We start from the raw sequence: 1130540 nt of genomic DNA, 5'->3' as shown, positions 1-1130540 counted from the left end.
CATCTCAGTACTTAATTCTGGCCTTCTCTCAGAGTGAACATTACTTATCTGCTAAGGAGATACTTGTCTCTGGTGATTTGTAGTATCCATCTCGGGAGACTGAGGTTAGACACCGTTCAGAAGTTTTTGGCCAGGAGACAGAGTGGGACTTATCTCTGAGACCCTCCTGGGACACTGTGTGAACTGTAACGGACTCCGCACTATACAAGGACTTGTTCACTTAATTCTTGAAATGGGTCTCCTACCTCCCACCTGGGTGTGGACATGTCCCTTCACTGATTGGCTGATTTTATATGTTTTTGGCTCTCTTAGGACATTTTAATGTGTTCCTGTCTGGCTCTAAAGACCTTTTAAGACTATTAGCCTCTCTGCCATGCCTTTATGAGTCTTTTGTAGCCTCTAGTTAAGAGACCAACAGAATTGGCAAAAGAATGCTGTATTCCTTCTGTGTTTCCTGTCTGACAGATCCATGACTCTTAGGGTTAATTAGAAAGCATCCAGTTTGTGACTTTATGGTCACAATACTCAAATCACACTGATGACAAGGAAAAAGCTTTATTATTCTTGAGAGATTCTTCCTGTCTTCTAAAAATTACTTAATATTTGGATAGATAATATATGCACATGTTTGAACATTCAAAATAACCAAAGAGCAAAGAATGAAAAAGAAGTCCCCCTCCCTCCCCTCTTCCCAGCATTTCTGTGCTCCTTCCCAGAGGCACTTTCGACTATTCCTTTTTCTTTAATAAGAGAATAAAAATGGAGAACAGCTTATAATTGTGTGTGTGTGTGTGTATGTGTGTGTGTGTGTGTATGCGCGTGCACCCACATATACTGGGGTGGTAGCATTTTGAGGGCCAAACTAATAATTCCCTGTGGAATTCACATGCTATAGGGGAGGGTGGAAATAAATAAGCATGATGACTATGGAAATTATATATTAAATACAATGGAGAAAAGAATACTAGTGTAAGCAATTGGGAGCACCAAAGAGACCTTGAATGAGCATCTAGGGGGTCTACCTAGAGCCTGCAGTTCTCCGGTGGCATCATGGCCCCAGCTCAAGAGGAGGAAACCTGGGACCCTTTCCACAGTCCACAGGGCAGCCAGAGCCTTCATCCTCAGGTTGTGGGATGGTGACAGATGGTAACTAGACCTATCATGGTGATTCTTTAGTAGTGTATAAAAATATCAAATCTTTATATTGTACACTTGAAACTAATATAAAATTGTATGTCAGTTATAATTCAATAGGAAATAATCATCTCCTTCAAATATTTATCAGATGAAAAGGGAATCCTAGTCTCTTTATGGTGAAATAAATGAACAAATATCACCATAATCAAGTGATCATGGTTAATACCACCAGTAATAAAACATGTACATTACCTACATCCCCCATTAGTATGCAATCAGGACATCCATCCCTTCTCTAGCATTCTTACCTAAAATGCATAGTTTCAGTCTAATCATGAAAAAATATCATACAAATTCAATTTGGGAAACAGTCTACAGAATAACCAATTAATTCTCATTAAGAGTATCCAGGCCATGAAAAAGAAAAGAATGAAGAAATGTTAAAGACTGGAAGACACTAATGATACACAACAACTAAATGTATTGTGGGATCCTTAATTGGATCTTGGAGTATAAATGTGGCAATAAGGGGAAAAAAATGGTGAAATTTAGAAAAATCTGTAGTTTATTTAGTAGTACTAAATAGTACTTGCTATTACTTGCTAGTAATTTATGCTTCCTTTTAGAGATATTCTGTGCATTTAAAGGCACAAACAGTATATTGTATGTGTATGTACATATGGTATATACATGTATACAGTACACACATGGTATATATTATAGTATACATGTGGTAACATACTATACTTCTTGCCCTGTATCTTATTGCCTCATATATCTTGGTGACAGACCCACAACAACATAAACAGAGCTGCCTTATTCTTCTCAATGACTATAAGTTGCTGTTCCTTTTTCCAAATCAACTCAACGTCAAGTTCATTGGGGGCTGCCGTTTGTAGCTTCTCTTGTACGCAAGGTGGCCACATATCTGGTGTGATCAGTGAGATGTAACTAGGAGTTATGTGTGTGAAGCTTCTGGGAAAGCTGTCACTTTCCAGATAGAAAGGGGTAGCTTTTTTGTCTTACCTTCTTCTTCTTCCTGCCTGGAATGCAGCTGTGAGGTCTGACTGCATAGCAGCCATTTTATGAGCATGAGGAAGAAAGCTCATGCTTGGATGGCCAAACAGAAGAAGAGGCGGTAACTAATTAGAGCCATAATATCTGCTCCACCAACCTCTGGAAGCATCAACATCTGGATTTATTAACTGGGAAAAGAAAATTCTCATTTGTTGAATCCAGAGAAGTCAGATTTCTGTTACATGCAATAGAATTAATCCTAAACACTGTGGTACTATTTCATTGTCTGGATATATCATCATTTATTTAACTAGTCTTCTCAAGATAAAAAAAATAATGTAAAAAAGAATGTTGTTGCCATGTATAAGAATATATCTATAGGACAAATTTCTAGAACTAGAGCCACTAGGTCAAAGGATACATATATTTTAAAATTTGGTAGATATTGCTAAATTTCTTCTCATAGAGTTGCAGCAATTTCTGGAGAATTCTTAATGTGCTGGGGAAAAGTCATTCATATTAAGGCTTCAGGACATATATGATCAAAAGCTTAACTCTATTTTAGAATTTCTTTTAGTAAATTTCTTTTCTCCTTTGGAAAGAGAAAGGCTCCAATAGACCCTATAACCAGGCACAAGATTCACTTACTAATTGAGAAGTCTTCATCAAAGAAATGCTGATGATCATGAACTGTAAAATCTTTCCCCGGAAATGGCCTTAGGACTGCATATCAGATACAAATCATAATCTGTTTTATCCAAAGCCCTCATCTCTTCTTTTCTGACATGATAGCCTCTGGATGAAATTAAATAAATATTTTAAAAATGTTTTCTAAAACTGAAATTTTGAGCATTTCTTGGGTATCCAGGACCATGGCTGGTGCTAGAGAGAGATGGATATGGTAGTGGGTTGAATTGTACTCCCCCAAAAGATATGTTCAAGTCCTAATTCCTGGTACCTTATTTACAAATAGTCTTTGCAGGGGCACCTGGGTGGCTCAGTATGTTAAGTGTCTGCCTTTCGCTCAAGTCATGATCTCAGGGTCCTGGGATTGAGCCCCACATTGGGCTTCCTGTTTAGCAGGGAGTCTGCTTCCCCTTCTCCTCTGCCCGCCCATCTGCTTGTGTTCTCTCTCACTCTCATTCTCTCTATAATACATAAATAAAATCTTAAAAAAAAAAAAAAAGAAATAGTCTTTGCAGATCCAATCAAGTTCAGATGAGGCCATACTGGATTAGTGTGGACCCAAGCCTGATGACTGGCATCTTCATAAAAAAAAAGGAGAAAGAGATTTCAACACAGAGACACCAGGAAGCAGGCCATGTGCAGACGGAGAACAAGATGTTGCTACAAACCAGCAAAGCCAAGGATTGCCAGAAGACACCAGAATCTAGGAAGAGTCAAGGAAGCAAATTTTCTTAGACGCTTTAGAGCAGCATGGCCCTGCCCACACCTTGCTTTCAGACTTCTGGTTTCCAGAACTGTGAGAGAACAAATTTCTGTTGTTTATGGAACAAATGTCTTATTGCCACCAAGTCTCTGGTAACTTTTTATGGAAGCTCTAGGGAACTATACAAATACCAAGGTTGAATTCCTTCTAGAAAGTGGAAGACCCACTCTTCCCTTCAGGTTCTTAGTGATATCTCTGACATATATAGCTATTATTGACCAAGTCGCTTATATGGATCCTTATCTGTTTTCACATCTATCCTCATCTAGATTGGACTTCTATAGAGAATAACTGTGCCTTATTTTTGTATTTCCAGAGCAGGAGAAAGTGGTTACTGCATGGCAGGTATTTACTAAATGTGGACTCTACCTGTTGATTGATCAATCAGTCAACTGTTCATCTTTCTATCTTTAGCAGAGGAGGAGCCTGGTAAAAACGTCAGGGTACTATAGAGTGTCAACACATGGTGTGCACTCACTGATTTGCTGGCACTGATGAGCCATGGCTCCTCAATTTCTGCTTCCTGCTGATTGTCCCTGTTATCCAGGAAAAACTAGCCACCTTTAGCTCCTTCTTCTCTCTGTATTTTGCAGTTAGTTGGACATCAATTTCTGCCCAGTCTTCTCTACTTTTCTCTATAACCCTTTTCTTGCTCTAAACACCCTTCCATCACCCCTTCCTTCCCTATGACCCCATTCTCCTCATTGACCACAATTCCCAGCTCTATGCTGATCATTCTTAGATCCTTGTTATTGAGCTCAGATTACCTGAGTTCCAGACTCAGCTCTCCACCCCTACTTAAATCTCTATTTGTTTATCTTGGAAGCACTGGACCAAACCTGTTCAACTTGATCTTGTAATTTGCTCTGTCAACCTGCTCCTCCCCTAATGATTCCTACCTCAGTAATTGACTCCATGATCTACCCACTTGTTACACCTTGAAGCCCAAGGGTCATTCTTTGTTTTCTTTCTCCCTTACTCCCCACATGTTGATCATTACCAAGCCTTAATCAGTCAACCTCTCCAATATCCCTAGAATCCCTAGACTTTTCACCACCACCACCACCACCACCGCGAAGTGTAAGCTACTGTGTATACTCAATTGGGCTCCATTAGTCACCTCCGAACTGATCTTTTTACCTCCAGTCTTGCTCCTCTGCCATCTCTTCTCCAGGTTATACCAAGAGTGATTTAGAAATAAAAACCTACCCTGATCTGATCACATCACTACCCTATTTAAAACTAGAGTAGGCCCAAGTATTGAGGTAGAACTCCTTTGTGGTTTACAATATCTTTTGAAGTTTGGCACCTGCTTCTCTGGTGTCCTCTGCTTCCACTATATAAGGATTTCTGTTAGTTCTTCAAACTTGCTTTCTCTCTTGCCTCCTGAACTTTGCATATGCTGTTCTTCTGTGTGGAATATTCCTCTCCCCATTTCCTGAGCTGTCTGACTCCAACTCAATTTTCCAGGCTCAGCTTATTTTTTAATTTTTAAAAAATATTTTATTTATTTATTTATTCATGAGAGACACACACAGAGAGGTAGAGACATAGGCAGAGGGAGAAGCAGGCTCCCTGCAGAGAGCCTGATGCGGGACTCAATCTTACGACCCTGGGATCACAACCTAAGCCAAAGGTAGATACTGAACCACTGAGCCATCCAGGCACCCCTAGGCTCAGTTTCTGATTACCATTTTCTTAGAGAGGCTTTTCCTAATCATCCATTCCACTCAATTTTCTGCCATGCAGTTTCACTGCAACTCTCCCTTCCTCTTCCCTAGTGATGGCACTAGGAATTTAGTTTTAGTATCTGTATTTCTTTCTAAACTGCAAACTTTCTAAACTGCAAAAAGGATAGGGACCACACTGTGTCTCCAGAATCTAACCTAGCCCACCCCCAAAAGATGCTCGATAAATATTTGTCTAACAATTGAAGAATGAATGAATGAGTCTTCAGGGTACATAGTAGATGGTCAATAAGAATTAGATAAATTAATGAATGTAAATAAATTTTTATATATTTCACTTGCAACCACTTAACTTCAAATCATTATCAGCTCAAAATTGGATTTTTGCAGTGTTACCCTTACTGATACCCCTGCTTCAGCCTGCAGTGCATAACACATTCAGACTCTGTCGCTAAGCACAACTGCCATCTGGTAATGAAGAAGAAAGTTCATTCACAGCTCCCCAATAAATGCAGAGCAAAGCCTAACTCCGAGGCTCTGTCAAGTCCTACAGCATGTTTGCCTTAGATTCTCCAGATGTTTGTGTACTAGTTATGGAGCGCCCTAATAGACGTCTGTGGGCTAGCCTGGTACCTAACCAGCATTGTTTGGTGAACTGCCTCCCTGATCCCAAGTACTCTACTTACAAATGAATGGAAACCCAGCCTACGATTAGGTTGAGGGCTGCTTCCTTTGAACCACTTTGATTGGTGGCACATTCCCAAGCAATCAGTGAAGACAGGCAGGTGGCCTTTCAAGCACCTTAAATTAGTAGTAGTGTTTGGGAGGGCTCAAAAGAGTAAGATACTATGTTTGCCACATATTTGAAGGGTTAACTCTCATGAAGCTTTCAATGTTAAGTGAGATGATTATATATTTGTCTGACACTTTTTTAAATGTTAGAAATCCTGTTGTCCTTGGGCTCAGGGATACCTCAATCCAGTCTTTCCTGATTTGCAAGATGCTGTCTCTGTAGCCCCTGTGGAGTTAACTTGTTGAGTCAGCTTATTGAGGTGGGAAGAGGCCTGGCTAGGTGTTCTCTTTGGCCCTGGGTGTAAGGTTGGCCTGGGTGTAGATCATGATCCTGTGCACAGTCTGTGTACTTCTCTGCCAGGACTCACTCAGGTGGCAGCACACTGGGGAGATTCAAGCAAAAGGGAAAGCTGGAGACTTTATCTTTAGCATCCAAGTCTTCCTTTTCTGTTCCCTCTTCCCTTTAGGCACCCACCACCCATGCTACCTCCAGTCCCTTCTCCATCAAAGGAGGAAGTCATATGATGCGGTTCTGTATGTCTGAGAAGCAGAGTAGGCCATGCATAAAAGGGGGTCAGTCAAGCCCGGACTGATTTTCATCTCAGCTCTACCACTGCATACACTGGGAACTTCGGGCAATTTATTTAACTTCTCTAGCTTCAGTGTCCTCATCTGCACAGTGCAGGTCACGTTTGTTTTCCTAGTTATTTAGAGGATTAAATGCAATGACCCAGAAAAGCATCTGTCTGGGATGTAGTGAGTGCTCGCCCCTTCAGCACCTTCAGCTGGGTTGCTAATTCTATTGTAGGAGGGTCTTACTGTTGCTTGAGCCATGGGTGAAGCGTTGGTGGTTTGAAGAGAGGTATCTTCGGGGAGGGCTCCTCTCTGTGGTTAGCCAGTAGGGTCCTCCTCTCTTACATAAGAACTGCTTCCAGGAGTCACTGGGACCCGTGAGACAGACACATGACTGGCCTTTCCAGGGGCACACTGGATGTGGATCTACATATCTCACCCCAGCCTTGTCCTAGGATGGATCTCCCTTATTCATTATTTGTTGAAGACTACCTTCTCTATCCTTCATCCTGCTCTTCCCCCCCCCCCCCCCGCCCCTTTATCCTCAAATATTCGATATTTGAAATTCAGGACTCATCTTCACTATGCCTTGTATTACTATCCATATGATCTGGCTGTCCCCAGCCTAAGTACTATTGTGACCATGCTAGTAACCCCATCCCAAGGCCCCCTGCCACACATGCACACGGCCAGTGTTTCCATCATCTCAGGCCTGGTGAGATAAATGCTCTGAGGTGCTCCAAGTTGGCTGGGGAGTGAGCATCAGGAGCTCTAGCATACAGTTAAAGGACCTGGCCACAGATGCCCAGAGTTAATGGGAGAGGTTCTGGAAGCTTCACCTCAAAGTAGAAGCTGGGCATTCAGAATCTGAAACTACTGGCATCATAACAAGGCAAAGGAATGTTGGACATGTTGTGAGGATGACTTAATTCTACTTTGTGGAGAACTCTCAGATTTCTTATAAAAGACTCCTGCCCACAGCATCGTAAAGGCATCACCTGACACTCGACACCTGACAATAGATGTCTGTCTGGGCTTCCTCTCATCCCCTAAGTTGGACCAATGTTGGAAGTCACACTCAAGGGATCCCTTGGTAGCTCAGAGGTTTAGCGTCTGCCTTCAGCTCAGGGCATGATCCTGGAGTTCCAGGATGGAGTCCCACATCAGGCTCCCTGCATGGGACCTACTTCTCCCTCTGCCTGTGTCTCTGCCCCCCCACCCCCCGTGTGTGTGTGTGTGTGTGTGTGTGTGTGTGTGTGTCTCATGTATAAATAAATAAAATCTTTAAAAAAAGAGGAAGTCACACTAAGGTTTATTATTTATAATAATTAGCAAACATTGTTTCCAGTTATTGAGCACCAGCTATGTGCAGGGAAGTGTGTTAAGAACATTCATTAAATGCATTATCTTCTTTAATCCTTACAACAAACCAGTAACTTAGCTACTACTATTACCTCCATTTTACAGGTGAGGAAATGAAGGCTCAGAGAAGCTTATATAGCTTAAAGTTAGTTAAGGTCACCAGACTAGTTAGTTAATGTATGGATTATGGGTTAACCTATGGGTTATAGCTCATGGCAAGCCCAAACTTGAGATCACTGCACACTGCTTTCTGACCACTACACTCATTGCTGCTTGATGGTGATTTTGTAACAGAAGAGAAACTTCTGGACCTCAGACACCTCTCTGAGATGCTCGCTCCTACTGCTCTTCATGTTTCCTCCCTGCATGACTTTTATTATTATTATTTTTTATTGGAGTTTAGTCTGCCAACATATAGCATAACACCCAGTGCTCATCCCATCGAGTGCCCCCCTCAGTGCCCATCACCCAGTCACCCCCACCCCCCGCCCACCACCCTTCCCACCACCCCTTGTTCGTTTCCCAGAGTTAGGAGTCTCTCATGTTCTATTTCCCTTTCTGATATTTCCCATCATTTTTTCTCCTTTCCCCTTTATTCCCTTTCACTATTTTTTATATTTCCCAAATGAATGAGACCATATAATGTTTGTCCTTCTCCGATTGACTTACTTCACTCAGCATAATACCCTCCAGTTCCATCCACATCGAAGCAAAGGGGTATTTGTTGTTTCTAATGGCTGAGTAATATTCCATTGTATACATAGACCACATCTTCTTTATCCATTCATCTTTCGATGGACACCGAGGCTCCTTCCACAATTTGGCTATGGGTGGACATTGCTGCTAGAAACATCGGGGTGCAGGTGTCCCGGCGTTTCACTGCATCTGTATCTTTGGGGTAAATCCCCAGCAGTGATTGAGCACCAGCTATGTGCAGGGAAGTGTGTTAAGAACATTCATTAAATGCATTATCTTCTTTAATCCTTACACAAACCAGTAACTTGCTGGGTCGTAGGGCAGATCTATTTTTAACTCTTTGAGGAACCTCCACACAGTTTTCCAGAGTGGCTGCACCAGTTCGCATTCCCACCAGCAGTGCAAGAGGGTTCCCCTTTCTCCACATCCTCTCCAACATGTTGTTTTCTGTCTTGTTAATTTTTCCCATTCTCACTGGTGTGAGGTGGGATCTCATTGTGGTTTTGATTTGTATTTCCCTGATGGCAAGTGATGCGGAGCATGTTCTCATGTGCTCGTTGGCCATGTCTATGTGCATGACTTGTTCTGATTGCAATCTCCACTCTACTGGTCACCTGGGGCAGGTCCTGACTTGCTCTTACCATGGTGTTTGTTCTCCCAGCTGAACCTCTCTTAGCTGCAAGAGTCCTACATCCAACACCCTTGCGCCTGTGCTCACCTGTTCAGTGTTTGCCCATTTCTACTTCTGGTACTGTCTTAGCTGCATCCCTGTCCTGGCCTTCTTCTCTAAGTTCCTGGTCAACCCAGACTGCCCTCCTCCCTCTCCATTATCCTTGAGGGCCCTGGTCATGACGTGCCCATTCCCTGCCAGAGTGGCACCTCTCTTCCAGCCCAGGCCTTGAAGATGTGCTCTTCTGATGAAGTAAGTTCATCAGACAGGGCCAGAGAGAGAAAGAGTGGGAGATGTGGGACCCAGCCTGTAGTGTTCATCTATCCCTTTGGCTTTTGTTTAATTATGAGAGAGCATATTATGACGAGGAGCATGGGGATCACCATGTTTGACCACAAACACACAAGAAAAATCATAAACACTTGTAATAGGTGAATTCTATATTTCTTAGTATATTCATCACTTTTAGAAATTGAATTTTTGCCTAATCATCACCTAGTGCAATGAAAAGTTTGTCCTTGAGTAAAAGAGCATGTTAGTCGTGTTAGATTAATTTTTAAAAATTTTTTATTTTATTTTATTTATTTATGATAGGCACACAGTGAGAGAGAGAGAGAGAGAGGCAGAGACATAGGCAGAGGGAGAAGCAGGCTCTATGCACCGGGAGCCCGACGTGGGATTCGATCCCGGGTCTCCAGGATTGCGCCCTGGGCCAAAGGCAGGCGCTAAACCCCTGTGCCACCCAGGGATCCCCTAGATTAATTTTAATTTTTATTTATGCGCAACCCTAATCTCTACTTTATATAACCTCATGATTCCTGGATGCATATTGATTAGTCCTATTTATTCAGCCACAGCTAAAACCAACTAGTTAATGTTGGTCTGCACTAACATATCTGTTGCTATGCTGGGGATCTTTCCAGAAAGAGTTCATGGCCCTGAGGCTGAGTCAGAGGAAAAAGTATTTCTTTACCTTCTCTATAGCCTAGAAAAACTGTGCAGAAAGGAAAGTGGAATAGCAGGACAGCTCACCAAGCAAAACATGGACAAGAAGTGTTTCGGTGATTCTGGCCCATGCATTTACCCTTATGGGAAGAAACACTTTTGAGCCTATATTGTAATCACTGTTGACTAAATAGGTTTGAATTGTTTATTTATTTATTTATTTTGGTTTGAATTGTTTAATTTCATTTTTACTGTAGATTTTCCCTTAAGAAACAACAGAAGCAATCCAGTTCAGTATTTTACTTCTGGTTGAGGAACCAGCCTGCTGTGGTGGCCACTGCTCAGCACAAAGGGAAGCTACCCAACCACTGAGTCATTCCTGAAGATGTGAGCAAACGCTGGCCAGGCCTGACCTTTGACCAGGGGATGCTGAACTTGCTGCAATCTCTGGAAGGGAGGGGATCTGCCTTGATGATATCTTGGGGGGAATATGCACCCCTGCAGAGTGAGGAAGGGGAAAGGGAGTTCACTAGAGGCAGAGCACAAAGGGGGCTGGAGGAGGCTCCCTTCACTTAACGTCTGTCTGATCAGGCCTCAGGCGTGTTTGCCAAGGGGCTTGCATGCCTAGCGTTAAGGTATGCTTCACTCAGCTGACACTTCAGATGTTGGTAATTAGTGATACACTGATCTTTTAATATCCTTTATCCTGGATAGTGGCCCTTTGAGAAAATGAAAGATTACAGATGTGTGAGAGAGAAACTGTACACCGTCCTCAAATATCTATTATTTTTCAGTTCTGGTCAAATTTCTAAACTAGAAAGGAGGCAGATGGCTTCCTGGAAATAAAAATAGATCTTATCCCCTGAAATTTTGCAGCCCGTTTGAAGGGAAGTAGCTGAATCTACTATTTGAAAGATTCTCTCTGAAGATACACATGTGGTTTTTATGTTGCATATTGCAGTGAGACAGACAACTAGACATCTGTGAAAATGAGTGGTAGGGAGACACAAATGCTCTAGAGAACAGACTCCTGTGTTGAGGTTTATTGCCATTTCCATGGTGGACCTCTGGAAGAATAACAAGATTGTGGAAAGGATCAAGAATGTTGGACCCAGGGGCTTGGATGGCTCCGTCAGTTAAGTGTCGGACTTTTGATTTCAGCTCAGGTCATAATCTCAGGGTTGTGAGATTGAGCCCTACGTCCAGCTCTGTGCTGGGCATGGAGCCTTCTAAAGATTCTGTCTCTCCCTTTCTCTCTGCCCCCTGCCCTCCCAGCTAGTACTTTCTCTGTCTCCAAAAAAAATATTGGACCCAGATAAATTCTGGGTTGAATCTTGGTCTAGCTGTAGTGTGGCCTTCAGCAGTTTGCTTTACCTCTCTGAGCCTCAGTGTGCTCACTTGCAACATGAGCTGTTGTAAAGATCAAACAAAATAACATGTATTAGTGATCTACTGCTGTGTAACAAATTACCTCCCAAACCTAGTATCATAAAACAACAACATGTATCACCTCACAGTTTCACCTCTATCAGAGGACACAGCTTAGGTGGGTCTCATAATAAAACAATCCAGAAATCAGCCAGGCTGCAATAATCTTATGTTTCAATGGAGGAAGGATTTGCTTCCAAGCTCATTCTTATGGCTGTTGGAAGGCTTCAGTTTTTTCATGGGCTGTTGGCCTGAGGCCTCAGATCCTCATGCCCTGATGGCTATCCCTTAGTTCCTTGCTCTGTGGACGTCTCTAGGGGGCAGTTTACAATACAGATGCTTGCTTCATCAGAACAAGTCAAGAAGAGTCAGAATGAGAAACAAGGAAGTCACAGTTGTTTCTAACTTAGTCTTGGAAATGACATCCCATTACATCCACTGTATTCTCTGTGTTAAAAATCTTGACACAAGATCCAGGCCACCTCCTGAAGGAAGGGATTGTGCAAGGTATGGGTCCCAGAAGGCAGAGATCACTGGGAGCCATTTGAGAAGCAGCCTACCACATGCTACATACATAAAGTGCTTATCATTGATTCACATAGATGTTGCATAATAAATGTAACAGCCATCTTCCTCAAGTTGACATAGAGATGTAGAGCTTTGGGATATCAACACTACTTAGATAAGGTATAGTCTATGGTCCTTGGGAATCTTCCACAAACTATCCAGAGCTGCATAGGTTTTTCGATCTCTCCCAAGGTGAATCCCCCACCCCACAATGTGGACCTCTGTGGGAGGTGAGTGCCAAGAGGCTAGCAGATCCGCATTGAATAGCTCCTACTGGAGCCCATGGAGACCAGAGAAGATTTCCTCCAAGTATTTACTGAACTCCTACTATGTGCCAGAAAACAGCAGGGGACAAGAAAGACTGGAGGTCCAGCTCACATGGAGCTTGCATTTTAGTGAGGGTGGATAGACAGCAAGCAAAAGAAACAAGGACAATGCATTATGCTAAATGGGAAAAATCATGATGCATTACAAGTCCACCAAAAGTTCCAGTCAATTTCCTGCCATGTGACCCAAACACAGTTAACACCTACAGAGTACATGATCATGAATGCTTAAACCATTGCTTCTTGATCTCTATTCAGTTAATAAGGTTGTTAACAGTCACCCTATGTGTTTGAACACATATAGTTTCATGCCATTGTCATAAGTATTGCCTTTGAGGTGAGTGGTAGCAAATAAGGCAAATGTCAAGAATTAACAATTTTGGGGTAAAGATGAAGATAAAATTTACAGTAAATTTCTATTTTTATAGTAAAAAACACAAAGCAACTTCCTGAAATGAACTGTTATTCACCAAGTGAAACATTTTGAGCCTGGGGTGTGTGGGGAAATGTTGAGATATACAGCCCTTTGCTGTCAATTGGGATACCTCTCAAAACATCCACACATGCATCTGACATTTTACCTACTGTATTTGGATTGTAACTCAAGATTCTCCTGTAAATCATTTTATTAAAGATGTCACATTGAACCAGTGGGATATAAGTATGCATTTTTCCTATATAAATGTCAGCTGAAGAAAATATTGCCTTGAGAGATGTGCATATTCTTTGAAGTTTAAGTATTAAAAACCAGAGGGATCCTACCATTAGAATATTAACTTGAAGGGGATGTCCTGAGGGGGAAGTGGAGTGATATGCTATGGAGAAAAATAAAGCAAGGGAAGGGGTAGGGAATTGCAATTCGAAATAATGAAGCTAGTGAAGAGGGTGGTATTTGAATAGAGTCCTAAGAAGAAGAAGGAGCCAGATTTGTGGACTGCAAGGGGAAAAGTGCCCTGGGCAGAGTTAACAACTAACACAAAGGCCCTGAGGCAGTGTTCTGGCATGTTCTAGGGAAAGCAAGGAAGCCTTCATGACTTGGTGTAAGTCCAGTGGAGCAGTGTTAGACAGTGTAGAAGCCAAGGTTCCTGAAATAAAGAGGACTGGTGGAGGAACCTCCCCCCCCCCCCCCCCCCCCATATTTTAACTTTGAATGAGATGGGAAGCCATCACAGGCTTTGAACTGTTACCAATCTAAATGTAATTGGAGATCTTTGAGGAGAGGGACTGGCTTTCTGTGTCTCTGTCCCCAATCAATTAAGTTGTGGCCACCACATCTGCCCCACTGAGCCAATGTTCATGGGAGAAAGCAGCAGGCAGAGCATAAAATAAGTACACTGAGACTGAGAAACAGAGCGGCAATGGGAATGGGGAGGAGCCCTCCTAGGGAAGGATGGGTGTCAGTATTTGTTATCTAAGAGAGGAGCCAGTGGCAGTTGATGGACAGGGATTTTAGAGGTGCTAAGAGGGCATTTCTGTCTTCACTTCCCTAGTATGGTCCTCTAATCCCTCCCCCCCATGGTAAGGATGGTTTCCATCCATACCATTCTCACACCTTTTTGGATGGTAGCATTGTCTGCAGTGTCCACATGAAAATATGCATTTGGGGTAAGTTAAATAAGGTAAGTGTTCATGAGGCACATACCACACCCAGATATCATGCTCATTGCTTTATACACATGGACTCATCTAGTCAGCCCAACAATCCTATGAAGTAACTATTTTATCCCCATTTTATAGAAGTGAAATTGAGATTAGATTCAGTAATTTATACAGAGTCACAGAGATAGTAAGTTTACTGAGTGGGATTCACATCCTGGACCTTCTGATACCAAAGTCAAAGTTCTTCACACTATTGTATCTAAACTGATAGGTGGCCAACATCCACCATGAATATCATGACTATTTTATGGGATTAGACAAGGGGAAGATCAGGGCTTTAAGTGGTCAGGTGTTGTCTTCTACTTGACAGGCAGGTCTGTGTAGAATCCTCCAAGGCAGAGAGTGAGCTTGTCTGGCAGGGAAGGCCTTGGGGGTTTAGGAATAGGGAATGAGTGGTGGGTGGCAGCTGGAGATGGGGGTGGGGAATGGGATGTTTCTTGTCCAGTTCTGAGACCAAAGCCAGACCATGCTTTTGACTTCCACACTGGGTGGTCCACACACCCTCTGTGTCGTGTCCAATATATTTAGTTTGGTAATTATTTAAATTAATGCTGTAAAGACTCTCTAAATTAATCCAGCCCACTAACACTCACACATTTCAGTAAAGATCCATAGCTTGGGAGCTAGCACTGAAGAAAAGCCATTTTACAAGAAATGATTCCATTAACTATTAAAAGAAAATGGGATAGAGGAGAGGGCTGGACATTCTCCCTTTCTCTCCTTTTCACAATGACAGGATGATTCCAAATAAATGTGGATTTTAAAAATCACAGCTGGTTTTTCTTCTGTGCTGAAGTATGGGAAAATCTTTAATTTTTACCAGTCCTGGTGGCTGGAGGTATGAAACTTTGCTAAATAGGATGCACCCACCAAGCACATTTTATTAGCTCTGCTATCTGATGGTGCTTTCAATTTTTAAAACAGTTGCTTTAAAAAGCCTCTGGGGACAGGCACAGCAATCTCAGTTAATCCCATAATAATAAAAACCAGCAGCTAAAGTGCTGCTGTAACAATAATGACCAACACTCGGGCTTTAAGATGGATTGTAAGGAGGATTTCCTGACCAGGAGTGTTAGGAATTCACTTTTGACTCCCTCTCCTTCCTTAGCAAGCAGAAGGAGGCTCATCTTTCTTGTTGGGCTTTGCTGAGCTTGCTGGAGGCAGAGATAAATGAGGTAACCTCTCAGCATCTTTCCCATCCTGTGAGTATGAGAAGATCCCTGGTGACCTATGCCAGGGGGAATTGCCTTATCCATTCTGGGCTGACTGAGTGAAAATTTAGCTAGGTTCATTCAACAGACATTGACTGGGCAGCCACCATTTGCCAAGCCCGGGGAAGTTTTAGAGAGGGAAGAGATGAAGAATGGGCCATTGACCTCTACCCTTGAAGAACTGAATTGAATGGGAGACAGAGGTATGCTCATGGTATGTAAGAAGTAGCAGCCAAATATACAGGGGGTTTGTTAAAAGAAGTAACTTATGATGGTTCAGTGGTGGAGAAAACCTTCTAGAAGAGATAGCAAGTGGGATTATTCTTTAAAGACGAATGAGAATTTGATAACTGGAGAAGGGATAAGAGGCCCAAAGCTGAAGAAACAGGATGGGAAGAGATGGTGGCATGCCTGTGGGTTTGTTTAGGCTCCTTCTGGAACCACAGTGGAGCAAGGAGAGCAGTGAAAGAAAGAAGGCACTGGAAGAGTGAGAGAGAGCTGGAACATAAGCAGCCTTAAAGGTCACACTCAAGACTTTGCTTTTACTCTGTGGATGATGGTGAGGTTTTGGAAGGAAGGAATGAGCTAAGCTTTAGAAAAGTAGCCCCAGTGATTGTGTGAAATGAAAAAAGAATAACTAAAGAGAAAAAAAACATAAATATACTTTGTTCACAAGGCCAAAGAAATCTTGCCTTATCAATCCAAGTCTGGAAGAGAGTTCCAGCATGGGAAACTACTCACTTAGATTTCACATTTCCAAGGAGGTTCCATTCATAGCTGCTCATGTGAAAGTAAAATTGAAAAGAGAGGTTTGACTGGGAGGTCCAGTGAATTACTGCATGGTTATCTTCCCCTCTGGTTTCCAGCCTTATATCCCTGAACCCCATGAGCACCTTTGGTATTAGGAGAAATTTATGGTTGGCTGAAGCTGCCTGTGGTAGAGCAGAAGGAAGACTAGTTTCAATGGGGGGCTGTGTCTGTACAATACTGGCCAGGCACAAATATGTCTCCAACATTTCTATGAGCAATGGTTGTCTTGTTGGTTTTTATACCCACTGAGTCCTATCCACAGGGTCACAGGGGCCCATTTAATTTCACTTGACTTATTATTATTATTATTATTATTATTATTATTATTTAAACTTAGTTTGTACTCCACTTCTTTGGTCATTTTGCACAAGTGGCACTCAGCAGTGGTTAGTTGAATATGGTTTGCCTGTACTCACTCTGGGCACTAGCTTTTGGCTGGCTGGTTTTGAAAGAGAGGAAGTTTCTTCTCCCATCTCAGGGGGACATCTCCTCTCTCTAGCAGTCAGGAGTGCCTAGGCTGGGGTGGACATAGGAACAAAGTCAAAATGACCCTCTCAGGCCTGCCTCCCATCGATTCACATCTTCATGGATCTATTCACCAAATGCTTACTGAGCATCCACCGTATCAGGCACTGTAACAGATACTCAGAGAAAGTAGAAGACAATCAGACCTACTCCTTGCCCTCGAAGAAGTTCTGTTTTAACAAATAATTCAAGCGTGGCTATTGAATATGAAAGAGGAGAGCAGAAGTTGTACAGAAGCTGCGGGTGGGGGTGGGGGTGGGGGTGGGGCATGGCTCAGGAAAGAGCTAGCAGTTTGCCATGAGAAGTGAGAGTAGGGAAGGGAGATCCACTCCCAGCCAACAAGAGCAGAGACAGTGTCTGCAGGAGATGGAAAGTGAGGTGCTGAGGACATGAAAGAAATTTGGGAGTGAGGGGGCAGGATGAGCAGGGATTGCAAAGAGTGACATGAAAGGAGGTTGAGAAGCAGGCAGGTACGTCACCATGGACTTTGCTGTTGATATTAGTAATTGTATAACTCGACTCAGAGCAAGTTCCTCAGCCTCTCCAGCTTCCGTTTCTTCTCTGTATGATGAGATTAGGGTAATAGACCCAGGCAGACGACTGATGGCACAATGACATATGTAGAATGCTTCGTAAACAAGAAATGACTATGAATAATAGACGATCGATACAGCACATGGAGTTTGGTAGCTCCAAATTATATAAACTACATCTCTCGCTAAAGACCATGGAAAAACAGCCCAGCATCCCCCCCCCCGCATCCCCCCGTTCCCCCCCCCCCCCACCAACACAGAGCCTGACACTCTGTAAATGCTGTTTGCACTGACCTTGAAAGAGCAATTGTTGAAGTCATTTGCCACAGACTGCAGGAGACAGTTGGGGGCAGGGGAGGGCACTCCTAGGGAGCTGTATTCAGCTGGTGCAGGACCACAGGATAGTCTGCTCTTAGAAGTCATCATAGATCAGACCTGCAATGCTCTGACTTCATAATGAGTCTGTAATTCAAATGAAATAAAGTTTCTAAATGGACTCATTCTAACCCAATTTATTTCACTTTGGTATCTTTTAAACTCAATTTTGTAAGTACAACTCACTACCTGGCAAGGAAGCTGTTTACAAATCTTATGGCCCATACCAGATTTCTGTCCCTATAGATAGTATGAGAAAAAAAAACCACAAACCTTAAGCATAGAATATTCATAAATATTGGAGACAGTTTGTCATTACATTGACCAAAAGAGAACCCTTGTGAGCAATATATAAATAAATCATTAACAATCTGTTTGTATTTCTCTTCATTTGTTTAAACGCTATGGAAATTACACATACTTTAAAGAAAAGTGTTGAAAACTGGGGAAGCTATTTTAAAAGATTTAAAACAAAGCATAATTTAAAATGCTCAGAAGATATAAACTTCATCTGGAGGAAGATTAAACAGACATATCTTCTTATTTCAACTCTTATTGTTGAAAATCCTCCTAAATTGTTTATTTATTCACTTTCCTGCCTCAGTGAGGAAAGACTTCTGAGTCTCTTCTAAACATTCTTTGACAACCAAGGGTCTTGTCCTGTCTCTGGCAGCATAAACACAATGAATGTGACAATGGCATCACAAAGTTACAGACAATCAGACTGAGAAGGGGCAAGAGTGAATCTCATAATCCTCTGTTATACTCAAAGTAAAAGAGAATTCTAAAGAGACACAGTGACTTGCAGGTAATCTAGCTGCAGCCAGAACCCAGATTTCCCTCTTCTCATCCTGGTTTATGGTCCATGCTCTGGGGCTGCAGGTATACCTATCTGGGAATTTCACTCCTGCAAGGAGAATTTTTATATACGTTTTCATCCCTCTGTGTGTGTGTGTGTAAGTTTCATCTTGGGTCCTAAAATATAGCTTTTCAAAATACAGTGACTTGAAGATTCTTAGTTATGCTCCTATTAATTATAGTTTTATAAATACATTTATAAATACACTTATAAATTTATAAATACATTTTTATAAATACATTTTACTGTAGGTTGTTAATATGGAATGTGTAGATAATACTCCTTCTCTTTAAAAGGTTGAGATGATGGAAAATAAGTCAACAAAACAATGCCCGGGCCCCCTATACAACCTTGGGCTTATATGACAGAGATGTATAGGACCAAAGTATGTGGATTTTGAAGTAAAGTTGATTTAAAAAAAAAAAAAAGACAAATCAGAATGTGAGGATGATCTGGCTGTGACATCTGTCACCCCCTTGATTGCCACGGTTGATTTGGCTGATCTGGCTGGCTAGGTGGGTGTCCCCTTTCTCCTTCACTGCTCTCTGTACATACCACCCAAAGCTGCACACTCAGTTGAAGAGGAGAACCTTCCTCGATAAAGAGGACCATTCTTCGATCAAAGGTATACCAGTAGCTGTGCGCTCATTAGACCCTTCAGACATGCTCTTAAGGTCCATTTGTAGGAGAACGTAGGGTAGTCAAGCTTCCAACCCCAGACACATCCAAATGAGGCACTGCATGTGGCAGATTGCCTTAAAAAAAAAAAAGACAAATCATTTTTCTTTTAACTCTTATATGACATACGATAAAGTTGTAGCTCCAAACAAGGCAGACTCATCTCTCCATCAGTCCCATATGCCAGGCACTGTTTGAAGAGCTTTGCACACAGTAAGCCCTTTATTCTAGGAAAGCTCTACAACTTGTACTTGATCCTATGGCATGTGGCAGTAGGGGGATTACTAGGGGTCTTCTTCAGGGCACTTCACATTAGGTTTCAACAATGTGAGGGAAGCCAAGATGTCCTTGAGCCCCCATCTGAGGCAGGGAGGCCCACTGGTCTGTGTGGGAGGTAGGCTCTTGCTGGTGGGAGAAGGGACATTGTACTGAATCTCACTCTAATTTTATTTAATTTAGAAATTATTTATTTTAATTGTGGCAAAATACACATAAAATTTACCATCTTCACCATTTTTAAGTGTACAGTTCAGTAATGTTAAGTACCCTTAGATTGTGCAACCAATCTCCAGAACATCTTTTGTCTTCCAAAACTGAAAGCGTAACCATGAATCAAATCCCCAACCCCTGTTCCCCCACAGCCCTTGGCAAACATCATTCTTCTTTCTGTCTCTATAAATATGACCATGCTAGGGACCTCGTGTGGTAGGATCATACACTGGCAAATGTATGGCTTATTTCAATTAGTATAATGCCCTCAAGTTTCATCCATGTTGTCCTATGTGTCAGAATGACCTTCCTTTTAGAACTTGAACATTATTCCAGTGTGTGTGTGTACCACATTTTGTTTATCCAGAATCTGTTGATGCACACTTGGTTTGCTTCCATCTTTTGACTATTGTAAATTCAACCTTAGAGTTTTAATTGCTTTCTAAAACTTAGGGATCTTGGGATCCCTGGGTGGCACAGCGGTTTGGCGCCTGCCTTTGGCCCAGGGCGCGATCCTGGAGACCCGGGATCGAATCCCACGTCGGGCTCCCAGTGCATGGAGCCTGCTTCTCCCTCTACCTATGTCTCTGCCTCTCTCTCTCTCTCTCTCTCTGTATGACTCTCATAAATAAATAATAAAAAAAAAATTAAAAAAAAAATAAAACTTAGGGATCTTTATGGGGGGACACAGTGAAGGTAAATGCCCCTTTGGATCTCTATTGACTCTGTATACATGATTAACAAAAGAGGGATCTAGATCTAGCTTCAGAAAACATGACACTTATTCTATTGTGCCTTTTCAAAGAGTTGTTTTGCTCCAACACTAATCACTCTCATCACAAGCTGGACACTGACCACTTCCCAAGGGCACTAGGTCCATCCTCAAATAAGGATAAATGTAGGAACATCATAAAAATTAACTTTGTGAAATCTCAGAATCTCACCACCTTTCTTTAACATGACATGATTTTACTGTAGCATTAGAGTAGAAGGAGTCTTGGCACACCCTGAGGATCTGGATATGCACTTGGGGCTTCAAGCTTCAATCTTAACTTCAAACCCTGAACCCAGTTCCCCCAGGCCACTGCATAGCTTAAAGCAGGTGTTTGTACGTTAATTCCCTGGAAGGCAAGAATTTCTAGCTACCATCTGTGTCTCCAGTTGGGTGATACATTATTTTCCTTCATCCACTCATTCATTCATTTAACAATTATCCATTGACTGCTCTTCATGTTTGACGTACAGTATCATTGCTCCTGGAAAACTGTCTTTACCACAGTGCTAATTGTATCAGACATAAGCATCATTGGTACTCTGTCTATAAACGGTGGTGAACCTGCAGGGTTTGCAGTCTTACATGAGTGTTGGGCTTCAAGATAGGAACACGAGGCAAAGATCCAATAAAGTCTAGTCAAAAGTATCCTTGCATATCTTTCAGGAATGATTTCTTGGGAAACTGACTATCCATGCATGACAGACATCACGGCCTACTCTTCCTCCATTTTTGGAACAGGTTGATGTGTCCTTCAGTCACACTTTAAATACTTCCTTACTTTTTTTTTTTTTAAAAAAAAGATATGGTGCTAAACAAAATAGCATAGGAAGATACTGTTCAGTAGATTCTCTATATCCAGTAAAACCATACTGAATAAAAGATTAGTTTTTAAAAACAGGAGAATATGGGGAATCATTATTTATTGGCTGTAGAACAGGAATGCCTGAATATGAACACCATCCCTGATGCTTCCCGGTTGTATGATCTAGGGCAAGTTACTTACCCTTTCAGAGTGTCAGAGAGTCTTAGTCTGAAAATCAAGATGACAATAATATACAAATTATGGCTGCTGAGGATGAAATGAGTTGAAACATGCAGAGCATTTAGAATAGTGCTTGGCAAATTGATCAATAGATTGATAAATGGGTTAAGACGCTGTAACAAAGAAAGATCTTTAATATGATGTGTATTATTTAGGGAGATAATGAAATCATCTTCCTTGAATATATCTGTTATAGGATTGGTTCCCAACTGTCCAGCTCAATATAGATGAGATTCTTTTTGAGAAGATAACATCATAAGACCCACAGAGGCCACGAGAAAAGAGTTCCCTGAAGGGTAGAGAATGTGTAAAAAAAAAAAAGAATGGCTTCACAGCCTGCTACTATGAATCCAAATACTCCTAAAACTCACATGGAGCTGATGGTCTCCTCTGATGAGGAAAGAGCTTGTAAAGCATCAAGACAAAACAGATAATTTGACAGAGTCTAATACACTGTGACCAACATTCATTATCTTTGTTACCCATGGGATTGTCTTCACACAGTGATGTCAGCCCAGGAGTATGGTGAAGGGGATGGAGCAGCACACAGGGGCAGTACTGCCTTATGAGTGCCTGCGGGGGCCTGCAGACATGAGGCAGCTGGGGGGATGAGACCCAATTCATCACAGAAGTTTATTCTCCTTCCTGCAGAGTAAGAGCCTGGTACTCTCTTTCTGGCATGATGGCCAAGTAGTGGCCCTACTCCACTTGCTCTGGTGACAGAATTTGTTCCTTAATTGCCTGGACACATGCAGGTTTTTTTCCAGGCAATAATTCAAAAAGAATTACCCAAAGGGGATCCTTGCTTGAAAAGTGTCTCTGCTCCTGGACAGGAAAAATAGAGGACATGCATGAAAAGTTTTGTGTCATGAATAGGACCCATTCATTCCTAAAATCTACCCTCTCTTTGAGTAGGCTATGCACAGCAGCTATTGGGGAGGGAAGTGGTCCCGGACACTTCAGACTAGTCAGCTGTCTTTCTCTTCTCTGACCTCATAGCCAGTGGGCTGCTCTCCTTCTTTCTCCTTTCCTCTTCTATCTACACAAAGGGGACCACTCCTCTCCAATTGCCTTTCACTATAAGCTCGGCATTTTGGAGAAACACAGTATGGCCTCTATCTACCAGGAAGCTTGAGGATGTTTCCAGCAACCATGCTACCATTCCTGAGGCTTAAATGAGGATCTCCAGATGCAAACTGACTGGCGCCCTCACTGCCAGGTGGTTTGGTCGTGTGACATGCCACAGTCATCTTTGTGAGCTATTTCACTTTCCTTTCTGTTGAGATTCTCATCACCTCCAGGAATGGGGGCTCATGTTCCTGCTGTTGTGCTATAAGATTATTACTGACTTCTTCCTCATTGTGGTTACCAGACTGTTCATTCATGCAATTCATTCATTCCTTTTTCATTCAGTGTTCTCTTAACAAAGGTCTGTGGTTGACCTAATTATGGGAGGGACATCCTGCTCAGCTTTGGGGATAAACAATGTGTCAGGGAGAGCCCTGCCATCAAGGCGCTCACAGTTTCTGGCTTTATCGTTAAGGTTGGGGAGCAGATGGGCAGAAAACATGGCACATTCAGAAGATTCATCTGAGGGAAGCTTATTGAGTTGATTATTTACTGAGGATGGGCCGGGCTAAGGGCAGCAGTGAGGGATGCTCAGGCCTCCAGGGCAGTGACAAGAGAAGCCATTGCCACCCCAGCTGGAAGAGACAAGGGGAGGAAATAGTGTTGCTGAATCGGTGAGGACTGGGGCCTGGAAGAGAATTCTTTCAAGAGGATCCACCCTGTAAGAGTTGTACTGAGGAAAGAACTCGGCCTCTGCCAGAATCTCATCTAGTAGGGGAGCATGGCAGTGGACGAGGTAGGGTGTGTTTGCAAATGCTCTGACTTCTCTTCCCAACTTTGGTCTCCCATGGCTGAACCCAACTGGCCGCCAGAGGACCAGAACACCCTCATGATGTGAACCTTAGAGTTAGATGAGTCAGAGAAAAGGTGGAGAAGGGATCTAGGGAGCAGGAAGAGGGATCTACAGAACAGTCCCGATGTGTCACCTGGGAGTGGGTGGTGAAAGGATTGGTTGGGCTCACACTGAAGTCTCAGTCACATGTGCCTCAGACCACAGGATGGGAGCCTCGGAGGCTCCCACCTGCTGGGCTTCACTGCCAGAAACCACTTTCGTACTGACAGCTGGCTGTTGGGGTCTGTGGTCTTCATGAGAGTCTGCAGACATGATCTGCCGTACTCCAGGAGCCGCAAGGAAGCAGCTGTGGTGCAGTCACCTGGGAGTCGGGGTGGTCTGAACAAAGATCAGGACAAGCTGTCCTGGAATTGTCTCGTAGTCACACACCAAATACGACATGGTCTTGGTTCTCAAGCAATTTATAATCTCACTTGGAAAAGCAAACCTATACAGAAAAATAAGAAACAATTACAATTTAGGCAGCAGGAATAAGCAACAATCAAGGTGGAGGCCTTGATTAAGTAAGTTACTAGTGGCAGCTGCAGCCCGATTCTCTGCCTGGCCGGCAGGTGCACACACACACACACAAGCATGCATACAGGCACACGTGTGCACACACATGCACACATGCAAGGTCTATTTCCACCCTACGTGGACATACCACTCGTGGCAGCTTTCTTCATCAGCCTTTGCTGAAACGAACACAAACAGGTAGCATTGTGTGGGTCTTTCTGACTGTTAGGCAATGAGGGAGTCTTATTGAATAACAGGAAAAAAGCACTCACCAGCAAAGCATCAATGCCAGCCCAGAACACACCAGTTCTTGTCTCCACCATCTTCAAAAGACAGCTTTAGAGTTCTACCATCTGCAGAAAAGTCACTGATGGTGACTAGCTGAACAATCCTGGTATTTTGGAAAGCAGTTTTGTTTGTGTCTCTGCCTCAGGCTCCAGCACATTTCACCAGGCTGATGTAAAACCTAGAAGATCAGGATTCAGGAGAAGGGCAACAGCATTCACAGGACACCAGAAAGTGGTTGCTGACACTCCGTCATATGATTTCTTGTACTCATGCATTTTTTTTCACCTGCGAAAATGGATCCTCAATAACCAATCAGTGAATTTTGTGTGCAGGCCTATTGTCAGCTGAAGTCTCGTTTGGAGACTTGAGAGAGGCTAGTGCCATATTAGACCGGATCCCACACTCTGTAACATCTGCTTTCCATCATCCCTGCCCACCGTGCTTACTTTCTAATCATATTTATGTACCCTTCTCACCCCGACTCCCTCAGAACCTCACAAAGGGTGTCGATTGGTGAGTAACAACTGGGCACATAATACTACATTACTTCAATAATGGAGAAGTCCCTGGGCACATGGTGAAGGGAATGCCAGTGGTAGCGGTCACCTACCCCTGGCCCTTCCATCCTTTGTCCTCTATTCCAGGGCCGTCCTCCAACGTTATAGGTGGCTGGTGCCTGCTGCTGAAGATACACCCTCCTGAGAATGCTCTAGAGCTCTGCCTTCTCTCCATCAGGGTCACCTTAGGTCTCTAGGCCCCTAGACTCAGTGCTTTAGTATTTAAACTGGCATTTGATGTAACCAGAGGCCCCTTAGAAGGCCAACCCCTCCTCTATTTAAGCCACCAGAGGTACTATGTTAATAAAAAAGAATTTATGTTCCAAAACCCTTGGGAATTAATCCAGTCACACCTGGCTGTGCTGTCACCAAACCGTACACGGCATTATATGTGACAGTGAGGGAAATTGCCCCCACTAGCCACCCACCAAGACATCATTTGTGCACTGACCAGACATTTTTGCGAGGAAAGCCAAACCCCCTCAGGCTTGGACCACTTGTGTGTCCTCTCTGGGCAGGCTGACATTCAGCAGGAGACCATAGCCACCTCTCTTGCTGCAACATCCAGTTTTCAAAAACTCCAAACACTTGCCCAGAGAAAGCAAGACTTATGGAAGAGGCAAGGGGCATGATACCAACATAACAAATAAAAAAAATTGTGGGCCACGTATTCCCGTGTTGGAAGAAAGCCTTGTTCGATTGTGGAAATTCCTTTAAAATAAACAAAAGCCAGTGGGCCACACTCTTTTGTGAGTTCTTGCTGTTCTTTTTGTCCTTCTTATTTTCACCAGAAAAATCTACAACCAGGCTAAAGAACAAGTCTTTCTACCTAATATGAAAGCAGTAGAATTGCTGGTGATATTAATAATACTTTACATTTATAGAGCATTTTTTACCTTTAAAGCCCTTTATAAATATTAACTAATTAATCCCCTTAGCAACAAAGTACTTACTCTGTTTGCTTCTAGACATAAAGCAGTAGTGGACTGAATTATAAATCTCCCTGTGGAGTGATTTGGCATCTTTTTCAAATGCACAGCATTGGTTGAGAGGCTTTTTCTGTCCAATTCTAAAATCACATTTAAAAATTCACTATTAAAAAATGGAGGAAAAAACCCCCCAGATTTCTAGCCATAGCCAATCTATCCCAGTTTTCAGCCAGCCTGTGTTAAGGGCAGCAGGTTTTCAGCACCGAATCTCATCTATGACTTTCTGGGTACCAACCATGCCTTAGATGCTACCATCTCTGACGGCTCAAATAGAAAATTCCAGAAACAAACATCCTGGATTCTATTTACGTGTACAGTTATTTAAAAATAAAAACTGACATCAATACCAATATTGCTATGGGCTATTACTGTCTCGGGTGTATTCTCCACTTTCCATTTTGAGGCTTCAATCAATAGACCAGCAAAGACATTAGGTAAAATATGTCCTCCCTCTTCTTCTCCACCCTCCCTCTCTACCTTCCGCTTCCACTCCTATACCTGTGGGTTCATTCTGTGGGAACCCCACTGCTTAGCACATTTCCTGGCACATAGTAGCTGCTCAATGAAAACCGAATGACCAAATGAACCTCGGAGTGCTTGAGGAGTTCAGTATTGTACAAGGTACTCATGCGCCAGCCAAAACCACTCATTCCGTCTGCTAGTGGCCTCTGTAACTGGAAAGCTGATTGAGCAGGCTTCATCGTGTTCCAGGGGGCCGTTGTATTTTAAGTCAGGAGCTGAAATTGGCAACCTGTGAGCAGAAGCTGGCTCCATCAGATGCTGCAAGGAACTAAGAAAGGGGCCAGAAAGGTCCTTACTCATCACCAGGGCAAGTCAATGGGCCCACCCTTCCATGCTTCCCAATTTGTCCCTCCTGCACTACGCTGCTCTTCTCTGAGGCCTCCTCCCTTTTTTCTCCCTCCATGATTCCTTTTGATTTTTATTTTAAGCAGAATGTGTTTCAGAGTAGTTGGCTGGACAGTGAGTTACCCTCTGTGTTTTGTTGAGTCCCAAAGTCTCCTGGGAAGTCCCTGACTTTACGAAAGACCCAGGAAATTGCCCAGGATTCCAGCCGTCCTGGCTCCTGGGTTACACAGCACTGACTTGAATGGCCACCTTGACCTTCCCCAAACTAGCTATTAGGAACAACTCAAAGATGAGCCAAACCCTGGAATTTCCTCCACTGAGATAGTCTGGAGGGGACCCTAATACATCTGTGGGTTTCAAAGATTCTATCTAGTTCAGATCTGTCTCAGAACCAACCCGGCTACCAACCGCCAGGGCCCAGGATGGGATATAATTCACTCCCCTGCTTAGAGCCAAGTTCTTCTCCAGCATCTCAGATGCTGCTCTGTGGGATACCTCCTTAGTCTACCCAATTAGAACAGAAGTCATTTGGCCCAACCATTTCAAATACTTCCACTTGCTAAGCCTCTAATAGGTATTTCTTATTTAGAGCATTTCCCAGACAGGGCAAGAATTGCAAAGCTTTACCAGATTCTGGGTGTGCTCAGAGACCCTCTTGCATCTAAGTGCCATGGCTACCTTGCAAGGCTGTATGTAGCAAAGCCATCCTCTCCAAATCCCTATGTCCAAAACAGAACTCATGACCTCCCTAAGGCTGGGTTCTCAACACAATCCCTTAGTTCAGCAAATGACACTGCTATTTCAGTGATGCGAGCCAGAAGCCTGGGTGTTATCCTCCATGTGTCTCCTTCCTTCACCTCATCTTCTAGTTCCACTGGCTTGATCTCCTAACTTGTTTTCCCTAGAATATTGTCATATTCTTCCCCACCCTAGGATTCACGAGGACAGAAACCTCATCTCTCTTGTCCATTGCTCTATCATTAGGCCGAGAATTGTGGCTGGAACACAATACAGTCCTAACTGAATAAAAGATTGGATGAGCCATTGCCATGGCTCCAATCAAAGCTCTTGTCATCTCAATTACCACAGCAGCCTCTTGACTCATCTCCCAGCATCTACTCTTGGCCACTCCAGTTATCTCCACACTCTGTACCAGCTCTATTCTTTAAAAACATACACAACTCATGTTCCTGCCTGATAGCCTCCTGGGGACCATAGTTTAGACCACCTTCCTTCTTGGCCTGCAAAGTCAAGTACGATCAGCCCCTACTCATCTCTCAAAGCCCTTGCCCAGTACCTTCTCCTCCACCAAACCCACCTTCTATCCTTTCATCTTAAATGACTTTCCATACTTTTCTGATTTCAGCCCAGCAATGGCTTCTTCATGCATCTTCTCCTGGCTCCTTGCTTAAGGTCTACTACACAACTCTCATCACTCCTTACACTTTTCCTTGATATGACCTATTATAGCTTGCAATTATACTATGATTTCCTCTTTTTATAAATAACTGACTCCCCCAACTAGACCATGAGCACCCTATCTGTGAGCACCCAGCACTGTCTGTAGCTTCAGCTCAACACTACCCTAGCAGAGTAGAGAATACCCTTGGCACTCAATAAATTATTTGTTGAATGTACTGGCTTGTTTCCACTTAATCCAGTAGCTCCATCCTCCACCCCTCCCTGTCTGGCCTCCTGAGCTGGGATGCTGACCTTAATAACTGTGCAGCTCAGACTCCTCGGGTCCCTGGCTATGTGAAAGAAACCCAGAGGAGCCATGAGGGAGGAGGGAGATGACACCAGCAGGTTTGTTTGCTCTCCACCCAGCAGGCTGCAGCTGGGCAGTGGCTGTGTTCCTCACTCACCTCAGAGTGTCTCACTAGGGCCCAGCACATCTTGCTTCTATTGGCTTCCCCTATTGCCAATCCCTGAACTGAGTACCCTACTATCCCTCCCTGCATCTTGGGAAAGAGTCTGATTAAACTCTACTCAATTCCACTTGATTGTGCCACCTTTTTCTTGCCAAGATCTCGACTAATACAATCATTGCTACTCCCTTTTTACAGTTGAGGAAACTGAGGCTCATCTCACACTGGTGGTTGGTGACTGAGCCATGGTTCAAGTTCAAGTCTGTTGACTTAAAAAAATATATTTTATCTATTTATTTGAGAGAAAGAGAGCACAAGCAGGAGGAGTAGCAGGCAGAGGAAGAAGGAGAAGCAGACTCAACCCCAGGACCATGGGATCATGACCTGAGCTGAAGATTCCCAACTGACTGAGCTGCCCAGGTGCCTAAGTCTGCTGGCTTTTAAAGCTTACATGCACTTTGTTCCCTGACTATCCTGAAATCCTGAGCCCATTCCCCATGAATGGTTAAGAACTGACACCTCAGTTTGGAATGAATTCAGAGTTGTTTGCAAGCATGTAGTAAAACACTTTGTAGATCCCAAATAATTTCAGCAACCACATGAGTTCATGGTGAGCTGCCTGTGCTTTGCTGGCTGTTGGGGGTACCAGCGAACCCTGAGCAGTGATTCTGTTCTTGCCTCCTATCCAGTCGCCTCCCTGGGTTAGCGACCCTCATTCTGTAGCTGACCTGTGCTGCCAGCTTCTCTGTCTTTCTGGACGGGCCCCATTCCTGTCCTTCCCAGGATATGTGTCCACTCAGGGTTGCTCTACCTGAAAATAGGCAAAATTGAATTCTGACGGTGGAATGAAAACACTATTTTTATTGTTCTTAATCTTGCCATTTCTGACCTAACTGCTGCTGCCCAGAACTAGGATGTCCAGGCATTGTGGGCAGCATTCTCTGGTGGGACCCCTGTGGTTTCCTACACTTTTCACAGACTTGCTCCGTGAAGCCATCTGCTCAGTGTTGTGAGATGGAGCCATAGCAGCCCTCTGGCTCCAGCTGCCAGCAAAGTTCCCTCTAAGCTTCTCACAGCCTCCCCGAATGTGTCTACCTTCTCATCTTTAAACCTGCTCTTGGCCACTCCTGTGGTTAGAAGTCCCTGTTAGAATATAATTCTATTTTTACAAAGCCTTTGCTTGTAGCTATTCTGCACCCCACCTCTCTGTTGCATGGAAGTTACATTGTCATCAAGCAACATGCTCAACTCAAATATCTACTGATCCTTCATAATAACTGGATTGATGTCAGGTTTCTAGGGAAAACCCCAACACTACTTAGAACATTGGAGCCTATGGGAGAGGTGAGGACCAAAGAAGTCATGCCCATGAAAATGTCTCAACTCATGACACAGTGGAATGTCATGGACATTGGAGTCGTCTGGACCTGGTTCTAATGCCAACTGTACCGCTCTTGGGGTGCCCCAAGTGATGAAGCTGGGAAGCATGGAGCCAACAGGCAAATCCTTGGGCTGGCTGCTGGATTCTCCTCGGGTTTCTAATCTGTGAATTGGGCTTCCCATAGTTACCATACAAGATTTTTGGGAGAGCCAGATAATTACATAGAGGAAGCATCTGAACACCTTAAGTTGGCACTTAGTAGATACTCCTAATGGCCAGTTCCCCGTATCCCCCTTTCATGGTTGGAAATGTTCTCAGGGCATCGATCCCAGGCTTTTTCTCCATGAGTGCAGGCCAAGTTAGCATGCAGATATTCAGACCCATAGAGAAGGGATCTAGTGAAGATCTCAAAAGGGGCCATCCCCACAGCCACCCACCCCAGGTGCAGGGAACCCACACCCACACAATTCAGACTGGCTTTATTTACCAAACATCACATTCCAATGCAGCTTTGTTGCCATGGACAACAGTGACTATCCCACTATTAACAGAACACTGCTATATTATCTCTCTCACAATGGAGAAAAAGGAGAATATGTTCTAATGAGGAGTGGGTATGAAAGGGGCTCAGTGGCATCAGGACACCCCGAATATCAAATCTGAATGCTAACACTGCAATAGGAAGCACATTTAGATCATCATAACAAATGGCCCATGCTAGCCAGGTGGCCACATCTTCAGCCCCTTGTTGGCTGCTCTGGGAACATTCTAGTATATTGCTATTGCAGAAATCTGGAAGGGCTCATAGAGCCAGGAGCTTGACCTCTCAAATGGCCAGGTGGCTGGGCCTTTACCTCCCCGTCTCAGACTGCACTGATGTGTCCTTATGCATAATGTCCACACCAAAGGCCAGCAGTTATTGTGGCTCCAGCCCATTACTGCCCACATCACAGGGCAGACAGGAAGGGAGGAAGACAGTCCACCTGTCAGGCTGAGTCATTGGAACTCATCCAGCTTCAGAGATACATCTGGTTCCAGAGATACACCTGGGCAGGGAAGATCACCTTCCCTGGGTAGTTCTGACAAATACTGAGCCTTAGGAATTCTAGAATAAAGAAAAAAGAGTCCTGTCAAAGGGAAGATGACAATGATAGAGAGCTCAAGCTGAGGTCGGGACCTGGATGTTGAGCAAACAGGGACAGTCTGGGACAATCTGCAAAGATGCCTATAGGGAGACAATGCTCTACTACCAGCAATAACCCTGGAGGGCAGAGGACAGGGCACCACCACTGGGAAAGAGTCAGGGAAAGAGGTTGCCTGCAGGGGGACCGAAGTGCCAGACAGGGCCAATAACCCAAACCCAAATGCAGAGTGCGCAAAGGCCAAAATAGCAATTGGAGTGTGAGGACATAGGCAGCCTGTCAGTAAGACCATAGGAATCCTCTCCTTGGTTCCAGAGGGCACAAGTGGAAGAAATAGGGAACCTTCCACCTGGCCACAACTCCAATGTGCATGATGTATACCTCCTAAGAAGGCAGAGGGACCAGGGACTGAAGACCAGGGAAGAGAAATGCCAAGAATGGAGAGGCGACCTTCTCTGGCTCACTCCTGCTATGCAAGCCTGCTGGGAAGAAGATGCTGGTGGGACAAAGGAGACCAGCTGATCACTTGCCTGTTCAGGAAAAGAGATGGAGGCTGAGGCCAATAAAGATGCTGCACACCTGCCTTCTGCAGCATTCCAGTGGCACTCCCAGGGGCCTGAGAGCAGGAGTTGGCATGGAGACCGTTCTAGTAACACTGGTGACAAGGAGTGATTTCATGTCAAGAACACTCCCAGGAACAAGCCGCTGTGGTCCTGCTGTCGAGACGAGGAGGCTGGGCCTATGGAAAGATGGGGGCAATGAGCCATGCTATTCTCGGGATGCACTTGCTCGCTTTAGGGAGGGCCCTCCCCTGCTCGCCTGCCTGCCCATCATGTCTGAAAAAGGAAACACTCATAGAAATCAGAGCATCATTGTGAAAATCAGTAGCTTCTGATGGAAAACAATCAAAAAGAAGCTCCTACTTAAACAATTAGCATTAGGAATAGATTTACAAACTGAAACCAGAGTTAATAAATGTGCTGATGAACTTGAAGCTGAACCCTTGCTCAACATTCTGTTTTTGGCTGTGAGCAAACAACAAATAAGAAAGCGCCTCAGATGTATGGACTCAGCATGCTCCCAAGAGGTTGCTTTACATCCCATTATTTTATACTAACATACAATCTTTCCAGGTGCATGTTATGTGTTTAGAAAGTTAATAAACAAAAATCTGGACCTTATTTCATTTAAAGCAAAAACACTGAAGACAGGTTAACCCTTCCCAGACCAGGCATTTAGAGAGGAAGTTGTGGTTTCCCTGGTAAAAGGAATTCAAAATCTGATACTTGGGGCTGGAGCCCAAGAGAAGCCCCCCCTCTTTTTAAAGATTTTATTTATTTATTCATGAGAGACACAGAGACAGAGTCAGAGACATAGGCAGAGGGAGATGCAGGCTCCAGGCAGGGAGCCCGATGCGAGACTCGATCCTAGGACTCCAGGATCACACCCGGAGCCAAAGGCAGAGACTCAACTACTGAGCCACCCAGGCCTCCCAGAAGCTCTTTCTTATCTGGTACTTGATCCTCTGACTACATTTTCTCTTTCCTTTCAAACACAGGCCTTTTAGCAACCCTTCCCTGAATGGTGTTTATCTTCTGGGTTATCTATTAATTGTCAGTTTATTTAGCAAATGTAGTTTGCCTGGGGTTGATGGATCTGTTTAATATCTTTCTTTAAGGTAGACTGGCATATCTTTACAAAAAAATGTTATCAGGTGTTTGCACAAAGGATCATTACCTTGATTTATTAGTTCTTCTACAGCAAATATCCAATAATGGCTATTCCTTAAGCCATATCTGTACTTCTTCTTCTTTTTTTTCTGTGCATCTTTAGGACCTTTCTTATTTCTGTTTCTTAAGCGCTTTGTGGATTGAGGGGGCCAAGAAGTCTCTGGAGCCAGGCCCTGTCCACCTGGCCCCACAGCCACTGAGAGAGCAAGAGGGAGAGTGCTCAGAGGAAAGCAGCCAAGGTGAACATGACCTCCAGCAAGGGATCCTGGCTCCAGCTCTCCCCAGATGCTCAGAGAGCACCCCATAAAGAGCCAAGACACCCTACCTGGCATACATGAGATCCCAGCCAGGTACTACCCAAGATCTCCCAGATGGGTAGAGGCTAGGCTGAGGTGAGGGTGGTGGTGGTATGACCTGGGGTTTTGGAGAGAGCAGTGAGGCTTTAGTGGACCTGGGGCATGACCCATGTAGAGCTTCCACAGGTAACACCAAGTGCTTTGCCCGGAGTTCAAAGGTCTGAGAGAAGAAGTCATTCCAGCTTTGACTTGTTCTTTATCTCTGGTTTTGGAATGAATCATCTGCTCTCCCTTTGCTTTCTATTTTTAAAATGAAAGTATGAGTAATATTCTTAATATTTTCCATTTTAAGAGAAACATCAGAAAGTTTAGACAGACTGTGGGCTGTTGTGTGATTTTCACCAGATTTTTTTCTTAAAAAAAAATCACAAATAGATAACTATATTTACATCTCTTTCTGTCTCTTACATATACATCAGAGATAAATACTTCTACTATCAGACTCCAACCTAGTCACGTGGAGGGCAAGAGAGACACCATCTTGATGTTTCTGAACAAGATCCCTATGTACTTGTTATTTGAAAGGGAAAGAAAAAAACAGCGAGTGAAAGTTGTAGACTTTCCTAAACTTCTGAATGAAGTAATATTTAATTAGTTGGAAATGTTAAGGGATGTGGGAAATATGAACTATGAAAGAGCAGAACAGAATGTTTGTGGTGGAATAAACCAGACTACCAGGCCACGTGTGTGTGTGTCTGTGTGTGTGTGTGTGTGTGTGTGTGTGAGAGAGAGAGAGAGAGAGAGAGCGCTCAGAGAGAGAGAGAGAGAGAGAGAGAGAGAGATAGCGCTCAGAGAGAGAGAGAGAGAGAGAGAGAGAGAGAATGCCCGCCCTTCCATGTGTAGAAATATAACACTAATTGTTAATGGCCCAAATTACTACTGATAATCACACTAGCTGTGAAGCCCAATCATTCATCACTTCATACTATTTTTGCTTGTGTATTTCAGGAGGGGGTGATAATACCAAGCCTCTGGCATTCCTTTTAGTTTCATTTCTGTGGGAATGAGGAGCAGGAGCAGGCGGCATGTGGGGATAGAGCTCCCTCGACATGTAAATCTGAGCCCTGCTTTTTATCAGGGCTGCCAGTTTGAGGAGCATGTGGGTTGTGATCCTTTTGTTCCTTTTGGAAAGAAAAGGGGGAAAAATGTGCTCGGGGTAAAAATAGTATTTTAAAGTCTTTAAAAAATAATAATGCCACATCAGAGCTGCTGACAAGTGAGGCACTGAGAGAGAGTGACGAGGTTGTGAAGGCTGGTGTGCTCTCTACATCTCCCACCCCAGGCAAGCTCCTCCTGCCCTGGATTTCCCTCAGCAGCAGCATCTAGGGAGGGAGCTCAAGATTCCCACTTCCTTTTCCTGTCACTTGCTTTCCCATTTCAAGAAAGTTCACCTCCTGAGGCCATCTCGCTGGAGGCAGGAAAACAGTGCCTGGGCTGACTGGGGGCTCAGCCTGCCTCAAGTCTGCTCCTGTCTCTCAGAATGTCCCTCATTGCCTCCTTCTGTCGCTTTTTGGAGTCTCTGCTCCCTTGCTTCTCCCCTCCCTCTTTTTTTGCCTTGGGTATTTTCTGATTTTTACTTAAGAATCCCAAACCTATTCATTAAATTTCCCTGTTTCTTAGTTCCCAGATTTTTATATGTTTTATTTACAGCAGCAGCATCTTCCTCATTGGAGTATGGCAGCTTAAAAAAAATGTCAGCTCCATCTGAGAGAGCAGACTCTTGGAGGCTTGTCCTGGAAACAACCTCTTTTCTCCATTGGGCTGGAGCAAGAGGTGCTAGAAATGTCAAGGGAAGCTGGGCCTCTTCCTTTTTTCACCCCACAGTGTACTTCTCTTCCTTGATGACACTTTGCTTTGATCCACGAAGTGGCTCTTACATGAGCTAAATAAAATACAATCAATAAAATCAAAATAAATGCTCCTGGTGGTGGGTAGGGACCTCTCCCCTTCTGCCACCACCCCTGGACCCTGGTTTCTTCCTGTAGCACTTGGTCCAGTTCTGACACAGCCCGGGGCCCAACTGGGAGATTGCTCCTCACTGCCAACCTTGAGGGCTATGGAGAAGGGGCTCTCCAAACATTAGTCCCATCATTTTGGACGGTCCTATTTACGGGTAAAACCAGTAGTAACTCACCTCAAAGCTCTTGTAATCCGAGTATTTTAAATTTTACAGACAAGAAAAATGGAATTCAGAGATGTTAGGTCACTGCCCCGTTGCTCAGAGTTGGTTGGTGTAAGAGATGTTGCTAGCACCCAGACAATCTGGATTCTTTGTCCACTGCTCTTTCCACCAGGCCACCATGATTCCATTACAGTGTGCTAAATCAGAAACCATTTGGTCCCTTAAAACTATTTTTTGGTATTTTTTGTAAGAGTTGCCTAAAGCCCTAAAGTTGGCCTACTTTACAAAGAAAACAATATCTGTACATATGCGGATCTTTTTAAACAACTTTAAAATCAATGTTACAGCATGGCAAGGCTGGATGAGCTTAGAGTTTACTTAGAGCTTAGGAGGAAGGAGACCCAGAGCTGGTCAGAGCTTGAGTGCCACTAGGGCTAAACGATGTCATTCTCAACTTCACTGGATCCTAAAAATAGCCCTTCGAAAGCAAAATAGGTTCTCTTTTTTGTTGTTGTGTAAATCAGGACACCTTAGATGAAATCAATTTTCTTCATTTCCTTTGACAATCGGCTCACTTTTCATGCATCTGGAGAGTTCAATTCCACAGCCATTGGTCACACATCTGCCAGGTGCTGGGTGCTGGCCTGCTGCTGGAAGGTCATGGCCTGGGGAGGCCAGTCAGTGGTCTGGTCAGCTCAGGACTGGGTGTGGGGCCCCACTCTCACATTGTTTGGTACTCAGGCCCACAGCCTTGCCCTTGGCCTGCTTCACTTCTGAGCAATAGCAGCCTGCTAAAGTTTGCCACTGCTGAGCAGAATCAAGGGAGGCACAGTCATTTTCATTTCTAGATTAGATGTGGCTTACCGGGGTAGGTGTGGCAGGAACTCACCTCAGATTCATGTAGAAATCAGGTAAAACTACATCTGGCCTTTAACGTAGGCAACTGAAGCCTACTGGAGAGGAGGTTTTGGGGAGCTGTCTGCGTGTCGGTAGCCACACTGTGATTTCTAACCTGGGAGGGTACAGGGCAGTGATGTACTTGGAAGGCAAGGTGGGGAAGAGGTTCTGAGTGTGTGTAGCAGGCATGCAGCTTCGCTTAGATTGTTGCTTCATGGGTTGATTATGGGGGCACCTGATGGAAATCACGGGGGAAGGGCAGCCACCTTTGGGCTGCCTACTGCAGCTGTGTGGTGGAGACTGTAGCTCAGAGCATCCTCCTCATTTCTGTCTCTGAGTCACCAAGGAGGAAAATAAGTGAATATTGCTTACACGCTTGAACTCTTTGCACAGAAAAGAAATGCCAAAGACCTGTGGAATTTCTAAGTCCTGTCGGAAAGAGCCAGAATCACTTAGGGAAAAGGTTGGGAGTTCCTCTGTGGCGGGCAGAGCATGTGAGCGGCAGGAACAATAGAGTGTGGGTAGCCAGGACAGAGGAGCAGAAGCACCCATGGAGGAAAGATGTGAGGGACAGGGGACAGACAAAACTGAACACCTGGAAACCTATGCAACTTTCACCTAAGTCCTTTATTATCCCAAAGAAGTGGGACTTGGAGGAATAAGAGGTGCACACACATAGAGGATTGCCTTACTTGCGGTGCTCATGCATAGGATGAGCATTGCCATTAATGGTCTCCTCTGTCAGCATTATCTGACTCAGATATGGCCCAAATTCTCTACCATCCTAGGGCTCCTGTGCTCTCCTGTCAAAGGTCACATAGCATGATGCTTGTCCTCCATTTGGAAAAGATTGTCACTAAGGTCAATTGTCTTGCTTGACAGTGAATCTTAGCAATAGTTCCCATGTTTGTATGGCATGCCAAGGGACACATACCATCTCATTCCTCCCCATCATCACTTTGAGGGGCAGGTCTGGTATGGAAGAACAGCACAGGATTTTGCTATCAGACTCTTCTGGCTTTAAATGTCTATTCTGCCGATTGTTTGTTTGTTTGTTTGTTTTTAAGATTTATTTATTTATTTTTGAGAGAGAGAGAGAGAGAGAGAGCAAGCGCATAAGTAGGAGAGGGGCAGAGGGAGAAGGAGAGGGAGAGTCCCAAGCGTACTCCCCACTGAGCACAGAGCCTGATGTAGGACTCAATCCCATGATGCTGAGATCGTGATCTGAGCTGAAATTTAGAGTCAGACACCTAGAAGACTGAGCCACCCAGGTGCCCCTGTTCTGCCAGCTACTTATTATTTATTTTACTTTGGGTAAAAACTACTGAGTCAGTTTTCTCCTCCAGAAAATGCAGATTACAATACCTACTAGGACAGGGAAGGCTTTGGGGCACACAAGAAGCTAGAGGGCATATTAGAACAAGAAGTTTTTTCCTCAGACATTTTATTTCCATTTGTCAGAAAATTATCATAATCTGTGGTGACTATGCATGAAAGCTGTCGCTGGGATGTGGCTTCCTTATTCCAGGGAGGCCTTTGGCTTCTGATAGCAGTGAGGCACTTTGTACAGTGCCTGGTACATGTGTGCTCTCAGCTGTCACCAGGTCATGCAGTCTTTGTCCCCCAGCCTGTCACAGTAGGAAACCTGAGGTGACATGTAAGACCAGGAATGAACCTCAAGTCTGCTGACATCTCCTCTAGCTCCCCTTCCTTCACAATTTAAATTCATCTTCAGAAAATATTCCTATCTTTCAATAAAACACCTCATTAAGCATTTTGCCAGAAACAAAAATGAGGTATGCTTTTTTTGCAGGAATTGGTCAGCTTTCTCTAAGTCACTTTCTAAATGCATTATAGAGAGTGAATAATTCGATTCCCAAAACACAGGGTTCTCAGGAAGATGGTGAGTAAACCCCATGGGACTCCTCAGACTCTTTCAGATTCTATCCACTCTACTTGTGGTCCTGATGGAAGGAGCAGCCTCTGGTGATTCAGCTCCCTTATGTGTAGAATGGAACAATAGTCATCTTTCTTGCAGAGATATTATCAGATGGAATTTATGAGCTCTTGGAAGAATATTGAGAGAGAGCCAGAAGTATATGGTACCATAGAGGCATAGCATGTTAGCATGGCTATTGTTATCAAAGCATCATTGTTGTTCATGTAAAAACATTTTGGAAGTCTTCTTTGCAGAATCCCAACAAGTGGGGATAGTTAAATTTGGAGGAAGTATAAAGGACATGTGATGCTTCATTTATTTGGGTATTCAATTATTTTTAATTGAGATTCTACTCTGTGCCTAGCAATGGGATAGCAGTGATATTAAGAAATCCATAGACCTTTCCTCTGAGAGCTTATATACTAGTAGGTGTGTGACATGGGACGTAGAAAAAGCAGATGAAGTCTCAACATTATTAGGGATAACAGGGAAAATAGACTCTTTTGGTTAAGTATCATTTCCACTTTTACCTTGGTATTCTTGCTGTCTATGGAGTAAGCTATTGTGAATGCCTGTTGTTTTGTCTGTACAACATACAGTCCCTGTCTGGTAAAGTGTCTGACCTGTGAGGATTTCCCACTTGTAGATCATGTGGTTGGTGTAGGGCTGAACTCACTCCTGGGATCCAGGAATGCGGATGTGACCCAGGGTGGAATAGTTAGGTTCCTCATCTGTCTGGCCACATGGGCTGGTGAAGGGATAGGGCTGCCAGATAAAATAATACCCTGGAGTAGATTTATTTAAAAGATTGAGCAAAAGCAAGGACCAGTCACTAGGAGTCAGCTTGGTCTCTGTTGTAGTGGCAGGACATTTTGTAAAGTCTTTTGTATGTGGAGTCAGGAGCCCAGGGTTTGAGTCAGGACACTACTACTAACTATCTCCTGATGTGCATACTTGAGTACTTGTGTGGATACTTATTTGTGAGTACTCATGCAGGTACCTACTCATGCACTCATGTGTAGGTACTTGTGATTACTCATTGTGAGTACTTATGCTGGTACTCTCATCTTGTTTCCCCATCGGTGATGTGCTCTGTTGTATAACATTTAGCATGTATTTCCAACTCCATAGTTCAGCGATGCAAAATCATGCTGATAGATCCAGGGATTGGTGTGGAGAAAGCATGCTTGGATTTCAGATGGACATCTTATAAAGTTTTCATGGTATCCTTCAGGAGAAAGGTGAGAATAGAGAAAGAGAAATCCAATATAGGTGACCCAAAGATGGGTGCAACAGGTTTACAAGAATTCCCAGAGGCCAGTATTCCCAGAGGTGGCACAAAATGCTATTCCATTGTCTTGGGCTTTGTCAACAACTTAAAGTAACTGAAGACATTTTTACCAACTTTCAGGTGGCACAGAACTGCGAGGAATGGCCAATACTTTGGAAAACAAAAATAAGTTCAAATCAATTTAATATTCTGAATTGGTGGTTTAGAGCTAAGACTATCTATCTATCTATCTATCTATCTATCTATCTATCATCTTTCTATCTTTCTATCTATCTATCATCTGGCCTTTATCATAATTTTTTTTTTAAATTTTTATTTATTTATGATAGTCACAGAGAGAGAGAGAGAGAGAGGCAGAGACACAGGTAGAGGGAGAAGCAGGCTCCATGCACCGGGAGCCCGACGTGGGATTCGATCCCGGGTCTCCAGGATCGCGCCCTGGGCCAAAGGCAGGCGCCAAACCGCTGCGCCACCCAGGGATCCCTGGCCTTTATCATAAAAAATAGTATCCAGCAGGTTAAAAAAAAAGTCAACTACACAAATGTGGTTCATGTGAGAAGTCTTGGAAGGTTTGAGTAATGATAAGCTGAATACAAATGATCAGTAATAAAAAGAAATGATCAGTAATACAAATCATCAGTAACTATCCAAAACACAAATGCAGTACTAGTTTGCATTATCCTCGGGAGAGAGCCTCATTCAGTTGAAATAAGAGCTTGCTCTGCACTGGCCACCCCCTTTTGTAATATTGGGTCTTATCCTGAGGAGGAGATCAGAATGTGATGGAAAAGGTCTAGAAATTCATTTGCTCACTCAGGTATAGATGACTCTTTGGCTGTAGCATTGAATCCTTTTTGAAATGGAGTACAGCTATAAATAAATAGGAAAATAAAAAATAAATAAGAACAAGTAAGTAAAATATGCCAGAAACTGTGCTAGAAGGATGGTATTCAGAAAGGAAAGACAGAGTCCCTGTCCTCGAGAATCTTATTCTGGAGAAGAGAAAGTCCAACAATGTGGGGATTCAGATCCCATCACAAAGCACAAAGTGGCAGAAAGGGAAGGGACTGTCAGGAATTTAAGTTAGTTCCATTTTGTTCTGGGTACACATTAATGTCTCTAATTTGTTGATTCATTTATTTCCTTGTTTTGTTCTCTCTCACTCAGAAGGCAACCATTTTATTTTATTTTTAAAAAGATTTTATTTATTCATGAGATACACAGAGAGAGGCAGAGACACAGGCAGAGGGAGAAGTAGGCTCCATGCAGGGAGCCCGATGTGGACTCAATCCCGGGTCTCCAGGATCACGCCCTGGGCAGAAGGCAGGCGCTAAACCACCGAGCCACCCAGGGATCCCAGAAGGCAGACATTTTAATGGGTTGATGTGTATCCCTTGATATGTATGGGCTCTTGAAAATCACATGTTGCTGCTTTGTACACATTTTTACATAAATAGTACTGTACTGTGTATCTGATTTTCTGTCTTACTTTTTTTTCATTCAATTCTAGTTTATAAGAACTAATAGGGTTGTTGAATACACAGTCAATCCTCATTATCCTCGGATTCTGTGTTTGCAAATTCACTGACTCATAAAATTTATTTGTAACCCCCATATCAATACTTGGGGAGCTTCAGAACACATTCATGGTCATTCACAGACATAAGCAGGATAGAGAAAAATGTCAGTCATTGGCAGGGATGTTCTCAGCTAAGATAGAACAAGGAGATGCTCTACCTTCTGGATTCAGCTCTCATACTGTAATACAGTGTCCCTTTGGCAATCTATTTAGTGCTATGTTTATATTTCTGTGCATTTTTATGATTTTGCTGTTTAATATCATCACAAACACAGTGCTGAAAGACTGTCTAGAGTTCATTAGTGTGAGAAGGCTGGGATATGCCTTATGGAAAATACATGTGTAATAGGTAAGCTTCCTTCAGGCAGGAGCTATAGAACTATTGGCCATGAGTTCAATGTTAGTGAATAAACAATATGGATTAAATAGGGTGTCTTTAAATGGGAAAACACATAAAATAAGGTTATGTGTTGGTGAGTTGACAAAAATGTTGTGACCAGAGGCTCACAGGAACCTAACCCTATATTTCCTCTAGGAGCAATGGTTCAATATTTGCTAATTCTGTGTTTGCAGCAACTTTATAGAACATAATTGCAATGAATAATGATAATCTATTATATCCTTGCTTCATTCATTGCTCCTTTCTGCTGTGTAGTATTCCATACCACATTTTACTTCTTCATTCCTGTAGTGATGGACACTTGGCATGGCTTCAACTCTCCATTACCATGATCAAGGAATCTTAATGCACCTTCCCTCAGAGACCAGTGTGAGAATTTCTCTGGAGGCATTCCCAGGAATGTGATTCCTTGGTCCTAAGTAAGTGCATTTGACTAAGTATTGCTGGATTGCCCTAAAGGGGGCTGCCTCCCCATTCACACATGAGAGTCCTATATTCCCTATAGGCCTGCCATGACCTCTCATCATCCAACTTTCTAATTTTGGCCAATTGGATGGGTTTAAAGTCATAGTTCATTGTAGTTTTTATTTTATATCTTTGAATTAGTCCCAGCATTTCTTTACTTGCTTATCATTTTGGGGTTCCTCTTATACGAATTGACTATTCATAATTTTTGACCCATTCATCAATTAGGTTTTTAAAAAACTGATTTGCAAAAGTTCTTCAGACATTGTAGATATTTGTACCATGTCAGGTTTACATACTTAAAATATGTTTTACTGATTTGTCATTTGCCTTTTAATTGTGTCTATGATTTTTTATTAAGTGGAAATCCTTAGTTTTGATATAGACAAGGAAATGTAACTTTGAATACTATCTAGCTGGGAAGGAAAGGTTGAAGTTTTGGAGTGAGTTTTCATGTGAAGGGCCATACTATTTAAGGAAAGAGTAAAGACAATGGAATTTTTTTGGGAGGGGGCAGTAAGGAGAAAGATAAAATATAAATGGTAAGATAGCTATTTTTTTCTGAAGGATTATACATCAAAGAGCTGTAATACGTAGTCTATCCCCAAGTAGCAAGGACTGCCCTGTGAGATGAGCTCCTTGTTCTCTGAGACAGCCAAGCACAGGGTGGATGAATGCCAGAATGCCCTTTATCAGGGGGCAAGAGTCAATGAGCCTTTACATTGCTGTCAATTCTGAGAGTCTGTGAATGGGATGGAATAAAGGGGGAGGGAATTTGCATGGAGATAGTTCTCTTCCTTAAACAAGTGATTCATCTTTACTATGCCAATGCTCACCTGGCTAAGCTAATCTTCCAGTATCTGTCAACAGTAGTAATATTTTCTTGCTGTACCCCATCCCCACTCCTTACTTACATAGGCACAACTCATTAACCTTACGGACATGGTATCAGGCAAGTCCTTTCTGTGACTTTATTTTTTTTTTTTGAAACTCACAATTTAGTTGAGATTTCCAAATGGCTCCCCTAGTCATGGGTGTGAGTCTAGAGAGAAGAGAAGGAAATAGTGAAGGTAAGGTGTTGAATATACCCTAGTTCAGTTATAAGACAGGACAAAAAGCAATTTCTGTCTTTTACTCACTCATTCATTCACCCATTTCCTTATACACTGACAAGTGCTTCCTCTGTGTCAGGCCCTGGCTCAGCCCTGGAGACAAAAGAGTGAGCAAAACAGTCACTGTCCTACCCTCATGGAGCTTACAGCCTAGAGGAACAAACATCTACTTCACACCAAATGTACAAATTTGTGTTCACATTTCCACCTGTCTTCTCTCTTGAAAATTAGTGAAATGAAAAAAAGAAATGCAAATTAGAATGGAATAAAAATACCATCTTCATCTATTGTATTGGCAAACATTCAGAAGTTTGTTAGTGAGGCTGTGGGACAATAGGCCTTCTCATACATTGCTGGTAGGAATGCAGACTAAAGCAGCTCCAGTGAAGGGGAATTTGGTATTATTCAACAAAATTACATATGCATTTTGTCCTTTGACCTAGCAATCCCACTCAGGAAAATATCTCTAAGATAGGCTGGCAAAAATACACTAAGGTTTATGTACAAAGCTATTTGTTACAGTACTTATTGTAATAGCTACAGACTAGAAAAACAACCCAATGTGCATCACTAGGAGACTATTTGAAGAAATCATGACCTAGTCAAATCCACACAACGGAGAACTTTGCATCATGAAAAAGAACGAGGCATACTGTTACATCCGACTATAAAGAGATCTTTAGGATATATTTTTAAGTGAAAACAGCAAAAATGGAGAAATAGTGTTTATAGAATGCTACCTTACGTCTTAAAACAGGGGAAAATTGTATACTACCTATTATTTTAAAATCTTAATGAAAAGATATATCAAAGGGACGCCTGGGTGGCTCAGTGGTTGAGCATCTGCCTTCGGCTCACAGCGTGATCCCAGGGTTGGGGGATCAAGTTCCACATCAGGCTCCTTGCGGGAAGCCTGTTTCTCCCTCTACCTATGTCTTTCTCTCTCTCTATCTGTCTTTCATGAATAAATAAATAAATAAAATATTTTTTAAAAAGAAAAGATATATCAAAAACTAATAAAAAGTTCCCTATGTATGGAAGGGAGGAAACATGATGATGATGGGGAAGGCAATATAAAATAGACTATTTGGACTTTATTTTATAGATTTGACTTAGGAGTCATCTGAATGTCTTATGAAACAAAATTTAGTCAAAAAGAAAACTGTACTCCCCCCAAAATGTTGAAAGCAAAATGAAATGATGTAAATGTCATATAAATTGAGTGACTTAACCACATAGAGAAAAATTATTTCAGATACTTTAAAACCTAGTAGTTAGATTGTGCATCTGTAGTGGCATATATATATGTATATATGTATATACTCTTCAATCCTTGAGATATATATATATAGATATAGCTATAGATATGGTGATATATATATATATAGACATATCATATATTGATATATATCCCAAGAAGTAAAAGAATCATAAAGAAATCTTAAACTGTTTCAACAATATTATTGTTAGTAGTCACATTGGCATTGTTATTTTGAGGTGTATATATATGTGTGTGTGTGTATATTAACTACTGTATTTTAACTGTATAATAAAATTATAATACAGACACATATGTATGATAAACCAAATAATTTATTAGAATAAATTTAATGACTAAGAACTAAGATTTTCAGTGTGAAAGAAGTTAGTATTATAAAGTCATAATGAATTTTCTTTAATTTTTTTTTTTTTTTAGCTCTATCCACTGGAAAAGTCTGGAAACAGTAATCATCCTGGTAGCAATGAGTATCACTAGTACCCAGATTGTAGTCTCTAAATATCATTTTCCACCAAAAAGAATCAGAGGCCCTTGGAGAAATGGTAGAAATAGAGAAACAGTAGGTTATGATCTGGAACAAAATGAATACAGAGCATCTTATTGCACCAAAAAGCAAGAAAGTCATCAAACAATTGGATATTCTTCCAAAAGACTCAGGAGTCATCTGGGAGGGACTACATCTGGCCAAATATCTCTGGTTTGGGATATATCTGTTATCTTCAAATGTATAGTTTATAAAAATACTAAATGTATAAAACCTCACTGCTCAGCTTTGGAGCATACTAGGAAACGATTCAGTATTTTAAGAGGGTACCGGGGTTGTTCAATCAGTTAAGTGTCCAACTCTTGGTTTTGGCTAAGGTCATGATCTCATGGGTCATGAGATTGAACTCCATTTCAGGCTCCATGCTCAGTGGGGAGTCTGCTTAAAGATTCTCTTTCTGCCCACCCCCTCCCCATGCATGTGCTCTCTCTAAGATAAATAAATCTTTATAAATAAGTAAACAAATAAATAATACTAGTGAGTACAGGGGAAAAATCAAGCACATGTTCTGCATTCCTATATGAATTGCACTTCAGAATAACCAAATACTTGATGAGGGAAAGTCTCCCTCTCTTTAAGAATCCCCATCAAAAAAAAAAAAAAAAAAAGAATCCCCATCAAAAACTGCAGAAGAAATGTGTATTAGTTTCTTAAGGTTGCTGTAACAAAGCACCATAAACCAAGTACATTCAACAAGAGGAAATTTATTGCCTCACGGTTCTGGAGGCTGGGTGTCCAAGATCATCAGCAGGGCCCTGCTCCCTCTGAAGGCACCAGGGGAGGATTTGTTCCAGACTTCTCTCCCAACTTTTGATAGTTCTTGGCTTGTGACAGCATAATTCCAGTCCTCATACGGTGTTCTTCCTGTGTATGTGTGTGTGTGTGTGTGTGTGTCTGTGTCTGTGTGTCTGTGCCTGTGTGTCTGTGAATTTTTCCTTTGTACGAGGACACCAGTTGTAGTGGGTAAGGGGTCCACCTCACTGCAGCATGACCTCATCTTAACTAATTCCAGCTGCAATGACCCAATTTCCAGATATAGTCCCCTTCTGGGATGCTGGGGTGAAGATCTTCGCATATGAATTTGGAGGACATAATTCAACCCATCATAGGATGACACAGTTAGCATAGCATCATGTTGTAATTTCTAATGAAAGAGCAAATGTAGGCAATGGCCATCTGTAGCTGCTAAAATCATCAGCAAATACCTGCTGAGGAGCTTTATAGAGAGTGATGCAGGTAACAACACCAAACCTACTGACTAATTTCAGCATCACCAGATGCAGGACAACCAGACATTATAGTGCCTTCTGATGTGATGTAGTAGGAAGGACACAGTACTACCCATGAGGGACTCTTGCTCTCCCTGCTCTAAGAAAACCCCCACTACACCTGAATCTGAACAAGCCTTTAACATAAGATGTCAACTAACATTTTAGAGGATTCACAAGTGAGAAAAGGTGTTAAATGACACCTTGCGTATGCAATCAGTAAAATTCCAAATGTGAGGACTTCTGTAAGACAAAAGATCTGGTTCTTTAACAGATGTTAAGGGAAGAAAAGGGAAGGAGAATCTATAGATCAAAAGCAACTTTAACAGGTATGTCCACCAAATTCTATATGCGCACTTTGTTTTGGTTTTGATTTGAACAAACCAGCTATGAAAGGTAAAAACATATAAGAGACGGTCAAAGAAATTTGAATCCTCACTGAATATTTGATGATGTCAAGAAATTACTAATTATTTAATGTGGTAATAGCTTTATTATGATTTTTAAAAAGCTCTTATTTTGTAGGCATACTACTCAGATCTTTACGAGTGGAAAATTATAGTGTCTTGGATTTGTTTCAAAATAATCTGGGAAAGGGGTGATAAACTGAGTGAGATTATACATGAAATGCAATTGGCCATGTGTTGAAGCAGGGGTGATGGGTACCTGGGGTTTCATTATACTTTTATATGTTTGAAAATTTCCATAATAAAGTGTTAAAAAATTGATGAGGTGGTTCTCCTCCTATAAAAGTCTTATCTATTCATCTCTGCTCTGGATCCCATCCCATCTTATCTTTTCAAGGACTTAGCTCCCCGTTTATTGCTTCACTGAGCATTGTAAGTGTCTCTCTTCCTGCTGAGTCATCCCCACAGCTAATAAACATGTTCTATCTCCCATCCCCCCCCAAAAAGGGGAAAAAAATCAGGGAAACCAACTTCAATTGCTCCCTTGGCCCACCCAATTTTTCTATTTCTTTGCACAGCTCAAGCTTTTCTTCTTATGCATATACTTTCTAATTCCTCACCATCCATTTCCTCCTCAACCCCCACAATCCAGCTGCTGCTGGAAAATGCTGTTAAGGTCGCCACTGACTGCCATGTTTTATTAATTCCAGTGGACACTTTTTGGCCTTTCTGCTTTGGCCTGGTTTTGTGCCTCTCTCCAACTACCCAATCTGACCCTATCCATCTATGTTCCCACATCTCATGTCCCTCTCCCCAGACACAAAATTCCCTCCATGCCTGTCGGTTTCTCAGACACCCCTGATGCATGGGTTTGGTGTCTTCCCCACGTTTCTTTCTTTCTTCTTGGCTCTTCCCATGATTCGTTCCTCTCACTTTCCCATCTTCATAATTGCTGTCTGACTGGGGCCCTGTACCAATCTTTGTCATTGTACCAGGCTCATTCCCTTTTTTTTAAATAATACTTACTGAAAATTTGAATCCGATTTTTATTTGTTCTTTTCCCCCACTGGACTCTAAGCTCCAAGAGGAAAAGAATCAAATCTGTTTTTGCTCGTCTCTGCAATCCCAGCAAATTGTAGAGTTCCTGGCACACAGAGGCACTTAAAAAAATATTTGGTGAATGAAAACATTAAATAATACATTAATCAGATGATTACTCAACTTAGTATAATAACAAATTGTGACCAGCACTGTGTCAAAAAGCACATTGGGGAGTTGATCTAGTTTGAGAGGATCACAAAAGCTGCCACGTGGAAATCACATTTGCGATGAGATCTGAGCGGAGGAAAGGAGTTGTAGGGGAAACAGGGGAAACATAATGCGAAAAGGGTCAGCTGACCCAGATGAAAAATTGCAAAAGAGTTGTTGAAACCAAAGATCGCCTGGGGACCAAGGGTTGACAATCTCCCCTAAGAGGGTGGGGTTGTGTGTGTGACTTAAGAGTAAGTGACATACATAATACAGAGAAGCCCAAAGGTCAATGTTGTCCCAGCTATGTTTAACCACTTGTGCACCAGCAGCCAAGGAAGCCTGGGAGAGGTTTCACTTTCCTTGCTCTTACAGAGCAGGAAGTGTGCCAAATGCTTTGATGTGTAGCCCTGGGACTGAGCTCCACCCTCACCTCACACCTTCCTGTGTGATACCAGCCATGTTTACACAAACACAACCTCAGACCCTGTCAAATCCATTTGCCCAGCAGACCTCCTTGGCTTAGATCTCTAGGCTTGGACCAAAGGGTGATCAGGGTCCACTCTTCCCTAAAGGCAGTTTCCAAGGAGCAGGAATCTGAAGACCCCTCAGCCAGCAGTAGGTGGGAAAGAATTTGGCAATCCAGGCCTCTAAAGAAACAAAGGGCAGGTAAAAGGACTTCTGAAGCAAGTTCAAACATACAACACACACACACACACACACACACACACACACACACACAGAGAATTAACAAAAAGGCTTTTTGAATATTAACTTGTCCTCTGACCCTTGCAGTTCTGTTTCTAAAAGACTGGGCCAAGGAAATAATCAGAGGCAGGCAAAGATGAGCATATTAGGAGGACTGCTATAAAGCTATTTACAAGGCAGAAAATTGGAAAAACCTAAATGTCCAAAAACAGAAGGAGGGCTAAATAAACGAGAGCATGCCTGAGCTAGTATGCGGCCATTGCAATTATGTTTAGAAATAAATTTTAATTGCTTGGAAAATGCTTATAACATAACATTTAGTGGAAAAAAAGTAAAATGAATAAAATAACTGCTTCTATAGGATGAGCTCAAACATTTGCGTTTCTATACATAGATGAGAGAGCTCGATAGGTAGATGAATACAATGAAAAAGATTAAATAGAAATCATAATTATAGCCAGATCTTGCTGGTAAAAACCGTGTTATCTTAAGTTGATTTGTATACTTCTATTTAATTTTTAAACAAGTACATATTCTATATAGTCATAAACAAGCAATAAGAATCTTTTTATTTATTCATCTATTTTCTTTTTTATCATAGTAAAATAGATGTAACATAAAACTTACCATTTTAGCCATTTTAAGAGCACAGTTCAATGGCATTCAACACATTCACATTGTTGAGCAGCACCATCGCCATCCACATCTAGAGCTTCTGCATCTTGCAAAACCAAAACTCTGTCCCCATTGAACACTGTTGCCCGATTCCCCTGGCCCCATTCCCTACCGTGCAACCACCATTCTACCCTCCATATGAATCTGACTTTTCCACTTATCTCTTATGAGTGGAATCAGATAGTACTCTTCCTTTTATGTCTGTCTTAATTTTATTTAGCATAATGCCTTCAAGGTTAAAGTGCCTTTGTGTAGATCCTATATTCTGCTCAGGTGTAGCACTGATCTACAGGCCTCCAGCAAGGTCTTTTGCATGGGACCCCATGAACTCAAATACAGTGTTTGGAATGCAAAGGTTCCCCTCAAAGGGCCACGGGAAGGGATGTTAAGAAACAGTATCAGGTGTTAAATGCTTACCTCCCCTTCACCCCAGCAGCCTCAGGGAGCTGAGGAGGCACAATTTTGTGCTAAGTCTTGAGGAAGGTTGAGTGGAAGCAGCAGTGAGTACTCTCAATTGAAGGCTGGCCTGGAAGGAGCTTTTAAAATATCTACTAAAAACCCTCTCACTTTACAGGGATTGAGGGAACGTAAATTAATTGCTCCCATGCACAAGAGAGGTGACACGGTGTCAGGACACAAGCCTCAAGGTAGGTTTGAATTCCAGCTCAACCTCTGACAGCTGCGAGACTGTGGGGAGGCTCCTTGACGTATCTAGACCTCAGTGTCCTTATCTATAATATGGGCACCACGAATGTATCATCTCCTTCAATTGCAATGGGTTACATCTAAAGTGCTTTGAATAACGTCTGACAATAATAAATGCTCAATATGTGGTAAGTGTGCTATTAGTATTTTCAATTGCTCTTATTATTTTTTTTTAGATTTTATTTATTTATTCATGAGAGACACACAGAGAGGCAGAGACATGGGCAGAGGGAGAATCAGGCTCCTCATAGGGAGCCCGATGTGGGACTCGATCCCAGGACCCCAGGATCATGACCTGAGCCAAAGGCAGATGCGCAGCCAGTGAGTCACCCAGGCATCCCTTCAATTATTCTTATTATCATGGTTATTGTTTAGTGCCAACCACAGACTAAAAATGGATTTTTTAAAAAAATTTTTTATTTAAATTCAATTTGCCAACATATAGTATAACCCCCAGTGGTCATCCCATCACAAGCCCTCCTTAGTGCCCGTCACCCAGTTACCTCATCCTCCACCCTCCTCCCCTTCCTCAATAAAACTGGCTTTCTTAACTCAGAGGCCAAAGCTGTTTTTCTCTTTCTTCTGTTGTGTCCTTTCTTTGAGCCTTGACCTTCGGCCATCCCCCCAACCCCTACCCCTGCTTTTCACTTTTCTCTGCAGAGCTCTGGACCTTCCAGAAGGGAAAGGGCTAAAAGAGGGGAAAATGGAAGCTAAAGGTGGAAGGAGAGGGCACAGTGAAGACAGGAAAGCACCTCACAAGAGGGACTCTGCCCAGAAGGACTGAAGAAATAAGCACCAAAAACAGTTCCACAATTTACAGATAGAGCTCCAAGCCCTTTCCCACATACTGGGAGTTAGATGGGTCAAGAAGCAGCTCTATTTTCTATACCTCAGTTGGAATAAAGGCCAACCCTCATTCTAATAGGTAGCACATGGAAATATCTTGGTCACGATAAACCTCAATAGAACTTGGCTCATTTCAAACTCTATTTAATGCCACAAAACAAAATAAAACAAAACAAAAACAAACCCTACCTAGATTTCTAGAACATTCTACAGATGATAATTGTTAAGATTAGCCATAATTCTCTTCAAGATCCTGGTGTATAACCTTTGGCTATTTATTCCCTTCCTCTGAAGGCAGCTGAGTGTAGTTCTTTTCACACCCTATTTGAAAGGCAGCTGCCAGTGGGAGCATCCAGTTCTTTCCTGTCTTGCATCTTCCATTTCAGAAAACCTCTTTCCCACTGCTCTGCCCAGCTGAGGAGACACCTCAGACTTCCTCCACCCATTCAGCCTTGCAGCCAAAGACCCAAAACACAGGGAGGGGTCCAGTTAAAAAACCGGAATCATGAGGAAAAAGTAGGCATTAAAGGACAGCCCAGTCTCCTCAAGAGAAAAAACAAAGAAAAGAGAAAAGGAAGAAAGTATAAGTTTGTAAATATTGAATTTCAAGTTCTGTTGTGCTGATGAAAGAATATGGACAGTTGTTTTTAACAGGGCAAGAAACTACTCACTTCAAGTGGAATCTTCTTAATGGGCAGGGCTAAACAGGAAAGAACACCTTCAAGAGAAGTCTGGTCTCACAGGCACAGCCCCAAGCCATGTTCCCTTAGGGGCCTGCTGGCTTCAGGATGTGTGGGCCAGGCAACATGTGCCCACAGGAGGTGCCTCTGTCACAGCAGACACAGGCAGCCTCCTCCCCCAGCTGGCACTTCAAGAGTGTCATTTTCATTCTGAAGTGGTCAAGTCTCCTATTCATTTCTGAAAACGCAAGTGCCAGCTTGGCATCCAGCTCGTGGACATCCAATAAATCAGGAGGGAGAAGAAGACGTCCAGAGCCCAAATTTTCTAATAAGATCTGGTTTTGCTCCTTCTGTCCCCTCTTCATCCCCCTTGCCCTACCCCCCTTCCTTTACCACGAGTATCAGGACAGATTTGGAAGTGTTTTCTTTTTCTTTTCTTTTCTTTTCTTTTTTTTTTCTTTTCTTTTCTTTTCTTTTCTTTTCTTTCTTTCTTTCTTTCTTTCTTTCTTTCTTTCTTTCTTTTTTTTTTTTTTAGGTTTTATTTATTTATTCATGAGAGACACAGAGAGAGGCAGAGACACAGGCTCCTGCAAGGAGCCGGCTGTGGGACCCCATCCCAGGACCCTGGGATCACAACCTGAGACACCCAGGTGCTCCTAGAAATGTTTTTAATTCTGTATCACCTTGGCACTCTCTCTAGGTTCAGCGTTTGCTGCCTGAGAATTCAGGTTGTGTGGGCCGTACATCCTACACAGGTCTCAGTGTCACCCCCTCCCCCCACTTGGCTGGGACCACCTGAGTGGGCCGGCCAGTTTGATGGATGCAATCCCACGAGGAGACAATATCTCTGTAGAGAGCCACTGCTCTTGGCCTGAATTTGTCAACCAGGATTTATTGAGAGAGGATGAGAGAAAGCAGGAGGTGGGAGATAAATAAACAGAGTATATCAAGAAAAGGCAAGCGTGGCTCAGCGTTGTGGTGGGAATGACACGCATGGTAATATGCATAGGAAACCCTGGCATGCTTTAAACACGGCCTGATGGCAACTTCTCTTTCAAGGGGGATTACAGAGGTTCATGGTCAGAAAGTGTGCCAGGTACCTTCATGGGGGTTTTCATGGACATGGTCCTTTTTAATCCCCCCAGGAAAGCCTGGCAAGGCCATCCTGTTATCCTGCTGGTACCTTGACAAAATGGAGACTTGGGGAAGGGTCAACTCGACCAAGGCTCCCAAGACTCAGGTCTTCTGGCTGCAGGACTAGTGGTTACCCACATCGCATAGGAAAAGAAGAAAGACTCACTTTTAAAATTTACCTAACATTAGCCATAATTAGCCATAGGAATGTAGATGTTACCAGTACGGGGGAAACTGAGTGAGAACTCTCTGTACTACCTTTGCAACTTCTCTAGAAACCTAAAACAATTCCAAAATAAGAAGTTCATTTTAAAGAAATACGCCACAACTCGAAGGTATGAATTCTTCCCAAAAGGATATCCTGTGGGTACACCCACCCCTAAATTGCCAGTGAGCAGCACAATCCTGGCAAGCATGTGTTACATGGGGGTGCAGTCTGTGCAAGGAAGGGGAATAAAGGGGCTACACAGGCCCTGACTTACACTGGAGGCTCAGGGAAGGCTTCTTGGAAAAAAATAATATGCAGGAGTTTCAGCGTAACTATTTATGGGCATGCTAGTAAATTATGAATGTTAAGATGTTACATGTTGAAACTGCTTTCAGTTGGTGGTATGTCTTTCAGCTTTATCATGTCATTTTTTTAAGATGTTATTTTTTACTCGAGAGAGAGAGAGAGAGCATGGGGGTGGGTTCACAGAGGGAGAGGGAGAAGCAGATTCCCCACTGAGCAGGGAGCTTGATCCCAGGACCCCAGGATCATAACCTGAGCCAAAAGCACACACTTAACTGACTGAGCCACCCATGTGCCGGTCAGCTTTACTGTCTTCGCCATTAAAAAAAACTTCAATAAAAAAAGACCTTACAATTAGCTGCTTCTTCAGTCTCTAAAATGAGAAAGACTATTGTTTTTAGGCAATCTGATTTGAGGGAAGGAAAGGGTGCATTGGAGCCCAAGAGCTCTGGGTTCAAACTTCAGTTAAACGGCTTTCTAGAAGTGTGATCTTGAGAAAGTAGCTCATAATCTCTGAACTTCAGACTCTTCATATGTAAAATGGAGACAATCATACCTACTCAACAGGGTCATGGCATTAGAACATACAGATATATGGTGTTTACTGATACATTGTATGTACTCAGAGGATAAATATATGGATGAATGATTAAATATGGATTAAGACTTAAAATGGGATATTTAAGTTGAATAAATATTTTTTTAACCAAAAAAAGAAAATCAAGCACTTGAAGTCTATTGGTTAAGAAAAGTCACATGAAAGAACAATTATGGAATGATCTCAGGCCTACTCAGGCGGTGTTTCTGGTTGATCTTGGGCACCAGGTGTGGATGCTGGGTATCAAACAGTAGCCAGTGTGTCCCTCGTATGTTCTGTGAGCAGAGCCAGATGTGACACAGACACGAAGAACCAGAGCATCCTCACAAGACAGCTGGCTGGGGGCCTGGGAGAAGTCCCAATGGGGCAGGCAGAAGCATTTCTACTCACAAGTTAGGATTGGTTGTGATGTGTCATGAAGCTTTAAAAATCGTTGCCTTCTATCTTTGAAGGGGCATAAGGATGTGAGGAAAATTGTATAAGGAGAGCAAACCACGACCAGGACCAGCCCCCGCTTACACAGGAGGGGCAGACAGGGTATCATGCTCCTCTTCTACATGTGGGAATGGCTTGTCTAGAGAAACACAAAATCTCCTCCTCCTCTTGTTGAGCCGAGATGCCTTTTTTATAAGCTATCCATATACTTGGCTGTTGGCTTTATTATCTCATAAAATTAGCCTGTCAGTCCAGGAAACAACGGCAGACACCTAGCCTGAATTTATTAGCCAGAATCTGGGTCCTCGAATGGCTGGGACCCTTAAGAAGTTCTGCCTATCACTCAGTTAGGTTTTGTTCTTTTTTATCTTAGAGCAGAAAAGTCCCAACATTGCCACAAAGAAGCCCTGACCAGGGGTAGCTTCATCTTCCATAAAATGTGTGGACTAGATCAATGGTTCCCAAATCTGTCTGAACTTAAACTGGCTATTTAAAAATTTGTTTAATGAGAGGCTATTCAGGCAGATCCCAGGAATCTGAATTTTTAGAAAGGTCCCCTGGGTGGTTCTGATAATCAGCCCAGACAGGAAGTCACTGGCCTCCGTGATCTACCAGGTCCCTTTGGTCTGGAACATTCTAGAGTACTTTTGCACTCTAGATTCTTCAATAAACCATCTATGTAGGAAGCTGAAAAATCATTTCTTAACAACCTGAGGAAAGTTCCTCAATCAAAGGAAAGTGTCTTGCCTTCCTATGCCTTAAGGAAGATTCCTTTTGCCTGAGATGCTTCCCTATTTTGTATTTCCTCACAAATCTTTGGCATTGGAGACAAGAACACCTTGACCTCACCTGTTCAAGGTGTGGTCTGCAGATTGGCTTCATTAGTGTCACCTAGGAGTCTGGTAGAGTTGCGGACTCCAGTGACCCTCCCCAGAAGCTCCCAAATCAAAGTCTCTACTGGGGTCCTGAGATGACTCATATATACACTGGAGTCAGAGAGCACTGGCTCAGATCACTGGCTCTCAACTCAGTTCTTTTGGAATCATCTAGAGAGTCACAAAAAAACAAACAAACAACAACAACAACAACCAAACAAAAACAAAAACAACAAAAAAAACTGATGGGTAAGTCTCCATGTCCAAGGTACAAAGATTATTTTAAACTCCCCAGGCTATTCTAATGTGCAAGAAAACAACAACTTTCAGCAATAACTAACTTAAAGTAAAAGAAGCAAATAAGCTTTTCTTTAGGGAGGAGGGTTGTAGCAAGGGGTTCTGTGCATCACTACTGATTTGGCTTTTTTCCCTTCATTAAACCAAAGAAATTGTTAGGGAGTATGAGTGAAACAAAGAACAGGGATGGCTCAGAAGCCCTCTGATTAAAACAGGGGGAAAGAGGAGTGGAAGATGTCGGGATGTGAACCCTCTCAATGTAATTCATTTCTTCTGGAGACCGCACGGATGGACCAGCGCTTTCTGGAACAGCGCTGATTTCTCCCCTGCCTTGCAGAGAGGCAGGCCCAAACTAACAAACACGCGAGGGTAAGTCCCCGTGACATAGCTGCCTCTCCCTCTCTAACGGAAAATTATTTCTTACGCTCCCGTGTTCTAGTTTAAGCATATTCTTTATTCTGTCAGAAGCTACGGATATGTTGTGTGGTTAGCAAGACGTAACAATAATCCAGTTTGGAAAATTAACAAAAGGTTGTATGTAAAACTTCGATTCTGTGAATGTCTCCTACACCTGATTCCCAGCGCATGAAAACTCTTCCAGAGCCCCTCCCCACCCCTGAGTCAGTCCTGACCGTACCCAGGAGGCGTGGGATGGCACCCATCCTCCCGTGTGGGATGGCAGGGGGCTGGGTGGTACAGGTCAGAGGGCTTGGATCGGACTTTGGTGTGGACACGAGTTTTCTTACCTGCATTCGATCCCATCTCCCTGTTCTGCACTCAGGGCAATAGTGCTGGGGATGAAGAGGGGTGAGGCCCAGCGTGTGAGGCAGCCCCTCACCACACCATGCGGGGCCTTCCCCACAGCACGGCTCTAGGAGCTGGCCCTAGGAGCTCGGCCACCGGGTGCTACCACTGCAGGCCTCCTGGGCCCTGTGGGGCCACACCTGTCCCCTAGCTTTGCCTGGAGGTGGTGCGGGGATGCACGGCTGCTTTCTTCACAGCTTCTGACTAACCCAGTGTAAAATGTTAGGCTCAGAAAAGCCTCAACAGTAAAAATAGCTTCGGGAAGGTGGCAGCTTTGATTCTTTGTGCTTTCAGGGGGTTTGGGGGGGTGGTGGTGAGAGCCGTTTCCACACCACTCACCGGGAGGTTTTAGAAACAACATTTGAAACACCAAATAAAAAGCACTAATGATTTAGGAAAGCCTCCTGGAATGCTGTAATGGGAAAACAGTTCCACCCCATTCTATTTCCTCAATCACCTCTCTTGCAGGAGCTATGCTTTACTCTGAGTCAGGGCCTCTGCTATTGCATATGGGACCCGAGATGAGGCTTGTGGGGAAGAAGGGCCACAGCCCTGAGGGCAGAGGCAGGCCAGCCTCCCTGGGTCTGGGCCTCTCACCTGCCCTGAGTGGGAGAAACTAGGCTGCACCGATTGTCCAGGTCACTGTGTTCAGGGGGCTGCCCTCCCTAATGCCTCCGTGTGATCCTGTGAGGAAGGCTCCCTGCCTTTGGCTCCAGAGGCTCCTCAGCAAATGAGAGGCCAGACCCAGACAGTCTCTAAGAATGCCCTCACGCTTTATGACCTTGGGACTTTTTTTTGGAATTTATGGCCCAGGAAAAGGAAAAAGAAAAAAACATGCTGGCAAGAGTGTAAGATGCTATTTCAGGACAAGAAATAGTATTTTGGGTCAATCTAAGGGCATAATTTTGTAAAGTTTCAGACAGAAGCTACCAAAAAAAAAAAAAAAAAAAAAAAAAGACTGTATCCAAAAAGAGTGCCCAGAAAGGGTTGGCATGGCCACAGAGAGAGGAGGCTTGCCCTGGAATCTTTCACTGGGAGCGGGAGCAGCAGCTCAAGGAGTGAACCAGCTGGAGCCCAGACGGCAGTTATCAGAGCATCCCCTGACGGCTGCCTCTCCCGGACCAGAAGCACAAAGGAAAAATGCTTGGCTCCAAACACCAAGGACACTGAAGACAAAAGAGACAGGGAAAGGGAAAGAGGGAAAGAGTGAAAAAGGCAGAGACAGAGGGAGTGAGGGATTCTGAAGATAATTCTATATTTGATTCTTTTTACAGAGTGCCTACCATGTCCTAGACGCTCCATTAGATCTGAGACGATGGATATCCTAATTTTAATGGCTAAGGATCACTTTGCCCCTTTAAGAGTAGTCTCACGTAATGAACATCTACTAGGATCCTGCAGCTATGCTCTACTGGTACTCATTACTCCTCTTAATCCCCACGACAAAGCAGTGACCTAAGCTGCAATGGGTAGTGGATCAGCAGACCTGGGAGTGTGGACATTGAAGCCTGACCACCAGGGTTCAAATCCTATTTGGCCACTTAACTAGCTGTGTGATCTTGGATGGCTGAGATCTCTGTGGCTCAGTTTCTTCATCTACCAAATAGGAGCAGATAATGGTGTCTACCCTGTAAGATCGGTATGAAAATTAAATTAGTTACTATAGATTAAGCGCTTAGAAAAATGATTGGCAGACAGTAAATGCCATATAAATGTTAGCTATTGTTATCCTCGTCCCTGGTTTATTAATGAGGAAAGAGGCCATGGCCAGGGGAGCTGGGCTCAGAGTCACAGCTCCCTTAAACATCACATTGCAATACTTCTGGACAGGCTTATTCCCAAAGAGTTTGTTATTTGGGGTTGTCATCAGTCTTACCTCTCTGAGAAGTGTGTGCAGAGTTTGCTGATCAACTTAGGTCACTGGCAGGTAATTTGTCTGAATGAGTTCCATGATGTGGGCTGTGGACAGACACCACTGCTCACGAGGATGAGGGGCCAGAGCTGGAGCTATGTCCAGACTGGTCGAGCAGTAGAAATCACAGCATTGCTGCATCTGCAGACCACTCGACAGCCAGGACCTCCGAACCTAGTATTCTGTGCCAGCTTTCCAGAAACTTCCTTCTGTTCTCCTGGGAATAATGTTTGTGGCCTCCAGGTCTCAAAAAATGTTTGTACAAATGATTTTGAAGGTACTGACACTTTGGGTGGAACCCCTAGAGATTCTGATTTAGCTGGCCTAGGGTATGGCCTGGCATCAATGTTTTTTCAAAGTTCTCCAAATGATTCGAACGGGCAATGGAGTTTGAGAAACACTGGCCTCAATAGTCCTCTGTGACAGCAGCTGGGACTGTGTTTCCAGTCTCCATCCTCTCCTTCCTAACCTCCAGCAGGGTTAGCTGCCTCAGGGAGCCCAGCCAAATAGTACATTTCTAGTCCCCCTTACAGCAAGATATAGCTGTGTGGTTATTTCTGTGAGGGAGGTATGCCTCTTCCAGGTCAGCACTACCTCTCTCTCACTCCCCCTTCCCCAGGCTGGAGACTAAGGGCTCTCTCTAGGTGACAGAGTAATGGTGTAAATGAGCCTGCATCCCAGGACAGCCTGAGGAGGGGTCACCTGTCTGCCCTGGATTGCCCACCTGTCTTTGGGCTATTAAATGAGAGAAAAATGCGGATTGCATTTTTGCATTTGTTTGAGCCTTTGTAATTTTAGGTCTCTTTCTTAAAGTAAGTGAGACTATTTTTCAGGCTAGTTTCCTACATGATTGCTTTAGAGAGGGATGAATGCCAAGTCACCTGAGGAGTTTTTTAATATACAGATGTCCAGGACCCACCTCAGATCTAGCAAATCAACATGTCTGGGGATAGGACAAGGAAAGGAATCTTCAGTTTTGGGGGGGGAGGTTTTGTTTGCTTGCTTTTAAGTTATTTGTTCATTGCTGATGACTTGAATAAAATTAAATAATTTTGACCAAATAAGTTTGATAGAGACTCGAAGAACCAATAAGCCCCATGCATAGCAAATGAAATGCCAACAGGCTACTCACTAAGAGAGATAAAAAAGATGCCAGTTTTGTCTGCTCACTGTCTGTCTTCCTGCTGTCCTTTCAGAGTTATTTGCTGAGCATATACTATGTGGTCCTCTTTTCTTTTTTTATAAGACTAGTTTTTTAAGTATAGTTTTAGGCTTATAGAAAAATTGAAAGGCAAGCACAGAGATTGCCATATACTCCTGCCCTTACACATGCAGAGCCTCCCCACTATCAACATTCCCCACCGCAGAGGTCCATTTATTATAAGTGATGAACCTGCACTAACACATCATAACACCCATAGTCTATAGTTTACATCAGGGTTCACTCTTGGTGCTGTACATTCTCTGGGTTTGGACAAATGTGTAATGGCAGGTATCCACCATGGAAGTGTTATACTGAGTATTTTCACTGCCTTTAAAATCCTCTTTGTTCCACCTCTGCATCCCGCCCTCCCCACCTCCAACAAGCTTTGGCAACCACGGATGTTTTTACTCTTTTCATAGTCAGCTTTTCCAGAATGTCATATAGTTGGAATCACACAGTATGTAGGCTTCTCACATTGGGCTTCTTTCACTTGGCAATATGCATGTAAGTTTCCTCCATGTCTTTCTGTGCCTGATAGTTCATTTCTTTTTATTGCTAAATAATATTCTGTGGTATAGGTGTGCCACAGTTTATTCATCTATTCAGCTACTGAAGAACATTTTGATTGCTTCTAAGTTTTTGGCAATTATGCGTATGCTGCTATAAACATCCTTGTGCGGGTTTCTGTGTAGACACAACTTTCCGGCTCATTTGGGTAAATACAAAGGAGGGGATTTCTGGATCAGACATTCGTAGCTTTTAAAGCTCCACAGGTGAGTTGATTGCCTACCTTGGTGAGGACACTGTAAGGGCAACAGCCAAGACAGTTTGCTCTGCTACCAGACACCCCCGAGCCCAGGCTCCCTGGAGGTCTGTGATAGGGTGGGAGGGAAACAGCGTGCTGAATGAATCCTGTGCTGGGTACAGCCTTCCTTCCTACGATGTTCCCAACATCTTGGATGGCACTGGACCCAGGAAGGGAGCCCAGGGAGCATTTACCAATTGATTCCAATGAACCACAAGCAAAGAGAGAGGGGCAAATGAGAGGCCTCCCTGTCCTCACTCTTCTGGCAGCAGGACATAGCTGGCAAAGCAACTTGTTCTCCAAAGGTTGATATTTTAAATAAAAAAGGGGGGCTTGCAACATGCATATTTACAAATGTCCTTTTTGTGTGAAAGGTTGCCATGGAGACCTGTGACTGTGACACCGATTTATGGTTTAAGAGCACCATCAGTCCCCTTGCATGAAGCCAGGTAGCCCGCTGAGCCTGTGCTGCTTCAGCTGCTGATTTAGGGTGGCACCTGTTGGTGTCTGGGGACAATCGGAGAGGGTCTCTTCAACATGGAAAATATTCAAGGACTGGGATCCCTGGGTGGCGCAGCGGTTTGGCGCCTGCCTTTGGCCCAGGGCGCGATCCTGGAGATCCGGGATCGAATCCCACGTCGGGCTCCCGGTGCATGGAGCCTGCTTCTCCCTCTGCCTGTGTCTCTGCCTCTCTCTCACTGTATTCCTATCATAAATAAAAAATTAAAAAAAATTGGTTTATCTTAAAAAAATTGGTTTATCTTCATAATTTCATGGCTACTCGAAGCTGATTAAATCCTCCCAGACTTTTTGAAAAAAAAAAAAAAGAAAAAGAAAAAGAAAATATTCAAGGACTGAAGATGCTATATTTTCTTCCAAAATGGCTAATTAGGCAAGATGAGCAGCATCTGTCTCCTTGAGACCAAATCCTTTTCATTTCAAAGACTTCACATATGTGAGTCACTCCCCCCACCCCCAAACTAATCTGGCTTTGGCTGGAGGGACTTGGCCTTTAGAGTACACAAACTCTGTTCGCTCCCCAGACTCCAGATGAGTGAGAGGAGCTCCCAGAGCCTTTATCCAGTGACCACATCTGGCCCTAAAAGTGACCTGATTCACAAGACCATTGCACTGCCACTGCTTTGCAGGAGGCAGCCACTGTGCTAATAATTGCAGATCTAACTAAAGGGAGCACTTTTCCAAACCATGGAGACTTACACCAAGCTCTTCTTGAACTGCAACTTCTGAAACTCAGATGCCAAGAACAGAAATCATAGTGAAACTTGAACAGTGCAGAGATGGTATCAAAGAAGCAAATATCACCTTGTACTCTATGGGAATGTTTCCAAAGCTCTGAAGTCTGGGGTATCTGCTTTCTAGGTGGATGGTAGAGTTCTCAAATGAGTCCTGACTGGGGAGGCACAAGTGAACCTTGCCTCCTGGTTCTTGAGGATAAGGACTCAGACTTCTATTTTGCTCATAAGGACTCTTTCATCCTGGAAACTGATTGGTCAGAGACATATGGGTTGGCCTTTGGGTCAATTGTTCCCTTCTGAGATTGTGATCTGGAGTCTCAGCGCCCTCGAAGACTTGCATTCTCTCTGTCCACAAAGCATTCCCTCTGCTCTCAGAGAGTATGGACTGCTTTCAGGACACAGCATGGAACAGCAGAGAGACCACCCCAGGGGCTGTGGCTTCAGGGTCTCTCGATGCCTGTTTCTTAAAGTGTTGTATAAAAGCTCTTCCTGCCTTCTTTTCGAAACAGAAATTACAGTAGATGAGGAGGTGTGCGGGTTGACGACTAGCAGGAACACTGAAATTATCCAAAATTGGTATTACCAAAGAGAATTGGTAAACAAGTGCTTGGAGAGACTCCTTTACTCTACCCATGCTCCCCCCTCCCATCCCCTATTTGATATGGCCCCAGTGTTTTATTTGACAAAGCCCTGAACTGTTGCTGGCAAGGACGCCAAAGAGCAACTGAAGCTTCTTCAAAGGCACTTCCCCTGTTGAATGAGAAACGCACACCAGTTGAGCACCTTCTCAGTTAATGAAGACCAGAAAGGAGAGGATCCCTGAGGTGAGTTCTAATGCAGACGGCAGCTCAACAGCTGCCACTTAATTCTTCCATCTAATTCAGAAGGGAATAAGGCTAGCTCTAACAAAAAGACAAGAGCCACTTGGAATCTCCTTTCAATGGTGGTCTATGGTTTTCAGCACTTAGCCCTAGGAACTGAGTATAGAGGTTTTGCCATCACGTATTTTCTGCTTCCTAGAAAGTTTCTCTGTTCTATGTCCCTGCAGTGGTTTCTAATAATGTCCCCGAATTAGCCCATGATTCATTGGCTTTCATTTCCCAAACTAATAGCCATTCTTTTTGACTCTATGCAATCCATTGCCAGGAAATTCCTTAGGGCTCTGTGTTCATGGCTAACCCAGATCCCACTGGTGGTTCCCCACTCGGGAGCCAGATGGGCCCAGACACAGTCTGAGCTGCTGATTTTGGGAAGGACTGGAGAGGGTGACGGGTGGTCAGGAGAGGGTAGAGCAACCCCAAGGGCTCTGGGGTCTGATGGGCAAGGAATCAAATCTAGGCTCTACCACTTGCTACTTATCCAACCTCTCTAAATCTGTTTCCTATCTATGAAGTGGGTACAGCAATAGTTCCTATCTCACAGGGGTCTGATGAAGATTAAATAAGATACTCACCCACTATACCCACACAGATAGTGAAGAACACAGTTCCAGTTTTAGTACAATGCTATTATTGCTAATTAATTGTTAATAGCATTCAGGGACACAGAATTTGACTAATCAAGATTTGTCAGTCATGATATACTATTACCAGTGGTCCTTCAGTAACCCTCTCCCCTTGCTTCCCCACCCTAGAGCTTCTGTTTTTATCTACCATATTTTTTAAAAAAATTTTATCTATCCTATTTACCCATTCCTTTGTTTTGTTTTCTATTGCTACTGTTTTATGATATACAGATTCACCTAAATAATTGATTGCTCAGTTCGACTTTGTTTTTGAACTTTATAAGAAGAGTGGTATGCTCTATGTAGTTCCTGAGATTTGCTTTTTTCACTCAAAGTTACCAGCCAATGTTACACCAAGTATTGCCAACATTTACCCATGCTGATGCTTTTAATGTGGTTCATTCATTTGTTAATTGTTGTACAATATTCTGCTATATAAACCTACATATTTATATATGTATACCATACATATTCGTTCCCCTATTCATGGATAATTAAAGGGGGTTGGTAAACAGCATTATTGAGATAATTTACATATCACACAGGTCACCTATTTAGAAAATATACTTTAATGGTTTTTAGTTTATTCACTGAGTTGTGTAACCATCACAAAGGTCAATTTTAGAACATTTATGTTATCTGAGAGGAAACTTTGTATATCCATTAGCAGTTACTTACTAGTCTCTGCAATCCCCCCAGCCCCTGGCAATCACTAATCTACTTTCTATTTCTAGAGACCTGCCTATTCTGAACATATCATACAAATTGAGTCATATAATATGTGATCTTTTGTGTCCAGCTTCTTTCATTTAGCAAAATGTTTTCAAGGTTCATCTATGTTGAAGCATGCATCGTACTTCATTTTATTGCCAAATGATATTCTATATTTTATTTATGTGCTCATTAGTTTGTAGGCATTTGGGTTGTTTATAGCTTTTTGCTCTTACTAAATGTTTTTATGAGCATCATACCAAATTATTTTCTGGGCACTTGTGCAAGAATTTGTCTAGGGTATATTCTTGGGGTGGAACTATTGAAACACAAGGAAGGCAAATGTTCAACACCAAGAGATAATGCCAAATTTCTTCCCATGTATTTTAACAGCACAATTCTCATCAGCCAAATAAAAGACACCATTGACCCACATCCTTGCTAACATTTAGCATAGTCAGGATTTCCAGTTTTTGAAAAGACTGTTTTATTTTTTATTTTTAGCAAACTACCACTCTGCATATGACTCATTGCCTGATAATAAGATACTAATAGAGAATCAGACATAAACTGCCACCTGTCCATGCCTCCTTCCATAATCAGCAGTACTCTTCTGTAATAGTTCTAGCTTTTACTCCCTGACCCAGAATTCTTTTTTTTAGTAATAAATTTATTTTTAATTGGTGTTCAATTTGCCAACATACAGAATAACACCCAGTGCTCATCCCGTCAAGTGCCCCCCTAAGTGCCTGCCACCCAGTCACCCCCATCCCCCGCCCTCCTCCCCTTCCACCACCCCTATTTCCTTTCCCAGAGTCAGGAGTTTCTCATGTTCTGTCTCCCTTTCTGATATTTCCTACCTATTTCTTCTCCCTTCCCTTCTATTCCCTTTCACTATTAGTTATATTCCCCAAATGAATGAGACCATATAATGTTTGTCCTTCTCCGATTGACTTACTTCACTCAGCATAATACCCTCCAGTTCCATCCACGTCGAACCAAATGGTGGGTATTTGTCATTTCTAATGGCTGAGTAATATTCCATTGTATACATAAACCACATCTTTATCCATTCATCTTTTGATGGACACCAAGGCTCCTTCCACAGTTTGGCTATTGTGGACATTGCTGCTAGAAACATCGGGGTGCAGGTGTCCCGACGTTTCATTGCATCTGAATCTTTGGGGTAAATCCCCAACAGTGCAATTGCTGGGTCATAGGGCAGATCTATTTTTAACCCTTTGAGGAACCTCCACACAGTTTTCCAGAGTGGCTGCACCAGTTCACATTCCCACCAACAGTGTAAGAGGGTTCCCTTATCTCCACATCCTCTCCAACACTTGTGGTTTCCTGCCTTGTTAATTTTCCCCATTCTCACTGGTGTGAGGTGGTATCTCATTGTGGTTTTGATTTGTATTTCCTTGATGGCCAGTGATGCGGAGCATTTTCTCATGTGCGTGTTGGCCATGTCTATGTCTTCCTCTGTGAGATTTCTCTTCATGTCTTTTGCCCATTTCATGATTGGATTGTTTGTTTCTTTGCTGTTGAGTTGAATAAGTTCTTTATAGATCTTGGAAACTAGCCCTTTATCTGATAGGTCATTTGCAAATATCTTCTCCCATTCTGTAGGTTGTCTTTTAGTTTTGTTGACTGTATCCTTTGCTGTGCAAAAGCTTCTTATCTTGATGAAGTCCCAATAGTTCATTTTTGCTTTTGTTTCTTTTGCCTTCATGGATCTATCTTGCAAGAAGTTACTGTGGCCGAGTTCAAAAAGGGTGTTGCCTGTGTTCTCCTCTAGGATTTTGATGGAATCTTGTCTCACATTTAGATCTGTCATCCATTTTGAGTTTATCTTTGTGTATGGTGAAAGAGAGTGGTCTAGTTTCATTCTTCTGCATGTGGATGTCCAATTTTCCCAGCACCATTTATTGAAGAGACTGTCTTTCTTCCAATGGATAGTCTTTCCTCCTTTATTGAGTATTAGTTGACCATAAAGTTGAGGGTCCACTTCTGGGTTCTCTATTCTGTTCCATTGATCTATGTGTCTGTTTTTGTGCCAGTACCACACTGTCTTGATGACCACAGCTTTGTAGTACAACCTGAAATCTGGCATTGTGATGCCCCCAGCTATGGCTTTCTTTTTTAAAATTTCCCTGGCTATTCGGGGTCTTTTCTGATTCCACACAAATCTTAAAATAATTTGTTCTAACTTTCTGAAGAAAGTCCATGGTATTTTGATAGGGATTGCATTAAACGTGTAAATTGCCCTGGGTAACATTGACATTTTCACAATATTAATTCTGCCAATCTATGAGCATGGAATATTTTTCCATCTCTTTGTGTCTTCCTCGATTTCTTTCAGAAGTGTTCTATAGTTTTTAGGGTATAGATCCTTTACCTCTTTGGTTAGGTTTATTCCTAGGTATCTTATGCTTTTGGGTGCAATTGTACATGGGATTGACTCCTTAATTTCTCTTTCTTCAGTGTCATTGTTAGTGTATAGAAATGCCACTGACTTCTGGGCATTGATTTTGTATCCTGCCACACTGCCAAATTGCTGTATGAGTTCTAGCAATCTTGGGGTGGAGTCTTTTGGGTTTTCTATGTAGAGTATCATGTCATCGGCGAAGAGGGAGAGTTTGACTTCTTCTTTGCCAATGCGAATGCCTTTAATGTCTTTTTGTTGTCTGATTGCTGAGGCTAGGACTTCCAGTACTATGTTGAATAGCAGTGGTGAGAGTGGACATCCCTGTCTTGTTCCTGATCTTAGGGGAAAGGCTCCCAGTGCTTCCCCTTTGAGAATGATATTTGCTGTGGGCTTTTTGTAGATGGCTTTTAAGATGTTGAGGAATGTTCCCTCTATCTCTACACTCTGAAGTGTTTTGATCAGGAATGGATGCTGTATTTTGTCAAATGCTTTCTCTGCATCTAATGAGAGGATTATATGGTTCTTGTTTTTTCTCTTGCTGATATGATGAATCACATTGATTGTTTTACGAGTGTTGAACCAGCCTTGTGTCCCAGGAATAAATCCTACTTGGTCATGGTGAATAATTTTCTTAATGTATTGTTGTATCCTATTGGCTAGTATCTTGTTGAGAATTCTTGCATCCATGTTCATCAGGGATATTGGTCTATAATTCTCCTTTTTGGTGGGGTCTTTTTCTGGTTTTGGAATTAAGGTGATGCTGGCCTCATAAAACGAATTTGGAAGTACTCCATCTCTTTCTATCTTTCCAACTGTTTTAGTAGAATAGGTATGGTTTCTTCTTTAAATGTTTGATAGAATTCCCCAGGGAAGCCATCTGGCCTTGGACTTTTGTGTCTTGAGAGGTTTTTGATGACTGCTTCAATTTCCTCCTTGGTTATTGGCCTGTTCAGGTTTTCTATTTCTTCCTGTTCCAGTTTTGGTAGTTTGTGGCTTTCCAGGAATGCGTCCATTTCTTCTAGATTGCCTAATTTATTGGTGTATAGCTGTTCATAATATGTTTTTATTTTTTTTAAACAATTTTTTTTATTATTTATTTATGATAGTCATACAGAGAGAGAGAGAGAGAGAGAGAGGCAGAGACACAGGCAGAGGGAGAAGCAGGCTCCATGCACCGGGAGCCTGACTTGGGATTCGATCCCAGGTTTCCAGGATCGCGCCCTGGGCCAAAGGCAGGCGCCAAACCGCTGCGCCACCCAGGGATCCCCATAATATGTTTTTAAAATCGTTTGTGTTTCCTTGGTGTTGGTAGTGATCTCTCCTTTCTCATTCATGATTTTATTAATTTGAGTCTTCTCTCTCTTCTTTTTAATAAGGCTGGCTATTGGTTTATCTATCTTATTAATTCTTTCAAAGAACCAACTCCTGGTTTTGTTGATCTGTTCCACAGTTCTGGTCTCAATTTCGTTGAGTTCTGCTCGAATCTTTATTAACTCTCTTCTTCTGCTGGGTGTAGGATCTATTTGCTGTTTTTTCTCTAGCTCCTTTAGGTGTAAGGTTAGCTTTTGTATTTGAGTTCTTTCCAGTTTTTGAATGGATGCTTGTATTGCGATGTATTCTCCCCCTCAGGACTGCTTTTGCTGCATCCCAAGGTTTTTGAATGGTTGTATCTTCATTCTCATTAGTTTCCATGAATCTTTTTAATTCTTCCTTAATTTCCTGGTTGACCCTTTCATCTTTTAGAAGGATGGTTCTTAACCTCCACGTGTTTGAAGTCCTTCCAAACTTCTTATTGTGATTTAGTTCTAATTTCAAGGCATTATGGTCTGAGAATACGCAGGGGACGATCCCAATCTTTTGCTATCGGTTCAGACCTGATTTGTGACCCAGTATGTGGTCTATTCTGGAGAAAGTTCCATGTGCACTTGAGAAGAATGTGTATTCAGTTGAGTTTGGATGTAAAGTTCTGTAGATATCTGTGAAATCCATCTGGTCCAGTGTATCATTTAAAGCTCTCGTTTCTTTGGAGATGTTGTGTTTAGAAGACTTATTGAGTGTAGAAAGTGCTAGATTGAAGTCACCAAGTATAAGTGTATTATTATCTAGGTATGTCTTAACTTTGGTTATTAATTGATTGATATATTTGGCAGCTCCCACATTCCGGGCATATATATTGAGGATTGTTAAGTCCTCTTGTTGGATAGATCCTTTGAGTATGATATCTGACCCCGAATTCTGATGTTATTGTTGATACTAATGTTCTTCCTTTCCAGATGGGCTCTATGATCCATCTACTGGCTGATCCCAGAGTCCCACTCTACCTCTCCCCTTGCAGAGAGCAGACACAAGCTGTCCTGTGTCTTTGGTACTGGTAGTAAACACCTTCTCACCCTGCCCCCCCAAAAAAAATTCACACCTGGGCCCCTGGCTACATCCAGATGGGAAGATGACAGTGCAGGAAGCCAATTTGATGACTTCTAAACCAAAGAGGGAAACCCAGCTCTTCATTTGCAAAGCTCATCCTGTGAATGCTGAGAAAGGAGGGAACTCTCAGGTTTGCTTTCCTATAGTTACTCATCATTGTCCTTTGTCCGGTCCATCAGATTGAAGTTATAGTGAATGTAATTATAATTCTTTTGCATGGAATTCTCTCTAGATTCTCATTTACTTTTACTCTTTCCCATTAACTTAATTTCAATAGCATTTTTGCTACAGAGGGCTTTACAAATAACTTTTAAAATAAATAAATACTTCATAGAGAGGTCAACTCTGAAAGTCAGCAGAAAAAAAAAATATGGAAGCAGAGCATAAGGAATAAAAGAAGCTACGGAAGAAAATGATAGTGATGGAGAGGGAGATCCTTGCTGTCCAGATGCTCCTGGACGAAGGACGTCCTGTCCTGCTGTGTGCAGTCAACAGACCTCTTCAGTCCTCGGTTCCTCCAAGGAGGCCTCCACCATCTTGCTCACAACCAGCGACTGAGTGAGGGCAGGTTCTCACAGCCTGGCTGTTTCAGCCTGAGCTCCCTTGGTTCAGTCAAAGCTTTGCTGGGCTTGTATCATTGCTCTTTTGACTAATCCTACCATCTCTAGCTCCCTCTCATATATATATACCTCCATTCATTTCCATGTCTGTTTCTAGAGAATCTATTTTTGTGTGACCATTTTATTAACTACTTGGCCAATCTCAAGTTGTTTGACATATGGTTATCTATATATCTACATATCTATATATCTATATCTATCTATCTATCTATCTATCTATCTATCTATCATCTATCTATTTTTTTTTTTTTTGCAAATATAAGCAGAGCTTAAATTAACACCCTTGAAACTGTGTTTTTCTCATATTCAAAGACAGGAAGTATCCTCAGAGTTAATCCCTAAAAAGGACTGGCACATTTTAAAAGGCACATTAGGCACATTTTAAGACTTTAAATACTTATTGTCAAATTGCCCTCAGAAATGTTGAGCCAAGTGCTGCTCCCACCAAAAGCATATGAGGGTTGTGATATTGTGGTGTAATAAGAAATATTTATTTTGGTCTTCATCCATAGTTTCTGACACATAGCATCTAAAAACCCTTATAATTTTCTATATAAGAGCTATGGTAATATCTTTTGTATAATATTTAAGTTTGTTCCCAGTTCCTGAAATAGCTTCAAACAGATGAAGATGAACTAAGTGGCTTTTGTTATTCATAACAAATTTCAACAATACCTGAGTTTATGGTAATGAGGTGGCTTTTGGAAAGACCAAGGGATGGGACTGGTTGCAAAAGAAACCAACCTTGTGATTAGAGGGTTGGAACTTTCAGCCTTACCCCTTGACCTTGGGAGAGAAGAGGGGGAGTTGGAAGATGAATCAATCACCAATGGACAATGATGTCATTAATCATGCCTAAGTAATGTAGCCTCCATAAAAATCCCTGAACTATGGGTTTAGAGAGCTTTCAGATTGGTGAACACATGGAAGTGTTGATGGTGGTACACCCACATAAGGTGTGGAAGCTCCCCACCTCTTCCCACATACTTTGCCCTATGCATCTATTCCATCTGACTATGCCTGAGATATATCTGTCAAATTAGAAAAATAATACAACTTAGTACTGAGTTTGATGTCTTTTATTTTAGGGAAAAAATCCATAGACTGGAGGAATAAATGCCTCACAAACACTATTCCAGAGAGATTTGAGGCAAGTGTGAGTTTTATATGGAATTAGAGGAGGCCTTGCAGAAACAGGGTATGACCGGTTGGGAGGTCGGGGATTTCCTAGAAGACCAGCAAGTTCTATTTCCTAGGGTAAGGTAAACTAGCTGAGTTGGAGGCTTGTGATGGGTGTACATCAGGACTCCTTGACAGGTATTTCCCATAAGTACAGACTGACTTAGGATTAGTTGTGTGATGTGGCCTAGGCTACTGGGGCAGCCTCATTTGGTGGGTCCTGATATACAAATTAACTTTATCACAGCCTTTTATAATAAACTGGTAATTTAGTAAGTAAACTGTTTCATGAGTTCTGTGAGCTGTTCTGACACATTAATTGAACCTAAGGAGGTGTCATGGGAACTTCCAGTTTATAGTCAATTGGTCAGAAGCCCAAGTGACAGCCTGGACTTGAGATTAGAGCCTGAAGTAGGGGATGAACAGTTGCAGGGGACTGAGCCTTAACCTGTGGTGTGTACAGGTAAATAGCTTCAGAATCAACTTAGACCATAGGACATCCAGCTGCTGTCACAGAATTGCTTGGAGTAGAATTCCCACATTAGGTGAACCAGTAATGAAGTATTCAGTGAGTAGCAAGTAATAGTTTTCCTTTATAAGGGTATAGGAGATAGTCTGTTTCTGAGTCCATGTTTTATGTTTGTAAACGTTTTTTCCATATATATAAGAATGGTTATATTATTTTTGTTTTAATTTTTGTTTCTTCGATTACTTAGGAAACTGAATATTTATTTATTTAAGTAATCTCTACACCCAACGTGGGGCTTGATCTCATGACCTTGAGACGCAAGAGTTGCAAGCTCAGGTAACTGAGCCAGCCAGGCACCCCGCAACATTTTTTTTAAAGGAGAATATCAGCAAAAGATAATGTGGAATAAGAACAGATTTTTAAACAGTTCTGTTGACTTACTATAAACTGTAGGTATTTAAAGTGCAAAATTAGCTGAATTTTGACATATGGATACACCTGTGAAACCACCACCATAATCGAGGTAATAAACATATCTATGACCCACTGAAGTTAACCCCAGCCCCTCTCATTTCCTTACTCCCACCCTACTCACCACTCCCCAGGTAACCACCAATCTGCTTTCTGTCACTGGAGACTAGTTTTCATTCTCATGTATTTTATATAAAAGAAATATAGTATTAACAGTATTCTTGGGACTCCTGGGTGGCTCAGTGGTTTAGCGTCTGTCTTTGGCTTGGAGCATGACCCTGGAGTTCTGGGATTGAGTCCCACATCAGGGCCCCTGCAAGATGCTACTTCTCCTTCTCCTTATGTCTCTGCCTCTCTCTCTCTGTCTCTCATGAATAAATAAATAAAATCTTTTAAAAATAAATTAAAAACTTCTATTCTTTTTTTTCCTTCAGTACACAGAAATGTTTTGAAATTCATCCATTTTGCATAGATCAATAATTCTATCCTTTTTTAGTGCTGAGTAGTACTCCATTGCATAGATCACCACAATTTGTTTATCTATATCTCCTGATGAACATTTGAGTTGTATCCATTTTTTTGGCTGTTACTAATAAAGCTAATATAAAAATTCATGTTCCAGAATGTGTACGAGCATATAATTTCATTCCTTTTGCACACATAGAGTGGCTTAGCTGTGTCACATGGCTTTAGTTATTTTAGGTGGTAAGATAAATCTGGTTCCCATTATTCTATCTTGGCCCGGAGTCTATTTGAGCATTTTTCAGAATACATGGGGTTTTTTTGGTTTTGGGTTTTCTTTTGTGTGTGTGGGTTTTTTTTTTTTTTTTTTTTTTTTTTTTTTTTTTTTTTTTAGAGAGTGTGTGAGCCAAAAGGGGCAAAGGGGTGATGGGAGGGAGAGGCAGAGGGAGAAACAGTACCTCAAACAGGCTTCATGCCCAACACAGAGGCTGAGCAGGGCTCAATCTTACAACCCTGAGATCATGACCTGAGCCACAAGTGAGAATCTGATGCTTAACCAACCAAGCCACCCAGGTGCCCCTCAGCATACATCTTTAAGACAGGTAAATTGAAGGTAAATTGACTCTTATGCTGAAAATGTGAAAATGTCTACATTTGTATTTCATCTTTTTCTTTGCACTCACAAGTAATTTAATTCCTCTCTGTATGCAAAGATACTCAGCTATTGCCTTTGGAGAGGACTAGTAGGGTTGTTCCCCTTAGAGTAGCAGCCATCAGCTTCTGGGACTTTACATTCTAGGGATGGGAGCTGAGGTATGCCTGGCAAGAAGCTTCAGGCAGGGCTCCCCAGATCTCCAAGGTAGGCTGCATTAGCACATTGTTGGGCATGGAGCTGCAGCCCTCACTGAAGCCAACTCTGAGCCTGTGGTGCGGTACTCTGACTTCTGCCCTCATAAGATCTTTATTTTGTGAGACTGTTTTAGATACACGCATACATAAGAGAAGCTAAAGAAAATGTCTGGGGTCTACTAGTGGGCCTGGCAATCGACTGGGACAATTCCAAGATGCCTGGATTTCAAGAAGTACTATCAATTCTGGTGTCACTTTGGGCCTTTATCATCTCCTTCCACTTTAATGAAGTTTTCATAGATCTGGGAAAGACATGAATGACTTCCACATACCAACCAGGGACTTTGTCTTCTGGGTTGGTTTCCAAGGCCCATCAGACTGGATCTCACTGACATCTATAGAATACTTTATCTAACAGCCTCAGAATATACATTCTTCTTCAGCTTGTGTGGAACATTTATCAAGATATACTAACTTCAGGTCCATAAACCACATCATAACAAATTTAAAAGAATGTAAATCATACAAAGCATGCTCTTAGACCACTGTGGAATTAAACTAGAAATCAATAACATAAAAATAGCTGGAAAATTCCTAAATAGTTGGTGATTAAACAACATGCATCTAAATATCACAGGGATCAAAGAAGAACTCTAAGGAGAAATTTAAAAATATTTTGACCTGAATGAAAATACAATTTCTCAAAACATGTAGGATGCAATGAGAACAGTGCTTATAAGGAAACTTATAGTATTGAATGCCTATACTGGAAAGGAAGAAAGCTCTAAATTAATAGTCTGAATTTCCACCTTAGAAAACTAGAGAAAGAAGAGGAATATATATTTAAAGCAGAAGAAGAGAAAAAAATTAGAGCAGATTCAATGAAATTGAAAACAGAAATCAATGAAAATAAAATCTGGTTCTTTGAAAAATCAGTAAAAGTACTAATATCATAAATGAAATAGAGGTCTTCACTACTGATCCATGGACAACTTAGAATGGTGAAAATTCCGAAATTTGACAATACCTATTGCTGGCGAAGATATGAAGCAACAGAAATTGTCATTTGGTACTGGTGGGAATTCAAAATGGTGCAGCCACTTTGGAAAGCAGTCTTTTTTACAAAGCTAAATGTAGTTTTACTATACAACCCAGCAATCACTCCCTTTGGTATTTACCCAATTTGATTGAATATATAACCGTACAAAAGCCTACACACAAGTGCTTATGGTAGCTTTATTCATAATTACCAAAAGTTAGAGGCAACCATAGTGTCCTTCAGTAAATGAATGGATAAGCAAACTGCCACACACTTATGATGGAACAGTATTCAACCACAAAAAGACATGAGTTATCAAGTCATGAAAAGACATGGAGGAAACCTATATGTACGTTGCTAAGTGAAAGAAGCCCATCTAGAGTGGCTGTATCCTGTGTGATTCCAACTATATACAGCATTTTGGAAAAGGCCAAACTGTAGAGATAGTAAAAAGATTAGTGGTTGCCAGGGATTGGTGGGAAGACACAAGGGGTGAGTAGATGAAGTATAGAGGATGTTTAGGGCTGTGAAACTATTCTGCACGATACTATACTGATGGGTACACAAAATTATGCATTTGTCAAAACCTATAGAATGTATAACACTGGGCAGCACCAGGCAGCTCAGCGGTTTAGCACTGCCTTCAGCCCAGGGCCTGATCCTAGAGACCCAGGATCGAGTCCCACGTCGGGCTCCCTGCATGGAGCCTGCTTCTCCCTCTGCCTGTGTCTCTGCCTCTCTCTCTCTCTCTCTCTCTCTGTCCCTCATGAGTAAATAAATAAAATCTTAAAAAAAAAAGAATGTATAACACCAAGAGTGAACCTTAATGTAAACTATGGAGTTTAGTTAATAATAATGCATTAATATTGGTTTGTTAATTATAAGTATTAGTTACAATTAGTGTACCACTGTAATGCGTGTTGTTAATAATAGTGGAAACTATTAGTATGGGGGAGGAGGGGTACATGCAAACTCTATGTACCTGCTCAGTTGCTCTATAAATCTAAAAATGTTCTTAAAAATAAGATCCATTAAAAAAAAACAAGATCTATTAATTTTTTTAAGTAAAAGAAAATCCATGTGAAAATAAATAATAAAAGAATTCAAGAAAATCAAAATACACTTACACATACCCAAAAAGAAGTCTTCCAGCTTTCAAATTCTTAGTCTTGTTCTCCACAATCTCAAATCCCACTTTCATGGCTAGAGTCTGGCTATCCAACCTATCTCATGCCAGAATCCTATCTTGAGGAAGGTGGGTCCTGTTTCCATCCTACTCAGAGGTTCTCCAAATGCAGTCTGCATAAATCTTGTTAAAAATATAGATTCCTGGGGGTGCCTAGGTGTCTCAGCTTAAGTGGCTTCTTTGACTCAGGTCATGATCTCAGGGTCCTGGGGTCAAGACTCGCATCAGGCCCTCTGCTTAGTGGGGAGTCTGCTTCACCCTCACCCTCTCCCTCTTTGCTCTCTCTTTCTCAAATAAAATCTTTAAAACAAAACAAAACAAAAACACCCCCAAAATATAGAGCCCTGGACCCTAAGCCCAGACATTCTGATTCAACAGGTCTTGGGAGAACTCTCTAATCTGCATTTTAATTAAGATCCCTGAGGCACCCTTTGTGGATGGCTAAAGCCGCTGAAGATGTTCTGTTGTGGTGGGATGCCTCCTCACTGGAGTGGTATTACTCTCTCCTTGGTTTCAAGAAGAGAGATTTTGAAAGCCCCTTGCTATGTTCCTCCTGAAAGACTGGCTCACCACTCCTGCCTGAAAAGTCAGTAGATCCTTATCTTTTGAGGAACTAAACAGCAGGCTTCCCCAACTGCTGGCCTTGCTGTGGCCCTATCATGCTTTGTGTCCCAGCCTATGCAAATGATGATATTTGGTGATGAGACTGATCATGTTAAAGAGGGTCAGGCAGGATTTGGATACCAAACATTCATTCATTCATTCATTCATTCATTCATTCATTCATCAAATATTTACCAAGTACCTACTATGGACTTGAAGCCATATGCTAAATAGGTACTGGCCATGTAGCAACTGCAGGACATAGCTCTTCCCCTCATGGAATCTAATCTCCTGCATAAAACAGACAATTAAACACTGAAATGTGGGGTGCATCTGGCAATGAACATGTAGAGTGCTGCTGGAGTGTGTGCAGGGCATTAACTAATTCCGTGAGGCAGATGTTCTGGAGGGAATCTCAGTGGCAGGTGGTGGGCAGTATCTTTGCCAATGGCAGGCACAGAGCATGTTGGGGGAAGCTGTGATAGGTGGTATGGAGGAGCTTAGACTTAGTATGCAGAGGGCTAGCAGGAGAAAGCAAGGGTGCCTCCAGAACAGGATGGAGAATAGCAACAGATGGACTGCTAAGTATGGGAGTGGATGGGCAGGAAGACAATTGGCATCCAAGGGGCTTGACAGCTGGTGATACAGCCCCTCTGGCTCCAGAGAGAATAGGGCTGGGCCTTTAGTCCCTAGGAGAACCAGAGAATGGGGCCCAAGGGAGCCAACATAAAGCTCTCATCACTGGGACACAAGGCAAGAGGTCATCATAAGGCCAAGGCAGAGCCCAGTATCAAAGAACAAGGGAAGAGCAAGGCTGATGGTAGCAAGGCTGACTTAATGCTAAACTGAGCTTCTGGCCTAGAACTCCTAAAACCATCCCTGGCAGGGACTGAATTGGTCACAGAGCCTGGGCCTGGCTATGTTTGCTGATGGAAAACAACTGTTACATCGGGTGTGGATGGTGGCTGAGGCAGAGAGGCTCTAGTTCACACCCCTGTACACATGCTGGAGACCCCGGTGGTGGGGGAGCTTAAAAAAGAATGCCAGATCTGGCAGATCCTGATTGAACTGGCTTGGGTCAGGGCCTGGACACTGATATTTTCTTAATGTATTTTTTATAATTTATTCTGAAACCATTTCAAGTTTACAGAAAAGATGCAAGAAGGCATAAAGAACTGCCTCATCCTCTTCACCCATACCCCCTTGGTTATTAACATTCACCTTATTTGCTCTTATGTGAGCATCTTTTTTTCTTAAAGATTTTATTAATTCATTTGAGAGAGAAAGAATGAACATACAAGTGAGCGGGGAGGGGCAGAGGGAGAGGGAGAGAGAATCTGAAGCAGACTCCTCACCAGCACAGAGCCCAAAGAGGGCCTTGATCCCACAACTATAAGATCATGACCTGAGCTAAAACTGAGTTGGATACTTAACCCACTGAGCCATCCAGGCAACCTTTCTGTACACTTTATTATCATTCCTTTCCTGAGCTATTTGAAAGTCTTTCCATGTGTATTTTACAAAACACAGATGCCTCTCTACTATGTATACAATTTCCCAATAGTGAAGTGTCAACATTGGCTCAAAACTACTATCCATTACCCAGACCTATTCGAATCTTCCCAATGGGTGTCACAGTGTTTCCTTTTCCTTTCTGGTCAAGGATCCAATTCAGAATCATATGTTATGTTTGATGGTCATGTCTCTTTAATCTCCTTCAATCTGAAACATTTCCTCAGTCTTTCCTTATCTTTCGTGAGCTTCATTATTTTATTCAGTGGACCCAAACTGGGTCCTGGTAACATTTCCTCATTACCAGACTCAGACTATACATGCTTGATGGGAATATCACAGAAGTGACACTTCACACCTCTTGCACATCAGAGGACACACGAAGTCAACCCATCCCACAACTGGTAACATTAACCTTGATCACATGGTCAAGTTGAGGTTTGTTAGCCTCCTCCATTATAAAGGCACCATTTTCCCTTTATGCTTAAAAAGTAAGTTGCTGGAGTTAATCTGAAACTTATGCCAATATCATGTTTCTCATCAAAGCTTAAACCTCCACCCACCACCCATTGATGCTTCTTATCTGAATTGACACCACCAGTGATGATTTCTGGATTAGTTAGGGCTGTTTTAGAAGCAGACATCAAGACATAGTTAGATGTTCAAGAGTTGTACTGGGGATGCTACTGTGAGGGTGAGTGGGGGAATGCCAGAGGCAGAGGAGGCTGAATGGAGATCTGAATGGTTTAATCATAGTGGGGCAGAGTGGGGATGAAGGAAAGCTGTAGAGGAAAATAGCCTGTGGTACAGTTCTAAAACAATTTTGGTAAAGCCATGGGACTCCTTGAGTTGAAATTACCCCTCAGAAGACTCCCATGTGTCCCAGGAAGTAGCCTGCCTTAGTATCCCCACTTCTCACAGCCATTGACCAAAAACACAGGCCTTGGGCAAACTCAGCAATGGGTATCAGAGCACAATATCTGGGGCCATAGGTCAGTTATGTTCTCTGAAGTAGAATATCTGAGAGGAATGTGTGTGGGCACTGGTGTTGTTGCCAAAGGGTGATTTTCTTTTCTTTTTTTTTTTTTAAAGATGTGCAAGGACCCCGGGATCCCAGGACCCCGGGATCATGACCTAATCGAAAACAGACACTCAAACACTGAGCCACCCAGGTGTCCGCTAAATGGTCATTTTCTAATTCTACCATTTATTCTACATTCCTTGGTTAGCATTCTACTACAAGAGAGAATTTTCCCTTTACCCTATTATTTATTTATTTATTTATTTATTTATTTATTTATAACCATATGGACTCATGTATTCTACTTTTTAAAGGGTTCTAATTCATTTCTTTCATCATACATTTTGATGGTCAGAATATTCTAGGTGTGGCCAGTGAGAGCCCCTTCAAGTTGGCTCCTAGATTCTCTTGACATGTCCTCATAATATCTCTTTACTTTCTATTTTTTAAAATATTTTATTTATTTATGAGAGAGAGAGAAAGAGAGAGAAGTAGAGACACAGGCAGAGGGAGAAGCAGGCTCCATGCAGGGAGCCCGATGTAGGACTCGAGCCCGGGTCTCCAGGATCATGCCCTGGGCCAAAGGCAGGTGCTAAACCACTGAGCCACGCAGGGACCCTCTCTTTACTTTCTAGACAAATGTTTCAGACTCTCCTATTCTTTGTATGCCCCAGCCCTGTAATCAAACATTTTTCCAAAGATCTTACGTTCCTTTTAGTATTTATAAACCCAAATCTAGGTGGCTTATTGTGCTCATTGCTACTAAGATGTCATTGAGTCATTGTTTCTAGGCTCTCACTGTTCAGAGTTAGAAAACACACACACACACACACACACACACACGTCCATGGATACATACTTTAAAACCTTGCATTCGTGCCAATACCTCTAATTTCCATTCAACACCTCAAGGTTCTTTCTAGACTTCCTTCTCTCCATATTTATGAGTCTTTTTTCCAATGGTGAGAATGGTAAACCTGGTTTCTGTAATCCTCAATCTATTCAATATTTGCCCAAACCCTCTCTATATAACCTACCTCCTGACCACATTGGCCGCCTTCTTAGTCTCCTCAACCCCAAGCCCTGACATTTGTTCTTCAGCCCCTGCCTCTTTGGCCCTGGCTACGCCTTTGTCTTCAAGGGAAGAAAAGGGAAGGGAAAGGGAGGGGAGGGGGCAGGGCAGAGGGGAAGAAAGAAGTACCACTGGTAGCCATGAAAATGTCCCAAGTGATGCTAATGAGTCATCAGGGCAGAGAAGCAAAGTAGGAGAGAACAGGTAAGATATTAAATTTCAATAGAAACACTTCACATTTGTAGAGTGATTTAGAGTTTACAAAGTTTTTTGCATATGTTATCTTATTAAATTTTTGTAATCATTCTCCGAGGTAAGGAATATACCCAGATGAGAAAACAAAGGAAGTTGCCCTAAGCAGAATAATTCTGAAAGTTACCTAAAGGGAGAGTCAGACAATCTTGGGATCAGAAGACCTAGATTTAAGCCCATATGTTTCCTATTATGCCTTAACTACATTTTCTTTACATTGGGTGTGTGAAGCCTTTGTGAGTTGAGAAAGATCTTTTTTTTTTTGAAGTAGAATCTTTATCAGATTTCTAAAAATCACATCAAAGAGGAAGTCATCTATTCTATATAGTGTCAAGATCAAGTTCACTCCAGCCACTGGTTAATGATTGAACAGGAGTGGGTGTCTAGGCAACATGCTAACTGGCAGACTGACCAGCTTCAAATACAAGAATTCGTAGGTTACATGGAAGGGAAAATGTCCCACCCTTGATACAGTTGAATAGTGGGGCTTCAAACACAATGTAATATCAAATAGCGAACAGTTAGGACACACCATGGGAAAGCAAGTCCTATATATATATCTCACGGAAATGACGTGACTTGATTAATGTCCTCAAAGACTGTTGACTTTTCTTTCTGCCAAACAAACTTCTTTTGGTTTGCTGGGTCACTCACCTCCTGACCATTCCAGGTCGTAGCCCTCAGGGTTAGAAGATAAAGAAGCTGGAAAGAAAATCATTTAGAAAACTGATGTTAGAAATAAAAATGTATGAATATGGCTTACGTGTGTCACAGGAAAGTATTCTTGCCTGTGTTCTTCTAATTTATAGACCTCATGAGATCTTTTGGAAAATCCTACTGGAAATGTCCATTCTCAGTGCTCATTCCCTAAGGAGTCTTGCTGCTGCCGCATATATTTTTAAATGGCATCCCCAATATTTATCTTCTATCTCATGGCATTGAAGACTCACCAATTAGGCCCTCCTAAAGATGCTATGAATAAAACTAAAATATGGACATCTTAGGGAGATAACCAACTCTGTGAAAATGAAATTACAATTTAATAAAAACAATGTCCATATCCCAGAAAACGCTGTTCTTATTTCGAACAATGTTATGGAGCAAAATTCTAGTAAAACAAAAGGTATTTGGACAGTCTTCTCAACTTTTAAAATTAATTTTTATTTTGAGATAATTGTAGATTCACATATAAGTTATAGAACACAGAAATTCCGTATATTCTTCACTCAGTTTCCCCCAATGGAAACATCTGGCAAAACTATATGACAGTATGATATCACAACCAGTATATTGACATTGATACAGTCAAGTTGTATATTGATACACTCAAATTATATCCATTACCACAAGGATCCCTGGTGTTGCTCTTTTATAGCCACACCCATTTCCTTTTTTCCCCAAATCCCCAATCCCTAGAAACCACCAATCCATTCATTATCCATTTCTATAATTTTGCTATTTCAAGAGTGTATACAAATGGAATAATACAATCCATAAACTTTTAGAATTGGCTTTTCCACTCAACATAATTCTCAAATTGATTCCAATTTGATGATTTCATTGTCTTTTATTTTAGCCCTTCTGGTAGGTATGTAGTAATATTTTACTGCAATTTTAATTTGCATTTCCCTAATCATTGATGATACTGAACATTTTTTGATGTGTTTATTTGCTACATGTATCTATCTATCTATAGATATATCTCTTTATATATATATATATATATATATATATATATCTTCTTGGTAAGATATTTCTTTAGATCTTTTGCCCACGTTCTAATTCAATTGTTTGCTTCTTTATTGTTGAGTTGAGTGTTCTTTATATATTCTAGGTATTAGTCCTTTGTCAGATATGTGATTTGCAAATATTGTCTCACATTGTGTACAATAACTTTTTATCCTCTTACAGCCTTTCAAAGAGCAAAATTTTAAATTTGGTGAAGTTTAATTTATCAATTTTTCCTTTTATGGATTGTGTTTTTGGTGTCAAGTCTGAAAAAAATCTTTGCTTAGCCCTGGACTGCCAAAGATAATTTCCCTATTTTTTTCAAAAAGTTTTACAGTTTTACATTTTATTATTTAAGTCCATGATTCATTTTGAGCTAATTTTTGAATAATTTTTAATTGATTTTGAATTTATTTTAATTAAATTTAATTTTTAGATAAGTAATACATTCATATAGTTCAAATATTAGAACAAAATAAAAATTTATAAGTTGAAAAGTTTCACATCTAACTATAACCTTGTTCACCACTTCACTGCCTGCTTCCATAGAGCACTGTTTCTTTTTTTTTTTTTTTTTTAGAGCACTGTTTCTTATGTGTCCCTCCAGGTTTTTTATTTTTATTATTTTTTATTTTTTTAATTTATTTATGATAGTCACACAGAGAGAGAGAGAGAGACAGAGAGAGAGAGAGAGACAGAGAGACAGAGAGGCAGAGACACAGGCAGAGGGAGAAGCAGGCTCCATGCACCGGGAATCCCGATGTGGGATTCCATCCCGGGTCTCCAGGATCGCGCCCTGGGCCCAAGGCAGGCGCCACACCGCTGCGCCACCCAGGGATCCCTCCCCTGCAGGTTTTTTAATGCAAAGATCAACAAATGCAAATACATCATCTTACTTGCCCATTTTTGTTTTTACTTGCCTATTTTGAATTAATCTTTGTATAATCTTTGTATAAGGTGTAAGATGTGGGTTACTGTCTTATTTGTTCATTCATTCATTCATTCATTCATTCATTCATTCATTCATGTTAGTTACTTAGTTACCAATGGATATCCAATTGCTTCAGTAACATTTGTTGAAAATGCTATCTCTTTACATTGAGTTGCTTGTGCACCCTTGTGAAAAATCAGTTGGACATATTTTTGTGAGTCTACTTATGGGTTGTCAATTCTGCTTTGTTGATCTCCATGATTATCTTTCTGCTAAATATACACAGTCTTGAATCTTATAAGTTTATAATAAGTCTTTAATTTGGGTAGACTGATTCTTTCTACTGTATTCTTCCTTTTCAAAATTGTCTCAGCTATTCTAGTTCCTTTGCATGTCTATATAAATCTTAGAGAAAACTTATTTATATCTATAAAAACTTTTGCCTGGATTTTGAAAGGAATGTCATTAAATCTGTATATAATAAATTTGAATATAATTGGTGTCTTTACTATGTTGAGTCTTCCAATCCATGAGTATAATATATCTCTTGGTTTGTTTAGATCTACTTTGACTTCTTTTATCAGTGCTGTGTAGGGTTCAGCATACAAGATATATAGATATTTTGTTAGATTATGTAAGTAGTTAATATTTTCAGTAGTTGTAAATGGTATTATATTTCTAAATTTGGTGTGTATATATTCATTGCTAGTATATAGAAATATAGTTGATTCTTGTAAGTTTATCTTCTATCTTCCAACCTTACTGAACTCAGCTATGAGTTCTAGGAAGTTTTAAAATATATTTCTTAGAATTTTCTAGTAAACATTTATGCTATCTGCAAATAGAGACACTTTTGCTTCTATCTTTCTGATCTAGATCCTTTATTTCCTTTTTTTAGTCTTATTGTATGAACTAGTACTTTTGATATTACATCGAATACATCTTGAATAAGAGAGATGAAAGCAGACATCCTGTCCTTGCCTTGTTACCAATCTTAGGGTGAAAATATTCAGTTTCCGTAATAAGTCTCTCATCATCAAGCATAATGTTAGCTGTAGGTTTTCTTCAGATGCTCTTTAGCAAGTTGAGGAAGTTCCTCTCTATTACTATTTTTCTAAGTTGTTCTTTTTAAATAATGAATGAGTACTGAATTTTATCAAATGCTTTATCTGTAATGATTGATAGTATCATGTGATTTTTCTTTCTTAATCTGTTATTATGGTAGATTACACTGATTTTTTAATATTGAACCAGTCAGGTACACTCTTCCTCAGTCGTGGGGTATAATTCTTTTTATGTATTACTAATTTTTTTTCTTTTTCTTTTTTTTTTTTTAGAGAGAGAGAGAGAGAGGGGAAAAAAAAATGCATGTTGAAGCAATGGGGACAGGGAACAGAGGGAGAGATAACCTTAAGCAGGTTCCATGTCCAATGGAGCCCAATGTGGGGTCTGAGCTTACAATCCTGAGATAATGACCTGAGCTGAAATCAAGAGTCAGACACTTAATCAATTGAGCTGCCCAGGCACCCCTGTATTAGTGAATTCTATTTGTCAATATTTTGTTAAGGGTTTTTGCATCGATATTCACTAAGGTTGTTGATCTATTGTTTTCTTTTTTGTACTGTTTTCATCTGGTTTTGGTATCAGAGAAATACTAGCTTGAAAAAGTTAATTGAGAAGTCCTTCATCTTGTTCTATTTATCAGAAATATTCTGTAGAATTGGGCTTAGTTCTTTAAATGCTCAGTAGAATTCACCAGTGAAAGCATCTGGGCCTTTTGAGGGGAATATTTAACTTATGAATTCAATTTTCTTAGTTACAGAGATATTCAAATTATTTTATATTGAATGAGTTTTGGAATTTCGCCTTTTTCAAGGAATTGGTCCATTTCATCTAAGCTGTAAAATTTTGGTGTCTTTAGAACTGTTAGTAGTATTCCCTTATCTTTTTTTATATCTGCAAGGTTTATACCATTATCCCCTATTTATTCCTGCTATTGTTAATTTGCATATTCTCTTGGTTTTCTTTGTTAGTCTTGCTATAGTTTCACCAATTTTATTGATCTTTTCAAAGAGCCAACTCTTTGTTTTATTGATTTTTTTCTATTCTCTTTTATAATTTCATTGATTTCTACTTCTTATTGTTTTCTTCCTTCTTCATGCTTTAGGTTTATCTTACTCTTCTTTATCTAGATTTTTGGGATAAAGGTTTAGATAACTAATTTGAGATATTTTTCTTTTCTGAAGTATGTATTTAGTACTGTTTCCCTCTCAACATTACTTTATCTGTGTTCCACAAATTTTTATGTTATATTTTCCTTTCATTTTAGTTCAACATATTTTTAAATTTCCTTTGAGACTTCCACTTTGACTCATCGATTATTTAGAAGTATGTGGCGTAGTTTCAAGTGTTTAGTGGTTTTTCTATCTTTCTGTTATTCACTTCTAGTTGAGTCTATTGAGATCAAAGAACACACTCTGTATGATTTCAGTTCTTTTAAATTTGTTGAGATTTGTATTATGACCTAGAATATTGCCTATCTTGGTATATATTTTGTAAGCATTTATAACAAATGCATGTTGTGCTGATGTTGGGTGGAATGTTTTATTAAAGTCATCACCTATTGGTTGATGATGTTGTTAGATATTCCTGTTGATTTTCTGCCAAGTTGCTTTATCAATTGTTGCAAGACAGGTGCTGAAGTCTCCAACTGTAATTGTAGATTTGTCTATTGTACCATTCCGTTCTGTCAGTTACTACGTCATATGCTTTGCAGCTCTGTTGTTTAACGCAAACACATTAAAGATTGCTATATTTTCTTGGTGGATTGACCATTTTCATCATTATATAATATACTTCTCTGTTTCTGAATATATTTTTTTGGCTCTGAAGTCTACTTTGTATTTTAGTATAGCCATTCCTGCTTTCTTTTGATTGTTTGCATAATGTATCTTTTTTCCTTGTTTACTCTAAATGCCTATGTTGTTATATTTGAAGTAAATTTAGTACAGTAAATTTAGTACAGCATATGGTTGAAGTCATGTGTTTTAATCCTCTCAGCCAATATCTGTCTTTTAATTGGTATATTTAAACCATTTACATTTAATGTAATCATTGATTTGTTAGAGCTTAAATCTACCAGTTATAATCTCTTCTAAAGGAATATTTTTATTAGCTCTTTTGTAAATGCAGATATTTTTGTAGTTCCATGAAGGGATAAATTCTACCTTGTATCAGAGTTCTAGGAATATTTCTTATGGCTAGGAAATTTATTTTAAGGAATTGGTTCATATGATTATGGGGACTGACAAGTCTAAAATCTCTAATGCAGAACAGCATATTGGAAACTCAGGCAGAAATTAATGCTCTTGAGAGATTTCTTTTTCTTCAGGAAATGTCAGGCTTTGCTCTCTAAGCCTTCAACTGAGTAGATGAGGTACCACTCACATTATAAAGGGTAATCAACTTCACTTAAAGAGAAGAACTAACTGTAGATACTAACCATATCTACAAAATACCTTTGCAGCCAACACTTGGATTAGTGTTTGATTAAATAACTGGATGCTATAGACTAGTCAAGTTGATACATAAAGAGAACCATCACATACTTTGTTCCCAACCACACTCCCTTTTTTTTCTATTTAGCTAAGCATGAAAGCTTTTTAAGAGGTTAAACTACATTCTGGCTGGTTGTTTCTCTCTTCTACTAAAACATAGTAGGCTACTGAATCATGGCAATCTTTGATGTGTCAACCTAATTAATATCCTTAAACTGATGGGATGGGTGCAAATGTTAAAACCTATAATGCGAAGCATAACTGAATGGTAATTTGGAATCTCAATCTTGCATTTGACATGTCTCAAGCATTTCAAATTATGTATTTTCTCTTTCCAAGCTATTTTTTAGTACAATTGCTTTCTGAAGAAGACTGCTCCCTCATTTTGGCTCTCCCAGTCAGAATCTAGGACTATCTGTGATATCTTTTGTAGAAGTACTGTAATGTTTCTTTGACAACTTTATTAGTTCGCTGTAACAAATGGGAGATTTGTGTGATGTGCATCATGTGAAATTGTGAATAAGTAGGACCTTAGAGTAAACAGTTTGTCAACATTTGAAAATGCTGGTTGTTAATGGCCTCTTTTTAAGGAATAATTTCCTCCAAATTTAATCTGGAAAGTAAAGGAAGTAGTTGTTTGGAAAAGTATTCCAACCCCATGGCTTTTGGGATTCTAGTACTGGCAGTATGAATTATGTGCATATTGTTCACAAGGTCTTTATACTAATCAGCAAACAAAAAACCCATTTTAATTATAAAAGAAGAAAATGCTCCTATAACTTAATCATTTCATTAGGGGAGGTAAGACCTTCCCTTTGAAAGCAATTAAAGAATTTAAGAAAAACAAGTACAAAATGTAGGCTATGGAAAATAAGAGAAGCTGTACAAGTCAGTGTGTACATGAAAGGAGATTTGGGAAGTCTGGAAGTGAGAGAGAGACACAGGTCCTATTGCCAGAGACCTTGCAGTTATACAGACTCAGAGGAGTTGGAGCCTGAGTGAGGATTTGAAGAAAGGGCAGTAATCTTTGTGTGGGCTGACAATGGAAGGAATACATCTGAGCAAGGGTTGACGGCATGGTGAAGGTGTGGAGGAAGAATGGTGAGTGGGCAGTGAGGGACTGTGATAGCAGAAGGTGTGGATAGACAGAGACACAGGGGCCACTGCAGGAGAAGGACACCACCTGGCAGACCTGACGTGGGGCTCTGGAGAGGCCTGATCTTGCCCCAGGTTCTTCCACCCACATTTTACCTGGTCTCAGGGTCACCTGAGACCAGTGGAGATGTGCTTCTTACCCAGTGAGGATTCTCCGTTCTTCCCAATATCCCAGTAAGACTGAAAACAGTCCTTGCAGAACAAACACTGCTAATATCTCACTAGGGATATTTTCTGACAGAAGCCTCAAGGCATTCTTGGGTAGAGGCGAAGCCAGGATGAGAGTGGGAAATTTTAATCTTCCAGAGCCGGCACTTGCTCCACAGCCTTGGCAGTGAGAAGCACTGAGACTCTAGGGTGGAAAGAGAGTAACGGGCCAGTTGTGATGAAACAGTTCAATCTACATGCAGTTGGAACAAGGGCTAGGGGTATGAACCACTTTGCACAGAGTATTTTATTTAGAGATAAGCAGCTGAGGTGTGGGAGGGCTGCCATGAATACTGGTTGAGTGAAGGAATAGTGACCAACTCCAGGCATTGGTCAATAGTGACCAATTCCTACTTTCCAGGCATTGGTCAATAGTGACCAATTCCTACTTTCCAGGAAAGTAGGCAATTTGAGCTAAAGGACCTTGTTACTCCACTATCATGGCATGTGATTTCTTTTACATCCAAGCCCTTTTGAGGATCTAATCAAGTTTATAGGTTTCTCTCCTCAGAAAAAAATGCCCATTTGCAAATACAATCAATTTCAGAGGATTCAAAGCTTTCCTTCTCGCCCAGGGAACAATAGACCATGAAACACTTCCAATCATCTTCAAGTTTCTAAAGGAATGTTATGGGGAAGAAGGACTTTTCCTAACCCTCCCCCAGGGAAACACTAGGACAAGGAGATGATCTGGTCCCTGTGTGCATGTTCAGATGTCAATTGCTCCATGATACTTAGGAAAAGCTGGAAATTGGGCCTCCTTCTTTTCCAAGGGCGTACAAGAGTCCTGGGGTTTTAGGATGCTTCATCCTGCCATATCTCTTGGAAGTCATCTAGGCTGTTTATGGAGCTGGTCCTACACTACCTGCCTGGCCCTCTGGCTCTAGCTGGAGATACGCACCTGCTTGACTTCCAGCCAGCCAGAATGGTTCCTCAAAGTCTATTCACTTGTCAGGAAGCTCATACACCCAGGGCCAAGCTCAGCCCTAGGGGATCCTCACCTGGACCCATGGACCCTGGCACTCTCTGCCTAGTTTTTTACTGCCGTCTCCACCTGAGGATGTGTCCCCTCACAGGGGTTACCTTTGAGGGGGTCAGGTCCCTGAAGAATCTATAGCCCATCATCCCATCTCCGAATATCCAACTACTGCCTTCCAGATGGGAAATTCCTTCTTCAACTTTCTCTATCCCATTCCTTTCTCTTCTGGAAAAATCCAACTCACTCTTTGTATTAATCTGGGTTCTCTAGAGAAAGAACACCAAATATATCACATATATATTAATTTTAAGGAATTGGTCTCTGTGGTTATGGAGGCTGATAAGCCTAAAGATCTGCAGCCTGCAGCTGGAGGCCCAGGAGAGCTAAGGTTAGTTCCAGGCTAACTTCAAGCCTGAAGGCAGGAGAAGGTTGATGTCCCAGCTCAGGAGATTTAGGCAGAGAGTGAATTCTCCCTTACCCAGCTTTTTGTTCTACTGAGGCCTTCCTTGGGCTGAATGATTGGGGAAGGAAATCTGCTTTCCTCAGACTACCAATTCAAATGGTTCCAGAAACACCCTCACAGACACACCCTGAATAATCAAATATTTAGGCCCCCTGGGATCCAGTCAAGTTGACACAGTTATAAGCATCACACTCCTCTTCAAAGACTGTGGGGGGTTAATTAGGATGAAGGGGAAATATTCATTTTGGTTACCAAAGTCTAAAGCAGTTTGAACCAAGCTCATGGTCATTTCTCAATGGGCTGTTGCACCACATTGCATTGTTGACAAATCATTTGCTGCTTATCAAATAAGTCTAAGTCACAGGAGAGGTCCCTCAGGTGGAAATGGAGCTGTGGGATGGAAGAAAAAAAAAGGGACAGGGGACAGAAACATGGCTTTCAAGAGGACACCCCAGACTCAGACTTCCTCTGCATCTCACTTGTGCCTGGGCCTGTTTTGCTCTGCCAGTACATGCCAGTGAGCTGGAAAACCTAATCTAGGCTGTCACCTCCTTTCAGCTTCCTTCATCAGGAACCAAGGTCCTGGGGGGTTTGGTGGGGGCGGGGGGTTAGTGACTCCAGAGCCACTTGGCTGCAAATGGAACTCATCTGGATTGTGAAAAAACAGACTGATTCCGAAAGTATTGTAACAATATTAAATTTATCAAAGTTAATAACAGTACTGTAATTATATAGAAGAATGTCCCCATTCTTAAGAAGTACTTATCAAGATATTTAGGTGCAAAGGGCTAGAAAAAAAATGTTAATGTTGTGTGTGTGTGTGTGTGCGTGTGTGTGTGTGTGTGTAGAGAGAGAAATGACAAAGCAAATAGGTTAAAATGTTCACAATAGATGTGAACATTTGTATGAGTCTTACTCTTGCAACTTGTCAATAATTTTGAAATTATTTCCAAATAAAAGTCTAAAAACATTTTTTGGATAATCTTAATTCCCAGTTCACCCCACCCCCTCACCCCAGAAGTTCTGGTTTAACTGGTAGTCAGGGTTTTTTTAAAGTCCCAGGGTGACTCCACAGTGCCCCGAGGCAGGGTGGCTGAGAGGTGCCCCCCCCACCCCGCCCCCCCACCAAGTGCCTGGGCTCAGGGTGAGAGGAACCTGTCCTTAACCCAGCCAATCAGTGTTTTAGCTCAAGGTAGCTTGGGACCTACAGAAAGGGACCATTTGGAAGTAAGCATGCTCATTAGAGACCTTGCCGCATTGGGGGTGGGCAGGTGTGGCTGCTGAATATGTATTACCCTCTCATTCCCTGCAGGGCTGACACAGTGTGTGACCGCTGCCACTTTCTAACTGCGCAGCTGTTTGGGCTGCTTTCATCAGAGGTGGCCTGTTTGCTGGAAAGCGGCTACCAGAGGGCCCAGTGATTATTTAACCCTTGTGACATTAGTGGGTGGGGCCTTTAGGCTGGGGGAGGGGAAGTGCAAGGGTAGGAAGGGATCTGCCTGTCTCCTCCCGGACAACAGTTGAGAATGAGCTGGGGGGACAGGAGACTGAGCTCAGGTGGTGACTTGAGAAGAAGCCCCAGGGGGACCCACGCTCCAAGCGCACTTTATCGGAGAGCTGACTTGTCCTTCTTTCCGCTTTCAATTATCACAAGTGCAGCGGTGTCTAGTCTATCCATCACTGCCTTCCACCTGTCTCTGGAGACCGGTGACATGCATTTGTGAGGTGAGAAGGGCAGTCTGGGGCTGCGTAATAGAGCCTTCCTCGGGGCACCATTAGAAGCCCTCGGAGGAGGCTCACCTGGAGCTCATTCATTAACGCCTCTGCCTCTTAGCCTCTTAAGATCAGGCTACAAGCCCTAGCTGACTCATGTTCCCTGTGTGCTCCACTAAGAGCTGCCAGATCTTTGTTGGCCATGTGTCTTCCTCGTCTTCTCAGTGCTGTATTTGCATGATTTGATTTGTGTGCGAAAGCAGCCTGGAAGGCATTTATCTTTATAGGACAGACTCTGCTGTATATCCTGAAGCAGGTTCTAGGACAGGTGGCAGGTCGGGATCCTAGAGGGTGGGGGAGGCCCAGTTTCTGTTTCATTTTTGTACACATCTCCCTTCCGCAAAATAGGGTACCAGTAATAAGCTATATTGGGGGGATCCCTGGGTGGCTCAGCAGTTTGGCCTTTGGCCCAGGGCACGGTCCTGGAGTCCCCGGATGGAGTCCATGTCGGGCTCCCAGCATGGAGCCTGCTTCTTCCTCTGCCTGTGTCTCTGCCTCTCTCTCTCTCTCTCTCTCTCTCTCTATGTCTATCGTGAATAGTGTCTATCGTGAATAAATAAATAAAATCTTAAAAAACAAAAGCTATATTGGGAGCAGAGCAAACCTGAGGGTGGAGCAGTGACCACCCGTCCACCAGATATCAGGAGAGAATAGAGAGGTCAGGGGAGACTCAGGAGCAGAGCAGAAGTCAGGTTGGGGTGGGCAAAATGGAGGAATGCAGAGACAAATTGAACATTAGGGCGCTCACATAGGACCTGGGAGATCATTACCAAGAACTGTGGAGCACTTAGCTGGGAATGGGCCAGGATTAAATGAGGTATGGTGGGAGAAGGGGTGGCTTTCCATCTTAGATGGCCTCTCAGAGGAGGTGGCATTTGGATTTGGCTGCAATAGCAGAGCAGGATTTCAACTGTTGTAGAAGAAAAGCTCCAGACTTTACGAAGGATACCTGGACCAAATCTCTTGGACCAGCTGGAAGAACTGGCATAAGAGGTTTCTGTCTTTTTACCTAGAAAGTGACTTTCAAGGATGTTAGTTGTCACAGGCTTTTGCTGCTACCAAAGAACCTTCTTTTGACTTTTCTGGCTCCACTCAAATGCCGGCACTCAGGTGCACCATAGGGAAAGGAAGAGTTGGCCCAGGTCCCTAACATGTTGCGAGGACACACTGCAGGCTAGGGGATGAGGTGGACTTTTAGGAGACAGCTTAGCAGCCTGGCTCACTGGAAATTGTCTCAGATCTGACTCTCATGGGCAGAGCAGCTGCTGGGTTGTATTGGCTCTGCACAGGCTGAGGATAAAGAAACCCGTCTCCAAAGCTCAGGAGGCCATGGTTATCCCAAAGGAAATCTTTATTTTTTTTATTTTATTTTTTTTCCAAAGCAAATCTTTTTTTTTTAAATTTTTATTTATTTATTTATGATAGTCACAGAGAGAGAGAGAGAGAGAGAGAGAGAGAGAGGCAGAGACACAGACAGAGGGAGAAGCAGGCTCCATGCACCAGGAGCCCTACGTGGGATTCAATCCCGGGTCTCCAGGATCGCACCCTGGGCCAAAGGCAGGCGCCAAACCGCTGCGCCACCCAGGGATCCCTCCAAAGCAAATCTTTAAAGGCCTCATTTTGCTTCTCCAAATTTTCCTTCGACTTTCTCTTTACATTATACATGCATTGGAAGGCCCTCTTAACTCAGACACATTAGTTTCTTCCTCCCTATTTTGGGTCTATAGCTCATACGTTTTGTAGCTTGCATCTCCTAGACGGTTGAATCTGACCTTATGTCTCATGCCCATTTCATCACTGTAGTAAATGATCTGTCTTGTGGAAATGAAATCATGAGCCAAATTCTTATCCCTGGGAGCAGAACCTGAGACAGGTCAGCCTTCTGAAGCTTTGCCCCCAAGGAAGAGAAGAGGTCAGCACACAACCCCTTATAGAAGATGGGGGATAGGACAGGATTGGGAGCTGCAGGGGGTGGGGGGATGGGCAAAGGTTTGCAGGCTGTGTACACACTTCCTATCTCAAGTCCAGTTGCTAAGAATGAGGGTGGAATCATCCCAGCAATTGAGTGGGCACTGGTCCCAGTAGGATTCCTGGGACAATGACGAGGGAAGGGAGAGGGCAGCCGGGAGCCTTATCAGTGTCAAGTCTGTTTTTCAAGACCAGAGAAACAGTAGTTAGTCTATGTCCTGTACCTTTGGGCACTGGATTACTATTCCCCAGTGCTATATAGTCTATAACAACTTCATTTATGTTGGCAACTTCATTTATGTCCTTCAGGACAAGGGCAAAGAGAGTTTTTTTTTCTTTTTCTTTTGTTTTTGTTTTTGTTTTTTTCTGAACTCCACAGTGCTCAGGAAAGCATGGAGCCTGTTGCAGGCACACAATCCAATGATTAGAAAATCACTGGATTGGATCACCTTGAATTCAATACACCTCTGACAATTTTAGAGCTCTGCAGTGAAGTGTCAAAGCAAGGCGGGGAGGGACTCACAGCTGTCCAAAGTTTGTAAAGAGTGAAACAAACAGGAGGAAGACCAGAAGTAAAAAAATGTTGTTGTTGTTTTTCTCACTTTGGAGTTAGTACTGAGAAGTTATAATGTCATTTGTTTGTGATTTATTTAAAGACAATATACGGGGCAGGGGGAGGGAGCCCCATCTTGTATCATTTGTCCGAGTCATAGATGACTATTCTTCCTGTCTTTTGAGGTGTCCTTATTGCACTGCAAACAATATTCTAGTTTCTTCTCAGTCATGGAAGTAGCCAGTGAATTTTGGGTCTGTCCATAGGGTGGGAGTTGGAGGGGCTCCCTCCCCTCTCACATGCTTCCCCGGGAAAATCCATCTTTTGTTATACATCCTATATCCAACTAAATGTCCATTTAGTGCAAGATCAATCTGTCTCCACTCTCCAAAATGGACTGGAATATTTAAAGCAGAGATGCCTCAAAGGAATTGGAAGGGTTGACGGAGTAGTTTTTTTTTTTTTTTATAATTAATTTTTTTTTAATTTTTTATTTATTTATGATAGTCACAGAGAGAGAGAGAGAGAGAGAGGCAGAGACACAGGCGGAGGGAGAAGCAGGCTCCATGCACTGGGAGCCTGATGTGGGATTCGATCCCGGGTCTCCAGGATTGCGCCCCGGGCCAAAGGCAGGCGCCAAACCACTGCGCCACCCAGGGATCACTGACGGAGTAGTTTTAATAAAGTTTCCTTCTCCTCCTTATTTCCCCAAGGCATTGAAACCCGGGCATGGTTTGGTCTTGTTTCTCCTGCTATTGATTATTTTTTGCCATGTGGTGTCTTGCTTAGAGAGAATCCCAACTCAATGGAGGCAAAGCTCATCATTGGTCTGATTTCCTCCTCACTGGCTGGTCTGACCCATCTGGGCAAATATCACCAGGGCAATAGAGCTGCTCTAATCGAACTTTCTCTTCTCCATCATTCTCCTCTGATGTATTGTAGTTGGTAATTAAGGCGCTCATTTTTCAGATAGAGTAACCTAAGCTGCCAGTCCCCAACTCAGAAGGAGCTGGGAGGAGCAGAGTGAAATTACAACCCGCAGGCAGTTTGCATCTGACTTCTCCAACGGGAAGCACATGCCGTGTGATGAATAATAAAATCATATCCTTGTAACCCTCTTTCTCTCAGGAGCATGGAGCAGTTTGCCAACATGATCATGTCAATCTTAACAATATTTGTGGGAGGCAGGTACAAGGCTCCGGCATCCCTCCTGGGCTTCTCCAGCCACCTGCAGTGAGAGCAGGTGGGTGAGTCGCTCTGCTCCTCAGCTCTCTTGTGTCAGCAGCAGCACTCAGCTGACCTTGCCCAGTTCATTGTTAATGCTGCCTTTGTGACAAATACCCTATGTAGGTAAGGACAATTAGGTAATATTAAAATGTCTTGCTTTACCAATTTAGAATGAGGAAACAAAATGTTTCCCAGGGACACAACTCAGAGGGATTGAATAGTTAACAGACATCAAGTGCATCTCCACCATCTGCTCCTGTGTGCAGGTCTCCTTTGCACTCAGGCTACCCTGGCATCAATGTCTGCCATGTCCTGAGCAGAATCCAGCTGGTGACAGTCACTACATCACTGGCCTCCAACATTAGGGACACTTCCTGGGAAGGCAGGCAGCCGACTACAGTGGCCCCTCCAGATCAACGGCGAGGGAATGCCTGTTTTCTAGCAAGTTCAAACTAGACATTAGTGATTCTGAAAAATGTTAGTTCCTCTTTTACTTTATTTCCCACTTCCTCCTTTTCTTTCTTGTCTGGTGTCCTTTTATCCCCCTAGATCTTTGTGTTTTAATTGGCCCTCAAGCTTGGCTGGATCTGCCCTCCTTCACATGTTGTCTCTTCTCTTTCCATTTTTCTATCATCTTTTTGCCATTCTTGTCTGAGGATATGAGAGGAGAACCAACTCCTTTAGTAACAAGATGACCCAATTCACATTCAGATTCTCAATAGCGTAGTTGCAGTGGCCCTTTCAAATCTTTCTTTTATTTGCTGACCCATTAGAAATCGCTGATGAGCAAGCAGGTGGCAGGTAGAGAGAAAGTGATTCTCCAGACATCTGATAGTCAGAACAATTTCTATTTATAACAATGGCTTTGGTCAAGTTGAATGTGAATGGTGTTTGATTATAATCATTTTACTTTTCTGACTTAACAAAGGTAGCTAAAGCTTGCATCAAATTCTCTTTGGATTACTCAGTCTTCCTGGACAAGGTGTTTGTATTTATTCTTGTTATCTGTATATATTTTTGGATCGAAGAAATGCTAAATCACAGAGATTCTAGAATGGAGTTTTTTTAAAATTTGCTTTCATTTGGTCTATCCATACATCTCATTTAGTCATTTAAAAAAGAAACTTTTTTCTTTTGTTTTGTTACTAGGTACTTGATCCTTGGTGCTATTATTACTTCCCCCAACCACAGACTCAGGAGGAGAATTTCAGGAAGCAGATATCTTGTTCTGTACATATCATTTATCTGTAACCCAGCCCTAGCATGGTACCTGGCACAAAGTCAGGGCTCAGTAAACATTTGTTGAGTGAACAAGTGAGCAAGACAACTGAGGTTTGCATGGAAGGTACTGGAGGACCATATATTGGAATCAAGTGCTTCAGAGCATAGTTCTGTACCTGGAGCAGAGGAGTGTTTTGCTAAAACAGAAGACCAGAGGAAGTTGGAATCATTGGTTTTGCCCAGATACTTCAACCTATCTACCATCCAAAAAACATATTTCTGTTTAGTATACTAAATATTTATTGCAATATTTACTATGTGTCAGATCATATGCAAAACTCAGGGATACCAAAAAAAAAAAAAAAAAAAAAAGATATTGTCTCTACCCCAAAGAATTCTTGGTATGGTAAGGAAAGAATAAATTTTCAAAACAAATGCTATACCCTCATGTATTAAAATTTAGACTGAACCAAATAAATGCTTTATTTAATGAAAAAAAAATCTGATGGGGGTGCCTGAATGGCTCAATGGTTGATCCTAGGATCCTGGGATTGATCCCAAATCAGGCTCACCACAGTGAGCCTATTTCTCCCTCTGCCTACGTCTCCACCTCTCTCTGTGTCTCTCATGAGTAAATAAATAAAATCTTTAAAACAATAAAAATTTTTTAAAAATAAATAAATCTGATGAAGCATTCAATTTGAACTACCATTTTGTGTGTCTGTATTCCCTAAGTCTTTGCATTGAAATAGCACAAGAAAGGCAGACTATTTCTCTCAAACAGCACCTGAAGGGAGCACTCTATTTGGATTGAGTCCATATTTCCTTCTTCTCTTTGATTGTTCTTTGCCCTTCGCATATCTCGGCATCCTTTCTCCCAGATCTATACCTAGAATTTTTAATGGGAGCTGTCACCAGTGACCAAGTGACTCTTCTCATTGATATTTGTCACAGAAGGAGCACATCCCATGAGGACCTTGCCAGTCATACTCCTTGACTCTGTTATTACTCTATGGAAAGGTCCTTTCTCTAGAAATATCCTTGAGAAACAAGCTGGGGCTTTAACTAATGTATCTAGAGGAGTCTGTCTCCTTTGTGAAAGAGATATGCAAAATGACCTCCAAAGGCCAAAGGAGCCATAAGACCAGAGAAAAAAACTGACAAGGTCAACTTGATGAGAAATGGTTTATTAGGGGACTTAGGGCCAGAAGCATGTCTTGCAGACCCTTAAGACCATTAGATCTCCTCAACTCCACATCTCTTAAGGCCTGCTTTTATTATCCTAGAGGCTGGGAGTACAGTTTAGGGGCCACCTAGGAGGAGAATGTTTAAAGGTGTGTGTCATAGTCATATCTCCAGGGCAAATCAAGGAGGTTACAGCCTGAAGGTATAGTTAAGGGTGTGGTTAAACAAAAGGAAGGAATGTGGGAGCAGAGGTCACAGGAAGGTCATCATGGCAGATTTGTCCAAGATTGCTAGTCTGGTTCACACACCATCTGTTTAAAAGCACTTTGATCAATGAGCTCATGCATTTGTGCTCTATTTCCCGCCCTGACTACCAATGGTTCTTGGTGGGACCATTTCAGGTCTGGCCCATCACAGAAACCCAGAATCTTGGAGATGAATAAGACCTTAGACAGCTAACATCCTGCCTGATGCCGGAACACTTTCCTCAAAGTCCTGACAAATGGCCACAGAGTTTATGTTCTGATGGACAACAAAGAGCTCTCTATCCCTGGAGAGTGCTATTTCCACTACTGAGCACTTTGGTTTGTGAGAAAGCTGTTTTTAGAAAGTTGATCCCTTAAAGTGAGCTAGAAATCATCTCCTTGCCACTTCCTTTCTTATTTACTTCCTCTGGTCTCTTATAGACATTTACTTGCTCTTTGCTTATATTCTCTTTCCTGAAATAAAACCTACTCATTTCTCCTTCCTCACAACGGCTCCTCTTATATTTGAAGACAGTTATGTTTCTTAGTTTTCCCCTTTCCAAGCTAAACACTCAGAGCCCTCACCATTTTATATCTAGCATTGTTATAGAATCCTCAGCCCCTATACCTTCCTTCTCTAGGTACATTATTGTATGTCAGGATACATCTTAAATTGCCATGCCTTGAATTGAATGTATCTTTTAATTGTCATTGGATCAACATACTTTGTTACTGTTACTTATTATCTGGACACCATATATATTTTTAAAGATTTTATTTATTCATTTATTTGAAAAAGAGAGAGAGCATGAGTGGGGCAGTGAGGAGCAAAGGGAGAGGGAGAGAGAGAGAATCTCAAGCAGATTCCATGCTGAGTTCAGAGCTCTACCTGAGGCTTGATGTCACAACCCTGAGATTATCACCTGAGCCAAAATCAAGAGTTGGACACTTAACCAGCTGAGCCAACACAGGCACCCCTCTGGACACTATATTTCTTTTAATGGAGCTATTATATTAGCTGTTTAAAGCAACCACATCACTCTATTATAGCACATTAAGCTTTAGACCAAAGAAAAACTAGGTATTTTGAAAAAAGGAACTGCAATTAAGCCAGGTCCCTCCATTATGCTATTGTGCAATCAGTTTCTGGACCTATTATGTTGATACAACACCACTATGTTAATATAAGAGTATCCTTTATTTCAAATGTGTCCCAAGCTTGTTTATGACTTGTTTCTTGATCCCAGGCCCTGCTTGCCACCCTTATCTACTGACTGGAAAGCAAGGTTCCAGCCTCAGTGGTCCCACTTGGACTTAAACAACATCTCTGTTCTTTTAAAATTCTACCAAGTACAAGCACAGACTGCGGGGGAAGTCTATTCCCAATTAATATTTGTTGGGTGGCTGAATGAATGCATTTTATAAGGCTTTCCTATCAACAGTTTCTTCCCAGAATAATTCAAGGTTATCATTTAATCCATAAACTCCTCGTATGTTTTATGTTCTATTTCTTTAGATGAATTCATTCCAGTCATGGAAAATCCCCATAGTTTCCAGAGGACTTTGAGGAATTTTCTCTTTATAAAGAAAGGGGCTGAGTGACAATGCTTATAATTATAATTTAGTTGCTAGAACGATTCTCTAGCATGAAGGTAGAATATTATCATTCTAATATGTTGGCATAAAAAATAATGTAGAGAAAAATCCACTGAGTATAATGGTAGCCCATGGCTCCAGCCATTTATATCAGCATGGCAAGAGCCATTTCTCTGAGTGCTTTTGTCCTGCTTGAGACCAAATGGGCCCTGGGAAAACACTTGCACATTACCTAAACCAGCAAATATCTGCTCCAAAAGAAGAGAGGAGGGGCAGATTTTACTGTCCATTCTATATCCGTAATTGTTAAATCACTTGTTTTGAAGGTCATGTAGTTTCTAACTTCATCACCTCACGCCAGCACCACGGAGTGAGCTGCTATTATTGATTCTTTAGTGAGTCCTGGAGTCTGCTCCAGCCATTGGTGACTCTGAACCCAAAGAATTTTCAAGGAAATAATGGTAATTGCTGGGTGGAGTAATGTTTGGGCTGCTATGATCCTTGCCAGGTTAGAATTGGGCTGCCTGTTATTCCCCTTAGATGTCTGCAACTAACAATGGTTTATACAATGAGGCCACTTGTCTTTAGAAGACTGATAGGGCTGTGCCTTATCTAGTAACTGTAGCAGGGCAAAATTTGCCACCCAAAAATGTGTCTCTTTGGCATAGTTATTTTAGGCTGATTATTTTTAAGAAAAGAAGACTTGAGGAACTTTTTCTTTTTTGCCTCTCCCCTAACTGCCTTAAAGAATTTAGATAGGGGCCTGATCTGAGAAGGGAGATATCATCATAGATGACTATTGCATAATATGAACTGAGTATGATAGACAGCAGGTAATTTAGCACAGCCTGTTTAATGTAGTCTTTGAATGGCCCTTTGTTTCTGAATGGGCCAGAAAACATTTGTTTACCAAACATGTATTCTTTCTATTTTTCCTGGAAATTGCCTTCCTTCCTTTTGTAGCCCCAGACACCTACCCCTTTCTCCTTAGTCCAGAATGACATATATATTTCATTTTGCCTGGTTTTCTATGGAATATATCATATTTATGTGGGTTCCCCATATGTACAAAATTAAATCTGATTCCCTCCTGTTCAACTGTCTCATGTCAATTTCATTCTTAGGCCAGCCAGAAGAACCTTGAAGGGTAGATAAAAAGTTTTCTTCCCCAACAAAATAAAAAGTATTTTATTATTTATTATAATATAAGGGTATTCTCTTAAATAAACGGAGAGGAAACCTTCAGAGAGCAAGAAAGTGGATATATTCAGCTCTCAGAAGAAATCAAAATGGTAAACAGGAAATGAGTTTTCATTTTACTTTCCTTTAGCTATCCAGGCTATTTTAAACCATGGAATGGGAATTTTCAACATCTTGGCCACTTGGGATAGAATAGACAAAGGGAGCTTAATTTCCTCATCTCTGAAATTTTCCTAAACCTTAGAGCAAAGAAGACATTTATAACATCAAGAGATATTAAATCACTAATGTGGAGTAAGGCTTACATTGGGTGTGGCTCACCCTATCTTTTTAAGAAGAAAGCAATCAGTTTTGTAAAAATGTAACTCAACCTCCTGTCCTTCAGTGCTCCTAAGTATAGAAGTGATTGGGGTGTACAGAGTTAAGTTTCTAGAAAGGGAAGCTGAGGGAAGGTATTTGGACCCCTGTGCTTTGAAACAACTAAGCAAACCTCCATGCATTGGGTTCCCACTCTGCCAACTCAAGAGTTGTTCTGGCAAGACAATGCTCATAAAAGTTAAAAGTATACACTTGGAGTCAGTTAGGTATGGGATCAGATCTCCGCTGTGCCACTTACTAGCAATGAAATAGTGAACAAGAAGGCTTAAGCCTTCTAAGCCTTGTTTTTTTCTTATAGTAAAATGGTAATAATAATGATATTTCCCAAGTCTGCTGTGTGGACTAAATCACTTGATAGCTGTTAAGTACTTATCGCAGAGCCTGGCACACAATAAAAAAATTTTTTTAAAGAGTTAACTATCATTTTCAAGGTAGGACCAGAGATAAAATAAACTTTTGACAGTGTAAGGCTATACCCAAAAGACCTGAATGCATTTCCTGAGATACTATTATGTGCCTAACCTGCACTGTGCATCATGTAATATATAAAGGAAAGAAGCTTCCCAGCATTGACAGTTTTCTCTGGATTTTCTGTGTTTGCAGTGTTCCAATCATTAGGAAATAGAAAGTATAAACAGATGCTCCTTTTCTGGACCATGATGAAACATTCTTAGCATGGGGAATTGAAATCAAACATGAACTTACAATGTCCTATTTGTATTATTAATTTCAAAATCCTCCAGTATCAAATTTCATATATATATGAATATATTATATGTATATATATTTCATATAGAAAGGATTCATATATATATATGGCCCAGGAGATACGCCATTCATATATATATATGAAATGCTGTGGCAAAAAAGGATCTGACTTTGAGAATTCCTTTCTTTCCCTGATCTTGTCCACTTTCTGGAGAGATACTAAACTGCCTAGTACAATGACATGCTGTGGTGCAGCAATGAGTAAAAGGAGAAGAAAGGCCCTAAATCTTCCACATGACATATGTTCCCCTCTGGGAGGATGGAGAGTGTGAGGCTGTAAGAACCAACAGGACCATGGTGTACAGATTCCCAAAGGCTCTTGTATCTATTTGAGAGCTAAAGAAGTCTGGAAACTTGCAGCAAACTGTGGGTGTTGTTTTCAGTTGCTGAGTAAATTATTAAGAGGAACTGAGAGGAGAATTATGCATGAGTGTGGAGGGGAGTGGAAGTGCATCCATGCAGGGTATAAGAGAGAGAGAAAGACAAACAGAGACAGAGACAGAGAGAGATGGAGAGACCTCTGCAAGGAACCTGAGCCCTTTAGGACTTTAGGCCAAAGTAGTTACAGGAGAGACAAGAGAACAGGGGGTAGCAATCCAGGATTTCACTTTCTTTAATACTTAAAACCTTTTTTTTTCTAGATCTAGAATACACTGCAATGGGTTCATCTTGAGTTGTAGATACCCCTGTTTTCTGTGGTCATAAACCACTACCCATGAGGATTGCAGAGTGAGGTAGGGTGGACACACTTCCTTTGCCATCGTGGGTCTGTCAGCCTGGTGGACAATTCAGAGGCTTATTGCCCCAAGGGAATGTTTGGAACCCTCAGAGAGCATGGGACCCTTGTCGCCTGTGCCTAGTCAGTTGGGCAGGGACACAGATCTTTGTGAGACCAAGGCTATAACTTCAGTGCTCAGGATAACAGCTAAGCAGAGAACACTAATAATTTAACCCAGCAACTGAAAATAACACCCATAATTTACTCCCAGCTCCCAGACTTCCCTTAGCTCTCAAAACAGTCTCTAGAGCCTCAGGGAATTTCTGAACACCACAGTCTCAGTGTTTTACTCCTTCCTGCCTGTGAGTCTTCCCTCTGAGCTCTCCTTCTGACAGGGCCAGGAGAGGTGAGTACATGCACGCCCTGCTTTCCCCCAATAGCTGCCTCCAGTTGCTGCATGGGATTTGGCACAGTCCAACCTACAGAAATGTAAAGGAAGGTGCCTCATTGATGGTGATGCCTGTTTCTTTTCAAGACAAGCTTCACTTGGACTAACCATCAAGTTGAGATTTAGAGGTGTCAGGTCTCCCCCCTCAAGACCGTGGAGGTGGGAAGATGTAGTCGAAGCCGTGGGCCCGAGAAGGAGGATGTGGCTTGCCAGCTTTCTCTCCAACTGGGAGCTGACCACAATTATGGCTGGGAGGGTGGAGAGGAGAAGTACTCTGAGTCTAACCACTTTGCTTTCCACACTGACCGATCATTATTGAGTACTTAGTTTACAAGCTGGATTAGGAGGTCTGCAGAGAGCAAACACAGTGCTTCTGAATATACTGAGGTAGAGAAAACCCTTCCCCACTGTTCCCCAGATTGAAGCTGAATGCTTGGAGAAACAGGACGCAGGTAGAATGACAAATGTGGTGGCCAGAGCACACTCAAGGGTCCCGGCCACAGGAAAAAAAAAAAAAAAAGTAAGTACCAAACTAACCTTCAGGGGACAGAGACACCCCTGAATAATTTTGATGAAATCCCTTGTCTGTCCTTAGTCCTATGACAGGCCCCAGGGTAGGCTCACATTGGCTGCTTCCCACTCTAGGATACCCAGTTGCTTCTACTAATGTCCTTGGTCACCACACCAGAGTGACCTATCCAGAGCATGCCTGAGTCTCCACCATTAATACAATGGGTCATTTAATATATAAACAAACCCTTGACTGGTTTCTGAAATGGCTGACCTGTCCTGGTTCCCTGGGGGTGGGAAAAACAAGTCTCAGACTCAAGCACACGCTCTGTCAAGTCCAGTGGGTACCACCAACACTATTCTCTAGACCCCGACCCTTTCTCCACTCGATGAGGATGGCTTGTTACAAAGGTCTCTTTGAAATGAGTTCACTGACTTCCTGTGCAGGAACATGATTTTAAAAAAGGCAAATGGTCTGTCGACAATTCACCAGGTGCTTCCAGAGAAAGCCTGAGCTCTGTTGAGCACCAAAGATGAAGAGGACTGGCCCTAGACTTTACACCACTCAGGAAGTGACTGTGCCCAGGAGATGGCTGTGGAAAAACATTAACTCAGACTAAATAGGAGACATGTCCAGTGTGTTCCACTCCTGAGCACTGGACTTTCCAAGGTGAGGGAGAAGGGCACAGCTACTTCAAACCCTGTGGCAGGGTTTTGGCCAGGTTCACTCTCCTGACCCTCCTTGCACAGGCGCCTCCCTGAGCCAGCATGCCACTGGTGACAAAGATACCAGTAGTTTCCCCACAATGAGATATCCCTTCAAGCCCATCATAATGCCTAGTATCAGAAGACAAGATGTAACAAGCATTGATGAAGATGTGGAAAAGGGGAATGCTTGTGCACTATTGATGTAGCCACCATGGAAAAACGGCGTGGAGCTTCCTCAAAAAATTAGAAATAGAATTGCCCTTTGATCCAGCAATCCCACCTCTGGGTATTCATCCAAAAGAAAGGATAACTGCACTCCTTTGTTCACTGCAGCATTATTCACTGAAGCCAAGATGTGGAAACAATTTAAGTGTCCATCACCAGATGAATGGATAAAGAAAATGTGGTATGTATAGATAGATACACAGATAGATGATAGACAGATGGATAGATAGATAGATAGATAGATAGATAGATAGATAGATAGAATATATATAAATGGATAAAGAAAATATGTATGCATATATATATATATATATATATATATATACAGTGGAGTATTACTCAGTCATAAAAAAGAAGGAATCCTGCCACTTGCAGCAACATGGATGGGCCTTGAGGGTTTTATGCTAAGTGAGATAAGGCAGAGAAAGAAAGACACTCTCTCTGAGAGAGATAGATACCACTTTTATGTGGAATCTGAAAAAAATGATCTCATAAAAACAGAATTGGTGGGTTGCCAAAGGCAGGTGTTTGGGGTGGGGGAAATGGGTGAAGGGGATCAAAAGTTACAAATTTCTAGTTATAAAAATAAAATAAATGTGATTTACAGCCTGTGACTACAATTAATAATACCATAGTGCCTATTTGGAAATTGCTAAGAAATATCCTAATAGTTCTCCTTACAAGAAAAAAATTAAAACTATGTGTAGAGATGGAGTTAACTAAGCTTGTTGTGGTGACCATTTTTACAATACATGATATATCAAATTGTTACATTGTACACCTTAAACTTATACAATCTTATATGTCCATTATAGCTCAATAAAACTGGGGGGAAAAGATATGAGTAGTTTTTGTAAATATGGTCCCTCAAAGCATCATCACAAATGGGCTAGCTTAAGAGCTTTTCAAAGGTAATTCTGTCTGTGACACCTTTGCCCCCTTCACTGAATCTTAAACCTAGCTTTCATGGTAGAAAAGACTCACATAGTCCAGATGTAGAAAGTGCTCTGGGCACACCTCTAGAACTGACTTGATCCTGAAATGTATGTGTGCCTGCTCAGACACGTGTGCACAGAAGAATAGAGGTTGGAAGGGTCTCCCAGAGAAGGCTTTGGAGCTAGATCTTGAAGCAAAGTTCAGGCTTTCCCAGTCATAAAAGAGAGGAGATGGAAGCATGTTCTGAAGCTGAAAGCACCTGGCAGGGTTGTCAGGAGGAATGAGGTTGCCTTGCTGTGACTACGTAGTGGTCCTGCTCGGGGACACATCTTCAATATGGGAGCTTACTTAGACCACGAGGCACTTGGGAACACACTTGGTTCAGCCATCTTTTCACAGGCAAGCCAGCTGAAGCCCAGAGAAAGTTGATGAATTTTTAAGGACAGACTGTTATTGATGGAGAGAGGTATGAAATTATACAAAGTCCTGTCACATAGCATCGCACCTGCTACTGTATTTGTATGAAATAAGAGAACCTGCTAGGAAGCAGCACTTACAGAGCTTTGGAGGTGGTCATTTTCATGGTAACTAACTTGGAACCAACAATACAGAAAATAGAGAGAAGATAATTCTGGTGGCTAAAGAAGTATTTCTCCTGAATTTTTATGCTGAGTACCTTTGATTAGAGAAGTAAGTTGTGTCAGGAAAAAAAAAATGGGAAAACGTTTGAGTCTATAACTAATTTTTAAAAAGTGTCAATAAACACCCTCTTTTTCTACAAAAAAGAACAGCCCCTTACTTTTCTTAAACGGTATCCCAGAGAGGTGCCTGGGTGGTTCAGTCAGTCGAGTGGCAGAGGCTTGGTTTCCACTCAGGTCATGATCTCAAGGTCGTGAGCCTTGTGTCCACTTCCATGCTCAGCAGAGAGTCTCCTTGAGAGCCGCTCTTTGCCCCTCCCTCCACTCATGCACTCTCTCTCTAAAATAAATCTTTAAAAAACAAAAGGTATCCTGGAAACCTTTCCCCTGGGAGGTGAACTGAGCATCGATCACTTGCACCCACATGGCACATTATTTGAGTTATTGGGAGATTTTACTTTCCTGGTTTTAGACCCAACTTCTAGAGTAGAAAGTGGGGTCCTAGTCTCAACCCAACTAATGGGACTTCAGAGGTCTTCCAACATTTCTGCCACATTTTCTGTACATTGGTAAAAGTCAATGACATTGACTTAATGTACTTTGCCTGAGATTGTTTGAAACCAGAGCCTGGATGCCAGAAGCTGAGACATCACCAAGGCATGCCTTGAATATGGCTCCCTCTGCTCCAGATTATTACATTATTCTCTAATGGGTTGCTGTTTTCATTCATGGTACTCATAACTCACTAGCTGGAATCTTTGACCTCTATGGTACATATGGGATCCAACTGCTGACAATAATGACATATGACTTCCTGGTGAAGGTAGGGGGAAGAATTAGCTGAAGAAATCCTTAATCTCTGAGAAGACATCAAAGGGTTTTAAGAGTGTGGGAGAAAAAGACCTGGGTGACCAGGAAGGACAGCTAATGACTTACCACCAAAGTTCAGAGCTTCCCACTGGTGGGATCACATGTAGGAAGGATTTGATGAAGGTGTGGGATAGAACATGGACAGAGGCAGCCCCCAAACAAAGGGCTATGTTGCAAGGCACCATCTTATTTCTTTTTTAAGACTTTCAATGTGAGGTCACAGCCCTTCTTCAGCACCTCCCCAAACAAGTCTGTCATCCATCCATCCCCAACAGCCTTCTCTCCATTCCCCATGGCTGCACTCAGCCAGCTCAGGGGGACCAGAACTCCCTGCTGCCAAAAGGCACATGAAGGCCCTGGGCACAGACTACCCTCGCAAGCTCACTACCAAAGGTTCATTCAGAAAGCCTTCTGCTCCTTAACAGGGAAAAGGTGTTTTTTTCAATTCTATTTATCTTCCCCTTCCCCACAGAGAGGAGGAGAGTATACTGTGCAGAGTGTAATTAATATGTATTTGTAGAATACATTTTGTTGAAGAAGTGAATGAAGAAACATGGACTGGGTACGGCATTTATAGTTTCCGAGTGGTGACTCACATTTACCTCTTCTATGGGTTTGAAGATGTTTTTGTTTTTCCTCAGACACAGCAGGCCCCCAGAGGCCCATGTTGGACCACTGTTCCCTTAACTACCTAATTGCTGATGGACCCCGCAGCGTCCCTGGACCCTGGCCTCAGAACTTCCTTGTATCCAACTCTTCCCTGGACATGCTCTGACAACTGGCCTCTACCTTTCTCTCATCTGCTTCTGTGTTCCTTATCATCTTTCCTTCTCACAATTCACTTTATTTTTTCTGCTCATAATAGTTACACACAGTCACCATTGGAAGTTTGGAAAATAAGGGAAAATACAACGAAACAAACAAAAGCCCTCACTGTTTCCAAAAGACCCATTTTCTCAGTCCCACTGGACTCCCTGCCTCTCTGCTCCTCCCTCAACCTCTCACCTCATAGTCCTCTTTCATGGAAGGGCTCTCACATTAGCATTTTAAGGTCCCTATATCTTCAGGGACAAATATTAGCACATGGATTAGCATTTTACAATCCAATTACTTCTCAATCAGGAGCAACCCCAACCAGATTGGGGTTATTCTTAATTTGCATAATTTTGGCAAAGGAGTAAGAGGCACAGTGGGAAACTGGTGTTCTAATGTATCTTTAAGTAAACACAGCAAAGGCTTGTTTTGGAGAGGAAACGTGGTTTGGAAACAAATAAAAAGATAAAATGCAATAGGGGCATGTGGAGATTTAACAGAGGAAGAAAACCAGCCAGGTTTCTGCAATGGGTGAGTTCTGTTCTGCCCAGACAGACAGGGACGACCCAGATGAATTCTTGCCATCCCTTCCGGCCTCATATAATGCAGAAATGGTCTCATATGATGGCTTCAAGGAAATAGCAGAGTTTGCTGAAAGAGTTGTCCAGTGGCAGAGGGGCCACTTGCTACCTCTGTGTTCCCTCTACTTCTTTGCGAAGTTCGCTAGGCAGCCTGCCTAAGACCAGAGGAGATGCTGAGTAACTCTAGAAGATTCTCCATCCACATCTTCCCAGGAAGCTGTGTTGTTCCCAGGACAATGTGTTCTAAATAACAATACTGTACAGATGGGCCTTGGTGGACTAACACATGGATGGTCAAAATAACAGAATAATTGAATTGCTACTGCCCCGGAATGGGCATAGTGTTTAATTACCATAAGATCCCAAGAATTTACTGTAAACCAACAATAGGAAAAAAGCTACACAGCTAGTTATATGCACTCTTTTTAGGATCAGTAAGAAAATGGGACCAAGAAAAATTCTATTGAGGGATTAGAATCTAGATATAAACAGGAGGATCAGCAAAATTTCCTCAGAGACCAAATAAATCTTCGATCATTACATAGCTGTTGGATATCCACAGATTGACACCCCCTAATAACCCTGAAGCATAGGTTAACCCTAGAGCACAGCATTTCACCCCAAAATTCCTTATTAGATATCTCTCTCTTAGTCTTTGTTCTTGGTATTAAGTATTTCCTCCTTAAATCGTTCATTGATTTAACAACCTTCCATTGGGTTTAAACTCGGGTCTAGCACTATTGCCAAGAGCTCCTGGTGTTGGGGGAAGCCAGAAACATGAGTGAGTACAGCCCGGAAGAGATGCAAAGTTGCCAGCCAGGCCAGTAGAGACAAGAGGACATGTGGGAGGCACATAGGAACGGAGGCAGAGGGGCAGCAGCTGGCACGGCTTTGCAGCCAAGTGGTGGCAGTGATAAGAAATGGGCAAGCACCGCAAAGGAGCTTTGCCTTGCTCTGTAGGGAAAAGAAAGCCACCAGAAGACTTATTTATTGTTCTTATTTCCATCTATATTGTTTGTCCTGGCTTCTGTATACTCAGGAAATATATGATCAACATCCTTCTGCCAAAAATCTGTCATATATTTGAAAACAATGATATTTTACCACTTGATTTTTCCCTTTTAGATTAAATAATCCTGATGCTTTAACCTTTCCTCATGGGACCTCTTATTCATCATGCATTCTCTCTTTTCATTTGTGTCCTTCTTTCTGGATTATCTCAAGATTTTCATACCGTTTGAGAAGTACAATAATCAAGATGGCATGCGGTTTTCTAAGAGTCTACTGGGAAGCATAACAAAATGACTATTTCTCCTTCCCTTGCATGCAATTTTCTTTTTAATTCATTCTAGAATCATGGGGGGTTGTGTGTCGTGTCTCCCCCCTCCACCCCTCAACAATAATGCAATAAAGTCGGTGTATTTCCCAGCTTGAAATCAGTAATGAATTCCAGACCTCTTTCCCCTCTATTTTACCAGCCTTCATATGAATCGGCACATTTTGGTCACAGTGTACCCAGTTGCATTGACTTGCAATCATTATTACACCTGATCCACTTTGTCTTAATCATCTTTTTTTATATTTTATTTTAAGTCTCTCATAAATTATGAATCCCTTCCCTTTCACTCCCCCCAAAATCTGGTTCTAGAAAACAAGGTGCTGGATGTCTTCTGCTCATGACTTGAAAAACACATTGACTAAAAAGTCTTTGAAATGGCTAAAAGACAAGTTCTGGGGATTCTTGATTTAATGTGAACTGCCAGTGTCAAACCTGATTTCTGATTATGATAGAATTCTCTCTTTTCAGGCTCCCATACAACACTTTTCATCTCTTAAGGACTATCTTGCCTCTTGAATCTTTTCTGATTTGTTGCTGTTGGGATTTCTGGAGTTATTTTGAAACCTGTTACGGACACGTGAACTCCCAACCTCTTGATTGAGGATTTTCCATGATCCTTTCTGCAACAACTGTTAAATTGCTGCTTTTGCAAGTCTTTCTCCTTTTTTCAATTGAGAAAAATTAATTTCCTTCCTTCTTGGTGTATACTTAGTTTATTTCATTTACCCATGTTGGGAAACTGTAACGGTGTTATTAAATTAAGGGTTTCACACTGATTTGGAGGTGCTTACTATGGGGTGGAGTTGCCAGGAGATTTTTTCAGGGACTGATGAACAAGCTCAGGAGAAATGGAGAGTTAACTAACCGTGATGTGAAGACTGAAGATTTTTTTAATGTACAAGCAGCCTTTAGGTTAAGAAAATTGGTTTACATGTGAATTTTAATTCTGAATTGCGAATTTCCTATCTTGTAAAGTTCAGTTGCTGAGGAACTTGGAAAATAATGTTGCCTTTTTTTTTTTTTTTAAGGTGGAGGAGGAAATAGCATGCAGGATTTTTTTTCCCCTCATATTTAGGGGGGAAAAGGCTTAAGGAGTGCCAGAGGGTTACAGGAAAAGCTAAAAGATGTGCCCCTAGGAAAATTTCATTGTCTACAGAGTACATTTAAATAGAATATTACAATTTTCAAAGACTCTCTCCATCTGTCTCTTTCATGAGAATCCCGGCAGGTGACATCAGGTGGCATAGCTGCTCGGCTCTATCATGGCAGGACTAGAGCCGAGCTGGCCGGGGAAGGCTTGTCTAAGGGTCCAGAGCAAGACATTATCCGTACTGCCTTCACTTGGTGCATTGCCCTACTTCTCCCACCTTCCCCGAGCCTCCCTCCCCCAAGAGGTTATCTCAGCAGAATCCAAGCTGGAGGCCGAGAGATGCATGAGGGTGCAACAAGGACACCTTACAATGCCTACGAATAGGGAAGCCGCTCTTTGGAGGGTCCTTCTCCTCTGGAGCTGAAGCAGTTGGTGACACATGGAAGAATGCAGTGAGCGAGGCCTCAAGTATGCCAATGTTAGTGATGCCAGGAGTGAGGCCATGCCCAGAGCTCTGAGCAATGTGATAAAGGACAATGGAGAAATCTGCAAGACCAATGGGAGAACTAGATGACAGACAGGTAAATGGCTGTTCAGGTCTCACATACCTGATTGACTCATCACCGTGTTCATTCATTGATTTTTTTCCCCAAAGTATACTAAGCGCCAGTTGTGTGCCAGGCACCAAGGGGGATAGGCATAGTCTTGCTCTCAGATAATGCCCACAGCATCTTGGAAGGAGAGTGAAGACGTGGGTTTAGGCTAAGTCTGTCCTGGTGACATCATAGCTCTTCCATTCTGAGCCCTCTCTTAAAGTCATCATGTCATTCTTCTGCCCTCATTCCTCATAGATTTGGTTGATGTCCCTCAAAACCCCCATGGTATCATGCCCTGCAGCGCATGCTCCCTTGTGATTCAGCTTTTAATGAATTTCTTTTGTGATAGAATATCCTCCCGAGACCTCATAAGGGCAGGAATGATGCTTCTTCCGTTGTGGAGGAGTTTGCAGATAGTTTAATTTTTGCCCGAAGCCAACTCACAGTCACAGATCTATCTTGCTTTTAATTACTTTCCCCTACAATTTTAATTGACCCTCAAATCCCTGAAGATGGATTCTTTCTTTCTGGAGACTTTACCTTTAGTATTTCCCTAATGAGTATAAGAACACTGGATAATTCCAGTTTTGGTCTTCCATTATAGGACTAAGCAAGCTCATAAACCAGACTTAAGGGTGCCTGCCTTCTTGAGGTTAGTAGGACACAGCAAAGTAATCCAACCCAAAGTGTCTCCTCCACTGGCTTTCTGCATTGTCCACATTTCTACTGTCAGGTTCACTTTCGACAGTCACTGCATGAGAAATCCTATAATCAAAAAAATTTTTTTTGGTAGTGGAAATGAGAAAATAAAAAGGGGAAAGGAAAACATTACAATCAGAATTCCGCCACCTGAGCCTTGTACAATTATTTTCATGTCGTATGTAATTTTACATAGTTTCAGGTTTACTTTTAAGGACCTGCGTGTTCTCGAGTCAGGTTCTGAGTCAGCACCTCAGATTCGAATTTCTTCTCTGCTAATTATTTGCTGTGTGACTTAGGGCAGTGACTGAACCTCTCTGTTCTTCAGTTGCTTCATCTGTAAAATGAAAGTAACAGGAATGTCTGCCTCATAGGGTGGTTGTGAGGATTAAATGAGTTACTATGGATGATGAGTTAATCCATAGCTGGCACATGGTGAGCACTCAAAAAATGTCAGCTATTAAAAAAAAATGTCAGCTATTATGACAAAGAAAGGAAGGATGCCTGGGCAAGGCTGACAAATGAATGCAGCAGCTCAAAACACACAGATTTCTGTCATTTATCTACACAATAACCACTGCTTGCAAGCAGCCCCCTGGCTGAGCATTGCCCCGAGGACCCGGGGCATTGGTGAGGAAGGCCAGGAGAAAGGAAGATTTGGGAGTGGGGAGCCAGGGTCTGGGCCTGGCTGCGATGTCTCTCTGCAAGAAGCTTCTAGGCAGTGAGTGGGAAGGAGAGATGGTGGGGAAAGAGGAAAATAAAGGAAGCAGGGATCATGAAAAAGGACCAGGCTACATAGAGGTACTGGCTCAGCCCACTAGGCACCTCTCTGTTCATTGGCCCTAACAGCTGGCCCCCATTCCTATTTCTAATCACATTTAGGGGGATTTGAAAGAATGGGGAAGGTCTGGGCACAGTCAGAATGAAACTGGGAAATATTTCCTGGCTGAGCTGGGCTGAGTAATTGAGGAAGAAAGCAACTCTGGAACCCACCTGGCAGATGTGCTTGTTGTGCTGAGAGAAATTCACAGAACATCAGGTACCGTCTGCATTGAGAGCTGACTATTTGCATGATGCAGTCCTCATCTAAGAAGGAGGAGTATCAAACTCCTCAGGGCCCTACACATCTGTCTGGTTAGCTCTAGGGAAGATCATACATGGAACCCCCAAATAGAGCCACAGGCACTTTCAGGATACTGGTGAGGAAGCAACCAATCTTCGTGCTCTGCCTAAGAACAAAAGGGTCCAAACAAACCATGCCGGGATTGAGTTTGTATCCAATGTTAGAAATAAAAATGGAAATTAAAAAAAAAATATATATATATACATATATATATAACAAATGTTAAACTTCTGACACAAGGAGTAATTTTCACTAGGAAGGCCTGGTAGGCAGATCTACCAGATGTACCCAGGAGAGTTCTCCATCCCCAGATATGCCCCTCTGTCAGTCTCTGTCCTTTCAGATGTGAAGAAGATGGAGAACTTCCCTGACACAGCCTAGAAGATCTGTCTTAGCACATAGGCTCTTGTAGAAGTAGCCTGGATCTAGGCTATTTCATCCTCGCTGTCAATTTTCAGAATGTCTCCTGAGCTGGTAACAAAGGTTGTTGGTGAAATGCTTCAGGATATTGTTGGAAGAGAGAAAGGGAGAAAAAGAAACACACTATGGGATGGGGGTGAGGAGGGGTGGGGAAGGTTGGGCAGCTCTGATGTTTAGCCTCAGAAGAAAAAAGGGAAAGGAGAAAAAAAGTATATAGACTCTATAGCTCATCTAAAGTGAGCCAAATTGGATTCTAAATAACAGCACTTAAAGCAGTAAGAATTGTATAATTCAAACAGCTCTCAACACAGAAGTAAAGATGTATGACATTCGAAGCAGAACATAATTGAGCTAAGATGTGCCACTGTCCAGACAAGGCTAACAGTGAATGTGGTAACAGAGGTAAGAAAGGCTTTTTAACTGCACTCAGAAAGCCAGAGGATTAAAATACCCCCCACCCACCCAAGGAAAAAACGGTCAGAGGAGAAATGAAAAAAGATTGGCAAAAATGCTAATAATTGTTGGAAATTGGGTGAGGAGTATATGGTGGGGAGGAGAGTCATTATTGTAGTCCTTCCAGTTTCTTGTATGTTTGGAAATATCCCTGGTCAAAGTTTTAAAACGATGGGAAGAGCAGAGGAAAGAGAAGAAAAGCTACACTTACATATTTTATTTGAGAAATTTTGACCTTGTTAGTAGTATTATCTTAAACAGATTAGGGAAGGGCTGACTCTATTGGTTAGGGGCCAATAATTAAGTAGAAATGGGACAGGAGGGTAGCAAAAAATGTCTAAAAAGGAGAGCAAATCACCATGAGCAGAGGAGATTCTCAAGTAGATAGTTGGGTGGCCTTGAGGATCCATGAACAGACATGAAAGAAACCAAGGATGCCAGAATCATTCCTTCTTTGGGCAAACATTTGTTAAGCACTTTTGGGCAGCGCATACAGCAAGACCCAAACAGGCATTCTGGGAAGGGGCCCAGTGAAAAGTGGGGAGCAGGATTCCCTGAACATTCCCTTGAGCCTCTGGGCTGGGCCTGGGGAAGCCCAGCTTCTTAACTCAGCCCCTCTTGCTGCTTCTGGTCACGTCTTGATCCTTCTCTTCAAATGCCATCAGTGGATCAGGCAGTTCCAACAAAAGTGAGGAACCAAGTTATCAGCCACCAATATCATCTAGCTTCTACTGAGAATCTGGTCTTTCTCTCCCTTCTTCTTTAAAAGGTTCATCACAGCCAACCCACTCCACCTGCCCTAAAGGAACTAGCCAAACCCAGTTCATGGCCCAGAACTTCTGACATCATAAGCAAAGTATTGGAGGAAAGGGCACCAGCATGCAAGGCGTATTGAGTTGAGCATGGATCAGAGCTACGCACATTCTGGTAACACATCACAGGGGCCAGGAAGCCGCCGACAGAGGATCCCAGCCCTCCCCTCCCCTTGGCAAGTGCTCCCTGTCTGGCTGGGGAGGCTGCCTGCACCTGCCCCAGTCTCCCCAACCTTTCTCTGTGCCCACTGCCCACCAGCACAGTAGCTATCTACCAGGGGGCTCTCCGGATGTGGCCGTGCCTTTGTCAGTCCTACCTGTGGCTCCCCTATTCAGGGAAGCTGTGCTAGAATGGAAACGTGATCGGCTCCCCAAACAGGCAGTTACAAGAAGGGATCTGCTCCCTGTCTGCTCCCGCTGTGCAAAGGTCCAGCTGAAATGCTCAAATTAGAGCTTGTTAGCCAATTGTTGAGAAACTGCAGCAGGACTCATTTGTAAGCACAATAATGAGATATCCCAGTTTGGAGAGCTTGGTTTTATTTTGAATGCTTCAGAGGCGACCCCTCCAAACACCTCGACAGTCAGCTGCGGGCCAGGAGAGGGACCGGGCAGGGCCACAGGGTGTGGGGCCACACACTCACATCTAGTGGGACAACAGGCCACGGGTGTGGGGGTTGTGGTTTGAGGACAAACAGCACAGGATGCGGAGAGTGCTTGGCTTCCACTGCTGTCTCCCACCTGAAGAGGAGCTGTGGTACAAAGCCCATTCCGGGGTTTTATGAAACCCTCCAAGGGGAGACTCCTGCCCCTCACCTGGAGTGACACCCCCAGCGTCCTTCTGCCACCCTACTCTTTTCCATGACGCCGAGCTCAGCAGATGCAACATGCTCTGCGGTATTTGATCTTGCTGCATGCCTGGCCGGGCCTGCGGTGACTGGGGGTGTGTGGGCTTCACAGCTAGATCCCAGGCCGGCAGGCTCACGCCTCTTGTGTCACCCAGGCACAGGGAGCTGCCCCACTGAGGACCCTGCTCTCCCTCCCTTTCTCCCCTGGGCAGGCTGCTGCAGCACACCAGCAACTTCCTTCTGCGTCTGGGCCACTTGCCCTCCCAGGCAAATGCTGAAGGGACGTTCGGCTCTCGGCTGAATGGCACACTCCTATATATAGCCGCATTGTATAATATGTGACAATGATACTTTGTACTCAGGGTACACCTTTTATCAGAGGAATTCCATGCACTCTGCAGATATTCCTCAGCATAGCACCTCTGAGGGGGAAGGGATGTTGCCAAGTATTATGATCTCAAGCTTTTAGCTGGAGAGATTGAGGTCCAGGGAGGTGGCATGTGGCCAAAGTCTCCTAATGAGTCAGAGCCAGAAAGGGACCATCATGGACAGCTCCCCTGGGGTTTTCATCAGACTTGCCCCTTTCTGAGCTGTCAGAGCCTGCAGCTTCTCAGAGCTGGTCCTTCCTCCCCGGTACAGAAACGTTCCTGTGTTTGTGCAGATGTCCCTGTGCCTAGGCAAGCTGGAAACTTGGCTTTAAGACCCACACATCTATCTCAGTAGAAACCCAGAAATATAGGCTGTTCTGTGGCCACCATTTGCATCACCTTGGTACCTCAATGCTTAGGAGAGACGTTTCCACCCGAATCCGCACCCTGGGCTATGAGGGTTGGGGATGGGAAAGTGCTGCAGAACTTTGTGGAAAGAGACTAGTCTGCAGTCGATCTCTCTCATGACACCGAGTGGCTAATCAGGTTCCTGGGTTCAGGAAAGTGACTGAACGGTCACTACCTGCAAGGGAGGCCCAGAGATGTATGTAGTCTTCATCCTGTGCAGCCATGTGCACAGTTAAAACCTGGGGGTTCTGTTACTAAGAAGGGGAAGATGGAGATTGGGGAAACAATAAGCAGTTGGCCCTCTGTCTATCAATGTATCATTGTGTATCTATGAATCTAGATACATAGATACATGTATCTCAATGACTAAAATGCCACATTACCAAAGGAAATCTAGGTAGAGATTTGTATTAATCAGATTCTCTCTTTTTCATGTTTCTGAGATCTCTGGCCACTTTTTCCATTCCAGATACTGCTGTTCTGACCAATTCTGCAGAGCTGTGACCAATTTCTCAGGAGCTTGAGCATACTTCCCATCCTTAGACATGCATGGACAATTTCATAGTGCCTCACCTCCAGCCTGGAGCTTCTCTACTGGGCTCTGTCCTGAGATACCTCGGGATCACATAGTGTCTACCAGATGTGTACCACTAGAAGTCAGGGGGTGGTTACTGCCTGGTGCAAACTTTTGACCAATGGGAGGTGGGAACCAATGGATAAACTCTCCATCTCTCCTCCTCATGGAAGTGCTGTCCTGAGATGCCGTCATTTGAAGGGCATATCAAAAGATGGCCTTCAAGATCCAATAACCAGTTGAGCTTGACCACAAGCAGGGGCCAGCTCAGTTAGGCGCCCTCTTATTGGCTCTACCTCTTTCCTGCCTCTTTCTCCAATTCCCTCTCCCTTCTCTCCTGGGGATGGCACTCCCTAATGGAATCGTAGCACCCACGCTCTGCTTTCTAGGGAAGCCAGGTTAAGGAAAATCTAGCCCTCCAGTGGGTCTCTCCCCTCCATCTGGACACCCTCCCCTTCTCTTCCCCATTTCCACATGGCCAGCCAAGCCTGAATGCATCTCTTAGGAATATAAAAGAAACTATTACAAAACAGAAATCAGTCTTCTAGCAGGTTCGAATGAAGGAAACCCTGCTCTGTCTACTGCTTCCCAATCTTTACATCCCAGACAAACTCAGCATCCCCAGTTTAACAAGGTTTCTGGTTATATCAGGTTCAAAGAAAAAGAATACACTTTGAAAATTAAAAATTGGTTGTCTCTAATCAACTTCTTTATAAAGAAAATTCATTTGCAGAGCTCCTTAATAGACTGACTTGAAAACATGAAGAAATATAGGGAAAACATCTAGTTTTCCCGAAAACTTCATTCCAGTTTCCCTGTCCCACCCTCCACCCAAGCACCTAGGGTTTGTCCTTTGCTGGGCTCCTCATGGGCCCCCCAGTTGCATCTGGGCTTCCTCACCTGTGAAACAGGGCTTATAGTGATAGCTTAGCACTTTTCATTGTGCGCTGACTCTCAAGACAACTTCAATTCTCAGGAAGGTAGATAATATTCTTATTTCTTGAAGGGGAAAATCCATAAGCATTGAGAAATATCAAGCGCTGCCTCCTTCCCCCATTTTGATTCATCAACCTCCTTGTGATTTTAAAGCATTTGAGGGACATCTGGCTAAAAAGAAAATGATTTTAATAACCAAATGGTGTTATTTTGCAGGAATTACACTAAATGTATTGTTTTATTGTCCAAAGAGTAGTTCAACCTAATGGGACTTGAGGAGCCCAATATCTCTAATCTTTATGACCCCCCACTATTTGAGCAGCTGAAGTGGTCAAGCAAATCCAGATCTGTCGGAACCTCAAAATCCAATCCAGCAGTGACTATACCTTTGGGACTTATAATGCCCACCATTGGTTTGACGTAATCACTCCTTCTCTCTTTTCTACAAGGGCACCATGGCATCTTACTAAAAAAGTTTAAAGGATTTAATGTCATTCTAAGACTTTCTATCTAAAATAAGTTATTTAAACTCACCGGTAAAATTGAAACAACCCTGGGGGCTTGTAAATATGGACTGGGGACCATGGAACTCAGTTTTTGGAAGGTACCATCTTCCCCTAAATCTTTCATTATGAGTCTGATTTACTTAACTCTAATTTCACAATGAAACTAAGTAAATACAACTTTTTCTCTTGAAATGTGTTTTCTTAAGTCATAATAATCGAGTCTTATGCCATCTGTAGTTCTACAGCTTGGAGGTTCATTCTGTCATTCCACTTAAACTGGCCAACATAGCATGAATTTAACAAGCTATTTTCTATGACCATGGCCCTGGCTATGCTTTTTTGATTTAAGCTGCAGTAAAATCTAAGGAAATTTTGAAACCTTTGAAGAAAGCATTAACTTGGGGAGGCTGGGTGGCACAGCCAGTTAAGCATCTGACTTCGGCTCAGGTCATGATCTCAGGGTCCTGGGATCGTGTCCTGGGTTGGGCTTCACGCTCAGTGCTGTCTTCTTCTCCATCTTCCTCTCCCTTTACCCCTCTCAACTTCCTTGCCCTCACTCTCTTTCTCAAATAAATAAATAAATAAAATCTTAAAAAAAAAAAAAAAAGCATTAGCTTTTCTTCTTCCTTCTCCTAGATCTAGGGACCCCTAAACAGTTTCTGAATTATTCCCATCAGCTGGAGCTTGCCATCTACCGATTATGTATCATTTGAAGCAAGCATGGTTATTCCAAGAAGTTATGAACCAGCCTAAGAAAACTTCATCATGGCTTCCCTAAACATTCTCAATATTATGGGGACTGCCAGGCTAGAGATTTTCGCTGTCTACCCAATCATGCTTGGTCAGTCGTGGCTATTCAGAACATGAGTTGTAAACAAAAAATGACATCACAGCTGCCAGCTGAAGGTGTGCCTCATAGGGCTCACTTCAGGCATCAGGCATTGAGAAAGAGCAAGGTAAAGCAACATCATTAAGGTTAATAGGTGAAATTCAGCTCCGACTTCCAAAATCATTACTAGAAAAAAGTATTTTCTCTCCTTCCCCCTTGGCTCCCCTTTACTGGTGTTTTCCTGGACCTGAAAAATGTATTTGCTCTTTGTAACACCACCCTAAAAAGAGTCTTGCAACTCAGCCAACTTTTCTGCTGAGCCAGCCAGTGGGAACAGACACAGGGGCCATGACAACCACCAGCGTGTGTGCGTGTATGTTTGTGCGTTTTCTCTCTAGCCTCCTCCTCCAGAACCATCGGCTAACGCAATGCACACTTCCTAAAACAGAACCCACATCTCTGCCCCAGGACAAGGAAGTGGGGAATAAACAAACCCTCACGCCAAGTTCTCTCTTCACAGTCAGAGCCCAAGAAGAGGCATTAGTTCTAGATTTAAATCTGTCTTCCTAGGTCTCATTACTTGAGAAAGAGAGGTCACCTTTATTAAGTATCATACTTAATATGTATGCCTTCTGTGTGTGACTCCTCTTTTATTCCCTTTGTCCCACTCTCTAGGGAGAAAATGCTTCTCTATGTTTACTTAATGCCAGAGATTTGGGGATTCCAGAGAGACAGTTCTGATTTAGTCAGCTGGGATCTGTGTTACACAGATCATCTTGAAAGGAAGCGGTTTGGCTATTCTGGTGTCAGAAGCCAGAAGTCTGAGATGAAGTAGAATATGGAGGTGTCACTACGTTGCTGGTCATTAAAAGAACCAGAGAGATGTGAAACGTGGGCAGAAACCACTGTGGTCTCACCTCCGCTAGCTTCTCACTTAGACCAGCAGCACCACTTCATTTACTGTAAAACCAGGGTGTTAGACGTGGGTTCTAGATCTTCACAGACTCACAGATGGGATGACTCTCTGAAGTTGACCGGTGTTTGGTCAGTATCAGGAAGTCCCCGCTGGAAATCTGGGTCAATAGCCAGCTTGGAGGCTCAGTATTGAGAAGGCCTCGTGGCAAAGCTAAGGAAGATAATAGAAACTCCAGGAAGGAGGGGAAAAAAAAATCGGCCCGTGTCAGTGGAAAACAAAGATTGTTTTTAATGCAAGAAGGCCAAGCTTTAGGCAAAATTATGAAGCAGCCAGAGTTTATGGCCAGCTCCCGCATAATCCTTTTTGCCTATCAGTCTGACTAAAGGATTTAAAATCAGTGATTTCTAATTTAGATGGGTCTGAGAGTCACTGGCTTTTTGAATCAGAGGGGTATGGGCATTTAAGTCTTATTTTCAGTCGTGGAGTGAAGCCCCCCCCCCCCCGCCCGCCCCCGCCCCAACGCCCAGGCCCCAGCAGGAATTGCAGGCATGAGTGCGGGGCCTGGGGAAGTGTGTGTGCAGCAGCAGCCTCGAGGTTCTCAACCTGATTTCCTTATTTCTGGTGCTGCGGCTTTGTGGCTCCTAGGGACCTATTCCCTCTCTCCACTCTACCCCCACCCTCCCTCCTCCTCCCCCATCCCTCCCTTTGTTTAATTGCTGATTTGCTATCTATGTTCTATGTTGAGAGCCTACACTTTTCCTCAGGAAGCACATTCACACTTTCCGAAGGCCCATCTTGCTGAGTAGAACTGGTGACCCGGATGCCCCAAGCCGCTCAGCTGAAGACCCCTTCTGAGGAAGGCTCTCCCTCTCCGACAACACGCGGCAGAGAGCTCTGCTGGGTGGAGAGGGCTGCCCTCCTGCCCCCAGCTCTCCCGAGGAGCCCTAGAGCCTGAGGGGCTGGAATAGCAGAGAACATTCTGAGCAAGCCAGGCTCTCCCGTCCCTGTTTGTTTACATTCCATCTCATGAGACAGCTGGCAAACCTCTCCAACGTGTCGGCCGCCTGGCGGGCATGATGGCTATGGGCTCAGGAGTGCTCACAGATGGTGGCATGGAGCTCATGGGAGCGTCACCTGCCTCCAGCCAGAGATTCCTCTGTCTCGTGACACCCAGGATATGAGGGAAGGATTTCAGAATCCACCTCCAACCACTCCCAAGTGAATTCCTTTCTCCCTTGAGAGGAAGGTAAAGAGGAGCGAAGAAGACGTGACATCACCAGGCACTGGGCATTGTACGCACACAGAGGCCTCTTGTGCAAGAAGTCTTTGAATCACTTTGGGATGTGACCCACAGGCTCCTCATAAACCAGCAGAGGAGGAGCGAGCTGTGGTCACCAGCAGGGGGCGATGGACTGACCACTCCCAGTCCTGGAGACCAGAGGCCCGGAGTAAATGGGAGGCCTGGGTTCCTGCAAAGACAGTAGCCCAGTTCCCACTCAGGTGCATCCTTGTTGAAAGGTGTTAACTGGAGGAGTGGCTAGGACGGGAGAAATCCTGACTCACAGAGGGTCACTTAGCCCTGGGCATTAGCTGGCCACGTGGTGCCATAATCATGCACTTAGTGAGATTGCGCCTGTGCCCTGAGCCATTTCCTGGTCTAAAACAAATATTTGAGTTTGAAGAGCTGAGGAGAGCTGCAGAATGTTTTGTAGATTCTTTACATATTCTCTGCTGCAACTACAGCCTTGGAAAGCCTTATTCGTGGCAGTCAACGCAAGAGTTTTGTTTCCATAGGTAGTTTGCACTGAGTGCCAGTGACCTCATACATTAAGAATGTCCTCCCTCACTGTCTCGCTCGCTCCGTTTCCACTTGCTCTTCTGTTTTGTTGGTACAATTTAGTGCCTAGACAAAATTTTCAAGCGTGCCTCTGAAAGTCAAAGGGCCAGGGGGTTCGTGGCTCCGGAACAATCTCCTTCTCCAGCCACAGGCCATTCCAGGGCTAGCCTGGTGTTCTCTAGCTCCGAGATGCGAGTAAGCAAATGCCAGGCCATTGCAGGTTTTGGCTGCTCGTCCAGTCTCCGCCACAGACAGGCATGCTGTGTGACCTGGGTAACTTACCTAACCTCTCTGGGCATCAGTTTCCCTACTTGTAAAACTTAAATCCAAGATCTCATCCAACGTAACGTGTAGGCTTGAATGTGTCTGGACTCGCTTCAGGGCATTTTTCGTTGTGGGAACAGCTCCGAGTCTGATCTGGGGTATGCGTCGCCTGGGGAGTAGGTGTGCTGGGCCCTCTACCTAAGCCAGTACTCGGGCTCTGGCTACATGGACCCAGTCCTCAGGATTACCTCAACATTTCATGGGCCTTTCATGCAGGTTTTAAGTCATATTCCGGGGTCTGTTGGAAAAGTAACAGCCACCACCAGAGACCATCCAGACCTAGCATCCAAGGGGACAGGGAGAGAGTGGGAACTCTTCAGAGCAATTGCTCTGCAGCCCTTACCTTACTGCGAGGCTTCCATTTTCCTAATACCCGTATCTCCAAACACACGCATTCTCTCTCCCTCTTCAGAGATCACATTTCCTCTGCCTTTTGGCATTATCTGCCGCGTCTCGAATTTAATCAGCTTTTTTTTTTTCCCCTCCATCTTGGCAATACAACCACTGGGCTTGACTCTTCTGCTAAAGTTACATAAGCCCTGCAGTTCAAAGCAAATTGAGTCAGCAGGCCAGGACTGACTAAGCATTCCCAGCTTGGCCACAGGGGGGTCGATTCTCCAGTCTGTAGTTTGGCCTAATTCCCGTGGAAATTCAATGCCCAGTAAGAACGACAAGCTTTATACATATAATTATGAACAAAGTATTTTAAAAGGCTAGAGGGCAAGAAATAGGAATCTGCATCCCTGTATCAGCAATCACCCTCTGCTTCTTACAATAATAGCCCAATTGTCCTTGTGTCCTCTGCACACGCTGGCACAGGCAGGCAGGCCATTCCCTCCCCTGCCCTCTCTTGGGCTCTGCCCACCCACTGCTGATGCGACCAAGCCTACCTCTCCCAATGGGTTTAAGAGGAAAAATGAGAAATGGAGGATCGGAAGGATTTCATGTGTTCGTCATCCCCTGCCACTCATCACTATTTTGTGTTTTTATCACTTAGTATTTTATGCAGTAAGTTCCCTCGAACAAGCACTTTACTATTAGAGGAATAAAGAAGAAACACCAAGAGGTGTTAAAATGCTGAGTCATCACGGGATCTTGGAGGGCATGACGGGTGGTGGATTCGGACAACAAGGGGAAACATACGTCTCTGGGTGCAAGAGTGGGATATTCTGGAGACTGGTCCCCCCAAGATCACAGCTCTTTGCTCTGGAAATTAGGGCTGAAAGGACATGTGACAGAAATGGTAAGCTCTCAAATGATCTCCAGGGGTTCTCAACTCTGGCTCTATAAGAAACGTTTGGGAAATATAAATTAGTTGATAACTAGGGTGGAATTTCTGGAAGGTAGAGTCCAGGCATCAATATTTGTTAAAAGATATTCAGGTTATTTTGATACATGGGGAGGGCTAACAACACCAAAATAGAGTAAATACCGTTTTATTCACTACATTAAGGAAGTTGGGAGAGACGCCAAACACTGAAAAGTGATCATTTTTGTATTAAATAAATAAGGTACAACTGGTAGACTATTGACAGTAGCAACAGCTCACACTTACTGTATGCCAAGCCATGGGTTAAGCTCTTTCCTTGCATAGGCTCACTTCACTCCGATATTAATCACTATGAAGGACACACTATTATTAGTCCCATTTTATAGATAAAGTGCCAAGGCTTAGGGAGATGCTGTAGCTTGCCCAAGGCCAGCATAGTGAGACCTAGTACGTGAAAAGCACGTGGTAAAAAGCTAGCATGGAAAATGCAAAGATGGGTAAGGATGTGGGTCTGATCTCCAAGTTGCTACTTTCTACTGGAGGAACAGCGCCATGTACACAAATGTCTAAGAGTCTGGAGCAGGTGTCAGCTATCCTAGAGCTATGATGTGTGATGGAACCATGGGAATGAGGGGATTTGAAAAAGCTTCATAGGGGAGTTACACTGAGCTCTGAAGAAGGAGTCCTGGGTGCTGATTGACAGTGCTGGCTGGGGAGCCACAGCAGGGAGAGGAAATCCCAGGGAGAAGGCACAGTGTACAGAAATCCAGGAAAGTAGATCAGTACTGTCAGGTATCCGGGACTGATTTATGATTTTAAAAAGAAGTAGTGGAAGGCTAAGAAGGTGAGTTGCTCTACACTGTGGGATCTTTCATAGGATCGAGAGGGCAGTAGGGCACCCTCAGAGGTAGGGCTCCTGATAGACGTGTGTGAGAGCATAGGGTGCCACAAGGAGCCAGGCAGCCAGGGAGCCCTCGGGAGCCTTGGAGAGGCCCCATACAGAGTGGGGGAGTAGGCTTGAGCTGGTGGGCTCTCAGTGGACCCAAGAAAGAATGCCAAGGGCACCCGGGAAGATAGTTAACATACAACCCTGTGTTTTTTTTGCTTGTTTGTTTATTTAAGTTCAGGACAAGAGGACTTAAAGTTACAAAAGTCAACTATCTCCTAGGGAAGTACTTGGATGATTTGGCATAGAGCCCCATTTAATCTTCCAACAATGAGCTGCTCCATACTCTGCCACAAAACCTACCTTAATGTCAGGACCCACATCCCTGGCCAGGTCAGACCACATCAGGGGATGGAGCTTTGTTAGCTATGGTTGTTGTTATAGGTGTTTAATATGAAAGAGAGGGACTGCAGTATCTTCTCTACATATTTTGGATTGTTGCTCATGTATTTATTTAGATACTGTATGTTTTCTCAGTACCTATGATGACATATAATATTTGATCTTCCTATTAAGGAAGAAGTGAGGAAAATGAGCACACGGGATGCTGGGCTGGGTGTGACTTCCTTATATTTCCAGAAGGCAGAACTTTTCAGATTTTCCACTGGAGAACTTCTGTTAGGACTTAGGATTTTGGAGTGTGATCAGTAGTAGCCAACTAAAAACATACATTTCTTTGCAGTTTTGTGTTTCATCTTAAAATTTCATGTAAATTGTGCATTCCCATGACACATCCATCCTTTCCCATTATGATGTACCAGGTTTATCCTGTGGCTTTGCAGACCTCTGGCTCAACACCATGGGCCTCCCTTCTATAAGAGGCCATCGTGATTGTTCTGTCTGGGACTGGGTTATTGATTTAGACACGAGTCACTTGAAAGAGAGCTTAAGCTATCTATTTCACTAGGATCAAAGAAAACGGCTTATAAATCTTCCTTGCTTTAATTTTTTTTTTCCTGCATAGGTAGCAGTTGGCAGATTTTAACATATGTCATGGTAACCACTTTGTGGGAAAAGGCTCTTTAATTAAAGATCCTTTTGTTTACAGTAAGTTCCATAGAGATAAATCGATACTAAAGTGTAATCGGCAACTTCTCCATAGAGTGAAACCTACTCAGGGGGCCTCTGAGGAGGGAAGGGAAGTCGGAAAGAGGGCCTGGTTATTTGACTGTTACAGGTGGACAGCAGGAAACTACCCTTGGCTGACTATCTTCATGGAAAATGGGGTTTTGCTTTTAGAGCATTCCCTTCCACGCAATACCACCTCTAGCTCCCAAGGTTGGATTGACCTCCAGGTATGCTCTGAATTGCTCTCCTCCTTCCCAAGGGCCTGGCTTCCTCTCTAATCTTCAGCTTATGGCCTCTAACACATCCTTTTCAGCTCCTCTGGATGAAGGGGTTACCAGATTCTGTCTTCCCATCCCATCTGTCACTTCCTAGTTTTTTCCAGAGACATTGCCTCTTTGATGGAGTCAGGTTTTCCTGGAAGTCTCAAATCTTTGCTCACTTGGACTGACTGAGGTGTCTTTCTCCTCTCCAGCCCTTGACAGCTGGCTCACCTCTCCATAGCAAGGTTGTGTTTGCCAGGGCTAACCTTATCTGGGGGGCAGGGAGGCTCCTCTCCCCCACAGCCCTCCAGCTGGAGAGCACTCCCCAATCTGCAAGACCCTTCCTGCCTCAGAACCTGCTCTGATCCCAGCACTGCTCTTCCCATGACCGAAGAGCACAGGACCACCACGCTGGTACTGGTTTCAGATTTGGAATGGCTTTGGTGATGGTAATGGTTCGTTCCTCATGTTCTAATTGCCTTTCCCTCCATTTTCTTTCCTGGTCAGCCTAAGTCACAGCAGATAAAGTATGTTAGTCACTTGTTAAATATTTCTTGATTTTGATATGCCTCTGTGGGAGCATGGCAGTCCCAGAAACACTCAAACATGAGCCAAGAGGAAAAAATTGTGAGGCGAGTGCCCAACTTTAATATCCTGTCATCTACTTCCTGTTTACTCCTGAAGACTTGATGAACTTGTCTGTGCTGCTGCCCAGGGCACAGCCCCCTGCTGGTTGGCTACTCTGATAGAGAGAAGCAGCATTATTCCTCTCAGACTTTGGAGACCAATTTAGAACCCTCACCTGCCAGAGTTCTGTCCTGCCTGAGGGAGTTGGGAACTGGCAAGGAGGAGGCAAACACAAGCAGTGTCTGAACACAAAAGTTTACGGCAAAGGAAGTGTTGCTGATGAGAACTGCCATCTGTTGGAATTTCCTAAGCATAGTAAACTGTCCTGAAGGGGACACTTTCAGGGGCCACATTGGAGACCACTGAAACCATAGCTGGATCTCTTGCCTAAAGTCAGGGTTGGGATAGGAAATGGTTGAGGAGAGGAGCCAGAAGCAAGAAGAAAAACACTGGTGTCCAGTGAGAGGAGCTCAGGTTATGGGGAGAAGGGAAGGAAAAACAAACTCTCTAGGTCAACTCAAAGTCCGAGTCTTGGGTGGGTTGAAGTTTGGCACGGCACTGTATTCTGGCCAAGCCCTTGGATTTCCTGCAGGAAGGTGGAAGCCTCACCACCGGCCCAAGCTTCAAGCTCAAACAACAGCAGGGAGTTTGCAAAGCATCCATGATGACAACAGTAAGGATATCAGGGTGGCCTCATTGAGGAGAGAGAAGCAACAGAGCAAGTCCTGGCTAGTAGGGCTTTCTGTAGACTCCTTTCCCTCAGCTCTGAGTTTCTGCTAATGACAGTTGAAAATAGTTACCAAAGATATGATGGGGAGGAGGCTGTGCTATTTATACTAAAACTGCCCACGGTCAGCTTTTCTAGAAAGCAACTTCAAAGCTTTCCATCCAACAATGAAAAATTGTGAATGGTCATTTCTTTCCAAAAATAAGTGTAATTTCATGAGGAACGTATCCACACTAACGAAGCTTTGTATCTGAGTCCCATGCCTTTGCGGGATGGACCAGCTAAATGAATCGCATAGGGAGAGCCATTTAGAACAGGCCCCGTTGATAAATGCTCTTCATGAAAAGGGGCCTGGAGTGACATTGTACAAAGATTGTCTTGGAAAGCCAGGCCTTCACTGACGCTGGTCTGAATGACTCACCATTCTCTACATGTGAATGGGATTTGTTGTCTTGGTTACAGCTAACAGTAATTCATTTCAACTTAATGACATATATATACATCAATGGTGACATCAGACTTGACCCCTTTATGTCTGAAAGGCACAGATGCCTCCTGTTGGAGGTCCCATTAAGGCATTATGAAGCACTAGCCTGCTTTGGGCTTTCATATAAGCCTTTAATTCATAGTTTTTGACATCTGCTATGTGGCAGATACTATGCTGGCACTAAAGACACTGAAATGAAAAGCTCAGTCCCTGCCCTTAGGGAGTTTAAAATCTGGTAGGAAAGTGAGACCATACAACCTACCATACAGGTAAGGGAATCCTGAATTGGAAGTCACTACAAAGGCCAACCTTGAAAGGCTACACTGTTTAAAGAAGCAGGCCTGACTTGAGTTATAGTAACTGGAGTATCTTGGTGTCCTATGGCCATTATAACAAATTACCACATTAGTGGCTTAAAACAATACAAATTTATTATCTTACAGCTTTGTACATTAGAATTCCATAATGGGTCTCAACAGGCAAAATAAAAGTGTTGGCAGTGCTGTATTCCTTTTTCTGGGGGCTCAGAAGAGAATTCATGTCCTTATCTTTCCAACTTCTGACCACATTCCTCGGCTTGTGGCCCCTTTCTGCCATCTTCAAAGTCAGCAACATTGCATGTCTCTTCCATAGTCATATCTCTCTCTGACCATAGCGAGGCAAGTTTGTGTCTTTTGAAGAACCCATGGGATTAGATTAAACCCACATGGATAATCCAGGCTAATCCCATCATCTCAAGGCCATTAACTTAATCACCTCTGCGACATAAAGTAATATATTCATAGGTTCTAAGGATTAGGACTTGCACATCTTTGGGGGACCATTTGTCTACCTATTACCCTGAGGGAAGAGTTGTCACCATATAACCCCCAAAATAAATGTATTTATTTTGTTTTGAATTGCTTTTTGATTGTTTGTTTTTTCCAAGCATTATCCCTTGGAGATGCTGTTTGTTATCAAAAGACCATTTTCTGTGGTTTAGATTCAGGGATAGGCTGGCTGAAGTCAAGGGAAGGGTTGTTTCAAAGTCTCCTGGTATAATGTGTGGTTTGAAAAAGATAACTCAGTTTTAGAATTCATATTTGAAAGACGTTTTTAAAAGTCATATTCCCATAATACAAAGCACAGAAGGTAACGCTCAACCACATTTTCTTGGCCAGTTAGAGATGTTCAGAGGCAAGGCACTGCCTCTGTTATCCATGATTAGGAGCAGAGCCAGGAGGGGTGGGGTGGACACTTCCCTGGGGGTCATATTAACCTCTTTCAGAAGATTGAAAAGCACTAAATCAGGCCACAATAAAAGGCTTCCCACTAGTCTCTCCATCTCCATGCTTTCCTCAGTCTAGCTCATTTTCCATTTTGTCCCCGCCCAGATGTGTAGTCCTATGAAGGAGCCCTGTGCTAAGGCATCTTATTCATAGAGCAGCTTCCAGGTGGTTCCTGACAATGCCTGGGATGAGGCAGGTCCTCAGGAAATGTTTGCTGAATGAATTGAATAAATTGAATGACTGCTGTCCAGGTCATTCCTGCTCACAAAGCCTGCCATGTCTCCCCATTATCCACCGAATAAAATCTGGTTGTTCTATATAGTCCTTCCCTTCCCCAATTCCCACCCTTTAGTCTCTATCTCTCCATGTCCAAATCCTCTCTTGTTAAAAAGTTTAGTTTGTATTCATTTGGTAGGGTGGCCATAACAAAGTACCACAGACCGGTAGCTTCAACAATAGCTATTTATTTTCTCAACAGTTCTGGAGGCTGGAAATTGGACATGGAGGTGTCAGCAGGAGCGGTTTCTCCTGGGTCCTCTCCTGGCTTACAGATGGCTGTCTTCCGCCTGAGTTCTCACATGGTCATCTCTCTGTGTTTGTGTCCGGGTTTGCTCTTACAAGTTCACCAGCCATATCATATCAGGGCCCACCGGAGGGGCCTCATGGTAGCTTGATTACCTCTTTCAGGGCCATATCTCCAAACATCGCCACATCGTGAGGTACTGGAGGTTGAGACTGAAACATATGAATTTGGGGGGACAAAATTCAGTCCATATCAAAGGCCAGTTTCATCACTTTCTGCATAAATCTCCTTTCCTTCTCTTCCTCCTTTCATCTTCTCTCCACCAACTTTCCCCACCTTGTACAACACACCCACACACAGATGTTTTAAAGTAATTTCTCTTCTGAACAGCCATAGTAATAAATATCTTTCTTAGGTACTTACCACTTTTTACCTTGAGTTATATCACCTTGTATCATATTTTATCTTGTATTATACTACTTTGTCTTATTATAGGTATTCTGGGTTACTCCAGGTGAGGACCTGGAATGGAAGCTCCTCCTGGACAGACTCTATTTCGAATTAATCTGTGTTTCCCTCCCATGGCTTTATACAGCGCCTTGAACATAGTAGATGCCCAATAAATATCTGATGAATGAATGAAGACAGTGGAAGATAACCATGAGGTAATCACTTGAGTATGAGATGAGTTAAATATATTATAGAAGAATTTATTTCTTGCCTGAAAAATAGTTCTTAGAGGGCAAGGAACCAGAATTATGTATAAGTTTGTGATTAATAAGTGCTTCTGACAAGACTAACGAAGCACACCAGAAAAGCTGACTGTTCCCAATGGCAGGGTAACTCAGCATAGCTTAGAGACAAGACATGTAAGTACAGTTGTTGAGAGCACCAGTTCTGGAGCTGGCTTGCCTGGCTTTGACCTTGACTCTGTGACCCTGAAAAGCTTGTAGAAACTCTCTGTGCCTCCGTGTCTTCACCTATTAATTGAAGATTATATATAGATATACATATTTGTTTAATATATATTAATGAATATAGTTATTATATACAATATACAATATATAATTATTATTATTATATACCTACATCTCCACCTCATAGGCTCCTGTGGCACTTGGAATAGCGTCTGGCATGTAGTAAACACTTGTAAATGTTAGCTATTATCATCAGTGATATCGGATGTTTTCAAAGTGCCACCCCCACTGCCACTCACATCCACTCCTTAAATGAAGATCATTATATTTTGGTATATAAATACAAAAAGTTCTTGAAAAACATGGCACTTCTACCCAAGGACTTACAATTAGCAGTGGGTATAATCCTCCTCTGTGTTTCTGGACATTATGCGGGGAAAGCAGGTAGAACTTGCTCGCGTCGTGGTTGGGCCTTTGTGAAATGTGACAGCCAAGTTCTTAATTATTCTTAGAAATGTCAGAACTCACTGGAAGCAATTGGGCTTGACAGTTCAAGGGCTAATTAACTCCAAATCCTGCTTCTTGGGTTGCCTCATTTGCAATTCTTGGTCACTTATTTTCTTATGTCTTTTTAAAAATTCCTTTTGCAGTTTTGTAGGAGGTGAGGGTGCCATGTGCAACAGATTTGTGGGTGGGAGTCTCTGACACCAGGGGTCTACGGAGGTGCAGGTGAGTTGCAGGTATGCAGAGGTGTCCCTGCTCAAGTCTGACCCTAATGAAGAGGGGAGCCATGCACGGGACACCTACAGAAAATCACCCAGGCCCAGCGCTGAGTTCTTCTGGTTCAGACCAGGCTTCCTTCTGCCCTCTCCTCTGACTCTCAAATGAGAGCATTTTCTCAGGGCCCACTTCTTAATCCAAAGGTCTCATTAAAAACAAAGCAAAAATATGCTAAGTGAAGTAAGCCAGACACAAATGTACAAATATTATATGATTTCACTTACATGAAATATCTAGAAGAAACAAATTCGCAGAGACAGAATATAGGTTAGAGGTTCCCAGGGACTGGGCAGGGGGTGAGGGAGGAAGGCATAGAGAGTTAGTGCTTAATGGGCAGGGGGTTCTGCTCAGGGTCATGTGACCAGAAGGGCTTTGAAAACAGATACCGGTACCGGCAGCACATCACTGTGAATGAAATTAATGTCATTGAACTGTACACTGGAAAGTGGTTAAAAAGGCAAATACTATGCTCTACGTATTTTAGCACAATAAGAAAATGTTGAAAGGCAAAAGAAACAGCTGTGTCCCCACTCCTAGCCCCACGTATAGAACTGCTTGGACTCCCACCGATGCACCAGTGGCACCAAATGACAAGCAGCCCACAGGACCCAAGATGCTTGCTGCCCAGACCACACACCTTCGCACAAGCTGTTCCCTCTACCTGGAACATCTACACCTTCTGTCTTTCTCGCAAACTGGCATCATCTTTCCAAACCACAGGTCAGCTGCTCCTTTCTCCAGCCAGGCTTCTCTGACCCCTTCCCCCTTCCCTTCCAGGAAGTGCTGGTTACTTCCTCTTTTGTGTTGTTTCGTGCATTGTGCTATTGCAGCACACTGCTGCATTCTATTGTGGTTTATTTTCTTCTTCTAAATATCGAGTTATAATACATACAGTAAAATTCACCCTTTTTTAGTGGATATTTCTGCAAATCTTAATCAATGCAGTTAGTAGCATAACCAATACTAGCAGTTATATTACTCCCCACACCACACTTCTCCCCCAGCCCCTAACAACCACTATCATGTTCTGGGTCTCCCTAGTTTGGTCTCTTCCAGAATGTCATATAAATGAAATCATACAGTAGGTATTATGGCCTGTTGTGATTATTTTTTATTTATATATATGTCCCTTGAGCTCCTACGATTCATCTTTCCCAAGAGCAGTGTGGGGTCCTTGGTAGGGCCCTGTGCTGGTTGGTGAAATGAATGAAAAACTGATGTTCTAAACTGTTTCCCAGTGTGGTCTCTTTTGTTTGGAGAATAAGTGGGAGGCTCCAGGCAGGGATAGAAGCAGCCAGCAGCAAGATAGTCCTAAGCAGAAACCTAGAGGAGAGGTGAATTTGGCCCAGCCCTTCCTTCCAGGTGACTGACAGGGAGCAGAATGCATGTGGTGAGGTAATCAGCAACTAGCTGACTGCTCAGCACCCGTCACTCCTGAGCCAGCCCCAGGAGGCCCCACCTGACAGCTGTGGCTCTCGACTAGGTAGTCTAGTCACCACCCAGGATACTTCCTGTTGCAGGGCACCTCTGGGACTCCAGGTCAGGCAAGCTAGGGGCAGCCCAGAGGGTTCAAACCATACTCATCCAGGCAGTAATGAACAATAGCCTGGTGGAGGCAGAGAAAACCAGGATGCTAGGGGGAGTGGGGTCCTCAGAAATAGCTAACCTTTGCCCTCTCCTACACCCACCCCCAATATCCACCTCTCCTTGGCAAACACACACACACACACACACACACACAGTCACACCTGTTCAGAGGATCCTTTGCTTGCTCTAATACTAGCCTGAATTGGAGGGAACAAGGCATGACAAGCAGCCGTGTGCATTACTATTTTTCACTATGGTTCTCTGTTTTACCCTTCTTAGAAGACCCTGGGGAAATCCACAATCCCACACTCTGATCTTAGAATTGTGACCTAGAAGCAAGAGCTTCACATTCTTACATTTCTCTTTCCTTCCATGCTTTATTAAATCTTTTATTAGTCCCTCAACGGGAGCTCCTTGAAGGCCGGGGGCATAACCAGTGCCCTGGGTCATTTTGCAAGCACATACATTATTAAAGAGAAATCATAACAGAGTAAGGGCCACGTGGTGAACGCTAAATAAATATCTGTTAAATAAAGAGATTCAATAATTCATGATTGACAAGCATAGATTATTGAAACTACCTGCCTACATCTTTCTCAGACCTCAGTTTGGAATGGCCACTGCCTGTAGATCATATTCCAGAACAGAGACAGAAATAATTTACTCCTTATGGTGTTAGTATTATGCTATTGGAGAATATGGCATGGATGCTAACTCTATTTCTTCTTATGGGAACAATTGAGAATTGATTTTAAGAGTAAGTTCATTATTTTGTTTTTCTCTGTAAATGAAATTTTAAAAAATTCTTATCATGGATCAGAAGATTAAGACTATTTTCCAAAAAAAAAAAAAAAAAAAGAGACTATTTTCCAGACTTTTCACATTTGAAGTGACGTTTCTTTTTAAATTTGCAGCTCTTGCATCACCAACCTCACAGATGTGTTTTCACTTTCTCTTTTAACTCTCAAAGGCTGTGTAGTCTATGAAAAGGAGGAAGCGAATAGCCCCTAAAGTCAACCTGGTGTTCCTGATCTGGTTGTGCTGTTTAGACAGGCTCTGTCCATGTGTCCATTGTCATGATGGAATGGAGCCCAATCTTCTTCCGGTGACAAGGCCACTGATCTAGGTCCTCTACCCAGAACCAGCCCACGTGCCAGTGCATTTCAGAGAAATGCATCATACCCATTAGATTTAATTTATTGATTCCTCAAGCATGTGCCAGGCACTAGGGACATGCATCACACACTCATAATACTTGAAGGCTCCTTAGAGGGAGAAAAGGCAGCTCCCAGCAATCACTTGAAGGAAGCAGGTAAAGACTCAGAGCTAGCCCGCCTTGACCCCACCAGCCTGAGGTTCTCACCATCAGAGATGACTGAAAGTTGGAAAAGAACACAGATAGACGTCTTCTGAGCCAACTGAGCTAGCATCCGGGTTCCACTCTGGACTGGCAGTGAGATTTTCAATGTGTTTCTTGACCTCTGTGGGTCTTTTCTAGAAAATGGAGATAGTATCTTCTGCCTCCCAGGCAGCTCAAAACTACTCAGTCATCTATTATATATAAAGATCTCACAAAGCACACAGAAGGCAGAATGCCCTTCTTTCCCCATGCCCATGTCCCAAGAATGAAGAGCCTTACAAAGCATTCCTGTGTTTTAGGTGGGGGACAACACAAAACCCTATTATCAGACAGCGGAGGGAGCACATTTTAATAGGGACAGGAAATCAGAAAAAGTCTGGAATGTGGAACACTGCAGGGATTTATGCTGCAGTTTGGAGAGAACCAAACTGGGGGTAGCCCAAGGGCAATGGTTGCAGTGAAGGGGCTTGCTAAGACAGAGTAGGGGAGCTAGGAAAAAATGAGGGCATTACAAATAAATCTGGTCTCACGCCTTGGCCAATAACTAGCCCTACACCCAGTATCTAGCCCTAAAGCTACAACAGATGTGATGTTCCCGTTGAAGACAAAGCTCATCTTCTTGCCCGCCCCACACCAACAGGATAGGAAGCTCGACTTTCTCCCTTGCTCCTCTTTGAACTGCTAGCCCGGGAATTCTCCCAGTCAGGGGAGTATCCCAGGGGTTCCCTGAGAGCAAATCTGTGGCCAGAAGAAAGAGGTTCCAGGGACACATGAATAGGAGTCTATGGAAGTGGTCATTCATCAAGCCACAGAATCTAATTTGAAAAGCCATCTGCCTCCGTCCTCTGTCAGAATGCTGTGCTGGAGCAGGGACTCACCCTCACAAATGCATCTCCTCCACATGGGACAGGAGAAGCCAGCCATATGGTGACCTGGAGGGAAGCAGCAGGCACAGTGGGGAAGGGGAGCCCTTGCTCCCCTGGCACATGGTGAGAGACATGGCCCTGAGTCTGGAACCAGCACAGCCCCCCCTCCCTTCACAGGACCTCACTTCCCCACGCTGGGCCAAGTGAACATTTTCACCCTGCTCTTCCCCACTCATTCTTTGCTTTGTGCTCTTGAACAAAGAGTTGAGCTCTTGCTCAACTTTTGAATGCCAGGCCAACCATTTAAATGTCTGTATGTTCCCAGCGTTGGTCCAGGGGAGCATGTGTTGTCCTGAATGCAAAAGAGGAGCCCCCATCTCATGGAGGGGATTCAGAAATCCCCCAAGGAGGGGGGTGACATCACTCAGTCAGGGAACTCTGGGGGGTCATGAGGTCACTTTGACTTCCCACCAAACTCTAGCTTGATCATGATAAGCCAAATAAATATATGATTGACAGTCTCTCTACATAATTCAATCACATGCATCCCCATAGCAGGAAGCATTTGGACAAGGTTGCCAGTTTTTTTTTTTTTTTTCATTTGACAACTCTGACTGGTTCAGAGGTAGTACCAATAAGATATTGATTTCCCAGGGGAAATTTTCTTCTGATCGTGTGTTCTGAGCTTGAAGCTGGTAGGCATATGCAGATTCCAAGAATTTATTTTTTTCACCCTAAGACATTTTTTGTTTGTTTGTTTTACTCTGACATTTCAGAGCGTTTGTTGTATTAGCTTGAGCAAATTTCCCCCCACTCTTTACACTTGAATGTAAAGGTCCTCAGTCGTTTTGTCATAAGACTGGATATGCTTTTTCAACTACATTTGACCACATCTCTGGAAGCAAAAGATGGCAGCTGCCAAGGGCTTTTCTTGTCCATAGTTCAGATTCAAGAAGTCAGGAAGATATATATTTTTTAAGATTTTATTTATTTATTCATGAGAGACATGCACAGAGAGAGAAGCAGAGACACAGGCTGGGGAAGAAGCAGGCTCCCTGCAAGGAGTCTGATGTGGGACTCGATCCTGGATCCCAGTATCAAGCCCTGGGCCAAAGGCAGACACCCAACCGCTGAGCCACCCAGGCGTCCCAGTAAGATATCTTTACCAGTTCGCAGAAAAGTAGATAATTCAATCTTATGCCACACGGCTTTATGGAAAGGGTTCTGTCTTCAGGGGCCATTTTTAAAGGATCACATTATTATTCTTCAGATAAATTTTAATCAGCAATTAATTACTAAGCATCAACCCACCACCTGCAAGGTATACATACTTACATTAGATAACATGTAGCTAGTTAGATGAGAGTCAGATCAAGATATACTCTTCATTCTACACTCCACAAGTAATCAGGAAAATATCATAAAATATTCAAAAAAATTTAAAGAAATCCAAATGTAAAGTAGATTCAGTCAATATAAGCTTCTAGAGCCTTTTAGCTTTTGGTCTAGGAGAAAGTCAACATGTAGGATTAATGTAAATCTGTTTCATTTGGACTGCTATGGGGATTTTGCCTCATATTTGTCAAATGGTTTGCTTTGGGTTGTGCCATTCCCAGGGAAGCTGCAATATGTGTGAAATGTGTTTGGGAACAGTAACCAGTGTTTGGAAACAGTAACCAGTCCGATGGGGGTTAAGGTCTAAATTTGAAGGAGCAACCAGTTGTAGTTAAGGAGAGATCCAAATAAGGACAGATGGGTGAGTCTGGTAACATGTCATTTACTTAGAGCTTTAAATAGGTATATTTTTGGTTTTCTTCTTCATTCTCAGAGTGCTAATAGCATAGCTCCTGCTTTGTCTTAAAGAATGGGGAAGGCACTGGGAATGCTCTGGGTGAAGAGTGATCACTATGGGTGCTTATCCTGGTCTCTTCCCTCTCACGGGACTGGCTCTCTTGCAAGGGTCTGTTAGTTTATGATTCTGAGTGATCATCCATCGCATGTTTAAAAATCAGCTTTGCAAGGGCACCTGGGTAGCACAGTTGGTTGTGTCTGACTCGATTTAGGCTCAGGTCATAATCTTGGGGTGGGGGGATTGGTCCCACATCGGGCTCTGCACTAGGTGGGAGTCTGCTTGAAACTCTCTCTTGGTCTCCCTCTGCCCCTCCCTCTTCTCATGCTGTCTCTCTAAAAAATAAATAAAATAAAACATTTTTTAAAAAAAGAACTCAGCTTTGCATATGAGCTTGCTCCAATCCATTTGCTATAGGCCTTGCTGGCAGAGTATAATAAGCAGTCATTTGGGGTTGAATTGTATCTGCCAAAAAGATATGCTCAAGTTCTAACCCTAGGTACCTGTGACATTCTTTGGAACCAGGATCTTTGCAGGTATAATAAAGTTAACATGAGGTCATACTGCATTAAGGTGGGCCTTCAGCTGATTGCAGGCATCCTTATAAGACAGGGGAAATCTGGAACAGACACAGGCAGAGGAAGGCTAGGTAAATGTGGAGGCAGATGAGGCAGAGATCAGAGTGATAGGTCTACAAGCTGAGAAGACCAAAGATTGTTGGCAGCTGCCAGACGCTAAAAGACAGACATTGAATGAATTCCTCATCAGAGCTTCCAGAAGGAACCAAACCTTCTATTCTTCTTGAAGGGAACGCTGTGTCATCCCAGAAGCAACACCTTGATTTCAGACTTCTGGTCTCCAGAACTATGAGAGAATAGATTCTTGTTGTGTAAGCCACTCAACCTGCGGCACCATGTTCCAGCAGCCTTAGCAGACTAATAAAGTGGACATCACCCAGACCAGAGGCCACCCATCTTGGTATCTACGCCCCAAAAAGATGTAGACATCTGATGATGGTTTGGTGATTTGTAGAAATGAGCCCTTACTCAAGTTGATCACTAGCGCCTCAAAGTTAACTTTTTTTAAAACTTTATTATTGGGCTTAAGGATTAATTTTTTAACTGATTGGTCTGATTTTCATAGTCACGATGTCATTTTTCACTGCATCATTGAAACAGCCATAGAGTCGTGCGCTCAGAATTCAATCCTGCTTTCCCTGTTTTCTGTCTTACCATTATTTTATTTTTGGATTTGGGAGTTTTTTGGTTTACTTTTCTATCACTGATCTAAATAAGAAGAATAACCAGGAACTTTTAAAAGTAATTCTACAAGAGTTTATATTATCATTGGGAAATATATGCAATATTCCTTTACATGAAACAAGTTGAATACAAATCAGTTTATGATTCTAAATAAACACATTTTAAAATCAACTTTTTAAATGGGAAAATGTCAAATATACCTTTCAAAATCATTCTTGAACTACAAAGAGAGAACTTTGGGCATTTTCACAGTTGAGAATTTTATGTACCCTGGAATTAACGAGAGAGACTAACTACTCTTTACAGGTCAGTTGGCCTGGCAGAGTGAAAAAGATAGTCTTTAAAAACAAAATAGCTTTCTTTTTCTGTAGAAAGTGTGTTTTGCAGAAGAAATAACAAATATTCATTATATATCTATATAGAAAATAAATAATCCTGAGCATAGAAAGTGAACCAGAACATATAGATATAATGTAAATGTAAACTGGGCTATTTTAGAGTGGTGGGAATATGAGTGATTTCTCCCTTTTATCTACTCTTCTGTATTTTCTATAGAAATATGTCATTCTATTACAATGGCAAAATATAACATAATTAATTGTTAAAATGATCTAAGAGCAAACCTGATGCTATGAAACATGTCTATAGACAGCCGGGAAACAACCACAGTTGACAGAACCTGCTGTTCCACTGTTTTCAAGAATGAGGAGTGGCCCAATTTGGGTGAAAAATGCTCACACCAAGGCCAACAGACAGGACAGCAGCAGCAGGCTCTCCAGGTGAAGTCCCAGCTGGCCAATGGCCCAAGACCAGCCTTCTCCAGGCTGGAGTGTCATGGTGTCCAACTGGCACCATTTTTGTAGCGTCGAGCTCATTTTGTCTTTAATCCCAGCCTGCTTTGATGTGTTCAGATGAAATGCTAAGAATTTTTAGAGCAGAGAAAGCAATGAAGAGTCTGGCTCCCCAATCTGTCCATCTGGATATACACACTTTGAATCCAGAGAACTTCTGGCACCTTCACAGTTGAGAACTTCATGTGCCCTGGTATTAGCAAGAGAGACTAAACAATTATTTATCATAGGGTATTTGGTCTGGCAGGATGAAAAAAATTGTCTTCAAATAAAAAAATAATAACCTTCCTTTACTGTAGGAAGTGTGTTTTGCAGAGGATATACCTATAGGCAGAAACATTAGTCCTAAGGATATTAAAGATGCTGCTAGGGACACTTGGGTGGCTCAATTGGTTAAGCATCTGACTCTTGATTTCAGCTCAGGTCATGATTTCAGGCTCCTGGTTTGAGCCCTATGTCAGGCTCCCCATTCAGTGGGGAGTTTGCTTGTCTCCCTCTCCCTCTGCTCCTCCCTTCCCCTGCTCTCTCTCTCTCTCTCTCTCTCTGAAATAAATAAATAAGTCTTTTAAAAATGGAAAAAACAAAGATGTTGCTAAGAAGACTTTCATTCACTCATTCATCACTCACTGATTCATTCATGCAACCAATCATTAACACAAGCTGTGTGCACTTGTCCTTAAAGCAGAGATTTTCAAAGTGTGGACCCAGAACCAGCATCATCAGCATCACTTGAGAACTTGTTAGAAATGCAAATTCTCAGACTCAACCCCAGAACTACTGAAGTACAGTCATGGGGATGGGGTCCAGCAATCTGTGCTGTAACAAGCCTTTCACATGATCCCCATGGACACTAAAGTTTGAGGACCACTGGTCTTGTGTATGGCTGTGTTACAGTAAGGTGGAGAGGAATTAATAACAAGTATTTCAAGAAAAAGAGACACAAATAGGACATGGAGGGAGCTCACTGTTCTAGAAAAGCACAGTGTGTGGGGCAGTCTTTTGCCCAATGGACAGGGCTTTCCAAAAGTTGTCTTGTTGCACTGAATGTCTGATTCGGTGGCAGCTGCAGTGTTTATTTCTGTGAGATTCTGTAATATTATTCTCTTAAAATGTCAGACAATATGCGATCTTCTCTATCCAATACGGTATTGATTTAAAGTATTTTTTTTAATTTACTTCTAGAATGAAGTCTAAGGACCCAAATTAAAAATATCTCTTCTCTTTCTTGCTGATGTTCTCTGATCAGAATGTCTTTGTGCTTTTATGGAATGGCTACAGTCCAGCCCTCATGTCCCAGCAGAAGTGTGCCAAAAGGTTTTCTGGGAACTCTAAATGGCTCTTAGAGATGTCACCTGATAAGTGGCTAGAGCCACATCACTCATTAGAACAAACACTTTCCACTTACAATGACATCCATTTATTTTGTCTTTTCGTCTTGTTTCTTCCTTACGGCACCATCCTTTGTTGGGAAAGTAGTAATTCTACAAACTAGCCCTCCTATCAGATTTAACAGGCCTGTGCACAGCTGTGTAGGAAGTAGGGATATGAGCCACATTGATCTCTCTGGTCAAAAGGACTTGTCCTGCTGCAGAATCTGTTGTGTCTCCCATGTTCTCTCCTTCTTGGCCTGAAAGGGTATGGCTATGAGGTTAACATAGCTATGCAATGGCAGCTGGTTGCTTAGTTCATCACCTCCTAGGCCTTCATTTTGGTTCCTGTCCAAATAGCCATGTTTTGGATAGAAAGTACATAATAATCCAACTGAAGTCACTTCCATTGCCTATACAGAGGACGTCCTCCTTGTAGCTTTCAACTGGAGGGTTGAGGTTATGTTTCCAGTCCTATTGCATGTCTTTATTTAAATTCCATCACAGAACTTAATATCTACAACTAGTTACAGCAGTTGAAAATAATATAATCACGACCACTTTTTGAGTGCTTGCAACGTGTGAGGCACAATGATAATATTTTCTGATAGAACCTCACAACAACTATCCGAGGTGGGTTTTATCATCCCATCTTGCAGTTATAGAAACTGAAGTTCAGAGAGGTTAAATGATTTGTTCAAGGTTATACAACAAGGAAGCTGCATAACTGGGATTTGAATTCTTGTCTGATTCTTGTGCTATGGCGCCTCTCTGATATGCCTACAGTGAAGGGGTAGAACATGACAAGTCATTTGGCTGAAGAACACATGATTCTATCTTCTATAAATGTGCTCTGGCTAGGGCTCAGACAAAGCAGTCTAAACCAGTGACTACATCTCTGAGATTTCTTATCAGCCTAAGATTAATTAAAGGGGAATTCGCCAATGAACAATAGATTACAGAGCTGACAAATAAGTTTCATCTCACTAATTCTGATTAAGTCAATAATAATTCATGATTTGGTACTATGAAGATGAGCTCCATAAAATGTGGTGTTCACCAGTTCTGTGTGATTTGGGGACAATGAAGCCATATAGTAGATCAGATTGGAATTAGTGATAAAGGCATGCCTCATTTCAAGGAAACCTAATCTTGAAGACCTGAACTCACAAAATGATAAATGATAAGGTTCTCAACTTTACAAAAGGATTCTAAATAGCATCCTGCCATCATCCCAACACTTGAAAGGGGTTATTTATAATCCTCTCTGTGACAGGGGAGGGAGGGAGGTAAGCTTAACTGTTGGAAGTCATTCCTTATTGGACAGCAGTTGAAAATGAGCATTTATAAAACTGAGACTAGAGTGTTAGAGAAGGGGAACCATGGTTCAGTGTATCAAAATTTGATGTACATGACTTTTTGAGAACACAGCTGTCAAAGAAAGGCTTAGCTATCAATATTCTTGAAGAGAAGGAAAATGTCAGTGGATAAGGGAAGATCTTGATACCAAATCCTCACAGTCTCTTCAGTTAGGCTGATCTACACAATACGCATTCAGAAAAGATGATGCTGTCTTTGGTGTAATCTAGCATCTCCAGGAAACTTTGACACATGTTCAGCAAACCTGCCTCTGGAATCAAATTAGAGCCCAATGGGCTTTGGGATGGCAGGTGACCCATGGTAGAAGGCTTGCCCAACCCATTTGGGGCCAGAGATAGGCTCCAAGGGACCAGATTAGAATTGGATGCTATCTGTGTAAGTGTGCTGGAATTTACAAGAGTTTTGTCTAACTTTACTCAAAATACTGTGAGAAATTGCTTGATTTTCTGTCTGTTTCTGTATCTATTGAATACTTTCAACTGTTACAACTATGAAAGGCTTATTGCTCACTGACTAAAGAAATAATTTCATATTGAGAACAACTTGTACATTCAAAATAATTGGAGGGTACAGTTTATATTTAATGAGCTTTCAAAGTCCATCTGCAATGTACTCTACTACCAGAAGAAGGAGTGACCAAATGGCACTCAATTGGAGTTTGAAAGCCTGCAAACTAATTTGACATTTCACTGATCATTGATATTGACTTTCCAGAGGCAGTTCTCTTCTAGGTAGCTAGTCTTACAGAATATCCTGGATGTACCCAGTGGATCACTGAAGTAATCCTTTGAACCAGGCCCATGCAAGGCCAGGAAATTCTCACTGAGAGAGTAGATACATTGGGCTGGAATGGTTATGGATACCTGAGAACATCTGTAGCTGTACAGTGCTTGTCTCTCCTATTCACTGAGAAGGATGGAACTATAGGACAGCTGTATACACCTATAGAAACTAATATGTGTTCTCTACAGTTTTGTACAAAATACTAAGAAACATTAGGTTTACAAAGATCCCATTTGGTCCACAAAAGGCCTTATTTATCCTTTTTCTAGCAATCTCCCCTTCCCCCTTCTGCTCCCCACATTGCTAGCCAAAGAAAAGAATTTCTATCTTTTTCAGTCTTTACCATGATACATATGAAAAAATACTTTTTACACTATGACCAAGTACATATATCCACGTATATATTATGGAAACATAAAACCCATGAAAGAGTGGTTATCTTTACTCTATAGAATGTACTCTGATACTTTCTATTTGGTTTCATTTTTTGAAACATGATAGAAATGTTCTATATCTACACTGTCCATATGGTGGCCACTAGCCACACATGGCTATTGAGCTCAATGTCACTGAAGCATTGAATTTTAAATTTTATTTCAAAGTAAAATTTAAACAAGCCACATTTAAATTTAAATAGCCGTGAGGATGGTCTATGCCCAGTGGCTATGGTATTCCATGTTTGGTAGCATTTACTAAAGCTAAACATTTACTAAAGCAATTCCAGTCCTAGGAACAAAGCCAAGAAAATGAGTGCATATGTCCACCAGAGGACTTATAATAAACATGTAAAATAATAACACAAAATCAGAAATAAGCCCAATGAACATCACCAATAAAATTAAAAATTTTAAGTGTAGTATACTGGTATAACACAATACTGCATAGCTACAAAAAAAAAAAAAAAGAAAGAAAGAAAGAAAGAAAAGAAAGAAAAAGAAAAGGAAAGAACTGCTACCATATGGGTATAATGTCTGGGTAAAGAAGCCAGACAGAAGAATAGAGCTGTGTGTGTGACTCTGCTTACATGATGATTAAGAATAGTCAAGGCTAGCCTCTGGTTATCAAAGTCAAACAGTGGTTGTCTCTGGAGGGGGTGAGTATTGACTGGGCAGTCACATGGAAGAAATTCCTGGGATGCTGGAAATGTTATATATCTTGATAGAGGTATTGATTTTGTGGATATATACATATGTAAACGACTTACTGAGGTATACATGTATGATCTCTTTACTTTATCATATATATTATACTTCAGTAAAAAAGTTTTAGAGAATGTTGGTTCTCAGCCCCTAAATTGATTGCATGATCCTCTAATGGGTTGGGAACTGCAGTTTGAAGAACAGTGCTAAAACCAATATAGCTCAGCATCTCTCCCAAGAGCATAATTACCTCATGGAAAGGAAGGGCACAGAGTATCACATGGTGTTTTCTTATTCCAGTCTGGATTTCTTTAAATTTGCTGCCTTGCTCTCCGTGCTACCACATTCTGATACCTAAATGCCTTTGGGTAGAAGAGCTGATATAAATGCATATCAGATCAACTCACTCATTACCCTCAGGTCTTTTTCTTTATATTATATGGTTCTCTCTGTTCTGCTTCTCCTACCTCTGCCTGATATGTGTGGCCGCAGTATGAAGGAACTCTGTAGGCAGGAGCTAGCACTTGACTTCACCTTCGCCTCCTCCTGCTGCCACAAGACCACTTACAGACAGACAGGTAGCAGATTCATCTACACTCCCGCAGGCACGGACAGCCAAGCAACAGTGCTGTCCTCCCTGCCTGGCCAGAAGGGCAGTGCATCCCTACAATGCTTACCTGATAGCTAACATTCTGCCAGCACTGTCTACCTGCTTCTCAAGGACCAAATGGCCAGGTGTCCCAGCACTACAAAAGGTGCACGGCCCTCTGAAGGAAAGAGCAGAAACATCACAGAACGGTTGTGCATAAAAACACTGGACTGAGAAGTACCCAGGAGGAGAGAGAAACTAGCAGAGGAGCACCTCAAGAATCAAAGGGCAAGAAATGAAATAGAAATGAGGTGGGAGATACAAACCTTGTCAGCATGGAGCCCAGGGAAAATGGAAGTGAACGGTGAATGAGAAGGGAGTTTGGGTGTATGCACACAGTGTGAGACCACCAAGGGAGAAAATGAGGGAGCTATTTGAGGGAACAGTGAGGAGAACTGAGATGTATTAAATGCCTGTTATGTGTAGATTCTTTAATTCTTATAATCTCATTTGATTTTCATAGTAGTCTTGTGAGATAAGTGGCATTCTGATCACTATACAGATAAAGAAGTTGAGGCATATTCATGTTGAAGAACTTGGTTAAGGTGCACAGCAATGCAAGAACTTGCTTACTCCTTCCACTCAATTAGGTGAGTGACCTTCTGTCAAAGCAGTAGCAATCTCCACCCAGACCCTCCACTTCCAGCCCTGCCTTCCCAGATCTCAAGGGGGCCTTTGGACTAGGGATGTAGTGACTTACTAAGGAGTAAGAAGCATGCTCCCTGATGTTTGGCAATGAGAAGTGATCTTGTGTGATTCAATGCATGCTATTCCAGCAATTTAAAGCCGAAGATTTCTCATCCCTTGGAAGTTCATCCTAGTCCAAAGACATCCCAAGGGATTCTAGTTCTTTGTAAAGAGTCTTAAAAGTCCTGCCTAATCCAGAAGGACCTTTGGAAGGGCAGTATGAGGTATTTCCAGTCCACTCTGAAGGGTATTCTAGAAGACAGATAAAGTTCCTCTTCTAAGCCTTCCCAGAGACTCCAAACCAAACTGTGTTGCCCTAAAATTTGATATCTCAGGGCTTGCCACTGGAATTTCCAAAGTAAACCAGGAATCAAAAGGGTCCCTGGATTGTCCAGGATACAGGCCCGCTCCTTTTGTAGAGTGTTGGCAGCAGTGACATTGATCCAGTTTTTGGTGATTTTAAGTCTAGATTCACGTTCAATTAATAGTTACTAAGACCTACTAGGTACCAGATGTACTCATATATTTTTGAAGAGGTAGTCAAAAAAAAAAAAAAATATATATATATATATATATACATATATATATATACCCACACACAAATAATATATCTATTATTTTACAAACTTTCTCAGTGGATATTATATATATATATAATATGTATATAATATATATATAATATAATGTATATATCTATCTCCCTGAGAAAGCTTATAAAAACAGTAAAGCATTATCTGAACCTCAGTGGTTTCATCTCAATTTTCTCTAGAGCATCTGGCAACCAGATGACAAGATTTTCCAGTTTTGTTCAAGTATGTATGAGGTAGATTATTAACCACATAACAAATTAAATCTGCCCCAGCAACATGGTTAAGGTTGTGTGGCCAAGCCTAACCATCCCTGAAACATGTTCAAAGATGGTGAACACTTCCTTTGTAAAATAGCATTGACTCTAGTAGACCTTAAATTATCATGCTCAGCTCATAGGTGATCGTGAGACAGATAATTGATGAAGTTTGGAATGGGATGCAAGTATTATTCCCTTCTACTCAATAAGTAAATTTTCTATAAAGCTTGCTGACAAAAATTTCATTTACCAGACTGGGAAGGGAGCTTTAAGTGGTTTTTCTATTTAAATGCTTATAAAATATGTATTTTATATATAATTAATATAATTTATCTATAACATATACTTATAAGTATTTAAATATATGAATGCTCTTACATACGTAATATATATGTAATTTATTACATAATTACATAAAATACCAGCTCCTTAATATTCTCAGTGAAGTTTCATGGAGACAAAACCAATGATCTCTTTGTGGTAATGGCAGTTAATCAATGCAGAACAAAAAAAAGTTGAACTTACTTAGGTAAAACAAACAAAAAATGGTTTTTATTCTGTCTTTAAAATTCAATCAATAAAGATAACATACAAAATGTTGGCCATAGAATTTTGTGGTGTTTGCCATTTCTTTAGCAAGGCTGATACAGTTAAAATTTTTAAAAAATGTAATCCAGAAATCTGTCACCTGAGCATATAAAAAGTTCCTGGTTTTCATCAAACATCCTTTGGTACACTTACATTTTCAGTCGTGTTGTGGATGCTGCCAGTTCACAGTGATGTTTGTGGCATATGTGGGGAATGAGGATGAGAGACAAATAAGGGTAATGAGCTTAAATGACGTTGGCATCAATGATGGCTATAGATCTTAGAAAAATGTTTCCTTTGCCAAGAAAAGGGAAGCTATTAAAGTGTGAATAGGTCTCATAAAGAGTGTTGAAAATCTTAAGTGGGCAGTGCAACTACAAGCACTTGGGACCAGAGGGGCCGCTACCAGCCAAAAGAGCGTGGTTCAGAGTCAGTGAGAGCAATATGCCATCCGCCAGCGCTGAGGCCATGGTCACAGGGAGCATTAGGCCAATTAGGCATATAATGGACAATGATACCTATAGAGGCTTCATATAAATCACATTCAGCAGAGGGTCCAGGACTTATTTTGAACAATTGCTTCCATATTTATGGGACTTAACCAAGTCAGGAGCAGCCTGTCCTGATCCAACAACCATCCTTTTCCTTGATTTATGATTTCCAACATTATTAAAGCAACATTGGGAAGAGGCAGGTTAGCAATTAATATTGCAACTTTTTCTATTGGCTTCCTCAAAGATTTGGTGAGGCCTTGGTCTTTCAAGGGTGGAAAAGAGCTTTTCAAAAATTAAAGATTTTTAAAAATTCATGTGAAGGTGAAGGATGGAGTGAGACAAGAAAGCACTTATCATCTTGGTAAACGACATAGACTTTGTCTATACAAGACCAACCATATGGTGGAAAAAGAAGAAATTATGTCTTCCAGATGTTTTATCTGCATAACATGAAAAACTTCTTTGATTGAATTTTTCACTTTCATTCATGTGTTTGATGTTCTTTAGACAAAGTCACAGATAGGAGAATATGAGAAGAAAATGAAAGGTGTGCAGAAATACATAATAAAAAATGCTTTTTGATGATAATAAAGTTCCCCTTTAATATTTTAGAGTTTTCTTTCAAAGATTTGATGGATTTGATGTTTATATATGAAATATATTAGCATGTTTTTTGGCCTTTAGGAACTGTTGATTTCAATGTCTAAAAATCAAAGAGGAGAGAGCCACAGACTGAATTTTGGTATGTCCTCATCATAAAAAGCTTGCTCCTGGTGGTTGTTTTAGACAATAAGCCATTAAACCAAAGTAGAGGTGAATGCAGGAAAATAAAGATTAAGGTGGGGGAGGAATCCCAAAGTTGAAGCCAATGTGTGTAGCAAAGGCAACAGAAGCAGAAAAATAGAGACACTTCACTATGACACACAACCCTCAATCCATTGGCCTGAGGGCTTATCATAGAGAAATTTGGATGTCAGGCTCAGGAGCTCTGGGGAGCCATTCAATATTTATTTTTAATTTGTTGTTTATTAGTTGTCAATAATAAAATGCCCTTGCCTCATCCAAGCTGAAAGAGAATTTATCAAACAATGTTAGGTAGCATATAGAATCTTTAAGTGAGCTGAGCAGCCTGGCTCCGAAACTAGCCAACAAGAGTGACTGTCATAAAAAAAAACACCACCAACACTCATGAAGATGCAGAAATCTCCCACACTGCGTTTGACAGAAGAGCGGATCTCAGTATGCAGCCACTTCCTCATGTTACTCACTTTTGGTTCCACTTCTTTCTCAGGAACCTAAGGCACTTGAGATTAACAGAACTGAAATCATAAACCTGAACATTAGCTGCAAGGGAGTCTGGGATATGCAGTTCCTACATTAGGAAGCCATTGCCCCAAATGGTGGGAGGATGTTCAGTTATACTAATGACAGTCACTAATGACAATTGTCCACTACAGCAATGAGAAGACCATAGCTGTGCTTTAGAAAAATTAATTCGGCATGATTTGTGTAGAAGGATTGGAATGGGCAATGGCTGGGCATGAAGACAAGTTAGGATCCTGCTGGCAATTGTCAAAGGAAGCATTGATATGATCTCTTACTACAGATAGTGGTAGGAGCATAAGAGAGGCAGAAGATTCCAGAATGATAGCAGTGATAGTTTCAATGACATTTAGCAATGATAGTTGATCCCATCAGCAGAAATAGGGAAGTCAAGAGAAGGTGCCATTCTGAAGGGGAGTTGGAGTCCAGCCTGGGACACCGCAGAGTACACATAAGGGGAACAAATCCAACTGACCACTGTAAAGATAGATCTAGAGCTCCAGAAAGATGTATCCGGACACAGGTATTAGATTCCCCTACAGAGAGATGATAGTTGAAAGAATGGGACTCTGAAGGTATAGTTCAAAGTCAGCGCTTTTATTCCTTTCCAGAATTGGTTTCTTTTTTTGTACCAATATTTCTGGTTGTCAGTTTTAATGATTTAAAGAGACCTTAAACCGGACCCTTTTTCCCCCCAGCAGAAAAGGATGAGTGGAAGCTTCACTCTTATTCAAATAACACATTCTTTTCCATTTTGAGGAACCAGCCTTCAAAAGATTCCCGTAGTCTTTATATAGCAATGTCTTGGGGGTTTGAAGACTTAATTGTTTGTGTCCAGGTGACAGGATGTATCATAAATAAGGAGAACCAAGGCTGCTTTTATTGTGGTCATTTTTCACCTGGTCTGACAAAAAGCTAATGACACCGCTAGTAGATCAAAAGAGTCTACATCACAGAAGAGAAAGTTTCTAAACCTCCAACCTGGACTGGGCTCTGTCTGAAAGGAAAGGGAGGGGTCTGTTCCCAGGGATTCAAAGTGCCACATAGAGCTCACAGCACGGGATCTCAGTGTGGTACATTTCCCATTCCCAGTCTCCTAACAATGAGGCCTTCTCTGAGGAAAAAGACCCTCTGGAAAATGAATGGGAAGCCTGTGACCCGCAAGGAGTAAACTAAGAGGTTGGGAGCAGCATTTTCTTTTAAATCAAGGGACACTCGTTTTGAAGGATTCAACTGTCTCAGACCGGCCTGAGCTTCTGCTGCACTGGGAAAGAGACCCAGCCTCCTGCTTTGCTCTGATGGGCTCCTCAGGGTCCCCAGCACTGGGCAGGGTCAGGGTTCCCCATCCCCTGGAAGGATCCTGAAACTGCACCCTGCTGGAAAGTGGAGGCCAACCAGTTGCTCTGGGTCGGGTCACCGGTACCTCCTTCCTTCTGGGACCTAACCTCCTGACGAGGAATCCTCTTAGCAGATGCCTTAGAGAGATGGGCTCACCCATACAGATGAATGTCCTGCTGCAGAACTGACTCTTCTAACGTGCCATATGCTTTCTGAAAAGTAAGAGGTTGTGCAGGTGCTTAGCAGGGAGGCACCACTGAGATCCACTGGGTGAGCCAAGCCAGGTGCTCCTTCTCTCTGCCAAACCATCCGTCCTCTGCACTGTGAGTAGTAAATAGTTGAGTCAATCTTCAGAACTCTGCCTTCCCAGAGTATCAGGAGATACAGGGCATTATTATTTAATATCTTGGAGCATCACAAATGTGCATTATTCGGAACAGTAACTAACATTGTTCCTGAGACAGAAAGTCCTTTGCCCAACTCCAAAGACACAATAGGGACTGCTTGGCAGGGCAGGGTGGAGGTTTCCTTCAGGAGGTTGGAAGATTGAAGAGGGTCAGGATTGGATCTCTACTCTGCTTAAACTCCAAGTGTATGCTGTCTCTGTGAGGGGCCCTTCTGCTGTCAAAGGTTTCATAGTTGGTTCTAGCTGTGGCCACAGATTAGCAAAGGGAAAAGCAAAGACTTGCTGGGCAGGGCTGACACTTCTCAAGTGTTGACCTGGGTTTTATATTTGTGCAACTGTGGAGGGCACCTGGGTGGCTCAGTCAGTCAAGCGTCTGCCTTCAGCTCAGGTTACGGTCCCAGGGTTCTGGGATCGAGACCCATATCCAGGCTCTGCCTGCTGGTCCTCCTGCTTGTGCTCTCTTTCTCTGTCAAATAAATAAATAAAACCTTCAAAAAGAAAAAAAAAGATTTTTGTGATTGTAATTTTCAATGGTGTGGGACATTCCCAGAAGTTACCTTAGATGTAGGAAGATAAGGAAAGAACTGCTAGGGACTCAGTCCTCAACACTGAAGGCAGATGGTAACTCATGGGGTAGAGCACAAGGAATAAATAGGTTAATGGGGTATAACTAGGCATGGATTCTTTTCCTTCCCAGTTGGGGCAGGACTTTTTGGAGATTTCCAGGGGCCCCAGCAATGACTGCATTACCATGTCGGCCCTGACAACGTCTCAAGGCACTTGGGCTGAGACCCACTATGCTTCCATCCGACAGAGATGTGGTGGCGAAAAAAAAAATGATGTTTCTTGCAGAAACCTTCAACATCTCCCAGCAGTGGCAGTAAATCTGGGGTCTGCTTTTCTGCCCCTTCGGCATTAAGCAAACCACAGGAAGTGAGTGCAGAAGATTTTAGCTGGCGCTTGGCCCTGCACATAATGACGTGTATCCTGGTATGCTCGGTATGCTTCGCTGCAACCCCAGAGGAAAATCAGGATTACAAAAGGGACCAACGTGTCAGAAGAGAGGAGTGAGAAGTCTGAGTTGTCAGCTTGCTCAAGGATTGTCTAGGACAAAAAAGAGAGAATTTGGGGGTGGGGAGCAGTGTAGGACAGAGCTCCAGGGGGGTAAACCCTTGCTGGTCCTTGCTTTGTACCAGTCAGCATTGCACAAAGATGTTTACCCAGCAGCACTGAGCAAATGTCCTTCATGGGTGGTCGTATCAGGCCACAGGTGGAGGTAGAGAGAATAAGACAAAGACAATATAACTGGACCCCACTGCCCTTTCATCTTATCATGTGTTTGAGGGTGGTCTGGTTCTCACTGAGCCTCAGAGAGACCACCATGGTCCCCTTGCTGTCAGGAGGAGGCCTTGCCTTCTTGCCAGGAGTGGCTGGAAGCCTTGCCTTCATACCTGTCCTTCTTCTGACAGGCTGTTGACAAATAGCACCCTAACATCTGGAGAACACTTATGTACCTGTTAACCTATTCGTGGGATGTTGGTATTAGGTGGACTAGCCAGCCAGGCTCTTCGGTGGAGTGTGTGTCCTAGACCACAGTGCACTGGGGATCTTGTCGAATGCAGACTGTGATCCCACAGATCTAGGGAATGCACAGTTCTTCCTTTTTTTTAAAACAAGCTCTCAGATGAGTTGATGCTAAAGGCCCACAGACAGCTGGGGCAGTGATAATATTTTGTTTTTATCTGTCTGCCAAATTCCACTTATTTACCTCCCACTGCCCAAATCCCTTGTCCCCCTCCCATGCACACTACTGCTGTGCCTACTCCTAAATGTACCTTTCTGTTCAAATCTGACCTATTCTGTGGTTGCATTCATGAGGACAAGGGCTCTTCACCAAAAATGAATAGAATAATCATTTGGAGAGCTCTTTCAACACAAAAGCACTCGTGTCTCAACTACAGTCTGATCCAGTATATCAGGAGTGGGGCTGGGGCTAAGCACTGAGTGATTTTTTGCTGTTTCTAGTATAAATCAATCCATCTTTTCACTTCACCCACTACCTCACAACACCCAGGAAACGGGCTAGCAAAATCAGAATTCTGGTGGGTGAGGAGTACTCATCCTGAAAGCTCGGTATTCCCCGCCGCCAGGGATAGGTCCACTTCTCTGCCAATCACACAGTGTACCTGCAGGAGATTGGCTCTCCTGCCTCCACACCACCCCTAGTGACAAAACTTCCAAACCACAGACTTCATCCACCTGCCAACATGTCAGCTGAGCCAATAGGCATGAAGCTGAGTCTTTCTGGAAAGGATCAAAATCACTTCTGACCTAACGAGTGTAAGACTGAAGGAGCATGGATGGTTTTTCCTCTCTGCCTTTAAGCCCTGAGCCCAATAATCCAGCTGTTCTGAAACTTGGCCTAATAAATAAGAACTCTTCAAGAAGAGTCCTTTCTCTTTAAGAATTTTTCAAAGACCAACTCCTTATGTGATTATGTTTTCCCCTGACTTTTTTTTTCTACAATTCCAAAGAAAGCCCCACATTGAGGAAAACTAGAAAGGCATGATTCAGTGATGTCAAATGCTCTCAGGATTCCTCCTTCCAAAGTCTTTGTTAATTGTGCCCAGTATCTATAGTGATAAATTTAAAGACACATGAAGCAGGGGGATCCCAAAGACACTAGACTATTGTATTGTCCCATTAAGTTGAAACAATGGAGCAGAGACTTGAGCCTGTCTCCAGGGCAACTGAAAATGCCAGTCACAGTCAGGTGGGCTTTCTGATGAATCTTTTAAAATGGACTTCCATATACTTTGTTATTTTAAGTATGGGAAAGTTAACTCATAAGTATTTAGATAAAATTACACATACTTTGAACCAAAAATATATCTTTGCTTTAATCCCAAATTTTCCTTTTTGGCACTTTGTTGATCTGTGGCAAAATAAAATTTCTCATAAAGAAAAGACCCCATGGAAGATACAAAAGCAACACAGTAGCAAAACAAACAAAACAAAAAAATCACCCCAAAACCCAACCCCCTCCTTTTTTTTAATTAAAAATCTATTTTCATATTTAAATATGGCAATATCATACAATCTGTTGGTGTTCTGAGATGTGGTCTTAAAATCTCTATTGCCAAATGACTTCACTTTGCTCTGGACATTAGGCTTGGACCTTCCAGGAAGGCTGAAACAACCTGATGTAAGTGAGGAGCTCTTAAAATATAGCTGTAGGCCAAGGGGCCCTGAGCCCTGGGCAGGGGAAAGCACCACTGCAACCCCTTGGACACTGCCCCCAGCATCTCAGTATGGCCTTCCCTTTCTGGCTCCAGTTGGTCCCCTGCACTCAGCTTTGAATCCTTGCCATGCCCTCTCGTGCATGACCACGCATTTTGGCAGTGTTTTCTTGGCTGACCTCAGGGTTCTCTTTTGGATACAATTTTAAATCCTTGCTCTCCAGAAACATCTATAATGACTAGGAATAAAAACTTCTAGAGCCTTCCTATCTAAGATGGTAGTCACTAGCCATATGTGTCTATTTAAATAACTTAAAATTAAATAAAATGTAAACATCCAGTTCTTCAGTCAGACCAGGCACATTTCAAGTGCTCAGTAGCCACATTCCCTTCTCTGCAGAAGTTCTGTTGAACCATGTGGATTTACAGATATTCCTACTTTCATCCCAACCATAGGGGACTGACCAACTTGACTTTATTTATTTATTTATTTATTTATTTATTTATTTATTTATAATTATTCTTTTTTTTTTTAAGATTTTATTTATTTATTCATGAGAGACGCACAGAGAGAGCGGCAGAGACACAGGCAGAGGGAGAAGCAGGCTCCATGCAGGGAGCATGATGTGGGACTCAATCCCAGGACTCCAGGATCACGCCCTGGGCCGAAGGCAGGTGCTAAACCACTGAGCCACCCAGGGATCCCCACCAACTTGACTTTAGTTAGCATCTTCCCCTCAGGCCCCAATCCAAGTAATATGAAACTGGAATCACTGGAGTCTGGAATAATCTTGTTGGTATCCTCCCGAGATAGTTCCAGTAGTAGTTCAGAGTTCATTCAGATGACTCCAGAATGCCCACAGCACCATTTTGACCATCTAGATACCTAAAAATTTCAAACACCGGGTAGCTAGATTGTCAGTGAAGAAGACTTAGGTTGAGGAACTCAGAGCAGCATGGAAAACATGATTCAAAGAACAGCAGAATACCACATTTTTTACAACATAAATGGGCAGAGCCAGACTATGTTAATTTGTTGCCTACTTGTCTATTTATTTGGAAAGGTGCCTGCATTCCACCATTAGAGTTTTATTCCTTTGGGTTTTACGGGTATCTTCTTTAGTCTCTAGACTGGGGCAGGACACATGGACTACACTGGTGGGCAGGAGAGAAAGGGACAGAACTGTAGGGCAATAGGGCAGTTGTTGATGTTCTCTTGACTCACTACCACCTAGAAACAACCCTACAGGTGACAGAGAGCAAGAATGAAGGCCAAGAGTGCCTCATTGTATAACATATATGATAAGTAAGAAATTATGCTTTAATGTTACCTATTATATACTCTGCCTAGTATTGAGCCCATAGGTATTCAACACATACCTGATAAATATTCAATTTTAAGAATAGTTTTAAGATGATCTTAGCATTAGAATCATTCTGAAGCACTTTCATCTTCCATAAATTTTAAACTAATTTCTTAAGAACCCAAAGCAAGTTTTCTCAATGCGTTTTTAGTCTAATGAGCAAAAATCATCTCTTCCACAATCCCCTACCCCAAACAAAACTTCATTTTATTCACTCATTTGTTTATTTATTCATTCTGTGTACCTACTCAAACACCATCCAGTTTCTACAGAGGATACAAAGTTGAATAGTACCACTTGGTCTAGAAGCTTGACAGGTGCCTATACAATCCCAATTTGGACCTGAAATTTCTAGAATAGAAGATTCCCGGCTTTGCTATCTCTGTTTTGTAAACTCCATCCCCACTTCCCGAATCCCAGTCTATCAGTTGGAATTCGTCTTGGGTGCCTAATTGAGGAAACTCTAAATAGTAGTGGCTTACACTAGATGGGACTTTATTTTTCTTTCACGTAAAAAAACAGAGTTAGATTTCAAGACTAACACGGCGCCTCTTCTAGAATTCAGGCTCCTGTCTGCTTGTTTCACCAACCTTATTCCACCTTTTAATGATCTAAGATCTGCATTCCAGGTAACAGCCTCCTTTTTAGGGAGGCTTCTTCTTAATCTCATTGGGCAGAATTTAATTCCATGGCAGTACCTTGAGACAAAAGGGAATGGAAAATTTCATCTTTTCCCCATCAGGCTTCTGTTCCAAAAGAGAACATTTACAATGGATGATGGGGGGCACCTGCCTGGCTCAGTCATTCGGCAGAGCATGCGACTCTTGATCTCAGAATCATAAATACAAGCCCCACGCTGGGTGTAGAGTTTACTTTAAAAAAATATAAGAAATAGAATAGGTGGTAGAGTAGGCACCTAACAATCTCTGCCACCTGACACACTGTGCCTAAGGTACCGTCCCAGCCTAAGCCCACTACCTTTAGATGTAAAGGTAATAATCCATGCCCTCTGGTGACAGAAACAAAGGTGATTAACCTTGAAATATATTATTCACACCACCAATATTCTTTCAATTGCATATATTCCAAAATTCTAATCTCATCTTTTGCACACTTTCTTGTTACTGTAAAATAGATGTCAATGGACACAACTACTAAAAACTTACATATATATCAAGACAAAACCCTTGCAGAGGCAATAACAAAGTGATAAAACACTAAAAGCTATAAAATTAGAACATCTAAGTTTTTTATTAAAAAAAATTAAATTAAAAAAAAGTTAAATTGACCATGGTATTTTCAATTTCCAATTATCCTGCTAATTGCAATATATTAGAGTAGGACATGGAAAATGGGGAAGTAAATTAATGTTACCAAGAGAACCCTAATTTTTTAGACAACAACTTTGAAATAACTCTGTGTCTTTAGTTTTTTTGTGTAAAAGGAAGAAACGGAGCACAGTGGAAAACACTAGCCTGTGTAATACGATGACAAAGTCCATGGAGGCTTTGATGTGAATATATGACAGAGTCTTTTAAAAAAGGTGGTGGTGGGGAACCAGATCAGACCTCATCTGCTGCTTTTATTCAATTGAGGATAATTAAACCACCGCCAGGTTTCCTAAGCAGAAAAGAAACACATTTTCTCATGAGAAGAATGGTGCTCCTCTAAGTTCTCCTCAAATCATACCCTAAGTACACTGAAAGAAATTCTTTTTAAATTGTGATTTATTGGGCATCTGGGTGACTCAGTTAAGCATCTACCTTCAGCTCAGGTCATGATCCCAGGGTCCTGGGCCCACATGGGCTCCCTGCTCAACAGGGAGTCTGCTTCTCCCTCTCTCTCTGCTATTCCCTCTGCTTGTGCTCACTCTCTTTTGCTCATTTGCTCACTCTCTCTCTCAAATAAATAAATAAAATCTAAAAAAGAAACATAAAATAAATCGTGATTTATTGAAGGTTTTAACTGTAGCCCAGGCTTCACTTGCTGCAGCCCCAATGGTTAATGTCAGATTCCCAACCAAAGCAAAATCTCCTTCTCTATCTCCAAATGTTTCTAGGAGTTCATGTACTCCCTGTGCTTGTGGCAAAGCCTAATTGAATTTCAAGAGGCAGTGTTTGTTTTTTTTCAGGCTCTCCAGTATCCTGACTCTCCTCTCTCCCAATGGGGTGCCACACCTATAGGCCAGTGAATGGTGGTCATGTCCATGAGCACAGTGGCTCCCCTGGCACCCTGCCAGCTCTGCTGGTCATTCACAGGCTTGCCAGCCTCCCACCTCACTGACATAAATCACAGATCCCCAGCCAGTACTACCTACAAAATCAGTAGAAAGCTATCTCATGACTGAAACCCAACAGTGGGACAAGCATACACAGGAGCTGTAATCCTGTGGCAGAGACTTTTGTCTCCCAGTATCCTTTTCCCCCTTTTTCCATAGTAACAGAACAGAACAGAACAGAATTTTCACTGGACAAAATAAAGACCGTACTTTCTAGCATCTTCTGCAGTTAAATATAAGAGCACAACGGATGATGGGGGGCACTTGGCTGGCCAAAAGAAATATAAGTGAACATGAAAGAAAGGATTCATGCCCCCTTTTTACCCTTTTTCCTTTCTATGGGTGAGAATGTATAAGTGCAACAGCTGGAGCTATAGCAACAATCGAGCTGTGAGATAATCAGGAGACTGGAAACTGTATATGCAAAAACAACCAAACAAAAAATGGAAATTGGGTTCTCCTGACACTGTAAAGTAAAGTCTATCTCAGAAGTAACTATCTCTGGACTTGCAGAACATAAAAGAAAAGCACTCTATTTTGCTGAAGTCACTGTTACCTATTACTTGCAGTCAAATTTAATTCTAACTACAGGCTACAAATAAGAGCTAGCCATACTCAAAATAGCTTATGAGCTATCCCACTAGGTGGATTGGCTTTTCATCTTCTGGACTTGATTATTTTTGTCCCAGAGCCCACTGCTCTCTGATGCCTTTGTCTACCTCTGTACGAATACCCTCCAACGAAGTGCTCATGCTCTGCAATTTTCCCAATCATTCTTTTTCTATCCAGATTTACCAATCCTACATTCCATTCTTTGGGGATCTGGCAGGTGACTGACTAGGTAATGTGATAATTAAACTTATACTAAGTTATTCATGTGAAATAATAAGTGCTTTAATTCTAATATACCATTCTAACAGAGGACTGGATGACGAGCCTAGAGGAATGACTAATGTGGATACCCTAGCAGGTAATTATGGTAGATATTTTCAGGCAGGCAGGCTTTTTGACGTTTGATATAAGAAATACAGTTCTGCAAACTGTCAGGCAGCTACAAGTTTACATACCATGTCAGATTCAATTAGGGTTCTCAGATACTTATCTCACCTTTCTCCTTATACTGCTTAACCATATAAAAAACCACACCAATGGCATTCAAAATAAGATACATGGAGCCTAGGCACAATGAATTGTGGAAGCTAACAGTTGGAAAACTTTTCAAGTTTTCAGAAATGACATTCTTTTGATTTTCCTACCTTGGAAATTAGAAACAGTTTGAAAAAACTCCCATATCCAACACAACAGTGTGTGTTGGGAAGTCTCAGGCTCCTCCCATAATCTTCCTCAGCTAGCACTCAACCACTCAAATAAGCATACAATCTAAGTGAAAACATGTGCCCTATGGAAGCATTGCTTCTAGACAAATCCAGGCCTTCCAAGAAAACTGTGCTTCCACAACACCCTCCCATTTGGAAGAGATGGGGCTACCACCAATCAATACAATATCATTTTTTTTACTTCACCAAACCAGCCAAGCCAAGTCTACTAATTATATGTGGCACAGTAGTGATTTGCAGTTATTTGGGTACCGATATTCATGGGCTTTTCTCTAGCTTCTTATAACTCGAGCTAACTAACAAGGAAATATATACTAAGGAAATGCAGGAGACCTCCTGAATCATCGAATGCTGCCCGAGTAAACATACAATCTTACTTAGACTCCATTGGCATCACTTCCACTAGAAATACAGTAATTTGAGCCTATGTCTGAGACCCCACAGCAACAGCTAATGACCAACATGTAATTGTAAACCAACTTCCTTCAAGATAGCGGTGAAATGTGAGGCCGGCCCTTGGAAAGTAGGGAAGCAAGTAACCTCCTGGTGACCTTTTATCTTTCCTTTCAGCACCCCTTATCTTGCAATCCTCTTCCTTCTTCCCCTCTTTTACCCCTCTCCTCCTACTGTTTATGGCAGAGGACCCTCGGCAGGAAATGAGTTTAAAAGAAAATCCATCAAAATTTCCTGTTACCCTCAATAAAAATGTTTTTTAGTTACTGTCTCATTATTTTCACTTTAAGAAATGTCCCCTACTGCATAATTATTGTCATTTTTTTAGGCCCTTATTCCTAGGACCCTGGCACAGAGTGCCCCACCGGAAGCACACCTTTCGAGTGACTGGCACTCTTGGGCATGTGGGGGCGTACAAATCATATGCGACACGAATGCTACCATTAGCTGGTCGTCTTGTGAGAGACAAGACAGAACGGATGGAACAATTAGAAAACAAGCAACTGAAGATAATGAACAATGATGTCATGCGATAACTCAGTCCTTGAAACAATGTACATGTACATGCCTAAAAATAGAGTTCAGGTGAGTCAGAAACTAGGTAGGTGGAGACTTAGAAGGAACTGGAAAGGTCCAGTGAGGGCAATGTGAGCCAAGCCAGCTTCAGAGAGAGTTTTTCAGCACTGCTGAAGGCGATTATCTTGGCCAGAACTTGATCCTGTGAAGGTCTTTGTGCATTTTCTGTTTACTTTCTTTCTTTTTCAGTAAATCTAAAGAGAATTTTCAGTTGTGAGGCACTCGGCACTGGCTAAAAGGAAAAGGATTCTCATGTATGCCCCTTCTTGTTTCTCTACTAGTGGAAAAGCCACTCAGGTTACTTCGTGGGAATGACCTTTCACTCTCTTTTGTACCTACCTGCAGGAAAGCTTACTTTTCCTCTTCAGCAAAATCCTTTGGGACGCAAGGAAAGGAAGGAAAGAGAAACACTTCCACTAAAAAGCTATTAGTGGAAAATCAGTGAAAATGAAATGAGGTTTTAATTTCACTTCTAAGCCATATTATGCATATATAATGTTTCATTCTAATTTTTTTTGTAAATGAGGGATCATTTGATGCACTGAAGTCAATATTTAATTATCCATGAGTTCAAAGTAATTTATCCCCTTGCAAATGTAAAGTCTTGCCATTATGAAGAAAAATCCAGTAATCCAGTCTAAAGTGAATAAGATTTTGCTTTTAATTCTAGATTGAAATCAAGATTTCCTTTAAACATGGTTTAAATTATTGAATTCATCTGTTTGTGACTTTGTGTTACGTGAGATAGAGAAAAAAATGCCTTGAGAAAAGGCTGACTGTGGTGTGTGGTGCTCAATAAATGTTAAATTTATTATTTTTAACAAAACTGTATAAAATATAATCTGCAATAATATAGATTTATTGGGCATTCCAAATTTCTCATTAACTCACATTGTGTTTTTCCATCTAGATAAGTTTGAAGTGCACAATGGAAAATGTTTGAAAATGTTCATAGTTTTTAGATTATACGGGACCCTCCCGGAAACCATTAGCTAGAGATTCTGCATTAGAACTAATTATTCTTTGTGTACTTTTGTAACCATGCTCTCTCAGCCAAGAATTTAAAGCAGCAACTTATAATTATCTCACCGTGTCAGACAGGTCTTCACTGACTGACAAAACCATTCTGCTTCTCCAAAGTAGAGACGTTTTTGTGCATATGCATGCAGTGGATGTCTGTGGGCCATTCACATTTAAAGAAACTGCCAGTAGATCTGTGTAGTAGTTAACAGCTGTTACCTTTCAGATTTTCTTTAGTGAGTGGTTAGCATCTTTGGCCATTTGCAGACATTGTTGGCTTTACTCAACAGAAGGACTCTTGGTATAAATTAAGTGTAGGTAAACCAAACTACTTTAAATGCAATAGAGCTTTCAAACAAATCCTCTGGTTGTGCCTTGCAAAGTGAAGGATTCTTTTACAAAGCCAATAATCACTTCCTAATGCACGGGTTTTGCAAATCTGGAATTTAATCCATCAGATTTACTTAAAACAGGTAGACCCTTCTTCCTTTGCTACTCGGAGAGTTGGTCTTTTGGCTTAATTGTAATTTAAGGAATAAAAGATTCAAGACCAGATAGCTCCAATCATGCTCCAGCTTTGGCAGGGTTGATTATTCATGTGCAAAGAGTAGTAATTTGGTGTTAAGTGAAAGGGAACATAAGGTATAGAAGTGGGCTGGTGAGCAAGTGGGGACTATGCCACAAAACAGTGAGGTCAGGGTCCTGGCACAGCCAAAGTTTGAGTACCTTTAAATTCCTTTAAAATTTATCAGACATTTTGGGAAAGTACTTCTTACAAAAACAAACAAATCAACATAAACCCCAATGTTCCACATAGCTAAGAAATTAGAAGTAAATCTACAACTGATTCTGTTCACAGAGTGGTAGCAACAAGAGTGGATGAATCCAGTACAGAAAGATGTGTAAAGAAAAGAAATCTGTAAGTTGATGTTGTAAAACAAAACTGGGGAGATGGAAAAGGCCAAAATTAGTTGCAGAAGTATGTTTTTCTAACCTGGAGAGTAGAAAACCAAAAAGAGAGACCTTCCACCTATCAAGAAAGGCTGGGTCGTGTCCTTTACATTTCTCCTTTGTGCCCCTCACTCACATGCTTCTGTCTTCTGTTACCGCCATGCAATCCTCCAGGGAGAAAAAGAATCTTGCTTTGTCCCCGCCAGACCTTCAAAGCTAACGGAGCCCTTTGTTTCAGAGCTCTTTCACCTTCACAAAATGCTGATAAAGTTTCTACAAATCAGAGGAAATCTGATGGTGGGAGTGGGGGTAGGTTTTGCAGAAAAAAGAATTTTCCTTCCTGCCACCAAGACAGGATACATTTAAAGTCATCTCTTCCAGGATAAATACTGATGTATTGATGGCCCAGATCCTATATGCTTTAAGGATTCCTTTCTCGGACACTATGTCAACCAATAAAGGAATTAGAAAAAAAAAAAATCTCTTCTACCTAAATGCTGCCACTTCCTCTAACTAAGTTTTTCTTAAGATTTTTAGCTGAATGTTCTTCAAGGTGATGCATTTTCAAAAGGAAACCTCTAATTCTGACTGCTCAACCTCTTTGAACTTCCCTTTTGGGTTCTCTAAATCCTCAGCATGCTTTACTGCTTGAAATGGAGTGAGAGGGATTTCAGGGGATCAATCAAAGATAATAGAAGTGTTCTGAGCTTTGGTAGTTTAAAAAATGCTGTTTTCAGAAATCGTGAACAAGAGCACTATTATGAGCATTTAATTATTTCTATGAATATATTACAAACTACTCCATTACTAGAATGTAATAACTAAAAACTACCTTATAATGAAATTTAAATGAATTTCATTCCCTGAAATGAGACTTTAAAATTATTCAGGCAAACAATGGCATTTTTTTTCCTGTTGGCTCCTCAAAACTGTTGCTCCATCAAAACACAAGAGGAATGTTGTTCCTGTCATGAAAGACGTGCTATTAACATAACTTTCATAACTTTCGTTAGAGCTCAGAGAGCCTGGTTATGTAGTATTCCACGGCAACTCCAACTACTTGCAAGTTATTGTGAAATCCCTTAAAAAAAAAAAAGGAAAGAAAAAAACTAAAGGTGAATACATATTGAAAAGATAGGCAGGTAGCATGAAGGATTTTTGGAGGAAGAAGCATCAATTATCCATGATGTGAAAGTATTTGTTCTACTGTGAACATAGTCAAAATATAAATCTGTCAATTGCTAAGAGCGCAAAGGCCTGGCATCTAAAGTATGCTAGATTGAGCTTTAAGAATCAAAAAGTAAGAAAATAAATGAAGACTGAAATGCATTCAAAGTTGACTATTTAAGAGTTAATTATGCAATTTCTGGACCTTTTACTTTTTTTCCTGATTATGCCTACGGCATAGGCCATCGTTTCTTAAAACCTCCCCAAGATGCTGGGTTTGGCAAGAGAGGGGATATGAAAGTTCACATTCAGGTAACCATTCCAGCTCAGATAAAAATGTTAAAGGGAAATATAAATATAAAAATGTACATATGTAGTGAAATGGCCTTATGATAGAACAATATGCAGTCCTTCACTGTAATACTTACAAAGAGTTATGATTCTGACAAAGTGTTTATGGGAGTGAAAATAGAGGTCAGAGTCCAAGTTTCATATAGAGTACAAGTCCCAACATTTAAAAGAAATGTAGAAAACAATATTAATGGAGGAGGAGGAGTAAGGTAGAGGTTAGGCTTAGGGTTGTAGTGGAATTTGTTTTTCTGGCTTTATGTCTTTTAATGTTTTTAATAAGGATATATGAAGCTTGTATATGTGATACTTAACAAAGTTGTAATGGACAAATTCACATCTGTGCCTGTTCTGGACTCAGTCATTCTTAATTAATCGTTTTGTCATTTTTTGCAAAGGCTAAAGAAAGCCTTTAGGTATTGATACAAATAGAGATTCCAAAGGACCGTTGTAGGCCTGACCCAGTTTCACAGATTGTGAATCAGAAGGCTAATTTAGGCAGAGTCCATCTAGCAGTACGTGGTACCGTGTACTGATCTGTTAAGTGGCTGTCATGATTGTTAAGGACTACCTTTTAATGGGTAAACAAAAGATACTGTTTTTATTCCTCTAGGAAAAACCAGATGGCTTAGAGTCTAGTGAGCAACAGCTTCAAAGGCAATACAGGCAGAGAACAGAAGACAGTTGCAAAAGAGAGACTTGGCGTGTATTTCAATGGAAGCTGAGAATCAGAAGAGAGACCTCTTTTTGGGGGTCAGAGAAGTTTAAGTGGGAGCTCATCCAAAACTGGGACTAGAATTGGGGGTCCAGCAGAAATCCTGCTTTGACATTCAGGAAGAACAGCCTGGCCTAGTGTAGGAGGGGATAAAGAAGAGCAGGACTTTGCCAGAGTCAGGAGAAATCAGGATGATGGTGGATGAAGACAGACCTGACTTATGAGGCTGGACAGAGCTCTCCACATCATGATTTCTGAGTCACCTGAACCAAAGTCAGCTCTATTTTATTACTAAAACCACCCACCCTCAGACAGATTGCACTCTTGTCAATTACCATCTGGAGGAAGTCGTTTTCATCACCATGGTCACAGACTGGCCTGCCTGTATGTTGCTGGCATGAGGATGAGCTCCCCAGGAAAGAAGCACAGGCAGGATGATAGACTTCAGGCCAGAGGCAGAAGGAAGAACTTTAAGCTCTTCAGGAGATAAAAGCAAGGACCCAGAGGTCTTTGTTATTGCACCATGCTCTTGGATGTTCCTGCCACAAGCAGCAATGCTAATTTAATTGGCACTCCTTATAGCCACTGCCATAGTTTCTTGGGAACATTCATATTTTGACATACAAGTTTGTCTATGTAATACTATCACCGTCTTTTAAAATAATATTTTTCCAGCATGCCTGGATGGCTCAGTGGTTGAGCGTCTGCCTTTGGCTCAGGGTGTGATACTGGTCTGGGGATCCAATCTCACATTGGGATCCCTGCAAGGAGCCTGCTTCTTCTTCTGTCAATGTCCCTGCCTCTCTCTCATGTCTCTCATGAATAAATAAATGAAATCTTTAAAAAAAGTAATAATCCTTTCCTTACATGACCACCTGCCATGGCCACTAAAGGGAAGCAGTTTGACTCTACCTTAAAACATATCCAGTATCCAACCACTGGTCCTCCTCTAATCCTTCCCACCAAGATAGTTCAAGTCATTAGCTTTTGTTATCCAGATTATGGCAAAAAAAAAAAAAAATCTCCAGATGGATGTCCCTGCTTCTTCTGATGCCCCTCTATAATCCATTCTTGATATAGCAGTCAGAGCGATTTATATAAAACCCTAGCCAAGCGTTGACGCTGTCCTGTTGAAATCCTCTGTGGTTTCCCTGTGCATTAACCCCAAGCCACACTCTGCTGCATGAACTACTTGTGATGTCATCCTCTGCAATCTCTCCCACCCTCTATCAAGCTCCAGTGTCTCCCTATTTCTTGAACTCACCAAACCTGTCCCCATCCTAGGGTCTTGCCACTTCCTAATGCCTTTGCTTAGAAAACTCTTGTCTCTACTTTCTTTCTCTCTTTTTTTAATTTGATTTTATCACTGATATTTTTTTTAAGATTTTATTTTTTTTAAGTAATCTCTATACCCAACGTGAGGCTCAAATTCACATCCCAAGAACAAGAGTCCCACTCTCTACCAACTGAGCCAGCCGGGCACTCCTATCACAGATTTTTTTTTTTTTGAAACTATGTTTTCAAATACAATTATCATTCGGAAATACTGTGTAAAATCATAACATTTTGCTATGTGACCACTGTACTTTGCAAGCACATCAAAGTCGGCTGGAGTGCACAGTGAGGTAGATGGGGAGGGAGGCTCAGGGATCTTCACTGGGGAGGAACACACCTGGCTGGCCCTCTGGGGGCCTCTGTGGTGACATCTCCTTGGCCAAAACCAGGTTCTGGACTTCCCTTTATCCTCTAGTCTTTATATGACTTTTCTTCTAGTCATGACAACTGTCCCTCCTCTCAGAAAAAAGGGCCTTCTTAGCCACCCGGTTCAAGTTAACCTCTTCCTATCTCTTTGTCCTGTCTCCCTATGTCATTTTATTCATAGCACTTACTGCAGTCTGAAGTGGCCATACTTGTTTAGTTACCATATTCATTTTTAAGGGTTGGCATAATAAACTACCACAGCCGGGGTGGCTTAAACAACAGAAGTGTTTTTTTCAGTTTTATTGAGATATAATTGACTTATGGCATTGTACAAGGTTAAGGATATAGCATAATAGGGACACCTGCTTGGCTCAGTGGTTGAGCATCTGCCTTTGGCTCAGGTTGTGACCCGGGGGACCTGGATAGAGTCCCGCATCAGGCTCCCCTCAGGAAGCCTGCTTCTCCCTCTCCCTATGTCTCTATCTCTCTCTCTGTGTCTCTCATGAATAAATAAAATCCTTTTTTTTAAAGGATACAGCATAATAATTTGATTTATGTATATCTCTTTGACTTGGAGATGGCTGCCTTGTTCACATGGTCACCACACCATGTATGCATCCCTCCCCTTTCTGTGTCTTTCTGTGTCCCCTAATCTCACAAGGTCACAAGTCAGATTGCAATAGGGTCCCATGCTAATGACTTCATTTCAACTTAATCACCCCTTTAAAAGCCCTGTTGTCAAATCCAGTCAAATTCTGAGGTACGGGTAAGGATTTCAACATAGGAATTTTAAAAGGAACACAATTCAGCCCTTAACAATTATGTATTTACTTTTTGGCTTACCTGTTTACTTTTATCTCCCCATGCTAGAGTTTCAACATCGCAAGGGCAGCGATTTATCTTTCGTTCTCAGCTGCAGCCATAATGTTAACACCATGTCATTTCATGGGAAGTGCTAAGCGTCTACTAAAGCGGTGAACAGTCAGTGGTTTTGCATAATTTTTTATTACCTTTCCCCAATGTACCCCATTTTTCTGAAAGCTTTTTATCTCCTAAAATGATACGTGAAGTTTTTATTAATAGATTTTCCCATGAGATAATTATCGCCATCACGTTCCAACCTAGATTCAAGAAATCTGACATTTGAGTCCTTTGAGCAGCCTTATCAGTCATAAATATACAATTTCTATTAACCTTTTTAAAGTGTTGAAAGTATCTCATGGACTTCTCCCTTCTCTCTTCCTAATCACCATCTTTTCAGATCCTTGGCATGAAGAAATCCAAGCTGGAAACCCATGGATTAACCCTCCTGGGTTTTGCCACTCTAAATTTCTCTGATTATGAGACATCAACTCACCAAAACCAGGAAATGTCACCCTTTATCAGAACTATGTTTCAAAAAAACAAAACAACAACAACAACAACAACAAAAACCCATGTTTCCCTGTGTTTATGGTGGTTAAAGTGCATTCCAGAACCTCAGCCAGTCAGGTTAGCTGAGCTAAAAACAAAGGCTGAAAGGAAATCATCCACTTAGCTTAAGAATCCATGGGGAATCATCCTATAAAAAATGATCCACTTCAAAAACGGTAGGTCCCTATTCTTTGAATGCTTTGTCATATTTCCCAGTCAGCAAAAAGTTTTTACAAGAATGAAAATAAACACACCCATGGTGCTATAAATAAAGGGTGAGTTGGGAGCCAGCTCAAAGGCATACCAACCCACTAAAGCACAGGGGATCTACCAGGCAGCTGTTCTGAGAACCACAGCACACCCCTGACAATGGAGGTACCGATGGTTTATAATTAAAGATTTTAATTTTATACTTAGCCTCACAAGAATCATTGCTACTGCAACTTGTTTGTAAACTTGAGCCTTCACACATTTGATTGCCACAGGAACTAGAACAAAATAGCAAACACCCACGTGAAAAGAACATACACATACTTGAATATAATTGGAGTTTACATTTTTGGCAAAAAAAAATCCTCCAACAACAAAACTCTCTCAACAATAACAACAACAAAAATGTATTATTGTAACTGGATAAGGAGTAAAGCACAACTCAGGCTTCCAACAGAATCATCCTTCACTTTGTTCAATGCACAGCCTGGAAGAAAACTTGAATTTTGAAATTTGACAAGCATTTCTTTAGATACTCTAAAAAAATGAGCTTTCGGCCACTTGTTTACTTCCTAGTAGGATAGCGTTTACAAGAAAAAGAAAGGCAAAAAGTTACAAGATCTGTCCAGGCATTCAAGCATTTTACACTGTCAGCAGATGTGTTTAAGCTTGGCATCGCTTTCTACTAATAAATGCTAGTGGTGTGGTTCAGTTTTAAATAAATGGTAAATTTTTATTCTGTTCCCTTTTATTGCTTCGTAATGTAGAGCTACCTGTCATCCTATTTGTAGAAACACCCTTCCAGGAATAAGACAAACCCTAGAGTAGATTTGATGGATAAATTATATCCTTAAGAGAAAGTAAACTCAAAGTCCAGCATTTTGTTAAACCAATAACTTATTTTTGGTCCCTAAAGCTACTTTTCTGTTTTTTTTTTTTCTGTTTATGGAAGAAAAGTATTCATGCATGAACTAAGGAGAGTGAAGCTTATGTTCTTCTAAGATTTTAGCTTCACTCGGCACTGCTGAGTGCAGACTGTCACATGGGATCTTTTCTAATTGTTACCTGCTCTTCTTAATCCTGCTCAGAATGAAATAGACCTATTCATGAATTCCAGTGATCTTGATAAAGTTATCTAACTTCTGAGCTCTTTTCTATATCTGTAAAAATGGGCATAGTGATGTGACTTCACAGAGTTGTCATAAAGAGTACAAAAAATTAGGTTCTTTAAAAAAAAGATTTTATTTATTTATTCATGAGAGAAGCAGAGGCATAGGCAGAGGAAGAAACAGTCTCCCTCTGTGGGAGCCCAATGCAGGACTCAATCCCAAGATCCCGGGGTCACAACCTGAGCCAAAGGCAGACACTCAACTACTGAGCCAGCCAGGTGTCCCCCCCCCCCCCCCCCCAAATAAGGTTCTTAAAGTCCTAAATGAAGCCTGGCATACAGAGGTCATCTCTGGAAGGCTAGTGATGTCCAGCCGCCCTTTGGCCACTGTTCCTTTTTCTCTGTATTCTCCTTGTCTTTTCCTTCTCCCGTCCTTGCCTTCAGTCTCCTGAAGACAGGCAGATATGTGGAGAATCCAGGAGAGTCTAGAGATGGTGGGGGGGGGGGGGGGCGTGACTATTCCACATGCTTTGCCCATTCTGCTACTTGATTAAAGCTTCATGCAGTATGAAGAATTGCAAGTAAGAGAGCTTCACAAATTCATTCATGTCATGACTTTGTGATTGGTGTGAATCCCCTTGGGCAAGCTAAGGAAACAGTCCAGGCGTAATTTACAAGCATAAGTGTTGAGAGCTTGGAGGAGATGGAGAGGGTCAAGGACATGTGGCCTGGCTCCTCAGGGGAGAAGCAGAACCGCCACAGAGGGTGGCCTCCTGCCCGGGCATCTGTGCTTGTCACTCCTGTGTTTCTGTTAACTCACTCTTTTGCAGATTTCACGTCCGGCTGTACAGCTGTGTTTCTCCTATTTCTCTTAAATTTATATTTAACTATTTTTTAAAATATGTATTTATTTATTTTAGAGAGAGAGAGATAGAGAAGGAGAGAATGTGAGGGGGGAGGGAAGGGGGAGAGGGAGACAAGCAGGCTGTCCTGTGAGCGCCGACCCCTGATCCCATGACCCTGAGATCACAACTTGGGCCGAAATTAAGAGTTGGTCGCTTAACTGACAGAATCACCCAGGCAGCACTCTATTTGACTTTTTTATGTTGCACATAGAAGTATTTGGGGTGAAATGTGCTCTGAGCTCCTTAGGATTTAGGGAAAAGATGACTTTGTTAAGAGATAACGAATAATGGAGATTCTCAGTAATGAGAGTTCACTCTTCAGATCTTCAGACTGTTATGTATAACATGAAAATCACCAAGTACATCTTTGTTCAAATTGCAGCAGTGTTTTGAAGTACTTACAAAATAAAGTATTGTAGGGAAATCCCATGTCAGATTTTCTATCAATAGGCTATAACATTTTTCCTCAACCTTGGAGGTGATTTAAAACCCGTGCATATTTTCATTTTCAAGCTCAATCTGAGTGTTTATGATTTCACTTCTGTTTAAAGATGGCAAGACACAAATTCCACTAAGTAGATTTATGAAATGCTTTTCTGGGGCTCTAACAAATGGACAGAATTACTATGTTTCTCTCCCATGGGATCTTGATCTCATAGAAGTACTTATACTCCTACTTTAATATCACGTGGGTTTAAGATCAGAGATGGAAAAGTGACAAAGGAGAAAATAACAGTGGGAAACATACAGAGAAACATTTCATGAAAAACCAACCCACAAAGACAAAATAGAAAATTCATCCCCAAATCTCCATAGAATTTTGAAACTGTCAGAACTGGCCATAACTAGGAGCCAGAGGCAACTTTGATTACAAGCCAGAAATACACTAATTTCCTACTCCATTTTCTTTGCCTACCCAAGACAATCCAATGAATCTCACAAAGTTACTTTGCCTTGCGCTAGGCATGTTAAAGTGTGCCATCACTTTACGCTTGGATGATGATTATTGGGGACAACAAAATTATTTGTACATTTTAGAAAGAGCCCTCTGGAATCAGTGCAGAATAGATGCAATAAGCTTTCAGATCTCATGACCTGAAAAACAGTTCATTTGTTTGTTTACTTAAAACTCTATTGAAGTATAGGTGATGCCCAATGAACTGCACATTTTAAGCATATTATTTGACAAAACATTTTAAGAGTATTTGGAGACCAAATAGGAAAGTTAATTTGTGTGTGTGTGTGTGTGTATACACACACAAATATATATATATATATATATATATATATATATATATAGTAACAATGATGACCTATCAACCATTTCAAAAGAAATTGTTTGAATGTCAAAGAAAAGTAGGTAGGATAGCCTCTATAAACAGAGAGTGAGTGTCTACATTGGAATATATTGCTTTCTAATTGAATATATATTCAATTTTTTTAATATATTTTCAAAATAATGAATTATTTTGAACATTTTCCCACAGATCAATGAAAACTCTGTCCTGCATTGGTGTTTGCAACCTCTGACATTCAGACTTTATCAGAGGGTGTGAGCCTGAATGCAGGGAGGCAATCTGGGTGGCAGTTGGTCCCAGGAAGAACTTGTGAAGGAATGGACCAAGGTATGGGAATGGGTACAGCGATGGCAGTAATAGATTCAAAAAATATTAAGAAGACAGAATCAGTAGGAGTTGGAGGTTGGTGGTGAATGGTGGAAAAAAGTCAAGGATGGAGTATGGTAAGATGGAGGTCCAACTCAGGAGGAGGAAGAGGTTTGGTGGAGAAGCATGTGATGCTTTGGTTTATAACTTTGGGGTTTCTGTGGGACATCCTAGTAGCAAGGTCTAATGGGCAGTTGGGACACATAGATCTGGAGCCCAACAGAGCAGTCCATATTGGAGAAACAAAATTGAATACCATCAGGTTCAGTGAGGTATTTGAAACCACTGGAATGGAGAGTGTGCAGAAGGGGCAGGAAAGAACAGGGGAATAAGAGCCAGTGTATTTTCTTAAGCTCCTCTTCACCCAGGGAATTTAATGAGCAGTCAGAAGAGAAACACACCTTAAAAGGAAGCAGGTGAGATATTAAACTTTGATGGGAACACTTCATATTTGTAGAGGGCTTTAAAGTTTATGAAATTCTTTTGTATATTTTATCTTGTTGAATTTTTGCCATTATACTCTGAGGTAAGAAGTACGCACAGCCAGGTAAGGAAACACAGACCAAAATCAATATTTAAGGATCAGATATCACACAGAAATTGGAGAAGATGCAAAAGGAGCAAAGTAGTTGGAAAACCTGGAAAGGGTGGTATTGTAGCAAATTGTGTGTCAATTTTTAAAAGATAATGATAGTGAACATTTCTAGAGTGCCTTTTATCTTTCGGACATTGTGCTAAGAGCTTTATAAACTATTTCATTTGGCCTTCAGAACAACCCTTTGAAGAAGATACTATTATTAACCATATTCACGGTTGAGATGCTCACATTTGACTCAGATTAAGTAAACTTGTTCACAATACTGTGACTGGTAGAGTTGGAATCCAACCCTGCAAAGTCTGACACCAGACTCATCCAAGAGCAAGGAAGCAGTCAGTTATGTCAAGGACTCAAAAGAATTGGTCAGGGATGACCAGGCCTGAAATGTGTCCACGGTATTTGGCCATTCAAAATCTTTGCTTGAGAGCCTGGGTGAAGTGTGAGGAAAAGCCAAAAGGGTGAATGTCATACTAAAGTGAATAGGGCTGCCATATGTGGTCTTGAAAAATGTGTGTCACCTCCATTACAAGAGGGGTCACTCCTCTTGGGGTTGTGCCAGCCTCATGCAGTAGCCCTGAGGGAGGGTGAGATGGAGTACAAGAGACACACTCCCATATATTTTAAAGAAGCTGATGTTAAGGGAAAAAGAAGATAGGGTAGGAGTTAGAAAGAATACTGAGGAACAAGAGAGGGGTTTTTTGTGTGTTTTTTGTTTGTTTGTTTGTTTTGTTTTGTTTTGTTTTTAGATGGGAGAGATGTCAACATATCACCATGGTGAAGAAAAGTTTTCCTGGGATAGTCCCAGCCCCCCTGTAAAATTGTCGACAATGCTCCTTTCCATCTAGCTTTTCCTGGTTAGGACAATGTATTATATGATCATCCTAGGTAGAAGAACCTTGGCAGAGGGAGGAGCAGAAGATAGAAGTGTTGTTTGTTAGAACAAGGTTCTAAAGACAGAGGGAGTGGCTCCTGGGCAGGCAGAAGGCTGTCTTGAATGGAGGGCCATAGAGCTTCCCCTGACACAGGAGAACAATGAAGTAAGAGTAAGTGTGGATGCTCATGGGTCACAGGCTGGATGTAAGTTTGTGAGTTTTCTTGCTTGATCCCCATACTCTGAAGTAAGTGGCCATGGCGGGGAGGGTCACAGTTTCGGGTTCACATTCATGTTCAATTCACTTCTCAGTTTGTTAGCTATGAGGCCAATCTTTTCTCCCATGTGTTTCCATTGGTCTCTATAACAAAAGGCAGACAGTGTGGATAGATCTGAAGTGAGCATGAACAACTAGCTGAAAACACGTGCCCTAAGAGAAGATGATTCAGTTGTGTTACTATCACCTGTGAAAATGTTAGCACAGCAGAATAATAGTGTGAGACAATTCTATACCACTAATGCTTGAAGCATCTATTCTATTTCATTGTAATTTTAATAGCAGCTTATTATTGAGAGCTTACTATGTGCTGGCTGAAGAGTTCCATTTTAAATCTATGTTTTAATGTAATATTATAAATGTGTGCACTTTACTATTTTTATGATCCTCCTCTTTTTTTTTAATTGATGTGAAAATCCAGTAACTCACCCAAGTTGACACACATAGTAAATGGCAGGACCAATATTTAAATTCAGGGCTCACACTCATAACCAATATGTTATCTTCTCCTACTCTCTTTCACTATGATCTGTTGATTTAAGTTCATTTCAGGTCTTCTCCTTTTGGTGGCATTAACCAAATGTTGTCATTATGATAAAAATGACCACTGAGTCCCCCCAAAAGAGATAAGATAGTAATCTCATGTGAAGGCTGCTGGCACATGGGACTAGACCCCATGTTGATTGTTGATAGAGCTTTGATCCAGTTAGGCCTTGGCTGCTCTGTGAAGACTCTAATAGGCAAACATGGAAGAGGCATGTCCTAGCTGGATTGTTCAGTTTAGGAAGCACAGTCATGAAATTCAGCCATGTAGGCAGTTGCCCAATAAGGCCTGACTCACGGACTAAATCAGTGACTCCTGAGGCCACTCTCTGGTTCCAGTCATTCTCCATTTGTGGTGACCTCCCTGTCGATGTGATGCACTGGAAGCATTCATGAGCAAACCAAGGCTTTGGAGAAATATCTTGATTCTCTAGTTGCTCTCTTAAATATCAATATAATATGCAATATGTTTGTTGATAGTGCCACTCTTTCCTTCAGTGAATAGAAAAACAATTTGAACAGTGTGAGACAATTATGGATCAATCACTCAGAAGACTAGTGTCAAAAAATGGCTATGGTAGAGGTTATTGGGGTAAAAGAAAAATCGAATTTACCATTCGTGCCACAAGATTAGTGATGAGAGTTCTCTTGCCTACATTGATGGGAATATAATGCTTATTTAGGGTTTTTTAAAAATTGGATACAGTTTTACTACTTTTGACATTAAAAACATTTTTTTTCATTGAATAGCCCTATGATGGTGGGCTGATTTCTATGATAATGAAAACCAAGAATCATGTTGTGTTTTGTGATATCAATTTGATAATACATCTTATATTTATTTAGTGCATTTGTCACAACCTAACACACAATTATAAAATAATTCAACAATTACATAATGTCACTAGGCACCATTTCATCTCTTTGTTTCATGGAACATCTTAGAGGAAACTCATTTTTAAGTGTATTTGAAAAATATAAGGAGAATGTGGCTGCTTCTCAAGAAGGTTCTATTTCTTTCCTTATTAAAAAAGATGGAGATAATATCATCCTTAGGTCCCTTCCAGCTTTATCACTGGATGCTTCAATAGCAAGAGCAAAAGTAGGATCAGGTCAGGAAGGAAGACATCGTGGGACATCAGTAGGAGGCAAAACACAAGTACGACTTTTCTGGTGGCTTATGAATTCTTAGACTGCCCAATTCATATTGTTGTATGTTTGCAAGAAAAGAAAAGAAACAGCTAAAAACATGTTACTGTTAAAAAATACAACTTTTGGTTTTTTTCAAAAGTGAACTCCAGCCTTCACACAGAAATTATCTTCTTTTCTGTGGGCATATTCTCTTAGTCATGAAAGAGCAACTGAGCTAAGCCTTGAGTATCATTTCTATGTGAATGAGACAAACTTCTAGGTTTGAAGATAATATGATAAAGTAATCCCTGATTTTACAGAAATCATAGAAGTAGGGAAGGATTTCTGAAAGTTCATCTCTTCAATGTCTTCATGGACAAGTTTTTTTGGAATGCTCTTTGTCACTGTGAGGCTCTGGGGATACCAAGATGGAGTAGAACCAAGCTCCGGCCCTTCGGGAGTTGATAGCTGGAGTAGGTGGAGACCCATGGTACAAATAGATGGAAAGATGGATGTAGCCTATAAGATCAACAGCAAAGCTGCTCATCTGTAGCAAAATGGTACTGCCTCCTTCGTCCCTGATGTGGTGGTCCAGAGGCTATATTATGTCAGTAAATTTTTGTAAATAAGGAAATAAATATAAGGGCTGAAGGTAGTGGTGGCAAGGTTGTCAGTATTCTTTTTTTTTTCTTTTTTTTTTTTTTTGGTTGTCAGTATTCTTATTCATAAGTAGCATTCTAAGCAGGAAAATAACTTGGCTGTGCAGTTCAAGAACCACAGGAATACTCACAGACTTCACTTCGTGGGGAACACTTTCTGGACTGTCGCCTAAACAAGTAATTCAAAATGCACAAAAGTTTATATGCACAAAAACGAAACAATTAGGAGCAAATTTTTATGTCCTCCAAAAAGAAAATGATTTCCTAAATTGTAGCACATTGATGCAATAGAATAGCAATCAGCATTTAAAAGTGAGGAATGGGGGATCCCTGGGTGGCTCAACAGTTTAGCACCTGCCTTTGGCTCAGGGCGCGATCCTGGAGTCCCGGGATGGAGTCCCACATCGGGCTCCCGGCATGAAGCCTGCTTCTCCTTCTGCCTGTGTCTCTGCCCCTCTCTCTCTCTCTCTATCATGAATAAATAAATAAAATATTAAAAAAAAATAAAAGTGAGGAATGGGAGGGTTATGTAGCCATTTGAAATATGCACATTTCTTTAAAGTTTAAAAAATGAATTTTCATTTAATATTTTCAAGAAAAATTTACATATGCCATAAGTATATGAAGTTGCATACACAAAAAACCTGGAAGGAAATATGCAAAAAGTGAAAATAGTTCTTCTAATTTCCTGAATTTCTATAATACTGATATTACTTTTTATTTTAGAAATAGTAGACAACCTAATGGTTGATGTAGAAATTCCTAAGGAATTAAAACAAACAAACAAACATGACTAGAATTAAATCATAAGTTTAGCAAGGTCTCAGAATGTAAGATCAACATATAAAAATTAATTGCATTTCTATATACTGGCAGTAAATAATTGGGAAAAATTTTAATTCATTTCCAATAGTGTCAATAAAAAATAAAATTCTCAAGAATAAGTTTCATAAAAGATGTATAGAATGTCTATGTTGAGAACTAACAAACATAACTGAGAGGAATTAAAGAAGACCTAAACAAACAGAGAGGCATATCATGTTCCAGAAGCAGAAACCCAATTGTGTTAAGATGTCACTTCTTCCTATATTGACTTTTAGAACCAATGGAACCTCAATACCAGCAGGCTGCTTTTTACAAATAGAAATTGACAAGACTACTCTGAAATTTATATGGAAATGCTAGGCAACTAGAATGCCGAAACAATCTTAGAAGAACAGATCTAAAGGACATATACTTCCTGACTTCAAGACTTGGATAGACAAAGAGATCAATGGGGTAGACCAATGGAACTGAGTCCAGGAATGGACCTATTCTCATAGAGTCAGTTGATTTTAAACAAAGATGCCAAATAAATTCAATGGAAAAAGAGAAATTAGTTCACCAAACGGTGCTGGAGCAACTGTAAAATATATAGAATAATAGAAATATAAGAGCTGAAACAAAATAGAAAACACCAGATACTATCTTCCTGACCTGGAGGTAGGCAAGGAGACAGAATATCACTGAAGAAAAATATTGGTAACTAAGACTTCATCAAACTGAAACAGTTATGCTTATAAAAAAATCTTGTTAAGAAAATGATGAGGCAAGCTACAGGCTGGGGAAGATATTTGCAAAGGACTTATTTCTAGAATACCTGCAATGGAATAAAAGAAAATGTCAAGAGAAAGACAAATTCTGTATGATCTCACATTCATGGAATTAAAAAAAAAAAAGCAGAGAGAAAATACAGCCTAAATGGCTGAATATATGCCATTTAGTAGAATGACTAAAATAATTTGATTTTGTGGAACTTTGTTGGCAGGACAGGGAATATTAGGACGAGCACCGTATGAGGTTGTTGGTCCTGGTCTCCTGTGAAACTGGTGATTTTCCGACCTGTGAAATGAAGAGCCCGGGATTTGACAAGCTCCAAGACCCCTTAAGAGTCTTTAAATTCTATGGACCCAAGAGGTCACACAACAGGACAACTAACCCAAAACATACAGATAAAAGTTACAATTAGAGTTTGAGGCCTTTTTCCTTTTCTCTCTTTTTTTTCTTTTTCCTTTTTTCTATGAAAATAAATCTTATCATGACACTTCTCTTTGGCTCCACTTGCTCTCATAGTGAAATCCAAACTGTTTAGCCTAAATTGCAAAGCCCTTGGGGCTTGGCCTCCGATTTCTCTCTATTGCCTCTTTTCTTATCCCATTCCTCCTCTGAAGTTTAGCAACCTGAACTTCGATCACCTCCCCTGCCTGTACCCCTCAGGTTCTAGTCCAGGTCTTGCCCCGGGTGTTCTCTCCCTGACCACCCTGCCTGCTCAACTGGCTTTCTCCTGGTTCAACTCCAGACACCTCAATGCTGAATTTGCTTTAATTCCTACATGCTTACAAAGCGCCCCAGTGCTTATTACTATGGTAGCATTTCTCAACTCATCACATGGAATTTTAATTTCACATTATCTGTCTCTATGTCTTACTAGACTCTGAGCAAAGGAGAGAAGTGTCTTGAGATAGAGAGACTTGGGCTCTATCAGATGTGAGGTCAATGTCCTGGTTGCCAAATGAGTACGATGGGGGTGAGGGTGGAGAGCAGGAGAAAGAGGTGTGAAAAATTATTCTTTAAACCACTATGGCTGTGGCCAAAGGCCACCCAGACAAACCACGGTACCTTCAGGTTGTCAGGCCTGTAAAGGAAATTTGATGGGTGAAAAGGAAGGAAGCTGAACTTGAAAGCATTTGACTTACACAGTGTCTCTACCATGGCTACACATGAGAATTCCTTGGGGGGGGGGGGGGTTGAAAAATTCCAAGTCCAGGTCTAGCCCTGGAAAGTCTAATTTGGTTGTTCTGGGGTAGAGCTCAGACCTCTATCTTTTTAAGGCTCTTGTGACTCTCATGAGGACCATATTGAGAATCCCTGGTTAGGAAACCATAGGGTTAAAAGGGCAGGCCATATTTGCAGTGTTGTGAGTATGGGGCTCCTGGGAGTAAAATTAAGTCAGCTTGAGTGCCATCTTCAGATCTCAATTCTCACACCAGAGGCATACATACATTTATTCTGCTCTGGGAAGAGTCAAGACTAAAGGGGGAAAGCCCATTACTAAATCAGTAAGCAAATTATCTCTACTTTTGGAGAAAAGACCTTGTAGCAGGGAATGAACATTTCTTGAGAACTCTTCTATGTGAGGGGTCTTTATGTTGGTATTAGGGGGCTTCCTGTATAGTTTATCAAGAGAAAGAAATGTATAATCTTTTTTTTAAAGCTTTTATTTTTTTATTCACAAGAGAGAGGCAGAGACATAGGCAGAAGGAGAAGCAGGCTCCCCCTGGGGAGGCTGATGTGGGACTCGATCCCAGGACCCCAGGATCATGACCTGAGCTGAAGGCAGATGCTCAACCGCTGAGCCACCCAGGTGTCCCAGGAAATGTATAATCTTACAAAAAATCTTTGAGATGATTCTTCCACTGGAACTAAAGAGGACCAGGCCAGCCTTGAGCAATATTGCACAGAAGTGGCAAAGGTTGTCTCCCTGTTCTCGATTCCACTTTCAGCAGTGCTGTGCCACCCCTACCCCACCTCCCTGCCCCCCAGGCATGGTTGCAGACCTTTCTCTGTCTCTTGTGACATTTTCCTAGTCCCAGGTCTTTAATAACCGAGAATGGACAGAATAATGAGATAATCAACCAAAGTAATAGTTGATTAAAGGTTACTGGTCTCCCAGAAAGTAATACTTCTGTCTAGTTAAAATTCATGAGTTTCCTTGAGAAGGCCCTTAAGGAAGGATCCTAAGATGGGAATCATTTCAGATCTCTTACTTCCAGATGTGGGAGATATATTTTGAATGGCTTCACTGAGATACAATTTACATATCATAAAATTTACCCATTCTGCAATAGCCAAAAGGTGGAAGCAACTCACATGTCCATCAATGGATGAATGGATAAACAAAATGTGGTGCATACATACAGTGGAATATTTATACAGTTTTTAAAAGGAAGGAAATTCTGACACATGCTATAACATGGATGAGCCTTGAAGCCATTATGTTAAGTGAAATAAGCCAGTCACAAAAGGACAATTACTGTATGATTCTGCTTATATAAAGTACCAAGAGTAGTTAAATTCATAGACACAAAAAGTAGAATGGTGGTTGCCGGGGGCTGGAGGGAGGAGGGAATGAGGAGTTGTTCAGTAAGAATGGAGCTTCAATTTTGCAAGATGAAAGAGTTCTGTACACGGATGGTGGTGATGGTAGTATAACAAAGTAAATGTATAGAATGCCACTGAATTGTGTACCTAGAAAAGGTTAAGATAGTAAATATTATGTGCATTTTACCACAATTACAAAATAAAAAATAAATTCACCAATTTAAAGTGAACAACTTAATGGTTTTTAGTATACAGAGTTGTGCCACCATCACAATAATCTAATTTTAAAACATTTTCATCATTCCCTTCCCCCAACAAACCCTCCTCATACCCATGAGCAATCACTTGGGGAAATTATTCTTAACAAGCCACAGGTGTCACCCAACACTCATACACTCTTAGAAGGGACCTGAGAGATTTAGACCTACCTCCTCAGATGAAGAAATTGAGGGTCAGGTAGGCAAAGTGTCTTGGCAGAAGTCACATAGCTAATTCGTGACAGAGCCAGGTCTTTTGATTTTCTGGGAAGTTCTTTGTCCTGCTGCAAAAATGCTGTCTTTCACTTTCTCCAAATTGATGCTTACAGTAGAGGAATAGTATTAGGAGATATTACTGTTCCCCACCGAGGACAACCGGGCTCTTTCTCCAGCCTCCCTTCACATCGGTCTGAGTTAGGAAGCAGAGAGTAAAGGGTTTTATGGAAAAATTTGAAACTGTGTTCAGTAATGCTTCTCATGCCTTAATTCTGTTAGGGAAGGGTTATAATGAGTTTTATTGAGAATAATGCCTCAGCCTGTCTTAGAAGAGTGATTGGAAATAGCTCAGTGCAGTGATTTTACTTTTGAAAGATGTGGCCTTTTATAGTGGTGGCAAGGGTAACCGGCAACAGCAACATCATGTGTCAGAAATGCAAGGTCTTGGGCTGGCAGTGGTGGTTGTATGGCTATTGGAGTTACTGTATGGCTCTATGGCTATTGGAGAGCTGCACAGGGAGTGAGAGCTGGAGCTTCTGTAAGTCCTGCTGTTGTCTGCTTCTAATAGCATTTAGGCCCAGCACGGTCTTGGCCAGGGCAGTCATTGGATAAAAGTTGGGGTCAAGGGGATGGTGGATAATGAACTTTGCAAGTGGAAATCTTCAAAATGTGTTCCGATATTCCTTCTGAACTCATTGGTCAATTGAAACATTTTCAACTGCCCTTACTTCCAAGGAGGGCTGGTGAGGACCCAGCCCATCTTTAGCAATGATGGTGAATGAGCAACCAAGTACCAGCTTGGAAAATCATGTAGCTGTAGAATCAGAAATTTCTAGACTAAGTCCTGAAGTCTAATTGTGAGATTTGGGCCTCTTGTCTTTATTTATTTATTTTTTCTGTCTTCTGATTTCTCTGTGAATTTGAGTTATCCTCCTCCTTCCCAGTTACCACCCCAACTCACCACAGGCTGATGTAGGTCGCTAGGAGTGCTTGGAATCTCTCCAGCCAGGCTACTCAAGAGGCAAATACTCTAAACGCCCTGTGAGTTTCCATCCTAATGAGACAAACCTAACTGGAGAGACTGCTGTGGGGAATGACAGGTTTCTAGACAATGAGTTCCCTTAGGACAGTGACTGGATTATTCATTTTTAAACTATTGGTGCCTAGCAGAGTGCCTGTATTATGTGTTTGCTGAATGGATGAGTGGTAACATTTCATATTAAATGATGCATTAGTATTTACAAAGTGATTTATTTCCATGCATTAGCTCATCCTTGCAACTACTCCTACCTTACCCCTGGAAGGTAGGCAAGACTGTTTTACAGATGAGGTCACATAGCTGTAGGTTGGCTTTCAGACTCTCAATCCGTTGGCATTCTTACATACCTGTCTTACTGAGACTGCCCTTGCTAAAATATTCTGTCAAAGCCTTAAGAGATCTATGTGGATTCAGATAGACATTGGTGGTTTCTGAATTTTGATCCTAAATTTGAAATAGACATATTCTTCGTCTAGGTCTCTCAGTAATGGTATGATTTTGTGCTGTTTGCTAATCACTGTGGGTGTGTAGATTTTTATTACATTTTAACTTAAACATAATTTAGGGACTAACCTAGTAAACTGGTGAATCCCCAAGTAGTTTGTAGCAACTATTTCCTGATATAGATTTGGGATGATATACTATTGTACCTAATACAGTTTTTGGTAATTTCAATTAACTAGATTGTGGCTTCATGGCCCTAGTTCTTCAAGAAACACATGTTCAAACATTCTCCTTGCTTAATGAGATCCTTGTTCCTGTTGAACTTCTACGGCCTTATTGGAAATCAATGATTGCTTCTGATCTTCCAAATGTAATGTTGAAAAGACCTAGATGAAATCACTATACAAAATGCTTTGAGATTGCAGGATGTGGAGAGCGTGCTGTCATTAAAATGAATGATTCTGCTTGGAGGTAAATCATATTTTCAGTCTGTATGTGTATTGTGCATGAGGGAATTTCTCTGTGCAGAATCGTTTTCTCCAAATAATTCGCACGCTCACAGCACTCCTGGAAGCAGGTGACACCTAACTCCTGGGCGGCCGCTCTGCTAAAGCGAGCTTTCCTTTCCTAGCAACTGTTGCTAAGAGGGGCGTGGCTTCGGAGTCCGGAGAGGACGCGTTAAGCCGCCCCCCCCCGCCCTCGCGTAAACTACATTTCCCATGATGCACGAGGGTGGTCTCCGTAGTGACGCAGTAGGTGTCCACGGAGGGGGGAGGGGAGGCGGGGGCGGTGGCGGCGGCTGCGAGGAGGGGCAGCGCTCTCCCCGTGTCCCCGACTTGCGCTCAGGCAGCTGCCGCCGCCGCCGCCATGTTGGCGTGAGAGGCGATGACAGGAGGCGGCTGCGGCGTTTGGGACTGAAAAGTGGAGGAGGAGGAGAGACAAAGCTCCGAGAGGAAACCATTCCTGGACTGAGGAGAGGGAGGACCCGGCCTCTTCCGGGGAGCCGCCGAAGTCGGCGTCGGAGGGGAGGGGAAGGTGGCGACGGGGGGGAGGCGGAGGCAGGAGGGGAGCGCCGAGGAGCCGGCGGCGATGCGCCCCGAGCCCCGCTGCTGCCCCGAGGCGCCCGCGGCCTGAGCCCCGAGGGGCCGTGGGGTGTCCCGCGCGGCCCGAGCGCCCCGAGCGCCCCGTGCCTCCCGCGCGCCGCCCCGGGCTTCCGCCTCGGCTCCCAACGAGTTAAATGCCCTTGAGCGCGGGTTTCCGCGGCGCGGCTCCCGGCCCCGGCCAGCGCGAGTGGAGCTGTTTCCCCGGCGCGGCCGCCGCTCGCTGCTCGCGCGTCCATGTGTAGCCACATAGTCATCTGTGTGCAGCCACGCCGGGGCATTTTCTTCCTGCTTAATGAGGACTTGACTGGGGAGCAAGTGTGAATCACTGCCGGGCTGGGAGAGGAGGAAGGCGGATTTAACCCCCTCCCACCCCGCTCCATGTCCGTGTGTCACTCGGCTGGGTCTACCTGGCGCGGCCGGTCCTGGGGCTGCTGCTGCCGCCGCCGCCGCCGCTGCTGCCACTGACGACGACGGGGCTGCCGCTGCCATCCCGGGAGTCCGCTCCGGCTCCGGCTCCGGCTCCGGCCAGCCAGCTCCGGGGGCTTGTTCCTCTTCGCTCGGAACCTCGGCCAGGCCGCCGCTTGGGCTCTGAAATCACTTTTTTTTTGGAAAGCACATCAAGATCGTTAAGCTTGATTGCTGTAGCTTGAAGACTTCTGCTCTTTTTTTGTTTGCTGTTGTTTTTCCCCTGGTAAACATCTGGGTGTACATCAGACGGCAAGATGTCCAGCAATGTCCCGGCAGATATGGTAAGTGAAGGAGAAGTTATGACACTGATTTAATGGTGGTTTCCAATCTTATTTAATCAGAAAGGATGCAGGCGTGGGGTGAAGAAGGTTTGCGGGGGACTGTTGAAAAGCCACGGTACTGGCAGATTTGGAGAAGTTGGAGGTTCTGGTTTCCCCCCGTCTTAGGAAGTGCCGGTTTTAATATGGCCTTTCTCGTTCGCTGGTGTTTTCTAAATCACTAAAGAATGAAGAATTAGGGGAAATGTGGCAGTGTAGCTCGAAGTGGAGGAAACATCTCCCCCTTTGCCAGGAGCCTTTGAACATTTGTACCTTAAAGCTTCTGAAAACGTCAGTGACAGTGGGCAGAGCCGAGGACGGGCGTCCCCACGACACACACAGGGAGAGGAATCGGAGTCTCGTTCCTGGGCACTGACGAGACCATGAACGCAGCGGATACAAACTTGATATTTTGGAGGGAAGGGACGTGCCTGTCCTCAAGAAAAAGTCTACTAGAATTTGCTGTGAGCTTTTTGAAATGTCTGGGTGAGCGACTATGGCAACTGAAATATTAAGGTTTTTTGGAATTTTCACAAATCCAGACTGATCGTCGTTGTATTGGGTACCACTTCTGAATTGCCAGGACTTTTAGTACCAGATATTTAATAGTATTGCATCGTTGGCCCTTTAAAAGCTAATAAAATACGTTATTGAGCCTTGATCTCTGAATGTTGAGAACTTGAAACAAAAAGTACTCTTGTTTATTGGTGCTTTTCTTTCTGTTTCTAAAGGTTAATGTTTGTTAATGCTGTGAGTCTGTTGACTAACTGGAGCTGTGCAGGCTTACGGGGCTGGGAGGTGGTGGGTTTGTGTGAGTTGAAATGACACTTTGCAGTCCTAGGGACAAACCTAATGCAATTAAACAGCAAGGTTGATGACTTTGTTTATGAAACAATTGAAGTTAACATAACATTAGCATTTGAGTGTTCTGGTATTCCAGTGAAAAAACAAAATCGAACTTCGCTGATTAAATTTTAAAATGTCAGCTCTTTCTTTAGGAGCGAACCTCATTTACAGACCTAAAAACAAAGCTAAATGGCTGTAAATGGCATATATTGACCTTGGTTTAATGCCATTTTGCTAAATGTGTTTGATTTACCATTTGATGTACTATTTTAATGTATAGGAACCACAGTGTTTTTTGTCTGTTGTGTGGCCACACAGCAACTTAACACCCTCCTTTCTGAGTCTTAAAACTCTTGCATTGTGCCTTTAGTTTTCCCTTCCCTTCTGGTGTGCACACAGGAGAATAGTCAGTCTCCTGCCCGATTAAGGATAGTTGGACAAGGTTTCCTCTACCCCACTCTTGAAGTTGTCTAGAAAGGTGTTTGGACTGAGCTGGAAAATGCTATTTTCTCTGTCTAATGAGTGTTTTTTGGGCTCTTCGCTTCCAGCAAAGATTTATTCTCTAAAGCCTCCATTTTATATCATCATGCTCCATACAGGATAAGTACTCTAAGTACTATTTATTCCGTCATAGAAATTGTAATGAAATGGATTTGTGTCATTTTAAAACAGTGCCACTACTTTCTTTAGGCCCAGTGCTGAAGAAAAGCTGGGATGTGCGTAGCATCAGTTACAAATTGAAATGATTTGGGGAATACGGTTTCCAAGTCAGAGGGAAGGTTCTGAAGCTAATGTTCGGATCAGGGGAACGGGAAGTGGTGGCAAGTTTTTATCAATAGGTATAATTATAAAATATGACTATTTCTGTTTTAGACTGTATTTTAAGGCCTTGCTTGATTCAGTGGTGCTTTGAGATCCCTTGATTAAAGGTGATATGCAAGGGCAAAGCAGTATTATGTAATAAACATATAATGCCCTGATGATGCTGTTTCAGAATGTATCTAATCTACAGCTCAGATTAGATTGTTCTGAGTATTTTTTTATGTCTCATTTTTTAACTGCTCAACTTGTTGGAAGTCTTGAGGCTTTTTTTTCCCCTATGTCACAACCTCTTAAACCTACATTTGCTATTACTTACATTGCATTTTTGTTTAAAAAGTGCCTTTATTTGATAAGTGCCTACAATTCTCAACTTTTTGAGATATAACATGGTAAATATTGGTTAGCTGCTGAATTAATGCTTTGAATTTCTTAAACTCTTCATATCAATAATTGACAGTTTGCATTTACATTACTGACTTAAAGTGAGAACAGTTTCACCACTTTGAATCTTTAACAGCCTTAGCCTCCCTACCCCCACCTCCTTCCACAAGCTGACATTTCTTTTGCAACGGAACTCCAAATTGATCAGGATACAGTACTCTTGCCAGTATGAATACATACATTTTTGCAAAGTGTAGTAAAATGTTCAAGTTTCTAAGTGGTGACAGCTAGTCTGTCTTATGTAGAAACCAGTGTTATGCTCTTTTACATGTTAATGGTGCTTGTCCTTGTGTAGGAAAATCCTAGTTGGGAGATGAGGTAGGGCAGTGAAATTATAACCTCTGTTATTTTTTCATCAGAGAGAAGTCATTCTTGAGCTATAGTAACTGCTAAATCAATTGATGTTTTTGGTAAAGCCTTCATATGGCAATTATTTTGACTGACTTTGAAATAGATTTTTTAGCATCTTTTTTTGTTTTGTAAATATAACTCACATTTCAAGTTTATTTGTAAACATTCAGTAAATTTTTGTGTTTACCATAAGGAGTCTCTTTTTTTATAATCCAAATTTAGCAAGTTGATCTTTTTGGAGGGGGAGTGGCACCCCTAGTGAATGGATTTGCTATACCCTTGAAAAAAAATGTACAGTTGGTACTTTAGCAGTTAACATTCTGTAACTATGTCCTATAACTAAGTGTATTTACGTAAAATACTGTTTTTTCTTTTGCTAAAACTGATGGAGTTTGAACTAGGAGGTATACTAACATTCCAGTGTAATAACTTACTTGTGAAAAAAAATCTAAAAATATCTGAACAGAATGTCATTGTAATACATTGTATTTAAATGATTCATTTCCTTTATTTTTTTTTCCCCAGCCCAAATCATAATTCATGATGGGGCACTATTCATTGTTAATAATTGTAGGATGAATTATGTTAATGATTGTAGATTTTCTGTAATAAAATGTTTACTCTTTCTGTTAATAGTAAGGCGTCAGGTTGGGTAGATAAGGTGATAATTTTGTTTTCTGGACCAGGAAAATTATCAAGTAAATAATTTATAAAAGTATTACAGAAAACATTTGAGTTACTATTTAGAGCTTTGGGCTAAAGTTATATTTTATGTTATCTATTGAATTGAAAGTCCTACCTAAGAAAAAAATGGACAGGATGAGAATAATAGCAAAGCAGTTTGGTATTTAAAACATTTTAGTTCATAAAACAGTTAAAAGCCCTTTATCTTTTTAAGCTATTAATATAGAAACTGTAATAGATACAACAATTTTTAGTCTGGGGTTACATAATATAATGATAATTTGAGTTTTTTTCTGTGCTTAATGATTATTTTTACTGTAATGTTTTATCTCTTTTATTTGTGGAGAAATATGGGAGCCCTCTGGTGGACAGGAAATTACTAAAATGAATTTCCTTTCAAAGTGAACTTTTATCACTTTTCCAACTTAAGTAAAATGACAAATGTAGAGTATACCAGGGGAAGATGTCGTGCTAGAAAAAGGCCCAGAGGAGAGAAAATTTTTAATTTTGAAGAAAGAGTATGTTCTAGTGCCCCAAATGTTCTCTTACAGCTTCTTTTAATTTTTCATTCTCTTGCTGAAGCTCTTATTTCAAGTATAAGAGGGGAGGTTTTATGAAGCTAAAGAGTAGAATAAGTACGTTTACATATATACGTATGTGATGATGAATAGTTTAATAAATATTTTATCTCAAATGGCATGTTCTTCTAAATTGTGTTACTTGAATATGTCTTACATTTGGTGTTCTGAGTTAGACATTTTTCATTAAGAAAACAAAAGATAGTTTACCTCAGCTTTGAATGCCTTTTCCTTTCTGGCTCTAAGTCCTCCTCTAGCTCATGTCTCTCTCCTGTGAAAACTGCTTTTAGTTCATTTCTAGCCCTCAAGTGTGAACCGTTTTCTGTCAGTGTGCTTGCAGTTCTTCTTACACGATGTCAAATTTATATGGATTTGTGTCTTATATTACATCTCCCGTGATTTTTTAAAACAGAATAGACGTTTAAAAGCCAATGAGTGATTTTCTTGACTCATGGAGCAGTATTATTATTCTGTTACTTAGAGAAAAAGTAAATATTGTCCCATACTACTACTACTACTAATTATAGAGTTAAATATGAAGTGTATGATGTCTGCTTCTGTTATTACTTTGAATATGAAAAAAAGGTATTTTTAATAGTAAAGCTTGAAATTCTTTTAAGTTAGTGGTCAGTGATGGCTCTAATTTTCAAAATATGGAACAGCAAATGTATTTTAGGAGATTGAAGAATATTAAATATATTCTTTAAGAATTCCTCTCATTCTAGGGGAAAAAAAAACTGAAGGTGACTATAGAATTCATGGTAACTGGAGTCCCTGAGGAATGTCATTCTGAAACAGTAAATTTTCTGAATACATGAAGGTTATTTTGGAAATATCCTTATCTAATGAGTTGGACTGCTGTCCTATTGGAACGTAATATACTGCACATACTTTAACTTCTTTTTGATGACCTAAAGCCATCATTTGGATAATATTGATTCAGTTCAATGTGCATTCTTTGCTGAGTATTTCTCTGTGTAATGTTCCATAAGCTACAACTTCAAACCCTGAGCACCTAATATAGACTGTGAAGTTTTATGCCTCTTCACTAGGTCAGTAATTTATCAAGTGACGTGAGGCAAGTCAATTGAGATGTGAGAATACAAATATTATAATTTCTATTTATTTATTTAGTACTCCATAAAGGGGGAGGAATTAAACTTTTGTATTACTATATGGATTGGTTCTGAGCCTTTTCTAGGTCCACATCCAGATGATTACAATGAGTGTGGTTTGCTGAGGGACCATGTGGGAGTTCTGTAATGTGGAGGCTAACAGCAGCACCATGACTTTCTCAAAGTTTTTGTGGTCTTTCTGTTACAGTGTATTATTTAGTAACTTTAAAAAAGGCTTTAAAAAAAAAGGCTTTTAAAAAAATCTGTGATACCTTGAATTCAGATGGGGAGCAGAGGTTCACTCAAAGTATTTAAAGGAGCGGTGAAAATAAAAGGAGTTGTAGAACTCAAAGCTGAATTACACATTTCTGTTTCACAAAAGATGAGTATTATAGATGCTGATATTTTACCTGATGACAAGAAGCGATAAATATCATGCTACCTAGGAGATATTTTTGAGAAAACAAACACCAAGTTGTCTCTACATGGCAAAATCGACATTTTAATCAATAAGTGAGAAAGTATTTGTTTTTCAGAAGCAACAAATGTTATGGAGAGAACATTTTGAAACATGTTTAGACACTTCCAGTCTGTTGAAAAATCTTACACTGAATTTCAGTGGACTTTGGACCCATTTGTTAGAAACCTAAAAACCCATTTTACTGAGCTTGCAAAAAATAACTGACTGACATCAGGAAAAATAAAATGTTTATAGCATTGACATCTGGCAACTGACTTTTAACAAAAACTTGTGAATATTTGGTGATAGAATAGAAAAGTGATATGACTTAGTAAGCCAGTAAGTGACATATTCTTATATAAAGGTCTGTGCATCCTTGTGAACTAAGTTTTTCAGTTATGACTTAACAGCAGTTCTTAAAACAAAGTGTCACAATTCACTGAACTTCACAAATTAGGAAAGCAAGATTTTAAAAAAATAGAGACCTATTGAATACCAGTGCTCTCACTAAAATGTTAATAGTAATAGCATTTTTAAAGATTACAAGATTAAAACAAATTAATATTTAACATAATTAATAGTTAAAATTTAAACAATACTGTAATCTTTTAATTTTTATTTTAGTATTTGTTTTATAATGTACATAAAATATGATTTACAAATGAATATACATATATTGAAGGTATATGTTCAAGTATTTTATAGTTGGGATGTTCAATCAAAAAAAATTTAGGTACGCCTGGGTGGCTCAGTCAGTTAAGCATCTGACTTACTCTTTATTTTTTTTTTTTTTTTAGAAATTTTATTTATTTTTTATTTTTTATTTTTTTAATAGATTAATTTTTTATTGGTGTTCAATTTACCAACATACAGAATAACACCCAGTGCTCATCCCATCAAGTGTCCCCCTCAGTGCCCGTCACCCACTCACCCCCACCCCCCGCCCTCCTCCCCTTCCACCACCCCTAGTTTGTTTCCCAGAGTTAGGAGTCTATGTTCTGTCCCCCTTTCTGATATTTCCCACACATTTCTTCTCCCTTCCCTTATATTCCCTTTCACTATTAGTTATATTCCCCAAATGAATGAGTACACTGTTTGTCCTTCTCCGATTGACTTACTTCACTCAGCATAATACCCTCCAGTTCCATCCACATTGAAGCAAATGGTGGGTATTTGTCGTTTCTAATGGCTGAGTAATATTCCATTGTATACATAAACCACATCTTCTTTATCCATTCATCTTTCGATGGACACCGAGGCTCCTTCCACAGTTTGGCTATTGCGGACATTGCTGCTATAAACATCGGGGTGCAGGTGTCCCGGCGTTTCATTGCATCTGAATCTTTGGGGTAAATCCCCAACAGTGCAATTGCTGGGTCGTAGGGCAGGCCTATTTTTAACTCTTTGAGGAACCTCCACACAGTTTTCCAGAGTGGCTGTACCAGTTCACATTCCCACCAACAGTGTAAGAGGGTTCCCTTTTCTCCGCATCCTCTCCAACATTTGTTGTTTCCTGCCTTGTTAATTTTCCCCATTCTCACTGGTGTGAGGTGGTATCTCATTGTGGTTTTGATTTGTATTTCCCTGATGGCAAGTGATGCGGAGCATTTTCTCATGTGCATGTTGGCCATGTCCATGTCTTCCTCTGTGAGATTTCTGTTCATGTCTTTTGCCCATTTCATGATTGGATTGTTTGTTTCTTTGGTGTTGAGTTTAAGAAGTTCTTTATAGATCTTGGAAACTAGCCCTTTATCTGAGACATCATTTGCAAATATCTTCTCCCATTCTGTAGGTTGTCTTTTAGTTTTGTTGACTGTATCCCTTGCTGTGCAAAAGCTTCTTATCTTGATGAAGTCCCAATAGTTCATTTTTGCTCTTGTTTCTTTTGCCTTCGTGGATGTATCTTGCAAGAAGTTACTGTGGCCGAGTTCAAAGAGGGTGTTGCCTGTGTTCTCCTCTAGGATTTTGATGGAATCTTGTCTCACATTTAGATCTTTCATCCATTTTGAGTTTATCTTTGTGTCTGGTGCAAGAGAGTGGTCTAGTTTCATTCTTCTGCATGTGGATGTCCAATTTTCCCAGCACCATTTATTGAAGAGACTGTCTTTCTTCCAATGGATAGTCTTTCCTCCTTTATCGAATATTAGTTGACCATAAAGTTCAGGGTCCACTTCTGGGTTCTCTATTCTGTTCCATTGATCTATGTGAGCATCTGACTTACTCTTGATTTCAGCTCAGGTCATGACCTCAGGGTTCTGAGATCAAGCCCCTTGTCAAGCTCCCCATTCAGTCAAGAGTCTGCTTGAGATTCTCTCTCTCCTGCTGCCCAACCCCCCAACTCCCCTCCCTGTGTGCGTGCTTCTCTCTCTAAAATAAACAAATCTTTAAAAAAAACTTTTTAAAATTCAGAAGCCGTTGCATAAGGTGACGTCAGATTTCTGAGCATTTTAAGTTCTTGTGTTTGATATTTAGTTTTAATGTCTCCTGCCTTGTTGAATAGTTACATTTTTCTGTGGTCAGTATGCCTATCTATCCCTCTCTAGGCATTTATTTACAGTTATTGATTCTAATCTGCTATGGGTATGGAAACTAGATTTTTAAAGATTATTGAAGTATGTTAAAAATATCAGATGGTGTCCAAATAGGATTTTCAGGAGTTACCCTATAGTAAAGTGCATGATCTTTGTTGCATGGACTTGATCATGTCTTTTTGGTTGCTTAGAGTTCTGTTTACTTGAAGCACTTATTTTCTAGCTCTTAACTGTGTTTTTCAGAGATACAGATTTTTAATAGTGAAGAACTAGACAGATGATTTAAAAAATAAAATTACCTGTATAGCTTTCTTTTGAGCGCATAGGAGAGAGAAGGTAATATTTATTGTGTACTTGCTATATCAGGCAGCTGCCTTGGCATTTTCCATGATAGCACTTCATTTAATCCTCATAGTGACCCTGGGTAAATATAGTTGGTATATAGATAAAGAAGTTGCTACTGCCTACCAGAAGACCACCAGGAAAGCATCTGTAGTGAAACAAATTAGGTTAATGACTTTCTGTAGCAAGGAAGAACCCATGCCTGAGGAACCAAGGGGAGCCTCAGTAACAGGAAATGCGAGAAGTTTGGGGTAGATTTGGGTTGTGCTGAATGATTCTAATGAGAAACGGGGGTGGGGTGGGGGGGTTATATGGAGACTGGCTTCATTCAGATTGTACCCCATTGACCATGAGGTGGAGGTGAGTTTAGTAATTGAATCTGTCAGCAGTCTTTGTTTAGGAGGCAGGACAAATGAGGGGGCCTGGGGTAGATGTTCATAATTTTGGAACTCTAGTGTGGCTGTGGGAGAAATTTTGTTGCCTGTTGGTCTTTTGGCCTTGTCTGGGTCTTTTAGAGACACCACAGTGTGATTATCAGCAGAACTGAGTTTTACCTCCTCACAGTCTAGATTTAGAGAGGATAAAGGAGATCACAGAGCTAGTAAAAAGTAGAGCCAGGTAGGAATTTGGGTCAAATGGTAATAGTGATAAACATGCTAAGGCCCTTTCCCCCTACCGTACCTGAGCAAACATGGCTAAATCCATCAGGTAGTAGAATACCTTAGATTCCTTGCTCCAGGCTGCTCCACCACCGATTGGTCTGAGCTATCCTGCTAGTAAAGTAGACGTGATGCCTATTTTATACATCTTTGCAAAATACTATGTAACCTCTGAGTTGGAATGATTTTAATGAGCATGAATTGTCTTATTAATTACTAGAATTAAAGGGAGTTTTCTTTAAACTTGTTGGAACTTTGAGTCTTTATATATATGTATATAATAGTATAGTAGAACTTTTTCCTATAAACTTACCACTTTAAATGTAGAAACTATTATTGTTTTATATATCTAACAGATTTTAAATGGATTCCTTGCTTTCAGAGTATTTTGTTTTTGTTTTAATACTCTAGCTACTTATGTATGGTGCAAAATTTCTATTGATTTAAATCCAGTAGCATTTTTTTTATGATCTAAATAAAATATATATGTGGGGAATTTTCTATAACTAGATTTTGAGAAGAAAATGTTCTTTTTGCTGATGAAAATTGTTAGACATTTTATCTTTTGTTTATGAACTTAAATTAAGATGGCAATTCATTGGTCTAGACAAAATGTTCTCATGATCTATGTTCGGTTTTCCTTACCTTCATTTAAACTTAGTGTTTTTACCTTAGAAATATTGCTTTTATATGCTTTTTTTCATTTAGTTGTATATTCATGAACAACTATTCGTACAAATAAGTGTGGAACCATATTACAAATTTGAACTGATTCTGATAGATATACATAAGTTGCTTAGCTAATTTCCATACCTATGGACATTGAAAACCTATTGGAAACAGTGATATAATACATATTTTAAAACACATCTCTATGCCTTGCCTGATTCTTTTTTTTTTTTTTTCTTTAAGATTTATTTATTTGAGCAAGAGAGAGAGCATATGTGCCCAGCGGGGAGAGGGGCGAGGCAGAGGGAGAGAATCTCAAACAGATTTTCCACTGAGCATGAAGCTAGCAGCTCTGCTGGATATTGGGATCCTGAGATCATGACCTGAGCAGAAATCAAGAGTCTGATGCTTTTAACTGACTAAGCTACCTAGGCACCCTGTCTGATTATTTTCTTAGGATAAAATTCTTAACAGTGTAGTTGCTGTGTGTTAGATATGTGTTAAAATTTGGGGAGGAGGAGGAATACATTTTAACTAACTTTAAAGCATCTTTGAATTTCTGGATAATCTTTTTTATGCATTGTCTTGTCAATATGCTACATTATATTTCATTTATGATGTTTGCATTTTTGTTCATGAAAAAGATCGACTAGTAAATATTTAGTTATCAAGCTTATGATGTCTTCATAAAATGAGCTGGGAAATGTTTTTTTTATTATTTGGAATAAAAGATTGTGAAGAGTTATCTTACTCATAAATATTTGGAAGAATCACTGGTGAAGCCATCTGGAGTTTTTTTCTGGGGATTGTTAAATCTATTTCATATATATCTATGTCTATATATATGACTATTCACATTTCCTGTTACTTTTGTGTCAATTTTGACAAGCTTTTTTTTTTTTTAAGTAGATTTGTCTATTTTATCTAAATTTTCTAATTTGGTTTACAGTTTTTACACATTATCTTTTTTATTTTGATGTTCATAGTATCTAATGATATTGCTTTTTTTTTTTAAAAGATTTTATTTATTTATTCATGAGAGATACAGAGAGAGAGAGAGAGAGAGGCAGAGACACAGGCAGAGAGAGAAGCAGGCTCTATGCAGGGAGCCCGATGCGGGACTCGATCCCAGGACTCCAGGAGGAGTCGAAGGGCCGAAGGCAGGTGCCAAACCACTAAGCCACCCAGGGATCCCCTGATATCTGCTTTTTAAATTTTATTGGTATTTTGTGCTCTCCTTTGTCTTGATCAGTTTTCAGAGAGCCAGTTTTCATATTTAAAACATTCTTTATTAATTGGTTCTGGTTTTAGCTTTATTTCTTTCCTTCTAGTTTTCTTTAAAATTTAATTTGCTGTTCTTTTTCATGTTTCTTGAGATAGATAACTCAAATCATTGACTATCTTTTTTATCTACTTATCTACTTCTTTTTTTAATGTATGCATTTAAGTTTATGCAATTCCCCTGTAAATGCAACTTTAGCTGGATCTCACAGGTCTGATGTATCATATTTTTATTTATCACTCAATTTAAAATATTTTAGAGTTTCCATTGTGGGTTTTTTGATCTGTGGGTTATTTAGAAATAATATAATATCTAAACATTTGGGGATTTTGTAGCTACTTTTTTTGTTATTGATATCTAGCTTAATACAACTGTGGTCTAGAATTATTCTGTGATTTTATTTGTGAGCAATTCACTGACACTTGCTTTATGGTCAGTTTTTAGAAAATTGAGTGTGCTGTGCTTAATATCACTTAAGTCAAATTTATCAATCATGTTCAAATTCATTATATTGCTGACTTTTTTGTCTCTTTTGTCACTCAATTGAGAGAAGCGTATAAAAAATCTCCAACTGTATTCTTTTAGTCCTCTCAAATTTGCCTTATATTTCTTGAGGCTAAATTATTGACTACAAATAAATGTACAAGTGTATCTTCCTATGGGATCAATCCTTCTATTGTCATTGTCTCTAGTAGTAATCTTTTCCTTAAAGCTTTTTTTCTTTTTGGATGTAGTATACTTTTCTTTTGACTTCTCTTTCCATCTTTTTTTCTTTAAAACCTTTCTTTGTTCTTGGAGATAAGATGAATCTCTTCAAATATCATATAGTTGGGTTTTGTTTTTAATTAAACTTGATAATCTGTGTTGTTTTATATTTAATTGCTTTAGTACATTTTTGGGGCTTAAATTGACCATTTTGCAATTTGTTTTCTACTTCTACTTCAGCCCTTCATAACATCTTCCCTCATTTCTTACTTTCTTTTGGATTGATCAAACTCCCTTCCCTCCCCCCCCACAATATTTTCTCTTAGCTTGTTTGTTGTAAATTCTTTTATTATCTCCTTAGGGTAACTTTAAGATTACAGTATAAATCTTTGACTTGAACCTACCATAACTACTTTCCTTACTACTTCCAGAAGAATGGAAAGGCCTTAAATCACATTACTTTCTTCTATGTTTTGTTTTATTTTAAATCTCCAAAGATATCATTATAGTTGCTGTTGAGATAATAGTAACAGTAGTAGTAGTAATCATAATAATGTTGTTATTAAAATAGCCATTAATCATTTCACATTGTCCTCACATTTACCCTTCATTTTTTCTTTTCCTTTTTTTTTTTTTTTAATTTTATTTATTTATTCATGAGAGACAGAGAGAGGCAGAGACACAGGCAGAGGGAGAAGCAGGCTCCACGCAGGGAGCCTGATGTGGGACTCATCCTGGAACTCTAGGATCACGCCCTGGGCGGAAGACAGATGCTCAACCGCTAAGGCACCCAGGTGTCCCTCATTTCTTCATTTCTTCTTGTTTTACTGCATTTACCTCTGGGTCATTTTCCTTTGATATAAGGAACTCCCTTTAGTATTACTTTCAGTGCAGGTTTTCTGGTCATAAATTCTCTGTCTTCATATGCCTTAAAAATGTATTTGTTTTACCTTCATTTTTAAGGGGTCTTTTCTTTCTGTCCCACTGTTTCTGTTAAGTCAGCCTTTGGTTTTACTGTTGCTTCTTTGAAGTTAATGTGTTTTCCTTGGACTGTGTTTAAGATTTTCTCTGTCTTTGATTTTCAGCAATTTTACTATTATGTGCTTAGGTATGGCTTTTATTATAGTTGTCCTGTGTAGAGTTTGTAGAGCATCTTGAGTCTATGGCTTGTTATCTTTTGTCACTTCGGGAATTTTCTTAGTGGTTTTCTTTAAATATTGTTTCTATCCAGTTTTCTTTTTCCCTTCTGAGACCCCAGTTATATGTATGTTAGATCATTTTATAGTTTCTACTCCCACCCCACTCTGTATTCGTTTGGATATTTTTTTCTGATTTCAAGTTCACTTACCATATCTTCTCTGTCCAGTGTCCAGTTATACCCAGTTATTGAGTTCTTAATTTCAGTTTTTGTTTTCAGGCCCAAAGTTTATACAGGTTCAAATTCTCATAATGTTTTCATCAATTTTCTTGAGTATATTAATTATTGTTGCAATGTTCCTATCTGATGACTCTGATACCTAGATTACCTGTGAGCCTATTTATGTTGTCTGGTTTTTGATCATTTGATCCTTTTCTCTGGAACACCTGGTAATGTTTTATTAACATTGTGATGAAAAATTACAGAGAATCTGAATGATGTTATCTTTCTCCAGGTAGGCTTATTATTTTCTGGCAGGCAGTTAGAAAAACATTGGTCACTTTGATTCATCAGTGATTGATATAACATCGGACTAAATTCTGGGGGCTATCAGGAAATTTAAATAGTCTTACTCCTAGTGTATGGCCCCTCTATGGTCTCACTTGAAAGTTTGGAGTAATTATCAAGACGCTTCTTTTTTGGCAAGCTATGGCAATTTTAAGTACAGTTGACCTTTGAACAACACAGATTTGAGCTGCAGAGGTCCACATACAGGTTTTTGTAGTATAGTACTGTAAATACATTTTCTTCTTCCTTGTGATTTTCTTTTTATTGTAAGAATATACATAGAATACAAATAATTTACAAATTATGTGTAATTTATAAATTATGTGTAACAGTTGACTGTTCATGTTACTGGTAAGGCTTCTGGCCAACAGTGGGCTATTAGTAAAATTTTGAGGGAATCAAAAGTTATATACGGATTTTTGACTGCACAGGGATTGGCACCCCGACCTCCACATTGTTCAGGGTCACCTGTATTGTGAGGCTGTTGAAAGCCCTGCTTAACTTTTTATTTAGTCTCTTTGCAACATCTTTTTTACTGTTTTTTCCTGCATTTCAGTCCCTGTTGTATATGATTCAGCACATTTCTGGAGAGCAAAAACTGAGCAGAATGTTGGGTTTGTTCTTTGAAATTTTATCTGAGATCCTCAATTCCTGGCTGCCTTGGTAGTAATAGAGTCCAATTTTTGTCTTCCCAATCCAGTGTGACTGATATAAACTCCAGGATACTGCTTTCTGCTTGGCCTTTAGGCTTTGTACTAGTAGTTGGCAAATAACCCAAGGGAAAAAAGTGGAGATCTCAGTGTGTTTCCCTTCTCTGTGGGCTCTTAGCCCCTGATGTCCTGACTTTCTTGGTTTCTCTCTCTATGCCTTCAAATAGCTGGGTTTGTTTGCTTTGTGTTTTATCTCACTTTTATAATTGTTTTCAGTGGGAAATTTGGTTGATACTGCTATTCTTTCATAGTGTGGCTAATTTTTTTTGTTTTTTGTTTTTGTTTTTTTTTTTTTTTCAGTTTTGGCTATACACTCACCAGTTCTCTCCCTCATATTCTAATAGTAGCTAAGTATAGCTACAATTAATTAAATACTTAAGTATGGTATTTACCATGCCGCCATCAGCCGACTCCTAGATGTCGCTTAAGTCAGACATGTAGGAGTCATCTTTGAATCCTCTTTGTCCCTCCCCCCCAGATCCAGTCCATTGCAAAATATATCTGTAATCTCTCAACTGCTCTTCATCTCCATTCCACCACTCTAGAGCAAGTATCATCTCTCTCTCCTGGACCACTGCATTAGTCTTGAAATTCATTCTTCTCCTTCCTTCCATTCACATTCCCTTAAATACATTTTCTAAAAATAGCTTGAGTGATGTTTAAAAGGCATAAATTGCATTATCTTTCCTGTCTGAAAAAGAGAAAACTTAAGCAGCTTTCCACTGAAGAATAAAGTCCCATAGAATAAAGTCACAAAGCCTTACCATGGACCTTCAGAGTCATCATCTGGCTCTTGCCTGTCCCTCAGATCTTCTCTCATTTGGCTTAATGAAGCTTCAGTGATACTTGGGTTCCTCAGTTCCTCAAATAAGCCACAAGCTCTTTTCTACAGCTAGGCTAAGTCTTTGCACATTTTAATCCCAATTTAATCCTAAATCCTTTTAGGATTTTGCACAATTTATTCTATTATTGCACAATAATCCTTTTGCACAATTTAATCCTAAAACAGTTATTAGTATACTTCTATGCTCTCTGTATATGGCTAATACCTTCTTATTTTTTTCTGTCTGGGGAAGATATTTCCTGACCATATCTAAGTTGAATTCCCTTGCTCTCTTGGTTTATGCCTCTGGACTTACTAGCTTCCTCCATAAAACTTGTCACATTATGTGATTCATTTGTTTGTCTTTCCCAGTAGACCATAGATAGACTCTATGAAAGTAGATATATGTCTTTCATTTGTCACGATAAATAGTATTTAGTATGTATGGTGCTTTTTGTATAGCAAGTTCTTTGTTAATTGTTGTGGATTAAAGGTATAAATGACTATTATAGACACTGTACCAAGCTTATTACTTGAGAGATTTAATCCTCCAAGAAAACTCTCAGAACAAGCCTGTCATGTAGGTAGGTTCTTGTGTTAGCTGTATTTTATTGATAAGGAAAGTGAGATTTAAGATGTTTCGTAATTTTCCAGAAGCTACCAGTTAAATGGGCTTTTTTGTCTTCTTGGGTTGTTTTTTACTTTTTTAACTTTTGGTCCATTTCTACCTTGCTTACTGTCACATCCTCTTCACTATATCTTAAAGCTAATTGCTGTGATTATACTAATATTCTGGTATTTTAACTTAAGCTTTTTGCCTTTGCTTAAAATTTAATAATAGCCAAAATATCAGAAGATAAATAAGAAATTTATAATGGAATTTGAGAAAGTGTTAAGAGGACTTAAATACTTGAAGTGGTGGATTTTCAGTGTGGCTATCAAGTATGGTGAGTGATTTTTCAAGCTATGAAATCTCTCTTATTTTGTGACTGCAAATAAACTTACAATTACACATATTTGAATATATTATATATATTAAATACACATTTGAGGAAAAATTTTGAGTCTTTTATACTTGAAGGACTATTTAGTTATATAGGTTTTTTTTTAACACTCCAAATAATAAAATTTCCACGTTAGATCTCATTTTATATCTATACTTATCAGTCTGATGTAATAACCCTGCCTTTTTTATTTCCTTGCATTATTCATTCAGTTAATCAGCAACTATCTGTTGAGCATATGCTATGTGCCAGGCACTGTTTTAATCTTTGGTGTACAGTGGTGAATGAAACAAAGTTCCTTCCCTAATGGAGCTTACATTTAAGTAGCAGGGAGACAGGCGTTAAATAAGTAAGTAAAATGTAGAGTATTATAGATGTTCTAAGTACAAATAAAGCAAGAAAGGGGGTTACAGAGTGCTAAGAGAGTATGCCTGTGTTGTCCAGTTTTAAGGATTGTGTTCAGGGAAGAGCTCACTAGGATGATTATATGGATCTGAAGGAGATGGGGAACAAGCCATACAGATATCTTAAGGAATCACATTCCGGGCTGTGGGAGTACTGCCTCATTTGATTTCTTTGTTATTTTTCCGTTTGTCTCACTGTTTCTTCTGCCAGTCCTTTCCTTACATTGTTGTGTTTCTCATGGTTTTTGTTTTCTTTCCTTCTGTGGGAACTAAATGATTACCTCCCTCACAAATTTTTTGCAACAAACATTTTATTGGATTCCATTGTGCCAGATAGATCCTGTCAATAGTTAGAGCCGATCACTTTTCTCTAGTGTCTCTCAAATCACTTTTTTCTTCTTTATTTCCACTACTTTCAACCAGGTCTTCAACCAGACATTGGTCCCCTTTATCACCACTATCTGCCTTTCACTCAGGTTTGTCTTTTGAAAACACAGATCTCATCTATTTTGACTGTTCTGGTTTAATAATGGCTGGCTATCACTTACAGACCAATCCAGGCCAAGCTTCTTAGGTGGTGGCATTAAGGCCCTTAGCAGTTGGCTTCAATCCTTCTTCATCTCTTGTTTTTACCCCCTTCTATGTATCCTGTGTTTGAGTTGTGATGAACCCCCTGCTTGCCATACATTTTTCTGTTAACTTTTATGCTTCTGTCTTTCAACCCTTTTTTAGGCTTCTCTTCCTTCCTAGAATGCATTGTTCTTCCCCTTCTTACTCCATTGTACCTGAGACTTGTTCTGAATTGCAATGCTAATTCTTTGGTAATATTTTGTAACTTTGTCAGGCACTCAGTCGCCATAAGTATAGCACCTACTGGAGGTCCCAAAACAAGTGACAATTGAGGCAAAGCTGCCTTCTAGGAGGGACCAAGGGAAAATGGCCAGAATTTTTTCCGTCAAGGGTTGGCAGCAGTGTAAACCACCAGGTCCAGAGAGATGGGGCTTAAATCCTGTTTAGGTCTTAGCGCCTTTGGTTCTGAGTCCAGAGATTTCTAGGTAGTGGTGAGTCTCAGCATTTCTTGCTGTGCCATCATAACACCAGATGAACAAGGCCAAGTCTACAGAAAAGCTAGGTAAAAGGATTGAACCCTAGCTAATTGGGCTGGAATAAATGTTATTATCTCTACTCTAGTACTTGTAAATATTTTAAGGAAAAATTATTTCCTTCACCAGACAGTCTACTCTTTGAGGACAGAGAGAAGCCTTATCTTACTCATCTTTCTATACTCCTGTACCTAGCACAGTGCCTATTATGTAGAGAACACTTAGTGAATGTCGATTTAGCACTGCAGCTTTGTCCAATAGAACTTTCTGCATTGATCAAAATGTTCTTATCTGTGATGTCCAGTAAGGTAGCCACTGGCTTCATATGGCTTTGAGCACTTGCAAGGTGGTTAGTGTGACTGAGGAACTAAATTTTTAAATTAAATGTAAATAGCTATGTGTGGCTAATGGCTACTATACTGGACAGTACAGTTATGCGGTTATATACAGTTTGCATAATTAATTCTCTTAGCGGGTTAAAAAGATCTCTGGTGTTCCCCCCCCCCCCTTCTTTTTATTTTGGCTTATCTTCCAAGTGGTCCCAAATTGCTAATTTTTTGGTTTTATTTTTTGTGATTTTTCTGTTCTCTCAGTGTCAGCATTCATTTTTTGCTATTATCAGCCTTTTAACTTTTTGGATTTTAGTCTAAGTGGCATAGAAAGATATGTAATCAAGCTTAGAGCATTCTCTTAAAAAAGAGCAAATAGTGTAGGAACCTAGGAGTCATCTTTGACTTCTCTTTAACCCCAATAAGAATGCAAAATTAGCCCTCAGGAAAGAAGAGAGGGCTAAAAATATAAATTAGTGTGCACATTCAATTGAAGAAAAAAATTGTATTGATATGAGATTACATGAATTCACCAAAGGAGTGGGGAGACAGCCCTAAAGCACAATGCCTCTGTTTTGAGATAGGAGAAATTAAAAAGTGAGAAAAAGAACAGAGCTATAGGAAAAAAATTTTTTGTTTGGCTATCGTGAAAGCCATGCAAGGAGAAACTCAAAGAGGAATAGTGGTGGGCAACAACAGATATTGCAGGGAGGTGAAGAATAAGGACAAACTAATGTCCTTTTGGGTAATGTGGTGAAGGCTAAATGGATCTTAACACATTGTCAAGTATTTCAATGGAGTCAAAACAGTGTTTTCCTTATAATTCTTCCATATTGAAGTGCTAGACATAGAAGGATTCAATATGGTCACTTTTTTGAAGTCATAACTTTTTTAGTTTCTATGTTCACATCTACCTTTTCTCAACCCTTTTTATCTTTCAAAATGTTTTGCTTTGCTACTGTATAATCTGGACAGGCATTAATAGTACCTTTTGCTCTGAAATCGATTCTTTTAAATCCTATACAGGTGAATTTCTCTATTACCTAATACTAGGGCTGTTGTTTCAGTAGTGACCATTCACAGTTCATGCTTTGATGCAGGGTTTACTAAGAGATATTGTTGTTAAACTCTCCATATCAATCAATCAATCAATCAATAAATAAATAAATAAATAAACTCTCCATATCCAGAGAAAGACAATTTTGCTAAAAATTGGGGCATCTTGCCTCTTAGGGGGTGCTGTCGGATTCCAGCTGGCATAGGAAGCAAGCAAATGGCTCTTTCATTTCCCAAATTGTTGTCTACCTTACTCGTTTGAGACTTGTGACAGGCAGCCAAGAAAAATAAAAAATGGGGGAAAATGTTCCCTAAGTATCTTTATTCTAAAGCAAATGGGTTTATTCTTATTTTGTGTATAGTGCATAGTACAGATGTAAGCTTACTGTGTTTTTATTCTCAAATTATGCCAACACATGAGCCATTTTTGAAGTCTTTGTTTCTCAGTTAGAACCAGTGTATATAAAGCTGAAGTCTTCCTAGAAGAGTTCAGGTAGCCATCCCAGTTGGACCCAAGGGAGAGCAGTCTACCCTGAAATTATAAAACCTTTTTTTTCCCCCCAGGTGACTTGAATAACTTCTGTTAAGTTAGAGTTACCTGGAAATGCACCAGAGTAATCATAAGTGCAAAAGGGAGATATCTGAGAATAGGTACATCAGATAATAAAATGGCAAGAAGAGTAGTGCCCACCACTTTTATTTGAAAACATAGTTAGCATATATACTAATTTTAGCTAAAGGATAACTTTCCTAATTTATCATCCTTGCTTTGTTAGTCTTAGCGTCTATTAATTTTTTAAAATAACCTATTTAGAAGGAAAGGTAATCATAAATGCATTATCAAGTAGATTAATGAGATTATCACTCAGAAATAAATGAATGTAGTTTATCTTACATAGTAAAATGAAATGATACCTTTTCTGTGATCTCTTTTTTTATTTTTTTATTTTTTTTTCTCTCTTTTTTTAAAAGATTTATTTATTTTAGAGAGAGAAAATAAATAAATGCTCATGTGGTTAAGGGCAGAGAAAGAGAGAAACCCAAGCAGACTCCCTGCCAAGAGGGCAGAGTGCAGCTTGGAGCCCAACTAGGGGCTGGGGTTCGATCCTAAGATCCTGAGATCATGAGCTGCAGTCAAAGAGTCTGATGCTTAACCAACTGAGCTACTCAGGCTTCCTGTTTCTGTGATCTCTCGATATACTTGATTATGTTTTCTAAAGGGAAATGTTATCTGGCTTGTCTTATTTTGCCATTTTTTATCCACAATGTGTCTATTTTATGTATTTGCATTTTACAAACATGAATTTAATTGTTTTATTATTGCTTTATTTTAATTTTGTGAGTGATTAGAAAAGCAATAGAATTATTGTAAAACTTATAAAATAGAAAACATTTTAAAGAAAATAATACCATTTATAAACTGTTAGTACAAATGCTACTTATAATTTTGCTTTCTATCCTCTAGACTTTGTGTATGGTTTGTGTGTGTATGTGTACAGTTGATGATTTACTTTGGAATATTCTGATTTGGGGAGGTCTTAAGGATCAAATTTAACTATGTGTAGGCAGTGTACTTTGAGTCATAAAAAAACCTTTAAGTCTTTGAGTTTGTCCAAAGAATAAAGTAGGCTTCTTTTTTTTTTTTTAAATATTTATTTATTTATTTATTTATGATAGACAGAGAGAGAGAGAGAGAGAGAGAGAGAGAGGCAGAGGAGGGAGAGGCAGGCTTCATGCCGGGAGCCTGACGCGGGACTTGATCCCGGAACTCCAGGATCGTGCCCTGGGCCAAAGGCAGGTGCCAAACCGCTGAGCCACCCAGGGATCCCCAGAAGTAGGCTTCTTTTTAACACATCATATCTGTACCATTACTTTTTTTTTAAGATACCATCTTTCTGGGCATTCTGTAGAGTTTAATATGGATATGCCTAGAAACATTTTGCTAATTTTAATTCAGTAATTACCCTAAAGTCAAAGCAAAGCAAAAATTCACCTAAACCAGAGTACTTTATTTTAGTAGAATTAAAAAAGTAGTTTATTTATATTTGAGATTTGGAGAAATGCTTCTGATCTGACCAAAAGACAACTGTTTTGTTTTGTTTTTAAGCTTTTACCTCCTCCAATTAGTACTTTGCTTCATCCTATTTTTAGTTTTCTAGTTTGGAAATACATATATGATGTATAATAATAGCATCTATATACTACATCTTTGTAGTACACAAGATTTTTTTAAAGAATCTTACTTTTGAATTTTGTTTATAATTTATTTATTCCCCTTGTCCACTTGTCAAATAAAATAAAAACAAATCTCTAAATGTATGGTTTACAAAATTTATACATTGTGTTTACTTTTTAGAAATCACATTTGTATAAAGCTCATTGATTTACTGAGTTTAGCCTCTGCCGGTTTATGAGCTACTTTACCTGCCAGCTATAGACCACCAGGGCAGTGTATTCCAGTGGTGTATTATAAATGATACCAAAATTAATAGCATCAGCACTGTTCTCAACAGTCCTGAAATGAGAGATTTCTACATCTTCTAATTGAAGTAATTTAACAGAGAGCTTTAAAAATACCAGTTGCAATCACCTGATGACTACTTATAAAATACTTTTTAGTTACATCTAAAATCTTTAAGAGCCGTGTTTTTTTTTTTTGTTTGTTTGTTTGTTTTAAGAGCCGTGTTTGTTAATGATTCTGTTTTGGGAATTTATGTGCAATCAGGTAATTCAGATTTTGTATTTCTTTACCACGTCAGTACAATACCATAAACACATTTAAAGAAAGCACATTTAAAAGAAAGTTTTAAAAGCACATTTAAAGAAAGTTAGCACATTTAAAGAAAGTTAGTCAAAGTTTTTATATGGCCTTGTACTAGAGAACATTAAGCAAATAAAACTGGCATACTAAATCTTGCTATCTGTGGAGTGCATATTCAGTGAATAAAGAATACATTCAGTGCTTAAAGTATGAATATGAAAAATGGTAGAAAATTCAACCGAAGAAGTTAGCATGTTCTTTTGGAAAGAACAGGGTCTTCAAGTTCCAGGTAAAATTTAAGATCTGCAAAGCAGAGGTAGCACAATATTCATTTGAAAGGTTTTTAAGTTAGACCTTCCAATAACTTTTGCCGAAATTCTTCCTAAGCGATTTGATTAGTTACCCAAGAACTGTGATTACTATGAAATGACAGTACAACCTGTAAATAGTAAGCATAAGATCAGTCCTGATATGGGTACAGCTTTGCTATGTGTGTCACAAGGAAAGTATTTTAATTTTCTCTGTCATGAATTTAGTGTAATAAATCAGATATGTAATCCACAAATAATACATTTAAAAACACACAGATTTCAGATATATTGAAACATTGCTCTGATTTCAGCCTTCTATAAGAAGATTCTTTTGGAGCCTAAGTCAGTATACCTTCTTGTCTGGTTGTGTTCTTTTCTTTTCTTTTTTTTTTTTTAAGATTTTATTTATTTATTCATGAGAGACACACAGAGAGAAGCAGAGACGCAGGCAGAGGGAGAAGCAGGCTCCATGAAGGGAGCGCGATGTGGGACTCGATCCCGGGACTCCAGGATCATGCCCTGGGCGGAAGGCAGGTGCTAACCCGCTGAGCCACCCAGGCATCCCCTCTTTGTGTTATTTTCAATGTGTAAATACAATTTAGATAAACTTGTTTTGAGTGGACAAGTGGGCACTGTTTTAAGTGCATCACACATATTAATTCAATAAAATTTCCCTACAGTGCTATGAGCTAGGTATTGCTGTTATCCTCATTTTACAGATAACAAAACTGAAACATGGAGAAATTAAGCAATTTGCTTGTATCTGGTGAAGTCAGGATTCAAACCTAGACCTGTTTCCAGAGCCTATTATTTGACAGTGTAACATCTCTCGATTTCTGGAAAGTTGTACTGTATTATTAAATACTACATATATTAGAAATAAAGCAGTTCATTTTATGTACACATGTGGTCATATTACAGAGCAATATGGCAGCATTCATTTAACAAATGATAGCGAAAAAACTAAAGAGTTGACTTTAATATCTTTAGTATGCAGTTAAATATACAAAGCTAAAGGGCTGACTTTTTTATCTTTAGGATGCCGTTTACTACTATTATGTTTGGAACCTAACATGTTGATTTGAGCAATGTCCTTAGTTGATCTTTTAGATTGGAAGAACAAAAGTAGGGTAGAAGATAACTCAAGAAAAAAAAAGAAACTCTTCAATATAATGTTTTAAAGTGTCTAATACCATTTCAAATATAGGAACCGTGAATGTAAAATAAACTCCATGACTGCAAAGAATCTGGGAGTAGCCTAATGTAGAATTCATTTTATGTTACTATAAAAAGTCAGAGAACTTCTCAGTGAGATGCTGCTGTGTCTGGTACATTTTTTTTGTTGTTGTTTTTTTCCAGAGTCCCTAACATACCTATCACTAGGGTCTTCATTAGAGAAGCTTCTTTCCAGAAAAAAAATAAAATGCCATGTGTTAGAAGTAGTATAAGTTAAGAGATATTGTTAGGCTTGTCCAAACACTATAAATCATTCTATTAAGCTTATTTGTCAAATCTTTTACATTTCTGAAGTGGTTGATATTTCATCCTTGCAGTTGTCTGTAGAAATATCTTGGGGGAAGGGGTAAAGGAAAAGGATCATTGTCCTTCCCTGTGATGGAAAGTCTCTGGTCTTTTAATTAGCCTTTGACGTTAATGAATGTTGCTCATTCTTTTGAGGAGTTCTGATTCTTTCTAAACTGTTTATTTCTAAATTGCTAGTATGATTTTTTTCTTTTCCCTTTTTTTTAAAAAAAAATGATGTCCTGGTGGAAAGAAGAGCACATTTTACTTTAGAAAACTGTTCTAAAAAAAGAAATCTACTTAATTTGCAGTGCTCTATAGTATTTTAATTTATTATTATATTTTTATTTTATTTATTTTTTAAATTTATTTATTTATGATAGTCACAGAGAGAGAGAGGCAGAGACACAGGCAGAGGGAGAAGCAGGCTCCATGCACCGGGAGCCCGATGTGGGATTCGATCCCGGGTCTCCAGGATCGCGCCCTGGGCCAAAGGCAGGCGCTAAACCGCTGCGCCACCCAGGGATCCCTTAATTTATTATTATAAATAAGCAGTAGTTATCCAAGATTGTTTACAGAAAATGTAACTGCTGTATTATATCAGGTCTTCCAATTCCATGAATAGGTGGGCTACTTTTTTCCAAATTTGTCGTCCTGTTAAAACCATTTCTTTATGGACTTGGCAGAATCTTGTGTTCACAGGTGACTGTATTTCTTTTGAGCTCTATAACCTTGTTTATTCCAGGATTTCTGTATGGGTACATACTGCAACAAAATAGTTGGCCTTGTTTGGCCTTTCTTTTCAATCTTAAACTGACTGTGCATTTCTCATTTTCTGTCCCAAAGCTAAATGATCAGCCATTTGGTTTGGCCCAACCCTTTAAGATTATAATGTTGATAGTCACTTAGGTGGGAATTTGCAAATGCTTATTTTAAGTTTTATGAAAAATTTCAGACACAGAAATGGAGAGAATACTGTGATGAAAACATATGTATCCATGTCCTATCTTCAACAATTAGCAACTCATGGTCAATCTATTTTATCTGGAAACGTGCTCTACTTGATCCTTCTGGATTATTTGGAAACAAATCCCAAATATTATGTGTGATATTTGATATATATGTATGAGACATGGGATAACAGCTTCTTAAAAAAACTATTACAATACTCATCACAGCTTCAGAATTAGCAATAATTTCCTAATATTACCAAACATATGGATATAAAGACAAATTTTTATGCTACCTTTTAGCAATTTGAGCTAAAAACACTAAGAAATTAACATTTCAAAATGTGTTTAGCGTTACTTTGTTTTTTGTCTTACGAACATTGAGAAGTATAAAATACATAGGAAAGTTCTCTTTTAATCCCATTTTTTAGTATTTAGTATTTAGTTCTCTTTTAATCCCATTTTTTAGTATTTTTCAGTTCTCACTCAGTTTTCCTTACATCAAAAAGAAGTAAAAAAAAAAAAAAAGTATTTTGACTTTGCTTTCACAACATATACATTGGCCACTAATGTCAAGTACATACAAACTTGTGACATACATATTATGTAAAGTAGGATTTTTTAAAAAAGTAACAAATTTTTTGAAAGGCTAAAAAAAAATTGCCTCAAGATTCAGAAATAGTTCTTGAACAGATAAATTTCTTCCTGCTGATTGATTGGCTTTAATTTGGGAAATCATTAGGTTGCTGTCTTCCTTTTTTATTGAGAGGAAAAGGAAGAAAATAAATAGTATTTTTACCTCTGGTCAAGTGACCTAAATAGTTTATTCTCGTTTTCCTTTGCTCTATAATAGATTAGTATTTATTTAAATAATTGATGTTAAGTGTCCCTGAATTCCTGTGGTTTGAAGGTTTTCCAGATACTATTAACTTTCTCTTCCTGACCAAAGAGGATGTGTGTGATAGTATCTTTTTTACTTTTAGTCAGTCTAAATTTAGAGTTCTTGATCATGAATTAAAAAGATTGTGAATGTATGTAAACTAGAGCTAAAATATGGCTGTATTCTTATTTCCTTTTCCTGCTTAACTTCCTTTTTTCACTCCTTAATGCAGTTAAGGGTGAATGGAAAGCTAAATATAAACGTTTGCAAACAGCTCAAGCTAGAAGTTATTTTTTTAAATAGAACTTTAAACTGAATAAAAGCAAGCGTTTAAAACAATTCTCTGAATCAAATTTAATTTGGAATTCTTGGCTTATAGAGAAAGCAGTTCTTTATATCTGGTTGCCATTTACCAATTGGCCATTTACTGCTTTCCTCTCTCTCAAAACCTTGTCCCATTCATTTCTGGACTGGAATAGGAATTGGCCACATGTATATGTGAATTTAACAGAATTGATCTTTTGTTGACTGGAGATTATTTTTTTCTATGATTATATTCCACTTTTAGAGTCGAATCACAGATTGACATTTTAAAAATTAAAAACTTCTAGAAACCTCATCCTTTCTAATACATTTAAACTCTTTTGTTCATGGCCCCTTCTTGTGCCTCCCTTGACCCAACACTGCAACTGGCCTTATACCCTCCACCCACAAGGGTAGGCAAGGGGCTAACGCGGTGACTAAAATATAAGAACAAGCCTAAAATAACTTAAATCATATTTTTAAAAATTCAAGGTTTCTGCTCCCTCTACATGTCTGCCACACAGGAGGCAAAGCAAACAGATACTGAAATTTAATTACTACGATTTATATTTTCATTCTAAACACTTAGCATACTGCTATAGTAACTGGTAGTCTTTCCCCATATTGACCTTCAAAATCTAAGCTAGAACATAACTTTTGTTCCTTTATTCCAGAATGCATACAGTGTAGCAGACAGATTAAATTTACGTATTCACCTTCTATTCATGATTTCAAAGATGGAAGTGGTTTAGTTTAACATTTGGCACTGTTGCTTGGAATTGAACAGTCCTCAGCACCAAATGTCCAGGGATAAAGAGGACACAGCATAACGGCATTACCACAGGCTTTGTCTTGCTCTTGAGGATGTTGCATCCTGCATAGATAACTTGTGTTCCATATCTTGAATCAAGAAATGATGCAACAAAGGATAGATAATCCCTAATTTGCCTAGTGGTTATCTCCGCAGCAATGTTTGCTACCTGCAGTTTAGTGAAGACCAAGAAAATAGAGTAGAGTTCTCCAAACAGCAAAAAGAGTCACACCAATTCTTGTAACCAGGTTGATAAAGTTTGTTACTAGAAGATTTCAGAGTTCGACATTGATGGCATAATTGCTCTCATTTTAGACACAGTTTAAAACTGATTATCGCAGCCCATAGCAAGAGATATGCTCTCTAGGTAGAACTGGAATGGCAGCTTCTCAGATAAAAACTCCTTACTTTTATTCATTAATTCCAAAAGTAAATTCCCTAAATTCTGTGTTTATATTCCATAATCTAGTAGTTTCTTCAGTACCACATTGCTTTAACTGAGGGGAAGAAGGGACCTTATACAAAATAACATAATGACAGTAACATTAATATTATTAAATAATACCAATAAAATTGCAGTATATTTACAGAGTGCTTTACAATTAACAAAATACTTTCATATTGTCTTATTTAAAAATAGGTTATTTCTTCAAAGTTTGACTGAAAAAAGAAATCCTAGAAAGTGGCAGAATTCCTAGCATAGTATCCCTGGAAGTTTAGGAAAAATATCCATGAGCACCTACCTAATTGGTCCCAACGGCATCATTGTATGATAAATATTTATGATGGTTCTATGCAGACTGATTACTTGATATTGAAGGATACTAAGCTTATCTGTATTATAATGTATAGATATGCAACTGTTCACAACTTGAGTTGGCTCCAGAAGATAAAACAGATACAGGTTTGTATGAGTTGTTTTCTTCATTGCATTAAAGGAGTTCTTCTGACATCTTCCATCGCATGCTTTTCTGTTTGGGTTGTAATCCATTTGATCAACCTGTGAATGATTAAGTCAATTATTTGCCCATGCATGGAACTCATCATATTACTTACAGGTATAGATCTGAATGTGATTTGGGAAAGCACAACTGAGAATTTTCATAAAATGCCAGTAGCATTGCTTGAATTTTTTTTTCCCCTGAGAGAGAGAAGGAGGCAAGGGGGAGATTGCAAGCATGGGCTTGCACACAAGGGGGTAGGGGAGGGGCAGAGGGAGAGAGAGAGAGAGAATCTTAAGCAGGCTCCATGCCCAGCATGGATCCCGAGATCTCAGGACCCTGAGCTCATGGCTTGAGCTGAAATGGAAAGTCAAACATACAACCAATTGAAACACCCAGGGACTCCAACCTGATTTTTTTTTTTTTAATGGCTCTGAGTTGAGAAGATGGTTCATATTTGGGGGATTAAATGGCATTCAGAAGACTGAGAATAAAATAAGGATGTTTTTAGTTTTGCTATGGGTTATATATATTCCTTGGCTTCTTGACCTCCCAACATTTATTTGTTCAGGAATTTCTAACTTGGTAAAGTAATTTTAATGTTAGTATCTTTTGATCCCTTTGATCCATGGCAGGTTGGTAAATCATGGCAATTTTGTGAGGTATGTGTGTTTATAATTTTATAGCATTCAGACTTAGAGGATCTCAAAAGTTTGAATTTAAAAGGTATACCATCCCATCTTTCCTCCACCCCCCACCCTCACCCCCATCCACTTCCCACTAGACTAACTCCTATTTGAGGTGTCAGTTTAGGAGTTTCTTTCTCTGGGGCACTGTTCTAGACCCTTTTCAGTCTGTGTTGGTGCTTTCCTGTGTGCCTGATGGCACAAGATTTTTGTTGCAGTATTGAGTCACATTTCAGTTGCTACTTTATTTTGCTCAGAGTTAGGCCAGTTTATGTGGATTAGGAATTAATAATATTCTTTAAATATTTGTTCAATATATATTTAATGGAAAAGGATAAACTGATTTTCTTTTTGAAAAATTTTTATATAGGAACAAATGCCTTATTCATTTCTACTGGCTGAAGCAAGGTCAATTGTATAAAAATACTTAGATAAAACATTTCCCAAATTTTGGTAGTTGTATGATTTTTCTGAACCAGACAATTTTCTAAAGGGCATTTAAAATTTAGAAAAATAAAAAAAGTAAAATAAAATTTAGAAAAATCTATATTGTTCAGTTGTGGAACTTGAGCTGACTGTAGCCAGATATGGCCAGTGTATTCCAGTGGTGCTTTAGTGTCCCCCTGGATCTGAATTCCTAGATAACAGCCTACCTGATTCTGCTTTCATCAGATTCTGGTCTCTCCAATGAAAATATGGGACAGGTGCATCTCAGAAAAGAGTGGGTGTTCAGTAAATATTTGATGAATTGTTGAAAGAGTATTAGTCTTTCTCCCCATTACCCATGTGCAAAATTTGTCTTGGAATTTTAGAAATAAAATTTTTATAGTTGTTTCTCATTACATGTTAGTGTGTATCTCTGTGTATTAAGTGATCTATTTATGTGAAGAATAGAAAACTTTTAGCGGACTGTCAGGTTGCTACCAAGAGTTTCTTTTCTAGATTAAGTTTTTCTTTTTGGTAGAATAGAAATTTTTTTTTTTTTTTTTTTGTGACATCTGTAAGCCAGCCAGCAGGTGGGCTCAGTTTTAGTTAAGGACAGGAGAGTAAAATATGTGAATATGTAAAGATTTTGTTGCTACGTATGATATTGGAGGTAATTAAATCAATCTATATTTATTCATATTGGCTGTAGAATAAGCAAGATAATTTCACAAAATCTATATCCAAATAACAATACATAATTTTTTTTCCCTTAAGCTTCTAAGTTAGACCCAGAACTGCTGTTTCCTCTTAGGTTGGACATATTCACTCAGAATAGTAATGAATTCCCATGAATAAATTTGAGGAGCCTGATTTGGATTTCTTTTTTGTACCATAAGCATTATTTCATTAGATAAGCAGAACGATGTCATTAATATTCACTAGTAACCCCTTTTCCTCTAAGGATTTTCATCTTATTTCAAAAGTGATTTTGATTTTCCTTTTCTAAAATATATGGGAGTATTGTGGTATGTTGAGTGAAGTTTTATTTTCATTGAATGAATTATGCATAGTGAATTAAAAAATGAGAAATAGCATTTTGAGGCTTTGAATACAATTTTTTATATTTTCCTTAACTAAGTTTGCCTTTGCCTTAAATTGTTTTTATTATTTATCCAGGTTTTGATTCTTACTCAAGGTTACTTCTTAATTCATTACCAAAAAAAAGGGGGGGGGGGATGTATGTCTTTCAAAAAGAAAACAAATGTGAGCAAATGTGAGCAAAGAAAAAGTAAGGTAGAACACTAAGGAAGGTTAGGTGGAGATGTGTTCCTGTAGATTCTTTACAATTATTAAAGTTTGGCCATTATTTGGCTTTGAGCTTCCTATGGGCAAGGCAAAAAGAGATACCTCATTTATAGTAAGGTTAACTTTGTAAAGCAAAGTTTTCCCAGTTGTTTAGGAAAAGGAAATCGTCTTTCCTGGCAGTAAGTGTGAAATTTCTTACATAGGCCTTTATAAAAGAGACATCAAGTAATATACTAAGTAGCTCTCTTTAAGTAAATATTATAGGAAGTTTTGAATGTCATAAATCTTATTCACAATTTGGTAAAAATGATTATTTAAAGAACAACACTGTCAGTAAAAATATAATGCAACAACATATATAATTTAAAATTTTCATATTTAAAAAGTAGAAGAAATGGGTGAAATTAATTTTAATAATTTTTAACCCAGTTTATAAAAATATTATTATTTCAGCAGATAATTAAAATAAGATTATTAGGGGACATCTGGCTCAGGTAGTGATCAGGTCCTGGGATTGAGTCCTGCATCCGGCTCTCTGCATGGGGCCTGCTTCTCCTTCTGCCTATATCTCTGCTGCTCTCTCTGTGTCTCTCATGAATAAATAAATAAAAAATCTTTTAAAAAATTAAAATAAAATTATTAATGGTATTTTACATTTTTTATACCAGGTCTTTGAAATCTATAGCATATCTCAGATGTTAAATTTTCATCAGAAATAACTCAGTCTGTGTTTAGATGTCATAAAATTTACATTGATAGTTATAATTAAAGTAATATAATATGGTATATATTAAATATTATTGAGAAAAGCAGCCCCATAGTAGGAAAAAAAAGATAGAGATAGAGGTTATTATTATAAAGCCTAAAACTGCTTCATGGGCACGGAAACTACTGAATAAAGCATTACCAATCATAAAACCAAAAAATGAATTATGAGTATACACATGTATCATTGGGTCAGGAGAGATAACAAAGCCAAAGACTGTATATTTTTTCAAGCAATGGCCATGTTATATACAGAAGCAAATTTTATAATGAAGAAAGTGTTTTTAAATACAATCTGTATTTCAGCTAAAGAAACTCTTACTTAATATTTATAATGAAGCAAAGATTTTTGTACAATTAAAAAAGGCATTAGACTGAGATCAGTAAATATATAGCACCCTTGCATTTTAGCTTTGCCCACACCCAAGTCCCCCAGCTTACTCTTTGACCATGACAGATGTGGATAATGAAGTACAACTCATGTTATACTGGACCCAGAGATGGCTTCAGAATCCTTCCTAATGGAGCAGTTTTGGCATCTGCAATAAACCAATTGGAATTGGCAAGAGTAATAAACCCCATTTTCCAGCCTGGTATTAGATATTTTCTGGTTATTTTCTTTTCTGAAGTAGACTAATGTAAAGGTTCGTATGTCAATCAATAACTATGAAAAGAGGAACTAACTGCCCACTGAGTAAAAAGACTTTTTTTCCCCTTCATGACACAGTTTTATCTAATTGATGACTTGTATGTAATTTACTAACATAGGATGCAAGATGCTTCTTAGGATTCAACTAGTTTATTCTAGAATGGGATTTTTAATGTCACTAGTTTTTGTAAACCTTTAGTAGTTTTCTTAAAAAAGTAGAATTGCTTGTTAATAATTTATTTTTAAATTTAGCCTGTTTATAATTTCTGTTTATAATTTAATGTTGATTAATTGCATGAAAATGGTATACAATGAGTATTTAAAATCATGCTCTTACCATTTTAACTTCTTGAATGTTGTGAGATTTCAGCCATTCATACAATAAAAAATATGGCAGGACAAATTGTCTGGAAATATAAGAGCAATGGAATTCATAATATTTCTTTCACTTGTATTAAAGGAGTGATTTTCTTTCTCAAATTAAGGGAGACTAATTTTTATGAAAAGATGCATAGCATATGTAGTCATGTTTCTTAAAAAGAAGGCAGTATTTAAGTAGAAATGGCCAGGATTTCATCCAGGGGGATACATAAGAATTTCTTAAGAGCGTGTCCAGCCTATGAATATAATTTGAAAAAAGCTCCCCAGATGATTTTAAATCTCTGCTGCCTGAGGGACTCCTGAGATTTGGGAACTTTAAAAATCTAGCTGGAATATTAAAATTTGAGTTTGTTTTTCAGGCAAAATTTTAAGGTGAGAATTATTGTGGAAAACTACTGGGCCATTTAATTGTTATATTGTCATAAAATAACAGACTGCTTAGTTTGACATATAAGGTACGTTTTATATAAATACTAGTATTTCTGAGATTTTAAATATCTTTTAATCATTGTGTAGTCTCTACAGAGGTTTTTTTTTTTTTAGTTGTTAGTTTAGCTTAATTGAAATGGTCCTGTGCTTCTGAATAAGATGACAGTTTTGATATTTAATTTTCTGTTTCTTTTGAGTTAATTCTGATGCCTGCAATACAAGATTATATGTAATCAAGTTGTTAGTGTGTACCTGCATATTATTTGTGAGGCCACATACACTTACATTTTGTATGTCAGATCAGTGCAATGTAGAATGATTGAATATATCATAAACTCTGTTTTCATAAGCTTTGTTGTTCATAAAAGTATATCTGTGCTCATTGTAGAAGTTTGGGAAAATACAGTAAAGGATAAAGTAGAAATTCAAAGTCACTCATCCTATCACAGTTATCTATAGTACACAGGTATTCATAATATCTCTCATTTGTCTGTCATGCTATAAATACAGTTTCATGTTTTGCTTTTTAAAATTAGCATTTTGGAATGTTCATCTTCTCAGAAAACTAAATATTCTTTAAAAATACAATTATCAAGCTTTGTTTTCATAGAAAATATATATAAAATGTCTAGCATAGTGTCTGACACATTAATAAACATCCAACAACTATAAGTTCCCTTAGGGTTGGAAAGGTCCTACAGGATATCTTGAGTCTGATTCAGTGTTCTACCCAGTATATCAAAGAAGTAGTTTTGATCTGGCCCTCTGCAAGCATGATTGTCAGGAAGCAAACGTATTTCTTCATAAGCTAGCCTGTTTGCTTTCCTATAATTGCCTCCCATTGGTCCCAGGAATGCTCTGAGAACTACCAAGATTTAGTCCATATAGTAATGTCTCAAAGTGACAGACATTCAACTCAGTATGAAGGTAGCTCTAATGTCTGCTTTCCCACTTTTGCATCTGTTTCCCTATCTTTTAGCTTTTATTTTACTTATAAACATAATTTTAAAAAAATCAGAATAAGGTCAGTTAACCCACAGTCTGCCCTATTCCACCACAGATCTTTTCTTTTATAGGTTTTAATCATAGCTTAAAATTTAATATTCTGCTTGATCCCAGTTCTGGTAAGTTGTATTCTTCTGTTCTATTCTTCTTCCTTTGTAGAAGACATATTTTTTCAAAATCGTAATTAACTTTTACTTTAAAAGATCTAAAGTGCTTAATGTCTATAGCTGTTTATTAGTTTTTACTTTGAAGGATTTAATTGAAACATGCCAAAATTCAGTTTTTAATACAAATTTTGCAGTTCTAGCACTTTTCCTTTTTAGTACCAGATGAATCTGAAACAGTTCTAGCCTTTTCATTCATGGAAAGTTTAAAAATATATATATTTAACTCTTTTTCCCCCTATATGAGAGTAACTCATAATAAGGAATAAGCTAATCACTGGATTTTTACGTTCAGATTTTTAAAATCGTGCCACCTAAACATACACAGTGCAACCATCCAGTTCAGGCTGCATTTGGTCACAGGTGAGGTTGATTTCTGACTGCTCATCTGTTGTAATTTCTAACACATGTTAATTACCCAGATAGCTAAATGCCAGTTAACTATAGTCATAAGCTAAAGCAAAAAACTAAAAAGAAACTTAGTATTATAACACCAAAAATATAATCTTTTTATGGTAGTGGTTCTTTGGTGACAGCCTAGAGATTGGTGTGTGAGCCTTTTCCCTCACCTCTCAGTGTGCTTATTGAAAGAACATCATTTATTTGAATGACTATGTGTCTGTAGAGCACTGTTACTTCAGTAATTTGACACACTGGCATGTACTAACATACCAGAAGATTGGCTTGACTTTTTCTGTCCATATCTTTGCATATTTTATAAATTTTTATGGCTGAATAATGTTCCATTCAGTTGGTCTGCCATATTTTTCTTTCATTTTTTTTTCTTTCTTTCTTTCTTTTTTTTTTTTTTTTGGATTTATTAAACCTACACTTTCCTTTTCATTATTAGGGTTTTTAGAAGTAAAGATTTTTATACATCATAGTTTTGTTTCTTCTTCTGTTTTCTAATACCTGATATCAAATGAATTTATAGGATTAGAATTGATCATTAAAAGAGAACTATTTTTTTATAGATTATGATATTAATCACCAAGTGACTTTCCAAAAGGGTTTACATTGTCTGAGCTCCTTTCTATTCTGAAATCCACCCAAACATTGGCCATCAAAGCTCATTCACTCATTTGTCTAGGGTCAGAAGCAGAAATAAGCTGAAATTTAAACCTCTCCTCCATTCAGTGAGGGTCAGAAGGGGAAATAAGCTGTAATTTAAACCTGTTAGTCATATTACTTTTTTGGTATCTCTTGTAATATATATATAATAGAGGAAGATGTCAAAATTAGTATTTCAGAAGACATTTTAAAATTGTGAAATTCAATGATTTATCTGTTTGAATTGACTATAGGGTATTTGGAGAAGTAAAGCCCTCATATGATCATAAATATAAACATGACAAGGAATGAGTAGTCATTCAGCAACTGGAATTTGAAATAAACCCTTTAAACATTTGGATATTAGTATAGTCATTCCATCCCTTTCCCCCTCATCCCAGTATCGTTTTAGGAAATTTTATCCTCAGTCCATTTATTCTGCCATTGTATAAAATACTTTCAGTCCTTTGGACTTTTTCTTTCAGTATCCATAGTTGTGGCAAACCTTGCCCATTAAGATTTGGGCTTATTTTGAAAGCAAGCAAAGTCATTCAAAACAAAGTCTGAACTAAAATGAGGATTAACTGTCTAATACTTCTCTAGGCTTAAACGAAAAAGCCAAACATGATAGGTAAAATAATAGGGCAAAATTTGTATATGTATATGATATGGAAAGAAGGTGATAAAGAACAAAAGAGAAAAAAAGTAGTCCTTAACGGGGTCTGAAAATACTTCCAAAATGTAAATTTTGATCCCCCCCCCCCATGGTAAAAATTGTGGATATTCAATTAAAAGGACTACTTGACACTCACTTATCTGCATGTAAAAAGTTTTATTTATTTATTTTGTTACAGACTCACATTTTTATGGTCTTTTTATATCGAAGCAAAGAATATAAAATACAGTAATGTAATTTATTGAGTTTAAATACCATTAAAACATTTTTACTTAACCATAGAATATCTTCAGTTAGTATTTTTTTTTCAGGTACTCTTATTTCAAATTATTTGAAATATCCTTTTTTTGCTATGTAGTTTAAACCATGAAGTCACTCTATTGCTCTGGATTTCTTGAAGTATGTGGTCTTGATGATTCAACAGGTTAGAGTGCTTAGTCAAGTGTTCCTCAACCAAGGTGATATTGCCCCCTGGGAGACATTTGGCAATGTGTGGGGACTTTTTTATACTGCTGTTATTTCTGGGAAGGCAAGGTGCCAGGGCATCTAGTAGGGAGAGACTAGGCAGTGATATCATATAGCCTCCAATGCCCAAAACAGCCCTTCACAACAAAGAATTGTCCATTCTAAAATGCCAGTCATGCTGAGGTTAAGAAATCCTGTCTTAGAATATTTTGGGTACAGAGGTAGTCAGAACTGTATTCAGTCTTCTACTTCACCTTGGCAAGGTGTTTAACCTTAGTTAATTTAAGCCTTAGTTTCCTCATCTGGAAAATAAAGATAATACTGTTTTATGTAATTGTAATTAGTATAATTTCTGATACATGGTAAGCAATCGGTAAATCTTACTATTGTTATTATGAGCATCACCGACAGTAATATCAAACATGTCAAAAGTTACTAAAATGGTAAAGTTTGATGAGTAATGAAGATCATACAGTTCAACTTCTTTGCTAATTTCCCACATTTGAAAAGTAATTCATCTATATATTTATTTTCTGTGTAATGGTTGTGCTATAGCATACTTAGTTTTTATTTTCCATGTATTTTCTTATTATATGTGCCATATTCGGATTTAAATTTATAGAATGACTATAGATGTTTAGAGGACCTTGAGTCTCTGGAATAAGGATTGTTAGTAAGCATATGGTCTGCAGCTGCTTCTTTTTAGAGCTACCTCTTTAGTGGTTGCAGGAGAGATTGCATTGGTGATCATGGTGATCATGGTAATCATGGTATTTTTCTTTTCCTCCCTAATGGCCCCCTGATGATTTTATTGACGCACATTGGGGAAGATAATCAGCTGGTTCAGTACTTGTATCATGCCTTCATTAAGGATATTTAATAGTGCTACCACAAATACCCACTCTGAAAAACTATCTAATGGTGAGAGGAAGTAGAAGGGAGTAAAGACACCAAAGGAACAGGAGGTATTGTGATTCTTGCCCTTGAGGAGTTTATAATCTAATTGAGGGGATAGGACTTACTTACATGTTTAATTAATATTCAAAGGATTTATAGATCTAAATGTATGTCAGACTTCACATATAAGGTGGGAAATAACTGAGAAAGGTTAGGAAAAGGATAAATCGAGGACTGCCATTTTATTTGATTGAAGCTAATTATTTCATTCATATAAATATGAGACTCAGCACTGTAAGGTCTTAGAATTTACAGCAAATGTTCATATTTATTTGATGTTGGCAGTAGCCATAAAAGGTAAAGTAACAGTTCAAGTGCTTCCCTAATGCATATGGGTAATGTATGTAATGTGAGTTAAATTACAGATTTGAACATGTATTGGGGAATGTCTGTGTGGAATTAGAAGAGTAATAGTTTGTCTCCAGCATTGCCCTGGCCAGTGGACATAAATGTGTTAGGAGACCTTAAAGAAGATTAGCAATAAGTATTTTTTTTTAAGATTTATTTATTTATTTGAGAGAGGGAGAGCTTGCGAGCGTGCATGTGCATGTGGGTGGAGGGGCAGAAAGAGAATCTCAAACAGACTTCCCCTGAGTGGAAGCCCAATGTGGGGATCAATCCCATAACCCTGAGATCATGGCCTGAGCCATAACCAAGAGTTAGACACTTAACCAACTGAGCCACCCAGGTGCCACCCCCAGATAACCCTATGTTGATGAAAACACCCTATGAGGATATTACACTCCTTTAATTCTAAATTGTCTGTACTCCTCAACCATATTTTACTTACCAACTAAGCCTATTTTCCTGACTGTGAGCGTTAGGTCTCTTTCAGAAGGTAGCAAAGCATCTAGCACATACTTTCACCCCCCTTTCCCTTTTTTTGACCTGAAGAAATACACAGTTTTAATGGGGAGACAAGAACAGAGACAAGCAACCAACAGAATACAGGTGCTAAAATATGAGGAATAAGATAAATACAGTAAGCTTTTTTTTAGGAGCCTATTTGATAATGTGTCTTTATATCTACCAAGTAATTTGTAAATAATTAATGTATAAATACATTAACTGCCTATTCCATGGCCGTATTTTTATTTATTTATTTTTTAAGTGTACTTGTTTTTAAGATTTTTAATTTTTATTATTTATTCATGAGAGACAGAGAGAGAGAGACAGAGGCAGAGACACAGACAGAGGGAGAAACAGGCTCCATGCAGGAAGCCTGACGCAGGACTCGATCCCAGGACCCCAGGATCACACCCTGGACTGAAGGTGGCACTAAACCACTGAGCCACCCGGGCTGCCCTTCCATGGCCTTAAAATTGAAATGTCAGTGGTTAAAGAAAAGAGACACTTAACAAACTATATTCTTCCTGCCCTTAAGGTTTTTCTCGTAAAGTCTTTTTTTTTTTTTTTAATATTTATTTGTTTATTTGAAAGAGAGGGCATACACAGTGAGGTGGTTCTGCCTCAGAACCTACCTCCAGGGGCTCCAAAAGTAACTCAGATCTTTAGCCTTTTAGCACATGCCTTAATTTTTATCATCTGTTTATTTCAATTATGCCAGCTCTAGTGTGCCTCTTCCTTGGCAATAGGTCTTTAAAGCTTTGTCTTTTTTTAAAAAAAAGATTTTATTTATTTGTCAGAACAAGTAATGAGGGACACAGAGAGAGAGAGAGAGAGAGGGAAGCCCACTCCTTGCAGAGCAGGAAGCTGGAGGCGGGGCTTGATCCCAGGACCCAGAGATCTTGACCTGACCAGAAGGCAAATGCTCAACCAAGGGAGCCACACAGGCACCCCTAAGCTTTATCTTCTGTTTTGTTTTCTGTGGTTTTTTTTTTCTGTCTTAAGAATTGAACAGCAGAGAGGAGTCTACTTCTCCCTCTTCCTCTTCCTCAGCTTGTGTGCTCACTTGTGCTCTCTCTCAAATAAAATCTTAAAAAAAAAAAACTAAATTATTTTTGATGTCATTGAAAATAAAGCCTAAAAAATATTACAAAACATCTATCACTACTACTACACTTTGAAAAAATGGTCCTCAGTCTTAGTTTTATAGCTAATTGGAAGCTTTTACTTGGTAGAAAGTTTGGAGTTTTAGTTGAACTTGTGCTTGACCTAATTATGTGGCGTGGAGCAATACTGGATAAATTACAGTTGACCCTTGAACAACACAGGCTTGAACTGCATGAGTCCACTTATATGCAGATTTTTGAAAAGTAAATATATTAAGGGATGCCTAGGGGTCTTAAGGTTGAGCCTCTGCCTTCTGCTCAAGTCATGATCTCAAGGTGCTGGGAAGAAGCCCTGAGTCAGGCCCTCTGCTCAGCAGGCAGTCTGCTTCTCCTTCCCCCTCTACTACCCTTTCCCCTGCTCACATGCTTGTTTGCTCTCTCTTACTCTTAAATAAATAAAATCCTCAAAAAATAAATAATTTGGAAAACTTTTTGGAGACAGTTGTGACTTTTTTTGACAATTTGAAAAAACTCTCAGATGAGCAATCAAAAGAAAAAGAGATATGCCATAAATGCATAGAATATACATATGTGTATATATATATATATGTAGTTGCTATGTTTTATCACCTACTGCTATAAAATATACACAAATCAATTACAAAAAGTTAAAATTTATCAAAACTTAATGCACATAAACACAGACCATACCTGGTGCCATTCAAAGTTGAAAGAAAGGTAAACAAACATAAAAATGCAGTATTAAATCTTAACTGCATAGATTTAACTATAGTATATACTGTGCTACTGTAATAATCTTGTAGCCATCTCCTGTTTCACATTATCTTTCCATTTTTGATAGCTAGTGTTAGTAATAGATATAACATCTACAATGTTTTGTATCATATAAGACATTAATGATGTAGGTACTGACAGATGATTGATGTTGTAAATAGATGACATAAACTTGCAGTATTGACAAATATAATACAGTGCTAGAAGTCTATTTTCTCTTGTGATTTCCTTAACATTTTCTCTACTTTATTGTAAGAATACAATAATACATATAACCTACAAAATATGTGTTAATTAACTGTTTATGTTATTGGTAAGGCTCCTGGTCAACAGCAGACTATTAGTAAAGTTTTGGGGGAGTCAAAAGTTATATGTGGATTTCTTACTGTGTTAGGGTGAGGGGTTTGGTGTCCCTAACCTCCGCATTGTTCCAGAATCAACAGTATTTACTTAAAAGTAGTGTAATTTCAAAAATAATTCCCAGTATAATTCCCAAGGAATTACATACTATTTTTAGTATAAAAATAAATCTGGTTACTCTGAAGTCAAGTCACAAGTCAAGGGAGAAAGAGGCATTGTCCCTAATTTGAGGATTCATACAGTGTGATCTGTCATGTGTCCACTGTTCCACTTGGAGGGAAATTTCCCACTGACCTGTCTGTTCACTTACACCTGGGTTGAGAACAAGATTTTTATTTCGCCCTCCTTTCCCCACACACGGTGGCCCAGGTATCCAGGATTGTTGATTTCAATTGTCCACGAGTTATGAGGTAAACAAATAGTCCACACTACACTCCTGGCCTTTGAATCTGCTATTTCTTTTCCCTCTGTTTGGGGAACTCTGTCTCTTCATTTCTTTCTCTCTAGTTTGAATCATCACCGAGTTTTCTCTTCATCTTGCAGCCCTTCACCCCTGCCCCATTCTTCTTGTCTTCATTGAAAAACTAGTCCAAAACCATCCCATATGCATAGTAATAAATCTTCCTGATTTGCACCTGTGTTAGTAATTTCTTTGAATCTTTGTTTTTTGGGGTAAGGGGATGGTGCTGCCAAGATTGGTATTACCAGGAGCAGTTAGTGGAGGAGGGAAATTTACAGAAAATGAACAGACAAAAATATCAAGGTATAACCCTGCCTCCAGTAAGTATAACATATAAGACACTAAGACCTGGAATCAAAAGTTGATTCAATATATTTATAATAGAGTGATTTATAGAAGTCATGGCAATATTTCCTCTTATTGTTAACTTCCTAACAGATTTTTTTTTGTTTTGTTTTGAATGCCAGAACAAGTCAGATTTGTTTGTTTAGGAAACATGTTTTGGAGATGAATAGGACAGTCCAAAAGCTTAAGCTTACCCAGAGGCTTTGACCATATAATAATCCTGAAGTAAATTCTGTATATAGGAATCCCTGGGTGGCGCAGCGGTTTGGCGCCTGCCTTTGGCCCAGGGCACGATCCTGGAGACCCAGGATCGAATCCCACGTCGGGCTCCTGGTGCTTGCTTCTCCCTCTGCCTCTCTCTCTCTCTCTCTGTATGACTATCATAAATAAATAATAAAAAAAAAAATTAAAAAAAAAATAAATTCTGTATATATGTATGTGAACAATTCAGTAAGTAACAATGAGGAAAGTGATAAAAGCATTCAACTTCAGAAGATCCTGAAATACCAGATGAATCATTTGAAGTAAAACCATGATATACTGAAAAAATGTGAATGCTCTGCAGATTAAACTAACTAAAACTTTTTAATAGTTATAGGCAATTTAACATAGTGGCTAAAAGCAGGGTTAGATTGATACCCAGTTCTGATATTTCAAAGCTGTTGGACCTTGGGCAGGTTCTTCAGTCTCTGCGTCAGTTTCTTCCTCCTGTAAATATGAACGTAATGAGGGTAACTTTCCTATAGGATTGCTATGAAGAGTAAATGAGTTGATATATGTAAGACACTTAAATGAGGAGCTTGCACATAGAAAGTTATATGTGTTTGTGATTATTAATAGTATTACTACTTTTCACGGCATATTGGGTATATTTTAGTCATATCAATTAGACTCTTAGGAATTCTCTGAGAAACTGACAAGCCATTTATGGATTTTTTTTTTTCTATAGAAATGTAATCCAGGTTACAAACAGTGGATTTACAAATGAACTTTGGGACATAAAAGTTTATAAATTAAAACTGGTTAGAATCAAATTATTTAGTATTTGCTAAATTAGAGCCATTAATAGTGGTTGTTTCCTGAAGGCGTGAGGTCCTATATATAAATGCTTATATACCTATAAGCATATGTGATCAAAATCACTAACTCCACTCATGAGTGAATAGCCTGAATAATTGAATGTGAAATGAATGTTTGCAGTGAGAGTTTCAAGAGTGCCAAGATAAAACTATTTTGGCTTCAATAGATAAGAACCCTAACAGTAACTTTGAGTAGAATTCTACCTTTGTTATTTTATAGGCCTGATGCATTTAGTTCCTCCCCAAAACTGCTGTCAGAAAACATAATCAAATGCATAGCCAATTTCATGATCTTAGAAGCACATACTAAAGTATACCGGCTAATTTCTCTTGCTTTTGTAGGTCTTGAATATTTAAGGGTTCACATAGTAGACTGATGATAAGTGCCCAATAAATATTTGCATGGATGAGTTATACACAGCATGGGAGAAGGGGGCAGGGAATACTCAGGAAGACCAGTTAGTAGATAACTAGTGATAATGATCTAAACTAGGATGTTGACAAAGGGATGGGGGTGAGGAGTGGGAAAAGAATAGATGTAGTAAACATTGCAGAAGGAAGGAAAATTAATAAAACCCGGTAACTGAGAAACTATGGAAAAAAATAATTGTGTTTTTAAAAAAGATTTTATGTATTTATTCATGAGAGACAGAGGGAGAGAGAGAGAGAGAGAGAGAGAGAGAGAGAGAGAGGCAGGCAGAGACACAGGCAGTGGGAGAAGCAGGCTCCATGCAGGGAGCCTGACGTGAGACTCAATCCCGGGTCTCCAGGATCAGGCCCTGGGCTGAAGGTGGCGCTAAACCACTGAGCCACCCGGGCTGCCCAGAAAAAAATAATGTGATCAAAATAACATTTAAAATCATATATCCACTAGCAGCCTCCCTTGTTGAGGAATCCATGTTCTTCATATCTTCTTCTAATGTTTAGAATTATTATTTAGTATTCGCTACATTAACCTCTACCTGGGTACTTACTTTTCACCTAACAAACAGAATTAAGCTAGACCAGAAAAGGTCAACATCCATAAGGGCGTGTAGTGTGTGTGTGTGTGTGTGTGTGCACGTATGTGCAATGGGGAGTGGTAGGAGTGATGTTAATAAGGAGTGCCTCTTAGCATTGTTGAATTGCTTCTGCAGAAAACTTGGAAAAAGTAATTTTATTATGTTACCTAAGATAGCAGCTTTTATGCCATAGTCATAATTAATAAAGTTTTGAAGATAAAGTAAAGACAGTACCTTAGGGATTGATAATTATTCAAACATTAATGTCATGAATATTCTGAAAATAAAAGAAAATCTAATTTAGGAAATGAAAGTGATAGGAACACTGTCATTAGTTCTTATAATAAGAGGTCCAGAGACTCATTAAATATCTTTCCCTGACTTTTATATCTGTTTTATGGTACTAGTTACTCTGAGTTATTGTTGATATAAGTTAACAGCTTCTGAAATTTCTCACATATTATTGCAGGTGGTGTTTAATAGACATAAATATAGACTATTTCACTGGTTAAAATGGTTAAAAAAACCAAAAACATGTTCAACATGTAGTCCAAGTCCAAGGGTTGTCTTACTTAACTGCATCAATTGAAGATTTCTATCTTCTGGTTTCATCATAACCTTACATGAATTTTCTTTATCTCTGAATCTAAGTTTCTAAATTTGTAAAAAGCATAATGTATTTTCAGCCCAGTGTCAGGGGTCTTTTACTTCTTGAATTATTTCTCTGGCAACCATACTTCCTGCTCTTTTCTTGTCCATGTCTTCAGATAATTACCTAATCTCATAACAATCTTTCCCATGTATGAATATTTCTTCTTTTGCTGTTAGTCATTTACTTTTTCCCAGGAGTTCAACTAACCTTTTCCTAAACTGTTTATGAACCTTTCACTTTTAGTTGTAATTTGTACTTTATTACTTTGCAGTTCTCTATTTACCCCCCTTTTGAAACCATCTGCTGTTATTTGTCTTGCACTCTATATTGTAATACTAAATGTTTTGATGTTGCTGGCTTTATATTCTCTAACAACTTTTTAGGAACAGTTTTTTAATGAATAGTATGATACATTCACCTCCAATGACTAGCACTTGATGATTGTGTTAATTAACATTCTTAGTATATCCTGCATAGATTTTATGCTGTATTTTACTGATAACTGTATTTAATAATATCTGCCGACGTGGATGCTTTTATCACACTTGCCTGTTTCATTCCCTGCTTGTTATGTAGAGCTCCACTGCTGAATAATTCGTCAGCTTACTCCTAAGTAAACTGATAAATTATTTATGAAAGTTTCAAAATTTAATAAATAATAATTAAAGCACGCTTGTATTCAAGTAAGAATCTGTGAGTATTGTGGAGACATTAATTTATAAATGAGAACCTCCATATTAAGAGCACATGAGGTCATGCTTATCTGGGGCACCACTAAGTGACAGTATCACTAGTCACAGGTTGATGCAAATTGTCTGTGCAAGCTGAATAGGACTGCAAAGCACAGGCAGCCTGGAACAATTGTTTTCTTCATGGGCAGACAAAATGTATTCTTCTTACATAGGAGAGCTTGCTATCACTTTTGAATAATGAGTTGACTGACATACTGTAAAGAATAGAATAATTTTTTACATGTCTTTTTCTTTTTTCCCTCTTCAGGGCAACTGTTTTTCATTATCACTGTGGTCTGTTTCAGGGCTTATCTTCCATGATAGTTGTATGTGGAAAATAGCCTGTCATCAGCTAACTATAACAGGAAAAAATACTAAAATATACTTTTTTGGGGTAATTATTGGTAGATCTTCGTCCTAGTTATGTTACGTGTACATTAATGAAATATTTTAGGAATGTTGTCTGTAGTCTGGCATATTCTGACACATTATTCATTCATCTTCCAGCATAGTTCCTACTGTTTTTCAGGCACGGTGAATCATATGAGGTTAACTATATGAGTTAACTTAATATGCATTTTCTTCTTCTTTTGATCTAAAATGAGGATTTAAATGTGAAACAAAAAACAGCCAAAGGCACCTCATCTCCACAACTGTGCTTGTTGATATAAGTTTGCAACTTCTGAAAGAGCTATTAAGAAGTTTTAAGATTTTCCATCCTCAAAGACCATGATTTAATTGGGGAGTTAAGACATATATATAAAATGTATCTTGCTACAATAAATGACATGCTATATGTAGGATGACCTTATAATTTATTAGGTAGATTGACATACTTTTGAGATTAAAAGGGAGTACTGTTCATCATTATAGTGATATCACAGATGTAAATCAGAATTGTCTCAGGCAGTCATGGACATAGAGGACTGCTCCAGCATGGCCCGTGATGGGATAGAAAGGGAGGAAGGGGTGGTGGAGGCCCAAGTGGTCACATAGGGCTTCACAGGATACATTAAAACTGAACAAACAGAATCAGGAATCCATTCTTGTGACTCTTGGCTGAAACAGAAATTTGGGTAGGGAAATAGTAGTAGTTGGATTGGACTGAGTTTGGACTATGAACTTTGTGATTTTAAGTTACTTAACCTTGGTGTTCTCACTACAGCATGGTGGTACGTACCTGTCTCTTAGGGTTGTATAACAATTAGCTATATACCTCATGCAAAGTACCAATACTTCTTGTAAGTGATCAGTAAATATTGGCTACCTACAGCACAATGACCAAATTTTAAACTGTTGAAATTGTTTGGCAATGTGCAAGATGGTTGAGTGGTTAGAGAGGCAGCAGAGAGAATTTGAAAGAATTTAGTAACCCAGTAAACGAAAAAAAAGAGCGGAGTGAATGGTGATGCTGAGCCTTCAAGCCTGAGTAACTGGGAGACCAGGAGAATTTAGCAGAAATAAATAAGTCAGGAAGCGGATACCTCTTAATTAGGAAGAAATAAGTTTTAAACAGATCTATTTTGAAGGGACAGCAGACTATCCAAAGAGTCAGCTGGCAGTTGGAGAAATGAAATTGGTGCCCTATGAAGAATTAGTTGGGGAATGTTCCATATAGGTGGCAATTGAAGCCTCGGGGGTATTGAAGAAAGAAAAGATTGATGAGGGAATCTTAGAAGGCCCGTATTTGGAGTACAAAGGGAAAAAGAACAAAGGAGAGGGTCAGAGAAGCAGGAATAGTATTCCCCAAAACAAGTGTTACCAAATATAGATCTGTGGGGTGGTTAACAGGTAATATGGGAAGAAAAATTGTTTCTATGATTAAATACTGCAATTCTGTTAAAATTAGATGAATTTGTTCACTGCAAAAATTCTCTGGGCTTTTAATATATTAACATACATGGCAAATTGCCAAGACAGGAATATATGAAGCAGTGTTTTGCAGATTCACCTGGTTGCTGAACTGTTTTCACTTCCAGAAAATTCCATGGAGGCATGTGTTTCAGACAACACATTTGGGGAATTACAGAAACCTGACAAGGAAAGATTTTCAAGAAGGAAGGAAAACTGTGTCAAATTGTTACAGAGACTAAGGAAGATGGAAAATGAGAAGAAGTTATTTGAGGTTTTTTTATTAGATGGCCGTAAGTGACCTGCAAGAATATGGTTCAGTAGCGTGGCTTCAATAGGCATATTTGTAGAGGTTTAAAGATTAGAGTTCGGGATGAGGAAATGAAGGCAGTGGGTTTGCATCATTCCACCTCTATTACTTCAAATAAAAAGTGACTGATCGGAATAACGGTCATTACTAAATATTTATGTATCCCACGTATATTTTTTAATTATACATAATAAAATCGTTATATTTCTAAATAGCATGCCCTTTTTTGCTTAGTGCTAATCATATGATATTAGAGCTGGAAGGGACTTTTAACAGTCATCCAGGACAGTCCCTCAGAGAACCATTAGTTTCACTTTCATAGGGCAAAGGCACACATTAAAATTATTTTGTTTCCTAGCCACAGCCATGGCATCAAGTCTAAGCCTTTTCCTCATTAAAAAAAAAAAAAAAAAAGTTTATGGAAAAACAAGCCTTTTCAATTGTGTGTTTTTAAGATATCCATCTTAATGGACATTAGTTTTAGTCTAATGTTAAAGACCATCTCTGAGAATATCCTGTCCTTTCATACAGCAGTGATGCAAATATTTAATTCATAGTTATACTGAAAAAAAGAAAGTCACTTTGATGTCCTCTAACAATAGGTATAAATAAGTTATTTCAATTACAATAATTTCAGCATTTTTATGATAAAATATCATGCCATAAGACTGATGGCTGATTTTTCATTATATGCAAATGAGGTTCCACATCAACATATTATGCCTTACAAATTTGAAATTCAGTAAACAGATTTTTTTTAGTGACCTGCCTACATTAACCCTACTGCCTCCTGAGGCAGTTGAATGTTATATATAGCAAATTCTGAGTACTGATTATATTTTGTTCATCTTTGTATCTTCTACAGCATCTTAGCCTGGTACCCTGTTTCCCAGACATTTGTGTGTTCAGTCGTTTGAAGTGTCATCTAAAAGTAGAATAATAGGTTCCTCTTCCCCTTAGAGATTCACAGATTCATTCTGGCATATGAAAGATTCTGAGAAGTTTTGCAGTGAAGAAATTTGGAAATTTTTTTGTAAATTTTTTTGGCTTTCGGATTGTAGTAAAATACACATATTTACCATCTTACCCATTTTTATACTTGTATAAAATGAAACACTTTATTATAACAGAATTACCTAGATGAGATTACTCTCCAACTGTTTTATTACCTTTCAATAATTTAAAACATTAGAGGATCAAGATGAATTATTAATGGGAAGTTATTTTTTTAACTAACCATTGTCTTTGTGATCTTAACCCTTTTTAAGTCGACAGTTCACTATACATTCATAATGCACAGCCATCACCATCATCCCATTTCCAGAACTCTTTTCGTCTTGCACAACTGAAAATCTGTAATCATTAAACATTAACTCTCCATTTCCCCTCCCCCTAGCTCTTAGCAACACTGTTTGAATTTTTTAACCTGGAATTTCCAAATTTATGGTATGTAAGAACTCTTTTTTTCTCTTAACATTGATTTATATTCCCTAGAAGTTCTATCACTCAGAGAAATAGGATTCGTTTTCAGGTAGTGTGTAGCAGATTAGGAGTATTTTGTCTTAAAAGTTGCATGAATCCTAAGAGAAAAGCAAGCCTTCTGGAGTGGCTATTTGAATAAGACATAAGGCCAATATTTAGAAGGATGTAAAGGGAGGTTGGGAGGGTGTTTGGGGAGACACTGAAGTGCTCTAGAACAAACCCTGATCTCAGAAAGGAAACCTGGGCTCTGCTATTTTGCTTCCGCTGCTAACTAGCTAGCTGCCTGCCTGGGGCCTCTTTTTTCCCTAGTCTGTTCCCTGTCTGTGAACTGGATGAATTTTGAAACTCCTTCCAATCTTAAAAGTTGAATGATTGAGGAAAATTGTAAAAGGCATGGGATTTAAAGTAGTACTGAGAATTTAATAATCACATAGGAGAAGTTGGAGGGAAAGAATCTGAGAATTGATAGCCCCAGCAAAAAGGCAAGCACTCACCTCAAGGAGAATCTGATGCAAGGCTCAAATAATGGCCAGCCAACACAAATATAAGTATAGACCTCTAAAAGCTCTATCCTGTGTCCTACCTGGCTTTTTCGGAGTAGCTAGGTGATTAGAGACAAGAGGAAGTACTATATAATAGAATAGTATATATACTAGTACTACTCAAATGAAATACACTATATGTAAGGAAAACTTCTGGTGCATAGTTGATATTCAATAAATATTAATTTCCTTCCCCATGATTTCAGGCTTTTAGCCAAAAAAACCATGTACCATCATATTTTTATTAATGGAAGATGAGCAAAGAAAATTGTCATCCTTCTGAAATACATGGACATAATATTATGAATATAGGAAAAGCTACTCTCGGGCAGCCCGGGTGGCTCAGCGATTTAGCGCCACCTTCAGCCCAGGGCCTGATTCTGGAGCCCCGGGATCGAGTCCCATCAGGCTTCCTACATGGAGCCTCCTTCTCAGGCTGCCTGTGTCTGTCTGTCTGTCTGTCTGTCTCTCTCTCTCTGTCTCTCATGAATAAATAAATAAAACCTTAAAAAAATAGGAAAAGCTACTCTTTCCCTTCCCCAATGCCCTCTTTATTGCTTTGCCTTTGCCAGTTCCCTTTCTCCTATCTATAATTTAGTATTTTCAGTGCTTGGTTGACAGAGACAGTTGTACTGAACTGTTGTTCTTAATTAAGTGAATCATAAGACCTGAAAGTCTTTCTCAAAACAAAGGTTTCCCTAGATACAGATCCAGTGTCCCAGAGAGACTACTTTGGTTTCATTCAGATATGCTATTTAGTTGATTGTATATGTAGGAAATTAGACTGCTACACTCACATATGAAATCTGGTTAAAGCAGCTGGTTTGTATCCTACAGTCAGGTTTTAAAGTGATCCAGAACCATAATTCATTTTCAGAACCAACATGTTTTCTAAGTTTACAGGATTTGGAACTTGAAAAATTAATAATTTTAAGAATAATTTGCAAAGTTTATCAAGAATATATATTCAGTCTTCTCATGGAATTTTAATTTTACCAAAGTCTCCCAAACTTATTTTAAAGTAAGTGTATGTTATAAAGTATTTAAAGAGAGATCATTGTATAGTTAATATAATGTGATCTAATAAACTAATTGTGGTTATGATGATGACAATGGAAGATAATTTGTGATAACAGCTATTTAGGCACTGACTGTGTGCCAGGCACTAAATGCCTTATAAATTTTGAGCTACATTATTTGATTCTGAATTGTACTTATAAGAAACCCACTGGTTTCTTTGTTTCTTCACTGATGAGAGAAAAAAAATCAATCTACATTTTCTAGAAAGCAAATAGGCTAATTTAATATTATTGTTAATTCACTTGTATAACTCAATAGTTTCTTGTTTGTGTTGAGTGATCAAAAAATAATTTAATGAATAAATAGTTGGCGGTTCATATAATTTAAAAAACATTAAATGTTGCTTTGGAATGTTCTCCAACTACATTTTAAAATGAGTTCAATGTTCTGGAAATTCACTTCCCAACTAAAATGAGATGTCATAAAAGTTTTACTTGGAAACTTAAACTGGAGAATTCTCTAGTCTCCCCTTTGCCTGTTGTTCAGGGTAGGTAAGTGTTTTTAACAAATAAAGAATTCCACCAAGTTTTTACCTATAAAGAGTTCATATTTCGTATATTAGAATAAATATTCTGAGTGCTAAAAAGAATATAGAAAAAGATCCCGTAGTTTCAATCCATTTAGCAAATATCAATGTCCCTTAGTTTATGACTCCATAATACAAGTAAATTCATAGACAAGAATTCAGGTGTATTTTCTTAGAAGTTAAAAATCTGTTTCCAAGGATGCCTTATATTAACTTCTTCACAAATAGGACTGCTGCTTCATTCCATTGGGGAATAGGAATGCCTTCTTGGCTTCTCAAATTCTATTTTGAAATTCTTTTTCTACTATTTCTTCAAAAATTTAGTCTTATTATTTCATCCAGGAGGATGAGGCTCAATAGGATTTATTTATGCCATCCCATCTCAAATATGTATAAGCCAGAGTGTGTGTGGATTGGAGTGGGGGGGAGTGTGGGACACCAACCCATCCATGCACAAGAAACAACCTGTGTAAAGGCTTTAAGGCAAGTAAGAACTTGACAGTTTTGAGGAACTGAGAAAAGATACCTGTGGTTGGACGATAGTGAGGGCAAGAGTGGTTGAGATGATGATGGAGTAATACAGAGACCATGGTAAGGAATTTGCTGGGACCACCTGGTTCACTTGACCCAAGTGGTAAACATCAAACATTGTTATTAGCACACCCAGGTTCATATCTCAGCTTATCTACTTATTAAAGTCTCTGAATTCATTCATACAACTCTAAAATGGGAGTAATAATACCTGCTTCCGAAATGAGCTAGGACAGTAGTAACTAAGGGCAATTTTGGAGATACAGGTAAAGGCACACAATAAATGGCAAGTGTTAGCATTTCTCCTTCTTTATTCACTGTGCCATATAGACCCTACTCTGGAATATCATACTCACAGATTCTCCTTTCTGTTGTTTTAAAAATTCATTCAAAAAAAAAATAAAAATTCATTCAGCTAATATTTATGAGCATGTAAAATTTTGTATCCTAGCTACCCCTCCCCCATAATTATGGTTTTATGTCTCTCTCATAGCTTCAAGGTTACAAAATCCTCAATGGATTTCATATTAAATCTTTTGTAATCCAGGCACCAAGCATAGTGTCTTTTTTCAGAAAATGTTTGAATAAATGAACAACTAAAAGAAAGTTTATGAAATGTATGACTACCATATTTTAGCACTGCAGATGTTTGAATAATTTGTTTTAAATCAGTCCTATCTAAAAAAATGAGCACATTTCTCCTTCATTCCATTTTTCTGTAATGTTTAGTAGAAATGCAAAATATGCCATTTACAAATCCATAACTCTAGGGAAAAAAAAGCAGCTTATCTATTTTAAAATTCATGCATTGTTTTAAAATAAGTCACTGATAGGCTTATGTCCTTTTCTCTAGATCAAGTAGCTATATTAATACAATATTTTTTAAAAAGCATTATTCATTTTCAAATGCAAATAAGAATAAATGGAGACAGACATACAATACCGTATACATTTTTACCAAGTTGAGTGCTTGCTTTTTTTTAAAAAATCTTATTTGGAGATTTTAATAGATTCACATGCTCTTATTGTAAGAAATAGTACAGAGAAATCCCATATACCCTTCACCTAGGTTTCCCTAATGGAAACATCTTACAGAACTGTAGTATAGTATCACAGCAGGAGATAAGACTCTGGTAAAATCTGCAGACTTTATTCAGATTTCTGCAGTCTTACGTGCACTTGTTCGTGTGTGTATGCATTTAATTCTATGCAGTTTTATCACATCTGCAGATTCATGTGACCACTCACCACAGTAAGATACAGAACAGTTCATCACAAGCATCCCTTCTGCTTCCCTTTTTTTTTTTTTTTTTTTTAAAGATTTTATTTATTTATTCATGAGAGACACAGTGAGAGGCAGAGACACAGGCAGAGGGAGAGGCAGGCTCCATACAGGGAGCCTGACGTGGGACTGGATCCCGGGGTCTCCTGGGCTGAAGGCCGCGCTAAACCGCTGAGCCACCCAGGCTGCCCTTGTGCTTCCCTTTTATAGATAAGCCACCCTTCACCCTTCACCTCTGCCTAAAACCTGGCTACCACTAATCCATTCTCCATTCCATAGTGTTGTCATTTCAAGTATACTGAATATTTGGAATTGTACAGCATGTAATCTTTTGGGGTTGGCTTTATTTATTTAGCAAAATCCCTTTGAGATAAATTGAAAGGTTTTAAAAAGTGATTTGCAAAGAAAGTCTAACATCTTTGCACTGGCCACTTGCTTGCCCTTTAGCAAAAAAGGCAGGAATGAGCACTACAAGGGGCAAAGGTTTTTCACTTGAATGTGAAGTAGAGTACCCCAGTACTCTTTTTATTCTTATGAGACTCACAGGAGAAGTCAGGAATTCCTTTTCTGATTAACCTGTTGATCTCTTGGTAGAAAACAGTCATATTTTTTTTTAAAGAACATGGTCCATTTCCATACTTGTCTGTTTTATTTTCATAGACTATTCCAATTAATTCTGTCTTCTATTCTCGTGTTTACTTCTAAGTTTTTTATCGTAACCAATCGAAAACAAATTGTGTGTGAATTAAGTTCTAGATGAGATTTCTCTAAGTTGTTATACTCTGACAAATAGAAATGTCAATTTGACTAAAAACTTTTTTTAACTTGAAATGACGTGCATGGAAGAGTTCTTGTCATTTCCATTGGCCTTACAGGAAATGATTATGGTAGCTACCTCAGTTAAAGTCTTACTTGGATTTGTTTTGCCTCAAAAGTGACTATGAAATGTCTCATAATCTGAACACCATACCTTATGAATTTTATTACATAATAGGAGCTCTATCTCATTTTAGTCATTTGGAGTCCCGATTAACAGTTTTATTTTTAGACAAGTATGTGCATGTAGTATATCACATTTTAAGCTATAAAGAGTTGTTTTTAATCCATTGTCAATATGTCAAGAATCCCAGTACCCCACAAGCAAAAGTTCTTTTAAGATACTTTATAGATTGACTTAGCATGGCTTCAAAGAAGTAAAAAGATCTTTCATTTATAAATATTTAAATAAATGGAACATAATCTTTTAAAACATAATCTTTTAATGGAAACTAGCTCACATTTATAGGAATCACCATATATATTTACTGAGAGGCACTATAATTAACATTATTTATCTGAATGAGCTTGAGAAATTTCTTAATATGATATAGGAGTAATTAACAACTGGCCAGCCTATGTATGCAGATGTTTATCTGGGTGATTGCTTTCAAGATTTTTTCTAAGGAAAGCAAGGAAATTAGTGTTTTCCTCCTTTGGTGTTACAACCCTAAGATACACTTGCCTATATACTAAGGCAGATGTATACATCTAGTCTAGGAACAAGGTTGTCACATAGAGATAAGCATAGGAACAAGTCCAGACTCATCCAGTAATCTTCCATATCGGTAACCTAATCTTTATTCATGAGAGACACAGAGAGAGGCAAAGACACACACAGGCAGAGGGAGAAGCAGACGCCCTGCAAGGAGCCCGATGGCAGGGCTTGATCCTGCACCCCAGGATCATGCCCTGAGCCGAAGGCAGATGCTCAGCCACTGAACTACTCAGGCATCCCAGTAACCTAATCTTTAGCTTCATTTGAAAATTAGGTTGAATCAGAATTAATTTTACTTTTGAAAATACCTTACTAAATGTTAGCATTTATATAAACTGTGGCATTTTACTGACAATCCAGAGCCTCACAAATTGAGCACTCAGATGTTTACATGTTGGAACTATCTACATGTTCATATGACTACCAAAAAATGATTATTATCCATTCCCATTCTTTTTTTTTTTTTAAGATTTATTTATTATTTGCGGGGGGGGGGGGCAAGGGCAGAAGGAGAGAGAATCACAAGTAGACTCCCCACCCACCCCCTCCGAATATGGAGCCTGATGTGGGGCTCAATCTCACCACCCTGAGATGACCTGACTGAAATTGAGAGATGCTTAACTATCCAGGTGCACCCCCCATTTCCATTTTCCCATTTGATAAAATGCCCAGAATGTGAAAGCCTGGATTTGAATCTTAGTGCTGACCTTTCCAGTCATATTTCCACTTGCATACTGAAACTAAAGAAACTGCAATATTAGTCAGTCAACAAATGTTGAACACCTACCAAATGCCAGCCATTGTACACTGGAATCAGGCAATGTATTACTTTACTCAGCAACTTAATTTTGTGGGTTCACTGCTGTTATTTTTAACTGGGGACATAAATTTCCTTACTGGGGAAGCAGACTTTAACTGTTATTACCAGTTTTAGATAATTGTAACTAAGATTTGATGAATTCTTAGATTTATGTATTTATAGACTTAGAGTTTTCATATTCTCTCTTCCCACTCAGAGGGGTGATTAGGTTCTAGGTAGATTTTGAAATCTTACTTTGCATTTTGTTCTGATTTTGTGGCCCAAAACTGCTTTGAAACTCAACCATTAGTTACAAACTGAAATGTTTTCTGGGACTAGCAGGTATTGTAAGTGTATAAAGCAGGCCACTGTGAGTAAGTGGGGTTCAGTAGGGTCTGTGTCAAACTGAAAAGGGTATGACCCCTGTAAACACTCAAAAAATTTTTTTTAACCTGTGTCAAACACAACTTTTTGAAGCCAAAAAGTTCTTAACATTCTGAAAATTTGGATGCACATAAATTCTTTAGACCATTGATACTGAAATACAAAAGTGAAATAGTTTACTGGTGATAGTGATGTGTATTAATTTTAAAATAAGAAATGCTGGGAACTAGAGCTTCATGAACCCATTTAGTGTTACATATTTATGGGGTGGGGTGTGTGTATTATTTAGTTTAATATATTGTGGACACCTTTCCATGTCAAATCATATAGATCTATACCTTACATTGTTTAATAACTATAGATATCCATATTTTTGTCATATTTTTCCGTTTCCATATTGATGGATATTAAGGAAAGTCTGAAGTATGCTTTGGTACTGTCTTTGTAGATTCCAAGGATTGAGTCTTTTTTTCCCCCTTTTCTTTGTTATTTTTAAATATTATAATTTGAATAAAAGCCCAATAGAAATTAATTTTAAACTTAAAAGATGATTCTGAAAAAAGGAGATTCATATCATTTACACAACTCTTAGGAAGCTTGGATTTAATTATATTTCTTTCTGGTTAATCAAACACATGTGGCTGGACCATTATGAGAGGCATAATTTCTTAGGCATTAATGACTGAAGGACCCTTATACAATAGTATGTAGCCATTAAAAGATTGCATGTAAGTTCAGAGTATGTAGTATATATTTATCAGTATTCACATATAAAGAGATATATATAAATAGTGTTGTATCTCTGAGAACTAAAATCCATATTGTATAGATATTGGGTTCCTTGCTTTAAAAATCACCATTACTTATTTGTTTTAGGAAATAAATAAATGGTGCTTTCTTAAAATTTAATCATTCTTACTATTACTTCAATTTTGTTCAGATAGGACGTAAAAAATTTCTGGATTTTATTACTTATTTACAGTAGTATGATTTCATCAGATCTCTTCCTGTATTAATACGCTCTTTGGTTTAATTTCAAATTTTATTCCAGTCAGAAAGGGCAGCAAGAAATTCTTACTGGACATATAGAAAGAGCCTTTCACCTGGAATATAGATTTCTTTTATCTTCTAAACTTTTAAAAAATATATATTTTTTTTATTTATTTGAGAGAGCAAGAAAGCACAAGCAGGGGGAAGGGGTAGAGGGAGAAGCAGACTCTCTACTGAGCAAGGCCCAATGTGGGACTGGAGCTAAAGGCAGACACTTAACCAACTAAGCCACCCAGGCACCCTAAAAAGCTTTTTTTTTTTTTTATGGAGATATAATACACATAAAATTAGAATGTAATGTCTAGTCTGGTTTCTGGTTCTATTTCATCTAATATGGGATCCAGTCACATTCCAATGAATGAAGAATTGTTGGTGCATAGCATTTTTCTAGAGGAGATATTTTATAACTATGAGTACATTCTCAAAGTGCTGAGGCAATGGAAGTGGCTTGGCCATGTTGGTGGTAGATACTAAATCAGGTCCTGGTATCTAAATGGTGGTGTGTTATGCCATCAATTTATTCCTTGTAGACTTGGCCATCTGACGATTTTCTGGTATTTTTTTAGAAGATAAAAGTATTGGTAACTGAAGAAGAGAGCTTGGCTAACCTGGGACCAGGCACAATTCAAACTGATACAATGACATTCTCTGTTCTTTATATATAAAGAACCTGGGCTAGTCCCAGGACTCAGCTCTAGACTAGAGCCAACTTTTGGGAAGGTGTTATTTGCTCTCTTAATAGAGGCCCAGAAGCATAGAAAACCCCACTTGTATTTGTGTAACTTATAGGGAAATGAGTGATACGGTTTTTAGAAATAGCATCAAGTTAATTATGGATAGAGAAAAAAATAAAACGTGAACATTTAGAATGTTTTACAAAAGGTATAGGCAAATATATTTACTCAGAAATGTAAATTTATTGGATCTCAAAATTTTTAATTCCATTATTTACCTTAGATTATTCACTGAGGATGAATGTGTGTCTTTTGTCACACATAAGCTCCTCCTCTGCCTTCTCAAAATAAATGTGCATTTGGGATTAACAAAACGACTATTATTGATTCCTCCTTTAACCATTGTAAAATTCTTTATGGTTTCTAGTTAATTTGTTTAGGTTTGAATAATTTTTATAGGATAAAAAGTTATATATAATTTATTGTTTCCCTTTGTTTTTCTAAGTAGATTATCAACTAATTTTTTTTCTGTTTAGTGATGTGATCTGCAGCGTCACCATTTTTATTAGTTTTTCAGTGGAAAATATGTACACTGCAGTGATAGTGATAACCTGTAAAAATATTGTTGGAGTAGTTAAATATAAAAGTATAATGAGTTTCGATTTTCTTTTGTTTATTTATTAAGGCAAAATGGGCTCCCCATATATATTAAAAAATGGAAATAAAATCATATGTCAAATTCTCTTCTTTAAAAAAAAAGTCTTTACAGAGTTCTAATAAATAAAAACTAGAAAATGGCATTGGTAATAATTTAGAATATGATTGAAATAAAAAGCCTAGGAGTCATTTTTTTACTTTCAAAATTTCAAGATTTATATTAAAAGGATCATTGTCTTCTTTCAGATAAATTTGCGCCTCATCTTGGTAAGCGGGAAAACAAAAGAGTTCCTGTTTTCTCCTAATGATTCTGCTTCTGACATTGCAAAGCATGTGTATGACAATTGGCCGATGGGTGAGTGGTGTTTTTCTCTTGAGAATGAATAATGTTAATTCTTTATACCCTACCTTGTTTCACAGACATTTTGAAAACATTTTAAAGATACAAAAGAAAAACAAATAATTGAGGATAATAGGCTTCAGAGTTAAAGGGGAAGGAACACCATGTCTGTCTCTATACATTTTATTCTTCAGTTACCTCATTGCAAAATAGGGAAGGAGCCAGTATGCAAAATTTGTTTTTGCCTTAGAACCCTTTTAATGTAAATGAAATTGTTTTTTAAAAGATAAACACAAAGTAGCTAACACATCCAAACACTTTCATATCAGTAAATTTATTTATACCAAAACACGAATTAAAAGGAAAGAACTTTTTTTTTTTTTTTTTAGGAAAGAACTATTTTTAAGAAATTGTAATACATTCTCATTGGTCTATCCCATATATAACCTATTTAAAATTGAGTTTGACACAGTTAATTTCTAATTCATGTCAATTTTATGTGTCCTCTGAATTACAAGGGCAAGAAAGTATAAAATCCATTTATGCATTGCATTTTCAAGCCAGTATCCATGACAAAATTTGAGGGAGCAGGAAAGTGATATTCCTTCCTTTCTCTGATTCTTCTCCATGTAATAGGACTTTGTCTTGCCATCCTGAAGTGAGTCTTTATCTTGTGTTTTTCCTTTGAACTTTCCCTAAGTCATCTTGGTCCCATGTATCATAGTAATAATATGAATGTTTCAGCTGATTTAACTTCATTTTACTAGCCAAAGCAATTTGTACTTTTAAAGGACAAGACTCATTTCAACAAAGAACACAGTGTATTCAAAATGAATCCATCAGATCAGTGTTTCTCAACTTTAAATAATATATGGAACTCCTTTAGAGGAAGAAAATTTTTGTAGATTTCCTAGTGCTAACTTAAATTATTTTTATTACAATTTTTTTAAAGATAGAAACATAAAACCCAATTCAGATGCTTTAGCCTTATTAATTCATATACATCCATAAAACTAAAACAGATCTAAAAAGAAAATGGAAATACAACTCTAAAACCAGTAATGTTCAAATTAGCAACATTAATGTGCCAGATGATATATTTTTGCTAAAACTCACTCACTTCTTTCACCATGAATATAGTACTGTTGAGTTTGGCATGCCTGTGCCCCTGCTTGTTGTATGAGGACCCAGTTATCTGCAGATTCACCACAAAACCTTCATTCACACAGTGTACCCAATTGTCATTTAGCCTTCACTTAGCAAGAATGCATTGTTTTTATATTTACTCAACCTCTGTTCTTTTCTTATTAACCTCTTGACAATTAAAGAAGTACTGCTTGGCGCCAGTACAATCATAAACTGCATATGTGGGCAATAAATCCAAGACTGTACTTGATTATAAGTTGATTTTTTGAGTTATCTAGATAATCTCTTCCAGATTATCATTAAAATATAAAAATGATTTAAAAATTCTCGAGGACTTTCAGACCCTAAGAACATGGCTTCGTTGTTCTTGAACTCAGGATTTGTGGACCTGCATTTAAGAAATACTAATTTGGACTAATACTTTCAGATGACTGGATTTTTCTTCCTTTGGTAACCAGGGACTAGTCAGTATTTGTTCCTAAATCAGGGAGGGACTAAAGCGAAATGTTGGAGGTAAGAAGGAATTTCAGAAAAGCTGAAGTAGACCAAACTTGGAGCTCTTAGAATATGGAATTTTCCTTGTAGGCAGGCAGGATAGATGACTGTCAGTAGGAAAAACATTTTTAAATACCTAATAGTGATGTACAGAATATGATCTAGAAGATTACTTTTGTGATTTTGGGAGGAGAAGGTAAAGATCGGTTTTGACATTTATAGTATGGTAGAAAAGATTACATACACAAGACATAAAAGGGCAGTTCCTCTCAAAAATTTATTTTTGGGGGCAGCTTTATAACTTCTGGTTAAAAAAATACATACCTCTTAATTCCTTAAAAATCCTGATTAATAGTAAATGAAGGTAGGGCTGGAGTGCAGGTGTATGCCATAAATAGTGTCCCAAATGAATGAACCAGCCATCTATCAGCATTGGAAATTGTGTCAGTCCCACATTATTTATTTTCACCTGCAAATTTTTGAGCCCAGCCTTTCCTAAATTTGCCACTTCTACCCAGCAATTTTAGACAATGCAGGGAATAAAAATAAAGTTTTATATTATATAAAATATTTAAATTAAAAATCTAGTTCTACATTTTATCTCATAATAGGTCAGCAAATGTTAATATTTGTTGGTGCTAATAATGTAAATAGAGTAAATATTAAACCAGTAGGAGAAAACATGTACAATATATTTTTGGAGTTAGTTTTTCTTGGTCTACTCTTAGGCAATTTAGTGGAATATAGTTAATAGGTGGAATAGCTCTTACCAGGTCAGAGGTCCAAAAAAATATACTCTAAATATATGTTACTAGTTGTTGAAATTCCTCCTTAAAGCCTTGTTCTTCTATAGGTCTCTCTAAATCTCAGATCCTCTGAAAGGTAAAAGTAGATAGCATATTAAACCAAATGAAATATGTGGAAGTTACAACACTCTGTATAAAATAATGAAGTATGGTAGCTCCAAGTTTTTGCCTCTTGAAAAAATACTTTAAATATTTTTATAATCTTTTTTTTCCTGTTAGACACTGACATTTGTCCTTATATGTATGGACACTTCCATCTTGACCAGAAATAGTCTGTTAAATAATAATTTGGGGTGCAGTGAATTCAAAGTAATCCATATTAAAGTGTTGTTAGAGGCTTAGTTGATCTTCCAGTAAAAAGGGACCTGGGAGTGCTTATTGTCTGAGGCAGCAGAGGTATGCAAGGGGCTTGGAAGGGGGAGGAATGCCCAGGCTGATTCATTTGGCCTCCTCTCCCATTTCTGTTGTGCTGAGTCAGTGGGAGAGATACTTTTATCACATTCATATTCATCATTTTGAACACTCAAAAGGAAAAGTGCTCTACTTCTTTTCTGCCATTTCTCTTTAGGATATTTAAACTCATCCTTCTGTTGACAGCTCCTGACAATAGGAGCTTCTGTAGGAAACAAACACATCATACTAGAATTCTTGAAAAAGATGATAATGGAATTCTCAATCTTTGTCACAGTCAGAGCTTAAATTTTATATCTCCCAGCTAGTGAAATTACTAACCCTGTACCCTATCACAATATCAGTGGATATGTTAAATAATGTTAAATCATTATTTTAACAGTAGTATTCCATATTTCACTATAGCATAAGTTGTACACGAAATATTCTGTTACCCATCCTACTCACCAGTTTGTTTTTTTATTTTTCTTTATGTACTTTCCTAGCATATTTGTGTAGTATCTTCTAATATATGTTGTTTTCGAGTTTCTTCTTAATATTTTGGGTAAAGTGAACTTTGGGTAAAGTTACATCTTCTATAATGTTTATCAGTTGGCTTCAGAAGACAAAGTAGTAATATTATCCAAAAGTAAACATTGCTATTTTTTTTATTTTTTAAATTTGTGTTCTCTAGTTTTATTAAGGTATAATTTTTTAATTCTCTGTATCAGTATATTAAAACCTTTGTTAAACTTATTGTCTCTAGCTTCAAATACATATTTTGACAGTACAAATATTGGAACATTATAATATTCTCTGTTAATTACTGGTAATAGTAATTAATTTTCAAATGACATTTCTCTTTACCTAGAATTAGATTTTTCCCAACTCATATGTTTTGATTCTTAAACTTCAGGACTATGTTTTGACACCTGTTAGTGTTCTTTAAGAAGCCAAACCTAGTCTTTCTGTAACTCTTACTATTTAATGAGAAGAACTACCAAGAACCAGGTCTACAGTGATTGATTTTGACTATTTCAATTATTGCGAAGCTCCTCGTGTCTTCTTTGATGTGTTCTCTCTCTGATTTGCAACTGCATTTTTTGAGCAATGCAGTAATATTTTAACTCTGTCTTGAAATACACCTAACAAGTTTACTGATTCTTTTCAGACTGGGAAGAAGAGCAGGTCAGCAGTCCAAATATTCTACGACTTATTTATCAAGGACGATTTCTACATGGAAATGTCACATTAGGAGGTAACAGTCACCTTTGTAATGGGATTTAATGTCTGTCTCATGGCAGCAGCATTCATTTGTTTAAATGTATTTGTCTGCTTTTACCCCCAAAAAATGATAATTTCAAACTCATGAATTGTGCCTATTTTGGTAACTCTGTATTTTGCATTCTGTTAAATTTCATTTTAGCACTTTGATAATTGGTTAGTCTCTTATGAAATAAACTCTATCTCATTAGGAGTCCTACCTATTATTTTGTAAATGTAATTTTATTGTACTTCTGGAGTGTGGTGTGGGGATTAAAAGAGCACATTTAGAACCAGATTGTCCATGTATCCTGGTTCCATTCTGCTGTGTAACCTCGGAGAAGTCACTTGACATTCCTTATCTATAAAATGGGGTAACAGTAGTGGCTACCTCCTAGGTTGAGAGGGTTAAATTATGTATTCAAGGCACTTAGAATAGTGTTTGGCACACTATAAATACTTCTTTGGTATCACTGCTCTTTGTATGTGATTGGAGAGATGTAGCTCAATAGCACCCCCTCATGGGGGTACATTCTCTACCATCATCAGGGTTTGTTGTGTTTTTAGCACCTGTATTTCAAATATATTCTGATAATTAGAAACTTGTAGACAAATGAAGTGATCTACTTTAATATTTTTGTTTAAATATAGTCTGCCTTTTTTTTCTCTACACCTAACAATGAAATGTTTAATTTGTTTTTCCTTAAAGGTAGGATATTTTCATTCATTCATTCAGCAAATATTTGTTTCTTACATGCGAACACTATGCTAAACAATTGGAGATACAGGGTTGAACAAGACAGAATGTCTTCCTTCAGGGTGCTCTAGTATTATGTAATAGAAACAGATAAAACCCACTCAAAATACTAGGTGACAAGAGCTGGAGTAGATGAATGCAAATGGTTAATATGACAGTATCAGGTAGGTAGAACACTAAAAGATATAATTTCACTCATAACTTCGTTTCAGTGGCAGTATTATATAACTAGTTTAAAAAGTGCTGCTGTCTACTAAGCTACATTTTAAATGTAGCCTTATTTTTAATTTTCAAAAAATTAAAAATAGAACTACTGTATGACCCAGCAACTCTGTGTCTGGGTTTTTATCTGAAGAAAATGAAAACACTAACTCAGAAAGATATCTGCACTCTCTTGTTCATTGTACATCATTTATAGTAGATAAGATATGGAAGCAACCACTGTTTGTTGATGTATGCATAGATAAAATCTCTCTCTCTCTCTCACATGCACACACACACACACACACACACACAGAGGAATATTATCCATCCATAAAAAAGAATGAAATCTTGCCATTTACAACAACATGGATGGACCTAACAAACATTATGCTAAGTGAAATAAGAGAAAGATACATACCATACACTCTCTTATATGAGGACAATAGAGAAAAACAAACCAAGCTCATAGATACAGAGAATAGATTAATGGTTGCCAGAGGTAGAACGTGGGAGAAATCAATGAACTGTGTGTGTATGTGTGTTTTTACTTAAATAAATTGAAGAATGAATGAATGATAGAAACTAAGCTTTAAAAATAAAATAACACTAATTTAACATAAAATAAGGAAGCTACATTTCCTTTGCACAACTGAGCAAAAGCCTAAAAATTTGTGACCTGCCACACATGGGCAGAGGATTCTGGTCTAGAGGAGCAGTCTGTGTTTTCCACTGGGCTGTTTTCCTCTACATTTGTTGAGATTGGGGGATATAAATTAGTTATTACAGACTATTGATCTCTCAGCAGGTTCACTCATCTCCAGGTAGATGACCCTCAAACCTTTTTTTTTTTTTCCTGTAGTTTGTTCTTTTCCAAATATATATTACACATTTGAAACAAATTTTAAAGAAGTAAAACTAAATAAATAAAATACAGCTGTTTTGGTTTGTTGCTCTTTTATAAAGTTACATTGACCAGCTCTCAGCTCCCTGGCTATGTTGTACATTCATAAGGGATGGGCCGTGTGTTAGTCTTTGGTTGTCTATGCTTCACAGAAGCTCTTGTAGTATTAATTGACTTTAATATCTTAGCTACATGAGTACACCTTGAGACTGTTTCCCTTTCAATATTTTTGTATGTGAGAAATTTCCCAACAACTTATATCTTTAATTATCTTTCCGTCGTGGCCCCAGATTCTCAACTTTATATTAAATAAATATCATGGGATTTATGTTAAAATCAAACCATTAATTCAGTCCCATTAAAGTATAAATTTTTACCAGCACTTTTTTGGAATTTATTTTTTGAATAATTAACAGATTGTTTTACTGTTAATATTGTCATTCTGTATTGCTTTCAATATTTTCCAAAACAAAACAAACTGCCTCTGGCTTTAGTGACTTAGACAAATAGCACAGAAGCATAACCTAGACCTTTCAGAACAATTAGTCTATCGGGGTGTTTCATAAAGGTTGAATAACATTCAAGTATGTGGTTTTTTTGGTCACAGTTTTGCTTTTTAGTTTCCCCGTGTTCTCATATCTGTATAATAAAAGAGACAGTACACAGGGTCATGGTAACTATAAATACTTAAATAGCTAGTGTGGAGAAGATGTAGGCTAGCTTTGCACTGTTTGAGACTTGCTCTGTATAACCTTAAATTAGGCTTAGGACTAACGGCTATAAATCAGAAACAGGCAGATTACTATTCAATACAAGAAAGAATTATTTGAACGTGTCAAGCTGCCTAAAGAAGGAATAGACCACTAAGGGAAAAGAGTGAAATCCTTGTTATTGGTTACATACAAGCGTTAGGTACAGCCGTGGGTAGGGTTCAGTCATTTTGTGGATGGTTAAACCAGGAGTCCTGGGCATTCTTTGTCACTCTATGATTTTGTGGTTTTAGTAAGTCTTAGGTTTAATTTTTTTGTTAGCAAGTTTTTTAGAACATAGCCTTAAATCCCTTTTGAGATATAACTTTTTAGTTCCATAGAATTTCAGTCTACTAAATAAAAGGTATGATAACAGTCTTACTAAGGATAAAGAAGATCAGCTACAAATTTGACACTCAATACATTGGAGCTCATCCTTTCTCAAAATGTGGAGACTTTGGCATAAGAATCATCTAGGATACTTATTTTGAAATGCAGATTTCTGTGTCCTGGCTAGTTGGAGGAAAGCTCTCACTACCTCTCTCCTCCCCTCTTCCCTTCTTCTCTCTCTCTGTCTTCCTCTCTTCCTCTCCCTCTCCCTCCCCTTGTCCCCATTGAATTGAAATCCTGAGTGATTTTTATGCAGTGTTGAAAACTCCTGGCGTTGCCTGGGAGGCCCAGTCAGTTAAGCATCTGCCTTTGGTTCAGGAAATGATCTCAGCGTCCTTGGGATTGAGCCCCACATTAGGCTCCCTGCTCAGCGGGGAATCTGCTTCTCCCTCTCCCTCTGCCTCCTCCCTACTCATGTGCCTACACACTCTCTCCTCTCTCTTTCTCTTTCTTCGCTTTTTCAAATGAATACATAAAATCTTAAAAAAAAAAAAAAACAACAACAACTCCTGCTTTCGATATCCTACATAGTGTAGTAAGCAGAGGCATCCACAGTGAAGGAAAGAGAAAGCCTTTAAATTCTTATATCCCTCTTCCTTTCCCTTCTTTGATACTGTTAGCATCAGTATTTACTATTTCCAGTTAAAATTCTGATGGAGAAGAAAAATAATAATCCCCATCAATCAAATTTGTAGCTTCAAATGGTAAGCCACTCAGCAGCTTTCGGGCCTGTCCACATTTCTCTAAGTGTACTTCATTTCTCTGCTCACTTACTATTTTCTGAGATCCATCTTCTTTGCTTTCTCAAAATGACGATTATGATGAGGGTAATATTTACTGCATGTTTTCTTTGTGCCAAGCCCTGAACTAAGCACTTTCCTTGGATTATTTTGTTTAATCAACACAGCTGTAAAGGGCAGATGATAGAATTATTGTCTCCCTATGGGTGGAGGAAACTGAGGCCAGGGGACAGGTAAATGACTCGCCTGTGATTCATCTCAGGTTGGCAAGTAGTGGAGATGAGATTTTCAAGCCAGATCTGGCTTACTAGAATCTATGAGATGATAGGAGAGTGATGTGTAGTTTTAAATTCAGTTAGTCTTTCCCAGCACATTTAATGAAAAATTTTATAATACTAAGTTTTATTTGCATTTTAATGTTAAATCAAGCCTAGGAGATTATCCAAAAATGGCCTTCTTCTTCTTTCATCATATTGTGTATTTATGGGCCATCATACTTCATTTGAACTTGAGAAGTTAAGAGAATAGACCAAAATAATGGCTGGCCAACTTTTTAAGTAAGATGGAAACTCACCTTGATAATGAAATATGAATATTATTGAAGATAATTAGGACTCTTTTTTTAATCTACATGTTAACCATCATCCTATAGAGCACAATTTAAAAAACAGGTAGCAGGAGGATCATACTTGCTAAGTAATGATCTTAAGCATGCCTTAAGTTTATATAGTTAGTGATGAGAAAGTAGGTCTAGATGTCAGAACTGAGTCATCTCAATTATGGAAATAACTTTATAAGTTAGATACACTGGCTGCTTCTAATTCTATACAGAATAACAAAGAGATTAACCATGAAACTTAATGTTTGTATTTGCTTAAATGGTTCATGGATACATGGTTGTGTGTTATATTATTCTATGTCTCAAATATTTCATAATAAAATGTTTTATTATGAATAAGAAAAGCCTTTTAAATTAAGACTTAACTAGAAAACAGTGGTTATTAATAATGCCAAAGCAGTGATTTTCTTAAAGTAACCTTTTAAAGAAAATTACTTCCTCATTGAATAATACAGGGTTGAGAATGAATATGTAAAATTAAGTTTGTTGTTCATTCTACATTATAGTGACCTGTTTGGTATATAAGAATATTATTAGGTGACTGCATATTAGACAGATAATTAGATTTAGAAACAAATACCTTTACTTTTCCCTCATCTAGGAAAGATATTCGCAGAGACTTTTTTTAGTTCCTTTTCTTATCTGCACGTTATCTCCAATATTAATTAATTTTGTATTTTTTCTTGTCCCTTTCCTTCAACAGTATGGGTATCAGTGTCACACTAATGGCCATAGCTGGGTAGAATAATTTTTGAATTGTTTCTGATAATACTAACCTAATTTCATTTTGTAAGAGATGCTCTAACTCGTAAGAAGTTCAGTCTGTTCAAGAGGTTCTATAAAAAGCAATCAATTCTTTAAATGGTTTCAATTCTGGGCAGCCCGGGTGGCTCAGCAGTTTAGCGCCGCCTTCAGGCCAGGGCCTGATCCTGGAGACCTGGGATCAAGTCCCGGGTCAGGCTCCCTGCCTGGAGCCTGCTTCTCCCTCTGCCTGTGTCTGCTTCTCTCTCTCTCTCTCTCTCTCTCTCTGTCTCTCATGAATAAATAAATAAAAATAAAAAAATAAATGGTTTTAATTCTGATTAGTGATTTCAGTAGGTCAGTAAATATGTAACAGAATATCTTCTGCTTTTCCTATAGCATTAAAACTTCCTTTTGGCAAAACAACGGTGATGCATTTGGTGGCCAGAGAGACATTGCCAGAGCCAAACTCTCAAGGTAAGCTATGTACTACAGAGGCTTCTCACTCCAGCTACAGAGATAGGCACTTAAGAATGGTTCCGTGTTTTTGGACCTTCTGAGGGAAAGGAAGTTTTCATTGTTTATGAACAGAGCTTGCTAAGCAAATAACCAGACATCCCGGAAATGGGTTATAATTAAAACAGGCTATAATTATTATTTTTAAAATTAAATTTTTAAAAAAAATTAAAATTTTTTAAATTAAAAAAATTGCAAATATTAAAAAAAAGTCTTATTACTTTTGGATGCCACCCCTCCCCACCACCTAATTTGAGCATTTTTATAAACAAAGCTTTTCTGCATTTTCTTCAGGTCAGAGGAATCGCGAAAAGACTGGAGAGAGTAATTGTTGTGTAATCCTGTAAACACTGTCTACTACGTGTACCGTGATGTAGTCTTTGTCTTTCATGCTGCTGGAACAGAAGAGACCCAACATTGCTTCAGAAACCCTTAGGAAGAGTCTGCCTGTAAATCCATGGAACTGAATGATCTCATGAACACTGTCATTTTCTCTCATCAAAGTGAAAAGAACCAAGAACATTTTTCACTACGATTTTTTATTTCTAGTATCTTTGTTTATGTTGAGCAGTTTTAAAATATATTGGTTTTTGAATGCTATCCATCTCCGGGGGCAAAGTTAACAAGTTCTCTTTCCTAGCAGAAGCCATTTTGCTGCCACAGAAATTTTCATCACCAGAACTAACAAATCAAGTGTTCCAAATATAGTTTGCACTAAAAAAGATTGACATGATTTTCTTCATCAGCAAAATTTACAACCTGGTTTATGGCACCTAGAAATGCTCAGAAATACAATTCCATACTGGAACACACTCAGCAATTAATGAAGTTAATTAGTGGGCCGACTGGAGAGGGAGAAATGGAAAAGAAACTGAGCTGTTGGGTGAATTCTATCAGAGTCAGCCATGACGGCCACACTGGCACAGAATACAAAACTGAGTGTGACTCTTTTCACTGCAACAAATGAAAAAACAAAATGTGCCTGTTGTTTAAAGCACTCAGTGGAGAGCTGATGAAACGAATTGCTTTTCCTTTCACACACGCACTCCTCAGTCACGCGGTCACCGAGTGCTTGTCCACACAGCACAAAAGGGGTGCGAGTGCGCTTCCTAGCCTTAATGTGGGAGGGTCAATTCCATACACATAGACTTGCATTGCCGCGCAGAGATAATAGAAAACCTCATTTACTCATCAGTTTTATGTATTTGAACATCAACAAATTGAATTTTTCCATAATTATTGCTCATCTGTAACTGTGTCCAGTGTCACACTTACACATTAGCATTCAGGTGAATTCTTAAAATTAAAATAATTCTCCACAGTAACTAATTTTGTTTCTTTATGTAGTTTGCATTTGGTATTAGTGCTTGCAATTGTATTAAAATCAAAAGCTGACTTTTAGGGCATACTACATGATGAAGGATGCCATTCTTTTGTTTTTTACCAATAATTTAAAAATTGATATGCTAAAACAATTTGCACAGCACTAAAGCATGAGCTAGTTTCATCTAAACCTGTACAAATATAAAAGATTTTATATTTTTTCTCTGGGAAGAAATTCTTCCTGGATGAAATTACAAATATGTGTAGAATATATTTAATAAAAAACTTATAAAATACCTAACTATAGAACTTAAATATAGATTGGCGTGTAGTATATAGAACAATATTCCATATAAATAACTTTAGCCTTTATAAAAATGAAGTTGCAGGCTGACATTATGTTCTGTACTTAAATAAGTGTCCATGGCCCTTAAAAACATCTAAGTGTAAATGGTTTCAAATGGTCAGCTTTGTCTAAAGTTAATCAGGTTATTTTATTCATTGTCGATGCTTTGATGAAAAGGCTTTATATGCAGTAGATCTACGAAAATATTGTTCATACTGATCAGAATTAAATTTGTATAGAGCAGAGTTTTAAAACGAATGTAAATAGCACTAAACATTTTCTTTCTGCAACCTGTACTTATAGATTCTTTCTGTAAACTAAAGAGAAAAAAATATCGTAGTGCATTTCAGTGGTAATTTTAAAGGTCTTGATTAAGTCGATTATTGTTTAAGCACCGTCTCAGCCATGTTAAAATTGTTTTCTACTTTTATTTCTGAATCTTTAAGAGATTTGTTTAATATTCTGTTGTTAGTTTCAGGAGTATTCACCATGTATCTTTGATATTTAACCTGGTTAATTTGTGCACAGAGCAAACAATGGATAGCATTATGCAGTCTCTGTTATCACTAAAATGTTGTATTCAGATGTTAAATATTTATATGCTTTGTTGACTAGCTTAAATGTGAATTCTGTTAGTGTTGACTAAAGAGGAATCTGAGTTACTTAATTGGGCAATTATGCCATTTATTTCTCTCTTCTTCTTTTGTAAAACAAACTACTGGTAATTATTTTTAATACCTATTTTAATTCTAATTCCTCTTCTGTTTTTCCAAAGTTAAAGACTATCAGTTAATTTAGATTGAATTTTTATGATGGTTTAAAAAAATAATTCTCTATTGGTTTTCAATATATTTTTCTGTGTGTTCCCATGTTATAAATTTCCCTTTTACAAGACCGCAATCTAAAGTTTGTGCAAAATGGGTGAACTGGTTCATTCATAGAGAAATAATTATGTCACTTAATTCCTGATAACATTGTTGTGCAAAATGAAAAAAAATTTTAAATAGCAGTAAAATTATATACTGAAAACACCAAAAATTTAGATGCCTTAATAGTATATCCATGAAAATACTCAACTGTCCCTTTGGAAATAGTTTCTTGGACTGCCTGATGGCTGAAATATGATTAATCATATCCAAGGCTACCATTGAAGATCTCTCTGCCAAAAATAACAGCTCATTTACCGAGAGGTAAAGGCTGCATAGATCCAGTCATGTAAATAAAGCCTGAATTATGGGCCTGGGATACCTGCCCAGTGCTTGCTATCTAACTCACCTCTTTTACCTAAATTATCCTCGACTTTGTTAAGTGTCCTGGACAAGGCAAAGCTTTTCTTCTTTATTAAAACCTCAGCATGTCTCCTTGATCTGAATTATTTGCTTTCTGTTCAAGATAGGTTGTATCTTATCCTATCATGAAAAATAGAGTATCTAACATCGTCAGTCACATTAAATGAGGTTTTCTCATAACATACATTTATCCTTAGTTATATGTCATCTTGACCAATGTTGCAGTAATTTCTGTTAGCTGATTGTGGTAAACAATGTTTAATGTGAAAAGAAATTAAAACTTTCTTCATCTGTTGTAGAATATTTTCTTCTTTTAAATGACTTCTATTTGTAATTTTGATGTATCTTCCTGTTATTTGTACTGCTTTTCTCTTTTATTCCCTTCAATTTATTTTATTACATTCTTTAGTAAAATCACACCGCACCAACCTTTCTTTTATTTTGACCAAAATCAAAGAGAAATGATCAAAATTTAGCATGCCTTCACACCATCCTTATTGGCCACTGTCACAGGCATGTCTTCAATTTTTTTGCATTACCATTTTGTAATACAGTCTCCTGTTAGCTGAACAGCAAATGTGTGGGAGGAGGGCTTGAAAGAAGAGTGCATAACCTGTGATTATGGCTGAAATCAAACTGCAGGCTGCTGGCTCCTGTCCAGGCACGGTCTCCCTGGCCAGGGGGCTTTCTTCCCAAGCCCATATGTAACACCCATGAAGATCTTTTACAGACTTGGTGGGAAGGGCATGGCTTCTGGAAGAGCTCCCCGGCAATATTAAGTGAGAAACCTGTAATCCTTAGAGAGTAAAGTTTAAACCAGCACTAGAATATGAGAACGTTTCACTTTTTATTTGGTGGTCTTTGACAACGATGTCAAATGTTTGCCCTTTAATATTATTTTGTATGGTCTGCCTCTTTTTTCAAAATCATGACTTTCAAGAAATATAGCATAGACCTAAGAAGTCAGCAGTGGAAAAAAGGGAAGGTCAGCCTTCTATGATTCAACCAATGAGAGAGGTAAACACACACTTTTTTTTTTTTTTTAAGACATGTATTTATTTATTAGGGAGACAGAGCATGAGCAGGGAGGAGGAGACGGAGAGAGAAGCAGGCTCACTGAGCACAGAGTCCTATGTTGGGCCTCAATCCCAGGACCCTGGGATCATGACCTGAGTCAAAGGCAGATGCTTAACCCTCTGAGCCACCCAGGCACCCCCACACTTGTGTTTCTTTTTTCTCCCCCCCCCCCCACTTATGTTTCTTAAAATGTCTTTGAAGTGATTTGTTTTTGAGTTGGGAGAATCTACCTGGGTTCAAAGTATAGTTATGCGTGTTCAAACATTATCTAAGTTTTTTATATTTCCTGAGCCGTATTTCAGTGTAAGAAGTCTACAGTGTATTAAGAGAAACTTTATTCAGATAACACAAGGAGGGGAGGAGTGACTGCCCATAAGTGGTCCTGAAGCCTTAAGGTTCCAGCTGGTGCTGCTTTTAGACTGTCCACATGTTCATATATAACAATACAGTTTGTAGTTTCATTCAGTTCTCAGTTGTCCATAAGATAGTTTCCCTATCAAACTGGAGATGGGCTCTCTCAGGCCCCACTTCCTTAACTCCGTGTTCTCTGGGGGCATTGCTTCATGAGTTCCACTAATTTGCCACTTTCCCCTTGGGTTTCTCAGAAGCACTTTTTAAGCTGATCATTTTAAGAGTACATTTTGACTGATATTCAGTCCTCAGGTTTCAGAATACCATGAGAATATCTGGACTTTGGAGTCACGCCTGGCTTCAAGCTGGTGACCGAACAATATTTAATCTGTGGGCTTCAGATTATATAGATTTATTAAATATTTTATGACAAACTGGCAAATCTGTCAAAAGTCTTTATGTCAAAAATTAAGTGCTAGGCATCAACATGTACTCGAAACTTTACAAAAATAGCTTACGAAAATGTCAGAAAATTCGTGGATGATTCTATGTTCAGAGACTTCTAAAACAAAGACGAGAAGTGAGGTGATCTTAAAAATAAGCCTGACATTAGAGGAAATGTAGAGGACCCAGTAATCAATGAGACATGGCTTAGATTCCAGAGATTCGACGGTAAGCACAGGACCGACCATATTAACACAAGGACATAACTTTCGAACTTTGAGGTGGGCTTTGCTGGGTAAATGTAAAAATACACATATATATTGTTCAAAAGAGCTAAGTCTAAAAAGGGTGGGAGGCAGCACAATGTCAAGAAGACACGTGGAACTTCACTGACGTGAGAAGTGAAGCAGGTGAGTGATGGGGAGAAGAGACAAAAATATGGGTTGATACTTCAAATTTGGGCTACTGATTTCTGAATCTACGTCAGGAATCACTGAGGCAAGGCACTGCACGGATGGACAGGACTTCCCTGGAGTTTTGTTTTTTAAGATTTTATTTATTCATGAGAGACACAGAGAGGCAGAGACACAGGCAGAGGTAGGTAGCCCCAGGTGGGACTTGATCCCAGGACCCCGGGATCATGACCTGAGCCAAAGGCAGCCGCTCAACCACTGACCACCCAGGCGTCTCCGCCCTGGGTTACTCACTGAGACCATCTGTTGGCCCTGCCTTGCTGGGAATGCCATCTCACAGTTGTGCCTCAGATTGCTGTGATGACAGAGTCCTTAAGGCAGAGGCTGCTGAAGGCGTCACACCCCCTCCTGCTTGCTGGCTAGGCTCTGTGTGTTTGCACTACATGTGGCTCAGGGAAGTGTGCCCTTCTCCTGCTCCAGAGCTTAAGACGCCCACTCCCTTTGGCCCGATGGCTTCAGGAGAGGACGTGGGACCAATCCGGTCCTGGCTGATGAAACTTGAAGGGAACCCTGTGATGGAGCTTCCGGGGGATGTTCTCACTTCCTTTTTTTTTTTTTTTTTAAGATTTTATTTATTTATTCATGAGAGACACAGAGAGAGAGAGAGAGAGAGACAGAGAGGCCGAGACACAGGCAGAGGAGAAGCAGGCCCCATGCAGGGAGCCCAATGTGGGACTCGATCCCGGGACTCCAGGATCACGCCCTGGGCCAAAGGCAGGCGCTAAACCGCTGAGCCATCCAGGGATCCCCAGTTCTCACTTCCAAGGCGACCTTACAAGAGACTTCTGCCTCTGGACATTATTCTGTTTGGATGTCATGACTGAGACCACTATGGCCACCCAGCAACCCTGAGGGGGACGGGTCCCTGCGCACACTGCAGAGCTGTGGTCTCTGCCTAGTGTGAAGCCCACGCTCCAGACGTCTTGAGAGGCCCTCTAATATATTTATCGGAGTTTGTCTCTACTTCCAAAGACATTCCTAATGACCCACAGAAGGAAATGCTAGATGTCAACATTTACTCCAACTTTATGAAATCAGCTTGCAAAAAGATTAAAAAATTGAAGATGATTCTGTGTTTGAATCTCTCAAAAATAAATGCTTCACTGGTCGTAAATGATCCTGATGGTAAAGGAAAATAGGGACTTCTAAAGACACCATCGTGACCACAGTCCAGCACCCCAATCGTGATTTTTAAAAGGCAGGAGCAGAAAATGAGAGTTTGGACATAAAATCAAAGAGGGAGACAGTGTCAAACACCCCTGTGCTTAGTGTCTGAAAGGCCTAGAATGAGCTGGAGTTGACAGAAAATAATAAAAAAGTACTTTTGCTGTGTTTGAAACAAAAAAGAACAAAACAGGGATACAGCGCTGGTTGTCAACCCTAGCTGTGCCTTAGAATCACTGAGGGGATTTCCTTTTTTTAATATTTTGCTTTTTAATATTGATGCTTGGGCATCTCACATGGGCTGAATTAATGCACACTTGTGGCTTGGAGCATTTGCCTGAATTTCGGCCCATGACCAAAACCAGAGCCACTTAAATACCAAGAATACAAGGGAACACAGTGGAGAGGTGGGAATAAGCACAGTTCAAATGGGATTGGAAACCAAGTGAGATGGTGGGGACAGGAATCAGGGGCCAGCTACCGTGGGCCCAAGCCCCCAGACCCAGGCTACACTCACCTTCCCAAATTCTAAGGGAACCCGTGCGCTGAGCAATCCTGTCCTACTGTCAGCAGTGGAGGGGAACCCCAGACCCCCTCCTTCCTGCTGGCCCTTGCACACGCTCACCCCCACACCCATTCTGGGGCTACAGGGAGGCCCAGACAACCCTGTCAGTATCTTCATCATGACCCCCAATCCCCGTGTGCCCCAGGGCATCTGTTTTCTGGTCCCATTTCCTCCCCTCATTCCAGAAATCCTGTCATCCGGCCTGCAGAATTCAGGATTGGGCAGAAATCTGCCATATTGCCTCATCCTGGAAGTTCTCTTTCATTCTTGAATTGTCCCTTGAGGGTACTACCTCCCCTGCGGCCCTGGAAGTACTGTGTTTTCAAAAATGGCCACTGACCCGAGTGCTTGCTGGGTGACCAACACCATTCTATGGTCATGATGTGAACTCGTGTTACAGGTGATAAAACAGGCCCAAAGAAGTGTAGCTTATTTTTGACCGAGGTTCACTTTCCCGGCAGAGGCTGTTCCGAAAATACTCTTTGCGGTTCTCTTTTGTTTTTAAAATTAATATTTGCTCATCAGTAAGAGCATCTCATGACTATAGAAAAGTATGAGGAGTAAGAAACTAATCCCATCACCCACAACCAATTACTAGTATCTTGGTAAATTTCATCTAGTCCTCTTTATTAATATGTACATATGAAAGTGAAACAACAGACCCTATACACCAGTTTTGTATATTATTTTTTCTTCTTTAACATATCATAAGTATATCCCTAGAATATTAAATCTTCTTTCAAAACACCTTTGTTGATAGCTATGTAATACTCCATTTTATAGGCATATGATTTTCATGCCTGCATTTAATAAGTGTTTAATGTTAAAATTACAAAGGGGGCAGCCCCGGTGGCTCAGAGGTTTAGCGCCACCTTCAGCCAGGGGAGTGATCCTGGAGACCCAGGATCGAGTCCCACATCGGGCTCCCTGCATGGAGCCTGCTTCTCCCTCTGCCTGTGTCTCTGCCTCTTTCTCTCTCTGTGTGTCTCTCATCAATCAATAAATAAAATCTTAAAAAAAAAAAACACACAAGTTTAAAAATAAAATAAATAAAATAAAATTACAAAGGAATAGCACTATGCCCTCACCAGAATGGCTAAAATGATAAGAAATGGCAATACCAAGTGTTGACAAGGATTTGAAACAATAGTCATATGATCTTAGAATATAATTGAGAACAACTCTTGACAAAACTATTTTGTAGTATCTATTAAAACTAAAAATATGTACATATTGTGACCTAGAAATTCTTCTCCTGGATAAATATCCAACAGAAAAGAGTGTGTCCATAAAATACATGTACACGGATCTTTCTAGATACTTTACTCATAAGAAGCAACCCAAGTGTCCATCAACAGTACAATCGATTTTTAAATTGTGGAATATCCAAACAATGAAATATCATTAAGCAGCATAAAACAATAAACCGCTGCTCTGCCTCATGCAACAACATTATTTAAGGAAGAAGCCAAACATAAAAGAACACACACAACATAAGTTCATTTAAAAGTCCACAAACAGGCAAAGCTACTCTATGGTGACAGAGTCAGAATAATGTCACCCTTTGCCAGGAAGGGGTGCTATTAACTAGGAGAGAAAATGGGAGGGGTCTTTGGTGGTGCTGAAAACATTCTGTATCATGAAATGGTTCCAGGGCCATACGTACACAGGTAAAAATCACGATATTCATTTAAGATTTATGTACTTTATATAATTTCTGGATATAAGTTAGACTCTATAAAAACTAAGGATGAAGAAAATATTTAACACACACCAACCTTACACCAGGAAACACACATAAGGCAGTAGGGATGTAGGGGCAGTTACCCAGGCCACCTCTGAGCTTCCTATACTTCACTCAGTCATGGAATTTTGGACATTGTAGCCAATTTCAAACATTTCTATGCATAAGCCAATATGAGAAACTACTAAGAGGGGGTTCCTGGGTGGCTCAGTCAGTTAAGCGTCCTACTCTTGATTTCAGCTCAGGACATGACCTCAGGATCCTGGGATCCAGCCCCGTGTTGGGCTCCACACTCGGCATGGAGTCTACTTGGGATTCTCTCTCTCTCTCCCTTTCCTTCTGCCCCTCCCTGCAGTGCATGCATTCTCAAGAAAGAAAGAAGAAAGAAAGAAAGAAAAGAAAGAAAGAAAGAAAGAAAGAAAGAAAGAAAGAAAGAAAAGAAAGAAAAAAAGAAAGAAAGAAAGAAAGAAGGAAGGAAGGAAGAAGAAAGAGAAAGAAAGAAAGAGAAAGAAAGAAAGAAAGAAGAAAGAAAGAAAGAAAAAGAAAGAAAGAAAGAAAAGAAAGAAAGAAAGAAAGAAAGAAAGAAAGAAAGAAGAAGAAAGAGAAAGAAAGAAAGAGAAAGAAAGAAAGAAAGAAAGAAGAAAGAAAGAAAGAAAAAAGAAAGGAAGGAAGGAAGGAAGGAAGAAGAAAGAGAAAGAAAGAAAGAGAAAGAAAGAAAGAAAGAAAGAAAGAAAGAAAGAAAGAAAGAAAGAAAGAAAGAAGAAGAAGGAAGGAAGAAGAAGAAGAAGAAGATGAAAAGAAAAGAGAAAGAAAGAAAGAAAGAAAGAAAGAAAGAAAGAAAGAAAGAAAGAAATCATTAAGAAAATGTCAAATACTTGACTATATGAAGAATGCAAATTTTAAAAATTTCCCAACTTTGTATTTGAGAAATTCCAAACCTACAGAAAAGTTGCAAAACCGGTCCAGTGAAAACCCCCATATCCTTTATCTACATATCCATCAGTTCTTACCATTTTGCCACATTTGCTTTCTCTATATATGTAGAGAGAAATAGACAGGTGGAATACAAAGAGACAAAGATTTGGGGGTGAGTCCTGAGTCCTTTGAAAGTGCAAATCTCATGTCTCTTTACCCCGAAATCCTGTAGCATCTATTTTCTAAGAAACATTCAGGAAATTTCTTTCATATTCAGGCAGTGTAACTTAAAGTATATTATTTGAAATACAGCCAACATCGAAATTTCTACAACTGTCCCAATAACACCCTTTAAACTGTGCCCCCCCAATCTAGGGGCCACTCAGGTATCACACGTCTCATTTATCATGTCACCTTAGTTTTCCTTCTCCGAGGGGGGTGTTTTGTCTTTCAAAACATTGCTATTTTCTAAGGGTTCAGGCTAGTCGTTGTGCAGCCTCTCAAGAGACTTTGGAGCCTGTCCTCCTGCATCCTGGTCCTCCTTGCTCCTGAGGGAGCACTCTCCCACCCCAGCTGGGAATCTTTTGCCATCAGGCAAGAGTATCCATCAGCCTTTTTCTTGTAGTCCTCGACTGCACTGCAGAGAACCGAACTCCTGCCCTCTGGAAGTGGAGAGAGCTGCTCAGAGGTCCTCTGGCCACACTTACTGGCTGCTGCTTGGGCATCCATCACACTTAGGTGCCGGGACTGTGAGCCCTGCTGACTAGGAAAGCCCATCTCAAAATAGGAAACAAACCACCTCCAACACTATCATTGCCTTGAATCTTATTTTGGGAACATTATATTCTAGAACTGAGTGAAGCAAAACAGGAGAAAAGTGAAAGGAAGGTAAAGCCATGGAATATAAGGAGCCCAGCTTCCTGTACGGAGCCTGGTTCATCCATGTTTTTTTTCCAGATCATTTCCCCGTCGCTGGCTCCTGGCAGCACGATGCGGAGCATCTGTGTTGTATGAATATACTGCGATTGAAAATCCATTCTACTGTTGATGCACATTTGGGCTGTTTCTTGTTTATGAATGAAGAAGCGGTGAGGATTCTTGTACATGTATTTTAAGTACAAACATATTCCTTTTCCAAATGTTATTTCCCTGTCTCACCCCCATGTTAGATCAGAAAATTGGGCACGTGTATGGCTCAGGAAGCTATGTGTGATGGCTAATTTGGTGTGTCAACTTGATTGGACTATGGGGTAACCAGATGTTGTGCTGGGTATTTCTGTGAGAGTAGTTTTGTTGTTGTTGTTTGTTTTTGTGAGGGTAGTTTTGGATGAGATTAACATTTAGACCAGTAGACTGACTGAGCTAAGCTGATTGCTCTCTGTGATATGGGCGGGCCTTATTCAATCACTTGAAGGCCTGAATAGATCAAAAAGTTACCCCTCCCTAGAGTGAGAGAGGATTCTTCCTGCCTGATGGCCTTCAAAATGGGACATCAGCTTTTTTCCTCCCTTTGGACTATCGCTGAAACATCACTTCTTCCTAGGCTTTGAATCTGCTGGTTTTTGGGCTGGAACTGTACATCAGCTTTTCTGGCTCTCCAGCTTGCCAACTGCAGATCTTAGGACCTGCCAGCCTCCCTAATTGCATGAGTCAGTTCCTTATAATAAATCCCTATCTCTACATGTACATATGTCCTATTGGTTCAGTCTCTCTAGAGAACCCCAAAATACTATGCAACTGATAATTCTTAAAAATGCTAGTGTGGGCTAGCTACCATAATAGTTCCCAGGGATATGACATCTTCAGATATTCCTATCTCATTATTTCTTTTTTGTTTAGTTTTTGTGTTTTCCCCTTTCCCTGCCAGCTTTGAACCCTGGTAGGCCTGCATATTAGAATGTCTGTGGGATTCCTATATTCTCTGACATGAGTGGTCCAGCTGTGTTACTAGAATATGCTACAACCCTGGCCAATAAATCCCTTTCCTAAATATAATTGAGTTTTGCCTGTGTCCTAAGCATTAGGTGAGCCACCAGGAATCCTGGATGAAATAGAATGATTCCTGCTCTAAAGAAGCCAATAGGGTAGCCCTGGTGGTGCAGTGGTTTAGCGCCGCCTGCAGCCCAGGGTGTGATCCTGGAGACCAGGGATCGAGTCCCACGTCGGGCTCCCTGCATGGAACCTGCTTCTCCCTCTGCCTATGTCTCTGCCTCTCTCTGTGTGTATCTCTCATGAATAAATAAACATTATCTTTAAAAAAAAAAAAAGAAGCCAATAGTCTAGTGGAAGATGACAAGCAGAACTTATATGTCAGCAATTATGGTACAACGTAACAGATATGACGGTATATATACAAAATATCATGAGAACACAATGGGCAGGTACCATTCCCAAATAAAGAAATCAGGGAGAAGATAATGTCCAAGTAGAATCTGCAAATGAGTAGAATTTGTACATCAGTGTTCAGCATTATTCACAATACCCCAAAAGTAGACCCTATCCAGATGTCCATCAACAGGTAAATAATAGAAAAGCAAAATGTGGTCTTTCCACTCAATGGAATACTACTCAGCCTTGAAAAAGGAAGGAAATTCTGACACATGTTGCAACATGGATGATCCTTGAAGACTCCATTCCCAGTGAAATAAGCAGGCACAGAAGGACAAATCCTGCATGAGTCCACTTACATGAAGTACCTTGAATAGGCAAATACATAGAGATGAAAAGTAGAATAAAGGTTGCCAGGGCCTGAGAGGAGAGAGGAATGGGGAGTTAGTGTTTCATGGGGACAGAGATTCAGTTTGGGAAGATGAAAAGAGTCTCAGCAATGGATGGTGGTGATAGTTGCACAACAGTGTGAAAGTATATAATGCCCCTTAATTGCATTCTTAAAAATGGTTAAAAAGATAAATTTCATGGTCATATATATTTTACCACAATAAAAAATATTAACAGAAAAATTTCAAGAATAGGGGTAGGCATAATCTAGGCAAAGGAGTATGGTGAAAGAGAGGGCAAAAGGGTGGTGCAAGCAGAGCATACAGAAATGCAGAGACCCAGAAGTGAGAGTGGGCCACCTGGCAGGAAATTACAAGTGGTTCAATATGCCTAGAGCATGGAATACATGACTTTGATGGAGGAATTAAGAAAGCAGAGGGGATGAGGGTAAGCAGGGAGTGTGACATGAGGAACCTGGGAGGCCCTGCCAATGACTTTGGACTTTTTCTGAAGATGATTGCACAGTTAAGTATCATCCACATTTATATCACCTGGAATGACCTCTGGTCATCATCTTGGCATAATTCCCACCAGCCTTTCTATTGTAATAAATTATAAATTATTGTTTTTGTTCAAAAACAGTATCAGACCTCAGACCCATGAATACAGAGAACAAGCTGATGGTGCCTAAGGGCAGGGGATGGGCAAAATGGGTGAAGAGGAGTTGGAGAGACAAGCTTCCAGTTATGGAGTGAATAAGTCTTGGGGACAAAAGGCACAGAACAGGGAATGTAGTCAATGGCATTATAATAGCGTTGTCTAGTGACAGATGGGCTCCACTTGTGGTGAGCCTGGCATAATGAATAGAGTTGTAGCATCACTATGTCTACACCTGAAAATACTGTTATATGCCAACTCTATTCAAACTTAACAATTTTTAAAATAGAGCAAAATATGTTTTATTATGAAGAATTCAAAAAGTCTTGAAGGAGAGATGACCTTGAGCCCATCACTCATAAATAAGAACATAATCTGAATATTTTCTATTTATATAGTTGGTAGAGACAGTTAATGAGCAAAATCACTTTTACACACTTGGGATCATATCATAGAAGCTGTCTCTAATTTTTTAGGCACTTAATTTTGGTTGCATTTAACAAACTGAAGTGAAGCTGGAAGAATTACTAAGGTCACACAAAGTTTTTCAGCACAAGAGGGCTGTTTCCCAAAGATCACTGTAGGATTTAAGAAAGTGATTATGAAGGAGGAAGAAAGCAGAGGCTAGATTATTGTTAATTTCTGTAACTTTATGTATCAGTTTCGGATAATACCGATCAACTCCTTTCTCTCTAATAGATGAAAATGTTCATGCTTCTTCCATTTGACCCTCTCTGAATTTTGTAGGTTATGTGATAATTTCAGTATTTTCCAGATTTGTTAACACATACACTGTGCTCTATAATTACATGTTCTCATAATTACTTAGTTTTGACTCTATATTTAAGTGAATTCCATATTTACTTGTCTTTTATCAGAGCTTCCTTACCCTTGATGGGCTTTGTTTTGAAACCATGATTTATCTATCAGTTGGTAAGGTTTTAATGTAAATTTTCTTAAAGAAGACTTGTGACACTGTCTAAAGATGTCTGTCTGTTGCCTTACATTTGAATGGCACCTGGACAGGTTATAATAATCATAGGTCACGCCTTCTTTCAGAGTTTGGTAGACACTAATCTATTATGTAAGGCTTTGACTGCTATGAGGATTTCTGAGGTCAGTCTCATTTGTTTCTGTTAGAGTTGATGGTGTTCTTCTAGAAGCCTGGAGATTTCTTCTTACATGCCTAAAGTTCAAAAGCTTCTCCAGGATACACCTTGGAACAGAGCTGATAGTGTGAAAATCTCCAGGAACATGGAGTGTGCTTTTAATATGCAGATTCAATCCTGGAAGTTTTTCGTATGTATCTTTGAGTACATCTGCTGCTCCACTTGTCGATCCTCTATTTCAGGGATGCCAATTATTCTTATGTTGGATTATCTTCATATCTATCCTGTGTTTATTATCTTCGCTGTTTGCTTAACGTTTGTGTCTTTTCCGTTTGCATTCGCTGAGATTACCAAAAGTCTTCCTTCTCTGTCAGCATTTCGATTTTCAGCTACATCTGGTCCTTTGGTTTTTAAATGTATACCTTAGGTTTCTAATTATGCTGCTATGTAGTTTATGAAAGGGGCAGAGGCAGGGGCAGGGAGGAATGAGAGGAAAGAAAGAAAGGTCAGCTGCAGAGGCATGCAGACCTTGTGGAGAAGCTCCACCCTGCCCTCTCTGCTGGTGTGTCACTGAGTGTCTGAAGTCAGGGTTCTCTCCACCTGGCTAGGAGTGCTCTATGCTCTCATATGGGGCTACTCTCAGGGTTCAGGCTGCTCTCCCAATTTAGATGTAGTCCTAAAATTCTTGTTTCTGCAGCAAAATCAACTCTATTGGTGACTTTCTCCCCTTTCTCTACCCTGCAAGCTCCTCACTCTCCTCCTTGACTCTTTATAAAGTGCTCTATTTACTTCTCAGGCTACTGATCACAAAGATGGAATAAAAGCAGAAGTGACAGACTCACTGTTTTAAGCAGTTATTTGGTCACCTGCCGTTTGACAATCACTCACCGTCTTTGACTTATCTTTCTCGTTCACATGCTTATCATTTATTGGATGGACACCTACTACATGCCATGCACTGAAGGAGACACTGAGGGTTCAAGGACTGGTGATATAGTCTCTCTGCACAGTTTAAGATTCATTTTCTTACTCACCTCATCAGTTGTCAAATATTCCCAACTTGCTGTTACTATTCTCTTCCTTTTGACCCCCACTGCCCCACTCTGTGCCATCAATATCTCTGTTATTAGAATAGTGAATCAATGATCTCCTGCACAGTCCTTTTTACCCAAGACTTCTTGGAGACAAATTTAGCTGAATAATGTTTTTAAGTAAGTCTTTTCAAAATCACTGGCTTCCTAAAATACAGATTCAGAAGGACACATGCACCCCAATGTTTATAGCAACATCATCAATAATAGCCAAACTATGGAAAGAGTCCAACTGTCTATCGACTGATGAATGGATGATGAAAATGTATATAAACACAATGGACTATTAGCCATCAAAAAGTGAAATTCTTGCCATTTGCAAAATGTGGAAGGAGCTAGAGGGTATTATGTTAAGTGAAATGAGTCAGTCAGGGAAAGGCATATGCTGTATGACCCATGTGGAATTTAAGAAAGAAAACAGATGAAAATATGGGAAGGGGAAAAATAAAAAAAAAAGAAGAGAGGGAAACAAACCATCTTATCGTAGACTCTTAATGATAGAAAATAATTTGAGGGTTGATGGAGGGAGGTGGGTGGGGGATGGGCTAGATGGGTGATCGGTACTACAGAGGGCACTTATCATGAGCACTGGGTGTTGTGTGTAAGTGATGAATCACTGGATTCTACTCCAGAAACCAATATTGCACTGTATGTCCACTAACTAAAATTTAAATAAAGAAAACACTGTCCTCCTGACTCTCCTGTGGCTAAGCACTCATCAGTGACTCCTTACTTCTGACCACATGAACCTAAGCTCCCAGGCACAGGTCTCCATCTTGGGGCCCCAGGGTCTCCATCTGTACAGTGGAGGAATACAGTGGACTGGCTTGTCCAACATCCATTCCAAACCTCTCTAGCGTTCCAACAAGCTGCACAAGTGAAGGCCCAAACCACATTTTCTTGACTCCCGCACAGTTAGGTTCCAGCTTGGATGTGTTTCCTCCTGTCGGGTGCTCCCAAGTGTATTTGGATTCGAAACTGAGGTATGTGGAAAGAGAAACAGGGCACGGAGCATCCACTTTACCAGCCCGGATTGCGGCAGGGGTGATGGGTTCTGGTTTGGAAGCAGTGACTTCCTGGTGTGACTTCAAGCTTTCTGATCCTGCCAGAGGCCTCAGCTCTCCTAGAGTCCAGGGTCGCAGGGAGGCTGAGGGAGTCATTCTCAGAGGCTCAGCTTAGAAACAACATGCTTACTGTTTCCCCTTTCTGAATAATACGTGCTGCTGTGTCCCCTCCACTTACCTAACTAGCCAGGGCCCTGGGTTCTGCAATCCTTACTTCATTTAAAAAAAAAAAAAATTTTAAAGATTGTATTTATTTATCCGTGAGAGACACAGAGAAAGAAAGGCAGAGACACAGGCAGAGGGAGAAGCAGCCTCCCTGCCAGGAGCTGGATGAAGGACTCAATCCCAGGACCCTGGGATCACGCCCTGAGCCAAAAGCAGACGCTCAAGCACTGAGCCAGCCAGGTGTCCCTGCAATCCAAACCTCTAACCAACACCACTCAGCTTTACCTCTCCCTTCTCCCCAGGCTGGTCTTCCCTCTGGCCCCAGGAGCCCCTGCCCGGTGCCTGCATTCCCCCTCGCCCTTTCCCCTGGTGGGTCTCCCTCTCCCCCACCTCCAATTCCAAAGCCAGAGCAAGCCAGGTCTCCCCTGAAGCTTTTACACCCCTGCGCCCTCTGTGGTCCCCCTGGTCCTCTTTATTGCATAGGGGAGCACCACACCCACAGTCAGAGCAGGCCACAGTCTCAGCTCCTCTATTCCAGTTGTGATCCCAGAAAAACTAGTCCTCACTTTCTTTGCCACAACACGGAGGCTGGGCCACAGGAGCCTCTCTTCCAGTTCCCAAGTTGTAAAGACTCAAACCTCTGAGAAAAGCCACTTGCCAGGTCCAGAGAGCCAAGCGGCTCTCAAACACATTTTATTTCAAATTCTGCAGCATCTCGCTCTCCGGACACCCGTTCCCCACGGTGGGTGGGGATGAACTCCCCGCTGGCCAGTGAGGCACTGCGCGATGGGAGCAGGAGGCTTCTGCAAGGCCCCTTCTTGTGGGCCAAGTGCACAGCGAAGGGCGGCCCGGGAGGGTCCCGGACGAGCTCTGGGTACGCCTTCCATGGAGCCGGGCCACCTGGCCCAGGAGACAGGGCTCTGGCCACCCTGGCTCTGTGAAGATCCGCGCTGAGGAGCGTCCCTGGTTGAGCCGGGGTGACAGGCCTGGGGAGCCCCGAGGCCCATGGGACCCCATGGAGGGCCCTTGTGCTTCAGAGAAAGACTGCTCGGATCCCCTGGCCGCTGCAGGGCTCCGCGGGCCCCAGGAGGACGGCTGGTCACAGCCTCCCTGCAGGGCTCCAAGGGCACAGGAGCCCGCTGGCATTCAGCTGCTTTTACACCCACTTGGCCCAGCTATTCTTAGACTGCTCTTCCCCCAAGATTGGCATCCCACCGAGTGCCCCGCCCCCCAGGAAAGGCTTCCTCAAACTAGACCTGTGTAAAATGATGGCCAAAATGACCAGTTGGAAAATGCTCATGCCTGTTTATTTATACGTCTTTATATGTGAACCCCAGATCGGCTACTTACAATGAACAAAGCACATAATCAGATCGCCTTTGGGTCAGGGATGACTCCAGACTTAACCTATTTCCATCTGCTTTGACCTTTCCAAACACTGGTTCCATTTGCCGGCAGGCACCCCAGGGCCCTAACCCACGTGACTTGGAGACCCTGCTGGGGCCCCCTCATTCCGACTCTGGCCTGGCATCTCCTTGGCACCCTGCTTCCAGTGATTGCCACTCACCTCCCCACTCTGCCTACACTTCCTGGTCATCTCCCACAACTGAACCCACTCCATCGTGGCCCCCATTTTCCAAGGGAAGGAGATCACACAGTTTCTGAGCTGTGGGAGGTGTTGGACATAATTATATCGGTGCCATAATTACAAAAGATCTTTGAGTGATTTTTCTCAGAAAGTCTCTTTTTCTTGATGACTTGCTTTGGCCTATTTATCAGATGAGAGCTCAGCAATCTGTTCCTTGGTTGCCTAGAAACTCTCAGCTCTGTTTTACACCCATTCACAGCAACAATCTCCAGCCTGCTTTTCTGCTTCTTGTCTGCATGGCAGCCCAGCCTTTCTAGAACCCTGTTGGTAATGTGGAAAAGGCACAAGCCTGACAGTCAGACAGATGTGGTTTTTGAATCCCCGGCCTACCATAAACGAGTCAATGGGCATGCAATTCAACTTCTCCAAACACCAATTTCTCCATGTGAAAATAGAGATATAATACCTTGTCTCCAAGTGGGTTTTATCTTTGTTGAGACTCAATGAGCTAACATCTGCACAGAAACCTACACCTGGTATGTGCTCAAAAGATGTGAATTCCCTTTCTTTTTTCTTTTTTAAATGAACCCATCCTAGCTGTGTTTTGCTTATGGGTGCATTTGCAGGTAGGCAAGGCATCCATTGTGAACAAAACAATAAACATTAAAATCGAGACTTTGTAGTACTTGACCCATAGCTGCTGGGACACCCAAATTTCAAGCAGTGGAATACTCAGAAGCTAGCCCTCCACAGGATGGGGTGAGTGCATGAGCCACAAATGCAAATTGGTTCTCTATCTCAGTTCCCCAAAACTGCTACGGGGATCTCCATGGCCAGCTCCCAAGTGAGAAATGTAGCTGTAGCTGCAAAACGTTGAGAATGGTCTCTGAGAAGATAAACAAGTGGAGAGCCAGAAGGGAATGTCACCACACTTGTACCTGGCCCGGGAACACATGCTGTGCTGTTTCAAAATCTATGCCTGAAGATAAATTTGTGCTGGTAAGTTTGAGTTATAAAACTAATTTCTTATCATCTGAACCCTTCTCTGGGGTAGGCATGACTTTAAGCGAATGACAACTTCAACAGCACTCAGAAACAAACATCTGATTTACCAGAGGTAGACTGAAGCACTCTGTGTGGTACCACAAACAGGTCTTCCTGTCACTTATGGGCCCATGTGATCTTCTCAGGAAGAGAGAAAGCCATGAGGGGACAAGTAACTGAAGAGAATCAAATTCAACAAATACTTATAGGAAGGGGAGCCACGTGTCCCAGTGATGTCTGCTGTCTGAAGACAGTTTTCAGAGGGCTCTTTTTTCACTCTTTTTATTGATATGCATGGTTACCAATTTCTTAGAGCTGCCAAAAAAGTACCACAAACTGGATGCCCTAAACATAGAAATTTTGTCTCATGGTTCTGGAGGCCAGAAGTCCAAGATGAAGGCACTGGCAGGGCCGGTTCCTATTGAGGCAATGAGGGAGGATCTAGTCCACTCCTCCCTCCTAGCTGCTGGAGTTTGCTGGCACTCTGACCTTCTCTGGCTTGTGGAAGCATCACCCTGATCACGGTCTTCATGATCACATGGTGTTCTCCCTGGCTGCATGTCTGTGTCTAAAGCTTCCCTTTTTATAAGGACACTGGTCATTTTGAATTAGGGCCCCTCTATATTGACTATTAGTGAAGCTGAGGGAGACTGGAGTATCTGAGATTTTTGTTTACCAGAACACATTTTATTTCATTTTTAAAAATATTTTATTTATTTTTTCATGAGAGACACAGAGAGAGAGGCAGAGACATAGGCAAAGGGAGATGCAGGCTCCCTGACAGGAGCCCGATGCAGGACTCAATCCCAGGACTCCAGGATCATGACCTGAGCTGAAGGCAGATGCTCAACCACTGAGCCACCTCCTGTTAACCTCTCTCTAGCGTAAAACCAGATAGTTGTTGTTAAAGCTGATATGCTGTGGAGCACACACAGTCTGGTCTGGAATTTAAAATGAAAATACTTTAAGTTTCAAGTAATCAGTCATGGTAAGAGTACAACTTTAATTTAAGGTTGAGGAAATTTATTGAAGTAAGGCTATCATCAGTGTTCAAATGTTCCTGAAGAATGGTTTTCCTCATGTGGTTTATTAAAATTGTGTTGTGTTTGATAGAAGCAGCCTGAATTCCCATAAAATAAATAAAATAAAATGAAAATCTTGTGTCACAGGTTGAATTGTGTGACCCCCCAAATTCATCTGTTGAAGTCCTAAGCCCTAGTACCCTAAGACCGGACTGTGTACAGAGAGGATCTTCAGAGAGGTGATTCAAGCTACAAGGCAGCTTTTAGGGCATGACCTAGTCTGATGTGTGTGGTGTTTCTAGAAGAGGAGATTGGTACAGACAGGGACAGCCCCCAGGAATGAGCCACATGAAGAAGATGCCACGTGGAAACAAAGGGAGGAAGTACCCTCTGCGGGCCCAGGAGAGAGGCCTCAGGAGAAACCAAGCCCGCCCGCACCCTGGTCTCGGACTCTCAGCCTCCGGAACAGGTGAGAAACTAAATCTCTGTTATTCAAGCCACTGGGTCTATGCTTTTTTGTTGTGGCAGCACTCAGAAACTAATACATAGTGTTAATAGTTTAGGATCCTCCAGGTTCTTATTTGTTTGTTTGCCCATTTGCACCTAGTTTTGTTTTGCTTCTTAATATCTACCTTCAATATAAGACACAAATCCTTCCCCTTCCTGCCCCATAGTCATCTCCTCTTCCCATGGAGCCCTCGTTGTAATTTGGAGTATGTGAATATATGCATAAAGAGGATTCTTTCTTATAAATCTTGTGGTATCATATTATTATGCATTTTTAACTTAATTGTATGTCTCTGAGACATTCTGTATTTTAACATTTTCCTTATTGATATATTTTTAAATTGTTTACAGTGCTTGCTAGGAAAGTCTTTACTTAAAAAAAAATAGCTCTTTAGGTCTAGTTCATAGTTTATATAGTCCAGTTTCTTTAAATTCATGAGGGAACAGGAACAGTTTTATCAGCTTGAATAAACTGTCATGCCTTTGACAAATGCAAAAATAACCAAAATCCTCGGTTTAAGAATTCAGTGGGGCCATATTCCTTCATGTCGTAGTTTCAATGATAAGAAACAAAAACCCAAAACTCCAGTAGAGCAATGCTGCTTTCTTCAACATGTACAACTTACACCCAAACCCAAGTTGATTTCTGATTTATTGGTGCTTAATTCCCTAAAATGTCAATTGAGTGTTGCCAGTAAGGCCTGGTGGGGTTCCACTTCTTTGTTCTTTAGTTCCAATCTTGGGAAGGTCCAAGGCCTGGCCACCATTTGCATTTTATTGTAACTTGGTATGGGGTCAAATTGTTCTGCATTAAAGTCAAATCCTAGGTTAAGAAAGGCTGATACCATTTACTTCTGACATTGAGTGACATATGAGCTGTGACAGCCCCTCTGATTTGCCATTACCTTGGAGAGATTTAGCTGTGTTCTACAATACTTTCCATGCATACTATTGTTTTATTCTATTTCCAAAGGGTCTTTACTTTAACGAGGCATGAATGTTTTGTCAATTATTATTTGCACATTTTACCCATTCAATTTAGCAGTGGCTAGCTTTTATTGGAAGCCTACAACAGAGGCAAACACAGTAATCTGAAAGAATGTGTGCCGATTAAAACAAATCTATGAGTTTTAGTTAAAAATCAATTTGAGGCAAGCCGTGTACAGCATGTCCTAATGCAAGTTGATAGTAAGTTCCAACTAGGTTGTCGTTACAATACACCACTTTAACTAAATACAGTGATAATTTAAATTTAAGTATTTTAAATATTTAGAATACTGATTAAAATGTGACTTCTGTGGTGGCGGACACTGAAAGCAATAAACACTTTCATTTTCAGGTGCCATCAACACAACCATATCAGAGCTCTCTCCAAAGCTCTGCCATGTTCTCAGCAGATCATGAATCCACCACAAAGCTGCAGTGACAGAGAGTTGAGTTAGGTATCTGAGAACCTTAACCAGTGGTAGCAGTGGTAGTGGTAGTATTAGCAGCAAGAGCAGGAGTACTTATTATCCAACTTAATAACTGGAATATCTGCAATTAAATTTTTTGCAGGAACTTGAGCTTGATGAAAGCCTCCCCAGATGTTCCCAGAGATGAGGTTCTCCTCACCTCACCTCCTAGTGGATTAACCATCCTTGAAGGCAAGAGTGAGAAAGAGAAGACCCTTCTCCATTTTATATTGGGCTAAGAGCAAGCTGTAGAAGGGAGGGTGCCTCTGAATGGTAGCCAAGTCAGTTGTCAAAATCACTTTTCACCCTCTGCAGCCCACAACAGGACTCTGAAATTTCATCACAGTTTTAGTACAACACAAAACCACTTTGATTCTTCCTCCTTTTCTCTTAGAAAGGCTGAGGCTGTGTTCTTGCAAAAGCACTGTTTTTGGTGGTTCCTGCCTTGAGCTAGGGAGACAGAGCCAAAAAGGATTTGGTGTCAGACTAGCATGGGCTCAGCTCCTGGTCCCTACACACAGTAGCTGACGGACATTGGGAAAACTACCTAACCTCTCTAAGCCCTAGTGCCCTCAACTAAAATGGAGTACCAGTGCCACCCACACCATAGGTAATGTAGTGATTGACCTTGTAGTGATTGACCACATGTGGCACGAAGGTCTATCCTCTTCCTCTGGATGAAAAGCCACATGACCTCAGTTTGGATCAGGCATACCAGCCCAGGCAAGATCGGAGCAGGTGAGCTATGAACACCTTGATCAACAAACCTGATCAAGGTCAAACTTTCCAATCAGTGTGAAGCATCATGTAATAAACAGGGTGCCTAATGGCTGGCCAGTCTCCTCCTCTCACTGTTGCTGGCTGCTGGGGCCAGGCAAGAATAGTGATCACTGAACTTGAAACCAAACAACAAAGTGGGCATGTTGTCAATATCACTTTACATTTATTAATAATAAAGTACTGACATTAACACTGATAATTTTTTAAAGATTTTATTATTAGAGAGAGAGAGAGAGAGAGCATGAGTGGGGGGGGGCAGAGGGAGAAGCAGACTCCCTATTGAGCAGGAAGCCCAACCCAGGACTCAATCCCAGGACCCCGAGATCATGAGCTGAGGCAGTTGCTTAACCAATGAGCCACTCAGGCACCCTGGCATTAACACTGATATTTTTATGACTGCAAAATGTATTAAATAAAAAAATTGTGAAAACAAATATTTTATACCTTACACATCAGAGAAATTATAGACATATTGCAAGTAGCAAGAAAAGCACTTATAATTATTTTTTTTATTATTCAAACATTAAATTATTAGGCAACCTCACTAAAAATTGAAGTGTTTGGAAAATAAGCAAAAACTGTGTAAAAGGAAGCACACACTAATTATCAATAATTGATCTTTTATTTTTTCAGAGCTCTTTCTTAAGAAACAAAGTGGTCCCATGATACCACTGTCAAATGGTGAACACAGGGGATCCCTGGGTGGCTCAGCTGTTTAGCGCCTGCCTTTGGCCCAGGGTGTGATCCTGGAGTCCCGGGATCGAGTCCCAGGATTGAGTCCCGCGTCGGGCTCCCGGCATGGAGCCTGCTTCTCCCTCCTCCTGTGTCTCTGCCTCTCTCTCTCTCTGTGTGTGTGTCTATCATAAATAAATAAATAAATCTTAAAAAAAAAATGGTGAACACAGCTACCGGGAAAGCTTGTTTTCATCTTCTGCTAATCTAAGAAATTGTCAGAAGATGGCTATAAACCAGATTCCATCCTTCACATAATCTTGCCCCCTGTTTGATAACTCGAAGGATTCTTTTAAAATAACTTTTTGGGCTTTGCAGGGAGGATGGTGGTCAGGAGCTGAAAGTTTTTGCTGACAGCAAAGTCATAGTTTTTTATCCCCTCAAAGAGCATCTCAGTTTTATCTTACCCTTTTTGCTTTGTTGCCCGTAGAGATTCTAATTCAGTTTCCATATTAATCTCGAGGATATTCCACATATATCTTGCTTACTAGAAACTTTTGAAATTGGAGTAAGAGTCTTCCCATAGACATTCTCCTGCTCTTCTCTACAGAAATGCAAGCTTTTGTTCTATTTGAAAATTAATCCAGCATGGAATTCTCTGAGTACATCTTAAGAAAATGCATGATCCCAATTCCAAATTATTTAAATATTTTCCAAAACACCTCCACCCACAAAAGTATCTATAGTTCAGTAGTCAAAACTAGAGCCTTCAGTGACATACTATTCATGATCTTTGATGCTATTTTTATGTTATTCATGCAAAAACCATTCCTTGAGCACATATTATCTGCCAGGTGTTCTGCTAGGCATTCAGGATAAGTGACAGATATTATTATTCCTGTCTTTGTGATGCTTATGGTCTAATATGAAGGTCAATAGACAATTAAATGAACAAATAATTGCAAATGATGATATGTACATGGAAGGAAATGACAGAATGCTAGAGCAGAGAATAAGGTGATCAACAATAGTCTTTTTGAGGAGGTGACATTTTGGCTGAGTCACAACTCAAAAATGACAATGAATAGGCAATAGAAGAAAGTGGTTCAGGCAGAAGGAAGAGTGAGTGCAAAGGCCCTGGGGCAGGAAAAAGCTTTGTGTATTCTAAGAACTTAGGAATGACCTGTGTGCCTGAGATGGAGTGACTGAGTAAGAGACAGGCAGGGATAAGGTCATAAAGTTAAGAAGAATTAGAAGAGGCAGCACCTGGGGGATTTGGAGATGATGTTGACCTTTATCGTTAGGGCAGTGGAACATCATTGAAGGATTCTGAGTAGCGAACTGACATCATTTGCCTTGCAAAGTATACTCTGTGGAAAATACATTGGAACAGGCAAAAGAAGAAGTAGTGAGACCAGTTAGAAGGCCACTTGATTAACCACAGGAGACCTGACAGTAGTAGCTTTGACCCAGATTGTGTGGTGGAGACCTCAGGGAAACAGGCTCACAGCAGATCAATTTGAAGGTCAGCCAACAGGACTTGCTATTGGGTTTGATAGAGAAGAAGGGAAATGCAAGGGATCAAGGATGGTCCCCAGTAACTTGGGGGCATTAGGTGGGAGATGGCAGGGGCTTCATACTGAGAAGTGAGAGAGAGCCAAATGTGGACCAAGGGGGCTGGGGTGGGCAGAAAAACATCAAGGGTTCTGTAGGCCTATTTTATATATGAAGTTTGAGATGCCAAGGAGCCACCTAAGTTGAAATGTTGGTAAATGAAACTACTTAAGGAGAAAGCACAGGAAGAGGCTGGAAGAGGGGACCCAGACCAAGCCTAGACAGAGTCCAACATCGAGGGAACAAAAGGAGGAGAGAAGCCAGCAGAACAGAATGACCAATGGGTCAGAGCAGCAAAAGCATAACAAGGACAGTGGGGTGTCCTCGACGCCAAAGGAATAGTGCTTCAAGAAGAAAGAGGTGGTCAAGCGTATCTGAAATGTCGACATAAAGACCAACAAGTCCATTAGATTGAACAATACGGAGGTTGTCGGTAATCTAGCCACACAGTTTCAGAGTAAAAGCAGGTATGGGCAGTGAGGAAGCAGGTACAGCCTGTGTAAACAGCCTTTCTGAAGGCTTGTCTTATTTGCCAAGCAGGGGAGTCCAGGACAGAGCCCCACATCACTGGGCAAGAAGACAGGGTAGTCATTTCCTCTTCAACTTCATCACCACTATCCTCATAATTGCACTGGTGAGGGCAGGTAGGAGATGGAACCACTTGCTTTTGACCTCGAAAGTAGACAACTGCTCGTTTCTTGGCCAGAGACACCTCCTGCTCCTTCCGTTAACAAGCCCCAACCCTCCCTCCACACCATTTTCACATGGGCTAGCTCAAGTTGTGTTTCTATCACTCACAACCGAGACACCCTGACTACCACACCCTTTCTTCTCACATGGCTCAAGGCCAGCTTTTCTTGGCTTTCTCGCTTAGCCAACAATGAAGTAGGACATGAAAAAGCCTACAAAACATCAGAGGGCAGGAAATGAAGGAGAACTTGTAAGGATACAGTCATGCTCACGTTTTTATTTTTCAAATTGTATTTTGTTAAACTAACCATGTTATAGGAAATTGCCAGTAGAGTAATATTGATCTTTCAAAGCAACACAGAGCTATAGGAACAGATTATGTGGCTGTTACTGCAGTTGCAGAGTGGCTTTACTTTGTACATGCCCTCTGTGATGGCCTGGCGGAAAGGATGTGTACTACATGTAAGAAAAGGAGTGGAGCAATTTCATTAAGGCTAGGATGCTAGAGCATGAAGATTCCAGCTCTTATGTAACTGAAGAAGGGTAGGAATTGCATTTCAGGAACAAAAGGAAATAAGTGAAATAAGATGCCACAAATTTAACTGATTCTCATCACCAGCCAGTTAAACTCTCTTTTGCAGATTGGGCCTCTCTTCTCTATTTGCAGCAAAGCTTCAAAGCTGCAGGCTGGCATCAGGCCATCAGAGTCACTCAAACCACAATGATGACATTTCCTGGAGTTCAGCATCCAGCCTTCTTCCCCCTCTCCCTTCATCGTGCCTGGTCCTGTCACCAAAACGAAGAAAGATGGGAAAGAAGAATATTGTTTCCTTTACCCTTCAAAGTTCCCTGGGCCTCCCAGGAATAAAATATATTCCCCAACTTTCCCCAAATCTCTATGTCCCAACACTTCCAGGCAGTTATAAGCCATGGGCATCCGGGCACACCCAGAAGAACATATGTCTTTTTCTCTAAAAGCCCTTGTGGAAAGTCCCCACTGTTCTGTGGGAGGAGGAACAGTGTCTGCTTTGTTCATTGTCTATTTCCACTGCCTAGTACAGTGCCCGGTCCAGGATCAACAATAGTGTTTCTTTAATGAATAAACAGGCCAACGAGTGAAGCTTTCCAAGTGATATATTCAAATGTTAAACACTTGGTCTCACTAGTGTTGCGAGATGGCTGGTGCCGCATCGAGTCTGAGAATTGGGGCTAAAGTTGGCCTGCGTGAGATTCGCGTCCACTTGTGCCAGCGCTCGTCCGGCAGTCAGGGCGTCAGGGAATTCATCGAGAAACACTATGTGGAGCTGAAGAAGGCGAACCCTGACCTGCCAATCCTAATCCGCGAGTGTTCGGATGTGCAGCCCAAACTCTGGGCCCGCTACGCATTTGGCCAAGAGAAGAATGTCTCCTTGAACAACTTGAGTGCTGACCAGGTAACCAAAGCCGTGGAGAATGTGCTAAGTGGCAAAGCCTGAAGCCTCCACTGATTGTTAAGAGCAACAACAGCCCCACAACTTGGGCTTTGTTAGACCGAGTAAAATGTGAAAAAATGTGTTCTGTTCTTGTGCCGAAGAATGCCATCTCTGGATGTTCTTATACTCATTTTATCCTTCAACCCTTAACCTGCAACCACTGAGGCAAAACAGTTTAATATAAAAATAAAACTTTATTCTGTCCCATCAAAAAAAATAAAAATAAAAAAAAAAAATAAACACTTGGTCTCTATGTCCATGTGCTTCCATTTGTCACTAAAGAAATTTCCCCTATTTGTTTTTGTATCTTTATTCCTTGGGAGCAAGAAATCAAAACAACAAAATGACTTTTTGCTGGATCACGAAGCATGAAAGTAAAAGCGTCAGAGCTTGGCAAGTCTGTGAGGCCGATGACTGCTTTGATGTGTTGACTTCTCTTCCAGGGTCTTCGTCACAATCTCCGTGTCCCTTCCCACCTCTCCATTTCATTGACATCCAACCGCCTTTGCCCTGATCTCCGGGACTCAGCTGATCTCCGGGACTCAGCTGTGAATTCAGCTGCCTAATGTATAGTTCATGAAGACTGAACTCTTTTAGGATTATCTGATGTTGGTAGAAGATTCTGGAACTCAAAGGAATAACATCAAATGTGAAAACTTCCAAAGGGTGGGAGAGGGTGATTTAGAAGGACTTAATTGTCCCATCTCAAATTTTTCCAAATAGGCCTTTATGTATTCTGGCCATTCATAAGGTCAGCTCTCTTCATTGTTCACTCTGATGGACCAAATTGGATCAGGACCTAGAGTTGCAAGTGGGAGGGCCAGAGAAAGAGAAAGAGAATCTCAAGCAGACTCCATGCTGAGCATGGTGCCCGATGTGGGGCTTGATCTCAAGACCCTGAGATCATGACCTGATTCAAAACCAAGTATCAGATGTCCAGCTGACAGTGCCACCCAGGCACCCCACAAGATCATCTTGAATGAGTAACTACCATCCCTGCGTCCAGCCATCCATTCATCCATCTATCTCATTCATTCATTCATTCATTCATTCATTCATTCACTGAAGACCAGTGGTGAGAAAGACAGGGACACATCAGTTCTCTAGCAACTTACAGACTCGGGGAGAAAGTGATAGTAACCATATAATCAGCAACAGAAAGAAGCACCTTGGATGAAAGGAGTCAGGCTTGGGGAGTTTATACAGAGGAAACAAGGAGGCAGGAGGGTGGGGGGCAGGGAGCAATCTAGAGGTCCTTTCCAGAGGAAGGAGGAATGGGAGTCAAGGGTGGATGGAAGGAAGGTCCAATGGGAGAAAGAGCTTTTTGAAGGTATCTAGAGCAGGCTGGAGAGGCTGGCGTTCAAACCTCCAGGTAGACAATTAGCTGGAAAGACAAAAGCTGGACCATTCAAGCTCTTTGGGACAATATTTATTTATTTATTTATTTATTTTAATAAATTTATTTTTTATTAATGTTCACTTTGCCAAGATACAGCATAACACCCAGTGCTCATCCCCTCAAGTGCCCCTCTCAGTGCCCGTCACCCATTCACCCCCACCCCCCGCCCTCCTCCCCTTCCACCACCCCTAGTTCATTTCCCAGAGTTAGGAGTCTCTATGTTCTGTCTCCCTTTCTGATATTTCCCACACATTTCTTCTCCCTTCCCTTCTATTCCCTTTCACTATTATTTATATTCCCCAAATGAATGAGAACATACACTGCTTGTCCTTCTCCGATTGACTTACTTCACTCAGCATAATACCCTCCAGTTCCATCCACGTTGAAGCAAATGGTGGGTATTTGTCATTTCTAATGGCTGAGTAATATTGTTTGGGACAATATTTAAGATTGTGTTCTTTATCTTAAGTTCAACAGGAAATTGTTGAATACTTTTAAGTGGGTGAAGAGCAGGGGCATTATCCTGCAATGAAGTGTCTTTCAAATATATTCATGTTTTGCTGTGCTTTTCTTCTTTTGCATTTCTAAACCAGCTCATCTATTCCTGGGGAGAATTAAGAGTGCTTTCCTGGATAGTAAAGACAAAGATTGTGTCAAGGTTCAACCACTGACTTTCACTTCAGAGATAATAGTTGTAAAAGCCAAAGCTTTGATTTGTACAAGCAGAGCTCTTAGTGAATAAAAAAGCAACGTCCTGAAGAGATCAGGGGAATAAAGTTCACTTAAATGAGTAGATAATAAACTGGACTCTCCCGTGGGAGGAGGGAAGTGATGAGAAGCAAGAGTGCTGAGGTCAGAGGCATTTCCTGGCCAGCAGCAACCACATAGAGGGCAGCATCATCGTGGAGACACTGCCACACCTCTGTCCCAGCAAGCATCAGAGAGCCAGGTGGGGACCTAGAAACACCTGAAGACTGTCCCTGTTGGAGAGCCGTGCTGTCTGAAGGTGGCCTGGCCTGAGCTGTCTTTCTCACTGTCTGCACTTCACCCATCAGTTGCCCAGCAGGAGTGATAATCACCTTTCAACTCACACAAACTATCCCCCGAGCTCACAACACACGCAGTTCCCTTCCCCAGAGAGGGAACAGTAAAATAGCAACCAGGATATAGTCAAATGGGGCACAGTGACACTGTGGATGGGAAAGCCCCCTCATTATCTGTACAGGGGTGAGAGTAACAGAATCACTCAGATCAAGATAGTGGTGAACCCTAGCCCTGATATAAATGAGATTGGTTATTTTCAAAGGTTAATCTGGCTGCTGGATGGGGAGCTGAATGTCAGGGGGCCAGAGCTGAAGGTCTGTGTGACCAGACCAGAGCTTATTGCAGTGGTGCACACAAAAAGTGGCCATAGCTTGGGCTAAGATGGTGACACTGGAACTGGAGGGAAGTGACTGGAGGGAAGTGATTGGATTCCAGAGATGTAACTGAAGGAGCAGATAAGGATGTACAAGGTAACTGCATTAATTAGGTTTCTGCCACAATGGAACAACAGTTACAATGGTTTCCACTGTAATGTTGAATAACAACCCCAAATTCTCAGTAGCTTAGAATAACACTTTATTTTTTCCTTGTTAGAAGTCTCTAGATAGGTTAGGCATTTCTGCCTCCAGTCACAGTTGGTCCATATGTCTCTTTTTTTAGGACCAATAGTTACATGGGGGCAAGCTTTTCCATGGCAGACAGCAGAAGGGCAAGAGGCCAAGTGAAAACAGGCAAGTATATTTCAAGCCTCTAGCTGGACAAGGCCCAGAAATTGTCTACTCGTATACCACTGGCCAAAGGATACCAATTGACAAAGCGCCAAAGACAGTGGAGGCAGGGAATTAAACTGCCACAAAGAAGCCATGGCAAGGATGAATTGTGAACCAGCTATCTATCTTAAGAATCCAGGATGGCTCCTAGGTTTCTCGCTTGCCCAGCTAGATATAGTGTGGTGTCCCTCCCTGAGAAAGGAAACACAAAAAAATGGAACAGGCTTGGGGGAGACCATGCGCTCAGTCTTGGATATTTGGTTTGAGATGTCTTTGCATACCAAAGTGGCAGGAGCTGTAGAGAAGTCTGACCTGGAAGTATACATTTGGGAGATGATAGCAGAGACTACCATTCACGCATCCCTTCTTTGTCAGTATTAGAACATCTCATTTCTGCCTGGCCACCGTATAGTTCCAAACCTTTCTGGAGCTGGGGTAGTCGCCTGGCTAAATATTAACCAATGAAATATAGGAAGTGTCAAGCATGACGTCCATAAAGAATCCTAACTGGAAAGACACATTTATGTCTCCCTGCCGGCAGACATGTGGTTGTGGTGGCTTATACCCAAGGCTCCATCTTGGAGTATGAGGTAAAGGTCCGATGTTGAGAATGGCAGAACAACAAGACAGGAGACAAGTCCCTAAAAAGAAATGCATTTTTATAGTATTTTGAATTACTGTCAACTCTGGTCAAACCCCGTCCTAACAGTCACAAGAGTCATGAGAGCAAGGAAATGCTGGAAGCCACTGAATATAATATCAAGTTTCCAAGAAAAGAGTATGGAATGAGAAGTGAGGAGAGCCTAGGATGGGGTTTCTGGCAGCTCCAGCATATCACTGCCACGTAGAGATGGGAACCACCTATGACAGAAAGACACAGGCTGAGGGACACCTGGGTGGCTCAGTGGTTGAGTATCTGCCTCCAGCTTGAGGTATGATCCCAGAGTCCTGGGATCAAGTCCCACATCAGGCTCCCCATGGGGAGCCTGCTTCTCTCTCTGCCTGTGTCTCTGCCTCTCTCTCTCTGTGTCTCTCATGAATGAATAAATAAAATCTTAAAAAGAAAAAAAGACAGACAGACACAGGCTGAGAGGTAGGAGAGTGAGACTGGGTTGCCATGGACATGAAAGGGTGAGAGTGTTTTAAGGAGGCGGAAGTGGTCGAAAATGGGAATCCAGCCAACAAGTCAATGGCAGAGGGTATGTATGACCTAAGTTCAGAATATGACCAGGACATGAGGGCATCATGGTCTTAGATCTGCAAACAGTATCCTCTGAAGGACTTAGGAATAAAATAAGACTCTCTTAGGGTTATTAAAACATAATTCTTAGAAAAAACCCACACAAAACCCACATAATTCTAAATATTCTTAAACCACTAACTGCCCAGAGTACTACTGTTCAGGATGTGTTAAGAGGAAAATAACTCCATTCTAGCCTTCGGATAGAAGATAAGCAGAAGTGATGGAAAAAACAGGTGAGCCTCAACATGACTTCTTATCCTGACACATCAGGTTTTCCTCTCCAGTCCTCTTCTTTGCTTCCACCTATGCCTTCTGCTCAGCTTCTAACAAGCTTCCACCTGGCTGTTCCCCTATCCTGTGCTCACACTGCTTCTCATTTTCTTCTCTTATGAAAGACATGATAACATCACTTTCTTGCTCAAAATCCTCCCAGGACTCTCCACTGACTATGTTTTAGAGTTTAAATTCCTTGATCAGGCATATTCACCTTTCAAGATTCAACTCTGACTTTTCTCTTTCATCTCTCTCTGTACATCTGCCTCGGCCATATCAGAATATGAGCTCTAGTCAACCTCTAACTGCAGGCACGTGGAAAACCCTCCAGGGAGCACCACTCATCAGTGACCAGTCAGAACAAAAAAAACATAAAACACTGCTGCTATAAGACATGAAGTTTTTGGATGGTATGCTGCAAAGACGTAGATACCCAGGACAGAAATGGGTACCGGGAGTGGGGTGTTGCCATTAAAAACTTGAACCAGATGATACTGGCTTTGGAATGGGCCGTGGCCTCCAGAGTCTCAGGAAGATTGTTTTTGGGCTCCATGAGAACAGTGAGAAAATTATTGACAGTGAGAAAATCGTTGTTGGAAGCTGGAGATAAGACAGGAGAGATGTGGCGGTAGAAAGTTGGCAAGGCTGCCACCTGCAGTAATGTGGAAAATAAAAGATATAACTGATGGAGAGTGAAACTGGCTAAGGAGATTTCAGGCAGGCTGTTGGAAGTGTCAACTGAATCCTCTTAGCCATGGATGACAAGGGGCAGATAGAAATGAACAGGAAGAGGAAACTGTTAGGTTTCAGGTATAATTTAGAGAAAATGAAGAGAATCCAGGACTTTCTAGTTTCCAAATCCAACTGCCTGACTTTCGCACCCTCCCCAGGGAGCAAATTATTCACAAAGTAGGTTGACCGAAGACTCTCTCAAGAATGTGGCTCTATTTTCAGACTTCAGAAACACTCAAGGGTGTGCCTCCTAGACCTCTCAGCTAGTCAAGCAATTTCTAAGAATTTTAACGGTGCCCCAGAGAGTTCTAACTTTAAGCCTGAACCAGACAGGGTCCTGTCTCCAAAATATTTGTGAGTGTGGCTTTAGAAAACTCCACACAATTCCTAGGAAACCCATAACGTCCTTATGAGTTTGAATTGATGACTGCACCACCAGTCTGTACTAAAATGGGCAGAGATAATTCAAAAATGGAAAGAAGCCTCTAGACCTTCAAATTGATATGGGCAGGAACCAGGCGAGGGAAGCTATTCACTGGCAAATAGGAACCATTTCTAGTAGCAACGAAAAGGGTGATTCAGAGCATAGAACCATGGAAAGTAAATCCCCGAAGGCAGGGCTATGCCCCAAGATAGAACAGGACACATATATCTCTGGCTGTATTTCAGAACTGCTATAGACCAGTGACTTCTATATACCTCCCATTCCCTACTGCTTTTTTTTTCCTCATTAAAAGCACTTTAACATCAGCCTGAATTTCTAAAAACATGTAAAATCCCCCTGCCTTTTTTGAGCAAGAGTGTCTCCTACAGGTATCTTGTACACCCCATTGTATATTTGGTGCTCATGTGTAGGGAGCAGATAGCCTGTCTTTTTAGTTCACAGGTATTCCTGTTGACAGGAAACTATTTGAGGAACCCCACCTGAGGAGGAGCCAGTTGTGCCTGCACTGTATTTAGATGACAGGCTTTCCCATCTGATCCTCATAAGCTTTGGGAGCACTGCAAAAGGGTGACAATATTTTTGCATGTGGGAAAGATGTGAATTATTGTGCCTGCGGGGCAGATGGAATTTTCCAAAGACAGTCACAATGATATCTCCATCCCACAAACTCTTCTGCATTGGGAACTCACCACTGCTTCAGCAAGAGATGAAGATGATTTCTCTCTGCCTGCTTCTACTAACAAGGCCTTGTGTCAGCTTTGACCAATAGAATATGGCAGAAATGGGGCCCAACCTACACAGAAGGGCCACAGCCAACAACCCAAACAACTGCATAAGTTGTCAGCTACATGAATGCGCCATCTTGGATGTCCAGCGCTGACCAACCCCTCCAATGACTGCAGCCCCAGCCAACATTGACCAAAACCATGTGAGGGACTCCGAGTGAGAACTACTCACCGAGCCCAGTCAACTCCCAGAGCCATAGAAATAATAAAAAATATTATACTGGGTTTTGAAGTGGTTAGGTCTTCAATACTTGTTCATTGAATTTGCAACACAATTCACTGCAGCTTAGAATTTTTAAAGCAAGTAATAAAATAGAGAACAAAGATAAATATTTATACCACATGCCAACTTGCAAGGTTATCATTTTTTTGGCTTTCAGTGATAGATAACCCACCTGTAAATGGCTTAAATTAGGGGTTGGCAAACATTTTTGTACTGGGCTAGATAGAAGATATTTTAGGCTTTGCCTCTGTCACAACTACACAACTCTGCCATTGCAGCAAAGGCAGCTGTGGTCGGCAAGTGAACGAAGAAGCATGCCTGTTGCCCGAAAAGATTTTACTTATGAAAACAGGCAGTAGGGTGGTCTGGCCATGGGCCATAATTTGCTGACTCCTGCCTTTAAAAATAGGGATTTATTATTTCATAAGAATCGAGAGTGGTTAGTTCAACTGGATTAACAATGTAAGCACGAACGTGGGTTCTCTCCACTTTTCTTCTCTGTCATCCTCGATTTTGTGGGTTTAATTCTCAGGCTGGTCCCCTCACCCAGGCATGAGGTGGCCGCTGCCAATCCAGGCATCTCATCCTAACACCGACGTCCCCATTGGGAAGAGAAGATGGCTTCTCTGCATCCTGTTTAACAATAACTGGGATCCCTGGGTGGCTCAGCGGTTGAGCATCTGCCTTCAGAGTCCCAGGATCGAGTCCCACATCGGGCTCCCTGCATGGAGCCTGCTTCTCCCCCTGCCTGCGTCTCTGCCTCTCTCTGTGTGTCTCTCAAGAATAAATAAATAAAATCTGAAAAAAAAAAAAAAAAAAAAGAATTACAAGAACTTGCCAGAGGTCTTTCAACACACTTTCAGGCCTCATTGGCCAGAAGCGCATTTCACATCCATTGGTAAGCCAGGAGCTACAGTGGGCTTAACCTCAGACTACTCAAGCTTCGCCCCATTGGAAGCTTTGCCCAGTTAGAGGAGCAAGGTGGGGTTCTCTTAGCAAGGAGTCTAGCTATTGGATAGTTAAGTTAATTCATTTATTAAATAAATATCTATTAAATGCCTACTGTGTGCCAGGCATTAGGTACTAGATAAATGAGACACATGAGATCCCTGCCCTCATGGAGTTTACATTTTAGAGAGTGGAGCACAAAATAAACAAGTAAAAGTAGGTGTGTGATGTAATATCAGGCAGGGATACATGTTCTGAGAAAGAACAAAATAGAAAAAGGATAGTTAAGGATAAGTCACCTCTCGGTGTCCCCGAGAGGCCGGGGGCTCAGCAGCCTGGGCTTGGGCTCACCCTGGGGACCTGCGTGCCCTGTGGAACCACACTCGGGGCTGAACCACAGGCCCTGGGTGTTTGAGGAGGGGCGACCCCTGCTGGGCCCCGGGAGCCGGTTCCTGGTTTACCAGGGGCAAGGAGGGCTGTGGGATGCTGATGCGGACGCCGCCAGGCCCAGGCCGCAGCCCCCCAGTGCAGGTGGCAGGCGGCGCGCGTGCGCCGTGAACACCCGCAGCCTCGCCGGCCAAGGCCGCGCAAACCGAGGGCTCCAGCCTCTGGCGGCAACCGGGCAGCGTGTGCTGCTTGAGGCGGTGCTGCCCGGAAACCTCCACGGAGATTGGGCCATGGGACAATGAGCACGTACTGACCCCCGCCTGGGACACTGCGCTCCCTCCTTGGGTGCCGCACCCTCACCCCCGCCCCGCACGTCGGGCCTTTGGCCCCTGCTCGCCCGTGCGCCCCAAGCCCAGGAGCCCTCGGCGCCCCGCCCACGGAAGGCTGTCACCCGCGGTCCCCGGGGGCTGCAGGCGGCAGAGGGCATCGGCTCCCCCAATCCCCTGGGTCGTTAACGCTGTGGACTGGTCTCTACCTTGCTCCTCTTTGCCAAGCGGTGGCCTCAGGCTTGCACACTCGTGCACTTGAGCTAGGATCCCGTCGGCCGAGAACCCAGGATGCTTGTTCTCCCTCTAGTTCTGGCCCGACAGGAGCCTTGTGGGCGGTGGTGGGCGACAAACCTTTCCCGAGTGGAGCCGTGGGCTTGACTCTCACTTGCCCCAGGTGGGCCCTCTGCCCTGCGGGATGGCTTTCCAGCGCGGGCCTCGCATGCTTGGCACCCCTTCTGTCCCGCTGTGTAGGCTGCGTGTGTTTGGTCTGTCTCTCCCACACCCTGCCCAGCTTTGTGAGGACAGATGTACTTTCGGGATCGTTTCTGAACCCAGTGCCTGGTAAGCACGTAACAGATGTTTGATGGGCAGATCAGTGTCAGATGTTTCTGTTGGACACACACACACCTGTCAACGGTCCCAGAATCGGGTTTTCAGGACAACGCTGATGCCTCTTTTCTTTAACCCAGCTAAGGCCCAAGCTCCCCTGCACGAAGCCAGGAAGCCACCACTGCCCCAGGGAGGCTTTGAACTGAGAGCCCTGGCCAGTGATCTACCTCAGTGCCGCAGCATCTGCTGCAGCACTGCCAGGACTCTCCTGGCCAAGACCACTGCATGCTCACCTGGCCGGGACCACACTGATGTGTGCTGTCCTGGAGCTGTGAGGTGACTTTGAAGGAGGTGCAGGCCCAGAGCCGCCCCCTCCCCACTCTGGGGTGGCCGCCCTACTCCCTATCCTCCAGCAACACAGGCTGAACGGGAGCCCAGCAAGTGCAATTCACAGAGATCCTGGACTGGACCAGGTAAAGGTAGGAAGAGGAGGGGGATATGGTAGCTTAACCTGAAGGGGAAATGAAGTTTATTTGCATATAATAATTACTAGGCTCTTTCTCCGCACTAGGCCATGTGAAGCACAGAGCCTAGTTGCACTTAATACAATGGCTGTGATGTGAGAATTTCCCATCTGACAAGTGGAAAGTTGAGTCTGGGGGAAGTGAAGCGACTTGTCAGAAATCACACAGAAAAGAAGCAGGGGGTCCAGATCAGAGTCGGGCCAGCTTGCCCCGAAGCCCATTTTCCTGATCATTGGAGCACACTACTTGCAAGGAATCAATTTGCACAAATGCACTGCTTGCATTTCCCTCTGTGGACACAGTCTGGTGGAGGAAATGCCTCTCTCAGAAGGGGGCTGGACATGTGTCCCAAATGCAGCAGGGATATCACTGAAGCCAGGAAGCCAGGATGGGGGACAGTGGGGTTCAGGCAGGCCCTAGGCCCTGGACCCCTGGGACTGGGGCAGAGAGTCCCAGCCCTTAGAGCTTCAGAATGCCTTGCTCTGTGCTGCTCAAGCCTCACCGTCCTGGAAGGAGCCGGGTTCCCTGGCAGCACGAACTGTGGCCTTGCAACCCCACCTCTTCCTCCTTCCCTCACATCGTCATTGTCAAGGGCAGCTGCATGGAAACCTCATCTGAAATGTGTCCGAGCCAGTCACCAGGCTCTTCGTGTAGCTGTGCAAGACATTGTTTTGGCCACTTTCTTGTCCACCTGGAAGCACAGTGCTCGTGACGTCAGGCAGTTCACAGAGACCAGCCTGGGTATGATGGGCCTTGGGTGCCTGATCCCTGCTGTGCCCCAAGTCATGAGGAAGGGGCTGCCCAAGGCCACGGGAAGGCCTTTGCCTACATCCATATGTCCCCCTGTGCCCTAATCTGGGAGGAGAGTCTGACTGGAAATAGAAGCAGTTAAGTCTCCCCTCCTGTATCCACCTTGTTCTCCTCATCCTCAAAACCCCTGTGGGTCTGAGACTTATGCCTCTGAGGCCTCGGTGGGGCCAGCTGGGTGACTCAGTACCTGGCTCCAGTGTCACACACACTGCATACCTGGACCAGCCCAGTGCCCCCAGCTTCTGCACTCACTTCTTCATATCCCCCTGGGTGACTGTGAAATAAACAGATCACAGGTTCCCAAAACCATGCAGCCCTACACCTCACATCTAAGTAGCCAAGGACAGGTTCCCCCAGCATCGTTCTGCCTCCATGTCTTCATCTGGAAAACAGGGATGAAAACCACAGCTTCCCTTCATAAGACTGTGGCAAAGACCAAGTGACAGAAAGCATGGAAAGCACGTTGCACCCTGCCTGGCACATGGTGAATGCTGGTGAGGCTCAGCGGCCTGCACCTGCCCCACCATGGGACTCGTTTGGGGTGTGTGCGGGGCAGCTCCTCACCCATGCATCCATGAAACGGCTAGGCTTGTCTCCTCTGATGGCCTAGAACTTTCCTTAGGGTCTCTGTGTCTCCAGTGTCTGGAGCCTGGCTCTCCTTGGCAGGTGTGACTTTCCTTCCTCCTTCTGCAGAGGCTGCCTTAGGAAAGTGATATTTCTCAGTGTCTCTGCACACAGGGCTCTGCTTATTTGGGGGACTTGAACAGTCACAGAAATTAGACTTCTGGTCACAGCCTGCATCTGTCCCCAGCCATGACCTTCAGGGAAATGGTCACTCCTAAGCAGAAAATTTCAGCAGAGCTTTTCTAAACTGTAGTGCACACACCATTGCCTTTAGCTGTGCTAACATCTGTCTCTGCCTCCCTGTGCCCACTGCATACAGGGACTTTGCTTGGCTGCCAAAATGCATATTCAAACACAGCTTCTCTGTCTCCCACCTTGAACATTACAGCAATTCTTTCTGTGTGATTTTCATTATTGGAATTTCTGATTCCACACCCTACCGTAAGTTCTATAAGGAAGCATCTTATCATCTTTGGGTCCCCAGACCTTACTCTGGAAATTTTTGTTGAATCAATGAGTTTATAAGAGGAAGCAGAATGACATGGGAAAAGAGCACAAGATATTTATTCAGAGGATCTGAGTGCCAGCTCTGCATGCACAATGTACGTGACATTGGGCAAGTCCGTTCTCTCAGCTATAAAATGAGACCGTGATGCCCTGTTGATCTGCCCACGCTATTGTGTGGAACAGATGAGATCCATGAGAGTTCTTCCTAAACTGTGAAGTCTGCATAAACGTGTGTTATAGTAATAGTAAAAATCCAGAAATTACTTTGATGTCCTTTAGCGAGTGAATGGTTCCACTGCCTGTGGCATGTCCATATCCCAGATACCACCCTGCGAAGAAAGAAGACAAACACTTGGGCCACATCACCTGGATGAATCCCAAGGGAATTACATTGTGTAAAAAAAGGCAAATTCCTCATGATTGCATTGATTTAGCACTGTTGACAAGACAAAACAGAAAGCAGAGTCGTGGTTTGCAGGGGTTAAGGTTTGCAGGGTAGAGTGAGGGCTGTGGAAGGACAACCCAGGGACCCCCATGGGCGTAAAGTGTTTTGTGTCTTGACTGTATCAACGTCAATATTCTGGTTGTCATTTGGATTTTTAGAATGATATCACTGGGGAAAACTGAGTCATCTCTCCAGATTATTTCTTGCAGCTGCTTGTGAATCCATAATTATCTCAAAATTAAAACTTTTTTTTTTAAATTAAAACTTTAATTTAAAAATATGCATTATAGTTATTTAGTTGGATCCAAAGTTTATAAAATAGCAACTGTGTTTATTGATTTCTTGCATCATGCTACTTTATCTGTTTAGCTCATTTACTCGTCCAATGTACCATTGTTGGCCTATTTTACAGGTAATAACACTGGGTACTGGAAATATTAAGGCCATAAAAGTAGTACATCACATTGCTGTGGTTTGGAGCTCTGAGCCACTGCCCCCCTGGTCACCTCTGATAAGGGCATAGGCACGTTCGGGATTTGAACCAAGCAGGCCTTAATTCTCAAACCTATTCTAGGTATATTTAGTTAAGTGCAAGAATCACCAGCAATGAGAAGACTAATTCAAAGGTTATGATCCAGGATTCCTTTGAGGGATGATGACAGTGTTCTGGATTAGATAGCAGTTATGGTTGTACCTGAGAATGCACTAAAGACCACACACAGGGACGCCTGGGTGGCTCAGTGGTTGAGCACCTGCCCCTGGCTCAGGGTGTGATCTACGGTCTCAGGATCGAGTCCCACATCAGGCTCCCTGCCTAGAACCTACTTCTCCCTCTGCCTACGTCTCTGTCTTTCTCTCTCTGTGTCTTTCATAAATAAATAAATAAAATCTTTTAAAAAAAAGACCACACATTAAATTGTATACATTAAAAGAGTAAATTTCATGGTATGTGAATTGTCTCTCAATTTTAAAAATCTACACCCCCAACAAAAAAAAGGTCATATGGTTTGGAAGTAAAAAAGCTGACTTGAGTGGTGGTGGTAAGAAAATCTCCAAGAAAGAATTAACTTATTAAATAGGAAGGGACCAAAGATATAGAAGGTGTCTGAAGTTCTGCTTTGGGTGACAAGAAAAAAGGGAAAGGAGTCACAGGAGGTCACAGAAGTGTGTTGAACTTTAGATGACAGCAGGCCCTCCTGGGGACCTCTAGGACACCAATTAGGAGCCCGCATTTGGAAGTGAAGGCACAGAGGTTTGGGGTCTAAAAGTAGATGAGACATCTCAGGGAGACAGGATCAAGATGGCAGATTATTTATTAGGAGGAGACAGGGTGGAGGCATTAATCTCCAACAGAAAAACAGAACTCAGCATACAAAATCTGCCATCTCTAACCACCCACCAAAATCACAATTTGCTTTTCCTCCTACAGAAGACTAAGCCAGATCCAGTGAGAGAACATGACTCATAAGAGCAAAGTAAGAAAAATCATGTTCCCCTGGGGAAGCACATCGCCTGGTTACCCTCATCTGCCTTTGTTATTGGAAGGTTTGGTTGTCCTGAAGGAGGCTCCAAGCACAGAGAAGGTAGCTTTGGTGTGGAAAATTAATACTGAATTTTTTTAAAGTATCATATTCTAAAACCCAAGTTTTCTTGAGCTTTCAAGTTGAACTTAACAAATTTGTTAGGTTTACTTATAAATCTATTTTGTCATATCATTGTTTACAGGAAGAATATGGAACTTAGTTAATTAAATTCCCAGAGTACATTTACAGCCTAAATATGTTTAACTTTCTTTTAAAACACCTAGCTGTCAAGTAAAACTTCCCCAAATATTTAAATAGTGCTCGCAAAATGAATAAGTCAACTTTTATACATACAGCGAGAACTAACTTCTCTTCAACGGGGGCCAAAGGCTGCCTTGGATGACCCCACAGAGCCTAGCAGCTTAGGAGCGGCCTGTCACGAGCCACTTTCAGGAGAGGGCAGGCCCATGAAGACAGCTGTTCCTCACAGAAAAACAGAACTGACCTGGAGGACCAAGGATGTGGTACCAACTTGCCCACGGGAGCATCTAAAGTTGTCCCTGTAGTTGGTTGTACCTTAGGCCACTCCTTCCGACAGGAGGACTGAGTAGAATGGTCTTCTCATGCCTGATCCACATGCCAGGTTTGAGAACATCATCCCTCTCTCACCCTCTCTGTCCAGATTCTGCGCATCACCCAAGACACATTCAAGATTTCTGCCCTTGACTACGCAGGTCTCCAGGAATGGCTCCATCTCTGAACTTTGGTTTGTGTAGTCTCTCTCACACTCTGCTCTAAATAGTCCAAATGTAAATATCTTATCAATGAGTTCACACAGTTCTTAAAGTAATTCTCACCATTTTTTAAAGATTCATGGTGCTTATCACAGAGCTAGCCACATGGAAGAAGCAGTACTCAATGCACACTCATCAACTGATGGGCCCCATGGTAACCCTTTGGTAGGGTGTCTGTAATTCACTTTAAAACAGTTAAACATAAAAGATAGATGATAGATAGATAGATAGATAGATAGATAGATAGATAGATAGATGATAGATAGATGATAGATAAATGAAACAGTTCAGTATAAACTGTATTATACTATGCAGTTGTTGGTTAGTTCAAGCTTCAATTCTAAAGAAGCCAGTTGCCATTTTTGAGAATTCACACTTCAGAAATATTGGATTGATACCCAAACACTGATACCCAAAGCTCTAAAACTCAAATCTTGGGCAATATCTAAGGCTTTATTAACCTGTAGAGTGAATGTTTGAAAAGATGAGCAAAATTAGTCACTAATAAATTCATATAATGAATATTAGAATGGACCTCTGATAAAAATAGAGGTGTTCAAAAATACGAGTGGGCTGCAATATTTGAAGGACACACTCCCACCCTCAACACAGAGTATAAGTCTAGTGGTATCTGTGGCCTTTACTGTTTGGGACAACATCCAAGCCTTGATCTGTGAGCAGCCCCGTGCCCAGCAACAGCATTAGGAGCATTCCTATGCCTGATGCTGACCATGAAAGTGACAGAGGCTGCATGAGATTGCTCTTGTGTGAGTCTTGGGATCCTTTCACATGGGATGGGGGAGTCATAACACCTAAAATATGGGGATCCCCTGGGACATCTGTAAACTTACAAAATAGATTGGATTGGTACAATTTTGTACCTTACTGTTAATAAATGTGTTTTGTGTGTGTGTGTTTTTTTTAATGAATATGACTTCTTTTAATTACAAGTCAGTACAAAGGTTGTGGGGGGTGCTAACTCTATCCCATCAACATCTACCTAAAGCTGGGCCTGTGCATGGCCAATAGGTTGTCCTCTATTGTTTCTGTGATCCCACAGGTGGGAGGATCAGACCGATGAAGGGGGTTCTGTGTTCAAAAAACAGCTTGGCAGGAAAGAATTCATATTGAGGCAGCTGGGTGGCTCAGTCAGTTAAGCATCTGCCTTTGGCTCAGTTCAAGATCCCAGGGTCCTAGGAGTACCCTGTGTCACAGGGCTCCCTACTCAGTGAGGAGTCTGCTTCTCCCTTTTTTTCTGTCACTCCCCCTGCTTATGCACATGTGCTTTCTTTCCTCCCCAACCCCCGCCAAAAAAAATTAATAAAATCTTTTTTTAAAAAAGGAAAGAATTAATATTATTCCTCTTGAGTTTCCACAAGAGTCATAATGTATCTCTGTGAGGGAGCTGAGGCTCAGTCTTTTAATCCGGTCTTCTGTAAATACAGCAGAACTCCACCGTGAATACAAATGCCTGTTGGGTCAAATTGCCCGCAAATGGTACTCATTACAGTGCTCCAGGAAACCAGCTCTTGGGGACTGACTTCAAAATGGATTTTCCTTTTTCCATATCCTAATCAGTAGTAAATAGCAAGAGTCCAGGTCCTAAGAACATTTACCAAATACCCAACATGCGTAAAGCAATTTCATTTATGGTTTCTCATTTTTTCCCCAAAAAAGTCTTGTGAGAGACTTCTTTTTTTCTTATGTGTTCATAGCCGAGGAAACAGAGGACTGAATAAAGAATCTCTCTTTGCAGCAACTTCTGTATCTGATGCCCATTTGTCGATAAGCTTCCTCCCTCCCTGTCACCCCTGAGCAATGACTTATAATACTGATTTGTCTAGCAACCAAAGGAAACCCATACTGCATTCCTTCAAACTTATGAATTTGGCCCAAGCCATGGGAAATTGTTTGAAACCCAGTCCATCGCGTTCTGTATTCTTTGGGAGAACAGCTGGGAGGTCATGGAGGATGTCAACCAGTGTGGACAGATGGTTAAGGCACAATAGCACCAGCTCCGAGGCCAACATGGAAGCCTTCTCCCAGCCAGCTCTCGACTAGCACTTCACTGATTAGTCACACTTAATTTGATTGCTATTCAGGGAGGTGGTAAAAACTCATGCATGCTTTATTCTGGATGAAATGTTGGACCAGAAGTCTGGGAGACTGTAATCATGTCACGGCTCAGCTGATGGCTCCATCCTGGGTGCCCATCCCGTGCCAGTCTTGAATACTCCAGCAGAAAGAAGCCGACATTTAGACCAGTGCACACAGCACTGAGCACTCCTGTTGTCTCTGGCTCTCCTTATAGACAAGGCCCCACCCGTAATGTCAGCAAATGCAGGCCTTATGGTTTTATGGCTGGGGATTATGAGGCATCAATTTAATAAGGGGACAGACTTGGCCATTTATAAAACAGATCTCTAAGACTATATTTCATTGGATTCCTGCCACCAGGCGATAAATGAGCAAAGTCTAGTTTCTGCTCTCAATGGGCTTACTTCCTAGGGGAAGACAGAAAGCCAAAGCAATCACGGCCTTCTCCCACGGTGATTCTGGGGGATGCAAGGAGCTGAGAACAAAAAGTTCTAGGCACAGAGAACTGGAGAGGCTGCCTCCAGCTGGGCAGATCAGGGAGGTGGCAGGACGCCCCAGGGTCAGTATAGGAACTCCAGTCCCTGAGAAAGAGCCCCACAGATTGCCCTTGAACTTCCTGAGCCCTTGTTCTCATTTCAGCCAAGTCCGGGCAGCTGAGCTTTCTTTGGTCTTTGGTTTCTCCACTGTGGCCAAAGCCTGAAAATACAGTGGCCACTCTCAAGTGGCTCTTGCTATGAAGCAAAGAAACCTCTGTGGCGAAGGCTGAACTACCTAAGACACACACACTCTCACCGGTAGTGGAACTCAGAGGAAGCCCAATGTGTGTGGCCCAAGACTGTGTTAGGAAGCAATGGCCATGACTATTGACCTAGTCTAGGCAGATCAGTGAGTAGCTGAGGTCTTAAAGCCATTTTATTAACATAGACCCAGACTGAGTATTAAGGGGTGAGAGGTGTGAGCAGTGTGGCCATGATTTTTAAAGCTTCCCCTTGAGGCGGCAGGGTGGGTTGGCTAGCAGGACACCTGTGGAATCCCTTCTGATTTTCTGGGAGAGTAGGTCTCACCTGCAATAGCTGCTGTTTCCCATTAGGGCACAGTGATGTGTGGTCAGCTCTGCCTTCAGAAATCACTCATTTGGAATCCATTTATTAATAGGATCTGCATACATACCTTTAAAAGAAAAAATCATGGGCTGGGGCACATTATTTTTATTAAGACAAAAACCATAAAGGTATTACCAATGGTGAGATGTGGGCAAGTTATTTAACTCATTGGAGCCTCTTGTGAATCTTAACTTAGAGGGGCTTGATTGTAGCAGAACAGTGCCCCTCAATTTTTAATGCACTTACAAATCACCTGGAGATCTGGTTAGAGCACAGATTCTGTTTCAGGAGGCCTGGGGGGCCCAAGAGGCTTCTAATACACTCCCAAGTGACACTGCTGCTGCTGCTGCTTCCAGTCTGTGGACCACACGTTGAGGAGCCAGTGATCAGAGCAGGTCTTGTGCAGAGTCTTCACAAATGTTAGACCTCCCACAGGAAGGATCCTCACCTTGTGGCACAGTGTAAGTGTTCATTAAATAATATTGATTGGATATAATATATACACATATATGAACTACAATGTAGCTTATAGTAATGTTGATTGATAAATGAGAACTAGTTTTATTTAATTGATAGCATTGGGACAGTTGCTGGTAATATTTGGTCCTTCTTTTTTTCTTAAACCCATAGGCTCCTCTGGTTATTTGGGTCAGTGTGAGCCTGTGTTTCTCTGCCTTCAGATTTCACCAGGGGTTTTTCAGGCAGCCTGTATGCTGCATCCAGAATGCTCTATCTGGCTCCTAGGTATAATGAATCCTCCTTCTGCTCCAATCCCCTGGATTCTTATTGGATCCATCATACCTGGGTGCCAGGTGGGGCATTCTACATACAATTTGCAGGGTGGCATGAGGAGCAATTGTGCTCAAAGCTAAGAATTTCTGGGAGATAAAGCAAGGCCACGTATTTTTTTTTTAAGATTTTATTTATTTATTTAAGAGAGATACAGAGAGAGAGGTAGAGACATAGGCAGAGGTAGAAGCAGGCTCCCTCTGGGGAGCCTGATGGGGGACTCAATCCCAGGACGCTGGGATCACAATCTCAGCCAAAAGTAGACACTCAACCACTGAGCTACCCAGGTGTCCCTAGGCCACATATTTTGCAGATGGTGACTTCCTGCATCAAGTTCATCTAGATGCTCATTTAAAATGCAGATTCCTGGGTCTCACCTCAGACGCACCTAAATAAGGTCCCTGGGAGTAGACTGGAGTCCTTTCGCATGCTGGGTTTTGAAACTTGCTTCTCTGCCAGCAGCTGGGTATGGGGTAGCGTGCAGGGAGCATTTGTGTGAGTGTGAGAGCTGTGGGTGGCTCTTCTTGGAGCAAAGAATTCTGGAACATCTTTATGTTTTCCCCGGGGACACGAACACCTGGTCTGCAAACACTCCCCTGGGCCCAGCCAAGGAATTGGTTTCCTTCCCTGGTGATATGGTGATAAATCCTTTTTCTCCTTGAAATACCATCCCCATTTCAAGGGCAAAGCCTTTCCTGGAGCTTTGCAAAGAGGCTAGGGATATTGGTCTTATCTTACACATGCAACATGCCCTGAGGATATGGAGGATTCTGTATAAACAGCACCCAAATAAGCAGCAAAGTGGGGAGCCTAGCACTAACAAGAAAACCCCAGCATCCCAGGCTTGAGGGATCAGGTGGTCATGGTGGCCTCACTTGTAAGGGAAGAAGTCCTCCACTTGATCTAGGCGAGATCTCCCGGCCCTGTGAGAGACTGGGTGCTCTGACCAACTAACATTTAGGATGTTTTCCACACTTGTATGAAATCAATGCCATTTTTTCCTCCTGTGAATGAATTCGGAGATTGTGTCAGAATCAGAATACTTTCTGTGGATTTCTCCTAGAAGGGTCTGTAAATCCTACAGCTGGCTGGGAGCCTACTTTGATTATTTTTAATGCAGAAGGGGATGTATTTGAACATCTGGCCCAGAAATCGACTAAATCTGTCTATAGCATAATTGGTTCAGAAAGAGCTGGAAGACAAACTGAGACTGGTGGATGGAAAATAGGAGAAAAGGTGGCAGAAGGGTAGCCAGATGGATGAGCTTAGGCAAAAAACACATACAAACAAAAAGCTGCCCAAGAGACCAGAAAAGCACATTTGTATCTGGGGTTCAGCACTGGACTGGCATGAGGTGCCTCCCTGGCTTGGAAGCATCCAGACCCAGTGTCTGGCTCCCAGGGCAGAGCCTGCAACTGAATAGTAAGACTCAAAGTCCCCTTCCATTTGGGACCACCCCTGACCTTGCCATGACAGGTGGTTCCAAATTGGCCTTGTTGGTGAATTCAGAACACAAACCAACCATAGATGAATCATTCAGTTCCTTAGAGAATTTAGGAAGAGGCTAAGGCAGAGGCAGGGGTATGATCAGAGCCCAAGATGAGGGGAGATGATTTTGTGGTGACTTTATGTACTTTTCTCTTTTACATGGTGACATTCCGAGGCAGCATGTAGCAGCACATCTTGCGCGTGTTGGGCAATCAATGCATATTCGAAGACAGCGATGCTCCTGTCTCGTAATAAAAAGATGTCCTTGTTTGATAAAGCCTTGCTGCAGCAAGGAGGGAGTCGATAGTTACAGACATCTGTTGCTGACCTGTATCCCCTGCGCATTTGTCAGGAGCGCAGTGAGAGTGTACCGTCAGACAGCCACAACTTCTAGCACTACCCAACAGATACGTGTCACTAAAAAATAATACATTTTTCCTTTGCTTATGCACACTGAAAATCCTTTCCAAGAGGATTAGGAAGAGCCTGGGAGTGATGGTGGAAGCAAGGGGGGGACACTGAGCCAAGCGCATGACCATGACTCACCCCACGAGCTCCCACCAGCCCCATTCCGATGGCCCATAGTTCACGACAGCCCCTTCACGCTTGTCATAAGACCCTTGTTTTCTGCGGCTGCTTCTTTTGCAGTTTCCACCCCACCCAGGCAAATTTCATGCTTCCAAAATGAAAAATAAAACTGCCTGTTCTCATTTCTTTAGGGGAAATCAGTCTTATTTATCCCATAAATCATAAGCATGCTTCAGCTATAAACAGCATTAGCAAATCTAGAGGTAAATTAACTTCGATTCCCGGGGAGACCCAAGGTTCTGGATGGATCTGATAGTTCTGATTTAGGGAAGGGATGAGGCGAGGTTATTTCCCCGGAAGGCCGGTGCCACACCTCTGCTGAGGTGGCCCCAGTGTATGCCTGTTGCTGCAGTGCTGGGATTAAGAGTACCCCCCTTATAAAAGTGTCCCAGTTTGGTTGATAAATTATTTTGTCATTCTAGTCAAAGCACAAATGAAATAAAGAATAAAAGCTTGTTTTGTGCAAGAAGCCAGACACAAAAAACCCCATGTCACATGATTTCATGTATGCATTTATACATTCCATTATTCATGAGTTATTAGAATAAGCAAATCCATACAGAGAGAAAGGAGATTAGAGATGCCTGGGTGGCTCAGTGGTTGAGTTTCTGCCTTCAGCTCAGGTCATGATCCCGGGGTCCCTCCCCATAGGGAGCCCACTTCTCCCTCTGCCTATGTATCTGCTTCTCTTTCTGTGTCTCTCATGAATAAATAAATAAAATCTTCATTTAAAAAGGAGATTAATGCTGACCAGGGACTGGGGGTGCCTGGGAGGGAAATGGGGCATGACTGCTGATGGGCAAGGGATTTCTTTTTGGGGTTAGGAAAATGTTCTTAGGCCTATCGTGGTCATGGTTGTCGCAAAGCTCTGGGGATATATTAAAAGCCACTGAACTGTACACTTTAAATGGGTGAATTGTATCCTATATGAATTACGTAGCTCAGTAAAGCTGCCCCATTAAAACAAAAGTTAATAAAGAGTTAACCCACAGAAATGCTAGAAGGGCAAAACAAAAAAGCTTGTGCTCTGGCTTTCTGCCAGCGAGCACTCTGTCCTTTAAGGACTGTGCCTCCAGGAGAGAGGCCGAGGATTCATTCTGAGAGGATGTGGTAACTCATGCGGGCCTCTGGAGGGCCCCCTGCACACAACTCCTGCATTTCTGTGAGGCTTCTAGGAACCAGAGAAGGAGCTGGAGGTTCCCTATGTGGTCATTCCTGAGCATCAGGGGTGGATTGGCCTTTAAATGGTGGAAGATGTCAGTGGGGGACCAGCATCCTGAAGGCAGAGATTAACGGCTACATTAAGAGCCTGGTAACAACAGGTGGCTGGAGGGAAGGTAAAAGAAGATTCTGACTGGGACTTGCTTTTCTTCAGTCATGCCCCTTACCAGAGTGTTCCCATTGAGGAAGGGAGAGGGAAGAGTCACCAGTGATGGTAGAGGTAGGTATGGGGATAGGAGTTTTTCTGCCTAGAGGAATTAAGCCCATTATTTCACATGTAGCACAGAGTCATAGTGGGGACGGATCTGCAACTTTGGTCAGGAATTCTAGAAAGCAAAGGACAACCCTGAGGAATCCACATGACAGGAGGATCCCTTAGCCCTTTGAAGAGATTACCTAGACCTAGGGATCTAGAACACACCCCATTCCCAATCCATCTACCATTATTGGGATCCTCATTCAAGGGAAGGGAGTTGAACTTGAAACTGTAAGAAGACTGAACATTTACCTTGTACATTTTTATATCCTCAACCCCCCTGGAACAGAGCCTGGCACTGAGCAGTGGCTGTTTAGGTGGGTGGGTGGACCATGCACACAGGGTTATGTGAGCAAAAAAGGCTACTGATGCAGCCTGGTGTCCTAGTCTGAGGCCAGGGTGTTGGGGCTAGGCGTCCAACAGAGGGTGCTATATGCCTGAAAGAGCAAGCCTGGGTCCAGCATCAGAAGCCTGGTTGGCCTGTACGGGTGATGGAGCTCTTGGCTCCTGGGCCGAGCAGGGGCAAAGATGGGGTGTTGAGCCTAGGAGATGCCGGTGAACTCAATGGCCACACACTCGAGGCAGGGAGGAGACAGACCTGTTCTCCTGCCTGGGCATTGCCTCAGCATTAGGGAAGGAAAACCAACCCTTTGCAAAGAGGATAGGATCTGTGTCAGTTTTGTTCATTAGTCAACCCACAAGTGCCCAGCATGGTGCCTGGTACAGAGAAAAAACAGTACATATTTCCAAAATGGAATGAATGAATGAACACATGAGTCTAGGGAAACGAATCCCAGCTGGACCATATTATTCTTGGACTAGATCTAAATACATATATCCTTAGGCTACACCTCTGGCCTTTGCCTCATCTATTGCAGAAACCAGAGTGACCTATAAATTCCCGTAACAAATAGTAGGGGCTGTACCTGGGCAGGGCTTTCCACTGCATAGAGCTGAGTGCCGAAAAGACCAATGGTGAACCTAATTAGCTTTGTATGGAGGGAAATTTCTGGAAGATCAATTCCTACTTGTCTACCCTCTCCACTCCCCAAACTACGTGCAAAAACACAGTGTGGGGATCCCTGGGTGGCGCAGCGGTTTGGCGCCTGCCTTTGGCCCAGGGCACGATCCTGGAGACCCGGGGTCGAATCCCACATCGGGCTCCCGGTGCATGGAGCCTGCTTCTCCCTCTGCCTATGTCTCTGCCTCTCTCTCTCTCTCTCTCTCTGGGACTATCATAAATAAATAAAAAGTTAAAAAAAAAAAAACACAGTGTGGACAGACCGAGAAGAGACAGCTCCAAAACCAGAACAAAGCCCTTCCACTGGGGTGACAACATCTTCAGGTGAGAGTGTCCATCTGACGTTTGGGAGTCTGAGATGCAGCTCTTGGGCCCAGAGGAGAATCCAGGAATAAAGGGGGGGTTGCTGAATATCCTGCAAGGAGCACCTCAGCATATTGATTCCTCCTTTTTTCACATCCCTGCCCATTTCTTCCTTCATTGCAAGTCCTTGCTTTTCCTATTTGTCTTTATCATGGTCAAGGAAATCTGCAAAGAAGAATACAGTCAGGCACGGATGGGAAGGGGGGTGCAAAATGAGGAAACAGAGGCACTACAGCAGGCCATTCTTCCCCATCCTGGGCCAGCGGCAAAGCACATCCATCCCCAGGCCTTCCCTCTGGGTGGTGGTCTTGTCTCTGGCAAGGTCATTCAAGGACAAAGTTCATAAAAACAAAACCAGTGAGTCCCTCATGGCCAGTACATTCTACCTGAAAAGGTTGGTTACTGCAGACAGTGAGAGGATCTGAATGGCTTCTTTTTTCTTACGGGTTTGGAGTTCAAGCTTGAGTTGTTGAAAGCTCCTGTGAACTCATTGTTTCTTCTCTTAAATTCTTCTGGAATGAGATCCACCAAATCTTAAGATGTTAGATGTTAAGACTCTAACCTGAAGAGGAAAAAGAGTTAAACTTTCAAAGTCTCTCCCTTTATTTACAGTTAGAAAAAGCCAAAAACTTTGATGGCCAGTGATCAATTCATACCTCAGTGCACACACATTCATTTTCTCTCTCTCTCTCTCTCTCTCTCTCTCTCTCTCTCTCTCTCTCTCTCAGAAGGGGAGAAAAGAATAATAAGAATGACTCTGCCATATGTTAAGCCAACTAAAGATCATCACTTTGGCTCCTTGCTGATGGCTCTCCAGCTCACATCGGGGGACCAGTCGCATCTCTTTGTTGTGGATGCCAGTGGAGCCATTGACCATCTTACCAGTGAGTGTGGAGTCCCAACCACATGGTGCCTCTCCTACTCCTCAAGAACTTGGAAACTGTTCTTAAGTGAAAACGGACAAATCCACACATGAGGGATGGGATTAGCCATCTGCAGAGATTGTCGGTAAACATGACCAAAGACATTGGAATCATCCAAAATTCAAGGTGACCAAGGAGGAAAACTGGACTGTAGTCATAATGTAGTGAGTGGGGTGATGCTCATGCTCAGTTCAGAGGATACCATTGGGAATTCCTGGGGTGACTCTGTGGGCCTAAAGGCAGCACAAAGAGAGGTCAGTGAAGCCAAACTTGTTGTACGACCCCAGCAAGGAGGATGTGTGCTGGCTAGACCTCGGTGCACTGCCAGGTAAGGTTGTCCCCAGGGCTGGTCTGGGAGAAGAGGTCTCTCCCAGGATCTGAGCCAGAAGGTCTTTCTTTCTGAAGATGGATCACAGCCAGCCTTTGATTTTCTGCCCTGTGGCTTGACCTACAGAGGGAGAAGGCACTGGATAGATGGTGGCCTCCTTTACTCTGATGTATTCCTCACTGCAAGTAGGTAACTCCTTATTCCGGGGGTGGGTGGGGATGGTGTGTTGCTGATGAATCAGGCCCCAAGGCAAGGCATGGTAGTCCCCAGTGCTAGTTTCCTAGGGATGCCTTAACAAATTAACACAAATTTGGTGGTTTAAGACAACAGAAATTTATCCTCTCACACTTCTGTAGGTCAAAAGTCCAAAAGCAAGGTGCCAGTAGGGCCAACACACCATCTGAAGGCTGGAGTGGAAAATCCTTGTCTTCTTCCTCCAGCTCCTGGTGGCTCCAGGTGTTCCTTGGCTTGTGGCTGTATCACCCCATCTCCACGTCTGTCTTCATGTGGCTTTCTCTTCTGTGTCCGTCTGTCTCCCCGTGTCTCAACCCTTCCTCTGCTTTTCTCTTCTAAGGACATCTGTCATTGGATTTAGGACCCACCTGAAATTCAAGGTGATTTCATCTTGAGATCCTAACACTAATTATATCTGCAAATGCACTGTTCCCAAGTAAGGTCATACCCACAAGTTCTGGGTGTAAGGATGTGGGCATATCCTTTGGGGGAGGCACAGTCGAACCAACAACCACACTGATGCACACACCAAGGCTCTGAGTCTGTCATGTGGAAATAACCTCTGGGTACAGACTTTCTCAGGAAGAGCCAACCCTTGGGGTTCTCTTGGGGTGAACCACTTTCACTGAGGATATCCCTCCCTGTTGTATCTCACCCTTATGTTAAACTAATTTTGCCACTGGATCTGAACAAGTACCTATGAGGGCCTGGCTGGCCCAGGGCCTCTCATTGGACTAAATGCTCAGCTTTGAGGATCATATCCCCTAAGAGACAGGACCTACTTTAACAAAAAGTATGGGGAATTCTTTTCTCTGCAGTTAATAGCTCAGCAACTACCTAGAAAGAAGCTTCTAGAGAAGGCTGGGTGTGGCATCAACAAGAAGCCAGATGAAACTCGTTTGTAAAACACACCATTTCCTCATCTTTTCCCCTAAGGGGGTCATAAAGAGATTTTGGCCTGGCTCTGCCAATCCTAGATTGTCCTTCTGCTTTGGCTTTCAGCCCTAACAGTGTAGCCCAGCACCTCAGGGATGGCAGCTCCTGCTTGGACAGGCCCCAGCCTGAAAGCAGCTGCCAGGCACAGGGAGCAGCCCTGAGAGGACTCGTGGGGCTCTGAGTGCCTGGGACAGACACTAAAGGGCCACAGTCTTTACTTACAGGCCGTGGATAAATCCCTAGATTCCAGAATCAGCCTGGGTTTGAATCCTCAATCTGCCACTGATCAACTATGTGATCCTGGGCCAATTCCTCAGTGCTCCCAAGCTTCATCTGAACAATGAGTGGCTGAGAAAATTGTTCATTTTCCAGGTAGACTGCTTAACATGTGCCTGGCTCTCAGTGTGTGTGTGTGTGTGTGTGTGTGTGTGTGTGTGTGTGTGTTCAGTAAGTGCCTGTTGTTGTGGTTATTATTACTCAGAGGAAGGAAACTGGTCACACCCCTTTATCTGACCACCCACCCCCCCCAAAGCTCAGGGCTAATGGGTTGGAAACAGAACCAGGAACCAGTGCCCTCCACCCCACAAATTCCTCCACTTTCCAGCCTAATTGTCCTTACAAATGTTTTTTCAATCACTCAGACCACGAGACTCTCTCTTCATGATCTACTGTATGTAAAATGCAGGGCTGGTTCTAGATCCACGGAGCCAGAAGGGAGTAAGTTCTCAGAAAATGCCCTGCCTTGTCCCTGACCACTCGTCCTGGAGACCTGGAAGAATTTCCATCGCCTTCTCAACCTGCAGCTCTCTCGTTGTGTTCTCTGATAGGAACTGACTTCACTCCAACAAAAGAGCCCAGCGTGGCATGTGGAACATTTGACAGAACACCTGGCAGGTAGAACTCAGCTCTAGAGTCTGTGAAAGAAAGGACCAAATGACTCCCACATGCGGAGTCCCAACTACACAGCACAACAGTGCCCGAGACACACAGCGTTTGGTCTGTTCCTGCTCCCCGAGTAAGAAGTCAAGGTGAGACCTGCCTCTCCTCACTTCCCACACAGTCCTGCAGGAATTGACCTGGCCCACTCACCCCTCACTCAGCACCCCTGAATCATGCTGCTTTTCTTTCTTTTCCTCAAATGCCTAAGCTGTTCTCATCTCAGGACCTTTGCTTGGGTTGTGCCTCCTGCCAGATGTATTCTTCCCAGGATCTTTGTAAGGCTGGCCCCGCTGTGTCACTTAGGTCTCAATTCAGATGTCACCTCCTCAGGGGTGATGCCACCTAGACACCTCCCACCCTTCATTCACAAGCTGAGTAGCTTGATTTCTTTTCTTCTGTTGGGGAGCAGGATTTTACTGTCCCTTTGAAGGTTCTTCCAGCAGGATTAAGTGTCAGGTTGACATGAGATGATTAACAGGAAAAAATAAAATTTAATTTTGTACCTACAAAAATTTTGTACACAGACATGGGAATTCCAAAGACAGGCAAAATGAAGTATGTATGTCATCCCAAACAAAGGAGAAGGGGGTAGGAGAGTTCAAAGGGAAGGAATGCAACTCACAGGGAGATGAAAAAGAATAAATATTTGGTCAATGAGTGTTTGGGTCACTCAGAAACAATGGGACAAAGAGGACTTTGATCAAACAGGCCTTTCTATGTTCCTCCCTGTCCACCATACCTAGTTCATAGTATATTGTAGTTATCTGGGGAGGCAGCTCTCTTCGTGGAGCAAGTCCTCTGTCCAAATTCTTTTTAGGTACTTCCTGGAAAGGGTCCTGGATCTGCTGGATTTTGATTGCTTTTTAACCCAACATAATCTTCATGACAAACCGACCCATCTTAGGGCACCCTGCCCTTGGTCTGTACAGTTCACAGTGCTCTGTATTTTAACTTCTTTTTTATATGTTTGCAGGTTTATCATCTGTCTTCTCCATAGAGGGCAAGGATGTACATCCTGGCAAGTGGTATGTACCAACTGGCAAGTTTCCTGAGTGCTGAGGGTAAAGGAGAGGGGGACTATGGGGAAGATTTCATGGGTGTGGTAGCTACTGAGGAGTGAATATTGTTTGGAGAGTTGAAGAATGGGACAGCACTTCAAATGAGGGCACTAGCAGAAAGGCTAGTGAGTCCAGGATGATGGTGAAAATTTTGTAAGCACAGTGGGTTCACACTGAGGTTTAGCAAATGACATCAACTACTATTACTCTAGCAACATCAAGTGCTCCCCAGGGCCTGGATGGGAAGAATGGAGAGGAATGCACTCAGGAGGGTTTTGGTGGAGCCCCAGAAGCCAGGGGAGAGGCCAGGGATCAGTAGTAGCTGAAGAACAGAACATGAGACATGGGACCCTGGGATCCTCACTGTGTGCTGGAGCAAGCCTGGGAGCAGGAAATGAGTCACCAGAGGCCCCCAGGGCAGAGGCAAGGCGCACCTCTGAAGTGAAAGTCTATAGTCAAGCTACAAGCCCTGACTCTCACTGAGAGGGAGGCATTCTTTAATAGCTATCTGCTGAGTGAGTGGTGGGTGAGTCAATCAGAAAGGGTGGGAGAGGCAAGCTCTTGCAGTGCTGATCCCTGGCTCACCTTGGAGTGCATCTGTCCCTCTGCCAGGAGCCAAGTTTGCCACAGCTCAGCAACAAGTTGTCCATAGTACTCTCTCTCTTTGTGGGATTAAGCTCAACTGTTCACTCCCCACCCGTCTCTTAAGGAAACTGTGAGGATTATCTGGTTAATCTTTTCAAAGCTCTTTGTAGACCCTTTATATGGAATGTACCAAAGATTTCTGGAATAGTGATACTGTATTTTGAACTTATGTGGCTATTTTCTTCTGAAAACTTTGGATGCCTTATTGGTGATGGAGTGGATTTTCTTACAGTATGGTTCAACCTCCATTTCTTCACCTCCGGAGACATATAAGATGAATTGTGTCTTCAGGATCTTAATCAGAAGCACTTTATTCAATCACTTGTTGGATTGTTAGCCTTTTAATAATTGCTAGCCTTTGTTAATAAATTGAGTTGTAACAGTTTTTGCTGTTTTAAATATATATAAATCCTTTGTCAAATATAGATATAGTATATACATATATAGTATAGATATAGCAATTTTCTCCTCCTCAAATCTATGGTGTATCCATTAATTTTCTCAAGTGTTTTCTCATGGGAAGAACATTTAAATATTATGAAGTCAAATTTATTCATGTCTTCTTTTATGTTTAGTGTTCTCTGCATCTCAGCTAAGTCATTTCTGCCTCCTCCAAGCTTGTAAAAATAATCTCCTGTGCATACTTCTAGGAGCTTTATAGTTTTGGTTGTTACATTTAGGTTTATAATCTATCCATAATTAATTTAGGGGTAGGGTTAAGGTAGAGTCAACATTGATTTTGTCCTATATGGGCATCCAATTATTCCAGCACCATTTGTTGAAAAGATTTTCCTTTTCTCCATTGAATTCTTTGGCAGTTGTATCAAATACAAACTGGCAGTTTAATTGTAGGTCTGTTTCTGGACTCCATTGATGTATAGGTATGTCCTCATGCCACTCTCAAATCTTACTAGATTTGAAATATACTATGAGTATATTTCTTGATTAATATACCTTTATAGTAACCTTGAAATTTTGTCAAAATTGTTATTTTATCATTTATAGTTATTTTAGGTAACTTTTTAATCTTGTTCAAAATTAAGTATTCTAAGTCCTTTGTACTTATTTATAAATTTTAGCATCAGTTTGCAAATTTCTGTGGTAAAAGCCTTCTTGGATTTGATTGAAATTGCACTGAATCCATAGATCACTTTGGAGAAAAATGACATCGTAACAATATTGCTTTTCAGACTATGGATATGACATACCTTTCTATTTATTTGGATCCTCTTTAATTTCTCTCAGAAGTGTTTGTATTTTTCAATGTATAGGCCTTGAACATATTTGTCAAATTCATCTCTAAATATTTTATGTTTTTGGTACAATTGTTGTGTTGCCTTATTAAATTTCATTTTCAACTGTTCATTGCTAATATACAGAAATACATCTAATTTTCATATAGTAACTTTGTATCCTGCAACCTTACCAAATTTGCTTATTATTCCTAACATCTTTTGTGAGGTGGGGGGTAGATTCTTTGGGATTTTTTTACATATGCAACCATATCAACTGTGAATAAAGACATTTTTCACTTTTTTGTTTATACTCTATCTTTACCTTTATTGCCCTGTTTAAGTTCTTTAGTACTATGTTGGAAAGAAGTGGTAATAATGGAAATCCTTATTGCCTATTTTAAGGGGAAACACTCAATTTTGCATAAATATGATATTAGTTGTAAGTTTTCACAGATGTATTTTATTAAGTTGTTATGAGATGGACAGTGTTCTATCTCCTCAATGCACATATTGCAGTAACCCCCTGTCCCTAGGATGGGACTGTATCTGGAGACAGGATATTTACAGAGGTGATAAAGCTAAAATAAGACCATTGGAGTGTAACCTAATTCAATAGCTGGTGTCCTTAGAAAAAGAGGAAATCTGGACTCGGATTGAGTGAAGATCATGTGAGGAATCCTTGTGCATTGTTGATGGGAATATAAAATGGTTCAACCACTCTGGAAGACAGTATGACTGTCCCCCCACCCCAAAATTAAACACAATACCATGTGATCCAACAATTCCACTTCCAGGTATATGCCCCAAAGTACTGAAAGCATGGACTAAAACAAGTATTTATACACCAATGTTCATAGTAGCATTATTCACAATAGTCAGAAGGTGGAAACAACTCAGAAGCCATTGTCAGAAGACTGAATAAACAAAATGTGGTTTTGTTTACATACATACAAAAGAATATTATTCGGCCTTAAAAAGGAATGAGATTTGGATACCTGTTACTACAAAAATGAACCTTGACAACATGCTAAGTAAAATAAGCTGGACACAAAAGGACAAATATTGTACCTAGAAAAGCCAAATCCACAGAGACAGAAAGTAGAACAATGGACCAGAGGTTAAGTGTAGGACAGAGTGAGGGGTTCCTGCTGAGTGGATGCAGAGTCAATTTAGGATAATGAATAAGTTCTGGAGATGGATGGTGGTGATGGCTGCACAACAGTGTGAAGGTACTTAATGCCACTGAACTGTATACTTAAAAATGGCTAAAATGGTAATATGTAATGTATAACTTATTTCAATAAAAAAAGGAAGTGCCAGAAAAGACATTGTATTCTTTATTTTCTAGATAAAGGAAACAAAGAACAGATATCAAAGAACTTAAAGTTGCACTAGGAAAGGGAAAAACTAGAATTTGCATACACAGAGTAAGTTCAAAGGCTGTGGTCTTGACAACTCACTGTAGTGTCTCTTTCCATGGTATCTGTAGTGATAATGTTCCTAATAGCAGAAATATGGAAACAATTTATGTCCACAAGACAGCTCAATTGTGAACCATCCATTTAGTATGAGTTTATAAATCCATTAAACTTATGTTTCTAAAGAATTTTCTAATGACACGGATATTTATTTACACATTAAGTGGGGAAATGGCAGTACACCAAAACGAATTTGCATTATGAACCAAGTTACATATTTTAGACAGGTTTAGTTCAAGTAAGTTTGAGCACAAAAAGATGGGATCCTATCCAAGTTATAAGGCAGTTATTTTGGACTTGTAAGATTTGAAGTGATTTCTTTTCATACTTTTCCTAGTATTTTTTGTATTAGTTATTCAATTGCTGTGTATCAAATTATCCCCAAACTTAGTAACTTACATACACAATGAATATGTATTTTGTCTCAAAGTTTCTAGGGGTCAAGAATTTGGGAGCAGCTTAATTGGATGGTTTTGGCTTGCCATTTCTCATTAGGATCAGTCATATGTCAGCAGAGGCTACAGTCACTTAAAGCTTCACTGGGTTTGGAGGATTTGCTTCCAATATGCCTCATTTACATGGTTGACAAGTAGATTCCTCTCCACAATTATCCTTGGGTGTCTTTACAATATAGTAGCTGACTTCCCACAGAGTTAGTGCTACCCTTGAGACCCAGGGGAATAGCTGCAATGTCATTTATGACCTAGCCTCAGATGTCACACATGGTCACTTCCACAATATTCTATTAGACACACAGACTGATCCTCATTCATGCAAAGGGAGACTACACTAGGGAATGAATTCCAGAAGGTGAGTATCATTTTGGAGGCTGGCTACCACAACTTCAGACCTTGTAAGTGAACTAATGGAAAACAAGTAGAGTGTCATGATTAGAAGTGTGGGTTCTAGAGCCACATTGCATAGTTCAAATCCTGGTTCATCCACATAAAATGGTTTTATCAAATATAAAAATGTACATAATCCTGAGCAAGATACTTGGCTAATATGTGCCTCACTCTCTTCATCTATAAAACAAGAATGAATATAATAACCAGTTTACAGGTTTGTTGTGAGGATTTAATGAGTTAATATATATGTAAAGCCCTAGAAGACCACCTGGCCCATAGTAAGTGTTACATAAGTGCTGGTTATTATTATTATTTTTTTTAAAAGACTCATTTGTTTGAAAGAAAGAAAGTGAGTGGGGGAAGGACAGAAGGGGAGAGAGAATCCTGAAACAAACACCCCACTGAATGTGGAGCCCCATGGGGGACTCAATCCCAGGACCCTGAGATCATGACCTGAGCCAACATCAAGAGCTGGCCACTGAATGGAATGAACCATCCAGGTGCCCCCTGGCTATTGTTATTTATTACTTTTAAAATCAGAAAACTGATTAATGGAACAATCATTTAAAGGTTGTATAGCATGATCCCAATCATGTAAAAAAATCTATATATGCATTAAAAGGAAGTTCACCATTGTGTTAATGTTACTTATCTCTGGGTTGTGGGATTACGAGATGTGACTTTTACTTTTTTCTTTCCACATAAATGGTATCCGAGTTTTCTTTTTTTTTAAAAAAAAGATTTTATTTATTTATTCATGAGAGACACACACAGAGAAGCAGAGACATAGGCAGAGGGAGAAGCAGGGTCCCTGTGGGGAGCCTGATGTGGGATTTGATCCCAGGACCCCAGGATCATGACTGATCCAAAGGCAGATGCTTAACCAGGTGCCCTGGTATCTGAGTTTTCTGTTGAGGGTGTTATTAATTTTATAATGATAAAAACAATAAACTATTTTGTAAACATTCATTGTGTAACATTAAATGTTCATCCAGCTATTTTATTTGTTTATATCAACAAACATGTGGAATAGCTACACTGGAAATGATCTAGTTAAAAAGCACTAATTTCCCTCAACCTGGACTTAAAAATAAAGACCCCAAAGCCAACATCAGTAAAAAGCTGAGTTTCATATCCACTTTGGATGTACTTTTTTCCCCCCATCAAAGTAAGTGGGCAACTCTGAGCTAGGTTATAGTAACATGAAACTCAGCAAATACTTATGATATGTACCAAGAACTGTGGTAGGAGCTTGAAGGGAATAGGTCTTTGTGTTTGTTTTAATGTTTATTAGAAGAAAGGAATTTAATGCTTGGTGTTTGTGATTCTCTATGCCTCGAGCTTTGCAGGCTCAGCCCCAAAGAGGTTATTGCACTTTCTCCCAATGCTGATTTTACACCATATCTAGCCATCTATCCTTTAACAAATCCAGGTATATTAACCAAGTTTAAACAAGATTTTAGCTGAAAATCAAGTAGGAACCATGTGGTCCAAGTAGTCAGGATCAGGCCCAGCCTAGAAACAGGCTTCTAGATGCAGGTGGTTCTCCTTGGCACATAGGACCTACCTTTAAATTTTTGACTTTATTATTATCAAAACAAGATTCCTCTTTATTTCTACAACAAATCCAGTCAGTCAAATATTTACCTTATTTTAAAATTTATTTCTTTTTTAAATAAACTTTTTAATTTTAGAATAATGACAGTTGCACAGACAAGTGACAAATACAGAGTTTTCAGATATCCTTCATGCACTTTCCACCAGTGTTAACATCTGTCATTACCATGGTACATTTGTCAAAACTAAGAAATTAACACTGGTACAGTACCATTAATTAAACTCCAGACATATCTGGATTTTATCCATTCTTTTCATTAATGTCCAAGATCTCACCCAGGATCTCGCACTGCACTTAACATGTCTCTTTAGGCTCCTTTGATCTTGACAGTTTCTCAGTCTTTCCTCAAGTCTTATTCATGAACTTGATAGTTTTAAAGAATGCTGGCCAGATACTGTGTAAAATGGTGCTTAAAAAAAAAAAAAGATTTATTCATTTATATTTGAAGGAGAGAGAGAGTGTGTGCCTGTATTCAGGTGAATGGGGTGGGGGGGTAGGGCAGAGGGAAAGAGAATCTCTCCCTACTGAGCCCGGAGCCTGACACAGGGCTTGATCCCAGGACCCCAACCAAGATCATGACCTGAACCTAAACCAAGAGTCAGCTGCTTAACCAACTGAGCCACCCAGGCACCCTGTCAAATTTGCTTAATTTGGAGTTGAGTGATGTTTTCTCTTCATTAGACAAAGGTCATAGGTTAGAGGAAGCATACCCAGAGGTAAAGTGACTGAGGGGGAATTTATTTCTTAAAGAGTCTTCAAAGCCTTCAAAGCTAATGTGATGTTATGTATCATTAATTCTCAGGAAGGAAAGCTATTTCTTAGAGAACAAATTTCAAAGAAAGTGTATCAAAGGGTAACTTTCTCTTGCATCCTTTGTTTTCCTGTATGTTTTCACTCCAATCGTATTTGTTAGTCAGATGTATGAGTTTGCCCTCAATGTTTTGAAGCTGGCTCAGCAATGAGGGTCTTTCAGGGGTTTTGGAGCTCCTTCCATACTGGGTGCCTTTTGTTGCACCACCTGCAGGGTGAGGGACCCATGACTAACATAGGTCCCTACTCTCGAGCTCACCTTTAATTGGAGAGATAAAGTGTTGCAAACTGATATAAACCAATTTAGTTTCATGATCAAGTTCCTTTTGCAGGATGACAGTAGCTTCTAACAATTAGGATACATGGAGGGAGGGCTACAGTTATTCCCTCATCCCACCAACTCCCTACCAGGTATTATGTTACAATGAGGGCACATATTAGGCCACTTTTTATGAGGTGAACCAATTTTTATTAGCGAGCAAGTGAAAAACCATCTCTCAACCTATTCTGTAATTTTGGTGAAGTCCTTGCTCTATAAGTCTTGCACCTTGCATGAAAGTTTCACTAGACGTAAATGCACCTGTATCCTGACAATAGATCGACTCCATCAAATCAGAGGGCAGAAGCCTCCAGTAAGTGCAAGGCCCAGGGCTGAGTGGTGTTTAGACTCGGGTTCTCTGTTCTGCCCATGAGAGGACAAGAGATACAAGTCCTTCTGGTCCACTGTATATCCTGAACACCACTCATTCTATGAGTTAAAAGTTATTTCTGCATCCCTCACTCAAAGAGTCAATCCTCTGGTGCAGACTTAAATAAGAATATTTGAAGTTGGGCAGCTTTTTAAATGTTCACCTACCACCCTTGATGTATGTATTCCTGATTAGATACTTCAAATACTAACTAAAAGCACCAAGTTGTGGATGAAAATTAATTCATAGGCATATATTATACAGTTAAAAATATAACAAAATTGAAACAATTTTACTATAGTGTGAAAGGAACAGATAAAGGTCTGTATAAAGTGCTGTGAAGTCCAAGCAGGGATCTGGAGGGGTCCTAGGAAGGCTTACAGTAATGGTGCAGGAAAGTCTACAGACAGGGGTGGTCTTAAGCAGAGCTGCTTGGGACAAATGGTTTTTCCTCAGGGCCTCCGGGAGAAAGGGATAGAGGGGGCCACCAAGAAAGGGCGCAGAGGCAGGACAATGCTTGGTGTAGGCATGGGGTTGTGGAGGGAGGGACAGTGGTAATGGAGACTGGAAAGACAAGGCAGGTGCAAATCTTGAAAGTTCCCTCAGACTGAGGAGTGTGGATTTTATTCTATGGGTAACAGGGAGCCATTAGAAGACTTTAAGTAGGGTTTTTAAGTACATGACCAGATTTCTAATTTTGAGTGATATCTCGGGCAGCCACACTTCAGGACAGTGGGAGGAGATGGAACTAGAATTACAATGACCAGTTAGAACTTCGGGTAATGGTTCTGACAAGAGCTGCAGACTACATGGATGGATGGTGAGGGAGAAATAATAAAGCCACCTTCCTGAGTGAGCACTTACTGTGAGCTCCGGTCCTATTCCAAGTACTCTCCATCTATTACATCATTTCAGCCTTATAACCTGATGAGGTTGGTACCATTCTCACCTCAATTTAGAAATAAAGAAAGTGAGGCCCGGATAACTTTGCCAGATAAAATATTGGATGCCCAATTATAATTGAATTTCAGATAAGCAAAGAATGCTTCTTCAGTAAGACCATGTCCAGGCAATATCTGGTTTGTTAAAGCTGGCCCTCTTAGGTCCAGAAAGGTGAAGTAAGTTGCTCAAGGAGTCACAGCTGCCAAGGGGCAGTGCCAGAGCTGGAATGGGGTGGGCAGATGGGAGCGCGGCTGGGCTGCACCCTCCTCTCCCCGCCGTCCCCGCAGGTAGATGCAGCAGGGTGCTGTAGGGCCACAGAGAGGACTCCCGGAGGATAGGAACCTTGGCCAGGCTGTTAGTCATCAGGCAGCCCTCTGTGTGCCCTTTCAAATCTTCCCCAGAGCGTCTATTTTCTTAGAACAGGTCTACAAACCTCCTATAAAAACCATCGTAATGCTTGGAGCAAAATCCATGCCCTGTGACTAAGTAACTAAAATCCCCTGGATCTCCAAAGCACTCTCTGCCCTAAGGGTTCTGAACCTTTTTAAGGGTTTCCAGTTCCACTCTCCAGTTAAGCACCGTAATTAGGAACTTATTCAGACCGGATCTGCACACAATATGCATTTACTGCTCTACCTACCTGTTGCTACTGGCCTGGGATATAAAACACAGAAGTTTGAACAGATTTAATAAGGTTTCACCCGATGTGCAATAGACAATTGTACTTTCAACATTGGGATGTTTCAAATACTCAGTAAGTGAATGCTAGGTGCTGGCACCGCAGTGAGGTCGGGGCAGGCTTACTACCCTGAAGACAAAACTACCTTTCCGAGTTTCATGAAAAGGATACAAAAAACAGACTCAGCACAATGCAGAGGCATCCCACCTTCTTCCATATGTTGTAATAAGGGAATGTAGAGGAGGCAGTGGAAATCCAGAGCCGGGAGTTTCGAACTTCGGCCAAGAAGAAGGTGGGATCTCGAGGACCGGGCTGCTCACAGTGTGACCCTCAGACCTGTGCCGCCACCGGCATTACCTGAGAGCTCCTTAGCAGGCAGGACGAGGGCCCCACCCAAACCTACAGACTCAGAACCTGCAAGATTCAAGGCTGACTCCTGAGCACGCAGAAGTTTGAGAAGCATGCCTTGGAGGACACCAGAGATGGATGGATACATGAAATGAATCTGGAAGGACGAAGAGTTTTTCAGATGGGTTCTGGAAGGGAAGGCCTTGGAGGGAGGAAACGGCATAAGCAAAAGCCTACAGCTGTGAAAAGGAATATATTCAGGACAACCAGAAAACTGTGGTATTTCTAGAGCTCAGTAGTACATGGGGGTGAAGGACGGAGTGACTGGAAAGATGGCAAACCACCTCAGAGGGGGAAAGATCACGGGTGGCTATGTGGCCATGGTGAAGGGCTTCCGTTTTTTAAATATGGTTTCCCAAGCATGTAAAGCTGTGTAAATACAAAGTATAAGATAAAATAATGAGTGGAAGGTATAAACAAAACATTACAGAGACTGCCTCCTGTGCATTCCCACCTTCTTCCATTCTATTCACCTCTCTCCTGCCTAGACCTAACTACTTCTGAGTTTGGTGCTTAGCATTGTCATATGTGCTTTTATAATTTTCATACATATGTTTGTATATGCAAAAATAATGTTTTGCATGCTGTTACCATACGTATTTTACCACAACTTCATTTTTTGCTGAAGCAACGTTATGTTGTTGAGATTTATCTGCGGTGAACACCTGGCTCTGGTTAATTCACCGTTGATTATCATCTGGTACTTCTTTGGATGGTTATGTCACTATTTCTTTGTCTAGTCTCCTAATGTGAATATGTGGAGGCCGAGAAAAATTAAGGCCATTCCACCTCAAGTTTAGCATTAGCACAAGTACAGCCATCTTAGGCCCCTGGGAATAAGAGCTGAACTTTACAGGAAAAACTGCAGAATGTCCACGGCAGGGAATCCCATATCAGAAAGACAACAGCCCAAGCCAGTGGCAGAAAGTCCCATATTAGAATGAGAACAGAGCTCAGTGCCCTTGAAAGCTCCATATCAGAATGTAAACAGAACTTGAGAAATCCCTCCATCCCTTCTGAAAATCCCCTAGATCAGCCCATAAAAAACCCCAGCTGTAACCCACTTTGGGGTCCAAGTCCCTGCTCCACTGTGTCAGGTATACCTGGACCCAAGCTCGAGCTTGTAAATAAACCCTCGTGCGCTTGCATCGGTGTCGGCTCCTTGGTGGTTTCTCGGATGCGCAATCTTGGGCACAATATTTTTTGTTTCCACTATACACAATGCTTGAATGAAGGTGTTACCAGCCTCCTAGTACACATGCCTGAGTTTCTCTAGGAATGAGTTTTCTAGGAATGGGGTTGCAAGGTCATATCTTATATCTTCAACTAGATACCAGCAGATTGTTCTCTAAAATGCTTGTACCAGTTTACACTCCCACCAGCAAAGTAGGAAGGTACCTTTTTCCCTATGTCCTCTCCAACACCTGATATTGTCACATTTTAAAATGTTTGCCATTTTGATGACAGTGGGATGGTATATCTCATTTTTGTTTTCATTTCCTCAGTGACTAGCGAAGTGAAATGTCATCTGTAAGAGCAATGTTAGTTCAGTTAACCTCTTCTAGCAGCTAGGATTAAAGAAACATCCAGGTGGCTCTTTCCACCTTCCAGATCAGCTCAGAGCATAGCACATTCTATTAAACTGGCCTGAATCCTTAGAGTCATGTCACTGTAACAAAGAATTTTAAAACAGATTTATTTTTGCCCCTCTAAGTCTTCAACATTCATTTTAACTCTCTTACAAATGTAAAACACTAGAGGAAGGAAAATTATGATTTTTTTTGCCTTGTGGCCCTCCACGCTAAGAGATAGCCTGGACCTCATATCTCTCAAAAGGAAAGGTCTTACTGAAATATCAAGTCCCCTTCTCTCCATCCATCCTCACACTGATGCTGCCTCATTCCAACTCTCCCTATCTGCCACCATGTCCTAGTTTCTTATTGCTGCTATAATGAATTGCCACAAACTCTATGGCTTAAAATACCACATAGTTATTATTTCCCAGTTCTGGAGGTCAGAAGTCCTATGGGTCTCACTTTGGAAAATCAACACATCAACAAAACTGCATTCTTTGAAGCCTCCAGGGAAGAATCCTACTCCTTACCTTTCTACCTTGTAGAGGAATACATTCCTTGGCTCATGGCCCCCTTCCTGCATCTTCAAAGCCAGAAATGGAGGTGAGCCTGGGTGGCTCAGTGGTTGAGCATCTGCCTTTGGCTCAGGTTGTGATCCCAGGGTCCTGGGATCGAGTTCTGCATCAGGGTCCCCACTGGGAGCCTGCTTCTTCCTCTGCTTATGTCTCTGCCTCTCTCTGTCTCTCATGAATAAATAAAATCTTAAAAAAAAAAAAGCCAGCAATGGCCAGCTGTACCACCCTGACGCTGCTTCCTTCTCCTCCCTTTTTTTCCTTATGAGAACCTTGTGATTATCTTGGGCCCACCTGGATAATCCAGGATAACCTCCCATCTCAAGGTCTTCAGTATAATCCATTCTGCTAAATCCTTCTTGCTATGTGAGGCCACATATTTCCAAGGCCCAGGGATTAGGATACGAACATCTTTGGGGGCCATTATTTTACCTACATATTTTTAGGCCTATGCTTCTTAAATTAAAAGGTGCGACTCCTAATCAATTTAGTGGTTTGGAAGCAGTGTTTTTTTCCAGTTTCACTGAAAAATAACTGACATATATCACATAAAAATTAAAGGCACACAGTATGATGGTTTGATTTACATCTATTGTGAAATGATCATTGCAATATGGAACCAGCATTTTTTTTCAAACAGAGTACTTTGCTTCTAAGTAAGGTGAAGTATTGTTTCACTGACTTTTGCATTGTTTTGTATTGTTTCATGGATTTCGGCTTTCCTGTGTGTGTGTATGCGCGCACACACACACACACACATATGCATATGTATACATTTGTGTGTGTGTTACTTGGTCAGTGTTATAAAACCTTTTTCTTGGGAATTTTGATATTTAAAAAAAAAGAAGGAAAGCAACTCTGGAACTTACATAATGGTCTTCTAATTGGTCTTTCTGCCTCCAGGCTCTCCAATCCATCCTCCACACTGCTGCCAAAAAGTTGTTCCTAAAAACTAATTGGACATGTCACTCTACTGAAAAATCTCTAATGGCTCTCCATAGCCAAGTTACATATTCTCTGCTTGCTCCAGATCCACACTATCCACTTTCTACCCCAGGGCTGACCATCCTGGACTGCCTCACCCAAAACCTTTGATTTGACTTCCATTTGGGTGCGGACAGTGGGAGACAGTGGAAAAGGTCAGAGCATTGGAGGAGAGGAGTTTAGGGCACTCTTCCTCAGCTGCTTCTCTCCTGGGCAAGGCCAGTTTCACGGGCCTTGTACACCGCACAGAGCTCTGTGCTCAGAAGGGTCCCATGTCTGACTTAATGCTATGCTGGCATAGCATTAAATCTTGGAATTCTTACTAATTTTTTAAGAAGTGGCTTTTTTAAAAATTTTGCACTGGGCCCTGCAAATTATATCACCAGTTCTGCTTTTAGGTCACACATTGCAATGACAATGTCCCTCTGCCAAAGGCACAGCTCCTGTCTGAGACCCCTTTCCTACAACTACAACTGTTGGGTTCTAGTAACTATTTTCCCACTTGCCTCAGCAGTCCTACAAGTGATGGTAGCTTCCTGTAGCTGCCGGCCTTGGGGTGCTTGCCCATCCCATGATAGTTCTCTTTAGCCCTGCCCACCCTGTACACAGTCCCTTAATTAAACTCACTTCACCTCTTTCAAGAGCGTTATCTGTTTCCTCTCAGGACCTTCACTGACAGTCTACAGGATTTTATCTGCCGTGTTGGCATTACTAAGACTGCATGATGTAGTCCCTCCTTATCTTGTAGCTGATGTGCCATGCTACTTCATTCAAACTATGACCAAGCTCCAATCTTCTCATGGTTTCTTAAGTATGCTATGTTTTCTCAGATCTTTAGTGTTCTTCCATAGAATTAAATTTTAGCTGGACACATAGCTACCCAGATTAAGACAATATGCCTCAGCTTCTCTTGTAGTAAATGTGGCCATGTGACTAAATTCTGGTGAATGCCATGGAAGTAGAAGTGCTTGTGTATATGGCAGATTTCAGGGAACTTCCCTAACAGTGTCCTGGAACACTCTCCTGGCTGGTTTTTCTATGTCCTTTCTTCCATCTTGAGGCCCTGAAATGTGGGCTATTTTGGACTATGAGAATAGGGAACATACCTTAGGAATGGCAGCATATAAGGATTTAGAAAGGACTGGAAAATTTTGGGGAACAAAGCCCTCCTACCATCTTTGGATTAAATGCCTAAAGGTTTTACATAAGGAACAGATAAACTCTTTTTAAGCCACTGATATTTGGGTTTTCTTACCAATGAATCTGATCATCTATCATCATTCACCAAATAACTGTTTATTGAGGACCTCCTGGGTCCTGAGCACTGCTCTAGGCTCTTGGAGATGCAATTTTGAATAAACAGGTGGCAATGGAGCCATCCATGCAGATGGAAATAGTGGTAGTTTGAAGTGGTCAGAGATAGAGTATTCTTGGGAGAACAAGTAGAGAAGACTTGGAAGAGCACACACAAGATTTCAAAACAGGACACAGATGATGACATAGAAGCCAAAGTCTCAGAAAACACAAGAAGTTACAACCATAGAAAAATAAATAAAATAAAAATAAATAAATAAAATTCAACCATATACTGCCCCAAATGTATATTACTAGACCAAATGACTAAGAAAGGTAAAAAGGAAAATAAGGAACAAAATATGTTATGCAAATACAAGCAAAAACAGAGCAGGAACTGAGTTATCAATGTCAAATGAAGACTTCTAAAGGAAAGTATTAAACGGACACAGTGAGTGACTTTTTCTTGGTAAAGGAGAATGCAAAAGACAAAGAAAATTGCCGTCATAAACAATTATGTGCCAGATTACTGACACCAAAATACATAAGCCCAAAACTATTAGAATTACATGTATAAAATTTAGAAAAATAATACTACTGAGAAAATGATAATACTCTCTTATTTAGTCCTTCAAAGATTAGGTGATAATAAATAATTTTGGATATAATAGTTGTGAACACTTTATTTTTTAAAAAGCTCAATGCAAACTCTATACCATAAAACAGATATTAAAACTTTTTTTAACCAACCATGTACTATGTATGTGAAGGGGTACAGGGCATATGGGAAATAGCTGTACCTTTCCCTCTATTTTGCTGTGAATGTAAAACTGCTGTAAAAAAAATTTTAATTTTTAAAAAGCATATATTTTGAATATTTTCAAACTTTAAAGAAACAGGTACAAGTAACATAATCTAATCACTATATTATAAAACTAGAAATCACTACCACAAAAAATCTCTAGTTCTCTAAAATAAAACACACACACACACATACATAAATGCACATGTGCAAGTGCACACACACACATATGCACCCACATATACACTGTACATATTTCTGGGGCTAAAGAGGAAGCTAAATTTGCATCAATGTAATATTAATAATATAATCATAAAGAGTGGTACCTGGGTGGCTCAGTTGGTTAAGCTTCTGACTCTTGATTTCAGCTCAGATCATGCTCTCAGAGTTATGGAATGGAGCCCTCCATGGGACTCCTCACTCAATGGGGAGTCTACTGAAGAGTCACTCTCTCCCTCTACCCTCCCCACCATGCTCTCTCTCTCTCTCTCTAATAAATAAATCTTTTTTAAAAAAGAATATAATCATAAAGAGACAGCTACAGACCAACACCCAAGGGATGAAGATTCCCATTCTGCTTAGGATGTAGCAAGCCACAAAGGAATGTTGCTTCCACCCTAACAATGACAGAAAGGCTTGACAATCTATTAAATCATAACTCTCTCTGTGCCCATTTGAGAGTTAAGTTTGGAAGGTGGAAAACTGGACTAAATTCCAGTGGGTGATAAGCTCTCCAAGGAAAACAGGACACATGAACTATTTCACCTTTGTCAGAGTGCAGGAAGAAGAAAACAGCTCAAATATAATGCACTCTTAAAGACTAAATGTAGACTTGACATGACAGTTTAGAGTCCCAGCAGGGAGCCCTAAAGCAAGGGACATTCAAACTTATAATGTTTTCCATAGGCCTCCATCAGATGTTCACAAGAAAGACTGGGGCAAGCAGGGGACCTGAGAATGCTCCCCTCATTGACAGGCAAGCACAAAATCCTGCCCATTTCTCTGACCCTTCTGTCATGCCCCAAGGACCCAGGAGAAGACCCAGGGATTCTGGGGAAGAAATAGAAACAAAAAGCTGTCTGATGCTGCAGGTGGGGTAGAAAACTCTCTGTCCCAACAGAGAAACAGTTGATCCTGGAGAGAGGGACAGAAAGAGAAACTGACTACCTGTTGGAAGAAGGGTAGGAAACCCTCCAAGACCGTCCCAGGCAAAGGTGCTGAGGACTGAGTGGAAGTAAGAGCTAACTGCCCAGGCAAAGGATTGGTAAACCATTCATGCCAACGGTCTTGTACTATACAAAGCAGAGGTTTGCTACCACTGGGAGAGGGGCAAGGAACTCTCTCTCACACAAGACCACTCACAAATACACTGTAGAATTGTCTGCCCTTGGGGAAAGGGACAGGACCACTGAGAAAACCCCACCTCCAAGGTCCAAGTGCATAGGGGCTGCCTAAGACTGAGGCTGCCAGGTGATCCAAGAACTTGCCCCTTTGCCTACCATTAATCTCACTGAGTAACAAGTGGCAGCCATGTATGCAAAACACTGAGAACAAACACCCCAGCAGCCCAGTCCCCACACAAAATATAGGTGCTCTCGTTTGGGTACTTTGAAACACATATAGCATTGTAGTTAACTACAGTAACAACACAATATTTTTAAAGTAGTGGAAGAATGGTCAACAAAGACTTTTATATCCAGGTAAAATATCTTTTAGGAATGGAAGTAAAATCAGGCAGCTCGAGTGGCTCAGCAGTTTAGTGCCACCTTCAGCCCAGGGTGTGATCCTGGAGACCCGGGATCAAGTCCCGCATCAGGCTCCCTGCATGGGGCCTGCTTCTCCCTCTGCCTGTGCCTCTACCTCTCTCTCTCTCTCTCTCTCTTTCTCTCTCTCTCTCTCTCTCTCTCTGTGTGTGTGTGTGTATGTGTGTGTGTGTGTGTGTGTGTCATGATTAAATAAATAAAATCTTTCTAAAAAAAGAAAAAAGGAATGGAGGTAAAATAAACACATTCTCAGATGAAGGAAAAGTCAGATAATTGTCAACAGATATTCTCTAAAAGAAATGCTAAAGTCCTTCAGGCTGAGGAGAAATGATAGCAGCAAGAAAAAGGAATCCAGGAATGAAGGAAAAACAACAGAAGTCATAAATGTCTGGGCAAAAAAATACAATAGGTGACTTTTTTCCACTAAAGTTCTTTAAAACATTTATGACTATTGAAAACAAAAAATTATACATTATGAAGAAGGGGAAGTTCAGTATATATAGATATAATTCATATGACAACTATAAAATAAAGGGGAGAGAATGAAGGAATCAATTTTTGAAAGCCTTCTACAGTTTATGTGTAAAATATTAACTCTAAACTAAAAAGGTACATATAAATCTTACAGCAATCATTAAGAATATAAAGAGATATAGACAAGAAGACAATAAATAAATTAAAACAGAATACTAAAAAAAGTTTAGGTAATGCAGAAAAAGATAGGAAAAGGGAATAGAGGAACAAAAATTGGAAGGGACAAACAATAAAATGGCATATGTAAATCCATTATGTTAATGCATTAAAATATTAAAGATACATGATCTGAACATGCCATTAAAAAGTAGTGTCAGCCTGGATTAAAAACAACTACATGCCATCTATAAGAAATACACTGTGAATATAATGATAATGACAGATTAAAAGTAGAAGGATGGGAAAAGTCACTCTATGTAAATAGCAATTGTGAAATGTCAAAGTGACTGTATTAATATTAGACACAGTAGACTCAGAACAGTGAAAATTACCTGAGATAAAGAGGGGCATTATGTAATGATAAAAGTCAGTTCCCTGAGATGACATAACCATTCTAAATGAGTATGAACCATAGTTCTAAACTATGTTCCAAAATAAATGAAACTAAAAGAAGACACCTCAAGGTCCACCATTACAGTTGGATTCAGTACTTCCTTTTGTTCTATTTGATAGAACAAATAGATCATCATTATTATAGACCTGAACAATCCACCTGATTTAATTGGCATTTCCAGAACAATCCATCAAACACCTTCCAAAATACTGTATCATCAAGACACATGTGCTGTGCAAATTCACATGGAACATTCACTGAGATAGACCACATTATGTGCTCCAAAACATACCTTAAATTTAAAGAAATTTAAAAGCAGAAATCATATAAAGTGTGCTCTCTGACCATAATGTAATAAAACTAAAAATTAATAGTTGTAAAATCCCCAGATTTTGTTGGTTTTTTTTGTTTTTTTTTAATCCCCAGATTTTGAAATTAAACAACACACTTCTAAAAAAAAGATTACATGGAACGAGGTATACATGTCAAGAGAATTTCAACACATTTTGAACCAAATGAGACTTAAAATACAACATATCAAAATTTGTGGGATGCCGCCAAACAAGTTTAAAGAGAAATGTATAGTATTTAAATGTGTACATTAGAAAAGTCTTAAATTCATGGTATAAGCTTCCACCTTAAGAAATTGGGAAATAAATATAAGATTAAACCCAATCCAAACATAATAAAGGCAATAATAAAATGCAGAAATCAGTGAAATTGAAAACAGAAAAAACTAGAGAAAATCAGTGAAACAAAAAAATAGATTCTTTGAAAATATCAGTAAAGTTGGTAAACTCCTAGGCACACTGAGTAAGAAAAAAAAGAAATATATAAATTATTGATATCAAGAATGAAAGAGGTGACATCACTGTATCTTACAGAGATTAAAGGAATAATAACAAAATTAGGAACAATGTTATTCCAATACATTTCATGACTTACATGGAATGAACAAATTCCCTGAAAGACATAAGCTCTCAAAACTCAAGAAAAAAAATATATCATTGAACAGCCCTATATCTAAACTAAATTTATAGTTCACATTCTTCTTACAAAAGCCATGCCAGTCCTGGATGACTTCCCTGATGACTTCTATCAAATTTTTAAGGAAGAAATAATATCAACTCTACACAAATTCTTTCATAAAGATAGAGGAGGAGGGATCACTCGCAATTCATTTTACAAAGACACTATTCTGATACCAAAACATGACAAGAACATTTCAAGGAAACTGCAGACCAATATCAATGCAAAAATCTTTAACAAAATACCAGCAAATGAAATCCAACAAGAGAGAAGGTCTTACATTGCTACAGACAAGGAAGTGCTTTAAGACTATGGGGGACATTTGAAAAGAGCACGGGAGGTGCCTTGAAGGAGCTCCCAGTGGCCAAACTTGGGACAGGTTTGAACGTCAGAAAGAATAATGACGTAGTGTTTTATAGTGTGCTGAATAAGAGAAAACTCATGAGTTTATGCTGATACTAAAACAAAAGTAAGGGAGGAAAACGGCTTCTTTACAAAAGCGTGCTAGCCAGTCAGTGTAGGTGGAATCACAGCAATTCTCAATGTAATAACTGCCTCAGGCAGGGTCATGAATGACTGCTGAAATATTGAGTAAAGTGTTCTTGGATACTGGATATTCACATGGTCTTGGGTATCATCTCACAGATTACTTATAAACTACAAAGGTTAAAAAGAATTTTTACAATGGAGAGATCTAGCAGATAATACAAAACTAGGGACCAAATTTATCAGCCATTGCTTCCAAAATATTGTATCGTGCACCACGCCCAAACTCAACTATTTATAAATGACAGTGATTTATTTTTATAACTCAATGTATCTGTGAGTTGACTGGCTTTTGGCTGATGTAGGCTGGGCTTGGGGAGGTGGTTCTACTGATCTTGGCTGAGCTCATTCAATTATCCACAGAGTGAATGGGGAGCTCTGCTCTAGGCTTGGCTGAAGCACTTCTGATCACATGAGTCTTTTCCTCCTCCTGAACCCAGAAGCCTGGTCCAGACATATTCTTCTCATAGCAACAGTAGATGTTTAAGAGAGCAGGCCCAACTGCATTAGCACTTTTGAAGTTCTTGTGTCATATCTGTTAACTTCTCACTGGCCAGAGAAAGTCACATGGCTGAGCCTAGTAGCAGGAATTTAACTACACCTTGCATCTCAGTGGGATGGTGCTGGAAAATTATGTTTGACTTTGGTTTAATTAAAAGTTGAGGAAAATAGAGGGGATTGAATTCAGAGATGCTGAGATCTCTTTGGATCTGACATTTTAGAATTAAACCATCCAGCTCTTTTCCCAGGAATGGGGCAAACAAGAAGAAGATGGGCAAAGAAGTATGAGTATTTTGATTGCTTCAGTTCACCGGGGTTGACAGAATGGTCCTGTCGATAACACATCAGAAGTGCCCCTAACTGGAGCCTTAACCCCACCTAATTTATCAAAGAAAAAATATTAATTATGTTTTATAAATACATAACTGTTCCCAGCCTTCTTCATTTGGTTTGTCATTTACAATTCAGAGTAATCATAGTGGAGTATTTTAAATAAAGCAGAGGAAGATACATAATAAATGCATATATTTTTAGAAGCCTGCTTGAGTTTCATGGAAAAAAACCATATAGCCAAGGACATAATTGGAAAAGAAATATAATTCATAATCTAGGCCAGAAAATTTAATTCATTCTAATATGCATCAGAGGGCAATGGGGTGGCTGGAGATTTCTAACTGCATCCTCAGTGATTCATAGACTGACTCATTTCAGTGTGTTGCCAGTTACATCAGGGATGGATTCTGAGGCGGCAAGGTGCTGCTCCGGCTGCTCCGTAACATCAGAATGAATAAAATTCACATCACAGATTCTACTATGAGTCTGCTGGCCTCTGTGGAGCTTTGTATGCAACCACGGAGGAGACATTAGGGCAGCGGGGAAGGGAGAGGCAGCTTGCTTAGAATGAAGCCTCACATGTCTGAAATGGAATATTATGGACTCTAAAAATAGGTGCTAAGTAACCACTCTGTCAGGAAATAATATATCACAAAGTTAAGCTTTCCACTTAGGAATTTTGAAAGGACTTTTCTTTTTCTCTGCTGTGTTCTGTCTTAATGGGGAAAAAAAGTGCCTTTCAGAAAGAGAACTCAGAATCTGGACACAGAGCATTCTATACCCTCTTCATCTAAGTTACTTTTTAAAAGTTTTTTTTTAATGAAATGTTAAGTGGTGAGAGTTTTCAGATCCTTGAGTTAAGAGTAGAGTCTCTGTTATATTCTTGGACCAAGTTTCTAGGAACTGGATTCCTATGAAGCCACTGCCTTCACAGCAAAATACCCACACCTCGTCCTCCCCCTCGCCTTCAACCAGTGCTTTTATCAAATAAATATTATAAAATTATTCCTTTGAGTTACATATCATCCAAACATAAGCTGTGGCCAATGCTGACAGGAAACGGAAGGAGTGTAGGTAAAAAGGATTGGGTGAAGAGAAATGTTATGGACTGATTATGCCCCCCAAATGCATTTGTGACACCCTAAACCCCAATGTGACTGTATTTGGAGATGGGGACTTTAAAGAGGGAATTAAGATTAAATGAGGTTGTAAGGGTGGGGCCCTAACTCAATAGAGCTGATGAACTTATAAGAAGAAAAGACACCAGGACACCCACTCAGAGAAGAAGCCATATGAGGACACAGTGGAAAGCATCACCTGTGAGCCAAGAAGAGAGACCTCAAGAGAATCAAACCTACCGAAACCCTAATCTTGGACTTCCAACCTCAGAGATGGTAGAAAATAAATGCCTGTTGCTCAAACCCCTCAGTATGTGATAGTTTACTATGGCAGCCAGAGCTGACTAATATAGAAAGTAACATTTATTAATCACGTACTGGGTGGCAAGCTCGGAGATAAACACTCAATACGTGGCATTAACTTAATCCTCCCAATGGCCCTGCAAGCCAGGTAAAAGTTGCTCTGAAGGCAGTAGTAGTAGCTTGCTCAAAGTCACAGGATGGTGGACTCTCGATTAGAACTCATTTCTATCTGATTTCAAAGCTCAAATTGTTTTCATTGTATGAGAGGTTCTCAAATAGTGGTATGCTTCAAAATCATCTAGGGAGCTTGTTAAAATTTCAGAGGCCTCTATCCCACCCAAGATCTACTGAATGAGCTCGAGGCAGGGGACCCAGGCCTCTGTATTTTTAATAAGCTCCCTAGGGGATGCTGATTCACAGCCCTGCCTAGTTCATGAGGCTATGTGAGGAAAAGTTTGCTGTCTGGTGGTTTTTCAATGCTGCATGGGGAGACAAGCAGCTGTCTAAGACCAGTAAAGCTAATTTAGCATCTTTCTCAACCTCTTAACTTCACAGGAACTCCAGAAGCTATAATTTTCATGAGCTTTTATGGGGAAGGGAGTTTCCAGCAATGTCAATTTAAAATACAAAAATCCGCTCTAAATTGGAACATGATCTTGAGTAATCACCTAATACTGATGGTCCTTGGTTTGCTGAGGCTCTGTCTCACTCTGCAGTCTGGGCTATTCATGTTATTTTTTAAAAGATTTTATTTATTTATTCATGAGAGAGAGAGAGAGAGAGAGAGAGAGAGAGGCAGAGACACAGGCAGAGGGAGAAGCAGGCTCCATGCAGGGAGCCTGATGTGGGACTTGATCCCAGGACTCCACGACCAACCACATCCTGACCCAAAGGCAGATGCTCAACCCCTGAGCCACCCAGGCGTCCCTGGGATATTCGTGTTATGACTCAGAATTTTTAGCATGGCAATTTCTGTGTTCTCTATTTGCTGCTGCCAGCCACATCCCATGTAACAAAGTTGCAGCAGGACAAAAGTGCCAAATTGTTTAGAAAGCTAATAACAATCCTTAATTCTTAATGTTTTGTGAATCTGGAATTCTGTTTATTGTATTATCATAAAATTATGTGCACCCATAGTTATTTCTGGTCACTGGGTTATTATTTTGTGCAGGGAACCAGGAAAATACCAGATATTCCTTCCCTGACAAGGTTTCCTGAACTGTCTAATTAGTTTCAAGGAGAAAGATACTCACTGTACAAGCCAGCCCATTATTTTCTTAACATCAAGAAATATCCTTTTTCAGCATATGTCATCCCCGAAGCTATGGATTTGTCGGGCTGCCTCACAATCAGAAAGGAACGTAATTTGCTTCTCTGTGATATTTCTGAGGCCTGCATTTAAAAAAATTCGTTTCCACTATTTTAAGAATGCAATGAATTCAGAAATTCGGTTTGGCTTCAAGGATTGTTAGCTATTTCCTAACTGTCCCTCTAAGGAAAGAGGGAGTAAGAAGAACTGAGGAGATGGCAAAAATCAATAGAGTCTGCATGAATTAGCTCTCTCCCTCCGTCAGACATCATGAACCTGAGCAAAGTACACTCTTGGTGTGGAGGAAGCCAGTGGGCACTCGGGGTGCCAAGCAACCGCAGGTGGGAGGCTATGCTGGCTCGGGGCAGAGGCAGCCAGAGGGGAGAGCAGACGCCCCACTTTCTTGCCGCTCTTCTTTGCCAGGGGGAAACAAGTACAGGGAGAATGCTGCTCCTCAAAAGAGCCTCCACAGAGAACAGGCTGTAGCACCTGAAAGAAAAACGGGCTCTGCTGCAGGAATCTATGCTAAGGCCACTGAATTGTGCACCTTAAAAAGTGGAGTGTTGTAGTATGTAGATTATTATACCCAGTTAAAAAAAAAAGGCTGTACGAGGAAAAAAATACACCAAAGGATTCTGTTTTACATACACAAAGGAGAAAGAGGTGTGAGGGAACACATGCACACACACACACACACACACACACACACACACACACACAAAGAAGCTAGAAATGCCAGGAGGCAGGGCACCTGGCTCTCTGCTCCCTGTTTGCATATAGTATGTGTTTATAGATCTCCTGTCATGGGTGGCAAGTCTCACTTTATGTCAGGAGATTCTCATTCTCATTTTGTTCCAAAGACATCTACAAAATGGCAGGGTGCCCAAGATGTGACTTGTATTATTTACTTATTTAATTGACTTATATTTATCAGTTATTTGACTTATATCTGCCATTTCAAGCCATGGGATACACAGGGACCCCTCTTTGGGGTTGGACCATGGGGCCATTGCCTTGTTCTCTTCCTCTATGACCCATGCTTTACCCATCTTATGACCCTTACGAAAAGCTACTTCACCTCAGTTATAAACTATTCACATGCACAGCATCTTTGGAGTCAGCTTCGGTCATAAAACCAGCTTCTTTGCTCAGTTTTGTCCTGTGCATGCCTGGGTCATTCAGACCCTTGAGGCAAGGGCCATGCTGGTACTCCAGGCACAACTGACCAGAAGGTTCTAAGGATCCCAGCTTGGGACCATTGCCCACTTTGTCCCCTTACTTTGAGTGTCCTGGACAAGTCTCTGGGCTCGTAATCTAGGGCAGATTTAACTAGCCATGGTTCTCTTCTAATATTTTCCCACTAAGATTATAGCTGTCTCTCTGTTTCATTCAACATTTCCTTTCAGACATTCCTGTCTCTTCCAACCCAGAGCATTGGTCCTTTCTTCTTGCTGATCTTAAGTGATCAATGCCCAGGATGCATAGATGAAAACTGAAGTTATATCTACATATATGTAAATATATGCATATATGGATATAGAAAGTGGTCTGGAAGGAGATACATTGAGCCAGAGTGAGTGGGTATCTTTGGGGAGAGGAGTAAAGCTAGAACAGGAGCCCAAGAGGAGCTAGTGCTTTGTTTTTGCTATTTGTTTCTATGTATATCTTTATAATTTTTAAAATAGCAAGAAATGTTTGATGAGTGGAGAAAATTTTAATTGCATGAAATAATTCTTGCCTGGAGCAAAAAAAAAAAAAGGTACACAGACATAAATAGCTTAAGAGGATCAAATTAGTTCCCTAAGCCTTTGTATTTGAGTCTACTTTTCTTAAAAATAATATACTCTGCAATAGGAAATGCAAAAATAAAAACAGAATAAAGAAAAATGTGATGATATCCATGTCTGCCTCACCTAACTTAAGAAACATTGTCAATACAATGAAGGTGGTCCCCCAACAACCCCTTGTCCCTTCTACTCAACAACTCCAAGAGAAGTGAGCACTACTTGTCACATCATGACCAACACAGTAACTGATGTAGGAGCTGGCCCAAGTTTTCCAGATGGGAATTCCAGAAAGCGCCTCTCAGGAAGCAGAGAGAGGGAGTTTGAGCAGCCCCTTGAGCTGATTTTTTTTTCCATTTTGTGTTATCTGCATAATGCTCTCTTCCTTTGGCAAGAAGGTATTAGCTGAGAGGATGTCTGAATCAAAGGGAGCAACAAGCACTGCATGCAGCAGCCCCTGCACAATGGCTGGCCCCACTCCCTGTGAACATGCTCTCTGTGATTGCTGTACCCACTGTGCCCGTAGTAATGAGGAGTTGGCTGTCATCCACTCATTTTGCGTGTACGACACGGCAGGCCACCTAATCAGCATTCCACCGGAAGGCGGCTCTGTGACCCTGCCGTTGAATGACACTGTTGCTTTCTGAAAGCTGCAAATCAAAGGAAATAGATTGCTGCTGAATGAAACCTTTTGTGTTCTTTTTTTATTATCACTTGAAGTTGGGTTTTCCCAATACCTTTTTATGTTCTGCAAGCTCAAGTGTGATGGATATGCCTTTGGAAATTCGTGACGTAATTAATTTGTCCCCTCTGGATCACTTGCTGGTGGCTATAGGTGTTTTTCATCTTTTTCTTTCAGAAGAGTTGTTGAAGTCCAAGCTGATTTTATGTAAAAAAAAAAAAAACCCAAAAAAACAAAAAACAAAAAAAAAAAAACTAAAGAATGCTCACAAAGATTGGATATAAATAGGAACCACAAACTGAACTTCTCCTAATGGTAAAGATTCTGTTTTTGATCATTCTAACCACCGCCCTTTTTTTGGCCAGTTACTGTTTCCAGTTTTTGTTGTTGCTTGTTTTCCTAAAAGAAACATAGTTTAAATAATCCTAAGTAGGGCAGCCCCTGTGGCGCAGTGGTTTAGCACCGCCTGCAGCCTGAGGTGTGATCCTGGAGACCCGGGATCGAGTCCCACGTCAGGCTCCCTGCATGGAGCCTGCTTCTGTCTCTGCCTCTCTCTCTCTCTCTCTCTCTCTCTCTCTCTCTCTCTCTGTGTGTGTGTGTGTGTGTGTATCTCTATGAATAAATAAAATCTTAAAAAAAATAATGCTAAGTATATTCATTTACCGTTTGTTAGTGCCTGGTGATAAGGCTTGTAGTTCCCCCCAGTTTTATAATTGTATCTATGATATAACACATAAGTTGTCTAAAAGAGTACCTAGTGCTCTGCCAATTGGCAGCATCAGCTTGACATGTCAATTTGAAAAGGTTTAGATATGAAGAGATGACATACCCATACCAGAGGGATTCCCGTTACATTCCCATAATTAGAGACAGGTGTTCACTGTGTCTGCCTTATCCACCCATCATGGAGCCAGAATGGGGGATGGAAGTGGGTCATTGATAAAAATATCAGAATTAGATCCATCTGATTAAGAGCTCTTTCCTTAACACCAACCCAAGAATTCCTCTAACTTGGGAAATTAAAAAGACAAAAAAAAAAAAAAATCAACTGAACAACAGAAACACCATTCTTCCTTTCTATGTATGTATGTATGTACCTCTTTATCTAGAATAATAATACATGACATATATAGTCATATACATCATAATGTGTTATGTTACCTACAAAAAGTTAACTTAAATATACCTAACTAGTGAAACATACCACCATTTCAAATAACAGTTATGAAGAATGGTCCTGTCCCCAGCCTCTGCCCCTATCCCCAGCATGCTGGTGGGGCGGCAATGGGTCTGGCTGCCATCATCCTCTTCCTTCACCATCCTAATTAAGTGTGTCTGATCCACTTTTCAGTCTCAATCTCATCCAAATTTTATGCTGATGTGGTCATGACATTTGTCCTAACAAATCAGATAGTATTAATGAGCCATAATTATTTTACCCTCATTTTATAGACAAGCCAGAGATGCTCTGACTTGCCTAAGATCTTATTAGTCAGTGTTGAAGTCAGAGGTAGAATTCCAAATTCCTAGCTCCCAGGCACCATGCTTCACCCTGGAATGCTCTTGTCTTGTAAGATTGAAAGATGCTAATTAAGAAAACGCTAATTAGGGATGCCTGGGTGGCTCAGCAGTTGAGCATCTGCCTTGATTCAGGGCGTGATCTCAGAGTCCTGGGATCGAGTCCCACATCATGCTTCCTGCTTCTCCCTCTGCCTATGTCTCTGCCTCTCTCTCTCTCTGTCTCTCATGAATAAATAAATAAAATCTTAAAAAAAAAGAAAATGCTAATTAATACTGCACTGTGGGGAAGTCTCAACAGGACATGAAGAATGTCCAGAGAAAACATACCCTTGAGTAGGCCTCATCTTTGACATCATGTCTCTTCTTTGAGACAGTAAGACCATACTCTTACGATGTTTGTATGGAGGACTGACACTTGCTTAAAATGACCATTTCAAAGAATTTCAGAAACCCTGAAGTCCTATGGATTTTGTACCATGTTTGGATTTGCCATCAATTTCTCAGCGATTGTGTTAGCATTTCAAGCCAGCTGGGGATAGGCCAGAAAATGAAAAAATTAGCTAGAAGGATGCAATGCCCTTGATTTAACATCTGCTTTCATGGAGTTAACATCAGGGGTTTTTTTGGCCAGTAATGACTAATTCATATAGTGATTCAGTTCTCTTTTGCCATGGCTTGTCTAAAATGCTTTTCCTGCATAATCACTTGTCAGAACTTTACTGGTAAAAAAAAAACAAAAAACAACAACAAAAAAAAAACACTGAGACAACTAACAAATACAAAGAAAATTTTTCAGTCCTCTCCACAGAATGAAGTTAAGCTCGGAACTTGGTTTCACCTTTACCTTGAATTGGCCTATTCCCAACAAGGTACAACTCTGCAAGCAAAGCAGAGAAGTACGATCCTGTCAGAATGAAGCTGATTGTTCTTTTCCAGTTGAGAGATGGCACTTTAGAAGCAGTTACAATATGCTGCGCTTGCCACTGCTCCAGAGGCAATGGGTTGATTGATCCCATAACCAGATCCATAGAGCACACTTTGGTAAATTCTCTCAAAGCTGCACTTTGCAAGATAATTTATGAGATGGAGATACTACTCCTATGCTTTCACATAATAAGGTTTTCAAAAGGACAGCGTGGGTGTACTGTCTTTGGGTTTATTCCTACTGCATCTGAAGCTAGTCCTAATTATATCTAGACTCCAGGGAGTGATCGGGGCTATACCTCGTGTCCCTTGCAGGCTAACCGGGCTTTGGATGATTTGTGAGGGGTCACATCCTGGGCTGCATGGCTGGGTCCCTGAGCTACAATGTGGATGCAGAGTGTGGGCCTTTTCCATGGCACTGAAGTAGTGCCTACGAATCTTCAGAAGAGGACCAAGGGCTGCTAGAAAAGAGGCCTCAAGTTTTCAGATTCCCACCTGAAGTCCACAGCCTTCATGTATATGAAGGGGTTGAAATAGACATCTTGCATGAGACTGAAAGACCACACTGTCCTGGCATCGAAAACAAATTCAGTTATTCTCAACCCCTAAGAGATAACTCTCTCTCATGCTTCATGTGCATCAAAGGTTGGATGCCACTCTGCTGCACTCATCCTCCTTTGGGATGCCAACTGCCATGGCAGCTTCTTCTTGGGACATTGCTGGTTATCACAGCAGAGGGCAAAGAGGACACAGAAAACCACACATTGACTCTCTGTACTTTTGTTCATGTTTCATTGGCCAAAGCAAGCCAGATGGCAATGCCAGCATAAGCCTCCCCAAGGCAAGCTAGTGGATTTTTTATGAACAATAAAACAATCCGTAATGCTAATTAAATGCTAGATTCATAGTTTTCAGCATCTTCCATTCACAGGCCTTTTGGTAGGCCAGAGACTGTCAAGCCTGACCATTCTTAGCTATCATCAAAACCACTATTTACATGGTGCTTGATGTCTTTTGAACTCTGCTTATCTAAATTATTTTTTTCTTTTACCTTTAATCATATAAACAATACATAAATATGTTCTTGTGAAATATTTAGGTGATAAACATAAAATAAAAACAGTATGGTGGTTCCTCAAAAAAATTAAAAATAGAACTACCAAATGGCTGGCTCAGCAATTCTACTTCTGGGTATACATTCAGAAGAAAGGAAAGCAGGGTCTCACAGAGATATTTGTACATCCATGTTCATAAGAGTACTATTCACAACAGTCAAAAGACAGAAGCAACCCAAGTGTCCATCCGTGAACAAAGAAATAAATGAAATGTGATATGTACATACAATAGAATATTATTCAGCCTTTAAGAAGGAGGAAATTCTGATATGTGCTATAATATGGATGAATCTTGAAGAAACTATGCTAAGTGAAATAAGCCAATCACAAAAAGACAAATACTCTATGATTTCTCTTACATAAGGTATCTAATGTAGTCCAATTCATAGCAACAGAAAGTAGAATGTGGTTGCCAGGGATTAGGGGGAGGGGAAGTGGGGGGTTGGTGTTTAATGGGGACAGAGTTTCAGCTTTGAAGATGAAGCACTTCCGGGGATCTGTTGCACAGCAGGGTGAACGTACTCCACATCACTCAGCTGTACACTTGAAAATGGTTAGGATGATAAATTTTGTTATTTTTGTTACAATTAAACTTTAAAAATCAAAAATAAAGCAAAAAGTCTCTTGAACGACCACTTTCCAGTCTCATTCACCTCCCTACAAGTGTCATCTGCTTATTAATTTGATGTGTATGCTTACAACTACTTTTCTAAATGTTTACAAACATGCTTATATAGATGAAAATAGAAATCAACAATTTATGTGGATTTTTTATTTAACATATATTACATAGCACAGTATATATTTCCATCAACATGCTTTTTTTCATTGGGCAATCATCAGAGATATTTTAATGCTGGTGTGTATTGATCCAGCTTTTTTGAAAAAATTGCCACACTGATCTGTAGTACAGATGTATAACAATATATTTAACCATACTACTTTTAATGGACATCAATGGTTTCTAAATTTTGTACTGTAACAATATCTCTTTGAGGTTATGTGAGGATATTTCTCCATATTAGATAGCTAGAAATGCATTTTTGGATCATAGGGTATGTGTATTTAACATTTTAATTTATACCGCCATGTTGCTTTCCAAAACAGCTGAACCATCCACAGTGCAGGAAAATACCACTTCCCCACTTCCTCATTAACTCTTGCTGTGTTATCAGTCTCCTCAATTTTTGCCAAACTGATGGTTGGAAATTGTATCTCATTCCTGTCTGATTTTCATTTGCCTGGTTGCTATTGAAATGAGGATTTTTTTTTCATTTATTTGTTGGTCATTTGTATGTCTTTTCACATTCTTTGCCCACTGCCTATTTTTCCTTTGGGCTTTCTCATACCAATTTGTAGGAATTATATATTATATCTTCTGTATATTCATCCCTTTTATATGTTTTGCAAATACCTTTTGCACCATTTTTTTGCCAATATTATTTACTGAATTTTTTACTTCATGGTTCAAAGTATTACTTTCTTCATTTACTAAATTCTTGCATATACATAGGTCTGTATACATAGGTCTGATTCTGGACTCTATCTTCTGGACTCTATATTTAAGAGATCTGTTTATCCCTCACCTTTATGTCACATTTTGAAAATTACTATAACTTAGAATGTACTTTGATACCCTCATTAGTCTCTTTATCAAAGGAACCTTTGCTGGTCTGGTGTATATTCTCTTCCAGATGAATTTTTGAAAACATGAGTTGGGTTGGAAGATTTGGGCTTGGGAAGGGATTTCTGGCTTGTATTGCCATGAATTTATGGATTAATTTAAGGGCAATTGACATTTTAAGTATATTGAATTATCCAAACTAGGAACATGGTTTAGTTCTCCATTTATTCAAATGCTCTTTTTTGTCCTTTAATAAGTTTTATTTTTTGCTCTTACAAATGTTACATTTTGCTTGTTGAATTTATTCCTAGGAATTGTTGTTGAGACTTTGTTGTTGGTATTGTGAGTAGATTTTTTTTCAATTACATTTTCCAATTGCTTTTGGTTAGCAAACAGGGAAGCTATTACTTTTGATATGTTGATTTTATCCCCATCCACACTGCTGCACTTTTATTGGCTAAATACGTTTTAATGTATTCTTTTGGATTTTATGGGTGGATAATCATGTCGTCTTATGTTAAAGACATTTTTGTCTTCCCTTCTCGATCTTTATATTTTATTTTTATTTCTTATCACTTTGGCTAAAGTTTTCCAGCACAATGAATGGTATAGCAGCCTTTTAAAAAATCCTTTTAATACTTCTAATTTTTTTACCATTTGATATGGCATTTGCAGTAGATCTCAGGCACACACAGCTATAAAATCAGACTTCCAATAAGAAACCAATGGCATTTTGAAATAATATAATCTGAGAAGAATTTGTTTATAAAAGGAATAGAGTTAATCCTCATTGTCCATGATTCCATATTTGCAAATTCGTCTGCTTCTTAAAATTTATTTGTAACCCTAAAATCAATAGTTGTGGTGCTTCCACAGTTATTCAGACACATGTAGAGTGGCAAAAACAACTTGTAACTGACATGCACCCTCTCGCTGAAGCTGAACAAGGCTACACTCTGCATTTTTGTTTCAGCTCTCAAGTGTCTTCACAGTCGACTTGGTGACATCTTTTTTGGATTTTTGTACTTTCATGGACAATTTTGCTGTTTAAAATGGCCGCCAAGCATACCACTGAAGTGCTGCCTAGTATCCCTAACCACGATACAGCTGCAGTGTGCCTTATAGAGCAAATCTGTGTGTTCCATAAGCTTTATTCAGGCATAAGTTACAGCGTTGTTGGCTACAAGCTCAATGTTCATAAATTAATGGCAAATATTAAATAAGGTCCCTTTAAACAGAAAACAGATGTAAAACATGGTTCTGCATTGATCAGTTGACAAAAATTTTGTGACCAAAGTCTTGCAGAACCCTAACCCTGTATTTCCCTGGGGAGCAGTGGTTTAGTAATCCCTAAATCCATGTTCTCAGCAACTTCATAGAATGAGGCTACTGCAAATAAAGAGAATCTGTACAAAGATCTCGGTGCAGAGCACCACAAAGGCTGGTGCAACAGCCCAGGGCTTAGGAGCAGAGACATTTCCATCAACTATAAGTCAAAGAAACGATGGAGGGAGTGGTTATCAGAACCCTGAGAGAAAGAGTCCTGGGGAGTTAGGCCCTGAAAGGTACAGTGACAGCTCAGGTGACCTTGGAGGGATAGAAACAGAGGAATACGTACCTCAAACTCACTCCCCTTCTCCCCTCAAACTTCTTTTTTTTTTTAAATTTATGTATGCATGTATGTATGTATGTATGTATTTATTTTTGTAAATTTATTTTTTATTGGTGTTCAATTTGCCAACATATAAGTTGTTCTCTCATTTTCTAGGCCAGACAAGGCTTTGAGGTCAGAGGGAAGCAGGCTTCACCAGTGGGGACCTGTTCCTTCCTTTGCAGGTTTCTGGAAGAGTTCATAGAATCTGTACCATTTCTTCCTCAGACATTTTGGGAAGTGAAGCCCTTCGGCTTGGATTTGTATGTCTGTCTTTTTTTTTTTTAATAATAAATTTATTTTTTATTGGTGTTCAATTTGCCAACATACAGAATAACACCCAGTGCTCATCCCGTCAAGTGCTCCCCTCAGTGCCCGTCACCCATTCTCCCCCACCCCCCGCCCTCCTCCCCTTCCACCACCCCTAGTTCGTTTCCCAGAGTTAGGAGTCTTTATGTTCTGTCTCCCTTTCTGATATTTCCCACACATTTCTTCTCCCTTCCCTTCTATTCCCTTTCACTATTATTTATATTCCCCAAATGAATGAGAACATATAATGTTTGTCCTTCTCCGATTGACTCATTTCACTCAATATAATACCCTCCAGTTCCATCCACGTCGAAGCAAATGGTGGGTATTTGTCGTTTCTAATGGCTGAGGAATATTCCATTGTATACATAGACCACATCTTCTTCATCCATTCATCTTTCGATGGACACCGAGGCTCCTTCCACAGTTTGGCTATTGTGGATATTGCTGCTATAACCCCTCAAACTTCTTACTGAGGTTCTTGTGAGTCAATTTCAGCAGGAAAGTAGGGGGTGAGCAGGAGAGGGCAAGTGCTTGTCCTATCTATGCAGATGAGTGAGGACTGGACATTAGGACATGGAAATATAGCAGCATGACATATCAATTGAAGGCAAGATCTGTATATTCTTTGCTAATGAGCTTTTTAAAAAATTAGAAATTACTGCTGAATTTTATCAAATTATTTATCAGCATCTATGGTTTCTTCCTTTACTCTGTTAAGGTTGTAAGTTATACTAACACATTTACTAATGTTAAGCTACGTGTGTTACTAGGATAATTTGACCTGACCTGACCATCTTGCCTTATCCTTTAAATATGCTGATTCAATTTGCTAATGTTTTAGATTTTTGCATGAATAATCAGCCTACTTTTCTTTTTCGGTTCTGTTATCTTGGTAAATGTAGCCTCTGAAAATTAAGTTGGAAGGTTTCCATTTTTCCTAGGCTCTGCAAATAGCTTTTATAACGTGGGAATGATCTGTTCCTCGAAGATTTTTTAGAACTCGTAACATTTTCTGGGTGTTTTCTTTTTATAGTTGTATCAGTTTGTTCTTCCTATTTCTTTTTAGTTCCTTTATTTTTCTTTATAATATTATAATATTATTCTTTAATTGCCAGAATACATATGCTTGCTATAATATGCACAACAATTTCACAATATATTTTCGAAATGATGAAGCTCCCCTGACTCTTGCTGTCATCGTCACCCACTGAGATGCCCAGTATTAATAATGTGGGCTTGCCCTTTCCCACCCTCCTCTACACTCACAGACATACACAAACAAGTAGGGTTTCTTCAAAAATAGAACACACTCAGTGGTTGAGCGTCTGCCTTTGGCTCAAGTCATGATCCTGGGGTACTGGGATCGAGTTCCGCATCGGGCTCCCTGCAGGGAGCCTGTCTCTCCCTCTGCCTATGTCTCTGCCTCTCTCTCTCTCATGAATAAATAAATAAAATCTTTAAAAAAAATAGAACACACTAAACGCTTTGCAATCACTTTGCAATCTCCTTTATACCCCACAAATCACTTTGCAATCTCCTTTATACCCCACAAATATTATAGAATATACTTCCCTTCAGTTAACAGATAAGGTATAACTCATTATTTTTAATGGATACATAATATTCCATTGTGCATACATATGTGATTTATTCAAGCATTCCGTTCCTTTACAGATGGAGAGTTAGGTTCTCTTTCCTTCATCCTTCCACCCTCTCTTTCTCCCTCTTTTTTTCTTCCACCACAAACACTACTCCTATAAATATCTTTGAATGCCAGTACTTCCACATCTATAGAATAGATTTCCAAAAAGCGCTAAGTCAAAGGGAATGTCAATTAACAAGATGTAAAACATGGCTCAGTTTTAACCAGCGGTCCCAAGAATCTGAGAAAAAGATTTCACATTCCACATACCAACATATGGGCGGGGCTTGCAAGGGTGGGGTCAAAGCTGGTTTGGAAGCCTTTTGGCCAACACCTACTTAAGAGCCAGAAGCATGGGTAAGAGAGGCAGGGGCTGAGAGACACTTTCTCTGGAGAGGGTTCTTGGACAGCTGTGGCACCATCCTTCATGTCACCCCAAGGCAGCAGTGCAGGGTGTGTCCTCCTCATCCCAAGATAGTGAGGGGTTTCAGGAGACCACTGTGAGAACTCTATGTGTGTCCCCTGGAGTTTAAGGTCATGATGAACTGGTTTATGACTCTTGCCCCCAAATAATTCTGGAGTCAAAAGGGTGACTGCAGTCACCTAAAATAGCAAAGCAAAAAGCTGCCTCTGCCCTGCACTTCGTTTCCACTGACAGCAGGGACAAGAAAGTGTGAGGTGTGGCTCGTGGACAGATATGGTGCATAGGACAGAGGCAGCCTTGAGCAATTATGAATCCTGCTCAAGAGGTGCCTGTGGAGCAATGGGAATCTACAAACTGGGAGCAAACGTGGACCACCCGGGCAGGGAGAGACATTAAAAGTAGCCCTTGCAAGTGGCACTTTGCACATTGCAGAGTCACAGCTGGAGGTTCCGGGTGGTCAAACCTTGAGGAAAGTGTTCTGTGGGAAAAGAAATGTTAGCTCTGAGGATCTACCAAGTCCAAAGCACATCCATCCTCACTTTTTAACAGCAAGTACTAGACAAGCACTACCTCTCCCGGCCTCCTCATCCTTGCCTCCTCTTCCCTACCTCCTGCCTGGGCCAGGAGTAGAGGCATGAGGGAAGCAGAGGAGAAGCCAGCCAGCCCCTCCTTTCCCTCTATAGCATCTGCCCCATGAAGGGAGAAGCTTTGCATAAAATCCAGAGTTCTAACTTTTACACAGGACTGAACATTTTAAACGTTGTGAATAAAAGTGACCAGAAACTTTTTTTTTTTTTAATGGCAGAAAAAGTTATGTAAACTGCCTGAAATTTTAGTTAGGGAGAAGGAAAAAAAAAATCATACCAGAGGCTTGAAAAGCCACTGAGGGGAGAGAAACAAGTTGCTTTCTGCTTGCTTCCTTTGGTGGCCTGCTTCTTCACTATCAGGGGCATATGAGTTATGTTAGTGTACGAGATACTACCACACTGCTGTGCAGAACAAGTTGGGGCAATCCACACATCTAGTGGCAATATGTGAGAATGCTCCCTTCTCTGAAACTTTTGCCAGGGGTACTTATTTCCATTATCGCAACCAAGCTGAATAAAATTCTGTTGTGTTAATTTGCTGCCCCCGGCTCACAGACAAGATCAAGTTCATCACAAAAGGATAGCATTTGGAAGGTTGACTGGATGCTAGAACTCACGAAACCTAGAGGGCATATCAAAACCTCAAGGTGAATTGTCACTACCATTTAGTAGAAGAATTCTCAGATCCGTGCCATTCACTAGACTCAAAATTCTTCCTGAAAATTCACATTTTAAAAGGTAAGATAATTTGCTATGATCCTAAAATTTTTGGCAATATGATGTCATCATATCAAGATCACTGATTATATTTACTGGTTCCCACAGGATGCAACTCAAATATTTGGTGCTGTGATAAACTATAATGTCCAAATATATTTAATGAAATCTCACTGACTTCTCATTTCAGTTTTATTTTTTAGCTTCCCTTATTTTAAAAAATATTAAGGTATTTTTTTAAAGATTTTATTTATTCATGGGAGACACAGAAAGAGAGGCAGAGACATATGTAGAGGGAGAAGCAGGCACCATGCAGGGAACCCAATCTGGGACTTGATCCTGGGACCCCAGGATCTCGACCTGAGCCGAAGGCAGATGCAGTTAACCGCTGAGCCACCCAGGCCTCCCTTTTAAGATTATTAAAGTATTTTTGAAAGAAAGCAGAGCTAGCAAGAGAGAACACAAGTGGGGGGAGGGGCGGAGGAAGAGGGAGAAGCAGACTCCCCGCTGAGAGGGAGCCCCCATGCAGGACTCTATCTCAGGACCCTGAGATGGTGACCTGAGCCAAAGGCAGATGCTTAACCAACTGACTTACCTAGATGCCCCTAACTTTCCCTATTTTAAAACTTCAAATTGTTCACTTTGAAAATTAAGGTGGACTGTTTGTAGCTGAACACATGACAAGTGTGAGAGCAAAATGGTTCCCGAAGTGCACAGCTTTGTATAAAAACCAGCAGCATAAGAAGCTGCCATTACATACATATTTCCTGAAAAACATATCTAGCTTAGTGATTGTTATGACTTCATGGCACATGATTTCAAAGCCATTCACCTGTGCCTAGAAGGCAGAGGAGAGGAAGAAATGCCCACTCTCCCGGCCCCCTGCCTTCCTCTTTCTGTGGATCAGAATATGCTGGCCAATTGCACCAGGAAAAAAAGAACAGCCAGAGAAGATTTTTGAAGAGCAAAACATACAATTATTTAATCTTACTCAGGGGAAATAAGAAGTGACACATACAATAGATACCATATGTGTCTCCTTCAGCAACAGCCTGGCTCTTCTTAAGTCCATGGTATATTATGTCTCTCTCCTCCAAACACAAATTCATTCCAGTTTAGCTGGTTTCAACTCGGCATGCATTCTTACTATATCTTTATGTATCACATCCAGGGAGACTGTATAGATTTTATATGGATTTTAAGTATATTTTACACAAATAGCATGTTTACTATGCAATTTTCTCAGGTCAGTCTCCTTCCTATTAATATCACAGTTGAGTTTGTTGCATACACATTCCTCTTCTCTAATATTATCCATTCTGTCCTATGGCAAAAGTTAAATCCCAAGTCCTGCTGCAGAAATACAAAATAGTTGTGCAGTAGTGCTAGTGGCTTCCCTCTTCCGTTCTCAGAACCAGCGGCCCTCCCTCGTGCTGAGCTGCTACAAAGCCCCTGCCAGTGGGTCATAGGAACTTGGAATGGTCGTCACTCCTCCGACTCTCACCAGGGGGAAAAATGGTTGAAGTAGATCTTCCAGGAAAGCTTTTTATTGGTGGCCTCAATACAGAAACAAATGAAAAAGCCCTTGAAGCAGTATTTGGCAAATATTGACTAATAGTGGAAGTTCTATAGATGAAAGATCGCGAAACCAACAAATCAAAAGGATTTGCTTTTGTCATCTTTGAGAGCCCAGCAGATGCTAAGGATACAGCCAGAGACACTAATGGAAAGTCCTTAGATGGAAAAGCCATCAAGGTAGAACAAGCCACTAAACTATCATTTGAAAGTGGTAGACGTGGACCACCTCCACCTCTAAGAAGCAGAGGCCTTCCAAGAGGTCTTAGAGGCGGAAGAGGAGGAAGTGGTGGAACCAGGGGACCTCCCTCACGTGGAGGGCACATGGATGATTGTGGCTATCCATGAATTTTAACATGAGTTCTTCCAGGGGACTACTTCCAGTAAAAAGAAGACTTTGTGGTAGTACTCCTCCTAAAAGATCTGCCGCTTTAGGACCAGTTCGCAGCAGCAGTGGAATGGGAGGAAGAGCTCCTGTGTCATGCAGAAAAGATAGTTATGGAGGCCCACCTCGAAGGGAACTCCTGCCCTCTCGTAGAGATGTGTATTTGTCCCCAAGAGATGATGGATATTCTACTAAAGACAGCTATTCAAGCAGAGACTACCCAGGTTCTCGTGATACAAGAGATTATGCACCGCCACAAAGAGATTATACTTACCGTGATTTTGGTCATTCCAGGTCACATGATGTCTACCCATCAAGAGGCTATAGTGTTGGAGATGGCTATGGTCCTGATCGTGACTACTCAGATCATGCAAGTGGAGGTTCCTACAGAGATTCATATGAGAGTTATGGTATCTCACATAGTGCTCCACCTACACGAGGGCCCCCACCATCTTATGGTGGAAGTAGTTACTATGATGATTATAGAAGCTCACATGATGGATATGGTGGCAGTCGAGACAGTTACTCAAGCAGCCGAAGTGATCTCTATTCAAGTGGTCCTGATCAGGTTGGCAGACAAGAAAGTAATCTCTATTCAAGTGGTCCTGATCAGGTTGGCTTCCCCCTTCTATGGAAAGGCGGTACCCTCCTCCACGTGATTCCTACAGCAGTTCAAGCTGCAGAGCACCAAGAGGTGGTGGCCATGGAGGAAGCCGATCTGAGAGAGGGGGAGGCAGGAACAGATGTTAAAAACAAAACAAAACTTTGGACCAAAGTCCCTGTTCAAAGAAATAAACAAAAAAGTGGAACCTATTCTGTCATAACTACCCAAGGACTACTAAAAGGAAAAATTGTGTTACCTTTTTAAAATTTCTTATTAAGTTTCCCTTCCATAATTATTATGTTCTTGTGAGGGAAAGGAGTAAACCTTGTTTAATCTTATTTGACTTTATGACATTGCTTTCAATAAGCAAATGTTAAATGTGTTAAGACTTGACTTGTGTACTAGTGTTGTAATTTTTCACATTAAAAGTGTCCCTAAAGGCCACTTCCTAGATCTGATTTTTCCCAGTAAATGAGGCAAAGCAATTCTAAGACCTCCCACAAACATTTAGCCTTCTAAAGTGGAGAAGTGACTCCTCCTGCCTGTACAAACAAGCTACAGGTCGGTAGCTTAGAGGGTGGTTGGGGTATGCTACTCTTTGGATTTCAGAGTGTCTTCAAACTGAAATCTCAATGTTCTTGTAATGAAAAACCTGAGATCAGATGCTTATGTAAAGAAAGTGCTATTCACCCCGTAAATCCAAAAAAGCAAATGGATAATGCTGGCCATATTTTGCCTTTCTGACATTTCCTTGGGAATCTACAAGAACCTCCCCTCTCCCTTCCCCCAATAAGACCATTTAAGTGTGTGTTAAGCAACTACAGAATACTAAATTAAAAAGTTTGGCCAAAACCAAAAAAACAACAACAACCCAAAAAAAACCAAAATAATAGAGATAAAGAGATCCAATTGCTCCAAAGGGTCATTCGTTATGAATCACATTAGCTGAGGCATGGGCAGCCCATGATCATGGTTTAAAGAACTTTTCTAACTCAAGAAAACTGTTTTGGTTTTCACAGAAACACAATCACTGACACAGTTTAGGAGTACACACCTTCCCCTGCCAGCGGTTTTTATTTAATGAGTTGGGATTTTATTTAAGAGTTGGAAGCCAACCTCTGCCTCTCTTCCCACAGCCGGCCTCAAACACTGTCTGTCTCTTCGATCACGTCCCTTCCCTCACTTCTGTCTTCCCACGCTGCGCGGTCCCTTGAGGGCGTGCCCACCAGTGCTCAGCCGTCACCCACACCCCGCGTGCCCACGTCATCATCCGCGTCCCCACGTCATCCCCACGTCATCCAGGTTCCCACGCTCTCTGTCGCCTTGGGGGTTGCTGCTGCCTGCTCAAGCGTCCCTGTTCTTTTTTTTTTTTTTTTCTAAATATTTATTTATTTACTTATGATAGAGAGAGAGAGAGGCAGAGACACAGGCAGAGGGAGAAGCAGGCTCCATGCCCGGAGCCCGACGTGGGACTCGATCCCGGGTCTCCAGGATCACGCCCTGGGCCACAGGCAGGCGCCAAACCGCTGCGCCACCCAGGGATCCCCTGCTTCCCTGTTCCTGATCTTGAAATCACCTCTTCGTCTTCCTCCTGAGCTTGAGAGCGGCTGCCATTCCCTCCCCTCCCCTTTACAGGCATGTGTTTACTTCTTTATTCTTTTTTTTTTTTTAAGATTTTATTTATTTATTCATGAGAGACACACACACAGAGAGGCAGAGACACAGGCAGAGGGAGAGGCAGGCTCCACGCAGGGAGCCCGACGTGGGACTGGACGCAGGACCCCGGGATCACGCCCTGGACCGAAGGCGGCGCTAACCCGCTGAGCCACCGGGGCTGCTTTTTAATTTCAGCAGTGGACTAGCCTGTGGAAGCGCCCTGGACCCGCGGCGTCGGTGTGGGAAGCCCATCTCCATCTCCCACGGCTCCATCTCCCACGGCCGCCCTGTCACCCCCAGGAGCCACTGGGAGCCGTTGTGCATTGTTATCAGACAGTAATAATATACATTAACAAATACGTATCTGCTTCTGTAGAGTTCTTTGGGAATTCTACACAGGTCTGTGGCTTGCTTTTTTTCTCTTTTATTGTTTTCAAATCACTTGAAAAATGTAAATAACAGAGAAGTATATGGTATACAACATAAAAGCATCATCAAGAAAACCGTAAAGCTGTTCGAATCTTTATTGAAGTATCTTTCTATTTCTCTCGGTAACTCCCTCCCCCCTTTATGTGTGTGCAGGCGCGCGTACACACACACACACACACACACACACACACACACAGAGTACTGATGGACATTCAGGTTCCTAGCTGGTTGACTATCACAAGCAGCACTGCAATAAACAACTTCATGAATATCCATCTTTGTGCACATGTCAATATTCTTTTTTTAAAGATTTTATTTATTTATTCATGAGAGACAGGGAGAGGCAGAGGCATAGACAGAGGCAGAAGCAGGCTCCCTGTGGGGAACCAGATGTGGGACTTGATCCCAGGACCCTGGGATCACCACCTGGGCCAAAGGCAGACACTCAACCACTGAGCCACCCAGGGGCCCCACGTGTGAATATTCTGCAGCACAGATTTCCAGAAGTGAAAATGCTGTATTAGCATTTAAGTGATATACATTTACAATTTTATTAGGTCCTGCAAAGTTGCCTCCCAAAACAACTTGCTCTCTCACTAGCAGTGAAGGAGGGTGTCTTCACAACCACGTTAACATGGTGCTACCAATCTCTGAACTTTTTTCTTTTGCCAATCTAATACATTAAAAGTAGGATCCAGTTAACTTGAATTTTGTTTCTGTTGCATGTTGACAAGAATTGTCAATCAGCCTATTGTTTGCCTTTAATTTCATCCATGATGCCCTTCACTATAAGGAAGTATTTTTATATAGTCAAATTTGTCAAGATTTGCCTTTATGTTTTCTTGTTTTCCTTTTGTCCTAAAAAGATTCCTTCCCCAGGCTAAACTTATTAAATAACTTTATAGTTTTATATAAATTTAAATGTGCAAAATGTGCACACATGTTGTGTTTCTGTATGTGTGTATGTATTTCTGGACTTTTTTCCCCATCATGCTGTGTATTTCATCAATAATGCCACCCTATTATAGTTACTATGGTTTAATAGTCTGTTTTGATGTTTGACAGAAAAATTCCACTTTATTGTTCTTCTTGGACAATTTCAGGAAACTACTTGTCAAAATCCATTTTTAAAGTCCCAGAAATTTTTAGTGAAATCTCCTTGAATAAAGATTATTTACAGTAAAGTCCATAGAGGGGCATTGAAAATCTCCTACATGTTCCTGGAAACCAATAAGGCTATATGCATGTGAAAAGCTGTGTGCATGCCTGGGGTGTGCAATATTCCCAGGAACACCTGAGGCCAATGTTCTCACCTCTGGCTGACCTTCAAGCTCTGCAGAAACAGGAAGTGAGAACTAAGGCAGAGTTCTTGCAGGAGCTTTGAAGATATGTGTCCACACACAAATACACACAACCAAAGGATGAGAAACATGTTGGTTCAAGGCATATTAGCTTTAAAGGCATAAAGTTTAAGATAGCCTTTCTAGAAATCCAGCCCAGTGACTTCCACTTAAATCCCAATGATCTGCCTAGGTCTATTGCCCACAGTTAACTCTAAAGACACCTTTAGAAAGTGTCTTAGCTCCGCACATTGCTACTACTCAGGAAATCAGTGGTCAATGTGTAAGAATGGCAGGCTGATCATTGATAAGGCAACTAGCAGTACCCTCCACAATGTGTTCAATTTCTACTTCTTGGAATTATCTTGTAAACTAATAAACAGATTTTTAAAAAGTCTATGTGGCATAAGTTAGGTGGGTACAGAGTGTTTTAGTGAGTCAGTTAAAACAAGCTTGTCAATAGAATTTCTATGTTCTTTATTATTGTCAGAAGAGGTGTGTTGGGGCGCCTGGGTGGTTCAGTTGGTTAAACATCTACATTTGGCTCTGGTCACGATCCCAGAGTCCTGGGATTGAGCCGGTATCAAGCTACCTGCTCACTGAGGCGTCTTCGTCTCCCTCCCCCATACTTGTATGCATGCTCTCTCTCTTTCAAATAAATAAATAAATAAATAAATAAATAAATAAATAAATAAACAAACCTTTAAAAACAAAAAGGCAGAGGGGGCGCCTGGGTGGCTAAGTGGTTGAGTGTCTGCCTTTGGATCAGGTCATGATCTCAGGGTCCCCGGATTGGGTCCTGCATCAGGCTCCCCAGAGGGAGCCTGCTTCTCCCTCTGCCTATGTCTCTGCCTCTCTCTGTGTGTCTCTCATGAATAGATAAATAAAATCTTTAAAAAAAAGAAGGGATGTGTTATTCTTTCATCATGATTGTGTTTTCTACCTGGCATCCTAGGACCTCAGAACACTTTATTGAGAACAATAGCTAACATTCACATAGCACTTGCTCTGTATCAAGCACTGCTCTAAGAGATCAATGTATACATTAACTGATTATAATGATAACCCTATGAGCTCGATGCTTCTCTTCATATTAAGAGAAGAATAGAGACATACAGAGATGTTGATTAGCTTGTTCAAAACAAATTAATAAGTACTAGATAATAAGTACCAGCTTCAAGATTGCAACCAAAGCAATCTGGCTCTAGTTTCTGTTCTCTAACTCCCTAAGCCTCACTCTAATGTGACCACCCATCCTTGTTCAGTATTTTAGTTCTAGTCTGTTACCCTCATTTCCAAATTAGACATTACTTTCTTTTATTGTATGCCATCTATATTTGTTTGTATTTAGCAATATCTCTGCTCACAATTTCTTGACTGAGACATTCCATCTAGAGTATTTTTCCCATATTTCTTTAAAAGTTTCCTTTGTGGATACTTCTTTATTGTCTACATTGAAAATAATTCACTGGGGATCCCTGGGTGGCTCAGCGGTTTAGTGCCTGCCTTTGGCCCAGGGCGCGATCCTGGAGTCCCGGAATCGAGTTCCGCGTTGGGGTCCCGGCACGGAGCCTGCTTGTCTCTCTGCCTGTGTCTCTGCCTCTCTCTCTATCTCTATGTCTATCATAAATAAATAAATAAATAAATAAATAAATAAATAAATAAATATCTTTAAAAAAAAGAAAATAATTCACTGTGTACTGTCACTGAAATATAAGATTTTACTCTCATTGACATTTCTTTGTAGGCAATCTGGAGGTTTTTTTGTGGTTGTTTTCAAGATCTTTTTATATTTTACGACCTACAGTATCTCTATGTTTTATCTAGCTGTGGAATTTTTTTACTTGGGGTTCATTTGGCTTCTTGTATTTGAGAATTTAGATAGAGCAATAGTTTTGAGAAGAATCTCAGTCATACATCTTTGAAAAAATGGTCTCCTTGTATATGCTAGACCTTATTACTGTCACTTCCTTGTTGTTTGGTATAGTTTTATATTCTATATGTCTTTTGGATGGTGTTCCAAGTAATTCCTTCAGTTCACTAATTCTTTAGCTATGTCTAACCTGCTCTTAAATCTCACTGATTTGTGACACATTTTTGTCAGTCATATGTATTGCAAATACCATCTCCCACTTTTTTAAAAAAGATTTTATTTATTTATTCAAGAGAGACACAGAGAGAGGCAGAGACATAGACAGAGGTAGAAGCAGGCTCCTCACAGGGAGCCCAAGGTGGGACTCGATCTCCAGACCTGGGATCACAACCTGAGCCAAAGGCAGACAGATGGTCAACCACTGAGCCACCCAGGTGTCCCCTATCTCCCACTTTTTGGCTTCCATTTGCATCCTCTGTCTTTAATAGACAGAGGTCTTTTAGTTTCGTAATATCATCAGTCAGGAGACACTGCTAAAGCTTTACCAGAGATGGTGCTCTTCCTTACCAAGAGTTCAAAATCCAGAACAGGGAAGTAAGGACCTCTGAAAATTTACCTATCCAGGAAAGCAATGAGAACACTGGCAAAAACTGTCAAAATCAACTTTTCCCAAAAACTCTGGAAAGTAAGATCTTCAGCAATCTTATGAGTGCTTTTAAAGATAAACATAATTTCCTTCTTTCCACTAACTTAGGCTTTGTTTTTCTTTTTCTAGTTCATTTAGGGATAGGGTTAAATCATTTGAGATTTTTCTTGTTTCTTGAGGGGGAGCGGGGTCTGTATCACTATAAACTTCCTTCTTAGAACTGATTTTACCAGGCCCCATAACCTTTGAACTGTTTTCATTTTCACTTGTCTGAAGGTATTTTCAGGTTTCTTCTTTGATTCCTTCATTAACTTACTGATTGTCGAATATCAAACTTTCCTTCTGTTTTATGGCTGATTAATATTCTATTGTATGGATATACTGCATTTTATTTATCCATTTATCCATCAATGGACACTTGGGTTGTTTCCAGCTTTTGGCTACTGTTAATAATGCTGCTATGAATATTTGTGAACAAATATCTGTCTGAGTTCCTGATTTTTATTTTTTGGGGTAGATACCCAGAAATGGAATTGCTGGATCATGCAGTAATTCTATGTCTCATATTTTGAAGAACTGTCAATCTGTTTTCTGGAGCAGTTGCATCATTTTACATTCCTACCAACAGTAGACAAGGGTTTCAATTTCTCTATCTTTGCCAACACTTGTTATTTGCTGCTTGTTTGTTTTTCATAATAGTTATCCTAATGGGGTGCAATCAATTGAGATTTTAGTTTTAGTGATTATATTTTTCATTTTTAGAGTCTCCAAGTTTTTCAAACTTCTATTTTATTTTATTTTATTTAATATCACAAAATATAATTCTGAATGTGGAATTTCTCTATTGGAAGTTTTAATATGTCAGTTTCAATTGTCTCTTTTACTACTCATTTCACTAATAGTGTTTATTTCTTCTCTGTTTAGTTTGTAAATTATTATTATGAATTTCTCATTTCCTTATACATTTATCTGCGGGATTTCTTTGAGTTTGCAGTTGAAGGTGAGTTCTTCCAGAAAGGATTTGTGTTTATTTTTACCTGCACCTGGAAGGCGCTAGTTTAGGGCTACTTTAAATTAAATTCTGGCCTGAGGTTTTTTACCTTCATAAGTAGTATAAACTTGTGTGAAAATTTATGTGAGGAGCAGACTGGGATTATGAATTCTCAAGAGACAATTTTACCTCTTCAATGAACAGCAAGGTCAAGGTTTCTCCATTGTCTCTTTCTGCTTGTTGATTTTTATTTCTTTTTCACCTTAACCCAGACTGTCACTCTTGGGTCCCATTTAAAGGCAGGAGGGAGTGTCTCCTATTATATTTGCTAATTTTAGAAGATCCTCAGCATTTTTTCCTTGCCTGAACCTTAATTAAGATGAGAGATATTTTACATTCCTAGTGGTAAGATGGAACACAGCAAAGGTACAAATTCTTCTCAAATTAATTTGTAATTTGAAGGAAATTCCATTCAACATTCCAGAGTTATGTGTGTGGCAGGAAAGAAATATGGTAAAAGAATTCTAAGAATAAATTCACATGGAGAAGAAATGGAGAAAGAGAAATGAGAAGAGGGAAGAATTTACCTGCTTGATATTGAACTATAGCATAAAGCTGTCCAAAGGAAATAGTCTAATACATAATTAATAACAAATAAGCCTAAATAGCTCAGAAGTAGACCTTATAAAACATAAGATTAATATATAATGGAGAACATATAAATCAATGAGAAAGGGATGGATTATTTAACAAATGGTGTTGGTCAACATATTGGGGTGGGGGAGTCCTATATTCTCACTTTATTGTACACATTAGGTAAGTTTGGGATAAGGTAAATAACTGACTATAAAAGCAGCTGAAAATAAAATAAAAGTAGCTGTAGGGACACCTGGGTGGCACAGTGGTTGAGTGCCTGCCTTTGGCTCAGGTCATGATCCTCGGGTCCTAGGATAGAGTCCTACATCAGGCTCCCTTCAGGGAGCCTGCTTCTCCCTCTGCCTATGTCTCTACCTTTCTCTCTGTGTCTCATGAATAAATAAATAAAATCTTAAAAAAAAAAACACCTCTAAAATCATATATTGTATGAGTAACTCACAATCTCTGGTCAAGAGAAGACTTCTGAAAACAAAAGCAACTAGACACATATCATAAGGAAAAATAACTAGATAAAAATAGAAAGTTTGTACAGTAAAAGTCATAGAATTAAAAAGCTATAACCTAGGGAAAAATACTCAACAGTGTAAAAAAAAAAAAAAGAAAACAATTCCTCTGTCCTTGTGATGTACGACATTACTTTCTTATTCTAAAATAGTTTAGTTTCTGCTTTTTTTCCCAAACTCATTTATTCCCCATTCAAAATGCTGCCTCCAGGTATCAGAAGTGTGTCTACTAACTTAGTAAAAGCATTACGACATGATACTTTCCTTCACTTCCTATAGATTCAAGTCTCAATCCATTATAATTTCTCTTTAGCCTGAAGAACGTCTTTGGTATTAAGAAACACTAGTGCAAGTCTGCTGGCAACAAGTTCTTTCAATTCGCATTTATTTGAAAATGTCTTTATTTCAACCTTGGGATATTTTTTGCTGACTACAAAATTCGGAGTTGACTATTATTTATTTGTTTTCTAAAATGTCACCCAGTGTGTTCTGGCCTCCATTGTTTCAAGTGAGAATCCATGTTTTTTCCCCCTGTTTATGATATGTTTTTCTTCCCCGCTCTGGCTGCTTTAAAGAATATCTCTTTGGACTTCAGCAGTTTGACTAAGTAGGGTGTTTTTTCTTTGTATTTGTCCTGCTTCTGGTTTGCTGAGCTTCTTGGATCTATAAATAAATATTTTTCATGAAATTTATATTTTTTTGGTCATTATATTTTCAAATACTTTTTTCTGCTAAGTGTGTGATTTCAGGCAGCAGCAAGTTTATCTTAGGGCCACAGAGTGTGGTGAAGGGGCTGAGGTTAGGCTGTGAGGACCTTTGAACAAATCATTTAAACATTTAGTTTCCTCTTCTACAGGAGAGAAAATTATAATCTTCACCTTGTGGGATTTCTTTGATACTTAAATAGAATGGTGCTTACATAAATGGTGCTTAGCTGATGTAAGTAAATGGTAAGCCTTATTCTGTTTAAAGCATTTCTCTAGGAAGCCCCATCTAAAGTGCACATATAATCAATTATCTTCTATGAATATCCTAAAAGACTCATTTGTTGAATAATTTAGCAAATAGCAAGGCACATACATATATTCTTTTGCTGTGCTTGGACTGGGGAAACACAGGAAAAGTTTTCAGCATGGGTGCTAGGGTTCTGCAAAGGCAAATGGACACATTTTTCCAGCTTGATCAACAACCTGCCTTTCCTAGCCAGGAGAACTGTTCCATTCATCCTTGTTATAAAATGTGTACTGCGTGCAAAACCACAATGAGATACCACCTCACACCAGTGAGAACAGCAAAAACTAACAAGACAGGAAACAACAAATGTTGGAGAGGATGTGGAGAAGGGGGAACCGTCTTGCACTGTTGGTGGGAACGCAAACTGGTGCAGTCATTCTGGAAAATAGTGTGGTTCCTCAAAAAGTTAAAAATAGAGCTACCCTATGACCCAGCAATTGCACTACTGGGTATTTACCCCAGAGATACATATGTAGTGAAATGCCAGGACACCTGTACTCCAATATTCATAGCAGCAATGTCCACAATAGCCAAACTGTGGAAGGAGTCACGATGTCCTTCGACAGATGAATGGATAAGAAGATGTGGTCTATATATACAATGAATATTACTCAGCCATCAGAAAGGACAAACACCCACCATTTGCTTCAACTGGAGGGTATTATGCTGAGGGAAGTAAATCAATCAGAGGAGGACAATCATCATATGGTTTCACTCATACGGGGAATATAAGAAAGAGTGAAAGGGATTATAAGGGAAAGGAGGGAAACTGAGAGGGAAAAATTAGAGAGGGAGACAAACCATGAAAGACTCCTAACTCTGAGAAACAAACAAAGGGTTACAGAAGGGGGTGGGGGTGGGGGATGGGGTGATTGGGTGATGGGCACTGAGGGGAGCATTTGATGGAATGAGCACTGGGTGTTATACTATATGTTGCCAAATCAAACTTCAATAAAAACAAGAACAAAAATAAAATGTGTACTTCAGGTGAAAGAATGTGCAACACTGGAGATGTCCATATTGTTATATTCTCTGCTACCGCAAAACAAACAGGAGGACAGATTGACTGTCAGAATTAATGTCTTCCAGTTCTCTCAATTATCATTGGTTTAATCTGACAAGTGTTTGCTTTAGACCTTGATGCTTTGTCTATGGGTAATTTACGGCACCAGAAAAACAATAGGGTTGTAACTGCAAGAGATAAATGAGGTTTCTAAATTACCTGTTTCATTTCACCATGTTGCTTAGAATGCTAATGTCAGTTTGGAAAGGTTGGCTCATTGTGAGCCAGTTTGGAATGTGTAGGTATGTTGGAGGGGAGGGCTCCTGAATTGCTGTTTCCTGAGTGATTATTTGTGATGGGCAGGTAGAGATCAACGCTGGAGATGAGTGGAGCTGAATGAGGTCTACCGGGAGGAAAGATGTGCAGATTAAGGAGTTGTGATGACATGTGTTGGAAGGCAAGGAAAGAGAATGCATGTTAGGTGAGAGAGGGAGCGGGAACCTGGCCACAGCATGAGTCTGCATGCTCATTTGCTCATTACGGGTGAATGAATGTAAAAATGTATTGAAATGCTGCCCATGGTATCTGCCAACATCTATTTGCATATTATTGTTCCCTTAATTGGCAATATGTCCCGTGAATGCGAAGAAAGTTTTGGTACAGACAGAAGGCCGGGCACCATTGCAAATATACTTAGGTCACTGTAAAGTCAATTAAGGTATTTCTCCTTCACTTGAAAAAATTCTACTCATAGTTAATTAGTAAAGTCAACAGTTATATTGACTGTAACATCAATGTTTTATGTACAGGGCTTTAAAAACTTAAGATTATTACTTGAGAAAAAGACACACAAATCAAAGCATCTCTGCCCCCCAAAGAAAGAAAATTCTGAGAGGACACCTTTGTACTTTTTGGTTCTTTGATAACCAATTAGAATACCACCAAGCCAACCTGATAGATGATCAATGATGGGATTAATAAGCTGTTGAGGACAACTCACAAATAAATATGTCTGGTAACACTTAAGTAGGAAATCTAGTAAGAATAAAATATTCTTCTGAAAATTCTTTTAAAAAGTAACAACAACAACAAAATCAGGGCATCTGTGCTGCTCAGTTGGTTGAGCCTCTAACTCTTGATTTCATCTCAAGTCATGATCTCAGGGTCATGGGATCAAGTCCCCACTGCACTCAGTGGGGAATCTGCTGGATATTCTCTCTTTTCCTCTCCCTCTGCCCCTCTCTATGCCCCTTCCCCCCCACACACACGTGTGTGCACTCTCACAGGCTCTCTCTCTCTCTCAAATAAATAAATAAATCTTTAAAACAAAGCAAAATAAACAAACAAAAAGAAAACCCAAAAGTACAGCAGTGATCCAAGCATTATGGTATGCTGAGTTACCCAGTTTGATCTGGTGGGAGTGTGGGGTTGGCTTGCCTGAAGCTTACTGGCATGAGAGACAAAGGAAGCTTCTGGGATGGAACTCAGCCTAAGGAGAGAAAGTTCACGTTCGCAAGTTTGGTTCAAAGCCAGTATGAAAGAAAGGACATTTCTCATTATAGCCAGGCCATTCATATTGCACCCTTCAGCCTCGTTCCCAGGATTTCATGAGAGAGGAGGCTAATTAAAAAAAGGGGTAAGACATGACAAGTCTCCCCAGGCAGTGGGAGCGCTGGGTCACTGGTGTGTGGTGTGTGCAGCTGTGTGTCAGAACTAGAACCACTGAACATCAGGCATATTTTCTCCACCTGGGATAAGCTTGGAGCACATGAGTCTCCAAGGGAGACTCCTGGGCCAGATGGGAGATGTGGTAACTAAGAATGCATGGTATAGATCCCTCTGGGCACTCTGGGAATAGGTTGGGACACATCTGAGCAAGTAGGGGAACTGGGAATAGATAGTGGGTGCCAGTTTCTTTTGCGTCTGCTCACATTCCTTTCCTTTTGGAATGACCACTTCTTCTACTTCCATGATACTAGTGGAACCACCACTCAGCCTCCTTCCCACATTGCCCGCATGTCCCACAGAGATATACGTGACCCAGGCTAGCCCACAAGAGAATGCCATTCTGCTGGAATCAGCGAAAGGTGCATATGCTTGGGCATATGACCCAAACAGAGCCCATTAGAGTGTTTTTGTGGGGTTGAAATGGATTCTATGCTGCACTTCAAAGACCATTGTTTCTATCCTTGGAGAAATTTAGCAGTAAATACAGCCATCAGAAAAACTGTAAGATGGAGAGAACAAGACAGATTTTGAGGACTTGGCTTCAGTGTTATGTGTATCTGGCAAATCCTAAGCTTTTCATTTACCTCACAATAAAGTTTCAGAATTTCCCTGCAGTTGTTTACATCAGGTGTGGATTACTTGCAATTGAGTGATTCTTGACCAACACAAAGTAGTGCTCATTTGTTTCTGGTTTTGACTATTTCAAACTATGGTCAGCTGTGGCCTGAAGAAACACAAATCTCAAAGAAAGAAGTCAGGGACAGATTGTCCTTTCCTCAGTTTTGTGCCCAATATCTCCTATGGAAATCATTAATAAGAACAGCAATATATTTTCAAAAATTTGAAGGTTTAATGAGATAATTGCTAAATATGATGTGTTCAAGACACTTCCGAAGTGTCCACATCTCTGCTCTCCTTAAAAGAGCCTCATATCATGATACTGGGGACCCGAATCTCAGACTGCAAAGTTCTCATTGCCTCTCTTTCTCTAAAAAATGAGGGAAAGGGGAGATAAAGAAGTGGAGAGATGTCTTTTGGGGGAAATAAGAATTCTAATTTGTATTTAGCTGGAGAGGAGTTGAGAAAAGACAGTGGGGCTTTATCCTTTCCATCATTACTCCATGTAGAATTTTTGATTAACATCTGAAATCCCTCCAGAATATTCATCATTCATCACTTAAATGTTTGCAGGCCTCCTCTGGGCAGACACTGCTTAGCACACAACAGTCGACTAAAGGACAGGGCCTTGCCTTTATGGAATTTCAGCCTAGCTGGGGGAAGATAGATAATTAAACAATTGATTAAAATGAAACATAATATGTGTTATGGATGGGGAATATGGTGTGTTAATCAAGACTCTCAATAACAAGTGAGAGAAACCAAATTCAATCTAGCTTAGGTAAAAAGACGCTATTTATTGACAGCTTAACAACCTTGGGTACCTCTGTCTTCAGTCTTGGCTGGATCCAGGGTCTTAACAATGTAATCCAGTCTCTCTGTCCCCATCATCCTCACTCCCCTACCTCTATCTCTCTCTAACCTTTGCTTTCTTCTGTATCATCTTCATTCACAGGCAGGCTTTCTTGCTAGCAAAGATAGCCCTTGTTAACTCCTGAAAAACATCATCCTTAGTACATGGGATCTCATAAAAAGAGAGCTCTTTTTTCTTCCAGTCCCCATAGTGATCTCAATTATTCAAAAAGCTTTTTTTGGTCTATGCCTACCACTGTATCCATAATCGCATCCAGAACTTTGAGGTTTTATTCCTGGCAGGTCCTGTTTGTGGGCCTAAACTGAGGCTGCACTAAGGATCTGTGAGGGGTACTTTTGAACACTTTTTGGCGATCCCTGAAGATAACACGTATACCTCATTAAGAGCATCAAGACAATTTTCCTGGAGGAAGCTGACATGGGAAGGGTGTATAACAGTTTTCATAGTAATAGCTAACATTTATCACCTTGCTATGTGCCAGGCACTATGCTGAGTCCTTTAACCATCTGTTCACATTAATATCCACCACAACTTCTAAAGTAGGAACAATCATTTTGTCAATTTCAGAGAAAATGAAATTGAGGCACAGAGAAGTTAAGTAACATCCTCAAAGCCCCGCAGGTTGTAAATGGATAGAGTATTAGGTAAGTGAATTGGGAGGGGAGATGGTCCAGGTGGGGAACTGCCTGTGGGCAGACCCAGAAGCACCTCTGAGAAGCCTACTTGGTGATAGATATGGGCAAATTGGGGACTTTAGCATCCTTGTCTTTCCACTGCCCTTAACATTCTTTCAGAGCTTTGTTTCCAGAGACTGATAAGCCCATTCAGTGACTGAGGATCTGGATGATAAATGACAATGAATTCCCTACTCATATCCAGAACTCTTACCAAAAACCATGCCTCTACCTAAATCTTTTTGAGAAGGCTTACCATGGGTGGCCCGTTATTCCAATGGTTTTAGTAGCATTGCAACAACTATGTGGTTGTCTAGGGCAGTTGTATGATTCTATTTGGCAGATGGGCTAGTCTTAGGGAGTAACCCAACCTAATTAATCTTTCATTTTTCCCTGGGTCCTGAATTCATTGGTACTACCATTCCCTGGTTGTTCCCTCTCTCCTTTTCCCTATACTGGAGAACTGTTCTGGACATAGCTCAAAACTAGTGGCCACATATCTGAATGTTTTCCCATTTTATAACAGGTCACCATCTCCACTGCAAGTACTCTGGAATCCAAAGTCTGAAACCATCCTATGGAGAAACATGGTATACATGCCTCACCCTAGAGACTAAGGATACATCATCAGAAGTGTTATATTTCTATTTACAGAGACCTTTGGAGGACAGTCAGCTCATAATACCGGCTCTGCAAAAGTCCAGAACCAGGTAAGTAACTTGTGGTTATTATTAAGAGCAGACAGTCTGAAATACCATTCTATACTGTAGTTCGGAAAGAGAGGAAGAAGGTAACAGTGAGTGAAAAAACCAGTGAGGCATTGTTGGAAGCCTTTGAGGTAGAATGATAACCACCTGACTATGTTTAGCCACCATGATATTCTTTGAATGAACATCTTCAGTACGTGAACAGCTAAAATCTGCTTTAACCTTTACTTCTTTAGAGAAACCTCAACCTAAGTTTCACTATGATGCAAGAATTATATTAAGCATATTTACCAACCAGTATGGCACAGGCACCAATCAATCAGAACAGGTGCTGGACTATAAACAGTGGATCAGTTGAACTGGTGCTATCCAGCTGAATCTCAGCCCTGTGATCATTTGTTCTCTTTTTACCTATGAGACAGAAATCAATACCCAATACAAGACAATCAGATGTTCCTCTATTCCAGTGGCTCTCAAAGAGGGGGTGATTTTACCTTCCAGAGGCCATTTGTCAATGCCTGGAAACATTTTTGGTTGTGGGAGAGTGCAACTGTCATCTAGTGGATAGAGGCCAGGGATCCTGCTGACTTTTGTACAATACACAAGACAACAAAGAGTTCTCTGGTCCCAAATGTCAATAGTGGAGAGAATGGGGAACCCTGCTTTAGGTTGTATCCTCAGCTGACCAGCAGCTGCCCATGCTCTGAATTATGACCAACCTTCTGCAGAAAGTCTTGTTGGCAGTTCATTTTAGTTATCAACTTGGGGGGTGTGCCAATGGTCTTACTGAGAAGCCCTTCATTAATACTATGTCCCTGTGACTTTTTCTCCACTAGGCCTCTTAGTAGTCAGAGAACAAAATGATGAGGCACTAATGAATGTATTCCACTGCTATTTCCTTTTATGCAAAGCATGTGTTGGGTGAAAAAATACTGATGATGATAATAATAATGATAGGTAGCCTTTATGAAGTCATTATTATTATGTGCCAGGCACTGCATGGGGGCCCTTCAGGCTTTCTCTCAACTCTTAAAGCAGCTCATTAGCTTTCCTTTTTTTTTTTTTAGATGAGGGAACAAAGGCCTGAAGAGGTCAATTACCTACTGAAAGTCCAACAAGGAACTCTGTCTCTACTACTTGTGTTCTTAGCCACTGCATTGGGCATGTGGTCCGGATTGTCCACTCTCATAGGACAAATGTTCACTGTAAGATGCAAACATAGAGACTTAATCCCAAGACTGTGAGGTGAGCATAGCTCAAGGAAGGAATGGGATAACTAGAGATATGGCACACTTTTGAGAAATCCCAAATGTCTTTGCATAAAGGTCCTATTTTTGCTTTACCAAGTAGAAACTTCTAGGGTATTTGAGTGAGCTGAGATCTCATACTTTTTTTTTATCTTAATGCAGCAAGAAAGTTTTATCAGCAATGAGCATTCCCAGAATGCAAGAACCACCATGTAGGCTTGGCTGAAGCTGGCATATCACCAAAGTGGCATGACTTTCTAGAAATCCAAAGAAAGAGATGGCTTCTGCCAGAGAGCCAACTCCTGCAGAAATTAGCTAAGCCTTACAAAAGGTGATGATCTGGTGAGCTGCTTCCAGGTGCCACGCAGAACCCTAAGGTCTGTAGGCAGACCTTCCTTGGTTGAGTCAAACAGGTGGAAAGGACAGTAGAAGAGGGTAAGGAGTCTAGGTACTAGGGTCCAAGACCTTTTCTTTGATTCCTCTTCTTCCGGCCAGAAGAGGAGAAGGAATAGTAGGAGGATAGAGAAAAGAACACAGGGTAGGAGGGAGCTAGCATTTCTTGATCACCCGTTCCCCTCACACCCACTTTCACACATTATTTCATTTAATACTCTCAGCAGTCAAGGGTGGATAGCGTTGTCCTCATTTAAGGAGACTGTGAGATATTACATAACTTGATCAAAGTCACAAGTTGATTAGCAATGGAGTCCAGATTCACGCCCATGCCCATGCCCATTTGATGCCAAAGTCCCGTTTTCCCCACTCTACCACTCTGCTCACAGGGGGAAGTAACAGCTTTCTGAAGCTCATAGCAGATTGCTCACGTCAGCTGAGAGCCAATGGGCTGCTTGTGTAAGGAGGACATGGAGAATCTTGATGCTTTTCCTATCATCCTCATTGGGAGGAGAAAGCAATTGTGGGAGACACCTTATGGTCACAAATTAATCAATAAGCAAATGGAGACATCATTCTTAGGTGTCCAAAAGCCCTGCACTGCCAGTTTGAGGCTCTGGGGGCCTCTATTGGGTCCCGTGACCATGAAGACCACACAGTGTCTCTCTGCTTCTGTAAAAGCGGAGGTTTGTTCTGGGGCTGCTTAGGTCATGACATTTTCAGCTCTGGCAGTCCTTTAAAAATACAATTTCCACCATATATTAATTTGCTAGGGCTGCCATAATGAAATACCACAGACTGGAGTGGCTTAAACAACAGAGATTTATTTTCTCACTGGGAGTCTAAGATCACGGTGCTGGCAGATTTAAGTTCTTTTTTTTTTCCCCACACATTAGAACTTCATTTTTATGTACACATTTGTTTAATAGTCACTGAATTTCTAGGCTAGCTTCATGTAACTGAATAGCCTTTATAATTAGCTTATATTGTCTGGATCCAAGGTATGCTGAAACACAGTCTGGAGTGAAATGGGAAATAACATCTTTCTAAAGACAGGCTTAGAAATTCTAATCCAGTAAATTAAGATGTTTCTCTGGAATCAGGGCTAACTCTACCTGGCTGTGAGGCCACCCTTCACAGGTATAGCCAAGAAAACAGGGTGCAGACCACTAAAAACAAGACCAACCAATTCACCCTGTGTTATAGTACAGGTTTTATAATTCAAATCCCTTATATTCAAAGGTAATCTCTCCAAACCTTTGTAGGATGTGTGCACAGTCAAAACTGGGATCACTGCCATTGGTAAGCCAGCTGCTATGATGAGCCATATGAACTTGTGTCATATTTAAGATGAGTCGAAAAAAACTATTTGCTGTGAGACCACAGAAAGCAGCATAAGTCCAATATATGTTGATTCATGCTCAAGTAGATTCCTTTTGGCCTCTGGGAATTAGCTAATTTTTCTGGTTATGATATTGAAAATTAAGTTTTCCTTGACAGTATCATCTGGTTCATGATTTTCCATCTAAAAACCTTATGCTTTCCTCACAGCAGTTGGTACCTCCAGAGTTTTCCTCAGTGACACTGGGGCTCACTCCAACCTTTGTTCAACTAGCCTGAGTGTGGCCATCTTTGGCTGACACATGACTGAGGCCCAAGTTTAGTTTCTTTTGAAGCTTGTAGATGGCCATCTTCTCACGATGTCCTTAGGTGGCCCCTCCTCCAGGCTCACACACCCCTAGAGTCTCTCTGGGTGCTCTAATCTCCCTTTCTTATAAAGATGTCAGTCATGATGGATTAGGTCCTTATTTCATTTCATCCCCTCTTTAAAGGCCCTATCTCCAAATACAGTCACATTCTGAGGTTCTGAGGGTTAGGTCTTCAAGATTAGAATTTTAGGGGGGTCAATTCAGTCCATAACACACTGTAAAATTCAGAATATTTTCATGCGTTTCCTAAATTTATATGTCGATGGACATAGCATATGTATGTTAAAGGACAGAGAAAAAGTATGGAAAATAAGTTAAAAACTCTTTCATGGGAGTGCCTGAGCTACCCAGATGCCCCACTATTTTAATATTTTTATTCTGAACATTTATGGAGAAGCTATTGTATCACCAACTTTTCAGAGCTCATGCTCTAGTTACCTGGTTACCTGGCACTAAATGCCTGAAAAGCTTGTCAACAGTTAAATGGTAGGCCTGGGCTGGTTTCTTGATAGATCACAAAGGCCAGTGAATGTTGAGGATGAAGGCATGAGTGTTCTTTGACTATACAGATTTTAGGGGGAGGATGGGGCTGGAGGCAGATTTTTATCTTATGTTTTGCTACAATCTTGATTTTTTTTCAATCTTGATTTTTAATAACATCTATTGGGTTTGTTATAAATTTTCAATGTAGAATATTGAGGTAAGTAAGTATACAGAACAATTAAAACACCTAGGGACAATATTTTTATGTTTCCATCTTGATTATATATAATATGTGTACAGAATATACACTTAAATATGTGGAAATAAGTGTATGTGTGTATATATAAAATTTTGAGGACAGCAATATCGTATCCCATTCTTACTGAGTACTTCCTTTAGCATTTAATATTATTCAAAAACATGATATTTAATGGCAGCTTAATATTCTATTCCATTTTGTGAATGGATCTGAATGTATTTAACCAACTCTTCATATTTGGACATTTATGGACTTTCTTCTTTTGCTTTTATAAATAACCCTGTGATAAATATATGTGGACATAAATCTTTGTGGCTATCTCCCGCATTTTCTTACAGCTGTGCAAAGATACACATTGTAAGAAAGTCTCTCCTACTTGAGGGTAGGCACACTGTCTTTGTGGTGAAGAAAAAGCACTTTCTACCATAACAGAGTCATGCATACAGCTGGCTTCAAAGGTCTCCTGAAATTTGGCAGAGATCTGATTTTATTCTCTATCAGCTTACCAATAGTTATATCCTCTAAACCCCAGGGCTGTATTTTTCAATGCTATTGGGCATCAGGCTTGTCACTATCTCTTCTGGAGGGGCAATGTTTTGTCAAGGTATTTATACTTCTTCCCATCTGACCCCGGGGAGAATGTCCCTAGGATAGAAAAACTGTATTAATCAGGACTCTTTTGACTATAAGTAACAGAGACCCAACACAAATGGCTTTGGCAAAAAGGAGCATCTCTCTGGCTCTTAGCCAAATGGGCAGCTTCAGTAAGCACTGGAATGGGGACTTGGGCAGTATTAGCACTCACCTCATCCCTCACCTTAGACTCCTCTGAGTCTACCTCACTCTCTCAGGCTGGCTAATTCTACACAGCTGCAACTGTGGCTGCTGGTGGCACCTGTCTGACACCTGTCCAGTCCTGCTGACAGGAAGGAAAGAGATTTCTCTTTCTTCCAATTCCCAGTGGACTTGGGATGGCTTCGGAGGTGATCTCAGCTCATGTCATCTACTTCACTGTGGTCAGGGAATAATAGACTTGGAGCAGGGGACTCCCACCCACAACACAATTTCTATGCTGACAGTGATGGGGTTCTGTGACATGGTCATTCCTGTTGAAGATGCAATAGTCGGGGAAGTTTGGAGGGACAAGAGCAGAATGTCCCAGAAAAGGGGATAGTGCTGGTTCTGGGAGAACAGAAAGGAGCTGGCCAGGTGACAGTAGAGGTCTTCTGAAGAATGCAGTGGTAGCTATGTTCTTTCCCTCCCCACCTGGACCCCCAGGGAACCAGGACAGTGATGGTTTACCACTTAGTCCTTACAGGGCCAACTACTGACAGTCTTTTCCTGCAAAGTTTCTGGTTGTGAGAATACTCCTTTGTTATGGAAGATGAAATGCTCCAATTTTGCATTTTGCACAAGCCCACAAATCAGTCTAGTCGTTGAAGTTAATAATAATGTTCTCTGGGCATTCGTTATGTGCCTGCCACCTAGAGTACTAAACTCTTTATATGAATATCCTCATTCATTCATCACCGACACCATAATCCTTGTTTTAGAAATGTGGAAAGCAAAACTTGGAGCAAATGAAGTAATTTGCCTAACACTATGTAGTTTAGCAGTTGCATAGCCAGGATTGAAGCCATGTTCTCTGACTCCAAAGCCTACATGCCTAACCCATTCAGGATACAATCCTGAAATACTAGAAAATGAAGCAGCTCTGTTTCCTTGATCTGCTTAATAATAACTATTATTAAATGAATACTTTCTATATGTAGACCTATACCAGGTGCTTTGCATATATATGTGTATATATGCATATACTTCATTATATTATATATAAATGTAGATAATATACAGCCGATCCTTCAACAACACAGGTTTGAAGAGTGCAGGTCCACATATGAGTGAATTTTTTACAGTACAGCATTGTCATGTATATCCTCTTCCTTATGATTTTCTTAACGTTTTTTCTATAGGTTACTTTATTGTAAGAATGTAGTATATAATATATATAACATAGAAAACATATGCTAATTGACTGTTTATGTTATCCATAAGAATTCCAGTCAGCTGTATGCTATTAGTAGTTAAGTTTTATGGGAGCCAAAAGCTATATACAAATTTTTGACTGCATGGGGGTTGAGTGGGGTGGAGTGAGGGAGGAGAGAATTTGATGCCCTAGCCCCTATTTTGTTCAAGTTCAACTGTAGAGTCTGATTATACATATAATACATAGTTTTATATATAACCATATTACATAGCATAATACTATATAAAACATACAGTATTTATTTAAATGTACCTTTATATACACACTATATATATTATTTCTGTATAAATACCATAAAAACCACAGTTTTAGGTTTACAAAAGAATTGAGGGGAATATGTGGAGAGTTTCTATATACTCCCTTTCCCCACACTCAGTTTCCCCTATTATTAACATCTTGAATTAGTGTAGTACATTTGCTGTAGTTGAAGAGCCAATATTGAACTTTTATTATTATCTGAATTCTATAGTTTATATTAAGGTTTACTTTTTGTGTTGTACACTCTATGGGTTTTGACAAATGTGTATAATGACATGTAACCACCATTACAGTATCACTTAGTTTCGTTGCCCTAAAAATACCCTGTACTCCATCTCTTCATCCCTCCCTCTTCTTCCCTATATAAGCCCTTGGAAACTACTGATCTTTTTATTTCTCTATAATTTTGCTTTTTCTAGAAGTTCAAATCATATAGTGTGTTGCTTCTTCAAACTGGCTTCTTTCACTTAGCAATATTCATGTAACACTCCATGTCTTTTCATGGCTTGATAGCTCATTTCTTTTTATTAAGAAGCAGTATTCCTTTGACTAGATGTATCATAGTTTATTTGTCCAGTCACTTATTGAAAGATATCCTTAGTTGCTTCCAAGTTTTGGCAATTATGATTAAAGCTGGCAGAAACATTCGTATATAAGTTTTTGTGTGGACACAACTAATTTGGGTAAATACCAAGGAATGTAATTACTGGTCTATATGATAGGACTACGTTTTGTTTTGTGAGAAATTGCCAAAGTGTTTTCCAGAGTAGCTGTACCATTTTGCATTCCCACCACTAATGAATGAGAATTCCAATTGCTTCATATCCTGGCCAGCATTTGGTGGTATGGGTGTTTGGGGTTTTAGCTATTCAATGGGTGTACAGTGGTATCTCATTATTTTAATTTGCTGTTCCCTAACAACATACGATGTTAAGTATCTTTTCATATGCTTATTTGCCATCTGTGTATCTTCCTCAATGAGGTGTCTATTCAGGTCTTTTGCCCATTTAAAAAATTGGGTTGTTTTCTCATTGCTGGGTTTTAAGAGTTCTTCATATATCTGGAGTGCCAGTATTTTATTAGGTATGTGTTTTGCAAAGATTTTCTCCTAGTCCATGATTTATCTCTTCATTCTCTTTAACAGTGTCTTTTTTTTTTTTTAGATTTTATTTATTTATTCATAGAGACGAGAGAGAGGCAGAGACACAGACAGAGGAAGAAGCAGGATCCACGTAGGGATCCCGACGTGGGACTCGATCCTGGGTCTCCAGGATCACACCCTAGGCTGCAGCACCAAATCGCTGTGCCACCTGGGCTGCCCAACAGTGTCTTTTATAGAGTAGAGGGTTTTAGTTTTTATGAAGTGCAACTTAATCAATTTTTCTTTTGTGGATTGTGCTTTTGGCATTATATTTAAAAAGTCATCACTGGGGGATCCCTGGGTGGTTCAGTGGATGCCTTTGGCCCAGGACGCGATCCTGGAGTCCCAGGATGGAGTCCCTCGTCAGGCACCCGGCATGGAGCCTGCTTCTCCCTCCTCCTGTGTCTCTGCCTCTCTCTCTCTCTCTCTCTCTCTGTGTCTATCATAAATAAATAAATAAATCTTAAAAAAAAGTCATCCCTAAACCTCAAAACTACTTAGATTTTCTTCTCTTATCTTCTAGCATGTTTTTCATTTCATTTTGCATTTTATATTTAGGTCTATGATTTATTTTGAGTTAATTTTTATGAAAGGTATAAGATCTGTGTCTAGAGTTTATTTTTTGTTTTTGTTTTTTTTTTTTTGCATGTGGATGCCCAGTCGTTTGAGCACCATTTGTTAAAAAGACATCCTTTCTCCAATGAATTGCTTTTCCTCCTTTGTCAACGATTAGTTGACTATCTTGTGGTATTTCTAGGGTCTCTTTTTCTGTTCCACGTTTACACATTTTTTTTTTTGTTTTCTTCCCAGATTTACTGACTACATATTTTTCATTGTCACCAGGAAGTTATGCCTATCTAGCAGGTAGTTAATTCCTTGTTTTGCAGATGGGGAAACAGGCTGAGAGGACAAATGCAATTTCCCTAGGCCAGCAGCTAGCCAGAAGTAAAAGCAGTATTGAAAACCACATCTGTCTGACTCTCATTCTCTGCACTTTCTGTGCCCCTATGCTACCTGATGGTGCTAGGCTGGAACCTGGTCTGTCACAATTAACTTTAGAAGATGCTTTCCAGGGCCTGAATGTTAGCATCTCCTTTCCTTACTGATCTCTGCAATAATGGCTCGTTTGCTCCTTGATTCTGATCAAGGTTGCCTGTCACTCATGGTCCCTCTGGACCTGCCAATCCTTAATCCGCCTGAAATTTAGCTTTACCTAAAACATTCAGCCAGTTTTTGGTGTTTTTTTTTTTAAGCTTTTTTCTTAACTTTTTGCTAAGACATTGAGCACTATTTTTTCACTGTCTCACACTGAATCCTTTTTGCCAGGAAGTTGCTTGCTTATGGACCTTGTCACTGAGGGTCTCCTAATGTCTTTCTGATGGGTTGGATTGCTAAACAGAGCACAGTACTTAAAATCCTCTTGGTTAAGTTCTCCCCATACACCCATCAGGGTCTGGAACTCTCAGAATTTACACATTAACTCTATGTTCCCTTTCTGTGTTGCCCAAACAGGGCATCTCTACAACCTACTAAATTCTATTTTACTGCTAAGAATCTTTTTAAAAATGCCACAATCATATTTCAAACACTAAGCGATAGATTTCTGATAAGAATACAAGGTCTTTAAAAAAAAGAATATTAAAGTTTAGACCCTCCAAACAGAGATGAAATAGCTTGCAGAAGACCACACAGCAAATGAAATGGTCGAATTCAGATTCTAATCCAGATCTGGTGCAAAGGCAAAGAGGGTGGTCCTTCAATCATCCTTCTGTGGCAAGGGGGACATCCTTTTGATGCCATTGTCAGCAACTGAAGGAGGTGGGGTGGGATTCAGGAAGAGCTCCAGCACAAGAGACCTCCACAATGCAACTGGAGTGCATCATATCACCACTGTACAATTGAAACTGATTTAAAAAAAAAAAAAACAGCACATACCTAGTTGCTCATAATGACACCTAACACTGTTCAAAGTGCTTCGCCAATATTAGCCCATTTCTGTGTTTGTTAAGGCCTTTCTGAAGCTAACACCATGCAGTGATATACCTTATAAACTGCTGGTGTAATTCCAAGACGGTTTCCTATCCAGGGGGTGACTAGGAGCCCCCATTACTGACTGGGGAGTGGGGGGAGTTTTGAAGGTGTGGAAAGGATTCAAAGGCCGCGAACACTGTACTATCATTTCAGCGTGTGTGTGCGTGCGCGTGTGTGTTCAAGCAAAGTTAGAAGGAGGCTGACAGGACTAATGTATGACCCGCTCACGTCTCCGTGTCGCCCGTGTCGCAGATTACTGGATCTCCTTAGGTTGTGGTTCTCTGTGTGGGTTTGTGCAGCAAAGAGAGACATTACAGAGGAGCTCGTGAGGTGAGCGCTGCGGGGTGCGGCCCTAAAGCTGCAGCCACGTAGGGGAGAGCGACGCTGGAAGCCGCTGTGAGCCGCCAGCCCCAGGCTGTGCTCGCCACAAGGCAGGATCCGGCTTCAGGGCCCCTCCTGACAAGGCGCAAGAATAAGTGATTAGAATCTAAGGAATAGCAATAATAAAAATCATTCGATGGCAAAAAAGGGAAGATTTACTTAAAAACGAAGAAAAAAACAAAAACCCCAACCCTTGACGTGCCTCGCGGGCGTTTTATTTCTGGCGACGGGACGCCGGGGCGAGCGGGGAGTCGGCCGGCCGGGGCCCGCCGCCCGGGGAGCAGCGCCCAGCCTGCGGCTCTCGCCCCGCGCGCGCTGTTCCGCGGTCCCGGGACCGGAGGATGCGGTCGCGCCGCCGCCTCCGATTGGCGGAAAAATGGCAACAAGCGGGCGGGGCGGCCGCGAAGGCGCCGGGAGGCACCGCGGGCCCGCCCGCCGGGGGAACCCCGAGTCCCCGCGCGGGCCCCGCCCCGCCCCGCCCCGGCCTCGCCCCGGGCCTGCAGCCGCCGCCGCGCCGCGCTCCCATTGGTGCGGGAGTGGTGACGTGCGCGAGCGGGCGCCGGGGCCGGGCCGGGGGGCGGGCGCGCGGCTGATGAAACCCGGCGCCGGAGCCCGCGCGCCCTCCACGCTCCATTCAGTCGGCGCGGGCAGGTGTGAGCCGCCAGGCAGCGGCGGGGCGGGGCGGGCGCGAGGCCAGCCGGCAGCCCGGACCGCAGCCCCCGCTCCCTGCGCGCCGCGCCTCCGCCCGGCGGCCGTCCTTGGGGCCGCGCGTGCCTGAGTCCCTCGGCGGACGAGCCCGCATCCTGCCACCGCCCGCCCGCCCGCCCGCCGCTCGGTGAGTGCCCGGCCGCCGCCGGCGCCAGGGCAGCCGCCCGGGGCCGGGTCACCTTGGAGGGGCCCCGGCGCCGCGTGCGGCCGCGGGAGGGCGGCGCGGGCAGCGGCGAGGGGCGGGCGGCGGGGCGCTGGCCTCCCCCGGGGTGGGCGAGGGCAGGGCGGGCGCGGGGCCGTGCGCGCGGGGCCGGTGCCCATGCGGCTGCCTCCGCCACCGGAGTCCATTTTGGTTCCCTGAAGGCGCGGCGTGGTGCATGATGCAACACCGAGAGAGGGAACGCGGACGACCCGGCGCCGCCGTGATGCCGGCCGCGCGCGCCTGCAGGCGACCCCCGCCGGGCCCCCCGGAGTGGTCGGGGCGGGCGGGGGGCGCGAGCGGCCGCGGGCCGGCGGGCCGGGCCGGGCGGCATCCGGAGGCCTGCCCTTACATGGCGCGGAGCGCGCACCCCGCCCCGCCACGAGGTCCGCGATGTGTCATCGCCGCGGCGGGAGCCCGCCCTGCGCCCGCGGGGGTGGTCCCGCGGCAGGTGGCGGGCCCGGGGACCGCGGCGCCCACCTCTCCTCCCTGGGCTGGTGTCGCGCCCCGGCCCGCCCACGCCTCTTGTCTGAGTTTCCAGGGGTATTTCGGGGAAGTCCCCCCCCGCCCCGGGTGGGCTTCCTCGTGACCCGATTTGACCTGGGAAGGCTGAGCTCTTCAAGCTTTCCAGATGGTTTGGAGCGAGAGGAAGCTCTTCCGGCTTAAGTAAAGACAAGCGATGCCCGGCGTGCTCCTTTCTGCGTGAACAGAACTCCAGACCCGGCAGGTCTCGCAGGCGTCTGAACCTGTGTGCGCAGAGCGGCCTCGCGCTGGAGGGCCGCCACAGCGTGCTGTTGTAGCTCCGTCCCCTTTTCGGTGGGTGTGGGAACCAGATACCGGCGGCGTTTGGCTTTACTCAGGGTAGTAGAGAGACATGTGCCTTCAGGAGGAAAACTAAACCTCCCAATACACGTGGTGGGGCTCGCCCTACAGAAGAAACCCAGAGTTGTGTTTTACTCCAGATTTAGTTCTAGGGGGAGAGGGTTGGGATTTCATTCCCCGGTGTATTTTCCTACACGTGTGCCCTTTACAATTTGGCCAGCAGAACTGTGTGTGTTGGGGTATGGCTGGATTTTCTGATTGTCTTCAATTTGGATTATAATTTATTAGGGAGGTACAGTAACATGTCTTGCCCTTTATGCTTGGTTCAGATAATAGGAAACCATGATACATTTATTCCCTTGATATTTTTAGTTGGTCTCAGTGGAAATTATTTTTATATGAACACACCCTTCTGTCATTAAAACAAAAGGTCTTACTTAAGTCACACAATCAGAATAGAAGTGAGGGGACGAAGTCAACAATGGTTTGAATAGTTTTGAAAGGTTTAGCATATTACAGTCATGTTTAATCATTATAGATGAATTTAAAGAGAGTCAGAGGAGTTCTGACTAAACAAACAGGGCAAGACTTAATAGAGATCAGAAATGTACGCAGTTGTTTGAATCTGGATTTGAGTCACATGAGTGCTCTTATGCATATAATTATTTGCTTTAGAGGAAAAGGCTTGGAAGACAAGATTGCTGACCTCAGGGAGCTTGAATTCTAAGACATGTTAATTATATTTGGTATAAATACGTGTTTATTGGTTGTTCCACTCTGGAGTTTCTTTTCTACAGAGACCTGGAGGGCCCAGCATTATGTCTAATTGGATTAATCCCTTTTCGTTATTAACTATGTATTTGGAGGTATTGGTTTATTAATCCTAGGGAGGAATTTGAAGCAGGGATAAGTACTGGAGAGAAACATTTTCCTCTAATGCAGAGGCATCTTGTAGGTGTTTATCATTCCACCTGGTTCTTGGTCCTCATTTCAAGCAGGACCTGTGGATGGGACCCTAGTGTTTTTCTATATGATTGGTCTCGTCAGACCTGGGGACTCTCTACTACGGCCCTGTTCCACTTGAGGGCAGATGCTGTGGATGGACCATGAGGACTTGGCTTTTACTTTGGATGAGGTGGGGAACCATCACAGGATTACCTTAAATGCTCCATGGAGAAGAGATGGAGGGTAGGGGGAGTGGGTAGTAATAGAAGCAGGGAGACCTTTAAAAAAAAAACAAAAAACAAAAAACAAAACAAACAAAAAAAAAGAAGCAGGGAGACCAGTTCAGACTTGTAACTTAAGTTTGGAATAAAATCCAGCTTCAGGTAATTTGTGCACAAGAGAGAGTGACCATATGTCATTTCTTTCAGAGGTGATGGCAGCTTAGACTGGGATGGAAATGATAGAAATGTGAGGTGGTTGAGTTCTGCTCTACCTTACCTACTTATTCCATCTGTAGATTTTAAAGGGAGACTCAACAGCCTTGGCCAGTGGAGTCTATGTGAGATATGAAGGAGGTCAAATATGATTCCAAGGAATAGAGCAGCCATATTATATTAACGAGATGGGGAAAGTAGAGGAATGAGCATGAAGAACTTTTTAAAAAGTCACAACTGACTTTTTTTTTTTTTTTTTTTAGGCATTTCCATCCTCAAGGGACAGGGCTGAACTAGATCTGCTCTCAGGGGCCCTTCTCAGGTACATGACTGCTTTGTAGCCACCTGCCCCAGGGTGGTGGCTTCCTTCCTTTTCACCTAGCCTTCTTGCTTCCTCACACCTAACATGGGAATCTCTTGGTGCTTGCAGCCTAGCCTCCCTGTGCTCCCCTGCCACCCTCCAGTGGGTAACTTGGCTGTGGGTTTGTCCTAGTGCCAGAAGGAGGACCCTCTGCCACCTGGAGTGTGCCTTCTTTTTCATCCTTGGGCCTTCAGGGCACCTGCCTTCCAGGTGTTTCTTGTGCCTTAGGTCACTGGCATTGGATCCCACGCCAAGGTTCTATCTACCACAAGGATTTTAGGTCTCTTCCATCCACAGAATAGAGAAGTACCATCTCTCATGGCAGATTTACAGTCTTGTAGTAAACTTGAGATGAACAATCTTGTAGTAAACTTGAGAGGCTTCTTTTTCCTCTTTCTCCATAATTCACTCCCGCCAACTCCAAAGCAGCAAAGCAGCTTTGAAAATAACTCCCCTGCAATTGTTCAAACTGCACCTGAGTTTTCCATAGGAGGTTTAGTGTATTTACTGCCTGTGAGTTAGAAGAATGGGCAAGAAAATGGCAAAACAATCTGGTGGACTGCTAAGTATGTTCATTCCACTCTAAAGTCATGCCTTCAGATACGTGGCATTGGCAGTACTCTGGGTGAAGCTGGGTTACCTTACCCACTGGTCAGGATTTGTCCCTTTTAGGGGAGCACAGGTTGTAGGAAAGACATTTCTGAACATTGGGATAGATTCTGGTATAGCATTGACCCATCCTGCCATGCCCAATGTCTTTCATTTGGCTTTTTCCCTCTCTTGATTGTCAGTAAAGTTTCGGACTGCCAGTTGGTACGTTTGGTGAACAAACGGCATAAACGAGTTAGAGCTGTGTGTGGTTAGAGGCATTTACAACTTCAGTATAGCCTGAACTGATGTGCCCGGAAATGAAGGAGGTGGCTCAGGGGAGCTGACAACAAGTAGTGTGAATGCTGGGAACAGCACCACGGAAGGGTTCTGGAGTCCTGGCTTTCCTACTCTGTATAGCTCCCAGAAAGGCATTTAGACTTTCTCAACTCCATAGACTTGCTCCATCCATAGGTGGAGGAAGCCTTCCCTCTTGGCTTCACAATAATGAAGCTCACGAACTATGAATTCCATAGTATTCTTTGGATGAATAAAGGTACCAAATCAATACATTTGGGTTTCTTTCATGGAGTAAGTTCTTTCTGTTAGCAGTCTACTATCCTGATTATGGCAACCGAGATGAAGTTCAGGGAAGCTTTCAAAGGCTGTTGCCAGGTGGACCTATCCGAAGCTGGAAGAAAGAATGTCCCAGGGCTTGCTTGGGCTGTGCACCTTTATCTTTCTTTTCTTCTTTTTCTTTCTTTCTTTCTTTCTTTCTTTCTTTCTTTCTTTCTTTCTTTCTTCTTTCTTTCTTTCTTTCTTTCTTTCTTTCTTTCTTTCTTTCTCTTTCTTTCTTTCTTTCTTTCTTTCTTTCTTTCTTTCTTTCTTTCAGATTTTATTTATTTATTCATGAGAGACACACAGAGGCAGAGACACAGGCAGAGAAGCAGGCTCCCTGTAGGGACCCTGATGTGGGACTTGATCCCAGGACCCTGGGATCACAACCTGAGCCAAAGGCAGATGCTCAACCACTGAGCCACCCACATGGTGTCCCGGGCTGTGCGTATTTCTGTATCTTCTCTTCCTCTCTCCTGAGTAGATCATCTGCTTTTTCTTCTCTTTTCTAGAAGCACAGAGGAAATGGGCAGTTTTGTTTCTTTAACGTCCTGTATTTCTGCTATAGTATTTTCTCCAGAATGTTCAGATAACGTTCTTGACTGTGAGAACAACCATCTATTTTCCCGTTTGTTTGGGAGTGGGTCCTACATCCTGTGCTCCGTGTATTGCAGAATCTTCATTGTAGCGACCAGCTGGCAGTGCTGACTCTGGGCTGCAGAGGAGTGGCCTCTGCTTTGTGGCCAGCCTCAGTTCTCCGTGCATATGCACTGTGGGGTCATTAGAGATGCCATGAGCGCCTCATGCAGAAAGGGGTAGGTCTCCAGGTGGGGTCTGCCGACAGGATAAGAGCCTTTCCTCACGTATTTCTCACATTTAAATCCCTTTCCATATTGTTTGCATAATAATCGGCTTCTCTTACCTTATGGGATTGAGAGGATTTAAGTGGGGTAGTCTATGTTATGTACTTGACACAGCTTCTGGCACATACCAAGTGCTTAAAAGAAATGTTAACTATTATACTGGAAAGAAAACTCAGTTAAGTGTGGAGAAAAATAATTCTCATAACAAGTTAGTTTTGTTAACTTTAAGCCAAGGGCTTAAAATGGAATTGTGTCTAGATTGTGGTAGGTGGATGTAGTGCCAAGGTGTTGGGACAGTGAGCCTCTGAGGCATTGCTGACCCAGGTCCAGGGTCTGTGGATTTGACTCTGGTTCCTGTACCGTTGTCCCCTTTAGACCTCTTTACCACTGACCTTTTACAGTTGAGGTCATGGAGGTCATTCTGTGGCCTTTGTGCCACAATGGGGAAGGGAGGCATGGGGGAGGAACCACAGTCTCTGGGGCCATATTGATCCTGACTGCCTTGGTGACCTTGAAGTTGGAAACTCTTTGGGACCAGGGACCTCCTTGGGTATGTAGGGGATCAGGTTCCTTTAGATCTCAGACCCATACACTTTGGGTTTATCCACTTATCCTCTGGAAAGCTGAGCTGATTGATAGCTTACTCCATTCTTAACACTTGCTGGTATGTATCTGTGTGCGTGCACGTATATGAATAAGAAAATTGTGTGTGTGTGTGTTTGGGGGGGGGGAGGTTTATTTACCCTCGTCATAGTCATCCTGACCCCCACACATTTTGTCTAAATTACCTTGAGGGCTTTGGCTTTAGAAACCAAAGCCAAGCAAACACTTAGGCCACCTCTGTGTTGTTTTCCACTTTATTTCATCCCTTCCTGGAGGTGGCAATGGGGGTAGGGGTGGTGGGTACCTGACCTGGGGCAGAAGTGGGAAGGCAAGGGAGCAGACCCACTCTTCCCCACTCTTACTGTTGCTTCATCATTGTTATAACTGTTATCTTCCTATATTAAGGCTGGGAAGTGTTCTTTTCTTCTGTATCTTCTTATCTGTCTATCAAGTACCATTAACCAGAGTCTGTTTTATCAAATAGTAAGGAAGGGAGACGTCTGGGTTTGGGAAAGATCAAGAATCACCAGCACATACTGTGTGCTTGGCACTTAATCTCTCCATGTAATCCTTATAGCCGCCCAGTGAGGTTGATACTTCTATTTTGAGTGATGGGAAGAGGAAGCCCTGAGAAGTGATGCAAGTTGCCCCCAGGCATGCAATTGGATAGTAAGTGGCGAATGAGGATTTGAAACCCAGGGGCCTGGCTCTGAGTCCTGGCCATCAGTGTTCCTTAGGGCTGGGGGTGGCAGCCTGTGCAAGGTGCTGGCTTCTCCTGGGATGCGTTCTGGCCTGCCCCCTGCTATGGGCAGTCCCAGGCCTGAGACCTCAGCCCGTGCACCTGCAGCCACTCGGCCCCACACTCTCCCTGGTTTCTGAATGAGCTCTGGAGCTGTGCTTCTGGACAGCACCCTGCTTTTCCTCCACTCATGCTGGCCTGAAACACAGCGCTTTCCTACATCCAAGCCTGCAGTGGAGCCCCGGTGCCCCTGGACAGCTGTGCAGGGAGGTGGCTGGACTGGGAGCTGGCATGTGTATGACGGACATCCGTGAGGCTGCCGGCTTCCTGGGTCGCGGTTTGGCATCCTGCTCACCAGGGCAGAACTGGAGGTGGAACTTGCTGTCCAGGCCATGGGGGAACCTTGTTTCACTTTTGTGTGTCTAGCCATCTGGGCCCCCAGAGAGCCCTCTTCAGGGCATCTTATGGGAACCAGGAACTTCGCATGGCGGGAGTCACCCAGCCACCCTCTGGGGACCCAGGTGTTGACTGCTCATTACCCCAGCGGGCTCAGGGCTGGCTGGCCCAGCCAGGGTAGCAGCCAGGGCCACGAAGCTGGTAGGTGGAGTGGGGAAGACTTTCTCACCCCTCCTGCCTTTCTCCTCCTTTTCTCCGGTGCTGTTCCTGTCTGGTTTGCATAACATTTCAAACTCAAACAAAAGTTACAGCAGCAGTACAAGGAGCTCCTGTGTATCTTTTTCTCAAATTCACCTCAGTGTTTATATTTTGCTCCTTCTATCCTTTCTGTTTAGGTATCTGTGGGTCCATCGATCTATTGGCACACTCCTGTATGCATTTTTTCCTGAATGATTTGAGAATAAGCTGAAGATATCATACCCTTTTATTTACCTCTGTGTACTGAAGTATGTATTTCCTAAGAATAAGGATGTTCTCTTGCGTAGCCTGATACTCTCTTGCATTTCCTGATACTCACATCAGGAAATTGAACATTATCAATGTTCTCTAGTCCACAGTCCATGTTCAACTATCAGTTGTCCAAATAATGTCCTTTATACCCATATATATGAGTTGTTTTTTTTTTTTTTTAATTTACTCATTAGAGACACAGGCAGAGACATAGGCAGAGAGAGAAGCAGGCTCCCTGTGGGGAGCCCGATGCGAGACTTGATCCCAGGACTCTGGGATCATGCCCTGAGCTGAAGGCAGATGCTCAACCACTGAGCCACCCAAGTGCCTATATATATATATGTATATTATTATGTATATATATGTATATTATATATATGTATATATTTATTATATTTTATATATATTTATATGTATATAAATATATATATTTATATATATTTATTATATATATATATATATAATTTTTATGTGAATGGGAGGGGAACTTTCAAAGGAACTATGGTCTGATTTTCTGTCTTTTAAGTCTTGTTGAGAAAAATGTTTCTGAAAGTTAGAATGGCCGCTGTGAAGAATTTGGAAACTACAGAAAAATAAGAGAAGGGGAAAATAAAAATCATTTCTAATTCTATCATAGAGGCTTAGCACCAGGCTGGGTTAAGGGCTTAGCGAAAGGTGGGTGGAAGGCTTTGGCTCAGGGGGACCTGGTCACCCCAGACCTATGCCCCAGACACCCAGGGCAGGAGCCCATGGTATCCTTGGGCTGTGGGGAGGAGCAGGTTCCCTGTCTGGAGCAAAGCAGAGTGGAGTGTTTTTCCTGCCCCTGCCCACCTCTTGGGCGGTTGCCCACCTGAGCAGGTGAACTTAACCATCTCGGAGTAGGGGAGGGTGGAGATCATTAGTAAATACCCAGAACTTGTTCAAGACTTGAAAAGAAATGTTGCAGGTCCTCTCTTGTCCAATATATACCCCGGACTTCCTTGACTTAGCAGAGCAGGGAGGAGGGGCCTGGGCCTCAATCCAGATAAATGGCATGGGCCTCCTGGCAAATATGTGTGGTTATTTAACATGGTTGCCTGCTATTGAGCCTCTTGGGCCCCTACTAGCCAGCCAGCCAGTGGAGAAATAAGAGGTGAAGTTCTAAATTGTGAATTTTGCTCTTTGTCAGTGATTGTGCTGCCCAAAAGTTCCCAGGGGAAGGTTTCAGAACTTGTGTATGAAGTGTGGATCTTGCTCTTGGATTCCATTTATCCAAGCTGCTCTCTTCGTCATCGCCAGTGATAGCTGAAAGGGGCTCCCATTTTCCTGTTTTATTCATTTACTGAGTGAATCTGGGGTCTGGAGTGGTTTTGTTCCAAGAAGCTGCTGTTGCCTTGTCCACGACTGGCTCCCAATCCTTTGTTACCTCAGTTTCTGTGAGCTATAAACCTGCATTATGTGTGAAAAAGGGCTTCTGAAGGGTGTGATCAAAAGCCTCAAGAATTTTTCCATGTGTTTATTTTTTCTTCTCTTGCACCAGACCCTCTCCTTGAAGGAGCTGGCCTTGAGAGTGACAGGGTGGGCAGCCGCCCAGACTGTGGACACCCTGCTGAGGCCACAGAACTCCTAACCTGGCCAGGTCCGGAGGGCTGCTCTTCAAAGAAACCCTTTGAAGTGCAAACATTTCCTTTCCTGAAAAGAAGGGAAATTGAAATGAAAACCTATTGTTCTGTGCAGACAATGTTCTCTTGGATCAAAGAGGGAGTGAGGCTTATAAAGGGAGATTCACAAATTAGACCTTAATGTGGTGCATGGTGAAGAAGGTGTGATCCTGCTGGTGTGCACTGCCCGGGCTCTCTTGAGTCGGTAAGATTGTATTTTTCTCCCCAACCTAAGGTCCTGAATCAGGTTTTTCATGCTGTATTTTACCTGTATCTCTTATTTGTGTTTTTGTCTTGTGGTAAGCATTTAGAAACATCTTTTGGTAAATTATGACACCATCCGGGATGGAATATTACATAGCCAATGATAATGACATTTTATTTCTTTTTTGTTTTGAAGATTCATTTATTTAGTTTAGGGGGGTAGGGGGGCAGAGAGAGAGGGAGAGGAAGGGAATCTCAAGCAGACTCCCTGCTGAGTGTGGAGCCTGAGGTGGGACTCAAAACCATGACTCTGAGATCATGACCCGAGCCGAAATCCAGAGTTGGATGTTCAACCGACTGAGCCACCCAGGTCCCCAGAAAATGGCGTTTTCAAAGAACACTTGATCCTATGGGAAAAACTTTGCTGTTAAAAGCGAAAGTAAAATCTGGATGGAGTTTTCCATATTCGGTATTATCTTATCTGAGATACATATATTTGCACAGAAAGGAAACACTATTAAAACTGAACTTTGGTTTGTTCACTGACCTGTATGTAGTAGAACCTAAGATAGTGCTCAACAAATATTTGTTGAATGAATATTTTCATAATTAGTAAAATAGTATTTTTAATTTTTATTTTTTTTAGAGAGAGCACTAGAATTGGTGAGGAGGGGCAGAGGGAGAGAGAGAGAGAGAGAGAGAGAATTTTAGGCAGGCTCCATGTTTAGTTTGAAGCCCAATGCAGGGCTTGATCTCACAACCCTGAGGTCGTGACCTAGGCCAAAATCAAGAGTCAGACACTTAAACTGACTGAGCCACCTAAGCACCACAGTAAAACAGTAGTATTTTAAAGGGGGAAAGTCTTTGAATCAAATAGTAACATTTTGACAGGTAGAAAGAACAACAAATTATTTTAAATTTCTATTGTATTCCTGCCCTGACATCTCAGTTTGGGGCTTACTTTGTTTTTTGGTACAAATATGTACCACATTTTTTACTTTGGTACAAATCATGGTATGAATGAGTGATTTGACATTTCTAGTTTTAGAATAATTCTGTCCTGTTGAAATTAGAGTATCAGAATGTTAAAATTTTCCTGGGTTGCCTATTAAGCACTTTCACAGATGGGGTAAAATTATGTCTCTTCACATACTCTGTAGCTGATATACCATTGGAGCAGCTTGTTCTGTCCTATTGAGAATTTTGCCTGATTTGTCCAGGATGTCTCATCTTTGAGCATTAATACTGCCATGAAACACTGGCTATACATTATTCTGATTTCTAAGTTCTTTAAAAACACAGCATCTCATCCTTACCTGCAATGTAGATTAGCTTTGAAAATGGCCTTGGTCTTGGTGATTTTTTGCAGGGATGGTGAATGTTACAGCCACTCACCCATAGCTCTCCCAGGTGAGATCATTTCATTCCTCTCAGAAGGACACAGGCACTTAGTTTTCAGAGGTGTAGCGGTAGCCTTTCCACCATGCCATCCACACAGGATTCTGGAAGCCTGGTCTTTGGGAAGGCTTTCTTCAGGCCGTTTGGGATAGGACTGGTGGTGCCCGCACACTGGTTCTCCTGAGTGTGGCGGCTTTCAGACTCCTGTGGCTGCAGTCCACAATAACAAATCATTTTACACTGTGATCAAGTATGTACACAGAGACATACATACATATAGATTAAAATGAAAGTTTTCATGAAACAGCACACATTATTGTACTTGTGGTGCATTCTGATAATTTTTCTTCTTTTCTATTGCATGTTAGAAAAATGTCCTGGTGATGACTTGCAGTTTGCAAACACTGTTAGGCTTGGGCATGCTACCCTGCAAACCCACCTGCTGCTCCACCTTGGTGGCCTGAATTTCAGGTTCACTGGGCTGGCACGTGGGAGGAATTCTCTGTCCAGACTGGTTTGGACAAAGGCAGTCAGGGGGTAGAGGTTTCTTTTTGTGGTGCTTTGAGGGTTTCTAACTGAAGTGGACATTCTTGTTTGTGATGATTCCCAAGAAGGTGTATAGGAACACAAGGCAAGACCTGTGTGAGCGAGTGGGAGGAGGGGCAGACTACCTGTTGATGGTGGAGCCCTATGTAGGGCTCAATCCCAGGACCCATGAGATCATGATTTGAGCTGAAACCAAGAGTTGGACCCTTAACCAACTGAACCCCTGTGTATATAATTCTTAAAACAATTGTAAATCAAGGGAATTGGTTCTATGAACAAGAGCTTAGTAACAGAATAGAATCAGAACAAGATAAGTTGCCTACTTTGTTGAAACATTGTCTAAATATCTGTCCTTGTTTCTGGTAAACTTCTTTTATTTCTTATGCTTCTCAATAATAATAAATTTATTGTAAGGATTCAGAGTACTTAGTTTACAGTCTTTTAAAAATTCATCTGCAAGATACAAATATTACCACCACTACTGATACTATTTGAGAAGACTCCTCATGAGCTTGATATTTTGCTCTGATATATGTTAATATTATGTGACATAGGGGATAGTCTGTAATTGTAATTGCATAACACATTCCTACAAAAATCTATAACCTCAAATTTGTACAGCTAGTTTTCTTTTAAAAAACTACTTTTGTTGGAAGACATTCTTTCCAGAGGGCAATCTTGGTTGATATCAGGCAAGAAGATTCATTGGTTCTTTGAGTAATCTGAATGGAACTGTGAAGAATGTCTCACTAGTCTTAGAGTTGGATACAATTGGAATTTTGGAAATTATCGGGTGTAGTTTGTGGCAGGATTCAGGCCTAATTACTGACTCTCAGGTCTGTGGTCTGAAGAGTCAAGGCAAGGGAATTGCCACCCTAGATATCCTGGGTGATTTTGAGCAAGGGCAGAGGCTGGGGAGAACAGCACACTCTGCACAAAGTGCCATCACAATCCTGTGTTTCGCCTTGAGGATCTGCAAGGGGACTTCTTGCTGAATCACCTTAGAGAGCTGGTGGGAGGTTTGGAGCTTTGTAGGGATGTTGGCTCCCCTTAGGGGTCTCTTTCCAGCTAGGTGTATGACTGAACAAGAAGGAAATACCATTTGCCCTGGAGAGACAGTAGGAGCAAGGATAGAGGGAAGGGGCCGATCTCTCCATCCGGATGCTTTGCAGGAGCAAGCAGCATGGCCCCAATTTCAGATGAGTAATGACTCCAATTGTGGTTCTCTCCCCTTCTGCTAGAATTGCTCTTGCCAGTAGACAAGAGCTGCTCTTGAGCTAACAGGACTGCTAACAGGACTGTGTGTGTGGGCGTGGATATAGGCTCCTTTAAAATTCTGTCACCTAATAGACCCCTGCTAGGTCTAGACATCACAAGAGGCCCGCACCTACAGTTGTACACTAATAAAAATAATAATGAATAAGTAAAAATTTAAACGTACGGTTGAGACCAAGCATGTCATATTTTGTTTCTGGAAATGTAGCACTCAAAGCGAGAGACTTTGACCATGTTGTGTATGTTGGATGGGTTTTGTGATATGCTTCTTCCTTTTTTTTTTTTTTAAGATTTTATTTATTCATGAGACACACACACACACACACAGAGAGAGAGAGGCAGAGACACAGGCAGAGGGAGAAGCAGGCTCCCCACAAGAGGCCTGATACGGGACTTGGTCCCGGACCTGGGGATCACACCCTGAGCCAAAGGCAGACCTCAACCACTGAGCCACCCAGGCATCCCAATGATATGCCTTTTCCTTATTTTACTCATCGGTCTAGAAAGCATGGAGGTAGGCACATATACATGGATTGGGCAGATGTAATAGGGCCGGCATTGAGGAGAGAGAAAAGGAATGCGTTTCAGTAAGTACGTAAGATAAGTAACTTGCGTGATGTAATAATATTAGCCTTTCATAGTGTAAGGTCAAACTTGAGGTGGCTTTAAGCTACCTAGACCAGATCCTTCCCAAGGGATCTCCCTGAAGAGCAGATCTGATGTAGCAGGTCTGGGGGGCATTTCTAACCAGCTCTTGGGATCTCTGGGATAAACAGCATCTATAAAATTGCTGGAACCTCGAACTAATCAAGGAGACCTGAGCTCCCGAGGACAGGGCCTGGGCACATGTGTCTTTGTGGCTCCAATCCCTGGGGCAGTCCCTGGTGCTGCTTAGGTGCTCAAAAGGTACCTTTTTGAGAGCTAAAGCAATTATTGTCTGAAAGCCCATATGCTTCCCAGCCCCTGGGATGGGAGGGCTGTGGGGGCCCATTGGTGTACTCATTTCTAACCAGCCTGATTATCTCTTTATAGCCAACTGCAGATAGGAAGTGGTAAGTCAGACTGCAGAGGTGGGGCTCTTAACCATGGGGAGAAGTGATAGCTGGGGCCCTGGCCATAGGAACGCGGCACAACAACATACAAGGAGAAGCAAGAAGCAGATAACCACTGTGGTTTGGGATACTTTACTCTCCATTTTGGGAGACCATCTGCAGCTCTGTCCCTCAGTCGTGTCTCCCCCCCTCCCTCCACTGTAGGCTGTGTTGAGGATTAAGTGTATCAAGTGATAAGTTGAGAATATTGCCTGGTATTCAGTAAATGTGAGCTATATATTTTATATCAGGGTTGGTATGTAAATGGTTAAACTTCAGCCGTCAGGAAGGTTTCTACCAAGTGAGAAATCCAGTTCCAGAGGCCACATACATGCATTATTGCTTTGCTGGTAAAGGAGTAGGTGTAAATTAACACGTAAAGCAATTCCTCCAGAAAGACTGGGGAGTGCTCAGGAGAGGTTGCTACTTGTTCTCTCTTGGTCAGGAATTTCTTAATGCAGGAAGTGAATGTCAGGAGCCTTCTCATTAGGGGCAGGGGGAGATGCGCCAAGGGACAGGGCATGGTAGTGCCAGGGTGGGTACAGGATGTGAGGTTCCATGTCCCTTGCTCAGAAGACCTAAAACTAGGATGTCACTTTACAAAGGAGGGCACATTTTTTGGCAGATGCTCATGTGTTTAAGGCCCCTTGCATTTCCTTGTGTTTGGTTCTGAGCAGTTGTAGAAATGGATGGCCAAAGGTGAGGGGTGTTTGGGCACAAATCCCATCTGCCTCCCAGAGGTGCTGGGCTTGGCCAAGGGGAGAGACTTGCCTCTGAATAGTCGGGGAAGAACTTAGCTACTTTTGATAGACATTCAGCTAGAGGCCTTGTGCCCCATACATGTATTGGCGTTGAGGCCTTTAGAGTTAGAAAGAAGGCAAGGCAGAATGGTTTCTCAGAAAGCTTTGATGTGGTTCTGTTCCCCCACATTTCACCTCATATGCTGTGAAAATACCCAGGAGTCCTCCGAAGTTCCTTGATCTAAATGGTATTCTTGCACCTATTCATAGGGACAGAAGGGGGTGGTGAGAAGCCATGGGAAGGGAGTGTTATTAAGTTCAGTGTGTATGATTTTGATTTTTGCTATGTTGTCTGGTTCCTTGATTCATATGCTTATTAGAAGTCTTTCTGTCAAATGGTATAGAGAAACATTATTTACATTTCTTTTTTTAAAAAATATTTTTTAAATTTATATATTCATGATAGAGAGAGAGGCAGAGACACAGGCATTGGGAGAAGCAGGCTCCATGCTAGGAGCCCAACGCGGGATTCAATCCTGGGACTCCAGGACCACGCCCTGGCCCAAAGGCAGGCGCTAAACCGCTGAGCCACCCAGGGATCCCCTACATTTCTCTTTCAAACGTGGAGCTTGAGATTGCTTCTGTAAACACTTGTGAGCCAAGACTGGACTTTCTTGGGAGGTCCGAGGAAGGTGGTGGTGACGGTGGGGTCATGGCTGGGTGGGGACTGGCCCATGCCCTATACTCTGTACCCTTTTGTAGCTCCTGAATTTTGCCTTCCACATATGTTGCCTTTATGAAATCCCATGATGGCATCATGTCTTTGGGACAGTCAGGTTTAATTTAATGGTGTTTCATACAGGAATGTAGAGGGTGGTTTCTAATTACCCTATTTATACTCTTCAGGCTCTAGAAACCTGCACATTCTTTGTCTCACCAGGCATTTGTGTGAAAAATGCCTTTTAAAGGAGGTTATGGAGGATCCCTGGGGGGTGCAGCGGTTTGGCGCCTGCCTTTGGCCCAGGGCGTGATCCTGGAGACCCGGGATCGAATCCCACGTCGGGCTCCTGGTGCATGGAGCCTGCTTCTCCCTCTGCCTGTGTCTCTGCCTCTCTCTCTGTGCGACTATCATAAATAAATAAAAATTAAAAAAAAAATTTTAAAAAAATAAATAAAGGAGGTTATGCCATCCAGTGCAAGTTCTGCTCTCCATGCATGTCTGTATATTGTCTGAACACGATAAGAGGTAATTTGTACAATAGAGGATGTTTTTATGATTGTGCAAGGAAGTCCAATGTGGTAGAGGGGCAGGATGAGCTCTAAACATGGCTCGATGAAAGGTTATTTGCGCCTGGAGTCCTTTGTCTTTTGCTTCCTAGCCACAAAGTCCCCCTGGGGACTCATCGCATCTTCCTCTCCAAGTACCCCAAGTACCTGCTCGCCCCCTGTCAGTTAGACATGGCCTGGAAGTCCAGAGGCCTCCATGCCACTGGCCTAGCCGTGGACTAATGTGATTCTGGGCAAGGTTAATAAGCACTCAGGGCCACATTTTCTTCTTCTGGATTCAGAAGAGATTGGATCAGGATATTTTCTTTGGGATGTCCAGTCCTAAGCAGGAAGCTGGTGACATTCCATGATTATGGAGCTGCTGAAGAGCTCCATGCAGCTTGGTGTCCATACTGTAAAAGTAGGTGTGGAGTGGGAATAGTTGTAATCAGACGTAGTGGGAAACAGAAGGTCTGGTGTTAGGTTGGTGCAAAGATCTTGACTAAGAAGTATCACTTTGCCTGTATTAGCTCAGAAATAATGAGCCAGGCTACTAGTGCAGCCAGTGGGGGAGCACAATGTATAAGTACCCAGTAACCAGCATCCACATAGTCTACCAGACTCCCACTCCTTCCCTCTTAGGAATACTTCAGAAGAACCCATGCTGGTCAGAATTTTGTGTTTCCTAAGTGCATCTCTGGAAAGAGTGAGCAATCTTGGACCAAGTGTTCCATGGTCCCATGCAGGGCTTGTGGATGTTTACCCATAGACAAGAGCAAGACCTTCCTAGCAGGGGCAGCCAGTTGCTGGTGTCAGGTGCTTGGCAGCAGCATCCTGTTGTGTGAGGCGTCTCCTACAGAGGTTTTGGAATGTTGGGACAGGCCATGAGAAGCTTCAGTCCCAAACTACCTCTCTAGGGAAAAAGCTTGAGAGAGATGATTTTCCAAAGGACTAGCCAGCCATGCACATCAAAACATACACAGGCCCCATCAAAGGAGAAAAACTGCAGGCTCGCTGGTGTTAATCCAGCCAGCTTGAGTTCAGAATGCACTCTCAGCAGCAGCAGCAGCGAGAGCGGTCTTCTCCTGGAAACGGTGCTTCTGGAAAAATCCTTCCCAGTATTCTTGCTTCTGCCTTTCTTCCACTTCCTCATATGTCTCCATAGTGGAATAAAGAAAGAGGTCTGAAAGAGAAGGGGCAGCAGGTTCTTCCCTGCTACCGGTACCATATACAGAGAAAAGAGCACACATGACTTTTTTTTTTTTAAAGATTTTATTTATTTATTCATGAGAGACACAGAGAGAGAGGCAGAGACACAGGCAAAGGGAGAGCCCAATGTGGGACTCGATCCCAGGACTCGGGATCACACCCTGAGCTAAAGGCAGACGCTCAACCGCTGAGCCACCCAGGGGCCCCACACATGACTTTTTTTTAAAGTCCGCTGCTTTTGATGGGCTGTGACAGGGAACTTGAAAGGCCACTGCTTTTCCAGCATTGGGGAATCTTCAGGGTGCACAGAGCACCTGATTTCCAGGAGGAGAGAGCAGTTGAGAGCTGATGGTCCTGGACTTGCATTTCTCTCTGCTCGGGAGCAACCTTCCTTTTGCCGCTGCTCCTCAACCCTTGCTGCATTCTGCGATAGACTAGCCTGGGTGCAGACCATGGGACACCTAGCACCTTTCATGGGCTTCAACTTCAAGGGTCCCCTTCTTAAGGGCGTTCTGCCCAAGGTCCTTTAGATTTGTCTTAGTGGACATGACCCAGCTGATGACCAAGCTGCTTTGATGTGGAGATGGATTCATATAAAAATAACACACCGGTGTGTTGAACAGTGCACACTCAGCCGTGCCATTGAGTTCACATAAGGTTCAAAGGAGGACAAAGGATGGCAGATAGTCAAATTTGCAAAAAAAAAGACTTCACTTGTACAGCTGAAGTTCAGATGTCTTAAATATCTGCTCTCTGGACAGAAATCCGATAAGGGTTGTATTACAGAAGAGGGAAAATTTCTAGTCTGTAAGCCTCAAAGAAGCCTTTGCTTATGTTTGGGAATGGAGGGGAGTTTGTAAGAGGGTTGACTGGAAGATTTGGGACTGTCCAGTGTGGCAATGCCAAGGGGAAGAGGTGTGATCAGAGTTTGAAACTCCCTCCAGGCCATGGCAAGGTGAGCCGCAGATTTATCAGCCAGCTCTGGAAGTCAGAGTTTGCCCCTTGTCGGGACTTTCAAATGTCTTAGAATGCGAGGCAGATAGTGCTTTCTGCAGCTGGTAACAAATTGACAGAAGCAGAGGGAGTAGAAGCGGAAAAGGGAAGTGGGCTCAAGAAGAATGTTGTTACTGATAGTTGGATGGAGCCAGGGGTGTTTGGAGTTTATTACCAGTCTTTTGCAAATGCTATCATGGGACATGCCTGTTTACAAACAAAGCACACTTTGTGGCCAAAGACAGGACTCTTGGCCAGAATACACCAAGTTTGACCAGGATGTTATTTCTTATGTTCTTGGCTCTCCAGATCTGGGCTGTGTGGCATTTTGGAGAGAGGCAGGATAAACTCAGTGCCTAGGGTGCCCATCTGAGTTGTCTTATTCACATTCTGTGGTCCTTGTAAAGTGAGATGCAGCCCCAAGATGGACACAACCCCGTCTTTGAACCAAATTCCAGAAGATTTCCCTGCTCTCTCCTGGGTGTTTTCTTCCCCTTACCTGGGGCCTCACTTCTCCAGCTGTGCTATGCCCTCCACACAAGGGGCTTGTGGCTGGCTCGTGCATTTGGCTCCAACTGTGGGAGCCCATGAGTGAGTCGCCCTGCTCCGGCTAGCCCTGCCTGAGTTGGGTCGGGGTGTGGAGTTAAGAGCTGGAATCCAGCCAGGTCACTGGCCAGAGGTGTGGAGAAGGCCTGGGATGCCATCAGGAGCAGTCTGCCCTGGATTGGAAGGTGGCCTCGGAGGAGAGGCACAGGAAAGGGAAGCCTCCAGCCCCATCCGACTGTCAAGGTCACTGCCCCTTTAACCAGAGCAGACCCAGACATTATGTATGGACTTTTATTTGAATTTTAGAACTGACCTTGTGTTTCACTGTTGATAATTTGTAAACTTTCACATTGGCATTAAAATTGAGGTCAGTAATAGATCAGCAGTGGACATCACAAGACAGGGCAAAGGCTCCTCTAACTTAGATCTACCTGCATAGGCTTTGGTGCCAGGAAGACCTGGGTTTTTTGGTTTTGGCTGCAGTGCTGCCTCGGGATAGGGACCTGCTCCAGGCCTCACTCTGCTCATTATTCAGACAAACACCAGCTTCCAGGGCATCTGAGAATCCAGGGAGTGGCCGACCAGTGTTCCCGGCTCGCAGCTCCATGTGTAGTAGTTAGGCAGATGTTTGTTCCCTGTGTATGTCACTCCCCATTTTTCTGTGTACCTTCTAATGGTGGTAGAGATGGTGCATTTGTTGTCAGAAATGCACACCACGGTATACACCCCTCTAACAAGGTTCCTCAGGAAATGAACAGGTAGGGGAGACCTTCAGAGCAGGTGCAGACAGCCCTGAAAAGCTCAGCTCCTTTCCAACTCGGGACACTCGGCAGCTCCACAAAGTAGACATTTGACTTGAAGGTGGTATTGTTGGTGTCAGCCTTTGGAAAGTAGGGAGAATTTGGGACCCCAAGAAACATGTCGGTTGCATTAACTACTTCCTAACTGTGAGAAAATTGGTCAGTCTTATCTCTCCGAGGTAGCTGGTAGTTCTTTCTACCTGCAGAATGCATTTTATTTCTTGTCTCTGCCAGTCTCACGAGTTTGTGTTCTTATTCATGGGAGCAGAAGGCAGCATTGAGCATTACTGATGTTTGCTGAAGATTAATAGTAAAAAGCGTATCTTCAGCTCTGCATGAGGAGCTGTGGGGTCCTTCTTTGGAAGTCGCTAGGCAGTGGCCGATGGCCAGAGCTGGCACCAGTGTCCTCCACATCAGGATGGAGATCTATTCCTTTGGACCAACTTTGAAAAAATTAGTACTAAGAACATAGACTCCGTTTGGAATTTAAACCTTTCAGGCGTTGCTGCGAAAAGCCTTTGATTTAATTTGTATATAAACTCACTTTCAGCTTAAGTCTTTTAACCTCGTCATAAAATACCTCGAAGTCTGGTGGCAGAGGCATAGAGTGTTTGTTTTGTGCCAAGAATTAGCATATCCATAAGCTAAATACAGCTTTCACTTTGTCCAGGCACAAGTTGTTTGTAATTTCTAAATTTGGGGCCTTGTAGCAGAGTGGAAAGTTCCACAGAAGCAAAGCAAATAAGGGGCTGGCTCTTTAAAAATTCAAAATATACTGTGGACTTATCCGAAGTTAGAAGCGGTATACAATACTCTATAAAAATATATGTCCCCCTTTTTTTTGAAGTTTATTGTTTTAGTAAGGCGTCCCTGGGATTTCTTCCAGCACAGATCAAGGAAAATTGGTGCAGGGTTGAAAATACTTTTATGTTTAAATAAGAAAATGGTGTTGTTCTTAGATGTTTGTTTGATTAAGCGCTCCCATAACTAAAGAACAGTTACAGCAGTTACATAAAGGGGCATAGAAAAAAATGCATTCTGAACTAGATTCACTTTAGTTTGGGAGGTGGTAGCCTTTCTTCTCTCCTTTATGTGACTCTCAACATGTGCTTCATTGGGTACAGTAGCAGGTGTTTTTGTTCATTTGTTTGGTTTAGGCCCAGCACAGATACTTGTGATTCGTACTACAAATAGTCCTCAGCTGACAGACTGGAGAGCAAAGACTACTAGCTACTGTGGTGACTGCCACCAAGTCTTAAGATTTACCGTAGACTTGCATTTTCGATAATCATGTAAGAGTTCAAGTTTTTAAAAGAAGCTCTTTGAGAAGTATAGAATTCATTCATTCATTCATTCATTTGGCAAATATTGCTTGTGTGCCTCTGTGTGCTAGTACCGAATTACCAAAGTGTTTGCCCTTATGGGGCATAATTCCTTGGGGTTCTCAGCAGATACTGTGTAGTTGCAAGCAATTGGCTGAGGACCCTGTTTTTTGTTTTTTGTTTTTAACAATGAATCCAACTAGAGTGAATGCCATGCTCTCACCACCTACTTTCTGAAGACTGAGCTCTTACTACTATACTAAAACTGCTCACAGTTGCTTCTTTTTCTAATTAGATTCAGTGATCTGTCATCATTCTTCACCCTTGTCTCTCTGAAATAGCTAATATGGTTGGTCGTTCCCATTTCCTGCAGACTCTTCTTTTCTGGGTCTGCTGCAGGAACTCCCTGCATGCACAATGTGTGTGGGGGAGTCACCGCTCACTGCTAGGGCTGTGGAAAAGCCTTTGCCCAGAGGCAGTCTGCGGAGATAGCCCTGGGCAAGGAGTGGGGGGTGGGGGTGGGGGTGAGGTGTTCAGGCCTGAGCCCTCAGCACCAAGCTAGGGTTATTGGATTTACCAACTAAAAATACTGGATGCCCAGTTAAATTTGAATTATAGATAAGCAGTGGATGCTCTTCTAGCATGACTCCTTTTTGCTAAAATAAGTATTTGTTGGCACATTTGGGACACAATTATGATACACTTGGAACATATTTACACTAAAGCATTAGTCTTTGTTTGCATAAAATTCAGATTCAACTGAGTGTCCTGTATGTGATCTGGTAATTCTCTGCCAAGCTAACATGAAGACCCTCTGTGTCATGGCTCCTGGCACCTTTGAAAGGTGAGGGTGTGGCCGGTAGAGAAACTTCTTTCTTTAGGAAGCCCATCTGCTTGTGGACTCTTTTTAGAGTTGCTCTTTCCTCTTTATTCCCTCCTCAGCTTTGCAGAATGTGCTTGTTCTCCACAGTCTCTTGCTCGTCTCCTTGTCTTCCAGGGTGCTCTGTCCCTGTCAACACGCACCTTTCCCTGGGAGGCCCCATCCAGAGCCTCCTCGTCAGATTCTGATTCGCTCAGCTGCTTGCTGGACACACCAGTGACCTGAGGATATTTTGACTCTGTTTGTGAATGTACACATTTTCTTTTTTTAAGATTTTATTTATTCACGAGAGACACAGGCAGAGGGAGAGGCCAGGACCCCGGGATTATGCCCTGAGCTGAAGGCAGATGCTCAACTACTGGGCCACCCAGACATTCCAAATAGACAATTTTCTTAGCAATCACAGATAAATTTTAGATGAAAATATTTCCGAGTGAGCTTCAGTTTAACTCAGTTACGTTTTTTTGGGCACAGATAAACCACTTAAATTTTGCGTTTTTTTTTTTTTTTTTTTTTCTGAACGCATTCTCATTAGGGTAATTATTTTCCATTTATGTTTTCAAGAAAGATTTCCTGCATCTGTCAGCCCTTATCTAATATAGCCGACTTTACTCAGTGTAGTTCTGCCACTGTGTGTTCTGGGTCACTTCTTCCAAGCCTGGTTTTTGCCTACATCCCATTTTGCAGAGTTGAATTCTTCATGCACGATTTGGCCTCTGTCATCTATGTGTATGTGTTATTGTCTCTTGATGGTATGTTTGGTCTACCGTGTGTGGCTAATTCTCTTCTCTCTTGTGCTTCTGGCCCCTTGGTATATTACGGATGGGAGCAGAGAGAGACCGGTGGGCCCAACTGGTCAGGGCCATGGCAACTCAACGAAGGCCTTGCCCTCCTCAGCCCTGGTGCTTCCAAACCCAGACTCAGGATTGGTCTCCCAAATTTGTTTATTTGACCTCACTACTTGAGCAGCCCTCCGTCTCCCCATCAAGCGGACTTGAGGTGTTAAGAGTTTGCTTTGACTTGTCATTATTCCCTCCTCTAATAGTCAACCATTTATTGCATCCTGTTGACCCTTCTTTTCCCTCTGGCACAGGCATCTTCCTCTTTCGCTCCACTCCAGCCGTGACCTCTGTGGTGATGGCTTTCAGTTCCCTGCCCTCCATCCATCTAAAGCCCTCAAGCGTGTTCTCTCTGTACGTTCTTTTCATATTTCCTTTCTCCCCTGTTAAATCACAGGCCCTTCTAGGCCAGGGACCTTGAGGCTTTCTCCGTGCCCTGCAGTTCCTAACAGGGTGCAAGCAGTGGAACATTCAGGAAGTGCCACTTTGGATGAAGGATGGTGCTCTGCCCGCAGGGCCCAGGGCAAGGCTGGAGGGCTGCAGAATGGGGCTTCTCAGGGCAGGGGTGTGACCCAGTAGGGCATCAGGTGGTCCAGCTGTGGCACCTCCTCACCTGCCTGTGGCACCTTGTCCCCCCCCCCCGCCCCCCCCCCCCACACACACAGGTAACCCCAGCACGGGGAGACAGTGCCTGCCTGGCTGCTGGCCATCTGGCATCCTTCCCAGTGACATTTCTCTCTGACCTTTCCTTTGAAGAAGGGTTTTGAAGCAACATTGTGCATGCAGAGGTCAACAAAGAAGTGTGGATGATATGCTGACCGAATGTGAGTTAAAAGGCAGGAAGTGAGGCTGCTCTATACAACCAGGTTGAGGGGATGAGCCGAAAAAAATGCCCATGAAGTAATTCTTTAATCATTTGTCTTGAGAGACGTAAAGTGGGACATGGAAAACAAACATTTCCATTCAATGTATACACAGTTCGGCAAAACAAATAACTGGGCTTTGTGAGTGTCCAGACCTCCTGGGAGGAGGAAAGCGGCCCCTTGACTAGGCGTGCTTCCCCCCACCCCCGAGGTCAGAGTGGAAGAATCAGAGGAGCTGCCCCTGTGGTAGAGCAGATAGAGCAGAGCATTTTCTTTTTCTCAATGAAAGCAAAAACTTCCACATTTGGCCCATGAGCCAGATGGATGAAAAGGTCCCTGGGGTGGCATGGTGTCATCCCGGGGAGGGACCCTCAGCTGGCACCACTTGACTGCACACTTTAAAAGGAACACCCAGGGGATCCCTGGGTGGCTCAGTGGTTTGGTGCCTGCCTTTGGCCCAGGGTGCGATCCTAGAGTCCCGGGATCGAGTCCCACGTCGGGCTCCTGACATGGAGCCTGCTTCTCCCTCCTCCTGTGTCTCTGCCTCTCTCTCTCTCTCTCTCTGTCTATAATAAATAAATAAATCTTAAAAAAAAAAAAGCAGGGGTAGCACTCCTCAAAAAAATAAATAAATAAAATAAAAGGAGCACCCACTGAGCCTTGCCGGCATCTGAATGACACCCCGAGATTAGGATGGCTGTGGTCGCCGCCAGCCCCCGACATGCATGCTGCAAGAGGACATCCGTCTTCGTGCTACAGAAACCAGGATACTTAAGTATTTTAAAATAAAAATTAGTGGCTAAAAACTCAGTCATTATTGATTACAGTGTTTATATAAAATCATGTATTTTACATACATTGGCCATGTTTATTTTTTTTTAATAGTTCTAAGCCAGTTTAAAGATCTCTAGGCAACAGCCCTGAAGTCTTTTACCATCTGAATTAGGGTAGATAGAAATAAACCAGACAATCAACTTAATTTTATGTTTTAAGCTATATATTTGCATAATGCCTTGTCAATTACTGAATACCTTCATTTTATAAAAGCACAGTTATTTTGAGTACTTAATCTTCACTTCACAAGCTGGCTTTTAATAAGATCTCTTGTAAATTAAGATGCTAATAAAAATAATAGCAAACATATAGCACTTACTATGTGCCAGGTGCTCTCCAGTGCATTGCACATGTTAATTCATTTGAGCCTCTCCCAAACTCTGAAGTAGCTGTTGCTACTATTATCCTTGTCTTACAGAGGGGATAAAAGGAACCCAGTTTTATCTGAGAATTTAATTTCTATCTTGCCTCTCTGCTCCTTGATTTTCACAGTAAGGAAAAGGCAGGGATTGGGTGAGGTGTAGATGAGTTAAGTAGTATCCTTATTCCAGTTTTCAGAGAAACAGAGGAGTTGAATGACTTGTTCATGATTGCACAGCCAGGGCCAGGTAGGGCTTCTGATTCCTCAGGTCAGTGAGCAGGTGTAAAATGGCACATAGGAAAATTTTTTCCCACTCAGCGTGACTTAAAATCAATAACGTAGCTTAATAGGAATTTCCAGGCCTTCCTACCCAGGTGCAGAGAATATTCAGAAGGACCACTGCACACAGAAACCATTTCATCTTATGCCATAAAGACAGGGTGAGGGACTTCTGGGTGGCTCAGTGGTTTAGAGCCTGCCTTCGTCCCAGGGTGTGATCCTGGGGTCCTGGGATCGAGTCTCACATCGGGCTCCCTGCATGGAGCCTGCTTCTCCCTCTGCCTGTGTCTCTGCCTCTCTGTGTCTCTCATGAATAAATAAAAAAAATCTTAAAAAAAAAAAAAAGACAAGGTGAATGCATCTGCTTAGGGACTCGCACTCAGGTAGGAGGTACTAGATTTTTTTTTTCTTTGTTGGCCGGTCCAGGTAATGTGATTTTGTGCATGAGGCTGTGTGGGAGCTTACCTGTTATGTCAGGAAACTTTCTGCCCTGGGGTCCTGACCTTGTCCTTATTACCTGATTTGTTTAATGTGACTGGGCCTGCTGTGCATAGACTGGAAGGCGACTTTGCTGTGTTCCTTGGCGGGGGCGTCATGGGGGCGGGAGGTGTTGCTGGCCAGCTAGGGAGGTGGCAGAGGTGGCTTCAGGTGGGGACCTGGCTGAATGAAGAGGGAGGGGGTGACTCCCACATCAACCACTTCAAGCTCTGACAAGCACCCACAGATTCTGAAGCTCAGTTTTTTCATTTATAACATGAGGATTGATTGATGATCTGTGCATCTGAAACACTGGGCACAGTGTCTGTGACATACCAGCTGCTTAGATTTTATTAAATTACGTTGAAGACTGAAAAAGAAAAGCCTTTTTATAATGCAATGCTGTTGTTCTAACTAATCACTAGAATCTCTCTAGGCATTTTTGAGACCATGCTAGGTCTTGGGCAGCTCACATTGGAGGAGGAGGGTGAATCATCAGGTGGTCCAAGGCCCCATCCAGCTGTGCAGTTCTATAATAGAGGCATTGTGTTTGGAGGAGGCCTGGCCTGCCCACATTCCCGAGGTGGCAGAAGCAGCTGCAGACATCCAGAGCTCACTCCCCCTAAGGCCAGCGTCATCAGAGCCATTGCAGGGAACAGATGGGACTCTCAAACTGGGTGATTAGTGGTAAATTTAGTAAAGCAACTGTTTACAAAGGCAGGGCCAGGGTTAGGGGTGGTCCTACTGTGTTAGTGGTCTGGGGTGGCCAGGGGGCCCTGAGTGGCCCAGCACCCTAGACCTGGAGGGACAAGGGAAGGTTTCGTGACCACAACTGGCTTTGTTGGTGTGGGGTAGGGGGAAGACCTTCTGTCACAGAGCTTCCATCCTCCTGCTGGCCCCAGAGAGCTCAGTGCATTCAGGTTGGCCCCCGGTATGTAGTGGAGGAGGGTGAAGGGTGGCTCTGGGGCAAACAGAAGAGAAGCTGATGTCAGGCTTTCGAGGACAAAGACCATTTAGGTGGGTTGTGGATCCTTACATTTTGATTTGCTTTCAATAAGACACAATTCTTAAAATGTTGAAATGATTAGACAGAGGCCCATTTTGAAAGGACTTAAACTGATGGCTTCTTTGGTAAAATTCCTTCAGTTACTTAGAATTCTGGAGACTTGCTTGCAAGCTTCCAAATCATTCAGTGTGTTTGGATTTGGGTTGCCTCATTAGTAAATAAAGGTATAGATTAGATCAGGGCTTAGCAAACTGGTTTATAGAGGGCAGGTGGCAAGTGGGTTAAGCTTTTGGGGCCAGATGTGGTATTTGTGGGTTTTTTTTTAAGATTTTATTTTTTTATTCATGAGAGACACAGAGAGATAGAGGCAGAGACACAGACAGAGGGAGAGGCAGGCTCCATGCAGGGAGCCTGATGTGGGACTCCATCCCACGACTCTAGGATCACGCCCTAGGCTGAAGACGGCGCTAAACCGCTGAGCCACCAGGGCTGCCCCAGATGTGGTATTTTGAATAATAATCTTTCTCTTCCTTTTTCCTCCTCCTCAAAAAAAAAAAAAGAAAAAAGAAAAAAAACCTGTGAAAAACACTTTTAACTTGTGATTGATACAAAAGTAGGCCAAGGGCCATAGTTTGCCAACTTGTGGACTAGGTCTCTGTTTCCCTAAGAGCAGTGTGTGTGACCTGTGTGCAATTTTAGGGAGTGCACAAACATTTTTTTCTTAACATGTATTAGAAAAAAATAGAGATGACACGTTTGGAGCTCACTGCCCATACTTGGCTGTAGCCATCAGGTTTCTGCAGGAAATGGATGGCATTTCATTGGATAATGGAGCAGAGTTTAATATTTGAGTCCAGATCATTTTGGTGGTATTCCATTTGAGCATAATACAAGGGTTTCTCCAAAAATACTTAAATTATGGAAGAGGTAGATTCCTTTAAGGAAGGATGTTGTAAATAACAATATGCATGCTACAAAGATACAGCCAAAACTCATGAAGGAGGTGTGAGAGTAGACTGGTTTAGAAAGTAGTAGATCGTCCTGACTCTTTCCTACCACTGGCATTTCCTGATAATTTCTTATTTGGGAACTGTTGTACACAGATGAAAACGTGGTCAAGAAGTGGCTCAAGAAATTTTGTGTGAGTTAATGGGAGAAAACAAGAGGACAGAGCCATTTTTAAATTGAATCCCAACTGGTACACATGGCAGATGTGTCTGGTGCCTTGCCCGCCTTGCTCCCCTCTCCTGGGGAGCATGGTTCCCTGGGTGGGAACCCTTCAGAGTCATAAATCACTCCCTGCACATTAGGTTTCCCTAACTGTTCCTGTATAGAATTGTACCAGCATAGCCAGCTATTTATTTAGCCCCAGGAGAACAAATTAAGTCTATCAAAGTACAGAAATTCAGAGGCCAAGGCTTGCAAGTGCTTGCTTATTTAATTCCCTTTGGTAATCACTAGGCTGGTGCAGGCAGGCTCCTCTTTCCTGGACCTGGGCCACCTTCCTGGCCACATGCAAGGCTCATGTCTTTATAGGCTTCTTCAGAGCTGCCGCAGGGTTGGGGACATGTCCGTGGGAGGAGAGGGGCGGGCTGACACCTGCCTGCAGTGAGCTGTACCCAGGGCTCATAAATGCCCAGGAGAGGAGTATGAACTCACTTGTCAGGGGTGCCTGGGCAGACAAAAGGCTGCCACCAAGCCTCATGAGCATTCTGAACATTCAGTGCAGAAAGTATTCCAAAATTTGCATCCCGTATGTTTTTCCTACCAGCTCCCCAAGTTGGGCATGTCTTTTCCCTGCCTCACGGTGATTTATGTGTGCTGGTAGTGCACCTTGATGATCTTTGGAAATTCTGTGCCAGTGCTAAGAGACCTTACTGATGTTTTTACTGCCTGGTGGTCTTTTACTTCTGATTACCTATTAAAGTCTTCCCATTTTCTCTGAGATCCTGGACCACATAGGCATAGAGTGAAAGGTGTTTCCCCTGTATCCTGTTGAATACCTAAAAGTTAACCTAAAAGCTTAACTAAGTATATTTAACCAATGCCACTCTTCCTTAGTTTTATTGTTCATGATGAAGAATCTGTGCTGCGTGTTAAACCTGGAACTTATGTTTGTAGCCCAACAGAATAAGAAAAGGCCCAGTGCTTGCAGGGAGAGTGTATTAATAAATAGGAGCTAATTTCACGTTGGTTAAATGCTCAAAGCAAAATGACTGTTGCATATAATAAATGGCTTGTACAGGGAGGTGGAGCTTCTCTTACCAACTGCAACTAGCACTATAATTATTGATTTCTGGGGGGAAGTGTTAGAATTTTGATTTGAAATGGAATTAAAGTACATGGAAAAAGTGCTGCTGCTGCACACAGGGTGCATAGAAGTCCTGGAATCTGCCCAGGCGCCGTTCATAGAAAACCGTGCTGTAGTAGTCTCTGGTGGATTTTGGGCTCCTCTTAGCTTTTATTTATTTATTTTTTGTAACAGCTTTATTGAATACAATTTAATACCATAAAGTTAATCCATTTAAAGTATAAATTCAGTGGTTTTTATTATATCCACAGTAAGGCAACCATTAGTACAATTTCAGAACGTTTTCATCACTCCTAAAAGGGAAGCATTAACAGTCACTCCCCATTCCCTTCTCCATCCCCACTCCAGCCCTAGGCAGCCATTGATCACTTTCTGTCTTTGAGAGATTTCATATAAATAGAATAACACAGTATGTGGCCTCTTGTGACTGATGTCTTTCACTCAGCCTGGCATTCTCAAGGTTCATCCACGTGGTAGCATGTGTCACTGTTTCACTCCTTCGTGTGGCTGAGTGATAATCTGTTGTATAGATGTTTTGTGTTTTATTTATTTATCATTTGATGGACATTAGGGTTGTTTAACCGTTTTTTTGGCCATTCTCATCATGCTGCTGTGAACATTTGTGTACAAGTTTTTGTGTGGATACATGCTTTGATTTATCTTGATTATATAAAGAGTGAGTTGCTGGGTCATGTGGTAAGTATGTTCAGTTTTTTGAGGAATTTTCTTAATTAAAAAAAATGAAGTATTTTTTTAGTATACATTTTTAGGTGTACATTTCAGCAGCATTAAGTACATTCACATTGTTGTGCAGCCGTCACTACATTCCTCCTCATAAGTTTTTATGAAACAATCAGCACCATCTCTTGGCCCCCAGAAAAGAGAAGTAACTTCAACTTTGACTTGGCAAAGGGACTGATTAACAAAAAAGAGAATCATGAATATAAGGGATCATGTTTTATATTTATTGAGTATCAGGAGAGTGTTGGTACACTCTCCAGTATAGGGCCAAAATTGGTGTGCATATTTTTAGGAAGAACCATCCCAGAGCTAGAAGGGATCATGAAGAAGGTTTGCGTAGACCATTAATGGACCTTGTGCTGTTGGGACCCCTTTGTACTGTTTCACACCTTCAGATTCCATGTCACTCAGCCCTGTCTGGGGAGTGCCTGCCTTCCTCCCTTAGCCTCGTCAGGCCTTGACCTTGACCACTGCCTCCTCTGACCATTCCATTTTGGGTCTGTCGCTCTGAAATGCCCCCATGTCTCCTTTCTCTGCTGCTCATTTTGGAGAACAGCCTGGAGTTTTTGTATTGTATTCATGTATTTCACAAGTACCTCTTTTTTCTTTCTAAATATTTATTTTTATAGAATTTATTTATTAGAGAGCATGCTCAGGGGGAGGGGCAGAGGGAGAAGCAGACTCCCCACAGAGCAGGGAGCCAGATGCAGGGCTCAGTCCCAGGACCATGATCCGGGATTATGACCTGAGCTGAAGGTGGATGCTTCACCGACTGAGCCACCCAGGCGCCCCTCTGTTTTCGATCATACATCACTTCCTCACTGGCGAGGACTGTATTTTATTAAATTCTTTGGGTTCAGTTACTGGCAGAGAGAAATGCAAATGTCCAAAGTTGGTAGGTGCTGCAGTCTACTCCCTGTAGCTTGTTAGTGCGATAATTCTTTTAAAATATTGACAAACCACATAATTAAGAGCTGATTATTCACACATCAAACAATTGTTCACTTCAACTGGAGAATTTCCTAAAATAGCAGCTCCCCCTGGCTGCATTTATCTATTTGTATAGCTCATTAGCTATTTGGCGGAAAAGTTTCAAAATGCCAACCAGGAGCCAGTGCATTTGCAGAATAGGATGAAATGAAGACAGAGTGTTTCTGAAATGATGTCACTTATTCAGGGACAGTCTCCCAGGAATGTATTTACTTTACAATGTATGGGATCTGTTTATATGCATAATCTCAATTTATTACTATTTTTAAACAATTCCATGAGCTTAGTAGTAGTTTCCTTTTTGGAGAAGTAAGGAAACTAAGATTCAGAATAATTTGCCCCAGCTCATTGAACTGGTCAGTGGTTGAGTAGAGACTGAAACCAAAGTCGCCTTGAAGACCTGTCTTCTGCATCCTCGTTCCCTCGCATCTCTGTGTTTGCTAAGTGGGAGAATCCTCCTTTGTGTCTGATTAAAGTTTTACTGTAATTATGTGATGGCCCATTGCCCTAGGGGACCTATTACACTCTCATGTAGAGTTTCAGGAGTATTAAAAATAATGGAGCATCCGAGTGGCTTCAGAGTTGGATGCGCCAAGGTTTGAACCAAGCCTCAGCTTTATGACTACTTTACACAGCTGGCTTGGCTTAAGTAAAATGGGTCTAACAGCTGCATAAACTCCAAGGCCTGGTTTGAGGTTTAGATGAAGTCACGCACAGACAGTGCCTTACAAGGGGCTGGCACCTAGTGGCTATTTAATAGGAATGTGAGCCATTCTTCTTATTGTTACTGCCATGGGGGGTGGGGTGGGTGGGTATGGTTGGCTTTAGATGCGTATTTATTACTCCTATCAGGAGGCAGAAGTCAGAGGCTGGTTGGTGAGGGCTCTGAAGGGGGAGGGAGGGAAGTGGCAACACGGAGAGTCGCTTCTTTGTACCTGCCCTCCCGAACACGTGCCCTCCCTCTCTCCATGTCTCACTTCTCTGTCCTGCCCTAATCAGTGTTTCCCATGATGGCCTGGGAGGATTTCTGCATTCAGTGGTGAGTTGGTCCCTTCCAACTCTTAGAATTTACGATTTTGTTTTTCAGATCTCAGGCATTACAAAATAGAGGTTCACGGCTCCTTGGTGGGCAGAACATTTCTGGGAGAGAAGTGGTCATCCTTGTGCTGAACACTGCTTCATCTCTGTGCTTTCTCCGAGGATATCCTTCCATTCAAACGCTGCAACAGTGTGTTTTGCAGAGCAAGAGGACCATTTAATGAAGTGGCAATGGGATCTTTCTGTCACAGCAGAGTCCTGTTCTGATCTTCTGCGCCTCGCCTCCTGGAGCTGTAAAATGGGGATAAGACATCCCCCTGGGGCTCTTGTGAGCTCAGGAGGGCTCAGCCTGTTGCTTCCTTTCCCTCTCAGGGGCCCTGCCTGGCCATCCTGGCTCTTCCATGTTTGACCTTCACCTTCCAAGGTCACCTTGGAAGAAATGAGGACTCAGATTAATAAGTGAAGCATGTCTTAGCCTATACTACGTTTTTTAATTGTTTACTTTTTCCCATCTTCTGCTTGCGTTTTTGTTATTCTCAATCCTGGTTTGGGGACACTAGAGGGTTTTCCAGGGATGTGGTGACGAGGTTTGGCTTTCTAAGCATGAATACATGTTTGTTTGCAGATGTTATTTGTAACTTTTTAAAAACTAATAGAATTCTTTAACCAAGTTCACTTAAAGTCTGTAGAACACTCTACAGTCTACAGTTTCTCACAGTGTGGCAGGCTTTCTCTACTTTGGTGCTGTGTCAGTACCTCTTTGTTGTGCACACTGTCCCAGGCCTTGTGGGATGTTCAGCAGCATTCCTGGCCTCTGAGCACTAGATGGCAACACCAGCATCCCTCAACTGTAGTGGCCACAGATATCTCCAGGCATTGCCAGGTGCCCCTTGGTGGGAGCAGAGGCATCCTTGAGAACCATTGCCCCGTAACCTCAGACTTGGCCTTTCTGGGCTTCTTCTGCTGTTGGCATTGCCAGGAGATGTAGGCTAATGGGACAAATGGCCTTTACTGGTCTCTTGCAGTACACAGCAGAGAAGGATTCTGTGGCCTTTTCCTAGAGTATTTTGTATCTTTGAGGAAGGTTGAATCATCAAATTGTGATGGTCTTTTCCAGTCTTTCCAGTGGTCTTTTCCTTGGTGCAGTATGGCTGGAGTAATTTTAATTTTTGAAGGGTTGGGGGGAGGATAAATACCTTGCTGTAATTTCCTAGACCAGATTTCCTTTAGAGTTTGTCATTTTTTTCCCCTAATAAGTTTAATAGAATCACAAATGGCTATATGGAGTCTGTGGTCTTTCAAACAGCATTTATACTTAAATGTTACTGCTGTCTCAGAGAGGGGACAGAAACTGGTGTAGGTCCCTGATACAGATGGGGTTAGGGTGGACATTGGAAATTGTTAGAAGAGGTGAGGTATTCACATCCTCACGTGGACACTGGTATCCAGTCTGTGAGTTTTCCTGGGAAACCACTGAGTAGCAGCTGTAAAGCCCACAGTCAGCGGGTAAAAGACACCATGTTATCATTGAGAAAAGCTGGTAAGTGAGCAACACATGCTCACAGCATATGTGTTGTGCTGTCTGTCATGGAGCTGTGGAAGTCAGAAAATGTGGGTCTGATGGGAGCGTAAGGGAACATAGTATTTTGGTTCTTGGTACCCTCTAGATCTACCCTGTAGAAATGCATTACTTCAGTTAATAAGGGTCCGGTTGTTTCTGGGTAGATCTAAAATGCAGTTTTAAGACTGGGAGGCTGAAGGAGAGAAGGAATGGCTCCCATATTCCTGTGGTCCTCTTAGCGCAGCCGCTGGGATATCATATTCATGATGCAATTCCTACGGTGCCCACGCAGCAGGCCCCTCACCAAACGGGATGAAGGTCTGAGAATCTGTGTGCACAGTGCTGGATCCTTCAATGATGCCTGGAGGCCTGCCCTACTGGTGCCAGGGACACTGCAGTCTCTTTTCTGTACTTTAGGCTTTAATACCATCCTCCATTTCTTCCCCTGAACAGAAAAGTGATTTCCGTGTAACTACTTGGCAACCTCTTAGCCTGTGCTGCCTTTTAACCAACAAAAATCTTACATTGAAATTCGAAAACTATTCACGCCAAGGAAAAAAATTAATTATGATTTCCTTTTTTAAACTACAAATGCTCTCCTTCCAGGGTTCTGACATCTTCATGTGCCCTTGGCAGTTCCACAGGTGCTCGGCCATCCCAAAGGAGCTCTGTTTTTGCCAGAGCTCTTGACTGGGGTGAGTAGACCTAACAGAAATCCCCTAGCTGCCTTACACTGTGCTTCCTGGAGCTTTGTTCCTTACCATAACTGTAGCATCTGGCCTCCTAGTGGGATGGAACACATACTTATGTAGTTGCGGCTCATCTTAATGTAGGATAATCTCATGGAATTGCTTTAGGAGATCAGAAGAGTGCTTCCTCCAGTTAATATTTCCAACATTTTTATTTTTCAAAGAGGCGTTTCCAGTCATAGAACATAAACTCCAGGCAGTCAGGGGTTTTGGTCCAATAATGTCACTGCTGCATCCCTGACTTCTGGAACCATATCTGGCACCCAAAACATTTGTGAAATGAGGAACAGAATAAAAACACATTTTACAGGCAAAGCCGCTGTTTAAGTTGCCAAAAAGTTGGGCTTTATGTTTAATTACTGGGAAAACATTTTAGTGGCTCATCAATATACTTAATGAAAACATCTGATTCCTTTTGATGTCTAAATTGTCCAGTGGAAATACGTCTGCTGATATTTTCACGTTATTTTGCATATATCTTCTTGCCAGTGGGCCGGGTGTCCCCCATTACACAGAGCCACCTGGCATCCTCGCCGCACCTTTACAGTCCAGCTTGTCAGATGTGGTATTGAAATGCTGGTTGCCGTATTTACAAAATAAATGAAATTGAATTCTTAAAGTATGAAGTGTATGTAGCATTCTCATGACTCTTTCTTTTTAAAAAGTGAATTGTTAAATCTGTAGAAATAGAATAAATCGGCTGGAACATTCTTGGATTAAAGAAAAGCAGTACTCATGAATTTATTCGCTATGCATTCCAATCCCATTAATCCTGATGAGTTCAGGCTGGATTAATGTATGGTATGCTTTTCTTCAGGACTTCTAAGTTGAGCATTAACTGCTTGTATACCGTGACAGGAAAATGTGAGCAGGGTAGGCTTTCATGCCCAAAGAAGCAGGAGAACAGCTTTTGTGATGTGAGTACACATCCAGCTTGGCCGTGTTCATTGGACTGGACAAGTCCGTAAAGCAGCGTTTCTCAAACTGCTTGGTCTCAGAACCCCCTTGTACTTGGTGATTACAGCCTATTGAGGACGTGAAGGAGTTTGCTAATCAATGTTTATTATATTACAAATTAAAATTTAGAACTTCAAATATTTATGTACTAATCCATCTAAAAAAACAATAAACCATTTCATGTTAATGTAACATTTTTATGGAAAATAACTAGTTTCCAAAACAACAAAAAGTTAATGACTAGTATTGTTTTACATATTTATAAATCTCTTTAATGTTCAGCTTGATCGGAGGCAACTTGATTCTTAGTTCTGATTATGCATCAGTTGGTTTATGTATTGTTTTAGTTGAAATATGTAAAGAAAATGCAGCCTCAAATGGGTGCTTGGAAAAGGAGAAGTCCTTTAGTAGCCTTTTTGGATAATTATGGGTCTTTGATACTGCACAAAAACTTAAAAGGAGGTAGTTGGTGCCACAGTAGAATGTGAAGCCATATCCATGGGCTTTTTGTATTTGAAAATGTTTGTTTTGTACTTTTAAAAAAATTCCACTTTGTACTTTGAATCAATCGTTTGTCCATGTGTGATTCTGTTTCAGTGAATTACTATCTTACGATAGTAATTATGAGATCTTCTAAATGTTGACAGATTTTATCATGTAATTGTTTTCTAAAAATTTGTTATTATCACCACCAGTGTCATCAGAAAACTTTTTAAGTTTTGGGAAACTTCCTAGTTCTGAGTGATGGATGCAAATTTTCCAAAATTCTAATTTTTTTTTTGTTTGAAAGTTCAAATTTTTTCATTGGCAGCAAACATTGTCAGTTGTTTTCCTTCTAGATTCTGCTCCTTTTATTCCAGAGTTTTCATCCTAAGATACTGATTCAGTCATGGCTCTTGGTTGTGTCTCCCTTCCTCAAAGGATAAAGCAGGTTTTCTTGGCTTGGCCACAGGACTTGGATGACTTTGCCCCCATCTCCCAGCACTTTGACAGTTTCCAGCCTTGTTTCCAGCCTCTACAGTTTTATTTTTGTTTTATCATTGGCTTAAAACCACACACATTTATTGTCTTACAGTTCTGGATAGAGGTCAGAAGTCCTAAATAGGTCTCACCAGGCTCAAGTCAAGGTGTTGGCAAGGATGTGCTTGCCATTCTTAAGACTCTTGAGAAAGAATCTCGTTCCTTGTCCTTCCCAGCTTCTAGAGGCTGCCTGCCTTCCTTGGCTCTTGGTCCCCTGACATATTCAAAGCCAGCGATGGCTGATGGGGTCTCTCTTATATTGCATCTCTCTGACACTGACTCTCCTGCACCTTTTTTCATCTTGTATGGGCCTTCCTGATTCCATCAGACTCACCACAGGAAAATCTTCCTATCTCAAGTTCAGCTGATTAGCACCTTTATTCCTTTTGCAACCTTAATTCCTCTTTGCCATGTAACCTAACATATTCACAAGTTCCTGAGATTGGGATTTGGACGTTTTTTGGAGGGTGGCAGTATTATTCTGGCTGTCACATTCAAGCCTCTCCGTTTTCACATTCACTTCCTACTTTGTTTATATTGGCTAGGTTTGTTCTCTAAATACCACTTAATTGCATAAGGCTTTTCTCAAGTCTTCAGGTGAAGCCAGCTACTTTCTCTTCTACAGAGACAGACTCACATATGAGCTACACCACCTTAGCACAGTAATGCATTTGTATGTCGGTCTTCCATATTGGACTATGGCCCTCTCAATGCCCTTGTGGTGCTTGGCACATGATAGAGAATGAGCAATATGATGTTAATTTTGGACATTTGGTTATGGGCTATGTTTTGATGCTATTGAATGAATGTTCAGTTTCTTTGGTATGATAATGGCATTACAGTTCTGTAGGAGAGGGCAGCTCGGGTGGCTCAGCGGTTTAGTGCCACCTTCAGTCCAGGGTGTGATCCTGGAGACCTGGGATCGAGTCCCACATCAGGCTCCCTGCATGGAGCCTGCTTCTCCCTCTGCCTATGTCTCTGCCTCTGGCTCTCTCTCTGTGTCTCTATGAATAAATAAATAAAATCTTAAAAAAAAATTCTGTAGGAGAGTGTCACTCTTAGGAGTTACCAAAATACTTAGAGGTCAAGTGTTGTGATAGCAATGAGAGCTCACTACCAAATGGCTTGTGAGAAAAGCTTCTATTTATGTAAAGATAAAGCAAATATGGAAAATGTTGAATATTGGTATACGTAGATGAAGACTTTGTAAATGTTCAGTTAACTTTTCTGTAGGTTTGGATGTTTTTGAAATAGAAATTGGAGAAGAACGAAGTGTTGATGTAAAATCAATGTATGAAAGCTACAGGCCAGGATAGAGTAGGATTTCAGTTGTTGGGAATCTGGTTTGCTGCTATTGAAGTTATAAAACTCTGATTAGCATCTTCATGTGCGTCTTTGGCATAATGATAATCCTCTCTGGGTTCACATTAGTGCAGATTATATTCAGGAGGCTTAATTAAACCTCTCCAGCTCCTGGGTGAGCACGTGAGCATGTGCGAAGTAGAAATGGTAAGATCAAGGAAATAAAGAACTTTATATGTTGCTCATCAAGGAGCTTCTTCCCAGGATGGACTCTGAAGGTGACTGCTCCCGCTTTCAGATAGTGGCGACTCTAGTTACTAGATCCCATTCCTTCTGGGACTGCAGGCTATTCCACCAGGCTCGTCAGGACAGCACACCTCCTGAATTTAGAACACCCTGGCCCATCCTGATGTCGACAGGACAGGTGGACACTTGTGTCCACCTAGCAGCTGGTCCAGGAGAGTCTGTTGCAAAATGGCCATTCACAGATGTTGTCGACTGTTTCCCAAAGGACCCAGCTAAAGCTTTCTGCCCCCTGCTGGTCTCAGTTCTCAATGCCATTGTCAGGGAGGGATTCACTCCCCTCTTGGCTCCTGGTGAGGGCCTCAGAGCTTTTACTCACCCATCTCTGTGCCCTAGATCTATGGTGGTTGCCTGCCTGGGTGATGCTTTGATACTATTCTTGTTTGAGATGTGATCACCATTGGTGAAGGTAATGTGGTAGGCTCTCTGATCTAAGAGGCTACCTCATCCAGCTTCCTGTCTTATTCCCTGCCTGGTACTTTGCTGCATGCTGCTCAGTCCCTGTGGTGGGACCCTCACCTTCCCAGCCACTTATGCCATTCATCTTCGGAAGGTGGGGTGTCCTTCCTGATGCTGAGCTGGATGGAATCATCCCTCCCTGTTGTTGCAGCTACAGGTGTGGAATTTCTGGAAACCAAATGGATGGGGCCTAATATCATTTCTTTGCTTTCCAGGGGCCAGAAGCTGTCATCTCGCCCCTCCTGAGACATCTTTGCTCCAGTACCCAGGTGATCCTCAGGTGACAAGGTGACGAGTTCTCACGTCCCATTCCAGGTACAGCCTGCCCATCTGCACCTCAGCAGGATCTCTTGGGCGCTCTTGGACGCTAGAATGTATTGTCCATTTACTCCTTCTGTTGGCAGTTGATTCTGTAGTTTAACTGACAACTACACCTTATGTCATCATCTTTTTTTTTTTTTAACGTCATCATCTTTTAAAGCTTATAACCACTCTGCCTTTTCAGAGTTACCTAGCTCTTCGGGCCCATCCACTCAACAGAAAACTGTGTGCCTCTTCACTTTGGTGATTTTATTGAATTTCTACATTTCCTTCACAGAGAACTTGAAATCCTCCAGATGGCAAGGCTTCCAAACAGAGGCCACAGGGCCCACCGTGGAGGGAGGATCTGTCGAAGCCTGCCCCTCGCTCCTAGCATAGATGCCAGGATGCAGCACAGTGTGCAGTGCTTGGGGGAGCTCCGCTCTGAGCCATGGCCCCTGGCCTGTCTGTGCTGGAGGGCCACATAGTAGCACTGGTGCATTGTGCTGCGGTTCTGCCTTTGACTTTTGGAGCCTTTGCACTTCCCACTGTCAAGGGTGGGCTCCAGTTTCCTTGCTGCTCTCAAGCTTTTCCTCCTCCTCCTATCCCCTCATTCCTCGGCTTTTCTCTTTTTTACTTCAGGATTCTCCCATAGCTTATTTGGATTTGGGTTTGGATGTCGTAGTGATCCACTGTAGGTCTGTGTATTCCCAGCCGGTCCTTGGAGCCCCAGGGGCCTGAGGGGAGTGAGGAACCAAGCAGGGAAGGCAGGGAGGGCCAGGCTCGCTAGCAGGGGTGTGCTGTCTCCCATCTCTCTGTGTCATGGTGGCTCCAGTTTTATCTGATTCTTATATTTGGGTTTGACATAAGATAGTGGTTTGGGAAAGAAGGGTTCCACCATCAAAATAGTTGAAAACTATTGCTCTAGTTATTTATTTTTTTTATTAAAGTAACAAGTTCAGTGAGTGTAGGTAGTTCACTGTTATTGTCACTATTTTATGCATCACAAAGAAAAAAAAGGTAAAGTTTTTTCAGGCATGCATGTTTATAAGATAATAACCTCACCTGACTTTCCTCTCTCCATCTCACATTCTTATGGTCCTTTGGGGCCATTCAACTTCTTAGTTCCAAATATAACTATATCAAGAATGCACACATAATCAGGGTCCTCCTTCATCAGAGGGACTTTGTGCGGGATGTGGCCCATGATCTTTGCCACAGGAAAGCATCTGGGCAGGTGGCCTTGAAATAAGAAGGAGGGGTAGGCTCCCCATGGCTCCCACTTCATAGAGAAGCTTGCCTCTTGTTTATGAGGCTGTTACGACCTTGTCAAGGTCAGAAACAGAGGTGCAGGGTTACCAGGTGCGCTTTCCCAAAAACGGTCAAACCGGATCCTTGCTGGCAGGGACGTGGGAGGATATCCCGTGCGGTGCCAGAAGCCATTGTGAACCTCCAACGTCCTTTTCTTTCCTTCTCCCTTCAGAGTTTATTTAGTGAAATAAATAAATGCTAAATGCAGAGTGAGTTCATTCTGCATTCTTCCTCCTCTTCCTGCAATGGTCAGATGTGTCTCCGCTGTCTTAACAGACTATTTTAGAACTGTTTCCTGTTACCTAATACCAGAGCTTGTTGCGTTGGTGGTGGTGGTGGGGGCGGTGCTGAGTGTTCATCTCCAAGTAAAAAGTCTATATCAAACTGTTTCTCGCGATCAGGATGCTGTGACAAAATGTGTGGGGAAGCCATTGATGGTTCTTAGGCCCTTGGGCACATGTCAGGAGAATTCACAGCCTGTTGGAAACCACCATGAGGTTGTCCCTTCTCTAGTGAAGAGGGTATTCGGACCAGGTGCCAGATGGTGACAGAGTGGTGCACCCTCTTGAGGCCTTTTGGTCTCCCCCACACTTGTTTGTGCTCTTTGGTTTATCAAGTCATCGTCTTCCTGCCCACAGGACAGGCAGCTTGGTTCCCTTCCCTGCTGTTTCATCAGCACCTAGAAGGGTGGGGAGGAATAAGGTAGGCTTAAGGCAAATATTTGTTGAATGGATGGATGGTTGCTTTCATCTTCCTTCCCAGGCTGTGTGCACGCTGAGCGCAGGGTCAGTACATTGCTTATCTTTGCAGCTCCCATAACTCTCAGGAGAGTGGCACAGGGCCGACATGCAGTTTTGTGAAAAATCAAATAATAGTCATTTAATGCATGCCATTCTAACAGAGGAGGAAATTGCTTTCAGGTCATTCAGACTTAATCAAGAAAAAATAGTTTCAGGTCAAGAAGAGGTTAACTCCACTATTAAAACAGAGACAGCTAAAGAAATGTTGAGCTCCGGGTTTTAGCTTCTTGAAGGTTTAAAGAGAGAATGAATGCAGACTCACTCACTATCTCGTGACTGTTTGGACCATGGGGGAGTGCGGTGTCACTGCATAACAAATCACCACAAACCTTGAGACCAAAACAACACACATCTATTGTTTCAATGTTCCATGGTCAGAAGTCAGAGCACAGCTTGGCTCACGAGGCTTCAGACAAGGTGTTGACTAGGGTTTGGCTTTTATATGGAGGCATGCCTGGGGGAGAATCTGCTTCTAAGCTCTCTCAGGTTGCCACTTTCTCATGACTGTAAGATTGGGGGCTCTGGCCTCTTGCTGGCTGACCTGGAGGCCACATTCTTTGCCACATGGGTTTTCCCAGTGTGGCTGCTTGGTTCATGAAACTGTCAAGGAGAGGCTGCTAACAAGATGGGGTTGTGTGTGACATAACAACCATGGAGTGACATCCAGCACCTTTGCCATATTTTGTTGACTGGAAGCAAGTCCCAGTTCCCACACACACTCATGGACACACCAGGAGTGGATCATGGGGCCACCTTAGAGACTGCCCACCACAGATTGCCTTTCCCTACTCCTTGAAAAGTGGTTCCCATTTGCTATCCATTTTTGTGGAAAATTATTTTGCTCCTTTGCTTTTTTCCACAACGATCCATGATTTAATTAAATTAATTCTTAATTATTTATTATTTATTGTTAAAGATTTTATGTATTTATTAATGAGAGGCACAGAGAGAGAAAGAGAGGCAGAGACACAGGCAGGGGGAGAAGCAAGCTCCATGCAGAGAGCCTGCTGTGAGACTCCATTCTGGGTCTCCAGGATCAGGCCCTGGGCTGAAGGTGGCGCTAAACCGCTGAGCCACCCAGGCTGCCCCCACCATGATTTTAAATCTTTTAAAGGATCATAGCTCTGCAGGGTCCCTTGATTCTTAATAACCAATATGGACACCCTCCGTGCCTTCCCTGGCCCTGCTGGGTGGATGCCCCCAGAGTGTGCAGTTCTATCTCAGGAACATTGGGTTAAGTTGCTGATTGTGAGCTCCTTTAGAACCCAGTTGCAGTTTCGACACATTGTTTGGGTAGGAAAATTTGGTCCTGAGTCTCAAATGCCTGACTTGGCTGTGAACTTCTAGAAGGCAAGCTGCTCTACCAGTAGTTTTTTCTGTGGCATTGGGTATGTGGAGAGCATTATTTGGGGGCATAAGTTGGGATGTCTCTTGTTAGCCTTTAAAAATTCCTTAAAAACAACAGAAGTCTGTGCTCTACCTCCTCATTCTCTGAAGATGTGGTACCTAATTGTCATAAAGCAGTAAACAAGGAAGGAAGAATTTCAGTGAACAGCAGTCTGGGTAAATTGACTGGTATAATACTGAGATGGTTTGGGGTCAAATTCAGGTAGCATTCTGTAGGGACAGAATGTGGTTACAGGATTGCACAGGGGTCTTCCATTAAAGCACAGCAGGTGGCACTGCCTGTGACACAGGATGCGCCTATGGTCCATCCTGCATGCGAAAAGAGCCCCTGCACACCTAATTGTGTAGTGCAAGTAACTATTTGTCCAACTTTCTGGGCTGCTTCATCCACCTCTGGCAGTCCTCTCCTGGTCTTTGCTGGTTCCCTCTAGCATTCTGCGATGCGCAGACCTCTTTGGAATTGGCCATTTTCTTCCAGAGCTTAAGTCATTTCAGGTCCATGGAAGTACATTCTCTGCTATAATAGAGACTGTTCTATTACCACATACTAGATGATTTCCTCCAATTATATTACATTAAAAAAAAAAAACACCTCATGGTAGATGAGTACAACAGGTAGTTGTTGGATTTTTTTTTTTTAAGATTTTATTTATTTTTTCATGAGAGACACAGAGAGAGAGAGAGAGAGAGAGAGAGAGGCAGAGACACAGGCAGGGGGAGAAGCAGGCACCATGCACGGAGCCTGATGTGGGACTTGATCCCGGGTCTCCAGGATCAGGCCCTGGGCTGAAGGCAGTGCTAAACCGCTGAGCCACCCGGGCTGCCCAGTTGTTGGATTTAAACAAGTAAAGTGGTAAACCACACAGGAGACTGTGATCTTTCTTTCTTTTCTTTCTTTCTGATTTTATTCATTTATTCATGAGAGAGAGAGAGAAGCAGAGACAGGGCAGAGGGAGAAGCAGGCTCCATGCAGGGAGCCCGACGTGGGACTTGATCCCGGGTCTCTAGAATCAGGCCCTGAGCTGAAGGCAGCACCAAACCGCTGAGGCACCTGGGCTGCCCTATGATGTTTCTTTCAACTTTGACATGCTTTTCCTTTGGAGTGAGGGCTTGAAATTTTGGCTACCTGTGAAGTATGATTACAGGAAGACCTACCATAAAATGCAGCATTTCCTGCTTAGGGATTATTTGTGCATGACATATACCACACAGATAATTCCCATGGTAACTATGAGTATGTGGAGTATGTGTATCTCAGGGCTCTTTGAGGAGAAAGCTGAGATGAGGAGCAAATGGCAGGTAAGTGTGAAAGATTATAGCATTTGCTTGCTCAAAAGTGCTTTATTAGTCAGATTAAAATATTGTGCTCAAAGGCAAATGTAATTGATTTGCTCCACAAAGAAAAAGGGCTGAGCCATGAGCAGTCAGCTGTGCTGTTTCCCCCTCCAATCTGTCCTTCACAACAAGACCAGATCAATCCTCCCAAGATAATATTTTCTTGATGGCCTTCCTTTTGCTTAAGAATTTTATATCCGAGTGTAAATCCCCCCCTCCCCCTGCTGGCCATTCAAGACTCTAGTAAATGGACCGTCTGGCCCTGCCTTCCTGCTCCACTGACCACCCCAGCTTCCCTACGGTTGTCTGACGTGTGTCATGGGTGGTCCAATGGACCTGTGCCTTCCCTCCCTGCTGGGGTTGTGAACCACAAGACACACTCGTGTCTCCTGGGGTGTACAGCACAAACTCATGCTGGTCCTACAGGTGTCTCTCAGCAGCTGCCAGCTTCTGCATAACCTAGGAATCACTTTTTTTTTCTTAAATCTCTTCTTTGGAACTCACGTTGCCTTTTCTGATTTCAGTCTAATTTCCCAAATGTGATCCAGACTTAGGCTCAGAGAAATATGTAGGAACAAGTTGGGTAAGAGGTAAGACCAGGCCTGCCTATCTCAAATCTTTTACTCACGGCTGTTTTCCTAGGTAAAAAGTAGCTGAATATTGACAGTTTCACATGGCTCAACCTAATCCTGCATAAAAGACTATTTAATATGTGGCCATGGCTTACAGCCCTGGGGAGTTCTTCTGGTCCTAGAGGTAGGATTGGTATGGGTTGTGGAAGAACTTCTTCTTTGTTCTCTGGGTCAGCCTTAGTGAGTTCCTTTCTTTCACATTCACTTTTGGAGATTTCCAAATGTGCACAAATGTAGGGATGAAGCATAATGAAATCCCATGTATTTAGTTACCCACATCTCCCAGATGGACTCTTGACATGGATTTAATTTGTCTTTGGATCCTTATACCTTCTTCTTTTCCTTCTTATTTGTTTGTTAGTTTTGTTAGAATACTTCCTTCCCCTTAACTCAGAAGCAATCCATACTCATAGAAAAAATTGTCAAAATGCAGAAAATAAAAAAATGTCCATAGTCACCTGTTCAGAGACAACTATGTGGATTTCCCTTCCAGGCCATTCTTTGTAAAAACTCATATTCAATATATTATTATTATTTCTCAGGGATGCTGTAAATGCTTTTTTTGGATACGTTCTCCCCACTTTTATCAGGGATGTAATATCTCCAGCATAATGTTTAATCCATCTGCTTTGGCCCACTCTTTTTTCCACATACTTTTCTAAATCTTGCTGTCTGTATGCTTTCCAGAACTCTCCCTGAAACCTTGGTTGGGCCCTGCAGCCCAAACTACCCACCTTTCCTCAGTCCCAAATAAAGCTCATCTTGGCCAGCAGCTGGAGGGAAGTAGGTGGATTATGTTCATTTACTCTACCGTGTCAATATATAATTGACTTAATTTTTACAGAGGAATTGTCATTCAAGAAGAGGGTGTCACTTAACCCTTGTGAATCTTTATTTGTAGAAGCAGGTGACACATTAAGAATTGTTGGCAGCAGGGAGGGAGAAGCTTGGTCAAAGTTGAGTCCAGTCCATTTGGCACCTGGCATAGAGTAGGGTTTCTGGAATCTCATGGCCTATGTTCAAACCCTGGCTCCACCAGAATAGAGATAGATAGATAGATGATAGATAGATAGATAGATAGATAGATAGATAGATAGATAGATAGATGTAACCTGCTGTCTAAACTCCAGTCTTAACTCTCCTGAGAGGAGTAACAATTTTTATTGTAGATCTCTGATGGGGATTAAATGAATGTGTGTGTGGGGGGGGCGGGGGGCAAGGAGCTGGTGTAGAATGTTGGTTGATTGCAGTGGACCCCAGCCCCCTGGGAGTCTATTCAGGGAGCTGGACCTGAATTTTCACAGCTTCTTTATCTACTTTGGAACCAGTACATTTTCTAGAAATTTCAGGTTTTTTTTACACTGTTGCTTGTGACTGTGGGAAGTGGGGGAAGGGTGGAAATTTGCAGGAGCTTGGGGGCTAAATTCGAGAATTGCTTGGGTTTGTTGAGTGAATGCATTAGTAACTGGAAAAATATTGGTCTGTGAGTGTGCAGTGAAAGTTAGAACAGTTTTACATAGAATCCTTTGCCTTGCTCTAGGTCCAGATGCCAGTTCTCGTTGTGCTTTTTGAAAGAGGATGGTTCTGGGAAGAGCCATGGAAAGCTCTGTCTTTCAGGATACCTTAGAGGCCTAGAGAGTTGTAGTAAGTCTGAATTCTAACCTGAGGGGAACATTATTTAAGACATTTCTTTTCTGTTTGAGAGCCAAATGTATGACAGTTTTTAAGGCCCAAATGAAGTGTACTTCACAGCTCACACAAAGCAGACTTTATGAAATCTCCCACTGGTAAGGACCAGGCTGCTGTTTGGTTCTGGTTAATCAACACTCGAGAGGCAATGGCACGTCTCCTCCTGGACCTGCTCATGGAGTTTGTAGATCACTTGGCTTCAGATTCTAGATATAAAACATTTTTGTTACATACTGCAAAAGTGAGTATGATTAACGACATGTGTCAAAGGAGCTCTGAGCTCCTGATAGAATACATGTTTTTGTTGTAACGCATTTCTATATACAGGGCCAGGGCATCTCTCCTGATAAAGCATAGCCTTCCCTAGTAATGAAATGCCATCCAGAGACATAACTACTGTCTAATCATATCCTGCTGGCTTAAGGAGGAGCATTTCTAGATCTGGGTATCTGATTTTTGTGAAAACATACTTAGTAGTTCTTCCACTGGCTTCTTGTTAAAAAACAAGAATATGAAGAATATGATTCTTCAAATTGAGTAAACAATATTGAAAAGATTTAAGTATAGCTAAGTAGACAACAGTATCTATGGCAAAGCCTCTGTTAAAGAGAGCCCTGCTGACAGGAGGCCTTGGATGATGGGGATTGCCTGCCTTCCAGGAAGCAGAGAGAACTGACAGATTGCAAATTGAGATTTTTGAAGAAAGAAATTAGATTGAGGAACTATGCCTAATAGTGTGGCAATAATAGCAGCTCTTTGCATTTGAAAAATAACAAATTTGGCTTTTCAGCATGTTTCCTATGCACTATCTCATTTGTCCCTCACATGCATCCTGCAATGGTGAGGACAGCAATGGTCTTGTCTTTAGGTGTGGAAACTGAGACCCCAAATACTGACTTAAAGATAATGAATTTGGACCTTACAAAACCCTAGTCAGAGGGTATGACAGGTCCTTAGACTCTCCCATGGTGGAGCCGGAAAGTTGTCCCTCAGATAGGGCTGGACAGGAGGTGGGGATGGAGCCCACCCCATAACGGGAGGTATCTGTGAGGAAGATGAGAACTGTTTCAAGGCTTAGTAGGCAAGACTTTGTTACCTATGTTGGATTTTAACCCATTTGACAACTTTTTACATTTATATGTGTTTAGAGAAACAAAAGTATTCTTTAGCAACTCAGACCATTAACTATTCAGCTAACAAAATCTCCTTTGATAGACAGACTCTCAGAAGTTGATGGTAGTGGTGGGGACTACCTAAGATGAAGGTCAGTTTCATGTCAGCTTCCTCAATTTAACTCAGCTGGGGGTGACCATGCGTCTCCGTGGGTGCTACATATGTCTGGTCCTATGAATGCTGCCTGGTGCCTCCTCCTACTGGTAGACGGAGGAGGGTTAGGATGCCGTTCTCCAGGTGGGACACACATAGACCCTTCCCTCTGCCAGTCAGCCATGCCATCTGTCTCTGCTTCTCTCCTGTACCAGCTCTCCATGCCTGTTCCTCAAACCCGGACATCCTGCTTCAGAGGGCAGCACAAGGCTTTGGGGCAGAAAGACTTGGGTTCAAGCCCCGACTCCATTGTTCACCAGCTACATGTTCTTGGGCAAGTTACCTGGGAGAAGTGACGTGATCTGTGGTGGGCTGGGTGTCCTTCATTTAAAAAAATCTTCCCAGGGATCCCTGGGTGGCGCAGCGGTTTGGCGCCTGCCTTTGGCCCGGGGCACGATCCTGGAGACCCGGGATCAAATCCCACATCGGGCTCCCGGTGCATGGAGCCTGCTTTTCCCTCTGCCTGTGTCTATGTCTCTCTCTCTCTCTCTCTCTCTCTCTCTGTGACTATCATAAATAAATAAAAATTAAAAAAAAATATTTAAAAAAAAAAAATAAAAAAATAAAAAAAATAAAAAAATCTTCCCACATGGTTCTCTTGTGTACCCAGGGTTGAGAATTATGGAGTTCTAGAATGCAGAGTATTACTGGCTAGAGAAGGTGCTGTGAAGATTAAATAAAATAATTTATCTAAGGAATCTTTCATTTGGCTGATGTCCCAAAGCGTTAGTTGTTATTAATGATTACTATTGTTTTCTGCTTTAAAAAGTAACACATCTCATTACAGATAATATGACAAATACAGAGAAAAAGAAAACAACCCCTAATCTGAAAGATAATCTCGGTATTTTGGTACATCCCTCCTCCCACCGACATGCTCATTGGGATAATATAATGTACCTTTTTATTTGATATTTTCCCAGGACATTAAAGCTGTCGGAAACACTTTTCTGCCAGCATACCATTTCAGCAACAGATTTGCGCTTGACAGATCTTTTTCTAGTTTTTTATTAGTATGGTATTGTCAGCTCTCAGCGCTATGAGTTATTTACTTGGGCCTCTGTGAGGTCTGAGCTTATGGGGTGGTAGCACCACTCACAGCCACCATGGAGGTGGCTCCTTGCTGCTTCCTGCCTGGCTGAGAAGCCATTGCTGTGCTCATGGTCAGTATCTCCATTCCTGTTTGCCCTGCTCTTTGCCATTTCTGCACTAGAAGCTCTCTGAGTAGTTTGTGGTTCCCTGGCTGACTTCCTAATCTGTGCCTGGAAGCTGTCCTGCCCTGGTGGGCATGTACCTGTCGTGGGTCTCCATGGCCTCCTTGGCCTGTCCTTCTGTTGCCTGGAAGTCAAGATTGAGAAGCAGAACCTCTGCTTTCCTGCCTCCTCCTGCACCCCTGTGTTTAGCAACTCTGTTCTGCTGTGCAGACTTAGAGCTTATGGCCTCGTGTCAGGCTGCATACATTGCTGTTGATGGGACCTCAGGGGCCTTGGGCAACTTCTGCATTTAACCCTGTTGAGTCCGTAGAAGGGGGCATGCCATGGACTGCAGGGCTGCTGGGGTTTTTCTGATATGGCCGAGGTGTTAAAGTCCCCTAGGTTTGGGGGATGGGTGGACACTCTGAGGTTCAGTGATCACATTGGATCTGCCCATTCCAGTGAGAAGCCACATTACCTGTGGGTTGTGATAGAAAAGCATACAGCATCTTTATATCTGAGGCTTCTGATGGAAGCAAGGACATGCACAGGTGGACTTAGGACTTTATGCCTCCATCCTTGCATGATGAAATCATGCCTCTTTTCCCTATGAAAGTACAGCTGTGTTCCACATTATGCCATTTTGCTATTACGAAGACATACCTATTTTTTGTTAACTAAAAGAAATTGGAAGATTTTCACTTTTACCAAAAAAAGACAAAAAGTGAAAGAAAGCAGCATTCAGCATTTGTTTTGCAATGAGCTGTTACAGAGGCTGCTCAAATCCAGAGTGTCCCGAGCCTTGCTCCTTCCCCAGGGACTGTACTCAGCATCTCAGCATCAAGCCACTAGAGCTTTGAACTGCATCTGTGAACGTCTCTGCTTTATCTCAATTTATTTTGTGCATCTGTTAGCAAGATATGTCCTAAGGTGTCAGAAAAGTCTAATAGAGGTGTTTTTTTTTTTTTTTTTTTTTTTTGGTCTGAGGATGCTCAATAAATTTCACATGTAAATTAATGATCGTTTCTTTGCTTTACACTGTTTGACTTGTGAAGGGTTCCATAGGAACGCTGCACTTTCTGATAGTAGGGGAAACCTGAAGTGGCCTTTGAGATGGACAGTTAGACCTTCTCTTTTGGAGCTCCGATCACCTGGTGGGCCCAGCTGCTGGAGCTGTCATGAGTGCTTACCTTCTCCCACCCTGACACTCTGCTCCCTGGGGTAGGACTGTGGATTTATGTATTTCTAGAAACACTGGCTATGTTGAGCACAGGGCATCAAAACACAGGTGGTGAAATCAATGAATTCTGGTGGGATTTGGTTAAATCCCAAACATGTCCTGTGGTGCCTGGTGTCAGATGCGTGTAGATCCTGAGGGCTCCAGAAGATGTCACCTTTCACTGCATGGCAGATGGACTCCTGCTGCCCGGGGAAGACGTGTCTCTAAGCTGGCCATTATTGCAGACCCTGACTGTGTTGGCATGCTGCATCACTTTTAACTCACCACCTGGACCCATATGTTGGGTTCAGCTCTGTCATTTTCTTACCTCCTTTCATGGTGCCACACCCACCTCCTTAGGTCTTCATCTCTAGTGGTCCACCAGTCCTGTCTACACTCTGATTTTGTTTTTGTTTTTGTTTTTGTTGTTTTAATTTACATTCTTTCTCCTGGGCCTCCTACCATCTGGGGAAAGTAGATCTGACATTGAGAACAAGAGCGCTTCCTCCAGCGCAGGTTGTTTCCTTCTCCATGAGTCTCTTCCTCTCCCACCACAGCCTGTGCCCTAGAATACTCTTTTCCTGGACCTCTTCTACTGCCTCAATGCCCCTTCCATGTTGGCATTGAAGGCACTCTGTGGCCCTCCAGGTACCATGGATGTGGACATATGGCTGGCCAGCTGCTCATGCTCTAGGGAAGCCCGAGCGACTTAATCGACTCTGTGTGCCATCCCATTCATTAGTGGTGCCCCGTAAGGCTAGCATCTGGCAAAGACCTGCTTTCCCTAGCTTTGGACAGACTGAAAGCATGGTGTATCTCCTGTTGGAGGATAGATTTTATTCTAGATGGCTCCTACCAAGGGCTGAGTGAAAGCAGGTCATTTGGGGCTGGGGCCATTCTGAAGACCACTTAAAGGAAAAGCAAGAATATTAACTTAGGAAAGACATCAATATTAATATTTTCTTCAAAGGAGGGCATTTATGAACTTTGTATAAAAGCCTCACCTGACCCCTTCTCTCTCCCTCAAGCCATTCAGCTTGACTTTTTCAATGATGGAACTATCATTAAATTTGAAACTGAAAGAAAGGCATCTATTCACACCTGCCCATCTTTGTCAGACCTCTTCAAAACAGCATGGAAAAATTTTATCTCTGCAATCCTGACCCACTGGATCATTTTACTCCTATTGCTACATAGTGATTAGTAGAGTACACCTTGGAGTGAGAATTTCTGTGGGAAAGGGACTTTCCTTTGCTTTTATTAGGGGATAACACCTAAGGTAAGTGTCCTTTAATAATAATAATAAATGAGTAGGGGTAAGAGGATAAGAAGATCTGAGACCCTCACTGTTGCAAGATTTCTGTCAAAACCCCAAATGAAAGTGTAGGTGTTAACCATTGTATAGATTCCTCTCCACGAGAAAGGATAACCTGATTTTTCGTTTAATGCTTTCAAAAGCGTTGTGACAACTTTCTGCGTAAACCCCAACAGTCAAAAGTCCATGACAACCCACCATTGCAGGGATTCAAATGGTTAGATTAGTTTTGCAGAGACGAGTATTCTTTAGTCTCACTGTTGGTTGAATGACCAACTTTGGGATTTTGGCATGAATGGGAATTGTGGCATAATGTGTACAAAATCCTGACAGTTGATCCCGCTTGGAGAATAGTTTTATGCTATGTCTAAGGAAACAGAAAGGATATTTCTTAAACCCAGGACATGGTGAGGCTCTCCTTTTCAGCTACCCTGGAAAGTAGAAACAAGCTACAGAGACACATGCCTTCTTTGGGCTGTCAGCTGTGGCCCTCCCAGCAGCATTTGCCTGCATTGTTCTAGCGTCTTCCAAAGGAACTGAGCCTCCCCTATCCCCTGATAACAAGCATGTGAGTTCAGCATAAACAAGACACTAATGTCATACTAATGTCACATTGTATGTCCACCGTACTTCACTAATGAAAACTAAAAAAGAAGAGAAAATAAAAAAGTAACCAAGGTGAAAATAGTGGGAAGTTGGTCTCATTTCAGGGTCCATTTGTGCTGCCCCCTAGGGCAGTGGTTCACAGAGTACTTCCCCCAGGCTGCTGGGGGTGAAGAGGCCGAGAACTGTCCCCAGAGACAAGAGCCACCGTGTGCCTGTTTAAAAGACATGAACTACATCTGTCTAGTCACATGTTGTACTCAACAAAGACTTACCTTTTCACATTATGTTTGAAGACCAGTATCTATCTAAATTTATAGAATCCAGTAATCTGTCCCCTTAACTTGAAGATGGTGCTGAGCCCCCGTGTTAGGAAGGGAGTTCTTGGAGTGGGTTTCTGGCTGGCGGGTTGTGGTGATACAGGGCACTTGTGGCATCTCCTCTGTAGCTCTGCACCCACTGGTGGCCCGTCACATCCTGACGTGATTACTGGGCCCTTGTTCACCTTCCATTCCAAGGAGGCGCAAAAATATGTTCCTGGCCTATGTCTGGGCTCCAGCAGCTTTTACTTCTGCTCCAGACAACAGTGAACTTTTGAGAAAGGAGGGTAAATCATTGACCAGTCCCTTCACAGAGCCCAGCATAGGATGTGTCTTGTCTTTTAGAAGAAGAGACCTTCCTGGTCCCTTGGCACAAGCCTCCTGGGTCCTTGGTTACTTTACTCTGTGAAGCCAAGGAAAGAAGTTGCTATTTAATTACACTGGCTTTGCCTTGCCCCTGGCTTTTATTGTTTGTGGGAGGGAATGCACTTATTAACCAGACTACATCTAGGAGGGGTGGGAGCAGGTAGGCACTCTCTAAATGTCAGCTGCATTTACCAATCTGGTTGAAAACAGTGCACATCATAAGAAGCTTTCACACTCCGTTTCCCTAAAAGATTCCTATCTACTTAAAATAATCCCCTCCCTGCCAAAAATGATGTCGAGGAGTGACTTTACAGGGATTCTGCACCTCCCCTGGCACTGCCTTCTCTGCCAAGGGTTGTGTTGAAATGTTGCATCTTTAACTCGTTATCCAAGCAGTTGTTTTCTAAAAGCTTTGTTGTGATTTGCAATCGGACTTGAATAATACCAGTTAAATCCTGTAAGGAAGAAAAGAAAAGGAGGTTCCAGGAGGGATTACACCCTGGGCTCTCACCAATGCTGGGACCTTCCCTAGGTCACTCCAAACCTCATGTGTGTGTGTGTTTTTTTTTTTTTTTTAATTCAATTTACCTGCATATAGTATAACATCCAGTGCTCATCCCATCAAGTGCCCTCCTTAGTGCCCGTCACCCAGTCACCCCATCCACCCTCCCACCTCCCCTTCTGTACTTCCGAACCTCATCGTGACAGGGAAACCTGCTTTCCCCAAGTGTTGCTCGCTGCTCTCTGGGGTGCCTCAGAAGCAGGCTAGTGTGTGGCCTGAGGTAGACTGGGGAGCCACTGGCCTTGTTAGCAATGCCTGCCTTTTCCTGCTCCTATCACACCCTCATGTCTGGGGTCTTCCTGCTCCATGATGGCTCCACAAATAATGTCGTCTGTCCTCATTTCCTCCCCACTTCCTCCCCACCTTACAGCACAATGATACCATTTCCTTCCCACCTGGAATGCCAGAGCTCTAGATGAGCACTTGGGCCCCGTGCCTTCCAAGCTCTGTGACCTGGTCTGACCCTTGGCTTTCAGAGTTATTTGTCCTCATCTTTATAATGAGGAGATCAGGACACATGATTGTATTCCTAGCTGAAAACTTTTGAGTCTTGAGAAGTTTTCTTTTGGTCTGCTCTCGGCCGGTCAGATGAAGTACAGAGAGGCCTGCTCCCACTCCGTGTGACCACACAGAAGGTCCTGGCCAGGCCCTGGGAGGGGCACAAGACCACACTGTGCCCAGTGGCTGGGGCCACGGGGTGTGAGCTGGCAGTCTGGTGTTCTCAGTGGTTAAGTATGGACTTTGTGAGATATGCCATTCTTCCATTTATATTATGTTTTCTAGTGACTGACCTCATTGTAGATCAATAAACTTCAATTGATGATAAAGATGAAAAGGCAATGATATTTTTTTGTACCTCAATGGCTAAAAATCATGATAGCTTCTCTCTGCACACAGGCTGTTTTTTAAAAAAATAAACTCCTTGGGTTAGCACAGTTTTTAGATTTATAGAAAAATTGTACAGAGCTCCCATACACTCCACAGCAGCTTCTTCTGTTGCCAGCACCTGCTAGTTCATGTGGACGGTCACCACGAGTGACCTGGCCCTGATACTGCCCATGCTTTATTTGGATTGCCATAGTTTTCCCTGGGTACCTTTTCCATTCCAGGACCCCATTCCGGATCCCACATGACATGTAGTTTTGTCTCCTCAGGCTCCTCTTGTGACAATTTCTTGGACTTTCCTTGCTCCTAAGGTCCTGACGGTTTTGAGGAGCACTGGTCAGGTGTTTTGTAGAATGTTCCCTATCTGAGATCTGTCTGATTTTTTCCTCATGATCAGACGGGGGTTATGGGTTTGGGGAGGAAGATCACAGAAGTCAGGTGCCCTCCTTGTCACATCACATATTCAAAGATTTGTAATTGTTGACCGTGCCCCCTGGTCCAGGTAGTGTTGGTTAGGTTTCTCCACCCTTTTCTGCCCTTTCTAGACTGGCCTCTGTGGAAGTCATGTGGGCAGCCCATGTAAGGCTGGAGAGCAATGTGCCACATCTTTGAGGGTAGGCACTGGTGTCCTGGCCAAGGGCTCACCGGCCCTCCTCACCCCCTTAGGATAAACTAATTGCCCAGGCAGGATTGGCCCATGTGTTAGAGGAGAGAGATTGGAACTCTGGACTGGGATGTGGTCCGTGATGTGTGCTCATCCTGGGGCCCATGCTGGTCTTGTTCTGGGGCGGGGCGGGGGGGGGGGGGAGTGAAGCAGGTTGGCCAACATAAGCCATAGGTGAATGTGTGCCCTCTCATGATTCGCACTCAGAAGTGAATCCTGGAGCACATTCTGCTAACATCTTCATCCAGAAGAGAAGGACTTCCTGGAGTAGTTAAGAGTTATTTAAAAGAAAAAAAAAAAACCAACCCTAACTTACAGTAATTCAACATTTTTTCTGCTCTGGACCTAACTGTGTTAACTTAAAAGTGGAAGCAGCTTGATTCTTTTCCTCAGAGAATCCTGGAAAGGTCTAAAAAAACATTGCCATTGCTATTCAAGGCCTCTGGGTTTTAATAATTAAAATATGGTTTGGTTTGCCTTCCATAGCATTTTACTTGGAATAACATCTGATTTTTCCTGAGAATTGCATGATTATTGAGGGCAAAAGCAATGTCATTAATTTGTGTTTCTCATATTATGTAACTTTTGCCCATAGAAAGGCACTTAGAGCTGAAAATTAAGAGCTGAAATAAATATAGAGGCTTGGAGAACTTAAAGTCAAGGCTGCTGGGTGTATGGGCCTCCCAGGCTTCTCTGTCCATACTGGTTAGGTCTAAGACTGGTACAAGTCATAGGAGGATATTCTGACAACCATTTGTGGAATTCTGAGATTTAAAATGTTTTAGCCATCAGTGATGGCAAAGGACATCGTGACTTTCTGTGTTGGGATAAGAGAAAGTTATTGGGTAGAATGAAAGGCAATAATAAACACTTTCATTCTTTTTTTCTAACAGATTTGAACAGCACGATGGGGTGCAAAGTTCTGCTCAACATTGGCCATCAGATACTGCGGCGGAAGGTTGTGGATTGCAGCCGGGAGGAGAGCCGGCTATCTCGCTGCTTGAACACTTTTGACCTGGTGGCGCTGGGGGTGGGCAGCACGCTGGGTGCCGGCGTGTATGTCCTGGCTGGAGCTGTGGCCCGTGAGGATGCGGGCCCTGCCATTGTCATCTCCTTCCTGATCGCAGCGCTGGCCTCGGTGCTGGCTGGCCTCTGCTACGGCGAGTTTGGTGCTCGGGTCCCCAAGACAGGCTCAGCCTACCTCTACAGCTATGTCACTGTTGGGGAGCTCTGGGCCTTCATCACTGGTTGGAACTTAATCCTCTCCTATATCATTGGTATGTCCCAGGAGGCCTGGAGCCCACTTCCTTCCCTCTCTGCTGTTCTCACCTCCAAACCACGGGTGACACTATCCTTTTTGCTCCCCATGTGGACTAGCTCCTCCCTAGGATTAGCCTCCTCCCTAGATTGTTGTACATGTTCCCTTTCCCTGTAATGAAGGGTGGGGTGGTGGGCTTATGGATATCGCTGCTCCTTCTGGTTTGTGCCCCAGTTTTTAATGATTAGGTGCATTGGACTGTTAGTGGGAATGAGCTAGGCCTTGAACAAGGAGGTCAGTCCTGTTAACACAGGAGATGTAGATTCAGTGGGATGTTCTTATTACTTAAAAGGAGTGTAGTCCCTTTTAGTATTTTCGATTACTGATCACTAGAGTAGACATACCACCGATACAGAAAACTTTGGGAAATACAGAAAAGCGCAGCACAGAAAGTAGACATTGCCCAGTCTGGCAACCCAGAGAAATCGTTATTTATTCATTCATTCTTTCAGCAAATATTTATTGAGCCCCTCTTCCATGCCAGACATTATGCTAGATAGTAGGAACGCAGTAGAAGAGTAAGACCGTCTCTGTGCATAAGAGTTTAAGGGATCGTGTAACTATTGTTAATATTTTTGTCAAATGTATATTTTTTTTGTCCAGGATGTCTTTTTATTTATGAAACAAAATATAGTAAACATTTCTCATAGTATTTATGGTGTTTCCATAGTAATATTCCAAATGATTGCATATTGTTACCTAGGTTTATATACATAGCATACTTTTTTAGATGTTCTTGTGGGTGTTTAGACTGTTTCCAGTTGTGTTGTTATTGTTACAAATGGTTAATTGTTTAATGTCTTTGGGCACTGCCATGTTTTTTTCCCTTTAAAATGGTCTGAGAAGCAGAATGTCTCGGTCAGTGGGCTTACGTATTTTTAAGGCTTGTGTTGCCTGCGATCCTTTGGGTGGCCACAGGTTCCCTTCCACACATACTTGCTGACCCTGGGCACCCGTGTTAAAAACAATCAGCCAACAAACAAAAACACTCAAAATACAAAGTTTTCTTAGTTTGGTAGGTGAGAAAGCATTGTCTCTCCTTATGTTATTTGTATTTTGATTACAACCAAAGTAGAATGCATCAACTTAAAAGAGACAGGCACCTGAATATAAGAATATCCAAAGACTATGAATGGCCAATTCCTAAAAGTAGAACTATAAGTGGCCACTAAACATTCTGTTTATATTTCAGAAAGCTTTTTGTAATAACATCAAAACACAGAGATGTGGTGAGTGGGCCCCAGCTCGCTCCCACACTGGGAATGTCATAGGGGGCTGTGAGCTGCCCGCTGGGACATGGGCCCCCGGCGCCATGTGGAGCACCTGCTGCCACTTGCCCACGCCAGCTGGTTGAGGGCTCCTGCCAGGCTCTCTGAGCAGCACCTGCCTTTCTTCTCAGGTGCCCGTGGTACCTAATGACAACCAGCATAGCTTATGCTTCTAAGTTTGAAAATCAAACTCATAATAACGTTTCTTTGTTTCAGTATGACACTAAAACTTAGAGCCACAAATGCTCCTATAAGCTCAAGTCACTCAGTGGGAACTTAGCTGTTTTAAATGGGCTGTTACGTTCCCAGAGGACTTACCTGGGCATAAAACAAAACCTGAGCTGGAATTGCCCGCTGCTTCCAGACCAACGAATGAAAGAAAGGTTCTTTGCCAGAATGTTCTTTGCTCATGTGAGACTGACTTGTGCATGTGTTACCATGGGTGATTCTTAGCCTTAGCTTTTGGGGAAGGGCAGTTTTTCTCAGCAAACATGGGGTTCCTTTAAAGCTGTGTTTCAGAGGGAAACACAGGGAAGGAGACCAGAAAGGAAGGCGAGGCAGCCTGTCTCACCCCACACGGTGGTTTTCAGAGCCTGAGCAGCCGTGAGCTGGTTTCTGTTGGGGCCTTGATGGACAGAATCCATAATAGGCTAGATAGATTCTGAGGATGAAGAAGCATGGTTACATTTTTGAGTTTTTGGACAAATATTCAGCACAAGACCAACTAGCAACATTTAATCTCTGTAATTCCCTCTGGCCAAATTTTGTGGGTGATCCAGACCACAGTCACCAACAAGGCCCCCTTTGAAAATAAAGGAGAATGCTGTATGTGAATATTGGAATTTTACTGACATTTCATTGAAAAGCAGTGGCTTTATTCAGGTTAAAATAAAGTGTGTGCAGTTAACAGTTATTGGCATTTGGGGTGCTGCATTTGTTTGTGATCCTTATGCCGGGGGATGCAGGGTACGGAGAGGAGGAGAGCTGGGCTGTGTCCGTGGTCAGATACCCGGGCACCTGTGGCCTCTGAGTCAGGTGATGTGAGCCCTGATAGGTGGCTGACACCAGCTCTGGGATGAGCAGGTGACTTTGTTGCTGAGGTGAGGGTTACACGTGTGAATCTCCTTGGTCTCATCTTACTCGAAGAACAGTGTTCCTTTGGTGGGTGGGGACCATCAGCTCTGTTGTCGGTCGGAGGGATCTTGGAAAAGAAGCTTCCTGAGCCAGGTGTTTCAATCTGCCGACTGCAGCCGTGAGCAGATTACAATATCAACTTCGTGGTTTGCCGCCAACATTTCTTTTAATAACAAAATAAAATAGGTGGAGTTGAATAAATACCATCAGAGTACTTCTCAGGTGACAAGGGTAATGGCACTGTTTTGTAAACTGTTTACTATTCAGTTGTATATTTGGAACACAGTACACGTGTCCTTACTGGGTCATGATGGAAAGTGTGTTTCTATCTGGGTCCATGAGACCTCCGCATCCTTGTCACCTCCCTGAAGGGCCTAATGGAGCATCACTTCTGAGCTAGCACACACCAGAGTCCACCATGCCCCAGTGCATCATCCATGACCCTCGCACACTCACTACCAAATACTGTTCATGGTTTCCCTTCAGTTTCCTCTGGTGCGTCTGTCTTGTGGCAGGTACTTCAAGTGTAGCAAGAGCCTGGAGTGCGACATTTGATGAGCTGATTGGCAAACCCATTGGGGAGTTCTCGCGGACGCACATGGCTCTGAATGCCCCTGGAGTGCTGGCCGAAAACCCAGACATATTTGCAGTGATCATCATTCTCATCTTAACAGGTAAACCTACACAGTGGGACACATCCAGTTGGAGTGAGAGGCCTGAGGTGTGTGGGACAGGTTTCCATGAGGCCTGTCTCTTCCTTTCCTTGTTCTGCTTTCCCCTCCTTTTCTTTCTTTCTGTAATGAATGCAGACATCATGTTTGTCTTAACGGCTTCTCATACACACAGCGTTGGCGCATTGGTTAGCTGTCAAAGCCGTGTGCCAGTTATTTAAGAAAGAGTCTCAGGTGCTTGTGTAGCTTTTTGTGGAGTGGGAATTTGCTAATACTGCAGGCTTTTTGTACAAGTGACCCAGGAATACGAATTCCCTTGACTCAGTGGAAGACTGTCTGGAAAAAAAAGTGGCATTCCTCAGCGGGTAAGAGGTGGGGGATGAAGTCAGTCCGTGGCACCAGTTTGTGCCTGGGGGTTGGAGAAGTCTTGAATGATTTTACAACTAATAGCCATCAAAATGCTTCTTTAAAAAGAAGTAAGTTTCATGACAGTCGTGGGCACAGACTTTTAAAATTCCAGATACTGCTTAAGCACGGCTAAAGGCAGCTATTTCCCAGTGATGTTTATCTGGGTCTCAGCCTCAAGGTTGTGTGTTTTGTTCCATGTGGCACTTACTGTATAAGCATTAAGCTGAACACAGATAAATTCCCCTTTGAGATTAGAAGATCTTGGATGGGTTTTAAAAACAACATGCCTTATTTTCCGCACCGTAATTGAAATCATCTAGCACAGGCCAGTCTCAGCAGTATTTCTGGTCCAGTTGGCAGGAACGTGTATCAGAAATGAAGTTTGCACCAGTGAGATTTTCATAAACATGAGAGGGAGGGATGCCAGAGAGAAACCCGAGCACAGCATGATGAGGTGATCCCTGTGATAAATTGCTCAATTCCCTTCTTGTGCCTTCATTTCAGAATTGACTCTATTGTGAAATGCATTTTTTTTAATTTTATTTTGAGTGTATGAAAGGTGTACCTGGCAGGGCAGCAGTCTTAAGTCATAAGTGGTAATCTACCTGTCACCTGGAGTCCAAGCCTCTTTTCCTCCCCAGCCTGGGGTTTGGCCACAGATGTCTCCAAATGGCATGTTTATCCCATTGTGGTCATGTGGTTAAGCCTCAGTGACAGTGTTGTCATGTGGCTTCCATGTGTTTTTATCACTTGGGTCTTTTTGATTTTTTTCATGTGAGTTTATGATCTATAACTAGTCTAACTTAGACATTGTTTTAAGTGCGCCAAGTCCGAGATGAACCACACGGTTCGTGGTTCTTCCATAATCACAGGAAGTTGTTGTTGCTAATACCATAAACATTGCAGAGCGAATCTGAATAATTTTCTCATCTGAAAAACCCTCATTCTGTCAAGAAACTGAGTAAAATGTCTCCTTTTTGGAGAAAAAAATTCCTGCCTCCTCAGAGGAGTCCAGGAAAGTATGTTAATGAGGAGGAGAGGGTGCTAGGAGGGGCCTCCTCTCTATCCTTGGGAGGGGCTTGCCCTCCGGGTGGTTGGCAGTGGTATCCCCCATCTCTGCTGTCCTTTGGTGCCCCCTGGGTGGCACCCTGAACTCCAGAGGGACCTGCAAGGCCAACATAGGTAGCTTTGTGAACTACCGCCTGAACTTCAGTTATTTTGATCCGGGCTAGAAAGAGTATTAATTCAGTCCCATTCCCAGAGGCTCACAGAAATCTTAGGAGGTTTGGTGCCACTTGGATTCTTCCTAAGTCACCCTCTCCTGGGATCCCTGTCCCTGTCCCAAGAAGGACTTACCTGGCACAAAGTTCACAGTCTCAGGCAAAAATTTTCCTGTTTGTGTGCTTTTTCAGGACTTTTAACTCTCGGTGTGAAAGAGTCGGCCATGGTCAACAAAATATTTACTTGTGTCAATGTTCTGGTCTTGGGCTTCATTATGGTGTCAGGATTTGTGAAAGGATCAATTAAAAACTGGCAACTCACAGAGGAGGATTTCCAGAACTCATCCAGTAATCTCTGCTTGAACAAGTGAGTTGTTTTTTCTTCCTCTTGGTATATAACAGCTGATGCGTATTTGATACTTAATAACATACACCTGTATTGGGGGCCTGTAATTGGCCAGAATAGTACGTGCCTTTTTAAAAAATAAAATTTGAATTTGAATTCTTTTGTAGTAACATAGGTGAGGGTGGTGAGGGTGTTTTTTTGGTTTGAAATTTGTGTTAAGTTTAATTTCCCTGAACTCAACAGAACATTGTATGATAAAGGAAGATATTCAGGAAAACAGAATCTTCATTCTAATTCCAAAACTGTATGTAGTTGAAGATCATTGTCAGACTCACTAATCTGTTTTTCCTCATAATTGTTTCATGACCCACCTCTGAATTTTATATTCAGAAAAGATTTTCTCTGCAAAACTGTGGTGATATCACTTGATTTTGAAATGCCTTCCTATTAGTAACATAGAGGGAAGAAGAAATACATGGAACTTTTATCACAGGCTTTTATTAAAGGTTTTCACAATTAGTGAAGTATCAGAATGTGATTGTAATAGTTTCTTTCTCCTACCTTCGACTTGGGGTACATTAGCCCTGAAAACCAGCAGCCCAATTTCCCTTATGTTCTCTGACTCAAGACTCTTGGAATTGGAGGTAAGTAACAGGCCAGCCCTTGGACCTGTGCTGTTTTAGGACCTCCAGTGAAGCCTCATCAACAAGCTGAGATTATCTAGGAAACAAGAGCCAAACAATTAAAATGTATCTTTTTGATCTTTTGTAATTTTTCAGGGGAATCTTAGGGTCTTAGGATGGAGAAGGGGGAGTGAGATTTTTGTCTATGGTTCTATTTTGATTATGACCAAAGATAAAACAGCTCTGATAAGGAGACGCTCCTGAAATGCAGTGATTTTAAAATGATGTCTTGACATGAGCAGACCAGGTTGACTGGCCAGCATGGCTGCACACACACAGGCTTTTAGGGACCCTGACCGTCCACCTGGTTGCTCCATCCTGCCCTAAGATGGTGTCCTCTTCTGCATGGTCAGAGCTGGGCTGTGGGCGTGGGCAAGATCCAGCCCTCCTGGAGAGGAAAAGAGGGTATGGAAAAGAGTGTGCCCAGTCCTTTCAAGGGCAGATCCAGAAGATGCCTTTCCCTTCTGCCAACATCCCACTGGTGAGAATCCAGTAGGTGGCCATATCTAGCTGCAAGGGAGACTGAGAAACAAGGTCCCACACTGGGGATCCCACTGGTCGCACGTGAACTTGGTCATTGGGCAGGCATTGATGTGTGACTAGTTCACTACTAGAACACAAGCAGGAAACTGTTGAATGCATGAAATATTATGTGGTTAACAGTTCAAATAAAAAGAGCCTGCCTTTTGGAGACTAAACTATTACAGGGAAATGAGGGCTTTTAATTTTTTTTTAAGTAAACTCTATGCCCAATAGAGTGGGGCTTGAACTCATGACCCCAAGATCAAGAGTTGCATGCTCTACTGACTGAGCCAGCCAGGTGCCCCTGAGAAAAGAAGATTTTTAGTGTAGCATTCCTAAGCATTCCTGGGTCATATTTATGCCAAATTTATTGATGCTCATTATCTCAGGGTAGAGTAAAGCCAGTTCAAAATAAGCTTGGAAATAACATTAGATTTTGAAAACCTGGGGTGACTGTCTTGCTGGTGGCTGTTTATAGATCAGGAATTAAATATAAATGGCACGTCTTGTTTCTTAGTTGTCTATCAAGATTGAATTTTATTGTTTTTATGAAGATACTGTTTATGTTAGCCAATGGTATTTACTGTCATTGGTTGTCCTCATACTTTGTGTCCTGGTCAGATGAAATGTACTGCCCTCAGCCCCAGGAGCACTGCCTCCGAGGTAGAATGCTGCAAGTCTGGAGCATAGCTTGCTCTTTCGTTTTATTAAAGCCTATAAACTGCTTTCTCTCGTTTTTTTTTTTTAACCCCTCAGCCATAGATTTGTGTTTCCAACCATGGCCATGTAGTGTTGCATGAAATTGCTTGTCTCTCTGAAATAATAGAGTATTTCCCAACCAAACCACACAGCATGGAGGAGCTTCAGCCTGCATGGCTTTGGTGGCGGTTCTGAGCACTTTGGATTGTGATTTTATGATACTCTCTCCAAGACTGGCTGTAAACACCTCCGTGAACCTGTGACTGAGTCGGTATCTTGGTCTGGAATAGAAATGTTATCTGACAGTTTGGGTGGTTCCCTCTGGCCTTCAACTTATGCTACCTCTGGCTTTCTTATCCAGAGTCCTGTGGATTTGTAATAGATGTAGGTGAGTGTAGAGCTACAGCACTACATGGAAACCTGCTGAGAAGGTTGTGTCAGGTAGTTTCTTGTCAGGTAGGGTGGAAACCCAAAAATAACACTGGCTTCCACAAGTTAAAAGTTTAGTCCTCTTAAGTCAGCATCTCTAGGTGGTGGGTCCAGCATATTGCTTTGGTGGACGAGGAATCCAGTTCTTCCATCTAATGGCTTTGTCCATGGCCCACATTCCCAAGGTTACCCCAAGGTCCAAGATGGCTCCCACCAGCAGGAAGGAAATGAGAAAAGTAGAAGAGTACCTTCCCACTCCACTAAATTCCCCTGATGTTTCTCAGGAGATGTATATACCATTTCTGCTGAAGTCAGGTGACTATCCCTCATAGCTAGAGAGTCTGAGAAACATACCATCTTTATTCCTAGTGTTCCTATGTCTAGCTAAAATAATTATATTTTCTTCCTGTGTAGAAGAAGGGGGTATGGCTTTTGGGGACAACCTGCAGTTTATGTCAGGGTGGCAGATGGAAGTTAGCAAGAGCAGAGTCTTGGTGAAGGATGCTCTCCACTGATGCAGTTGGAGGAGACCATACGGAGGGGAGAGGACCCCCCTCACCACCATGGAAGTTTCTGTCACGTCCTCAGCCCAGGCTCGGGGATGTTTATGAACACGTGACAGATTTTCCTTCTTCCTCTGCCAGTTATCCTCTCTGCTAGCTCCTGGGTAACTGGCTGAGGGGCATGCAGAAGAGCTGGTCAACCCCAGCTCTGGTGAAGGGGCACTGAGCTAGGATCTGCTTCAGCCCTCCCTGTCACCAGGTGACATTAGCCAGGTGGTGGCCATGGCAGTCCCTTGAACCTACTTCCTCATTTCTTTGTGTGTCAGCTGCTAGATGCCAAGTGGGCACCACGTGCAATAGCAAATCAATCACTGATTTATATACAGAGCCTCTACAAAATCTTTTTTTTTTCTTTTTCTTTTTTTTTTTTTTTAACAAAATCTTTCTGTTTTGGTTTGAGGCCACATAGAACAGGTTTGATAGTGAGGCCCTGCCACTGAGAGCAGAATGCCTAAACTCTTCTTCAATGTTGAATTTAATTTTTTGAGTAGATAATGTTTTCTCATGGTTCCCATGTCATAATGTCATAAGAAGGTATATAGTGAGAATTTGTTCCCATTCCTTTCTTCATCTACCTCATTCTCCGCCCACTCCCCCGACCATGGGTAATCATTTTTACTGTTTTGTGTGTGTGTAAGCTTCCAGGTTTTATTTGTCTAAATACAAGCAGTTACAAGGATGTAGTTCTGTTTGTTTTGTGTATTATGTATATAACTTATATACATAACTTAAGTGTATAGTTTCTCTCTTAGTACATAAAAAAAGGTAACATTCTCTCTCCACTTTTCTGCACCTTGCATGTTTCCCCTACTATCATATTCTGTTAAGGCTTTTCATGCCGGGACCTTGTCCTTTGTTGTGACGTGTGGTGTCTGGGCATCCATGTCACGATGGTGACCCAGCTGGAGGAGTACATACAGTTAGAATCACAGTCTGCTGACTCCCCTTCCATCTGATTCCTTCCCCTGAGGAGCAAGGGAGAATGGCTTTGTTTTGCTTTGCTAACTCTCTGTAGCTCCATGCTTTTCTTTATGCTCCTGCTTCACCTGGCAATGTGATGGATGCATGTTCCAGCCCTCATCCTCTTCTACAAGGCCTGTCTCTTCCTGGGGTTTGTTTGTTTGTTTGTTTATTTTAAGATTTTATTTATTTATTCATAGAGACACACACAGAGAGAGAAGCAGAGACACAGGCAGAGGGAGAAGCAGGTGCCATGCAGAGAGCCTGACTTGGGACTCAATCCAGGGTCTCCAGGATCACGCCCTGGGCTGCAGTCGGCGCTAAACTGCTGCACCATCGGGGCTGCCCATCTTCCTGGGGTTTAATGTATATAATGTTGTACACTTTCCTCTGCCCTTCAAATGGAATTCTCAAAAACTTTCTGGGTGCCTCTGCCTCATGGTTGTTTAAAGCAAGCCTGTTAGTCGTGATGCTTGTTTATTTTTCCACACAGCTATTCCATAGCCCTTGAGGCTAGAGGGCTTGTGGAGGCAGGTGGGTATCTAGAGGCCTTCCACACCTGTCTGTCTGTCCTGCCAGTGATGGGGACCCAGGCCCCTCATGTTCTAGTTGTGTTCAGAAGTTGAAAGGGTTGCCAGGAGCCCCTCAGAAGGCATCTTGCTTGAGTCTCCTGCTTTCATCTTCTCATCCCACTGTCTTGAGCTATTCGGCTGTCAACTATTTTGTTTCAGACTTTGGCCTAAAACTTTTCATAATAGGAGTCGGCTCACCAGGACAGTCTGTGTTCTTGGTGATTTATGGATGCGGTGGGCGCGTCCTGTGTCTTGCTGACTCACTTGTTCTGGGCTGCCATTTTTGTCTTTGGGTGGTGAGTTTATTTTAGTCATACCATTAAATCAACAAACTTCCCTTTGAGTCTGGCAATAATTTTTCCTACATCTATCACTTGCCTGTTTCTTGGGGCTTCCCCCACGTTGCTACATACTGAACCACAGTGAGTCCCAGATTGAGAACCTCCTTCACGATCTGATTTCCAGATTCTGGAACCAAGGATCCTCTAGAAATCAGTGCAAGGCTCAATCCCCATTACAAAATAATTAGGTCCAAAGTGGCCATCTATTGATAAATCCCTCTGAAAGCAAATTTGGCCAATGAGTTGCTAACCCAATTAACATCTCTTTATAGGACTAGAATACCCTATTTGGCTCTTCTTATGTTAGGAAGTCAAGTGGTCTGGGGCAGGTTGCCCCGCAGAGCTGGGCAGTTGTCAGCGTGCTGAGTTAGGAAGGGTGATGGGGAGGTGGTGACTGTCCTCTGGAAACTGTACAGGAAGCCTGCAGCCTGGCAGCCAGCAAAAGTCATGGCTGGTGAGGGAGGAACCAAACTGTCCTTCTTGGACTGGTAGCTCAGCTGTTTTTTATGTGGTAGTAGAGGACCAGGGTGTCTGTGGCGTAGAATCACTTGTGACAGTGGCCATCTAGGGTGTGAGTGGTGGCTGGCCCCCAGGCCCTGTGCAGCTATTCTAGGCCTGGCCACACTGTTCAGAGTCACAGGTTCCACTTCGTTGGACCTATTTTCTGAACCTTAAAGGATTTCTGGGGTTGACAACATGTGTTCGGCTGTGTATTCATTACTTCAGCAAATATGTACTGAGCCCCACCCATGTGCCCAAGCCATGCTGGGCATTGGTCCCCACCCATGTAGGCATCCCTGTTTATCATGTGCCTGTGAGTGCTAAGGAAATGCTTTTGTTGACTAGAGCAGTTTGCTTTCTTCAACCTCAGTATCTCTGGAAATGCTTATTTTGGGACTTGAGTTACTGGTAAATATAGGAGATTTTTGCATTATGTTCCTGGGGTGGGGGCCATGCACCCAGTTGGCAGCTCTCAGTTCTAAAGTATATGTTCTGGAGTGCCTGGGTGGTTTAGTCAGTTAAGCATCTGCCTTCAGCTCAGGTCATGGTCTCAGGGTCCTGGGATCGAGTCCCACATCGGGATTCCTGCTCAGTTGGGAGTCTCCTGCTCCCTTTCCTTCTGCCTGCTGTTGTGCCAACACCCCCCCCCCCCCGCCCTCTTATGCCGAATAAATAAATATAATCTTAAAAAAAAAAAAGTATATGTACTTTGTTTGAAGGTCCTGGGGGAAAGGCCTCACTTGTTGGTTTCTTCCCCCTTTCCTGTTGGACACTCCATCTCACATACCCTCTCCCTTCCCCCAAAGCCAATATTCAGGGGTGCTTCTGGAAAGGGCTCAGTGAGTGCCCTTGTGGTTCTGGGCCATGCAAAGCAGGGGAGCCTGTGCCCCCGGGGTCTGGTGACAGCTGCCTCAGGAATCATTTACAAGGGGTCTGGAGCACCCCAGGCTGGGAGTGGGGTAGGGGGCATGACCGTTCGGAGTGGCTTCTCTTCAGGACTGTGAAGTGGGTATTATGATCTTTGGCTCTTTTTTCCTAGTGACACAAAACAAGGGATATTTGGTGTTGGTGGATTCATGCCTTTTGGATTCTCCGGCGTCCTGTCAGGGGCAGCAACCTGCTTCTATGCCTTCGTGGGCTTTGATTGCATCGCCACCACAGGTATGGCGCCTGCCCACCGTCTGGGGCCCAGCCTGTAGGTCCTCCTCTCCCATCAGACAGGCTGGGCTAATTTTACCCATGGGTTGCTGTTTCCTTCCTGTGGGCATGTGCCGGCTGCCGCTCTTTCACACATGAGTAACGTGTAGATTTGTAGCTTCCTGCTGATCTTCCCCCCCCACCCCCCGCCCTTTTATCACTTCCCCAAGTGGCAGTGCCTGACAGGAAAGTCTGCATCATGAATGTGACTAACTATTGTGCTGCTAGGACGGCGTAATGATAGCGTGGCTACAGCCCGATTTCATATCTGCATCATCTGGGAGAAATGAAGCCATTAAAAATATTGTTATCCGAGTGACTGAATAGGCTGGGCTCTGTCGGGCCTCCTGAATTTTCTCTGCCAAAGGAAATAAGTCTTTTCCTTGGCTGAACCAGGGAATAAAGGCGGAAAACACCATCCCTGGGCTTTATGAGTCTTCTGGTCTGTGTTAGGAGGGCCACCTGTGATTCCCAGAAGCCCAGAAGATCCTGGTTCCCATAGGGCTGAGCACTGCGGGGGAGTCATTTAAGGGTGGCACAGGCATCTTCTGGATGCCCCTCACTGTATTGCCCTCCTGGGCCTGACCCCTTGCTGCTTCTAGGTGAAGAAGTCAAGAACCCTCAGAAGGCGATCCCTGTGGGGATTGTTGCATCTCTCCTGATCTGCTTCATTGCTTACTTTGGAGTGTCTGCTGCCCTCACACTCATGATGCCATACTTCTGCCTGGACAAGGACAGCCCCCTGCCTGATGCCTTCAAGCACGTGGGCTGGGAAGGTGCCAAGTATGCAGTGGCCGTCGGCTCCCTCTGTGCTCTTTCTACCAGGTGAGGCCTCTGAAGCTCTTGGGAAGGGAAACTCTCTCTTCCCAATCTCACTCTTCCCTTGAAATCAAACCAGCCACGAATCCTGGTGATATGGCTTCTCCTCTTGTTGTTTGCAACCATCCCACGAGTTGTTATTAATACTTTCATCCTGAAGACTCTGAGGCCCACTTTCGGACATCATCTTTTCAGCATGGGTCTAGCGTGCTATCCCCAACTTTGGCCCCTGGACCAGGCCACCTCTTGGAACACTGTCTCTTGGCTCTTAGTTTGGCCCAAGAAAGTAAATGTCTTTTAATTTGTAGACATTAATGTTTAAAAGACATTAAATGTCTTTTAAAAACATTTTGCCCCCAATGTTTGGTGTTAGCCTGTACGTACAGGAAATATTTGTTGAAGATTGATTTACCACAAGAAATCCTCATGAGCACAGTGATGCCTTTATTTTCTGTTTGATTCACCTAGAAGTTTGTGGGAATAAATACAAGATTTCCTTTTCATAAAAGTGATGACTAGATCCCATACATGTTTATGTTATGTTAGGCCATTCTTTCAGTGAATACATAACAGTAAGTGCTTTTTCCTGGGTTGATGCATTGAATTTTTTCTTTCAGCCATGGGCTTCACCTAGTTGGGAGGACAGCAGTTCTCGGTGATAAGTTCAGGGCTCCCTCTTGGTGATCTGCATTACAGGGTATCAATAATGGTCGCATTATAGTGCCCTTCTTCCTGATGAGCTAGTGTTACAGATGCGTTTTGCCTTTTCCTCCCATATAGTCTTTTAGGTTCCATGTTTCCCATGCCTCGAGTTATCTATGCCATGGCTGAAGACGGACTGCTATTTAAATTTTTGGCCAAAATCAACGATAGGACCAAAACGCCAATAATCGCCACGTTGACCTCAGGTGCCATTGCTGGTAAGAACTGCAACTAATCCCATATAACCAGAATCTTAACAGTTGAGCTACTAGTCCCTAGGGAAATAGCTTGAATTATGTTGGTCTGTGAGAAGTTGGAACTGGTCTTTTTAACATTTGGTTTTTGCCCTTGAAACCTGGGTTTCCTGCAAGATAGCTGCCCTTTTGACTAAAGGCAGAGACCAGTTTTATAGAGGATGTGATAGCATTCTCAAACACTTTTGAATCCTTTTATTATGATTACCCTCTCATTGGACAGAGCTTGGAACACACACTATCCTTTCAGAGCCATTTGTATTTACCCTTTTCTGAATGTTTCTGAGTAGACTTTGGCAGGATGACCTCTTCTTGCATGGCACCAGCCAAGAGACTTTTTGTTCATACTGGAAATTCGTTGTCCATGTCTTTTAGCCCATGGATTCTCAGGGGAGTGAGAATCCCTTAGGATTGACGTTTTATGAAATGTGCTATCTATTCTCCAGGAGATGTTGGGGGTGTTGCTAGGGTGTCAATTGCTGTAAGTTTGTAAGTAGTGACAGGCTCAGAGGAGGTTTATCTTATCAAATATCCAGTTCCTCACCAAGAGGATGGTTTTGAAATTAGTGCCCAAAGAATCCTTGGAGCCATGTGATATTCTCAGGGCCCCTAATTAAGAAAAGGGGACCGTCAAAGGAAACTTACATGCCTAATGTACTGTTACTGGTTTTTTGTATTTTCTCCTTTAATAATTGCCCCTCTTAGCTCTCAAGAGACAGGCATTATTCATCACATTGTACAGAGAGATGAAGTGAGGATGTACACCCACATCCAGGGGATCTGGTTCTTGGTTCCCAGTTTGTTTTTATGCCAAGTGACTGGCTTCTTTCGGGTTGTGAGTAGTACTGTGGATCTTAGTGTATTAGGACACATGATACCAATTCAGCCTGTACCACAGGGACTACTCAGATAGCCCCAGAAAGACATTTGATCATCTTAAATGAATTATTGTTCATGGTGTTTATGCCCTTAGTAAAGTGTGCTTAGTTTTGTGAATTAATGTTATATTAAAGACTGGCCATTAATTTCCTTCCTGTGTTGATCAGGAGAGATCAAACTATATTCTTTAAAGTGACTATAAAGTACAAGCATTCACCAAACCAGGGATTTTACTCTTTCTTTTCATTTGGCAGGACTAGTAAATAAGTATTCGGTTTTCTAAAATCTCCCCACATGCAAAGAGTTTGGCCTAAGTTTCTGTGTGAGTGGGAACATAGGCATCTGTGGCATGCACAGTTGGATACTATTCTAATTATCTAGAAGGCCCAGTATTGCTCTTTAATCCTGTGATTTATCCTTAATTTAAATTTGTTTTGGTTGAAGTAATCTATAGGGGCTTGAGAAATATTTGTGGAAAAGTAATGGTTTTATGTTTATGTTTTAACTTATGTTGATTGCATGTGATTTGAAAATATCCCAAAGTAGATCTATCCAAGTAATTTTTTAAATGGGAAATTTAACACGTATACCATATAAATAGAATGTATACTCAGAAAAATTACAGAGATTTTTCAAATAAGCATGAATGTTGTATATTTTTTTTAAGTGGGGTCATGGTAAAGGTACTGATTTGTTTGGAAATAACCCTGCTTTCCAGGCTCAGCTGCCTGGGTTAGGAGCCCCTGTGAGTCCTCCCAGAGCACTAGACTTGACCTGCTCATCACTGTTGCCTACTGATGCCTGTCTTGGATGATACACTCAGGGAAGCCAGAGACTCTCTGGTCTGCCCTTTTTGATGATGTACATTTTTGATGGTATACACTTACTGGCATACTCTCAATGAGTGCTAGGTAGATGATGAATGAGTGGGTAGATGATGGATAGATGGATGGATGGATGGATGGATGGATGGTTGGATGGCCAAATAGATGGATAGATCATGGGTGATGGATGGACAGAGGATTGCTGGATGGATGATGGGTGACTGGTGTGTGGGTAGATGGATAGATACACATAACTGTCTGTGAGTTTGCATAATATAGAGAAAGACATTGCACTCAGAGCCACAAGAACCTAATTGAGATCCTGACTTTTCCACTTCCTAGCTGTGTGACTTTAGATAAGCCTTCCAACATGTCTGACTTTAGTTTCTCCATCTGTAGTTTAGCAGTAGCTTGCAAAGTTGCCATGAGGATCAGTAAAGGTCATGATGATGAAAGTGCTCTCTATATAAATGTTAATCATTATTACTGTCTGCTGAGCACTGTGTATGTGATTTTATCCTGAGCTTTTCTTCCCTTTAAGCAATGTCACAGTGTGTTTCCATGGAAAGGGCTGGGGAGAGGAAGCAAGTAAAAGCAGCACCCTGTGTGCCCTGGATCATCAGTGGGAGGTGGTTCTGACTGTTAGAGTCTGTGGAGGGCCACCCATGGATCCTGATGTTTGTCTCCTCCCCAGCTGTGATGGCCTTTCTCTTTGACCTGAAAGACTTGGTGGACCTCATGTCGATTGGCACTCTTCTGGCTTACTCTCTGGTGGCCGCCTGTGTGCTGGTCTTACGGTATGTATGGCTCTTCAGGGTTCCATGATAGAAATGGAGGTGCATCCTGTTAGCCTTTTAAAAGTTCAAGTTAATGGCTTATACAGTGTAAATTTTAGTTTGTTGATAACTCCTTTGGAAACTGCTCTGGAGAGGGTGGGATTTGATGATTTGAGTGCCTAGCTAGAGAGAACATCACTGAAAAGAGTCAGGGGGCTCACCTCTCACTGTCATGTGCCGTCATTTTTCTGGTGGGATGTCAGGAGGATAGAGACAGTTCTCAGCCCAACTGTCGGGTCTGGGCCAGGGAACAGAATTTTTGAAGGCTTAAGGGAATGATTTCAGTTGGCCCAGTTCTTAGGTAGGAGGAGACTGGGAACTAGTCCTGGTGGGAACTGGGTGAATCCAAGTTGTATAAACCTTGGTGTCCTGGTGTTCTCAGCTGCCCCAACACCTCTCTCCCCAAGCATACCCCTGGGCTCCAGTTTTCCTTTGCTCTAGAAGGACAGGGCTCTGCTTCTTCACTATCAGGAAAGGCTCAAGGGGGCATTTATCATGAGAATATGGAGTCGTGGAGACTCTCAGTGGTGGTCACCTGGGAAGAGCCTCCCTATTTCTTTGCAAGTATTTATACTAACAAGGTCATTTATTCCATTTCTTATGTGCTTTAGCACCTAATTTATGTCAAACTTGGATTGAGCTCAGTAGTGGCTGTGTACAATAAGCTAAAATTTGTTTGCTAGTTTTCTGACCACTTATTCCTAAGGGCTCAACACTGGAATCTTTTCTGAGGTTCCCCTCACATTCTTATTCACCAAATGGTGTTAACATATGTGAATCAGTAAGGGAAAAAAAAAGGTTAAATATCTTTATGCTCACTCTTAGATTATATGCAAAATAATTCAGAAAGCACTGTGTTTTTCATAGCTGGTAGAAAAGATTTGAGCTCTGTTCATTTTGGGTGGGAAGATAAGGAACCTCGTTTAAAATGAATGCTTTACTTGCAGGAAGCTTATGTCTTGGAAATCATGCCACAGGCTCAGTCCTTTAGCCAGCTCTATAAAGTTTATTTATTCTAAGGCATTTTTGGAGTTTTAAAATAAATTGATCCAATTAAGTCTCACAAATATAATTTCTCAAATCTGTCCGCCTGCAGACACATTTCTCTGGCTCTCTGCACCAGACAGGATCCTAATGTTACTGCCTTCTATTTCTGTTTGTACTTCTAGCTCCCTTCAGCCATAGTTTTGTTGGAAGTGGCCTAATATCTTAAGCATCCAGAGGCCAGTGCTACTTTTCAAAGCAAGAGAAACCATCTCCGTACATTCCTCTTGGCGTTGTCTCAAATCAGAGACCCCAAGGAGGATGTTGCCCAGAAGCAGGAAGGAGAGGATTCAGGTCTCCTCTGTATCTGCTTTGCCAGAGAATGCATCATTCTGACCATTTTCTTCCCATGTTATGCCTGGTGTCCTGTACAACTTACCTCTGAAAGCTTACTAAGAACTTGAGTTAGTCGTGTCCCTTTACCCCTAATTAAAGCACATTATGATGGTTGCACAATACATTTCTTTACAGATATCAGCCAGAGCAACCTAACATGGTATACCAGATGGCTAGAACTACCGATGAGCTCGATCAAGTGGACCAGAATGAATTGGTGAGCACCAGTGATTCCCAGACAGGCTTTTTACCAGAAGCAGAACGGTATTCTTTGAAAGCCATACTCTCACCCAAAAATATGGAGCCTTCCAAATTCTCCGGGCTGATTGTGAACATTTCAACCAGCCTCATAGGTAAGAGCCCACCCTTCCCTTTTAGGTGTTTGGGATCCTGCTAGTTGTTAGCATTTCAGGGTTTCTTGTCAATGGTGGTGGAGGCAAGTCTGGAAGGAATAAGCGTCTGTCTTGCTACTGGACTGTGATGTCACTTACTCTGCCTCATGGTTGTTGATGGTTGCAGAAACAGAGCCTCCCTCTCCATTGGTTTTGGGGAGACTGAGGATATCTGTGGGGATTTGAAATAAGATTGAATTGCACCTCTCTCTCTCTCTCCTTCTTAGCAATTCTTATCATCACCTTCTGCATTTTGGCTGTGCTTGGAAAGGAGGCTCTGACAAAAGGGGAGTTGTGGGCAATCTTTGTGCTTACCATATCTGCACTTCTCTGCTCCCTGGTCACAGTCATCATCTGGAGGCAGCCTGAGAGCAAGACCAAGCTTTCATTTAAGGTGAGCAGCTCTGCCTGCAGGGACCTCCTGGTAGGTTCCTGTGGTAGGTGCCACAGATCCTGGCACTCCTGCGCCCCACATGGGGGTCACACCACATTGCCAAGCCTTGGAGGTGACTTGGGCATTTGCACTTTAGATTACACCAATAATACAGCATTTCAGTGTTGGAGATAAAGTGGAAGTCCCTCTTCTAGTCCCTTCTTTAACAGGCAAATAGCAAGGGAGGAAAATGAGAATAGAGCTCACTTTGACACTTAGTAGCTTAGAACCAAACTCTCACCTATTAGGATTTGCCTGTTGTGGGGGGTCTGGCTGTGTGTGTATATGTGGATTGGGGTGCACTCGCTTCCTCCTCCCCATATAAATAGCTCAGTGCATCTGAATTTCAGGGGTGGGATCTTCTCCTAGGTTGCTTTGCTAAATGACTCAAAAAAGTGCCATCCCCCTGCACTCCACTCCCTGCAGACTTGACACTGCCACCCACTGTCTTTGCAGGTGCCCTTCTTGCCTCTACTTCCCGTCCTGAGTATCTTTGTGAACATCTATCTCATGATGCAGCTGGACAAAGGCACGTGGGTCCGGTTTGCAGTGTGGATGCTGATAGGTATGTGAGATCACAGGTTTTACTGTGATGGCGTCTCTCACTCCACCCCCAGTCCCTGGAGCCTGTGCTGTGCTGCTTATTTTTCTTTCCTGCAGCTTGGCCGGATGCCTCTCTGGTTTCAGATTTCAAAACAAAATGAAAACACATGTAGTCAGCGGTTTCTTTTCTTTTCTTTTTTTTTTTTCTTTTATTTTTTTTTTATTTATGATAGTCACAGAGAGAGAGAGAGAGAGAGAGGCAGAGACACAGGCAGAGACACAGGCAGAGGGAGAAGCAGGCTCCATGCACCAGGAGCCCGACATGGGATTCGATCCTGGGTCTCCAGGATCGCGCCCTGGGCCAAAGGCAGGTGCCAAACTGCTGCGCCACCCAGGGATCCCTAGTCAGCGGTTTTTTTCTCAATAAGGGGCTCCTAGTAGGTTGCGGGTCCTACCTTCTCTTTTAGATACTTTTCATTTTAGTAGCTCTTGCCTGAGCTAGTTATGTCATTGGGCAAGAGTTGAAGGTAACAAGAGTGAGGCTAGGAGTCTGCTGTTGACAAAGCACCAGTCCATCTTCCCACACACGGGAAGGTCTAGACTGTGCCTCCTTCAGCCCAGCATCTGATGCAGCGGGCCTGCATCTGCCCGCTGGCCCATGTGGGCTGAGGGTGCTGCCAGGGCCTGCAGGATGCTTGGAGGTCACCTGTTGTAGGCTGATGGTGGCCCATCCCCTCGCTGGGTATTCAACACCTGGGACTGCAGGAAATGAACCCAGGCTCCTTCCTGAATGCAGGAAACAGGAGCAGGCCTTGCCCTCACCTCTCACTATCACTGACAAGAGCAGTAACCCCAGGACTGTGTTTCTGCCAAAGCCCTCAGCCCTGTGTCACCACGCTTGGGGGCAGATAACTGCTGCCTCAAAATCCTTCTCTGCCCACCCCACATTGTCTGCAAAGTGTGGCCTGAAGCTGCTTAGACAGACACCCCCTGCAGAGCCTTTCTGTGAGAGGGTTGGCTCAGCGTGTGATGGTGTGTGATTAGCACGCATTCCTCCAGGCTGGGGTAAGGTGCTCATTTCCTGGCAGGGCTGGAGGACACCTGCTTCTAGGCATCCCGGACATGAGCTCCTGGGCTCCAAGCCATTAGCTTATTTCCAGGGCTTTCAATGGCTGAACCCTTCTTTTAAAGGCTGTAAGGCCTGCTCTCCTTGTGTCTCTGGCACAAGGGTGGCCTCAGGGCCACACGGGCTGTACTCCTTGGGTGGGTGGCTAAAGCTCAGATCTCTGCCTCACCGCAGACCTTCAGTGTCTCCAACACTGGAATGGATTGAACCCTTGTGTTACACACATTTGTGGGCCACTGGAATGCCTCCTCCCATCTGACAGTCACATAGGTAGAGAAAGCAGACAGTCAGGACTATGGAAGCCACTCGAATAGCCTGGGGAGACCTGGTGCCCCCTGGGAATCCCACCCTGGTAGGGCCCAGTCCAATTGCTGGAGTGTCTGTCCCGTCCCATCCCCACCAGTGACCACACAGACCCAACCAGGTGGGCAGTAGATGAAGCTGCAGGACCAGTGCCCCTCTCTGGTCCTCGGCCTAGCCTCTCCCCGCTCCAGAACTGCCCCAGCGTGAGGCTTTCCAGAAGGCAGTGTGCCTTTCCTGCACATAGAGGTGAGATAGTGACTTTTGTCGATTATAGTCCAAGAGCCCTTTCGTTTCTCCAGACACAAGGTTGGGCCATGAGGGGTGCTTTCTCTGGGTTCAGGCCTGGGACGGGCAGCAGGGAGAGGCTTTCCTGTGGGGCCACATGACGGACCCAGGGCTTCTCAGCCTGCTCTGTTCACACCCGGTCTCTGCTCTTGGCCTACAGGCTTCATCATCTACTTTGGCTATGGTTTGTGGCACAGCGAGGAGGCGTCCCTGGCCACTGACCAAGCAAGGACTCCTGATGGCAATTTGGACCATTGCAAGTGACACGCCGCCCTAATCCCAGGGGTGGCAGCAGCCCGAGGGATGCCCGCAGAGGTCCTGGGAGCACCTCGCTCCCCCCACCAGTGCATCAGGACCCACCCACATCTACAGAGCCCCAATGCAGCAGAAGGTGCAGCTACTTGAAATGCAGCCTCGGCCCACAACCCGTGTGTCCTGCCTAGACTTGCTCCGCGGCAGGTGCACCATGTCCCAGTCACCTCTGACAGCTCCCTGGTGGGGGCCACTTGGCTGCAGCTGGCCACTGTGGCTCCTGACATCCCTCTGAACAAAGCAAGCGGCTCCCGTCCTCACCAGCTCCGTGCCCGTGCTGCTGCGTCCTCAGGCAGAATGGAGGTCACCTTCTCTTGTTACTTTGAGAAGCCAGGCCTCCCTCCCCAGGGACCATTCTGGTATTAAAAACATCCAAACTCCAGACTTTCAGTAGCCATCTCCCCACTCAGCCCCAGAGGCCAACCGTAGATGCAAGACAAGTACTCCAGAACAGTCTGTCCCCAGCAGTTCCCCAGAGCCAAAGGACAGCAGTATACTTTAAAAAGGAAGAGTCAGACTGGTTTCCTTCTCCCACTCCTGTTCTCTGAATCGCTTCCAGAAGTCATTAGGACTGTAAGCCCTCCCTGACGCCTGCTCCCAGGCAGGGGCGTTGCTCTGACTCTCTGATAGGACCGGGCATGCTTAGTACTAGGGGCAGGTGAGGAAGAAGGGGGCACTGCTGTGGGAACAGGGCAGGAGGGCCGAGGTCCCTGGGCTCCAGGGGATGTCCTTCAGCCATACCTCCTCCACTTGCCGCTTCTGGGATCTCTCACCCACACCCCGGGGTTCCAAGTCACTGGAATGTGGCCCTGTGTGCATGTGGGACTGGCCTTAGATTAGCAGAGCTTAGAGCACTGTTTTCTGTGGGTCTTTGCCAATCACTAAATCCTGCCCTCTGATGCTTACAGGTCAGTTTCTTGAGTCTTATGAGGTTCTGGAGGCAGGTATCCACTCATTCTGAGGTGATGGTGGCCGGCCCTGACATCATCTGTGTGGCCCCCCTCTCACATATCATCACACTGAGTCCTCCTGTTAGCGTCTGTGAATCACTCCAAGTTCAGTTGGCACTTAGTGTTAACTTGAAAAATGGCCAAATATTGCTCAGTGTGTTGCTCTGAGCATGGGGTCTGCACACGAGAATTTGGGGTCATGTTGCTGTCCCTGCCGTTATCTGTTGTCCAAATGTTGGGGTTTGTATCTGGGTTCATCACCCTGCCCCGGACCTCCCGCTTCTGTAAGTCGAGGAGCCAGCTTGGGGCCCTGTACACAGTGTGCTCCCTCCCATATGCTGGTGCACTCTGTGGCTCACACACACTTTGAGGACGGGGCCCGAGAAAGCAAGAATGCTGACAGAGTCTTCCTTCCAATTAGACTGCGGCTCCAGAGACAGAAGGGCCCCATGCTGAGGGAGGTGAGGGTGGGGGAAGGCCTGTGGACACCCCAGAAAATGCAAATGCTGCTTTTGAAGCTCAGACTCCCATTTCTTCCCTGGTCTTTGACACAAATCTGGTAGAAAGAAGCCTGGTAAGTTGATGGCACTTGTCTGATCTCCCTCAGTAAGTCTGGAGAGAATTGCAAGAATTTGTGAAATGGCCAAATGGCAGTGGTGGGTGGAGGGCTGGGGGGTGGGTGGCCAAGGCCCTGAACACCTTGTTTGCTGGAAGCTTTATTCTGTCATTTGTGAATGTTACAGAGGGAAGAGCATAAGAGCCCCAAGTGCGGGTTTCCAAAGAAAGGTATTTAAATTTATGTAGATTGGTGCTGTACAATATTTTGGTAACTATTAACTTATTTTGTTGGGGTTTTGGTCGTCTGCTGTGTTAGGGTTTGTTAGCTATTTGTTTGCTTCATTAGTCTGTTATTTTTCCACATAGGCAAAAAGAACTTGAGGGTAAGAGAGTATTTGAGAAAAAGTGCAGGAGAGAATTTTTTTCTTTTTTACTTTAATTCCTTTTTTCTGGCTGAAATTTCTGTGCAAGACAGCATACAATAGACTGTGCATACAGTTGACATTTCAGCTGGCAACGTGTATCCTTCTACCAACTGACAAGGTATGTTTTCCTGATAACATCCCACAGAATGAGAAGCTCCTGGCGCATCAGGATCCCCCCTTCCCCCAAAGTGGGAAGTGCCTCCAGTAGGCTCGCCAGCTTAGTAGTGAGAAGCCCCTGCCCTGCCACTCCCCCCATTATGGGCAGGAGCCGCCCATTTGGAAAAAGACACCTAAAGGTTCCACAGAGAAATAGTTCTCATGGTCACTGTGCTTTTAGTGAGAAGCTTTTGTGCAGTTGCCAGGGAAAAGTTCTCTGTGTATGAGGGCGGTGATGTAAAGAGTGGTGTCTGGAGTGAGTCTCCCCACGGTTGATAAGCTTTTTCTTATCCCATTCTTTATTCCTTCCCCCCAAATAAACTCACATACACACACACAGGCACATACACGCATGTGTGCAGGCAAGAAATAACCACCAGAAGCACCCAACAGTTGGCATCCGTAGCCCTCAAGCAAGAATATGATTCTCTGTTTCATGGCTTGGCCAGTATTTTCCTACATCATCAGAAATTCCACACTTCTAGAGACACACACACCCTTTGGAAATGTGTCTGCTTTTATCTGTGGTCCAGCCCCAAATACCCACATAGGAAAAGACCCATTTGTGTCAAGTAAGCACCCCTCCCCGCCTCCTGCAGTGTCCCCACTCTGCATATTTTTGTGACCCCTTGAAGACTCACAAAGACTCAACTGAACTGTGGAGCCCTAGGAGCTCTGCTGAAGAGTGAAGGGTTTGAGGGGGTCTCCAGGGAAGCAGTCAGACCCTGTGGGCCAATGAGGTTGAGCCTGCTTCTAGGAGGGAGGACTTCGGGGGGATAGTGGGCCTCTGCACACCCCTCAGCTCACCTCCTTTCAGCCTAACTTTGGGCCTTATTTGTTTTTCCAAACCAATAGGGAGATGGGGGTAGTGCCATCTTTCCTAGGGTGTTTTGGAAAGACTGCTAAATCGATATTGTCAGAACCCTTCCCCCCCCCCCCCCCCCCCCCCCCGCCCAGCTCCCCTACTGTGGTTTTGTTCCACTGCGTCATTTCTGTCAGATCAGCCTCCTGGTCCCATGTGCTGATACTGGGCTTGGGGTATCACAGGCGTCCTGCCTGCCCTGTGTCCTCAGGTGACTGCAGCGTTCTGGGGGCTTCACCCAGCCTGGGTTCCTGCGGCTCTGGCGCGCCCCCTTCTGCACCTTTGGTGCAGCCTGTGCCCATACCTGGATGAGGCACCTGGCCCTTGTTTGTTGGGCTTCACGCATGGCAGCAGGTGCCAACTGGGCCGTACGCTCTCTTCCCACGACTGAGCAGGTGTTCTGAACGGAGTTCTGTAGTCTGCACAGGATGGCCTCTGGCTTAACACCACACTTGCAGCTAGGAGCACAGGGTCAGAGGCTGAATTCCTTGGGTGAGTGTGGACATGCCTTGTAAAGGCCCCGGCCAGAGCGTAGGCAGGCTTACGGGCATTTGAGGGGCCTCGCCAAATGGAATACCTGCTGGCTCTGTGCCAGGACCCAGCTCCTCTGATTTGCATGTCCCACTTCCACACATCTCATAAAAGCTGATTGTTCTGCTGGCGCCCAGGAGTCATCACCATGAAGACGGGAGTAGGGGATGTTGGTGCCAGGCCCCATTACCGATGTGCTCTAGCACGGATGGAGAGGTGTGTTTGCTGGGCACAGGTGTGCGACACTTGTGTGCTTCTGTGTGGGACTATTACAGAGTTGCCAGCAGATGGAGCTAAATGTGTTACGTATGACTGTTATATATAATTTAAGGTATACATTTGGCATCATGATGAGAGTATTGTATGTAAGGCTCCTTAGGGAGAGTGAGATACACATTTTGTGGACCCTTTTTTTTTTTTTTGTAATGAAATGCTTTATCGATCCAGTGTGCAAGAAGCTACATTTCATCACGATTCTTAATGGGTTTTTAAGGCAAAAAAAAAAAATGTTAACTGACTTTGATAGAGTCTTTTTGTGCCCGTTGCTTCACTGAGTGGCAGTGCTCTTTCAAGAGGGACAGGGACTGGCCAAAGGTCTCCGGGCACAGGTTTCAAGGAACCCTCCTGGATGACCCTGTAAGCGTGCTGAACCGCCGGCTGAAAACCCACATGAGATAAAGATCTCGGCTGTGAAGTCCAACCAATTGATTTTCTCAGGGTATGAGCGTGTCCAGCAGGGTCAGGAAGCAGGGCTAGGAAGATGCACTTGACTTTGTTAAGTAATTAACAAGGTATATGATTTTGTGTTTCTCGAGGACAGACTTTTTTAAGTTTGGGACTTATTTTCCCACTTGAAAAGTTGTAATATATATTTAAAGTGAGTTTCCCGCTTAAGTTGTGCCTTTCAGTGTCGATGGGTCTAAGAAGCACAGAAGGTGATGACCGCAATGAGGGCTGGTTTATTATCAAACCTGAAAAGCTGTGGTTTCTCCAGTAAACTTTTCCTTCTACTGATCATGGAGCCATTGATAAGAGAATTGTGTTTATTATGTAAAATTGTATAATATTTTTTTGCTTGTTTGATGTTCTATTTTTCTAATAGTTTTCTTATAGTTTCTTATAATTGTGATACTAGATTTAGATTCTGACGCCCACTGCAAACCAGGCTATCTCTGCTGGCCCGTCCTAGTTTTTATTTTAAGGACAAGCATAGATGTCCATCGCCTTTTAAAAAATGTGAAACTCTGCTCTGTATCCCATTCTTGCTGACAATACAGTATGTTGACAACTCCCTACTATATGTTGTAAAATCAAATTATTTTGTGGTACATTATCTCATGCTTCCGCAAACTCTAATAAATTCTGTATATGGCTTCAGCATGTACAGTGTGATCTCAAGAATTGTAGCAGCTCTCGGCCAGGGTCCTCAAGCTTGTCATTGCCCCACAGAGACTTCCACATCCTGCCCTTTGCTTCTTTAGTTTCTTCCTGTTTCCCCACAGCCAGATGTTGCAGTGCCTCATTTTCCCTTGGCCACTAGGTGCAAATCCTCATTCCAAGGACTAGCATCTCAACCGGGGAGTCCCCCAGCCCTCATTTAGGATCCTCTCATGCTACCTCCGAGGACCTCTTTTTTCCAGACTTGGCTTGGGTTTGAGCCCCGACATCTTCCCACCAAAGTCGCAGCCAAGGACTCAGGCTGCTCATCCCTCGCGCCACGCACACCTCAGCCCCGCACTTCCTCCACAGGCACCGATTGTCAGGATGGGGCTGGGAAGGACTGAAGCTGCTCCCACCCCACCACCACACCCCGCTTGAGGAGGGGAGCGTCCTCTCGCACAGGAGGCAGATTCAGTCCAGTGGCCTCAACTCCGGCCCCTACCCTGCTGTGATTTGGTGATCGCATTGGGAAGGGTGTTGCCACCGCCCCCCCCCCCCACAGGGTCTAACCTTAGCGTGTTCTCGGGGCGGGGGGACACGCAGCGGCCGGCTTCACCCCGAGTTCGCAACAGCAGAATCCGTCAGCAAGTCCTCCCCAGCCGGGTCTCGTGCCTGCGGCCGGTGTGCGGTGCGGCCGGGGCCGCAGGCGGGCAGGAGGCCTCTCTGTCGCCCCCAGCCCCCCGTCCCCAGGGCGATCTCTCCGGGAGAGGTTCTGCTGACAGCTGGCGGGGCCAGAGCCCAGGGCGGGAGCGCCCGGGTCCGGGCGGGGGAGCGGCCGGGAGGGCAGGTGGCGGCGGGCTGGGGGCGCGGCGCGCTTAGAGCCCCACCTCCGGGAGCGCGGCGGAGCCCGTTCCCACGGCGCCGCAGCGCCGCCCAGCGGCCGGCAGGAGCCCCCGCAGCCCCGTCTCCGCCGAGCCCAGAGCGCGGGGCCCGACGGGGAGCCGCGGGAGCAAGCTTTCCCTCCCGGCTTGGTCCCGAAACCCTTCTGGTGCCTCGAAAGCTGCGCTCACCCAGCTCGGCGCTGGCAGCACCCGGGGATCCTCCGGAGCCCCTCCGCGCCTGCGGCCTGCCCACTCCAGCCCGGCCTCGCACGACCCCCGGAGCCCGGGCGCTTGGGAGGCCCAGAGGATGACCCTGCCCGCCCCTCTTCAATAGGGAATCGTTTTCGTTTTACCGAACTCTGGCTGCCCACCGGGCCGTAAATGCGGCTATTGAATAGGACGTGACGCCAGCAGGCGCCGCTGTTGCTCCTGAGGCCGCTCCTGGGCCAACTTGGTCTGCGCCCGACCCCGGGGATCCGGTGCGAGTCGGGAAGACACGTCCTGCAGGCCGGACCCCCCGTGGATGCTCTTCCGCGCCTCGAGGCCGGGAAGTTACTGTCCTCCCTACAGTGCGGTGGGTGGCGCGGCGGGGACGGGAACAGCCCTGCCACATCAGTTTGGGCGCGGTTGAAGCAGGAAACCGCTCTGCAGGCAGCAGCAGTGCAAGAACAGCTTGCTCGGGGCCCAGGAGTGGGTGCCCCGGCCTGTGCCCAGGTCACGTGCACCAGGGGGCCCAGCTGAGAGCTGCACACCGCCCACCCCTGCTGGCTGGCGGCCCTGGCGAAACTCGGGGCGCGGTGAGGGCGGCGAATGGGCCTGCACCTCCTAAGCGCCTCTTCCCTCCACGCCGACAGGGGAGAATTATACTTGGTGCTCAGAAACCCCAAGTGTCCTGTTTTTGTTTCCAGAAGTTTAAGAGAAGCAACCTGTTTTTTTTTTTTTTTTAAGAGATTTAGCAAATTTAAATGAATGAACTCCCTTTAACAACCAGGACAGCATACCAGCCTTCGGTGGGTTTTTTTTTTTTTGTTGTTGTTGTTAAGTATTGGGCCCAAACTCTCCAGGGCGCAGGACCCTGACTCTAGAACACAGATGCTGTGACAGCGTGCAGGACAGCGATGCTGCACGGTGCCGCATCAGCCACCAGAAGAGCATTCAGCTCCAATAGCAGGCGGGTGATTTCAGCTTTGTTTCTACCTGAGCTTAACTCCTCCATTGCCCTCTTCTTGATGAGATGATCCACCTCTCCCATGCGGGAGTGGCGGGCTGTACCAGGGTCCTGGGCACACTGGAAGTGACAGAGTCTCCACCAAAGTTCTCTGTCTGCTGCAAGTTACCTGTGGGAGGGGACGCAGTTCTCTGCAGACAGGAGGAAGCTGGCGCTTAACCCCTTTTCCTGCACATGCCAAGGGGCAAGTCACCAGTCTGCTCTTTGGTTAAGTGGAGGTGCTGACCTGTACCTTGTTTACCTCATGTGTAGGGGGAAGGACAATGGAAAGTGGTTATTATACAAGTGGAGGGCACAAGACATCCCAAAAGACACTAATAGGTTGGGACAGGTTGACAAGGAAATCATTTAGTAAACATATAGTCATTGTCAACAATCTGGAGGTGCGGGTGATTCAGAGGGGATCTGTAGTGTTCCTCTCAGGTCCTGAGGTGCCTCGAAGTGATTTGTCATCCACAAAAGTCTCTTTGTTCAGCTACTGTTTGGGGGGCAGGCTTGCCTAAGTCTCAAGTTGTTTCCACTCCTATATGCCCTGCGAAACCAGCATGGAAAGCTGGCCACACTGGGTCTCCCTTGTAACCCGAAGAAGGGGCAGGCCCATGTGGACATTGCAGTGTCAGGCTGGACAACCTGAGGTGGGTGAGATGGGGGCAAGTGCTTTCAGGTAGAAATGAGTGTCCTGGCTGCACTTTGAGGTATTCTAGGGAGGCCTACAGAGCTCTCCAGGGTCCTGTGTTCCCTGTACCCTATTTCCCCCGCCCCGTTGGGGGAAAAAGCTCATGATAAAGACCTGCTGTGACTGTGGGCATTGTCTGTGATGATCCTGATGGGATTTAGGGCATACCAAGCTCTCTTTGCAGTCGAAACATACACCTGTTTAGGCCTGAATGTGAAATCGATGGGGAAAGGACTGTAGTCCATGTGTTGTGTCCTTTCGAACTGAGTCTAGCCCGCCCAGCCTCTGGAAGATGGCCTAGCAGAGTGGAGCCTTGATGCTCTCTGAGGTTCAGGGCAGAGCTGCTGGGATCTGGGCTGGAAGACAGCTGCGGGACCCCTGGACCTGCTGGGTCTGGGGAGAGTGGGTCTTGGTGAGTGACAACCAGCTGACACTGGTACCTGCAGAAAGGGAACGCAGCCTGCAAAACACCTCCCTGCTTCCCTGCCTTGGATCCCCAGCAGGGGATTTCCTGAAGCCTGGGAGGGCCAGGCTGACAGTTACATCAAGTGCATATCACAGCAAGTCCCTCAAGTTAATTTTAATATGCTTCAAACACAAATATGTAACACAGAAACTGTAGGGGCCAGATAAATAATGTGTGACTCCATTCAAATAATCACCATGTGTGCCAGCCCGTCAGCCCCCTCCCCTCCCCTGAAACCCGGCCCACTCACAACCTCATTCAGCTTGTGCTGGGCAGGCAAGGGTGGGTGCAGGGCACAGTCAGGTCTCAAACACCAGGAAGAGGCTGGTGAGGTTTGGTGGGTCTGAGGCAGGTGGGGAGGCTGCAGCATCTGGATGTGGAAACCACTCCAGCCTGAGGGGTGGATGGAGGGAGACTTCCATGTCAAAAGGTCCCAGTTCTAATGGTGTGGGGGGGGGGGTAGGGTAGTGAAGAGGGGGCTCAGCGGCTGCCAGCCCTCATGTTTCAGGATAGGAGCAACCCATGATGATGAAGGGATGAAGCCAGGGCAATGTGGGAATTAGCTCAAGTACCCAAGGGCAGGGCTGGTTAGGGCAAAGCTTTAGTCCACCTAGTGAGGGGTTACTTAGTTCTAACATCACTACGACTTTGACTGCAATAGGCTAACACACTGTAGCACGTTCTAACGTTAACACTGAAATCTGTATTGCTGTGTAACTGCATTTAGCAGGTGTCCTTATGGAAGCAGTTCCTAAGGGGCAGAGCCGAGCTACTGCCAAATGACTGTTGGCAGGTGGTGCCTGCTAATAGAATAAATACTTGTGTATTTAGTCAACGTGGCACGATCTACTCTAATGGAATGCCCAACTCAATATCACAACATCATGCAGAGCCACTAAAGGAAAAAAGACATGTCTCTTCAATGAGTATCTATCGTGTATGTCCCGAGGATGGGCAAAGACCTTGGGAGGTTTGTTAGAAATGAGATGTACCTGAGGCCAGCAAGCCCAAGCTTGACTCATGCCAAGAATGCAGACCAGGCCTGTCTTCAGGCTGGCTGCACAGGTGCCCAGCAGGCAGGGCCGCGGGCAAGGTGGCCCCTCCCGTGGGTCGTTTCTTCCTGGTTCCATGGCTCCTGGCACAAGGAGCATCCCTGCATGAGTCTGCTCGCCTGGGGCATGCTCAGAGGCAGCCCTGGACTCAGGACTATTACGAGAGGCCATCAGGAAAAGGTGCAGGGTCTTTGTCACAAACAGGAAACAAAGGCATCATTATCGTCACCATCGTTATCATATCAACTGTTAAAAAACTGTGTCTTTCTTTGTGTGTCATGCTCCTACTCTTCCACAGCACTATAGGGAGAGCTTTCACATTCTAACTCTACTATTTCCGAGACAAATGCCAGTCCAGGGGCCAGGGACTGCTGGCTGACCATTTCATTGGGCTCCTCTGTTTGGAAGAACCTCCTGGGCCTGAGAAGGGACCGCTGTCAGCTGTGGTACTGCTTGGTCATGGGGCAGAAAATACACCTGGCTTTGTGGGAGGTCATGTGATGATCGAGCACAGCTGCAAAGTGATCCCCCAGGATGGAAGGGTCAGTTTTCTGGAAGCCCCTGCAAGAACCCCTGAGCCATCTCAATGTACACTTATGGGGTTGAGTTATAGGACCAAACTGATGAGGGGGGATGGTTGTCTATGAAGTGGGGGCCTGAGGGTCATATTTTGGTGGGTTGACCATTTATAGAATCACATTGGAGCACACCACATGGGATGCCAGAGGATGCCTTCCTACTCTGTGCTCAATCAAGATACAGATCCTACCAGCAGTTTTCCTTCTGGAGGACAGAGCGCGGATGGGCTTGGCCAGCTCCAAGGTCATCCTCACCCTCACTCCAGAAGGTTATGTTCTTCCATATTTTCCCAAGGGTGTAGTAGTTTAATGATGGATTCTAAGATGTCACTTAGGAAAAAAGCAAATCTTGTGTTTACAAGACTGTAGATGATTCACTGTCGTGAGAAGCATCTGCAAACCGCTAAACCCCTCAGGATTTCCCACTGCTATCCCTTAGGCACTCACGACAGGAGTATTAATAAGTAAAACTTGCGAATGGAATAATAGTGACCTCACATCATGTTGACTAAGAAGCTGACTGTTCCAAAGGCAGTTACTGTTCACAAATCGCTGGTGTTTGTGTTAGAGTACCACTTGGTGGTAGGTTGAAAGGCGCTTCTTCTCTATCTTTTTTTTTTTTTTCCTTTTTCTATTTTGGGTAGAAATATTCCTGGGAAGCTAGATAGAAATGCATTTTCATATCCCAATAATTCTTAGGCACAAGTTAGAAAACTGCTGACCTTCACCAAAATATGTCAGCACTTCATGTTATAAAAAATGCAATTCAGAACCGCTGCATGTGTATATACGTATATCTAAATATACACACATATCGGTGCAGTACACAAGGATTATTCAATGTATATTCAAAACTGAGCTATTTGTAACGAACCTGAAATTCTGCAGTGAAAGTTCATTGCTCAAGAACAACTGGAGTTTCTTCCTTTCTTTTGGCTCTAACTACGGTCAAACGTTTGCACATCAGACACTACCGTTTACACTTTCCTAAGTGCCAACACCAGGACAGTCTTATATGAGGATCAGAAGAGGACTTTGCTTAGGATGCAGCTATGCAGCTACTGAGCATGCGCGCAGGGCCAGCCCCGGGCGGCCCCCGGTCAAGACTCCGTCCGTCTGTCCGACCGTCCCGTCCGGGTGGAAGCGCTGGGCGGGTCATCTGGGCGTCGCGCTGACTCTGGCGGGCGAGGAGGGCCCCGAGGAGGAGCCACGGTAGACGGGGGACGTGGGCGAGAGTTTAACCGGGCTGGTTGGGTCCCCAGTTTGGAGCTTCCAAAGCAGCTCTTCGTTGGTTCGGCTCAATCTCTTCTTCTCCTGGGTTTCTTTCTCCACATATTCCTGCAGATTGGCATTTTCCTCTGACAGTTGTCTGCATGGGGAGAACAGGAAACAATCAAGCAGCGATTCTGCTGGAAGGCACTGAACTTGAGATTCACCGGGCCAGGGGGGTCGGGGCAAGGGAGGAGGCTGCAGCCGCCTGCGGGAGCTCGGGGACCAACGGGACCACAGAGACCAAGCCCCATGGGCTGAAGTGTGATTTCCATGCTTCATGCAGACACATCGGTTCCCTCACAGTCCCTCTGCCCCATCAGGGGAGGCCCTAGCTGTCCCCGGACAGAGCAAATGCTGAAGGCAAAAGAGGAAAGGAGGGAAGTGGGGAGCTAGTGTGGGTGTGCTGCGCAGGAGGCTCAGAGATAGTGGCCATCAACCATAAGGACAGCACAGGGACAGTGCCGTCAGCCCCAGGACACCTCCTGGCCTCCCTGGCCCTGGTTCGGGTCCCCATGAGAGCAAGCGTCTTCCCCTGCTGCACATGCTGATCTGTGCATCTGCCTGACTGCTGGACCGAGAGCCCTCGAGGATAGGGGCCAGAGCCACTTTCCTTGAATCCCCAGCATCCAGCCTGGCGTCTGGCACACAACAGATGCTCAATTAATGGTTGTTGATAAGGGATGCTAAATGAAAAAGGGATCGATGCATCCTGCGCTGTCATCAAGTGTGAGTTGCTTGCTTTGTTGCATTTTGTATAAATGAGGAACTGACAGGGATGAGTACACAGGCATTTTGTAGCTGCACGGACTCAGCCTAGGAAGCCAGCTCACTTGGATAAAGCCTGGACTTGCTCTTTGGGCCAGGTGCCTTTGTGATTTCCAGGGGAGGCATGGGTTGGGGTGGCTCAGGTTGAGCAGGGTGGGTGACACACCTGCTGCCCTGGCACAGTCTCTCCCGTGAGCCTCTGGGGTGGGAAAGAATGCCAGCACCATGAGTTCAGTTGCGGAGGTAATGTGTGTATGTGTGTATATGTGTGAGTGTGTGCAAGTATATGTGTGTGACTTCTGAGGGGGCGGGCACACAAGAGTGTGTGCATGCGAGTGAGCATGATCGCGCAAGTCTGGGAGCATGCACACTTGTGTACACCTGTGGGTGACAGGAAGCACAAGTACATATGTGAGTGTGCATGTGCATCACAGGGTGACATATATGGATCCAAGAAGGAGTTCAGTTCAGTAAGGGGTCAGGGGTCAGGCATGGGTCCCACAGAGAGAGCTCTATCCTCATGGACAAAGTGCAGGCACACCTCATTTTACTGTGCTTCATTTTACTGCACTTTCCAGATATTTTTTATAGGCTGAAGGTTTGTGCCAGCCCTCAGTAGAGTACGGTTACCGGTGCCAATTTTCCAACAGCATTTGCTTACTTCACATCTTCACGTCACGTTTTGGTAATTTTTGCAATATTTCCAACTTTTTCATTATTATTATGTTTGTTATGCTTGTCTGTGATCAGTGATCTTTGATGTTACTACTATAATCGTTTTGGGGGTCCATGAACTACATCCGTATAAGATCACAAACTTAATCAATTAATGTTGTGTGTGCTCTGACTGCTCCATCGACCAGACTTTCCCGGTCCCTCTCCCTCTCTTTGGGTGTCTCCCTATTTCCAGAGACACAACAATATTGAAGTTAGACCAAAGAATAACCCTACAATGGCCTCTTAAGTGCTCAGGTGAAAGGAAGAGTTGCACGTTTCTCACTTTAAACCAAAAGCTTAGTGAGGAAGGTGTGTGGAAAGCCTCAGTAGGCTGAGAGCTGGGGCCTCTTGTGCCAAACATCAGCCAAGTTGTCGTGCAAAGGAAAGATTCTTGAAGGACATTAAAAGTGCTGCTCCAGTGAACATGTGGAGTAGAAAGTGGAACAGCCTTACTATTGATATGGAGAAACTTTGAGTGGTCTGGAGAGAAGAGCAAACCAGCCACAACATTCCCTTAGGCCCAAGACTAATCCAGAGCAAGGCCCTAAATCTCTCAATCTGTGAGGGATGATAGAGGTGAGGAAGCTGCAGAAGAAAGGTCTGAAGCTGGCAGAGGTTGGTTCCTGAGGTTTAAGGAAAGAAGCCAACTCCAGAGCATAAGGTATAAGGTGAAGCAACAAATGCTGGTGTAGAAGCTGCAGTAAGGTACCCAAAAGGTCTAGCTAAGGTGATTCATGAAGGCGGCTACACTAAACAATAGATTTTTCAATGTAGACAAAACAGCCTTCTGTTGGAAGATGATGCCATCAAGACTTTCATAGCTAGAGAAGTCTTCAAAGGACAGGCTGACTCTCGTTAGGAGCTAAAGCAGCTGATGGCTTCAGTTGAAGCCAGTGCAAATTGACCATTCTGAAAATCCTAGGGCCCTTCAGAATGATGCAAAATCTACTCTATCCTCTATCAGTGGAACCACAAAGCCTGGATGACAGCACATCTGTTTACAGTATGGATTACTGAATATTTGAAGCCCTCTGTAAAGATCTGCTACAGAGAAAAATGATTCCTATCAAAATACTGCTGCTCACCAACAATGCACCTGGTCGCCCAAGAGCTCTGATGGAGACCTGCAAGATGAATGTGGTCTTCATGCCTGCTGACACAACATCCATTCTACAGTCCGTGGATCAAGGAATAATTTTGGCTTTCAAGTCTTATTCTTTAAGAAATACATTTTTGTAAGCCTATAGCTGCCATAGAGGGTGATTCCTCTGATGGATCTAGGCAAAGTCAATTGAAAACCTTCTGGAAAGGATTCACTATTATAAGATGCCAGTAAGAACATTCATGATTCATGGGAAGAAGTCAAATTATCCACATTCACAGGAGTTTGGAAGAAGTTGGTGTCCTCTCCCTCACCCCCGCCCCATGGAGGACTTGGAGGCGAGATGTTCAGGATGTCAGTGGAGGCAGTAACTACAGATGTAGTGAAAACAGCAAGAGAACTGGAAATCAAAGTGGGACCTGAAGATGGGACCACATTGCTGCCATCTCATGATCAAACTTGAACGGATCAGGAGCTGCTTCTCATGGATGAGCCAAGAAAGTGGTTTCTTGAAATGGAAACCACTTTTGGTGGAGATGCCATGAAGACTGTTGCAATGACCACAAAGGATTTAGAGTAGTACATCAACTTAGCTAATAAAGCAGCAGCAGGGATTGAGAGGATTGACTCCAGTTTTGAAAGAAATCCTACTTGTGGGTGAAATGCTATCAAACAGCATTGCACACTACAGAGAAATATTTTATGAAAGTCCATCGATGTAGCAAACTTTCATTGTTGTTTTAAGAAATTGGCACAGACACTCCAGCCTTCAGCAACTTGACCCCCACCAGTCAGTAGCCACTGATAGTGAGCCAAGACCCTCCATCAGTAAAAAGATTTATGACTCTCTGAAACTTTGGATGGTGGTTTGCATTTTTCAGCAATAAAGCATTTTTAAATTAAGGTATGCATGTTGCTTTTTTAGACATGATGGTATTTCACACTTAGTAAACTATAGGATAGTGTAAACCTAACTTTTATATGTACCGGGAAACCATTCATTTGGGAAAAATTCATGTGATTGCTTCATTGCGATACTTGCTTAACTGCAGCAGTCTGGGACTGAACCCAAGGTCTGCCTACGAGCTCCAGTTGGCTGATCAAGCCTAAACACTGCTTCACTCTACTCTGACAGCAGAAGGGGGGACCCCCACATCCTTCCTTGTAAGTCGTAGCACATCAGAGCAGGGGATGGAGATGGGAACAGTGTTACTCAGAGGATCTGCATTCGACTACACAGCTTCACTGGATTGTTCACTCCCTGCCATCCCCTGGCCAGGGCCAGCTCTTCATGGCCTTGGGCAGGCTGGCCCGGGATGACAGCTCAGCAGCTGAGGGCCCTACACAGGTCTGTGCTGTGAGCTAAGGAGCACAGGCTCAGCTCATGAGGGTTTTGTCTTTTGCCTGGGAATATCTAGCTGGCACTCCTTCAAACCCCCCAGAAATAAAGCCCTCCATCTCCCAGCTGCACTGGAGACCTCTCCTGCACATATGAGCCAATTTCACTCATTTGTCCCCAAGTGGGGACCACTGATATGCAGAGCCAGGCACAGGCCAGGAGGTCCCAGTGGTGTGTTTTATTCATCTTTTCATATGTAAAATGCCAAGAGCCTGTGTGGGGAAGCCTCACAGCACAGAGGAATTAGATAAATTGGATGCTGGACAAGAACAGAGTCCCCAAAGAAACTCAAGAGCAAAGCCACTTTGTAGGTGACACCTGATTTGTTAGGCTCAGACACCCAAGCCCACCTACCTTGTGACAACGGTGTTCTGGTCAATCCTTGCTTTGAGGTCTTCATTTTGCTGCTGGAGAACTTGGATCTTTTCTTCTAGGATAATATTCTTTTCCGCCTACAAAGGACGCAGTGTTAAGAGGTTCTCAGCAAGGCCATGACAAATATAGAAGGCCAGCGCCCTTGGCTTCTGGGCTTTGGAGGATTATCAAGAACATTGCTTTGTGGGGTGCCTGGGTGGCTTGGTGGGTTGGGTGTCCAACTTTTGATTCTGGCTCAGGTCATGATCTCAGGGTCCTGGAGTGCACCCCACATGAGGCTCTGTGTTCCGTGTAGAGTCTTCTTGTCCCTCCCCTTCCCCCTCTGCCCTTCCCTCTGTTCATGTGCACATATGCTCTCTCTCTCTCTCAAATAAATAAATAAAATCTTAAAAAAAAAACAATAGTGCATTGCAAATTACAATGGGTTGTAAAATCAAGTTAGATGTGAGTGTATTTTTAAAAACAAAATAAAACAGAAAATACCAGAGTGCACTGTATGTAGTAAAAGTATTATTGTTATACATATTTTAGATATAAATATTTTTTACGTATATTATACAACGTGTGTGTATGTATATGTCCGGTTTCTGTGTAGAATACATTTCTTCCAGGGCATGCCCAGGCAGTCAAAGGTGAGCTGTCAGAGATCAGTGAACACCCCTGGGTCCTAGTTTAGCTGATGGGTCCCCTGGTTCTCCCTGACGGTCAACTGAGCTGCATCAGCATCCCTGCCTGGCATGTATGCACAATAGGACATTCTGAATTAATGGAGGGATAGAAATACAAATAATGTGAACACATTTTTTTCTTCTGAGAGTATGACCAGCCAGGAAGCCGAAGCCTGAGATGGGCTTGGAACATGATCAGAAAATAACATTTTCCCCTGGTTGTTATTCCCCTACAATTTATGCTTTTCTCTCTGTGTGTCCCCTAGGGACTTGCAGAAGCACAGTTCTACTCTAAGATAAATTCAGAAATAAATTATTTTTTGAAGAGCAAATGACAAATTCACTATTGGGTCGTCAATCTTTGAGGAAAACTGTTGCCCTTCCACGAAGAGGACTAGGAGTCAGAGCCAAAGGGCTGGACTCTGTCCCAGCTTCCCAGCAGGGCACTTCCCTACAGCCTTCATCTTTGCTCCCAGGAAATGGGAAGAGATTAAATTGGTTCTTTCTGTATGCCAGGAAAGGTTTCTGGAAGGAGAAAGCATGCAGGCCTGCAGAATGTCTGGAACATGGCTAAAAACATCTGAGTAAACCCTAAGACTTGTGGGTGATCAGACAGTTGAATGTGGATTGTCCGGCCTGGAGGAGGAGGATCGTCGGTCTCCATGTGGGCCAGGCAGCATGGCAGGACTCTGACGCTGCTGGGAAGCTCTGGGCCATTGGGAGGTGCCACACGGTCACCATTGCCTGGATGCTGGTTACTGACAGACACACGGCAGGCTGCCCCACCCCACCTGATAAGCACCTGTACAGTATGAGATGTCTGCAAGAAGTGGAGGTGCCAGATCCAGCAGGTAGGCCTAGATCAGCCCCTGGCTTAGGAAAACCAGCTTCGAGGGATATTTCAGAAACAAGCAGGGACTTTAGAAGTTAGCCGAGATGATTAATTACTAAGACGGCAACTTAAAGATCTGCTGGCTGGGCTGAACAGGAGGCAGAGGGCTGTGAAAGCCGGAATGTGGAGCACTGGGCCAGCACTCCTACCTGGGCCTAGCCACTTACTGGCTCTCCTTATGCCTCTGCCTAGGCCTCCGTGTGCATCTGCGACTATGAAAGGAGCCTCCCGACAGTACCTGCTCCAGGGGATGGCTGTCAGAGTTAAAGAACAAACACACGTAAAGTGCTTTGCATCAAGCCTGGCACACTTCAGTGATGCTCCATTCATACTGGCTTACCACCTATCACCTGCAGGGAGGAGGAGGAAGGAGCACTCCCCCAGGGGAGGAGTGGCAGATGGAGAATGGAGGTGGGAATCAGGAGGGTTCCCCAGTTGTACAAAATGAGGCCACCTCAGATTCCTTATCAGAATTCCTGGCTTCCTAAGAAAGATCTTGAGACTCAGCCTTGGCATTTTCAGGTGTAGGCATTGGACAGGGAAGGGTCCACCTTCTGAATTCTGTGAACAGCATCTTGATGACAGTAAGGCATATCATTCAGGTTCCTGGGGCTCTCCCAAGGACGCAGGCTGACTCACCAGTTTTTCCAGCTCAATGATCTTCTTTTCCTGCTGGTGTATTTGCTGATTCTTCATCTCTAATACCTGCTTCAGACTCTTCATGTCTTCTTCCAAGTGCTGATAGGGAGCCAATGCAATCTACAACAGCAGAGAACAAGAGCTATTTACCAGGGGTCCCAGCAAAGTCCAGGATCCACCAGTGCCATGAGTTCAGCTAAATCTAGCCTTCTGTAACAAGTTTCCCAGTAGGCACGGGGGCGTGAGTGTGAGCGTACTCACAGCCTTCTCTGATAAAGATACGCATTGGTTTCCCACTGGAAATGCTATAAGAAATCCAGCTCTCTGGGGAACAAGAGAGGTAAAGCCATCACCCACTGAAAAGTCTGGATGCTGGGGTGGCAGGATGCCACCAACCCATCCCCAAAAGGGAGCTCATGGGTTAAAAAAGAGTAAATTCGGGATCCCTGGGTGGCGCAGCGGTTTGGCGCCTGCCTTTGGCCCAGGGCGCGATCCTGGAGACCCGGGATCGAATCCCACATCGGGCTCCCGGTGCATGGAGCCTGCTTCTCCCTCTGCCTGTGTCTCTGCCTCTCTCTCTCTCTCTGTGACTATCATAAATAAATAAAAATTAAAAAAAAAAAAAAAAGAGTAAATTCAACATTGGCTTTTAACATTGACTCAGACTACTTGGTTCAATAGACACATTGAGATTTACAGGTCTCCCTCGTACCCAGGCAGAGCTGGGCAAGGGGTAGGGTAGGGGTGGGGTGTATCCTTGTGTAGGAAATGAGCAAAGTGGTTTAAAAAGCAGAAAAGGCATTTTAGGAAAAGAAATGCTACAGTAAGGTTGCCAAATGTAACAACAGCAACAACAACAAAACATAGGACATTGAGTTAAGTATGAATTCCAGATAAACCACCTTTTTTTTTTTTTAAGTATAAGTATTAGATGGGATACACTTATACTAAAAAATTCACTTATTTATAATTCAAATTGACCTGAGTGTCATGCATTTTATCTGGCAATCCTCCCTCAGAGGGAAGGAACTTTGCCAGCTTTTCTGGAAAACACTCCCCTCAACCTGTTAAGACAGGCATGGGTGGTGACTCTTGCACCAGCCTACACCCAAGCTGGGGGAGAATGGAGGGGAGGGCGTGCGGGTCGCGGGGGCTCAGGGGCCGTGGCTGGGGAGCCGTGGAATCTGGCAAGAACACATCAGTGGAGAACCCACAGCTGTCCTGTGTGTCAGGAGAGAGGTGCTGACAGGGACATGTCCTGGCCAGCTGTCACTGCGGCAGCGGATCCACACAGCGGTCCCGTCTCTGGGGGAGACTGCTGAGGTGACTCCCGGGGTGAGGCCCCTGTGGGAGCCCGGAGGCCTGGGGAGCATGACTACCTCCAGCTGCTCCTCGGTGTTCTTCCTCAGAGCCTCCTCAAAGCGCCTGGCGCGGTCCCGCAGAGACTGGCTCTGGAAGGTCAGCGTGTCCACCTGGTCCTGGAGGGAAGGACAAGAGGCCCAGCTCGGTGGCCTGCAGACACTGTGGCCCGGGCAGCTGGGAAGAGACCGCCGCCCACCCCGGCCGCTCTCCACAGGGCAGCGGAGGCTGCTGAGGTCGCCGGTGCCCCGGGCTCCACAGAGGGGCCCGCGCTGTTGAGGCTCCGCAGGGAGTGCCCTGCGCGGGGAGCCGGGGAGCGAGAGCTGGGGGGGGGGGGGCCTCCCAGCAGGAGGCCGCTAGGCTTCCTCGACGACGTCAGCTGGCTGGTGGGAGGCAATGCTGCAACGTCCCACCTCAGGGAGGCCGACTATGAGAAGGGGAGGCATCGAGTCCCTGACCTGACGAGGACAGGACCCATTTCAGAGAACTGTCCTGGTGTATAAACCATTGAACCATCCCTGACTCCCCTCTCTGCCTGAGACCCCTCCTGCGACCACCAAACACACTAATTTTGGGGTCAGTCATCAAGTCCTGCCAATCCCACCTGCCTAATGTCCCTGGTGTCCACGAGCTCCCTGGTCCCTGTCCCTCCAGCTAAAGCTGAGGCACGCTGCTGCTCCTTGCTGGACCTGACGCCGGGGTTCTAAGTCTTCTGCCCTCACGCTGGAGGCAGGGGGAGCTTTCTAAAGTGGAAACCAAACCCATCACCCCCACCATGTTAAACCCCATTGGCATGAAGATGAAGTGCCTACTTGACACAGTGTTGACATACCTCCTGCTCAGCCCCTCTGGTCTCCCAGCTCAGTTCTCACTGCTCCCCTCCCCCACCCCACCTTACATTCCAGCTCTCTCCCCTCCCTGCTCACTTCTGGCCTCCCCTCAGCCTTTCTGGGCCTCAGGGCTGGACTGCATGTCTCTGGCAGGAGCTGTCATGTGAGCTGAGTCTTTTCTCCCATTTAGACTCTCTGCCTGGCTAGACCCCCAGCAGCTCTCTGTGTCCTCACTGACAAGATGACGGTATGTCCAAGGACGAACTATTTCTTGCTCCTTCCCTGGCTGCCAGGGCAGATGCAACTACACTCAACCTCCCTTGCAACCCCAGCAATGCCAGATCACTGCAGGTGAGCAAAGGATGCCGGGCAGGGAGCTTTCTCTTGATGCTCAAGCACAGTGAGAGATGATGCCTCATTCATGCAGAATATCCCAAAGGTCTCCATCCAATGACACCACTTCTGTGACATTAAAATGGAGGGACTAAGGTCTCCCCAAGAGCTCTTCTGGCCAAAGAAACAGCTTCATCCCCCTCGTATAAAGGGCTAGGTGTTGTAAATCATGTAATCCCACATAAAAACACTGTCATGTATGAAGTGCTGGCTTGCCTGCTTTCTCCATCTCATCAGAGGGCCTTGTTTTGCAAACTATCCTTGGCAGGTTCCTTTTCCTCTTTTTTTGGTTTGTTTCCAGTTACTTCCAATTTTATTTTTAAACAACAAAAAAAGCCCCCCTCCCCCACCGCCATGCCATTAAATCCAAGTGCTGGTGCATTAGGGCATTATAGTTGTCAGTGGGAATTTGTACGCACAGGAGCTGATGAATGTAAATTCCAGCCCAGGGCAACACCAGCTGGGCCCCAGCACACAGTCACTCCATAGCTGCAGTCACCTTCTAGAACATGACTATAAAAATGATACACAGCTCCTACACCAAACTCGTCCGTGCTCACAGAGGAAGCATTTCTTTCAGGTCTCTCCTCCTTCATTGAAAAGCAAAACCATGAAAGATGCATCAGGCAATGCCACCTGGGACAGATCTAAAATGTCAAACTGTGTTTTTATCTGCCTTATTCACCATTACTCAAAACAGATCCATAGGCAGACAATGGTGCCACAGCCATCAGACCAAACAGACTGTTTTTCAATTTGAGTCAAACTAAGAGGCAGAAAGGCCCCGCTGGTGATGCAGCCCAGCATGGGCCACTCAAGGGTTAACCAATGACGTAACAATAGTAGTAGGAAATGTAACAATGTTAGAAACGATTTCATAGCAATAGCCACTCCTTACTAGCATCTACCATGAGCCAACCTAGTGCTAGGCCCTTAATCTGCTCACATCTAGAGGAAGGTATTGTTATCGCCCCTATTTTACAGATGAGTAAAGTAAGGTTTATAGAGCTAATGTAACTGTTCATGATTTCCAAGCTAGAAAGAGGAGGTATAGTGGGGAGTTAAAAACTCCAAGCTCACATCTCTTGCCCCAGATCTGTTTCTCTAGCCACCAGGAGCTTAGAAGGTTTGGCCTAAGCAATGCCGTCCTCTTCGTACCAAATACTCTCCAGCCCAAATAAACTCTTTCCATGGAGAGTTACAACTGAAATATATACAGTTCATGACAGTTTAATGTTAGCAGCAGAGTGAAGACTCATATGAAGCAAAACTCTCCCTTCTTTTGGTTTTGGACTGGACGCACACGAAGGCAGTTTGGGGTTAATGGGCCAAAGATAAGCCATGTGAGGACTGCACCAGCTTACTGCAGGACCATTCATGGATCAATGGATCGGGGCGGTGGAGGGCTTGCAGCAGGCAGTTTCCCATTTTAAAACTTCTGAATAGTACATTCAACAGCTGTGACACTGGCTATCTCCACAATCCTGGATTCTTGTCTTGGTGGGCAGGCTCTGTACAATGAATATTGCCAGGGGAAAGTACGCCAGCAAAGAAGGAAAATTCTCGCCTTTGTATTACAGTTTTAATAAACACCTTCCACAACTTTCAGATGTGCGTGTTCCTAATATTTAACAAATAATCTTGTTATAACAGAGGCAGCCATAGTTGGGAATGGAAGCAGGGCCACCGACCTCACCCTTGCTTCCCAGGCAGCTCCAACCTAGGGCTGGGGTGGCCTGGGCCTCTAGAAGGCGGGAGGGAGACGCGGGTGATCTGGGAGACCTTTCATTCTCCCCGTGGAGGTCAGAAGGAAGCCAGGCAGCCCCCAGCCTCTGAGACCCATGTTTTCCACAGGTTGGCAGTGGAAGACGAAGAAGGTTCTTCTCATCTTACCTACCTCCAGGTGATTAAAGCCCCTTTTATAATTCCCAGAACATATCCTATGACATTTGTCCTTTACAACCCCGTTACCCCATCCCCCCTGCCTAGACTGTTCTCCTCCCCAAGTCCTCCCTTTTCTTCAGACACAACTCCTCTGACCATGGCAAGTAGGGAGCAGTGTCTCAGAACTCCTGTGGTGCTCACTGATGGTATTATTCATTGGGTGTAAGTATGTGTTACCTTTTGTGTTGTCTGTCACTGTTTAGGTCACAGCTGTCTGAGCAGACAGTAACTACCCAAAGGGCAAGGAGTATGTCTCATTTACCTCTATTTTCCAATGCTTAGTACAGGATCCAGTACACAGTAGGTGCTGGATGAAAGTCTGCAGACAGGCATAATGATGCTGCCATTATCTTGATACCAGAGTTAAGAGAATGCATATTAACCTGTAACGACAGCCGCAGCTTTTCAAAATTTTCTTCCAATTCTTTCTTTTCAAGTTCATGGGTAGACATCAATTCTGGAGATAAGAGATCAAATAGTTAAGTTGGTCTTTTGAAAAGGATCAAACAAGACTTTGTCAGATTTAGGATGTAGGTAAATAAGGGATACTGGTAGATAGAAGACTAAAGCCTACAGAGACTTCTCCATACTTTGAAATTATATGTAGTGCTCTTTAGAAGACAGTGAAAGAAAGAGAAAGGGAATAGGACAAAGAAGGAAAAAGAGGGAAAGAGGGGAAGAATGAGGGACGGAAGCAAACAGAACTACAATCATGTAGGGGCGCCTGGCTGGCTCAATTGGTTGAGTGTCCCTCTTGATTTCTGCTAGGGTCATGATCTCAGGTGAGATGGAGCTCTGTGTTGGGCTCTGTGCTGAGCATGGAGCCTGCTTAAGATTCTCTCTCTCCTTCTGCCTCATCCACTCCCTCTCTCTCTCAAAAATAAAAATAAAAATAAAAATAAACCACAATTGTGCTCGGGAGCACATCACGCACACATGCACATACACACACTCTCATTCTTACAACCTGCTCTACCATCACTCTGCCCTAGTTGGATTCTCCACAGTACCTATTCTCCAAGTTTTCCTCATGGTAGAGCAGCTGGATAAGCAGTGTTAAATCATTCTCCTTTCCACCACGAGCAGCAATCTGGATGCTGAAGAAGGTGGCCTTCCAAGGAGAGTGTCGTTGTGAGCGCCATCATGCCAGCCTGGGCTTGCTGGGGAATGGATGTATGAAAGGGGCCAGGGTTGTGTCTGCAAGAACACCTTGGTAGCCTCTTGGCCACACTCTGGAAACCACAGATGTCAAAGATTTGCTTGAGCAAAGATTCAATATTAAGACATTCAGACAGAAGGAAGGACTAATTGGACTGGTTCCTCTTGGAGAGTTTGGAACAATTCTGTTCTGTGAAAAGTGTCATTCCAGTAATAATTTGCAAGTTAGGCAGAAAGAGATGTCATGTAAGAGTTATTAGTGAATGGATTCTATATTCCTCCAGATGGAAAGAGTCTTATTAGCTGGGTGAAGCACATCTCATTCTGGCTACACAAGCAATTTGTTTTCATGTTATAACCGCAGGGAGGAAAGGTCCCATTAATCAGCCAGGGTCACATGCTTAGAACAGGAGAGCACTGGAGGCCAGCAATTATCCTGGCTGGCATGAGCTGCAATTAGGAAAGACTTTGTGGTTTCCATTGACCCAAATCTTTTAAGTAATGATGGTGGAAGTCTCTAAGAAATCCAGTTGTTTGTAGCTGAAATTTACATTTGGGGGGAAAAATTGTGCAGATTTCAATGATATAAAGCCATGCAGGCTTCTGGTCTACCTGGCTCTGTGTACATGATTAGTTTTAATAGTCATTGAAAGCATCGCCCTGACCATGGTAATAAATTTTTTACCTATCATTAAATACACCTACATTGTCTTGACATTTATGTATAATTCAAGTGCCTTGGATGTGGTGTCTAAGTGAGATTTCATTCATCAGAAAAATCTACCAGGTCTATTTTTACGAAAATACAGAAACAAAAGGCAACACTATGGTTCATTGCACTATTTCCATTCAAATTCCCTTTCTTTTTTTTTTTAATATTTTTTTTATTTTTTCAAATTCCCTTTCTAGAGACCATTTTCCTACAGTGCAGTGATGGACTTAGGACATTTTCAAAGGGCCACAAAAACCCAAGAGAAAAAGAAAAGTTAGAATCTATTCTGGAGATGGTATAAATCATTGCTAGTATCCATATACCCATAATGATTTTCATTATTTTAAGGTCATAACACCTTGTCCCATGTTTAATACTGTGCTCAAAAACAATGGTTCTCAAATTTTGCTGCATGTTAGAATCACCTGGGGAGCTTTAAAAAATTCTGATGCCTAGGATGCACCCCAAAGCAATTAAAGTAGGATCTTTGCAATAGGATCTACACATAAGTATTTTTTAAAAATCCCCAGGTGGGCACTGAGGGGGACACTTGACGGGATGAGCACTGGGTGTTTTTCTGTATGTTGGTAAATTGAACACCAATAAAAATTAATTTATTAAAAAAAAATCCCCAGGTGGTTCCAGTATGCAACCAAGGGTAGGAATTGGTACTCTAAGTGGGAGACATGGTCTTAGGACACAGGTAATACATTTAAGTAGTTCTCAGGGAAGTACTGTCCCTTGTCTCCAGCTTGGACTTTTCATGTACTAATGGGTTCCAGAGGTGATGGCGCTGGTGCTTGAGGAAAGCAAAACATGAGTATTGATTGTCACACAGTGGACTATATTATTTACAAAGAAAATTTTAGAAATAATTTAAAAAACCTCTGAAGTTGGGGAACCTGGGTGGCATAGTCGGTTAAGCATCTGACTCTTGATTTCAGCTCGGGTCATAGATCCCAGTGCCATGAGATAGATCCCCATGTCATGCCTTGTGCTCCTCATGGAGTCTGCTTGAGATTCTCTCTCCCACCCCCTCTGACTCCCACTCATGCTCTCTCTAAAATAAATACAACTTTTTAAAAAAACTTCTTATGGTATCTTTCAAATTATTAAAATTTATTAATCTATTAAATTTAATTGCTTTAAATACACTTTAACAACCAGTTAACTAGGGGAAAAAGTGAGGTGGGGAGAGAAATTGAAAACTAAAATATATATACCAATGTAATGCATTTACATGTCAAAAGTGTAAAAAAGCTTTTTTCACAAGGTAAAAATCTTAGTAATACTAAATGTTGTCACTTTTATTATGACCCACAAACAGCTCTATGTATTGAAAGATAATCCAAAGTTACAAAAATATGTAAAAAGAAAGATTTGGAGCTCCGCTTAGCCCACGGGGAATGTGCTGAGTATGAGGTGTGGAGACCCAGGTCCAATTGGACGCTGCTGTGGCCCTGAGCACACCACAGATGTGGGGAAAGTGCATCTACATGGGGGTCACCATTTATTTTAAAATGCTAGAAGACAAGGTAAAATCCAGGATTTCCAGGTCTACTTTGGAGTAATGGTTCTCCGGCTTTGAGACCCATCAGAGTGACCTCAGGAACTCTGAACAATTGTGATGCGCAGAAGGAACCCCAGAGCAGCTACATGGGAATGCCACGTGGGATCTGGCCCCAATCCCCTGGCACAGCTCCCCGGCATTCTCATCTCTGGGCAAGTGTGAGGGTAAATGCTTCCGAGGGAAGGAGCAGTTACCTGGATGGATCCTGGATTTTTAGATCTTTCCATAGGAAGCAACAAAAAAGACACACCAGGAAGGAGAGGAAGGGAAAACAGGAAAAGGGGCAAGAGAGGAAGGACGGCCGCAAAGGTTTGGCTCACACAGCCCACCCCGCATGGCCATACACATTGAGGCTGGTAGCTACCTTGGACTTTGTGGTGGTGGTCATCCTGCAGGATTGCGATGGCTACCGTGTGGTTATTTTCCATCTCTAGGAGAGTAGCCTCATGGCTGGCTGTGAGATCTTCTACCTGAAGGAGGCCACAGCTATGGTTACACACTGAGCGGGGGAATGGGTTGCAGTAGTGTCTTCGTTGCTTGTAGAGCATGGGTGGAATTCAACCAGTAGAAAGGTCTGTGGCGCAAATGTCGAGGACAAGTCATTCTGCTGAGATGACAGCCATCTCGGCCTTGCACCAAGGCAGGAGAACCAGGATTTGGTGGTGATTGGCAGCCCCCGAGTTGGGGGGAGGTCACAGGGAAGTCACTGCCTCAGCCCCACTGTCAGTAGGAGAATGGCGGTTCCCCACGGGGGCCAGCTGCCTGAGCCACCTATCACTGCCCAGGGCCTGGCTTCTGGCAAGGTCCTCTTCCCACTCCCATTCTTTCCCCTGCACCAATCACTGAGACTATGGTGGATAAGGAAAAGAAGACGGCCCTCTACTGTACTGTCCATTCTCTGTTGCCCAGTAGCAGGTGGGAGTATCAGTACACAAGATAAATGGAAGGAACTCACCTTTATTAAGCCACCTGCTATTGGTTCCTGTACTTAACTCTCACAGGAACATCACAAAGTACTTTATGCCCATTTTACAGACAAGGAGACCGAGGATCAAAGAGGTTTGAAATGTTTGGCAAGGGCTTGTAAATGGCAAAGCTGGCGGTTGGCCTAGGTCTGTCTAACTCTACAGGTGGAACTCTCTCAAACACACCATTGTTGTCTGTTGCAGTGAGATTGCAACCGATGCCTCAGGATGCTCTCACCAGCGCCAGGGCAGGTTGGCAGATCTGTGTGTGCTCAGACCACCTGCTTCAGCATAACCTTGACCTCCAGGTTGCAATTTGGACTTCCTGGCCCGGCAACATAGAGCTACTTGTGTTTCTCTGGCTGAAGGCACATTTTCAGAATGTAATCACAGGTAGTATAGCTAGTCCAGGATTTTGTCACCCTTCCTGGTCTCTGCAAACTGCCCCACCTCCCACTATGTTTCCCGTTTTTATTGTTGTGGCTGCTGCTTCAACTTCAAATGTATTTGGGAGTAATTTCAAAAACCCACCTCTCCCCATAATAACCAATAAGAACAGTGTTTTTCCAAATTCTTTGTCAATGAACCATTGTTAAAAAATGCCACGGTACCTTGTGTTGTGTGTGGGCGCATGTGCACACACAGAACCCAGTTCCACAAAGCTACACTTTCCCTTCCTCCTTGCAATAATCTGGTTTTAAAATTTCATCTTACTTTGTTTTTCAAAATGCCAGTTACAAACCACTAAATTTATTTCATAACCTACTAGTGTGTCAAAATCTGGCATTTGAAAAACACTGAACCAGGAAATGGGCCCGGGTCCTGGAGCTCTTTGATGGACCAGGTAAAAACATTTTGCTTCTAGCAGGTAATATTCAGCTGTCTCTTACTAGAGTCCCTCCCTTTTCTGAGGATAATTCACAGGCTGACTTTTGATTTGAAGGGAGGAATGGTTCTCCACAAGAGAGGAAGCCCACTTGTAAAGTGGATGCATCAGAGTCTTTTTATTTTAAAATGGGATGGATTCCCATCCTGGATACTATAATTGCATAGGAGAATCTGTCTGTCTCATGGAAAATGAGAACTTCATACACTAAAAAAAGAAATATCACTGGCAAAACCAACAATGAGCTCCACAGTGGTAGGAAAGCTGCATGATCATATGCAAATGGACATGGTATGCAATGATTCACTTTTATTTACTGGTCATTCTTGATTAAACAGTATTTTATTTAAGGCTCAGAGCTATGAATGCACTCAGCAGAAAGGCTGATTACCACAGTATTTAATTGTCCAATTCCTGTTCATATGAGGTTTTTATGGCATCTTCGTCCAGAGCCTGTTAGTCTCTTGGAAAAATAAATCACTGACTTTAAAAAAATGGAAATATATTTTCTTTCTGCTTTATTACTGATGTCATTTGAGCCCATAGCACGGTGTAGAAACAAGTACCCACACATTATTTGGAGTTATGTTACCCAGTTCAGTTTAATAAAGAAAAATCTTTCATCAATCCTCGGTATGATTCTAATTTATTGGGCTCTGACATAAATTGCCATGAGTGGTTTCAGGAAAGACAGATGAATGGAAGGGCTAGGTTCCAGAAGAGTCCTGCATGTTCCTGGAGGTGGTTGGCAATGCTACATTATGTTTGTGGCTAAATATATGCCCTTCTGGTTTGATGGAAGGTGGGTCTTTGACTTGGTAGTGATAAAATGCTGCCTCCAATATGTTAAGGGCGATGTACAGGCACGATTTATCTGTTACAGCCTCTCAGAGGTGCTTTTATGAATGAAATACGAAGTCCCTCACTCTGAAAGGCCATATGCCAAGAGTGGAATGCCCAGTATGTTTTGAAGGAAAGCAGTAAGAGCCAATGAATCTAAATTTGGGTACAATAATCCTTACTCTTCAGTAATTTCAGTAATTTCTATACGCTTTTGTGGTTTTTAAAGAATACATTGTTGGGTCTGTCCACTCTTGGCATCCTCTTTCTTGTCATGATATTAATCCCCGCAACACTTTCCATGGCTTCTGGCTTCCTTCTGGAGCATGGGCTCACACTCTGAAGCAGCCAGTAAGGGCTCTCTGCCTTCAGAAGGCATGTGAGGGGATTCAGATAAGTTGAGCTAGGAAAAACACAAGGTCATTTTATGCACAGATCACGCAAACAGAGGCAAAAGGCACTAAACTATATTAGGCCACAGCAGACTTATGCGGGGTGAAGCATCCTTCTTTTCCTTTGAGAAGCCTGGGTAGGGCCCCCTTAAATCACTGTTGGCCCACTCTTGTCCCTCCTCCAGGCAGAGGGAGCTGTGGGCTGTGCCACAGAGGAGTCTATCAACTCATAGACTAGTCCTGGTCAAGCAGAGGCAGCTATTCCCTGTGGCAGGCTCCACTCCCATGGCTGCTTGCTGTACAGCTGTGCTGAATTACAGCAGAGCAAAGCCTTGGAAAAACCACTCTCCGATGGGTAAGAAATACAGTAGTGGGGCCTCCCTCATTTAGCCACTTGCAAAATGCAGTTGTCTGAGGCTTTGGCAATTCACTTAGAGAAAGCTTACCTTTAGAACGAAAAAGCCTGAGCTTTGTATTGTCTCGGTTTCACTCATTAAACCCAAACCAAATTAAACTCCCATTTACCACCACTCCAGACACTGTATTCAGATCTGATAAGACAGAGGGAGCCCGCCCATGTTTACTCTCTCCAGGGCTCTCTTAATGTTCCTTTCTAGATAAGGAGGAGACCCCCCCCCCCCTTCCCTTCCCTCCCTGGTACAATACCCTGGGCGATGATTCAGAGCAGGCAGCGAGCCGTGCCAGAGTCCCCAGTCCAACTTCATTGAGTCCCCGGGGTGTGCCTCTGTCCCCTCTACAGCCCAGCACGTGGCAGCTGTTCACAGAAAGCCCCATCTTCCCTGTAGCGCCTCCCCCCAGCGTGTGGGGGCTCTGGTGCTGGAAGACTGCGGGCTCCTGGGGACCTCATTCTATTTGATTAGCGAGAGTGGAGTTTCTGCTGCTGGCGGCTGAATGCCTGCCACGTGGGACCAAAGAGGCCTAATGCAAGATGATGGACAAAGTGGCCTCTGTACATTCTGATTAAGCGTGGGGATTTTGAGACTGCCAGCTGGTCTAAAAGGATGATGTCTTCAGGAAAGGGTAGAAAGTATGTCCTGGATATGAGACAAAGCTGGTGGAAATTCCAAAGGACCAACACGGCTGCTCGAGAAGGGCTCCGTTCAGACTTTATTGAGGGGAATCCACAAAGCACCTAGGAACCAGTGACTTCAGGGCCAGGTCAGGGAGTAAGACCAACTGCCAAAGCATCTTGGAGCACCTGGGTCAAAGGTCACAAGTCTGACCATTGAATATGAGGCTGTGTGGCTAGCTTTCCTTGGGGAACAGCCACGGCAGCCCAGAAGGGAGGGCTGCAAGCTGGACAGAGAAGGGACCAGGCTTGGGGCTAACAGGGAAAAGCATGTGTGTTTACAGTGCAAATCTGTCTTGTGTGCTTCAAGAAAGGGAATCTCTGGGAATCTGGCTTCTGGGAATGTGCAGCTAGCCATAGAATGAGAGCTGATTTTAACGAAACACCTTTTTAGTCATATTTCTCAAATAAAAGTCCTACCGTATCTTGGAGGTCACTGAGAGAAAGCCAAGGGGCAAGACCATGCCCCCTGGCTTATGCCCCTAACCACAGACTGCAGGACAGGGCCCTGGCCATCCACGACACCTGCAGTACTGGGTCCTGGGGAACCAGTACAGACCACTGGTGCCAGGCCCCCAATCAGCAATTCTGATTTAATTCATGTGGGGGTAAAGACTAGGAGGGGTGCTTTGTCAGTTCTCCCAAGTGATTCCCATGTGTAGGCAGAGAGAGGTGTTTTCCCCTCCACATGAGCGTATGGCTAGATTTGTCCTCCGGGAGATCCTGCGGTGAACTCACAGGTCAGCCTGCCTTAGCAAGGAGTTCCCAAGTTGAGTAAAGCACCCCTTCCTGCCCCCAAATCTTGCACATCAAAACTGTTGCCACCTCTCCATTGCCAGCCATGGGGCATGAAGATAAGCCAGACTGGTTAACTTGATTTTTAAGGCTCCAGGAGCACAGAAATGCTGCTATCTGTGGAGTTAGCATTGCCAAGTGCAATTGTCCCTGGAAATAAAGACCCATTGAGTGTGGAGATTACCCCGCATGAGTAACAGACACCACAGACCATCCAAATCTCCCTGGCGGTCATGCATTTGAGTCGTCTCCTGCACTAAACCAATGGGCATTTATTCTGTCTGGAAATTGGAATACTGGACTGATGTGCATTTCATCTTCTTCCCCTCTGCCTGCATGCTCTCTGGTGGAGAAGAGGAGGGTCAGGATAGCAGCAGAATTGGGGACCCAAACAATTCATAGATTTGAATCACCACCTCCCCAAACCAATGGGTTTCCATAGGTAAGGCTTACCCACACATAAAGTCTTCAGAAGCTATTTTCATCATAAAGCTTTCCCTTCTCCTTATAGCTGGAAGTAATCTAAATTCCTAAACATGTTCTCTATACTTCTCACCCAGTATTACAGTTTCTTGGGTACTTGTCTCAGAATTTACTCTGATCTCTTACCTGAGGCAAGGACACAAGCAAGTCCACACATTATATATATTGGTATCTCTCCCAGCAGCCTGCCATAATGCCTTGTGTGCAGTGGCATTCGCTAAATATTCTTCACATAGATGAATGAATAAATGAATCACTAGCTATTATGAAGGATTGAGAAGAACAGAACTCAGAGCCTTCCTAAGACAGAGCACTTCTTAAATATACATGGGTGGTTTATTTAACTCACTCTCAAGTGGAAAGGTCAGGGCCTTCTTTCTTTCCAATCCCTCCCAGTATAAAATTTCTACAAGGCTGTGCCCCTGCTCAGAGTCCAGGTGAGAGCACATCTCCCAGCACATGTGCCTGCACCAGCAAAGCTCAGTGAGACCCCAGGTTGTGCTCCACTAGTGGATGGGCTCCACTCTGCTGTGGCTTCAGCTCTCAGGTTTCCATACACTGAACCCTGACATGAGCCTTTGCTCAGAGGGCTCCCTTAAAGTACCTTCTCTTGCTGGTGACCATCTCCCTGCTTCTTGGCATCTCAACCAACCCAGAACTTCAGACCAGAAATCTGTTAGTGAATATGGGGGGGAAACACATTCTGTGAAAGACTGGGAATGAACGGCCCAGGGATACAGAGGCACAGAACAAACTAGTCCCTGCATGCCCTTGCAGCAAGCACAAGTGTCTACTCATGGGAGCTCTGCTCTGCAAGCTTAGGAGCCGAGATGCTGGGGCTCAGTTTCTAATCTTAGCAGCAGCAGGTAACTCTAGCTGCCAGCTATTCCGTTTCCTGGTCTCGAGGTCTAAAGTACCTCAAGCAGGCAGGTGTGTCTGGTTTCCGCAGGACTCTAGAAAAGGAGAACGCTGCCCCAAGAAGCTGAATAAAGTGCTGTCAAATAGGAGATTGTAAACGACAACAATAGTACTTATTATTGCTCTGAAATGACTCTTGTGCCTCCGGTGTTCCCAAGCCTCTGGGGACTGCCATCCAGGACATTTCTCTGGAAGCAGTCTGAGGAGAGTAGCTCAAAAACTCATGATAATGAAGGGCCACTGGGCCCGCGCCTGAGAGTTTAAGAGCGCTCTTCCCAAATGCCAGTTTATTTTAGGGCTGTCACAAGTGGAGAACGTCAGATAACATACCTGTTAGAAGGTGGGCATTAGGGCATCAGAGCCTTAGGGGCTTCCAAAGAGGAGCGGAGACAGGAGCAAAGCTAGCTCTCACGGCAGCGGCAGTGCAGCTGGCCGGCTGTCTCCGTGCACAGGACAGGAGGGGCAGCCGGCTTGGGGGCAGCAGGGCCGGGGAACGTCTCCAGTCATGCCAGAGTGCACTGCCCTCTACTAAGGCTGCTGGGCGGAGGTGAACCAGTGAAATTGCTTCCTCCTTCAGCAGATGCATGCCGAGAGCAGGCACGGTCAGGCACCAGACACTCAGACCTGGCAGACCGTTCTAACTTCGTGCCGGGCAGCACAGACTCGAGCCAGACCGGGTTCCACCCTGGTTTTTCCATGCCCAGCTCTGTGAGTCCTGGCAGGTTATTTAACCTCTGGGTCTTGGTTTTCTTACTCGTAAGATGGGGGCATTAACGATACTCACCTCGTAGGGCTGTTGAGAAGATTAGACGAGTTAGTATATGTAGAGAGTTAAGAGCAGTCCCCGGTGCATCACAAGTGCTAGGAGCGTTTGCTTATTAGCATCACTACCCTTGTGGGGTTTGCAGATGATCAACAGGGGACCTGAGTAGAATTTGTAGTTTGTTCAACAGTGATAAGTGACTAGAGCAGGGAGGGGACAGGAAGAGTGTATGTGGTGGGGGAGGGGTTGTAATTTTAGATAAAGAAAGGCTTCACTGAGAAATTGACTTTGGAGAAAAGTCTGGATTAGAGGGAAAAAAGGAGCCATGGGATGTCTAGAGGGAGAGCATTCCAGGCAGAGGGCACAGCAAATGCAAAAGTCCCCAGGTGGCAGCGTGCCTGGGAAGAAGTGAGAGGGAAGCCAGGGTGGCTGGGGGGTGGGGTGGGGGGGACGAAGAGAGGGGACAGCAGGAAGAAATGAGGTCGGAGAGTGAACTTTACAGAAGCTCACCTACCTAGCGGGGCTTCTTGCTAAAGCAGCGCCGGCTCCCCTCCACCTTGCACCTGTGTGTCCCAACAGCAGACACAGAACCCAGAGCTGGAGACTGACCTGCTCCTGGTGCTGACACCTGATCCGCAGCAGCTGGGCGTGATGCTCCTCCTGCAGGTGCACCATCTCGGCCTCAAACTGCAGCTGCAGCCTCTCCTCCAGGTCCTGGAGCTCCGCCTGCTGCTGCCAGGCCAGCTTCCGCACCTCCTCCTCAAACCGCCTCTCCACGTCCTCCTTCTCCTTTTGTAGTTTCTCACACTTGGCCGTATTGAAGGCTGGAGGGGAGGGGGAGAATAACATCTCTGTAAAAGTTGGTTATGAGGCCCTGAAAGCTTTGAACCCGAGTGTCTTTAATCCCCACCGGTAGTTCACCGAGATTAATGTGATAACCAGGGCAAGATTCTCTTACTCTTACTTCTGCAGAGCTTCGCAGTTTGCAAAGCGCTTTGCTTTCTACAGCATTCGATCCTAACAACAGACCCTGGGTGTCGAGGTCGAACCTGAGCCCCAGGGAGCGCCCGTGACTTGCCCAAGGTCCTTCGGTGCACGGAGAAAGTTGTGAAGGCAAATATGGGCTTTCCGACTGCAAGCCCTGTGTTCCTATACCAGGACAGGGTTTCTCAGAGTCCACGGACCACAGCCATCAAAATATTGGGCATTTATTAAACATGCATGATCTTAGGGACACCTTGAATGGGTTAGAGGCCCTGGGGCAGGAACTCAGGATGTACTTTTCACAAGTCCACAGTGATGGGCACCCGGATGGCTCAGTCAGTTAAGTGCCTGCCTTCGGCTCAGGTCATGGTCCCAGCATCCTAGGATCAGCAGGGAGTCAGCTTCTCCCTTCCCCTCTCCCTACTGCTCCCTCTGCTCCTATGTGCTCTCTCTCTAAAATAAATGAAATCTTAAAAAAGAAGAAGAAGAAGAAGAAGAAGAAGAAGAAGAAGAAGAAGAAGAAGAAGAAGCAAGTTCCACAGTGACTCCTATGCCCGTCAAGGTTTGGGACCTGGGCGTACCTGGAGGCTGGAGACAGGATGGGAAGGGGTGGGGATGGGCATGGGGGAGGGAGGGCAAGGACACTGAAGGTTGTTCCCTCTGGGCTGAAATGCCGGATGAACTATCTCAGAGAAAGTGCAGGGGTGATGGAACTTCACTAACAACCATTCTTGTCCACCAGAAGGGCTGACCACTCAATCCCCCTTTGCCACAGGTGTGCCACCTTCACAGCACTGGTGTTTCCTGTGGCGCTGGCAGGGGATGGGGGCCATGGCACAGCCTGCTGCCCCCACCGCTGCTCCGCTTAGCATTTATGCCTCCCTTGGGCTGCAGGTGGGAGTGATGCTTCCATTTTAAAGATCGCTGCCTCAACGGCAAACTGCCCTAAAAAGGAGAACACCTTGACAACGGACTATGTTTAGGTCAAGGGGATTGCGTATACCCAGCACACATGCAGAAAGGGGCACCCACACACCATGTCCATTCCACAAAGACTGGGTGCCACTGCACCCTCCGCTCTGCGCTACAAGCCGGGGACACGTTGTCATGTGCTTTATACTTGAGTGAGCAGGTACAAGTGCTGATTAAGTGAGATCTACTCCTTAGCAGGGGGTTGGCCATGATCAGAAATACACACCCAAGGTAAGTTAGACGGCATCTGAAACACCCTGTAACCAGAAGTCCCACCTGAAACAGGCAGCTAATTTGGGGGCTTCTTTGTCACATTCAGCTGTAAAAAAAAGTTCTGTAATTAGCATCGGAATGTTTAAGAACATCTTTCCCCTGGTAAAATGAGTGGTGGACTGGCTGGATACCACACAGGCACACCGCCCTGCGTGAGGAGTGTGTAAGAATCCGGCCAGCCCAGCAGCCTCATAGCGACCCCGGTGGCCTTCCTGTTCCAGGGCTTTAACTTTCCCGTGTCCCCACTATCTGATGGAGGATTCTGATGCCCAGTCTGGGGAAGCTGTTTGCAGGATCTGCCCAGGTAATCAGGGCGTGCACCTGGTGGGACGGTGGGCGCTGTCCTCTCCAGGTGCGGGCAATAAGAGGATGTACCGTCTTAGAGAATTTATTATTATTGTTTTTAAAAGCAACAAACTTTGAAAGCCTTCCGCTTTTTACTGTTACCTTGTACTAGCAACTCTGAAAAATGTTAGTGAAAAATAATCCTCCTCCAAAAAGTCTTTTGTTGGCCTAAGTTCTAGGCAATTGCTACAATTACTGTTGAGGTTTTAACACGTAATTTTTTTTTATGATAGTCACAGAGAGAGAGAGAGAGAGAGAGAGAGAGAGAGAGAGGCAGAGACATAGGCAGAGGGAGAAGCAGGCTCCATGCACCGGGAGCCCGACGTGGGATTCGATCCTGGGTCTCCAGGATCACGCCCTGGACCAAAGGCAGGCGCCAAACCCCTGCGCCACCCAGGGATCCCCTAACACGCAATTTTTGTATTTAAAAAAAAATCACAGGTAAAACTTGAAAGCACAGTACAAATTACTGTATGAATGACATTTTCCTCCTGAACCATTTGAGAATAAGACGTTGACCTGTTGTCCCACTAACCCTGAATTCCTTAGTGTATATTCCCTACAAACAAGGACATTCTCCTACATAACCACAATACTAAAATCAGGACATCAACACTGATCCAATAGTGCCACCCAATGCTCAGACCCATTTAAATCTCACCAACTGTTCCAGTAATATCCTTTCTAGAAAAAGGGCCCCATTCTGAATCACGAGTTGCATTTAGCTCTATAGTCTCCTTACTCTCCCTCAGCCTTGGACACTCCTTGGTCTATTCTTGACTTTCGGACATTGACACTTTTAAAGATGAAAGGCCAGTTATTTTGTACAATGTCTCTCAATCTGGTTTGTCTGGTGATTTCTCGTTACTAGATTCAGGTCACGCGTGTTTGCAGAAATATCACAGAAGCGGCACTGCACTCTCATTTGAATATTAATAAATAAAAATGAAATTTCTTTTTAAATTGTTTACATAGTGAGTCAGGAAAATAATGCTTATTACTGATTATCTCAAGGTTATACGGGAAGTGATTTCTTGGTACAGAGGAGGCAGTGCTACAAATGGTCCATCTAGGGTGTCCGATGTGCCAGGTATACCCTTAAATATTGTCACATCTGCTGTGAGTAAATCTTTTAGGTGAGGTTTACCTAAGGGACAGATTGCTGGGGGTGGACTGGGCTGACCACCATAGGTAGGAAGATGGCTTTTGCTTGCTTGCTGGCACTCAGTCTGAAGCTTTCTGGTGCCTGGTAGTGAGGTTGTGGTGGGAAAGATTGAGTCCTCTCTTACCTCTGGTCACTGGAGGCCACAGTTCCTATAAAAAAGACCTGATGGTACCTAATGGCCAAAGGGGCTTAGGCCTGGTAGCAGCAGTGGGGAAACGCTTGCTCCCAGAAGTTCTGGCTCACTGGCTTTAGCATAGCTCTGGCTTTTCCCAAAGACCCTGCAGCCAGGGAAAGTTATTAGGGGTTTTGCCAGGGGATTTAGCTGGTGAGGAAAGCTATTAGGATCCATAAGCCAGGTAAGAGGTATATTTATAAAGACAGGTTTATCCTGGGGTGACTGGATTACATTTAATTTTTAAAAGATTTTATTTATTTATTTGAGAGAGAAAGAGCACAAGTGGAGGGGAGGGGCAGAGGGAGAGGGAGAAGCAGACTCCTCACTCAGCAGGAAGCCTGATGCAGGGGCTCGATCCCAGCACCCAGTGATCATGACCTGAGCCAAAGGTAGAAGTGGCTGAGCCACCCAGGTGCCCCCTGGTGTGACTGGATTTTAACAGCACAGAACAGAGACCATGGAATGTCCATTTAAAAAATAGTGGTTGATGGATTGAGACAAAGCGAGGCAAAGAGGGGGCCTGGGTGGCTCAGTTGGTTCAGCAACCGGCTCTTGATTTCGGCCAAGGTCATGATCTCAGGGTTGTGAGATTGAGTCCCACATCATGCTCATCATGCTCATCATGCTCTGTGCTCAGCCCAGGGTCTGCTTGAGTTTCTCTCCCTCTGCCCCTCCTTCGCCTTGTGCACTCTCTCTCTAAAATAAATACATGAATGAATCTTTTTTAAAAATTGAGGCAAAATAGAAGAGCAATGATTTTACCCACAGGAAGAAGGACAGGAGTCATCCTACAGAAACAACTTGGGCACCACTAGCTGATGAGGATATGCAGGTAATGAGCCCCAGCTGGGTTACTGGGTGCTTGAGGCCTCTTCGGAGGATGTTTTTGTTTCTGAAATTTGGGCAGGCTAACTTGATAGTGGTCTTTGCCCCATGTATCCTGCACCAGTGGATGGGGTCAAAGCAGTGACAATATATTTACTTTTCTTTAAAGTGGGTCTATAAAGCTGTGCACAGACAGGTGACACAAAGGGCCAAAAAATCGTGATGCTCAGCACCATTCATGATTAAGTAACATGCACACTGAAGTAAGAAACAGATTTTCATCTATAAGGCTGATAAAGATCAAACAGTCTGATTACACAGGAAAGGTATGAGGAAAGTGGCATCCGATGGACCATTCACTGGACTATGATAGATAAGCTGCTTTGGAAGGCAAGAATATCTTTCAACATTGACATGAGAAGGATGGGAGCATTTAGGGCAACAGCAAAAGAGCATGGGTTTTTTTAGGGGGGGGTGAGGAAAATGTTCTAAATTGATTGTGGTGACAGTTGCACAGCTCTGGATATACTAAAAACCACTGAATTGAAATTTTAAATGATGAACTATAAGGTATGTGAATTCTATCTCAATAAAATTTTGACAAAAAAAGGAAACTTAAAAAAAAACATTACAGGCAAAATGCCTCAGAGGATAAATGTAGGTGTTTTTTTTAGAAGGAAAGGTCATACTCTGATTTGAAAACTGTGTAACAATGATGAGGATATATGCTAGTAAAATAAAACAGAAATGCAAAGCCCACACTACGCTGTCTTACACGCACACACACACACGGATATACGTGGAATATGACAGGGTGTAACCATTCTTACTGCCTCTTGCCTAGAGGTAAATGGAGTATAAAAAGCTCAAATGAAAATAATAAAGCATGCTAATCATGTATTTAAGTTTTGATACATGCTATTTTGTATGGGGAGATTTTTATTTATTATATAGTCTTATCAGTGTCGTTAGTTCCAGAAAATCAAGGAAGTAAGTTGACTCTACAGAGCACGTAGATGGAATGAAACAGGTAAAAAGGTAAAGAAACGAATGGAAACAACTCAGTTACAATGGACAAAAAAAATGACATGATGCATGTCTTTGAGCCAACAATTTCACAAGCACACAAAGTGGATCTCGGGCGACTACTACAGCATGATTTACCTTGAAAAAGTAGTGTCGGCTAGCTAAATAAATGATAAATCCAATATACATACAGGACAAGTCCTATATACATTGCAGTATAGGTAGCCAGTAAAAAATAAGGAAAACTTTTTTGTGTCATCGTGGAATGATACCTGTAACATATCAGTAAACAAAAAAAGGCTCGATGCAGAAACAGTGTGATGGTGTAATCCTGCTTGTCATGAAAATGTATCTGTATTTCCATTTCTTGCCCCTCAGGAAGTTGTGTGCTTAATTACAGGACTCACTGCCCAATGAATACCTGTAACAGTATGCATTTAATTTAAAAACCTATTATTTGTTTGCATATTTTAAAAGTTTAAAAGTACATTAAACAGTTACTATTATAATTAAGGAGGATAATTGGAGGAGGGTTTGAAAAGATTATGGTATCCAGGTCAGAATTAACAAGGCTATCTTTTCACCTTATTTATTTTATTTTTTTTAAATTAATTTTTATTGGTGTTCAATTTACCAACATACAGAAAAACACCCAGTGCTCATCCCGTCAAGTGTCCACCTCAGTGCCCGTCACCCATCCCCCTCCAACACCCGCCCTCCTCCCCTTCCACCACCCCTAGTTCGTTTCCCCGAGTTAGGAGTCTTTATGTTCTGTCTCCCTTCCTGATATTTCCCAACATTTCTTTTCCCTTCCTTTATATTCCCTTTCACTATTATTCATATTCCCCAAATGAATGAGAACATACACTGTTTGTCCTTCTCCGATTGACTTATTTCACTCAGCATAATACCCTCCAGTTCCATCCACGTTGAAGCAAATGGTGGGTGTTTGTCGTTTCTAATGGCTGAGTAATATTCCATTGTACACATAAACCACATCTTCTTTATCCATTCATCTTTCGATGGACACCGAGGCTCCTTCCACAGTTTGGCTATTGTGGCCATTGCTGATAGAAACATTGGGGTGCAGGTGTCCCGGCGTTTCATTGCATCTGAATCTTTGGGGTAAATCCCCAACAGTGCAATTGCTGGGTCGTAGGGCAGGTCTATTTTTAACTCTTTGAGGAACCTCCACACAGTTTTCCAGAGTGGCTGCACCAGTTCACATTCCCACCAACAGTGCAAGAGGGTTCCCTTTTCTCCGCATCCTCTCCAACATTTGTTGTTTCCTGCCTTGTTAATATTCCCCATTCTCACTGGTGTGAGGTAGTATCTCATTGTGGTTTTGATTTGTATTTCCCTGATGGCAAGTGATGCAGAGCATTTTCTCATGTGCATGTTGGCCATGTCCATGTCTTCCTCTGTGAGATTTCTCTTCATGTCTTTTGCCCATTTCATGATTGGATTGTTTGTTTCTTTTCACCTTATTTATTTTAGTGGCAGGATGATTCGTGGGCCTGGTGATCTATCTGGGGGGCTCAGACACAACTGGTTTCATCCCAGAGCTGTCCCTAAACTGCACCATTATCTTAAATAAATCATGAGCTGTGAAGGACTCAGTTTTGATGTCTATAAAGTGGCACAGTAATGATTGTTTTTCACATACAGCTCCAATCCCCAAATTTCCAGTTGCTATTAGGTACAAGCAAGGTGACACTTACATTCTTTGCATGCCTGTACACCGTAAGCCCTGTGCCTGCAGAAGATATTAGATAGGAAGAGAAGCTGGGGCCCCAAAGAGCGCAACTCCAATAACAGAGTCCGTAAGAAGTAAATATCCTTTTTCTCCTGGTAAATCTTCAAAAATGTATCTATTTGGGCATTTTGCAGACAGAGATTAACACAGGCTAATACAGTAGCCTTATACATCTGCAGTCTTACTTTCATTCATTCTTTATTTCTATTCGCGTGAAAGCATTTGGTACTTTATAATAAGAGGCAAACACCATAGTAATAAATCCTTAGAACCCAGGAAGCTGAGAAAATAATTTCAAAAATAACAAGATTTTGACTGAAAGAAAATCAAACAAGAATATATAACATTTGTAATGCATAAGCACAAATTCAAAAAGCAAAAGCAGGATCAGAATCTGTTGTGCAGTTTTGAATAACTGAACGTATGTGTGTACGTATCTAAGAACATATATAGTGGTGTGTGTGTACATATACACTATAATACTATATAATATTATTAAAGCTGCATTTAGCACATCCTCAGATATACATAATACAAGGATAATAATCTATTAGCTTATGAGTGTGACAGCTTATGAAGATGTAGTGATCCTTGGGACACTGGCAGAGTAAAACTACCATGGCACCCTTTGTAAAACAGGTACCGTTTTAACCACAGTTCACAAATCAATGGAGAGGGGGAGAATTCAGTGAGTAAGATCAATTTTCCTTAAACAATTGCCCTCAAATGTCTTTTGGATAGTTACAACTTTGTATTGGTTTGCCAAAGAGGTAGCAAAGATGGGTAATTACAGCACTAGCTCTGTAGCTCATGACAAAATAATAATATTATATTGCCTTTTGCATCATAGGGAGTGCTTTAGCACTTCAGATGATGTGACAGGGAGAAGGTGCCCACGTGTAAAAGTCCAGAGGAGAGGGGCCTCAGAAGAAACCAACTCTGCTAATACCTTCCAGCCTCCAGAACTGTGAGAAAATGGATTTCTGTTATTTGAGCCACCCCCCACCCCACCCTCACTCACCCCACCGTCCTCAGTGCTTGGTAACTGCAGCCCTAGAAAACTAATGTAGCCACCATCCTTACATACAGATGGAGGGAGATCCCACAGTTACATAGAGGATTAAGTTGTTTCTTTGGGAGGTAGGGGGGTGGGTAGTTAAACAGACAATAACCTTCAAGGAAAAATATTAAAAATTACCCATAAGCTCACTACACAAAAAAGATGAAATTCTCAATTGCACAATCCCTTCATAGCTGTTGCAGCGGTGTGAATTCTTAATATTCTATTAGGAATTTTCCATGTCTTGATGATAACGTTTTAACGGCTACCTTGGATGCTCATGTTGATATACCAGAATTTATACACCCGCAGTGCTGGAAATTTGGTCCATATTACTCATATATTATTTTGCTTTTTCATTAGGATAAATCCTCAGGGGTGGAATTACATAGGGTTAAAAATTATGAGCATCTTTATGCCGTGAAGTTTTGTTTTTGTCTTGTTTTTGATGGCAGTGACAAACCAGTGCCCACTAGAGGGGGCTGTAATGCCTGAAAAAATGCCCTCTGGTGGAGAAATCCTTTGTCTACACTTGTCAGATCACAGCAACATTAGGGAGGCAAACTGGGTCGTTGGCAAACATGCTGCCTGGGTTCTGGCCACACTGTCCTTCACAGCCCTATCTTCAGTTTCTCTTTAAGACTTTCCTTTTGATGAAAATGTCAAGGAGAGATAAAAGGAGGAAGGAAATGGAACATGAAAAGTTCAGGTACTGAGCAGAAATGAGACAGGAATCAGGGGGAGAGTCCTGGGTCTCCTGTCATCTTTGCAGGTCCGGGCAGCATCTCCAGGGCCTGGGGACAGAGTGGGCACTTGCGCTATAAAAATCACAGCTTGCAGTTATGGAGTGCCTCCCAGGTGCCAAGCACCTGGCACATCTTGCCCCACCTAGATGGGTCCTGTTACCCACTATAACACAGAGACCCTGCCAGGTGCCTGTTAGGAGCCTGACCTCCATTTGACTGGAGCAGGTGGGTGCTGAGAAAGGGCAACTACCTGAGCCAAGGCCACCATGTGAGTGGGCTAGGCCCAAGAGAGCAGGTGCTGGAGCCCTGGCCGATGCCTCTCCCTGCCCTCTAGCCCTCTGGTAGGGGCTGCCACTGTGCACCAGGGTTGCAGTATCTCCGAGGTAAGGCAAGCCCCTGGCATTGGACCCTTTGAGCTCTCACTGTTTTGAATTGCAGTGCATCTCTTGACCTATGTCCCTACCAGTGGGACAGGGTCCTATCTATATGTGGGCTGATGGTCAATAGACAGTAACTGAACTTACTGAGCACCTGCCATGTGCCACCCCCAGTCCTTGACACAGTGTGAACAAGACACACTGTCATGGAAATAAGCAAATGAGAACTTCTTAATAGCAAAATTTTAAATAGCAAAATTTTAGAGAGCTAAAGCTTTCAATAACTGCAGAGAAGTAAAAGAACGGCAATGCTAGCAAAGGATCAGGGAAAGGGAAGGTGAGGCTGAGCTGGGATGCACAAGGGAGGTCCATCTGGGAAGATAGCATCCAGTTAGTTGTGAATGATGAGAAAGAGGCAGTGTGTGTGCAGAGACTGGAGGGAGGGAGTCTCCTGTGGAAGGAATGGAAAGTGAAAAGGTCCTGAGTCTGGAACATTTCGAAGTACATAAGGAAGAGAAAGATGCCACAGAGCTCGAGTGTCCATGATGGGGAGAATGGAGGGAGGCGAAGTTCAAGAGACAGGCAGGGTGAGGTCATGGAGAGCCTCTGGTCTCTGGGGAGGAGTTAGGGCTCTACTCTGGCACAGTGGGAAGCCCAGACAGTCTCAAACACGGGGTAACAAGAGCTAAGTAAGCTTTTATAAGATCCCTCTGGTGGCTGCATGGAAAACAGACTGTAGGAGGCAAGGATGCAGACAAGAGTAGCAATGAGGGGCACCTGGGTGGCTCAGTGGTGTCTGCCTTTGGCTCAGGTTGTGGTCCTGGGGTCCTGGGATCGAGTTCTGCATCGGGCTCCCCTCAGGGAGCCTGCTTCTCCCTCTGCCTCTCTCTGTGTGTCTCTCATGAACACAGAAATAAAATCTTAAAAAAAAAAAAAAAGAAAAGAAAAGAAAGCTCATGAACATTTTACTTACCTGGGTAACACTCTGGCAACACAGACCCAAACTGGATGACTCTATATAAGAGACCTCAAGATTCCCAAACACATGTCATGATGTGCTGATGTGCTGATGTGCTGCACTAAAGCCCACTCCTTACTGGTGACACTTTCACCCAGGACTGATACTGGATAATTCTTCCCGTACCCCGGATCCTGAACAGCAGAGTTCCTACCCAATAGAAGATCAGAATATGGCGAGGGCCTGGGGCAGCAGGGAGAAGTGCAAGTCCAGGTGACACCTGGGAAGGAGAGGGGACAGGGGAGGCAAGCATCCCCCGAGGGAGGCAACACGGTTGGAGGAGCACTAGTCTCCAGATGGGGCTCTGCTCTGGCCCCTGCTGACACCAGCTGTGGGAGTTTTAGCATCTCACTCAACCTCCCTGGGCCTCAACATTCTCATCGATAAAATGAGGAGGGCTGTAAAATGAGGTTCTGGGGTGAATTGTGTCCCTGACCCCCAAATCATATGTTGAAATCCTAACCCCCTACTATCTCAGGATGTAACTGTTTTTGGAGATAGGGCATTGAAGGGGTGGTTAAGTCCAAATAAGACCATTAGGGTGGAGCAGTGGGACTGTTGTCCTTATAAGAGAAAGAAATACAAGGGATGCTCATGTTTAGAGGCCATGTGAGGACACAGGGGGAAGACATCCACCTGCAAGCCAAGGAGTGGAGCCTCAACAGAAAGCAACCCTGTGGCACCCTGTCCTGGACTTGCAGTCTCTAGAACTGTGGGAAAACAAATTTCTGTTGTTTAAGCTCCTTCCCCTGCCCTCCTCCCACCTCCCCCCTTCCCCGCCCCAGTCTGTGGTGTTTTACTACAAGACTGGTTACCACTGGCACTTCCTGTCCTGGTTTTCTATAATTCTATAGATATTGTAATGGCAGCCCAGGTCATCAAGAAGAGTCTTCCCTTGAAGAAGACAGGGGAGAGTATATCATTTTTTGGCTGTGATTTCCTCCCCAAAATGGTTCCCTAAAGAAGATAAGCTTCATCTGCAGAGAAAACATACATAATCCCTCATCCCCATGACATGAGACGTTAAGAGTAATATCAATGCTTGGCATTTGTATGTGTTTTCACTACAAAGTTCTTTAACACACTATAATACTTTGTTTAATCTTCCCAGCAAATCTCAAAGTGGGGCAAAACAGGCATTTTTGCTCTGATTTTATAGAAGAGGAAACAGAGGCTCACAGGGGTTAAGTCACGTGTCCAAGCTGACACGGCTAGAAAGGGACAGCCAAGATTGGATCCATGTGAATCTCAGTAGTGCTCTTTTCAGTAATAATAAAAATAAGGGGAAAAAAATTAAAAGTAGTAAATACTCCCTGCAACCACACAAAGCTATTACCTGTCCTGTCCATAGCTGGGCCTTCAGGATGGTCCCTGTGGAGTTGTGTTAGATGAGCGTGTGCCCTGGAGATGCCTTTAATACTCTGCAAGCCCAAATTAACCTGGTAGAAAGAGAGAACTGACTCTGTGCAAAACCATTTTCCCATCAAGCCATTTCCTCCTTATGGGCAGTAATGTTATTAGTTCTCATGTAGACAACATTGTTTTGCTTTTCAGAACATAGGATCATAACCACCCTCTTAATTCCATTTCCTCTTTTGCCTCCATAAATCATCCTTTTTTTTCTCCTTGAAAAATGGCATTGAAAAGATGACCCTTTAATTTTATCTTAAATTAGTACTTGTTACATAAATTGTGCATGTAACATCCTTCTCATGTTAAACATCCCTTTTAGAAGGAGCTTTTAATAATGTCCTAAAAAATGCTTAAACGGAACATAAGCTGAAGTTCTAGACTGCTGTTCACTGTGGAAAACTTTGCCCTCCAGAGAGTTTTAAAAAATGAACTCCTAGGACCCTATCATTTAAGAAGCTCCACAGCTTGGAGTGACCCTATTCTATAACAAGTTGTTAACTTCAATCTTCTGTCCTGGAGTTTGGGTGGCCTTGTCCCCCTTATATGCTCCTGGGTGGGTATGGAGATCAACAAGCTACTAGATAATACATTTTAATGCATTTGGTGGTAGTCAGCTTAAATATATTCCTTCCTTCCTTCAGGTTGTCAAATGTATGCATGGTCTGGCCTTGGGTATTCTGAGATACCTGAGGTTTTCCCAGACCTATGATTATCTCTATTTTCTGTCCAAGGCTATACTGCCTTTAATTTTTCACAGGGATATAGGATTAATGTTCTAAATCTTCAGGATTTTTTAAAAAAAGATGTGCATTTCCCCATTAACTCATCCCAGACTCTCTTCATTACTACCAAATACATCAAATCAATTCCAAGAAACAAAACAGACCACCCCAAATTCTTGCTTCCCACTAATTTTTAGGCACCGACTCAGAAGAAGCAAAGTTTTTAGGTAATTTTCAAGAGCCAAAGAGTGTGTTTAGGTTTAATGGAAATACCCATGCCTTTATCAGTGGAATCCCACACCACTTACACAATGCCAGGCAGCTTTCCACAAACAGTGCTTTCTCGAACAAGGCTGAGGGATTATTTCCTACAGAGTTATCAGCCAAGGAGAAGGCAGCATGGGAAACCACTCCTCTTTCAGAATACCTGGAGCATTTCTGCCTTCAGACTCTAGGTTATCCTGGCTTCTGGGTTTGTGTTTTCACTGCAGGGGCAAACCCCATTTAACTGGTAACAGTGTCCCCCTGGGACATGTCTTGAATAGAACAGCCACCTTGCCACATCTAAGGGAATCACTACATCCATGGTGGTGGCTTCCTGCCAATATGCAGACTGTTCTAATTTATACAGTCACCAAAACTGAGGGAACATCCAGAAAAGTGACCTTCAACTAAAAAAAAAAAAAAAAAAAAAAAAAAAAAAAAAATGAAGATAGCTCTATCTCACAGAGCAGAGCCAGAACTAAATACGGTTTATGTGTGGCCCCAGCGTGGTGTCTGGTTGGCTCAAGGCCAGCCCTCACAGTGTGGTGTGCTGAGGCTTTCCTGCTCAGAGTGTGGTCCACTCGCCTGAGGGCTTGTCAGAAATGCAGGAGCCCAGGACAGCTCAGACTGACTGAATCAGCACCTGTATGTTAACAAGATACCAAGAGATTCCTATGAGAAGTACTGTCTGAAGTCCACGGGGTATGTGACAGCATGCGGGAGGTGATATGTCATCCTTAGAGGCGCTCCTCTCTCTGAGCACACAACTGCTAGGTGGTTAAGGAACCAGCTTCAAGACTATTAATAAAGCCGAAATTTTCAGTACCGAAAACCTGCAAGTATATCCTTTGTCCACAGTTAGCATTCAGTGAGGATGTGTGGCACAGAGGCAGCCAGTCTAGACCAAGATGCCTACACCAGGGCTGAAGGCTATGAGGGGGGCTTGGAGCAGCATGGAGGGTGGGGGTGGAGCTGGCTTCATGAGCTGGTCAAGTGAAAGGAGGAGTGACTGATGAGCTTTAGAACATGGGGATGGAAAGAACAGCAAGTTAGAGAAAATGAAATAAAATCTCATTGAGACCAGATGATGAATCACAGTGACCTCTTTCCAGGGCAGGAAATAGGTGCAATTCCCGACAGAACCCAACAATACTATGAAAAGAGTACAATTTTAAGGGTAGCCTACTGGATTGCCAGGTATAAAGTGGACAGACACACCTGCACCTGCGGCATTTCATAGTACACAACGCAGAAAATACCAAGACAGCAGTGTTGCTGGACAATGTGATGTGAAGGGGGCAGAGGGTACTTTTATTTTGTCTTCTTGCCCTGCCTCCTTCTGCTGCTCAGAGATTGTGGAGAACCCTTGTGCATGAGCACAGTCCCTCCTGTTAGAGAAAGACAGAAGATTCCTTGATGATGGAGATACGAAGGGGTTACTATCTCCGGCAATAAATAAGGAGCAAGTCAGGTGGTAGCAGCCCGTGCAGTGCCTACTATACATGACAGGCCTCAGTGGGATGCATCTGCTAGATGTAGGTGGTTCTTAAAGTGACTTTAAACAAATTCAAACTCAGAGAGTTTGAAGAGTTTTTGGCCTGGGATGGACAGCATGGGGCTTAGCACTAGGCCAGCTGGATCCCAGCTAGGCTGGATAAGCCACCCAGCTGGCCTCAATAAGACTACAGGTGTCATCAGTAGAGGACATCTGGAGATTCCTATCAGATTCCACCTTGCAGCTCTTAAGATAAGTGATAACATATTTGCCATTAAGGAAGCTCCTCAGTTACTTTATAGAAGAGATTCAGTCATTCTTGGTTGATCCTGTTACTGTCTTTACAGAGCGCTGAGTTAAAGACCTCCTCCAAGGGTTGCAGCAGGAGCATGGGCAGTAGTTTCCAACAGACTTGGGCTTGAGCTTATCAGTTGATGCTTGGGCGCAGGGGATTAAGCCCACTGAGCCTCAGTTTCCTCCTCTATAACATGGGGATCACATCGAGATTACCTCTTAGGGTTAGTGTGAGGTTTAAATGGGATAATTTAGAGTAGGTGCTCAGCATAGTGCCTGGTCTCTATTCATCACTGGATAAATAATTAGTGATAAACATTAGCTGTTTACTGTTTTTGAGGGGGGTCACAGAATCTTTGTGATATTATAAATGGGAATATTTTCCAAATTGTGTGAATGTTAGGCTGGGACAAAGCATAAAGAATACACATTACATGCATAGATAGAGTAGGCCCAATTTGACTTGGGTATTCAGTGAGGGTGGAAAAGGTAACTGCTGCCCTATATAAAAATTATTCTCATGGTATTTGTCATTACTGCTTTGGTTTGCTGCACATTCATAAGAACATATTGTTTGAGGACACAGTTATCAGATAAGGACCTGAGGCCTCTGTCCTGTGTCTCAGGAGAGGCTGGGGAGTGACTCCGTGTTTCAAAACCAAAGCCTGAGATGACCATGTCCACTTTATATAAAGGACACGAGGGTGGGCAAAGGTAGTCCTCACTAGCAAAGGCCTGCGTGACAACGATCTTCATTAGAATCCCCCAAGAAGACAAGTTCTCCCTTTTGTTACTGGCTGGTTAAAATATGGCATGTCTGTTTCAAAAATATATATATAATCACAGAGAAGCAAAAGGGGCTTCTCATCACACTAGGTACCAGAAGATGCAAACATTTTTTCTCTTCCAGTTTTCTAGAAAAACGTCTCAGGCAGAAAGGAAGGAAAAGCACACCTGATCAGAAGGCCTCTGAGACATTCACTGTTGATGGCATCCCAGCTAACAGGTACTGAGCACCCTCCATGGGCTGGAGGAGCCACTGAGCACTCTACATGGTTACTGAACTGCACAAAATCTCTACAAAGAGGGCAAGATTCCTACTTCATGATCCTGTTTTATAGAAGAGGAACCTGAACAGCAGCACCAAGTCAGTCCAAGTTTGTGGCAATCTCAAGGCCATGCTGCCATGTGATCCTGCTGCCTGAAGCCAGTGGTTGTCAGACTTGAGTGGGCATCAGAATCACAGGCATGGCTTATGATTTAGTGGGCCTGGGGTGGGGCCTGAGAATCTGCATCTCTAACATGGTCCCAGGTGACATACCAGATGCTGCTGGCTTAAGCACTTCACATTGAGAACCACTGCTATAAACAGATGTTGCTTCAGTATTAAACTTTAATACAAACCATCTGAGGATCTTTTAAAAATGCAGATACTGACTCAGTAGTTGGGGTGGAGCTTGAGAGTCTGTATTTCAAACACACCACCAGCCAGTCTAGGATGCTGCTGGTCTAGGGACCATCCTTGAGTAGCAAGACCCTGGGCCCAGTGCTCAGTACTCAGGTCCACAGAGCACTGCCTCTGCTGATGTGTAGAAGACCCACAGCCTTTACTGTCTATCTGGTATCTATCCCTGGCTCTGGGGGGCGGCTGTTCTGCCCATTGCTGCGGTTCTGAGCCATCTGCCTGTCTCGTTCCACACCTGTTCTCTCTTACCTGGCCTGAGCTCCCCTTGCTGACCCTGAACCCGTGTGTTCCAACTAGCTAGTCTGAGTCTGAGGATCCTGACTTTTCTTCAAAGTTCCTGCCTATGGCTTTCCATCTTGCTCCTCTCGTAGTTGGAATCATACAGTGACACCCTATATCCCCCACCATCATGCACCCTGGCAGTATGGAGGCTGGGATCTGCTTAAGAGCTTCCTCTCCACACCTGTTCTCAGCCTCCCACCACATACCTGTGACACACCCATGAATGGCCTGTCCAATACCATGCTTTCAGATCTTTCTAAGAGCCCACAGCCACAGACTCTGCCAGCCACAGACTCCACACTGGTGGTCACTGCCATGTACTTCACTGGGCTTTGGAGTCCCAGAAATGGCTCCAACTTAGCCTTCACCACCGCCCAGTGCTGATCCCTTCAAATGTTCTCATTTCTTTCTCAAAAGAAGCTATGTGATGAAGTGGTCAAGAGGGTGGGCTCTAGGGGCAGACTGCCTAGGTTTGAATCCAGCCTCTGCTTTGGCTGTGATCTAAGGCAAGTTACCTCTCTGGGCTTCAAGGTCCTCATCCATAAAAGGCCCTAACTGAGCTGTGGCCTTGACTTATACTTTGCTGAGAAAACTTAACTCAACAGTCATGGAGCCCTACTATTTCTCATCCTGAAACTTAGAAAACAAATCTTTAGTCTGGAAGATTATGTCCTGTTGGAGGTAATGCTCCTTGATGACTAGTCCCCTCACTCTTCTGTCTCTACCCCCTGCATTCACTTCCTGTGGCTGCTGTAACAAATCACTACAAAATTTAGTAGCTCAAATGTATTATCTTACAGTTTGTGAATCCAAAATGGGTCTTAATGGGCTAAAAACCAAGGTGTTGGTAGGGCTGTGTTTCTTTTGGAGACTCCAGGGGAGAATCCATGTCCTTGCCTTTCCCAGCTTCTAGAAGCTGCTTGCATTCCTTGGCTCATGGCCCTGTCCCCCGTCTTCAAGATCAATGGCACAGTATCTTCAAATATTCTCTGACTCCTGCTCCTGGGACGCATCTTCTCTTCGTCCTCTTTGAAGGGCCCTTATGATCACACTGGGTCCCAAAGGACAATGCCCCACCTCAAAGTCCTTAACTTAATCACACTAGCAAAGTCCCTTTACCACATGAGGGGACATACAAATTCTGGGAATTTGGGTGGGAACGTCTTTGGGGGCATCATTCAGGCTGCCACATCCTCCTGGCTTCTCTTGAGCCTCGTTCCTGCTGTTCCCTCTCTCCCTAGGGTTTTCACTCTCTGGCTCCACGTGAACAGCCTCTACAAATGTTTGAGTGTCTCTTATCTTAAACAAGCAGAACAAAAGCACAATCTTCCTTCCTCTGCCATCCTCTAGCTACTTATCCTCCATTTCTCACTCTTCAGAGTCTAGCTCCTCACAATACGGGTAAAAATCTCCTGTTCCTGCCTCCAATTCATTTTTCCCCCCATTTGCTTTTCAAATCCCTGCAATTGGGCAATGGGGGCTCCACCTCCTGAATATGTCTGGGATTTGGCCAGTCTGCTCTTCCTACGGCCACTGACCTGGCTGCAGCCACCATCATCTCTCATTTGGGCTACTGGAAAAATCCTCAGACTTGCTGCTCCAGTGCCTGCCTCATACCATTTATTCTCCATGTGGCAGCCAGAGAGAATCCTTGAAGACTGTATGTCAGCACTTGCTCGAAGCCCTCATCTTGCTCAGAGTACAGGCCACATCACCATGTTGGCTCACCAGGTCTGGTAGCATCTGGGCCCTGTGGTCTCCTGGTCTCTGCTCTCACTCCTCTCTCCCTATTCACTCTGCCACACTTGCCTCTTTGACATTCCTTGAACACTTTGAGGACTGTGGTTCTCAAAATATGACCCCAGACCAGCAGCTTCAGTAGCATCTGAACATTTGTTGAAATGCAAATTCTTAGGCATCAGCCCCTGCTTGTTGAGTCAGAAACTCTGGGGCGTGGGGCCCTGCAATCTGCTTCCCATGCCCTCTTGGTGGTTCAGATGCAAGAGTGAGGATTGCTGGTCCAGGCACATTCCCACCCCAGGGCCTTTGCACTGGCAGTTTCCTTTACATGGAAACCTTGTTTTTCAGGTCCTCCCCAGACACCTGGTTGTCTCTCTTTAGTCTGGATCTCCGCCCAGGAGCTCCACCTGCAACTCAGAGACCAGTGCCCCCCAGCAGAGGTCTAAGGCTCAGCTCTGTGAAGTGCCTTATCCAAGCTTCTAAGTTTTAATCATTTTAACTTCTTTCTGAGTATCTGCAGCTTCTTCCTACAGCTGCTACCTTTGCGACACGTCAGAGTTCTTGTTTTGCCTTTTCGGTCATCTCTTAAACAATCCTTTAAGTTTAAATTTTCACTAGTGAAATAACTGGCATGGCTTCTACCTGCTGGCTGTGTCCTGACTGGCCATCTGGTGAACTCAGGGATTTACACACAACTCCTTACTAATGTGGCCAAATGCAATTGTCCTGCTCTCCCCAAAGTGAACAAAGGGAAAGTCCTTGTCATTCCAACAGGTCTCTGCTGAGTGCGTTTTGATGCACATTTTCTTTATGTCTGGATACATGGTGTGTGTATATGTGTGTGTGTGTGTGTGTGCGCGCGCACACGTGCACTTAAGTGGGTATATGTATGTACACTGTGGGGTTGCTTACTTAAATGATTTATTAGCTAAAGTAAAGTGCTTTAAAATTTTCCCTAAGCTGTCTGACTTATAACATCACTGACGAGAATAATCTTACAGAAAAGTAGCAAATACCTTTGCTGATTTTTCTTTCAGATTGTTGACTTGAAGAAAAGGCAGTGGAATTACATTAAGTATGATGAATGTTTTGTGAACATTTTTTATTAAGAAAAAAAATCAGTTTATCCCTTGATCTGACTGGACATTGAATAAATGTCAAGAAGGAGCCCCACACTTTTAGCCTTTCCAGGGGAAGCACGTGTGGCCCCTTCTGCTCCCTCTCCCCACTCAAGTCCAGCATGATGTCACATCAGTGTGATACGGGAAGCCCTTTGTGATTTCACCCCTGCTGGGAACAGCTGAAGAAGAAAAAACAGGGTTTGGGTGGAAAAGGGAAATGAAGTGGATGGCAGAGCAGAAACAGAGGCTGTGCACCGAAGCTTTGATGGGAAGAAAAGTCAAGTCAGACCTAAACACTGAATGTCCAGCCTGTTAGGGACAGGGAGCTGGGTGGCAAACCCTAGAAGCTGGTGTGTGTGTGTGTTTGTACTGTCCTGGAGTGAGGGGACGACCAACAAGTCCAGTCCTAACCTGGAAAACCAATATCATTTGAGAGGAGAAGCAGACAGTAAAACATATTCCCCTCGATATTCTCATGTGTAAAATAGGCATAACATGACCTATCTCACAGGACTATTTTGAGAATTAGAAATCATGTATTTACACTCCCAGACATTTCACAGGCATTCAATAAATGGCAGGTTTGATTATGAAAGAGACATGCATAATCTGCAAGTATCTGCTGCAAATCATAGGGAGGGAGAGCCTGGAGTGCCTCTAGAAAGAGATGGAAATAGGAATAAATATAAATGCACAGAATGGCATTTACATTATTTTTAATAATGTAAATGGCATAAACATTATTTTTATTTAATCCAGTGTACTATTTTATTTAGTGACTATAAAATATTTTTAAGGGTTTTTCTTTTGAAGTCTGTCTCCCCAAATAATTATCCCCCTATGACCTTAAGCTTGTGGAATACCAAATTTCTTGCACAAAGTATTCAGAATCTAACCTTGACTGCTAAACACAGACCCTCCCCTTGAGGGGCCTGGGTCTAGTGACAGAAAGTGAGAATCAGACGGATGAAGGATCAACCACAGCAATGTGACAGCAGCGCTCTATGCTTTAGCAGCAGAGAAGTGCCGATGAGGAGGAAGGCCCTGATAGGGCGCTGTGGAGGTGATGGTTTTCCAGCAAGCCTGGGGAGTTGGTGGGTGAGGAGAAGGAGAGACCAGTTCAGGAAGAAGCAACAGAAGCTCGCAGGGATGAGACGGGGGCAGCAGGAGTTGTGTGTGGGAGGACAGCAGTCCTGGTATGCATGCTAAAAAGTCTGAGTTCTATTTATTCTATTGATGATATAATAGCTTTATATTAGATATAATCTTTCTTTATCATACTGTTTTGATTATCTGGGTGAGACAAGAAAATTTAAATAATATGAAAGGAATATGGTTAAGAGTCATTTTTCTTCCCACCTAGACTGTCTAGCTAGAGGCAACCACTGTTCTTCTCACAAGCAAATGTGGGCCTGGTTACTGATGGATTTTAATCAGGGAAGAAACAGAGTATGGACTCTCGGGGCAGAGAGGGAGGCAAGAGGACTAGTGAGGGGGTTTTTGCAAAAGTAGAGACTACATCACTACAAGAATTCAAATGAGGATATACTTTAAATACAATCAAGAGGAGCTGGTGAAAAAAAAATAAAATAAAATAAAAATAAAAAAGAGGAGCTGGTGACCTTGAATATCAAGTATGAGGAGATGGTGAGGACTCCCCACCTTCTGTCTTAGTTTACTCACGAATATGCTGTCAAGAAACTGAGCTAAAAAGTTTTGACTGAGCCTTAGTGTCCCTCGTCTCCTTTTCTTTCTCTTATTCATGGTACTTTCCAATTTTTTTTTTTTTCTTTAACTGAAATGTCTGCCCTGGCAGCTCTGTGTGGCTACGTGACTGCTTAGGCCAAAAGGATGTGAAGAAGTGATACAGCAATGTCTAGATCATATTTTTATAAGGGAGCTGTTTGCCTTCTATGTTCACTCCTTCATTTTCCCTCAGACTAAAATGTTCTCCTTCATGCATCAGCTCCAAATATTCAGGGACCATGGCTTTGGGAACAGTGGAACAGACCGTCCAGATGCATGGCCACCACTGGGTCTCTCTGTCTTTGGAATGTTATATGAGAGAAGAATATCCCTCAGTCTGATTTATTCCATTCATTTGGGTGCCTCCTTAGCTAGTTAGTACTTGAATGAAATCAAGAATATAGAAGGAGAAGTAGAGATCTCATTTTGTTTTGCTTTGAAGTAGGAAGTATGGAGTGAATGGAGATAAAAGTGTTTGACTATGAAGAATGATATTGCCTGCAGTTCATCAAGAGGTGACCTCAAGAGAGACCTGGGCTGGGGACCCAGACCCGGGAAGGAACAGCTTAGGTGGCAGCTGAAGTGATGGGGGTGGATGAGATCACTCCAGAGCTCACTCCAGAGTTCACAGAGAGTGAAAAGGACAGAGGACCTGGGACAGCATCTGTGACAAACAGATACTATAAGGAGAAAGTCACTCCCTTCATTTTGTGTTACAATCATCTGCTGCCATGCCCATTTTCCCAACTGACTATCAACTCTTTGGATTAATTGATTATAACTTACTGATCTCTGCATGAAACACTTACATACTTTTACACAGAGTAGGCATTCAAAAATATCTTAAGAGCAGTATTTTAAAATGCTTTATATCTTAGCAATAGATTTGCTTTTTATGTTTCCTATTCATGACTATAGCCCACCCTGAGTCAGTCTTTCAGTGCTGCAATTTAGAAGACAGGTCACAAACACAAATGAGTGGTATGCCAGGAGGCCCTCAACAACCTTGAAGGGGCCTGCGTACCCAGGTGAAGGGGGTGGCAGGTGTTCATAAAAAGACAAAGAGCTCACTAAAAAATGGGCAGCCAACACTTTACAAAAAGGTATTCAAATGGCCAATTAGCACATAAAAGATGCTCAACATCATTAGTGATCAGGGAAATGCAAATTAAGACCATGATGAAATAGTCTTCTCACCCGCTAGAATGGCTAAAACAGCAACAAGATCACTAACAATACCAAATGTTGACAGGACGTGGGAGGAACTGGACCTCCCAAGTATTGCTGAGCATAGTGCAAAGTGATACAAACATTTCAAGAACTGTTTGGCACTTTTTCCTTAAGTTACATGCAAATCTACCCTAAGACCAAGTAATTTATAATGTAGGAATTCAGCTGAGAGAATGAAAACACAAGGTTGTGCAAGGATACTCCTGACAGCCTTACTTATAAGAGCAAAAAAGTAACAACACAAATGTCCATGAGCAGACAAATGGACAAATTAATTCTGGCATGCTCATGCCAATGGAACAGACTAAACAATAAAAAGGAACACACTACTGATTTACTCAGCGATGTGGATGACTCTCTCACGTGGAACAAAAGCATCCAGACACAGAAGAGTATAAAATGTCTGATCCCATTGATACGAGTTACCAGAACAGGCAAAACTAATCTATGCTGACAGAAATGAGAAAATGGTTGCTTTAGAATGAGGAAGTGGACGGGACTGACTGGAAGGGGTATGAAGAAACCTTCTGGAGTGAGGTAAATGCCATAAATCTTGTTTTGGGCAGATTACATGAATGTATTCATGGCAAGAGATCATCAAACTGCACATTTAAAAGTAAAAAAATTAAGAACAAAAATGAATAGTCCTTTACATTTATCCACATATTTATACTTTTGATAATCTAAATTTAGTTCACTACACCCAAATTTATATCATTTTTAAAGGATATTTTCTCTTGACATAGAATTCTGGGTTGATGGTGTTTTTACCCCCCCGCCTTTTCCTGGCACTTTAAGAATGTCATTCCAGTGCCTTCCAGCCTATTTGTTTCTAATGAGGTTACTTGTTATTCACATCTTTGTTCCCCTGTATGAATGTTTGTCTTTATCTAATTAAAAGTTTTATCTAGATAAAAAATTCCTTTTTATCTCTGATTTTCAGTGATTGGAACGTGCTTAGGTGTGATTTATATATTTGCATTTATCCCGTTTGAGGTTCATTGAGCTTTTTGGGTCTGTGGGTTGCTCTTTTATTTATTTTCTTAAATTTTAAAGATTTATCTATTTTGGGGGGGGGGGGGAACGTGAGCATTCATGTGGGGAGGGGCAGGAGGAGAGGTAGAGAGAAACCCACTCTGTGGTGAGAGTGCAGCCTAACATGGGGCTCAATCTTATGACACCAAGATCATGACCCAAGCTGAAACCAAGAGTCTCTCTGTTCTGACTGGATAGTGTCTGTTGCTTCTCTTCAATTTGCTCACCCTTTATCCTGCAGTCTACAATGTGCTCTAAGGCTTACCCAGTAGATTTTTCATTTCAGAATTTCTACTTTGGGGTTTTAATGTTTCTATTTGGTTCTTTTTTTATAGTTTTCTTTCTCTCTTGTGCTTCCTTACCAGTTTACTTATTGTGTTCTTCTTCTTCTAGAAGTGCTTGAATATGTTTATAGTAGCTCTTACAGTTTCTTATCTGCTATTTTCAACATCTGTGTTATTTCAACACCCATTTCTATTGACAACTTTTTTCCTTGATTATGGGTCCTGCTTCTTTGTATGTCTAATTTAAAAAAATTGTATGTTCAGCATTATGGGTGATATATCATAAGGAGTTTCCTTAATGAGTGTTGAGTTCTGCTTGCAGGCAGGTAAATCACTAGAATCCTTTGATTCTACCAGGCTTGGTTTCATTCTTATTAGAGTGGGTCAATTTCAGTATGTCTTTAGTCCTAGAGAGACCCTTATTCCACCTAGGTCATGGCCCTTATTCCTAAAGCCTGGCCATTCTCAGGGCTTCATGGATTGCTCAAGAGATTCTCCATCCTGGTTGGGCTGGAATTCCAATGTCCTCCACCATAACACAGCCTCTGGTACCTCCGTTCAGCTCCCAAGCCTGCAGTAGCTGCCCTCTGCCAGGCCTCCCAGGACACAATCTACCCTTCATCTAAGAACATATGGGAAACCCCTGTGCAAATTCCTGGGGCCCTTGTCTACTCCGCTTATTCCTCACGAGGCTCAGTCTCACAATTTCTAGCTATTTCAATTGGCTTGAACTCTTGCTATCTGCTTCTTCAGCTTAGCGGGATGGTGGTCACAACCTGGAGCACCTCTCTGTGCTGTGGTCTGGTAAGTGGCCCCAGGCCACTAGCTGGGGTTAGCATTGGACTCCCTTAGTGCGTTTCCCTTTTCCAAAGGACCACAGATCTGTGGTATACCAGTGCTTGGGAACAGATACCTCATACATTTTGTCTGTTTTATGGCTATATACAGTGGGAAGTTAAGTCCAGTACTGTACTGTGGCTGGAAGCAGAAGTTTGGACATGGGTATTTGGTAAAAGCACTCAAGTAATGCCAATATAGGCTTCCATCTCCTCCCATGGAATCCCTGGCTAAGAACTGAGGTCCTAGAAAAGAATAGGTCATGGAGATGGCTGCCCAAGGCTATCAGCAATGCCATTAATATCTCCAGGACATTCTTGAGTTTGGTCCACTTAGCAGTCTTTTGATTACAATTTTAGTTTTCTAGAGTTTTCTGCCTATGAGGGGGATATATTTGCAATTGTAAACTAATAAATTGGTATTTTTGATTTCACATCAAGATCTAGTGAACTTAGTTAAAAGGTGCTTCCTTGAACGTCAGAGCCCTTCCTGGTATACTAACAAAGAAAACCAAAAAAAGCTGGACAACAGTAGATCCACCAAGGTAAATGCCCAGACTCAGCTGCCAGCCTGGTCTCTCCACCTGGAACCATCATTCTGATTAGCCCAACTCTGACCACAGTCATCATCATGAGCCGTTGAGCTATTTTATTTTTTATTTTTGTTTTGTTTTTGATTTTTAAGGAGACAGTTGTGTTAAGGAACCCTGAGCTCATGATCAGATTCATTATTCCTGAAATCTACTAAGTTCTTACATGGTTACTTGCACACAGAAATGGTCTGGTTTTCATCTTTTTCACCAGAATTAACACCTCGAAACCTGGTTGAAGAACTCCAGAGTGACCTGAATCACAAGCATATAATATACTGTCATTTATGGTACTTTGTTCAAATCAACTGCCAAATTAAACAAATAGATTGATAGTACTCTTGAATACCTGAATATGGATGGCCCTGGTGATTTTTGTAGTTACTTGGATGCATGAGAATGATTCATCATGTCATTAGACAAGAAAAAATCAAATGTTAAAAAAGTCTATAAAAAGTAAATCACTGGAGTCTTATATCCCAAACCCTGCCCTTGCTTTTTATGCAAATAAAGAGTTTCATAAACACCAACTCATTTCATAAACCCAAACTCATTCCTCTTCTTAGGGATAGTCACACGGAAAATCTGTCTTTACTGTTTTTCCAATTTTCCAATGGAGAGACCAAGTAAATGATGTCATTAATGCTGGTTCTGTAATTGATCTGGTATGTGGAAGAATCACTTCTTCATTCCTTCATCTCCTTAAAGCTCAGCTGTTTTAACCCCTAAAAGCCTTTCCTGGATCCCTGCCAAGGTTACAACCCTTGCTCTGAGCTGCAGACTTCTAGTGCCTTACTTAGGATTTTACTGATCCTAACTTACTTACTTACTGGATTTTAAGGATCTGCTTATGTGTGTCTCTGCAATGCGTGTTACCCCAAATCAGAGACCATGCCACATTCCTCTTCTACTCCTGGCACACTAATGGGTACCTCTCCTGGGTTCAGTCAAGTTTATAAGGTGAAGCAGTGAATGGTCCACTGCTAAGCCCTGAGCCTGAGTACCAGGTACAAAGAAAAATCAGAAGGGGATCCCTGTATGAAAAATTCACAAGTGGGAAGCAATTACACTTGCATAACTTGTATGTGACTGTCACTTAAAACACATATTTTGCAAAATGCTCTCCAGCAATTTTCAGGTTAAATTGACAGCATATCATGTCTTTCTCTTGTTTTTTATTATCTCCCCCCACTATCAGTTGGATCTTAGAACACAAAGGCAGCATGCTATAGTCATGGTGGAACAAGATAAGGACCCAGCTCTGTTATTCCTTACGGTTATGTGATTTAGGGTTTGCTTTTACTTTTTCTAGGCAACGTTTATTCACTGTTAAAACAGTGGTGATATTATCTACCTTATCTATTAGGGTTACTGTTAGGATCAAATGAAATAATATATGAAAGGGCTTTGAAAACCATACATCACCTCAAGTATCAGATTTATAAAGTCACAGCTTTGTGGCAGCAGCTTGTTCTGAGTTTCAAGAAGCTCCTTATCCTCAGGGTAGTTTAGGGGCAGTCCTTGGTATCCTGATTTATTCTAGTCAGTCAGTTCAGGTTAGTTAAGGATTAAACTGGCAGATTTAAAAATATTGCACATATCAGGAAAGAAAATTATCTTTGCTCATAGAATAGTATATATTTTAGGGAATCACAAAATAGACATCTCCATATAAAATAACTAGAATGTGCTATGTGTATTGACTTAAAAGTCTTTTATAAATATCAAAAAAACATGTTGCTGCCAATTGGAATAAATCGTCTCAGAGAATAATAAATTGTCTCAGAGAAAGTAGCAGTTTGGTAAAATTGTAGCTGATAATGTATTTTCCATGGCAACCAAACCCAGTCTTTGGTACATTTAAAGGAGCCTGCAGTTTTGGTTATTACTATGCATTTGTAAGCACCTGTTTGGGATAGAAACTAAAAGGATTTTATAAAATTACATTTACTGGAATAAAATCTAATCATTGTAGTTGACATCACTGGTTTGAATTTTTCCCAGCTCAGAACTAATATCATTTCTCTACAGAAGAGGCATGTAATTGCAGAAGCCAGCCATGCTGTGTAGTCCATGTCGCAAAGAAAGCAGTATACTTGAAGCCATACTGTCATGCTCAAATTTCTAAATCTACTAGACCTAACTAGATCTACTAGATCTACCAAATCTACTAGATCAAACCTTCTTTCAAGTAACACTACTCACCTCCCTACCAGACAGCCCAGGACAGTGACAGTACATACTGGGTCTCTCCCAAGTGGTCCAACAAATTTAATAAGATGTGAACTCTGCAATTCGGAGAGAATTTTGCAACCCAAAGATTTTGATATATTGTATTTTTATTTTCATTCAATTCAATATATTTTCTAATTGACTTTGTGGTTTCCTCTTTGACCTGTCGGTTATTTAGAAGTATGCTGTTTAATTTCTAAATGTTTGGAGTCCTTCCCAGATATTTTAATGTTATTGATTTATAGTCTAATTCTGTTACAGTCCAAAATATCTAGTATGGTTTCAATTCTTTTATATTTGTTGAGGTTTCTTTTATGGCCCAAAATATGTTGTGTTGTTCAATGTTCCATGTGTATTTGAAAGGAATGCATGTTCTTCTTGTTGGATATAATGTTCTATTAAGGATAATTAGGTCAAGTTGGTTGATAGTGTTGTTCAGGTCTTCTGTATCCCTACTGATTTTTTGTCTGCTTGTTCTATTGATACTGAGAGAAGAGGGAAGTCTCCCAACTTAATTGTATATTTGTCTATTTCTCCTTTCAATTCTATCCATTTTTGTTGCATGTTATTTGAAGCTCTATTGTTAGGTACATAGATACTTAGTATTGTTATGTCTTCCCTGGTGAGCTGACTCCTTTATCACTATCTCCTGGTAATATTATTGGTCTGAAGGTTACTTTGTGTGATATCAACATAGACACTCCAATTCTTGATTGGTGTTAGCACAGCATATCTTTTCCCCATCCTTTTACTTTTAAGTTATTTATGTCTTTATATTTGAAGTGGGTTTCTTTTTAGCAGCATATAGTGGAGCTTTACTTTTAAAAAAAAATCTAATCTGACAAAACTGTCTTTTAATTGGCGTGCTTAGAAAAAAATATTTTTATAAATCGGAAAATGTGCATTATATTTTTGTGATCCCAAGATTAGTGATTTTTTTCTGAGATATCTGTTTGGTTTTGCATTTTTGATTCAGGTTTTTTGAAGCTGTGAGAGGAAGGAAGACAGAATCCAATCTGACATTTAAAGGAATTATAACACACTGAGCCTCCACTATACCTCCAAACACTCTGCTAGATCCTTTGCTTTCAATCCCCATCTCACTGATGGAGGCAATTGGGGCCCCATGGCACAGGCTGCTAACAGCCCCCAATATACATTCTCCCCTTCTTCCTAGTAATAAAATAATTCACCAAGGTCACCAAGAAAAAAAAAGCCACATTTCCCAGTTTGTTATGGCAAGGTTTGCTTTGGAACTTAGTTCTGGCTAATGAGATATACACTGAAGTATAGATCCTGAAAACTTTCTCCCAAAGACAGCTGACTCATTCTGTTTCTTTGTTCAGTCCTTCCTCCATCCTACTACCTGGAATATAGATACGATGATAGTAGCACCAACCGCCACACCGGGCCATGGTGAAAATGGCCACAGTCTTGGGGTAGTAGAACAGTGACCTGCAAGAAGCTTGGGTCGTCTGGGGACTTTGTAGAGCAAAACCATACCTGCCCATAGGTGCTTCTCTCCTGACTTTTACATGAGAGAAATAAAAATCTACCTTGATTAAGCTACCATCTGGGAGGAGTATGTTGTCATGAACTCAATTGCTTTGTTTCAGTAAGTTAACTTCAATCAAAATGTGGATTTAATAATTTAGCTTTGTGTATAATATCTTAAAAACTTAGAATTATTGCTTTGTTATAAGCACTGCTTACTGTTTTAAAACTATTTTTCATGTTAAAGTATTTTTAAAGTGTTTGAGAGAGAAAAAAAAGCAAAGTCCATCTTAAGTCTGAAGCTGGCAGAAAGATAGAAGCCCTGTGCCTGGCTCGGGATGGGGAAGCTAGAACACACATTGTAACAAGGTCAAGAGAGGAAGCTCTAAGAGAAGGTGATGGAAGACACGCCAGAGATAGAAGGCAGCTTTGTCCATCAGCATTAGGGGCTGGGGGCAGTGGCAGGTAAATAAAGCCAGAAGGAGGGCAGCTGGGGTGATTGAGAACTTTGAAGATGAGAGGGAATTTCATACCAAATCACAGTCACAGCTTTGAGTGGAGACAGGAATCTGGAAGAATGTGTGCAGTGGGGTTAGTGTTGTTCCATCTCAAATCTGCAGGACTTCTGAACTGGCTGCAAGAGCAGCAGTGCACCTGGGAGTGTGAACCAGAACGCTCAGTTTAAATCTAGCTATGCATTGCCTATGCGCAGAGCTCATCTAATTCATATATATATTTTTAAATAATTCATACTTTTCCAAGGTTCAGGTTTCCTAATAAGACACCTCTGCTAGAGGGAGGACCATAAATATCCATGTGATGGTGGTCAACAACTTGAAGCATAAAATCTTGAAAGAAAATAATCTACATCTAGGAAGAACATTTTATAAATCTATTTCAGCATTTACAAATATAAGCATGACCCTTTAATTATTCATTATTCGACTTCCAAATTTGGAGAATACCACTTATCTAAAAATTGAATGCTTATATTTTAAGAACTACATTTTCTGGGAATTCCAAAAAAAAGTGATTAAAAAATCAAATATTCTATTTCTAGCCTCTTTGCTCCTCCTCCTCTGGATATGGTGATGGATTCTGATCCCCTGGAGCTCTAAGATGCCCTTCATCCCACAATCACCATAGCTTGGTTTTTCCAAGGACAGACCCAATTAAGGTCAACTCCAAACACAGGGTAAGAGCCATTGTCTCTGAAGGGTGACTTGAGGATGAGAAGCTTTCAAGGAGGATGACCTGAGATCCTTGTCTCCACAACCACAGGAGATATGACATAACACACAGATGATGGCAATTTTAGCTTCTTCACAGGGACTTCACTCCTAGATCACAAAATGCTCCATCCCAAACTGCACCCTGGTACACAATTGAGTTTTACGTGTTTCTTCTCAGGTATGTGTGTATGAGTCTGTGTGTGAGAGAGAGAGACAGAGAGAGAAGGAGAGAGGAGGGAAGGAAGGAAGAAGGGAGAGAAAAATATTGATGGAATTTTTTCTTTATAAGGCAACCCTAGCTACACTGAGATAAAATCCACCATAATCTTTTATCTTGATTTATAGAATAAATATCAAGGATCTTTCACATACAGATGAGTTTAAAGCAAACATGAAATTCTATCAGAATGACTGATCCACACCTTGAGAATATATTCCCAAGAAAATGACATGAGGAAAAAGGTAATTTGTATAACACTGCAAATAATAGCAAAAAATGGTGAAAATCTAAGTGCTCAAAGGAGAGGAGTAGCTATTCTAGTTTATCAGTATGATTAAATGTTTTAAAACTGTTACATGAAAATTGTGGAAAGTTTTTTTTTTTTTTAATTTTTGATACATGGAAAGAGGAAAGAAGTAGACTTTTTCTTTCCATAGATGTGCAGAATGGGCAATGACTGAAAATGGTTATGGCACCTGCTGGTCCAGAGCACATTCACTGGGACAACAGGTGCTCAGTAACTGTGCTCTTTCCCTTCCTATACGCATCTATCTAAATGTTAGTCATCCTACAGAGTCCATCTCAGACAGCCCCTCCTCCATGGAGCTTTGATGATAAGCTCCTGGAGGACACAAGTAAGTCCTAGTTATCACTGATCAGTATATAGCACTAGGTCAAGCTACCCACATGATGTCTTTGTGAAAATCAGAAAAAAGTGCTCCTTCCTCTGAGTGGCAACAGCCACATGCTGGGGCACAGGGCTTGGTGAGTGGCTACATGGTGGATGCATGTCAATCTCCACTAAGAGGGATGCCCCATTACAGGATCCTACCATCCATGGTTACTGCCTCGCTTGTGCTTCATACATATGAGGTGTTCAATATTTGTTGAATGAATGAATGGACTGAGATTAAGGGGAAAAAAAGTCCTTGGTTTTTCTTGTAGATTTTCCAGTTTTAACCACACTCCTTCACAAAGTCCCAGTTTACTTTAAAATGGGGTGAATAGGCCAGAGTCATTAAGATCTGGACCAGCACCAGCTGCGAAACATTATAACTCTGTGCTGCTATATACAAAGCGCCTAGGACCCTGTTAAATGAATGAATCATTCTCCACAACTGCTTAGTACCTTGGCTAGGTGTGCTGTAATAATACATTGGTCTTTGTCCTTGGTTCCTGGCAGAGCTCCTAAAAGCGTTTGAATTTCCAGAGAGGAGTGTCTTTTGTTATCCATCAGAAGTCCTAATCACACCGGAGTTTATGCTAATAAGGTGATTAAGGTTAGGGCTCCTACACAGGAGCCCCTCAGGATGGGGCTGGCCCCTGGAAACACAAGGTGGCTTGAGGCTTAGAACTTTCAGCTCCACTCACTGATCTCCAGGGAAAAGGGAAGCTGGAGCCTGGGTTATAAACAAAGGATCTCGAGAGCTTCCAGGTTGGTAATCACTCAAGGAGCTGGCAAGGTAACACATCTGGAGGGGACATGGAAGCTCCTGGACCCCCAGTCCCATGCTCCCAAATACTCATGCTATGCAAGTCTTACATGTGGCTGTTCTTGAGTTGCATCCTTTCTAATACACGTAAGTCAAGTGTTTTTCTGAGTTCTGTCAGTCATTCTGATGAATGACTGGACCTGAGGAGGGGGTTGTGGGAACCCCTGGATTTGAGGCCACTTGTTCAGAACTACTGGTATTGGGGACTTGGTTGTTACCATGGAAAAATCTCCCACATACCTGATGTCAGAAAACATTACTCATTAGGGGATGGTCTCAAAGTTTAGTTGTAAATCAACCGCCAGCAAGTTCTACTTAAAAACTATTATAATCAGGATTCTCCATCAGTGTGGGATAACACATGTCAAAATCTCTGATTGAGGTACTATTCAGTTTATCCAGCTTCTAGAAGATTCTGTTGTAGCTCCATGAGACATGTCACAATTGGGAATGTATTGTAAATATGAAATGTGTCAGCAAACACATCAGGGGATTAGTTTCTGTGGTTGGTTCCCGAAAGCCCATCTAACCAGCTGGGAGCAGACTCAGAGTCAGACAGCTCTAGGCTGACAGGCCAAGGTGAAGAAAGGAGGAGGGTATTCCTTTCCTGTACTTGGGAGTCAGGCCAACTCTAGGTGTAATTTCAGAGCAGGTGGAATTTGTCTTCTGCATCTTTCCTTTCTGTCCCCTTTCCCTTCCCACCTGAGCTTCTCTCCCGAGGCTCTCCTGCTGCCCAAAGACCTCCACTGGGGGACCCCACCCTCCCAGGACTACCCCAAATTCCCTATTGTCCCCCTTCCCTTGTCCGTGACCCAAATCAAAATCCCCATTCCTTCAACGTAGTTCACTGGTTCTCAAATTTCTGGCTAGATGCTTAAAAGCCTTTGATTGCATTTATTCCCACCAAGGATGTAAACAACTGATGTGAACTCAGGAGGATATACTGATAGAATTCAGGGTTTGAGAATGAAAAGCTTGAGCAGGAATTTTTAGATTTGGGGCACAGGCCAGCCCTTTCTGGGATCTGCAGTAAGTGCTCCTAAACCATTCTGATTGTTTGCAGCTTCTTCCTCTTCCATGTCTGAATTCACAACATGTAGAAATTCCAGCCGACGCCCCTCTGCTCTGCTGCCCCTCATGGCCCCCCAGGGCCCCCGGCTCCAGTGACCCGCATCTGATTCTGCAGACAGGGTGTAAGTAAGGGAGGGCTGCTGGTAAAGAGACAGGATTGCCAATCTCTCTTTCTAGATGATCATTTCAAAGTCATCTTTATAAGCTTAATTCTCTTTTCCCCCAGGGGTGGTCCTTGCTGGCCAAGATAGGAGAATTTGTGGACTTTACAGTTAATAGTAGATCCTCACAGTGCAAGGTCCATCTTCTTCCACAGATGCAGTCTCTGCAGTCTCTGCAGGCTCAGGAACTTGCTGCTAAAGCATCCACTGGGCTGAGTATTCGGTGGAATGGCCCAAGCCCTGCTATTGCCAAGGCCTTCTGCCCCTGCCCCCCACCTCACCCCACAGTTTATTCATTTGGCAGATGATTCCTGGTTCTATTCTTAGCACTAGGGAAGACATCAAATAAGACCTAAATACAAAAACTCAGTGTAATCCTTATGTGGTTCCTGCTGCATTCAGAAGCTTCAGGAACAGATCAAGGGAGGTGGCACTGTATAGGGCACAGCCTATCTAGTTGGGTCAGGGTGCACACTCCAGATCCATAGCTTATCCATGGGGTTGCAGACATCTCTCTGGGGAGGAATTCAGGTGACAATGGAAGCCTTTGTCCTCTACTTTCGGATTCAAGGTGTACACACCAAATAGTTATGAGACTCTCCTTTACAGGCTGCTTTGTCAGCATTATCCTCTGTAATCGACGTTCCTTGTTATGAAGGGGAACCTGAGGGACAGAGAGGTTAGCCAACCCGCTCTAACTGAACTTGCATCATTAGCCTGCAAAGCTCATGCTCAGAGCCCTTAAGTCTCAGAACAATCTAAAAACTCATGGGTTTCGAGAAACATGCCCATTGTGAGCTCCTCTCACAAACTTTTCCATTGCTGCTCCTGGAAAGCCTCCCTCAGGAAACCTACATATGTGCTCACACACTGTGGCTCCTCCTCAGGGAACGGCCAGGGGCAGAAGCCCCTGCAGCTGGATGGTCTCCCTACCCGGGATCCCACACAGGTGAGGCTGGGAAGGAGGAACTGTTCTCTACTGCTTTCCCACCAGGGCCTGGTCTTCCTAAGGGGAGAGAAGCCCACTGTGGACCCACCTCAATGACAAAAGAAGTCACAAAACTCACAGAGAAGAACAACCCTCAATTTTAAAGAAGGGGAAAAAAATAGAGGTGGCGGGGGGCAGAGGGGACACAGTATTTGGAAATCACTATGCAAGCCACTGCACATGTGCCCCAGGAAGTCTGGTCTTCAGATTCAAGGCCTATTTTCATGGCTGGCCTGAAGCAAAAGGTGCTGGGCTACCTGTCAAGGATGGCTGGGTCTGTTCAAGTCCCTTCACTCATGAAGGGAGCCACACCCACACTTGATGGCTGCCATGGGACCACAGTGGATGGAAGAGAAATGTTCTCTGTAAAGAGAAGACAGCAGGCCAGCAGGGGATAGGCCATGCTAATTTCACCTTTGCTGATCAATTCCTGGGGGAAACAGAGGAACAGATCCTCAAGAGGCAAATGGGATCAAGAAGTTGGAACATGGAAAATACTTGGTCTGATCTTTGGCCTAGAGGTAAAAGCCCATCCATCTCTAGGACACCCCCTGTCTGGGGGGTCATCCTATCATCTACAAGGTCTCTGATGGTTCAGACTGAGCTATACCATTTTATCCACCAAAGCCTAGGAGTTTCGACATGAACCCTAGCATGTTTAATTCATCCAGGCTTATGTTTCTGATCTCATTCTGTATCACAGAGTGTTTCATGGCAAAGTATACAGGAGCAGGAAGCCTTGGGATATCTGCAGAGATATACTGCAGAGAGCACCTCACGTTACCCAGCAAAGCTGTACTGCTTCCTTTTGGAGCTCTGTCTGCCCCGGGGGTACCTAGATGGAGGGGTGCTGGTCACAGCACACCACATAGCCGGATATGTGTGCTCCCACCTGTGAAGAGTGGAGTCGAGGCCAGATTAGTTCCACTGTGAACTGTTTGGAAGCTGCCTTTACAATACCAGAGATATAAAAATTATGGCTCCCTGTAAGACTACAGCAACCCACCACTGTGCAGGGTAACATACTTCATTTGTCCAGGAAGCTTTGTCCTGGCTGATTACATGAGACATAATTGCTTTTGTTACACATTCATAGGTATCAGGAAAAGACATTCTTTATGTCCCTCATTTTCAATGCCCTACTTACCAACTTCATCCCTGATGTTTGCAAGTTCGATTGACAGCTCTTTTTCTTTCACAAGGGCACTTTCACTCTGAAAAAACAAAACGGATACCAAGAGTCCCCTAGTTTTATGCTAGATAAGCACTTTCACATGTTTATTTAATGAATAATATTAAGCAAATATTTATAAGTCTAGCCTTTAAGAAGGTAATTTTTTCATTATAGAAAAACAGAAAAAAATTGCAAAACAATGTATGACTCATTCATTTGTATCACATTCAAATCACAAATTTTGCAATGTAATAATAGTGTTATCCATGGCTGTGCTTTTCTCTGATTGTATTCTTGTATACCTCGTCCTACAAAACTTCTTTGCACGCCTCTGCCATGCACACCTGGTATGTATTATCATACACTGTTAATCATTATTGCTAGTATGAGATTTTTGATCATGAAAACCTCCATGCCATATTTCTCCTAAGGGGCAAATGCTTATTTTACCAACTTTCCCTTACACTTACCCTTTCTTCAGTACATACATGGTTGGCTGCCTAACAAATAATGAACATAAGACTTAACACGAAACATTTTTCTCTGGAGGAGACCAACACCAAACCTTAAGGTTTCCAAGGTTTTTTGTCCACTGTCTACATCACCAGAAGAAACAAGAGAGAAGTCCCACTGGAAGTGCTATGAAGTACAAAGGATACCATCTGTAATTAAATGATTGCTAAGTTGTTTTCAAATCATATGTCTTCTCTGACATAAAACAGGAGTACCGAAGACATGCTGAATTTGTAATCTGGGTTACAGAGTCACCAGAAATAGTGACATTTGTTATGCTTTCATTGTTACTAATAATAACGAGGAAAGGTGTGCTATATAAATCCTCTTCACATTAGAGATACCAAAAATGTAGGCTTTCACAGAAGGTCTCTTCCCTCTGCAGAATGCAGTCCCAGAGCAAACATTTCCGAAAAGGGAATGAAGCTAAAATGTGGACCAGATATCTAGTGTGAATATGACCAGGGTCTTGTGAATGTTCTTTCTTAAGAACCTCCCCTTTCATTTAACCTCTTTTGACTCTGATTTCAGCACCTCCAAAGAACCCGTGCCAAATGAAAATAGGCAGCTGGTACAATCTTGTGCTTGTGTCTGCTATGTATAGATCTGGGTAACACATGTACTACTTTGGGTTGATGGGACGGACAGTCTCAAGTCATCCAGAGGGTATTTGCTATGTATGCAATGTCATAATTTCATACTACCTAAGTAAAACTCTATTTGCATTATAAACTGAGAGCTCTTATAGTCACAGGCATCAGTAATTCTTAGCTCATGGTTCTTTTAAGAATAATGTAGTAATAATATATCCTTTGAGGGACAGTGGCCCCCCCTTTTATTCATGAAGCTTACTCCTTCCATCCCATAGTATCTTTGCCTTCCTTGAATTTGAAGGCTAGAATCACACCTGAGAGTAGATATTTTCCTAATCACTAAGCAAGGCTGTCTCTAGGCCATGCCCGCTGCACAGGGTCATAATGAGGGCTGAAGAAATTAATATATGCAAAGTAGTTACAACAGTGCCTGGCACTTAGAAGTTCTGTATAAATATTAGTTGTTATTATAACTCTGTTGTTTTCCTTTCATTTAATTTGCAACTAGATAACATCCTATAGATCCTAAGGGCTTCTCCATATAAAGGATCTAAATGTGTTTAGAATTGGCGTATTCTTATGCTCCGTTTTTTTGTTTTTGTTTTTTGTTTTGTTTTGCTTTTTAAAATACATTCCTGAGGTGCCTGGGTGGCTCAGTTGGTTAAGCATCCGACTATTGATTTTGGCTTAGGTCATGATCTCGGGGTCCCGGATTAAGCCCTGTGTGGGGCTCTGTGCTCAGTGGAGAGTCTGCTTGTCTCTCTCCTTCTGGTCCTCCCCCAACTCATGCTCTCGCTCTCAAATTAAAAAAACAAACAAACAAAAAACAACAAAAAACAAAACAAAAACAAAACAAAACAAAAAAACAACAACAACCCTTCTTGGCTCTGCCCTGATTCTAGAATAGTTTGAAGTCTGGTTAACAGAGAAAGAGTTCTAATCAGACAGATCAAAAGGATTTTCTATGCTTGTTCTAACGTGGCATAATGTGGCCAGCTGACATTCAACTTGTTACTACAAATTAAGAAAATCTGGTATTCCATAGAGGGTAAATTTCAGTATTTACCTTGAAATAATCTTTTTTCTAAAAAATATGGAATGCATCACAGATTTGTGTGTCATCCTTGCTCAGGGGCCATGATACCCTTTATACCTGAAATAAACTAGTGAAAAAATTAACTTGTTTCTACTATCAAGAATAATTTTTGGGGATGCCTAAATGGCTCAGTCAGTACAGCATGCAACTCTTGATCCTGAGGTTGTGAGTTCGAGCCCTATGCTAGGTGTAGAGATTACTTAAAAAAATAAAATCTTTAAAGAAAAGAAATTTTTTTAATCCTCAGTCCCTAAGTACAGCCAGAGAACTGAAATAAAGCTGACACTTGAAACAACACAGGTTTGAACTGCGTGAGTCCATTTCCACTCAATTTTTTTTCCAATAAATTCCAATAAATTTCCAGTATTTCCAATACTGTACATGTATTTTCTCTTCCTTGTGATTTTTAATTTATTTTAATTAAAAACATATTTTTTGAAAGAGAGAGAGAGAACATGGACACGTGTATAAGGGGGTAGGAAGGGCAAAGAGAGAGGGAGAGAATCCTCAAGCTAACTTTCCACATAGTGTGGATCCTGAGGCAGGGCTCCATCTCATGATCCTGAGACCCTGACCTGAGCAGAAATCAAGAGATGGACACTCAACCAACTGAACCACCTATGTGCCCTTTCCTTGTGAGTTTTTAAATAATATTTTCTTTTCCCTAGTTTATTATAAGAATAGAGTCAGAATACATATAACAAACAAAATATATGTTAATTAACTGTTCCTGGTAAGGCTTCTGGTCAACAGTGGGTTATTACTAGCTAAGTTTTTGGGAAGTCAAAAGTTATACATGGATTATTGGCTGTGCAGGAGTCAATACCCCTAATCCCTGCATTCTTCAAGGGTTAACTGTACTGTATTTATCAGTTTCCAGATAGCATTATTAAAGTATTCACAGTGAGAGTGCTGATAGATACAAAGACTTAGAAGAGGTTCAGCAGTGAACCAGAATTCAACAAAATGCAACAAACCAACCCTAATTTCTTTTTTTTTTTTCCCAACTCTAATTTCTAACATGAACCAATGCTTCCCTCAGTTCCCAACAGTAGCCACCCCCCACACTACCCCACCAGGAAAGCCCTGGGAGGATGTTAAAGTGTCCTGGCCAGCGACCTCCCAAATTACAATAGACCATCCTACACTTTGCAGCCACAGGAGAATAAGACCTTGCAGGAAGGAGTGGCTTGGAGCTCTAGTAAGGAGGACAGGCCTCAGCTGGAGACAATGGTTGAGATTGTGGTCTACCTTCACACTTGAATCACTCTGGTGAAAAAGCTAACACAGATACTGACAGCCAGGCCTGCCCCTCCCATCTTTGCTTTAGGAGAAATACAAGGACAGAATAAAAGAACCAAGAGAAGAAAGGGAGCAGATGGGAAGAGAAGAGAGGTGAAAGGGGAAATAGGAAAGGGACAGGGGAGACTATAGATCCTGTCCCCTTTCCATTTTAGGAGGTAGTGATGGGGAAGGCTAAAGGAAGATAACCCGACCCCACCCTCATCATCAACCTTTTGTAACCATAGCCTTTAATACCAACCAGTTTCAAACTGGAGTCATCAAGTGACATACTAAGGAAGGATTAGCTGCCAAAGATTAGCTACAAACCTGAAGATGTAAATATCAAGGTGAACACCTAAACTCTAGTGAGGTCTGGCTAATTACTACATTCATATTAATGTGAACCTTTCCAAACAATTTACCTATGCTAGGCACAGTGCTGGGTAAGCTCTTTACCTCACTTGTTCTCCTAATGCCATCCAGTGGGTCCTGGGTTCTATTTCCCTGTGTGGAGGATGAGACTGGGGCTCCATGGCTAGGCAACCAGTCCCTGCACGACTGGCTGGGAAATGGCAAGCCAGAGCCCATGCTCTTTACCACCAAGCACTAACACACTGAGAGGGTCCTCTCCTACTCATGTTTATGCAAACACAGCATCAAGATCCAAATTGCACAGATCCTCAGATGGGATATGAGCACAGAGTTTTCACATCTAACTTTGAGAGAGGCAGTGTCAGCTCCTGACTACTTTTTCAATTACAAAAAATTTCTTTGGCTGCTTTCACACCCCTCCCACCACTGGAACTATCTGCATATCTCCATGGTATTGCTTTGTTGGTTGCATGCCAGTATATTTCCAGGGTAACCTACCTGGGGCTGTAACTTCTGCTAGGGTAGCTGTTCAGCTTTCCCCATCAGCTATCCCCTAACCCCTTCTTGTGGCCTGCTAATACATTCCTCCAGAAGATGCTGGCTCAGCCCAGCACTGCTCACTAAGGTCAGCCTCTGCGGGTTGGCGACAGTTCCTTTTTAAGTGCTTGTTTTTGAAATGATATCAACTCTTCTAATTTATGAATTTTCTGCATCAACAAAGTTACTTTTTGTTTCCTGCAAGCTAACCCAGAATGACGTATTAATGCTGTGTGATGGAGTGAGTCAATAAAGGGGACTGCAGGAACTCTCTTCCTTGGGGCAAGAAGTGAATCTCAATAAACCTCCCACCCTCTTCACCTGCCTCAAGGTTACCCTTCCATCCACTATGGCTCAACAGATTCCAGCAGTGATCCTGCACGGCCCAGGTTCTGTTGAACACCCAGGAGAAAGGGTGTCCCAGAGACTCCCTGTGAAAGGATGTGATGGCACTATTCCCCCTTGCTCCCCAACCTCAGCCAGTCCAGTGTGATGACATGGTGGGATGACTGAAATATGAGCAAGGCCTCCTCCGACGGCCCAGTGTGAGATCAGTGCTTCCCTACAAGGGGAATGAGTGGAAAATTTCTGACTGGTGCCAAGCACACGAGCTCCTGCTTTCACTCCAAAGGCCTAAAAATAGAACTCAGTATTAACCATCCAAACTATCCTGGTGATACAGTCCAGAAATCGCAAAGTGTAAAAGGCCATTCCTCTACAATTACTGTTTACTCTACGATGGGCTTAACTGAAATGGACCCTTGGGGAACATTCATCTAAGCCCCATACTAACAGCTGTGTCTTCTTAGCCACCTCTTTTATTTGGTCACGTACCTCTCTTTCGCACACTGAGTTCTCAGTTCTCTTTAGCCTGGTACGCTGTATTCACAGATGGAATCCAAGATGAGCTACCCCCATAAAACATCCAACTCTCCCCCTCTACCTCTAGCCCTAAACATACCACTGCAAGTCTGCTACAGTGACTTTTCCCATATGACTCTTCATGCTAAGGTGCTCACAGACTCTGGGGGAATGCTACCTGCAATCTTTCCTAGCTACCTGGCAAAGCATACCACCTGCGAATCATTCCATTGGCTTCAAGTAATTGGATGGGCAGTCAAAGCCCCAAGGCAGCCTGCCACACTCTGTTATTTTAACATGCTTGGTCAACAGAGGTTATCTGTTCAGGTGGCTGATGTTACCCATGTGAACTTGGTGGTAATAGGAAGTGAAAATGCCACTCCTTGTTAGCATTACCTATGTGATTCTATACTTGGGTATCCACCAGCTAAGCTCTTCCTTGAATCAGAAACCAATAGAACATTCTGCTTATTATTAATGCTGAATGTTGGGGGGAATCTGAGGTGCCTTTACCCCAACTAATCCAGAAATGGGGAATTCACACAAAACAGCACATACTTAGTGCCTACTATGTGCCAGACAGACATAGCAGGCAGGATATTTCTGCCTTCTAAGAGTTTAACAGTCTCCCAGAGAGTCAGTAAGTGAGTACGTAATTATAAAACACTGTGACAGAATTCAAACAAGTGGGGCTGGCTCCAAACAATTCCTGAGACTGAGGGCGAACAAGCAGGAGGAATGTGGGAGCACCCCGGGCAAAAGCCAGGAGAACCATGACACAAAACAGCACCAGAGGCTATTTCTGGGAACCTGTGTCAACCCTATCATATGGGTCCTTCTCTTTCTCCCCGCCATGTTCCTGCCTCTGGTCTGTGATTCACCCGGAAGGAGTTCTTGACTTGTAGCACATGACAAGGAGATTGATGACAACTTCATAAAATTCACTGCATTCTGAGTGTTTTGATTAGCTCTTTCTTCCTCAGCAGATTTTTCTTTAAAAAGAGGGACATACACACACATACACACATGCACCCACAAATATATACATGTAAGCCCACAGACTCCCAACTAATTTCTAACTTTTCCTATCTTTTTAGTCTGCCCTGGAATCAATGCAGATAAAAAAAATTCAACCATGCAAGCTGGACCACCTTTTCACAGGATAGACAAAAGAACTGTACAGGGAATTAAATAAGAAAACCAGAGAATTCTACTATTTGAAGAAACTTCCAGATCCTTTGTATTGTGAATTTCTGAAATGCAAAGTGATATACATACACGTGAAATTACAAAGAGGTTAAGGATTTTTTCGTTCTTCCAAGAAATAATACTGCTTTTCACCCATGTCTCCATAACTTCATACGGCATAACTTTGTTTTAATAGGGAAATATTTTATTTCATATTTCAAAGTGAACCAGTACAAGGTGGCATCAACAGAACATTTAAGTCTTCGGTGTTGTTTTCATACCACGTTTTGTGAACGCTGCATTCATTTTCAATATTAATACTGTGAAGATGGGCCAGATTCATAATATAGCTTTGTGGAAATTTCCTTTGGGAGGTGGACTGACCTTTTGTTTTTCATTTCAGTTATTATGGCTCTAAGGCAGCACTGATGCCATGCTTTGACTTCTTCGATAAGTATTATTTCTTTCACATATAATTAACACAGGGCACTGTGTTTTTGTATCTGCTTTTCTACTCCGCAATAAAATTTAATATAGACTAGTCAAGGGAAAGTATCATTCACATTTAATATTCTTAAATACATGTCAGTGTCTACTTGTATGAAAAATGAGCAAAACCATATCTTGTTTTAAAAGAAATCAGAAAGGCTAAATTTATAGTGCATAATTCTAGCCTTTTTCCTGTGCATCAGTGATTACAAGACATCTAGCTTCCTAAGACACTGTACTTATTAATAAGGCAATGTCATACCCCATCTGAATTACTATGAGCAACTTAGAAAGGACAGAGTCTTTGGGGGCCCAAAGTGAAGGAATGTGAATCTAAAAAAGTAATGTTGGGAAATGTTGGATCTCAGAGTAAGCAAAAGAAGGGAAAATTAGCCAGCATCATGATTTTTAATCCATTTATGTATCACCATGGAAGTATCTTGGGCTTCCTGGATTTTACCTTACACCTTCCCAAATTTATTATTGTCAGATGCCAGATGCCTGGAAGGAACAGTGAGGTGCCTTCTCCCAAACCCCACCCCTAGAAAGAATTTAAAGAAAAGATAAATAAGACCAGCCCTTGAGATCATAATCAACACATATAAGGTTAGAGTGGAGATTGCAAAGTAATTCCTAAAGGGACAGGATAGTACCTACGCCAGTAAGACAGGGTAACTAGTAGTAGAGGGAGCAAAAAAAGAGCTTAGAAGAGGCAGTCACCAAGGCCAGTGACAATCAGGTAGCCTTCTCAAGTACATTTCTGTTCTGATGGAACATGGGACATGTAGGCTCTGAGGCCACTGAATGCCTAAAGACCACAACTTGTTGGCTCAGATCCCATTCTCATCAAAGCTTCTTATGAAGCTGGACTTGATTCTAAAAAGAAATACACGTTTATGAGGCTTGTTATCATTTGTTGCTTGTAAGTTACATTTCTGCTTGTTAAAAAACAAGTTGGCACTCTAGTTTACATCTACTTGATTTCTCTCAATAACTCAGCGCTCCTAAGAATGATCAGCTCTGGAAGGTTAAGAGGAAGGAGTTTCTAGATGTGCAGATCTTCTGGCTTGATTTTGGACCAGCTGAGTGAACAAATAGACTTTGAAATCCATCTGGATGTCCCAAGGGCCTTCCTGGGCCACACCTTTCCTTTCAAAATACCTATAGAATGAGTCTTTCTATAGATTGCCTCTCTGTTCAAAATCCCAAGATGGATTTCTATGTCTTCTAACTCAAGTTAAAAAAAAACTTGGGTCTGGCTTTCAGCCTGGAAAATATTTCCCCACACTCCCTTGTGCCTGGATTTCCCCCCGTGTTTATTCTCATCTTTCATCAAACTGGGCTAGAGTACCTTTACTCATGCACTCCTTGCTCAGAATTACATTCCTGCTCCTCATGTGCTCCACCCCATTCCTCAAAGTGCAGTGCATGTTCCATTTTTTCCAAGAAACCTTGCCTAAGATTCCAGCACGGATTTCTCCTTTCACTAGATTCCAGGAACAGGTATGGCCAGTACCACATGACTTCTGCTTCATTATACTTCAGTCTTGTAGTAATGTGTTAATTGCTCTATCTGTGTTATTGTTGCCTACCTCACTTTTAATTTCTCTGTGAGATGGAAGTACAACCCACCAAATAACTGGGCACGTTGTGCCCTTCTGACAATTCTTTGGTAGCCCCCATAATAAATATTTACAATATTTATTTAGAATAAATATTGTAAATACTGTAAACCAGCAATAAATATTGTCAATGAATAGGTTTTTTTGAAAAGCTGAAAATATATAAAGCACAATCAGCTTTAAAAAACCACTTGTTCATTTAAAACATTCTTATTTATTTTATTTTTTATTTTTTTAAAGATTTTATTTATTTATTCATGAGTGACAGAGAGAGAGAGAGAGAAAGAGAGAGAGAGAGGCAGAGACACAGGCAGAGGGAGAAGCAGGTTCCATGCAGGGAACCTGACGTGGGACTCCATCCCGGGTCTCCAGGATCATGCCCTGGGCTGCAGGCAGCGCCAAACCGCTGCGCCACCGGGGTTGCCCCATTTTTATTTATTTTATACTTTAGGCAAGATTCTATGGTTTCTCCCAGTAAATGAATGCTAAAGAAGCATCTTCAGATTTATATTTCTTAGCCCCATCTCTGAAACTATTTCTTAAAAGTATCTTCAGTTGCCCCACGACTCTTTTCAGGACATCTTTAAGCTGCACTATAATCAAACATGTTTTAACATTTCAAAATTGGGTTCTCAAAATAATTTATTTTGTATCCATATAAAGTTTGGAGGAAATCTTTCTTTTCTTTCTTTCTTTCTTTGTTTCTTTCTTTCTTCTTTCTTTGTTTCTTTCTTTCTTCTTTCTTTCTTTTTTTTCTTCTTTCTCCTTCTCTCTCTCTCTCTCTCTCTCTCTTTGCTTTCTTAAGGTTTATTAAGCCTGGTCCAAAGTAAGCAAGAACAACTTTATCAACAATTTTTTCAGGCCTCTTTCAAATGTGATGCTGGGATTGTTAGAGCTTATTAACAGATCTATGGATTTTACTGTGGGATTTAAAGGAGCTAAATACTGGAGTGGAATCCCATAAGAGCCTCAGCATCCAACTCCTGGCCCAATAGGTAACCACTGAATAAACAAATGATTTTAGCATACTGCCTGTGAAGGTATCCTTACTAGCAGTCGACTAAATAAAATAATGACTTTTTTAATTTTAAAAAGGAGGGGATCCCTGGGTGGCTCAGCAGTTTCGCGCCTGCCTTTGGCCCAGGGCGCAATCCTGGAGTCTCGGGATCGAGTCCCGCGTCGGGCTCCTGGCATGGAGCCTGCTTCTCCCTCTCCTCTGCCTGTGTCTCTGCCTCTCTCTCTCTCTCTATGTCTATCATAAATAAATAAAAATAAGTTTTAAAAAAATTTAAAAAAAGAAAACCCTCAATTCCTAAAATGAGCACCTATGCATATATAGTTCCAAAACCTCCCATGGGGATATCACTCTGAACTACAGCAAAGGAAAGTCAAGAAATGTGGTGTACACATAATGAGAAAGTTGACAGATGCAGTTTTTTAGTTTTCATCAGAGGAGGATCATTTGTATTAAGTTTGAAGTTTCAAAGCTAACACATTTAAAAGTTACTGAAACAAAAAACAAACAAACAAAAGTTACTGAAACATCACACTGCGGAAGAGAAGACATACTATTTAATTGTCTCCCCAAATCTCCAAGGTAAAGAATAATACAGGGATAATTATTTTCAAGAACTTGATTTGAAACAAAAAAAGGAGGACAGGTTCACTGTAAACTACATTTTCTCAAAGAAGGCTTGCAGATTATGGCTTCTATTTCTGAAACTTTTGTACCATGACTTAGGAATATGAACATTATGATATTGTGGGACATGCAGCAAATGCTTTCCTTTTATTAAAACTATCATGACAAAGCTTCCTTCAACACTTTTTTTGTGGCCACTTCTCTGGAAAAGGGGCTTAATCACTTCAGTTTTGGCTCTGCTGACAACTGCAAACTTCCTTTACTTCTATTTGTTAAGAGCTCATAGCTCATACATGTGTATATAAATATTTTAGTTCATCCTCATGGTAGTAAAAGCAAAACTCACTGAAATAGTTACTCCTATGGGAACAAAAGTACCAGCTAACTTTTAAAATATCAGTGTAATTTTCCTAGGTCAAAGTTCATAAACAGAAATGATAACAAAGATGTTCCCAAGTGACCTCCTTGTAATGAGTTTTATATTAAGCTATTTGTTTTCCTTCACCTGGTCACACGCTATACCTCAAGCTATCTACACAGCCGATGCCCACATGGGTAGAGAAGAGGCAATTTCAACCCCTTATTAAATTCCATTTCATGCATCTCGGAGAAATCCAAATGTATGTGAGAAAAAAACATTACAGAGACGAGATTTCTTGCCAACATATTTCTAGTAGTGAAATTAGCAGCATCCCCCACCCTCTCTGTCAGCTCACAGGCGAATGTCAAAAGCAAAAAAAGGCTTTGTGTTGGAATTGGCCTACAGTTCTCACTTGCTCCCGCTCTATTCTCAGGTCCCTGCCTGTGAATTTTCCTTCCAGTGAGGACCTGAACACACCCTCTGATTCTGGAGCTCCTTAACGCTTCGCCTCTATGTTCGTTATTCATCCCTACGTGATGCAAAGACATACAGCGAGGACAATTGTACTGGCGTTTTCTTCTCTGACCTTAAGAATATAAATACAAGGATGGATGCTGTTTGTTTAAAAAAAAAAAAAAAAGAGTGGTAAACTTTCAAAGTTAGCAGCTGGCCAAGAGAAGCATGTCTAGCTAATCTAAATTCCCCACTGGAACGTCTGAGATTTCACAGGTACATTAAAATGCATTAGGAATTTCCAAGCGTTTCTTGGTAGTCTGGATTTCAAGATGTTTGAGCGGAGCCCTGCTGTTTGGGGGAAAATGCAACAGCTGCATTTGAGGCTGTAGGCACAGCGAATTATGTAAGGCGCTGCAGCTAGGTGAGACCGGGGCACTCACAATTGAGCACACTGGAACCTAAGGGCAGCCTCGCGCTCACCAACAAAGCGCACACGCCTGCGAGGGGAGAGACACAGAGGTGGCCGGCTCGGGCTTTCTCTCAGCTCTTTCAAAGGCGGGGAGAGTAGGGGGAGGGAAGGCAAAGTACCGTCTGGTCCAGGCACTGAAGGCAGTTATAAGGCTTGCAGCAGCAGTGGCCCATCCCGGCAGGCTGGCTGGCAAGGGGCCCTCTTCATTCACCGTGTCAGCGGGGTCCCTAGGCGAGGTGCCGGCTCAGGAGAAAGGGGTGCGCCGCCGGGAGCTGTCACAACTTCCATGTGGTCCCCTCCGCTACCTTATTTCTCCTAATAACTTGAGGAATCCGCAGCGGCCGCAGGGCCGGGAGGAGGAGCGCGGCGCGGCCGCCCCAGGATCCCGCTGCGGGGAGGGGCGGGCGGGAGCCGGGGAGGGAGGGCCGGGCGGCGGGGAGGGTCCCTCGGCCCTTGGGAGCCTCGGCGGAGGCCAATCAGTAGTCGCAGAACAATCGAGCCCGTCCCAGGGCCAGCTCCCTCGGAGGCCCGGCGCCCGCCCTTCCCGGGGGCCGCGGCCGCTCCCCGCCTCCCGCGGCGCCAGCGCGGATGCGCCCCTCACGCCGCAGCGCCGGGAGCGGGCGCAGGAGGCACAGAAGAGGAGCCTGGGCTTGAGGGGGCCCCGCGCCGAGCACCCCCGGAGGGCCCGCGGCGCCCCGCTCCCGGCCCCGGCTCGGTCCCCGGCTCGGTCCCCGGCTCGGTCCCCGGCTCCGTCCCCGAGCGCGCAGCGGTCCACCGGCGCGGGGCGCCCCGCACGGCCCTTGCTCCTGCGGCCCCGCCTCCTCTGGGCCCGCGGCGGGGACCGCCAATGGCTCTTCTGCAGGTCGGCGGCCGCCCTCGACAAATTTGCCTGATTTGAGGATATCTTTGTCATTGAGCTACCCTGTGGAGTCGCTTTGCCGAAGCCGAGCGGCGCAAACCCTTCAGGTGGCTGCAGCAATTACAGCTGGGGCTTGGGGCCCATCTCTGTCCTGGGCGTGTTAGCCTAAGAGCCTTAGAGGACCTGATCTTTCTAGGTGATTACGAATTTTTCAGTCCGTCAAAAATCAGAAAGAGAAGGGGATGGAGGCTAAAGTGTTGTTGTTGTTGTTGTTTTTTTCTCTCAAAAGAGATGTGGTATTTTAAGATATATTTATGTAATCTTGAGAGTAAAAGATGCAAATGCTTGTGAGGTTACCTTTCTCTTTCCTGGTAACTCAAAGGAGAAATCCTGCAACCTACCACCCGCAGAAATATACAATCACATCTCTGCTCACTAAATTTGCCTAAGACTATAAGCAGACAATAGTTGTAAAAATGAGGTAATTTTATTAACTTGAGATCCTCCAAAGTGGTTCTAATGAAGGAGCACAAGGCTACTTCAATTTGCTTGGAGAGGGGACGAGGGTATTTGGTGATCAAATATGAACAGACTGAAATGTGTGCTCTGAACTTGAAACAATAAGCTCAAACCTTTCTTCAAAGTTAACAGGTAAACAAACACTTGTGAATCAACTCTACTTAAATAAAAGAATTTTTAAAAAAGCTAACAGGTAACTTAGCACAATTCTTTAGGAAGTCAACATGGCTGTACCTACCAAAATTGTATGTATGTATGTATCTAAATGAAATTCCTATCAAAATTTTAAAGGTACATCCATCCTATAATACCTCTCATATAAATATGCAAGGGTATATGCATAAGGATATTCAATTTAGCACTATTTGTAACAGTATAAAAATGGGAAACATCCTAGATATCCAATACCTTTCCATTGTATGGAAACACTGATGAGCGAGGAAATAAACTTTTATACAACACAGAGTAAAACTACAGACATAGACACATTTGCTTATGTCTAGAAGAAGGCTTTTGGGAAAATGCACACTGTTCTTATAAAACATCCTACCCTTGGGGAATGGGAAAAAGGAATAAGGGAGCAGATTTCCACTTTTTTTTTTTTTTTTTTTTTACCTCTTGCCAGCATGTAATTTTTGGTTTTGGTTTTGTTTTATTTTTATTGTTTGAAAACAAAGTGTACCGGTGGAAGGCAGTGAGCACTGCCCAGGCTCCGTCATGTCTGAGGCACATGCTACCTCCCTCTCACACAGGCTTGCTCCCCATAGCAGGGGAGCCTGGGTATACTTGTCAGAGGAAGAGAAGCTCATGACATCTTGAGCTGAAATCTGGACTCAGAGCTGTTCCTGGAACTTTGGAAACCTTAGGAGAAAACATTTATTTTGCAAAAAGCTGTGCCTTGGTGCACTCATGTTCACAGCAGCATTGATCACAGTAGCCCAAAGGTGGAAAAAGCCCAAGTGTCCACTGACTGATGGATGGACAAAATGTGGCCTATCCACACAATGGAATATTATTCAGCCTTAAAAAGGAAGGAAATTCTGACACATGCTACTACATGGATGAACCCTGAGGACATTACATGGAACAAGCCAGTCACAAAAGGACAAAGAGATTGTATAACTCCACTTAATTTTTTCCACTAAATTTCTTAAAAAGATTTTTTATTTATTCATGAGAGACACAGAGAAAGAGGCAGAGACACAGGCAGAGGGAGAAGTAAGCTCCCTGCAGGGAGCCTGATGTGGAACTCAATCCCAGGACCCTGGGATAATGACCTGAGCCAAAGGCAAATGCTCAACCACTGAGCCACCCAGGCACCCCTATGATTCCACTTATGTGAGGCACCCAGAGCAGAGAGACAGAAAGTAGAATGGTCGTTGCTAGGGACTGGGGGTTGGGGGTGGTAGGTGGAAATGGGGAATTGTTTAATGGGTACAGTTTGGGTTTTGCAAGATTAAAAAAAGATTCTAGAGATTGGTTACACATAACGTGAATGTACAGAATGCCCCTGAACTGTCCACTTAACTGGTTGAAATGGTAAATTTTATGTCATGTGAATTTTAACCATAATTATAAATTAAAAAAAAAAAAAGGTGGTGGCTTGCATTCTACCTAGAAACAGACCTATCTGATCAAGTCAAGTCAAGGTAGAGCAAAGCCCCTACTATAGACCGAGCCAGTAGGACTGGGGAGGTGCTAAGAACCATAGCAATGTACTTCTCCCTGCAGTAATGGAGAGCATAATCTCTTTGGCACAACTGACTTTCTGCATCTTAGGAAACTGTTTCTTTCTCAATTAGAATGTAGATTGTACTGTGCTAGAAAATTACTTCTTGTTCTTGGATGATTCATGGGAGTGCTTGCTCACATAGTGACCCACAGGAGATTAGGGTGGGACTCTGGAGGTTGCACAAGAAAGCCAAGATTCGCCTTTTCTTCTTCTTCTTCTCTTTTTCTTCTTCTTAATTCAACAGCATATTACTTTTATTTATTTCTTTTTCATTTGTCATTGCAGTATTATCTTTTTTTAATTTATTTTTTTATTGGAGTTCAATTTGCCAACATATAGCATATCACCCAGTGCTCACCCTGTCAAGTGCCCCCCTCAGTGCCCATCACCCAGTCACCCCAACCCCTCGCCCACCATTACTTTTAATAGTTACTAATAGGAGATATTTAAAACCACTGTGCTTTTTAATTTGCATTTCTTTGCAAGAGTAACTTGTTTATTAGCAATTTGCATTTTCTCTTTTGTAAATTATGTATCTGTAGTCTTTGCCTGTTGGTATCCTAGGGCTTTTTAAATTATTTCTGTAAACTGCCTGAATTTTTTTTTTAAATTAGTTTCAGAGGTAGAATTTAGTGATTCATCAGTTGCATATAACACGCATTACATCAAGTGCCCTCCAGCTTCCCTTCTTGTGCAGAAGGAGCTAGGGGCAAGAGACTGGGGGTGGCCCAGCCCATTCATCCTCTACAGTGTTGCCATGATGGCACACGTGGTAAGATCTCAGTGCAAATAACCCAGCTTTTGAAAGATGCACCAATGTCCTAGAGTTGTGCCATGTCTCTCTCCTTATAAGTTAGAAAGCTTTAAACCTATTCAAAAATAGAGGGATAAATACAGAGGACCTTTATATACCCATTTCTAGTTTCAATGGTTGTCGAGATTTTGGCACATTTCCTCTTTGCCCTTTTTTTTCCCTTTTCTCCCCCCCCCCCCCACTGCATCCATCACCCAGATTCAGCAGTTATGGAGATTTTGTCATTTTATTTTCATGTGTCCCTTTGCTTTTCTTTGTTAAAGTATTTTGAAGCAAAACCTTACACACTTTATTATGCATTGCTAAAAATTATGAACATTTTTATATAATCACAATGCCATTAAAACACCAGACAAAACTGACCATGTATCCTTGGCATCTTAGCCCTCGTTTATCAACATTACCCTTCCTTTTTCCGCTCTGCCATTGACTTGCTTAGAAACTGGCTTATGGAATGTCCCACATTCTGGTTTTGCCTCTTTGCTTCCTCATAATGCTATTTCACTTGCTCCTATTTCCCTGTGAATGAAATGTTCCTGCAGCTGGATGAGATTCAGGTTTATTTATTTGGGCAACACTGCCTCAGCTGTCATGTTGTGTGCATACTATTACATCCCATCGAGAAGTACATAATGTCTGGCTGACCCATTTTTAGTGCAGCTCTAGTAGATCAAGACGTAATAGCTTCACCTCCTCCTATGTAAAGTTCCCCATCAACCTTTCATCTGATGGTTTCATCTGTTAATGCTTATTACCTGAGTTGATTATTTCACTGGGACTTATAATAGGATGTTCCGGTTCCATCATCCTTCCTAGCTGGAAATTTTACATAAGAAAAAGATTTTTCATCATACACAGGATGACTTTAGTTCCTTGCAGTACAGTTTATACAGTAAAGATAGATCAATGCTTAATCCTTTCCAGTGCTAATTTTCTGAATGAAGACTTGGTGTTGCAATGGTACCCAATGAGGTTGTTTGCTTTCTCTCACTTTTTTTCAAAATATCATTATAAACGTGTTTTCATATTAATGTATACAATGTATCTTAATCAACTGCATTTATTATTCTTTTTAGATGCTCAGTTTACTTCATCCCTGGCCAATGAGAGCACCTTCTTGTTAGCACCTGTGTCCTTTTGACATAACTCTACCTTCCTTGCTTTTTGTATCCTGGGCTCATCTTGGACATTTCCTGCTTCAGATCTGGGACCAGCCATCACCTCCAGGAGCCCTAGTTCCTTCTAGTTGGGAATGAGAATTAGATACAAAAATTAAGGGACTGTTTGCTGTGTTTTGAGAGCCACCTGGAAGGAATGAGATTTCCCTTGCAAGAAATGATCCCTCCTACAGACCTGGGAAGGGGTTACTGAGGAAATCAGATTAGGGCCAGGAAATGACAGCTCCTTCCGTAGGGGCCTTTAAAAGTGGCAAAATGCTCAGTAAAACTCACTTTGAGGGAGATAAACTGGACATATCATATGGTGGCAAGCCCAGGGCTAGTGAGAGAGGCACCCTCTGCCATAAAATTTTCTAAGGAGTCTCCAAAGTGTTTGAACATCTTGAAAAAAGACTGAACTTTTTGAAGGCATACAGAATGGGATTTTAGATTACTGTCATTTGGCATAAAAGGAAGCTGTGACCTCATAGGCTGATGAAATCTGGGACATTTTGATTCTCAATATTTTAAAAAGTTTGAAATGGTTTTAATTCCTTGTGTATTTTCTTGCACTGGGACAAAATTGAGCATTGAGAAAAGTTAGAAGGCCTGTGGCATATGTCTTCAGAGAAAACCTTATAAATATGTTCTGGAGCAAAAATTAATAATGAATCTTCACTGATCATTAACAGATGACAGGCACTGTGCTTAAGGGCTTGCATTCAACTGCAACTTCTCCTATAACTCTCACAAAACAACGTGAGAAAAGTTTTCTTATCATCTTCATTTTGCAGACAAGGAAATGTTGACTCAAAGATTGCACAACCCAACCTGACAGGTGAACATAAAGCTAGCAAATGTTAGAGTGGGGTCTTCAGCTCAGATCTGACTCCAAAACTTATGTCCTCAGCCACTGTATTTTACTAACTGCATTGCACTTGTTGAGTGCAATGCAATTGTTTATCTGTAAACCCTACACAATTGCCAGTTTGTGTCGTGTTTTAATCTAGATAAAGGATCTGAGCGTATGAAAATATAAGAGGAGATTCAAACATATATATGAAATAAGTATTTTCAGAACTTGGAACAAGAGTCTCTACTATAGTTTTTTTTTTTTAATGTATATTTACAAACCAATGTGCAGATAACTTTGGACTGACATAGCAGAAACCATGGGCCTAAGTCTGTTAAAATATTCAATTTTGTTATTTCTGTTTGTTTTCCTTAATGTTGTTGGACTTCTTTACCCAACTCCTAACCACAATTACCCCTGTCAGACTCAAGTCTCCTGCTCAGACTTGACTCCCCTCCCCATCAGGCCACCTCCCTTTTCTGCTCAGTCCTCCCATTTAGAGGGAATTTCCTCCATCTCTGTGACATCATGTCATTCTATATACTTGCTCTTGCTAATGACATTCTGCTTCATGTGATAATAATTGTTCCTATCTGTCTTGCCCCAAATATCACGGTCCCTTTGCCATGCCTCACGTTAACACCTGCAGTACTAGCAATCTACCTGGACAACAGGTCTCAGAGACATTTCCTGGGTGATGCGGGATGGGATCATTGAAGGAGTCAAGCCAGATAAAGGTGGCTTCCTGGCAGAGGCATTTTGGTATTTTGTGCAGTTTGTAAGTCATGGGGCCATTTGCAGGAGGTTGATGAGATAAAAATGTCTCACTGTCTCACTGTTTATTTCAAAAGAAAACCATGAAAAATGCTTATGAAAGAGCCTCTTACAGATTGTCAAGGCAACCATCTGTTTATTTTGGTTCCGCCGTCTATGCCCCTCCTTTTCCCATGCATCTAAAATATGAGCTGGAGCTCTTGCACTGGATTATAGCAAAGGGGATCGCCAGGAAAATATGCGTAGCTTTTACCAAACACAATCCATCTAGAGATTTTAATGCAGTGAGACTGGACTAGAAAGGGAAAAACACAAAACAGAAACCTTTAAACTGGAAATGACAGGTGGTTACGATCATCAGCATATAGACAATAGCTGCTCTGAAACACCTTTGATGTAATACCAAGGACTTAGGATATTAAAGAATAATAATAAAAAAGAAACAAATGGCATATGTACTCTTCTGTTCTTAGAGACTAGTTAAAAGAGAGTCATAAAAATGGCATTTTTCTGGAAGGTTGCTACTTATGCCGCCGGACAATCTTTTTTTCCTAGTCCATTAGTCTTTGACAGTAACTTTGTTATTTTTTTTCCGTTAAATCAGTGAGTAGGATGACTACAAGACAGGCATCCTCCTTAAGTTTCTGCATTATATTCAGAAGTGACAACTCTGCTAAGAGCTGTGGAATTCAAAATGATCTTTACTAGCTGAATAAATAGGTTGGACATGATTGGATAACTGATGGGTAGAATCTGATACAGAGATGGGAAGTAGTTGGCAAAGCCCCACCGTGCATCTGTTTATCTGACCCGTATTAGATGAGAAGGCTGATTAATGGACACGGAGTGGAACCATCAATGTAGCTGCCATTATAAAATAGAAAAGAAAAAAAAAAGGATGAAAGAATATGGACCGTGGAGTGGTGTCTGTGTCTGGTCTGGTATCCATTCCAGTGCCCTAATCCTCCTTACTATCCTGTGGAGAAGCAGCAATCTCCCCAAGAACAGACTGGGATCACTACAGAAAAGGTGTTACAGATTTCAGCATATGGCTTCCTCCCTTTGATTAAGACTGGTCTCCCATCCCTCAAGGTAAGTTTCTCAGAGAAATCTCTGTTCTTCCTTTGGAGCATTTCTCACCATGACAATTAAATAATTATCCCATCTGTTAAATGTCTGTCTTCCTAGTAGGTCACCAGCTTCACCAAAGCAGTGACTGCATCTGCTTATAAAGATACAACTGTATCCTTATCACTTAGCACAGTGCCAGAGACACAGTAATGTGCCACTAAATGTTGAATACATACAGTAAAGATTGAGTGGATTTACCCTAGTTACACTGATGAACTTCAGGATACAGAGACCCTGCTAATAAGCAATAACACAGCTGTTGCTCTAACATCTGGAGGATATTTAAAACCTTTAAAGAACTGTAATCCTTGGGCCCTTGCACAGACATTGTCAAACAAACATGGGGAAACTACTCTGTCATATACTTGAACTTTTCTTTCGCTTAGGAGCTCTGAAGAAGTACAAGATTTTAAGGGTGCTGCTTTCCATCACTATCTTGACAGTGTAAGAGTGGAAGAAAGCTGACTGTCACAACCACTTTACCATTTTTCCTCTCTTTTCCCCATTGATGATAAGACCCTGGCCATTTATCTGCATGAGTCTGTCACTAAATAAATTATTAGCATTGCTCACTCTTGATTTTCCCACAGCCTCAAGCCTAATGATTCCACATAGTTTTTATTCTGTACAGAATAACCAGATTCCTAAACACACTAACACTTCAGGGAAGGAAATGGTAGGTGTCCCACAATTACTAATTACATCTGATGTTTACAAAGACCCTACACTTAGAGTGAAGGTGGCCACAGTTCTTTGCAAATGATGTAATGAACCATAATCTCACATAAAATCCAGCAGCAAATCTTGTTTGCTCTACCTTAAAAACAGATCAATAATTTGACCACCTCCTACTCCTCTGCTGTAAGTATTCTGGTCCAAGTTGCCATCATATTTCACTTGGATCATGTCAACAGCCTCCCAACTGGTGTTCTTGTACCTACTGCTACCCCCTACTTCCAGGCTATTTTCAATAAGTTAGACTAAAAGAAATATTAGAAGGGAAAGTCAGAGTATGTCTCTTCTCTATCCTCTATCCTCCAGTGACTTCTGTTCTTACTCAGAATGAAAGCCAGTTTTTTCAATGGCCCTTCATGAATTGGACTTCTCTTACCTCTCTGATCTCATTATCTAACCCTCTCCTCATCAGTTAGCACATTCCAGCCATGTTGGCCTTTCAGTTGTACCAGCAACATGTCAAGTATTTTCCCATGCTGGGCATTTTGTTCCCATTGATCCATCCTTATGCCTGCAAAACGCTTTTCCCAGATGCCCATACCTTGTTTCCTAATCACGGTCTCCTTGTTGGTAAGCCCTTTCCTAACTATCTATGGACATTTACAACACACTCTCAACTACTCCAGTACTCTCTACACCTTTATTTCCTGATTTTTTCTTCTTTGAGGCACTCACTGCAACATGTTTATTTGCTTGTTGTTTATCTCCTCCTACCACAATGCACCGCCAGTTAGGTTGGAATTTTGACATTCTATCACTGTTACATGCACCACTTTGAACAGTGACTACTAGGGGTACTATCAAATAAATATTTATTGGGCTAATGAATAAGTGAATGGAGGCCAAAAACTGACTCAAATCAAAGAGAGGAAAGATAATAGGCACAATAAATGTCTTTAGGAAAAGGGGGGAGGCATATTCTACCTATACAGAGTACAGATATAAAAAAGAGAAAGACAACAGAATCTACCTATGTCCTTATCTCCAAAAATTTCTTCAAAATGAACAAGGCATAACAAGAAAGAAAAAATAGAATACGTATTCTCAGCATAACTTAAGAATATAGAATGCCTAGATCCAGGTGGTCTGACAAGAAGAAACTTGAAGGTACGTGTGATCTGAAGTGACAGTCTTTGCAATGAAGAGCTGCTGGGGAAGAAGAAAGACATAAAGAAAAGGAGAATTGCCCTACGGCAATGAGGTAGTAAAGGGGAAAAGAAATGTAGGGGGAAATTTAGGGCTCTGCAAGATAAAGTGCATTAGAAAATCAGAGAACACAAATCCCTGGCTCCACTCACTCAAAACTATTCAAGAATCCATACTTTGCTACACTGATGGAAGAGGATACTAAAATAGGCATCTTAAAGAGCAGTCCAATACTACAAAAATGAACAGAAAGCAATGAATAAGCAAATACAGAGTTTTTACAAATAATCATGGTAAGAGCCAACAAGAGCTGATAAAATTGCCTCCAAGGAAATAATAATGAAGTATAAGAAAATTATAGAAGAACACTCAAAACTGAACTCAATATACAAAAAATATCATTTAGAGATATGAAAGAAAAGATTTTGAATGTGAAATACATGCACTAATGATAGAAATGTATAAGGAACAGGAAATAATAGTGAATTTCAAAATGGAAGAAACAATAATTATCTCAGAAATGAGGATGAAATTACAAGGTGCCCAAGATGAGATAAATTAAGATGAAAATTTAATAAGATAGTTTTGAAAAGTAGAAAAACAACTAAGAAAATAAAAAGGAGGAAAAAAAAGTAAAATGGGTCATAGAGAAAATACTGAAATGGAAAACAGATATACAGAGTTAAGACTCAAGGAAAAGACTCAAGGAAAAACAAAACAATGAAACAAGTCTAATACTTAAACACTATAGTACAAGAAGTTTCCAGATAATTGAATCTTCATATTGAAAGGGCCTGCTGGAAAACTAACCCTGATTTAGTAATTCTAAGATGTATCCTATTAAACCAGGTAGAATTTAGACATTTAAAAAAAATCAAGATCTCTAGGCAAAAAGGGGAAAAATTAGATATTAGATATTCAATATATTAGATATTCAAAGCCAGACAACAAAGGAACAGCATTTAGAAATGAACAAACAGGGGCACTTGGGTGCATTAGTCAGTTAAGTGCCAGACTCTTGATTTTGTTTCAGGTCATGGTCTCAGGGTTGGGAGATGGAGACCCATGTAGGGCTCCCCACTGGGCATGGAGCCTGCTTAAGACTCTTTCTCTCCCCTTCCCTCTGCTCCTTCCCCCCTTGTGTTCTCTCTCTAAGAAAATGTAAATAAATAAGGAATAAATAAAAAAAACTTATTTTTTTAAAAAATATGAAACAAAGATTTTTCTACAAAATCAAGCTATCCAAGTATCAAGGCTATAGGAAAAGTTGGAAACACACAGGACATGAGTCTTTCTTTAGAAACAGCCTGGAGTATGAGCTTCATTGGATGAAGAGGTGACTTGAAAACTTTCAGCAGGAGGACTGATCTGAGTGTTTATAAAGAGGGTTGTAGGTCTAAGCCAAAAGTAAACGTGAGAACAAGAGTGGAAGACTGATGTACAAATGCTGTACATCATAACAAATAGAAATAATGCAACTAAAACCTGGTAAGGGATGGAAGACAGAATAAAGAAAGTAAAATAAACTCATCAGTTGTCACATAGACAATAGTTGGAAATTAAGGGTTTACCTTTAAACTGGCAAACCAGATGGCCAAAGGTTAACTAAGAAGACAAGGGACTATGGACATTCAAAAAGATGTAAGTACAAAGGTAACAACTATAACAAAAATAAAATGCTCCTAAATTCTATTCTTTAAAATTAAAGAACTGTAAGGGCACCTGAGTGGTTTAGTTAAGGATCAGACTCTTGGTTTCAGCTCAGGTCATGACCTTGGAGCCCCACATCCCCCTCCATGCTCTACATCGAGTTTGCTCAATATTCTCTCTCCCTCTCCCTCCCTCTGCCCCTCCCCATGCTCATGTGTATGCATGCATTTTTCTCTCTCAAATATAAATATATATATATATATATTCTGTCAAATATATATATATATAATATAAATATATATGTATCTTTAAAAAATGAAAGAACCAATAACATGAATGGACCTTGAAGGTATTATGCTAAGTGAGATAAGTCAGACAGAAAAGGACAAATATTGTATGATTTCACTTATATGTGGAATCTGTAAAACAAAACAAAACAGAAACAGACTCAGAGATAGAGGAAGCAGAATGGTGGTTACTAGAGGTTAGAGGGGTTGGTTGTGGGCAAATCAGTGAAAGAGATTAAGAAGTACAAACTTCAACTTATAAAATAAGTCATGGGTATGCAATGTTCGGCATATGGGATATAGCCAGTAACTTTATATAGTTATAAATGGCAACTAAACTAATTTTGGGGGCCATAAGTGAAAAAGAAAAGAACACACATCTTTAGGGAAAAAACACAGAAAATATAACATAATACATGCAATTATAAAACATTATGATAGAAATGAGATCTAATGGGATCCCTGGGTGGCGCAGCGGTTTGGTGCCTGCCTTTGGCCCAGGGCGCGATCCTGGAGACCCAGGATCGAATCCCACGTCAGGCTCCCGGTGCATGGAGCCTGCTTCTCCCTCTGCCTATGTCTCTGCCTCTCTCTCTTTCTCTCTGTGACTATCATAAATAAATAAAAAAATTAAAAAAAAAAGAAATGAGATCTAACATGTCATTTATAAAAGTAACTGTGCAGACTAATTTACCAATTAAAAGCAAAAGATCCTCAATTTTGCTTAAAATGTAAGACCCAATTATATGATTTATACATCAAATATATAAAACAAAATGATTCAGAAAAACAAAATATAAGTGGATGGATAAAGGTATTTAGGAAAATAGACACACTAAGAAAGCAATAGTAGCAATCTGATGTTCAACAAATAAAAATTCAAGCCTAAGGGTGTCATTAGTGCAGTAGGCAGTGCATCAGTCTCATAAAAGTGTTAAACATGACAGAGAAGGGCATCTTTTATTGCTGAGAGCCAAATATACAATGAATATATAATACTTACGAATATCTATACTTCAAAAAACACAGCAACAAAATTTTTGTACAAGATTTACCACTTTTAGCTCAAGACAGATTAAGTGGATAAACAAAACAAAACAAAACATAATTAAGTAGGTATGTCTTTTTTTTTTAATTTTTTTTAATTTTTATTTATTTATGATAGTCACAGAGAGAAAGAGAGAGAGGCAGAGACACAGGCAGAGGGAGAAACAGGCTCCATGCACCGGGAGCCTGACGTGGGATTCGATCCTGGGTCTCCAGGATCGCGCCCTGGGTCAAAGGCAGGCGCCAAACCGCTGCGCCACCCAGGGATCCCAAGTAGGTATGTCTTATAGACATATATTACACTTTATATTTTGAGGATGTTAGTAAACATATCTTTTTGTCAAGGGCTTTTGAACCATTCATAAAAACTGAACACAAAGAAAATGTCAGTAGGTTTCATGAATTAAAAACATTATGAACAAAACTCTCTGATCACAATGCAGTAAAAGTAGAATTATTAATAAATAAAATAAAAATAGAATCATTAACCAAAACTCAAAACAAAAAGTTCATCCATCTGAAAAATTTAAAAAGCCTATTTGACAACTCCTCAATAACAGTGAAAACACAAAATGAAGTCAAAGAGTCTTTTTTCTACTAATAAAAATAAAAAACAAAACACTAACATATGGGATACATTTGAAGCAGTTTTTGGAGAAAAACTCATAGGACGAAATGCTTCCATAAGTAAAAAATAAAAGGGTATAAATAAAAGGATGTAAATACTTAGCTGTAAAAAATAGCAAACAACAAAGTAGACCAAAGAACTAAGACGGAAATATTAAAGACAAAAGAAATTAATAAAATTGGGACACCTGGGTGGCTCAGCAGTTAAGTGTCTGCCTTCAGCCCAGAGCGTGATCCTGGAGTGCCGAAATTGAGTCCCACATTGGGCTTCCTGCATGGAGCCTGCTTCTCCCTCTACCTGTGTCTCTGCCTCTCTCTCTGTGTCTCTCATGAATAAATAAATAAAATCTTAAAAAAATGAAATTAATGAAATAGAAAATAGGTAACCAATATATTTAATTGAATACAGTGAACAAAATAGCAAACCACAAGCTGACTTGAACAATAAAAAAAGAGAGAGAAAGCACAAATAAAATAAGAAATAAAGAGTGAATGGAAAAAATAATTGAAAGTTATAAGAGACTTTGTTGCAGACCTCTATACGAATATATCTACAGTCCTACATTAAATCTATAATTTTCTAAAGAAATATAGATTACTGAAATTGAGCCTTTCACAAAGAGGAAAGATTTAAATGGACCAAATTTCCACAGAGGATACAGAGACAATTATTAAGTACCACCAAAAAAAAAAAAAAAAAAGCATCAGGCCCCCTGTTCTTCTACCAAACCTTCAACAATCAGATAATTCCAGTGTTCTATATACTGCTCTAGAGCATTGGAGATTATGGCAGGCAGAATATTGCCTCTTTCCCACAAAAGATGTCTGCATTAAAATCCCTAGGACCTATGACTGTATCATATACCTGGCAAAGAGGAATTAAGGTTGCAGGCAGAATTAAGATTGCTAATTAGTTGACCTTGAAGTAGGGAGATTATCCTGGATTATTCAGAAGAGCCAATGTAATTACAGGAGTCCTTAAATGTGGAAGAGGGAGGCAGAATAGTCAGCATGAGAGAGATGTGGTAAGAGAAAAACTAGATCCCTCTGGCTTTGGAAATGGTGGGAAGCTATGAACCAAGGAACATGAGTGGTCTCCAGAAGCAGGCAAACAAAATGCATTTTCCCTGAGAGTCTCCAGAAACTAATGCAGCCTGCTAATACCTTGGTTTTAGGTCAGTGAGACCCACTTTGGACCTCTGGCCTCCAGAAGTGTTAGATAATAAGTCTATTGTTTTAAGCTACAAAGTTTGTGATGATTTGTTATAGCAGCAAGTAAACTTGTACAAATCACTAATATATGAATAAAGGAAAACTTCATTATTTTAATAAATTAAGTATAACCTAATCTTGATACCTAAACCTATGAGACTCTCAAAAAAGCAGAAGAAAAAGAAAACTGCAGACCATTGTCATAAATATTGATGTAAAAGGATTAGCTAAAATATTAACAAACAAGATCCAATATCACATAAAGAAAATAATATACCATGACTTATTGGGATTTATTCTAATAATTCAAAGTTGTTTCAATATAAATAAACCTATACTGATTGATCTAAGGGAGATATAATTATCTCCACAGATGCTCAAAGAGCCTGCTAAAAGAGGCATCTGGGTGCCTCAGCTGGTTAAGTGTCCAACTCTTGATATTTTCTTAGGTCAGTCATGATCTCAGAGTTGTGAGACTGAGTCCCTCATTGGGCTCCATGCTTAGCATGTAGTCTGCTTGAGATTCTCTCTCTTCCTCTGCTCTCTCTCTTTCTCTTGAAATAAATAAAAAAAAATTTAAAAGCCTTTGACAAAAATTTAATACCCATTCCATGTAATAACATTCAAGAAAATAAGAATCGAAGGACACATTCATAACATGATATAACACCTTAACATGATAAAAGTATTAGTCCTAAAGTCATTATTTTACTTAATGTGGAAATGCTAGAAGAATTTCCATATAAATCAGGAAAAAGGCAAGAATATGCACTACTTCCATTACTGTTCAACACTGTACAAGTGGTATTAGGCAATGCAATTAGAGAAGAGAAATTGGGGGTAGGGGCAAGACAGCGGAAGAGTAGGGTCACCTGTCCCCACCAACTTACCTAGATAACTTTCAAATCATTCTGAAAACCTATGAATTCGGCCTGAGATTTAAAGAGAGAACAGGGGGGATCCCTGGGTGGCTCAGCGGTTTGGCGCCTGCCTTTGGCCCAGGGCGCGATCCTGGAGACCCGGGATCGAATCCCACGTCGGGCTCCCGGTGCATGGAGCCTGCTTCTCCCTCTGCCTGTGTCTCTGCCTCTCTCTCTCTCTCTCTGAACAGCTGGAACACTACAGAGAGAAGAGTTTGTGCTTCTAACAAGGTAGGAAGATGGAAAAGAAAAGAAAAGGGAGAAGAAAGAAGGAAAGAAAGAAAAGAAAACAATCCGGAGGGGGGGGGGGCGCGAAGAGCCGGGCTAAGGCCGGGGGCGAGAGCCTCCAGGACAGGAGAGCCCCGCCCTGGAGAAGCAGGAATTTTAAAAATCTGCACCAGATTCTTCCCGGAGAGAAGGGCGCTCACAGGGAGCAGGGAACTCGGAGCAGGGAACTCGGGCAGGAGGGGCAGTGGAGCACCCAGGATCCCGGGGTCACTAACAGAGGAAGTGCGCCCCGGGGGAGAGCACCCCACACCTCCCGGGCCGAGCGCGGCCTGCGGGGCCTCGGCAGCAGCTCGGGCGGCGGCTCCCGCGGAGGGGGCTGCGCGGCCCCGGGAGCGTGGGAGCTGACTCCAGGGCTGGGGACCTGGCCAACGCCAGTGGTGGTGTTCCTCCTGGTACCTGGGATGGAACAGGGCCACCAGGGAACAGGGGCCTCACAGAATAAACAGCTCCCACTGAGCTGTGCATCTGGCAGGGGGCGGGACAGCTCCCCCAGGTGCACACACCTAAGAATCAGCACATCAGGCCCCACCCCCAGAATCCCCTAGAAGGACAGGGGAAAAGCAAGTTCTTGATGATGCAGCACTGGAAAGCTCCAGGGGAAGTCGAGGGATTTACAGTATATAGAACCAGAGGATACCTCTCCTTGTTTTTGTTGTTTTTTTTTTTTTTTCGGTTTTTTTTTTTTTTTTTTTGGTTTGTAGTTTTCTTTGTTTTCTCTTTTTTTTTCTTCCTTTTCCCAGTGCAACTCGTTTTTAGCCACTCTGCACTGAGCAAAATGACTAGAAAGAACTCACCACAAAAGAAAGAATCAGAAACCATATTCTCTCCCACAGAGTTACAGAATTTGGATTACAATTGGATGTCAGAAAGACAATTCAGATGCACAATTATAAAGCTACTGGTGGCTCTAGAAAAAAGCATAAAGGATTCAAGAGACTTCATGACTGAATAATTTAGATCTAATCAGGCCAAAATTAAAAATCAATTAAATGAGATGCAATCCAAACTGGAGGTCCTAACAACGAGGGTTAATGAGGTAGAAGAAAGAGTGAGAGTGACATACAAGACAAGTTGATGGCAAAGAAGGAAGGTGAGTTAAAAAGAGAAAAACAATTAAAAGGCCATGAGGAAAGATTAAGGGAAATAAATGACAGCCTCAGAAGGAAAAATCTATGTTTAATTGGGGTTCCAGAGGACGCCAAAAGAAAGGACCAGAGGGCCAGAAAGTGTATTTGAACAAATCATAGCTGAGAACTTCCCTAACTTGGGGAGGGAAACAGGCATTCAGACCCAGGAGATAGAGAGATCCCCCCCCCCCCAAAATCAGTAAAAACCGTTCAACACCTCGACATCCAATACTGAAACTTGCAAATTCCAAAGATAAAGAGAAAATCCTTAAAGCAGCAACAGACAAGAGATCCCTAACTTATATGGGGAGAAATATTAGATTAACAGCAGACCTCTCCACAGAGACCTGGCAGGCAAGAAGGGGCTGGCAGGATATATTCAGGATCCTAAATGAGAAGGACATGCAGCCAAGAGTACTTTATCCAGCAAGGCTCTCATTCAGAATGGAAGGAGAGATAAAGGCTTCCAAGATAGGCAGAAACTGAAAGAATATGTGACCACCAAACCAGCTCTGCAAGAAATGTTAAGGGGTACTCTGTAAAAGAAAGAGGAAATCCAAAGAAATAATCCACAAAAACAGGGACTGAATAGGTATTATGATGACACTAAATTCATATCTTTCAATAGTAACTCTGAATGTGAATGGGCTTAATGAACCCATCAAAAGACAGGATAAAAACAGGGTTTTTAGGGTTTCAGACTGGATAAAAACACAAGGCCTATTTATTTGCCATCTACAAGGGACTCATTTAAGACCTAAGGATTTCAGACTGGGTTTCAGACTGGATAAAAACACAAGGCCTATCTATTTGCCGTCTACAAGGGACTCATTTAAGACCTAAGGACACTTACAGCCTGAAAATAAAAGGTTGGAGAACCATTTACCATTCAAATGGTCCTCAAAGAAAGCAGGGGTAGCTATCTTCATATCAGATAAATTAAAGTTTATCCCAAAGACTGTAGTAAGAGATGAAGAGGGACACTATATCATATTTAAAGGGTTTATCCAGCAAGAGGACCTAACAATCATGAATATTTATGCCCCTAATGTGGGAGCTGTCAAGTATATCAATCAATCAATAACCAAAGTTAAGACATACTTAGATAATAATACACTGATACTGGGAGACTTCAACACGGTGCTTTCTATAAATGACAGATCTTCTAAGCACAATATCTCCAAAGAAACAAGAGCTTTAAATGATACACTAGACCAGATGGATTTCACAGATATTTACAGAACTTTACATCCAAAGGCAACTGAATACACATTCTTCTCAAGTGCACATGGAACTTTCTCCGGAATAGACCACATATTGGGTCACAAATCAGGTCTTAACCAATACCAAAAGATTGGGATTGTCCCCCACATATTTTCAGACCATAATGCTTTGAAACTTTAACTCAATCACAAGAAGAAATTTGGAAGAAATTCAAGAATGTGGAGGTTAAGGACCATCCTGCTGAAAGATGAAAGGGTCAACCAGGAAATTAAGGAAGAATTAAAAAGATTCATGGAAACTAATGAGAACGAAGATACAACCATTCAAAATCTTTGGGATACAGCACAAGCAGTCCTGAGAGGGAAATACATCGCAATACAAGCATCCCTCAAAAAACTGGAAAAAACTCAAATACAAAAGCTAACCTTGCACCTAAAGGAACTGGAGAAAGAACAGCAAATAAAACCTACACCCTGCAGAAGAAGAGAGTTAATAAAGATCCGAGCAGAACTCAATGCAATAGAGGCCAGAAGAACTGTAGAACAGATCAACAAAATCAGGAGTTGGTTCTTTGAAAGAATTAATAAGATAGATAAACCATTAGCCAGCCTTATTGAAAACAAAAGAGAAAATACTCTAATTAATAAAATCACAAATGAAAAAGGAGAGATCACAACCAATACCAAGGAAATACAAACGATTTAAAAAACATATTATAAGCATCTATATGCCAATAAATTAGGCAGTCTAGGGAGGAATTGAAGTAGTCATGAAAAACCTCCCAAGACACAAAAGTCCAGGGCCAGATGGCTTCCCAGGGGAATTCTATCAAAAGTTTAATGAAGAAACAATACCTATTCTACTAAACTGTTCCGAACGATAGAAAGGGTTGGAATACTTGCAAACTCGTTCTACGAGGCCAGCATCACCTTAATTCCAAAACCAGACAAAGACCCCACCAAAAAGCAGAATTATAGACCAATATCCCTGATGAACACAGATGCAAAAATTCTCAACAAGGTACTAGCCAATAGGATCCAACAGTACATTAAGATGACTATTCATCATGACCAAGTGGGATTTATCCCCGTGATGCAAGGCTGGTTCAACACTCATAAAGCAATCAATGTGCTAGATCATATCAACAAGAGAAAAAGCAAGAACCATATGATCCTCTCAATAGACGCAGAGAAAGCATTTGACAAAATACAGCATCCATTCCTGATCAAAACTCTTCAGAGTGTAGGGATGGAGGGAACATTCCTCAGCATCTTAAAAGCCATCTATGAAAAGCCCACAGCAAATATCATACTCAATGGGGAAACACTGGGAGCCTCTCCCCTAAGATCAGGAATAAGACAGGGATGTCCACTCTCACCGCTGCTATTCAACATAGTACATAGAAGTCCTAGCCTCAGCAATCAGGCAACAAAGAGAAATAAAAGGCATTTAAATTGGCAAAGAAGAAGTCAAACTCTCCCTCTTCGCAGATGACATGATACTCTACATAGAAAACCCAAAAGACTCCACCCCAAAATTGCTAGAATTCATACAGCAATTTGGCAGTGTGGCAGGATACAAAAATCAATGTCCAGAAGTCAGTGGCATTTCTATACACTAACAATGAGACTGAAGAAAGAAAAACTAAGGAGTCAATCCCATGTACAATTGCACCCAAAAGCATAAGATATCTAGGAATAAACCTAACCAAAGAGGTAAAGGATCTATACCCTAAAAACTACAGAACACTTCTGAAAGAAACTGAGGAAGACACAAAGAGATGGAAAAACATTCCATGCTCATGGATTGGAACAATTAATATTGTGAGAATGTCAATGCTACCCAGGGCAATTTAGACATTTATTGCAATCCCTATCAAAATACCATGGACTTTCTTCAGAGAGTTGGAACAAATAATCTTAAGATTTGTGTGGAATCAGAAAAGACCCCGAATAGCCAGGGAAATACTAAAAAAGAAAACCATAGCTGGGGGCATCACAATGCCAAATTTCAGGTTGTACTACAACAGTGTGGTCATCAAAACAGTGTGGTACTGGCACAAAAACAGACACATAGATCAATGGAACAGAATAGAGAACCCAGAAGTGGACCCTGAACTTTATGGTCAACTAATATTCGATAAAGGAGGAAAGACTATCCACTAGAAAAAAAGACAGTCTCTTCAATACATGGTGCTGGGAAAATTGGACATCCACATGCAGAAGAATGAAACTAGACCACTCTCTTGCACCATACACAAAGATAAACTCAAAATGGATGAAATATCTAAATGTGAGACAACATTCCATCAAACTCCTAGAGGAGAACACAGGCAACACCCTTTTTGAACTTGGCCACAGTAACTTCTTGCAAGATACATCCATGAAGGCAAGGGAAACAAAGGAAAAAATGAACTATTGGGACTTCAGCAAGATAAGAAGCTTTTGCACAGCAAAAGAAACAGTCAACAAAACTAAAAGACAACCTACAGAATGGGAGAAGATTTTTGCAAATGACCTATCAGATAAAGGGCTAGGTTCCAAGATCTATAAAGAACTTATTAAACTCAACAGCAAAGACACGAATAATCTAATCATGAAATGGGCAAAAGACATGAACAGAAATCTCACAGAGGAAGACAAAGACATGCCAACAAGCACATGAGAAAATGCTCCGCATCACTTGCCATCAGGCAAATACAAATCAAAACCACAATGAGATACCACCTCACACCAGTGAGAATGGGGAAAAACAACAAGACAGGAAACCACAAATGTTGGAGAGGATGCGGAGAAAGGGGAATCCTCTTGCCCTGTTGGTGGGAATGTGAACTGGTGCAACTACTCTGGAAAACTGTGTGGAGGTTCCTCAAAGAGTTAAAAATAGATCTGACCTATGACCCAGCAATTGCACTGCTGGGGATCTATCCCAAAGATACAGATGCAGTGAAATGCCAGGACACCTGCACCCTGATGTTTATAGCAGCAATGTCCACAATAGCCAAACTGTGGAAGGAGCCTCGGTGCCCATTGAAAGATGAATGGATAAAGAAGATGTGGTTTATGTATTTAATGGGATATTACTCAGCCATTAGAAATGACAAATACCCACCATTTGCTTCGACGTGGATGGAACTGGAGGGTATTATGCTGAGTGAAATAAGTCAGTCGGAGAAGGGCAAACATTATATGGTCTCATTCATTTGGGGAATATAAAAAATGGTGAAAAGGAATAAAGGGGAAGGGAGAAAAATGAGTGGGAAATATCAGAAAGGGAGACAGAACATGAGAGAGACTCTTAACTCTGGGAAACGAACTAGGGTGGTGGAAGGGGAGGTGGGTGGGGGGATGGGGTACTGGGTGACGGGCACTGAGGGGGGCACTTGATGGGATGAGCACTGGGTGTTATGCTATATGCTGGCAAATCGAACTCCAATAAAAAATATTTAAAAAATAGAGAATAGAAATTATCAGAGGTAAATATTTGGTAAAGAAGTAAAATTGTATCTTTATAGGATACAACAGTATAACTGGAAGGCTCTAGAAAATCAATGGTCAATGATAAAACTGATTCAAACTACAAGAATTCAGTAAGGTAGCAAAATATAAAATTAACAGACAAGTCAATGTAACTTTCACATACGCAAAACAGTATCTAGAGAAACTATGGAAGAGAGATCCAATTTACATCAGCAACAATGAAGACTGAATATTTAGGAATAAAATTATCAAAAAATATGTAAAACATATATGAGGAAAACTTAAAATTATTCTGGAAAGACATAAAAATAGACAAATGGAAAGCAACTCACGTGATTGAAAGGGTGCTCATCATCCTAAAGACATCAGTTCCCTTAACTTGGTTAATTGATGCAATCCCATTAAAATACCAACAAACTTTTGTTTTTCTGGAGTTAGACACACTGATAATAAAGATTATTTGGCAAAACAAACATGCAAGAATATCCAGAAAAACAGTAAAAAAGGAAATCTATGCCAAGGGACTAGGCCTATTAGACATTAAAACATGCTACAAAGTCTATAATTAAACAGTATGGTACTGGCATATGAATAGATCATACATAGATCATAGAGCAGTAGAACAGAATAGGAAGTCTAGAAATAGAACTAAGGATGTATGGAAATTTAGTATATAATAAAATGGCATCTGAAATCATTAGGACAGAGACAGACTTTTAATAAAGGAGGCTGGGTAGCCATTTGGAAAAAGATACAATTAGATACATAACTCATTTCATACTTAAGAATAAACTTCAAGTGAATCAGGAGTCTACATTTAAAAGAAAAACCATACAAGTTCTGAAAAAAAAAGTGAGTGGATTTCTCATAACAGTAGTGTGGGAAAGAGTCTAACTATGACTAAAAATACAGAGGGAGGGATCCCTGGGTGGCGCAGCGGTTTGGCGCCTGCCTTTGGCCCAGGGAGCGATCCTGGAGACCCGGGATCGAGTCCCATGTTGGGCTCCAAGCAGGTGCATGGAGCCTGCTTCTCCCTCTGCCTGTGTCTCTGCCTCTCTCTCTCTCTCTCTCTCTCTCTCTCTCATAAATAAATAAAAATTTAAAAAAATACAGAGGGAATAAAATACTGTTTGACTGTATAAGGTTTATTTTTAAGTTTGAATAGTAAAGCTACCATAGATGTAGTCAAAAAACAACTATCAAACCAGCAGAAAACACCAGTGCATGTGTCACAGATAAAGGATAATATCCCTAGTATGTAAAGAAGTCTTTGAAAATGCAGAACCAAGGATCAAAAACCCAACAGAAAGATGGGAAGTCAACAATTTACAAAAAATAGCCCTTAAATAAAAATTGTTCAAAATTTCTCATAATTAGAGAAATGCTGTAATGATTTTATTTTGAAGATACATTTCTAACAACACAATGTTGTTCATTACAGCATTGTTTGTAGTTGAAAAATATTAAATAACAACCTAAATGCCCATTTATGGGAGAGTGGTTTCATAAATTATCATACATTAATGCAATGGCGTTTTATACAGTTTTTTAAAAAATGGAATGAAGATCTATATCAACTTATTTGAAATGAGTTCTAAAATACATTGCTAAGTGGAAAAAAAAAACAAGGAGCAAAAGAAAGTCTATACTGGTAGTATGGTATCTTCCAGGTAAGAAAGAACAAAAGGAAATAAACATGTTTCTGTTCCTTTGTAACAAGGATAATGGAGCACTCCCAGGGCCTTGATGGGAATGAAATAGAAAGAACAAGAAAGGGAGTGGGATAGAAGGGATGAAGAGAGAGTGACACTTCTCTAAGTACACTGTCTTATGTATTATCATGGTTCTTGCCATGTCAACATGTCACACACTCCTTAAAACAAAGAAATAAGGAAAATCAACTGGGCAACTGAAAATGGAATACAGTTTTGTTTTAGTTTTATAAATGACTAACATACTCATACTGAAGCAAAGGGGGCAGAAAGAAAATACAGTAACTGTGGAACACAGTATGTTGACTATATGTTATAAGGCTAAAGACAGCACTATACACAAATAGGTGAACAACTGAAACTACTTTGTATTATATGCTAAGAAAGAACAAAAAAAGTAAGCATATTGTAGACAATGAGAGCCATGTTTTTCACTGTTGGGAACAGGCTAGAATAAACTCTAGAGTGTTGGGTTGGAATTGGAGGTCTCAGAACAAACTCATGTCTTTAATGTATATAATGTGTGTGTGTATGTATGGATATATACATACACACATATACACATGTGCAGAAACTTGATAAATGACATTGATTTCATTATACACAAGTGAGAAAAGGATGGAATTTTGGAGATGATTTTTTTTTAACCAAGACAAGGTATAAGCAATAAAAAAATGATAAATTTGACTCCCACTAAAACTAGAAATTTGATGGAATAAAAGACACTAAAAACAAAGTGATAAGTCAGAAACTTAAAGAAAATTATTGTAATATATATAAATCATGACTGTTAGAATCCAGAATATATAAAAATTATACCTAATCAGTAAGAATAAGACCACACAATAAAAAACAGAACAAAGAATCTGGGGAAGCAATACTCAGAAAAGGAAACTCAAATGATCGCTAAACATAAAAAATATACTCAATCCGTAAATAATTAGTGAATGCAAGTAAAAACTACCATAAGATAACAATTCATACAAATAGACTGACAGAAATTTGAATATATTTCTCTGGGTCAGGATGTGGAGAAAAGGGTACCACTTATCATAGCTGGTAGAATGTTAGTACAACCACTTTGAGGAACAATGTGGTCATATAAGAAAGTTGAAGATATATACACACTTTGACTCAGTCATTTTACTTCTAAATATATACCTTAGAGGGAAATTTTTGCGCAGGTACACAAGTTGGCATGTTTAAGAATGTTCAGTTCATCCTTAAGAGTGAAAAATGAAAATAATCTTTTAACTAAATGCTGGATCTCTAAATCATGCTATAGTCATACAGTGGAATTCCATACAGCAGAGGAAACAGATGAATAAGATGAATAAGATCAACATGGAAATGTCTCAAAAACTTAAGTTTGTGTGTAGGATGGTATACACAGTACGATGTATATATGATTAAAAATATGCAAAAAGCAATGTTACATATTGTTTATGTTATAAATATTTATGTGGTAAGAATATAAAACCCTATTTGGAGTTGTAGTGCCAGTCTTCAAGATGGCACCTGATGATTCCCCCTTCTGGTGTTCACAGAAATGTGGAGTCCTGTCCCACATTGGATTAGGACTGGTCTCTGTCATTCATAGCATATGGCAGATATGATGGTAAGTCATCTCCAAATTAGGTAGTAAAAAACTGTGGCTTCCATCTTTAGCATCCCACTTTTAATTTCTCTTGGATTTGTTGCTGGAGGGGGAAGTAAGTTGCCATGTTGTGAGCAGCCCTAGTAAATGCCCACATAGTGAGGACTGGAGTCTCCCACTCATGAGGAACTGGGGTCTGACAACATGTGAATGAGTGTGAGGAGTATTCTTAGCCTCCACTCAATAATGAGAAGTTTCAGACAACAGCTTGACAGCAACCTCACGAGAGAGCCTGAGCCAGAACCACCAGCCTCAACCAGCTAAGTGTCTCCCAGACACCTGACCCACAGGAACTGTGTGAAGTAATAAATGTTTGATGTTTTAAGAAGCTATGTTTTGTGGTAATTTTCATGTGACAGGAGCTAATACAGAGTTGGTTATTACTTGTGAGGGATGGTCAGAAGATCGTGGAGAGGTACAAAGCAGTCTTCAGCTTTATCTGAAATATTTTATTTATTTTAGATTATTTATTTACTCATAAGAGACACACAGAGAGAGGTAGAGACACAGGCAGAGGGAGAAGCAGGCTCCATTCAGGGAGTCCCAATGTGGAACTCGATCCTGGGACCCCAGGATCATGCTCTGAGCTGAAGGCAGATGCTTAACTGCTGAGCCACCCAGGTGTCCCTGTTGAAATATTTTATTTTTAAAATAAAAAATCAAAAGCAAATTTGGCAAGATGTTAAGATTTATCAAACTTAGATACCTGGCAAGTAGTTGTCATTAGTTAATTCTTTGCACTTACCTGAATGTTTGGAATATTTCACATGCAGAAAAACAGTACCTTCCAGGGTTGTCCCTTACTGGCAGGAGATATCCTCCACTGCTGTGCCAACCTGAATTGGGTGTTCATTCTTCTCTCCTGTCACTAAATGTGCCAACTGTCTCTGAAAGCTTTGCCAGGTCACTTACATTTTGCAGGATTAAAATGCAGAACTTCAGAAGCTAACATTTTTTGGGTGAGTTGTGCTATGTATTTTGGGTTTCTGTTATGACATATGAGAGACAGTATTCACTGGACATTTTTATTTAAGAAATTATGGTGCTGGGACACCTGGATGGCTCAGCGGTTGGGCACCTACTGTTGGCTTAGGTCATGATCCCAGGATCTGGGATCGAGTCCCACATTGGGCTCCCTATGGGGAGCCTGCTTCTCCCTCTGCCTCTGCCTCTGCCTCTCTCTCTCTCAGTCTGTGTCTTTCATGAATAAATAAATGAATCTTTAAGAAAAAAAAAGAAATTATGATGCTGGGGGTGCCTGGGTGACATAGTCAGTTGGGCATCAGACTCTTGGTTTAGGTTCAGGTCCTGATCTTAGCATCGTAGGATGAAGCCTCGCGTTGGGCTCCAGGCTGAGTGTGGAGTCTTCTCATCCTTCTCCCTCCCCCTTTGCTCCTTTGCCCCACTCTCTGTCTCTTGAAAATAAATAAAATCTTTAAAAAAATTATGATGCTTATAAACTTTCTAAAAGCCCCCATATTTGAATAATATATACATCAAGAACAGGTTGTCAATATGATTTAAAGCTGAAAAAATTTATATGGGTTCTGGTGAAATTATTTAAGAAGCAAATCAAAACGGTTAAGCCATAGCAACTTAACATGATTATAAAGTGCTGATTATTCAAATTAAATTAATTAGTCACAAATTCCCCCAAGAACATTAAACTACTCCCCAGTGGCAGAAAAACTGGCAATGTTACTCTTTCATTAAATATATGCTGGATTATTTTCTTTTCCTGGAAATATGGAAAGCAATAGAATATTTACTGGTCAACTTACACAAAAAGAACAGAAAACCTGTAATTCCACAACCAATATAGGAATGGTGAATAATAAGAAAGGCTTCTTGAGGCTTAATAACTATATGTTAAATCTTTTTAAAAAGAAAAAAAAATGCCCTGTCATTTCTGAGCTTGTCTCCAATTGCCCCCCATCTGGGGTTAAGTAAGGATTTCAGGAGAACGAGCTTTCAGAAAGCTCGAAGAAAACCCTGCTTTCCTGTTTATCAGAAGTTTAGCTTAAAATACAATTTTGAGCATATCTGCTTTTTGGTGGTTTCCCAGCTAATTTTCCTTGCCTTCTGTTTTGTCATGAGGACAAGCACTAAGGCGAAGAGGAGAAAGAACATCTTGCCTCTACCCAATCTATCCTTTCTTCATTCCGTTCACAACTAGGTCTACATTCTAGAAGCAGTTCTGGAAGGTTGAAATGACATGGGCTGGCACAGGAGTTAGTGAAGAGCTAAATCTCCCAGTTAAATGGCCCCAGTCTGGGGACAATAAGCCTTGAAAACTGCCTGTGGCTCTAAGGGCAATGGTAAAATGGTATCTCGGTGTAGAGAAATGAAGCTTGAATCTCAAATCAAGGAGCTTGACCTTTATTTTGTTGACTTGTGACCCCAGAGAGCTGCTAGAAGATTTTTAATAGGGAAGGGACATAAGACTAGCGTTTTAGGTAGCTCCCTCTGTGAAGCAATCAAAACTTGAGAAAGTTGATATACTAGATAGAGCATAGATGGAATGTCCTGGAAAGATAAATATAGATGTAAGAACATATATTTATGAGAAAAAATTGGGAGAGGAGTAAGGCAAGGAGAGTGTATTAGTCCAATTATATATATATATATATATATATATATATCCATTTATATATAGTATAATTATATATAGTATATTATATATATTATATAATTATATATATTGTATAATTAGTCCAATTATATATATATTGTATAATATATAATTTTATATGGTTATAAATACTGTTTTATGTAAAGAGATTTATTATGAGGAATTGGTTAAGTATAGAGGCTTAAACATCCTGTGATCAACTGTCTGCTAGCTGGAGACTCCGGAGAGCTGATGCTGTTCCCATCTGAGCCTGAAGGCTGTAGAACTAGGGGGGCCAGCGTTTCCCCTGAGTCTAAGGGTAGGGAAAAAAGAAACTGCCCCAGCTTGAAGGCAGTTAGGCAGGAGGAATCCTCTCATACTCAGAGTTTTCTGAGTAAAAGGCTATTTTGGATCAGCAACTGGACAAGTCCCACCTATATTGGAAAGGGCAATCTGCTTTACACAGTCAACTCTTCCAAATGTTAACCTCATCCAGAAACATCCTCAGACATACATAAGAATGATGTTTGAGCAAATATCTGGGCACTCCATGGCCTAGTCAGGTTGACACATAAAATGAACCATCACAGAGGATTTTGATGATAATAGTGCCAAAATGAAATGGAATAAACAAGGTTAGGAGAAGATGGGGGGGGCTGGAAACTGACAAGTACTGTCTGGGATCTGCTAAACTGATGTTCCTGGCAACAGGTGGAAACAATACGCAAGAAGGTGGATGTAAAAACTGTGATGCTCAGGGCTAGAGTCTGGGGATCCTTTAGCACACACATGTAGTAACCAGGACAGGATTATCCAGGGATGGGTTGAGAAAGAGGAGAACAGTTAAAAAAGAGAGTGAGAGAAATGGTAGAAAACAAGGAAAATCAGAAGAGTGTTGGATCAGAAGCTAAGGAAGTAGAGTTTCCACAGTTAACGGGTGACTACAACTGTTATCAAAGAGACTCAAGTGAGGGATTGAAAAATATCCTTCAGGGGCGCCTGGTTGGCTCAGTTGGGTAAGCATCTGCTGGCTGAGGTCGTGATGATCCCAGGGTCCCTAAGATGGAGTTCTACACTGGACTCCCTGCTCGGTGGGAAGCCTGTTTCTCTCTCTCTCTCTCTCTGCCCCTCCTGCCTGTTCATGCTCTGTCTCTATCTCTCTATGACAAATAAATAAATAAATAAATAAATAAATAAATAAATAAATAAAATCTTACAAAAAAAGAAAATATCCTTCAGTTCTGGCAATCAGGTCCTCACTGGGGACGCCCTCCCTCAGTGAAAGCAGTGCCCATAGGGAAGTGGGAACAGAAGCTGGCAATGGATGGAAGGCAGAGGGGGGATGTGGAGTGTGGGCACTGTGTTTTAGGGAGGTAAGCATGTTTGGGGGCACAAGAGCAGTTGAGAAGGAAGGAGAAGCTAAAGAAATTAGTGAGTGGGATAATGAATGGTGCAAGGCCACAAAGCAGTGACCAGGGACTCTGATCAAGACAACAGGCATGCCTGTAGAGCTAAGAGGCAGAGGGAGAGGAATTTAATTAGAATCAAAGGAGGGTGCTACTCATTCTTGTGGGAAACAAGAATTCATAGAGATGTATATGATTTTTTAGGGAAGCAGAATTGTGAGAAATTGGGGGAGATCCTGCTTTAGTATTAGTAGTCTTATTCTTCATAATGAAGTAGAAAGCAAAGTTTTCTGCTGAGAGAGAGGTGGGGCTTAGAATTTTAAGAGTGGGTGGAGGATATGCCTCTAACTCCTCTCCCTTCCTCCAGAAATTCAGGTTTGAGTTTGTAAGTATTTACTGGAAGGAGATACAGAGGAATGAAAAATCCATTTCATAGGCCAACTTCCCAGAGGACTGGAATATACAGAAGACTAAACAGCTCTGAATGGCTCAATAATATAAATTATTCAAAAAGTTGTCCTGGTGATCTTATCATCCCTCAGTAACAGGTGTTCTTGCTTCCTCCTCTTGCAACTGTGCCATATACACAATTCAGCATTTTCCTACACTTTCTACTTGTTTTTCTGCAACTGCTACCCATAAGTGTCTATATTTTCTTTCTCTTTCATGTTTTATACTTACTCATGAATCGTACTGCTTAAGTTTTGCTTGCTGGTTTCTCTTTTTCAGCTTCGGATTCTACTCTCATCCTTTGACTTTATTATTATATCTCAAAAATAAAGTCCTTATGAAGGAGGCTCCTCTTGGAGTTCTCTACTACAGTACATGCTACTGGATAGAGTTCTTGTCTCAGGTGATGGTCAAATTTGTTGGGGTTTTTGTGGTTTGGGTACCAAGCATAGTGACCTAATCATAAGACACTCAAATATCGTAGGTAACTCTTACATAGGTAGTTGTGGGCAAAAGTTGAAAAGAGTGACAACTCCATGCATGGATTTCATATTCAGAAATGTGCAGGACTAAATGTGCAGGACTAAATAAATGTGCAGGACTAAATATATGGATATTTACACATACACAAGATTACTTAAGTCCTGAATAAATGAGTTCAAGACTATTTCTTGTTCTTGGGTAAATGACCCTATATTGTAAAGATGTCAGTGTCTTTAAATTAATCTATAAATCCGATGCAAAGAAAATTTAAATCCCAATGTTTTTTATTCAAACATGACAGGTTATTTTAATAATTCAGCTAGTAGAGAAAATGAGAATAGCCATGAAAATTTTTTCAAGAATAATAATGATGAGAAAATGTTTGAGATCTCTGTGTATGTGTGTGTGTAAATGTATGTATACATACATGTGTTTTTGTATGGTGTGTGTGGTGTGGCCCAGATATAGATAAGTCAATCAATGGAACAAAAAGAGAGCCAGAAACAGAACTAGGTATGTTTTAGAACTCAATAATATAGGTAGCATGTCAAATCCATGGTAAATGATAAGAGTATTCTATCATTGGTGTTGAATCAATAGGATACCTAGGTAGAAAAACAAAAAAGCGAACCCTCTACCATAAATCATGTATCAAAATAAACTTCATATGGATTTGAAATCTAAACATTAAATTTAAAACTACCAAGGTATCAGAGGGCAAATATATAATAGTATCATTATAACATGGGGAAGGAGAATCTTCCTAAGCGTGAAACCAGACTTGTAAGACATAAAGGGAATCTTAGATTTGACTACATAAAAAGCACAGTCTTGGAGTACCTGAGTGGCTTGATCACTTAAGCATCTGACTCTTGATTTTGGCTCAGGTCATGATTTCAGGGTTGTGAGACAGAGCCTACTTCTGTCTTCACACTGAGCATGAAGCCTGCTTAACATTCTCTCCCTCCCTCTTCCTTTGCCCCTCCCCCATCCCCTCTCTGGTGTCGGCATGCACTCTCTATCTCTCTCTAAAATAAAACTAAAAGACAACCTACAGAATGGGAGAAGATATTTGCAAATGACGTATCAGATAAAGGGCTAGTTTCCAAGATCCATAAAGAACTTATTAAACTCAACACCAAAGAAACAAACAATCCAATCATGAAATGGGCAAAAGACATGAACAGAAATCTCACAGAGGAAGACATAGACATGGCCAACAAGCACATGAGAAAATGCTCCGCATCACTTGCCATCAGGGAAATACAAATCAAAACCACAATGCGATACCGCCTCACACCAGTGAGAATGGGGAAAATTAACAAGGCAGGAAACCACAAATGTTGGAGAGGATGTGGAGAAAAGGGAACCCTCTTGCACTGTTGGTGGGAATGTGAACTGGTGCAGCCACTCTGGAAAACTGTGTGGAGGTTCCTCAAAGAGTTAAAAATAGACCTGCCCTACGACCCAGCAATTGCACTGTTAGGGATTTACCCCAAAGATACAGATTCAATGAAACACCAGGACACCTGCACCCCGATGTTTCTAGCAGCAATGTCCACAAACTGTGAAAGGAGCCTCAGTGTCCATCAAAAGATGAATGGATAAAGAAGATGTGGTTTATGTATTCAATGGAATATTACTCAGCCATTAGAAACGACAAATACCCACCATTTGCTTCAACGTGGATGGAACTGGAGGGTATTATGCTGAGTGAAATAAGTCCATCGGAGAAGGACAAACAGTGTATGTTCTCATTCATTTGGGGAATATAAAAATAGCGAAAGGGAATAGAAGGGAAGGGAGAAGAAATGGGTAGGAAATATCAGAAAGGGAGACAGAACATAAAGACTCCTAACTCTGGGAAACAAACTAGGGGTGGTGGAAGGGGAGGAGCGTGGGGTATGGGGGTGAATGGGTGACGGGCACTGAGGGGGGCACTTGACGGGATGAGCACTGGGTGTTATTCTGTATGTTGGCAAATTGAACACCAATAAAAATAAATTTATTATTAAAAAAATAAATAAAAATAAAAAAATAAAAGCACAATCGTTTATTTTAAAAAACAGCATAGCAAAGTGAAAAGAAATGTATTGATTGAGAAATTATTTCCAACTCACATGATAGGTAAAATGCTAATATCTCTAATATGTTATTTATCATAAATCAAGAAGCAAAAGACAGCCAGAGGGGGAAAAAAAGAGGAACAAAGGATGTAGACATGCTTTATCTCCTATGAATAATAGTAAAGAGTATAAAATTTGAAATTTTTAAAAATATACCCATGGCTACTCTGCCAATATACCATGTGTACCTCAATTATTAAACATGCTATTTTCTGGAGAGAGTATGCTTAATACTCTTTTCATAGGAATGAATGTAGTTTAGCCTTAATCCTGGGTATAAAGGGACATCCTATGACCCTTAATTCAGTATATGAAAGAAAAAAAGGCCAGATTTCAGATTCTAGAATAGATTATAATCTGCTCTGATTACATATTAAGTCTTTTTAGTTGATTGAACAAATGTCACGGTAACAATATCACACTCTTTCCCAGAACCTTGGGCCTTTACCTTTTCATAACTTCTGTGCTGTCCAGAGATATTCTTAAGGTCTCAAACACATTCATAAGTCCTTCATATGCAAAGTCCACAGTTTTATTTCTTCTTTATTGTCTCCCACAGTTTTATTGGAGTTCCTCATTCATACTTCATACATGCTGACCATTTGCTTATATACACATCCATTTCCAGATTTAACATTCCTTCTTCCAAGTCAGACCTTCTTTCTGAGATTATTTTTCTCATATGGAAGACCCTTTACTGAGATCCAATAGGTGGGTAAATCTTTCAATGTTTACCCAAAAATGTCATTTTCCCCCCTAATTTTTGAAAGCCAGTTTCACTTGGGAGTTCTATAGCAGGCTGGCAGGTAATTTTTCCCAGCACTTTTTATTTCACTGTCCTCTGCTCTCCATCATTCCTAAAGAGTTAACTCTCAGGCTGTGTTGCTCTTTTAGTAGATACTCTTTTCCCCCCACCCTATGATTGCTATAAAAATCTTCTGTTTGTTTTTTGTATTCAGCAATTACACCACACAGTATTTAGAGAGTGAATTTATTTACTTTGATACTTTTTTTTCGGTCTGAGGATCCATATCACTAATTAATTCCAAAATATTCTTGGTCAATATCATTTTCCATAATGCCTCTCCTAATTCCCTCTATTCCTTCCTTCTGGAATTCTCCTATGTTTGCATATTCCATTCTATTCTCTGTGGCTTTTAACCTCTTCAATATTTTCCATGTCTCTGTCCTTTTGTGCTAAATCCTGTGTAATTTCTTCAAATCTGCAGTTCATGAATTATCTATTCTGTAGAACTCTACTTAGTTTCAATTATTATGCTTTCAAGTTTGAGAATTTCTACTTGATTCTTTGATAGTTTTTGATAGGCTCTGAATCATATTTTGAGTTCTGTCTCTTCTAAAACCACATAACAAAAAAAAAACACATAACATGCATACTTTTTTTGAATACTGTTTATGATAATTTTAATATTGAAAATCTTCTGGATGTGGCTCTGTTGTTTGTTATTTCTGCTGACTCTAACATGAGACTTTGTATGGATGTGTTTTGTGATTTTTAAAAATATTGTGTGTTCCTCTTTTTGGAACTCTATCTGCATGAATTCTTTGAGGCCTAGTTTGACAATGCATTCCTCTTGGGAGATTTTGCTTTTATCCAGACCCCAGGTTATTTCAAATTTAAATTCTTGGCTTACAGTTTTTTTAAGATTAGGCAAAGAGTATAATGAGAAACATGTGCATTGGCCATGGTCACAAATTATCAGGGAAAACTTTAAAATTTTTCTTTGTACCAGAATGATCTTTAAATTTCATTTTAAAAGTATATAACATATCAAACATGCAGAGGAATATGGTAACCATACAACAGGTATGTGGACATACGACACCAAAATCAAATTAATGGTTTTTGTTTTATTTATTTCACTTGTTTTTTTTTCTAATTTAAAATTGTTCCACAATTCTCTTTCTTTCTGGGAAAAATGTGTCAATTTGTATTAACAAAGTACAATTACGTTCAAAAAGATTGAATACATGAGCAAATATAACGATCTTATTCTAATATATATGAACCAAAACTAGCTTAATTTATGTGTATGATTAGTGGTTTGAATGAGGGCTTGAAGGGAATGGTATGCATTTGGGGTAGCTGTTGAGAGAAACTGGACAAAGTGATGAAAACAAACAAAAGGGTTGATAAGCAACAGCCATGAGAGCTCCACTGTGGTTGGAGGCCCACAACCATGAGCACCTATGTTGTAGAGTCCACGTATGACTGGAGTTCTGCTTGGTGGGTCTGGCAAAAGGATAAAGAGCTAGGGAACCCACAGGTAGAGTATTTTGCAGAAGTGCTTTTCAGATTTAATGTGCATACAAATCCTGCTATCTTGTTAAAATGAAGGTTCTGATTCAGTGGGTCTGGTATGGGACCTGAGACTACACACTGCTGAAAGTTCCCAGGCACTGCCAATGCTGCTGGTCCAGGTCTACTCTTTCAGTCACCAAGTGGGCCCAGTTATGGAGGGAATGGAGATGAAAAGGGTCTTGAACCAGTGGAAGAAATGAGAGGGTCTAAGGAACTGATGGGAGGTCTCTATGCTGAAAAAGAGCTACAGCAGGAGGGAGGTGAGCATTGGACAAGGTGAGGGGGCTAGTCAGAACTGAGTGATCAGAACTGAGAGCTCATGTTGTAGAGCAGTTTAAGTGATATCTGGTTTAAGACAGAATCCAGGACACAGGTAGTTGAAGAGTAAAGGTCTCTGAGTTAAGAAGTTCCAGAAGTTGGAAGTTTGCTTTTTACTTCTTGATTGAGCTGTCAGTCTAGCAAAACCTCCAGTAATTATGAATGGAACTGGGGTGGGAAGAGGGGAGGCTGCTAGCAGGTCTTCAATAAATGGGGCTGGATGGGATGGCTGTGAGAGTGTTTGAGAAGCTGACCCTGGCAAGGCGGAGCAGAGGGCAGACATAACTTCAAAATAGGATGAACTCTGAGGTTTGTACAGAAGCACAATGAATTGTTGGTATGTGCACAGTTGGAGCATCAGTACAGGAAAGGAGGTAGCGAGCATCTTTGGAAAAGGTTGATTAGTAAGAGAGTTTGTTTGAAGTGGAATGATGTCATTAGTGGGAAAAAGCTGAGGGTTAACTGTGAGGGGAGGAGTCTGGAGGAGATGCTCTGGTGCCTTGCCTACCCGCAGCTGCTGGGAGAACTCATGCCTGTGACCTCCAGGTATGCATGGGAGGTAAACTCCTATCCCCAGAAGTAGCCAGTAACTGACTGATATGGGAGTACAAAAGCTCTCTACCTCTGTACAGGATGACTCTGTGGGGTGATTTATATTGTAGAGACTCTTTGTAAATGAGACCAATGACAAGACTCCATTGAGATCACACCTTTGCTCAGCAGCTTCCCTCTCCTTGTCCTGTTCCGCTAGTGGGTTCTTCCTAAAGAGCACTCCTTCAGCAAATCACATGTGCCCGAGTATCTGTCTCAGCTCTGCTTCCAGGGAACCTGATATAAGGCAGATAGTCCAGAAGTAGTCCTGGGAAGCAGACTCCAAGGACAGATCCTGGAACTGAATCATCCACCAGCCACTGGCAATGACAGAAAGAGTAGCAATGGAATGCTACAGCTTGTGGAAAGGAATACAAAGGCTTGTGCACTGTCTCAGTCCTTTGTGATGTATGAAGGGAAACAGGAATTTTAAGGCCTATAGAATTGGGTGGCCACTGCTGAGCAGCATGGATGCTTTGAAGGGAAAATGACAGATCAAGGCAATCAGACATCAATCAAAGTGTGAAAGCCAGAGGATCTCCTTGGCAGAACATTAAGAATAAGAGTACATCAACCAGGCTCAGGTCCTAATCAAAGAGTAGTAGGTATGTCCTTTCAGCAAAGAAAGATGCTCAGTTCTGGCAAGTCTCCTACCATAGTCAAATCTCTGAGCCAGAAGGATTGGGATCTTGAGACTCAAGATACAGATATCTGGATGGAAGTACTTGAGAATCTAAATGCTCACATTCCCTAAATCCTATGGCCTGCAGAAGTGATTATCACTCCTTTGTTGTGAATACTACGGCCTCCATTTCCTCTCACATAAAGCAGGTACCTTACATGACCACATGTGTGTTCTTTAGGATCTAACACTTACCTCCCTTATTATCCACCAGACCAATCACTAGGGTCAAATCTTGGTGTGATCCAATCAGAAAGTGTTGGATCTGTTAAGGGAGGAGAGCAGTTAAAAGTCAAAGGACTTGAAGGAGCGGGCTAACCTTTCATGATAGGAAAGGGAGAACATGCCTGAAAATGGATGGTTATAACATGCTATGGGCTCACGGAAGCTTGGAAAAAGTGATGGTCCACAATAAATGATGTAGGGATGTCAAAATTGTATGGCACACTATAGAGAAAGAGACAAGGAGCTAGACAAGTGGGCACGCTAGAACGGACCTTTTATGTAAGACTGGAAGACCCACCCAGCTGACCGTGTTCCTCAGGAGGGCCCAAGGACACACCTTCTCCTAAGGTGATAAGGGTTACATCAGCAGAGGCTCCCCTCTATAAACCTATAAACCAGGGTTGATAGCAGGAGACACTCTTATAAAACAGGACTTTCTGGTATCGATGGGAACAAGAGGATCCCAGAATTCCTAAGACCATGTGGCAACACTTAACCATCAGCCAGATTGGGATGACAGTATGATGGGTGATCTGTGGGGATCTATGGAGGAGATCGTGGTTCTCCTAGAGACAAGACATATGGGTGTCCAACAGAGGTATTACTTAATATGTATATCCCAAAGGAATCTGGAATGGATGAGCACCTATGGCTTTGACTCATATAACTATACTTTGTAAAACGGTAAATACCCAGACTTTCCAAGGGATTTTGGACACAAGTCCATAGTAGACACTGATACTTCTGTCCAGGTGCTAATAAGCCCTAGCACATACCCCCTGTTAGATTAGGAGCATATGGGATTCAGATAATTAGTGGAATTGTGAACCAGGTTCAAATAAAAGTGGGTCCCCTGAGTCCATGGACCTCAGTGATTATTTCTGCAATTCACACATGTATGATCAGAATGGATATACTTAGCAATTAGTAGACCCCTCACATTGCTTCCTTTGCATGTAGAGTAAGACTATTGAAGTAGTAGTCCATGAAATGGTCTCACCCCAGGTAAAATAGTAAATTACAAACAATATTGTATCCTAGAAGGAATGGCAGAGGTTAGTGCCACTTCAATCCTGGAGACCCAGGATCGAGTCCCACATCAGGCTCCCTGCATGGAGCCTGCTTCTCCCTCTGCCTGTGTCTCTGCCTCTCTCTCTCTCTGTGTCTCTCATGAATAAATGAATAAAATCTTTAAAAAAATTTAATTTAATTTAATTTAATTTAATTTAATTTAAAAAGTATATCTAATACCAAGAGCTGTGATAGTCATAATCCTCATTCCTAACATTACATTTTTAAAATGTATGTCAAAAAATGTATGGCACTTTGTAATCATTCTTTCCATGTCATTAATTCATTCAGCAAATATTATTCTATGCTTTCAGCAGAGGCTCCCCATCAGGCATATTCAAGGCTAAGCTAATAGTGACTGGGATTTTTTTTTTCCTCACAGCATTTTCCTATACAGATTTAAATATGAGAGAGCTGAAACATATACACCAGGAGTTATTCTCTATTGATCGTACGTTCTCTATGTTCGTGTTTTTGAGTGTTTGGGGAGATGACACTGTTTCCTTCTTTGGATTATATGTCTCTAGATGATGTAAACCATGTGACTATTCTTTTAAAAAGTCTTTCATCATGTCTGGCAGGGTTCTGTCCCCAGTGGGTGACTCAGTGACGTCTTAACCACAACCGAGCACAAACACACACAAATACAAGTTCACGAGTCCACAATTAGATTAGTTCCATGAAGCTTGTAGAAACAAGACCCCAAGACTGTATCAGTGCAGCTGGGTGCCATTTATTTCATTTCAAATCTGCCAGCATGACAGACAGACAAGGACTTTTTTCTCCTCTTCTCAGCTTTCTGCCGATGAATTTTGCTGGGCACCAATTTTAAAAAGATCTGAAAGACACCATATTTTGAAAGCATGACACAACAGTGTTTCCCCTACATAATGAATATATTGATGAATTCTGACAAAAAGAGCTATGTTCCTGTCTTCTTAAGACAGCCATTTAAGCAATACAAGTAGCACCCCCTGAAGGGTTTATTAAGTTGCAATACAGCATAGCCTAGTGAAGTGATAAATATGGATTTTGGGCATTCTGATTAATAATCCTGGCCCAGCCATGCATAAATGCTATGGATTTTCTTAATAAAGCAAAACTCAACTGGGACTCTATAGGTACCTTTAGAGTGAGGACACCCTGCCTTCTCTACTGGCCTTATCCCCTGGTTTTCTCATCTGACTAATAGCATCACAAATCACTTACCAGCCAGACCAAGAACCATGAAGACAGCTCTGATTTTTCTCTTTTCTTTCACTGCCTCCCTGAAATCCAATCCACCCACACTATTTGCTCCACCTTCAAAACATATCCAAGTTCACTTTTTACCACCTCCACTGTCATCCTGGCCCAAACCACCAGACCTCCTACTTGGGTAATGTTCTCGTCTCTAAAATGACCTCCCTGCCTCCCCTCTGGCCTCTCCCCAATCATTCTCCACAGAACAGCCAGGGCATTCTTTCAAACACATAAATCATGGCTGCATTGTCTATGTTAAAACCTCCCAACGGCACTTACCACAGCAAATAAGGCACTTGATGGATGATCTGAGTCCTGCTTGCTTAATGCTTGAGCTTTATTTCCTTCTATCTGCCCTCTTATTCCTGGAATTCCAGCCACACCTTGCTGTTTCTTAAATACCTCCAACCCATTATGGTCTCCGGACCTGTGCATTTCACACTTCCTTTGGCTGGAACATTCTTCCCTCCGCATTTTCACAAGGTTGGCTCCTTCACAGCATTCAAGTCACCTCTTCTTTGATTACTGCAAAGTAACCCACTCCACCCTCAGATACTCCTTATACTATTACCTTTGCTTTACTGACTTTGTAACATTTATATGAAATTATGTTATATGAAATTACATCATATTGTACATGTGTTTATGTCTTTCTCACTAGAATACAAGGTCACGAGGACAGAAACTCTATTTTGGATCTCTAGAGTCTAGAATAGTGCCTGGTATATTATAGGCATTCAGTAATATTTGTTGAGTGAATTAATGATATGAGTGAATTAATGATATGAAATAATAATTACAAAGTATTCTACAATTTATAGTGTACTTAAAAAATGTAACATTAAAAGTAAGACTGTGACTCAGTGCTTCACAGAGATCTATTTTTTAAATGCAATTAAATTCAGGAAGGATTGATTGCAGTTACATGTGCTCATGATAGTATTGACCTTGTGGACAAAATCTAATGGGAACATAGCCTGAGTCCCACCTTCAGTGTCATCCAAGAATTGTGCCCTTACCCCAGGTAGAGCCTGGTCTGGGTGAGTGGTTGGCTACACGACAAGGGAGGGAAGAACTCAAATCTCACTGAGATTCTGAACATAACTAACAAGGGAGAATGGCAGGCCCACCAGTATAATTAGGAAGTTACGAGTTGCTGGAGTATCTACTTTGAAAGAGAAGGCTAAGGTAAAAGTTTTCAAAGGTGATAGTTCCATTTGATCTCTAGGAAACAGAGCAATAAGATTTGCTCAAGGTCATTCTAGGGATTACTGTCAGAAAAGGAAAAACAAAAGGCTATATAGCCTTTGGACTCTATGCTATTTTCCAGATTGAAGTTTTCCAAGCTCGGCAGTATTCTAGGTAGTCCCAGGGAGCACTAGAGACTGCAACATATCAAAACAATAATAAAGATATCTGGAAGTTGTGGTTGACTGCAAGCTTGTTATTCGGCCTCCTTTACGGCTTTGCTTACAGCTGGCCCGGGAAAGAAGAGAGGGCAGTTACGTTAGCTTCATTCATGCTACCTTGAGGAATCCTGTGATTATCTTATGTATGGATTTCTCTAGTTCAAGTCCATGAAAAGGAATAGACTTTTTTTTCTTTTTTTGATTAAAACCATTCTTGATTCCCAAGTGTCAGGTATCACTACACAGATGACACACTTAAAACCATGTTTAAGTGTAGAGTTCAGTGGCACTAAGTACATTCATACTGTTGTACAACCCCCACTATTGTCTCCAGAACTTTTTCATCCTCCTGAAATGTAACTCTGTCCCTATTAAACACTAACTCCCTAACCCCTGGCAATCACCATTCTATTTCTGTCTCTATGAATTGGACTACTCCAGCTACCTCACATATCCATTTCTGTTGTATCAATTGCTGAGCTAGGAACATTTTAAAATGTCACTGCATCAAAATTCACAGAAATGTACACCAAAAGTGTGAATTTTACTGCATGTAAAGGACTCCCCAATATATATATGACTTAATGGAAATTATTGGTTAATTTCCCCAGGACCAGGGTAGTCCAGAGAGGATGTGAAGGGAGTTGAGGACTCTTGTCTCAGCTGGATGTCCCTATGGTGTTGGGACTCAGTTCTGTTTTCCCAGTGCTCTGTACAGATTTTGAAGACCAAAAGTGCCCATGTGGCAATACAGATGGAGTACATCATCATGTTGAGTGAAAAGGGCTGGACAGGAAAGTTCAAATAGAGTGTGATTCTACTCGTATGAGGCCCTTGTAGTTCAAATTCACAGGGACAGAATGGTGGTCCCAGTGGTAAGGGAGGGGAAATGGGGAGGCAGTGTTCAATGGGGACAGAGTTTCATTCGGGTAAAATGGAAAAGTTCTGGAGATGGATGGTGGTGAAGGTTGCACAACAATATGAATGTCCTTCACACAACTTCATACAACACTTTAAAATAGCCAGATGGTAAATTTTGTTTTATATTTTATTTTGTTATTTACTATATTTTATTATTTACTATATTTATATTTTACAATAAAAGAATAAAAAAATTAATTAAAAAACTGATGGAGAGTGTGAAGAAGGTCCCTAAACCTCTTAATGGTATCCCCATTCTAGGATATTTCCTCCCAAAGCTGCCTGAAGTAAGGAATCAGACCTAACTAACTTAACAGCTCTATATACTACACACATATGTTGCCACAGTAGAGTTCTTGTCACACTGTCACCACAGCAGAGAGCTAGGGAGGGAGGTAGCACTGGTATTGTGACACTTGTTTCAGGTGTAATCAAAGCCCTTGGGATTCCACTGAGCCTGTAACCAACTGTAACTATGGATAGCTCTTCAGTAATTTCTTAAAAGTAATATGGTAGAACCATCTTCAGTGGTTCTACTCCTAGCCAACACCTATTTCAGCCCAACAGGGATCCCAAAAGATCTTTTCAGGTTCAATATAAATGTATCTCACAAATCCACTCTTTGTCTAACACTCATAAACTACTCTTGACTCTCTCATAAAGCCCAAAGCCTACACATACTTTGGGCCTCATGATTCCTTACACTTTCTTCCTTCTAGTAATTTCTCTATTAAAAAAAGATTATTATCAAAACAACCTTTGGTTTCTCCTTCCTATCAGTAAAAGGAAGTTATGATTAAAACTTAGTTTAATTTCAATGAGAAAACAGGAATCTGGTATGTAACCATGTCTGTGAAATCTTAATAAGCATAATTTACAGGTTGTCATTGTTCTGAGAAAAAGGAGGTGGATAGATGCAGGTGGTCCTTTGTAATGGCAGTTCCACAAGAAAATACTGCGGGGAGCAAGACAACAGCCTTGGGCAAGTGATATACAATAAGACATAAAATATGAACATGGTCTTTTTCAGCTCAAATGGATACAAGAGCTGAGAATGTACCCATCAAAAAATCATACACCAATAGGGCCAAACTCAAATTGTACTCAGAGGTGATAATCCAATATAAGTCATTCATAAACCATGTGTCCTAAAACATTTCCCCTATTTGCAATGCCAGCAGAGGTGACTTAATTATTTTTGGTTTTAAAATAAAACTATCTGTAATGGGAAGGTCAAAATTGACTTTGATGATCATAAACAACCTTTGGAAAAATGTCTATACATGTCTTTTGCCCATTTTTTAATTGGATTAGTTATTTTTTGGGTGTCAAAATTCTTAAGTTCTTTATGTATTTTGCATACTAACCCTTTATCAGATGTCATTTGCAAATAGCTTCTTCCATTCCGTGGACTGCCTTTTAGTTTTGTTGATTGTTTCCTTCACTGCGCAAAAACTTTATCTTGATGAAGTCCTAACAGTTTATTTTTGCTTTTGTTTCCTTTGCCTCAGGAGACAGATCTAGTAAGAAGTTGCTAGTTGCTAGTAAGCAGATGTCGAAGAGGTTATTGCCTGTGTTCTCCCCTAGGATTTTTAATGGTTTTGTGTCTCACATTTAGGTCTTTAATCAATTTTGAATTTATTTTTGTGATAGTGTAAAAAGTGGTCCAGTTTCATTCTTTCGCATGTTGCTGTCCAGTTTTTTCCAGTACCATTTGTTGAAGAGACTGTCATTTTGCCATTGGAAATTCTTTCCTGCTTTGTCAAAGATTAATTGACTATATAGCTATGGGTTCATTTTTGAGTTTTCTATTCTGTTCTACTGATCTATGCATCTATTTTTGTGCAGTACTATATTGTTTTGATCACTACAGCTTTGTAATATAACTTGAAGTCTTGAATGGCTCCAGCTTTTCTTTTCTTTTTCAAGGTTCTTTGGCTATTCAGGGTCTTTTGTGGTTCCATACAAATTTCAGGACTGTTTGTTCTGGCTCTGTGAAAAATGCTGTTGGTATTTTGATGGGGATTGCATTAAATGTGTAAATTGCTTTAGGTAGAATAGACATTTTAACAATATTTGTTCTTCTAATCCATGAGCATGGAATATCTTTCCATTTGTTTGTGTGTTCTTCAATTTCTTTCATCAGTGTTTTATAGTTTTTCAGAGTACAGGTCTTTCACCTCTTTGGTTAGGCTTATTCCTAGGTTATCTATGGCTTGGGGGGGGGCACTCTAAATGGGATTGATTCCTTAATTTCTCTTTCTCTCATTATTGGTGTATAGAAATGCAAGATTTTTGTACATTCATTTTGTATCCTGTGACTTTACTGAATTTGTTTATCAGGTCTAGCAGTGTTTTATGGAAGTGTTGAATCACTAAATTGTATACCTGAAACTAATATTATGCTTTATGTTAACCAACTGGAATTTAAATAAATACTTAAAAAAATAAATAACATCCTCAGCTTTTAGCTGTTTTGATAACTAAGAAGCCAAAATAAAATAAGAATTAAATTCAAGCTCTGTACATATAGATAGAGGCAGACTTTAGATCCTAGAGAACAAAGATGATTCTCAGTAATCTATTCACCTGGGTGTATTATCAAGGAAGGCAACTAGATCCCATTTTGCTGGACTCCTATCTGTAGACGTGCTGCATTTTGCCAAATGGTCCTTCATTTTACCCACAAAATTAATAAAGTAAATTATAAAAAATAATGAGAACAAAACCAACCTTCCTCATCTTAATTTTCCTACTCATGATATTAGCAAATTCACTGTAGCCTGTCACAGTGCTAAACTGAAGGTGAACTAAGGGAAATACACTGAGGTTGAGAATAGACCGGACAGAGCAAAAATCTCCCCATCTTGGCTGTCTGTCTAACCAGTGGGTTAATTTTACATAGGCTGGTGGAGTTGGGAGACAACCCATCTTGGGCTTTGGGGCCTCAGAGCCATATGGATGCAATTTCATAGGGCAGTATGACAAAGTTCTGTGCCCTAATACGTGCATGCTCAAAGTGAAGCACTGACACCATCATACAGATGTGACTTATGTGTGCTATGTTTCTACATGTGACAGGCAAAGGGAGTTTCTAATTTTTATATTAATAGCTGTAAGTATCACTAACAGGATTTAAAAATACTAATTGCCATTGATATGACCTCAGTTTCCTATATTGTGGAATGTACCATATTAGTCTCAGTAAATGGCATCATCAACGCCCTGGCTAAGCAATCTGAAGCCAAACTCTCCCTAAACACCTCCCCTAAGCAGCCCCAATGCCAATACTACACCCAGTCCTATTGACTTCTTCTACCCAAGTGTCTCCTCATGTTATCTGCTTCTCCGTGTCCCACTGTCATCCAGGATGCTGTCACCTCCTGGGTCTTCACTCTAACAGCTCTCCACTGACATTCCTGAATTCACTCTTTCCCTTCCATCCTCTGCTCACCCTCTGTAAAAGTAATCTTCATGGGCACACAAAACTGATTGTTACACATCCTCTCCAAAGCTTAACCTGCTTTCTACTGTTCTTGGGATAGTACATCATTCATTAACCTGCTCTACATGTGACATTCCCACCATACTCCTCTCTCCAGAGCCTCGTGGTCTCTTCTCCATCCATTCTTCATGCTTGCAGGCCTACCAGCCTTCTCCCATCACAGGGGCTTTGTGCTGAAACTCCTGTTACTTGGGATATTCATCCTTTTTTCCTCCTCATCTACTAAAAGGATCCTTCAGTTCTCAGTTCAATCGTTACCTCCTTAGAAGTAATTCCCTCCCTCATCCTCCTATGAGAGGTCAGCTCTGCTCTTATGGGCCTTCACTGTACCATGTGCCACTCCACTGGCACACCCATTATAGTTCTGATCTTACACGTATCTGTGAATTCTCCCCATCAGCTCCATCCTCAGTGCCTACCGTCCTGCGTAGCACACTGTAGGCTCTCAATAAATATTTGTGGAATGGTGATATGAAAACTTCAAGATTCTAGGGATTTAAATCTTTAAATCCTTGGAGTAGAAGATCTACAAAGACACAAGTGGCAAGACTTATTAGCAAAAGGAGCTAGTCCTGAGCCCCTTCCCTTGGTGTATGGAGGGAATAGTCTTATCAGGGACAATGAGACTGTTCTTCCTATAGCTCGAAGCTCTGCCACACAAGAATGCAGACTTACCAGAGTTACTGTCTTTTAGGGTAGTAATTGGGCAACTGGATTCAAGGATATGTTTATACGTACATACATCGGAAATTAATACAACACTGTATGTTAATTATACTTGAATTTTAAAAAAATGTAGAAAAAGTTTAACTCCTCATTAAAATTTGCTGACAATGACAAAAATGCTGGTTGACCAAACTTTAGTCCAGCTCTTCTGAGACTTTTTTTTATGATTAGACATCTGTGGGCCCTTTCTTCAGCCTGCTTAGCATCCTTTGGCCAGCAAGGATCCTGCTTTATCAGTTTCCTGAGAATCTCCCCTAACCTGATATCTTATCACCTTCCAAATCTGATCTGGAAGGCAGTGTTGGTCTTGTTCCCTGTTGGGCACTGGGGCTCCAACAGCATGTCTTTGACACAGAAGAAAAAAGTAAGAAATGGATTACTCTACCTGGGATTGGGATTAAAATATGGTCCCCACACTAGTGTTACAAACTGATATACGGGATGCCTGGGTGACTCAGTGGTTAAGTGTCTGCCTGCAGCTCAGGGTGTGATCCTGGAATCCCTGGATCAAGTCCCACATCGGGCTTCCTGCATGGAGTCTGTTTCTCCCTCTGCCTATATCTCTGCCTTTCTCTCTCTCTGTGGTCTCTCATGAATAAATAAATAAAATCTTTAAAAACAAAACAAAAAACAACCCCCCCCCCAAAAAAGCTGACATAGTGTTCTCCCTGAATTGTATTTTAAAAACTACAGCTAGACACTTTCAGGCCACTAGCACTACTTGAGCAAGAGTTGGAATCTGTTTTTAGCTGGAAATAACTAAGGGTAGATGGCTTCAATTAAGATAGTTTGGACACAGGAGCAGGGCCAGGAGCATTGCTGGCTGGGCTGGGGCTGCCATGTTTGACTAATTTGCAGACTGAGTAGAGGAGGCTGTGTCTTGTGGAGGCGTTGGCTGTCTGTAGTACGTGTCCCCAGCAGCTATGGCTGGACAGGCCTCATGTACCCAAGCTGTTGTCAGGACTGAGATAAGAGAGAAGCCATAGAGAACATGATGCTCAGCAATCACAAATAGTAGAGGCCTCAATTTTAACGCTGCAGTTCTCAAGGGACCCAGACTATTAATGGACATGGGAATTCATAATACAGTTGGGGCTGAGCTCTTCTCATTGACTGTTTGGATTCCCTTCCTCTGGATTGAAACAGTACCCAGAGTGTAAATGCACATGCAAAGTTCTGCATCCCAAGGAGAACTTGAGTTACAAAAATATGGTACTTTTATTGAGTGGGGACATAAGTCATGGTTATATCAGAAAGTGCAGGTAATATCAGGAGTCTGATGGACACAGGATTTCCACTGAGCTTGGATAAGTAAATGGAACCCATCATTACTTTGCTTTATTATTATTTAAAAAAAAAGGGTTTTCCAGTGGAATAGATGATTATTCTTCTGGCTGTCATATTTTCCCTTGCTGTCTACCTCTCACAAAATATATTCATGCAAAGAGATATTTTATAAATACACACAGATTTTTTTTCTCCTTCTTTGGGAATTTTGCTGTGGTATACTAAAAATGTATTCCTCAGCTTAAAAGCAGTTTTCAAAATGCAATCCATACTTGAGGTTTAATTATATCCAATATAGGTCAACTTATTTTAAATGGGCCCCAAAGTGGCTGTCCCTGAACTACTTTGTGTGTTTTGCACATATTTCCCTATTCCTGAGAAAGAGTGGACAGTTAGAAATTAAAGGCATATGCTTCCTCTCTGCAAGTGGCCTGCAGATGATTTTCCAGGACAGTGTTAAGCTGATTGAACTAGAAGTGCTGATACACTGGGTGCTGTGTCCTTTCCCAGCAGACTGGGAAGGCAAGCTATCCTTCAGCACAGACCGTGCCCACGGTTGCCCTCCCACTCTGTTCCTATATACACACCTTCTGAGGAGCTCTAAAACCATAGGAGCCATGCCGCTTTTGACCCCTGAAAGAGGGGACAAAGACAGGAGGCCTGACATGGCAGGAGTACGAAGAAGAAAGTCCCAGAATGAGAAATCTTTATACTGACATAATTTTTATTCAAATCAGAAGACATTTTTCTGTGTGTCTGAAAATTTGAGAAGGGCCACTTAGAAACCCATCTTTCCTTAGAAACCCATTTCTGCCTTGGTTCTGCAGAGTTGTCCATTCCCTTCCACTGCAGGTTAGATTACAGAGTCACCCCCAATGGCCCCTGAGAGCTGGGACTGCGTGGAAACAGACATCATATCCTTTAGGCCCTCATGTCTATTTCAAAGTATCATTTTTGCTAACTGCCTAAAGCCTTGTATGAAGAAAGAATATATAAATATATACACACACTTAATTTTCATGTCATTTGAACTTGTGTTCAAATTCGCAGTGAGTGATCTGTCCTTTCACAGGACTGGAAGCCAATGAAATGGAACACCAATCCAAAGAATACACATCTCATCTTCAGATACATCTCTGTGTTAAGTGGCTGGACCCTGTGACCCAGTAGCATCTAATGTACACACTGTGCACTATGGCCAGCCCTTTGCCTTACTGCCTCCCATCTCAGCACTGTATTTATTCTCTCTCCTCTTGCTCACATTGCTGTATCACTATCTTCTCTGCCACCTGTCCTTCAGCCTGCTGGGTGTCTCCCATGTGGGCCTCACTTTTTCTAGGAAGCTGCTCTACTCATTTCCAGCATACACCAGTACTTGATAATTCATCACACATTGACTTACACTTTCTCATCATCATGTGTTGATGTAGTGTCATGAATGAGGCTGGCTCTCTAACGGAAGGTTCTGTGACTTACACAAAGGAAGTCATAGTATGGACTCAGACTATGAAGGCCCACAACGGGTGCTGTGTTGCTTCTTTGCAAAGTAAATGTCAAACAGAATGTCCTAGCCAATGATTTTAAGATATTTAGCCTACTCGACATCTTCATCCAATGTCTCAGAGGTACCTCAAACCCTATGTCTGAAAGCCCAATTCATAAAACTCTGTGGAGACAACTTGTCTCTTCATTTCTACCTCAGTGAGTGGTATCCCCATTCACCTGGCTGCCCAGCCAGACACCTAGACCTCATCTCTGGCAGGTATCTTTTCTTCACCCCATATCTATCTATCTATCTATCTATCTATCTATCTATCTATCTATTATCTATCTATCTATCTATCTATCTATCTATCTATCTATTATCTATCTATCTATCTATTTAATTAATTTACTTATTTTAGAGAGGGTGCAGGGGAGGAAGGGGCAGAGGGAGAGGGAGAAAGAGAATCTCAAGCAGGCTCCATACCCAATGCAGAACCTGATGCAAGGCTCGATCTCACAAACCTGAGCTCATGACCTGAACTGAAATTGAGAGTTGGATGCTTAACCCACTAATCCACCTAGGCATCCCTACCCCTCTTCCAACTTATCACCACTCCCTACTCAAATTCCCTACTAAACATCTCTCCAACCATCCATAGACTTCTTTTACCATGCCCACCATGTTGGTCCCAGCCATCACCAGCCTTTCCCATTTGGACTACTCCTGTAACCTTCTGTTTGGTCTCCTTACCCATCTGTTCATGTGAGTCTTCTCAGATCACTATGCAGAGACATCCTTTTAGTCTTAGGTAGGGACCAGGATCTTCATCACTGGTTAGGCTCTGGATGGTGTGGCCTGTCAACCACCTTGGCATTGGCAGCCTTAGGCTCTATTGGCCTCCCCTAGCCTCCTTCCACTCTGTAGAGCTGCCATATCCCCTCCCCTCTGAGGTGATTTTTGCATGTAGCCATACTCCCCTCCCACCCCTCTCCTAATCTGCTGGTAATATTTTTCCCTGACCTCCTCCTTCAATCTCAGAGCTCACATCCCTGACCTCCGAGACTAAGTCATAGACTCTACTACTGCTATTTATATTTATTTTGTGGCAACTTGATTAATCAATCCTACCAGAATCTGAGCTCTATAATACACAGATCAAGTCTGTTTTGTGTGCTACTGCACTCCCAGTACTAAGTACAGTTCTCGTCCAGAGCAGGTACTTGATGATTATTTTTTGAATAAACAGTCATTGTCATGAAGCAGTAGCATATTCAAGCCACTTTCACATATACTGTCTCAATTCACCCTCATACGAATCTCATTTTACAGATAAGGAAACAGAGAAAGGTTCTGTGAATCTTCCAGGTCACAGTGCTGATAAGGATTGGGACTGAGTCAGGTTTTCTGATCCCCAATTCTGTGCTTTCTCTACTGTGTTTCCTCACTTTTATTGTCCTAAGTATCATTCTAAATGTAAACTGCTAGGAGGCAGCAGATTGCAGTGATGAGCACAGGCTTTACTGTGAGATCCACCTTGCTTCAGCTCTCAGGGATGCTCTGATTTACCTGTGTGGCTTCAGGCAAAGCAATTCATCTCTAACTAATGACAATGGCCACTATTAAACAGGACTAGGTTCAGGGAGCCCATACCCAAGTGCGTGGCACATGGTAAGCACACATAAATGTTAGCTAACAATAAGGATGGGGAAATAGTACAGGAATCCCTCTTAGTTCTGATGCCTATAAGTGGGTCCCATGTTCTGGCAGGTTGTTTTCCATCCTTAACTATGCTATAAGTTATAAGCACTGTAGCTTCTGCTTACATAGTAGCAAACTCCTTATTTCATTGCACCAGAAATTTTAGCCATTCTTCTTTGCTGGCCACAGTTGCAAATGTTCCCCTCCCTTGTCTAGTTTATTTTATGTGCTTCAGATTTTTTTCCTGGCAGAGAGCTTCTACTCTGTTCTTTGACTCCAGCACCACCTGAATCTGGGCAGAAGCCCAGAAACCTGCCCCTCTAGGACTTTCACTATAGACTACTAGCAGCAGCAGCAGCAGCAGCAGCAGCAGCAGAAAGGATTCTAGCCAGCTGCAGATTCTAATTTGGGCTGTTTCATCTCTTTCTTTCCTCACCATGCTCAATCCTCCTAAAGTCAAGGTAGATTTTCCTAGAAGGGAATGTGAAAGCAGGCAATCACAGCTATCGCCAGCATGGGATTTATTCTGTAGCCTCCTAAGCTGACTTCTGTTTTTAGTTTGCTGATAAAGGCAGAGCACCGCATACACCCATCATGGATGCTTACTTTCTAGCAGAACAATTTAAACTATTACAGTAGAGGTTTATGGCATTACCACAACAGTACCCCACTGGTTTCACCAAATCTAATCCACAAAGAAATGAGTAGGATGAGGGAATCCCCCCTTCCCTTGGGAACTTCTCTCTTTAAACTCTTGCTTTTAAAGTTAAAGCAAATGTTAATATATGTCACTTCAAATAATAATATGGCTCACTGGAGTACCAGTGAGGTAGAGGTCTGAGACTATTCTTTAGTGTCAGCTGAGATTTATAGTTGCTCAGTAGCAGGATCAGCTGGCCACTCTGATCTCAGCATGATTGTGTCCTTCTAGGGTTCCCTACCTCCCTGCCATGGGATAGGGTTATCATGAGAACTGGGTAACCAGTTATCCTTGAGTTTCTTCTTGCTGTGAGAGTCGGTGTGGAATAGAGGGGAAGAACACAGGCTGAGAGCTAGATGCCTTCAAATCCTGGCTCTGCTATACAGCCTTGGATAACTTAACTAACCTCTCTGAGCTCTGGTTTTCCAACTGTGAAAATAGACTACCTCATGTACAAGGCTATTGTTATAGTTCTGGGACCCTATCTGGAGGCTAGAACCTATTGCCAGGGCAAAACCCACTGATACCACCATTCTTTCCTGGTTTTCAGTCATAATATATTTTTTTAAAGGGATGTTATAGGTATGAACTTCAAAAATTCAAAAGTATTAAAAAATTTCTCACTCTCTGCCCCTTATCTCCATTCTTGAACCTCCATTTTCCCTCAGTATTGGGAAACATAATCTAGTTGCTTTTGGGTGAGAGCTAATCCCATCATTTCTCAATTTAGCTTTACATAAATCAGGCACTTTTTTTTTTTTTTACTCATTAAGATGTTTATATTTGCACCTTACTTTAGAATTACAATTTTTAACATATTTTTTAAATTGGAGTTCAATTTGCCAACATATGGCATAACACCCAGTGCTCATCCCATCAAGTGCCCCCATCAGTGCCTGTCACTCAGTCACCCCCACCCCCTGCCCACCTCCCTTTCCACCACCCCTTGTTTGTTTCCCAGAGTTGGGAGTCTCTCATGTTCTATCTCCCTTTTTGATATTTCCCACTCATTTTTTCTCCTTTCCCCTTTATTCCCTTTCACTATTTTTTATATTCCCCAAATGAATGAGACCATATAATGTTTGTCCTTCTCCGATTGACTTATTTCACTCAGCATAATACCCTCCAGTTCCACCCACGTCGAAGCAAATGGTGGGTATTTGTTATTTCTAATGGCTGAGTAATATTCCATTGTATACATAAACCACATCTTCTTTATCCATTCATCTTTCGATGGACACCGAGGCTCCTTCCACAGTTTGGCTATTGTGGACATTGCTGCTAGAAACATCGGGGTGCAGGTGTCCCGGCGTTTCATTGCATCTGAATCTTTGGGGTAAATCCCCAACAGTGCAATTGCTGGGTCGTAGGGCAGGTCTATTTTTAACTCTTTGAGGAACCTCCACACAGTTTTCCAGAGTGGCTGCACCAGTTCACATCACCAACAGTGTAGGAGGGTTCCCCTTTCTCCACATCCTCTCCAACATTTGTTGTTTCCTGCCTTGTTATTTTTCCCCATTCTCACTGGTGTGAGGTGGTACCTCATTGTGGTTTTGATTTGTATTTCCCTGATGGCAAGTGATGCAGAGCATTTTCTCATGTGCTTGTTGGCCATGTCTATGTCTTCCTCTGTGAGATTTCTGTTCATGTCTTTTGCCCATTTCATGATTGGATTGTTTGTTTCTTTGGTGTTGAGTTTAATAAGTTCTTTATAGATCTTGGAACCTAGCCCTTTATCTGATAGGTCATTTGCAAATATCTTCTCCCATTCTGTAGGTTGTCTTTTAGTTTTGTTGACTGTTTCTTTTGCTGTGCAGAAGCTTCTTATCTTGATGAAGTCCCAATAGTTCATTTTTGCTTTTGTTTCTCTTGCCTTCATGGATGTATCTTGCAAGAAGTTACTGTGGCCATGTTCAAAAAGGGTGTTGCCTGTGTTCTTCTCTAGGATTTTGATGGAATCTTGTCTCACATTTAGATCTTTCACCCATTTTGAGTTTATCTTTGTGTATGGTGTAAGAGAATGGTCCAGTTTCATTCTTCTGCATGAGGATGTCCAATTTTCCCAGCACCATTTATTGAAGAGACTGTCTTTTTTCCAGTGGATAGTCTTTCCTCCTTTGTTGAATATTAGTTCACCATAAAGTTGAGGGTCCACTTCTGGATTCTCTCTTCTGTTCCATGGATCTATGTGTCTGTTTTTGTGCCAGTACCACACTGTCTTGATGACCATAGCTTTGTAGTACAACCTGAAATCTGGCATTGTGATGCCCCCAGCTATGGTCTTCTTTTTTAATATTCCCCTGGCTATTGGGGGTCTTTTCTGATTCCACACAAATCTTAAGAAAATGATCACATGAATTGTCACCATTTTTCTTTTAAAAAATTTTCTTTTAAAAATAAATAGAGTAACACTGTGTCATGTGTACATGTGTGACATTTTTGTGTATGGTTGTATACATTTTAAAACATTTCTAGATTTATGTAACGACCTCCACAACCAGCACATAGAGGGTTTATCAGTCAAAAAAAATTCTCTTTGCAATCTCCTCCTCAAGTGACTCTTGGCAACTACTGATCTAACTTCTATCACTATAGCTTTATCTTTTGGAAAATGTCATATATATGGAATCAAAGAGTATGTATTTTTTTGAGACTAGCTTAGTTGACTCAGCAGAATGTCTCTCAGATCACCCAAGTTGTCCCAATGCATGAATAACATATCCCTTTTTAATATTTGTAGGGTTTATGGGAATATCCCCTCTTTTATTCCTGATGAGGGAAAGTTTCTTTCTTTGTTAGCCTTATGATAGGTTTATCAACTTTATTGACTTTCTCAAAGAACCAGATTTTTATTTCATTGATTCTCTATTATTTTTCAGTTTTCAACCTCATTGATTTCTCTTCCTACCTTTATTATTTATTTAATAATATTTAATAAATAGCCTATTATAGGGTTATTTTCTTTCATTTACTTGCTTTAAAAATATTTTTGTGCTGTAATTATGCTATATGTTATTTTCATTCAGTGTCCTGAGATGGAAGCTTAGGCTATTGATTTGATTTGAAACCTTTCTTCTTTTCTAAGAATTTAATGTTTAGAAAGATCCTTCTAAGTACTGTGTTAACCATGTTCCACAAGTTTCTGAATGTTGTATTTTTATTTTCCTTCAATTGAAAATATTTTCTAATTTCCCTTATTCTAATTGGGAAAGGGAAGGGAAATTTCTAATTTCCCTTGAGACTTCTTTTTGACCCATGGGTTATTTAGAAGTATGTTATTTAATTTCAAAATGTTTTAGGATTCTCCTGTTATCTCTCTCTTACTGATTTTTGTTTAATTTCATCAAGATCAGACTACATACTTCATATCATTACAATTATTTTTAATTCGTTCACTTTATGACACAGAATATGGTCTATCTTGGCAAATGTTCCATTCTTATCCACTTGAAAAGAATGTGTATTCTGCTATTGTTGAGTGGAGTATTCTATAAACTTCAATTAAGTTTCTGTTGGTTGGTGGTGTTATTCAGTTCTTCCATATCCTTCCTAATTTTCTCTCTACTGCTTCTGTTTATCACCAAGAGAGGGATGTTAAAATCTCCAAGCACAATTTTGGTTTTCTCTTTTTTCTCCTTTCAGTTTGCCCAGTTTTTGCTTGATGTATTTTAAAGGTCTATGGTTAGGTGCACACACATTTAGGATTGTTATGTCTTCTTGGTGAGTTGATGATTTTATCATTATGTAATATGCCTATGTCTTTCATCCCTGGCAATTTTCTCAGCTCTGTAGTCTACTTGATATCAGTGTCTGATATCAGTTTAGCCACTCCAGTTTACTTTTGATCTGTGGTTCCTTGTTATATCCTTTTACTTTTAACCTATATATATCTATATTTTAAGTGAGTTTCTTACTGACAATACATAAGGGCGTCATGTTTCCATATGTACTCTGATAATCTTGATCTTTTAATTGGTGTGTTTAGACCCAAGGTCAGCAAGCTTACTTATAAAAATCCAGATAATAAATATTTTGGACTTTGTGGCCTATACAGTCTATTGCACTACTCAGCTCTGCTGTGGAAATGAGAAAGCAGCAATAGGGAGTATAGAAAGGAATGAGTGTGGCCATGTTCCAAGAAAACCTTATTTACAAAAATTGATTTGGCCCATGGACCATAGTTTGTTGAAATCATTACATTATATTTAATGTAATTATTGGTATGTTTAAATTTAGAGCTATCATTTTATTGTTTTTATTTATACCTTCTGATTTTGTTCTTCTTTTTCTACCTTCCTGCCTTCTTTAGGGTTATTTGAACATTTTTTTGTACTCCATTTTAATTTAATTTGTTTATTGCATTTTTTACCATGTATCTTTGCATAATTTTTAGTTGTTGATTTGAGAACTACAATACACAAATTTAACTTCTCAAGACAGATTAAAATCAGTATTTTACTACTATGAGTGGAATGAAGAAAACTTACTGCCACATAGCTCCCTCTGCCCAATCTTCTCTGTGTAGTAATCTCGTGAATCACATATACATATGTCAAGAACCCCATTAGATAATGTTATAATTTTGGCTTCCAGCTTTTACTGTATTTTAAAGAACTCAATAGGAAAAGTGTAGTTCATTATATACCTAGCTATTTATTATTTCTGTTGCTCCTCATTCCTATTGCTCTAATTCCTTCTGGAACTTGGATGGATGTCATTTTCCATCTATCTGGAGAACTTCTTTAAACAATTCTTTTAGATTGTGCCTGAAGACAAAGGATTTTTTTTTAGCTTTCCTTCATCTGAGACTGTCTTTCACTTTTATTTCTAAAGAATAGTCTTGCTGGCTCAGATGGTTGTTTCTTCCAGAATTCTGAAAGTGTTCCACTGTCTTCTGGCCTCATGGTTTATGATGACAAGTCTGCAGCCATCTGAATTGTTGTTCTTTTTAGGTAATGTGAATTTTTCTCTGGCTGATTTAGTATTTTTTTCTTTGTTTTTAGTTTTCAGCAGTTTGATTATGGTATGTCTGGGCATGGATTTCTTAGAACATGTTTGAGGTTTGCTGAGCTTTTTGAATCTGTAGGTTTATGTCTTTCACCAATTTGAGAAGTTTTGGGCCATTATTTCTTCAAATATTTTTTCTGCATATACTCTGTTTCTTCTGGGACTCCTATGACAGTAGGACATTAGGCCTTTACATATCTCACAGGTCCTTGAGTCCATTTTTTAACATCTATTTTCCATTATTCATACTAGATGATTTCTATTGTTTATGCTCAATTTCACTGGCTCTTTCCTCTGTCTTCTCTCTCAATGAGTTTCTTATTTTTGGTCCTGTATTTTTCAGTTCTAAAATTTCCATTTGATTCTTCTTTATATCTTCTACTTCTTTGACAAGACTTTCTGTCTTTCCATCCATTTTATGAGTGCCTGGCTCTAAAAATGGTTGAATTTAATGTCTTTGTCAAATAAATCCAATATTTGTGTCATCCTGACTCTACAGCCTATTTGCCTCCTTTTCTCTTATAAGTTGACATTCTCCTGGTTTTTATATGCTGATTAATTTTAGATGTGTGTCCTGGGTGTCCCAGGCACTTTGGATATTATAATTTATGACTCTGGATCCTATTTGAATCCTATGGAGCCTTGGTGGCAGGCAACTGAACAACTACAGTTGAGGCTTCTACTTCTATCCAGCCTTGTATAGGTTGTGCTTCTAATATTAGTTTAGTCTTCAAAGCCTTTGAAATGCTATTAGGATCTGCCTCACATGTGCACAAACAGTGGCCAGTATAGAAAATTGGTGGTAGCCTATCTTGGAATCCAATTGTCAAAGTCTATATATGCTGTTAGGGTGAGATTCAAACATATATAGCTCAGCAGTGAGCCCAGGATTTTATAAACCAATGTTAAACGGTCATTTTCTCAAGTTCCTTCCTCTTCCCAATGCCTACAATTCTTCCTAGTTCCCTGGAGCTGCCCCTTTTCATCCTCCAGCTAAAAAGCTGGGACTTTAGCTATTCCACTCTGCTGTGTTATTCTCACACTGTTCTCCTATCTGTGGCTAAATGACAGATCCATAAAGAGGGAATAAAAGCAATGGGGTTTGCCTCAGTCTCTTGGAATATAGCTCCTCCAAGCAGAGAGGAAAAGTCCTCTCCCTCAGGGTCTGGCTTTGGTGGGCTCCTGCCACCACCACTGTCAGTCATGACCATAGGCCATACATAGGTTGAGGGTAAGAGAAAATGAAGAAAAAAAGAAGAAGATTTACTTAGCTCTCTCTGAGTGCTAGGATTTTGTTTCTCACTTTCTCATGGACCCCCTCTGTTCATGTCCAGGGACATTATAGGTTTCAAGCTGCCCTTAATGTAGGCCAGGGAGTACCAGAGAGGAAAACTTATAAACTCATAACCAGTTCTGTGGTACTTCAAATTCTGGTATTTTTGCCAATCTGCCTCAAAGTTCTCAAATGACTACTCCATGCATTCTGCTTAGGTTGTATAGCTGCATGTAGTGGGAGAGACAGGGTGGAGTGTGCTTTCTCCATCTTGCCTGGAACCAGAACTCAAGTTTGGATCCTTTGGATCACCTGCTTAGTTTTCACATAGGGTTTTCATATAAGCAGTGGTCATTCTAAAAAAAAAAAAAAAAAAAAAAAAAAGCAGTGGTCATTCTAAGGGCTGTTCATTGTTAAAAGTATAAATAAAGATCTGAAAAAGAAAAGAATTCTGACCATTGAAAGAAGAAAATAATTATGAACACCTCAAGTCTGAAAAATTGCTCAGGCCTTTACTTTTGGAGGGGAAATCTAGCATCTTGTGGATCTCACTTAACAGCACCTGACTCTATTTCATGGCTTGCCCTGGGCATGGTGGAAAGTCTTCCATGGATAGGTATTTGTCTCTAGGAGCGGAGCAGAGTGCTGACCCTCTGGCCAACTTCATAGTTTATCCCAGCATAGCTACTTAATTTAGGGCAATAAGAAACCAGTAACGTACTAATGCTCCTTCATCCAAAGTGCCAAATTGTAGGCCTTATCACTGCAGCCACCAAACACTGTTCTCTATTGACTGTCAGAAGTGTGACATCGCAGCATGAAATCAACATGATATTTTGCACTGAGATTTTGTTCTGTTGGCATTGCTAGACATACAGGGATAAGGAAAATCAAAGCAGAAAAGTTCTCACCACTGCCTGAGCAAAGGGTATGTGTTAACACCCCAGTGGTATTTGGAAGAACTGTCCCGTTTTGTGATGTTTTTGTCAATAAAGTAGCATGGTTAAAATAGTGGATGGAAACTAGGGGTGGTGGAAGGGGAGGAGGGCGGGTGTTGGAGGGGAATGGGTGACGGGCACTGAGGCGGACACTTGACGGGATGAGCACTGGGTGTTTTTCTGTATGTTGGTAAATTGAACACCAATAAAAATTAATTTAAAAAAAATAGTGGATGGAGCACTGGAATTGGAGTCAGGACACCTGCATGGAGCAGGAGAACTTAATTCTACTCTTGCTAGCCAACAGACCTTAGGCCGGAAATAACTTCTCTTTCTCTGTTTCTCTACCTGGAAAATGGGGATACTCTCCTAGGCTCTCCTGCCTGTCTTCCTGCTAAGAAGATGAAGTGCTCTGCAACTATACTGTGGGATATCCGACTGGGATTTTCTTGAGGGAAAACCCTGTGTCATCCACTTTATTATTCTGAGACTTACCAAGTGCTTGTTAAATATTTCAAGAATGAAATAACAAACAAAATATTATGTGATCAAAGCAACCTGAGTTATCAATAAAGTGGGCATCAAAACACCTGCATCAAAAGATTAATATGAGAATTAAATGAATTATATGTAAGAAATATAAAGGGCATGGCAGTGCCCATAGCAGGACACATTTGATGTTTACAATTCTTACCCCCCCCCCCCCCCCCAAATCCTGGAGGCTTTACAGAAGATTTTTGAGAGTAAAGCAAAAAGGTTGTCAGGACTGCAACAACTGAACATTACCTAAATGTTAAAGCCACTGGACCCAAACAGAGTCAGCCTAAAATACCAACAACTACATTAAAGCTTTTCATGTCTTTGAAGAATCAATCCTTTTAGCATTATGTAGTGCCCCTCTTTATCTTCAATAAACTTCCTTGTTCTGAAGTCTCCATCTCAAATTAATATAGATATTTCCTATTTCTTTTGATTAGTGTTAGCATCGCATATCTTTCTCTATTCCTTTACCTATAATCTGGGTCTTTATAAGTAAATTAGATTTCTTGTAAGTGGGTGACATCAGTGGGCCAGTGGCTTCCCCTCCCAACTCCCGCTGGCTATGGGAAAGCTCCTCAGAAGTAGGGGGAAGGGGTCAGGTGCTTTCATACCAGCCTCAGTGCCACTTGACATTCCTGGTCACCTACTGGAAGGAGCCACCATGCTGCCCAGCAGTCCCTTGTGCTCCTGAAAGTCCTTCTGCTCTACTAACTCCCCCGATTACCCCAACTCTGCACTCCATGGCCCACCTACCTCAACATACCTACAGAGGGCCCCCTCACCACTGGAAAAGCAGAAACAGCAAGCATCACACCCTATCTTAGCTCCCCTGCCATTAAATCCACAAACAGAAAAAAAAAAAAAAACAATAAAAATAAATTAGGTTTCTTGTGGACATTTAATTAAGTTTATAAACATCATTCTCTCTCTCTCTCTCTCTCTCTCTCTCTCTCTCTCTCTCTCACATACACACACACACACACACACACTTTTGAGAGAGAGAGAGGGAGAGAGAGCACAAGAGGGGTCAGGAGAGGCAGAGGGAGAGGAAGAGAGAATCTCAATCATGCACCATACCAGCACAGAGTGCTATGAGGGGCTCAATTTCATGACCCTGAGATCATGACCTGAGCTGAAATTAAGAGTTGGACACTTAACTGACTGAGCCAACCAGGTGCCCCCCCTATCTCTTTTAATTGGCATGTTTAAACCACTTACATTTAATGTGATTACTGATAGACTTGGATTAATATCTACCATCTTTTCTATTTATTTTTCTAGTAACTTTTCTATTAATTGCATTGTTCTTTCTCCCTCCCTCCTTTTCTTTGATCTCTTTATGCTTAGAGCATAAATGTACATTCTGTCTCTATGTTTTTTTAAACTGAAACAAGGAGCACCTGGGTGGCCTGGTCATGATTTCAGGATCCTGAGATTGAGCCCCACGTTGGGCTCTGCACTGAGTGTGAAGCCTGCTTGAGATTTTTTCTCTCCCTCTCTGCCCCTCCCCCTATTCTCTCTCTCTCTCCAAATAAATAAATAAATAAATAAATAAATAAATAAATAAATAATTAAAATTGAAACAAAATTAGGGACATCCTTTCAGCAGTTATATTACCTCCTGTCTATTGTGTTAGCACAGACAGTACTTATGATAAGTCTTTGTTTCCAAGAGAACAATGTAATGTAATAAAGTCTCAATACTTTCGAATTTTAAATGTGTCCCTTTTTGTTCTTGGTAGAGCAGAAGTGATGGGCTTTCACTCTCTTCAGGGACTGAACTACAGATAAAAAGTGTTTGACTCTTAGGTTGTGATACGTAGTTGCTTTTGTGAATTATCTCATAGGCGAACTACTTGCGGTATACGGCATAAATCTTTTTTTTTTTTTGCTGTCTCAGTAATTCAATTGTCAAGAATAAAATGAAAAATAAAAGTGGTTGTGTTCAAACCTAGTTTCAATTAAGTTTGTGGAATAAAGCAGGTCTGTAGTTCACATGTTAGTGAACAGGAGGAGAGTAGCACTTGCTTTCTGTTAGATTCCCTAGAATTTAAGGTAGTATTTGACATGTGCTCTTTTCTCTAGGCACAGATTTTCACTTTCAGACAATGCCCTGTAGATGTCACCATTGCCACTTCTCACAGGGTAAAGTGGCTGCTCCAAGGTAGAAGGAAGAACGACCAAACTGCTAAACCATTTGTTTGTGGAGAAACTGGAACATTCTGGTTGCCTTTACCTGTTTACAGATACTCCTCTAAAACTGCCAAACTCATTCTGTATCACTTTCATTGACTGTCTGGTACCTGGTATTATAAATCACTCTCCCCTTTCAGAAATTTCTCCCTCATAAGCCTGTGAGGTGGGATTCTCCTGTTTCCACCACTTCTCTTTCTTTTCCTCTGGCCCCCACCAGAGCGCTGCCTTCTTTGTCCCTCTGTATATACTCTCTTGTCACTCTCATCCCTTTCTATGTCACTTCTATATAAATGGCTCCCAAGTTTTCTAGAGCTTCCTTTTTCTCTCCTGATATCTAAACCCATGTTTACTTCCCTCGGAAGACCCCAGCATCAGAAAGCAGTCTTGAAAATCAACCAAAGAGGGGGCTATACTAGGTGTGGAGGGATGCTGCAGGAAACTGTGCAGGATGCTGTGCTGATTATATCAGCACAGACAGAATGGTAGGAACCCATAAATTGAATTAATTTAGGAGAAGCAGAAATTCTGAGCCATAAGTAACTATACAAAAAAACAGAAGCTCCTCCACCTGAAATTCCTGAGACAATGGGAAAGACCTAGGATGTTCTGGAAATGAGGAGTGGGATTCTAGACTAGTTTTTCTGAATCTCAAAGGGACATGTGATATTTGAGTTAAAAATGTATTTTGGAGGAAAAATGTCCATCTCTACAGGTCCATTGGACCTGGACCTTAAGAGTTCACTGATACACAAAGTGTGCAGTTCCAAAGATACCTAAAAAGATAACCCATGACCCCTTTAAACATTTCTGAGCTATAAACACACATACATCTTATGTTCTTATCACTTAACATTTCATAGTTTTATGATTTTTGCTTGGGTGTTGTCCAGGTTGGAGTGGGGAGGTTTTATCACTCATCTTCTAGAGCATCTTGTCCTAGTTAAAACCTCAACGAGCTCCCCAGTTATCTCACCACCTTGGTCCTCAGTCCTCTATCTACCCTCTCCTTCCCACCAAGACCCCTGATCCTCCTTCTTCCCCTTCTCACCTCTTGCCTAGCAGAGCCTCCTAATTGTTTTCTCTCCCTGGAATTTTCTTTCTACCATCCATCCCATATACTGCTACCATAATGATCTTCCTAAAGTTCAGATTCAAACACTTTAGTACCTTACTCTTTGCCTCCTGACTGCCTCAAAGAGAGTCCCTTTTCTTTACTTTGCTATTCAAGTCCCCAAAACCTTTTGCCTAATTCCTGGCTGTCATCAATATCACACTCCAAACCTTAGGCAAAAGACCCTCCCTTCTTCCACAGAACTGTCCACAGAGCTTGCCCAGGACTGTATCCCTTGCAGCATGGGATTCCTCTACCTCTGTCTGCTGAAACCTTATTGCTATTGGAGGCCACTTCACAAGCATCTGTCCTTTCTGAAGGGCCCTCGTAACCCTGGCTGGAGGAATAGCTCCTTCTTGCAGCTCCCTTAGCACCATAAGACCTCCTGCACATCATGATTTGAACAAGTGTTTCTCTTCAGGAATTAGAAGGCAGGGCCTGAAACTTAGTTTTTAAATGTTCCATTTAACAAATAGGTGTTGCATTAAACAGAACGGCCAGGGTAGACAGTGATGTGTCCTTGGAACCAGGCATAATTCAGACTGCACATGTGTTGAGGAGGATGCGGGTGGGAGCCGTGGAGGGAGGCTCTCAGCATAACTCTCTCCAGACAACAGGTACCTTACACAAGTCCATGCTCCCCACTCTTGTCCCAGGCAGAAAGACATAGAACAATCCACCATGGCACTTTCCCCTTTAAGGAAGCAGATGCCAAAATGGTAGCCTCATTAGACAACTTTCTCTCCTCATCTCTCTGGCCGGTCCTGTCCTTGAGAAGCTACAGAAGACAGTGCTATCCTTAGACATTAACTCATGCTTTAAATGTTTACAGATTTTTCTTATTTAAAAATAATTTCCCCAAAGAGAAAAATTTAACATATTTCCTAGAATGTGATCATCATGCAGCAGGTACACTTCAAGTGGGCCACCCAATGCACAGGCATACTCCACCACCCTATGAAGGGCTGAGCATGTTCTGGTATTTAAATTATGGCATTACCTCACAGAGTTAGAGGAAATGAATGAAATCATGGACTTCAGAGCATGAGAGCCACTTCACTCCAATCTGGTCTGCAAAGTTGGACCTCTAGTTATCCCATTTTGTAGAAAAATTGAGGTCTAGATGGAGTACCTGGGTAGCTTGGTTGGCTAAGGGTCTTACTCTTGGTTTTGGCTCAGGTCATGATGTCAGGGTCTTGAGATTGAGCCCAGAGTCAGGATCCACATTCAGTGGGGAGTCTGCTTGATATTCTCTCTCTCCCTCTGTCCCTACCCCTGCTCATGCTTTCTCTCTCTAAAATAAATAAATAAATCTTTAAAAAAACAAAACAAAACCCTGAGATCTAGAAAAGTTAAAAAACCCCTTTCTCACAGGAAAGAGGTTTTGGAGCTGAGGCAACTATAACTCCCATCTCTCCAGCCAGTATTTCTTCTTTAGAGTTACCATTCCTTCTACTTGCTTTTGCTTGGAGGGGAGTTTACAGCAATTCATTTACTTTAAAATAAATCTCCAGATTGACTGTGTTTTTTGTTAAAGGGCATGGGTCTAGATAGGTTGAGTGGCATAGCCTTGCAATGTGCCACTTTCACTCTGCTCAGCTGCCTCCCTGGCCTGTAGGAAAACTACACTAAATTCTGCATCTCAGCATATTTTAAAGCCATGCATTTTTACTGCAGAACACGTTTAACCAACTGCCAGCCAGGAACTGGGGAAAGCCTGAGGGCTTCCTTTCAAAAGCAGCAAGTGAAACTCATCTTTCTTCTCCCTTGGCATCCATCTGTATTCAAAAGAGCTTTCATTTAATTTTCATTTAATGTTAAAAAAATAATAATTTTAAAAACTATTTATGACAAAGTATAAAAGACATGAGCTGCATAGGGGCAATTTCTACCTGAGCCAAATATCTATTCTTATTTCCTTATTATGAGAGTTATATTATTATCAGTGAAGTTAGCTCTTATCAGGGACCAGTACTGGAGATCTTCCATAAAAGTTGAGAAGACTTTGCAATTTTAAGTTTTATTTTCTACCTACCATGATGCTTTCCATTATTGACACCCTATGCCAAGGGTTCTTACTACTTCAGAGAGCTGCTTGGCATAGTTGGGGGCTTTCTAGCCTTTGATATTGGGAGTATTTTGATATTTTGGGGATATGCTAAGAATTTTCTTAAGCTAAAAATAAATAAATAAATAAAAATTTAAAAAAAGAATTTCCTTAAGCTAGAACCATAAAAGTAAAAGCAAACACTCACTGTTGTCCCAGCAAGGTACTGTGGCTGCATTTACTTTTGTGACACATAACATTCTTCCAGAACAGTAATTACCAAATGGTCAATTTACTACTTCAGTAGCACTTCCCACTAGGTTATATGCTGAAGAATCATCAGAAGTGCTCACATTCTCTCTAAGACTTTAGTTATTCAAGGTTAAATTAAGGGAAGATAAAATAATCCCAGGGCATTGTTTATCAGGGAGGGGGATACAAAACACTATATTTAGATGTGCATTTTTTAGAATTTAAGGAGCAACAAAGAGCTTACTTACTGTTTTCAATTTTTATCAGCTCTGAGAGCTTCACTCAATGGCAAAGTCTCTGAAATACAAAAATCCTTTGGCTGGTGATATAATGGCTTCTCTACTGCTTTTGGAGCTCTGGGGCAGACATTTATCCTGATAAATCCCTGAGTTTAAAATCTGAATGTAATAAATGGATAAAGCCAGCAAGCATTTATTTTACAAAGGGATTCTACACCTGTCTTTTCTATCCTCCCCTTTACCACACACCCTACTCTGACCAAACAACAAAGCCAAGTGCTCTGGAACATGAAGATGAATCTGGGTGATCTTCACTATTAAGAGGTTTCAATCCATTACAAAGCAATCACTGCATTTTAGAAACAATTCCTGAGTGCCTAGGTGTCTAGTCATAAATCATTAATATAGCAGGAGCTTAAAGATAGGTAAAAGGACACCACTTTGAAGATAACAGACTTTGAGTGTCCCTTTCCCTGATAAACAATGCTCTTCCTTCATCTTTACTCATCTAGAATCCCACCTGCATCCATTGTGGCTCCTCCAAGTCTCCTTAGACCATTCACAGTAGTCTTCCCATTCATAATAACTGGGCTTGCACCTGCACACATACTACTTTTATTATGGCAACAGGTTAAATATTACCTTAGACCATTTCCTGTTAACATCCTGTACAAGTGTTAACTTTTTTTATAACTGTTTTGCTTTTTTCTCCTTAATTACATTGAAAGCACCTTGAAGGCTAGAAGGGCAGAGGGAGAGGGAGCACATAATCTTGTGGAAAAACACAGGTGTTGAATATGGACTAACTTGTTTTTGTATCATGGCCCCCATCTCTTTCTAATTGTGTTGTCTTTAGAAGGGCTACATAATCTCCCTAGGTTCGGTTTCCTCACCTATCATATGAAAACAATACTTATGCCATGTAGAGTTGTTGTGAGGGTTACAATAATACAAATATTATGAATATATATTATATATAATGACATCCTATGTATCTTATGTATATTATATATATCACTATATTGTGATATATACTATTATATACACATACACATATATAATTTTATCTAAAGTGTGTAGGACATAGGAGATGGTCAATAAACAGGAGTGATACTGTTTTAAGGAGTTCTGCCTTTTACTTTTTTGAATACTCCACAGAAACTTTCATAGGGTAGAGGCAGCATTGATAAAAATCTACTAACATAAATGAATTGAAAAGTTGAAGTTGAAATATATAAACTATATTTTAAAATATATACCCTTAACTAACAACAAAAACATAGATGAAGTGAACATAGAAAATTTTAATAAGTATTAAATGTAGATGATGGGTGTTTGGATGTTGTTCTTTCTACTCTTCTGTATTTAAAATTATTATATGAGGGGCACCTGGGTGGTCAGTCAGTTAAGTGTCTGCCTTCAGCTCAGGTAATGATCCTGGGGTCCTGGGAACAAGCACCAAATTGGGCTCCCTGATCAGAGGGGAGTCTGCTTCTCCCTCTCCCTGGCTCCACTTATGTTCTCTCTCATCATCTCTCTCTCTCTCTCTCAAATAAATAAATAAAATTGTTTAAAAGATTGCTGTGGGGGATCCCTGGGTGGCGCAGTGGTTTGGCGCTTGCCTTTGGCCCAGGGCGCGATCCTGGAGACCCGGGACCGAGTCCCACGTCAGGCTCCCGGTGCATGGAGCCTGCTTCTCCCTCTGCCTATGTCTCTGCCTCTCTCTCTGTCTCTCTGTGACTATCATAAATAAATAAAATTAAAAAAAAAAAAAGATTGCTGTGAGATATAAGGTCAAATAGTAATATATATATATATATATATATATATAGGAAAAGGAGCTGATGAATTATAAATTTTTCTTATGCTTATATAGTACACAAATGTTTGACATTAGTTTTCAAGTCTTTTATACCTATTTACTAAGAAATAAACAATTAAAATCCATCATCTATCACATTTATAAAGCCAAAGGAAAAAATGACACAAATCAATATGAAAAATATTGAATAACCATAATCAATCTTACAAAAATAAAATGAAAATAAATACACCCTCAGATGTAACTTGTATAAAACTTCATGCAAGGCAAGGGACACCACCACTTAATACATAACCATTGTCTGGATTGTTTCCTAGATTGACCACCAGGGGCTGCTACAGAGTAGCATTCCTGGGAACCAGGCAACAAGAAGAAAAGAAAAATCCTTCAGCTTGACCGGAAGAAGTGCAGAGTCTGAGAGTCATGCTCATTACTATACCACCCGGAGGTCTCACACCACAGATTTCAGCAGATGTCTCTGGCCTGTGGTGAGGACTGTGCCTTGCCACAAGGGTGGAGCTGCCTGGAATCAGTGCAAGCGTGAGGCTGATGTTAGCACCTAAATGTGGCATCTTGGAATCCCTGGACATTGAGCTCAGGCTGTGTCACAGCTGACAATTTTCACAGCTACTCTGCCAGGAGCTGGAAAGCATGGGGCCAGAATGGAAGATTCTTATCTAGGCTTTTAATTCCTTTTTTCTGGTGACTTCCCATACACTGAGACTTACTTCCAATATATCTTTAATGGTCTCAGCACATTCTGGAAAAAAAAAATATAGCAGCAGCAGCTGGATAGACTAGAAAATTATTTCTATCCTTAAAACACACCCCAGGCCAAACTCTTCATGTACATATATAGCGAAACAAGAATGGTCTGCACAATGTTTTAACTTCATCTCATCTGTGTCTTATTCATCTCATTTGAGAGTAAATACCTGAGGGCAGCGCTTTGTCAGATTTCCTTGTACTCAAAAAGAAGGTTTTACTCAATAATTGTTTGAAGTAACTTCACTCTTTAATGTACATTCTCACAATAACCTTGTGAAGTATTATTATTAACCCTTTTTGAAATTAAGGAAATAGAGACTCAAGGATGACTGGTCAGAGGGGACTTGGGCTGGTGGAGCCAGGGCAAGGGCAAGGATCTTACTCCTTTTGGTAATGTGATGAGGCTCAGAGAGGGACAGTGACTTGCTCAAGGTCGCATACATAGATGGAGGTGAAGATGGGGCTGACTCCTTGATGGTCCTGTGCCCTCTCTACTATGCCATGCTTTGCAGACAAATCTGCTACAGTATAGAAACAATACACAGTGTAGACTTCCAAGATACATGGTAGAGTCTTCTAACTAGAAGAGAAAAGAGATACTGCCTTTTCAGGCTGACTGTAGAGGTCACACTCTTCATACCTGGCATGATCCACTTTGGACATTACCACACATAAAAATGATTCTTTGGCTTCCCACGAGGATGATACAGGATCATGAGATGTTGTTGTTTTGGTTTTCTTTTTCCAAGATGACCAATTATTTTTTTTTAATTTGAATTCAATTAGTCAGCAGTCCATCATTAGTTTTAGAGGTAGAGTCTAATAATTCATCAGCTCTATAGAACACCAGTGCTCATCGAATCATGAGGATCACAGGACCTCATAATAGAGGGCTCCACTATTGGAGGTCTCCTGGTTTGCTGTGCCTCTATTTCCTAGGCCCTCCACCCCACCTCACACCTCCTGGTCTAATCTGGTAGTACTGGCAAACTCTCAAATCAACCATCTTAACCACATAGGACACATGGCAGACTGTGTGGAAGCCACGTATGTTCAATTACAGACTTTTTTTTTTTTTAACATGCCCATTTTTAGTTCTGGGGTTTATCTGGAGAGAGAGTTGAGCTCAGAAAGACAGAAAAGCACACACTGTGTAGGAGGTGAAATGTCATGGTCGTTTGGGAGGTCTGTCTGGAGCTGCTGGTTGTGATTTACTGAAAAGAAAATGAAATTCATGTCTGCCATCCATCTTGCTAAAATGTCATGCCGAGTTCAACTGAAGTAGTAGGGAGGTCTGAAGGCGATGCCTACAAATCACCTGCTAGACCTTTCTGGTCTCTGATTTAAGAGCTAGGTGCATGCTGCAGAGAAATAAAACTCTTGGTCCATGCTCCAACAAGGAATATTTTGGGGGCATAGAAATATATAACTATGGGGAACCAACCCTTAACTTTGGCACAGGAACTCCCTTCTCTGCCATCATGTCATAAACGGAGTCCAAGAGTTCCAACTTGGGAAACACAGCACATATTGCCAATACGTTATGTCAATGTCTGTTGGTACGTCTATCCATAGAAACTTTTATCTAGGATTTGTTACATGATGAGCACCAAGTGATGCATAGAATAGCTGAATCACTATACTGTACACCTGAAATTTATGTAACATGGTATGTTAACTGTAGTGAAATTAAAATTTTAAAAAAGGATTTGTTAAGACACTGGATGATCCATGGGAAGGGTAATTCCAGAAGGGCAGAGTAACAACATAAATGCCATCATTGAACCTCAATGAACAACCCTGTTTTCCTCTTTATTAAAAACCTGACAGTGAAAAAAACACATCAGGCCAAAGGACAAAAACCTTTCTCTTATAAGAAAACTGCTTGGGAGCACCTGGGTGGGCTCAGTGGTTGAGCATCTGCCTTTGGCTCAGGTCGTGATCCCGGGGTCCTGGGATCAAGTTTCATATCAGGCTCCCAGGAGGAACCCTGCTTCTCCCTCTGCCTATGTCTCTGCCTCTTTCTTTGTCTCCCATGAATAAATAAAATCTTAAAAAAAAGAAAAGAAAACTGCTCAATATTTACCACAGCAAGTCAGGCCTCTTTGACACCTCAAAAATGTGTATGATTTTCATTCTTATAGGAGTGGGTGTAGAGCTACTTCAGCTGTTCAAGGTTGATAACCATGGTACAAGACCAGAAAAGAAGGTATACAATTCAAGTTGGTATTCATTGTTAATATTTTGGTTGGGAAAGAGGCTAAAACTATTGATGAAACTGAAATCCATTCTTCTGGTCTTTCATTACACCAACAAATTGGTAACTGGGGTTTTCTGCTGAAAGCTTTAAGCAAAACAGAAAACAACAACAAAAAAAGGCAGCTCAGGCTTCTGTACTGGGGGCAGGGGAGAAGCTGGAGGATGTCATATAAAGCCAGAGTCCTCCATGCTTTCACGTTCAGGTGGTAAAACAAAACCAGGGACATGGTGCTATTTAACATTCTTCTGCTTTTCTTCTTTAAATGAGTTAGTTTGTTTTCTTACATAAAAAAATATCTTTACTTCTTCCCATTTATAGTTGCCAGAAGGTCCATATATGAAACTCAAAATGCCCTATGAGTTTTTAACATACTGATTCGTAATGTTTAAACCCCAAAGGTAAATGTTCATTTTCCCCCACAAACATGCCTTGGCTACTTCTTGCTGAAACACAAATGCATTCAATCAGACACCAGGCCCATGAACCTCTGTTCCACGTCAAGAGATGGGGAAACTTAGCTACATCACCTCTAATACCAGACTTCATGTCTGGATGGCTCCAGGAGCCTCCAGACAACTTGTTTGCTAAGATGAAACCAACTCTCTTTGTGTTTTCAGAGAAATCAAGGGAGCAGAGAGGATGCCATCCACCCCACGCTGCTCTGTGAACACTGTGAGCGTGGCCCCAACTCCTTGGGCATGGTGCCCCCAGACCGGGCACATTCAATTTCCCACCAACAGCCAAAGTGTCACAGCACTGTGACCCCACCTTCCTTTCATTTGAAATGTGTAGAAATTTTAGAATTTGGCCATTTAATCCCTAAAATGCAAACAATCTCACGTTCCATTCTCTTCTGAGATCTCTCCTGCCAAACGTTCATTTATATTTTCTTCTTTTCTTTTTCACATAACTTTCCCTTTTGAAATCAAGGGTACTAAATCATTCTTCCCAGACTAATTTTTCTTACATGTAAGTATAAACTCCCAGCACATTAAATGCTGCTGCTGCTGCTGGAGACTTTGCAGGACCTTCTGAAAATCAAATCAATCTCTAATCTCAAACTCAGCCTAAGATACATACACACATACACACTCACACACTCACACACATACACACACACCCCTATCATCATCACCACCCTCCTCTGCAGTCAAAAGCCCCTTGGCAGTCACCAAACGTGGCCTCACCTTTCTGGAGAAATACTGAGTGGACACGGCGAGAGCTTGGAAGCCGCATAGGGCCCTCCGCAGCTCCCCCTGCATGAGGGCCAGCTGCCTGGCCTGCTGCTGGCACCTCTCCTTCAGCCGCTGGACCAGCTGTCGTTCTGCTTCTCGGGCCTGCAGGTCAGGCTTGGGTGAAAATCCATTTCGCGGAGTTGCAGTCCTCTGTTTGGGGTATCCTGTAAGAGAATCAACAGTTACTCATGAACGTTCACCACAAAGGTGACAGCAGCTCTTTGGCCACAGAAAGATTTCATTAAGAGCCAGGGGACAAGAAGACATGGCTCATGGTTTGTCATCTTAGGTATTAAAAAGGAAAACCAGACAGGGACTTGATGTGGCTGCTCTGTGTATATGGTTCTCAGTTTCTCAGTGCAGAGTTTCATGCTTAGCAAAAGAACACACAAAATTGCCATGTTACTTCCAGCTCCCTGCATTTCTTTTTTCTTTTCTTTTCTTTCTTTTTTTTTTTTTTTAAGATTTACTTATTCATGAGACACACACAGAGAGATGCAGAGACATAGGCAGAGGGAGAAGCAGGCTCCTTGTGAGAAGCCTGATGCAGAACTCAATCCCAGGACCCTGGGATCACAACCTGAGCTGAAGGCAGATGCTCAACCACTGAGCCACCCAGGCATCTCTCCCTAAAATTCTTCTAGGTCTACTTAGAGAACTAGATGCACGTTTTTTGCTTTTTTCTGTTTTTTTGTTTTTGTTTTTCCTTCAAGGGGATTACTCTGTGAAAATGTTTAATGGGCAATAAATAAGTCTATCCAGGTTGAAGTTAGAGTTATAACCTCACAACCTTTTAACTGGGCATCCAGGAGTAATGTCCAGATGCCCCTTCCTTCCCTTACTAGGGTTGCTCTACAGACCCTCTCTTCAATGTCAGGGTCAGGTCACACCTCTCATGACCTCTGCTCCAGGGATTTCTGGCTTTATTTATTTATTTTTAAAGATTTTATTTATTTATTCATGAGAGAGAGAAAGAGGGAGGCAGAGACAGAGGGAGAAGAAAACTCTCTGCTGAGCAGGGAGCCCGATGTGAGACTCGATCCCAGGACTCTGAGATCATGACCTGAGCCGAAGGCAGACACTTAACCAACTGAGCCACCCAGGTGCCCTGGATTTCTGGCTTTGAAATTCCTACAGCATCAGTGTTCTCCAAAACTGTCCCTCCGCGTGACCACTCATATCACCTCCAGAGCTAAAGATTCAGTCCAAGCCACTATAACCTCCACCTTCTAATGGGAAGCCCTGCTTCTTCTCTTTCACTGCACAGCAGCTGGAATGATCTTTATGAATATAAAACAGCTCCTAACCTGCGTGGACCTATCCATCCATGCAGTTGTGTTCCATTGCAGTAAAAACAAAGTACTCATCCCATCCCACAGCCCACAAGCTCTCTGAGGTCTGGCTCCTGCCAGGCAAATGGTAGGTGTGGGGAGGCCACAGCGGAAGGAACCAGAAACTCCGCCTAAGGCTGGGGACAGGGTGGGGAGGCTTTAAGAATGATGACTAGGTTGAGGCTTGGGGAGGCAGGCGGTGGATAAAGGCAAGGCAGACAGGAAGAGCTCACAGATAAGCAGTGCATCACAGTCAAAGACCCAGGGGTGAGTGAGAGTCTTCTTCAGAACCTCTGTGCTTCCAGTGTGAGGCTCAGAGCATCCTGGCACCCACAGAAAACCTCAGTGGTGGACAGTGGACCTCTATTCCCGAAGAACATTCTCTCCTTTGCTCAAGTAGAGAACATGACATGGACATTGTGCACACAATCATAAATAAACTTTAATATTTTAGAAATTCTTTTGTCTCCCCTACCCTCTCCAAAATACCAGGGAGTAACATAGAAAACAAATCATAAAATGGTCTCTTTAGTACCCAATACACTGAGACATAGCAGGGTAACAGGCTTATTCTACTAAACAAGTGGCCTCAACTTTTAAGGGGAAGAGATGGTTAACTGATCTAAATACTTCTGATTGTTAATTTAGTGGTAACCGTGTTAATTTTAATTAAATCTTCTTCTTAAGAAATCATCAGAGATTGCAAAAAGCAACCTCACATATGACATATCAAACTATTATGGCTTAATGAAGTAGGAGAATGTGAAATTAATGCTTCTTTAAAACGGTCTTTGACAGTAGAATACATAATAATCCAGAAAATTCACTTGCATGTCATAAGCAAATTAATTTTAATACATACTCAATCACAATATTCTCAATACTGATAACAAAAGATAAATAATTATCAACAAAATGTGAGAGATTTTACTGCTGACTGCATTAAACTCTAAGACACAGCCTAAGACCCAAGGTAGATTTTTTTCATGATTACTGTTTTCCATTTTATTGGTGTGGCTGGAGATTTTATAAAACACTCCAGTGGAGGCGCCTGGGTGGCTCAGTGGTTGACCATCTGCCTTCAGTTCCGGTTGTGATCCTGGGGTCCTGGGATCAAGTCTGCATCAGGCTCCCTGCAGCCTGCTTCTCCCTCTGCCTATGTCTCTGCCTCTCTCTCTGTGGCTCTCATGAATAAATAAATAAAATCTTTAAAAAAAAGATAAAGAGGGATCCCTGGGTGGCGCAGTGGTTTAGTGCCTGCCTTTGGCCCAGGGCGCGATCCTGGAGACCCGGGATCGAATCCCACATTGGGCTCCCGGTGCATGGAGCCTGCTTCTCCCTCTGCCTATGTCTCTGCCTCTCTCTCTCTCTCTCTATCTCTCTCTCTCTCTCTCTCTGTGTGACTATCATAAGAAAAAAAAGATAAAGAAAACCACCCTAGTGTTTTAATTAATGTTTTGAGGTACCAAGTGCCCTACACCTCTCTCTCTCTCTCTCTCCCTCTCTCTCTCTATATATATATATTTTTATTTATATATACATATACATATATAGAGAGATAGATTGATAGTTACTAGAAGGATAGATACTAGCAGGCGCTTCTGTATAATATATATATATTAGAAGGCAGTTCTTTTAGAAATCTAAAGGAAATAATAAAAGATACTTCTAGCTCAGTGAATTATAACTAATTGCAATCTATGGCATACAGAAGCATTTCTGAATTTGTATTTGTGCATACTATAAGTACTCATGTTATTGTGTATTTTGGGCTGTCAGATTTTTCCCCTATTATTATTAAAATTATTTTCATCATTATCATTATTATTATATCAGCAATGATACTCAGTGGTAAATGGACAACATAAAATAAGGATTTGGTGAAATCCTATTCTTGGTGTTCACTCTGATACCAACATTATGATAGATTTATTACACACACTCAAAATTCCAGTGTTCTACTGAACACCAGTACACTCTGTCTACATTCTACTCTTGGGGCCACCAAACTGATGTTCTGAGCCAAGAGAGAGGTTCCCCTGAGAACATCAGCTTTTGGTATCAACACACCAAATGTAAGATCTGTGGCTTTCTGACATCAAACTAACTTATGAAACCAATCTTTGTTAGGGACTCCTGGGCAGCTGCACATTTGGCATCCAACCACTGTCATAACACAGACTAAGAGTCAGGCCCCAGGGCTAAGGCTTATTGGAAGGAAATGCAGAGACACAAGGTGGGCTGTGGAGCTGCCTGTTGCTTTAGCTGGAAAAGGTCCTGCCATTTTCTAAATGTATTATCTAGGACTCTGCCTGTGACCAATAATCACTTTACCGTCAGCAGCATATTTTTGGCCCTCACTAAAACCAGTATTCTTTCTTGTGCTGTCAATTTGTGTGAAGTACTTCTATACTTAACTTGCTGAAGTACTGTTCTGTCACTTACTTTCCTGTCCACCCACATGTCACACCATTCCCAGGATGGTATAGCTACACAAGCTCATCTACCATCTTGGAGACAGAGACCTTATGTTGAAAAAAAAAATGACTGACATACAGCCAGCTTCACCTGTTTCCACTAAAAATTAAGGAGAATTTTGTTTGTTTCTACTGTCTTCTCCTAAAAGCCAGCAAAATGCCAATCAGCTTAGGAAGTAAGGGAACAGGGTGGAAAAGTGGCAGAGGGCAGTGATCACATGAAGCTCAGAGAACACATGGCTGGCATGTGAGATGAAATGTGCTGACAGTGACTCACTTCTGACCTACACCCATGTTCCTTTGGAAGAGCCAGAGAAATGTTTTAAGTGAGAGGCATGCCATGTCACCTGAGGATACTTTCAAGTGCTGGAAGGTTCTGTTATCATCTCCTTCCTATTCCTTGCAGTATTTGTATTACTTCTGGGGTGGTAGAGGCATGTATGCCACTGACCTCTGTCCACAGGCAGACAGAGCTTACTTAGACGTGTTTGGTCTCTTTCCAAAAAATTGGTCTCCTACAATTGCCTCCTGATTTTCATTCAGGTGCACTAGGAAGCTGATTTAATGAATAAAGACTTTCCGAATTAGGCTTATTGATGGTTTTGGAGTCTTTGAACAAAATGAAAATGAGAATTTCCCTGACAGCCAGTTTTTTATTGACTGATCCTTGTAAACTTCCCAACTGTTAATTAGGATTATCCCCACAGCAACTCTTCAATCTGAAATATATGAACAGAAACACCTAGACCAGTGTCTTACCATGACCTACAGACAAGATCTGATTTAATATATACACTTCCTGTCATGTTTTGTGGGGAACCAATATATCTGACAGCTTTTATTGAGCACCTACTCTGTGAATGGTTTGTACAAGCTGCAGTGGGGAGTGCACAGGAATGAGGCCTCGTCCTTGATCTGAAGCAATCGATGGTCAGTGGAGGCCCAGCCAGGTCTGGATCTCACATTTCTAATTCCTTGCCCTGAGCTCTGACTTCAGCACACTGCTGGCCCACTCTACAGCATCTCTGACAGATCTCACAGGTTCGGGGCATACATTAAGTTCAGAACACCCTCCCATTATCTCAATCTCTCTCCAATCACAACTTCTCTTCAGCCATTCTATTGACTGGATAACTCTGATGAGGGACAGATAGAATCTGTGGTGATACTGGTGACAACTGGCAGCTCGGAAGAAAAAGCCAGTAACCTTATATTCTCACAAAGGTGAGTACAAGCTGTTTGCGTGCAAAGGCAGAGCACTGGGGAGAACACAGCCCTTGAAAATGGAAAGAGAATATTAAAAATTCATCTGCAGCCACAGGCTCACTATCTAGAGGATTCTAATGGATGGAAAAGCTTGGTTTAATTTTAAAGCTTGAAGCTTAACTGACATGATAAATAAACAAGGAAGCATTGGAATCTGTGTATTTACAAGATCTGAGAAGGCCCATGACCTTACCTTTGTAAATAAGAATGATAGGACATAACTTAGATAGATAGCCTTCTGGCTTAAGGAAAAGCACTTCATGAGTTTGGCCAACATCCTAGCAGAAAGGAAATCTGATTCTTGCAGACTGGCACCAACAAGACCCTCTGGGTAGCACATGTGCCCAATTCTTCATGGTCTTATATAGGCTTTTTCTTTTTTAAAAATTTTAAAAGATTTTATTTATTTATTTGAGAGAGTGAGAGATCACAAGTAGAGGGGAGGGGAAAAGGGAGACTCCCTACTGAGTAGGGATCCCAATGTGGGGCTTGATTGCAGGGCCCTGGGACCATAACCTGAGCCAAAGGCAGATGTTTAACTCACTAAGCTACCCAGAGGCCCCAGGTTTTATTTCTCTTAAATGGATCTAAATTTATTCCAGAAAATTTTGCGGAGTATGACACTATTTTCCTATGTAGTCCTGGTACTTGTTTATCTGAGGTAGGCTAGTGGTGGGGAAGGTGAACAGAAAATTCTATGAGGGAAGGAAATTTCCTTCTAGCCAGTCCTGAGCATGCATGAGGGCAGGAATTAAATAAACTGGGTACCAACCTACTCTCTAAAAGGGAGAGCTTTACATTTCCCATTCCAAAGGAGTAGATTCTTGTCTCTTCTTTATTGATTTATAAATGAACAAAAAAGTCCCAGGAAGTTATAATCAGGGTTTTCCAAAGCCAACTATTAAAAATTTGTTACTATAATCCATTCTCTAGGAAAAATAAAGATTGACATAAAAATATTCTCTTCAGGAAATTTATTATTATTTATAAGAAGTAATAGGTATCAGGGTAAATCTGAACTTTCCTCCAGGGTTTTAAAATCATGGTTTAATAGTATTACAGCAATTGCTAAATTTTAAAAAAAATTTTAAAAAAGATTTTATTTATTTATTCATCACACACACACACACACACACACACACACACACACACAGAGGCAGAGACACAGGCAGAGGGAGAAGTAGGCTCCATGCAGGGCGCCTGACGTGAGACTCGATCCAGGGTCTCCAGGATCACGCCCTGGACTGAAGGCGGTGCTAAACTGCTGAGCCACCCAGGCTGCCCTAAATTTTTATGTTAAAAAATGCAACTACTTTTGGCCAAGATGGAGTGAGAATTATCAGACTTACCTTCTGATCTGAAACAAACCCAAAATACTCAGTCAAAATATATAAGATAATGGTTTTCATGATAGCAACATTAGGCAATGAAGCACAGGGATCCCTAAGCTGCCAAGTAAGGGTAAGCCAGCTTCCTGGAGTGACCTTTCAGGCCATGGCATGAGTTGGTGAACTCAGCTGAGATCTGTGTTTTCCCCAAGTTGAGAAAAGGGAGCTGAGGGCTCAGGGAGCTCAGGGCTCAGATTAGCAGGGAGAATGTCACTCCACAGAGAGAGCACTCTGGACATGTGCAGAGAGGGTCCCCTCAAGGTTTTGGCCAGGTGCATGTCTGGGAGGAGAGTATCCAAGGCCAGGGAAGGAATTCCACAAAGGGCCACAGGGAGTAATTCCTGAGAGCTCACAGAGATTCAGAATGTGTTCCTGTTCCCATCAGCCAGAGTGTAAAACCTCATAATTCACGGGGCAATGGGTAGAATATCCAGTAGGATCTTGACTTGGTAGTATGGTAAAATTAGCTCTGGACTGATCACTAGTTGTGACCTAACAAAGTTGACAGTTGAAACCCAAAATAACCAAACTCTTTCCAAGTAACATAGTTTTATTTAAGAACAAAGCTTAAGGGATCCCTGGGTGGCACAGCGGTTTGGCGCCTGCCTTTGGCCCAGGGCACGATCCTGGAGACCCAGGATCGAATCCCACGTTGGGCTTCCAGGGCATGGAGCCTGCTTCTCCCTCTGCCTGTGTCTCTGCCTCTCTCTCTTTCTCTCTCTCTCTCTCTCTCTGTGTGACTATCATAGATAGATAAAAAAAAAAAAGAACAAAGCTTAAGAATATAACAATATTCACAAGAATAAAAAAATCCACTAGCCAACAAGGAAAAATTTAGAGTGTCTGGCATCTAAAAATTTCTCAGGCACACAAATAAACAGGGATATATAACCCATAATATGGAGAGATGAAATCAATTGAAGCCCACAAGAAATGACACAGATGACTAACAGTTATTTGTAACTATATTCCATATGTTCAAGAAGGTAGTGGAACAATTAAATATGTCAAATAGAAACAAAACAGATTTTTTTAAAAAGCCTGTATGAAAATTCTAGAGATTGAAAAATCAAATGTCTAAAATGGAAAATACACAGAATGGGATTAAGATTAGATTTAGGCATGACCTAAGGAAAGACTGTAACATGAATGTTCAAAGCAGCATTACTCATAGGAGCCCAAAACTGGATACAACCTAAATGTCATCAGTTGATAAATGTAAACCAAATTGATATATCTATATAATGGAATATTATTTAGCCCAAACCAGGAATACAATACTGATTCATACTTTGACATGAACGAACCTCAAAAACATTATGCAAAGTCAAAGAAACCAATATAAAAGGCTACATATCATATGATACCATGTATATGAAATGTCCAGAATAAACATATCCATAAAACAGAAAGTAGAATAGTGGCTGTCAAGGGCCCTAGGGGCTGAAAGTAGTCCCTAAGTGACAGCCAGCAAGTAAACAGACACTTCAGTCCTACACTACAATGAACTGGTTCTACCAATGACCCAAATGCATTTGGAAGTGGATTTTTTCTCCAGAGCCTCCAGTCAAGAACTTAGCTCAGCTGACATGATGATTTCAGCCTTGTGATACTCGAAACAGAGAACCCACTTAAGCCTGGATGTCTAACCCACAGAACTGTGACTAGGAGGACAAACAAATAAGTGTTATTCTTTTTCAAAAAGAGAAAGGAAAATTAGCACACATACTACAAGAGAAACTATCCAAAATGAGACAAACAGAGGTAAGTGACTGAAAGAAAAAGAACAGTATCATCGGTTTGGACAGGAGCTGCGGTCAACTTCAAGTGGCCTAATAGACATACAACTGGAGTCCCTGAAGAGGAGAGGGCAGGATTGAACATTTCTGAAGAAGTGATGGCCAAAATTTTTGGAATTTTACGAGAACTGTATATCCACAGATGTAAGAATCACAACAAACCTCAAGCATAAACTCACAAAGAAAAGGATAACAAGGTATAGTGTAATCACATTGCTCAAAACCAGTGAGAAAAAAAAAAAACAAACAAACAAACAGTGAGAAACAGAACAGCTTTAAAGCAGCCAGAGGAGAAAAAGACACATTTTTCTAAAAGATTTTATTTTTTTGTTAGAGAGAGAAAGACCGCGCACATAAGCACAGGGATAAGGGCAGAGGGAAAGGGAGAAGCAGATGCCCCACTGAGCAGGAAGCCTGACATGGGACTTGATCTCAGAACTCTGGGATCATGACCTGAGCTGAAGGCAGACACTTAACTGACTCAGCACCCAGGTGCCCCTGAAGGAGACCCATTATGTGCAGAGAAACAAAGACAAGGATAGCAGTCTGCTTTCACTAGAAACCATTCAAATCAAGACAGTGGAACAACATCTTTAAATAACTCAGGGGGGAAAAAAGGGCCAAGTTGAATTCTGAACAAAGTATAAGTATTCATGAAAAATAAAGGTAAACAAAACCAGAAAGATTCAGCCACCAGGAAACCTGCACCACCAAAAAAGTCAAAGAAAATCCTTCAGGTAAAAGAAAAATGATAGCAGATGGAAATCTGGATCTCCATAAAGGAACAAAAAGCACTAGAAATGAGAATTAAATGAGTGATTCTAAAAGACCTTTATTCTTTTTCTTTTTTTTTTTGAACCTCCTCCAATGCAAATTTATTAAATAAAACACATTTAAGTGAATAAGTAAAGTAGTAATAAAAGCTTAATGTGTATGTTAATCTGTTTCCCTTTGAGATACTTTTGTCCTGTTTTGTTGGTATTGTGGTTCTGTTTTGATATTTAAAATTTGTGGTTACTCTTTTATGGATAAATTTGATTTAGCCATATCCAATTTCATTCCTTATTTTTTATAGATATTCTGATATTTTTTATTTGGTTTTAACTTGACCCAATTGTTGCTTAACACATCTTAAAACTGTTTTTTTCCAGAATATGTATTTTAATATTTCAGTTGTTGATTACTACAAGTAGTGTACTATAGTTAAATTATCTCTTCTGTTTTTGATAAATACTCTTTTCTGGCTTGATAACTAGCTAATTTTTCTTATTTTTTCAAAATATCTGTGGTTTACTAAAGTTACTGGTTAACTCATACACAATTTTTTGTACTTTTGAAATGTAGTTATGATTCTTTTATTTTTATTTTATTTTATTTTATTTTATTTAAGTTCAAGTTAGTTAACATATAGCATATTACTAGCTTCAGGGGTAGAATCTACTGATTCATCAGTTGCATATAACACCCAGTGTTCATTACAGCAAGTGCCCTCCTTTAAAAAAAACAAAGTATTTAAATTCAATTTGCTAGCATATAACACCTAATGCTCATCTCATCTTCTGCCCTCCTTAATGCTCGTCACCCAGTTACCCTATCCCCCCACCCATTTTCCCTTCTGCAACCCTTTGTTTCCCAAAGTTAGGAGTCTCTTATGGTTTGTCTTCCTCTCTAATTTTTTGCCACTCAATTACCCACTTTCCCTTGCAGTCCTTTTCACTATTTCTTATATTCCATATATGAATGAAACCATATTATAACTGTTTTTCTCCAACTGACTTATTTCACTCAGCATAATACCCTCCAGTTCCATCCATGTTGATGTAAATGGTAGGTATTCATCCTTTCTGATGTCTAGCTAAGTAATATTCCATTGTACCACATTTCTTTATCCAGTCATCTGTTGAAGGACATTGTGGCTTCTTCCACAGTTAGGCTATTGTGGACACTGGTGCTATGAACATTGGGGTGTAAGTGTCCTGTCATTTCACTACATCTGTATCTTTGGGGTAAATATCCAGTAGTACAGCTGCTGGGTGGTAGGATAGATCTGTTTTAGACTTCTTGAGGAACCTCCACACTGTTTTCCAGAGTGGCTCCACCAGTTTGCATTACCACCAACAGTGCAAGAGAATTCCTCTTTCTCCACATCCTTGCCAACATTTGTTGTTTCCCATCTTATTTTTAGCCATTCTCTCTAATGTAAGGTGGTATCCCATTGTGGTTTTGATTTGTATTTCCCTAATAGCAAGGGATGTGGAGCATTTTTTCATGTGCTTGTTGGCCTCTCACTCTTTGCAGATAACATGATACTGTATATAAAACCCAAAAGACTCCACCCCAAAGTTGCTAGAACTCATACAGCAATTTAGAAATGTGGTAAGATATATAATCAATGCACAGAAATCAGTTACATTTCTATACACTAACAATGAGACTGAAGAAAGAGAAATTAAGGAATCAATTCCATTTATGATTGCACCCAAACCATAAGATGCCTGGTAATAAACCTAGCCAAAGAGGTAAAGCATCTGTACTCTAAAAACTACAGAACACTTAGGAAAGAAATTGAGGAAGACACAAATAGATGGAAAAACATTCCATACTCATAGACTGGAAGAATAAATATTGTGAAAACATCTATGCTTACCCAGAGCAATCTACACATTCAATCCAATCCCTATCAAAATACCATGGACTTTCTTCACAGAATTGGAACAAATAATCCTCAGATTCATACAGAACCAGGAAAAACCCCAAATAGCCAGAAGAATGTTGAAAAAGAAAACCAAAGCTCGGGACATCAAAATGCCGGACTTCAAGCTGTATTACAAAGCTGTGATCATCATACGGTATGGTACTGGCACAAAAACAGACACATAGATCAATGGAACAGAATAGAGAACCAAGAAATGGACCCTCAACTCTATGGTTAACTCAACTTTGACAAAGCAGGAAAGAATATCCAATGGAAAAAAGACAGTTTCTTTAATAAATGGTGTTGAGAAAATTGGACAGCCACATGTAGAAGGATGAAGCAAGTACCCTTCTTAATGTCTATCAGCAATTACGCCATGTCTCCATCCACCACCCCTCCAGAAACACTCAGTTTGTTCCTATAGTTAAAAGTCTCTTGGGTACCTGGGTGGCTCAGTCAGTTAAATTCTGACTTTGGCTCAGGTCATGATCTCAGGGTCCTGAGATCCAGCCCTGCACTGGGCTCCCCAATCAGTGGGAAGTTTGCTTGTCCCTCTCCCCCTTCCCCCACTCATGCTCTCTCTCACAAATAAATAAAATCTTAAAAAAGGAGTCTCTTATAGTTTGCCTCTGTCTCTGCTTTTTTTGTTTTTCCTTTCCTTCCCCTATGTTCACCTGTTTTGTTTCTTAAATTCTGCATATGAGTGAAATAATACGGTATTTGTCTTTTTCTGACTTATTTTGCTTAGCATAATATCCTCTAGTTCCATCCACACCATTGTAAATGGCAAGGTTTCATTCTTTTTGATGGCTTAGTGATATTCCATTGTATATATCTATACCACATCTTCTTTATCTATTCATCTGTTGATGGACATGTGGTCTCTTTCCATTGTTTGGCTGCTGTGGACATTGCTGCTATCAACATTGGGATGCCCCTTCGAATCACTATGCTTGCACCCTTGGATAAACACCTAGCAGTGCAATTGCTGGGTCATAGGATAGCTCTATTTTGAACTTTTTGAGGAATCTCCATACTGTTTTCCAGACTGGCTGTACCAGTTTGCATTCCTAACAATAGTATAAGATGGCTTCCCTTTCTACACATCCTTGCCAACATCTGTTATTTTCTGAGTTGTTAATTTTAGCCATTCTAACCAGTTTGAGGTGGTATTTTTTTAATAATAAATTTATTTTTTATTGGTGTTCAATTTGCCAACATACAGAATAACACCCAGTGCTCATCCTGTCAAGTGCCCTCCTCAGTGCCTGTCACCCATTCACCCCCACCCCCCACCCGCCTCCCCTTCCACCACCCCTAGTTCGTTTCCCAGAGTTAGGAGTCTTCATGTTCTGTCTCCCTTTCTGATATTTCCTACCCATTTCTTCTCCCTTCCCTTCTATTCCCTTTCACTATTATTTATATTCCCCAAATGAATGAGACCATATAATGTTTGTCCTTCTCATGTCCACAATAGCCAAATTGAGGTGGTTTTTCATTGTGGTTTTGATTTGGATTTCCTTGATGCTGAGTGATGTTGAGCATTTTTAATGTGTGTGTATTGGTAATTTGTATGTCTTCTTTGGAGAAATGTCTGTTCATGTCTTCTACTCCTTTCTTGACCGAATTGTTTATTTTTGGGGTATTAAGTTTTATGAGTTATTTATAGATTTTTGGATATTAGTCCTTTTTTGTGATATGTCATTTGCAAATATCTTCTCCCATTCCATAGGTTGCCTTTTAGTTTTGTTGATTGTTTCCTTTCCTGTGCAGAAGCTTTTTACCTATGAAGTCCCATAGTTCATTTTTGCTTTTGTTTCCCTTGCCTCTGGAGACAAGTGTAGGAGGAAGTTGCTGCAGCCAAGGTTAAAGAGGTTGCTGCCTGTGTTTCCTTTAGGGTTTTGATGGATTCCTATCTCACATTTAGGTCTTTCATCCATTTTGAATTTATTTTTGTGTATAGTGTAACATACTAGTCTAGTTTCATTCTTCTATATGTTGCCGTCCAATTTTCCAACACCATTTATTAAAGGGACTGTCTTTTTTCCATTGGATATTCTTTCCTGATTTAAGATTAATTGACCATAGAGTTGAGGGTCCATTTCTGGGTTATCTATTCTGTTAGAATATATGTGTCTGTTTTTGTGCCAGTACCATAATGCCTTGATTATTACAGCTTTGTAATAGAGTTTGAAGTCTGGAATTGTGATACCTCCAGCTTTGGTTTTCTTTTTCAACACTACTTTGGCTATTCAGGGTCTTTTCTGGTTCCATACAAATTTTAGAATTGTTTGTTGCAGCTGTGTGAAAAATGTTGGTGTTATTTTGATAAGGATTGTACTGAATATGTAGACTGCTTTGGGTAGCATAGACATTTGCACAATATTTGTTTTTCCAGTCCATGAGCATGGAATGTTTTTCCATTTCTTTGTGTCTTCCTCAATTTCTTTCATAAGTGTTCTATAGTTTTCAGAGTAAAGATCCTTTAACTCTTTGGTTAGGTTTATCCCCAGGAATCCTATGGTTTGGGTGCAATTGTAAATGGAATCAAGTCCTTGATTTCTCTTTCTGCTATTTCACTGTTGGTGTATAGAAATGCAATAGACTTTTGTGTGTTGGCTTTATATCTGTGACTTTGATAAATTCCTGTATGAGTTTTAGCAAATTTTTTGGTGTAGTTTTTTGGGTTTTCAACATAGAGTATCATGTCATCTACAAAGAGTGAAAGCTTGACTTCTTCTTTGCTGATTCAGATGCCTTTTATTTCTTTTGTTGTCTGAATGCCGAGGCTATGACTTCCAGTACTATGTTGAACAGAGTGGTAAGAGTGGACATCATATTCCTGACCTTCTGGGAAAAGCTTTCAATTTTTCCTCACTGAGAATGGTATTAGCTGTGGGACTTTTATATATGGCCTTTATGATGTTGAGGTATGTTCCCTCTATCTCTACTTTGTTGTGGGCTTTTATCAGGAAGAGATTTTGTATTTTGTCAATGCTTTTTCTGCATCTATTGAGACGATTATATGGTTCTTATGCTGTCTTTTATTAACGTACTGTATCATGTTAATTGATTTGTGGATGTTGCCTCACCTCTGCAGCCCAAAAATAAATTACGCTTTCTCATGATGAATAATCTTTTTAATGTACTGTTGGATCCAATTAGCTAGTATCTTGTTGAGAATTTTTACACCCATGTTCATCAGGGATATTGGCAAAAGGCCTTTTTTCTTATTTAAATCTCCTTGAAAGAAAACATCATTGATAATCAACAATGTAGTGTAGGTTTATGATATATGTGGAAGGGAAGTGTTTGATAACAGTACAAATGCTAGAAAGAGAGAGATGGGAGCACACAGTTGGAAGATTCTTACATAGTTGACCCTTGAACAACACAGGGATTAGGGACAACAGCTCCATAATAGTCAAAAATCCACATATAACTTTTGACTCCCCCAAAACTTAACTACTAATAGCCTACTGTTGATTAGAAGCCTTTCTGGTAACATAGTCAATTGATTAACACGTATTTTGTATGTTACATATATTAGATACCGTATTCTTACAATAAAGTGAGATAGAGAAAATGTAATTAAAAAATTGTAAGAAAGAGAAAATATATTTATAGTACAGTACGGTATTTACTGGCAAAAAGTCTGCATATGTGAGGGGACCCACACAGTTCAAGTCCATGCTGTTCAAGGGTCTACTGTATTACATGTGGAGAAATACAATATTGCTTTAATTAGAATATGAAAAGTTAAAGATAGAAATTATGAATCCTAAAGTAGCCACTAAAATAATTCAGTAACATAAAGATAGCTAACACATTAATAAAGGGAATAAATGGGGGAACCTGGGTGGCTCAGTCAGTTAAGCATCTGCTTTCAGCTCAGGTCACGATTTCAGGGTCCTGGGATCGAGCTCCACATTGGGCTTCCTACTCAGTAGGGAAGCTGGTTCTCTCTCTCTGCCTCCCCTTGCTCATGCTTTCTCTCTCTCTCAAAATAAATAAAATTAGAAAAAAATAAAGAGAACAAACGGAATCATAATAAATATTCAATTAATATAAAAGAAGGCAGTAAAGTAGAGACAAAAGAAAAAAGGACATATGAGATGTATAGAAAATAACAGGAATATGGTAGACTTAATCCCAATCAAATCAATAACATGACATCAAAGGCAGAGTTTTCAAACTGGAGAAAAATGCAAGATCCAATTACCAGCTGCCCATAAGAAACCAACTTAAATATAAAGAAGCAAACAGATGAAAAGGAGAAGTATGGAAAGAAGTATGCCATGCTAAACTAATGGAATACAGAAGTGCATAACTAATACTGAGAAGTAGATTTCAGGGAAAAGAATATTACCAAGAATAAAGAGGGCCATTTCCTAATGATAAAGTGGACACTTCAGCAAAACAATAAACAATCCTAAACGTCTATGTACCTAATAGCAGAGCTTCAGAACATAGGAAGCAGATAATGACAGAACCAGAAGGAGAAAGAGACAAGTTCACAATTACACTCTGAGATTTCAACAACCTTCTCTCAATTATGAATAGAACATGTAGACAGAAAATCAGTAAGGATATAGAATACTTGAACTATGCCATCAGCCAACTTGACCCATGACATTTGTAAAATGCTTCACACAGATACAGTAGAATAGACATTTTGCTTAAGTATGTATGAATCATTTACCAAGACAGATCTTGTTGTGAGTCATAAAACATGTCTCAATAAATTTAAAAGGATTCAATTCCTCCAAAGTATGTTCTCTAACTACAATAGAATTAAATTAGAAATAAAATGAGAAAGGTCTCTGCAAAGTCCCAGATCTCTGCAAACACAATTCGAAATAATCATGAGTAAAGAAAAAATCATAAAGGAAATTTGAAAATAGTTTGAATCCAATGGAGATGAAACCCAATACATCAAAATTTGCGGACTATAGCTAAAATTTGTGGACTACAGTGACTAAAGGAAAATTTACTGTACTAAATAAACACATTAGAAAAGAAGAAAGATTTCAAAGTAATGATATCATTTAGTTAGACCCAACATAAGCAGAATAAAAGAAATAAAGATCAGAGTAGAAATTAGTTGCATGGTACTCTGTAATAAAAACAAATTCAAGCCACATGTCACACTGTGTACAAAAATTAACTGAAATGAATCACAGACTTAAATATAAAGCCTCGAATGCTAAATCTTATAGAAAGAAATGTAGAAGAAAATCTTTATGATCTAGGGTGATAATAAAGATATTTTTAGATAGCACCAAAAAAAAAACAAGGTCTACAAAAGAAAAAAATTATGAATTGGACTTCAGGAAATTTAAGAACATGTATTCTTCAAAAGCACTGCTAAGAGAATACAAAACAAGCCACAGATGCAGGGTAGGGAGGGACTGCAAATCATCTAGATGAAAAAATTGTATCTAAAACACACAAGAACTCCTAAAATTCAGTAACATGGGGAAAAAACAATTAAAAATGGCAAAATATTTGAATAGCTATTTTTTAAGAGAGGAGGTGGAAAGGGGCTGAGGGAGAGGGAGAGAGAGAATGCTAAGCAGGATCTATGCCCAGCACAGAGCCTGACACAGGGCTCATTCTCACAACCCTGAGATTCTGACCTGGGCCAAAATCAAGTTGGACACTTCACTGACTGAGCCACTGAGGAGCCCCTTGAATAGATATTTTATCAAAGAACATATACAGATGTCAAACAAACATAAAAAGATGTTTAACATCATAACATCATTAGTTATTAGGGAAATGCAAAGTAAAGCCATGCAATATACCACTCCATACCTACTCAAAAAGACTGGCCATCTCAAGTACTGGGCAAAATGGTAGAGGAACTAGATCTCTTACACACTACTGTTGGGAACATAAAATGGTACAACCACCTTGGAAAACCTTTTAACATTTTTAAAATATTAAACAAATAACTCCATATGACTCAGGCATGCCACTCCTAGATATTTACCAAGAGAAATGAAACCAGATGTCCATATCAAGACTCCTACAAATATGCAAAGCAGCTTTATTTAAAATAGCCAAATCCTTGGTGTAGAAGCCCAAAGGTATATTGACAAGTAAATGGATAAACTGTGGTATCCACACACTGAAATTTTATTCATCAATAAAAAGGAATGGACTACTCAAAGAAATCATCCAAAGAAAAGTAGAGTACATACTGTATGATTCCATTTATAGATTTTAGAAAATGTAAACTAATCTATAGAGATGTAACAGAGAGGGGTGTATGGATTGGGTTGGGTGCAGAGGGGTAGGAGGGCAGGATCACAAAGTGGCACCAGGATACTTTCCAGGATAACAGATATGTTTGTTGTCTGGATGTGGTGACAGTTTCTCATGTGTATACATGTCAAGATGTATCAAATTGTATGCTTTACAAATGTGTGATTTCATATTTAATAATTATTCCCTAAGAAACAAGCTTCAAAGCTGTAACACTGCAGAATTCCTTTTCTTTGGAATTTGCATGGATTATATATTTCCCTTCACATTCAACCTTTTAGTAGTCTTTATTTTAGGTGTGTACTGTGTAAGCAGTCTAAAGCTCGATTTCCCAGCATCTAACATACACTTAATACTTTCAGACTGTTCAATAAGTGAATCTCAGCTGGTGATCTAAATCATTGATTTAGTCTAGAGAATTTAGTTCATGCACATTCATTGTGACATATTTAAACTCATTTCTAATATCTTATTCTACTCCCTCAATTTCTCCTCTCTCCCTCCTTTTTCTTCCTTTTTGTCCTCTCTCTCTCTCTTTTTTCTTTTTCCTTTCTCCCCTTCTTGTCTTCACTTTCATTGGCTGAAACATTTTTTTTGCCTCTCGTTCCAGTCTTTTCCCCCTCCATTGGTTCAAATCTACATGCTCTATTTTACGGATTACCCTAGAAGTTTCAACACATATATTTTAACTTAGCAAAGTCTAACATGACGCAGAACCTTTACTCTCTTTCCCTGGAATAGAAGGACCATACTCATGGTGGTTTATTTCCTTGAGTGTGTAATGATGCTACATTTCATTCTGCTACGTGCATGAAAGGGCTACAGTATGTTAAACTGAATTTTCAGACCATAGTGGTAGCATGGATTCTGGCTGTTAAATCAAGGCAGGGCAGATTGGGGGTGAGGACTCCTTAAGGGAGAACCTGTCTCCTTTCCCTACCTTTTCTCAGAGCCAAAGATGTGAGGTTAGACTCATCCTACAGGGCGAGTTTCCTTTATCTTCCTAGTTCATCCAGTGAGGGTGTGGCCTTTCAGAAATTATAGTTTAGTGCAGGGTCCTCCCATCCGACCTCTCACCCTATGTAGACATGCAGCTTTGTCTCCTGACCCACTCACATGTGGCTTGGGCTTCTTTCTTGTACATTTTTAATTAGCTAAAGTATTAATAAGTTCTTTATTCTCTAAGCTTTCTGGTTAATAGAGTGGTGACTAAGAATGCAGTTTTGAGATTCAGAGTGGCTGGGATCAAATCGTGATTCTACTACTTACTTTCTGTGACTTTGGGCAAATTATTGAAAATCTCTGTACCTCAATTTCCTCACATGAAAAGGGCGAGGCAATAATAGTGCCTGTCTCACAGTCTTTGCAGGCATTAAATAAAGTAATACGTTTAAAGAGCTTAGGACAGTCCCTGGTATCCTGGCTGCTATTATTGCCACAATTTTCATGCTTAAAGAAAATGTTCTGAGGTGATATTGCATTCTGTTCTACAAATGCCTTACAAAATGAATTTTCAAGATATAAATGATTTTCAACTCTCAAGTGATGTTACCTAGTTTATTCATATCTGAAGGTAAATATATGGTTTCCTCACTGACAAAATCGCAAGTATTTGATATCGGTTGCTTTTCTATTTTTCTTCTTTTTAGAAAGTATTACTCTCTCTTGAGGTTAGATCTCCAAAGTCTGTTTTTCAATTATAAATTATTTCTGCATGCCACGGGAAGAGCAGATACTCCTACACAAGGAAGAGTCTACCACTGAAAAGCAGCATGGTAACGTTCCATTTTTTTTTTTAACACAAAATGATGCCAACAGCTGGTTCATTTCATCTTGTGTCAGAACACATCAGTGTATGTACGTCAAGCCCTGGAACAATCACACCTACCACATGGGCTGGCACTGCTCCATTAATGACACGTGAACAAAATAAATGACAAGTTCTAGCCTTCTCCCCAAATAACTCCGATCACATTTCTTAAATACCTGGTGAAGAATGAAGCTTGGTGGCTGAAGCCACGGTTCTCTTAGGAGATGATACAGCAGGTTTATTAGCATCTTGATCTTTTTGTACTTCTTTCTTTGACCCTATATTTAAAAAGAGAAAAAGAAGGAAAGAGAGTTGGTTACAAAAGAAACAGTAACACAAGTTGTTTGTGGAAAGGGAGGCTTAACGCAAGGCAAATGGCAGCAAATAATATTTGGGTGATTTATTGCTATGGTCAGCACTCCCTGTGCTTCAGGGATGACACACTCATTTAGAGCAAAGGGAATTTCGTTGTAGTGGTCAGGGGAATCGGCAGGCACACTGCTGTCTCTGATTTGATGAAAAATTCCCCTGTCTCTGGAGGTCACTGCACCCCAGTGACTCTGACAAATGACCCGGAAATTAAAGATAGACTGTCCTCAGCCACCAACTCCACCTGCCCGCCTCTTCCTGCCCAAACAAATGTTCAGAAGATGGAGACAGAAGCTGTAAGCCAAACACAACTGCTAATGACTTCGGCATCACTGAGACACAAGCCACAGGGGACGTGGTCTGCCTCTAATTCATTTCCATGCAGCTGGTCCACAGAGGTGACCTGGAGAGCCTTTTCGCTCTGGCAGCTGCAGCTGAGCCTTCGTGGAACTGCTGTCAGAGCTGGCCCCAGCAGAATGGGATAACCTGAGCGTAAGCAATAACAAAGAACAGCATGTGGACTCTCCTCCAATTATGTCCAGGAGCACAGGGCCGTGTCCCCGTGTGTGCTGGCCACAGACACTCACCTTCACATCACCTTCGACAGAAAGTCAAAGAACAATGGAGGGAGGATTAGAGGAAGAACACAGACCTGGATGTACCTAGACTCACCTCCACCTCAGCACAGTTTATTATGTCATTTTGAAAGTAAAGTTTGGAGATGATTCCTCAGATACAGAACACATCTCAGTTCCCACTCCCCAAAGCCTGCAACTTCACTCCTCTTCCAGAGGTATCTGCTGGAGGTGATTTGGTGGTTATTCTACTAGACCTCTTTCTAGGTATTTATACATATTATTGACACCTATGTCAATACAGCTGTTGGCTAGCTAAATGAATCATATATTGCAATTCCTTTACCTACCCACATTTTTAAAGATCTTTTTTATATTAGCGTAGGCATAGATTTTTTAAAGATGTCACATAGTAACAGGCAAAAAAGTACCATAATTCATCAACCCATCCTCCTATTGATGAAAATTTAGAATGTTTTCAAATTTTAGCTACTAAAATAGCTAAATGTGCTACAAAACACATTCTTCTACTTGTTTCTTTGCATACAGGCACTGGTATCTTTACAGGAAAAATACATAGAAGTGCTTTGGCTGGATTAAGAGTCTGCTCATTTGCTGTGTTGTTAGACACAGTCCAATTGTCTTCCAGGACGAGCTACTAATTTACACTCGCATCTAACAGTGCACAAGGGCAACTCTCTACATGCCCCATCCTCTATTGACATCGAAGTCTCAATCATTTTAATTTTTGCCAGACCCTTAAAGTCTTTTTACACTGGTTGTGTGCATTTCTTTGTTTGGAAATTGCCTAATTAAAATCCCTTGCCTATTTTTCTTACTGATGTATTAAGAACTCTTCATATATTCTGGATATTAATTCTTTATTTGAAGGCTATTTAAATTATATTTTACAGCCTTTGACTTTTTAACATTTATAGTATATTTCATTCCATTGTGATTTTAGATTTTAATATGTTCAAATATATCAATTTTTTTATTTTATATAAAAGCACTATTATAGATTATTTATACATTTGGTGCATGCATGTGTATGCATGCGTGTGTATATAAGATGGTGGGGAAAGATCATTCCAGGAGTTTGGAGAGAGAGGCAGGTATTTGGAACCATCTTCCCTATCTTTCATTCTTTTCTGGCGTGATTGGTTCCCATATCCCCTGACCATTGGACCTGCCTCACCGCCTCTCCAGCCTTGCTTACAAGCCTTCTATTATTCCACCCACATACCTGTCACCATCTCTGCTTTACTGCTTTTTGACAAACTCTTTTAGTCTCGTTGATTGAGCTCTTCTGAAGCTTGAATTCTCTTTTGTATCTCTCCCCCATTGCTTTTTTCTTCCTCCTCTTCCTTCCTATGTTTCATGGCATTTAGTTAACATACCCCTAGTCTTTTACATCTCAGTAAGTGGCACCCTCTTTCACTCATTCTGCTCAGGCCCCAACACTAGGCATCATCTTGGTTTGTGTCTTTACTCCCTGCCCGCATTTGGCCCATTAGCAAAGCTTGTTTGTTCGCCTCTGAGTACATCCCAGGTCTGACGGCTTCTCTCCCCTTGGCTGCCTCTGCAGAGCCCAACACCACCACTTCCTCTTCCTTCTCTGCTATAGCCTCCTACCTAATCTGCTGTTCCCATTCCCGCTCCTCTACAGCTTATTCTCCCACAGCAGCAGATGAATTGCTTCAAATCTAAGTTAGAGCAAGTTATTCCCGATCTTGAAACCCTCCGATCACCTCCCAAGATAGAACGAACTGTAAACTCCTTGCTGCATCAGTGAGGCCCTATAGACCAGCACTAGCTAACAGAAATATAAACATGAGCCACTTGTGTCATTTAAAATTTCCTAGTAACATTTAAAAACTAATAAGTAAATAACATTTTTTATTTAACCCAACATACTCAGTATCACTTCAACATCTGGCACTGACCACATTTTGAGCTCTCAGTAATGGCTCATGGGTCACTGGACCTCATACTGAGCAGCATAGCCCCAGATGATCTCCTCTTCTGGCTACTTCATAGACACATTGTGATAGGTAACTTTATGTGTCAACTTGACTGGGTCACAGGGTGCCCAGACATTTGGTCGAACATTCTGGGTGTTTCCAGATAAGATTAAATTTAAATTGGTAGACTGAATAAAGCAGACTGCCCTCTCCAGTGTGAGTAGGTCTCATATGATCTGCTGAATGCCAGAGTGGAACAAAAGGCTGACTATGAAGGAAGTTCACATGCTTGATTAGTTGAGTGAGCTGGGATATGGGTCTTCTGCCCTGAGACTGGAACTTAAACCATCAGCTGTCTCTGGGTCCCTGGCTTGCCAACTATAGACCTGGGGACTTCTTAGCCTCCATAAACATGTGAGCCGATTCCTCATAAAAAAATCTCCTTATATGTGTGTGTGTGTGTGTATTTACTTATAATATATATTATATAATATACAAATATATATATAATTTGTATATAGAACATATATTTTTTTCTATATATATTCTCTCTCTCTCTCTCAAATGTATTACATGTTCATGTATGTATATCCTATTGGTTCTGTGTCTCCGGAGAACCCTAATACAGAGATGGCACCACTGTTAGCACCTGCTCACACACTCTAGCCATACTACACTGCCAGCCATGCTGGTGCTCAAACAAGCCACAGCTCCTCCCATTCTGGGCCCTTTAAGCTTGAGTTCCTTCTGCACAGAACACATTTCCTTGAGGCCTTGAGCATGATTCACTCATCCCTTCATTCAGGTCTCCATCATCTTCAAAGAGGCCCCCCGACACCATAGGTGAAACAGCCCTCCTGCCATGTGCCACTCTCCCTTTGCTTTCTTGCTTCATTCTTCTCCACAGCATTTATCGTACCCCGAATATATGCTATCCACCTCTGTTTATTGTCTACCTTCCCCACTAGATCATAAGGCTCAATTGTAGGGCCATACCTTCCCTGCCTGATGTGGTCATTCAGTCACTGTACCCTCCTGTCTACTCCCTCCCACCGGGCTTCTTTCAAGATGTCTTGCCCAGGCATTCCAGGGCTTACAGAAAGCTGTAACCTGGAATCCTCAAAGCCACTGCATTACTCCACCCCATCCCTCAGAGTATCCAATCTATGGCTCACTTCATTCTTCTCATTCCTCCTTCTGCTCAGCTTTTTGGTATCAATAACTATGGAAAGGTACTGAGACTTGTGGGAGCTGAGAAGAAAAATGTTAAAAGCCTAAAAGTTTGTCTTAAACACAATGACCACAAGCTCAAAAAGATTACGTGCAAAGAGACTTCGTACATTATTCATAATAATAAAGAAGAGTAAATAATCAAAATGCACACTGGGAAATGGCTAAAGTGTGGTATATCCATACTATGTACTTTTATGTAGCTATTAAAAAGAATGAAGTAGCTCTATATTGTCCTGGCACAGAAGATGTCTGTGATAAATAAAAGAGCTGTTGTTGAACACTGTGCATGCTATTATCCCACGTTTGTAACACAAAATGTTACCTGTATTATACTTTTAACTATATAAGATTTGAAAGGCAGGTACCAAATTGTTAATAATGGTTACTTCTGAGCAGTAGGATTGAGGGAATTTTACTTTTTATTTTACTGCACTTCTGCATTATTTTATTTTTTATGATGATCACATATTACTTTTATAAAGAAATAAACAGTTAAAAGGAGTGAAACCAAAACAAATATGAAAATAATTTGTCTGATCCATGAAAGGAGAAGGAGAGAAATCAGCCCAGTGCAACCAACTCTACAAGAACTTTGATGGAAGGTTTCATGGTCCCTCCCCCAGGAACACAGCATTGCCTAGAAAACTCCAGTGTGGTTCTGGGAATTCTTAATGGCACAGAAAATTATGGCAATCAGTCAAGACTTTCAGTGCTTTTTGCAGTTTTCTTAGAATCAAGACTCAGACTTATGATTTTTAAATGTCCCATAAGCTTTCACCTAACTCTGTAAGACCTCTGAGTACCTAGGAATGCCAGACTGGGTTGTGGTCTTACGGTTTTCCTCCTGTCCCTCTGGACTCTCTCTCTTTCCTTCACTGTGGTTCCTCCTTTGCCTGCATCTGAGTAAAGCTGTCTGAGAGTTCGCCTGTTCACTCTTCTGGACGCTCTTGACCACTCAGCACGCTTGCATCACCAAGTTGCACATGCTGATGAACATCAGCTCTATCCTTTCCAATCCAGATGGGTCCAGACATCTTTCTTGAGATCCAGACCTGTTTTTAGCTGCCAACTAGACATTACTGTAGCCTATGAAATGACCAGATCACCATGCTCCAACTGGAATGAATTCTCTTCTTCTCAAATAATTTCTCTTCCCAGATTTTCTTCCTGATTGGTGGTTTCCCTGGTCACTGAAGCCAGATGCCAGGGAGCCCTCTTCTTTATACTCCCACATCTGATCAGCTGCTACCTGTCTGCCTTATGAAGCAGCTTCTGAATCTGACCCTATACCCATTCCCACTATTTACCCTAGCTCAGTTCTCATTAATTCTCACTGGGACAGCTAGAAGATCTCCTAAGTGATTTCTCCCATCCTGTGTCTTACCTTCTTCATGTCTACCTAACTCATCCTTCTTACCAGTGCCAGGATGATCTTCTTTAATCATTAACCAGATCACATGATTTTCCTTTTAAAGCCTTTCCAAAGCTTTGGATTACACTGGGTCTATCCAGCTAATTAAGGATGATCTCCCCATCTCAAGACCCTCAACTTAGGCGCAGTGCAAAGCTCCCGTGGCAGTGGAAGGTAACAAACAGTGGTTCCAGTGATTAGGGCATTAGTAGCCTATCATATCTTCTATGTCTAACTGAATGAATAAATGAGGAAACTCTTTTTATTCACCAAAAAAGCACTGATTTCTTTTCTTGGTCTGTATTAGTCTCCTGAGTCCCTATCACTTACTTATGAAGCTTTTCTGATTTTCCCCAGCTCCTCTTGAATACTTGTCTCTCCTTAAACCCTATTCAGCCTTAGCTGTTCTCTTTCCCCTAGTGCAGACTATACCTCTAGTAGACGTCTCTTGTTTGGCCTGGTCAGTTTCTTTTAACAGCATTCATGCTCACCTGGGGGAACTAACCTTTCCCTCCTCATGGGCCATGTGACTGGTGTGTGTTGGGGGGTAGAGGGGTGCTGATACACCTGGATCTGGAGGTGGGCCTGTGACCCTGGCCTGCCTGATCAGAGCTCTGCATCACACTGGAGTGACAGAGCACCCAGGTTTGAGAATGAAAACAAAATCCAGGTTGGGATCATGAGAGCCTTTATCCTACAAATTTTTCTGGAATTACTAGAAAATAATTCTTTTTTCTGATAGATGCTTAAACTGGTGGGATATAAGCCTGAGTTGCCATTGCAACCTCTGCCTCCTCTGCCTCCTCCGAGTGGGGAGAGCCTTTGTGAAGAAGCAGCCAGGAGAGGGGGAAAGTAGGGACAGGAGACCAAAAAAAAAAAAAAAAAAAATTCAGGATTTCATTGTTTAAGGACCTGGGTACAGCCCTACCTCACATTAGCAATATCACCTGAGCTTTTCAGTTATGTGAGCCAAAATCCTTCTGACCTTTTGCGTTCTTTTTGGCCTAAGGCAGTTTGATTAGGTTTTTGTGACTTGCAGCCAGATAAGGCCTGAAAATGTCAGCTAGAGAAAACAGGTCCTTATATATATATGTTTATCTCTTCTGGGTTCATCATTGGTCAAAACTACTCCTGTGTAAAAAAAAACAAAAAACAAAACAAAACAAAACTACTCCTGTGTACCTCAGAGTACCTTCTGCACAGGCAAACTCAGAGCTATACAAACGAATGTGTGTATACAAAACCAGAGCCCTTTCAGTGGAGCTTTTGGGATGGAAGGGAGGAGAAGCCAGGAATATTTCTTGGTAAATAATCCAAGAAATGCCAGCCTCACTGGTATCAAAGGATAAGTTCATAGTTTTAATCTGAAACCCTGTTACTGATCATACCCACTCCAGGACAGACAATTACTATACATTTAAATGGCCCCAAAATGCTTTGCTATAAATAAAGCAGCAAAAAGCCTCCCAAAGGTCTAAGTTGAAGGGTTCTGTCTGGCAATCGATATAGGGTTGTTCAGAAAAAAGTAGCGTAAAAGCCCAGTTTCTCATGTGGTCAAGGCCTTCCACAGTGACATGAGTGACTATGGCACCTGCTGGGAGAAGACTCATTTTGTGTTTTATTCCTAAACTGGACATCATAAAAGTGACTAACACCCCGTTCATCATTGGTGCTTAAGGCAGAAGCCACCTGCCTGGGAGCTGTGAGGTTATGAGGAAAGCTGCCCAGTCAAGAATGATGGGTTTGCTCTAAGGATAAGACTGTCATTTTAAAAACAAAATGTAATGGCAAATGACAGTGGGTCACTCAGGGTCCTGACTGAGCACCTCAAAATGGGGAAAAATAGATTTAAAATAACGGTTACAAGAATGCTATATACTTGTTTCATAAAAATAAATAAGCATGTCAAAAGAAATCAAAAGGAAGTTTTACTGGGTGCGGGCACTGAGGTGGGCACTTGATGGGAGGAGCACTGGGTGTTATTCGGTATGTTGGCAAATTGAACACCAATAAAAAATAAATTTATTATTTAAAAAAAAGGAAGTTTTACAGGCTCTGAACCTCACTAACAATAGGCCACATGTGCATGCAACTCACAGCATAAGTAAGGAAAGATAGTAAACAGAAGAGGATAAAGAAATATATACATCAATAGACTTTATCCCGTCCATCTAATATTCTCACACTATGCACCTGTCAAAGCCGTGGTAACAGGGCTGATTCTTTCCTAGCTCTACAGAGCCACTCCCAGATAGGGAACATGAAAAATCATGGAAGGAAGATGGAGAGGAGCCAGAAGAAAAATGAAATGCGGACATGGCAACAATGCAAGTAATTATTATTGTGCTAGTGTGACTGAAAAGAGGTAAATAGGGAAAAAGGAATGATGTAATCAGAACGTAGAAATTCTGATGTCACTTAAAAGACAAATGGACTGTGGGAAGATTTCAAGGGAAGATTTTAGAGTTTGAATAAAATGAAGCATAGAAACATTATCTAGATAGGAATGTATCAAATAATATATTCCCACGTCCCAGTATACTCTTATTCATTATTAAGTACCATGTATGTGTCAGGCACTGTTCCAGGGAAAGAGTGGTAAGAGCTGTCATGGAGGTTATTGTTTTACTGCATGTAAACAGTTTTACCCCCTGTTTACTAGCATGTATAAATGCCAGGAATTAGTTTGCAGCTGCCTCTGTGTATATTATCTCACTTTACCCCACTCCTGAACTCTGTTGCTATTGCTACTGGTATCATTACTTTGCAAATGAAGAAACTAAAGGTATGGCGGCTGTAATGTATTTGCATTTACCAGTATGTGGCTGAGCCAAGCTCTGAACCTGTGGCTTTCTGCCCTCATTTTATTTATTTTTATTAATAAATTTATTTTTTATTGGTGTTCAATTTGCCAACATACAGAATAACACCCAGTGCTCATCCCATCAAGTCCCCCCCTCAGTGCCCGCCAACCAGTCACCCCCACCCCCCACCCTCTTCCCCTTCCACCACCCCTAGTTCGTTTCCCAGAGTTAGGAGTCTCTCATGTTCTGTCTCCCTTTCTGATATTTCCTACCCATTTCTTCTCCCTTCCCCTCTATTCCCTTTCACTATTATTTATATTCCCCAAATGAATGAGACCATATAATGTTTGTCCTTCTCTGATTGACTTACTTCGCTCAGCATAATACCACGTCGAAGCAAATGGTGGGTATTTGTCATTTTTAATGGCTGAGTAATATTCCATTGTATACATAAACCACATCTTCTTTATCCATGCATCTTTCGATGGACACCGAAGCTCCTTCCACAGTTTGGCTATTGTGAACATTGCTGCTAGAAACATTGGGGTGCAGGTGTCCCAGCGTTTCATTGCATCTGTATCTCTGGGGTAAATCCCCAGCAGTGCAATTGCTGGGTCGTAGGGCAGGTCTATTTTTAACTCTTTGAGGAACCTCCACACAGTTTTCCAGAATGGTTGCACCATTTCACATTCCCACCAACAGTGCAAGAGGGTTCCCTTTTCTCCGCATCCTCTCCAACATTTGTGGTTTCCTACCTTGTTAATTTTCCCGATTCTCACTGGTGTGAGGTGGTATCTCACTGTGGTTTTGGTTTGTATTTCCCTGATTCTGCCCTCATTTTAGCCTGCATTTCATTGTACTGCAATGGCTCCAGAGAGTTCTGAAATCTAATGAATCCTATGGCCTGCCCACCCACCTGTACTCAGAAGCACAATGAATCCAGGTGAGTCTGACCCTGTAGGATAATCTAAAGGGAAGTTGGATGGGGCCGGGGTGAGAATGTTCAGAGTGGAGTCTGGGGCGAGGGCAGGAGAACACAGATGCTGAAGGTCTTCTATTTTGGGTGGAGACTAAGAGACCAGAGAACAGCTCAAGACATTTGTTTTCTAAAGTTGAAGGCCAATTAAGTCCCTAATCACCTTTCCACCTTGTGACCCAGTCTTCTTTCTGACCTTCCATCCACACTGCATGGAACTCCTTACCCTTTGGCAAATAATCCCCCCTCCTTGGACTTTCATCCTCAATCTCCCACAGAGCAAACTTCTCAAATGGTTGCCACTTGTCCTTAGACTCTTCAGCCAATTTATCTCTGAGTCAGGAAGTCCCCTTCAAACTATCTAATACCCGACCAGAACTTGAAGCCTCCATGCTCATATGAAACCTCTTTTCCTCTGATGTTCTAATGTTCTGGCTGGTCTAGGCTAACAGCATTCCCTGCTGTCACCTACAGCAAGGTTACTGTTCCTCACTTACCCCCAGGTATGGACTTCCTGTTTACCCCAGGTCCTGCCATCACCCGAGATCTCATGCATAACTCATCTGACATCCCAGACTTTCTATCCTTTGGCATCTGCTGCTACTCCTGCCCAGGCATTTGGGCCCCCTGCATATATCACCTGAACCTTGTCATCAACTAGAACTTCACCTCTGAAATTCACATACTCCACTTTTGGAACACAACTTCTATCCTCCAACCATCTCACTATGCTATTGCCACTCCATCAGTTCATTTCTCTAATCTAGACTATGAATCCCTTTACCCCCAAACTAATAGGCTCTTTCTATTCTTACCTCCTTTCCTATCCAACCTAAAGTTGATCCCAATGTCCTTCACCTCTACTATCCTCCTCTCCACACTCTTGTCCCAATATTGGAAACCACCATGGTCACAACAGTCTGCAAAACCCAATTCTAGTCCAACCTAGTTGTCACCTTCCATGAGTCCAGCTAGAAGACACAATGACACAGATAGGGCCATCAAATTTAGTCACCAGTTATAACTGCAACCACAACACAGGCCAGTAATTTTACTTTTTCTCATTTTGCATTCCTTTTTTTAACCTATTAAAAAATAAAACAAAACAAAGTTTGACATCAGAAACTTTCTAAAAGATCATTCCACAGGCTTTAAACAAAATCTAACAGTATCTTACCCTCTATAAGCTCAGTTAATACTCATCACTTCCAATTTTTTGTGGCTATTTTTTCCAATATTTATCTCCATGTATCTAAGTAATAGGTTTATACTGCTATTTCTTGATATATACATTTTAGATATATTTTAGTATGTTCCTACTACAGAAAATAACAGTTTTGATCTCCATAGGCTTGCTTCTACACTAACTCCCTCATCAATACAATTGTACCATAATTTTTGATTAAGCCAAAGTTCACTGTTCATCTTGTTACACTTACATAAATATTAGTCATAACTGAGCAATTTCCTTACGTGTATGACTTTTTGTTTTCCCTGGATTTAATAGCTGCCTTGGTTTTTGTTTGCTTAGATTTCTATATATATTTTGCTAATTCTCCACCAAAACAGTCTATCACAGTATACTTCTCACAATTATGTAAAAGGTTCCATTTCATTTTCCTGGAACCCTCAATTCTCCATTTTTTTCTGGACTGGTAATTTCTATGACTGTTGCAGGGCTCTCATCCTAAAACCTCCCTTCATCATCATTCTGGGAAATTCCTTTGTCTCTTTTGACAAAATTTTCTGAATTTTCTGTTTCCTTTCCTATGGAACTCCTATTATTTGTACTCTATATTTATCTATCAATCAATTGATAGGTATATATATGCACACACACACATATATCCATGTAGGATGGAAATATCCATCTCTTTTTGGATATCTCCCATGCACATGACACTAAATATACCCAATATTGACCTTGTCACCTAACAACACTTCTCAGTCCTATCTAAATGTGTTTTAGGGCTAAACCAGAAATGTTGATTTCATCCTCATTTCCTTCCTTTTTATCACTTCTTCACTTGTAATAAAATGCCAAATCCTGTGAAATATAATCATGTATCTCTCTTAAATTTAGTCCACTTCTTTTTTCATAGTTACTGCAACTTCATTCAGACCAGTGTCACTTCTCCTGTGAAATTCTGAAGCAGCCTTCTTCATCCTCTGGTCTCCAGTTAGCTCTGCTCCAGCTAACCCTTCAGATCTCAACCTAGAGGTCTCTAGATACTGCTAATCATGCTCTGTGGCTATAACTATTATATTATAGAATTCCCATCTATTTATATTTACCATTAAATAATACATTACAGGAGAACTGCCCACTCAGTAAATATTTATAAACAAGCGAGTTGGTTATTGTTACTAACTAATTATGTTCTTTCTCTGTGGGAAATGAAATCAACCTTCAGATTAGATGAATTCCTGACATTTTGAAATCTCTTCTTATTTTCTTCTTCTTACTTCTTCTCCAGTACCTCTCTCTCCCTACATAATAAACAGGCATGTCCTAAGTGAGTAATGAGAAATCACTTTATACACTGTTAGAAACAAAATGAGTAAAGCTCTGAATATGAAAGATTTGTGGGAAGAAAATAACCAGCTCTCCTGGGGAATCAAGACACTGCATGATCTATTAGTACTGAGAAAATGTGAATAAGTAAGTCGTGGTGGGAAAAATACTTTGTATTTTTGAAATTATACAAACGGATATTAGGGTTTTATTCATTGTAGCAGTTTTAGTAAGGTAAGCCTAAATGAAAGAGATGGTCTGGATTTATTTGTCTCATTCAACCTAATGACTTACTTTCACGTTAAGCACAATTTTATTGTGCTTTTTCAGAGCTAACATTTTCCACATATAAATAAAAATCCCTAGCATGGTCTACTTGGTATTAAATAAGTACCTTCAGGTTAGTATTCTGTGGTTTTACTCCACAGGCTGCATCAGCCCTTTCTTATTTTCTGAACTATTTATTTCTTAAAAGGTCCTTCACTTTCCTTTATTCTTTCATTCATCATATATTTATTGGGTGGCTCCATTGTACTTTATATGGTATTAGCTCTTGCAGATTCCAAGGTGAAAAAACAAAATCCTTCTCCTGAAAGTCACCAATTAGTGAGACATGAAAATAAGTAATGACAAGATAATGTAGCAAGTGCCAGCCTGGAGGCCTGAGTAAAGATTTCTCTCTGCAAGCTCCAAGGAGAAGCTAGGTAGGACTTCCCCAAAGAAGGTTACTTTTGAGCTGAGATGTGAAATATGCAAAAGAATTGCCAAGAAGGAAAGGGTACAACTAGGTGGGGGATCATGTGCAAAGAAAGATATAAGAGGTACAGGGTCAGCCCATTCAGGGCCAGCAGGGTGGGTTATGGACTGGAAGGTTTGTTTCTTGGGTTCAGCCTACTTTGTCTCTGACCCTTCCATTATCTCCCACTAGCAAGAATGGATATCCTCACTGTTTCCCTCCAGTATTCCTGAGTTCCCCTATAAATCTAATGGAAGGCTAAAAAATACCACTGTTCAGTTAGATACTTAATGTGTGACATAGATACTTCCTGTTTTCTTTTTTATAAATGTGAAATTATAAATGAGATAAAAATTGTCAATGAATGGAATGATGATTATTGAAAAAAATAGAAAGTAAACAGGAAGTTAAACTGCTATGGCTGCAGTTATCTGGCTAAGGAAGTTAAACTGCTATTGGTTGCAGTTTTCTGGCTAAGGTAACAGCTCAAGACTCAGTCCTCACATGTAAATGAATATTTAAATATGTTGTTTCCATTTTTATAAAATGTTACATGTTTCTTATAGAAAAATGAGAAAATACACTTTTTCTTCATTTTTGCCATTTCCTCACCTAGCAATAACCACTATAACTCAATGAAATGCATTATTTCAGACCACATTATCTGTGTGTATGTCTATTTTTTCTTATTATAATACAGTTTTAAACACTTTTCATTGTGATATATAAAACTTCAAACTTAGTTGTATAGTTTAACAAGTAATTAAAAGCAAACACTCATGAAGTTGTTACCCAGGTCAAGAACTGGAACATTCAGACATTATCATCACCCAAAACTCATCATGTCTCAAGCTTCTTCCTTCTCACTCAAGGAAGCTGCTGTCATAATTCCTTGCTTTTTCTTCATAGTGTCACTGCTCCACATGTACCCTTAAGCAATATCCTTAAGCCTGTTTATAAAGTTTATATCAGTGAAACTCTGGGTGAATATCGTGGTATGCATATATCACAGTGTAGTTGGGTTTTTTTTTTTTTTTACAGTGTAGTTGTTTTGATGGGAGTTCGAGGTCTACTACTTCTAGTTTCTGGCAATTATAAGCAATGCTCCTTTGAACATACTTGTATGAGTCTCCTCATACGTGTGTGTGCATCTCTCATATATGTACATGCAGAATTCTTAACTTAAGGCAGGTGCAAATATTACTGAGACAATGCCACGCTGTTTTCCAACGTGGCTACATCCTTGAGGGTCCCTGGGTGGCTCAGTGGTTTGGCACCTGCCTTCAGCCCAGGGCGCGATCTTGGAGTCCTGGGATCGAGTCCTGGAATCAAGTCCCGTGTTGGGCTCCCTGCATGGAGCTTGCTTCTCCCTCTGTCTGTGTCTCTGCCCCCCCACCCCCCCGTGTGTGTGTCTCTCTCATGAATAAATGAATAAAATCTTTAAAAAAACCAAAGTGGCTACATCCATTTCCCTGTTTCCTGGCAGGACTGTATAGGAGTTCTTCATGTACTACATCTTCACTGACACTAGGGAAGGTCAGATTTTAAAAGGCTGCCATTTGGATGCATGTACATCCCACTGTGATTTGAACTGCATTCTCCGGGTTACTGAGCAGTTCAACACTGTTTTCATGTATGTATGGAACATTTACCTTTTTTCTTTCATGGAATGTTGGCTGTTCCTTTTGTGCCTGTTTTTTTTTTTTTTTTGCACTGACTTGTGTTATAATATAGCTTTGTAACCTTTTGAAGAACTTAATATGTTATGATCATCTCTCAGGATAATATTCATCTACAATATTTTTCAAATGTAAACTGATTACTAATTTGGTAGTTTAACTCCTAGTTGAGAGAGTAGACATTATAAACTAGGAGCTGTGATTATAAATACCAATTATTTTGAAGTTGGGAGTTGGAAGTAGGTAAAAGAAATAATGGGGAGGTTTAGCATACATTATCATATCTGTTTAGGGCCCAGACACTCAGCTCTATTGTTTGCTTAGCTGTGTGACCTCAGGCACAGTTTCTTAAACTCTCTGAACTTTGTTTCCTTAGGCATAAAATGAGCAATATAACTGTAGGCTCCAACACTAGGGAAGAATACAATGGTATAGGGCATTAAAAGTGCGCAATCTAATGCCAGGCACTTATTAAACATGCAAAAATAGTACTTATTACCATTATTAATAATTAATACTTAATAATTATAAATATTTATCAGAACCTATAGATTATAAGCACTGTACTAGTATATGAAATCATTAGTGAATGAGGTTGCTATTGTTCTCCTTTTTCCAATGAGTTATCTGAGGTCAGAAAGGTTCGGCATCAGCGTCTGACTTCAAAGTCATTCGCTAGTTCCTTTACCATCCATTCACTTTTTTTCTTTTTTTAAAAAAGATTTTATTTATTTATTCATGACAGACAGAGAGAGAAAGAGGCAAAGGCAGAAGCAGAGGGAGAAGGAGGCTCCCCATGGGGCAAGGATGTGGCTCCAAGGATCCTGAGATCATGACCTGAGCCAAAGGCAGACACTTAATGGACTGAGCCACCCAGGTACCCAGCCATCCAAATTCTACATAACAGAAATTCATTGTAGCTTATTAATAAAGTTGTTCCATTCACTGTAACAAAAATCACATGGAGAAAGAAATATGTCCAAGGTGGTTTTTGTTTTTTAAAACCAAAATAGGTGTAGCCAATTAAAAAAAAAGGATCCCTTTTTCTAAAAATTTTTAAAGGTCTTATAACTTGTCATTTTTTCCCAAGTCATGGGCACAAAGAGTGCTGCATGCTGGCTGGTCCTCTGCTGGGTGGTGGTAGTCACAGCTGCCATGTGAGGAGGCCTATCACTGCCAAAATTACCTAGGGCTACAAAATGGGCACTGGATACAAGTGGGAACTTTATAGTCTATGGCCAGGGCTTGAATTCAACCCTGACATTTGGTTTTATTACTTTGGGCAACTAACTTGATTTCTCTAATCCAGCTTCCTAATCTAGAAAATAGGGTTAAGAATAGTACCTGTGTATCACATGTTATAAGTGAGAACAAAATGAGATGATGGGTATGGCTGAGCATGGAGTAAGTACTCAACACGTGCTGACTGTTATTATCATAGCTGCTCATCAAGGAGCCACACCTTAGTTTGGCCTGTATAATATTTAATTCATTGTCCCAGGTTGGATTCTCAGCATGACATCATCACATTGGTTTAAGTTGCATATACTGAATAATCAGGCATTCTACTCTTATTCCCCAGCAATCCCCTGCCATGTATACTGTTCAAGAGTCAGAGCTTTTTGTGGGCCAGAGGACTCTGTATTTCAATGTCCTGTCTCTGGTGGCCATATGCTAGCTTCTCGTGTTCAGTATGGGGCCCAAGTAACTGCAGGGAAGCCATAAGTAAATGAGATGACATATGGTTGCAGGTAATCTTAATCAATACCATATTTAACCAGCCAATCTTCCAACAGATAAATGAATGTAGGATACTAGAAAAAGAAGAGGCTTTGGAGGAAGATCTCAACTAGAATCTTGAGTTGACTACATAGTAACTCTGACACTGGGAAAGTCACATTTCATCACATTTAGAAATGAGGAAAAAGGTACTCCATAGTGGTGTTCTGGTGTTTAGGAAGAGCATGAGTCTAAAGCACTTAGGGCAGAGTCAAGCACACAATACCAGGCAATAAACCCTAGAGATCATGTTCATGATGATGGTGATGGTCATCAAGATGGTCAAGACCTAGGTTAATGAAGGACTCATTATAGCTATGTGATCAACTCATTGCCATCTTGAATGAGAATCAGATGTCTGGCAAGTGGTTGGGAGCGTCAGGGCAAGGAGAAAAGCATACTAGAGAGAACAGCTTGAATAAGGAAAGACACAGGGCCATGAAGGGCCTTGGTTCTTCAGGGAACCAGAGGTGCAACGTGGTGGCATAGAAGAAAGATGTGGTAGGCAGGCACAACTCAGAAAGGGCCTATTATGCCAGGCCAGGTGAAACCAGGCCCCACAGGGCTAAGGAGGTTAAAACTGTCACCAGCAAGACCTCCACTAACCCCTTTCTTCTTCATAGGAATGTTAACCCTATATTTTAGAAGTAAACAAAGGGAAGTGCTCTCGCTGGCCTCAACCACCGACTCACACCTGTGCAGATGGACCTTTGAGTGTCTAACATTTACCTCTACCTCATTTTAATATTAAAAACTCCACCCAAGGAAGAGTACAAACCTCACTAACATAACATGATGCTTGTATAAGCATGTTTCCTAAGTATGCAATGCACGACTTTATGGCTACCTCTACATGCAATTACAAAATTCCCCTTTCTAAATATTTATCCTAAACCTAAATAAAAGAAACCCACTAACCCCAGTTGGGAAGTCATGGCTTTGTGAGTTATTCCTCTCAATCTCCTTATTTGCTGCAAAAAAAAAGTTTACTTTGTGCCACAACTCTACCTGGTGTAGTCTCTGCTTATAACTTACTGAGGAACAAAGTCACATTAGATAGTTACACGCAGTGTCTGGATCTGTGCCTGTAGGTAATGGGGAGCCACTTAAAAAGTCTCAAGCAGGGGGAGTAACAGGACTGGATTTGCATTTAGAAAGGTGAAAGTTTGCTTGCTAGCAGTGGGGAAGGGTCAGAGGGAAGGATTGAGAAGCCTCTGGTTTAGATTGTTTAGGTGTATTGACTAGTAGAGTGTGTGGTCCAAAGTAGATCTCAATACTAATATGCTTTGATTAAGGGATTAAAAATGAAAGATATGAAGATTTTGCAATATCCAAGAAGTGCACTATTTTTCCTTCAGTTAGCTTACAAAATGGATGACCGGCATTTGTCTCTTTCTTATATTTGCATTTTTTTCCTACTCCCCATGAAGATCATAATTAGTATTAGGCATTTCATTAATGTAAGTTAGCTAGGAGAATATACAAATCTGGGAAAAGATGAAAAGTTTTAAACACTGACATGTAATTAAAAGTTCCATGTTCATCATGCTAAGAGATTACACTACATCATGGTAGCAATTTGCATAACAATGCATTTATAGCACAGTAGGCAGAGTTCTGAAACACATAAATGTCAGAAATCACAATGGAAAACACAGCTCCAAAAGACCATTTGCATTAATTACTGCTGGACCAGCTCCCATAGCTCTTCAAGGCTGACAAGCAGTGTGGGCAAAATACTAGGTGGGTAACCTTTTAGATACGTGTATATACTCTTAAATGAAAGTTGGGTTTTTGTGCCCTACTTTTGAAGATCTACCACAAAACAAAAGGTTTCATACCAGCCTGCGGGTGTCTTAATAGCAAGGTGAGTCACGGCATTTTATAAATTCTCCTCTGGTACTATGGGTTGTCCCATAATGCTTCCCAAATCACCTAAAATATTCTTCTTGTTGTTTTAATGAAAGAATTTGAAAGACATAGTAAAAGAAGATAAATGTCTCTTTCTCCTTACTTGGATCATTCTGTGGCATTTAATGTAATTAAAATTGTTAAATAGCACTCTAGACCACTAAACTAGCAATAGAGGATGAGGTTATTAAGACTTTTAAAGTCAAGTGTCCTAAAACCAAAACAAAAAAAGATGACACTGTCCCAATGAATTAAGGAACAATTTTTGTGTAATGATTAAAGCCAAGGTGGCCTCTGCCATAAAATCAGACTGATGAAACAGCTTGCAAATTTTCTGTGCCATTTCTTTTTCATGCTGTCTTTTGATTATTTTACAGCTAGCAAATTCCTCCATAAAAGGGGTGGAAGGGGAAAGATGAGTGTATATATTTTTAAGTTCATATCTAATTGTTAGCAGTCCTATCCTGAGATTTTAAGAGGAGGGAGCCTTGGCAACCTCTAACATTTACAAAGAGGAAATTGCTGTGGTTCACCTGCATGGAACCACAGCAGCCACCACTGCTGTCCAGCAACTTCCACTGCTCCCTTAGGTCTGTGCCTGCGTGTTTTCTGCACACTGTGTTATGTCTATATAATATGCCTTCATTGTACACTCATTTCTCTTCCCCAGCACTTAGCATATCTATAATTCAATAATTAAGCATGTAAGTACAGGTTCTATGTTTTCCTCTCCTGCTATACCCTCTGATCCATAGGGACAGAGACTGTCTCATACATCATGATTTCCCCAAGTATCCAGCACAGCACTCCACTCAAAAAAAGGGGCTCAGTAAATATTTGTTGAAAGACACAACCAAATTCCACTTGCCCTCACTCCCTCGGATGACTAAGAGTTGACTCTGATGTCACAGTTTGTGCTTCACAGCACCTCCTGGTCTGCTGTGAGGGCCTAGGAACCTGTCCACTGCTGGCCAGAAAACAGCAAATAGATCTTCTAGGACACCCAGGAATGATGAAGTGGACAGCTCCTCTTTCCAGACATTCCATACATCATCTTCAAGATATTTTTCTGTCTCCGTGACCTCATGCAAAGGAACAGTTTCAAATTTATTGCTTCTATTTTTCTCCAACAAAATTCTTTCTAAACACTTCTACTTTGCTATAAACTCCTCTATCCCCAACCTATTTCTGGCTCCCCCGTTGGCTTCACAATGACAAATAAGTTGAAGTTGTGCCTGCGATGAAGACTCAGCCTCAGGGAGAACACAGTCAACACAAAGCAATAACACTATCCTGAACAGTCCAGCGCAGACTAATTACTCTGAACTTACTTCCTTTAGGTGCCACCTCAGGAGGTTTCTGGACACTCCTGAATCAACATGGGCTTCCACATTGTGAGGTGCCGTGACTTTTTCATCATCAGAAAAATAACATGATCTGGGAGCTATTTATGTTAAAAGAGCATATATCGCAGGCTATGGTTAAGAACAACCCCCAAATCTTCTAGAACCAAGATTCCAGTAGCAGCTAAAGTGATCCTTTCACCTGCCCTGTATTTTCCTAAAGCAGACTATTTTATTTCAGCAAGCTCTTCCTCAATTTCTTCATTTAAGATGTGCTCGGAAAGGGAAGATGACATTTGGCCAGACTGGAGGGATGATGGCAGTGTATGGCATCCGGCACACATGTACATCGAAGGGGTCTGTAAACACATACTTTAATAATGCTGATGAAATACTGGTATTTTAAATCATAGTATGCCCAGAAATACCTAAATTTGTGGAATTTAATTCAGAAATAATAATCGATGTCTCAAGTAGTAAAATGGAATATTTATAATACAAGTGGAGTTTCTGTAGCTCTTGGAGCAATAGCCTCACTATTCCCAGACTTTTTACCCCCAGGTAACAAGACACCAACTGTTCATTTTCTATATAGCCATAGGAAATCCTTCCATACCTTGGGCTGAATAAAGTAATTTTATTTTTTATAATATACCATGTCAACAACATAGAATCAGAGGGAAAATTGATCAAAAAGTCATCTATCTTCAGATTGATCTTTTCAACTGAAAGTATTTTCCTATTTGTTACAACAATTGCAAACAGTTTGAAGAGGCAATGGGTAGAGCTATTGATGTAAAATTATAGGGATCATAGCACTGCAGAGATTTTGTATTTTACATGAACAACACAGAGACTTTTCATGAAAATTTTGATAAAAGGACTATTGAAAGACCAAGGCTAAGTTTCAAAAATTCTTGGGAATCTTCCTTTTGCACACCCATCAACAGGATGTTCAGTATTTTTCTTTTTAATCATTAGCACTAAACCTACATCGTTCTGTTGTCATCACACTGATGTCTAGGATGTAATGATTATTATTAACTTAATAGGAGGACAACATTATGGGAGTAGATCAAATTTGAGACCTCCAACCATGTTTAGTATAATGTACTAGCTCTCAGCCTGGGTCTGAAACCCCAGGAAAGGAAGGTCATGGGTAGACTACAGAATTATTGTAGGGGATCTGAGAAACTCTATGGGAGGTCATTAGTACTATAAAGAACTCGGTCTCTAAGATGTAATTTTCTTTTATTTTTCTTTTTTTAAAGATTTTTATTTATGTGATAGAGAGCGAGTGGCACAAGCACGGGGACGGGCAGAGGGAGAAGGAGAAGCAGACTCCCTGCTGAGCAGGGAGCTGATGCAGGGCTTAATTCCAGGACCCCAGGATCATGATCTGAGCCAAAGGCAGATTATTAACTGACTGAGCCATCCAGGCATCCCTAAAATGTAATTTTCAATGGTAGTTATTTCAATAAAAATTAATTAATTGGCCTCCGTTGGAGTAAGAATATTTAAGTAGCATGGCACAGAGGTTAAATATGCAAGTTTCAAAGTCAGACAGACCCATCCTGATTTCCCCTACTCTATTACACGGAAACCGCATGACCCTGGGTGGGAGGTGGTTACTTAATTTTTCAAACCTCAGTTTCCTCTAGAATTAAATGAGACAGAGTATATAAATCCTTAAGCATACTACATGGTACATAGAGAATGATCAATAAATATATCTTTAAAAAGGAAGAACAGAAAAAAAGGACTTTAAAAAACAACTGTGTTATTTATATGCCTGGTATCTGAAACACTTATGCATCCTTCCAATTGGCAACAGAATACTGCACTTAAAACAAATTAATGTCAACTTATCTGCCATCATAAATTAAACTGAGACAACTCACTTTGGAGAGACAGATTATGCATATGTTAACCATTTACTTCTATGGCTTCTCTAAACTCTTGCTTACTGAGTTAGGTTTCATAAAGGCACACTGCTAGATTATATTACTGTAGTTTCAATTTTAAAATTTCTTCAGGGACACCTGGGTAGGTCAGTGGTTGAGCATCTGCCCTCAGTTCAGGGCATGATCCTGGAATGCCAGGATAGAGTCCTGCATGGGCTCCCTGCAGGGAGCCTGCCTCTCCCTCTGCCTATGTCTCTGCCTCTCTTCTCTGTGTCTCTCATGAATAAATAAAATCTTTTTCAAAATCTCTTCAAACAACTCCTACTTAATATTGTATCATTGATTTAATTGACTTATAGCTATAAGAAATAGCTACAAGTCAAAATATCTGCCATGTGTAAAGCCATATTCCAATGTGACTCAGTATTTCCACTTTTAGGAACCTATCATGAGAACACATGTGTGTGGGAAAGGATTAATGCAGCAGGCTTGGATTGCTCAAACTCTGCACATCCTCAAGAAGGGCCTGTTTTTTAATAGACTGGCCCTTGGCCAGTTCCTGGAAGCTGAGCTTTTGGAATGTTCTGACTGACAACGTGTTCTCAATGCCTGAAGCCTTGGACCACAATCTACCAATTTGCCTAGATGGTTTACAAATTCAGCAGTTGGTCTCTGTGACATAATTAAAACCCTGGACAACCAGGCTCAGGTGATATGCCATTATACATCAGTGTGGAAGGAATTAAATACATCTGTGGCATTCCACTGAGGTGATTCTTGGAAGCTTGTGCCTGGTTTCCTCTGAACTTTGTCCCATGAACTTTCTCTTTTTGCTTTTTTAAAATTAAAAGAAAAAATTATTCTGGATCCTTTCACTGTTAGAAATTGTAACAATGAATAAAGCAATGTCTGAGTCCTGTGAGTACTTCTGGGGAAATCATCAAGCCTGAGGGCAACCCCCCAACAAAATATGTTTTTGCAAAATAAGTTTATTGCAATGAATTGTTTCATGATATTAAAACACTGAAAACAATTTAAACGAACAGGAGATAAACAGTTCTACAAAGTAGGGTACATCAACATAAAGTTTTTATAATATCATTAAAAGTAACATTTTTCATGTATTTATCAGAACATTGGAAAATGCTTGGAATATAATGTTACCTGAAAAAGCAAGATCCAGAACTGTGTATAAAGCTTCAACCCAAGTATGAAAAAAGTTCCCTACCTGTACAGAAAAAAGAATGGATGGGACTATGCCAATATATATTAGTAGCTCCCCATGGACTGTGAAGTTATGAAATAGTTTATTGTTCATTTTCTCTATATTCTTCATGCTTTTTCCTAGAGAAAATTATCCTATTTTTATTGAGTTAATATATTTCAGTGCCAAATTAAAACATGCATGGAAAAATTCTGACACAGAAGATAAAACTGAAAAATGAATATTTTCTTCTCATCACTACTTCTTCAGTTGGACACCACACAAATAGTAGCTGTTAACTACTTAAATGATACTTCTACTCATTTTCTATAAATATACAAAAATGCATTCATAAAAATATTTATTTTTATTTGGGGTTTGGCAAAAATGTGATTTCCTACAGTTTTCTTAACAATGTGTTATGGACATCTTTCCATATAATTCATATAGATCTGTCATATTCTTTTGAAAGACTACTTAACAATCTAGTGAATAGATGTATCATAGCTTATTTAAATATTTACATATTGACAAATATTTAGATTGTTTCCAATTTTTTAGTATTATAATCAATGTTGCAAAAAAAAAAAAAAATAGTGCCTGTACTTACATCATTGCTGCCTAAGCAAGAATTTTCCTGTGAGATTCCCAGAAGTAGAAACACTGGATTATACATTAAATACACTTAAATTTTCATAGATGACAAACTGCCCTCCAAAAGCTTGTACAAAAAAAAAAAAAAAAAAAGCTTGTACAAACTTATATTCCCATTAATGCCACTATAGTGTTCTTCCTAATGCTGGCTATAATAAACTTTTTAAATTTTTTCTAATCCAAATGAAAAAGATGATATCTCATTTAAAAAAAAAACTAAATGTATTTTGTTAATAGCGCTTTTGAACATCTTTTCATGTTATGGCCATTGACTATTTTATACTTCTACTATGTGAATTACCCATTCATATCTTCTACCTATTTTTCCAAATGAGTTGTATTTATCATATTTGTTTTCATATAACACTTTGCTGTAGCATTTTCATTCAGTTTATCTCCTTAATTACACGATGCCTTTCACTGTAGAAAATTAGGCTTTTATGTAAGTGTAAACAGCTACCAGTTTTAAAACATTTCCACGTTTCATATCATGTTTAGAAAGGCTTTCCCTAATCCAAAATTTTAAACTATTTTTGAATCATTTTATTATTAGGATATGCTTAAAACAAAGTTGTTGTCCACTATGTTGTTCAACATAATATTTTTTAATTCACAGAATTAAATCTTAAAATCTTAAAAATTTGTTCTAGGAAATAAGCTTCTTTCTTCTGAAGAAGTGACATGCTCTTTTCTTACCTCCTGGTTGTATTTCTTCTTTTGCTCTTGTAGCCAGGAAACTCTGGATCTAGTTTTATTAGGATTTTATTTTTTTATTAGTTGGAGTTTTATCCTTTGAATCTGGGCTATTCTGTACCCTTTACTGAATGCTACTTTGGATCTTTTCTGAAGTCAGAGAGGAATTAATAAATAAGCTAGAAAAATGACTAAAGAAAAAGGCAAGTGATAACATGAATAAATAATAAAAACCTATTATATTTAATTTAAACTTTTTCAGGTCATAGTTCTTAATCCACTTTACAATGAATTCTTGATATGCTACAATTAACTGGAATCCTGCTGCTAAGATTATAGATCTCTTGCTCCTACTCTATTTATTAGTTTATAACTGTTTACCTTATTGTGAGCTTCTTAAAAGTAGAACTGTTCTAAATATCCTTGAATCCAACTCATCCTACTGCTTAGAATAAGCACCCTGATGTCTCCTGAATGAATGAACCAGAAAAAAGTCACCCACAATAAAAGCTCACATCAGAAATCTAGGTTAAAGGCAATAGCCGAAGTACTCCCCAGATATGTCCTATTGTGGGTATATGCTGTATCTACAATTGTGGATGACAATAATTGAGCAGAGAACCTAAAGATAAAAGAGCTCTGCCATCATTAGCCTGGAATCACCAAGGGAAAGAAGCAAAGCATTGCAGTTTATAAATATTTCCAATAACATGGGTTAAAGCAAGGATGGGTGTTATCTAAGTAATTAAGATAACCAAAACACCTTACGGTCCCAAGAAATCCAATTATTTGGGATTTAATTATAATCTGCATGCCTATCTTTTACTTTTTAAGTACCTTGATGGCACAAGGCAATGTGAAAACTGATTCTATTTTTTTTTTGATTCTATTTTTGAAACTAGATTTTATTTAACTTAGAAATTCAAATGAATGGAATAAAGGCAAAGCTAAAATTCAGTGATAAAATTCATTTTTTAACAATATATTACTTCACATCCTGAGTCTTGGTTTGCCTCTCTGTAATTTGTAAAAGAATAGTTTTCCCCATACCTCCTAGGGTTTTTGTGAGGACAAAATTAGATTCAGTAAATTCAAATGTTTTATAAAGTAATACAAAGTGAAAGAGAATTCCTGTTATCAAGATCACATGGTTTTCAGAAATCTCTTACATAGCTGAAATATTTGAAAAAAATAATAAAACTTTACGGGCTTAAATAGTTGCTAACTTCTCTTTCCTACACACCTGATATACCTGATTTCCATTTAACTGTATTTCAACTAATACAACAACTCTTTCAATACATTTTATTATATTATTATATAACACTTTAAATAAATATTCAAGTAGAGAGACTAGTCTAGTTAGTTTAATGTATTCTATTAATCAACTTTAACCATGAGCAATGTATGGTCAATGTTGTTTCATATTCTATAAACGTACCGATTCCACCTGCCATCATCCTGAGTTATTTTGAAGCAAATCCTAGAAAGCATATCATATCATGTATGAATGTTTAAAATATGACTGTTTAAGACCATAACCACAATCACTACATCATGCTTAAAATATTAGCAATACATTCACATTTCCTCAGTTATCTTTGACAACATTTTTGGAGTGTATTTAAATTGGGATCCAAAATAAGATCCATACTTTGCAATTGGTTGGTATGTCTAAATTTTTTGTAATCTACATACTCTCCCTCCAACCCTTTCTTCCTCCCAATTTTTTTGACTTTTTCTTGTTTTTTACAACTTTTGTTGTATAAATCAGTTTTTGTCCTATAGCATTTCTCAAAGTCGAGTTCCACTAATTCTATTTCCATGCTGCTATTTAAAATGTTTCTCTGTCCTTGTATTTCCAGTAAATTAGTAGTTAGATCTAGAAGCTAATTCAGATTCATTTTCACCTCAAAACTAATTCACAGGGGCACCTTGGTGGCTCATTCAGTTATGTGTCTGCCTTCTGCTCAGGCCATAATCCCAGAGTCCTGGGATTGAGTTCCACATCAGGCTCCCTGCTCAGCCAGGAGCCTGCTTCTCCCTCTGCTCCTTCCCATTACTCCATGCTCTCTCTCGCTCTCAAATAAATAAATAAAAATAAAATCTTTAAAAAAAACCCTAATTCACAGATAATGTATACATTTTCATCAGGACAGTTTATAAAGCCCAGTTGTATCTTTCCATTGATGGTCACTGCCTTCACCTCTGGTTCATTAGAGCTGTGAAAAGGAGATATGCTATCCTATCCTGTTAGCTAGAATATTTTTATAAGAGAAACTTCCCTTCAACAACTATTTGGTTGACTTGAGGTACAGACTGAACAGAAGCCGAATGTTTTATTATTTTTCTTTTTTACCAGCTTCCAAAATAATAGGTAGTTTCTTAGCATCCCCCAAAGTGATTAGTTGCTGTCTATCTTTTGTACCATTATGCCCTTGTGGATATACATATATTGTGGTGAGTATTAGTCCACCACAGCTGTTATGAATCAGTGATATTCAAACTTTTTCTTTTAACTAGTATGAGCTTATTCAGTTTGACTCTACAGTCCTTTTGATATAACTCTTGTAGTTCTTCTTGGCTTTCTGGCAAGGTAAGATGTTCTAAGATCTACAATTCCTACCTTGGACCTGGAACTAGCCATTTCTCCAAGGACTCCTATCTCCCTCTAATGGTCAATGTATTTAGAGATCACAATCTGGGTACTGGGGGTGCTCCTTATTACTGGTTTAGTCAGCATTTCTAATGAAAGTTAGAGATAGGAATATTTTTTTAAATACCTTTTTCAAAGGTAAATTTCAGATGAGTTCATACTTTCTTCTGTTATACTCAATAATCTCCTTGATATCTAAGTGCTATATCCCATTTATCTCATAATACACAAATTCAGAATAACAGTAGATTCAGAATCATAATACCAACACTACCAATGATATAATTACTGAAAAAAGTTTAAGATGTTTTTGACTTTCTTTCTGAACATATGATATATACTATTAGAGCTGTATAATCAATTTGCTGTTATAAAGTCACTTGAAATAGTTCTCTGTATGTTTATGTCACCAACAGGCCATTCAGTTACTTTCATTAAATTGAACTTTTGATTTCTAGATATCACCTTTTAAAAGTCAATGTTAATTTACAATTGTGTAAAATTTATCTGACTTCAAAGTCAAATCTACAAAATAAGGTATACTTAAAGTCTACGTTCTATCCCTATGACCTCTATCCTATTCCTTCTTTTCCCCTGCAGGTAATCATTTTTTAAAATTTGAAAGTTTGTTCTTCAATTGCTTGTTTCTTAATAGAAGCAAATATATAGTTAATTATATATGTTATTTACATAAATTTGTTTGTATAATTATGTATGTTATTATATATAATTTATAATAATAATTTATAATATAGAATTATTATATGTAATATATTATATATATAAATGTCCCTATTGTTTAGGAAGAAAGTAGGTTTCTATACATACTTTTCTCTACCTTGCTTTTATCAGGTAATGATGTCCCTTCAGAATCACCTTCTAGTAATATGTGTTTTCCCATTCATTTAACAGCTATATAGCACTGCATCTTGGATGAATCACGATCCATTCAGCTGGTCCTCATTAACGGATATGTGAGTTGTTTTCAGTATTTTGCTATTTCAAACAGTGCTGGGCACCCCCGGTGCCCAGATTGTGATTTTAAATACTTTGTGTCCTTTATTTTCGCTAGTCTACCTTTAGAAGATTCCTAGAGGTGGGACTGCTAGGTCAAAGAACAAATGCTCATGTGATTTTATTAGATAATGCCAAATTCTCCTGCAGAAGATGTGTACTCTCTTCTATACCACCAGTAGTGCATGAGGATACCTTTTTACCGCAGCTTCACAGCAGTGGATGTTTTCAACCTATTGGAATTTTGCCAACTGACTAGGTGAGATACTGTAGCCCATTGTAGTTCTACTTTACATTTTTCTTATTATAAATGAGGTAGATTATTTTTTCATGTGGCTTTTTCTGAGAACAACTGTCCAAATTCCTAGGCTGTTTTTCTACAAGAGTGGTTCACAAAATATGACCCCTAGGTCTGTAGCAGCAGCAGCATCTGGGAAATCGTTAGAAATGCAAATTCTTAGGCACCACCCCAGACCTACTGAATGGGGAAATATGTTCTACTAGAAGGTGATTTTTAAATTTTTTTTAAAGATTATATTTATTTATTCCTGAGAGAGACAGACAGAGAGGCAGAGACACAGGCAGAGGGTGAAGCAGGCTCCATGCAGGGAACCCGATGCGGGGATTCAATCCCGGGACTGGGATCCCAAAGGCAGACACTGAATCACTGAGCCACCCAGGCATCCCTTTTTTAATTTTTTTAACTGAAGTGCATACCTTATTCAGATTTCCACAGTTTTTTCCCTATTGTCCTTTTTATGTTCTAGGACCCTATCTAGGATCCTACATTTACATTTAGTTGCTATACCTCTTTAGGCTCCTCTTGGGTATGAGTTTCTCAGACTTTGTCTTAGACAATTCTGAGGAATAGCCCTCAGGTATTTTGTAGAGTGTCCCTCAATTGGGATTTGTCTGAACCTTTCCTCATGATTATACTGGGGCTCTGGGTTTTGGGGAGGAAGACCACAGAGGTAGAATGCCATTGTCATTGCATAATATCAAAGGTACACTATTATCAGCATGACTTATAATAATGTTGATGTTAACTTGGATCATCCAAGGTAATGTTTGTCAGATTTCTACTCCAGAAAGTTACTCTTTGTTCCCTTTCCAAATTGTCCTCTTCAGAAGTAAGCTGCTGTGCACAGTCTACACTTAAAGAGTGAGGAGTTATTTTTCCTCGTCTTGAGGGTATACCCCATAGAAGGTGATTTTTAGGGGATAGCATTACATGATAAAAGCCAGGTAGAGAAAAATATGTATAATAGATTACCTTTTTCCTAAACATTAGACATATAATATATATAACATGTAATAATAATTATCAATTACTGAATGAGATACACTGGGGATAAGGCCTATTAATCTGTGTTTTAACAAGCTATGCAGGTGATTGTAATGCACTAAAATTTGAGAAACATTCACCTATATGGTTGATTCAACATCTATATTAACTTCCCTTAAACTTGTCTAATTGTTTTCTATTTAAACTAAGGCCAAGGGACGCCTGGGTGGCTCAGCAGTTAAGCATCTGCCTTCGGCCCAAGGCGTGATCCTGGAGACCCAGGATCCAGTCCCACGTTGGGCTCCCTGCATGGATCCTGCTTCTCCCTCTGCCTATGTCTCTGCCTGCCTCTCTCTCTCTGTCTCTCATGAATAAATAAATAAATAAAATCTTAAAAAAAAAACCCTAAGGCCAAGCTATTAGTAAAGTGGAACTGAAACGAACTAGGGGTGGTGGAGGGGGAGGAGGGCGGGTGTTGGAGGGGAATGGGTGACGGGCACTGAGGTGGACACTTGACGGGATGAGCACTGGGTGTTTTTCTGTATGTTGGTAAATTGAACACCAATAAAAATTAATTTAAAAAAAAAAAAAAGTGGAACTGAAAGATTCAAATGCCATGCAGCATCCATGCATTCATTGGTTGATTCACCCAACCGTTAACAAATAGACGTTAAGGATCATTTTATATCACTGTGGCAGACAGTGGGGATACTGTGCTAAAGCAAAACAGACATAGTCACTGACTCCAGAAGCTTTCCTTCTACTGAGGAAGAACAAAACTTAAACAAGTAATTTAAGTCTTACCCAAGAGGGTTACAAGGTGATACTGCAACCTAGAGCAAGGGGATCCAGCTAGTCTAGTGGTTAGGGAAATGCAAAAAAAAAAAATGAACATTGAGAAAGTATTTTACTCCCATCAGATGGACTAAAGTCTTAAAATGGGATCATACTTATTCCTAGCAGGCATATAGGTGGACACATGAAGCACTGCAGCATCTTTAGAAGGAATCTAGTGATACCTATGAATGCATCAAACACAGCAATCCATTCCCAGGAATTAATCCCATAGAAAGAGCGCCACTCATTCAAGGCCATTTGCTGCAGCACTGTTCATAGGGGCAACGCTAGTTACAAAGTGCCCACAGTGCGGAAAGGTTGAATGCATCCTGGTATATCTATATTGGGCAGCCACTGGAAAGAGTGAGCCATACTGTGATTTGAAGGTATTTCTATGATGTGCTCTTGGAATAAGGAAAGCAACATGTAGAAAAATGGGTATAGAGTCTCAATTTTAGAGGCACCTGGGTGGCTCAGTTGGTTGAGTCTCTGCCTTCAGCTCGGGTCATGATACCAGGGTCCTGGGATCAAGACTCGTGTCAGGCTCCCTGCTCGGCAGGAAGCCTGCTTCTCCTTCTCCCTCTGCCCTTTTCTTTACTCACTCTCTTTCCCTTCCTCTCTCTCTCCCAAATACATAAGTAAATAAAATCTTTAAAATAAAATAAATTCTCAGTTTTAGAAACTCACATAAAACCATATATGTATGTTGGTATGATCATTTGAGCATAGAAGAAAGATATGAAAGAATAGATACCAGATGGATAAGCCTTGTACAATGGATTAAAATAAAATAAAATAACATGCATCCTCCCCTCCTCTTTGTGCCCTTTCCTATAGTGCAGAAGATGGGCAGCTCACAATTGCATGCCTGGGCACCCCGCAGACAGAGGTACCTGAGTGAGATGAGGGGGCCACGTGTAGGCTGCCTTGACAAGAACCTTCACTTGTTACACTTTTGCATTAGCCGACTGCCCTGCCTCTGGTCACCAGCTTCATGGGTATGGAGGGGCAGGGCATCCCTTCTGTGGGCCAGCATCTAGCAGACACAGCTTGGTTCTGGAGCCCTTCTGAGGTAGTTGCTGCTCCCTGGATCTCAGCTTTGGTGGTGTGAGCCCAGAACTAAAGGCAGGGAACAGAGCTCCCAGATCCTTATAGAGGTGGTAACTTCTGTGGGGTTCCATGAGTCATTCCTGAAGGTGCAGTCAGAAGCTGGTCCTACAGTTCTTCCAGTGATTTCATCAACACAGGAATCCAGAGCCAAATGCCAATCTGCCTAAAATAGCTTGATTCTTTTTTTCTTACAATCAAAATGTATGATTCAATGGGTTACCAGTTGGAAGAGTAGTGAGAGACAGTTGTGAGAATTTAGACATATGAATATATGAAAGTACTTTGAAAATAGTGATATTATTATTATTAATTTTAAATGCCATTTCAAACTCATCTATCATCCCATCTAAATAACTGATGTACAGGGGGGCTTTGAAAAGACTTCTTAATACAGAAAAGGCACTCCACTGTGCAGCTTCTCCAAGGCACATGGTCTTACCAGCAGGTGTAGATGTGGATTTTGGCGCTGGAAGCAAACTCCTGCGGGGTGTTGTCACACTGGAGGATGCTGGAGGGGCTGCCCGGCTGGCCCCCTTGGGTGTGTCTTTGGAAGGCAAAGCTGCCTTCAGAGCCGGCTGGTCTTCATTCCCAAAGGTTGACCCTGTGGGAGGCAGACAGTGTGTTAATTATAACTTCATGAAAAATGGATGGACCCTCCTTGCCATTTGCAATCGCCAACCAATGCCAATACCGTCATCTGCTTTAGAACTCGAACTGACTTTTAGCAAGTGGCCTTGAAAAGCATTTCTCTGGGACCAGAAGCAGAAAAGTGCTCCCTTTAGTCTGACAGCAAAGTTTGTCACTCAAATGCTCTGTGCAAGGGGCTACACAAAAGACAAGGGCAATCTCTGAGGATTTTATACCTGTGCACGTGTGCGCACACATACACAGACACACAGAACTTGCTTTTGTGGATGTGTAACACACAGGAGATGAGCAATCCTTTTTTGAAAACCAGTGTGAGTGACCTAGGAGAGTTGAGAATAAGAGAGATGCATACATGCACTGCCGGTCCAAGAAGCTGATGGAGAACTCCCTGATACCCAAGTTATTTTGCCTTCAAAATAAGAGGTTTGGCGTTAAAGTACAGTTGTGAGGACCATGGGGACAGAGAATCTCTCTGAAACTCATGAAGCTTTTTGCCCGGAAAGCTAAGATCCCACCAGACTACAAAGCTCCTGAATTAGAGCGAGCTTATTGCAAAGGCAGAAGATGCTTATCAATAATTTCAGTTAACCATTCAATATAGAAAGACTCTTTGTCTACAGGACAGTTCATTTATAAATGACTGCTCTGACGCTCTGAACTTATGGCATATGGGGATCTGTGTCAGCTTTAAATGCACAAGGCATAAAATAAAATAAAATAAAATAAAATAAAATAAAATAAAATAAAATGCATGAACCCCAAGTTTTCTTCTAGAGCTTTCCAAACCTACTGTGGTTTATACATTTGTCATGTCTTACAGACAATGACACCATCATTTATTCCCTGTTAAAGAATCAGTCTTTTAAATATACCTCTGATTACAGCTGCAAGGCCTAATCCACTAAATTAAATAGAGCCTGAATGTATCGGAACTATGGCTTGTTTGGAATTAAACTATCCAGTTAGAAATGTGACCATCTACCATGGAAAATACGCAATGACAGCTGGAAGAAGTTATACAGAATTTTAGCAAAAGATTAAATTTTTTGTTTTCATCATTTTAAAAGGCTAGGCAACATTCTATTTAGATAGGGCCTGCATAAATATGATAACATTATTCAAGTAGCTTTAATATTTAAAACATCCAGGAATTTTATTCAACCACTTAGAGTCGGAGATTGCAGCTTTCCTCCCTCGGAAGACCTGAAAAACCTGTTTAAAATTGGTGAGATTTGCTTTGTTTCTAAAGAAAACTGTATTTAGGAAGGAAAAAGAAAGGATGTGCTATTTCCTAGCAAATAACCCTGGTCCTATAGTTCTTTTCAGGTCTGTGCAAGGTTTTACATGGTTCTAAATAAGGCTAGGAGGATGCATTTAATATATGCAAACAGAACAAAATGCATCCAAACTTCTCCAAAAGGATCTGTACTGTATCTTGAATGTCAGATAAAGAACCACATGTTCGATCCAAAAACTTCATCAAGAAAAGGGGGGATCCCTGGGTGGCTCAGCGGTTTGGTGCCTGCCTTCAGCCCAGGGCTTGATCCTGGAGTCCCAGGATCGAGTCCCGCGTCAGGCTCCCTGCATGGAGCCTGCTTCTCCCTCTGCCCGTGTCTCTGCCTCTCTCTTTCTCTCTCTTTCTCATAAATAAATAAAATCTTAAAAAAAAAAACTTCATCAAGAAAAGGGATGCCATGCACCTGAAAACAGTAAGTCTTAGCTTCTTAATCATCCAATGAGCTCACCAGTCCAATCCTAGGAGTTAGAGGATCTCTGGAGATTTGTAGGACATTTCAGATGGAAGGAGGTGGCTCGGCCACTGAATATATTTCACATGGAATTATCTACTGCTTAGCCTACTGCTGATATACTGCCAGAGTAATCTATTCACTAAACTGTGTAGTGGAAACTGAATTGAACATAAAAAGTTTCACATAGAGTCTTTTACTTAATTTATTAAAGTTTCTTAAGAAGAGAAATGTTTTGTATCATTTATAAAGTTCAAATGCCTTTTTATCAAATCCTCTTGCACCTGGCATCATCCTCTTCCACATTTATTCAGAGAACGTGTCAATTTAGAGATCTGGCGGCTTTCCAGACTGGGAAGTAATTCATCTGTCTGAAGTACAGAGTGTCAAGGAAGCTATGTGGGTGATGGACTCTCCTCTGAGAGAGGTCTTGAATTAACAAAAAAGAAAAGAAAGTAAAACAAAATAAAATAGAACTCTATTCTTGTCCATCTTTGTGGGATACAGCTGGCAGTTAACAGCATCACTCTTCGAAAACTAGCTTAAGTCAGCCAGTAATTAAAGACTCATTATTTAGTAAGTGAAAAGTACTCAGAATTTGGAAATGGCTGCTGAAGTCTATAAATGCTCCAAGTACTTCACAACAATGCAGACAACATTAAACCATTGCTTGATAAGAGGAAGAAAACAACTGGCAATAAACAAACTGCTTGTGGGAGCCAGAAAAATGTTCTGGAGGATTCAGTCCTTGGAAGTGTTTCATGAGTCTAATCCAGTCCCCAAATCTGACCCAAACGATCCAGGTTATTATCTGATAAATGGTGCAGACTGAACAAGTAGGGTGTGCATACCACCTCCTCCACCTCCCACCTGTCCACCTCTCAGTTTCTTTGTCTGCAAGTGGGGATACTGGGCATGGACCTCAAAGAGCTGTGGTGGGACATGAAAGAACTAATAAAGGTGAATTTTACAATGTTAATGCAAGAGTCAGTACAAGAAAACAGAGTGACTGGGGCAGCTGGGTGGCAGACTGAGTTTCTGCCTTCGGCTCAGGTCATGATCGCAGAGTCCTGAGCTTGAGCTCTGTGTTCAGCTCCCTGCTAGCAGCTATTCTCTGCTTCTCCTTCTGCGCCTTCCCCTGCTCATGCAGATAAATAAAATCTTTTTTTAAAAAAGAAAGAAAACAGAATGGTGTCTGGTGCATAGCGTGCTCTTCTGTGTTAGTTATGAATACACACAGGTTGGTTTTAAGTTCAGCAGTTGGTCATTACAGCAAGTCAGTTTTTCATAGGAACCTGCAAAGTGTCCAGGGAGTAATATCAGATGCGCTGCTCTGAGAAGAAAGGAAAGGATTATTGAGATAAATCTGACAGTAACTGCAGGATGTTAAGAATAAAGAGATACAGTCTGATGTCCTTAAAACATATGATGAACTACTTGAGACACAGGAAAAGGTGAGAATAAGGACATAAGGGACCACTGCGCATGAGAATACTGAACACTGCTGGTTCGGCTACAGGGGAATCTGCCAGGACTCAGGGCATTGCTTGTTGAAATTCACACCCACCACAGGTAGTGATTGTTTGACTTTAATTAATGAAATTGGTTTTAATTTATGAGTCTCTGACAAGCAGTGAGATGGAACACTTTTTTCATATTCAAGTTTTTTCTTCCATAAGATGCCCACTCATACCTCTGCGCACTTTTCTACTCAAGTATTTTGCTTTTCTAATTGACATATAGGAGGTTTTTAAAAAAAATATTCTGGATATTGATTCTTTATTGGTATATATCTCAAACATTCTCCCAGTCTTTGACTAACCTCCACAGTGATGGTGCTTTATTCAGAAGTCTTTCCTTTTACCGTAGCTGATTTTTCTCAGTTTTTCCCCCACTTGATTTGCACCTTATGTGTCTTAGCTTTTCATTCGCTACCTGAGATAATAAAGATGTTCTCCTATGTATTCTTCTAAAAGGTTTAAAACTTTGTTTTTCAGGCAGTCCAGGTGGCTCAGCGGTTTAGCGTCGCCTTCAGCCCAGGGCCTGATCCTGGAGACCCAGGATCGAGTCCCACATTGGGCTCCCTACATGGAGCCTGTTTCTCCTCCCTCTGCCTGTGTCTCTGCCTCTCTCTCTCTCTCTGTGTTTCTTTCTTTTTTTTTTTTTTTTAATTTTTTTTTTTTTTTAATTTATGATAGTCAGAGAGAGAGAGAGAGAGAGAGAGAAAGAGAGGCAGAGACACAGGCAGAGGGAGAAGCAGGCTCATGCACCGGGAGCCTGATGTGGGATTCGATCCCGGGTCTCCAGGATCGCGCCCTGGGCCAAAGGCAGACGCCAAACCGCTGCGCCACCCAGGGATCCCCCTCTCTCTGTGTTTCTTATGAATGAATGAATAAATAAAAAATCTTTAAAAAAACCCAAAACTTTGTTTTTCACATTAGATCACTAATTCACCTGGAATGGAGCATGGAGTGGGGACTGTATTTGTTGTTGCTGTTTTCTATATTGATGGCCAATTATCCCAGGCCTATATATTGAACAGTCCATCTTCTCTGTGATATCTGCACTGCCAGCTGTTGTGCATCAAGTTTCCATATAGGCCTGATTATTAGAACAAGCTAGCAACTCCCAGATTTCAATAACTTAACATAACTAAAGTTTATTGCTCAATCATGAATCATCTCACACAGGTAATCTGAATGATCTGCTATCCTGGGGAGCTCTACTCCAGGCAGGAGCTCAGGGACTCAGGCTCCTTCTATCTTGCGTTTTTGCCCTAATCTGGGTTTCTCAAAAGACATTAATATGCAGCTGGTATATGGGGAAAAATGAATTATTTGTGGAAGGATTTATTGGGTCAGGCTTAGAAGTGGAGTGTATCACTTCTGCCATGAATCCAACAGCTAAGACATGTATAGTTTAGTTTATGCCCAGGAGAAAAAAGAAATCATTTCATGAATACCTATGAACTTCGCTACATGAAGCTCCACTTTTGAACTCTATAATCTGTTTCACTGATCTCTTCCTCTGTCACTATACCAATACCATATCATATTTACTTACTATCGTATAAGATCAGTACTGGTATACTGAACCAGTATAAGACAAGTACCTCCAACTCTGTTTTTTTACTTTACAATTGTCTTGACTCAAGTATTCTTGACCTTTCTCTTACATATAAATTCTAGAATCTACTTGTCAAGTTCCAATAAAAGTGGTTAGAATTTCCAATTAGAGACAGTTAAATCTTCTTTCTGAACTGCAATATAATTGAAGGAAGAGCAAGTGCAGATTTCATGTAAGAGAGCACGGAGAACAAGGGCTAATAAGTGTTAGCCAGCAAACATAATGCTGAACACCAATTATACTTTAGGTGCCATGTCAGATGACAGAGATACAAAGAAGGCAGAGTTCCATGAAAAAGCAAACAAATAAGTGGTTCTAAAAAGAGGCAGCACTAATAATAATAATAATAAATAAAAATTTAAAAATAATAAAATGGGGTATCTGGTGGCTCAGTCAGTTAAGCATCTGACTCTTGATTTCAATTTGGATCATGATCTCAGGCTGTGAGAACAAGCCCTGCATTGGATTCTGTGGTCAGTCAGGAATCTTTTCTCTTTCTCTCCTGCTGCTTCTGCCCCTCTCTCCAGTATGTGCATGCTCTCTAAAACAAACAAATAAATTTTTAAAAATAATAATGATAAAATAAAAATTTAAAGAGACAGTACTACTCCTTAAGGGATCAAAATTTGGGATATATTGGGTTGAAGCAATATTGGCATTTAGTGGGTAGGGCTGTCAATACCTCTGTTCAGAAGACATGTAGGAATGTAAGAAACCATGGAGAACAAAGGCTAATAGTGTTAGCTCAGGGGTATGAGGCAGGGAGAAAAGATAATATTTTAATTAAACAATCACATGTCATAAAAGGAATTTCTCTGCACCATTCTTAACTCTGTGAGTTGCCAGCTTAGTCTCCTTAATTCCTTCCTTTTTCAATGCTAGTGGTGCACACTGGACTTGTCACACCATCACCACTGAAGGATGAAGGTATTCTTCTGATCATATAACTAAAGGACAATAGCCTCCTGTTTTACTGCTGGACACTGGCCACCTTTTGTAAATCATCCACTTACTGCTTGGAAGGTAATATCCCCTTCAATAGAGTGTGACAATTTTCAACGTATATGTTCTACATGGTTACAGAATCCAGCTGGGTCCAGTTGAATATATGAACCTAACTGTGCTGTACTTTTTCTCATTACACCACCAGGACAAACAGGCTCCTTCAGCATTAAATCCTAGGATACAGTGATCCCTTTTTTTCTCCCTTCAGGATGGACCCTCAAGTTCCTTCCCCACAGTGTTTACATCTTGAACTGAGAGATCAAGTCTATCAAAATCTCATGGGAGCTGAAACCCTACCTCACACCATATATGAAACTAATTTAAAATGGATCAAAGACCTAATGTAAGCACTAAAATTATAAAACACTTAGAAGAAAACACAAATGTAAATCTTAATGACCTGGAGACTAGATAACCATTTTTTACATATGACATCTGAGGCATAATTAAAGAAAAAATAGATAAATTAGACCTCATCAAAATAAAAGTCTTTGTGCTTCCAAGGACACTATTAATAAAGTGAAAAGACAGCCCACAAAATTGAAGAAAATATTTTTAAATCATATAAGGGTCTAAAGAATTCAATTAAAAATGAACAGAATTTGTATAGACATTTCTCCAAAGAATACATACAAATAGCCAATGAGCACATGAAAAATGGTCAACGTCTTTAGGCATTAGGGAAATGCAAATCAAAGAAACCAAAGGAAACCCACTAGGATGGCTATTATAAATACAGACAACAGCAAGTGTCTGTGGAGATGTGGAGAAGTTGGAACCTTCCATACACTGTTGGTGGAATTGCAATGTGGTGTAGGTGCTTTGAATGACATACTCTTGTACAACACAGAAAGGAGTACTCCTCAGTCCCATTATTGCATCCCATCCACCATAACAGAACAAATTCCCACATGAGGAGGATGATACTCAATTCTTCCCTGAACCCCTTCGCCCTTCTTGTCCACTCTCACAAAATTAGGTATAAGTCTGAGATGCTCTGGTCCTACGCCACAGAGAGAGGAAGACACATGCAAATTCAGGCCAGAAGAGGTGGCCCTAGAGGCAGGCACTGGGAGGAGGAAGTGTGAGAGCACAGGGTACCTGATATTCCCCTGTGAAGTAAGGAGTGGCACCTACTCAACCTGCTCAGAAGGGTACGGCTATGGCTGAGGTCAGAAAGCTGGACTTTCTGATCCATATTCCAATGTGCTCTTTCACTGCTTCATGTATTGGAATCCCAAGAAGTTAGCCTGATTCTTAAAAAGAAGAAAGAATAGCAATGAGGGACAGACACTAACCAGATCAGAATGAGGTTAAGGGGAGGGCTGTAGAAGAAAAGCAAAACAGTTATTAATAATATGAGGGCATTACAGCTAAATTTTAAGAAACATGTTTCACTGATTTTGAATATTTATACATATTATAATGATTAAACTACTCTCTTCACTGATTTTCATTTTAAACAATTCTAGGTAATCAAATTGTATAATGTTCTGGCTGCATGATTGCCTAATTGATGCATATTTCATTGATTTAGCAGTAATCACTCGGTGGCAAAATTTAGTTTAATTATTAAAGTATCAACTGAATGTCTTATTTCCCACCTTGTGCATATTTTAATCCAGGTGTATATTTTATTTCTCACGTTAAAGAACTAAAGGAAACCTGCTATCTTAGCATTTCAGCAAAGTTATTTCCTTGTCAAAGTGAAGTAGACTAAGCCTTCTAGGTGTCAGGCTCTACACTAGGCAGGGGGGCTCAGGGCAGACATGGTCCTAACCTCACACAATATACCTTTTTCAATAAAGGAGCACCCAAACCCCAAACAAGTGCACAGATGTAAAGAAACACAAGAGGGCAGAGCTAGAGGGAAACTCAAGGGTGAAGAATGGGTGCTTGGGGAAGGCTTCCTGGAGGAGGTGACATCTAAAGGAAAATATTTCTCTCAGCTTCATACTAGCACCTGACTTTTTTATTCTTTATTATTGATATCATCATTGTTCTATAAATTTAGGATTAGAATGTCACAATCATCCTTGACTCTCTCTTTCGCTTTTATCAACCAATGCAAGCCAGCATGCTTCCATTTCCATTCTGGACTTGAGATTAATACCTGCTCTCTGTTCCTGTGACTGGCCCCTGTCAGTCCCTTGGCACCTCTTGGAGACAGTGGTGTTGGCTCTTCCTCCTCTCACCCCCCACATTAAGTTCACCGTCTTCACTGTGCCCTCCTGCTCTGTTGTTCTTCCCAAAGCACAAATCGCTCAATCTAGTCTTCCAAGTAACTTACAAACTCTGCTTTCTGGCATTCAAGTTCTTCTGCTATTTGGTCTCAACTGTGTTTCCTGCCTTACTTCCTGCTCCCACACCAAAAGCAGTATAAACTGCAGGCAGGGACTTATTGCAGGGGGACTTATTGCTATGCTATCACCAAGGCTGTGCTTGAGAAATGCTGTATGAATGAAGAAAGTACCCAGTGGCAATGTGTCTGGTGGCCAGTGGTTCCTGTCGCAGACACTTCTTTTTTCAACTTCTGCACCCAGAGGCTTTCATAAAGCTTCACACTTTCCCCAACTGCCCCTGTGAAAGTAGTCACATTGAGCAAGCATGGCCAAGGTGGGCATTTGTTGTTTAAAAGATGAGGATTGTCTATGGCATAGCAGGTGGGTTTTGAGCACTTCTGAAAACAATAAAGAGAAAGACAAAAATCAGAGCTTAGGCAAAATGGGTGAAGAGGAGTGGGGGTAGAGGCTTCCAGTGGTGGAAGGAGTAAGTTATGAGGATGAAAGGCATAGCACAGAGAATAAGCCAATGGTATTGTAATGACGTGGTCTGGTGACAGATGAGCGTTCCACTTGAGGTGACGTTGTGTGTCGACTATATTCAAATAAAAAATTTTCTTTAATGCTTTTTTGTCTTTTTGCCCAAGCACCACTACCCTTCTCCCCAAGAGGGTACCATTTACTTAACACTTTTCCTCTATATCACATTTCAAATTTTGTTTCAGTCTCACCTGAAGCATGAATCTCTGGGTTTGATAAAGTTTCAGAAGCTAATAGTTAAGTGGTTAAGATCACCTGAGGGTTCAAACCCTGGGCCATTTCTTACTAATTGTCTGACTTGGATGAGTTGTTAAATCTTTCTTTGCCTCATTTATTTATCTTTAAGGGCGGATAATATTCACCAAACACAAAGATAAACTCAAAATGGATGAAAGATCTAAATGTGAGGCAAGATTCCATCAAAATCCTAGAGGAGACACAGGCAACACCCTTTTTGAACTCGGCCACAGTAACTTCTTGCAAGACACATCCATGAAGGCAAAAGAAACAAAAGCAAAAGTGAACTATTGGGACTTCATCAAGATAAGAAGCTTTTGCACAGCAAGGGATACAGTCAACAAAACTAAAAGACAACCTACAGAATGGGAGAAGATATTTGCAAATGACCTATCAGATAAAGGGCTAGTTTCCAAGATCTATAAAGAACTTCTTAAACTCAAACAAACAATCCAATCATGAAATGGGCAAAAGACATGAACAGAGATCTCACAGAGGAAGACATAGACATGGCCAACACGCACATGAGAAAATGCTCCACATCACTTGCCATCAGGGAAAAATACAAATCAAAACCACAATGGGATACCACCTCACACCAGTGAGAATGGGGAAAATTAACAAGGCCGGAAACCACAAATGTTGGAGAGGATGCAGAGAAAGGGGAACCCTTTTACACTGTTGGTGGGAATGTGAACTGGTGCAGCCACTCTGGAAAACTGTGTGGAGGTTCCTCAAAGAGCTAAAAATAGACCTGCCCTACGACCCAGCAATTGCACTGTTGGGGATTTACCCCAAAGATTCAGATGCAATGAAACGCCGGGACACCTGCACCCCGATGTTTCTAGCAGCAATGTCCACAATAGCCAAACTGTGGAAGGAGCCTCGGTGTCCCTCGAAAGATGAATGGATAAAGAAGATGTGGTTTATGTACACAATGGAATATTACTCAGCCATTAGAAATGACAAATACCCACCATTTGCTTCAACGTGGATGGAACTGGAGGGTATTATGCTGAGTAAAGTAAGTCAATCGGAGAAGGACAAACATTATATGGTCTCATTCATTTGAGGAATATAAATAATAGTGAAAGGGAATAGAAGGGAAGGGAGAAGAAATGGGTAGGAAATATCAGAAAGGGAGACAGAACATAAAGACTCCTAACTCTGGGAAACGAACTACGGGTGGTGGAAGGGGAGGAGGGTGGGGTATGGGGGTGAATGGGTGATGGGCACTGAGGGGGGCACTTGCCGGGATGAGCACTGGGTGTTATTCTGTATGTTGGCAAATTGAACACCAATAAAAAAATAAATTTATTATTAAAAAAATAAATAAAAAATAAAGGGAAGATAATAGTGATACCTACTAATTAGAGTGTTGTGTTATAAGAGTTACTAGATGTTTAGAATAAAGTGTTCAGAATAGCATGTGGCACACATAAGCACTCAGTAAATGGTGACATTGACATTGGCTCACTAACCCAACACAGTCTCATCTGAAACCCATTGGCCTGTTCAGCCTAGCCTCCCCACCCTCTTCTTCCAGCCACCCATCTCTCACGGTTTCGTATCTTTCCCAAGCATTAACTGGGATCACTTCTGGGGATCTGGCTCTGCCGAGGCAGCTCTAGAGAACTGTGGTTCTTTTGATATCTGTCTTTCCTCAGTAGCCTAGGTCCTAATGAAAGAAAGAGAAACATACAGCATACATTTTACTACTTCCTCTTGGCCTAGAGCAAATGTTTACTTCTCACTAAACCAGGAGGGGGGCCTCAGAGTCTTTCTCAACATGGCACTCCAAGAGGCCAGTTAATGGCCAGCCCTGGACCAGAGAACATATTCTCATATGCTCACCACCCTTACTAGGTGGAATATATCCTTATATACTCAGCACCCTTACACTTCTACAGGTCGGGGGCCAGTGGGGAGAGGATTCTTCTAGGTCCAAAGGGACTTACTGGATTCCTAAGGCAAAGCCTCAGCTCCTAAGCTCTTCTAGCTGGGCTTTGACAGTAAGATAACAGTAATAATGATAAAAGTACCATATAGCATAGTCATGAACACCAGAGGCTCTGCCCAAATTCAATGCTAGATTAGAAACTTATTGGTAATATTATCTTTAAAAATTATTAATTTAGCCTCTTTTATGAAATGGCTTATTTATTTACCCTCTGTCATTAGGTTAATCTAAGAATAAAATGAGAAAGTGCACATTAAGTACTTTTGCAGAGCATCTTGTATTCAACATATGGTAGCTGTCATAAACAGTAGAGCACCAGCACCTGCAGATACAACTCTCTTATCAGCTGGTTTCTTCTCGCTCTTCATCTAGCCCCCACACCAAAGGGCACCACATTTTATGAGATCCTGTCCCATGCAAGCCCTACGGAAGTACCCTCAAGACATCCCTAACCCCACCATATCAATAGCAGAAGCAGATGGTTCCTGGGAGTAGCAAAAACCAACATTAATAGCCACCTCCACCTCCAGAGGTTCCCACTGCTCCAATAAGCAGCCTTCCCAGGGCCCCCTGGCAAGGTATAACCCCCCATATTGAATTTTTTGGACAATGATCACAACTAAATCATCACAGAGGAGAAAAATATCTTTGTCTCTTCAATTCTCTATCCTCCCACTGCCTCCAGGCACTCCAGAAAAGCTTCCATTTCTCCCTCTGGAGTCCATACTAATAACGTAGCAAAGAGGGTCCTCTTCCCTATTTCTTTTCAGGAAATTGGGGAAACATGGGTGCAGGTGAACTGATAAAGTGAGATTCATAGTGCAGGGATGCAAATGTAAAAGGGAAAGCAGGCCTGGGGAATGGAACCCCTGGATCCCCCATATGAGAGATCTGTGACATTCTGTCACAGGGGCAAGTCCATCAGTCCTTCAGGGCCTGGTTAAATGCCACCTTCTGTATAGCATCTTCTCTCAATTCTCTGCTAGGTAACAGAGCTACTCTAAGATAGATGCAGCTGGTTAACAAAAAAAGCCAAGGCCAAGGGTAATAAGACCACCTCTCTTAAAATCACAGAGGTAACCACAGAAGATGAAAGCCAGCATCTCACCCAGCCCAGACTTCTGAACTCCTAGCACATAAATCATTTAAGTCTCACTTTTAATTTGAGAAGTTCTCTTTAATATTGACCAAGTCACATTCGCAAAGGAGTGGACATAGTCAAATATTGATGGAGGTTAGCTACTTAAAAGACCAAGGGCTAATATCATGTATCAAGGGACTTTGGAGGTAATTAAAAGCAACTTTTTACCATTCCTATTTTATATCAATTAGACCAGTTGTAACAAATTCCTTTTCCCTATCTGAACTGCTTAAAAGCTTGAGCCATCATCCACGAACACCCTGGTTCATCACTGTGTGAATCTTTTAGTAGCTAATACCTTGGGGAAAATATTTAAACTGGAGCATTTTAATTATACACTTAATATGGGAGTTGTTGAAAGATAAGAGCATCTTATGTGAAGCCAATTTAAATTCTGCTAAAGTTATTAATACAGTATAAGAAATTACAGAAATGATCAAGGGCTTCTGTATCAGCTTTATTAATAGAGCAATAAGAAAGTTTAGGTGTTCCATTTCTACAGCTTGGATTTTGTGTTCTATTATAGTCTCCTTTTGTGTGTCACAGATTTAATTAGCTGTTTCCAGGCACCGGAGGGACTTGTGGATTATTCCATGTCAAACACAACTTTAGTGAGCCATATGATGGCAGCAAACCAAGTTCAAACCCTGAGAAACCAAGTCAAATGTGAAAAAGTAGCTCATGGCAACTGAGTCCCAACCTCCTTTCCCATATATTTATAAACCCAATAGGGACTGCCAGAAGCAGTCAGATTGTTCCATCTAGCTAGAAGTTTTTATTCTGAAAAAGAACCATTTCTACTCTGTAGCTTCTGGGGAATATGGAACCTTTAAGGAAGAAGAAACTGAAGAGCCTCTTAGGAAATGAATAACATATTGGCCTTAAGGAGGCGTGTCAACTTGCAAAGCAAAATAATATTCATCAGTTGGACTCTAAGAATCTGCTCCCTCCTCCTTGGAGATAGAAAACTCCCTCTCAAAAAAAAAAAAACAAAAAAAAAAAAAAAAAAAAAAACTCCCTCTCTTCCTTCATGCTCCACAAGGATAGCCATCTTCCTTTGTTTTCTTCTTCAATATGTCAGTGTATTTCTCAACAACAGCTTCAGGACTCTTTCCCTTTAGCCCAGAGTTCGCAACAGAGTATCTTGGACCAGGTGAATCTTTGCAATGGGGGCTTTCCTGTGCGTTGTCGGATGCTTAGCAGCATTCCTGGTCTCTACCCATTGGATGCCAATGACACTGTCTCTCTTCCCATCCCCAAGTTGTGAATATCATAAAATGTCTCTAGACATTGCCAATTATGCTCTAGGAACAAAAGTCACCCTGCAGGTGAGAGCCACTGCTCCAGCTGAAAGACTAAAATATGTAGGCAAAATATAGTACTTGTCTTAGTGGAAAATGGGGCTAGTAATATCTAAAGTCTTGCTGGGTTACCTTGATAGCTAATTCTTTAATGATTCTTGATAGTGAATTTTTGTTTAACCCTTTGGATAAATGAGGACCGTATGAATATGCTGTCTTCGATATTTAACAATGCTTTAATAAAGCTCCTCTGCTTTTCATATGTATTACTCTGCTCAATCTTAGTCAAGACTGGGAAGCTGGAATGAAATCTTCCTGATTCTGATGGCCTTGGTCCAAAATCTTGAGCCAGATTTAACTGACTAAAGTCCAGTTAAAAATATCTTGGGAATATACAGAGCAGGGGTGCCTGGGTGACTCAGTTAGTTAAATGTCTACCTTTGGCTCAGGTCATGATCCTGGGGTCCTGGGATCGAGCCCCACATCATCAGGTTCCCTGATCAGCGGGGAGCCTGCTTCTATCTCTCTCTCTCTCTCTCTCCCTTTTCTTGTCTTCCTACTTCTCTCTCTCCCTCACTCTAATAAATAAAATAAATAAAAATAAAATAAAATAGAACATACGTAGCAACTGATTTAAATTGAAATTGCATGGGGGAAACCCCAATAAGAGATAAATGGTGATGCTCTTTGAGGGGTTTAAATCATGGTTTAACAGCGAATGCATCATTCCTTGGAAGAATCTCACCAAGAAATAAAGTTTTTAAAGGACTAAAATTGCTGGATTTACAAATCAGAACAAAAGAAAGTGAGTTCTCCTTTTCTTTCCTTTGGCTGTCTATGTTATTTCTGGCTATTGGCTCAGATGAAGGGGGACCATGGTCACTGAACCCCATTGGAGGTACTGCTGCAGCACTGAGCACATGGCAGCCTTGAGACAGTCATTACCTTTTTTACACCCGTGTCCACCCGTGTCCTCACTTGTAAATTCAGAGGAGTAACTTGCATAAATGGGATTAATAGATCATTGTATCTCATTGTATCTCATACGTGGCCAGCACTAAATAAATGGTAGGCTCCCCACTCCAGGGTTCTAAAAAACATTATGCTTGTTCTTAATTTACGAACACAATCCTTTTTTAGAAAGTCTTTTCTAATATAAAATTTCAAAAATTAGAAGTCCTATTTCCATTCATTTTCATGGCTTAAGCTATGTCTGCTACATTCAACCTGTTTTTGCAAATTATCATAAACAGCCTAATAAATGGACTTTACACCCCTCTATAGTCTTTCAGTTTTGTGAGATACAAGCAAAAGCTCCAGTTAGCCACTTCTTGCAGGGATATTTCCTCAGAAAGTTGCCAGAGGCCTCCATGCTAAGCCCAAGGCAGTAAAGCCAGGCCTGTCTCTTGCCTTCTGGATTTTACGAACTTCTGATACCAAGCTCATGTGCCCATAAGCTTCAACTCTTTTGCATACTCCTTCCCCTCTTTGGAGCCTGCAGCAGAACCAGTTTCATGCCGGATAATGGTGAGGGGGCACACCAGGCACAGGCAAGCACCCAGGGTCTCCCCACATCTCTGAAGGGCAAGGCGTCTCACCATCTGTGCTGTGCCCCGCAGACAATCGACAATCATGTCTTCTCTCCATGTCAGCCCCCAACCCAAGCAAGGACCAGCTAATGAGTTCCCTTAATTTTTTTGTTTTGCTGTTAAAAAAAAAAATCTATAACTGGAGAATGTTTGTAAACAGAAAACAAGTATGAATATCTATTATTCACAGAGCTCAAGATTCATAAATCAAGATTTATTAGAGAAGGCATTTTAATTCACAGTAAAACCTAGATTCTTCAGTAGTCATAACATATGGCTGAAGAAAACAGATCTGAGAAAGCTTCACCTTAATTAAGGGGCGCTAGCCCCTTAATTGGCCAGGGAGGCACGGGGAATGACAACTGAACCTTCTTTGTTCTCCACTCTATACACTAACATCCCAAAGGAAAGAATGGGACAGTCTGCAGCTTTGAGGCTTAAGCAGACACAGAATAAATCATTTCCTAAAATATGTATGAAATTCAGCATCTGTCAAAATCTCCTTCCCTAAAGGCTTCTGATGATGTGGTAGACATCAGACAGGAACCAAACGTGGGGTTACTCCAAGGAGGAAACTTCTTATTTTAAGTAGTGACAAATTCCGCCCCTAAATGTAATCAAGGCATGTGTGGTAAACAAGGAATCTAAGATATGTCTTGAGACTCCTGGTCCCTGGAGCGCACCCCCTGCATAATCCCCAGCAGGGTGAATATGATGGATTCTACTCCATGACTAGGTCATGTTACATGGCCCATTTGCCATTGGGAAATGGAGATGATCAGGCTGGGCCTGACCTAATCACATGTGCCCCCGTAAAAGCAGTGTTTCCTCCAGCAGGAGGCAGAAGAGAAGGTCAGAGATTGAAAGCATGACAAGGACTCAATACACTGCTGATGGCTTCAGTAGCAAGGAAGGAGGGCAACCTATGGATGCTGAGGGTAGTTCCTGACCCACAGGTGGCAAGAAGAGGGGACCTAAGTCCTACACCTGCAAAGGAGTAAATTCTGTCAACAACCACATGAGCTGCATGGGCAGCCACAGCGCCCCACATGGACTTGTGGAGGCAACGCTGATCCCCTGAAGCTGGCGACCTGAGTAGAAAGCACACCTATGCAAGACAGTCTCAGAGAAACCTCTCAATCTTCTCAAAGCTAAGTTCCTCATTTGTAAAAACAGGTTCTGGTACAAACTTAAAGAAATAATCTAGATCAAGCTTCTAGGAGAGAGAGTTCCTGACACATAGTAGATATTCAGTGAAGGCTACCTTCTCTCTGCCTTCCAGTCTCTTCACCCTCGTTCCTCATTCTAAAGCACAAACTAATCCTGTCCTAGTTGCCAACCACTCAATGATTCGTCACCTACTACAAAGTAGAATCCAAGTTCATCAGGAGCTCAAAGGCCATCCCCTCCTTGCATCTTATGGTCCAACATTGGACTAATTACCATGGTGTGAATATGCCATGTTGTGGTTTTGTGGCTTTGTTGTCTTTAAACAAGTGCTTCTTTCTATCTGGAATGCCTTTCCCACTCCCTGCCCACCAAGTGAACTCTGTTTCATTCTTTAAGACCCAGCTCAGGCATGACGACGTAATAAACCATTGTGGGAAAATTGCAGACAATGCTCTCACCACCTCGTTCTGACATGCTGAAGTCCTCTGTACACCCAATCTATGCATAGACTTGCCACAGGGTATTGTTAAGGAGTTTGGGCTAAATCCTGAAAGGAAACAGAAAGCCACTAAAGGGTTTCATCAAAGGAACGACATGGTGGTGTGCGCATCTTGGAAAAGTCACCACAGGAGTGGAGTGGGAACAAGGATTTGGTGAGGATGAGACCAGAGGCAAGGAAATAATCTAAGCTGTTTCAGTACATCAATGAGACAAAGCCAGGGTCCACATGCAGTAATCCCCATTGTAGACAGGACTGGGGTTCATCAACTGTTTTGGGATAATGACAGGAAAGCCTGCCCAGAGGAAGGCAACCTCAGTGAGGAAACATTTAGGAGCAGGTGAGAGGAGCCCATAGTACTGCCCCTGGGATATCAGTGGCTTGAGAAGACCAGCTGGGCTAAGTCTTTGAGAGGCAAAGATGTGCTCATGAGCCCCAATTTGGACCAACTCCAAGTTATGACAGGATCCCGAATGAGGTGTGAGGAGAGTTGATTTCCTTGTAGAGAAAGCTGGTTCAAGATCAATTAGGATTGGAGCAAATGGTGGCAATTACAAATGACTTACTTGTCCCTCAGTCGTGGAGATGCTCTTTGCTTTTTGCAAAGTGTCATATATTTTGAAACACTGAAATTAAACCTTCTCTCTCTTTCCTTCTCTGGCTTCAGCAAATAAATACCAGTCTATTCCATTCAAAATAGTCTTGGGGCACCTGGGTGGCTCAGTGGTTGAGCATCTGCCTTTGGCTCGGGGCATGATCCCAGGGTCCTGGGATTGAGTCCCACATTGGGCTCCCCACAGGGAGCCTGCTTCTTCCTCTGCTTGTGTCTCTGCCTCTCTCTGTGTCTCTCATGAATACATAAATAAAATCTTTTTAAAAAATAGTCTCAGAGCCATATACATGTACAGATCTGAAAAAGACCTTGGTAATGAAAATATAATAATGACCATGAAAGGCACTGCCTTCTTCACCTCCCTGCCCGAGCCCTACCTGTGCCCCTTGCTGCTGGGGCCCCTTCTGCCCTGAGCCGTCAGCACTGGGGCTCAGGCTGACCAATCCTCATCTATAGGAGCTAGCACCAAAACCCATTTCAATGCCTCAGTATGGACCACTGCCCTCCTTGGGAAGCTGGTTCAGGACCAAATGTCCCAGTGTTGGCCACCAGATTCCTGCTCCCCAGTCCCTGTCTGGCAGATACAAAGACACACTCCTGCTAGCACCAGGCTCTCCCTTGTTTGCTGCCACTGATGGTTATTTTGATAAACTCTGCACACAGCTGGGAAACCTAACAAGTACTTTTCATTTCTGATTTACTGCTTGATGCTATGCTAATACTCCAGTTCCCTTTTTTTTTTTAAGATTTTATTTATTTATCCATGAGAGGCACACACACACACACACACACACAGAGTGAGAGCGAGAGCGAGAGCGAGAGAGAGAGAGAGAGAGAGACATAGGCAGAGGGAGAAGCAGGCTCCATGAAGGGAGCCCAATGTGGGACTCGATCCCGGGTCTCCAGGATCACACCCTGGGCTGAAGGCGGCGCTAAACCGCTGAGCCACCCGGGCTGCCCTCCAGTCCCCTTCTAAGAGAAGGCCTGTCACTACCTTGCTACCAGGGCCTGGAAAAAACAGGAGCCAGTATTGACCAAAGGGCTAATGCTGGTCAAATACTTTAATTAAGCACCCACATAGATAAACTCAATCTGTAATCTTCTCATTCTGCAAAGATAGGAGCTAAGGCTGAGGAATTTGAACCATGCCAGATTACAAAGGTAGAAAATGCAGAGTTAGCATTAAAATTCACGTCAGACTACAAAGTCCCAATTCTTTCAACGATTTAACCCAGCCTGCTCAGGAATTGAAGGTGGCTGGGCCTGGCAGCTATGGATTCACCATGTAGCTATCACCCTCCTGCCCTGCTCCCGGGCTCTGCCAGACAGCTAACAGACAGCTTTGCCTTGCAGACAGGACTTGTGATTCCACAAACTGAACAACGGTGCTCTCTTGTCTTCTCCAAATACCAAAGGGTAAATCCTAGGATTTTAAAAATGTGGTCCTTAGAGATGTCTTTAATTTCTTCATTGTTACTTAGCCGTTGATTTGATCTTCGAGACAGATGTATCATCATTGCAGAACCATGCCATCAAATGAACCAAAAAAAATTTAGAACCAACACTGAATATTGGTGAGTTCTTTTACCTTTGTGTGCAAATAGTCTCAGTTTCAATTCTGGGTTGACAGTTTGACAGATGGACCAGAAGGGGCTGAGAGCAATCCTAACAAAAACTCATCTAACAGAGGAGGAAATCCTTACTTAAGCTTGTCTGAAATGAAAAAGCCTCAGGATTAATCCCCAAAACAAGGGCCAAGGCTTATCCTCCATCCTTGCCCTGCCCCTCTCTTCCATCTCCCCTCTGCTCTAGAGATGCAGCTCCTCTGGCCAGTTCTGCTTCCAAGTGCTTCCAGCTATGTGGGGTGCAATTACAGTGGCTGCATTCAGAGAACATTCACCTGGGAACAGCTTCATGCTGATGCAGGGGTGCACTAGGTACAATAATCGTTTTTGCTGGTAAGCTAGGGGGTGCTCAGAATTTGGCATCTCTCAGAAAAAAATCTCAAAGAACATATTTAATTCAAGTAAGCAATTTTGTGAGGGGAAAAAATATCTTAAAGTGGTGGCATGGGAATTATAACTGTAAAACTATTGAGCAGAGGAGAGAGAGGGAGAAAGAAAGAAGCAAGAGGCCTAAGATTACATGGTTTGACTTCTGGCTCAGCTGCGGTTTTAGAGATCAACAGCACAAAAGAGTTGAAAACATGTGGAATGAGGTGAGGTGGAGGTAATCTGAGCTGGCAGTGTTTTCATATTCTGTGAAGCACTACTCTATTTTCTTGTCACAAGGAAGGAATCACTGGTGCAAACACCGGAAGCTAAATGGATTGGAGGGTTAGAGGAGGTAAGAGGCACTTACTTTTAAACTGAAGTGGGACTGGGAAATTCTTCTCAGGAGGGAAATCCTACTGCCCATGCAAAACACAGAGAAGGCTTAAGGGCTCTTGACATAGCTAGCTTCCACAAAGCAGCAGCCAATGGACATGTGGCCCCCATCTCCCAGATAAGAGACCTCGGTACTATGAAGCCTTACCTGCACTATACCACAGTATGGCAAGTCAACCGGACTGCCAAATACTGCTGCCTGTTCCTGTCTGAAATAGTTCTCAAATCCATTCTTCCATTCTGTCCCATAGTCTGGGTCCAGGCCATTCTCTCTCTGTCTTCATGTCTGTTGCTTGTTTGTTCACTCATTCCTTCCACTCACTCATTTATCTCATTCAAGAGACCCTCCTCTGTGCCTGGGGAAGACCACAGAATGCAAGCCCCAGTGGACCTTGACCTATCACAAGGAAGACATTACACATATAACAATGCTTGAAATTATTCCCAGGGAGACATAATTGCAACTGACCCCCCAACTTTGTCTCTACCCAAATTCCCTACTTGCTCTATTTATTTTCCAGAGATTGATCACCTTCTATGAGATGACAGCATTTCTGGGTTTATTATGATTATTTATTTATTTTGGAGGGAGTCTCATCCCTGTTAGAATGAAAGTCTCAGGGATGTTGTCTGTTTTGCTCACTGACACATCTCAAGCACCTATAACCTTGTCTGGCTAATAGAAGACATCTGTTAAATAGCTCTTCAATGGATGAATGAATGTGGTAAAGCCTGTGGAAGAAAAGTACAAGAGATTTTAGAAAAGAGTAACTATAAATTCTAACCTAATCTGGGGTGGAGAAGACCTGGAAAGATTCTTCAAAAATCACATTTAGACTGAAACCTGAAAGGTGAGGTTAGCTAAGGGAATAGGGTGGGAAGTGTTCAGGGAGGTGAGGTGGCACACGCAAAGGCCTTGCGATGGGAAGGAAGGAGGGCAATACCAGGAAATGGTGGCACAAGGGACATGGGGTGGGTGATGCTGGGTGACCCTGAGTCTGGTGATGCCTGTCCTGGACCACACAGGCCTGTAGATTATGGTAACATATCTGGCTTTTCACCTAAGAGCTCTGGGAAGCCACTAAAAGGTTCTCGCAGAGGAGTGACTTGGTCTAACTTACATTTTTCAAAGATCACTCTGGTTGTGGTTAGGAGATAGCGGGGAGCAGGGGTTACAGAGAGAGGGGTACATTTTTGTGGTTATCCAGTCCTGAAACGACAGTCACGGTGGTAGAGACAGACAGGAGGACAGATTCAGGAAACACACAGTAGGTAAAATGGACAGGCACTGGTGGTGATTAGATGTGGTGAAGGAGGAAGTTCTGGCAAATGTATCCCAGGTGTTTGCCTTAAACAGTCTTAAAGATGGGAACATCACTTACTTTGATAAAATGTTCTAGGGCAGGGATCTATTACAGAAAAGAGGGCAGGTCATAGATTCAAACTGAGTTTCAGAGGCTTGGTGTCATTCAGATAGACATGCTAAGAGAAATATTCCATGTCTGCTTAGACTTTCCAAACTCAGGGAAGCCTCCTTGGACCATCCTCCTGAAGCATCCCCTCCTGTCTATAGCCTCTACTACAATGGCAGCTCCCCAGGGCAAGGGCCACATTTGGTAGCTGGCATATCCCAGCATCTAGAACTGTGCCTGGCACAGAGTGAGGGCTCAATAAAATGCATCAAATGAATAAAGGAGCTCAGGACAAACACTGGGCTGGAAGTAGAAAGTGGGAGTGGGCAGTGAGATACTATGTGAAGCCACTGGATGGATAAGACTGTTGGAAGAGAGAAGAGGATCTAGGGCAAACCCCCCCAGAAGAAATGGGAGGAAAAACCCAAAATGTAAAATGAGGTGTTAACAACAGAAAGTCCCAAGGAGGCACATTTAGTATAAGTATCCAGATTACCCTTCTGGCAGAATGTTCTTCCTGTGTTAGCTCATCAAGAAATTTTCTTGCAACACCTAACATCTTACTTCCATTTCAAACCAATGTGTCCTCTCTGGTCACTCCCCTTTTCTCAGCATGCAATCTCTGCAGTGTCTCTCAGTGCAGCCAGGACATTCAGCCCCACTCCCAGAAAAGACTAATTACTGGGGGGAGTCCCAAAGGTTTCTGTATTATTATTATTTGATTATGTTTTAACTAGACCTAGTTTAAAAACTCAATTAGAAAATATAATATGAAAAAAAGAAAATATAATATGTTCATGTAAATAAGTATTTTTAAAAAGATTTTATTTATTTATATGACAAAGAGAAAGTGCACATGTGATAGCAGGGGGAGGGGCAGAGGGAGAGGAAGAAGTAGACTCCCTGCTGAGCATAGCCCCAATGTGGGGCTCTGGATCCCAGTGCCCCAAAATCGTGACCTGAACCAAAATCAGATGCTTAGCCAACTGAGCCACCTCAGCACTCCTATAAACCAGGATTTCATGCTCCAACTAGAGCCATGCCTTGGAATTACTTCTTCATCAATTTGGAAAAAGGGAATTATTACAACTGTAAAATTAATTTAGACAAGAGATAAGATCCTAGAGCCTGGAGAACAAATATGATTTATTTCCATTTCAAGTTTGGACTGCCAAGTTCAGAAGGATTCTAAATGTTTTGTTCTAATTTCACAATAAACCTCAAAATAGTAGGGTGGCTCCTCAAAAAATTAAACATAGAACTGCCACATGATCCAGCATTCCACTGAGTTACCCAAAAGAATTGAGAGTAGGGACCTGAATAGGTGTTATTCTATATGTTGGCAAATTTAACACCAATAAAAATTAATTTATATAAATAAATAAATAAATAAATAAATAAATAAATAGATTTGAAAGACAAGTCATAGGAAAATATTCTGAAAAGGTAGAACGATACGTTGGAACTTATGTAATCAAATATTAAAATGTATTTAATAATTGAAATTAAATTAAAACTAACAACAACAACAACAAAAGACAGACATGTGGAAACCCAAGTTCATAGCAGGGTATCCACGATGGCCCAAATGTGGGACCAATCCACATGTCCAGGATAGATGAATGGACAAAATGTGATATTTACATACAATGGAATATTATTCAGCCTTAAAAAGGAATGAAATTCTGATATACGCTACAACATGGATAAATCTTGAAGACATGTTAAGTGAAATAAGTCAGTCATAGCACTCTATGACTCCACTTATAGAAGGTACCAAGAACAGTCAGATTTCCTGAGACTGAAAGTAGAAACCCTGGTGGCTGCCAGGGGCAGGGGGAAGTGGAATGGAGCACTTAGTGTTTCAAGGGGACAGAGTTTCCACTTGGGAAGATGGAAAAGTTCTGGAGATGAATGGTGGTGATAGCTGTAGAACAGTACAAATGTATTTACTTGTACTGAAGTGGACATCTAAAAATAGCTAAAAATGGGGGGCCCCCTGGGTGGCTCAGTTGGTTAAGTGTCTGCCTTCAGCTCAGGTTCTAATTCCAGGGTCCTGGTATGGGGTCCCTCAGCTGGCTCCCTGCTCAGCTCAGAGTCTGCTTGTCCCTCTTCCTCTGCCCCTCCCCCTCTGCTCATGCTTTTTCTCCAGTTTGCTCTCTCTCAAATAAATAAATAGTTTAAAAGGGGTGGGGGACTAAAGTGGCAAGTTTTAAGTTATGCATATTTTACCACAATTGAAAACATACAAGCAAGCAAACAGCAAAAAAGCCTCATAACACTCCAGATGGTGGGCATGACTAGCTCTGTTTCACAGGTGAGAAAGCCAAGGCTGAGTGATAGTAAGAGACTCACCTGAGTTAAGTGCAGCGCTTGGGTGTCAACTTCATGCCAAACGGTGTTGTTCCTGCTAACTTGGCAAAAGATCTGGTGTTCCCTCTTCAATTTCCAACCCGGCCTCACACACAACTTTAAACTATAAATGACCCTCTAGTCACCTTCTTTTCCTTCGCTTTGAATTGTCAGTGAAGAGGAAGCATCTCACGAAATCTGAAAGAACCCGTAACTGAATGTCTGGTGAACACACACCCTGACACACAGGCTGATACTACCAGTGCTGCCCTGGGGACTAAAGCTCCATCGACACAGATGGTCTGCTCAGGTCTACGGGAATCTCACATCTTCTCAGCACTGATCATTATTTTTTTTCACAGGCAGGTAGGTAGGTGTTAAACTGGAATTCATGTACAATGAAAAAATTAGAATTTCTTGGTACTCAACTAAGAAGTTTTCCATCGTGTTTTCAACTTGTAGTCTATCTAAAGAAGAGACTAGAGATGACAGTGCTGATCAACATTTCTTTCAAATGGAGAAGATATATTTAGATGAAATTTAAACTAAAATTTCTGAAAGCCTGAAATCAACATCATTCCTGCCCTCAGAAAACAAAGGTGAGGAGGGAATAGTGAGAACCCGCGCATTTCGTGGACACCAGTGTTGTCAGGCCCTCCCTCTAGCTAGGTACAGTGCCTCCCTGGGGAGTGGGACTCAGTGAGAAGCTCACAGATGATCTAGATGCAAAATTCAGTCATGCGGGAGAGAGAAAATGACTGTTATTTCCAAAGACGGATGAAGATAATGGGGCAACTCTTCATTTCTCAAGTAAATGAGAAGCATATTGTTCTGAACAGCTGTAATCAATAGCCCTGTTCTGAGGCCATTAGGGAAGTGTTCTGGAGGTGAAGCTCATTGATTTTCCTGTTCGAAATCATACCACTAAACTCTCTGGGATTTTGGTAAGGGAGTAAAATGCTCCTTGGGCAGAGCAGAACTGTATGAGCCAACTTCAGCACAGCATAACCAAACATTCCAAGGTAAATATTTTTTCCTCCTTCATTCTTTAGAGGACTATTTTTGCCACCTGTTTCCCCCTATCCATTTCTATAAAACCTCAATACTGCTCTTGCCCCATTTCATTGCTTACAAACCCAAGGGCCCTTCGGCCACACTGACTCAGAAACTTATTCCTGATGAAATGAGTGTTAGGAGGGAAGAAAGCCATACCCAGGTACTGGGTGGGTTCAGTGTAGTCATGTCTGTGGTTGTCACTCTCTTAGGAACTTTCGTTAGTGGACACAAGAGATGTTCACTCACTGCTTGGCAGCACAGCCTGGAGAAGTCTTAGATTAGGCGGTTCTTCCCTTGTCCCTGGGTGCCAAGGCGAGTGCAACGTGAGATCTCAACTGAAGGAGCTCTGGGAGCTTCTTGTTCTGGAAGGATCTGGGATGCTGGAGGATCTGGATGATCTAGGGCCAAGGAAGCCTAGTCTCGGGGCACTCCCAGGTCAGTCCTTTCTCTCCTCATGGTTTCCTTCCTCAGTCTCTTGCCCTGCCCCTAGGCCCCTGCCTGCCAGAACGTTCCCTGCATCTTGTCCTTTGTAAATCAGCCAATGGATCAATATTCCCCAAATCAATCATTCCTATACCATCTATGCTATTTTTGCCACCTCTTTTTGCTGCTCTATTATTCACGAAATACTAAAAAAATAAACTCATGTTGTAAAAACTTACATTTTTTTTTACACGGAGAGAGGGAGAGAGAGCACCAGCAGGGAGAGTGGCAGGCAGAGGAAGAGGGAGAAGCAGGCTCCCCACTGAGCAGGGAGATGGATATGGGATCACGACCTGAGCTGAAGGTGGACACTTAACCAACTGAGCCACCCAGGTACCCCAAAACTTAAATACATTTTTATAATGGATCTTATAGCACAGCATAAACACACTACTCTCATTTTCCATAAATTCAATGCAATGCTAACAACACCATATTAAAATCTAGCTCTAAGCCCTGAGGCACCCCCTCTCTGCTGAAAAGAAAGATTAGCAAGTGTTGGAGGGGTCTTTGAAGAATGGCAGCAGAAATGAGGACTGTCTCCTTGATTAACGATAGGGATGGAAGGAGAACTGACACAGGAATCAAGATGACTTTTCTCAAGCTATCTAACTTCAACATCCCTCACTGTGCTATAAGTCTCACCCTTGGAGAAAGTTAAGGTAAATAGGCACGTACTACTTTGCTTTCCTACTTCTGCAGCTGTAAACCTGTCTATGCATACACCCATCCGCACATATGGTCTCAGAGATTCAGACACCTTCCTTTGAATCAAGGCCAACTCCTCCACATTGTTATTAATCCCATCTGCTATCATCTCCTTTAGAATATCATTCCATCAATTATCCCAGTGCTTTTCAATGCTGCTGTAAATTAGAATCACCTAGGGAGCTATACAAATGTTATGGACGTCTGAGCCCTACTACTAGACCAGCTGCATGTGAGTTTCTGTTTTTTTAAGCAGCAAGTGCTTTATTCCCCCTCTAGCCCAAGTGATTCCAATGTGCCAATGGGGCTGAGAACTTCTGATTAGTCCCTCACTTCTGTATCTTCAGCCCTCTTCCTTCCCTGGCTTTCTGCCTGAAGCTTAAAAATATTCTCAAGTAGGTAATACTGAAAAGAAAATCTTTCTCCTGATATTCAGAGAATTCAAGGCTTTAGTCCTTAAATCTCTTGAAAGAGTAGCCCCTCCTTGGGAGTCCTATCAATCATAGCTCAGTAATTTATAAGGCCACTACAAACTGGTTTCTAACATCTCCAAAGCTCTGAAAACATAAGTAATCAATAGCCTCCACATTCCCATAGTCAGGAGGCATGCTTTACCTCATCCTCCTGGCTCTCTATGCTGCATTTGCTGCTGTCACCCATCTTGACAGTCTGCCCAAGAGCTTCTATGGCTCCATTCTGTAGGGCAAAAAATAATTTTTTAAAGGCAGGGATGATGACCTATTCTTTTTTGCATCTCTAGGGTCTAGCACAAAGATGTTCAATAAATGTTGATATGAACATAAATAGAACCAGCATGGCTTCCTAAGGGTTTTCTACACTGGAAACCACCCAGGGACAGGTTAGATGATAACCAAGGTAGTGATATCAATCAAACAGATAATTTAAAATGAGAAAGGGACACTAAAATAATTATTCAATGTTTTTGAAATATTTATTACCAAATAGTTTTTTAGATTCCAACACAGTCCTATTAACTGGATATATGTGATATACCCATAAATTTGAATACCACTCAGCAAAGAAAAAAAAAAAAAGGGAACTACCAACACATGCTATGTATGACACAGACCTCAAAAACATTATCCTCGGTAAAGAAGCCAGACACAATACATGATATGATATATGGCATGGTTTCATTTAGCTAAAATTTACAGGAAAAAAAATGTATAGAGACAAAAAGTAGATACCTGGCTGGCCATATAAATGGGTATAAATGAAAATGTGCTAAAAGTGGATACGGTGATGACTGAAACACTCAGTAAATTTACTAAAAAATCACTGAACTATGCATTTGAACTAGTTAATTTTATGATATGTAAAATATATCCTAATAAAGCTGGTAAAATTAGGCAAATATAAAATTGTTTATGTTGATAAAAATATAATCCAGTTTTATTAAAAACTACTTCCAAAATAAAACTATTTCTTAAGTTTCAAAATAACATGTATCTGAGATGACCACTAAGCTGAATGGGACAGTGAGGTGAACAGACACAAATGGCAGAGCATCTTGCAGACCAACAACTCCCTGCCACCCTGGAAATGGGCTGGTCTCTGGGATTAACAGAACAGAGCACCAGAGAATAGGTCAATTTACCGACTAGGCTAGCCCAACACCCACAGCTTTTCCTTCTCTTAAAAATTAAGTATCTGTTGTATCTTAGGCACCATCCTAGATGCTAGGGATATAAAGGTGAGTAAGGAAGGGTCCTTGCCCTACAGGTATTTGATGCCTTGCAGGACAAAAGAGACTTAAAGCAAATGCAATAAAATGCAAGATGTGCTTTCTTAGAAATATACACTGAGGAGGTAGACCAAAATGTCAATTCTACCTATCAGGAGGGAGGCAGATTAGAAGGCTTCCAACGGGATATGACCCTAGAAGGGATGAGGGGGCAGGCTAGCACATGGCAGGTGCTTGTTAGGCACTGGGTATGGAAAGCCCTGTCCCTTTGAAGTGAAAAGGCAATATGCAAGCAAACAACAAAGTAATATATCTTTACAAATGAGCTGATTGCTGAGAAAAGAGAAGAGTAAGGTGCTGGGTGATGCATCTGATTTTCATTTAAAGTTGCTATAGAAATATATCAATTCCAGAGGTAAGAAAAGAGAAACTGACAGAGGGAAGTGGTTTGCTCATGGTCCACAGAAGGTGGCACAGCTCAGAGCTGGAAACAGTCTCTGGATATTCTAATCCAGATCTGGGGCTCTTGATGCAAGGTCTTCTCCTTTTCATAATTTCAGATTAGGACAACTGCATTTGATTTATGTTAAGTTTAAAATTATATGAACTTTTTCTCTCTCTTTTGCCAATAATTGTAATTTAAAAACAAGTATGTTAATGCCTTTTAAAAAGCTAGTAAGAGAGAGAATGGAGTTATGAGGCATCTCCTGTCATTTAAAAGAATTATAATCTTTCTTTTCTGGAAAGTTTGATTATGTGTATAAAAGTTCTCATAAAACTGTCACACACTTACTGACTGTTAACTAAAAAAAAAAGCAAATCAAAGATAAAGGGACAGATTAGAGATAAAAATACATGCAGTTCTTGGAAAATACTTTTCATAAAATAAAGTCCTAAGAAAAATAAAAATTGCATTTGTTTGCTGAGAATATTCATCCCACAATCAGATTCTCACCAGTTCGGAATTTTTTTTTAAAGATTTTATTTATTCATTCATGAGAGACACAGACTGAGAGAGAGAGAGAGAGAGAGAGAGAGAGAGAGAGAGAGAGGCAGAGACATAAGCAGAGGGAGAAGCAGGATCCTCACAGGAAGCCTGATGCAGGACTTGATCCCGGATCCCGGGACCACAACCTGAGCTGAAGGCAGACACTCAACTGCTGAGCCACCCACGTGTCCCAACCAGTTGGGAATTTTAATCATACAAGATCACTCAGTACCAAATCACCTACTGATGACAATACACTGAAAGTTTTACGGTGCATTGAGAATCCAATTAAAGAAAAAAAATTAGTCTTTTATTTTTACCTTATGCTGACAAAAGCTTACTTCTTAGCATTACAATTGTGATTCATGCCGTGCAAAGGCAATTAAAACACAGCAAAAGTGGAAGAAAGCATACTCAACACTGTAAACAAAGATCAGATATTCACTATCATGCTAAGATTCCTTCCATTATCATTACCATGGCATTAAATTTGCAGATGGCTTCTACAGCGTCACATCAGGTAGTTGGAATTTAATATGCTAGAATTCTTACAGTTGACAAGAGTGCTAATTAGGCCACAGCTGTCAGCATACTCTGCCTGTGGGGGGACTGGGTTTACAAACACCTCTGCAGTTAGTAATGCTGGTGACCGGATTTAGACAGCACTGGGAATAATAAAAACTGTCCTGATGAAACACTGGTCTTGTTGACCAAGGCAATTCTCATGGCACTTGTGGTGTCTTTTCATTGACTGTGTTGCTAAAACAAAATTACTTCTCTTTCCAGAAGGACTTGCAATCCAAACCTGACAGGTTTATCTTATCTCTACTTCAGACATTCCTAACCATGGGAGGTCTACCCAGGGGCTTCAGAAATCCAGAAGTCATGTGCAAAATGAAGGAGTATTTTTCTGAGAATTAGGTCCATAGGTATTTTTTTTTCACATTTTCAAAGGAATCTGGGAGCTTCCCAAGTTTTAAGAACCCCTGGGAACGCACCCACATCTCTTTAGTCTGGTGAGTTCAACCCCCAAAATCCAACAAATGGCATGACCCCCCCCATTACCCCAAGTAGCACAGAAAGGAAATGCATACGCTAGCTATTCTAAGCTCCGTCTCTTCCTCTAGATCATGAATCACCGGTGATCAAACCATTTCTGTAGAGCAACCAATGCAGTAACTGCCCTATAATGGGTTCTCAATAACTATTTGTTCAATTTAACTGAAGTGAATTAATAGAAGAAGGAGCTATATCATGTATAGGTCATACAGCTTATGTAAATTGAAGCCTCAAACTGAACCACTAACTGTGGAATGAGTGTGATCATTAATCCACGCTCCCAGGCAATGGTGTGTACAGGCCTGGCATGTACGGATGCTCTCCCTCCTCTTCCCCTTTGTTTCTCACACGTGAAAAATGTGGATAAAATAAAGCAAAATAATTCTTAGGCTACATATTTGAGCTGAAACCAAGAAAGGGAAATTTCCAGCTATAAAACGTCAAGAAGGAATCAATAACCCAGAAGTGAGCAGGAATCAAAGCCAAATTACTCTTTTTTTTAAGATTTATTTATTTATTTATTTATGATATATATAGAGAGAGAAAGAGAGAGGCAGAGACACAGGAGGAAGGAGAAGCAGGCTCCATGCCGGGAGGCCAACGTGGGACTCAATCCTGGGACTCCAGGATCGTGCCCTGGGCCAAAGGCAGGCGCCAAACTGCTGAGCCACCCAGGGATCCCCCAAATTACTCACTCTTATTATCTGGGGTCCTGACAGCTCTGTAGGAGCTGAGTCCAGACCACAGACCACAGACCCCAGGAGCCTGGACTGAGCTACTTGTCTAAAACAGGACATGTAAGGACCAGATAATTATACCTTCAGCTTAGAGAAGCAGCAAAGAAGCCTGCCATGCACATGGAGCCTGGGTAGCAGGGTCCCCCAAAGAAATAAGAGCCCCTGTGGCCTGGGATGGGATGGATATTGAGGCACAGGTAACTTGCACTAAGAAATGATCATAAAAACAGGTTCAAAACTAATTTGCCACTGGGGCCCTATTGGAGACACAGATCATCTCTAAGGGTGTTTCTATGACCCAGAGCACACAGGACCGTTCTGGAAAGTCACTACACAGAACATGAGCTCACAGTCGATAAATTAAAAACCGTTAAAAATCTTTTAAATTATCTCCAGTGTTCACAGTTCTATATAACTGAACATAAATACCTATAACAAAGTGAACTAGATTCACTGGAAAGTTTTTAAATGATTTTCTAAACAGCTCTTAGATTAAGCAATCATCAAAACCATATGAAGACAGCCAACCTCTAGGAATAAGCTATTTACGGTTTTTTTTTTCTCTTTTCATCTTTCTACCAGGTTCCTGCTCTTCCCAAAGCAGAATAAGAATTGGCCACTTTCTTGCTTGACAACACCTTTCTTTGTTTCTATTTCTCATACTGCTACACTTTTCTAATATTGTATGGGATTGGGGTTTGCATTTTGAATTTTTTTTAATTTGTATTTATTTATGATAGTCACACAGGGAGAGAGAGAGAGAGGCAGAGACACAGGCAGAGGGAGAAGCAGGCTCCATGCACCGGGAGCCTGACGTGGGACACGATCCTGGATCGCCAGTATTGCGCCCTGGGCCAAAGACAGGCGCCAAACTGCTGCGCCACCCAGGGATCCCCGGGTTTGCATTTTGAAACAAGTAATACAGAATAGGCTTCACTACTGCCACTTAGTAGAAGCTATTTAAGTCTAATCTGGCCAGGAAAATTGGTGTTCTACAAGGTTCGTCCCAGCTTTCAAGGTTCTTTATACTGGGACTTGAGTCCTCAGGAACCTTACGGGAAAAGGTGATTGGCTGAGGTCAGGATTCTGTATCATTGTAGTTTTAGACAATAATATGTTTAAATAGCACCAATCACACCCTAATTGTTGAATAAAACCTACAGAATACATTCAAAGATATATTCAGGATAAAATACACCTTCTGTGCTAAAAAAGAATAAAATATATGAAATAAACAATCAACAGAAGCGACTATAAAAAGTGCAAGGAAATGTGCCTATGGAAAGCCAAAAGGCTAATTTAAAGATGTTTTAAAAAGTAATAAACTAGGAAAAAGAAAAAAAGATAGATTAATAAAGACTTTTTTGAGAAAACAACCTCAATTTACCCTATAAATCTCTAGTTAGCAAGAAAAAAATGCAGGTATATAATATTGGCTATAAGAAGGGAAGACAGATAAAGATAATTTGAATGAACTGTGTGCTCCTGGGTTAGGGAATTTGAGTGATGTGTGTAATTTTGTAGGACAATATGTTACAGAAATTAACTGGAACACTTAAATAGGTCAAAAAACAAAGGAATCATTGAAGAGGCTGGAAATTACTGATTTATAATAAGCTCTAGGCCAAGAGAGTTTCATGAGTGAATTACAAAGAATCAGTATGCCAATTACTTATCAGAATATGGAGAAAAATAACTCAATATTAAAATATCTAAAAAGTTAACAAATCAAGGAGAAAAATTATAGGAGTCTGTCGATTATTGATTTAAGCAAATACTTGACAAAATTCAACTTTTATTCCTATTTTTTAAAAAAAGACTGAATAAAAATGGAATAAGGATAATTCCTTAACATGACAAAAGCATGTATTTCACACCGTTAGTGTGAACTGTTGAGATTAACACTAAATTCATATTACAAGCATTCCCAACAAGGTCCAAAGTGAGATAAAAATATTCATTAACATCATTATTATTTAATATTATTTTAAAAACTGCAGGTAAAGTGAGAATAAAAGTAAAGTTTTTAGTATTAGGAATGAAAACTAATTCTTATTTGTAGATGATATACTAACATACCTAAAGAGTCCAAAAATAACCAACTGAAAATACTGCATAATCAGTAAGCATTCAATTAAATGACCAGCTGCAAATTCAAATAACATAGTTTTCTTCTTTGGGGAAAGAATGTAAGAGCTCTCCCTCAAACTATTAGGAAAGGAAGGAAGGAAGAAAGGAAGGAAGGAAGGAAAAAAGAAAGAAAGAAAAAGAAAGAAGAAAGAAAGAAAAGAAAGAAAGAAAGAAAAGAAAAAGAAAAAGAAAGAGTGAGATTAATAATAAAAAGAAATACTAATACTATTTGGGGGGAAGTGACCTTGAAAAAGTGCTTGTGACAGGCCATCTTGAAAAATAAATTTGTGAGAATAGTCTGGGGAATGAGGAATAGAAGAAGAGTAGAGGGGGGTGTACCACCACCAGAGATAAATGCTACAGTATTATACAGTGTGAAACAGGCAAATCCATAGAGAGCCCAGAAGGACATCCCAGCAGGTGATAACAGAGGCATTACAAACTGGTGAAATAAGGACCTATTCCCTAAATGTGCAATTGGCTGGTTGTTTGGCTCCAGATCAAACTTGATCCCATTCTCAGGCTTTCCACCAAAACAAATTCCAGTGGAACCAAAGAGTTCTATTTTAAAGACTAGAAGAAAATACGGCTGAGCAAAAAACCAAGATCTGAATCAAAATAAATAACTGAATATGCCAAAAAGGGGAAAATCATTGTTAGCAGTATTTAAAAAACAAAAACAAAACAAAAAACAAAAACGGAATTGGTAAAGATGTATGCATTTGGGGCACCTGGGTGGCTCAGTGGTTGAGCATCTGCTCAGGTTGTGGTCCGGGGGTCCTGGGATTGAGTCCCACATGGGGCTCCTCACAAGGAACCTGCTTCTCCTGCTGCCTATGTCTCGGCTTCTCTCTGGTTTCTCTCATGAATAAATAAAAACTTTAAAAAAGGTGTATACATTTTACTACAAAATTAAAAACTTAAAAATCCTACTATGAATGAAATTAAAAATATAAACAACATACCCATGGGAAAAACATTTACAAAATATAAGACACACCGTTTTACTAACCCTAAAATAAACTTTCTATAAATTAATAGGAAAAGATGAATATCCAGAGAAATAGTTGAAATATAGGTAATTTATAGAAGAACAAATATAAATGGCAATAAATGTGAAAAGATAGATTCATGATTAATCAAAAACATGCAGGTGAAATTATGTGATATCACTTTCTTTTTATCCTACTGGCAAAGATACAAAAGTCTAACAATAGTGAGTGTTGGTGAGGGTGTGTGGAAAAGGCAAACTCATCCATGCTGGTATATAGTGACCTGACTATAAGGAAATTTGGCTAATTACATCAATTAACATTTTTGCATAATCCTTGATCCATTTAGAAGAATCAATTTGCAGAAGGCAACTGGTCATATATACAAAGTTGAAGTATTGTTAATAATAGTGCAAAATAACCCCAACAAACTCCACCCCTACACAAAATCAAAGACACCCATTAAACAGAGATTTCAGTTTCCAATTCAGAATGTGAGGAACTTGGAAGTCATCACTCCCACCCATATAGCAAGAAAATGCTGAAAAAACCTTATTTTTTTCAAAGATTTTATTTAGTAACTCAGAGAGAGAGGGACAGAGACACAGGCAGAGGGAGAAGCAGGCTCCATGCAGGGAGCCCGATGTGGAACTTGATTCCGGAACTCCGGGATCACGCCCTGAGCCAAAGGCAGATGCCCAACCTCTGAGCCACCCAGGCATCCCTGCTGAACAAAATTTAGATCAGCAACTCTTCTTAGATTGGTCAAGTCACAAGGCAAACAATTCCTCCTCCTCCACCCCAAATTGAAGAGATGACAGGCAGATACAGAGAATCACAATATCCTGGAGCAGAAACCCACAAGCTGATAACTTTTGTAGAAACCAATACTATGGTATGAAGACCTATAATTTAATTGTGGTGTTACTGGGAGCCTAGTGGGGACATTTTTTGAGAGTTAAAAACTCCAGGGATCTTCAATTTTAGGGGACTGCTAAACTTCTGTGAGTTTTATTTTCAGGAGCCTAGCGAGTTTTCACACTGAAGATCAGAGGGAAAATCCCATTGTCCGCCAAGAGGGAGGGGAAAAGTAGGCATTTCTGAAATAACCCCAGGGCATTTTATTCTTAATGAGGCCCTCAAGGGAACTATTTTAGCAGAGACTAACCAACTGTTGCTAGATACATGGATGTTCCAGGTGCAACTGATAGGTTTCCGATAGAAATGAGGAACATGTTACTGGAAATTGGGGGAAAAGTGATCCTTGTTATAAAGTGGCAAAGGACTTGGCTTAATTGTGTTCTGCTATATCGTGGAAAGCAGAAGTCATAAGTGATGCTTTTGGATGTTTAGCTAAGATGATTTCTAAGCAGTGTTGAACAGGAGGGCTGGTATCTCTTCTTCTCTTTGCTGCTTATAGCAAACTACAAGAGGAGAGAGTTATATTTAAGAAAGAAGTGTCACAAAAAAGGAACCTGAACTTGAAGATTTGGAAAATTCTCAAACTATCTGTACTGCAAACAATGAGAAAGCATGGGCCAGAGAGAACACCAAAATGGTAGCTAGACAATCACTGGCTAAGGGGAGTAGGTATGCAATTTGTGGGGCAAATGAACCATCTGAGGAGAAGTCTATTAGTCTAAAAAAATAGCAAAAAGAATAAGTAAAAATTAAATAACTCTAGAAGCACTCTAAATAGTTTTCAGTAGGAAAGTATACTACCTAAACAACAGTGGAATCACACAACTGAACACTGTAGTCATTAAAGACTGTGATGTGTGGTTACATTCAGCAGTAAAGAATCTCCTATCAGGAAAGGAGAAAAAATGAGTGGGAAATATCAGAAAGGGAGACAGAACATGAGAGACTCCTAACTCTGGGAAACAAACAAGGGGTGGTAGAAAGGGAGGTGGGCGGGGGGTGGGGGTGACTGGGTGACGGGCACTGAGGGGGGGCACTTGATAGGATGAGCACTGGGTGTTATTCTATATGTTGGCAAATTGAACACCAATAAAAAATTAAATAAATAAATAAATAAAATAACTAACTAAAGAATCTCCTATCAGATCATATTATGTTACAAAACTGATCATGTATTGTGACACAATCTTTTACAAAATTAATATCCACTGGTTTATGTGATATGTCAATATAAAGCAATGTATAGAAGAACCATGCAGTAGTCAGAGAGGGCAAGAACCATGCTTGTCTGTACACCACTGAATCCCCAATACCCAACCTGCACACAGCAGGTACTCAATAGATACATCTGAAGGAAAAAACTGAAATTCTTTTGTATAGCTTTCTATATTTGACTTTTTAAAAAAAAACATGAAGCCATATTACCATTATAGTGGAACAGGGACTGGAAGCTATTTTCACTCTAGGAAAGTCAAACATACTTCAGGGCAAAACTCATGATTGGTTCTTGACAGTATTTGAAATTCATTGAATAACTGCTCAATTTCCTGTTTTATCGTACAAGTGTAGGTCCAGTCCTATGTAGCTTTTCTTTCGAGAAGCACCTTACAGAAATAATTGCCTATTACTTCTCTTCACCATGTGAGGTACAGCAGTGGCAATATTCCATTTCAACCTTTCAAATGTCTTTTTTCAGAGAATAACCTTCTGAAATGGGAATGACTAAAATGGCTCATTTTTTTTTCTCCCAAAGCATTCAAAGGAGTTGTTTTCCTTCTTTACCTGTCAACCTCCCAGCAATATGGTAGATTTACCTCTCCCTTTCCAAATGATGGCAGAAATGCTCCCCCGGAAATAGCAACTTCTTAGAATTAAAAAGCTGAGATTGGATCACCACAAATACAAAATGTCTGTAGGCCAGTGAAAATATAGAGTCACATTTCTCCCAGCACATGCTTTGAATTACAGCTTGTCATGGCATCTCCAGCAGACTACTGTTCATTATTAACAGTAATAAAATTGTTCAGATTTGTGCTTCAGATTATCAAATTTATATAAAAAATCTATAATGACATCAACTTGGACTACAATACTACCTATTTTACTTCTGGGAAAATTTACGTTGGGCACATTTACTGACTCAGTGCCAAAAAGCCAGTGGGGTCAGTGTCACTGCTGGGGGCATCATGATTGTTCTCCTCTCAGGACTCTGCCTGGGCCAAGTCCACTTTTTACTCACTTACTCCCCAGCATGCCAGGCTCAGGATGCTTCCACAACACCAACAGCTTTTTTAAAGAACACAAAAACCAAAACCCTCGATAAATGACAGTGGGCAATAGTTGAACCATATCCCAATTGGAAGAAATAGAGTGGAAAGAAAGGTTACATCTTGTTTACCTAATTTCTAAAAAAGTAATAGCAAGACCAACATGACTACACATACATTTCACAGGAGATTTGTTAGCACTGCTGTGAAACAACCTCTGAGTCTGTCCAATGCCTTCATGTCCCTCTGGAAAGGAGACTGAATGTTTAGGGACATTTACAGTCAAATCCCTTTGGAACAAAAGGCAATTCTAAATTCAAACGCTTTGAGTCTTGTGAGGAATGCTGTACTCCCAGAACATGTAATGTGGACATTTCTCTTGGAATAGTTAATGCCCCATGTTGTAAAACAAAAATATAAACAAACAAACAAAATCTAGCTACTTGAAGGAAAGCAGAAAGCAGGCGGTAATTATTCTGCTTAATTCTAGTCCTGGTAATGTGGGGGAAACCCAGAGGGTAATAACTTCCTCTTGCCTCCCACAGTTGTACCTCTTGAGGTAAAAATGAGCAAATGTGGCTAGAACTGCTCAGTTAATTCAGGTAAAAAGCAGGACACTTACAACCACCAACCACCAGGCCTTGGACTTTCCTGCTTTCACTATCTGGTTATATAGCAGGGTTTTTCAGTAATGGTACAGATAAAAAATTTTTCTACTAAGCAGATTAGATAACAGTAGCTTCCTGAAGTGAGAGCTAGGAGTTTAATTTCTGGTCTAAATTATTTCCCTCATCAGCTGCTTATTTTTGGTAAGCCCTAGGGTTCCTCCCATCTTCAACATTCTTGGAGTCTATGATCATACAATACTAAGGTTCCAAACTGATGACACCTGCAAGCCAAATCATCCCAACAGACACATTCTGTTTGGCCTACACATTGTTTTTGAAAATCATGGGATTAATTAACAATATTCAAGATTGAGGGATTTCACCCCAAATCTGAATTTCTGGCTTTTTAAAAAAAATCATAAGATCTGGAAATAATGACTCCTGGCTAGAGTTGGGTGGTGGCTTCCATCCTTAAATGAGGCACTTCCTCTTCAGGTTGCCAAAGCCCCTCTGCTTTCTACTGTCCACACAACTCAAAGATGAAAGTCCGTTGCCATCAGTCATCAGGCTGTGATGCTTCTCTTACACTTGAATGAAAAGAAAGTGAAATATTTCTTGTATCCATATCAAAAGCAAAAAAAGTGACAGATTAGAAGAGCTGAATGTGCCATAAAAAATGTGAGAAAGTAATACTCTTCACTTTCACATAAAAATATGGTAGGTGTTTAATATGCAAATAAGCATGTCTGCATAGAAAAAACACAACATAAGCTGCCACTTTGAAATAAGCCACAATAAATGCTGGCATAAGGAAAGATTTACCATGAAAACTTAATAAAATGAGAAAGAGAACTATTTTATTTCTTTCTATTAGAAACCAAAGAAATCTGTTTCTGAAAGTGAAGGAAATGGCTGCTGCAACTGTGTAGGAGTGGATGGAGTGAAAAAGTGGCTGGGCATTCAGCCTCTTAGGAGTGGTAAGTTTATGAAAATGTGTATTGAGTGTAGTTATTGTTATGCATCCTGAACAGGGAGGAATAACCTTGTGCAAATATAAGTGTAATCTGAGACAGTTGTTTAGAATATTGAAGAATTAATGGAAAACTTATAGGACAAGTTACATCAAAAAAAAAGATAAATCACTTGTGATATTTTCGAGTACAACTGATGAGAGTGTCATAAGCCACATTTATTTGTAGGGTAAAGAGAACTTTGATGTGATTGAACTATTGGATGTGGTGTTCATGAAACAGCAGCAGGAAATTATTTATTTTGGTGGGTTGAAAATAGTTTTTATGATTTGTGGTGTTTGTTTTTTTAGAGATTTAGTGTAGTAAGCATGTCTAAAGATAGTCTATCTGTGGGTGGTAATTTCATACGTTATTATACATAACATAGTCATATTATGTTATATAACATTCAACAATTATATACTTTTAAGATTTTACTTATTTAGCTTCTTGTAAGCATCAGAGAGCAACTAAAGCAGTAAGGATTTGAGCAGCCAACATACCACATGAAGAAAAACATACTAAGATGTGAGCTAGACTCCCAAGGGGGGAAAGCAGCTGCTTTTCCTGCTGCCTTTCCCTCTGGGAGCTTTTGCTGATCTGTAGCACAGGGCACTGAGACAGAGTACAGAGCAGCAGTCTCACAAAGTGATAAGTCTGTTTTGTTTTGTTTTGTTTTGTCTTTTTCCTCACAGTTTTCAGTTATTTGGTCCTCTCTTGTGGAATAACTGGTAATTTTTAAACATAATGTGACTTTTTGTGTATGAAACATCTGAAAGGCTCTAGATATTGTTATCTTCATGAAGAAAGGATTGAATTTTTACCTGGCTGCCAGTATGAGTGATAAACCATCAGATGTAGACAATATAAATAAAAAAGTAATAAATACAGATGAAAATGAGCCACCGCTGGAGATAAGTTTCTCACAGTGATAGAAAAATATCCAGAAATTTGGACAAGCCTTCTGTGGAAGTGTTTCATAAAGGATTATGGTATGTGAAGTATTGGTTGGATTAAATAACCTTTGAGATTCCCTTACAAAAAAGATTCTGTGGGTTTTGAGGGCAAATAAACTAATATGCTAAAATGAGACTGCAAATATCCAAATATCCAAATTCAACTAGATTTCATCTTTCTAAAGCAACATAAAACTGGGAACAGATCCATCTAAATCTCTGTTGTTAGCAGTTATATAGCTGTTGCAGAAAAGTCAAGGGGAAAGGAAACTGCATTTAATATAGTACATATTAAAAGTATCCTTGATTGTGAACCATGGTAAAGCAGATCAAGAAGACAGGCTGTTCCACCAGCCTGAGGGCTCCGGGCGCTGCCCTGGCCCCACAGGCACCCCACTTGCCTTTGTACATTCGTTATTTCCCCTTTTTTAGGTCTTAACACATATTTGCTTTTGTAGAAGATGAACTCTTTGTATTTATTATTTAGGGGCAATGAAAAGTGCAATGCTGGATCTCCTGCTGCCATGCTAGCCGGTCACACAGGATAGTGCCAGGCAGGATTCTGGAAAACCAGTGCACTTAAACTGATCCTGAAGAGAGCACTCAGAGCACTCTAGACACCAGGAAGGCTAGATTCCCCAGAAACTGTCTTACCTTTTGCCCAAAGAAACGTGCTCAGTATTCGGGGCATACCCTCCCGTGAACCCTGACACTTGTGTTACCTCAGGGCCTTGGTACCTGGATACTGCTGCCGAGCTGGGGCGGGGGGGGGGGGGGGGGGGGAGGGGCCCATTTTTAAATAAATTAACTGTGCAAAGTTGGGGGATTTTTTTAAATTAAGAAAAAGGAAAGCTATTCTGTATTGCACCTTTTCACAATTTAATACATTTTCTTACATTTTCCTGTGATCTTTGAAATTAAACCATTGTGTGTCTTGTAATGTTCTAGTTGAGCTGCTGCTCAGCAGCTTCCTTCAGGAGGATTTGGAACAAATGTGTCTGTTGCCTTGTTGCCTGCTGGAGGGGGGCCTGGAGGGCTGCTGGGGACTAGTTTCTGTACACACTTGTTTGGCCTTTTCTGTAGTTGATGCTGTAAACTCTATGGCTTTTTAAAAAAATTTTCATGTTTTTATTTAGTATTGGAAATCCAATACACTTTTTTAATTCAATCGAAGAAGAAGGAAGAAGAAAGAAAGAAGAAAAGGAGGAGGAGGAGGAGGAGAGGAAGGCTGTTCTTAATAATGGCCAAGAAGAGAATTTTAAAAAATTGAGACCAAAGTACTTTTCAACAAAAAAAGAGTGGCTCAGATGCAGAAATTATATGAAAGTTAGAGGTCAAGACAAGATTAAAGCCAATAACCAAGATGGAACTGCAGAAAGAACCAGGATTCAAAGCCAAAAGCTAGAGGTCAAATCAAGTGATGTATCAAAGGGAGGAAAGCCAGCAGAAACTGAGCCTCAGAAGGTACCAAAGTCTAAGGAACCTTAAAAATGACCACAGCCTGTCTCCGTCAAGAAGCCCCTTTATGTTTACATCAGTGGAGAACCAAGAGTGCATGTACTGTAGCAACTGGAGGCAGTGTGGTGGCTCTCAGCCCTCCTATCTTCACAGTACAGATGTTGTCATGCCCATGTACAAGGCAATGGACAACAGCTCACAGGACCATGTTGTAATGTGACAGTGAAAATATAAAGCCACTTAGCATGGGCCTGTGCATTTTCCAAATCTACAAGAAGAAAGGCATGGTGTTTATTTAAAATTTGTATGATATGTACCACATCTACATTTCTAATTCCATGTAATTATATAAATGTAATATTTTCTTCCTTTTTTCCTCTTTCTGTTTCTATGTCTTTCTCTCTTTTTTGCTTCCCTTGACCTCTATTCTCCCTGCATCTCTTCTACCACAGGCAACCTATTGAGGTACCTAGTTTCTCATGCAAACATGATTTTTTATAAAACTTACAGAAACATATAGGGCTATTCTGTCATTGGTCATTTTATAAAAATGGGCACTTTTTTGCATTTTGCATTACTCATAGATAGTACTTCAAGTCATCTGGTAGAGTTCCAATTCATTCTCTCTCTCTCTCTCTCTCTCTCTCTCTCTCTCTCTCTTCTTTAAAGGTTTATTTATTGGGATGCCTGAGTGGCTCAGCGGTTGAGTGTCTGCTTTTGGCTCAGGGCTTGATCCCAGAGTCCTAGGATCAAGTCCCACATCGGGCTCCCTGCATGGAGCCTGCTTCTCCCTCTGCCTGTGTCTCTGCCTCTTTCTCTGTCTCTCATGAATAAATAAAATCTTTAAAAAAAGGTCTATTTATTTTAGAGAAAGAGTGTGAGTGATGAGAAGGTCAAAGAGAGAGGGAGAAAGAATTTTAAGCAGACTACCCAATGAGCACAGAGCCTGACACAAGACTCCATCTCACCATCCACAGACTCAGACTCATGACCTGAGTCAAAATCAAGAGTTGGATGCTCAATCAACTGAGGCACTCAGGTACCCCAATTCACTCTCTTTCATGACTGCACAATGGATGGTGAGGTGGCTTCATGATTAATACTGTATTCTATCACTTCCCTGTTGAATGTCATTCATTAGTTCAATTTTTGCCATGATATGGTCATAAATATCATTATACATATATCATATGTAGTAATGCTTTTATTTCTATGAGACAAATTCCCAGGAGTAAGATTGCTGGGTGAAAGGGTACGTATATTTTTAATGTTAACAGATACTGCCAAGTTGCTTACTAGAAAAAGCTATAACAATTCACAAACGTAACTATATAATTCTATTAATATAAAACTGGATATATTTTGGAATAAAATGCAAATTTTACATTATTTTTTGGAAAACAAACATTATTTTTGGAAAAACCTTCAATGAACCATGAGACTGAGCCATCCGCACCATAATATTCTATAGGGGGTGGGTTTTCTCTTCTCCAACACAGTCTGAGAAGTCCCAGATTACATGACAGAAACAACACATTAACCTGTAGGAACAGTATGTAACTCTTGTTTGGTGGAGTGTGCAACAGCAAAGCCTGACACCATTCCATTCCAAGGATAAAATAACTTCTCTCTTAGAGATTAAAGTAGTATCAGCCCTGCCTGTAGTTTTATCCTCCTGTTTTTCACAGAAGGAAAGAATCACAGCTCAAGTAGCACAAGAGTCCCCAAACTTTTCTCAGCATGATGGAAAGGAAGCTGTCAAGGAACAACTTCAAGACTGAATATTTAGCTCCTCCTTGGCTGGAAGAAAAGCCAAAAGCCTCAGTTCTCTTGCTGCAGTAACAAGAAACAGGGCCTCAGGTTATCTGCCTTAACATTACAGATAAATCCACTGTGAAAAGGCAATATTCAACAGATGGCTGACACCCCCAATCACAGGCAGATTTTTCTCAAAGTCTCTTGTGACAGAACAGGAACTTTTCTCTTTGGGATGGAGCCACCTCTATTACCTCCAGATTAGGGTCCCAGGCCCAAGAGGGGAGAAAAGAGGACTCAAGGAATTCTCTTATCATTCTAAAACCTGTAACTGCTCTTCTTGAAAGGATTCTAAGGTCAAATATCATCATTACAATGGCTTAGTTTCAGCATTGAAGTAAAGCTTTACAAGGCACAAAGCTTATCTGTGTGGTTGTTGATTATCTCTATATATTCAAAGGACTTTCTTTGGCTATTCAAAGGTATAGAGATCCCTTTTCCTCAGCAAAGATTTTAATATTAAAGAGGCTTCAGGTGTAAATAAAAACAATTCAAGTTTTTAAGAATTTACTCCCACATTCTATGAATCCTGATGATCCCTACTGAATTCTGTAGTCTTGAAAGCTTTGGAGAAAAAAAAAAAAAAGCTTATTTCATGTTTAAAATTTAAAAACTTTTTTTTTTTTTTTTTAAAGGAATCGAGATCCTATTTTGGGAATTCAAACAGTTTCCTTGAACTATCAAGTGGCAGTGGCTTTTGACAGTGTCTAGTTCTCTGAATTTTTCATATGAAAAGCTTAGATATTTTAATATTTAAAATCTAATGCTGTTATCTTCCCCTCTCCATGTTATAAATGAGAACATGAAAAGCAACTTAGGAGTTTACTGGTTAAATTTGGCCATAATGTCAGATATTATTTGACAGAACCCACAATGAATTATCCCCAAGTACATTATAACCATTTTCATCTTTTAAACATGTTAACTTTTTATTTCACTAAAAATGAACATAAATCTGAAAGATCTACAGAGAATCTGTAATGTTATCTTTTTAATTTGAGAGGGGTTGTTTCAGTAGCATGTTCTAAGATAGGATGACATGATAATGATGAGACATAGGCTAATATTAACTTCACAAAATATCAGGAAAGTACAGCCAGCACTAACCTAAATTTAATATGGCATTTTGGGAGACACAGCCTTAATTCTAATGGACATACCATTTTCAGGTTGATTCTTTTGTTACACTAGAATCATAGAGTAATAAATATAGACAGCTTATTAAAGAGAAGCACAATTTCTTATTTACTTAGACTGTTGACAATTTGTTAAAAATAATTATACAGAATTTAGTACATCCCAGATATTATTAATTATAAATGTCATATTATCATTTTTGTTCCAAAAGGCAAACCAGGTATTTTAGTAACAGAAAGTATTCTTTCCATCAGCAAATGAACCTAGTGATAATTTATCACCAGCAAAGCAGTTAGACTTTCTGACATCACTTTACCTAAACTGGCAAAAACACTTTGATGCTAATTTGGTAAGACAAGGGAATTAAAGAGAATTCATTTCAGTTATTTAAATCCTGTCACTGATGTCCATGCCTTATGGCCCAGATAAACTATTCAGATGTTTCTTTCTAATCATGTTTCCTGAATTAATCTTTCAGCTGGTGGATCATGATATGATTCACAGAAAGAATGCCACCTCCAATTCTATGATCATAAAGACAGATGGGAGCAGGGATTGAAAGGATACAGAATTGCACTGTTGTGATAGACAAATGTTAGGATAACACCACACAACTTTGAAAATTATTATTTTTTAAAAATCAGGTTTGTGGACAAGTCGAGAAGGCAAAATATAATCACACTTTGATGTATATCCTCTGCTCCAAACATATGCCAACGACAGATTTAAAATATAAATAGAAGTAACCATGGTCATCTTCCAAATGAAGACAGGATTGTGAATCAGAATTTGAACAGGAAGCTGTGGGAAGGACCCATAAGGAAAGGGACACACTGTGTTCCACTGTCTGAGGTGGCCATCAGAGATAAAGCTAGCCTTGTAAAGAACACTGAAGAAACCTGCTGCTCACTGCAGATCTAAAGAAGCTGGAAGAAGCAGACACAGCCTGATGACCAGGAACCACAGTAGCCCCCTCATCTCCTACTATGTCCTGGTATAGTGATTGGATCAGAGATAATATCATCATGGCAGAAGGGCTCAAATCCCCTGAAAAGACCTAATTCTGGATTAAGAGAATCTAGAGTTTGGCAGGCAGACACAACCATAAATAGGGAAGGCAAACATGATGAGAAAAAGAAAAACCACTGTAACAACTAAATGAGCCTATAAACAAAAACTGCAAAACACAGTAACACATGTTACTGCTAAGAAAGACAGCCAACAAAATCTATATGAATTTACTGTGAATTCATTTTATGGACTAGTCTGACAAAGATACGTTCAAAGAAATATATTAAAACATACCCAGCAAAAAAACAAAAAACCCAAAAAAACAGTAACAATAAGACATTATGGGGTGAAAAGAGGCAAAAAGGAAACAATATATGGATACAGAAGAGAATTGATTGGAATTTTTGGAAATGGAAAACTTAGCCATTTAAATAAATAAAACTAGTCCATGTGGGATTAACTCTAGTCTGGACAGTGGAAGTGAGATCTGGTGAATCAGAAGAGTTCTGAGGAATCTATCACACCACAAAAAGACAAAGAGGCAAAGAGAATAGTTAAGCAACCCAAAAGAGATGAAACATAGGAGAAATTTTTTTTTAAAGATTTATTTATTCATTCATTCAGAGAGAGCGAAGAGAGAGGCAGAGACACAGGCGGAGGGAGAAGCAGGCTCCATGCAGGGAGCCCGATGTGGGACTCAATCCCGGGTAGGAGAAATATTTGAAGAGATAGCAGTTGGGAAATTATAAGTCACTCAAGACAGTCATACTAAGGATGTGAAGGACCTTTTTGAAGTAAATTATAAAATGTAACCAAGAGACATAAAAGTACATTTGAATATAGGCAAAGATAAACCATATTCAGGGAAAAGAAAACCTAGTATCATAACTATCAGTTCCCCCAAATCACTCTATTAGCTCAAAGAATAATTGGATAAAAACTGTAACAGTTTTTAGCTGAACAAGTTAATGCTGGAATTCATATGTAAGAACAAAGGTCCAAGCATAGGCAAGATGATAAGAAAACAGAATGAAAGAAATTTCTGAGGCACCAGGGTGGCTCAGTCAATTAAGCATCTGCCTTTGGCTCAGGTGATCCCAGGGTCCTGGGATCAAGTCCTACATCCAGCTCCCTGCTTCTCCCTCTCCCTCTGATGTTCCCTTTGCCTGTGCTTTCTCTCTCTCTTTGTCAAATAAATCAATAAAGTCTAAAAAAATTAAAAAAAAGAAATTTCCTTGCCAGATCTAAAAGCATAGCATAAAACTATAGTAATTAAGACAGTGTGGTGTTGGCACATGGATAAACAGAGTGCGGCCGAGTAGAGGGCTCAGAAACAATCCTACACACATGTAAAAAGCAATGACATGGCAGTGAGCCATGGGTGTGTGAAAAGACAGACCACTTAATAAGTAGTTCCTGGATCACAGGCTATTTCTAAAGAGAAAAGCGAACGAGATCTCTGTCTCACCAATCTATTAGTTTTAGGAAAAAACCCTGTGACATAAAAATGGAAACTTGAAGCTTTATAGAAAAACACATTTAGGGGAAAAAACATGTCTGGAGAAGAATTTCTAAAGAAACATAAAAGGCACAGGCCATGAAGGAAAAGACTGATAAATTTGATTAGAATTAAAATGAAAAACTTCTATCCAAAAAAGACATCCTAAGGGCATTTAAAATATATTTTATATCCAGATAACCAACATAGGATTAGCAAAGATTAATATACAAAGCAGCTTAAAATAAGAAAGAAAAGGACAAAATCTGGATAGAAAAATGGAAGTGCATACATTGTCAGTTTGTAGAAGCAATCCTAATAACAAAAAGTATACATGAAAAAGATGCTCACACAGACTAATCATCAGGAAAATGAAAATGAAAACAATAAGATACTACTTACCCTCAGTTGAGAAAAACAGAAAAATCTAATAGTAACTATCAGCAAAAATGGAGAACAGTTTATAGTGCTAGGAAATGTGAACTGACTAGAATATCCTTTTGAATGGCATCTGGCTATTGCTGGTAGAAAGAAGTATACATGGAGCCTATTGATCCAGCAATTCTATGCAGAAACTTTCTTAACAAGTGGTTCTCATCTGACCATGATACAGAAAATTATGTGCAGGATTATTTTCTCAAATCTCCCAAGGATGACGCATAACAAATCCCATTCTTGCACAAGTGAGAAACTAATTCATATGTATGATGGGTCACATGGGGCATTAGGGCTAACTCTCCAGGAAAGCCTGGGTGAGTATCCCTCACAGTCCCCTTGCCAGAAATAGTCTAAGTTAAATAGACTATGTATCCCTCAGCAGGAGAACAGATATACATATTGTAGTATATACCAGAAACTGCATTAATGGTCATCAGGAAAAACTCAAGCTATATATAAACATGGATATATTTCACAAATAATGGAGAATTCTTAAAAAGTTGTGAATATTACATTTGGTCTGATACCATTGTTATAAAATTTTAAGATATGTAAAATAAATATATTTTATTAGTACAGGTACAAATACATGTAGCAAAGTATGAAACATGCAAGGGGATGATAAGCAGCAAATTCATGATAGGAGAGGAGACTGGGATTGATGAGACATTCACAGGAAAGTTCAACTGAACTAAAATGTTTTCTCTCCTTAAAAATAAAATTATGGTCAATATTAGTATCTGTTAAACCTCTGAGGCTGGAACACAGGTGTTTGTATTATTCAGTATACTCTTCCACATGTTTAAAATAGCTCTTACTTTAAAAAATAGACTAAAATCCACAAAACATAGGTCGTCACATTTTCTGACCTATAACAGCTGCAATAGCTTGGTTTGTGTTCTCTCACTTTGATAATTCTGACAGCCTCTGTGATTCTTGGCTTGTACCTTCTCAAATTCATCTTCTTCCCTTCCCTCTTTGCCAGAGTGATCTCTTTAAAACTTGAATCTGATCGCATCACACAGGTCAGCCTGTGGAGGCACCACCTTCAGGACCCTCAGCAAGCATGCAGCCTTTGATGTCACCCAGAAAGCCATGTCCAGCCTCATCTTCCATTTCCCCCTTATCTGATGCTTCTAAAATATCAATTTCTTTTAATTCCTTTGAACACATCACCCTGTTTCCTTATTGTCCTTTTGTTTCATTCAGACTTTGTGTTGACCAGGATGAACTGCTTGATGGGTTCAGACTAGGTTGGGTACCTTCCTCCAGCCTTCAGGGAGCCTTTGACATTCCTGTGGTTTGGAATTTGACATTTTGTGTTTCTTTCAACATCAAGCTGAAGGATTCTGACTTATTTGTTATTTTAGGTCTTTCACACTTACACAGCCCAGAAGTACTTAACTGAATTGAATAGCATGTTCTATACTTACTGCAGCTTTTCTCTTTTCTGGTTCTCCCTGATTCAGCATTTCATCGCACTATATAAGAAAACAAAAAATACACACAGGGATTGGAGTGGTCCCTCTCCTGTCAGCCCTTACATTCGTTAGCAACCATAGAATGACTGTCAAAGTATACTTTGATAGGATCTCTACAGTTAGAAAGCTGGAGAAGATCTTTCCAATATTCTACTCAATGGCTTAAAATGTAAACATTTGCTATAGACTCCCAAAGATTTAATCCTGGAAGAAAATATGGAATGTGTTATTTGATTATATCCTCTCTTCCAGCACTTTTCCATGGTATCCTCCTCTTACCCCTTCCCTTCACACCCACTGTGCCCTACTGCCATTCTCTTACCTTTTAATTGACCACCCCTGCTTTTCATATACTCTAGTCTTTACATAATAAATTTAAATTGTAGAGTGCCACTCCCAGATATACTGTAGACACCTTGACTATGGCCACGGAGATAATTCACCAGTTTGGGTTTTAAAAGAAATGACCGAAATCTCAAGTGCTATATGGGAAATGTGACATGCTTAGCATTTTTACCAGGCAGGTTTCATGCCCTGAATAGAATCACACACCTAGTATTCTGACTACTTACTAACCCAGAACAAATGTCTCACTAAATCTCATATGTCTGAGAAACATTGACCAAAATATTTAGGACCAAATGAAGTTTATGAGCATGCACACAAACTGTAATTATTTAATTTGACTGATTTACTAAATAAACTTTGCCCAAGTGCCATCAATGCTATAATAAAATATTTTGGCACAAAGTAAAATTTGAGATTTATGGTCATCCTTATGGACTTCTATGCTGTTAACATCTCTTCCCAGCTTATTTACCACTTGGGAAATAACTCACTACATTACACTCACCGCCTCACTGGCAAATATGTTTTTACAGAGGCCACACAAAGTCTTAGTCTCATTGTACTGGAGACTTCACTATGGTTAAGGGGAAGGTATAGAAATTGACAATAATGCAATTTCATAGTCATAACCAACTACTACACAACCATAGCCATTTAGGGGGGAAAAAAAAAAGAGGATGCTCAGGGAAAATATACCCCGGGGTATTTATCTTTCTTTCTAGGCCTGAATAGGAAGGCTCTTGTGAGCAGGGAAAGGTGGGTTGACTATTAGCCCCACCTCCAGAATTTCTCAGGCTCATTATCCAGTGAGAAATTTGGGAGTTCAGCACTGGATTGGCCCAGTTGTGGTCTCTTGGGCATAAAGGCCCAGTCACCACCATAGCCCCAGTCCATCACTCACACTTTAGGTAGACTGCCTTCACAAGCACTGTGAAAGAGTTTCTAGAAGCATGCAGAACACAGACATATATCACAGCTGCCAAGATATCAAAATCTCAGTTATGCTGGTACCCAGGGAGATAGGCTTTAATTATCACCTTTCCACCTTAACAACTACTGCTCATCACTGTTTTTATACCTATAATTATCTTCCTAAATCAGATTCCCTGTGAGCCAACTATGTAAAAAAGATGAAAGAAAGAAAGAAAGAAAGAAAGAAAGAAAGAAAGAAAGAACAAAATATAAGAAAAGATAAGAAAAGAAAAAAGACAGACACATTTGTATATTGGAGATGTTAGTGGCAGCTATGGTGAAGCCACCAAGACACTGAGATTTTTCTGACATTTTCCCATTTTTTTAAGCTTATAGTTGTCTAAAGAGATGCCCTCAAACTCCAACTGGATTTTTGAACTCCCAACAATGGCATGACTAATAATGAATACAACTTTGGGCAAGCTGAAGCATTATGAGATGGTGGAAGGTATGTTCGAGAACACCTATGCCCACAACCTTCTGGGCTTACCAACATGCAGCTATGTGGCAGCTATACAGTGGTGCTGCCTGCTTTGGCACAGGATTCCTGACAGCTCTTCCTGAGTGAGCACACCTATGTTAGCAAGACAACACCATGGTATTTTCTCAGGGTAAATCACTTGAATTTGGTTGTCTGTGTTAAAAGGGAAAAATGTGGAAAGACCAAAGTCCACAAAGGTGATGATGCAGGTCACAGTAAATGTCCCCAAGCCAGCCAGTAGTCAAGGTTTCACAGTCCAGGAATGGCTGGAAAGCAGCAATTTGCTGTCAGACTACCACAACACCATCGTCCTGGGATGACAATATATTAAGTTATATACGTGAAAATCTCTGGCCTAAGAATGCCAGTGTGGTAATTAGGGGAGGAAAAAACCCCACACCAAGCAAATCCATCTCTCCCCAGGAAGCACTGAACTCTGCATGAGAACCTAAGTAGTGCACCTCCCTGTGCTCACACATGTCTACCACCCACAGGTCCCTGGGCTCTCCTGGGAGTCACTGCCATGGTCACAGGGAGGCCAAACCAATGCCAAGACAGGCAAGTTCCCCTATCAACTATTTGTCATGGGGCCCAGCAAAGGCAGCAGAGCATGTGGACCATGGATCTGGAGCCGGTGACCTAGGTTTGAATCCCAGCTCCACCACTTGCTAGCCTGATAAATCTAACAGGTCACTTAAGCTTTCTTTACCTCAGTTTTTCCATCTGATTAATGGGGTTAAAATAGTATGAAACCTATGAGTGGCAGAGGGCTTGAGTTAATATGTGAAAAGCACTTGGTAGTATAAGTGCCATGTAAATGTCAGGTATTGCTATGTTATTTTTCTTATGACTACAGCATATCAGAGCAGAGCAAATAGGTGGAGTTTCTGAGGGCTTCTCACTGAAAAAACTTTCTCCTGACTGCCTAGGGTCCAGCTCAGCTGTGAATTGGAGCTTCCTAACCTAATTCAAAGGGCAATAAATTATGGTTTATGTAAAACAGAGTAAAACAAACAGAAAGACAAGTTGTTGAGCTACATGAAAGAACAAAAGATTAGTGAAGTAGATTGCCAGGTTAAATAATTAGAGGCAAAATATCTTTTTCTTCAGTGAATTCCTTTTTAACTGCTCCCTTGCCTGGCCTAGAGAAAATTATTTTCATGCAAGGTGGATATTATCAGCTTTAATGGCTTAACTAGAACAAAGATAGCTTTATAGCTTTATAGCCTTCATATTATGATGAGAACATGAAGAGCTGTTATGACAGTTTGACACACGGGACTATGTATCTCCAAGGAGTGGCATAAATATTAAAAATCATAATTATCTCTTTCCTGGGGAAAAAAAAGATCTCCGTAACAAAATATTTACTTTTGGTTTTCTATCCTCTTGAGACATTTCTAAAAGTTCCCAACAATGAATTCTGGAACCTAATGCTTGTGAAAGTCCTAAACATTCTTTCTCATTGCCCTATGTGCCACACCTTCTAGAGAGGAGACAAACATGTAATTTATAGATGTAGCTCAGCAGCCCAGGCTCTTATAGGGGCTCCTGGGGACCCTTGTGAAGTGACTACCCAATTCCTAGTGAGATCCTGAGTTTCAGCCTGCTGGATGCAGAGATGCTTCCCCAGGGTCATAGCTGATCTGCATCTTATATGGCCACTGGTGCTTCTCATTCTAATGTTTTCTGACTTCCAGAATCTGTGCATGGTCTGTTGACCCTTATGGTGCCTTTGTAGGAAATTTGAGGGATTTCAGGGCTAGGCAAGGAGAAAGATGGGACCACAAGGTGGGTGTAGCATGCACATGCATTCCTGGATGATGCCCTGACGGCCTTGCATGCAGAGGAGGCCTCTCACAGCAGAATGTGAGAGGCCAGAGGCCAGAGGCTACCATGCAGGTTGCTACTTAAAAGGGAGAGAAGGCAAGGCAACTCCCTGGGAAGAGAGGGATGGGAGAGGGCCCTTGTGTGATGGTGCTCAGTGGCCAGAAGGAGCCTCAGGGTCAGAGAGCTCGGCAGGGCAACAGCAGCCTGGGGTCCTCCTAGCCCACAGCTATCTGTGGCTTGTCAATGTTGGGTACAGTTTTGCAGGGTATGCAAAGCAGGCAGGCTCTAAATGGCTAAAAATCTGCGTATCTGGGTTATGTTCAAAACAATGAGATGTGTAAAAATTTAAGTTTGGTGCTGGTGAGCTTTGAGCTAACAAGCCTCAGCCTGCTGTGAAGAAATAAAGAGTTTGGCAGCCAATATACTAAGGCCATTTGTGGCTCATTCATAGAGCATGCCTAACAGGCCAAACGAACTACAAGACATAGATCTTCCTGACTAGTATAATTTACACTGAATGGCTAAGTCATTGAACCTAGGGACTTATTGGTAATTCCTGATTCTTTTGGTACTTCATTACTTCATTCCTCTGAATAAAGCCACAGTTCCCATATCGGAAAAATATATTACCTATTCATGTTTATTCCACTTCTCCTTGATGCCTTGACATTGAATCAAGTCCTAGAGAAGACACAGGAGAAGCACCTGAATTGCTTGATAAAAATTGAGATTCTTGAATCCCAACTGCCCTCTGGGAGGTGAAAAATCAGTAATCTCAAAATTGTTTAAAGTTCTCCAGGTGATGGGAAGCCAAGTCGTAAGCCAAGATTCTAAAAGTTTCCATGGAGAAATGCAAGATGTGATCTCTGCCCTGAAGTAATTTTCTTGTTGTTTTGTTAAAACAAGACAGATGCACTTCAGGAATAGAAAAGAGAGGTTCAGGCCAACAGAAAATCATGAATGAAGCCAGAGAAGTCAGCACAGAATGTCTATGGGCCAATGAGGAAAGTGCCATAACCTCTATCAGAGGTGTGTACTGGTGGTTGGGAGGGTGGTGGGGGGCAGTGAGACATTCTGGTTGAATAAGTAGTTGGGCTGGAGTCAGTCAGAATAGAAAATACTCACCAAGTGTGGCATGAATAAGAAGACACAAAAGACAGGACGGTAACATCAACAAACTGCCAATCTGGATATAAAGTCTCTCGCCATGACTAACAGATACACAGAAATGAGATGAAAGACTTGTTGAAATTTTGCTATCAGGAGAAGTTTCCTTTTATTGGGAAATACATAATTTTAAGATATTGTACAATCGACAGAACCAATGTACTATGGGGCACCTGGGTGACTCAGTGGTTGAGCATCTGCCTTTGGCTCAGGTCATGATCCTGGGGTCCTGGGATCGAGTCCCAAATCGGGTTCCCTGCAGGGAGTCTGCTTCTCCCTTTGCCTATGTCTCTGTCCCTTTCTCTGTGTCTCTCATGAATAAATAAAATCTTTAAAAATGAACCAATGTACTATGTATATGATTAGAATATAAACTATATCTGAAATATCAGAATTACATGTGTAATAGGCAAACGTTCAGTACTTGAAATGTGGCTACTCCAAATTGAGATGTGCTATGAAGGGAAAATATGCAGTATGGAAAAAAGAATGTAATATGTCATATTAATAATTTTATATTGCTTACATGTCACAATTACAATATTTTAGATCTACTGACTTAAGTAAAATGTATTATAAAATTAATTTCATCTGCTTTTTACTTTTTCAACATGACTGCCAGAAAATTAAAAATTATCTATGTGGCACACATATTTCTACTGGGAAGGGCTGTCTCAGAAATCCTCTGTCTTGATTCCATTACACTCCTGAGTACACTGAAAATTTTCTCCTGAAATATCTTTTTGATGCTAAGACTGTAAAGCCATAATACAGTGTAGTGGTGGCAATTTTGGCTCATTTAGTCCTACCTCTGGATATTTAAGAAACTTTAGGCACTGGTGCTCCACTTGTCCCCAGTCACATCATTTCTGAATGAGTGATGCATTTGGAATAATTAAGGAAATGGGATAAGGGACACACAGTGCATAAGCCTCCTATGTTCCCAGGAGCTCGTATAATTATACTCTTCCTACATGGACAGTATTCAAAACACACACAATATTTTATTTTATTTTATTTTATTTTATTTTATTTTATTTTATTTTATTTTATATTTTATTTTATTTTATATTTTATATTTTATTTTATATTTTATTTTATATTTTTTTATTTATTTTATTTTATTTATTTTATTTTATTTATTTTATTTTATTTATTTTATTTATTTTATTTATTTTATTTATTTTATTTATTTTATTTTATTTTATTTTATTTTATTTTATTTTATTTTATTTTATTATTTTATTTTATTTATTATTTTATGAGGAGCCCAATGCGGGACTCAATCCCAGGACTCCAGGATAACAACCTGAGCCAAAGGTAGATGCTCAACCACTGAACCACTCAGGTGTCCCAAAACATACACCATTTTAAAATGTCCGTTACTGCTATTTGCAAGTAAGAATATTTCTTTTAACATCTAGCAGCCAACTGGAAAGTGTTTTCCCTTTAGGACAAAGACCTGTGAAACTTACCAGTTTATATCTTAACAAATTATTGTTTGCTTGACTACATTATTCTGCTTTTTCATCCTTGCTGCAAAAGATTTTTTAAAAATCACACTGAGTGAATGAAAAGTTCTCTCACTTTCTCAGAGTGGCAAAATCAGCTTTTTTACCTTTCAATGCTTTGTTTAGTTGAGGATATTACTTTTAAAGACAAAGCACTTAAAAAAAAAATAAAGACAAAGCACTTAATTCCAACTTCCCATACTATACTCAAGGCTTCTAGTTCTAGTCAAATGTTGAAAGGGAGGTTTAAATAGAAGCATTACAATGTCTAGAGGACAGGCACTCTGAAATCCCTTTCTTTATATGATTTTATGCCACCTGCCCTGTGCCCAGTGGAACAAAGAATTGCATTATTACTGATACCTACCTACAATGAATATCTAAATCTCTCTGAACAAAACAATATTACACAAAGTATCAACAAATAAGACATTTTAACAACAAAAAAGGGAACAATCATATCTTACCTTGGCAGGGTGCATCATTATTTCTAATATTTTGTCTTTTCAAACCCTGTGCAGTTTGTAATCTATTGTTATTGGCGAAGCATTAATGACTTGCTCAAGGAAAGGAGGGAAATAAACACGTCTTGAAACTCTGTATGAGAATATGGATTAAGCACTTTCATAAAATTATTTTGTTTAATCATATCTAATTCTAACAGCTTTGAAACAGGTGAAATTGCCAATTTCTAGTTGACAATACAGAATCTCAGATGGCTAAGGAACTTGTCAACAGCCACATAATAGTGAGGATGAAATTACAGATATCAACTCTGTTTGCTTTGTTCCAAATCCAGTGCTATTTCCAATGCAGTGAAACTGAACACATACAAGAATTATATTAACTCTTTCAAGTCTAATGAAACTACTATGAAAAGGAAAGTAATCAAAACTAGAAGACAGAAATGAACCAATATGGAAATGAATCTCTATATGCATATTGAGGTTTGTAAAACCTTTGTTGAGGGATAGCAGTAAGAGTATTCATTCTGTGACTCAATGGTTACTAAAGGAATAAAATGATAAGGGGAAAAAAAGAGAAACAGATGTGGCAGATGGGGAGAGCTTCGAGAAGAAAAATGCCTACTAAAACCTTGGAGGAATGTCAATGGATTCAGAATAGGGCATATAGAAATGGGGACCATTTCTGTTCCAGTTTGTTCTAACCCAAAGGGGAATTATACCATCAAGGTGAAGAAGTCTAGTGCAATCTTGAAATGGGGTAAAAGGAGGCATAAATTCTTGTTTCTTCTGATTATTAGTACACCTGTCATTGAAGATTTTAGGGCAAAAGAATGTCAACATAGATTTTTAATCTTTGTACAACCAGGTTCAGGAATTAAACTAATTAAATTAATTTTGGTAACAGGTAAAGCAATCTGCAATGGGAACCAAAGTACCTTCATGGAAATGTGTTTCTGAAGTTGTGACATGAGCATGGTCAGGAATAAGCCCGAGTATAATACTAGCTAACATTCATTAAGCAATAAGCATGGGCCAGTGCCTATAATAATAGTTTTATAAACATCTCATTGGTGCTCAAAGCAGTTTTCTTTCTAAGAATTTGTCCATTTTACCTACATTATCTAATTCTTAGTATATAACTGGTTATAGTATGCCCTTATAATCCTTTTTATTTCTCTGAAGTTGGTAGTAATGTTCCTCCCCTCTTCCATAACTGATTTTAATAACCTGACTCTTTTTTTCCTGTTTGTCAATTTTGTTGATTTTTTCCCTAAGAATCCACTTTTGGTTTCATGGATTATCTCTATTGCTTTTTCTGTTCTTTGTTTCATTTACTTTGTAATTGAGAAATAATTATTTCCCTCCTTATGCTTGCTTTGTGTTTTTGTCTATTCTTCTTCTTCTAACTTCTAGGCGTAGAAGGCTATAAATTTGAGATTTTTCTCATATTTTAATATATGAATCCATAGTTACAAATTTCCCTCTAAGCACTGCTTTGGCTATATACCATAAATCTTGGTGTGTTTTATTTCTATTCATCTTAAAGTATTTTCTAATTTTTCCCTTGTGATTCTTTTTTAACTCATTGGTTATTCAGGGTTGTTTTTTTTAATGCCTTAAATTATTCAGTTCTTTATTCCTAACTTTATTCTATTGTGATTGAATAACATGCTTTGCACAATTTCAAATTTTTAATTGAGGCTAAATTAATTTATGAAGTAAGTTTAATTTTATAATTAAAAATATAATCTTAAATTCATTGAGACTTGTTTTATAGCCAAACACATGGTCTACCCTGAAGAATGTTCAATATGCACTTGAGAAAAATATGTGTTCTCTATTGTTTAGGAGAGTGTCTTGCAGAAGTCTATTAGGTCTACTTGATGTACAGTGTTGTTAAAACAGATCCATGTTGATCTGTTCTCTAGGTGCTCCATCATTACTGTAAGTGGAGTATTGAAGTTTTCAACTCTTATTCTTAAATTCACTATTTATCTCTTCAATTCTGTCAATTTGGTTTCATGTATTTCAGGGCTTACATAATTTGGTGCGCATATCTTTATAATTGCTATGTATTCTCAACAGATTGACCTTTTAATAATTTTATTCTTCTTTCTCTCTAGTAAAAATTTTTATCCTATACTCTATTTTCTCTTATGTTAGTATAGACACTCCAGTCCTCTTTTATTTTTTTATTATTATTTTTAAACATTTATTTATTTATTCATGAGAGACACAGAGACAGAGACACAGTCAGAGGGAGAAGCAGGCTCCCTGCAGGGCACCTGATGCAGGACTCAATCCTGGATCCCAGGATCATGCCCTAAGCTGAAGGCAGATGTTCAACCACCCAGGCATCCCATCCAGTTCTCTTTTATTTTTAAATTTTTTTAATTTTTACTTTTTTATTGAAGTTTGATTTGCCAACATGTAACACCCAGTGCTCATCCCATCAAGTGCCCCCTTCAGTGCCCATCACCCAGTTACCTCAACCCCCCACCCATCTCCCCTTCTGTAACCCTTTGTTCGTTTCCCAGAGTTAGGAGTCTCTCATAGTTTGTCTCTCTAATTTTTCCCACTGAGTTCCCCTCCTTTCCCTTATAATATCTTTCACTATTTCTTATATTCTCCATGAGTGAAACCATATGATGATTGTCCTTCTCTGATTGACTTACTTCACTCAGCATAATACCCTCCAGTTCCATCCACGTCCAAGCAAATGGTGGGTGTTCGTCCTTTCTGATGGCTGAGTAATATTCCATTGTGTATACAGACCACAGCTTCTCCAGTTCTCTTCTAGATACTGTTTGTATAGTATATCTTTTCCCATCCTTTTATTTTCATATATTTGTCCCCAAATTAAATCTAAAGTGTGTCTTTTGTAGATGGCATATAGTTGGAGTATGTTTTGTTTTATCTTTAAATCCACGGTTAAATTCTCTGCCTTTTAATTTACATTTAACATGATTATTGATAAGGCAGAATTTATGTTTGCTGTTGCTATTTGTTTTCTATAAAATTATGTCCTTTTTATTCCTCTCTCCATTATTGACTATTTTCTTTTGTGTTACATAGGTATTTTCTAGTTTACCATATTAATTCCATTTTCTTTTACTAAAGGACTCTTTTTTAGTAATATAGGGAAGGTATAAGAGTGACAAATTCATTTTTTGTCAATGGGGGAACATTTAATTTCTTCTTTATAACTGAATCACTGAGCTTGGAGCCTGACATGGGGCTTGATCTCACCACCCTGAGATCATACCTGAGTCAAAACCAGGAGTCAGACTCTCAACTGACTGGGCCACCCAGGTGCCCTCTCTTTGGGTTTTGACAGTTTATTCATGATGTGCCCAGGATAATTCTCTGAGTTTATCATATTTGGAGTTTGTTGAGTTTCTCTGATGTGTAGATTAATGCTTTTAATCAAATTTGGGAAGTTATTAGCCATTATTTTATTTTATTATTTTTTAAGATTTTATTTATTTATTCATGAGAGACAGACAGAGAGAGAGAGAGAGAGAGAGACAGAGGCAGAGACACAGGCAGAGGGAGAAGCAGGCTCCATGCAGGGAGCCCAACATGGGACTCAATCCCAGACCCTGGGATCACACCCTGGGCCGGAGGCAGATGCTCAACTGCTTAGTCACCCAGAGTCCCTAGCCATTATTTTATTAAGCATTCTTTCTGTCCTTTTTCTTCCTCTCTTTATGGGCTTCTATTATGTACATGTTGTTGTGCTTAATAAAATTCCACAGGTCTCTGAGACTCTTCACGTTTTTTCATTCTTTTTATTTTGTGTTCCTCCAACTGCATAATCTCAATTGATCTATCTTCAAGTTAGTGATTCTTCTATTTGGTCAAATCTACCATTGAGCCCCTTGAGTGACTTTTTTCATTTTAATTACTGTACTTTTCAGCTCTAGAATTTCTATTTAATTTTTTTAAAAGATTTTATTTATTTATTCATAGACACAGAGAGAGAGGCAGACACACAACCAGAGGGAGAAGCAGGCTCCATGCAGGGAACAGGATGTGGGACTCGATCCCGGGTCTCCAGGATCACACCCCAGGCTGCAGGTGGCGCCAAACCGCTGCGCCACCGGGGCTGCCTGAATTTCTATTTAATTTTTAAGAAATACTTGCTATCTCTTAATATTTTATATTTTGATCAAGGCATTTTTTCTCATACTTTATTTATTTATATATGATTTCTTTTTACTCTTTATACATATTTAAAACATCTGCTTTAAAGTTTTGTCTATTGCATCCAATGTGTGAGCTTCCTCAGGGATAGTTTCTTTTTCTTTTTTCTTTTAATATTTTATTTATTTATTCAGGAGAGACAGAGGGGGAGAGAGAGAGAGAGAGAGAGAGAGAGAGGCAGAGACATAGGCAGAGGGAGAAGCAGGTTCCCTACAGGGAGCCTGATGCAGGACTCAATCCCAGGACCCCGGGATCACAACCTGAGCCACCCAAGTGCCTCCCTCAGGATAGTTTCTATTGATTGCCTCCTCTCCCATGCAATCTCCTCACTTGGTGATTGGCCATACTTTCTTTATTCTTTGTGCATATCATTTTTTGTTGAAAATGGAACATCTTAAGTGATGTAATTTGGCAGTTTTGGAAATCAGACTTTCCTCTTTCCCCAAAGCTTATTTTTGTTGTTTGTTTAGTGACTTTTCTGAACAAACTCTGTAAAGTCTGTATTCATTGTCATGTGTAGCCACTAAAGTCTCTGATCTATCCACTTAGCAGACACTGAATGACTGAACAGGGACTGCCTTAAATGTCTGGAAATAAGTCTCCCAGTCTTTGCTGAGTGGCCTCCATGTGCTATTGGTGCATACCTTCATTACTTGGCCAGGCAATTTACACAGCTCCATCTAAGCCTCTATTTCCTGCCTGTTCAATGCCTCAAGCACAGCTAGAAGTGAGCACTTGGGGCCTCCTTGGTCCTCCCAAACATGCACACTACCTGGTAAAATGCACAGACCTACATATGAGCATAGCCTTCGAGATTCCCAGAAACATATCAGAGTTTCAGAGTCCCTTATGGATATGGCCTTTCCCAACTTTTCCTTTTTAAGAATTTGGTTAGTGCACTGTTTGCCCAATTGTTATTCCCTGCCTCAAAGAATCACATGTTTAATGATTCTCTTTGACTGCTTTCAATGAAGGTCTCCAAGAGGGAAAAAGCTGCACTGACAAGTTCTGAGCTGGTCCAATTAACATAGCTATATGAGTGGGGTCTTCCAGAGAACTACCCGAAGGGTTAAATAATGACAATTTATTGTGAATTGTGGCTTTTAGGGACTTGCGATGTGGCTTTAGGGACTTGCGATCTTGTTTTGCTCCCCACAATGGCTACCAGGCTACTGGGTTTTACCAAGACTACATACCATCAATTTCAAGTCTGCCACAGCTGGGGAGGAGGAGATGGAAACAGGGCAAGTAAAAAATGCCATAAAACTCACTATTCTTACTAAGATTTGGCTGTTTTTCTTGAATAAATACTCCCCAGATTGTTGTAAGACTTTGGTCAATTTACAGAATTCCTAAAATGTTGACTGGGATCATTTTTGCCAGTGTTCTTATTACTTTAACGAAGAGGAATATTTTCAGTAATCTCTCCTCCATTCTTTTTGCTGACATTGCCCATTGCCCAATTTTTCACAAATTACCAAAGCAATTCAATGGGAAAAGGAAAGCATTTCCAAATATAATGCTAAATCAGTCAACTGGATATTTCTTTTAAAAAAAATAAACCTTAACCCTTGATATTTAACATAGACAAAAGTAACTGAAAAGTTTAAAATCTAAATTTTATAAAAGAAGACATTAGAGAATACCTCTGCGACTGGAAATAGCACAGGTTTCTTCAACTTGATACAAAAAAAAAACAACCATAAAAGAAAAAAAAACATATTTCACTCAAAATTTTAAAATTCTGGGGATCCCTGGGTGGCACAGGGGCGCCTGCCTTTGGCCCGGGGCGCGATCCTGGAGACCCGGGATCGAATCCCACGTCGGGCTCCCGGTGCATGGAGCCTGCTTCTCCCTCTGCCTGTGTCTCTACCTCTCTCTCCCTCTCACTGTGTGCCTATCATAAATAAATAAAAATTTTAAAAAAAAATATTAAAAAAAAAATTTAAAATTCTGTCATCAAAAAACACTGGTCAGAAAGTGAAGAGGCAAACCACAGCTCAGGAGAAAATATCTGTAAAACATTTATCTGATGAAGAATTTCTATCTAGAATATATACATAACTCTTACAATTCAGTAATAAAGACAAGCAAAACCAAATAACAATGGAAAAGTGTTCTGAACAGATATTTCACAAAGAAGATATATGAAAAGTCAGAATACAAGAAAAAGGCTCAACATTAGCCACCATGGAAATGCAAATGAAAGCCACAACATAATAATATAAACTCACCAAAATGGCCAGCACTAAAAAGACTGAAAACAACAAATGCTGGCCAGGATCTAGAGCTACTAGAACTCTCATACATTGTAACTGTGAGTATAAGATGATACAATGACTTTGCAAAAAGTCTAAAAGTTTCTTCTAAAACCAAATACACAACTATTTAGCAATTTGACTTGTGGATTTGCTCAAAAGAGATGAAAGCAAATGTCTATGAAAAGGCATTAATAATACATATTAAACATCCTTAAAACCACTAAATTCTAATGCCCAAAGCAAGCATACTAGGACTTCTTGCCCCAAAGTCATTTGTTTGGGGATTAAAAACAGCAACACTTTGCCTAGAAGAGCTATGGAGCATTTACATTAAAACCCCACCTTCCTGTAATTCTGGTCTGTACACACCCAGGCTGGGGGTTTATTGACAATGAGCAGACTCAGGGGTCCCTAGGAACTCAGATGTCATATGGCACATGCAGCAGCTGGCCTCCCTGACCATCACATCATTCCAGCCATGTTGTCACATTAGTGGATTCCTTAAGAAAATTATACTTGTTGCTTATGGAGATGATGGACCCATCATTGGGGCACTCTCTGCCACCTGTGGCTGATAGGGGTACACAGATAGTAGGGAAGACCAAAGTGCTAATACAGCACTGTAACTACTTGGGCTTGTCAGGACAATGAGGCTGTGGTTGTCATGGCATCCATGCCTCAAACTCTGACACTAGGTCTCCAAAGTTTTTGAAACAGTGAAAAGGGATAGAATTGCCATATAGTTTTATTTCTGGACGATTTTAACACCTTCCAGGTATGGCCCTTAAAAGAGAGGAGAGAATGCAGTCACAGGTGAGGTAAGGGTTTTTTGAAGAGATATTCAAATGAGTAGACTTAAAATCAAGTGAACATACATAAAAATCACTTTTCAATCAGGCTCCTAAGTCTAGTTATGAACATCTATGTAATAGGGGAGAACATGATTCATGGGAAATTATACTGTCATGAGAAGACAGAGCGTGAATGTACTAATGAGGTCAGAAGGCCTACCCTGAGACATCCCTCTCACCAGGCACTGCCCTACCAGCAGTAGCCAAATCTGATATCATGTGACCAACCCTGCCTCCCTGTTCATAATGGACTGGACCAGCAGCGGCTGCAGTACTCAAGGAAAGCTAGCCCGTAGGCTGGCCAGTGCCCTATGACCTGGAACCAATTAATGGGGTGAGATACTTGGAAGCCTGAAGAAGCTTGGGTCAAATGCTATAGATTTGTCTAAAGATATAAACATATCAATGGATGCCCATGGAAGTCCAGGAAAGTCTCAGGAAAAAGTACAAGCTCTCAGTTTCCAAAATGTGTGACCTTAACAACTTAAAATTTGCCATTGTACATCTGCAACTTAATTCCCTTTTAGTGAAACACTGCTTCTATCTTTGCCCTACATCCCACTTTTCTTTCTTTGTTTTATGGATGTTTGTTTCTTTATAATACTTGTGTTTGGCAATTAAAACCAATATTGTATATATGTGTTCTGTGGCCTACTTCTTATGTGCTTGGAGGTCCCGGGGTTCAGGGGCCAATTGAGTGTGCGCTTCCTGGAGACAAATCATTTTGAGTGGAAAGATCAATCAGCCATGGCAAAGTGGTTATGAAAAGCCAGCCTTTGAGGAATAACTTCTCTCTCCAATATTAAAGATGCATAAATTATTCAACCTCATAGAAGAAGGTTTTACAGAGAAATATTCAAAGTTATTACAAATCATTTTTGCTTTTTAAAGATCACTTTTCCTTTTTAAAGAACATCTTCATTTGGAAACCAACCAAAGACAAAATAGTTAGTCAACCAAACTTAGGACTGAAAAAGCTTTCTTGTCCTTAATGCATTTTATGTTCTGATTTCTGGATAAAGTTTGTTCACCTCAAACATCTACGTGGTATTGATGCCTAAGAACACAGCAACTGTTACTAGTTTTTAAAGAGTTATTTTTAGCCCATCCATAAAATTTCTCCTCAGTCTGAGGGGAAAAAAATCTTACCAATATTTTTAAAAGAAAGAACCTGGCTGTTTTTTCTATATTAAGTGACATAAACTGGAAAATCTGGAAACCTAAATGATCTGGTCAAAAATCATAGGTACAAATTTTAAGCAATATCGTACACAGTGGAATCAGAGAGCAAATCAAAAGTATTTTCAGATTTTCCAAATAACTTTAAAATCACCAATTTTTCAGGGTGTTTTTAATTGATTAAGAAAGATATTTACCTCCTGTGCTTTTTTCTCCCTAGAAAAATCCCAGGGGTCAAGAATGTATAGCGTCATTGTGAAATATTTAGTTTGCTGAGAGTTGGGATAGGAATTTCAGAATACCTGACTCAAAACCCCTCCTCAGTCATCCAGATGGATGCTTTCCCTCTCTCCTCTAAGGAGGAATTTCTCCATTGTTATTATCACAGCTGCTGCTAAAAATTTCCAATGTCACTGCCCCAAATGACATTTTTTTTGACAAAATGTAGTTCAGTAATTGATCTGTTAGAATCTTAACTCCTTTCATAAATTTCAGTTTACTCATTTCCTTTCAGTCCCATACAGCTACTTTGCATCATACCACACTAGCCTGTGTTCATCAATTCCTTGCATGTGGTTAATGTAGGAATAATTTTTGGATAGTAATAAGAGGCTTATTCGTTCTTTCTAACTTCTTGAGTCTTTCTTTGGGGTTCATCAATACCCGTGTGCTATTTTCTATTTTGAGCTTTGGCTTATGTTGTATTAAACCAATGACGGCAAATATAGTACACTACAGAAATTTCAGAATGTGTGAGTAAAGATTCTCCATCAACAGCACGGTTTTGTAAATAAACAGTGATGTAGGAAGCTATGGTGGATGTGTCCACTTGGGAGAGTTCACATATCTCTGGGTATATCACATCCACCTCAGAGTCCACTCCTGTGACTGATACCCAATTTATTTAAATTCTGGTGCTCCTGCCTGATTAACCTAACCTCATTAAATCTTCCTCCATGAATACAACCCCCTGCCACATAGTCCTTAGAGGCCACCAGAGTTTCCTATATTATCATGTCAAATATGATTTGGTCAATTAAGCTCCCCAGTCCATGGTACTTCCCACATAGCAGGAAAGAAGATAAAGCATTTGAGAGACCTAAATTCTATACATATAAATTAGAATGTCTTAAATATATCTCCTATAGGGATAAGAAGTCCTTTTGTTCCATTAAACCAGTGGTTCTCAGCCAGAAAGGCTTTTGCCTTGTAGGGTAGTATCTGGAGAAATTTTCTATTGTCACATCTGACCTGAGGGTAATATTGACACCTAGAGGGTGCAGTCCAGGGATACTGCTAACCATCCTATAATGCTCAGGAAAACACCCCACAGGAATATATTGATTGGTCTGAGCTTCAGAAACCTTGCTTTTATACAATAATTATTTTTTTTAAGATTTTATTTATTTATTTATTTGAGAGTGTGAGTGAGAGAACACAAGTGAAGTGAGGGGCAGAGGGAGAAGCAGACTCCCCATAGAGCAGGGAGCCCAATGCAGGGCTTGATCTCAGCACCCTGGGATCATGACCTGAGCCGAAGGCAGACACTTAACCGATTGAGCTACCCAAGTGCCCTACACAATAATTCTTAACTCTAGTTTTGTAATCCTTAGAGGATCTCTTAAGCATTCAGGAGTTCTTAATTTTTTAATTTGGAATTTTACATTTTCTTTTTTTTTTTTTAATTTATGATAGTTACAGAGAGAGGCAGAGACACAGGCAGAGGGAGAAGCAGGCTCCGTGCACCAGGAGCCCAACGTGGGATTCGATCCCGGGTCTCCAGGATCACGCCCTGGTAATTTGGAATTTTAATTTGCAATATAAGGAATATGATCATCTGGGTAACTTTGTTTAGTTGGCAAGGCAACAAAATTTAACAAAGTTTGAATTTCATGGATATAAATGTTTTAGCCAAATTAAACAATTAAAAATTGTATAGGATTTATGTTGCTCAGCATTCAATGTGGTTTGACCTATAAACCAAATGTCCAATAGTTCATTGTAAAGTTCTATAAATAATAAAGCAATAAATATAAAGCAAACTGGTGATTAGAATGAGTTGTCATGAAGGATCACAGGCCAGCATCTGGATTCTCCAGATAAGAATATAGCCCTAAGACTCATACCTTTTATGTGTTGCCAAGACTCCTGGATCCTAGAGGATTCACTGCCATCATATTCAAGGCTTTGGATCTTTTTTATTTTCAGAAAGAATGGAAAGAAAGCAGTGTATAAGAGGACTTAAAAGATTATGGGAGATAATGTTTGAAAGTTACCTTGTGTCTAGATTCCTCCACATATGTATCCAAGGGTCTTCTGAGCACACCTTGGGGGTTCTCTATGATGCCGCAGGCAGTCTTGTGATCAGCTCTACTGATGCGGTCTCAGACTAACAAGGACCCATTTCAGTCTGTGGGTCATGGTTGAGTATTTTAAAGTGTTTTAGGACAGGAAATCTCCAGGAAGGAAATAGGTTTACTTTTTAATTTAAACCAGTTGCTGTTCTTCCCACTCTAAAATCTATTTCAGAGTTGGCAAATAAGTTTCATTATAAGTGCCAATTTCAATCTGTTGAAAGCATTGTATAGAGTAGAATAAGATTCCAGGCCCCGTGGGAAAGAGTTCTGAGATCAGTCAGTGAAGGTTGGATAAGGAGAAATGGCGGCCTTTTTAGATCTATTTCCTTTAACTTTCACGAAAAAATTTAACATCCCACCCAGCCCCATAGCCTATGAGGATTTTTTTCAAATTATGACTATTATTTACGGTAGCCTCTTCTCAGTTTTTTTCCTTCTTTAAATGAGTCCATTTTGTCTCTTCCCTTTTCTATCTATACTTAGACTCCTTGAGATTCTATCCACTCTCCTGTCTGGAAAGATGACTTAAAGGCTAATGACTTCCGAACTCTTATCTACAGCCCAGACCTCTCCCCTAAACTCTAGACTTGTGTATTCAATTGCCTGCTCCACCCTATTAAGCATCCCAAATGTAAGATGTTTAAAAGTGAACTTCTGATTTTCCTCTCAAACCTTACCCCTTCCCCAATGTGGTCATTATAAGGACAGTAAGGATGGCATCTGGGCAAATCATGGGGTTGAGATGATGCACAGCCAAATGCCCATGTACTGGGGCATGAAGAGATCTGAAACTCTTTCCACAGTCTCTCTCTAAGGTAAACAGAAGACAGTTGAGAGTAAAAAGCCACCATGCCCGCTAACAGCCATGATGGAGGGCACGGGAAAGAAGGGTCTCAGGGCAACAGTGGTGCTAATGAAAGCCATGATATGGAGATGGCCCAACCAACACAGACAGCTGGTCAAGCCCAGGGAGCAGTACTATGTGCCACCTGCACTAAGAGAATAGACAATGGAGGCCACAGTGGGGGATGCTGTGATGATAAATGCTGATATGAAACACCAAGCAGGATGAGACTACTCACTGTTTGAACCAGACATGTTTGCCCTCTAGCATGATGCCACATAAGCTGCTCTCTGTAACCAAGTGCCAATGGGGTAGGGGACAGCTGGAGGAAAAACTTTTTGAGGAAAATGCAGTATAGTTAGAGACTTTTAAATCTGCACTGCAGAAAAAAAAGGGAGGGGACTGAATGAATTGAATATTATCCAAAAGACAACATTTTCAACCCTGCAAAAAGAGCTACCTGAAGCAGCAAAATCATATTCTCTGTTATCAGCAGAAGTGGTGGCTCATTACTGAGTTGAGTTCAGCTATAAAGAAATGAAGAAAAATATAACCCTCTTTATGACTAAGTTGGGACTGTAAATTTCAAATCCATTAAATATATGAAGAGAACATACAAATACACCTACCTTTGGGTGAAAAGGCTAATCTGTCTCTGTTACAGTTAGACTTTTATATTTACTAAGTTATAAATTGAAAATATGTGTGATATTTAAATAAATGCTCATTAGCCACCACAGGATGCAACCAAGTCTCTGTTGTAAGTTTCAAGGAAAAAAAAATACATAAAGCATATTACTGAGAGCCTGTATAATCGAGCTTTGTACTTCTAGAAGATATTTGTTGGTCACGTGCATGTAAAGCCAAAGGTCTATCTCTGTTAGCAACACCCTATTGTTTCGCTCAAAGGCAATCATTAGTGAGTTCAATACATCCAGCAATCTCACAAAACACTGGAAATATTGTAACCCTCTCATGCCACAATGCCTCCCAAAGTCATCAATGTCTGCACAAAGCAGCGACAGATACCTACACAGGCTGCTTTCTTTGTCACCATCCTAAAGCAGTTTTTTTCCCAGCATACACATCAAGTGGAGAACATACATTGTCTAATGGCTATTGCAATGAAGTATTGCCATTTTCTCTTCTGTTACTACCTCTGCAAGTTTCAAATAGAAATGACTATAATCATGAAGGGAAGGACAGCAAATCCACCTCCCTGGGGAAGAGAGGAATCAAACCTCTTTCCTTTATAATTATCCATAAATATTTATGTTTTACTGTCCATTAATCTTTACATTGCAAAATAAGCTGCATAACCTTATAATATGTCTTTCATTATTCAAAGACAAAAATTAAGCTTCCTGCTTGTAATGTACAAATAATATTGGACGTCAGTGTTAATTTTTCTGTTTTAAATTATTTTCAGCTTGCAATGCAAGAAGGTAAATTTTCTAAAAACAGAATTAAACAAGGATATGTTAAGAATCTATATGATTCTCAGGTCCTGGATATGCAGAAGACTTACATATTCCACTGGGATTCGAGCTATCCATTTGATTTATGAACATGTTATTGGCTGAAAATATAATGGAGGCATAAAAAGGCTGAATGATTGTCAGCAAAAGGAATAGTGGGCTGCTCTAATTTAAAGGCTGGAAAGATGCTAGTCAGTCCCAGTTTGGCATTTTACATCTACTCTGCAAATAGTTAATCCTTATAAAACATAAATCTTAGGGAATTTAATTTTCATGAAACACCTACCATAAATAATCCCCATTTGCCCCACTGAGACAAAGGAACAAGCCCTTAAATTTATTCCACCCAAGTTCTGCAATTCTAGGCAGAGGGAAATTCTTGTCCACATGACCACTGGGTATTAGGAGGAAACTATAATTTGCTACAAACCAAATTAGGCAACAAAATCCCTAATCAATGGGGAGGGCAATATATTTATTAGGCAAATACAAGGTAATCTTAGAATGAAAAACAGAATGAAGTTTGGCTAATCTTTGATTCATGGATCACGCATTTTTACACTTCAAATCTAACCCTGTTTCTATGGAATAAAGTACTCCCAAATTCTATAATTCAATATGGACAACCATGACAAACACTAATGAATAGAGCATGCAAGCTACTGTTCTGGTTCTGATGGCTCACTGGCTTTTTTAAATGTCGAGGCTTAAACAGTGTGAAGGATTTCTCAAGGGTAAAACAGTAGATAGAAATGTGCCAACTGCCATGGGACCCTCCTTCTTTTGTCATCAAAAAATTGGTTTCTTGATCATCTCAGAGGTAAACAGCATACATTAAAAGTGCACCCAAACATGCAATATGTCACATTATACAAAATAAATGGGATAGACATATCGTTGCATGTCCAGGTAGCACAGAAACATCTGGGATCAATGAATTACACTTTCCCATAAAATAAAGAAAACCCGATTTAAGGGGGAATGAGCACAAAATAACTATTAATTCGTAGGAGTGTTGTTTCAAGTTAATATGAAATCAAATGAAATCAAACCACCTTTGCCAGTACGATGTCAGGTTACAATATGTCTCAGAGGAAAAGGAAAAGAGAAATCTATATTCCCTGAAGAAAACAAGGAAATATCATCTAAATATTCACATAGGAAGCCGAGATTAAAAATATCTCAATTAAAATCTGAGTTTAGGTCTAAGAGGATATCAGAAGGTAATACATACAAAAGATATATGTTTTCGCAATTTTAATTTCAGGACATAAAGTGTGGTCTTTTTAAGACATAGGTTTATGTGAGGCACAAAATAAAAGTCAGAAGAGCAATATAATCTCTTTGAATGCAGTACCAACACACTCATAATTTTCTCATAAGGTTTCGAATAATTCATCATTTTGACCTTCCTTGGGAAAGAATCGATATACTATTTCCATCCTAATCATTCACCCTGAGCTATATATTTTTTTTTTCCTAAAGAAATGGAAGATGTTAAACACAGTACCTAAGGCCCCAATATCTCAGACGACTAAGCCGCCTTTCCACTCACATATGAAAAGTATAGTCAGGTGATAGACCAAAAACTGGAGCTTTATAAGCTTATTTATATTGTGATTTATATAGCTTATTTATAAGCTATATTATATTGTGAGGTAGAATCCAAACTCAGATATTTAGAGTCATATAGATTTCTGAAGTTTAGTTTGTTTCCTTAAGACCATTAACATAGAGGCCTAAAGAGACAACAAAATAAATGAACTAGGGGTGGTGGAAGGGGAGGTGGGCGGGGGGTGGGGGTGACTGGGTGACGGGCACTGAGGGGAGCACTTGACGGGATGAGCACTGGGTGTTATTCTGTATGTTGGCAAATTGAACACCAATAAAAAATAAATTTATTATAAAAAAAAACAACAACAACAGCAACAACAACAACAACAAAACAAAATAAACTCTAAAACTGAAGCAAGTAGCTGGGGAATTGAAGCTAACAAGCCCTTTAGGCTTAGTTACTTACATAATCCAGGGCATGAAATGGCCAAGTATCTGCATTCTTCCTCATTTTCTATTTGTAAACTGATAAATCCTTAGAGTAGAATATCTCATTCCAGGAAGAAAAGATTGAGGATACAGAGATAGTGACTTTAATATATTATACCAAATATCAACAAAGTAAGCTACTGAAAAAAATTATAATAAAAAATGAACAGATGCAATCATTTTGCAATCAAAACAAGTAAGTCCCAGAAAACAATTAACTGCCTAGAAGGGCACCTGGCACATACTAGATATAGACTGGATAGGACGAATGCGAGAATGTCATTTAATGATTCCTACGCTCTGTGACTATGATGTAATTTGCAAGCCCCCTTATTAAATGTTATTAAAACTTTCAGGATGGTGAAAGCAGAACACTGAACCAAGCAGGGGGCCCTTCTGAATGTAGTGTGGCTGCCTGGGGTGTTCCCCCACCACCAGTCCTGCATCTACCTACATCACCTAAACTGCCTCATGGGATTCTCATGCTTCCTCAAATCTCCTGCCTTCTTTTCTCATCCCAGAATAGTATGATCATGCCATTTCCACTCCTATACCCAGCCACTTCTCACCTACCCCCATATGGCTTCTGTCCCCTCTAAATGTCAGCACCTTGCAATATCTAAATCCAAGGGATACCATTTATTCCTTACTCACATTTATATCCATTCATTTATCACACATTCATTCATTTATTCAACATATTCTCAGTAAGGGCTGCTATGACTCAGATATTATGCTAGACTCTTGACAGTGTTGACAGTGGTCAAAAACAATAGTGTGCACGTGTGCAGACACACACAGATTGCTTAACCCTGACGTCTGTGAAGCATTCATCTCCTGAATTCCCTCCTCCCTGGCAACCCTCCTCAACTCTCTAATTCTTCTCTACCCTGAATGTTGCTATCATCCCGATTCCCCAGTATAGGACCTCTTTCTGGGGCTCTGACATTTCTACCACTTATACAGTGATGGTTTCTATGTCTACACATTTACTGAACTTGACCTAGTTCTCTGCCTACATATCCACTTGCCTGCTGCCTATTTTCATTTAGATGGCCCACATGTGTTCCAAACATAGCCTGTCCTGATCTGAACTCATTTGTTTGAGTTTAATTTTCCTTTTCATTGTAGAAGAGATCTACTGCATGGATTACATCTTAATGTGACTTTGTATGCTGGTCTGCAACCCCACAGTAGCCTGAGAATGTCTCCTTGTCCCTAATATAGTGACTGGTATTTGGTAGATGCTCCAATTTTTGTTGAGATAAACAATCCCACTGGCCTAGGGCCCTTTTTGTAATTTTATCTCCTCAAACGATTTCAAGCTTGAGTGTGCAGTTGAATCTTATTATAATAAATTATAATGCTAATTGCAGTCAGAGCCAAGAAACCTAAATTGAAGAAGACATTGAACTGGACATTGCCAACATTTAATTCCCCATGAAATATCAGGTCTGACTAATCCTTTAATTCATTACACCATTTTATTCAGTTTATTAAATGCTTCAATTTACTGGGTAACTTTTCTCTTCACAGGCCAAAGTACATCAACATGGACAATGGTGAGTCCTCAGTGTACTAGCCCCTAAATAACTAAAATCACGAATCAGTTCTCTCTTGTTTTGACAAACCACTTTCAGGAAGATAGAAGACAGCATGTTTGAGGCATTTAGTGACCTCAGAGATCATTGAATTCTGCAACTATACTTGAAAAATGATAGGACTGAGGTTCAGTAAAGTGAAATGACCTGTCAATGTCACAGGGAGTCAGTAGCAAAGTAGTCATGAGATCCCAGACATAGATTCCTACTAATATGTGTTGTACCATGACCCTTAAATCACCCCTTTGTCTCTAAGCCTCATTGCCGAGACTGCTGGCTCTTAGCATTTTCGTCTTCCACTTAGTAACATAACCCATAATTTTAGAATTTTAGTGTGGCACATGGCCACCTAGAAGAAAGAGGACATTTCTCAGCCTCCCTTGCAGTTAGGTAGGACCAAGTAAGTAGTTAAATTCTGATCCATGAAACCCATGCAATGTTAAGTGGAACCATACTGTGCATCTTTTGGAAACTGCTATGAAAAGAAAGGGACTTGAGCATGTCTGACTTCTCTTCCATCCTACTCAATGGAATGCTGCCATGATTAGAGGTCAGGCAGCCATCTTGGACCATGAGGCAGAAGCACTGAACTGAAGTTGGCAGAAAAATATAATAGGACTTGAGGACCAGGACCTGAGACCACTAATGCCAAGCCAGTCAAGCCTTCCCGATTTCTCTAGATTCCTTTTACATTAGAGAAGAATTAATTCTATCTTGTTTAAGCCCTAATTATTATGGATTTTGTGTCACATGCAGACATACCTAATCCTAACTGATTTAACCCATATGCCCTATATTTTCCTCAATTCACTTCCTCTACCTGTAGATCTCACCTTCACCACTACTGTTAGGTCCATGTTATCTTCATGATTTGGAAAAACTCCATATCTGCCCCTCTCACCACATAAGTCTATCAATGCTCACTCAAAAGAGGAAGTTCTCATACAGATCCTCTTTCAGCCTAATTCCCTGTGCCTTCTGTGCCAACAGCACACAAAGTCTACTGGTGTTGAGAATGAGTACCCTCAGGTCCTGCAAGATTCTTATTCACTAAATCAGGATTTAATTGTACTCAATGTTCTATATTTTTAGGACAGAGTACAATGAAACACTACAGAAAGACTTTTCACTAGAACCTGAACAACAACAACAAAAAAGATTCTTATTAGCTCTACACTAACTAGAAAATCTAATTGACTAGAACTTCCCCCATCCCCACTCACCAAGCCTTCCAGCAAAATGAAAATCCCATGTTTCCAAATTGTACAATGATCTACAGTTTACAGATGAAGAAGAGGAAAGCTGTTTCAAAGAACTACTTTGCTGCAACAACAAGAGACACACGCTTAATGAGAAGAAGAACATCCATCATCATCCAGGGCTAGAGGTAAAATGGGTCCTTAGCATTTCTCCAAACTGCCTGTTAGCTGTCACGTGGGCTGAGAGCCTCATTAGTCACACCAGGACCTGAGACCAAATCCCCAGCCCCATTCTGAAAAACTTGGGGTGATGGGCAGTAAGGAAACCAGATAGGTGAACTCTGTTAGAAATGAACTTAAAATTACTAATATTTGTCCTCAGTTTTACAGACAAGGCATTTCTACATACATCCTGTCACTTGATTAAAAAATTTCAGCCCAGAGTTTCTTTCTGGAATGATTACTAAGAGCACAGGGTGAAATTTGACTAGAAATTCAGCTCTATTGGTAAGTGGTTAATTTTGCAAGAGGATGTCAGTCTCATGGGGCCAAAGTTAATAAATAGAGTGACAGTGATAATAGTAATAAGGGCATCGTGCAAGCTCCCTTGTCTTTTGGAAACTCTCATTACCCTACATTTTTCTCTTCTCAGATTAATTACATTCTGGTATGTTTTCCTCCACTTCTAAATTAGTTGGTCTCCTCTTACTTGAGCATCTTTCTTTCCAAGGTTGTCTGTCTCTATTTCAAAGTTCTCATTTCTACAGGCAATCTATATTTCTCCATGCTCTCACTAATCACTGCTGTGGTTCTTTTTTGAACCTTTTCTAATATATTGACATGTTTCTTTGCAATGCAGGATCCAGGGGTCTCTTAAGAGGAAAGCACTCAGAATTGACTGGCTTGGAGCAATTAGCTACAAATTAAAGGTGAGGCAATATGAAAGGCATATACAAAATGCTCAGTCTTTGTTCTGGGCATGTCTGCACCTTCCTTAGCATCACCTTTACTTTCTATAGATTTGGCTGATAGTACTTGTAATGGATGACAGTGACCCTTAAGGGCAGCACATGAGAAGTGGATGGAAATGTCCTCACTTGCTTACTAAAATATAGTAGGACAACAGAAAATTAAATATGTTACAGCAAAGAAGTAGATAAAATGAGGAATATTTCTAAACTGAGTGGAACATGCAATCATATTCACATGTATAAAATATACACATGTATATAATTATCTATCGATCTATCTTTCTATGTCTATCATTTACCCCAGCCCCAGCAAAATCCCCTGTATACAATGTACATATTATATTAACACTTCTGACATATGTACAAATTAAAAGCTTATCTTATCTTTCTGCTAGAAGCTCACTGCTGTGAGGTACTGCCTCTTCTAGTTAATATCCAATATAAAAGGATGAATCACATACTCAGGACCATTTCATTTCTACACAACTATCTATTTTTTATTTATTTTTATTTTTTTAAAGATTGTATTTATTTATTCATGAGAGGCACACAGAGAAAGAGAGAGGCAGAGACACAGGCAGAGGGAGAAGCAGACTCCATGCAGGGAGCTTGACATGGGACTCAATCCTGGGTCTCCAGGATCAGGCCCTGGGCTGAAGGCAGAGCTACACCGCTGAGCCCCCCAGGCTGCCCAACACAACTACTTTTATTGTACTTTTTAAATGCTAAGAAACTGTTACCTAGAGATAACCTTTCCACATGCTTCACTTTTTTTCTCCCTGTGAAACAGCAGGACCTTTTACTAGAGGACCTATGGAACACAGCCATCCTGGGGCTAACATTCCACTTCACTATCAAAGCTCACTTTTTTAAAATGTCAAGAGATCTATTTCCTTGTATTCACTGTCTATGTGGTTTCAGGAGCATTAGTGAGGTCTACTTTGGATTTCATTTGCTGTTTTTCCCCCAATGAGCCCAGGGCACAGAAATCAGACCTGAGGCAGCTGTCCTGTCAAAAGCTTTGGGCCCACAGGTCACAAGCCTAACAGGAAAGTGACCTCATTGGTGAGTACTCCATACATATGATTGAGCTGCTAGTATCAGGGCAGGATTGACATGCACATGACCTAAAAATGATACTGACGATACTACATATTCTTTTCACATACACACATGGATTAATCAAGTGAGAGGAGCCAAATGTGATGGTGCATGCAAAGCATTAGCATTCTCCCCCAAGGCAAAGCTTCAATCGCAGAATCAGGATTTCCCAGCTTGAATTCTTCCTCCTGCTTTGAACTGTAATGTAGTGATCCAGGAATAACTGTAATAAAGATTTAGGGAGGAATGAAGAAGGGGTAATTTGTTCACAAGCCTGAAAATAAAATATTTTGGCTGTCAGTCCTGTCACATTTGAATGCCTAGCCCATTCCCCTGCCTGAAAATGAGGGCTTCCATGTTTGTTCTGGAAATTAACGTATAAACGCGGGTAAAATTAAGTAAGCAAAGGCACAGGCAGAGATTTCTGAATTGTGAATTCTGACCCTTGCTCTGGAGCTGTCTATGTATTGATAGGTTATTTAATCTCTTCAAATGTAAGATGAAAAGGGAAGAGCAATTACATTTCTTCAAAGAGTGCTGAGGGAGAGAATTCACAAAAGAACACTGGCTGTTGGACTGTCAAAGCCAAAGCTTTTGATAAGAACAGAGCATCATCTCATATTATTTATTGAGGGGCTGCGGAATAACGTGATTTTCGAAGCTCCCACATATGCAGTTCTCAGCTAAAGTCTAAAATGTCATCAACGTCCATATTAAGCACAAGTCACAGTCAAGGGCTCTGAGGTTTGGGAAGTCAGCATTCTCTTGTTTAGAGGCCTAAAGTCAAGGGCAGTCATTTGCATAACAAAAAATATTCAGATAATGTCCTGAATAAACGCTCCTCTTCATTTTCTGGGATTTAGTAAGTTGTTTTGGATTGTCCCAAAGTTTGTTCTGTAATATAAACATCAAATTTATCATAATAGATGCACCAAGTGTTAGCTGATATAATTGAAAATGACATTAGCTCAACAAAATAATATTTTTTACCATGTCCCCCCCCCTTTTTTTTTAAGATGGTTTATTTATTCATGAGAGACACACAGAGAGAGGCAGAGACTTAGGCAGAGAGAGAAGCAGCCTCCCTCCCAGGAGCCCAAGGCGGGACTTGATACCAGGACCCCAGGATCACACCCTGAACTGAGGCAGAGGCTCAACCACTGAGCCACCCAGGTGCCCCTGTCCCTTTGCTTCCATTAAAGTATAATTAACCTACATTGTTGTATTAGTTTCAGCTGTATAATGTAATGTAATGATTCAGCAATTCTATACATCTCTCAGGACTCATCATGATAAGTGTGTTCTTAATCCTGTTTACCTATTTCACTCATCCCTCATCTACCTCCTCTCTCTAGTCACTGCCAGTTTGTTCTCTGTATTTAGGAGTCTGGGTTGTTTTTTTATTTGGTCTCTTTTTCTTTGATTTGTATTGTTCCTTAAATTCTACACATGAGTGAAATCATATATTTGTTTTTCTCTGACTTATTTCACTTAGCATTATACTTTCTAGATTCATCTATGTTGTTGCAAATGGCTAGATTTCATTCTTTTTATGACTAATATTCCATTGCATGTATATACCACACCTTCTTTATCCATTTATCTATCAATGGACCCTTGGGTTGCCTCCGTATCTTAACTATTGTAAATAGTGTTGCAATAAACATAGGAGGTGTATGTATCTTTTTGAATTAATATTTTCATTTTCTTTGGATAAAGACCTAGTAGTAGAATTACTGCATCATATGGTAATTCTATTTTTAATTTTTTGAGAAACCTCCATACTGTTTTCCATAATGGCTGTACCAATTTGCATTCCTATCAACAATGCATGAGGGTTCCTTTTTCTCCACCTCCTTGCCAATACTTGTTATTTCTTGTATTTTTGATTTTAGCCATTCTGATAGGGGTGAAATGATATCTTATTGGTTTTAATTTGCATTTCCCTGATAATTAATGATGTTGAACATCTTTTCACACGTCTGTTCAGCTATCTATATGTCTTCTTTTGAAAAGAGCCTAGTCAAGTCCTCTACCCATTTTTAATTGGATTATTTTTTTGTGTGTTTAATTGTATAAGTTCATTATATATTTTGGATATTGATCCCTTATCAGATATATCATTTGCAAATATCTTCTCCCATTCAATAGGTTGCCTTTTTGTTTTGTTGATAGTTTCCTTCCCTGTGCAAAAGCTTTTTATTTCAGTATAGTCCCAACAGTTTAATTTTGCTTTTGTTTCCCTTGCCTGAGGGAACATATCTAGAAAAATGTTTCTATGGCTGGTGTCAAAGAAATTACTGCCTATGTTTTCTTCTAGGAGTTTTATGGTTTCAGGTCTCACATTTAGATCTTAATCCATTTGAGTTTATTTATGTGTATGGTGTAAGAAAGTGGCCCCATTTCATTCTTTTGCATGTGGCTGTCCAGTGTCCCAGCACCATTTATTGAAGAAACTGTCTTTTCCCTATCATACATTCTTGCCTCCTTTGTCATAGATTAATAGACCATATATGACCATGCCCCTTTTGTACTTTGGTAAAAAAAGGACACAAAAACAATGGTTTTGCTTCCCTCTTGTCTCTCTGTTCATATATCCTTTCTATTTCTTTCAGTTTTATATACATGCATGGATTTCAGAGGGTAAATGTAATATTACTTGATTAGGTCCTTTATTGTGGTTTATTTCTAAAATATACTCTAATTTTAACTTAATCTGGTTGAAATTAGGCAATTCAAAAGATTTAATTCTTTTCTAATGGTCAAATTTAGAAGCCATGTAGATGTTCTTAGTTATCAACATTGGGAGAGAACACAATACAATTCAACTTACAAAAAGCACTAAGCTAATTTCATTTAGAAAGTAGTTTCTTAAAAACAAAAATAGAAAGAGAAACTATTTTTTAAAAAAAGTACTTTATTTTTAAAAAGTCTAATAATTGGTTCTAGAGATTACTGGAGAATTAAATCTTAAGAACACAAGAAACCATCTGTGATATTAAATGCAAGATATATGGCTTGATAGATCATCTTGTTTTTCCATAAAGTCACACACATTACCTTGCTGGAAAAACTGAATTAACTACAAAGAGGCATACTGAAAGGCAACTGAAATCCATTTACTTTTTATCAATTGAGCCGGTTTATTTTAAGCAAAATTAAATTTAAAGGTTAATAATGTCAGGCTATTGATCTGGTGAATATTTGAATGTCACGTTGTCAAACAACTTTTTATATAAATGAAATCTAAAAATATCTCTACATAAAGCCTATCTGTTTTGGAAGTCTATATGTAGATACGTATTAAAAACCACTGCTGTAAACAGCTACTATTCTGACTTCCCCAATAAAAACCTAGCTATGCAAGTATGGTGTAAACACAGGAAAAAATAAATTGTATACATTTAAATCCTGGACATTTATTGTTGAGACTTGGTGGTAGATGAAGAAAACTTCAGGATGGTAGAAGTGGATAATGGGCTGACACTAATTAATAGCAGCAGGAAGACTCACAAGTTGTTCCATGTCTAGAACTGCAAGAGCAAAGAAGCCCACAATATATTTAGTAAGAAATGACATCTCAGAAGGTTTGTTGAAGGGTTCATTGGCTGTAAGATGACTATATAGGATTCTAATTCCAACTTTCTGTCAGTCCTCCATGTCAGCCTGTTTTCCTTTTCAATTCTATGGATCAATAAAATTTCAAAGCCCCTATAAGTTTCTAATCTAGACGTATCATTATTTACACATAAAATCTTAGTCCTAGAGAAATAGATATTGCAAGAAACTTAAAACTCCATGTCTTTGTTCTTATTAGGATGAATGGCTAGGTTATTCTTTTGACAAAGCAGCATTCTGTTTTCCTCAATAGCTTTACCTTGATATAAGTGTTTTGGTAAAAAACATGCTTTCTCACTGCATCAACTTTGTGGAAATTCAACATCTCATGGTATTTAACTCTTCCTTAGAGTTTATTAATAGACCTTAGTCTATTAATAGATCACTTAATAGTGATCACTATGATCACAACAGTCTTAATAGATCACTGTCCTTAGTAGAAGAAAAAATGCATCAGAGCAGTAGGAATAGTTTCTCAAAAATTTTGCTTTCACCCAGAACACTGTTGTTAATGTTGCATGAATAGCAGAAATGTAATGGTAGCCAAATAAATATACAAGAAACGATTCTACAGTGAGAGGATGAGAGATCTAATGCACAGCACAGTGATTATACCCAATAATACCATGTTACATATTTAAAATTGGTTAGAGACTAGATTTTAAATGTTCTTACCACAAAAAGATAATTCTATGATCGCTAGAGGTATTAGCTATATTGTACACCTTACACATACATGTTATCTGTTAATTATATCTCAAAAAACTGCTTCTGCAACAGAGTCTACTCATCAAAACACAAACCCTTTGTCTGAAATACAGCAAGGGTTTTAAAAGAAATTTTTTTATACCAATAAATTAGCCACTAAAAAAAGGACTGGTCTCACATTGATTATCTTCACTTCCTCCTAAATTTTTTTTTATTAAGGCATCAGGATACACAAAAGAGAATATCATGATAAGCAAAACCAGGCAAAGTCCCAGCTATTAAGTGGCTCTTGGACTATATACAGGTGAGAGGGATAATGAAACAATCTCAAATGTTCTAAAAATGCAGCTCTGAAAAAAGCTATGAAGGAAAGAATGCAAAGGGGGGATATTATGTGTGTGGCTGGGGTTGGGGGCATGAGGGTTAATCTAGTGGAGAGGTCAGGACAGGCTTCCCTAAAGATGAGATGCTTTAGCTGAGCTGTTAATTTGTGTGAAGCGTGAAAAGAAACATAAACCTGGGAGTGGAAAGTAGAATATGCAAAGACCTTGGGTCAGGAGGAGGCACGCAAGCACCTAAAGGATGGTGAGGACTGTGTTGGTGGAGAGAGTGAGGGCAACCTAGTGGGAAATGGCACTAGAGGGCAGAGAGGAAGCAGAGCTCATGGTACCTCAGAGTTCCTGCAGGTAGTTTTGTATTCTAAGAGCATGGCAAGCCATCTAGATTCAAGCTTTTCAATATTTTCCTAACTATGGAGAAATAGTCACCCCTGTTCTTAATGGTAAACCTTGAAGAAATTTTTCAATACTTTGCAATGATACATTTCTTTTTTTTTAAATAAATTAATTTTTATTGGTGTTCAATTTACCAACATACAGAAAAACACCCAGTGCTCATCCCGTCAAGTGTCCCCCTCAGTGCCCGTCACCCATTCACCCCCACCCTCCGCCCTCCTCCCCTTCCACCACCCCTAGTTCGTTTCCCAGAGTTAGGAGTCTTTATGTTCTGTCTCCCTTCCTGATATTTCCCACACATTTCTTCTCCCTTCCCTTATATTCCCTTTCACTATTATTTATATTCCCCAAATGAATGAGAACATACACTGTTTGTCCTTCTCCGATTGACTTACTGCACTCAGCATAATACCCTCCAGTTCCATCCACGTCGAAGCAAATGGTGGGTGTTTGTCTTTCTAATGGCTGAGTAATATTCCATTGTATACATAAACCACATCTTCTTTATGCAATGATACATTTCTACCTCAAACAAATCTTGTCTTCTATAATTTCAAGGATTATATAGAAAAAATCTATATATTTTAATCTTTTTCTTTATCATTACTAGTAGAGCACCCTAATTTTAAACTATATTTATGTAAAGTGGACAAAAACTATTTCCTACTTGAAATTAATTCATAAGACTAATACATAAATATTTGTGGTGTCAGGATTTCCTCAGAGATTTTTTTCATGAAAGTACTCTTTATTTTAAATATCTTGTAAAAGAATCTTATCATTAGTTATTTTCTCTTTGTGATTAGGTCACAAAAATGTGAATTAAATCCACATGCATGTTATCCCTAGATGAAGGATGGGAATTCCTCAAACCAGATTTATATGATAGATTGACAGTAGAAAGGCTTTTGTCCCAAAACACTGTAAATAACCAATTTTAGAGCCAACATCCTTGAGTACCAATTATAATCACTGAAATCATTAAGATTTATGTAAAATATCTGTCTTCCTACCACAGGGCACATTAGCCAAAATTGCATCAAAAATGTAAGCTGAGTGCACAGTACTGCTGAATTTAGGACAGAAATAATGATGCAAACAATATGAGCAAACAGAAACAATGCCCCCAAGTAAAACAGTGCTGAATAAAGCCTGGAAGGCAAACGAAGAAAGGACCCTCATTTCATCACGGGCACAGGGTCCCTTCTGGTTGGGATTCACAGGGCAGTGCGTCCTGTGTCCTCTTAAATCCTGCCCTCCCATTTCACCCTCCAGTCATGTTGCCTAACTACCCATACGCAGACTTGGGTAGATTTTGTGGTATAGGGAAAGAGAAACACTGCATAACAACTCTTTCTTCTTCCCTTATTTTCTTGGGGATGAGGCGAGCTGCACTACAGACTTGCTCTGGCTTCTCAGAGTTGCTTCCAGGGCAGTTAAGAAAGGGCGAGAATTAGAGTAACCAGCAACATTCAATGAAAAGGTGCTTGAGCTCTGGGCACACAAGGTCTGAGCACAGATGTGTCCTCATCCATGTAAGGATTCAGGACTCATGATTCCTGGTGAGGGAGGAAAGATCATGGAGATTATTCTCAAACTCTTTCCCTAATATATATATGACTGAATTCATTGGGAAGTCCAAAAAAGTCACACATGTGGATTGCAATAGTGGCTATAACAAGCTGGAGAGAATGGGCAGCACATCCCTACATGGGACTGCTCTGGAACACCCTGGGCCACCATGGGGTCATCCAAGATGGGCTGGCCTTTCACAGGCAGTGAAACGAAGTCAAATCCTGGGGTCCTCTTAACTTAATCTGACCAACCACCACATAACCTCTGAAGATGCACCAGAGCCTAACCCAGAATGGGAAGTGAACACACAAATGCATACATGTGCATACACACAAAAACATACATGTACACTGGTGTGCTGACCCATATAGAGAATGAGGCAAAAGGAAAAATGTGTGCTCCTTTAGACACATACTAAAATATCCTCCCATATTTTGAACCAAGTAGAAAAAGTTAATAAAAACTCTAAACAAAAAATAACTGTATACAATACCTGCTTTGCTCAATCTGTTCCTGCACAATTGTCAACCCTCATGAACCTACCCCAACAGGGGATGGAGTGCCTGGCCACATGGACCAGGAACAGCTGGCTGTTCCACATGTAAAATAATACAGGGTCATAAGCCAAACTAACTTATGACTATTTTTTTTAAGATTTTATTTATTTATTTGAGGCAGAGAGAGAGAGCCGGGAGGAGAATCAGAGGAAGAGAGAGAGAAGTAGATTCCCTGCTGAGCAGGGAGCCCAGTGTGGGGCTTGATACCAGGAGCCTGAGATCATGACCTGAGCCAAAGCCAGATGCTTAACTGACCGAGCCACCCAGGCACTCCTACAACTTGCTTTAATTTAAAATTTTTCATATTGTTTGTAATGAAATTTTTTACATTATTTTTATTTTTAAAATATTGCATTAAAATATTATTTACTTCATTATCTTTGGTGCCCAAGATGAAGCCTTCACTCATAGCACCCTAATCCTCGCCCTGTGACATGCACCCCATACACATACATTATCATGAACACATCCACATGCATAAACACACACATACCCTACATACACAAAGGCTGGACTGGACAAGATCTAATTTTTAGGGAGTAGGAGATATAAGACACAAAATACCTGTTTCATAGCCTTCAGAATCCATTTGCCTGTGTTCCTTTACAGCCCCCAGCAGACAAGAATCAAACCCTTCAGCTGCATTAAGAACCAGCAGCCAGCCTCAGGAACACTGAGTTTTATTTAGACCCTTATGGGTTTGATGGGTTCCAGTAACTCAACAGTCCACCAAAAAATAGTATATGAAGAAGCTATCACTTAAAACCCTTTGTTGACAATACCTGTACACTCTGAATTTAGACTCACACCAGGCCTTATCACCAAGAATCTTATCAAGTAACAGTGAAATTTTCGCTTAAAAAGAGCCAAAATAACATGGTTTAGAAAATATAGCATTTATTTTAATGGACAAATGAAGTCTCTTTTAATTTGATCACTCAGTAGTTTGTATTTGTTTGTTCAGTAAACATTGTCAAAGGAATGGACTGCTGACAAGAATAAAACCACTGAAGGGTGTCAATTCATTATATATTTAAGTGTACTGTTTAATAGATTGTGATTCTACCCTTTGCTAGGCAACATACACACCCACTGAATGTGGGATGCATTTAGGACCAAGTAGAAAAATTCCTGCCTCTAAGGAAATTAAATTCTGTTCCACATATTAACAAAATAAATCAATTATATAGTTACGTGCTATGTGTATTGGTTGCATAGTGTTCTCCCAAAATTTATGGCCAACAGGAACCTGTGAATGTGACCTTATTTGGAATAGGGTCTTGGCAGATGTAATCAAGTTATGCTGAGGTCATACTGGCTTAGTGTGGACCCTAAGTCCAATAAGATTGATGTACATATAAGAAGAAGGAAATTCGTACATGGAGAGACACACAGAGGGAAGACAAATGATGCTGTTGGGTCAAAAGAAGTGGGGACTGTGTTAACATCATGTAGCTCACTGATGGTTTCAGTATCTATTAGTAAAATCCTAATTAAAGTGACTTTGAAAGAAAATGGAAGAATTTGGTACAAGTACAGACAACAGTATCATAAAGTTTTGCTGAAAAGAGGAACAACTTATTAATGTTATCTTGCAACAAAATACTGTAATATCTCAAATTGGTCAAGTTCTTCAGTGACCATGTTAGTAATTAGTCTATTTCTTATAAATACCAAGTACCTAATAATGTTATATATAAATAATAGATGCTATTTAATTATATAAATATAAGCTACATCATTTATACAAACATAATAAAAATTATGTAACTTTTTAAATCAAACTTTTTATTTTGAGATCATTATAGACTCATATGCTGTCAAAAGAAAGAAGAGAGAGCTCCTGTATGTTGTATACACAGTTTCTCCCTATGGCAATAATGTCTGGGAAAACTGTAGTACAATATCACAACCAGAATCTCACCACTGATACAAATTGCCAACCTTATTCCGATTTCCCTAGTTTTACCAATAATCATTCATGTTTGTGCGTGTGTTCTTTTTTTTTAAAGATTATTTATTTATTTATTTATTTATTTATTTATTTATTTATTTATTTATTTATTTATGATAGACATAGAGGGGGAGAGAGAGAGAGAGGCAGAGACACAGGCAGAGGGAGAAGCAGGCTCCATGCCAGGAACCCGACGTGGGACTCGATCCCGGGACTCCAGGATCACACCCTGGGCCAAAGGCAGGCACCAAACCACTGAGCCACCCAGGGATCCCCTTGTGCATGTGTTCATACACAATTTTATCGCCATCACAATCAAGATACAGAAGGATTCCATTACCACAAGGACCCACCCTCATTGTTATAACCATACCCACCTTCTTCCCACCATCCCATCTCCCATCTGGAACCCCTTGACTGCTAACTAATCTATTTTCCATTTTTATAATTTTGTCATTTCAAGAAGGTTATATAAGTGGAATCATACAGTATGTAACATTTTGGTATTGGCGTTTGTCATTCAAAATAATCTCTGAGATTCACCCAGGTTGATGTGTGTATCAACAGCACGTCCCTTTTGATTGCTGAGTAGTATTCCATGGTATGGGTGCACCACAGTGGTTTAATCATGTACCTACTGAAGGACTGACTTCTGGGTTGTTTCTGGTTGGGGACTATTATAAATAAAGCTGCCATTAATATTTATATGCAGGTTTTTTTGTGTGAACACAAATCTTCACTGCTGGATAAATGCCCAGGGGTATAATTGCTGGGTTATATGGAAATCGAATGCATAGTCCCATAGGAAACCACCCTTAATTATTCTCCAGAGTGGCTATACCACTTTAAATTCCCTCCAGCAGTGTATGAGTTACACAGATTTTCTGCATTCACCAGCACGTGGTATTGTCATAAGCTTTTATTGTAGTTGTCCTGATAGGTACGTAAAGTGATATCATCACATTGTTGTTTTAATTTGCATTTCTCTAATGGCTAATGAATTTGAGTATTTATTCATATGCTCATACACCATCTGTATATCATCTTCCATGAAATGGCTATTTGTGTTCTTTGCCTGGTTCTAACTGTTTGGGTTTTTTCACTATTGAGTTTTAAGACCTCTTTATGCATACCAGTCCCTGTAGCCTATCTTTTCATCCTCTTAACAGGGTCTTTGCAAAGTAAAAATTTTACATTTTGATAAGGCCCAATTTATCAATTTTTTCTTTTATGGATCATGAATTTGATGTCCAGAGTTCTTTGCTTAGTCCTAGGCCTAGAGATTTTTCCCCATTTTTTTCTTAGAAGTTTAATAGTTTTATGTTTTAAGTCTGGAGTATGTATGTGTATATGCATGTACATGTATGTATACACACATACATAAGTATATATACATCATTAAAATGACTCCAAAATTTATTATAAAACTACCCATTATTTTTGGTATATGTCCTTCCAATGTTGTATTTGTGTTATAAAACTTGCATTCCTGTGTGTTTTTTAGAAGTTTACACACCCATATACACAAACATATGTATATGTCAACTTTAAAAACACAAAATTAAGATTATATCACCTCACTTTTTAAAAAATATTTTATTTATTTATTTGACAGAGAGAAAGAGAGAGCACAAGCAGAGGGAGCGGCAGGTAGAGGGAGAGGGAGAAGCATGCTCCCTGAGGAGCAGGGAGCTGGATGCGGGACTCGATCCCAGGACCCTGGAATCATGACCTGAGCCAAAGGCAGACACTTAAATGATTGAGGCACATAAGCTCTCATCTGATATTTTTAAAAAATATTTTATCTATCTATCTATCTATCTATCTATCTATCTATCTATCTATCTATCTATTTATCTATCTATAGTACAAGAAGGGGGAGAAGGAGAGGAAGAGAGAGAGAGAGAGAGAGAGAGAGAGAGAGAGAGAATCTTAAGTAGACTCTACGCTGAGTGTGAAGCCCCACACAAGGCTCAATTTCATGACCTGGCAACTGAGACTTGAGCCAAAACCAAGAGTTGGCCACTTAATGAACTGAGCCACCCAGGTGCCCCTTGCCTGACTTTTTCAATAACAATCATAAACACTCTCTGTAACAACATTTTCAAATGTGCCTCACCATACAACTGTTCCAATATGTTTAATATATCTTCCATGATCTGTCATTGAGGTTGTTTCCAAAGTGCTGTTCCACCAAACTGAGCTTCCACATTTTCTGAGCTCTGCTGATTTCTGCTGGGGTCCTCTGGTGGTATGCCTACTCTGGAGATGGGAGCTTGTATGATGAGCCAGGTGTGCTAAAGAATAGATGCTGGTCTCTATCCTTTCTCATGACTGATGTCCTTGGACAATGGGTTCCCTGAGCATCTTGAAATTTAAAGAATTCAGGACTCCTTTGGTAAAGAACCATGGGGAAAAATTAACAAGGCTGGGGGCAAGGACACCAGGCAGATTTGGGAGCTAACTACCTGGAAGGACATGTTTTTCTTTTCTCCCCACACAGTGTCCCTTCTGGAGAGGTGGGTGCAGTGTGTGGGTGAACCAGTGGACCAAGGCAGAAGAGACAGAAACACGTGTACTCCTTATTTCTTTCAGACTCCTTGAGTGTGACAAAAGCCAAGGAGGTGTTTCTTTCTCCTGTGCCTTCCTTGCCTGACAGAAAATAACTCTCCTGAATTGCCAGGTTTTCCTCCCCTAGCCCAGCCCCCTCTGTGCTCCTCACGCTGCCAGGATCTGACAAGATAGCAGCGATTTCCAGCTTTGTAGACTAACCTGGGCTGAGCCCTGGTCCTTCCATTTCCTATTTTTTAATTGGAAAAAATGAAATAATAACTCACCTCATGGAATCATCCTGAGAGCTAAATAAGAAAATAGGTGAAAAGAACCCAATGCCTAGTGTTTAGCAGGCCTTCTAGAATTGGTAATGTTTTGAGGGATCCTGTATGGGATTCCTACCAGGATCAAAGTGTTCAACCTCCTGGGAGCAGAGACACTTGGGGGAGACCAGGAGGGCCAGGCCCCCCGGAGTGAAGCATTTTGACTGTGCCTCTGGGACAGTATTTGGTTTAGTCACTACAACTGTGATGTTAAAACCCACCATGAGGAGGCGCTCACACCACGAGTCAGGGTTCAATTTTAAAAAGTCAGACATTTAATCCGGCTTTCAAGTTTCCTTAGAACTTCTTCCTCTGTTTTTATTTTGTCACTCAGAACCTTTAAAAAAAAATAAAAAAACAGATTTTACTTATTTATTTATGAGAGACACAGAGAGACAGGCGGAGACTCCCCTGCGGGGAGCCCAGTGTGGGACTCAATCCCAGGATCCTAGGATCACTACCTGAGCCAAAGCCAGATGCTCAGCCACTGAGCCACCCAGGCACCCCTCTCAGAACCTTTTTAACAAACTTTTTGAATTAACATTAATTGGCATTATGCCCAACACTGATCTTTTCTACTTCATTTGGTGAGCTATGATTTATCTATGGTAACCTAGGTGTGAAAATTCACCCTGGGAGTGTGTGTCGGAGACACAGATTTCTGGCTTTAGCTTTGGTGATTCTGACTAGTGGCCACACACAGGTTATTTCATGTATTCCTTCTGATTTGGGGAAGTCAACCTCTCTAGGACAGAGAGAGATGTCTGAAGCCTGGAGTGGTGGTCACGGTCAGGAGACACAGGGCTGGGACTACAATCAGCCTCAGAATTCAATGTCATGGGTACTCTCTACTCCTTCAGGGCAAGTACTGAGTTTGGTTACCATGGTTCAATGTTGAAACAAAAATATTACCATCTCTAAATTACATAAAATCTAAGTACTTCTTTGTAGGGTCCATTTTTCACTTAAAGATATTAAAAAGTCGAAAATACCAAGTATGAGTGAGTCTGTGGAGAAACCAGAACTTGCATACCCTGATGGAGGTAAATTGCCAAAGCTACTTAGAGAGCATTTTGCTAAGTTAAGGAACAGTGGAGATGTGGAGATGCACATATGACCAAACAATTCCACTTCTAGACCCACAGAAACAGTCACATGCACGCACAAGGAGACATGTGCAGGTATGCCCATTCAGCACAGTTTGTAATAGCCCTGCACCAGGAATAAACGTAAATGCTCACAAGAATGAGATGAAACATAGACAATGGAGTTTGTCGAGTGTCACTGCAGTAATAAAAATGAGTGAATTAGAGCTGTGTGTATGATGAACATGAATGAATCTCACAAATGATGAACAAGTAACAGAATACAGAACACTCTGATATCTTTATCTGGCATTTAAGGACATGATACTATGTTATGTGCTGATACATGTTACTGCCATGATGTCCATAGGAAGTATATACAGCAGTGTCAGACTTCAGGGTGCCTTTTTGTGACTAGGAGAATACAAGGGACTTTTACCCTGTCTGCACTGCTTTATTTATTTCAAAGGAGATCTGAAATAAATCTGGCAAAAGTTAAGATTTACTCATTGAGTAGATGGCTGTTTGCTTTGCTATTCTCCAGTTTCCTATGTTTGGAAAACTTTAGAATAATTTTTAAAAGTGACCAATACAGCTATTCTGCAATACAACTATTTTGCACTAAGTAATAATCCTTCCCATTCCAAAGTGCTATCGGATTTATGAGACTCTCCACCTGAATCCTCAGAGTAACCCTAAAGTAACCATGGGAAATGCCTCCCTTTGAAACCCAGAGCAGCTCACATTTGAAGTGACTCACTTCAAATCACAGAGCCAGCAAGAGTTCAGACCTGGGTTCCAAACCCACCATCTTCTCCCCTTTCATCCAAAACCCTTCTAGAACTCTTCATTTGTAATGAGCACTTCAGTGCCTTGTATTGTGTAACTTGAGAGTCTTCTGTCAATGGCAAGTAGGATTTTTCATTTGATATATTCAAGTGATATATTCAGGATCATATTTGGACCTGTAACTGCCACACATGGGCACTTGATTCATTCGTGATTTATTATTTTTGACCACTGTCAACCTTTCAGTTTTTAGAACTAAAAACCAAGTTTATAATCATTTCTAATCCAATCCTTAAAAATACTTCAACATAATTTGTTTGTTACATGATTATTTATGATCCTAAAAATGATAGCAGCCTAGATTAATTAACAGCAGGGCAAGGATTAGGTTAATTGTGGCTAAGTCCATCATTAATATTTTAGTCATGGGAACTGAAGGAATGGGTAAGAACAGTATTTAGCCAGTGTGCCTGCACACTATTTATGGCTAGTGTCCATTCTGATTAGTTCCTGCCCATGCCTCCTGAGTTGGTATCTGTACTCTACCAGTTGTTAAATATCTTTAATAACACCATACTTATGATGAAACATTAAGTGGGAAAAAAACAGAAGTTAAATTTTATTATCCTATGAGTACAGTCAGAGGAGATATGTATACATATAAAAATGTATGTACACATACATAATTGAGTTAGATGTTGGGAAAACTGGACAGACACATGAGAAGAATGAAACTGGGCCACTTTCTTACACCACACACAAAAATAAACTCAAAATGGATGAAAGGCCTAAACATGAGCCCTGAAACCATAAAACTCCTAAAAGAAAGTACAGGCAGTGATCTCTTACAACATATTTATAGGTATGTCTCCTCAGGCAAAGGAAAAAAAAGTAAACAAACTATTGGGACTACACTAAAATATAAAGCTTTTGTGCAGCAAAGGTAAAGGTAAATCTACTGATATGAGAAGATGCTGGCAAGTGACATATCTGATAAGTTAATATCCAAGTTAAGTAAAAAACTTATACAACTCAACACCCAAAAAAGCACCCACAAAAAAACAAAAAAAGAAATTATCTGATTAAAAAATAGAAAACCTGAATAAATTCCCCAAAGAAAACATATAAAACGTTCACAGAAACATGAAAAAACAGTCAACAACACTGATCATCAAGGAAATGCAAATCATAAGCACACTGAGGTATCACCTTATATCACCTTATACCTGTCAGAATGGTAGTATCAAAAAGACAGGAAAAAAACAAGTGTTGGCAAGGATGTGGAGAAAGGGGATTCTTGTGCATTACTGGTGGCTGCAAACTGGTGCAGCCACTGTTGAAAACAGTATGGAGGTTCCTCAAAAAAGTTGAATACAGAAATACCATATGATCCAGTAATTACACTATTTACCTCAAAAAAAAAACCCCAAACACAAATTCAAAAAAGACATATGCACCCCTATGCTTACTACAGCATTATTTACAATGGCCAAGATACAGAAGCAACCAAAGTGTCCATCAACAGAGGAAGAAATAAAGAGGATGTGATATTTACATTTATGTTTATAAACATAAATAAAGAAATATGTATATGTGTATGTATATATATAAGGAATATTGTTCAGCCATAATAAGAATGAGATCTTTCCATTTGCAATTACATGGATGGAGCTAGAGGACATTATGTTAAGTGAAACAGAAAAAGACAAATACCACATGATTTTGCTTATATGTAATGCTAAAAAAATAAAACAAATAAACAGACTCCTAAATACAGAGAACAAACTGGGTAGTTGCCAGACTGTGGGGGATTGGTGCAATAGGTGAAGGGGATTAAGGGATTAAGAGGTCCAAAATTATAAAATATGTAAGTCACAGAGATGAAAAGTACAGCATAGGGAATACAGTTCACAATGTTGTCATAATGCTGATTGCTGACAGACGGTGACTACACTTGTTGTGATGAGCACTGAGTGTAGAATTCTTCAATCACTATGTTGCATACCTGAAACATATAACACTGTATGTCAACTATACTTCAATAACAAAAAAGAGTAATGTTCTGAAAGAAAAATATGTACACATGCATAATTGAGTTGAGGTGTTAGGATTCCTGGGGGTTTTCCCTCGACTATGCAAAATTTCCACAATCTTATACTGATTTTGTAATTTGAAGTTTAAATATTGGAATCTTTTTTTTTGGCTGATGTCTATCCTGAGTCTGCTGCTTTATGATCCCGTCCATCACTTTTCACTCTATTCTGCTCCGTCCCATGAGGGCACAGTTTGTGTGCCAAGGCGGTGATGCGTGATGCATCACTGGAAGCGGGCAGACAATAAATAGGTCTACTTTGTTTCCAGCGATAAGATCAAATGCACTGGACTTACTTTATGTGTTTCTATTTTGCTAAGGGCACTACAAATTATATAGCGATATGGAAAGACCAAATGCTATCAGCCCCTTTTAATGAAATTCTGATTCTCTTAAACCACCCAGTTCACTCGAGTCTTATTTTCCTTGTTGGGGTGTGAGAGAAACTCACACATCTCAAGGCTGAAAAAGCGTATGTAATGCTATCAGAGAAAATAGTTTAATCAAATATAGGTAAACCTTTCAAATTTTCTAAACCCTTATGATGGTATTATGTTTTATCTTTATCAACCTTCCTAACCATGAGAATTCATCCTTCCAATTCAAAGAAAGGAAATTGGAACTTTAAAATATAGGTCTGGGTTTCTTGTTACAGATCTGTATGTGTTCAGGATGCCTCTCTCATGGCATTTGATTCCATCAGCAGAAGCTGGCAACAGTTAAACTTATATTCTTTTCCACTTACTGTTTTGATAGGGGCTATTTTAATGTGACTTAATCTTCATACCAATAATTTTTCTTCTTTTTGAAATAATCAGTTTTGTAAAAATTATAGACTCAATATATAAGGGAAAGCTATATGGTTATGAATTGTTAATAGGTAATACATAAAATCCAATCCAGCTGAGCCATATTAAATAACTTCGAGTGGTATAAATCTGTCAGACAATTAACTATATAAGCAAAAGCTCTAGCATATGGGCATGATGAGAGGTAATTTGAATTCATTTCATGCATGGCTCTTCCTGCAGAAGTATCTAGGAATGTCCCGACACTTGGCCTTTTATCTGGCATCCTAATATTAGCCGTGCAGAAATCCCATTCTACACTATCCCTGCAAAAGTATATTATTTATGAAATTGATTCCTGGCACATTGTGTTGGGAGAAGGTCAATGGTTAATTGATTTAGCCAGTGGTAGGATTTGCTATGTTTAATAATGCATGAGATGATGGCCTTTTAATTCATTTATATTTCTAGTAAGACTATAGACTTCTGCAATATTATAAGAAAGATATGTAAAATGATTGTATAGATTAGTTCATGTTGCTTTTAAATATTTGAAAAGCATCTGCAAATTGAAGAGTAACCAAATGAATACAGATGTTAAATAATGATATAGTTCACGATGAAAATCTATAGTTTAAAACTCGTTTTCCCACAAATCTTAAATGTTTTCAACTAAGAATTTATTATCTACTAAATTGGTCTACAAAACATAGTATTTTAGCGTGTATAATTTTTGTAGTTAGAACCAGTGACTAATGTGACAGCAAACCCACTGTTGAAACAACACAGTCATAATTTGCCAAATACCCGTTAATACCTTTTGAATGAGGAAGATTAGAATCTTTTAGGTGCCTGAGGCTGGTTCCTTCCAGCCACCTGGCTATACTTTTGACTCCTAAGAAACTTCTTGACTGAGCAACAGAAAATACAGGTCAGAATCAGTAATACAGCTCTGTCTCTTTTCCATCCAACCGAATAAAACTCAGAGACTCTAAAATGCTACAAGGATACAATATCACCTAATCCTTTTTCAACCCAAGTGAAACAGTGTTAAATAAAACTTAAGAGGAGGAGAACTGAGGAGTAGAGGCAGGGGGATACCGCGCTCATTCAGTAAGAGCCAAGCCAGAGAATGGGCAGAATGGGATCAAGTCCATGGCACGTGCATAGCCAGAAGCTGACCGGGGTTGTCCTGGGCTGGAGGTGATGCTGTGAAGGGGGGATCCACCAGGTGACAGGCACCCTTCTCCCCAGGAGGTGGAAGCACACAGGGGGAAAGTATCATGGCCTGAGTCTCCTGATACCCTTTTAAACCATTTTCAGTTGTAACACCATATGAGGAGAGGCTCCCAGGATGGTGGAAAGATGTTGGCAGAGTGGCAGCCAGAATGTGTGTGGGGAGGGGCGGGGAGGGAGTTGGAGTGGGATTAGCTCATTTGTTCCCAAGGGAAATAAAATATTGTGTGTTTGAGGGTGATTAGTTAAAATTTATCAGTTAAATTCTACCATGCAGAACTGGAAAACCTAAGTTTTTTAATCAGTTACTGAGGTATCTTTAGGCTGTTCATAGGTTAAGAGTAATGGCATGACAACTGACCTGTCCTGTCTAACCGGACAATTTAGCTTGGGTTTTATTTTTTTTAAGATTTTTATTTATTTATTCATGAGAGACACAGAGAGAGAGGCCGACACACAGGCAGAAGAAGAAGCAGGCTCCATGCAGGAAACCTGATGTGGGACTCGATCCCGGGACTCCAAGATCATGCCCTGGCTGAAGGCAGGTGCTAAACCGCTGAGCCACTCAGGGATCCCTAGCTTCAGTTTTAGAATGCACCACTACAGTTCACTGAGGTATCCAGATCTACCAGAACTGTGGCTTTTCCAGATCAGCCAATTTACAAACATTGGATTTTTGTATTGCTTAAGTGGAAAGCATTATGGAATTCATCTGGTACAACTCAAATGTTGTAATATGTAAACTTGGAAGTCAGAGGATTAGGGGATTCTTCCAATGTCACACAAAAGATCAGACTCCTAAGCCCATCAAGCACTTTCCTTTCTCACATTAAGCCTCCCATATAAGAAAAATGAAAGCATCTAGATCACACTTTTAGGAAACCCCTCTCTATCCTAACGCCTCTTAAATATCTATTATGGTGATTATTTAGTCCTATTCTTAAAAAAATTCATTGAAAACAGTTAAGTGGGTCAAAGTGAATATTAGTATTGTGCATATAAAATCCTTCTTTCACATGCTTTATGTGCTAGAATACAGGAAGAATTTGGTTGCAGATTGTGGCTCCGGTAGACACTTGTAATTGCAGAAATCATACATGATTAGCTAGATGGTGGTTCCCATTTTATCAGCTAAAGGAGTTTTCCAAGGAGAGGATTGGTGTGTGGCTATTATAAGGTGCCAACCATGAATTTAATCTAAAGGATGTCACAGGGTTGTCAGATGAACACTACTTCTTCCTGAATGTACTTCACTGATGGTTAATGAGTGTGGCTTAGAATCAACTGAGTAGCAGATTCACCTTTGACTTCATGACATATAGGCTTTATCTGAATTTCTTTTACAATGGATATAATTATAGCCACCTTGTTAAAGTTAACCAGTATATCTATAACCACTGTTTGCTACTTGTTTGTCCTCGGTTTGATATCTCATTGATGAGTCCACCCTCATTAGAAACTGCCACACAATAATACTTCAAAATAATATTTTTGTTCATTCATTCAATAAACATGTATTGCATACTTAATATATCTTATATTGTACTAGGCATGCTGCACAAATTATCTCTCATCCTCAAAACAATCCTGCAACACAGGTTCTATTGTGCTTCCCATGTTACAGATGGAAGGCCAGTGAACTCAGATCTGTGTACAACAGTGCATCCCATCCACTTCAGCAAGAAATATGAAGCTTACAAGCCAAACGTCATTAGTCTTCACACTGGCACTTAGTCATACTTGCATATGTAGTAAGTAGCATTGCTTGTTGGATAATTTATCTCAGCTGCCAAGCAAACATTTTACTCCTAGCCTGTTTACCAAACATTAATAAGGAGGTCTGATTTGGAGTTCAGAATGCCAAATACCGTGTAAGTCTAACATAATGATAGCAGCTGCTAATTTGGTTGCATGATGACCTAGAATACGAATTGTCTGGTAATTTTTTTAAAAACATCTGAGTAAAGAGCTGACATCTTTGGATCAAGAAATGGGAGTGTCAATCTGTTTTAAATTATAATAACTGCTTCTCAAAGATTTAATTCTCAAATGTATTCTTAAAATTTATATTGTTTTAAATGGAATAAGCAAACCATGTATTGATATCAGTATTAAAAATCAAATGCCTGATACCACAGTTTCTATAATAGTGATATGTCAAGAATATTTGCATCTCATGTGTGGCTGCACACTGCAGCTAGGGCAAAGGAGACAATCTCAGAAGTTACGATGCTCTCTGTATTACAAAGGCATTGGTATTATTTGACACTTTAACGTAATTTTTTTTGAAGATTTCATTCATTCATTCATTCATTCATTCATTCATTCATTCATTCATTCAACAGAGAGATGGTGACAGCCAGAGACCACATGTGGGCAGAGCAGCAGAGGGAGAGGGAGAAGCAGACTCCCCACCGAGCAGCGAGCCTGATGTGGGACTCAATCCCAGGACCCTAGGGATCATGACCTGAGCCAAAGGCAGATGCTTAATTGACTGAGCCACCCAGGCACCCATAAATTTTTATGAAGCGCATTATGTAATGAACTGAGAGAACTGAAGACCAACAGTAACAATAATGTTTTACAACAAATGCAGAGGCAATATTACATATGACAGTAGGAGACATAGTGGGTAAGAGAATTACCCCCTCAGGGCAGGAGGTGGGGACCAGGTTGCCATTAGGGACAGACTTTTTGCCCTGGTGTCTGAACCAATCATGTAAACGTATATCATTTGTGCTACTGTGAATGGGTTATTTTTCCTTCTAAAACTATTTAGGCTGGCCATATTTGCTATTGTAGTTGAAGCATACAAAGAGAGAGATTTCTATTGAATGCTTTGGCAAAGATTACAGAGGTGAGTTGCCTAAAAATTTTAAAGGACTCTTAGAAGGCCATGAAATGGCAGGGGTGGGGAACAGTGTGGCGTAACACTCCAGAAGTATCCTTCACTCGGTTTACTTCATACCTGTTTTTAGGAGCTTGGTCAGTTGAGAAGAAAACTAAACTGAAAATTAACTTGTATCAAATAAAAGAAATATGAATAATTACTATTGTAATTAGTATTGTCACTTACTCTTATTGCTTTTATTTGTGAACTCTGGTACAAGTTAACAGCATGACAATAAAGCGCAATTCAAGGAAGACAGTTCTTCCAGGACCAACAATAAAGCCAGCCAAATACCTTGAATATGAAGGTATAACTAAAAGTGCCATGAGAGGTGGGGTGTAACATACCTGATAACCTCCTGAATTTATTTGTTTCTAATGTACTCATGGCGAGGAAGCCTCTAGTATATTATGGTGACAGACAGAACCTACAGTGTGACTATACCCCATAATTCTACCTCCTATTATTTATGCCTGTGTAGTCTCTTTAACTTGAGTGCAGGTGGGACCTGTGACTCGCTTATAACAAATAAAATACGGCAAAGGTGAGGGAACGTTGCCTTTAGGTGACATACTACATAAGTATCCATCTCGGACTGGAGCAAGAGATTCTCCTTGCTAATGTGAGGAAGTAAGTGGTCATGTTGAGCAAGGCCATGTGGCAAAGAATGGCAGGTAACTTTTAGGAACTGCAGGCGATCTCTAAGATTGCAGATGGCCTCTAGGAGTGGAAGGTGGCCTCTAGACACCAGCAAACAAAAAGCCAAGACCCTCAGTTATACAGCCTCAGGAAAGTAAATCCTGCCAACAGCCTAGGTCAGCACGGAAATGAATTCTGCAGTTGAGTGTCAGGTGAGGAAACAGCCAGCCAGCACCTTGACTACAGCCCTCTGCCATCCTGAGTGGGGAATCTCGCTGAGCTGTCCTGACACACTCCTGGCCCATGGAAATTGAGAAATAAGGTGTGTTGTTTGAAGCTGCTAAGTCTGTATAATGTGTTACACAGTAATAGAAAACGAATACAATTACTCATTTGGTGGTTTTATAGCCACATCTGTTTACCCTTCACTCTCTCTCACAGGCCTGAGCTAGTTTAAAAATAGGGCCTGTGTCTTGATTTACTTTTATTCTTTATTCCCCCATGCAGACAGTAAGAGCATGCTGAATGAATAATCCAGTGAACAGACGAAAGATCGAATGAATGAACAAAGAGATATGGCGCTTTGGCATTCCAGGGCATGCAGTAGCCACCATGACACAGTGCTTTTCCCTCTAATATCTCCAGGTTAATCAACATGCCAAGGAAACTGAACCTATTTCCTTTTCTAAGCAAGTCATTTGTCTTCATTAAAATGGAGCTACTGTCCTATTTTCTGGTCATACTGTTTGATTAGATCCTTCTGGAATATTTTGTAGAACTCTCTGTGGTTTTTACCAGCCTACATAATTTTGTGTCATCAGCTACTTCAATGAGCTAGCTACTTTTCTCCAACTAATTATTTCAAATGTAGGCACCAATTCCTGAGGCACCCCATTAACTTCTTTCTATGCGGGGAATGTGCACAAATTTCCTTTCTCTGAACCAATTTAAATCCACACGAGAGCTTGATTTCTCATTCTGTCATTAGCAGTAATAATCATACTCAGATTTTGGATGATGAAAATAACTTATACCAATTATTTTGTTTGTTTGTGTTATACCCAAAGATAGACTTGCTATATTATCCCTATTTTTTTGGATAAGAAAAGAGAGGCAGGAAATGTTTTTGCAGTTAACCTGTAAGTCATGTATTGTTCAGCAAACAATTTAAGCCTTGACAATATATGGAGCACCATACTTAGAAAAAAATGAAAGAAAGAAAAGAGGGCTGACAGGTCTGTCTTATCTGCCTTCTTAAATTATAAGCTCTCCATAGTTTTACCTGTTTTTTCAATTTTATTTTTTTCTATTAATATTTCTACACACAAAAGCTAGACATAAGCTTTCATCACCTTAGACCTAGAAAAATACAAAGGCTTTCTATTTGTCTTGGGGCTTCTGGTTTATCTGACCTTTGTTTATCTAATTCAGGCCTTAGAGAATATCTTGCTAAGCTCAATTGTAATGCTTCTGAGAACCCTACAGTGACGCTTTTATGCCTATTATTCAAGACACAAACGTTTTGGTTTTGTTAAAGACCCTTTGGACACTTCATTCACCATTTCTTCCCAATCTAATATTCTCTGTTAATTTTTTCCTTATTTCATCACCAAGAATTCTCTAGATCAACCAAGATAACTGGCTTACTGCTCCTTGAAGCAAAACACTTGTCTATTTGCATTTTGTGCCATCTCTTCCAGCTAACGTGGCCAATGGCTCTAGCTTAACGATCTTTTTCTCTCCTCTAAAAAAAAGTCAGTACAATATTCACCTGTGATTCACCTTATCCTACTCTGATTTGGCCTTAACCCTTTTCTCTCATACAGTGTGGCGTAACACTCCAGAAGTATTCTGAACTTTTAAAACTTGCTCAAATTTGTATCAGTGGTCACTGGGCCGGCAGCCTTAGCATCACTTAGGAACTTATTACTGGAAACACAGAATCTTGGGCTCTACCTCAAATATACAGAATAAGAAACACTAGGGGGAGGTCCCAGAAAATTGTTTTGACAAGCCCTCCATATGATTTTGATGTACTTTTAAGGTTTGAGAACCACTTATTGATACATGTGTGTAAATATATGACAAAAATATACATATGCACACATGCACACAATTTCTTAAATGGTATGTCAACTTAAAAAAAAAAACAAACCCAGATACTCATGTTGGACTGTTTCAGATGGCAGGAAACATATAATAAAATTTAACTATTATGATTGTTTTTTGAATATCCACAGATTCTAGAACAGTTTCTTGCACAAATTCAATACTCACTACCTATTTGGCTAAATACCACCTGACTCTTTATCTTGGCTCATGAACATTTAAGCATCTTTAACCAAAACGGTACAAAGGAAAGAAAATAAATGAAACACATTACCTTTATTAAGTATGTGTCTGCAGCTCTGATTAAGGCTGGGAAGACCAAAATTGGTTCTGCACACAAAGCTCTTTTCATGGGGTTTCTACATACTTGTAAAATTATATCTTCTTTCCAAGGCTCTAGTCATATGAGCTGTTTGGTACCTCCCCCAACAACATCTCTAGCTATGACTTCTACCTGGAATGTTCCTCTCTGTTGTTCTCTGTCTGCCTGGATAATTCCTCTGTACCCATCAAGGCCCATGTCAGGAAGCTTCTCTGCTCCTCATTCCATCTGAGTGAGTCATCCTCCCTTATGCTTCTGGGGTACCCTCTATTTATTCCTATTCAGTCACTAACCATATTCTATTATGAAAACATTTCTACCTATTGATTTGTTCCACTACATTGTACGGTAAGCATATTGAAGCCAGGGTTCTCTTAGTTGTATTCTAGTATTTGTCATGTAATTGGTGCTCAACAGTTGATGACTGAGAAAAAAAAATAACTAGTTAAGATTTGGCATTAGGTGTAATTAAATTTGCTCTGCCTTAAAATGTTCTCAAGGACCAAACATTAATATATTTTATTCTAGCAAAAAATTTAGTTCAGAATTAGAACAGAATTCATTTCTTCAGGTCCCTGAAGGGGTCAGGGAGCTCTGTGGCTGTTTCTGGTCCCCTCCTGATACCTAGTGCATACTGACACCAACTTGCTCCAGCAGGTATACCAGTAATCCAGAAGCATAATGTCAGACTTGGAATAAGTAGGAACATGACTTTGCTGTACTTTCATGTATGACCTGCAGCCAACCGTGGGAATGTTTGTATATGGCTGGTTCCCACAACGGAAGTGTCCTTGACTATCCACCACATGAGCTCTACTTAAAATTGTGCAAATGATGGGTTATCACACTCAGCAGGGCATTTGCTATTGATTAGTGATTTCTAATCACCTAATAGGGCACACTGGCAGGCAGAGGTGAACGAAAAAACAAAATCCACCTTTGGGTGATCACCTCCCATGCCAGTAAACCCTCATTTCATCACTTAGGACAGAGAACAATTTGTTCAGAGCACCACCAAGCACTAGCAAGTGGTTTCCTACAAAAGGAAGTCATTCCAAAATTAGCTGCAGCATTTAGAACTAATTCCTGTTCTCCTTCACTATCTCTGGCACGCTGTCTGACAGGACATGGGACTGCAGAGAGGTCAACCTCACAGCAGTCATGTTTTCCTTGGCTCACAACAGATTGTGAGCAGTGCCAGAAAATACAGTGGTGCTCAGAACAGCCCAGAGAGTCTTTAGGAGCTGGTGTCCCTGTGAGAAGGTTACCTTCACATTCTGTGGGCACTCCTTAGCTTATTCCTACAAGTCTGAAGATTCCAAATGTAACATTTCCCTTAAGCTCTCCTTAGCTTATTCCTACAAGTCTGAAGATTCCAAATGTAACATTTTCCCTCATTTCTTCTTAAGTGAGGATATTTTCCTCATTTAGGAAACTGCTCATTTTGAAGAAATCAGGAAAGATAGGATGCAGATATTCATAAATAAATTCAATCTCTATTTTGACAGAGAAAAGTTAAAATGAGTTTCTAAAATGGTATCTGGTTGGCAGCTCCAGTGCTGTCTCTCATCCGTGAAAACTCAGAGAAAGAAGAAAACTCTCTATACCGGCAAACCATGACTGCAGACAACCTAACATTTCAACAGGGTGTTTGGGAGAAGAATTGCTAATTACAGAGCAGGTGATGCTTGATAGAGAAAATCCAGCCTAGGAAATGCTGATGATGGCGAGAGGGCCCAAAGTAAGGGGAAGAGAGTTATTCTTCTGCCTCCATCCCCATCACTGTCTCAGACACCCAGGACCTGCAGTAGTCACAGAATAAGGCGCATAAGAATGAGGAAGTCGTGATACATAAAACACTAGAGCTAAGTGTTGAAACCAATGGAAACAGATACGAATCTAAATAATTGTCTTATGTATTTGCAACATGGGGCAGAGTTTTTCTTAAAATGTAATTATTACCTAGACCTGAAACCCTAGAGACCAAGAAACTAGGAGGAGAAAAGAGAGGGGTATACCAAACCCTGTGTCTCAAGTAGGACTAATTCAGTGAGAAGGCCACAGTCAGAGGAGAGGAAAATGGGGGATGGGGGAAATAGGTGATGAGGATTAAGGAATACACTTGTCAGTGATTTTTTGGAGTCACTTTAATGTTCAGGTTGAAACCTGCATATGTGACTTACCAGTGGTGTAGTCTTGGGAGGCCATATAACTGCTCCATGCCTCAATTTCTCATCAGTAAAGTGGAGAAAATGATGCCCTACCTCACAGGCTTATGGTGAGGGTCTTTAAAATGAGAAAATCTGTAGTTAGTGCTCAGTGCAGCATTTAGAACACAGCAAGCACTCAATAAATATTAGCTATAATCATTCTGTTCTTCATCAATATCTCTGGATGATTGAATTATGGAGGATTTTAAGTTAGATACACACTGGTATTTTCTGAATTCCCTCCAGTGAACATGTATTACTTTTGTGGTGAAATAAGAAAAATAAACTTTGTTTAAAAATCATCTAGAGGGATGGTCAAGTGAATGGGGAATGAGTAGGGGGGGGAATCAAGTGTCTCTAGCTAAGGTGTACAGTCAGGCATCTTTCAGAGTACTTGCCCTCGGGAGCTCCCAGTGAGCTGGGCTCCAGCCCCTGATGCTGTGTGTGCTACAGATACTTGAGGCTGGCTTGTGTCCCTCTGAAAGATACCGCTCTGCCTTGCTGTTGCCATAGCCATGGAAGAGTTAGTCCAACCACATCAGGTTGTCTTGATCTGAGCATTGGTGCTCCTACCCTGCTGTTTGAGCTCTGCCAGCAGCACTGCCTGTTGACTCAGGTGTAACATCAACCCAGGGTAGGAGGCATACACCATACTGGTCAAAACTGGGCTTCAAAAACCCATATGACTTGGGTTTAAAACCATACTCTGTATTTCCCAAACTGTATAAGCCTCAGCTTCCCTTATCTATAGAAGAGGGATAATGACAGCTACCTCCATGACCGGAAAGTGCTTACCTCAATGCCTGGCATGTAATAAGAAGCCAATGTTACTATTCATTATGCTGTTATTGTTACTATTATCTGTTCTATAAAATTATAACCTGGGGCCTCAAGAACTCCTAAGTATCACCATGCTTTTCTGTTCATGGCACTCCCATGACACATACAAGGAATATCATGAAAGTAGATGGGATAACTAACACACTGAGTTCTTAGTGAGATCCATTTACCATCTACTTGAGGGCCTAATGTGGGCCATGCATTGTTCCAGGCACTTGGATACCTCAGCAAATGAAAGAGACAAGGACAATCGGTGCAGATAAGAATAACTAAATTACAGGTATAAATTATTTTTTTTAATTTTTATTTATTTATAATAGTCACAGAGAGAGAGAGAGAGAGAGGCAGAGACACAGGCAGAGGGAGAAGCAGGCTCCATGCACCGGGAGCCCGATGTGGGATTCGATCCCGGGTCTCCAGGATCGCGCCCTGGGCCAAAGGCAGGTGCTAAGCCACTGCGCCACCGAGGGATCCCTACAGGTATAAATTAAATGCAAATTATGAATAAGTATGCTAGATGGTGAAAAATGTAGAGCTGAGCAATAACAGGAGGTCTGGGTGTGCTAGGGGGGTGAAGGCTGTCATTAATGTGGGTTAATGGGAGTAGGCCTCATTGGGAAGGGGCAACTTGACAAGGGCTGGTAAGAGGAATTGAAGGTCTGGGTGATAAGCTCAGGAGGCTTCAAGCAGAAGTGAGCCTGATGTGTGACTGGAGCAAACATCAAGGAGACTACAGTGGCCAGAGCAGAGTGCACAAGGGAGACACTCAGGGAGGAGGCGGAGGGCCCCATAATACGGCGGCCATTTCAATAAGGTCTCAGGCTGCTGGAGGGGAGGTAAGTGGGGGAATGGGGTAATGAGGTGATGGGCATTAAGGAGGACATGTGATGTAATGAGCACTTGGTGTTATATGCAACTGATGAATCACTAAATTTTACCTCTGAAACTAATACAGCATATGTTACTTAAATTGAATTTAAATTAAAAAAAATTTTAAAGGGGGCACCTGTGTGGCTTCGTGGTTGAGCACCTACCTTTGGCTCAGGTCATGCTCCCCAGGTCCTGGAATTGAGTCCCTCACTGGGCTCCACATAGGGAGCCTGCTTCTCCCTCTGCCTGTGTCTCTGCCTCTCTCTCTGTCTCTCATGAATAAATAAAATCTTTAAAAATTTTTTTTAAAAACACAAAACTATGCACCTGGGGTGTACGTAGCTGGCTCAATCAGTAAAAGCATGCAACTCTTGATCTCAGGGTCATACTTTACAAAATTATAAAAATTTTAAAAACCAAAAAGATAAAAAAAAAATAAGGACTCCAGCTTGACTCTGAAAAAACTCTAGGTATCTTAGAGTGGAGTAGAATTTGATTTGATTCAAATGTATTAAAAATGATCACTCTGGCCACTATATTCCTTGTCTAAGATCTGCCTTCTGACTGAAAAATAAAATTGCAGCTTCTTCTCCAGAAGTAATCTATGATCTGTCTGCTAACCTTAGCTATTCTTGGATGAGAGACCATGGAGAAATTAACTACATACAGACATGTTGCATTTTATTGCGCTTTAAAAATAATTGTACTTCACAGATAAATGTTTGCAAATGGAATGTGTGTGACAACCCTCTGTCAAGCAAGCCCACTGGTGCCATTTTTCCAAAAGCATTTGCTCACTTTGTGTCTCAATGTCACATTTTGGCAATTATGGCAATATTTCAGACTTTTCCACTATTATTTCTAATGGCCTTCTGTGATTAGTGGTCTTTGATGTCACTTCTGTGACTGTGTTGGTATACCACAAAAGCCCTGATATAAGATGGTGAAATCAAGCAATAAATGTGTGTGTTTTGACTGCACTATAGACTGGCTATTCTCCCATTTCTCTCCCTCTCCTCAGGCCTCTTGTTCCCTGAGACATGATATTGAAATTAGGCCAAAAAAATAACCCTACAATGATCTCTAAGTGCTCAAGTGAAAAAAAAGCTGCACGTTTCTCACTTTAAATGAAAAGCTCAAAATGATTAAGCTTAGTGAGGAAAGCATGTTGAAAGCCCAGACAGGCCAAAAGCTAAGCCTTTTGCACCAAACAGGTAGCCAAGTTGTGAATGGAAGAAAAAGTTATTGAAGGAAAAGTGCTCCTCCAGTGAACACATAAATTAAAAAGTGGAGTACCCTTCCTGCTGATGTGGAGAAATTTTGAGGGGGTCTGGATAGAAGATCAAACTAGCCACAACATTCCCTCGAGGCAAAGCCTAATCCAGAGCAAGGCCCTAACTCTAATTCTGTGAGGGCTGAGAGAGGTGAGGACACTGCAGAAAAAAGCAGAAGTTGGCAGAGGTCGGCTCACGAGGTTTAAGGAAAGAATCCAGCTCCAGAACATAAAGTGCAAGGTGAAGCAACAAGGACTGGTGTAGAAGCTGCATCAAGGTACCCAATTGGATAAGGTGATTAATGAAGGTGGCTACACTAAACAGATTTTCTATGTAGACAAAACAGCCTTCTATTGGAAGAAGATGCCATCCAGTGTTTTCACAGCTAGAAGAGGAGTCAGTACATGGCTTCAAAGATTCAAAAGGACAAACTGACTCTCTCATTAATGTAACTGATGACTTGAATTGAAACCTAAGGTCATTGACCATTCCAAAAATCTTAGGGCTTTTAAGAATAATGTTCAATCTACTCTATCTGTGCTCTACAAATGAAACAAGGTGTGAATAACAACACATCTGCTTAAAACGTGGTTTACTAAATACTGGAAGCCCATTGTTGAGACCTGCTCAGAAAAATGATTCCTATCAAAATATTACTGTCCACTGACAATTCACCTGGTGACCCAGGAGCTCTGATGGAGACCTATAAGATGAATGTGGTTTTCATGCCTTGTGACACAACATCATTCTGCAGCCTATGGATCAGGAACTAATTTCAATTTCCAAATCTCATTCTTTAAGAAACACATTTTGAAAGGCTATAGCTGCCATGAATAGTGATTCCTCTGATGGATCTGGGCAATTGAAAACCTTTTAGAAAGGATTCACCATTCTAGGTGCCATTAAGAACATTCATGATTCATGGGAAGAGGTCAAATTATCCACACCCACAGGAATTTGGAAGAAGTTGGTTCCCCCCTTCATGGAGAACTTGGAGGGGTTCGGGACATCAGTGGAGGCAGTCACTGCAGAGGTGGTGGAAACAGCAAGAGAACTGGAATTAGAAGTGGGGCCTGAAGATGGGATCGCATTGCTGCCATCTCATGATCAAACTTGAATAGAGGAGTAGTTGCTTCTTGTGGCTGAGCAAAGAATGTGGTTTCTGGGGATGGAATCCACTTCTGGTAAAGATGCCATGAAGACTGTTTCAATGACAACAAAGGATTTAGAACAGTACATGAACTTAGTAGATAAAGTGGCTGCAGGATTTGAGGGAATTGACTACGGTTTTGAAAGAAGTTCTACTATGAGTGCAATGCTATCAAACAGCATCAGACACTATAGAGAAATCATTCATGAAAGCAAGAGTCAATTGATGTGGCAAACTTCAGTGTTGTCTTATTTTGAGAAACTGGCACAGTTGCCCCATCCTTCAGCAACCACCACCCTCTTCAGGCAGCAGCCATCAACATCAAGGTGGGACCCCCCCCCCCCACTAGCAAAAGGATTCTGACTCACTGAAAGCTCAGACAATGGTAAGTATTTTTAGCAATAAAGTATTTTTTAATTAAGGTATGTACATCTTTTAGACACAATGGTATTTATTGCACACTTAATAGACTACAGTAGCATGTAAACATAACTTTCATATACAATAGGAAACCAAAAAATATCCACTGACTATTGTGATATTCGCTTGCTGAAAAACAAAACCTGCAATATCTCCAAGGTAGGCCTGTATTCAAAATCTAAGCATGCTCCTACTCTCTTCAATAGGGGCTTCCAGGGAATGCTCAAATCCTGCTCTCTTCTTGGACTTCATTTTGCCCACCTTATAACAGGAGCAAGACTAACCTGATCCTCCCACCGTGGCTAAGCAAAACTCAAGGTCACAGAGCACCTCTGAAAACATGAACAGCAAAGGTCCCCTGATAGCGCTAATTAACCAACCAGCAGAAAGGCTTACCCCAGTATTGGGAGGGGTCCTGCAGTTTCATTTAAATGTAAAATAAAACTAGCCCTCCTTGTTTTTACTGTAATGGCCCATGACTTCCCCTATTCCTAATCTCCATTTTCTTTCCTTTTCTAAAAATCACATGGCCAGAAATTATTTATCTTATAACTGGAAGTTTATACCCTTTGATCACTTTCACCCATTCCTCCATCCCACATGCTCTGCCTCTGACAATCACACCAACCTGTTGTTTAGTTGTTTTTCAAGATTCCACATATAAATGAGATCATATAATATTTGTCTTTCTTGTATGACTTACTTCACTTAAAATGATGTTCATCTACCTTGTCATAAATGGCAGAATTTCCGTCTTTTTAATGGCTGAATAATATTCCATTGTGTATATCTCACATTTTTTTCTTTTCTTTTTTTTTTTTTTTTTTTTTTTTTTACGTTTTCTTTATCCATTCACCTATCAATGAACACTTAGGTTGCTTGCATGTCTTGGCTACTTAAATGATGTAGAAATGAATAGGGGAATGTAGATATCTTTCTGAGACAATGATTTCACTTCCTTCAGATTCATATTCAAAAATGGAATTGCTGGATCATATGGTGGTCTTATTTCACATTTTTTGAGGATCCTCCATACTATGTTCCATAGTGGCTGCACCAATTTACAGTCCCATCAAGAGTGTACAAGGCTTCTCTTTTCTCAGCATCCTCACTAACACAGGTTATCTCTTATCATTTTGATGAAAACCATTCAACAAGTATGAGGTGATAATCTCATTGTGGTTTTGATTTAAAGTTTCCTACCTGTTGGCTATTTGTAGGTCTTATTTGGGAAAATGTCTATTCAATTCCTCTACCATTTTTATCAAACTGTTGTTTTCTATTGAGTTGTATGTCTTCTTTACATATTCTGGATGTCAATCTCATCAGATATATGATTTGCAAATGTTTTCTCCCATTCTGTAGTTGCCTTTTCATTTTGTTGATGGCTTGCTCTGCTGCACAGAACTTTTTAGTTTGAGGTACTCTCTTTTCTTTTGTTGCCTTTGCATTTAGTGTCAAATTAAAAAAAAAAAAATCATTGCCAAGACCAATGTCAAGGAGCTTACCTCCTGTGTCTTCTGCTAGAAGTAGACTCTTCAAGTCTTTTAATCCATTTTGAGTTGATTTTTCTATACAGTGCAAGACAGCATTCTTTTGCATGTGGCTATCCAGTTTCCCAAACATCATTTATTGAAGAGATTATCCTTTCCCCATTGTATATTCTTGGCTCCTTCATCACAATTTAAATGACCACATATCATGCCATTATGTTCTGAAGAGAGTATTTTCTGCTTCACAAAATTAGCAGTCCACACCATACAGAAGCAAAAGGAGCTGCCAGAACCATCATCCTAGGCACAATACACCTTCATTTACTAGCCAGGGCTCATTTCATCCTGTCACTAACTGTCACCTTCCACCTGCTCCTGAAAGAACATCCTTTCCCAAACAGTGGGAGCCTCATTGTTTAAACAATAACAGTATGGGGGAAGATAGGGAAAATGCATTCTAAAAAGATGATCACCTGCATTCTGTAGCATAGGTAAGTCACTCTTCAGAACAATGTTGCCAATGTGAACCAAAATTTTTGGTTTATAACTCCAATTGTGAAAAGAATCACAGGGTACTATCCCCCAAAGTCTGGGCCTAGTCCAATGCCAAAAACAGTTTTTCCCACTAACAGAGCTAGGTGACAGCTAGTCCTTTCTGAATCTTAATGTCATTCCAGATGAAAAAAACAGACTCTCAGGGAAAAATATTTCCATGGCAATCCCGGGATTTATGAGTAACCACAGTACTAAATATTTACAAGCTAGAGAAACATACAGTGTCCATCATTCTGGACATTCACATTCTGTGAAATTGTGCTTGCCACAACATTTAGAATAGTTTAAAGAAATGCTCTACAAGGCCCCGTGTTTAGGGCAGTGCCTTGAACAAAGCCTTTATTATTTCCAATTTCCTTTCAAACTGGAGTCATCTTTTGAATTAGAATATAAGGGCACCAAAGATGAAGGGTTTCTTCTTTTTTTTTCCCATTTAATCACTGAATGTATTTAGTACTTGTTCATCTTTATATGTGAGCAAAACATTGAGACATAGAAGAATAAAGCTGTAAGATGGTCCTTTTTGATAAACTCAGATGAAGGCAACATGCCATTCTTTTATACATACCCTAAAGTAGTTCTCTCAAAAAAAAAATGGACAGTATTGAGATTTTATTTACATGCAATGATATCTGTTTTTATCCCTACATTCTAGGGTACTCTATTCTACAATTTAGAAAATGTGATAATTCCAAATATCTTTTATATTCAGCACTCCTTTCCCATCCAGCCACTGTCCAGTTATGGCACCTGCCACCTATCTCTGGGCTACTCTCTGGTTTCCCTTCTTTAGTTTCACCTTCCCTAATCCACTCTCTATACTGCATTCATGTGGTCTCCTTTAATTTACAAATTTGAGTCATTCCTTGTTGAACCTTCCTTCTTGGTCTCCAGTGGATTCTTGCATTGTCTCTAGTACTGAATGCCTTGCATGGCAGTGGGACCATTAGGTTCTAGTCCTTCTTGCTTCCCACACATCAGGTCTCTGTGAATTCACACTGCTCTTCTCTCTGTTCCAAATGACAAATTCTGCTATTCTTTCAAGCCTGTCTCCTCTTCTTCCACCATCTTTCCAATGTTCCAAACAAACAACACACTTTTCCAGTAAGTTCACTTTCTCAGTACATACCACCATTATAGTATCTTATAAATGTCTGCTTCATTATTGATCTCCCTGTCAGACTGTAGCTCCCAGAAACTGAATTTGAGGTCTTATCAGGTTGCTATGTTTAGCTATACTAAGCATGTGCCATACAGCAAATAGCCAATAAAAGCATTGTTGAATAATGTTTTTCCCCCAATTTTATTGAGGAATAATTGACAAGTATAACTGTATATATTTAAAATGTGCACCATGATGATTTGATATACATAGTGGAATGATTACCAAGATCAAGATCATTAGCATATATGTCACCTCATACAGTTAACTCTTTTTCTTTTTTTGTGGTGAGAATGCTAAGACCTAGTCTCAGCAACTTTCAAATATACAATATCAATAACTATAGTCACCATTTATCAAAACTTACTTATGATTGATAATTTGTACCCTTTGGCCTATATCTTCCCATGTCCCTCTACCCCCAGTCTCTAGCAACTACTATTCTCTTTTCTGTTTTTATGAAGTTGATATTTCCACCTGCCCTTAGATTCCACATAAAAGTGAGATCATACAATATTTGTCATTCTCTGTATGGCTTATTTCACTTAACATAACACCAGCCAGGTTTATCCAGATTGTCAAAAATGGTACAATTTCCATCTTTTTTAAAATTTTTATTTATTTATGATAGTCACACACAGAGAGAGAGAGGCAGAGACATAGGCAGAGGGAGAAGCAGGCTCCATGCACCGGGAGCCCGATGTGGGACTCGATCCCGGGTCTCCAGGATCGCGCCCTGGGCCAAAGGCAGGCGCTAAACTGCTGGGCCACCCAGGGATCCCCAATTTCCATCGTTTTTTATGAATGAATAATATTGTGTGTGTGTGTGTGTGTGTGTACATATCACATTTTCTTTATTCATTGATTTGTTGATGGACACTTAGGTTGTTTCCATATCTTGACTATTGTAAATAATGCTGCAATAAACATAGAGGTGCATTTATCTTTTTTAAATTAGTGTTTTTGTTTTCTTTGGGTAAATACCTAGTACTGGAATTAGTGGATCATTTGGTAATTATGTCTTTTATTTTTTGAGGAAACTCCATACTGTTTTCCACAGTGGTTGCACCAGTTTGCATTCCCACCAACAGCATACAAGAGTTCCTTTTTCTCCACATCCTCACCAACACTTGTTGTTTCTTGTCTTTTGGGTTTTGGCCATTCTGACAGGGGTGAGGTAATATCTCATTGTGGTTTTGGCTTGCACTTGCTGATGTTTAGTGATGCTGAGCATCTTTTCATGTGTCTGTTGGTTACTTGTAAAACTTCCTTTGAAAAATGCCAAATCAGGTCCTTGCCCATTTTTTATCTTATATTTTGGTGTTGAGTTGCATACATTTTTTACATATTCTGGGTATTAACCCCTTATCAAATATATCATTTGCAAATATCTTCTTCCCTTTAGAAGATTGTCTCTTTTTTATTTTTTTAAATAATAAATTTATTTTTTATTGGTGTTCAATTTGCCAACATACAGAATAACACCCAGTGCTCATCCCGTCAAGTGCCCCCCTCAGTGCCCATCACCCATTCTCCCCCACCCCCCGCCCTCCTCCCCTTCCACCACCCCTAATTCGTTTTCCAGAGTTAGGAGTCTTTATGTTCTGTCTCTTTTTTATTGATGGTTTCCTCCACTGTGCAAAACTTTTCATTTTGGAATAGTCCCAAAGGTTTGATTTTGTAGTGCTCATCTTTAAAACCACAGGATAACAGGAAAGATGAAATCATTATTACAATTTTCCACATTGAAAACTAAAGTACAATGTTGATTTCATAACTCTTGTTTTACAAATTTGGGGTTCACACTTAGAGCTCAGCTCCAAGTTCACATTCTTTCTATGTGATCAAAGCCAGCCTAAGCTGTTGTTAGGAAGGGGACACTCAACATAATATCCTGGCCCTCTTCCAAGCTTAGTGTGGCAATCACATCTATGCCCTGTCAATCCACATGGAGTGATTAGTGCACAAAGCTTACATTCTAGTGGGGATAATATTTCTTAATGTCCCATCATATGACATAAGTTCAAACTCAAATCACCTCCATATCCTAAGCCTCTCTTTGTCCTCATCTGTGTGGTACAACCCCACCTCCTGCTTTCTCAGTCCTTAGTTGAGGGTATCACTCTAAAGCTCTAATGATTCCCTTTGGTTCCCCCATACCCGTTTTTGGTGCTGAGCCCCTCTCTCAGGGCCAGAGAGTCACAAAGATTAGACAGGATCCTTGGAAGACACAGAACACTGGGCTCCCGTGGGACTAGAACCAAAGAAACTGTTTCCCAAAAATCAGGAGACAGAATGAATAGAGCTCCTTCCAAAAGGAGAAATACCCAGTACATTTCTCTCCCTGTGAAGTTATTTTTAGTTCCTCAAGTGTCTCTGAATCCAAACAATTCAAGGAACTGCCCAAGTTCATAGTTTCAACGTGTTCCAAATTTGACAAAATATATTACATCATGCAGAAAGAGATCCAACCAGTCCTAATTGTCTCGTGAACCCATAAATAGGAACTTTATCAGTGCTGGCAGTGTCTATAGATGATTTCTAAGAACTGGTGGCCCCTTCAGCAATAAGTATCAGGAAGAACAACAGGGTTTTGGGTTTGTACTAGACAGATCACTAACTAAGACATAGCAGAAACAATTATCAGTGCAATACGACTTTCAAACTGAAAATAAATGTGTCATACAATAACATTAAAAAGAAATCTGAACCTTCAAGTAAATACACATCGCAAATCTACACAAGCATCCTCATGAGGTTATTTGGCCTCAGCTTGGGTTTCAAAACAAACCTCTTGCCAAAATTTTCAAAGCACCCTTATTATAAAAAGAGAAAAATTCTTATGAAGGATGAAGTAGGAAAAAAAGTCATCCGGTTCTTAACAGCTGTTTATAAACTGTTCTCATCCAAAAGATGCATATGTAGAAAAATTAAAGAGCTAAATCCCACCATGAGTCATACAGAAGTGAAAAGGATAAATCATGATCCCAAATACGTCTGAGGCCAGTGGGCAAAGTGGAATGTGAAGGTAACAACTTCAACCCCTAATGGACAAGACAAGGAGTGAATGAGACACTGTTCTGTGTGGACTCCATCTATAGGGGGGATTGAGAAATCTGCCAGTTAGGAAGAGTTACTTTCTTTACATAATCATTTTTATTATGCTCAAGGATATGACATTATACATTCTGACTTTCTCTAGCATTCATTAACTCAATACAGGTTGAGTTGTGGAACAGGCATATGGATGGACATGGCTACTGTCTGCATGCAGCTGTCAGAGCAGAGGAGATTCAGCAAGCAAACAGGGTTCAATGCAGCATGTGCATGCTAGGAGAGGCTGAATCCCAGGAAACAAAGCCAGTAGAAAATGAACACATGTATACATGTGTGTGCATTCATACATATGTATTCATATGAATGCATATGTCTATCTAGAAGTACACATACACACAGAGAGATACACATACAAAGAGAGAGATTTATTTCAAGTAACTGACTGACACAGTTATGGGAGCTCGAAGTTCAAAATCCATAGTGCAGACCTGTAGGGTAGAAACTCTGAGGTGGGAGTCCGTGTTGTACCCTTGGGGCAGAATTTCTTCTTCTTCGGGGAACCCTCAGTTTTGCTCTTATGGCTATTGAAACAATTCGAGGAGGCCCATCCAGATTATACGGGATAATCTCCTTTATTTAAAGTCAACTAATTATAGATGTTAACTCACATCTACAATATCCCTCCATGGCAACACCTCCAGTAGTGTTTGAGGGAATAATAGGGTGTCTAGCCATGTTGACACATAAAATCACAGAGAGCAAGTCTGGGGAGCTAGAGGAGGATGTGGGGGTGACCTCTCACACCTGGGCTGGTGTATGTAGGGTAGAGTATAAAATCAGCTAAGGCTCTGGAGGAAGAACTACTGAAGATTGAAAGGCTGGAAAGCAAGTAAAAAGTGGTGTGGGGAAAGCCCAACTGCTGTGGTTGTGAGCAGGAAGCATGAGGGCATGTGACTGGGACCCAAGAGCCCAGAGCCAGCATCAGAGGCAAAGAAATGAAGGCATGGAAGCTGAGCATCACAACACTGAACAGTGACTGAAAACTATGTGCCAGGCACTGCTCAATATTCTCTACATGTATTATTTCTTTGACTCCTCATAATATAGGAGGTAGGTACACTACCAATCACCTTTTGCTGACAAGAAGCTGGTATACAGAGAGGTCAACTAACTCCCCAAGGTCACACAGCACCTAAGTGTATAAGCAGGATCCTAACTCAGGCCTTCTAACTAAAGAAAGGGCCTATGGGTTGTGGAAGGAACCAAAGTCAAAGATACGGATGGAGAAAGTACGTTAGCTTTGGACAGAAACAGGAAAGAAAGAACTAAGGATGGATTCAGAGAGAGAGAGAGGTGGAGAATAGTGGAATCTTTTAAAGAGGAATTATTTAAGAGGAATTCCAGAGAGTGGTAGAGCTTTGGAGTAGCCATGTGGCTAAATAGGGTGAGGGAGGAAAGGAAGGGGAGTATGGTCACAGATTAGCATAGAGAGCAGAGATTTCACAGGCTTGCCCCCTTTTTGTTGTGCCCCTGGGTGGGAGCAGTTTGTGTGAAATTGAAGTTTACTGGAATCACAGAGGCAAGAAACCAAGAAGACTGGGGGCTGGATGGATCAACCATGTGGGCTCCCAGGAAAGGGGAGGAATCAAGGTTGAAGAAGTCTGGTGCTAGTACTTCCCACTAACCTGATTTGGGGGATTTAGAGAAATAAAAGTGAATGTCAAAATTCTTCATATGCTTAACTATATTCCTCACTGTTCTGCTCTAGATACAGTCATTTAAATACAGCGAAGACTGTCGTTGGAGCAAAACATACAGCTCTTGCTTTAGAAGGAAAAGAATCTCCTTTCTTATTTAGGTATCCCTTGGCCAATCCAGTGGAGTAACATCAATCATGTACATTTCCCACAGGCTCTATTTTTGTGGATCAAAGGAATTAGTAAGGTAATGTTCGCTCATTTAAATCTATTCTGTTGCTTTGCACGGGAAGTACAATGAGTAATCTAACTATTGTCTTTTCTCCCCCTAAGCTTAAGCAGAAAGAAGTCCTCTGGATTTAAAAAAAAAAAATCCATCCTTAAAGAAAAAGTTTGCCATTTAGTGGCTTTATTCTGCTGGGTGATTTTAGAGCTTCTCATATAAAGCTATTAGTCCTCACAATGTAAGTCCACATTTTGCCCCCTGTCTCCTGAAAGAATGAGTGTGCTTTAGCAAAGAAAACAAAACACAGGCAGCTGTATGAAACACTCTCCTTGTAGAAACAGTGCAGCACTGTTCTGGACAATCCAAGTGTTTATATTTTTAAATAGAGTAGGTAGAAATGAAAACACTTAGATTCAACATTTCTTCTAGCATCTTAAGAGATATAAAATTAATGTCAGATTTGCTCCTCTTGACAGCAGTGATACGTTGCTTGGCAACACCAAGTGTTCTTGGTTGAAATGCAAACTACTGGAGCAGCTATTCATTTTTAAACCAATGAAGCTGCTTAAGAAGCTGAACATGATACCTATCACATACCCAAATCTCACATTAAACAGAATATTTATACATTAAAATGCTCCCTTTAAATAGATGTAACAATGATGCCCCATTGGCCTTACAAGCCGTCCCAAAGTCATCAAAATGACATACTAGCCCAGTTGATCTAATTTTCTATTTCCCTAGTACTACATCACTGGCTCTTACCAGATTCTTTTTTTAAGTCATGGTAAAATGTACATAAAATGTACCATATTAACCATTTTCAAGTGTTCAGTTTAGTGGTACTAAGTCTATGCACATTATTGTGCGACCATCACCATTATTCACGCACATGACTCTTCTCATGTTGCAAAACTGAAGCTCTGTACCCCTTCGACAACCACATGCCTACCCTACTCTCAGCCCTTGGCCGCCACTGTTTCACTTTCTGTCTCTATGAATTTGATTACTCTAAGTACTTCATATGTGTGGAATCATATGTGTCCTTTTTTTTCTGACTCATTTCATTTTGTATAATGGCCTCAAGATTCATCCATGTTGTAGCATATTGCAGAATTTCAAGGCGGAAAAATATTTCACTGTATGTATATGCAACATTTTGTGCATCCCTTCAACCATCGATGGACATTTGGGTTGATTCCATTTTTTGGCTATTGTCATTAATGGTACTATGAGCAGAAATATACACATCTCTCTTCAAGACCATTCTTTCAATTCTTTGGAATATATGACCAGAACTTGAATTACTGGATCATAGGGTAATTCTATTATTATGGGGGGAACTGCCACATAGTAGCTGTACCACTTTACATTCCCACCAGCAAAGCAGGAGGGTTCCAATCTTTCCACATCCTCACCAACACTTATTTTCTATTTATTTATTTATTTTTAAAGTATCCATCCTAATGGGTGGAAGGTGGCTACTGGATTTTATATTTGCTTTATCTTTTCATACCTCTACCCCTGCAGGCATTGTACTCTATCATAAGAATTTACATTAAATAGAATATATGTCTGCTTTTCCACTAATCTATGACCTCCTCAATCACAAGAACCAGATTTTTTTTATCCTAAATACCCCTCACTCAAAACAGAAAGCCAAAAACATGACTAATTCTGAAATATAAATTTACTGAATATCTTCCCCACTGCTCATTTACCAATGGAACACAGTTTTTAGTAATAAATTGACAGGATATTGAGGAAGATGTTGAATTCCAGGCTAAGATGTGTACCCTATCAATAAGCACAAACAACTATTTGTTATTTCTGCAAGAGGTTATTATAATCAACCATTTAGTGGAGGTGCGGTGACCAGAGTATCTGGAGTCAACAAGTCCAATTACCTGGCTACGCAGTCATATCTAGGGTGGGGGCAATGTGAGTCTGGATGTGGACAGCAACTTAGAGAATGAAGTAGAAGGGTCCAGGGTAGGACCTAGACAGTTTTCTGAGAAACTTCAAAGAAGAAAAAATGGAAATTGAAATGAAGAATATGATGTATCAGAGTAATTAAATTATCCCTGAAATATAAAAAATAGTGAAAGGGAATAAAGGGGAAGAAAGGAGAAAAAATGAGTGGGAAATATCAGAAAGGGAGACAGAACATGAAAGACTTCTAACTCTGGGAAATGAACTAGGGGTGGTGGAAGGGGAGGTGGGCAGGGGGTGGGGGTGACTGGGTGACGGGCACTGAGGTGGGCACTTGACGGGATGAGCACTGGGTGTTATTCTGTATGTTGGCGAATTGAACACCAATAAAAAATAAATTTATGAAAAATAGATAAATTATCCCTGAAAAATATGAATATGAAATCAGTAGATGATATAAACAAGAAACAATCATTCAATATTAAGTACAGTGAAAAAAAGCTAAAGAGATACTTATTAGAGAAACAAAACCAATTAATGCTGATTATAAACTTGAATATAGTATTGAATATATAAACATTTCAAATATTGATAAAATATTAACATAAAGCAGGAGGCTTTAAGAAACTGAGCCATGTAAGAATCAAATATAAAGAAAATAGGTTAGAAATTATAATTTTGATCCTTACCATAGTTTTTAAAAACTACTTCCAATTTTTAACCATTTACTTAGCACCCAGAATAGAGCAGGGATGGAGTGACTACTGGAGACACTGCCGATCCAGAGAATGAAAAACTGACAGTCTAGCTGGAAGACAAGTATTGGCCACAAAAGCCATGTGTGATCAATCTCTCAGAGCTTAAAGGGACCAAAGAAAAGAAACAGTGATATGAATGGGGATGTGAACTAAACAAATTGTCATCATTTAAGTTCTTTTCTCTGTTTCTGATAGGCAGGTGGCAGTTACAACTCCTATAAGCACCTCTAAGAGGTAATTAAAGAGCTGTTTTTGGGGCCCAATTCTTTACTAACCTACCTATCTCCCTTCTTCAGTTAGACACGGAGATTAATACATATGGAAATACATGAAGTTGATTCTAGAAATTATAAAAACATACCTTGTTTTTATACTGCTATCTGCTAAACGAAACAAATACCTTGTTTCGTTTAGCAGATGTCGCTGAGAAGGGAAATAAAAGCAACCTAGATCATTCCAAAGTAGCTACAAATATAGGCGAGAAAAGAAATGTGTCTTGCACTAAATAGTAGGAAAACATAGTCTCAGTTTAGTGATCAGCAAGTGTGAGAGGAAAGGTAGCTGTAGGTAGTGACAACTCAAAATGGTGAGAGCCAACCTAGATAGCCTTCCTCATTAACCCCCCTACACATTCCATCCACCCAAAGCTCACCGTTCTCTAAGATCCAGGGCAGCTCAGAGCCTTCTGTCTCCAAAAAGCCTGCTTACCTAGATAGTTGCCCTACACTCAGGGGCAAGGACTCATCCAGGGGCAATTTGTGGCATCAAACGAAGTGCAATTTTTGCTCAGACCATATTTGTATACTTTAGTTGTATTTGCACTACATTTCATATCTTTTAGCCTCCAAAGAGCTCCTAGTTCATACTCTCATTCCCATAACACACTGAGGAATGAGGTTTAGAGCAGGTTTGCAGAGTGAGGTCTTCTCAATGGAAGTTCTGTGTTCCTCCACACTGCTGCATTAGCATGAACTATGCCTTGAACAGAACTTAAGATTATTATTATAGTTCTTTATAAAATTTCCCATATTTATCTATATGAAATGCTTATACAAAATCAACATATATAATTCCTTACATAAAATTTTATGTGTACGTCTTTTAAAAATGCAACATAAATATGCTCTCTTTAATACCCAGACCTACAACTTCTACATATATTTCTGCCTTGTTGCCCAAGCACCCAGAACTAGATAAAAGCAGTATTTAATATCTCTTAATATTTCCAGAGATTTTTTTTTAATATGAGAGCAATCAAAGACATGGGATCCATGCCTGACAAAATCTGTCAAGCCTATATCTACAAAACCTGTAGCTTTCTTAGGGATAAGTGAGAGCAATTTCTTATAGATGTCTCATAAAATATCTATATTGTTACCTCTTGAAAAGTAGTAAGGAATTATGGCGAATTTTATCGTCACTGAAATAACATTCCCTTGAGATATAGAGAAAGTTGGGAGAATCTCAAATACTCTTACATTTTGTTGCATGCACTGTCTATTCCATAGGATGACATAACTTGTAAAAGAGGCTTTTATCAAAGTCTTGTCTGAACATACACAGGTTCTGCTTTTTTCTTACTATATTATTTTACACAGCCTTCTTTCATCCTTTAATTTTTGTCAGAATGTGGTAGGGATTCCTTCTTCCCCACTTTGATCTCTGCTGCCAGAAGTTCCTGAATTCAATCACAGAGGGGAATTATAATGCACATCACAGCCCTGGGGCATCTGGCCATCTTTAGGTGATAAACACCCCCTCACTTCATACTGAAATAAATTCCTTCTCAGGTCCCTGGTAATAACGGGTCAACTAACCATTTGGGGAGTGGGGCTTTCTTTTTGTCCTTCTTCTAAGGAAGTGGTATATTTCTCTCCTTTTTCTTCTCTTTTTTCTTCTCAGTTCACACCCCATGTTTAGAAAATATAAGTGAACAAACATTTTTTAAAAATCTCCAATAATCCTAACTATTAATATTAAAGTTGACGAACTAGGGGTGGTGGAAGAGGAGGAGGGCAGGGGGTGGGGGTGACTGGGTGACGGGCACTGAGGGGGGCACTTGACGGGATGAGCACTGGGTGTTATTCTGTATGTTGGCAAATTGAACACCAATAAAAAATAAATTTATTATTATTAAAAAAATATTAAAGTTGAAATGAATTTAGGCATTTAAATTTTTTATTGAGATATAATTGACATATAACATTGTTTTTGGTGTATAGATTCCAATTTTATAAATGTATGTATCATGAAATTATCACAATAAGTCTAGTTAACATCCATTGCCTCACGTAATTACAGTTTTTTTTCCTTATGATGAGAGATTTTAAGATTTACTCTTTTAGCACCTTGCAAATATACAACACAGTATTGTTAATTATCATCATCCTGCTCTACACTTGTCTTTGTTTTATAAAAACAAATAGGTTCATGCATACATACTTATTTGATTTTTTACACTTAAATAGTTTTGGATATTTATAAATAAATCTGTATCTACAACACCACTTTTAAATTTTTCATGGTATTCAACTATATGGATACATATGTTTTGTTTAACCAAATATTCTCTTAGTTGTTATAATATTTTGCTGCCATAACAAGAATGAGTGGGTATTACTTTAGATATATCTGTTGGATTACTTCTTAAGATAATGCCTTAAGTATAATTGCTTGAAAAAGGTATTCATGATACTAAGTATATTAAATATTTAGAAAAAGTAACCTCCTTAATATTATACCAACTTGTGAATTCAACATCAGTGTATAAGACACCCAGTTTCCCACTCTTGTCATTCTTTTCAATCATTGTCAGTCTAATAACAGGAAAATGGTATTGTGTTTAACTTCCCTTATTATTATCAACAGTGAGGGTTAAAAAGTTACTGTAAGTTTGTTGGCTATTGGTTTCACTTTTTTATGAATTCATCTTGATGTTATTTATTGTTATATGATAGGTATAGAGATCTAACTTCTTTTCCCAATTTCACTTATTTAAGAATCTGCCTTTTCCATACTAAATATATAACATATAAAACTGGTATAGATACTGTATATCTACTCCTCATATAAGTGAAGAGACTTACTAACTGAATGACTGACCTGGGCTTATTTCTAGATTGCTATTCCATTCTACTGAGATGTCTATTTATATTTTAATAATTTCAAATCTTTCAAAACATTTAAAATTCTTATTTATTTATTTGTTTGAGAGAGAGAGAGAATGAGAGCATGAGGAGGGGAGGGGCATAGGGAAAGGACAGAATCTCAAGCAGACTCCCTGGCTGAGCACAGAGTTCAATGCAGGGCTCAATCTCATGACCCTGAGATCATGACCTGAGCCATGCCCCACTTTCAAAACACTTTAAACTGGAAAGGCAAGTGTATCTTCATTATTTTTCATTTTTTTAAATTTATTTATTCACGAGAGACACTTTTTTTGTTATTTTTTATTTTAAAATATTGTCTTGTACTGTTGGTACACTTTTTCTTAGAGATGAATATTAGAATGCTTCTGTTCAGTTCTACCGGGAATTACGGTAGCCACTATGGTTAATACATCCTTTAGGTTAACAGAAGCGAAAATGTCCCACAACATCCTGACAGTATTAAGTTTTCCCATCCAGGAACAAGACATGTGCCTCCATCAATTCAAATTTTCTTTTCTCCCCTCAGCACACTCATACAGTTTTCCTTCACATGTCCCGCCAATTGCTCAGCTTACTTTTTGGATGTTTGTCTCTTTGTTACCATAATTCATGGCTCTTTTTTGCCACCTTATACTTTTGGTAGTTACAGAGGAATGCTATTACTATTTTTTAACTATGAATGCTATAACTGGCCTCTTTACTAATTAGTTCTGAAAATTTATCAATTCCTTTGATTTTCCATGAACAGGATTATTATCATCAAAATGACTGTTTCCTCCTTTGCGGTATTTACAACATGTGACTTTTCTTTGACTAATTGGCTTTGGCCAAAATTTTTAAAACAATAGAAACTAACAGTGGTAATGGTAGATTTCTTTGCCTCATTCTTAACTTCTTAACCTTCAAAGGAATGATCTAATCCTCTTCTGACATTTGCTAATTGCATATCTTTATGAACTTGTTTCATCTCTTGGAGCTGTAACTATAGATTTTTTTAATAAATTTTATACAACCATATGCTTAAAAACTAGACAACACACCACAGTGGCAAGCCTGAGGGTACTTTACAATACCAGACACTGGTCTATCATTAGTCACAAGTAAGTATGGCTCTAGAGCAGAGAACACTAAATCAGAAATAAGGAAATTTCTTTCTGTTCCTGATTTTCCTACAGATTTTACTCAACCTTTTATATGCACAAGATCACAATATAATTTCTATGTGTCCAATATGTAAGTTAATAAAAATTAATAAAGTATTAAAGTTACAATCTCAAAAGATGTATTTTTTAAATACCACATAAAAGAATAGATGAAAATATTTTATCATATATGTTTATGGAATTCAAAACTTGTAACATTAGATCTCTAATTACATTCTAGCATATACTATTTATCCCCTGCACCTTTTAATGAAATATATATAAGATACAGCAAGAAAGAAAACTATATAATCTTACCACTATTTGGATTTTGTTTTTGTTTTCATTGAAGTTCAATTTGCCAACATATAGTATAACACCCAGTGCTTATCCATCAAGTGCCCTCCTCAGTGCCCATCACCTGGTTACTCCATCCCTGCCCCACCTCCCCTTCCACAACCCTTTGTTCATTTCCCAGAGTTAGAAGTCTCTCATGGTTTGTCTCCCTCTCTAATTTTTCCCACTCATTTTCCCTCCTTTCCCCTATAATCTCTTTCACTGTATAATCATACGGTTTCACTCATACAGGGAATATAAGATTTTTTTTAAGTTAGTTTTTGAGCTGTTTTTTCTTCCATTAACCTAGCCTATAATATATTCATGTACTGAGACTCAGGACTTTATCCTCTTAGCAATATTACCAAGAGAACTTAAGATTTTCTTACGAGGGAAAGTGCAACATTACTTTTTTAGGGATATATTTCTGCAATTATTAATTTTTACTGAAAGTACTGTATAGAGACAATACAAGTTGTGTGGAGGACTCCAAATGTGGAAAGGAAAAAGCATGGGAAACATTAAGGTCTTCCCTTCTGGTTCCTGAATGAAAATGTGCAAAGGAACAAACTCATGAAGAACCTTCTGTTCTGGGTCAGAACCCATAAGGCATCTCAGGAACCATGGTCCCACCTCTCACTTTACAGGCAGGACACTGGGCATCCACAGGGATCATGTGGTTTGTCCAAGGGGACAGCCTAGATCCAAACCTAGATCTGTTCTCCTAAACTAGTCACCTTTCATTCAACCTTGCTTCTTCCCTGGAAGTCTTTGAGAAGCACAGAGTCCCCCCAATTTCTGTGCTCAGCACACACCCACTCACACACCCATTCCCCCACTGGCCTCTGGAAGTTGCTCACAGGGAACCTCAACTAGTAAGTACATACTTCCAATGGGTTACCAGGCACTGGAGGCAGCTGCACTCAGCTTCCTGTTGATATTTGGCATCATAGAATGATGGGAGCATCATAGACAATGTAGATTCTAGTCACTGCCAGTTCCTATTGTAGGACCTCAATGATAGACTCTCCTGATCCTTAGACTCGAGCTTCACCTGGACCAAGGGTAGCTTTCTCCAGAAGACCCCAGAGCAACATTTAGTGCCTTCTGCCCTAGTATGCATCATAGGATGAGGACATCAGAGTTAAGTTCCAGCCCTGGGAACATGACTAAACCACCCTGGGATGGTGATAAAAGTCATCTCTCCCCCCACAATCCCCAACATCAACCTCTCCCTTTAAGGAGTGATCATGATCACCTGGATGATACCTAAGGTGCTAGTGTGGACATTCTGGGCTTCTGTGATGGTAAACAAGGAACAGATTGCAAAGGACATGTGGAGAAGGGAGCCAATGCTGTGCACAAAGGTACCCAAGCGATATAAAAGACTTTCCAAAAGGAACATATATTCCCTGCAAAGTAACCAGTTTCTAGCCAGTGAGCACATCTTTCCTCAACTGTAATAAAAAATAGAAAGACCGGGATTACTTCTCATGTACTTTCAGAGCCACTGATAGACACAAACTAATAGCAGCTGCTTGAAACACTGCTCCTTGACCTCTGGCTTAATTAGCATATCTATTCAGTGAAACCATTTTGACAGGCTCCATCCAGGCTCATTTGCCTTACTGGTGGCAACCTTACTGGTGTCAACAGAAGTCTCCTATGTCAGCACCAACTTTAGAGGCCCACCTTGGGGCTGACAGTACCCGAGATGTGTTAGCATTTTTCATTTTCTAATTAAAGGCGTCAAAGTAAATAGGTGTTGGCAGTTGACAGCTGAGGCTGTCTGTGGTATCAACTCCCTGGTGCAGAGTTTCCAATAAAGAGTACTGGGAAAGGGATTCAAGCCTCAGATTTCTGTCAGAGTGGCCATGGTAGGAGATGCTGGGGTAGTCGCTTTCCTGTCACACATGTGGCAAGGGAAAGAGGTAGGGGTGAGGAGACTTTACTGGGTCTTCCAGCAAACCAGTAGAGAGGGTGTATGCATACATGTGTATGTCCGTTTGTAAACACACAGACACACATACACGTACAAGAATACGAGTGAGGCTCCCTGTATTACTGCTATCACATTTTTTATAGCTAATTCTAAAAACTGAGGAATGTGTATTAGGGGAGAGGCAGCATCTGCTAGTACTTAGCTCCCTGTCTCTTCAGCACACCACCAGGGCAGTTACCCACAGATGCGAGCAGGGCAACCCTCCTGCTCTTGGAGTTGCTTGTAGCCTTCCATTACCACACACAGGTGGTAAGAGTGATGGGGCCCTGTGCTTGTTCAGGCCAAGGAAGAGCATGCTTAACTGGAAGTCCCTTTGAGTGGAAGCAGGGAGATGAAACATGTTGTGGCCATAATATCCACGTGTCTGTCGGAGAAATCCATCCATCTTTACCTCAGACATATATTAAGAAGCTATATAAACAAAAGATTATAAACTATTTCATTCTTTGCCCACAGAAACTCCAATACACAGAAAGAGAAAAAGCACTCAAATTAGAGAAAACATCATGGAAACAGTAAAGAAATGCTTTTGTGTAGAAAAGAAGAGTGAGTTTTTCAGAACTTATTGAAGAAGTAACACTCCTTAGCAATACTGTGGCAAAATACTTTGCTCTGAGTCAACTTTAAATAGGTACATAAATAAACAATACACTAAGGGCCTTGAAAGAGGAACAAAATTGCTATGTCTTAGCTATACTGGGAAAGGGTTCTCACCAGTTCCTTAGGGAGGAAGAACTAGACTTTTATATCAAAACTAACCACATATAAATTACTGTATATATTTAGGATAAAAAGAATACATAGTAAATTCATCTAATCCTATGTGTTTAATTATTCTATGATAACATATCCCTGTTGTCTTCACAAAGTTCTGAATTGCTTAAAAAAGTGAATATCTGAACCGAACCCCACACAGCCTTAGCACAGCAGATATGCTGGGCGTCAGCCAGCCAGGTGTATAGCCAGACTTATGGGAGTCTGTCCCACATTTATATATGCCTTGGTATACAGTTCAAAATAACACATTATTCATAGATACCTATACATTAAGATAGCAATGACTCCGTAACAATCCTATAATGCCTTCTTGATCTGGTTTATGCTCTATTCTGTTACAGCCCCACAACCATTCCACAGAATAGATACACACGTCCTGTTGTTCAGCTTAACATTATGAGACTTTTATTTTAGAGTCATTTGAGTGAGTGTTGAATATCACCAAGCACAAATGCCTCATTTTACTGCTGTGAGGCCCAAACCAGTTAAGTGGTTTAACCACTTACTTATATAACCACACAGTTATTTAGTAAGAGAGCTGAGACTAGGGTGCCGTAACGCCAGCTACCCGTTCATGTCTCTGTACATGTCACTATCCTGCTAGTTAAAGGGGACAAGAAAACCACAATTAAATAAATGTTCATATATAATTATGAAAGATAGATAAAAAGTTACCAAAGATACATTATTTTCAGTGTAAACAATCTTTCCAACATTTCAAACAGTTTTCCTTTTGTGTGTGTGTGTGTGTGTGTGTGTGTGTGTGTGTGAGAGATTTTTTACAAGACCAACTAAATTTAAAGGAAAATAAAGAACAATACTTGGTCTTATGACTCTGGTTATTGGTTACCCTGAAGCATGTGGCTGGTAGGCATGCAGCCTGGTCAAAATCATCCTTACATAACACAGAAAGGAACGTTCAATACCAATGTCAAATTCACAAGTGCATACATTGCACAAGGACATTCAAATCCCCATTGGGAAATTTATTCTACTGAAATCACCAAAGGAACCAGAACTGTCTCACATAAAACCTACATACATTCAACTGTGTAAGAACATTCAACAAAATATGTCAGTTTAGCACCTAAAAGTTATCACAGTCACCAGATAGAAATTTTGATACCTATTGGTTGAATAGACACATAATAACATCAGTAATAGCCTTAATGGGATCTAGACACTCTTAGTATCTATAATATTCATTTAAGCTGGTGGTACTTGCTAGCAGATAAGAATCTATACTTCATTTATACTGTATGTTTCTCTTGTATTTTGTCTTATTTTCAATTCAGGCTGCTCTCGTTCAAGAATATACAATGCAAGGTGCCTAAAATGATATAATTGTTCTATTATCTGCATAGGAAATTCCACAGGGTGAGATCTGCATTTCACAGAAATGAAGTTCTCTCTTTATCTATAAGCACCCACTTAAGAATTTTTTTCTGACCAGCTAAGCAGTATTTCATCACTAACTCAGCATCAACCTTACTTGAAAATACAAATGTCTGCATCTCAAGATATCCAAAAAGCCGCCCGACCCTTGGGCTTTTTTTTTTTTTTTTTTTTAGCTCTCACTGTGTCTCCACCTTGTGAGGAGCCAGGGAAGGAAAGCAATTGAACAGGAAGTCTTCAAGAAGGCCAGAAAAAGGCTGATGGAGCCCTGACAGTCCTGAATCCCCACCACAGATACATTACCATCTGCGCCTCATTCCCCTCATCTTCCTTCCTTACCCTCCTCCTCCACTTCCCTTTGACTTCATATGTTTATCTTCCCCATCCCCTTTCTCCTTCTAGTTTGGATACTAACTCTTTCTAGATACAGTGGGATTAGATTAATCCATTTATATTCCATGAAAGTATTTTAAACAAAATGTTAGATTATACATACTCTATTTTGTACATTAAGATAATGACTCTCATCCTCATCACTATGGATTATTAATTCCATCTTCTATGACCCATCTTACAATCAGTGGTATGAACATACATCTCCAAACAACCAGTCATGGGTACAGGCAGCATTTATGGTTCTAGAAGAGTCTCCTCAGCCCTAACTTCTATATAAGACTAAAGGGATTAAGTAGGAGATCTTCATTAGTCATTAAGAATTTTAAAGATGCTATGATCAGAAATGTTATTATATCTTTTATAAAATCCAAAGTGATAATATAATCTAGAATTGTGCTGTCCAATAGGACAGCCACTAACCATGTGGCTATCTAAAGTCATTAAAATTAAAGAAAATTTAGAAGTCAGTTCCTCAGTTACACTAGCTGTATTTCAATGGTTCAGTATCCCATATTACAAGCAGCTACTGTACCAGGAACACAGATACTGAGCATTTCATCATCATAGAAAGATCTACAATGTTCTAGAGATATAGGAGAACCCTATTACAAACGTGCAACTAAGAAAATGCCTTTTTTGGCAATAATCATTAGGATTTTTAATTTTAGAAGATGACTTTACCCTTTTGACCACAGTAGTGAATTTTGTCTCCAGTTCTTAAGCCAACTGGACATATTTGCAATAAGGCCAGTGATTTCCATTGTCCTCCATAGAGTCTCTTAGGGGTTGGTGCAGCAAGACTAAATGGGAAAGGGGAGAAAGGGCTGGAGGCACCTACGTTTCCAAGGAGTTGTATTTAAATAGAAGTTTATGGCTCAAAGCTCCTAAGAAACATCATATATTCTCTCTGGAATCTGGATTGCTCTAACTTATAGTATACTAGGGACAACCCACCGGAGATAAGTGTAATCCACCACATCACTGGAGACAGGCCTAAAGTCTGGTAGATTGTTTCCAGGATACAATCGTGTTCTCCAGTCTCCAGTTGGCCTTTACACAGCCCTGCAATTCTCCCTTCACTTCTTATTGACTCATACTGTATGGCTCCAGGTAACCACTCTATGCCTACTTTATGAAATCCCAATTCCATCATGTTTGATCTTTGCAAAAACCCTACTTTGTAATTGCCTGGGACAAATGTAGCCACCTGATGTGAACTCCCTGAATCTCCTTCCTCCTGTCCAGTATTCCTCTACACTCATCCTTTCACCCCTTTCTGTCTGTCTTCATGGCTACCCTTCTGAACTTGTATTTGATGGCATTCCCTCCTGCTTGCTCCAGGAATTGCTCCATCTATCATCCTCACTTGCTTTTATGGCTTCTTCATCATTGGAACCTTCCTCTTGGATCATAAACATTCTTATCTGTGCTTTAAAAGGGGGAGAGGTGGGCAAAACTAAACACAAAACAACTTTCTCTGCTGAGTCTTTTTATTCTACCAAACATCCTCACATTCATTTGTTTTCTCCATCTTAACCGGCCTTACCCACTTATAACCTGATTCCTGTCTCCATACATCTTGTTCAAACTAACATCACGGCTCCCAGTGACCTTCTAATCACTAGTCTGTTCCCGGTCCTCTCCACTCCTCTGTAGTGCAGACTGCATTGACTGACCATCTCCTTTCCATGAATGTCTCTCCTCCCTGGGTTTTCCTGATGCTCCTCCTTCCGTGCTGACCATGTCTTCTCTGGTTATATTCCCTGCTCCTGATCTAGACAGGCACACTCTGCACATGTCGCAACCCCCTTCCCATCTTGGGCTACTTGCCCTCCCCAGTGAGGCCAGTCATGGCTCCCAATATCACTTATTTTCCACGGCTGCTCCCCTCAATTTCAGTGCAATATGCCTGTAAATCTGCTGGATGGATTTCTATGAATGCTTTTCTGGGACTCTGACATGAGGACAGTCCCTCAGACCCTGCTCTTGAGCTCACAATTCTGCAAAGAATACCCTCATCCTCATCCTTCCAGTCACCCCTCCCTCACAGGTATTCTTGACCTGTCAGTTCTAACTCTCTTACATTAGGCCCTTTCTTTCCATCCCTACCACTGACTCCTACCACAGGCTCCCACTAACCCCCTCCTCCCAACTGCTGCCTGTTATGGAAGCCAGAGAACCCACTGACATCATGAAATTTATTCTCTTTCTCACTGAAGGCAGAAGGAATTATCAATCTGTGACCCCTGTCTACTGCCTTAAGGAAGATATTACAAGGATCTTTATGAACCTTCCCAGAAGACAGTCTGCGTGTTATGGCAATACAAAAAAGTGCGTACCGTTGGAAAAGTTCCTGTAAGAAGTCAGTATCAGTCCAAAAGTTATGCTCAGTTGCTTTTTACTGTTTCTTCTCTGTCACTGTCCCTAGTGGTATTAGAATTGTGCTGGAATGTTACCTCTAACCTACCATTTTTGTGAAAGCTAAAAGCAATAAAAGGTATGAAAACATCTGCACCCACACTTCCCATCTCCTGTAGCCCCTGACTCGTAATCCAAGATGCGCAGCATTAGGCAGAGTGCAAGGGCAAGAAGGGGACTTCCAAGAAACTTATAGCCCTCCATTTTATAGTTAAAAAGCAGGGCAGTAAGACCTTTGAGCTGTTTGTTAGTGTTCTGAAATTTCTATCTCATATGACAGGGAAAAAATAGCAAAAGTAAGGTCTGGCCAGAAGGAAAGCATCTCTAATTTTGGCAGTGCTAAGATCACTCGTCCCCAGGCTCCCTTGTCCAAATACTTGGCTCACAATTATCATAGTAATTGTTCTCAAATACACTTCTGATTATGCATCAGTAAAGAATCATAAATGATTCCATAATTTTAACAGAATGAAGTCACAGGATCCTAGCTATTGAAAGCCAAAAGTGGTCAATTCATTTAATTGAATCTCTTCCAACTTTATAATAAAAATCTGAGTCCAGTGAGGTTAACTGACTTTCCCCCATATTATTCTATTACCATAAGTGCTGATTTTGATGCATATTATACATGCAAGTGTGGCATATTTCTTATCTTGATCCCTTTTCCATAGTTCAAAGTATCTATTTTTCATTAAATATCTTGAATAAGCTAGACTATGGCACTTAAAAACCTTTGAGGGACAATGTGATTTCTAACAGTGTAGCCCACATATATGAGTCTAGGTGGATAAACTAGGTGTTACTAAGGCAATGAAGAAAATATTTTCACTTACAGGTAATGCAACATAGTACTCAGAAGAATCAAGTCCTTCTGTGTAAATGGGTGTGAAGGAAGCAAAGAAAGAAGAAAAAGAACTGAATGTGTGGGAAGAATCTGAAAAATTAACAGCAAGATTCAGTGAAAATGATTTCATTTCTTCCTTATACAGAATACTTTAAATTACATAATTACAGATTACAGGGAAATAGATATTTAAATCCATCGGTGACATGTGTTTGACTTCCTCATTTCCAGAGAAAAATCAAAAGCTTATTTTGGTTTTTGTTCTCACTCTTCTCTTTTCCCTACCCACCTAAATTGGATTGAGATATTTGACAAAGTAAAACCCTAGTACAATGGAAATTAGACTAGCAAAATGAGAAGCTGTAGCTGCATGAATGTCTTTACACACTACAAAATCAAATGTTCCCACTTTTTCCTACAGACATTAGAAAGGGACAGAAATAAAATCAGATCCAACTCTCAGCTTCTATTTTGAGCAGAAGTTTTAAATGCCATCAGCTTCGATTAATGTGCTATGTATTAGTCACCTTGCACAGAAATATGTTTCATTTAAAGGGAACCCAACTGAATGTATTTCCTTAAATGATAACATGCTGAGGGCATGGCAAAACTGTTTTAGAGAAAGAAAACAAGACTTTGCTTGCATGTATTTTATAAATTTCCAAACAGTTTGAAGTTTATAGCCCAAAAGAGAACTCCATGAAAATCTACCAATCAACTCCTCAAACTGCACCTTCATGTTGCATAAATGAGATATTTCCTCTTAATGTTCAGAGAAGTATTCAATATACATGACAGAGGGAATTATAAAAATTTAGAAATGGAAATAGACATCATTGCCCTGACATATATTATCATTACCACTTTCCTTACCCCATGCCAGATACAGTTAATCCATCATGCTCATTTTTCCTACTCAGCTTTCAAATCCTTCTCCATATAAACTTTATACAAATGGCCAATGAATGGAAATGGGGTTGAACCATTGTCATTATGACTGTGCCTGACCCTTTTTTGAGCACTCTGCATTAATTAATTCCATTAAATATTCCCAATCTCACAGTAGTTTTTTACACTTATTTTTATTTATTTATTCTTATTTTACAATAAGAAAACAGAGGCACAGAGAAATTAAGTAACTTGCGCAAAGTCACCTAGCTAGTAAATGGCAAAGGCAGGATGCAAACCCAGGCAGCCTTCATCCAAACAACCATATCCTTCACCACTATGCCATATAGTCTCTTAAGAAATGAAAGCCAGTACAGAGAGAAAATGAGATTTTATTTTAATCTTCTTTTCTGGAAATGTCCAAACATACAAATAAAAGTAAAGTAAGTAGTATAATAAACTCTCATAGCTCCATCAACCAGCTTCAAGGATTATAAAAAATTTACCTATCTTTTTTCATCTTTTTTTTTTTGAGGGGGCAGTGCCAGATTATTTTACAGCAAAGCCAGAAGAACACCGCCGTTACTTAAAATGCGGAATAATTAGCTCTGAAGAAACTGTGCAGTGGTGCTGAGATAGCCAGGAGAGAATGTGAAGGGCATGAGGATTTTCCTCACCCCCAACTCAGGAGGGTTAGGTGTTCCCTCTTTTTTCTTTTTTTTAAAGATTTTATTTATTTATTCAAGAGAGACACACAGAAAGAGAGAGAGAGAGAGAGAAAGGCAGAGGGAGAAGTAGGCTCCATGCAGGAGCCCAACGTGGGACTCAATTCTGGGTCTCTTGGATCAAGCCCTGGGCTGAAGGTGGCACTAAACCGCTGAGCCACCCAGGCTGCCCTCCCTCTCTCACATACCTCCTTCCCCTCCGCACCCACCAAATGCCATGCAATCTTCAGCCATAGCCTGACTCACCGTTCCGTACATGGATTTATTCTCCCCATTGGGTCCTAACTTTCCAAGAATGAGATCTTGGTGTTCTGGTCACAATAGCTGCAGCACTGAGCTCTGCGCTTACCCAACAACAGATGCTAAAAGAGGGCTGGATTAGGGAAGGGAAATGGGACAATCTGATGGTCATGAAACCAGACAGCCAAAAAAAATGAGACCGTTCAACTACCATATCCTCCTACCATAATCCTACCATTTCATCCCTCAAATTTCAGTTTATCTTACTTTCAACCAAAAATGGTCAATTTTAAAATAAAACAAAAGACATTCATATTCTAATCCCATCTCTGGGTGGACATGATCATTATCTGAGTGTTCTGAAAAGGAATTTACAATGTCAATAAGGCTTAATCTCAAATAGGCAAGAGCTTCTATGAAATCTGACCTCTCAGGTCCGTTTGGGTTCCTTTTTCCATGAATAAAAAATGACACCCTCTTTGCCAAAGGAACATGAGATAGATTAACAGCTGTTTTGGTAAGAGTTATTAATAATACTTCTTGGCAACTCTGAACTTACTTAGAATTCATCTCAGATACAGAAAATCAAATGTATTATTTATGTAAATGTATTTTATGGTATTCATGAGCATGAATGCTGAAGTTAACATTACAAAAAGCTTTCATATTAACCCTTATTTTCATTGATTAACCTTCCAAAAAGGCTAGTTATTTTCCATTTCAGATTATTATCCCCCAAACCCAAATCCTATTCGATAATTAAAAGAACATCTACTTATTTAAGTATTAAAATAAGATATAGGGACGCCTGGGTGGCTCAGCGGTTGAGCATCTGCCTTCAGCTCAGGGTGTGATCCGGGTCCGGGGATCGAGTCCCACATCAGGCTCCCTGCGAGGAGCCTGCTTCTCCCTCTACCTATGTCTCTGCCTCTCTCTCTGTGTCTCTCATAAATAATAAAATCTTTTTAAAAAATAAAATAAGAAATAAAACTCCAGAATTTAATGAATGTATCTTATCTCTCTAATTGAGGGGTTTGATTTTGACAACTTTGAAAAGCCATGAAAAGCCTCAATGGTAGGGCTTTAGGCCAATTCTTTTTATTTTTTAAAGATTTTATTTATTTATTCATGAGATAAATTCTCAGGGGTCTCTCTTGTTTCATACTCTTACATAAGAGAAACTGTAAAAAAAATTTCTATTGGGAAAGGATTTCTCTTGAAACTCTATTACTGTAAAGGACATGCTAGATAGCATGAGGGATATTAAAATTATTAAAAGACATAGCACTTCTCCTTGAAGAGCTTACAATCCATAGGGGAAACAGAGCATAGAAACAAACCAGGACAATCAGATAGTATATGATAATCCACAAAAGTGATGTGAGCAAGGAACACTGGAGTTACCCCCCAAAAAAGACTGCTTTGGGTTCACAGAGGAAGGAAGATTTTTTTAAAGAGGAAGTGGCATTTGAATTGTACCTGGAAATGGCAGGATGTACAGAGAAATTTGGTTGGGAATAGGAGGACAGCGTTACAGAGATGAACGGTTAACACAAAGACCACAAAGGCAGATAAACTGAAATTTTCCTCAGAGAGAAAAGCAAACAATTCTGGTTCCAGTTGAGGGTGTATGTACATGAGGGGATGGGATGTGGGAGTGGTGAGAAGGGAACCCTAAAACCATGCCCTGGAATATGCAGTAAGGAACTTAAGCAAGCACAGGGGCACCATGAAACAATTAAAACAGGGTAAAAGGGAAAATTATCTCGGACCATGTACTTAAGAATTACAGAGTACTAGAGCACCTGGGTGTCTCCATGGTTGAAAGTCGGCCTTTGGCTCAGGTTGTGATCCAGGGTCCTTGGATCAAGTCCTGCATCAGGTTCCTCACATGGAGCCTGCTTTTCCCTCTGCCTGTGTCTCTGCCTCTCTCTCTCTCTCTCTCTCTCTCTCTCTGTGTCCCTCATGAGTAAATACATAAAATCTTTTTAAAAATTAAAAAAAAAAGGAATTACGGAATACTTAGGAATGGTTTAGGTGAGAGGTACTACAGATTTAAACTAAGATGAGAAGAAAGAGTACATGAGAGAGTGAGAAGCGACCAGATTTGATCACTGACTAGAAAGGGAGGCAAAAAGAAGGTGAGAAGCAATGTTGATCCTAAAAGTTCCAGCCTCACTAGCCAGATCACAGACATCATTCACAGGTAGAGCAACTGTGAGAGGAGGTGTTGGTTTGTAGAAGATAATAAAAGATTCATTTGGGGTAAATGTTCAGTTTGAGGCAACTTGGGGTCAGTCTGCTGGGGATGTCTGGCATGTGAAATGGGTGAGTAGTTCCAGAGAGAGGAAGGGGCTGCAGCTATGGAGGTGGTAGTATGTCCAAAGTGCTAAGAGATGAAAGTATGGATAGGATGAGCAAGGGGAAGCTTAAATAATTGGAAGAGATGCATTGTGAGAACAAACCTTGGGGAGCTCAATCACACCAGCTGTACAGAAGACAGATGATACAATGATGAACTGGCAGGCTGTACCAGAAATGGCAACCCCTCACATTCAGGAGGTTTCTGGCTGCACCAACAGCTCCCCTACAAACGATCTCCCAGAGCCCATCTCCGCTTTCCAAAATATAACCCCAGTGAGAAACTCCCTGATCACCCGCATCAGAAATTAACCCCCCACCCCAAACCAGGAACATCTTTCCAGCTTTGTATCGTTTTTAAGGCTGTGGGCACATATATCCTTGTGCCATGGTTATTTATACAAGGTCACCTCTCTGTCCACCTCCTCAGCTGCATTCCTACTCCCCACGCACTCTACTACCTCCCTGCACCCAGGGCAGAGGGCAGATTCTATATCCAAAAGGTGAGAGCCATGTCCAGGGGGGCCCGGGGGTCTCCCCCTCTCCATGCTTACTGTTATCTGCCCCTGAGGACCCAGGAAAACTTCATGGAGAGAGTTGTAAGTAAGCCAAAGTCACCCAGGAAACACCAAGTTCCTAATGAATCTCTGAAAAGTGCCCTAAATATAGCATGCTTTGTTCACTGTGGACACTGTTCAGACTGTTTATAGGCACATGAGTATCTAAAAATATGAGCTGCACACTTCTAAACAGTTCCTTATTATAGTCATATCTCACATTTTGAGACATCTATTGTGCCACATTGTAATTCCTAATTACTGTAGTATTCCTAAAATGAATCCTATTTGAACATACCATTTGAAGAAAGATCAATGTTCCAAGAAGGAAAAAGGAACCAATGCTGATATCATGCTAGCTGTTTCAATGAGCTAAACCAACAAAGCTTACCTCCTAGGGTTTGATCTATGGACTTTCAGCTCTTTCAAGAACTGCATATTTTACTTACTCCTTATCATCAAAGCATCATCTCTTCACTAAAGAACAGAAACAAAATTATTCTTGACATTAAATTAATAACAAGTATAACCAGAATGGTTAATGGTACTAAGATATCGACTCAAATATGTGAGGAGGTTTTCTGTGGTTCATTGGTGAAGTACATATTTTACATACAGTTACGTAGCAGATAATTACAAAACAATTCTAAGAACTGTGGTTTTTTAAAAATAGAAAAAAATTCTAAACATATATTACTTTTATTTTTTTCTTGTCAAGTTTTTATTTATTTAGTTACTCAAATTTTTCTTTAAATGTGAATTAATTAACATACAGTGCAATATTGGTTTCTGGAGTAAAACTGTGACTCATCACTTAAACACAACACCCAATGTTCATCACAACGAGTGTCCTCATTAATACCCATCCCCCATCTAGCCCATCTCCCACCCACCTCCCTCCGTCAACCCTCAGTTTGTTTTCTATAGTTAAGAGTCTCTTATGGTTTGCTTCCCTCTCTCCCTGACTTCATATGTTCATCTATTCTGTCTTAAATTCACATATAAATATAATCCCATGGTATTTGTCTTTCTCTGACTGACTGACTTCACTTAGCATAATACACTCTAGCTATATCCATGTCCTTGAGAATGGCAAAACTTTATTCTTTTTGATGGCTGAGTAATACGTCTGTGTGTGTGTCTGTGTGTGTGTCTGTGTGTGTACCACATCTTCTTTATCCATTCATTGGTTGATGGACATTTCCATAGTTCAGTTATTCTTGATAATGCTGCTATAAACACTGGGGTACATGTACCCCTCCGAATGTATGTTTTTGTATCCTTTGGGTAGATACCTAGTAGTGCAATTGCTGGACCATAGGGTAGCTCTATTTTTAAATTTTTGAGGAACCTCCATACTGTTCTCCAGAGTAGCTGCACCAGTTTGCATTCCCACCAACAGTGTAAGAGGGTTCTCCTTTCTCTGCATCTTTATCAACCCCTGTGGTTTTTTTGTGTTATTAATTTTAGCCATTCTGATAGGTGTAAGGTAGCAGCTCATCATGGTTTTGATTTGTGTTTCCCTGATGATGAGTGATGCTGAGCATCCTATCATGTGTCTATTAGCCGTCAGGATGTTTTCTTTGGAAAAGTGTATATTCTGTCTTCTGCCCATTTCTTGACAGGATTATTTGTTTTTTGGGTGTTGAATTTGATAAGTTCTTCATAGATTTTGGATACTAACCCTTTATCAGATATGTCATTTGAAAATAATTTCTCCCATTCTGTAAGTTGCCTTTTAGTTTGTTGATTATTTCCTTTGTTGTGCAAAAGCTTTTTATCTTAATGAAATCCCAATAGTTCATTTTTGCTTTTGTTTCCCTTGCCTCTGGAGATGTGTCTAGTAAAAAGCTGCTATGGCCAAGATCAAAGAAGTTGTTGTCTGTGTTCTCCTCTAGGATTTTGATGGATTCCTGTCTTACATTTAGGTTTTTCTCATCCATTTTGAATTTATTTTTGTGTATGATGTAATAAAGTGGTCTGGTTTCATTCTTCTGCATGTGGCTGTCCAGTTTTCCCAACACCATTTATTGAAGAGACTATTAGATATTCTTTCCTGCTTTGTCAAAAATTAGTTGACCTCATAGACGTGGGCCCATTTTTGAGTCTTCTATTCTGCTCCATTGATCTATATATGTCTGTTTTTGTGCCAATACCACACTGTTTTGATTACAGCTTTGTAATACAGATTGAAGTTGGAACCATAATGCCTCCAGCCTTGCTTTTCATTTTCTTTTTTAAAGATTTATTTAAACGTGAGATCCCACAAGCCTGAGATGATGACCTGAGCTGAAATCAAGAATCCAATGCCTAACTGACTGACCCGTGCAGGCGTTCCTGCTTCTCTTTTTCAAGAATTGCTTTGGTTATTCGGGATCTTTTGTGGTTTCATACAAATTTTAGGATTATTGTTCTAGCTCTGTGAAAAATGTTGATGGTATGTTGACAGGAATTGCATTAAATGTGTAAATTATTCTGGGTAGTATATACATGTTAACATTTGTTCTTCCAATACATGAGTATGGAATGCTTTTTTCATTTGTTTGTGCCCTCTTCAATTTCTTTCATAAGTGTTGTATAGTTTTAGAGTACAGATCTTTTACCACTTTGGGTAGGTTTATTCCTAGGTATCTTATTCTTTTTGGTGTGAATACATATTACACTTATTATGAAGTCTTTAACTTAGGACTTATTTTCCCTGGCTTGTTATGGCTCTTTTGGGTGCTCAGGATGTCCCTGTCTAGTGTCCTTTGAAGCAGAGGTAAAGAAGAAATGCCCTAAATACACCTGGAATTATTCTGTCCACAACTGTCAGATCTCCTGTAGCAAAAGTTGATGCTATGGGAACAAAGCTCAATTCATCTTGACATTACTATTTTTTTAAGAAACCAAGGCTTTGACATCTTCCTTAGAAAGATATATCCCATATGAGATTTTTTTTTTAATCACTCATGCTCCCTCTAAAAGAGAAACATGCCACTGGGAATTTTACTACTAAAAAGGATGACAAATAGTTGCTCCTGTATTTAAAAATCTTCAGACTGTCAATATGTACCACAGATCTGAGATACACATTTGCAAATAGTTCTTTATTATATACACATTTCAGATTTTGAGACATCTACTGTGCCACAATGTAATCTGTAATGACAATGATATTCCTAAAATGAACCCAGTGTAAAAGCAGCTCAGAGATGCAGTACCTTCAGGAAACCACGTGAGCAAAAAACCTCTCAGAAACTGCTTACAAATACATCAGGACAAAGGAAAATGTAATGTATTATTATTAGGAATAACTAGGTAGAGCAAAATCTAGAACTATAAAGGTACAAATGTGCTGCACCTCATCTCTCCAAACCCAAGAAAGGATCGAGAAAGATCATGCTCAGGGAAAGGAAATTGAAAAAAATAATATAAATCAATCTCATTTTCAAACTCTACCCTTGACACTCCATCTTGTTCTCTCTCTCTCTCTCTCTCTCTCTCTCTTTCACTCACTCACTCACTACTTCAGCCTGATTCAACTACTGTAATCCCTCCCAAAGAGCCTGCCACAGGAAAACCTCTAAGACTTTTCTGGCCCTCCGGCAAGTTCTTGCTAAACTAACCAACATCTGAGGTACCAGGGCTTCAGATCCAATAACAATGACTTTGAAGTTGACAGGCTGAGATGGGCTTTGGTCATTAAAGGCTCAGCTGAATGGGACAGCCTCCAGATCTTCTTTAGGAACAGCAGCTGTCTGTGACTTGCTCTGAGACTATTAATTCATGCTTTGAAATACGGCTTATAACATCAGTCTCAGGAACCAGGCTTAGAGTAGCACCATTCAGCTAATGGGGACCTTTCCGGGCACAGAGTTGAAGAAGTTCAGTTGTCCTTTTCTATTTTTAACATCATATGGTTAACTTTTAGAAATCCAGCCAAGTGCTCCACCAAAATGAAGGCATTACAGATAATCCCAGTTAATTTAAAAGGATTATCACCACCACTATTTAATACATAGTTTGTTTCATGCAACACTTGTTTTGGATCTTTCTTTGACTTCTTACATAGAATCCATGGAGCAAAGGGCTCCAGGTCTCAGTCCCTGGATAAGTCATTTTCTAGATTTAAGTCTTTTTTCTAACATTTAAACTCCTCATAACTAAAAAAATGATAGGGCCAAACTGGCTTTTTTTTTTTCCTTCAGTAGATGCTTTTCTAAAGTCTTAACAATGGTAGATGAGGGTAGTCAGATCAAATCTTTCCTACACAAAGAAATCAAATTAGTACACCCGCATGCTGATCCACCCAGTGTGGCCCAAGGGGCAAATCCCCGCAGGGGCACAGCATGCTGCACTGCCCACTTACGGTTGGCTGGCCGGCTCTGCTCCGGCTGCGCGCTGTCCACAGACTGGGTGCTGGAGACCGAGGACACACTGGAGCTCCGCACGAAGCCAAAGGCTGCCAGCTTGGCTGCTGGGAGGCGTGAGTATCCAGGAGGACGAAGTCCAGATTTTGGCAGATTGGATTTTGCAGCATTTGAACCAGAGGCTTTCTTTAAATCTGCTATAATGAATCGAAACCAAACCAAAAAAAAAAAAAGGTTGACAACAAGATATGAAATACATGGACTATGAATATTAATCTAGCTCTATCATAAACAGACCACAATTAATCTTGCAGGGTGTACTTCAGCATATTCACAATACAACTTTGTAAGAAAAGCTCCTCGTTGTGGGCTGGGAGCTTCAGAGAACTCAAGTATGAGGAGAAGCAGCAGGCAGATGAGACAAGAACAGACAACTAGCCCTATTATTATGTGACCATAAATAAAGGTATGCAGTGATTAGGAAGCTGGATGGAATGAACACTTACCGTTGTACCTTACCCTAGAATTGTGAAATTGACACACATCCTTAAAAATCTGACATACAATAATGGGCAAAGAGCCCTTGTGGCAAATATTCATCAACAATTATAAACAATATGTGATAATTCATGGAAGCATGTACAAGGAATCATTTTGCTAACATACTGTTGGTTGTAGGAAAAAGGTGAGGACAAGCTGAGGAGCTGGCCAGGCTGAAATCCAGTCTCTGTTATTTACTAGCTGTATAACCTTGGGCACCTGACCCAATACTTTAGAACTACAGTTTTGTCTCATAAAAGGACTGATGATTATAAAACTGGCCTCAGGGATCCCTGGGTGGCACAGCGGTTTGGCGCCTGGCCCAGGGCGCGATCCTGGAGACCCGGGATCGAATCCCACGTCGGGCTCCCGGGGCATGGAGCCTGCTTCTCCCTCTGCCTGTGTCTCTGCCCCTCTCTCTCTCTCTCTCTGTGACTATCATAAATAAGTTAAAAAAAATTCCATATATGAGTGAAATCATATTGTATTTGTCTTTCTCTGATGGACTTATTTCACTTAGCATTTAAAAAGAAAAAAAAAACTGGCCTCAAAGATTTAATATAAGTATTACTGCTTGTAGCAGAACTTTATAGATGCTCCAATTAACACTAAGATTTTTTTTCTCCTTTCTACATGATTTGGTTTTATGTTGAACTAAAATTCAAAAGTAAACTAAACTTCAAAATTAGTTCCCAGATATGTGCAAAGCCAGCTAATTTTGAAATAATAAAACATCACACTATGCTGTCTGAACCAGGCTCTATTCATGGTAATCTCCACACCCTAAGAAGTCTTTCAATACATAATGTTATCACACACAAATTCTCTTTAATATTCCTTAAAAGGAAAAAGGTCTAGATTTCTTAATAATCTGTATAATTGTCCTAGTCAAGCCATATAGCAACTTTCACCTGCTATATTTACTGTGAGTGCATATATACAGATTCTTCAGCAGTGTTCCTCACTCTTTATTATCTACTGAAAGATTAAACAAGTTATAGACTAATAACTAAAAAAAAAAGCCATTCATTTTTTAAAAAATTGATGCCTAGAAATCAATGAAGAATCTACATCAGAAATAAATCTATGTCTGGAAATTTGTGAAGAACGAATAGATCCAAACTGATTCAATGGTGCCTCTTTCTCTACTAGGAGCTCTCCCTAAGAGTGAGGCTGTAGCCACTTGTACATCCAGAGGAAAGTAGAATATGCACAACTATGGTTTCTTGATTTCTGGGTCAAGACTAGGAGGAGGAGGAATCAAGTGAGGCAGAGGGAAGAGAAAGGAGGGAACAAGAATCTGGGCTGTAATATTCCCAATTCAGTTCTGTCCTTATGCTTGGGAAAAAATGCTCAAATATGATGAGAAATGATCACTGTTTAATAAGTAGTAATGGCCCTTCTATATCAGCAATTAAATGTCAGGTCAATGCCTTCAAATGTTGTTCTATCATTTCACATACTTTTAGATAATATCCCCAGAACAATGGAAGTATCCCCATATATCAGATACATTTTTTTTTCAGATACATTTTCATAATAAGTCTACACCAACTCAATTTTGGATAGTGCCTGCAAAACAGTGAAAGTTGCTAAAAAAAATCAGATGTTATTTCAATAAGTATACACTAAATCCATCACATTTTAATACTAATTTCAGTTATGTATAACTTCTTTCCCAACCCAGTTAATCAATAACTGACTTAAGATTACAGTAAAACAAGTGAGAAGAATATGAATAAATTTTTTTTCTAGAAAGAAACCCCATATTTCAGAATGATGAGAAGATCAGAATTCCTAAAGAACACCTTGACATGTAGTAAACATTCATTTAATATTTATTGAAGAATGAAAATTAGATGCTCCTGGGTGGCTCAGTCAGTTGAGCATTCAATTCTTGATATTGGCTCAGGTCATGATCTCAGGGTAGTGGTACTGAGCTTCATATTGGGCTCCACACTTAATACAGAATCTGCTTAAGATTCTTTCCCTCTCCCTCTACTCTTCCTCCTGCTTTGGAACTCATGCATGTGTGCCCTATCTTAAACAAAAAAACAAACAAATAAACTCCTTTAAAAAATGAAAACTAAATTTATTAAATCATTACATTAGACAACAAAGGCACTGAAAATGTTCAAAGAGGAAATTATCCTATTCCACCCTTACCTATATTTAATGATTGCTGGTGTCATTGGCAGAAAGGTAGCATGGAACACGTGGAGAGGGAACTCAACAACATAGGACCCCAAGTATACATGAAGTCAGTCTCTGACTTCTGCGCTTTCACCTTCCCTTAATCCAGCTTTCCCTTTTAATAAACTCACACATTGTGTGTGTGTGTGTGTGTGTGTGTGTGTGTGTGTGTGTGTAGGCTACTTGTGGGAGTCTTACCCCAATTCTCTGTGTACATAATTCTTCTAAATTTAATCTATACATCAAGTTACTATCCAATGGTCTCTTTCTATGAGATATATCTCACAAATAGTTTACATATCTTTGGGGTAAAAACATCAACAGGAGATGCCATATCATCCTTGGAAAGGTACTCTTCAGCATTACATTCAGCTGCTCTGACTGAATGTGCCTCAATTTAATATTAATTTCTCATAAAAGGAATTTAATTATTAAAATGTGCACTCTACGACTTCTCAAGTGCAACATATCAGAAGAATATTTTTTTTTCAAGTACGTAGTGTCCTTGGGCTATTCAAAAATACAGATTTTGGGCAGCCCTGGTGACTCAGCAGTTTAGTGCTGCCTTCGGCCCAGGGTGGGATCCTGGAGACACTGGGATTGAGTCCTGCGTTGGAGGAGCCTGCTTCTCCCTCTGCCTGTGTCTCTGCCTCTCTCTCTCTATGTCTCTCATGCATAAATAAATAAAATCTTTAAATATATATATACATATATATGTATATTGATGGAAATAGCATATCAAGGTGTACAGGAAGTCCTCCCTAAACAAATGATAACAATGTTAAATAAAACTGAGCAGACACATAAGAGAGACATCTTCTGTGATGGTCGCATGAAGAGCTTCATGGACACTTTCTCCTGTGAAACAACCATAATTAGCAAAAATTATTTTTAAAACACAACAATCACTTAAAGTTTCTAGAAACTGTTTTAAGGGCATATAGGGGATAAAGAAACATTTATATATGAAAATATACTAAATCTCAGTAAGAATAGTCAAATTGGATGGCACTTGAGCCTGACTCATTCCTTTCCTACTCTGCAACCTTGTCCATCTCAGCATGATAAAAGCTCTACTCTGGGTGGTTATGACCAAGGCAACAGGATTTCTCTCCCCCTGGTCAAGAACTACCATCTCTCACTGGGAGAGGCAGGCCACCACAATTTCCCATCCCTATGCCCTCCTCCTAGGTCCACGTTGCAGAGACTGGATTACATACAAGCAAGAGGCCAAGAGTTGAGGGAACCCTTTTTACCCAGCTCCAAGGAAGAGGGCAGAGGCAGTAACTACCCCAACCATAGCAAGCCAAAAATCCTGAGGCCCTAATCATTGTTGCCCTGCGTCCCTAGTGGTTCAATATCAGGAGAGGCAAAGGGAGAAGAACAGAAGCTACTGCCTCTGCCTAGTACCCACCTGTAAATTAGGATTGTCACTCCTCAAGGAACAGATCACTGTCCACCACACCCCCTACTAGAGTCATAACTAAGAGATCTGCCCAAGGGTAGAGGTAGGCCATAAGAATGAAAATCTCTGAAGCACTCTACAATGCCCACATTAAAAAAAAGAAGAAAGATATTACATCAATAAAGTAATCTTCCATCTAATGACACTGAAGAAAGAAGAGCAAATTAAATATAAGCAGAAGGAAGGAAATAATAAATACTAGAATCATAATAAATAAAATGGAAAAGTAAAAGAGAGAGTCAGCAAAATCAAATTTGGTTTTTAGAAAGATCAACAAAGTTGACAAACCTTTTGTTACATTGACCAAGAAAAAAGAGAGAAGACTCAATTTGTTAAGTGAGGAATGCAAGAGGAAACACATCATGACTAATCTTGCAAAAATAAAAATAATTATAAGGGAATATTATGAACAATCTAGTGAAATGAACACATTCCAGAAAAACACAAAGAGAAAAAAAAATAAATAGAAAATTTGAATATATTTACAACAAGGAAATTGAATTAGACATCCAAAAAGTTCCCACAAAGAAAAGCCCAGACCCAAATGTCTTCAACAGAGAATCCTATCAAGCATTTAAAGAATTTATGCCAGTTCTTCACAAATTATTCCAGGGAGGGCGGGAGGAGAGAGGGAGACACAGAAATACTTTCAAACTCATGCTAGGGGGTGTTCATTTGATAACCAAACCAGACAAAAATATCATGAAAAAAGAAAACTCTTACAGTACAAAATTTTCACCAAAATACAGCAAACAGAAACCAGCAACATATAAAAAGCATTATATACTATAAACAAGTAAGATTTACCCCAGAATGAAAGATTGGTTTAACATAAAAATCAATGACCGATGCCATATGAATAGAACAAAGAACAACCACATGATCATCTCAATAGATGCAGAAAAATCACTTGACAACTTCCAAACGCATTTAATGATAAAACACTAAACAAACTAGGAATAATAGAAAAATATCCTCAACCTGATAAGAGGGTGGAAAAAAAAATCCATAGCTAACATCATACTCAGTGGAAAAAGACTGAATGCTTCCCCCATAGATTGGGAACCAGACAAGAATGTCTGCTCTTATCACTTCTACTCAGTATTTTATGGAAGATTCTAGTCAGGACAGTTGAGCAAGAAAATTAAAAGACATGATGATTGGAAACAAGAAGCAAAACAATCTGTAGATCACACAATCTTGTATATAGAAAACCCTATGAAATCTACTAAAAACTATAACAATGAATGAGTTCAATATACAAAAATCAATTGTATTTCTATATACGCAATAACTAATCCAAAAATAACATTAAGATTTCATTTACAATAGCACCAACAAGATAAAATATTTAGCAACTGTAGTAAAGGGCTGGACTCCCATTTTTTTTTTTTTTTAATGTTTGACGGCTAACAGCTATCAAGTTTCAAACCGCATGCCCCGTTTTACACTGCCCAGCCCCCTACTGCCCCATATCTGGGAAAGCAGATTAGAAAGCCCAGTACTGCCTCCTTTAGAGCTGGCAGGAAAGTCAAACTACACAAGCCCCTTCCCACTCCCTGACAACAATAAAATAAATTGAGTTAGAATCTTTCCCTTGCTCTCTCAAGTCATTTCACACGTTTGAGAGGCCTGCACTGCTCTCCCCAGTCACGTCAGTTATGTAAGTAATAAACTCCCTCACAAACTGCTTTGTGTATGGCATCATCAGTCTTGACATCCAAACCAAATTTTGGTGGAGGTCTTCCTATCTCTTCAGGGTGACCACAACAGTAGGTAGTATGACCAGGATGCTGAGACAGTGACCATCACCAGGAGCCTTTCTTCGTGTTTTGCTTGCTAGATGACTCTGCTGCCTAATAGGAAGCACACACTGGGGCACCTGGGTGGCTCAGTTGGTTAAGCGTTTGATTCTTGGCTCAGGTCATGATATCAGGGTCGTGAGATTGAGCCCTATGCTGGGCTCCGTGCTGAGTGCAGAATCTGCTTGAGTTTCTCTCTCTCTGCCCCTCCCACTCACATGCTCTCTCAAATAAAAAAATTTTTTTTTAAGGAGAGAAAGAAAGCATGCACTTGGAGCTACTGCTTAATAGCTAGCTCATGCTTTGAGCTATGCTGCTCTGCTCTGCATTAGTGAGTCCTACAGAAAGCCCCTGTCGTAGGTTAATCTGTCCCACATTGGCAGTTTCAATCACTAATGGTTTTTTGGAGACAGGAATGTGATTGGCTAGGGTCCTTAGTGTGCCCTTGGGTCATGGTTCTTAGCCTGTACCTATCTGCAAGTCTTAGAATGCAGTTGTAACTAATGCCAGGCTCAGGGGAAAGATCACCTTTTGCTGTATACAGGTCCCCTGGGTGAGCACTCATGAAAAAGTAGTCATTAAAGGAAGAAACAACACACACAAAAAAAGAGAAAAAGCAGTTATGTGAAGTGGTGAGGTCTGCACTCCTAAAAACAAATGGCTCTGCAGGCCCCATAAACACCTCTGTTGTTGCTGCTGCCTATGCCTCTGTCCCCCAAAAAAATCCTGATCCTTAGGGTTATAGAGAAAAACACCCATGGCATCTCTGCAGCACAGTGAAAGGGGTTCATTCAAATCTTCCTTAAGCCTGGAGTCCTTAAATCCTATAAAGTAACAGTGTCATGGGAGAGGCTTCCAACCTTGGTGATACTGATCTGAAGCTCTCCGGAGGGAATCTGCAACTATAAGTGGAGGAGAGAGAACCCCTAGTAAAAACAACAGGGAAATAAAAGGAATATGGGGGTGGAGGAAGGAGGAAAGAAGCCTGTATTTGGCAGAATAAACAAAAAACTGAAACCAAGGTCTACAGTTGGACTCCATTGGAAATTGAAATTTACTAAAGGAACTTATACCCAAAAGATAAAAGGGCACGGACTTTGTACCTCTATAACATAGCTTCTGAATTCATCTTAACATTCCCTTAAATGTATTAATTGGCAAACCTTTATGATTTTAATCAATACTGTGGCTCAAACCATAGTTATACCTGGGGAATCTCATTAAATTGAGATAATATCTCTGCTATAATACTCTATAATTTTAAGGGAATTACTGAACGAGAAATAAAACATAAATAAGCCCCATCTTAACCACAAGAATTACCATCTTGCCTCAACTTCCAGACTCAGAGCATCCATTGTGGATGGATATCCTATAATGGGATAAATATCCCATAGTGGGCATAAACACTCTGTGATTAATAAATTTAAAGAAAATTAAAGTTTTGACACATAAAAAACTTGGCTTGACAAAATGGGACCCTATAGACCATACCTCCAGTTAAAGCAGCTAATATAACTTGCTATAAATTAAAGTGAGGCCTGCAAGAATCGAAACCCATTATACAAGACCCCTGCTGGTCATTTAACATGAAATCTGGACCATTCTTTGTCCCTCAGTCACGGTTTTTCCTTGGTTTCTGAAGGGACACAACACACCTCTATACAGCAGCTACCCACAGAGTACCTGAACAGTCTTCCCATCCCAAACAATCTTTGTAGGCTAGATCTTACCTGGATCCACCTTTCTCCAGGCACAGGTCTGACATTATAATGATATCTTTCTTTGAGAACATTTATATGACACATTCATTCAGGACATATAAATACAAAGAAAATCATAAAAAAAAGGGATAGGTCAACTGACTAGCACTCTGTGCAAAATCCTGCCACCTTAACAAATTCCTACAAATTATTTTTTTAAAGATTTTATTTATTTATTCATGAGACACACACACACACACACACACACAGAGAGAGAGAGAGACAGAGACAGAGACAGAGACACAGGCAGAGGGAGAAGCAGGCTCCATGCAGGAAGCCCGACGTGGGACTCGATCCCGGGTCTCCAGGATCAGATGCTGGGCTGAAGGCAGGCGCTAAACCACTGAGCCACCCGGGCTGCCCAAATTCCTACAAATTATTTGGTAAACTGTAGGGTACTCTACCCTTGATACTGTCAAGAAATAGCTAGTAATTCTATCAACATCCAAAATCTTAAAAGAAGCCCAAGATCTTTTAAACTCCTTTGGGCTTGGGAGGCAAAATATTCTTCATTATCAAATTTTGCTTTAACCCATTTATGCTGTTACTTGCAAACTGGCTCACCTTTGGTAGGATCCCCTCCAACAAAGGCTCTAGAATCTGTCCAAACTGCAATCAACACATACTTCCATTAGTGCTCTCAGAGCTGATTTCACTGTAGAGGCTTTAGCAACCTCTCTCATGCCTTCTGGAGTTTCTAGACCACCAATAATGGTTACAGGTTGCTCATGGGTTTCTGGTCTAAGAAACTGTCCTCCTAGACCCTGCAATATACAATATTATATTTGCACTTAACCAGTAAGGTTGCACTTACTGGGCACATACTGATCTCTCCTGAAAAGTAAAGCTCTCATCTGCTCTGAACCTGTGACCCTTTACACCAAGGTCCCCAGTAAAAAGTAGCATCCCGCAAACTCAGCATAAGTAGTCTGGCCTTCTTGCCACAGAATGGAAACAAACCTGGGCCCTATGGCACAGCCTACCTGCAGAAGGGGGTGGCCTCTCTGTCCTCGTCCCTTGCCTGATGTGGCAGTGCTAGAGGAGATCACTCTTCTCCTAGACCCACTGGCTACCTGTAGAGCCCTTAGAATCAACTGATGAGCCAAAGCGGGAGTTTGTGCACTTTACAAGTGGGACCATAGCCATCACATATGATAGAGCTTGTCAAGAGCTGCTGTTTTTCATCCCTTAATGAAGATGTTCCTGAAAAGGATGCAACCCAAGGGTCAGCACAATCAGACAAATTTCAAATAGTTATCTAACACTGGATGTTTTCCTCAAAGTCAGTCCCATCTGCACGTTTTTATACTCTTGGGCCATTGTCATTGGCCTGGCAGTCTGGTCCAGCCAGTGGCAGCAACAATTCCATATTCATGGTTGCCTTCTTTAATGTTTAAAAATTTTTTTAAAAAGTTCAAGAATCTTTTAATGCTACAGAGACCCAAAAAATAAAATTAAGGTCACACATGTTTCTATACTCCCTATAGCCACAATACAGGCTCTCACCATGACAGAGTTTTGGACTTTCAAACATTACTGATAGTGAACAAGGCAATCATTTTGCTTCTCAGAATACGTAATGCTCTTGAACAAGGCATTCAATGGAACTTCTACCTTCCTTAACAGACTTAGGCTGCAAGCCTCATAGAGCACTATAATGGCTTATTATACAAGTTCAAATTCAATTAAATATAGTACATTTTAGTCATCAAATATCAGAGCTCTCTGGCTCCTCCCATCTGAGAAAGTTCATAAGTATGGTGCTCCCCTCTTGGCACCCATGGGAAAGTCAGACCACTCAAACACCTCCCTGAGTATGGTACACTCACCGTGCCCCATTCCCTAACCACAAAAAAACTCCAAATGAATCTTTTCTTGCTCTCTTTCAAGCCATTTGGACCTCCTTGGAAGATGTGCTCTGCTCTCCTCAGAAATATGAAATATCTAGGTAATAAAGCTTTTTATATCCTCTTGAGGTATGTTTGTGGCATTATCAATCTCTGCTAGGAAAGAGAAGCAAATGAGGGCTTTTCGTTTCATTGTCTAAGGTACCTATGCAATCATTTCTACTGATAAAGTTTTCATTACAGTTGACCTTTAAACAATAGAGGTTTGAACTGTGTGGGTCCACTTATAGATGTTTTCTTTTTTTCAATAAATACAGAACAGTATTTTAAAAGTATTTTCTATTTCTTATGATTTTTTTAAACATTTTCTTTTTCTCTAGCTTATTCTGCTGTTATAGTACATAAAGACATATACAAAATAGGTGTTAAGAACTATATGTTGGCTTATGGTCACGAGTAAGGCTTCAAGTTAACAGCTATCAGTAGTAAAGGATTTAAGAAGAAAAAAGTTACAGGCAGATTTTAGACTGCACAGGGAGATTGGTGTTCCTAACCCCCACATTGTTCAAGAGTCAACTGTATGTGAGAACGAAGGTTGAGATTTTTGGGTTTTGCTTTGTAGGAGTTTTACTTATACCAGAGTGCTTGAAAGTATAACATGCACTGCTTCTAGACTATAAAGCTATTTCATGAAAAGGCTACTCTGTAATATTTCATTTTGCTTTACCATAAATCCAAATTACTTGAATATTTTCCTAATACTAAATGGAAATTTGAACAAATTTGGGAGTTCATCTATATTTTCAAGGCTACACCAGGAATAAATTTAACGAAGTGTACAACTTTTTCAAATAAAAACTACAAAGCATTATTAAAAGAAATTAGAGAATATACAAACAAGTGAAAAACATTCTATGTTCGTGGATTAGAATACTCACTGTTGTTAAAATGACACTACTCCCCAAATTGATCTACAAATCACTGCAATCCCTATCAAAATTCTAGCTGGCTTCTTTGCAGGAACTGACAAGCTGATCCTAAAATTCATACGGAAATTCAAAAAAAGAAAAAACACAGAGTAGTCCAAATAATCCTGAAACACAAAGTTAGAGAGCTCATACTTCTAATTTTCAAAATTCAGTACAAAGTTACAGTAATCAAGACTGTGTGGTACTAGCATAAGGACAGATACAGCCTAATACAAGAAAATTGAGTTTCCAGAAATTCAGTTTATGGTAAACTGATTTCAATAAGCCTGCCAAGTCCATTCAGTGGGAGAAAGAAATGGTTTGTCAATAAATGGTCCTAGGAAAACTGAGTATACAGATATGTAAGAAGGATGTTAGAGTATGACCTCTTGTCATACTAAAAACATCTCAAAAATGAATTAGAGAATTCAATGTAGATGCTAAACTATAAAACTCTTAGAAGAAAAGATATACCTCATGACCTCAACTTAGGCAATAATTTCTTATATATGGCACAATAAGCATAAGCAACAAAAGAAAAGGAAAACAAAATGAATTTTGATCAAAGTAAAAGCTTTCAAAATTAAAAGCACCATGAGCTATCACCTCATGACTGTTAGAATGGCCATCATCAGAAAGATAAGAGATAAATACTGGTGTGGAAGTGAAGAAAAAGGAACCATTGCACACTGCTGGTGGGTTTGGAATTTGGTACAGCAACTCTGGAAAACACTACGGAGAACTCTCAAAAAATTAACAATTCCACTTCTGGGAATATATCCAAAGGCAAAGAACATAAAGATATCTGCACTCCCATGTTTATAGCAGCATTATTTACAATGGACAAGACATGGAAACAACCTAAGTGCCTATCAATAGATGAATGGATAAAGAAGTTATTTTACACACACACACACACACACACACACACACACACACACAGGAATATTATTCACTCGAGAAAAATGAGAAAATCTGCAACAACATGGGTGGAATTTGAAGGCATTATGCCAAGTGAAATAAGCTAGAGAAAGACAAATATTGTATGATCTCACGTACATGGAGAATCTTAAAATAAAAATGCAATAAAACCCAAAATGAATGCATGGAAAAAGAGATCAGACTTGTAGTTACCAGAAGCAGGAGACTGGGGGAGGGGAAACTGGAGAAAGATGGTCAAAAGATACAAACTTCCAATTATACGATAAATAAGTACTCAGGGTGTAATGTATACCATGATAACTACAGAAGTTGTCAAGGAAGTAAATCCTAAGAGTTCTCATCAGAAGGAGATAATATTTTCCTTTATTTTTCTTTCTTTTGTTTTTATTGTGTCTATGTGAAAAGATGCATGTTAGCTGAACTTCTGTGGCAACTATTTCATAACATATGTAAATCAAACCATCATGTTGTATGCTTCAAAGTTATACAGTGATATACGTCAATTCTCAGTAAAACTGAGAAAAAAATGTGAAAGCTTTTATATTCAAAAGACACTATCAAGAAAGGGGAGGCAATGCAAGAATGGGAGGAAATAGTTATAAAATATATATCTGATGGCTTTCTAGTATCCAAAATATATGAATAACTATATAACTTGACAATGAAAAGAAAAATAATCAATTTTTTTAAAAGTTTTTTATTTATTTATTTATGATAGTCACAGAGAGAGAGAGAGAGAGGCAGAGACACAGGCGGAGGGAAAAGCAGGCTCCATGCACCGGGAGCCTGATGTGGGATTCGATCCCGGGTCTCCAGGATCGTGCCCTGGGCCAAAGGCAGGCGCCAAACCGCTGCGCCACCCAGGGATCTCCAAAATAATCAAATTTTAAAATGAGCCAGGATTTAAGTAGATATTTCTCCAAAGAAAATATGCAGAGTGCCAATAAGCCTATGGCAAGAAGCATAATCTCCTTAGCCATCAGGAAAATGCACATCAAAGCCATAATGAGAAACCACCTCACACCCACGAGAATAACTATAATCAAAAAGACAGACAGGACACCTTGGTAGCTCAGTGGTTGAGCGTCTTGCCTTTGGCTCAGGGCATGATCCCAGGGTCCTGGGATTAAGTCCCACATTGGGCTCCCACAAGGAGCCTGTTTCTCCCTCTGTCTAGCTCTCTGCCTCTCTCTGTGTGTCTCTAATAAATAAATGAATAAAATCTTAAAAAAAAAAAGACAGACATTAACAAGTGTTGTCCAGAATATGGAGAGTGGGACCTTGTATACCAATTATAGGAATGTAAAATGGCGTAGCCACTTTGAAAAACAATCTAGCAGTTCCTCAAAAAGTTAAACATACAGATACCATATGACAGAATAATTCTGCTTCTAGGTATATCCCTACAAAAACTTGCATGTGAATATTCATAGTGGCATTCTGCATACAGACAAAAGGTAGAAAAATGCAAATATACATCGACAAATGAATGGATAACCAAAATGTGAAATGCCAATGCCAATACACTAGAATATTTTTTAGCCATTAAAAGGAATGATGTACTGATACATGCTGCAATATAGATGAACCCTGAAAACATTAATGCAAGTGAAAGCAGCCAGACTCAGAAGGCCACATATTATATGATTCTATTATATGAAATGTCCAGAATAAGCAGATCCATGGAAACAGGAAGATTAGTGGTTGCCAGAGGCTGGGGTTTGGGAAAATGAGGGGTATTTGATACTGGGTATAGGGTTTCTTTCTTTTGGGGGTCATGCAGATGTTCTATTATTTATTTATTTACTTACTTACTTATTTAAAAGATTGTATTTATTTATTCATGAGAGACACAGAGAGAGAGGCAGACACAGGCAGAGGGAGAAGCAGGCTCCATGCAGGCAACCTGATGTGGGACTTGATCCTGGGACTCCAGGAACACACCCTGGGCTAAAGGCAGGCACTAAACCACTTGAGCCACCCAGGTGTCCCCATGCAGATGTTCTAAAATTGATTGTGGTGATGGTTCATAATTCTGTGAATATACTAAAAACCAGTGAACTGTATTCTTTAAAAGGGTGAATTCTATGTGGTATGTGAGTATATATCAATAAAGCTGTTATATCAAAACAAAAGTTAAAAAAAAATAGAAAATTCTTGTCTTTGGTTCAGAAATAGGCTTACACTATGGTAGAGAAATGGCTATTATTCCAATCTCTTCACTGTCAAAAGGCCTGTATCAGATACAGAATTTGGTCTATCATTTTGAGTCCTCCCCCCAAAAAACACAGACAAGTGAATGACACACTTGGCAGAGCAGATCAAAGACCCTTCCAAATGGATGTAACAGTAATGGACAAATTAATTAAAATAACTTCAAAATTAATAAACATCTAAAAAAAATCCCCTCTAGGATTCAATATCCAAATCCTATCCATAGAAGCTGAAGGATACTAACATTTATCAAGGCTTCATATTCTTGCAACATTTTTTTTAAAAAGATAAAAATTCCTGTTTGAGCAACAAAAGATATTTTGCTGCTACTGAATGTTTAAATGATGTGCTGCTCTTTCAAAGTAATACTGTTTTTCTTTTGAAAGGTAAGTCTTTTGAAGAATGCAAATCTTCACATTTCAATGAAAACTGAAGAACTAGATTTGTTCTTACCTTTTTCCTTTTTGCATTGATTCTCCTTTGAGTATATATTTAAATAAATATCTCTGCTTGCAGTATCTCAATCAACTAGAACCATACTATCGTGCTTTTAAGGGTGCAATATTTTATTGATAAAGGTCCATTCTTCATTGTCCAACATACTTGATATCCCAGGCAGTAAAACAGACTTTAAAAAAGTAAATGTACATTAATCCAATTCAATATGCATTCACAGATGCATACCACTGGCACTTCAGGAGGAGGTGCTGTGGGAAATTCAGAAACAAAGAAGTGCTTCCCCAGGTGGGGCTTACAACCTATTGAATCAGAGGTACCCACTAGAAATCACTACAGCCTGAGAGAAAGGAGAGAGCAAGGCCAGAACAGAGGCAGGACCTAATGTTATAGGAATAAAAGAACTAAATGAAGGTAAAATCAAGTAAAATGAATCAGAGTTTTTCTGCAAGGCCTTTTTTCCTTAGAATTTTATGTGGGAAAGATAGGGGTTTTTTTCTGGCATATTTGTATGTCCAGGGAAAGGTATTCTTTGAACTGAACTATTTTTTTTAAACCTTTCTAAGATCTTCCTAGTTGCTTTGATAAACAGGTTGTTCTTTTGCAGACCTTCTGTAGGGAGGTGGTCTGCTTTGCTCAGCTAGCTGAAAAACAATTCCTCTCACCTTGCTCTCAGGACCATGAACAAACAGCAGCTGTTTTTACCAAGCTTCCTTCACATGGGGAAACTGTGAGCAAACTCTTTAGTATGAGGGCCACAACTCCCCCACAGGAGAAAAGAAGGACAAAATTAAACAAAGCAAGGGAACTGACCTGTTTCAGGATTGTACTCAAGATCTGGGTTTGATACAACTGCCCATCAAGGGTATAATCTCAGGCCAGACTTAAACTTTTTGAGCCTCCAAGATGCCTTCCCCTGTGATGATCTTCACCTCCCTCTTGTCCCTACCATTATGGAGTCCCCTCCCACTGACTTGTGTGACTCCGAGAATTCTGAGGGTGTGAAAGACATTGGAAAGACACTGCAGCTTGCTCCTTGGTCTCTTGGGCTGCTCACTTTGGGGGAAGCCCAGCACCACGTGGTAACTCCCAAGAAGCCTTGTATAGAGACCCACATGGGGGGAACTGAGGCTTTCCTGCCAGCAGCTAGCACCAACTTTCCAGCTCTGTGAGTGAGTCATCTTAGAAATGGGTCCTCTGGCCTCCAGCTTTCAGATGACTGCAGATTAGTTAACATCTGACTCTCTGGATTTGGGGGGCAGTTCAGTGGGGCATTCTTTTCACCAGCTCAGTGATGCCTCAGCTCTACATAGGGACAGTCTAAGTTTTAGCTATAAAAGTCCCACATCTTGGGAAACCCCTGAGCACCACCAGGCAAACCAGGAAGGCTGATCACCATAGATTTATAACTCCCACGCTTAAGTAGCAACTTCAACATTTATAGCACAGCCGTGAATCTGGATATAAGTGGAATCCCGGAGTGTGAAGAATGATGAAAACAAGGGAGATATGCCAATGGTAATGATGATATGGAATGAGCTGCCAGCCAAAGGAGAGGGTAAATTCTCTGATGTTGATCTCATCATCTCAGCAAAAACAAATCATTAACACTGGGGAAAAAAAGTTCCAGTGCTGGGGAAACGTATTAGCCACATACAAAGGATTGTAGCTGGACCCTCACCTCCCACCATATGCATAACTTAACTCAAAATGGAAGACCAATCTAAATTTAAGAGACAAAACTATAAAACTCTCAGAAGGAAATACAGACATAAATAAATCTTCATGAACTTGAGTTAGGCAGAGCCTCCTTAGATATAAAAACATAAACAAAAGAAAAAAATTGAGAAACTGGACATTATCAAGGTTTAACCCTTTTTTGATTCAAAGGATTCAATCAAAAGTCAAGAGACACCCACAAAATGGGAGAAAATATTATCAATCATATACATAATAAGGGACTTGTATTAAAAATATACAAAGAACTCTGGAAACTCAACCCAATTTAAAAATGAGCAAAGGATTTGAGTAGACAATTCTCCAAAGAAGATACACGAATAGCTAATATGTGAATTTTCCAACAATCACATAATCACATGTTCAACATCACCTGTCATTAGGGAAATGTAAATCAAGACCGTAATGAGATATATTTCACATCAAGAGGAGAGTTACAATTTAAAAAGCTGATAATAACAAGTGTAGGAGACACTGTAGAGAAAGCAGAATCAAGCACAGAATGGTGGGAATGTAAAGTAGTACAACCAGTTTGGAAAACAGTCTGGCAGTTCCTCACAATGTTCAATATGGAGTTACCTACAATATCTCAGCAATCCTACTCTTAGGTACATTCCAAAAGAAGTAAAGACAAATATCTACACAAAAACTCATGTACAAATGTTTACAGTGACATTATTAATAATAGCCAGAAGTGGCTAAAAGAACCCAAATAGCCATCAGTGATGAATTTACAAATAAATTGTTACATATCCATACAATAAAAGATTATTCAGCAATAAAAAGGAATTGTTATGAACTGAATTATTTCCCCCAAAATGCATATGTTGAAATCCTAATGCTCAGTGTGACTATATTTGGAGATAGGCCTTTAAAGTTAAAACAGATCACAGGGATGGGGCCCTCATCCAATAGAACTGGTGTCCATTGCACAGAGAAAAGACCATTTAAGGACAGAGAGAGGAGGCAGCCATCTGCAAACCAAGAAGAGAGGCCTTCCTAGAAACTAATCCTGCTGACACCTTGGACTTCCAGCCTCCAAAACTGTGAGAAAATAAATTTCTATTGGTTAAGCCCCCCAGTCTGAGATATTCTATTATGACAGTTGAAGCAGACCCATATAAGACTGAAGTACTTATATACACTACAAATTGGATGAACCTTGAAAACATTAAGGCAAGTGAAAGAAACCAGACAACAAAAGGCCACATATTATGGACTCCATTATGTGAAATGTCTAGAATAAACAAATAGACAGGGGACAGAAGAAAGATTAATGGCTGCTGGGGGCTGGGGTTTAGGAAAATTGAGGAGGACTTGATAACTAGTATAAGGTTTCTTTTTAGTAATGAAAATGTTCTAAAACGGATTGTAGTGATGGTTGCACAACTCTGTCAATAGACTTAAAACCACTGAATTTACAATTTAAATGAGTGAATTGTATAGTATGTGAATTATATTGCAATAAACCTGTTACTTAAGTTGTTATTAAGAGAAACACAGAGAAAGAGAGAGAGCATAAGAGCTAGCCAGCTAGTTAACTAGCTTCTGGAAGGGGAAATAAAGAGGCAAAAGACAGAAATTAGGCAACAGGTGGATGACTAGATCAGACCTTCTCAACCAACCTAAAAGAAATGACTAATGTAGAGGTATTTCTAGCAACAGCAAGTAGCAGAGCCCCCTGACATGACCATGAAAGGCCAGGGAATGAAAACTGCCCTGAGGAGAGTAAAACTGAGGAAGTAGGAGAAGGAAGAGAAAGAGAAGAGAGCTGCACTGCCTCTAGCTTCATTCAGTTCTGCTGAGCTCAAGAAACATCCACTGAACATACTCCAGGTGTCAGGCTACCTCTCGCAAAATAAAAATAAGTAACACCTAGTCCCCACTAACATGGGCACAAGACTCATATGCAGAAAATCCCAATGAAATATGCTTTGTGTAGGAGCACAAAGGGGACAAAGTCCTGAACCCAGGCTGGGCTCACCAAGAATGGGCTGTTGGAAGAGGTAAGCTTGAGCCACATCATGAAGAGAGCAAGTTGAGTTAGGTACAGGAAAAGGAGAGAGGGTGTTTCATGAAGGAAGCTTCTGAGCAAGGCAGGGAGAGCCAGATCTGATGGTGGAGAGGGAGGCTGGAGGAACTTGATTGGCATTAAGGTGCTTAGTGCGTGGTTTTTCTCCTGACCAATCCTGAGCAATGGAGAGCCAGTAAAGAATTTTAAAGGAAGGAGAATGGGTTTCATTTGTGGTATAGAGGATGGGTTGGAAATGGGAAAACTGGATATAGGGCCCTCAACTGGGAGGCAGTAAGTAAGGAGAGAAGTCCTGACATTCTGAGAGCAGGAAGGTAGTAGAACGGATATATTCACATTAAAAATCCAGCAGGTCTTGCTGATAGATTTTTGGGGGGGCCATGGGTGAGGGAAAATAATCCCCTTTGTTATAGGAATAAGAAAAGACCTACATACCTGCAAAATCTCAAAGGGAACCACAGGACTGAAGCCATGCCCCACTGAGATCATGTACACCTGAAAATACAATAATCTGTAGGGATTTGAGGAAAATCCTTCTCACTTCAAAAAGAATATAAGCAAGCTTTGGCCAGAAGAGTCTGATGGAAGACTCTCCTACAGATGGGTTGGACAGCTCATTTAACTGGTAGTGAGTGGTGACTCAACTGGCTTTATTTTGTTACACAGGACAGAAAGTGCAACTACTCAAAGATGCTTGGTCTGGGTATGTCACTGTGTTTGGAGTTATGAAGAAATTGGTGGTAAAACAGAACACCATGCTAAATGAGAAATAAATAATCTGCAAAACCAAATGATCCATCCTAGTTATGCAGTGTGTCTTTAATTACGGCCCAAATCTCAAGATTTAATTTCTTATAATAATCTAAAAAACTGGGACTAAGCATTTTTGGATTGTCAGGATAACCAGGATCTGAGTACCTGCATTTGCAGTTGTCTAGATGTTCAATCACTTAAAGTGACCGCATTTAAGAGATTCACAAATATCCAGTGATGTATTTTCTACTGTACTAGCCTAAAACAACCCCTAGGGAGAGTTAACCTATGTGCACACTTGGTGGATGTATAAATGAATCAGAGCCTCTGCATTAAGAAAAGGGATTTGGAAAGGGGTAGGGTCAGGAACAGGCATAAGAGTGCTACAAACAGAAAGCCAATTAGTGGAAGGGACAACTACTGTAAATACAAATGTCATACTTTTGTTGCTGGATAGATCTGCTTACACATAGAAGCTGTTTAAAAAAAGAGGTCAAATACAGGTGACCTTGTACTAACAAATCTTACAGATTTAGAAGAGTTAATTATTTTTAACTGACTCCAAATCTAATGCTACTCAACTGCTGGATTATAAATGTGGATTGATAATGTACTTGGATCCTGTTCCTATTAGTGATTCTCAGGGAAATCAGCAGAGGCTCAAAGCTAATCGAAAGGAACAATATTTTTATGATCAAATGCAGTTGAATCATCTGTCTCTTGATGAAAGTCTTTAGCATTTCAAAATAGAGGGAAAATCAAAGCACTTCCTCTATCTGCTAAGGAAAAAACTCAGAAAATTGTAAGGTGATGACATAACATGTCTTTTCCATGGAGTGCATTTAAAAACACAGTTCTCATAATGCGTTTACAATACTGATAAAACGGATTCATTTTACGACCCTGAACCCTAAGAGGTGCTGGTAATCCACAGTGACTAGATTTAAGGAGACTGCCAGCTCAAGGTGGCAGACAGAACACAGATATGTTGACCTCCCTTTAACCAAAGATGTCTTAAAACGAGTGTAATCCAATTTTAAGACATACAATGAACAATAACAGCCAACATTTATTGAGTTCTTGCTACTAAGCACTTTACATGAGAGACAGAAAAGAGACAGGTACTTACTGAGCCAGATATTTCAACAATTCTGGGACACAGAACACAAATGGAGGCCCCTGGCTGCTGGGCAGAAGAGGAGAGGCACAGCCTGCAGCAGATATGAGAGCAGCGCTGCAGTGGAGGAAGCAGCCTGCTGGCCTCCCAGCCTGGACTGCCAGGGGCACGGGATGCAGATCCCAGGACGGGAGGAGGACAGTGGACACAGAGTGCGGGAGCTGCCGCAGGGGTTTGGGGGGCATGCAGTGGCCAGGACCCAGGTATTCAGCCCCTCCACGACCTGCCAAGCCCCAGAGGAAGAGGAAAATGCCTTCTAAAGAGTTTGAGGAAATGAACTTCCAGTTCATCCAACTCAGTAAGAATGATACAAAGATTTTCGGGAAATCATCCAGCATAAAGCAAACAACACAAATTTTTTTATAAAGGGAAAAATTGTCCCTAAGGATACAGAGAGAATTCAAGCAACAATCTATCTTTTAAGATAGAATTCAAGCAACAATCTATCTTTTAAGAAAGATCTAATTAGCATCCTCAGAGAAATTTGGGAAGATATTACAACAATAAAACAAAGAACAATATGCTACGAGAGCAGCAATCAGAAACCATGAGAGCATTCTTGGAAATTAAAAATACAAGAACAACCCAATAGCAGGGTAAAAAAATAAATCCAGAAAGGTTGCCCAAAATGAAAAAAAAAGGAATATAAGGTAAAAGAAAACAGGTAAGGAAAAGAAGACACGAATAATTCCTCTGGGAGGTCCCCAAACCAAATAGCAGAAAGTGCAGCACAAAAGAGAAAACAGCAGGAGAAATCAACAACATAAGGTGATTGCTCAAAGCTGAAGGGAGACACAGGTCTCCAAACTGACAGTGCTTTGCAAGATAAATCAATCAATCCCTCCTTCCTTCCCTTCCTTTCTCTGTCCCAGTCTCTTCATATGTCTCTGTCTCCCTCCCTCCCTCCCTCTGGTAGACACATGCACACACACATGCACATGTGAGTGCACACACAGAAATTTCTAAAACACCAAGGGCAAGAGAAGATGCTAAAGCTTTCAGAGAGGAAAAACAAATCAGGCCTCCTACAAAAGGGTATTTCTCAGACTGGCATTAGGTTTCTTTTGAGCAATTCTGGAAGTCTTTATATTTTGAAGGAAAATCATTTTCAACCTAGAAAATATTATTTAATCTAGTGAACGCAAACTAAAGATGGTTTCAGAAATGCAAAAACTCTGCTAATTTGCTTTCCTTCAACTGTAAGGAAATTACTGAGGATGTATTCCAGCAAAACAAGCAAGGAAACCAAAGAGGTGGGGCACATGGATCCATCCAAGTTCCAGAAGAACACCATCTAGCTGAGAAGGCCAACAGAGCTGCAGCATTGAAAATCCCAGAGCGGGAGACCAGGAAAAACAGAAAAAGACACTCTGAAATAACAACCTCAGGACACAGTGGGTATCCAGAAAATATTTATTGCATGATTCCTTCTCTCACACTAGTTTAAGATTCTACCTACCCATACCACTCAGTGCTCCCCAACTTCTGAACCTGTACTTTGAAGTCATGTTTTTATATAGTTTTGGATTAAAGAGAAGAATGTATAAAGATGAGGACATACCCCTTGCCATACTATATAAAATCTAGTAAGACAAGGTTTGTGCTAGGAACTCATACAAAATGATAAATCAGACACATGCCTTGAGATTCCATGTCAACCAAGGTCAAAGATAGCAGAAAAATAAAATCTAGATTATGCATCTTCATCTTCACTATCATTTTAAAAAGCAAACAGATAGATCAGGTAATCACAAGGACCATACCCTTTGGCTAAGTCTCATTAGAATCAGTAGAGGATTTTTTGCCTGTAGAGGTAAGCTAGGGCTGGCATACTCCTCCTTGCTTTTTGTTCTTTAATTATTTCCCCTCCCCTAGTCTATTCTGGTGTGAACATTACTCACAGGTCCATCTCAGACCCATCTACTTCTCTCCCTTCCCCACCTACCACCACCTGACATGGGCTACCATTTCTGGTATGGAAGCCTCCTTAAACAGTATGTTTCTATTCCTCTTATCCCACTCCACTCTCTTCCTGTCCCTCAAAACATTTTTCAAATTTCAGTCTAACGGACATTTAAAAAAATGAAATAGGATCATATTCAAGGCACTGGTTAATACTCTTTATGGCACCATCTTGCTTTTAGGATAAAAAACAAATTTCTCAGGCCACCTAGGTGGCTCAGTTGTTAAGTGCTGACTCTTGATTTCCACTCGGGTCATGATCTCAGGGGTGGGAGATCAAGCACTGCATCTGGCTCTATACCCAGTGTAGAATCTTCCTAAGACTCTCTCTCCCTTTGCCCCTCCACCCAATCTCTCTCTTAAAAATAAAATAAAATAAAAATGAAAAACGAAAGGGGCTCCTGGGTGGCTAATTTAGTTAAGCATCTGACTCTTGGTTTCAGCTCAGGTCATGATCTAGAGTCATGGGATCCAGCCCTGCAATGGGTTTTTCGCTCAGCAGGGAGTCTGCTTGAGATTCTCCCTCTCTCTATCTCTCCCTCTTCCCTCCCCTTGCTCCTATGTGCTCTCTTTCTATCCCTCCCTCTCTAATAAATAAATCTTTAGTAAAATAAAAAAAATAAAAATTTTTAAAAAGGCAAGTTCCTTAACACAGCTTGCCATGTCTGCACCAACATCTTTTTTCTCATCTTTCCCTGACACTCTGAATTCCAGCCACACCTATCTTCACATGCACCATTCCCTCTGCCTCAGATATCCTTTTTTTCCACTCCCACTATTGCTGCCACATCCCTCACCCCACACCTCAAATTCTTTACCTCTTCATACCTTACTACATCTGAGAAACTTTATTGGACTGACTCAGGGTTACACTCCCCTCCCGAGTTCGGAGCTCAGGAAACCGCCATCAACAGCATTTGTTCACACTGTATTTTAACTGCTTGTGGGATCTCTTCTATCTTGTTCAGGGTTGTATCCTCAGTGCCTAAAACAAACTGACACACAGTAAGTGCTCAATAAATGTTTATTAAATATGCAAACAGTGTTTGTCCAAATAAAAAGAAAGAACACTTATGCCTGTGACCAACCCAGAGCCAATGAAGTTGACTTTCTGGGTCTGGATGGAAGAAACTAGAATTTTGAATAAATGTCTCCAGGGCATTATTAGGCATGTTCAGTTGCAATGAAAGTCAAAGCTAGTACAGCTTTATTTGCCGGATGAACAATGAAAATACAGCCATTGTCAATATCCTTTTCAATAGTAGGTAGAAATGGTAATGTTGAGAGATATATGAAGATAAACAGCAGAACAAACTGAATGGTTCAAAACAAATGGCTCTTCTCCAGCCTCCAAGATAAATCCCAGAGTCATCCAGTATCATCGAGACACGAAAGGAACTATATTTAGGCCACATTCTCTTTTATTATCTCAGTAATTCATCAGTATGTCTTGGAGGGTTACTTTCACATTTGATATAAACTTTCCTTGGTAGATGCTAGCTATCATTCACATGAAATTAAGTAAAACAATGATAAAAATACTGAAGTGGCACTTAGGTGATATCAACAAACTGTTTGCATTCTTAACACGGGCATCAACACTTTGCCCACTCTGTTCTTCACCTATTCCTCTCCTTTGTCTTGGAAGAATCAATGTCCTACTTCTCTTCCAAGGTTTACTCATAGGCATGAGACCTTGATCTCACTATTTCTGGGTATTTCTAACAGTTATCACCACCTCTGTCCAGCTTCTTTCCATAGCCTTTCCATAGGCCACTCTCCTGCATTTCAAACTAGTTCCAATCTCTTCCACCACACTCTAAAAAAAACAAAACAAAAACCCTCCCTGCTTCCACCTCCAGCTAACACCCATGGTTCTGTTCTCCATCAGCACATTTTTAGAAACAGCAGAGTCTATTCTCATTGCTTCTACTTCCTCCGTTTTCATTCACTTCTCAGCCTGCAAATAGGTGACTGCCACCCCCACATTTTACTAAAATTGCTCATTCAAAACTAGGTCACCAACTGCTTCCTAATATCCAATCCCAACAGCCTCTCTGCATATCTACTTATTCTTCTCATGTGAGACAGTTTTGGCCATTTTTCTCTTTTGGAAATTCCCTTTTCCTTAGATTCAAATGCTGCATTTTCCTGGAGCCCCCTGCACACTCCCCACAGAGTTCTGTCTCTTATTTTCTTTCTTCAGTCACTCTTTAAAGGTGGGTAGAAAGTTCCCTCTTGATTTTTTCTTCACTCTTCTCTCCCTCTCTCTTTCCCTAAATCTACTCATCCTTTTTCACAGTTTCAACTTATACCTACAGCTAATGACCCCCACATTTTATCTTTGGCTTAGACTTCTCTCCAGTCCCAATTTATGCCTTTTATAATTTTGACCTAAATGTCCCCTAGGAACCTCAAACTCTGCATATGTCAGATAACTTGTCCACCAACACTCCTCATTTTTACTGAGCAACTGGTCCCTGTAAGGTATCTGAATCACCCAAACTGATGATTGAGAATAGGTATACATTCTACTTTTACTCCTTAGCCTGGAAAACTATTTTCCTTCAAAATTCAGCTCAATTCACCTCATCTGGAAAATATCTTCAGAGCCCCTATCTGCATGAGCAGAGTTGGGTACTCCTCCCTCATGTGTGTTATGTACATGTCCATCAAGCATTCCTCACCTCTTATTACAATCACAAATTCATCTCTCTGTATCCCCACAAAATCATGGACTATACATTTAATCTGTGCATTCAGAATACACAGACAAGCAATCCACAGTCCATAATAGGTCCTAAGAAAAATTTTTGAGTAGTTGAATAGTTGAATGAATAATATAGTGAATAAAGGAATGAATCTGATCATCTTAAGGACTGGCAGTTCTCTAAAACAGCTGTCCATTGGTCAGCAAACTAGCCTACTACTATACTATCATTTGTTTTTGTAAATTGTTTTACTGGAACACAGCCATGCTCATTAATTTACATAAATATGTAAATTACATATTTGTGGCTGCTTTTGCAGTACAGAAACTGAATTCAGTAGTTCTAACAGAGACTATATAGCCTACAAAGCTTAAAATATTACTATCAACATTCTACTTCCATTAGTGCCATAGTGCTAATAATAATGGAAATGTTTATGGAATGAATTCATGCTTCACCAGGCCTCATTCTTTCTATTACTGAAATCTGCTGGAATGAGAAGAGCCACAGAAGATTCTGCTGCTCTCTGGGGTATCCAAAAGACTTCACACTAATAATCCTTTAGACACTAAATTCATTAAAAATTAAAACTAGTCTTCTAACACAAATAAGAAGATTAAGAATTATTATAAGTTTTGGCATCAAAAAGGCAAAAAAAATCATAAGAGAAAAATAATGCCACCACCTTATAATTCTTATCTTAGAAATAATGAGCATATGCCTAAATTTTGCTAAATAACTGACATTATGTGATCATTTAGACTTTGCAACAAATACTAACTGTCCTTGTGTTTTAAATTGCTCTGATCAAGTTTAGCTGCTCTTTAAGGTATGTTACATTAACTTCATTATGGGCATTTTAAAATTTGGAATGTCCATTCTGCCTTTAAAAAAATTAAAGAGGAAACCTTACACAGTATATTAAATTTCACAATACAATTTATTTTAAAGAGTAGAATTCATAATAAGACTCTATGTAAATTGAGAAAACTTGTCCCATGTTCTCTTACATGACTGAACACCTCTGGTTATTTATAGAATGCAGTATTCTCAAGTAGTCTCAAAAACTACTATTATGATACTGTATTCCTCTCAAAAAACATTGTTTTCTCAAGACTGCATTGGCTGACACAAAAATATCATGGTCTCAGCAAAATTGGGTATATTTATTTCCATGAGCACAAATTAGATCCTAACATGCTGTACACTGTATAGGTTAACGTATTTTACATAATGTTTTAGGTCATGAGAGACATTTTTCTGAGGAAAGAACATAAAATATATAGAGATCTACTAAAAAGGAGTGCAGAAAAGTACTCTCTTTTTAGTTCTTAGAAGTGAGAGACCTAATAACAAATTGTTTTTATACATCATCTTAGGTTTTACCAACTCAGATTTTATGTTCACCTAAGCTGTACTTTGAGCACTTAAACAGTATCTTGAGTTTTGTACACAGGCATGATGACAGTAAAACTTCAGTCGTATGCATGACTGTGAAGTCAGAAAACACTATACATAAAAACACAGAAATGATGTCAGAAGTAAGGAAGTACTTAGATTCATTTATCCTTCAGCAGACAGGGTCACATCAAGATCTGTAAGACTTAAGAGTCTTAGGAAATAGCATTAACTTATGGCACTGAAACTCTGGAAGAATATATACTATGAGATAGCATGTAATTATGCCATGTTCAGTTCTAGGGGCACTTTAAAACCATGATGTACCTGATAGTACCCACAGAGCCAATACAGGAGTGGAAACATCAGGAATTCTTCCCAAAGTCTAAGTCACAGCTCACTTGCCTGTTAGAGACCTAAGAGTTTTCATATCTGAGAACTGAATAAATGTAATATATGTGCTTCCTGTATCAAACCAGATCTTAGAATTCAGAATAAGGAAAATCACTTGAGGTTGGAAAAGTACAAATGCTAAATTACAGGGTGCAGTATTAGGGCTGTTCCTATCTCTAGTTCTCATTTGCCCGTGAGATGGTAAGCGACCAGATGAAATAAAGATATGACAATAACCACAGTAAGAATGACAGAGAATCCTGACCTGTTGAAAATGAGATAGCAGGTAAGCACAAAATGCAACCATATACATACACATTTTTAAAGATTCTTAAAATAATAACCAAAAAAGCCATTTTTGGCTATAATAACCAAAAGATAATAACCAAAGAACCATTACACAAATAATGTAGAACTGAAAGAGTAAACACAAAATGAAAAGAAAATTTTTATTAGATACAACAAACACTATCTGATGTTAAAAATCTCTGACGAATATGTAAAAATATTCCACCCATGAAATTTTAATTGATACGGTAATTGCCATAAATAACTAGAAAACAAAACAAAACATATGCAACTAATGTTTTCAGAAGTCATACAACAGCTGGCACAAGACTGTGATCCCTCAAAAAAGAAAAACAAATGAGGTGAGCCCTATCACTGCTGACCTTGCTGCCTAGGAGCACTTTCCATACCATAGCACAGGAAGGAGAAACTAAAGAGAGTCTATCCACCACAGTGACTGAAGACACAGAGATCAAAGTTTGGAAACTCTAAGGGGCAGAGGGAGATAAGCAAACAAAATGTTTCAAATATCTGATTTAGATTCTCCCCTTGAGATTTTGGATAAACAACAATCTGTGCATTTATGAAACAAAATTCCCACAAGACTGAGAACAAGTTTTGAGGAAAGAACAATTACAAGACAGTTGTAAGAAAAACAATTCCCAGAATTTATACAGGATAGAAATTGTTCCACTTCCTTATAGGCAGAATGGAGAGACCTTGTTGAAAATATGAGTACTCAACAGAGACTCAAGAAATTAGTTCTAGAATAAAGATGATTTACAGCCACTCAAAAGAACCTAAAACAAGTCTTACTGGATCAAATTAATCAGTAACTAACCAAACTGCCTGCCAGAAAAAGTTCAATATCCATTTTTTTTAAAGATTTACTTATTCATGATAGACACAGAGAGAGAGAGAGGCAGAGACACAGGCAGAGGGAGAAGCAGGCTCCATGCTGGGAGCCCGACGTGGGACTCGATGGCGGGACTCCAGGATCGTGCCCTGTGCCAAAGGCAGGTGCTAAACTGCTGAGCCACCCAGGGATCCTCCAATATTCTTTAATAGAACAAAATGTGGCATCAAATAAGGTAAGATCCAAATGTCCAGAATCAAATCAAAATTACTAGAAATAATAAGAAGGAAATGTTACCCACAAACAAAAGAAAAACCTAAGAGAAACATACTAAAAAATGACAAAGATTATGGGATATCAGAAAAAGACATGTAAAGTTATCAAAAACAGGCTGCATATGATCAAAGAGGTAAATATAAGCCTAAATATTAAGAGAAGTGAATCATATTTCAAAGACCTTTTTTTTTTTTACCTAAATGGAGTATCTAAAGGAGAAATAAAAAATATCTGAAATGAAAAAACAGACTGGAAGAAATCAGAGGCAGATTAGATACTGCAGAAGAAAATATAAGTAAACTTGAAGACACAGAGATAAAAACTATCAAAAATGAAGCACAGAGAGAAAAAAGAATGACAATAAATTAACAGAGCCTCAGTGATTTACCAAACCATGTATTTATGTATATACATATCTACTTACAATATATTGTATATTATACACTAAATATTTCAAATAATATAATATAGAATATACAACATATTGTAACAGTATAAGATATGTAACATATATTTAATATATTTACATATTTTTCTTTTATACATATTGTATATAATATTAATATATAATTTATAATAATTTATATTTTCAACATATGATAACAAAAAATACACATATCAAAGAAACTTGATAAGTACCAAACAGAATAAACAAAGGAAACTAATCCATTCCATATGATAAGCAAACTGCTGGAAACCAGTGATAAAGAGAAAACATAAAGAAGGCTTCTTGTCTGAAACTATGCAAACCAAAAGACAATGGAATAAAACCTTCAGGGGGAAAACAACAAGATGGCAGAGGAGTAGGGTCCCCAAGTCACCTGTCCCCATCAACTTACCTAGATAACTTTCAAATTGTCCTGAAAACCTACGAATTTGGCCTAAAGTTTAACAAGAGAATAGCTGGAACACTACAGAGAGAAGGGTTTGCGCTTATAACAAGGTAAGAAGATGGAAATTAAATAGAGATAGATAGAGAAAGAAAGAAAGAAAGAAAGAAAGAAAGAAAGAAAGAAAGAAAGAAAGAAAGAAAGAAAGAAGAAAGAAAGAAAGAAAGAAAGAAAAGAAAAGAAAAGAAAAGAAGAAAAGAAAAGAAAAGAAGAAAAGAAAAGAAAGAAAAGAAAAGAAAAAAGAAAAGAAAAGAAAAGAAAAGAAAAGAAAAGAAAAGAAAAGAAAAGAAAAGAAAAGAAAAGAAAAGAGAAAAAGAATGAATGAATCCAGTTGGGGGAGGACCCCTGCGAGGAGCCGGGCTAAGGCCTGGGGCGAGAGCCTCCAGGACAGGAGAGCCCCGCCCTGGAGAAGCAGGAATTTTAAAAATCCGCACCAGATTCTTCCCGGAGGGAAGGGTGCTCGCAGGGAGCAGGGAACTCGGGCAGAACCGCAGAAGGGGCAGTGGAGCCCCAAGGTTCCCAGGGTCACTAACAGAGGATGTTCACCCCTGGGGAAAGCGCACCACACCCGGCGGGCCCAACGTGGTAAAGGCATGGAGACGGGTCGCGCGGGGCCCCGGGAGCAGCTCAGGCGGCAGCTCCCGCGGAGAGGGCTGCGTGACCTCCGGAGCGTGATTCCAGCGGGCAGGCCCTGGAGCCAAGGGCGCCAGGGGACACAGCCCAAGATCCTGCGCTGACCTCTCTCCCCGGCACAGAAAGAGGCGAGGAGAGCACAGGACAATGAGGACTCTCCTGCCACCCTGCACCCCCAAGCTGTGCTGATCAGCAACGCCTGCCCCTGGAGCATCCAGGCCAGTGTGGACTGGGAGCTGCTGTAGTTACTGCGGGAGCTGACTCCAGGGCTGGAGTGCTGGCTGCCGCCAGTCTTATTGTTCCTCCTTGTGTCACCCTGAGCCTGGGACCAAGCTGGCCGCCAGAGAACAGGGGCCTCACAAGATAAACAGCTCTCACTGAGCTGTGCACCTGGCAGGGGGCGGGGCAGCTCTCCTGGGTGCACACTCCTGAGAACCAGCACAGCAGGCCTCTCCCCCAGAAGACCAGCTGGAAGGACAGGGTAAAGCAAGTTCTTGACCACACAACACTGGAAAGCTCCAGGGGAAGTCAAGGGATTTACAGGATATAGAACAAAAGGATACCCTTCCTTGTTTTTTGTTTTTTTTTTTTTTGTTTATTTTTTTCTTCCTTTTTCCAATACAACTCATTTTTAGCCACTCTGCACTGAGCAAAATGACTAGAAAGAACTCACCACAAAAGAAAGAATCAGAAACCATACTCTCTCCCACAGAGTTACAGAATTTGGGTTGCAATTCGATGTCAGAAAGACAATTCAGAAGCACAATTATAAAGCTACTGGTGGCTCTGGAAAAAAGCATAAAGGATTCAAAAGACTTCATGACTGCAGAATTTAGATCTAATCAGGCCGACATTAAAAATCAATTAAATGAGATGCAATCCAAACTGGAGGTCCTAACGACAAGGGTTAACGAGGTAGAAGAAGGCGTGAGTGACATAGAAGACAAGTTGATGGCAAGGAAGGAAGCTGAGGAAAAAAGAGAAAAACAATTAAAAGATCATGGGGATAGGTTAAGGGAAATAAATGACTGCCTCAGAAGGAAAAATCTACGATTAATTGGGGTACCGAAAGGGACAGAGGACCAGAAAGTGTATTTGAACAAATCATAGCTGAGAACTTCCCTAACTTGAGAAGGGAACCAGGCATTCAGATCCAGGAGAGAGCGAGATTCCCCCTAAAATCAATAAAAAAAACATTCAACACCTCAACATCTAACAGTGAAACTTGTAAATTCCAAAGATAAAGAAAAGATTCTTAAAGCAGCAGAGACAAGAGATCCCTAAATTATAAGGGGAGAAATATTAGATTAACAGCGGTCCTCTCCACAGAGACCTGGCAAGCCAGAAAGGGCTGGCAGGATATATTCAGGGTCCTAAATGAGAAGAACATGCAGCCAAGAATACTCTATCCAGCAAGGCTCTCATTCAGAATAGAAGGAGAGATAAAGAGCTTCCAAGACAGGCAGGAACTGAAAGAACATGTGACCACCAAACCAGCTCTGCAAGAAATGTTAAGGGGGACTCTGTAAAAGAAAGAGGAAGTCCAAGGAAACAATCCACAAAAACAGTGACTGAATAGGTATCATGATGACACTAAATTCATATCTTTCAATAGTAACTCTGAATGTGAATGGGCTTAATGACCCCATCAAAAGACACAAGGTTTCAGACTGCATGAAAAAGCAAGACCCATCTATTTGCTGTCTACAAGAGACTCATTTTAGACCTAAGGACACTTACAGCTTAAAAATGAAAGGTTGGAAAAAAAAAAAATGAAAGGTTGGCGAACTATTTACCATTCAAATGGTCCTCAAAAGAAAGCAGGGGTAGCTATCCTCATATCAGATTAATTAAAGTTTATCCCAAAGACTGTAGTAAGAGATGAAGAGGGACACTATATCATACTAAAAGGATCTATCCAATAAGAAGACCTAACAATCATGAATATTTATGCCCCTAATGAAGGAGCTGCCAAGTATATCAATCAATAACCAAAGTTAAGACATACTTAGATAATAATACACTTATACTTGGAGACTTGAATATGGCGCTTTCTACAATAGATAGATTTTCTAAGCACAGTATCTCCAAAGAAGCAAGAGCATTAAATGATACACTGGACCAGATGGATTTCACATATATATTTACAGAACTTTACATCCAAATGCAACTGAATACACATTCTTCTCAAGTGCACATGGAACATTCTTCACAGTAGACCACATATAGGGTCACAAATCAGGTCTTAACTGATATCAAAAGATTGGGATAGTACCCTGCATATTTTCAGACCATAATGCTTTGAAACTAGAACTAAACCACAAGAAGTTTGGAAGGATTTCAAATACGTGGAGGTTAAAGACCATCCTGCTAAAAGATGAAAGGGTCAACCAGGAAATTAGAGAAGAATTAAAAAGATTCATGGAAGCTAATGAGAATGAAGATACAACCATTCAAAATCTTTGGGATGCAGCACAAGCAGTCCTGAGGGGGAAATACATCGCAATACAAGAATCCATCCAAAAACTGGAAAGGACTGAAATACAAAGGCTAACCTTGCACCTAAAGGAGCTGGAGAAAGAACAGCAAAAGAAACCCTAACCCAGCAGAAGAGAGTTAATAAAGATCCAAACAGAACTCAACGAAATAGAGACCAGAAGAACTGTGGAACAGGTCAACAAAACCAGGAATTGGTTCTTTGAAAGAATTAATAAGATAGATAACCCATTAAAAAAAAAGATAGATAAACCATTAGCCAGCCTTATTAAACAGAAGAGAGAAAAGACTCAAATTAATAAAATCATGAATGAGAAAGGAGAGATCACCACCAATACCAAGGAAATACAAACAATTTTTAAAACTTATTATGAGCAGCTATACACTAATAAATTAGGCAATCTAGAAGAAATGGATGCATTTCTGGAAAACCACAAACTACCAAAACCGGAACAGGAAGAAATAGAAAACCTGAGCAGACCGATAACCAGGGAGGAAATTGAAACAGTCATCAAAAATCTCCCAAGACACAAAAGTCCAGGGCCAGATGGCTTCCCAGGGGAATTCTATCAAACACTTAAAGAAGAAACAACACCTATTCTACTAAACTGTTCCAAAAGATAGAAAGTGATGGAATACTTCCAAACTCGTTCTATGAGGCCAGCATCACCTTAATTCTACAACCAAAGACCCCACCAAAAGGGAGAATTATAGACCAATATCCCTGATGAACACAGATACAAAAATTCTCAACAAGATACTAGCCAGTAGGATCCAACAGTACATTAAGAAGATTATTCACCATGACCAAGTGGGATTTATCCCCGTGGTGCAAGGCTGGTTCAACACTCGTAAAGCAAGCTACATTTACGAAGGCAAGGGAAACAAAAGCAAAAATGAATTATTGGGACTTCATCAAGATAAAAAGCTTCTGCACAGCAAAAGAAACAGTCAACAAAACTAAAAGACAACCTACAGAATGGGAGAAGATATTTGCAAATGACCTATCAGATAGAGGGCTAGTTTCCAAGATCTATAAAGAACTTATTAAACTCAACAGCAAAGAAACAAACAATCCAATCATGAAATGGGCAAAAGACATGAACAGGAATTTCACAGAGGAAGACAAAGACATGGCCAAGAAGCAGATGAGAAAATGCTCTGCATCACTTGCCATCAGGGAAATACAAATCAAAACCACAATGAGATACCACCTCACACCAGTGAGAATGGGGAAAATTAACAAGGCAGCAAACCAGAAACGTTGGAGAGCATGTGGAGAAAGGGGAACCTCCTTGCACTGTTGGTGGGAATGTGAAATGGTGCAGCCACTCTGGAAAACTGTGTGGAGGTTCCTCAAAGAGTCAAAAATAGATCTTCCCTACGACCCAGCAATTGTACTGCTGGGGATTTACCCCAAAGATACAGATGCAGTGAAATGCTGGGACACCTGCACCTCAATGCTTATAGCAGCAATGTCCACAATAGCCAAACTGTGGAAGGAGCCTCAGTGTCCATCAAAAGATGAGTGGATAAAGAAGTTGTGGTCTATGTATACAATGGAATATTACTCAGCCATTAAAAATGACAAGTACCCACCATTTGCTTCAACGTGGATGGAACTGGAGGGTATTATGCTGACTAAAGTCAGTCAATTGGAGAAGGACAAACATTATATGGTCTAATTCATTTGGGGAATATAAACAATAGTGAAAGGGAATAAAGGGGAAAGGAGAGAAAAATGAGTGGGAAATATCAGTCAGGGTGACAGAACATGAGAGACATCTAACTCTGGGAAACAAACAAGGGGTGGTGGAAAGGAAGGTGGGTGGGGGTTTGGGGGGACTGCATGATGGCACTGACGGGATGAGCACTGGGTGTTATGCTATATGTTGGCAGGTTGAACTCCAATAAATAAATAAATAAATAAATAAATAAATAAATAAATAAAATCTTCAAAGTGCTGAGAAAAAATTTTCAATCTAGATTTCAATACCCAGTGAAAATGGTTTTTTTTTAAGATTTTATTTATTTGTGTGTGTGTTTGAGAGAGAGAGAGAGAGAGAGAGAGAAAGGAAAAGACAGCATGAGCAGGGGTGGCACAGAAGAAGCAGGCTCCCCACTGATCAGGGAGGCAGATGAAGGACTCAATCCCAGGACCCTGGGATCATGATCTGAGCCAAAGACAAATACTTAACCAACTGAGCCACCAAGCACCCCTCAATACCCACTGAAAATGTTTTTAAAAAGAAGTTAGTAGACTTCTATAGACTTATAAAAGTAATGAAAGAACTAATCACCAGAAGTCCACAACAAGATATGTTAAAGGAAGCTCTTAAGGTAGATAAAAAATGATACCAGACAGAAATATGAATCAAGCAGAGAAATGAAGAGTAACAGAAATAGTAAAATATGTAGTTAAAAATAAACAATATTTTTCATATTTGAAATCTTTAAAGAAGATAATAGCTGTTTTAAACAAAATTAATGACAATTTATGTTGGAGATCATTATATATGTAGAAACAAAATGTATAAAAATAGTAATACAAAGAATAGGAGGGGGAAATGGAAGTACACTACATTGAGATTCTTACACTATGCATGAAAAGTCATATATTATTCAAAGATAGACTATGGTAAGTTAAAGATGTATATCAAACTCAGAGTATGGATTGATAAGCTTTTTCTATAAATGGCAAGACAGTAAATATTTTAGGCTTTCTGAGTTAATCACCTATGTAGCAACAAATAAATCTATGATTTTTGTATACAAGCAGCCATGGACATAATATGTAAAGGAAAAAGCATGGTTATGTTCCAATAAATCTTTATTTACCACTAAATAAAGCCCAATAACAAGTAACAAGGTAAAAGATAAACAGGACTGATTTCACCCATCAAACAATATGTCAATCAATGGCCTAGGGCAGTCACTAAAAGACAACAGTATAAGCCAACAACAGAGACAAAATGGGGTTTAAAGAATACTCAATCCAAATGAAGGTAGCAAATGAAGAAAAATAAATGATGAAGATATGGGTTAAATAAAAAACAAATAATATGGCATTTTTAAACCCATATTAATAATTTCATTAAATATAAATGATCTAAAGACTTCAATTAAAGGGCAGAGATTAGTACATTTGATTATTAAAAGCCTACTTTAAATATAAAATATAAATATATTAAAAGTAGAAGATGGCAGAGGAGTAGGGGACGCTAATTTCATCTGATTCCTGGAATTCAGCCAGATAGTCATCAAATCATTCTGAATACCTGTACCAGAGATATGAGAAAAGAACCATTGAAATTCTACAAATAGAAAAGTAAGCACTTTTTGCAAGGTAGGAGGTGTGGAGAAGTGAATCCAAGGCAATATATCAAAAGATAAACCACGGAGGGAGGGATCCTCCATAAACTGGGTAATGGAAAGTGTTATAAACAGTAGAGTGCAAAATCAGAACTTTTATTTTATTTTATTTTATTTTATTTTATTTTATTTTATTTTTTCATGAGAGACAGAGAGAGAGAGAGAGAGAGAGAGAGGCAGAGACACAGGCAGAGGGAGAAGCAGGCTCCATTGCAGGGATCCCGACACAGGACTCGATCCCTGGACTCCAGGACCACGCCCTGGGTCAAAGGCAGGCACTAAACCGCTGAGCTCTCCAGGGATCGCCCAGAAGTTTTAGAAGTCTACCTGAATGGTGCTCACAGGCTGAAGCAGGGCAGAATCCTAGGTGGGACAGCATGGCCTCAGGATCCCCAGGGCTCACAAAAAGAATGAGGATGACTTAGTGCAACAGAGTTCCCAAGCACTGAAGCAGGAAAGCCAGAGGAAAATAGTAAGGCTAGGCACAGGTTTTATGTTTGGTGTTGCCATAAACTGCAAACTGCTTTCTGAGTAGAGGCCCAGCAAGAGGCAGAATCATGGTGAGAAGCCCCCTTCCCTCCCCAGGGAGGAATGGTGCAGCCCTGCTGCAGGAGTCTGTGGTTTGGAGACTCCAAACAGGGTCAAGTGCCTGAGATATAAATGCTCAATCACAAGAGTGATTGACTGCTTTTCTGTGAGGGCTCACTGAAGAGTAGAGGGGGGTGAGCTTTCAGGTCCAGGGCTAGAGATTGGGACACCACCATCTTCATGCCCTCTACCAGTGCTGAAAGCCTTCAGGGAGCAAAACAGTGCCATGCAGTTAATCCAAAGCCACTTACAATGAGCTCAGCCCTCTGGCAAGAGCAGTGCAATTCCAGCTGCAGACGACACCTAAGAATCAACACAAGACTCTTCCTCCAGAAGACTAGCAGAAACATCTGGCTAATACCAAGTTTACCCATCACAGAGAACTGCAAAACTCCAGCTCTTGAGGAACACAGTATATGGCATTAATGTTTTTTTCTTATCATTCTTTAGTATTTCAGTTTTATATTTTTTTTTCCTTTCTAGTTATTTTCTTATTTTATAAATTCTTTTTAACTCTTTAAATTTTCATTTTTAAATTTGAGTTTCATTTTTTGTTTCCTTCCATTGTATTTAATTTCATTTTTGTATGTATATAAGTTTTTGTTTCTTTCCTATTTTAGGATCTAGTTTTTTCTAACAACCAGACCAAAATACACTCAGGATCTGGTTTATTGTTGTGTTCTGCTCTACTTATTCTTCAATTTTCTTTCCATTTCTCTCTCTCTCTCTCTCTCTCTCTCTCTCTCTCTCTGGTTTCTGTTCTGATTTGTTTAGCTTATATTTTTTCTGGTGTCATTGTTGCAATTTATGTATTTTCTCTCTTTCATCTATTCTTTCCTGGACATAATGACAAGATGGAAAAAATCAGACCAAAAGAGAACAGGAGGCAGTACCCATTGGCAGGAATTTAATCAATATGGATATAAGTAAGATGTCAGAACTAGAATTCAAAACAATGATTATGGGATGCCTGGGTGGCTCAGTGGTTTAGCACCTGCCTTCGGCCTGGGGCATGATCCTGGAGACCCGAGATCAAGTCCCACATCAAGCTCCCTGCATGTATCCTTCTTCTCCCTCTGCCTGTGTCTCTGCCTCTCTCTCTCTCTCTCTGTGTCTCATGAATAAATAAAATCTTTAAAAAAATAAAATAAAATCTTAAAAAAACAACAACTATAAAGATACTAGCTAGGCTTGAAAAAAGCATAGTTGACATCAGAGAATCCCTTATGAGAGAAATAAAAGTATTAAAACCTAATCAGGTTAAATTCAAGAAGGCTATTAGTAAGATGCAATTAAAAAAAAAAAAAAAAAAAGGAGGTTCTACCTGCTAGGATAAACAAGGTTTAAGAGTCATTGAAATAGAAGACAAAATGATGGGGCAGTCCAGGTGGCTCAGCAGTTTAGCGCTGCCTTCAGCCCAGGGCCTGATCCTGGAGACCCGGGATCGAGTCCCACATCGGGCTCCCTGCATGGAGCCTGCTTCTCCTTCTGGCTGTGTCTCTGCCTCTCTCTCTCTGTGTCTCTCTCTCTCTCTGTGTCTCTGTGTCTCTCTCTCTGTCTCTTATGAATAAATAAAATCTTTTTAAAAGTAAGACAAAATGATGGAGAATAAGGAAGCTGAGAAAAAGAGAGTAAACAACTACTGGATTATGAAGGGAGGATTTGAGAGATCAGCGATACCATAAAACGAAACAATATTAAATAATTGGGGTCCCAGAGGAAGAGGAAAGGGGCGTAGAAGATTTATATGAGCAAATTATAGGTGAGAATTTCCCTAATAATGGGGAAGGAAACAGGCATTCAAGTGCAGGAGGCACAGAGAATCCCTCTCAAAATCAGTAACAATAGGTCAATACCTCGACACATAATAGTGAAGCTTGCAAATTTCATGGATAAGGAGCAATTCCTGAAAGCAACTCATGACAAGAGTCCTTAGCCTACAAAGGTATAAAGATAAGGCTGGCAAGCAGACCTGGCCAAAGAGACCTGGCAGACCAGAAAAGACTGGCATGATATGTTCAAAGTATTAATTAAGAAAAATATGCAGCCATGGGTACTTTATCCAGCAAGGCTGTCACTCAGAATAGAAGGAGAGATAAAGAACTTCAAGGACAAAAAGAAACTAAAAGAGTTTATGATCACTAAATCAGCCCTGAATGGATCCTTTGAGCAAAGAGAGCCCAAAATAATAAAGAACAAAAAGGAACAGAGACAATCTACACAAACAGGGTTATAACAGGTAATACAAAGGCACTAAATATATACCTTTCAATAATTACTCTAATGTAAATGGACTAAATGCTCCAATTAGAAGACACAGGGTATAAAATTGGATTAAAAAGAAAAAGACCCATACATATGCTGTCTATAAGAGACTCATTTAAGATCCAAACACACCTCTAGATTGAAAGTGAAGGGGTGGGGAACCATTTATCATGCTAATGGACATCAAAAGAATGCTGGGGTAGCAACCTACATAGCAGACAAACTATATTTTAAACTGAAGCTTGTAATAAGATATGAGGAAGGACACTATCATAATAAAAGGTCTATCCAACAAGAAGATATAATAATTTTAAATATTTATGCCCCTAACTTGGGAGCAGCCAATTATATAAGCCAATTAATAACAACATTAAAGAAACACACTGATAATAATACAATAGCAGGAGACTTTAATACCCCACTCACAGCAATGGACAGATCATCTAAGTAGAAGATTAATAAGGAAACAAAGGCTTTGAATGACACACTGGACCAGATGGACTTCACGGTTATATTCAGAGCATTTCATCCTAAAGCAACAGAATACACAGTCTTCTCACATGCACATTGAACATTCTCCAGTATAGATCACACACTGGGTCACAAATCAGGTCTCAACCAGTATCAAAGACTGGGTCATGAAGGTTAAAGAGCATCCTACTAAATAATGAATGCGTCAACCAGAAAATTAAAGAATTTTAAAAATTCGTGGAAACAAATGGAAATGAAAATACAACTCTTTAGAACCTTTGGGATGCAACAAAGGTGGATCTGAAAGGGAAGTATATAACAATACAAGCCTTTCTCAAGACACAGGAAAAGCCTCAAATATACAAGCTAACTTTATACCTAAAGGAGTTGGAGAAAGAATAGCAAATAAAGCCTAAACCCAGCAGGAGAAGAGAAATAATAAATATTAGAGCAAAAATCAATGAGGTAAAAATCAAAAGAACAGTAGAACAGATCAACAAAACTAGGAGCTGACTGAAAGAATTAATAAAATTTATAAACCCCCAGGCCAGACTTATCAGTAAGAAAAGAGAAAAGACTCAGATAAATTAAATCATAAATGAAACATGAGAGACCACAACCAACACTGAAGAAATACAAATAATTATAAGAACATATTATAAGCAACTATATAAAAACAAATTAGCCAATCTGGAAGAAATGGATGCACTCCTAGAAGACTGAACCAGGAAGAAATAGAAAAACCTGAAAAGACCCATAACCAGCAAAGAAATTGAAGCAGTGATAAAAAATCTCCCAAAAAACAACACCAGATGGCCTCCCAGCAGAATCCTACCAAACACTTAAAGAAGAATTTATACCTATTCTTCTGAAACTTAAAAAAAAAAACATGGAAGGAAGACTTCCAAACTCATTCTATGAGGCCAGCATTACCTTGATCCCCAAACCAAGGGCCCCACCAAAAAGGAGAATTACAGACCAATAACCCTGATGAACATGGATGTCAAAATTCTCATCAAGATACTAGCCAATAGGATCCAATAGTACATTAAAAAGATTATTCACCTTGACCAAGTGGGATTTATTCCTGGGGTGCAAGAGTGATTCAACATTCACAAATCAATCAGTATGATTCATTAATAAAAGAAAGGACAAGATCCATATGATCCTATTGATAGAGGCAGAAAAAGCATTTGACAAAGTACAGCATCCTTTCTAGATTAAAAGTTTCCACAGTGTATGGATAGAGGGAACATTTCTCAATATCATAGAGCCATATACAAAAAGCCCAACAACTATCATTCTCAATGGGGAAAAACAGAGCTTTTTGCCTCTCACCACTGCTGTTCAACATAGTATTGGAAGTTCTAGCCCCCGCAATCAGACAACAAAAAGAAATAAAAGGCATCTGAATTGGCAAAGTAGTCATCAAACTTTTTCTCTTTGCAGATGATATGATACTCTATGCTGGAAATCCAAAAGACTCCACCCCATAATTTCAGAACTCATACAGGAATTCAGCAACATGGAAGGATATGAAATCAATTCACAGAAATCAGTGGCATTTCTATACATTAACAAGAGACAGAAGAAAGAGAAATTAAAAAATCAATCCCATTTACAATTGCACCAAAAATCGTTAAGATATGTAAGAATAAACCTAACAAGAAAGGTAAAGGATCTGTACTCTGAAAACTATACAACACTTATAAAAGAAATTGAAGAAGACAACTGCTTTCAAAGAAGTGAAAAAGTATTTCTTGTTCATGGATTAGAAGAACAAGTATTGTTAAAATATCTGTGCAACCCAAAGCAGCCTACACATTCAATGCAAACCCTATCAAAATACCATCAACATTTTTCAAAGAGCTGGAACAAATAATCCTTAAATTTGTATGGAACCAGATAACATCCCAAACAGCCAGAGGAATGTTGAAAAAGAAAACAAAAGCTGGTGGCATCACACTTCTGGACACCAAGCTGTATTACAAAGCTGTAATCATCAAGACAGTATGGTACTGGCACCAAAAAAAGACAGATCAATGGAACAGAATAGAGAAACCAAAAATGGACCCTCAATTCTATGGTCAACTAATCTTCAACAAAGCAAGAAAGAATGTCCAATGGAAAAGAAGATAGTCTCTTCCACAAATGGTGTTGGGAAAATTGGACAGCCACATGCAGAAGAATGAAACTGGGCCATTTTCTTACACCATACATGAAAACAGACTCAAAATGGATGAAAGACCTACATATAACAGGAATCCATCAGAATCCTAGAGGAGAACACAGGCAGCCATCTCCTTGACTTGAGCCACAGCAACTTCTTGCTAGACACATCTTCAAAGGCAAGGGAAACAAAAGTAAAAATGAACTACTGGGACCTCATCAAGATAAAAAGCTTCTGTACAGCAAAGGAAATAGTTGACAAAACTAAAAGCCAACTTATAGAATGAGAGAAGATATTTGCATATGTCTTATCAGATAAAGGACTACTATCCAAAATCTATAAAGAACTTATCAAACTCACACCCCAAAAAACAAATAATGTAGTCAAGAAATGGGAGAAGACATGGACAGACATTTCTCCAAAAAAGACATACAAATGGCCAACAGACACAAAAAAATGCTCAACATTATTTGGCATTAGGGAAATACAAATCACAACCACAATGAGATACCACCTAGTACCAATTAGAATGGTTAAAATTAACATCTCAGGAAACAATCAATGTTAGCATGGATGCAGAGGAAGTCGAGCCCTCTTATATTGCTGGTGGGAATCCAAGCTGGTGCAGCCACTGTGGAAAACAGTATGGAGGTTCCTCAAAAAGTTAAAAATAGAGCTCCCCTATAACTCAGCAATTGCACTATAGGTATTTATCTGAAAGATACAAACATAGTGATTCAAAGGGGCACCTGCACCCCAATATATATAGCAGCAATGTCCACAATAAACTATGGAAAGAGCCCAGATGTCCACTGACAGATGAATGGATAAAGACAATGTGATATATATATATATATATATATAAAATGGAATATTACTCAGCTATCAGAAATGAAATTTTACCATCTGCAGTGATGTGGATGGAACTAGAGGGTATTATGCTAAGTGAAATAAGTCAATCTGAGAAAGAAATTACCATATGATTTCACTCATATGTGGAATTTAAGAAACAAGACAGAGGATCATAGGGGAAGGGAGGGAAAAATAAAGTAAGATGAAATCAGAGAGGGAGACAAACCATAAGAGACTCTTAACTCTAGGACAAACTGAGGGTTGCTGTAGGGGTGTGGAGTAGGGGGGTGGGGTAATTGGGTGATGGGTATTAATAAGGGCACTTGATGTAATGAGCACTGGGTGTAATATGCAACAGATGAATAACTAAACTCTACCTCTGAAACTAATAATATACTATATATATGTTAATTAACTGAATATAAATAGAAGAACCTACAGAATGGGAGAAGATATTTGCAAATGACCTATCAGATAAAGGGCTAGTTTCCAAGATCTATAAAGAACTTCTTAAACTCAACACCAAAGAAACAAACAATCCAATCATGAAATGGGCAAAAGACATGAGCAGAAATCTCACAGAGGAAGACAAAGACATGGCCAACAAGCACATGAGAAAATGCTCTGCATCACTTGCCATCAGGGAAATACAAATCAAAACCACAATGAGATACCACCTCACACCAGTGAGAATGCGGAAAATTAACAAGGCAGGAAACCACAAATTTTGGAGAGGATGTGGAGAAAAGGGAACCCTCTTACACTGTTGGTGATGTGAACTGGTGCAGCCACTCTGGAAAACTGTGTGGAGGTTCCTCAAAGAGTTAAAAATAAACCTGCCCTACGACCCAGCAATTGCACTGTTGGGGATTTACCCCAAAGATAACAGATGCAATGAAACGCCGGGACACATGCACCCCGATGTCTCTAGCAGCAATGTCCACAATAGCCAAACTGTGGAAGGAGCCTCAGTGTCCCTCGAAAGATGAACGGATAAAGAAGATGTGGTTTATGTATACAATGGAATATTACTCAACCATTAGAAATGACAAATAGCCACCATTTGCTTTGCTTCGACGTGGATGGAACTGGAGGGTATTATGCTGAGTGAAGTAAGTCAATCAGAGAAGGACAAACATTATATGTTCTCATTCATTTGGGGAATATAAATAATAGTGAAAGGGAATAGAAGGGAAAGGAGAAGAAATGTGTGGGAAATATCAGAAAGGGAGACAGAACATAAAGACTCCTAACTCTGGGAAACGAACTAGGGGTGGTGGAAGGGGAGGAGGGCGGGGGGTGGGGGTGAATGGGTGACAGGCACTGAGGGGGGCACTTGACGGAATGAGCACTGGGTGTTATTCTGTATGTTGGCAAATTGAACACCAATAAAAAATAAATTTATTATTAAAAAATAAAAATAAAAATAAAAAAATGAATACAAATAGAAAAACTAAAATAACTATATTAAAAGTAATATAATGGGAAAAAATTATCAGGTAAATACTAATCAAAAGAAAGCTAGAGTTCTATACTATTATTAGACAAAATAGACCTCAGAACAAGGAATATTATCAGGGATAAAGATGTATATTTCATAATGAAAAGGGGTAAGTTTGATAGAAAGACATGATAATCCCAAATGAGTTTATACAAATAATAATAGCACTTTAAAATATGAAGTAAAATTTAGCATAACTGAAAGGAGAATTTTTATTTTTTTTATTTTTTTTATTTTTTTTTTGAAAGGAGAATTTTTAAACTACACAATTACCTTTATTGATTTCACCATTCCTAAGTAATTGATAGAATAAATTATAGTAAAACTATAAAGGTCTTGAATAACATTATCAAATGACTAGATTCTCTTAACATTTATAGAATAATACACCAAACATAAGCCTATTTTTGGTCATCAAATTAACCTCAATGACTTTATAAGAACTCAAATTAGACAAAGTATGTCCTGTGGCCACAATGGAATCAAACCAATAATCAATAAAAGAGTTTTTGAAAAATCCCCAAATATGGGAGAATTAAGAATACAAACTAAAATGTCACAACAGTCAAAAAAAAGTCACAAGAGAAATCAGAAAATCCTTTTAATTGAGTGATAACAAATACAAATACTACAAATCTATAGGATATAGCTAGAAATTGAAAATATAAAAAAATACCTTGGCAATAATATAAAAGAAAATAAAAAACATTGAGGATTTTTACTTGTGGTAAGATACACACGACTTAAAATTTATCATCTTAACCATTTTTAAATGTACAGTTTGTAGTGTTAGGTATATTCACATTATTGTGGAACCAATCTCCAGAACTTTTCCATCTTGCAAGACTAAAACTCTATGCCCAATTAAAACAAAACAAAAAACAAAAAAAAAAAAAAAAAAAACAACCCCATTTCTTCCTCTCCAACCCCTGACAAATACCATTCTACTTCCTTTCTCTATGAATTTGACTATTCTAGGTACCTCATATAAGTGGAATCATATACTAATTTTCTTTTTATGACTGCCTTATTTCACTTAATATAATGCCTTCAAGGTTCATCCATGTTGTAGCATGTGTCAAAAATGTCTTCCTTTTTAAGGTTGAAAAATACTCTATTGTATGTATATTTTGTTTATCCATTCATACATGGATACAGGGACACTTGAGTTGCTTCCACTTCTTGGATATTGTGAATAATGCTATGAATATATAAGATTATTTTAATGTCCAAAATGTTCACAATAAACTAAAGAGTCATGCTGAGAGACATTAAAGAAGGTCCAAATAATTAAGAGATATACTAAGTTCATGGATTAGAAATCTAATGTTGCTAAAAATCTCAATTTTTCCCAAATTAATCTTTAGATACAACATATTTCAATCAAAACCACAGTAAGTACATACATATTTTTTAGAATCTGACAAGCTGACTCTAAAATATGAATGGAAATTTAAATAATTTAGAAGAGTCAAACAGTTATGAAAAGCAATAAGATTTACACAAACTGATTTCAAGACTTACTACAAGTCCACAGTATCCAGAAGAGTGTGCTATTGGCATAAGGTGAGACATGTAGATCAACAGAACAGAATGTAGAGTCTAGAATAGACTAAATTTATAGTTTATTTTCCATGGAAAAAGGATAATACTTTTAAGAAATGGTGTTGGAAAAATTGGACATCCGTGTGACAAAAAAAATGAACCTTAATTCATATTTCAAACCACATATAAAATTAACTCAAAATAGATCAAAGGCCCGAAAATAAAAAAAAATAAAACTATTGGAACTTACATAAAATATAGAAAAAAATCTTTGATACCTTGGGTTACGCAAAGTTTCCTAGATAGGAAACAAAAAATGATAAATCATAAAAGAAAAATCCTACAAACTGGAATTTATCAAAATCAAAAGCCTACATTTTGAAAGACAGTGTGAAGAAAATTCAAAGTCAAAACAAACAGCAGAAGAAAATATTTTTGAAAGAAAAAGAAAAGAAAATTTGTATTCAGAATATGTAAAGACCTTTTACAACTGAATAATAAGAAAAACAGATTTTTTAAATGGTCAAAGGATTTGAACAAATACTTCACTAAAGAATATATATGAATGCAAATAAACACAAATGATAGCCAATATCATTAGTTATTAGTGAATGCAAATTAAAACTAAATAGTTTTATATAACTGCATACCCATTAGAATGGCAAATACTAAAAAGACTAACAATACCAGATATTGTTGTGGATATGAAGCAACTGGAATTCTTACATATTCCTCATAGCAATGTAAGATAGGAAAACCACTTTGGAAAATAGTTTGACATTTTCATTTAAAATTGGATATACTATAAAACCCAGCAGTTCCACTTCTAGGTAGTTGCTCAAGAGAAATGAAACTATATGTCCACAAAAATATCTGTATATGAACTTTCATGGTATTTTCATTTGTTATACAGGCCAATACATGACAAAGTTCATCAAGTAGTGATTGAATAATCAAACTGGGGAACATCCATCTATTCAATACTCAGCAATAAAAGGAATGAGCTACGGGTAAAGGCAACATCATGGGCGGATCTCAAAAACATATGTTGAGTGACAGATACAAAAAGAGTATATACCCCAAAGATACAGATGCAATGAAACGCCAGGACACCTGCACCCTGATGTTTCTAGCAGCAATGTCCACAATAGCCAAACTGTGGAAGGAGCCTCGGTGTCCATCGAAAGATGAATGGATAAAGAAGATATTTATGTATACAATGGAATATTACTCAGCCATTAGAAACGACAAATACCCACCATTTGCTTCAACGTGGATGGAACTGGAGGGTATTATGCTGAGTGAAATAAGTTAATTGGAGAAGGACAAACAGTGTATGTTCTCATTCATTTGGGGAATACAAAAAATAGTGAAAGGGAATAAAGGGGAAAGGAGAAAAAATGAGTGGGAAATATTAAAAAGGGAGACAGAACATGAGAGACTCCTAACTCTGGGAAACGAACTAGGGGTGGTTGAAGAGGAGGTGGACGGGGGGTGAGGGTGACTGGGTGATGGGCACTGAGGAAGGCACCTGATGGGATGAGCCCTGGGTGTTATTCTATATGTTGGCAAATTGAACACCAATAAAAAATAAATTTATTTAAAAAAGTGTATATATTGTGTGATTCCACTTATATGAAAGTCTAAAAATATTTTCTACAATGACGGAAGGCAGACCAGTATTTGCAGTAGGAAGGGAGACTGTCTGATAATGGGCTGAAGAGAAATTTCAGGGAGAATAGAAGACTCAGTGTCTTCACTGTGGTTACAAAATTATATAACAAGTGTGCAAAGGTATATTAACTTTGACATGCAAACCCCCCAAAACTGGATCCTGGCATTTTCCTGCGGGGGTGGGAGGGGCGGAGGAAGAGTGAATTGGGCCCTCTAGCTGCAGGTGAGTGGCAAGGCTCTGTCATCCTGCTGATTAATAATGTGAATTGTTTACAAAAAGGATCTCACTTTGGATGCTATTACTCTGAATTACTAGATTTCGACCTTGTGAATATTACTTAATCACCTGAACCTTATCTGTACAACACAAAAAGAAAATGAAAAAAAACAAACCAACAAACCTACCTCATAAGTTTGTTTGCACATTAAATATTGTTTTTTTAAAATTAATTTTTATTGGTGTTCAATTTACCAACATACAGAAAAACACCCAGTGCTCATCCCGTCAAGTGTCCGCCTCAGTGCCCGTCACCCATTCCCCTCCAACACCCGCCCTCCTCCCCTTCCACCACCCCTAGTTCGTTTCCCCGAGTTAGGAGTCTTTATGTTCTGTCCCCCTTCCTGATATTTCCCAGCATTTCTTTTCCCTTCCTTTATATTCCCTTTCACTATTATTTATATTCCCCAAATGAATGAGAACATACACTGTTTGTCCTTCTCTGATGGACTTATTTCACTCAGCATAATACCCTCCAGTTCCATCCACATTGAAGCAAATGGTGGGTATTTGTCGTTTCTAATTGCTGAGTAATATTCCATTGTACACATAAACCACATCTTCTTTATCCATTCATCTTTCGATGGACACCGAGGCTCCTTCCACAGTTCGGCTATTGTGGCCATTGCTGCTAGAAACATCGGGGTGCAGGTGTCCCGACATTTCATTGCATCTGAATCTTTGGGGTAAATCCCCAACAGTGCAATTGCTGGGTCGTAGGGCAGGTCTATCAAATATCGTTTTATACAAAAATCACTCTGCAGCTGTAATTCTCATCTTTGTCATCATTATACTTAGGTTGTTAAAATAATTCTATATACAAGCTCAGCTTTAAAACAAGCCATCCCTTTCACTAAGGCATTACACAGTAGCTTTTCTCCCCACAGTCTTGCAATAGGCATCTCACACTGTTCAGAACACAGCTTTCTTGGAGCACCTAGGTGGCTCAGCGATTGAGCATCTGCCTTTGGCTCAGGGAGTGATCCCAGGGTCCTGGGTTCGAGTCTCACAATGGGCTCCCCGCAGGGAGCCTGCTTCTCTCTCTGCCTCTCTCTCTGTGTGTCTCTCATGAATAAATAAATAAAAATTTTAAAAAGAAAAAGAAAAGAAAACAACTTTAACTTTTATTTCCCTTCTGAAATATGGCAGTATGGCATCCAGACGCTTTACTCATTTGTCTGGACCATTTTCACTTAACTTTCTTATCTAGGCCTTCCTCTTTTAGCTGTTTTGATTTTCTTAAAACTGAGGAAATAGACCTCAGAAAATGATTCCAGATACTATTTTGCACATTGACGGCAATAAGATAGAAGTAACAATTACCTGCAAAGTTAATTTTGTGTGTGTGTGTGTGTGACCCATAACACATCTGAGGTCAGCTGACAGTGTTGTTTCTGTTTGGATCAGTATTCAATAGAGAGGCAGTTTTAAGGGAAATTCTGCACATTAGTGCAGTAATCCCAAATTATTACAAGTATGTTATAGGAACCCTGAATAAAACAAAATCACTCTCATTCCCTCAAATCACGAAATAACAAGTGTCATCCAGCATTTCTGCTATTTGCTTCTTACATTTCATAAGCATGAATTGGCTACACTTGTGGGTCACTTCTTTTGTCTATCTGGCTAATCAGTCCTTTGTCCCCATTATTACATTTATATTTCTCTTGTAAAGATAACTAATGACTTCTATGTTGTCAAATTCACTATTCCCTTCTCTTTCCTCTTACTAACTGGTTCCTCAGTGGCGATCAAAATCATTGATTACTCCTTCCTTCTTTGATGTACTATCTTCTCTTGGCTTTCAGGACACAACCTTCTCCTGGATTTCTACTTTCTACCCTGGTTGCTGCTTCCTGCTCTTCTTTTCTAGAACTCTATAAATGTTGGGATGTAGGGGCTCATTCTGGGATGTCTTTTGCTCTCTAGCTATACTCCCTTGACTTTTTCTTTTGTTTTTATTGAGGTATTATAGACATAACATTATAATAGTTTAAAATATAGAAGTAATGATTTGAAATGTGTATGTGTTGCAAGATGGTCACCGCAGTAAGTCCAGTTAACATCTGTCACTATACATAGTTACAAATTTTTTTTCTCATGATGAGAACATTTTAAGATCCACCTTCCTAGTTATTTGCAAATACGGGCTTGACTCCCTTGACTTTAATAGCATCTGCTAAACCCCAAGTTTTAACCTTCAGAGCTAACTTCTCCTGGAGATTCTGACTCACATGTCTAATTGCTTCTGTGACTGCTCCACCAAAACAGAACTCTTTGTACTACTTCCCTGGCTAGTCAATCTCCCTTAATAAATGGCATCACCATCCACCCAGTTCAGTTGATCCAGCCAAAATTCTAGAAGTCCTCACTGGCTCCACTTTTTCCCCATCACCCGCCCTCAAGGTCCAATCATATTGGATCTATCTCCAACATATATCCCAACAATTCTATCCTTTTCTCCCTCTATACTGCCACCTACCAGGACCTTACATCTGTACAAGTATACTAGCTCTTAACTGGTCACCCACTATAGTTTTACCTCTTCTGCTCTATAGAGTCCCCCAACATGACCTTTGTAGGCCATAAGTCAGATCATGTTTAAAGCTTTTGGGGGCTACTCATCATACTTGGGTTCAAACCCAAATTCCTTGCCAGGGCCTCTAAGATCCTATGTGATCTGATCATTGTCTACCTCCCTACTTCTCTTCTACTATTCATCTCTCACTTACTCTAGCCATGCTGACTTTATCCCTGTTCTCTAACCATGCCAAGCTCATTCCTTCCTCAGGGCTTTCATATGTGCTGTTTCTACTGCTTGGAACACACTTCTAACATAAGCAGCTAGACAGGAAGCCATCACCTCATAAGAGGATGAGTCCAGAGAGTCCAGAAAGAAACAAATATTATAGACTCAAAGATTCTCAAGAAATAATGTTGGAAAGTCTAGAGTTTCCCCATTCTTCCCCTGAGGGGACTCCGGACATGTGTGGAGCCAGAAATGAAGACTGACTGTTACTCTGGTCCAGCGGTGTTGAGGCTGCGTATATGGCAGGGGGAGTTGAAAATATTCTGATAGCAATGACTGGGGTGGGCACTGGGGACGCTGGGAACATTTCTGGGAGTTGAGAGTTGGGGAGAAAGAGAAGAGCTCCAGAAAAGTTGTAGAATAGGAGAGACTAGGAGAAAAAAGGGAAGTGAGTTTGTTCAAGTGGTTAGGAATTGAATCACTTGCTTTATACAAAACAGATATAAAGTAGAATGCCTTATTATTCTCTTGGTAATGGAAATGAGCCTCTTTATTATTTTTAAGAATTTATTTATTTATTTGAGAGAGAGAGAAAGCATGAGCAAACTGAGGGGCAGAGGGAGAAACAGGCTCCCCGCTGAGCAGGGAACCTGACATGGGTCTCTATCCTAGGGTCCTGGGACATGATCTGAGCCGAAGGCAGACACTTAACCAACTGAGCCACACAGGTGCCCCAGAAATGAACTTCTTTAAATGATTGTACCAAGACTGGTCCCATCTGGGGCCAGGGATCACTTAAGGGAGATACCCAGGCTCTGCCCTTCTATTGAACTAAACAGGTAGCATTTGGCACCTAATTGTGGAAATAAGAGGAATAATGGTAATAATATAATAAGAGGAAGGGAGGTAAACAGAGAAAGAAAATACTTTCTGTGTTCTCTAGGGGTCCAGGTTCTACAGTCAGTGTGTGGTGATAAGGAGAGGAGGAAGTATGGAGGCAGGCGGGGCTTTTACTTGCCCTCATGTTTTCATAAGGTGAGTTCTTCCTGTCTAGTTCTCTGAGGTTGTGCATGTGAACACAGGCTCCCTGTTTTAGTGGTTTCTCTCCTGGTTTTAATGGTTGGCAGCTGTAAAGCTGCTTATATTTTAGTCTCATGACACCCAACCTTGCAGACTGATTGTTGTAAAGTCTTTAGCCTAAATGGTATCACTAGCATTATACTAAGGCAGGTATCAACAAACTTTTTTCTTAAAGGGTCACACAGTAAATATTTTAGGCTTCTGGGCAACATCTTATCTCTATTACAGTGACTCAACTCTGAAAACAGCCATAAGCAAAAGGAGAGCAAAGGAGTGTGGCTGTGTTCCACTAAAATTTATATACCAAAACAGTTTTGCAGCCCAAGGGCCATGGTTTGCCAAAAAATCCACAAACATTGGTCATATCCTTGTTTTAAAAAATAAAAATACTGCAGTGTAGTAAGATTTAAAAGGCAGTTCAAGTTTATAGTCTAGTGTGGGGGCTAAGAGCATGAATATGGAAACAGTCTTGAGTCAAATCTCTGCTCCACAGTTTACAAGCTGCATGACATAAATTGTTTCACTCTCTTCTCTTCTAACCCAAAACAATAATCATACCTAACTCAAGGTAGGCACAAGAGGTGTTGTATAACCCTCCAGCAGCATCCCTTAACTCCATTAAGATTTCTGCAGCAAGATGCATAGATATTCACACAAAGCAATATGAATGAACAAATAGTCACCCTGGTTATGGTCAGGTAGTGCCACTGAATGAATGAAAACCTTTTGTTCTCATAGGTTTTGAATTTCAGAACTATGTATTTGGGATCTTCAGACTTGTATATATTTCTCTGTTCTATATTCTTATTTTTAAACTCATTGTAATTTTTTTCAAAAAAATATTTTTATTTACTTGACAGAGAGAGAGAAGGCACAAGTCGGGGGAAGGACAGAGGGAGTGGGACAAGTAGACTCTCCGATGAGCAAGGAGCCTGATGCAGGACTCAATTCCAGGGCCCCGAGATCATGACTTAAGCCAAAGGCAGATGCTTAATCAACTGAGCCATCTAGATGCTCATTTTGTTTTTGTTTAAGATTGATTTGTTTATTTTAGAGAGAGAGAAAGTGTGCACACATGCACACAAGCCAGGGGAGGAGCACAGGGAGAGAAAATGCTGAAGCAGTCTCCTTAGTAAGCATGAAGCCTGATGCAGGGCTCCATTCTCAGGACCCTGAGATCATGATCTGAGCCAAAACCAAGAGTTGGCCACTTAACCAACTGAGCTACCCAGGCTTCCCTAAATTCATTGCTTATGTCCTTTCATGATCAATCTTTTGGAATCTTGATGTTTTTCTTCTTATTTAATTGAGTGCTTCAAAACAAAAAGAAGTCCGTTTTAATGTCCATGCTTACTTTTGTGATTTAGACTAACACAGTAAATGTGCAATCAGGGATTACACAACAAAGGAATGAGCTTTTCTCTTTTTCCATGGCTCTGTGAATTCGAGTCTTGAGTGAACCACATTCCCCCTGACTGGAATATGTCTTGCAGTGAAGGAACAAAATGAGAGACTCCATTACAGAGGTGGTCAACAGGAGGGTATAAGAGTAGGTGAGGATTCAGACTGCTGTAATTCAGAATCCTACCTGTCTGGATTTTCTTTGTCCTTTTTACTCCAGAAGGATGGTATGTAGATATTTCCCTTCATTTCTTTGGAGAGTCTGAAAGGTAAGCCCTCCTAGTTCTCAAATTAAGAGACACTAATAGTTTTTTTGGGGGGGGGGGCATATAATGACTTTGGCTCTGCATTTTATGGACCTTCATGAAATTTTTAAAAAAATTATAGTGTTTGAGGAGAAAGGGAATATCTCTTTCTTCCCATGAAGAAAAATGAAAGGATTTCTGAAGAAAAGAAATAAATGAGTCAGGTATATTGCTAGTGCAGGTCCTGGTACTCTGGGGGACTCAAGCAAAGTTGCTCAAGAAGAGAAAGGACCTGCTACCTGGAATAATTCAAGCAGGCCAAGCAAAGAGCCACTGGCCTGGCTCCAGGGCCCAAGAGCTAGTGAGAGCACAGTCATCCCACCAAAGCTCCCCAGTCTCTGGAGTAAGAACTTATCATTGTCTGTCTCAGAGTCTAGGCCTGGTGATTCTTCCAACAGCACTAAGAAAGAATTTCACATTTTCAGTGTCCTGTAGGAGTGACACATATCATCATTACAAGGTTTTGCTAGGTCCCTAATGATTATCCATGTAGACACACATCTCTCTAAATTAAGATACCCAGGAACCCTAGAAAAAGGGTTGGAGTCTTGAAGAAGCTGGGGTGGAGGAGTACCTTATATTTCTGGGTGCTAAGCTGAACTCTGAAAAGTGTCACCCTCATCACAAATGTGTGAACACAAATAAGTCATCCTCAGAAGGAGCTCAATCCGCCTGCCCATACTGCATAATGGCATTTTTATGGAAGTAGTATATTCTTAAAGACTTTTCATTACCCAAAACTTGACTATTGTTAAATAAATGTCAACTAAGTTTTTTAGTAATTTTAAGTTTTTCCAAGTTTTATGCATAAAGTAAAACTAACAACATCTGTTACATCATTGCTATTTCAAAGCTCACAATTCAAGTCTGCATCAAATTTGTAAGTTACTGGTGAAGGTGGACGTGAAATCATGCTGGAAAGAGTGGCAGCCTAGTGGAGGAGAGTATCATAGCTTTAAAGACTGGCCATCTAAAAAAAAAAAAAAAAAAAAAAGACTGGCCATCTGCTGACAACTAATACTTTCAGATCTCCAGCCAGCCCTGTCCTCTCAACTGTGGTGTCCTAGATGCAATGCTTTATCCTATAGGATGGCTAAAGGCATTTCAGCTATAACGTGTCCTGAATTAACTCCTATCCTCCTCTTCTAAACCAGCTTCTCCTCTTCTCTAGGTAGCATCTCCATAGTCAGGGGGTCACCTTCCACTGCAGTTTTTTAAAAAATAATTTGATTTTTATGGAAGTCCTTATTAAAAAACTATTAAAAATGAGTTAAAAATTATTATTCATCAATAAATACCTCAGTAAATGAAAGTTCATAAAATAATATAATGGAAAATAGGTTTTAAGAAGTTCCCTTCCACTAATAATAAAAGAAATGCAATAATAATAATAATAGGAAGAGGAGGAGTGGTAATAATACTGGCAAAGGTATGGCAAGAAGAAACACTTTCAAGAGACATTGGTATGAAAATAATTGTTACAAGTTTTATAGAAAAAATCCTCGGCCTTAAAAAAATGTTTAGATATACTTTTATCCAGTCATTACACTTCAAATGATATAGCTTAAGAAAATAACAGGAAAGAAGACAAATAAGTATACACATAAGATTCAAATCACAACATTATTGAAATAGTATGGAATAAGCAGAATTCAACTGCCAGTAGGGCAATGACTAAATCAATTCTGACATGATTCCCCACCTTCTCCTGTTCTTCCCACTTCCTCCAAGAGGCTGTCCCAGTAGCACCTCCATCTCACCCATATAATTCTTCTGGCTGCAATTTCTTAAAACAATATATTCCCTGCTTTCATATTTATAATTATGTATTTATTTTTTTCTTTCTTTGTCCATTTCATACATTTGACTGTAAGATGCGTAAAGGCAGGAGCTCTCTGGTTTCTTCACCACTGCAGTCCTTAATTTACAACTTCTGGTACATAATAAGTACCCCAAATTTGTCAAATAAATGAACAAAACAGAATATTATGCTGCCATAATATTTCCGAAACACAGATGACCTAGGAAATGCCTATAATATGCTATTAGTAGAAAAAAATGAAATTCACATTCAGTATCATTGTAACTATTGGAAAATGCACAGAAAAGATCACACCAGGAAAAAAAAAAACCAACAACTCCATATTAGTAATTCTGGCTGGGTGCTAAAAATATGTTAAACAGTATTACTTCCTTTTCCATATTTTTCTATATTCAAAATGCTTTTTACTGGAGTGTATTATTTCTATAGTAAAATAATACATAAAGACTAGAGGAAACCACATGAGCAGAAGAATGGAGACAGCAAACAAGGCAGTGCAGAGAACTTTAGGGGGTGACACTGGCCAGCCATGGTGGAGCAGGAGGACAGGGCTGGGAGAGGTGGTGTAGCCTATCTGTAAGCCATTATGGAGTGGCCCAGCTTTGTGATCATGGTCAGTGCTGGGCTGTAGGAAAATCTCTTTGGCAAACTACAACCCACAGGCCAAATCCAGCCCCCTCTCTATTTTTGTGAATTAAGCTGTTTTGGAACACAGCCACACTCATTCACTAATGTGCTGTCTGCAGCTGCTTGCACGCTACATAGTTACAACACAGACCGTAACGGCCCACAAAGCCTAAAATATTTACTACCTGACCCCTTACAGAAAAACTCCTCTGGCCTCTGATCTACAGGCTGTAACAAACAGAGAAAGGAGAAACCATAAGAAGTGAGGAGATGGTTGCAAAGGCCACCCTTTCAGAGATAATGTGGAGGATGACTGATGCAGACGGAGGAGCCTTGATGAATACCTGTATCAACAGGCAGATGGAATAGCAGAAAAAGACTTTCAAGGATGAGAGGCATTCTTATATCAGCCAGTTACTGCCATTTTAGATAATTACTATTTAAAAGTGCAGCAGGAGGGCAGCCCAGGTGACTCAGCGGTTTAGCACCACCTTTAGCCTAGGGCATGATCCTGGAGACCCGGGATTGAGTCCCACGTCGGGCTCCCTGAATGGAGCTTGCTTCTCCCTCTGCCTGTGTCTCTGCCTCTCTCTCTCTCTCTCTCTCTCTCATGAATAAATAAAATATTTTTAAAAAATAATAAAATAAAAGTGCAGCAGGAAAAGGTAGTAACTGCTGGATCACTTACCCGCAGAATCAGAACTGTAGAGGCTGGCAGCTGCTGTGATGGGTCCTGGTGGGTGGATGGCACCTGCTGAGGACCTTTGACTCGCAATCAGGATCCTGCTCTTTGCAGATGGCAAACGGGACATTGCACCCAATCCCAACTGGGGCTTCAGGAGCATGGCCGATCGATAGAAAGTTGGAGGAACTTCATAATGAGTATAGGAAGGAGAACAAAATTCTTCTTTTCCGGGTCGTTCTGTAACCTATGATAAATGACCAGAAGCTTAATCAGAGAAGCCTACATTGTGAGATGAGTATGGAATGTGGTTAGGAGAGCAGGGCTCCAGCAATGGCCACTCTGGCACCATGGAATTGCTCCATCATGGAGTACTTATCTTCTCTGGGCTCCAGGGTCTTCATCTCTAAGTTAACAACACAACTGGATGACCTCTCAGGTCTGGGGAAAAAACCTACTGTACAAGATTTTTAAATTTGATTGTTACAAAATCACTGAAATCTGCTCAAGTAGCCAATCTATAAATACATAATCTCAATAAAGTGAGGAAAGAGTTTAGCAAATGTTCAAAGACTTATGAAAGTTTCATTATTCCTAATGAGAAAAGGCATGATTTTTATGGCAACCTACTCTGAAGCAGTTGAACTTTACCAATTTATGTTAAGTCTTTACTGGGCTACTTGGGAAATAAAATACGCACTGCTAATGCGGAGAAAAGCTTGTCTGGAAAAATAGACCAGTTGATGGAAAAATATGTTTTCAGGCCTCTACAATCTGTTTACATCATTAAAACCAGAGACTGTGAATCACCTCATCTGTCTTTCCCAGTAAGTGGGGTGTCCATGAATGTTTGACAAGTGTCACTACAGTGGAAATCCAGGGCAGAATCTTACTGACTGCTAAATGCCTAGCACCTAGAATGGTGCCTAGAACATAAAGTCAATAAATATTTATTCATTAAAGGACTCATGTTTTTATTCTTACTTAAAGTTAATAACATAATAATCCCATTACTTTTCCTATAGTTAACAGTTTGGGCTAGGACACAACCAATATACCTTTTATATTTGAAATTCTATGCTGACAAAGCCTGTTCATATTATCAGTATTTCCTCATATTAAAAATGAAAAAATAAGATAATAATCTTTATTTCCTCTAAGTTTAAAGAAATAGTGCTTGAGGCTACCTACGAAAAGATACATCTGTTAACTCTGCTCTAAATCACAATACATTTTATGTGTCAAACATTTATCTATTCAGGAATCACAAGGATTTAACAATATTCTGTAAGAGGGGCTACATGGCTTTGATCCAAGCTGTTGAAGAGAAAAACTCTTAATTTGATACTCTTTTAATGTTGAAACAGATACAAAAGTTCTCCTTAAACTGACATTATTGAAACAAAAGATTAGGCCTTTAAAGCTTTATGATAATCGCATTGTAACATATGCATACTTGCTTTAATGGATAGACCGAATTCAGGCCATAGCAAATTACATTTTGTGAAACATTCTATTTCTGCTCTCTGATAGAATTTTTAGCATTCCTCGCTTACCCTCTTTACTATCGACCTTTGGCTTTTTTTATTATATTTATGTTCCTCTATTTTTTCATTGTAGTTTCTTAAATTCTGGTGCCACACTGCTTGTTGCTTCTAGCATGTGCTCTCACAAAGAAATGATTTCTGTCCTACATCTGTTAGATTTTCAGGATTGCAATATCCTGATTTTGGTAATTACTCAGTTCTTTGAAACTGGAGAGTCAAAAACTCATGATACTGTCGCTCAGAAGTGACCTTAATGATTTCAGTCACTTCAGAGCCTGTCACTTTGCTGGGTGGTTGGTCTCTGATAAGATGTAACAAATTCTTTAAGAAGGTGAAAAGTATGCCTAATTTGTTTATTTTTGATAAGACAAGGCAATCTACAAAAAAAACTTCACACTCATTTCTCTCTTTATTGACAAAATACAACAGGTGGCCTTGCACAGTTATGAACACATAGCACTTAACTCCAAATGTTTTATTCCCCTCCTTCTCTAATGGAACATTTTTAGAGAAATAATTTTGAAAACAAACTAAAAATCCTTGTGATTTCGAACTCCTAAAATTAATCAAGGTACACAAACAAATTAAATTCTTACAAGATTGCCCCCTTCACATTTTCCCTGTCCTGCTTTCAGTGGGTTGGGCTGGGCAGACACAGGGTAAATGTGGAGGCTTCATTGAGAAGCCACTTATATAGATAGCTACTGAGAGTGGACTTGTGATGGTTAATCTGGACAACCTGGTTAGGGCACAGGATCCCCATGTTTGGTTAAAGATTATTCTAGATGTTTATATTTTAAAGATGAAATCAACATTTAAATCAGTAAACCTTAAAAAAAAAATAAATCAGTAAACCTTGAATAAAGCAGATTATTCTTCATCATGTGGGTGGGCCTCACCCAATCAGTTGAATGCCTTAATAGAAAAAGACTGACCCCCCCCCCCGCCCCCTTAAAGAGGGAAATCTGCCAGCAGGTGGCCTTTGGACTTGAACTGCAGTGTCACCTCTTCCCTAGGTCTCCAGCCTGCTGGCCCATTCTGCATACTTTGGACTTTCCAACCTCCACAATTGCATAGGCCAGTTCCTTCAAGTCTGGATAGATACTCACATAATACATACATATGTACCTGTATTTTGGGAGTAGGAAGGGAAACCAGCCCTGATCATGTTGTAAGTACACTACCTCATCCCTGACTTCTCACCCCTGCTCCCTTCTTCCCACCTCCTTATACCAAAAATGAAAAGGGATTCCCCAAGGCATCTGTAGGAAGAAATGCCCCAAAGTCCTCAGGATAGGTGCAAGCAGAAAACGGTCTAAAGAAGTAAGCACATTTTATCATCCTGGCATGGGCAAGTCCAAGGTGATCTTCAAAGACACTTCAGGAAGCTCTAAATGCCTGTATTGTTCCTGTCAACAGAGCAGGGATGCCCTCTCTCAGAAGAGCCCTTACTCTGACTTACTCTTTTCTACTAATGCTAACCAGCAGGAATCTATCAATAATGATGAAAGAATCTGAAGCTGGTTTGGGTTTGTACTGTTAAGACTTTCCCATTATTAAAAAGATATAGGACTTCTACAATGGAAAAATACTTCTGTTGCAACTGGTCAGAAATGTGCTATTTCCCTGGAGACTGGCTGAATCCATCCTGTAACCAGGCAGGGCACACTGGCAGGGGAGGGGCTTTGGAACCTCCCTGCATCAAGCCTGAACACAGGAAGGGGACTCACAGGCTTACATCCAGTAGCAGCTCTAGGAGCAAAGGCCAAGGGCCAGCCTATTGATTAAAAGAGGATTATGGCAGGAATTAGCCCAGGACCCATGGGGCTTCTCTGCTCAGTCTGGTAGCCTGTAGACAGGGCCTAGGCCTTGGACACTTCGATTGTGCAGGAAACAGTCCCCAGACAGTGGCTGGTACACAGTGGCACTGTCGTCCACACCAATGGGGCCTCTCCAAAACTCTCAGAACTAATAACACCACACAAGCATTCACACTGGAGCACCCCAGCCTTAGCAAAGAGCCTAAAGTCAGAGCCTAATCCTTAGCCTTGGAGGTCGTGGTTAAGGTTTTAGAAATTTGAGAAAAACTCACATTAACCAAGCTCAGAGACTGATGTATAAGACCAGAATGGCAACCTGTCCACTGTGTGACATGCCACTGCCTACACAGCCAGACCCTTAATGTCCTTTGGCCAGAATATCCTTTTGCTGCAGGCCCTTATGTGAGAAGCCTACATAAAACAGGACAGCATGCAGCCCTGTATGGCGAAATGAGCCCCTGCCAAAAAGACTGAGTCCCCAGACCTCTAGTTGGTGTTCTCTCTGCAGAGATGGGAGGTGGGAAGCCTCTCCAGCAAGCCCGGAGTCAGAGACAGCGAGGGAGCTGTGTAATCTAGAGCTCACAGACTGCCCCAGGGCAAAACAGATGATCAGCTGCTGGGGCAAGTGAGTGCTAGCCTTGGGCAAGATCTGCTGCTTAGAATAGATTCACCTCTTTTGCTGTGTAAGAGCTGACAACTTCTACTGTAATCAGTACACTCTGTAAATATGTCAGTATATTCAATCAACCTAAGGTCCAATTTTGGACTTAGGTTTTCTATCTCTCAGAAGCTTCAGTTGCCTTTTGTTTGGAGCCAACATACACGAGTTCTTAATTCTGCTGTCATTCAACATTTACTGACCACGTATTTATGTCAAACACTGTTCTAAACTCTGGGGACCCAGCAGAGAACAACAAAACAAAAACAAAACCAGAAAAAAATTCCCTGTTCTGATGGATTTTACATTCTAGTTGATGCACCAAAAACAGAAAAAGTATATACACCAGATGGAGATAAGCACTAAGAAAAAAATCAACAAGGAAAGGGGTCTCAGAGAAGGTGAGGTGTCTCTCCAATGAAGTGACACTTGAAAAGAAATAGAAAATAAAGGTGACAGCCACTGAGATATCTGGAAGAAGAAAATTCTAAACACAAGGAAGTGCAAAGATCCTGAGGCAGAAGAGGGAGAGGAGGTGAGCCAAGGAAGGAGAGGGGGTTGGGGAGGTTAGAGAGACAGACTGAGTCCATTCTAAAAGCTGAGCCATCCTACATGCTTAAGCTTGTGTTCTGAGTGGCCTGGCTGACCTGAAGGATGTTAGGGAGAGGAGTGATCTGACCTGGCTTTCCTTCTAACTGAACACTTGCCTAGCTGCCATGAGGAGGTTGCTTTGGGAGACAAACCTACTTTCTGAGCTCTGGGAGGACAACTTACCACAGCACCCAGAAATGTAAAGGACAGCCCAGTCACAAAATTGGGAGGGCATAGAACATCTCCACACTATCCTTGTTCTGTGGCTTTAACTGAGTTACATAAATTCCTCCAAAGCTGTTTCTTCATCTAGACAATGATAAAAACTATAATCTCGACCTCCAGAAAATCACTACAAGGACTAGTGAAGATAGATAAAGATGAAATGTTATGTTGTGTGGGCTTGAAGCATAGTAGGTGCTCAACTAAATGTCAGTTGTAATTATTATTTTTGACTCAAAACAAAGAGCCCATGCCTAACACATTATTTGCTACCCACTATGTTTTTCCCATGTATGAATATGAGATCCTTCCATAAAGAAAATATTCCCCCTGAGAGCATGAAGTCAGACCACTTTGAACAATATATTTATTTTGGACTTACCCTCCTCCCCCCACTGATCTGGTTTATATAAGACTTATGCTCACTTAAACATGGAAGCCAATTTAAGTGCATACTTAATTAACTTCACATGTATTATACTGAGTGGAATTTAAATGAGTCTCCTTAGATGTCAGCTGTACCTCACCACGATCATCACACTCTCTTCATCAAAAATGTCCATTTGTCTACAAGCTCCTCCCTCTAGTTAAGAACATCCATTTCTGTGCCAGTGGATTCATCAAAATCTGCAATTTGCTAAGGGAGGACATTGTGTTCACAGTTCCCAAAGAAAACACCTACAAACTTTACAATGTTTAACTTAAAGATCATATCACAATGACAATCTCTTACCTCCTGTAAAAACTTTTCACTCATCTGACTGAAATGGTGCCCTGGGGGCTTGATCCCAGACACCATCAACCCAGAACTGAACACTCGTGGCTTTTGCAAGTCCGGCTTGTATTTCTCATAGAGACTGGCAGGCGGCTTCAGCTCACCGCTTGCTGCCTTCTCCTCTTTGGGAAGAGGCATGGCACATGTGGGTGGAGCATAAGGAAGCCCCACTGGAAGCAGTGAAGTGTCCACTTGGCCGAGGGCCTGAGGACTCCTCCGGATGTAGGTGATGATCTTGGGCCTCACATGCTTGGGCTTGGGCAGAATGATGGGCTTGGGTTCTGTCCTCTCTTCTACTTTTTCAACCTGGTGGTTCTCCACTCCCTCCTGTGAGGAAGGGGTATCCTCAGGATGCAGAAAGACAGGCTCAGGGATCCCACTGGGGCAGGTGCTCTTGTCAGGCACTTTCGGGGGGGTGTTCAACAACCATGCACTGTCAGTGGGGGGTGCAGTGGCTGAGGGTGACCTGGCATCTGCATCCAATGCGCCTAGGTCCTGAACACCGCCACTAGGTGGTGGAGGCTGGTGGGTCACATTCACAGTTGTCTCTGGATGGAGGGGTGCCGGGCCACTGAGAAGAGCCCCTGCTCTCCCCAGAGTGCTTTCAGTCTCAGTTGCCTTTTCTAGAATGTTCCTATCTTCTGCGACAGATGTCGTGCTCTCTTTGTGGTCACCTACTTCTGGGCTGCTGCTTTGAGGGCCAAGGGGCTCAGGGACCCCCGGGCTGTTCTCTCCAACAGAAGGGTCTGAAGCACAAGCCGCAGCACTGTCTACGTTCCCACTGTCCAGTGCTCTCTCCTCACTGACATCTGAGGGCCTGCTGTCAGGTAGGTCATAGGGAATAAAAGATATATGCCCATCACCTGACGAAATGCTGCCAGACGCCACTTCATCCAACTTCCTAGCTGTGCTTGCTGAAATGCTGCCAGAGGGCTGCTTATCAGCAGCTGCCAAGGAAGCAGGGCCTTGCGTGGGGGTGGTCTGGAGAGAATCCTCCTCACCCAGGTGGCCTGCTCTCTTGTCCTGCTCACTCCTGCCTCTTCCCACACCAATGGGGTGCACACTGCTGTGTGACAGGCTACGTGCCCCGGTGGCAGCCTCCTGCTGTGCTTTCCCACCTGGATCCTTTCTTTCGAGGGGTAACATGCCACCTTCCTTTGGGCACCCCAGACACTCGCCCTGGATTGCCTTGAACTCCTGCACAGCCCTGGCTTGGACAAATTTCAGCTCCGGCTTGAGCTCTCCCTTCCCCTGACCTAATTGTGCTTCTGGCTTCCTCAGGACCCCCTTCAGTGCTGAGGCTGAATCCACACCAGGCTCTGGATGGGCAGAATGTGATGTGCTCTCATTGCTCAAGTCTGGGCCCTGTGCCCTCTCCCTCTGGGTCTCTACAGGGGTGGTCTCCTTGGTTGCTGAGGTAGATGGTTTAAGATGACACACGTTATTTCCTTCTGAGGTACTGTCAGCTGGAGGAGAAGCTGCTCCTCGAGAGGGGGCTGTCAACATCTTCTGCGGCCCCTCCCTGCCACTGGGCTCAGGACGCAGGGCTTCAGGGGAGTCCAGTGGCACAGGCTGCAGACGCTGCCAGGTCAGGCTCCCACCAAGGCTCCCACCATGCTCCTTCATGGGAACATCTGCTACAACGGCAGAGCTACTCGCTCTTTCCAAAGAATGCCTGCGCAATTCCTCATTGTCAAGGGTCTTTGCCAACTTATCCTTAGGAGCATGCCGGGGAAGTTCAGCATCCCTTTTAGCCAAAACCTCTGGACTGGCCTCAGCCATAACATTCCTCCAAGTTGACAGACCTGGTCCCTGAACACTGCGAGGGGTCTGGAGGATATCTGTGCCTCTCTCTGTTGTGTGCTCGTCATGTAGTCCTCCATGGACGGTCAGGGAAAATTTAAAATCTTTCAGACTGGTAGGGCCAGCCTGCGATCCTTTCCCAAAGCCCTGAAATTGGTGAAATTCCTTATTGAAATGGGTACTATTCTCTGGCTCGCTTGAATTTGCATTTCCAATTTCATCTGTCAGGTCACATGTCTCGGACTCATCATGAGAGGAACTGACCTCCAACATGATTTGATTGGCATTTGTATCCCCCAGACTTAGGATACTCTCATTATTATTTTTCACTCCATTTCTGTTGTCCCGCAACTGAGCGTAACATGATTTCTTCGGAGCCACTGGGACACTCATTTTCAACCCTTCAGTGGGGGCTGCTGGCCATGCAGTCCTACCTAATGGAAAGAAGCTTCCTTCAAGGCTATTTGATTAATGGGAAATTCTCAAGCTGCTTGTTGCCCCCTGACAATGTCACGTTGCAATACCACTTTAATCATTTTCAGAGCAGTCTTAAAACCAAGCATTGTCTTGACATACAGCAGGATGACTTATCTGTTAGGTTCCTGCTGAATGAGAGCCAATTAGTCCATAAGACCTAGAGAAAAATAAAAATAAAATCATGTTATTGGCACTGACAAATAGAGGTTCCCAGGAGAAAAAAGCATGGAAAATACAGATTTATTCATCATTTTCATATTATTATTTCATTCACTCAGTCCATAAATTTCTCCGAAATCTTTCTGATAGGGTGCCTGCTGGCCAACTATGGAGAAATTAAAACATAAAATGATTAATGTTAGAAATGGATTATAAAACATATTAAATCTTAAATTCAAATTTTAAAAATCCACAGGTTCATACTTATACTGATATAAAAGGCTGGAGGAGAAGGAAAAGTTCTTCACAGAATAATACCAACTAACATAAGAAAAATCATACAGTTAGAAAAAAAGTCACCATTTTGAAATCACCAAAGTAATAATTATCTTGCAACCAATGGCTGTGGAAAACATCAGGTGAATGATTGTTGGGGAACAGGATATTCACAGAATCATAAGGTACCATTCTCCAGATTATTTATTATTTTTCAGAGAGAAAGAGAGAGAGAAAGCAGGTGCACATGAGCTGAGAGTGGGGGACGGGTAGAGGGAGAGGGAGAAAGACAATCTTGAGCAGGCTCCATGTTCAGCATGCAGCCTGATGCAGGGCTCAATCTCACAACCCTGAGATCATGACCTGAGCCGAAATCAAGAGCTGGATGCTCAACCAACTGAGCCAGCCAGGCACCCCAAGATTACTTTATTATAAAAGGAAAATTTTTACTTTTACTATGAAGAAATATGGTAGATATCACCTTAACCAAGTGATCAACCTTAAAACCAATAACAGAAGCTGATACCATGTGCTCCTGATGTTAGGTAGTTCTCAGTGCTTTCATCACCTATGTAGTATTTTTGCTATAAATGTTCAACCTGAATTTAATCATGAGGAAGTAATCAAGCAAATTTAAACTAATGGACATTTTACAAAATAACTGGCCTATACCCCCAAAATGCCTGGCTTCCCACTCTGCTCTCCCCAGTGTATAATCTGTATACAATGCATGCTCCTTGACTGGATCTTAGACTGAAAGATATGCCAGTGTATAATCTGTATACAATGCATGCTCCTTGACTGGATCTTAGACTGAAAAAAAAAAAAAAAAAAAAAAAAAGCTAGCGGCACCTGGGTGGCTCAGTCAGTTAAGCATAGAATTTTTTTTTTAAAGATTTTATTTATTCATAGAGATAGAGAGAGGCAGAGACACAGGCAGAGGGAGAAGCAGGCTCCATGCAGGGAGCCCCACATGGGACTTGATCCCGGGTCTCCAGGATCACACCCCAGGCTGCAGGCGGCACTAAACCGCTGTGCCACAGGGGCTGCCCTAAGCATAGAATTCTTGATTTTGGCTCAGGTCATGATCTCAGGCGTGGTGAGATCAAGCCCTGCCTCAAGTTCCACGTAGAATCTGCTTAAGATTTTCTCTCTTCCTCTCCCTCCCTCTCTCTCTCTCAAAAAAAAAAAAAAAAAAAAAAAAAGTTAGCAAAGGACATTATTGGAACAATTAAGGATTTAATACGGATTGTATATTAGGTCAAGGTATTTTATCCCATGTTAATTTTCTTAGTATTGTGAATATATCCGAGATATTCTTTGCTCTTGGAAGACATATGCTTTTAAACATGACATGCTTTAGACATGGCATGTGCTAACTTATTCTCCAATGGTTCAACAAAGAGAAGTGTGTGTGTGTGTGTGTGTGTGTGTGTGTGTGTGTATGAGAGAGAGAGAAAGAGAAAATGGAACTATACCAAAGGATAATAATTGGCAAATTTAGGTGACCCACTCTACAACACCTAGAACTATTCTATAGTTTTGAAGACTTTCAAAATAAGAAGTTGGAGGAAATCATATCCCAGCCTTCAGGGCCTGCATGATCCAGCCCCTACACACCTTTCCAGCCTCACCTCCTACTATTTATCCTCTTACTCTCCAGACTGCAGGCACACTGTCCTCATCCTTCACATTACTGGTCACCTCCTTCCCCGCTTTGGGGCCTTTATACTCTTCCATCTGCACAGAATGTGGACTCTTCTCCTGACATGATCATACAAATTCAGACTCATAATACAGGACTGTATGATTAAACAATACATATAAATATGTTAACAAACTGTGCTAACTGCACCCACGTGAGGTGCATTTTCCCAGAGTGAGGCATGCAATTTTCATGTGCTTCATATCTGTTACTATAAAAAATTAAGAATGATGACCTTAGAAGTAAATGGTATTTTATCTTGGAAAAAATCCATTAATTAACTTCTAGGTCCAAAAGGAGTTTAAAAAAAAAAAGGAGTTTAAAGATTTTATAGGTTCGTAGTCTCTATGATGCTTAATAGTCTTCCAAGTATTGCCCCTACTGCTAGAGTGAAAACCCCTGTGTCAGGAGATCCATCAACTTTCTTGGCAACCCAACAGCCCTCCATGCAGGGCTACCACCAAACTAGCCCAGAGTGGAGATTTGCCTCTCTAGAGCAGTGCATTACAATCCTTCTTCCACAAGAAACAACCCTTCAGGTATCTGTAAAGAGCTACTATACTCCCTTCCTCCTCCAAACCTATTTTCCTTGTTAAAGAACTCATATTCTCCCAACTGTTGGAGTATGTTTAGAAAACTCGCACCATCTAAATCCATGTCCTGAGGAACCTGAAGTCTCTCCTAAATAGGCTACTCACAGGTGCACACAATACTCCAGCTTTAGGTGCATCATCCAGGGTCCTGTGAAAGCAAGACCTCCATTCACTTAGTTACACCTCTAACTACATGATCTAAGAGTGTCCTTTCCATGGCCGCACAAGTCATCCTGTTAATTCTTTATCAATTGAAATGCCAAAGTACTATAGGAGTCATTGCTAATCTAGAGGGATTCAATCCTAAAAATCTATAACTGGCTTTTAGCATCCATGGGTAGGACCATAAAAACCTACCTCTGGAACTTCATCTTTTTGGTCTAGGTCCATTGTTCTATCCTATTTAAAACTTTTTGGGCCCATTCTTAATTTTTCATACAAAATATTTGCATTCCATTCTGTTTTCATACCATCTCCGAAGAGGTAAGTTTGCCTTCCTTATTATCATTCATTTCACTGATACCAATGTCAGCAAAACAGGTCAGGGGACAAAGCAGCAGCACCTGGCACCAGGAAGAAGTCTCTCCACAATGGTCCTCACCTGCTCCTCAGCATTCCATGAGCACACTCACACATGCTACCCTCTACCCACTGGGCACTGTAGTTACATGTTCCCACGTCATCCACGAGAATGTTCTAAGAGGAGAAACTCTTGTCAATCATGTTACTGAAATAATTATAATATTACCTCTCCTCCAACAGAGAAAAGAGAGTAAATTAAAGTGAAGAAATCTGCCTCAGCCTGTTCTACACAGTACCTAATGTTCTTCTAAGGACTGCTGTTTATTTTTCTCAGTATTCATAACTCAACAATTACCAATGATTTTTAAAATCCAACATGGGCTCAGCATCAGACTCACTAGCATGTAGTTTGAGCACTACATTGTCCCTTTGCCAACAAACAAAATGACTTTGCCCATCTTTGTTAATCAGGCATGGCTTTAGCTTTCCCCAGCTCACAGTCTCTGATGATGGGTTTGACCACCTCATCTAGAACTCTTTCAGTTGAATGCATATACATTTCTGAATCATTAAGTGGACTGATAACATCTCTGTGCTCATATGCAATCTCTTCATCCATTTGGCACTTCAATTTCCTGTTAGCATGTTTGTTCTGTCAGTAAAGCATGAAAGGCATTCTCAGAGAAACTCAGGAGATCCACCATCTCTGCACCAACCACTAACACAATCATGAGCGAACCTGGCTAACTGACAAAATTCTCAGCCTGACATCCAAAGGCTGATGAATGCTAGGCCCATTTATGCTTCCAGATTTAATCCTCCTTACTCTTCTACTTAAAATTGTACACCTACCCAACAACTCCACCTTCTGAGCTCAAAGGCCACCTGCTCTGTGAAGACTTTCCTAAATTCTCTCTCCCTTCCTCCTACCAAAAAGGTGAAGAGGCTAGATACTGTCTTTCCTTGCCCTGAATCCCCAGATATTTCCTTTTAACACTATCAAACTATGCTTTTTTATTTTTTTTAGTATTTTATTTATTTATTCATAAGAGACACAGAAAGAGAAAGAGGCAGAGATACAGGCAAAGGGAGAAGCAGATTCCATGCAGGGAGCCCAACGTGGGACTCAATTCCAGGTCTCTAGAATCACACCCTGGGCTGAAGGCAGGTGCTAAACCACTGAGCCACCCAGGTTGCCCAAACTATGCTTTTGTACATCCTATTTTATTATAGTTAAGTATGCCTTTTTATTACAGTTACATGTGTCTTATTTTTATTATGGTCACATATGTTGGTCTAATTTCTTTATTAAACTCTCAGCTAACAGCTCAGACACTTCTGTTTCACAGGCAGTGCCTGGGACAGGACTTTGCACACTAATAGTAGACCCTTGGAATGAAGCAATCTATTCTCAACTGGTGCTCAAAATGGCAAATCACTTTCAGGACAGCACAGGCTCTATTTTTTTTTTTCTTTTCAGTCTTTTAAGATGGAGATTCTAAAGCCACCCTTCCCAGCTGAGTAACTGATTAGGCACCTTCACTACAGGAGGGTTGTACCAGAATGTTCAAGGGAGAGTATGTAGAAAAATACATTCTCATCACCACTATTTGGTTTATATTTGCTATAATATTTAATTTGAAAATAAATAAAATGCAGGGGATTTTCATGTTATTAAAAAGGGGGCTGGGTTTTAAAAGATTGAAAAACAGTGTTGTACAGCCTTCTTTAGCTGCCAGGTCTGCTGTGGAATGCTTTATCAGTGTGTGAATTTTCATATAAATGTTCAAGCACTGTGCCTTTGAATATAAATGCAATTCCATCCAACTTAATAAAATGTATCTGCCAAAGAAGCTCCAGCTGCAACTCCTACCATGCAATAAATTATCCTTCAGAAACTTTAGGATACAGAGAACTGTATAAGATATGAGCCCAATATTTAACAGTAAATACAACAATGCAGAAAAGTCAAAATCCCAAATTTCAAATGTCAGTTGAAATTTTTATGGACCATATATTTAGGTCTATAATGTTTCACTACATTTAATAGGCTAATTTTATACGACATACTTGCAAATAAGTTACATACAAGTCGATGTACTCATCTGCTTTAGAAAGGTCCATGGTAATCATACCTCTGTATTTTCTGCAATTGTAATTACTTAACAATAGCCAGGTTCTTGGTCCTATCATAATGCTATGTTTATTCTCAACAGGCACAAGTATAGGTATCCTAAAACTTAATGCACAAGAGATCAAATGTGTTATAAGTTGTTTCACTATAATATGGTTAAAAGTTGAATTCTGGTTGAGGAATGGTAAATACGTGTTCAGGGATGCTGTAGCTATCTGTGGTGCTGAATTTGGCAAAAGCATGCAAAATCATGTAAAAATATAACAACTCTCTGGAGCCTGCTTTACTCTCCTTATCTATGTACATGACTTGAGAAGTACATCACATATTATTCTAATATATAAACAAGATTGTGCTCAGAAAGAATATATATGTGTTTTTCTCAACAATAGAGACTTTTATTTTTACTTCAATAAAAAGAGCAAAGAAGAATATACATATAAATAAAATGCTGATATGTGCCCTATTACAGAGAGCCAAGAAAAGGAGCAACTTCACTTTTCATAGGTTACATCAATCTTACATTTAAGCAAAATATTAAATTGATACCTAAAGTTTCTCCAATAAAATGCTGCATGTTTCTCTACAATAAACCTTATTTGCATCTACCAACAAAAAGTATTTGTTTTCTCCTTTGAAAAATGAATCCTTCCCCTCCAGGACAGAATTTTACCCAGAAAATATAGGGTGTTAATTTCTTACCTATTATGCTTAATAATTATTTTGCTTTGTTTTTGTCCTGAATGATTTTTTTCCAAAATGGAAATACTTACATTGCCAATCATAAAAAAAAATGGATCTCATACTTAAAAAGGGGTCAAACATACCAAAGTCCCTTACTCCCACCCTAAGAACTGAGTTTGGCATTTAGAACACAAGATTTTTTTTTTTATACTCATAGAATGAGTAGAACTCCAATTTTTCCACTTTGCATGTCATGGACATCTCCACACATAAATACATGGAATAATATTCTTTATCATTTTTAAAAATGGTCACTTTGGCAATAATTTACCCAACAATCTCCCTATCATTTAGATTTTAAGTCATTTTCAGTTTTTGCCTTTTAAAATAATTTTTTATGGAAAATTGCTGAATGGTTATCTTTATTGAGCCCCTTATTTTCTTAGGATTTATTCCTAAAAACAGAACTACCGTGTAAACAGGTATGCATATGTGTACTTTAATACACAACTCTGAGAGGTTTTATTTTGTTTCCTATGCCAAGACTATATGCTAGGGCCTGGCACATATTGGATGTCCTGTAATTAAATGAATACATATTGCTCTCAAGGAAAAAAGTCTCAGTCTTCATTCTATCCCTCTCCCTATTTCTTGCTCCATCTCCTCTCTCTCAAAACTTTGTAACTACCATGACCCAACCATTTATCATTCAAATAGGGACACTTTTTTCTTGCTCAGGATTTTTCCCAATTTTTAAATTAAAGTATAATTTATATACAGTAAAATTCACTCCTCTTACAAAGTTCTGCAATTTTGGCACATGTATACCATCCTGTGACCACCACCGGCACAATCAAAACACAGAAGATGCATGAGCTCCAAAAAGTCCCCAAAGCCCTTTTGTACATCAATCATTCCCTGCCTGATCCCCAGTCCCTGGCAACCAATGATCTGGTTCCTGTTCCTATGATTTCACCTTTTCCAGAATGTTATTTAAATGTAACTAACACAGTGTGCAGACTTCTTTCAGCACCATGCATCTGAGACTCATCATGGTGTTGCATGTCTCAGTAGTCTGTTCTTTTTTATGGCTAAGTAAGTCTCCAGGCTATGTACCACAGTTTACCCATTCTCATGCTGAGGGACATCTGGGCTATTTCCAAGTTTTGGCAACTACAAATGAAGATATGAGAACATTCACATGCAAGTGTTTGTATGAAACTGGAGCACTTTGGGGGGAGGGAGTTCAAAAATGCTAAATCAGCAGAATACCATCACACCAACTATAAACTGGACACACGGTCACCCTGTTTAGAACTGACTTCTCACCACCCAAGATTACCTGATCCCTATGTTTATCTACCTGTTTATTACTTGCCTCCTCTCATCCTATATAAGCTTTGGGAGAGCAAGCATCTCCTCCTCTGTTCTCCACTCTATGTTCACTCAACACTAGGAATTCATTTTCAACACCTGAATAACATTTACTGTTACCAGGCGCTGTTCTCAGCACTTTGCTGCCTTTAATTCATAACAACCCTCCAGCTAGATACCACCTTGTTTTATCAAAGAAGAAAAGGAGGCAGAAAGAAGTGAAATAACTTCTGAGAGTAAATGGAAGACTTGGAATCTGAAGCCCCAGCTATCATGCTAATCTTCCATGGAATGATCAATGTTTTAAATTGAAAGGCTAAAAAAAGTCTTGTTATTTTGTTATTACTTTACCTTTGGTAAGGTTGCATTTCATATGCCATTTGCACTTATTCTCTCATATCTCATATTTGAGATATCTACATATCTCTGGAGTGAAGTTATTGTTATTTTTTCAAGCAGGCTCCACACCCAATGTGGAGCCCAACATGAGGCCTGAATTCATGACCCTGAGATCAAGACCTGAGCTGACTGACAAGAGTCCAAGCTTCACAGACTGAGTCACCCAGACACCCTATTTTTAATGGCAAACATGAGAGACAAGCTATTTCCAGAACTCAGATTTTATCAAGAGAGAATGAGATATTTGTGTTTAAGGACCTGTCCCAGGGAATGGGGGCCAGACAGAACACCTCTAGACTACCACTGGCCTCACAATGTCCATTCCCAGCCATCCCAAGCTTTCCCTTTCGTAATTATTAGTGCCATCATCTATCTCATCACCAAAGCTAGAAACCTAAAAGCTTCCTTGGTCCTTTCCTCTGACTCACACCCTATCCATCAGCGAGGGCTATCAGATGGACTTCCCAAAGCCATCATCAGCTCATCCACTTTTCTCCCTCTCTGCTACCACATCATCTCCCACATAAGCTACTTACAAATCTCCTACCAGATCTCCTGACTTCCAATTTTGCTTCTCTAATGAGCCGTTTCCCCTTCACAAAGCATCCAGAGTGATGTGTTGGCATATGAATAGTCATTTCACTGCCACAAACCCTCCCATGACCTCCTCACTTAGACCTGTGTAGCCCTGAGAAACCTCCCCCAGCTCCCACACCCCTCCCCTGGCAGCCTGTCCACAGGCTCTGCATTGCTCTTCACTGCTTGCATACTCCATTCCTGGCTCTCCACATGGCTGGATCCTTCTTACATATCTGGTTGGTCTTAAATGAGCCCTGACCAGACAGGCTTTCTTTGAGGTTCATCCTCTGCCCCCAGCCATAGTCCTTGATTCTTCCACAGCCTTCATTAGTTATTCTCCGTGTTCATTTGTTCATTGTCTTCCTCTCCCAATGGGACATAAGCTCTATGAGACTAAGGATCATATCTGCCCTACTCGTTACTAATCTCCACTGACCAGTGTCAACACACTGTAGGCGTTCAATAAGTACTGTTGAGTTGATTAATATGGTAGCAAAATGGAATTCTTCCCAACATACTTAGCTCTCTGGGTAATGCCTTGTTGAGCATATATCCATCACAGAATATCACTAAGTATTCAAGATGGAAAGAAATAGAGACATTAATTAGTTCAAGCCTCTCATTTTACATGAGGAAGCTGCAACCCAAAGAGACTTGGTCCTAGTCCACCAGCAGAGAGCTGTCACAGCATAGGGGCCTGGTTCCCCATGGCCAGACTAGCACTCAGCCACCTTCTACAGCCTCCCAGAAACAGCCTCTCACATTAGGAAGGTGAGAGAAGAAAGGTAATGTGGACACAGGATTCAAAGGGCTCTGAGACACAGCCAACTGACTGTACATCAACTGATTTTAAAAAAAAAAAGAGAATAAACAATAGAAAATAAAAGATAAGTAAAAGAAAGGTCCTAATCCTCAAAGAAACTGCCATCTCCTGAAGGAAAGGAAATATACTGTATACACAGCTAATAACTGTAGTAATAAAAGCAAGGCAGGGTGTAATAAAATATGCTGATAAAAACAAATTCTAAGCACCACATAACAGCAAGAAGGAAATTATAATGAGGGGCTGGGAAAATTAGATCTTTGCCCCTTGTTGCAATTTATGAATGTGTCCATGTATGTTGTGTGTGTGTGTGTGTATGTGTGACCATGTGTAGACAGTCTGACAAAGACTCCAGCCGGCCACTAGACACTCACATGCACCAGAAGTGTTGCAGCATTCAAGGCCTGGTTTAGGATTTGTAGGTGATGCTGGGGTCACATGTCCCCCCCATTTTTCCCCAATGACCCAGTTCCTTACCATGTCTTTACCTGTTTTCCCCCCAGCGGTGAAAGGCTAAGAAAAAGAAGCCTCTTAGCAATTGCGCTACTAAATATTTATCCGAAAGATACAAACATAGTGATTTGAAAGGACACTGCATCCCAATGTTTATAGCAACAATGTTCACAATAGCCCTTCCACTATGGAAAGAGCCCAAATGTCCATCAATAGATAAGTGGAAAAAGAAGATGTGGTCTATATATAAAATGGAATATTACTCAGCCATCAAAAAATGAAATCTTGCCATTTGCAACAACATAGACGGAACTACAGGGTATTATGCTAAGTGACATAAGTCAATCAGAGAAAGACAATTATCATATGATTTCACTCATATGTAGAATTTAAGAAACAAAACAAAGGATCATAGGGGAGGGGAGGGAAAAATAAAATAAGATGAAATCAAAGAGGGAGACAAACCATAAGAGACTCTTAACCAGAGGAAACAAACTGAGGGTTGCTAGAGGGGTCAGGGTGGGAGGATGGGGTAACTGGGTTATGGGCATTAAGGACAGCACATGATGTAATGAACACTGGGTGTTATATGCAACTGATGAATCACTGAACTCTACCTCTGAAACTAGTAATACACTATATGTCAATTAATTGAATTTAGATAAAATAAAATAAAAGAATTCCAAGTCTAAAAAAAAAAGGTAGGAAAAAACGCTTCTATGAAATTCAAAACTGCTTGTTCCAAAAAGGATTTTGTGGGGAAAAGGGACAAACAGCTGAAATGAGGCATGGGGATTATCGATGGATCTCATATCTACTTACCAGAAAAACTGGGACTTATCTGTTCTGGTGAAGGAAGAAAATGTTGTCATTTAGTTTAAAAGACTGACAATTTCAAAAAGTAGGAAGAGCAACTGAATCTGTCAAGAGTTGGTGATAAATTTTCTGCCATTCTTTGAGGCCACTGAGAAAAACTGATATATTGAAGACTAATATTCTATCTACAAAATACTAGACAAGATCCAAACTCTTCCAACATTATTATGTGCTTGTATTTATTAATAGGAGACTAAAAAGAGAGACACAGACATTAAATCTAGATGAAATAAAATACTTTTTGATTTAAGAAAATGGAATGTATTTACATATGGGCATTTCCACTGGCATCACAAGGGCCCAGTCAGCCTTGTTGGAGGGGTATTTTAAAAACTGAGTTCAACTGTATGCTTGCAAGGCATGTGCTTTCTCCTTCTCCAGTGGCTATGTGGCCTTTTAACTCACACCTGGTTGATTCACTGCCTATGCCACCTGTCTGGCACCTGAGGACCTACTCTTAGAGTATCTTTTCTTATTTACCTGCCCAAATACTGATGCAACACTGGGATATTCCTCGTGTATTTCATGCTCCATTTCTAACCAAATACCTTACGTGTGAATATTCTTGAAAAACCCATTTCCTCCTTTCTTTCCTACCACTAGTCTTATGGCTTCTATAATGTGGATGATGGGCCAAGTAGGGAGGTTGGGAGGGTCGGACTTCACTCAAGCAGAGAAGGCAGTACAAATACTTCCTCAAACTCCTCTGTTAGGCTCCACTCAACCCAGCTTCTCCAAATGAGTTTATTTCAACACAGTAAGCACACTTGAGCTGTACATCCTTGACTCTCTTCTGTTCTGTGTGTGTTTAGGCCCTGAGAATGGACGTCAGCATTCATGATGGGTATGGCACATGACCCTCATTTATCTGCAGGACTACAGGCTGTAAACCTCGGATTGTCTGCTATCTGAAAGGAAGCAGGAATTCTTTCTACCATCATCAGGGATAAAGTGAGACTCACCTCCAACTCAAAACCCTGCACCAGGTCACTAAAAATGGACCCTTTCAAATTGTTTTCTTTCTGGAATGTGATTTTTTCTTTCATCAGAAGCACATAACCTATCTTCTGTCATATAAACTAGTTAGCTAGAATGATGAAGCTAAAAATTTAATACCCTGGTGCAGCCCAAGCAAAAAAAAGTTTGCAAACAACCAGAAAGCAAATAAATCAACTGCATGGTGACTGCAAAAGCCTCCAACTGAACAAGAAGGTATATTTACTTTCATGTCCCAGGGCTTTTTGTTTGATGTCTCTGCATTTTCATTAATTACACTATGTTAATGAGCAAGGCATTTTGGATCACCATGCTTGGAATGTCTTTATCTTTAAAGAAGAGATAGAGACATGAACATAAACAGAAAAGGAAAGAATATATCACTTAGTTTTGAACCAATTTAGTCCAAAAACATGCAAGAGAAATAAATGAATACACACAGGGGAAAAGGAGTAGTTTTCCTATACAATTGAGATAAAGGAATAATATTGCTTTAGTTGACTTATAGGAATCTCCCATTTCCTTAGAACTTGAAGAATAAAAAAGAAGATACTTCTATTCCCCCCAAAATTCGAGATTGCTTTCTTAAAGAGTACCATGTCAGTATGTATTTGAATAGCACCCAACCTATAATCCCAGGCTGGAAAACTGACTTGCTAGCATTTCTGGGATAAGGCACAGGCTTCATGCATCCTAATGATCAAAACAGACAAATTTCATAAGCAACAAAAATCAAACATTCCCAGAAAGAACAAACCTGAATAAGCAGAATTTTAATGGGCATGTTTTAAAGATCTAAAGTCACAATTTAGAAATGCACTGTTAAATAACACAATATAGCCCCAAATCTATTTTAATCAAAGACTCTCAAAGAAATGCTGTTAAGTTTCATGTTTATCTTTCAAATAAAACTGCCAAGAAACTACTTATTGATTCACAATGACATCTTCTTATATGTGTGATCTGTGTGGCAAGGAAAAGGGGAGTGATGTGTTACTTTTTTAAAGATTTTATTTATATATTCATGGGAGACACAGAGAAAGAGAGACAGGTAGAGACACAGGCAGAGGGAGAAGCAGCCTTCATGCAAGGAGCCCAATGTGGGACTCGATCCTGGGACTCCAGGATCATGCCCTGGGCCAAAGGCAGGCGCTAAACCACTGAGCCAGCCACCCAGGGATCCCCAAGGAGGGATGTGTTAATTTGCCCTCCCTGATGCATGGTTCTGACAGCTTCCAGGAAGGCTCCTGACCTTTGTGTCCCTGGGGACTTTTCCTCTGACCTAGGCAGCTCTCCAAGGCTGCAGGAGTGACCCAAACAGTCCTCCATCCAATTTCTGGGACTAGAAAGTTTACACACAGACTAGTCTCCTCCTGAACACAGAAATTTGCTCCAGGTTTACTGGTAGGGACCCTTCCTAACTAAAGTGTGGAGAGAGCTCTAAAGGGGAGGAGAAACAAAAAATCTGTTTGACACTACTCTCCATGGGAACAGTCTCTGACTTCAATAGGAGTTGTGATGCCATGAGCAAATCAGAAGAAAACCTCTACCTCTCCCCAGCAGCTTCCTGACCATGAAGACATGCTGGACACAGAGTTCCTGAAAGCTGATGGTCGTGACCTGCCCAACTCCAAGGGAAAGAAGTTAGATGGCACTAGCCCAAAGAGGGGAAGCTCTGCAGCCTGAGAACCTGTCAGGAAAGAGGGAAGGACAGTGGTACCCCTCTATGATAGGTCATCTGATTAATGAGAAAAGAATAAAGTAATATGGACAATTGATACAAATTCTCTATTCCCTAACAAGAGCCAGATTTTGAGTCCAAGGATGCTAGAGGAGAAAAGACAAGAGAAAGAAAAGGAAAACCTAAAGGACACTGAAGTAGAAAATTTAGGAAGCAGAGATTTACTACTGCTTTGCTTGGCATCCCATGCATGTGTGTGCTCGCATCCAAATTTGGAAACATTTTACAGGTTTTCATCCCCATGAACTCAACACCTCAGCTACAGTAAAGGCATATAACACATAATGCATGGCTCCAGATGCCAATCTCATTCCTAATATGAAGGAGAAGCTAAGAATTAACAAATATATAAGAAAACATACAATAAAAAAAGACAAAGCATTTAAAAAATACCAAAAAGAGAAGAAAACCCTTTAAAAATTTGTTTTAATTTACATAAATAAAATCCACTTCTGGGTGCATAGTTCTGAGTTTTGACAAATGCACAAGAGTAATCACTAACACAATCAGAATACAGAACAGTTGTATGACCCCAAAATTCTCTCATGTCACCCCTTTGTATTCAGCTCCTCCACCACCAATACTGATCTATTCTCCATCCCCATAGTTTTGCCTTTTCCAAAATCTTATACAATGTAGTCACAAAGCCTGTAGCTTTGAAGTCTAGGTTCCTTCACTTTTAATATGGATGAATGTAGATAACAGCATCATTACTGTATTATTAATAATAGTATTTTATTAATATAATTTGTTGTGATTATACGAATATGGTTATTCATGTAGAATGCATATTGCATTCTAGATGTGTCCACATTATTACATGTATCAATAGTCTGTACTTTTTCATTGCTGAGTGGTAGTCCACTGTATGAGCTGTACCACAATTTCTTTATCCATTCACCAAATGGAGCACAGAAGAAAACATCTCAAAGTTCTAATTAATTCCCTCTCAGATATGAGTCCCTATAAAACAAGAAAGGGACAGAGAACAAGAGCTCACAGAAATGAAAAATATGACAATGAAAATGTAAAAATTAATATAAGGCTTTATAGATAAAATCTTGGAAATCTCTCAGAAATTAGAACACAAAAAGGAAAAGCCAACAAAGATGTAAATTACCAAAAAAAAAAAAAAAAAAAAACAGAACATGAAAATTCTCAGCACTAAAAAACACAAGTTTAGAAGGGCTCAATAGCAGCCTAGAAAATAAAAGTTGGCATGTGGCAAGGCACAGTATCATGTAATTTTACTGCCCCAGGAATAAAGAGCAGTTTCAGAAAGATAAACTAGATTGTGGATAAAAGGAATCATACTGGCAATGGATTTCCAAACAGCAATAACAAATATCTAAAGTCAGGGGAGCAATGTTAACACTCCAAGCAATCACAATTTTACTTAGAATTCTATATCCTGCTAAACTATCAAATCAATTGCGAGTACAGAAAAAATTAATTTTCAAATGTGCAATAATTCAAATACATATATTTCTCAAATCTCTAAGGAATATGTTTCTGAAAAATGAATATTTAAGTGAAGATGACAGGGGTCTAGGAGAGGGAGACCAAAAGAAAACCCCAAGAAGAGAAGGGTACCCAGGGCCCAGAGATAAACTGGTTTGGACTGGAGCAGAAGAATACATGGATATAGGAGGCATATCATGGAAGAAAAACACAACTGGTGTCCCTGTTGTGTTGGATATTTATGTTTACTAAGCATTCTGCAGCTTAGAATTATTTTCTCCAACTGACGGAGGAGGCTGTTTCTTCTTTGTCTAAGAACAAAGAAACTTTCCCCAGAAATAATCGCTACAGGCTATCTCTTGCAGGGTAGGGGCAGTGGGCCATGGTGACTGGCTTGGCCATATCAGAAATTATTGAGTCAAGTGCAAAGGTGCAGACATCAAAACAAAATCAGGCTCTAGCCAGCAAGAAGGAAGAGGACAGGGTTGTTGGACAATAACTGGCAATGCCCCCATATGACAGGTATTAATCTGAGGGGGCTACATGAGGAAATAAATGATTATAGTACACGAATGGGATCATCAGTAAATTACAGGTATTCATGTACAGAGTTACTGCTGATTTACCCAAATTTCAGAAGGCTGGGAAAAGGAAAAGCATGGGAGTCTGAACTCCCCACTGCCATGTGGAGAACTCAATGGATGATACCCAAAAAAAGACCCAAAAGTAGAGAATATTCAGACAATGGTGGGGCCAGCGATCAGAAAAAAAACACAAAATGATTTGAAATCTGTTGCCTCTATGGAGTAGGGTTTGAAATAGAGAAGGTGGGCAGAGGAATGCAGTTTCTTGTTATAAGCTTTTTATCACTATAATGAAAGTTTTAAAAAAATTTAAACCACAGATTCCTTATGGAATATTTAAAGAAAATTGAAGCCAAGTGTGAAGATTTGGAACATTTTAATAAAGAGCTAAAGTTATATACTCATTAAAAAGATCCACAGAGTGACTTTTCAGTTTTAATCTAAATTTAAAATTAACTGATCTAAGGCGATCTCACTCCACTGGAGCCCAGAAACCAACAGATTGGCTGTTCTTACTGAAATGACAAGACAGCTAAAGCTGGAGCTGAGTCAGCAGGAGGAAAAACACTCATAATTCTGGCTTGTTCAGAGAACAGCATACCCCAGATTCACTAGTGACCTGAACAGGTGAATTGAGAGGGCATTCCTTCTGCATCTGAGCTCAACAGGAAGACTTTGAAGGAATGTTCAGCTTATTTAAGGAAGTCTCAATTAGAGATGAGAGTCATAGATTTTGATACAGCTAAATCAAGTTTTAAGATTTTCCAGCTGCCTGTAAAGTGGCAACTCAGAATGTCTCTAAATTACCAGGATGTTCTATCAGACATCATGCTACCTAGAATCATTATTTACAAAGATAATATCTGCCTATTGTCAGATTGCCATGTGACCACCACAAACCGAACTCAGGTCCTCTGGAACAAGTAATAGGTCCTCTGGAGTATGCACGCTGTGCTTTGAATTAGCACCTGCCATCCTCTGGCTATGTCATTATTCACCAATTTCAGCCTGTTTTCTCAACTGCATTTTAGTGTAGCCTAAAATAGCAGCTTGTAGTAACAGGTTCTTGGGAGGCTGGAAGTATGATATGTAACACATGTGGTAGATATTAAATAAATGATACTATTACTACACTGCATTAAAAAAATATGTACAACCTCATTACTATACGGTTGACTAGGCAACAGAAAAGGTAATGCCCATAGGTACAAGAAGTTGTTTAGGTCTGGTTTGCTCTTGCTTATTCCTATCAGCACCTGGGCAGAATGCCCTGGGTTCACACCTAACTTTTGCAGCAGCTCTGAGCATTCTCCCCATTCCCCTTGCTCTCCCCTCTCTCTGCCCATTCTAAATCAGTTCTAGAGCTGCTCCCACCTCCACCTACCCTCTGGCTATGCTGTCATTCTGTTCCCTGCTCTAGAACTTACATAGCCCATCCACACAGAATGAACATTAAGTTTCCATTCCCAGAGACTAGCTCCCTGTATAGTAAGGGACATGGAAGTGTCCTTTAGACAGACTCTAATTTCTGAAATAATTGGCTATGATCAGATAAGACAAGAACTGGCACTATGGGCCATCTGCCAGGACACAGAAACAATTTCATTTTGAAAGAAAAGATGACATAATATCATTCTTTTTCAACACTTGTCTCCATGGTGCACATTCCTAGAGAGCAGATTCTGTGCTTAGCAAGAGTCTCAAAGTACCTGGGAGTACTCTGATGAATACTATGTACTAAGCACTAGGTTAAGTTTGGTTAGGAAGAAGCAGGGTGGTAACTGTAACATTTAGACCATAATATGCCCTGTGTGCACCTGCCAAAGCTGAGTTCCCTACTTGGTTGTGGCTAGAGGCCATGGGCCTACATTTTTTGACAGTGCCCTGCTCACAGCACTTATCCCTTATTGTGAATAGTTATTTCTGTATGTGTTCCACCTCCCACACCTCCCCACCCCACTTTGTTCACAAGACCTGGGTGCTCTGGAGAGCAGGATTCTTGCCTTTCAGCATCTGTAGATCCCTTTATCAGACTTTTTGAGTAATAGGTACTCAAACAAACTTTCGTGAATCATAGATAAAATCCGTGATTTCTGATGGGGGGAATGGGCAAGCACTGCCCTCCAGGCCATGTCTGTGAACTGTAACCCCACTCTGGATGCTGGACTTGGCATTCCCCCCTACCCTCCGAACTCCCACATCCCTCTAGGCCCACACAGGTGCTAGGAATAGGCAAAGCTGGGAATCTTCACTGCAGGGAGGCCCTTCCCCTTTCTGGTCTGCCAGCCTTTACCATCCCCATGACTTCATCAACTGTACCAGGGCACCTACCAGGTGACAGGGAGATTCCTCTCTTACCCTCTGAACTCCAATTCCTCTATTCTCAGAATCTCTAGCAGGAACCAGACATTCCTCTGAGTCCCCTATGCATTTTTCTATATTCCTTTCTCAGGACCTAGATCTCTTTCGACTTGGTACAACTATTTTCTACATCCTTGTCTTTTCTTCTCTACTATGGTTTCATCTCCTTGAGACCACAAGCCTTGCACAGGTCATCTCTATATACTTCAAACACCCAGCAAATGGCCTCATCCAGGGCAGGTTCCCAGTTATACCTGCTGAAATGAACATTCCTGTTTATTAATAGGCATGAGAAATTAAAACCCTGTTACTTTCTAGCAACTGCCCTAGATTTAAACTTTCCTGGAAAGCTATATACACAAACATTCTGAACTATTGTATTGGGTAGTTTCTGATGATACAATTGGATATTGTTTGTAAACTATACAGCAGATTCATACTTTTTTTTTTTTTTTTTTTTTTTTTGCCTATTTTGGTGTCAAGGTAATACGTGCTATTTTTCCAGGATCTACATGACAGTCATTTAAAGAACTGTAAAAAAAAAGGTCTAGTATATAAATAAGCATTTTGTGCATAAAGCTATTCAACGGGTGTATTTTGAATACACTGCAGAGAAAACACCATAGGGTGAGATTTTTTAAGTGGAATCAATTGACAAAGTCATGACCCACATTTTAAAAAATGAGAATGTAATAGAAAAAAATGAGTTATTATAGCCATGGGTAAGTATTGTTTCATGGATACTTTTTCAATTAAGACTGTGGGTGTGTGGGTGTGTGTGTGTGTGTGTGTGTGTGTGTGTGTGGTAGCCCTGTGAGTAGCAGCTGCAGGAGCAGAGGTGGTGCCTGGGCAATGGCAGGGGGAGCAAAAGCATCCTGCCTGGCTTGTTCTCCCTGCCCCTGCCCGCCCTGCCCAGACTTCACCTGTACCTTTCCTTTGCTGCTCAAAGCCACCACAGTGGACGTATCTTGCTTACATCCAGGAGTCTAGAATGATACAAATACCAAACTAGGCTATAGGGGAGGGGAAACTCTGGTGTAATTTTGAACAAGAAGAATGAAACCAAGTTAGGCAGTCTTGCAGAAACTGGATTGCACCCCAGAAACAACGGGGACAGAGTCAACAGGTGGCCCAGGCCAGGCAGACGATGGGGACTTGAACTGGACAGAAAGCATTAAAGACAAATCCTATGAACTCCTTCTGCATGAACTTCATGGAAGAGGGGCAGAAGCACGTGAAACAGGCAAACCAAAAGCCAGCTGAAAAAGATCCAGGAAGGCCAGCTCAGAGCAAGGTTAAGAGCATCAACTCTGGACCCAGACTCTCTGGATCTGAATCTAGGTTGACCAGCTGGGTAAACCTGAGTTACTTAATCTCTCTGTGCCTCAGTCTGTCATCTGTAAAATGGAAACAATGATAGTACCTAACTCAGAGTCGCTGTTATGAGAATTAAATTAGCAAGTATATGAAAATGACTTTAAAAAAAAATGCCAGGTACTCAGGGAGCAGAGTATGATTGTTTATTGAAGAAATTTAAAGAAAAAAAAATCCTCTCCACCCCAATTGCTATAGCAAAGCTGTTGCTCTGGGTCTGATAAGGGGAGTGAACCTCTAGTATGTTGTTCTTCTTGAGCTACCTTCACTCTGCTTTTAAGTATTTGCAATTATGTAGGGAAAGGCTTTTACAGCAGGGTCCATGCACAATTAGAACCTAATCTTTAAATATCTTGCTTACTTGCCTTACTGTTTGTGAATTTATCCAGAGCCAAAATTCAGTGACACTTATTACTTGCCATCACCGGGGAACTAGGTTTTCCACATAAGTTAATTTTCTAGCAATTGAGGCACATCTAAGAGCCAATGCACATGAAAGTTTGAATTATGTTAATGGCTTATAAAATATAGTGTAAAATTTCCTACTTTCTTAAAGTTTCTTAAAGTGCATCAAAAATAATTTAGTATTTCCATGTAGACTTGGTCATTTTAAATGAACATCAGTCATTGGGGTAATGTCATCGTGTTAAGGATTAACCACTGTGGTTTAAAGATTTATTTGCCCCTAAACTATCATCTCAAATACAACTGTCTCTTTATTTTTTTCTGCACCCGTCCCTACTACAACTTAAAAACTTTGTCTTGCAGCTTTCACCATTCCTTCTTCAGAATATGACTTTTTTTCTAGTTTTCTACAATCTGCAGCCATGTTGTAGTAGATATTAAAGTTCTGTATAAAGCAAAATGGGTGCACTACCTATTGACTATGCTGTGGGCATGCCTATCTTCCAATGACAGGCAGGAAACTTACCCTGTAGATTTTGTGGAATCTATTCAGCTTACTCGCTAAAAAAATTATTCTTGGATTTTTATTGTTCAGGACAGCTGAGGATGCCAAATGGGCATCCAAGTTAGGCTAGGGTTTGATTAGCAATGAGTGACAGCTGAAGGTCAGGAAGGCAAGAATCCTTAAGCCTCAAATTTTATAGAAGGCTATCTACTCAGGGGCACCTGGGTAGCTCAGTCACTTAGGCAGTTGCCTTCAGCTCAGGTCATGATCCCAGTCCCGCATCAGATTCCCTGCTTGGCCGGGGTGCCTGCTTCTCCCTCTCCTTGCCTCTTGCTTGGGCTCCCTCTAGCTTTCTCTTTGCGCGCGCTCTCTCTCTCTCTCTCTCATGAATAAATAAAATCTTGAGAGAGAGAGAGGAAGAAAGGAAAGGAAAGGAAAGGAAAGGAAAGGAAAGGAAAGGAAAGGAAAGGAAAGGGAAAGGGAAAGGGAAAGGGAAAGGGAAAGGGAAAGGGAAAGGGAAAGGGACAGGGACAGGGACAGGGACAGGGACAGGGACAGGGAAAGGGAAAGGGAAAGGGAAAGGAGAGGAGAAAGACAGACAGGATATCTCCTCCACATCTCCACTGTACTAGTTTCATACTGCTTCTGAAGCAAAGTATAACTTAGTGGCTTAAAACAACATACAAATTTATTATCTTGCAGTTCTAGATAGAGGTCAGAGTCTTGCAGGATAGAATCAAAGTGTCAGTAAGAGCTGTGCTCCTTCCAGAGACTCCAAGACAGAATCTATTTATCTTGGCTTCTCCAGCTAGAAGCTGGAAAATGGATTTCAGAAAATGTACAAAGGCCACCTGCATTGCTTAACTTGTGTCACCTTCTTCCACCTTCTGAGCAATTCACCCGACCTCTGCTTTGGTCATCACAGCTCTCTCCTTGACTGGCATGCCCACCTCCCTCCTACATGGACCCTTATGATGACACTGGGTCTACCTGCATAACCCAGGATAGCCTCCCCACCTCAACATTCTTGACTTAATCACATCTGCAGAGTACCTTCTGACATAAGCATCCTTGGGGCCATTATTCTGCCTGCCACACCCACAGAGGCATCCAACACATCTCAAGTTCAGCATACCCAAAACTAAGCTGCTTCTCTTCCCATCCAACCCCACCACTCTGTCCACATCTGCTCCACTCACTGTCTGCCTGCACTTTCATTGACAGCAAGTGCATCCATCCAGTTGACTTAGGACAGGTAACATGCAGACACCTCTGTCATCAAGTTATGTCAAGAATCCCTTCAAAAACAGTTCCAGCATCTGATCACCTCACCCCACCTCCACAGCCACCCTCAACCTGAACCACTGTCTTCTGTCAATGAGATCTCTGGAACAGCCTCGTACAAGGTCTCCCAAATCATGCCCTACAGTCTAATCTCAACCCTGCAAACAAAGGTAGACTTTTTAGGATTTTATTTATTTTACAGAAAGAGAGAGAGAGAGAGAGAGAGAGCACAAGCAGGGGAAGCAGTAGGCAGAGAGAAAGGAAGTAGTAGGCTCCCCGCTGAGCAGGGAGCCCCATGTGGGACTTGACCCCAGGACCCCAGGATCATAACCTGAGCTGAAGGCAGACACCCAACCACCTGAGCCACCCAGGCACCCCAGGGAGAGACTTAAAATACAAATTAGATTGTGTCACCCCTTCCTTCAAACCTCTCCAATGGCCTTTCATCCCACTCAGAGTAAAAGCCAACGGCCTCATGACAAGTATCCAGAAAGAAAGAAAAGCATGGGCAAAGGCTCAGAGGTAAGAAAGCAGTTTTTCAGGAATTGAACACTGTTCAGTGTCCCAAGCAAAGACTATGAAAGGAAATGAGAGATGAATATGTGCATTTGGGCAAGGGTCTGGTCCTCACATTAAGTGGCCTGATCCTACCCTAAGGGCCACGGAAAGCTGGTGATGGGTGTTCAGCAGAGCCAGGGCACACCCCAGGGTGCATTTTGGGAAGGCAGCTCCAGCTGCAGCCTGAGACTGGATTGAATGAGCATGGCAAGGAGGAGGGACGTTTTGGAAGAGCATGGAAGAGGACAGTGATAGCTGAGAAAAGGAGGAGAGGGCAGATTCATGGCCATTTAGGAGGTCAAACATCAAAAATTGGTGATGCTCGGATCTGAGGTCAGGGATAAACTGTGGGTCTTGACATGACTGAATGGGTATCCAAGAGGGCAGTGCCCATCAGCCTGATAGGAAACTCAGCAGCAGGACTGGCTGGGCATGACATGAGGAGGCCAAGTGTGAGAGATCCTCAAGTCAACGTGCTGGAAGGTGAGTGGTCGTATGGAATCTGGTGATAGAAAATACTGACTGGAAACATGTATTTGGAAGTCTTCAGTTTGCAGAAGGTTACTTAAATATGGAAATCAGCAAAGCCACCCAGGATGAGCCTGGAGAAGGAAAAGAGAAGAAGGCTCAGAACTGAACTCTTGAAGGGGAAGAGAAGTCCGCAAAGGAGACTGAGAAAGAACAGCTGGAGGGCTGTGGGGAAAACAGGAGAATGAAGTCAGCATTTGTAAGAAGAGCATGCACCAGTGTCAGATACTGCCCATGAGCTAAGTAAATAAGTCCTGAAAATGTTCCATTGGGTTTAGCATCAAGTACATTGTTAGAGGGTACCTGGGTTGCTCAGTGGTTGAGTGTCTGCCTTCAGCTCAGGACGTGATCCCGGGGTCCTGGGATCAAGTTTCGCATCAGGCTCCCCACAGGGAGCCTGCTTCTCCCCCTGCCATATCTCTGCCTCTCTCTGTGTCTCTCATGAATAAATAAATAAAATCTTTAAAAAAAAATTCTGAGGGAGGAAGCCATCACAGAGAAAGACAAGAGATCACTGATGTGTGAGGTCTCTGAGGAGGAAAGAGAAGATGGGACCCAGAACATAAGTGGGCAAAGTCACCTTCAGGCCTCTACCCAAGTGCCACCTCGTCAGAAAGCTAATCTCCAACACTGTGAAAGAGCCTGCCCATCTCTGTGCAAGGCACTGGGTATAAAACAGAAAACAAGATGCCCCACCTCCACTTTCAAGGACCTTCCAGCCATTAAAAGGAATGGAGGCCACTAACCAAGTAATGCTGATGCTTCACACGCAGTGTGGTAAGTGCTCTGCTGGGGCAGCAGGAGTGTGATAAAAGCAGCCAGGTCTAGAGTCTTCCAAAGGCCCAGAGGCGCACGGGTGGGTTGGTGGGGGGCTGACAGCCAGACAGAGTCCTAGAACCATCCAGGCTCAAGCCAAGCAATGGGAGTGGCTACGAACTACTGAAAATACAAATATGAAAGAAATATCCATTAGCACCTTCCTGGAAATGTGACAGGCGTGGAATCTGTTTACAGTTTTCAGTGCTGCTAACATGCAGTTTTCTTCGTTCCCTGCATATGGAGGAGGCTGTGCCAAGGCCTGCCTTCCTCTCCCGCCTCCCACTGGAGCTTACAACCTGTTCTCACCCTTAAGGAAAGAGCAAGGCAGCATGCACAGCTATGAACACTGTCCTTCAGAGCTGGGCATTCCCCTCCTATGAGCCCTGGGGGAGGTAAGGGGAGGAAATCTCTTTACTAGGCCAGGCAGCCCAGGACACCAGCACTCCTAATGAGCATCCATGCCCAAGGTGAAATCTCCCCATTCCTGTCCATGAGCAGCAGGTGGAAACCATCTCCTTTCCCCGCTGACCACTCCCCTCCCCTCCCACCTGCTGGCAAAGGCTGCTCAGCCAGGCAGGTCCTGAATTCCCCTCTTCCTCTCCCTCCTCCCCAGTCCTCATATCTGCTCCCTTTTGGATCTGGAGGTTCCAAAAGGAAATGGTTACATCCATAAGCCACTGAACACACATCTGTCAAAATAATCATTTCTTTCCTTGGTTTTCCCTCTCTGCCTGCCTCCCCTGGGCAGGTCACCAGTTCCATGCTGTCCTATCTCAGGAGAGGTCTGTGACTTGGAAGGAAGAGAGCAAGTGCTGCCTGTAAGACACTTCCCTTCCTAGTTTCTGTTTCCAAATCCTAAAGCCAGGGAGGGAAGGAGTTTTCAGGCAGAGAAGAAGCCCCCAGTGAGAACTATAGCCAATGGGCATGGGTGACTAAAGGACTTCCCCAAAGTAAATTTCTCAGGCCTGCGAAGGAGGGAGGGCTGGATTCCTGGAGGAGGGTGGGCTCTGTCTGGCCTTGCTCTAAAGCCAGCAGACCCTGGGAAGGAAGCCCTTGGTGGGACCTGGGCTGAGCCCTTAAGTTGACAGGTTCCCAGGGCAGAAGACAGAGAACAGAGTGATTAACCCAAAGAGACTCTACTGCTTCTCAGAGGTGACTGCTGTGGACTTAAGACCCATGACCAGAGGGAAATCCCTCCTGCCTGAGTGCCACCTCCAACCCCGAGACATTTGCACAAAGTGGAAGGAGGGAAGAAAATGTAAAAAATTAGCTAAGATGGAATCTCCTATCAGCCAAAGCAAGAGAAAGGCTCAGAGTCAAGACAAAATGACAGAAAATGAAGAGGCTCAGCTGAGTTTCATAACTGGTATACGACCTGTAAAGATATAAACCAGAGAAAACATACTCAGAAGTCAAGTAAAAACACTTGCCTGGCTTGTGCCAGATAGCACAGGCAAGTCTGGCTCTCACACGGGGCTTGGCCACATTCACTACATCTTCTCCTATATGACCAACAGCCCCACCAAACCCAACTGCACATGTTAACATAGTTGCAGTCTTAAATGAACCAAAATCCAATTTTTAAATCTATCCCTTAAACTGAGCATGCACCAGCCCACCTGCTGACTGCTGGCCAGGCCTCATGTCTCGTCCAGCTCCTCTGCCCAGCACCAGCCAGAGGCTTCTTACAAATATGTGAATGTGATCATGTCATTTATCTGCAGAGGGTTCCCTTTTGCCCACACAGCACAACCTGAACCACAAAGCCCTTGCTCTCAAGCCACTATTTTACTTGCCAATATCATGCCCCTCCTCCATACCTCCATTCTCCCACATGGACTTTCTCTAATCCCATAGAAACACATCACTCTGCGAACATACCAGTTCCTTCCAAAGCCCTAGGACTCTATAATCTCCTTGTCTGACATCCCCATGCTCCCAATCTACCTTGTGCCTGGCACAGAATGGCTAATCAACAAGTGTCAAATGAATGAATCACTCAGTGAAGCCCCAAACCACCAGACATCTCCCAATAGGTTCACAATGCCACATGGGCAGAAGGTCCTGGTGTCCTCCTTCCACAAGCCCCTAGTTAAGAAACAGGGCAGGGGGCCAGTTCTGTCCTACAGAGGTGTTTTATTTGACTCTCACAATGTAATGACATAAACTCATTTATCAACAAACATCCATCAGGGAATTCTCCATAAATCACCCAGATTTCTGACTTACATTGGAAATGAGGCAACAGGACACAGAAGGCCCACTGAGGGGGGGCCCTCTTTGCATAGCAGCCCTCTTTGGGAGTAGTATCGCTCCCCTCCCTATCCATCTTCACCCTCACACTGTCCCCTCAACAGAAGGTGGATGGTGGCAACCACCCATCCTCATCTTCCCAGCAAGACCCTTGCACGGTGACCCTGTCTGGTCCCTGTGGGCACCCAAACAGAGGCCTCTGGGACACACAACCCAACCATTATCATGTGATGACCCCAATTCACTGATTCCTCCATACCCATCACCCATCACCCATCACCCAACACTAACACCACTAAGCCTCATCCACATCTTAAGAGTTTGCTCGGAGTTATTTTCTTGGGAATGGGAAGCTAGAGATAGACTCCATTAATGAGACCAAAAAAAATTTTTTAAGATTTTATTTATTTACTCATTAGAGAGGCAGAGACATAGGCAGAGGGAGAAGCAGGCTCCCTATGGGGAGCCCAATGTGGGACTCGATCCCAGGACCCCGGGATCACTCCCTGAGCTGAAGGCAGATACTCAACCACTGAGCCGCCCAGGTGTCCTCAATTTTTTAAAAAAACTTCTTAGCGGGGATCCCTGGGTGGCGCAGCAGTTTAGCGCCTGCCTTTGGCCCAGGGCGTGGTCCTGGAGACCCGGGATCGAATCCCACGTCGGGCTCCCGGTGCATGGAGCCTGCTTCTCCCTCTGCCTGTGTCTCTGCCTCTCTCTCTCTCTCACTGTGTGCCTATCATAAATAAAAGAAAAAAAAAAACTTCTTAGCTGTATATCCGAATTGCATGTGCTTCCCTAAAATTTCCTCCTACCTTTATCCCTTTTCTAAAAAGGTGTCACTATCTTGGTCTCATTTCCATAAGCTTTTTTCACTGGTTAGGTCTGGGGCAAGATGAGAATTCATCCCCAGAGGCCTTAACTATCAAGCAAGGATTTTCCTGTGCTGCTGAGACTCCCTGACTCCTTCTGAAACCAGCAGCTAGCCCAAACACACAGAACCCCAGCTTCCCATGCTCTCCTGGCCTCGAGAATTTTGTAACGTGTGCCTGACAAAGCATCTTAAATGACAGGGAATCAATATAAATCTCCCTCGCAGACATATCTAAGCCGATGAAACTGTTGACAAGAAAGAATTTGCATCTCTTGATTAGAATCTGGTCCAAAACCAATTGAATCAAAGTACGGCACAAAGTACGGCAAAGCTGTTCCACAAACAATTGCTTCTGATTACAAGGCAAGCTGAATGAGCAACATCTTCATGCTGTAAAGGAGCTTCTCATACTAAACTAGCATTTTAGGCATCAGCTTACATCAAATCACATTTCATTCAGGGGGTAAATGCAACTCCACCCACCCAAATTATCCAAAACCTTCTCTAATTTTTAGTATATATAAATATACTCCCCTTTAATAAAAAATGCTTTATCTGAGGAACACCTCAGGTCTTTGTCTACTCCAAATGCACTCTTCAAATGTTTAATAATTAACGGACATTTAATGTTCTTGTACATAAAGTGATAATTATATTTTTTTGAAATAACTGTCCAAATTCAGTAAATACTTTGGATTTGTTCCATTCACTAAGAGCTCTGTCAGTGGCTATGTTTAGACTCCAATCTTTATCCTGATTCATCTCTTCGCTCACAAATTCTTTTCTCTAATTTTCCATTTTCTCCAAGATGAATTTGTAGCTTCTTGGGATAGACACTGAAAGGTAAAGGGACTTCTAAAAGGTTGTCACGAAGAGCTGTGACACTTAGGCTTTACAACACATTTGTACAAAGCTAGTTTCTAAGATGGCAGAGGGACTTGTAGGAACATAAAGACACAGGACAATGTGGCTGGGCAGGTGCATCTCTCATCCCACTATGCAACTGGAGAAGTTAAGCAAGAGCTAAACTCCCATTCTGGACATAATAGAAGTCTCTGTCCTTTTACAGTAAGAGCCTATTGCTGCTAATCTTACACATAATGTGCACACACATCCTCACTGTTGTGCCTACAGTCCTAGAAGCTGAGAAGTCCCCTCTACCTGGGCTCTTAGGCTATCCCTATCTCTTCAGGGTCTTTATCCAACAATTATTGCATCTTCTATGCTGGAGGCTCTCAATGCTGGTTGAACACAGAAATCACGTGTTCATTTGAAACATGCCTGGGTCCCTCCCCCAGATGTTCTGACTTAACTGTTCCAGGGCATGGCCTGGGCTTTAGGATTCTATTGTTCAGTCAAGATACAGAGCCACTGCTCTCCACTGACCTATCTCCCTAGACCAAAAGGCACAAACTCCAACCTGTGTGTCAAAACAGCCTAGGGACATTGCGGTGAAGGGGTGTGTAAAATACACAAAACATAAAATTTACCACTTGGGGATACATAGGTGGCTCAGTGGTTGAGTGTCTGCCTTCAGCTCAGGTCGTGATCCTGGGGTCTTGGAAACAAATCCTGCATCAGGATCCCCGCAGGGAGCCTGCTTTCCCCTCTGCCTATGTCTCTGCTTCTCTCTCTCTCTCTCTCTCTGATGAATAAATAAATAAAATCTTTTTTAAAAATACAATAAAAAAAATACAATAAAATTTACCATTTTAACCATTTTTAGGTATATGGTACATTACATCATTAAGTACATTCACATTTCTCAGCAATGGGATATATGTTTATCAGAGAAAAAATGTTATCACGTTTTTACGTGCTTATTAATTATGGACACTTCACACATGAATCCATATGTCTGGTATCCAGCAGGGAAAGTTAACATGGCCTCCTGGCAACAGTCACCTGGGGTAGTTTGATTGCTGCCCATTCAGACAGAGCATGGGCCTCAGGGTTGCCAACATCCTCACTGTGCCCCTTGAAGTTACTCTTAGCCTGGCTTCTATAGACAGGTTTTACATCGGTCTGTCAATAGGGTCAGGCCTCCTCGGCCCTAAAAACACCCTGTGTCCTTTGATCCCAAGTCTCTCTCTAGATGGCCCTCTAGATGTCTCTTTCACATCTCTCCCTTATCCCCCATTCAGCCCTTAGAGCCCTGAGATCCAACTTATTTCCCTTTCACTGCCCTGAGTCCACCCTGGCAAAGAACAATGACCTCATGCCACCAAATCCCAGAGACACCGCAATTGGCCCTAATTCCCTGTACTGCACTGGGTAGTATCAGAGGCTGAGTCCTTCTGGAACTCCCATGTCCTCCTCCTCTCTCTCCTCTCTTCTCTACCTTTTTACAGGGCTTCCATCCTTGGCCCACAGCAAGGGAAGACTCCCTGCATGTTCATCACTCACCACAACCCATAGGCTGACAAGTCCAAACACAGTGGGTTCTCAGGGGCTCCAGGAGAGTCTGAGAGATGAGGTTTGAGTTCCTCGCTCTGTCACTTATAAGCTGTCACTTCAGGCCAGTTATTTAGCTCAAGCTCCATGTTAAAAAAAATGATGATAATAATTTCCACATTAAAATGTATGAGAGAATTGTACAATGCTCTAGATTAGACCACTGTCCAACAGAACTTTCTGTGATAATGGAAATGTTCCCTACCTGTGTTGTCCATCGTGGAAGTCATGTGCTACATCAGACTACAGAACACTTGGAATGTGGACAATGGGACTGAAGAATTAAAATTTTAATTTTATGTAATGTTATTAATTTTAAATTTAATGGTTCCCTGGGGCCAGTGGTTCTCAGTGGAACAGTGCAGCTCTAAAGTGACAAAAACTAAACAATCATCACTAAACCCAGCTATTATTATTGCCACTATTAACAAAGGGAAAAATGACAATAAACCTCTCCAGTTCAGGACTCCCAGTGGAGCATCAGCCTCTGGAGGAACAGACTTCAGGCTACTTGAGGCCGGTTCTGTTTGAGGATCCTATGCTCAGGAAAGTGATCAACATTCCTCAGGGGCCAGAGTAAATATTCAGAGATTCTTATGTCCCAGTTATTCCTATCTGGAAAGGAGGCAGGCCTGTGGCCACAGTCTCCAGGACACTGGGATCTTTACTATGCATCTTTACTATGATGCATTGAGTGGAAGCCCCAGCTGTTGGGTTCCCATGTGGGTCCTGATGTAGGCAAGCTGGCTCCGCCTGACCAGAGTTTGCAAAAGGGACTGTGCTCTATGCAACAGGGTAAGGTTCTATGTCCTATGTCAATGAACATCTCTCTATAACTCACCATCATCCTGTGATAACAATAACCCAAGTGCCCTCTGGATACCTCCCTATGGATTCTCCTCAGGCCATCACCAGCTCTAAACTAAGCTCAGTGTCTCCATCCCCCTTGCCAAGGCCCCACTCCCTTTTCTGCCCCATCCTCCCAGTGGATGGCCTGAGCCATCTTGGACATCTTCCAAATACCAAATCCAACTGCTTTAGATCCAAATGTCTTCTCACACCGTTAAAGAAAACCTTGGAAATAACCCTCCATCCTCTTATTGTATAAGTTAAGAAACCAAATGAAGTTAAGAGAAGGTGTATTCATCAGGGTTTTCTTGAGAAACAGAACCAATAGGACAAAAAGGTATGTGAGGGTGTGTGCTCATGCACGGGGACATAGATGGAAAAGGACAGCAAGAGAGACTGATGAGTTGATTTTAATGAATTGGTTCATGCATTTATGGAGGCTGGTAAGTTCAAAATCTACAGGGTAGGCCAGTAGGCTGGAGACCCAGGGAAGAGCCAATGCTGCAACATAAGTCCAAAAGCCATCTACTGACAGAATTCCTTCTTGCCAGGGCTGGGAGGGTGGGGCAGGGGTTTGGGGTAGGGAGGGAGGTGATGAGAGAGGGCAAGCATTTGTTCTATCCAGGCCTCCAACTGATTGGATGAGGCCCACCCATATTAGTGAAGGCAATCTGCTTCATTCAAAGTCCACTAATAAATGTTAATCTTGTCCAAAAAGCACCCTCACAGAAACATCCAGAATAATGTTTGACCAAGTATTTGGGCACCACAGCCCAGCCAAATTGGCACACAAAATTAACCACCATTTATGTTTACACATAAAATTACCAAGGTCATGGAGTTAAAATCCAGGGAGAATCTAAGATAAGCTTTAAAAAATATAAGAATATAATTTCCTCCTCGCTGAAAGCATTTTAAAACATAAGAAGCAAATTTTGATAAAGAATAATCTTATTTGGTGTAAGAATAAGCAATGTAACTTATGAGTATCTATTATTATAATAACAAAATAATACACAGTTAACATTTATTGAGTTTCTAAGGACCACACACTGTTCTATCCATTGTGCTGTGTATCCACTGTACACACAGTATCATATTCAATCATCACAGCAAACCTATCATTGTGTGTTTTTGTAATAACTTGGGGTTATATTTTCAGAGAAGTAAAACTCTGTAGAGCACGTATGTATACATAGATTCAAGGATGTATTCAAATGATTTTTTTTCTATCTAAAAATAGAAACCACAACATTAGTCACCAATGTCTGGGAACATCCATATATCCTTCTGCACGCTGACGTACAGTATTCTTAGGTTGCTGGCATCAATATCAACCATTAAAGGTTGACATAAGTCTCAGCATTTTGGAATCCCCTCCCAACCCAGGGCATTCCTCAACCATTCCAAAATAAACCAAAGCTGTGCATTTGCTAATCTGAGTTTATTCCGTTATTTCAAACAACACAGTCACTACCAAAGTCCACAATCCCTTATCCACAATCCTGAATACCAAAAGATCTGACAACTGACTGTTTTTATAAATCATTTAATGGCAAAACATTACCTAAACTGATATGAAGCTATATATAGTCGTTTTTCAATCTCACTTTAGCGAAGATGCCCATATGTTTTATTTCAGAACTATTAATGTATGTGATTGCAGGATGTTGCCCAAGGCCCTCCTGGAATGTCATTTTCTTGTAGTATAGACACAACCCAGAAATCTGAAAAAGTGCAAATTACTACATATATCTGGCCACATGGGGCTTATAGAAAGTACTAGGTCCTACATTATCACCTTTTACAAATGAGATCACCAAGATTCAAAAAGAACCCAAATATAGCTTCATTAGATGTCAAAGGCAATTTGGGCAACCTTAACCACTGTACCGTATGTACGATGTACTTCTTTCTACACACAATCCAGAAGTGAGCTGCCAGCTGTATGCAGCACTGGAAACCATTAAGTCTGTTTTGCAGACTGGGAGTTAGAAGCACTGAAAAGGCAAGTGATTTGCTCAAATACATGTGGTCTCATCAAAACCAGATGCAGAACTCTCATAAAGACCCCTTTTATTAGGAAGAAGTCAAATTTTCCCCATGAGAAATGAAGGGAGGGAAAGACATCTTGGGGAGTCTGGTTTTCCCTTAAGAGACTTAACTATGTAAAATTTCAAAAATCACTGCAAACTCACACTCTTCCCTTAACATAGTCTTCTGAACATCTTCTTTTCCTTTCTGTCTAAGCAGAATGAAGAAACCATTCAGAATCCAGCGAATTCACGGGATTCCTCAATAATCATCAATTCAAGTGCATCAAGTAGTAGGAAAAACCCAGGATGAGCGCAAGCCTTCGTTTCAGGGAACAAAGAAAAGGGAAAGCCAAACTCCATCATCAAGCCCCCTGAACATGGGACTGGACACAGAAGAGAAATAAAGGGGGTCACAGGCCAGATGAGTAAAAGAGCAGAGAGAGACCAATAGAACCCAGAGCAAAGCAAGAGTCCAAACAAATGCTGCTGTTCTAGGGGGCATCATACAGCCCATTTTGGAGTGAGCTGTGATCCAAAGTCAATGTGTATAGCCCCACTGATAAAAGTCACTCCCTGACAGTAGTTCCACAAATAACCCAGCATCCATTCACTGATACTGGTTGGCTCTTTCCTCTTATTCATTTCCTTCCATTGTAAATGCTTCCAATAAAATAACCAGGGACCTAGAAACTCACTAAAACAGTGTGGCTTTAGAGCCATTGATCTCAAACTTAAGCATGAACCAAAATCACCTGTGAAGTACAGCTCCCTGGGCCCCACCCCATAGTCTGAGTCCTTGGACCTGGCATGGGGCGTAAAAATCTGACTTTCCCCCAAGCTTCCAGGTGGCACTGCTGCCCTAGAAAAGTGCTGACGAACAGAAATATAACGTGAGCCATATGTGTAACTTTAGATTTTCTAGTAGCCACATTTGGAAGAGTGAAATCCAACAAGTGAAATGAATGTTAATAATGTATTTTATTTCACCCGATATATCCCAAATGTTATCATTTCAACATTTCAATAAAGGCGGCATTTTACATTTTTTTTTCATACTAAGTCTTCAAAATCTGGTATGCATTTTGTATTTGCAGCGAATCTTGTTTTAACTACTCAGTAACCACATGTAGTTTCTGGCTGTAGGTATTGGACAGCACAATTATAGAATATGGACACTGTATGTAAATAACAATGTATGTTGCAGGGGGATTAGCTCCAGCCCAGTGACAGTCACCCAATGTATGAGAGAAGTTAGACATCTGTGAAGGGCTGGAGAGGTGGACAGGATCCTAAATAGATCCTAAAGGATGCAGAGTGGAGGCCCTCACACTTCACTGAGACAGAAGAAGACACCATGGGCCCTCATGATGTCTAGAACTCAGAGTGTTGAGTGTAGAGTGTTGAGTGTAATCTCAGAATTGTAGACTCCAGCCCAGCCCATGGCCTTTGCCTAAGTCCTAAGTAGAAAGAATATTATCAGTATTAAGAATATTATGAGAGTATTATACTGTACGATGAGTAAACCCTAAAACAGGGGCTTTGTTAAATACAGCAGCAGGAGCTCAATGAAGCCCCACTAGGTAATCCGTGTAGCCAAGAGAGACCCAACCCACTCACCACTGCCTCCTCCCTCCTGTGCCAATGCCAAGAAAATTAAGGGGCATGTCTTGCACCAGATGACTGTGGAGTGAGCCTGAGGTTTCTCACCTACATTTCCCACCTCAGACCAGAGTGAGTTGGTGGTGACAGGACCCATGCTGCAGCCAGCCAAGACCTGACTGAGCAGGAGCAGAAAAGCCCCCAGAACTATCTGTAATTCATAAGACCTTCCCCTGGGGAGGACAAGACTTGGGGGGGGGGGGTTCAAGAAGGACCAAGTGACAACTTAGGACTCTCTAGAGAAACAGAAAAGGACAGATCTACCAGCAGACACTGCCTGCTGAGCCTGCTCTCAGGCTCCAGGGTGCTCAGCACGTTGGCTTTACCTTCACCCCTAGGACAGCATGCATGATACTAAGACGACCCAACTTCAGAGAGCTATAGCACATTTGCCTTTGCTAGCCACGACCCTCTATGGACAAGAAGTGAGAGATGATATACACAGATGTGGAGCCTGCCCTCATTGCAGCACTGGTGCCCTCCCTGTGATCACCTGAGGGAGGCTGCAGGTTACCCTGCCTGTGCTTTGCTGCTGAGGCACACCTGCTTCACCTTACTCTCCTAGTACTTGATTTTTTAAGATTCTTTTTATGGGAAAACATACATAACTTAAAACTTATCATTTTAAGCATTTTTAAGTGTAAAATTCAGTGGCATTGAGTACACTCACATTGTTATGCAACCTTTACCACAATCCATATCCAGAACTTTCTCATCTTCCCAAACTCATTCTGTCTCCTTTATATACTAACTCCTCATCCCCTTCTTCTACCCTGACCATCAACAGGTACCCTTGGTCATAGCCTCTAAACTGGTTCAGCGCACATGAATCCTTTCCCAACCCCAAGAGACATGAGATAGAATCCTCAGATCTCTCTCTTTCTCTCTCTCTCACTCTCTCTCTCTCTCTCTCATACACACACACACACACACACACACACACACACACACTGACTTCCTCACTCCTTCTAGGTAGAACAGAGGAGGAGGGATCCCTGGGTGGCGCAGCGGTTTGGCGCCTGCCTTTGGCCCAGGGCATGATCCTGGAGACCCGGGATCGAATCCCACATCGGGCTCCCAGTGCATGGAGCCTGCTTCTCCCTCTGCCTGTGTCTCTGCCTCTCTCTCTCTCTCTCTCTCTCTCTGTGACTATCATAAATAAATAAATTTTTTTAAAAAAAAAGGAACAGAGGAGGAGATCTATTAGTACCCACGTGAACCTTGCAATGGCAAACTTAACCAGCCAGGCTGGCCCTAGACTCCCAACACTGGCATATGTGAGGTCCCTGGGCACAGAGCCAGACTTTCTTGAGACAGCAGGACCACCACCAACTAGAAAAATGCAAGCGACACAAATGGCCACTGGGCAAAAGGCCCAGTGGCAAATGCCACTCAGGTCATGCTACCCTTGCCCAGAACAGAATGCCAAATTGGGCATGACATATTTGCCAAAGCAAAGCAAGGGACACAATACTGAGTAGCTTTGCTTTTTAAATTCTATTTCTTTTTCATGTATTTTGATCAAGGCATAATTTGTATACAGCAAAATAGACCCCTTTGAGTATATAGCTAAACTGTTTTGACAAACACATTACACAGCATACATGTAATGACTACTACAATCAAGATACAGAATAGTTCCATCACCCTCCAAGACTTGCCTCTGCTCCTTTATAGTCAACTCTCCTAATGCTCCCAGCTCCTAGAAACCACTGATCTATTTTCTGTTCCTAGTGTTTCACATTTTCCAAGAATATCTTATGAATCAAATTATATGACATGTAGCCTTTTGAAATTGCCTTCTTTCCTTATTTGTAACTGCTTGAGATTGATCTACATAGCTTCATGTATTGGTATCTTAATTAGTGTTGTTTTATTGTGATAAAATATACACAACATACAGCTTACTATTTTAAACCACATTTAAGTGCACAGTTCAATGGCATTAAGTACATTCACATTGTTGCCCAGCCATCATCAGTAACTTTACTTTAAAAGGCTGGTCTCATTAACTCATTATTTTTGAACATTAATTCCATTCAAGGTCCCTGGGGAAAAATGTGAAAGTTTCACAGCACATTCTGTTGATAACATTACAAGTTAAGTCAAGATATGTCCCAGGTTGCCAGCAAAGTCCTAGCTCATGCCAGTTGCGCCTGTGTGCTTATTAATAGAGTCACTTTCACTTTCCAAAGTTTGAAAGATAAGCTACATGGCCACACTTGCTGTAGGGAAATAATTTCCTTAAGACATTCCTGGTGAGAGACTAAAAGAAAAAAATTTAAATAGCAATATTATGGTCTATCAAATTACAACTATCAAAATTACAAATACATTTACCTTCAACCCAACAATCACATTTCTGAGATTTTATCACACAGATGCACATGCAATATTATAGCAATGTTCATAAACGAAAAACATCAGAAACTATCCAAGTAGTCATCTAAAGAAAGCTGGTCACATTAATGAGGGCAAATTTACTCCCTACCCCAAAAGAATTACTATACAAAATGCAGACACCCTCTGTGTTCTGATATTGGAAGAGCTCTAGGACGCACCCTTAAGTGAGGAAAACAAGGAAGAACAGTGTGTATAGCTCCTGCTACCTTTCCTGTAAAGAGGAGGGGAGGAAATATGTTTGCATTTGTTTGCATACACAAAGAAATCCCCCCAGGGACACCTGGGTGGCTCAGTGGTTGAGCGTCTACCTTTGGCTCAGGTTGTGATCCCGGGATCCTGGGATCGAGTTCCGAATCGGGTTCCCCACATGGAGAGTGCTTCTCCCTCTGTCTATGTCTCTGCTTCTCTGTGTTTCTCATGAATAAATAAAATCTTTTAAAAATTTGAAAGAAATCCCCCCCCCCAGAGATACTAGGCATATACACAGATAGACACACTGACCCAACTATCAACAGGATGGAGGGGAAGGGCAGAATGGGGGTGGCAGTAAGTCTTCTAATATCTCTTTAAATTTTTTCAATGGTGTAAGCATAGTGCGGGTTCAAATAATTAAAAGGAAAAAAGAAGAAGAAAAAAAAACAGAGGATAAAATGTCCCTTGGGAAAAGAACTAAGTGTGAAGGCCTGGACTGTCTATTATAATCAACATACTTCCAACATTTACAAAATCAATAAATTGACTTGTCAGACACTGAATATACCCCCAAAGGCCTCAAGTAATCTAAAAAATTACTTCCTTTTCAAAATCCATTATGTAGTTTAGCTAAGCATAACTAAAGTTCCTTCTGATGGTATGTCTGAAATTAAAACATGTCCCCCCAAAAGAAAAAGTGTGTCTATTTAATTTTCTTCTGGATGCCATGTTCAATTCTTTTGAGGGAATAATGTTTCTTGATAAGTGGAATCAATATAAAGCTCCCCAACAAGTTGTTCCAAACTTAAAAACATTAATTTGTTTCAGTTTGTGCATTAAATGTTATCATGAAAACAATCTGTATCATCATGAATGTTCTATGAAGTGATGAGCACAGTAAGATTTCTTAATATTTGATAAGACTAATTTTTATAAGTGTGTCTGGGTGCAAAACATGAATGTATTAATCTATGGCTATTTTAACAACAACCACCACAAAACCCCCCACATACTTAGCAGCTTAAGAACACACACACATTTATCATCTCACAGATCTGTAGGAGTACGTACTGGCTAAAATCTAGGGATACCATGGCCCAAAGGGGTCCTCTGCTTAGATTCCCAGAAAGCCTAAATCAAGGGCCACGTTCCTGAATGGAAACCCTGGAGAAGAATCAGCTTCCATGCTCATCTGCTTGATTATTGGCCAAATTAAATTCCTTGCAGTTGTAGAATTAAGGTTCTGTTTCTTTGCTGTCTGTCAGTAGGGGGTTGGTTTTTGCTTCTATAGGCTGCTCATACTCCTCATCCTTTCCATGTGGCAGGTCAGTTCCTCGCTTGTATTAAATTTCTGATTTCTCCTTCTTCTGCACCTCTGACCTCACCCACAGAAAGCTCTCTGCTTTTAAGGGCTTGTGTGATTGGCCTGGGACCTTCTAGATAATCTCCTTAATTAAACATCCACAATCTGAATCACATCTGCAAAGTCCCTTTTGCTACCCCACACAGTGTATTCACCGGTACCTCTCTAAGGGGCCATTCCATTTCCCACAAAGAATATTTTGAAATGCAAATGTGATGAAAGTGGGACACAGATTGTCACTAATGTAACTCTAAATGAGTGTGTGGTATATATATATATGCGCCAACCATACATAAATGGGTACAGACATACGGGTGCACACTTAATACAGTTTATACTTTTTTAAAGTGTCTGGTATTTTTGTTAAAACCATCTGGCAACTCTACAGGTGATCCCAGCTTAGCAAAGAGAATTCAAGAAGGGGAAGAAACTTTACAGACCAAGCTAAACCAAGTCAACTGCTCAAGACAGTAGTTACAGGATAGAAATGAATGCCAAGGGATAAGTCACTACAACTATCTACAGATAAAATAAGGTCAAGGAAATAAAGACAGGAATTCCAAAGCTGAGGCCGTAACTGAAGCCCCCAGTTCAAAACCCACCTACTGACAAGGCCAGTGGAAGCCATTATTGTGTCCAGGCCTCTCATCCTTCAGGCAGTTATGCTACAGGGGATCTTGAGAAATTGGGCATTTTCCAAGGCACTAAATTCAGAGTCTTATCCAAGCCCACTACTCCTCCAGAATCCTTTTCCATTTTGTTTTTTTGTTGTTGTTTTGTTTTGTTTTCCTTTTCCATTTTGAATCCAAGAATCACTTGGGACCCAACAGGGCTGACCCCAAGATCACCACAAAAAACAAACAAACAAACAAAAAAACCCTAAATTGATGGTGACTACAAGTTTTACCATTAAACCCTTCTATTAACTTCCAACCTTTCATTTCTAAATCTTGTCCTCAAGATAAAGAAGACATAAACTAAATATAATAATATAATATTTATATTTATAAATATAGTATTTATAAATTCATATTTATATTATTATATAATAATAATAAACTAAATTTTCTTTTAAAAATTAAAAGGATTGTTTTCTTAGAAAAACCAGTATACTTTTTAAAAAATCCACAGTATTGCTTATTTTTCCTAATTTACTCTTTAAAATGGAAAGGGCCTGATAATGTTTTCAGGATGAAAAGGTACTATTAATTTTCAGATTTCAGGTTGTACTACAAAGCTGTGGTCATCAAGACAGTGTGGTACTGGCACAAAAACAGACACATAGATCAATGGAACAGAATAGAGAACCCAGAAGTGGACCCTGAAATGTATGGTCAACTAATATTTGATAAAGGAGGAAAGACTATCCATTGGAAGAAAGACAGTCTCTTCAATAAATGGTGCTGGGAAAATTGGACATCCACATGCAGAAGAATGAAACTGGACCACTCTCTTTCACCATACACAAAGATAAACTCAAAATGGATGAGAGATCTAAATGTGAGACAAGAGTCCATCAAAATCATAGAAGAGAACACAGGCAACACCCTTTTTGAGCTCAGCCACAGTAACTTCTTGCAAGATACATCCACGAAGGCAAAAGAAACAAAGGCAAAAATGAACTATTGGGACTTCATCAAGATAAGAAGCTTTTGCACAGCAAAGGATACAGTCAACAAAACTAAAAGACAACCTACAGAATGGGAGAAGATATTTGCAAATGACATATCAGATAAAGGGCTAGTTTCCAAAATCTATAAAGAACTTATTAAACTCAACACCAAAGAAGCAAACAATCCAATCATGAAATGGGCAAAAGACATGAAGAGAAATCTCACAGAGGAAGACATAGACATGGCCAACATGCACATGAGAAAATGCTCTGCATCACTTGCCATCAGGGAAATACAAATCAAAACCACAATGAGATACCACCTTACACCAGTGAGAATGGGGAAAATTAACAAGGCAGGAAACAACAAATGTTGGAGAGGATGCGGAGAAAAGGGAACCCTCTTACACTGTTGGTGGGAATGTGAACTGGTGCAGCCACTCTGGAAAACTGTGTGGAGGTTCCTCAAAGAGTTAAAAATAGACCTGCCCTACGACCCAGCAATTGCACTGTTGGGGATTTACCCCAAAGATTCAGATGCAATGAAACGTCGAGACACCTGCTCCCCGATGTTTCTATCAGCAATGGCCGCAATAGCCAAACTGTGGAAGGAGCCTCGGTGTCCATCGAAAGATGAATGGATAAAGAAGATGTGGTTTATGTATACAATGGAATATTACTCAGCAATTAGAAACGACAAATACCCACCATTTGCTTCAACGTGGATGGAACTGGAGGGTATTATGCTGAGTGAAATAAGTCAGTCGGAGAAGGACAAACAGTGTATGTTCTCATTCATTTGGAGAATATGAATAATAGTGAAAGGGAATATAAAGGAAGGGAAAAGAAATGTTGGGAAATATCAGGAAGGGAGACAGAACATAAAGACTCCTAACTCGGGGAAACGAACTAAGGGTGGTGGAAGGGGAGGAGGGCGGGTGTTGGAGGGGAATGGGTGACGGGCACTGAGGTGGACACTTGACGGGATGAGCACTGGGTGTTTTTCTGTATGTTGGTAAATTGAACACCAATAAAAATTAATTAAAAAAAAAGATAATTTTTGCTTCTAAGAGTGATTTCCGGAAAGGATAAAGCAGCTCTAATTTGAGAGTATTCTGACTGAATTTATAAAAATAAATATAAGCCAATAACAAGTTGGCCATGGAAGTCATACCTCTCAATTCAGAGTGCTTAACAAAGGTTTTAAGTCCTTAATATGGTTGGTTATACTGCCTACCTAGAAAAGTCTTTCTCAATTAAGCTTTTGTCTAATCTCAGTTCCTGGGATCTGGAGTCCTCCTAAATGCCCACTGGTGCTCTTGGCAATGTCTGATCCAGCATCTACAGAAGCTCTTCAAAGTAGGGGAAGAAGAGACTTGCTACCTTTCTAAACGATTCATGGACTACTGAGCAGGTTGCTTTCCAAAGCCCAAAGAAAAAGTGGTCATATTGGAAAGGTCATACTGAGTGAAATGAGGTGGCAGGTCCCAGGATTGGTGCCACCCTGCATGGCTGGCCTCCAGTGATCTCAGCTGTCAGAGCCTAACAGCCTTTGCTAGTGTCCCTGGAAAAGACCTTGGCAGGTGGTACAGAGTTCATGTGGCCAATCATGGGAAGTGTATGTGTGTGGGGGGGGGGGGTGGTAAACAAGGCTGGAAAACCAAGAAGGAGCCCATTAGGTCACTGGTGCCAGAGGATGTGCTGCTGTCTTACAACAAAAGGATATTATTATGAGTAATTACACTGCACAGGACATATTTTCCTACAATACAGCTGAGTTTCCTTTTTTTTAAAAGATTTTATTTATTCACGATTCAAGACAGTGCCAGCACAACCTCTCCAAGGAGATATCTCTAAACACTCAGAATGGATGATGAGCTCCCAAAGCCGCCTGCACCTCCCTCAGTCTTCTGTGTGATGTCACAGTGAAATCACAACCCAACCACCATTCCTTCCACTGTCAGTGTGGGAAGGAAGGAACCCTGCATTTTATAACAAAACCAACAGGCTCTGAAGTGTTCACTGCAACAAGCTGGTATGGAAACAAGAAAGAGGTTGAGTTTCAAAATGGCAAAGGCGATCAAGATATGACTGAGCCTCTGTTTTCTCATTGCAACAATTGGGGATAATGACATTTTCCCCATATGATAGTGATAAAGATTAAATAAAGTATATGTATCAATTCCTTGGAACAGTTTCTGGTGTACTGAAGGCGCTCAACAGAGATTATGGTGTTGAGAAGGAGAAGGAGGGTAAGAAAAAGACTCTGGGGTTGGTTGGCCAAGCTGTGACCATGGTCCTCTGAAGAATGCTCCCAGCCTAAAGACAAACCTACAGGGATGGCCGTGGTGCTGGGCATGTGACTGGAAACTCTTTGTTGATGGGTAGCCTAAAGAAGTCATTAGAGCATCGGGAAGGAGACCGACAGGATAGCTGGACAGTGATGGCAAGGGTCCCGCTGGCCACATGGGTGCCTCTGTGACCTGGGCCAGCAGGGAAACCAGTTAACAAGAGGAGCAGGTGGAAGCTGCTGCAGAAGAGGGTCGGGTCCTGGGGTTAGGGGGGGGGGGGAAGGGGGGACTAGGGGACTGGGAAATGGGGAGGAAAAAGACCTAAAAATGGCTCTGAATTCATTTTAGAATCAGGACATTTACATGTTTTATTTTGCTGGCTTTCACTGCTAGGGTTGGAAAGGGCTATGGCAATAACTCCAAACTCAACACTAACAATTTCAGTGACATTCTGCTGCCACCAATCCAGTTGGGCTGCCTACTGAGTTAAGTGCGGAAGAGTGTTAATTGTTCTAGAATTTCCTCAGCACTGCAATTTCCTGGGCTTGATCAAATGCCCCATATGGAACTTCATTTTCTTCTTTTATGACTGAAGGATTATCACTCAGGCCTCTCATTTCCCCTAGGGAAGCAAAGGCTCCAGATGGGCCAACCCCCGTTATATGATTTTCCAAAAGCTATGCATATTTTCTTTGTATACATAGCTTTGCCATTTATTATTCATTCTCCTGACTATCTAATCTATTAATGTGCTGAGCTTTCTTTATAAATCATGAATTAGCTATGTGGCATTTTGGTGAACAGTAAAACTGTCAGGGTGTGACATGTGAAGAGTCTTGTGTACCAGAAACTTCCTTTTGCTATTAGCCTCAGAAAATAACACAAAACTGACAAACAGTGACTACATCTTCTTTTAACTTTAAGATCGTCAGTTCTAAAAGAACACAGGAGCTGTAAGTTTTCATTATTCATTTATGCGTTCACCCAACCAACATTTTATTATGAACCTACTATACAACAAGACTGTATTAGCTGCTGAAGAACAAAGACTAATATAATTTAGCATTTCACATATCCTTCAATACTCATTTATCCACTTAGAAACAAGAAAAATGACAAATGAAGCATAAGCAATCAACCGTACTTCTCATGATTTTAAAAATTTTAAGCCATTCACAATTCTGTTCACCTAACACAGAAATTGCAAATTAGTAGCCCACAGACTAAATTCAGATATAATCTACTTGGCCTAATTTTTTAAAACATGAGTCAGTAGGAGTGCCTGGGTAGCTCAGTCAAATGCCCAACTCTTGGTTTTGCTTCAGGTCATGATCTTGGGGTCCTGAGATCGAGCCCCACATCCACTTCTGCACTCAGCATGGAGTCTGCTTAAGATTCTCTCCTCTCCCTCTGCCCCTTCCCCCGCCCTGCTTCTACTCTTTCTCTCTTTCTAAAAATAAAACACAACAAAAAAATGTGGGTGTCAGTATTTTAAAAACAAAATCAAGAGGCTTCACAAAATTAATTTTTAAAATATGTCTACTTTCTCTTTGAAAATACATGAAAAGATTTAGCAACACTGGATTCACATTGCCACAAAATGAAAATCCCCTACAGTGGAGTCACCGCTGTCCCTTTAAGTCAGCCCTGCCCTCTCTAGAACCCACCACTGCCCATTCTCTCTCAATCCGGAAACCTGTTGGCCACCATTTACCACCCCCCATTAGTAGTTCTCTGCATTCACAGAGGTATCACAGGTGGAAAATGAAAGACAGACTGAGATGGTACGTCTGACTCAAGGTAACTGTTTCACTTCACTTTCCATCAGTAAAGAATTGTCCTACATGTTATGTGTGCAAATACACCCAGCACACTTTACTCAGTTATACAAAACTATAGGCTACTGAGAACATCTATTTTTACCAATGGTAACCAGTAGTTACAATACCAGTCCCATCACGTGTAGACAGCTGAGAGCACCACAATTCTAGTCCCTTTCTAAGACTAAAGTCCTTAACAGCAAATAAAGTATTAGATTTTTCTCACCTGCCTTCTTCCCTACCAAATTAGTAAGGACCCCAACCTCCACTTTGCACTTACCTTGATTATTTTTCTCATGACTACCCAATACTGTGCTACAGTAAAAAATATACACCTGCCCCCTGCTCATTTCCAACGCTCAGAAATTACTTGTCTTCAGTACCCTTCAAGGTACACTTTCTTTTTTTATTTTTTTTTAATTTTTATTTGTTTATGTATTATAGTCAGAGAGAGAGAGAGAGAGGCAGAGACACAGGCAGAGGGAGAAGCAGGCTCCATGCACCGGGAGCCTGATGTGGGATTTGATTCCGGGTCTCCAGGATCGCACCCTGGGCCAAAGGCAGGCGCTAAACCGCTGCGCCACCCAGGGATCCCCAAGGTACACTTTCAAGAGTAATTTCGTAACAATCAGTAAAGTTGAAAATACATATATCCCATGACTCAGCAGAGCAGTGGGATTTGTCACACATGCCCTGGAGTGGTGGGTTCCAAACTTCTCTTAGTATCATCCTGGGTAAGAAACACAACTGACATCATAACCCAGTGCACCTGCATATATACACACCTAACTAAAAGTTTGATTAGAAAACTTACCCTTATAATAATGTACAGTGAAATTTTATTTTATATAATACATTATATTATGACCTTTACTGTTAATACTAGTCAATGTTGGTTGCAATCCATTACATTGATTTCATGATGCCTTAATATATGATAGTTTGAAAAAGACTGGCCTAGAGGCTACCTATCATATGTATCCATGGAAATCTTATGTCTATCAGAAATCTTGTTGAATCATTTTCGCTAAAAGTGAAAAATCAATCTCAATGTTCAGCACAGCAGTTAGGAAAAACAAAATTCCATATTCATATCATGTTCATATCATAGAGCAGTGGAAATGAATAAACTTAATCCAGGTATCTATTTTGATAAAGCTTCCAGTTAGTATTAGGTTTTCTTCCAAAGAATCAAAAAGAAAATTACATATGCAGGGTGCAGGCTGAGTTTAAACACAAAAAAAGAGAACTATGTATTTCTTTGGATACATACATATCAGTAAAAGGATAAAACTGTGCTTAGAAAGGATTCTTACCTACTTCTGAAAAGCAGTTTTTGTGTGGAAAGGGGTGTAGGGAAGGGATTAAAATAAGAATTTGGGACTATAACTGTATATGAAATATTTTAAAACCTTCAGTAGATGCAACCATTACACCTAAAAAATCCAGCAGCTCTTAAATCTGAGTATGCATATGAGAGGAATTATTGTCAGCATTTTTGTCCTTAAAAAATTTCATAAAATTTAAAAATAATTTTTAAAGAATTACCCTTTCAAGGTACATATTTCTTCCATAAGACAGGAAGCAAACCTCAAAGGATGAGAAGGTCCCACTTGAACACATCACAGTTCTCAAAATTTAGAGCATCAATAAAAGGTTCTGACTTTCAGACTTAGGTCTTACTGCATCATAAACCAACCAAAGTAGTTGTGCTTTTAGAATTATTTACAATTAGACCCTCTGAAAACCTAAGATAATCTGGGAGTTTTGGACATTAAAGTGTTCTATTCCCAAATGCATGCTGTTTATACTGGAAACTCTGGTGGCTGAAATGCTGCCTGTTGCCGAATAGGCATGATTTTAGCTGACTTCTTAAAAGGCCACCTGCTAAAATAATGTAGAAATACATATTTCTTTGTGGGGACCAATTACTTTGTAGATTAATAATGCTGTTTCCTGGGATGGAAGGTCACTTCACCAGAGAAGCCATTCATTACTGTACCTGTTATTGCTGTGATCCCAAGGGCTGGCATCTCCCTACATGTCCCTATCTGCAGACAATACTCTCATGCCCTCCAAAGACAGCTTTGTGCCAATCTAAAATGCCAGGCATTATTTAAAATCGATTTGATTTAAGCAAATATTTCTTTTTCCTCAATAGTCAGTCTGTTATGTAACATCTTTACAACCCCCAGACTCAACTATATCTGTATCTTGTGAAATTTGGAAGTTCTTATTAATATTAAAGTCACAATTTGTATGTTGGACTTCACCTTGGCTATCAACACTTGAGATCAGTGTTAGCATGAATTGTCTAGCATAACTACTTACATGCAGCACATGAATTTCATCCATTACTTTATTTACAAAGGAAATTTCGGTATCACATAAAGAAATATGACAAATGAGGTAAGGACACCTAGATGCACGTCTCATTTTGGCCACATGAACGCTTTCAGACCTTGGGCAGTTCCTTCACTGTTTAGAATCTCAGTATCTTTGTCTACACTTTCTTGTATGTTTAATGAAAACTAAATGAGCCCAAGTATGTGGGATGTCCTGTGGAAAATAGAAAGCACTATAAAAACATAAGATGGTGCTGTTATTAGTGGTAATAGCAATATACATAATGTCTGTACCCCATTATACAATGCAAATAAACATATGAGATTGTTATTTCTATATTTGTATATAATGGCTCATTCAGTTTTTCTAAAGTTCCTCTTGCTAAAATCCTAATGGGTTTAACATATCTCTCCACTATTAATCTGAATTTATTAAATTTATTTTTCAGCTTGAGAAAATGTACACTCAGTTTACTTCTTAAAACAAATTCCTAAGGATTCCTTTGCATGTTTCTAAGTCCCTGGTTCATCAAAGAATATGCATGGCATTCCATGCCAAAATCATGGGATTGTCTTCCTCAAGAAGCAGCTTATTCTGGTGCCTTTCACTGGCCCTGGACCATGTGTCTGACCTCAATTTATCAACATTAAAGAAAAAAGGCTATGAATAATGAGTCAGTATAATGTTCTTAGTCAAAAAACAAAAAACAAGAACAAAAACCCAACTCTAAATCCAAATATCTTTCAAATGTTTTCAAATGATTGAAATAAAGCTCTCCCAAAGCATTTTATTTATTTTTAAAGATTTTATTTATTTATTCATGAGAGACAGAGAAAGAGAGAGAGGGGGAGAGACATAGGCAGAGGGAGAAGCAGGCTCCATGCAAGGAACCCAATGTGGGACTCGATTCCAGGACTCCAGGATCACGCCCTGAGCCAAAGACAGACACTCAACCACTGAGCCACCCAGGCGTCCCCAAAGTATTTTTTAAATTCCAAATCCAACACTAATCTCTATTTTCTGGTGGGTAGGGGGTGGTGAGAAACATACAATACTGATTCACTTCACCAGAGAAGTGAAAATCGATTTGATTTAAGCAAATATTTAAAGGAGCACAGTCCAGATTAAAACACTTTAACAAGGGGTGCCTAGGTGGCTCAGCGGCTGAGCATCTGCCTTTGGCTCAGAGTGTGATCTCAGGGTCCTGGGATTGAATCCCACATCAGGCTCCCTGCAGGAAGGCCTGCTTCTCTCTCTGCCTATGTCTCTGCCTCTCTGTCTCTCATGAATAAAGAAATAAAATCTTTAAAAAAATAAAACACTTTAACAAAGTATATACTGAATACTGTTCTTACACATTGGCATTAGCTACTCTTGCACAGATAGGCATGATAAAATGCCACATACATGCTGTCAGTCTGGCTCCTGCCCTCAGCATGAGCCCTCAGCATAAGCTTCTCCTCTGGCCACCTAACACTGGTCAGGCCCCAGGGAAATGGACGTGCACACCTCTGGCCTCATGGCCTCAAAAGCAGCAGAATGCAGTGCGGGTTTGGGGGATACATTGCCCATATGGGAGGTGGGTGTTGCAGAGTGGTAGAGAAAAGACTGTTTTCAAATCCTTCCTCTCAGATAATGCAAATAAAATCATTCTATGAAGAAAAGATTTCCTGGTGGGATCAAGCCTCCATTGTCTTGTACCTCTTCATGATCTAACTCATTGTTCTGAAGCAGAGGTGGGCAAAGTATGTATATTATAGTAATATTTTATAGTGAATATATTTACTTAGAGTAAATATCGTAGGCTTTGCAGTCCACATAGTCTCTGTCATTACTACTCTCCTGCCTTATTGGAGAATAATTTTATCTACAAATTTGATACCATGAAGTCTAATTTTTATTTTGCCTTTTTTGCTTTGTTGGCACTCTCCAGTGCTTTTTCTTTCTCTCTCAGCTTTACTGAAATATAATTGGCACATACATTGTGTAAGTTTAAGGTGTACAACATGATGATTTGATAACACCAATATACTGTGAAACAATTACAGCAAGGTCAACATGAATACCACCTCAAATACAATAAAGTTAACATGAATGCCATCTCACTGTTAACTCCTAGTTACTTCTGTGTGTGTATAGTTAAGAACATTTAAGAGCTACTCTCTCAGCAACTTGCAAGGACATAATATAGTATTATTAACTATAATCATCTAGATGTACATTAGACTCCCAAAACTTGCTCATCCTATAACTGAAAGTTTGTACCCTTTGACCAACATCCCCCCATTTCCCCCAGCCTAACCCTCAGCTCCTGGCAGCCACAACTCAACTCTGTTTTATAAGTTTGGCTTTTTTAGATCCCACATTAAGTAAGTTCAGATGGTATTTGTCTTTGTCTCACCTATTTCACTTAGCATAATGTTCTCAACATCCATCTGTATTGTCACAAACACAAGATTTCCTTCCTCCTCACGGCTGAATAATATTCATACATTCCACACTTTCCTGATCTATTCATCCACTGAGAAAAACAGGTAGCTTTCATGTCTTGGCTAGAGTGAATAATGCTGCAATGAACATGGAGTGCAGTTATCTCCTTGAGATAGACAGAGACAGTTATCTCTTTCATTTCCTTTATTTCTTTTTTAAAGATTTTATTTATTTATTTGACAGAGAGAGAGACAGAGCACAGGCAGGGGGAGCTGCAGACAGACGGAGAGCCTAATGTGGGGCTCAATCCCAGGACCCTAGGATCATCACCTGAGCTGAAGGCAGACACCTAACCAACTGAGCCACCCAGGTGCACTGTGATTTCATTTCCTTTAGATATATTCCCAGAAGTGGGGCTGCTGGATCACAAGATAATTCTATTTTTAATCTTTTGTGGAACCTCCATATTATTTTCCATAGGGCTGCACTAATTTACATTGCCACCAACAGTGCGTGAGCATTTCTTTTCTGTATCCTTTCTTCAGCACTTGTTTTCTCTCATTCTTTTTTTCGTAAGAGCCATTCCAACATGTGTGATAGCTCATTGTGGTTTTGATTTGTATTTCAATGATGTTGAGCATTTGTGCATGAACCTGTTAGCCTTCTGCATGTCTTCTTTGGAAAAATGTCTACTTAGATTGTGTGCCCATTTATAATTTAAGTACTGTTTTTTATTATTATTATTTTATTTTTATTATTATTATTATTATTATTATTATTATTATTATTATTTTGCTTTTGAGTTCTAGGAATCCCTGATATATTTTGGATATTAATCCCTTCTCAGATATATAGTTTGCAAATATTTTCTCCCATTCTGGAGGCTGCCTTTTCATTCTTGAGTTTCTCTAGCTCTGCAGAAGTTTTTAGTTTGATGTAATCCATTGTCTCTTTGCTTTTTGCTGCTTGTGATTTTTAATTTCACTGCATAATTTGATTCTTTTAGAAGAGAAGGTAATTAAAAATTTTTTAATTTAGAATTGTTTACATTTAGTTTTATTTACCTTTTGATGAAATATATTTACATTTCTCATGCTTTGAATACAATTTTTATTTTTTTAATCTTTTAGATGATTGGTAAAATGAAAGCTGTTTTGGAAACAAATTGTGAAAGTGGAATTCAGAGAAGAAAAATATTAAAAATCTTCAAAAAAGCATTCTGTTTAAATGTTTTAAATGTTAAAATATAGTTATCTGGCTTCTAGAGAGCATTACGTAAAATTCGTGAACAGAACGTTGCAAATTATCTAATGAAAACAAAGTCTGAATTTGAAACTGGTTAAGACAAAATCTCAGAACTTTATGTTCTTTATTAAATCAAGATTTAATTCAAACACTGATTCATTATTCTGCATGTAATAGTAACACTATAAAATAATAAATTCAGTCAAATTTTATATTTTTCTAATATTCATTCATATAAAAAATCATAATGTTACACATTTTTATTTTGCCACGCAACATATTTGTCAAAGGGAATAAAACATATTTTTTAACAGGTTGTTACTTTAATTTTTAAATACTTAAGTATATGGTATGAAGTCTCCACTTGTACTTTGCCCTAGCCTCATGGTATAAAATACTTTGTCCATCCAAATAATTAAAAATATATAAACATTAAAAATTAATTTTTGAATACCAATTTTTTGTGGAGAAAGATATTTGAGATGCTATGTTAGCTAAACATGTTAAGAGTCACACTGTAGATACTCTATATGTAACTATGCAACAAGAAGATACTTGGAGAGACATGAAGGAATGATGCCTTAATATTAGCAGAGATACTCTTGGTGATGGCACCACATTTAATTTTTATTTACTGCATACTCTAGTTGTGTAAACAATAAGCATTATTTAGATAACCCCCAAAAAAGCAATAAATGTTTTAAATAACAGAGTAAAGTTTAGATCTTCCCATGTCTTTAACATTATCATGTTCATACATATTTTTTAAATTTTTTATTGGAGTTCAATTTACCAACATTTAGCATAACACCCAGTGCTCATCCCACCAAGCACCCCCCCTGTGCCCATCACATTCACCCCAACCCCAAGCCCACCTCCCTTTCCACTACCCCTTGTTCCTTTCCCAGAGTTAGGTGTCTCTCATGTTTTGTCACCCTCACTGATATTTTTACTCATTTTCTCTCCTTTCCCCTTTATTCCCTTTCACTAATTTTTATATTCCCGAAATAGATGATACCATATAATGTTTGTCTTTTTCCGATTGACTTATTTCACTCAGCATAATACCCTCCAGTTCCATCCACGTCGAAGCAAATGGTGGGTATTTGTCGTTTATAATGGCTGAGTAATATTCCATTGTATACATAGACCACATCTTCATCCATTCATCTTTTGATGGACACCAAAGCTCCATCCACAGTTTGCTATTGTGGATGTTGCTGCTATAAACATTTGGGTGCAGGTGTTCCAGCATTTCACTGCATCTGTATCTTTGGGGTAAATCCCCAGCAGTACAATTGCTGGGTCATAGGGCAGATCTATTTTTAACTCTTTTAAGAACCTCCACACAGTTTTCCAGAGTGGCTGCACCAATTCACATTCCTACCAACAGTGCAAGGAGGTTCCCCTTTCACCACAACCTCTCCAACATTTCTGGTTTCCTGTCTTATTAATTTTCCCCATTCTCACTGGTGTGAGGTGGTGTTTCATTGTGGTTTTGATTTGTATTTCCCTGATGGCAAGTGATGTGATGTGGGGCATTTTCTCAGGTGCTTGTTGGCCATGTCTATGTCTCCTCTGTGAGATTTCTGTTCATGTATTTTGCCCATTTCATGATTGGATTGTTTGTTTCTTTGCTATTGAGTTTAAGTTCTTTATAGATCTTGGATACTAGCCCTTTATCTGATATGTCATTTGCAAATATCTTCTCCCATTCTGTAGGTTGTCTTTTAGTTTTGTTGACTGTTTTATTGGCTGTGTGGAAGCTTCTTATCTTGATGAAGTTCCAATAATTCATTTTTTGATTTGTTTCTCTTGCCTTCATGGATGTATCTTGCGAGAAGTTGCTGTGGCCAAGTTGAAAAAGGGTGTTGCCTGTGTTCTCCTCTAGGATTTTGATGGAATCCTGTCTCACATTTAGATCTTTCATCCATTTTGAGTTTATCTTTGTGTATGGTGAAAGAGAGTGGTCAAGTTTCATTCTTCTGCATGTGGATGTCCAATTTTCCCAGCACCATTTATTGAAGAGACTGTCTTTTTTTCCAGTGGATAGTTTTCCTTGCTTTGTCAAATATTAGTTGAACATAGAGGTAAGGGCCCATTTCTGGATTCTCAATTCTGTTCCATTGATCTATGTGTCTGTTTTTGTGCCAGTACCACACTGTCTTGATGACCACAGCTTTGTATTACAACCTGAAATCTGGCATTGTGATGCTCCCAGCTATGGTTTTCTTTTTTAGAATTCCCCTGGCTATTCGGGGTCTTTTCTGACTCCACACAAATCTTAAAATAATTTGTTCCAACTCTCTGAAGAAAGTCCATGGTATTTTGATAGGGATTGCATTAAACGTGTAAATTGCCCTGGGTAACATTGACATTTTCCAATCCATGAGCATGAAATGTTTTTCCATCTCTTTGTGTCCTCCTCAATTTCTTTCAGAAGTGTTCTGTAGTTTTTAGGGTATAGATCCTTTACCTCTTTGGTTAGGTTAATTCCAAGGTATCTTGTGCTTTGGGTGCAATTGTAAATGGGATTGACTCCTTAATTTCTCTTTCTTCAGTCTCATTGTTAGTGTATAGAAATGCCATTGATTTCTGGGCATTGATTTTGTATCCTGCCACATTGCCGAATTGCTGTATGAGTTCCAGCAATCTTGAGGTGGAGTCTTTTGGGTTTTCTATGTACAGTATCATGTCACTGGCGAAGAGGGAGTGTTTGACTTCTTCTTTGCCAATTTGAATGCCTTTTATTTCTTTTTGTTTACCCGATTGCTGAGGCTAGGACTTCTAATGCTATGTGAATAGCAGTGGTGAGAGTGGACATTCCTGTCTTGCTCCTGATCTTAAGGGAAAGGCTCCCAGTGTTTCCCCACTGAGAATGATATTTACTGTGGGCTTTTCGTAGATGGCTTTTAAGATGCTGAGGAATGTTCCCTCCATCCCTACACTCTGAAGAGTTTTGATCAGGAATGGATGCTGTATTTTGCCAAATGCTTTCTCTGCGTCTATTGAGAGGATCATATGGTTCTTGCTTTTTCTCTTGTTGATATGATCTAGCACATTGATTGCTTTATGAGTGTTGAACCAGCCTTGCATCACGGGGATAAATCCCACTTGGTCATGATGAATAGTCATCTTAATGTACTGTTGGATCCTATTGGCTAGTACCTTGTTGAGAATTTTTGCATCTGTGTTCATCAGGGATATTGGTCTATAATTCTCCCTTTTGGTGGGGTCTTTGTCTGGTTTTGGAATTAAGGTGATGCTGGCCTCATAGAATAAGTTTGGAAGTATTCCAACCCTTTCTATCGTTCGGAACAGTTTAGTAGAATAGGTATTGTTTCTTCTTTAAACGTTTGATAGAATTCCCCTGGGAAGCCATCTGGCCCTGGACTTTTGTGTCTTGGGAGGTTTTTGATGACTACTTCAATCTCCTCCCTGGTTATCAGCCTGTGATATCAGCCTATGGTCTGAAAATATGCAGGGCACTATCCCAATCTTTTGGTATCGGTTAAGACCTGATTTGTGACCCAATATGTGGTCTACTCTGAAGAACGTTCCATGTGCACTTGAGAAGAATGTGTATTCAGTTGCGTTTGGATGTAAAGTTCTGTAAATATCTGTGAAATCCATCTGGTCCAGTGTATCATTTAATGCTCTTGCTTCTTTGGAGATACTGTGCTTAGAAGACCTATCTATTGTAGAAAGCGCCATATTCAAGTCTCCAAGTATAAGTGTATTATTATCTAAATATGTCTTAACTTTGGTTATTGATTGATATACTTGGCAACTCCCTCATTAGGGGCATAAATATTCATGATTGTTAGGTCCTCTTATTGGATAGATCCTTTAAGTATGATATAGTGTCCCTCTTCATCTCTCACTATAGTCTTCGGGGTAAATTTTAATTTATCTGATATAAGGATGGCTACCCCTGCTTTCTTTTGAGGACCATTTGAATGGTAAATGGTTCGCCAACCTTTTATTTTGAGGCTGTAGGTGTCCTTAGGTCTAAAATGAGTCTCTTGTAGACAGCAAATAGATGGGTCTTGCTTTTTTATTCAGTCTGAAACCCTGGGTCTTTTGATGGGGTCATTAAGCCCATTCACATTCAGAGTTACTACTGAAAGGTATGAATTTAGTGCCATCATGATACTTATTCAGTCCCTGTTTTTGTGGATTATTTCCTTGGACTTCCACTTTCTTTTACAGAGTCCCCCTTAACATTTCTTGCAGAGCTGGTTTGGTGGTCACATATTCTTTCAGTTTCTGCCTATCTTGGAAGCTCTTTATCACTATTAAAATGTCACGGTGTTGAATGGTTTTTATTGATTTTAGGGGGAATCTCTCTCTCTCCTGGATCTGAATGCCTGGTTCCCTCCCCAAGTTAGGGAAGTTCTCAGCTATGATTAGTTCAAATATACTTTCTGGTCCTCTGTCCCTTTCGGTGCCCTCTGGAACCCCAATTAAATGTAGATTTTTCCTTCTGAGGCTGTCATTTACTTCCCTTAACCTCTCCCCATGATCTTTTAATTGTTTTTCCTTTTTTTCCTCAGATTCCTTCCTTGCCATCAACTTGTCTTCTATGTCACTCACGCATTCTTCTACCTCGTTAACCCTCGTCGTTAGGACCTCCCGTTTGGATTGCATCTCATTTAATTGATTTTTAATTTAGGCCTGATTAGATCTAAATTCTGCATTCATGAAGTCTCTTGAATCCTTTATGCTTTTTTCCAGAGCCACCAGTAGCTTTATAATTGTCCTTCTGAATTGTCTTTCTGACATCAAATTGTAATCCAAATTCTGTAACTCTGTGGGAGAGAGTATGGTTTCTGATTCTTTCTTTTGTGGTGAGGTTTTCCTTCTAGTCATTTTGCTCAGTGCAGAGTGCCTAAAAACAAGTTGTCCTGGAAAAAGGAGAGAAGGAAAGAAAAAAAAGTGGGGTGGGGGGACAAACAGAAAACAAAAAACAAGGAGGAGTATCCTCTGATTCTATATACTGTAAGTCCCTAGACTTCCCCTGGAACTTTCCAGTGCTGCGTGGTCAAGAACTTGCTCTTCCCCTGTCTTTCCAGCTGGTCTTCTGGGGGAAGGGCCTGATGTGCTGATTCTCAGGTACGTGCACTTGGGGGAGCTACCCTGCCCCCTGCCAGGTGCATGGCTCAGTGGAAGCTGTTTGTCCTGTGAGGCCCTGCTCAGTCCCAGGTACAAGGTGACACCAGGAGGAACAACAACAGTGGCGGCGGCCAGCTCTCCAGCTCTAGAGTCAGCTCCCGCAGTAACTACTGCAGCTCCCAGTCTGCACTGGCCTTGATGCTCCCGGGGTGGGGGTGGGGTTGGTGGGGGGCGCTGACCTGCACAGCTGGGGGGGGGCGCCCGGCGGCAGGAGCATCCTCACTGTCCTGTGTCCTCCCTGCCTCCACCTGTCCAGGGGGGGGGGGAGCCCTGGATCCTGGGCTGTGTCCCCTGGCGCCCTGGGCTCCGGGGCCTGCGCTGCTGGAATCACGCTCCCAGGCCGCGCAGCCCGCTCCGCACGGAGCCGCCGCCTGAGCTGCAGCCGAGCTGCTCCAGGGCCCCGCCGGGCGCGCACTGCAGCCCTTTAGGGAGCTCGGCCACAGTGTGTGGTGCGCTTTCCCCCGGGGCGCAGGTGCTCTGTTAGTGCCCCTGGGAGCCTGAGGGCATCCCCGCCCCTCCTGGGATCCTGCCCGAGCTCCCTGCGAGCGCCTTTCCACCCGGGAAGATTGGTGAAGCTCCTGCTTCTCCGGGGCTGGGCTCTCCTGTCCTGGGGGTTCTCGGCGTGGCCGGGGCTCCTCCATCCAAAGGCCCTGCCCCTTTGGATGCTTTTTTATTTTTTATTTTTTTTTTCCGTCTTCCTACCTTGATAGAAGCGCAAACTCTTCTCACTGTAGCATTCCAGCTGTTCTCTCTTTAAATCTCAGGCCGAATTTGTAGGTTTTCAGAATGATTTGAAAGTTATCTAGGTAAGTTGGTGGGGACAGGTGACTTGGGGACCCTACTCTTCCGCCCTCTTGTCCCACCTCCATACATGTTTTTAATATGATGTTTATAACATACAGGAACCATGACTGAATAGAGTTGACCCGTAAACAACATGGAGGTTAGGGGTTCTGTCCTGCCACCCACAGAATATAAAATCTAAGCATAACTTTTGACTTCCCAAAATCTTTACTAATAATGGCCTATTGTGAAGTGGAAGCCTTACCAATAAGAAAGATGATCAACACATATTTTGTATGTTATATATATTATACACTGCATTCTTACAATAAGCTAGAGAAAAGAAAATGATATTGAGAAAATACATTTACAGTATGGTACTGCATTTATCAAAAAGATTCCTCATACAAGCAGACCTGAGCAGTTCAAACTTTGTTGTTCAATGATCAACTGTACTTCCTTTGAAACAAATTGCTCTCTCCATATATACAGACTCTTGACTCCTGGAACATGTACTGAAATACTCTTTCCAGTGATGATTAAAGCCTTGCACAGACCATGTCATTTGGATGTCAAGGGAAAATGTGTGTGAAGTGGATAGCTTGGGCAAAGAGAAATGAAAATGGCCTCAGGGCTCTAACTCAAGATCCCACTTCCATTTTCACTGATTTCCAATGCTATGAGCCAACCAGCCTGGCAGTACTTTTTGTGAAGAACAGCTAGAATGTCACTCAAAACATGAAAGATGCTTTTTCATGATAATGATGGCGATGATGACAAGGATGACATAAACAGTGATGCTTTAATTCCTCTAACATGTTTTCTATTGGGTAAAATCAAGAGTTTCTTAATAGACCAGCAAGATTACAAAGATAAAAGTGGGGTAGAGTACACATAGTGATTTATTCAATAAACCATTATTACACCATATGTTACTTTAACCATCCTGGAAAGTTCCTGATTATGAATAAGACAATTTCAGCAAATGCCTTCCCTGTCCCATTATAAACAGAAGCTGTTGAAGATGTGAAAATTAATACAGTAATCAGGCTCAGGGTGTGTTATACGTTGAAAGCAAGTTAAATGCCTTTATATAACAACCATCTTCATGACCAATGACACTACTGATTCCTGCCCATGATAGGATTAATGCAATAGCAACTTGAACTATATCATCCACACATTGTAAATACAGTGCCTTGTATGTCTTACACGGAGCTTCATGACACAGTTAATGATTTCTAGCATATGGAACTGCTATTCAATGCTACTGCTGCCAGAACACCATAGTAAGTGTTCAGGATTTACTCACATTTATCACACCTCATCAAGGGGAATTTTACCACTGTTCTCCATAAATTCAGGTTGTATAGATTTCCTCTGAAGAAAATTATCCCCATCAAGAAACCTCTTGATAATGTATCACTATTGTAATTTATAAACCTCTGAAATATTTCAGAGTTGATAGTTTTTCCATAGGGTATAAGTCCACATTTGTTATTCCAAGTACTAAGCAACTTCTGAGTTTGGGAAATGTTCAAAACAGAGAAACCAATTCTTGAGTTAAGAATTAATTAAAACACCAAAAGAAAATTATCTAAAAAAAATTTTTAAGCCAATTTCCAAATCAAAGATGTGCAAGTAAACAACATCTTCAGGCAAGTCTCTAAAATAAGAATTTGTGACCATTAGAATCCATTCTTCTAAGCAGCTGCACAATTTTCCAGGAATTAATAATTTTTTGCTAATTTTGGTGCTGATACAAAAAGGGTGAGGTCATCTTTTTAACTGATTAAGTACTACTTGGTATCATAAATATAACTATGAATAAAGGCCCTCGCTTATAATTATTATTCTTTCATTATTATTATTTGGTTAACAATGCTAGGATAAGTATAAAAATTTTGTTTTTACCAAACATCCTAGAATTCTCTTTGTTTTTTTTTTCCAGCTTCACCCAGAGTTTTATTCTTTAACATAAATTATATCAACTGTAAAATTTTTTTAAATAATTTTTATTGGTGTTCAATTTACCAACATACAGAATATAATACCATCTTTGAGCACTGTCTGGTTAGCCAGTATAATCGTTAATTTTATGTGTCAACTAGGCTGGGTCATGGTGCCAGTATTTGGTCAAATACTAGTCTAAATGTTGCTATAAAGATATTTTTAGATGAGATTAATACTGAAATCAGTGGACGTTGAATAAAGCAGATTATCCTCTATAATGTGGTGAACCCTATCCAATCAGTTGGAAGGCCTTCAGGGAAAAGACTGAGGCTCCCTGAGGAAGACAGAATTCTGTCCCCAGTCTGCCTGTATATATAAATATAAATACAGGTTTACAAATTACGCAGTGTTTCTTGATGTGGGGGATAATCTTCATTGAGGGAAACCTATACAAGCTGAATTTACTGACTGCCTGTATATAGGTATGTGTGTGTGTGTGCATGTGTGTGTGTGTATATATATATGTAAATATACATATACATATATACATACAGGCATACACACACATATACATATACATATACATATATACATACAGACATACATACATATATATACACACACATATATACATACACACATATACACACAGATACATAAACACATATACAGATTCACACACACATCCTATTAATTCTATTTTTCTGGAAAATCCAACTAATACAACCAATCACAGACATATGCAATGACAGAGACACTGAACTTTTGACATTCAATGCAGAGAGGTTTCCAAGTATCTTCTTTCATAACCAATGTTATAACCTGTTGCATACCACAGATGGGAATCACTGCACACCCGAGACAGGGAGACAGGAGAAGACACTCACTTTAAAGTCCAAACATGGAGGGATCCCTGGGTGGCGCAGCGGTTTGGCGCCTGCCTTTGGCCCAGGGCGTGATCCTGGAGACCCGGGATCGAATCCCACATCAGGCTCCCGGTGCATGGAGCCTGCTTCTCCCTCTGCCTGTGTCTCTGCCTCTCTCTCTCTCTCTCTCTCTCTCTCTCTCTCTCTCTGTGACTATAATACATAAATAATAAATAAAAATTAAAAAAAAATTAAAAAAAAAAAGTCCAAACATGGAGACTCAAGACATAAGCCCATTGATCACTAATGATAGAACTTGAACAAATGATCTCACTGCCACATCACAGCTTCCTCAGGCACTGAATGGGGCATCTGCTACCCCTCCTGAATACTTCCAGAGGCTCTAAATAAGATTAAGTTTACTAAAAGAACTTTGTAAACACTAAAGAAGCATAACGTTGACAGGAAGGACTAGAAAAGCACAGATGACAATTCACAACCACCCCTTGAACCTCATTACAACAATGTGGTTATAACAAGGGACTCTTCCCACTTTGTTACTAAAATGGAAAGTGACACACATATGCCATAGGGTGACTGTAATTACTGTGCTGCTCATCAGCTAAAGGGAGCAATCACACACAGAGCACATGTTTCTAAAATAGGAGCCACATCAAAAATGAGAGAACATATGGGACTATCAGATATACATGCACAGCATGAGACCCTGCCAAGATGAAGTGGGCTTGAGCTTAGGGATATAGTGATTCTGCCAGCCATTACCATAAGGTATGGGACTTTGGGCATTTGGGTTCTGAAACCCCAAAGCAGGCCTTAAAAGCACACAAAACTTTCCTGTACATGATTAAAGGTCAGACAGAACAGAATACTAACCCCCTCATTCACCTGAGGCCCCCCCCAAAGCAATGCACAGAAAGTGGCAACAGAATTATTTAACTTCAATATCAACTGTAACCCTGTAGATCTACCTGCAGTCACTGTCCTTTATAATTCACTTAAAAACTATTTGAGTACCTCCTAGATGCCAAGAACTGCTTAAGTATAGTGGCCTCAACAGTGACCAAGACAAGACTGGGACATTCGAGGACATTTCTCCAAAGACAGACAAAAGACCAATGGAGATGCTCAACATTACTAATCCAACAGGGAAATGAAAATCAAAACCACAGTGAGATATCACCTCACACCTGTTAAGATGGATATTATCAAAAACATATAAAGAGAAGTATTGGCAAGGATGTGGCAAAACAGGAACCTCTGTACACTACTGGTAAGATTGTAAAATCATGCAACCTCCATGGAAAACAGTATAGAGGCTCCTCGAAAGATTAAAAATAGAACTCCCATACGATCCAACAAGCCTACTTCTTGGTATTTACCAAATGTACTGAAGGGAGGATCCTACAGAGATATCTGTTCTCCAACGTTAACTGTATGACTATTCACAATAGCCAAGATGTAGAAGCAACCTAAATGTCCACCAACAGATGAGTGGATAAAGAACATGTGGTATATATACACACAATTCAGCCTTTAAAAGAAAGGAAACCCTCTCATATGTGACAACACAGATGAACCTTAAGGACATACTGCTAAGTGAAATAAGCCAGTCACAGAAAGATAAATACTACACGATTCCATTTATAGCAGATATCTAAAAATAGGCAAACTCATAGAAGCAGGGAGTTGAACTGTGATATCCAAGGTCAAGGGGGAATGGAAAGAGGGGAGTTTCTAATCAATGGGCATAAAATTTCAGCTAGGGAATTCAGTTTCTGGTTTTACATGTAAGGAAGGACCTTGGAAGTTCCCACTCCATCCGAACAACAAATAAAAACTGAACACACTAACAACATCCACAACTCTTCTTGGATTCATGACTTGGGAGAGGACCCAGGGAAAACCTCAGCCCCTAAGAATGGAGAGACAGTCAGGCAAACCACTTCCCTGAGTAGGGACTCAAGAGCAGAAATCAAGCTCGGAGAGACATCCAGGCAAACACCACTTTCTGGAGCCGGGATTCAAGGACAGAAACCCCCTCAGGAACTAGTGCTTTGGGTAGGAAAACCTCAACAGTAGTTGATGGCTGCTGGAGGTGCACTGGAGAAAACTCTAAGAATTAAAGACTACATGAACACCCAGTCTTTATGGGGCCCTTGAAATACTGTGAGATTTACTTCCAGGAGCTCAACCAGGTTCCCATAGAAAATATCAGAAAAATTCCCTCTTGTTTCTGGGAAGGGGAGAGGAAAAGCCTGAGCACTCTGCTCTTAACAAGACTTGTCCTTTAAAAAAAAATAAAAGATAAAAAATAAAATAAATTAAAAAAAAAAAAAAAAAACAAGACGTCCTTCAGGGAAACTAGTTAACAAGAGCCTAATCTGCTATGGCATTCTGGAGAGTTGAGCTGACCTGGGGGAAGGAAAATACCTAACCCCTGTCAACCTGCCCCACCTAAGGAGATAAAAAATAACTGAAAAACACTGTGAAGCTCACAGTGCAGAGGCTCAGGTCACTAAGAGACTGAGACCCAATGACAGGACGACAGGATGGCAGAATGTTGCCCTCCGCCCCACACGTCACCACCACAGCACCAGAGTCCTATTTACAGCAGCTCTTCTGACCTGGTATATTATGTCTGGCTATCAAGAAAAAAATCACAAGGCACACCAAAAGGCAAAAAACACAATTTGAAGAGAGAGAGCAAGCATCTGAACCAGATATGGCAGGGATATTGGAATTATCACACCACACATTTAAAACAACTATGATTAATATGCTAAGGGCACTGATGGATAAAGCTGCAGCATACAGGAACAGATGGGCAATGTAAGCAGAGAAATGGAAATCTGAAGAAAACAACACACAAAAAAATGCTAGAGATCAAAAACACTGGAACAGAAATGAAGAATGCCTTTGATGAGCTCATTAGTAGACTGGACACGGCTAAGGAGAGGATCTCTGAGCTTAACACTTAAATCAGTAAGATCAGAAGCTGAAAAATGAAGAGAAAAAGTTTCACTAATGTAAGATGAATATATTCCAGGGAGGTGGAGTAGGACATCGCACCTAGAGTAAACAATGCTGGGTTGTATTCTGGATTCTCTGGGTTGATCATACTTTGAATTTGCTCAGTTTCTTGAATCTATACCTTTTTGTCTTCTGACAAATCTAGGAAGTTTTCAGTCATCACTTCTTTAAGTGTTTTTTCAGCCCACTCTTTTTTCTCCTTTCTTTTTGGGACTACAGTAACATGAATATTGCATCTTTTGTTAGGAGTCCCACAGGTCCCTGAAACTCCAACTTATCTATTTTCTGTCTCTTATTTAGACTGGATAATTCCTATTATTCTGTCTTCCAAATTCACTGATTTTTTTTCCCTCTCACCTCCTTTCTTCTGCTGAACCTGTCCATTGTGCTTACTTGTTATATTTTTCAGTTTGAAAATTTCCATCTGGTTCTTCTTTATATCTTCTGGTTCTTTGGGAGTTTTTTTTTCTTTTTTTTTCATTTAAGTGTGTTTGTAATTGTTCTTTGAAATATTGTGTTTATTGAGATATAATTCACATACCATGAAATTCACCCTTAAAAAGGTAGAAAAATCTGAAGTTTTACTATGTTCACAAAGTTGTGCAACCATCACCACTAATTCCAGAACATATGTATGACTCCAAAATAAAACTTCATACCCATTACCAATCATTCCTTATTCCCCTTTCTCTAGTCTCCAGAAATAACTATTTACTTACTGTCTCTACAGATTTGCCTATTCTGTACATTTCATATAAATGAAATCAAACAAAATGTGCCTTTTGTGACTGGTTTCTTTCACTTAGCTTAATGTTTTCAAAGTTCATTCGTGTCGTAGTATGTATCAGTACTTTTCACCTTTTTATGACTGATTAATATTCTATTATATGGACATATGACATTATCCATTCATATTGTTTCCAATTTTGGCTATTATGAATAATGCTGCTAGGACTGTACATGTGCAATTTTACATGTGATTATTATGTTCTCAATTCTCTTCAGTACATACCTATAAATGAAATTATTGGGTCACTTGGTCACTGTTTCACTTTTTGAAGAACTGCCAAACTGCTTTCCAAAGTGGCTACATCATTTTCCATTCTTACCAGCAATGCATGAACGTTCTAATTTCTTTACATCCTTGCCAAGAGTTCTTACTGTCTTTTTGATTACAGCCATCTCAATTTACCTGATTTACCTTTCCCTAATAGTATTCAACATCTTTTCCTGTGTTGTTGAGGTATTTTTATGTTGGCTGCTTTAAAGGCTTTCTCAGATAATTCTAACATCTCGATAGTGACATCTATTGATTCTTTTTCTCTCAGCTTGAGATCTTCTTAGTTCTTGATATAACAAAAGCTTTTTCTTGAAACCTGGACATTCAGGGTATTATGTTATGAGAACCTCTCATTTAAGCCTCCTGTCTGTGCTCCAGCAGAAGAAAGTGGGGGTGGGGATACTTCATTACTTTACTGACAGGCTGGGCTACAAGTCAGGTTTCCCGTGTGGCCTCCACTGGACCATGGAAGGGATGTATGGCCTCATTACCACTGGGAGGTGCTGAAAGTCCTGACTTTCCAGTAGGCCTCCACTGACACTATCATAATTGGGAAGCAAAATGGGGAACTTATTACTGCTAGGTGAAGTGGAAGCCCAGGCTCCTTGCTGAGTCTTCTCTGATACCACCCTGGCAAAGGTGCTGAGAAACATGGTGAATGTCTAGGCTCCCCACTGAGTCTTCGCTGGTGTGGGGGGGGGTTTGAGGACACACATTTCTCTGTGGTGTTTGACTTGAATACAGTGGCTATTATCTAATGGTTTTCTGCCTTGGTTATGTGCTCCTCTCTTGGCCTTTTGGCTAGAGAAAGCAGGTTTTTGTTGGTCCTTTTTAATCTGTGTCCACTGACCATTCTGGGTTGCTGAGTTTTTCGTCCCAAGTCTAAGATACAGGAGTAAATTAAGAAAACCCAGGAAACTCACCACTGCCTCATTCCTCAATACCCATATTGGGCCTTGTCGCTTTCTCTCCACCTTTGACACCCTTCTCCTATTTGTTTTTTATATAAAACACAGTTATTAGTTGTATTTGGGAAAAATGTGGAAAAGTATGGCTGTGCCATCTGTCTAGAGGCAAAAGTCTTTTAAAAGTTCCAGTCTATCTTTTTAAACCCAAATTTTTAAAAATTTTTATTTTTTTGGTTAAATCTTAAATATAGAAATAGCTTTAAAGTGAACTATGCATTTCCTCATCCTTCTGCACATAGGCCACTAAAATGAATTAACCTTCTTGACAAAGCTCCATAACACAAACATCCATGGCTATATATTTATTCCCCCAGACTCACTTTAAGATTATTATGCAATAAGCCACTTATCTGTCATATTACATAGTACCTGCTGACCCAATTTTGGAAGTTCCTGTGACTGCCTGTTCCTTTTTTCATTTCTCACTCTTGGTAGTGTGACTCCCTCCAGAGAATCCCCACACCTTCTAATCTGCTACTTCTAACAGTGTGCAGGCTGAGAAACCAGGCAGTCCAATCTTTTAGGGATATTTTTAAACGATAGTAAACAGACTAAGCATGACAAACTCTCCCCCCACCCACCCCCCTATCATCCACAAATTTCCCAACATCTATTTGGGCTACTCTGATGTTCTTCTGATTTATCTACAGTTACCTCATAATATCCTAGGTAACTGAAGTCAGACAATAAATAATTTCAAATAACACAAAGTGCTCCTGTATGGGTAGATTCAGGTCACCTTCATTGAGACCAGACCATCAAGCTGTAAACCTTGGAAACAGAGAAGACCCATGCCAACCACAGCCTCTGCTGTGGAAATGCTCTCCTAGTGCCACCATCCCGGGCGGGCAGCCTGAGAGCATAGAGAAGCAGGAAACTGAGGATTCTAAACTACTATGCTAAATAAGCAAGAGGATCGAGTTGCATGTGGATACCTAATAAGCACTTTAACGTTTTTGTTCTTCCTTTATTACTGTCAGAGCATAGCCAAAGCTGACAATTCTAGCACAATGGGTCAGAAGTTTCCAGAAATGTGCTGTGCTCAGAAAACATGTCCCAGAGGCATGTCTTTTCAGGATACCAAGGCAAATAATTGATTAAAGGTTGATGTTAGGGCTTGGCCTCATGCCTTATATCACATGCATATACAAAATATAGAACACTATGTTCCTAAGTTCCACGACACAAGGAATCAGTTCCTGACACCACACTGCAGGGCCCATGCCTGTCCATGCACACCCACACTCCTGAAAGAGAATACCTGGTCCCAAAGAAAGAGTGTGAGGGTTAAAGTCAGAGGTCAACATTCACCTGTGCAGCCTTAGCAAGTTGCCTAACGTAAGGAAAGTACCCCAGTTTTACTGAGTTTTGGTGAACCTTTTAAAGAGAAAACCTGCACGCACAAGTGACATGGATATTCAATCCATGGCAAATACCACTACTGTTATTGATTTTTATGTATAAGGAGAAGACTCTATAAAGGGAAAGATACCAGATACTATACTCAAGCTACCATCATCTGTGAACCCAAGCACTGAGTTGATTTTTGGTCTAGTTAGAATCAACTCAGTGTCTCCACATCCAGAGTTCATGCAATGTGGTACTTGGCACCATGGAAAGGCAGATGAAAAGCTCCAGATCATGGAAATCATCACATCTTCTCTAGGGTGGCCTTCTTCCCACCAGCTCATCTATCCAGTATCCCATGATTGCCTCCCACACTCCCTCACTCATTCCCTCTCTTTCTCTTTAATCTTCCAACTTATGGTGTTCGCTTTGTTGGTGGTGTTTGTTTTTTTGGGGTTTTTTTTCCTAGTCGTATACTGTTCCTAGAGTTTGGGTCTTTATTCTATACATTTTCTACCGAGTAGTCCCTCCCCTTTCAGGGCAATCATCCTGTCTTTCAAATCTCCAATCCTACTAGATTCCATTTTCTTTGAAAAGAGAGACTTTGATGGAAAGACCTACCAAATCCTGGTAGGATGCTCCACACAAAGGTGGGAAACCAACATACAGCAGAGGTGGGTTAGGGAGAAAACCAGAAGGAGCATTGGGTTACTACAACCATTCTAACTCATGTGTAAGGAACAACAACCTGTGCAGAGAGAGGGACCTCAAGGGAAATTATTGCCTAGGGGCTGGGGATAAGAGTGGGCAAAGGCTGGTAAGAACTACAGCAGAGGTGATCTAGTGATCAAATCAAGAAAATTCATCAAAGTCTATTAACAAGTAAGAAATAACCATGATCACCTCAAAATATGTAGAAAAAGTATTTGACAAATACAACATCCATTCAGGATGAATACTCTCAAAGAAGTAGATATAGAGGGAACATACCTCAATATAATAAAGGCCATATATGAAAAACCCACAGCTAACATCATACTCAATGGTGAAAAAAAATGACAGCTTTTCCTCTAAAATCAGAAACAAGAAAAGGATGTCCACTCTCACCACTTTTATTCAACACAGTACTAGAAGTCCCAGTTGCAGAAGTCAGACAGGAAAGAAATAAAAAGCATCTAAATTGGAAAGTAAGAAGTAAAACTTCCACTATTTGCAGATGACATGATACTCTATTTATAGAATACCCTACCCTACAGACTCCACCAGAAAGCTACTAGAGCTGATATATAAACTCAATATAATTAGAGATACAAAAACAATGTACAGAAATCTGTTGAATTCCTATTCACTAATAATAAGGCAGAGAAAAAGAAATTAAGAAATCTTATTTATAACTACACCAAAAATAATAAAATTCCTAGGAATAAACTTAACCAAGGAGGAAAAAGACCTATTCTCTGAAAACTATAAAACACTGATGGGAGAAACTGAAGATAAAAAGAACAAATGGAAAGATATTCCATGCTCATGGGTTAGAAGAACCAATATTTTTTAAATGTCTGTACTACTCAAAGCAATCTACAGATTTAACACAATCTCTATCGAAATACCAAAAACATTTTTCACAAAACTAAAACAAAAAATTCTTAAAATTCTATGGAACCACACAAGACCCCAATAGCCAAAGTAATCTTGAAAAAGAACAAACCTGGAGGCATCATATTCCCATATTTCAAAGCTATAGTAATCAGAACAGTATGGTACTAGCACAAAAATAGACACAGATCAACGTAACAGAGAGTCCAGAAATAAACCCACACTTTTATGGTCAATTAATCAAAAATGAGCAGAAGACCTGAACAGGCACTTTTCAAAAAACATACAGGTGGCCAACAGACAAGTGAAAAGATGTTCAACATCACTAATTATCTTGGAAATGCAAATTAAAACCACAGTAAGATATCATATCACTCTTATCAGAATAGCTAAAATCAAAAACATAAGAAATAACAAGTGCTAACAAGGATATGGAGTAAAAGAAACCCTTGTGCTCTGTTAGTGGTAATATAAATTGGTGCAGCCACTGTGTAAAACAGTATGGGAAAAAAACAGTATGGAAGTTCCTTGAAATATTAAAAATAGAAATACCATAAGACCTAGTAATTCTTCTATTGGGCATTTACCCCCCAAAAATGAAAACATTAATTTGAAGAGGTATACACATGCCTATGTCTATTGTAGCAGTATTTACAATAGGCAAGGTATGGAAGCAACCCAAGTGCCATTGATAGATGAAGAGATAAAGAAGGTGTGGTATATACACACAATGGAATACTACTCAGCCATAAAAAAGAATGAGATAAAAAAAACAGAATGAGATCTTGCCATTTGCAATAACATGGATAGACCTAGAGGGTATAAAGCTGAGTGAAATATGTCCATTAAATAAAGACAAATACCATATGGTTTCATTCTTGTGTGGAATTTAAGAAACAAAGCAAACAAGGAAAAACAGACAAACAAAACAAAACAGACTCTTAAGTACAAAGAACTGGTGGTTACCAAAGGAAAGGTGGGTGGGGGAATGGGTAAAATACATAAAGGTGATGAAGAGTATACTTACCTTGATGAGCACTGAGAAATGTATATAATCATTGAATTATATTATACACCTGAAACTAATATAACACTGTTAATCATACTTGAATTTTAAAAAAAAATCATCAATGTCTAGAACAAAGCAAGGCATCTAGGTTCCCATGACTGCCAGAGCAGAGAGGGAACATGTCACAACAGCCTGCAGGAATCCTCTTACAGACATCAGATTGGGCTCTGGCAGGCACTTCTCCACCAGGGTCGGGTCAAGTGGGTCCTGGAATTGTGGCTGAGATATGAGAGAGAGAGGGTGTCAACCTCACCACAGATAGGGCAAAAAGGAATGATGGAGCCTGTGGAATTTAAAGGGAGGTGCGGGTAAGAAATGATTGGCTTAGAAATTAAGCCTTCATTTCAGCAGTGAAAACCATCTCTCACATGAGCATCAGTTTTCCCAGACACAGACACCTAGAAAAACATCATATATATGGGTCACTCTGAGCTCCTCAGTGACATCAGAGTCTTTTTATGGCAGCATCATTAAACTATTTATAGTGAGCAATTAAAGATAGCCTAAGTGGGCCACCACATTCCTATTTGGCTGGCTCTGGCCAGTGTAGTATAATGCTAACAAGATAAAGGCTTTCCTTAAATGCCATGCTACACAAAAGCCTGCTCTAGATACTTACAAATCTACTTTTAGTTTATATCTTTTTAAAAATATTTTATTTATTCATGAGACACACACAGAGACAGAGGTAAAGACATAGGCAGAGAGAGAAGCAGGCTCCATGCATGAAGCCTGATGTGGGACTCAATCCTTGGAACTCCGGGATCACAACCTGAGCCAAAAGCAGACGCTCAACCACTGAGTCACCCAAGTGTCCCCGTATTTATATCTTTAAGTCAATTTAATTGTTCATGGGATGTATTATTCGAGAAGTAATCCACATGATGGGAAACTTCACAACAACTGTTCAAAGCCAAGTAGGTGGCCAGTATGTAGATATAACACACATGTAGGAGAGGACACAGCCTTTGGACCTGAGCAGACCAGAGTCTGAAATGTACCTCTGCAAAGAAACATGACACTGGGAAAATCAGTTTCTCAAACCTCTGCTTCTTCACATGTAAAACTGGGACCTATTCACTGATTTTCCAGCACTTTTGTATATAAAGTGCCTAACGAATTTTGGCACTTGGCATTGCTCAGTGAAAGATAGCTATTTTAGAGACAATCAGCAGAGCACAGAACAAATGAAGTCAGGATTATGAAGAGACTTCTGGATATATTCTACTTCAACCACCCTCATGGTGAACTTTCCGAACCAAACTCAGCCTTATGGATGAGTCCCCAACTCTAGGCATTTCTGCCTACCCGGATCATTTCTTCCCTCTCCTCAAACATCTGATCCACCAAATGATCCCACTGACACATCTGCTTCCATCATTCATGTTCCTGGAAGGCTCCATGCCCCAAATAATTACCTGTTCAAAATCATACCTATGCTTCATAGCCCCATTCAAATGAGACCTGCAGTCTGCAAGGAGATTGCCCACCTATCTGGCTGGTTCTGGCCAATATAGTGTAATGCTAACAAGATAAAGTCTTTCCTAACAATTCAGAAACTCTCAGAAGGGGCCACAGCCTCCATAGGTGTCATCTTGAGTACATTAAATGGAATAAAAAATCCTCTCTCCTAATTCAGTACAGTTTTGTTCACTTACAATATGTTAGCAAAGGCTCTGGGAGCATGCAGTAACAGGTGGAGAACTAACAGGAGCTAACAACTTTGTTTTTTGCATAGAAAACTTGAGCAGTCTGTATCCTCTGCAATGCTTTGAAATTAAGAATTGACACACTGGGATCTTAACTCAGACTTGTCAGCACTCATGGTGTGAAGCCAGAAAACAAGCTGATTTTCACTATCAAATTCCTGGAAATGCACTTACACTCAATTTCTTGAGCTAAGATTCTGTATTTTTCTGTGAAACTCATTGACAAATGACATAAACATTTATCTGCATAATTAGTAAAAATGAATGTGCTCTGAAAACTTTTTTCCCTGAAATTTTAAGAAAATGGGTAAAAAAAATAATACTTTTTACCAATTGAATTTAAATAGCACTTTGTTATATATTAAAATTTTATTTATATTGGGATATCTTAGCAGTCTACATTCTGTCCCATTGATAGATTTGTCTATAATATTGATTTTATTATAAGAGCCTTTATAGTATGTTTTAATGTCTGATAAGAGAAGTCTCAACTTTCCCTTCAGCATTTTTTTTTTTTTTGGACTTTAACAAATGGCACTGGCACTTTCAACTGCCTATATGGAACAAAATAAATTTCTTACATCATATGTAAAAATAAATTACAGATAAGGCAAAGGCTAGACGCCAAAAATGAAGCAACAAACTTTTAAAAGAAAGTCTAGGAGACTGTGTGAATAACCTAAAGATGCATGGAGATCTTTTTACTCAAGAATATAAAGGAATATAAAACAAAAGATATATTCTACTACATGAAAATTTAAAACTATTGTAGAGTAAAAGCTATCATAAGCAGGGTCTAGATAGATTTAGGAAAAACTATTTGCAATCAACATTTTAAAATACTAATATCAATAATATATAAAGTCCTCCTCGAAACAGATACAAAAAAAGAAAAATGATCCAATAGAAAAATGTGCAAAAAGATATGAATAGGCAATCTGCAGAGAAGCAAAGATCCAAAAGACCAAATATGTGGAAAACTACTCAGACTCTTTCCACCCAGACTAGCAAAAATTACAAGGAAGATTAACACCAACTGCTAACAGAAATGTCAAAGAAAGGACACTCTTCTAAATTGCTGGTGGCAGTATAAATTGTTACAGAAATATTCAAAGCATTCTGGCAGCATCTATTGCTAAAAATACACTTTGATGAGATTCCAACTACTGTAACATTTTCTTTAAAAAGTACAAAAGGATACACAAAAAATGTTTATTGCACCACTATTCCTAATGCCAAAAGAAGGAAACACAATGAATATTTATTAACAGGGTAACAGTTAAATAATTTTGCGTCTATACCATGGAATATCATACAGCCATAAAAGAATGAATTAGAGTTATACTAGTTAAATTGGAGGTACTTCTATGAGGTTTTGTTAAATAAGAAAATGAAGACACAGAAAGGTATGTTAAATATGATAACCAGTTAATAAAGGAAATAATTATTCACAAATCCTCATATGTTTATGTGTTTATATGTTCATATGTGGTTATCTGGGCATAGAGGAAAGCACAGAAGGATACATACCAGGTAATTAACAAGGTTACCTAGGGTTATGGAAGGAAATTACGTTCAAAAAAAATGCCAAAGGACACCTAATGTGTATATGATCTCATAATTAAAACATTTTTAAACATATATATCCTACTACCTATATCTGTGCTCTTTTATAGCCTATAAAATCCATACGCACACATGCACACACACACACACACACACACACACACACACACACATCCCTCAAGCAGCTTCTAAGATTTATCTTGTTAGTGCAACAACAGGATAGTGAGGAGAAGCCCCAACCTGAACTTGGGATCCGCACTGAGCTTATGATACAAAAACTCCAGGTAGGGCAGTGGAGAGTGGACAGCTGTTACAAAATAGGGCTGTATGTGGGCCCAGGAAAAGTTGGTTCCTTCCCTTCCTCCAATACCTGTGAAACGAGCAACAGTTGACATTATAATGAAAGCTATGTGTTACATGTCCACCACAATGCTCTAAAATACGTTGCCAACAAAGTTATAAACCCTCTTCTGACATTTAAACAGATTGGAAGCAGCAATTTTATGAGATTTATAGAAACAGGCAATACTCAAATGAGAAAAAAAGTTGTAGAAGCCAACAAGACTGATTTCCTACCTAATAGTGAATCCTACCCACAGCATCTCTGGCAGGTAGGTGCCTGCCATTGGCTTGGACACTTCTAATTAAAGGCGATGTCACTAACAAGACAGCCCTTTCTAATTTTTGAACAGCCCTGAAGAATTATGAAGTTCCCTCCTATGTAGAAACAAAAAATGCCTCCCTCTAACTTCTACCTCTTGACCAGAGCCTTATCTTCTTAATATAGATAATTTAAAATTAGCTAGGTTATTAAATAATAAAAAAAATAAAATTAGCTAGGTTATTTAGAATCCTTTGAGAACATGCCTATCCATCATGAGGTAACATTATTTGAGTGGAGGTTATGTGTAAGTCACACAAATCAGTAAACAGTCTTTTAGTGAAATTCATGAGCACTGAGTTCCTGCTCTGAAGGAGGTCAGAGTACAGTAAAATTATTTTGCTAATGAAAATGAGTTAACATCATGCTCAATAATTTTGACTGCATTTTGACTGCAATGGCCTTTTCACAGGCTGTGAAAATGAACCGTTATCTTTGAACAAGAGGAAGATGGCCTGTAAATTGTGTTTGAATTTCTAAAGAAAATTTCCCTCAAGGCATAAACAATATTCTAAAAACAAGTTATAGTTTCAACCAACTCACTGAAATGTAAAACTGTCAAGAATAATAAATTGTTTCTTTCTCCCACATCCCCAACAAATTAACATTAGGAAGGTGTTTTTAAGTCTGTGTAAAAATTTAACCATGTAACCAATTCCTTCCCATTTTTTAAAAAAGATTTCAAAAGCCCCCTATCCAATCCTTTCTCAAAGAAAGAGTGGCATACAATTATTTATTATTTTCCTTTCTGATGAAAGATATGAAAAGGAAAATTAACCGCAAAAATGGGGTTCTCATGTGTTCCTTAAAATATAACATTTTAGAGACACCTGGGTGGCTCAGCGGTTGAGCATCTGCCTTCGGCTCAGGACGTGATCCTGGGATTCTGGGATCGAGTCCCACATATCAAGCTCCCTGCAGGGAGCCTGCTTCTCCCTCTGCCTGTCTCTGCCTCTCTCTGTGTGTCTCTCATGAATAAATACATAAAATAAAATCTTTAAAATATATATATGTATATATATACATACATATATGTGTGTGTATATATGTGTGTGTGTATATATATATGCATATATATATATATATATACACACAACATATAGGTATATATATAACATTTTAAATGTCCATTAACTGGCACCAGCTATGGTGCTGGAGTCCTTACAAACTAAAAGTGTACTTCAAAAAATGCTTTTTACTAGAGGACTGCCTTGGGCCACAAGAGCTCACTTGTCATTTGTTTCCATTAATAGTCACAAACTTTTTTTTTTTTTTTTACAAAACCCAAAAGATCTCGTGTAACTTTGGTAGATACTTTGGAGATTCCTTTTTAAAATTAATTAATCACTCACAACTATGTTAGATATACATTTTTTGGTTCTTTTTCAAAATAAAATTATAAAATCACATCTATACAGTTTTTTTCTCAACAGTACCTTTCTATAATATCAACACTGGCTCATGTGCCCCAAAGTGACAGTCCAGCCCTGATCTTTAATTCCTTTTGAGGTTGTGTATCCATCCCTTGGCATCCAGGAGCAGAGCGCCAGGCCTTCAAAGCACCCCTGCTTTCAAGAAGCAGACACTCCTTTTAGCTGCATGGCTTAATACCCAAAACATTAAATTTTAATTAACAAATTCAACGCTTACATTAGGATGCTCATATAAAGTAATGTTAAGCTGTATGTAAGCCACAGTAATGAGAGTGAACTCAATCACAATAAAGAAACATATTTAGTTAAGTATTTTAATTATTGTTTTTTCAGAGATTTATATATGTGGCATCAGAGGCAATTAAAATTCCCATAAACAGAAAAAAACAGCTCCAGCATATTTCTTCACTTACCATCCTATAGCCTCTAATTAATTTTATCTCCTCAAATACTTACTCACAACCTATTCACATAAATTTTGCTCCCCCTTGAAAGAAGTCTGCTCCTTTGGCTGCACCAAAATCCCAGGCAAAAAGGACCAAGTGAGCCACACTTGCCCAAGAGGGTCAAATATGCATGTTTGATACAAGACTAGATCTGGGAGCCTATTAGAAATGCAGGGTCTTGGGCTCCACCTCAGACTCAATGAATTAAAACATGCATTTTAATAAGATCATCAAGTGGTTCCCAAGCATGTTAAACAGCACTTGCTTTGGACCAGTAGGTCTCAGAGGGTGGCCCCAGGACAAGCAGTAGGAGCATCACCTAGGAATTGCTAGAAATGCAAATTATTGAGCCCCATCCTACTGAATTAAAATCTCTGGCGGTGGGGCCCAGCAGTGGGTGTTTTGACAAATCCTCCAGGTAACTTTGGTGTACTGGCAAGTTTCTGAGAGCCATTACTTTAGACAAGGGACAAACTTTTCCTGTGCCCACCAGATAGTAAATTGAGGCTTTGTGGCTATACTTATGGTCTCTGTTTCAAGTACTGAATTATGTGGTTGTAGCATGAAAGTAGGCATAGACAATGCATAAACAAATGACTGCAGTTATTTCCCAATAAAATTTTTCTTATGGACACTGGAACTTGAATTGTATATTATTTTCACTTGCCATGAAATACTGTTTTGGGTTTTTTTTTCAACCACTTAGAAATGTAAAAACATTCTTAGTTAACAGGCCACACAAAGACCCGTGGTAAGCCAGATTATCCTATGGGCTCTAGTTCACTTACCCTTGATGTAGACCATGGGATGACTGTCCCTAGTTCGCACTGACCAAAGTCCTTAGGTCATCCACAGGGTCAATGCAAATCAGAACAGTAAAGCAACCTTGCCTCTCAACAAACCATTAACACTTAAAACACATTCTGTAATTTTGTAGAAACCTTGCTGAGAAGGCTATCCCAATCCCCTATACTAATAATGCTCAGGAAATAAAGTGAGTGAAATAAATAAATAAATAAATAAATAAATAAATAAATAAATAAAGTGAGAAAGTATAATAATACTTGTGAGCTTTTCAAAACTTAATTATAAATGTTCCCAGGGCTAAAAAAGCAAATGAAAGAACCTAACAGATTCAGATGATCTGAGCCCAGCCCATCATTCTAATCTTATTTCTATGTCCTATGCTAGGACTGAAGGTAAACCACTGTACCCAAACCACAGTCTGAGGAGGCCCATGGATCTTTCCAGCCTGTCTCCATTAGAAATGCCCTGATCCCCCAGCCCCATGTCCAAATCCTACTCATTCCATAATGTCTGGCATCAATACAGTTCCTCCACAAAACTCTCCCAAACCCCTGCTAAGAATAAACCCTCTATAGTCTTGTATCTCTATTATCTGGATTACCATATCCTGGGCTTCATTTGTATGCTTTTTAAAAAATATTTTATTTATCTATTCATGAAAGACAGAGAGAGAGAGGCAGAGACACAGGCAGGGGGAGAAGCAGGCCCCATGCAGGGAGCTTGATGTGGGATTCACTCCCAGGACCCTGGGATCACACCCTGAGCTGAAGGCAGATGCTCAACTGCTGAGCCACCCAGGCATCCCTTCATTTGTATGCTTTATGTATTCATTAAATCATAAGCTCCTTGAGGGCAGGGGTAACTAATTCATTTTACATTTCATGAAGCACATTAGGCTCCTCGCAGAGGCACACAGCGGTTACTTACATATTTTCTGACATGATTGATATTTAGTGGAAATGTTAAAAACAATTAGAGAAATGATAGCACCAGCTACTCTTATTGCATCCCCATGCCTAATACTTTATCTCCAAATTGTAATAAAACTTCCTTTTCAGGTGGGAAATTTTGTGTGTACCTGAAAGAATTGACACTGGGATACTGAGAGCTGACAGAAGTTGCCCAGTTCAGAAGTTCTCAAGGCTGTGTCCCCAGCAGAGCAACGGCAGCATCAGCTGAAAAGGTGCTGGGAATATGAACTCACAAGGCCCACACTCCCACTCAGGTGTTTCTTTTTACTTAGGAAAGGACACTGAACTTGCAAGATCTTGCTACAGTCTTTAAGTAAAAATACAGATAGATAACTTTGATATAGTTTCTTTTAGAGACTATCTTGTTCCACAGATCCTTCTAAAATGTTGAGTTCACCCAGTGCTCACCTATCACACCAACTCAACCCAACCATCCAGGCACAGACACTGTGAGCAATCCAACTATTTCCATCGGGCAAATGCTCTGAATGAGCATGGACGCCATGGAGGCATTTCATCATCTCAGACTGCAGTGATGGAAGGAAATGTCAGTGATGTACAGAAAGCAAAAAGTCAAGACAAAAAGATCACAGAATTACTGATTCCAGCTGGTGCTAGTTGAGGAGTCATAATTCGGGAGGGCAGAAGTATCTCCTACATCCTGCTAGGAAAGAAAAAAAGTTTAAGCTAAGGGTAAAATAACAGGCTTGAATATCAACAGGATTTTCACCAAAGAGCTATTTAACTGAGGCACACAGAGTTGTGCCACACTGGGGGCAGCGAGGGGGGGGGAATGCATACTGTGTATGCATTAGGCTTGCTCTGTTGCCCATTCGTCACAGACTATCTTATGCCCAACAGAGGACACTAGTAAGAAAAATAAGGATTCTCTTTTAAGAGAGACTTTACCAGGTGTTTTAAATCTTTCCCTTCGCCATGCATTTTCCTTCAGACTTGTGTGCATGTGTAGTGTATGTTAACTTTAAGCATTATCTGACCCGTTTAAGTCAATATCTACCAAAAATATGAAAGAGACATGTCCACATTCATGGACTTAGAGAGATCTCAATTTGAGACCCACTTTGCAAAGTCCAAAAGCAAATCCCAGCATTACACAATACAAGAGCATCAAAGCGAATATTCAAGCACAAAGAAGAGCAGTCGCGCAGGCCACATGGTGAATGCCACCTGACTAAGGAGAAATTCAGTAAGAGGTACTAATATTAAGTGGTGAGAGCATGAAATTTTCTAAAAGTGGAAAACCGATCAGCCTGATCTATAAAATCATGTGTTCCCTTTCATGCAACTGATTCAAATACGCATAGGGTTCCTTTTTCAGGGCCATCTGTAGCAAACCACCTCACCCATGGGTGGACAGCAAGAGGAAAAATATAGAGAGCAAAACTCACAGCTGGCCCCAGCATAGAACTTAAGGGAAAGATCATCTCTATGAATAAAATGTCCCAAGGAGTCTTCACTACAGTTGTGTACTTGTGATGCATTTATAATAATAAATTAAAATAAACATGGTTTTCAAAGGAGCAATTTTAAATATAGTTAAATCACCGATTTTTTATAAACAGGAAAAATATGGACAGATGGATCGCCATTATCATTACAGTGATTCTGGTTGCTTTCATTTTATAGAAAACCCTGAGGAATAGCTCTGGGAGAACTCTGACAAATCTGAGACACATGGTAGGTGAGAAACGGAAAAATCACTCTTGCTTGGGGATGCTTCTTATACTCTCTGTAAACCCGGGTTTCCTCATTTGTAAAACGTAGTAAATTTTAATACCTACCTCACAGGTATGTTGTAAGAATCAAATGGAATATGAGATGAGAAGGCTAAAGTTCTCTATGAGTGAGAGCAGTTTCCATGTGGGAATAGTTCTCGTCTAATGAACGAAGGGCAACAATTAAAAATGGTTGACTAATTTCCGTAAATGCTATTCCATTTAAACTAAGTGATAATATCTGAATCTCTAATTGAGAAAATAACTAATCATTCTTAATAGCAACCTCCAAAACACTGAAACATCTTCGGGTTATATAAATAATCTGCCCGAAGGCAAACCAGAAACACGTGATACACCACAGATGCTATTTTCCATATTTAAGGTATGCTTAAAATGCTGATCCAGCTATCTCCCTCAAGACCCAGGCCCTGACATCCTTCTGATCTACTGAAGAATTACATTCATGAATTCCACAGCTCACAAAAGTTCTATTCCTCTACACCCCTCAACCCTGACTTCCTATCCTAGCATGTGCTTGTGTGCACCTACATACACACACACACACACACACACACACACACACACACACACACACATAAATGCCAGGAAAAGTCAAAGCACTGCTGGCAATTCTAGCTAGGTTAATTTAAAGCATCCTCCACCTGCCAGTTATTTTTAACTGAGTCTTCCAATTGATCAAATGTCAATAATAGAACTTTTTCTGTGTAGCAGATATTTAAGATTAACATGGCAATATTAAACTATAAAAACTTGAATCTCAAAGGATGATCTGCTACAGAAGATCCTTTCCACTATCTGTAGCTATGAATGAATGAATCACCATCCTTGAGGTACAGCTGGCTTTTACTACAAGACCAGCACATACATTAAAAAAAAAAAAAAAAGACTACCGTAACTGAACGTAGTTTATAGTAAATATCATGCTGGCCTGGATTTCAGTGACAAGCTGTAGGATTTAGCCAGCTCAGGCCACTCACTAATCATGAATTTCAATTTTCCTTTTTTATTGAAGTATAATTGACATACAATATTAGTTCAGGTGTCCAACATAGTGATTCGACATATATTGGGAAATGAGCACCATATGTCTAGTCACCACCTGTCACCATACGGAGTTAATATGCTGTCTATATTCTCCATGCTGTGCATCACATCCCCATGACTTATTTATATAACTGGAAGTTTGTACCTCTTGATCCCCTTTACCCATGTCACCCACCCCTTCATCCTCCCTCTCCTCTGACAATCATCAGTCTGTTCTCTGGGTCTAAGAGTCTAGTTTTATTTTTCTTTTTCAGTTCCACATGATGGGTCTGTTGGCCATCTGTATGTCTTCCTTGGAAAAATGTTTATTCAGATCTTATACCCATTTTTAACTGGATTATCTGTTGCTTTGATATTGACTTGTATGACACCTTCATATATTTTGAATATTAGCCCCTTATCAGATGTATGATTTGCAAATATTTTCTCACATTCAGTAGGTTGCCTTTTCATTTTATTGATGGTTTCCTTCACTGTGCAAAAGTTTTTTAATTTGATGTAGTGCCATTTGTTTACGTGTGCTTTTGCTGCTTTTGCCTGAGATACTGGTCAAAAAAATACCACTAAAACCAATGTCAAAAAGCTTACTATTTTCTTCTAAGAGTTTTGTGGTTTCTGTTCTTACATTCAAGTTTTTAATGCATTTGAGGTAAGTTTCAATTTTCAAACATAGGAACTAATCATGATTTTTCATTTATATACACAGATACTTAATAAATTTTGTGGCATAAACAATGTTACATTGACAGAAGTAAGAGAACAGAATAACGCAAAAATAAACCTCACTATGTATAAAAATACATAACAAAGAATCCATCACCAAGAAGGGACACATTAATAGATGGTTTAGGGAATACTAGCTAGCAATTCATGATATACATACATATACATACATATATACATATACATAATATATATATATATATATATACACACACACATTCAGGCACCCCATTACAGATATACAAAATTTAATTTGACATTTCATATTTAAAACAATAAAACCATAGGAAAATAAAAATAAAACACAATTAAAAATATCTCAGCCTCTAAAGGTGACACTTTCTTTGCTTAGAAACTAAAGAGAAAAAGCAGCACAGACTTGCCTACATAAAAATTTACCACCACTGGGATGCCTGGGTGGCTCAGCGGTTGAGCATCTGCCTTCAGCTCAGGGCGTGATCCTGGAGTCCCGGGATCAGACTTTCTACATGGAGCCTGCTTCTCCCTGTGCCTAAGTCTCTGCTTCTCTCTGTGTGTGTCTCTCATTAATAAATAAATTTTAAAAAAATTTACCACCACTGTGTTTTTTTAAAAAGCATAAAAAGACTAGGAAAAGTATCTTCACTAAATAGGACATTTTTATTTTTGTTAGGTAAATTGATAATAATACAAAAATGCATTACCCTCAAGAAGTAAGCAAAGTGATGGATAAAAAGCACTCTTAAGTGTCCGGTAGAAAAGCTCCATAAAAAAAAAAAAGAAAGAAAAGCTCCATATCTGGGCAATCTCCCACCCTTCGGAACTCAAACCCTACCCTTCCCTTCTTATCACATGTCTAGCCTCTAACCCCTGCATTCTGTGTTCCTGACACACTACACTGAACTACTTATGATCTCCAGGTCAGTCAAAGGTTTCTCAAAGCCCTGTCTTTGTGCTTCACCATATAGACTGGCCATTTCCCCATTCTTGCATCTAAAAATCATCTTTCAAAACAGTTCATCTTGGTGCGCCTGGGTGGCTCGGTTGTTTGAATGCCTGACTCTTGATTTCAGCTCAAGTCATGATCTCATGGTCATGAGATCCTAGCTCCACACTTAGTGGGGAGCCCAAATGAGATTCTCTCTCCTCCTCCTCCCTCTCTAAAAAAATATAAAACAAAACAGTTCATCTCACCTCAATCAGAACACCTGTTAATACCCACCTCTATCACCATACACCAACCTGCCCTATCCAACGCCATTCAAAAGAACATTCTGCAATGGTAGAAATGCTCCTATCTGTGCTAATATGGCAGCCACTAAGCACATGTGGCTGTGAAACACTTGAAATGTAGCTAGCACAAGTGATAAATGGAACTTTTCATTTAATTTGATTTGCCATCTGTGAATAGTGGTTCTCACACTGGACAGCACATACATCCAGACTGAGGCTTTCACGAATTCACTAACTTTGTCTTATTTATCTCTGTGTCCCCATCACAAGACCAATGCCAGGCACATGCCCTCCAAGCCAAGAAAAGAGCTCTCACCAGAGAACTGAAACTACTGCCACCTTGATCTTAGACTTCTTGACTTCCAGACTATGAGAAAATAAATGTTTATTGTTTAGGCCACCCAGTCATGGTATTCTGTTGTAGCAGCCTAAGCTAAGACAAGCAACTTGGCCCAGATCATACAGCTAGTAAATGCTTGGGAAGGGATTCTAACCAAGATGCCAAAAGAATGATTGTGGGTATCATGTTCAACTATCTTTACAATGTTTTGTGATACGCATATGGTAGTAACTTTCTAATTTATGCGTCTTCCTAATTATTAATGTATCTTTATGTAAACTATTTTTATTAAAGTATAGCATACATACAGAAAAATGAATAATTAAATCAACCCAAAGTCAACATCCCAGTGCAGATACCACACAAATCAGAAAATCAAATATTACCAGCACTCTAGAAGTCTCATTATGTGCCCTTCCACATCTTCCCCCACTCTTACATCATCTTCCCTACTAGGAACCACTATTCTGGCGTGTTATACAGCGTTTTGCCTATTTCTGACCTTGATAAACAGTGAAATCATACATTATGTACTCTTGTGTGCCTGGCTTTATTCACTCAACACTGGTCATGGGATATATCCATATTGTTTTGTCTAAAGTAATTCTGATTGCTGTACAAGATTCCACTGTAAGACTATCCCACAGATTGCTGGTTGACTCTCTTACTACAGGACATCTGGGTTGTTTCCAGTGTAGAGCTGTAAGGCATAATGATGCCATGAACATTCTTGTATATGTCTTTTGATGCACAATCCTTACCCATAGTTTCACTTTCCACAATTTCAGTTTCCTTTAGTCAATCACTGACTAGAAGATGTTCCTCCCTCTGGCATATGCTCAGAAGGTCAGGAGTAGCCTAACGTTACATCATGATGCTTGCATCATTCATTTCACTTCATCACACAGGCATCTCACATCATCCCAAGAGGGATGGATGATACTAACACATGATGATATTTTGAAAGGCCACATTCACGTAATTTTTATTACAGTATATTATTAAAATTATTCTATTTTATTATTGTTAATCTCTTAGCATGCCTAATTTATGAATTAAACTTTATCATAGACATGTATGTATAAGAAAAACATAGCATACATAGCATTCAGTACTATCTGCGATTTCAGGCATCCACTGAGAATCTGGAATATATTCCCCAGGGATAAGGGAGGGAAATGCTATATATGACACATTTCTGTTGGCTATATTCCTAAGAATGGAATTGCTGGACTATAGAGCATTCAAATATCCAGCTTCTAACAGTTTCATATATTGGCGTACCAATTTACACTCCTACCAACAAAGCAGTAGTATTGCTGTCAGTATGGATATTTTCATCTTTTTAATTCTAGTAATTCTTGGGTGTGTGTGTGTGTGTGTGTGTGTGTTAGTATCTCATTGTGGTTTTGTTGCATTTTCCCACTGACTAATGAAGCTGAGCCTCTTTTCTTTATTGGCCATTTGGATATCCTATTTTGTGAAGTGTGTGTCAAGTCTTTTGCCTACATTTCTTTTGAGCTGTTGGTGTTATGAAAGGAGTTTTTAAATATTGTAGATATATTTTTGTCAATTGCATGTATTACAAATATCAGGTCGCCCATATTCCTTGTGGCTTGCCACTTCAAACTCAATGATCTTTTTCTGATAAGTAGAATTTCCTCATTTTAATGTGGTCCAGTGGATAAATATTTTTCTAGTAACCCACGCATGGTGTTAAAAAATCGTGCATGAATAAAAGATCATTCAAAATGTAAGATGAATGAATTTTACTGTAATATATTACAAAAAGTTATTTGAAATGGTTTCAGATTCCACTTTGCAACTAAGCTTTAAGAAATTATCATTTGTCAATGTGGTGTATAAAATAATATTCACAATTATGGAAAATGCCATTAAAATAGTTCTCCCTTTCCAACTATATATCTTTGTAAAGCTGGATTTTCTTTAGATATTTCAACTGAAACAACATATCAAAACCATCAGAGATGTTGTCTTCTGTTTCTATATCTTCTATTCTTCTATGAAGCCAGACATTAATAAAATTTGCGAAAATATAAAATAATGATACTCTTGCTATTAAAGTTTTATTTGGAAAATATAGTTATTTTTCATAAAAATATGATATTTATATGAACACGCATTGTGTTTATTGTTTTAAATATATTTATATGTTTTAAATATTTTTAAATGTCTAAATTTTAATTTCTATAGTACATCATCATATACACTATTATACTGTTCAATACAGTAAATATTCAAAAATATAACCCACAAAAAACCTTTTTGGAGTCCTCAATAACTTTTAAGAGTCCAAGACCAAAATATTGGGGAACTGCTGGTATAGTTATTCTATCAATTACTGAAAGAGGGGTGTTAAAATTTTCAGCTATGAAAATGGATTTATCAATTTCTTTTTTTATCAATTTCTTTTAGTTTTTTTCTTTATAACTATTAGTTATCTACAATAACTATCATTCTCTTTTTATCTCTAGCAATGATCCTGTCTCAAAGTCTATTTAGATGATAGTAATTTAGTTACACTAGCTTTCTTCTTTTTCTATATGGTCTCTCCATCCCTCTTTCTCCCCCTTCATTTTCTGGGACTATAATACACCTACAAGAAATCTTTTTAACATATTATATATGTCTCTTATATTCTTTCCTGGTTGGCATTTTCTTTCTTAATTCCTTTTCATCTTCATACTTTAGCCTGGATATTATTTTAATCTATTTCCAATGTACCATTTATCTCTTCATCTGTATCTAACCTGTACTTATGCCCACTACTGATTTCTTAATTTCACTTCATCTTTTAGAGCCAGATTTTTATACTTTCAATTTCCAGGACTATTTTCTGATAGTCCTAGTTCTAGTTCAATTTTCCATCACCTGAGTATGGTAATTAGAGTTAAAGCCTGTATTTGATAACACCTATAACAGTGTATCCCCAAAATAGGGTCTGTTTCTTTTATCTGTTTTATCTCTCAGTTTTCAGTCAATTTCTATGTTTTCCCATACTTCTTTTTTTTTTTTTTAATTGAAGGCTAGGAATTGTGCATGAAAACTGTTAAAGAAAACTGTTAAAACTGTTTGAGACTCTGAGGAACTGTTCTCTTTCACCAGAGGGGAACATGTTTTTGCTGCTAGCAGTTAATTAAGATAGGGAAGATTACTTGATTGAATAAGGGATTGTGCTAGGCTTCTGTTGTTGTGAGAGTTAGTCTATTTCCTGTTCGCCCATATTTTTAGATTATAATATTTTAGGTGTCCCAAATAAAAGTATGTATTTACCAGAACCTCTCTCATTTTTGGTGGGCTCTGAATTGCATTTTTGTGCTCTGCCACCCATGAGACTTCTAGAGACTTTACTGAGTTTAAAAGGAATATGCCACAAGTGGAAACGTGGTGCTGGTAGTCAGGCTCACTCCTCTGGGATCTTGACTCGCTATTTCACTGCTAGCCCTCTACTGCACTTCAAAAATCATTGTTTCTTTTGATTATTACTGAGGTAAAATTCAATAAAAATGAACTATTTCAAAGTAAACAATTTAGTGACATGAGGTACATTCATAATGCTGCAAAACCACCACTTCTACTGAGTTCTAAAATATTTCTATCACTGCAAAAAAAAACAAAACAAAACAAAAAACTCTAATGCTTCAGCAGTTACTCCTTATTGCCCACCCCTCCTCAGCAACTCTCAACCACCAATCGGCTGTCTCTATGGATTTACTCATTCTGACTATTAAGTCATATAAGTGAAGTCACACAACATGTGACCTCCTATGTCTGGCTTCTTTCACTTAGCAAAATGTTTCTGAAGTTTATCCACATTGTGGTATGTATCATGGCTGAATAATATTCAATAGTGTGTGGGTGGGTGTTGGTGTGGGTGTGTCACAATTTGTTTACCCATTCATGAACTTATGGACATTTTAATTGAATTCACCTTTTGGCTATTGTTAATAGCACTATGAAGATGCATGTACAAATATAGGTTTTGTTTAAATTTAGCCTATTGTTTTCTTTAGCTTTTCTAGTTTTCAGCAGGTATACTAGTTTGTAGCAAATCAGTTTGCCATTGGCAGAAGTCTAAATCAAATTTAAGTCTTATTTTGAATAGTTACAATATAAAAAAATTGATCTTCAACAAGTTATTAATAGGAAGGCATTCTTTGGAATATAAAACAAATATTCAATTTTAAATAATTTGATAAACATTTGGAAACTGCTTTATTGATGCTTTTTCAGGACTATCTCAACTTTCCTTAGGCGAAATACAGAAATAATTAGTAGTGTAAAAAGCAACTCAGTCCCAGAGACATATGCTACATGAATTAAATTATGAAAAATCTTTTACACACAGAAAAAATATGTTGAGTATTTCTCCTTTTGTTTTTTTTAAGATTTTATTTATTTATTCATGAGAAACAGAGAAAGAAAGGCAGAGGGAGAAGCAGGCTCCATGCAGGGAGCCCGACATGGGACTTGATCCTAGGTCTCCAGGATCACACCCTGGGCTGAAGGTGGCGCTAAACCACTGACCCACCGGCTGCCTATCTCCTTTTATTTTGCAAGTTAAAAACAGATGACCATAGGGGAAGAGGGAAAAAAGAGAGGGATGCAAACCATTAGAAACTCATAACTACAGAAAACACTGAGGGTTGCTGGAGGGGGTAGTCAGGGGGATGGGCTTAATAGGTGATGGGCCTTAAGGAAGGCACTTGTGATGAGCACTGGGTGTTACATGTAAGTAATGAGTCTCTAAATTCTACCCCTGAGAACCCTCTTACACTGTTGGTGGGAATGTGAACTGGTGCAGCCACTCTGGAAAACTGTGTGGAGGTTCCTCAAAGAGTTAAAAATAGACCTGCCCTACGACCCAGCAATTGCACTGTTGGGGATTTACCCCAAAGATTCAGATGCAATGAAACGCCGGGACACCTGCACCCCGATGTTTCTAGCAGCAATGGCCACAATAGCCAAACTGTGGAAGGAGCCTCGGTGTCCATCGAAAGATGAATGGATAAAGAAGATGTGGTTTATGTATACAATGGAATATTACTCAGCAATTAGAAACAACAAATACCCACCATTTGCTTCAACGTGGATGGAACTGGAGGGTATTATGCTGAGTGAAGTAAGTCCATCGGAGAAGGACAAACAGTGTATGTTCTCATTCATTTGGGGAATATAAATAATAGTGAAAGGGAATATAAAGGAAGGGAAAAGAAATGTATGGGAAATATCAGGAAGGGAGACAGAACATAAAGACTCCTAACTCTGGGAAACGAACTAGGGGTGGTGGAAGGGGAGGAGGGCGGGGGGTGGGGGGGAATGGGTGTCGGGCACTGAGGGGGACACTTGACGAGATGAGCACTGGGTGTTTTTCTGTATGTTGGTAAATTGAACACCAATAAAAATTAATTTATAAAAAAAATAAATAAATAAAATAAAATAAATTCTACCCCTGAAACCAATAGTACACTATATATTAACCAACTAGAATTTAAATAAAAAGTTGAGAAAACCAATAAAAAATAAATTTATTATTAAAAAAACTTGAGATAAACAAAAAGAAAGTAAAAACAAAACAAAATAGCAGTTTCCAGCTATCTATTGCTCCCACAAGTATAACAGTAGCTACAAGATACTGACATTTAAAAATTAACATTTGACAGAAAAGAAATGATCTGATAACACATAGGACAGCAGCTGGACACAAGCAACCCAGATTCTCAGCCCAGCTGAGAAGCATAGACTTCAAGACAGTGAAAGCTAAATGTATAGTGTGAAACACTATAAGGGTTGAGAGGAAGACAAAATGCAAATACAGAAACAGACCCGCTAGACAAAGAATATAGAGATCGGTAAAGTATACCAGATTACTTTGGTTAACTTTTATAACGTGTAATAGAAGGAAAAAAATCACAAGCGTAGAAATTGGATTTCATGCTTTCTCTCTTATTACCATATACCTACACTACTGAAATAAGTAAAGAGTTAATTTGAAAAGCACAGCATTAAACTATGTGTTCACTTTTAGGATTCTCATTTTAAAATAAATTAAATTATTTTATATGCCTTTCAATGTCCAAAATGGAAAGTTCTAGTAGCCCAAATCACTTATCCCTTTGGCTTATTTAGTATCTGTGATACAGTTAAGCAAAACCACTTGGCCTTTCTGTGACTCTCTGCACCTCTACTTCCCCAATAAACTCCTTTCTATTTCTAGAACTGAGACCCCATATAGGATGTTGGAGAGAATCTCAGTTTGATACTACATATGCTAGTAAGAAAGCAAAATGAGGAAAAGACATTTTTAATATAAAATTTTTAATGTTTTTGTTTCCTCCAGACTACAACTCCTAGAAACTCTAACCCTTTTTGTGATAAAGAGGGCAAGAAAACATTCTCACTGTTCTCATATCATAATAATCAAAAGAATAGAGAAATCCTTCTCTTGCTAAATCCTTTAGGAAAACACAAATACATTTTTAATGAATTCAGTCACGTTTAACAACAAATTAAACTTTAATTTTCCTATTTTTAGTGGCCTATGTGCCCCAGGGGTTAGATTAGAGAAACATCTTTATTCCTGGGCATACAGAACCATTGGATAAAGAGGGAGATTTGGGTCAGTGGTTGGCCATCTACAAAAGTTGCCCTTTTTTTGAAAGGATTCAGGTGTCTGAGGCCCCTGGTCTACCTCAACTTAGTGTCTTCTCCCCAAAACATACTGGTCTTAGAGATCAGCAGTTCCAAGCACTGGCATCCCTGGATACAGCAGCCTCCCCTGCCCCTGACTCAGAAACCATATTCTGCAGCCATAGGGAAAGCAATTGCCTCCTGCACCCATGCCCTCTAGGCCGTGCTCCCAGGGCACACAGTGGTTCACCTTCACTGGCCCAAAACAGCTGGAAAATTTGGCTTGGTGCCAGGATGATGTCAGCAATGGATAACTAGGGAATCCATCCAGTGGCCTTCTTCCCTTGGGTATCCACCTAGTTTTCCTGATCTAAAATTACAAGAAACTGCTCCCTGTTCATTCTTCTTTAATGCAACGTATTCTTTCCACTCTCATAACAGCTTCCTTAAGGAAAAAAAAAAACGCATTGTACATAGAAAGTCATGTCATATTCTTACAGCACATAGGAATAGGAACAGAGTGGAACTACCAAGAAAGTGAAATCAAATAACATTACAAAATATGAACAGGTAAGCTCCCCTTGCCCTCCCTCAGCCACACTTCCTCCAGCACCAGGTCCCAATCAAGCATCCAGGCATTCTGTACCATCTAACCAGGATCAAAAATCACAGAAGAAAACAGCCTAGTCGATTCTTAGCCTCAGGTTTACAAAGCCTCAGGTGACAGAAGAGAACACCTTATGGGGAAGAGACTAGCTTACCATACCCACACACCTTCCATCAATGCTACAAGACAGGATAGGTTGTCTGCACTGAGAGAGTCAAAGGGGAACCCAGGCAGGAGTAGATACCTTGGTTCCTGAGGAAAGCGCTTTATACTCTTCCCACAGGCCGTGCTGGACACTCTAAGCCTCCAGCAAATGAGTTCACCAAAAGGCCCAGGTGCATCAGGGAAGGAAAAGTTCACAGCATCACCTCTTTATAGCTGTGAGCCACAAACATCCCTAAAGACTCCTGATAATAGGCACAATTGGAGGCAAAAACTAGGTCAGGACAAAAGTTAGAGAAATCATTTTTATCTCCAAGTAAAATATGCAGCCAAGGGAGGCCTGCATTACAACTGTAAAAGGAAAAAGAGTTACAAATCAAGTTGATTTTCAAGCTTGTTGGAGGGGCTGGGGCTGGAGCTGGTAAAGGTGTCAGAATGCTGATGTGTTCCACCTACTACCCTGCTAACATCACAGAATCCTGTGAGCATCATTGCATTTAGCAAAATCTTCCTAGGGGCTGTAAAGGAACACAGTGGGAAGTAATGTCAAGTCAGAGTAGCTCTCTTTATTTCCCTAATACAAAATCTAGCCTAAAAAATCCATGTCTGGTCTTGAGGTATTTCCCAGAAAGCAAGCAAATGCAATTACAAGCACATTAACTCTGCCTCAGCATTCAAACATTTGGAACATTACAAGGGAAGATCGTCAGAAAATAATCTGTGGAAACTTAAAGAAAGGGCTTGCCAGGAAGAGCATAAAATTCAAGAACCTAATCATAAGGGGATAGCATGTGATAATTATTGCTGTCAGTAGAGCAACTTATACAGCTCCATAAATGTCTTTGAGAGAACTTATCTACAAAAATTTTTTGTCTACAAAATTTTTAAACCAAATCCAAAACAAGTGTTGGGGAGGATGTAGAACCGCTATAGAGCTATGATACTGCTGACAAGGGTATAAACTGGAATAACCACTTACAAAACCTGTTTGTCAGAATCTCCTAAAACTAAACATATGTGCACCCTACGACAAAGCAATCTCACTCCTGAGTGTATACAAAGAGATATTAGTACTTATGTTCACCAAAAAAATACGTACAAAAACGTTTATAATTGCATTATGCAAAACAGCCAAAAAACCTGGAAACAATCCAAATGTCCCTCAACAGCAGAATGGATAAAGTGCAAACTATTCAGACTTGAAGTAATGAAGTAAAAACAAATGCCATATGCGCTGACACAATGCTCAGCAAAAAAAGCCAGACGCGTTAAGAGCATATACTCTATGATTCCATTTGTATAAAGTTCAAGCACGGGGGAGACAATTCTATGGCGATAGAATAGTGGTTACCTTGAGGTGGGGAAAGGATGGGCAGAGGCAGCAGGGAGCTGCTGGAGTAATGGAAATATTCTATATCTTGATGTGGATACTAATTACACAGATTTATGCATATGTAAAATTTCACTGTGCCATTCCTTCAAGCTCTGTGCCTTTATCGTATGCTTTTTTTAACCGTATGTGTTTTTTTTTTTAAGTGCAAAGCTTTTTTTTTAAGATTTTATTTATTTATTTATTCATGATAGACACAGAGAGAGAAAGAGAGGAAGAGACACAGGCAGAGGGAGAAGCAGGCTCCAAGCCGGGAGCCTGACAAGGGACTGGATCCTGGGGTTCCAGGATTGTGCCCTGGGCCAAAGGCAGGCGCCAAACCGCTGAGCCACCCAGGGATCCCCTAACCATATGTTTTTTAAAGACTAATTCAAAAGTAAACTTTTAAGAAAGCAAATCCCATAACATATTCACCACAAAGATGGCCTGCTATCAACAACATTAAACAGTACCCATGTCCTTATAGCATAATGGTGAGTGAATCAGAAAGGGTCCTTCTCTCTAGAAAGGTAAACTAAAAAAACAGACACAAGAACATGAACATATAAAACCAGTTAATAAGTACACAAAAGGGAGAGAACATGTGAAAACAGGAGGCAATGGTGGGAATAAACTTTTAACAATCAATATATCTCCATTATGTTCGTTAGGCTGACTTTTGTACTATAGGGCACAATTAATTTATTGTTTACAGGCATGTGTAATAGATTTATTTCATTTTCTGGCAAGAACCTTAATTATGGTATATGGTGGAAGAACGAGGTCTAGCTCTCTTAACTCTGCTCCTGGGAAATGCCATCTGATAATATAAAATGCACATACATAAAAGCCTTCAGCATTTGTTCCATTTAAAATTTATGTCAATAAATTCCCATTTCATTAATCCAATTGACTAACAGCTATCCAGGCATGAAGTCAAGGCATCATGAGTCCATTTCTGCCAGAGAATCCCACATAAGCTGCCTCTCACAGAAGGGTGGTCACTATTATCTGGTAAACATCTCCCCAGAGGCATAGCACAGGGAACAGAGAGAGAAGATCCCTGGATCAGACAAATATGTGGCCTCAGAGAAATAACTTACTACTCTGAACCTTGGTCTTTCTGTTTTGCTAAATGGTGGGAAATAAGGCACATCTTTACAGAGTTACCGTAAAAATGAAACAAAGTAGGAACCCCAGGTCTCTACACTCCAGGCCAGCAGGCACCAGGGCTGTTCAGCTCCATCTCTATGTGTCCAGCCCAGTCACACAGCAGAAAGCCCATAAATGCATGTCATGGTGGTTAATTTTGAGTGTCAACCTGGCTAGGCTATGGCACCCAGTTGTTTGGTCAAACACCACTAGATGTTGCTGCGAAGGATTTTTTTTAGGTATGGTTAACATTTAGAATCAGCTGACTTTAAAGAAAGCTGCTTACCCATAACGTGGGAGGGTTTCATCCAATCATTTGAAGGCCTTAAGGGCAAAGACAGGTTTCCCAGCAAGGAAGGTCTTCCACCTCCAGGCTGCCGTAGAAACCCTGCCCTAACGCAGGCAACACCCTTTTTGAACTTGGCCAGAGCAACTTCTTGCAAGATACATCCACGAAGGCAAAAGAAACAAGAGCAAAAATGAACTATTGGGACTTCATCAAGATAAGAAGCTTTTGCACAGCAAAGGATGCAGTCAACAAAACTAAAAGACAACCTACAGAATGGGAGAAGATATTTGCAAATGACGTATCAGATAAAGGGCTAGTTTCCAAGATCTATAAAGAACTTCTTAAACTCAACAACAAAGAAACAAACAATCCAATCATGAAATGGGCAAAAGACATGAAGAGAAATCTCACAGAGGAAGACATGGACATGGCCAACAAGCACATGAGAAAATGCTCCGCATCACTTGCTATCAAGGAAATACAAATCAAAACCACAATGAGATACCACCTCACACCAGTGAGAATGGGGAAAATTAACAAGGCAGGAAACAACAAATGTTGGAGAGGATGCAGAGAAAAGGGAACCCTCTTACACTGTTGGTGGGAATGTGAAATGGTGCAGCCACTCTGGAAAACTGTGTGGAGGTTCCTCAAAGAGTTAAAAATAGACCTGTCCTACGACCCAGCAATTGCACTGTTGGGGATTTACCCCAAAGATTCAGATGCAATGAAACGTCGGGACACCTGCACCCCGATGTTTCTAGCAGCAATGTCCACAATAGCCAAACTGTGGAAGGAGCCTCGGTGTCCATCGAAAGATGAATGGATAAAGAAGATGTGGTCTATGTATACAATGGAATATTACTCAGCCATTAGAAACGACAAATACCCACCATTTGCTTCGACGTGGATGGAACTGGAGGGTATTATGCTGAGTGAAGTAAGTCAATCGGAGAAGGACAAACGGTGTATGTTCTCATTCATTTGGGGAATATAAATAACAGTGAAAGGGAATAGAAGGGAAGGGAGAAGAAAAAGACTCCTAACTCTGGGAAACTAACTAGGGGTGGTGGAAGGGGAGGAGGGCGGGGGGTGGGGGTGAATGGGTGACGGGCACTGAGGGGGGCACTTGACAGGATGAGCACTGGGTGTTATTCTGTATGTTGGTAAATTGAACACCAATAAAAAAATTAATTTATTAAAAAAAAAAAAAGAAAGAAACCCTGCCCTACAGACTACAGACTTGCCAGTCCCCATGGTCCAGAGCTCAGTTTTTAAAACAAGTAAACAATTCAGTCATGAGAAACCGGGGGGAGGGGGGTTGTGGTGGAGACCTGTATCTCTTGTTGGCTCTGTTTCTCTGGAGGACCCTGACCAATATGCACATTGAATGAACATAAAACACCCAGATCCAAAGCAAGTTTACAGTACAAAAACAATACAATGTTAGAGGCTTACCTTTCTACCTCTTCACTAGGTTAATTCCCCACTGTGCAGAAAGTATGCCCTTATTTTGCCTGTATATCTTATGTTTTAATTATTAAACACAGCTGCAATGTATTTATTGCCTGCTTCCTAGGAGGTGAGCACTATACTGACAAGACTGTTTTATTTTAGGCACAGAACAACAGTGTGAAAAGCAGGCAATTCTATTCCTGTTTTACAGATGTGGGCACAAGCATAGAGTGTTAGCGCTCAATTGCCACAGTGATACTACAGCACAAGTCCCCAGATCTCAGTGGCTTACAACTCCCATTTATTTTCTCACATATGCACCCATGGTTGCAGTGGCTCCCCGGGCCTGTGGGGCTCCAGGTTCAGGTGGGCTCGATCCATTGCATTTCTCACTCCATGCCATGTTCTTCCAAACACACATCACCTGAACATGAGTCCAAGCACACAAGCACGTTTGAGTCCCTACCTGTGTCCCATTTGCTAATATTTCACTAGCCAAGGCAAGTCATGGTGGCCATGTCCAAGGTCAAGGACTACAGAGGACTATGCTCCAACAACACACGGCCATGGCCCAAAAGTATAACATAGCAACAGCGAGTGAAATGGTGGACTCAATTATACCATCTACCACAATTACCTTGTCCAAAGTTATAGAGCAGGCAGTAAAAGTAGGACCCTGGTCCACCAAACTCCATGTCTGCCTACCTGATGGTTATAATTCTTCAAAGACAAGTGGCTCTAAAAAGGCAGTGATTCTCAATCTCACTAGCAGGAGCTGTTGTAATTAGCTGTGTACTTTCTTCAGCCAGCTTTGGTTCATCAGCCATCCTCCATCCACAATCCCATAGGTGTCTTATGGTCACTTGTAAGCATGCCATCTCTCAGGTGTGCTGGTACTAATACTAATCACCATTAACTGTACCCAATCAATTAAAAATGTTCAAATTCTACTCTATTTCAGTCTATGATCCAGGTAGAATTTTACCCAGGAAAAAAGGCAAGTAGTCAAAAACTAATGACTGAACTGAACTAGAGATCACTGGTCTTATTAAAATCCATCAATGCCCAAAGAAGTTTAAAAAAAAAAATCCTTTAGATAAGTATTATCTTCTTCCTGATCAAGTCAGCAACCACTTCCCTGCACCTTGACTTCTTCCATACACTTCCACTTACCTTTGGTTCATACCAAAACAGAAGGACCCTGAAACTCTACATCTACTCAGTAAGGAAACAGAAGTGCAATGGAAGATCATGACTGGCTTCCATTCCCAGCCTCAAAGGGAGAGAACAAGGCATGCAGGGATCCACTCCACCACACAGTATTCACCATGTTCCCAATCCAACCCCCAGATAAGCAACCCATTGCTTATCCTGGATGGGATCCTGGGTAAGAACCCTGGGTTCTTACCCAGGATCCCAACCAGCTTCCAGGGAAGGCCCTCAGTCTACCCTCAAGATAAGTGATAAGAAAATCAATATTGCTGCCGGTCAGTCGTGCCCAGACCACCACATTTTAGTGGATAAAACACAATACTGGTTTCCTCAAAGACAATCTTCCCTTCAGTGGATAACTGGTTACAAATGCACCTACTTTTACTACATCAAACTAAAAAGAGGTTATTCTGAAGAAGGGGAAATTGAAGGCCACAGTTCAAAAACATTTTTTCCCTGGAAATGTTTTCATATAAAAAGGAGATGGCTCATGACTGATGTAGGCCTTCCAAATCTCTGTGCTATCTGAAATTATGCTCTGTCCTCTCCACACCCTGCTCTGTCCCCTAATCTCCTCACCTCAGGCTTCTCATTCCATTTTTCTTGCCTCAACTTCCTCCTCCTCCATCCAACTGTCCCCTGCCCAGCTCACCAGACCTTTCTTCATGAAACCCTTGTCATGAAGCTCTCATCCTCAAAAGCACACAATGGCTAATCCTTACACCCACACTCCTCCAGACCCTGTGCTTCCTGAGGTTCAGCTCCTCAGAGAGCAGGGGCTGTATCTACGGTGACCACCACCATGGCCCATGCAGCCAGCACACATCCAGTACATGCTGAGAAGTGTTCCAGTGACCAAGCCTGGGTTTTCAGACTTGGTTCCTACTAAATAAAGCTCCCTCTCTTATACCCTGTCTCATATCAAAGTTCGGCTGCTCCCTAAATACAACATACCCCCACACCTTTGCCCACCCTGGGCTCTCAGCCTGGAAGGATATTTCCACCTATTTTATATGCATCAAAATCCTTATTTCAGAGGCATCTGGGTGGCTCAGTGGTTGAGCATCTGCCTTTGGCTCAGGTCATGATCCTGGGGTCCTGGGATCGAGTTCCATATCAGGCTCCCCACAGAAAGTCTGCTTCTCCCTCTAACTATGTCTCAGCCTCTCTCTGTGTGTCTCTCATGATAAATAAACAAAATCTTTTAAAAATCCTTATTTCAGGGCAGCCCAGGTGGCTCAGCGGTTTAGCACCGCTTTCAGCCCAGGGCATGATCCTGGAGACCTGGGATCGAGTCCCATGTCAGGCTCCCTGCATGGAGCCTGCTTCTTCCTCTGCCTGTGTCTCTGCCTCTGCCTCTCTCTCTCTCTCTATAATGAATGAATGAATGAATGAATGAATGAATGAATGAATGAATAAATAAATAAATAAATAAATAAATAAATAAATAAATAAATCTTTTTTAAAAATCCTTATTTCAGGTCAGGCTCATATATCAAGTTTCAGGACTTCTTAGATTTTTCCACTGAAATCATTTTATCTCTGTCTGGAACTAATCTCCTAGCACTTTGTACTACTGTTTATATGTCTGCCTCTTCCATTATAGAGAACTTAAAAGCAGTGCCTTAAAAAAATACCTCTTTATATCCATCTTGTGTTTAGCAAAGCAATTCAAAGACAGTAATACATACAAAATGTTTATTAAATCTCAGGCTGCTGCAAAATTCATATATTATGCTTCTATGTACACCAACCAAAAAATAATCATATGCTATACATGCTTCCCATTTAAGTTAAAGAAAATTTCATGACTATCAACACTATAACACCTAGTTATATCCCACAAGTATAACAAAATCTTGATTATCTGGTACCTCCTGGCTCCCAATATCCTAGTAAAACAAGAATCTAATGAACCAACAAAGATCAGAATCCCTTTTACATACATCCACACTGCAACAACAAAGAAATGAACAACAAAAAGCACACATAAAACTAAAAAAGCTTAAATGGTCTACAGAAATTACATTCTAGGATACACTGTTGTTATTTCAGCAACTAAACAATTTCATTGATATAAAATCCCTTACATCAGGTTTCATTTTGCATTGCAAAATGAAAATATAAAATTTTCATTACATTTTTGTAAAGATGATTTGTGAGGGTTTATTAACAAAATTTCAAATATTGAAAAGGTGACTGAGACAAACTACTTTCATTAAAGTGGTTAACTCAGAATGCATAATTAAGTACAAAAGTTAATTCTACTTTTTTTTTAATAACTTAGAAAAAGAAACCAGCATTACACTATTAGATGGCATCCCACTAGCTTCTACACCATCCATGACTGAGTTTATGGGATTAAAACGTGAAGGGGAATTTACCTAATTAAAATTAAGTACAACTTGTCTTATTTGATTAGTTCTCTCCTTCACACTCTGGGGTCCCATAACTAAATGCCCTGGTTACGGCTCTTCTACACAGCTGTCATTTTAATGGAAATATACTTCAGTAAATTCAGCAAATTTCTGTCCACTACCAATTGTTAATCCATGTCAATCTCATTTAACAACCAGAAAAGCCATTATGAACTTGTCAGCACTTTAATTTCCTTAAATGAATTTAATTGATTTTTTATTACTCATTTGGCATTAACATCATCTTCTCTAAATAACAAAGTACAACAAAATTAGCTGTCATAAATGCCCACTATGTTTACACCATATCTTTTAGAAACAGATAGGGATTTGTGTTTTCAGTAACTTGTTTCCAACTTGACTGTTAGGAAGAACAAAATAATGAGAATCTGAAACTGTCTACCCATGGGAAGGAAGGGGAAGGCAGGGTATCAGATGTGGGAAAGACAGCAACAGAAGTAAGACACTGTCAACTCAGGGAAGGCAACATGGCATCAAGCTAAATATTAGTATATTAGTACACAGCATTTTTATAACTCATCCAGAGTATTAAGATCTTGATGATGAATAACAATGCCAAGAGGGCTTTATCTTTAATTCCCACAATCATACATACTTCCTTTTGGTTTCAAAATACCAGTAACTGTGCATCACAAGAACAATACCTAGTATATGTTTGCTATTGGCAAGATATTGTTCTAAGTGCTTTCCATACATTGTTCCATTTCATGCTCATAACATCACTATATTTCTACAGTATATACATGAGAAACTGAGGAACTGGGGGTGATGTACCTTGTCCAAGGCCTGAAATTTATAAACAGTGGAACCAGGATTCAATGCCATGGCATGGACTCAGATCTGAGTCAACCACCCTCACCAGTGTGAGAGGTCCTCAGTATGGGACAAACAAGACCCACCACAGAGAAACAGAGTCCCACCAAGTTGCCCAGATAGCAGTTAGGATTTAGAAAATACAGTACTAAATATTTCATAAATGTTTAAATAGCTTAAAAGTGGCCTACAACTAGTATTTCTTCCTGAAGGACAAATGTTAGTTCTTAAAATATTTTAAATGATTGTATATATTCATGTACATTCGCATGAAATTAATTTCCATTTATTCAATGAAAATATTAGTCTTACATAAAACAGAAAATACAGGACCTTAGCTCAGAATTCATTAACTGTTTCATCATTAAATGAGTAGAGCCAGAATCAATGTACTTCAATTTCTCTTCTTAAGGAAACTTCAATCCCATTGACTTTTGCAAAGTTAGGGATGGGCAACAGCTTCTTGTGTCAAAATAATTAAGCACAATATTCTGATTCTGGGTAAAAAGCAAAACTGATCCAAACTTACCTTGTTTGACCAAATCCTGCTATGACCCAAAGACAACCAAGGCATCTCTCATCTCCTTCTCATCTCAGCATTAGAAAGAGGACCTAAGATAAGGAGCAGAAATGAAATCCTTTCCTTTGCAATAAAGTATATAATGAAATCACTCTTACTGATGGGGCACATCTTGCCTAACAAGACAAATTTGATTCTGGTTTATCTCTCAAAGCAAAAGGCAATATATGTGCCCTTTTTTACAGGAAAAAAGGCCATCAGGAAGAGCTCTCATCTGCTCCTATACTAATTCCCACTAATCTTAAAGTGATTTCTATACTTTTCCATTCCTTTTCAGTGCCCAAAGTATAAGAATTACCTTGAAATAATCTAAAGATAGTCCCCTGACAGAGAGCTACTGGGCACTACTTCAAGTGATTGAAACTGGGGGACCAGATGGCCACAACATCCTGTTCAGCCAGGACAAGCACTGGCCACAAGCATGGTGCCAGAGAGGAAAGGGCAGTGCCAACTTATCCCATCATCCCTACACAGCAGACCCCCCTCTCTTTTACTCCCAATGCACATGTACTTAAACTTTTGTTTTAATATTTTTAGAAAGAAATAAGTCTATATCAGCAAAATATATTCAGTCTATTGGAGTTGTCACCTTGGTCAGATACAGCAGGCCTCCATACATTTGTACCCAAGAACAAGAGGATATTGCTTGACTGCAGGATTACTCTCAAAGCTTTTCAAGCAAAAAGAGGGAAAAACAAAATAGAAAGGAAGTGAAAATTAAACAGAAAATATATAAGTCTAGACAAGATGGCATAGTCTCACTTCTCCTTGCCCCTCCCCACTAAATATGAGCTATGCCTGTAATAGCTTGGACTTCATAATTCCCAAGAATTAAAAAAAAAAAAAAAAAAGAGGAAAAAATTCCATTTGATCAGCTTAATTCCCTTTCTTTATCTTCCCTCCCTCCTCCCCTTCCCTTCCATCCTCTTTTCCAAGCTGTTCTGCTTTGCAATATGTTACTGGTAGTGAACCCAGAAATAAAGCAAAGGTTACTCAAAGCAGACTGCTGAAAGGTGTACAAAGGAAGGTAGACGGTTAGGGACCCTAAAACTAAAGGAACAGCAGAGTAGTATGAGGCCTTAGGATCTCCCACCCAAAAGCTGAAGGCAACCCAGACCTGGTATTTCCTGATTCTCAACCCAGCAACAGAGGGCAGCCCATGTAGGTTCATTTCTTCCCTGTATCACAAGGGAGTCCTGTTGACAACACCATGTGAGCCAGGCAAGGGGGAATGATAGAGATCCCTGCTGACAGTAAATAGCCAGGGAAGCATTCTTCTCCCAGTTAGGCAAGAATACTAACCTCCACTGAAAAATTAAAAAATGGCGGGAAGGGGAAGTACTTCCAACAAGGGTGATTCTACTGCAGAAGGTGGCTGGGAACCATCTTTGTCCCCCGAGGGCCAAAGATTCCCCTCTCCACCTAGTGGCACAGGGGGCCAAGCAGCATAGGCAAGAGGGATCCTCCCACAACAATATCAAGCCTGGGAAGTACTCTGTATATCCACAGGCAGGGGATCCTACCACCACAACTTATCTAGCATGAAAAACTACTTTGTTCCCATGGGCTAGAGACTCCCTTCCCTACTGAGAGACATTGCCCATCTAGGAAGCACCAGTAAAGGATCTCAACACAACAAACAGCCAGGCAGAGGAAGCATCACTATACCCATGAACCAGACACTCTTACCACATCTAGAGGTACAAAATGTCCTGATCTGAGTAAACAACTTCCATTCCCTCAGGCAGCACCAGTAGGGACCAGTGAGAGGCCCAGTGGCACTAGACACACTCAGCATACTTAAAAATTAAATTACCATTAAAAGAGAGCCCCCAAAAGTAGGCCAGGATCTGTGTACTAAACCTAAAAAGCATTACTGCCTTCCAAAATAAAATATTTAAAAAGAATTCAGAGAATTCTTAACAAAATAGCCAAAACATCCAAAATACAATTGAAAATCACCCACCATTCCAAGAATCAGGAAAATTACAACTTGATTTGAGAAAATAAAACTGACTGGCATCAACATTGAAATAAATAATATGTTGGAATTATCTGTCATGGATTATAAAGCAGCCATGATAAAAATGCTTCAGCTAGTAATTACATGTTTTCTTTAAAAAAATGAAAAAAATAGAACTGAAAAATGTAATAACAGAAATAAAAAAATTCAATGGATGGGCTCAATACTAAAGTGGGATGACAGGAAAGAAACAGTGAACTTGAGGACAGAACAATAAAATCTACCCAATTGTAACATAGAGAAAGTAAACTGAAAAAAACTAAATTAATAGCACCCCAGGCACCTGTGGGATAATAAGAAAAGATCCAACAATCGTATCTTTTGGAGTCCCAGAAGGAAAGGAGAAAGAAAATGGACTAAAAAATATTTTAACATATAATGACTGACAACACCTCACATTTGGAAAAAAAAAAACATAAATCTACAGAATCAAGAAGCTGATGAATTCCAAACAGGGTAAACACAAAGAAATCCTCACCAAAACATATCATAAATTTCTCAAACTAAATACAAAGAAAAATCTTGAAAGCAGCCAGAGAGAAATAATAGATTACCTATAGGGAAATGCCAATTCGGTTTTATTCATCTGAAACTGTGGAGGTAAGAAAGTGGCACAATGTTTTCAAGCACTGAAAGAAAAGAACTGTCAATAGCAGATTCTTTACCCAGAAAAACTCTCCTTCAGGGATGAAAGATAAACAGACATTCTCACTTGAAGGAAAATTAAAACAATTCATTGCTAAAAGATCTATCCTTAAAGAATAGCTAAAGGAGATTCTTCATACAAAGGAAGTCATGAAATCATAAAAGAAGGAATCTTGAAAAAAAAAAAAAAAGAAGGAATCTTGGATGAAATGGACCCAGTCTTAAAAACCCACAAATTACCACAATTCACCCAATATGAAAGAGATTATCTGAATTGCCCTATAACTATTTAAGGATTTAATTCATAATGTAAAGAATCACCAGGCCCAGATGGTTTCACTAGAGAATTCTATCAAATGTTTAAAGAATTAACACCAATTTTATACAATCTCTTTCAGAAAATAGAAAATAAGAGAACACTTCCTCGCTCATTTTAAGAAACCAGCCTCGGGACGCCTGGGTGGCTCAATAGTTGAGCGTCTGCCTTTGGCTCAGGGTGTGATCCTGGAGTCCCAGGATGGAGTCCCACATGGGGCTTCCTGCATGGAGCCTGCTTCTCCCTCACCTGTGTCTCTGCCTCTCTCTGTGTCTCTCATGAATAAATAAATAAATAATCTAAAAAAAAAAAAGAAACCAGTCTTACCCTGATACCAAAACCAGACAAAGACAGTACCAAAAAGAAAAAAAAAGAAAGAAAAAAAAAGGAAAAACAAAAACAAAACAAACACAAGAACTACAGACCAATAGCTCTCATAAATATAAGAATCTTCAACAAAATACTGGTAAATTTAGTCCAACAGTGTATAAAAGAATTCATACCATGACAAAGCTGGATTTATTCCAAGTATGCAAAGCTGATTCCACATGTGAAAAACCAATCAAAGTAATCCACTTCTATATACAGACTAAAGAAGAAAAACCATAACAAATGATGTAAAAAAAAAAGGGGGGGGGGAGGCATTTGACAAAGTCCAATACCCATTCATGACAAAAATTCTCAACAAGTTAGGAGTAAAGGGGTAAACTCCTCAATTTGATAATAAGTATGTACAAAAATCCTACAGCAAATAGCATGCTTAACAGTGAAAGTCTAGATGCTTTTATCCTAAGATCTACTCTCAGAACTTTTATTCTGCACAATACTTGAAGTTCTAGCTGGCACAGTATGGCAGGAAAAGGAAATAAATTTGGATCAAAAAGGAAGAAATAAAACTATCCAAATTTGCATATGACATGATTTGCCATGTAGAAATTCCCAAGGAAACTACTTTAAAAATCTCTTGGAAATAATAAATGAATTCAGCAAAATTGCAAGTGTAAGATCAACACATAAATATCAATTTTATACCTACACATAAATATCAATTTATAATTTATAAATATCAATTTTATACCAACACATAAATATCAACTTTATACTAACAAAAGGCATGCAATAACCAAAATTTAAAAATACAATACCATTTATAATCTTTTCAGAATAAATGAAATACTTAGGTATGCACTTAAAAAATATATATGGGATCTTTTTGCTGAAAACTATAAATGCTGATGAACAAAATCAAAGAAGATCTAAGCAAATGGAGAGACATTATTTTCATGGATTGGAAGAGTCAACATAGTAAAGATGTCAATTTCCCCCAAATTAATATGACATAATTACTATGAAAATCTCTGTGAGGGGGCAGCCCAGGTGGCTCAGCGGTTTAGTGCCACCTTCAGCCCAGGGCGTGATCCTGGAGACCCGGGATCGAGTCCCATGTCAGCCTCCCTGTATGGAGCCTGCTTTTGCCTCTGTCTGTGTCTCTGCTTCTCTCTCTCTCTCTCTCTCTGTCTCTCTGTATCTTTCATTAATAAATAAATAAAATCTTTTTAAAAAGTCTCTGTGAGGGTTTTATTTTTTTTGTAGACATAAAAAAGCTTATTCTAAAATTTATACAAAAAGGCAGAGACTCTATTATGGTTAAAACATTCTTGGGGGGGGGGGAACAAGAATATAATAGAAGGAGTCATGCTACCCATTATCAAGACTTACAGTAATCAAGACAGTTTCATACTAGCAGAAGAAGACACACATTGAGCAATGGAACAGACTTGAGAACCCAGAAACAGATGTGAAAATATGTCCAACAGAAACTTGACAGTGGTGTAAAAGCAATCTGATGGAGGAAGAATAGCCTTTTCAACAAATGGTACTGGAACACTTGGACATCCATAGGCATCCATAGGCAGATTTAACCTCAACCTAAATCTCACATATTATACCAAAGATTAAGTCAATATGGACCACAGACCATATTGTTTTGTTTTGTAAAAAATAAAACCGTAAAAGTTTAATTTTAAAAATATAGAAGAAGATCTTTGGGATCTAAGGCGAGGCAGATCTCTTAGGCTTGAACCAAAAGCACAATCACATAAAAGAAAAAAAAACTGATAAATTGAACTTCATCAAAATTTAAGTATCTGCTCTGGAAAAGCCCTTGTTAAAATGATGAAAAGACAAGCTATACATCCATGACCTGCAAACCACACATTTGAAAAGGAATTCATGTCTAGAATATATATAAAGAACTCTCAAAAGTCAAGAGCAAGAAAACAATCTCCAATTCAAAAATGGGCAATAGACATGAACAGACTTTTCTCCAGAGGATACAGATGGCAAATAAGCACATGAAAAGAAGTTCAACATCATTCACCAAAAGAGAAATGCAAGTTAAAACTGCAATGAGATGTCACTATGGATTTATCAGAATGACTAAAAGTTAGTGACAATATCAAATGGTGCTGAGGATGCAGAGAAACATTGCTCATTTTAGCCACTCTGTCTCACTGCTTGGCAGTTTAAAACAGCATCGACAACAGCAAAACTAAACATACAATTGCCATAGGACCCAGCAATTGTACTCTTGGCCATTTTCTCAGCAAAATAAAAACTGACATTCACAGAAAAACCATACATGACTATTATGGGCTGAACTGAGTTCTGCCTACCTCCAAACTTGTATGTTGAGGTTGTAACTTCTAGTATCTTAGTATGTGACTGTATTTAGAGACAGTAACTGTAGAGAACTAATTAAGATTCATTAAAGTCATTGGGGTGGACTCCTTCTAATATGACTGATGTTCTTAAAGAAGAGAAATTTGGACACAAGCACACACAGGGAAGACCACGTGATGACACAAAGGGCAAATGACCATCTATGAGCCATGGAGAGAGACCTCAGAAGAAACCAACCCCACTAACACCTTGATCTCAGACTTCTAACTGCCAGAATTGTAAGAAAACACGTTTCTGTTAGTTAAGCCATTCAGTCTGTGGTACTCTGATACAGTAGCCTGGCAATCTAGCCTGTAAATGGAAATGCCCTAGATAACTTTTAAACAACTGCGGTATATCCATACCATGGAATACTGCTCAGTGGTACAAGGAACAGATTAATAATACACACAACAATTTGGATTAACAATCAGGGAATTAAGCTGAGTGAAAAAAAATACAATCCTAAAAGGTTACATATTGTATGACTACAACTATTTTGTCTTGAAATAACAAAATTATGGAAATGAAGAACCAATGAGAGGCTACCAGGGGTTAAGGATGATGAGGTAGGGGTGTTCCAGTGAGTGTGGTTATAACAAGAGGGATCCTCATGATGATGAACTTCAGAATCTAGACTACAACCGTGATATGTGAACCTATACATCTGATAAAATTAGACAATTAAACACACAGACACAAATAAATATAAGCAAAACTGGAGACCTCTGAACAAGATCGGTGGATTGAATCAATGCTGATACCCTATTTGTGACACTGTACTCCAGTTTTGCAAGATGTTATTATTGAGGAAGATTAGGTAAAGGATAATATACTATATGTCTGTTATTTCTTATGGCTGCATGTAAATGTACATTGATCTCAAAATAAAAACAATGCCAAGAGGAAATGTGTTTATTGCCTGAAGAAGTAAAACTGAGACACCGCCTTTGCTGGGCCACGGTGGTTGTAGTAGGAACTAAAGGAAAGATAGGAATAAAGAGAATTTGAATTCTTTGCTAAATAAAAAGCTTACAACTTCATCAAGTCTGCATTATTCTAGTATTCTCCTTAACCACCCAGATATTAGGCAAATATTCTAACTAATCATTACTGCACAGGGAAGTGATCACTGATAGATGAGACATTTAACCAAAGATGATACATCACAGCTCATGTGAAGTCAGACTCAAGTGCCCAGAATTTCCAGTCTATTTTACAGTTTGTTTTTTAAGTATGTCAAAAATAAAAATATATTGCCTCCAGAGTGATTTCTATTTTGTTTTTTTATTTGAAGTGATAAATTGCTTTGGAGCATTTAAACCTAAGAAAGAAGTTCTGGTACAACTGTTAACTAACTCACTAATGACTGCCAAGCCCCTAGCTAGCACACCAATAATCTGGTTCTTTCTAAACTTGATCATTTTCTTTGAAGAGATGATGTTTGCAATCAGTGGAGATGAAGGGGTTGGTCACGTAACTAAGCTTTTCATCTTTGTGTCCAAAAAAATATCTTCAGTGCTGTGTTCAGGACAGGAGAAGTCACTGGGTAAAGAGCAGGATTCTGGCTCTAAGCAGCACCCCATGATAAATATTTCACACCATGGGATGGTAAAGCTGAGACAAAGAAAAGTTTTAAGTTCTGATAGAGCTTTTGGTAACATTTTTTAATACTCATCTTTAGAAGTCATTAGGACCTAATTAATCTAGCTTATTCACCATCCCTCAAACCAGGGCCAGCTTCACAGACAAGCATTCTATTCCAGAGCCCCATGTTTGGCTCCATGCTCCGCTGTCACAGCCTGGAAATTCTTAATAATTTTTTAACAGGACACCCCACATTTTCATTTTGTCCCAAATCCTACAAATTATACAACAGCTCCTGCCTCAAACACATCTTAGAGTGTCACCCCTCAGCCCCCTTCCCCACAAAACTTTGAATCCATTCTCCTAGAATGCCTCCCACTTCATCACTGCTTGCCAGAATCTAACCAGTTCCTTTAACATTCAATAAAAATCCCAACTCTTCTCTGACCCCTCTGCCTCACATCCTGTATCATTCATTACCTATAAAATTACTCTAATAATCAATCACACTACACTGAGACACTGCTGATAAAATGTTAATTACATTTTCTTTTGTCATCTCCTTTTCACATTTTTTTTTGTCCTGGATCTCAAATAGTTTAAAATTCAGTGAAGGCTGAGAAAATGGTCTCACACAGCACTGTCAGAATTTGAATTCATAGAAGCTCACGCTTCTCTGTAGCTTCTAGAAGGCCTGGTGCAGAGATATACACACAGGGAACAACTCAGCTGTTTTGATTTGATTTCTCAAGAACTTAACACTTACCTTCCTGGAAAGCACATCAAAATTTTTAAGGAAACCAGCTTTCAGTAAGTTACTAAATCTAAATCTGCCTATGGCTTTAAATATTCCTGGGAGTTATATCCTAGCTATTAATATTATTTAATCTAAAAAATGAAGGTAACTCTCTAACTGCTCAAATTAATACTGGGGAAGTGTATAGCTTCAAATTTAAGATACCTATAAATACTTTACTTTTGATTATAGAATTCCTCAAAATACCTTTCTATACCCTAAAATTCCAACAGAAAGACAGCTCATTATTGCACAAATTAAAAAATAAAAGTCAAATAAAACCCATGAAATATTGCCTAGTACTAAATCAGTCTAGGACAGTGAAAGTTAATGCTATGTTCTCTTCCAATAGGGCTGTAGCCTCAAAGACCTCTGAAACCACCTCCTAGGGACTCCCACCATATTTCAGATCTGAGAGGAACAAGAACATAGCTAGGATCACCTCCACATACAGATATTAGCTGCTTCCTCCTTTCCCCTTTGTTTTGCTACACAGAACTTGGCACACATGAGACTGGCTTTCAGACACTGAGGATGGATGATTTTTAGGAGAGCTAAAACTGACAGGTGGATTTCTAGCTCTTTGAAATGCTTTCACACCTCTCTTGACCTTTTCTCTGTTTCAAATTGTTTTATCTTAAGCACTTCTTTTATTGCTATAGGACCTCCAAAACTGATCATTTTCATAAAATAACTAATTTGTTAACCTCATGGTATATGCAAGAACTTTTGTATTTAAACATTATGCTAGTTACACTAGTTAAGTAAAAGTTAAGCTAGTTAAATCTCCCAATGGCTGGGAGTTTCCATACCTAAAGCATACAGTACCCCAGGTTCCAAGGTTATTTTTTGATTCTAAAGCAAAGTATGTTCTCCCTTTTACTAGAATTTGTCACACAAACAGACCCCAGTATTCACCCTCAGTCTGTCTATATCACATTCATAATGCTAAAAATGCATTATCAATACAGCCTCAAAAAGAAATAGTACAGCATTTCTTATGTAATAAACACATGATTTCCAACCTTCCCTTGTACCTTTGTAAGTCTTACTTGTGGTAGCCCTATTAGTCAGCTAAGGCTGCCATAACAAAACACCCACAGATGGGGCAGCTTAAACACCAAAAGTATATTTTCTCACAATTCTGGACGCTGAAAGTCCAAGCCCAAGGTGCCAGATGATCTGGTTTTTGGCAAGAACTCTCATTCTGACTTGCAGATGACCTCCATCTTGCTATGTCCTCATGTGGTGCATAAAGAAAGAGTAAGCTCTCTGCTGCCTCTTGTTATAAGGGCACTAATACCATCATGAGGGCCCCATCCTCCTGACCTCAACTAAACCTAATTACCTCCCAAGGCTCCATCTCCAAACACCATCCACTGGGAGGTTGGAGCTTCAATATATGAATTGGGAGATATAATTCAGCCCACAGAAAGGACAATAATGAGGACAAAAGTTAAACAGTAAGGAGTGGCCCCCCAAAAGGAAATGATACAATCCTAAATGTTCTCAACATCTTACTCTATGTGCCTTCTGCCCAACTCTGAAAAAATAAAGTGTGACTTACTTGCTGTACGTGCAAAATCTCAAGTCTTTAACAAAGGCAAAATGATGTGTCTCTAGAATCCTAGTTCTACGATATATTTCTTTGAGTCATAAAAATTTGCAGATCTGCACATGGCAGAAACTAAGCCTCACAACTCAAGGATATAAATAATTATAATCATGTTCTATTCATATGGAAAGCCTGTTTAACCTGTCTTCTCATTTGGCCAGCTGTATAGCTTTAAAAACCATTTGGAGGGTATCTTGATACTCATGTAGTCTCTCTCTAATGCATCTGAAATCCGAGCTCCTCCAGGGAACTCAGTGTCTTGGGAAGCCCTGTGCTTCAGAGGTACTTCTAGTCCTATATTTCAGAAAGAGCTTCAGAATTACTTGTTATCAAAACCACAGAAAAATTAAGGCATACCAAAGCTAACAGAAATGTATATAATGATTCAGCCTACATGTGGCAGCAGCAAGACTCTTTTCACCATAGATCAGATCAGTTGACAATGGCTCTGCCTTTAGATCATGGGAAACGATTACCATTCTTACTGTTGTTTTGGTCCTCCCCCTTTTATCTGCCCTATGCCACTCTCTACATTAAACTGGGTACGGAAAGAATCCTGAAAGACCTTCTGGAAGCATCATGTGGCCAGGAATAACTTCCTGACTCTGTCTGTTCTTTCTCCCTACACAAATACCTCTTGCCAGCTCACTTACTCAGCAGTTTTCCAAAGTAGGTTCTGTTTTTGTTGTTTGGGGGGGGGGGGATTTTTTGTCTAGTTAGGACACTTGACTCTGACTACAGCTCCGATATATCAAAGGGATGCTAAATGTCTGCAGTGGCTCCCCACAGCCTGAAGAAGAGAGTGCAAACTTGTCACCTGGCATTCAGGAACCTCCATAACCACCCACAAATTCACCCTCCAAGGTTACTTGCTGCTATTCATTCTCCTCTCCAGCCATATGGAATGCTGTTGGTTCCTTGGGACACTCCAGGCTGTCCTGCCTTCAGACATTTGCTTACACTGTTTTCTCTCCTGGGAATGCCCACCACCTGCACCCACCTCTTTCACAACCATCAGCACAAGCACACACTCACCCAAATTCAGCATAAATGTGAGCCTCACCATGAAGCCATCTCTCCTTTCTCTGCATTGACATTCTCCTCCCTGTTAATCCTCCTAGAACCTAGCAAGTGTTCTCCTGTGGCCTGCAGCACTCTCAATTGCAGTCCTGCACATCAGGTTCCTTTCTGGACCATAAGCTCCTCAAGTGTGTCCCTCAAATGTCTGGAATATGTCTTTTACAGAGTAGGTTCTTACAGAAACAATGAGAGAGGGAGGGAAAGAGGTTGGTCAGGAAGGAGAATATGACCAACCCTATGAACTTCTCATTCAACCACAGCAGATGATTCAAAACATAATCTCAAATAAATGAAATCAAGAATGAACTCAGAGTAAAACGTTAGGTATGTTTTGCTCTAAAAGGTATCTTTGGGTTAAGACATATTTTTAGAGTTGGCGGTTGTTCTAAACAGGTAATATCTACCATGCCTCTGTGCCCTTGAACTTGCTGTTCCCTTTGCCTGGAGGGCTGCCCCTCCCCTCTCAGCTTGGCAAATGTCTAGGGAGACCTCAGTATGACTCACACACCAGCTGCCCCCCATGAAGCCTTCACAACACCTCACGCAACAACCCTGAACTCTACCTCACAGAGCGTGCACATTCATAAATGTGTATCCAATGTATTCTCCATGCCGGGCATCATAGTGGGAATATTGTAGGTATTAGGTAGATTTGGGGAATATAAACACTAATGAGACAACCTTCCCTCAGAGTCAGGGTTACAGAGTTTGAAGGGTAGAGGTGATTATGACAGACTGTGATTCATGAGTCTGGAATCACTCTTTTTTTTTTTCAACTTCTAAGATTTTATTAACATGAGTTTTAAAAAACAAGCATCCATATCAGTGTTGGGGAGAGGGTGGAGAAGAGGGGAGAGGAGAGGACAGGAGGGGGGAAGAGGAGAGAAGAGGGCAAGGCAGGGCAGGACAGGGGAAAGGAATTCTGCTCTAGTGGTAATAAAGCTCCAGGTTCATTCCACTGTGGATTTCATAGTCCTCCAGAAACACGTGGTCCTTGAAAATTGTGTACCACTTCTTCAAGATGCTCAGGGAACAGGAAGGGAGACCTTGGGCCCAGCCCAGTGGGGAGGGTGAGTGGTTAAGGAAGGCTTTCCAGGGGCAAATAATACCTGAACTGAGTCTTAAAGAAAAGCAAGAATCCATGAGAACCAATGGGATATGTGGGTGGTGGAAGGAGGGTACCTGCTAGAGGTGAGCCTTTGTTATTTGTATTTGTTTTCTCCTTTCAAAGGGCTGCCCAAATCACCTCTTTGTTACCTTAACCAGGAGTTAAGCATTTACAAAACTCATTTATGTCATTTTTTAAAGATACCTTCCGGTGCCAGTAGTCTATGATTCTGCTCTTTTGTATGTGCATGCGATGTGTTTTAGTAGGTAACACACTGTACTCTGTAACACTTGAAAGATAAAAGGGTACACAGTAAAGAAAGTAAGTTGATCTGCCCTTCCCTTCACAGAGGCACCATAGGTACAGTTTTCCAAGATTTCATTAAATTCATGTCCCTGCTCTGAATGGAAATACGGGCTCCTTCCACATTTTACCTGCAACTCTGGCATCTGAAAAGACACTGGAGGCTTCCAGGCTCCAGGTGCTCACAAAATTTACGAACACTAATTAGTACCAGCGAAATATGTGCCAGGTGTCCTAGGACAAACCTCTTCTCCCTCAACTTCTTCCCCGGTAAAGGTATAGCAGGAGACATGCAGAGCAAGTCAGGGCCGCTTCAGAAAGAAGCTGACACTTTGCAAGAATGAAAAAGAGGACTCCAAGAGATGAGACAGCTCCCTTCAAATATGTAAAAGACTATACCGGAGAAGAGAGGTTAGAGTTGGCCCCTGTGATGTCAAAGGGTAAACTGGAAGTGATAAAAGGAAGCTGTGGGGCTCCACGGAGGCTAACATGGGGTGGAATCCCCGGGTGGCCTCTGTCCAGGGTAGAGAAGCAAGCCCAAAAAATGTATGCGACTGGATGACAAGATCAATGCTTCTCAAAGCAAAATACACATCCCATTAGTAGAATGTGATCTAATCATAGCTGGTGTAAAGTGATTTTTTAAATAAATATTTTCATGGTTGTTACAAAAACCTAGGACAATAATAGCTAGCTTTGGGTGCACTTAATGCGTGCATGGTACTACTTTAACTGCTTTACATTCTTCCCCCCCCCCCACCCACCCACTGAATCTTCATAAAAACCCTATTAAACTGAGAGGTGGAATAATTTGCTCCAGGTCACTGTGACCAGACAGAGGTGGAGCAAGAATGTGAACCCAGGCAATTTGTCTCCAGAGTCCAAGCAGCAACATCATCAAATCCTGATATTATGCTTAGGAGGAAGCTAAGCCAAGCATAGGATATAATCTAGAGAAAATACTATAACATAACTAATCATGTTAGTTCTCAATATAACAAAAATCATGAATATAGTCTCATCACTAAGTCTAGATGTTTCGATAAGGTCTCTTCCTGTCCAGCTTCTAGAATTGCAATATAACCACCAAAAACTCCTATAATTTAAGCCATTCTGTAGTTACAGAGTACATATCATTAGAAGTGAAGCTGCATGGCTAAAATAGATGCTGTTCCAGGGACACTACTATGCTTTATAGTCTAGGAAAAAGTTCTACATTGTACAGAAACCATCCTACTAAGTCCTCCACTGAAATGCAGGTATGGAAAAATTTAGCCAAGATCCTAGTCAAGTATCACTGGAGCATCCCTAGCATCCTGCATCCCCTCACCCCAACCTCACCCACCCTCGCTACTATATATGGAATATATATGCCCTCTCATGCTCAAATTCCACTTAAGAGCAGAGAACAACACATATTCTAAAGGGGAGAGGACTTTAATGAGTTCATGCCAAGTTTCCATTTGCTATTCTTTAGACTGATCCATTTTGCTACTGGTTATGGAAACACTTAGAATGACAAATTAGAACATTTTCGAGTATACTGGTTTTTCCCATGTCTCACCAGGCATGGCTACCCTTCTCTTCAAGAGAAAAAAATAATCCCTCACGCTTTCTTTTGAAATACAAATCCCAGCGCACAGCATAAAGCAATGCTCTGTATTTACCATAGGTCTGCAATAACATACATAAACTGAGGAAAAACATGGAAGCCTTGAAAACGAGACACACCCATATTCAATGCACATTCTGGCTTCATTACAACTTCATACGCCCTACAACAGAGTGAGAGTAATTATCTAATAACTAGGCAGCTCACCCAAATCTGTGATGACTTAGCTATAATTAGAAAGTCAGAAATAATGAGCAGGTACCTGCAAGCCCAACGCTAGCACAGAGGAGAAAACACCACTGTGCAAATGAGTCTAAGTTCTCCAGGGCAGGCAATGCATGTCTTAATTCAATCATCTCTGCAAGTCAAGTGAAGCCCTAAATGCCTCTTTTCCTCCCTTGAATGGAACACCACCAACATGAGATCCTTTTTGTTTTTTCTGAAGCCTGTCACTGAATGGGGAGCATATGAGAAGCTACATCCCTGGGAAGAGCTCAGAACAAGTGAACAATGAACCTGTCACCTCCATCATCACAAAGAATTAAAAAGAAATTAAAATAAATGGATTATATAAAGCACCCTTGGTAAACACTAATTACTTCCAAGTAGATTCTTGGTTATCAGATTTCATGATCAATTGCTTTTTTTTCTTGGGAGATGGCCAATTTAGCATACAATTTTATTTCTTTTTCTTTAATGATTCTTTTCAAATGATGTGGCTTATCCCTTACCCTTTGCCCTAGACATTGACAATGCAATCTTAAATGTAAAGGATGAGACCCAAAGGTTGATTGTACTATCTCAAGGGACCAATTCCCTCTTGAAATATCTCTTGCTTTTCAGATTTCATGAGATCTATGCAGGGCCTGTAACCAGAATAACAATTGACAGCATCTCTGATTAAGATGCCAAAGGAGAAATCAGATAGATGGGTTTTCTTCATTGGCTATTCTTTCATTCTGTACCAGACATGACTCTTGCCTTTCTCTCTTTTTATTGTCCTATTTAGAGCATTTTCATCAGTGTTTCAATGTCTATTTTTATTTTTCTCATAAAAGTCATTTAGTACAACTATAAGTCCAAATATGCAAGGCACCAGGGAATTAAGCTCTAGAAAGACTAAATCCACTCAGAGCATAAGCATACAATGGTCAATAGTGCAAACCAATGGTGTTAACAGAGGAATGGACAGTGTTTTGTAGGACACAGAATTCGTTTGTTCTGCCACAGAAGACAGGGGTAGGGATAAATGGGTAGAGAAGGTTTTGCAAAGAGGAATACATGAACCGTGTTTTGATAGGAAAGAGAGGATAGAAAGGTATGTAGGGCAAGGAGAGAAACATGAAGATAAGCAGAGCCCCAAGTGAGTAGATATTTCACAGAGCTTAGGACATGCTAGGTTAATTGTGCCTTTAGCATATGCAAGTGGAGATGCCTGGTAAGGAAGTCTGGAGGTTTTGAAAGAAGGAAGAGGTGGAAATCACTGCCCAGATGACAGCCCTGAGAGGGTCTGGCATGAGAGAAGAGGTCATGGACAGACCTCAGAAGACACTCCCTTACACCTCTGTGGTCACACTAGACATTGCTTCCTCTCCAAGAGCATGAATAGCATTCCCATCACAGGGCCTCCGTACACACACCCTTGGTCTAGAATGCTTCCCCCCTTCCTTTCGCCCAACTTTGCTCAGGTCTCAAGGACCCCACACTGAACCTCCTTCCTCAGTGCTCTGTAGCTTTCCTTCACAGGGCCTAACAAAATTGAAATTATGCACTGTAATTATTTATTTCATGTCTATTCCCCATTAGACCCGCCTAGCTTTGTCCTCTATGTCCGGCATGAGGTCTGCCACACAGCAGGCTCTCAATAAATATCTGCTGAGTAAATGAGAAAAGAGCTGTGGTCAGAGAGACTGGAGGCAAATCAGAAATCAGTTGTGTCCAGGGGGCCAGAAGGGGCCAGTTTATCAGAAAGAATATAGTCGATAATGAGAAGGCTAAGAAAATAAGCACAGTGAAAACAACAAAGAGCCTACTTCTAGGAAACATAATGAGAATGATTAAACTTCCCAAGGCAATAATCCAACCAGGCCAACTACATAAATCAAATCCCTTCAATCATGGTTTATTATCTACAAAATGAAGGCCAAACTCCCTAGCAGGAACCCAAAACCTTCCTCAACCCACCAACCTCCAACTCTAACCCTTATGTTGGCCAACACAACTTATTCCCTGCCCCAGACATTCTGATTTATGTACCTTGGGCCCCACTGAACTAGGTTCCTGGCTCTCTAACATGCTAAACCCTGCGGGGACTTCGAAGCCATGGGAAATGCCAGTTCCTCACCCAAGCTAGCCTACTCCTAAACTGTTCTGCCCACAGTGATTATTCATCTAAAGTCCTAAAACAGCTTAGGTCTGTATCACTCACACACTTCATATACTTTTTAAGTTCACACATGCTTTATCTCCCCTAATTTAACAGCAAGTCCCTGAGTAAGAACCATATTTTTTGGTTACTTCTGTCTACTCAAAATGGCCACAGTGAGGATTTACACACAGATAATACTCATTTCCCTGGGAAGATCATCCCAAACTGAGCTCCCCTCTCTGCCCCTCCCACACTCTGCCCCATCTCAGCCAATGACATCCACAATTCCATCTCTTTCCCATTTGGAGTCTTTTTTTGATGCCTCTCATTCTCATCTACCTTATCTCTAATCCATCAGCCTATACACAGAAAGACAAAATCTGGAAAGAATACTCGTAACATAATCTGTGATTATTGTTGAGTAGTATAACCAATGGCAACTAGTTTCTCTTTTCCTTTTAATATATGTTTCCAAAATATGCGTGTTATATTAAAGTTTATTTTTCCTCTTACAAAATATATAAATCTTTAATTTTCCTTTTCTTCTAACCTTTGCTTTTTGGTTGATAAATATAGTGTTACTAACTGAGTTGTTAGCATGAATATGTCAGAGTGTTTACCATGAGTCCTGGATTTTGCTTTTCCATTTCACAAAATTTAAGATAGAACAACCAATTTTATTAATGCTCTACTTTATTCATTTACTGCTGTGTTTCATAAATATTCAGGGATCAACCTTGCTAGATCTATTCTGATCTTGATAAAATATATTTTATGCTTTATCATTAGCCTGGAGTAATATGCAAATGGAAATAATAACAAGCAGAAAGGAGGGAAATGAGACTTCCATTTCATCAACAGTGCTTTTTTCATATTTTTCAAAGTTGGTGTGAATTAAACACAATGAATACAGATTTCTTCCTTAAATCATATTATTAACCAAAATGTGTTCAACAGAAATGTCAAGACCAAATGTTGGTGAAATACAATTTCAGCAAAAGATGCCTAAATGTCTGCTGAAAATGGTGGTCTTTCAGTAACCAAAGCTCTGTCTCCTTTCAATATATCGTATCCCTCCTAGCTTCATTTTTTTGCCTCCACCTCATGACCTATCACTTGAGATATTAATACAAATACCTTCACCTTCTTGACCCCTTGCCTCCCTGACCTGAATCAATTCATCACCTCTACCTTCACTGTCTTCCTATCACAGGTTTTTGAGCACTGACCCTGAAAAATCACATAACAATGCCAATGGTGATTAGATACCTCCCTACCGTCCATGCCCACTGGGCACTCAACACTAAAAGGAAATTCTTTCACTTCACTTCAGAGAGTTCTCACTCCAATCAATTTTCAACCTTTGCTAGATCATCAATGGAATCCATTATTCAATGAAGATGACTGAAAACTCTCTCTTAACACACACGGGGCAATACTACCCTGTCTAGGAAATATCCACTCTCTTGGATTTGCAGCAATGATGTTTCAAGAATGTATTCAAATAAGGGGAGCCCCCCAGGTCAAGTTTTCAACATCAACATTTCATATCACTTGTACATGAAGTAACAGTCCAGGAAAAGTCTATGGGCAATCAATAAAACATGCATTCTAAGAAGTAAAATGGTACCCCCACAGACCCTGCCCCACCTTTAACACTACGTACAACTCTATATTTAAGTTCTAAAATTTGAATGTGCTAGTTGGTATTAACAACAGAGGAACATGAAAGTAGGGGGGAGGGAGAGAAAAGTAGGTTTTAAATAGTAATTAAAGCTTATTCCGTACGGGTTCCAGAGGTGATCTGGAGAAAAGGCCATTCCACCTGAGTTTTCCTAGCCACCACCAGGCACATGGGGAAATACATTATTTTTTAAGTCACAACCTCAATGTTTGAAAGTGTTCTGGGCCATTATGCTAAAGCCACCAGAAAGTAGGTTTGATCCTCACATATATCAATTAATATCTTTCAGAGCCACAAAGCATGCACCCTTATCCAACAGGATCAAAGGATCCTTATCAAAGGATCAAGTGCAAATCTTGCACCATAACTAGAAAACACACAGAGGCCATGGTGTATACTTAGGAGGCCAGTAGCTTCATTTCCAAATGCAAAGGAAACACATTTTGAGATGCAGTGAAACAGAGGAGCCAGCACCTCCAAGGCCTGTGCTGCCTAGATACTAAATTTAAGTAAACCACCAATGGCCTTAGCAATTTAAGAATTTAATTATAGCTTATGACATTGGGAGATAAAATAAGTACATACCCATATTGCTACAGATCAGTAGGAAGCTTCTGTGTATCTTCTTACAGACTCATTTACTAAAGCAACATCGTAACTACATTAGTTATAGGATTTATAGTAATCTTGCACTAAATTCACTTCTTTAAACTGAGCAGGTGTCGACAAGTAATGTGAGATTTTATGGTTCCTACCATATGTCATCATTATATGACATTCTCTGTTATACTTCCACCAGCTTACAAAATATAAATAACAGATCAGGTTTGCTTTCTTAGTTTTACTAAAAATGAGCTCTTAGCCTGGGATATGCTAACAAAATTATCTAAGCACATACCTATCAAATTGTTTTAATTATAAAATATTTTTAATGATTCTATTAATTACAAAATAGCAACAGGCTATTTAAATGTTTTTAAAATAGCATCTAAAAGTAAGAATAAAAACAAAAGTAAGACAGTAACAAGCAATGTATAAGTGTCTATCCCAGGAAACAAAAGCAAATATATGTGTCAACTATACTTCAATAAATAAATAATTTCATATCATAAAAAGCAAACACAGAGTTTGAGAAATGAAATCAGAAGATAAAAGAACAAATTCACTTAATAAATATTTATTGAAAACCTATAATGTACAAGCATTGTTCAAGGTACTGGGAATATAACAGGAAGTATAAGGGATATTGTTTTGGGGCATCCACCTCTTTCCTAACAAAACTGATTTTGTTCAGGTATTCACCTCTCCTCCATCCAGCCCCCACAGGAGCTGGCCCTACTCCTACTTCCATGGATGGGTACAATTGACCCAAAGATAATCCCACTCCTATCACCAAAGATGGGTTCAGGAATGAGCCTATGACTCAACCTAGACCAAAGACACACAGAGAGTGCTTTCCTGGGGATTTCTGAAAAAAGACTTTCCTTGATCTTGTGGGATGTCCAAGAAGTAGCTCCCTTTTCATTTGGGAAGTATGTTGAATGAGAGGTTGGGAACTGCTGTAGCCATCCCTAGGATGGCTAGAGGAGGATAGAGCCATGCACATGGAAATGTGGCTGGAACCTCTAGATGATGTCATACTCGATCCTACCCTACCTTTAGGCTTACACATTTATATGGGCTAATAAATCTCATTACTTAACTCATCTGAACTAGATGTTCTTATGGACCCATATGAAGGCAACTCCTGAAGAGCAGACATAGCCTCTTTGCTTCAGAATGTATAATCTAGGGGGGAATCTACACACTGATCCAATGTTCAAAATTGGGCTCCTTAATTCTGACGGAAGGCGGAGGTGGGGCAAAAGATTAGAAGTGCTAAAATCTTCCTGCGGGAGAGTCATGTTTCAGCTGTTAGCTAAAAGATTTCAACACAGTATCTCAGAATAACAGTACACAGGCAGCCGTAGGAATTGGTGCCTTGCTGGCATTCTGCCACCCATCCGAGGCTCATCAATTTTTAAATTAAAAAACATTTTAAACAGGTTTTAGTGGGCAAAAGAAGTGATGAATAAAACATTCTAGAACATTACAATAAGCAAACCTACAAAATAATCACTTTAAAAATTGCTATAAGTCCTCACTGTTATATTCTGAACCCCGGTGAACAGAAACCTATTTTTTTTTTCATTTAAAGATACAGTTTTCCTCTTTCTTACTAACCCCAAGTTGTTGAAATGGTCAATGATATTCTTGAGTGACACCAAATGATCAATTACAGAATTCACCTGAACAATTTTCCCCAGGGAAGATGCTAAATCCATATCAATCCAATAGCACATATTTACCTATGAGGTATATTTTCCTTCCACAGTAGCACAGACTAAGTTAATCCTTTAAAAATTAAACAGTAGCATGAATAGAGAACACTCAACACATAGGCTTAGTAAAGTAGCAATCTAAGTGCATACCCTGGATAATAAAAACAAAACAAAAATTGTATCTATTTAATCTAGGTTTGGAGTTTCTTCAACAAAGAACAAGTACTCAACTGGATTCATGTATTCATTTATTTAATACATTCTTACTGAGCACCTATTATGTGCTAGGTATGGTGCTACTGTACTGGTTTGGTGGGGGTGAATCTTTCCTTCATAAAACACTGTCTTAGGGAGGAGACAATAAAATAATCCTCATAAATACATGTAAATTACAGTTATGATAAGCACTTCTACAAAAGAATGGTTTGGGAGACCCTCCTTATCTTGGGATAATTGATACTAAACCAAGACTCCTCAGAATTAATCAACATACAACAAAGTTTTCACAGTAAATTGAAAAAAAAAAAAGAAAGGATAATTTATATGGTATCCAACCCCCAAAACTACCTACAATGATCTACGACTCCTAGTATTCTTGTCCTTGTATAATGTTATTCAACAGTGAACCAGAGTTGGTCTCCTGTGACTAACAGTCAGTGGAAGTGACAGTATGGGGACTCCTTATATTAGCTCATAAAAGACAGTGTAGCTTCTACCTTGGCTTCTTGGAACACTTACTCTTTAGAAGGCTGGGCACCATGCCATGAAGCCATTCAAACCCTCACAGAAAGACCCATATGGGGAGCAACTAAAGCTCCAGATAAACAGCCAAGCATATGAATGAGCCATTCCAGTATTGTCATGGCTAAAGATGATTGCAACCTCAGCTGATATGACCACACCATCTAAGACACTCCAAAAAAGAACTACTTAGCCAAACCCTTCCTGAACTCCTAACAGACACCATAAGACATAATAAGTGAGTCCTTTGTCTTAAGCCATTATGTTTTGTATGATTTATTATACAACATAAATTGAATGACTTACCTTAAAAATAGTAAGGAAAAATAAGTTTATTTCATCCAATATTTGAGAAAATCATTCTTAAATAAAAATATGAGTCAAGTGTTGATTAAATACTGTATAAAAGCATAATAAAAAAGCCTATTTTCATTCCAAATTTTTACAGGGTAATACTAAAGAGAGTTTTGTAAAAATATTGTCTTACAGTCTTTTGTAGTTCTTTGATTTCCAAATTATCATCTATTGAAGGTCATTCATTATCCATTGTACCTTCCTCAATTATGAACTCAAATGACTCTAGGTATTGGTCATTACCAATACATACAGTTCTAGTAATTCAACATCACTATCATTAAGTTCATAAAATTCTGCATAGCTGGTGATATGTGTGATTTTACTATGGAACTGATTGGCACTGCATTGTTGTAAACATCCAACTACCAACCAGAGGTTAATACAACATACTGACAGGATGAATGGGGATTAATGCCAGTGGGTTTTTTTAATAAATCTATTTTTTATTGGTGTTCAATTTGCCAACATAGAGAATAACACCCAGTGCTCATCCTGTCAAGTGCCCCCCTCAGTGCCCATCACCCAGTCACCCCCATCCCCTGCCCTCCTCCCCTTCTACCACCCCTAGTTCGTTTCCCAGAGTTAGGAGTCTTCCATGTTCTGTCTCCCTTTCTGATATTTCCCACTTATTTTTTCTCCTCTCCCCTTTATTCCCTTTCACTATTATTTATATTCCCCAAATGAATGAGACCATATAATGTCTGTCCTTCTCTGATGGACTTATTTCACTCAGCATAATACCCTCCAGTTCCATCCATGTCGAAGCAAATAGTGGGTATTTGTCATTTCTAATGGCTGAGTAATATTCCATTGTATACATAAACCACATCTTCTTTATCCATTCATCTTTCGATGGACACCGAGGCTCCTTCCACAGTTTGGCTATTGTGGACATTGCTGCTATAAACATTGCCCATTTCATGATTGGTTGTTTCTTTGCTGTTGAGTTTAATAAGTTCTTTATAGATCTTGGAAACTAGCCCTTTATCTGATACATCATTTGCAAATATCTTCTCCCATTCTGTAGGTTGTCTTTTAGTTTTGTTGACTGTATCCTTCGCTGTGCAAAAGCTTCTTATCTTGATGAAGTCCCAATAGTTCATTTTTGCTCTTCTTTCTTTTGCCTTCATGGATGCATCTGGCAAGAAGTTACTGTGGCCGAGTTCAAAAAGGATGTTGACTGTGTTCTCCTCTAGGCTTTGATGGAATCTTGTCTCACATTTAGATCTTTCATCCATTTTGAGTTTATCTTTGTGTATGGTGAAAGAGAGTGGTCTAGTTTCATTCTTCTGCATGTGGATGTCCATGCAGCACCACTTATTGAAGAGACTGTCTTTCTTCCAATGGATAGTCTTTCCTCCTTTGTCGAATATTAGTTCACCATAAAGTTGAGGGTCCACTTCTGGATTCTCTCTTCTGTTCCATTGATCTATGTGTCTGTTTTTGTGCCAGTACCACACTGTCTTGATGACCACAGCTTTGTAGTACAACCTGACATCTGGCATTGTGATGCCCCCAGCTATGGTTTTCTTTTATAAAATTCCCCTGGCTATTCAGGGTCTTTTCTGATTCCACACAAATCTTAAAATAATTTGTTCCAACTCTCTGAAGAAAGTCCATGGTATTTTGATAGGGATTTGATGCCAGTGTAAATTTGATGCCAGTGTTAAGGCAAGAGGTTAAGTGTGAGTTAATTTAAATGCTATCAATTTACAAATATTTTAATGTTACAAAGACAACTCCCCTATTCTACACTGTAAAACACTTCAATAATTAATATTTGGATACTCATGATACAGAAGGAGTTGACCTCATTCCAAACTAGATAGGGTGTCAGAGAAGGCTTCTAGAGAAGTGCCCTTTGTGCTTCTATCTAGATGAACAGAGGGGTTAACTTAATGAAGATGAGAAAAACATCAGGCAGAGAAAAGAGGATGTGCCTTAAAGACTCTTTGAAGGGAGTAAATGTTCCCTTGTGGCATGTTCAAGAATCTCAAAGATGTGTCATTGAAATATATTGTTCCTCCCTATATCTCCATACTTCCATTTTGGTCTGCTGGCAATGCATTTTTTCAAGGTTTTCATTTGTCCAAAAATGTCTTTATTTTGTCTTTGAAGGTTGTTCTCACTAGATCTAGAATTGTAGGTTGGTATTTATTTCCCTTTAGTTTTTTTAAACATATCAGTGCATTGTTTTCTGGCTTTTATTGATTCTCTCAAAAAGTCACTTGTCAGTTTCACTGCTACTTGTCAAAGGGAGAGATATTTGGAGTTTGTGTAGTCTCTTGAATTTATGATGTCTTTCTTCAGACTTGGAAAATTCAGTTATTAACTCTTCAAGTATCGCTTATAGTTCCTTAGGTCTCCCACTGTATGGCTAATACTGATCTCAAACTTAATGTTAAGACAAAACAAAACTCTTGATTTTCTCTCCAAAACCTATTCTCCAAATCTTCCCCAACTACATTAGGAACATCACATCTACAAAACTGCTCTGGAAAAAAGAAATAAGAATGCTCCCTTAATTCCTCTCTTTCCTCTATTCCCCCCTAGAATCCATCAATATAGCTCTTAAAACATATTCTAAACCTACTCAGCTGCCCACCATCACCCATCTCACATTAGACTCCTTGTTCAAGAGCCTCCTCACTAGACTTTCTATAGTCTTCTGTCCACACGTAACCAAGGTCATCTTTTTAAACTATGAATCAGGTCACATGCTTCCTACCCTTCCAGACAATCTCCATGCCTTATTCCCCTACAACTTCTCTTATGTGCTGCTCTAACAAAGTCCTATGTCTTTCTAGCCACTGTCCTTGACCAATTGCAAATTAAACCAAATTTGATAAATCCCAACCAGTCAACAAGCTCAATCACTACCAGAGGCATGGATACCGAAATCTGAGGATAAACAATGCAACGAGATGGTGAACAGCCCAACAGGGAACTTGATGGAAGAAGAAGGCAGCTCTGGTCCAGTGGGCCTTCCTTCCTCCTTCCACATCCATCATCTCCCTGCTTCTCCCAGTGAGGCCATTTGTCCAGCCATTTAGATAATGGAAATAATATCAAGACTGTTTTTGTTTTATTACTCAAACAATAAGAGGTATTTGATTTGGATTCCACCTTAAGACCAAAGTTTCTTTTTAAAGTCAAAACTTCAATCTAATAAAATTCCACATAGCTTTTTACAAGTGTGTATGAAGAAATCAGAGTCTACATCAGCCTGAGAGCGAATATTTTAAAGTAATTCAAATGCCTGATAATAACCAAAACAGTTCCTACATGGCACAGAAAACAGTCACATAAAACACAGGGTTCTGCTCCATTAGTTTTTGTTTTACTACTGCTTTTTCACAAAGCTCTGTGACTATTGCTGAAAGAGAAAACAGTCTTTCTTTATGACAATAACTGATTTACAAATGGACCAATGCAAGTCTGGCAGTTGTATATTAAGGACCAATTAAAATAAACTGGAATTTAATAGCTTTGAATGGGCCCTATGAGCAATGCCAATGTGAAGTCATCTGAAGAAATGAGCTATCCAGCTAAGCTCACTGAAAGTTGGGGGAGTCAGCTTTCATTACTTAGCTTTGAGGAGTGAGAAACCCAGAGCAAGTTAAGAGAGTGAGAGGTCCAACCAGAGTAGGAGTTGGAGGCGGGGTCAAGATTCTAAAGAGCTCTTCAACAGCTCTAAATGTGTCTTCCCTTTGAGAAGGATTTGCAGCTGATTTGTAGATAATCAAATCAACCCTGTGTAAACATGACATGTGTGGTTTTGAAAGAGAAGTTTCTAGCAATTGTATACTGCACTTATGTTCACCAACCTTCTCTTTTCACCCAAGACCTAATGGGGACCAAGAACATCCTGCACACATGCAAGTCATGGAATAGGGACACTGAGAGGAGTCCTAGAGATCATGCAGCCCAATGCTTCCCAAACTCTGATCTGAAATAAAGTTTCTATTGATAAGCCTATGGTGATTAAAAAAAAATAAAGATATATAGTGACCTCCTTCTAAAGCTGAATTTAATCCATCTCTAAAGGACAGATAGCCTGAGATTACAACTTTCCTACTTTTCTGAGGTTAAAATCTCCTTTCTTATACAAACTCTCTACAGGCAACAAAAGCAAGGAGACAATGACCATGATAGTGGTGGATGATGACAAGTCTCTTTTTTTTCTTTTTTTAACTTACCTGGTTGGCAAAATAACCCCTGAGCCACCTAGTCCCTAAAATCCAAAAAGTTAAAGAGGTACTGATCTATTCCAATTCTTCCCTCTATGACGTCTGAGTCTTACTAGGGAATGGAAGTCTTACACCAAGAGCAATAGAAGCAGTAGCAAACAGGATAGAAGGAACATTCTGGGCAGATGAAACCCAGGACCAACAGCATAACAATTGGGGTTGAGTCACCCCGTTCTTCCCCCTGCAGCTCCAACCCCTGAAGATGAGAGAAGAGCTTACTAGAAGTCCAGTCTAAGTGAACAGGAAAGCATTAGTGCTGTCATTGATTACAGTACATCTTGATGACTCTGGGTGAACATTAAACCACCACAGAAATGCAGATTCCAATGCAAGAAACAGATGAATCTGTCATACATGATAACACGACTATAAGCTAATAAGTTTTTCTCCTTTCCCCTTTATTCCCTTTCACTATTTTTTATATTCCCCAAATGAATGAGACCCCAAATAATGTTGTCCTTCTCCGATTGACTTAATGAGTGGGAAATATCAGAAAGGGAGACAGAACATGAAAGACTCCTAACTCTGGGAAACAAACTAGGGGTGGTGGAAGGGGAGGTGGGTGGGGGGTGAGGGTGACTGGGTGACGGGCACTGAGGTGGGCACTTGATGGGATGAGCACTGGGTGTTATTCTATATGTTGGCCAATTGAACACCAATAAAAAATAAATTCATTATAAAAAGCTAATAAGTTACCCTTTATTGTAGTGCAGTGTGAATTTCCATCTGAGTAAACTAAAATGAACATCTAAAACCTATGAGGTTCTTAATTTGGGATAAAATGCTGTTTTTCTGACATCCATTTCCTCCTCTTTTTTTTCCCTTAAAGTAGCCCTGTGGTCCCTTCATCCCTGTTACAGACAAAGATGAAAAATATAAACAGAAAGTGCTTTGAATTTCTTAGAAGTAGGTATAAAAATTACGCAGTTGACTATTTGTGTTGGTTTTCTTGGGATTTCCTTCAAAGGATCATAACTGCCCCAAGACTTCAAACCACCAGGCCTCTGGAGTCTGAGCAAACAGTACCTATCTTGGTGATGACAGCTGTGCAGAAAAGGTCTGGCACTTGCAATTGCTCCCTTGGGTCTTTCTACTCGTATTTCAGGAAAAAGAAAAGATGCTGCAGCAGCCCATTTAATCCATCTCTAAAGGACAGATAGCCTGAGATTACAGCTTTCCTACTTTTCTGAGGTTAAAATCTCCTTTCTTATACAAACTCTCTACAGGCAACAAAAGCAAGGAGACAATGACCATGAAAGTGGTGGATGACAAGTCTCTTTTTTTTTTTTTCTTTTTTTACCTGGTTGGCAAAATAACCCCTGAGCCATCTAGTCCCTAAAACCCAAAAAGTTAAAGAGGTACTGATCTATTCCAATTTTTCCTTCTATGATGTCTGAGTCCTACTAGGGAATGGGAAGTCTTACACCAGGAGCAATAGAAGCAGTAGCAAACATATACAATTCCTACTGTATATGGAAGTCATATACAGAAGGATAGCCAAAAATCCTTCTGCCAGTCCTTGTATCAAATAATATAAGACAGAAAAACATGTCTAGCACTCAACCAAAAACAGTAAGCACAGGACACAGGCACGAAGGTGGCCTACATCCTCATGACAGCTGAACAGAACCGCCCTGCTGGAATCATAGTGATTGGCTTACGAGAAAACCACACTCTGCCCAATACGTTGCTTCCAACATTCTTCACCTTATTGAAGAAAACCCACAACACATGGAGGAAGAGTTACAATAGAATTTAAACATAATAGAATTTAAATACAAGCATTCTGGTACGAAAAACACTAGCCCTTCCTCCCACTGGATTTTTTTCTAAGCAATACAAAGTGATATTTAGCAGGAAAAAAAATCAATGGTAAAACTTTGTGTAAGAGATTTATTGAAGTTCTGAATGACATTTCTCCTCCAGAAGCACCTGGCTACATTTAGCAGGTCTAGAACTTTCACTTTGTATTGTTGGTCAATATAGTGCCTCCTCTTTTTTTTTCTTATAATTTTCTCTTAAACTTTTAAATCTATGTTAAATTAAATATAAGGGGGGGTGAGAAAGAAAAGAAGAAGAGCTTTTGGTTACACACCCTAAAGGATTAAAGACCCAAGCAAGTTTTATTTCGTAGTAACAAAAATAGGCATAATTGATTAATACAAAGAGCAAAGGTCTTTCAGAAGCTAACATTTGGCCATTCTTGATAACTGTCTTACACAAGATCAGAATGACACATGATCTCACTACCCATCTGCCCTCCTACATATGCCATCTACCACTGAAGTACAGTAGGCATGATTTAAGACTTTTACCTATGTTTTCCTGGGCTTGCAGGGATTTAGGGATAATTTATGTAACAAACATTTGTTCAGGTAGCAAGTATAATATATTGCATTTTGATTCATACACGATCCTATTACTGTCCTTAAAAACTTTTAGCTGCTTTTTAAAATACCTTTTATAATTTCAACCAAGCCTTAACTATAGATATGTTTTAAAAGGAGGACGTAGAAACTTTAAAATGCAGGCATGGAAGTCATATACAGAAGGATAGCCAAAAATCCTTCTACCAGTCCTTGTATCAAATAATATAATACAGAAAAACATGCCCAGCACTCAACCAAAAATAAAGGCTAATTTAAAACTACTACAAGTTGAAATGAAATTGCAGTTTGTCTAAAAACCATTCTTTGCAGCCATCCTCTGAACCTTATACAAAACTATCTTTAAAATGAAAAACATGTGAAGAGAGCTTATAATAAATTTAAGCATTTCCTTCAAACCATTTAAAAACAAATTTTAAAACTGAGCTGAGAACCAAAATCAGTCATTTTAGGATTTTAATACAGAATATTTCTAACCCATAGTTTCTAGCAGTCAAGAAGCACAGATGCTATAGGGATCAATAATAAAAATCCATAAAAAGCCATGTGCCAAGAGGCAGGAGGCAGCACACCCCTCTTTGTTCCCATCACGCCCTTACCTGCAACTGCTATAATCATTTGTGCTTCCCGACTGTTGGAAGTTCAGGAAGATGTTGCTCCAAGCATCTGAATTTCAGCAGCAGAAGAAAAAAAAGGTCACTCGGCTTAAGATGAGCTGTGGTTAAATTAACATTTAAGCTCAAATGAAATCAAAACAGGAACTAGTGGAGTAAATGGCACCAGTCACAGCAGTCACCCTCTCGTACACAAGCACAAAATGCAGTGCACACATGTGCTCCTGTGCAGATAGTGAACATCTTCTTGTTAATTAGCATCAGAACCACCTAGCTGGGGAAGCACTAAAATGCACTCTTCATGAAAAATTAAACACACCATCAATGGACGCCCCTCCTCCTGCATTTACACTTGTAAGAAACAAGGATGACAACAACAAAAAACATTTTATTAGCTTTTGAAATGAAGAAGAGTAAGAATCCAAACTCCAAGCAGAATTCTCCAACAGCCTCAGATGGTTTGTTTCCAGTTTTGTTTTCAAGAAAACAGTTTGGCTCATTCATCAAGGAAATCACAAGAGAAAAATAATTACAAAGAGCTGCAGTAGCTGAGTGTCCAAGAGATCATCACTCTAGTGCACCCCATCCTCCCTATAATGTCACCATGGGGAAAACCCGATGGTCTGTTCTTGTTGACACTGCTCTTTCTGCTCCAGCCCAATCAATGGGCTCATTTTAAGTAGAGTACCCTAGAAATACCACAATCCATCTCATGGTATAGAGATTCATCATGGGCCAAAATCCTGAATGTTACAGAATACAGGTTACATTTTCTCTCCATTTAAAATGTGCAGCCCATGATGGATACTTGGTACTAAAAACAATTTGCATAACTAAGCTTGTCCCCTCATTATCAAGCACTTACAGAGGAATCATAAAGTCACGCCTGGAAGCACAAATGGCTGAGAATGGCATGACAGGTTGCCAACTTAATATTAAGATTTCGTATTTTGAGAGTTTTATCACTCTAATTTGATTCTGACACATAAGTGAGGTTCTGACCCAGAGGACTAGGGAAAGAGTTAGAACCAGAATGAAAATGAAAGGGACTCCATGAGCTCTGTGTTCAAGACTCTAAAGTAATGTCTCTTTAAACCATGGGCTTCTGTGTCACCTGCAGCCCAATCTTTAACAGTAGAAATGTAGATTCCTGAACCCCAACCCAGAGCTACAAAACCAGAGACTTAGTGCACAGACCCTGGAACCTGTATTTATATTTCTTATGCACATTCTAATTTGCACCATGAACGACCAACTGCTTCAGAGAGTGCTGAACACACACACATACACACACACACATACAAACTCTGTGGATATATTCACTTGAAAGAATTTTATATTTTATTCCAAACTTGAAGTCAAGTACACAAATACGGTTTCATATTCTTAGAGAGTTACTGTGTCTATACTGACCAAAAATTTCAACTACTGGCAGCTGTAAACTATGTGCATAAGGGCAAAAAAAATTGTAATAATAATAAAAAGAGAATACAATGAAAAGGCACTGTTGATCAGACTTAGAACCATGGTTCATATTCGCCCAACACCAATTCACACTTCTCCCTCCTTGGGGAATCAGTCAATTTCTTCCCTCAGTGGAGAACTGCAGTGAAAATGCCTGATTCAGAAGTAACTGGTGAGCCTCTCAGATGCAAGGAATCTATAGGAATCGAAGTGCAGGGGTTTTGTTCAGTGAGTTGAAACCCTACAACTTCTTGATCAAGCACAATTTCAGACCTACACCTTTCAAATCTTATTTTCATTGGATTTGGTCATTGCAACTACTATCACCAAATTTTGAAATTCATGGTCTTTAGCTATTAATTTAATGAATATTAATTTATGGTTGTTTTAAGATTTTATTTATTTATTTATTCATGAGACACAGAGAGAGAAAGAGAGGCAGAGACACAGGCAGAGGGAGAAGCAAGCTTCACGCAGGAAGCCTGATGTGCGACTCGATCCCAGGACTCCAGGATCATGCCCTGGGCCGAAAGCTCAACCACTGAGCCACCCAGGCATGCTTTAATTTATGTTTTATCAGTACTTATTTTTTTTAATAATAAATTTATTTTTTATTGGTGTTCAATTGGCCAACATACAGAATAACACCCAGTGCTCATCCCGTCAAGCCCCCCCCCCAGGGCCTATCACCCATTCACCCCCACCCCCCGCCCTCCTCCCCTTCCACCACCTCTAGTTCGTTTCCCAGAGTTAGGAGTCTTTATGTTCTGTCTCTTTCTTTCTGATATTTCCCCTTTCTGATATTTCTGATATTTCCCACACATTTCTTCTCCCTTCCCTTCTATTCCCTTTCACTATTACTTATATTCCGCAAATGAATGAGACCATATAATGTTTGTCCTTCTCCGATTGACTCATTTCACTCAGCATAATACCCTCCAGTTCTATCCACGTTGAAGCAAATGGTGGGTATTTGTCATTTCTAATGGCTGAGTAATATTCCATTGTATGCATAGACCACATCTTCTTTATCCATTCATCTTTCGGGGGACACCGAGGCTCCTTCCACAGTTTGGCTATTGTGGACATTGCTACTAGAAACATCGGGGTGCAGGTGTCCCGGTGTTTCATTGCATCTGTGTCTTTGGGGTAAATCCCCAGGAGTACAATTGCTGGGTCGTAGGGCAGGTCTATTTTTTTTTTAATTTTATTTTTTTTATTTTTTTATTTTTAATTAATTTTTATTGGTGTTCAATTTACCAACATACAGAAAAACACCCAGTGCTCATCCTGTCAAGTGTCCACCTCAGTGCCTGTCACCCATTCCCCTCCAACACCCGCCCTCTTCCCCTTCCACCACCCCTAGTTCGTTTCCCCGAGTTAGGAGTCTTTATGTTGTCTCCCTTCCTGATATTTCCCAGCATTTCTTTTCCCTTCCTTTATATTCCCTTTCACTATTATTCATATTCCCCAAATGAATGAGAACATACACTGTTTGTCCTTCTCCAATTGACTTATTTCACTCAGCATAATACCCTCCAGTTCCATCCACGTTGAAGCAAATGGTGGGTATTTGTCGTTTCTAATTGTTGAGTAATATTCCATTGTATACATAAACCACATCTTCTTTATCCATTCATCTTTCGATGGACACCGAGGCTCCTTCCACAGTTTGGCTATTGTGGCCATTGCTGATAGAAACATCGGGGTGCAGGTGTCCCGACGTTTCATTGCATCTGAATCTTTGGGGTAAATCCCCAACAGTGCAATTGCTGGGTCGTAGGACAGGTCTATTTTTAACTCTTTGAGGAACCTCCACACAGTTTTCCAGAGTGGCTGCACCAGTTCACATTCCCACCAACAGTGTAAGAGGGTTCCCTTTTCTCCGCATCCTCTCCAACATTTGTTGTTTCCTGCCTTGTTAATTTTCCCCATTCTCACTGGTGTGAGGTGGTATCTCACTGTGGTTTTGATTTGTATTTCCCTGATGGCAAGTGATGCGGAGCATTTTCTCATGTGCGTGTTGACCATGTGTATGTCTTCCTCTGCGAGATTTCTGTTCATGTCTTTTGCCCATTTCATGATTGGATTGTTTGTTTCTTTGGTGTTGAGTTTAAGAAGTTCTTTATAGATCTTGGAAACTAGCCCTTTATCTGATACGTCATTTGCAAATATCTTCTCCCATTCTGTAGGTTGTCTTTGAGTTTTGTTGACTGTATCCTTTGCTGTGCAAAAGCTTCTTATCTTGATGAAGTCCCAATAGTTCGTTTTTGCTCCTGTTTCTTTTGCCTTCATGGATGTATCTTGCAAGGACTTGTTTAAAATATATTCAGTGGTGAAAAAATATACCAGAAGAGCCTTTTAAAAGTTTTTGTTTGGTTGGTTTTGCTCCACAGCTCATTATTAGGCATTTCACATACAACTGAGAACAAAAGTCCCCTAATTCTTTACAGGTAACAAATAAACTGGATTATAAATTATAGAATAGTATATAATTTATTCAAAGAAACTAGATTCAGGATGCCATGCTGCAAATCTTAAAACATCAGTTGAGCCCCCCCACAGAACTTTCTCACCCCCCCCCTTTCCTTCATGCAAACTCTTCCTAGGAATCTACAGAACATAGTTTGTTCATTTTGACACTTACATCTTGGAATTGTCATCTTCAGTATTCATTCATTTGTATCTATTCTATTCCCAAAAAGACTGGAGCAGTCTACATAACATCATTATAAATACTGTTGCTTTGAATTCACAATAAGCTCAAATAATGCCCAGAGCTCACACATTTATTTTGACTCGAAATATTTTATCGAATCCCCAGAATATTGTTCCTTCTAATTCTTGTCCTCCTACATACAGCATCGCAAGAAATAGGACTTTATTTTTAGAAGCCATTTTAAAAAGAAATGAACACCTTTCCCCATGTCCTTTTCTGTACTGAAGACCTCTGCTGTGTTGATGGTTGGCATTCTCAAGTTGTTTTGTTTAGTTCTGAGGATACAACAAAAGATTGCTTATTCTTTTTAATGTTTTCATGGAACACTCCATGAGACAGTTTGGCTTTCAATCACTCAGATGATAAATTCTTACAGAAATGAACCCAACAAGCCCTTTATCCGATACATCATTTGCAAATATCTTCTCCCATTCTGTAGGTTGTCTTTTAGTTTTGTTGACTGTATCCTTCGCTGTGCAAAAGCTTCTTATCTTGATGAAGTCCCAATAGTTCATTTTTGCTCTTCTTTCTTTTGCCTTCATGGATGCATCTTGCAAGAAGTTACTGTGGCCGAGTTCAAAAAGGATGTTGACTGTGTTCTCTTCTAGGATTTTGATAGAATCTTGTCTCACATTTAGATCTTTCATCCATTTTGAGTTTATCTTTGTGTATGGTGAAAGAGAGTGGTCTAGTTTCATTCTTCTGCATGTGGATGTCCATGCAGCACCATTTATTGAAGAGACTGTCTTTCTTCCAATGGATAGTCTTTCCTCCTTTGTCGAATATTAGTTCACCATAAAGTTGAGGGTCCACTTCTGGATTCTCTCTTCTGTTCCATTGATCTATGTGTCTGTTTTTGTGCCAGTACCACACTGTCTTGATGACCACAGCTTTGTAGTACAACCTGACATCTGGCATTGTGATGCCCCCAGCTATGGTTTTCTTTTTTAAAATTCCCCTGGCTATTCAGGGTCTTTTCTGATTCCACACAAATCTTAAAATAGTTTGTTCCAACTCTCTGAAGAAAGTCCATGGTATTTTGACAGGGATTGTATTAAACGTGTAAATTGCCCTGGGCAACATTGACATTTTCACAATATTAATTCTGCCAATCCATGAGCATGGAATATTTTTCCATCTCTTTGTATCTTCCTCAATTTCTTTAAGAAGTGTTCTATAGTTTTTAGGGTAGAGATCCTTTACCTCTTTGGTTAGGTTTATTCCTAGGTGTCTTATGCTTTTGGGTGCTTATTAAACTCAACAGCAAAGAAACAAACAATCCAATCATGAAATGGGCAAAAGACATGAACAGAAATCTCACAGAGGAAGACATACACTTGGCCAACACGCACATGAGAAAATGCTCCGCATCACTTGCCATCAGGAAAATACAAATCAAAACCACAGTGAGATACCACCTCACACCAGTGAGAATGGGGAAAATTAACAAGGCAGGAAACCACAAATGTTGGAGAGGATGCGGAGAAAAGGGAACCCTCTTACACTGTTGGTGGGAATGTGAAATGGTGCAGCCACTCTGGAAAACTGTGTGGAGGTTCCTCAAAGAGTTAAAAATAGACCTGCCCTACGACCCAGCAATTGCACTCCTGGGGATTTATCCCAAAGACACAGATGCAATGAAACGCCGGGACACCTGCACCCCGATGTTTCTAGCAGCAATGTCCACAATAGCCAAACTGTGGAAGGAGCCTCGGTGTCCATCAAAAGAGAATGGATAAAGAAGATGTGGTCTATGTATACAATGGAATTATTACTCAGTCATTAGAAATAACAAATACCCACCATTTGCTTCGACGTGGATGGAACTGGAGGGTATTATGGTGAGTGAAATAAGTCAGTCGGAGAAGGACAAATATTATATGGTCTCATTCATTTGCGGAATATAAATAATAGTGAAAGGGAATAGAGGGGAAGGGAGAAGAAATGTGTTGGAAATATCAGAAATGAAGACAGAACATAAAGACTCCTAACTCTGGGAAACAAACTAGGGGTGGTGGAAGGGGAGGAGGCAGGGGGTGGGGGTGACTGGGTGGCAGGCACTGAGGCGGGCACTTGATGGGATGAGCACTGGGTGTTATTCTGTATGTTGGCAAATTGAACACCAATAAAAAATAAATTTATTATATAAAAAAAAAGAAATGAACCCAACAAAACATAAAACCCTTATTCCATTACATTATTCTGAAATGGAATACTAAATCAAGTGGCTATTCTTCTTGGAGGAAAAAAAAGGCAACAAAAACATCATATACTATCCATAGATAATGATTAATTGAACTAAGCCACCCATTATCTAACTTGGGCCACCTGGTGACCAACAGTACCCACTAGCAAGACAGCTAGCTGGAGTGAAAGGTACTGCCTGGGAGCATGACACTCCCAGTGGCTTTGAAATGGTCCAAATGAGGACTGAATATGGTTCCAAGTTAACCAATACCCTTCTTTACCTAATCAGGTTGGCCTGCTTATAGCTGGGTTCAGGATATTGACAAAGAAACAGAATGTCAGTGATGACAAAAAATGGGAACTCAATAAATATGTAATGAATAAAGGAATTCAGTGTCTCAGACACCTGAGTATCCTACCATTACCACCTGTTCCCACATCTATCCTCTCAGCTTTTCAGGTCCACTAAGCTACCCAGGTGCTGAGTAGGACCTAGTTACCAATGACAACAGTAGAAATCTGGTGAATTGCAGCAGATAGCCCTCGCCTCAACCACCTGAACAGCCTCATGAGCCAGGAAGCCTGGGAAGTCCAACAGATACAGGTCCTACACATTTGCCATGACATAATACATCCTTAAGGCACCAACTCTCCTGTCTAGACATGATCACAGCTCAAATTTTGACCAATGTGGATTAATCTGATAACCTGAAACCTTGCCTTCCCCATAAAATACTGTAGAAAACAATCCCACTTCCCTTTCCCCTTCATGGACCCTTTTAACATATTTTCTATGGTTACTAGGTAGCTAGCAATTGTTATGTAGTGAACTCATAATTGTTTTATGTTCATAAGAGAGATTCTTGCATCTGTGAATACACAGGGAGGTGAAGATGGTCAGAAGCTCACCTAAATAAATTTTCATGGATTCTTAAATATGGACAAAGTGGTAGAAGATGAAAACCAGAGTCATGGGGATACAATTAGTGATTCCTAACCCATGACTTCTGAACTCCAGAGAAGGAATTGTATGGGCCTGGAAGCTGAAAATCAACTTTATGTTAAAACACATCCGTTTTGAGTAGAACCAAAATGCTTGTGGCACCTGCAAAACATTCTTCTGCTAAAATGAGTTCTCTTTCTCTCCCTGGAAAGCCTATTCCAGGCAAAGAGAGGCAGCTGCACAAAGGTTATGCTGGTCCCACAGCTGAGAAGCAGAAATGGCTGCCTGTTAGTATCAATCTTTTCTATCTAAAGTCAAAGTCCCTCCACTCCCAGCTCTGCTGGAATCCTTGCAAGGCTGGAAGTGAGAACACTTGTAAGTAATGCCTCTGTGGTTTCTGAAACTCCTGATGGCTCAGAGAACCTTGGCTAGATCACAATTTGTGTCCATATTACCAGTTTTCCAGTGGGCTGGGTGTGTCCCTGAGACCAACAAACTGTATGAGTGGGAAGGCTGCAGATGACCAGAACCTTGTGAGTCAGGGAAAGGAGTGAATTTTAATAAGAAATTATCTACCTGTCTGCAGGACAAAACAGCCACTAGAACAGCTCCTGAGAGTCAAGGAAGCCAATTGCTCAGGAGACAGAAAAAGGCTGGAGAAGGAGGAAAAAAGAGCAAAAAGTTGAATTCAAAGGGATTGGCACCCCTATCTCTGGATAAAGATGAAGCTTTGTTACCAGAGCCCTCTCCCACATGGTACTGAGTTGTTTAGAGAGGAGACAGCATGTGAAGGATGGCCTTTTATATGTCCGTCTTTTCTGTAATTTCTTCTTTCTGATCACCCATGGTTAAGATAATCACTTAAATATATGCCACTTGAAATCATAAAACAAATAATAAAATGTTATTAGCACAATCCCTCATAATATGAAATATTTATTATGTTATATATTTTTATTCATATACATTTAGCTAAAGTAATTTTGTAAATAAGATTTTTATACCTCTTTTTCAGTTCATATTATATCAAATTTTTCCATGTTACAGTGATGTTCAAAATCACTTTTAATGACTTGAGAATCCATCCAGGAGATGTATCCCACTCCTTAGCTTTTTTAAGGCATTTCCCATTTCCCACTGTTACAAATAAAACTACAACAAACATCTCATAGGTAGATGGGTTTCGTTTCTGGACTAGCTCCTTCAGATAAATTCCCAGAAGTGAGACACCGAATCATTAGATATTCATACATTGATTGATCTGAGAATTGCCTGTCAAACTGCTTTCCAAGAGTTTTACACTAACTTACAGTGCAACCAAAAATGTACAAGAGTTTATCTTTGCCAACACAAGTATTGTTTTCATTGATTTTTTCGAGTTTAGTACATAAAAATAGCTTCTTTCTAGTTGTATGTATATTTGATTCTACTGAGATGGACTTTCCATACATGTACCAGCTCCACTTCTTCCAAATTGGCTATTCTCTTCTTTTTCCATTTATCTACTATTTACCAACTTGGATAAGCTCTTTGCATAAGACACATATTAATACTTGATCATACTGGCTGCAAACATGTTTTCTACTCTGGTTATGTTCTGTTTTCACATGAGATTATTTATGTACTCAAGACCCTTGATCACTACTAGTCCTTGAAAGAATCTATCCTCCAGGGAGTTCATAAATATTACATTATATTTTCTTCTAGTTTTCCTAGTGTTGGGTTGTTGTTCTTTATTATTTAACCATATGAAATTTGGGCATTCTATCCGGTGCCACCGTAAATAAATATTTTGCAAATTTCAAGCCAACAATGTCACCAATATTGTTAATAATCCAGTTCAGATTGACTTCTGTTCAGATTGATTTGTCCCACTCATTTTGAAGTCCCTTTTTATGCACATACATTAAAATCCTGTGTGGAATGAGGAGGGTGGATGGGTGTGTGTGTGTGTGTGTGTGTGTGTGTGTTGGGAGTCTATTTCTGATGAAGTTCTTTTGTAAGTGTTAGCCTCTCTCTCCTATGTTAAGAATAAAAATAAAAAGAGTTTTCTTTTCCACACACTTTTGGAGGCTGGGTGTGTATAGGGAGGAGGGTTACAGCAAAAATCTAAGCCCAGAGAACTGATTGGGAGTTCTTTGGGAATCTCTGGGAACTTAGCCAGGGAAAACTAGGCACAGGCATTCCAAGTGGTTATACCTCCATTCAAACCACTAGATCCATTCCCTTCCAAACATGTGTTCTTCAGGTCACTGAACCAGGAGAACATTTGCCTTCTAAGTTTCCCTGATCCTTCTATACACCAGTATGTGCTGAGTGTCCACTATGTGCTAGGCACTGTTCTAGGCTCAGCAAAAAAAAAAATGCAGGAGAAGATTCAAGATTCCTATTTGTGAAGAGTACTCCCAAAGATCATATTTTGGCTTTAATATAGCAGACACTGCCTACTGATTGCCTACTAAGTGCTAGGCATTTTAAAAATTTAATGACATACACAATGATCTCATTTAATCTTGAAAGCAACCTTTGGGCTGGCTGGTGTCACCATTTCAGCTAAAGAAACTGAGACTTAAAAGAGCTAAATGCCTACAAAGAACTAGTAAGCAACTGATCTGTACCCACACCAGACCTGCCTGGCCTCATGGCCTCCCAAATACATGTAGAATGCTAACCATATAGGGCTCCATGTGGATGGGCAGCTACCTGCAATTAATTCTCTAACACAATTCTGGCAATCATTTATTAAACAGGCAATTAATCTACATAATCTTATATGCATATTTTAAAAGTACAAATGCACTACACTCCGACACATATCATTTCCCATTTTATGTGTCATCCTAACGCCAGGGGACTACTTGCTCTGTTTATGCTGTGGCACTAAGAAAACATCCCCCTGACTGGGCTGACAGAGATACCCTCCAGTAAGGAGCATGCCCTTGACTGGCCCTAGCCCTGAGCAGCAGAAGTTCAAATGTCTCTGTCTGCAGGCTCTGAGACTGATAAGATTCTTTCATAGACTGCTTACCTGATAAGAATAGCATTTGCTACTGATGGAACTAGCAAGGAACCATCTGCCTGCCCCTGGAGGGAGGATTCCTACTACCAGGTCATGCTACAGCTGTCCAGCAGAGCTAGAATGGGCACCACACTTTACATGTGATGCACAGCTGCATCACTGTCACGTCTCTCCCCATGGGTAACAACGTCAGGAAAGACTGTGCACAGGATGAAACTTCACAGGCACATTGAGCAGGTTTCTCTTAAAGCAGTACAAGAATGGCCTGCCCCCAATTCCTCCAGTATCCACACAGATAGAGAAACACGGAGTAGGGGGGCAGGGAGCAGTCAGACTCCAACAGCAACTTAGGGCTACAAGGATCAGCCTAGGGGTGCCTGGGTGGCTCGGTCAGTTAAGTGTGTCTGACTCTTGATTTCAGCTTAGGTTCCAGTCTCAGGATCATGGGATCGAACTCCATGTCGGGCTCTGGGCAGAGTCTGCCTCTCTCTCTCTCTCTCTCTCTCTCTCTCTCTCTCAGCTCCTCCTCCCCACCTTTGCTCATGCTCTCTAAAAGAAAGAAATAAAATATTTAAAAAATAAAAATAAAGGGATCAGCCTAGCACACACCCCATTTTATGCCAAAATGAGCAGCACATAGTAATGTGCTAAAATGCTCAATATTGCTTGCTTTCTCCTTAGGACTGAAGGCAACATAGCCCATCTCTAGTCAGGTTTTCCATGCTCTTACAATTACCCTGGTTTCTCCCATTTTCACAGTGCGTCTGAAAGTGTCAAGACCTACGTCCCTATTCCAATCTCTCCTTCTAGCCTCTCAGCTCCAGTGATGATACATAAATCTTCGGGTGTTCCCTGCTCTCATCTTTTCAGACCCTCTCTTTTTTAGGAGGAAGAAAATCCCCCAATTCCTGTGAAAAGCTGGCACAGGGGTACTGCCAGGAGTGCTGACTCAGTTCTCCCTCAACAAATGCGGTGTTTGCTTGTTTTCACAGAAAATGAAAATAATTATCTGGAAAGAAGAAGCAACAGTATTTGCTTAAGGGAGAAGGACCCTTAATAAAACCTAGAAATATTATTTTGATTATCTCTCCAAAAGGAAGATTTCCTTACAGATGGCAGACCATCACAGCAAATAGCAATTAAGCAAATTCTAAACCCATCTTGTCAAAGACATCTACCACTTTGTCTAACTGATCACAGCTAAATGCAAGCTAAACCCCTCTCCCTGACTCCGCCTCCCCCCAAGCTCACAGTTTTGCAATACAAGGAAGCAGAATGGAATTTATTGATCAGCAAGATTAATTCTGAAATAAAACCCAACAATCTGTATCTTACCAAGCTTCAAGGGAGCTCAGCTTCCGGGGAAACATGTTACAAGAAAGGCTTGTGTCCCTCTCCCCACCTGATCATCAGGCCAGCTCCCTGAGTCTAATCATCCCACAGAAACATTTTCTGGAAGCAACATACACATTGTCCACACTGTATCTTTTCTCTAAGTGTTCTGGTTATCTGTGACACTCCTTAAGTAAACGTAGCCTTTCTTAAATCAGTTACAGGATGATTATCCCATGCCTTTAAAAGTTCAGTATGTTTTACAAAAATGAAGCTTTACCTCAGTAGTTACGTTTAATAGTAGCTTACTTGTGCTCCACATTACATTTGAGTGTTGCTAACTCATAAAAGCTTTAATTACTATAGTTTAGAAAGTTGGCAGACGTCCACACGCTTCAGGCCTCCGGAAGCCAGCATATGCCTAATGAACACCAAGTCCTAGAAAGCAAAATACCATCCAGACAGGCCCAGCTTACAAATGGGTCTGTAAACATGTTTCTCCATAGAAATGACTATACCGGAGGGATGAGATCCCCAAGCAGTCCCCAAAGTCTATTTGTTCATGATGTCTGTGAGAAATCCAGCCATGCTAGAAAACTGTGAGGATTGTCTGCAGATGTCCAACCCAGGACAATGCCACCGGCAGCTCACCGTCCTCACACACCATACCCAACCCTGAGGCACTGACAACCAATCAGGGCACCACAGGGTGCTATTCCAACACTTTGGCTCAGCTCCTCCCTCTGTATAGTGAGGGCAGAGCTATAACATGCACAACGCTAAAAGTGAGACACATGGGCTGGTGTCACTGTCACATCTTTCCCCATGTGTAACAGCAACATCTGAAATAATGTGTGTGCACAGGAAGAGATTTCACAGGTACACCGGTATGAAGAGTAAATGCGATGATTGCACAAGACTTAGCTCTGCACCCAGGCTTAATAAAGGCTCCATAAATGACAACTTAAAAAAAATCTTGTACTATCTACATTCCCTTTTGCCTGAAGGGGCAACCTCTTGATATCAGTTTAAAGCCCTCTTGCTACCTGGTTTCCTACTTGACGGGCTGTGGTCTCTACCTTCTCCCCTCCCCCTACCCACCTGAATGCAGCTATGTTCAGGAAATGAGCACAGAAGACAGATTAGAAGATCTGGTCTCAACTCTAGCTTTTCCACCTCCTTGTCCAGCAAAGCTTACCCTGAGCTTGCCCCCCCCCACCCTGTTCTTTTCCAGCTAAATCACATCCATTGTTCAAAATTTTGCAGAAAGCTCACATACACACACACACACACACAAACACACACACACACGTTCCAAGTTGGGGGTCCCTGCCTCATCCTCTGGTAACCCTTATGCATGCCTCAAGAGAAATCAACATACTATATTTGAACATATCTGTCCCCTTTTCCATAGATGCTGGGCACACATTATAATTTGGTTTCTAATGTCCAATGCAGCGAATCCTCAAAATGCATTTTGATAATAATGCATAATGATGAGGATAACAATAATAAGGCATAATGATAATGTATTGTGATAAACAGTGCATAATGATAATATTGTCCTGCCTGTCCTAGGAGGCAGGTACCTGGGAGCTAGGTGAATGAGAGGAAGGAGAGAAGGCTGGGGATAGAATGGAGATACACGTTGAAATAACTACACGAAAGGGCGTGGCTAACTATTAATTGCTCTGTAAATGTTAGTGTTCATATTATTTTATATAGTCGGTCAGTGAAAAAAACAAATTTGCAAATCAATGTTCCTGCCTTAAGCCACAACAGTGGTATAATTGACCTGTTATAAACGTAGTGGGGTAATATGACACAAGGTAGAAAAACCTTTGGATCCTTGCACATCTTCATTCAAGAATCCTTCCTATAAAAGAATCACAACCTCAGGGCAGATGTACACATCCTTACATTCCTAAACAAATGAGGACTCTGCCTCCCAGGGAAATGGCACAGCCTCACCCACTGGCTTCTTTCTTCTCATTCTAATTAACTGGATCTTCCCAGCACCCATCCAGAGCACCACTTAGAGCTGTGGTAATGCAGACTGGCGCTTGTAATGGGATTAACACAGCAGGCACCATGAGTGGCTTTGTGTTCTACTGTGCTTACTGCATAGGCCCTGGCATACAGCAGGGTCTCAAAGGTATTTATGGAAAAAATGGATGGACAGGTGATGACTACTAACATTAGAAGTACCAAAGTGAAACAGTGAGGCTAGATTCTGTGCAGACGCAAACTTGAACTTGAGTAGGCATCTCCCTTAACCTTCATTTGTCTGTGTTCTCTCATTCCCTAACTGCTTTACCTATCGATCATAGAGTTCCATTAACAAGTCCCTCACTCATTGCTTCCACGGCACTCTATCAAATGTATTTTCATTCTTTTTTATTTATTTAAAAAAAATGCAGCACTTGAAAAGGACAGTTCTGTAGTTTGACTTTAAAAACTAGTATCTATTTCTCCCTCTCCCTAAAAGACAGCCCTGGTACTTGCTGCCTCTTGGTGTTAGTTTAAAGCCCTCTTGCTTCCTCTTTATCCTATTCCACCTGTTTGATATCTTTACCTTCTCATTCAAGAGCCAACTTTGTTCTCAACTGATCACGACTCCAAGTCCCATATATCCTCTTCCTGAAAACTGATCTCTTATCTTTAATCCCACCAGGAAGCTCCCAGACTATATGACTTTAATCGTTTGGATTTTTAAAAAGGATCATTAGTTGGAAAGCAAAATTTCTAAGTTGAATAAGGCTCGTCTTTGTCATTCAGAGCTGTTATCTTCCCAAATTTTCACATTGATTCAATACTCCCTGTGAGAAAGTACAAACTCTATACTTAAGGTGGCTCTTGTCACAGTATTAATTGCTATAAAGTTAACCTTACCTCAATACACTCAACCCCAAGGTCCTCCCCTTCCAGCTAAGCCAGGTAAATGGGTGACCAGCCCCGTTGGCAACATCAATACCTCCTTAAAGAGTCAGTGGCTAGGGGTGCCTAGGTGGCTCAGTCAGTTAAGCATGTGACCCTTGATCTCAGCTCAGTTCTTAATCTCAGGGTCATGAGTTCAAGCCCCATGTGGGGCTCCACACTAGGCATGGAGCCTACTAATTAATTAATAAATAAATAAGAGTCAGTGGCTGATGTACTCAGATGCTTGGAGGTTTAGATTTAGTGGCTAAGAAGTTGTATTCTTACCCATCAGAGTGGCTAAAATTAACAACTCAGGAAACAACAGATGGTAGCATGGATGCAGAGAAACAGGAGCCCTCTTACATTGCTGGTGGGAATGCAAGCTGGTGCAGCCACTCTGGAAAACAGTATGGAGGTTCCTCAAGAAATTAAAAATAGAGCTACCCTATGGTCCAGCAATTACAGTGCTCAGTAATTACCCAAAGGATACAAATGCAATAATTCCAAGGGGCACTTGCACCCCAATATTTATAGCAGCAATGTCTACAATAGCCAAACTATGGAAAGAGCCCAAATGTCCATTCACAGATGAATGAATAAAGATGTGTTATATCTACACAACAGAATATTACTCAGCCATCAAAAAGAATGAGATCTTGCCATTTGAAATGACATGGATGGAACTAGAGGATATTATGCTAAGCAAAATAAGTCAGAGAAAGACAAATACCATATTATTTCACTCATATGGGAATTTAAGAAACAAAACAGATGAACGCAAGGGAAGGGAAGGAAAATAAAATAAGATGAAAGTTGAAAGGGAAGCAAATCATTAAAAAAACACAGAACTCTAAGAAACACACTGAGGGTCACTGGAGGGGAGGGAGGTAGGGGGATGGGGTAACTGGGAGATGGGCATTAAGGAGGGCATCTGATGTCATGAGCACTGGATGTTATATATCACTGACAAATCACTAAATTCTACTAACAAATCACTAAATTCTATCTCTGAAACAGAGAGAAAGAAAGAGAAAGAAGGAATGAAAAACAGAAGGAAGGAAGGAAGGAAGGAAGGAAGGAAGGAAGGAAGGAAGGAAGGAAGGAAAGAAGGAAGGAAACAACAACAATAACAAAAACAACAAGTTATGTTCTGGAGCCTGGTTCAACGACAGCCATGCCTCCTACAGTTGTGTGGCTAAGCAACTCTACGTGAGTCTCAGCTTCTCCATCAGTAAAACGGACTCAATAACAACATCCACAGGATAAGTTCTCATGGTGAGAACTAAGTGTGCTGGGGAACGTGGTCACTGGGCACAGTGCCCATCCCGCCCAGTTAGCTCTCTATAAATGACAGGAGTCTCCTTCTACACAAGCGCTTGTTTGGATTTGGGGTTTGTTTCTGCTTTGATCCCCTTCACCTCTTTGTTTTGTTTTATTTTGGTACTTTAAACTCCCTCGTCCCACTCTGATATGGAGTAAAGTTCAGGATATGTGTGCAACTTAACAAAACCACAGCAGAAAGCAATCAAGATGCTAACGGGTACTCTTTATAGGGAGGAGCTCTGTTCTATGAGTAATGAAAGTAGTCCTTTTATAAATCCTCCTTAGGCTATTTTCAGATTACTCAGCTAGCCAATAAATGCACAATTTGATATTCTGTAAACAAATTTGTCAAAGAGATTTCCCCAGATAAGCGGCAGAGTTCCAAAGGCAGGCAGCAGATGCGCACAACTGCAAACATCAGCAGTGCCTCTGCTGCTGGCAGAGCGAGGAGAGCAGCCGCCTGCAGCTGATGGCTCTTACCACTCGCGCCGCCTACACGCCGCCCGCCCTTCCTGTGCTTTCCCTGCCATGCCAACTGCCGGCCTGGGAGATGCCCGCTCCAGCAGCCAGGAGCGCAGCCTTGGGATGCAGCAGATTCGGTGCACGTTCCACTTAGCTGGGCTTTCTGGACATCTGTGTTTGGGGTACCTACACAGTCCCCCATACGAAACAGCATTTCTGATGCCAGCTATATGCAAGGTGTCTGACTTTGCAAGGCAGCATTCTCCAAACTGGGGCACACAATGACTTTCCAAGGGTACTCATTTAGAAGGAGTCGGTTTATACATCCTTATCTTCTCTCTGTACTTTTCGCCCAGATTGTTCTGCTTGGAAACGTCTTTCCTCCTTACCCATGCCCTTATTCTGTTTTCAAAAACAAGCACACCCTTCACACAGCCTGACTCTTTCTACAGTGCATGGATTTGGGCTTTGAAATCGTCCAGTGAGAAGAGAGCAATTCTAAATATCGGTATATCAATAAAGACTGGTATCAGTCAGCACCAGGAAAACAAGATCCACTTTAAGTATTTGCTGCAGAGGGAAGCAAGTCAGGGACCTGGTCACACAAATAGAAGAGGAGATGAGCAGTGAAGGGAACTGTGGAGCAAGACAGAGAAGCCACTGCTGGAAGCCATCACCAGCCTGCACCCAAGAAACAAAAGGAGCCTTGGCCAGACCACAGCCTTGGACCAGCACCCCCAGGCAGGGGCCAGAACCATGAGCCCATTCAGTGAGAGCTGGAACCACCAGGGGATGCCACCTAAGTCTGTGCGGGAGAGAGGCAGAGGGAGAAGGGGAAAGAGAGAGAGAAGAAGTTAGAGGACAGAGGGAGGGAGGGAGCAAAGGAAGGAAGAAAGGAAAGAGAGGAAATGAACTCTGGCTCTTCCCATTCGCCAACCCCCATTGAGAATCTACTACCCCACCTGGTAATTTTATTCCAGCAGCTAGGCTGAAAAGAGTGATGTAACCAGGTTTTATTTTAAAATATCAATATTTGCAAGAACCTTAGGATTACTTTGCAACTTTTGAAACTTATGATCAAACTTTCTTATGTTCACTTTTAATGTTTTTTATTTAAATTCAATTAGCCAACATACAGAACACAATTAGTCTCAGATGTAAAGTTCGGTAATTTATCAACTGCTTATAAGAGTCAGTGTTCATTACATTTAAAAATGTAAATGTACATTTAAAAATCCAAATTCTTTTAGGAGGTACACAAGCAAAAAGTTTATAGAAATATAAAGATAAGTTTTCCCTCCTTCAATGGGTTCACAGACTAAGGAGGCAGAGGGGAGGAAGGAGGGACTGAAGCAACCATAACTGGGCTCCTCCCCTTCATGCCTCATATACATGCAATCCTTGCAAATATTGATGAGGCCACATCCACTTTACAGACATGGGTTCAGGGTCTCAGAGGTTCAGTAAGATGCCTAAAGTCAAGTTTGTAAGTGACAGAACAAATATTAAAACCTCCTAACTCTGGGAAATGAACTAGGGGTGGTAGAAGGGGAGGAGGGCAGGAGGTGGGGGTGAATGGGTGACAGGCACTGAAGGGGGCACTTGACAGGATGAGCACTGGGTGTTATTCTGTATGTTGGCAAATTGAACACCAATAAAAATAAATTTATTATAAAAAAAATAAAACCAGACTATAGTGCTTAATATCACTCATCATCAAGGACATGCTCATCAAAACCACAATGAGATAGCTTCTCACTTCTGTTACAACAGCTGTTATCAAAAAGACAAAAATTAGCAAGTATTGGCGAAGATTGGAGAAAAGGGAACCCTCATGTACTGCTGATGGGGATGTAAACTGGCGTAGCCACTACAAAAATAGTACGGAAGCTTTCAAAAAGTTAAAAATAGAGTCAACTATATACTTCATTTAAGAAAAAGAGAAATTAAAAATAGAACTACTACATGATCCAGCAATTCCATTTCTAGGTGCCTAAACAGAAGAAACAAAAAATACTAAACCCAAAAAGTTTAATGCACTCCCATGCTCATTGCACCATTATTTACAATAGCCAAAACATGGAAGCGACCAAAGTGTCCACTTATGGAGGAATGAAGAAAGAAGATGTGGCACAGGGCCACCTGGGTGGCTCAGTTGGATAAGCATTTTACAGTCTAATGATTAGATCTTGGCCTGTTAGGGACACCTGGGTGGCTCAGTGGTTAAGTGTCTGCCTCCAGCTCAGGGCGTGACTCTGGAGTCCCAGGATCGAGTCCCACATCGGGCTCCCTGCATGGAGCCTGCTTCTCCCTCTGCCTGTGTCTCTGCCCCTCTCTCTGTATCTCTCATGAATGAATAGAATAGAATAGAATAGAATAGAATAGAATAGAATAGAATAGAATAGAATAAAAATGTCCTAAACCAGCATATCCCAAACTATATAAAAGTCAACTAAGAATCTTGTTGAAATGCACATTCAGATTCTGGAGGTCTGATGTGGAAAACTACGATTCTGCATTTCTAAAATGTTCCCATGTTTGGGGACTACACTTTAAATGCCCACTTGAACTGTAGGCAGGAAATTTTCTTGGGTAGACAACCCTAACAGAAAGACACTTTGAGCATGCATCCCTCAATACTATATACTTATCTATAAATTACATGTACATGCACATACATATGTAATTACATACAGTTATAAATTGGATCACATGTATTCTGACCAGTAACTAACATGACATCCTATCCAGTTAGGACAAGCTACACTGCTGCAATAACAGCTATAAATCCTCATTTGAATAATCTTCTTGATGATTTTGAATTTTTGGCCAAAGTCTTATCCAATAGGATTAGGTTATCACTACTTTTTAGTTGGTTATGAAAATGTTCATGCAAGTAATACAAACAATATCAATTCTGCCATTTTCTTGATGTTCATTTCTACTTTGACTTGTTAGTATCATGGATGGTTTGTTTTTTAAGCCACTTATCTATTCTGTGAAGGTTAATTTAGTTAAAACTAGATAACGTAATCTGTAAATCTAGTTAACCCTGCACATGCAGCCTGCAAAAGGGACAAGGGTGTGAAGTGTCTCCCTTTTCCTTCCAGATGTGACCTCCCTCTGCTCCCCCTGCATATCTCAGTTCAGTACATTACAGGTGACCAAGTGAAGCTGTGTGCATCCACCCTTAAAGCAAAATATAAAGAAGCTAAGTTTCTGTCCCAACTTCCATCCCCAAAGGAATTTTATGGACCTTCCCATGGCATCCAATCTGGACACAGCCTGTGAGAAAAGAGGCTCTGTGTATTCCTGCAAGAACATAAAAAACGCGATCATTTTCACAGTCAACATGCTGCTGCTGCCTTCATCATCAAATGCATGTTCAATAGTTTAATAAATGCATAATTAGTAAAAGAAAATACTTTGTGTGGGATTTTCTAACCCTTTAAAATTATACTGTGTGTGTGTGTGCGCGCGCACACACACACACACACACATACACTTTGCACTTCTCCCTCCCTCTCCTATTTTTCCAACTTCCAAGTAAACCCAAATGAGGGATTTGAAACAACAAAATATTTAATATAGGTGTTAATGACAACATCAAATCAGACCTATTTCATATAATCTGCCACTGCCTGTCCGTAGAAATCTGGCAGGGAAATTTTTTCCAAAGAATTTAGAAATCTAAATTTATGTTGCTCAGAAACAAATATTATTTATAGCCTTTTGAAATATTTAGAAGACAACATTTTCATTTCCTTTTTCACGAGCCAATGAGGACAAACCTTCCAATTACTATTCCCAAACCATGTTTCTCCATTACCAACATTCACTTTTTCATCTAACAGGTACTTATTGAGTGTCTCTTATGAGCCAGACCCCACTCAGGTGCTGGGAATACAGAAAGAACCAGACTTCCTCCTAGAGCTTACACTGCAGTTAAGACAAACAAAGGACTATGGAATAGGGTGACAATGTGCAGAGGAAAAGAAGTCAGAATAAAGAGGACAAAGAATGTGGTCATGCTGCAGATGGCAGGGTGAGGCGGGGCCCTTCTGAGGGTCTCCCTGAAGCAAGCTGTATACTAAACACAGGGGAGGAATCCTGCAAGCAGAGATGACAATATGTGCAAAATGAGGCAGGAAAATGAATGATACACTTGAAGAAGAGCAAGGAGGCCAGCAACTGGCACATCAGGAGCAAGGGGGTGAGGCACTGAGGTGAGGGCAAACCAGAGAATGGTGAGCAGAGCGGTGATGTTGACTGAATAAAGTTGTGAGGGTTCACACAACCCTCTTTGTGGAGAAGACGCTTAGAGAAGCAGAGTACAATGTACACCCCCAGTCTGGCTCCTTGGGGTAGCAGGGCACTAGGTCCTCCTCAAGAGCTGCCATACCCTACAGATACCTCCTGTGGTCAGGGGTGGAACCATCAGGGCTCCCCATCTGCACGAGCCCCTTCCAAGTAAATACTCATTTCTCTACCAAATTCTCTTTCTGTACAGTAAAATTTTAGAGGCATCCCCAGAATTAAATATACTCCAGGACTCTGGTTAGAGCCCTTTTTTCACCTGTACCACAGCTAGTGCTCTGTACATCTCCTCCTAGACTCTAAGCTCCTGGAAGGCAAGGACAGTATCATATATATCATATTTACATTTGTATCCATGACATAGGCATAGTACCCAATACATAATAATCACTCAATAAATATTTTCCAAATTATTTAACACATGCACACATGCGCGCACGCGCGCGCACACACACACACACACACATATACACAAATGTGGGGGGAGTTGAAAATGTTTTTTGAAACAAGTAGTCTGATTTCCTTGTAGATCAGAATCAACCCAAGGGCTTCACTTACACCTAGTCATCTAAGATGAATTCCATCCATATCAATATCCAAATGCTTGAGCTTGCATGACGGTATTTAAAAATACAATTTAGAATCTTTCAGAATCACTAGCCCTGCATGTAAATTACACAAGTGTTATGGGTTTCTTATTGCTCATAGGTCTCCTCCAGATACACTTCCTCACCTTTCTCTACTTCCTATACCAACAGAAGTAAAGGCTTTTGCTGGAACAGGAATCATCTTATTGCTAAGACACAGGAAGAAATACAGCATAGAAACAACCCTCAGAGACACCTCACAGCTCTTGCAGAACAAACAACCTTCAGGCAAGAATAAGCTTTCATCCTTTTCAGAATATGTTTTAACTTGCAAATAAATGATCATTGCATTTAATAGCGATATTTCTCTCCTCTTTGGCAACTGAGAGATACACTCAGCTGCACACAAAAAGGGGAAATTTACATCCAGAAATAAATGGAACCATGGTAAATAGGCAACTGAATATTCTGAATATAAAAATCAAGGTAAATTTGTTCTACCCAATGCTCTCATATGAACAGAAAACAAGTACTTGTAATAAGGACAGGTTTGATAATGAAATTTTAACACCCAGCATGAGGTTTAATTTTAATGTATCTGTCTGAGATTTTGCTGTAAAATGAATCAACTGTCTAAAGACCGACCTCAGGGATGGTTTAGACATCCCTAAGAAATGCTGCACAAAGAATGAAAGTTCTCTATAGCAAAATTAAACTTCATTTTTATAAGTCTCTTCTCCCTACTACTGCTTCAAATTTTAATGTTAAGCATACCCTCTGGGCAATTTATGTTTTTAATATTGCTCTTCTAAATAGAGGTGATCAAACCCACTGCTGTTGGGAATTCTATCCAATGTTGCTAAACTCCCAGCTAAACTGGCTGGGGAAAGGGTCCCTGGTGATCCTGACAGGAGTACGTAGCCCAGCGGGGTTGGCTCTGGCCAATTAGCAAAACGTGGCCTCGCTCCCTGAGCTTACAGCCAAAACCAGGGCACAGCCAAGAGCTACACATGCCTTCATGTCGTACCTGGACTCTGAGGAAACAAAGACTGGCTGATTTCCACCTATATCCAAAAATTAGAATGGGTTCCTGTCTATAGGAGAAATTACCTCTGCCTAATGTTAGGATAACATTCACATTTTAGTCTGGAGTTTACAAGACAAGTTAAAAGTACTTGGCACCCTTTCTTTGTCCAGGTAGGGACTGTTGTCAAAACCTTCACGCAGCTCTTAAGCCAGTAGGCAGGATGCTGTGCACAGACTCTGGCCAAAAGTCCCTTGCCTGGTGGGCATTCATCCAATGGGTCTCTGCTGGACAGAAAGGGATGTCTTCCTGTTCTTACTGCCTACTTTGATGACCTTAACAAGATGAATTTCTCTGAAATTAATGCTTTTTTAAACACCTGAGTTTTCTACAGAATGGAGTCCTCCAGGATGCTCTCCTTATCTCTGTCCACCTCTTCACTCTGGGATTCACATTCCACATGTAACAAGCTGAAGGCTGTCCACTTTAAATCCTGATCCTAAACCATGACTGCAAGTTGTTTCCTGAATTTGGAAGAATAAAGGGATGCAGGACTTACTTGAACTCAAATGGTTAAAAATTTCTAATGGAGACAAACTTAGGGTTTCACAAAAGGCACAGAACTTGGGCTGAGTCTTAAAAAAAATGTAGGAGAGGGGAATAAAAATTGGATTCTGGACAGAACAACATGGTGAACAAAACCAAGTAGAGGCGGTAGGAGGCATGTTTAGAGAATAAGCAGAGAAATCTGGACTGGGGCAAAGGGCTCATATAGGAAATGAAGTGAGAGAGAAACTGGAAAGAGTCTTCCCCAGCAGAACCAGCACAGAGGGATGGCATCCACGAGGCAGGGCAGGGGCTTTCTGAACTTGCTCTCATTCCCTCAGTCGGTGTACCTGGCTGATGGCAGCACTACCATTAAGCTGAGTTTGTTTCCTCTAGGGATTCTGGATTATGCCCACTTGTTTTCCTACTGTAGGTCTATGTTGAGTTGGCTTTTTGGTACAGCTGTTTTCTTGTACTATATTCCTCTGTGGCTGTAGACCAAGTGGTCTTTTATGAAATTCTGCTCTGCTTTCTGCCTGTTCAGCTTTCCAAACAAGCTGATATTAGAGTCAGTGACTCTCTAGCTTCTCCCTGTGGGAGAACCAGGTGTCTTATTTTACTGACTTAACACTGTCTTTGAATCTTTGAAATGACTTTTGTCAACTTTGGCAACATATTTTCCATTCAGCTAACTGTGAAAGTACAAAAAGTATTTGGAAGCCAAATAGAATGCTATTATCTCCAGGAATATATACATTTATGCATTCACACATTCACCCAACAAATGCATTTATTTTTTTTTAAGATTTTATTTATTTATTCTTGAGAGATAGAAGGAGAGACAGAGCCAGAGACACAGGCAGAGAGAGCCAGAGACACAGGCAGAGGGAGAAGCAGGCTCCATGCACCGGGAGCCCGACGTGGGATTCGATCCCGGGTCTCCAGGATCGCGCCCTGGGCCAAAGGCAGGCGCCAAACCGCTGCGCCACCCAGGGATCCCAACAAATGCATTTAAATGTGTAGTATTACAGTGTCTGTGCTAGACTCCAGAGATATATTTGCAATATTCTCCAAAATATTTGCTAATCATTAATCAAACAATTTATCTTACCAATTAATTAATAAAAGCAAGCTTGTTAAGGCCTTAAATGGCTCATCAGAACAGATGGACATAATAGATAACATAACATCCCATCCTAAAGCAGCAAAATTACACACTCTTCTCAAGTGCATATGGGATATTTCTCAGGCTAGATCACATTAGGCCACAAAAGAAGTTTAGACAAATTCATATAAAGCATCTTTTCCTACCACATGGTAAGAAACTAGAAATCAGTTACAAGAAAAACTGTAAAAACTACAAATACATGGAGATTAAGCAATATGTTACAGAACAACTACTGGATCATAAAACAAACAAAAGGAGAACTCACAAAACACTTAGAGACTAATGAATATGGAAACATAATGGACCAAAATCTGTGGGATGCAGCAAGAGTGGTTCTAAGAAGGAAGTTCATAGCAATAGAGGCCTACCTCAAGAAACAAAAGAAATCTCAAGTAATTTAACTGTATAACTAAAGGAACTAAAAAAAGAAAAACAAAACCTAAAGTTAGTGTAAGGAAGAAAATAATAAAGATTAGAGAAGAAATAAATTAAATAAAGACTAAAAATATATATATAAAAGATCAACAAAACTAAGAACTGATTCACTGAAAATATACATAAAATAAGCAGACCTTCAGGTAGCTTCAACAAGCAGAAAAGAGAGAAGGCTCACATAAATAAACTCAGACTTAAAGAGAAGTTACAACTGATAATACAGAAATATGAAGAATTATAGGAGACTGCTATCAAAAATTATACATAAACAAACTGGACAACCTATAAGAAATGGATAAATTCCTAGAAACTTACAATCTTCCAAGATGAATCATGAAGAAATAGAAAACCTGAATAGGCCAATTACTCATAAGGAGATTTAATCAATAATTAAAAATCTCCCAACATGGGGCACTAGGTAACTCAGGGGTTGAGCATCTGCCTTTGGTTCAGGCTTTGATCCCGAGATCCTGGGATCCAGTCCCCCATTAGGCTTCCCACAGGGAGCCTGCTTCTCCCTCTGCTGATGTCTCTGTCTCTCTCTGTGTCTCTCATGAATAAATAAATAAAAATCTTAAAAAAAAAAAAAAAACCTGGGATCCCTGGGTGGCTCAGCGGTTTGGCGCCTGCCTTTGGCCCGTGGCACGATTCTGGAGCCCCGGGATAGAGTCCCGCATGGGGCTCCCAGCATGGAGCCTGCTTCTCCCTCCTCCCTCTCTCTCTCTCTCTCCCCCTCGTAAATAATAAATAAATAAATCTTTAAAAAAAAAAAACCTCCCAACAAATAAAGTCCAGGACCAGATGACTTCACTGGTGAATTCAAGCATTCAAAGAAAATTTAATACATATCCTTCTCAAACTCTTCCAAAAAATGGAAGAAAAAAGAAAGCAATCAAACTCTTTTGAAGCCAGCATTCCCACAATACCAAAACCAGACAAGGACACCACAAAAAAATAAAATTTCAGACCAATAACCCTGATGAACATAGATGCAAAATCCTCAACAAAATACTAGGCAAATCAAATTCAAAAATACATTAAAAGGACACCATGATTGAATGAGATTTATTCCAGGGAGGGAAGGATGGTTCAACATCTGCATATCAACCAATATGATACACCACATTACAAAATAAAAGATAAAAGTAATTATCACCTCAAGAGATGACAAAATTCAACATCCTTTCATGATAAAAACTCTCAACAAAGTAGGTGTAGAGGAAATGTACCTAAACATAATAAAGGTCATATATGAAAAGCCCAGAGCTAATATAGAGTGAAAAGCTGAAAACTTTTCAGCTAAGATCTGAAACAAGACAAGGATGCCCACTCTCCTCACTTTTCTTCAACATAGCATCAGAAGCCTTAGTCACAAGCAAGTAGGAAGAATAAGAAATGAAAGGCATCCAAATTGGAAAGGAAGAAATAAAACTGTCACTATTTGCAGATATAAAACTATATAGAGAATATCTAAAGACTCCACCAAAAAAACTGTTAGAATTAATGAATTCAGTAAAATTGCAAGATACAAAATTAATATACAAAAATCTGTATTTCTATACAATAATAACAAACTACCAGAAAGGAAATATAGAAAACAATCCCATTTACAATTGCAGAAAAAAATATTTAAGAATAAATTTTCAAAAAAAGAATAAATTTAACCAAGAATGTGAAAGATTTATATAATGAAAACTACAAGACACTGATGAAAGAAATTGTAAAAGATACAAATAAGTGGAAATATATTTTGTGTTCATGGACTGGGAGAATGAGTATTACTCAAATGTCCATACTACCCAAAGCAATCTACAGATTTAATGTAATCCCTATCAAAGTTCCAATGTAAGTTTTTACAAAAACTGAATGCATAATTCTAAAATTTGTATGGAACCACAAAAAGACCACAAATAGCCAAAACAATCTTGAGAAAGAAAAACAAACCCAAAGAAATCATGCTATCATGATTTCAAACTATACCATAAAACTATAGTAATCAAAACTGCCGTGAAAATAGATACATAGATCAATGGAACAGAATAGACAGCTCAGAAAAAAACCCATATATATATGTTCAATTAATTTTTAACAAAGGAAACAAAGAATACACAATAGAGAAAAGGCAATCTCTTGAATAAATGGTATGAGGAAGGTGTACCTGAATGGCTCAGTAGGTTAAGCGTCTACCTTCAATTTGGATCATGATATTGGGATTCTGGGATCAAACCTCACATCAGACTCCCTGCTTAACAGGGAGTCTGCTTCTCCCTCTTCCTTTGTCCTTCCCCCTCCCCATTTATGTGTGTGTGTGTGTGCTCCCTCTCTCTCTCAAATAAAATATTTGAAAAGTTAAAAAATAAAAAATAAATGGTATGAGGAAAACTAGACAGTTACATGCAAAAGAAAGACTGGATCATTATCTTATATCATATGTAAAAATTAACTCAAAATGGATTAAAGACTTGAATATAAGACCTGAAACCATAGAACTCCTAGAAGAAAATATAGGTGATCAGCTCCTTGACACTGATCTTAGTCATTTTTTTCCCAATCTGATTCCAAAGGCAAGGGAAACAAAGGAAAAATAAAATAGGATTGTATCTAATTAAAAGCATCTGCATGGTCAACAAAACAAAGAGAAAGCCCACTAAACAGAAGACATTTGTAAGTCATATATCCAATAAGGAGTTAATATTCAAAATATACAAAGTCACAACTCAATAACAAAAAAGAAAACAATTCCATTAAAAAAATGGCCAAAGATCTGAATGGATATTTTTCAAAAAAAAGGTCAACAGGTACATGAAAAGATGCTCAACACCATTAATCAGAGAAATGCAAATCAAAACCATAAGGTATCAACTCACACTACTCAGAATGGCTATTACCAAAATAACAAGAAACTACCAGTGTTGGTGAGAATGTGGAGGAAGTGAACCCTTGTGCATTGCTGGTAAAAAAAAACAAATGTAAATTGGTGGGAAAGGAAAGGATGGCAGTGGAGTAGGAGGACCCTAGGCTTGTCTCATCCCATGAAAAACAACTATATAACTATCAAATCATCTAAATACCCAGAAATTGGCCTGAAAACTGACAGGACAAAATCCACAACTAATGGGAGAGAAGAGGCCACATCAAAGAAGATAAGAAATACAGAGATGTTGTTTAGGGGAGAATCAGATTACAGGTGCTACCAAGGGGAGGGAGCTGTGGTCATGGAGAAGGGTGTGAGAGAGAAGAGTACATAGAGGAACACTCAAGGAGAACATTTCCCCAAAGCCAGTGGCTGGGAAAATGAGAGGAGCTGATTTTCATGAGTCCTTGCAACCAGCAGAAATTAAAGCCTGGAGTTTTGAAGGTCCGCAGACTTGGCTAGGATAGAGCCCTGAGGACACACTGCCTTACTCTTGGAGAGAAGGCAGGCAAACAACCCAGGAGCAGGGGGCAGACAGCGCGGAAACAGTGATGTGAAGAACACCAGGGACACACAATGGGGAGATTATTTACTCATCTTGGAGAGTATCCCTGGGAGACAACAGTCACAGAGACATCTCTCCAGGAACAGTATTGCTGGCTGGCACCATTTCTTTCTCCTGCTCCTCAGCATAAATACAGAGCCACATGCAGTAAAGAGCACAGTGCCAACACTGGCTGCCTAACCTGCTTACACTGACCCCTGCTCCCTGGAACTCTAGTGTGACTGCCGTTTCAATCAAGCTTAACTTTGTCCCAGTGTGGCAAGTTCCTTCCCCAGAAGACCAGCCCAGGCCTCTGCCAGGACCAGAGAGTTCTGCAGGGTCTCAGCTCTGGTGGAGCTGGTGTCAGGTCTCATCTTACAAGCAGACCAGAGCACACCTAGTTAAAAGTTGCCACATTCAGGCCTGGGACCAAACACTGCCCATAGAAGGCAAGGAAAGCCTCTGCAGACAACTGGTCTGAAGGATAGAGCAACCAAAACACAATAGCAAAGCATATGCAGCACACACCAGAGATGCTTCCTAAAGTACTAGGCCCTGGGCACTACATGACCTCTTCTTCACAAGGTCTTACTTTCAGGACCAGGAGAGATAACTGGTTTTTCTAACACAGAGAAAGAGGGAGAGACTTAGACAAAATATCAAGACAGAGGAATTTATCCCAAATGAAAGAACAAGATATGGCTATGTCTGTAAATTTAAGTGAAATGGATATAAGTAACATGCCTGATGGAGAATTTAAAGCAACAATCATAAGGATATTCACTGGGCTAGAGAAAAAAAAATAGAAGACATCAGTGAAACCCTTATAATAGAAATAAAAGAATTTAAAAAGAATCAACCAGAGATGAAGAATGCAATAAATGAGATCCAAAACAGACTTGATGCAATGAATAGTAGGCTAGAAGCAGCAGAGGAATGAATTAGTGACCTAGAAGATAAAATAATGGAAAATAAAGAAGCTGAACAAAAGAGTGAAGATGGAATTGTGGAACTTGAGAATAGACTTAGGGAATTCAGTGACTCCATCAACTATAATAACATTCATCTCATAGGAGTCCCAGGAAAAAAAGAGAGAAAATGGGGCAGAAAATGTATTTCATGAAATAATAGAAAACTTTCCTAATCTAGAGAAGGAAACAGATATCAAGATCCAGGAGGCACAAAGAACTCACATCAAAATCAACAAAAGCAAGCCAATACCAAGACACAGTGTTATTAAATTTGCAAAATATAGTAATGAAAATAAAATCTTAAAAGCTGCAAAACAAAAGAAGTCCTTAAGTTACAAGGAAAAATCCATAAGGCTAACTGGAGATTTCTCAACAGAAACTTGGCAAGCCAGAAGGGAGTGGTATGATGTATTCAACATGCTGAATCAGAAAAATTTGCAACCAAGAATACTCTATCCAGCAATCTATCTCCTATTCAAAAAGGAGAGATAAAGTTTCTTAGACAAACAAAAACTAAAGGAGTTCATGATTACTAAACTAGCCCTGCAAGAAATATTAAAGGGGACTCTTTGAGTGCAAGAGAGACCAAAAGTGACAAAAACAAGAAAGGATCTCAGAAAATCACCAGAAACAACAAAACCAGTAATAAAATGGCAATAAATAATTCTATCAATAATTGCTTTAAATGTAAATAAACTAAACGCTCCAACCAAAAGACATAGAATATCAGAATGGATAAAGACAAAACAAGACCCATCTATATGTTGCCTACAAGAGACTCATTTTAGACCTAAAGACATCTGCAGATTGAAAGTGAGGGGGTGAGGAGACATTTATCATGCAAATGGATGTCAAAAGAGAGAATAGCATTATTTATACAAACTAGACTGTATTGTTCTTGTATTATTTTTACCCTGCTTTGACATCATAGTATTGGACTCATAGAATGATTCTGAATGTGTTCCTTCTATTCCATTATTTGTAAGATTTTGATAAAGACTGTTGCTAATTATTTTTTTAATATCTGGTAGAATTCGCTAATGAAACTATGTGGTCTTGCACTTTTCTGTGCTGAGAGATTTTTTATTCCTAATTCAACTTTCATTTTTATTATTGGTCTAAGAAGATTTCATATTTCTTGGATTCACAATTCATGATGCAATCATGGTAACTTGAACATTTTTAGGAAATGAGTTTTTTCTAAGTCATCTGATTTGTTACTATATAATTGTTTATAGAAACTCTGCTATCACACTATGTATTTCTGTGGTTATCTGTTATATTGTTTTCTCTTCCATTTCTCATTTTGATTTTTGAGTCTTCTTTTTCTTTCTTTCCTTTTTTTAATAATAAATTTATTTTTCATTGGTGTTCAATTTGCCAACATACAGAATAACACCCAGTGCTCATCCCGTCAAGTGCACCCCTCATGCCCGTCACCCATTCACCCCTTGGCTTTAGTAAATAATACTATAATGAACTTAGGGAAGCACATATCTTTTTGAATTAGTGTTTTCATCTTCCTTAGATAGCTACCCAGTAGTGGTGTTGCTGGATCATATGGCAGTTATATTTTTAATTTTTTAAGGAGCCTCCACACTGTTTTCCATAGTAGCTGCATTAATTTACATTTTTGTAAATATTAAATATTTAATACGTAACTACTGCACAAGCAGTGGACCCAAAAGGAATTAAACAGCAAACCAAAATATATCTCAAAACAAAAGAGAAAGAAAAAATACAATATTCCAAAAACTATGGGATGCAGTAAAAGCAGATGTTAGAGTGAAATTTATGCTATAAGTGCTTGTATTAAGAAAAAAAGTTCAAATAAATAACATTACACCACAAGGAAGTGAAGAAGACAAAACTTAGCTGAAATTTGGTAGAGGATGGAAATTACAAAGAAAAATCAAACATATATAGAACAGAGAACAGAATAAAGAATAATATAACTTTGAAAGTAATGACCAGGGCAGTCTGGGTAGTTCAGCGGTATAGTGCCGCCTTCGGCCCGGGGTGTGATCCTGGAGACCTGGGATTGAGTCCCACGTTGGGCTCCCTGTGTGGAGCCTGCTTCTGTCTCTGCCTCTCTCTCTGTGTCTCTCATAATAAATAAATAAAATATGAAAAAAGAAAGTACTGACCAGTTTAAAGCAAACAAAATTGGCAACGCTTTAACTACATTAAGAGAAAAAGAAGACTCTTGTTTCTTTTGCCTTCTTGGATGTATCTTGCAAGAAGTTACTGTGGCCGAGTTCAAAAAGGGTGTTGCCTGTGTTCTCCTCTAGGATTTTGATGGAATCTTGTCTCAGATTTAGATCTTTCATCCATTTTTAGTTTATCTTTGTGTATAGTGCAAGAGAGTGGTCTAGTTTCATTCTTTTGCATGTGGATGTCCAATTTTCCCAGCACCATTTATTGAAGAGACTTTCTTCCAATGGATAGCCTTTCCTCCTTTATCGAATATTAGTTGACCATAAAGTTCAGGGTCCACTTCTGGGTTCTCTATTCTGTTCCATTGATCTATGTGTCTGTTTTTGTACCAGTACCACACTGTCTTGATGACCACAGCTTTGTAGTACAACCTGACATCTGGCATTGTGATGCCCCCAGATATGGTTTTCTTTTTTAAAATTCCCCTGGCTATTCGGGGTCTTTTCCAATTCCACACAAATCTTAAAATACTTTGTTCTAACTCTCTGAAGAAAGTCCATGGTATTTTGATAGGGATTGCATTAAACGTGTACATTGCCCTGGGTAACATTGACATTTTCACAATATTAATTCTTCCAATCCATGAGCACGGAATATTTTTCCATCTCTTTGTGTCTTCCTCAGTTTCTTTCAGAAGTGTTCTATAGTTTTTAGGGTATAGATCCTTTACCTCTTTGTTTAGGTTTATTCCTAGGTATCTTATGCTTTTGGGTGCAATTGTACATGGGATTGACTCCTTAATTTCTCTTTCTTCAGTCTCATTGTTAGTGTATAGAAATGCCACTGACTTCTGGGCATTGATTTTGTATCCGGCCACGCTATCAAATTGCTGTATGAGTTCTAGCAATCTTGGGGTGGAGGCTTTTGGGTTTTCTATGTAGAGTATCATATCATCGGCGAAGAGGGAGAGTTTGGCTTCTTCTTTGCCAATTTGAATGCCTTTAATGTCTTTTTGTTGTCTGATTGCTGAGGCTAGGACTTCCAGTACTATGTTGAATAGCAGTGGTGAGAGTGGACATCCCTGTCTTGTTCCTGATCTTAGGGGAAAGGCTCCCAGTGCTTCCCCATTGAGAATGATATTTGCTGTGGGCTTTTCGTAGATGGCTTTTAAGATGTTGAGGAATGTTCCCTCTATCCCTACACTCTGAAGAGTTTTGATCAGGAATGGATCCTGTATTTTGTCAAATGCTATTGGGACTTCATCAAGATAAGAAGCTTTTGCACAGCAAAGGATACAGTCAACAAAACTCAAAGACAACCTACAGAATGGGAGAAGATATTTGCAAATGATATATCAGATACAGGACTAGTTTCCAAGATCTATAAATAACTTATTAAACTCAACACCAAAGAAACAAACAATCCAATCATGAAATGGGCAAAAGACATGAACAGAAATCTCACAGAGGAAGACATACACATGGCCAACACGCACATGAGAAAATGCTCTGCATCACTTGCCATCAGGGAAATACAAATCAAAACCACAGTGAGATACCACCTCACACCAGTGAGAATGGGGAAAATTAACAAGACAGGAAACCACAAATGTTGGAGAGGATGCGGTGAAAAGGGAACCCTCTTACACTGTTGGTGGGAATGTGAAATGGTGCAGCCACTCTGGAAAACTGTGTGGAGGTTCCTCAGAGTTAAAAATAGACCTGCCCTACGACCTAGCAATTGCACTGTTGGGGATTTACCCCAAAGATTCAGATGCAATGAAACACCGGGACACCTGCACCCCGATGTTTATAGCAGCAATGTCCACAATAGCCAAACTGTGGAAGGAGCCTCGGTGTCCCTCGAAAGATGAATGGATAAAGAAGATGTGGTTTATGTATACAATGGAATATTACTCAGCCATTAGAAACGACAAATACCCACCATTTGCTTTGCTTCGACGTGGATGGAACTGGAGGGTATTATGGTGAGTGAAATGAGTCAATCGGAGAAGGACAAACATTATATGGTCTCATTCATTTGGGGAATATAAAAATAGTGAAAGGGAATAGAAGGGAAGGGGAAGAAATGTGTTGGAAATATCAGAAAGGGAGACAGAACATAAAGACTCCTAACTCTGGGAAATGAACTAGGGGTGGTGGAAGGGGAGGAGGGCGGGGGGTGCGGGTGAATGGATGGCGGGCACTGAGGGTGGTGGAAGGCGAGGAGGGCGGGGGGTGGGGGTGAATGGGTGGTGGGCACTTGATGGGATGAGCACTGGGTGTTATTCTGTATGTTGGTAAATTGAACACCAATAAAAAATAAATTTATTATTAAAAAAAACAGAAAAATGGTGTGTATATGTATATGTATACACACACACAATGGAATATTACTCAGCCATAAAAAGAATGAAATCTTGGCCATTTGCAACAACATGGATGGACCTTGAGGATATTATACTAAGTGAAATAAGTTAGGGAAAGACAAATACTATATGATTTCATTTATATATGGAATCTAAAAAAAATGAAACAAAATACAGACTCATACATACAGGGAACAGACTAGTGGTTGCTGGAGGGGAGAGAGGTTGGTGGGGGGATACAAAATAAGTGAAAAGGAACAAGAAGTACAAATTTCCAGTCATAAAATAAATAAGTCATGGAAATTAATGTACAGCATGGAGAATATAGTTAATAAATGTTAACTTTGTAGGGTGACAGGTGGTAACTAGACTTATCAAGGCGATCATCGTGCAATGTATACAGATATCAACTCACCATGTTGTACACGTGAAACTCACAAAATATATGTCAATAATGCCTCAATTTTTAAGAAAATTTATTTTTAAAAAATGCAGCAAAAGCCCAAATAAAAGAAGTCACCAGTGAAAAATCACTACTAATCATCCTACATGCAATGTAGCCCTCTAACCCTCTTTTGTTCAAAATTATCTTTTTAAATATCTTGATGGGCACACTTGATATGGAATCCTAAAAATTTCTCTAGTGAATATGAGCAATATAGGCTATTCATTCAGACCAGAATTTTGCCACTTTAGCACAACTGATATTTTGGGACAGAAAATCCTTTGTGGGAGACTCTTCCTTGCATTACAGAATGACAAGCAGCATCCCTGGCTTCTACCCATTAGATGCCAATAGCACTTCCTTTTTTTTTTTTTAATTTTTTTTTTGCCAATAGCACTTCCAGTTGTGACAACCAAACATGTCTCAAAACATTGCCATATGTCCCCTGAGAGAGAGAGCAAAAGTATCCTCATTGAGATCTAGACCATTCAAGCCAAAAATATTCTTTTGTCAATAGCAGAGAGATTGATGGGGGGAAAAGGTAAGAATACTGTCAAGTGATAATTAATGCAAAGCTTACTAGCAGATTCTTCTAATTTAATTTTCTTTAAACTCAACAATCACACCCCCTATTATTGAAAATATTTCCAAAATATAGTTGACCCTTGAACAATATAGGTCAAAACAGGTAGAATATATGTGAATTTTTTACAGCACAGTACTAGAAATGCATTTTCCGTATGATTTCCTCAATAACATTTTCTTTTCTCTAGCTTATTTATTGTAAGAATACAGCATAAAACACATATAAAACACAAAACATAAATTAATCTACTGTCTATGTTATTGATAATAACAATAACTGTCTATGTTATTGATAAAGCTTCTGATCAACAGCAGACTATTAGTAGCTAAGTTTGGGGAAATCAAAAGTTAAACTTGTGGATTTTCAACTGCTTAGAGAGATCAGCATCCATAACCCCCACATTTTGTTCAAAATTATCTTTTTAAATATCTTGATTTTCAACTGCTTAGAGGGATCAGCATCCCTAACCCCCACATTTTGTTCAAAATTATCTTTTTAAATATCTTGATGGGCACACTTGATATGGAATCCTAAAAATTTCTCTAGTGAATATGAGCAATATAGGCTATTCATTCAGACCAGAATTTTGCTAAGTTTGGGGAAATCAAAAGTTAAACTTGTGGATTTTCAACTGCTTAGAGGGATCAGCATCCCTAACATTATTCAAGGGTCAACTGTAGTAGTCTCTTGTCCTGTGAGACTAGATACCACTGTGTATAACTTATTTCTTTTGACTCTTACAGCTCTTAGAGTAGCTAAAATTATTTTTTCAGTTCAGCAACTGTTGTCAAACAGTACTACAGATATAAAACACCAATATCAAATCAATACTGATTGGCCCAAACATACTAAATGTAAGAGGCTTAGGAAGAAGGGAGAAGAGGTGACCTGTGAGTCTCACCTCCATGCTTCCCCTGTAACATTACTTTAAACCATTGTTTACATATTGGTCTTATCCCATCAGATCATAAATTCTTAGAAAATGGAAACCGAATTTTATTTACGTTTTTAGTATCTAACATAGTAAATATCACAGAGCAAACATTTGATGAATACTTATACACCTGAACTACAAAAAAGAGTAGGTAGCAGAAATTGCAGATAAAACATGGAGGTTGCAAAGAGTCCTGCATTTCTGCTGAGGATTCAGAGCGTTACCCTGTAGGCCTATATACAGTGGTCAAATATATGAGGGCTGAGCCCTGCCAAGGCAGAAGGCGGCCCAGGGAAGTAGATGCCAGTGTCTGCCATGGGAAAAAGCCTAGCTTTACTTCTCACTCCTGCTCTCCTCCCAAGGCTGAGTTTTGCAGATAGTGGACACCCAGATGCTGGAATGATATGGGACCCCACTGGCATTAGAAAGTGTAACTTCTAAGTGGCATCGATCTTCAGAGCAGCTGCCTGGTTTCCTCAGACAGCGCAAATGGACAAATTAGGCCATGTAGGGAAAGAAACTAGGCTTGCCCAGCAAAACCACCGTACCAACTCCTTACCAATTCCCAACCACTTGCCAGAACAATAACAAGACAGAAGACACAGTGCAAATAATAAGGAAGACGGTGACAGAATCAAAAGTCATCTTAAAAATCTCTAAAGTTACCTTTAATGTCTTCTAGAATCTAACCTAGGCCTATATCTTACTGAGTTACTCTCCTGACTCCTTCCTGGCAATGGGTCCTTTTCCCTTCTCTTTCAGACCAGTCACTGTCCTTCTTCCCTCTCAGGGCTCCCATATTCCCCGTCTCTTCCCTCTGAGAGGCAAAACTGTAGATTCCACCCTCATCCCCACCTTCTCCTTTGTACTAGATCCAACAAGGAGAATGAAAGTGCCACCAAAAAATTCAAATACTATTGACTCTATTTACAGAAAATCCAAACTATTCATGTCTATTTCAACATATTACTACTTTACCAAGAAAGTCACCTTAGGTGAGTTCCTGGCAGACTTCTCTTGTCATTCTAAATACAGTCCACTGCAGTAGCTCACCCAGGATCTAAGGATATAAACTCTCCCACACCATTCCCGTCTTAAATGATGAGAACCACGAACAATGAATCCAGCCCTCTGCTTTGCTCAGACAACGTTTTCATTCACCAAATATTTACTAAAGCCCATTATGTGCAAGGCATTTTGTCAAATAAGACTGAAGTGGGGATCCCTGGGTGGCGCAGCGGTTTGGTGCCTGCCTTTGGCCCAGGGCGCGATCCTGGAGACCCAGGATCAAATCCCACGTCGGGCTCCCGGTGCATGGAGCCTGCTTCTCCCTCCGCCTGTGTCTCTGCCTCTCTCTCTCTCTCTGTGACTATCATAAATAAATAAAAAATTAAAAAAAAAAAAAGACTGAAGTGAATGAGATACGGATCATGCCAGTGAAGGAGCATAGTGTCCAGTAAGGAAATAACATATTTGTAAATAACTACAGCGTGATATAGAAGGACACATCCCACACAAGGCACATTTGAGGTGCTGCAAAGCTAGAAGCTTCACAGACTATCATTTCTGTTATGTCTGCCTTTTAGAAAGAGGAGAAGACCTAATACCCTTCTCCTAAAATTCATTGGTTAAGTGTGCATTTTCTTAATAAATGAAAGACTGCTTTGTTTTCTGAATGCATAACAAGAACTGTTTCTACATGAAGCGGAAGAAAACAGGAGTTCTTCTGACAAGCAGTCTATTAAAAATCCACCGTAAGTGGCATATTATTTGCACATTTATAATCATCTGTGGGGATGAACCTTCCCAGATAATTTAATTTCTCTTAAAGAGAAAAAAAAGAACAGACTCAAATGTTGAAAGGACACATACAGCTTTTGACTTGATGGGCTCAGAAGTATATCCATACATTTTGGTTGATGTTAAAATGCTCCAGTGAACTGAAATACATCTTAGAATTTAAAATTGGCCAAGCATTTCCAATCTAATTCTTTCATGCATTTTAGTTATTACAGAAAATCACTATTCCACTAAATTAAACTCTGAGGAGAAAGATGCCCTGGATTGGTAGACCTCAAAACTTAGTTTAGATTTCCCCATGGTCTGCTCTCTTGTGGCTTCCACATTTAAGAATGTTGGTTCATTAACAAACTAGTTCAGATTGGCATAGTCATTAAATGCATAAACAATCTCCTTGGTGCCAAATCTATAACTTGAGCAGCCCTACTCCCGTACAGGACTATTTAATATGCCCTATTTTGAGAAAGGAGCAGGGAAAAACTATGTATGATTTTTTTTTAAGTTTAGCAAGTCTAGAAATGTCAGCTTCTCAAAGGAGACTTTTAAACATGGTCTTACTTGCAAGGGAATGCAACATTTCCTTTGTGCCCAGCACTGTAACATTATTGGGTGCTCTCCCTTATTCCTCATTGGATCCTTCCAGAACTACAGGACAGGTGCTATCCCATTTTACGGGGAGAAACTGTAATGCAAGTCAGGTCACATACTCCAAAGTGCTACGATATAACCCAGAATATCACCAAACAGCATCTATTGTCATGGCTTGCCCATGACCTGTGTGGTTCCGCACAACAAATATAACAACTGTCTATATACATAAAAGCATAAAGAGGAATCCAATTTATCAGGGACCCTCTTGCAAAGCCAGTACTTGCACCAGTTAAGTGCTATGTCATGAATAAAGGATTGCTTCTCTCCAGTTTCTTAAATGAAGCCTAAGTCTTGCCTTAATCTTTCACTATGACTCTGCTGTGGAAAGAATAAGAGAAGGACTATGTGCATCTTCCTGTTTTCCTCCAACTGAGATGGAAGAAAAAGGATTCCAATGCCCACAGTAACCAGCTTCCAGGCTGCCTTATTCATCATACAAACATTTACTGAATGCCCAGCATGTGTCAGGCATTCAGTGATCAAGGTACCAGGAAAATAGCAGTGAATAAACAAACATCAGCCCTCATAGAGCTTATATTCCAGTAATGAGCTGGTCTTCCAGGAGCAAGATCAGAAAATGTTGCAGACCCCTGCTTCCCCCACACACACCCACAGGCCTAAGTTGCATCCCAGTCTATGCAGCTCAACAACCATTTCTGAAAAAGCCATTCTGCCTATCTTGGCATTTAAGGGGAATATCCTCATGCTAGCAGTTGAATATAACACACACACACACACACACACACACACACACACACACGGCATTTTAAAAGATCAAGATGATAAGTACAATGAATAATAACCATAAAAACATGATGCAAATTTAAATACAAAATCCTTTTCAGGCAAAGGCAAATCTGCAAAAGCCATTTTTTAACTCATAATTTAATTCATTCTCCTAGCATTAGACAGAACCAAATACAACCTTCAAAAGAACAAGAAATGGATCTCCAACTGATCTCTCTACACAACGTCCCAAGCTGCTGCCCTAGGAAATCTCTGCCAAATGGCTGATGTCAGCTTGGGTTCGCAGTGCTTCCAAGAGGAGAGGGGTGGGAGGAACCCACATTTACTAAAATGTACTAAAAGTAACTCATAAAACATTTGAATAACCTATCCATTTTTAATTCTTCTGTAATTTCTGTGATAATTTTAAATACAATGAACTCATCTGACATAATGTGAGTATCACAGGAACTCTTCCAGGATTCCCATTGTAATTCATCATTAACTGGACGCATGTTCAAGTATTACACGGCTCCCTGCTATCTGCCTCTAATAGCAGTAGTGAAGCCATTTCGTTTGCCTACTGGCGTGCTTACGCATTTAATTAACCAAGATGACACAGTGCCAGTGAGATCCAGGCCTCTGTGTGTGCCCTGATGACCTACTTTAATAAAATCTGGCCTCGCCTCACACAGAACACAGGTTTAAATCCTAGCTAGAGAAGCCAGATAATAGTACGTATCTAACAGTAGAGTGAGCAGTGCATAGAAAATTGTGCAGGCTGTGCACATGTAAAAACAGACAACAAAGAAACTTATGTGGTTTCTATAATATTAACAAGATCAACGATGTGACATTTACTGACTCTGCCTCCCTTCACCTCCACAACCAATTTCCTAAAATTCTGGGCTCTGGATCTATGGATTTAAATATTAAAATGCTTCCAGCCTCCTCTTCTCCTGTGTTTTCTATCTAAGGAAAAGATGGATATGGAAAAGTATTAACCTCGTCTTCCCTGAAATAATGGACTCTAAGACCCTGGGGCTTCTAATCTATTCCTCAAAATAATGCTAAAGCAGAAAATAAGACACATACATTGCTAAGTTTCTTCATATCCTCAAAAATCTGAGGATATTTCAGTCCTATTAACATTTCATTATTTTAGAATCACAGGACCTTCTTTGGCAGTGGTGAAGGGAGGACTCAACATATTCTCTAAAAATCTCTAAGGTCTATGGGAAACAAATTGTAACCAACAAGCCCCTCACATCTCATTATGTGGTGCAAATTTATTTTTAGGATTCCTCTGGCCTTGTTCAGCTGTTGCCCTCTAATGATAGAATTGTTTGCTCAATTTTATAGCAATTCTGTGTCTGAAGCTATCAGGCTTCATATTAGGGATGAGACAGGCTAGTCTGAAATACACAGAGTCTGAGAAAGGAAAAACCCTTCTAGGAGTCTACTGAATCTCAATCAGGGCAGGAAACCTCATGGTGAAGGGCATGGCTGGCTGCAAGCCCCATTTGGAGAATGAGAGTGATGGCACCACCTACCTCTACCTACTTCACGGGGTGTTAAGGAGAAATGAGAAAAATGGGTGTGGTGGGCTCAACACAGCACTATGTGTCACATATTATTAGCATTTAAACACTGTAAAGTCATTCCACTCCATTAAGCATGCATTAAGTACATGGCACTGTATACCTAATAAAACAACCTTCATCACATGATAACCTGCTAATATTCCTCTTTAAAAAGCTACTCTTTATGTCTAAATCTCTCTTACAGCAGAGTGTGTACATTTTTACATAATCAACATAAATATCTCTGTTTAAAATAATCAAGGCAATTATTTGGATCATGTAGTGATAAAATGTTTTAATCCAAAAATTATGGAGATTAGTGACAATGAGAATGCTACACTGTTGTTAAATACATTATTCTGTGTCATTTTAACATTTCTTAAGCTAGAGTTTTCACAAAGACTTCCTCAGCATTTTATAACAGAAAATACCATTCTCCCTACTGAAAGGTGAGGAAAATGGAACACAAACTTATTAGCTTAATATCACAGGTGCCAAATATTAGACCCCAAAACATCTTCCTTCTCTCACTCTTTCCTTGGTATTCCAAAGGCAAAGAAAAAAATCCAACATAATGTCCACAAAGTGAAACAGATATCTAAGCTATTACCTGGGGTTGGGAATGGGTACTGATTGATAAAAGCCTCCTTTATCCACTCCGCTTTCCTTATGCTCCCTCCACTCATTAAGAAAATAAATCCAGATAATATCTTTCTTCAAAACATAGATCATTTATATGTGACAGGGGTGGGGAAGAAGGGTTTCATATGTAAATAATACCAGGGCCTCTTCCCCTGAATTACCTAAATCATTCTCTGAATGGATCACGGATCACGTGTTCTTCTACTTCTGTAGTCACAGTATTTAAGCCTCACCACACACACACACAAACACACAAAAGAAATGGGAGCCATAAGCAGGGGTATGGGAAATAAACATCCTTGAATTTCCCTCTAATCAATTCTGTCATCATCACCAAAGAAGCAAAAGCTTTTTCTCGGGTTGTGTATTTTGCTTCCATGGCCTCGCATCTTTTCCATCTTCCATTCCCTCCCTCATAGGAGTCAACATCTCTCCACCAGAGCCCCCGCAGCTGCCACACCATCCTGACCACTCCTACAAACATTATCACCTATCTGCACTGCATTAAGTTTTTTCCCATACCTGTTCTTCTCTTCCTCAATAACACATAAATTATCAGTCACCTTCTCCACCTGCAGCCCTATCCCTCACCCTAAAATACTGCTGCATCCTTCTTACCCTTGTATTTAACAATTGGTATCTACCCATTAACATCAACTTAACATCTTTGTCTCATCAGAAGATTTAAAAATCTGTAAAGTAGGGAAGAACCATCCATTTTGAACACCCTCACCATGGTGAAAGCAACTCCCCTTTACTGGGGGAAAAAAACACTCAAGTTTAAATAATCTTTGAGAACAAGACCATCTCAGAAATGGTAATCTACAGAACAAAGCCCACTTGAGTAATGTTGTGACTTGGAAAGTAGACACTCTATAACACTAATACACAGGAACTCAGTCATAAATTTGATTTAAAACATGAAAGTTTAGGTTTTCCTTTCCTAGTTTTATCCCTAGAAAGCTCAGGCTATCCCTTCTGGCCTACAAACCTACAGAAGCTAGTGTCCCTCTGATAAATTTATTCCATGTCACCCAAGTGTCCGGTGAAAGGCATACCCCATGCTGTTGTTTCTCAATGACCAGACTTAATAACAAGCTTCCCTTCCCTGGAGTCTATCCTGAATTTAATCCCAATGAAGCAAAGCCAGCCTGGCAGTTGGTCAAGCTGTGCACTATGCAAGTCCACCACATTTAAGGGGGCACGAATCGCATCATTAGCATCTCTACTTTCAAAAACTGTGTATTTTTGTCACAACATTGATGGTTTAAAGATGGGTAATTTGATTATTTACATTATAATTTTCCAACATATGGCAAGAAAGTGTCTTGTTCTAAAAATCAGTATAGTTCACTAATTTTCCATCAGATGGAAGTAAAATGTCTGTGGAAGGGGTGCCTTTGTCTAATTTGCACAAAATGCCATATGGGCCAGCAGCGGCCCTCGGAAAAGCTTCTCTCAAACATTTGAAACTTTCTGTGGTCTTGCCTGTTCACTAAAGCATCTGCTCTTGGTTTCATAAACTCTGTTTGTACTGCATTAACTACCCCCACCCCACCAATCTGGGCTTCCTCTCTCAATAACTTCAGCTATTAAGCACATCCTCTCCTCAAAGCAAGCCCCTAAGTACTAACTGCATCCTCTTGTCCTATTTCTGTCAACTGATATTACTAAACACATGTTAAAAATAAAATGATAACCTTCTGTCCCAGATCAATTACCACTAGAAAAGAGATATCCATTATAGACACATTCCACAAATTTAACATCATTAACAAATATTTTGCTCTGAACTTGAATTTCATCAATATCTGATTAGATTACTCGCATTTTTTAAAAGATTTTATTTATTTATTGAGAGGGAGTGTGCATGTGTGTGTGTGAGCAAGGAGAGGGGCAGAGGGAGAAGAAGAGAGAGAATCTCAAATAGACACCACAGTGAGCCCCAAGCCTGACATGGGGCTTGATCTCACAACCTTGAGATCATGACCTGAGTCAAAATCAAGAGTTGGGCACTTAACTGATGAGCCACCCTGGCTCACACCCAGATTCCTCACATTTTTTTAAAAAAGCAGAATTAAGGTAAGTTTCCATATCAGAATTCATTTTAATTGACTTTTTTCATTGATTATATTTACCAAAACTTTACCATGAGTGATTTCCTTTGAATGACAGGAACCCAAGTCAAATGAAATAATAATAGAGAGCCACATAAACTCACCTTGACCCCCAGAAAATGAGTTTTACTGCCATTGGCGATAACTTTGCCCTAGTTGATGGTCCAGGTGTAGAAACCTTAAAAAGCAAAAGACAGAGGAAAAGTTAGAAGAAAGAAGCCATATTTAGGAAACCAGATACTTCATGGTAATACTGCTTCCCACTGAAAAATGAATTTAGTTCAGGAGTGCTCGAATCTATGCAGTAATTGTACCACAATCAAACTCTTAAGTGGATCTGTTTCACGAACTTGCCATTTTTCCATTGGTTCTGTCTGGGATTTCAGAGATACTTCATCTTATTTTCAGATTAATCCTCAGTGAATACATGACTTCTAATTTATTTCTTAATCCCTCAAGTAGTTAATGATCTTAAAACTTATTCTTAAATACACCATATAAATGAAATATCTTAAGAACTTAAGACTTGGCTCTTATCAGGGGAAGAATACCTCTGATACATAAATAATTATGTCTGTTTGGTAATTCCTAATTTTCTTAAATGGCACCAAACTTATACTTTGTTATGCTTTTTTTCTTATTCAGAAAAAAATAAAGAACTAGAAGAACTATGAGTCCCACGGTATTTTTTTAAGTGGCTCCATGCCCAGTACAAAGCCCAGTATAGGACGCAAACTCATGACCCTGAGATTAAGACCCGAGCAGAAACCAAGAGTCAGAAGCTCAATGGACTGAGCCATTCAGGTGTCCCACGAGTCTCACAATATTAACAATAGTAATATTAATTAAATCTGTAATAAAGCTGTATTTCAAAAAAAAAAACAGCAAAAATTACTTTCCTCTCCAACTTGTCCAGCAAGATTAGTTTTAGGTGACAGAAAAAAATACAAATTTTCCTCCCAGATACTACTGCAATAGATGCCCTAGAATGCCTGCTATGATCATATAAAATTGGTGATATCCAACCATCATTTACCTCAAAACCTGAAAATTTCATCATTTTCCCAAGCAAAAAGAAAAAATGATAGAATTGGAAAACAACGAAATCTTCAAAATAATCTATTGCTCAGCATGTGTCATTTTCTGAAGCAGCACCACTGGATTGGGCATCAATGGTTTCCATTACAACTTAACATCTTCATGGTACCTAAAAGATGACAAGTGAATTGTCTCCAACATTTGGAAGGGCCTGACTGTATCTCCTCAATTCTTTTTTCCAACCCAGTCTATTTACTGCCAATTTCTTCTCAGCTTCCTCCTTGCAGAATTAAGAGCCTTTTCCAAGAATACAAATGTGGCAGAGAGAACAGGCTGGAAGGCAAAAGGTGATAGTAAGAATACAAATCTCTAAGAGGGGACAGCCAAAGGGAAAGCATGTCAGAGTAAGAGAGGAACAAGAGGCAGGAGGAGGAAAGCAGAAGGGCTGCCTACTCACTAACCCAGTATTTAGTGCTGAGTATCACACCACACTGAGAAAATTAAACAGGTCCAAGCCCAGATGGAAAGACAGAAAAGTTTACTTCTGTCTAACATATTCAGTAACCCATCTATCTTAGGAGCTACCACAACCAGCACTCCCACCCCATCCCACCATTGCTATGACCACCCCCAACACTATGGATGTAATGCAGACATGCACAACAGTACTAGAACTAAAACTAATAGAATAGAGCCATGGTGAATACCCTAAGTACAAAAATTTACCTGTTTACACAACATATTTTCTTCTGAGGTGGAGTGGAAATTGTTTAAATGATTTTACTTCGTACTGAGAGACTCATTAAATGAGCAACCTACCTTAAGCTGCTTTGTTTTATCTTGTTGCAAGAACAAGAAGCCAGCTGCAAAATAAACTTTTTGATCTCCTGTTAGGACCATTTATCTATTACACATTCCCTATTTTTGAAAATTAATTATCTGAAGATGTAAGGTCAAAAGCTGCATCTGTTTGCAAAGTCCCAGTTGACATATGAGGCAGAAGCTACTGTTTTGTTCATATCCAATCAGAATTTCAAAACATGTAAGACCAGGAGAGGAAATGCATGGAGAGTAAACCTTACCATCAGAGGCACTCTTCACTGTTCTAGTATGGACTTTCCTTTTAAAACAGAGATAATAGGATCTAATGTGGACCACCATAATGTTGAAGATACATGTGTTAATGACGGCAATAGCTAAATGATAGTGCTAATAGCAACGAAGAAAGGAAATCATTATTGTAATAATAGGTACAGCCAAAGATAAAGAGCTACTGCAAATATAGCAGCCTGGAATTAACAGACCAGTTGGAATTACACCAGTCATTGTGAAAGGGAGTTAGAAAATGACATTATGTTAATACAGTGATCAAATAAGAGTGTGAACATAGTTAAGGAGTGCTAGCTAAGGTATGTGAAGATTATACATACATACATGTGTGGAAGCTACCAGGTAATAAATAACTAAGCAAAGTCACTCTATGAAGAGCCAGAGGCTGCCTAAGAACCAACTGGTCAACCTCACACAGAAGAGCCCTAGGCCACTGGAAATTATCACTGAGATCAGAGCAGGGTCTGCAGAACATCAGCAAGCAACAAAACAGGGAAGTTGACATAAAAGACAAAGGGAGCAGGTGTTACCTAATGCCTTAGAGTCCTATATAAAAAGACTGTATTTACAACTCAACACCAAAAAATAATCCAATTAAAAAATGGGCAGAAGATATGAACAGACATTTTTCCAAAGAAGACATACAGCTGGCTAACAGATATGTAAAGATGCTTAATCGTCAGGGAAATGCAAATGAAAGCCACAATGAGATATCACCACCATACATGTCAGAATGGCTAAAGTCAAAAACACAAAACACAATGAGTGGTGGTAAGGATGTGGAGAAAAAAGAACCCTTGTGCACTGTTGGTGGGAATACAAATTGGTGTAGCCACTGTGGATAACAGTATGGAGGCTCCCCAAAAAAAATTTTAAAAAGAATTACCATATGATCCAGTAAATGGGAACACCAATTTGAAAAGATATGTGCACCCCTATATTTACTGCTCATTATTTACAATGGCCAAGATATGGAAGCAATCCAAGAATCCATTGATAGATGAATAGGTAAAGAAAATGTGGTGTGTATACACACACACAGTGGATTATTACTCAGCCATAAAAAAAGGAATAAAATCTTGCCATTTGCAATAACATGGATGGAACTAGAGGGTATAATGTTAAGTGAAGTAAGTCACTCAGATAAAGAAATACCACATGATTTCACTCATATATGGCATTTAAGAAACAAAACAAATGAACAATTAGAAAAAGACAAAAAAAAAAAAAAAAAGCCCAGACTCTTAAATACAGAGAAGAAACTGGTAGTTGCCAGAGGACAAAAAGGTAGAGAGATAGGTGAAACAGGTGAAGGAGAGTAAGAGGACATTCATCTTGATGAGTACTGAGTAATGTATAGAATTGTTGAATCAATATATTGTATACCTGAAACTAATATAACACTATGTGTTAACTATATTTAAATAATAATTTTTTAGAGAGAAAGTGAAATTTAGTTAGAATAGTACATAAAATTAATAGAGAAATATTTTTTGAATTCCTATAAATGGACAAAATGAACAAAGAAGCTGCAAGCAACCATCTTCCCCACACAGAATGGTTCAGTTTTGGAGTGAGCAAAAAACCCTAAAGCATAATTTTCAAATTTAGAAAATTTTCAAATTTAGAAATTACATCAATTTGATCTTGATTTTTGAGGTACAGATAGTATTTTTAAACAAGAGGACATAAAGTCAGAGAGTCAATGTGCATCTCTATTAGCAGACAGGTACTTACAAATTTGGTTTAGCGTGAGAACAGTATACTTAGAAAAACCTATTTTGTCCAATTTATAACTGATGTAACCAAGTGTTACACAAACAAAGCAATACTGGCCTCAAAGAATGAGTTGGGAAATGTCCTTCTTCTTCCATTTTCTTAAGAGATTAGTTAAGGCTTCTTTATACATTTGGTGGAATTTGCCAGTGGAGCCATCTGTGTCTGGGCTTTGCCTCGTGGGAATTTTTTACATAATGGGTCACTTCAAAGTTTCTATTTCTTCTCGAGTAGTTTGGTACTCCATGTCTTCATAGGAATTTGTGCATTTCATCTAGGTTATCATAATTTGTTGACATAAAATTATTCATAATATGATCCTTTTTATTTCTCCAAGGTGGCTAGTGATGCTCCTTTAATTCCTGATTTCAGTAACTGAGTCTTTTCTCTTTTTCTACTGGTCAGACAGCTAATGGTTTGTCAATTTAGTTGACTTTTTTCAAGGGACTAATTTGGGGTTCATTGATATTCTCTGTTTTCTATTCTCTGTTTTATTTCCTTCTGCTCTAATTTTTTTTTCCTCCTTCTACTTGTTTTGCGTTTTATTTGCTCTTCTTTTTCTATTTCCTTAAAGTGGAGGATTAAGTTATTGATTTGTGATCTCTCCTTTGTTTTGGGGGATCTTTCCCAGTTTGTGTTACAACTGACATATAGCATTGTGTTAGTTTAAGGTGTACAACATAATGATTTAACCTACACATATTGTGAATTGATTATAAGTTAACTTCCATCATCTCAGATAGATATAGAAAAAGGATTTTTTTCCTTCTGATAAGACTCTTAATATTTACTCTTAACAATTTTCATACACCATACAGCAGTGTTAACTATGGTCATAGTGTACAATGTATCTGCAATACTTATAACTGGAAGTTTGTATATTTTGTACATTTTGACCACCTTCATCCAATTCCCTAACCCCTTCCCACCTCCCTACCTCCAATAATCACAAACTTAATCTCTGTTTCTATGAGCTTGGGTGTTTGGGTTTGGTTTATTGTTTTTTTCCTAGGTTCCACATATAAGTGAGAGCATACAGTATTTGTCTTTCTCTGATTTATTTCATGCAGCTTAACCCCTCAAGGTCCATCCACGTTGTTGCAAATGGCAGAACATCTTTCTTTTTATGGCTGAATAATTTTCCTATGTATCATAACTTCTTTATCCATTTATCCTAACTCACAGGCACTTAGGTTGTTTCCATGTCTTAGATATTGCATATAATAATGCTATGAACATCCTATTCCTTCAATATAGTCCATTTTATTTTATTTTATTTTATTTGGAATTGTTTCCTTTGGATATATTCACAGAAGTGGAATTGCTGGATCATATGGTAGTTCTATTTTAATTTGGGGGGAATCTCCAAACTGTTTTCCATAATGACTGTACCAATATACATTCTCACCAACAGTGTACATTTCCTTTTCTCCACATTCTTGCATTTATCTTTTTTTTTTAATGTCAGCCATTCTAACAGACTTTTGTGATATTTGATTTGCATTTCCCTAATGATTTGTTATGCTAAGCACCTTTTCATGTGTCTGTTGGCCACTCACATCTTCTTTGGCAAAATGTTTATTCAGATCCTTTGCCTATTTTTAAAATTGGATTGTTTGCTTTTCCTATTGAGTTGTATGAGTTCTCTATATATTTTGGATATTAACCTCTTCTCAGATATATGGTTTGTAAATACTTTTTTCCATTCCATGGGTTGTCTTTTCATTTTACTGGCTTTTTTCTTTGGTTAATATAGGCATGCACATAAATTTCTAAGTACCAATTTAGTTCATCACATAAGTTTTAGTATGTTATGTTTTTTATTTCATTCACCTCAAAATATGTTCTAATTTTCCTTGTTTCTTCTTTGACTCACTGGCTATTTAAGAGTGTGTTAATTTCCACATTTTGTGAATTTCTGAATTTCCTTCTACTATTGATTTCTATATCATTCCACTGTGATCATTCCACTTTGTATGATTTCTATACTTTTAAAATCATTGGGGCGCCTGGCTGGCTCAGTGGTTGAGTGTCTGCCTTTGGCTCAACTAGTGATCCTGGGGTCCTGCAATCGAGTCCCCATATCAGGGAGTCTGCTTCTCCCTCTGCCTATGTCTCTGCCTCTTGTGTCTCTCATGAATAAATAAAATATTTTAAAAACTTAAAATTAAAATAAATAAAACCACTGAAACTTATTCCATGGCCTATTATACATTTATGGTCTAATATAGTCTGTTCTGAAGAATTTCTAAATGCAATTAAGAAAAATGTGTATTCTGCTCTGGTTAAGTATAGAGTTCTCTGAACGTCTGTTAGTTCTAGTTTGTTTTTAGTGTTGTTCAAATCTTCTACTTCCTTGCTGAACTTCTGCCTGGTTTCAATCCATTATTCAAAGTGGGATATTAAAATTTCCAACTATTATTGTTGAATTTTCTATTTCTCCCTTCAATTCTGTCAGTTTTTGCTTCATATATTTTGGAATCGGATGTTATGTGTGTATATGTCTGTAATTATAATGTCTTCCTGGTAAACTGACCTTTCTATCCATACATAATGACTTTCTTTATCCTTTATAATAATGTTTTACCTCAAGTCAATTTCTCCAACATTGGGATAGCCACTCCAGTTCTTTTGGGCTTATTCTATCCTTTTACTTTCAAACTATTTGTGTTTAAATATAAAGTGGGTCTGTAATCATGATTATTCATTCTGCCAATCTCTGCCTTTTTATTGGAGTGTTTAGTCCATTTATACATAATTACTGGTAAAATTTAAATCTGCCATTTGATTATGTTTTCTAAATATCTTATACCTTTTTGTTCCTATATTCCTCCATTACTGCCTTCTTTAATGTTAAATATTTTATTATAACATCTTAATCCCCCTATTGTCTCTTTCACTATATATTTTTTTAAGTTATTTTCTTAGTGGTTTATGCTATCTTTTATATTTACCTATGTAATTACCTTTACTGATACTTTTTATTTCTTCTATGTAATTGAGCTATTGTTTACATTTCTTTTTGTTACAACTAAAAAGATTCGCTTTGCTTTTTTTTTTTTTTTTTTTTTTTTTGGTAAGGAAGTCTGCTAGTGACAAATTATCTGTTTTTACTGAGAGGTCTTCATTTTTCTTTGAAGGATAGTTTTGCTGTATATTGAATTCTTGATTGGTCTTTTTTTCAGCACTTTGAAGATGTCATCCTACTACCTTCTGCTTCCATGATTTCAGAAGAAAAGCTAGCTGTTAATCTTATTGAGGATCCCTTATACACCATTATTCACTTCTCTCTTGCTACTTTTTTTTTTTCTGACAGCTTGACTGAGTGTATATCTCTGTGTTTATCCTATTTGGAATGCACTGACATTCCTGGATATGCAGGGTAATGTTTTAAATGAAATTTGGCAAGTTTTTGGACATTGTTTCTTCAAGTATTCTGTTTCTTTCTCTCTCCTCCTTCTGGAACTTCCATTATGAAAAAAAAAAATTCTAGAATTTCAATTGATTTACTTTCAAGCTCACTAATTCTTTGTTCTGCCAGTTTAAGTCTATTGTTGAGCCCATCTAGTCATTTTTTATTCATTTCGATCATTGTACTTTCCAACTCTAGAATTTCTGTTTTTTCCTTTTTTGTAATTTCTCTCTCTTTATTGATATTCCCTATTAGGTAAGATATCATTTTCATACTTTCCTTTAATTCTTTAGGTATGAATTCCTTTCACTCCTTGAACACATTGAAAATCACTGATTTAAAATGTTTGTCTAATAAATCCAATATGTGGACTTTCTCAGGGACACATTTTGCTTTTTTCCCCATGTATGGACTACATTTTCCTGTTTTGTTGCATTGTGTGTTGAAAACTAGATTTCAAATAACATGGCAACTATGAAAATCATATTCTACTCTCCATAAAGGTTGTTACTGTTTGTTGTTTTTGTTAATGATAATGCTCTTTGTCTATTCCTTGGAATAATTCTATAAAGTCTGTTTATCATATATAGCTGCTTAAGTCTCTGCTCAGTTTGCTTTAGTGGTCAGCTGATGATAAAACAGAAATGTTCTTAAATGCTTTGAACCAGTATGTTTCACAACTTTTGCTGAGGAGCTGTTTGTGTGTGTTCACACATGCTTTCTATGCTCTGATATGCAGTTTACAACTCTGCCTTAGCCTTTTCTTCCTGTTTTTGTAGAGCTTCAGTGTCAGCCAGAGGGATATATTTGGCTTTTTCAAGTCTTTCTTGGCCACATGTATAAAACTGCACATGTACAGATTCCAAAAGATACATCAAAGCTTTTCAAATCCCATGGGTATCTCCTATCCCAATTATTCCTTTAAGTTTTTTGGTCAAGCCCTTGTCAATCCTAACTGGATAGTCACCTCAGGCACCTGCAATGTTAAACAACTGCTGCTGATTGTTTTTTAACAAATAGCCTAACGCTGTTCACACAGAATGAGTTCTGAGTCAGGTAAAATAAAAACAAGCTCTGAGAATGGAGGTTTTCAGTAGCTGCCAGACAGGTCCTAAAATGACAGTTTTCTGAAAATGGGTATTTTAAAAACTTCAGATTCCATTCTGACCCTTCCACTAGCTTTAGTTTTCAAGGCTTATGCCTAGAAAGAGGTAATGAGAGTAAGTTTAAATGCCACAAAAAGTTACTGCCACAAAGTTCCAAAACCAGACAAAGACCTCATCAAAAAAAGAGAATTACAAACCAATATCCCTTATGAACATGATGCCAAAATTCTTACCAAGATGCTAGCCAATAGGATCCAACAGTATATTAAAAGGATTATTCACCATGACCAAGTGGGATTTATTGCTGGACTGCAAGAATGGTTCAATATTTGCAAATCAATCAGCATCATACATCACATTAATAAAAGAAAGGATAAGAACCATATGATCCTTTCAATTGATACAGAAAAAGCCTTTGACAAAAAACAGCATCTTTACTTGATTAAAACCCTCCACAGTGTAGGGATAGAGGGAACATACCTGAACATCATAAAAGCTATCTATGAAAAGCCCACAGTGAATATCATTCTCAGTGGGAAAAATTGAGAGTTTTTCCCCCTAAGGTCAGGAACACGACAGGGATGCCCACTCTCACCACTGTTGTTCAACACAATACTAGAAGTCCTAGCCTCAGCAATCAGACAACAAAAAGGAATAAAAAGCATTTAAATTGACAAAGGAGAAGTCAAACTTTCACTCTTCACAGATGACACGATACTTTATGTGGAAAACCCAAAAGATTCCACCCCAAAATTGTTAGAACTCATACAGGAATTCAGCAAATTGGCAGGATACCAAAATCAATGCACAGAAATCATGTGAATTTCTATACACTAACAATGAGACTTAAGAAAGAAAAGTTAAGGAATGGATCCCAATTGCACCCGAAACCATTAGATGCCTAGGAATAAACCTAACCAAAAAGGTAAAGGATCTATAATCTAAAAACTACAGAATACTTATGAAGGAAATTGAGGAAAATACAAAGAAAAGGAAAATCATTCCATGCTCATGGATTGGAAGAATAAATATTGTGAAAATGTCTATGCTACCCAGAGCATTCTACACATTCAATGCAATTCCTATCAAATACCATTGACACTTTTCATAGAGCTGGAACAAATAATCCTAAAATTTGTATGGAACCACAAATGACTCCAAATTGAGGAATGTTGAAAAAGAAAACAAAAGCTGGTGGCATCACAATGCCAGATTTCAAGCTATATTACAAAGCTTTAATCATCAAGATAGTATGGTACTGGCACAAAAAGAGACACACAGATCATTGGAACAGGATAGAGAACCTAGAAATGGACCCTCAACTCTATAGCCAACTAATTTTTGACAAAGCAGGAAAGAATATCCAATGCAAAAAGGACAGCCTCTTCAATAAATGGTGTTGGGAAAATCAGACAGCCACATGCAGAAGAAACTGGGCCATTTTTTTTACACCATACACAAAGATAAACTCAAAATGGACAAAAAACCTAAATGTGAGACAGGAATCCATCAAAATCCTAGAGGAGAGAAGCAACTTCTTGTTAGACATATCTCTAAAGGCAAGGGAAACAAAAGCAAAAATGAACTTGCGACTTCATCAAGATGAAAAGCTTTTAGAAAAGTCAACAAAACTGAAAGGCAACCTACAGAATGGGAGAAGATATTTGCAAATGACATATCAGATAAAGGGCTAGTATCCAAGATCTATAAAGCACTTATCAAACTCAACACCCAAAAAATGAATAATTCAGTAAAGAAATGGGCAGAAGACATAAACAGACATTTCTCCAAAGACAACATACAACTGGCCAACAAACACATAAAAAATGCTCCACATCACCTGGCATCAGGGAAATACAAATCAAAACCACAATGAGATGCCACTACACCAGTGAGAATGGCTAAAATTAACAAGTCAGAAAACCACAATTGTTGGCGAGGATGAGGAGAAAGGGGAACCCTCTTACACTATTCATGGAAATGCAAGCTGGTACAACCACTCTGGAAAACAGTGTGGAGGTTCCTTAAGAAGTTAAAAATAGAGCTACCCTACAACCCAGCAATTGCACTATTAGGTATTTATCCAAAAGACACAAATGTAGTGATCCAAAGGGGCACCTGCACCCCAATGTTCATAGCAACAATGTCCATAATAACCAAACTGTGGAAAGACCCAAGATATCCATCAATGGATGAATGGATAAAGAAGATGTAGTACATATGCATAATGGAATATTACTCAACCATCAGAAAGGATGAGTACTTACCATTTACACTGGCATGGGTGGAACTGAAGAGTATTACGCTGAGTGAAATAAGTCAATCAGAGAAAGAATTATCATATGGTTTCACTCATATGTGGAGTATAAAAAAACAGCACAGAGAATCATAGGGGAAGGGAGGGAAAACAGAATGGAAAGAAATTAGAGAGGGAGACAAACCATGAGAGCCTCTTAACTCTGGGAAACAAACTAAGGGTTGCCGGAGGGGAAGTTGGTGGGGGGATGGGGTAATTGGGTGATGAGTGTTAAGGAGGGCACATGATGTGATGAGCACTGGGTGTTATACACAACTGATAAATTACTGAATGCTACATCTGAAACTCATGATGTCCTATATGTTGGCTAATTGAACTTAAAAAAAAAAGAGTGACAAAAGTAAATGCCACAAAGTTCACTATTCTGAAAGTCAGTGTTTTTTCTTGAATAAATGCTTCTTAAATTGCTGAAACTCTTGGATTCAATTCCAAAGTTCTAAAATAGTTTATTTTGACAGTATTTGCCTCAGTGAAATTTTGTACTCACTGTTATTTTGGAGAAGATTTATAGAAAGTCCTTACTCTAACATTCCAGATGTGATTCTAAGATAAATATTTTTTAAAGAAATACATGAATATCAAAATTTTAAAGTAAGACATGATCAGTAACAGTGTTGTGCCATGCCATACTAGAGACTGACACCAAAGGAAAAATCAATAACACCGATCCTGTCTTTTTAAAAATTTGGTATTTTGCTCATGAATTTTTGCACTTATTTTTATTTTTTAAATTTCTTAAAATATCATTTATTTTTATTGCTCAGTTTTCTGATACTCCTTTACATTCCACACCTGAGGCAAGTGTCTGACTAGCCTCTCTCTAATTTCAACCATAAAGAAAGGTAATTTTCAGATCACATTGTCCAAACTGAGATATTAGCTCTAATTCACTTTTATATTTCATTACAATATCTTGGTCTGTTGTCAAAATGATAATCCCAAAATCCGCAGAAAAATTTCAGTGTGAAGTTTAGGGGTAGAGCACAAAGTAGTTATATTAAACTAACTTAAATCTTCTAGTAGAGGCATATTAGCTCTCAGCATAAAGCTCATTAGTAGTTGCAAGTTAAACTAAAACAACGTGGATTTTTTAAAAAGAAATACTTGTTGGAGTCTGTAGAATTTATATGTAAAGTTTGGTGTGTCTGCCATACAAATTTCCTAAGATATTAATGCAACACTAACAGAAAAGCATCAGGCTTACAAATATTAATTTCAACCGAAGTATTCTTCTACATGATTTCAGTTCTTAAATTGTCATCTCCAGAAAAGAATTGATAGAAATACAAGAATTAGGGACCCAAAAAAAATGTGTTTGGCTTAGTACGTGGCAACATTTCCAACCTAAGACAACTGTTGTGGAGAAAGACTACCTGTCTTGAGAAGCTATTTTGAGTGAGTAGTTTCAAAGAGCTTAATACAAAGATAATTCTAGATGATTTGAAATTACTTCTATAGTGGGATCAAACAAAGATAGTATTCATATCAGGTTTTTGGATTAGTACTCTGCAGTGATTGTCTGGTGAAGTGTGGAAATTTAACTTCCCTATTAAGTGTTCATTATTTGCTTCTGCTGTTTTATTGTCATTTCCTGTAATCCACAGCTCTATACTCCATGCTTTTACCACTGCACTTCTGTAAAGCATTTAAAATCACTGTACCAATTTTAGCCTGTTTCTGGACAAATTTATTTCCCTTATTATAGTCTTTATAGAAGCTAATACGCCATGTTGACTTTTCATTTCTGCAGGTGAGTCAAAGTTCCCAAAGTCAATATCCACTTGTCATTAATGCTGGCTTAGCCCTAACCACATACACCACTGACTTACCTTTAATGGCCGTATGTAAACAGCGTATGTTTTGGTTACTAGCTATAGGGCAGCTTCTGGGCATACAGAGGAGCCTCATCAGCCAAAGAGCAATTCTCCCTCCTCAAAACCTAACTAAATCCAGATGCCTTTAAGCCACAGGGTTCTCTCCAGCTCAGTTTCACCTCAGAAGTTGCTCTAGATTCTCAACATTTCCACATTCCCTAAAAAACAGTAGTATGGTTCCCATTGTCAATATCCTTAGCACAGTTCTATTTGTTCCTAGGGGACTGCAGGGAACCTAGGCAGAAAAGCAACTTTCCTACTGGCCCCTTTCTTATAACAAAAGCAATAGGAACCATCAATGAAGACAAACAATGTCCCTCCAACTCCCAGTTCATGTAATGGTGTAGACTGGATTCCATGTCCCTAAGAGGCTCAGTTGCAACCCGTCCCAAGCCACCACACCACCCAGAGTCCCAAGAGCAACACCATCACTTGCCTGACACAGCCTCAGGTTGCTACAGAGGAATGACCTAGGGTAGGCCCAAGAAACCACCACTGCATAATTACAGAGGTAGGCTGCTGTTGTCGGGAAGTGCTGGCCATCAGGATTAGCATCCCCCACAACTGCCTGCACCACCAGACTCCCTGCTGCTCCTCCCATGTGCCAGTAGAGCTTTGGTCTGAGGGCCCTACGCTACCTGTTCCCCAATGAGCAAAATGCTCCTCCCCAGATATCCATATGGCTCATTCTTCCATCTCCTTTAGGGTTCCACTCAACGTCCCCTCTCAGAAACACCTTCCCTGACCACCCTTCTTTTTTTTTTCTTTTTTTCCTGACCACCCTTCCTGACACAGCAATTTCTTGCCCTATATTCCTTCTAGGATCTACTTTTCTCTGCAGCACTATCCCTACCTGATATACTGAATATTTATTTAAATTTATCCATTGTACTCTGAGTTCCTCAGGGGCACAGTTTTCCTGTTTTGTTCACTGCTCTGTAATACCTAATGCCTAGAACAGCTTCTGGCACAAATAGACTAGACTCTATAACATGTAGTGGAGGCTGTAAAGAAAAACAAAGCTGGACACTAAGAGTAGTAGAGAGAGATTTTATTCAGTACATCCTGCAAAAGAGGAAAGAGACTTCAGTACAGAACTTACCTTCAATCCATGTAGAGGTAACTGGGTGTCTTAAAAGAAGAATGGGGGAATAAGGAGGGGGAATAAGGAGGGGGAACAAGCAAGCAGTCAAGGGGGAAAAAGTCAAGGAGGTGGGTAGGGTGGCTGCTCAATGTCAGGACAATTAGGCCATCTGAGCCTGCTAACTGGCACTGTCAAAGTCAGGCTCCCCCAGAGACTGGGAGACCAAGGCCCTATCCTCCCCTAATGATTACGATTCAAAGGAATGGCTTTCAGATCTTTGGGAAAGACACTCCTGACCTGTAGGAGATACATCCCCATCTCAGAGGGACAGAGAAAGGATGATTTTAAGTGTTTCTAATAACCACTCAATGAAAGGGAAGTCAGGGGCCCACAATCAAGTATTGGCTGATACAAAGGGTAAATCCTTTTGGCAGGCTTGGGCTTTTCCAGACAGGAACTCAAGGAGGGCTGGGTCATCCTAGAAACATGCCTGAAGCTGCTAGGAGCCATTTCAGACTTTGTCAAGTGTCTTAGTGTACTGGGGGTGAGGGGGGGGGGTGTAGTAGGGAAAAGTGTTGTAAAAGTTGCAGTTCTTACAGGCCGAGGCTGAGGTCAAGAGGAGTCCTCCCAGGAGCCATATTAAGGTTTGGTCAAGGAGAGAGAATTCGTTTGGGGGAGTGGGGGATGGATGGATGTATGGGTATAAGGGTTGGTGAGAAAGGGATGAAGATGATAAGATCTGAAGGCATCTGAATTCAGATAGGAAGTAGAAATCATGTTGAAGAAAAAGGGACAATCCTCCCCTCTTCTCAACAAGCCCCTTTCGAACATTCCTGCGGTGGACACAATCAGGCTAACAGGGTCAACAGTTCATGCGAGTCCCTCCTGACATGCACTTGTTTCTCACAGAATATTTTCCAGCCCTGAGTTTGCCCTCTGTTTAAAATTCATATTAGAGACAGATCCTAATGAGTTTACCAAAAGATCTCCTAATGGAGCTGATGTTATCTGTTCTTATTAACTTTTTATTAACGAAGCCTCTAGTTAATTTTTTCTTCTCTCCCCCTCAGCAGCCCGCCTCTGAGATGTGGAAGGGCTTTAACCCACTTTCCTCCCTTCCCCTCCCCCTGGCTTTTCTCCACCTCCGACTTACACCCAGGTCCAAAAAAAGCCCCATTTGTGCAAAATCACAAGGCAAAGAGTTGGTTCTCCAGGTAACCACCTGATCTCAGTAGCTCCACACAGCCCTAGGTTATAGCACTTTGCTCTTTTTCAGTAGGTCAACTACACCATTAGCCAGATTTCAAATTTTGTCTTTTCAGAAGACTGGAGATGTTAAAAGGAGAAAAAGCATTTTTACAAGTTAACTTAACATTCAAAAATAATTGAGAGCCAGAAGAGATTCCAAGTTTGCAGAGCATTACATTTATATGATGGGAGGCAGGGGGGTGGAGAGAGTGTCATCCTTATTTTTAAAAAATCTAAAATGCAAACACAAAATTAGGAATGACCATGTGAACTCATTGCTAGTGGCTTTCCAGGGGCTCGGGAGAAACCTGTGTGAGGGGCCCTGAAGTTTAAGATTCATTAGCTTCCCAGTAAATCCGCCTCTGCTGGGAGAAATAAAAGACTAGAGCGGTTTATAGCGCAGCATTAAAATCTCTAGAAAACCGCTAAGCTTAACAGCGTTCTATTACATCAATCCTCTAGATGCTATTCTTATCTCTCTTTCACAAACCTCCATCCCTGCCGTTCCCTCTAATTTGGCAGCCACAATTCATTATAAAAGTCCATGTGCTGGCCTGGGGTTGTGCATCCTTCCCCTATTTGGGCTCTAACAATCTAGTACTGTGTCAATTATGTAATAGCCAAAACACGGAGTTGAACAGAGTATGAAAAAGCATAGTTCTTACATAAGCCTTCATAAACCACCCATAAGAGCTGAATATTTGAAATTACATAAGGTAGACAGAAAACCCTGAGTCAGCAGCCAGGTCTATTTCCAACCTTAAAAATAATAAAAAGCTTTGCGCACTTAATTTACTAGTCTACATTAAGCTTTTAATTAGATTTTTTTAATAAGACTGGATTATCTTTTTGTGCACACAGAAGCAAAACCCTGACACTACTACTCAACTTCACTATTACCTCGGCACAAAGAAATGTCCCACTTAGGACTCCTCTACATATTTTACCTGGAATTAGTCTCTGAGAAACAGCAAGGACTTCTGCAGGCTTAAAAAATAATCAAAGAAGACCTCTGGATACAATACAAAAGTGCACATACTATAATTCTTCGACACATCTTCCCAATACTGTTTTTCTTTCCCCCTATTTTTTAAAAGATTTTATTTATTTGAGGGAGATGGAGAGAGAGAGCAGGAGCAGAAAGAGGGAGAAGCAGAATCCCCGCTAGGCAGGGAACCTGATGTGGGGCTCAATTCCAACACCCTGAGAAACGGCAGATGCTTAACTAACTGAGCCATCTAGGCATAACCTCCCCCAAATTTTAACCACTTATTTTTTTTATTTACCTTACACCACTGAAGCCACATGTTGGGCTAAAAGGTGAGAAAATTAAAAGGAACAGTGCTCCCCAATGGGTCTCAGCCCTGGCTGCACAAGAATCAGCAAGAGAGCTTTTAACATTTCAAATGCCTCAGCATTGCCCCAAACCATGATAATATATATTAAAAACAGATAGGAATACTAAGGTGGGGGCACAAGAGGGGGTGCCTAGACATCAGAATTTCCGACGTTTTCTATTTTTGTCTTCTTCTTATCTGAAAAGAAAATAACCATGGATACAAGAAGTTTTAGTGAGGAGGAGGGATCTTTAATAACCGATAGCTCATAACTACTAAGTTTCTATCAGATGTAAAAAGAAAATCATTCAGTAGTTTGAAAGCCATAAGAGAGATCTGTGGGATCTTGTTTTTATTTCTATCAATAAGTAGTCAAAATTTTTCACGAAGTTTCTCAATAGCCTTTACAGAACCTCTTTTACTTTTTAATGTTTTGCAATTCTGTCTAATGAGTTCAAAGGAGGCGCCCTCCCTATAGTATCTCAAAGGATCCCTCAAGCTAAGACCATGCTTCTCTTCAAGTAAAGTTGGGGTTGAAAGTAGTTTTGACTTATCTTCAACCCTTCTCCTCAGATGCTCTGGTAACCACTATTATAACTTTACCAATGAGCAACTATTTTTTAAAGTACTTACATAACAGAGAGTACAGGCGCCTTTGGTACCCTGCCAAGAGTACTTCTTTCCATGTTTGTATTTAAAATAGAATGGTAGTAACATCACTTCTGTGCCTGAAATTCCTTCTGTGCACAGGCTCAGAATGAGAAGGGGAAAAAAATGGATGTAGCAAACCGCTTCACTGCTTTATCATCCTAAAGCTCAAAGGAAATAACACATTCGTACTAAATTAAGACGAAGACACAGAGCGAGTCCTCCAAGGCTGGAGGCGAGGGAAGGACTCGGGTCCGCTCACCTACGCCCTCCCCAAGCAGGACGCCTCACCTGGCAGCAGCGAAGGCGCCAAAGGAGCCGCCAGACCTCAGCCCGAGCAGGTGATGTGCGCAGGAAAGACCAAGTGCTGCGGCGACCGGGAGCCGAACGGACACTGCGCGGCTCCGACCCGGCTGCAGGCACTCCCGGACCGGCGCACCTGCCCCTGGGCCCGCGCGAGCCCGGGGTCGCTCACCTGGTGCGGAAGAGCCAAGGAAGGCGCCCAAGACGCCGCCGCCGCCGCCGCCGCCGCCGCCGCTGCCCTCAATGAGCCTCCATCCCGGACCGCGTCCGACGCGCTTCCTCCTCCGCTCCCTCCGCCTCCTCTCCCAGCTCGAGTTTTCTATTTACCGACAGGTCTGGACTCCGCTGACCGGCCACGGAGGCCCGCGGGGGGCGGGGGGCCCGACAAACTTGCCGAGAGAGGCCGGCGGAGGCGGCGCGGCCGGGGACGCCCCCGCACCTGCAGCGCGCCCGCCCGCCCGCCCCGCCGCCTCGGCCCCGCGCCCCGCCCCGCCCCGCCCCCGCCCGCGCCCGCGCCCCCGCACGCACCTCGCGCGGGCGCCGCCCAGGCCTCCGCCCCCGCGGCCGGCGCCCGCCGACAGCACGCCCGGCTCGGCCGCTGCTCCCGCCGCCTCGCGCGGACAAAGACCGGCGCGGGGCGGGCGGCGGCGAAGCCCGAGGCTCGGAGCGCGCCGCGCTGGCGAGGGGCGGGCGGCGGGGGCAGCCGCGGGGCGGCGAGCGAGCCGGCGCGGGAGGGCGGCGCGGGGCGGCAGAGGCGCGCACCCCCTCCCGGCCGCCCCGAGACGCACACGCCGGGGCCCGGGCGCCTCCTCCCGGCCCCGGCCCCGGCCCCGTCCGCGTCCCCGTCGACCGCACCGCGCCGCGCCGCGCCGCGCCGCCGGGGAGCGGCAGCGCCCTCTGCGGGCCGCGGGGCCTCGGTGCGCGCCGCGTTCGGCTCCGGGCCGGCGGGGGCGGGGGCGGGGGCGCTGGGCCGCGAGGGTCCCGGCGGCCCCCGGGAAGGACGGAGTAGGACCGAGGGGGCGTCCGAGAACGGGATCCGCTGTTTTTCCTCTTAGGACGGAAGAGAGAGACAAGATTCGAATTCTGGCAGCAGGAGGAATCTGGGATCCGAAGTGGGAAAAACTTGGGCGGGGGGGGGGGGGGGGGGGGCAGTAGGATTCCTGATGCACAAGGAGCCCGAAGCTAATCCCTGGTAATGGCTGCAGAAAGGCAGGCGCGTCCTCCTAGAAGCCGGTGCTTCTGTGCCTGATACTGCGGGCTTCCAGGGAGCTCGGCCACTCTCGTAAATAGACGCAGGGACTTCCCCAAGACCTTTCCAGTCCTGCCTGAAATGTTCCCCGCTTCCCTAAGAATGCACCTGGGAGGTTTGAAAAGGCAACTGACGTCAGAGAACTTCCTCCTCTGGCTCGACCGCAGTGGAACAAATCTTTACTACTAAAAAAAATGAAACCGTGATGTTGCCCCTTGTGCCATTTAGGGTTTGTTTTTCTTTTTTGTTTTTTGTTTTTTTTTTTTAAGGGTGTCTTTTTCCAAACTACCATGTTACCTATAGTGTTCTATACAAGTTAGCTTTTTTTTTTTTCAATTTTTATTGGTGTTCAATTTACCAACATACAGAAAAACACCCAGTGCTCATCCCGTCAAGTTAGCGTTTGAACAAGCTGAACGACTTGGTGACAGGGATCGCGAAGTAGCACCTTTTTTCCACACTGTCTTTTGAAATCATTCTATCAGCTCTCCCCTTCCCCTTTGGAAGAATCTAGGACAGTTTTCACCGCTTAGCCTTGCCGCTGTTAAGTGTTAGTAAACAGGCTGATTCTCCAGTGTTAAAAAGTCCAGCCCAACCCAAATCAAAACTTTAGCCTCATTCCACTGAAACCTTCCCCATTCCCCTCCCAGCACCTGCCAGCTGGGTACCACCCAAACTGAGAAGTCTGCATGGGAGAGGGAAACCTCTTCGCCTTCTTAGTTCTGCATCCTCCCAGGCAGCTCTGTGAAGGCTGGTTCCGCCAGGACAGCAAGGCCGGGAAGCTCTCCGGAACCACGCGCTGGCCCTAGCTGCCAGCTCAGCCTCTTCTCTGATGCTCTTACCCAGACCATCTGTGGGGTCGCTGTGCTCTGGCAGGCTGACCTAGCTAGCTTCCGTGCTGACCCACAGAAATCACTTGACAACTTTGCCGTCGAACTACAAGCACAGGTCACTTGCCATGTAGTACACACCTCCCTGCCTTTCGCTGGTCATAGGCTCTGATGAGTCTCTCTCCTTGAAGCTTCCAACGTAGGATTCAAGCAGCCATCTCTGGGTTCAAGCGCGTCCCCAACCTGCCGAGTTCTCCCCGTAGTTCTCCAGAAGCTGCCTTTCTTTGCATAGAGTAGCTGACTACTCCCCCGACCACGCTCCCTCACAGCTCCCTATAATTCTCATTGCCAACTTTCTCTCTGGATCACTGTCCCCTTTCTTTAAACAGCAGATCCTTTACTCAGTAAATCCCATGAGGATGATGCAATGCCCCCATTTAAAATGTGGAGAGTGCCTGAGTGGCTCAGTCAGTTGAGCATCTGCCTTTGGCTCAGGTCATGATCCCAGGGTCCTGGGATGGAGTCCCACATCAACTCATGATCTCAGCGAAGAGCTGGCTTCTCCCTCTCCCTCTCTCTCTGCCCCTCCCCCCCCCCATTTGTGAGCATTCTCTCTCTCAAATAAAATTTTTGTTAAATCTTTAAAATGTGGAGGCATCTCTGTGTCAGCCATGGAGGCATGACATTCATATCTCCAGAGTAGAGCTGACAGCCTCTGGCTGTTACACCTTCTGATCTACCATAGCACTCGCATCAAGGTCATACATCCATCCCCCTGCATGGCGGAGCACAGTGGGATCTCTAGCATTGAGCCATTTCTGCCTAATGGAGAATGATCTTAATGCTCCACCTCTGTTCCAGAGGTCCCCATCACCCTGCCAAGGCTCTCTCAGGATACTGCTACACTCCTAAAGCTTTTCCCACCTAATCTTCCCCCCTTCTATCTTTTCACAGGCATCAGCCCTGCATCACAGTCTGAAGACTGACCTTACTTACATGCCAACATCCTCCTCCCTTCTGCACCACCTTACACAGGTGTTTCCTCAACATCCCTTTGCACATCTAATCCTTCTTGGCATCTGCCCCTCAGAGGTCCCAAGCTGGGACAGTTCCCAACAGTTTATTCCGAACAAGTCCCATTTTAACATTTAGTTATGCTTAGATTTAGAAATTGTGAAGGGGCACCTGGGTGGCTCAGTCAGTTGGGCAGCTGACTTTTGGTTTCAGCTCTGGGTTTTGGGATGGGGTCCTGCAAGGGGCTTCCTGCTAAGTGGGGAGCCTGCTTCTCCCTCTCCCTCTGCCTGCTATTCTCTCTCCCTCTATCAAATAAATAAATAAATAATAAATATTTTTTAAAAATTGTGAACAGAAGAGTAGAGAGTTCTTTTGAGGAAAAAAAATTATCAGCATGTATCTTTGTATAGGTTTCCTCCATCCCTCCCCCAGAGAAGAGCCTGATAGAAGGACTTGGATGCAGGGAGATTATTTCGGTAGGTGAGTCGGGAAGCAGCAATGTTGATATTGAAATACTGAGATAGGGAAGTATGAAGAGTCGATATAGAGGTGTGTCATCAAGGTTACTGCTCTACCCAATAGCCCTCAACACCAGTGAGATCCCTGAGAAGCTCACAAAGGTCTCCCAGAATTGTCTACTGCAAGGGCATGGGGCTGAGCATTTACCATCTGGCTCCTGTTCTCTGTGAACTGAACTGAACTGTTTTAGGGGCTTTAACTCGCACACACTACCAGGCACCCAGGACCTTAGCTGAGGCTTTGAGGCAGAAACACAGAGTGACTCACTGCAACATCTTTGAGGTGGGACACTGAGTCCCAGTCCGTCAGAGCTATGGGGCAGGGAGATGCAGTGCAGGGCATCATAAGTGTCTGCTGTAGTGGGTTTCAGGAGTGTTTTCCCATTGCCTGACCAGACTGGGGAGCATGTAGATAGGCCAAAGGCATCTGCCTTGTACAAGTCCAAATTGCTGAAATGCCAGTGGAAAAAGACAGAGGACGAAAGGGTAGAGTGATGTTTGAAGGATGAAGTCACAAGGATGCTTGGCAGGAGACTAGTGTCTTCGTCTATTCAGGCTGCTATAACAAAAATACCGTATGCTGAGTAGCTTATATACAACACACATTTATTTCGCACAATTCTGGAGGCTAAGAAGCTCAGGATCAGGGTACAGATTCGATGTCTGGTAAGGACCTGTTTCCTAGATAGCTGTCCATTTGCTGTCACCTCGCAGGATGGGAAAGGTAAGGGAGCGCTCTGGAGTCTCTTTCCTAAGGTCTCACACAATTCCTAAAAATGGAACAATTTGAACTTGTGAGGTGGCACAAGCAGGCTCCAGCACACCTCTGTATGTGCTCCAGAGCTCCACCCTCATGACCTAATCATCTCTCAAGGGCCCCACCTCCAAATACGATATTTGGGTGGTAGCTTTCAACACTTGAATGTGGGGGGGTGTAAACATTCAGAGCACAGTAACCAGTTCACCATATAGCAGAGCATTACAAGGGGTCAGTGCCTGTGAAAAAGGAAAGGAACCAGGATTGGACTGAGAGATTAATCAGATTGTAACTCAAGCCCAATAAAGCCTCAGCCAAACCCTGGCGAAGCTCTGGAGCACCTACAGAGATGCACTGGAGCCTGCTCGTACAGCTTGCAAGCACGAATTGTTCCATTTCTAGGAACTCTGTGAACCAGTTTTTAAATACAGCTAATATGAAAGATTTAATTATAGGGTCATGATTTCAGGGTCCTGAGATCAGGCCCCACACTGGGGCATGGAGCCTGAGCATGGAGCCTGCTTAAAAATCTCCCCCTCCTCCTCCTTACCCCACTCACACTCTCTCTCCCTCTCTCTCCTTCTCCCTGTCTCTCTCAAAAAGAAAAAAGATTAAATTATATAAACTTACAGGGGCACCTGAGTGGCTGAATCCGTTAAGTGTCCACCTCTTGATTTCAGCTCAGGTCATGATCTCAGGGTTATGAGATTGAGTCCCACACCAGCCTCTGTACTCAGGGGGAAGTCTACTTATCCTTCTCCCTCTGCTCCCTCCCACCCTGCTTACTCTCTCTCTATCTCTAAAGCGAATAAATAAAATCTTTTTTTAAAAAAAGTTTAAAAAATTTGTATAAACTTACAATTCTATATACATGATATTAAAAATAAAGTTAATAGGGATCCCTGGGTGGCGCAGCGGTTTGGCGCCTGCCTTTGGCCCAGGGCGCGATCCTGGAGACCCGGGATCGAATCCCGCGTCGGGCTCCCGGTGCATGGAGCCTGCTTCTCCCTCTGCCTGTGTCTCTGCCTCTCTCTCTATCTCTCTGTGACTATCATAAATGAATAAAAATTTAAAAAAATAAAATAAAATAAAAAAAAATAAATAAAAATAAAGTTAATAAATGCTCATTACTTTGCCACCTGTATGCATGTTCTTGAGTTTATTTGCAGCTGGCATATCTGCAAGGTGGCAATGCAATATGATAGTGTGCTACCGGAGATCTCTCTCCAACTCCACATGTATGCCTTTGGAAGTTTGCAATCATTGAGGGTGATATTCACACCACAGAAATCGGCAAACGCTGCAAACCAGGGTTTCCCACCTCCCACCCAAGTAACCTGGTGTTAAATATTTAAGAGCAACCAATGTGTATATGACATGGTCACTGTTGTCCCAGAGTAGGCTTAGAGGCCAGATCTCCATGTCTGCACCCATATCACTCACTGAAGAAGGTGTGCTCGTGGGTCAGAGGGCTCTCTGCTGGCACTGAAGGAGCCAGCTGGAGGCAGCCGCTCACAGCATCCCCAGCAGCTGGGGCACCAGACCCTTCATTGAAGGGGAGCCAGGGCCACCCATCTCTGTGTCCTCCACAACTAGTATAGGTCAGTTAACGTATTTTCTTATTAATTTTAAATACTTGCTACTTCTGTAGTCTTATCTGTTTTGTTTCCAATATTGGGTAAAAGTGCCTTTTTTTCTATAGTTCATCCTGCCTAAGATCTGTCTCCCTTTTGTCTTTCTTAAGACATCTCTTCACTTTGTTGATTCTATTGTATTTTAAAATTATATTAATTTCTGCTCTGATTATTATTTCCTCTCCTCTGTGTTCTTTGGGTTCTCTTGCCCTTTACCTAACTTCTCAAGTTCAACACTTAGCTCATTGATATTTTCAGTCTTTCTTTCTTCGAATAAATTCCCCACACATTCTTATATGCAGTACTTTTGAGACCATTAAATCGCATAAGTTCTTAATTTCCGTTTGGATCACTTTCTTGACCCATGAGTTATTGAGGTGTGTCTTTTTACTTTCCAGATAGATGAAGCTTTCCTAGATACCTTTTTGTTTTTCATTTCTAATTTACTTGCATTGTGGCCAGAAAACACGGTCTGTTTGATACCAACTCTGAAACTGATGCAGATCTGGTTTGTAACCTTTCCATAAATACACAATGTTCTTCAGAAGAATGCCGATCTTCTGTAGGTTCAGGGTTCTATGTGTGTTCACTAGGTCAAGCTTTTAAATTTTGAGTCCAAATGTTTTGCATCTTTTCCAATATCGTGTCTCCAAAGAGCTCTCAATTATTGAAGGGGAGCATTAAAATCCCCCGCTATGATACTGAATTTGTCCATGTCCCTTTACAATCCCATCAGTTACTGCTTTATATATTCTGAAGCTATGTTATTAGGCGCAAACAAGTTTCAAAACATTAGATAGCCCTACTAAATCATATATTTTAAGTAAATAGCGGCTATCTTTCTCACTAATACTTTTTACCTTAAAATATATTTTCTTCTGAAATAAATATTGCTATAGAAACTTCCTCTGGGTTAATAACAATCACGTATCTTTTTTCTGTCTGTTAACCTTTCTGTGTTGTCTTGGATATGTTCCCTATAAATTTTCAATTTCTGATTATTTCTAGTCATTCTGACAACATTTATCTTTTCATTTGTAAATACACCTCATTTAAGTACTTATTTATTATGTAATTATTTTTTTAAAGATTTTACTTATTCATTCAGAGAGACACAGAGAGAGAGGCAGAAACATAGGCAGAGGGAGAGGCAGACTCCCCATGGGGACCCCAATGTGGGACTCAATCCCAGGACCCCAGGATCATGCCCTGAGCCAAAGGCAGACACTCAACCGCTGAGCCACCCAGGCATCCTCAATTATTATGTAATTTTATCATTATTTATAGAGTCGAACATATTTCTGCCAAAAATTTGTGCTTTCTATCTGTCTTGGGCGTTTTTTTTTTTTTTTTTTTTTTTTTTTTGCATCTTCTTTTTTCTGTCTCCCTTAGATTGATGGAGGGAAATTTTTCCTTGTTTTATTATTCCTGCTACAGAAGTAGTACACTCTATTTTTTTTTCTCTTCCAGTAGTTATCCTTAAACCTGTAATATGTACAGGTAACTAGAAATTCTAATTTTTTATGTCTCCATGCTTCTCCTGAACAATAAAGGACTTTTGAGTACTTAAACTCTATTCCCTACCCATATGATACCCTGCAATATTTCAGTGGAGTTTTTACAATGCAAATTAGACAGTGTTATTATTATTTTATAGTCAATGTTTGCTTACCAGTCCTTCTTGAATCTGAGATCTTCCTTCTGGGATCAATTTCCTTCTTTCTGGAGTACATCACCACAAATTCCTTTGTGAATGCTTATTGGCAATAAACACTTCGCAGTCTGGTTTCCTAAAGACATTTTTTTTTTAGATTTTATTTATTTATTTATTTATTTATTTATTTATTTATTTATTTATTTGACAGAGAGAGAGCAAGTACAAGCAGGGGGGAGCAACAAAGGGAGAGGGAGAAGCAGGCTCCCGCTGAGCAGGGAGCCCTATGCGGGGCTCTATCCCAGGACCCTGGGATCATGACCTGAGCTGAAAGCAGATGCTTAACAGACTGAGCCACCCAGGCACCCCTCCTAAAGACGTCTTTATCTCATTCCCATCCTTGCACAGTTGTTATTCACACCTATGATTCTAGGTTATCAGTTACTTTCTTTCTAGGCTTCCATTGCTGCTACGGTGAAGCCAGCTACCACTCCAGTTGTTACTCCTTTGAACATGACCTATCTCCTCTCCATCTACTTTTTTTATATATATAAATTTATTTTTTATTGGTGTTCGATTTGCCAACATATAGAATAACACCCAGTGCTCATCCCATTAACATCTTCCCATCATCTTTGTTGTTTTGCAGTGTGCTTCTTTATGTCTAGGTGTGGCTTTTGTTTTATTCCTCTTGCTTGTGATTTATTGTATCTCCTGCATGTAAGAATTCTTGTCCTTTACTAATTTTGGAATATTCTGCAATACTATATTCTAATATTGATTTTCCCTATTCTATTCTTCTGGAATTCCAATTGAATGCATGTTATGCTTTCTTTTTCTGGTGTCTCTTAGTCTGTTTTTCTGACTAACCATTTCTTTTCCTCTCTGCTCTCTCCTCTCTGTCCTGATCCTTTATATTCCTTCACACCTCCACTCCAGCTGACCCATCTCTCATCAGTAGCATCTGTTCATCAGTTTCATTCTTTAAACTTTTCTTAATGTTCTTTTTGATTCTTTTTCATTTCTTAATGTTTCTATTTTTATTTCTTCAAATTCTAGTCAGAGCCTTTTCAAATGTATGTTTATTTTATAATCTTATCTCATATTTTTCAATTATCTGCCTATTTTTGGTAAACCTGTTAAGAATACTTCAATGTTTTATATATTTGACTATATTCTAATACCTGAAGCTCCTCAGGGATCTAATAATATTGTTTGCTTTTTCTGCTTACTGTGACTGTTAGTGATTTCCTCCTATATTTGATAATTTTTCATTTAGAAATTGTATTTGGTTTCCTTCTGGATTTCTTTTATGGATGGGTGGGCCTTTTTACAACGAGGTAGACCTTAGAGGCCTTATGCAGAGGTCTTAGTTACAATATCTCTTCCTGTCTAAACAAACCTACCTACTGCCTACCACTAACCTAACCTACCTACTTACCGCAAACTAACCTACCACTTCCAAAAAAGTGTAAACCCTAGTTTGTGGGCAGCCTACTCATTTGCTTATCATTGAGTACTTGCTTACTATTCTGGCTCTGGTGGTCTTTCTCCTTTAGTCCCTGGTCTATTTCTCTTTTTTTTTTTTTTTGAGATTAACTATGCACTAAGTTATGTTATAATGGCCCAGGTTCTCCTAAATGCAAGACATGAGAGTCTTATGCACAGGTAATTTATTCGGGAGGTGAACCCAAGGGACAGCAACAAAGAGACCAAGGAAGGAAGAAAACCAACATTAAAGCCCGTTGTTGAACAATATCAACAACAACAAAATTGCTCATAGAACAGATTGCGGTTGCCAAGGGTAGGGGAATTAGGGAAAGGGGATCAAGAGGTACAAACTTCCAGTCATAAAATAAATAAGTCCTGGGCATATCATCTACAGTCAATCATACTGTATTGCATATCTGAAAGCTGCTAAGAGACTAGATCTGAAAAGTTCTCATCACAAGAAAAATGAGTTTTGTAACTCTGTGTGTGGTGATGGATGTTAACTAGACTTATTGTGGTGATCATTTCACAATATATACCAATATTGAATTTTAGACTCATTATAGAGTTAGTCACTACTCCAGAGGACTTATGCTCAATCTTTCTGGGTTCTTATAAAATGCATCTGAGCTATATCTCATGGCACCACTCACATCTCTTATGCTTTCCATGAAGTCCAGTCGATCACAGCATTCCCTTTCCCTTCACAGTGGTGGCCAGCAGCAATCTCTAGGAAGACTTCATACAAGTCCATTAGTGGAACAAACTACGGTCTTTTTGGTTGCACGCATTTCCTAGAAGGTCACTGATAATTAGCATCTTCTTCCTCTAATTACCATTCCAGATTTTCTTTACCTTTGCTGGGACTTTGACTGGGCTAGGTTGGTTACACAATGAGGTAACCCTGACCTTCCTCCTCCCTCAGGGGCCTGCCCCTTTGTTGCTTTTGCCTATGTGAAGCCATGACTGCTAGACTTGCCCACTTGTTGCTATTGCTGGGCATGGATGCACCAAAAGATGCCCAGTGATTCTCCCACATCCCAGACATAATCCCTTTTGCACTCGCAGCAACAGTGCCAGCTCCTGGTGATAACCATGATTATTAGGACCTCCTGCCAGAACAGTAACTCCTTCCCCTGCTGGCCTATTGCCAAGGGCATCTAAAAGTGACCACATAATAGTTGTAGCTTCAAAGTCAGTACAACTATTACAGTGAATCAGGGCCTCTAATCCTGCAAAGTTCAAGGTTTCACAGGAAGCACAAATTATGAGTGGGTCACTAGGAGTGTTGGTAAGAGGATCTGGTTCTACCACATGGTTCCTGGACCAATACACTCTGGCTATTGATCACACATAAACCAATCATTTAGCACATATACCGCTGTGAAAAACAACATGTGTTTGTGGGCTATCTTTCTGCTCAGGTTGAACTGAGGGTTGACTTTGGAAACCAGCTTGGGGGCACTGCAGAGATGGTGTCAGTGGATCTTAAGGAGTATAGCAGAATTCTGTGAGCCATTTCCCTGAGGTGAAATTTTTACTGGCAATCAAGCAAGCAGAAACTTCTGCCCTCTAGCAAGAAGGAGGGGGCTCCTTCTAGCAGTCCAGATAGCTCCAGAAAGTCTGGAGGTTCAAAAGATTCCCTCTTGCCCATGCAAATATCTCTATTAAATCCCAGACCCCACCTGTTTCTCACTAGGGTCTGACATGAGAAATCAGGTGAAGCTGTGATTCAGCTTTGTTCTTTTAAATCTCCTTTGTTTTTTGTGGGTTTTTTTTTAAGATTTTACTTATTTATTCATGAGAGACAGAAAGAGAGAGGCAGAGACACAGGCAGAGGAAGAAGCAGGCTCCCCATGGGGAGCCTGATGAGGAACTCGATCTCTGGGCCCTGGGATCACTACCTGAGTCGAAGGCAGAAGCTCAACCACTGAGCCATCAGGTGTCCCTCAATCTCTCCTGTTTTTCTGCCATAATATTCATAATTATTTTTGCTCCAAACTGGTAAGCACTAAATATACCGCATTTCCCATGCTTGTTTCTACTGCAAGTCAGACTACTGACTGCATGTCAAGATTGTCATTCTCAATTTAGACTAGCAATGGTGTCCTTATCGCTGTCTGATGAAAAAAAGTGACCCAGCACAATCCCATCCTGAGGATCTGCTCACTTCCAGAATTGCATGGAATCCCCTGAAACCAGAGCCGGTGGGGGGGGGGGGGGGGAAGGGGGGCGGGGAGCCTGTGTCCTGAGAGTTTATTGGGCAAGTGATTCTCAGAAGCAATTATATGGAAAAGAATTGTAGAACAAGAAAGGAGAGAAAACTAATAATGAATGCATTACTGGGTTGGCCACTGTTAAGGGTAAGTGGTACTAGATCTTGCCAGAACAACCTTTTATGGAACACATCTCAGATATGTCCTCCTGGAAAAAGAAACAGAGATTCTCTTTATTTGCTGGCTTCCATTTCCTTTTTGGCCAAAGGCGATCCTATGAGTTTTAACTCACCTGCTCTTCCAGAGTGTGCATGTGTGAGAGATGCAATGTCCCTACAGGTACCCCAGGCCATAATGCAAGAAGTTCCTTCAGGGAGGAAAACAAGAGATACTCAGGGAAGAATAAAGGTGAGTTAGTTTCTGGTTATATTGAAGTAAAACTGGTCTAAGCCTTGTGAAATTGGTGGCTTGTGAAATTGGTGGCTGCAACAGCAGCTGAAGCAATGGTGAGACCAAGAGGATCGACAGAGGTCCACAAACAGATGTTAATTCTATATTTCACAGCAGTTTTAAGTGTTTGGGCCAGTCCTCCCACATATCTGGAAGGAGAACAATGACATTGGTCCCTGTGGAGGAAACCAGAGGATTCTCATAGTGTAATAGGAAAAGCACTGAAAGTCTCAAAAATCAGAAGGTATTGTTTCTAGTTCGACATTGGCTATACAACCTAAGCAGGTTTTTTTTAATAATAAATTTATTTTTATTGGTGTTCAACTTGCCAACATACAGAATAACACCCAGTGCTCATCCTGTCAGGTGCCCACCTCAGTGCCTGCCACCCAGTCACCCCCACCCCCCGCCCACCTCCCCTTCCACCACCCCTAGTTCGTTTCCCACAGTTAGGAGTCTTCCAGTCTTCCATGTTCTGTCTCCCTTTCTGATATTTCCCACTTATTTACTTAGCTTCTGGGAGCCCTGTTTTTCTATCTATAAAGGGGAATAATAACAAATGCATAATCCCCCTTGTAGGACAGGAATCAAAGAGATTATGAATATAAAAAGCATTTTATACTTTGCAAAATGCCATAACAATATAATTCATGATGAGTATAAATATTAAAGCTTATTCTTGGTGGCCTGGCTGGCTGATCTCTGCACCCATCCCCCAAAACCATAATTCTGCTGAGTACTGGGTTTTTGATATGAAAAACGTGACATAGGATAAATGCTTGAGAGAAGGAAAGAAAAAATAAACCAGCTATGATGGTCTTTAAAATGAAGCAGATATGTTGCAGTGGTATACTTTGTCACATAAAATGTAACCAGAGGCAAGGATGTGGAAAAATTGGAAGCTTGTGCACTGTTGGTGGGAATGTAAAATGGGGTAGCTGCTATAGAAAACAGTATAGCAGTTCCTAAAAACAAACAAACAAACAAAACCCAGAATTACCATATGATCTAGCAATTCTATTTCCAGGTATAGACCCAAAGAATTGAAAGCAAGGATTCAGAGATATTTGTACATCCCTGTTCATAGCAACAATATTCAAATAGCAAAAAGATAGAAAAACCAGTAAGTATGAATTGATAGATGAATAGATAAACCAAATGTACTACATATATATAATAGAATATTATTCGGGTCTTTAAAAGGGAGGAAATTCTGACACATGCTATAACATGAAAAAGTCTGGAAAACAGTATAAGTGAAATCAGTCAGTCACAAAAGACAAATACTGTATGGTTCCACTTATAGGAGGGACCTAGAGGAATCAAATTCATTAGAATGGTGGTGGCCAGGGGCTGGAAGAAGGGGAAATGAGACGTTGTTATTTAATGGGGACAGAGTTTCAGTTTTGCAAGATGAAAAGAATTCTGGGGGTGGATATATACAATATGAATGTACTTAATGCCATAAAACTGTACACTTAAAAATGGTTAAGATGGTAAATTTTACATTATGTATATTTCACTACAATTTTTTAAATGTAACCAATGATCAAAATAATAATAGAAGCAAAGGGATGGTTTCATAACAAAAGCACCCACTGCATCAAGGGTCAGTGGGATCCTCCATGCCTCCTTCCCAGGCCAGGAGGTCCTCACACTACTCCTACTCCTCACACAAGATTGGACCTCCCAATTGCTCCTCATCCCTCTGCCACGTGCTTTGCAATTCCAACCTGGCCCTGGGAAGAATGGAAAGGCTTTCATCTGGAGCAGGGAAAGCAGAGCTAGAGACTAGAAGCAGACTTCTCTGTCTTCTGACAGAATCTCCTGGAATTGGCCCTAATTATCCATCTTTCTCTCTCTCAGCATGGTTCATTGAACACTATGCACAGTTTTTAAGCACTATCAACACCACCTCCCTTCAGGACAGATTACCTAGTGGACTGCTATTCTTGAGACTTGCTATGACTGGCACTTGGCCGTAACATCCAAGAGTTTAAAGACTTCTCACTATCTTCTACAATTTGACTAAACCACACACTCCCACAGTTAATACCCTAAAAGACCCTGGCACCCCTGGATTGCCTGGGTTTTGCCCCAGTGTTGCACCTTCTCTTCTTGTGTTTTCCCTGAAAGTCTGTTTGTCCTCAAATGGGACTGTTTAAATGACATAAATGGCACAAAAATAATAATTTCTATCGCTAGACCCAAGACAAATTCCCCCAGGCAATTATATTAGAAACAGCTAAAGCAACAATAAAATGAAAATGGCTGCAATCCTCTTAATGCTATTTGAATTTTTCATGCGTATGAGTCTCTTGAGAATTTGGAGGGAATAAGCAACTTCATGATATTGAGTACTCCTAAAAACATGAACATCATTTCATTTTCTTGGGTGTTCTTTAATATCCTCCAAAAATATCTTATGATATTCTGAATATGGATCTCAAACACCTTTTGTTAGAGTTATTCCTCATGTGACAGGTTGCCAATTGCCTCCAAAATATTGCATCTTCCTCTTCCTGGGCATAGAGCTGTCCAATGATTCTATTCACCCCAGGAGTAATGGTGCAGCTTCCAGGTAGCTCCTACTTAAGGAAACGCTGCTTACCCTGGACTCAACTTTTCCTCACATTGTATTGACCATAACATTGATGTGGGAGTGGCCCAACATTGATTCACAGGGCTCTCTGGAATGACACCTGGCAACAAAGTGGAAGGACCCTAGATCTCTAGGTGACCTACAGAAGCAGAGCTGTCCCACCAGCCTAGATGAGCCGTACCTTAAAACCTTTCTTATTTAAGCCATGCTACTTGGAGGTATTTATTATGGTGTGCTATCTTTCTTATACACTGTTAGATTCCGTTTAGAACACTTTGTTTAGGATTCTTACATCCATGCTTAAAAATGACAATGAACTGTAATTTCCCTTCTAGTGTTCTTTTCTTGTTTTGATGCCATAACATGCATTAAGAATATTTCCACTCTTCCCATCCTCTGGAAGAATTTACCTCAGATAGAATGATCTGGTTTCTGGGAAATTTAGCTGAATTCATCTGCAAAATGATCTGGATCTCATGTTATTCTTGTTGGGAAGAATTTTTACTATTGAGCAATTGGATTTCTTTAATATTTTTCTTGTTAATAAGTAATGAGTGCTATTCCATTGCAATTTTAATTTCCATTTTTTATGTTCCGGAAGAAGTTGATCATCTTTCCAGATCTTAATTGTGGGTTTCCTATTTTTTGGTTCACCAGTTTATTTCCTTTGCCCATTGTAATCACTTAGATTAATTTTACTTTCCCTCTCACTGTGGATAGAATACCATTCCCTCCCCAATGGTATTACACTTGGCCACATTGACTTGCTTTGCCCAACAGAGTCTTAGCGGACATGACATAAAGCAAAAGGCTTTACGGCTCAGTTGAAAGAGTATGCAACTCTTGATCTCAGGATCATGAGCCCCATGCTGGGTGTAGAGATTACTAAAATAATTAAATAAACTTTCAAAAAATAAAAATAAAAAGTAAAGACAGAGAAACATAAAACTAAAAAGGGGTTTGGTGTTAATAAAGACATATTTTTTTTAAGAAGGGACTCAATTTCAAAAGGCTTTTAACTGTGCTTGCTCAGAGTGGCTTATATTTTGCACTTTTGTCATCACCATCAGAACCAGCCCTGAGAAATCATATTGGTCTCAGAGTGATGACAGACACTTGGAATAGACCTGTACCCAATTTGCATCCTGGAGCCAAGCCCCATGAACTTGCACCCTGAAGCTGGGTCACCTAGCCCAGTCCAACCTAAACCCGTCAAACCAGAGTTGGCTAGCAGACTTACAAGAGAATAAATGCTATCGTTAGCCACTGAGTTTTAAAGAGATTTGTTTTGCAGTGTTATTGTAGTATCTGCTGACTGACACATCTATTTATCAGGGTGTTAGAGAATTTCTGATCAATTTCTTGTAATTACTAACTTATATAATCTTTATATACAATTATAATTAATTTTATATAATTATTAATGTATTGCTGTGACTATTTCCCCCCCCCCATGTTTGTCTGGTATTTTGATAGTGTTTATTTTACATAAGGAAACTCTCATTTTTAATTAAATTTGCACATTTTTTTCCTCTGTTAACATATACTACTTTTGAACCTAAACAATCTTTCCCAATTCTGAGATTTAATAATCAATTTCATTTTCTGTTTTTCTAAAACTTAAAAGATAGGTAATTCTGTAATCAATCTGGAATGAGTGAGATATATTAATCATTCCTAGATCTTCTTGCTTTTTTTCCTGAGTTCAGTGTAATGTATCTGAGAGCCCTAAAATTAATCCTGTTTCTAATTGGAAAAAATGTTTAAACCGAAAACTTATTAAGATTACATAATAGTCACACTTTTAGCTAACATGTTTGTTTTTGCTTTAAAATTTTAATTAAATTAGCATACCAATTTAACAACTCCAATTACTCTGTGTTTAACCAAGCTGAAATTGAGCTTTCGTTTGCTGTTCAATCCCGCTAGACAATTTAAATTCACCACAATTTTTCTAATAATCCCCATTTCTGTATCTTATTAACCAAAATAATTTAATGTCTTCCAAAAAGTTCTTGCTTCTTCCAGTTCCTGGGTTATTTTAGATCCTCTTGTTTGCCCAAGTTGGAATTAAGGATGCACATTTCATTGTTCAAAAAACCAGAAAAATATTGTGTGAATAGCATTGCTATATTGAAGGTACCCTGGTGTGAGTGGATGCCTGTCCCTTAGTGATTCTGATTCTCCCACGTGGGATTTGGTGCTCTTCTCTCTCTAATCCCATGGCAGCATGCCTGGAGGACTTGCACTGCTATGTACTTTCCTTTACATGTTTGTTCATCCCATTTGAATGTGAATCCCCCATTGGCAGTTACTTCTAGTTTTTCTAGCACCTCCTTTGGTATTTGGCTCATAGAAGATGCTCAGTAAATGTTGATTGATTGATCAACTGACTGGAAGGTTGCATTGAGTGACACTAACATGACAGTGGGTTGCCTATCTGGCCAACTTCTTTTCTTTTTCTTTTCTCAGTTAGACCTGACCAATTCATTCATTCAAAATCTTGTGTAGATCATTCTTTTATATATCTCACTATATCTACCTATATCTCTAGGTAGTTACTAGAGGGCCCAAATGCCGCCACCTAAGAGATAGGAAAGTGAAAATAAAATACATTATCTCCAGTTTCTAAACTAAGCTATTCCGGCAATGCAACATATCAGAAAGTGTGCTGAACTAGAGCTAAGGGGATCTGGGGTCTAAGTCCAGCTCTCCTCCTTAATATCCAGCCTTGGGCCAGGTCACTTCATTCCTTGGGGCTATGATTTTGCCATCTGTAACTTGTAACCTGTCCTCCCACTGCACAATCTGCTATGTCCCTACTAGTAATTCTCTGCAAATATAGTCAGGATTAGAGTCATTTCTGAGGCAGTCACATTGCATAGTGAAGGATATGGGACTTTGGAGTCAGACAGCTCTGGCACGGAGTGCAAATTGTCAGTTACTAGGTTAACGATCTTGGGTAAGTTATTTAACTTAGTGAGGCTCAGTTTTCTGTGGGAAGTATAATACCTCTCTTGCAAAGTTGCTGTGAAATTTGAATGAGATAAGTCAGATGACGTTTGTGCCATAATCCACACATGGTACCGTGTAGACGGGGCCTTTAATTGTGTTAATGACACCTGGCCTTATACAATAGGATACAGAGGATGATCACCTTTCACTTATGCTCCACATACATCTCTCTTTCTCTCTCTCTCTCTCTCTCTCTCTCTCTCTCACACACACACAGACACACACACACACACACAGTAAAATAGCTAAAGACAACAGAGGTCCACCGATTTTAACCGTGTTCTTTCTTATGGTTTTGGTACCATCTTTGCCAAAAAGAGAGTCTATCTTAGAAGCACTGACTTAATGGCTAAATATTAAATTATTGATGTATTACAGACACTAAGGAAATAGTCTCCCTATGTCCAATGAAATGAGAAATTTCCAGATATGCAGAATGCAGAACTTGGAAATGGGAGTAATTAGGGTTCTTTAAATTCTGAACAAAGTTACTATTAACGTATAGGTCCATTCCAATAATTTTTTATTGTAAGGAATATTTCATACATATTAATATTACATGATGCCCCAAAAAACAGAAACACCCACTGTTCAAAACGTGGTCACTGCTGCATTTCACATCTTACACCTGTATACTAAGGTTTTATGATAGCTCGTTTTATTTTTTTTTAAGATTTTATCTATTTATTCATGACACAGAGAGACAGAGAGAGAGAGGAGAGAGGCAGAGACACAGAGGGAGAAGCAGGCTCCATGCAGGGAACCCAACGTGGGACTCAATCCTGGGTCTCCAGGATCCTGCCCTGGGCCAAAGGCGGCACTAAACTGCTGAGCCACCCAGGCTCCCCTGATAGCTCATTTTAAAACAAAACTTACCTACCTACAAGGCAATTCACTTGGGAATTGGCTGTTCAAACCTGCAACAGCCTTCAAAAGCCCAGAGGGAGAACATCAATGATTATTTAAACTATTTTCTCTAAAAAAAAATAAAAATAAAAATAAACTATTTTCTCAAAAGGGTTTTGAATTTATTTGGAAGCATTTTCTTCACACATATTGAGGGAGAGCTAATGCCCAGTTTGCCCAGCAGAGGGCAAAAGAACCCACAGGACTGCACCAAGATGTTTACTGAGTTTTAGAACAAGGTCCTAGCCCAGAGGGATGACACTAGTCCTGACCAAGAAGCGTAAACAGGGGCCGTTGCAAAATAGAAATAGGGATTCTTTGTTCAAAGACCAAGAAGAAAGCTTTTCCATTCTTCTTCAGTCTCTCTGTCACCTTATGTTTTGTTATTTAGTGTCAGCTCCCTCAGGCCAAGGAATACTGTGGGGTGGGTGCAGACCATCCTTGCCCCAACCTGTGACAGGCAGAGGGTGCAGCCTGGCCCCTGCTGGCCCTCCCACAACCAAGCTCCAGCCTCGGGGAGGATAGCTGGATTACCCAGCACCCAACCTAGGGTGGCAAGAGGCAGCAAGGGGCAGAACTGTGCATGAACAGAGGCTCCAAGCCCCTGGTACAGGTACCACTGGCCTACAGAACTTTACTCGAAGACCACAAATGCAAAGATAAAAGTAGCATTTCAAAATTACTACAACGGAGCCTTAAAGCCAAGTGGGGACCCCTTTGGAGTGTGCGGCCCTGTGGGACTGTGCTAGTCACATACCTGTCCAGGGCTATTCTGGAGTCCTACTCTCTGAGTCCAGCCAGTGCTAACATAGGACCCCTAAATCCAGACTGTGTCATTACCTGTGTGCTCTCCAGTAAAGGGGCAACAACTCCCCCATGATCCTTCCACCATCAGAACAGAAACCACCTCCACTGCCCAACCTCTTTGCCTCCTCATTCCAGCCACATTGGACTCCTTAATGTTTCTTAAACACCCAAGCTTACTCTCCCCTCAGGACCTTTGTCTTTCACTTCCACCCCTCTGGATTGCTTTTGCCCCAGACTGGGGATATACCCTCTACCCTTCACTTAGAACTCAGATCAGATGTCACTTTATCAAGGAAGCCTTCCCCAACTAGAAGAGCAACCACCCCTCCCCACGTGGGTCCAATCTTTTAACCATATTTATTTTTCCTCAGACTACTATTACCAACACCTGACGTATTGTCTGACTAGAATGTCCACAGAGGCAGGATTTTTGTGGGGGTTTTGGTCCATGACTGTATCTCCAGCTCCCAGCACAGTGCCTAGCACATGTAAACACTCAATACTAAAATGAGAATAAATGATTTGACAACCCACTCTCTGATGGCAGCAATGCCCACCAAAAAGACCAAGTAAAGACCAAACAGCAACCCAGGCAGATCCTATAGAACGTTCTTGTCAGATCGGCAGATGGAATGGGAAAGAAAATCCCTTTCCCTGGATGCAGATTTGCTCTGAATGAAGAATGCCAACTTTATGTTGTACCTTTATATTCTCCCAATGCCAAATCTGTGACATCTCTACAACACCCTTGGAGAGTGACTGCTTCATTCTATTTACAGGTGAAATAAACATGGCCCAGAGAAGTAAAGAATCTTACAGTCACACAAAGTGGCAGAGCCAAATCTAGAAGACTAGAACCCAAGACACTTGACTCCTTGGGCTCTTTCCCAACATCAAGCTGTTCTGAACATGTGATCCTCAACCTGAGCTTGTCATCCTATCCCAGGGTCAGGAGGCTAGACCTTCTGCCCCCAAGGACTCAACTTATGGCCCACAGCACCTTGGGAGCTTACTTAGCTTGTTTGCGGAGAGTGGTCATCTTTGCCTTGGATTCAGTTCAGGGTCAACATATCAACAATCCTTTATTAATAAGCCCAAGTGTGTGATGTTTCTAAGCAACTACAAATCGGATGTCAAGAGAAAATACAGGGGAGGGCATTACATGTTGTGAAATAGACAGGCACAGTCTCAGTTTTGTGATTCTAAGTGTTTGCTTTTTAAATGATCACTGGTCTCTGGTCCCTGAGGAGTTCATTGTCTAGCCCTGAGCAGTGCACTTGTCCCAGACCCAGGTACTCCAGCTAATTAGCCACAACTACATTTCACATGGGGGTTTCCTTTGAGGCGAACTTTAATATTTAGCAGGAGAATAGACACTCTTTATTCCTTTAATTGTGTTTTCCTAATTAAATTGCAAATAGTAATTGCTTCTCACTCTTGAACAGATCTTAGATTTCATTATTGAGTTCCTATGCTCACACTTTATCTTAACTATTTTTAAAACCTTGGCACAACTAAGTAACCAAATAGACCTTACACCATAGACATACTTTAGATAAACATAAAATTTCCTGTTTGACAATAATCCTCACAACATGGGTGTCTAATAGCGTTTGATGTTTGATTATTATAAAAGGGACAAGACACTTCAGCATAAGTAGACAAAATGAAATGTACCATGCCCTTATCTATGAACTGCTGTTTCTTGTTTCCTAATCCTTAAAATGGAAGAAATTTCATCTACCCTTCTCTACTTAAAGGAAGATGATGAAAGTTAATTTAACACTCCTGGAATAAACAAAAATATTATAAGAAAAATATTGGCAAGTAAAGGAATTATATTAATAATATTATTATTTACAATGGAGCTGTCTTATAATGGGTCAATAAAGATGATGACATTTGTAGAATGTAGAATTTTAAGAGTTAAGAGGACCCCAAAGGCGATCTGGCTCAAATTCATTTAATAGAGGGATAAGCAAAAGTGCAAGAATAGAGATTACACTTATTTTAAAGTTTTCCTTTGATAGACTAAGATTTTTGGTTTTGTTGCTTTTTTATGTTTCAAGTTTTTATTTAAATTCTAGTTAGTCAATGTATAGTGTAATATTAGTTTCAGGTGTAGGATTTAGCAATTCATCACTTACACACAACACTCAGTGCTCATCCCAACAAGTGCCCTCCTTAAATGCTTATTATGTATGTATTCCACAACTTCTTTATCCATTCATCAGTTGATGGACAATTGGGCTCTTTCCATAGTTTGGCTATTGTTGATAGTATCACCATAAACTTCAGAGTGCATATGTCCCTTTGGATCAATATTTTTGTATCCTTTGGGTAAATAGATAGTAGTGCAATTGTTGGGTCACAGACTACTTATATTTCTAACCTTTTGAGGACCCTCTGTACTGTTTTCCATAGTGGCTGCACCAGTTTGCATTCCAAATAGACTAAGATTTTATAATAAAGTATCATTAAAGAGGGAATGAAACTTGCCATTTAACTCATTTAGAACACATCACAGGGTAAGACAACTAACATCTTTTTTAGGAGCTCCAGCCTATTACAGCATAGATTCTTCATAGATCCGGCTTTCCAGATCCTTTGCCATCCTGATTGCCCCTAATAAATTTTTGACTGTCAGTACCCTTCTCAAAATCCAATATCCTCAGTCCCATTTTCACCACTATAGAGATTGTGGGGTTAGCAAACCCTTGAAACCTAGGTGGATCTAATTAATGTAAACCAAAAGTACATCCATTTTTGGAATACTTGCATAAGCTAACATCCCAGGCCTTGCCTAGGTAAACTGCTTTACAACCAGAGGCATCTGTTCTTCTTGTCTGCTCAGTATCCATCTCTCCTACTTCTGCAACAGCACCCCAGTGCTTTCCTTTAGGGAATTACCGCTCTCTTCATTGGACAGAACCTTGAGGGGACTGTCAATACAGATGGCCCGTCCTTGCCTGGCCAAGATGTGGGCATATGATTCAAGCTGGACCAGCCATCCACCTTCTCTCTGGTATTTTGACCCAGAAGGAGACACCAGCAGAAGCTGACAAAGTTGAGTAGGGATCCTGAAAAGACACTTCTAGTGTCCTAGATCTTCCAAGAGACTCTGGTTTGGGAGCTCCCAAACCTTGGTTCTTCAGGCTTTCCTTCTATGCTATGCGTACTCCCATGTGTTCCCAGTAGAATATTTCTTTTGCCTTTGGTTAAAAGAAAGTCAGTTTCTATTGCAATGACCCAAAATCTCTACCTGCTACACCGGGCCTCTGGACTACTTTCTGCTTTATTTCCTCATGTGTTTTCTGCCCCTGATCCTCTTCTATCAGAGAAGGGATTGTGTCTGCCTTGCTCACTGCTGGATCTCCAGAACCAAGAATTGAGTCCATAACATGGGAAGCTCTCAAGAAATAGATTTGCATGGATCGGTATACAATTCCCTAAATAATCTGGTTGTCAAATCCAAGTATCTTGGGATAAGAAACTAAAGAAACAGGATTTTTTAGATAGTCTATTTCTTTACAAACATGAACTCATAAAAGAAAGGGGGGGTAGTATTTAAGAGTCTTTAAAAGAGTATTTAAGACCTGGTCCTCACTACCTAAATCCAAGTCCTGTTTTCTGCCAAATTAGCCTCAGAATTGAGCAGTTGGGCAAAGGTGAAACAGACCTTAGGACCAAGTGAATGGTTCAGCTCACTGTGCCATGGAGGAACTGAGCCCTGAGGTGGGCTGCAGCTGTTGTGGCCACAAGCACCCCCACCCCAGCCTGGCAAGCGAGGGTGAAAGTGGCTCAGCAGAAATGATCCATATAGAAATGGCTTTGCATTTCTGAACTTCCTTTGTAAGCCACAGTGAATTTACTGTGGGCCTAGAGCCAGTTTTAGCTTAAGACAAATGAGGAGAAACAGTAAGAAAGGGAAGAGATATGCTGACAGGATTATTGTGGCCGGTGTTTGCAAAGATAATTAGATAAATACAGAAGGCACAGGCACAGTAAGGACATGCTCACAAACTTCCACCCCCTGATACACACAAAATGGGAATTAGTAGTGCACTTTGAGGCCTTTAAAGAATCATAGAGAGGATATAGAGTTAAAGCCCTATATCAAAGAAGGAAGGTCAATGGTCTCTTACACCTCACAGAGGCCTTATCAGAGATGCCCACTGATAATGGCCAATGGGAAGTGAATGTCTGTAGTGTACCAGACTTGGACTGCTCTGGGTAATTTGCGTGCATTTTCTTACGTGACTGCACAATCTTCTGGGATGGATACAATCACAATCTCCCATTTTACAAGTTGGGAAAGTGGGGTTTATTTTTTTTTAATTTATTTATTTATTTATGATAGTCACAGAGAGAGAGAGAGAGAGAGAGAGAGAGGCAGAGACACAGGCAGAGGGAGAAGCAGGCTCCATGCACCGGGAGCCCGACGTGGGATTCGATCCCGGGTCTCCAGGATCGCGCCCTGGGCCAAAGGCAGGCGCCAAACCGCTGCGCCACCCAGGGATCCCGAAAGTGGGGTTTAGAGTGATGCTCAAGACCACACAGCTAGCAAGATTTCAACTAGATAGCAAGAGAGGTTAGTCTGCAGCAAGAGATAAAGGGGAGAGGCTAGTAAATCCATGTATCAGCCCACATTATGAGTACGAAGGAGAAATTTCTGGAGAAGATTAGGCAAGGAGAAAACCAGAGTACAGTTTAACAGGATTCAAACTGCCTAGGTTTAGTGGGGACATGGATGTGTCCTGGGCCCTCGTAAGGGGCTGCTGCTCATTTACCACTCCACACCCTCTCTGTTGGTTGCCTCCAAACGATTCCTCCATCCACCCTCACCAATAACACCTGCCATCCCTCTTTAGTGGATTACTCTAAGAAACTCACTGCCATGATTTCTGCAGATGTCTCACTAAAAAAGAACAAAAAGTGTTTATTTCAACCTTTTCTCAGTAAGCAATGATGCCTTTGAGTCTTGGAAACTTGACTTACTCTTGACCCAGAGTCAACAACAGGTCTTTGGGGGAACCCTAAGTTTTGAGGAAGAGGGGGCATGACCCCTTCAGCCCCAGGAAGAGCCGGGTCCTCTAAAGAGAGGGTCTCAAAATGCTGTCCCCTGGAGGTCCCCAAGACACTTTCATAGGAGGTCAAAACAATTTTCATAATTATATGACATTCTTTGACTTTTTCACTTTCATGCTCTCAACAACATTCATGGAGTTATCCAGAGGCTACCTCATGTGTGATATCACAACAGATCAAATACAGAGGCAGATATGAGAATCTAGATTTTAAAGTGATTTATAAAAATGTAAAAAAAAAGCATTCTTCTTTTAAGCTATTTTGGTTTGGAAAATATTAATTTTACACAAAAAATGTTATTTGGTTCAATGTATAATGAGCTTATTAATATTTTTAATGAATTACTAAAGATTTTGAACATTTCTCAGTTTTAATTTCTGGTATAGTGAATACTGATCGCTATAATCTTCACAAACAAAAGCTCTTTGGAGTGCTCAATAACCTGTAAAGCACATGTGGTGAATTCCAGGAGTGTTAGAAGCCTGAACCCTGCTTCCACATGTCCTGTATATGGCTGGACCCACATCAGGATGAGTGGATGTCTGTGGAGGCTGGAGTCTAAATCCACAAGGCTCAGGATTACCAGTGAGGGTCTGCTGTGGTTGAACAGCCATCAGTGGAGAGGCCCACTGGGAATCATGGGTACAAAAACCTAAATCTTCTATTGCCTTGACCCCATCTCTGTATCAACTTTCTCCTCAGTGGCCCTTCCACTCCCTCCCTCAGTCCTGGACCTTCCTGTCACCCGGACCTACCCACCTACCCATCCCCTGGAGTCCTAGCTCCAGCAACCATGTTATGACCACACCCTCATTCTCCCAATTGGATCACCCAGTTACTTCCTCTGCATCAGTTTTTTCCCCTTGTCCAGACTTCTAGCCCCTTCACACTTCTCCCTCACCCCTCTCTATCTCTCCTGTCAACACACCCTTCCTAGCTTAGACTCAACGTTTCACCCTGTCAAACTTCTCTTGGCATTCTCAATAAGCTCACCTCTTCGTCGTCTTTCCATCACACCCACCTGATAAAACCCAAACCCAGGATTAGTCCAACTATTGGCTTTCTTGATGCTCTTAGTGCTGAGGAAGAAAACCACACAACTTTACAGATTGTATTAGATAAATTCATGGTGTCTGAACCAAACAGGGCTCACAGTCTTTCTAGCCTTTTCTGCCAAGTCGCTTTAGTCGATTCTCCTTCTTATCTTCCACACTGGTTAATTTAAGTCCCCTCCTCTTTCCTTAAAACACTAACTCCCCCAGTGTCCTCTTCACTCCTGGATGATGACCTGGCCTCTCACTTTTCAGAGAAGATAAGAGATACTAGAAAGGATTCTCATAAATTTTCTGCACCTCTCCCACAGACTTAGTTTCAATCATATCCACCTCCTTCCCTCGGTTAGAGAAGATCTTCTATTGTTTGAAATCCCATCTCTTCTTTCTTCACAGACACATCTCCATCAGTCACCCCTCTCTGTGCTGTATCTTCAGCCTCTACCTCCACCAACACATAAATCTCCTCAGTATCTGAAAATAAAGAGAAAGGAAACTTTCCTAAGCCACATCTTCCTCCAGCTATTATACCATCTTTTTCTTTGTCACTTGTCTGTACTCCTTCTCCTCCTTTATACTATACTCTTCAATAAATCATAATCTGGCTTAAAGCCAACAGATTTCTATATCAATTACAAGTTTTTATGTTCAAGTAAGAGAAACCTAACTGACTTAGGCAGGCAAGGAATCATTAAGAAAGAAATAGAGCAGGAATAATCAGGAACCTGGATGACCAGGGCCAAAAGAAATGCAGACACCAGAAAAGCCCTAGGGATTTGAGAGTAGCAACTATTCAACAGCCTGGTCACAGCTCCACTTTTGAAGTGAACAAACTTTGGCCGAATTTCCCATTCTTGTACCTCTGCTTAAGATACAAGTCCCAGGAGACTACCCAGAATGCACATAACGGTGGAGGAAGTTCTCTAAAAAGAAATGAAGGTGCTATAATAAAAATAAAGGTGAAAGGATACTGGATGGCAAAAACAAAAAACAAATGTCCACTACAACTATTTTTAAGCTTTTTTAAATTAACATCTTTGCAGTAGTGAATAGTGCTTTTTGTGTTTAGGAAATTCGAGTGTGAGCTCCATAGGAAAGCATCTCCAGTATCTTGGAAAGGACTTACTACATAGAATGCACTTAATAACAATTTGTTAAGGGTTGACCCTCATCCTCTCGAAAGCCTTTCTCCCTTGGCTTCCATGATATCATGCTTTCCTGACTTTTCCCTGTGAGTCTCCTGAGACCGATGTAACAAATTACCACAAACTAGCTGACTTTAAAAAACAGAAATTTATTCTCTCACAGTCTGGAAGCCAGAAATCTGAAATAAAGATGTCAGCAGGGCCATGCTCCCTCTGGGCTCTAAGGAAGAATCTATTTCTGGCTTCTTCCAGCTTCTGGTGGTTCCAGGCACTTCTTGATTTGTGGCCACATCACTCTCTTCTCTGTCCCCATCTTCACATCATCTTCTCTACATGCATGTAATCTCCTTCTGCCTCTTTCTTGTAAGAACACTTGCAATGGCATTTTGCACTCATATAGAAAGTCCATTATAATCTCCTCAGCTCAAAATCCCTAACACCCTCCTACCGCTTTGGCCATTCCTCAGCCTTGTTTATAAGCTCCTTTCTCTGAACCTAAAATTTTGATTCTCCCCAGAATTCTGTTGAGCCCCATTTTTTCTCATTCCATGTATTCTTTCTCGTAAATCTCATTCCCCCCCCAAAAAAATCTCTATTACCAACTTCACATTGATGATTTTTAAATCAGTATCTTTTTCCTGAAAATAAGCCCATGTCACCAATTAGAAAAATTCTGCTTTGATCTTGAATGCTTTTCAGAAACCCGAAATGCAAACATCCAAAAATGAGCCCATTGTCTTCCCCCAAATCTATCCTGCTCCTGTGTGCCTGTCAGTTAATGGAACCAGTTACCAATTATTTAAGCCTGAACCTTGATGTCCTCTCACCGTCAAACCGCTCACACAATCAGTCCTAACTCTTGGTAATTGCACCTATAAAATATCTTTCTAGTCTGTCTAGATTCCACACTACCATCTTCACTACAGACAAACTCCTACCAATCTCTCTGGTTCTAGTCTTAGTCTGTTCCAACCAATTCTCTCACTACAGCCACAATGATCTTTCTAAACCAACAGTCTGATCCTATTACTCCCCTTGCTTAAAAGCTTTCAGTGATCCCCCAGGGCAGACTGTATCTTTCAAAGATGGCTACAACAATATGTTCCATACCCCATGGTCATTAGTAATGTCACCTTGCCTCTTCCTCATCAAGAGGCAGAGGCTAGCTCCCCTCCACTTGGAACTGGGCTGGTCTGAGTGACTTGCTTGTAACCCATAGAATGCGGCAGAAATGATGCCCCAAAGTTAGGGTAGAAGGAACTTGCAACCATTGTGCCTGTCAGAACTCCTGACTCACAGACTCTGTGCACATAACAAAATGGTCATTGTTTTAAGCAACTAAATTTAGAGTGCTTTATTACATAGCAATAGATAACTGGGGACATCTTCCAATGTCTCCAAGGTAAAATCCAAACTTATTAATCTGTCCTTAATGACTCCCATCCTGCTCCAGCTCCAGGTCTTGCCATTTCCTCACTGCGGTGCACCCTCCAACTCTACTGGTCACCCGAATTCTCTGAACAAGCCACATTCCCCAACTTCTGAGCTTTGTATGCTTATGGCCACCCTGTTTGGCTGACACATCCCCTTGCAGCCTCCATCTATCTTCGTCTTCCACTACAGAAGCCAGAGTAGAAAACACCTTCACCCAGCCTTCTTTGCAGCCAAGGGTGGTTGTTTGTGACCTTGTCTGACTCATAGAAGATGAGCCGTAGTCTGCAGGGAGTTTCTAGGAAAGCTTTTGCTTTCCTGACTGAAAGGATAGACATTGCTAACAACACTTTCTCATTTGTTGTGCCTTCAACACAGAAATGATGCTAGGGTGGCAACAGTGATCTTGTGACTGTGAGGAAATGCCAAGAGAAAGGCAGAGACTCCCAGAGATCCTCAAGTTGCAGAACCAATGCCAGCAGCTGCCTACTCCAACTCCTTGTGTGATGTGACAAGAAACAAACTCCTGCTGCTTCAAATCAGCCTTAATCAGCACCTCTTCCTTGAAACCAAAATCATCCCTAACAGACACCATGTGATTCCTTCTGCCTGGACACTCTGCCCCTCCCCTCTGTGTCCTCTGGATGCTTCCTGTCCAAGCCTAGGTCTAAGCTCCTTCAGGGAAGCTTCTCTGACTGTCTGAGCCAACACCTAATCACAGTTCCAGGAACTTCCCCCACAACATCTTGTATTTCCCTTGCTTTAGCATTTATCATATTTTTTTCTTTTTTTAGTGAATCCCACATCCCACTTTGTTATGGCCTGAATTTTGTCTTTCCCCCACTCCAAAATCTTATGTTGAAATCCTAACTCTTAAGGCCTTAGAATGTGACTGTACTTGGAGATGGAGCCTTTAAAAATGTAATTAAGTAAAATCATGTGGATGGGCCCTGATCCAATATCATGTGAAACCGTGTGGCTAGGCCCTGACCCGATATGACTGATATCCTTAAAGAAGGAAAAATGTGGACACAGACACAGAAAAGAGAAAGGTGGTTGTGAAATGCCTTAAGAAACTGGTGAGCTACAAGCCAAGGAAAAGGTTGCAGAAGAAATCAACCCTGCTGACACCTTGATCTTGGACTTCAAAATCCAGAATGGGAAGGAAATTAATTTTTGTTGGGTAAACCACCCAGTCTATGATACTTTGTTATGGCTACCCTAGTAAACTAATACACTGGCCAATATGGCCAAAGTTATGGGACACCACTGCCTTGATTAAGTTATGTTAGTAAGACTCCATCTGAACCACACAGAGAGAGTCTCCTGGCCTCTAAGACACAGACAGCCATAGTGTGGACTGCCTATGGAGAAAACTATGAGGCAGGGGACGACGAGCGGCTCTAGGAGCGGCAGGTGGCCTTCAACCTAAAGCAAGTAAGGGGCCGGGCGCCTCAGCTCTATTACCACAAGGAAGTAAATTCTACCACCAGAAAGCCTGGAATAGAATTTTGAGCTCCAGATGAGGACAATGCCAGGCTGATTCCTTGATTACAGTCTTGGGGAACAGAAGACTCTGCTAAGCCATGCCTGGACTCCTGACCTATGAAGAAGGTAAGATGATAAATGAGTGTTACTTAGGGGGCACCTGGGTGGCTCAGTTGGCTAAGCATCCAACTCTTGATTTCAGCTCAGGTCATGATCTCAGGGTAGTGAGATCGAACCCCCCATGAGGTTCCACAATCAGTAGGGAGTCTGCTAGAGATTCTCTCTATCCTCCTCCTGCTGCCCTTCCCCTTGCTCACACACACTCTCTCTCCCAAATAAATAAATAATTTTTAAAAAGAAATAAATATCTGTTACTTTAAGTTGCTAAGTTTGTGGTAATTTATTATGCCCCATAGAAAAGAATAGGTGCCTGATGATGAGATTTCCATATCCTGGTAGGGGAGATGGGGAGCAGGTGATAGCCATATGACTCCATGCTAGGGGTGTTCATTGGAAATTCAGGGATCGAGTCGAGCCTGAGAGGAGAAAGGGGAATGAGATGCATAATGCAACTCCCTAACACCCCAAAATATGCTTTCCTCTCAATGTTTGATGTGGTAAATAGCCAGAATAGGATAATTTGAGGAACACAACTAAGCTCTCAGTCTAAATATTTTTGCCCCTACCTACCTATCCTGACATCTAAGATACGCATCCTCAAAGGGAGGGAGTCTTTATGAAGTCAGAAGCATTTGGAGTCCTTATTTAATAGTGAAAGGGAATATAAGGGAAGGGAGAAGAAATGTGTGGGAAATATCAGGAAGGGAGACAGAACATAAAGACTCCTAACTCTGGGAAACGAACTAGGGGTGGTGGAAGGGGAGGAGGGCGGGGGGTGGGGGGGAATGGGTGACGGGCACTGAGGGGGACACTTGACGGGATGAGCACTGGGTGTTTTTCTGTATGTTGGTAAATTGAACACCAATAAAAATTAATTTATTAAAATAAATAAATAAATAAAATGCACAAGCCTCAGGACTCCTGAGTGGCTCAGCAGTTAAAGCATTTGCCTTTGGCTCAGGGCCTGATCCCGGGATCCTGGGATCAAGGCTTGCATCAGGCTTCCTGCATGGAGCCTGCTTCTCCCTCTGCCTCTGCCTCTCTATCTCTCTGTGTCTCTCATAAATAAATAAATTAAATCTTTAAAAAAAAAAAAACACAACCCCAAGCCCCAGCCCATCTCCAAATCTAAGTCTACATTTTTACCAAGGATGTCACCTGATGGTGCCTCTGATTGATATTTGCATCTGGGACCTATCCTTTGAGGAACACTGACTTACATATCTTCAGGAGAAATGCTTGGACACTGCAAGCTGGAATTAAGTGGGTCAGTTTCTTGCACTTGGAATTTTTTTTAAGATTTTATTTATTTATTTTAGAGAGAGAGAGAGAGAGAGAGAGAGAGCATATGCAAAGGGAGGGCCAGAGAGAGAGGAAGAGAGAGAATCTCAATCAGACTCCGCACTGAACATGGAGCCCAGCATGGGGCTCCATCCAAGGACCCTGAGATCATGACCTGAGCTAAAATCAAAATTTGGGTGCTCAAACGACTGAGTCAACCCAGACACCCCTCTAGGACATGTAACCGCCTTGACAGGGAAGCTGCCCTCCCCCCTCTGTCTCAGAGCTCATCTGGGTGCTGCATCTGGCTCTATGTCCCCTGTTGGGACTTTATTGCCAGGCTTTCAGGCTGCTGCTCAGCCTGCTGCAAACCTCTACCCAGCCCCGGCAGGATGTACCTGCTGTGTCCACTCTGGAACTACTCTCAGCCAGTGCTTGGCCTCCTCACTGGGTTCCTTGTGCCCAGGAGCACCACGTCTGACACACAGATCAGCCCCCTCCAGCTTTTTGAGCAGAAGCTTTGAACCCCAGGCTGCAGTGTTCCATGTTCTAGAACCTGAGACATTGCCCCATAGAAGGCCTGGGTGTCTGCGCTGGCATGAAGAGTTTGTGAGTGCTGGGCATGAAGAGTTTGTGAGTGCTGGGCACTGAGATCAGCTCTCAGACTTGTCAGTTTGCTTCTGACAGCCTGGCCCCCTGCTGACCTGCTTGTATCACAGCCCTTCCCAGTGAGTTACAATACCACACCCCTGGGAGGTCCCCATTAGCTGGTGCTGCCAGTCCTGAAGGGGGCACCCCAATATGCCAAGGACTTCACAGGGGTATTGGTGACTCATTACATCCAGGCTCCACCTCCTCTTGCCCTCACCCTCTCTGCCGTACCTGTATTTCAGGTGTCTGACCAGTGTTCCCTGGAGCCAGAAAACTTGAAACTGCTTCCTCCAAATATCATGATTTGGGATTAATCAGCATTTTGGAGAGAGTCCAAATTTCTAACTGAAAGATTTTTTTCCCTTAGTTTGAGGTATCTTGTGTAAAATAGACACAGAGTCTCAAGGAAAATGGCATTTGGAAACTAGCCCTTTATCTGATAGGTCATTTGCAAATATCTTCTCCCATTCTGTAGGTTGTCTTTTAGTTTTGTTGACTGTATCCTTTGCTGTGCAAAAGCTTCTTATCTTGATGAAGTCCGAATAGTTCATTTTTGCTTTTGTTTCTTTTGCCTTCATGGATGTATCTTGCAAGAAGTTACTGTGGCTGAGTTCAAAAAGGGTGTTGCCTGTGTTCTCCTCTAGGATTTTGATGGAATCTTGTCTCACATTTAGATCTCTCATCCATTTTGAGTTTATCTTTGTGTATGGTGAAAGAGAGTGGTCCAGTTTCATTCTTCTGCATGTGGATGTCCAATTTTCCCAGCACCATTTATTGAAGAGACTGTCTTTCTTCCAATGGATAGTCTTTCCTCCTTTATCGAATATTAGTTGACCATAAAGTTCAGGGTCCACTTCTGGGTTCTCTATTCTGTTCCATTGATCTATGTGTCTGTTTTTGTGCCAGTACCACACTGTCTTGATGACCACAGCTTTGTAGTACAACCTGAAATCTGGCATTGTGATGCCCCCAGCTATGGCTTTCTTTTTTAAAATTCCTCTGGCTATTCGGGGTCCTTTCTGATTCCACACAAATCTTAAAATAATTTGTTCTAACTCTCTGAAGAAAGTCCATGGTATTTTGATAGGGATTGCATTAAACGTGTACATTGCCCTGGGTAACATTGACATTTTCACAATATTAATTCTGCCAATCCATGAGCATGGAATATTTCTCCATCTCTTTGTGTCTTCCTCAATTTCTTTCAGAAGTGTTCTATAGTTTTTAGGGTATAGATCCTTTACCTCTTTGGTTAGGTTTATTCCTAGGTATCTTATGCTTTTGGGTGCAATTGTACATGGGATTGACTCCTTAATTTCTCTTTCTTCAGTCTCATTGTTAGTGTATAGAAATGCCATTGATTTCTGGGCATTGATTTTGTATCCTGCCACGCTGCCAAATTGCTGTATGAGTTCTAGCAATCTTGGGGTGGAGTGTTTTGGGTTTTCTATGTAGAGTATCATGTCATCGGCGAAGAGGGAGAGTTTGACTTCTTCTTTGCCAATTTGAATGCCTTTAATGTCTTTTTGTTGTCTGACTGCTGAGGCTAGGACTTCCAGTACTATGTTAAATAGCAGTGGTGAGAGTGGACATCCCTGTCTTGTTCCTGATCTTAGGGGAAAGGCTCCCAGTGCTTCCCCATTGAGAATGATATTTGCTGTGGGCTTTTCGTAGATGGCTTTTAAGATGTCGAGGAATGTTCCCTCTATCCCTACGCTCTGAAGAGTTTTGATCAGGAATGGATGCTGTATTTTGTCAAATGCTTTCTCTGCATCTAATGAGAGGATCATATGGTTCTTGGTTTTTCTCTTGCTGATATGATGAATCACATTGATTGTTTTACAAGTGTTGAACCAGCCTTGTGTCCCGGCGATAAATCCTACTTGGTCATAGTGAATAATTTTCTTAATGTACTATTGGATCCGATTGGCTAGTATCTTGTTGAGAATTTTTGCATCCATATTCATCAGGGATATTGGTCTGTAATTCTCCTTTTTGGTGGGGTCTTTGTCTGGTTTTGGAATTAAGGTGATGCTGGCCTCATAGAATGAATTTGGAAGTACTCCATCTTTCCAAACAGCTTTAGTAGAATAGGTATGATTTCTTCTTTAAACGTTTGATAGAATTCCCCTGGGAAGCCATCTGGCCCTGGACTTTTGTGTCTTGGGAGGTTTTTGATGCCTGCTCAATAAATGGTGCTGGGAAAACTGGACATCCACATGCAGAAGAATGAAACTGGACCACTCTCTTTCACCATACACAAAGATAAACTCAAAATGGACGAAAGATCTAAATGTGAGACAAGATTCCATCAAAATCCTAGAGGAGAACACAGTTAACACCCTTTTTGAACTCAGCCACAGTGACTTCTTGCAAGATACATCCATGAAGGCAAAAGAAACAAAAGCAAAAATGAACTATTCGGACTTCATCAAGATAAGAAGCTTTTGCACAGCAAAGGATACAGTCAACAAAACTAAAAGACAACCTACAGAATGGGAGAAGATATTTGCAAATGACCTATCAGATAAAGGGCTAGTTTCCAAGATCTATAAAGAACTTATTAAACTCAACACCAAAGAAACAAACAATCCAATCATGAAATGGGCAAAAGACATGAAGAGAAATCTCACAGAGGAAGACATGGACATGGCCAACATGCACATGAGAAAATGCTCCGCATCACTTGCCTTCAGGGAAATACAAATCAAAACCACAATGAGATACCACCTCACACCAGTGAGAATGGGGAAAATTAACAAGACAGGAAACCACAAATGTTGGAGAGGATGTGGAGAAAGGGGAACCCTCTTACACTGTTGGTGGGAATGTGAACTGGTGCAGCCACTCTGGAAAACTGTGTGGAGGTTCCTCAAAGAGTTAAAAATAGACCTGCCCTACGACCCAGCAATTGCACTGTTGGGGATTTACCCCAAAGATTCAGATGCAATAAAACGCTGGGACACCTGTACCCCGATGTTTATAGCAGCAATGTCCAAATAGCCAAACTGTGGAAGGAGCCTCGGTGTCCATCGAAAGATGAGTGGATAAAGAAGATGTGGTTTATGTATACAATGGAATATTACTCAGCAATTAGAAATGACAAATTCCCACCATTTGCTTCAACGTGGATGGAACTGGAGGGTATTATGCTAAGTGAAGTAAGTCAATCGTAAAAGGACAAACATTGTATGTTCTCATTCATTTGGGGAATATAAATAATAGTGAAAGGGAATATAGGGAATGAAGAAGAAATGTGTGGGAAATATCAGAAAGGGAGACAGAACATAAAGACTCCTAACTCTGGGAAACGAACTATGGGTGATGGAAGGGGAGGAGGGCGGGGGGTGGGGGTAAATGGGTGATGGGCACTGAGGGTGGCACTTGACGGGATGAGCACTGGGTGTTATTCTGTATGTTGGCAAATTGAACACCAATAAAAAATAAATTTATTGTTTAAAAAAAAGAAAAGAAAATGGCATTTGAAAACAGTAGCTGTGAGGGGTGCCTGGGTGGCTCAGTCAGTTAAGCGTCTGCCTTTGGCTCTAATCATGATCTCAGGATCCTGGAATCGAGTTCCACATTGGGCTCCCTGGTCATCCAGGAGTCTGCTTCTCCCTCTCCCTCTGCTTCTCTTCCTGCTCAGGCTCTCTCTCTTGCTCATTCTCTCTCAAATAAATGAAAAAAATCAGAAAGAAAGAAGAAAGAAGAAAGAAAGAAAGAAAGAAAGAGAAAGAAAGAAAGAAAGAAAGAAAGAAAGAAAGAAAGAAAGAAAAAAGAGAAAGAAAGAAAGAAAGAAAGAAAGAAAGAAAGAAAGAAAGAGAAAGAAGAAAGAAAACAGTGGCTGTGAGATGGAGATATAGAGATGGGGGTATAGGTTCAGCTTGATTTCTCTCTAACCCCAAAGGATATAATTATGTGTTAAGAGGAAAGGAAGTTTTCTGCCTCTGAAAATTAATTTACATCTTGAACAAGTATTAATTTTGCCAATTATGAGACCAAACCATATGGAAAACTTTGTGCTTCTGTCAGTGATGTAACAGGAAAAAAATAACCTAAACCTTTGCATTTTCTTACCAGAACCAGAGAGATTTTTCTATATATAATCACCACTGAAATCACAAATTACATGTGACGTGTAATTCTCACTTATTGCAAAATCCAGGTCTATAGAATATTCAGTACTAACAATAAAAGCAGTGGCCACCTCACATTTTTGTTTGATTTTACAGTTCACAAACCCATTTTACATATCCTGGCGGTAATCCAGTGAGGCAGATAATATTGGACAAACAAGGAATGGAACAAGTGAAATAAGAGTCTTGGATTTAGACCTCTCTTCTTGTTCCTCGGGCCTCCACTCTTTTGTATCTATTCTTAGGCTCCTGGAAATGACCCTAAAGATAGTTTCATCTGGCCCTAACTTTATTTTGTTATAGGAAGAAATAACAACTTTGAGATAAATCAACACATTTACCTGCAGAAGAAGAATTATTCTCATTCGGGTCTTTTTCCACAAAAGGCATGTGACTAAATTATCACATGACTAAATTATCCTGTTTGTGTTGTTGCTGCTTTGTTTGGCTTTGATCTCTTTTCCTTCTTTCTGAGCCTCCCTGTAATCCATGGTACTCTGGAACAGAATGAATCAGTGACATACAAGTGCTGTGCCACCAGTGAGCATGAACTGCCCCCAAGTCATGAAACTTATTCATTAGTACAGGTTAACAGTATGTTTTGGGCAGCCCCGGTGGCGCAACGGTTTAGGGCCGCCTGCAGCCCAGGGCGTGATCCTGGAGACCCTGGATCAAGTCCCACATCAGGATCTCTGCATGGAGCCTCCTTCTCCCTCTGCCTGTGTCTCTGCCTCTCATTCTCTCTCTGTGTTTCTATGAATAAATAAATAAAATCTTTAAAAATATATAAAAAAGAACAGTATGTTTTATCTTTAAGTATCTAAAATATCACTACCCATCCACTTCATGGCTCATGTAGATTACCTAGTGTCTGGTTATATTCTTCCAGCTTGAGAGTTGTTTATGGGGAAGGTCCATGGCTTATTCAGCCTTTGGCCCCACAAAGCCTAGTGAAGTACCTGGCCTTTGGATTAATGGGTGGTAAATTTGATTGGGTTGGAGTGCAGAATCCTAGGCCCTGCCAATCCAGGAATACCCAAGGAGACCAGATGAGGTATGACATATTGCTAAGTCAACCAAGCATCCTCAGCTGATACTCCCACTTGGGCTGGTTCTCCTCACAGATCCCCCAGTCAATTCTGTTGCCTGTGGTACTCCTGCAACTCCATTGCCCTGCCTACCTCCCTCTTCCCCTGACCTGACTGTAAGAAGATAGGAGGCTAGAGAGGAGATGAGAATACCCAAAGAGACTTCCACCAACATTAAAATGCCTGATCCTGGCCTGTTCATACCCAGAACTGGCCTTCTGGTATCCAGAACTGAATATTCTTGCAGCAATTGTCTATCATTTATAAATATTAAGGTGCATACAAAACTTTATAGAAAAACAATCTGCACAACTAAAATGTTTCTATTTCTGGTCAATATTAAAACTTGAAAAAATAAAAATAAAAATAAATAAAAATAAAACCTGAATTTTTATATAGCTATAATCAATAATTTATACTATAAACTATCAGTGTCCTCATTTTTTACTGACTATAATTTATACACTTGTGACATTAATGGTTACACAGAATTTTATTATATTGATGTGCTATTGTTTGCTTAACATTAATATAAATAATAGTGAGAGGGAATATAAGGGAAGGGAGAAGAAATATGTGGGAAATATCAGAAAAGGAGACAGAACATAAAGACTCCTAACTCTGGGAAACGAACTAGGGGTGGTGGAAGGGGAGGAGGGCAGGGGGGTGGGGGTGAATGGGTGACGGGCACTGAGGGGGGCACTTGACGGGATGAGCACTGGGTGTTATTCTGTATGTTGGTAAATTGAACACCAATAAAAAATAAATTTATTATAAAATAAAGAAATAAATAAATTATAAATGGCTATAATTTAAAAAAAAAAACATTTGCTATGCACTGGTTACTCAGGTTGCTTCAATTTTTCACTACCATGAATTGTCCTATGATAAATATTTGTGTAAACTGCCTTCTTTGTATTTTAGTATTCCTTAGAATCTATTTCTGCAGACTATATTGCTACTAATAAGATTAACAGGGCAAAAGAATCAATGGGCATGCACACACATACATATAGCCATGTTGTTTTACAGAAGGATGAGAACAAATTGTTGGTTTGTATTTGGAAACTTTTTTTAGGAAGGACTTTTTAAAATCTTACTTTAAAAAAGTTGAGGTCATGCAAACTGGTGCAGCCACTCCGGAAAACAGTATGGAGTTTCCTTAAAGAGTTAAAAATGAAACTACCCTATGACACAGCAATTGCACTACAAGGTATTTATCTAAAGCATGTAAAAACAGTGATTCAAAGAGGCACCTGCACCCCAATGTTTATGGCAGCAATGTCGACCATAGCCAAGATATGGAAAAAGCCTAGATGTCCATCAATAGATGAACGGATAAAGAAGATGTAGTATATATACACAATGGAATATTACTCAGCCATCAGAAAGAATGAGATCTTGCCATTTGTAACAACCTGGGTAGAACTACAGGGTATTATGCTATATGAAATAAGTCAGTCAGGGAAAGATGATTTCACTTGTATTTGAAATTTACAAGAATTTAAGAAACAAAACAGATGAACATAAGAGAAGGAAAGGAAAAATAAAATAAGATAAAAACAGAGAGGGAGGAAAACCATAAGAGACTCTTAACTATAGGAAACAAATTGAGGGCTGCTGGATGGTAAGTGAATGGGGGAATGGGGTAACTGGATGATGGGCATTAAGGAGGGCACATGATGTAATGAGAAATGAATGTTATATGCAACTGATGAATCATTAAATTCTACCCCTGAAACTAGTAATATACTATATAGTATATAATATACTAGTAATATACTATTACTATTACTAGTAATATACTATTAACTAAATTTAATTTAAATAAAAAAATTTAATAAAATAAAATAATTAAAAAGTTGAGGCCTTAGGAGTGCCTGGGTGGCTCACTCAATTGAGCTTCCAACTCTTGATCTCAGTTCAGGTCTTGATCTCAGGGTTGTGGGTTCAAGCCCTGTGCTGAGCTCCATGTTGGGTATGGAGACTACTTAAAAAAAAATTGAAGTCTTAGAATTTACAGACTGGAATAGAAGACTTTTAAGAGGTCATTTAGACCAGCTCTCCAGAGAATGCAAAGATGCCTTTTTCATCACAATTTTTTGTTGTCACAATCTATTGTGATTGATTGAAATATATTGAAGAAAATCTAAACTCACACAAATATGTAGTTATAAAAATATAAGTATTTTAATCATCTTTTCATTCAATTGTTGGTGTTTTCTTTGATACTACACCAAATCATGACAAATTATTAGGTGCAATGTACAGTTTGAAACTATATCAGTGAAATTTTCATACTCTGTTACATTAAAATTAATTGGTCTGTCTTACACTTTGAATGGCACTTTTACTCAAGGATGATTTTGTAACATTATGCATATGTCAGTTGGAAAATTTGGTTCACTAGTAATAAGAGATTCTTCAATATATATAGACATATATAATTTAAAAATCACATTGGCCCAAGAAGAGATGGCTTCACGGAGAATTCTATCAAGCATTTATTTTTATTTTTTTAAGATCCCATTTATTTATTCATGAGAGAGAGAGGCAGAGACACAGGCAGAGGGAGAAGCAGGCTCCATGCAGGGAGCCCGACGTGGGACTCGATCCCAGGGCTCTAGGATCAGGCCCTGGGCCGAAGGCGGCACTAAACCACTGAGCCACTCAGGCCGCCCTCTATCAAACATTTAAAGAAAAATTAACACCAATCCTTCTCAAACTCTTCCAGAAAAAAAATGGAACAGGAGAGAATACTTCTGAAATGAATTTTATGAGGCCAGCTATCACCATGATAACAAGATCTAACAAAGATACTATAATAAAAGGAAACTACAGATTAATATCTATGATGAATATTGATGCAAAAATCCTCAACAAAAGACTAGCAAAGCAAATTCAACACACATTCAAAAAATCATACACCATAACCAAATGGTATTTATTCTTGGAATGCAAAAAATAGTAAAATCAATCACTATCACAGACCACATTAACAGGATGAAGGACAAAACCACATAATCATCTCAATTGATGCAGAAAAAGCATATGCAAAATTCAACAGCCTTTTATTATAAAAACACTCAACAAACTAGGAAGAGAGGAAACTACTCCAACATAATGAAGTCCATGTATAAAACCCCATAGGTAATGTCATACTCAATAGTGAAAAACTGAAATCTTTCTCTTGAAGATCAGAAACAAAGCAAGGATGCCCACTCTTGCCTCTTCTATTCAGCACAATACAAGATGTCCTTTCCAGAGCAATTAGACAAGAAAAAGAAGTAAAGTATCTAAATTAGAAATCTGTGTTTGCAGATAACATGATCTTAGGAAACCCTAGAGATCTCTCTCTCTCTCTCTCTCTCACACACACACACACACACACATACACACACACCTGTTAAAACTAATAAAACAGGTTCAGCAAAGTTGCAGCATACAAAATCAACATGCAAAATGTGTGTATGTATTTAAATACTTATGGAATATTGTTATCACAAATATCTATGTGAGAGAGGAACAAAAGTAGCATTTAGATTGTAGCCTGGCTGTGGGGCATATATAAAATAGAGATTCACTTGACCTGCCTCCAAGCTATCAGTGCAAAGTTTGTTTTTCATAGTCAAATTTTTGTATCAAATAAAAGTTCAGTATTTGGAAAGAAAAAAAAAAACAAAATCAACATGCAAAAATCAGTTGCATTTCTATATATTTGTATACACTATTAAACAGCTCAAAAGGAAATTAAGAAAACATCCCATTTATAGTTGCATCAAAAAAATTAAATATTTAGGAGTAAATTTAACCAAGTAAGTAAAAGACTTGCACACTAAACACTGAAAACAAAATACTGAAATTTAAATTTAAGAAGAAATTTTTAAAAACATAAATAAATGGAAGGACATTCCATGTTCCTGAATTGGACAACTTAATATTGTTAAAATGCCTCTGCTACTCAAAGCAATCTATAGTTCACTGCAATCCTTATCAAAATCTAAAGAGTATTTTTTGCAGAAATAGGAACAATCATCCTAAAATTCATATGGAATCTCAAGGGACCCCCAAATAGTAAAAACAATCTTGAGGGGAAAAAAAGAGCAGGAGGCCTCACACTTCCTGATTTCAAAATATTACAAAGATATGATAATCAAACGAATACGGTATTGACATAAAGACAGACATATAAGCCAACAGAATAAAATAGAGAGCCCCAAAAACAAACCCTCACCTATCTGGTCTTCAACAATGGGGAAAGAGTAGTTTCTTCAACAACCACGTGCAAAAAAAAAAAAAAAAAAAAAAAGGAAGCAGGATCCTGGATCCTTACCTTATACCATCCACAAAAATTAACTCAAGATTGATTAGAGCTAAATGTAAGACTGAAACTATAAAACTCCTAGAAGAAAACATAGGAGAAAAACTTCATGACATTGGACTTGAAACGGAAACCAAAAGCATAGACATAGGCAATAAAAGCAAAAAATAGGTAAACAGGACTACATCAAACCTTAAAACTTCTTTGTGTCCAAGGTAACAATCAATAATTAAAGAGTCTGGGATGCCTAGATGGCTCAGTGGTTGAGCATCTATCTGCCTTTGGCTCAGGGTGTGATCCTGGAGTCACGTCCCACATCGGTTTCCCTGCATGGCGCCTGCTTCTCCCTCTGCCTCTCTCTCTGTGTCTCTCATGAATAAATAATGGAATCTTGAAAAGATATCAAAAGAGTGGAAAGAACTTACTGAGTGGGAAGAAAATATTTGCAAACCATATACCTGGTAAGGGGTTAACATCCAGAATACATAAAAAATTCCTACAAAAGGAACAAAAAAACAAAAAACTGAATTTTCAAATGCACAAAGGACTCGAGTAGACATTTCTCCAAAGACAAATAGCCAACAAGCATATGAAAAAATACTCAAAATCACTAATCATTAGGGAGATGCAAATCAAAACCACAATGAGATGTTGTCTCACATCCATTAGGATGCCTACTATCAAAAAAATAAATGACAAGTAAATGTTGGCAAGAAAGTAAAAACACTGGTACACTCATGGACTCTGACAGGAATGCAAAATGGTGCAACTGCTAAAATAGTTAACTGCTAAAAATAGTCCCTCAAAAAGTCAAAAATAGAATTACCATGTGACCTAACATTTCATTCCTAGGTATATATCCAGAAGAATTGAAAACAAGATTTTGAAAGGTATATGTTCATTGCAACTCCATTCACACTATAAATACTGTCAGTTGTTTGCTTTGAAATGAGAGGCTCACTTCATTCCTTTTCAAGAATATGAAATATTCTGGTATTCAATTTGGCTCTTAAGCATTCTTTATTTTTTTAATAATAAATTTATTTTTTATTGGTGTTCAATTTACCAACATACAGAATAACACCCAGTGCTCATCCCGTCAAGTGCCCCCCTCAGTGCCCATCACCCATTCACCCCCATCTCCCGCCCTCCTCCCCTTCCACCACCCCTAGTTCGTTTCCCAGAGTTAGGAGTCTTTATGTTCTGTCTCCCTTTCTGATATTTCCCACACATTTCTTCTCCCTTCCCTTATATTCCTTTTCACTATTATTTATATTCCCCAAATGAATGAGAACATACAATGTTTGTCCTTCTCCGATTGACTTACTTCACTCAGCATAATACCTTCCAGTTCCATCCACGTTGAAGCAAATGGTGGGAATTTGTCGTTTCTAATGGCTGAGTAATATTTTAAGCATTCTTTAAATAAAACTGGTGTTACACAGGGGAAAGAAAAGTGACTAGTTGAACTCACAACTCGAACAACTGAAGCACTTAACCATCATGCTTCAGTGTACAGCAGAAGTGCTTTAAATATACTTCCATTTCAGCACCAAAACTATTAAAAACACAGGGGGTCAAGGGCTGGTTTTTAGTAAACTTTATCTTTACTGCTTCATCAAGGACATTCTTAAGTGAAACAGGCGTTTTTATGTACCAGGAGTATATGGTAGCAAAGACTACAATGGCTACTAGTATGGTTTGGTGCCAGGTGCCACTGCCTCCTTTCAGAGAGTGAGCTAGTTAATTATTGTTGTTCTACAATGGCATAACCATAGCCATTTTTCAAAGTCAGTTTTTCGATGATTCCCATTTAATTCTGACCATGATACTTATCATTATTCATCATGAACAGATCAGGGATATAGAGCTTGAGAAACTGCCCCCAAAGTCTTCAAGGTTATCAACTGGCAGTGCCAGCTCTTCTGACACAAAATCCCACACATTTTCCCTAGGAAACATCACCTCTCACCACCCCTCACTTGATCCCTCAGAGCCATACACGGTGCAAGATTGCGAAGTAAGCCAGTCTGTCTCAGGGCCTCTTCAGTTCTTTTCCCACCTTTCTTGACAGATTAATATCTACCAGGGGTGCTCCCCCAACCAGATATTTGCCCCATCCCTCCGCCATCTCCATTCTCCTCTCCTGCAGCCTCCATCAATAACATAATAGTGCCTGCCATGGGTTCCACTGCATGTGAGTTTTATAAAGCACGTTCTCATTTATCATCTCCTTTGAATTTTTTAAAATTTTATTAAGCGTTTTTATTTGAATTCCAGGGGAGTTAACTTTTTTTTTCATCTCCTTTGGATTTTGATCTTCAGACTACTTGGTGAAATAGTTTCTCATTCCAACTTTCCACAAGGAAAATAAGACTCTGAGGTGTTCATTTGCCCAAGTTCTTATAGCTCATCTTTCTTGGGTCTCCTTTCCTTAAGATCCTTCCAATCGCTAATAGACTAATTTATAAGGAGTTTTCGATGATGGACAACTCCTTTACATATTCCTTCCAAGAACATGCATTAGCCCTATAAAAGGGTGTTTAAAAAAAAAACCAACATTTGTGTCTAAGAAATAACTCTCTAATCTTAAGACTCTTGCACTTTGTGCCTCTCCAAGAGAATAACTACAAAGACAACTGAGGCTGAGCCATGGAGAAATAGAAATGATCATAAATTTGCAAAGATAAGTGTCATGGGTATAGTTTTGCAAATTTAAATAATTCACTAAATATTTACACTTAAAAGTGACATATCGTCCACTGTGTACCTGTCACCTTACAATGACATCTGAACAAGGTACGTGTCCTCCTCGGAAGCTCCAAACCCCAAGAATAACATAATATATATGTTTGGTTGGATACACTCAAGAGAGTATTAACAGAAATTGGTTGAACAGAATTTAATAATTATGTTCCTTTAATAGCCACAGACCATTCTGTAGGATAACTAAATGCCCAAACTAAAGTAAGAAGAGTTCAAAGAGAAAAGCTGATGAGTCTAACCTGGAAGGCCAGAGCCTTTGAAGTTCTTTTTACAAGACTGTGGCCAGGGGAAGGAGTATTTTAAACTGAGGAAACAGGAAGTACCTAGATAAAAAGTTTGTGACATTTCCTAGGGGGGTGGTCTTTCTAGAAGCCCTCTTCCAGGAAACCAGTCCTTTCCCACCTAGATGCTGAGGTTTCCTGAGAAAAAATAAATAACCTCTCCTTGCCACAATGTGGAGGATCAACCAGTCGGTAAAAAAGCTGAAAGAGATTTTTGTCCCCCTAGATGTTATCAGCACAAAGGAAGGGGATGGGTGACTTTGAAGGAAGGACATGGGGAGAGAAGGGCGACCTGAGGAAGGTGGGAGTGTAGGCCAGCCCTTTGGGGACCACAGAAGCAGATGGAAGAAATGGGGCAGGTAGCTTTAGGGTATTTACTGAAGCATGTGTGCACTGGATTCAGGGCTGGGCTCCACTCTCCTGGGAAGAGCATACTTGGGCCCTGCAGACACTGTAGGAAAAGGGACAGGACAATTCGGGGCAGGGGACGGGACATGCAGTTAAGACACTGGGCACTGTGGGACTGAGCCCTTGAAATTAAGTCATTCTCTCATAACCCCATCTAGTTCCTAGCTGCACAGGAAAGACCCCGGCCAGAGTGCAGCGATTTTTGCGTGGACCACAGTGTCCCCTGGTGGACGTGTGCTTGAAAGGCAACCCTTTGGTGGGCGGGCAAGGGGGCATACAAGTCCAAGGTGGTTGCAAAGAGATGCGACTTCCTCTACACGTAACATTTCTCCATCTTCCCAAATGACAAATTACTTAGTTAAAATATGCTCGCTGCTACTATATATACACTATGCTTCCTTTTAAAGAATACTTCCCCCACTCCCTCATGTTCAGCTAAAGCGGACTTCCCATGGCATTTAACTGGCTCCACCCTTCCCCTAGACGCAGATGTCTCTCTTTCTCTATATTTTACTCTTATGCTCCTTAGATACCCCTTCCCCAGCTTCATCTTTCTCTTGAATCCCCAGCATGGCTCTCCTATTCTGATCCGGATATAAACCCAGGTACATCCTCTTCCCTGGCCCCCTACTGATGACTCCTGCCAGACCTAATGCAGCGGCATTGTCCCATGGGGAGCCCATCAAGCTTTCTCAGTGATTTTTATATTGGTCCAAAGCTTCAAATACATTGCTGGTGTTGCAGAGGAGCCCTGGCCAGTCACAAGTGAGGTCATGAATAAATAGATGATCTTTTGTAGCACATGGCTTGCTTATAAGTGAGACATATGCCTACAGCCAAGCAATGACCCACCACCCCTTTGCTAAAAGTGGAAAGGACCTAATGAGAATAATGGAGCAAACAGGATCCCATGTAGGCTGTTTGTTTCTGAATACATGTGAGAGTCAGCATTATTCCTGAATAAACTTAGTACTAGTATTTTAAGAGAAGCAAAATTAGTACTTGCCTTAAACCAAAAAATTTGATTTTACATTTGTAAGGGTTAAGAGATAAAAAGAGAATGCTACCTTCCTTGTAGTAATTTTATTTCCATACATATAGATATTTTTAGAGACGTTTTTCATAGAGGAACTGAGACAAATGTGGAGTTTCTCAAAAGTGTGAAGGAACAGTTAATAATGTCTGCTGAATCCTGAAATATTTGGAGATCTCACAAAAGAAGCTTTGTGATGTTCTTTTGGTAATTGGAAAAGAAAGAAGGAAACAGACTTGAATAAACATATAGGAGAGAAAAACAAGTCACTGAAGTCTAAATATAAAGTACAAGGTAATTCTTTTTAAACATCCAGGGTAAAATATACCTCAAACCAAAAGACAAAAGAAAATATACTGAATTAACCCAAACAATTTTCATCTTAGATATCAGAGCCATGCAACTTCTGGCAGAGGGTCAGGGTGCAAAGGAAAATGTTAGCATCTGAGAGATGGGTTATGAGGTGTGTTAAAGAACTAATGCAAGCCTCAAATTTCTTTTGCCCCGAATAATGTTTATTTCATGGAGAATTTCTGGGAAACTGCATTAGATCATTCTAAAAAATAATCCCTGGGTGTTACCCTGTTGACAGCCAGCATAAACACTGCATCCCCCTGGATCAAAGCAATTACCCCATCAAAGAAAAATTAGGCAACACCAGGAATTCAATCATTCAAGCGATTAGATAAATTCCACCAAAAGAGGGGCAAGCATAAGATGTCTGGGAGGGAGGTGGCAAATTTGTTTCTAATGCTAAGAATTAAAAAGAGATTTTAATTAACCACAATAATAGTAATAAATTAGTATTTGTTGAGCATTTTGGATGTCCCAGCACTACCAGCTCAGACCTTTACATGTACTATTTCATTTTTGTTTCACAAAAAGTCTCATACGGGAGGTACTAATGTCAGCCCTACATGACAGGTGAAGAAGACCACAGAGGAGGTCTGCTGGCTATGCTGCCTCCTTTCTGGGCTGTTGAGGATGCTGACACTTCTAAGCACTTGCAAAGAAGCACTCTTCCTAGTATTTTCCAGGTTTAACTCACTGAATCACTGAATGCTCACAAGAGCCAATGAAAGACAAAGGGTTGCAACCTCGTATTACAGAGGGGACATTAGGGCACAGAGAGGCCCAGGAAGCTGTCCAAGACCACCCTGCTAGTTAAGCACCACAGTGGAATTCAGACCCAGGCAACCTGAGCTCAGAAGCCAAAATCTTAATCACTTCCTAATACTAACTCTCATGTAGAAAAAGAAATTGTTTTCAGTGTTAGCCATTTGGTTTCTGAATTGCATCCTACAGAAATAAGTCAACAATTGAAAAAGCAACAAGAAGAAAGTTTTCTTTATTCACGTTAATTTCAAACCCAGGAAAGACTGGAGGAAAACTTGGCAGGGAATGCCCACAAGATAGCCAGGTTTTCCATAATCAGCTACTGGTGATGTCAGCAGAAGTGACATGGTGAGTGGAAGATTTTGGAGGGGGGTTTGGTCATGGAGTCAAAGAAGTGGCAGCCCACTACAAGAAAGAAGCAAAGCACAACCTAAGCTTCTATGCAGACCACAGCTTCAAAATTCAAAAAGTGGGACAGAAGCAATAAATTAACCAAATTGTTGTAATACTAATTCCTCCAACCACAAAGGAAAAAAAAATGTTTACTTCAGTGCACTTGAGTTAATCCTCCTTCTAAGGAAGAGTGTATCTGACCCTATGATTTACTACATGTATTTATCTTTTAATAGCTGCATCCATTATGGATGTGGCCTTGAGAGTGGAAGTATGAATAGGAATGCATTTTAGACATTTAAAGATAAATTTTTAGGGCAGCCCGTGTGGCCCAGTGGTTTAGCGCCGCCTTTGGCCCGGGGGCCTGATCTGGAGAACCAGGATCCAGTCCCACATCGGGCTCCTGCATGGAGCCTGCTTCTCCCTCTGCCTCTGTCTCTGCCTCTCTCTGTTTGTCTCTCATGAATAAATAAATAAATAAAATCTTAAAAAAAAAGATAAATTTTTAATAAACAAATATTTATAAAGTCCTTACAATGTATAAGAACTAATTTCAGGGCAGCCCGGGTGGCTCAGCAGTTTAGCACCACCTTCAGCCCAGGGCATGATCCTGGAGACCTGGGATCAAGTCCCATGTCAGGCTCCCTGCATGGAGCCTGCTTCTCCCTCTGCCTGTGTCTCCACCCCTCTCTCTCCTCTCTGTGTTTCTCATAAATAAATAAATAAAATGTTAAAAAAAAAAAAAAAAAAAACAAGAACTAATTTCAGCTCTTAACTGAACTATGAGCCAGCTGTTTGAGATGAGGAAGTGATTCCTGGTGGTGGTTATAATAACTGTTTCCTTCAACTTGAAAGAACTTGCTCCTCCCACCCACCACCTACCTTATAACAGAAAACGAAGACCATACCAAAAAAGTTGTTTCCTAGCAGTTCTGTACTTGCAGGTGATGGATGACACCAGCAGCTGAATGCCAGGGGACCAGTCAAGATAGAATAGGTTAGGCTGCTGAAGCAATCACCCCCCACCCCCACCAACACACACACGTACACACACACACACACACACATCCCTCAATGACTTAACACAACAAAGATTTATTTGTAGCTCATACTACATGTGCAATGTGGTTTACAGGATGTGGCGATGGGGATGCTCTTACTGTCACCATCCAGGGGCCCAGGCTGCTGGCTGCTGGAGGATCCCTCTAGGGAAATACTTCCATGATACTAAAAGGATGAGAACAGAACTGTGTGGACTGTTTATTTAAGAAGAGCCCAAATGTCTAGGACATTGAGTAAAGGCAACTTGATGTCAAAATCAGGACCTTGTGATTTATCAAAAAGGGCCCCTTTAACTTTGTGGATCTCAAACTAAAGGCCTGTATACAGAGTAATTTGAGATGATGATAGGCAATGTTTTAGTAGGTTGATGTCTACACAGGGAACAGACCCAAGGGAGCTGGTAGTTGCCAGTGACTAGAGAGAGGTGAGAACAACAGAAACCCACTGTTGAAGAATCTGTAATAGAATCCTGATGTTGCCAGATGCATGTGGGGCCTTAGGTCTCAGAGGGAAAAGCATATGTGGATTTTAGGTAGAGGAGACATTCGAATATATCTTGTAAACAGCCTTATGACACTTAATAAAATAAGATTCTTTAAAAAAATTAAAAATAAAAATAAATAATAACTCATGATTCTTAAAGCAATCCGGTAAAAAGGCAAAAACTCTGTGCTGGCAGAATTTGGCATTTGGCTAAAACCTCTACAACGAGGACTTTATGACTTTGGCCTTGATCTTTGACTCACTGAATTTCCAAAATCACTCATGCTTTCTATGCCAGAATACTGGGCCAGAATGAAATTTCATTCCTGATAAAATTCAACTAACACTTTCTGTGAAATACAAAATCCCTGGCAGGACCAGGAATATGGAAAGAAAACTGAGGGCTCATCATGAGAGGGACATTTTCATGGCACCATCCATCCCCTCCAAAAGGAGGATGTGAGGCCTGGATTTCTCAGTAAAGCAGGAATGCTACTGTCTTAGATGAAGCTGTTGAGCTATCCACCATCTATGCCAATCTCATTTGCTTTCTACAACCACACCAGAAAGTATAGAGCACACTTTTAAGTCTCAAAACAAGGATTCAGTCTGATAACGGAGCCAAACAGGTGGACAGCTGAGAGGGGAAGGTTATCAGCTTGGGCTGTCTTCAGGGCTTTCTGCTCTGCAGGCATGAGAGAAGGCAAAGCACCTGTTTGCATATCATGCTCTAATCTCTGCACCCCTCCACCCTGCAGGATCAGCATCACCTCTGACTTTCTTCAAAATAGAGTCTCAAACTCCACCCCAGACCAGCTAAACCACAATCTGCATTTTAACAAAGTCCCTAGGTGATATGTAAGCACTCTGAAGTTTGAGAAGCTGTCTTCTCCAGAGTTGTAAGCCACTCCTGAAGGAAGCCTTTGCTACCGTTCTCTGTTGAACAGAATAAAGAAGAGGGACCAACTTTTCTGGGCCTGACTTCTTTCCCATCTTGTTGTCAAACAGTCAAATTAACACCAAACCCCAAGTGAATAATTCTCCTGCCTCAGAGCCTTTAAAAAACAGTGAAAGACAAATACCATATGATTTTGCTTCTATGTGGAATCTAAAGAACAAAACAAATGAATAAATAAACAAGAAGCAAAATCAGACCTATAAATACAGAGAACAAACACATGGCTGCCAGAGGGAGAGGGGATGGGCAAAATGGGCAAAAGGGAGTGATAGAGGCTTCCAGTTATGGAGTGAATAAGTCATGGGGATGAAAGGTACAGCACAGTGAATATAGTTAAGGATACTATAACAGCATTACATGGTGACAGATGGGAGCTATACCTGTGAACACAGCATAATGTACACAGTTGTTGAATCCCTATATTGTACCCCTGAAACCTATATAACATTATGTGCCAACTATAATCAATTTTTTTTAAGATTTTACTTATTTATTCATGAAAGACACACACAGAGAGTGGCAGAGACACAGGCAGAGGGAGAAGCAGGCTCCATGCAGGGAGCCTGATGTGGGACTTGATCCTGGAATTCCAGGATCATGCCCTGAGCCAAAGGCAGATCCTCAGCCACTGAGCCACCCAGGGATCCCTCAATTTTTTTTTTAGAGTCTGTATTCGCATGAATGGAATTATACTTACTAAAGACAATCCATTTCAGTATGCCCCTGCGGAAACTAAAAGTATAATTTTTTTCTTAAAAAAAAAACATCAGTCTTAAATATTTGCCTCCATTACCAGTACACTTACTGGCCCCAGACTATTCATGAGGCACACACATCTGACTGGCTTATTTCTAACGTTATTCTGTCCCTCCACCAACATTTGCCAAGTACAAACAAGGATAAGTGACAGTTTACATAACATGTATTTCTCTCGACAAGGATTCAATGGAATGTCTTTTTTTATTATTATTATTGCTTTGTTTGTTTTGCTTGAGACTAGCTGGACAGTCTGGACTATGTCCTGCTTTACTGTGCCCATCTGGTCTGGTCTCATGTCCATGTCTGAACACTGAGAGACGCCACTGGGGAAGAAAGCTCAGGTAATCTATTCTCCATTTCTAAAAAGTTATGAACTGTCACACTTTACCTTAAAATATTAATGCTCATGTCCAAGCAGTTTAAGTTGAAAATAAGGTTTTATTGTGCTACAGAAAATGTTATCATGATGCATCAATTACAACTCCACCTGCTTTGGGAATTTAAATGAAGTAAGTAAATAGATGTTGTACTTAAACTCAAGAAGCCTGCACTTAAAAAGATGTTTTCATTTCATTGGCATTTGCTTCTAAATGCAAGACTCTATTTTCTGCCTTCAAAAGATGAAGCTGGTACGGTCAATGCAGATGTGTATTTCAACATTATTGGTGGCAACCCAGGGTATGTTCTTTGGAGGATTTCCATGACATACTGTTCTCAAAAGCCTTTAAATAATCCCTAGTAAAACTGAGAGACTACTTCCAGGTGACAATAGGACTGGAAGTGATATGACGTTTGTACGTGATGAGCTACTCATTTTTCTGAAATAAAGAATCTTGTGAAAAGAGGAATTATGACTCGTATTTACAACAACTTTTCGTAAACATCCCCAAATTCCAGGCACAAGACAAAAGGCATGACTCATATCACAGTAGGCATTACAGCCAGGGAAGTGGCCCTTGTGAAGATTGCTTCCCTAATGCCTGAGAATGGCTCTGACGAGATCTGTAGGAAGCTGATAATAGGTACTTCATCGAGGATCACCAGTCAAAATCTGGTTTTTGATCATGACCATTTCCTTAGCTAAAAATGTCCTGTTTCCAGACCTTAATTTGATTTTTTTTTTTTAGCGGACCATGATTGAGAAGACTGAAAACTTGAAAAAAAAAAAAAAAACAGTACAAATGACTGTAATCCTTTAACTTGTGCTGCCATTTGAATCCTCATGATGAGATGATCTTGACAGGTGTAGCTTGAGTTCTCCCATGCACTGTGGTTTTTCAGGGGGTAGAGAGTACTCTCCCTCTCAAATCTCCTCAAAGGCTTGTCAGCTGGCCTATGACCTCACTTGCAGGAAGCATTCCTATGAGTGAAGGTGGTAGCACATACACAGCAGTTCACTTAAAAAGTCACATTCAGAGGGCCCACTTTGAGTGGGGTGAGGAGTCTGAAATTTTACAAACATTCTGGATGGTTCTGAGGAGGTGATCCTCCCATAAGTTCAGAGAAACACAGGCTAAAATCTAGCTAATTCCTCATCTGTAAAAAAAACAATGTATATTAAAAAACAGAAAATAATTATTGATGAGAATGTAGAAAAATTGGAACCCTTGCTCACTGCTGGTGAACATGCAAAATAGTACAACTGCTATGGAAAACAGTATGATGGTTCCTCAAAAAGTGAAATAAAATCACCATATGATCCAGCCATCCCACTTCTGGGTATAGACCCAAGGAATTGAAAGCAGGGTCTCCGAGAGATATTTGTACACTTGTATTCATAGAATTGTTTGCAATGCCAGTTATTTTAGGAACATACAGACCTACATGTCAAATAGCCCCCAAAGGTATTACTGTATCATAGATGGTCTCCATTGTTGGTTGACTTTGAAATTAAAACAATAGTGCTCATGAGTTTCTGCCACATGAAGAAAAATTTGATTCCAAGTACTCTACTTAGGAATCTCGGGGTTTGGGACGCCTGGGTGGCTCAGCAGTTGGGTGTCTGCCTTTGGCTCAGGGCATGAACCTGGAGTCCTGGGATCGAGTCCCACATCGGGCTCCTTGCATGGAGCCTGCTTCTCCCTCTGCCTGTGTCTCTGCCTCTCTCTGTGTGTCTCTCATGAACAAATAAATAAAATCTTAAAAAAAAAAAAAAAAAGAACCTGTGGAAATGCTTACTCTGTTTAGGAAGCAGACAAGGAAGCAGGTCCAGTGATGGGGAGAGAAAAAAAGGTAGGGGGAGCTTCACGGCCAGGCCCCTCTATGGCAAACCACAGCTTCTGAGGCCAGTCATGCAGACTTATATTTGTACAGATATCACAGCTCCACATGTATGAATCTTCATAAAAACTATGTGACGTCAAGTAGAGAAATGGTGTTTTCATTTTATAGACAAGCAAAGTGAACCACAACAATATTGGCCAGTTTCTCAAGGACATACACGAATACTCAAGTCCAAATCTTCTAAGTTCAGACACCCCCTTTCTTCCCATTACCAAAGGGGTGGGGGAACAACAACCAGGTGCTGGTAATAAAGGGATGTGTCATTGGTAGGGACAAAAAATGTTAATAAATAAAACAAACTTAACGTCAATCTGCTTTTTATGTCAACATGCACCAAAATTTCTACACATGATGCACCTCCATAAAAGATCTTCCCACGTGATAGGCTCCACACAACTGCTGCAGTTAATGGTGAATTTTACTAATATAGGTAAGCTTTGCATGTGCACACTTGCATTACTTACCCTTCCACAATCACTGTATTCTATATGGAGGTTAATTTGGAGAATACCCAATTATTCTGACTTATATGGACTCATCTACAAGCAGCCATTTTGACAATAAATTGATAATAGTGTGGCCTCACTTAGGTTCGCTTTGGGCCCTTTTTTCTTTTTTCTTTTTTTGTCTTCAACTCTATAAAATGGCTTGTTCCTGTGTTTCTTTTTCTTTTTTTTTTTTTTAAAGATTTCATTTATTTATTCATGAGAGACACAGAGAGAGAGAGGCAGAGGAGAAGCAGGGAGCCCGATGTGGGACTCAATCCTGGTTCTCCAGGATCAGGCCCTGGGTCGAAGGTGGTGCTAAACTGCTGAGCCACCTGGGCTGCCCCTGTTCCTGTGTTTCAACAGCAGATTCACAATAAATAATGATAGAGCAGTGGTCATACAAATGAAAAAACAAAATTTGCATTACTGCAATGTTGTTATTTTGCACAAGCACACAGAATTTTGTACATGTGTGTTTGAAATGTAAGAATTATGCTGTGCAGTGAAGTGCAATATTTTTGTCCGATATATACAAAGTTTAGTTCATAACCTGAAAAGCTCACTAAATTTGGATCATATTTTTAAAATTAAAAATGTATTCTTTTTAATAGAGAGAATAATGATTATTACTCATTACTGACCAGGAGTGGTAGAAAATTTTGTCTTGTAGAGGACACCACTGTTGGTGTCAAATAGTCTACACTGCTGCACTTGCCCAAGCTAGATGGGAACACTGCTTTCCCACCCTCCCCATTCCCCTGCTGCCCACCTCCATGCCCACACCCTGAGGACCTGAGGGGCGGGGCCGGGCGGATGTCTGGTTGAACCGAAAGGTGGAGGCAACTGTCACGCTCCACCCCTTTCCCCTCTACTCCTCGGTGCAGCCTGCAGAGACCTCCCCAACCCCTAGGCAGGAGGGCCTATAGCTACCAGAGATCCCAGGCATCTGCCCCTAGCATGCCAGGATTTTCTCTGTCACTTCTCCCCCTTTTACCTGAAGAACAGAGTGTAGAAGGCTTTGAGAAGTGCAAAATAGCTTCTCCTCTCAAACAGGCCAGAGATCCATATTCCAGGATGGTTAAAAATAATCTCAAGGTCTAGGGGGAGAAGTGGATCCCAGGGAAGCATTTGTCCCAGGAAACTCACACAAATAGCAGTCCATTTCCTCAAATATAGCTTAAAATAGTAACTGAGCAAGCCTGAGCATTTTAAATTCATCACTAGAAGATTTCCATAGTCTGTCACAAACACATTTTTTTGGTCTTGGACAAAATTGACATTTATGTTCCTATACTACACTTTGCTTAAACTTTATGATTACATATAACACACATACAAACACCCTTATGTATACCCACTGATGTACATATGTACATCCACATACACAATATTAATATTACATATTCACATATTAATGAACACATATTTAATAACTATATCTTTATATGTGCATATTAATCTGGTCTCATGTGTATCTACACACGTGTCTATTTATGTCTACAAAATCAAGCAGATGATGGTTGGGGGTAGTCTTTGGAAGAAAATCTGACATAGTAACACAATGTATTTTCATTACACATCATTAGGTAAATAGTTTGCACTCATTCTTCCTCACAGAACTTACTGGAAAATGCAAAAAAAGGGTCCACCTCCCCCTAGATGTTAAAAAAAAAGGGGGTTACTTTACAAAAAAAAAAGTGAAAGAAAATAATTCCTAATAACAGAAGACTTAGAGACAAATGTAAGTCATGAAAAAGAACTGAATGTATTTTGACATTGGATGTCATCTTCAACTGAGTATTAAATTGTCAAAGGTCTGGGGTAAGTACAGTTCAAGTAAAGATCCAAACACTACATAGTGACCATCTAGGGAATGCTCTAGTAGTGTACGTGGATCAAAAGGCTCTAGATACGTTCTACATGTGCAAGGAGGATTCTGAACCTGGTAATATCTGACAAATCAGCCAGTCTTAGAGTTGCAGGACAAATCTCGTTCAGACTTTGAATCCCAACCCAGGATTGGAGTTGCTTTAGAGAACCTTGAGAGAGGGTAATTTAGTTTCTGTGTAATCTTTTTAAGTTTTTAAACTCACTTCTGAGCATAAATCCAAACTCAGCCCAAATCTGCTTTGGTCCCCATAAGAAGCCCCCACTGGACTTCTAGAACCCTCCCTGCCACTGAGCCTTGAGCCTTGACCAGAGAATATGTTAGGCAGCCTGGTCTTGCCTAGTGAGAGTTCCAAAGCATTGGCTTCAGAGCTATTCATGTCAAGGCTCCCTGTGGTCTTTCGCTGGACTTAGTACCAAGCTCTGCAGGTTGCTTCATTCTTCCATGACATCTTACTGCAGATAAGACTCCCAGAGAGGGTGGGGAAAATGCACACTGTTCTGCTGGGGCTCCACTGTGAGGCGACAGAAGGCAGGGGATGGATCTAATAGTGAAATCCTGCGGCTTTCTCCTTAATTCTGAAAAGGTTTTCTTCTAAATCTTTGAGAGTTTCCTGTGCCTGTTTCGTAGGTTACGTTTTTGGCTCAATGTGATATTTTTTTCTTAGGCACATATGTAGGATCCTAGAGGAAACAGGACAGACATAAATATACTAACTTCTTGTTGAGGCTATAGGTTCTGTGAACAATAGCAGCTACCAGTATGAACAGAACAACTGACAAATGTTACTCTTTTTGTATTAATATTACAAACATAATCGTTATGTCTACTCTGTATCTGTTTCCAAAGAGTTCAAAAGACTTCAGATAATTTGTAAGGAGTTCTCAACCCACTGGTTGTACCAAGATCAGTTTGGGAAACCTTGGTCTAGGGCAGCTGGAGATTTTTTCTTCCCCTACATCTTCCTCCAAAGTCACTGACTTGCAAAATCAGGGCAATTAAGCGTAAGTCTTTAATTGGTGCCTCTTGGAGGGCATGCTGCATTTAATGACAAGATAAAGAGAGATAAATCGATTCCCATTGCTGGGGTTACCCTTGGTAGTAGGGCTTAGATTTTGCTTTGATTTCCAGAAGCAAGGCCTCCATCATCAGGTCCTCCCTCATTTAACCAATTGCCTCTTTTCTAGACACAACTGCCATGATAATGATAAGTTTCAGTCTGAATGTAACTCACCTCTCCATCTGCTTTGTGATGACTTTAGAGCCAGATTTTTTCCCCTTTACTTCTTTCCTATTCCCTGGGATGAGGTGCTTTGCTTAGAATAGATGCTCTATAAGGAGTAAATTCTCAGTTAAATTCACTCCCCTGTAATTTTTCATTTCTCTTATTTTGATGACCTGAAATCCTTTCTTAGTCTGTACAAGAAGGGTAGGCAGAGAGAAAGTGAAACTGTTTTGGGTCTCTGGGAGCTAGGGAAAGAAGCTAACTTTGGCCTAGGAACAGCAAGATCAGGCACATGATGTCTAACTTTCACTTTTATTTGAGTCTCTGTACCCTTTGACTATTTAAGGAAGAGCTGTCAGGTGACAATGAATTAGTACAGGCAAGTCCTATAAAAGGGACCATAGAGACCATCTAGTGAGACCATTTACCTCCACTGAATCCCCTCCAGTATTAGTCACTGTTAATTGTAGCAATCTATGCATTTTGAGAAAATTTTACTAAAGATCACATGTTAGGCCACAAAACAAGTCAATAAATTCAAGAAGATTAAAATCATATCAAGTATCTTTTCTGACCACAATAGTTTGAAACTAGAAATTAATTATAAGAAGAAAACTGGAGAAAACACATCTTATAAAATGGCCAGCATTACCCTGATACCAAAACTAGACATACATCACAAAGAAAAAAATTATAGGCCAATACTGTTGATAAACAGAGATGCAAAAGTTCTCACAAAAATATTTGTGAACCAAATTCAACAATACATTTAAAGGATCATACACCATGAAAAAATAGGATTTGTTCTAGGGAAGCAAAAATGGTTCAACATCTGCAAATCAATCAACATGATAAACCACAATAACAAAAGGAAAGATAAAAATAATATGATCACCTCAATAGATGCAGAAAAAGCATTTGACAAAATTCAACATCGATTTATGATTAAAACTCTCAACAAAGTAGGTATAGAAGGAACATACCTCAACATAATTAAGGCCATATGTGACAAACCCACAGCTAACATCATACTCAGTAGTAAAAAGCTGAATTCCTTTCCTCTAAGATCAGCAGCATTTTTATTTAACATAGTATTGGAAGTCCTAGCCACAGCAATTAGGCAAGAAAAAAAAGTCATTCGAATTGGAAAGGAAGAAGTAAAACTGTCACTGTTTGCAGATACCATAATATTATATAGAGAAAACCTTAGGAACTTCATTAAAAAACTGCTAGAGCTAATAAATGAATTCAATGAAGTCACAAGATACAAAATTAACATACAGAAATATTCATTTTTCTAAACTTAAAATGAGCTGTTAGGAAGAAAAATCAAAGCAATAATCACATTCATAATTACATCAAAAGAATAAAATACCTAGGAATAAAGTTAGCCAAGATGAAAGACCTGTGCTCTGAAAACTATAACACATTGATGAAAGAAATTAAAGACAACATAAATAAATGGAAAGATATTCCATACTCATGGATTGGAAGAATTAAGATTGTTAAAATGTCCATACTACCCTAAGAAATGATCAGATTCAATGCAATCCCCAATCAAAATTTTTTTCAGTGGCATTTTTTACAGAACTAGAACAAAGAATCCTAAAATTTGTATGGAAACAAAAGACTCAAAATAGTCAAAACAATCTTGAAAAAGAAGAACAAAGCTGGAGGTATAATATTCCCTGATTTCAAACTATACTACAGAGTCATAGTAGTAAAGACTATATGTTCCTGGCATGAAAATAGACATATAGATAAATGGAACAGAATAGAGAGCCTACATACATATGGGCAATTAATCTATAACAAAAGGCAAGAATATACAATGGAGAAAAGACAGTCTTTTCAGTAAATGGTGTGGGGGAAAACTGGACAGTTAAATGCAAAAGAATGAAACGGAACCAACATCTCACACAATATATAAAAATAAATTCAAAATGGATTAAAGACTTGATGTAAGACCTGAAACCATAGAACTCCTAGAAGAAAATATAAGCTCTTTGACATCAGTTTTAGCAATATTTTCTTGAACCAATCTCTCCTTGGGCAAGGGCAACAAAAGCAAAATAAATGAATAACATTACATCAAACTAAAAAGTTTTGCACAGTAGAGGAAACTATCAACAAAGTGAAAATCACACTACTAAATGGGAGAAGGTATTTGCAAATTACGCATCTGATAAAGGTTAATGTTCAGAATATATTTAAAAACCTAAACAACTCTTATCATAATGAACATTAAGTAATATAGAGTTGTTGAATCATTATATCGTACACCTGAAGCAAATATAACACTGTATATTAATCATATTGGAATTAAAGTTGAAAACTTGAAAAAAATCCCAGTAAGCTAAGAAACCCATGGCCAATTTTTGTGACATTTCTTTTCAGCCAACTAACCAGGTGACTAAGAGAATGAATGAGCACCTAGACGGAAAATTCTAAATTCTAATATAGCCACTCTACCATATTAGAATTAAATTATACCAACTGACTAAAAATGCTATCAATTTGTAAAATCAAACAAAACTAAGGCAAATATATCTGGGATTTTCAAATTGACACAAAACAAGCAAAAATAATTCTGACCAAAAAAACGTATACAACCTAACATCAAAAAAGCAAACAAGCTGATTATAAAATGGGCAGCAAATCTGAATAGAAATGTTTTTCCAAAGAAGGCATACAGATCACCAACAGGCAAGTGAAAAGATGCTCAACATCACTCATAGAAGGGTACATCAAAACCACTATGAGGTATCACCTCACACCCTTCAGGTTGGCTAGTATTAAAAAAAAAATAGCAAGTGTTGGTAAGTATGAAGAGAAAAGGAAACTGTTGTGCACTATTGGTGGAAAAGGAAATTGGCACAGTCACTATGGAAAAGAGTATGAAGGTTCCTCAAAAAATAAAAAAAATAGGGGATCCCTGGGTGGCTCAGCAGTTTAGCCCCTGCCTTCTGCCCAGGGCTTGATCCTGGAGTCCTGGGATCAAGTCCCATGTCGGGCTCCCCGCATGGAGCCTGCTTCTCCCTCTGCCTGTGTCTCTGCCTCCGTCCTCTCTGTGTCTATCGTGAATAAATAAATGAAATCTTTAAAAAAAAATAAAAAAATAGAATGACCAGCAATTTCACTTCTGGGTAATTATACAAAGAAAACAAAAATGCCATTTTGAAGACATCTATGCACATCTGTGTTTGTTACAGCATTATTTACAAGATTTATAGCCAAGATTTGGAAGCAATCTAAGTGTCTATCAATAGGCTAATGGATAAAGAAAATATGATATTTATTTATTTATATTTATTTAATATGTCTACATATGATATATATAATGGAATATTACTCAGCCATTAAAATAAATGAAATCTTGTCATTTGCAACAACATGGATGGACCTAGATGGCATTATGCTAAGTTCAATAAAGACAAATACCAGATGATTTTGCTTGTATAGAGAGTCTAAAAAACAAAACAAAAGAATAAACAGAAAACAGAAGCAGATTCATAGCTACAGAAAAAAAACTATTGATTACAGAAGGGGTAGTGGTTGGGGATAGGCAAAATAAGTGAAACAGATAAAGAGATAGAAACTTCCACTTACAAAATAAGTATGGAGAACATACTCAAGAATATTATAATAACTGTTAGATAGACTAATAAGACTAGACTTATTGTGGGGATCATTTTATAATGTATAAAAATATCAAATCACTATGATATTCACCTGAAATTAATAGGATGTTGTATGTCAATTATGCTCCATGGGGCACCTGGCTGGCTCAGATGGTAGAACATGCAACTCAGAGTCATGAGTTCAAGCCCCACTTTGGGCTTGGAGCCTACTTAATTAAAAAAAAAATTATACTCCAATTTTAAAAAAAATATTCCTTACAAAACTGGAAGAGGACTTCAACTATCTCCATTTTGACTCTGTCCTGTACGTTCTAACTGATTTAAGTTCTTCTTTCCAGTTTATCTCTTAACTCAGACAAAAGACAGAGTGAGCAAGGCATCCCGTGATGGGAACTGAAACTACCCCCTCAAGCAGCAAGGAGTCCCTGAGCCAGCAAGCTTCTCCTGCTTGGCCTGCACTTCACTGCCCGCCTACACGCACCCACTGACCATTGCCCCACATTTTCCTTACATAAACCTGGAAGTATTTTCAGCACTTTGGAGACAGTCTTTGGGAGGTGAGTCCACTGTCTTCCCAGTGTTGGCCTGACTGAACTAAATTCCTTTTTTGTGTTGCTACCCCTAGACTCTCTGCCTTTGGATTTTGCCAGCAGTGACTGACTGACCCTGGCCGATCTGGCCCCCTGGAGCCACGTGCTCTAGCACCCCTGCACCCTGATTATAAACTAACAACTAGAACAGAAGCTAGGTGAGCCCCTGGCTCCTATCTGTTGACCTTCCACACCACACCGCTGCTGCCCTAAGGCCTGGCACGGTGAGAACAGGGGCTTGATAAATACTTAAAAAAAAAAAAAAAAAAGGCAGAGAAAGAGCCACCAGGGATGGGCAATTAGAGAAAAGGCCATGTGAGGACACAGGGAGAAGACATCCATCGACAAGCCATAAAAATAGGCCTCAGAAGAAACCAACCCCACTAGCACTTTGATCTTGGAATTTCAGCCTCCAAACTGTGAGAAAATAAATGTCTGTAGTTTCAGCGCCCCAGTCTGTGGTACTTTGTACTATACACACCCTCCAGGCCAGTGTTTGGATCTGTGAGTTGTCCTCTGGGAAGGGACATCCTGATGTGTGAGACCTGAGGTTTCCCAGGCAGTGTCTGAGCTGGCTGCTGGGTGGCCAGGCTGGGGTCCTTCAGGGTCTAGGCTGTATGTACCCCATGGCATCCTCTGCAGCAAAGCCCCCTGAGAGTGTGATGAGCCATGAGGACTGAGATGGTTATAAGGAAAAGAGAGCAAGGATGGGGACAGTATTACGGGAATCAACTCAGCGATTTTCCATCAAACCCAGGCTTTAAGATCTTAAACAGACTTGTATTCACAAAGAGGCACCTCAGAATCTGAAGGCATCTTAAAGGTCATCTCATCAAACCCCGTATTTAAAAGCTGGAGGCAAAGAGGCTCAGAGAAGTTGAGATTCTCTCAAGACCTAGAAGCAACATGAAAATTAAGACCCAAAATCCTGGCTTCCCAGCGTTCTCTCCAAGATAATCCCGTCCAGCTAAAACTGATTGGACAGTCACCACACCACATCACACCACACTGGATCTAGATACAATTTAAAGTTTCCAGCTTGAAAACAAAGCCAAATATAAATTGCACTGTGTGTAAATTGGGCAGAGTTAGTCGGTGCTATGATTCTATCCCAGTGAGGAAAAATCACAAGGATTCAGTACTCATTGCTTGGTACTCATTGCAGTACAATATGCTTGGACTGGCACAAAACAGCAGAAAATATGGAGTGAATAATTTTTTGTGAATTTGTTCCAGGTGGGAACAAGATAGGACAGATCTCTCTCCTTTCTCTCCCCTTATTTCTTTCTCTCCAGCCCCCACTTCCTTCCCTTTGCTCTCCCTCTCTCTTCTGTCACATTATCTAGACATCTTAAGTAATAGAATCTCACTGTTTAATATGAGGAACCAGAGTTTCAGTCCAGAGGCAATAAAAGCTAAAGAGCTGAACAGCTCCCAGCCCTTGATAAATGTTAACTTTCTTTCTTGCTGTAATAATTGTGCAACATCTCCTTTATCAATCAAATTTTCCTTCTCTTATACAGATTTTCCCAGAATAACTAAGAAATCCTACTGAATCGTGGCATCCCCTAATCCTATTATTAAAGGCTTTGGACATTTTTCAGATGTCCCGACAGAATTTTCTCCAGAATGCGATAAGGTGTCAAGAACTAGTTGTCTGAAAGTTGCAGAAACTCCAAACACAAGTGACTCAAACAGCAATGAGTGTATTGTCTCACATAAGAGTAACTACAGAGGGAGAGTAAGCCTCTCGACAAAAAGAACATTTTGCTAGATGAAATACGTGAAGGGCATCACCTGAGAAATGAAAGACCTGACAAGTCAGTAGCAAATGCTTAGGCCAAAGTTGAGAGAAAGTCTGAATCCATAAAGAGAAGGGAATGTTCAGCCACTTTGCTCCAGGACATTTGCTGCAACAAGCACAAGGGCTTTTCAGACTTGTGTTCTGAATGCCTTCCTTCTCTGGGGAGAAATCAATGCCCAGCCAGGGGTCTTATTGGAGTGCCTCCTACAAACTGATACTCCAAAAGGTCTCCTGTCAAGGAAAGTGTGAACCAGAAACAAACCTTTCCTTTCCCCCAAGATCCTAGGGAAACACACAGAATGATGACTACAACTGAAAGAAAAAGAAGAAAGAGAAAAAGAACTGTCCTAGAGAGGTCTTGATTGCAGCCCCACTGTCTTGGGCAGATTTGCAGGTCTAGTTCCTTTTTGGAATTTCAAGCCAGGTATTGAGTTTAAGGTGTCACTGACCAGTAGAGCCCCCAGGCATCTGGCAGAGGCAAATGCAAATCCTCTGTGGAGGAAGCACCTTTATCCTGACCTCCCAGAAGCCCTAAGTATTCTCCTAGAGCACAAAATAAATGGCAAATCAGGAAACAAGGTTCTATAAGAAGAAGCCAGCAGAAATAAGAAAGCACAGAAATAGAACTCCACAAACTTTTAGACATGTATCCGGTACAAATTGTAAACCAACTATACACTGCTATGTTTCAAGAAATAAGCAAAGTCCACAGGAAAGGTTGCTTCACTCTTGCACAGTTCAGCAACTCAACGATTCATTCAGGGGCCTAAAAACTTCCTATCTTTCTGCCTTGGCCACCATCCTTAGCCATTTGTTTTTCCTCTACTAGCTATCCTCATGGTCACAAGATGGGTGCAATTACCCCAGGTTCCACAACCACACAACTTCCAGAGGCAAAAAAAAGTGCTTCTGTGTATTCCTTATAACAGAGAAGCATCCCAGCTATCTGGGAGCACTTCATGGGCCAGGATTACCTCACACACCCAAAGCTAAGGTAATTGCAGAGGAAGGAAGTGATTGAATGAGATCAATAATGATTCAGTTGCTGGGTGTAGGGATGGCGGGCCTACCCTAGGGCTTTTGTGGAGAAGGATAAATATATAAACAAAACTCAGGCTCTAACAGCAAGGTTAAAAAAATGTGTATGTGGTGAGGAGGGGTGTGGACAGAGAGAGGAACCCATTTGCAGCAGCCTCTCTGTCCAGGGTTTTCAAAATGTGTAGTTTGCTGATAGCATTTTTCTGTGACTTCTGGCCATCATCTGACAGTTGTTGCCAGTAGAGTTTTGCCTCTGTTCTCCCCTGCCAAGGAAGCTATTTCAGCACACATAGGATTAGCACATGGCTTTTGTCACTCTTGTGTTGATTATTATTGGAGGAGCATATGACTCTTGATCTCAGGGTCATAAATTTGAACCCCACACTGGGTGTAGAGATTACTTAAAAAAAAAAAAAAAAACGCTGTTAAACATTTAACATGATACTCTACTAGTTCTGTTTTCCAGATTCTATGTTATGTCCTGTGAGGAATGATACTTTGCATAATCTACTACCAAGGCACAGAGTTTGGTGACAAGTTTCCATTCTTTATGAATCAATACGAAGAATGTATTGTCAAGTACTGAATTTTAACTATTGAATCGTTAAAATATATATCTGAAAGTTGGAGAAGAATTAAAACTCAATGTGTGGAAGTTGAAGGAGAGGGATGGGTCCTGGTGGCCTTTCTGGGGTTGCCAGAATAACACAGAGACTGACATTTTAAAGGGGTATCTCATTAACTTCCTTTACACTGGGCCCCAGTTTGGCCCAGGAGGATAGCTGTGGAATTCCATGTAGAATGTGATTTCTCAGAGGGCAGGGAGGATCTTGCATTCCCAGGGCCCACACCATGCGTATCCACTGAGCCTTCCCCGGCAATAATCCTGTAAATACCAGAGTCACCATACATCCCGGTTTCCTGGTGTGCACCTCTTGTCTTGGCACAGTTACTACCAGCATCCTTGTCATTCTAAGAAACGTCCGTGTTTGGAAGAGAAAATATATGGTCACCTTCCTCAGAATTGTAACATTTTCTATATCTGATAACTGCTTTGCACATTCTATTCTTGATCCACATCTCAATTATTGGACTACCCTGCAGGTGGCAGGCATCTCCCTGGGGAAGCCAGGGTATGGACTTTAGGCAGCCACCTGGGATCCTTGCCCTAAACTTGGGGCTATGCTTACCTCTCTGCGCTTGGTTTTTAATGTGTTGTCATGTCTACTTTTATTATCATTGCTTCCTCCTATAGAGTCCTTTTATTACTACAGATAAATTTTGTCTTGTAATTTAATATTCTTGCCTAAACAGCTCCCCACCCCCTCAACTCCTCTCCTTTTACTTTTATCTGGTATACATTATTAATCCCATATATTAGACTTGCCAACCAGAAAAGTTCAGTTCCCCAGTGAATTAGTAACTGTTTGCCAGGGATTCTAACTTTGAGGGAAAATTAAATTTGAATACTTTTTTTTATTTTATTTATTTATTCATGAGAGACACAGAGCAAGAGAGAGAGAGAGGGGCAGAGACACAGGCAGAGGGAGAAGCAGGCTCCACACGAGCCTGATGTGGGACTCAATCCCAGGTCTCCAGGATCACATCCTGGGCTGAAGGTGGCACTAAACTGCTGAGCCACCCGGGCTGCCCTAAATTTGAATACTTCTAATAACCCATTTAACTTCAAAATGTTACAGCATTAAATGCCTAAAAGAACACAAGGTAATATGATACACTTAGGGACCAAATTGTGTTCCCCCAAAATTTATAAGGTGAAATGTGATTATTTTGGAATAGGGCCTTTAGGGGGGTATAATTAAGGTTACATGAGGTCATAAGGATGAAACCCTAATCCAGTATGACTGGCATCCTTATAAGAAGAGGAAGAGGCACTAGCAACGTTGCCATCAGAGGATAGACCACATGAGGACACAGTGAGAGGCCACGGAGAGAGGTCTCAACAGAAACCAAAACCACTAACACCTTGATCTTGGACTTGTAGCCTTCAGAACATGGGAAAATAAATGTTTGCTGTGTAAGCCTCCCAGGCTATATTATTAGGGCAGCCCCAACAGACTATCATACACACAAAAGACATATAAAATTCACTTCTTTCTCATTAAAGTTTGCTGTCCAGTCATGGTTCTCAGACACAGAAAAAAAAAAAAAGTAGCCAGGAAATATTTCGGGCCTTTTGTAGTTCCCTTAGTGCATGACCTCCACCTCCTTTAAAGTCATCTTTAGTCCCTATCTTGGTCTGACATATGCAAAACTGTTGTATGTCAATTTTGTGTCTTTGCAACTGTTGAGATTGGTCAACTAAGGGCCTTGGAATTACATGGACACGTCCCAGTGCGCTAACCTAGGATTCCCCTTTAATTACCTGTCCACAGGAAACCACTCAAGTTCTGTGAACCTCACTCTGTGGGGGCTGCCGAGAGTCCTGCCCAGACCACCTGCAGGCCTGAAGCCTTGGTTCCCCAGCTGCTGGTAAATTGGCAGTTCTGGCTTTCTCCTTCAGAAGAGAGCTGCCTCACTCAAGGTATACCCCATCCCCAGGGACAGCCTCTGCTGTCTTCTCCTTCTGCTCCCACAGCCTTCAAATCTCCCCTGCAACAGGCTATGGACACATCCATGCAGGACCTCACCTTAGCTAGTCCCTTTCTGGGAATGTTCTCCAGCTCCCTGCATGGCAAAGTTCCTCCCTTTCTCCAAGTCTCGGCTCCTATCTCTCTTCTCAGTGAGACCTGGCCCCATCCACTTACATGATCCTACAACCTGCCCCGCTCCACTTCACCCCAATGCACCTGGCTCTCCTTCCCACCCTATTGTTTTTCCAAAAAAAAAACACCCACTTCTAACCTACACTATACTTTTCATGTTTGCTGTCTCCCTCCGCTAGCAAGGCAAGAGTCTGTTTTGTTCACAGATGTGTGCTAAGCACACAGTGGGTACACAATAAACCTCTGTTGAATTTGTCTGATAAGTTTCTCATCAGCTTAAGTATGGATAGGACTTCACTCTTCATAAGATCTAACTCCCTAACATATCAGAAAAAGCCATGATGAAGAAAATGTTGTCTCCTTTACACAGTGCAAACCTTATGCTGCCTCAGAAAATTCTGAGTCTCAAGGTCAAATGCCATAAAAGCAGTGCCATAATAACTAGCATATTTGACAACTATGAGGAGTCATTTTTATTATGTTCCCTTAACTGTAAACAAAATTATTTTCAATAATTACCAAAACTAATTTTATGTTAATACTCAATTTTGTATTTGTCTGCTTGATTCCTTCTTTAGTTTTAAAACAACTAACCAAAAAAAAAAAAAGAAATTTCCATTTAAAGATAGAATTCAAACTCTATAAATACATCACGTATGAACCAAACAAGAACATTAAGTCCAGCCCACATTCAAGAAAAAGAAAGTGGGCTCCACGTATCGAAGGGAGGAATATTGAAGAATTCGTGGACATATCTTTGCCACATATGGAAATTATTTAGAGCCCACGCACAGATTTCGGGGAGAGAATGATTTTGCCACTGATGTTGTTTAGAGCTGTTGCTGACCCAAGTTGACAACAAATGCAACCATCCTTTAGTTATTTTTAATGTCTTCACATCCTTCACAATGTACCCCTTGTCTATACTTGGGGCCGAAGACTCCCCCTTCAATGATCTTGGTAAACCATGGAATATAGAAGGAAAACATCAATGTAGAAGATGTAGGATGTTATGGGTTGAACTGTGTCCTCCAAAAGGACATGTTGAATTCCTAATGCGCAGTACCTCAGAGTGTAACCTTATTTGGAAATAGGGTCATTGTAGAGGTAATTAGTTAAGATGAGGTCATGTTTCAGTAGGTGGCCCCCTAATCCAAAATGACTAGAGTCCTTTTAAGAAGAGAAGACACAGACTCATGAATAAGTAAATAAAATCTTTAAAAAAAGAAGAAGAAGAGGAAGAAGAGGGAGAAGAGGGAGAAGAAGAAGAAGAAGAAGAAGAAGAAGAAGAAGAAGAAGAAGAAGAAGAAGAAGAGGAAGAAAGAAGAAGAGACACAGAAACACAGACACACTGGGAGAACACTACTTGATGTTCTTGCAGTGATGCATCTGGAGGCCAAAAGATGTCAAGAATTGCCAGTAACCACCAGAAGCTAAGAGAAGGGCATTCTCTGGAAGGAACCAAACCTGACAACACCTTGATTTCAGACTTCTAGACTCTAAAATTGTGAGGAAGTAAATTTCTGTTGTTGTAAGTCATCCAGTTGTAGTCCTTTGTTATGACAGCTCTAGCTTTGTTATCACACGTAGCTCTCCAGGAAAATCTGCAAGGTCACCATTTTGTCACTTTGGCTACTTAGCACGTGGACACTATTCCTATGAAACTGAAGAGAAGCTATTCCATTTTCCCACCCGTAACAACTACATCATGGACACCTCACCCAAGTGTGGCAAGACAGGTTCTCCCTCTGAGATTTTGAATCTTGAAAGAGAACTAAGTCACCAATTTGTGATTCTCAGCAGTGGCCTTGACAGAAGCACCACAGCAAATATGCCAGGTCAGCTACGCCAGCCTCAGTCCTCAGTGAATCATTCCTGCGCCACATTCATGGCTATGTCTTTTCCATGACTTTCCGGCCTATTAACTCTGTAAACTAATACCCCTCTAGAAAATTCCATCTCTGCTTAAGTAAATCAGAGTCGACTTGTGTTATTTGTAATCATGAATCCTGACTGATGCACCCTGGAAGTTGGTTTTTAAGCCACATGACTACTGTAGTTTGGTTTCTTGTATTTACCTATTTCTTCCCTGCTGTAAACCTTCTGCATTCGTCTGTTCATTCATTCATCATTCATTCATTCATTCATCAAACATTTACTGGTTGCTTTTATATCCCAAAGTACTAGGTGATTGGAAAACATGGTCTATTAAGACATGACCCCTACCCTTAAAAAACACACAGCCTCATCCAGGGCAGAACAGTCAAGAAAACAGATGATTATGATACAGAGTGGTTATTGTTTTGATAAACAGAAAAGGGTTCTAACTGATATGTTGGGAGAGGAAGGAAGGCTTTCTGTGGCCACTAATTCCAGAACTGTGTCTTGAAGGGTAAATGATGCAGAAAAGGGAAGGCAGATAAGGGAAGAGGAGGGACATTTCATCAAGTGGAGGGAACTTAGCAGATCAGAACATTAAATTACTTCAGTGTGTCTGTACATAAAATTCTAGGAATGGAGTGGTAAAAGTTGAAGCTATATTTGGACTTTACCCCAACAGCAACCTATAGCCACTAGAGTAGAGAGAAAGTGTCAGTTTTATATTTGAGATTGATTTTCCCAGCAGCAGGGCCAATAATTAATTGGAATGGGGTAGAACTAAAGGTAAGAGGACCAGATGTAAAAGTATGAGAGTCATCTGGGACATTTCAAAAAGGCAAAGGCCAGGACAGAGATGGTAGTAGAAGGCAAAAATGGGAAGGATAGGGTAGACTTGAGATGAATGGATGTATTCTGAATTCTCTGTTTGCAGTAAGTGAGGCACCTCTAGAAAGACACAGGCCCCTTGTCTGGTTCACCACTGCCCCTTGTGTCTGGCATACAGAGGCACTCAGTACATTTTGGTCTGTCTTCAAGTGCAATAGTTCTTTTCCTGGCCATGTCCAATCCATTGTGGAGCTCATCAAAGGCACTCTTCATTTCTGTTACAGTGTTTTTGATTTCTAGGATTTCCTTTTTTTTTTTAAGATTTTATTTATTTATTCATGAGAGACTCACTCAGAGAGAGAGAGACAGAGAGAGGCAGAGACACAGGCAGAGGTAGAAGCAGGCTCCCTGCAGGGAGCCTGACCCGGGACTCCATCCTGGGACTCCAGGATCAGGCCCTGGGCTGAAGGCGGCACTAAACCGCTGAGCCACCTGGGCTGCACTAGGATTTCCTTTTAATAAGCTTTGTTAGAGCTGCCATCTTGCTGCTTACCAGTCTCAACTATTCTTGCAAGTTTTCCCAAAACAGCTCTTAAAATATTTATCATAGCTCTTTTAAATGGCCCACCCAATCATTCCAAAATCTCCACCATACTTTCATTTGGTTCTGATGCTCTTTAGCATGTGTTTTTTGCTTGTGTTTTAGCATGCTTTTTTTTGCTTTCTGAAAATCATACATGATGTGTCATGTATGATAGGGAACTGATAGGGAACTGATGTGACATGCCTTTAGAATGTGCTTTTCTGTTAATCTAGCTCAGGTTTTAGGCTTTTTTTTTTTTTTTTTTTTTTTAGGCTGTCTTAATCTCTGTTGTAGTTGCGAATGCCAGAGGTTTCAAAGTAAATAGAGTCTGTGTCTTACAGCTCTTCTAGTAATAATCCACTGCTATTTTACTGGAGCTCTGCTGGTGCTGATAAAGTGTGGGCAAGGGTAAGTGTTTGTTTGTTTGTTTGTTTGTTTGTTTATGATAGTCAGAGAGAGATAGAGAGAGGCAGAGACACAGGCAGAGGGAGAAGCCGGCTCCAGGCACCGGGAGCCCGACGTGGGATTCGATCCCGGGTCTCCAGGATTGCACCCCAGGGATCCCCAAGGGTAAGTGTTCATATGTAATCTTATAATTAAATATCAGTCTTTCAGTGGACCTGTGTTCCTGAGATGTGACCCTCACTAGCATTTATTACCTTTTGTTTTTTCCTTCCTTCAGGTGAGACAGGAAGGCTAGAGGGGGCTGGAGGCAGGAAAATGCCCTCCCAGATAGGATAGTCCTTTCCCTTATAAAGGTGGCTTTTGTTATTTGAGTGCTCTAGGCATATTTTATTTTATTTTTTTATTTGAGAGAGAGAGAGAGAGAAAGAGAGAGAGAGAGAAAGCGAGCACTTGTGCAAATGAGTTGGGGGAGGGACAGAGGGAGAGGAAGAAGCAGATTCCCCACCGCGCAGGGATCCAGACTCGGGCTCCATCCCAGGACCCAGAGATCATGACCTGAGCAGAAGTCAGACGTTTAACACGACTGAGCCACCCAGGTGTCCCTATGCATATATATATTTTTAATTACTTAAATTATTTGTTTATTTATTTATTTGTTTGTTTATTTTGGTATTTTTTTTTATTGGAGTTCGATTTGCCAACATATAGCATATCACCCAGTGCTCATCCCGACAAGTGCCCCCCTCAGTGCCCATCACCCAGTCACCACCACCCCTTGTTCCTTTCCCAGAGTTAGGAGTCTCTTATGTTCTGTCCCCCTCTCCGATATTTCCCACTCATTTTCTCTCCTTTCCCCTTTATTCCCTTTCACTATTATTTATATTCCCCAAATGAATGAGAACATATAATGTTTGTCCTTCTCCGATTAACTTATTTCACTCAGCATAATACCCTCCAGTTCCATCCACGTTGAAGCAAATGGTGGGTATTTGTCGTTTCTAATGGCTGAGTAATATTCCATTGTGTACATAGACCACATCTTCTTTATCCATTCATCTTTCGATGGACACCAAGGCTCCTTCCACAGTTTGGCTATAGTGGACATTGCTGCTAGAAACATTGGGATGGGGCAGCCCCAGTGGCTCAGCGGTTTAGTGCGGCCTTCAGCCCAGGGCCTGATCCAGGAGACCCGGGATCTAGTCCCGTGTCGGGCTCCCTGCAGGGAGCCTGCTTCTCCCTCTGCCTGTGTCTCTGCCTCTGTGTCTCTCATGAATAAATAAATAAAAATTAATTAATTAATTAAAAACATTAGGATGCAGGTGTCTCAGTCTTTCTTTTTTTTAAATTTTTTATTTATTTATGAGAGTCACACAGAGAGAGAGAGAGAGAGAGGCAGAGACACAGGCAGAGGGAGAAGCAGGCTCCATGCACCGGGAGCCCGACGTGGGATTCGATCTCAGGTCTCCAGGATCACTCCCTGGGCCAAAGGCAGGCGCCAAACCGCTGCGCCACCCAGGGATCCCCTGTCTCAGTCTTTCACTGCATCTGTATCTTTGGGGTAAATCCCCAGCAGTGCAATTGCTGGGTCGTAGGGCAGGTCTATTTTTAACTCTTTGAGGAACCTCCACACAGTTTTCCAGAGTGGCTGCACCAGTTCACATTCCCACCAACAGAGCAAGAGGGTTCCCCTTTCTCCACATCCTCTCCAACATTTGTTGTTTCCTGTCTTATTAATTTTCCCCATTCTCACTGGTGTGATGTGGTATCTCATTGGGGTTTGATTTGTATTTCCCTGATGGCCAGTGATGTGGAGCATTTTCTCATGTGCTTGTTGGCCATGTGTATGTCTTCCTCTGTGAGATTTCTGCTCATGTCTTTTGCCCATTTCATGATTGGATTGTTTGTTGCTTTGGTGTTGAGTTTAATAAGTTCTTTATAGATCTTGGATACTAGCCCTTTATCTGATAGGTTATTTGCTAATATCTTCTCCCATTCTGTAGGTTGTCTTGTAGTTTTGTTGACTGTTTCTTTTGCTGTGCAGAAGTGTTTTATCTTGATTAAGTCCCAATAATTCATTTTTGCTTTTGTTTCCCTTGCCTTCATAGATGTATCTTGCAAGAAGATGCTGTGGCTACACATATTTTTAAATGGTAAATATTCCCCTTCCTTTGCCAGAACCATATGGGGATCACTCTTAGCTCTTCATCCTGAACCTGGTGAGGTTCCTAGAAATAACCACCCACCCTGTAAAAAAGATGGCAGACACCAGGAATTTCTTACTCTCAGGCTAATCCACAGTGGGCCTCCAGCAATTTATGAAAACTGTCATCTAAGTGCTCCCATCAGTGTATGGCTCTAGTGTCTTCTGTACAGGAGCAGAAATCCTGACTGTGACTCTGGGTTGGCCTGTCTCTCCAGAGCGTGGAATGTAGCTCTGCCCTGTGACCTCAGTCTCTGATAGGTTCAAGAGAAGGTTTTGATTTTCAGCTTGCTCAGCAGTTTTTGCTCTAAGGATGCAAGCGATGCCTTGCAAACTCTTTACATATTGGAGCTGAAACCCAAACTCCCTCAGTACATTTCTGCTGAATGAATAAGGCATAGTAAATAGGTCTGAATGAACACTTGTGGAGTGAAGGAGGCAAGGATTAAGCCAAGGTCTGGCTGGGGTGAGAAGTGGAAAACTAGGGAATACAGTGGGATAGCAGATATTTAGGGAAGGAAAATTTAAAAATAAAACAAAACCAAAAAAAAAAAAACCTTAACAGAGACTTGTGCTTAGTTATGTTCTGCATACTTGCAAATTTTGCTCTGATTACCTGAAGGTTTTCTGCATTTTACAAATCTATTATCAGAGTCATAGGAGGGAAGAAATAACATAAACCATAATCCAGTGGTTTAGAACTGGTGTGAATGCTGGCAAGACAAGTTATCTCTCCTTTTGCTTGAAGATACTTATGGGGGTGGTTCCCCATCAGTGTCAGCCAAGGTGGTGTGACTGCTGTTTTCGTAACTTCAGGGAGTGCAGTGGCCTGGAGGTCACAGTAGTGAAACTGAAAGACATGGAAGTGACCTCGGAGTGGAAAGATAAGACAGTACACTTGACCTTCCTGGGGCACAAGCATGGGCAGGAGTCTCTCCTGCTGAGAGCTCCTTCTTAAACCTCTTAACTGCCTTCTTATACTCTTTCTTTAAAACTCTGTTCAAAAAAATAATGGAGGAAGGACTGGCAGCAGCGGTGTGGGAAATCCCAGGAAGATCCTTTCCATCCCTCTATGAACACTGTACTATCAAACTGGAAATCAGTGTGGGAAGAATAACACAGTCATTCACTTTGGCTTCAGTTGTCTTATGGGTAGGGTTAACAGCTTGGACTAGAGGGTCTCTATGTTCTTTGAGTCTCCACTGTTGAGTGAGTCTGGATTTCAAGAGGTGGGCCCAGGCAACCCAGAAGTTCACCCTGGCTCCTCCATTCATTTCAGAACACTTATATCTCATTCTCAAGGAATTTTTCTGGAGAAAGAACTCTTAATTGTCTGTTAGGAATTGGCTTCCATCCTGTCTTATCTTGGGCCACCTGTGACAGGCCAAGGATGTCAGTTGGCCATGTGGTCACTGATTCAACTCTGAAGCATATAGCACCGCTTGGAAAAGAATCAACCTTTGAAAAGTCCTGAGGGTTTTCTTTTTCTAAAGCTTTGTAACAAATGCAAGTGATTTTGCATGGTTGTTTTTTTTTTCTTTCTTTTTAAGTAAACTCTTTAAAAAATAAACTCCTTTTCTGATTGTAAATTAATACATGTTCATTGTTGAAAATGTGGAGAATACAGAAAATTATGCTGTCTGTATAATTTTAGTATACAATAAAAATTGTTGGTAATCCCATTACTCAGAAATAATTGCTATTAACACTTGTGCTGTTTTAAAAAAAAAAAAAAAACACTTGTGCTTTTTAAACAAAATTACAGGGGATCCCTGGATGGCTCAATGGTTTAGTGCCTGCCTTCCGCCCAGGGTGTGGTCCTGGAGTCCCCGGATCGAGTCCCACTTTAGGCTCCCTGCTTCTCTCTCTGCCTGTGTCTTTGCCTCTCTCTCTCTGTGTGTCTCTCATGAATAAATAAATAAAATCTTAAAAAAAAAAATAAACAAAATTAAACTTTTAATTTTAAAATTACTACTTTTAATTTCCTTTTTGTCTCAATGCCATAGTTGGAAAATTTTTCCATGTAATTAATATATATAGTATAATAATCTTTCTAAATACACCATTATATATATGCACTATTCCTCTATTATTTTATTCATACAACATAGTTATAGTTACATAGCATTATATATTTAGGACTTTTCAAATTAGAAGCAACCTTGTAAAAATCCAGGTAGCTAAATTTCTCTATCAATTCATTAGTATTTTACCAATAAGGACTTGCCAGGCAGATAATGTAGATCCAAAACATTAATTATTTTAGTGCATATTATTAAATTATTTTTCTGAAAAAAACCTACCTTTACCAATTGACTTTTCACCAGCAGTGTAGGATAATCTGTTCATTTTGCCTCAGACAGGCCAAATAAATTTTACCTTAAAAATAAAGACTGCCTATTTTGAATGTGGAAGATGACACTTTGTTTTCCTAAGGTGAGTTCATTTGATTACTAGTGAGAGTGAACATTTTTCCCCTCTTTTTTTGGTAAAGAATAGCATTTCAGATCGAATTACAATTAGTTTTGAAGTTACACATATTAGCCTGGTTTTATGAATAGAACCTCTTCATTTATGTCATTATTACATAATATATTTGGATACTGTTTGTAACCACAGTTTGCTGAATACTCTGGTATGTATTTAACTATTCAGCATGAATGTATATAGTCAGAAACTCATTCCTTTGGAAAAATAAATATATCAGATAGTTATTCTCTGTGGTTCATGGGGGCAGATTTTATGTACAATTGCATAACTTGGGAGCACTCAACAAAATCATCTCATTTCCTTCATTTGACAAAGACTTACTGAGTTCCAATGGCTGCTGTAGATATGGATAGTTTTGCATGGGTCAGTCGTGATTCTGTGCTTACAATTCTAGTGCAAGGCATAGATGAACAAAAAAGGGAAACATACAAATTGATAAAATAATATAGAATATGAAGTCTTAAACAAGAGGCTGTTGAGCTACAGAATAGCAGAAGAGAACACACTTTGCTAGTTTGACAGGATGTTCAGAGAAGACTTCGCAGGTGACATTCAAGTTAACACCGAAAGAAGTGTGATAACCTTGATGGTAGGAAAAAGTGAAGGGGTGCAGGGATGGATAGTGGCCAGATCATTTGGGGCCTTTCAGGCCACAGCAAGAATGATGAGTTTTATTCAGAATTCAATGGGGGAAGCCATTGATGGGTATCAGGCAAGAGAATGATGTGATCCTACGTCTATGTAAAGACGATCATGCTTTGTTGCTGCGTGTAGAATAAAGAGTAGAGGTGGAGTGCCCAAGTAAACTATCGCAACAATGCAGATGAGAGACTATGGAGGCCTGGGGTAAGGAGATAGACACAGAAGAAGAAGAACTAATCCTATAAACATGGTCTATATTGTGGAATCACACGTGCATGAATTTAACGGACTCTGCTGACTCCAAATCCTTCCCAAATCCAATCCTATTAAAAATGGGATTGATTCCTCTTAAGAGAGAAAGATGACAGTTGCTCTGTGGGGTCACAGAAGGAAATGCCAACTTGAAGCCAGGTTCTTCCCTATAATTTCTCAAACACAGTAGTATGTATGTCTTATTAAACAAGATTTAGAGGATGGATGCCTGCGTGGCTCAGTGGTTGAGCATCTGCCTTTGGCTGAGGGTGTGAACCCAGGGTCCTGGGACTGAGTCCCACATCCAGCTCCCGGCATGGAGCCTGCTTCTCCCTCTGCCTATGTCTCTGTCCCTATCACTGTGTCTCTCATGAATAAATAAATAAAACATTTTTAAAATAAATAAAGAAGATTTAGATTCAAATCCAAATATCATTGAGTACACACCCAGTGTCAGACTTGTTCTGGAAGCTTTCACATATATCCTATTTCACCTGCCATGGTTGAAAATAAGCCATACTTAAGTTACTGCATAAATAAAGCAAATTTGATTTTTGAAAAGTCTATTCATCATTCCCTGAGCTCTTCCTTGGAAAGTAAGACCCCTCAGGTGTACTTTGTCCAAATGAGTCAGTCCTGTTTACTTCTGTTATGCAGGCAAAAAAAAAAAAAAAAAAAAAAAATGAGAAGTCTGATCTGACTGCCTAAGTTTCTTACTTCTGCTTTTGTGAGACTGGTACAGAAAACAGTACATCCAGCTCTCATGTCTAAGGGTTAGAGGCCTAACCACTGCACAGACCCAGTTACAACTCTAGTGACAAGTATTTTCACGTATAGAAAATCAAACACTTCTGGGCCTTGGAACCCCAAGGTCCAAGATAGTGGGTCAGGACAGGATGCAACATCAATACTTGGTTCCCAACTGAGCTTCCCCTAAGACCAGACAGGCTCTGGCATTGACCTGGCTTACCAGCCCAGCCTTTTCCCTCCACCTCCACATCCACCACCACCACCACCACCATTATGGTGGATTTCTTCTTGAGGGCTATTATTGGATACTTCATACCACTTAGTTTATTTAGGACCATCGCAGCACAACAGAAGGGTTACAGTAACTTGAAACTCCAAAGCGGAAAAGCCAGGATTTCTGATTTACTAGGGAAATCTTTAGTCCCTTTGCAAGATTTACAAAAAGAGAGTATCTGTTTTGGACATTTATAACTATGCAGTAGTTTTTAAAAATACTCAAGTGGAAGCTCTGGGTGTCAAGTTCAAAAGTAGCAGGGAGCTTGAGATTTGGGAGTGATGGCTGTATTGGTAGTTGAGTGACAAGTGAGGATGTGATTGCAGAGAAGACAGCTGAAATGGAACCAGGGAAATAGTACAGTTCAGAAGTAAGCCCTCCAAGGAAGCTGAGAAGGAGCTCTTAGGGTAGTAGAAAGATACAGTCATGTCATAGACCCTGAAGGGAGAAAATATTTCAAGAAGGAATTTGTTCAACAGCATCCAAAGTAACCAAGGAAGAGAAAGCCACTGATTGAAGTCAGGTTATGACTCTCTTGGATAGATAACACTAATTCGGGTCTGTTTTGGTGTATTATTGATCAAGTCATATCATCGGACTATAGTTCCTTTCAACAATTTGTGATCAAAGTTATAAAATTAGACTCATCAGCAAGTACTTATAATCACTTGCTAAGTGGTAACTGGTATAAGGAAGGTCATTTCATCACATCTTCTTACTCTGCTGATTTTATCAGAAGTGAAAAAGCCACTTTGATCTTGAAATCAACAAAATCTAATAACTACTATATTCTGTTTTGGCTTTGCCACTTGACTATGGCACTTCCCTGTAAAACATGGGTTCTTCTGAGTTCAGTGTATCTCCTCACATGATATTTGGGTGATGACTCAATTCTCCCACACTTTTTCCTGGAATACTATGAAAACATTGATAGGACATCATCTGGTCTCCATTTAGCTTGAGTGTATCATTTATATATTTAGTTCACATCTTTTCTCTTTAGTGTGACATTATTGAAGTACTTCTACTTGGAGCCAGTATGATCATAAGCAGAAACAAAAATACAGGTGATAATCAAGCATTAATACGATTTCAGAATATGTTTATATTAAAACTTCTAGGTTCGGGGATCCCCGGGTGGCTCAGCTGTTTGGCGCCTGCCTGTGGCCCAGGGAGCGATCCTGGAGTCCCGGGATCAAGTTCCGCGTTGGGCTCCCGGCATGGAGCCTGCTTCTCCCTCTGCCTGTGTCTCTGCCTCTCTCTCTCTCTCTCTCTCTCTCTCTCTATCATAAATAAATCTTTAAAATAAAATAAAATAAAATAAAATTTCTAGGTTCACTGAACTGAAAATATAAAAAACCAAAACCCTCCAGAGATCTGGTGATTCATGTTTCAGGAACATGCCAGGGAGATTATGTCCAATGGACAGGCACCCCTCCTTTTGTGCCTAGACTTTAGTTTTGATTTCTGTCTTTAAGGCAAGTGGGCTTGAGTTCCGTGAGGAACAACAACAGCAGAAGGTGAATCACAATTACTGGCCTGTGATTATATTCATAGACTTCGTTCTAGAATCATTTTACTCCTTTCATATGTTTTCATGTTTTCCTAAAAAATAAATAGGCATGTCTTTAATAATTAACTGTGGTATGTTAACTTTTTCTGTTTCATCCACAGTGCCTAGTAGAGAGTGACAGATTCCAGTTAACAGTTGGTTAAAGCTTCTTTAGTTTAATATATACTCAAGCACTTAATATTATTCCAAAAAAAAAGAGAAAAAGTTTGCATAGCAATTATTATCACGTAGAGATATGCATCAGAGAGTAAATTAAGAAGGCCTGGCTCTCTCCACGTGGAAGGGAAGGGACAGCAATGCATGGAACTAATTGGCCACTAGTTGTTCCTGCCCACAAGACAGAACATCTCTTAAACGCCTTTTCCTTTCTCTTGATTTTCATGAGAAATCACAGCACTGGGGACAAGGATGTCATTAGAGCTATTTGCTAACATTACTTCTTCTTTCTGAGCGCGTGACAGGATTTCACTTTTTCACATGGCCCTGTGGCTTGTTTGGACCAATCAAAATGTGAGCAGAAGTGATATATATCATTTCTAGGGAGAAACCTTTCAAAGCTGGTATCAATTTCGCCATATTCTGTTTTCTCTGCCTTGATGCTAGTGATAATATTAGGATGATGGACCCATCCATTTGTGTCTGTGAGTAAAAATGGTGGGGGGTAAAGCTCTACAGTGACCCCAGATGGGCAAGTAGACCGAGAGATAAATAAACTTTTGCTGTTTTAAGATACTGAGATTTGGGGCATGACCTCGACCTGCTTGATTTTACAGGGGCCAAGCACTGGAAGTGGTCATTTTACTCCCATCTCATCAAAAGGGTCTAAGCTGGCTAAAACAGAAAATGAATGCAGTTAGAAAATAAGTATTGTTTTTGTGAGAATAAAATTATGTAGTGCTTTATAATCCTCAAAAGCATTTTTGCATAGCTTACTTCATCTCTTCTCCCTTGTGTTCTTGGGAAGTCATCAGATCTCTACCTCTCCCTTCCAGACCAACATTCCCTGGTCAGTCCACTGCTCTCACTGCCCAGCCCACTTCTAATGTGCCCCTAAATTAGCACTTAGTGCAGCGTACTGCAGTTTTAAAATATGATCTGTCTTCCTAGGAAACTGTGTCCCCCTCATTTTTGTATACCTTCTTTCCAACCAACATCCATGCCCCACTGTTTCAGACTCAAAACAAGTGCTTCATAAACACTCATTTGAAGAAGCTGAGAAGTTAAGTGGCAAGTCCAAAGTTACAAGTAGCAATCAGGATTGAAATCTAAGACTTCCAACTCAACATTTCAGTGATTTAACTATTATTTACTGAATACCAAGGAAGACAAAGCAGCTCTGACATCTAGGTACTGACCTTGACGTTGCTATAAGCTTGTCTGGACCATATTCTGGGGACTAAAAGCAATTTCACCGAATATCAGACAAAGCCATTCTATAATCATGGTCAAGAGAAAAACAAGACCACTCCACAATCTTGTCTAAACACAGACAGATCAGGAACATTGTTTAAACCACAAAAATGACCAAAAAAAAAAAAAATGTCTACTATAAGCTGCTTCCTTATCAGTTATGACTTTACCCTCCATCTAGTGTTCACTTCTTACTAAGAATTAAGATACCCAATCATAGGATTACCCCCACTTCCTGACAGCATCCAGTATAGTGCCAGGCCTTGCCTTTTTGAACTCTCCCCACAAGCGCACAAGCCCAAATCCCATAATAAATTCTAGCACTTCTACTGAGATACCTCATTGTTCCCCATTTATGCATCCCTCCTCCTTACCAGAATGAATAAACCCCACTTCAGGTGTGTTCCTGATGGGCTTGTTGGTGGGCATGTACAGGGTCTCCTTTGCTCCAGGGCTATTCTGTATATACACATGTTGAGGGTTTCTAATGAAATTTGGTGTGTGACTGTTAGGTCCACTTGACAAAGAAATGGAGGTTCAGAGAGATGAAATCATTTGCCCCAGGTCACACCGCCAGGAAGAGTCAGGGGCACTCTCTTTCCCGCATCCTCCATGGGAGGTCCCTACCCTGTTCCCCCAATTCTGCGTTTCTCAGGGCACTTGCCCTGCGACCCGGATGCTACGCGGAGCTGCGTCCCACGCACGTTACTTTTGCAACTGATCTCCGGTGCGCTTCCGTGAACAGCGCCGTGGGACTCGGATCCGTTTCCCGGCCGCAGAGCCCAGGAGCCAGCCGCCGAGCAGCCAGCAGCCGGGTTGCCGCGGGGTGCCCGGGCCCCGGGGGCGGGCTCACGAGAGGGACGCCGAGCGGGCCAATCCCCGCGCGGGCGCCAGCCACGCGGCCCAATGGCAGGAGAGCCGCGCCGGCGGGTGACAGCGCCGCGGGCGGCCCCGCCCGCTCCCAGCGGCCCCGCCTCCCCGGCGGCGGGGGCCGCGTGTGCCGAGGACCCACGGACGCGCCCCCCGCCCGGCGGACAGACCGCGGACCGCGCCGGGCCTGCCGCAGCTCCCTGGGCCGCGTCCGCAGGGCCACCGGGAGCCGAGCGAGGGCTGCGCGGGGCCGGCCGCCGTCGTCACTCGGGACGCAGGAGTGAGCTCTCATGGGCTTGCTGTAAGAGCAGAGCCTGAGTTTCCCCGACAGGTGCATTCGGTCGAATTCAACGGAAATTCCCCTCCCGGCCCCAGCGCGGCGGTGCAGACCCGGCCCCGACCGCCGCGGGCCGCCCGGCCTCGGGGCACTCGCCGGGCAGGTGCCCGGGAGCGCAGGCACCCAGGGACTCCGGGCCCCGGAAATGCTCGGCCCCGCGCCTAGCCCGGCAGGAGGACTGTGACCGCGGGGTGAGTTTGAACGAGAAGAAACAAATCCCTCTCCGACTGGGAGCTGCTTTTTAAAGTCCTCCTTCCTGTCCCGTTAACAAGCAGCAAAATGACAATAACAAACAGTTGCGTAACCGCCGCGTTCCCGGGGGAGCCTCTCGGGTTCCCTTTGGAAAAGCGGCTGGCGGCACACGGTGTGGGGACTGCAGTGCGATTATTCCCAACGAAAATGGGTGACGACTTATTAAAGCTATTTTAAGGCGGCTTGAGCCTTCTGTTTCTTAAAAATAGAAAGTAGGACAGTCTCCGGTTTACTCCATACCCCAACCCAAAGTAAAAAAATAATCTCTTGGGAAGTGCTTGCTGCCTTCTCTTCCCCAGTTTGCCTGTTTTCTTCACCGAAGCCCTCTAACTTCCTCGTTCTTTTTTTTTTTTTTTTAATCTTATTTATTTATTCATGATAGACACAGGCAGAAGGAGAGGCAGGCTCCACGCCGGGAGCCCGACGCGGGACTCGATCCCGGGACTCCAGGATTGCGCCCTGGGCCGAAGGCGGCGCTAAACCGCCGAGCCCCCCAGGGATTCCCCCCTCGTTCTTTTTAATAGAAGTCAGCTACCTACCCAGGCAGTATGAAGATCTTCTTCGTAGAACCTGCCATTTGCCTTAGTGCATTTGCTATGACTTTGACTTCTCCACTGACCACACAGTATGTGTACAGGAGAATATGGGAAGAAACCAGCAACTACAGTTTTGTATCTGATAGCAATATTTCTGAGTGTGGAAAAAACAAAAGCAGTCCGATTTTTGCATTCCAGGAGGTAAGAAATTAACATATCCCTAAAAGGTAATAGAAGGATAATGTGTCATGAGGTTTTCAATGAAACAGGGCATTGCACTCATCGGACTTTGATCTCTCAAGGGTCACCTTAAAACTCTTAAATCCCAAAACAAGAGCCTTTATTCAGTTCTCTTGTTTGAAGTTTCCTGACACCTTTAATCTGCTTCTTCTAAGTAAAACCCCCTTCTTTTTCTGTGACACTGGCTGTTCTCTTTTCTCAGAAAGTTTCAGGCTAGTCTCATCTCCCCAGTGGCTGTCCCCTTCATGCTTCCCCCCCAAAACCTGAAGGTTGGACCAAGGCTAGCTGGAATGAGTACTGGGTGGCCTCAATGGGGGTGAAACAGGGTGTTTCTGCCCTTCCCTTGCTTGCTTCCTCCCAACCCCCCTTCTGCTTCACATACATGACCCAGTTTTCATGGACACACCCCTCTCCCCAAAGGAGCCCATTACTGAACACTATGGGCCCTGGGGCCAGTGTCCATCATGGGCTGCTAGGGGGCAGCATTTGGCGTTCCTCATTTGCTGTTATCAGGTCAGCTTTGACTCCCAAATGTTGAGGAGCTATGTGAGATTATCTGAGGAGGAGATCTATTTTGGCGCTGAGGACACTGAGAATGTTTAGCCAGATATTACAGGACCTTTCCTTCTGCCTCTCCGGCCTCCTCCCCCAATTTTTTGTTTAAAACTGGTGATACATCGCCATTCCCCTGCTCCCTCAGTTTGTATCAAAATCTGCCAATGTCCAGATGCAAAGGAGATGCATTCAGATTTGCAATCCCCCCCCCCCAAAAAAGCCTTAAAAACAGACCACACTTATAAACTTTGAACTATTCCCCTAGAGGATATTTAGTGATGGCAAAAGAGTGGCACTGCCACCATAGTCAAAGGACAAGAAGAGTTTAAGGGAATTCGAATCACCTGCCAGCTGGTTCTAAAATTTTCTCCTCAGTGGAAGAGAATTCAGGCATCACTGGGGAGATGAGTCTGAGGCCTGGAAGAAATAGCAAAGGGCCCAGAAGGAAAGCTCTAGCATTTCCAGAGGTGTTTCCTGAGGTGTCAGGTATAACCTTGCTGGGCTGAGGCCTGGCTGTTTGGCACAGTTTCTGCTGTTCCTCATTTCCATGGGAGAAATTTCCTTGGAACTCATAATTACTGGCAAGCTATGCAGGCATCCAGGTTCTGGCCTAAGGTGAGGTCATAAAAAGAGAAGGGCCAAGGGATTCACCTCGTGGTTGTGTCTCCTGACTTCAAGAATGTTTCCTATGATATATAATGTCATTCCCAGTGAGTGACAAGGTTCAATAGGCTCATTAGTTTCTATATTGGATTCTCTGCTTTCCCTCACCAGACACCTGGGAGCAATGGGAGGGACAGAGGGGGAGACAATGGAATGTCTGGAAAAGTTGGCTGCCCTTGACCTCCCTGAGAGGAGATAGGCTGGGGTTCAGTCACTGTGGTAGCCTCTGTGACTGTACAGGTGATGAGTATTGGCCCCCTCTGGTCTTATGTAGTTGCTGAGAGCTCTTCACTGCCCAGAGCAGTGGTCTCATTTTGAAGATTTTTGCCAAATGTCTAAGTTGATTGTTGTTTCATTAATTGTTTTTTATTAGATTAATATTCAAGATTAATTAGATTAATATTCAATCCCTTCCCTTAAAGGTGGTGCTCTAGAGCTACAGGTGCTTTTTCTCGGACTGGAAAGCCAGAAAGCACCACTGTCACCACCCACAACTGGGACAGGTCAGGTCGGCCACTCACCTTTTGCTCCTTAGGAAAGAGGAACACTTTTGCTTCCCTGGAGGCACCAGCATCACCTTCAGTACTTCCACCTGTCCGCTTTTCTGGACAGTGTTCCCGCTCAGTATAAAAATACTCTCTTACCTGGGGTGCCATGCTCAGTCACTTAAGTGTCTGCCTTTGGCTCACATTGTGATCTCAAAGTCTTGGGATCCAGCCCCACACTGGGCTCCATGCTCAGAGGGGAGCCTGCTTCTCCCTCTCCCTCTGCCTCTGCCCCTAACCTGTGCTCATGCTCTTACTCTCTCAAATAAATAAAATGTAAGAAAGAAAGAAAAAAAAAAAGAAAGAGAGAGAGAGAGAGAAAGAGAAAGAGAAAGGAAAGAACATTCTCTTACCTTTCAATCCAAGGACAAATAAATATTCCCTGTTTTATGAGCTTCCTTCTCAATTCCCAGCTGTTGGTGGGTGCTGACTACTTGCTCACTAAAAATTTAGGAGTTTGAGAACTGTTTTTATAAACCTAAAAATAAATGTCAGAGCACAGGGTCAGTCCCTAATAAAATAAATAAATGATTTTTTTTCAGTTCAGATTTTTCTTTGCCACTCCCCCAAAAGACCAATTATTTATATAAGAGTGCATAACAAAATAGTGTATTAAACTTCTTGCTATTATACTATATTATTTATCCTTTTATAAAACAAATACATGGACAGCTGCATTGCAATGCAAGATCATAATATGAATTTCAGGGTTCAGATATAAGAATTAACTGAGCTATTTCACTTATACTTAACATTTTGAAAGTCTATATGAATTAAAGTCTTATTTTTCAACCCATTGGGGTTAATACATATGTCCATATTTATAAATAAATATCCATCTAACCTGATTTTCAAACCTTTTGAGTTTTCTGAGTCTTGTGACTCTTAAGATATACTTACATACTTCTCTCCAGCAAAATTAGTCTCTAAAGGACTAATCTAAAGGATGTCTTAACAAAATGGCAAGCCTGTGGGCAGGAAATTCTTGGGTGAGGGAGAAGAGGTAGGGAATTCTAGGCATGTCTGTTGGCTTCTGCAGAGGAAGGGCTTTTTAAACCCCTTGCCACCCTCTCTTTCCCACCCAAACCCCCTTCCCAGGTTAAAGGACTTGTTTTGAAGTATTACACTGGCCACTGTGGTCTGTTCTCTTCAGGTACTTTCAAGATAGGGAGCTTGCTGATGTAAGAAAAGATGTTAGGGTTTGAAGCTGAGGGCCCAGAAAGAATTCTCGACCTATCTTTGGTGCAAAAAGGTGGTTTTATTAAAGCACCAAGGACAAGGACCCAAGGGCAGAAGAGCTTCCCTGGGGTCATGTGGAGTGGCCCATTATATACTTTCAAGTTGGGAGGGGGTTAGGGATAGTGAAAGTCTCTAAGGGATTTTGGAAGCAAAGTTTCAGCTATTGTTGGGAAAAGGTCATTTATTACCGTCTAATAAAACCTTAGTCATGAGGCTCCTCAAATGTGTAATAGTGGACCATATGCTTGGGGGAAGATTGCCAACATGTATCTTGGGGGTTTAGAGATAAAAGAAATTTCCAAAGCATTTTTATAGGTTAAAGCTGAGGGTTGGGCTAAGTTAAGATTGCTTTTTGACCTTAGCAAAGTATTAACATCGAGGCAGCTGAGTCCCTAAGGGAATGTCACTTTGCCTGTTGCAAGGACTTGTCAATAGGCTGTAGATAGTAAGGAAATTTAATAAGTTTTAATTTAATAATTTTTCTTCTGCTTTTGTTTCCCACATCACTGCTATTTGGGGAAACAAGTTGGCATTAACCAGATCATGAAGTTGTTCTTGTTCAATAATTTATTTGTAAACCTTTTAATAAGGGACTATTTCTACCCAATTGTAATTATACATTTTAGCCTATGAAATTGTGACTTTTTAAAAATTGATATTCCTTTCCTTAATTTATTCCTGTCTCAGTATACTGTCATTCTGTCAATCTTGTGTAGGAAATAACACGCTTTACTCTGATTTCTCCCATCAACCCTTATCTAATATATAATTGTAATTTTCCAGAGTTAAAGGTATAGGTTACATATGAGGAGAGGAGTCTGTGTAAAAGGTTGAATTAGGAATGACACTAGATAAAAGACAGGATGTGGAGGGGAGGGAGGGATTAGGAGAAGGAATCCCAGACTGAATAAGTATTTATTTGATGGCTTTTATATCTGTAGAGATACAAAGATGTGCTCAAGAAGCCTAACCTAGTAAAAATGAAAGCAGCCAAAGTTGATGAAGCACTAATACATAATAGGATCTGTGCCATATACCTTAAATGGACATAGGGACTTTAAATGTAACTCTTACAAAAGCTTGGAAGACAGGGACTCTTGTTACCCACCTCCTGTCAGATGAAACCACAGGGATACATAATTTGGTCAGGATCACACACAGCTAGCCAGTTACAGGGCCTATTTTACTTTCTTATTCATTCATGTAACCACTATCTATGACATGCCCTGTGAAGCACTGTTGTTGGAACTGGTGACACTGTAGGGAAGAAAACAGGGTGCCAGCCCTCCTGGAGGTTAGGTTGTAGTGGAGAGGGCACACAATAAGCAGCTCAATTAAAGTAACTCATCCTGTCGAGGAGTGACAAGTCTCTAAAGAAAGTAAACTCAGCTACAGTCATAGAGCACTGGGTGAGGATTAGTGGGGTTGCTTTGGATTGTGTGATTAGTGATTGTGTGATTAGTCACAGAAGGCTTCTGAGGAGGTGACATCTGAATTGAGGAAGTGAGCTCTGTGACTGTCAGGCAGAGGGAACAGCAAATACAAAAGCGAATGAGCATGGAGTGTTTGAGGAATGGCGAGCGGCTGAGGGGAACAAGGAAGTGGAGATGAAATCCGAGAAGTCATGGTGTCTGGCCACCCACACTATGGCAAGGAATTTGGGTTTATTTCCCTATAAGGAAAACCACGGGGATTTTGAGCAGAGGGGTAACATGACATGAGCCAAATGCTTTTAAGATCACTCTAGGAGCGCCCGTGTGGCTCAGTGAGTTAAGTGTCTGCCTTCAGCTCAGGTCATGATCCCAGGGTCCTAGGATTGAGTCCCACATGGGGCTCCCTGCTTAGCGGGGAGTCTGCTTGTCCTTCTCCCTCTGAACCGCCCCCCCCAATTGTGTTCCTCTCTCTCTTTCAAATAAATAAAATATTTTTAAAAAAATCACTCTAATTGCTGTGTAAAGAACTGACTACATCTGAATCTAGATTGACCTGACTCCAGAGCTCTTAATCATTATACCAAAGAGGACACCTGGGGAATGATACTTGCCATATGAGAAGGTTCAGCAGAAGGAGAGATTACATCTGTTTGGGCATTTCAGGGAAATCCAAGTTGGGCTTGACTGTGGGCTGTGAATGTAACATAGAGTATTAGGGGAGTGAGTTGAGGTAATGCTAAAGAGTGGGGTTGGATCGCATCTTGGTGTCCTTATGTAACAGATGAGGAGTGTGAACTTTCTCTAACAGGCAATGGGCTGAGCAGGTGAAAGACATGCCACTAGTGTGTTTTGTAAGACACTGCCACCATTAGCGTCTATGATCTGCAAAGCGAGGAGGCTGCATCACAGACGGCATTGAGGACAGAGCTAAGTAGATGCCAGGGCAGCCCAGGTGAAAACTATGAGCCTTATCCTTCCAGTGGCAGATCTGGGACAGTAAAGAGCTAAAAGACATGAGAAGCCCTGGATGTTGGTGGGCATGGGTGAAGGGAAAGTCCAGAAACAAAGATGGCTTGAGTTTTGAGTCTGAGTGACTAGAACATTTTCTGATGAAAGTGCTTGCATTATTTGAATATATAAAAATAAACATAGGCTCACTCTAAAAAATTCATCAATTTCAGTAGTTGATATTTTTGTGGTTCATCACTTGTTTTAGGATGCTTTCTAAATATCACATGAATAAATCTATTTTTAAAAATTAGTTTGGCAATCCTTATTATAAAAATGACACTCTTTATATAAAATTTGGAAAATACAGAGAGAAGTAGCAAATAGAAAATGCTTTTAAATCACCCAAAATCCTTCCCATCAAATAACTAGCATAAGGATTGTAACATCTTCCAGTTCGTGTGTGTACCTGCTGGTTTTGATCCTTGGGGGACTATCAAATATGTCATTTACATGTGATACTCATTCCCCTTTAAGTAGACAGAAAGATCTATCACAGGAAAAGATATTACTCTTGCTTTACAACAGTGGTCATGAGCTCAGTGCTAAGCTGTTGAGAGAAGAAAGTAAAATTATTACATGACCAGTCCCAGGTATCTGGGAGTCTGTGGATCTTCTATATAAAACAGACACACACCAGTACACAGTGGTCTGTTCAAGTCCCCACCACAGTGCTTGCATACTCATGCATGCATGAGCTTTCATTACTATATCGCCTCTTGATGTTTGCTTTGTGAACCGGCGGAAGATTCAGGCTGTATCAAATCCATGCACCAGAGATTCCTTATTGGTGACCTACTAGAAATGTAAAGAAAAGTATGCTCTGTGATATTTCTGTGCATGTTGCTTATATCTCTGTAAACACATTATCTTCTTTTTGTTTATTTGCAGGAAGTTCAGAAGAAAGTATCTCTTTTCAATCTGCAGATGGACATAAGTGGTTTAATTCCTGGTCTAGTGTCTACTTTCATACTTCTGTCTCATAGTGATCATCGAGGACGAAAATTCCCTTTGATTTTGTCTTCTGTTGGTTCTCTTGCAACCAGTGTTTGGCTCTGTTTGCTTTCCTATTTTGCTTTTCCATTCCAGCTTTTGATTGCATCTACCTTCATTGGTGCACTTTGTGGCAATTCCACCACTTTCTTAGGAGCTTGTTTTGCCTACATAGTTGATCAATGTACAGAACAGAAACAAAGAACAATTCGAATAGCTATAATCGACTTCATACTTGGACTTGTCACTGGACTCACGGGACTGTCTTCTGGCTATTTTATCAGAGGATTAGGTTTCATGTGGTCATTTTTTATTATTGCTATGGCTCATGCTATTAACTTGATTTATATTTCATTTTTTCTTGGCGATTCATTGAAAGAAACTTCATCTCAGAATGTTTCCATATCCTGCAGTGAAGGCTTTAAAAATCTATTTTACCGAACTTACATGCTTTTTAAAAATGCTTCTGGTAGGCAATGGTATTTTCTCTGTTTGTTACTTTTTACAATGATCGCTTACTTTTTTGTAATAATTGGTGTCTCCCCCATTTTTATCCTTTATGAATTGGATTCACCACTCTGCTGGAATGAAGTTTTTATAGGTTATGGATCAGCTCTGGGTAGCGTCACTTTTTTTAGTAGTTTCCTAGGAATATGGCTTTTTTCTTACTGTATGGAAGACATTCACATGGCCTTCATTGGAATCGTTACCACCATGGCAGGGATGGTTATGACTGCTTTTGCCAGAACAACACCGATGATGTTTTTAGGTAAATTACAAATGTAGCCTTAGAACTAACCATGTATTTGATGTTTATAAGCAAATGAATTTAGTCTGTTGGGTGAGAAACTTTTAATATAATATTCTCTATTTAATGCATTCAAGTTCAATTAAGGCACTTTGTTAAAAGCTAGTTTGCCAGAAACTGAAAGCCAAGTTGCTTTAAAACAGTAATTCACAGAATAATCACAGTTTCCAAATTTGCATACTTGCCAAAAGATTTGATTTCAGGAACATTCTTCTTGTGAGTCAGTTCTTCAGTAGAGCTTTCACCAACTTGAATATTTCTTAAAATGCTAAGAAGGTTGGAGCGCTTGGGTGGCTCAGTCAGATGAGTGTCCAACTCTTTATTTTGGCTCAGGTCATGATCTCAGGGTTGTGAAATGGAGCCTGTGTCCTCTTCTCCCTCTGCCCCCCTAAAAAATGCTGCTAAGAAGACTACTTTGCATAAACATTTTAAACATCATTATATAAAGTAGACTCAAAAGATTTATAAAATTCATATTTATTGAATATATTCAAGAAAAAAATTCTTTAAGACAAGATTTTGCAAATTGGTCACTTCACGAACTGGTTTTTGATAAATCAATTTTTGCCTAACCAGACTGCTTCCTTAACTACCTACCCCATAAGTAGTTTCTGTAGGGCTTGAGTGAGATGCTGCATTTGAAAAAGCTAAGGGATCTGTAAAGTGGGACCTTGAGAAAGGTCCAATTTCATTTTTTTAAGGTACTGTCAGCCTGTTGCTACCTTGCAGGGAAGTAGGGTGACCAAAGAGAATTGGGCTTAATGTCCATCTATAGTGCCAGATGATCTTGGGAAAGTTACTTAACTACTCTGGGTCCTCATTTACTCATCTGTAAAATGGGCACAGTAGCACCTAATTCACCAGGTTATAATGATCACTCTAAAGCACTTAGCACAATGCCTCCTGCTGGGTTAATGTTAGTTTCCCCTAGAGTTGCCAGGGCCAAGTAAGTTGATATACGTGAAAGCACCTTGAAAACTTTAAAGTCCTCTGCAAAATTAATATATTATTATTTTATCATATAATTGGAAATGCTAGTGCCTATTAGGGGTCATAATTTAAGAGGAGAGGCAATCGGTGTTCATGAAATTATTCCAAAGATGGACAAGCAGAAAGATAAAGAACCAATTTATCAGTAAGTGTATCCGTATAATAAAAGAATGCTGACACTAAAATGCCAAGTCTAAAAAAGTAAACACAAAAAACAAATGAAAAAACTAAGTCCCAACCTTGCTAAATGAGAGGTTACTATAATAATCTGGGAAAAAGCAGATGAGTCCCAATTGGCAGATTATACAGATCTGACCCTAACACCTCCCTGAACTCTTGTTCTTAGCACTGCAATTCAAGAGTAAGCAAACCTAGAACTGAACTGTCTGCAGTGCATCTTCATTCCTTAAACAGAAGTCTACAATTAATTCAGTCCTTTGATGCAATGAGTTAGGGCACTTATAGAAAATGAATATATTTAGAGAGAATGTATTTCACATCTAAAATTGACCACTGGTTTTCTGATTTCTCACCATTTCTCTTACAGTCAGGCTGCCTTTCCTTTTCACTATTGTGCCACTCTCTGTTCTACGCTCCATGATATCAAAAGCGGTTCGTTCCACTGAACAAGGTGAGTTTCATTTGCTTAAGGAAAATAACGAATCTACAATCTATACCAACTCAAATCTATGTATGACCAATGTTTCATTCTTCAGAATATTCTACAAACTTTTTTCTGCTAACTCCTTTTGATTTAATTGGTAAGTTCTGTGTTAGAAAGAGACCTACTTCAGACAGAGGTGCCCCTGCCCATGGTCTCTTGCTTTCAAAGGCTTGCTCTAGCCAGGGCCAGCCCCAAGAGGAGAGGAATGCTCAGAGTTAGGCAGATGCCCACTGGGAGCCCACCACACCTGCCCCTTCTAGACTACACTCTGGGTACCTGGATCCCCATAATTCCTAGCCAAACAGCCCTGGGTTCATGTCCATGAGCGCCTGGTTGGTCCTGTTCCTTAGACCCTTTGGCCTGAGGGTGTACTGTGACCCAAGTGTGCTCCCCTCTAGACCAAAGGAGTAGCCAAGCCATGACTCTTTATGGGAGACGTGGCCCAACCTTGGCATTGCAGAGTGGGGTGTCTACAGCCATGTGTAAATGATTCTTTCTGAACAGGATGGAGGAAGAGGTAGAACAGAACATGCGTGGGCTATGTCCTGCATATGGGAACTGAGGGCCAAGAGCTAGTTAGCTCTGCCAGTGCTGTCATGTGCCTACATAGAACTCCAAAAAGTCTGAAAATTCTAAGTTTCTGTCTGACCTTCCAAACATCATGAAGATATATAAGGTATATTTTTTCAGAGCAGGGAGAGAGAACGTATCTTTATGAACAGTTTGTTCATAGAACTGTAACGTTTAAATACTTACAATATAATATATAGGCCTTTAATTGTATTCTTACACTGGACCCCACAAATGTTAGAGCTGGGCCTAAATTAGAGTCCTAGGAAAAACAGGATCCCACTCAGCTGGCTCAATAGAGACTTTAATGAAGGGCAGCAATGTGGCAGAGTGGACAGTGGCAAAGGCACCCAGAGAAGATGACCCAAATACGGAGGGAGCAGAGATGAAACACCACAACCTTTCTTTCCACCTTCATCCCATTGACCAAGCACAACAGAAAGTCAGGTTAGCAAGGAAATCCAAGTCATATGATCTGAAGGGTCAGCCTCCCAAGCACAGAGCCAAACAGAGGAGATTAAACAGTGAAGGGGAAGGCAAAGAATGAGCAATACAGAAGGACAAAACAATTAAACTTCTGGTTAGAACTAGTTACCAGTTAGATATCAGGCATATGGGATTGTCCTCCTTCCCCTCTGTATCATATAAATATTCTTAGACTTTGGAGCTTTCTTTTGTTTCATGTCTTAGCCCAGTGCCAACATTCATATTAATTCAATATTCATATTAACATATTCATATGTTGATGGATCATTCATAATTATGCTATTTTATTTATGGCAGCTTAGTTAACATTGGGGAAGACTGCATAAATCAATACATTTAAAAACATTTTTCTTGGTTCTCTTCCACTCGTTAGATGCAGTTATATATTCACACAGCTGTTTATAGATTATGAAATGATGATTAACTGGAAAATGACTTAGGAATATAAAAATGTATAACTATAGTATGTAAAAACCTACCTGCTTCCTTGGGTTATGCAATGGTTTTTAGATATGGCACCAAAGGCACAACATAAAAGAATAGATAAATTAGATCTTATGCAAATTAAAAACTTCTGTGCTTCAAAGAACACCATCAAGAGAGTGAAAAGACAACCAAAAGAATATCAGAATATATTTGTTAATAATATGCTTAATAAGGAACTTGGGAGGTGAGCAGGGAGATGCATGAAGTAAGCGAAGGGCATCAAGAATACACTTACCATGATGAGCACTGAGTAATATATGGAAGTGTTGAATTACTATAGTGTACACCTGAAACTAATATATGTATGTTAACTGCACTGGAATTAAAAAAAAAAAAAACTCAACAACAAAAGGACAACCCAAGGATATGAAGAGACATCTCTCCAAAAAGGTATATGGATGGCCAATAATAAGCACATGAAGAAATGTTCAATGTCATTAGCCATCAGGAAAATACGAATCAAAACCATAATGGGACCCACTAAGGATGGCTAAAATGAAAAAGATGTGGAGAAACTGGAACCCCCCTACACTGCTAGTGAGAACATAAAATGATCTACCTATTTTGCAAAATCAGTTTGGTAGCTCCTCAGAAAGTTAAATAGAGTTATCTTATGACTCAGCAATTCCATTTGTAGCAATAGAATGGAATTGAAATTAAAATAGAAATGAAAACATATGCCCACACAAAGATCTCATACACAAATGTTCACAGCAGTGTTATTTATAATAGTAAAAAAGTATAAACAAATGGAAATGCCCATGAACTAATGAACGGATAGACACATTTGGTGTATCTGCCCAATGGAATGTTATTTGGCAATAAAAATAAAGTCCTGATGGTACCTGCTACACAGAGGGGGATCCTTAAAAACATAATGCTAAATGAAAAAAAGCCAGACACAAAAGGCTATATATGAATATGGTTCCATCTAGAAGAAATGTTCAGAAAAGGCAAACCCATAGAGACAGAAATCAAAGAAGCACTGTCCAGGGCTGGGGAGGTAGTGGGTGACTGGGAATGGGTACAGTTCTGAGGTGATGACTGTACAGCTCTGTGAACTGTGCAATTTAAAGGAGGTGGGTTTTAAGGTCTACAAATTTTATCTCAATAAAGCTGTTCAGAAAAAAAAAATCTACCTGCTTTAACTTGAAACTAATATAGACTTCTCAGAGTATATAATTTGCTTCTGTTTATATTTGGTTTAGTTTATTTATAAAGGCTTTTTTAAAGTCATTTCATACCGTTAGATATAGTGACATTTCAAAATGTTTTGTTTACCTTTTGGCATTTCGTATTCTGAATTGTAACGTCGTGAATTGTTTTTCTATTGTTCTAGGATAGTATAATTACTTTGTTTTTAACTGCAAACTACGGAATCCTTTTGGTGATGACAGAATTTCCATACTGAATATATTCTCATCCTTCATTACTTTTTAAAAATGGAATCTTTTTATGAAAATGTTACGCACTTTAAAGTAATGAGAGAAGGGGAAATACTGCATTGGTTTCCACTAGACTCTCAGTATCCCTATTATCTTGAATAAGAAAGGAGAGAAAATAAATTCGGGTAATTATTTTGGAATTTCTGTGCTTTGTACAGCTGTGAAACTCACAGCTAAAGCCACCCTGGACTGCCTCTTACCTTGTCACTACCTGCACACTCCTTATTATTACAAATTGGAACATCATAAGGACAGACTTGACTTTTGAGGTCTATTGAATTGAAAAAAGGTATAGAAAAGAAACTAAACTGTACTTATTATTTAGTCCAGTTTTCTCTGGTAACTATTAAACAAGTTGAACTGCTAGGGGAAGTTAAACAACAGGAGAACCCTATTTTGTAGCAGTATGGTTGTTTATGCCAGACAGACATACTGCCTGACCAACTTTCCATCAAGAATGGATTTAAGCCATTGCATAATAGAACTAGAACAATCCAGTCTATCTTCCACGGCACTGTGCCTAGCTGTAGCAAGAGATCAGAAGTAAAAGAAGATAGTAGCTTAGGGAGGGAGGGAGGAGTACTACTTCCCAATTAAACTGACTTCAAGAATTATCATAAAACATGGAGGCAGTAGGTCTTTATGCTACTTGCTGATTGATAACTAGGCTCTTGAATTATTCGTTTGACAAGTATAGATTAAACATATCTACCATGTGCCAGGGCAGCTAGGCTCTGGAACACAGCAGTAAACAAAGTAGATGTACACCTGGCATGAACAGAGCTTTCATTTTAGTTAAAAGAAGACACATATGTGAAAATACAATATTCTTCAGAGATATGTTTATGTTTTATGAACATGTGACCTGTCATTCAGTGAAGACTTAGAAGCAACATATGAGAGTATGTATACTAGGGTAAAAAGCTTAAAGAGATAAAAATGAACACGTAACACTGTCTACTAGACCAAAACCATGGGGAAAATTAGAACGTAGACGCATAAACCGTAATCCAGCTATGAAAGGTGACCCTCAAGCTTGCCTTTTCCTTCTTAATCTTGAAGGACAATAGTAATTGTGGCTATGTGTGTGTCTGTGCAGGAGAGAAGACTGGATTTCAAATGTGTCAGCTGCTGTTGCCTCTTACATTTGCCCTACTGACATACAAAGTATTGTGTTTTCAACTTCCCTCACATCAGGTCAAGAATTGATGGCCGAGTTTCTTCACCTACAAAATCGGTTACTGGCTTCTCAGGGATTTAGAGGGAATAGCTTTCATTCACCAAGCAGTGCCCTATGTTTGCTTTTAATAATAAGGAATGATTTTCTCCCTTTGTTTTGTTATACAGCCATTTCATTTTCTCTCTCCATACCCTGACCCCAAACAGGCACCCTATTTGCTTGCATTGCTTTCTTGGAAACACTTGGTGGAGTCATTGCAGTTTCTACTTTTAATGGAATTTATTCAGCCACCGTTGCTTGGTACCCAGGCTTCACCTTTCTGCTGTCTGCTGTTCTATTACTAATTCCAGCCGTCAGTCTATGGTATGTCATTATTTTTAAGCATTTTATCAAAGGATAACGGGATTAAATGAATTCCCTAATCTTACCAGTAAAATTACATAGACTGTTAAAGTAGTTAAAAACCAAAATTCAACTGAGTAATTTTTTTAATTAATTAATTTTTTTCTAGAGAGCGAGTGAATGGTGGGGAGGGGCAGAGGGAGAGGCAAAGAGAAAGAGAATCTCAAGTAGGCTCCATGCTGAGCTCAGCGAGGAGCCCCATGTGGGGCTTGATCTCATAACTGTGAGATCATGACCTGAGCTGGAATCAAGAATTGGATGCTTAACCGACTGAACCACCCAGGCCCCCCCTTAACTGAGTAACTTTTAAAGATCTAATTGGCTCTACTAATTGATTCATGAATCAGGCAGCATCCCATCTAACAAGTAGAGGGGAACTCTGAGGAGCTGTGCTGAGTGAAAGGTTTTCACAGAATGGAGGGTGGGGTCAAGAAGTTATTAGCAAAAGAGAAGAAATAATTATTTCAGGCAGAGTCACCTTCCCCTAAGGGGAAGGGCAGGGAGTCTTATCAGGTAGATGACCCCATCTTCCTTTGGGGGATGGAGAGGACCCATTTGGTAGGCTCACTGGTGCTGATCAGAAAACGCCTGCCTGATTGGTGAAGACTGTCTCTGAGGGAGGCTGGAACTGCAGTTAACTTACATCAGTCCAGGTTTGACAACTTGGCCTACCTGACGCCATTTTGGGTCTATGGTTCTGTGTTAACAAAGTTTTGCCTCAGAATGTACTTTTCTCAATAACTTTTAGACATGAAAACATCTGTTGATAATTCCTAAGAGGAATTTGGAATTTTGATACCTAGATCTATGCAAGTATTGACAGTTCCTCTATAATTTTGATGAAAAGTTATTTGTACTAGATATCTTTTTTAAAAAGACTATTGAACTGGCAAAATTAAAAATACATGCTGCGCTAATGGGTACATGATGAGACAGTCTTTTACATTGCTGATAGTATTATTTGGCACTATCATTTTTGGAAAGCAATTCATAAAGACAAAAAAAATCTTTAAATGACCAAATGGTCACTAGAAGAATGGCTAAATAAGTGATGGTGCATCCATATCATGAAAAATAACATTAATTAGAATTGGGAAGTAGGATAATGGGCAATTTTAATTTTATTCTTCATATATTTATACATACCTGTTATGAACACACATGCAGCTAGCTAGGACAATTATCCTTTTAAACATGCTGCTAATGTGGGATCCCTGGGTGGTGATTTAGCGCCTGCCTTTGGCCCAGGGCACAATCCTGGAGTCCTGGGATCGAGTTCCGCATCGGACTCCTTGCGTGGAGCCTGCTTCTCCCTCTGCCTGTGTCTCTGCTTCTCTCTCTCTCTCTCTCTCTCTCTCTCTCTTTCTGTGTGTGTCTCTTATGAATAAATAAAATCTTTAAAGGAAATGCTGCTAATGTAATGTAGATGGTCTTCTAAGACATTTTTAACCCTATATTCAATTTTTTTTGAGATTTTATTTATTTATTCATGAGCAGCACAGAGAGGCAGAGACACAGGCAGAGGGAGAAGCAGGCTCTCTGCAGGGAGCCTGATGCGGGACTCAATCCTAGGACCCTGGGATCATGACCTTAGCTTAAGGCAAATGCTCAATGACTGAGCCACCCAGGTGCCCCCGTTCAATATTTTTAAAAAATAAAATTATACGCAGGGTATGTGGATGGCTCATCCCATTGAGTGTCTGACTTTAGCTTGGGCCATGATCTCCAGGTCCCAAGGTGCCGCATCAAGCCCCATCTCATGCCCCCTGCTCAGTGGGGAGTCTTCTTGTCCTTTTACCCTTCTCACCCCCTGCTCATGCTCTCTCTCTGTCAAATAAATAAAATTGTTCCTCTGCTTGGATAATGCTTTGTTTCATAGAGCCCATCAAGGTCATATTGACAGGAAAAGCTTTTAATAGATGCAAAAACCTTAAAATGGAATCACTTTAAAGGATGTATATTTTCACTTTTCCTAACACATTTCATCAGTGACAGGCATGATAATATTTATATAAGTAACACTGGGGTGTTTGGGAAAAATAAAATCTTTAAAATAAAATTATATGCTTTTCTCCCCAAGATTATTTATTTACTGGGGGGGGGGGGGGGGGGAATGAGGGGCAGAACAGGAAGAGAGAGTCCTAAACAGACCCCGCTCTGAGCCCCAGGTGTGGGGCTCCATCTCACACCCCTGAGATGAGTTGGTTGCTTAACCAACTGAGCCCCCCAAGTGCCTCCCATTACATGCTTTTTTAATTCCAGATATCTTCTTGTCCCAGTTTCAGTTACAGATATTGAACATGAACTTCAGCCATATCCACAGTCATACTACTTTTTGTGGACTACAGAATAAACAGTAGGATGGATGGACATTTTAGGTATTTGGAAGAGGGAAAAAACTGTAGATTTATTATTTTCAGAATGAGTCAGTTGGACTCAAAATGCTATTATGTTCCTTCTATGTATAATTTGCATAATTTATCAGAAGCCATGTACCAGGGGAAAGACAGGTTATTTATTTATGGGTTGCCTTATTTGCAATTTTAAAATGTCTTGTTTGCTTTTGCAGTGTGGTCAAGTGCACCAGCTGGAATGAAGGCAGCTATGTACTTCTTACACAAGAGGAATCCAGTGAAGACACTTCAGATAGATGATTAATTGTGATTTAAAAAAAAAAATCAACAAACAGCTGAACACATGTATCCTATGCTTTGACTTCTGAGGACTGTAAATGAGTTCCATAATCAATATTTCATCAATAATCATTGTTATAGTTTCTTTCTTCTAAACTGAACAGGAGAGAACTAGCTCCTGGTTCTAGCTTCTTAAAGTATTTTGCACTTTGAGCACTTTATGAACATCATGTGATAGATTTCCATAGATAGAAAAACAAATCTCAAAACACTTCTCACCTTGGGATTTAGGAATGAAACTGAAACTTCACAGTATAAAGAGATTAAGAAACCTGACACAATCAAAAGCAATAATCTCCCTGACATACTCAGTCTCCTATTGGGACCAAGGAGAACACTATACCTCAGTTTCTTCATCTGCAAATGGGTTTATGACCTCTGGAAGATTTTGAAGGCATAACTATTCAAAATTATGATGAATTATTCACTGATAGGAAAACAATGATAAAACTTTCAAATATTTATAGTGCAGTTGTACCTCTGCTTAGAAAATGGTTTGTTTTAGAGATCCCATCAAGGTGGTATTGACAGGGAAAGCTTTTAATAGATGCAAAAACTTTGAAATGGAATCACTTTAAAGGATGCATATTTTCACTATCTCTAACATGTTTCATCAGTGATAAGCATGATATTTATATAGGTAACACAGGAGTGATTGGAAAAAAATATCATTAAAAAATTGTTTACAAAGCAATGCAAAAACGGAGTAAGCAGCCAGTCAGAAAGTGACAGTACAATATTCATTCATTATTTTTATCAAGGGATAGCCACTTCTTACAGCCTTAAACTTATCTTGAAACCCACCCTGGTCCCTGAAAACACATTCTCTCATGCCTCCTATCTTTCTATGCATTGTCCCATTTCCCCTTCCTCCCTTCAGACCATGAAACTTTAGAATCTCAGCCAAAACACTGCTTTCTCTGAATAGCCTTCTTGACATTTCATGCCTACTCTTGTAATCCCCCAACTTCTGCAGGGCACCCACAGCACTTTGTGTATACTTCCATCCAAGCAGATTCCATTGTCTCATAATATTTATTTTATTAATATTACCTGACAATGAGGATGGGACAGTCTTTGATTCATTTTATCCTCAATAAATGTTTGTTGAACTGAATATATAAATTTGTTTTTACTTGTGAAAATAATTTAAAGCTACATATTTCATGCGTCATGAATGTAACCACTGATAGCATGCCACAGCCAGCTTTAAAAGATATGCTAGCCCATACACTTTTTAAATTGGTTCATGGTATTTTTACCGGTCTTTGAATATCTTCGATTTTCTAAGTTACCATATGTAATAATGCAAATGTCTTTAAGTACAACTAGATGATTCTTTGTAATCTCTTAAACGCAGAGTTTTCCATTTGACAGCACTGCTTACAACTTTTTCCTGTAGGGTAATCAATGATCGCTGGACTAGCCAAGAAAACTCAATGTAAAATACTATAAATTTTTATTTCCAAGACTACTACTTTTAAGTCTACCTAATGTCTTCTGGGCTGGAAGCTTGTTTAAGAACTGAGTGATTTCTATATTTATTTATTTTTCTTCCTATTCAATGCTCTTTCCACCAAAAAAAGTACTTTATGGTTTACAAAGTGTTCCTCTATATCAATTTATCATATACTCTTTTAATAATCCTGGCAAAGTGGATATTTATTTTCTTCATTTTACAGACAAGTATCAGAGAGACCTCACCATGGTTATTCAATTACCACTAAGCAGTAGCATCACACAGAGATGGTCTTTGCACTGCTGAGATTCTTCATAGCTAAGGTATACACATTACAGATTATAAATCTGATAATAATAATTGTATAAGGTAAGAGTATGAAGCGACCTGCTCAGCAAAACACATTAGTGTGTTTTGTATACATTAGAACTACCGTACCCAACCAGACTGCCTAAAATATTGCCTTTTTTAAGGTTAGATATGATGGTCTAAAGTACCTTTCACCTCCACCTTCCATGATTTTACACTATTCATCTAAACTGAAGATAGCACAGATGGTATTGTTTCATACAGCTAAGAGATAAATAGATGGTTTCATATTTGAGGAAGAACTATTTGAGATGCAGTATATCAGGGCTCTGGATTGAGATTGTCCAGGGTAAAAATAGAGCATGAAATAGTTTAGCCATCTCCAAAGTACCTAGCCTAAGATATGATTAGTAAAAGTAACGAAGAGACTAAAGAAACAAAACCAATGGGGGTATAGTCTACAGAAATGAAAAAGAAAGAAACGCTGCCACCTAATTTCCCATAATGTGACCTAATTATCTGATTATCTGAAGGAAGAATTAAAGAAATGATGTCTCTGTAGAGTCCGTATAAAGAGAACAAAGAGGAAAGTCATATTCCTTTTTATCTAGCACTGTACAAGAAGGGTTACACATAACCATATCGAATAGTAATGAATACTCTTATCACTACAGAGGGGATATTTCTATGAAGCTGGACTATTCAATAGGATCATTTATAGCCTGCATTGCACAGCCTCAAGAAATTCCCTTTCTCTTTAGGAGTCGATCTCATTTACAATTGTACCAAAAACTGTAAGATACCTAGTAATTAACCCAACCAAAGACGTAAAGGATCTGTACTCCAAAAACTACAGAACACTTGTGAAAGAAACTGAGGAAGACACAAAGAGATGAAAAAGTATTCCATGCTCATGGATTGGAAGAACAAATATTGTGAAAATGTCTGTGCTACCCAGAGTAATGTACACATTCAATGCAATCCCTATCAAAATACCATCGACATTTTTCACAGAGCTGGAACAAATAATCCTAAAATTTGTATGGAACCACAAAAGACCCCAAGGAGACAGAGGAATGTTGAAAAAGAAAACCAAAGCAGGTGGCATTATAATGCCTGACTTCAAGCTGTATTACAAAGCTGTGATCATCAATACAGTATGGTACTGGCACAAAAACAGACATAGATCAATGGAACAGAATAGAGAACCCAGAAATGGACCCTTGACTCTATGGTCAACTAATCTTCAACAAGGTAGGAAAGACTACCCAATGGAAAAAAGACAGTTGCTTCAACAAATGGTGTTACGAAGATTGGACAGCCACATGTAGAAGAATGAAACTGGACCATTTTCTTACACCATACACAAAGGTAAACTCAAAATGGATGAAAGACCTAAATGTGAGACAGGAATCCAATAAAATCCCAGAGGAGAACACAGGCAGCAAGCTCTTCGACCTCAGTCGCATCAACTTCTCGCAAGACATGTCTCCAAAGGCAAGGGAAATCAAAGAAAAAATGAACTATTAGGACTTCAAGATAAAAAGCTTCCGCACAGCAAAGGAAACAGTCATCAAAACTCAAAGGCAACCTACAGAATAGGAGAAGATATTTGCAAATGACATATCAGATAAAGGGCTAGTATCCAAGATCTATAAAGCACTTATCAAACAACACCCAAAAAATGAATAATCCAGTCAAGAAATGGGCAGAAGACATGTACAGACATTTCTCCAAAGACAACATACAACTGGCCAACAGACACATAAAAAATGCTCCACATCACCTGGCATTGGGGAAATACAAATCAAAACCACAATGAGATACCACTTTATACCAGTGAGAATGGCTAAAATTAACAAGTCAGGAAACAACAAACGTTGGCAAGAATGTGGAGAAAGGAGAACCCTCTTACACTATTGGTAGGAATGCAAGCTGGTACAGCTACCCTGGAAAACAGTATAGAGGTTCCTCAATAAGTTAAAAATACAGCTACCCTACAACCCAGCAACTGCACTACTAGGTATTTACTCCAAAGATACAAATGCAGTGATCTTAAGGGGCACCTGCACTCCAATGTTTATATTAGAAATGTCCACAATAACCAAACTATGGAAAGAGTTGAGATATCGATTGAAAGATGAATAGATACAGAAGATTGGGGTGTGTGTGTGTACACACACACACAGACACACACTCCAGTAATATTCACACAATGGAATATTACTCAGTCATCAAAAAGGATGGAACTGGAGGGTATTATGCTGAGCGAAATAAGTCAGAGAAAGACCATTATCTTATGTGGAATATAAGAAATAGTGTAGAGAATCAAAGGGGAAGAGGGAGGAAACTGAATAGAAATAAATCAGAGAGGGAGACAAACCATGAGAGCCTCTTAACCAGAAGAAACAAAATGGAGGTTGTTGGAGGGGAGTTGGGTAGGGGGATGGGGTAACTGGGTGACTGGCATTAAGGAGGGCACAGAAGGTGATGAGCACTGGCTGTTACATGCAATGGATGACTTACTATACCTCTGAAACTAATGATGTACTATGTGTTGTAGCTGAATTTAAATTCTTAAAAAAATCCCTTTTCTCCACTCCTATGCTCACTAAATAAACCTCTGATTACTCATTCAATGTCCAAAAATCCTCTGATGATAATAGGGTATCCTAAGTTCAGTTCTCTTTTAATGAAATGCCTATACAACAGAATCACCCAAGGAATTTTTTTTAAGCCCTAGAATTTCTGATCCAGTCAGTCTAGAGTGGGGTCTTAGAATCCTTTTTTAAAACTTCCCAGGTGACTGATACACATCTAGATTTGGAAACTACTGCCCTTGATGAGTGCTTCTCAGCCCTCCTGCACATTAGAATAATCATCGTGGCATAGGCAGTAAAATAAACACAAATAAGTCTCTTCATGGGCCAGTGGTTTTCAGTCTTGGCTGCCATGGAGAATCACCTAGGAAGCTTTTAATACTGCCAGTGCCCAGGTCTCAGTCCAGAGCAATTAAACTGGAATTTCTAGGATGGTTGGGAAGGCATCGGCATTTTTTCAAATGTTATCCAGGTGATTCCAAGACATGGACAAGGTTTAGAATCAACTGCCCTGGATGAAGGGTCAGCAAACTTTTCCTGTAAATGGCCAGAGAATAACTTTAGGCTATGCTGTCTGTCACAGTTACCTTCCTGCCATTGTAGCACAAAGCAACCACAGGCCATACATTAGTGAGTTGTGCATAGCTGTACTCCAATAAAAACAAGCAGCCAGCTGAATTTGGCCGTAGTTTGCAGAATCCAAGTTCTAGATGGAGAACACACGTACTCTGGTTACTGGAAACTGGAGAACTATGTCCTTCATTGTAAATATTGGCATTTCAAATCACAAAATGAATAAAATAATGTAAATATATAATTCTTAGTACAATTCCGGACTCAGTAGGGGCTTGAAAAGCAGTCTCGTTTGATTAGCACAAGACAGTCCTGTGAACCAGATGGATTCTGGTTGTGCTGACAGAAGTTTGTGGATGTACATAGCCTCAAATTGTTACTTAGGGACTGCTTTCTTGGGGATGATATACAGCTAAAATATGATCCAGATGGGACTTAGCCCAAGTGGCTTCATTGCCAACATTTAAGGAATAAACAAAGCAATTCTACACAAGAATTTCCAGAAAATAGATGCACGGAACACTTCCCAACCCATCTTATGAGGTCAGCATTATCCTGATGCAAAGCCAAAGAAATTACAGATCTTCCTCGACTTATGATGGAGTTATATCCCAAGAAAGCATCATAAGTTGAAAATACCCTAAGTCAAAAATGCATTTAATACACCTAACCTTATAGCTTAGCCTAACCCACTTAACTGTTCCTCAGAACTCTTCTATAAGCCTACAGTTGGGCAAAATCATCTTACACAAAGTCTACTGTATAATAAAGTGCTGAATATATCATGTAATGTACTGAATACTCTACTGAAAGTGAAAAACAAGAATGGTTGTCAGTGTGCTGGTTCTTTATTCTCATAGTCATGTGGCTGACTGGGAGCTGTTGCCCAGCATCAACAGGATCACACTGTATAATGCTAGCCTGGGAAAAGATAAAAATTCAAAATCCAAAATTCCAAGTGCAATTTCTACTGGATGTGTGTCCCTTTCATGTGATCATAAAGTCAAAAAATCCTAAGTCTAACATAGTAAGCTGGTGACTGTACATGAAAAGTGAACTACTGTTAAAATAAAGAAGTCAGGGCAGCCCTGGTGGCTTAGTGGTTTAGTGCCGCCTTTGGCCCAGTGTGATCCTGGAGACCTGGGATTGAGTCCCATGTCAGGCTCCCTGCATGGAGCCTGCTTCTCCCTCTGCCTGTGTCTCTGCCTCTCTCTGTATGTCTCTCATGAATAGATAAATGAAATCTTTAAAAAATAAAATAAAATATCTCTCATGAACATAAACAAAAAATTCACAACAAAATGTTAACAGATCAAGCAACATATGAAAAAGATAACACATCTATCTGTCCAAGTGGAATTTATTCAGAGAATTCAAGGCTGGCTCAACATTTGAAAATCACTTAATGCACCATACTAACAGACTAAAGGAAATTAAAAAAAAAAAATCTTAAACACATGACTATATCAATAGACGCAAAAGAAAAATTTAACAAAATTCAAAATCCCATCCATGATAAAAATTCTCGGGACAGCCCGGGTGGCTCAGCAGTTTAGCACCTCCTTCGGTCCAGGGTGTGATCCCGGGGTCCTGGGGTCGAGTACCATGCTGGGCTCCCTGCATGGAGCCTGCTTCTCCCTCTGCCTATGTCTCTGCCTCTCTCTGTGTGTCTCTCATGAATAAATAAATAAAATCTTAAAAAAAAATTCCCAAAAAACTAGGATCAAGCTGATAAAAGGCATTAACAGTAGAAAAGACTAGACACACACACACACACACACACAAAAAAAAAAGACACAAAAAAAAAAAAAAAAAAAGAAAAGACTAGACACTTTGCCTGTAAGATTGGGAATAAGTCAAGGGTATCCATCATTTTATGTAAATTAGATCTCGATAACCTTAAATAAAAAGCCTAAACAGATGCTCTAAAGCCAGC

At 40.7% G+C, this 1130540-nt stretch overlaps 5 protein-coding genes and 2 pseudogenes across 31 annotated transcripts; 5 read left to right on the top strand and 2 right to left on the bottom strand.

The window, feature by feature from the left end:
* The first annotated feature begins 179770 nt into the window (after nt 1-179770).
* On the top strand, nt 179771-250324 carry UBL3 (ubiquitin like 3). The gene is made up of 5 exons (XM_025996735.2): nt 179771-180840; nt 237255-237363; nt 241357-241443; nt 246949-247026; nt 247360-250324. The coding sequence occupies exons 1-5, from the start codon at nt 180814-180816 to the stop codon at nt 247410-247412; spliced, it is 354 nt and encodes a 117-aa protein (XP_025852520.1). The 5' UTR covers nt 179771-180813; the 3' UTR covers nt 247413-250324.
* A 23770-nt stretch (nt 250325-274094) lies between these two features.
* LOC140594059 (NADH dehydrogenase [ubiquinone] 1 alpha subcomplex subunit 2) lies at nt 274095-274483 on the top strand. Its single transcript, XM_072722435.1, has one exon. The coding sequence runs from the start codon at nt 274107-274109 to the stop codon at nt 274404-274406; it is 300 nt and encodes a 99-aa protein (XP_072578536.1). The 5' UTR covers nt 274095-274106; the 3' UTR covers nt 274407-274483.
* Nucleotides 274484-339165: 64682 nt separating this feature from the next.
* On the top strand, nt 339166-340360 carry LOC112918529 (RNA-binding motif protein, X chromosome-like; annotated as a pseudogene).
* Nucleotides 340361-357496: 17136 nt separating this feature from the next.
* On the bottom strand, nt 357497-358092 carry LOC112918528 (transmembrane protein 126A pseudogene; annotated as a pseudogene).
* Nucleotides 358093-365512: 7420 nt separating this feature from the next.
* SLC7A1 (solute carrier family 7 member 1) lies at nt 365513-445368 on the top strand. 10 transcript variants are annotated; one of them, XM_072719907.1, is made up of 15 exons: nt 365566-365711; nt 368248-368306; nt 398476-398564; nt 402875-402974; nt 419480-419863; nt 422822-422980; nt 424798-424972; nt 431261-431382; nt 432021-432243; nt 433018-433157; nt 435591-435693; nt 437248-437465; nt 437732-437898; nt 438394-438502; nt 440355-445368. In XM_072719907.1, exons 5-15 carry the CDS (start codon nt 419494-419496, stop codon nt 440456-440458), a joined length of 1890 nt encoding a protein of 629 aa, XP_072576008.1. In that variant the 5' UTR covers nt 365566-365711; nt 368248-368306; nt 398476-398564; nt 402875-402974; nt 419480-419493; the 3' UTR covers nt 440459-445368. The 10 variants fall into 10 exon arrangements, with proteins under 10 accessions (XP_072576009.1, XP_072576011.1, XP_072576008.1 ...); XM_072719909.1 differs by lacking the exon at nt 398476-398564 and having other exon boundaries at nt 365588-365711; XM_072719905.1 differs by lacking the exons at nt 365566-365711; nt 368248-368306 and adding an exon at nt 374440-374504.
* A 5657-nt stretch (nt 445369-451025) lies between these two features.
* Nucleotides 451026-1026580, bottom strand: MTUS2 (microtubule associated scaffold protein 2). Of its 18 annotated transcripts, none has more exons than XM_025996726.2 (17): nt 1026270-1026565; nt 1008949-1009022; nt 937383-937465; nt 838827-841305; nt 833262-833502; nt 778082-778276; nt 639989-640150; nt 609074-609175; nt 589814-590025; nt 508454-508520; nt 473786-474000; nt 466409-466514; nt 462988-463061; nt 459458-459556; nt 458079-458198; nt 455859-455956; nt 451026-451618 (listed from the first exon to the last, which is right to left on the bottom strand). In XM_025996726.2, the coding sequence occupies exons 4-17, from the start codon at nt 841062-841064 to the stop codon at nt 451405-451407; spliced, it is 4143 nt and encodes a 1380-aa protein (XP_025852511.2). In that variant the 5' UTR covers nt 841065-841305; nt 937383-937465; nt 1008949-1009022; nt 1026270-1026565; the 3' UTR covers nt 451026-451404. The 18 variants fall into 18 exon arrangements, with proteins under 18 accessions (XP_025852511.2, XP_025852508.2, XP_025852510.2 ...); XM_025996723.2 differs by having other exon boundaries at nt 778082-778279; nt 1026270-1026562; XM_025996725.2 differs by having other exon boundaries at nt 778082-778279; nt 1026086-1026540.
* A 79666-nt stretch (nt 1026581-1106246) lies between these two features.
* On the top strand, nt 1106247-1124780 carry SLC46A3 (solute carrier family 46 member 3). The gene is made up of 6 exons (XM_025996721.2): nt 1106247-1106666; nt 1107110-1107464; nt 1113838-1114708; nt 1116285-1116368; nt 1120775-1120931; nt 1123540-1124780. Exons 2-6 carry the CDS (start codon nt 1107276-1107278, stop codon nt 1123622-1123624), a joined length of 1386 nt encoding a protein of 461 aa, XP_025852506.1. The 5' UTR covers nt 1106247-1106666; nt 1107110-1107275; the 3' UTR covers nt 1123625-1124780.
* The last annotated feature ends 5760 nt before the right edge of the window (nt 1124781-1130540 follow it).

Source organism: Vulpes vulpes, chromosome 9, assembly GCF_048418805.1.
Source record: "Vulpes vulpes isolate BD-2025 chromosome 9, VulVul3, whole genome shotgun sequence".
Classification (NCBI taxonomy): Eukaryota; Metazoa; Chordata; class Mammalia; order Carnivora; family Canidae; genus Vulpes; species Vulpes vulpes.
The sequence above is the reverse complement of the archived record's forward strand: the minus strand, read 5'-3'. Positions and strand labels throughout refer to the sequence as shown.

Bases quoted from the DNA above. Each gene is read 5' to 3' on its own strand.
- SLC46A3 (XM_025996721.2), top strand. From the start codon at position 1,107,276: ATGAAGATCTTCTTCGTAGAACCTGCCATTTGCCTTAGTGCATTTGCT. The intron at 1,114,709-1,116,284 runs GTAAATTACAAA...TTTCTCTTACAG, and splicing joins AACACCGATGATGTTTTTAG to TCAGGCTGCCTTTCCTTTTC. The intron at 1,120,932-1,123,539 runs GTATGTCATTAT...TTGCTTTTGCAG, and splicing joins ATTCCAGCCGTCAGTCTATG to TGTGGTCAAGTGCACCAGCT.
- UBL3 (XM_025996735.2), top strand. From the start codon at position 180,814: ATGTCCAGCAATGTCCCGGCAGATATG. The intron at 180,841-237,254 runs GTAAGTGAAGGA...GTCTTCTTTCAG, and splicing joins GCAATGTCCCGGCAGATATG to ATAAATTTGCGCCTCATCTT. The intron at 237,364-241,356 runs GTGAGTGGTGTT...GATTCTTTTCAG, and splicing joins GTATGACAATTGGCCGATGG to ACTGGGAAGAAGAGCAGGTC.
- MTUS2 (XM_025996724.2), bottom strand. From the start codon at position 841,064: ATGAGTGTCCCAGTGGCTCCGAAGAAATCATGTTACGCTCAGTTGCGG. The intron at 778,280-833,261 runs GTAAGTGATCCA...GATTCATTATAG, and splicing joins CTACAGTTCTGATTCTGCGG to CAGATTTAAAGAAAGCCTCT. The intron at 455,957-458,078 runs GTGAGTCAGCCT...CGTCCTTTGTAG, and splicing joins TCATTGAGCTGGAAAAACTG to GCGGAAAAGAATATTATCCT.
- SLC7A1 (XM_072719908.1), top strand. From the start codon at position 419,494: ATGGGGTGCAAAGTTCTGCTCAACATTGGCCATCAGATACTGCGGCGG. The intron at 431,383-432,020 runs GTATGGCGCCTG...TGCTGCTTCTAG, and splicing joins TGATTGCATCGCCACCACAG to GTGAAGAAGTCAAGAACCCT. The intron at 432,244-433,017 runs GTGAGGCCTCTG...CCTCCCATATAG, and splicing joins CTCTGTGCTCTTTCTACCAG to TCTTTTAGGTTCCATGTTTC.
- LOC140594059 (XM_072722435.1), top strand. From the start codon at position 274,107: ATGGCTGGTGCCGCATCGAGTCTGAGAATTGGGGCTAAAGTTGGCCTG.